The 1,102,433-nt window shown below is 47.1% G+C and overlaps 2 protein-coding genes across 3 annotated transcripts; one reads left to right on the forward strand and one right to left on the reverse strand.

Moving 5' to 3' along the window:
• Positions 1 to 37,593: 37,593 nt before the first annotated feature.
• HSPD1 (heat shock protein family D (Hsp60) member 1) lies at positions 37,594 to 210,286 on the reverse strand. Its single transcript, XM_069615735.1, has 12 exons — positions 210,069 to 210,286; positions 208,178 to 208,353; positions 207,101 to 207,353; positions 172,267 to 172,349; positions 137,149 to 137,244; positions 127,320 to 127,413; positions 123,543 to 123,711; positions 110,296 to 110,395; positions 92,892 to 93,137; positions 43,726 to 43,900; positions 38,278 to 38,456; positions 37,594 to 38,187 (listed from the first exon to the last, which is right to left on the reverse strand). Exons 2-12 carry the CDS (start codon positions 208,349 to 208,351, stop codon positions 38,026 to 38,028), a joined length of 1,731 nt encoding a protein of 576 aa, XP_069471836.1. The 5' UTR covers positions 208,352 to 208,353; positions 210,069 to 210,286; the 3' UTR covers positions 37,594 to 38,025.
• Positions 210,287 to 211,026: 740 nt separating this feature from the next.
• LOC138488613 (MOB-like protein phocein) lies at positions 211,027 to 914,072 on the forward strand. 2 transcript variants are annotated; one of them, XM_069615737.1, is made up of 9 exons: positions 211,027 to 211,166; positions 248,348 to 248,512; positions 720,718 to 720,780; positions 727,217 to 727,317; positions 731,709 to 731,751; positions 740,500 to 740,586; positions 819,041 to 819,120; positions 835,415 to 835,526; positions 913,661 to 914,072. In XM_069615737.1, exons 1-9 carry the CDS (start codon positions 211,164 to 211,166, stop codon positions 913,790 to 913,792), a joined length of 786 nt encoding a protein of 261 aa, XP_069471838.1. In that variant the 5' UTR covers positions 211,027 to 211,163; the 3' UTR covers positions 913,793 to 914,072. The 2 variants fall into 2 exon arrangements, with proteins under 2 accessions (XP_069471838.1, XP_069471837.1); XM_069615736.1 differs by lacking the exons at positions 211,027 to 211,166; positions 248,348 to 248,512 and adding an exon at positions 683,242 to 683,394.
• Positions 914,073 to 1,102,433: the final 188,361 nt, after the last annotated feature.

Below are 1,102,433 nucleotides of genomic sequence, written 5' to 3' on the forward strand. Positions count from 1 at the left end.
ATAATATCGCCACAACATTTTCCCGGCGATATTATTCAAGGCGGCCATATATGTGGCGATATTAATACTTGATACCATCTTGGGTTGGTTTTGCATGCATGCTTCCTTGAAGATATCCATGCATCTTTGTAAATGTTCAACCTCCATGACCTCAGGAGCCAGGCTGCCAAGTTCTAGCCTAACTGAGTAACTGGTATTCATTGCTCTGACAAAGTGGAATCTTCCTGGATTTTCATTGCTCTGACAAAGTTGAATATAACCAGTTTCTTCCAAAGTTGAATCTAATTGGTTCACATTGCTCTGCTAAAGTTGAATTCTAATTAGTCAATCACTGCACTCGGAGATAGGTATAGTGTAAGCATTTGCATTGTTTGAATTTCGCTCCCACCTGCACCCACAGAGAGGCATTGTGCTAGCATTTTTATTGTGCTAATTTCTCCCAGCTGCAATAATAAATAGGAATGTGTGCAAGCATCTCCTTTATGTTAGATTTCTCGCCCACTCAGATTGGCAGGGCATAGTTTTCTCACACTGTTTAGTGACTCACTCCTCAACCTACCATGCCAGGCCCCGGAAGAACACCACACATTACACCTCCACCCCTACTTTTTACGCACTCTCAGCACCCCCCCAGCATTCCACAATTCACCAAAAATAAGGCAGCTCACTGACACCACCCTCCAGAACTCCATCAGTAGGCCCCAGCACGCACAACTCACCCAGCCCTTCCAAACTCACCTTCTGCCCTTCCTGCCTGCTCCTCAACAGGAATAAGGAGGTTTGGGCAGTTTGTTGGCACGCCTCCCTCCAGAACCCAATCATTACACACCAGCCTACATCTCGCACCATAACTCACCCCCACCCTTCCCCATGTGCTGTCGCACATCTCCCCTCCTTCCACCTCTCTGCCCTCCACCCCACCCCCTAGTACACTAAACTAAACGTACACTTCCCCTCGCTCAGCGCAGCATGAGCCGCCTTGGCCAACACAGCCCAGTCAATAAACCCTCCCGCCCCCAACCACCTAGGCTCTCCCACACTCCTTTGCTGCTCAAGCACCCCACAAATGGCACAGGCCTTGCTCACCGTAGACCAAAACATTCCTCTCCCCATTCTTCCTAGCCTTCCCACCCACTCCAAACCCTGTCCTAGCCCTTTTCCCTTCGCTCCAAGACCAATATCAACCTCTCAACAGCTCACCATTACCACCCCACCCAAAATCCCACCATAAAGCAGAATTATCTCAAGCTATCTTGCTTACTCATTAACGCCAGATCAGTCTCCAAAAATAAAAACATATATGACCTCATGTCCACTAAAAACCCAGATATCCTATCAATCACTAAAACCTAGTTCACTGAAGACTTCAACCCCATTGCACACAAGGCCTTTCCACCCAGCTACTCCCTATTTGTACATAACAGGTCCAGCAGAGCGGGGGACTAACCATCCTCCACAAACACCACCTTTCATTAACATCCACTGAGAAACTAACTTGAAAGCACAGAATGCGAATCACTTATTACAAAGTTCCACTTCAGCCCTTCTTTCTCTCAGAGCTTCCTTCTCCTGTATAAGCCACCCAGCTGTGACCGGAACTTCGCTGACTCCCTCTTAGACATGCTGTTCCAGCACCCTTAGCTCATAGATTTTAACATATGGTTTGATGTTCCTGCCAACACTATGACCCACTCCTCACAAACAATTTGGAAGCCCTCTACCGAACACAACTGATCACCACACTATACTCATCTTGCTTCGGCCCCCCCACTTCCAGCAAACATCTCAACAACCCCACTACCCTCCCTTTCTGGAATAAAAATCATCATCAACCCAGACATGGCCAATTCCCTACAATTTACACTTCCAGATCTCCCTCGCAAGGAAGGACACCCCCTCCATTGACCTCTTCAATCAATGGTTCTCCAAAGCTGACCCACCCCCCTTCACAACGATCAAGCCTACACCCCAACTGGTACACCCCCTTCCCTCAAATATCTCAAAACCCTCAAGCATCACCTAGAGCTAACTTGGAGGACCAACCCCAGTCCACAAAACAAAACTGCCTTTGCAAGACTGAGGGCCTACCTGCCCAAAACCAAGCCAAAGAAAACAATATGGAAACACAATCTCCAACTCTAACAATCCATGCAGGGAACTCAACAAAATCCTTGGGGAAGTTAAATCCCCTAGCTGTCTAACTATCCAACAATTTTCAGAACATTGCACTTGAAAGACACTGCACCATCGTGGCCAAACTAGCTCTGATCGCCCCCTCTACCTCATGCCCTCTCTCAAACCCGAACCATCCCCCACCCACCATACCAGCCCGCTCTTCATTCACACCCATTTCCCACTATCTAATAGCACTTAGTCGACGCTCGGCCTCCCCAGTAACTTGCCCACTAGCTCTTCTGTGTACATATATATATAAAGATACTTACTACCACTGCCCACTCCATCATCAATTATCATCTAGCACAGGGGTCTCCAGCCTTTATGTTGGCGTGAGCTACTTTCAGTGGAGGGCCAACAGCGAGAGCTACTTGCGGGCGATATCAGGGGTCGGTGATGTTCATAAACATTGCCACTTGTACTCATTTGTTTTAGCTGTAATTTTCCTATTATAAATATAGGGAATAACATATCTCTTCACAATGTTAAATTCAAAAACCTTTTATTGCATTCTTTTCTATTAGAATCTGTCTCACAAAAGAATTTCACAATGTAGGAAACTGGTCGGGACATTCAGTGTGAAGGTTTACACTGTATGCCATCCACCAGTGCTCTGTAGTCTGGTGTATAACTTGATACAGCAACCCGAATGGAGTCACTCAGATGACCTGGGTCAAAGTTGGGGTGTCAGTGTTGACGATGGAATGGCCATTTTTGATGAGAAATGTCAAAGTGGTATGCACGTTTTCTGTGGGTGGTATGGATGAGGCAAATCATTTCTTTTAGGGGGGCCTAGCATGACAAGTGCCGATCAGTGGCAGTACCAGGATGACACTGATGAACATTGGTAGTTTTAAACTGGCTTGGCAAAGTGTAACATGGAATGGCATCGTTTAAAATGAAAATCAGGAGTACAGAGATGTGCCCTGGCATATTGCAATGAGCCATAGTGTGTTTAAGCAGCACATCGACAAGTTGGCACACTAAGCTTCCTATTACTGACAACACCCTGATGCGTACAACACACATGATTTCTGGCAGAAGCATGTCGGTTTGCCGTTTGCAACCTGGCACCTGGCACTTCCTGTGATGGCGTCCATCTCACCTATTTTGAGCATGCATTCCCTCCCCACCTATGGGAAAGATCCCTAGCCTAACCAAAGTACCTGATCCTGGGCAAATCATTTTATCTCACAGATTCAGTGCATAGTTTATGTTATTGTAATAAGCCATTATAAAAAAAAATCCCCACTCACTATTTAATGAGTACAGAATTGCTTCACATCTAGGAATAGTGTAATTCATGTTTTTCACACTCCAAAGTTATTTGCCAGTTAACGTAATCATTCCAACTTATTCTAAATCCACTTCCCATGGTGCCTCGAAGTATCAAAGACTGATGCTGCTTCTTGCAGTACCATTTCTCTGACGTCACTTATGTTGGTGTCAACACATATGCAAGTTGGTATGTTTTATATTTTGGCCCACAAGTCCTGGACAAAGCTATAACAGATGAGGGTCCTGCATCTATAATGGACCCACAGTGTTTTTGTGCTGTGTGTGTTAAAAGGCCATCTGCCACTAATTTACCCCAAAAGTGGTTGGGCAGTGGTGGAATGACACTATGGAACCGCGTGCACTGCAGGCCGCTTTCAATGGCTACCACTTCCAAAGTGTCCTGCTAAACCATTTAGTAAAGTTGGCCACCCTACAGATAATGGCAGATTAGATAGGGAAGATAATGAGCCCATTTGGGAAAGGAGCAGGGATGCTCGGACTGGCCTATAAGGCAATACCAAAAACACAAAATGCTGGTGTGGCCAGTTTTTTTGGGGTCAAAGTGGGACACTTTTTTGGGCAATTTTCGGCCAGTTTGATTACCTCCTTGGCTCGTAGTTTTTACCAGTGTTGCTGAATAAATATTCTTTAAAATGCACAGTTTGCATTACACTTTATCAAAACACTCCCCTTTGCTCCCGGTGTCACAAAAGCAATGAATAGTCATTTGCAACTGTGGGTCCCTTGTTCATTGATGCTCAGAGACAATTGTATGGCCCAGCCCGACCCTGGCAGCAGGGCTTGCTTCCAGAGCCCTGCTGCTTCTAAATTTAGCCTCTGTAACTGAAAATTAGTTACAAGAGCTCAATTTGGAAACTGCAGGGCTCTGGGAGCAAGCCCTGCTTATTTCTTAAGTGTGATGTGACAAGCTGAAACGGTGTCTCTATGACACTCTTTCACACGGATATCGTTTCAGCTTTTCACACTTGCGAACGGAGCAGGGCCTGCTCCCAGAGCCCTGCCGTTTGCAAATGTAGCTCATGAGGCAGATAATGAGCGCAGGGCGAAACGGAGGCATGCAGCCATCATGCTGAATGTCTCTGCATCGCCCTATGCTCATGTTCAGTCATATAAGCTATTCTTAGAAACGGCAGGGCTCTGGCGAGAAAGTCCTGAGAGGGCTTGCTCGCCGGAGCCCTGTCATCTTAAAGTTACTTACACGATTGCAAATTAGCACAAGGTGAAGCGGAGATATTAAGCATGATAGCTGCATGCCTCAGTTCCACCACAGGCTGCTCCGACAGCACACACAACAGCTGTGTGCACAGGGGCAGCAGTGGCTTGGTAGACAAAAAAAAAATGCAACTGTACCCCCCACTCACCTGACCTCACTTACCTCAGCAGCTGAGGTTTAGCTGGCATGCAGCTCGTCAGCACCCTTCTACAACCCAAGCCCCAGCCTCCAAGCACAAAGGGAAACCACTGTGGCCAATGTAAGCACAGCTCCCAGCAAGGAACTTGGTATGGCCAATCACAGGGTGCAATCTATATGCTATAGAGATTTGCAGGCCTGTTATTGGTCAGAGCACTTTCTGGCATAATTTTTTTCCCTTTTATTTCCCTGAAAGTCGAGCCGAGCGACTTCAAAGGCTCAAGCGAGCTACTGGTCGCTCACGATAGACTGGTGACCACTGATCTGGCATCTTCTCAAAAGGTCTACAAAACAGCTCATGTCAAACCACTACAAAAAAAAAAACACCCGACCCCCCCCTTCCCCCAATCGAGCTACCATCCAATCTCCAACACCCAGTTCATTGCCAAATTAATAGACCGCACAGCCTACAAGCAACTTAACCTCTTCACAGAAGCCAATAGGTTTCAACCCAGCCCAATCAGGGGTCAGACCCCTTGGTGAAATGGAATCCACCCTTGTCTCGATCTGGGATGACCTAAAAAGATCAGCCAATTGCACTCATCCTCCTCGATCTATCCGCATCCTTTGACACCATTTACCACACAATACTCAGGAACAGGCTCTTCACCCTCAAAGATTCTGCCCTCAATTAGATCTCATTCCTCTCTAATTGCTCGCAAATCATTCTCCCTCCAACCCTCGCCCCATCCCAAAACGGGTCCCACACGGAACCTCCCTATCACCCCACCTCAACATTAGCCCACTGTCGGCACTCATCCGCTCACAACCATACCTGCTACAATTATGCAGACACCTAGATATTTTTTTAAAATTCCTTAGACTCCAGCCTCACCTCTCGGCTATTAACCTATGGAAGATGGCCAATCGCCTTATCCGGGTAAATCAGAAATCCAAATATGCTGCAAATCCACACTCATTCTCCAACCTATGCCATGGCCACAATTCCTTCGAGCCCCACACGCTGCACCCACATCCGTAAAAAATCTTCAATGCACCATGGACGTGGGTGGGTGGAGAGAGAGATGTGGGGATATATATATATAAAAATATATATATATATATATATATATATATCTCTCGAATGTGCCACTTCCACTTAAGCATCCCAAAGCAAATCTTTCTTCATCTCTCCTACCCTCAGAGTTTCCACAATACTTGCCATCATCTCCCACCTAGATTATGTCAACTCCATCTATCTTGGGGTGCTAGAGCACCAGCTCAAGAAACGCCAACAAATCCAAAACTCATCAGCTAGACTCCGCCTTGCCCAAAGAACGGACTGCCCCAACCACAGAGTACTACACTTGCTCCCCATCAGCCTACGAGCAACCTTCAAAGCCATGTGCATCACACACCAAGCCCTCCGCAATACGGGACCAGAGTTCCTACAGGAAAAGATAGTCCAAAACCAACCCCCCCCCCCTTCCAGAAACCTTAGATCAGGCTCAGCTTGCCTCCTGGCTATTGCCCCCATCACTCCACTAGAGTTGGCGGCTCGGCCTTCTCTATTCTAGCTCGCACCATCTGCAATACTCTTCCTCTTCACATCCACCACATTGAGGACTACCTTTCCTTCAAGAAAGTCCTCAAAACCTGGCTATTTCCCACAATATCCTGAAAACCGTCCCTAACCTTCCAATTCCCAATCCGCGAACACCGACAGTCACCACCAGGCAGCACAAGCCATTATCACGGCGGGCCAATCTCACAGCACCAGGCGGTGCCAGCAGTTCTAGCAGCAGCCCCAACCTCACACATTTTCAAACACCATCCATGATCTTTGTTTGATCACCACTAGCTAGACACAGGCCATCATTGCAGTGCGCCACCTAGAAACACCCACAAACCACTAAACACACAAGACACAGCATCTAGCAACATACCACAATATACATCCCTGAGCATTACGGAAATATTAACTCCATGTCTGCATCATGTACCCCTACCTGGGCAATATAACCCCTCCCAAACACCCCTCCCTCAAAGGGGTTTACAGTGGCCAGGGAATCCAAACTATTTGCCTCCCAAGCCTTAGTCCACACCAACTAAGTCTTATGACAGCCTCTAACACCCGAACTGCATCAATAAGACAGCTGGCTCCAGCACACCACCAGTTCCACACCATGAAATCTCAGAAGATTGATTAGTCAGAGGACGTGGCTAGCAGCCATGTGAGGCAGACATGCTCACTTGGGGCTCCTGTAGATCCGACATCAAGAAGCTTCGTAACACAACTTTATTAAGCCTGGATCAACTGAAAATAAGCATGCAGCAGCAGTAAACACCAGGGAGGCTGTGAATCGGGAGAGAAGCCCTGAAAAACATCCTAAAGCAAGTTACACCATGCTGCAGTAGCACCAGCGGCGAATGAAAGGAAAAGATAGCGGCGGAAGACTGAGGGACGCAGAGAAACTGGAGAACGCTGCTAAGGGTGAGAAGCTGTGTCACCAGCAAAGTGAATGCAGCGGCCGCCCAGAAGCTCTGACAGAGGCAAAGAAATGTGCTATGGCAGATAGCGGTGTTCGGGAGCCGCTACAGGCATCAGCGAAGATCTCAGTATACCCAGACTACACCTTTCAGGTCCTGAAGAGGAGAGGCCAATACATCACGATGAAGGCCAGGCTCAGAAAGGCGGGCCTAAAGTACATTTAATATATCCAGTGAAGCTAAAGGTGATATACAATAGCAAAGCACAGGAGTGGATGGACAGTGCTCACATAACGGAACCAGTAGAACAGAGTCAAGAGGGAGAAGACTGCTAACAGAACTGACAATGAATAGATGTGTGTAACAGGGCAAAGATATGTTTATGCTACATAGCAATAGGAAATAAGTAGTACGGAAGCAATAAGCTACGCTACAGAGGTAACGGGAGCAATATAGTGGGTCACAGAAACCCAGTAGAGGGAAAGCTAAGTGCAGACCCACTAACCCCCCCCCCCCCCAAGAAGTAGTTTGAGGGCTACGGCGTAGGGCAACAGGAGACTAGTCTAGCAACCAGGTTGAATGGAGCCGAAACAGGGGGGGGGGGGGGGAGTCCTAGCATGCTTAGCATAGCTGGACAAGTTAAGTTTGAGTTTGGAGTGAGGTTGGGGGAGGGATGGAAGAGGGGAACCTGGCATATATGATCAAACGCTGCATCAAACTCTTACTGAAGCTGGCAATAGACTGGTGGCCTCATTGATACCCTAGACATGGCACTATAATAGCTGACATTGTTAAAATCATGACATGGAATACCAGGGGGCTTAATTACGTGAATTGTATAAGAGTGAGCATGTATATCAAGAGGAATAAAGTAGGGATAGCAGTGTTACAGGAAACACACTTGGATGCATAAAAACAAAAGAACCTGGCAGGTGCATGGGGGTTCGGGGGAAGAGAGTGATGGTGTGCTCCCCTTACTCGGCACATGCAAGAGGGTTCCACATTTGGGTGGACCCCGCTATACCATTCAAAGTGTTCACCATGAAAACAGACAATGAAGGCAGAATGGCAGTTACACAGTATATTGGAAAACCGGAAGATATGTATTGTGAACACTTATGCCCCAAATCATGACATCACTGTTTTTTCAGATCATTGTATGCGAGGTTGGGACCCTACAGAGACGGAATATAATTGTACATTGGACCCAACCATAGACAGATCGGATGAGAAGCATAAACAGCATTCTCCGGCCAAGGTGTTAAACTCACTACTGAAGCACTTTCAATTACGAGATCTATGGATGGTAAACACAGAGAAGGTAGAGAATACTCGTTATACAGCCCCACATAAGGCATACACAAGAATAGATGTGTTCGCTAGTGAGGAACACAAAACCAAATTCTCTGAGGTGGAATATTTGGCAGGGTCCTGTGGGACCACTCCCAACTCGTGGTGAGATGGCAGGTGTCTGCTCCGAGACCACCCATACCTACATGGAGGTTGAGGAGCAAATCACTGTTAGATCAAGCATTCGCTGAGCACATTCAGAAGTGTATTAATTGCAGTAAAGGAGGGGAGTGTGCAGAAGGTGAGCATGGTCTGGGAGACATACAAAGTGGTCATCAGTGGGGAAATGATAGCAGAATCAGGGGGTGTACAAAAAGTAATTGTCAATGAACTAAAGAGCATGGAAGAGAAATTGATGGTACTAGAGAGGGAGGCTAAGGCAAACGGAGGAAGTAATCGAACTGAAGCAGGCATGTCTAGTACAATGGGACAGATTGGGGAAGGAACAAGTTACTTACCTGTAACTGTTGTTCTCCAGCATGGGTCTGGCACGGATTCACATGCTCATGAATATTCCCCGTCGTCAGGCTGGGAATCCTCGGTAAAGAAAAAAATCAGTATCAGTTTAGTTTCTGATCTGTCTTTCTTAGTAGTAACCAATCACTGATCTCTGGGTCATACTGCCCCCAGCCAATGACTGCCCTCTCCCTAAGCCCCAGATTTGGTAGCACGCCAAGTGGCAGTATGACCAAGTGAAGAGCCGCAGAGGGGTAGGTGGGAGGGTTCGCATGTGTAACTTGTTCCTTCTCCAGCATGGGGTCTGGCACGGATTCACATGCTCATGAATAAAAGAATACATAACAGTATACACATGCACAACTACGGGAGGTGGAAACAGGCTCAACATTAAGCAATACAACAACTCAACATTAAGCATCTCTTACCTCCTCACCAGGCTCACCTTAAGCGAACAGGTTACGCAGCACTGCTTGGCCGACCCTGGACTCCTCCCTGGAGACTCGATCGACTCAGTAGAATCTTGTGAAGGTGTGCGTCGACCTCCACGTAGCAGCCCTGCAGATGTCCAGCAGGGGCACACCAGACAGGAACGCCATGGTAGCAGCGATCGCTCTGGTCGAATGGGCTCTCGGACGGCCGGGCAGCAGTCGGTTTGCCAACCGGTGACAATGCATGATGCAGCCGGAGAGCCATCTGGAAATGGAAGTCTTCGAGAGAGCCTTCCCCTTGATTCACAGACCCAAAGTTTACAAACAGTTGTGACGTCTTCCGAAAACTCTTTGTGCGGTCCACGTAGAACTTTAGCGCTCTAGCTACATCCAGCGAGTGCAAAGTCCTCTCGGCCGGCGTCGAAGGCGACGGGAAGAAAACTGGTAACACCAAGGGCTCGTTGAGGTGGAAGTCCGACGGCACCTTGGGCATGAAGGAGGGGTGCGTCCTCAGCACCACCCTCGTGTCATGAAAAGTCAAGTATGGAGCTTTGCAAGATAAGGCCTGAATCTCTCCCACTCGTCGTGCAGAGGTGATGGCCACGAGGAACGCTGTCTTCCATGACAGGAACTTCAAAGGCGCCGAATGCATAGGCTCGAATGGGGCTCCCATGAGCCTGGTCAGCACCACATTAAGCTCCCACGCCGGGGCAGGAGCCTTCACCGGCGGGAATGATCGCAATAGTCCCTTCATAAATTCCTTCACCAGGCGATGAGACCACAAGGACGCCCGTCCCGTAGTCCTGGTATATCGGGAGATGGCAGCCAGATGTATTTTTATGGAGGCGTGAGCCAGTCCAGCTTTGGCCAGCGACAGTAGGTACGGCAGCACTTGAGGGGCCGTAATCTGCGGAGGGTTAATCTTCTGTGCACGGCACCAGACAGAGAACCTCTTCCATTTATGACCATAACACTTGAGAGTTGAGGACGCCCTGGCCTTTGCAAGAACCTCTCTGCAATCAGTCGGGATATCGTACCCTCCAAACTCTAGTGCTGCAGGAGCCAGGCCTGCAAGTTCAGCGACTGTGGTTCGTGATGGAGAATGGCGCCTCCTTCTCTGGAGAGAAGATCCGCGTCCGCCAGCAGCCTGACTGGCGGGGATGTTGACAAGTCCAGAAGGTCCGGGAACCAGATCTGCCTTGGCCACGCCGGTGCGACGAAGGATCATCCTGCACCTGGACTTCTTGAGCTGGTTGATGAGGCGGAGCAGCAACGGCGATGGTGTTTTTTATTCCTGCCAGGTGGAAGGGAACCAGAAACATCCCCTGGGGACGACGGCCCAGTGCCACAGATCCTAGGCCTCCTTGGATAAGGCTGGGGATCTGGTGCCTCCTTGCTTCCGTATATAGAACATCGTGGTGGTGTTGTCGGTGAAGATCCTCACCACTTTGCCCTTGAGGGACGGAAGGAGCGACTTGAGAGCCCAGAACACTGCTCGGAGCTCCAAAAGGTTGATGTGGAGAGACCTCTCCTCCGGGAGCCAAAGGCCTCTTGCGTGGAGGTCTCCGGTGTGGGCCCCCCAACCCTCCAGAGAGGCGTCCGTCGTCACCATCTCCTGAAACGCCGGGATTTGAAATTCCGTGCCTGTCGTGAGGTGAGCACGGATGCCCCACCATAAGATCGCCCGACGGAACTCCTCGTCGAGAGGGATCCTGTCCTCGAAACAGCCCGTCGACCTGAAACCAGCGGGCGTCGAGGAACTCCTGTAGCGGACGCATCCAAAGTCTGCAAAGGGGTACAAGATAGATGCATGAGGACATCATCCCGAGGAGGGACTTGATGGACCTCACCCTGGCCACGTCCGTGGCTAGCAGGCGCCGCACCTTGCCCAGGATGGTCTTAGTCCTCTCCTCTGAAGGGGAGCCCAATTGCCCCACTGTATCGAGCTTTGCTCCCAGAAACAGTGCTATCTGCGATGGAACTAGGTGGGATTTGGGGTAGTTGATGGCGAACCCCAGCTCCGTGAGCAACCGGACGGTCCTCGCCGTGTGTTCGACGGCGAGTTCCCTTGTCCTTGCCCGGATTAGCCAGTCGTCCAGGTAGGGGTAAACGTGGATCCCCTGCAGGTGCATCCGCGCCGCCACTGGTGCCAGGCACTTGGTGAAAACCCTGGGTGCCGACTTTAATCCGAACGGTAGGGCTCTGAATTGGTAGTGGCGTCCCTGAACCACGAACCTGAGGAACTTCCTGTTCTTTTTAAAATAGGGATGTGGAAGTAAGCATCCTCCAGGTTCAAAGACGATAGAAAGTCGCCTTCCTCCAGCTGTCCCAGCACGGGCTGGAGGGTGACCATCCTGAATTTCTGCGCCTTGATGTACTTGTTTAAGCGACGCAGGTCCATGATGGGGCGCCAACCGCCTGTCTTCTTCCTGACGAGGAAGTACCTTGATTACACTCCGGAGCCCCGGAGCCTTCTGGGGACGAGCTCGATGGCACCTTTCTTGAGAATCTCCCTTACCTCCAACAGCAGTTGAGGGACATGATTTTCCCTCCTGGTCACGGGAGGAATGCAAGGGCACTTCTTTTGGAATTCCAGCGAGTGCCCGTTGGCCAGGGTGTCCAACACCCAACGGTCGGTGGAGATGGACTCCCACACGCTGACGAACTTCGTCAGCCGGCCTCCCACCGGGGTGCTTCGGTGGGGGCCTGACGACACGGCCGGGTCAGTCTTGCTTGGAGGCGGCCTTGCCGCCTTGGCCTCCTTGGCGATGATGGCGGGATCCCCCTTGCTTGCTGCGACCTCTGTAGGCCTCCTGGGAAGAGGAGCGGGCCGCCTGGGGGTAAGTGAAGGAGCCACCGCTGGAACCTTTGGAGGCACCCAGTCTGCCTCCGGAGCTCCGAAAGGGCCGTCGCTGTTGAAGCACCCCTAAGGCCCGGGCCGTCTCCGAGTCGGTCTTGATGGCCTGTAGAGACTCGTCCACCGCCTTACCAAAGAGGTTGTTGCCGTCGAACGGCATGTCCAACACTCTGGTCTGGACGTCCTGGCAAAAGTCTGTCGCCTTGAGCCATCCTCGTCGTCGGAGGCAAACTCTGTTGCCCAGTTGGCGAAATCCGGTATCGGCAAGGTCCGTTGCCACAGTTATGGCGTGATCCGACGCCACCTCGCCTTCCTGCAGAATTTCTAGGGCCTCTGCCCTCTTGTCATCAGGTAGGAAGTCTAGCAGGGGAGCTATCTTGAACCAGAGCTCCCTGTCGTAGCGGGGCACGATCGCTAAGGCATTGGCCACCTTAATCGTCGTCGCCGCCGACGAGATGACTCGTCGTCCCATGGAGTCCAACTTCTTGCCCTCGCTGTCCGGCGGGGAATTGGAACTTGAAGCCGCCGCACCCGCTGCCTTCTTCTTAGCCGCTGCCGAGACGACAGAGTCCGGTGTGGGCTGGGTCCTGAGGTACAAGGGGGCAGCATCGGGGACTCAGTACTTCTTCTCGCACTTGTCCCTCTAGGCGGGTGCCGTGGAAGGGTTCTTGAGGACAGCAAGCCCCTTGTTCCAGATGTCGTCTTGCAAAGGCACCGCGAGGGCCGTCTTCCTCTTGGCCTCTTGTCGTTGGTACAGAAACCCTTTCTTCTTTTGTTCTTCAGGGCAGAGCTGGAAGAGCTCGGATGCCCTGGTTATCATGGCGTGGAAAGAGCCAATTTCTTCGGCTGGGGAAGCCCGGGCTGTGTCCGTCGCCGTATCCTCTCTAGGGTCCGGCGAGGACGAGGGGTCCACAGGTCTCGCAGGCACGAAGGGCGGAGCGGGTGGACTCTCCTCCGCTTGTTCGGAGGGCTTCCCGACGGGGCCGGTTCTGGACCTTCCGTCGGTGTCCGTGGTAATCTCGTCCTTATCTCGGTACATAAGGATTGGATTGCCAACAAAATGGCCACCGAGCTATCCTGGGGCTCTGGTAATGGCTGCGACGGACGGGATGGCCGTTCCACTGGGCCCTCTACATCGCCATTGTCACTATCTTCGATCACGTCAGCGGGGAAAGTCCCCTGGGATCGAACCTTCTCGAACCTCTCGTTGAGGCCTATGGACCTCTCGTTGAGGCCCTTCTCGGCTTCCACCAGCTCCTCCTCTGAGGCGGATTCCGAGTCTGTAATGGCCAAGGGCCCCCCCGCCTCTTTTTCCGCCGGGGGCTTCAAGGGGGTCTTAATGATGGGCTGGAAAGAGGACTCCCTCCGTGGTGGCAGGGATACTCTGTGCCCCGAGGCCGTTTCCACTGGCGTAGTCTCAGCCGGCTTTGCCAGGGTCGCAGCAACCACTTCGACAGAGGCCTTTGCCGGATGGATCAGAGCTCTCACCTCCTCAGGTGTGCGTCCTGGGCCTTCGCCTTGGGGGGAGGGTCAGCACCTCGCTCCCCCTTCGAGATCGACCGGGTCCGCTCCAGCGGCTTACCCGGGTTCTCGGACTTCCTCTTCCCTGAACCAGAGCGCTGGCTCGTGGTCGAATGTGCCGGGGAAGTAGCGCCCTGCCTGGCAGCCGAAGAGCCCGACCTTTCGGCGTTCCCGGTGCCCGCGGACTCGCGGTGCTTGGCCTTCTGTTGGGCCCCCGTCGCCGGGGACGCACAGGACTTAAAAGCCCGCTCAGACTTTTTCTTTGCCTTCGCACCTGCTGTGTCCTTCTCCAGCCAGGCGGCGAGGCGGGAACGACGATCTTGTTTGGTCCGTTCCGAAAGGTTCTTGTAGAACGCACAGTCCTTCTCCACGTGCGTCTTGTCCTCATGAAGACAGTAGAGACAACGCGAGTGCTCGTCCTCCTTGAAAACGTTCTGCAATCCGCATCCAGGGCAGCACCTGAAGAGCTTGGATCCGGGCGTCGAGCTTCCCTTGTCCTGGGCCATGTCTGTTGACGTAGGCCGCAGACCTTCCGGAATCCTCCAAGAAGTGTAAACTCAACGAAAACTTCACCCTTGAGGGGCGTAGAAGAATTCCGAAACGGTGGAGCTTGAGGCCCGATTAAACCAAAAAAATTAGAAAATCTACTGAAAAAGTGCGAAAACGCGGCAAAAACTAGAGAGCTAAAGCACGAGGACTCCCAACACTTGAGCGTGCGGTACAAAATCTGAGGATGGCTGCCAGAGGCGGGGCTTAGGGAGAGGGCAGTCATTGGCTGGGGGCAGTATGACCCAGAGATCTGTGATTGGTTACTACTAAGAAAGACAGATCAGAAACTAAACTGATTTTTTCTTTACCAAGGATTCCCAGCCTGACGACGGGGAATATTCATGAGCATGTGAATCCGTGCCAGACCCCATGCTGGAGAAGTTTAACTATGCGAAATACCTGGAAAGGAGCCATGCCCAGGGGGATAAGCCCGGGAAAATGTTAGCCTGGTTATACAGATGTAACACCAGATCCCCTATATGCTCTATCCGGAATAGAGACCAAGAAGAGGTAAACAGGCAGGCATAAATTAGGTTTTTTCAAAGCACTTTATGTGGACCCACAGTAGGCACGGAGAGGGACCTACAGGAAGTCCTTGACCTTATCACCCTACCCTGATTAGATGTACTTCAGGTGGAGTCACTAGAAGCACCCATAACTCCGGAGGAGGTTGTAGCTACCATTAGAACACTGCCTATGGGGAACGCTCCAGGCACGGATGAGCTCCCTAGTGAATTCTACAAGGCCTACGTCGATATGCTGGCACCGTTGATGGCCAAAGCGTACACAGAAAATATACTCCCTGAGCGCTTGACGAAGGCCCAGAAAGTTCCACTACTCAAACCGAATAAAATAAGCACAGACTGCGGATCCTATAGACCACTGTCACTGTTGAATCAAGACAGCAAGATTCTTACAGCAATCTTGGCAAATATCAGACTGGGTATGTATGTACCAGGGATAAATATTACTGAGAACCTCAGGAGATTGCACAAAGTGATTAACAGCAGATCACACTGAAGAATGTGCAGTAGCCTCACTGGATACGACCAAGGCATTCAACTCGGTACACTGTAATTGGTTATATGCCACAATGATAAAGATAGGGATTGGGCTGCAGTACATGAAATGGGTACAGCTGACATATACCAAACCGATGGCCAGAGCTCAGACGGGGAGCATGTACTCCGAAAAAAAAAATGGCAACTATACAGGTGTTCAAGACAGTCCTTCCTCTGCCTTGGAGCAAGAACTCCTTTAGGTACTTGGGAGTCGTAATTTATCATGACCCTAAACGGGAACAGGAATTCAACACAGTACAGGCCAAAAATGGGCTGGTAAAATCTATGGAGTTCTGGCGAAAGTTACCCCTGTCTGTGATGGGCTGAGCAGCGCTGCTAAAAATGGTGGCGCTGCCGAGACTCATGCATTGTTTCGGGAATGTGCCATATAATATTGCAAGGCAGTTACAATACGTTGTACAATGGATGTCCGATGATAACCACCAGGGAATAAACTGGTTATCCTTACTTGATAGAATTGAGCATCAGAGTTTGAAAAAGGACTTGTAGAGTCATGGGGCTAGTGAAACCGGTCTCGTCACAGACCAAGATAGTGGCGATTCTGGAGGGTAAACTAGGCAGTAGGGCAACGGTGCGATCAACATGGGAAGCATGTTTTATAGCCACGGTTTGTTTGTTTATTTTATTTAGTATAGCGCTCCAGACCCAGGGGTAAATGGGCGCTTAAGGACGAGTTACAAGGTTGCAGAATACAAACAGTTATACAATTGTGGCGGAGAGATGCCATATATGGTATGTACAGGCAGGTAGTAGGAAACATTTCAGAGTATGTACAATATATACAATTAGTAATGAGCTTAGTCTGAGGATTACCCTCTCCAGAAGCCAGCTGATGGCTAGTTTTCTGAACAATTGGAAGGATTTGGCCCGTTTAATATTCAGTGGCAGGGTGTTCCAAAGTCGAGGGGCGAGGACAGTGAAGCTGGAGCCTCCCGCTCTTTTGGCGGTGAATCTGGGCACGATGAGGTTGAGAGTATTGGATGATCTGGTGACTCTTGTGTTGGGTTTAAGAGCGAGATTGTTGGTCAGGTACTGGGGGGGCTTGGTGGTTTAAGGCTTTGTAGGTGAGGCAGAGGGTTTTTAGGTCAATTTTCTGCTGAATGGATAACCATTTCCAAGATATTCTTGTGTGGGAGATGTGCTCTCTCTTGGGAATATTTAGTGCTGCTTTCAGCGCATTATTTTGGAGGATCTGAAGTTTCTTGATTATAGCTTGGTTGGCACCAAGGTAAAGGCTATTACAGTAGTCAAGCTTTGATTGTATGAGGCCCCTCGCCAGAATGAGGCAGCTGTTTGTAGATAGAAAAGGTCTACAGGCCCTGATTAGCTTTCCTGCGTATGTGGTGGCTAAGGCAGTCATATTAACTTGTTTGGCGAGTTTGGTATTGGCGTCAAGGTAGAAGCCTAACGTTTTCACATTTTTCACAACTGGGATGATGTTGCCATCTATGGTGAAGTTTGAATAATCGGGGCTGAGTTTCTGTAGATTATTAGGGGACCCGACTAGGAGGAGCTCAGTCTTCTCATCATTCAGGCAGAGGCCGTGTGTGGCCATCCATGCCTGAATGATGGCGAAGATTTAGTTAATCCTGGTGGCGTCAGTGTTGTAGTTGCCAGAGATGGTGAGGAGTATCTGGGTCTCATCTGCATAGTTGGTGTAGGTGACACCCAGATGGTCCAGTTTATCAAAGAGGGGTTTCGTAAAGATGTTATAGAGGGTAGGGGAGATGCAGGACCCTTGTGGGACACCACAGGTGATGGGGTCTGCTGCAGCCACGGATGAAAAAACCCTCATGGTTCTGTTGGCTAGGAAGGATTGTATCCACATGACAGCAGAGGGGGAGAAGTGGGCAGCAGAAGAGAGGTGGTTGCAGAGTATTTTGTGGTCAACCAAGTCGAAGGCTGCTGAGAGGTCTAGGAGGAGTAGGATAGCTGCTTTGTTTTTGTCCTTGAGGTCATCAATCTGGCTTTTAAGGTTAACAAGGGCAGTTTCCGTTCCATGTTGAGGGTGAAAGCTAGATTGACGCAGGCCTAGCAGTTGTTTGGACTCCAAGTAATCCTGGATTTGCAGATCGGCAACTCTATCGAGGATTTTTAGCAGGAAGGGGACCGTGGCGATGGGCATGTAAATGGTGGGAATGGCCGGGTCGAGAGATTGTTTTTTTAGGAGAGGGAGAACCCAAGACTGTTTTAGGTTGTTAGGTACAGAATTGGTTGAGAAGGATAGGTTTACTAGTTTGGAGATGAAGTGGGCGAGGTCTCGCACCGCGTCTTTGATAATCTGTGCGGGGCAGCTGTCCCCTTTACAATTAGATGGTTTAAGGGATGCTATGATTTTTTGAATTTCGGGTATAGTAACCGGTTTGAATGGAAAGCCGGAAGTATTGCTGGTAGGGGTGGGTGTGCTAAGTATGAAGGCGTTACTGTTTGAAAGTTGTAATCTTTTGGATTCGATTTTGTTTTGAAGACCAGTGATTTTGTTAGCTAGGGCATTTTGGATGTTGGTGCACCACGACTTGTCCTTCATGCAGGTATCAGTTGGAGGATTCGGATTTTCTAATTCCTTCAGGATGGTGAAGAGTTCTTTAGCAGAAGATTGGGCATTGTTTATTCTGACATTATAGGCTTCTTTTTTTGTCCGGATTATCTCTTTCTTGTAGTGGGAGGAAATGTTCGTAAGATTAGCTTTGTTTTCTGCAGAGGGGTTAGTTTTCCATAGGATTTCCATCTTGGCTTTCTTTTTTCTAAGAATTCTGAGTTCCGGTGTGTACCAAGGGTTCAAGTGAGCTGCTATGAGCTTACATTTGCATTGCTTTAGTGGGGCAACGGCATCAATGGTGCTAGTTGGGGCATCATTGTAGGTGTCGACTAGAAGGTTAAGGTCGGCTGTAGCTGGGATTGTGTTTAGAAGGGGGAGGATCAGTGGTGTGAGGGTCTCTGCGGTGATGTTGCGCTTGTTTCTAATCGGGCAGGCTGGTGCGTAAGGGCGCTGTTTAGGGTTAGGATTGTTTAGGTAGATGTCGAATAATATGAGGGCGTGGTCAGTCCATACAAGAGGTTGTGGGGCTTTGCAGGTGATATTGCAGTTGTGGGCTGCGACCCAGTCAATAGTTCTACCTTTCTGGTGGGTAGGTAGTGTAACAACTTGGGTGAAGTCATGCTCGGATAAGGCGTTAGCCAGGGAGGCAGCAGGAGAGTCGTTAGGGTCATTAAGCCCTAGGTTAAAGTCTCCTAGGATGATATTTTGGGAGTGGGGCTTGGAATTGTCTGCTATGAGAGAGGTAATGTCTTCCTCGAAGGAGCTTATGGGGCCTGTATATAAGTTGCAGGGTAATGGTGCTCTTAGGGGTAGTTTGAACTTTGATGGTGAGGTGCTCGCAGGACTTTAGCGGCGGGGAGGTGGTGAGTCTGAAGTCAAGAGAGGACTTGAATATGATTGCTACACCTCCTCCGCGAGCATTGGGTCTGTCCGCTCTGAGGATGGAGTAGTTATCGGGAATAGCAAGAGTGAGGCAGGGTCCTGCTGCTTCATGTAGCCATGTTTCTGTAGTAGCAAGGAAGTCAAGGTCTCCTGAAAGGATGTCGGCAATTTCGGTGGGGTGGGCGACTAGGGATCTAACGTTCAGTAGTGCCCCTTTTAGAGGTGTCGTGTTAGTGGCCTTAACGCTGTCCTTAGTTGTGGTCTTGGTCGCAGGTGCGGTAGGCAACTTGCCAAATGTGGTAGGGAGTCTGGCGCTGAGTCTGTTATTGCGGTCCTGGAGGGTAGGCTTGCTTGTGGGGCGGTGAGCCAATGGATTGGGATGGTGAGGGTTGAAGGCAATGTGGCCAACTTTAATTATGTTAGAGGTGTTGGGTAGGATATTAGCTAGTGTGGCATTAATTATGGGAGTAGAGTGTTGGAGAGTGAAGTGTGGGAAAGGTTGGAGGGATGGGAGGAAGGGTGTGGGACAGGGGATGGGGTGGTGTCTGGGGCAGCCTAGTTTAGCTAGTCCATTGTTATATGGTATATAACGGTGGGGGACCTGTGGAAGGAAAGGGGGCTGATGACGTTGAGTTGCAAGAGACCACGGGCATACACAAAGGCCAGTTTCTGCTGCATAACACAGTGGTGAAAGTATTGCGAGAATGATGGCCAAATAGCAATGACGAAGCCAAAGGGTGTGAACAAATTGAAACGCTGCTTACTGTGGCAGAGGGTGGACATGCCATCTCTAGAATCTACGAGGTATTAATGGAACGAAACTCGAGAACAGAATGCAAGTGAAAGGAAAATGAGTTGGTGGAAGACGTTTGAGGATAGAGAATGGAAAGAGGTGACATTGTACCATAAGGTCTCTAGAAATGCCAGACTACAGCTAATGCAATTGTATATTACACAAAGAGCATACCTCTCACCTGCTGCCATCAGGACATTTAGAGGTGCGAATAGACAAGAATGTCCCAGATGCTGGGTAGGAGATGCTGGACTTATACACATGTTCTGGGGATGCCGGATAGTGCAGGGGTTCTGGAGGGGGGGGGTGGCACAAAAGGCAACCCAAGGAGGCATAGAGCTGGATATCCAGACACCGGAGGCTTGCATGCTGGGCCGATATAAGAGGAGTATAAAAGATAAACCGTTGAATAAAATCAAAGACTTGATGTACATAATGGCTAAACGCAGTATAGCTATGGAGGTGGAAAAATGCTAAGGAACAGAGTATAACTAGATGGTGGAGGGAGTTGGAAAAGTGGGTCACAGCAGAAACTGGAGTGTGGGAAAAGGCACTGGGAGATCATAAATCTGACTTGGGAATAGACATTATACGATGGATAGCGCTAAGCTTGACGGTTCACATGCAACGGCAGGGAGGAGGCCATGCAGGCCACATGGGCAGAGGTAGATGAAGTAGGATTAAGAATGTATATCTTGATACGTTATGCATAGGCTGAGTTGGGGGGGGGGAGAAGGTAGTGTTAGATGGAGTTCTGGAACAGATATGATAATATGCTGTATAATATTGTGTGGATTGTTGGTTGTTATAAAAAATGCAATAAAATATATATTTTTTAAAGATTGATTAGTCACTGCACCTATGACGTATAAGGAAACCAAGCAAATGGCAATCAACGATGCAGTGATAGAACTAAAGCCCTGCTGCACTTAGACCTTGGCTGTCTGGCAACGTATTGCCTGGGAGGATTTGTGCGCCATGGCCATGTCTTGTGTCACGTGTGCGATCCACACTCTCAAGCCAACCACAGAAGCTGCATGTGCAGGACACTCCCACTTTGATTGGCATGAAGTGTCCACCTTAGTTACACCGGCCACCTTGAGGCAACCAATGTGCTGGGGAGGGCAGTGGTGGGGGAGAGGGAGTAAAGAGGGTTAGGAAGAAGTTATGCATAGGCATGGGGAGTTAGGAATATCATAATAAGGGTTAGGAAGAGGTTCCAGATAGGATGGGGAGGTTAGGGAATGCTCCTTCTACACTGCACACTTGTGAGTCTCCATAAAACAACCTACTCTTGAATACTTACAAACATGTGCATATTCATGAATTCACTCACATTTCTATTATCATGTAATCACTATAGTACAGTGCATTTCTTGACATCGACATCCACTCGTTCTGGTTCACTCAATAACATGCCTTGCAGAGCGTTGCAGAGTCATGAACTAAGCAGAACTGACTTGATTGCCCCTTCGGGCGAGATTCCCTGCCCGCCCCCCCTCGAACCCTAGGTATTGTATTTATTAAGTTTATATAGCGCTTTACACCAAGGCGCTGTACATTTTAACAGGATACATTTAACAATAGCAAAGTAACAGAAGAAGCAAATTACAATTTTGAATCAGGCCAACAAAACATTACTTAGAGCAATTGGACAGAAGGTAAGGGGGAGAGAAGTGGAGTAGAGCTAGGAGGAAGAGGGAGGATGGGTAGGAGGAGGGAAACGGAAGGGGTGAGGATGGGGTGGGGGGAATTGGAGGGAGAGGATTAAGGGGAAGAGGGAAAGGGTGGGAGAGGGGGAGCGAGAAGGGGGGGGTATCATGGCAGGGAATGGAGAAAGAGATTTAAGGGACGTGCAGAATGAGGAAAAGGTAGGAATAGAGCGGATAGAAATACGTAAGGAGTTCCAGTGGAGGGGGGCTAGGAGTTGGAAGGAGCGGAAACGGGAGGAGGAACAAAGGGAGGGAGGAACAGTGAGGAGGAAGTGGTCAGCGGAATGAAGGGAGAGAGAGGGAGTGTAGAAAGAGAAGGGAAGAGAGATAAGGGAGAGCAAGGGCTGTGTGGGGTGGGCACAGAATCACAAGTCTTGAGTTATGATGAGGCGCCTCAGGGGTTCAGCTTAGCGCTTTTGACAGTTCCCCCCTGAGTTCTGCACCCCTTCTCCTACTTGACAGAAATACAGCCAGAAAATATTGTGTAATTTGTTGTGACTCAGAGACCTTATCATGACGCATTACTCAAAAATATAAAGCTGACACTTGAAGGTAGCAAGTAAATATACTTATTATCAATTCTGTTCTCTACCAGCTTTGATCATCATTATGCCTGCTATAATGATAGCCGTAATAACATAGCATACCATCTTATATATGGAAAGCGTTATTGCATAAACTAAACACATAATTGGCGTCTAACAAACATTAAGTACAATTCATCAGTTTTAACACACCCGCTTGAGCAATCATGGGGGTTCATGTTATGTTGTCTGAGCTATGCTATGGTATGATCAGGAGTGCAGTGACATAATAAAGCACGCCATCTGTCTAACATATGCAAAATAAAGTTCAACCAACACACTTGAAACTCACGATTTCCAGGCCTTGCTGTTCTGTATGCAACGTGACCACGGGGGGCTTGCTGCACTTCCAGGCCCCCACAATCTTGTGGTCTGCTCGTGGCTGCCTGCTGCGGTATTTTTTTTTAGCCTTAGTCTGTTGTGCTTTTTATATTAACACGCGTGACTTAGTCTACATGTACTATGTGCATAATTTCCTTGGCCTGAACAGAACGTCTACAGTCTGGACCTGCTCTTGAGTTTAGCTTTGCATTGTACACATGATTTACCTACGTGAAAACTCAAGTGACGGGCACGGTCTTTGCTTCTTGATTATTTCCATTAGAATGCATGGGCTTCCGCTTGACGACCATGCAAGGCGCGGTGTTCTTTTCTGGCCTATGTCAAATGCCATTATATTGGATGCATTTTCTGAAGTGGTTTAGGCGCGACAATTGCTTTGGACACTAGCCGCATATCATGCTTCTTGTTCAAAGGTGCTCATCAGTGCAGAAGCATCTCTTGACCCTGCTACGAGCTCCTCTACAACAGGAAGCTGTCACTTGTGGTTGGCTTATGTGCACCCGTGTACTTCTATTTTGGTATGGTGTTCCCTGCCTTTGGCCTCTTATCTGATGTGCCAGGTGCAAAACCTAGCCGTTGAAGACAAGAAGCTGCTATCCTGTGGTTAGAAAGAAGAAATGATCAAACCGTGTTCATCGTATTTGTTTAGAGCCAAGGGACAGATTATGCACTTACTCTTTGCTGACTACACTTCAGTGTGTGGTCAATGGAGCTTCTGCCCTTTAGAGCATGTGTCGATGCCTGCTCCTTGAAAACGACACCTGTATTAGAAGTGAACGTGTGTTTAATACTCTCCTCACACTTGTAGTCTCTTGCTTAAATTTGCCTGGTCTGAGCCAATTTGTCTTAATATGACCATTAATCCATGACAGAACTGTAATACACCTACTCCATGCTCGTTGCGCTTCACATTTGACTGAACTTCACTTAATGTTCATTGGAGAACCTTCACTCGTGTCAACTCTGGTCTGTTCTCTGGGAATTCATGGACACGCTACAAACACTGAAAACAAAATTGTTCTCCAATACTTGTGTTACTTCACACGAACATTAGCCAAACTAAGAGGCACTTATCTGCTGCCTTCGGCTGAGGTAGATTCCACGTTGCTCAGTGTGCTGCTGCATGTTCTGCTGAATCACAGCCACGTCCCGTTAGAAGCAGAGAAGACCTTTCGTACTTCCACAGAATCTCATGAAATCACCATCGTGCCCAGATTCCCACTTAAAGATCTCGTCACTAGACAGTTATTCAAATGAATTTCAAAATATTTACATAGAAGAATTAGTTAAAGCAAAAACACTTTCATAAAAAAATGCACAAAGATTTAATCAGAAAACAGATTTGTTCACAGAAAATGCAGTTCAGTTTGAGTGGCTGACTCGTATCGAGAATTTTCTCCCTTCTTCATGAGCACTAGAAGTAAATGAACTGTAGACAGATAATATAGGGGAGAAAAGAGGACATGTTATGAGAATTCTTAGTGTTTCACTGATGTCAAATATTACACCGTAAATACTAGTTTTAGGAAACCAGTATCAATGTATTCATGTTGTATGAGTGAATATTTAAAACTACGGTGTTCGGATTTGATGTTCTCAGTAACTAGTCATATGGATATGCTGCTTACATACCCGGCTCGCACTGGATGAGACTGAGCTACCACATAAAGCTCTATAGATCAGAAATTGGAATCAATGTGTATCTCACTGTCTTAAAACGGTATTCCACTTCAATGTGAGCAGAATCATATTCGGCAAGTGTCACATAGAACAAAAGAAATACGGTTTGGGTGTATGCATTCTTTAAATATGAACTGTGATGCAACGTGCATCTGGAAAAAACCCTTATGAAGTAGACATTTCTAAATGGCTGGAGCCCATGTGTCTACAAAGAAGGAGGGGTAGAGCAGCAAAGAAAAGTGCATAAGAGTAAAAAACGGGAGATGTACCCTAAAGGGTTGAATTAGAAAAAAGCCTAGGTCTTGGCACACTCACCGCAGCTACAGTGCTCCTGATCGCATGCGGTGTGTTTAAGCCATATCGCTTTAATTTACAAAAAGATAAACCCTCGTTCTCCTGGCTGCAGAGTAGATTGTGCCGATACAACTCCTCTACTGGGATCTTTAAGTTCCTATAATAAGAGGTCAGAAATGTATCATGGCTATTGTTACGCGAATCACTAAATACTATGTTAGGCGTGATATAGGGACTCACCCTAGTTAGATCAATGGAGTCAAGATTTGTTGTCCTCCAATGTTAAATGCATGCGAGAAGTAAAATTCGAGAATATTTCAGTATAAGCGTTGGTGATTGTCTCATAGCATATGAGCCAAGCTGTAAATAAAATATAGAAATGAGGCGGGGTGCCTCTCAGGCTGACGGAGATCGTTGCGGTGAATAGAAATAGCTTGGAAGCTTAATGAGGCTTACCTATGTTTGTGCGCGTGTTCCCGTCTCGGACGCTAATACATGGCAGACCGCTAACGTAGTCAAACGGTTAAGGCTGCATGCTCTATTATAAAGAAGCGGCCATCAGAGCCAGGTGGGCTGGCGAAGCCCCTGAGGTGTAAGTTACTACTAGCAACAGTTGCTAGGGGGAAGACACTGAGTAAGCAACGCAAACCCCTTTCATGATACAATTGAAAATCGTGTAGTCAAGTGAGATCGACAACAGACTATATTAAGTGGCGATCTGCTACTTAGTTTACTGCGCTCAGTCAAGAAAGTGTGCTTTAGCCTCCATCTTGGAAGGGAGTTTGAATGATTGCGAGACAGTCCCCTGAGATTATGCTTAAAAACCTGAGTATGATCAGGCAGGCTGTGTAGCCCATCTCCATGCGAACAATAAGGAAACAATCCTATTTAGGTTGTACAAGGTTAGTCTAGAGAAAAATCCAAAAATTGGTTAGATAAAAAGAGAAACGAAAGAGGGTGGAATTTAAACAGAAAAATGTTAATAAATTAGTCTAGACCAATTACTGAGGGACACAATCATTCCGTGATTGTAGAGGTTTAAAATGTACAGATTCACTGGTCCCTAGGCTTAGCTCTCGTGTTCATAATCAAACCCATGGTTGATACAGTTATGGGCAGAATCAAAACATATATGGTAACTCTTTAGCATACACAAGAAATGCATAATTCAATACACGCACCTATATGGCACTTTAACAGAACACTCGGAACTTGGAATGAGATCCATATATTTGGTAATGACATTTGAACAATGGTGATTACCTATGTGTGGGGAGCAACTTGTTATAATCTACACGTCTAGTGAATCCTAAACACTGAGTCATTATTAATGTGTGCCATTGATTATGGCAACAGGGCGTTACATAGTCTGTCTAGAGTAAATAAGCGATCGGATTATATACCTCAAATAAAACATTTGATTGAGAATTCCTCGTTCAACCCCCTTGGAAGTAGTGTATCCAAATAGTGTACCCAGTATTTTTCTCTCCGGGATAGGATTGCCTGGTAATCACCACCCCTGTGTGGCTTTTTGACAACCTCTAGGACCTGAAATTTAAATCGGTCAACAGTGTGGTTATTTTCAAAAAAGTGCCTTGTAAGTGGCGACTTAGTGTTCTTACATCTGAGGTTTGATTTATGTTCCTTTACAGGTCTTGTAGTTTGCCCCACATCATGTTTACCGCAGGGCCATTCGATGGCGTAGAGGACTCCCGTGGATAAACAAGTTGCGTAGTCTCCAAGTTTGGTTTTCTTCCCTGTACGGGGGTGTGAGACCGTGTCTCCTTTCATCACATTGTTGCAATGGGTACAGCATAAACAAGGGAATGTGCCAGTCTTTATTTTTCAGTAGAAGTTGTTTATCTTTTCGGGGTTTCTCCGCTCTTCCAAGTGTATGTCTAAGGTTGCAGCCACGTCTGAAAGCCATCATTGGTGCTTTTGGAAATAGACCGTGTAGAAGAACAGCATCATTCTGTAAGATGCCCCAGTGTTTTCGAATGGTTTTCCCCACCTGAAAACTGTCTCGAGTACTTGGAAATATACAGTAGCGATGTATCCTTATCCTTCTTCCTTGTGGTTAGGAGATGCTCCTTGGTGATCAGATCTCATCTTTGTTTAGCTTCTTTGAGAACTGATGCAGTGTAACCGCTGGTTTAATAATTTTCCATCAGTCTGGAGCATTCCGTGTTTAGTTCCGCTGGGTCCGAGATGATGTGTTTCAATCTTAGAATTTGCCTGAATGAAAGACAGATTTAGGGTGGAAGCTTGTAAAATGTAACTAGTTATTCACATCCGTTGGTTTATGGTAGTGACAATCTGACCCTCTTGGATTTCAAGACTCACATCTAGAAAATTTAGAGATAGTGTTCCAACATCCATCGTGAATTTAATGCTTTGATGTACTGAGTTTAATTAAAAAAGGAATCCAGTTCTTCTTGGGTGCCACACCAAAGGCTGAATATGTTATCTATGTAGCATTTCCACATTAGAATCCTGCAGGACCATTCTGGGTGGTCCAATACGTACTGATGTTCAAATCTACATGAATGTGTTCGCATAGGCCGGGACCATTGTTGAGTCCATAGATGTACCTGTGGCATGTAGATAGTATTTACCTCGGAACCTGAAATAACTATTGTACAGTATCATGTCAAGGAGTTTTAAAATTAGATTGGAGTTGCCCCTTGTGGCTGATGAGTTGAGAAGCAGCCATTCTACTGCTCCAATGCCTTCATCGTGTGGTATGGACGTGTAAAAACTGCACACATCCATGCAGAATAGAATGCACTCTGTGCTCAAGGCTGTGATGTCTTTGATGCAGTTCAGGAAGTCTGTTGTGTCTCTAAGATATGTTGGGATCTTCTGGACCAATGCTTGTAGTGATCCATCAACATACATTGCTAGAGGGTCAAATATATCATCTGACCCGTCCACTCTCAGTGTTAAGAGGAGGGTTGGTGTGATTCTGGTGGATCTTAGGAAGACCATAGAAAACTGGAGTAATGGGATGTTGCTTGGTCAAGAATTGGCTTGTTTTCTCGTTAATCCATTTCTGGTCTAAGGCTTCTTCAACAGTCCGCTGAAAGAGCACTTTAATTTTGTAGATGGGGTCACTGTCCAATTTAATATAGGTAGTTTCCTCATTCAACAGTTCAAGACACTTCTTTGTGTAGTCCTTCGTGTCCATGACTACAATCGCTCCCCCCTTGTCTGCGGGCTTAATGGTAAAATCCTCCTACTTAGCTAGTGTTTCAATATGATCTAATTGACAATTCTTCAAATTCAGTGGTGTTTTCTGAAAGTTTATCATTTCTAACTCATATGACCATTTTCAAATAAATTAGGGATAGAATTCTGTATGTGAGGGTCAAAATTGTTTTTGGGGCGGAATTCCAATATCTAATTTCCTGAGTCTATAGTTTCCATGTCCACTTCTGTTTCAAAGAAGATTTTGAGTCTTAGTTTCCTTAACAGTCTATGTAGACAGACCTTCTCTTCAAATAGTGACGTATTGCTGCTTGGTGCAAAAGATGATCCAGTTGACCACTTGTGAGTTTCTTGCAAGAGATGCTGACAACCAGATTTTCACTTGCTTTTTCTTTTCTGTACACCTTTTCCCTCTCCTCATTATTCTCGTGGTTTGTCTTGTAAGCCTATAAAATAAAATTTTTAAAAAACCACCCGTTGTGCCAGGGCTAGGTGTTGTTGGGGGTCTCGTTGGGCTATTCGGTCTGGGATCCTCCGACTCAGTACGTCCCATATTTTTGTCCGTAGGTTGTCTCTCCTCCGGTTGGATGGGGTCACCAATGCTGCTGTTGCCACTGCCAGAATTTGATGTGTTTGGATGGTTAGACTTGCCCTTGTTCTGATTGCGATGATGGTAGTACTCTTGCCAGGTGTACAAAACCTTGTTTAGATAATCAAAAGGTATCCCTTTTAAATTTCCTGAGCCTTCTTTGTTCAATTTCTGTCTTGTATACTGTTAATTTGGAGTTGTCTACTAGAAGTTCTGAGAGTTCTTCAGATGTTTTAAACTCAGTTGTGTCTTAAGGGCGATTATTTCTGTGTTTATTGATGTTAGGGATTTAGAGAGCTCTATTGTCAGTAATATTAAATCTAGGGAGCATTTATGCAAAATTTTGTCCCATTTTTCCACAAACTGTTTATTTTCACTACATAGGGTGGGTCTCGGATAGACCCTTAAACCCCTCAGGATCTTCTGGGATTTGTAATTTTCCACCAGTGTGGTGGGATGCAGCTTTTGCGCAATTTCTCTAATAAGTTTTTTCGAGCTGGAATATCATTCTGTCTGGGTCAACTTTACTTTGTAAAGATTTCTCTGTGTCCTTTATTAAGGATAATATGCGTCGCTTCATCCGCGCCAAATGCTAATGTTCTGGCACGTTTGTCAATTCATTAATACGCGAGAAAGACATATTTGGGATTTTAATGTGTGGGTGCTACCGACAAGCTGTGCCACTGGTATCTAGCCAGTGAACAACAAACGTGAAGAAAGAATTGTAGGTGCACTCCTATGGTTGGATAGCTGAGTATTTTACAAAATTCAGAATGAGTATACACGATTTTTCTACTCTGCAACCAACAGAACAAGGGTTTATCCTTTATAAATTGAAGCAATACAGCTTAAACAGACCACATGTGATCAGGAGCACCGTAGCCACGGTGAGTGTGCCAAGACATAGGCTTTTTCCTAATTCAACCCTTAAGGGTACATCTCCCATTTTTTACTCTTTTGCACTTTTCTTTGTTGCTCTACCCCTCCTCCTTTGTAGACACATGGGCTCCAGCCATTTAGAAATGTCTACTTCATAAGGGTTTTTTCCAGATACACGTTGCATCACAGTTCATATTTAAAGAATGCATACACCCAAACCGTATTTCTTTTGTTCTATGTGACACTTGCCGAATATGATTCTGCTCACATCGAAGTGGAATACCGTTTTAAGACAGTGAGATACACATTGATTCCAATTTCTGATCTATAGAGCTTTATGTGGTAGTTCAGTGTGAGCCGGGTATGTAAGCAGCATATCCGTATGACTAGTTACTGAGATCAAATCCGAACACCGTAGTTGTTTTAAATATTCACTCATACAACATGAATACATTGATACTGGTTTCCTAAAACTAGTATTTACTGTGTAATATTTGACAACAGTGAAGCACTAAGAATTCTCATAACATGTCCTCTTTTCTCCCCTATATTATCTGTCTACAGTTCATTTACTTCTTTGGCTCATGAAGAAGAGAGAACATTCTTGAAACATCAGTCACTCAAACTGAACTGCATTTTCTCTGAACAAATCTGTGATTAAATCTTTGTGCATTTTTTATGAAACCGTGTTTTTTCTTTAACTAATTCTTCCATGTAAATGTTTTGAAATTCATTTGAATAACTATTTAACCGTCTAGTGATGGGATCTGAAGGTGTGCAGGGGATGGGAGGGTTGCGGTTTGGATCCTCTTTTCTTTGTGCTTGTTTGTATTGGTGGCTCTGTTCCAGGGCTGTTTTTCCTCCCGGGCACCTCAAAAACTGCATACTCATTCTGAATTTTGTAAAATACTCAGCTATCCAACCCTAGGGGAGTGCAACTACAATTCTTCCTTCAGTTTCCCCACTTACACCAGACTACATTTCAACAGCTCTGCTATCAATATGTAGCGAAAACCTAGGACAAATTCAGGCCAGCTGGACAGTCGCTTTTACACTTTCTCCTGACCCATTCACATTCCAGACCACATTGCTTTTTACTGGAGCCAAGCCAGCCCAGCTAAGCCTCATGGACAAGGGTGCACACATTCTAATCCAACTCAGTGATTACCACCTTTCGGATCAGTCCCCCAAGTACGCTCCCACCACTAGCGCATTAAGACCAACATTGGTAAAAGGAGCTATATATAAATGTCAACTACAATACAAATTTCCCTGACCAGATTATCCACAGAGCAATCCCCCTTGGACCATGTCTGAGGATACCAGGACAGTCTGGGCATTGCGCGTTCTCTTGTGTTGCAAAGAAATCATTTTTTGGCGGACCCCAGTTTGTAAAAACGGGAAGAATGTTCTCATTGAGCTGTCATTCGTGCTCTGAAGGAAGTTGTAAATTCCTGCTTAGCACATCGGCTAGACAGTTGTGTTCCCCTGGAACATGTTGAGAAAGTAGCTATATGTTGTGAGGAAGTGCCCGAAGTCCTATGTCTGGGCTAGTTTGAACAGACTGAGACGGTTACCCCACCCCCGCTTGTTGATGAACTACATCGCTGTGGCGGTGTGTCAGGACTAGAACAGTCTTATTTTGAAGCTGGTGTTGAAATGCTTTTAGGGCCTTCAACACTGCCAGAAGATGGATGTGCTTTTTTGTCATCGTCTGTGTCCACACCCAGTGCGCTGAGATAGTGGACGCCCCCACCCTGTGAGAGGTGCGCCTGTGGATAGAGTGGCTTGTACCTGGGGAACACTTTTGCCTTGAGGTGGTTTTCTCTTGGCCATTTTTGCAGAATGACCGAGGGACCGTAAAAATATCACTAGATAGTTCCAATGATGGCTTGCTTGTGACCATTGTTACAACAGCCACTCTTGCATAGGTTGCATGTGCAATCGAGCAGGTGGCTCTAGGTAAATGCATGATGCCATCATCCAGATAAGGCGCACTGCCTTTCGTACAGTTAACCAACAACTGGCTATTGGGTATTTGAAGAGGAGGTTTTGTACCCTCTCTTTGGAGGGAAGACTAAAGTGTCTTTTGTCTGAATTAATACGAGAAATTGTTTCACTTGCCTTGGAACGAGACTTGATTTTTTTTCCCGTTGAGAAGCCTAGTTTGCAAAGCAGATCGATAGTCTTTTGGGTGTTTTGTAAACACTTGCGTCGTGTCTCTTGTTTTCAACTAGTCGAATTAAGGGTACACTGGGATTGTCTGCGCTGGTGTGCTGCTACCACTTTGGTGAATGCCCTTGGCGCTGAGGTTGTGCCGAATGGTAGCACCTTCAATTTGTAGTGTGTTCCTAGTTTGAACCCTGGGTAGTGTGTGCAATGGAAACATTAGATATGAAAGATGCATCCTTCAATGTTGCCATGTAATCCCCTTGTTTTAGAAGTGTGAGTACAGTACTTTCTGTAGCGTAGTCATCCTGCATTTTTATGGCTCGACATACTTACGCAGATCTAATACAGGTCACACAGTTAAGTCCTTTTTGGGTACAAGGAAGTACACTAAATAGATACCCTTCTTTACTACAAAAGTGAGCAATATAAATACTACAAAAGTGAGCAATATAAATCAATCTCTGTTCAAGAGATAAGTCTCGATTGCCGCTTGTGTTCTTGCGACATCCTTCTGGCTCTCGGCAGAGGGCGTTCGGGTTTTTGAAGGAATTGTAAGGAATATACATTGGTTACTGTCATTAGCACCCACTGATTGGATGTTTTCTCCTCCCATGTGTGGGTGAAGAGAGTAATCCAGCCTCCTACTGGGAATGCATGGAGGGGACTCTACAGGTGAGTCATTTGTTGGCAGGGGTAGAGGATCCTCTAGTGGCTGCAATTCTACCTATGTCATCTGCGAGGAGTACCATGCAGAAGAGAACCCCCAACTGCATGGATCTTGAGAAGCTTTGATAACAAAAAGGAGTGGCAGGTATTGAATACCCCACGTTTAACACATGGTTTGTTGGGGATCTGGTTTAAAGTCTTCAACGCATTGTGTTATTTTTACGCTGTTTCTAAGGCATTGTCTACAGCTTTCCCCCGAACAGGACGGATTCCTATACCTGCATATTAATAAGGGTGGCATGAGTTACAAAGCCATGAATGCAGTTTTAATCACGTTCCCTCTGAAAGAATACTGCCTGCTGTTTCTGCCGAAACAAGAGTGTTCTTCAAAATGTTGTGTGTGACCGGCTTACCTTCAACAATCTTTTGCAAATATAGATCCTGTTGGCTCAGGGACATTGTCTAAATTGTCCTGAACGAGCCCCCACTGTACCTCATTTCTTGCTTAAAGAGTGGTATTATTAGCAACACATTTAGAGTAAGCAGCGGGTACTCTTTCCCAACGCAAAAACCTTTTACATTCTTTACCTGGAGGTGCTTCTGCATTTGATAAAGGGGCACCTGCACGTTTTCTAGTAGTTGTAGCCACAAGTTAATCGGGTTTACCATGGCCCCTGATGTAAAGAGGATCTTTAAGTGCGGTTGGAAAAATGTTTGTAGCTGAGAACTACCCACTCATGTAAGGGATGGCGTAAGCAGGGAATGTGCCATCCTCTGTTTAATGGAATTTAGCAAAGGAACAGATTGACCTTTTTCCCCCTTTAGGATGTCATCCACAAAATCAGCCAGAGCCGGGACCATTTGAATTTGAAAATGTTTAGCAAGTCGGTAAAAAGAAGCTGGTCATCTATAGGAGCTGTGTCACAGGACTGATCTATAAAGGATCATGGTGCCCTAAGATTAGATCTGGCTCATCTGCATTCTCATGAGTAGCTGGCCACATACCCTGATAATCACCCCCCTGGTCCTGTTGTAATTGGTCATAGGACCGCTCATCCCGAAAAATATTGGATGGCCGATCCGTATTAACAACTGAATGTGTAGGAGATAACTGAAGTCTAGGTGATTTTGGAAGTGGGTCATCCTCGTCTAAAAGATGTGTTTTACGGTCAATTGGAAATGTATGCATGAATGGGACAAATTCAGAAACTGTCCATGGTTTGCTCAAACCTCTCTCTAGTCATGTACCCATTTCTAAGGGGTATCCGGGGAGGGGTGGGGACACAATTCTTTCTGGGTCAACAGTTTTCCTCTCGTTATATAGGGACTGAGACATCGTTTTAGTATACCCTGGAGAAGTTACTGGTGTAGTGACAGACTGTTTTAAGAGACCCAGTAGCCCCAACATGTGTGTAGGGAGTTGCTGTGGGGTTTGCGTTTTCCCCTCCTCGTTTGGAATGAAAAAGTTCTGATGGCACGGAAACAGGAAAAGTCGAGATTTCATGCACAGCAAAAGGTTTCTTTTGACTTGGAGCCATGCGCTGGTCTAGTTTAGAAGTGCTCTAAAGAGTGACGTGATTCGATGAAGCCGGTTGCAGGAGGAGCCTCTTGTTTCTTTTTTTCCACATCCATTTTCCTTTTTTTATGCATAGAAATCAGTGTTGACATTTACAAAACATTTCCATGAGATCAAGGATAGGAAACTTCAGTAAAGCAATAATAGTATACATCTAACATGTCAGATCACTGACCCTCCTAACTATACCAAAACTACCCATCATCCCTTCCTCCTCTGCCCTTCCCTTCCAGTACCCTTTCAACAACACCTCCAGCATTCAGGGAGGTTTCAGGTCTACCCAGAAGTGCAGTTCATTTAACAGCTAGCTCCAATCCACCACCCTTATCTTCCAGCTCTGGGTTTGTTGTAAAATGTCAAAATCTATTCAAAAACAATGGATCTTGGTATTGAGGCTGGATTCAACCACTATTTTTCGAAATTATTTTGTACACATTTATTTTACAAAAATACAACTTTACAAATTGATCATTAAAAAAAAAACACCCCATGAATACCGTCCGATAAACAATCTTCTCAAACATCTGATTTCCACCATTCGTACTCGCACATATACAGTCACTAATGACGTTTCAAGTGAACAGAAAAAAAAAAATCTACACCCAATGAGGTCCTTCCTTTCACTTTGTCTCCTATGTTATATTCTTCCGATTGCACCCTTATTACTCCATAGTGTGTATGTAAGTCCAACAGTTTTTTCTTATTGACTGTCTACACATGTTTCGGTCGATTTTTGGCCCACTACAGTGGCCTGTAGTCTTCGACCTTGTTCAGGACAACAACCAAGAGTGACCATCTCCTGAAAGATTGGCCAGATCTAATCTCTCCCTCACACACACACTAAAAGAAGAATTATTTAAATATAAAGGTGCAAATAACGATTTGCTGAATACATTTGTAAATGTTAAATCCTATTTAGTTCTAAAATCTCAAAGCATGATAGAAGCAGGCTCTCTGGCAAAAGGAATGTGGCCTGTGCTAAAAAATGGATCGCAGGGCTCATGCGGTGTTGCGTCACTGTGGCTAGCTCTGGCAGAGCAGCACAAAGTAACTCAGCAGCTGTCTGCCGTTTGTCAAAAGCCCATGCATGCTAAAAGGAGATTTTAACATACTTGTGCACAACATACAGAATTATGAAAAATATGTTTAAAAGAAATTACATGACCACATAGAAATGTGCGTAGAGCGAGGTATGGAGAGAAAGACTGGAAAATGTTTTTTGTACATTTAATATTCATAGGTAGCTAAATGAAGCTAGTTTTTTTTTTGCATAGGCTAGCAATATGTAAAGAGGCATGTCCTAAACAGAAATCGCTGACCATGAAGAAAGGAAGACTGGAGCATCCCTTGTATAGAAGCAGGACGGTGTGGGATGGAGCCGTTCCCATTTCCCGAGATGCCACTACACCAAGTTTGGAGTATAAAAGCTTCTGCCTGGCACCAGTTTGCAGGAGAATGGACCGGTTGAGGGACAGAAGAGGCCGTTCAGGGAGCAGAATTCTTTGCTCCTATCCCCATTTCTGTAAAGAATACATTTGTTATCTTTGCAAGACAGACCCTTAGCCTTGCTTCCCTAGAGGGGCATACTTAACTCTGATGTGAGCATGATTAGGGGTACCCTTATAATTACGGATACCCATGTAAGTTTAGCTACCCTTACACGCTCTTTTATGCCAAAGTGACTGCCACCAAGCGAGAACTAAGCTGAAGCCATAGACTCAAAGGGTTTGAGTCAATACAGAGGACTATGTTGAGGACTCGTACAGAATAGGGAATTTGAAAGGACCGGTACAACCCGAGTAACTCATTAAAACAGCCAACCATCCACATTGGGGAAGACACCAACCACCAATAGGCAGACCCAACAGGAGTAAAGGGAAAGGCTGGACTCTGGCAAATGTGACAAGAACAACAAATTGATCTAGGAAGCCATTAAATTGGTAGATGGCTACCTCTAGACTCCAATGGCAAGGGGCGGGCACAATTTGCTGTTATTGTCTCAAGACAACCCCAGCTCACACAAATCAAGTCCTCAAGGAACAAGCACCAAAGGAAATCCATTGAGGGGGAAAAGCACTTGTGCTCATCTCTTGCCGAGACAGAAGGTCTGCCCTTTGCAGAAGAAACCACTGGGGAAGAAATCTACCAGACGCGTTGGGACAGTGAATAACTATAGGGAAAGAAAATCCAAATTGAGGAGACCTTCACCATGCGTACTTACTGGGCCATTTAAGTTAGGCGAAGCAGAGATCTTTTCATGCGAAGGAAGAAGAGTCCATGGAGTAAACTGCCCAAACCATCCATTAGGATAGAGAAGACATTCCCTATCCTGGTAAACAAAGGGATCCACAAAATGGTAAACCCACTGAGCAAATATCAGGTTCAGCAGCTCTGAGGGAAGCTCACAAGAGCGGCCCAGGACCTCCTGATCAGGGTTTCTATCTGGTTCTTCGATTCCCCCTAGTTAGTTGAAAGTGATTGGGAAGACCCCAATATCTTTGCTCCAATGCCAAATCTCCATAGCTAGTACGTACAGTGGGAGAAATTGAGTGCCATTCTGCTTGGCTTGTTCAGGAAAAACAAGCTTGTGTTGTCCATGTAGATAAGAACTATGTGTCGCCTCAAAGGAACAGGAAAGGCATTCAGTGCTAGGAAGAGGACATTTATGTGGAGGGATGTCCCCATGGTCCATAAACTGCGGTGCTGAAGTGAAGCAAGTGTCACACCCACACACACACGCACTCTAAACCGATTGTGGGAGTAATTGTGTGACATGCACTGGACCCTGCTCAGAAGCCAGAAGAATGAGGGGCGAGATTTCTCTCAGCACGACCACAAGTGTCATGGAAATTGTTAGTACCCAAATAAGGCTGTTGTCTTGGTACCAGTAAACTGAGAACTCCTCGGATTGAGACAAGTACTGGCAAATTAAGGTTTATGGCACAGGTAAATAGGACCTACAAAGAAGCAACGGCACAGAGTGCCTGCTTAGTCCCGAAAGCAATCTCAGGGAAGGTCTTTGTAGTTAGTCCCCGAGGAAAACTCTGAAGATTTGTGTCGAAAGCCTTATAGCTCAGGTCGTCACTAGAACCCCTAGTGGTCTAAGATTGCATGAAAATTGTCCCCAGGCCAGGGTGCCCAACTAAGAGTTTTGTTGATAAACACCATGATGCGTTACCCCACTGAGGCATTTTCTAAATGCCTTGCCAGAAAAGGAATTGTATGAGGTGCATAGCATCATTCGAGCATGTGTGGGGTTTGTGTTGGGAGGATCACAAGGAGCAGTATGCACAGTGCCAACACAATTGCAGGGCTTAAGAGTGAAGGAGGATCTGAATATTAAAAATTATGCATGCAACCCGCTGCTTTCCTTTTTCAATGTTATGCTGCTCTGCATCAGGCTGTAAGTCCCATCCCCTTCCTGGGATGGCAGCACAACAGTATGGAGGAAATGGGAATGGAGTATGGATATGATAAGTCTTACTACATTTAATTAAGCACATAAAACGTAAAGCAAGTGCGTATACCCCAAGTGACAAAGACAACCCAGAACCACCTCTGTGTCAGAATTTTGACAACTTCAGTGGATTTCAAGGTAATGCCTCTGCAGCTTATTCTACTGCTCAGTATAGGCAATTTCTCTAGTAAATCCTCAAATACATAGCAGTTTATTTGAAAGAAGCTAGCAAACTAACTTAGTTGAGAAAGTAATTCAATAAGTGTCCTGCTATGACGGTGAAACCATGCATTTTTCTGATATCAATGTTCAAATACGAGCTTTCGCTTGTACTTGAAAACTTTTCTAGAAAAATGCACCAGTTGAGTTTATTTTTTTTAATGAACATTTTAATACTGTACTTCTACAAAATACCAAATGCCTTCATAGAAGGTTGGTTTGATAATATGTACTTTGAATGCACAAATGTTCAAAAACCACCTAAAGCTTTAAGTGACCCAGGAATCTGCGTGGTTCACCTCAAAAACACTAGGGATCTACAGCCTGCATTAGCACATCACACAAATGATTACACAATTCAAACTTTTAATTAAATGTTAATGTTCACTGGTACTACTGCATGGCAAGTAACAGTTGCAGGAGCAAAAAGATTCCACAACGTTACACAATTTGTTTTATTACCCAAGTTTGTACATAATTCTATTATAACAGATTAGGACACAATTTTACCCCCCAAAAAAAGAAGGCATCTCCCACAGTTCAACTCTTTTTGGGATGTCGGGCACCAAAAAGATTTTGAATTCAGTAAACTTTAGTTACATCGAATACATGACATGGATAAGTCTTACAGCCAGTTATATCTGGAATGTACAAAGGACGTTAAAATACAAAATAAATTACCTGTAAGCATGGGCAAAGGCAGTGGTAAACAGTTCCTAATATCTGGCTCCGAGTAACGCATTACTGCCTCACTTAATGGTCATTCCCCCTCAGGCCACCCCAAATTGTCTTCTCTGAAGAATTATTTCCCGTTGCAACACTTGCGTGTCTCAACTGTCACAGTTCTCAACTACGCACAATGCATGCCTGGAATTAGAACATGCCTCCTCCCATCCCTCCACCCATACCGCCCATTCCACCCATTCCACCCATGCCAGGATCTTTTTCCTCTTTAGGAATTTCCGTCACAACTGCTTCTGCGGTGGTTAAAAGGGAAGCAACTCCTGCAGCATCCACCAGGGCAGTTCTTACAACCTGAACAAAAAAACACAAGAAAATGTTTCACTACATTTATCAAACCGACCACTTCAGATTCAGTAGGTATACAATTCAGAATCCAATTACCTTTGTGGGGTCAATGATTCCTTTCTCCACCATATTCACCATCTCTCCGAGCATGGCATCATAACCAACTTCTACTGGGCTCTGCATGATCTTTTCAACTATCAATGACCCTTCTACTCCTGCATTTATTGCAATTGTCATTGCTGGGATCTTTAATGCTTTTTTGATGATCTCAATTCCTGTAGGGAAAGAAAATTAAGATTCTCAATAACTATGGCATAGCATCACAAGCATCCACTTAACATCTAATGTATTGATTCTAGGTTGTGATACAAACTGCTTATCCATGCAGAGGCCAATTACAACTTTAACAATTGTGGCTTGCAAAATATTGCATTTAGACAAGAACTCCCCTTACTTGTGACCTATGTTGATTTACATAGAATCCAGACAGGCAGCAGGCAATCGCAAAACAAAATAACCCTTTATGTCCAGTCATGTTGTGCTATCACCAGTTCAGTACTCACCCATAGTGACTTTTGTACTCTTAGTACACCTTCACCTTTCACTCTTTACTAGCAGGATGTCATACCCTGGATCGGAATGGGAAGAGTATTCCAAGCAGCTTACTTGATGGACCTATCCTGGGCTCATGCATGGCCGCACCGTCAAAAGAAAGCTACTCTGCTGCCCCTCCTAGCTCTCTCCAAAACCACCAGTCCAGCTCACCTTGAATTTCAGTAATTAGTGCTTGTGAACAGAGAACAGGTGGGCTGTATGGTGGAAAGGGTACCATGAACTAGATGAGTTGTCAGCTAGAAAATATGGTTTCTCGTCACCCTCTATAGATCAGCTCTTGGCACCGTGATTTCTTATGGCTTCTCCCATCAACTCTTCCGACAAGCTAATGTCAAACCGTCTCTGCCATAAAATATTGGATGGAGTCTCACTCGCTCATGCTCAATTCCACCAAGACTGAAGTGCTCCATTTCCCAGACTGACCATCTCTTCCTCTTTCCCCCCACCCCCCTTCTCTCTGAACTACCTTCCCTACTCTGCTTCTGTTCGTAACCTTGGTGTCATCTTCGACCCATCTCAACTTCGTCTTAATCCTCAAACCTGCCACTACACCATACTCCACCTCCTCAATATCGGAAAATTGTCATTTTCCTTTCAATACTGCCAAATGGCCAATCTCCTTAGTCACCTCTCGAAAAAGTCCTCAACTTCGCGCTCTGCACACTAATCAACCTTTCTACCTTCACCTCAACCTCCCCTGCCTGTCCCCGATTGGTTGGCTATCTATGAAACAAAGGGCTAAGTATAAACCTCTCATCTTCAAAAAGTATTCCTGCACTTGCCCCATTCTACCCATCTGCTCATCTCACTCGCTGCTCCCGCCCACCCCTCACTCATTACAAACATTCTCGGCTCACCCCATTGCCACTACTCGAGCCCCCTGCGTCCTCTCGTGTTCACCCACTCCCCTACTCGAATGCTCTTCCTCTCCATACTACTGAAACTCAATCACTATTTTAATCAAATGTCAAAGTCCTCCTTCCAGAAAAAACTGCTTCCTAGCACACTATGTAGGGGAGTAGTTTCTTACCTGCAACTCCATTTCTCCCTACCCTCAAAGACAACTCTTAGCATTTTTCAGTCTCCCTCTCCATCCTTAATTTAGCACTCCCTCCACCATCCCATTCCTATGGTATTCTGTCCTGGCCTTCACCCTGGCTTTGGTTTCCGCCTTGCCCTGCAACATCTGGTCTTCAAGTCTCTCCCACCCTGTTGTCGTCAAGGACCCATGTCCTCCACTCTCATGCCAAGGTTACATTTTGCATGGGTTTCTTTTTGCTAAAAACACATTTCTTTCTTTTTTATTTGTTTGAATTGCATAGCAACCTTTACAAAATCAGGAAGCAAGTATGTAGCAATGTATTGCACATTGTTTTCCATAAATAAAGTTGCAACTTTCCCTCCATAGTTTTCTATGGAATTGTTAGGCAAGATTTGGAGCAGTACCCTTTGGGTGCACTACAACAACCCTGTCCTTGTGGCAATAGAACAATAGGAACCCAACCTTTGGTATAAATCTGTACTACACAGGTTGGTAGTGTGCCTGAGCAGCCAGGCTTATCTCAAGGAGGGTCAATATGAGCAGTAGGGTGGTTACACAGATTCACAGTGACAAGCATAAGTATCTAAATAAACACTTATAATCAAAGTTTGATTAAACAATTATTAATTTAAGTCAGTTTGAATAAGCCTTCTACAGAAGGGGCAATATATCAAGTAACACAAATACACACTTGTAGTTTCTCTAGGTCAGAGCGATACTGAAAAGGATGACAAAGGGGTTATAGAAGAAATCACAAGTATTCTGAAGCAGGCAAGTACTTTTGAACCCCCAATGCAAATTAAGTTAACCCCCGTCCTGGAAGGAAAGGTAAAACACAATGTCAGAGGAAAGAAGGGTTATTCAGGGAGCCAGGCCAGCCAATGTCAATTGGGCAAAAGTGTAGGTGAACTGAAGCACTTCTTTTAGGTGAATAAAAGTCTTGCACAATGTTTTAGAAGTCTTTGTAGAAAAAGTAGAATCAATGTAGGGCCACAAGCTGTGAGGCTTGTGTGATGTAGAAGATGAAGCAACTCTACAGAAACTACCTGTCTCAACTGAGATCAAGTAAGGCTACAAGACAAGAGGAAAGTCCTCTCAAACTTTACAGTACCTTGGGTTAGAAGAAAGGGTTCAGCTGGCTTCTGTTCCTGTGCAGCTCTGCAGAACCTTTTTTTTTCCTGGGCCTCAGTCGTGGGCACAAGAGGCAGCACGTCTGGGGACTCCTGCACTGCAAAGGGATGATCAGCGGCAGAAAAAGACAACCTTCTATTCAGCAGCACATCGCGGTTTCAGCTCCTCACGTCTCAGCAAATAGCACCACTGCGGTCTCACAGATAGCACTCTGGACTTTCCTTGCATCTGGGGTCCAGCACTCTTGAGGTGGCTCAGGTTTGTTCAGTCCTGCTTCAAAGGAGTCTGGGGGAATCTTCCTTCAGCACGGGTCCGTCTTAAAAGTGATACACTCCGTTTGGTGTTCTGCTACCTGGCACTTCGGTTCCAGCAGCAGACGTACAGCCAGCTCCGAGAGGATGGTCAAACGAGTTAACGTTGGCGTGGATTGGTCCCATCAACTCAAGGGAAGAAGTTGTCCTTGCATGGCTTCAATAGTCTAAACTAATTCAGAGTTTCAGCACAACAGCAGTTTGGCTTCACCGGGCAAACCAACAGTCCAGGAGTTGCTGCAGGCGTCTCTTCCAAGTAGTTCTTCAGATTCCTTCATCCAGTGGTCGACTCTGCATTCCAAGCCAAAAAGCCTCGCCTTTTATGTAGGTTTCTCCCATTCATTCCAGCCTAGCTGTCAATCGCACAACAGGGTGGCTGTCTTTACCGGACAGCCAGACGGCCAATCACCTCTGGGTGCATTCCTGTAAGCAAGGGGGATTAAGCACAGGGAGTGTCGGGCACCTCCCTCACTTCCTGCCCCTGCCAGACATACTGGAGCCAGAGGCGGGCTTCACTCTTGAATCCACCAAAGACAAAACTAACGAAGGGAACAAACCTTGTTTGGCACAGAGTAAATCTCAAGGACCTTATGGTGAAAAATAGAAGACCAGGCCATTTTGACAAAATCGGCACTAATGGGTGCTTTACCAAGGCTGCAATTGCAGCCCGCGGTAGAAACAGAATGGTAGTCAAAAGTAAACCACTGCCACCAGCCATTAATTGTAGAAAGGGTAACAAAAATGTTACATGAGAAAATAGACAAAAGGAGATACTAAGTAACCCCTCCAGCACCCTATTGTAAGAGTGTGCACTGGGTCTAGAATGTTACAAAATGTAAGTAAAGTCAATTTCACTTTACTGCTCTTGGAAACAGTCACCAAGAGGAGGTATTTAAACCTTTGGGAAATCTAAGAGACTTCCCTGTGCCACTGCACTGAAGGTGCTGTGTGTCACAATGTAAAGATGCCTATGGAGTGTGTCAGACTCCACAACCACAAGAAACAGAGTCCAAACCACAGAAAATAACATGAGTGGGGAAAAAGGTATCGCTCTCTATGGGTTAAAAATTAAAAAGTCCTAGAGTCCAGCAAAAGCGCTGGGGGTCCCTAAGGTAGAGAGGAATTAGCACATTTCAGATAATTCGCCATAACGGGAACCAGATTATTTTTGCGGTTTTTGATCAGGTCCTGAATTTTTAAAGCGAAGTAAAACTTTCAGCTTCACTTCCCTTTTGCCAATTTGTTATGGTGAAATGGACTAGTCCTTCAGACTATAAAAAAGGGAAACCAAGTTTCCCAGTAATTATTGTATTTTTACATTGCACAAAGCACTTTACAGTGCAGTACAATGGGGATACTTTTGTATCACCCTAGCTTTTTACACATGGGATTTCTGGTTACTTTTATATAAGCCTAAAGACAAGCTGTTGGCAGTGGTAACATTACTGTTTTTGCATTATATTTAGTGTGCACATTCGCCTTGATTGTGTATGGCTACTCAACGTGGCTAGTGCACTAAAATGGCATGCCACTTGTTTGGCCATTTTGTAGTTTGGCCTTCTACCTGGCTCTTCAGGAAAGTCCTTATAAAGGTCATGCACTTGCCCGAGAAAGCTGCTGCCTTCAAATGCTAGTGAGCCTTTGTGTATCCCAGGAAGGGGGCTTTGCGAATCTAGTCCCAGTTCACATTATTAGTGCCAGGTCTGCTACTGGGACGGATTTGAAACACGTTGTCCATGAATGCCCCACATGTAGGCTGGCAGGACGGATGTGGAGTGGGACCAGATCGTCCCACCTGCGCTTCTTGGGCCCTACACACATGCACAGGCAGGCATCACTAGCCCACAAAAGCAGCAGCTTTCCCAGGCAAGTGCATGACATAAGGGATTGCCTGAACTCATGGCAGGAAGAAGGCCAAACAATATGGACAAAGATGCAAGTGAACATCACGTGGCAGGCCATTTTAGGGCAGCTAGTCTCATAGTATAAAAGAAATGCAAATATTGTAAAACTATATCAGCTGCCATCAGTGTGGCACAAAAGTCCCCACTGCACTGTACGCTGCTGTAAGCAATGTTAAAAAGTAGAAGAATTCAAAAGGGAAACTGTTTCCCCAGTACTGATAGTATGAACGACTGATCAGTATTCCCATAAAATAAGCAAAAGGATAGGGAAGTGAATTTGAAGGCTTCACTTCCGTGTAATAATTCAGGACTGGTTCAAAAGCAAAAGGTTAGGAGTCCTTAGAATAGAGAGGGAAAATTGCCCAATGAAAAGTCTTCACCCACATCAGTGAGGACACAATTTTACACAGGTTGGAGACTAGTGTTAAGTTTCGGGAGAAATCGAACATCACTTTTCAAACATTTAGCACTGGGAAGAGCCACTCTGACAGCTGTCTGCACACTTCATAAAAAAATTAAAAAGATAAAAAGCTTCATTTACCAATTTTCTGGTCTTCGTTTACTGGGATCAATGCATCTAAAGCTGGAATGCACCGTAGTAATGCACAACCACCTCCAAGAACGATACCTTCTTCCACAGCAGCACGCGTAGCATTTAGTGCATCTGTAACTCTGTCTTTTTTCTCATTAACTTCAACATCACTTGTACCACCAATCTGAAAACGAATTAACATATAGGACAACGATTACAACCCCAATTTATTTTTTCAAATGGTCGACTGTACAACTGAGGGAACCAACTTTCCCACTTCAATAAAATGAACGATCCGGGGCACAGCAATCTACATTTGTTCTTGTTACATAGTCTGCATAAATTGAGTGCTTAAATAGAATGCACACCGCTTTAAAAGAACATTTAAAAAGTACAAGTGAGAGTGGGCACCATCAAACCTCCAATTGATTGGTTTCTAAATATTCCCATCACATTAGGGGAAGCCAAAGCACCTCTCCCGACCAAGGACAGGACGTTCCTTCACATCCTGTGTCCTGGCCTGGCTCACTCTGTGCCCCCCTCCTCCACTTAGGCCCAATTCCTTCTTTGTGGTTTTCTTGCTTTTCTCTCCTTTTACATTCATTTTTCATGCATTTCTCTTGCTCTCTCGCCCCGTGTACCTTCCTCCACTGAGGCCCATTTCCAGCTCTCTTGCAGTTTCTTGCCTTTTATCCCCTCACTTTTCACATGCATTTTTCTCGCTCTTGTACTCTTTACCCACCACTGCTTTATTTCTCCCAGATTGAGACCCCTCCCCTGCCAGCCCTTTCGGAAAAGGGCCCCCAAGGCAAAGGGCCGGTCCTGCAGAAGCAGCTCCAGACAGAGTTGGCCTGTGAGACTTGCAGCCATCAACCAGCAGCTACTGACAAGGTAAGTACACTTCGGGCAGGGGGGGGGGGTGCAGCCATTACTGCTCCCCACTAAACTAACCAACCCCAATCTAATCCCATCTTATTCTTGATTAGTTGGTGGTCTGATGCGTTTGTCCAACTGTTCGTTCAGTACATCATTACACATCCATGGGAGGTGGCAAAACTGAACAGAAGCAATTACTCTTACCTCCGGAACAGGCTCACCTCAGGTTGCATAGCACTGCTTCGCCGACCCTGGGATCCCTGTCCACGCCAAGATAAGAGAGTTGACATAGTCTAGGTGGGAGATGATGGCAAGTATTGTGGAAACTGAGGGTAGGAGCGATGGGGAAAGATTTGCTTTGGGATGCTTAAGTGGAAGTGGCACATTCTGGATACAGAGTTGATGTGTTGGGAGGGAGAGGGAGAGAGGGGGGTGTCCACGTCCATGGTGCATTGTGTTAGGGAGAATTCTCAAAAAAGCGCTAATTCCCTTCACCTTAGAGACCCCCAGCAACTTTGCTGGATTTTGAGGACTTGATTTTTTTACCCAGAAAGAGCGCCCCCCACACACTTTCATATATTTTGATGTGCGTTTTACATTCGTGTTCTTTGACTTTGAAGCTTTAAGAAAACTCCATAGGCATCTTTTCATGTGTGTTACACAGCACCCTCAGTGCAGTGACACAGGGATGTCTTTTTAGACCCAAAGGTTTAAAACCTTCTCTGGGATAAACTACTGTTTGTCAGAGAATGTAAAATGAAATTGACTTTACTAGTCGTTTTTAAATTCATAGACCCAGGACACACCAACTTACAATGAAGTGCTGGGAGAGGTTACATAGTATCCCCCCGTTTCTAAACACTCTTGTAGCTGTCAAATGCTACCATTTCCTATTGAAATTGCTGGTGGCAGTGGTTTTATAATGAACTACCACAATAGTTCGACCGTGAACACCAGTCGCTAAAAATTGGGCCTTCTGGTATTCAACTCTGGGGTGGGCAGGAAGTGAGGGAGGGGCCCGAAACTCACTGTGCTTAGTCTCCTATGAGACCCAAATGCACTCTGGCGTGATTGGCTGGCTGACTGCACAGCAAGGACAGCTACCCTGCTGGGTGAGTGGCAGCTAGGCTGGAATGAATGGGAGAAAACGGTTTAAAAGGAGAGTCTCCAGGACTGGAAGGCAGAGTCGACCACTGGAACGAAAGAACCGAAGACGAGCTGGAAGAGGACGGCTTCTGCAACCACTGGACTGTTGGTTTGCCCAGTGAAGCCCTGCTGCAAATCCGAATTTGCCAGATCACCATTCGACGGAGAAGCTCCTTCAAGGACGGCCTCTTCCTTTGAGTTGGTGGGACCAATCAGCTCAGAAGACACTTGGAACCATTCTCAATGCTGGTTAAGGTTTAGCCAGGGAGAGGGAAACCAGTTTTGTGTCTTGAAGCAACGGCTACTTGAACTGAAGTGACTCCATTTTGTTTGCTCAGACGACGATCCGTGCAGTGCAAGTAGGAGACCAAGTAATTGCTCTACTGTTGAAGTTTAGAATCCTGCTGTTTTATTCCACCACGATTCATTTGGTTTCCACAGTACTAAAAAGGGGTCGGTTTGCAGTTTCAATCCTGCTAGTGCCGTGATTTACCACACAAGTTTTCACCTCCGACCACGCATCCTAGCCCGGGCTGGCATAACAAAGACATGCATTACTCACCGTAATGGCATGTCTGATTGTATCTACTTGGATTCACATGCTGTGCATATAGTCCGACATCTAGTGGCAATCCCAGAGTATTGCATCTTTCTTTCGAAGATCAAAAGGGGACGTTGACACCAACGTGTCGTGTACCCAAAATCCCTCACGCGTCGAGGTCCCCCTGGTTGTGTTTTCTCTGCCTTGAGGGAGCCTTATAGTCAGCGTGAGAGAAGGAACATAGACATCTTACACCTTCTCGCTCTGTACTCAGTTAGGTAAGATTTGCACAGAACTGGTAAATCTTACTTTCCTGGTTCAACCCCAGAACTTATTGCTTTATTAGTGGGATATTTTTCCATTAATACCTCAGTGAGTGGGAACCTTTTTCCACACTCACATAATCTTTAACTCTTTATGGGTGTCATTTTTAAGACTCTCCATAGTGTCTTTTTAAAAGTTATCATCTTTAACAACTTATTGGCAATAAGTGCCGGTTGTTGCTGGGGTGCCCTAGGGGCTCCCCTTTTAACTTTGTCTTGCTAACCTTGAGTGAACTACAGTTCCCAAGGGTAGAAAGGAACTTTGGATCCCTTTTTCCCCCATTTTACACTGTGAAGCCCGCACACCCCACCTTCTGTGGAGTGCTGGGGAATACACTGTATCCCCTTTCACATTAAAACTGTAACATCTGTTACAGAGACAAGTGTACCTTCAATGGCTGGTGGCAGTGTTTTCATAATGAACTACCATGGTTTGCATCTACCGCGGCTGTTGCAGCTCCGGTAATGCTAAGCGCAGGAGCCATCTTTTTCAAAATGGCGTCGAGCTGTCTTTGCTAAAATGGTCTCCGAACCTCTTTGTTCACCATTTGAGGGTTTGTCGTTTCTTTTTCTTTCCCCTGACCTCCAGGGCAGGAAATTCCTTTGCGTTTTGTATCTTCGGCGGGAGTCCCCTGGACTCCACGCCTAGGCTCCAGTCTGTGAGAGCAGGAAATGAGGGAGGAGTCCAAAATTCCCCAGCCCTTTGTTTTACACCTTGCTTCAATGGGGACAAATCTGAGTGGGGGGCTGGCTGTCCTGATTGGACAACCAGACCGCCCCCTTCTTGTAAAACGCAGGCAGAGAATGCAGAGATTGTGCTGCAATTCCGGATTAAAACTGCAAACCTGGAAGCTGAAGATATGTCGACCACTGGAACTTAAACCGAAAAGGAAGATGAAGGAAAAGCGGCTGAGACGATTTCCAGCGACAGGAGAACCTGCTGTGTAACCGGAGCCTGCTGCAGCCCTTCCTTGCAATCGACCTGGGATCTCCGAAAACTACAACTCGGACCCAGAGCCTGGTGAGACCCACTAGACTCAAGACCTGCATTTTGAGCAATCCCACGCATTGCTGCGACCATGCATTGTTGCAATACCCTGGAACCTCAAGCCATCGTGCGGTGCACAGTCTTCCGAATCTCACGGGCATCCTGGTGGATCTCCAGAGACACAAATAGAGTCCGAAAAATCCCCTCACCAGAGTGCTGGACCTTTGTAACGAGAATTCAACCGCAATTCTGTCTTCTGTGCTCCTAGAAAAGGTGCCAAATCCACAGCACCGCATTCAGCCGCAAGGGAAACCTTGCCTACAGCATTCATCGATCCCTGCTGCAAAGTCCCTTCTGAGGTCTTGTTTTCAGTCTCCACAACAAGGAATCCACTGACCGGGTATTTGGCTGCAGACTCCTGCTGCAAAATCTTCAATGCCGAGGTACCGTGTTGGCTTGGCTATGTACTTCCCTTAAGCCAGTCAGGATTTCTATGTAGCTATGTGGTGTTATCGGTCATTGGGAGGTCCCTCGTCTAGTACACCCAGCTAGAATGCTGCTAGGGTGTCTTCTGCGAAGCCCCTGGATCCTCTTCTAACTCTAAAGTACAGTACTTACCCTTTTGCCCAGATTTCCTAAGGAAACTGACTTGCTTCTAAAGAACCTAAACTGACACTGCCTGTTGGTCACTAGTCCTAGTGACGTCCTGTTCTGCCACTGAGAAAACTCATGCTCCAAGAATAGGGGAAAGACTGTCAAAGGGATTGGGACTTCTGCCTAGAAAAGAAAATACTGAGTTGGTTGGTAACTGTAATTCTAAGTCAACAGTTAAAAATGTTTTACTGATCTTGAATGTGTGACGCACTATTCTTAAAAGTATTGTGAACATAATTTCTTCCTTAGCCACTGTTCTGCCAGCCTAATAGAAAGTAGATGTGAAGGTATTTTACTCTCCTGTGATTAGGTTGTGCCTCTTCCCAAAAGTTAAGTGTTGGTATCACCAGATTAGTGCCTTAAGGATAATTGTACGAGTGTCCCCCCAACTGGGTCTTGCTTCCCCCGACTTGCTGCTAGCCTGTCCTTAATAAGTCTGCATTAGGTTGTTGCCTACCTAGAATAACTATTCAGTATGGTGGAACATTGTGTTTTACTTTCCCCCTCCATTGTGAGGTTAAACAAAGTATGTGGGTTTTACTTACCTTGTGGTAGCTGTGTGCCATCCCAAATAAGTCCAGAGTAACCATCAGTCTGGCTTCAGAGCGGCCAGAAGCACGGAAACTGCTCTCCTGAACATCCGTGAGGACCTGCTCTCGAACCTTGACTCCAACTCTCCGTGTGTTCTCATTTTGCTCGATCCCTTTTCTGCCTTTGATACCATCAACCATGCCATCCTGCTCAACCGTCTCCGCGATAACCTGGGTATCACTGGTCAGGCTCTGGCGTGGCTGACACCTTTCCTCTCCAATCGACCCTCCCAGGTCCAACTTGGGTCCTTCCTGTCTGACATTTTTCTCTACCTGTGGAGTCCCCCAGTGATCTAACCTCTCTCCCTGGCTATTCAACCAGTATCTGGCACTCCTTGCCCACTGCATCGCCGCTCTCTGACCCAACTTCAGTGCTATGCGGATGATACCCAGCTCATTTTCAGGCTACCCTCGGCCACCTCCTCACCTTCCGTCATCTCCGACGGTCTGCTATCCAGGAATGGTGTGCCGCCAATGACCTTTGCCTTAATGCCAGTAAGACTGAGATTCTACTCATCGGCACACCCACTCCCTCCTTCCCTGCAACTCTGGCCGGCCTCTCTTGGCCCTCTTCCTGCTCCTACCTGCAAGGCAAAAAACCTCAGTCACCTTCGACTCCACACTCTCCTTCTCTCCTCACATATCGGACGTCTCTAAGTCACACTACCAGCTGCACCACCTAAGAGGTATTCTTCCTTTCCTCTCCTTCCCCCAGAAGCTCACTGTCTCCTGAGCCCTGGTTCTCTCGAAGCTGGACTACTGTAACAGCCTCCATCTAAATCTGCCTGCCTCTACACTCCGCCCTCTGCAACTTATCCAGAACAGGACTGCGAGACTTGTCCTTGGCCTCAAGCCCATGGACCGTATCTCTCCAGGACTGAAATCTCTACACTGGCTCCCAGTGGCTGCGAGGATGAAGTTTAAAACACTCTGCATTGTCCACAAGGACTTCTGGGGCCTGGGGCCTAAATACCTTCAACTCTCTTCCTAAATATCTTCCTTTGAGCTCTTCGCTCATCCGCCTCCAACTCCCTCAGGGTCATCCGCTTCTCCAAGCAACGAGTTGGGGGTAGATCTCTCCGCGGCAGGGGCCTCCCTCTGGAACAGCCTCCCTGCCTCCCTTAAACTTGAGAACCATCTCCGGTTCTGGAAGCACCTCAAAACCTTCCTCTTTGCTTCTGCTTTCTCTCCCCCTCTCCCCTGCTAATTCTTGACTGAAACTGGGCCACTCACCGATCTCGGTCCTTGGCCCAGCCACTCTCCACTTGCACTGACAACCCCTGGGCTGCGGGACCGTCTCTGTATCCCTACAGCCCCCTTCCCAGCACTTGTTCCGCACTTGCCACTAGCTGGCCATATTATTTATTATTATTATTATTCTACTTACTCTGTACTGCACTCCCCCCCACCCCCCTCCCTTTCCCCTTGCACTTTTCCCTTCCCTCTACCCATGCACGCGCGATCTGAATGACACCTGGCCTAGCAGGATCGTTGTCCGTCTTCCCTTTGTTCCCCCTCCCTGCCTCGTCACGCCTTGAAACACTTGTGTATAGGCGCGTTACAAATGCCATATCATAACTGCTTACCTCAATCTGGGGTTCCCCAATTTCAAAAGCACCTGTAATCGTACATTACATCCTTAGGTTTTACTCACCTAGTATAACTGTTATGACAAAAGAAGTTAAAGGTTTTTACTGCACCTAGAATAAGTGTTTCACTATTCACCAAAAGTATTTTGTCCAGTTGACCGATTAAGTGATTTGTGATAAGAATCATTAAACAACTGAAAGGGTCTACTGCCCTCGCATTACTGAATGTAATTGTAAAAAGTAACCATTGGTTTTTACCCCAAGAATAGGCCTGACCTATACTGAATGTGTATGAAAAGGTTTTGACTTCCCCAGAACTACTGTTAGGTACTTCAAATAAGGTCTATACTTGGGTCTGTGTACTTTCAAGTATAGTGTTGTGTTTTTATATTGTGATTTCATATAATGTGATACTACTTACCCTTAGATTTATCTGGGCCTACCTGTATTTAAATAAATCCTTTATTTGTACAATACTATAGTGTTTCAGTGTTTCTTTGGATCATTTGTATGACAATTTCACTTGTACTGATTCTACAGCCCTCTCTGCCTCCTAAAATCAGCCTGGCTGCTCTGTCTACGCTACCATGAACTCAGGTGGTACAGCCTTATACTAAGAGTGGAGTCTTGTACTGCCTCAGTTGAATGGTTTTTATTAAGCCCTTAGTTGGACTTCAGAAAAACTGTCTTAACACCTTGTACTCCACGAGGGGAAGGAAGGGTGGGCACATGTGAATCTAAGCAGATACAATCAGAAATGCTATTGCGGTGAGTAACGCATGTCTTCAAATGCATATGAATCTGCTTAGAATCCCCATGATGTGCATAGACTAGTGAGCAGTACCCAGAGATGGTGGTGGGATGTGTGAAGGAACAGTAGCAAAGATGTCTTGCCACTGCTTGTCCCACCTGAGAATCAGACCTAGTGTGTATATCTAGGCAGTAGTGTTGTGTAAGGGTGTGTACAGAACTCCAGGTTGCTGCTTTACAAATGGACTCAAGAGGAACATTTGCAATGAATGCTACGTTAGCCCCTGTGCCCTGAGTAGTGTGCTCTAGGCGTGAAGGGCAGATCTCTCTTGGCAAGAATGTAGCACAGTGTGATGCAGTTTACGATCCACTTTGAAATAGCGGATTGAGAGACAGGGTCCCCTTCTCTACCAGCTGCCACTGAAACAAAAAACTGGTTTGCTTTTCTTAGTGGCTTTGTTGGGCGTCACGATTGGATCCCGAACTGAAAGGGCCTGAAGATGGCTGCCAGAGCAGGGGCTTAGGTAGAGGGCAGTCATTGGATGGGGGCACTATGACCCAGAGACCAGTGATCGGTTAGTAGTAGAAAGACAGTTCAGAAACTGATTTTTTTTTCTTTACCGAGGATTCCCAGCCTGACTGGGAATATTCATGAGCATGTGAATCCATGCCAGACCCATGCTAGAGAACAACAGTTACAGGTAAGTAACTTGTTCCTTCTCCATCATGGGTTCTGGCATGGATTCACATGCTCATAAATACAAGAATACATAGCAGTACACACATGCACAACCACGGGAGGTGGCAAGGCTCAACATTAAGCATTTCCACAACTCAACATTAAGCATCTTTTACCTCCTCACCAGGCTCACCATCAAGCGAACAGGTTGCGCAGCAGTGCTTGGCTGACTCTGGACTCCTCCCTGGAATCCCAGTAGACGCAGTAGAATCTCGTGAAGGTGTGCGTCGACCTCCACGTAGCAGCCCTGCAGATGTCCAGCAGGGGCACAGCAGACAGGAACGCCGTAGTAGCAGCGATCGCTCTGGTTGAATGGGCTCGGACGGCCGGGCAACGGTCGGTTTGCCAACCTGTGACAGTGCATGATGCAGCCGGAGAACCATCTGGAAATGGAAGCCTTCAAGAGGGCCTTCCCTTGGTTCACAGGTCCAAAGTTCAAACAGCTGCAATGTCTTCCGCAAACTCTTTGTGCCGTCCACGTAGAACTTCAGCGCTCTAGCCACATCCAGCGAGTGCAAAGTCCTCTCAGCCGGCTACGGGAAGAAAACCGGTAACACCAAGGGCTCGTTGAGATGGAAGTCGACGGCTGGGCAAGGAGGGGTGCGTCCTCAGCACTACCCTTGTCTCGTGGAATGTCAGGTATGGAGGTTTACAGGAGAGGGCCTGGATCTCTCCCGCTCGTCGTGCAGAGGTGATGGCCACAAGAAACGCTGCCTTCCACGACAGGAACTTCAACAGTGCCGAAAGCAGGTGCTCGAATGGCAGGCCCACAAGTCTGGTCAGCACCACGTTGAGCTCCCACGCCGGAGCCTTCACCAGCAGGAACGAGCGGAACAGTCCTTTCATGAACTCCTTCACCAGGCGATGAGACCACAGATGACCACCCCGGAGATCTGGTGTAGCGGGAGATCGCCACCAGATGGATTTTGATGGAGGCGTGCGCCAGCCCCGCCCACTAAGTACGGCAGCACTTGAGGGGCCTTAATCCGCAGAGGGTTGATCTTCTGTGCACGGCACCAGACATAGGAGCATGAGGTAGATGCACAATGACATCATGCCGAGTAGGGACTTGATGGACCTCGCCATGTCCATGGTCAACAGCCGTTGTACCTTGCCCAGGATGGCCTTCGTCCTTTCCCCAGACGGTGAAGCCAATCGCGCCACTGTGTCGAGTATGGCTCCCAGGAACAGGGCGTCTTGCGACGGTACCAAGTGGGATTTCGTGAAGTTGATCGAGAATCTCAGATCCGTGAGCAGTCGGACGGTCTTCGCTGTGTGCTCGACAGCGTGTTCCCTTGACTTTGCTCGGATGAGCCAATCGTCCAGGTACGGGTATACGTGGAACCCCTGCAGGCGCAGCCGCGCCGCCAGGCACTTGGTGAAGACCCTCAGTGCCAACTTCAAACCGAAGGGTAGGGCCTTGAACTGGTAGTGTCGCCCTTGGACTACGAATCATAGGAACTTCAGTGTCCTTTGTGTATAGGATGTGGAAGTAGGCATCCTCCAAGTCCAGCGACGACAGGAAGTCGCCCTTCTTCAGCTGTCCCAGCATGTGTTGAAGGGTGACCATCCGCAACTTCTGGGACCTGATGTATCTGTTGAAGCGACGAAGGTCCAGGATGGGTCCGCCGGTGTTCTTTCGGATGAGGAAGTACTGCGAGTATACTCTGAGCCCCGTAGCCTCTTCAGGACGAGTTCTATTGTGCCTTTTTTTTAGCATTGCTCGTACCTCCAGATGTAGCTGTGGCACATGGTTTTCCTTCCTGGCCACGGGTGGTAGACAGGGACACTTTCTTTGGAATTCCAGAGTGTACCCGTTGACCAGAGCATCCAGCACCAAACAGTCGGTGGAGATGGGCTCCAACACGCTGACGAAATTCGCCAGCCGGTCTCCCACTGGGTTGCTTTGGTGGGGGCCCGACATCACGGGCAGTTCAATCTTGCTTCGCCGAGATTCGTCCCGTCACCACTGTCGTCCATCCCCGTTCCAGTCTCATCCCTCAGTGGAGGGGAAGGAGGTGAAGGCTGGAAAGGAGGGGGGGGGGGGGGGGGGGGGGGAGGATGGATTCGCCTCCACTTGTTCGGTGGGCTCCCCGACGGTCCAGGCACCACTGGATCGTCCGCTGGGGGTAAGGGCAACCTTGTCCTTATCTGCGTACACAGGGTCTGGATAGCCATCAAGATCGCTCCTGGGTTGTCCTGTGGCATAGGCTGCGACAGTAGTGACAGCTGGGGCGTGGGATCCTCCGTCTCCTACATGGCTCCTCGTCAGCTCCACCGTTGCTCTCTACGTCCGCCCTGTCGGGACCCCTCCCGTAAGACCGGACTTCCTCGAACCTCTTGACCAGGATCTTTTTGACGCCAGCCAGCTCATCTTCGGAGGTGGTATGCGTCCGTTATGGCTACCGTGCCCTCCCCCCCCCACCCCAGTTTCTCATCCCGGGGTTTTACGGGGGTCCTCGATGGGTTGAAAAGATGATTCCCTCTGGGGTGGCAGGGAAACTCTAGGCCCAGAAGTCGATTCCACTGGGGTCGCCTCCAAAGGCTCTGGCAGGGCCTCCACAACACCTTCAATCGAGGCCCTCGCCGGATGAATCAGGGCCTTCACGACCGTGGCTGCGTCTGGGGCCTTCACCTTAGGGGGGAGGGTCACCGCCTCACCCCCCCCTCCCCTTGGCTTTCTCCGTCAGGATTGACCGGGGCTTCTCCGGGTTGTCAGACTTCCTTTCCCCCCCCCGAGCCAGAGCGTTGGCTCGTGGTTGATGGCGTTGGGGACATTGCGCCTTGCCTGGCAGCCGAGGAGCCCGAACCAACGGCGCTCCCAGTGCAATCAGACTCGCAGCGCTTTGCCTTTTGTTGGGTCCCCGTTGCCGGATGGCCTCAAAAGGTCTTAAAAGACCGCTCGGACCTTCCCACCTGTTGCTGGGCTCTTCGCCTCCAGTGAGTCAGCGAGTCGTTTGCAAGTCCTTCATGGTCCGGACGGATATGTTCTTGCAGAACGCACAGCCCTCCTCCACGTGCGACTTGTCGGCGTGAAGGCAGTAGAGGCACCAGGAGTGCTCATCCTCAAAGACATTCTGCAATCGATATCCAGGGCAGTTCCTAAACAGCTTGGATCCAGTAGGCGTTGTGTCTCCTTTGTCCTGGGCCATGTCCACGCAGCGTAGGCCTCAAAGATCTTCCGGAATCCCCCAAGAAGAGAAACTCAACGAAACTTTGCCCTTGAGGGGCGGAGAAAAATTCCGATACGGGTCCTCGTTTCGGTGGAGCTTGAGGCTCGAATTTACTGAAAAATAAGAGAAAACTTAGGAAAATGGCAAAGCGCAGTAAAAGCTCGAGAGCTATAGCAGAAGGATTCCCAACACTTGAACGTGCAGTAAAAATCTGAATATGGCTGCCAGAGGAGGGGCTTAGGTAGAGGGCAGTCATTGGCTGTGGGCAGTATGACCCAGAGACCAGTGATTGGTTAGTAGTAGAAAGACAGTTCAGAAACAAAACTGATTTTTCTCTTTACTGAGGATTCCCAGCCCGACGGGGAATATTCATTAGCATGTGAATCCATGCCAGACCCCATGCTGGAGAACTCTCCTCATCAAGGTGATCGCCACCAAGAAGGCGGTCTTGTAGGAGAGTGCTTTAAGGCTAGTCTTGTGCATTGGTTCAAAGGGAGGCCCCATTAGTCTGGTAATTACAACGTTCAGATCCCACCCGGGAGCTGGGTTGGAAATAAGGCGTAAAAAGGCGTCATCCCCTCCATAAATGCTTTAATTACTGGACTTTTACACCACAAAACTTTATTCTGGGACGTGGTATACACCGAAAGCACAGCTAAGTGGACCTGAATCAAACAGCTGGGTTAGGTACAGGACAATATATGTTTAGGTGTGCATTCAATAGGATTGATGCCTTTGCCATTACATCAGATGACAAAGCGTTTCCATTTGCTGGAGTAGCAATGCCTGCTGTTAGGTTTCTGTGCTTCCCCGAGTAGGTCCATACATCTGTGAGGTAGTTGGAGGTGCCTGAACTCTATGACCTCAGAAGCCAGGCTGCTAAATTGAGAGTTTGAGGGCATGGATGTAATGTTTCCCCCCTGGCCTTGAGACAGCATGTTGTATGGGCATGGCAGCTTCCTGCGAGGGGAGACTGACATTGCCATGAGATGGGAGACCCAATGCTGGCGGGCCCACATCAGGGCCACCAGAATAATCCGGACTGGCTCTTGGTGCAACTTGTGCACTATTCTGTTGAGCAGGGGAATCGTAGACGCATTTCCCTGACCTTGTTATCCAGAGAGCGTTCCCCTTGGAGAGGTTCTGAGGGTACCTGGAGGAGTAATCTGGGCATTGTGTGTGGAGTTGCGAACAAGTCGGTCTCTGGTAAGCCCCAGACTGAGAAGACAGAGTACAATGTCCTTGTGTAGTCGCCACTCGTGCTCTACAGGTGGGGAGGGGGGGGGGGGGGGGGAAGGAGTCTCTGCCGAGTATGTCCGCCAGAAAATGGAGTTCACGTGGAACGTATTGTGACAAGACAAACATCTTGTGTTTGAGAGCCCATTTCCATATGTTCTGGCACAGTTTGGACAACGCCCCTTTGTTTAAGTAATCGATAGCGGTAGTATTGTCCATGAGGATTAGAACGGTCTTCCCCTGGTGGCGAGTTTGGAAAGCTTTCAGGGCCTTGAACACCGCTAGCAGTTCCAACAAGTATGCGGTTGGATGGTACTGCTGGGGACCACACACCGTGCGCTGTCTGATGAAGGTGTGCCCCCCCCCCCCAGTCAGAGATGTCTGTGGTGAGAGTGGCTTCTACTGCGGGGTGGTGAATGTTTTCCCTTGACCATCACTGCAGAGACTGAACAAGGCTGCCGAAACAAACTAGATGGTCCTATTGTCCACTGGCCTGACACCATTGGCTTGAGAGCCACTCTTGCATGGGGCGCAGGCGAGTGTGTGCAAATAGGTAGATGCAGGAGGCCATCATCCCAAACTGTCGCATGGCTTTGCTCGTGACTTGCTACATAGCGGCTGGGGGGGAGGGGATGATGGGGGGTATGGGGAACGGGGAGGGGGTGAGGGGGATCTGAAACCGCATATTTTGAACCTGGAACAACAAGGCAGTCTTTGGTCTGAATTAGAGCCCCCAAAAACTGACTTGGCTGGAGTCTAGACTAGACTTTCTTGATCGAGAACCCTAGGCTGAAGAGACGATCTACCGTCTTCTGGGTATTTGTTAAGCATGTTCCGTACGAATCCCCAGTTATGAGCCAGTCGTCGAGGTAAGGATAGACTGGGATGGACTGCCTGTGCAGGTGAGCAGCTACTACCACCAGTACCTTCGTGAACACCCGTGGAGCTGAGGCAATGCCAAAAAGAAGAAACTTGAACTGATAGTGGGTGTCCAACAGGAACCGGAGGTACTTTCTGTGCGCTGGCAACATTGAAATATGAAAGTATGCATCTTTCATGTCCAATGTGGCCAATGTTGTCATTCTGAATTTTTGCGGCTTGACATTTGTTCGCTGGGCGCAGGTCTAACAGAGGGCGCATGGTGAGAGCCTTTTTTGGGTACAAGGAAGTACACTGAATAAATGAAAAAATACCCTTGTTTACCTGGTAAATGGGGACGATTTCTATGGCGCCCTTTCCCAGAAGGACCTGCACCTCTTCCAGCAGGATGTGCAGGTGTGCTGGCGATAGGCATCGGCTCTTTGGTGCAGATATCGAGGTGGCCGGTGGAACTCTATGCAATAGCCGTGGGTAGCAGTCTTTAACACCCACTGGTCTGATGTGACGACCCCCCCCCCCCTCCACCCCCCAGGCGTGGATGACAAGCAGCGACTGCCGACTAGGTAGGGGACCCGAACCGGCGAGTCACTTTACTCCAAGAGGCTCCCCAGCCTCCATTGCAGAGTCTCTGCCTCTACGCTGACCTCTCTGCTGGTACTGGCAGATACAGGATGAGCCTTGGCCGGAGGAACAGGGGGTACTTCCAGAGCCATATTGTCCACCGCCCCTGATCAGATGGCTGATCCTAGTCCGGGTCCTGGTCAGCTGTATCCTGATCAAAAGGATTGTCCTCATATGCATCCTCCTGTTCCAAGTAATCTAAGACCTCCTCTTGGTGGACTTGTGTACGAATGGGAAGCTTCTGCAATTTTTGTGGAATGGGGCAGGAGTCCTCTTCCCTAGGTCTCTTGGAGCAATATACGTATCTGAGAAAACTATAAATTGGGCCATCTTATTTTATTTTATTTTTTACATTTATAAAGCGCTCACACAGCCCGCAGGCATCGAGGCGCTGTTACAGGATTAGTTTGTTTTTCTTAGTTGCGTTTTTTTGTTTTTTTTTGTCTTAGTTACGTATTTATAACGCGCTTAAACACCAAGAGGTTTAAGCGCGGACCCGGGGATCGAACCTGTTGTTGCTTCGTGTCGTCTTGCTTCCAAGACGCGCACGCTGCCGCTGAGCTACCCTCCCGGGACAAGATATAATTCCCAAATCTCTGCCTAGTCCAAAAGGGAAGATGCAGAAGGGTTGGGAGGTGGAAAGGGCTGGTAAGCAGGGGGGAGATTCTCCTGATAAAGCCTTTGAGAGAGGCTGGGGGTGGACTTCAGAAAACTCTTGACGAGAGCGGATGCCCCAGTGTTCTCCTGCTGCCAAAATAGCTGCGAGACTCACGTATTTTTGGCAGCTGAATTCCAGGTCTCGGAGCGCCTACTGGCGCCGTGGATTACTCCATCGAAGCCTTAGGAGCTTGCACGCCCTTGGACAGCATGTTGGCGACCGTTTTTGTTGTGGGGGGGGGGGGGGGGGGGGGCTAAACGCCCGTGAGAAAAAGTCCAGTTGCATGCCGAGAAGAAAGAGGGCGCTGAACCACGAGGTTTGGAAGGCACCAAAGTTTTTGGCGGGTCTGTTGGTGTCACGCACTTCTTCGACGTGCCAGTCAACGATGGTTTAGGGGTTGTGTGTTTGGGTTTAGGTGGTGTGTGCCCTTGTCTGGGTGTGAACTCCCCATAACAGAGCCGTTGGCCTGTCTGTTGGGCCGGGCATCTGGGAACCTAAGGGTTCCGCCGAAAGGTCCATGGCTTCCAGTTCAGAGCCACGGCTGCTGATTGATTCCTTGTCACCCGAAGCGACGGCGCCAACGGGGGAATGACTTTCGGCCTGCATCGCATAGGCCACCCACTGTTGTGTCCGCCTGTCTTAACGTCTTGGTGACGAAAGCTTGCAGGACTTACAAGAACGCTCCTTGTGGTCTCGAGGTAGACACTCATTGCAACGGCGATAGGTGTCCTTACAAGGGAATTTGCCGTTGCACGATGGACATTTAAAGGGCATCCTCTCCATAGCAGAGGGAGACGGCAGCCAGACCAAATAGGGAAAGAGAAGGGAAAAAGAAATGCATGAATCCACGAGGCAGTCATCGAAAAGAAGTAGTCGGGAGACTAGACGACCGTGGGTCGTGGGACAAAGTAAGAATATTGAGCAATATTAACTCGTGAGCTCCTCATAAGGCGACCAACTAGTTTGGCAGAAAAAAACAATCTGAGGGACCGCGACGTGTGAGGGATTTTGGGTACACTACATGTCACGTTGGGGATAGTGTTACAGTCACGCCCATGTCGACGTCCCCTTTGGAACTTTGAAAAAAAGATGCAAAACTCTGCGATTTCCACTAGATGTCAGACTATATGCATAGCATGCTATTCTAAGCAGATTCACAAGCATCAGAAATCTAGTTACTCTGGTGATCAAACGCATTGCATCTCAGGGTTTCGTGGGTTTGTTTCAACTTTGTCTTCTACTGCTAGTATGCCACCACACAGAGCGGGCGGTGCTCACAACGTTGATCGCTTTTGTGAATCTCCCATAAGGTGTGGTACGTGGGTCTCACTTTATTTTGGTTATTGCTTTGCTCCAGCATACTTACATTACCCTCCCTTAGGTTCAAAGGTGCAGGCCTTTTGCCATGCCTAGCAGCTCCAAAGTTAAGGGGCGTATTGTGGCGTACCAGAAACACCTCTGCTCCTTCATGCAGGCCCCACCCTTACATGCCACCTCACCCTAACACCCATAAGAGGACACAACCTACCACGTCCAAACTAGGTACCCCCACCCACTTAAATATCCCCCTGCGCCCTACCCAGGCTACCTTCCAAGACCCATTCCCTCTCTGGACCCCTCTACCACGACCTGTTGAGGAGAATATCACACAAGATGGAAATTCTACTTAACTGGTGAATCCCCCTGCATTATTGGATTATTTATTTTACTACTCATAGAAGTGAGTCATTCATTGTTGTGTTGTACTCTGGGTAACCATTTTTGGGTTTCTTTTGATGGCGTCTACTTGCATCCATCTTTCTATGGCATCTGTAATATCCTTTTGTAGCACACACCACCTTCTGCTGTGCTGCTGGAAGCTCTTAGAGTTCCCCCTCTTGTTTTATTTTAGTTCCTTGCGTACTTTTTTTCTTACTCACCCTTTCCTTTTAAGATCAGCACAGCCTACCCAACGTTGAGTGCTAAGGGGATACTTTATATCCCTTTTCTCACTTCTGTAACTTTCTAGTTACAGTAACAAATCCATCTGAGTGACTAGTGGCAGTGGATACTTTTTCTATCAATTTTGTGAAACTTAAAATGCAGGCTGCATGCATTTGCAGCTGCGGTGAGACACATTGCACACCATTGATCCAAAATGGTTCCATTCTTAATTTTTCGCCACCTCACAATGCTTTGTTCTTTCTTGGTCCTTCTGCCATGCAGATTGGGGAGGTCGTGGTTAGTCTTTGATCTTCACCGGGATCACTTTGAAGCCTGCCCGAATGCTCCAGTGTGTCTGGGATGACTGGAACTGGGAGGACTCCGAAACTCCCCAGGTCTTTGTCCACCAGTGTTGCCTGCTTAGATCCAGTTCTAACTGGGATGCTGGTTGTCCTGAAGGGACAGTCCCCACCCCAAGTTTGAATGAAAGCATGCTTGTTGAATGACTGGGTTCCTGCATAAAATGCGAGTGTATTGATGCCAGAGTCGACCACTGGAAGATTCATTCCGAAGAGGACATCTGCAGGGACCGCCAGAGCTACCAGAGTGACCCCTGCTGATCCAGCCCTCTTCTAAGAGATATGTAAGCTCCGATTAAGAGGACATCCTACCTTAGACTGGGTGGGGGGGCAGGGGGGGAGGGGAGCAGGAGTCCAACCAGTCTGAAGACAACCTGCATCCCACGACAAGCCAGATGCAAGATTCTGCTCCTTGAAGTCCCCTCACCAGAAGGCGGGGCCGAGACAGCAAGCTGAATCGACCGGGCCATAACTGTTCTTCAATGGTGCTTTGAAAAGGGTGCCAAAACCACAAAGAATCCTTTGCCGAGAGCCTCTCCACTACTGCAAGATCCATCCAGTGTCCCTTCTTCAGTCTGCCTGACCAAGAATCTGGTGACTGGGTCTGCTACTGCATCATGGGGGCGTCGTATTGCATTCCCTTTACCTTTAATGTACTGTGCGACTCTTAGAACTTACCTCGAGATTGCTGTGTTGCTGGAGTGCCGATTTGTGTTTGGGAGTTTGCCCATACACATTCACCCAGGCCTAACTCCTGTGTGCCTACAAGGCACCTTTTTCCAAAGCCCATTAATTCCTTCCCCAACAAAGAAGGGTACTTACTTGCTATAACTCTCCTGGAACTCTGGCTTTCTACAGGTAGTGCCTTACCTGCTTTGCCCCCCAATCTGACACTGAGACAAGGATGGACTACTGAAGCCTAAGGCCTCTGAATTTAATGCTCTGTGTTGGCTTGGATTCATTATTTCCTGAAACAGTGATTGCCAAGTGCTTTACTTAACATGCATTGCTTCCACCTATTCCATAAGTGCATACAAAGTTAATTTGCTTACCAGTATCATTCTGCGATTGCTGGTTGATGAACACTTGATAATCTGAAGAATTCCAATTTAAGGTTTACCATTGAATGTCAACTGCAAAAGTCATACTATGTGCATGTTAGGCAATATTGTACGCAGTACACTTAGGGTGCACTACAACAACCCGGACCTCATGGCAATAGCAATCCAACCTTTGGTATAAGTCTGTACTATACAGATTGGTAGTGTGGACGAGTAGCCAGGCTGATCTCAAGAGGGGTCAATGTGAGCTGTAGGGGAGTTACAGAGGTTCACAGTGACAAGTATTCAAGCAAACACTTACACACAGGGTTTCTTGATAAAAACAATTATTAATTTATTTACCAGTCAGTTAATGTAAGCCTTCTTCAGAAGAGAGCACTGTTAAACACCACACAAATATACTTCAACATTATACACTCTTAAGAACCAGTAAATGCCCATTTGGGATGGCATACAGCAGAGACCTACACCCACATGTGACTTCAATTGCTAGGGAGCCGTTGACATTAATGTACTACTGTTGGCATTCAGAATTAGTTAAGAGCACTCAAAAGGGAAAGATTATTAGAACAAACAAGATGCCACAAATATTTAAGCAGGCAAATACTTTTAGATCCCCACAGTCATTCAGTTAAAAACAGGCTACGCCAAAGTCAATAGTCAAGGGTCTATATGGGCTGAAGCACTTCTTTGAAGGCAAGTAGAAAAGTCCTTCCACAATGTTTCAGAAGTCTTTGAAGAAAAAGATGGATCAATGTAGGGCCACAAGCAAACTTGCGAGTAGTAGAATATGCAAGCAACTCTACAGTAAGAGGTAAGTTCTTAAACTTTGTACAGTACCTTTAAAAATGAAGAAAAGATGTAGCAGATGACTCCTGTTCCTGGGCAGCTCTGCAGATCTCACTGTTCATGGGCCTCAATCGTGGGGACAAGAGGGAGGACGTTGGGGGGGACTCCTGCACTGCACTGGGACTGTCAAAACCTGCAACTGGCAAACCACTTTCAGTGGCTGTTCGGTGTTTCAGCTCCTCACGTCTACCGCAAATAGCAACACTGAGGTTCCTGGCTGTCGAGATGGACTTTCCTTGCTTCTGGGGTCCCGCACTTTTGAGGGGGTTCAGACTTGGTTAGTCCCGTTTCCTGGAGCTCTTGGCCAACTTAAAAGCAACGCACACAAACCGGTGTTCCTCTCCCTGGCTCTATGGTTTCCAGCAGCAACTCTGGAAATTCAACCAGCTCCGAGAAGGATGTCCAGGTGGCTTACTTTGGAGTGGGTTGGTCCTACCAACTCAAGGGGAGAAGTGATCCTTGCAGGGGCTTCTCTGTCGATGCAAACTTTGTGGTTCAGCACAGCAGCAGGGCTTCACCAGGCAAACCAACGGTCCAGGAGTTGCAGCAGGCGTCCCCTTCAAGTTCTTCTTCGGTTCCTTCGTCCAGTGGTCAACTGCCTTCCAAGCCAAAACTCGCCTTTTATACAGTTCTCTCCTTTTATTCCAGCCTAGCTGTCACTCACCCAGCGGGGTGGCTGTCCTTGCCGGACAGTCAGCCGGCCAACCATCACAGAGTGAATTTGGGTCTCCTAGGATACTAAACACGGAGTTTCGGCACCTCCCTCCCTACCTACCCCAGAGGCGGGCTTCACTCGTGAATCCCGCCAAAGAAAACGAACAAAGGGACCAAACCTGGTTTGGCACGCAGAGTACATCTCGAGAAAGGCCTTTCCACAAAGAAATGGTGAAAAAAGACGACCGGGGCCATTTTGACAAAAATGGTACCCTCGGGTGCCTTACTGCAGCTGCGAACGCAGCCCATGGTAAATGCACACCACAGTAGTGAAAACGAAACCACTGCCACCAGCCATTCAGTGATGAAAGGGTAACAAAAATTTTACATGAGAAGTTAGACAAAAGGGGATACTAGGTAGCCCCTCTGAAGTTCTATGCTTCAAGTAGGATCAGAGACGTGTTATGTTCTTAAGTATTTTATTTGTTAAGAATATTATTAAAAGAACAAGTGCGAGATGAACAAGTTATTTTCTTACCTGGTAACGTTCTTTCGATGGGATGGTCCGACGACATATTCCATATCTATGACAGACATGTAATGTCCACAGCTGTGCTGCTTCGGAAAATCTTTGGCATCTGCGTCGATGACGACGATGCGCCGTCCCCGAGGACCTCCTCCGATGGCCGACGTCACCCGATGTGATAAGTAGGACGCACGACGCCCATAGCCTCAGTTATAGTTTTTTCCCAGAACGTGTGCCACCAGTTTTCTGCCAGTCAGACACACAAGGCCTTGCGGAACACAAGCTGCAATCGCAAAAGAAATTCTGCAGCGGTGAAGGCAGGGAGGGAGCGATATGGAATACGTCGTCGGACCATCCCATCGAAAGAACGTTACCAGGTAAGAAAGTAACTTGTTCTTCGAGGGGATTGGGTCCTCCAACGTATCCCATATCTATGACAGACTCCCAAAGCAATACCAAGCAAGGAGGTGGGAAAGAATTTAGAATACAAATTTAGCATGCCCAATCAAATTGCGGAATAGAGAACTGCCTTGCCAAATGCCAGATCTTGCCCTCTGATGGAATTAAGGGAATAGGGATGTACAAAAGTATGTACTGAAGCCCAGGTGGCTGCATCACAGATGTGACGAATAGGAACTCCTCTGCAGGGCAGTAGACGCAGCCACTCCTCTGGTAGAATGGGCCCGCAAGCCAGCCGGAGGGTCCTTACCCGCCAAGCGGTAACACTCGGAGATAGCTAAAATAATTCAACGAGACAAATTCTGTTTCGTCACAGCTTGTCCCAAACGCTTTCCAGCGTAACCAATGAAAAGTTGATCGTCCACTCTGACCCGGGACATGCGCAAAATATAAAAGCTCAACGCTCTCCGAGGATCAAGCCTATGGAGCCTCTCCTCTTCCTTACCAGGATGTGGAGGAGGATAGAACGCCGGAAGAACAACCTTCTGGTTCAAATGAAATTCCGAAACCACCTTCGGAAGAAAAGAAGGACGAACTCTAAACTCTAAGGACAACCCTGTCCTTATGAAACAGTGAAGGGTGGCTTAACTGAAACTGCCTGTAACTCACTCTGCGAGTGAAAGTAACCGCAACCAAAAACACAATTTTCAGAGTCAACAGCCTCAAAGGGCAAGAATGTAATGTAAAGGCTCAAACGGAGTACCCATAAGAAACTTAAGAACAATTTTCAAATCCCAACCTGGCACCAAAAAAGGTGACGAGGGAACACATTAGTGAGCCCTTTCAAAAACTGCGAAAAACTCTTCAGACGAGTGCTTAAATATGGACAGCGCCGCCAGGTAACCTTTAATGGTACCCACTTGCAAGCCCCTGTGGGCCAAAGAAAGCAAAAAAGACAAAACCATGGGAATGTCGCATTCAAAAGGATCCACATTCTGAACTCTGCATCAGTCGCAGAACTTTCTCCAACGGCAACGGTACAGAGACTTTGTTGCCGGCCGCCTGGCCGAGAGCAACACCTCTATCACGTCTTCAGGGAGTTCCCAATCCTTACACCTCAAACTTTCATAAGCCAAGCGTGAAGATTGAGGGATCCGACCTCTGGATGGAGAACCTGACCCCCCTCCCGTGAGAGCAGATTGTCTCGGTAGGGAAGACGACGTGGAGGGCAGATGGACAAGTCTAGAAGGTCCGGGTACCACGTCCTCCGGGCCCACGCCGGAGCAATGAGGATCAAGCGGGTAACCTAACCTCCGTAAACTCTGCAGCACTTGCGGGATGACAGGGACTGGAGGAAACGCGTACAGCAGTGGAATGACCACTCCACCACAAACGCGTCTCCTAAGGCTCCTTTTGGAGGAAATTCCCGCAAGCAAAACCTTTCGCACTTCCGGTTGACACTGGAGGCGAAGAGATCCACTTGAGGGGTCCCCCAAAGGGCAAAGATCTCCAGGAGAATCTCCTGAGCCAGCTCCCACTCGTGAGAGATCGTGCTCTGCCTTCTCAGAGCGTCCGCCGTCTCGTTGTCGTCTCCGGCCAGATGAACCGCCGAGATCGAAACTTCCTGCTGGATGGCCCAGAACTCGAGCTGCATCGCCTCCCTGCACAGCGGAAGTGACCCTGCCCCCACCCCCCTTTTTGTTGAGGTAGTGCATGGCCACCGTGTTGTCCGTTAGAACCAGGACACTCTTTCCGCGCACAGTCGGCAGAAAAGCCTTCAGGGCTAGCCTGACGGCCCTCAGCTCCAACAGATTGATATGGAGTCTGGACTCCGACGGAGACCAACGACCGCTGACTGTCAACTCGTTGGCATGAGCTCCCCATCCCGTGAGGGATGCGTCCGTCACGATCGTCACCTCCGGCCAGGGCAGCCAAAATGGGGCCCCCTTCATCAGATTGCCCTCGACGGCCCACCACAGAAGGTCCCGGTACCGAGGGCGGCACCTGAACAGGGTCCGACAGCCTGCCAGAGGACTGAGACCACTGGAGCTTGAGTGCCCACTGCAAAGATCTCATCCGCAGACGAGCCTCTGGCACCAGAAGAATGCAGGATGCCATGAGGCCGAGCAGTCTCAAGAATTCGGACGCTGGGAGATTCTGGGCAAGCTGATACTTGTGCACCATCTGCTGAATGTGAAGAGCCCTCACCTGAGGAGGAAAACACTGCCCCAGGGACGTGTCGAGCACTGCTCCGATGTACTGGAGCCGCTGCGTTGGTGTCAAATGGGACTTCTTTAAATTGAGAGAGAAGCCCAGCCCGTGAAGGGAGTGGCAGGTGACGGACAGATGATCCAGGACTTGCTTGGGAGAGCTCCCCCTGATCAACCAATCGTCCAGGTAGGGGCAGACGTGAATCCCCCCTTTCCTGAGATGCGCTGCCACCACCACCATGAGCTTGGTGAAAACCCTCGGGGCGGAGGTCAATCCGAACGGCAGGACCCGAAACTGAAAGTGCGAGTCGCCAACCTCAGGTACTTGTTATGCTTGGGATGGATCGGCACATGGAAGTAAGCATCCTTGAGGTCGAGAGACACCAACCAGTCCTGAAGTTGAAGGGCCTGGAGGACTTGAGAAAGTCACCATCTTGAACTCGTCCTTCCTGAGGAGTTTGTTCAAACCACGCAAGTCCATGATGGGTCTCAATCCCCCGTCTTTCTTTGAAATAAAAAAAGAAGGGGAATACCATCCCTTGTTCCTCTCCGCTACAGGCACCAATTCTATGGCGCCTTTCTCCAGCAGGGCTTGAATTTCCTGCGCAAGGAGCGGATCCGGACACTTCAAAAGAGAGGTTCCCTGGTGGATTGTCGTGAGGCCTCTGCCGAAAAGACAGTAGCCGTGGGTTATGATCTCCAGAACCCACACATCCGAAGTAATGGCTTGCCACTCTACAAGATGCTGCGCCAGCCTTCCCCCAACCGGCGAACCATGGGACCTGGCCTCATGACTGAGTGGTAGGGGCTGCGGCGTTGCCTGAGGGTAAAGAGGCAACTGCCTGAGCGGCCTTGGCACCTAGAGTACCTTTGTTACCACCTCTGGCACTCTTACAATGGCCTCTTTGACTGCTAGCTCCCCTCGCTTTACTGAAGGACGAGTAATAGCGAAAGGAACCTGCCCTCCATTGCTGTCCCCTAGGACGAAAAGGCGGAGGTTGCCGAACTGCAGCGCCCAACGACTTTGCTGCAGCTTTGGAGGTCTGCAGCCTCTCAAGGCTCTCGTCAGCCTTGCTGCCAAAAAGGTGTTCACCGTCAAAAGGCATGTTGAGGAGCCGGGACTGCACATCAGGAGCAAACCCAGACTTCCGCAACCACGCAAACCTGCGCATTACGGTGCTCACCGCCATGAACCGGCTGACACAATCCGCCAAGTCCTAACCCGACTGAACGGCCTCACACATAGCATCCTTGCCATCCTGAACCATAGCAAGGAAACCATCACGTTCGTCCCCTTCGGGAATATGATCAGCCGCTAATGCAATACAGTTCCACAGAGTGTGTGTGAAACGAGACAAGGCACATATGGAGTTGGCCGCCTGAAGCGCCATACCCCCTGAAGAAAACACTTTCTTCGCCCAGCCGTCAAAACGTTTGTCGTCCCGATCCGGAGGGATGGTAGGATATGACGCCTGCTTTGCCAGGGCCGTAGCCGCCTGCACCACCAAACTCTCCGGGGTGGGGTGCCTAGACAAGTAGCAGGGGTCGCTACTGGCTGGACGGTATTTTTGCGACAAAGACTTGCCCACTGCCGGGAGACTCTCCGGAGCAGTCCAAGCAGCCGCCACCCTTCTCTGCAGAGCCATATGAAAAGGCAAAACCGGGTCAGAGGGTGGACCGAGATCAAGGATGTCCGTGAGATCATCCTGAACGAACTCCCCTGGGGGAGCTGACCAACCCAAGTACTCGGTAACCCGAGACATAAGGCGCTGATATGACGAATCGGCATGAGTGCCAGGCTGCGGCCGACAAAACTCCACCTCCGGAGAGGTGTCCAGTCCACTGGCATCATGCAGTGACTGCCTCAGGTCATCAAACTGGCTATGGCCTGAGATAAGGTCATCTGGAACCGTAACCGGAACCAGGCCGCCATCAGAGCCTTCATCACCCTCTGAAATGTACTCCAGGCGATGAGAGGAAGACCTCTGCGGACCAAAGCAGTGCCGGACCTTAGCCATAGTCTTCCTAGGGGCAAACCCCGTGCCACGGGGCCCCTCCGACACCACCGCCTCGAAAGGCGTCGAACGAATCGGCGCCGGCAGAAAAGGCATCGACGTCAGCTGCAGCGCCGCCAGCATCGGCGGCGGCGACAGTCCTCGAAGCCGGAGCTCCGAGCGTGTCTCGACAACCTAGGCGCCGACGACCCCCTCGGAGGCGGAGCCTCGAGAGAAATAGTCGACGACCTCGGTGCCATTCTTCTTCGAAGACGGCACAGGATCACACGGTCTCGAGCGCGTCGAGGACCGGAACCTGGCACGGGCATGGCGAGAACGGCTACCCTTGTCCGAGCGGGACCTTTCCCGCGAGCCGTTCCGACCACTCGAGCCCGAAGGCGTACGAGTGGTGTCTCTCGACTGGTGCCGACCGACCCCACTCGGAGGCGCGGACAGACCGGTGCCCTGCGATTCCAGAATCGCTAGCATCTGCTTCCCGAAGGAAGCCCATTCCTCCGGTGTCGCTTGCATGGAGGGATAAGCGACACGCCAACGGGCGGAGTCCTCGGAAGAGGACGGGGAAGGCGACCGATGCCAGCGCTTCCTGGAATGCCTCGAAGAGGCAGAGGAGTGGCGAGACCGACTCCTGGAAGGAGACCCACCGGACTTCCAACGATGACGCGGAGAGCCGCCCCTCGAGTCATCTGTCGAAAGCCCCGCAGACCTCGACTTCCGGGGCTTAGACACCCGGCCTACTGACAGCTTCTTCTTGCTTTCCCGCAAGGCCTTTGCAGTGAGCGACTGGCAGTCGAGACAGTCGTCCGTATCGCGGGCCTCCCCGAGGCACCAGAGGCAGGTGTCGTGCGAGTCCGTGACCGACATCTTGGACCCACAGCCCCCGCAGTTCTTGAAGCCCGGACGCGGGGTCGAAGATGAGAAAGACATCGCCACGAGCAGGTCTTCACAACAACCGAGAATAGAAAACAGCAAACTCCAACGAGTTGAGGCGTACCGAGATTCACGAAGCGAACACGTTCGCGGAAAAAACAGAACTGAGGCTATGGGCGTCGTGCGTCCTACTTATCACATCGGGTGACGTCGGCGGAGGTCCTCGGGGACGGCGCATCGACGCAGGACGCAGACGCCAAAGACTTTCCGAAGCAGCACAGCTGTGGACATTACCTGTCATAGATATGGAATACGTCGGAGGACCCAATCCCCTCGAAAGTAAGTTACATCCACCAGCCCCGGTGACATGCTGGCCCCAACTGTCGCCTTTCAAATAACTCAGATCAATCTGCCCATCAACATTCCACAGGTGACATCAGGCGGGCAGAAACACACACAGATAGGCCAGATCCTTACATATGTTCCCCCCTATAACTGACAAATACAATAAACCAATCAGCTAAAAGAAGAAAATCATTAATAGAAATTAAATCTCAATCAAAACCACCTAAAGCGAAATTACCTTTCAAAAACCACAAAGTGCCCAAATGACACACACCACAACCTAAAACCAAACTCCAACTGTCGGCCAAACAGCTAACTCTGATCTAAGGGAACCAGCCCCTACCTACTAACCAACAAGCATAACCTACCAACAAACCAGAGGACAATCACCTATATTCAAGCACACCACGGTTCCTTAGATCAGACAGCAGAGAGCAACAATGCTGATCTGACTAACACACTATCCCCTTGCGCATAACCTACATCCCAGCACCATGCTGAACTGAAAACCCACTGTAAATAAATTGTCCACAGTGTAGGGAACCCATGGTTTAAACCAGCAACCCACCCATTGCATAACTCTCTGGATAGGTCCCTACCTCATAGCATAACTCTGAGGTAGGCATAAGCCCCTAATGACACCTTGTCACCTCCTCAGCACCATGCTAAACTAGAACACCAACAAAATTAATAAGTCACATAATGTCCTGCTATGTACTTAACCAAAATAAGTTGTTCTCCCAATTGCTAAAATAAAACTGCTGACACACAACAGGGAAGCCCGAAGCGCGCAAATGCAAATTTACACCCCTTTGGCAACTTACTCCAATAACCTCACCCGCTATAGTGAGCTCACATAACACCAAAGGCGAGCCCCTAACAAATCAAAAATGGACCTACAGGAAACAGCACTGGTCTCTAAATATATATATCATCACACACTTAAGTCACATCCCTCTGCTACTCACCAGAACATTTTCCATGTTTGCCTCCAGCACCTTACACCCATCGCATGACTCTCTGGGTCAGGGTACATATAAGTGCAAGGTAACAAACTTAGAACAGTGAAAAACAAACATTTTATCTACTTTGCACGGGTGCACCTACATGCAGCCATTTACCAAGAACATCCACTCACTCTGGATGAGCACAAAATTCCACATGCAAAGTTCAAAGTTGCTAACAAACAAACGGAGGCCACGACAGATCAATCAACCCCACACCTAACCTCTCACTCGGCCTCACATGACAAGCTGCTAAAGTTCCCTGTCATAGCACTGCAGTTCTTGAAACTAGAAACACAATAAATCCAGATCCAGCTCTCATAACACCCTTAAACTTCTCTTCATTGTACTATTACTCAAAGTTTATTCCTGTGCTGTCTCGGTGAGCAGAGAACAATCCATGTCCCTATAAGAACCATGTGGCGACACAGTACCTGTTTGATCTGGTCACAGCCCCTACCACTACAACAGAATCCTCTGCGAGCTTATACATTTTGCCGTAGTGCTCTTCTGTTGCCACCAAAAGAAAATCACCATTCAGAAAAGTTTGTTTCTTGGCAGGGGCCAAAAATTCAACTTTAGTCATCTCCGAAACACCTGTGCCTTCGCATGCACCCTTTGCTTTATTATTTCTGAGCTGCGTGTTTAGGCATAGTTCCGAGAAAGGAACCTCTTGATCACATGTTGCGGGTGCGTCGGTTCCATAAACTGTTATTTCTGTCTCTGACGCGAGTTCATCATTGTAAAAACACTGCTGCTTCTTTAAAGAAAACACAAGCCCATGTGACCCATATGTCACTGGAACAGTGGCCGTTACAGCTATGTCCGACATCATGAATTTCCCCAAAGTTCTTCTGGGGTGAAAAAACCTCTGGTGGGCAAGCTCACACCCCTCACTTCACAGCTCCCAGGCTCCGGGCAATGCAACAGTCTCCAAGACACCTCCACACAAACACTACAGGAGGTAACTTTGCAAGTGTGCCAAAATAAAATATAAAGGCATTTCACTGCTTGATCCTCCGAGTGCCCTCTTTCCCTGTTACACCAGACACAGAATTCACTTTTCGCCTGTTTACTAACATACGTCTTCACATTCGCCAGCAGCCGGCTTTACTGTTGGTGAGCGGATGACTATACCCAAAAATGCAGAAATTGTCACTCTGCCACTTCGCAGATTTTTTTAGATTTTTTTACCATGACTGACTCAGAGCCACAAACAAAATTGTGCTGCATTTATCCACGCTTGCCTGCAGTTATTTACAACCACCCCCTTCCAAAGACCATACGTGCGACTCTGGAACACAGTGTTCCTCTTGCTGCTGTACTGTATACAGACGTTCTTTTGGCTGCTGCTCCAAACCACTCCGTTTAGAGACGACTTCTCGTTTCACAGCTGTCACACCTTGCTGCAGCTCCTCCCTGTCTACTCAGACACCTTCAACAGCCGATTTCTTCTTTTAGGATTCCCCCGTCGCCAATGTGAATGTCTATGCTTCAAGTAGGATTGAAGAATTGTTATGTTCTTAAGTATTTTATTTGTTAAGAACAATATTATTAAAGCTCAAGTGCGAGATAGTAAGTTACATCCACCAGCCCCGGTGACATGCTTGACCCAACTGTCGCCTTTCTGCCCGTCAACATTCCACAGGTGACATCACAGGCGGCCAGAAAAACACACAGATAAGCCAGATCCTTACACCCTGCAGCACCCTACTGTAAGATAGTGTGTGCTGGGTCTAGAAAGTTACAAATGTAAGTAAAGTCAATTTCACTTTACTGCTCTGGAAAACAGTATATGCCAGAGAAGGTAATTAAACCTTGGGTAAATCTAAGACTTCCCTGTGTCACTGCACTAAAGGTGCTGTGTGCCACAATGTAAAAGATGATGCCTATGGAGTTTGTCAGACTGTACAATCAAAAGAAAGTTTAGAAATCACATTAAAATACGAGGGGGAGGGGGGTATGGGGGTGTGAAGGGTCTCACTATCTCCAGGTTAAAAAAAACAAGTCCTCAAAATCCAGCAAAGTTGCTGGGGGTCTCTGAGGTAGAGGGAATTGGAACATTTCTGAGAATTCTCCCCAACAGCATGTTTAAAGGTTTCTCTTACTTTCTTGAAGTGAACTTTATATTGCCTTGTATGTATAATAAATATTGATAGATTTACAAGTGTTCAGTGTCTTGACTACTCAAAGGTCTTCTCCCTCCTAGACCAAAACTGGCTGCTCAGCCATATCTACCAAACCTTTTGGTTAGTTCAGGCCTATACGAAGTGTCAGAGCCCTGTACACCAAAAGGAGGAGTCTTCTATAGTGCTACCATAGGTGGACTTTAGTAAAACTCCCTAAAAACAACCCCTTTGAGCACAATCACGCCACTGACTAATCCCGAGATGTCGTCACCTCTCACCAGGGGTGAGCCCTTCCCATGAGGCCGCTACCCAATAGTCCTCCTGGGGGTGGTACTCAGTGGGAGGATCTCATGGGAAGAGACACCCCCCCCCCTTCAAGGGAGAAAGGGGACCATCTTGGAAGAACAAGATATATACACCCCCCACACCTTAAGCCCCGCTTCCATCACAAACTTGTGAGAGTAGGCCCATGTACTTCTGTAACATGTGATATTGAAATAACCAAATATACTATGAAGAACAAGATCTTTGAGAACCCTTAGGGTTTGCCTGACCCCAAGTACTGGGACAAGGTGGCCTGTGGGAGGAATAAGGACTGACATGACAGCTGTTGACAGTGGCGTCAGAGTGGAGCCTCTGCCACAAAAGGGGAAACAGAATTACTATTGGTCTTCAGCCCACGACAAGCCTGTAGTTTGTAATGTGTCCACGGAATAACTATAACTATCCGGAGTGGCTGACGAGAAGTCCATAGGAGGTGGAGCTAGAAACAACCTCCCGAACAGTCTTGACAAACCGGGCGGTGTCTCGACTGACCAGGTGGACAGGACGGTCTGGTGACGGCGTCGAGACCGCGAAGCTGAGATCAGACCCAAGCAGCCGATGGACTGAGGGAGAAGGCACGCCGCTGCTGCCATCAAGATGCCTGATCCCAGGAAGAACTAGAGTGCTACCCGATCCCAGGGACGGTAGGTTCAGGAGGCCCAGTAGGGATGCGAGGCAGGCGGCGAGGGGATCTGCATCTGTGGAACGCTTACTCAGTCTAGTAGCCTAATGAAAACCACCGACTACCAGAGAATGGTCTGGGACCCAAAGAGACGAGGCATCTTCCTTGTGGCAGTACTTGGCGAGAGAGTAAGCCAAATGGGCCAAACCGAAGAGTGAAATAAACTGGGGTCTGGGATCCAAATGAAGGAGCGCAGCAACTTCCTTGCGGTCGTACTTGGCAGGAGAGTGAACCAAGTGGGCCAAACCGAAGAGATCACGGTCTGGAACCCGAAATCAGAAAATAAAACAAGTCATCTTCCTTGTCGCAGTACTTTGTAGAGAGGGATACCAAGTGGAGTCCCATCAAAGAAGAGACGCTGGGGTTGTGAACCCTTCTAAACATTCAAGAACTGTCTGAAACTATGCGATACACAGACCAGGGGGAAGGGGGTCATTCCCCGGTATTGTTGACCTGTACAACCAAGTGGAAAGTTACTAGGGGAAGGGAGCCATTCCTCTCGTTGCATCAAACACTGAAGCCAAGTTACCAGAAGGGAGTTTTGAGTACTATAAAACCCTCCAATTGGCAATACAGAGCTCCAACTTCTAGTATAAGTCTACCACTCAATAGAGCAGCCAGGCCGATCTTAGGAGGGAGAGAGGGCTGCAGGAAGGTACACAACTTGTAGCATAGACATGGTCCAAATAAACGTGTACACAGTTTTATGAAACCATATTTTTACCCATGTATCCAGAGGTAAAGAATTTTTTTACAAAGGCAAGTACTATCATAAGCAAACACTATAAAACCAATAGAATATTTTTTTTTATTAGAAAGTTGTTTTAATCAAGTAAACTTGATTTTTCAACAAATACAATTACATGGCATGTTAAAAAAATTCATTGATATGATTTATACAATCCTAAAATGACGAGCAATAAGGTATTTTTGACAATTCAATTTGATCAAGACAAACCAGCAGCATAAAACAGCAGCAACTACTTTTAGAAAACAACAAGAAGAAGCAATGAGATATCTGGCCTTGTTCAGAGGGTGACGACTAACAAGAGACATAAAATCATAATTTGCTCTGGGTCGATAGGTCTGTTAGTTTTAGACTGTACAAGAAATTCAATATAGCATATCTCAATGATTGGCTGTTAGTATGAAACAACAAGTCCCATAATCTGTCACTAGTAAGTATCACGTGATCCATCAACAAAGGTTTTATATACTTGATTCTTTGCATAACTAATGCAGGACAGACTGAGCATAGATGTTTCAAAGTTTCTGAAGATACCTTACAAAAGCGACAGATACGCTCATTCTTAGATATTAATTTACGTTTATAGAGTAATTCATTTGTCGGCCAAAGATTCAATCGATAACGTAGAAAGTCATCCAGCAGGCGTGGACTCGGAAAAAGGGCTAGGTAACTTTCAACTGTGCCGTAGCATTTCAGATTAAATGGAGTGTCTACAAAGACCTGATATTGGGTACACGCGCTTCGCGTCTGTATCCAATCATACTCCCATAATCTTATTTTTGCTTGGTTCGGATTCTCTATTAATAGTGTTGTTGTAAATCCGGTTTCACTAATGCTCGCTTGTGCTTTTTGCCTCCAACCGAGGGGAAATGCATCCATTGAATGTAAGATACTTTGCAATGACTTTAATTAAACCCGATTTCTTGTTTGCCATGACACATTTCCTGTAAAGCGAACAAATTTTCCATTTACAAATGGCATACAGGGACACCAGGCCTAATTCGTGTCTTACGATACACATAGGATAGGAAGGTGGTAATGGCAAGATTAGATTCCAATAACGTCCCTCTATGGCAGTCCAGTAAATATAGGTTTTTTTCAATGAAGCCTCAATTCCATAAGTTATTACTGGAACAAACTTTTGTTTATAATAAACAACTGTCGGAACCAAGGCGAACTTGCAATATGTGGCTTTGATCAGGCGGGCTTGGGATACTGCTGTTATGATCTTTTGTTTTACATGATAATCATGAGCATTCATGTTTGTAATAAATATGCCTAAATATATGTAGAATGATACAGTTTCCAATGTTGTACATTGTAAGGGCCATTGATGATTAACACATCGTTTCCTCGTGCCGAATTGGAGAACCTTGGTTTTCGCTATGTTAACAGTTATGCGGTTCTCTACAGTATAGCGATCCAATGCACTCAATAAGACACGGAGGCCGTTCGCAGTAAGACCATATCATCGGCATACAGCAAGTGCCTAATTTGGATGTCATTAAGTTTTGGTGAATCTGTAGTGAGTGAGGCAAAGACTTGTGTTACATAAGAAATAAAGAAATTAAATATCGCTGACGATACAGCCTTGTTTGAGGCCTCGAGCAGTCTCTATTGGGTCCGACAATAAACCTTCATCATTCAATCTAACCTGTATAGAGGTGCCCGTGTGCAATTGGATAATCCACTTCAGGATAAACCAAGGACAACCTTTGTCCATAAGTTTTTTATATAATAGCTCACGCGGAATTGCGTCAAATGCCATGCGAAAGTCAATGAAAGCCATGTGCAACACCTGCCATCGTTGACGTGCCTGTTGGATGACGGAATTTATGGTGATGACATTAACGGCGGTGCCTAGGCCAGGTAAAAACCCTGTTTGAAATGGATCTTGAGAATGACTCGAATCAAGCCAAAGATTGAACTGTTTTAAAACTAAACGGGCGAAGATTTTTCCCGGGCAATCAAGAAGGGCAATGGGACGATAAGCTGTAGGATCGGCCCCATCTCCCTTTTTAAAGATTGGCAAAATGATGGAACGCTTCCATGATTTAGGGATTTCGCCGACATAGAAAATATGCTGAAACATCTCATGGAGAATAGATGCCCATTCAGAAGGATGATCTTTGAGCATGCCATTATAGAGGCCATCAGGGCCAACCGCTCTGGATCGGCTGAGGTTTTTGATGCAATTTAATATAGCTGCCTAATCTATTCTAAAAATGTGAAGTGATTTTATGTTATGAAACTCCCATGTGAAGTCTTGAAACGGAGAACGATATATGATGTTAAAGTGTTCAGACCACTTTTTACTTGGGAGTGCAGAGGTAAGCAAGGCAGATTGTAGTCTGCGAGTGGCTGCATTTAGGCAATTCCAGATGCCACTGGTGGATTTAGTGAGCAACTGCCTCAACATATTCTCTCCATCTTCTTGATATCGCAAACACTTATGGCCTTTCAACCACCGTCTATAACAAGCTTTTAAAGACCTTTTCAATGTTGGCCTACTAATGGCTGGCTCGTCCTTTAAGGTGCGGATGGCTTGCCTTAGCTTCGCCTTCCTTCGCTGGAGCTCAGCATCATAGCTATGCGTATGCTTATGTCTGATGGTAGCGTCAGGCATTTTTATTTGCCTGCAGTTTTGCATCATGGTGACGTAGCACTGCGGATCTCTAGAGGATCGAGATCTATGGGAATCAATCAGGTCTCGTTTAAGCTGATTCAATGTCATTGGATTCCAGCATAAGCGGGTGCCGCTGTTGTTCACTTTAAAGGGGTATGGATAGCTGTTTTGGTTTGATGATTGTTGCCCCATTGGAAACCCAAAGTACATAACGAGTTTGTTGTGATCGCTCACAGATGAGGGAATCACATCCATAGATTGTACCTGGGGTAAACATTTCTTGTTTATATAGATATAATCTAAGATTGCCTGCCGTGAATTGCATGACCAAGGGACACGGGCAGGTACATCACCAGCCACAGTGTTATTTACCATAACATATCCTCTTTCTTTCATAATTGCGCACCACGTTTGTTCTGCGGGCTTGGACCTGCTATCGACCGTTGGCAAAATATGTAAGTTCAGGTCACCGAGAACAATAGAACACATGATGCTAGCATCAGCAATTGTATCCAAATGGAGGGTCAAGTGCATAAAAAAACATCTCATCCGTTATGTTCTGTCTACTCCAATGTTAACAATGGCTAAGCTCGCCATACCCAGAGTTAATTTAACTGCTTGGAAGTATGGGGATGAGGAAGGATACTGGTCCACTTTAAAGCCACCATCATGCGTAACTGCTAGCAGCAATCCACCAGAGGGGCGTCCCATGGATTTTTTGACCGCAAATGAAGAAATTATTGTATGTGAAGCACACATTGGAGTAGTCATAAGCCATGTTTCTTGCAAAGCTACAATGTCAAATCGATGCAAGTCACTTGTGACTGAATTTATAAAATGAGTGTAACCTCTGGTGTTCCAACACAACAAGCTAACAGCATCTTGCTTGGGGGTTAGTTATGAATGATTCACATACACTTGGGGTCCCGTGACTAGGGAAGCATGATAGGGGATTAGATTTTGGGTTGTGGCAAACTGTTTTGATTGGTACGTCGGGACTTAGACTCTCCATTTTGTCAATAGCTGGTTTAATATTTTGAGAAAAAATGAATCCCAGGTCAAATAATGACATTCGCGCCTGCCACAACATGTTAAACATCAGACCTGAACGTACATGCATTGTAGCTTCCGCCAAGTCATCTTGATTAACAAACTATGTATTCAATGTCAGTGGTAGATAGATCTTTAAGAGTCACAATATCGGCACAGATATTCAATATACTAGATCTATTAAGAACATACGTTGGAAATGGTGCTGCACGACATTTCATATTCAGTGAATATAATTGCGGTTTACCAGTGGAATACACATTTTGGAGGACTCACCATTAACTCTTGCATACTTGTTTCACAAGGCATGGAATGGATCAAGGCCTGATTCGGCTGTTTTTTGATGTTTTGCAATTTTGTTGAGCTATATTTGTTTCCAAAGAAAGAGCTGCAGATGTTAATTTATGGTCCTTGCTACTGGCCTTCAATTCCAAAAAACAAGATTCAATGGAAGATTTAATATATTCCCTTAGATCTTGTTTTACAGTTGGTATAGGCATTATTACAGAGGTTGCTTGCGTTTGTTCAGGTTTTTCAAGCTCAACCACAATGGATTGTACGCGTTCTACCTGCGTGCTAATGGGCAGGCATGCAGTAGCAAGCTTTGGAATAGGAAGTAGCTCAGTGTGGCTCCTGGGTGACTGCATGGTTAACTTCAACATGCCTTGTGATTGATCTAGGTGTGATGGAAGAGTTAATTGTGAAGGCAAGGAGTAATGCGCAGTATAAGCATCAATTGAAGCTCTTATTTCTGCTCTTCATTGTGCGATGACTGATTCAACATGTGCACTGTGATCTGATACGGTGGCTGCTGACGTGGATGGGATGACGCCTGTTTGGACTCTTAAATTTGGCAGCATGAGCATCCCAGAATCAGATTTAGTTTGAAACAGAGGCATGACAGTGGGAATAACTGCCTACTTTGCTAAAGCCATCAGATCATCAAGTGGTTAATGTGGTAATATCACTGAAGTCACATTGGTTGGAACTTCAGGGATAAGTGGCATTACAGCTTTTTCTAGTCGAGATTGAATTCTGATGAACTTTCGAGAGTTCTCATTGACTTTTACACAATAACTTGTTTTTTGCACAGCTCTTTTCATTCTTTTCCAATCTTTTCTTGACCGACGAGAGGTAGAGGATTTGGATAAGGGATTGGTGACAGTTGGTGCAAATAATTCAAAAATGTTTGCAGAGTTTTTCTGGAGGTGGTAAATGACAGGCGTTGGTAGCGTCTGTTGAAATATCGGACTTGTCTTTCTCAACCACTAGTGTTTGCACAGATTGAAGGCACTTGTTCGCCTGGATCAGATTGATAGGATCTACGGCCATTACATTGATAGAATTATCTTGATTATCCTTATTAAAATATTGCTCTATAAGCATTGATTGGCGAGTAATCTTATTATCTAGGACCTCATACAATTTTGCAGTGGTCAGTAAGGCAGTGTTCATTGCACTCAAGGTGTTATTTGGGGCTGGGGCCTCCGGAAAGGAGAAGCGCTTGTCCTGGGCTGTATCTATAAAAGATTGTGATACCTTGCCGTCTTCTCGGAATCTTGTGCGACAAGGAGTAGGGGCTATGAAGGATGGCGATTCATTTACAACATCAATATGAGATTTGTTCAAAGTAACTGGGGAGTGGAGTGGATTGTGGTGAAAGAAAGTTTTTAGCAGGAATAATAGTAATATTATGCGAGAGCGCCTCCTGCAACTGTATTAGATCCCCTGTATTGGAACGTATATATATATATAGTACGTCAGATGCAGGACAAGAGGAATTGTTAGACGAATCCATAAACTCTAAGGCATCATCATCGACCTCACCCGTTATGCAGAGTTGCTTATGAGCTTGGCGTAGTTGCACTTGGGCAGCCACTGAGCACAGCACAGGTTTCATTGGGAGCTCTGTGGTTAGAGTGCCTTGTGGTTTGCTGCTGATAATGATATCGGTTGCTAAGTTGACCAGGTCAGGGCTGGTTAGTTTCATGTGTGCATCAGCCTGTAGTTCGCCTGCAAGACAGGCGGCTTCTAAAGTTATGTCAGTAACTTCCGCAATGGAGTAATTACTTACGCATCTGTCGAGATTGATGTGACTTGTCTCGACACCTGGGGGCGGATGGAGAGTTTGTGGTCGAACTGGCTGAATAGATTCGGGGACCTTAGAAAGGATTTCAGCCAGGACAGGTGGGAAATCTTGTTCATCACCATTGGTCATGGCTGAAGGAACAATTGGGGCTTTTTGAGACGCAACAATCAAAGTCTCATCTGGGAGGGCCGTATCCCGCCGATGACAATCTGCCCCAGATGAGAGATTTTGAGAATTCTTGGAACCATTGGAAGTTGCAAATGGTAGAATTGACTTTTAATGATAAGCCGGCCACCGTGCTCACATGACCCACCATGGTTTCGGGCATGCTGGTTTTCAGCGTAAATTTGCGAGCTACCATGATAGTTACAAAAAGCCAGAGGACTGTTCAAATATCCTGCGCTGCGCAATTACTCGAGGCGCTTAATGAAGGCCAGCTGCTCTAAAGGGATCAAAGAGGGAATACATCAGCAGTCTCCCGATTGGGCGGGCCGCCACCAGCGCCTAACAGCCGCACAACAGCCAGCGGGCTTGTCTCCTCCGGGCTTAGTGCCGCAAGGGTGGATGACAGTGCGCTTTAACCCGGAGATGAGTCACGTGATGGGTCACGTGACGAGCGCAAGCCCCATCTCCTCCAAACAGCGTTCAAGTACCTGCAAGAGCCCCTTCTCAGCTCGCAGTGCAGGGTAGGTCAGGTGAGTAAAAACGAACGTTCTTCTCCAATAAAAGTACTTTGGAATGTCAGAATGCACAATACTTCTGTTAAGTAAACCATAGTGTAAAAGACTTCTAGAATGGCAGTATGCCAGTCAAGTTAAGTAAAAACCACTTTGTAGTAAAGCTGCTTCTACTTTCAAAAGGCGAGTAAAAACGTAATACTTTCTGTAATAGTAGCCACAATCCTAAGGTAAGTAAAAACCTGGCAATTATTTCAGAGCTGCAGTATGCGATTTAAGGTAAGTAAAACCAAATTTTTAGTGAACTGTCCCTTATTCCGTTTCAGGAATCATACAGTTACACCATCAACCTGAACAAGTACTTTGCAGCACATGTTACTTTGGGTATATACTTTTTCGAATAGTGGCCACAATTCAAAAGTAAAGTTAGAACTTGGTTTCAGCTCCTTGTGACCGAAACCACACTAACACAAGGTAAGCTACTTTGCAATCTTTTCACAGAACTAGATAGAGAAGCAATACTAAAGCCTAGGATAAGACTGGAGGGTCAAAAAGCCAGCTGTAGAAAAATCCAGAGTTCCTGTGGAAATCTTCAGTAGTAGTTAAGTAACAGTTCTTGTTGGTAAAAGGGTTCAGGGACTTCGGGATAGGCTCCCTATATGGGTTCCACCATTAGGCCTGAGCTAACGTGGATGGGCGAACTCCCAAATACAAATTATCCCCTCCCCCGTACCCACACAAGAGCATCAGAATGACTCTAGGTAAGTATTACCTATAGTCCCACAGTACCTTATGAGTGATGAAGATGAAGCTGGGCGCCTTCGCGCTGCAGCAGCTGTCCACCCGGTCTCCTGTTCCTTGCTCGTGGTGACGAAAGGAGGGACTCTGGATGGGATTTCACAGCAGCAGTAGAGAGGTGACTCCAAGCAAAGTATTCTTCATGCTCCAAACCAGATCTGCAGTTTGCCCCTTTTTTGAGAGACCAGTTCAGAACGGTTCTATCCGATGGCTTGCTCAGCCCTGCACTCTGGTGAGGGGACAGAGTAGTCAAATCTTGCTTCTGGAGGTCCCAAAGGAGTCCACCTAAGTTTGAGAGTTTGTGTTCATGGAAGGCGATGCACTGAAGGATGGTCACAGGGTATTGGCGGTTCTCAGCCCAGGAATGTCCAGCATGTCGTGGGATGACTCAAATTGCAGGTCGTCCTGGGACTGATTATACCCACCAGTTCATGGGAGGAAGTCGTCCTCAGTTTACCGGTCAATTCGAAAACAGGGTCAGTACAGCAGCAGTCACTTCAGCAGGCTTCACCAGTTACTGGTAGGGGTTGTAGGCATCATTGGTGGTCTTGATCTTCGGTTCCAGTGGTTGACTTATCTTCAGCTTCTAGATCCAGGCCATTTATCCAGGAATCCAGCCAATCAGCACTCATGCTACATTCAAACTTTGGGAGGGCAGGGGCGGTGGTTCCAGGTAGGCATGCCAGAAGAACAGACTGCAGCGTTACAGACTCCATCGTTTCCAGGAGCCTCGGCAGGATTCCCCTGAAGACAAACATCAAACCAGGACAACAGAAGGACCAAGAAAGGACATGCACACAAATGGCAAAACAAAAATGAATGGTGATCCTTCTGTGCATTACCGCGGCTGGTTTGACAGCCAGCAAGTAAAAAAATAAACAACATGTCAGTAGAACACGTCCACTGCCACCACCCATAATAGTAAGCTCGTCACCAAGAGAAATGTTACAGGAGTAGTGAGAAAGGGGATACTATGCATCTCCTAAGCACTCCACATAAGGTGGTGTGTGTGCTGATCCAACAATGGGGTTGTAGAAAGGATACAAAGATCCTTCTACCCTTCGGAACAGTAGGAACCCAAATAAACATATAAAGGGGAGCCAAAGGGGCTCCCCAGCAACACTGCTCAGAAAGTGCTGTGTGCTGCAATAGGTAAATGCAGAAAAAAATTGTTTTATGAAAGTATAAATCCAAAAATAAAGTATTGGGGGGGGGAGGGGACTCATACATTACACCCATTAAAAGAGTAAGGGTGAGTGTGGGGGGGTTGGAAAGATTCCCACTCTTTCAGGAACATAGAAAAATAATCTGCAAATCCAGCAAAAAGTGCTGGGGGTCTCAAGTGACCAAAACTACTCTTTCCTGACTTTGGGGGGTGGAGCCCAGGTCAATGATCCCTTCTTAGGCCCATCCTAGTGACTGGGATGGAGTTAGTTTACTTACCCTTTTTGACTTTTGAATCATAAACCACTGGCATCGTCGAAATCGCTTTATAAAAATAATAATTAAAAAAATAATTTCAAAAAATTATCTGAAAAGTATAACTTTGAAAACTGATATTTAGGGCACAAAGCCCCAACCCAAAGTGCTAGCGGAAAAATTCTGCGGTTATTCATAGTGTCTTCACTGACTCATGCATATGAGAACTTACCTGTGTTACGGTTATTGAGTCAAATGCCTTCTATCGTCTCCTTAGGGAGAATATATAACGGCTTTATATTGAGTGTTTGACAACTTTAGACTAGGTTTTATTTGCTAAGGCCTAATAAACCATTGCATAATTTTGTACTTGCCCAACTTGAATTATTGGCACTGTTCAGTGGGGACTCATTGTAGCCCTACACCACTCATCCACCAAAAGTCTTGCCGCTCGGCTATCTTAAATTAATTTGGTTAACTTTTGCTGTGCCTCCCTGTTCACTATAACAGGGTGGCCTCCCAAAATTCACTTCCTGGGTTGATTTTGTAAATTCACCTTATTCCGTTCTCGTGTTATTTTGTGCATTGATACATACAGCAGAGCATTTTCAATGTAAATGCAGCAGAACAATTCCAGAATTAAAATAAGTGGGACTGATTGTTAGGACTGATTTTCTATACTCTGACCTGGTGGACAGATGTATAGAAGGCCAACCTAATTTTGACAGGGACAACTCTGGGATCTGTAGCCAAACCAGTTCAGGTAGCAGTGACTAGAGGTCTAGGCTGAGTCTCAAGAGTTGGTGAGCCCGTAAAGGGTCCGCAATGAGTGCACACAATGGGAGTCACAAATTACACTTTGACAGTAAGTATAGAAATACAGTTCTTTATTTATGGCCAAACACTATGAAAAATTACTAACAGGTAGAAGGATCACAACACCAATTCATATATGCAGTCACTAGAGTAGGGCATTAGACGGATCAAATCCCTGCAAAGGAAAGTATAAATTAATTTATGCAGTACAGGTCCACAGAGAACTAGCCCTAGCATCAAAAGTCCTTCCCCAAGTTATCTGGTGCCTTATGCCCAAAAGTTCCAACATAGTTTTTAACATTGGAATCAAATAGGGTTTCGAGGGTCCAGTGAACGATTCCCAGACAAGTTATTCTATCAAAAGTGTCCAACTTTCGGAAGGCTTGTGCGAGCAAGCAATGGCAAAGCCAAAGTATTGTAAACATTTTAGAAAAGTTAGCTAAACTTTTAAAGTGAGCTTAGGGGTAGGTCAGAATCACTGTCTCACACCCCCATACTCCGATTCTTCACAAGACTTGTCAATGGAAGGTCAGAGGTCGCTCCCCCCCCCCCCCCATCATCAGCCGCAGCCCTTGATTCGCAGGGGTTGCAGGTTTAAGCAGATCTCTTGTAGGTGTCTTTGGCTGGTGCAAGGACCCTCAGTGGCAGAAGGCAGCAAAACAGGATGCAAGACCCCTCTCAGGACTGGACTCGACTAAGCCGTTTCGGACGGTGGTCATCGCAGCACGCCGATGCAAAGGGACTCACTTGTCACGGTCAGACTTTACCTCCCATCTTGGGTCCCCTCGACGCTAGGAATCTCGCTGAGGTAAGTCTTGTAGGACAAGCTGAGGATTCCCTAAGTTCCAGGCCTCAACGGAGAATGGTGGCATAGGCAGCACAAACTCTGAGCTGGTCAACCACAGGGCAGTCATGGGGCACTTCCGAAGGCTCTTCTTCGCAGGGTACCAAGCAGACATCAGGAATGGATGTTCCTCCACTCCACGGATTGCAGCTCCCGCGCAGGACTGCTGAAGATCGATAGCAAGAGAGCTCTTCCAGGACGGCAGGAGAAGTTAGTCGCCAGGCCTCCTTCAGACCAGTCTCCTCACGTGTCTCATAGCTGGACAGGAGTCTTGGCTCCTTCAGGATCTCTCCTGATTGGGTGCAGGGGGTCCTCGTCTCCCAAAAGCCAGGTAAGAGCTACAACTCCCACCAGCCAATGGCAGAACTAGCCCCACACACCCCAGCAGTGGTCCAATCAGGACCTCTGGTGGGAACACTCCTGCATAACTCTGCAAAACAAAACCAGTGTGTGGATTGAAACCAGACAGTCCCAGACCACATTCTGCTAGCAAAAACACGTAGCCTGCCAAAAGCCACCACTTTCCTGGGCACTGGAAGTCCATATAAGGATTTTCCTGGCCTCACAGACCAAGAAGAAGGCTAAATGACAAGATGACCAAAGGACAAACGAAAAACCTTGTGGCATGGCCATGTTGGGTCACTAGCCACAATTAGCCAAATGCAGTAAGGCTAAAATCAAATGCACCAAGAAATGGTAAAAAGTCACTGCTGCCACCAGCTTGTCCATTTAGCACACCTAGAGTAACCAAAAATCCTCTGAGTGTTAGTCTATCACAAAAACAAAAGTGTATCCCATTGTAAGATGCATTGTTCAATGATAAGTTACCACAAGTGAAAACAAGTTACTAAAAGTAGCAACTTAGTAAGACTAAGTGAAACAAGGTTTTCCAGGACTGACAGCCTGAAGGATGGAACAAGTTACTTACCTGTAACTGTTTTTCTCCAGCATGGGTCTGGCATGGATTCACATGCTCATGAATATTCCCCGTCGTCAGGCTGGGAATCCTCGGTAAAGAAAAAACCAGTATCAGTTTCGTTTCTGATCTGTCTTTCGTAGTAATAACCAATCACTGGTCTCTGCGTCATACTGACCACAGCCAATGACTGCCCTCTACCTAAGCACCGCCTCTGGCAGCCATCTTCAGATTTGGAAGCACGTGAAGTGGCAGTATGACCAAGTGAAGAGCCGCAGAGGGGTAGGCGGGAGGGTTCGCATGTGAATCCATGCCAGACCCATGCTGGAGAACAACAGTTACAGGTAAGTAACTTGTTCCTTCTCCAGCATGGGGTCTGGCATGGATTCACATGCTCATGAATAAAGAATACATAGCAGTACACACATGCACAACCACGGGAGGTGGCAAAGGCTCAACATTAAGCATCACATCAACTCAACATTAAGCATCTTACCTCCTCACCAGGCTCACCTCAGGCGAACAGGTTGCGCAGCACTGCTTGGCCGACCCTGGACTCCTCCCTGGAATCCCGGTCGACGCAGTAGAATTTCGTGAAGGTGTGCGTCGACCTCCACGTAGCAGCCCTGCATATGTCCAGCAGGGGCACACCAGATAGGAACGCCGTGGTAGCTGCGATCGCTCTGGTGGAATGGGCTCTCGGACGGCCAGGCAGCGGTCGGTTTGCCAACCGGTGACAGCACATGATACAGCCGGAGAGCCATCTGGAGATGGAAGCCTTCGAGAGAGCCTTCCCCTGATTGACAGGTCCAAAGTTCACAAAGAGTTGTGACGTCTTCCGAAAACACTTCGTGCGGTCCACGTAGAACTTCAGCGCTCTAGCTACATCCAGCGAGTGCAAAGTCCTCTCAGCCGGCGACGAAGGCGACGGGAAGAACACAGGTAACACCAAGGGTTCGTTGAGATGGAAGTCCGACGGTACCTTGGGCATGAAGGAGGGGTGCGTCCTGAGCACTACCCTCGTGTCGTGGAAAGTCAAGTACGGGGCCTTGCAGGAAAGGGCCTGGATCTCTCCCACTCGTCGTGCGGAGGTGATGGCCACAAGAAAAGCTGTTTTCCACGATAGAAACTTCAACGGGGCCGAGTGCAGAGGCTCGAACGGAGGTCCCATGAGCTTGGTCAGCACCACGTTGAGCTCCCACGCCGGGGCCGGAGCCTTCACCGGCGGGAACGATCTGAACAGTCCCTTCATGAACTCTTTCACCAGACGATGAGACCACAAGGACGTCCGCCCCGTGGTTCTGGTGTATCGGGAGATCGCAGCAAGATGAATCTTGATGGACGCGTGTGCCAGACCAGCTTTGGCCAGCGTCAGCAGGTACGGCAGTACTTGGGGGGCCGTAATCCGTAGAGGGTTAATCTTCTGTGCGTGGCACCAGACAGAGAACCTCTTCCATTTGTGTCCGTAGCATTTAAGAGTCGAGGACGCCCTGGCCTTTGCAAGAACCTCTCTGCAATCGGCCGGTATGTCGTATCCTCCAAACTCTAGCGCTGCAGGAGCCAGGCCTGCAAGTTCAGCGACTTCGGGTCGTGGTGGAGGATGGCGCCTCCTTCCCTGGAGAGTAGATCCGCGTCCGCCGGCAGCTTGATCGGCGGGGACGCTGACAAGTCCAGAAGGTCCGGGAACCATATCTGCCTCGGCCACGCAGGTGCGACGAGGATCATCCTGCACCGTGACCTCTTGAGCTGGTTGACGAGCCGGATTAGCAGAGGCAAGGGAGGGAACGCGTAGAGGAACAGGCCCTCCCAGGGGAACGAGAAAGCATCGCCCATGCTCCTCGTCTGGGGAAACCTGCTGGCGAACCTCCGGCACTTGGTGTTCGTCGCCGTCGCGAACAGGTCGATCTGGGGTGTGCCCCACCGTCGGAAGAGGCGATCCACCAGATCCTGCCGTAGTTCCCACTCGTGGCACGAGCGCAGCTCCCTGCTGAGTGAGTCGGCGATGGTGTTTTTTATCCCTGCCAGATGAAACGGCACCAGAAAAATCCCTTGGGCGACGGCCCAATGCCACAGGTCCTGCGCCTCCTTGGACAGCGCTGGGGACCTGGTTCCGCCCTGTTTCCTGATGTAAAACATGGTGGTGGTGTTGTCGGTGAAGATCCTCACCACCTTGCCCTTGAGGGACGGAAGGAAGGACCTGAGGGCCCAAAACACTGCACGGAGCTCCAGGACGTTGATATGCAGGGACTTCTCCGTCGGGAGCCAGAGTCCCCTTGCGTGCAGATTTTCGGTGTGCGCTCCCCACCCTTCCAGGGAGGCATCCGTGGTCACGGTCTCCTGGTGGGCTGGGGTCTGGAAGTCCATGCCCGCCGTCAGATGCGCGCGGGTGCCCCACCACCGTATCGCTCGTCGGAAACTCTCGTCGAGCTTGATCCTTTCCTCGAAGCTGCCCGTCGTCTGGATCCAGCGCGCATCCAGGAATTCTTGCAACGGGCGCATCCGGAGCCTGCACATGGGAATGAGGTAGATGCAGGAAGACATCATCCCGAGGAGGGACTTGATGGACCTCACTTTGGCCGCGTCGGCCACCAACATCCGTTGCACCTTGCCCAAGATGGTCCTGGTCCTCTCCTCCGACGGGGAGGCCAGAAGGGACACTGTGTCGAGCCTGGCTCCCAGAAACAGTGCGACTTGCGCGGGCACCAGGTGGGATTTGGCGTAGTTCACGGAGAATCCCAGGTCCGTGAGGAGTTGGACGGTCCTTGCCGTGTGGACCACGGCGAGCTCCCTCGTCTTGGCGCGGATGAGCCAGTCGTCCAGGTAGGGGTAGACGTGAATCCCCTCGCGGCGCAGCTGCGCCGCCACCGGTGCGAGGCACTTGGTGAATACCCTGGGTGCCGACCGTAGTCCGAAGGGAAGGGCTTTGAACTGGTAATGACGCCCTTGGACCACGAATCTGAGGAATTTGCGGTGCCCCTTTAGGATGGGAATGTGGAAGTAGGCATCCTCCAAATCCAACGACGATAGGTAGTCTCCTTCCTCCAGCTGACCCAGGACGTGCTGGAGGGTGACCATCCGGAACTTCTGCGCCTTGATGAACTTGTTCAGACGTCGCAGGTCCAGGATGGGGCGCCATCCTCCCGTCTTCTTCTTCACGAGGAAGTATCTCGAGTAGACTCCGGAGCCCCGAAGCCTCTTTGGGACGAGTTCGATGGCGCCCTTTCTGAGCATCGCCTTTACCTCCAGGAGAAGTTGAGGGGCGTTAAGTTCTTTCCTGGCCACGGGGGGGACGCGCGGGCACCTTCTTTGAAACTCGAGCGCGTGGCCCCGGGCCAGGGCGTCCAGCACCCAACGGTCGGTGGAGATGGACTCCCACACGCTGACGAAGCCCGCCAGCCGGCCTCCCACAGGGGTGCTTCGGTGGGGGCCCGACCCCACGGCCGGTTCAATCCTGCTTGGGCGCGGCCTTGCCGCCTTGACCTCCTTGGCGACGACGGCGGGGTCCGCTAGACTTGCCTCGTCCTCTGTAGGCCTCTTGCGACGACGAGCGGGCCGCTTGACGGTAGGAAGCGAAACCGCCGCCGGAACCTTTGGAGGCGCCCTTGCCTCCGCCGCTCCGAAAGGGCGTCCGTCGTTGCAGGACTCCAAGGGCCCGGGCCGTCTCAGTATCCGCCTTGATGGCCTGAAGGGAATCGTCCACTGTCTTCCCAAACAGGTTGTTCCCGTCGAAGGGCATGTCCAGGACTCTGGTCTGGACGTCCTGCCGGAAATCCGTAGCTTTGAGCCATCCACGACGTCGAAGGCAAACGCCGTTGCCCAGCTGGCGGAGCCCGGTGTCGGCGATGTCCGTCGCCACGGTGATGGCGTGGTCCGAGGCCACCTCACCTTCCTGCAGGATCTCAAGGGCCTCCGCCCTCTTGTCGTCCGGCAGAAAATCCAGCAGGGGAGCTATCTTGTACCAGAGCTCCCTGTCATAGCGGGCCACGATAGCCAAGGCGTTGGCCGCTTTAATCGTCGTCGCTGCCGACGAGATGACTCTACGTCCCATAGCATCCAATTTCTTTCCCTCGCCGTCCGGCGGGGAAGTCGATGTGGAGGCCGCACCCCCCCCCCGCTTTCTTCCTGGCTGCCGCGGAGACGACGGAGTCCGGGGTAGGCTGCGCCCGGAGGCACAGGGGGGCCGTGTCCGGGACCCGGTACTTTTTCTCGTACCGGTCTCTTCTAGCTGGCGTCGTGGAAGGGTTCTTGAGGAGGGAAAGGCCCTCATCCCAAATGTCGTCCAACAGAGGCACTGAGAGGACCGTCTTCCTCTTGGCCTCGCGCCGCTGATAAAGGAAGCCTTCCTTTTTCTTCTCCTCAGGGCAGAGTTGGAAAAGCTCGGAAGCCCTGGAGATCATGGAGTGGAAAGATCCGATCTCGTCGGGCGGAGAAGCCCTGGTGGGAGGCGACGACGGAAAATCCTCGTCGTATGCCTCGTCGTCCGTACCCGTCGCTGCCGTGTCAGTCCCCGTATCATCCCCTCGGGTGGACGGGGAGGAGGGCTGGAAGGGGCGCGACGGTTGAAAAGGAGGTGGTGGATGGATCCTTCTTTTCTTGGTAGGGGGAACACCAGAAAGTCCCGGTTCTGGATCCCCCGACGGGAGAGGTTCCTCCGTGGGTAACGGTAGCCTCGTCCTTATCTCGGAGCATAAGGACTGTATGGCCAACAAAATGGCCGCCGAGTTGTCTTGCGGCGCTGGCAGAGGGGAATCCGACGGGCGGGCAGGGGCCCCGTCGGTATCCTCGACGATGTCGTCGTCGTCACCTGCGTCGGGGTCCATTCCGACGGGCTGGCCTTCTTCCACGCCTAGGCCGTGGCTTAAGACCTCGATCAGCTCCTCTTCTGAGGTTGAGGCCGAATCTCCGACGACGCCCTGCCCCCCCTTCTTCTTCCCCACGGAGGGTTTCACGGGGGTCCTATCGATGGGCACAAAGGAAGACTCCCTCCGAGGAGGCAGGGAGATTCTGGGCCCTGGGGTCGCCGCCACTAGTGCAGCCACCACAGGCTGAGCCAGGGCCGCCGCGACCGTTTCGATAGAGGGCTTGGTCGGATGGATCAAGGCCTTCACCACCTTAGGTGCGCTCACCGCCTTATCCTTGAGGGAGGGGGCACTGCCACGCTCCTCCTCTGCCTTAGAGCTCGACCGGGGCCTCTCCAGGAGCTTCGCCGGGTGCTCGGCCTTCCTCTTACCCGACCCAGAGCGTTGGCTCGTGGTTGATGGTGCCGGGGAGGGTGCGCCCTGCCTGGCGCCCGTAGAGCCCGACCGTTCGGCGCTCCCGGTGCCAGCGGACTCGCGGTGCTTGGCCTTATGTTGGGCCCCCGTCGCCGGGGCGCCCTCAAAGGTCTTAGAAGACCGCTCGGATTTCTTCTTCTTCTCGCCAGACGGGCTCTTACCCTCCAGCCAGTTGGCGAGACGTTGATGGCGGTCCTTCATGGTCCGTTCCGACATGTTGCCGCAAAACGCACAGTCCTTTTCCACGTGCGTCTTGTCCTCATGAAGGCAGTAAAGGCAGAAAGAGTGTTTGTCCTCCTTGAAGACGTTCTGCAGCTGGCATCCAGGGCAGACCCTGAACAGCTTTCCGGGCGTCGAGCTTCCCTTCTCCTGGGCCATCTCCGAGACCGGGCCTGAGAAGCTTCTGGAGTCCTCCGAAGTGTAGCTCGACGAAAACTTCACCCTTGAGGGGCACAGATGAATCCGACACGGGTCCCCGTTGATCGGATGTAGGATCGGTGGAGCTTGAGGCTCTTTTGACCGAAAGAATCGAAGTTTTTTGTGAAAAAGCGCGAAAAATAGCACTAACGCTCGAGAGCAATAGCACGAGGATCCCAACACATGAACGTGCGGTAAAAATCTGAAGATGGCTGCCAGAGGCGGTGCTTAGGTAGAGGGCAGTCATTGGCTGTGGTCAGTATGACGCAGAGACCAGTGATTGGTTATTACTACGAAAGACAGATCAGAAACGAAACTGATACTGGTTTTTTCTTTACCGAGGATTCCCAGCCTGACGACGGGGAATATTCATGAGCATGTGAATCCATGCCAGACCCCATGCTGGAGAAATGTCAGTTTCCCCATAACAGATGGGCAAAAGGCAGTGTAGTGAGGCTTAAGGCTTCACTGCACTGTAAAAGGTACAGGTCAGGATCAAAAATAAAAGCTAAAAGTTTGGGGGTCCATTACAATGGAAGGAAATGTGCAGTAAAGACCAAAACTGGATTGTAGCCCAATCGCCTTATGGAACAAAAACATGGCCCTTTTAGAGTACTGAAAAGTCAAGGTTTCAGAAGAATTTGGTGATCCATTTCCTTTGGGGCAAGTAATGCACCTGCGATTTCCTCCCCCCTTTTTCTTATGAAAAAAGTGATTCAACCTTTTTCAGAACAAAATCCACCTCCCAGGCATATTTACCCATACATCACAAAGCCCTCAGAAGCACAGATTTATAAGGGGAAACCTAAGTCTTCTTACCAAAGAAGAAGAGTGAGGCAGCGTGGGCACCAAAAGGTGCCTTTGTTTATTGGTCAAGACACAAGATTCAGAGATCATGTTGTAGCATTACAGACGTGTAGAAAGAAATGTACTGCTCATTAACCGCTTGGGTTAATGTTAGTATGCTAGCTGTTGCTTATCCATGTCACAAAAAGGAGTATGTGTAAAGCCCACCAGGATGGAAGACTAGAAAAACGAGAATAAATGGGGAGCGCCAACTAAAAAGCATCTCAAACTAATAGGCAGCAATCAATTACATAAATATTCCGCACCATTTATTGACCTGTTCCAAACAAACTTGGCACATGACTGAATGAGCTTTATTGCACCAATTAGATTTATGGATTAAAGACAATTGTCAGGAAAGGGGCTAACGGCATTCTCCCTTATATAAAGAATCCCCTCCTCAGGGAGGTAAACAGACATCCATAATCATGAGACTAATAGGATTCAAGAAGCACTGGTATTATGTAGGCTGATTTCATGTCTCATTTGTTTACCTGAAGTACATTTAATACCATTTTATTTTGGCATTTCATTTAAATGCCTTACCTTTAAAACAGCTACACCATCAGAGAGTTTGGCAAGTCGCTCGTTCAATTTTTCTTTCTCATAGTCGCTGTTTGTAGCTTCCAACTGTTCCAAGATTTCATGAATACGTTTCTCAATCTGCCCTTTTTCTCCCTTCCCTTTCAGGAGCATTGTATCATCTTTAGTCACAATAACTTCTCCCACTTTGCCAAAGTCCTGAGGCTGAATATCTTCAAGATTTAAGGTCAGTCCCTCTTCTCCAAAGACCTGCAATAAATCATTTTTTAACATCTTAGCCAATAGTGAAGTTTTGAAAAGCTGCAGCATGAAATTCATTTACCAGAAATTACCATCTGATTTTTAATTCGTTTATTCAGCCACAATTAAAGTTAAACAACCACTGCCTATGGTTAATCAACAGACCTACCATCTGGTGTTAATGTTGTTGGGCTGCATGGATAGTGTCGTATAGATTGAATAACCATGGAGAAATGGTGCTGTACTACAGTACAGATATGAAATGCAATTATGGCAGTACTCTTCACAGATTAAATGTGCCTTCAAAAAAACACCAAAAGGGCAACCTGCTGATAAACCAAATGGGTTCATTATCCACTTGAGAAGGATTACTCTACTCCAATGGGATGTAATGGATAAAGGGTGGCGTGGGGGAAGGGATGGGTGGAAGCGTGACATGGCTGAAAGGACTAGGCGTGGATTGCCCAGTGTTGACTTTTATGGCTAATTCAGGAGCTGGCCCTCGAATCAGATCCTGAGCACTATACTCACCAGGACATAAATGGCTAGTTTAATACATGGGTGCATGCTGAAGGGAAGGCCCTTTTCCTGTTCAGCTATATTGCCAACGCTCGGAATCATGGATTGCAGGCAAGTCATAAAGGAAAGGGACTGTTGCGGCAAGTAACACAAGAGAAAATACATCAAGTACTTTTACACATCTAGTCCAGCGTTTGGTTTTCTCGTGAAACAGAGGGATTTACTGAACAAGCAGTTACAAGAGATCAGTGTTCCTTACCACAGTGTGGCCACACAGCAATATGCGTCCCATCCACAGGGAACTGTCGTGTGAAAAATAGATCTATCCCTAATCCCATTATCTTTCACATCTTAAGGGCAGTGAAAGTGTTAATTGCCTGATCAAAACGAAAGTTGACTCTAGAGCAGAGGTCCAAAGCATAGTAGTCACAACACTGTTTGATTCAGCCAACAGGTCGACTTAGCTTATCTGCAGTAGAACAGTCAATGACGCGGTCATTGTATGGACACCATTTGAATGGGCACGTCTGATGGTGTCCACTTTATGGACACCATCTAGTTGATTAAAACTACCAAAAATGTAAGATGACAGCAAGTAAATCATGCTTTTGAGAATGGTTTGCAAAACCAGGCCAACCATGCAGGTTTTACTGGCATGTGGTATCGATGTATGGCAAGTATCCTTGGTCATACATCATCTGCAAATCAGTTATTAAAACTGCATTCACAGTTGAGTATTCCCCCAAACAGGTTAATTTCTAAATCTGCACCTCAGGCTTTTCATTCTTTTGTTTTTTGAATACACTAAACCTAGGCAGCCAACATGTGCAACTAGTAGTGACATTAAAGTGAAAAAGTGGTTGTGGGAATCAAGGGAAATAGCGCTACGTATCTAGGTTCCGATTGACCCTAAATGGTTTGTAATGTTGAATCACAATCACGAGGTGCACTTCGAGCAACAATAAAGATGGAAAAAGTTACTTCCCTTTAGCGATTGTTCTCCAGCATGGGTCTGGCATGGATTCACATGCTCATGAATAAAGAAAACATAGCAGTACAACATTACACATCCACGAGAGGTGGAAAGGCTCCACAGATGCAATTACTCATACCTCCGGAACAAGCTCACCTTCAAGCAAACCGGTTGAGTAGCACAGTTTGGCCAACCCTGGATTCTCGGGCATCCCTGTCGATGCAGAATCTTGTGAAGGTGTGCGTGGACCTCCATTTAGCAGCCCTGCAGGTGTCCAGCAGATGCAAACCAGACAGGAACGCCTTTGTTGCAGCGATCGCCCTGGTGGAATGGGCTCTCGGACAGCAGTCTGTTTGTCAACTGGTGACAGTGTGATACAGCCAGACAGCTACCAGGAGATGGAAGCCTTGGACAAGGCCTTCCCATGGTTCACAGGATCAAAGTTCACAAATAGTCGAGACGTCTTCAGAGCGCGAGCCACACCCAGCAAGTGCAAGGCCCACCCAGCCGGCGACAAAGGTTTCGGAAAGAACACAGGCAACACCAAAAGGTATGTTGATGTGGAATTTCCGATGGAACCTTTGGAATGAAAGCAGGTGCGTATGCAGCACCACCCTTGTGTGGTGAAAAGTCAAATAAGGCTGCTTGCAGGATAGGTCCTGGATCAGAGGTGCTGGCCAAGAGGAAAGCAGTTTTCCATGAAAGCAACTAGAGGCCTGATGCATAGGCTCGAAGGCCCCCCCCCCACCCACAAGAGCCTCGTCAGCACCACGTCGAGTACCCACGCTGGGGCCTTCATTGGCCGGAATGATCGAAAACAGTCCTTTGAGGAACTCCTCGACGAGACGGTGGGACCAAAGACGACCGTCCTGGAGACCTGGTGCAGCGGTAGATAGCCACCTGATGCACCTTGATAGAGGTGTGCACCAGCCCCACCTTGGCCAAGGACAACAAGTATGGCAGAATCGGCAGGGCCATGATCCTCAGGATTGATCTTCTGCATCCGGCACCACGTCGTGCAACATTTCCACTTGTGCCAAACTTCAGAGTCAACGATGCTCTGGCAAGGACCTCCCTGCACTCCGCCGCTAGTTAATACCCTCTAAACTATAAGGCTGCAGGAGCGAAGCCTTCAGGTTCAGCGATCCTGGGTCGTGATGCAAGATTGCGCCTCCTTCTCTGGTGAGCAGATCTGCGATCACTGGCAGCTTGACCGGGGGAGACGTTGACAAGCTGAGAAGTCCAGGTACCAAGGATCATCCGGCATCGGCACCATTTCAGTTGATTGATGACTCGCAGCATGAGAGGCAACAGAGGGAACGCATACAGGAACAGGCCTTCCCATGGGAAAGAAAACACGTCCCCCATGCTCCTCCGCTGGTGGAACCTCTGGCATTTGGGATTTGTCACTGTTGCAAACAGATCGATCTGGGGTGTGCCCCATTTGAGAAAGAGGCAGTCCACTTGATCTTGTCGAAGTTCCCACTTGTGGCAAGAGCGCAGCTCCCTGCTGAGGGAGTCGGCAATGGTGCTCTCGACTCCCGCCAGGTGAAAAAAAGGGATGAGGAACATCTCTTGGGCAACGGCCGAGTGCCAGAAGTCCTGCGCCTCTCTGGAGAGCATTGGGGATATGGTGCCCCCCCCTCCTCCTGTTTCCTAATGGAAAACATCTTGCTGGTATTGTCTGTGAAGACCCTCCCCACTTTGCCCTTGAGGGACGGAAGGAACGCCTTGAGGGCCCAGAACACAGCCCGCAGCTCCAGGACATTGTTGTGGAGATCCCTCATCCGGCAGCCACAGGCTGAATATTTGGAACTTAAGGTATTTGTTGAGATGCTGCATGTCTAGAACGGGCCCCCCAGCACCCCGGTCTTCTTTACCAAGAAGTAGCTGGAGTAGACTCGAGCCCCGAGTCGCTTTGAAACCAGCTCTCAAACCTTTTCTAATCATGGCCCATACTTCCCGCAGGAGCGGAGGGATGTGCTGCTCCTGCCGGGCCACCACCGCAGGTATCAGACACTTCGGCAGGGAGTGCCCGTGGGCGAGCATCCAGCGCCCATCGGTCAGTGGAGGTCTTCTCCCACTCGCTTACGAAGCCCGCCAGCCGGCCTTCCTCTTGGGTGCATAGGTGGGGGCCCGACGTCCTGGCCAGTTCAATCTTGCTTTGGGGCCTGCGGCGTCCTTGGGAGCGAATTCGGCCACCTCCACTGAAAGCCTTGGAACGGCCTCTGTAGGCCAGACTGTATGAAAAGGACCCTCCGCCGAAACCCTTCGACGATCTGCCAGAGGCATGAAAGAACGGGTGGTGTTTAAGAGTGCCCAAGGCATGTGCCGTGTCAGTCTTAATGGCCTGCAATGACTCGTCAACGGCCTTCCCCAAAAAGGTTGTCCCAGTCTAAGGGCATGTCCAGAACCCTTGTCTGGACTGCCTGACGAAAGTCAGTGGCTTCAAGCCAGCCACGACGAAGGCAGACATTGTTCCCATCGGTCTGAACCCAGTGTCCGCGATGTCCAAGGCCACGTGATGGCCTGGTTCCGATGCCACCTCCCCCTTTTGGAGGATGGGAAGTGCTTCGACCTGCTTGTCGTGGTAGGAACTCTAGCAGTGGGGCCATCTTATACCACTTCTCCCTGTTGTATCTGGCCCTGACAGCAAGTGCGTTGCCCGCCTTCACTGCTGACGCCGCCGAGTAGATTTCCTTATGGCATCCAACTTCTTCCCCTCGCTATCCAGATGGACGAAGGATGATGACTAGGGGGTTAGACTACTTCCTAGCTGCCGCCAAGACCACGATGTCCGGGGAAGGCTGCGAGTGTAGGCTTTTGGCAGCAGACTCAGGAACCCAGTATTTCTTCTCCAGCTGATCACTCTTGGCTCAAAGCCAGGCCTTCCTCCCAAACGTCGTCCAGGAGACGCACTGCCAAGATGGTCTTCCTCTTGGCCTTGCGTCGTTGATATAGGAAACCTTCATTTCTGGTCTCCTCCAGTGTCAGTTGGAAGAGTTCCGACCCCCTGGCGACCACGTCGTGTCTCGTGGGGGTTTGTGCATGTGAACAGGTTAATGCAGCGGCATATGGTGCCGCTTTATTTCGCTGGAGGTTGGTCCGGGGCCACTGGTTTCGTTTGCATCCATTTCTGAATCTCTGACACCAGGGTGTGAAGGGTCGAAATGATGTCCAGCAAGTATGTCCAGCGATGCCTCCCATCTGAGGGGTCGGGCCAATAGGCCTACTGGGCGCCACGCCGTCAGCAGGTCGGTCGTCCCCATCAGGATTGTAGTCTTCCCACATCCTCCTGGATTGTGTGGACGGATGCCTGGTCCTCCTCGTCTGAGGAAGAAATATCTGTGCCCTGGAGTATGGTTGACCCCACCCCACTGCATCCCGGAGTCAGGCTCAGGGATGGCATCCTCTTCTCTGGTTTGTTTGTTTGGTATTTATTATGCGCACCGGACCCTGGGGTATAAGGGCGCAGGAAGTAAGAAGATGTACAGCTTAGAGCATAAATTACAGGTTACAGTTACATGTTACAGATAATTACAAGTTACAGATGCAGGTTTACAATACAAGTTTACAATCATATGGTATAGATGCTGTGTAGCAAAACAGGCGTGAGCATTATCATAATTTCAATTAGCAATAGCTGTCGTCAGCCAGTTAATTACAATTTGCCTGAATTTGGAAGGAGAATGTTCTAGCCTCGCGGTAGTGGGTAATTCGTTCCACAATTGAGCAGCTTTGACTGGGAAGCTAGCTCCGCCTATGGTGGTCAGTTTAAAGCGAGGTACTTGGAGGCGATTGGTGTAGGCAAGTCTGGTTTGTCTTGTGGAGTGTGATCTGGTGAATCTGTCCTTAAGGTATTGTCCTCGCATCTGGGGGACCAGGGACCAGGGATACTCTGGGCACTGCCAGGGCTACCTTGTCTGGGTCAGTCCCCTTGGACTCCGAGAGGGCAGCCGCCACCAACTCTATCGGCAAACTTCACCTGGGCCTTCTGGGGCAGGTCGGTCGTCTTTTCGTGCACCTTTGTCTTCTCAGGCTTTTCCTGCAACTTCGCCAGGTTAGCAGATTTCCTCTTCGAGGAGGAGCTGGAGGCTGATGGTGAAGATGAGCGCGCCCTGCCCGGCGCGGGACCCGCTTGCATGGTGCGGGTCCCGCTTGCCGGGCGCCCCCGATGGAAACAGACTTGCGGTGCTTGGCCTTGTCTTGGGCCCCTACGGATGGAGCACCCTCAAAGGGCCTAGAAGCCCACTATGGCCCAGCCAGTCCTAGGTAAGGCATGCCCCTGCTTCCTGCATGGGGCAGAGGCCTTGGCGCTGAACCACACTGCCAGCCTACTGTGAATATCTTTCACGGTTCGCTTGCAGAACCCGAGGCAGATTTCACTATCTGCTTTGTTGTGATTCGGACAGAGAATGAGGCATTGAAAGGGTTTGTCCTTGTTGGGGAGAATTCTCAGAAATGTGCCAATTCCTCTCTACCTTTGAGACCTCCAGCTCTTTTGCTGAACTTTGGGACTCTTGTACTTTTTAATTGTTTGTTTTCTGTGTTTATTTTCTTTGGTTATAGGGTTTTAAACAACTCCATAGGCATCATCTTTTTTATTTGGGTCACACAGCACCCTCAGTGCAGTGGCACAGGGAAGCCCTTCATGCTTTCCCAAGGTTTAAATACCTTGTCTGGGATAAACTACGGTTTCCCAGAGAAAGTAAAGTGAAATTGGCTTTACTAGTCTTTTCAAATTCCTAGACCTAGCACACACCATCATACAATAGAGGACTGGAGGGGTTACCTAGTATCCCCTATGTCGAGAAACCCATGTAGCAGTCAAAAGCTACCCTTCCCCATCAAAATGGCTGGTGGCACTGGTTTTACAACAAACCATAATTTTTCCCGACCGCGAACACCGGTAGCTAAAAATCACGGGAGCCATGTTCAAGATGACGTCAGCTCCCTTTGTTTAAACAGGTCCTGGTCTTTTATTGCCATTTCTTTTTGGAAAGGTCCTTTGAGATTGTCTCTGGTGCCAAACCAGCTTTGGTCCTTTCGTTCCAACGCCTTTGGTGGGCTTCAGGACTGAAGACTGCCTCTGGCGGCCGAGTGTCTGGGGTGGGCAAGAAGTGAGGGAGGTGCCCAAAACTCCCTGTGCTTAGGTTTCCTAGGAGACCCAAATGCACTCTGGCGTCATTGGCTGGCTGACTGTCCGGCAAGGACAGCCACCCTTGCTGGGTGAGTGGCAGCTAGGCTGGAATGAATGGGAAAACTGTTTAAAAGGAGAGTCTCTTGGCTTGGAAGGCAGAGTCGACCAATGGAACGAAAGAACCGAAGACGAGCTGGAAGAGGACGGCTGCTGCAACTCCTGGATCGTTGGTTTGCCCGGTGAAGCCCTGCTGCAGGTCCGAATCGGCAAGTTCATCGACAGAGAAGCCCTTCAAGGACGACTTCTCCCTTTGAGTTGGTGGGACCAATAAACTCGTAAGCCACCTGGACACCAGCTGGTTGCATTTTCCTCAGCATGCTGCAGGAAACCGAATAACCAGGGAGAAGGACACCAGCTTGTGTGCTTGACAACAGCTACCGGAATCTAAGATTTGCCAGCTTTGTGACCAGTCCCTGTGCAGTGAAGGAGTCCCCCGACGTCCTCCCTTTTGTCCCCACGACTGAGGCTCAGGAACAGCGAGATCTGCAAGAACTGCCAGGAACAGAAGTCTTCAGCTGTATCCTTTTCTTCAAAATAAGGTACTGTGAAAACCCAAACTTACCTCTCACTGCCAAAGTGCGTGAAACTTAGGCAACATGCAGTCCTAGTCAGCTCGTCACCCGACCTACGAACCTCTCTTCTATGAACTACTTCTGAGAACCGTGGCAAAGACTTTTCCGTTCAACTACCAGAACCGTTTTTACCTATACAAGACTCTAGCCCAGCCCATTGACATTGGTCTACTTATTGCATTGAATCAACTCCTCTGGTGAACTCAAACTATTTGCCCCGTTTAAGAGTAACTGTACTATTAGTTTTATTATCTTATGCCGTTTTGCTGCTACTTCAAATGCTCTGAATTTCCTGAGTTTAAATGTCACAGAACAGAATAGTACATTTGTGTACGATAGATTGCCTCCTTTTAGTGAATGTTTTCTAACCGACTAATAAATTAGGAGGGGTTTTACCAAAAACCTTGAGTAGAAGTGTCTATCTGAATACCTTTGATTGGAGACCTCCAACACCCTTACAGCTCACATTCCCTCCTGGATGCTCAGCTCGCTACCAAAAACTGTGGTACAGATTTATACCAAAGGTTGGTTTTGCTTACACCTGTAGTCATAGTTGTGTGTAATGGTCCCAGAGGGTATTGCATGCAAACTTAGCCTAGCAGACCCCCAGCACTTTTGCTGGACTCTAGGACTTGATTTTTAACCTGCAGCGAGCAAGACCGAGACCCTTTTTCCCCCACTCCCTCATGTAATCGTTTTCCCTTTTTTGGTATTTGTAGTCCGACTAACTCCACAGGCATCAACGTTACATTGTGGCACACAGCACCTTCAGTGCAGTAACACAGGGAGTCTTCCAGATTTCACAAAGGTTTAAATACCTTCTCTTGGTAAAACGACTGTTTCCAAGAGAAGTTAAGTGAAATTGACTTTACTTACACTGTGTAACTTTCTAGACCCAGCACACACCATCTTACCATAGGGTGCTGGAGGGGTTACTTAGTATCCCCATTGTCTAGTTTCTCATGTAACAATTTTATTTTACCCCTTTCTACAATGAATGGCTGGTGGCAGTGGTTTATTTTTTACTACCATTGTGCGTTTTTACCACGGGCTGCGTGCTCAGCTGCAGTAAGGCACCCATGGGTGCCCCTTTAGTCAAAATGGCCCAGGTCTTCTTTTTCGCCATCACTTGCTGGAAAGGTCCTTCTTGAGATTTACTGAAAGGCAAGGCTTTTTGGCTTGAAAGGCGAAGTCGACCACTGGACGAAGGAATCCGAATACGAACTTGGAAGAGACGCCTGCTACAACTCCTGGACCGATGGTTTGCCCGGTGAAGCCCTGCTGCTGAATTCATTTAGACTAGAGAAGCCCTGCAAGGACAACTTTTCTCCCCTTGAGTTGATGGGACCAATCAACTCCAAATTGAACTCGTTTGGACATCTTCTCGGAGCTGGCTGTACTTCCACTGCTGCTGGAACCGAAGTGCCAGGGAGAGGAACACCAAAGGGAGTGCATCACTTTTGTCGTACCCAAGCTTGTGGAAGATCCCCTGGACTCCCAGTAAGCAGGACTGGCCAAGCCTGAGCCACTTCAGAGTGCTGGACCCCAGATGCGAGGAAAGTCCAGAGTGGTATCCGAGAGACTGCAGTAGTGCCATTTGCTGAGACACGAGGAGCTGAAACCGCAAAGTGCGGCTGAATTGAAGTTTGCCCTTTTCTGCTCCTGACCGTCCCATTGCAGTGCAGGAGTCCCCAGACGCCCTCCCTCTTGTCTCCACAATGGAGGCCCAGGAAACAAAAGGATCTGCAGAGCTGCACAGGAACAGAAGCCAGATGGAACCATTTCTTCTAACCAAATGGTACTGTAAAGTTAGCAAGGACTTGCCTCTTGTTGTAGCCTTACTTCATCTCAGTTGAGACTTGTCTTGGTTGATTCTGTAGAGTTGCTTGCATCTTCTACTTACAAGCCTCTCAGCTTGTGGCCCTACACGGATTCTGATTTTTCTACAAAGACTTCTAAAGCATTGTGCACTACTTTGACTTACCTGCAGGAAGTGCTTCAGCTCACCTAGACTTTTTCCCAATCGACATTGGCTGTCCTGGCTCCCTGAATAACATCTTTCCCTTTCCTTCCATGAAGGGGTTAACTTTTCATTGTGGGTTCAAAAGTACTTACCTAGTTCAGAATAATTGTGTGATCTCTTGTTTTATTCTGTAACCCTTTTTCCACCCTTGACATACTTCTCAGTATTGCTCTAAATGCACCAGCGATATATTAATGTCCACAGTATACGAAATATTTAAGTCGCCCGAGGGTGTAGGAATGGTCTGTGTGCCATCCCCAATGGGTATTTGCCGATTTAGAGAAACTATGTGTATTTTGTAGTGTATTTGTGTGTTACTTATATATTGCCCCTTCTGAAGAAGGCTTATTCAAACTGTCTGTTAAATAAATTAATTGTTTAATCAAGAAACCTTGAATATAAGTGTTTATTTGGATACCTGCCACTGTGAATCTCGGTCTAATCACCCTACTGCTGACATTGACCCCTCTTGAGATAAGCCTGGCTGCTCAGCCACACTACCAACATGTGTAGTAGACTTATACCAAAGGTTGGGTTCCTACTGCCAATAGAAGGGAGTAGTTTCTTACCTGTAACTCCATTTCTCCAGCGTTGGTATCTTTCATGGATTCACATGCTTAGAATATTCCCCGTCGTCAGACTGGGAACCCTCGGTACACATATATATAGTCATTTCCAATAGGAAAAACTTCTGCCCTATCCCCGTCTGCGTCCTCTACGGGGCCGCCCACGTACGCCCCGTTGGACGTGATGGCATATAAGCCCCGCCCCCGCGGGTCCCTTCAGATTTCGACCCCTCCAAGATAACGGGGGGAAAACTTGCTTACATACCAATCTTCCACATTGCAGTCCGGGGAGGCCGGAGGGCGCATGTGAATCCATGAAAGATACCAACGCTGGAGAAATGGAGTTACAGGTAAGAAACTACTCCCTTCTCCAGCATTGGATCTTTCATGGATTCACATGCTTAGAATAGATTGTAAAGCAGTAACATCAAGAAGGAGGTGAGAGTGCAATGTAACTTACATTCGTAGAGACACCCCCAAACACTACCGTTTACACCATGTATGTAAGCAACAACTTATTATACTGATACGAAACGGATTTCCGCCATACAATGCTATGTCATATGACTCAGTATGCACCCCTTGCGCACATATCTACCCAACCACTTATGTTTAGGTCAATAAACTATGCACTTTCATGTATACACTCTGAAAAACCAGCTGAGGCCAAATAATAATAATAATAGGCAGCATTCTTCTTGAAACTTTGGCTTACCTCATTGAAAAAGGTGGCGAAGCACTGCCCTTCCCATTTGTACCTCATCCGCGTGCTGCTTTTCCAGGCAGTAGTGGCGCGTAAACGTGTGCGGAACAGACCATGCCGCCGCCTGGCAGATGTCCGTCAGCGGAACTCCTGCCCATAGAGCCACGGAGGAAGATGTCGATCTCGTGGAATGGGCTCTGGGACGATGTAGTAGAGGTCTCCCGGCCTTGGAATGACACAGGGTAATCGCCGAGGAGACCCAGCGAGCCAGACCTTGTTTGGAGATAGCCTTACCCCTAGCCGAGGGGCCGTAGGCGACGAATAGCTGTCTGGTGGTTCTGATATCTTGCGTTTTTTGCAGGTAAAATTTTAGCGCCCTTTTGACGTCCAGAGTGTGAAGAGCCTTCTCCGCCGTCGACGAAGGAGATGCAAAGAAAGTAGGGAGTACCAGGGTCGAGTGCTTATGATAGACCGACGGTACTTTTGGGATGAATGAAGGGTTAGTTGATAAAATAACTTTGTCCTTAAAGAACCTCAGATATGGAGGGTCTATGACCAGTGCCTGTAGTTCCGACATTCTTCTAGCCGAAGTGATGGCAACTAGGAACGCGAGTTTCCAAGATAGAAATTGTAGAGATGAAGAGGACATTGGCTCAAAGGGAGGCTTCATTAAGGCAGCTAGAACCGTGTTCAGACTCCACGACGGTGGGAACCGTTTTTCCGGACGGAAGGTTCTAAACAGACCCTTCATGAAATGCTTCACTAGCCTGTCACTGAATAGTGGAGGGGACTGTCTTCTTCTGGTAAATCTCGAAACAGCCGCCAGGTGTACTTTGATTGACGATGATGACAGTCCGCTCTCCGCAAGATGAAGAAGATACGGGAGGATTTGCTCCGGAGTTACTTCCAAAGGTTGTATATTTTGTTGTGTTTGACACCATATACAGAACCTTTTCCATTTGCTTACATATGATTTGTTAGTGGACGGGGCTCTGGCCGCCTGCAGAATCCTTCGGCAATCAGTCGAGACTTTTAGGTTCCCGAACTCCGAGAAGTCAGGAGCCATGCAGTTAAGTTCAGGCTGTCCGGATTGTGGTGCCACACGGTCCCCTCGTCCCTGGACAGGAGGTTCGGTACTTTCCTGAATGGTATCGGCTGATCCAGCGACAGCTGAAGGAGGTCTGAGAACCATGGTTGCCTCGGCCAGCGCGGGGCCACTAGGATGACCCGGCAATTGTACCTGTGGATCCCCTGGATCGTCCTCCGTATGAGGGGAAATGGAGGGAAGGCGTAGAGGAACTTGCCTGTCCACGGAAACGAGAACGCTTCCCCCAGGGAGCCTGTTTGGGGCCATCTGCTCGCGAACTGAGCACATTTTCGGTTTCTTTCCGTGGCGAAGAGATCGATCGACGGGGTCCCCCATCTTTCGAAGATTTCCCCGAGTTGAGTGGAGTCCAGCTCCCACTCGTGTATTTGTGACATAGTCCTGCTCAGGGAATCCGCCTGTAAGTTCTTCGCTCCCGGTAGGTGGTATGCCACTAGGGAGATGTGGTGTTTTAAAGCCCAATGCCAGATCTTTTGAGCTTCCTTCGAGAGGGTCCTGGATCTGGTGCCACCCTGTTTTATCAGGTAGAACATAGCTGTCGTATTGTCCGTGAGCACTCTTACTTTTGACCCCTTGATGTGTGGGAGGAAAGATTTCAGGGCCCATCTCACCGCCCTTAGCTCCAGGACGTTGATATGTAGGCGAGATTCGGTCGACGACCACCTGCCTTGGGTTTGGTGACGTGACATGTGTGCTCCCCAGCCCGACAGAGAGGCGTCTGTAATGATGGTGTTCTGAAATTCCGGCTCCTGCAGGGGGACCCCTCTGTCCAGGTTGCGCGCCACTTTCCACCATCGGATGGCTTTGATAACTCGTTCGTCGTCGACTATTATCTTGTCCGACCAGCGGCCTGTGGCCTGCTTCCATCTGTCTGATAGGAACTCCTGTAGAGGTCTCATGAACAACCGGCAGTTCGCGACTAGGTGGATGCACGATGCCATGGAGCCGAGGAGAGCCGCATATTTTCTTACTGACAACCTTCTCTGTAAACGAAGTTGGCTTGTCAGGTGTTTGATCTTCAACAACCTTTCCAGGGATGGTTTCACTAGTCCCGTGTGGGTGTCGAATTGAGCACCTAGGAACTTCAAGCTCTTCGAGGGCTTTAGTGAAGACTTTTCGTAGTTCACTGCAAATCCCAGACGCTGTAGCAGTCGCAAGGTGGTCAATAGGCTGTCGTTGGTCGACGCTGGGGAGGATCCCCTCACGAGCCAGTCGTCGAGGTACGGGTAAACGTGATGCCCTTCCTTCCGCAGCCAGGCTGCTACGGGTGCTAGGCACTTTGTAAAGGTTCTTGGGGAGGACTTCAGGCCGAAAGGGAGCACAGTAAATTGGTAGTGTGTTTGGCCGACTAGGAACCTCAGGAACCTCCTGTGGTGAGTGCGCACCGGAATGTGAAAATACGCATCTTGGAGGTCCAGAGACGCCAGGAAATCGTTCTTTTGGACCGATCTGATTACCTCCTGTAGAGTAAGCATCTTGAACTTTTGACTCAGCAGGGTTTTGTTGAGGTCCCGTAGGTCGAGGATGGGGCGCCACTTCCCGTTTGGTTTCTTTACTACGAAGCAGCGTGAGTAAACCCCTAAGCCTCTCTGTGAAGCAGGGACTAACTCGATGGCGCCTTTTTTTAGCATGAGCGCAACCTCTCGACGCAAGACGCTTAGGTGTGGTTGAGACAGGCGTATCGGTGGACGTCTTGGAGGTCTGGATTTGAATCTTAGGGAATGTCCCAGTCTCACCGTGTCCAGAACCCACCGATCTGTCGTAATTGACTCCCATTCCTCGACGCAACTTGACACTCTCCCTCCTAGAACGTCATTGTTGATCTTTTTGTTTTCCCGTCGACGACGAGTAAGTGGGACGTCTCTTAGAGGCCTGGAAATTTCTGCGTCGAGTCGAGGACTGTGAGGCGCGTCTATAGCCTTGGGACGGATATGAAGACCTCCCGAATGCTCTATCCCTGGATCCCGCAAATCGTGCGTTTCCCGTAGCTCCTCTAAAGGGGCGAAAGGAACGAAAGGGCTTACCGCTTTGGAGAGAGCCCAGCGAGCGCGCCGTCTCAGAGTCCTCCTTCATTCCTTTCAAGGCCTCATCCACCTTTTCGCCAAACAGGTGGTCACCTTCGAAAGGCATGTCGACGACCTTATATTGCACCTCGGGTCTAAAGTTGGTGCACTTGAGCCAGGCCTGGCGTCGTAGAACCACTCCGTTGTTAATTTGTTTGAACCCCGAGTCTGCCAGGTCCACCGCTATATTGATAGCATGGTTCGAGGCTTCTTCTCCTTCACGAACCAGGGACATAGCTGATTTTCTGTGTTCTTCTGGGAGGTGGTCCAAAATGGGTGCCAGTCTGTGCCACATCTCCCTGTCATACCTGGCCATGATTGCCAGGGAGTTCGCTGCTTTCACTGTTGACGCTCCCACTGACAGGATCTTCTTACCGAAAGCGTCTTGGCGTCTAGCTTCGGTGTCCGGCGGGGTAGAGCACTTATGCTGGGCCTTTGCCTTTCTCGTTGCCGCCGCCGATACCACCGAGTCAGGCGTGGGTTGCGCAGAGAGGCATTTTGGCGTCGAATCTGGAACTTTAAATTTTTTCTCTACGCGGCCTTTGACCGCAGGTTCCGAGAATGGATGCCGCATGGTTTGGACGCCCTCTTTCCATACGTGGTCCAGTATCGGTATCGAAAAAACGGAACGCCTATTCTTGCCCATGTGGTCAAAGAGGAAGCAGTCCTTTTCTTCTTGTTGGGTCAAACCGAACTCCTTGCAGGCCTTTTCCATCATGGAATGGAAGGCCCCTATGTCATCCGGTGGAGATGGGTGAATGGGACTTTTCGGAGGATCCACCTCCACATCCGAAACCCATGACGGGTCTCTCGACGGCGAGAGGGAGATATCAGAAGCTGACCCCTGTTCAGAGAGGGAGTCCGAGAGCTCACCTTCTTCCTGGACTGTTGGAGCAGTTGGGCCCACGACCGATCTAGTCGGGCGGTGTGAAGGTCCGGGCTCGTCGACGAGGGGAGTCGTCGGAACCGGTGGGAGCCTTTCGTCCAGGGACTTCAAGAGCGAGTGTAAGGAGGAAAGTACCTCCATGGAGAGAGTAGCCTGGGCGTTTGGAGGCTGGGTGAAAACTTGAGAGCAGGTTGCACCAGAAGGAAATCTGGGCCGTAGCCCCAGGTCTTCCGGGCTCACTATTCTGAAGCCGTCGTCTTCTTTGGAGGGGATCGAAACTGCCTGTTCTTGTAGCAGTGTGTCGGGTAGCCCCATGTCGAACGCTTCTGGCCTCCAGGCCTGGAACTCCGTCGACGAGGGAATCGTCGTCGACGATGAGCCCGTTTGAAAGGCGGGGGACTGTGACGGAGTGGGCACTTGGATCGTCGCCGTCGTCGACGGACGGCCTGCAGGTGGCTTAGGCGGTCCCGCCTTCGCGGAGCTCTCCCTGCGTTTATCCGCCTCTCTACTCGTAGCTGATCTTTTCTGATCGCTCGAGGAGGATTTTGGCCTGTCCTTATCTTTCTTCGACGAAGAAGAAGAAGATGATTTCTTCGTCGATTCTTTCGATGAGGCCTTAGAGGAATGACTTCGAGGCACGTCCTTCTCCGTAGGTCGTGATTTTTTGGCCGGAGGTTCCGACGGATGTGAGCGTCGGGAGGCTTCTGATGTTTTCGCTGAGGCGATACTGCGCACCGATCCTACCTCCGACTGAGGGTACGCTCCAGCGCCGTCGTTCAGCCACGAGACCAGTCGCCGATTCCGGTCCTTCAGGGTTTTTTGGGAAAACCCCTTGCAGATATCACATTGGTCCGCCGAGTGGTGGGGGTGAAGGCAGTAGATGCAGTCAAGATGGCCATCCCCTTCATAAACCTTCTTTAGACCGCACGTGGCACACGGGCGGAAAAGAGGCTTACCCGACATTATTGTCAGACCAACCAACAAAAACTCGTAGGAGTTAGAAGCGGACCAAACAGACAAACTCGCAGGAGTTAGAAACAATCGATAAGTATTTGAAGAAAATACACGAGGAGATCCCACTATCTTTGGAGACGGTTGAAATCTGAAGGGACACGCGGGGGCGGGGCTTATATACCATCACGTCCAACGGGGCGTACGTGGGCGGCCCCGTAGAGGACGCAGACGGGGATAGGGCAGAAGTTTTTCCTATTGGAAATGACTATATATATGTGTACCGAGGGTTCCCAGTCTGACGACGGGGAATATTCTAAGCATGTGAATCCATGAAAGATCCAATGCTGGAGAAGGTTGTTTTAGTGGACCCAAAAGGGTATTGCTCAAAATCTTGTCTAACAGTCCTCCACTACAGTTGGAGCGGAACTTGAAAAGGGAGCTTCCCTCCTCCTCTGAAATGGCTGGAGTGCGGGGTAGGCCCGATAACCTTCTGGAATCTTTGATGAAACGCGATGATTCTGCCCTTGAGGGGTGTTGAAATTCACCAACAAACAGATCCCCACTTATCGGCCGGTGTAGAGAAAGAGCAGACGGCTCTACTTGACAAAAAGAAAAAGTAAAAAACAACAAAAAATAAAAAAAAAAAACGCAAAACACATCAGCTCACAGAGCAAACCAAGAGGACTCTCAACACTTGAACGTGTGGTAAAAATCTGAAGATGGCTGCCAGAGGAGGGGATTAGGGAGAGGGCAGTCATTGACTGGGGGCAGTATGAGCCAGAGCTCAGTGAATGGTTTAGAGGAGAAATACAGTTTGAAAGTGACTCTTATATAGAGGATTCCTGGCCTGACGGGGAATATTCATGAGCATGTGAATCCATGGCAGACCCCATGCTCGAGAACTGTTGTAGACCGACCTTAGACCGACCTATTCTAGTGTGATAAACTACCTACTACAACCCTGAACGACAGTTCTGATGTTAAAGTTATTTAGGGTTTTGTTCACCAGAGTACAGGAAAAGTGGCGAGGGTTTTTGTGCTAATCGGAAAGGATGTCAAAGAAAAGATGAGAAAAAAAGGCTGAATGGAGTTACCAAAAAAAAAAAAAAAAAAAAAAAAACACACTTCTGCTAAAAATACAGTAGCACCACGTCTAGAAAAAGACTTGAAAAACAGGATTGCTGGTTTTCCAAAGTTAGAATAGCAGTTGGGACACAGAAGGGACAGGATGGCCCATCTAAAGAGCAGTGGAAATGTAGGATTTGTAATAGGATTGAGGTGAATTGAAGTTCTGTGGGAGCAGGGTACCTTGGACAAAGGCTCTGAAAAGTTTGCCTTCGGATAGCAGATGGTGGCGGGAACTGAGCTGTGTGCAGACCATTGGCCTGGAATAGCAGTGGGTGTTGCTAGTTAAAAGATGATTTACAATGCGAATCTGGGCAGGGGTGTGATGTGAAGCAGGATACACCAACACATTTTCTAGCTTTGTAATTTTATAATCCGACAAAGCGGTCAGCTACAATTTGACAAACAAGATTAAAATCTAGTACAGAACTAAGAGTAATATTTAAAAAGACATACTGTAACTACAGCTTGTACTTACTGCACCCCCTGAAGAAACTGCCATATCTTTAAGCTGATTCTTTCGATTATCCCCAAAGCCGGGTGCTTTTACAGCAACAACTTGCAATCCAACTTTCAATCTTTAAATAAAAAAGAAACATTAAGCAAACCATGCTTTTCATTGAATGTAAAAACGTATATCATCGATTCCTTTACATCTCGTGCTCTGAAACACTTGTGTACGAGCGCGATACAAATAAAATATCATATCCTCTCCATAGGTCACTAACCTTGAGATAATCGGCACACAGTAATCGGGTTAAACCGGTTTTGGAAAGTGCATTGCGCTACTCATGCAACATTGGATTGGCATGATGCAACTAGACTGGACAATACTCAACAGTACAAGTGAATGGAAAGAGCAGGACAGTGCAAGCAATGTATCATTACACTACTAGTGTAGATCTTCATGCGACGAGAAGGCAAAAGATTAGTAAAGTAAAAACCTTACTCAATGGGTAGATTACTTTACAGACTGAAGAGCGCTCAGATAAGCCATCCTAGTTGTGCAACAGGATAATTAACACTGCAGTCTAAACAACTATCAAGGAAAGTGTGATCTGTAAGGCAAACCATCAGGCGATATAGGGATGTGGTTGTAGCACAAATAAAGCATTTAAATAGGAGTACAAAAATACTATTAGGCCTTTAAATCTCAATGTAAAGTAAAAAGATAAGTACCTATCCTCAAACCTGCCCCCACTCTAATAGAAAGTTGGGACCTCAAAAGGTATCCTTGCCCAGAACATCACTGATCACAACCAGATACTTTCATTTTCCGGTGACCACCCCTAGGATCTTCAATCGCTACTCCTACATCAGTCATCGGTCTGGTTTCAGGGGGGGGGGCCAGGAGCCTTGGGTGTAGTGGCCGATTGCGGCTTCATTATTGGGCGCAGCTAGACAGCGGTTCCATGCTCGGTTGAGACCGCTCCTGAAATGGTCAAGCAGGATGGCCCAGCACCACGGTACAGCAGGTCCCACAAAGGCAAGAGCCACCCAGGACGCAAAAGACTGGCAGCAGCAAAGACCACTCCGATCAGGGGGCAGCCAGCAACACTTGTGGTGACGAAGACAGCCCCAGCAGGAGAGCTGCAGTACGACTGGTCTTAGGCCACAAGTCGATGGCCTGTGGAGTTTCAAGTTGCACGTTCAGGCAGCAACTGGACTAAGTTGGTCAGCCCACAGGATGGTTCCAGGACACTTCCAAAAGATTCTGGCGGTAGCCTTCTCATGCAGAGATCCAGACCTGTTGGCCCCACCAGCCTAAAGGACAAATCGTCAACATTGCTTTGGGGATCATTTCAGAAGCCCAGGTCTTCCCAGGGACTCAGCTGGAAGCAATGGGAGTAGTCTCCACTAGCAGTCTTTGGCACAAAGCTACTCTTCTTCGGGGTCATGGCACGCAAGTCTTTGACAAACCAAGTAAACAAAAAAGTGCGAGTTGGCGAATCCACCAAGGGCCGCAGGCAGCATTGCAGCCTGACTGAGCAGCTCTGATAAAGCCCTGATCAGAGATTGCAACCCCATGCAACAGAATTCTAGAAGCGCTAACCCTTAAACAACTGTAGACCCCCTCTGGCGCACTGACAGACGTGAAACAGACAGTGAGACAGTCCTGCGAAAGAAGGGAGGGAGGGAGATGCAGTGCATGCCGGAAAGAGCAGCAGACACACCTCTGACAGGAAGGGTGTCCTGTAAGACTGGAAACACAAAAGTGGGGGATGCCCCAGAAAGTTTTCTTGGTGTGCTCCCTCATTGTGGAACCTGGAGCCTCATGAACAGATCGTTGCTGGAGACCCCAAAGCCAGCAAGACATACACGAGCCCCTGTTTACCAACAGGGAATGGCATGGCAGTGCTCTGGGCTGACCTGGATCATGGAGGTGGGGGGAAGACGGGCAAATCAGCACAAACAGAGGGGTGAGGAAAAAAAAAAATAAGTGTGGAAAGGAAAAGGCAAAAATGTGAAGACAAAGGAGGGTCAAAATGAGGGGTGGGGGATAAGAGGAAAATTAATCGAACCAATTTAAAAAGTGGGGGGTCACATACAACTTCCAAGGCCTGAATAAGTAATGCAAGAAGCCATAGAAGTGGCTAAACAATGCCAGAAAACCTAGATTGCCAAATAACCCCTGTGAGACAATGTGGGGAGCAAGACAAGACATAGGAGCGCCTGAGTGAGTGACTAGGTTTGATTTGAGGTAAGAAAAGCACACATACCAAACCTAGTTTGTAGGGACTCCAGAAGGTTCCCACCCACATCCGCAAAAGAGAGTGCAAGAGCCAGGAACACCAAAGACGGAGAGTGCTGCTTCATCCTAGGATACCAACTTGCTATCCGGACAGTGACAGGCATCCAAGTTAAATACGTTTTTCTGAAGTCCAATTGAGATTGGCTCTACAAAACGTGTCCCTTGGTTTTAGGGCCCCAACTTTTTATATAGGCCTGTACTACCCAAGGTCAGTAGAGTGGGAGAGCAGACCGGCTCACCTTAGGAGGAGGAATGTGAGCTGTAAATAAGTAAACAGAACATACACACGCAAAGAAACACTGAGTTATACAAGAAAATCGTGATTTATTTTATATATACAAAAGGTAGTTACTAAAGGAACATATCAAATAGCAACATCAAACGTACATTTAGAATAAGGGAAAATAAAGTAGGGGAGTAAATAGTTTTGTAATTTTCCTATCCACACACAGAGTGACTTGAGTCAGGCGAGTAAAAGCGCCTACTTAAATTGACTGCATTATTAGGTTTTAAGTCAGTTCAAGAATGTAAAGAGCAACAATCCCAGGTAAGCATAGCAACTCCCTAACAAGAAAGACGTTCTTCAGTTTAGGTTTTGCATGGAAACAAGCAACACCAAAGCCAAAGGGATTAGAAGATTTACTGCAAGGGAACCAGCAAAGCCAAAGTAAAATGCAGTTATGATGAAAATCTTAGCATAGGTATGTAACAAATTAGTTGGTCTCTGTGAAAGTTCTGGAGCTTAGGAGAAGCCTTCCTGGAGGGGCACAGGTGGTTAGGCCTGAGAGACTGAAAATTGGTGAAATCCCAAAACAGTAGAAACAGTGCTCCAAAAGCAAAAGGAGCAACACAAAAAGCTTCATGTAAGTTCACCAAGAGCACCACAGAACCTTGAGATTGCAGATAACACAGCTGGATGCCTTCTGGATGCACTGCTGCAAACCCAGTCTCCTAGTCCTTGATCGGGTTGACGAAAGGGGGACTGGCTGTGGTACTGTCCGTGAGGACCATCACTGTCTTCCCTTGTAGGTGTGCCTGGAAGGCTTTTAGTGCCTTGAACACAGACAGTAGCTATAGTAAGTTTATGTGCTTGGATGCTACGCTCGGAGTCCATACTCCGTGAGCAGTCTGATGGGATAGGCGAGGCCCCCCATCCTGTGAGGGATGAGTCTGGTTAGAGTGGCTTCCACTGCGGGGGTGGCGAATAGTTTCCCTATTACCAGGTTTTCCTTCGACCACCACAGTACCGAGAGAACTAAGGCCTGCGAGACCACCACTAGCATGTAGCACTCCCATTGTCTACTGGCCTGACACCACTGGCTGTTGAGCCACTCTTTCATTGGGCGCAGGCCCGCGTGAGGTACCAAATAAATGCATGACGCCATCATTCCTAGCAAGCGCATTGCTCTGTGTACCGTCACCTCTCGACCTGCCACATATTGAGGGATCTAAAACAGCATGTTTTGACCCTCTCGGAGGGGAAAACGAGGCCGTCCTTTGTTCGAATTAGAGCCCCTAGGAATTGTTTGATCTGGCTGGGGTCTAAGCTGGACTTCTCGTTGATGGAGAAGCCCAGTTGGAACAAAAGGTCTACAGTCTTTTGGGTATTTGAGAAGCACGTTTCGTAAGAATCCCAGGTTATGAGCCAATCGTCGAGGTAAGGGTATACTGGGATGGACAACCTGTGCAGGTGGGCCGCTGCCACTACTTTCGTGAATACCCTCGGTGCTGATGCTATGCCGAAGGGTAGCACTCTGAACTGGTAGTGTTTGCCCTCTATCATGAACCTGAGGTATTTCCTGTGCGCTGGCAACATTAAAATATGAAAGTATGCATCTTTCATGTCCAGTGTTGTCATGTAATCTCCTTGTGATAGCAGGGGGTTCACTTTCTGTAAGGTCACCATACGAAACTTGAGGTCAAGTCCTTTTTGGGTACAAGGAAGTACACTGAATCAATACCTTCTGTTACCTGAGATAGAGGCACGACCTCTCTGGCCCCTTTTTCCAGTAGCTGGTCCACTTCTTGCAGAAGGATGGCGAGGTGTTTGGTGTCATGCATCGTCCCCTTGGGGGTCTGTACGTTGGGGAAATGTTGAATTCTATACAGTAGCCACGGGCTATGGTTGATAGTACCCAGCGGTCTGATGTTATTCCCTCCCATGCTGGAAGAAAGGATGTTAATCGGCCCCCGACCGGCGATGCATGGGAGGGGACCCGAATCTTCGAGTCATTTGGTGTTGGTGGCTTGGGAACCTCTAGGGGTGGAACCCCGACCTCTCCCTTTGCCACGGTGTTGTCCTCTCTGGTTGTATTGTCCACTGGTAACTTGGTTAGAGGACCAGTTTGCAGAATATTGCTGCTGCTGATTTTGCTGCTGGCGTTGGCCTCGAAAAAAGCGCCTATTGCCATAGCCACGTTTGTTAGAAGGCCTAGAAATCTGGTCTAGGGTTTTGATGGGGTCAAACTCTTTCTTTGCCGTTTCTAGTGCCTCATCAAACGCCTTCCCAAAGAGGTTGGCATCTTCTATAGGCTTGTTGATTAGAGATGCTTGCGTTTCAGGTTTAAACCCCGAATTACGCAGCCACACATGGAGTTTGAGTATTCCTTGGACTAGGGAATGGCCAGCCGTTTCTGCAGCATCCAGAGTGTTTTTCACGATGCTTTGGTTGACTAGGGTCCCTTCAGTAATCGTGGCCAGAAGCCGTGTACGTAGGGGTTCTGGCACCTCCTCAATGTCCTTACATAGCTTGCTCCATTGTGCATCTGCGTAACTTGCTAGCAAGGAGTTGTTGTTTGAAAAAAGCAGCAGAGGCTGTGATCCTCTTCCCTAGGGCATACCATTTTTTACCCTCTTTATCTGGTGGTGCCTCGCTGGTTGACAGCGGGACCCCTGCTCTTTTCCTTGTATTTGTCACCACTAGGGAGTCTGGTACAGAGTGGCCCCTGACGTACAACGAGTCTGAAGGAGAGGGACTGAATTTTTCTATCCTCGGGTTGACTCTTCTGACCAACGCGGGGGTAGATAGTGAAGGGATAATTTGTCTCCTTATTGAGGAGAGGCGAGGCGGGGAATGGTTTGGCTGACAGGGGGTTTCTCCTTGATTACCTTCTCCACAAAGTCAATGTCAGGAGAAATCTCCCCAGTGTTTATTTCAAAATGCGCTGCTGCCTTGCGTAGTAGTGCATTAATGTAGGTTGATCGTCTATAGGTGACGTGTTCCTATTAGGCGAGTCCTTGGGAGGGGACAGGTTTAGGGCATCAGGGTCCGAAAACGCTGATGGGGACTGCCAGGGCTGTGAAGCACCTTCCTCTGGGTCTTCTCCGAAGCCCCCTACCCCACCTATATCTGGATTATCTTCAAAACCCTCCTCCTCTACGTTTTGTTCCTCTTCCTTGCCTAAAAATGACTCCTGAAAGTGGGGGTCCTCTCCAGTGAGGTCATAAATCTACATCCTCTTGGGATGGATTAAACAGCCTAGGGAATTTAGCCCTGGGGTCTTCCTGAGGTCCCTCTTGCCCTTTTGGGTGTTGGTAGGTTTTGAGTCTCCATAAACCTCTCCATCTTCTCCATACAGAACTGGAGTCTCTCCAGGGTCTCATGAGGTACCCCTGGACTTTTTGGGAGGGTGGGGGAGGGAAATAGGGTATTCGGGCTGAAAACGCTTTGATCTATCCCATAACGTCGAAGAAAGGTTTCCGTCGCAGTCTGAAAAGCCTGGCAGGCTAGGAGTCCCTCTAGATGAAGGGGGCAGTTCCTGCCTTCCTTCTGGCCTTTTCGGCGTTTCTCTAGCCTTCTGAGCGGTATTCGACGTATCTTTCGCCGTCCGCCTCTGGCTATCGGTGGAAACGATCCTGTCCTGGCTCTCAACGATTAATCGGTCTGTGGAGGGCTCTGGTCTTGACGTTACGGGCGTCGCGTGTTCTACGGCGACGGGCGCTCTCTGACGGAGCACTTCGTCTGGTGGTTTGGGGGTAGCGCCCATATCTGGGGGAAGCCCAGTCACTGGTCGCGTTTGCGAGGGGGGGTTTAAGACTCTTACGGTCTGAGGAGGACGCTGGTGGAACCTGTGTCTCCATTGGCGCTGATAGTTTCTTCGTCTTTGACGAAGAAGAGCCGTGGGTTATGCGTTTATGGGAGTGTTTTTTGTGGGCGTCAGTGTCGCCAGGGTGTTCATCCCCATAAGCAGGGCGTGAGCCGAGCTTGTCGGGGCCGGGGACAAACTACAAGAGCGCTCCTTAGAGAGGTCTACGACTTCCAAAACGGATGTCAGGTTATCACATTCCTCGTCACTTTCTGCGGCAGCGGGTGAGGAATCGGACCTCGACATGGCGTAGGCCGCCCACAGTCTTAGGCTTAAGAAGCTGACAAGCCGCGCAGCCGTCTTCCTTGTGATCGAGGAGCAAGCAACTGTTACACCGTTTATGCTCGTCTTTCCAGGTGAACTAGCCCTTGCAAAACCTAAAGGGTGTCCTCTCCATAGCTGAGGAAATATTTATCTGTGATAACAACCGAGGGAAGGGGAGGGGGAAAGGCATTCTCAGAGAGAAACAAGAAATGTCCCACGACCCCACTCACCCTACTGTCTTTTGGCCGGCGAGGCCAGGACACGTGTTCAGCAGCGCCGAAGGATCTCCTCCGTCTCGTCCCCGCCGTCGAAGTTCTTGCTCGGCAGAGAAACAGCTTTGCAGCTATGTCGAGGGAGGGATCTATGTAATGGATATTAATAAGGAATGACCAAAGGTCGAGTAAATGAATTTGCAATGTCTCTCGAGGAGCTCCGCGTAAAGGCGACCAATATCTGGGCGGAAAAAAACAATCTGAGGCACCTCGACGCGTGAGGGATTGTGGGTACACCGCACGTCACACACCTTGTCGACGTCCCCTTTTCGACTACGAAAAACAAAATGCAATACTCTGCAGTGACCACTGGATGTCGGACTATGCACAGCATGTGATTCTAAGCAGATTAACAAACATCAGAAAAATGGTTCCCGCTGGCTCCTGTTCCCGTACAGCTCTGTAGATACTGTTGTTCCTGAGCCTCAGTCGTGGGGACAAGGGGAGGACGTCTGGGGAATCCTGCGCTGCAATGGGAAGGTCAGCGGCAGCAATGGGCAAACTGCAATTCAGTGTTTCAGCTCCTCGCGTCTGACAGAAAATAGCAACACTGTGGTTTTCAGATACCACTTCAGACTTTCCTCGCATCTGGGATGCAGCACTCTGTTGAGGTGGCTCAGGTTTGGTCAGTCCTGCTTCAGGGAAGTCCGCAGATCTTCCTGGCCCTCGGGTCCGACTTAAAAGCAACACACAAATCTGGTATTTCTCTCCCTGGCACTTAGCGCAGTGGAAGTACAGCCAGCACCGAGAGGATGTCCAGACGGGTTTACTTGAGTTGATTGGTCCCACCAACTCAAAAAGGGAGAAGTCGTCCTTGCAGGGCTTCTCTAGTCGAGGCAAATTCAGAGCTTCATCTCAGCAGAAGGGCTTCACCAGGCAAACCAATGGTCCAGGAGTTGCAGCAGGCGTCTCTTCCAAGTTCTTCTTCGGATTCCTTCTTCCAGTGGTCGACTGCCTTCCAAGCCAAAAGGCCTCACCTTTTATGCAGGTTTCTCCCATCCATTCCAGCCTAGCTGTCAATCACACAGCAGGGTGGCTGTCCTTGCCGGACAGCCAGCCGGCCAATCACCTTTGGGTGCATTCCTGTAACTAAGGGGATTAGGCACGGAGTTTCGGGCACCTCCCTCACTTCCTGCCCCTGCCAGACATACTGGAGCCAGAGGCGCGCTTCACTCATCGATCCCGCCAAAGACAAAACTAACAAAGGGACCAAACCTGGTTTGGCGCGCAGATTAAATCTCAAGTAGGACCCTTCTAGCAAGTAATGGTAAAAAAAAGAAGACACTGGCCATTTTGACGAAATGGGCACCCCATGGGTGCTTTACTGTAGCTGCGAACGCAGCCCACAGTAAAAACATACAATGGTAGTAAAAAGTAAACCACTGCCACCAGACATTAATTGTAGCAAGGGTAACAAAATTGTTACACGAGAAACTAGACAAAGGGGATACCAAGTAACCCATGCAGCACCCCATGGTAAGAGTGTGTGCTAGGTCTAGAAAGTTACAAAATGTAAGCATTTTTAAACCTTTGGGAAATCTAAAAGACTTCCCTGTGCCACTGCACTGAAGGTGCAGCGTGACAAGGTAAAGATGATGCCTATGGAATTTGTCAGACTCCAAAGTCAAAAGAAACACAGAATAAATCACATTAAAAATGCAGGAGGGATAAAAAGTCCTCAAGTCCAGCAAAAAGAGCTGGGGGTCTTTAATGTAGCAGGAAATTCACACATTTTTGAGAATTCTCCTCCCTCAAGACTGCTGCTGAGAGATCCCGTCTGTTGTCATGGCTTTCGTCATCAGACCAAGGAATCCAGAGATCGGGTCCAGCACAGCCACAACATCTTCAATCCTAAGGAACTGTGGGGAAAAGGGTATTGCTTACCTTGATGCGTGAAGTCGCTCCAGATCATTAGAGGGCACCCAGATGTGTCCAGGGTACCTCCTCCCTTACCTCAGACCCAAGCAGCTGCTTGGGTCCCCTTATCTAGACCTTAACCAGGTCCATTAGATTGCTGCTTCTTATTTAAGTTACTTTCTGGTATGTGTTGGCAGATTTATGGCCTTTACCATGCAAGGAAAGTGTGCTTTGAAGTGTATTCTAAAGTATTCCAAAGTGTTCTGGTGTAAATATAATAAAGTAAGTGCAAGTGCTTCTTTGAGGTGCATGCCTAACCGGGTTCAGTGTACTTCACTACAGCTTACATCACCCTCTTAAGATAAGCCTGACTGTTCCGCCACTCTACCAAAGTTCCAGCAGTAGTACAGACTGATTCCAAGAGTTGGGGCGGGGCTCTACAAACCACTGGGATAGTTTACAAAAGACTTGCCTCAAGGTGGGACTCTAGGAAAAATTGGGAGCCGCTGGAGGTAGGTTTTCCCACTGTTTCATCCAGTAGAAGAGGCCCAGGAGCTGTGGGTGCAAGCCTTTCCGATGCAGAAATGCAGCAGGCACTGATGCAGGATTCTTCAGGGTGCTCTCCCAGACAGAGCAACGCTTGTTGCAGCAACAGTCACCGCACACAGGAGACAGCAGGAGAAGGATCCCTTGATGCTGGAAAGCTGAAACTTGGCAGGAAGGTGACTTGTAGAACGGGCTGACGACTACCACACATCTGGGCATAAAATGCGGCACTGACGTTTCAGACGCCGTAGCCCAATTTAGAGCTGGTCGGTCCAAGGGCCATCAGTCGGCTGCACAGTGTTGCACTGGATTTCTAAATTCTGGCCTGGTGGAGAGTTTAGGAGGCCAACCTAGTTATAGTGAACAGGGACAACTCCGGGAGCTGTAGTCCTATCAATCAAGGCATCATGGGGAGATCATATTCATTTACTTAGCGCTACAAACCGTCAGCCATCTGAGCATTGCTTATTACCCACAGTGTATGGTGCTCATTTATTGACCTCGGAAGGATGAAAGGCTGAGTTTGGCCCTGCCGGGATTCGAACCTGCGTCGTCAGGCACTGCACCGATGTCAAAGAGAGCGCTCTACTCGCTGTGCTATCTGACCAGCATAGATGCAGTTATCACACTAACTTCTTTAGCAAGTAAGTACTTTTACACGTGTTATATGTTCAAGGCAGAATCCTTTTTTATCCAGTCGTTCCCTAGTTTATTGCAGTTCTCTCAGAGGCAGAAGAGGGACCATAGTTCTCTAGGCGTCAGCTGTAGGGTTTTAGTTGCAGATAAGTCAAAGTTCCAGAGGATATCTTATTAAAAGGTATTAGCTTCAGAGTTAGTTAAAGTGTTCATGACTTCAGAGAAGGCTCCCTATATGCATTGCAGCAGTCGGCCTGGGCTAGCGGTATGGGCAAACTACCAGCCACACTATTCACCCGCTCAGCCTCACAGGATGCAAACCAGACTTAAGTATTGGACAATCTCACACAGTACCTTAGGAGGAAAGAGCTTCGGAGTGAATGCCTTCAGGATGCAGCAACACAGGACCCGATCCCTGGATTCTTGGACTGTGGACGAAAGAACTGGGCACTGGATGGGAACTGGCAGCAGCAGTCATAGGAGGCTTCCAGCAAAAGTTTTCTTTTTTGCGGCTCTGGATTTGGCGCCTTTTTTTTTTACAGCAGCCAGATGAAGAATGATTATCGCTGGTCGGATTCTCTTCACTCTTGGTCCTGCACATTGGTGAGGGGGGGCTTCAGGGATTAGATTAGTGTCTCTGGAGGTCGAGCAGGAGTCCAAAGTTTCGGAAGACCATGCACTGCACTCGGACTCAAGGTCCCAGGGTATTGGTGGGTTGCAGCACATCGTGGGATGGCCCAAAATGCAGGTCTTCTTGAGACTAGTGGATCTCACCAGCCCCTGGGTAGGAGTCGTCACATTCGGAACCCCAGGTCAATTGGAAGGAAGGGTTGCATCAGGCTCTGGTTACACAGCAGGCTCTCTGGAAATCACTACAGATGTATTTTCTTCATCTTCGGATTCAGCTCCAGTGGTCTACTTGTCAGCAGTGTTCCAGGTTCGGAGTATTTATCATCAGGAACTACAGCAGAACTTCTGCAGGGTGGTCTGGCTGTCCAATGAGGACAGCCAGCCCCTCCTCCCCCCACCCCACACTGGGAGTGGTATCCTTTCAGGCAAGGTGGAAGACAAAGGACTGTAGAGTTTGAATCCTCCCTCACTTCCTGCCTTTCCAGACACTGGAGCCTGGGCAGGGAATCCAAAGGATTCCTGGAGATAAAAACGTCCAATGGGTTGTTCCCAACTAGAATGGCAGGGCAAAGACATCAGAAACAGCAAGCGCACAAGAAATGGCAAATAAAGAAGAAGCCCACCAGTTTATGGTGGCCCTTCTGTGTATCATGAGGCTGAATTAACAGCCAGCGAGTAATGAAGACTAAAGTCATAAAGAGTAATTACTCCCCACCAACCATTCAAAGAAACTTGCAATTGTTAACAAAATGTTACCAGGTAAGAAAAGGCATACACTGCATCCCTCCCCAGCATTCCACATAAGGTGGGGTGTGCTGGCTCACTTCTACAAAATGTAAAGGGACTGAAAATCACTCTTTACTACTTGGAACAGTAGTTCACCCAAGGAAATGTAAGAGAAATGAACAGGGGAGCCCAAAGGGGCAACCCAGCCTAAGCCCAAACGTTGTAGTAAACTATAACTTCAACCATACACTATGGAGACATAAAAAGGTCACCCATAAAAATAGTAAAAGAATAAGTGAGAGAGGGGTGCAGGGGAGGGGCAGATTCCCCTTCACCTAGGGACAAGGTAAAATAGTTAACCAATCAAAGCAAAATGTTCTGGGGTTGACACAGGTCAGGAAGATCCATCATCAATATGAAAATCTTACCCAACATTAATCTTCCTCTTGGGATTTGGGTCCAGTGGTAGACTGGTCAGCAGCTTCCAGGACCGAAATATTTATCAGGAACTACAGCATAACTTCTGCAAACTCTCCCTGCAGTTTACAGGAAGGGGTGGCTGGCTGTCAAATCAGGATAGCCAGCCACCCCAAGTGGGAAACTGGTTCCTTTCAGGCAAGGTGGAAGACAAAGGGCTGCAGAGTTAGACTCCTCCCTCCCTTCCTGCCTTCAGACACTCCGTAGCCTCGGCGGGAAACAAAGGGTTCCCTCCAAAGACAAAACTTCACCCAGGATCTTTCTTGCCTACGATGGCAGAAGACCCAATAAACAACAAGCAAACGAAAAAAGGCAAAAAAAACACAAAACACACTAAAAGTAGTCCACCATACTAGCGGAATTGTGACCCTCCTGTGCATTATATGAAATACGAGAGGTTTTGTTTTTAGTGAGATGTTAACAAGGACTGTTGAATGATTGTATATGCAACAAGAAAAACTATTGTACACTGGCCATTTACTTTCTTCCCCTGAGGTGAGATTATTGGTGTATGCATCCAGCATTTGGTTGATCCACTATAGATGCTTGTCAGATGCCTGCATACAGATCTCCTCTGTCCTCCTTGTGTGCAGTAGGGAGAGTTCACATGTAACAGGCTTTGCTGCCTGTTTAGATGGATTTCTAGAATCTGGCCCAGTGGACTGATTTTAGGAGACCCCACTAGTTAGTGAACAGGGAGTTCTGGAGTTTAGCCAAAACCCAATCAAGTTAGTGTGGCGATCAGTCAAACCTTAGTCTTACGAGTGTGTGCCTGATCAGGGGCCCTCAATGAGTCCACACAGAATGGCACAATTGAGCTTAAGAGAGTCAGTTATGAAATTCTGTTTTTTATTCAGGCCTTTAGAACACACTGAAATACTATCACATAATACTCTAATACAAAAATATACAATCACCATGAACTTAGACATCCAGTAACTTTACAGGCAATGCAGGTAAGCAATGTAGATGCAGTAAAATGATGGGGACCAGTCACAAGTTCTTTAGAAGTTCAAACCCTACGATGAATATGGCCTTGTGTCCAAAAGTCACAGGTTTCAACAATGCTTCTGACAGTTCTTTAGAAATTAAGCAATAGGCACAATGAGAGAACCCCTCTCTCAAAATTGTACTAACAGACCTTTGACTCTCACTATTATATACACAATCAAGCGAGACAAGGTAAAGTGTTTTATGTGTGCACACTTGTTACTGAGTAGTTGTGGTGTCCAATGAAAAAGTCAAGCCACCTTCCATAGATCAGAATTATGACCTTGAATACCAAGTTAAAAAACATGCTTATTTTACTTTAATGCTATGTATTTTGTTTTGTACACTCAATTAAGTTAGGCAACAGAACTATTGGCCTGCAAAGAAAAAATCCCCATGTTATTTAATTAGCACAGACTAAGTTGATTTGGCAGCAATCATGCTTTCAATTCGTAAGGGCAAGGTTAAAAACAACCACAAAAACACATACCTGTTCAACACAAGAGTGCTGAGAGCCTCACCATCAACATCTTCAGCAATGATGACCAGAGGCTTACGATTGGCGTTGGCTATTTCTAGGGCTGGAACAATTGACTGGACACTGGAAATCTTTTTTTCACTCAATAAAAGGTAGGCATCCTGGAACTCACATTTTTGACCTCAAAAGAAAAAATTTAAAAAGAAATTAGTCGCTCGGGATAGTGACTAAAGTACTTTAGGACTCAGTTGGCAGTACTGTTCGATCAGGGTGTCACAATTCATCTAAGTGCCAAAGCACTAAACCCAATCAAACCTGTAGATCTGGTGAAAAGGGGATGTCAAACTATTGGCAGAGTAACCAGAAGCCAGAGTTGTGCTCAGTTTGCACTATTATTAGAGTATTTATTAAGCGCAGACCTAGCGTCTGGAAGCAATAGAGCGTTTTACAATCATAGGGTGAAAATCAAGGTTAGTGAGCAGACAAACAAGGGAGTGGGGCTCCAACAAGGGAGGGAAGGTAATTCTCAACAATGGGGTCTACAAGTAACCAGGGTAGGAAACCGTGGGAATCGGTCACCCAGTCTCAGGTATGGTGAGGAGTGGATGGACCTAGGTGTTGGAGGAGCCATTCCTTGAAGAGGAGGGCCTGGAGCTCCTCCTTCTGAACTCTAGAAGCAAGGGGGCGAGTCAGGTGTTGATGGGGAGGAGATTCCAGAGTCTTGGGGGCAGCGACAGAAAGCCAGTCTCCATTTGTTCCTTCCTGCACCAGCAGACTAAAAGTCTACGCAAGTCCTTACTTCTGGTGTATCATAGGTCTCCGGAAATGCTGAGTTTGAGTGAGGTAGCTTGGGAACTTCAGGGTGACAGCCTGTTAGATGCAGCAGGATTTGAAGATGGAGGCTTGCAGCAGGAGCAAGTGCAGTTAGACGAGGGTCAGGTGATGGTCGAATTTGAAGAGTCCTTTGACGAGTCGTGCTGCAACATGCAGCACACATCCTAGGGGACCCAGGGTAGTCGCCAGAAGGCCTTCCAAGATGGCACTGCCACCATCCTGGTGGAAGAGGAACAAGGCTTGGACAGCAGATCTGAAGTTTTTTGGGATGAAGGGCTTGATTTCCACAGGACAGAAAGCCAGTACCAAGCCTTTTGCGTCTTCCTTGCTATGTGCTGCTTGAAGGAGAGGTGTCGGTCGACGTCAAAACGCAAGAGACTCGGCACAGTTGGCCAACTGGTGTGTGAAACCCTCAAGGTGCATATCGGAGCCAGATCTGGGAGTTTGGTGTTTTTGGTCAGCAGTAGTAATTCAGTCTTGGAGGGGTTGAGCTTCAGGTAAGCACTGGCCATCCACGACTGGATCAATGAGAGGCAGCCTTTTTAGTCTGGATGTCTTCAGAATATATCTTGAGTTAGAGCTGCGTGTCATCTGCATATTGGTGGAAGTTGTGTGGAGAGAGAGATGATTGTGGGGTTGTGGGGGGGGGGGGGGGGGGGGGAGGAGGGAGAATCTAAGCAGTTCCTTGTAAAGATTAAAGATCACAGGCGAGAGAATGGTTCTTTGCGGGACTCTACAGGGGATGGGTAGAGTTGGTGATCTCAAGAAATCCATTTGTACAAACTAGTGTCGATTAGCAGGGTACGATTCAAATCAGCTAAGGATTATCTTGCTGATCCCTCATGTGGTGATGTAGCTTTTCAGTGAGTGTCAAATGATGCTGAAAGGTCAAGGAGAACCAGGACACAAGGATGGCAATCAAGGATTTGAAAAGGTATCCATCACCTTGATGGTAGCCGTTTGTTCTACATCTGGGTCTGAAGCCAGATTGGTAGAACTGAAGGAGGCTGTTGGCTTCATTGTGTTGGAGAAGTTGCGTGGCTACGGTTTGCTCAAGGATTTTACCTAGGAAGGGAAGATAGGCGATAGGAGGGTAGTTACTGATTACGTCGGGGTTCACTGTTGGTTTCTTGAAAAACATGAGGATTTGTCTGCAGTCTTGAGGGGAAGGTGCCTCGAGTTAGGGTGCTGTTGATGATTCTCAGGTAAGGGAGGAGTACTTCAGTCAAAGGCGTCTTGAGAACATAGGCAGGGACTTCCTATGTGTCCAATGCTAGTCTATGCAGCATAGCAAGCCTCCAGTAATGTCAGAGAAACGTTACAGGCCAGTGAAGGAGCAGGGTACACGCGGCGGCCCCCAGACGCTGTTGCTAGATCCACCAAAGAAGTGCCAGAGCACACAGTGCAGCCACTTATGATCTAGAAGTTGCAGCCTCAATTGAAACCGAACAGGTGGATGCCAAGCGGCTCAACAGCAAGTAAGATTATGTTGGAGCAGTTATAGGTCTTGGAGAATACCTACTATTCTTACACAAATGCTGTGGTCTGCATTCAAAGCCAGCCTCCAATCAGACACTGTGCCACATTGCGCGGCCACCCAACTGGTGAAATCTTCTAAGACAAACACTCAGGATATAGACCCAGAATCTGAGACACCCCTTCACACATCCGCTAGATGTGACCCATGGATGCCCAGAGTTCCATCCTGGAGTCCATGACCATACACAGGACACACTAGTTTCCTTGCTTAAAGTTAAAACAGCCTTATGTAATCTCACTGGCCTTCAAGTCTTTGATCCCGGATCACAGTAGCATTAAGCATTTTAAGTATTTCAAACAGGTTCTCCATACCAGTGAGTACTCCATGAACAAAAGGGTACCTGCTCGCCGTGGAAACAGACTAAAGGGGAGTTGAGGGAAGCGTGGTGATGGTGGGAATGCTGGGAGCACTTTATCACTTCATCCTAATGCATGCATCTCCCCCAGACTAAGGACAAGGTTATTAAACCAATAGGTTTAATAACCTATAGGATCATCCTTTATTCTCATCTGTAGTACATTGTGGAAACACAGACATAAATTATGAAGTCAAACCGTTGCAGAAGTTTGAGGGTTTTCCCCTTTCATGCTTTTTGGGGATAATTCCTATAAGCGTCATCTGGTTGAAACAACCAATCTATCATTTACCAGCAAGTTAAACCAGGCTTACCTTGGTAATGTTACAGAGCAACCAGACTTCACTTTTAGGAGGGCTGTCACAAGATACAGATAGTCAACCCAAAAGCACACAAAAGAACTGCACAATTAAAAAAACTCGTAAGGAAAAATCACTTTCAAATTAAAATAACTCATGGAAATTCTACTTTTTTGGAAAACACATTTTAGCATTGCTATCTTTTGGAATATACAGTCTCTTTTTGGGTACATTGTGAATTATTTTTACCAGCGACTATTTTTTAGGGTCTCCTTTACCTAGCAATTTGACCATGGAGAGCTCCACAGCCTATTTACTTGGCTTGTTGGGCCCTCCTGGATGAGCTCTCCTGTTATTTTTTTTAACTTGCAGATCATAGAGGCTTTATTTCCTTTGTTTCTATGTGGTATCCTTGGCACATCTTCGGCCCAGGTAAGTGCTAATCCTCCTTGTCATCTTTTCTTTACATGTCTATACTACTAGCGATATATAAATGTTTATTCTCCATCTACAGACATTCCCCATCAGCTGATGAGCTGTAAAGAAGAATTACAGGCAAGTCTTCCAGTGGGAGCACTGATCCATATTGGGTGTCCTAGACAATCAGATTAACTGGGTAATGCCCAGAAGTAGTCCAAAAACAGTAAGATGTGGAAGTAATAGTTCTGCTTACTGTACAGCACTGCTTAATAAGCTATGAACGGAGGGGTGAAGCAGTGCGGGTTGGCGGGCAGAAGCCATCAGCTGCTTGGTTTACTTACCTTTTGCTGTGTTGATGAAGTATGGAGAGATGTAACCCCTGTCAAACTTCATGCCTTCAATAATTTCCAACTCATCATGAAGAGTTTTGCCATCCTACAAAACAAAATACAATGTATAACCTTACACAATTTCATTACATGTTGATTTGCCCATCTTAAAGCTGCAGTAGATCAGAGGAAGCTTTTCATGAAGGTGAAGCAGAAGTCTAAAGAAAAGAAAATCGTTCCTACTATATAGCCTAGCCTTGGGGCAGGGCACATTATGCATGATTCTGCTAAGGTTCCTAGTATATGCAGAATGCGAGCTCTAGAAGAAAATGGGTGAAAACACTAAAAAGTTTCAGCCACCTTGTACATGATTTTAGTGAGACACATGGAAGTTTGAGAGGTCAACGCCTTGTTGAGTAAACAAAGGCTGAAAATATCTGGAATTAATTCCAGGCCATCAAAGAAAGACATAGCATCTAAAGTGCTCTGGGCTTTCGGCCAGTGGTCTTAGTTACAACAGTAGGACGTTAGTCACCCAAAGCATGGCAGAATTATGAAATGGGTGGGCTTTGCAGTACATAAGTTACAATTTCATGAAATTCAGATGTGCTCCTTGCTGTTTCACAAGACTGAGGACAAAGGCACACACCTTGCTCCACCCTTGATAGCTCTGCGAACTGGGAAGCGACTGGCTCAAGGTAAATGGGACATACTTTGTGATTGGATTGTGCCAGTGTGACCAAAGGACTACATCTCTACAGGAATACAAAGATGAGAAGTTGCTAAAGAGTCTACTCTGCCCCATGCCACTACTAAACCAGTAGTGAGTACAAAGGTGAAACAGGCACAGCCCGGCAGGTACATCTTGTTAGGGCAGGTTTTCCTAAACTCTACCTGCGGTAAGACTTTATAAAACAGTTGATATAATTATCCCACTGGGTGGTACTCGATTTATCGACCTCAGAAGGATGAAAGGCTGAGTTGGCACTGCCAGGATTCAAACCTGCGTTAGCAGGCTGTGCACTGATGTCAGAACGAGCGCTCAGCTTGCAGTGCTATCTGACCCTTGGTATACAAGCCCCAACTTCTAGTAGAAGTCTGTACTAAAGGTTTTGGTCGTATGGCAGAGTAGCCAGGCCTATTTTAGGAGGGAGATGTGAGCTGTAGTTAAGTACAAGGAACTCAGCAAATACATAGGCAAAAAGAAACGTACACACATAGTGAAATAGATATAGGTTTATATACACAAGGTAACGTTATTCAGGTAAGTACTATTTAAACTAATCAACACAATAGAAAACAAATGCAATACTTAAGGTGAGTAAACCGCAAGTAAAGAATAATACAATTCATGAACACAGTTCAGAGTAATTACAATCATTTGTTATAGTGTTAGGTAATAATTGATGCAGTCACAATGTGAGACTACACAACCCTTATCTGCTTGGTATTAGGTAAACCACCTTTTGGTATAGGTCTGTACTACACACGTTGATAGTGTACCTGAGCAGCCAGGCCCATCTCAAGAGGGGTAAATTTGAGCGGTAGCAATGCAATTCTTAAATACAAGTAGCCAAGTAACACTTATACTCAAGGTTATAAATATTTATTTAACACCAATTTTAAAATAAGCATTCTTTAAAAAAAGGCAATTAATGTAACAATGTAAATACACTTTAGAAATACTTATCTGAATCAGAACAAGTTAATGGATACTCTTTGGATATGCTCCTTACACGCTTCCTACACCCCGAGGGGACTTCATTCACAAGGACAGTAATGGCATTTATATAATCACACTAGTTACTTTGCAGATTCTGAGGTTGCAGAAAGGAAAGTGTTAAGTAAGGAAAAGGTTAAACAGGTTGTCGGTATATGTGAAGACGACTAAATCGTCCAATGAAATCTAGACAAGCCTTCCCCAAGCAATAACAGTCTAAATGTTATCAAGTATGAGGGACACACAATATCAAAGTGAACGGGCTAGAAGAGTCTTCAGGGAGCCAGCACAGCCAAAGACAATTTGAAACAGTCCATTAAACTGAGGCACTTCTTAGATTAGAAACAGTCTTTCACAAAGTTAGAGTTGGTAGAAAATCACTTTTAGTGTCACAAGCTGTTAAGCCGGTGCAAAGAGTTGGAATCGACTCTAAAGTAAGCCACTGCAATTTCCAACTGAGAAAAGCACAGCTAAAAGACAAGGAGGTAGGTACCGAAAGTCTTAACAGTACCTCTGGTTTGAAGGGTGGTCCAGTTGGATTCTGTCTTGCTACAGCGGTGCAGACCTTGTGTTCCCGAGTCTCAGTGGTGGGCACCAGAGGGAGGACGTCTGGAGGGCTCCAGCGGTGGAACTTGGGAGGCCATCGGTAGCTACGGGCTCTTTTCGGTTCAGCACTTAGCAATCAGAACCGTTGCAGATCTTGGATACCGGTTGGGCTCCCTTCACTCCTCGAGTCCTGCACTCTGGTGAGGGGACTCTAGCTCTGGTCATCCTGCTTCTGGAGGGTCCTTCAGAGACTAGCCGGATTTCAGAGTTGCACTAGACTACAGACGATTTGATCCCTGGCACTCAGTTCTTGCAGCAACCAAGAAGTACAGCCAGTGAGGGAAGATGGTCCAGTGGAGTTGAAGTTGTCCCTTCCAGAGCTTCTCTGTCGAATTGAAAAAGGAGTTTCAGCACAGCAGCAGGACTTCACTGGGCATTTCAAAGATCCAGGAGGATGCAGCAAGCTTTGTCCAGTTTCTTCTTAGGGTGTTTCTCCCAGTGGTCCACCCTGCTCCTAGCCCCAAAACCCTCACCTTTGAAGCAGGTTTCTCTCATTCATGCACAGCCTAGGCTGTCAATCACACAGCAGGGTGGCTGTCCTGAAAGGAAAGCCAGCCAATCAGGACTAGTTGTATTCAGGCATTCCTAGAGACAAAGGACAGGGGAGTTTCAGGAACCTCCTTCACATCCTGCATTTCCAGACACTGGAGCCAGAGGCAAAAACGAACAAGGAACCAGTTACTTACCTGGAACTGTTCTCCAGCACGGGTCTGGCATGGATTCACATGCTCACGATTACTCCATCGTCAGGCTGGGAATCCTCGGTAAAGATAACAAAATCAGTTTCACTTCTGAACTGTCTTTCTCCTAACAACCAATCACAGGTCTCTGGGTCATACTGCCCGCAGCCAATGACTGCCCTCTACCTAAGCCCCTCCTCTGGCAGCCATCTTCAGATTTGGTAGCACGTAAAGTGGCAGTAGGACCAAGAGAAGAGCCGCAGAGGGATAGGCGGGAGGGTTCGCATGTGAATCCATGCCAGACCCATGCTGGAGAACAACAGTTACAGGTTAAGTAACTTGTTCCTTCTCCAGCATGGGGTCTGGCATGGATTCACATGCTCAGAAAGAATACATAGCAGTACACACATGCACAACCACAGAGGTGGCAAGGCTCAACATTAAGCATCTCTTACCTCCTCACCAAGCTCACCTTCAAGCGAACAGGTTGCGCAGCACTGCTTGGACTCCTCTGGAATCTATGTCGACGCAGTAGAATATTGTGAAGGTGTGCGTAGACCACCACGTAGCAGCCCTGTAGTTGACCAGCAGGGGCACACTAGACAGGAATGCCATTGTCGCAGCCATCGCTCTGGTAGAATGGGCTCTCGGGCGGCCAGGCAGCAGTCGGTTTGCCAACCGGTGACGAGGAGTGATGCAGCCGGAAAGCCACATGAAGATGCAAGCCTTGGACAAGCCCTTCCCATGGTTCACAGGACCAAAGCGCACAAAAAGTTGAGATGTCTTCCGGAAACTCATGTGAGCCACATTCAGCGCACGCGCCCCATCCAGTGAGTACAAAGTCCTTTCAGCCGGCGACGAAGGAGTCAGAAAACAGGCCACACCAAAAGGTTTGTTGAGATCGAATTTAGACTGAACCTTCAGCATGAAGGAGGGGTGCTTCCGAAGCACCACCTTTGTATCGTGGAAAGTCAGATAAGGCCGCTTTCAGGACAGGGCCTGGATCTACTCTCCGGGCAGAGATGATGGCCACAAGGAAAGCAGTCTTCCACAAAAGGTATGAGAGGGGCTCGATGCATAGGCTCGAAAGGCCCCCTCCACGCCTCCCCTCCCCCCATGAGCCGCCTCAGAACCACGTTGAGTTCCCACGCTGGGGCAGGCACCTTCACTGGCGGGACCAATCAGAAGAGTCCTTTAAGGAACTCCTTGACCAGACGGTGCGATCAAAGAGAAGACCGTCCCGGAGACCTGGTGTAGCAGGAGATAGCCGCCAGATGCACCTTGGAGGCGTGCGCCAGCCCCGCCTTGGCCAAGGACAATAAGTATTGAAGGATCTGTGGGGCCGTGACCTAGGGTTGATCCTCTGTGTCCGGCACCATGTCACAAAGCGCTTTCACTTGTGCCCGTAGCACTTAAGAGTCAATGACGATCTGGCCCTGGAAAGGACCTCCCTGCAGTATGCCGGAAGCGCGTACCCACCAAACTCAAGGCTGCAGGAGCTAAGCCTTCAGGTTCAGCGATCCTGAGTCGTGACCCAAGATTGCACCTCCTCTGGTGAGCAGATCCGTGACCACTGGTGGCGACATTAACAGGCTTAGATGGTCCGGGTACCAAATCTGCCTTGGCCACGCCGGGCTGATAAGGATCATCTTGCATCAGCACCGAGCCGATTGATGACTTGCAGCAGGAGGGGCAACGGAGGAAACGCGTACAGGAACAGGCCTTACCACAGGAAGGAAAACGTGTCCACCATGCTCTTCGGCTGGTGGAACCAGCTGGCAAATCTCTAGCATTTGTGTTATTTGCCCCACTTGAGGAAGAGACTGTCCACTTGATCCGGCTGAAGCTCCCACTCATGGCAAGAGCGTAGTTCCCTGCTGAGGGAGTCAGCGATGGTGTTCACCCGCCAGGTGACAATGAATGAGGAACATCCCAATTCCTGCGCCTCTCTGGAGAGCGCTGGGACCTGGTGCCCCCATGCTTCCTGATGTAGAACATTGTGGTGGTATTGTCCATGAAGACCCTCACCACCTTACCCTTGAGGGACGGAAAGAACAACTTCAGGGCCCAGAACACTGCCCGCAGCGACAGGACATTGATGTTGAGATACCTCTCCACCGGTAGCCACAGGCCTCTGGCGTGGAGATATCTGGTGTGTGCTCCCCATCCCTCCAGGGAAGCGTCCGTGGTGACAGTGTCCTGGTAAGGATGACTTTGGAAATCCGTCCTACCAGCGTTGTTGGCGCGCACGCCTCACCACCTTACCACTCAACGGAACTCCTCATCGAGGACAATCTGGACCAACGAGCGTCCAGGAACTCCTGAAGTGGTCGCTACCACAACCTGCAGAGTCTGATCAGGTAGATACACAACATCATGCCGAGCAGCGACTTGATGGTCCTCACTGTGGCGATTTTCAGTGCCAACAGTCATTGCACGTTGCCCACAATGGACGCCATCTTGTCTTCCGAGAGACCCACCATGCAGGAGACAGTGTTCAGTCTGGACCCCAGGAACAGAGTGTCTTGCAATGGAATCAAGCAAGACTTTGTATAGTTTACGGATAATCCCAGATTCGTCAGTAGGTCCTCTGTGTGATAGACTGCCATCTCCCTGGACTTGGCATGGATGAGCCAGTCGTAAAGGTACGGGTACACATGCATCCCTTGTAGGCGCAGATAGGCCGCCATTGGTGCCAGGCGCTTTGTAAAGACTCTGGGCACCGACTTCAGTCGGAAGGGAAGGGCCTTGAACTGGTAGTGCTTCCCCTGTATGACTAAGCATAGTAACTTGTGTTTTTCGTGAATGGGGACGTGGAAGTACACATCCTCTAGATCCAGCGACGACAGAAGTCTCCCTCTACCAGTTGGCCGAGCACATGCTGCAACGCGTCCATCCTGAATTTTTGGGACTTTATGTACTGGAGTCATTGTAGGTCGAGAATGGGACTCCAGCCCCCGGCCTTTTTTTACTAAGAAGTATCTGGGGTAAACTCCAGAGCCACTTTGGGACCAGCTCTATCACCCTGTATTTTAACATGACTGGAACCTCCAGCCGCAGCTGGGGGATGAGTTATCCGCGGACACTTTAGCTGAAACGCCAAAGAGTGTTCGTGTGAGGGAGCATCCAGCACCCAGCTATCGGTGGAGAGGTTTTACCACACGCTGAAGAAGTTTGCCAGCCGGCCTCCCACCAGGATGCAGGGGTGGGGGCCAGACGCCTTGGCCAGTTCAGTCCTGCTTGGAGGCCTGCATGCCGTCTTGGGAGCCTTGACAACGGTGGCCACTTCCTAAGGCCTAGGAACAACCCCAGTAATCCTCCTGGGTCGTAGAACGGGAGGATTGGTGGTACGAGGAAGATCCTCTGCCGAAACCTTTCGATGATATGCCGGACTTCCCTCCTGAGGCATGAAAAGATGGAGCTGTTGTAGTGTGCCCAGGGCACGGGCCGTCTGTCGGTTTCGATGGCCTGCAGCGATTAATTGACGGCCTTTCCAAAGAGATTGTCCCTGTCAAACGGCATATCCAGGACACTCGCCTGAACTTCCTGCCTAAAGTGGGTGGCCTTTAAATAGCCACGGCGACCGAGGCAGACCCCATTCCCACTTTGCTGGAACCCTGTGCCTGCAAGTTCCACGGCCACAGTGATGCCGTGGTCAGAACCACCTTGCCCCTCCTGGAGGATCTCCAGAGCCTCTACCCAGTTCTCTTCAGGGATGAATTCAATTAGCAGGGCCATCTTGTACCATAACGCCTGGTCATGGTTAGGCACGCTTGTATGCAGTACCCTTTGGGTGCACTACAACAACCCTGACCTCCTGGCAATAAGTACCAAACCTTTGGTATAAGCCTGTATTACACAGGTTGTTATTGTGTTGAGCAGCCAGGCTTATCTCAGGAGGGGTCAATGTGAGCTGTAGGGGAGTTACACAGACTCACAGTGACAAGTATTCAAATAAACACTTAAACACAAGGTTTCTTGAATAAACAATTATAAATGTATTTATCAGTCACTTAGAATAAGCCTTCTTCGGAAGGAGGCAATATAACAGTAACACTCAAATACACTCTTAATATTTCTAAATCAGGAAGTACCCTTTTGGGATGGCCCACAGACACTACCTACACCCTAAGGTGACTTCAATAGTTAGGGTGCTGGGGACACTGCTGCATTTAGAATCAGGTTTAAGAGTTTGTCAAAGAGAAAGGTTATTATGACACAAGAGATCTCGCACATTTCTTAAAAGCAGGCAAGTACTTTTGTAAAAAAAACAAAGAAAAAAAAATGCAAAGTTAGTTAACTCTTTCCTGGAAGGAAGACCAAAAACATTCTAAGAGGGAAGAAGAGTCATTCAGGGAGCCAGGCTAAGCCAAAGTCAATTGAGCAAAAGTCTAGGTGAAACTGAAGCACTTTTCAGAGTTAGGTACAAAGTCTTGCACAATGTTTTAAAAGTCTTTGTAGATTGAATTCTTCTAAGTAGGGTCACAAGCTGTTTAGGCGTGCGTAGTAAAGAAGCTGCAAGCAACTCTTCACATGCAATCAAGCAAGTCTCCAACAACGACAAGAGGCTACACAACAAGAGGTAAGTTCTCTTAGACTTTACAGTACCTTTAGGTTGAAGATGAAATGGAGCAGATGGCTTCTGTTCCAGTGCAGCTCTGCACATCTCGCTGTTCTTTGGTCTCAGTCGTGGGGACAAGAGGAAGGACTTCTGGGGACTCTTGCACTGCAATGGGACAGTCACTGCTCACAACCAGCAATCTTCAAACAAGTGGCTGTTCGGTGTTTCAGCTCCTTGAGTCTACCTCAAATAGCAACACTGTAGTTCCTAGCTGTCAAGATGGGCTTTCCTTGCATCTGGGGTCCCGCGTCGAGGGGGCTCCGGCTCGGTCAGTCGTGCTTCCTGGGAGTCCGAAGTATCTTCCTAAACTCTGGGTCAGCTTAAAAGCAATGCACACAAACTGGTGTTCCTCTCCCTGGCTATCCGGTTCCAGCAGCGACTGCAGTGGGTACTCAACCAGCTTTGAGAGGATGTCCAGATGACTTACTTTGGAGTGGATTGGTCCCACCAACTCAAGGGGAGAAGTCATCCTTGCAGGGGCTTCTCCGTCGATACGAATTTGGAGTTCCAGCACAGCAGTAGGGCTTCACTAGAAAAACCAACGGTCCAGGAGTTGCAGCAGGAGTCCTCTTCAAGTTCTTCTTCGGTTCCTTCATTCAGTGGTCGACTGCCTTCCAAGCCAAAAAGCCTCACCTTTTATGCAGGTTTCTCCCATTCATTCCAGCCTAGCTGTCAGTCACCCAGTAGGGTGGCTGTCCTTGCCAGACTCAGTCAGCGTTTCGTCGGAAAAAGAAATCTGTGCCCTGGAGCACTTCCACCCCCCCCCCCCCCCCCCAATCCTCCTTTTTGTGTCACAAGGGGTTGGTCTCTGGCTTAGGGCGGCATCCTCTTCGCCAAGGTCTTTTCCACTTGTTTGGCCGAAGCCTCCCGCCCGGGAAGAAAGGGCACCCTGGACCGACCGTGTTAACCCCTTTCGCTTTTGAAACAGCAGCCGCCACCAACTAGATAGTCTAGGACGATTTAGCCTGGATCACCTGGGCCTTTATAGGCAGGTCTGACACCTTAACCCCTCAACTTGGCCTTCTCTGGTTTCTCACGCAGCTTCCCAGGGTTAGCGGACATCCTCGCCGATGAAGAACTTGAGCGATGGCTGGAGATAGAGGCCAATGGAGAAGATGAGCACGCCCTTCTCGTTGCGGGCCCAGCTTGCGTGACGACCCTGACAGAAACAGACTTGCAGCGCTTATCCTTGCCTTGGGCCTGTAGGGATGGAGCGCCCTCAAAGGACTTCGAAGCCTGCTCTGACTGGCTGGATCTGGGTAAGGCATGCCCGTGTGAACCACATGGGGTAGAGGCCTTGGCGTTGAGCCACGCCGCCAATCTGCTGTGCTGATCCTTGATGGTGCGCTTGGTAAAGCCATGACCAATCTCGCAATCTTCCTCCTTGTGCACCGGGTGGAGACAATAGAGGTACTGGGAATGCTTGTCCTCCACGAACACATTCCTCAAACTGCAGCTGAAGCAGAGCTTGAAGAGGGAACCCCCGTCCATATGGTCAGACATGCAGTGTAGGCCCGACAACCTTCTGGAATCTTGACGATCCTGCCCTTGAGGGGCATTGAAAGACGCAGACAAACAGATCCCCGTTTGCCAAATGAGGAAACGAAAGAGCACACAGGCTCAATCGAACAAAAATAGGAATTTCCTAGCAAAAAAGTTCAAAAACGCAAAAAGCTCCAAGCGTGAAACAGGAGGCCTCCAAACACGCAGACGTGCGGTAAAAATCTGAAGATGGCTGCCAGAGGAGGGGCTTAGGGAGAGGGCAGTCATTGGCTGGGGGCAGTATGACCCAGAGGACAGTTTGTAAGTGAAACCGAAACTGTTTTTCTTTTACCAAGGATTCCCGGCCTGACAGGGAATATCCATGATCAAGTGAATCCATGACAGACCCCATGCTGGAGAAGTGATATTAATGTGTTTGGGAATGTATGTAAATTACCTTAGAGATATTTAAAAAGTATAATTAGTTAACAAATGCACAAAATGTTTGTATCACATATGGAATTTAAATGAGGCACACTATATAGTAGCTCCTCATTTGCCATTTGTGGCTCCTGCTTCCTGGTTGAGGTCTGGCACTCAGGAACTGTTTATTTTGACCCCTGCATCACCGAGATCTCTCTCAGCAGCAGTCACCAACCGACTCAAGTACAAAAACAATTACACTCCCAATTGTGGTCCCATATTTGGGATAATAAAAATCCATATACATGCCTTTACTGTGATGACACCTTTGCGACCAACTTTCTTCATGGCATCAGATATCAGATTGCCAATTTCTGGATCTCCATTTGCTGATATTGTAGCAACCTGCAACAAAAAGTTGAAGATTTAATGATTGTTCATCAGCCTACCATGCTCCCTGGCCACCAATTGCTCGAAATGCAGATTGCTACATAAACCATAAGCATACCAAACACATGGGCAGTGTAGAACGTGGAGAAAAAAAAAAAGAAATAGAAAAAGTCTAGGAGCCCCTCTACCGAGAACGAACACACCCACATATCCAGTTCTCTGAGAAGGTGCCCACTCGGGAGGGTCTAAAACAATGATTTAGCTCATTGTACATGTATATTGTGCTTGCATATAATGTACGATCTAGAGCAGTTCTAGGCTGCATGTTGTCCGCTACATAACAGTTTAACGGTCACAACAGGACAACTATTGCGCTCAGATAATTGAACAAATTAATTTGCCTAGAGCTGTAATTTACGGACATGAACTGGACTAGAGTCCATTAGTAAATTGTTCAGAGCCTGCCTTCATTTTCAATTAGCTTTCTTTTAATCAAAACACTAAACAAAAAAAAGGCATATAAAAACAATGGTTTCATGGACATTTTGTTAAAGCAAATGTATGTAAAACAAAGCAACCAAGTCCTCATTTTGAGCCACTCTCGGCAATACCAATCACAACGTCGGATATTCAACACCCACTGAGCACTTTAATCCAGTTCAGCCTCATGACTACAATCGTGAACACGCAACAAGTAGACCACTGGAATTTGAACAAAGCTAATAGTGAAAAATGCTTCCTTTCAAGCCTCGCACCTTTCATAGGACTATCTGCTCAAAATGTTTTACGACTGACGTATTTTTGGTGAGGTCTTTTTCACCCTCCCACCCCAAATGTCAAATTTGGTGGGAGAAAGTAAAAATATATATATTTTTTTTTCGGCAAAAACACTGCAAAACAATGGGAGAGTTGGTCAGTCTGCTGCCTAGTGGAGTTAGTTTCACAGAAGTAGTTCCCCTATCCTGTCACCAGTTCTGTTTCCACAAAAATCTCTGGGTCGGTCAGAAGTTTCTTCAACCAACTGCTTCTCCACTTGGGTGAGAATATACAGTGGTGGGGGAGTGGGGCAGACAGGTGCCACTGCTCGCCATGCTCATCTCTAGGGCTCATCTGCCTCCTTCCAAACTCTGTCTCCCTTACTCCATAGTCCCGACTATTCTTTCTCTGGTCTCCTTGCCAGGGTCTTGTTCCCCCCCACCCCCACCCATTGGTCATGGTCAACCTGAGCCACTGGAATCTTCCTGTTCTGTTTAACTGGGGCACTGCCCTCCCTTCTTCCCTCACCGCCCATTAGCTCATCCATCTCCTGATGTTACCACCACCTATCACTTCTTCCCCCCTCACCTCAAACTCTCCTCCTCGTCAACCCTCTGTGGGGGCGGCCCAAGCTTTTATCATACTGGTCTGCCATCTTTGATTCCACTCTAATGCTGCCAGTACAGTGCCCAGCTCGCCGGTTTAATCCGCATTTGATCTTCAGGCTGGAAGCACTCTAGGCAAGCCTTGAAATTCCACTGAATACAGTAAGTGCAGGACTTGCAGTGAATCTGCAAAATTGCATCCTCTGTGAAAGGACATGAAGCCAAGATACAATTAATTGTAATCATCATATGCAGAAATCCACAGTAGGAAAATAGTGAAATTGCAACATTTAAGCAATCGTATTTTCCACCAAGTATTTATCGTTTGCCGCTTATACAGCAAGTAAAATACTGTTTCAAAGCACCCGCAGGGTGAAGGGAGGGAACAAGGGAAGTGAAACATTTTCTGCAGTGGGAGGAAAAAATAAAATGGAAAAAAGGACGCAAATACTATGCCTTGCAAGTATTCAGAATGTGCAAGTGCAGCAAGGAAGAGGGCAGAGGGGGGTAAGTGATGGGGAGTCCAAGCTCATGTGTGAGCCACAGATTAAGTGCTAGGAATGTTGAGTGCTACACGGCCTGGAGCCGCATTAGGTGCAAGTGCGACTCGCCAGAGTATGTCAAGGCAAGTGCTGAGAGTAGACAGGAGATGGGCTGACTGGGTGTGGGAGGCGAGCCACCTCTCCCCCCCACCCCCTGATGATGCATAAGGGCCCAGACACCAATCACAGCAACTGTGGGATTAGCAGAGGAGAGAAAAAGGGAATGAGGAGTTAAAGATGAAAGTCTTAAGGAGCTTCAGATTTTAAGAAAGTCCTGCTCATGGCACATAGGAGGGAGCCAGCTGAGGAAAGAAAAGGACCACCTACCCTCAGTTCAGCAAAACACTTTACACACAAAGTTGGTGCCAGAGGAACGTAGTGGTCTAGAGGGGAATTTTTAGTAAGAAATTTGAAGATAGTGTGGTCCCTGGGCCCAGACAGCCTTATGGATGATGCAGAGGGATTTGAATTTAATCCGTGCAACAACCGGGAGCCAGTGAAGACTTTTTCCAAATAAATTTTATTGAAATTTTTAAAAAACCAACAACATTGGGACTGCCCCTCAGTCCCTAACTCTTTCCCTCCCTCATTCCCCCAGCGGATTGCATAATTGTCCCCATTCCTTATAACGAGACCCCTAGAGTTTTAGTCTACGTAAACATGTCCAAAATGCGAATTTTGTGGGGGCACCATTGTATCATATAGTCGCTCTGCATGTATTCCAGCGTTGCTCCCCAGTCTGATGAATCTATGGGTTTCTCCCTGGATGCTGTACGTGATTCTTTCCATTGCCATGTGGGACCAGATTCTTCTGAGCCATTCCAAGTTGGTCGGTGGAGTTTGCTGCTTCCATTTTTGTGCTATTTCTAGCCAGGACGCTGTTAGGAATCCCATAAAGTTCTTTTTTGGGGGTTTGTCATTGTTCTATCTCTGGGATTCCACATACCACACATCCATACCTCTTGTAGGTTTTCTGCACCTTTGAACATGGCTTGCATGTGGGTTTTTATGTCTGACCAGAATTGCAGTCCCACCGGATGTGTCTCCGGTTCCGTGCAGTGTTGCAGCCCCTCCAGCATTTGTTCTGAGTGGAGCATTTTATGTAGCCTTTCGGGGGTATAATGCCATTGGATCAAGATTTGTATCCATGCTTCCCTTATCTGAATTGCTCTTGACCATTTTGGAATGATGCGCCACACATACTCCCATTGCTCTTTCGTCACTGCTTTCCCCAGCGTTGTTTACCATCGCTTCATATATTGCCACCTGACGTTTTCTGTTGGTGTATTGAGAAATCAGTTACAAACGTTTTCGATCCGGTGTGTGTCATTATGAACGTTTCGAATGGAGTCAGGGTTCTGGTTACTGCCTGTGTTATCCTCGGGGTGGATAGCCAGTGGAATAGTTGTTCGTATTTGTATTTGTCCTTTTCCGTGAGACCCAGTAGTTGTCTCCATTCTGCGAATTATCTAATCTGTTGGCTGTTAAACAGATCTCCAACTTCTGTGCAGTCTGCTTCTTCCCATTTCTGGAATGTGCCCTTCTCCATGCCCGATTGGAATTCCGGGGTACTTTGTATTGGCATAAAGGGGGCTGGGTCAATGGTCAGGATTTATTTTCTAGTTGATTTGTTCCATATCTCTAGTGGTGTTCTTATTACCTCACTGATGCGGACATTCTGGTGTCTGTGATCTGGTCCAGTCCAAAGGAGTTCGCAAAGTAGTTTCCTTGCCACCGCTCTGTCTTGTGCTTCCCAAATCTTTTGGTAGTTGTCAGGGATCCATTCTTTAAGGTCCCACAGTTGGGCCGCTTCATAGTATTTTTGAAAAGGTGGAGCGCCATTCCCCCACTTCTCTCTGCGCTGTAAGCGTCTAGTTCGATAGTCTCAGTTTTATTCTGCCAGATATACGCGGTTATTGCTTTGGTAAGGTCTTTAAAGAAAGAAGGCGGGATTTGGATGGGGAGCGCCTGGAAGGTGTATAGTAGTCTGGGCAAGACCGTCATTTTTAGTACTGTCATCCTGCCCCACCAGGAGATCGAGAGCGGGTTCCATTTTTCCAAATCCCCTTTGGTGTTTTCTAGGAGGTCCGGAAGGTTCTCTGTGTAGAGGTTTGCTAATTTGTTCGCCAGAGTTATACCGAGGTATTTGATCCCATTGCTACTTTTAGCTCTAGTTCCTCTGTTTGTCTATGGATTTCTTCGCCGTTTCCTGCTAGGATTAGGATTTCGGATTTCTGCCTGTTGATTTTCAATCCCGATATGGCGCCATAGGTCTCCATTTCTCTCATAAGGGAGGGAAGGGACTTCTTCGGATTCGACAGCGCCAATAGCATGTCGTCTGAGGACGCCATTGACTTATGTGTTGTCCCCCCATATCGATCTCCTGTATTTCTGGAGTTTCTCTGATCCTCTGCAGGAGTGGTTCCAGGAAGATTGCGTACAGTAGTGGGGAGAGTGGGAACCCCTGTTTGGTGCCTCTACTTATTTTGATCGCGTCTGAAAGTTCGCCGTTTACCGCAACCCGGGCTGATGTGCATTATAGTTGGCTCGTATCATCCTTATATATTCTTCTCCCATGCCCATCTTCTCTAGGATGTGGAATAGCAACGACCATTCGAACGCTTTCTCTGCATCAAGCGCTAGTAGTATGGCCGCGGATCTTGTGTGTCCTGTCTTATCACTCAGGTGGGTTATCCGTCTGATGTTATCATGGGTCATTCTATTGGGGATGAACCCCGTTTGGTCTTGATGAATCAATTTAGGCAGCACTTTCGTAAGTCTCTTGGGCAAGATTTTGGTGTATAGCTTTGCATCCAAGTTTATTAATGCTATGGGGCGGTATGAGCTTGGGGATTCCGGGTTCTTCTCTTGTTTATGAAATACTAGGATCTTCGCCTCGTTCATGGATGGGGCGATAGTCGCATTGTTTTTGAAGGTGTTGAATAGCTCCGTTAGGATCGGAGCCACAGTGAAGACTTTAAGGCAGGAGAGATGCAGTCCCTGAGCTTAAGGCGAAGGATAAGTCTTGCTGCCCTATTCTGGATTAGCTGGAGAGGTTGCAGAGTGGAAGATGGTAGATTCAGGAGGTGGCTATTGCAATAGTCAAGCCTAGATAGAACCAGGGCTCCAGTAACATTGAGCATCTGGGCGAAAGTGAGAATTCCCTTGAAAAGGAAGAGCTGAAAGTGGGATTTCTTGGCAATGTCTCGAGTGGGAGGAAGGAAGGAGAGGAGTCGAAGATGACCAAGGTTTTTGGCTTCAGAAGAAGGGGTAAGAGCCCAAGGAGGAAGTCAGAGTGAAGGGAAGAAGGAGGGAGCAGGGATTCCAATGGGAAGGATCTCAGCTTTACAGGCATCGAGGCAGAGATCGTTGGCGGTGCACCAGGACTGGATGGCAGATACAGTCCGGGATGATGGTAGGTGCAAGAGGGTAAGCAGGAAGTTTGATAAAGAGCTGTGTCTCTGTGTAACACTGGAAGTTGGAGGAGAAGGAGAGGAGGCATTGAAGCAGAGCAAGGTAAATGTTAAAGAGAAAAGGGGAGATGCTAGAACCATGGGGGACACCACAGGTGGAGAAGGAAGTAGGAGAGAAGGTGTCCAGGATGACTAGCGAAGAGCGCTCAGTAAGGATGTCAGCCAGTCCAGTGCCCGTTCCGAGATACCGAGCCTTTGTATAAGGATGGAATGGTGGACTATGTCGAAGGCATAGGCAAGATCGATGAGGACAGGTGGGGAGTTGGAGTCCAGAGATGGGAGCAGTTCTTCACAGGTGTTCAGAAGATCCTTTTGTGCCTCTGGATGCTCAGAATCCAGATTGATGGTTGTGGAGACCACCAACAAGTTCAGTGTCGAGTTGGGCAATGTCAGCTTCTCCAGCAGCTTCCCCAGGAAGGGGGTGATGGAAATAGGGCGGTAGTTGGCAGGGCAGGTAGGGTCTGAAGGTTTTTTTCAGGAGAGGGCGCACAAGGGAGTGTTTAAGGGAGGGGAAGATCCAGTGCCAGAATGTCTGACCGGGAGAGAGCGGTGACTAGTGGGGGAGGGTACAGAGTGTATGAGGGCATCAAGAGTGAGTGGGCTGGCACAGAAGGGAGAAGAAAAGAGGTGCAGTACAGAAGTCAGTGAAGAGGATGGATGCAGAGCCAGGAGAGTCCAGTTGGATGTTGAAATCACCCAGGAGGAGGTGGTTAGCGGTGGATGAAAATAAGGAAGAGCAGAAATCAGTCCATTCAGAGAGTAACAGGGTGGTGGCGCCTGGAGGCCGGTAAATGGTAGCAATGGTCAGGGTGGAGATGGGAGCGATGACAACTTGCAAACCAGGCTTTCAAAGGAAGAGTAGAGCTTGGTGGGCAAGATGGAAGCAGGAACCCACTCTGGGAAGATTAAGGCAACTCCCTCCCCCCCCGCCAGTGCAGTGAGGTCGAGGCTTGGAGATTACCTTGAAGCCGCCTGAGCGACTGAGCCGGCATTGCACCCGGTCTAGTTAAGAGCGAGAATGTCAAGGTCAAGGTCTTCAAGAAGGAGGCAGATGTGGGTTGGCTGAGCGGGAGTTAAGAGTCTGCAGATGGAGGTCTGTGCCTGTGAAGGTTTTCTGAGGTGGTGTACAATGGGTGTGGTACACCAGTCCGAGAACTGATGTCGCTAGCCGCGTGCAAAAGAAATTGACTGGCCAAAATGATTTACAAAAGCAACACCCTTTTCTTATCAATTGTTTCAGGCTCTTGCAAGGAGGCTGGTGGGGGGCATTCAACAGGGACCAGAGCAGGGCGACTAGTGGACCCTCCTTATACCAGCCCCTCTGCCCAGACTTATTTACTGGCTCTGGGAGGCTACCATTGAGGGCAACACCCAATTAGATAGAAAATAAAACGGACCGTATGGCCGTTTTGATCTAATTGGGCGTTGCCTTTTTGGTTGAATACAAAAATACAGAGCATGAGTAGCAGGGGCTGCACGGGTGTCCCCTGCTTCCCAGGTTCAGTATTTGGAGGGTGAGGGGTGGGGGGTGTACCCTGCATCCTGAACATTGGCAGTGGGGGACAAAAGCTGCTTGGTCCCTGGTTTGTAATGTACGGTCAACGGGGGACCGAGCAGTTACTGCAGGCATTCCACCCGCAAACAAAATGTTTGCACGCACACATTCCAGATCCACCACCGACGCATAATTTTGTCCCAACCACACTGTCACCAATCTCCAGGCAGGAGATCACTCAACTAATTTCCTTTTGGGGCACTGGCTTGGTCTCTTAGGCTACCACTACACCAGCAGGGTTGAAATGGGGGCAATGGACCATGCCTTTTATTGTTTTTGTGAAGCATAATAACCTCCCTTAACGATATCAGTGCAGGGCAACAAGGTTTGGCCTTTTTTTTTACCACAAGTGCTGCATTTAAGCCAAAGCAGGCTGGTTTTGAGCTTTGGTTATCTGTTCAGCAATTGTGAATCCTTCAAGCTACCAGTGTGGAGGGACCATTTCCCTGAGAAAATTTTTCATTGGTTTGTGTTGTTTTACTGTAGCACACACCACTTTACAATGGAGTACTTGATCCTTTTCACATGTGTCTGGCAACAATAGTTATGCCATTGATGTGCCTAGGACATGGTAGTGACATTGAAACCCGTTACTTCCTTTTTAGCACTTTACACCTTGGAGTAACACATTCAGAACTGCAGTTCCTTGTGCCTTGTGTGCGCCAAGTCCTGTCCTTGGCCATCTTGCCGGTCTTACAGAACTCCCATGTCTGGAAACTCCATCCGACAGCATGCATTAGGGTGGGTGGGAACACCTGGTTTAATGGTTTGGTTACGTTATAGTGCTTTATGTACCATTGGTATGATCTCAACGCGCTGTGGGTTGAACGCCCTCAGGGACCGTGGTCTGCATCATTTGAAAGAGTAGTGTAGCATATAGTGCAAGGGAGCACTTGGTATGTGAGCAGTCTGAGTGTTTTTTTTCCGGGTTGGTTGCATTCTAATGCCAAGTGTGGTGCAGTGGATGTGAGGGATCAGTGTATTGTGCGTAGCAAGGTCTGCGTTCTCACTGCCTTGAGATATGGGTAAGAGAATATGTGCCACTTGGCTGATTGTTTTGTGGGGTATAGCTGCGTTCTACCAGGTTTTTTAGGTGTTTTATGAGAGATATAGGTATGTGTGCAGCTAGACCGAATTGATCAAGGGGTGTAGCTGCGTTCTAATGTTTGTTGATGTAAAGAGGAGAGTGAGCATAATGGTAGGAATGAGTGTGGTTATCGGTCGGTGGTTCCTGGCCAGTGAGGGTCTGTTGATTTATTTCAGACTAGGCAGTCCTTTGAGACGCTATGTGTGGAACATGGAGTGCCCATTTTCAGGGTCCTTGTATGGATTTTGATTGCTGGTGGGGGCGGGGGGGAGGGGCTTCCTGGCATATTGCATCATTTTCCAGTGAGATTTGGTTTCCGGTTAGTGCAGATTCTCATAGGACAAAGGCCATAGGGGAAGGGTAGATGGCCATGGGCGGACCTTTTCGTGAATTTGGGAAAAGCCATGCTTTTACCGCTTTACGGAAGGCCATTTAGTCCTGGTTGTGCTGAATATGAGAAGGTATGAATTCCATAGAGTAGGTGCCAGGGTCGAGTAAACTGACCCTCCAAGTCTGATAGAATTGGAGGCTGGGATTATATGAGGGCACTGCTTGACCTTAGGCTGCGTGTTGGGCAGTAGTGCATAGACTTCTCTTGGAGGTATGACGGGCCGGCCCTGTGTACTGCTTGCAGGGTGATGCCCAGAATTTTGAAAGTGGCCCTCCATCCAACTGGTAGACGGAGGAGGGTGCAGAAAGCAGGCTAGATGTGGTCCCTTCGTCGTAGGGCAAGGAGTTTAGCAGTAGTGATTTGGACTCTTTGCAGTTTGTTAATTTGGTATGCTGGAGCACCCAGAAACATGGAAATCGCATTGTCCAAAATGACCATTGACATGATAGAAGTCAATCTTTTGGGGAAGCAGAGAAAAGGGAAGATAAGTCTTAGAAGTCCTAGGTGGTAGTGACAGGATTTGGATACATTAGAGATCTGGTGGGACAGGGTGTAGGTCGGAGTCCAATAGGCAGCCAAGGTTTTTGCCGAGGGAGGCCATGGGAGTGGTTGCGGAGTAGAGCTGTGCTGCCATATACCACAATCTCAGTTTTTCCTGGGTTGAGAAGCAGGCAGTTTAGACATTCATAGGGCTATATCATTGAGGCAAGCTGTTAGGTCAGGGGGTGATCATAGCTCGTCTAGTGGATTCTCAGGAAGATTTGGGTGTCTTCAGCATTAACAGGTGCGGCTTTGAGAGCGGATGATCGCTGGTAGCAGGCTCAGGTTGAGGTTGAAAAGGAGCAAAGAGGCAAGCGCTCTATGGTGCAGATCCTTGCCACTGGTGGGCTTGAGTAACTTGACAGCCTGGACTCTGGATACACTTCCACCATTATGAAGTCACCCACTGGAACCAACAGTTCAGAAAAGAAGCATGCTAAAGACGACCCAGAGGATTGCTACTGAAGGGGGCAGCCACTGGCCAAGCCAACCTCTGGTGCCTGCTGCTGCTTCTCCGGTGACCAAGGAAGACCCTCCCAACATAAACTGGGGGTTGGGTGGAAAAGACAAGTGGTCCTGCACCAGAAGCATGTCCAAGTGTCACAGACAAGCCTGTGGGCTGGCCATCTGCTGACAATGCCTTTCAGTTGCCAAGGCCTCCATTCTGAGCTGAGTTTGAGACTTTGCAGATGCTCAACTTGTGGCCCAGGAAAATAACTGCTGCTATCAATAGTGCAGCAGGGTCTTCCTGGAACCAGTTTGTTGCCACCAACAGGAGATAATCCTGCTGACCTCCGAATGGGGGTTCAATTTTTTGCATTAAAGACTGCTGAATGCAAGTGGTCCATTCTAGATTAGAGTCGCTATGGCTGCTGCCTGAGGTTTCTGGCCTGTCCAGGCGCAAGTCTGTCGGAACCATCCTAGAATCGGAGATTGGAACCGACACATAGCCGCCCAAACCACACTCCGCCGCCCCCCCCTGCACCTCCATCTGCATCTGTGACCCCCCCCCCGAACCCCTCTCCAATCTACAGAACCAACACCTTAATTAAATGTTTCCGGGATTCAATGTGCCGCAGGGGTGGCCACCTAGGAAGTTCGAGTAGTGGGAGAGAATGTGCTTACTGGTTTCGGAGGCCACGGCCATGTCATACAGCATGCATGGGCGCAAAGTCTATTCCCTAACCACTACTCTTAGCCAACTAATTTGCAGAGAAACACTGGACTTCCTAACCACCAAACCAGGTACTTACCAGACTACTGGGCTATTGAATAAGTTTACCTGCTGCTAGGGAAGAACTGCTCAAGTTAACTATAAGGAATTGTGTAATATATTTTCTTTTCAATACCTTCTCTTGCCACTTTACCTTTACAGTTGATGCATTGCCATGTTGAAATAGTTTTAATTATGTGGAGGGTAAAGTGTACTGTAGTCTCGTTTTGGCATGACAACAGAGTACATATATGTGCAGGTATGATTGTTTTGTAATGTGTAGAAGTTACTGGTGTGTGTAAAGCATAGTAAAATAGTACATTTTGGGATTTCTCTTTAATGCTTCGTCACTCGGCTATATGTTGACTGTACTTATATGCCAGTCCCTGTTCTGCTGAAGTCAGTCATACAGCTTTTCCTAGTTTACCTTAAGTGTTTGACTAGACCAAGTATCTATAAAGAACAAGTTACTTACCTGCAACTATTGTTCTCCAGCATGGTTCTGGCATGGATTCACATGCTCATGAATATTCCTAGTTAGGCCTGGAATCCTCAGTAAAATGAAAACCAGTTTCACTTTCAAACTGTATTTCTCCTCTATACCAATCACTGCGCTCTAGGTCATACTGCCCCCAGCCAATGGCTGCCCTCTCCCCAAGCCTCTCTGGCAGCCATCTTCAGATTTGCTAAGCACATAAAGTGGCAGTATGAACAAAAAGAGTTGCAGAGGGGCAGGAGGGAGGGTTTGCATGCGAATCCATGCTGAAGAACAATAGTTAAGGGTAAGTAACGAACTTCTCCAGCATGTGGTCTGGCATGGATTCACATATGAATGAAGAATACATAGCAGTACCACATTACACAACCATGCGAGAAGCAATCACTCTTACCTCCAGAACAGGCTCCCCTTCAAGCAAACTGGTTGTGTAGCACTGGTTGGCTGACTCTGGACTCCTCTATGGACTCTGTCGATAAAAGTAGAATCTCGTGGATCTCCACGTAGCAGCCCTGCAGATGTCCAGCAGGGGCACACCAGACAGGAACGCCGTTGTCGCAGTGATCACCCTGGTGGAATGGGCTCTAGACAGCCGGGCACCGGTCAGTTCACCAACCGACTGATGCAGCTGGAAAGCCACCTTGAGAAGGAAGCCTTGGACAAGGCTTCCCCATGGTTCACAGGGACAATGTTGACTAACAGTGGAAACATCTTCCGAAAACATTTTGTACGTGCCACGTAGAACTTCAGTGCACAAGCAGCAAGTGCAAAGTCCTTTCATCCGGCGACAAAGGTTTTGTAAAGAACACAGGCAACGAAGGCTTGTTGCAGTGGAATTCCAACTGAACCTTTGGCATGAAGGAGGGGTGCGTCCGTAGCACCACCCTCGATTCACGAAAAGACAGATATGGCGATTTGCAAGATAGGCCCTGGATCTCACCCACCCTCCTGGCAGAGGCGATGAGCACGAGGAAAGCCGTTTTCCATGAGAGGAACGAGAGGTGCCTGAGAAGAGTCGACTCCCTGGCCTTTGCAAGGACCTCCCTGCAGTCCCCCAGCAACTCGTATCCTCCGAACTCTAGGGCCACAGGAGCCAAGCCCTTCGGTTCAGCAATCCTGGGTCGTGATGCAGGATTGCGCCTCTCTCTCTGGTTAGCAGATCCGCGACCACCGGCAGCTTGACCGGAGGAGACGTTGAAAGGCTGAGAAGGGCCGGGTACCAAATCTGCCTCAGCCACGCCAGGGCGACAAGTATCCTGTATCGGCATCGGGTTGATTGATGACAGAGGTAATGGAGGGAAAGCATATAGGAACAGGCCTTCCCACGGGAAGGAGAACGGGTCTGTCCCATGCTCCTCAGCTGGTGGAACTTGCTGGCGAATCTGGCATTTGGAGTTTGCCGCCGTCGCAAACAGATCGATCTGGGGCCTGCCCCACTCGAGGAAGATGCGGTCCACCTGATCCTGCTGAAGTTCCCACTTGTGGCAATGGTGTTCTTGGCTCCTGCCAGGTGAAAGGGGATGAGGAACATCTCTTGGTCGATGGCCCAATGCCACAAGTCCTGCGCCTCTCTGGAAAGCGCTGGGGATTGGGTGACCCCCTTGCTTCCTGATGTAAACAATGTGGTGGTGTTGTCCATGTAGAACCCCTCGTCTAGAGGGAAGTTGTCTGCGAAGCTTCCGGACACTTGTATTCAGCGAGCGTCAAAGAACTCATGAAGGGTTTGCATCTGTAGCCTGCAGAGCCGGATAAGGTAGATGCATGACAGTGCAGCGACTTTATGGTCCTCACCGTGGCAGCCTTCAGTAACAGCTGCTGCACCATCCCCAGTATGGCCACTACCCTCTCGCCCAAGGGCGACGCCAGACAGTGCGTTCTGTGATGAATCGAGCACGACTTTGGATAATTCACCGAGAACCCTAGATCCGTCAGCAGCGGGACGATCCTCTGTGTGCGACAGCGACTTCCATTGACTTGGCCCGGATGAGCCAGTCGTCGAGGTATGTGTAGATGTGTATCCCCTGTAGACGTAGATTGGCCGCCACTGGTGCCAGGCACTTCGTAAACACCCTGGGTGCCGACTTCAGGCCGAAAGGGAGGGCCGTGAACTGTTAGCGTTTTCCTTGTACCACTAAGCATCAGAACATCCTGTGGATGGGAACGTGGAAGTATGAGTCTTGCAGATCCAGCGACGTCAAGAAATATCCTTCCTCCAGTTGGCTGAGCAGGTGTTCCAACGGGACCATCCTGAATTAGAGATTTCAGTTACTGTATAGAATGGGCCTCCAGCCCCCTGTCTTTCTGACGAAGTAGTATCTGGAGTAGACTCAAGAGCCCCAGAGTTGTCTTGGAACCAGCTCCATTGCCCCTTTCCCTACCATGGCCCATAATCCTGCAAGAGCTGAGGGATGTGCTGCTCCTGCCGGGACACTGGAGGGATCTGCAGACACTTGTTGAAACTCTAGGGTATGTCCATGGGCGAGAGTCCAGAACCCATTTGTAGGAGATCTTCTTCCACTCACTGATGAATCCAGTCAGCCGGCCTCCCACTGGGGTGCCTGGGTGAGGGCCCAGACATCCTGGCCGGGTCAGTCCTGCTTCGGCACCTGCGTTCCGCCAGGGGAGACGACAGCGCTGGCCACTTCCACCGAAAGCCTTGGAACGGCACCTGTAGGCCACCTGGGTTGTGGAACAGGAGCGCTGACGTTACTATGAGGAACCTCCACCAAAACACTTATTAGACCTGCTGGAATTTCTGCTGGCTGAACGAAAGGAAGAGCAGTGTTGTTGGAGAGAGCCCAGGGCCCATCAGTTTTGATGGCTTGTAAAGACTCGTCGACGGTCTTCCCGAAGAGGTTGTCCACAAAGGGCATGTCCAACACCCTAGTTTGGACCTCCTGGTGGAAATTTGTGGCATTCATCCAGCCTCTACAACGGAGGCAGATACCGCCCCCCCCCTCACCCTCCCATCTGTCGGAAGCCTGTGTCGGCGATGTCCAGTGCCACTGCGATGGCATGGTCCGACACCACTTTCCCGTCCTGGAGGAGGGAGATTGCCTCCACCTGCTTTCGCACCTTGAAACACTTGTGTATAGGTGCGTTATAAATGCCATATCATATCTGCTTATCGGGTAGGAACTCCAGCATAGGGGCCAGCTTGTACCACAGCTCCCAGTCGTACCTGGCCAAGATCGCCAGCACGTTGGCCGCCTTGATGGTTGATGCCACGGAGTAGATGGCCCTTCTTCCCATGGCATCCAACTTCTTAGCATCGCTGTCTGGAGGGACAGAGGACGAGGGATTAGACAGCCTCTTCCACGCAGCCGCCAACAGTCTGGTGACTGTTGCGACCGTAGGCACTTGGGTGCGGGGCACCCTGTGCTTTTTCTCCAGCCTATCCCTCTGGGCCGGGTTCTTGAACAGGGCCAGGCCTTCCTCCCAAACATCATCCAGGAGATGCACTGCCATGATAGTTTTCCTTTTGACTTTGCACCTCTAGTAAAGGAAACCTTCCTTTTTGGTCTGGTCAGGCGTTAGCTGGAAGAGCTCAGACGCTCTGGTGACCATGGCATGAAACACCACTTCATCCGGTGGAGATGCCCTTGGCTAAGGCGATCCGCCTGCCATGCCAATGTAGTCTGTCGTCGCTGTGGCCGGCCCAGTGTCAGTCCCTCACAGAGGGCACGTGGTGCGGACGTGGAGGATGATGCAGCGGTGCTGGGTAGCGCTTCCTCTTTCGCTGGAGGCTCATCCGGGGTCACCGGAGGCATAATTTTTCCAAATTTCCGACACCGTGTGCAGGGTTGAAAGGGTGTCCAGCGATGCATCTCTCGGCGGAGTTGGAGCGGTAGGCCTTCCAGGCACCGCGTCATCAGCATTTCCGCTGTCGTCCCCCACGTCCTCATGGATCATGTGAATGAATGGGCACCTGGTCTACCTTGTTTGAAGAAGGAAGGAACATTCATGCCTTGGAGTATGGCCTTCCCCAAGGCCTTCTCACCCCCCCCACCACACAACCTCCCCCCACCATCCCCCTTTATTGCATCCTGAAGGGTCATATTTGGGTTCAGTGACGGCATCCTCTTTTCCAGTGTCCCTTCTACCACCACCAGCCTCGGGGGGTAGGGAGACTCCAGACGCAGTCAGTGCCATCTTCACAGGGTCAGCCGCTTTGGCCTTCGCAAGAGCGGCAGCAACCACCTCGATCGTTGACGATTTGTCTTGTGCCGCCTGGGCCTTCTTTTCTTTGGAAGGTCGGCTGCCTTTCCTTACACCCTAGGCTTCTCTGGCTTCTCCGCAGCTTAGCCGGGTTGGCACATTTCACTGCCAGTCTACGTGACGATTCCTACATGGTTCTCTTGGTGAACCCAAGGCAGATCTCACAATGCCATTCTCTGTGGTACGGATGGACACAGAGGCACCGAAGGTGTTGTCCTCCACGTTCGCAGTATGCAGCTGGAGCAGAGCTTGAAAAGGGAGCTTTCCGCTTTCTTCTCTTCCGACATGGTCTGGAGTAGCCCTGATGGCCTTCTGGAAATTGACGATTTGCCCATGAGGGGCGTTGCAATTCACTGACAAACGGATCCCCGCTTGTCGGCCGATGGAGAGAAAGAGCGCACAGGCTTTGTGACAAAACTAGGACTTTCCTCAACAAAAAAAGCACAAAAACATAGAAAAGCTCAAGCAGCGAAACTTGAGGGCTCCAACACTTGGAACGTGCGGTAAAAGTCGTGAAGATAGCTGCCAGAGGAGGGGCTTAGGTGGAGAGAGCAGTCATTGGCAGGGTTCAGTATGACCCAGAGTGCAGTGATTGGTTTAGAGGAGAACTACAGTTTGTCAGTGAAAGTGAAACTTTCTTTTACCAAGGATTCCTGGCCTGACAGGGAATATTTATGAGCATGTGAATCCATGCCAGACCCCATGCTGGAGAACCTTGCTCACCAACTAGGTTGACCCCCTCAGAGCCCCTCCACCAGGGCAGATTAGGATAATGCTCCCGACATCGTGCAGCCACAGTGTTGTACAACTTCGTTGATGGACATCTGTGTCACGCCTTGGCTACTCTCTACCAGTAACAGGGGATTTTACACATGTTGAATTCTTTTGTCCTCCCTCACCACTGCCAGCAAACCTTGCTGCAGCATCAAGATTTCTCCGAGTAGAAGCATTATCGTGGCCCTTACTCATTGTCGTGAATCGGATGCCCTTAATTCAAGGGAGCTGGGAAACTGTTCAAGGGTTATTTTTCTGAAACCAGTTGATATGTGCAAATTGTTCGGTCTGAATAGGAGCAGATTGTTCGACATATGGACTGTTAAACATATACAATGGGCAAGGGAAAAGGGGGTTTATTACACTAAAAAGGGGTCTGTCTCATCTGCTGTGGGTTTTCCCTCCCGAGCCCAAAAGTCCCTTAATCTCAGGTTTTCCCACTAGTATTCACCAGCACCTATCCAAGGCTAGCTTAGAGGAGGACCTAAAGGCAAATGTCTCATCGGTCCATCTCCCTCCGGAGTTAAGTGACCCCATCTCCAGTGTGCTTAAGAGAGGGAATTGTTTCTTTGTGCCAATTTCAGACACCCTGGTCTGGTCTCGCACTCACCCGCTCCTCGCTCGCTCTCTGTTCCCATGATCTTATTACTTTTCTTTAGGTTGTGCTACTCCAACATGCCCTTGCTTGCTCTCCTCACCTTCCATCCCCTCTTCTGTCCCTCCGATGTGTCACACTCCCCCCCCCCCCCCTTCTCGTCACCCTCCCTGCTGCCCCTCTACTAACCCTCTAACTGCCACCCCTCTTCTCCTACCAGACTCAGGGATTTGGTGCCATCGGGACTCCCCAATACACTGCCCAACTATAATCCCTCCCACTTCTCACCTTAACCCTTCTCACAGCCTAGTCCTACACCCCGCTCCACTAACTTTACTCACAATACCCTCTCATTCAACTACTCATTTACTGCTTCAAACTGGAACCAGTCTCCCTCAAATACTTCACCTGCACTCTGCTCCAATTCTGCCAGCAACTCCTCAGCTCCCAATCCTCCATCTGTACTCCCCTGGCTTCACGGTCTACCACCACACCTCCCAACTTCACTGATGCAGCCCAATTTGCGCTTCACCTTTATACTATGGCTCTCCCGCTTGTAACCTCACCCAGTCCTCTCCATTGGTTCCAGCACTCAATTGACTCCAATGGCCAATCTGCCCGTCTTGACTTAAGGGGCTTGGTCACACAGTGGAAAAACCCCCCAAGACCACCCCCTAAGCCCCATTTTTCCAGCAAGATTTTTTTTTAGCAGTCTGAGGTTCTCTGCTTTTTCTCCAGCATTCTGTGGGTTAATTTTTCTATTACAGCAGGTTCTGGGTTTGAAGTGCTGGATGCGGTTGGGGGAAAAGGTTGAAGTGACCGTTTCCTCCTTAGATTTGTGCTAATCCTTAGACTTCCAGTGCCCAGGCAAGCAGAAGCTTTTGGTGGGCTACTGGAGGCTTTTTGCGTTTGCTGGCAGGATGTGGGCTGGGACTGTCTGGTCCCAATCCACAAACTGGTTTCAGTGTGTCTGAGTCATATGTATAAGTGTTCCCACCAGTGGTCCCGATTGGGAGGGTCTGTGTGTGTCTCTGTGTCCCCAGCTTCTCTGAGCTGGCCTTTAGGATAAGAGAACCCCTGCATCAACTCTTCAGAGATCCTGAAGGAGCCAAGAATCCTATCCAGTTGGGAGACATGCGAAGAAACGGAGCCCCCGACTGAAGGAGGCTTTGAAATTAACATCTGCTGCTGCTGTCCTGGTGGAGCCCTGTCTTGCTAAAGATCTTTAGCACTCCTGCGAAGAGCTGTGACCCTTTGAGTGGAGGACCATCCATTCCCAACGTCTGCTCAGTACCCTGCAACGAAGACCCTTCAGTGTCCCAGGATCGTCCTGCGACTGACCAGCTCTGAATTTGGGCTACCGTGCTGCTGTTGTCACCGTTACGAGTTTCAACCTTGAACTTGGGGGCATCCTCAGCTGCCCCTACGAAACTAATCTCTGTGTAATATCGGCATCCTAGCACCAAGGGGACCTGTGATAGGAGGGTTAAGTCCGACCGCAGCAGTCCCTTTGCGTCGCCGTGCTGCAGTGATCACCACCCGAAATCGCTTACCTGGCCCGAGTCCAGTCAAGAGGGGTCCTGCATCGAATTTTGCTGCCTTCTTCAATCGAAAGTCCTTGCAACTACCCGACTAGCTAGAATTCTTGCTGTTGCTCTGTGTCGACTCTTTGTAGCCGTAGACCCCTCTCAGACCAAGCCTTGCCACTCTGCTACTTTAACTTGACTGGGTTTGGCTAACCGTTCAGAGGCTTACCTCTTCACCATAATGGGGTGAAATCCCAAAATCCTGTTCCTGGGGAGATTTTGAAAATCCATCTGAACAGTGAAGAAGGCCACACCAATCATCCACCACCAGCACCACCAATACCACAACTGGATACATGCCATATGAGGGAGACTTACTTGGGATGGGTATGGACCCAAGCAAGCCCACTACCCACGCAGAGAGTAATCCAGAGAATGCCACTATAGAGAAGAGCTGGGGAACGGAACCCAAACCACCAGGATGGAGAAGAGGGCCCTCAAACAGGGACCCACTGAACAACTCAAGGGAGTGGGAGGAAGGGTTATACCCACCCTCCACCAACATTACAGACCTGGAGGGTTGAAGAGGGAAAGTAAATATGACCCGGTCAGATAGCACAGCGAGTAGACCGCTCCGACATCCGTGCAGCGCCTGCCATTGCAGGTTCCAATCCCGGCAGGGCCAAACTCAGCCTCTCATCCTTCAGAGGTTGAATGACTTGATGACCCAGACCACTGCCCGCAGCTCCAGGACACTGATGTGGAGATCCTTCTCCTCTGGCAGCCACATGCATCCGGCGTGCGGACATCCGGTGTAGGCTCCCCAACCCTCCGGGGAAGCGTCCATGGTGACAAGTCTCCTTGTATGGGGCAAGGGGTTTGAAACCCTGTGCGATGTTGGTGTGCCCGTTGAGTGTACACCCCACCACCTCACTGCCCGATGGAACTCGAGAGGGATCTTGTCTGCGAAGCTTCCGGACACTTGTATCCAGCAAGCATCCAGGAACTGAGGCTGCATCCGCAACTTGCATAGCCGGATACGGTAGATGCACAACATCATGCCGAGCAGCAACTTAATGGCCCACACCGTGGCGGTCTTCAGTGACAACAGCCATTGTACCTTCCCCAGCACGGCCACTCCAACCCCACCTCCCCCCCCCCCCTGAATTGGCCTGGATGAACCAGTCGTCGAGGTACGGGTACACGTGTATGCCTCGTATACGTAGATGGGCCGCCACTGGTGCAAGGCACTTCGTGAACACCCTGTGAGCTGACTTTAGGCTGAAAGGGAAGGACTTGAACTTGTAGTGCCTTCCCTGCACCACGAAGCATAGGAACCTTCGATGCTTCCCGTTAGGCAAGATTGTATACAGTAACCCTGTGGGAGACTACACCAGCCTTGTCCTCTTGGCAATAGGTAACCCAACCATTGGTATATGCCTGTACTACACATGTTGGTAGAGTGACTGAGCAGCCAGTCCTATCTCAAGAGGAGTCAATGTGAGCTGTAGGGTTGTAACAGATTCACAGTGACAGGTATTACTTGTACTCAAGGTTTCTTGATTAAAATTATTTTTTATCAAACAGTTTTAAAAAGAGCCTGCTTTAGAAGGGGGCAATAGGCAACACTTAACTTCACTTCAGAAATACAAAAGTTTAAGTAGGTACCCTTTTGGGATGGCACACAGATACTTCCTACACCATGAGGTGACTTCAATAGTTAGGACACTGTGGCCATTAATATATCACTTTCACAGATAAATGGTCACACTGAAGTTATGGCAAAAAGGAAAAAGGTTAGGGAAGGAAACAAAGGTAAGTTTCTCAAACAGGTAAGCACTTTTCAATCCCCCCAATTAAATATACGTACCCCTTTCCCAGCTATACAAGTAAGGTATGTATGACTTTTTGGAGGACAGTTCAACACAATGCGGGAGTGTAAGAAATGTCTTCAGGGAGCCAGGACAGCTGAGCAAAGTCTAGGGCAGCGGAGGCACTTCTTGTAGATAGCACAACATTCTTTCACCATGTTAAAGAGAGTTTTGTTTTAATAAGAAAATCATGTTGGGCCACAAGCTGGAATGCGTGAAGGGCAAGGCTGCAAGCAACTCTGCAAATGACAGCCAATGTAAGTCTCCAGTGAGAGCAAGCTACACACAAGAGGCAAGTACCCCTAGTTTTACAGTACCTGGAGTCTGACGAAAAGGTTCCAGCTGGCTTCTGTACCTGTTGTAGTCCTGCAAATCCTGTTCCTGGGCCTCAGTCGTGGGCACAGGGAGGACGTCTGGGGACTCCTGCACTACAATTTGAAGGTCAGCGGCAGCAATGGGCACAATTCATCAGCGGCACTTCGCGGTTTCAGCTACTTGCAAATAGCACCACTGCGGTTCTTGGGCTGCTTCTGGGGTCCAGCACTGTTGAGGGGGCTCAGGCTTGGTTAGTCCTGCTTCGAGGGAGTCCAGAGGATCTTCCTGGAGCTTGGGTCCAGCTTAAAGGCGACACCCTCGATTCTGGTGTTCCTGTCCCCCGGCACTCAGTTCCTGCAGCAGTACAGCCAGCAGATAGAGGGGTTCCAGTCGAGTTCATCTTGGGCTGATTGGTCCCACCAACCGAAGGGGAGAAGTAGTCTTTTCTGGGCTTCCCTAGTCAATTAGAAATTCGGAGCTTCAGCAATGCAGCAGGGCTTCATCGGGCAAACCAACGGTCCAGGAGGGTGCAGCAAACTTCTTCGGTTCCTTCGTCCAGTGGTTGATTGCCTTCCTTGCAAAACACCTAGCCTTTTGGCAATTCTCTCCCATTCACTCGCAGCCTAGCCATCACACACACAGTGTAGTGTGGCTGTCCAAGGACGGACAGCCAATCACCTTTGGGTGCATTCCTGTAACTGAGGAGACTAAGCAGAGTTTCTGGAACCTCTCTTGCTTCCTGCCCTGCCAGACACGCTGGAGCCAGAGGCAGGCTTCACCAGTGAATCCCACCAAAGACAAAATGAACAAAAGAACCAAACCTGGTTTGTCGCACAGAGTAAATAGAAGGACCTTTACACCCAAAAAAGGCTTAAAAAAAAAAAAAATTAAAAAATAAAAAAACACAACCGGGGCATTCTGACAAAATGGGTAAAATGGGAACCCATGGGTGCAATACTGCAGCAGAGGATTCAGCCTGCGGTAATAAACGCACAAAGGTAGGAAAAAGTAAACCACTGCCACCAGCCATTAATTGTAGAAAGGATAACAAAAATGTTACATGAGAAGGGAGACGAAGGGGATACCAAGTAACCCCTTCAGCACTCTAGCTGGGGGTCTCTAAGATTGAAAGGAATTAACACAAATGAGAATTCTCCCCAACCCTTCCTATGAATGGGGACGTGGAAGTAGGCGTCCTCCAGATCCAGCGATGTCAAGAAGTCTCCTTCCTCCAGTTGGCTGAACAAGTGCTGCAACGTGACCATCCTGAATTTTTGGGACTTGAGGAACTGGAGACGCTGTAGGTCTAGGATGGGCCTTCAGCCCCCAGTCTTTTTGACTAAGAAGTATCTGGAAGAGACACCGGAGCCCCGGAGTAGTCTTGGAACTAATCACCCCTTTTTCTAGCATGTCCCATACCTCCTGCAGGAGCTAAGGGATGTGCTGCTCCTGCCGATTCACCGTAGGGACCTGCAGGCAAATTTTGCCTAAACTCCAGGGTATGTCCGTGGGCGAGAGCGTCCAGAACCCATCGGTCGGTGGAGATCTTTTCCCACTTGCTTTAGAAACCCGTCAGCCGGCCTCTCACTGGGGTGCATGGGTGGGGGCCTGACGTCCTGGCCGGTTCAGTCCTGCTTCTGCGCCTGCGTTCCGCCTTGGGGGCGACAACGGTACTGACCGCCTCCACCGAAAGCCTCCTGGTCGTGGACTGGGTTGAGCCACCAAAACCTTTGGCTGATCTGCCCGACTTTCCGCCTGTTGGCGGCGCTTAAGGAGCAGCAGTGCTGTTTGAGTACACAGGGCACAAGCTGTGTCAGTCTTGATGGCCTGAAAGGACTAGTCGACGGCCTTCCCGAAGAGGTTATCCCCGAAGGGCATGTCCAGTACCCTTGTCTGGACCTCCTGGCGGAAATTGGTGACCTTCAGCAAGCCTCGACGATGGAGGCACACACTGTTCCCCATCTGCTGGAAACCATTGTCGGCAATGTCCAGGGCCACTGTGATGGCATGGTCCGATGCCACTTCACCTTCCTGGATGAGTGCGATCACCCCCACCCGCTTGTCGTCGGGTAGGAACTCCAGAAGCAGGACCAGCTTGTACCACAGTTCCCTGTTGTACCTGGCCAGGATCGCCAATGTGTTGTTGTCTTGATGGTGGACGCCGGAGTAAATGACCTTCCTCCCCCTGACAATCCAACTTCGTCCCCTCGCCTGTCCGGAGGGACTGAGGACGATGAGGAGTTAGACAAGCTCTTCCTCGCAGCTGGTGACACCAGAGTCCAGCAACGGTTGCGACCGTAGGCGCTTGTGTGCAGACTCCCGGCACCCAGTACTTTTTTCTCCAGCCTATCTCACTTGGCCGGGGTACAGCAATGATTCTTCATAAGGGCTACGTCGTCCAGGAGGGGCACTGCCATGATGGTCTTCCTCATGACCTTGCATCTCTGGCATAGGATGCCCTCCTTCTGGTCTCCTCAGTCGTCAGCTGGAAGTGTTCGGAAGCTTTGGCGACCATGGCATGAAACGACGCAACTCATTCGGTGGAGACGCCCTCGGTCGTGTCATCATCAGTTGTCGCTGTGTCACTGTCCAGGTCCGAATGTGGACAAGGTGGATGAAACATCCACACCTTGTCTTGGGGGCCCCCCACAGATGGAGCGCCCCAAAAAAAAAAAAAAAAAAAAAAAAAAAGAAAACATTTCAGACTGGCTGGTCCTAGGTGAGGCATGACCATGCTTGGGCTTGGGGCAGAGGCCTTGGCGCTTAGCAACGTCGCCAGTCTACTGTGTCGATCGTTCTCTTGGAGAGGCAGATCTTGCAATCTCCTTTGTGATCCAGGTAAAGGCATTGATGGCGTTTGTCCGCCACAAACACATTCTGCAGTCCACATAGCTTCCTTCTCCTCCGTCATGATTGGAGTCGTGGAGTAGGTCCGATGGCCTTCTAGAAACTTCGATGCTCCTTGCCTTTTAGGGGTGCTGAAATTCTGACAACGAATCCCTGCTTGTCTGCAGATGGAGAGAAGAGCACACAGGATCTTTCTGACACAAATAGGACCTTTTCCATCAAAAAGAGCGAAAACAGCTCACAGAGCAAAACTCGAGGACACCGAACGTGTGGTAAATCTGAAGATGGCTGCCAGAGAGGGCTTAGAGAAAGGGCAGTCATTGGCTGGGGCAGAATGACCCAGAGTACAGCAATTGGTTTAGAGAAGAAATACTGTTTGTACGTGAAAAGTAAAACTTTCCCCTTTACCGAGGATTCCCAGCCAGACGACGGGGAATATTCATGATCATGTGAATCCATGCCAGACCCCATGCTGGAGAAGATATTTTCCTATCTCTTATAAGAGTTTTTGAAACAAACTTGAAAAAAGCAAAAGAATGGAACAGAAGTTCATTCCAAGGTTTATTATAGGGGTTACAGGCTGTAACTATTGCGATCACTCACCTCCCGGACTCATATTTTCCCAAGTGACTAGGCAGGTCGACTGGGAGTCGTTGGAGGTAGCTTTTTCCAGCAGTTGTCTCCAGTAGAATATGCCCTGTAGAACAAAATGCAGCAGGCACAGATGCAGGCCTCCTTCAGGACACTACCATACAGAGGAAAGCTGGTTCCAGCGACAGTTGTCTTGGATGATGGGAAGCAGAAACCACGCAGGAAGGAGACTTGTAAAATGAGCTGGTGCTCCCCAAGTCCTGGGCAAAAAACATAGAACAGCAATACTTCTAGCACCTTAGCCCAATTCAGAGCCTGTCGGTCCACTGGGTGGTCGAGGGACGATTCAGAGGGCTTAAGGCTGCAGTAACGCGAGAAGTCGACTGGTTGGTTCCACTAGCCCAAGGGTCAAAGTACCACAGAAGGTCTCCTGATATCAGCTAGTCCAGCCAGACTTTTCCAGGACAGTTGCAGGAAAGGTCGTCGGGCATCTTCAGGAGTCGTCCACAGGTCTTCAGTCAGCTACGTGGCTACCGTTAGGCAAGAAATGATGTAGTAAAACTGTGAGACTACACAACACTGGTCTACTTGGTATAAGTTAACCCCCCTTTTGGTATAGCCAAAAGGCCTGTACTACACAAGTTGTTAGTGTGACTGAGCAGTCAGGCTCATCTCAAGAGGGGTAAATGTGAGCTGCAGAGCTGTAGCAATGGCATTTGCAAATAAGTAGCCAAGTAACACACACTGAAGTTTGTTATTTATTAAACATCAATTTTTAAATAAGCATTCTTTAAAAAGGACAATATATGCAACCATCAAATATACTTTTCCAGAATCGGCATACGTTTTAGTGGATACTATGGAGATTTTCTTTTATTTACTTATTTTATTTATTTTTTTATTTTTTTATTTTACACACACATACACGTTCTATACCGGAGGGGACTTCATTCACAAGGACAGTATTAGCATTTATATATCACTAGTACATTTTTCTGAGGTTGCAGAAAGGAACGTTTTCGGGGCATGCGAGTATAAATCTGCCAATTGTCTAGACATCACCTTTCCCAGCAATAAGTCATCACATCTAAGGGACACAAAATATCAAAGTCAATGGACTATAAGAGTCTGCAGGGAGCCAGGACAGCCAGAGTCAATTGGAGCACAGTCTATGGAGCCGAGGCACTTCGTAGTTAATAAAGTCTTGCAAAGTTAGAGAGTTTTGTTGAAATCACTTGTAGGGTCACACGCTGTTACACTTGTGGAAATCAGAATTGCAATCAACTCTAACATAAATAGCCACTGCAAGTCTCAACTGAGAAGAGCAAAGCTAAAGACACTGAGGTAAGTACCCCAAGTCTCAACAGTACCTCTGGTTTGGATAAGAGTGGTCCAGCTGGATTCTGCCCTGTTGCAGCGATGCAGATCCCGGGTTCCTGAGCCTCAGTCGTGGGGCCAAGAGGGAGGATGTTTGGAGGACTGCTGCGGCAGCAATTTGGAGGTCGTTTGCAGCTACGGCTCTTTTCGGGATCAGCTGCATTTTGTGTTAGGGAGAATTCTCAGAAATGTGCTAATTCCCTCCACCTTAGAGACCCCCCTCAGCTACTCTTTGGATTTTGAGGACTTTTTTTCCACATTCATATTTTAATGTAATTTTGAACTCGGTTTCTTTTGGTTGTGGAGTCTGACAAACTCCATAGGCATCTTTTACATTGCGCCACAGAGCACCTTCAGTGCAGCGACACTGGGACAGATTTACCAAAGGTTTAAGTACCTTCTCTGGGATAAACTACTGTTTCCCAGAGCAGTAAAGTGAAATTGACTTCACTTGCATTTGTAACTTTCTAAACCCAGCACACACTATCTTACAATAGGGTGCTGGAGTGGTTACCTAGTATCCCCTTTGCCTAGCTTCTCATGTAACATTTTTATGTTACCCTTTCCTTGATGAATGGCTGGTGGCAGTGGTTTACTTAACTACATTGGTGTGCATTTACCGCGGGCTGCGTTCGCAGCTGCAGTAAAGCACCCATTTGGCTTGGAAGGCGGAGCCAACCACTGGACGAAGGAACAGAAGAACTTGAAGAGGACGCCTGCTGCAACTCCTGGACCGTTGGTTAGCCTGGTGAATCCCTGCTGCTGTGCTGAAACTCCAAATTCGTATCGACAGAGAAGCCCCTGCAAGGACGACTTCTCCCCTTGAGTTGGTGGGACCAATCAACTCCAAAGTAAGCCACCTGGACATTCTCTCAGAGCTGGTTGCATTGAGACAGAGTTGTTGCTGGAAACCGAAACACCAGGGAGGGGGAACACCAGATTGCGTGCTTTGCTTTAAAGTTGGCCAAGAGCTCCAGGAAGATCATCCAGACTCCCAGGAAGCAAGACTGACCGAGCCTGAGCCCCCTCAGAGTGCGGGACCCCAGAAGCAAGGAAAATCCATCTCGACAGCCAGAAACCATGGTATTGCTATTTGTAATAGTCACGAGGAGCTGAAACACTGAAGTGCCACTTGTTGGAAAGATTGCCGGTTACGAGCGGTGACCCTCGCATTACAGTGTAGGAGTCCCCAGAAGTCCTCCCTCTTGTCCCCACGACTGAGGCCCAGGAACAGTGAGATCTGCACAGGAACAGAAGTCATCTGCTACATCTTTTGCTTCAATACAAAAAGGTACTGTAAAGTCCGAGAGAACTCATCTCTCATTGTAAAGTTGCTTGCATCTTTTACTACTCACTATTCAAGTCTAAACAGCTTGTGGCTCTACATTTGATGCTTCTTTTCTTCAAAGACTTCTAAAACATTATGCAGAGACTTTTCTACTTACCTACCAGAAGTGCTTCATTTAAGACTTTTGCCCATTGACTTTGGCTTAGCCCGTTATACTGATTGACTCTGCTTAGGGGATCCAAAAGCATTTGCCTGCTTAGGAATATTTGTGGTCTCTTGTTTGTTCCAATAACCTTTTCCTTTAACCGATTTCTCAAAGTATCCTAAATGCAACAGTAAGATATTAATGTCCCCAGCATCCTAGCTATTGAAGTCACCCGAGGGTGTAGGTTGTGACTGTGGGCCATCCCAAAAGGGTCTTCACTGATTTGAGTGTGTAGTTTTAGAATGTATTTGAGTGTTGCTTTTATATTGCTCCCTTCTGAAGGCGGCTTATTCTAACCAACAAATCCATTAATTGTTTATTCAAGGAACCTTGTATGCAAGTGTTTATTTGAATACTTGTCACTGAATCTCTGTAACTCCCTTACAGCTCACATTGGCCCCTCTTGAGATAAGCCTGGCTGCTCAACCACACTACCAACCTGTGTAGTACAGACTTATTCCAAAGGTTGGGTTCCTTTTACCAGAAGGAAAAGGTTATAGTGCACCCTAAGAGTACTGCATACAATCTTGCCTAACAATTTGCGGTTTCAGCGTGCGGTAAACAGCACCACCGCAGATCTTGGATACCAGTTGGGCTTTCTTCACTCCTCGAGTCCTGCACTCTGGTGAGGGTACTTGAGCTCTGGTCGTCCTGCTTCTGGAGGGTCCCGAGACTCCTGGAGCTTCTGGCCGGATTGTAGACGTTGCACTCAACTACAGATTTCTCGACCCCTGTCACTCAGTTCCTGCAGCAGCAAAGAACTACAGCCAGTCGGGGAAGATGGCCAAGTGGAGTTCGTCTCAGGGTTAGTTGGTCCCACTAACCCAAGGCAAGAAGTTGTCTTTTCCGGGGCTTCTCTCATCTATCAGAAAAAGGAGTTTCAGCACAGCAGCAGGACTTCACCAGGCAATTCAAAAGGTCGGAGGGTGCAGAAAGCTTTGTTCATGCTTTTTTCATTGTGTGTTCTTCCCAGTGGTCGGATCTGCCTCTAGTCCCAAAACCCTCACCTTTTATCCCATTCATGCACAGCCAAGGCTGTCACACAAACATCAGGGTGGCTGTCCTGAAAGGACAGCCAATCAGGGCTGGGTGCATTCAGGCACTCTAGAGACAAAGGACAGGGGAGTTTCGGGAACCTCCCTCACTTCCTGCCCTTCCAGAGCCAAAGGCGGCTTTCAGGACTGAAGCCTGTCAAAGGCAAAACAAACAAAGGGCTAAAAACCCAAGTAAGACCTCACAAACAGAAAAAAAGAAGACTGGGGCCATTTTGACAAAATGGTCACCCATGGGTGCTATATTGCAGCCAAGGATTCAGCCTGCGGTAGAAAAGCCCAGTGGTATGAAAATTAAACCACTGCCACCAGTCATTTAAAGTAGGGAGGGTAACAAACAAAAATAAATACATCAGAATGTAGGATAAGGGGCTACTAGGTAACCCCCCCCCAGCACTCCACATAAGATGGTGTGAGAGACAGGGTCCCCTTCTCTACCAGCTGCCACTGATAGGAACAACTAGTTCTCTTAGTAGCTTTGTCTTTTCCAGATAGTAAATTACTGCTCTCCTCACATCCAGTGTGTGGAGGCTCCTTTCTGCCACGTTAGTGGGGTTATGGGAAAAAGTGTAGTTCTAGGGATTGGTTGACATGGAACTTTGAGATAGATTTGGGCGCAAAGTGTGGGGGTGTGCCCAAAACCACCTGGTCTTTGTGAATCTGACGAAGGGTCCCTGAACTGAAAGGACCTGCAGTTCACCAACTCTCCTTATAGAGGTGATCGCCACTAGGAAGGCGGTCTTGTAGATGAGTGCCTTAAGACTAGCCTTGTGCAATGGTTCAAAGGGAGATCCCATTAGTCTGGTAAGATCAACATTCAGGTCCCATCCCGGAGCGGTGGGGGCAGATTGGTGAGGTCTTTATTGTGCATTAGCCAAAAACAAAATAAAAAAAATAGACTTTTTACCCAGATCACAATATAAAATAAGAGTACAACTACTACAAAAACGATCTTGCTTGAAAAGTGATAAATAAACCACGATAAAAAGAGCATAAAAAAAGAAGAAAAAACTGTAAAAACAAACCTTTCAAAGCCTCTTTACTCTTTCCATAAAGGCTTCAACACAGGAATCTTCCACCACGAAACCCAGCTCTGGGACGGGGTGTACGCCAAGAGGGGCTAAATCGACTTAAGGAATTGTAACCCAGTCCTGAATCTAAAAGGTTAGTTAGGTACAGGACAATAGCTTTAGGGGAGCAATCAATAGGATTGATGCCCTTGGTATTACACCAGGTAACAAAGCTTTCATGTCTAATGTGGCCATGTAATCCCCTGCTGCAGCTGTGGGATTACCTGAAGTGTCAGGGTGCATGGTGAGATCCTTTTTGGGTACAAAGAAGTACATTGAATAAATACCCTTGTTTACCTGGAGAAGGTGGGGGAAGGACTTCGATGGCGGCCTTTTTCCAGCAGGACCTGAACTTGTTCCAGCAGGATGCGCAGGTGTTCTGGCAACAGGCGTCTGCTTCTTGGTGGGTGGTAGCGAGGTGGTCTGAGAAACTCAATGCAATACCCGTGGGCTAAGTGACTTCAAAGTCTCATGCTCCTTTTTCGCTGTTTCCAGGGCGTCGTCAACTGCCTTTCGAAATAGGTCGATTCCTCCAAAGGCTTGTTAAGGAAATTGTTCAAAAAAAGCAGGGACGAGGCGTGCACTCCAGTTTCTGGCCAATATAATACCTGAACAAGTATCCAAAAACAATCACAGGGTTAAATCCCAAAGTGTCCAAAATATTCACAGGGTTAATTCCTTTTTGCACTGTTGGACTCCAAGCGCTTTCGTATCTGCAATACTCATCAGGGAGGCCGAGTTGCCATTTAATTCAGGTGAAACCAATATAAATGCAGTTGGTCTCTAGGAATTATGGTCAATGTAGTGACCCCATTTAAACAATTCAGGTGACCAGTGAAAGACTCTCCTCCAACACACATCATACCCTTAGCAGGGGGAGTGGGGAAAAGCCATGAATATCGCTCTCCAGTGTAGGGCAAAATAACCCTGGTGCTGCAGGGGAGTCTTTCACTGGTCACCTGAATTGTTTAAATGGGTTCACTACATTGACCATAATTCATAGAGACTGCAATTGCATTTATATTGGTTTCACCTGAATTTAATGGCAACTCAGCCTCCCTGATGAGTATTGAAAGCGCTTGGAGGAATACGACAGTGCAAGGAGGGAATCAACCCTGTAAACTATTGGGCAACAAATTTAGATTTAACCATGTGAATTTTTTTTGGACACTTGGAGGAGCACAACAGTGCAAAAAGGGAATCAACCCTGTGATTGGGATTTAACCCTGCGATTGTTTTTGGACATTTGTTCAGGTAATATATTGGCCAGGAATTGGAGTGCATGCCTCGCCCCTGCTTTTTTGAATTGTTAATTAAGGAGGCTTGTGTCTCGGGTTTGAACCAGGAGTTCTTTAACCAGGCATGCCTCGAGTAGGATTCCCTGAATGAGGGTGCGTCCAGCAGTTTCAGCAGAGTCCAATATCCTGGGTCACTGGTCTGCCTTCTGCTATGACCGCCAGCAGGCGTGATCAGGTAGGCTCTGGAACCTCCTAAAGATCATCCTGTTCTAGGCCCCCACTTAACATCAGTGTAGCTTGCAAGGAGCATGGTGTTATTGGTGATTCTTGTGGAGTAGAACGCAGAGGTGGTGACCTGCTTATCAATGGCATAACGTTTTTTGCAGACCTTGTCCGGAGGGGATTCTGCCGAGGACAGTGGTACCTCTGCCCTTTTGCGAGTGGTTGTAACAACCAACGAGTCTGGCGTGGTGTTAGGGGGAATTCTCATTTCTGTGCCAATTTCTTTCAACCTTAAAAATACCCCCAGCTCTTTTGCTGGACTTTAGGGCTTTTATCCTGGAGTGAGTGAGACCTTTTTCTCACTCTGATGTATTTTTGATCTGATTTGGACTCCGTTTGTGATTTTGTAGCCCGACAAACTCCATTTGCATCACCTTTGTATTGTGACACACAGCACCCTTCAGTGCAGCGTCACAGGGAAGTCCTTTGGATCTCTCCCAAGGTTTAAATACCTTATCTTGAGTAAACTACCATTCCCAAGAGTAGCAAAGTGAAATGGACTTTCCTTACCCGTTTTTCCTATGTAGGTCCAGTACACCCCATCCTATGTTGAAGTACTGGGGGTTACTAGGTTACCCTCGTTACAATTAATGTCTGGTTAGAGTGGTTTAGGTTTCCTACCATTGTGCGTTTTTACCTCAGCTGCAGTATTGCACCCATAAGTGCCCATTTTGTCAAAATGGCCCCGGTCTTTCACCATTTCTTGCTTGCGAGGCCTTTCTTGGGTTTCACTCTGCACGCCAAACCAGGTTTGACCATTGTTTTGCCTTTGGTGGGCTTCAGTACTGAAACCCGCCTCTGGCTCCAGTGCGTTTGGCAGGGCAGGAAGCGAGGGAGGTGCCCGAAACTCCCCATCCTTAGTCCCCTTAGTTACCCGAACACACTCGGCGTGGATTGGCTGGCTGTCCTTGGAGGACAGCCACCCTGCTGTCTGAGTGACAGCTAGGCTGTGCATGAATGGGAAAGATCTGCATAAAAGGCGAGGTCTCTTGAACAGAAGACAGACTCCACCACTGGAAGAAACATCTGACGAAAGAAACTGGAGCAGAAGCTTGCGGTACCCTCCTGGACTGTTGAACTGTCCAGTGAAGCCCTGCTGCATTGCTGAAACTCCAATTTCGTATAGACTAAAGAAGCTCGCAACGGACGACTTCCCTTGGGTTGGTGGGACCAAGTGACCCCAAGACGAACTTTGCTGTAACCCCTCTCCCTGCTGGCTGTACTTCCTTGCTGCTGCTGGAACTGAGTGCCAGGAAACCCAGAGTGCATAGTCACAGGACCCCGAGCTCCAGGAAGATCCTGAGGACCCTCCCGAAGCAGGACGACCCAAGCCTGAGCCACTTAAACAGAGTGCTGGACCCCAGAAGCAAGGGGAGCCCATCAAGTGTCCAATAACTGCGGTGGTGCTATTGACCGGTAGCTGAAACCGTAAAGTCGAAAGCCCGTAGCCGCTGCCGACCTTCGAATTGCAGTGCAGGAGTCCTCCACGTGTCCCCACGACTGAAGCCCAGGAACCCAGGACCTGCAGGACTGCAACCTGAACAGAAGGCAGCTGCATCCTCTTCTTCCAACCCAAGGTACTGTCTTGACTATAGGGGTACTTACCTATTTGGTCTGTAGCTTGCTTCTTCTCACTGAAGACTTGCAGTAGCTGCTTTTTTTGCAGAGTTGCTTGCAGCTCTGCTCTTCACAAGCTGAACAGCTTGTGGCCCAACCGCGATTCTTCTTCTACAAACTCCTAAGACTTGTGCTATCTGAAGACGTGCCTCAGCTCCCTAGACATTGTGCAAAGTGACTTTGGCTGTCCTGGCTCCCTGCAGCCTCTTCTGACCAATTGACTTTGGTTTTAACTGCCCCTCATAGGTGGTGCACATGTTTAACTTGTATTGCTGGGAAAGGTCTAACCTAGACTTCACTGGCAAGATTGGAAAGTATTCACACCTGAGAACCGGTTAACCCTGTTCCTTCCCTAACCTTTTCCACAACCTCAGTATTGCATCAAGTGTAAAACGTGTATATATCAATGTCCACAGTGTCCTAGTAATTGAAGTCACCTCAGGGTGTAGGGTGTGAGATCACAAAAGGGCATCTACTCTCTCATCTTAAATCTGATTAAGTGTTGTGAAGATTGTTGCATATTGCCCTTTCTAAAGAATGCTTATTTAAAAACGGACTGTTAAATAATTATTTTACTAGAAAACCTCGAGTATGTGTTTTATTTGAATACTAGTAACAGTGAATCTCAGTGTTACATCCCTACAGCTCACATTTACCCCCCCTTCCCCCTTGAGAAGTCTGACTGCTCAGTCACTCTACCAACTTGCATAGTACAGACCTATACCAATAGGGGGTTACCCATTACCAAGAGGACAAGGCTGGTGTAGTCTACCACAGGGTTACTACATACAATCTTGCCGAACATGTGGCATGACCCCTAATTTAGAGTGGGTTACAGGGGGTTGGGTGAAACAATTTTTCCACCAGGGGGATTGACTGCCTGTATAAGACGGGGGCAGCAAAGAAGGGGCCAGGTGTCTTAATAGAATTTAATAAGGGGATGGCTTGGCTAACCGGAGTCTATTCTTTGAGGATGTCCTCCACGAAGTCCGAGTCAGGGGCAGCTTCATGAGTAGCAATTTTTAAATGGTCGGCTACTCTCTTTAAGAGAGCGTTAACAGCATTTGGTTGTCAACTGGCGACAAATCTCTGGAGTATTAGTAGGGGGATCCAGACATGTGTCTGGGTCAGTGATATGCGGCGGTGTGTACCACGAGCCCTGGTTCTCCCCTGAACCCATTCTAAACCCTCCATAAAAAACATCCTGGCTCGGGTCATCGTGGATGTACCCAAAGATATCATTGTGGTGTCCCTGTGGTTCCTCCAAAGAGGAACACTGGGCACCAGGGGAGGGAAGTTTCTGAAATTTAGAGGGGATAGGGCAAGAGTCCACTTCCCTAGGTCTCTTCAAGGCTCCGTCATAGTAAGTCGAACTCAGCCATACACTGTTCAAAACTCTCCCTAATCCATTCTGAGGAACCGGAAGGACCGGAGGAGGGAAGGGCTGCCTAGAGGGGATGGACCCTTATCTAAGGCCTTAAAAAGAGGCTCAGGGGCCTCAGAATAGTCCTCTTGGGTAGAGGGGGTGCCTTTGTAGTCCATAGCTGCCGAAATGGTATCCGGAAACTTTTTGCAAATCTTCGGAAGCTATATTGAGGGCAAAAGTGTTTCGGCGTGCCTAAGGAGCTGCCGCGGTCGGCGACACCACCAAGTCCTTCGGCATTAAAGCACTTTTTGACGGTAGGTCGATACTGCCCGTTACAGAAGGAGTTTTATGCCAATTTGCTTGCCGCAGTTGCAGAGGATGCCGAACTGTGAGGTTCGGAAGGTACCGTCGAAATCTTTGGCGGCCCGATGGGCGTCGAGGACTTCTTAAACGACGAATAGGGCTTAGGTGTTGTGTGCGCTAAAGTACATGTGGTAGCCCTTGTCGCCAGGGTGTGGCTTCCCCAGAACGGTGCCGACTGCCTGTCTATCAGAGCCAGGGACGGGCACTTGGGAGCATGTAGGCTCCACAGAAAGGTCGATTGCTTCCAAATCGGAGCCATGGCTGCCAACGGATTCCTCTTGCGAAGCACCGGCGGGGAAAAAGGTTTACAGGCCTTACACGAGCGTTCATCGTGGTCACGGGGAAGACACTTATTGCATCGGCGATGGTGTCTTTCCACAGAAGTTCGCTGTTACAAGACGGCAGAATTTAAAAGGAGTCCTTTCCATAGAAGAGGTTAGTGGCAGCCAAATAGAGAAGAGAAAGAGGGGTGAGGGGAAATGCATTCTCAGAAGAAAGAAACAGAGCCCCACTCTAAAGGCCAGGCCTGATGGCCGAGGCCACGTGGTCAACGGTCACCGAGCAGTTGTAGATTTAGTTGTCGGCGGCAGGAAACCCACAATACAGCCTTCAAGAAGGTTGTCTAAGTGGACTAAAGGTTGTCTAAGTGGACTAAACGACCGTAGGCATCGATATAGCAATATAAACTGACAAGCTCTGCATAAGCGATCAACTGGGTTGGAGGAAAAAACAAATCTGATGGGACCTCAACGAAGGAGGGATTTTGGGTATGCTACACGTCACGTTAGGGATAGTGTTACAGTCACGCCCATGTCGACGTTCCCATCTTCAAAAAAGAAATGCAATACTCTGCGATTACCCCTAGATGTCGGACTATAAGCACAGCATGTGATCCTAAGCAGAGGCACACGCATCAGAAAAATGGTTTATCTTCAAGACTTCACCAGAAGACTTTTGGAAAATCATCTATAGTTTCAGGGACAAAAAAAATTCAAGTCGCAAACTCCTAGCAAGCCATAAAAACCCAAAAACAATCACTCACAACCCCAATTCTATACATATACACAGCACATAATTTCTTACTCGCCAAGAGTCAAATATCGTTAGCCAATGGCTAGCGGAGAGTGCACATTTTGCGCCATGGTTTAACTTCAATGTTTTGCAGAGTAATAGATTGGGGAACAACCACCATGCACCATATTCAATTCATTAGCCATCAGTAAATATGTTGCTTTGTCATACAATACTCAGAGCTTAGTAATAAATCTCAATTGGGCGTCTTGCAGACAAAACCGGATCTATAAAAATGCCTTACCAGGGCTTCTGGGGAGTCTGCCGATTGCAGGCATTAACATTTCAAGCTACTAGCCAGAAATGGTAGGAATTTACAGGTCATGAACACAGCACTCAATCTCCTAGGTCTCCAGCAGTGAACAACCACTTGCCAATGGAGTGTTAAAATTGAAGCCTGCTGCAGACATGATTTAAATGTAAACCGATTCCATGGACCAGGGTTCAGCTTCATATATAGCAACACCAAATACAGGCTTGTGTAGGTATTTCACCCCCCCTGTCCCCACAAGGAGAAGGCGGGAATGTTCAGAGATCCATGAAAGGTTTAGTGGGGTAAGGTTTTCTAGAAGACTGTTATTAGGGGCCTGACTACATAGAAAATCCTAGCCAGATCATAAACCCATTACACAAGACATCCTTAACCATCATGGGCCATTGAAGATATTTTTCTTCATGGAAAGGGGCATCAACGACTTTTAAACTCAAATCACCTGTGCAATTTCTTCTGGTGTTGTAACAGGTTTGGATTGTTTTTTCAATTCAGCAGTCACGGCATCAACTGCTAGCATTACACCTGGAAAGGAACGAAAATCATTTAGAATTAACGCAATCCAAGAAAATCCATCGGTTACAAAAAACTACATGAACAGATCGGCATCCACATTCTACTACCCACAAGGAAAACTTGCATAATCATATAATCATACAAAGTAGAAAAACCAACACCTTGAACTCCCAGGTTAAGCCTTGCATGCAGTTTAAAAAACAAAAACTCCAATAAGAGGAATGTGGTTTCAGATTCATACAGAACATGAAGGGACCAATCCTGTGCCCCAGGAAATGGGATCGGGGCGGTTGCCCTTTAGTTCTGTTTCCACCATCTCGCCCAACCTCCGGTGGTCTTTTCCACTCCCTCATTAGCGGCAGGTTATGTAATCAAAGCCTCACTACACCTTGGAACTGGCAAAGTACAGTGGCCCAGGTGAAACCAGTTTGCTCGATTGCCCTTACCCTGCATGCCCACACTTCTGTGATCTGCTCACTAACCAAGTATGAGCCTTCTCCACAACGCCATCACAAAAATAAAATACATTTATTAGGGTGGTTACTTGCTAATTTGCATTGAAGCTGATGTTTGCACTGTTGACATACTACAATAGGTTAACTGTTGGTTTGCAAGGTAAGATACTTCGCACCCTTTCTTGTAACCAATTCCCCCACAAAAATGTTTTTCTTCCATATACAAATTGCCGAGCTACTGCTTCCATAAACTGCCTAGTTCCCATAGATCGCTGTTGATCCCATAGTTTTCTCCCATGCTTATTTTCTGCTCCTTATGACTTAACCAATGTAGTATCATTGCGATCAAAGATTACCAGTGCAGTCAGATTTATTTGCCTTTGCCCCAATCCTTGCAGCGCTCCCTCGATGGACTTCTTGCACTCACACACAGACTGAATAATAGGGTCGGCCTCGCACACCAAAATGACTATTTCCATACAGAGCTTGGACATAGATCCACTAACGGATGTCTAGTACCGATTGAAGAAGCCAGAGCCAGAGGGAAAGCCTCAGAAGGATCCAGAAAAAGAAACCCGAAAACTGGTAGAGGTCTTCACAAGAGCCAGTAAAGGACGACCGGAAATGTCCATACTTAGTAGACCCTGGAAGAACATCTCAGGAGAAGTGGTTAGTTTTGCTGCATTACCTTTGGGCTTTCCATTTAAGAAGGATTTGCAGGTTTTTCCATGCAGGGGCATTAACAACTATTATTTGAAAGCTGAACTCCGAAGGTGTTGGCCATCTAGAGAACCCAGTTGGATAGGAAGTCCACTTTAACATGAGGCAGCTCCCCCTTGGCTTTGTGTGCTAATCATTTAGGATCCCATAGTGCGCCAGAGAAGGTACCCCTTAAAATTAGCGATGTAGCTAGGCTGGTGGTTGCTCCCAAGCCCCCCCCCCCCCCTTGTGCAATATGGTTCCATCCATAAGGTGGAATCCATTTTACCCTTCTGGGTCATTCCATAAAAAATTGAGGCTGCCTTTTATGCCTTGGAGACCCTGGGGGGGGGGGGGGTAGTCACATGACTAGCCCTTCCCTCTTGTATGGATGAGGAGCAGGCCATCTTTGTCCACAGGGGGGCTGCATCCCAGAACTGGGGGCTGTAGACCACCTGGAACCAGTTTTGACTGGCAAATGCATATGCTGGTCTGGGATAGTGTGGATTCATTCCTCTGTGCTAGAGCCCTTCCTAAATGCATTGTGGCGTTGGGAGGGGTGGTCTGCCATTGATTGAACAGCTCCTTTCAGTTATGCTTGGTGTTTGAAGGTTATAGGTCAAAGGATTGAATACAAAGGATTGAAATGCAATAGGGTCGAGTCAAAAGGACTGAGAATTTTTTTTTTTTTTTTTAAAGTCGAATCTTTTTTTGGGGGTGTTCACTCCCCAAACCCCTGCTTTTGGTGTAAAAACCACTTTTTTCCTATACGGAAACCCCCAAAAATATATACATTTAGAAAGAGGCATTCAACCTTTTTTTTCTGGTCCTTTTGACTCGACCCCATTGTATTCGCTCCTTTTGTTTTAGATCCTTGACTGGACACAGTGTTTGAATGGGTGCTGGTGTTAACTTACTACCTCCCTCCTCAGGTGGATACAAGCTAGCCTCTGCCCACTCACCTGGCCTACTGCTGGTACTCTGCACATACATTCCTGGAAACCCTTCTGCTCGAGGAAGTACAGAAGCTCTGCACCAGCCTCCTAAAACCCTCCACTGAATAACTGCGGCACCCTCATCCTCCACCACAAATCCCCCCCATGGTCCAGAGGAAAGAACTGGATAATAGCTCTTGTTGTAAGGCTTAGTCTGAGGCTACCAACTGGTGCCATGAATGGCGAAATCAGAAGTGCGAGTACACTCCCACCACTCTGAAGACTGTGCCGAACTGATCAGTTAATGCCAGGACATCAGGCATGCACCCAGTTTCCATCTGCCCTGCCTAGAATGCTCCAGAGGCCTGTGCGGCCTTTAATCCTGAAACCACACCACCAAACTGTACTCCCGTCCATTCCATAGCCTCTATGTTGTGACTTTGCAAGCTTTTCTTCAATATTTGTTCTACCTTGGGGTCTACACAGGTCAGCCTCATACTCAAAATCCAATTCTTGTGACCAGAGCAACTTCGCCTCTGAGCTCTTCGGGCCCTTGACATGGTACTACATCAATAACTGCTCTCCCTCCTGCACCAGAATTTCTACACTAAAACCCAGTGAATTACTCTCCTGCACTGCTGGCGGGTCCTTTCCCTATCCCTGCACCAACTTCTCATCACCCAAGGCTCTTCTGTGGCTCAGACTCCAGACACGGCCCCTTGCGACACTACGCAAATTATCACTTTCCTGCCAAAGACGGCCCCAAATACGAATAACTGGTCTTCCGTGGTCTCTTGAAACTTTCTGGCCTAGACAGGAAAAGTGTGTTCCTTACGCTCACCCGTTACATTTTCCTTTCCAGTAAAGGCCCTTTGCTCAGTAGGCAACCTGCTCGTCTGGGAAACAAGACGATACGGAGCACCACAGGTTCGATCCCTGGGTCCGCGCTTAGAAACCTCTGGGTATTAAGCGCATTACAAATAACCTATCATATCATATTAACTGAGAAGTTTAGAAACTGTTCTAGTTACTGGTTGCACTACGGCACTTATTTTACTAAGTTAACTTAGCTGATAGTATTTATCGCTCGCCTTTTCTTGTATATAAAGATCATCATAATTAGTTGTGAACTTTCTCGAATTTAGGCATTTGTGAAAAGTGTAGGTTTTAGCCAATGACCAGAGTTGGGGCTTGGATGCTCTGGTATCAGTAAAGCAGGGGTGCAAACATGATTTTACCAGATGGCAGAATGTACCTTACATGCAGCCTAAAATGGGTCGAAAAGTAAATGTGGGTGGGAGGGGTAGTGGCAGGAGGCTTTTCAAACCATAATTTTTATTAAACATGAAAAAAAGAAAAACTTTTGGGGTGGGCGGGTCTAGATTTTGTATTGCAAGTTTTGTACTACACATTTTCTGTTTCATAATTTCTTGTCTTTCAGAAGAAAGACTTTTCCCACATTTACATTGCAAGCAACCTGTCTCCCAGTTAAACTGGAGCTGTAGATGGCAGGCCCAAGACAGAAGTAGTCTTCTGGTATGCCCGAGAGAAGCCAGTTACCACTGGGGGGCTGACAGTCCCGATTAGACAGCCATCTGTACCTTTCTATAAACTGCAGGGAGTGTGGGTACCAGATGAAAGGCAACGATCCTGAGGCAGAATGCAAGTCGACCACTGGAAAAGAAGAACCGAAGACCAGAGATGGCTGCAGAACTTTCCAGCAACAGCAAAGAGACTACTGCTGTCCTGACCCAATTTCCTAATTGATACAGTGCTCCAAAGAGGACGACTCGTTCCCTTTGGCGGGTGGGACAAACATAAGACTACCTGCAGAACTAGCCATAGCACGACGTGCTGGAACCTCTGGGCTGCAAACCGCGAAGACCCTGGAACCTCAGACCCTATTGCAGTGCACCGTCTTCTCATGAACAAATCCTCCCAGAACTTTGGTGGACTACTGCTGGGCCGCCAATGGCAAGATTCCCTCTCCTCAAAGTCCCCTCACTAGAGTGCAGGAGTGAAGAATCGAGGCGGATTGACCAGGCGGCAAACATTCACTCTTGGTGTTGGTAAAAAGGCACCAAAACTGCAGACCAACGGGGCACAAAGAATGCTTTGCCGGGAGTCCTCCGATTACCCCCCACCCCCACCGACTGCTGCAACATCTTTTACAGAGTCCCGTCTTTCGTCCCCAAGACCAAGGAACAAGAGACCGGGTCCACCGCTGCAGCACCATGATAGAATATAGCTGCTGCATCTTCATAAATCCTCATTTACTGTGGGGCTAGTGGTAGTACATACCTCAAGTACTTCTGTTGCTCCTTTGCTGTTGAGTGCGATTGTAGGGTATTGAACCATACCATTCACCCAGGACTGACACTTGTGTGCCCATAGGGAGCCTTTCCCAGGGTTCCAAAAACCTTTGGCAAACTAAAACCTTTTACTTGTAATTGAAGAATCCTCTGGAACTTTGCCATTTCTGCATCTGTGCCTTGTCCACTTTAACCCCAATCTGAATTTGAAGACCTACCTAGAAAGGTGGATTGCTAAAGCCTTAAGGCCTCCGCATTAACGTTTTGATGCCTACAACAGAACATTATCTGAGTTGCTATAAGAAGTGGTTTTACTTCACATTGAACTGTTCAACCGTATAATTCTAGTTTACTCACCTGAAGTATTGCATGTTTTCTATTGTGTTTATTAGTTTGAAATAATACTTACCTGAACATTTTACCTAGTGTACATAAAATAAAAAACTACTTTACTATAACTACAAGTGTGTAAGTTTCTTTGGGCCGATTTACTAAGTTCATGGTACTTACCTACAGCTCACATCTCTCTTTGAAGATAAGCGAGGCTGCCCTGCCATACTACCCAAACCCTGAGTAGTACAGACTTGTATCAAGGGATACATCTTACCACAGGTAGACTTTAGGGAAAACTCCTAGGATGATCCAATAACTACTCAAAAGCACTATGCATGTCCTTCACTGAAGTCCTGCAAAAACAAGCAAACATTGACCAAGCCAACAATTTTAGCTTTGTGCACAAGTATTAGGCATTTAACAGGAACTGCCATTATATGCCCAAGTATCTGCACCATTTTTCAGCTGCTACAGTCGATGGGCAATTGATACCCCTACAGCAAAGCCTGGCAACTGCCTTTCCCATGCCTACACAAACGCCAACACTGTTGGCATTGCCAAAGCTAGTTTAAATTTTGTTCTGAGCCATTTTGTTTTTAGAGCTTCCTTTGTTCAGCAAACCACAATGTCTTTGTGAGCCCACATAGCAGCCTTCATATTTGTTTCAACTGGTTTAGACCAGTGTTGTTAACTGGACTCTCCCACTCACATGAGGGGGCGTTCTAGGCGGAGTGCCAACCCTGAGAAACCAGCATGGTTGGTCAGACACTTTGCCCCAAGTCCCTTCTAGCAATAGGTAGGTTTGCCTTTCGCCGGCACCTTTTTGCATTGGTTAATGGGGGCTCTGCCTGGCCCCTGTCCATCTTGTGCTGCTTTGTTCTGCAACTTGGAAGGTGGCTGCTGACTCACCTTGTGGGCTGGGTTGATACCATAATGCTGGAACAGTTTTTTTCTAGCCCGTTGACCGCTAGGGTCTGATGCCTTGGTGCTGGAAGCTGCTGCCACTTGTAAGGGTGCTGGGACACTACTCAGCTGCTCCTTGGGAGATCTAGGGTGTCCCTAGCTGTTATCCCTGTGCTGGGATCATATTCTGCTGGCCCACCACCCTGCTTTGTACACTGAGCTGCCAGAATTCATCTGCATGGGTTCCCTAATCTTTCCAGAGTCTTCATTGCTGTTCTGGCTTGAAGATGGTTTTCATGGGACAGCCGTTTAGTCTGTCGTGGGGTCATTGTTGGCTCCAAAGCACTGGAATCTGTAAACGGCATAAAAGGATAGAAGCCTGTTTTTTCCTCCGTGATTTCACTGCGCTGGAGCAGTTTTCTCTGAAACGGCTGTATCTGGCTTCTGGGGTTGGGTAAAAACGTGGGTACGTTTGAGATTCTTTGGAGGAGAGTCTAAACCATATTTCCCATTGCCTTACATTGGAGGGGTGGGTGGAGCCCTATTGCTTTGCTGCAGCTTCTCCTGGGGCTTCCAGTTCTTCAGCAGACCTAATTCTCTTGATTTGGGGTGTTCTCCGGTCCTCCCCAAGGTGGTTTCCACAGAATCCGCCCCTCTAGAGGAAACGCCAATTAACTCAATGTTTCCCCATTCAAGTGGATGGTCCACCATTAAGCTGGGTTTCTAGAATCTGGCCTGGTAGACAGAATTTAGGAGGCCACCCTAGTTATCGTGAGCAGAGGAACTTTGAGAGGTTAGCCAAACCCCAATCAAGGTACCAGAGGGGAGCAGTCAAGGCTATTTTTTTTTTTGGCGAGTAAGTGGGGTCAGGGGGTCCACAATGAGACCATGCAAGAATTAAATTTAGACCGGCGAGTACAAATACTATATTTATTCTCGGCCCAAAACACACACGGAAGTGAAACAAGCAGGTGACACTATTACAACACTCAATTATCAAAAACATACAGTCACCTTTAGGTAGAAATGCATTGAATAACTTATTGAACAAAAAAAGAGGTGAAGTAGTGCTGCAGTAAAACAGAACAAAGTCATGAGAAATGTACCCCAAAATGTCCAATCCCTACGAGTGGGGCCTTTTGCCAACATTCATAAAGCTTCCTCTCTGGAACATTTCAACACAACAAGAACTCTTGCTACATCAGACCCTTTTCCTGAGAGATATTCAACAAGGTTACTGTTAAAAATGATGCTTCTATTTATCAAGGTATAGCAGCTTATAGACCCTATTTTTTCATAGTATTTGTCAATCTGTGGAATCATGCTACAACGTACCTAGGTTGTTTTCTCTTGTGACTCTGAAATTCTAAAAAAAAAAAGAAAATGTAAAAAACAAAAACAAACAAAAAAGCATTCTAAGGTTTATCCGAACGTGAACAGGTAAGGTGGGGGTGGACCAATACGTTGCGATTACTTACTCCCTGAATCAGATTTTACTTGATGGGTCAATGCAAGGGGGAGAGGGGACGGGGGTGGGTGGCGTCAGGACTGCTGGATTCTCAAGAACACGTCGAGACTGACTTCACAGATCAGAAGTACAGCCAGGCTTCACCCGGGCAAACGCAGGAAGGGATGCTGGGGCTCTTCGGGAGTAGTCCATGGATATTTAGCCGGCTGCTTTTCTACACAGGATACTTGGCTCCAACGCAGATCTGAAAATAAATGGCTGCAGGAGTCTTCTTTTAATCCTATATCCTGGCCGGAAGTAAGTCCGAGCCCACAAATGGTAAGGATCTGCGCCATTCAAACAGCCAGCACTGTTCCAATCAGGGACCCGTGTGGGTTTCACTCATGCAACACACCAAGACTCCGACACCACAGATGCGGACACTCCCCATCCCCTTCCCGGCCCAAGCTCACAATTTGCTGTCTGTACAGAATTTGGAAAAGCCCACCTTAGGTGAACAGGGTTTGCACTGCTTAGTTTAGGCACTTTAGTTTAGGCCTCAACCACACAAATGTTTGTTAGAATGGCAAGTAGCCAGGCTTATTCTAAGGAGGGCTGTAGTGAGGTACAAAACAGAGTATACACTCAAGAAGAAAACACTTGCTATACTTAAGCAGGGGTGTTGCCAAGTCTGGAAAAGATCTGGGGCTACACTAATGTGGGGACTGTTGGGACTAGCTAGCCTTTGGGTTGTAGCCTCTGAGTTTCTATCTGGGCCAACATCAAAAGACCCGGGGTTATAGCCCCTCCAGCCATCCCCTACCCCCAGCAACGCCTCTGCACTTAAGGGTTGCATTATTTAAAACATTTTTAAAAATAGGCATTTATTATATACACCAAGGCAGAGGTGATAATTCACAAAAATTAAGTACTTTCAACAGTAAGATAATCTAAGATCACTGGAGTAACCACAACTTTAGAATAGAATTGGTAGTAACACATCACTATCAGAAAGATATATGCAAACTATTCTAAACTTTATAACTTTAATCTAGCCTGTCTTAAAGAGACCAACCCTATTTCATATCAGTGTGTTCAGCTGGTTGTTGGGGAAATGCATCCATTTTATGCTAAATCCCCCATCTCCTAGTGAGACCTCCACCACTTACTGCTGGACTTCGGGACCTTTGCTTTGAATCCTGAATGAGGGTAGCAACCCCCCCCCCCACACCCACCCACCCCCCTCATTAATTCTCATTTGCTTTGACTTTTGGAACTCTGCTTACCACCATATCTCGTTAAAGGCATCTGCGTTTAATTTAATTTTTGCAGCACACAGCACCTTATGTGGAGTGTTGCTGGAAACCCTTGGGTTCTCCTTGGAGATTCATTCACTTTACAACTACTGTTCTGAAGGAGGTATGTTTTGTATGTTCGCATAAGGGAGCATTTTCATTTCTGTGCTAAATTCCTCCCACCTTAGAGACCCCAGCTCTTTTGCTGGACTTTTACTCCTGATCGAGTGGGGCATTTTTCCACTCATGCGTTTTCCCTGATGTGGATTTTAGGTTTTCACTAGAGTCTGACAAATTCTATAGGCATCTGCTATTTCTATATTGACACAGCACCTTCAGTGCAATGTCACTGAGAAGTCCTTTGGATTTCTCTCAAGGTTTAAGTGCCCAAGAATAGTAACATGAAATTGATCTCACTTACCTTTTCTCTTTGTAGGTCCAGCACACACCATCCATTTTATGTGGAGTGCTGGGGCGGGGGAAGGGGGGGGGGGGGAAGAGATGGGCTGTTACCTAGTAGCCCCTTATCCTACTTGCTCATGTAACATCGTTACCCTCATTTTGTCAAAATGCCCCCCTCCTTTGCCATTTCCTGTTTGTGAGGTCTTTCTTGGCTTTTACTCTGTGCGTCGAGACAGATGAGCCCTTTGTGCGTTTTGCCTTTGGTGGGCCTCAGCCCTAAAGCCTGCCCCTGGCTCCAGAGTGTTTGGAAGGGCAGGAAGTGAGGAAGGTTTCCTAAACATCCCTGTCCTTTGTCTCAAGGAGTGCCTGAACGAAACCAGCCCTGATTGGCCGGCTGGCTGTACTGAAAGGACAGCCACCCTGCTGGGTGAGGGACAGCCTAGGCTGTGAATTAATGGCAAACTTGCTTAAAAGGCGAGGGTTTGGGGAGTAGAGGCAGAGACGACCACATCCGAAGCAGAAATCGCAAAGAGAAGGCTGCTACAACCTCCTGGACCTCAATGTGCTGGTGAAACCCTGCTGCTGTGCGGACCTTATTCGAAATTGACACAGAAGTTCAGGAAGGGACAAAGTCTTCCATTGGGTTAGTGAGACCAACTAACATTGAGACGAACTCCACTTGGCGCAATGCCCGACTTGCTGTGCCCCTCAGTTGCTGCAGAAGACCAGTGCCAGTGGTCGAGTGTCGATAACAGCGTGCAACGTCTGCCGTGGAGCGAATCCGGCTAAAAGCTCCAGGAGCCTCCCAAGGACACACCAGAAACAGGAAATCCAAATCCAGTTGCCCCTCAGAGTCCAGGACAGAGGGAACAAGGACAGTTCAACCAGAGATTTGTTCTGCATCAGTGCTGTTAGCGAAGCACTGAAACAGAAGTGCCGCTGAATCGAAGAGAGCCAGGAAGCTGCCAACGACCTTCCCGAGTACTGCCGCAGGAGCCCTCCTGACGTCCTCCCTCTTGTCCCCCACGACGGAGGCTCAGGAACCAGGGTCTGCATGGCTGTAACAAGACTGCATGCAGCTGGACCACTTCCAACCACAGGTACTGTTGGGCTTGGGGGTACTTACCTTCTTGCCTTAAGTCGTGCTGTCTCACTTGCTTAACTTTACAAGCTGATTTCAACTCCATTTTGCAGAAGCTTAATAGCATGTGTTACTACAGTGATTTCTGAACTGACTTTTGTGAAAGACTTCGTCCAAGAAATTCATCGGAACTATTGGCTTGTCCAAATGAATTTTGATGTTCTGGCTCCCTAACCTCATAGGTTGAAATTTGTTGAACACTTTCTGCTGGGAAAGGCTTAACTAGATTTTATTGTAGGATTCCAATTTTGCTCACATAAGTAAATGTTCTTACCTTTCTATTTTTCCTTAATCCTTCCTTTCTGAATCTAAAAAGGTATACTGATGTTCTATATTAATACAATACTATCCTCGTTATTGAAATCACCTCAGGGTGCAGGAGAAAGGTATTCGCATCTCCAAAGAGTATTCACCAGCTTTCTTGATTTTGAAAAGTAATTCCAAAGTTTGACTGTTACAATTGACTTTTTAAATAATGCTTTACTGAAAACTGACATTAAATAAATAACCATTTATAACTGAAACCTTGAGTGCAAGTGTTACTTGGCTACTCGCATTGACGGATTTCATTTGTACAGCTGTACAGCTCACATTTACCCCTCTGAGATGGGCCTGGCTGCTCGCTCAGTCACAGTACCAACAACTTGTGACGTACAGATCTATACCAAAAGGTGGGTTACCCAATACCAAGGAGATAAGTCTTGTGTAGCCTCACACGGTGAGACTGCACCAATTCTTACCTAACACTAAACCTTAATCCTAGGAGGGATTAGCAGACACCACCTTAAGTGGAGTGCTAAGGGGCTACCTAGTATCCCCCTTCTCTCTACTCCTGCGACTACAATGACAACCCCACAGTTAAGGCTAGTAGTGGCAGAGGACATGTTCTATCAACTATTGTGCATTTAGTTTTACTGCAGACTATATTCACAGTCTTGGTTATTTATTTTCATTTAATTGTTAAATTTATAACACGCTTAATACCAGCAAGTGGTTTGCAAGCATAGGATCGGGATTCAAACCCTTGTTGCGGCATGTTAGCTTGCTTCCAAGACAAACACGTTGTTCTTGAGTTATCCCCCCACCTATGTTATAACATGATGGCTCCTCCTTTTTTCCACCATTTCTCGTGTAGTTGTCCCTTGTTGGCCCTTCTACCATTCTGGGAGGTGGGGGGGGGGGGGGGGGGGTGCGTCTATGTGTAGAACCAATTCACACTGGGGGGCAGGCTGTCCGATTGAACAGCCACCCATCCACTTCTGTAAAATGCTGAGAGGAGTGGGAAATTAGAATAGACCGTGAGTTTCCTGAGGTAGACGGTAAGTCGACCACTGGAACAGAAGATCTGATGCTGAAGACAACCAGAGAAGCCAGCAGACCCTTCCAGTAACCACGAAGGAGCTTCAAAGATGACAACTCCTTCCCTTTGGCTAGTGGTACCAACCAGACCCAAGACCAACTACAAATCGTGCCATCTCCAGAGGTGCGGTGACCTTCGAGGGGCTGCAAACCGCAAAGACTCCGACCCAGTTGTAGTGCAACGTCTTGGCATGGACGAATCTTACAACAACTTTGGTGAGCTACAGTTGGACATCCGGAGGCAAGATCCCAATCAACAAATTTCCACTCACCAGAGCGCAGCACTGATGAACCAAGAAAGATAGACCAGGCGATAACCAGCCTTGTGGGAGCACACAAAAATGCACCAAAACCGCAGACCGGCAAGATGGACTGAATAAATACAAGCGGAGGGTCCTTTCTTGCAACTGCTACTGTGAAATTCCAATCACAGTCCTTCCTTTCGTCACCAGACCGAGGAATCAGGAGACCGGGTCAGGCACTGCTACACAAGAGAATCCAGCAGCATTTACTTCTCCTCACCTGAGGTACTGTGGGTCTAAAGGTATAACTTACGCCGAAGGACAAGTTTCCCCATTTGGGAGACCTTCGCAGGGTCCCCATAACTGGTTTTATGTTGCCAGGCATTTTTATTCTAGTGACTAAAGTATCCAGAGGAACTTTGCCTTTCCTGCTGCTACACAAGACAGACTTTGTTCTACTCCTAAACGGACCTTTGGCTAGTTAGGTACATTTTTCTAAAGTCCAACTGGTGTGGGACTTCATAAAACATCTCTCGATACGGTCCTGTACTACACAAGTCGGTAGGGTGGCTGAGCAGCCAGGCTTAATTTAGGAGAGGTAATGTGAGCTGTAGAGCAGTACACTGAAATCAGTAAACCCAGGGATCCAAGTCCATACAGTTATATTAAAATAAATATTTAGTCCCCCCCCCCTCCCCAACACCAAAAATGCAACAACAACATTCAATGTGAAATGCAATCACGTTATATAAGAAACAATGCAGGGAGTACCTTTCCATGCTTTACATATCCAGCACAGAGTGACGTCAATTAAGGTCAGTCTCAGCACTTATATATGACCTTAGCAAAATAGAGATGGGAACGTTTCAGAGTTAAGCAGAACACACTTTAGCAACGGTTAACAACAAGTATATACTCTCCCAGAGGGATATAGGCAGTCTGTTTTCTAGCAACAAAAGGGTTCACAATTAAAACCTATGGAGGGACCAGCACGGCCAATAGGATCAAGAAGATGGATCTTTGGGTAAACCAGGGCAGCCAAAGTCAAACGGGCAGCTCCAGTTCTGATGAAGATATTCAGAGGAAAACTTAGTTAACCAGCCAATGGGTCTTGAAGATATACAGGGGCCTACCTGGTAATGCACAAGCTGCAAGACCTGCACAGAGGAGTGGAGGTCAACTCACAATTGAAGAAAACAGCACTTCCAAAGCCAGGAAGCACCAAAAATGGCATAAGGTAATTACAACCCACAGTAACTTCAAAGTGAAGAAGAAATGTAGCTGTCTTCCTTTTAGGTGCAACAATGCAGACCCAGATTCCTGCTCCTTTGTCATGGGGACGAAAGCGGGGACCTCTGGCGGGCTTCTGTGGCAGCACTGAATTCAGTTCTGGTTTGGCACTTAGCGCCAAGAATAAACGGGTATCGCAGATTGGATTTTCTCTTGGTGCTAAACTCTGGTGAGGGGATTCTCAGCGAAGAATCTGCTTCCAGAGGTCCACACTGATGCCTGCAAAGTTTCAGCCGGATTCGATTTTCGAAGATGATGCACTCTATGTCCAGGGACGCCCCGCATTGGGTTTCTGCAGCCCCGGAAGATCGCAGCAAGTCGGGGGATGGCCCAAAATGATGAAGGTCTTTAGGATATTTAGTCCCACCAGCCTAATGGAAGTCTTCCTTGGCAGATCTCTTCCCTGTCGATGTGAAGACTCGGTCAGCACAGCTGCAAGGCTTCGCCGGTGCCTCTGCAGTCCTGGATGATGCTGCTGGCTCTCTGTTAGTCTTCTGCTTTGGATTCCTTGTTCCAGTGGTTGACTGACTAATCCCCAAATCCTCACCTTTTATGCGGAATCCCATTCATTCAGTAATGGAGGCGTCAATCACCTGGGAGTGGCTGTTTTTCAGGACAGCCAGCCGCCCAACTGGTTTCAGCTAGGCATACCTACAAAGTACAGTGAGGTTTCGGGCTCCTCCCTCACTTCCTGCCTTCCCAGCCACACTGGAGCCGGGCAGGCTTCAGGACTGAAGCACGCCAAAGGAAAAACACACAAAGGACTCAACATCTATTCTAAACGGATAGAGTAAAGCCCAGGAGGAACTGGCAAACGAAAAAAAAAAAAGGGGGGCTATTTTGAAAAAATTGTCACCCCTGGGTGCTGTACTGCAGCTGAGAAATCAGCCAGCTAGTAACCTACACAAAAAAGGTAGTCAAAAGTAACCACAGCTGCCATGAGAAATGGGATAAGGAGTTACTATGTAAACCCCAGCAACACACAAGGTGGTGTGTGTTGGATCCACAAATTAACTAAACAAATAAAAAATAAAAAGTAAGGTAAAATGCATCTTACAATTCTTGGGAAATGTAGTTCTGACAAGGAAGTGTATTTAAACATTAAGAAAAGTCCAAGGGCCCCTCAGTGACACTGCACAAAAAGTGCTGTTTGTCACTAGGCAAAAAGCAGATCCCTATGGAGTGTACCAAACTCCGTTAAACAGTAAGAATCAAAATTCCCAGTCAGAGAAAAATAATGGGCGAGTGGTAAAATGTTCCACTCACTCAGGAGATTAAAATCAAACAATTCCAGAGTCCAGCCAAAGTGCTCAGGGTCTCAGGTTAAAGTGAATCAGCACAGAAACTGAAAATTCTCCCCAACATTAGGGATTGGTCTTACAAAGCATTAGAAGCCTTGACAAGTGTTGCTAAAATGTCAACATTGCTCTGGTGTGAATAACCATACTTTTCCTTCCTACAGACTTTGTCAGGGGTGGCTTAGTGAATATGATTACCGTTTATCCGTAAATCTATGAGTGCGCGTGTTGGTACCTACAATACAGTAGAACCGTCAATGTCACCAACAATTGTAACTGCAAGCAACTACAAGTTAAGCAGTCACCTTTAAAAAGTATTGTGAATAATTCCTGTGTATATATCTAAAGTGCATTTACTAATCTACATTATGTACATATAATGCATCTATATTGTATATACCTTTAGTGTGTAAGTGTGTTTCTTTGCTTTGGGCCATTGCATTTACCTGGTTCAGTGTACTTACCTACAGCTCACATCCTCCTAAAATATGCCTTGCTGCTCTGCCATGTTACCAGATCCTTTGGGTATTACAGACTTATACTAAGTGTGGGACCTGTATACCAGGGGATAGTTTAGAGTCTTACCTCAGGACTTAAGAAAACTCCCAACACTTGGTCACTGGCCACCAGTGGCCAGGGGTGGAGCAGGAAAGGCAGCAAAGCAGGGTAAAAGGTTCATTAAGAAAGGCCTAAAAACTGTCTTTCATAAAGCCAAAGAGCAGGGAGGTATGGGTCTTGACAGCTGTCCGTTAGTTCGGTCAGTGCCCTGAGGGTTTGTGGCGCTTTATATTGAAAAAAGAAGCCATACTATCTTTCAGAATTGCAGGAAAAGTTGCCCGAAGGACCAGTGTCCCAACGCAGGGTTAGAGTAAAATGGGATACACCCCAAGGTAACTATAGGAGACCTCGAGGGGTGCAAGATAAAGCTATCTGCAGCCCCCAGGATCAAAGAATCAAGCAAACAACCCACATGTAAGTTGTAACGGGTAGGACAGTACCTTCAGCTGAACAAACAGTTGTTGCAGGATGGTTCCTGCGGAGAGGCAGCAGCAGATAGTCATTGGTTTTTTGGTCTTGGCGACACAAGAAAGGGATCTTCTCGGTTTTGGCTTGTTGGTGCCTTTCAGGATTGGTTGAAGGACAGTTGTCACATGTGGGGGCAGCGGGGGTGGTGTCAGGAGTGACCCATCTTTGCTTCTCGGTCCTAGTCTCGGGTGAGAGGACGTTTGGGAGTGGGATCAAGTCACTGCAGTCTTAGAAGGATGACCACAAAGTTAGACGAAACCGCGCTTCAGGAGACTATGCACAGCGAGGCAGCCAAGGTCCATGGGTATTGGCGAATTACAGGCAGTGGAGGTCTCGGCTCTTCAAGGGATGGTGCAAAATGCAGTTCGTCATGGGCCTGGTTAGGCCCCTCAGTCCAATCCAAAGCAGGAAGTTGGTTGTCTTAGGATCTTCCCTGTCGCTTAGAAGTTGAGGGACAGCAGCGGTTACTCAGCAGGCGCTGGAGAATGCTGGTGTCGTCCTTAGTCATTCTTCAGATTCTTCTGTTCCAGTGGTCGACTCTGGGTTTCAGCTCCAAGGATTTATGCATGAAAGCTGGCTGAGCCCACCAAATGATATCCATTACATCATTCAAACTTTGAGATGGCCATTCAATGGGGACAGCCAGCCTCCTAGTCTGTACTGGTTTCTCTCAGGCACACTGCAGGACAAAGGACAGGGGAGTGTCGGTGGACCTCCCCACTTCCTGTCCTGGAAGGAACTAAAGGGTCCTTGCAGGATTCCCAAGGCAAAGGCAGCAAAGACAAAGGAACAAGACGACCCTCACCCACCTGGCAGGGTAGAACATGCCATCTTGTTTAGGGCTTACAAAAGTACAGTCACCATTTTGGCCAAATGGTGTCCCTATCACAGCTGCGAAGGCAGCAAGTTGTACACTGCCAACAGCCTAAACAGATAGACCCGTCGCAGTAACCAAAAGGTTACTTCGAGAAAAGGGATACACTGGATCCCCTCAGCACTTTACATATGCTGGGGTGCAAAATAGAATCCAGTTAAGATACAAAGTAGCCCCCTGTCTTGGTAACGAGTTTGCCAAGTAAACAATCACAGGGAAGCTCTAAGAGCCTACAGCAGCACTGCACAGAAAGTGTGTGCTGCTTCAGTAAATTGTAGAGGTCTTTAAAAACTGGAGGAAAGCAGGACTCCATTTTTAGAATAGATTTCTAAACTCTGGCCTGGTGAACAGGCATTTAGGTCGTCAATCCTATTATTGTGAACAGGGAGCAATTTCTGAGAGTTTAGCCATACCAATGAAGGTAGCATGGAGAGAGGCCGAGGCTAAATTCTCAGGCGGCAAGAGCGGGGGTCAGGAGTCCACAAAGCGAAACACCCAGGATTACATTTAGACAGATAAGTTCATTATAGGCACAGAAAACACAATGTACTACTATAGGGCACGAAATGAAGGTGGCTTAAGCAGGAGCTAAATGTAGCTCCTGGGTATCCAGCATTATCCAGTGACCAGGAGCTACCACTGGGGAATAAAGAGATAGTACATAGCATTGCACAAATCTAACTTCCACATAAGATGGAAACATATTGGATCCATTTTGTATGGCCCCTCATGATTTAAATTCTATCATAATATTTATAGACTGTACCAAACGCACAGTTAAATTCACATACGTGTGTTTGTTCAGCATCAGTTTGTCTGGGGGGTCAAAAGTAGCTCCTGGTAGCAGTTGTCAAGCGAACCAGGCTCTTCTAGGCTACAAGCAGGAGCTAAATAGTTCAAAGCTCCCCTCAATTTCAAACCCTGCACTAGCAAGTAATATCATACAATACTAAAATACTGTACAACATTCAGCTACTGGAGTTGGTGCAAAGCAATCCAATAACGCCCACAATGGGGATAACACCAACCTTCCACAGGATTACAATCGTACCTTATGAGGCCTTGTTCAAAGTTCCACATTTATTTATTTTTTTAAGTCCGGAAAAACGTTAGACGAGGGGTCCAAAAATTAGATAAGATCGTATTCTAGCGAATAAAACTGTCCCTAGCTTCGGAGTGCTTGCGCTAACAAGCAATGGCAAGCCAAACTAATACAAAGTTTCAAATGTTAGGAACAAAAAAAAAAATAAACACTTTAAAAAAGGGGACATGGGGGGGGGGGGGCTCAGGTAAGTACAACTGTTTCTCTTGGGACTTGGCAGGTCAGAGGTCAAGTTACATGCCGTCAGTGACCAGGAGTTGCAGGTTTAAGCGAGTCCGCGGTTGGCCACAGATGCTGGTGCACAGTGTACAAACTGGAAAAATGCAGATCACTCGGGTGCAGGCCTCCTCAGCACACGACAGGATGCAGGAAAGCAGATTCTGGCCACAGTCACCGGGACTGCAGAGGACAGTTGTCGTGGTTGAGGTCAGCCTCATATCTCGAGCCCTGGTAGGAGCACTGAAATTTGGCAAAGACGACATCGCTAGGACAAGCTGGCAGTACCCAAATTTCTGAGCCAAAACATGGAACCACAACGCTCCCCTCGCGGTAGTCCAACTTCATAGTTGGTCAGCCCACTGCATGGCTCGGGCACCAGGAGAAGTCAAGAACAGTTTTTCTCACCGGTCCAGAGGGTCGAAACACTGACAAGGGTCTTCTGGGATCAGCAGCTTGACAGGACTTCAGCAAGAGTTGGTCGCCAGCCTCATCAGGGATCGTCCACTTGTCTTCCTTTGCCCTTCACAGCAGCATAGGATAATTGGCTCCTCTACTGATCTGCAATGCCAAACAATATGGCCAGAGAACAAGCAAAAATCTTGTGGCACAGCCGTTTAGTAGCCATGCGCGGTAAATGCAAAAATCTAATTGCAACCACCAGACACATAAAGGAACCAAAACTCCCAAGTGTCAGGGTGATGCAAAAGTATCCCCACTGCACTGTACGTTGTCAAAAAGTTACCCCAAAATGTAAAAAGACCAAAAAGGGACACTGCTTCCCAGTAATGATTGATCGATCAGTTTCCCCATAATAAAATGAGCAAAAGGCCAGGGGAGCAAAGCTGAAGGATTCACGTCCCTGTGAAATGTCAGGACAGGTTCAAAAGCAAAAGGTTTGGTGATCATAGAATATGGAGGGGAAATTTGCTAATAGAGAAAACCTACACCCACTGACTTGCATAACTTTCTACGTGCACGGAAATCTCCTAAAGTGACTTGATGGAAGGAGGGTGGGTGGGTGCAGGTTTACTTGGCTGCCCCTGCACATTTCCCTGTAGCCACAAGTTCAGGTAATTGTAGGCCAGATTCTGGATTTGTAGTCATTATCAGGGATTGTTAATGGATTTTTAAAGTCCTCCTCTGCTCTCCTGTAAAAGTGAATGCTTGCTACTAATTTTATTAACTGGCTGTTCTTCCTGGAAGAGCACAACAAGTTACTTACCAACTGTAACGTTCTTTCGATTGGATGCTCCTCCCATGTATTCCTCATCTTATGATATTCGTATATCCAGCTCTGCTGCTTCGGAAGAATTCTCTCACCAGAGGGCGCTGTGTTCGAGGCCGCAGAGTCGTAGTCCCTCGAGAGCTGCCGTCGAGCGTCAACGTCATCCGCTGTATAAAGGGCTCGAGCAGTGCCCGTTACCTCAGTTCTATTTTTACAGTGTTCATGGTCACATCGGCTGATCAGGCTTCAAGTCCTCAGGCTCTTAAGGAAGTTCGAGTGCAACTGGCGGAAACTGTACGGAGGGGTAAGTTGGGAGGGTCGATGAGGAATACGTAAGAGAAACATCCAATCGAAAGAACGTTACAGTTGGTAAGTAACTTGTTCTTCGGATGGATTGTGACCTCCCACGTATTCCTCATCTTATGATAGCAGTGGTAATTTTGGAGGTGGGAGTACTAGAAATTTTAACCATGGACTGAATGAAGGACAGCTTTTGCAAATAGTCCTCCTTGGTATGAAGAAGAGTCCAAGCAGTAATGCTTTACAGAAGGTGTGCATTGATGACCAGGTGGCTGCAGCACAAATATCCTGCAGCGGGACACCCCTCTGAAGAGCCGTGGAAGTTGCCATGCCTCTGGTTAAACCATCTGGAAGCTCTTTCCGAGCTAATTTATAGCATTCAGAGATTGCTAGAATTATCCATCTGAATATAGTTTGTTTAGACCAAGGTTGTTCAACTTACGGCCCGTGGGCTACAATGCGGCCCTCCGAGCCATTTAATGTGGCCCGCTAGGCCATGGCCTGGTTTATTTATTTTAAGTTTGTCGGGTCCGTGGACCCGATTAATTTATTTCTGCAATGTGGAGCATTGCAGAAATAAATAAAATCGGGTCCACTGACCCGACAAACTTGAAGCAAATAAAAAAATAAACCCGGCCGTGGCGAGCACTGTTACTGCCTGTGGTGCCCCATGTACAGTACAGGCCATGTTTTATGTTTGTTGGGTCTGTGGACCCGATTCATTTATCTATTTCTACAGTGCTGGGTCCGACCAGCATTGCGGAAATAAATACATTAATCGGGTCCACAGCCCTGACAAACATTGAGCAAATAAATAACTGACCTGGCGGAGCACTGTTACTGCCTCTGGTGCCCCCTGAAAGGAGGCACCAGAGGCAGTTACAGGCCATGGCCTGGTTTATTTATTAATTTGTATGGGTGTGGATGTCCTGTGAGTGCGCTGCTTTCCCTATATTGCCAACCTCTGAAGCCTGAAAAGTAGATGCATGCTTGACATGCGGCCAACTTTGCACCAGACCTGCAGATGAACTTTATTGCACATTTTACTATAGCCAATATGATAGCTCAGTGGGTTGAGCGCTCACTGCTGTGATGTGTGTGCTTTCAGCATTACATTCAACCTCTATGTTGTGGAATTCCACTATGCCCCCGATTAGTTGCAATGGGCCCGAGGGATTCAATCTGAGAGTATATTTTACATTGTTATACCCAGTGATCCCATGTCTCCCTGCACAACAGGGTCACACCAACTAAGCATCCACATGAATTACCCTTGCTATCTCAGTATTGTTGCTCACCTAAGTTTAAAGTTCTTTTGTATGGGAAAGTATTCCTAAATGACTCCTTACTAATTTTGCCTAAAAGACTGAAAATTATGTTGGCAGTCAACAGTTCCCCGTTTGTTTGTGCTCCTTCAAGATATTTGGTACACGCCGATGCCTCTTCAGGCTAGTATGTGGAAAGGTGCTTTCTCGGAAATCATCCTGAGATACACAGTGGGCCTCATTACGTGTTTGGAGGTAGCCATGCCCTTCATAAGGGCATGGCTACCTCCAAACTTAGGTTCGGGGCTGGGTTCAAAGTAATGAATGTGTGTTACAGAGATAAGTTGGCATATGTACTGGGCACACTGCACATGCTCAGGCAGCAATCAATCATGCTTTGTACAGGACAACGCTGGCCTGCATTGGGAACAACCAGCATAGACATGTTGCTACAGAGGCAAATTTTGGGCACAACCAGCATGCCAATGTGTTACATTGGCGACAGTGTTGTTTTACACTGGACAAAAATGTGTTGTGTTCTACAATGTTCTTGTCTGCTGTTAGTGACATGTAATTCACATGTCACCCTTTAGAACCCACTTTTCCTGCTGTAAAATGCACCATTTTAGCCGCATATTTGAAAAAAAATCTCCCTAAATCGTTATAGCTCCCTCGCTACGCTTGGTCGCCACCCCTCCCCCCCACTATTTCAGAAAAATATTAACACACATTGGAAGAAATCACAAGAAACTAACCTTTAATCACTGTCCCCGACACCAAAAGCTATCTTTGGGTCTGCATGGCTATCACTGCCTGTGATGCTATTGTGTCAAAGGTCACACCATTGATTTTGAATATACTGCTTTGGGTGAGGACGTTGACTTTTGGCTCGCCGGCCCACCGGGTGACAAAAAGTTAATGCTTCTGCCCCACATTCAAAAAGGTTGGACGAGCCTGGTTTAGACACTGCAAGGCCTAATTTGTGTCCAGTATACCCAAATAGTTGGTCACATTGTCGAAGATTTGCCAATCTGGAAATGTAGAAACTGAGCCCTTTTTGGGTCCATTCTACGCAACCTTTCCTCTTCCTTACTAGCGTGATGCGGAGGATAAAAAGATGATAAGGTTTTTTTTTGTGACAGATGAAAATCAAACTATGTTAGTCAAGAAAGATGGTTTGACTTTTAGAATTACCTTGCCCCTATGGAAAATGGTGTGAGGAGGCTTACAAGACAGTGCCTGCAACTCACTTAACCTGCAGGCTGATGTTAAAGCCACCAACAGATTTGTTTTAAGAGTAAGAAGTCTTACAGGCAAGAATGTAAAGGTTCGAAAGGGGCACACGAGAAATTTTAAAGACTAAATTCAAATCCCAAACCGGCACCTGAAAAGGTGTCGGGGGTGGGGTAGACATTTGTTAGCCCTTTCAAGAAGGGCATTTTAAATTAGGACACCTCTTCCGAGGAACGCTTAAAGATAGATAGCGCTGCCAAATATCCTTTTATAGTACCAACTTGGAGCCCCAAATTGGCTAAGTGTAAGAGAAAAGAAAGTACTGTTGGGAGTATTACAAAGGAATGGATCTACATTCTTATGCCTGCACCAGTTACTGAACTTGTTCCAACGGCACCTTCTGGCCGAAAGCAAAATCTCCATTAGGTCATCCAAGAGGTCCCAATCCAAATCTCAGCCTCTCAGAAACCATGTGTGAAAGCTGAGTGTTTTGACCGCTGGATGGAGAACCCGACCTTCCTCTTGCGAGAGAAGATCCTCTTTCTGGAAGACGTATTGGAGGGTAGATGGACATGTTCAGAAAGTCCAGATACCACATCCTCCTGGTCCAATCCGGGGCAATTAGGATAATGGTTGTCCTGAACTTTCTCAACCTCCTGATCACCCGAGGAATCACGGGGGACAGGAGGGAACGCGTAAAAGGAGTGGAAATACCCAGTCCACTACAAACGCGTCCCTTAGAGCTTCTCTTGTGGGAAATTCCCTTGAGCAGTACAGTTCGCACTTCTGGTTGGCACCGGTCGCGAACAGATCCACTTGAGGGGTTCCCCAAAGGGCAAAGATCTCTTGAAGGACTTCCTGAGCTAGCTCCCATTCGTGGGAGACTGCTCTGCCTGCTCAGAGCGTCCACCGCTATGTTCAATCTACGGCTAGATGAACTGCCGATAGAGAGATTCCTTCTTGCATTGCCCAGAACCAGACCTGCATTGCCTCTGCATAGTGGGCGTGATCGTACGCCTCCTCTTTTGTTGAGGTAGTACATGGCCACTGTGTTGTCCGTCATTATCAGGACATTCTTTCCCTGTACAGAGGGTAGAAAGGCCTTTAGCGCTAGTCTTATTGCCCTCAGCTCCAAAAGGTTGATGTGTAGTTTGGACTCCGATGGAGACCAACATCCGTTGATTGTCAGATTGTTTGTGTGGGCTCCCCACCCCGTAAGTGAGGCGTCCATCACTACCGTTATCTCTGGCCATGGTTGCCAAAAAGGTTCCCCCTTGAGGATATTCTTCTTGCAAGCCCACCATAGGAGATCTTCAGCCACTTTAGTCGATACTTGCAGAAGATCCGACATCTCCCCCCGATAATTGGAACCATGGAGTCCTGAGGGCCCATTGAAGGGATCTCATCCTCAATCTGGCCTCTGGCACCAGAAAAATGCATGATGCCATGAGGCCTAGCAACCTTAGAAAGTCGAATGCCGGTAGATGTTGGGCACTTTGAAATTTCACTACCATCTGCAGAATGTGGTGAGCTCTCTCCTCGGGAGGCGAGTATTTCCCTGAAGAAGTATCCAGGACTGCTCCAATGAATTGGAGTCTTCGGCTTGGAAGCATTTGTGACTTCTTGTAATTGAAGGAGAAGCCCAGTCTGTGTAAGAAGTGGCAGGTCAAGGCCAGATGTCCCTGGGCTTGTTCGGTTGAACTCGCCCTGATTAGTCAATCGTCCAGATAAGGGTAGACGTGAATCCCCCTTCTTCTGATACTCGCTGCCACCACCGCCATCAGTTTGGTGAAAACCCTCGGGCGGAGATCAGCCCAAATGGTAGAACCCGAAACAGACGAGTACCACCAATTGCGAACCTCGGGTACTTTCTGTGCTTGAGATGGATCGGCACATGAAAGTAAACATCCTGAAGGTCCAATTAAACCAGTCAGTTCTGAAGCTGAAGAGCCTGAAGGATCTGAAAAAGGGTCACCATCTTGAACTTGTCCTTCCTGAGGAACTTGTTCAAGTTTCTTAAGTCCAAGACGGGTCTCAATCCTCAGTCCTTTTTGGGGATGAGAAATTAAGGGGAGTGCCAACCCTTGTTCCTCTCCGCTACAGGTATATGTTCTATTGCACCTTTCTCTAGCAGGATTAAAATCTCCTGCACAAGGAGCGGGTCTGGAATTTATACAGAGATGACTCCCTGTGGATGATCTTGAGGTCTTTGATGAAAAGGAAGGCAGTAACCATGGGTCACTATCTCTAGTGCCCAGGCATCTGACGTAATGCCCCGCCATTCGTCCAGATACTGAGTGATTCTGCCTCCCACCGGTGTCTTATGGGTGAAGACCTCAAAGTGGCTTTGCAGTGGCTGAGGAGGTAGTAGCCGCTGCGGTGGCTGATCTAGCACCGCTCCCTTTTCCACCACGAAAGGGTTTTCTGTTGGCCTCTCTGACTGGCATGCCCCCTCCCTTTTCCAAAAGAGGAATAGAAGCAAAGGGGCGACTTCCAGGAAGATGAGCCTGCGTAAAAGTGTTTTTGAGGTTGCCTTATAGCGGTGCTAAGTGATTTTGCTGCTGCTTTTGGGGTCTGCAGCGTCTCCAAGCTTTCATCTGCTTTGCTGCCAAACAACCTCAAGCCGTAAAAGGGCATACTAAGTAATCTAGATTGCACATCAGATGCAAAGCCAGATTTCCTTAGCCATGCAAACCTGCGTAGGACTGTGCTAGATGCCATGGACCTGCTTATACTACCCGCAGTGTCCAATCCTGACTGAAGGCATTCCTCCATAGCCTCTTTACCATCCTTTACTATAGCCAGGAAACCATCCCGTGCCTCACCTTCCGGGATGCGTTCAGCCACTGATGACATGCAGTCCCACAGGGTATATATGTAAATCTTGCTAATGTACAAATGACATTAGTCGATTTAAGGGCCATGCTGCCCGAAGTAAAAGCTTTCCGAGCCCAAGCATCAACTTTTTTTAATCATCCCTGTCTGGTGGTATTGATGGGTAAGACGATTGCCTAGTGGAACTTGCAGCTTGACCCACTAGACTTTCAGGAGAGGGATGTTTAGATAAATATTCTGGATCCGATAAAGATGGCCTATATTTTGGTCCAAGTTTCTTATTTACTGCTGGAATAGAATCAGGAGTATTCCAATTTACCATGACCCTTTTTTTGCAGTGCTTTATGGAATGGAAGAACAGGATCTTTTAAAGGGACCTTCACTCAGGATGTCATGTCTTCCTGGTCGAATTCTGAGGAAGCTGCCTTCCAACCCATAAAATCAATGACCCTTGCCATAAGATTCCTATAACTAGGATCAGCATGATCTGTAAGGTCTGGTCTTTCAAAATTCACTTCAGGTAAGGCGACAGTCATAAAAGTCTGTTATTTTAGACAGAGGGTCCACTAGCTCTTCAGGGACCTCTCTGGCTCCAAACCTAACTCCAGCTGAAGTGACATCTTCTTAAGAGGAATGTTCCTCATATATATAGATGACATGGATCTAAAAATTCCTGTTGAGGGTGGAAAGTCTTCAGGTAAATAAGGTGGCAACGACCTAGGTATGGACAATGGCGTCAACTTGAGTCTTTTAATCAAAGAAGGCCTCGATAAAGAAGACGCTGGCTAAGACTGTGTCGAAGGAGGCTTCGATGCCGTGGAGGAAGGCTTCAATACAGCTAAAGGTTTCGACGCTATTGTCATCAACGGTCGAGTCGAGTTTTGGCTTCGATGTCGATTCCGCTAACCCCGATTTATGCACCAGAGGCTTGACCTAGTACGAGGCGTCGGTGAACTTTCCCTTGAAGACACACTACTCCTCTTCAACTCTCGCGTGTTTAGATCTTGATTTTCCTCTGACACTTTTAGAGTGGGTAGAGGCATGATCACTACACGGTGACTTAGAGGGGGGTCTGGGCCGCTTTCTCAAATATTTTAAGCATCGAAGCCCTAAAGGACTCCTTTTTCTGGCGAATCGTGCTTTGATGTATAAGTTACTCTCCTCTCAGAGGAGGAAGACCACCTGTGACGTCGCTTTGACTTTTTAGTTGAAGACTAGGAAGATTTGCCCGAGCGACTCTTCAATCTCAACCTTCTTGACTCCTGACGAGATTTGACTGGATTCATCCGAATCCTTTTGTCTCTTAGAAGATTTATATTTCTCTTTCCCTACCGCCACCTTACCCCTACGTTCCCCAAGAGCCTTACTGGACATAGCCTGACAGGACCCGCACTAGTCAACCCGATGATCTGGGCTGAGGCACCAAAGGTCATTCCGATGGGGGTTGGTTATAGACATCTTCCTACCACACTTCAGACATTTTTTTAACCCTGTCTTGGTTGTGGAGGGAGTAGAAGACGAGATCGTTGAGGAAAAATCTAATGCACCGTTCGTAACACGAAGCAGTTGCGTCAGAAAAACGGAACTGGAGGTAACGGGCGCTGCTTGAGCCCTTTATACAGCTGCTCTCGAGGGACTACGACTCTGCGGCTTTGAACAGCACCCTCGAAAAAAAAAAAAAAAACATTCTGAAGCAGCAGAGCTGGATATACGAATATCATATATGGGGAATACGTGGGAGGACACAATCCATTCGAAATGCAGTATTAAGTGTTGCTAAAAATGTACCCCAATTTTTTTCCAAAGCTGTTTGTGTAGAAACCGTTCACCATCTTGCCCTGTTCTTAATATGCACATTTATATTATCTGAATACTATACCGTAAAAAGGGCTGGGTGCGCCGTATCACTGGATTATTGGCGCTGGCTTTCTGAACTATTTTTTCCTGCCTACCCCTTGCTCATGTGTTTAGTGAGGACTACCTGGCCTAGGATCTACCATGTACAACCAGCAGGGGTGCAACTTTAGCCCCTGGGAAGCTCCGATCGAGAATTTGGAGGTTCATATGCGCAGTGTGAAGAGACAATTCTGGCACTAGAGCGAGAGAGATCCTGCACCGGAACCTAGCAGCACACGCATGGAGTGTGCCTGGTAATTGGTACGCGGAGGCCCGGGCGACGGAAGTGAGCTCACAAGTTATAGTAGGTGTACAGGGTGATATACAATAAGGATGAGGAGGTGAAAGCAGCACAAGGGTCGACCCAGTTAGTGCACAAAGAGGTATGTGGTACAGAGGTTTGGAGAAACTGAGAGACGGAAGATGTGCAAGCCTGGGGAGCGATATTAGAGAGAAGGCCCGAAAGATGGGGCAACACTGGCTGGTCGGCCCCACTTGTCCTTCAATAAATGGGTGGACCTTAAAGACAAAGGACAACCTAAGAGGAAGGTATCTGTATCCAGTAGAGCTACTACTGGTTAGTTTTCCTTCTAGGACGCAACACCATCCCATCAGCTTCACGGCTTCCTCGCCTGCCAGAGCACTGGTGTAGCTAAGGGACAAAGAATATGACATCCCTGGAAGGGTACCAAAAGGGCAGTCTGAGGGAACTACCTCAAGTGGGCTGGCGGAGGAACCGCTACAAACAGTTGGGCCGAGAAGAGGTCCTGGAGAGGAATCTAGACAGTGGCTTTCTGTGGGTGTACCTCCTGATCACTACCTCCACAACAGTAGACTCCCCTCTCCTGAAGATTATCTTCTCAGCCAGTTTGGTGTGTTCCACTTGCAACAAGTTGGAGGTGGGAGCCCGTTCTTGAGCTCTTAGCATTCTATGTCCAGCCCTTTAAATATTCAACAATAAACCACAGGGACCCAAGCCCCTAAAATCCAGTAAGGTAACCAGTAGCCTACGATTGCGTGCCTAGTTTGTGCATTCATAGTTCTTAAACCTAGTATACAATCATTTTACGATTAGCTGCGACAGGCCCTCTGGGAGGGTGTGTGTCGGGGGGGGGCAGCTACAGGGTACACCTTTCATCATTACATCATACCACCATCACACATTCCTAACCCATTTGTTCTGTTACCAGAATAATATTCTGGCCTGCCCTCGGGCTCACTGGGGAGCTCAGGTGAAAACATGCCCATCTGCAATTTCAGTCCGTGAAGAACATGACAGGTTTACTGTGGAGTGCACGTTCATCCCCAAAAAGGTATCTTGGTTCTGTAGACAAGTTACAGGTTTGTTACCGAACCAATAAAAAAGAAAAAAAACTAAAAGAAAAGATTACTAAAAATAATGTACTTTTACTGACATTTGCAAGGATGAAGGGTTGAATGAGCCGGGATTTAAACCTGCAACCAAAAAGCCCAACGCAGATCTCTGTAGTGGATCCATTAGTCAGTAAACCACAGGCCAGTCTTTCAAATGGACAACCAGGTGTCCCATACTCACTGCTTATCAGAGTAAATACATCCGCTCTGGGGGCAAAACTGAGGGGGCTGAAACTAGTGGGAACCCCAATGCAACAGGGCTCACATGCAAACGCAGGCTACTGGCATCCAGACAGCCACACCTTCAGGGTTCTCAAATTCAAATAGTCTGCCAATGCCTCCCAACACCTTCAACATTTCTTGAGGAACACGTTCAAGCCTGCCACCCTCCTCATACTGGAGCTCAGCAGAGGCTTCATCAAACAGAGCTACTGAGGATTGTGGCTGCAGCTATCCAACTTCGAACTGCTCACTACAGATTAGTGAGCAGGGTAGGATATCTGCATGAGGCAATGCCATAGTACAAGTCCTACAATCAGGTCACATCACAGGCATGTAGAGAGGCTGGAGCTGCTTATTAACACCACTAACAAGCTGGAGATTTTAGGGGACAAGACAAACCCAAACCAGTTACAACAAAAATTCAACATCATATCAGGCGGTTTCCAGTTAAAGGGTCGAATGCAGAAGGGTCGAGTGCATTCGACCGAAAACCAAAGGATCGAAAACATTTTTAAAATATATATTTGTTTTGCTCTAGTGTAGCTTTAAAAAGGTTTTTTTTACCCCAAAAAATAAAAAACCACTTTTCCATCCTTTTTTTCGGGCGAATTTCTTGACCTTTTTGTTATTCAACCCTTTTTTTTCGATCCTTTGACCTAGAACCATATCAGGCTCATCTAAAATTTCAAACATGGCACAATGAGTAAATAATTATGGGAATAGAGAGATATGCCCGTCCTGCAAGGAGGTTCTTTAAAAACCAATGAGGTCAATTGAGGACTGAGGCTCTTTTAGGGTAGACTAGTAGTTAACTACAATTAAACTTAAAGGATAAATACAATCTGGGAAAGTCTTTTTTGGGTATTCTGATGTGACGGGGTGGCAAGCCATAAATTACCACGCTGACTCGGATAAAGTCCAACGGTGTTTATTTGGGACTTCAACACCTTGGCCAAGGGCTCTCGGTAGTTCACAATTATGATCGGGTCGTTAGGGCAGCCCCCCCACCCCACCTCACCTACCTTGATCTTTACCCTCCTCTCTAACCCACAACTCCTTAACAGGCATTTGTAGTATTGATCAGTGCCACCTGTGGTCTTCAGACTGGAACCAATGAGGTTTTCCCCTAAAACAATGGCTACCCATCTCCCTAGGGAGCTTCTAGCTGCCCCGAACCAAGGCCACTAAGTACTATAGGGGCATCATGTGGTGGCGCCTCCTTTCGCCTAGTACTACCTGTTCTTGCACCCGACCCTTCCCTACACTAGGTCCCAAGATGTTTTAAGTGGAATTATGTAATTCCCTATTTAACAAAGTCTGGTGTACCCCTCCCACCCCCAACGTGGGCATTAGGAGTAAAAATAATTGGTCTGAAACAGAATTTTTAAGCAGTGCATCCTTACTTTCACCAAAGTTACTCTTCAAATCAGGATGCTAGGACATGCTGGTGGGAGCAGTTCCATTTTTGCTTTATTTTTTTTATATGTGCACATTTCGAGTTTACCGTGTATGGCTACTAAATGTGGCTGGTGCCATAAAATACTCACGCCACAACATTTTAGTTCGCTCTTTGCCCAGATTTGGCCTTCTTGCCTGCTCAGGTCAGGAAAATCATGCACTTGCCTGGCTACGGAGTCTTTTGTGTCTTGTGAGAAAGGGGGCTGGGACCGTCTAGTCAGAGTCCACATCCTTGGTGCCAGAAAGTCTGCTTCTGGGGAGAAGTGAAACCAGTAGTTGTCCCCGATTGGACAACTGGCCGTTTGATGATTTGTCCAGATACTTTCCATTGGTGGGGTTGGACTTGCTTCCAGCTCCAGTTTTGGATAAGAGGAGGACTCCTGCAGCCATTGTTCAAATCTACGTTGGAGCCAGGAATACTTCAAAGAAGAGCCTGTTGACGAAAAGAGGGCGACTTCTGCAGTGGACCAGCATCCTAGCCAACTGAAGCCCTGAGCCTCAGCCTGACTCTTGGACTAGTGGAACCAACTGGTCTATCAGAGGTTGCATGTCCCAAGAACCTTCGGCAGTGCACCTGGACTGCCCGTTTGACTGACCAGCTCCCTCAATGGCTATTTGCCTGAATAGTAGCCATTCCGCGTGCAAGTCTAGAACTTTGGGGATAGCCAGCTTTGCAAAAAGTCACCTTCTCCTGAATTTTCAGCTTCATAGAATCAAAGGAGCCTGTCCTGGAGCTGCTTTTTTGACCTGAAGGACGCATCACCTGCAAACTGATCGATTGAACTCGCCCAACCACATCCCGTGAAGTGTCCTGAAAATTTCTGCAATGCAATTTTTTTTTCATCAACTGGAATTGCATCTTGCAGTTGCATCCGACTGTTAAAACACTTGAACCTGCAACCGCTGGACAGCTCGTACCAAAAGGACGGAAGACTTTGCTCCCAGCTACACCCCCACCCCCCAGACAATCCATTGTGACCTCTGGGAAAAGTCCGAGGGGAGGAGGGGTCAGTTAGCATACTTGTGTTGGTCCACCCCCCCTCGTCCATAGGAAAAAACATTGCGTGTAAGGCTGGTTGTCGCCCATCTCGTACAACTTTGGTCGTCGAACCTAGGTCAAGTAAATTGCCCTTGGTTAGCTTCGGGCTGGAAGAGAGCTGCAAATGTATCCATCAGACAAATTGTTATTGAACTTTTAAATCGTTTGGAACGGTTTTAAATCACCACTACAATCCCATTGCATCCCTGTAGAGAATGCCTTCCCTGGAGAAATCTTTTACTGGAACCTGTGACTTTTGGGCACTAAAGATTTCTCTTCACTGCACCTTTCCTTCCATTTTAATAGACCCCCTCCCCCCAAAACTTTTGCTTTAATTTTTACTACACTGTCTTTTGATCATCTGTTATGAGGAAACGGACATGTCCTTCAGGCTGCCAGTACTGGGAAATAGGTTTCCCTTAGTCCAATTACTTTGTTAATACATTTAGTAACTTGTTATCACTTGTGGTAACTTTTTATCATTGTACGAAGCATCTTACCAGTGCAATGGGGTACACTTTTGACCTAGACTAACACTCAAGGATTTTTGGTTACTCTAGGTGTGCTAAATGGTGGCAGCAGTGGCTTTTTACAATGTTTTGGTGCTTTTTGTTTTAGCCTTACCGCATTTGGCTAGTGACCAAACATGAACATGCCACAAGGTTTTTCGCTTGTCCTTTGGCCATCTTGTCTTTTAGCCTTCTTCCTGGCCTGTGAGGTCAGGATAATACTTACATGGACTTCCAGTGTCCGGGAAAGCAGAGGCTTTTGGCAGGCTACTGGAGGGCTATGTGTTTTCTGGCAGGATGTGGGCTGGTGTTATGCTTGATTTATGCTCGATCCAAAATGGCGCGGGTGCGCAATGCATTCTGGGAGCGCTCGGAGCCATGTTGGATATTTACTACATACCGCAGTGAAAGGCTGCACACATTTTGCTGAGTGTTAGAATCACAGTGCGGAGACAAACATGCTTTTCCAAACCTGGTATGCGGTCAAGGTCATTTCTGCTGGGAAAGCCAACGTTGTTATGGCTTGCTATTGTTCTCCGTGGAGCATGTTTTTAGAGAAGGGAGGCACTGCGTTCCTTGGGGGGAGCTCTCGATTGACCCAGCTGGCAACCGACGGCTGTTCCTCAACTGCGCAAGTGCAATTTCCAGAATGTTCGAGAATTAACTCCCCTTTGTGGAGTGTGTATATAGGCGGAAACCCTGAGGGGGGTCAGGTGAGACTTCAGCTGGAGAAGGATGCTTACGTCTGGCATTCCTGTGAGCTGTGGTGCTCTCTGCCTGGCTTTTCCTGGGGTCTTCCAGCCGCTTCTGGACGAGATGAGGAATTATGTTACGCTCACAGTGATGTATTTCTTTTTGACTTCTTTACTTCTTCTGTGATCTATGTTCATATCATTGTACGAGTTATTTCTATGTACTTGTAAGCTTTGAATAAATAGCCGTAAAGAGCTGACTATCTTCTAAGAGTGTGTGGCTGTGAGTTATTGTGTCTGTCTGTTTATGGTTCAACGTATTTGCTCTATAATTGCATTGATGATTTATGGTCGTTTCGTGCACTTTTCCGGGGAGAGCAATACACTGGGACAGTCTGGTCCTAATCCACAAACTGGTTTCAGTTTGAGTGTTATGCATGAGTGTTCCCGCCAGTGGTCCAGATTGGACCACTGCTGGGGTGTGTGGGGCTAGTTCTGCTATTGGGAGTTTATCCTCTTACCTGGCTTTTTGGATTAAAAAAAAAATAGATTAAAAAAAAAAAAGGACCCCTGCACCCACTCTAGAGAGATTCTGGAGAAACCTGAAGGAGCCAAGACTCCTGTCCAGCTCTGAGACCTGTGAGGATACTAGAGACCAGTCTAAAGGAGGCCTGGCAACCAACGTCTGCTGCTGTCCTGGAAGAGCCGTATCTTGCGGTCGACCTTCAGCAGTCCTACGAGGGAGTTGCGACCTGTGGACTGGAGGGAACATCCATTCCTGATGTCTGCTTGGTAGCCTGCGAAGCTATCGTGCTGCTGACGTCACCATATCACGTTGAGGCCTGGAACATGGGGGATCCTCCGCTTTTCCTACAAGACTTCTCAGCGAGATTTTCAGGGTCCTAGCATCAAGGGGACCCGGGATAGGAGGGAAAGTCTGACCGTGAGAAGAGTGCCTTTGCGTCACCGAGCTGCTGTGAACACCGTCCGAAACAGCTCAGCCGAGTCAAGTTCAGTCCCAAGAGGGGTCCTGCATCAGGTTTGGATGCATTGTGCCATCGAGAGTCCTTGCACCAGCCAATCTGCTCGAACCTGCGAATCAAGGACTGAGGCTGATGGCAGGAAAGGCGACCTTGGACCCTCTATTGACCTGTAAAGTCCTCTGGTTCTTACCTGCCCCTAAACACCCTTAAAAGGTTTTGCCAACTTTTCACAATACTTTGGCTTTGTCATTGCTTGCTCGCGCAACCCTTCTGAAAGTTGGGGACATTATGTTAGATAGAATAACTTGTCCTCCAACCCTTGGAATCGTTCACTGGACCCCAGAGACCCTACCTTCATGTTTTCCAACGTTAAAGGTTGTGTCAGAACTTTTGGCCATAAGACCCCAGACAGCCATGGGAAGGACTTTTGAAGCCAGGGCTAATTCTGTGTGAACCTGTAGTGCATAAAAATAATAAATACTTTCCTTTACAGAGGTTTGATCCTTATTCTGCCCTATTCTAGTGACTGTATATATGTATTCTAGAAGTGTTGCGTGATACTTCTACCTGTGAGTCATTTTGCATAGTGTTGTATGGCCATAAATAACTATTTTTATACATACTAAGTGTCAGTATGACTCCCATTGTGTGTACTCATTGGGGACCCTTTACAAGCTCACCACCTCTTGAGACTTAGCCTAGACCTGTCGTCACCCGATATACATCTGTGCCCCATGCCAAAATATTTCAGTCCTAACAGGCCCCAAGCATCATGTACTTGGGATCGATTGTCATAATTTTACCTACATACGAGTACTTGCCCGTTTCACCTGGTTAGTGATGTATTGTAAGTGAAGCTACTGATTAATGTATACATGGTTGTGCTTGATATTACCACCTGCCAATTGCTTTTCTTGATGTGTTCTTAAAGGCCGACATAAAAGCTGCATTTGTATAAATGACTAAACCGAATTGTGCGTTAGCCTGTGTGGACTCCTTGGGGCCCCTGACCCGCTCACACTCTACTGAGACTAAGCTTTGACTGCTCCCCATACTACCTTGATTGGGTAGTGGCTAGTCACCCTGTTCACCATAAATAGGGAGGCCTCCTACAATCTACAAATCTAGCTGGGTTGATCGTAGAAATCCAGCTTAACAAAAAGCACTAATTCTACTACCATGGTTCCCTTAATTTGTGGCAGTCAATTACCAAAAGTCCTCCGTTTGTTAAGCAATGCACCAACTGCCCATTCAATTGTCCCCTAACTGGTCCTGCCATCACACAGCTCCCCCTTGCCACCGCAATGTGCAGCCCTGGGTCATATTTTGGACTCCCCGCCCCCATCTTCGATCGAGCAAGTAGCTCACCCCCCATACTCTGAGTGTGCCAACGTCAATCCGGTTACATTACATGCGGCAAAACGCACAGGAACCTGGTTGTAGTTGCCCTAACTTTGAACTGGATCATGAAAGTCACATGGAGAAGGACTTCTTATCCATCACCTAAACTGCAAAGATTCCCCTTGCCACATTCTAGACACTCTGCACAGCATTTCCACTAATATCTACTACCGGGGTCCTTGTAGAATTGCCTACACATATCCAAACATCCAAGACAAAATGGGTATTGGACACTGGAATTGCACAGCTACAAAGCAGTGTTCATAACACTGGCACCAAACAGAGCAGCTTCTGAAGCTCAGGAGGAACCCCATTCTGGGATAGTACAATGCTTTCACCAGTCCGTTTTATAAGCTGCAATCTCCTCTGTGCCTTCATTTTGTTGGTCCAATGCAATTTAAAGTTCAACATGAATTGCAGTAAAGGGCCAGCTCTAGCTTAAGGTAAAATATAATATCACAATTGCACAGTGAAATCAGCCCTACCGATAAGGGGTGTATCAGCCACTTTCACCGCCTAAAAATATGCAAATACTCCCAGAAAATAAAAGTAGAGCTACTCACAACACAAATAGTAAACTGACAGTGGACCCTGCTTTCAACCACACAGCTCCATGGATATGTCTGGACCAGTGGTGCACGTAGTACCACAGGAAGAAACTAATTATATTACTGTCTGTTCGGAAGAAATACACCTGTATCTAAAGTGTATGAAGGTGCAAAGAAATAATACAAACGCATTTCCTCCCGCTTATAAATACTCCCATTAGCAATCAGACTTACATGCGTTCTCCCTAAAAAAAATCATTTTGCTCCCAACACAAAAAATAGGGGGTAAAATACTGCCACCTCCAAATCTTTATCTGATCACTGAGTGAAATGCATGAACAGAAGTGGATTCATTCAATATCTCTTCTACAAGAAAAAGCATTGCTGCTGTGAAAAGGTTGGGAGAGTGGGACGTAAAGCAAAACATTCAACTGGATATACTGCTTACCTCTCCTGATCTCCACTGGGTTTGCGCCTTTGCTGATTTTTTCAAAGCCTTCTTTGGCAATGGCACGTGCTAGTACAGTTGCAGTGGTGGTTCCATCTCCTGCCTCTTCATTTGTGTTGTTGGCAACATCCTGTACTAGCTTAGCTCCAATGTTTTTGTACTTATCTTTCAGATCTATTGCTTTTGCCACTGTGACTCCATCTTTTGTGACCTTCGGACTGCCCCAACTTTGTTCAATGATGACGGTCCTCCCCTAGAATGATTTGAGCAATTATTTTCTGAAATCTTTTAATTTCTAACATTTCTGCACAATAATACCTATAATTTATGTACACGACTTGTAAATTGATCCTTTTCATTCTCAGATCAATAGAATGCAAGGATTGTAAAACAGACCTTTGCTGTGAAACGTGCTTAAAGCACAAAGATTATATGGTGCTTTGTTGGACCCTAATAAAACAGCAAACACAATAGATGCTATTACGTGGCTAGACTGGCCTAAGTTGGTGCAGCCAGTCTCAGCATGTTTTCTTACGGTGGCATTGCATTTTTACTGGCCAGCAAGGGAGCTTTTTCTAATGGCATCATTACTGGCATTATGCACACATGCTCAGATATAGGAAAGCTGGCAGATATTGGTGCAGCCAGCAGGGAGCATATGGACACAGCCAGCTAGAATTTTTTTTATACCAGCATATATTGTGGGAAAATGCTCCTGTACGTGCTTGGTGAAAGAGTGCGGACTGTGTGGCTGTTTATACAATAGATATATAAAAAAAAAGGGGGAAAAACGTGGAGTAAAATGCACCACTTTGACAAATAACTTTTTTACTTTCTGAAGGAGGGGCATTGGGGGTTGATCATCTGAGACCACCCATGAAACGTCCTTATGTGGATCAGATTCACTAGCCATGCCTGGTCAGTCTTGCATATTTGTGGGAAAATTTGACAGCAGACGCCACTGATCCAGCACTTTTTTTTAACCACGTAACAAAAAAACTAAAAAAACAGTGTAACAGAATATCCAGTGACATTTGAAAGTGTTAGTTTTCTACCACATGATGTTAACGTGGTTACCTTGGGTCCCATAGTGACGGCCACTGCATCTGCCAACAGATCCACGCCTTGGAGCATTAAGGCCCTAGCCTCTACACCAAATTTTACATCTTTAGCATAGGTGCGAGTGAGGCGAGGGTCCAGCGCTCTGGACAACGGCCGCATCTGACGCAGTACAGATGGTAGACGGAGCATTTCTGGAAAAGATTTACAAAAAGGTAAACATGTATCAAACGGTCCACCCCCCTTAATAAACTTGCATTTACACCATAGACTTAACGGCAGATAAACCTCGCATCACGTGGACTTAGTTTACTACGGTTTTAATAATACACCGCTTCGGAACCACATCATTATAGCTATGCATAGCGAGAAACTTCGGGATGCGAATAGACATCGGTATTAGATTAACAGAGCGCACGGAATGCCTCACAAACCCCGCGCATGTGGATGTCACGCCCATCAAGACCTACCACAAGGTCAAATAGGATTATGGTAGCCTCGAGAAAATAGTAAGGACTCTGAGGGGCGCATCTTTGCCCAGTGTGTTCACAGCGACCTCCGATCAAAGGGAGCCTCTGACGTTCTGTTAATCAGCAATTCCGATTTCATGACGCAACTATTTCACAATTCGGTTCAAGGACAGCCTGACCTGATCTAGCGTACAAACTGACACCATCCGCAGAATTTGGTCCGAGTTGCTAGGAACAGTAGGGTGTCCCAAAGTATGCGGTGCTAGTCTTGTATTTTCAGACTAAAGAAAACGCAGTGAAATAATATACCTTTAAAGGACCACCATTAATGCATCATTGCCCCCTCAGCATGCAGCTTCCCCGTCACCCACCATTGCAACCTCTGAAGGGATACGCCCCTCCCATCACCTGCAAGCACCTCTGTGCCTACACAAGAACCCACGCGCCTACAGCAATTGCCAGATTGATCCGTGACTGCCTGGGAATAGGCTTCATTCGCAGGCAGTACATTGTATAAACACAGCATAACCAGCAGCACAGTGTGGTTTGACACAGGACTGTCAACGAAGAACCAAGATTGAAATCCCCAGCAGGGGAAGGGTTCTTCCTTTTGTTAATTTTTTTGGATGTTAAAGTGGCCTTTACTACCGTCCTGGAACGGTACTACAGGTCACGTAAAGTAAGGAAACTGGGACTGATTTCCCTGAGAAGGGAACTTCGTACCCTTTAGTTCCCTTCCATTTTGACCTCCGAGCGTAAGGCAATCTGTGCTTCTAAAACATCCAGATCGTTGGCCCATCGTAAAATATTCATGAAGGATTAGCAGAAGGTTCCCTTTTTGAAGCCTTCAGAATTAACATAATCCGTGCGAACATCTGAAGACATTTTGAACATTTCACGTGCTTCTTTTACGAGCGGTTTAGGTGCACGGCAGTGTTTTAATCGTTGTGGGTATCGTGCCTCTTTTCAGCAAAGGTGTAGGGCTAAGCACTGTAAATTAATGTATACCATATTACTTTAAACCTACAATGGTAACATATATGTCAACAGTATGTAGTTAACTGATTTGATTCCAGGTGAAGCAAATTGCACTCCACGCCTGCGAAACAGCAACACCGGTATAGCAAACGCTTTAACCGGTAGGAATGAAACATTGTGCGCTTATTAGGGTTCAGGCCACCAACTACTCCTAAAAATGTATACAAGCCCGAGGCACCACTGATCTCCATCCAGGGCGCTCTCAAATTGTTAACGTTAAAAACATCGACTTTTATATGCCAAGTAATCTTAAAAACCGAGTAGCCCTCTAGGCCCGTGTCCGCAGCAATTGCATGCTCCATGTAAAACCGGTTGTGAGCTAGGCGGAGAGACGTGAAAAAAAAGCATTGCTCATGCAACGCGCATTCAGGTTAAGGCATTCATAGCGCGCTCACACTTACCAGCGTTGGGAGAGTGAACTGTCAGGGTCAGCTTGTGAATAGAAATGCAGAGACCTGTGCAGTGCGCGAGATCTCTATGCCCGGCTCAGCGCACATGTGTCGTGGCGCCCCGGAACCAGCCTTTCCACTGCAAATGATATGCTGCGACCCGCCTCCGCCAGCGAAAGAACCATGTCTTAAGAACATAGTTCACTGCATAGTAGCATTTGTCGGACACTCATTGACCACATCTCAGTTTATCTCTTAAAGGCTGGAGCACTGAGGTCCCACGGAACCCGATTCACAAGAACCTGAGCGTTTTACTTGTGCATTACCAAAGTTCATAATCTTACCCATTTGCAGCATTCATATGTCCCTAAAATATATATTAAAAGGTACTGCAAACTAAAGTCATTCTATTTTTCTTTTAAAATAAAGAAAAGTTGCGCTTTATTCATTCCGCTTCCTCCAAAACTCCATACCAACATGGCTGCCATTTTGACGCAGGCGGCTTCGCATAACCTTGTCCTCAAATTCCTGACGGCCGCCATGTTACATGTAGAAAAAATCAAGTTGTCATATCGGCAGGCGAAGAAGAGGTCTCCCAAACATTCATACATACTTATGAAAAAACAGTTTATTTATATCTAACATGCCGTCACCCATATCATCCCGCCTGCACGTTTCATTTTTTTTTAAAACTAGTCAATGGTCATGAATGCTTACGCCACAACGTGGGCGTGTCTTAGTGCTCGACATCCACTGCTGTCAAAGCTTTGGCAGTTTTATTTCATGCTCGTTTCGGGGCACTTCTCTCGAGAAACTTCTGGAAGTCTCGCGTGTGCCAAGGTCAAAGGCGGCATTACGAAATTCCAAGAAAAGCACAAAAAATACAATCCCACACGGGTTGTTTTTGGATTATTAAAGTCACATGCAGCCTAACTGGTTATAACACTTGTGGAAGAGAGAAATAACGCTTTCAATGGGGCTAAGAAGTCATTAATAGAGACCTCTGACCCCACGTCTTTGCCAACGCATGCGCGGTAGGGGTTCACATGTGCGCTAGCAGGAGCCGTCTGTCACTTTGTCGAGAAGTAGGAACGCTGCAGCATCGCAATGGTAAGTGTTCCCTTGTTAGACAGAACTCCGTTCTTTTCGCTTGAGTCGACGTCTGAATTTTAAGTGCGTTTCGCTTTTTCCACCAGTTTTGCGTGTTTACGCTAGTATTTTGCGTGACCATCCTGACATTGACCGCCCAATGTTGTATTCCCCCCCGTTTGGGACTTCACTTACCATAGCCTCTTCCAAACGGCGACTGATTCGGATTTATGAGTTGGACTGAAGATGGGTCCATTGGTTGCCATATCGCTGCATATTTGTAAGAAAGGCAATGCCCAAATTAGGCAGGGTTTGTTGTAATTCTTACTCTACCTACCTGGATAAAGGTAGCCGCGTTAGTCGTTCATGTATACTAATATTTTTTTTAACGTGAAAATGGGGTGCAACTTCGTGTGGCTCATTTGCGCTCAAAACGAAATACTCGGACATTAACCTTGTGTAGGTCACTGATGCGTTTATGAATAGAGTGCATAGCTTATTTATGTACCTACTTCTTCCCCCCCCCCCCCCATTCTCAGTCTTTCCTCTATTAACGATCGTTTTGTATCACTTTGACATAAAAAAAAAAAAAAAAATGTTTCAATAATAAAAAACGCTTATGTTGCTCAAATGTCTCCCAGGGATCTATTGGATTCTGGCTCGTTCCCTGACTGCGATTGGTGTTTTTCGTGTTCGGTGCGTGCAAGATGTACGTTTCCACGCACGATCGCATCTCCTCTCGCGTGGGCTGTCTTGAGGTTTACGTGAACATCCCAGCTGCCTTCTAAAATCGCAAAAGTCGGTCTTGCGATGATCAGTATGTGGAGGGCATACATCGGTAAAGCCAACCGTGTGAGCTTTTGCGTAGGTATGGGATAGGCATTTGCTACGGATTGACTTAATGGCAGTTCCTGATACATGCCTATCTAATACCTCAAGCTAAAACTGTTGGCTTTGTCGTAGCTTGTTCTTAACAGGACTGAGCATGGATGAGCCATAAATGACGAGGCTGAAAGCACCCTTGGTTAAGAACTTCTTCCCACCTCTTTCCTTTTTAACATTTATTTTTTACATTTGTATAGCGCACAAACAGCCCATAGGCATTGTGCCGGTGTTACTCGAATGGAACTTAGTTACATTGAGGGGTTCAAGTGGGTTAAGCATATAACAGTTTGTACATAATATACATGGTTGGTCATAGGTTCAGAATACACTTAGCAGGTTAACATGAATTACAGAAGACACTCATCAGGGTAAGTGTGGTGTTAGTTATGTGAATAACGTGGTTTTCATGGCATTTCACAATTTTAAGAGTTATTCTTCAGTTCGAACAGTTAAAGGAGGGAATTTCCAGTGACGGGACGTTTTCTAAACTAAGCCACCTTCTACAAATGACAGGAACCAGAAGGTATGTTTACATGTAGGTTTATTCTCCAGTTGAGTTGTACAGGAGAAATGCACTGGGACACCCACCCCGCCCAGCTCATCAGGCCCCAACTGTCATCCATGGAATCCCACTCACAGCACATACCATAACACTCCACCAACAGTGACATCAGTACGCATTCTAAATGACATCACCCACCAAACACACAGGTCCAATTATAACTCACCTCCCTTAAATAGCTTAACAGCAACCTTAAACACTACCAAATGGACACACCCTAAAAACCAATTACTACACACCCCTCCCTGCCTTCAATACCCAATCACAGCAACCTAAACACCTCCAAATGTGACCCTTGGCCACCCCAAAAAAATAAACCCACAGCGCATCAGCTCGAGAGAATGAGAATATGAACCAACACGCCACAGATATAACCCCAGAGCTACACTATAAATAACCAACCAAAACAAGAGGGAACTACCACCTCCTCTCTCAATAAGGGAACCAGAACAGCACCACACTGCCCCTTAACTTAGACAGCAGATAACTGCCACCTTAACTGCAAAATACAGACAGCACCCAACTGCCCCTTAACCTAGAGAGCACCTCACTGCCCCTTAACCCAGACAGCACGTCAATGCCCCCCCTTAACCTAGAGAGCACACACGGCCCCTTAACCTGCAGAGCACCTCCAAGGCCCCCTAACCTAGACAAACCTAACTGCCACCTTAACCACAAAAATACAGACGGCACCACCTCACTGCCCCAATTCAACCAAACAGCACCTAACTGCTCCCTAAACAACTAACAGTACCCTACTACCCCCAAAATGACAATCATCACAGCACTACCCCAAACTCACAAACACTCCAGTCGCACCGGCCTCTCAGGAGAAAACTAGGGGGAATTGCCCCTACGAACAAATAAAATGTAAGAGTCCAATACTGTTCTCATGACATGGCGCTAAAGTGCCTACGCCAGCCCCACACACGCATGTCCAAGGAAAGAGAACCCCAAGAACCAATATGACAACAAAAAAAACCCTAAACAAAGTTGGCCACAACATGAACACAACAAAACCTCATGCACTGTAAAAACGGGCCATAACGATTAACATCAACCCCAAAGGGCCCAACCCACGACATATAAACTATCCCCGAGGCCACGACACAAAAACATTACAGGCTTCCTCCAACACCTACCATACTCGGACTCAGAGTATCCTACTAGGAGGAGTTCTGTATTGTCAGAGTTGAGGCATAGTCCGTTGGCTGCCATCCATGCTTGGATGATATTGTAAATGTTGTGTTGTGGTGTCTGCGTCATAGTTCCCTGTGAGAGTGATGATGATCTGGCTATCATCCGAGTAGTTGGTGTAGGAGATACCCACAGCGTCAAGGATGAGGAAGAGGGTGTGGGTAAAAATATTGTAGAGGGTCGGAGAGAGACAGGAGCCCCGAGACACTCCACATAGCATGATGGTGGGTGAGGTGGCGGCTAGGTCCGAAAACACTTGCATGGTCCCACCTTGCAAGAAAGAGGTGATTAAACAATTGGTGATTAAACCATTAACTCTGAGCAGACTTGGCATAAATCAGTGAGAGGTTTGAAGTTTGAGCTTCTCTTTTGATAGAGAAAACAAGACCCTAGGAGGATGTATTTTGGGTGGAGAGTGGCAGGTAGTGGGTATAATAATTTTTCCTCACTTTCTATGTGTCTTGCTCTTTTATATTCCTCCCGACCCCTGCTCCATATTTTCAACTTGGGATGTAACGGTATACCGTTAAAGATACCGTGAACCACATAACCGGCACATTTTTTATACCGTTTATATCGTTAAGTGTGCTTTTCACTCTGATTTGGAAAGGCTGCGGTAAGCAAGTGCTGCGCAGTCTTGGCCTTGCACTGTTGGATGTGCCGTCTGCAAAGTAGTTTCAGTTGGAGCAGTTTTTAATGCCATTCCATAAACCACACGTGCCTGACACAAAATCAATGTTAGCAATAGGAAGAATAAATACAGCGCCAAGAAGGAAAAGGGTTTACTTTGGGTTGGCGGCTTTGGGGTTTATATATTAATAATGGATGTTTGCTAAACATATGACAATGGAGGATTTCCCTGGTTCTATCATTGAATTTACATATAATAAATCGCAGTGCGAAATTCACTCATCTCTGTGGGTATTCCCTGCTGCCATACCAAAGGGTAACATGTCCGTGATTACTGAACACCTTTTGGCCCGTAAGTAAACTAAAGGCTGTAACATAGTGTGTATGCGTGTGCGCACAAGCGTATACTACCATCGGCCTCCATTGATCTGTGGCATGCAGATTATCAAGATGGCAACATGTTCATCTCCACCAGTTGCCAGTGGGGGAGCTAAAAACCTAAATGACCACTTAAGAAAAGCTATTTAGTCTGCTTGGTCAGTCGCACCATGGCTTACCCCCCGCCCTCCTCCACAATTGTGTTTGCGTTGTTTGGATGCAAGCAGTGCTTTTCAGTGGAAAGTTTGTTGAAAAGCCCAATTCTGTGCCTGGTTTTGTTTGTGATGATAAATCTGACAATTTATGACCTTTTTTAGAAAATATTTAAGATCAGTTAACTCCACCTGCTTTTACCGCGATAACCATGATATACCGTCATTTGGCAAGAAGGATATTGTACCGTCATAAAACTAATACTGTGACACTGTGTAAGTCCTAATATGATCACTTGGCGCAGAAGACGAAGTATCGTTTTTAACCGATTTTCATCGTTCTTTTTAAACATGTTATTTAAGGTTGATACATAATTCAAGTGTTGTCTAGTATAGTACCCCGGAATGTTACCTTGGGCCCGACCAGTTAGCATTTTAAAATCCCGGTTACCAAAATTCAGACTTTTCCTACCCACTTAAATTATCTGTTTCAGAAGAGCATCTGTAGTATCTATAGCATCTTCCACCAGCATATCTGGGTGAACGTGGCCATTTAGCATCACCTACAAATAATACTTCAGTAGTACCTTCTTAAAAATACCAAGAATAGAACATTCATTACATCTGATCATAAACATTAATAAGTAAAATGTCATTTTGTTTCTTGCTCTCCGGCAGAATAGGCCCAGCTGCTAGAACATCGTAGTGGTAAGGTGTTGGGGATTCATAGCCATTTATTGAGAAATAAATCTTAGCTGCAATCAAGACCCACCCGTATGTCCTGGCATTCAAATGTTAAATAGTATAAAAGCCCTCAACATAAGGTTGAGTCTTCTTCCTTTTGCTCCTCTCGACTATTACAATCTTGTCCCATGTACAAGTAAGTATTTTAAGCAGGCTGTTCTTTTGGAAAGGTTCCCAAATCGATCTTAAACTTTAGAATCACTAGTTTATCATAAACGTGTGTATTTTTCTAAGAGGACATCGCTGGTGTAACATCAAATCCCAATAAAAAAATATATATAAATATATTCCTGTTTACAATATCTTTGCTTTTGTTAAAACCACATGGTCCTCGATCCTCGAATTCCACGAAACAGTACCTTTCCTTAATGATGTTTTCATTAAGATATATTGTGTATTCATTGGGGGAGTCAACTCCAATTTTATTTCTAATTTAAAGTTTATCAGGGAAAAAGTATGTTTTAATTTTTCCGTTCTCATATCTTTAGTCTGATCTCTCCAGTTTCCAAACAAACTGAAGATGTTTAATCCATACAATAGCCTAGCTCTCTACAGTTCGTTGCTTTTCCCATAGTCATTCAAAACATTATTTTCGTTAAATTAATCCAAAGTTGTTACTACTGCCATGTTTAATATATCCATCATTGGATATGTTTAATCCCTCTGGCCTACATTTGTTTCAAATCCTGATCTTTTTGGCGCAACACCTTTTTATCCAATTTCCCCTTTCTCCTAATTTTCTTCTTTTTAGATTCTTCTTTAAATCCAAAGTACTGCCATCATTAACTCCCGAGACTTCCTGTTTTTTTGTGTTCTTCTTTTTTTTTTTTTTAAAAAAAAAAGAGGAGCTTGGTCTGTTTTTGTTTTGAGTTACTCATTATTAACTTGCTCTTAGCTGTAATTTTGCTTTTCTTTTTACTTTTGTATGCTTACACATAAGGCAGAGGCCGTGTTCTCATTTCTTTCTCCTCCAAATAATTCCTCTACAGAAAAGTCTTTGTCATGCACAAACCCATTTCCAGACTTCAGATTGTTATTTAGGCAGCAGTCTCCATTAAATCAGTTTGGTTGGGTTTCAACAAAATAGTTTCTGGACTTGTTGCTTCATATTTGACTTCCTCTGCCAATTGTTCATAAACTCTCGCTAACGGCTTCAAAAACAAATATAAAGCTTTCAAAGGAACATTAGAGTCTTAAGTCAAAAGAGAAATTATGGTTGTTCGATTGGGTTGGCAACAATCCTTCCTAGTTTCCGTTTTGTCCCATTTTTAAATCCCAAACTTATCTTCTAGGCTAAAGCAAGTGCATGATAAAAAAAAAAAAAAATCTTAATTCGATACATCTTACTAATGTTTCTTTTACTGAAAGATCAACATTTAACATATTGGTTTCTTCACATTGTGCCTGGTATCAATTTATTAATTTTTATTTGAAAAAAGGTAGTTTTCCTAGGTTATTTGGAGTATTGTATTTTCTTTGTACTCTTGAATTTATTTCCTCAGAAGACTTGTGTAAGACTGAGACGCCATCATTTCAACGTGTTCCAAAAGTGAGCGATTTGTATATCTATTTGTATGTCATGTCCTATCAACCATCTATAAGTTGATCAAATGACCTAAAATAAATAGCAAACTGATAAAAGCAGGGACCGTTAAAGTAAGCTATCAAGGTCACAAATTATCTAGTTTAGATGCATAAAAGCGACAATATGCAAATAACCACACAATCTCTTAGAAGCAGATAAATCTGACCGGGAGTGTCACAGCAGCAAATGGCAGATCAGGATGCAAATTAATCCAAAATTGAAGCCATAAATAGCTGAGGGCAAGGCAGAAGCTGCCACTAATCGGCAGTCACTGCACCAATAGCCTATTTTTACAAAAAAATACTGAATAAAAGACCAGACCACAAAAAACTGGGGAATATATCATGCGTATGCCCTGCAGTGGACTGCCAATTTCAAGATTTTGTTCTTTGTCAAAACCTGCAAAAAGTACCAGCATAGGTTAAAGGAAACCAAGAGGGCATAAAATGTGAAGGGGTGAACGTTAGGAGTTCATAATCCAATGTCCAAACCCATCTCAGTGAGGGTTATAAAATGCCAGTTGGGTTTGTCGTTGGGAAGAGCGTAATGCCGAGAAAGGAAACCTACTCTTAAACGAAGAACTTTGCTCTTACCAGGAGGTGAGTATGTAAATGGAGGTGAATACCAAGACCCCCGAGAAGAGTGACTTTGTGTATGGCAAGTTCTTCCAGGTCATCTATGCACGGTTCATCATTTGTGCTCGCTGGGACTGCCTCTGTGCGCTGATGCGCTTTGGATCGGTTTTTAAGTCTCTTCCTCCTTTCTGTTGAGATTGGTACAAAGCCTGTCCACGTAGGAACACCACAGCTGCTATAACTGCCTTTCTGCACCAATTGCTTATCTTTTGGTTCGCAATTTTTGATTCACTGCGGAAGTAGGCAGGATTGGCAAACATGACCTGGTGGAGGAACCCTTGAATGTGTTTGGCATATAATCATTGCAGTCTTCTTCAAATGGCACCTTTAGTGCCCATAGCTACTTGCTACTCCTTGAAGGGCAGTACTCTGTACAGGGTATCCAGACTGTGTGTTTGTACTCATTAGGGCTTCTGTTCTATTCTTGTGATGTTTGCTTTTCACCCTGATGTTTCATAATCATAAAGGTTGTCTGCAGATTGAAATATAGATGGTTGGTTGGAAAGAGGGAGAAGTGGCAAAACAAGTTTGTCCGTTCCTGTGTACTCGGGCCTGGCTGAACATGTCAGGCTTTTGGGGGCAGGGGCTTGCCAGCATCTGGAAAGTACAGTCTGAGGCACCCATGGGGTGTTGATTATACAGCAATGTGGTTAATGGCTGCAATCATCACGGGACAGGCAGTCAGCGAGGTGCTGGAACGCTAAAGGTTTACTGAAAAGCAATTAATTGCTCTGTCAGCAAGGTGCTGATGTAGTGGAAACGTGATTAAAAAAAAAAAAAAAGGAAGGTGATAATGTTGCTTAATCCCACAAAAGAGGGGGGGTAATGCCCTTTAGGTGTCATCAAGGCTTCCTGTTTGTGCTGCAAAGCGCACATTTGCTTTTATGATCAGACTCCCAACGTTAGGGCAGCTACTCTGGTGGAGAATGCGGGGGCTTTGGTTCGGGCCCACTTAATCTAAAATACCTGGATACTTTCCCTGTGTGTACTTGATAGAGCCTTCTAAGCTATATCTCGAAATGCAGGAGCATGAGTTCAGTGCTTTTCCTCATTATGTTGGACACCTCGAGATTCAGCCTTTCTATTGGAATGGATCGCTATTGAACTTAATGCTCCCTGTGCAGAGCATGCTCCAGTACATACACCAGGCGATCAATTGTAACTGTGTTAAATATTATATCTACCTTTGAGTATGAAGATGCATGTTTTCCAATGTGCCATCTTGGAGTTGACCTTGAACTGCATGTTCTACAAGGTCATAAAGAATTTACATGGCTCATTCTGAAACGTTGATATTAAAGTATTCATAAAAATGGCAGTGCAAATTGCTGGGAGTTATTTACCTAGTTGTGGTGTAGGCGATTCTGGTTAACTTAACACAAACTCTTATCTGAGCCTCTGTTGGACTCTTCATGCTTACTGGTGCCATGCCAAGTCCATTACTTTGGTACATTTTAAAAGTTGCACTGTTTAAAGCAGAATGCGTTATCTAATGAAAATAAGTAATCTTATACAGAAGCTAAATTTCTGTCATGATGTATATATTTCCAGAGATGGAACTGTGGAAACCCATCCAATAGATTACCCTTGCAATAGTATAGTTTTATGTCTTTACAGCTGTAGAGATATGGACAGAACAAAACTGGTAAAGTATCTCATTCCTGAGAATTGGGCTACAAAAAAAGGATATCTTTCATAACACTAAGATGCCTTTAGTTCATGGTTCCATTTGAACAATATGCTTCCTAGTGGGAAATCCTACTACTGTGAGGGGCATGGCTTAACAGCGCCATCCTATCCCTGCACAATTCTGCTTGGCCTGCCCACGTGACACAATCTCTGCCTGTGGCGGGTCACGCAGACATGAATAGCCTCAGTCTTGTGACTAGCACCCACTTGACTCCTATTCCAGATCCCAGCCAAAAGTGCCTCACCGTCGTGTGATGCCACGTGTCACTGGGCATGTCTTATGTCTTGAGCATAGTGGTCGCAGCCTTCTGGGCTTAGTAGATCTTTTCCAACCAATCGTGCTTCCTTGCACATCTAGAGCATCATACAATATTTGAAATTGCTGAGAACTGTTTAGCTCCTGGTTATAGCCTAGAAAAGTCTTGTTGGCTTGACACAAACGTAATACATTGTCACTTATTCAGCATGCAGCTAAGTTGTTTAAATGCAGTAAATGATAGAACGAAGTCACAAGTTAATTCCTTAACTCAAGCAGACCAAACCCTGAGAAGAATGGGACCTTGTGCCCAAAGGTCACAGGAGCCACAATGTCTCTCCCCTGAAGGGCGTCTGCAGGTAAATTGCAATTTACATGAGATGGTGTTAGTTCAAAGAAGTTTATTCAACAAATCTACTAAGGTAAGTAAATGTTTCCTTAGATTTCAGGTACTCATCCCAGATTCTACGACCAAAGGTGAGTGGAATGAAATGCGGGAGACAAAGGGACTTGTTCCCAATGTTATCCTTTGAGGGTTTGGGTGGGTGTGCGTTTACAACACCCTGTTCTTTTTCCCTCCTTCCCCGGGGGTTGCTGGGGGCTCATCTTCCGCCATTGGTTCCTATCATTTGTGCCCAGGAGTTGCGGGTTTGGAGGTTTCTTTTTATTTCAATTAAAAAGAAAAATCCTATCTATCCTTACCAATAGGAGGGATGTTCCCTGCTTACCAAACTGAAACTAATGTTGTTCGTCAAAGGTCTCAAAAGAAAACTGTACTTAGTCCGAATCCTAACCAACAACTAACTGGCCCTACCACTTTAAGAAAACAAAACGGAGGATGCTGGGACAACGGCCTCAGCCAGTCCCAATATTTTTCTCAGGAAGCAGGGTTTTAAAAAAATGTAACACATTTCTGTCAAATGTGATGGACCCGTCACTGTTTTCCTGGTGGGGCCCACCTCCACTGTGGCCAGGGGACAGCAGCCGCTACCTGATCCTGGCCCTAGTGGTGGCTCTGAGGGAGGATCCCATAACTGCAAACTACTGGGGAGCTGTCATGGCTTCACTGAAGGATTCTGCTTCCCCCAACCCCGTTGGTATCAGAAGGTCTTCCTCATGGGGCAGAGTTCTTGATGGCCTATTTTCATTCTATTCAGGCCCCCACCTTTGACCCGAACACTCATAATTCTGACGCACCTTTTTGTTTTTGATGTGCCCTTTTGTGAAAACGGTGAGAAACCATCCTGGGGTTAGAAACCCAAAGAAAGTTATGGACTTCAACTTCCATAACCCCTGGGGTACTGAGAGGAGGTGGACGACGAGTAAGTTTGTGCGGAATGATGGGAGCTCAAAGTGTAACATGCAGACTAGTTTTGCCAGGCCCGCAATGAGCGGGTCGTTTAAGAAATGGTGACCACGCTATGGAAGGGAGAGGTGCAGTGCAGCAGGAGAAGTTACCATCCACATCCATGTCATCCTGAATGCAAAGCACACTGAGGAAACCGGCAAAGCAGAGGTGGTCATTGGGAACTGAAGAGTGCTGCTGATGAGCAAGAAGGGTCAGTGGAGATGCTGGGAGCAGAGCAGGAACTTCTGGATTTTCTTTTGCTTGGCCAGGCAGCAGACCTCATCCAAGGGCCGAGAAGGAGAGCTGGCGTGTGAACACAGAGCCACGCTGAATGCAGTGGGAGTGTCTGCACAATCCGACCTCGAAGCCATAATGCAGAGGTGCGAGCAACCTCAGGGACACTGGAAAGGACCGTTTAGTCTGCCCAAAGTAGCTGGGGACCCCGGGGCGTTCCGACAACCGCGCCAACAGGTGATTGAATTGTACAAGTGTGCTAATGCTGAAAATATACAAAGGCAGCGTTTGTTTGAATGCAACCAAGCCCAAGTGCAAAGTGCAGCCAAGGCAAAGTACAACAGCAAGGTGCTGTAAGGTTTGTATGCAGACAAGACAAAGTATAAAGGTGAACCCCAAAGAAATATAGAAGCATGAGATGGCAATGTGGGGAAGAAGTTTGAGCAAGTACGTTTGAATAGAGCATTAACACAGATAAATATACCAAGCGCTGCATGGTATGTTATTTTGGTAAATCTAAGAACTGTGATCCACATACGAAGTCCAGGTAAGGAGAGTATACCAGGCAGTTGAAGTTGGTTCAGTGATTCTTGGCATGCGACTACACCAGACAGTGTAAGGTTGTATACAGATTCCTGGCTGGGGAGTATACCAGGCAATCTGCAAAGATTCACAAACTTTCTCAGACATTTTGACAAGGGGAAGGGGAACCACCTCCTGTAGTCAGAAGTCTTTACCCTGGAGAACATTGGTGTTGGAGATATTCTTACACTTATGCTTTATGAACACTTTTCCTAAACATCGAGTTTAAGGCATTTCCTTGCAACTTTTTGTGATTTGTAAGTGTGAGGGTTTGGGTAGGATGATTTGGACACATGGATGGGGTTTCAATTACTGACAACCTGACACAGAATCTTAGTTTTAGGCACGGGGAACTCTTAAGGCTAGAGAGGCGTTTCCCCACCCATTTTTATTTAATAAAATGTCTCTTAAGAATACAACAGTCATGTGTCCATCTCTCATTTCTGACCCCTCGCACAAAGTTCAACAATTTTGTATTGTATCATAGCCTATGTAGATTATGTATGCCAACTTCTGTTATATTTCAGGTGTATTGCACGCTCCTCTGGCCCTCTGTCATGCTTGCCTTAGCATGGACTTGGTGGGGCATTTCCCTTTTTGTTTTTACAGGCTCCAAGACTTTCTCAGAACTTTCAATTCCTATGGCCCGCTGATGAGCTTGTTTTATCTATGTTCCGTTTTATCTGTCTTCCGTACCCTGTGTGGCTCTACAAGCGTCAAATGTCTGTTCACCTCTCCCCACAGCGTTGGCTCTTTGTGAACGTGCCCTTCCCTGCTGTTGCTTAGCTCTGCAGCTAATGTACTTCTCGAGTGGAGCTCTGTGTTCCGGGCTTGCCGTTGCACTCTAGTTTCTGCATCGGTAAACGAGCCTCAGGCCCACATTATAAATGTCTTGCTTAATGTCTGCTCTCTTACCGCACATGCCATTGAAGTCAACAACCTCATCTTAAGCCAGGACCTAGACATACTGGCTATTACTGAAACATGGCTACACGAGGCATCTGGCCCGACTATAGCACTAGCCTTACCCCCTGGTTATTCTATCATTAGACAGGATAGACTGACTAAAATAGGGGGGGGGGGGTAGGTTGCATTGATTATCAGAGGCACTGGCCTTTAGGCTTATACCCCACAACCGGGAGGGTAATGCAGACATACTATCAGCTAAACTATCCCTATCTCCTAAAAACACCATAAACATGCACGTAGTCTATAGACCACCAGGCCGCTTGGCTGATTTCCAAGGACACATCGCACACTAGTGAAAATATTTAAAAAAATCCACCAAAACCCTACTCCTAGGCGACCTCAACCTAGGATTTAATGACCTTCTTAATAAAGCCGCCACCTCACTCTCCAAAGCCCTGACCGATCTAGGTTTCACCCAGAAAATCACGACCCCCCCCCAACCCACATCAAAGGCCACGCCCTGGATTGGGTGGTTGACCACAACTGTGAATCCACCATTACCTCTGCTCACTCCTGGACAGACCACACTTGTATACAATTCACCATCCCCACAGCTCCCAACACCAAAATCACCACTCCTGCTCTGGCTACTCTAGCAAGAAGTGCCAAAAAGCTCACAGCAGACAACCTCCGGCCCTATCTTGACATCCCCTGCCTTGCACCTCCCTTCTCGCAAGACCCAAATGTCCCAGCTGATATTTTTAAGGAAACTATCGCTCGTGCAGTCAACACCATTTCCCCACTAGAAGATTAGAAGGAAAAGGTCTTTACACTCAAACTCCTGGTTCACGGATGAGCTCCAAAACCTACATAATGACATATGCCAGGTGCTAAAAAACTGGCAGGCAAAAACCTGTAACATATCTAAAGAAAGTTTCAAAAATAGTGCCAATAAATACAAAGAAGCCAAATCTGGAGCCTACAATATCCGAATTTCCCAAACCAACTCCCAATCCATCTTTAATGAACTCACAGACCCGCCGATCTGCTCGGACGAAATTATTTAAGATGAAGCATGGTGGAACAGCATACAAACTGCTATGCTAAATAAAATTGACATGTTACAAAACAAAATTCTAAAACATTACCAAACCGTTCTCAATCAGAACAAAGACCAGCCAGCCCTGTCGCAGCCCGACAGCAAAACTATCAACTTCCCCACATTTGCATTTAAAAACATCTCTGAAACAGAAGTCATTGACATTCTTAAACATCTCAAACCATCGCTATGTAAGGGCGATGTATGCCCTTCCCCAACATTGAGGACTGTGCCGAGCCACATGCCCCTCTCCTTACCGCTTTCATTAACTTCTTTTAATCAGGCATTGTCCCTAACAGCCTTAAGGAGGCATGGGTGCGCCCCCTTTAAAAAAGACCTCACTGGACCCTTCCCAACAACTACCGGCCCATAACAACCGCCCCATTTCTGCTAAAACTACTTGACAAAGCAGCTCGCACCCAGATCCAACTTTATCTAGAAATCAATTCCATCCTAGGTAAAAGGCAGTCAGGTTTCCGCAAATGGCACGGAACGGAAACCGCACTGTTAGATCTAAAAAATCAAATAACACAAAAATAGACAATGGTAAGCCTGCCCTCCTCCTCCTTCTTGACCTATCTGAGGCGTTCGATCTCGTGGATCACAAAAAACTCACCAGACGCCTCACACATGACTCTCACTTCTCTGAGTATGCAGCTACCTGGATCACCTCCTTCCTAGAAGGGAGAGCGATGAAGTCTTTTCCAACACAGCCAATGCAACGCCCACCATTATTCACTGTGGCGTACCTCGGGGATCTTGTACTGCCCCCACTCTCTACAATCTTTTCACTAAGCCTCTCTTTGACAGACTGGATGCACTTGGGATCGCATACACAAACTATGCTGACAACCCCAAGTGATCCTTCCTCTAACCGGCTTATACACCCAAGAGGCCACCACCCTTCAACAAATCTACGCCACCATACAAGCGTGGATGGCCACCAATGGCCTTTGCCTTAACGGGGATAAGACTGAGATCCTTATCCTTGGCCAAAAATCCACCCTAGCCACCTTAGGCGGTCTCTACGCCAATTTCGATATCGACCACTGCATCATTCCAGTGCTATCATCGGTTAAGACATTTGGGGTCCATCTAGATGCCACACTGTCTATGAACAAGCAAGTCAGCCTATTGTTTCTGCCTCCACCCTAAGCACCAAACTCATTAACGCCATCAAACCCTTCTTAACAAAGGACAACTGTCTCTATAGCTAGAGCTACCATATGGGCAAATGCTTTACTTGCCGGCTCATCCACAAAAAACAGACTCCAAACCACTCAAAATAATGTACTAAGGGCAGCCCTAAGCATACCTAAAAGAGATCACATCTCTCAAGCAAGACAATCTGCTCACTGGCTCCCAGTCAAAGACTGCATCACATTTAAAATTCTTACCACTGCACACAAATGCATCAACCTCACTGCACCATCCTACCTCTCAGACACGCTATCTAGACCCACCTCAACGAGGCCCACTAGATCCTTCTACACTAACCAACTCAACATCCCACGCACCTACAGAACCAAAGCTGGAGGAATGGGCTTCCAATATCTAGCCCCTAAGCTATGGAATGCGCTCCCCACTGCACTTGGGGCAGACATGTCCCTCTATGCATTTCGTAAAAAGAACTGCTCTCTTTAATTAAACTCTTGAGGATCCTGACACCTCTCCCACCCTTTACTAACTGCGCTACAACTGTCTGTTCTTCAATGAGTACATTATGTTGCCTGTTTGCCACCGATGTAACTGAGCTGTGCCTTTGCTATCGATGTAACCAAGTTGTGACCTCTTTTACTGCTACCTATGTAACTGTCACCCCCTACTGTAACAAGCTCCACGATGCTCCGAGCGGTTGTGCGCTATACAAATCTGAAAAAATAAATGAATGCCTCCAACCCCTCCAGGACTTCGTCACTTGCCTCTGCATTGGCTGCTTCCTCCATGATTCAAGGTTACTCTTGGTGTTGTACGTCATCAGAAACAAAAGGGATGCATTGCCATTCTTTGACTGCAAGCTCTCGTGAGATGCAGCATTAACTGAAGCCAAAGAAATTGAAGAAATGTCAGTATTGGCGGATTAAAAACTGAGTAAATTTCTCCATTTCCAATGTAGGCATACAGTGTGTGTACTCTAGGCTGGGAGTTCCTTATCAGAATGGGAGTCCTTTTCCCTGAGTGGAGTCTCTCCCAGTGAAGTCCCACTTGCAGAGACCTCTTGGGAGGGTCTTTCTGAGCAGGCTCACCTCAAAGCGGGTGGCTCCTGTCTAGGTAGAAGTGATGAATAGTCCAGATTTGTCACAAGTTCAACTGCAAGATGCAAACTCTCGTAATGATGAAATGCAAGAGAAAGACCTCCTCGGGACACTTCACAGGATGGTGAAAGGCAATTTCCAGCAATGCTGTCCTCACACAAGCGACGACAGGTTTACTTCCAGTTGTAGTCATTGAAGCTACTCCAAGATGGGACCCCTTCCTGCTAGAAAGCTGAAATTCAGGGAAAATGCAACTTGTATGAGCTGGAGACCACCAAGTCCTAGGCTAAGCCCAAGAGAGCTGGTCAGTCCACCGGGCAGTCGAGGGACACTCACCAGTCGAGGGTTGAAGCACTGCTCTGGGTCATCAGAGGGCTTCACTGACCGTATGCAGGAAGGGATGCTGGGCCACTTCATGAGTCCTCTTCGGATCTTCAGCAGACTGTGCCTCCTTAAAGGGATTCTTGGCTCCAATGATAAAGAAATGTCTGCATTTATACTCCATCTGAGCTAGGAGCAAGTGCAAGGCCACCAATGGTAAGGACCTGCACCATTCAAACCGCCAGTAGTTGCCCAATGGGGGATGAATACTAGTTACACACACAGCACTACCCCGCCCCCCAATTTGGCAAGTCTGGAAGAAGGCCCAACAACAATATGGCCAAAGAAAAAGTGAAAGTCTTTAGTGCCTAGAACGTACATGCCACATTTGGTAGTCACATGGAGTAATGTAAACCTGGTAAAAATGTTGCTATTGCCACCAGCTTGTCTTTAGGCACATATAAAATGTGTAAAAAGCTAGACTGATACAAAAGTATCCCCATTGTGCTGCACTGAAAGGTGCTGTGTGCAATGTAAAAATGCAGGACTTCAAAGGGAAAAACTAGTTTCCCAGTACTGATAGTCTGAAGGTCTGATCAGTTTCTCAAGCACAATGAGGAGATGGCAATGGAAGGAAAGTGCAAGGCTTTACGTCCTTTCAAAAAGTAATATCAGGTTAAAAAACAGCAAAAATAGCAGTCTATAGAAACTGAGGGAAATGTGTGAAAAAAAAAAAAAAAAAAATTCTTGCCCTAACTGTTCTGACTCCCTGCCGCCTTTGGTTAGCCAAAGGAAATGTAAGAATTGGAATTAATGTTGCTTTTGTAGAACGTTAATTTTGTGCTTTCTTGCTTTAAATATTATTGCCCCGAGTGGGCATGTCAAGGTGATCAACAGTTCAGTTCTACGGAGCTGTCTGATTCTCCCGGCCAGATTTGCATATAAAAAGCAGTTTTTTTTCTTGCAATTTGTGCACTCTTATTTTTGATTACCCCAAAATAATCCAAAAGTAATTTATCTAAACTTGCTGGTTTTGGCCCACTTGTGTTTTAGAAGGCTACACGCCGCTTCAGCCGTGTTGAGCACAGGGAAGAGGGCTTGCTCCTTGCATGTGACATTTTAAATGGTGGCCTGGATTAAAGTCCTCTGCCTCCACATCAGATGAGCATGGAAACAAATGTGTGTATGGGAATGGCAACCCCAGTGGAAGCCCAGTGCCTCCTTAAACAGACTTGGCTGGATATATGAATGGGTGTCTGAGATTGACTCCCAAATCCGCATATGGGTGTATGTCTGGGAAAGTTTAAATGTGGTGACCATTCAGAATTCGGTTGCTGCCAAATATTTTAATGGTGCAGTCTACCGGAATTAGTAGCCGAATCTGCATCCCGCTACCCAGCATTGTGCAATACTTGGGGTACCTTTTCTATACCTTGAATTCTTCCCAGAGCAACTGGAAGGACTCTCCTAAAGAAGACAAAGTAGCTGCTCCTGCACGCTACAATCCAGTGGTAAAGTGCAGATGGGACTTCAATGACTAGAGGAAACCACAATGGTACTCTTTGGCTTGGTGTGCACTGCCAAGTACTCTGTGTGACTAAAGTCTCATTGCACTAACGCTTGTAGCTGCTGAGCCAGCTCTATAATATCTGGGACTGACTGCCTGGCAACACACCAGCAATAGCAAGTGCCCAAGACTTCTGATTGCCTCACCCATCATCGCTGCTGCTTCTGGACCACTGGGCCTCTTATGAACCTCTGTTTTTATTGAAGCTGCACTCTTGACAACTAATACTCTGACAGCCAGTTAATGACTGCAGGGTCCAGCTATGCGGCTCTTGTGCCATCTTCCATGATTGGGAGTTGCCACCTACACTGCTCCTTTTTCCTTGAAGCATTAACACATTTATTTTAATGCTTGCTGTCTGGCTTTGTCACATAGATTACCATTGCATCCATAGGAAAGCATTGGGTGTAAGCATTTCATAACCTCGACTTGTCAATTCTACCTTTACCTCTGCCTCACTAGAAATACGCAAAGTCTTCGTTTTAACCGGTTCACTAACATTGGGAATGTGGACCGGTTGTAAAAGCCTTACCAAAATACTGGAAACTTTCACCTAAAGTGTGTTTTGTGCACACTTTACTTTTCCAAGTCTCTACCCTCTAGACACTGCAGGCCATTTCTTTAAAGCTGTAATAGTATACGTTTTATTGCACATTATACTGTTTGGATGTTGCCTTTTCTTGTGTGTTTGTATACTAACCTAACCCTTCCTCCAGTGTGCTCCTCTCTTGAGTATAGCTTTTGACTGCTCTGCCACGTACACCCCTTGGTGAGTCCAGCAATTTACCAAAAGGCTCTGCAACCAAGGTGTGCATTGATCTCCCTATACCCTTCATCTACAATATAGAAAATCAAATCCTTCTAGCATAGTGAAGCTGTCGCCAGCCCACCTGGATCCATTCAAATGTCGAGATAAATAATGTATATTTGGGCCAATTCACATGTAGACCAAAGTAGTGGATGTAATGGCCATATTATTTTCTGACCTTTGAACAAAGCACCTTTCCTCCATATGCAGAGGCTATCTGGTTCACTCCAAAGCCTGATACCATTGTCTGATTTATATCGGGCTCACTTGCCAGTGCAAACAAGGGAGTCACGCCCCAATCTGGTACCTCTTCCTTCAGCTGTGAGACAATTTTTGTATACACCAGCTAGGGGTCTGGAATTGCAGTAGACTGACGCACGAAAGTATCGACCAAAACCAAGCCCCTTCATGACTGAGAATAGAAACTCCCATACAACCACATTGAATGCTTGATCAGGGAAATGATGGTGCAAAGGCTATGCAGATTTAGAGTAGTCGTCACTGGTTGTGACCCCGAATTGGTCCTGGTGAATAATAAATACAACCCTGACGTATATCACGGATCTGGGTCAACATGAGCCACAGCTAGTGGGTTTTTTCTTGTCTTTAAAGATTGGTGAACTAATAATTGCTACCCTCAGAGCTCGGAAGGGATTCTGTCTCCACAACCACTTCCCAGACCTTTTTAATAAATGTCAGGCCAGAATTGACTGAAAGTCTTTGTCCCGTTCTGGGCATCACATCTCCCTTGTATCACAACAATCTTTGGGGGGCGGTGGGGAGTCGATGGTTTTCTAAACCTCAATTCCTTTTCTAGCTCATCCAACATTCTTAATGTTTTGAAGACCCCCAGATTAGTGGGTATGGTAAATCCCTTGATTCGGATAAAGTGTTATCCCAGAAAAGTGGGGTCACTGAGCCTCTGTTGGTATAATAATGACTTCATGATGTCATGAAGAATGAGTAAACGTCCTTTAACCAGTGGTAAACATTTCAAGTTGAAAACTACTCGCTAGGGTCATACAATCTACTTTCTCCCTCCGTTCTGCATGCGCACGTCACTCAATTTTTTGGTTAATAAGAATTCTAATTTTTGCAATGGCCAGTTCAACTTTTGATACTTGCTGTAAAACAGCTGGTTTGAACTGCTTTTGAGTATGGGCTCTCATATCCACTGCCAACAGTGTGCTCTGAACCACCAGGGAGAGATCAGAAAAGGTGCATAGAAAGCTGTAGACACCCACAACCTGCCCCCAATGCTCCAAGGACACCAATAAAAGGTCTTTTGAGTGTGAGGTTTCATAAACTGAGCAATAATCTAAAAATCATGCAAGTCAGTTTCACAAACCCATTACTATTAAAAGCAGAAGGCAAGTTGACTAATTGTTTCTCTGATTGCCTGCCAGATGCCTATAATAAAGGAGCAGGAAAGGGTCAGTGGCAAAAGATTCGTGTGAAGCAGGAGAGGCGTGGTGATTCAAGGGGTGGAATCCCCAACAAACAAACGTGCAGAAGTCATTTTCATCTGACATAACAAATGGGCGTTCTGATGGAACCATGTGTAATCATGGTGGTTGGGTCGCTTTCTCGCGCTTCATCTTGTTCACAAGTCTTGATCAGTAAAAATCTGGTTTGTCATACGTGCAGCTCAAGTTAAGCCTCTCAGCCCCATGGTTGATCTTTTTTTACTACTGTACGAGCCTTCTCCCCAAACTACCCAGAACCATCTGTTGTCAGTGTAAACAAAGTTGCAAGACGCTTTTAGCCATGCATAAGTCACCTGATTCCAGCTCTCCACATGCACAGTACACCATTTCTTACTTGCCAAGGTGCAAACTAAGCATTGGCTACTGATAAATGTTGTTTCTTGGCGATTAGGAAATGGTGTGCATGTAGAAATCAGGTGGCGAGTGACTTTTCATATAGCTGGCAAGTAGCTGGCAACTAGAAATGTTTACACCCGATTTGCTCATCACTGCCGGTGAGTGCATGTTATGTTGCCTGCCCATAAATACATATGTGCTATTCCTATGATGTGTGGGATCATCTATTAAGGCCATATGTTTTGAACAGGGTTGGGTCAGAAGTCCACGTGCCAAATTATCTTCCCAGTGCTTCTGCTTAAGACCCTTCACACCAAAAATTTATGGAACAATGGAAATGGGTAATAAACTAGTATAAAACCTGTTCTGTTGAGCAAGACGCGTGCATACAACTGAGAGCGTACTTCCATTGGAGGCAGGAGCCTTCAGCTTCCCGCTTTAAACATTGGTTGTTGGTGTTCAGCTGAATGAGTGAGTGCATAGGCGATGCAACATTGCAGGTATGTTGATGCTGGTTTTTTTTTTTTTTTGGTTTTGACCTCGTTTTTCTCTCCCTACCACCGTAACTGCTCATCCTAAACTTGCAGCATACTAACCATTGCAACACCCGTTCCATGTGGAGAAAACGGCAACCGTAGTTTCCCTGGAAAACCGAACCAACGGTTAGCTCTGAACCTGATTGGGGCTTGTAACACAATTTCCACCTTTGTTCTCTCAATAAATGGACCCCAACCGGTTTACTTTGCAGAATTGGTGACCTGTTCGAAAAGGACAAGTAAAGAAGCAGATGGAGTAAAGTATGAGGTGGCATCAAAGACTGAGAGTAGCGTGTTGAGATGTAGGTGAAGCAGGACATTGGCCACAACCAAGCAATATTTGCATCGCAGCAGCAACAAAGATTGTGGCTTTTATGAGCAGCTTTTCACAGCTTGAAAATATCCTAATTAACCCTACCCCCAATGATGGGTTTTGTTTTTGTACTGCTTAAAACCTGCTTACCGCTGGTGGGCTCGTCCAGTGCAGCTTATCTGATGCCAGGTTCCACTTGAAGCTATTGCTGTTGGATGCTGATCCAGAGAGGACTGCATATTGGTGGTAAACCCGTGCCTGCCGAGCAGAGTTGGATTTGATGAAGGTGATTGCTTCTGCGGTGAGGTGAACATTTTCGCTGTGTTGTACCTGAAGCTTCTCTTGATCAAATATACAACCTAAAACATGTCCATCTGAAAGTATAATTTTGCTTCAGCGAAGCTTCATCTAGCATTCTGGGTACCTGCAGAGAACCCTAGTTGTAGGGATACTTTTGTCGGTGTCACCTCTCCATACAGCCTTTTCACAGGTTTTATTTCGTCTCTAGGTTGCTGTCCCGGTACTTCAGAATTCTTGTTAAAGTTGTCATGAGTAGGGTGTCTTCAACCTTTGTCTTTCCAAATTGTTAGACTACAACTCATCAGCCCTAGTCGTCGTCCACTATGCGGGGTCATGGGAGTCCTAGTCCAAAACATCTGAAGAGCTTGCAGGTTGCAGCCCTCTGGCCTAAATAGTTACCTCAGCCACAGAGCCGATTTATTTATTACCTGTGAGCTCTCAACTGTGAAGTACAGGGCAAAGCCAGTTCGCCGAGAAATACGTCTCTACTATTTCTTCAGCACCCAACAACTGGAATATTATTACACCTAGCGTGTCATTAAAGGTTGTTCCACCTGTCCGGTCCTTTTCATGTGCTTTACAGGCTTGGCCTTGTCCTGAGCAGTGCTCCCTCTAGGTTTCCCCGCTTTGATTCTCACTCTTATCAAGTTTGGCCAAAAGTGAGCTTGGCTCTGTAAAATATTCCAGCTTTGTCAATCGATGGAAAACCCTCTGTGTTTTGCTTTACCCCTGTGCTTTCCAAGCGTCTTTGTGCCCAGGTCAAGCTCATCAATGTTTTCATGCCTAAAACGTTTTTTAGCCAGCCATATCTGGAAATAGTTCGCCTTGTTTTTTTGGCACATATATAGCACAGATCCTGAAGCTGTGCGTGCTTATCCCCCTTTAAAAAAATCGGATCATCCAAACTATACATACCCCTTTTTAAAAGCCAAAAAAGTATAATTTTCTGTGGAACGACGTTTATTTTTTTGTGCTGACAAAATGGTAGAAAAAATCATGAAAAAATATGGCGTGGCTAAGGGGTAGATGGGTGGGAAGATGGGGAATAAATAAAAGGGGAGGGGGGGCTTTTCTGTACCACCGGGCCAACAAAATGAGAAGCATGCACCACCCACCAGACACACATCTGTCAACATAAATCCAACAAAAAAAGTGGAGAATTATATATATATTTTGATTTTTAGGAAAGCTATTGTTAAGGCACTTTAGCTCACCCTCCAAAATACAATTTAGATGTAATGGCTTGCTTATGAGAGAGCACATATCAATATTAAAAAACATTAGCGCTGTTAACCAAAGGGCTCTTTGTTTTGTTGCCGAAGTAAATTACTCTAGTATTTTACTTTGACAAAAATCACTTGAATTTTTTTTTTTCATTTTTAAATTGGGGAGGTTCCACCCGTTTCATTTTTAAATTGGGGAGGGGAGGGTCCACCCGTAGCCCCTAATCCTTAAAAGCACATTTTCAGGCGTGAAGGGCAGTTGCTGCAGGACTCTTGTTCTTTTATGTGGAACACCTTTTGCAAGGATGTATTTATTTTCAACAGCGTTGTGGCAAGGAACTCCTGTTGTGTTTATAAGACTACTGGAAGTCCTTTCTTTCAACTGCCACATCAACACCGGTGAGGAAGAGGTGGGGGAGCATCCTCTTAAACCCGTTCTGGCACAAAGTGTGTGAAGGGCAGTTGAGGTGGTCGAGGTTTGTCCCCAGAAAGGATGCTTGAGTAAGAGGGTTTGCTACAGATGTGGCTCAATAAAAAATAAAAGCTGTGCCCGTTTTAAATCCACCTTGTAGTAAGTCACTCTCAGCAGTGCATGATGCCAATGAGTGTAACAAAATCCAGACTATTTCACTAAGATTGTGGAACCTGCACTGATTGAAAATCTTGTTAATACTTCGGTTTTGTTTATGGGACATATCTCCACTTCTGGAACTGACTTAATTCTGGACCTCTCCGTCACACCCCAGGAATATCACACAACTCTTTCCTAGCCACGGAAGCCAAATGCAGTCAGGTGACCCCTCCCACCTTGGTTGGCACACGCTCCTGATTTAGATAGAAAAAAGGCACCTCGAGGCAGCCAGGGGGGGTTTGGGAGAGGTGGTTAGGGTAACCGGGAAGAGGTTTAGGAAACTTGCAATAGGATAGGACTGGGGAACACTGAAAACACGTAACCTGACTATGTGGCAAACACTTGTCTCAACCCTTTATTCCTAGATAATCAGTACCCTTCTTGGTTAGGATACAGACTCCTGTGTTTTGCATTAATATACCTTCACTGAATAAGTGACAAACATAAGCACATAAAGCATGAATGACTTGAAGCCATGGATGACTGACAAGTACACGTGAATAGAAAATAGACCACAATAATCTTCTTAATTTGCAATCCCTCAAGAGCATGACTCAACCCCCTCTCAATGCGGTCAGAACATGATTTAGAATTAGAGGTTGGGTTGAAAACCTAATAGCTTGGTACACACATGAAATGACAAAGCAAGCAGCCACAAACAAACCTAGCGTTCCTTCACGTTCTGCAAACTGATTGCTGCCCCAAACACTGATTTATACCATTCCATGATGTTTGTCCTCACCGGATGTGCATGATCAAAGACCGGTTTCTAATTCTCAAGCTGTTGTGGACCCCATTTCTCTCTTCCTTAAATGGAGTGCTGAATTCCATAGATAAAGCCTATGGGACTCTGAGCTTGAATATGAGAGAAATCGGTCTCGACTCTCCTCTTCATGACTTATCACAAGTAGAAAGAGTAGAGTCTTGGCTCCTATATCAATCGCGGAGGTGAATGATTCAATTCTCATCTTGGAGAGGTCTGGTATCCCAACTACAAATGATTTGCAATCACATACAGGGGGATGTGCAGAGAAAAGAAATCTAGGAAATTGAGATCCTTGCCCCCATCAAACATCCGCCAATAATGGGCTGTCGCGAGAAACCAGAGGAATCTGTGAAGAAATCAAATAATATCGAGTTGCTTCCTCATCAAAATAACAGTCCGAAAGTTCCTCTGGAAATTGAAAGCACAGCTGGCTATCGGTGATGGCTCGTTCCAACTTTAAGGAGGCTCGCAAAAACAAAAAAATTGAAGAATTCCCCCAACCCATCCACCCCCCCAGCTCTAATAGGAGATGATGGAATGATCCCCAAGCAGGGGCTATCAATCGCGACTATCAAGAATAGGCTGGACTGAGACCATTATTCAATTGAATCATCCAGGTCTCCTAAACCATATTATTGCGCACAACTGAAGATGGGCTCCTAATGAGTGCAATCCTATGAGTGCCTGTTGGAATCCTGGTTTAAATATTCAGACTGATTTATTCGACTACCTAGGAGAGCTGTTGCAAGAGTTGTTGGGTGCTGAGAAAAGGGAAGATGTTCTAATAGTTGGGGACCGTAACTGCTATTGTGGAACAAACTGGATGGTGATGGCCCAAAAATATGAGTTAAACAAATGGTAAATTGGTTGGGATGCAAATGAGTGGATACAGCTTATGGAACTGTGGAATCCCTCATGTCTGAATGTTGCTTATCCTGCCAGGCAAGATGAGTTAGATTATAGTTTGGTTTCCTTGCCCAGGTCTGCAGGGGGTTTGAGATGTTTTGTTAACGCTCACCTGTTAGTGCTTTTCTCCTTGTAACGGGATGTTCATTCACACAGTTGCAAAAAATGAATGTGTAAACAATGCTGGTAATCGGCTGGTGTGGAGGTACGGAGTGTTCGTAAATGTAACCATGATTTGATATTTTCTATTGCGTGTTTGACATGAGGAATTTTCCTTTTGAGCCAAATTCTTCACACTTATACAAATTGAGCTTTTCAGATTGAATCAAGCCACGCAGGCTATTCTCTAGTGGGGATGGGCGTGATCCAAAGAAAGAAAAATCCCAGGAGAGCTGCGTGTATTGAAAAATTATAAACTTCCTGATAATTTACTATCTTCTTGGGTGAAAAAATTAGTCTTTTAAGAACTCGTTAAGTGCTCATAAAGCGCAGACATACCAGCGTGAAGGGGGAAATGATGTCAACTATTAAGGCTAAGGATACAAGAGGTTTTTGGAAGGTACTTGATGCTGACCCTGGTACTCTGGCGAGGAGACAACTAAACCCGAGATATGACAAGAATGGACTGACTTCTTGGCCAATATGTATTAAATTACGGAAATGAATGAAGTAGCGATCCTAGAGTCTTCATCCTGGCATTTGGAGAATGATTGGGTGTCCAATTTGGTGATGAAAGATGATCCTGCACTTTGGTCTGAAATCCTGATAGTTTCTTCAGCAATATTGTGACCACTGTGATTCCAGAGTCATGGAAGACTGCTACTCTAATCCCTATTTATAGTTTTTCGGAGAGAACCTATTGCCCTTCTAGATACATGTACTAAAATCTTCGCCTCGGCTGTGCTGTATTCCCTGAATAGGAAGGAAGGGAGTTTTGATGAAAACCAAGCAGGTTTTCCAAGAGACTGGTGATAATTATCACGACTGAGGCCTCAGAAGAAAAAAAAAAACACCATCTTGTGTATGGTGCATGTGGATCTCTCTTCAGTGTTTGGTTGAAGCCGAAGGGATATACTTTGGAAAAAGCTTACAAATTGGAAGATCCCCAATACCCTACTAGAGATTCTTATTTCCCCGCACGTTTGATCAAGAGTTAGTGAGGTTGGATGGAGGGTACCTTATCTGGGCTGGTCCTTTAAAAATCGTGGTCTGGCAGGGTTCTAGATTGACCCCACCCTCTGTTCAACCTCTATCTGGCAGACCTGGTACTCTGGGAGGATCAGCATTTGCAGCACTCCACCAGACTCGGCTCAATGGCATGCCAATACCTTGTTTACACAGACAATTTGATTATTTTGGATCGAACACCTGTGGGTCTTAGCAGCCTTTTGGAGTGCTTTCATAGAGATGCGCAATTTAACCATAAACCTACAAAAACTAAAGCTATGGTCTGTGATTCGAATAGAAAGAAGTGCACCTCTTGTGGAGAGTTAACACTTGGCAGACTCTTGGAAGGAAAAGTGAGCTATACATTTCTCAAATAAAAAGGATCCTCACTAGGTATGGAAAATATTCACCAACACCCGCATTAACATATCTAATTAAGGTATTGCTGGCAATGATTTGATATAATGTATTAAAATTGCGCCCATACACGCGTGTTTCAGGGCGCAATATACTTTATACTGACTTCTACTCTGGCATGGAGGAAATCTGTTGTAATTGGCTAGAATGCCGTATATGGCAAGATGTTTGAGTATCCCTAAATGTGCACCTAGTTCAGTGCTTCGAAGAGAGCTGAAGCTGACTTCCACATCTGCATGGTTAAAGCGGAAATCCGTTTTAGTTTGTCCGAAAGGTTGGACCCTCAGTGGAAAATTCCCTATTGAACAAACTAAATGAAATCATAGGAAAGAATAATTGCAAGCACTTATCCAGTTGGGTTCAAGGAAATGTGTCGTTATCTGAGCTGTAGATGTCTGTGGATCTGTTCGATCTGGATCTGGAAAAGGTAAAGGGCATTCTTCTAAAATGATTCAATTAGAACAGATGAAATAGTATTCACTTTATGAAAATGCATCAAAAATGGAGAAATGGATGTCAAAATGTCAACCTTATTTAGTGACGTGCCCTTGTTCCTCTCTGAGGAAGATATTTGAGGCTCCAACAATGTTCTGCCTGCTATGGAAGTGGATAACAGAAACTGTAGCATGTGAAGGTTTTGTTAGGCTCTTGTATCAATAGACGTTGGAGCATCTTTTGACAATCTGTCCCTAAATGCCCCGTCTCTGTTTAAATATTTTAATACGTATCTGCGTGACATATAATTCCACTTGCTTTTTTGTAATAAAATGTTGTGGAACTACTATCGCTGATTGCTGCTACTAGTTGTATTGAAGACCTATTGAATTTGTCATAGTATGCTTGAACCTTAACTGCTAGGCTACAAGCTTTCTCGTCCTTGGCACTTAATAGGGGTTGGTGGTAGATTTTATTTATTTGGACTGTTTGTATGGAACTGTGTAAAGTTTGCTGGAAACCATGTGCATATAAATATTTAACAAACATTTACATACCCAACAAAATGATTTGTGTTCAAGCAAATTGCCACAGAGTAATTTACTTCTCCAACGGTATATACAAACCGAAGGGTGAGTTAAGGTTCCAACAGTGTTGGTTTTCATTGATATGTATGTCATTCCCATCCCCCCTTACACCTCCACCAGTTTCATTTTGATGGATATTGGAGCGTACTGCTTCTATAACCAGGAACTGGGTTCATACCCGATTTCCTGGCTGGATACACAAGTGTGTGTTATATAAAATGTCTGAGGTTTGTGGATCTGCTTGGATCACCTGCTATGTATAGGCTGACATCTAGTGGTAGCTGCAGAGTATTACTTGTTTTTGTTTTCGAAATTCGAAAAGGGGTGTCGACAGGGTGTGCCAGTAATAGTATCCCTAGTGTAACATCTACTGTACCCAAGGTCCCTCAGATTGCTTCAGACTACGATGGCGTAAAAAACATAGCGCAGAGTTCCTTCTTGGCTGATGCCATTACTTAGTAAAGTTAACTTAGTATTTGTCTCCGACATCCGTTTACCGCAAGATCTCCAGCAACGGCTTAAAGTACAAGACCATCAGTCGACGACGGCGACTCCTGTCTTGACAAACCTTTTTGTCTACTGTCTTCCAAGGCCCCAACTGGCCTTTTCACCCTGCACAGTAGGGAGAGCAGAGGGAGGTTCATATTCCAGTCTCGCGAAGAGAATGCATATTCCCCTTTACTCCCTTGTATTTTCACCAGGTTCATCCTTGAGAGGGGGCTCAACCCCTCCTAAGCAATGACTGCCCGCTACAGGTCCCCTCCCATGCCACATAGTTCACACTTTACCCACACATGGGAGGAGATCACTTTGGACAAGTGGGTACTTTTCCACTGTGGCAGGGGGCTATTGCATGGAGCTAATTCAAGCACCAACATCCACCCTCCAAGAAGAAGTCCAAGCACTGCTACTGAAGGATGCCATAGAAATCGTCCCGGCAAGCCAGGTAAACAAGGGTGTTTATTCAATGTCTTTCCTTGTGCCGAAAGACCTAACAATGCGCTCTGTCCTAGACCTGCACCCTGCAAACACCTATGTCAAGCCACAAACATTCTGCATGACGACGCTACAGGAAGTGATCCTACTGCTAAAACAGGGGGACTGACTACATGGCAACCTTCAATATGAACCTCTCACTGTCTCTAGAGCTCTCGTTCTCTCTAGGCTGGACTTCTGCAACTGCCTCTTCTAAATCTGCCTGCTACTACTCTCCGCCTGTGCAATTCATTCAGAACAGGACTGCGAGACTGTCCTTGGTGTCGAGCCCAGGGATCGTATCTCTCCAGCCCTGAAATCTCTTCACTGGCTCACTGTGGCTGCAAGGATTAAGTTCAAGACCCTCTGCATTGTCCACCAGCCTTCTGGGGCATGGGTCCGCAATACCGTCGACTCTCCCTTCGGAAATACCTTCCTTCTTGAGCTCTTGGTTCCTCTCCGTCCCTCAGGGTCAGGCGCTTCTCCAAGCAACGAGTTGGGTGTAGATCTCCTTCGGTTGGGGCTGCCCTCTGGAACAGCCTCCCTGCCTCTGTGACTTGAGAACCATCTTCGGTTCCGAAAGCACCTCAAGCCCGTCCTCTTTGCTTCTGCCTTCTCTCTTCCTGTCCTCCTGCTGATTTCGATCTGTTTCGACATCGGGCACCTGGCTACCTGATTTTGGGCCTAGATCCCCCTCTGCCCCTTCTCCACTGCACTTGCACGTTGTCAATGTCACTGGGCCTAGTAAGATCTTTTTGTACCACCCTTGTACCCGTCCCTTGCCTCATCGCGCCCTGAAACACTTGTGTAATGGCGCAATGTAAATAAAACATCCTATCGTATATCAAAGATGCATACTTTCATACTTCAATGTTCCAGCGCACAGAAAACTTGTGCGCTATAAGATGGTGAACCAACACTAGCAATTCAAGGTGCTACCCTTCGGCATAGCCTGCGCTCCATGGGTATTCACCAAGGGACTAGCGATAGTGGCAGCGCACCTATGCAGAGTGTCAATCCCAGTATACCCTTACCTGGACAACTGGCTGATAACGGGGAACCCCCGCCCCACCCCCCCACCTCCCTCAAATTTGCAAGCAAAATACCCAGAGACAATCAATCTTCTGTTCCAATATTGGGATTCTCAATCAACGAGAAAAAAATCGTCTCATTCCAAGCCAAACGGAACAGTTCTTAGGAGCTGTCAAAAGCATACTGCTGCAAATACCACAGTATCTAGCCGGTCGCCAAGTAACCGTACACAAAGCAATGCGTTTGCTCGGGATTGTGGCTTCATGCATTTACCTGGTCCCACACGCACGGTTGTGCACATGCCCAATGCAAGAATGGTTAGCAAAGTGGTCTCAGGCAAGCGGTCAGTGGGAGGATCTAGTGGTTGTTTCGCTGAATTGCACGTTAAACGCTGTGCATGCATACATGGATGATAGTTGCACACTCGGGTTCATAGAGGTCTCCACCTACATATTCTGAGAAGACCGCCTCACACATGTGTACAGAGAAGAGTGCAAGAATTGAAGAGTCCAAACCTGTGCAAGCTATTTAGGCCTGTCGTTGTCTACATTTAAATGACAAGCACATAGCCTATACATTCACTACCTCACAATTCTACAGGGAAGCCAAGTTGAATGTACATGTGTTAAATATTGTATGTTCACATGTTTTCTTTGATACCATACTGGTTTTGAAACTGCCAAAATGTGGTTTGAAGAGGTTAACACATGTGAACACACTGGCTGAAAAGCAACAATGTTATTATTGAACTGTATTGTGTTTTAGCAATAAGAATATTTAGAATGCCTAGGATCTTTTAGAACATGTGTTTATTTCTGATGCTTGTGGAATCTGCTTAGATCACATGCTGTGCATAGGCCGACATCTAGTGGAAGCTGCGGAGTATTTGTTTGCTTTCGAAACTCAAAGGGGCGTCGAACCAGGTTGTGCCAGTAATACTATCCCTGTGTGATGTCCCCTGTACCCATGATCCCTCACGCGTGTAGGACCTTCAGATTTGTTTTTTTCCGCCGTACTTGTTGGACGCATGTTGCGGAGGTCCCTTGGCTTTAGCCAATTATACTAAAATGATTGTCAAACTTCCCCGTTCTTCCTACGCTGAAGATGGACATCGGGGAAGATGATCGAGGAAACCAGCCGTTGAAGACTCCATGACCGACTTTGGGCTTTGGAAGGCCTCTGGCCTCGGCCTTGTACAAGTGGGGAGAGTGGGGGTGGTCATACAGGCTTTTCCCACATTGATTTCCTACATATACCCGCCCGCTGCCAATTTAACACAAGTGTAACAGGAAGCTTCCCTGGGTAGATAAACACAATACGTGTAACCTGTGTCTCTCACGAGACCATCCCGAGGCTGCCTGTCGAGCTTGCAAGCTCTTCAAGCCAAAAACACTTAAGGACAGCTCCACCACAACGCTGGTCCCACTACGCCAGGCAACAAGAGGCCATTGATGCCGAAGGGTCATTTAGCAATGGCAGCAATGCCGCGGGCAGAGGGGTGACTTCCGACACCCACGCGGAGCCCCAACCCCGGAGGACTGGCCGGCGGCCCAGTTATGGGGACAACACCCGGACGGCATAAGCGCGACACACCACGTCCACTAAACACATCAGCCCGGCCGTGCCGCGACACGCGTGTCGAGCGATCGGCAACGGAAGACGCAGGGAGCGGTCCAACGATTGTGCCCTCTGGGCGTTCCAGTTCGCCTCATGACAAAGACCAACCGTCCGCGGTTGAAAAAGGTGTCGCACTCCCAATAGTCCCAGAGGCCCGATCTCCGACCTCTATCCTCAGGCAAGGCGCGTTGCGTCTACTCCCGAGATTCGACATCCTTCCTCCAAGACCACCTCCGAATCTCGACGCAAGGTGTCGGATCCCTCAAAAACCCCTAAAAGCTCTGGGAAACATTCCTCTAGTTATGGGAAGGGGGATAAACAGCAGAAAAAGCCTTCAGAACACTATGTTCATAAGGAAAAACAAAAAGACCCGAAATCAGTAGGAAAGTCTAAGGTCCCTGACCCTCTCACTAAACCTAAAATCATCCCTCCCACTGCTCAAGATATAGGCATGGAGGAGGAAACAGAAGATGTTGCAGTGATTCCTAGCTCCAGAGAATGGAATTCAGCCGATATAGATAGGGTTATGAGAAGAATGTCATAGTTATGCCAACACACCAGCTACCACGGCCCATTCGGGATCGAAGGCCTCTCAACCCCCTGCTAAAAGACTCCGCTCTCATGCCCCAGGGCAGGGCTTGGTCACAGACACTTTGGTCATTGAAGCTTACCATTCCAAGTCATACTGTGAGGAAACAGAACCACAGATGCTAGAAGACCAAACAGGGGTCTCTTATTATGGGGATGGCGAGGACCAGGAGGCGAAGGAGGATGATGAGGCTGAAGCCTATAATCTTGACTCCCCAATTCCTAAAGACCCCCTGGTGAATGTCTCACTGGTAGATAATCAACCACTCCTCAACAAGGTACTGGCTAAGGCAGCAGCCCATTTTCATATTGACACACTGTACAAGAGGCCAGATTTCGCAGAAGAAATCCTGGGTGACAAGAGCCATTACCCAGGCTATGCCTATACTGAAATCTATCCAGCAGAGAATTGATCCCTCGCTGATGACTCCAAATCTTACTCGTCCAGTTAATCCACGAGTTGAAAAATTATTCCGGGCCGCGCCCTTCGGTTCCCCTCTACATAGGGGTCAGTTAAAACCTGACTCCCTGGTAGTAACAACCACCAGAAAGGGGGCAGGTACACCACTCGCTTCTTCAGAAGCACCTACAAAAGAGAATATATGATGTGGGCAGGAAAGTAGCTTCCACTTCCGCCTATCAGCCACGAATTGCTAACAGTGCCACTCTTTTGGCAAGATACTATTGCCATCAGTGGGAAGAAGTAGCTGCTTTTAGTATCCTCCGCACCTGAACCACTGAAGAGCCAGTTGGCTCAGCTAGCAGCAGATGGTAGGTCTGTATCGGGATGCATACTTAAAACAAACTTTGACGCAGCAGATAATGCTGGAAGATCAATCGCAAAAAAAAAGGTACTGTAATAAAGCGTCATGTTTGGTTAAGACAGTCGGGGTTCAAACCTGAAACCCAAGCCACTCTTTTATAGACATGCCGGTAGAGCCGAACATACTATTCGGCAAGGCCGTGGACGAAGCCGTAAACAGCCAAAGGCGAGTACGAGATCCTAAAATCTCTTCGACAACTTACGAATAAACCCTCACGACAGAGGGGGGACACTAATTTTCAAAGAGGTTCAAATTACTATCAAAATCCAGGAACATCATGGGGTAGAACAATCAGTTCCAATCATCACAGGGCTTCTCTAGAGGGCAGCGCAGAGGCCGCACTAGGGATAGAGGCAGGGGTAGAGCAGCCCCGCCAGAGGTGGTATGCCACTAGGTAAACAGTGACGTTCTGCTTTGGATTCCCTCCCATGCATCCCCAGTAGGGGGTCTCAGTTCCACTTTCACCCACGCATGGGAGGGGATCACTTCGGACAAATGGGTGCTGTCCACAGGATACTGTATAGAACTACTACGGTGCCCCCACGACCATTTGCCGAGATGAAAGGTACACTCGTTGGAACACCAGAAAACCCTCCTCGAGGAGATCACCATTCTGCTTGCAAGGGACGCCATAGAACTCGTCCTGGGCAGCCAGGTAAACCGGGGTATTTATTCAACCTACTTCCTTGTGCAAAAACAAATTTAACACTGCGCCCAGTATTAGATTTGCGCCCTGCAAACAAGTATGACAAGCCACAAATTTTGCAGGACTACACTACAAGAGGTAATCCCCCCCTACTAAAAAAGGGGATTACATGGCAACATTGGATGTTCCCAGCGCACAGAAGAATCTTGCGTTTCAAAATAGACAACCAGCACTACCAGTTCAAGGTGCTGCGCTTCCGTATAGCCTCGGCTTCAAGGGTATTCACCAAGGTGGCCGCGCACCTATGCAGGGAGGCAATCCCATTGTACCCTTACCTGGACGACTGGCTCATTACAGGGGAATCCCCTTAATTTGCAGATGAAACATCCAAAGAACAATCGACCTCCCCTTCCAATTGGGCTTCTCAATCAACAAGAAAAAATCAAGCCTGGTCCCAAGCACCTCAAAACAGCTCCTAGGAGCTATCCTCAACGCCCAAGAGGGTTTGGCCTTTCCATCAGAGGAAAGAATTTGAAATCTGTTGCTGCAAATTCCTCTATCAGGCCGGTCGCCAAATAAGGGTGCGCAAAGGGATGCGTTTGCTAGGCATGATGGCATCTTGCATTTACCTGGTTCCCCACGCATGCGACCCATGCAGGAATGGTTGGCGAAACAGTGGTCTCCAGCAGGTGGTCAGTGGGACAATCTGTACTATTGTTGGCAAAACTACCACTAGAGTCTTCGCTGGTGGACAAGTGAGAATCTTACAAAGGGGAAACCCTTCTACAGTCCTGAGATACAAGCTGTTGTCGCAACAGATGCCTCCCTAGCAGAGTGGGGAGCCCACTACCTTCACCATACAGCTCAGGGTCTCTGGTCTCACACAGTGGCTCGGAACCACATCAATCTGCTAGAACTTCTGGCAGTTTTCAGAGCGCTTCAGGCTTTCAAACGCCTCCTATCCAACCAATAAGCGAAAAATCCTAACGGACAGCACGACTGCAATGTTTTACCTAAACAAAGAAGGGGGCACTCGTTCACCAAATCTGTCCAAGCTTGCCCAGAAAGTTTGGAAATGGGCACTCGCACGGAAGATTTACCTGTCATCCCAACATGTTCAGGGGATCTCAACTCACTAGCGGATGCTCTGAGCAGGGAACCCCTCCCAGTAGAACACTAGTGGAAACTACATGAAGAAGTCGTAGGAGACCTCTTCTCTCAGTGGGGTTTCCCCCCACTATAGACCTATTCTCCACAAGCGAAAATGGGCAATGTCCAGACTTCGCATCCAGGTTACCCCAGCCAGGCTCCAAGGGGAACACCCTATGGATGAATTGGTCAGGGATGTTTGCCTACGCTTTTCCACCAACCCCTCTGTTGAGATAGGTGGTCAACAAGATCCACAGGGAACCGACGACGCTCATCCTGGTTGCTCCTATGTGCAACCACATGGCAAGACAACCATGGTATCCACACCTACACAAACTGGCGGTGTGAGACCCCATCAAACTCCTGTGCCGGTACAACCTACTCTCCCAGCACGAGGGGCTAACGGTGCATCCTCAGCCCAACTCAATGAACTTGGCACCATGGCTCCCGAAGTCTGAGTTCGTACATCTCAATTTACCCCAGAGATGTAGGGATATCTTGAAAGAGTCAAGAAAACCTAACCGAAGGCACTGTTACTATGACAAATGGAAAAGATCTGGTATTTGGTGCCAGAATAAGAAAATCAACCCCGTTGATTGTACTCCTTCTAGCGTGGTCACCTATATGCTCCACCTATTGGATGCAGGGTTAGTGTTTAACTCGCTCAAAGTGCACCTTGCAGCTTTATCAGCCTACACCACTTCCCATATAAAGGTGTTGTGGTGGAAAGTGCCATTGATCAAAGCATTTATGGAAGGGGTAAAGAGACTCCACCCTCCAATTTCTAACCCACCACCAGGTTGGGACCTTAATGTTGTACTTGCGAAGCTCATGGGACCCCCCTTTTAGAGCCCATGCACAAATCTAGTCTCAAACACCTGACTTATAAGACTGCCTTCTTAGTAGCTATCGCCTCCATAAGAAGGGTCAGAGAGAAATTCGAGCTCTGTCAGTGCAGGATCCTTTCTTTACTATTCATAGGGATAAACTGGTTTTACGCACTCACCCTAGGTTCTCGCCTAAATTAATTTCCAAATTCCAGGTTAACCAGTCTATTGAGCTACCAGCCTTCTTCCAGGAACCCAAAAGCTCTGCTGAGGTGAACTCTACACACTAGATGTGAGGAGGGCGGTCCTCTACTATGTAGACGAGACTAGACCGCTACGAAAAACAGATCAGCTGTTCGACTCCATAGCTCCAGGCAGAGAGGGAGAACGCGTCTCTAAGAATGCCATCTCTAAGTGGATAGTCAATTGTGCAATTCCCTTTCGGATAAAACACTGCCTTTTACACCAAGGGCCCACTCTACTAGAGGTACTGGAGCCACTCTGGCTTTCATTGCAAATGTCCCCCTTTACAGCATTTGCAAAGTAGCTACATGGAGCTCTATCCACACCTTTACTCAGCACTACTGCATTGACACTCATTCCAAGACAGATACTCAAGTGGGACAGGCGCTTTTAAGCCACTTGTTCGTTCATGAACATTATCACATCCCACCTCCTAACACTACTCGCTAATGTATGCACAGCATGTGATCTAAGCAGATTCCACAAGCCTCAGAAGGGATACATTACTCGCCGTAATCGTAGTTCTAATGCTTGTATTTGCTTAGATTCACATGAGCCCGCCATTTCTCCCCTCTGAGAGAAGGCGCATGGATAATTGTAGTCTCATCTATCCTATCGGCTTGGATACTCTGTACTCTCGCTACTCCTCATGCTACCTCATGTCAGAAAAAATACAATCTGAGGGTCCTACATGCGTGAGGGATCATGGGTACAGGGGATGTCAAACTAAGGATAGTATTACTGGCACGACGCCCCTTTTCGAGTTCCGAAAAACAAACTGTAATACTCCGCAGCTTCCACTAGATGTCGGCCTAGGCACAGCATGTGAATCTAAGCAGATACAAGCATCAGAAATACGATTATGGTGAGTAATGTATATATAATTATATTTGCTTTTGAATGCTTGCGTGAGAACCATTAGTAAGATTCTTATAGGCAGCTAAAATGTGAATGACAATTGTAATCAAGCCTATAACATTGTCGAGATCTCTATGGCGTTAAATGTAGAGAGACCACCTTAGTTGAAGATAGTTATTCTTTTAAATACATTTCGAAATTTTGAGAAATGCATTTGTTTTTTATTTTTGGTCTGGGACTGTTTATCCGGAGTGAGGGGATCATGCCACATGAATAGGAATCTGGAATTTAAATGAGTCCAAATAAATCTCTCTCCATGGCACAACAATCACTCCAAATTGCAGAGAGAGGTTGTTTATTTTTTTCTTAATGTAGGGCCACCCGCAGTCTCCTCCCCCCCACCCCCCCATCTTGTTAGTGCTCATGAACATTGCCTGGTCACCGTCTTGTGCTAGAGAGGTTCTGAATGCTGGCTCTCTAAACTCCCTCTACTGTCAACTCTACATCACTCCTCCCACTGCTTTTCAACCCTTTGATGTTCTCACTCCCCTTAGGTCTTGCCTCCCCCTTTGATGTTAATCCTCCTTCCACCATTCGTATACCAACTCCTCCCTACAAACCACTACTCTAAACACCCTCCTTTGACTTGAGCACTTTCGCGTCACAATCACTTACCCACACTCTTCATAATAATGCACCCACGCAATGTAGAACCATGTCCACTCCTTATCCAATTCTCAACTGTTCAACAAATGGCTTCCACAGTCCACTCCTCTTTTCGTCATCATGGTGGTCTCTTTTGGTTGTCTTCCACCGTATTTGAAAAACCCACACTTCTCCTTCTGCTTAAATTCCCCTTTGTCTGACTGAAGTGGGTAACTGTGTGTGTGGTGAGGAGGCTAAGCCTCGCCAATTTTCTCTTCACAGGCTCGCTGCATACTGAATCTGGCAGCTCAGGAGGCCAGTGTTTGTGTTCTGGGACGTGGTTTGGAAGGGTCTCCCGCTAAGCGTCTTGGGGGATAGAGGGCCTTCCGCTGATGGTCTTTGGGGCCTTCTCATTGCTGCACGGGGGGAGGCATTTGTTTCAGGGTTTGTATGGCTTGTGGGATGGGGCGTGGCGATAGGGTTTGTGAGAACAGGGGACAGGCTAACGGGGAACATAGTTCCACTACTTTCCATACGCTTCGACCACTGATCTCATCTGATGCTGAGGGGCAAACAAATTATATCCTTTTCTCTCACTAGCCTGGGGACACCTGAGGGGGGGAGGTGTGCATTACATCAGAGATGAGCAGCGATGGGGCGATTAGCGTCGCTGTATAAAAATAAATAATAATGTTTCCAGACTAAAAGCTCTAAAGATGAAATAAAACCACTGCTCAATTGTCTGCTTTTACTGTCTAATGTTGATTTGATATTTGCACACATTATATAACCTGTTGGTAAATGCAGTTGGGGATTGTGAATTTCTAAAGTCCAATTTATGTTTTGGTTTATCCACAGGCCGGTCAGGCATTTAAGAAATTTTTGCCGTTATTTGATCGTGTACTGGTTGAGAGGTTTGCAGCCGAGACTGTGACAAAGGGAGGCATCATGCTTCCAGAAAAATCTCAAGGAAAGGTGTTGCAAGCAACAGTGATGGCAGTGGGATCAGGAGCTAAAGGAAAGGTAAAAGACATTGAACATTTAATTGTGCAGCTTGTTTTAAAAAAAACTTAAATGTGCAGAGATTATGCCTTTTTATCATGCAACTCCATGTTTTTCTTGGATGGCCTTCAAACTCAGATGCGCCATCGGCGAAAGGGGAATCACCGGGCCATTCCTACCTCAGCGGACCCAGTAATTTCCCTTGTGCGGGTGCCAGTAGGTCCCCATTCCCATAGGGCTCAATGGGAATGGGGAGGATGGTAGCAGCGGTACCGTTATGAATGGTACTGTTGCTACCATCCTGTTCTACTCGCGGGTGCCGGTACAGACACCTGGTTAGACCAGGTGGATGCTAGGGAACCCGTGTGCAGAACTTGTAGTATGGTAATGTTGCCAGTAGCGATACGGAGCTGTTGCCTTACTGCCATGCTCGTAATGAGGCCCAATGTCTCTTCATCATCCATGTAGTCTTGAAAGCTAGCAGACAAAACTACGGAGATAGCCTGAAAAGGTATCTGAAAGAAACTTTCTTCTTTCTTAAATGTGCACTGTTTGGCCAACATAGCATTCTACTTATCCTAATTGGTTGTAGCATTCTATTTTATAAAAACACTTCTGTGGTGCACAGTGAAGTGAGAATAGTTAACTGTTTGCAAAGCCAGTAACGCCCCAATGCTTTCTATGTGCTATTCTTGAGGCCTACACTTACTGATTCGTAACCTCTCAGATTCCACATTTGTTAGTCTTATCTGGGTTCACTCCAGCCAACTTGCCCCCTTCAGGTTGCCTTTTTTTTATGTGTATGTTTTAGGCGCCAAGGCTATCTCTGAGCCACCATGAAAAGAAACTAATGAGCAATGTTTGAGCTACTGTTTGGTCGGTATTCAAAATTGATTCCCAAATATTCTTCAACCTGTTGGCACGTCCTGGGGCACCCTACTTGTTTAGATTGACCAGTTCACTGTGCGGCTGCTGCAAGTCTTTTTCACTGGCCAAGCTTCCCCTTCTTGGCAGAGTCTTGTTTGATTCCCACGTCGGCTTCTGAATCGTTCGCCCACAGAACCAGTGTCGCTCTGCAGGACCGCTTCTCCCTTGGCCCCGCTGCGCACAGTTCACCTCAACTTCACCGGAGTTCCTCTTCACTGGTCCCGAACGCTGCAAGTCTGTTACCGGCAGACATTTCCTGCTTTCCCCACAGCTCTTCTAAGTATGCTTGCCTCTGCCTTAGGACTTGCTTCCTGCTCTGTGCACTCTGGAGCCTTTCTCGTCTCCCCTTCTCTATCTGTCCTTCAATCTGTCAGCTGCAGGTGAGCTCCATATTTAAATGTCCCATGCAGATGACTTGGATCATGACAACTAGACTGTACATTCCCTCCACATTGACTCCTTGTTCCTTTCTCATCTCAGTACTTGAGGCTTTTTGGGACTTCGAGTCCAAAGAATTTCGAAATGATACATTGTTGGAAAGGTTTATGCAGACAGCAATCACCATAAACAGTAGATGTTGGAAATATTCTAGTCTTATTATGTACACATGAAGAATGAATAGGACTTTGTTGGAACAAAAAAGTTGTCAGATGTTTACATTGAAATGGTTCTGAATGACAACCTGCCATCAACAACTCTGGAATTAAGGGATCTTCCTTGTAAGAAAGGGGAATACTGCCACCTTCCTGCTGCCGTCACCACTCTCCCCTGACAGCCATCTCCTCCCATGCAATCTACCCTCAGAATGCCACCCCCACCTCACACCCAAACCCAAGACATTCCCCATACCTACACCCTCACCACCTCTCCAAGCCACCTAACCCAGTGAAATCGCTCCTCAGCCTGGTAAATTGCCCGTCAAGCACACACGCCAGCACCACTCCACTCACCTCTAGAGGATCCTCACCAGGCTCCCTGAGCAACCCTAGAAGACGGTCACCACCATTCAACCCCTGTCACCCAAGGCACTCCTCCTCACCACCCACATAATTCCATTTCTAGTACCCACTACACCCACCTTTTCCCCTAGAGAACTCCCACTTTGCGAGCACCTCTCTCTCTCTCTCTCTCTCTCTCTCGGCCACCAGCTCCTCTCCCTCCACCGGAATCCCCTTGTCCGATTCCGCCCGCCACCCCCCCCTCCTCCCCCCCCCCCCCCCCCCCCCCGTGAGACACTTGACCTTCAAACATATCTCTATCTGGTACCCTATCGCTCCTTCAAATTCTACCACACTGCATACGCAAGTAATTTATGGAACCCTGCCCTTTCACTGCAGCTATCCCTGCATCAGCCTTCACCCCTCCCACTCTTATATCACCCCAACCACTTCCATCTGGAATCTCATCCACCACCTGAAACCTGGTTCTCAAAACATCCGGCCCATTGCACAAGAAGCCTTCCCGTCTGGCTACAATCTTATTGTGCACAACAGGACCAGCAGGGTAGGGATGGCATTGCCATCCTCTACAAATCCTTCCGTGCCATTTCACACTCGGAGGAACACGCCTGCAACTCGGACTGCAAATCCCTCCTGGTAAAACATCTGCCCACGCCCTTGCAAACTCAAAGCTTCCTGCTCATATATAGAGCCCTGGGGCACAATAGATGCTTTGCAGAATCCTGTTGAAACTTGGCAGCCATCTTTGTCTCCCTTCCCCTCCTTGCAATATTATCTGGTTCAACTTCCCACATAACCCTATGACGGGATCCCTAGTGGCCAACCCTTCACTAGTCTCAGGTCCTAGCCACTCTGCAGGCCACAGACTAGAAGCAATGTTTAACTCACCAGACCTCATCACTACATTGCTACCTACCCGTCTGGATGGATCACCCTGCCATCCTCTTGGTGCGTTCTACTCTAGACCCTCCCTGCCTCCCCACCCAGCAGGCCTGGGGCCACTCACCAACTCGCGCCTTTGGAAGAAAGTCAAAGCAACTCCTGACCTGGCGAATTCCCTACCATCCCTGACCTCCACTCGCCTGCATACAGGCCAGATCACTATCTGCCACTTTGATGTCTGGCTCTCGGAAGCACATGGCCTTCTCACCCCATGCAGATCGTTCTCTAGCAGACAAGGCCTCCCTCTGAGGGTTCACTTCAGCTCTCAAAACTCTAAAATCATAGAACCACATCCTAGAGCGCAGATTATGTGCAGACCCATCGCCAATCGAACAGAATAGCTCAAACCTGCCAAGCTTACCGGACAGAAATGGGCAAGGCCAGTAATTTCTATTACTAGAATAGAATCGCCAACACTGCAAACCCCTGAAGTGAACTCCACAAGCTTATCGCCAAAAGCAGTGCCTGAGCATGTACTGCATCCACCCCCAACCCCTCTGCGACTCCCTCGGACCACTTCCACCACATAGCTCTCGAAAGAAATTTCTACATTGTCACTAAAATGGCATTGCTCACCCCTGTGGTCTTGACTGGACATCAGAACCGCTTCTCATCCTCCTGCTCTAATCATCCTTCTGCTCTTCTCATCCTTCTCCCCACTCTCCGACCCGCAATTTCTAAAGCTAACAACTGTGCTTCTGGATCCCCTAGCAACCCTGCCCCCACCCAACCCTACTAAAAGATCTTAATTTACACCTCTGCCAGTGACCTCGCAAAATTGATCGTCAACACATCTCTCATTTCCAGCACCTTTCCGAGCAGAATTCAAAACCTACATCCAGCCCCTGCTCACAAAGCCCTGTACTGCCTTGTCCCGAACAATTGGACGCATCAAACTGATGGTATAAAACTAATCGACTGCGCAGTTTCCTCACAACTATGCCATTTCACAGAATCCAGCCAGATCCTCTACCCTGCCCAATCGGACTTCAGACCCTTATGAGGATCTGAATTGTACCTAGTCTCATCGGGGATGATCAGCTCAGAAGTGGATATCTTCCATCTTCAACAAATCCCAAATAATACTGTTGGGGCAAACCACTACTAGGAGTTCGCGGACTCGGAACTCATGGAAGGTCCAACTCATTCGTCCCCCAAAAGGAACGTGAGGTCCAGACCGGCACCAAGTTCAAACTGCGTTTATTGCAGCCAAAACCAACGGGGATCAGCTCAGGGATGAGCTGGATGTAAGACAATCTTAACGGTTGCTGGCTAGCAGGCCAGTTTTATGGTACTATGATGTCACTATAACTGTACAATCTGGGCCCTTCTCCAGCAAACCTATCGCAGCCTGTGATTGGGCTCAGAGCGATAGTCCATCTGTAGTGGACCCTATACGTGTTAGTCTACTGGCTCTCCCATGTCAGGTGTCTGGCCTGGATCATCCCCGTAAAATGTTATTTCTGATGTTTGTTAATCTGCTTAGAATCACATGCTGTGCATAGGTCCGACATCCAGTGGTCACTGCGGAGTATTGCATTTTGTTTTTCGTAGTCGAAAAGGGGACGTCGACAAGGCGTGTCTGAAACACTATCCCTATAGTGACGTGCGTTGTACCCACAATCCCTCTCGCGTCGAGGTCCCTCAGATTGTTTTTTTCCGCCCAGCTTCTGGTCGCCTTCACGCGGAGCTCCTCGAGAGACATTGCAACTCCTCGACCTTTGGTCGTTTTTTCTCATTATATTAATAATCCCTCCCTCGACGCAGTTGTAAGCTGTTCTCCGCCGAAAAGAATCTTCGACGGAGGGTCGAGCGGAGGAAATCCTTCGGCGCTGCCGAACACGTGGCCTGGCCTTGCAGGCCATATACAGTAGGGAGAGTGGGGTCGTGGGACATCTCTGGGTCTTTTCTGAGAATGCCTTTCCCTTTCCCCTTCCTTTCCCTTGGGGTGCTTATCGCGATTTATTGCCTCGGCTATGGAGAGGACACCCTTTAGGTTTTGCCCGCTTTGCAAAGGCAAATTTACTTGGAAGGACAAGCATTCACGGTGTAACCGCTGCTTGCCCCTCGATCACAAGGAGGAAGGTTGCGCGGCTTGTCGGCTTCTTAAGCCTAAAACTCTAAAAGACCGTAGGGTTAAAAGGTGGGCGGCCTACGCGATGTCGAAGGCCGAAGGTTCACCCGCCGCTGCTACCACCGACAGTGACGAGGAACGCGATAACACGACCTCTGCTACGGAAGTCGAAACCCCCTCTAAGGAGCGCTTGCGCGCTTCGTCGTCTGTCCCCGGCCCCGACGGGCTCGGCTCACGCCCTGCTTATGGGGATGAACACCCCGGCGACACTGACGCACACAGACTCGCATAAGCACACAACCCACGGCTCTTCTTCGTCTAAGACGAAAAGAGCTTCGGCGCCCAAGGAGACGCAGATTCCACCGGCGGCCTCCTCGGACCGTTCGGGTTCGAAGCCCCTCTCGCAACCGCAGCCGCGACCAGCGACTGGTCTTTCGGCAAATAAGGGCGCCGCCCCCAAACCATCAGCCGGCGCGCATCAACAGAAGGCGCATACCGCCGTAGAGCGTTCGACACCCATAGCGTCGAAAACGCAAGCTTCCGCCGACAAACGAGTCGCCGAAAGCTTGGCGAGGATCGCTGTAGCCGACGCCCAGAAGCGTACGCCGAAAGACACGTCGAGCGCTACGCATAAGTCGAAAGACGCCGAAAAAGCCAGAAGAAAGGCAGGGACGACCCCCTTCAGTCGGGGGGTCACCCAGCACACCTGAAGGTTTTTCGGAGGGCGACTGGACACTTTCCTCGACGCTTTGGGAGAGGTCGAGCCGTTTCCAGTTAGATGACTCTATTTTTCCCCCGCCAGACCGCTCTGGGGTACCCCATGAAACCATGGAAAGACTCCACCTCTGTATGGAGAGGATGGAAAGGTTTATGAATACCCAGACCTCTCAAACTCCCAAGAGGACTAGCGAAGGGCCTCAGGAGGACCCCAGGGCCAAAAATCCGAGGCTAGTCGATCCCCAGGTGGACACAGCCTCAGACTTCCATAACATATACGACCTCACTGGGGAGGAAGAATACTTGGAGGAGGAGGATGATTTCATAGACCATCAAGTAGGACAGAACCGGGAGGAATGTCTGGAAGACACGCCAGACATTATAGAAGAAGGCTTCCGAGAAGACCCTGAAGAAGGACCTTCGCACCCCTGGCAATCCCCATCAGTGTATTCCGACACTGATGTCCTAAACCTAAATCCTCCTGACAATTCACCGGTTAGGAACACGTCTCCGATTGACGATCAGCCCACTTTCAATGCACTGTTGCGCAGAGCAGCAGCACATTTCGAACTGGACACTGGGGAGCTCTCTCCAGAATTAGACTTTGTGGAAAAAGTAATTAAAGAGAAACCCCCGGTCAGCCAGACCATTCCCCTCCTAGCTTCAGTGAAGAGAAGAATCATCCCTTCGCTGGCCACTCCCGCATTGATCAGAGGGGTCAATCCAAGAATTGAAAAACTTTTCACTCCTTCTCCCTCAGACCCGCTCTACATTAGGGGACCTTCCATTCCGGATTCCCTAGTAGTATCTAATACTAGAAAGAGGTCAGGGGTACCACTTTCCACCAGTGAGGCACCCCCTGACAAGGAGGGCAAAAGGCTATATGCCCTTGCAAAAAGAGTAACTTCCTCGGCTGCCTTCTCAGCAAGAATTGCGAACAACAATTCTTTGCTTGCTAGCTATGCAGACGCACAGTGGGCCAAACTGCGCAAGGATGCCGAGGAAGCACCGGAGCCTTTACGTACACGCCTACTTTCAACTATTGGCGAAGGAACCCAGGTCAACCAGAGCATTGTAAAAAAACTCTCTGGACGCGGCAGAAACAGCGGGACGTTCCCTGGTGCAGGGAATACTCCTAAAACGCCATGTATGGCTGCGCAACTCAGGGTTTAAACCGGAGACGCAGGCGTCTTTAATAAACCTGTGGAAGACTCTAACCTATTCAGAAAAGCGGTGGATGAAGCTCTAGAGATGGCGAAAAAAGAGTTCGATACTATCAAGACTCTTGACCAAATCTCTAAGCCCACTACCAGACGCGGCTATGGCAACAAACGCTTTTTTCGTGGCCAACGCCAACAACAACAACAAAGTCAGCATCAACAATACCCGGCCACCAATTACCAGACCAATAGTGGGCAGTACAGCCAAAGAGGCCAACGCCGGGGTAAGGGGAGAGGTCGGGGTTCCACCCCCAGAGGCTCCCAAGCCCCCAACAACTCCAAGTGACGCGAAGATTCGCGTCCCCTCCCATGCAACACCGGTCGGGGGCCGGATAACATCCTTTCTTCCTGCATGGGAGGAGATAACGTCAGACCGTTGGGTACTTTCCACCGTAGCCCACGGATACTGTATCGAATTCAACAGTTCCCCATCCTACAGACCCCCGAGGGGACGTCGCATGACACCGGAACATCTTGCCATCCTTCTCCAAGAAGTACAACAACTGCTGGAAAAAGGAGCCATAGAGGTCGTGCCTCTATCTCAGGTAACGGAAGGTATTTATTCAGTGTACTTCCTTGTACCCAAAAAGGATCTAACCATGCGCCCTGTATTAGATCTGCGCCCAGTGAACAAGTTTATCAAACCCCAAAAGTTTCGTATGGTAACCTTACAGGAAGTGATCCCACTGCTTTCTCAGGGAGATTACATGACAACATTGGACATGAAATATGCATACTTTCATATTTTAATGTTGCCAGCGCACAGAAAATACCTCAGGTTCATGATAGAGGGCAAACACTACCAGTTTAAAGTGCTACCCTTCGGCATAGCATCAGCACCAAGGGTATTCACGAAGGTGCTGGCAGTGGCAGCGGCCCACCTGCGCAGGTTGTCCATCCCAGTTTATCCTTACCTTGACTGGCTCATAACAGGGGATTCTTACGAAACATGCTTCTCCAATACCCAAAAGACGGTAGACCTTTTGTTCCAGTTGGGCTTCTCCATCAACGAAAAGAAGTCCAGTTTAGACCCCAGTCAAATCAAGCAATTCCTAGGGGCTCTAATTCAAACAAAGGACGGCCTCGTCTTCCCCTCCAAAGAGAGGGTCCAAAACATGCTGTTTCAAATCCCTCAATATGTGACCGGTCAAGAGGTGACGGTACGCAAAGCAATGCGCTTGCTAGGAATGATGGCGTCGTGTATTTATTTGGTACCTCACGCGCGCCTGCGCCCAATGCAAGAGTGGCTCAACAGCCAGTGGTGTCAGGCCAGCGGACTATGGGAGGATCTAGTTGTGGTCTCGCAAGCCTTGGTTCTCTCGCTACGGTGGTGGACAAAGGAAAACATGGAAAAAGGGAAACCCTTTGCCACACCCGCGGCGGAAGCCACTCTAACCACAGACGCATCCCTCACAGGATGGGGGGCGCACCTATCCCATCAGACTGCTCACGGAGTGTGGACTCCGAACGTAGCATCCAAACACATAAATCTACTGGAGCTACTAGCTGTGTTCAAGGCGCTAAGAGCCTTCCAGGAACACCTACAAGGCAAAACAGTAATGGTCCTTACAGACAGCACTACAGCCATGTACTACATCAACAAGCAAGGGGGCACCCACTCTCCTGGCCTGTCCAAACTGGCCCAGAATATATGGAAGTGGGCACTCAAACAGGACATGTTCCTGCTATCACTACATGTACCCGGGGAACTCAATCTGCTGGCAGACAAACTCAGCAGAGATTTCCCCCTGCCCAAAGAGTACGAATGGCGACTTCACGAAGACATCGTCTTCGACGTCTTCACACAATGGGGATTCCCAGAAATAGACCTGTTCGCATCCCTGGAAAACTCACAATGCCTAAGTTACGCCTCCAGGTACCCCCAGAACCAATCCAAGGGGAACGGTCTGTCGATGCAATGGTCAGGGAAATTTGTTTACGCTTGATGGAGATGTCTCTATCCCCCCCAGTAAAACTCCCCTGCCCGTACAACATGCTGTCTCAGGACAAGGGCAGGACTCTGCATCCATGCCCCCAGAACATGAACTTAGCAGCTTGGCTCCTGAGATCATAGAGTTCGGACATCTACAACTCCCGCAAAGATGCATGGACATCCTCAGGGAAGCCAGAAAACCGAACACTCGCCACTGCTATTCTAGCAAGTGGAAAAGATTTGTCATCTGGTGCAGGAGTAAAAGCATCAACCCTATTGACTGCTCTCCCACACATGTGGTCCTATACCTGACCCACCTATTGGATTCAGGTCTAGTGTTTAACTCCATTAAAGTCCACCTAGCTGCACTTTCTGCATACACCACTTCCCAACTCAAAGTGTGGTGGTGGAGGATCCCTGTTATAAAAGCCTTCATGGAGGGAGTAAAGAGGATACACCCCCCAATAGCTGACCCAGCTCCCGGATGGGACCTTAATGTGGTACTTACCAGACTCATGGGCTCTCCATTCGAACCCATGCACAAAGCATCTCTTAAACACCTCACGCTTAAGACTGCTTTTTTAATAGCTATCACCTCCATCAGGAGAGTAAGTGAACTTCAGGCTCTTTCTATTCTAGACCCCTTCGTTACAGTTCACTAAGATAAAGTGGTTCTACGCACTCACCCTAGGTTTGCTCCGAAATGTATTTCTAAATTCCACGTAAACCAATCTATAGAACTACCAAAGTTCTTTCAAAATCCTTCCAATTTGGGAGAAAGGACTCTGCACACACTAGATGTACGCAGAGCGGTCATGTTCTACATGGAAAGAACCAGACCACTGAGGAAGACTAATCAGTTCTTCGTCTCGGTGGCAGCAGGAAGAGAAGGAGATGCGGTTTCAAAATCCACTATTTCTAGATGGATTGTTCAATGCATCACTCTCTGCTATACTCTTGCTAAGAGAGAACTGCCCTTTAAGCCAAGAGCACACTCTACTCGAGGCACGGGGGCATCCATAGCATTCATTGCAAATGTTCCCCTTGAGTCCATCTGCAAAGAAGCTACCTGGAGTTCGGTGCACACCTTTACAACACACTACTGTCTAGATACACACTCTGACTCCCAGGTGGGACAGGCAGTATTACGACACCTTTTCTCTACTGTTCCTTCTCATAACCCACCGCCAACTCCGGGTACTGCTCGCTAGTCTATGCACAGCATGTGATTCTAAGCAGATTAACAAACATCAGAAGAGAATGCATTACTTACCGTAAAAGCATTTCTGATGGTTGTATCTGCTTAGATTCACATGCGCCCACCCTTCCTCCCCGCTCGGATGGAAGGAACATAGACTTCCTTTATATATCGCTCTCTTTTCTGTACTCACTCACGTCTAGAAGGCTCCCTCAGGGCAGAAAAATACAAACAGAGGGACCTCGATGCATGAGGGATTGTGGGTACAACGCACGTCACTATAGGGATAGTGTTTCAGACACGCCTTGTCGACGTCCCCTTTTCGACTACGAAAAACAAAATGCAATACTCCGCAGTGACCACTGGATGTCGGACCTATGCACAGCATGTGAATCTAAGCAGATACAACCATCAGAAATGCTTTTACGGTAAGAAATGCATTCTCTTCTACAATGTTAGTGTGAGGGTCTTACCATTGGTTCTTGCCCGTTGCTACCCTCCCATAGGGTACTAAACTGTGATTGGCTAGAGCCGACGTTCCCCAAGCCTGGGATCCAAGTGCTTCTCAGGTCGTGGTGTACCTTCTGAAAGGTACTAAGAACCACACTGTCTGCATTGTAACATGTGTGCACCACCAAAGACTATGTGAGTGCCCGTTCTCACCATGCAACTCTCGGCTCCTGATGTAACCATTGTTGCAAGCCATTGTCTGGCAGCGTGATAATGCTCCTTTCCCAGCTAGTTTGGCTTCATCATCAGCTGGGCCAGTCACGTGTTCAGAGACAGTGTTTTGAGCTTCTGCAGCTCTTAACTAATGGGATTTATTTGCATTTACTGCTGCTGGTGTTACTGTCGTTCAGGGAATGGAACGGCACTCGTATCTTGGTGGCCTTGGCATCGGTTCTTGTCCCACACGTTTATTTCTCTGCGCGGCCTGAACTTGCTTCGGCGCAGCTCCTGCAGAGGATCTGTGGCCTACTGCAAATTTCCATAAGCCCTGTCATTGCTTCTACTTGGTTGTACTATATATTCCATGGCTGTCGGGTCCCACAGGCGCTCCCTCAGCTCCACGAAGTTAATTGCACATAAGCATCTGCAAGCATTCATTCAGGATCTCTTGCTTCTTGCGCTTTGTGTCGTTATGCCGGCTAATGACAAAATAATAAAGCAAAGGCAGTAACTTATAGAACTGTATGCTTGTGTTCTTGTATTTGGGTATGTGGTTGTGTCCTGATGTGAGGATGGCACGTGTGCTTCGTGTCTAACGCTGCTATGTCATGGTGTCGAACGACATCAGTGGCTCCTGCTTCTGGGCGCTTTAATAAACACTCTCAATTGATGTCTCCTTAGGTGCCTCTTGAGGCTCTTCATCCACCTTGGGTAACTATTGTACTACCCCTGGGCTGTATGGCTGGCTGAGTGGGTACCTTTCAACGTACTTGTCAATCATGGGAGTGCTGGGAATTGGTCCGAAATGGTATGGGCGATCATGATACCTTGTTTCTTCTTCCGGGCCATGTGCCTTTTGTGAGGGGTAGGACTAGATCATCTTTCTTCAATACACATGTCTCCTTTCTCTGACTCCCTGCCCAGATGCCTACAGAGTACTGCAGGTTGCCTCTCACCTCCCTCTACTCTTTAATCTGTACCTGAGCCCCCTTCCCACACTCACTCGTCTCACAGCCTTTCTTGCTACAACTATGCAGATAACCTAAATAGTCTTCAAAATCCCAAAGGACTCCACCTCCCCGATCTCTCATGTCCCTCAAATCAAACCCTGGATGACCACCAACCACCACGTACTCGACCCAGGAAAAACCGAGATCATGCTTTGTGAGAAGGCCGCCCTCTTCCCCCCCCCCCCCCCCCCCCAACCCTTGTCTGCTCTCTAGGTATAGCCCCCACCACCTCAAACAGTTAAGAACCTTGGATGCATTATGGATGCTGACTTGACCCTGTCACTTCACGTCAACTCCGTGACCAAATGCTGCGAACTACACTTTCACATTCTGCCGCATCTTTCCCGGCCTGACATTCCCACAGTCTCTGCGATTGTTCGACTATGCCAACACTGTATACCTGAGGACTCCCTCATCACAACTAAAAAAACTACAATGGGTACAAAACACAACTGCAAGGCTTCTCCTGATCCTAGAGAACACATCGCTCCCACCCTCCATCTCCTTTACTGGCTTCCAATCAGGCGATGATCCACTTTGTGCATCTCCCACGAGCGCTTCACAACATAGGACCATCATATCTGCATCATAAACGTACACACCACAGGCATTTCAGAACTCTGATCGGGCGCATCACTTCTCCTGGTCATTCTGGTGGCAAAATCAACCAGAATAGGAGGCTCCTCTTTCTCGGTCCAAGCACCCACCATCTGGAACTCTATCCCATGTACCATGTGAAGCATAGATCACCTCGCCTACAGGAAGGCTCTCAAAACCAGGCTCTTTGCTTCCGCATCCTCGTAGGTCCAGTTCCTGCGTGAACTATTGCCCACCCCTGACAGGAATGCCTGGGCATCTGAGGAGTTGGCATGGTGGGACATAGCCTAAACCACCAAAGCCCCCCGAGCCCCCCGAGCCCCCCCCCCCCCAACGGAATGCATCTCAGCCAGGCTTTGATTAGCTCTTCAAGACAACAGATGACTACATGTCAGCCTCTCTTCTTAACTTCAAGCACTCTATTACAATGGAACATGGCTGTAACCTGGCCGCCTGGCCGGGGCACGGTCCACCCTCCTCCACCATACATCGGCAGTAAACGTTGCTCGACTTCACCCACCCAAACACACATCACCACCTCCAATAGAATGCAGCAGAGTCCCATGAAAAATGTGGTCCAGCTGTTCACATAATCCGTCTCCTTGACACTCCTGCTCCTCTTGACAATCTGTGAAGGCACCCATCCTCTCATCTGATATCTCCCTACCTACCTTTGTGCTGGATAAAAATGCATACCCATTTCAGAAATCCTTCACATCTGTCGTCTTCCAGAGGGCATTCATCCGGGGCCACCGCATTTCAAGACCATACCAACGGCACTAGGCGCTATACAAATGCCATATAACCGAACTACTTTTTGTGCTTTCCCCTTATAATTTGCTCCTTTAACTACACTTCTGTTTATGTTTTAGTGACTAAAATCTGCAAAGCATAGGATTGAAAAACAAAACTGCACATCATTATTTTATATAAGGTTTTGTCCAACTAATTTGTGTTCCGACTATGTTGATGTGCATGCAAGACTGAAGAAAACCCACTGTTACATATAAGTTGTCCGTTCTTGGTCAACGACTCATGCAAGCTTGTCATCTATTTTTGTTTAAAGAGATGTTATAACTACTGCTTTCAACTTGATGTGCCCAGACTAATTTTCTGCCCGTCGTCTTGCACTCAGTTTAAAATATTCTTGTTGACTTTCCCGTGGGATTTCAGTATTTTCCTGTTACTCCTAGTATTTGTCATTGTTTGTTTATCTTTTATTACATAAAATTATTTGAATAGGAGTAATGCCGGTGTCGTCTTAACAGTTGGTTGTTAGGGAGTATTCTCAGAAATGTGCTAATTCTCTTCTACCTTACAGACCCCCAGCACTTGTGCAAGACTTTAGGACTTTGTAATTTCTTACCTGGAGAGAGTGAGACTTTTTTCCACTCTTGTGTATTTTCTGTGATTTGGACTATGGTTCTTTTGACTTTGGAATCTGACAAACTCCCATAGGCATCTTTGCATTGTGACGCACTGCACCTTCAGTGCAGTGACACAGGGAAGTCTCTTAGATTTCCCAAAGGTTTAAATACCTTCTCTTGGTGTAACGGTTTCCAAAAGCAGTGAAGTGAAATTGACTTTACTTACATTTGGTAGCTTTCTAAACCCAGCACACAATATCTTACCAAAGGGTACTGAAGGGGTTACTTAGTATCCCCTTTGTCTAGTTTCTCATGTAACATTTTTGTTACCCTTTCTACAATTAATCGCTAGTGGCAGTGGTTTACGTTTTACTACCATTGTGTATTTACTGTGGGCTGTGTTTGCAGCTGCAGTAAGGCACCCACGGGGTGCCCATTTTGTCAAAATGGCCCTGGTCTTTTTTTGCCGTTTATTGTTGGAAAGGTCCTTCTTGAGATTTACTCTGCGCGCTAAACCAGGTTTGGTTGCTTTGTTCATTTTGTCTTTGGTGGGATTCCTGAGTGAAGCCTGCCTCCTGGCTCCAGTATGTCTGGCAGGGGCAGGAAGTGAGGGAGGTGCCGAAACTCCTTGTGCTTAATCCCCTTGGTTACAGGAATGCACCCAAAGGTGATTGGCCGGCTGGCTGTCCGGCAAGGACAAGCCACCCTGCTGTGTGATTGACAGCTAGGTTGGAATTAATGGAGAAACATGCATAAAAGCCAAGGCTTTTTAGCTTGGAAGGCAGTCGACCACTGGACAAGGAATCAGAAAAAGAACTTGGGAGAGACGCCTGCTGCAACACCTGGACCGTTGGTTTACCCGGTGAAGCCCTGCTGCTGTGCTGAAGCTCCAAATGTTTTGGCTAGAGAAGCCCTGCAAGGACGACTTCTCTCCTTGGATTGGTGGGACCAATCAACCACAAAGTGAACTCGTTTGGACATCCTCTCAGAGCTGGCTGTACTTCTGCTGCTGGAACCCAAGTGCCAGGGAAAGGAACACCAACGAGTGCATCGCTTTTAAGGCAGACCTGTGTTTCAGGAAGATTCACCGGACTCCATTGAAGCAGGACTGACCAAGCCTGAGCCACCCCAACAGAGTGCCGGACCCCAGAAGCAAGGAAAGTCCAGAGTGTTATCCGTGAGACCACAATGGTGCCACTGAATTGAAGTGTCCATTGCTACCGCCGACCTTCCCATAGCAGTGCAGAAGTCCTCCCACTTGTCCCCACGACTGAGGCCCAAGAACACCAGAATCTGCAGAGCTGTACAGGAACAGAAGCCAGCTGGAACCATTTCTTCTAACCAAAGGTACTGTACAGTTAAGAGGAGTTGCCTCTTGTGGTGTAGCCTTACTTGTTCTCAGTTGAGACTTGTCTTGGTTAACCTTGCAGAGTTGTTACATCTTTGCCCCTCACAAGCCCCCCAGCTGGTGGCACTTCCAAGTGATTCTATGTGCAATACTTTTTGAAGATCTACAAAGATCTTCAGCTCCCCTAGACATTGTTCAACTAACATTGACTGTCCTGGCTCCCTGAGATTCTTCTTACCTTTTGACTTTGTGCCTTACCTTTCCTCCAGGAAGGGGTTAATTTACTTTGCATTGGAGGGTTCAAAAAGTACTTAGCAGTTTTATGAAGTATTTGTTAACCTGTGTATTATTCCCCTATCTAACCTTGACACCAAACTCAGTATTGCTCTAAATGTACCAGTGATGTATCAATGTCCAGAGTCCTAGCTATTTAAGTCACCTGAGGGTGTAGGGAGTGCCTGTGTGCCATCCCCAATGAGTTTCTCTTATCAGTTGATACCAAGTGTGTTTTGAAGTGTATTATAATTGTTACATATTTTCCTCCCTTCTGAAGGTTTATGTAACTGACTGTTAAGGTTTCTTGATTAAACAATTAATTTGAGTGTAAGTTTATTTGAATAATTGTCATTGTGAATCCCTGTGTAACCACTCTACTGCTCACATTGAACCCTTTTGAGATCAGCCTGGCTGCTCAGCCACACTACCAACCTGTGTAGTACAGACTTGTACCAAAGGTTAGGTTCCTATTGCCAGGAGGCCAAGGTTGCTGTAGTCTCCCAAAGGGTACTGCACAGTATTGCATATTGTATGCTACTCTGGTTATTGTCCACCCAATTGAATCTGCCCTTCAAGGATTGGTGTACATAAAGGTCTGAGATGAGAGCATAACCTGGTAGAGGTTACATACCAGCCATACTTGTGTATCATGCAGCAATAATTCAGGATGCATTTCTGGAATGCTGAGGGTAATGTCGGCCTCAAGGCGACTGTTGTGAAATGAGAACACTGACCACAGTGTTTAAATATATATTGTACGGTAGGTCGCTGGTCATTTCTTCTCCTTGAAGTGTCCATACATTGTGCTTTGCCGCACCCAATTCTCTGCCTCTTCAATTCTTCGATCGTGCCCTCTCGTTCTGCAAGTATTATTTTGCTTAGGTTCTAGCTTCATCTGCTTGTGACTTCCATTCAGGAATTGCGGCATAAACCTTTCCTCCAACTTATACAAGTTATATTCTTAGCTTTCCACTCTGAAACCTGTGATTTAAGCTACAGTTTCTGGATTGAAGATATAGTCGATAGAACTGTGCACAATACTTTGGATAGGACCCACAGGTGGGCTTCTTTTCATCACATTGCCTCAAGTATGAAAGTTGTGGTGCATGTGTTGACCTCGGGCCCCTAGGCAGCGGCTCATGCTCTCCCTTCTCCGCCTGCATCTACTTCTTTATTACCCGCCCGCCGCCCATATTGTTTAGTATTTACCTCCAGCTTGCAGCCGTACCATTTTCTTTACCTGCCAGCACTATCTATTCACTTGTCCGTGGGCCGACTTTCCTCATTTCCCTGCTCCCATGATCTTCCCGGCACTACCTCCCCTTTCTTTCCCTGCCCCACTCCCGCACACCCAGGCCAGCGATTGGCAACTCCTTCCAGGAAGTAGCCCTCTTTCGGTAGGACCCCAGGGCAGCCTTGCACGGGCAACCTGCTAAGGACCAGAGGCAAAGGACATCTTTGTTCCCGGTTTGCCCTTGTTCACCAATGGACACCTGATGGTACTCCCTGCAGCGACAACCAGGTAAGGTGGTACGGGCGGGTAGCACAGCATTACCGTGCTTGGGGAAACCCTGCCACTCTTAAGTCACTACTATCTGCGCTTAACAGTGCTGTCTCACTGTGCTCTTATACCCTTGCGCTGCTACCACTTCACATCTAGAGAACCTGGTAGGGTGACAAAATTGTTAAGCAGCGAACTGGTGGGGTAGGTACTGTATTGCGGCTGGCAATTTAACGTATTCCAGGTGGCTGTATACTCTGTATTGTTGGACACACCACACAGCCACATGTTTGAATCTAGGTGTATTTTCACTCAGCCGCATGTTTAAATCCAGGTGTATTCACACCGCTATAAATTTGAATCTAGGTAGGAAATGTGTTGCACTTAACTAAACATACAAAAAACTCCACATTCTGAAATCTCAAACTCTAATCTAAACATAACTCTACCTCACACACTTCACGACGCCCAACATGAAATCAAAACCCAAGCACACCCAAAGCTTCCATGCACAATAATGCCTCAACACCACATGACGGCTACCAACCAAAAACACACCAACGCTCAGTGAGTTTTTCTCCGAAGTGAAGCTTCCAACAGCACATCAAAGCTCTCTTGCTCTTCTCCCTCTCAATCCCACTAACTCCTCCTCGCTCGCCCCCTATCAATCCCACCCCTCTCACCTCCCTTCCTTTGCAGATCTGCCATGGCGCCAAGAGACCACGCAAGTGGGAGCAGTGTGCGGTACAAGACCACATCACGTTAATCTTCTGCCATTTGCTCGGAAGACTTGTAATGCTTTAGCCATCCTCGATTGGTGTCCGAGAACCCCACTTATGATGATAAATGCCATTTGCAATAAGGAAAACGACATTATTTTACAACAACTTGGAGATGAAAGGATGCAATTACATTCTGATAACTAAAGTTTACCGTCTGGTCTTAATAAATATTCATTTTGCATTTCCTAGACTCCATGTAACGTGGATGAATTTTCACATTACTAAGTAGTCCTCCTGCTTCCACCCCTCCCCCCCCTTATTAGTGAATCCGTCATAACTTCGAAGTCCCTTTATTCTCTTGTGTTCTGTAGCTGACCCAGCCTTTCATCCAAAATGGGTATGCCAGCATATATGCAAGGAAGCTTTAAGTTCTGGTATCTTCTGCGGAATGTTTATAGTTTTGGAAATTGGGAACGTAACTGTTAATGGGAAGCAAAGATATGGCTACTAGGAGTTGCAAAAGTCTGCTTCTCAAAACATCAACTGGCTTTGTTCAACCATACATGTGTTGTAGGCTTCAAACATTGAAATGTGAATTGGCTGTCTTCTGATCAAAGTGAACATTGAGCCTTTGCTGCTCCCACTCCTCCAAATGGAGAATGAACCTTAATTTGCGTTTCACACTTATTGGAGTTACCCTGGTTTCTTCTTGGAGGTTGCCTTATTTTCCTTAGCAGAAGGCTCAGTAAAATGAGACTAGTCCTTTCCAAGTCAATCTGCCTCACACTTTAATGTCGGGCCACCCTTTGGTTTTGGAGTATTAACTGTTATGCTAATGATGTACTCAAACAGTCATTGATGAGAACAAATCGGCTTTGTTTACTTTAGATCATCGTGGATCCTCTGTAGCTATGCTGGACTTGAGCGAACAACCCCTGAAAAGGGTAGAAAAGGCACCAGGCCAAAAGAAGTATAATTGGCAGGTTTTAGTTTGCATTTGCAGCTAGCCATTGGCGAGTGAGATTGGTCTCTGTAAGACTGTGTGCATGTGGTGAACATATGGTAGGGAGGGCAGTGATATATGCTTAGCTAGTAGCTTACAACTTCAAATTACCCTTGCAATAGTGCAGTACTATCACAATAGCGCCATGATGGCACACAATGGAACCATTTAACAAGAAAAAGCAGGCCAATTGGTTTTAGTGCCAACATCATTACTATTTAGTGTTGCAAGGATTATTCTTTGTTCGTTGTTTTATTTGGTGCCCCAATAAAAGCATGCTGAACTGTTTAGGCGTTTATCCTTTCGGCTTATGTTGCATTGTTTTTTTCTCTAGAGTGGAGATATTCAACCAGTAAGTGTTAAAGTTGGTGACAAGATTCTATTGCCTGAATATGGAGGTACCAAAGTTGTGTTGGAAGACCAGGTTTGTGATTATGACTTTCTCATACCTTTTCTAAATTGCTCTATTTGCCCCTGATCTACTGACGTCCAAATCTTCTTTTACAGGAGTACTTCCTATTTCGAGATTCTGATATTCTTGGGAGATATACAGAGTGATCCTGTCAAACATCTGTGGATTTGTCCATTCCAGAATATGCTATTAAAATAGTTCTTATGTATATAATTTCCATCTTTGTTATATAAATAAACATACTGCCCCATGTTGACAAAATCATTGTAGGTGACATTTGAAATCTATTTCGGAGAAAGTTTTTGCTATGAAAAGGCATAAGAAGTAACTTTAGAGTGCTTGATAGATCGTTAATAGTGAATGTAATAAAAATGTGACTTTTTCTGAGTAATATGTTGTAGTTGCTACACTTCTTTTTCAAATGATCTTGTGGGGAGAAGGGGTATGTAATATTATGAGTGGTAGTCCAATGTTGGATAATGTCCTTGACCTTGACTTTTAGGGACTGTTTTTCCTTTCCGATGGATCAACCAATTCACATAGACTATTCTCGTTTGCTCTAAAGGAGTATGTAGATGAATTGCTTTTAATATGCTTAACTATTCAAAATGATTTTCTAAATGGGTAAAGTTTGCATCTCTTGACCAATAAAATACCTCGATCATACAGTAAACAAATCTGTATTCCCCTTCAGTGTGCCCTGATTTCCGAACCAGGCGAAAAAAATGTGTCTTATGGTTAACTGAGCAAGGCTTAGTTTTAGTAGACCTACAGCTGTGACCCGTTTGTCCAGCTTTCCATGAAGGGTAGTAACAAAGTGGTACTTTTAAATGGCCACTGGGAGGCCTTTTTAACCACATCTTGAGCTTCTATATTTTCATGCAGGCATTGTAAGAGGTTTGAATCCAAGAGCTGAGTGCAGGATGATGGTTCAAGAAAGACTCCAGAATGGGGGATTCAAGTTTAGATTTTTAACACTATCTAGGTCTAAGCCCTATGCAGCATCCCAACCTTCCAGGTCTGACATGCCTGGTAGGCTTCCTTTTGTCCCCCATATGTTCTCTTAAACAACATGTGCAAAAGGGGACCTGACACATCAGTTATGATTGTGACGTCCATCCACAAGCTTACCATGTCTCTTGCTTCGTAATTCTTACCTCTGTGGGTTGTGCTTACCACAGAGTAGTAGTTCACTGCTTAACTCGCTACAGTGTGGTCCCAGCAGCCAAAGGGAAGGAGTTGTCCTCTTTGAAGTTCCTCTGGGGTATCGAAAATGGGCTGAGGACAGCAGTGGTAGCTTCAGTGTTGCAAAGGGGCTGCAGGTGTTTCTGGTAGTCTTCTTCCAGTTACTTCAGCTTCCAGTGGTCGAATTGCCTTTCACCTCGGGAACCTCAGATTTTTATTCAGTTTCAGCTCTCTACTCTGCAGCCTCGTTCAGCAGTTTAGAGAAAGGGGTGGGTGTCCAATCAGGACAGACATACCCCCAGTGGGAGCTGGTTCCATTCAGGCAGACAAAGAGCAGAGGAGTGCAAAACTCCTCCCCTACTTCCTGCCTGCCCAGACTCACTGTAGCCTAGGTGGGGACACCAAGGTTCCTGCCAAAGGCAAAACGCACACAGACCTCCGCCTCCCAAAATGGTAGAGGGCCTAACCAAAAACAACCATGCCAGGAATGATGAAAAAAGAAGCCACCAAATTGGTACTTGGGTGAACCTCTTGTGCACAGCCGGGGACTGTGAATACTGTCTGCAGTAAAGAAATAGCACAATAGTTGGTAGAACAAGTCCACTGCCACAGCCATAAGTAGACAGTTGCCTATGTGACTGATGTCACAGGAGCAGAGAGGGGGGGTTAGGGGATACCGGGTATCCCCTTGGCACTCCACATAAAGTGGTGTGCCAATCTCTCAAGTTTAAGGAGAGATGCAAAGTATCTCTGCATCGTTAAGAACAGTAGAAAGTAAGGATAAAGAAAATCTCAAGGAGAACTGAAAGGGTTCCCAGCAAGGAACCCATAAGGAGCTGTGTGTTGTAAAAGAAAATACAGATGCCTTAAAAGAAATATGGAGGAAAGTAGACTTCATAGTAAAGGTACAACACAGAACAGAGTTCCAAAATACAGAGCTCATAAGAATGAGTGGAGGAAGGCTCCACATATTCAGCATTTAAAGAAAAAGGCCCAGAAGTCCAGCAAAAAGTGCTGGTGGTCTCACTAGGAGAAGCATAAAAACGCTACTTCTCCCCAACACCTCCTTAAGGGTCACAATGGACCGGCTTCCCTCATGAGGGGCTCGTGGGACTCGCTTGAGGTGCCATGGGGAGGCTCGTGGGGTTTAGGTATCCTCATTTCAGGGCTTATACCATGTGACTAGTGGATTCCCCTACCTACTAGAGTTCCCAGTCCTACTCCCCACTCGCACTATAATCAGCCCCATCACACAACATAAACTAGACCAATACGGAGGTAATGCAATCTGGACAAAACATGTACTCTAGTTTGTCATTGATACTTCAAAGTCATTGTATCACAGTTGGGGGGGGGGGGGGGTTGTGTCTACAGTTGATTTGCAGAACCTTTGTTGGAAACAAGTCGTTAAAAAAACGGTAGTGTTGGATCAGGATTCTCTTGTCTAGTCCTAGCCTTTGCAATGGTAGTTTGACTGACTGAGCAGTCTTGTTGTGATTTTAGAAGGGCTTGTAAAAATGTACAGCTTATGTACATGCACACACACCAGCAAATAACTACAAATGTTGTGAATCAATCCATATTTTCAAATGCAGAAGTACTGTCTGTTTTATTTGTTTTCTCTTTTTAAGTGTCCCTAAAAGTGTAGTGCAATCTAAACAAAGAGTCCACAATTTTAATGGGATGTGTAAACTTTTAATGAGACGGCGTCCATAAGCGGATCTGTTATCAGTGACGGGTAAATGCACATTACGGGAGTCCACAGCAAGCTGCAGAAGTGGCAACCTTCAGGCTGGTGACAAGACCCCACCAGAGAAGGTCTTGATGACTGGAGGATTGCAATGAGTCCAGCTCTAGATGCAGTATATGCCACAGTTTGGTGTCTTGGAGGAGGGACTACCCATACAGAAGATCTGGACAAGTGAGACCTCTTGGGATGTAGTCCATGCTTCTTGGAGTCAAGACCAGGGTTCGTGGATGCAGAGGTGTTCCGGTGTCGGAATTACATTTTTGTTGTAGTGTACGTTTCTGAAGCTGTCTGCAATCTGTGCCGCTGTGGATGGATGGGCTAGTAAAACTATTGACTAGGTTGGCAGCTTTTCACAGACCTAATTGGTGAACGTGTCGGCCGCAGCAAGGGAACCACAATGGTGACCCCTTTGGATCCGTTGAAAGGATGCTCCTGTCAAACAAAGGACCACCGGACAGGATGCAAGTAGGCCCCTTGAAGGGCAGCTGTGGAGATCAGTAGAAAGTGGCCAATGACCAAGCAGCCACTTGTAAATTGCATGTGCCATCATTCTTCTTTTCCAGTGAGGAACACAGCCCTGGAGCTCCTAGGGCAGCACACCAGGCACCAATGTAGGCAGATCAAACTGTTTGGATGAGGGAGCGCTTAAAGCAGTATTCTTCTTTGGGTGTAGCAGAGCTTGATCTTGGGCTCGGGGAAAAGCATCAAAGTATGGACTCTTCAGCAATCGGCTACTTGAAAGTAGTTAAAGGTAGGCTATGATGAATGGCTCTGTTTGCCCAAGGTTTACTCCCTATCCCTTGAATCCCTATCATGAAGCCAACCTCCTGCTTCCATTTGCGAGCACATGCAGGGATGTGTATTAAGATATCTGCTAGACCCCCATCCAGCCTTAACCTGATTCCATTCACACTGTTGGAGAAACTTGGATTGCACTGGCTTGATTATTGTAATGCTCACTTTGCAGGCACCACTGAACACACGACAGCGTCTGCAGGTTTTTCAGAATCTAGCAGCATGCATAGTCATTTCCTCGAAAGACTCGCATTGCAACTATTCTGCACAAACATTCACTGGCTGTCAATTAAGTCTGATATCTTTTAAACCGTTAACAATCACATTTCACTATTCATGAGTGTGCTCCAGATCATCTCAAGCAGAGAGTTAAAACTTTTGCTTTTAGCATTCCCCAAGATCGGCTGTCGGATGCAGCCCACTTGTTACTGATTCAAACGATCTAGTGCTTTTGAACAATCGTTCACGGTCCTCTTTGTCAAACTATGGAACTCTTGTGTGAAACATTCTGTCACGGACATGTCTTCAAATGGACAGTGAACGTTCCTAGTTTTTATTCAAATATTTATTATAGGGCAGCAGTCTCCACCCAGGAGGCCATCAGCGGAGTGGGGGGAGCTGGCACAGGTGAGGGGCCCATTTGATATGGGGTTGGGGTGGGGCGGCAGGGAGCATTTTTTTGGCTTGCCGTTTCCCCCAATGCGAGTAGGACGACTACAGATAACAAGGGTATCTGTATGTTTACAGTAAAGTCAGGGGGATGGAAAATCGCTGCCTTTGGCCAGTGGGTCTACAATCCTTGCAGTAACCAGGACCGACCCTGCTTGGCTTCAGAGCCAGGAAGGGGCTGGCTCATTTATGCCATGTTGTCTAATAAATGGCCCCAGTTACAAGAACACTTAAAGCAACATGGCCTGAGGGAGCCACCTCTTCGTAGCTTTGAATTTAAGCAGGGTCGGTCCTGGTTACTGCATGGATGGGAGGTGGTCCACAGTCCTGGAGGCTGGGCGTTTCCTTAGTTTTAAATATTTGGTCATGGCTAGTGGTCTTGCAGTGTTCTAAAATGGACAGGCCGTGCCCACTGGACATGGGCAAAAGCCATGGCCAGTGATCAGGTAGTGATAAAATAGTGGGCACAGCGGAGGGCATGCCCACTGGCCATGGCTCGTGGTCTGGTAGGCCAGTAGCACAGAAAAAAATCAATGGAATAATAAATTCAATGGGGGGGGCGAGTTGCAGGGACATCAAGTGAGCAATACATTGTAAAGAAAACTTTGCAATTCAAGGAAAAAACTTCAGCTGTAGGGACTTGAACATGAGAAGTTAATGCAAAAAAACTCCTGAAAATCTGCCAAAACCAACTTAAATTTGCGCCCCCTGTTGCGCAGCCTTTAACCACAATGACCTCACAAATTACATTACAGCACTAACCATCGGCCACAGCTTTAACAGATTAAGGAGCCATTGGCACGGCCTTCGGCCATGCCGCCTGTTTATTTTAACACATTAAGGGGCAGTAGTCCTGGATGTTGGCCTGCGTCGTGCCAACTATCTTTTACAACACTAACGGGGCAGTAACCATGGCCTTTACCCATAGACAGTGGTCACAGCCTTCGTATGTGCACACTGTATATTTTAACACCTTAAATGGACACGGTCTATGGCCTTAAGCCATGGCCAGTGACAAATCCTTCAGACATGGCCACTGTATATTGTACAGGCACAGCCTAAATTATTTAGTTTGCTTTAATAAAAGTTGTACATGATGTCCTGTCTGCCATCACAAGGTAATCAGTGGTGTCCTATATGATGTAATTAGTGATGTAGTCTGTGATGTAATTGTCGTCAAAGACTGCAACAGGGGGTGTGAAGTTAAGGTGGCTTTAGCAGAAGTTCAGGTTTTTTGCGTTATGTTTTCCTTGAATTTTATTTATATGTACACGCTGGTATACCCGGCGTTGCCTGGGATTTTATTTTCTTATAGGTACTATTTGTTAGAAATTCCTTAAGGTAGCTTTACGCTTTTTGGGAAGGCTCCATAAGAAAGGTGAAAAGAGAAATTCACTACAATGATTTTCTCATAAAAACCACACAGCACAATGTATTCTTAAAGTCCTTCTGAAACGTATACAACTAAGGACCTAAAGTTCAATAGTCTCCAGCATGGGGTCTTGCATGGATTCACATGCTCATGAGTATTCCCTGTCAGGCCGGGACTCTTCAGTAAAAGAAAAACGGTTTCACTTTCACTTAAAAATTGTATTCCTCCTCTAAACCAATCACTGTCCTCTGGATCATACTCCACCACCCCCCAGTCAATGACAATCCTCTCCTTAAGCCCCTCCTCTGGCAGCATCTTCAGATTTTTACCCCACATTTTAGTGTCGGGAGTCCTCCAGGTTTGCTCCGTGAGCTACTTCTATATTTTTTCATTTTTTGTATCTATTTTTGTCAAAAAGAGCCTCTGTGTGCTTCTCCAACTGCCTACAGTGGGGATCCGTTTGTCAGTGTATTTCAGCACAGCTCAAGGGCGAGAATTGTCAAAGTTTATTGGAAGTTTCCAGAAGGTTATCGGGCCTACTCTGCACCTCCGGCCATGACGGAGGAGAAGGAAGGAAGGAAGATAACTCTTCAGACCCTGCACCAGATGTGGGATACAGAATGTGTTTTTAGAGGACAAATGCACCCAATGCTTCCCGGACCACAAGTAAGGAGAGTGCGAGATCTGCCTTGACTTCTCCAAGAAAACGATGACTGATCGACAAAGTAGACTGTCGACTTGGCTAAATGCCAAGGCCTGTGCCCCGAGCAAGGCATGCCTCACCCAGGACCGGCCGGTCTGAGGCACAGGCTTCTAAATCCTTTGAGGCCGCACCATCCGTGGGGGCACATGGCAAGGCCAAGCACCACAAGTCTGGTTCCATCGCGGTAGCTGCGCAAGCCTGTCCCGCGATGGACAGGGCACGATCAACATGGCCATCTGCCTCCATCGCCAGCCAGTGATCAAGCTCCTCAAAAAGGAAATCGTCCAACCCGGCTAAGCTGCAGGAGAAGGTGGCAAACCTGCCTAAGAAGACCCAGGCAGCTCAGGAAAAGTCCTCATCGACGGTTGAGCTGGTAGCGGCTGCTCTCATGAAGGCGCAAGGGTCTGACCCCGGGAAGGTAACCCCAATAGCGCCCAAGGTGTCTGTCTCCGAGGCGAGAAGCCTCCACAGTGACTGTATTAAAGCCTACTGATCCACTGGATAAGAGGATGCTGTCTCTGAACCCAGTCCGACCCCTCAGAGTGCAAAAAGGGAGGGGGGGGTGGGGAAGCAGGCCAGACCATGCCCCCCGGCCAGGGAGGACCTACACGAGGACCTGGAGTCCCTACACACGGTGCACGAGGATGTGGGGGATGACGACTGTGCGGGGCTGAGTGTTCCAATCCCGCCAGCTCAGCCGAGGGTTGTATCCCTGGACAACAGATTGACCCTACACTTTGGTGTTGGAAATCCAGAAAAGGACGCTGCATGGCCCGGTTCCTGTGGCCCCCAATCAGCCTCGGGCATCATCCGACTCCCCCTATTTCAGTCTGTCTGTGTTGGACACCCTCCCCCCGGTGGACCATGGGACGGCTACGGCCAAGTCGATGACGGACTACATCATCACGGTGGGTGGATTTCCGCAGCTGGGAGCGTCACCACTGGATGAGGTGTGGTTCTTCCATACCATGGTCGCCAAAGCTTCCGAGCTTTTCCAGCTTACGCCTGAGAAGGGGGGTTTCCTATACCATAGGCGCAAGGCCAAAAGGAAGACCATCATGGCGGTACCCCTTGACGACGTGTGGGAGGAGGGCCTGGTCCTCTTGAAGAACCCTTGCATGGCCCCTGCCAAGTGGGATAGGCTGGAGAAAAAGTACTGGGTGCCGGAGTCTGCACCCAGGTGCCTATGGTTGCAACAATCGCTGTACTCTGTGGTTTCGGCGACCTCGAGGAAAAGGTAGAACCCTTCCTCCTCGCCCTAGTCCCTCCAGACAGCGAGGGGATGAAGGATGCCATGGGAAGGAAGGGTATTTACACCATGGCATCCACCATCAAGGCAGCCAATGCACTGGCGATCCTAGCCAGGTACGACAGGCAGCTGTGGTATAAGCCTGGCCTGATTCTTGAATTCCTTCCCGATGAGGATGGAGGCGATCGCCTTCTTCCAGGAGGGAGAGGTGCCTTCGGATCATGCCATCAGTGGCGCTGGACATCGCCGACACAGGGTTCCGGCAGATGTGGATCAGTGTCTGCCTCCATCGAGGCTGGCTGAAGGCCATGAATTTCCACCAGGAAGTCCAGTCGAGGATACTGGACATGCCTTTTGATGGAGATAACCTTTTTGGGAAGGTCGTTGAGTCCCTGCCGGTCATCAAGGCAGATAACAGACGGCCTGTGCCCTGGGCACGCTCCAGCAACCCTGCTCTTCCTTTTCCCTCCTTTAGAGGGAAGTCCAGCAGATCGACAAAAGGGTTTGCCTCGTCCTGCCAGCCCTCCAGGTCCACAGATGCCGTTCCATGGCCTACGGTGGAGGTGGTCAGCGCCGCCGTCGCCCTCGAGGCAAGACGCCGGTGCTGAAGCAGGACTGGATCAGCCAGCATGTCGGGGGGGGGGGGGGGGGGGGAGGCCGGCCGGCTGGTGGGAGATCACTGACAGATGGGTGCTGGACACACTCGCCCACACAGACCTACCTTGGAGTTTCAGCACAGGTGTCTGCGGATCCCTCCAGTAGCATGACAGGAGCAGCACATCCCTCAACTCTTGAAGGAGGCACGGGCCATGCTGCGAAAAGGGGCGATCAAGCTGGTTCCACGACATCTCTGGCGTCTACTCGGATACTTTTTAGTCAAAAAGAAAACCCGGGGCTTGAGGCCCATTCTAGACCTGCAGCGTCTCAAGTATGTCAAGTCCCAAAGATTCAGGATGGCTTCATTGCAACATGTGCTTGGCCAACTGGAAGGAGACTTTTTGACGAGGACGCCTACTTACACGTCCCTATTCACTAGAAGCACCGGAAGTTCCTACGCTCAAGGTCCTCCCCTTCGGCCTGAAGTCAGCCCCCAGGGTGTTTACAAAGTGCCTGGTGTCTACGGGGATACATGTGTACCTGTACCTCGACGACTGTCTCATTCGGGTCAGTTTGCAGGAGTTAGCTGTCGGACACATGGAGACTGTCCAGCTGTTGACAGATCTGTAATTTGCCGTCAATTAGCCAAAGTCCTGCTTGACACCATCGCAGAACGTGGCTTGACACCATCACAGAACGTGCTATTCCTAGGAGCCATACTCACTACCGTCTCTGGCTGTTAAGCAAGATTGTATGCAGTACCCTTTGGGTGCACTACAACAACCCTGACCTCCTGGCAATAGGAACCCATACCTTTGGTGTAAGTCTGTACTAAACAGATTGGTAGCGTGTTGAGCAGCCAGGCTTATCTCAAGAGGGGTCAATGTGAGCTGTAGCGGAGTTAGAGATTCACAGTGACAAGTATTCAAATAAACTTTCACACAAGATTTCTTGATGAAACAATTATTAATTTACTTGTCAGTAAGATTAAGCCGCCTTCAGAAGGGACAATATAATAGTAACACACACCAAAATACACGCTCTTAATAGTTATAAACCAGTAAGCCTTTTGGGATGGCACACAGACACTTCCTACACCCTCAGGTGACTTTAGTAGCTAGGACACTGTGGCCATTAATATATCACGGTTTGCAATTAGAATCTGAATTTGTCAGAGAGGTTATTAGGACAAAATAAGATCTCACAAATATTCTGAAAACGGGTAAGTACTTTTGAAAACCCTGCAATGCAAAGTTAATTAACCCCTTCCTGGGAGGAAGACCAAACGCAATGTCAGCTGGAAGAAGATTCATTCAGGCAGCCAGGCTAGGCCAAAGTCAATTGGGCAAAAGTCTAGGTGAACTGAAGCACTTACCAGAGGAAGTAAAGTCTTGCACAATGTTTTAGAAGTCTTTGTAGAAAAGAGGAAATCAAAGTAGGGTCACAAGCTGTTTAGGCTTGTGAAGTAAAGAAGCTGTTATCAACTCTACAGAGGCAACCAAGACGGGTCTCACCAGAGAACAAGTAAGGTTACAAGACCAGAGTTAGTCTCTTAGACTGTACAGTACCTTTGGTCAGATGAAGAGATTTGGCTGGCTTCTGTTCCTGTGCAGCTCTGCATCCCGTGTTCCTGAGCCTCAGTCGTGGGGACAAGAGAGAGGACATCTGGAAGAGTCCTGCACTGCAACAGGACGGTCAGCGACAGAAAAGGACCAACTTCTATTCAGTGGCACTTCGCAGTTTCAACTCCTCGCGTCTAAGCAAATGGCGCCACTGTGGACTCTGGTCTGTTGAGATGGGCTTTCCTTGCATCTGGAGCTCTTGGCCAACTTAAAAGCAACGCACACGATCTGGTGTCCCTCTCCCTGGTTATTCGGTTCCAGCAACCAGCTATGAGAGGATGTCCAGGTGGCTTACTTTGGAGTTGATTGGTCCCACCAACTCAAGGGGAGAAGTCGTCCTTATAGGGCTTCTCTAGTCGAAACGAATTTGGAGTTTCAGCACAGCAGCAGGGCTTCACCGGCCAAACCAACGGTCCAGGAGTTGCAGTAGGGTCCTTCAAGTTGTTCTTCGGATTCCTTTGTCCAGTGGTGGACTCTGCCTTCCAAGCCAAAAAGCTTCACCTTTTATGCAGGTTTCTCACATTCATTCCAGCCTAGCTGTCAGTCAACCAGCAGGGTGGCTGTCCTTGCAGGTCAGCCAGCCGGCCAGTCACCTAGGAGTGCATTCCTGTCTTCTAGGAGACAAAGCACAGGGAGTTTTGGGCACCTACCTCGCTTCCTGCCAGACACCCTGGAGCCAAAGGCGGTCTTCACTCGTGAATCCTGCCAAAGGCAAAGCGAACATAGGGACCAAACCTGGTTTGGAGTGCAGAGTAAATCTCAAGAAGGGCCTTCCCACAAAGAAATGGTGAAAAAAGACAGGACCATTTTGACAATGGAACCCTTGGGTGCTTTACTGCAGCTGCAAACGCAGCCCGCAGTAAATGCACACCACGGTTGTTAAAAGTAAACCACTGTCACCAGCCATTCATCGAGGAAAGGGTGACATAAAAATGTTACATGAGAAACTAGACAAAGGGGCTACTAAATTAACCCTCCAGCACCCTATTGTAAGATGGTGTGTACTGGATCTAGAAAGTTACAATGTAAGTAGTCAATTTCACTTTACTGCTCTTGGAAACACTTTATCCAAGAAAAGGTATTTAAACCATGGGGAAATCTGAGCGTCTTCCCTATACTGCACTGAAGGTGCTGTGTGACGCAGTGTAAAAGATGATGCATATGGAGTTTGTCAGACTCCACAACCAAAAGAAACACGGTTCGAATCACATTAAAAATACATGAGTGGGGAGAAAGGGTCTCACTCTCTCCAGGTAAAATTTCAAGTCCTAAAAATCCAGCAAAGTTGCTGGGGGTCTCTAAGGTAGAGGGGGAATTGGCACACTTCTGAGAAGTCTCCCTAACACCTGCCTTGCATTGCCCTCGGAGAGGGTAGCAGCCATTCTGGGGAAAGTGAAACGGCTGTTGTCATTGAAGACCACCACAGGGCTGGCCACCAAGTCTCTTCTCAGTGTGATGTTGTCTTGTATTGACCTTATCCAGTTCTGCATGTTACGGATGCAACACATGGATGCTCGCTGGATTCATGTGTCCGGAAGCTACATGGACAAAATTGCGCTAGACGAGCAAGGAATTCTGTCGGGCGATATGGTGGTGGGGCATTCACTCCAACATCGCCCTGGGTGCAGGGTTTCAAAGACCCCCCATAACAGGAGACTGTCACCACAGATGCTTTGCTGGAAGGCTGGGGAGCCCACACTGGACGTCTGCACGCTAGAGGCCTGTGGCTGACAGGAGAAGGATCTTCACTTCAATATCCTGGAGCTGCTGGTAGTGTTCTGGGCCCTGGAGTCATTCCTGTGGTGGTGACGATCTTCACCACCACCACCATGATGTTCTACACCAGGAAGCAGGGGGCTCTCATCTATCACCAGCGCTCTCGAAAGAGGTGCAGGACTTGTGACACTGGGCCGTCGACACTGGATGTTCCCCGTCCCCTTTTACCTGGGTCAAGAACACCCATCACTGGCTCCCTCAGCAGGGAATTGCGCTCCTGCCATGAGTGGGAACTTTGGCAGGACCAGGTGGACCGCATTTTCATCCAGTGGGGCAAGCCCCAGATCGCTCTGTTTGCGACGGTGGTGATCGCCAAATGCCAGAGGTTTGCCAGCAGGTTCCACCAACCGAGGAGCCTGGGGGACACATTCCCCTTCCTGTGGGAAGGCCTGTTACTGTATGCATTGCTGCCATTGCCTCTCTGCTATGAGTCATCGACACACTCGAACTGTGCCGAGGCAGGATGATTCTGATCGCCCCGGCATGGCTGAGGCATATTTGGTACCTGGACCTTCTCTACCTGTCGGCGTCTCCTCCGGTCAAACTGCCAATAGTCCTGGATCTTCTCACCAGAGGAGACGGCTCAATCCTGCATCACGACCCAGGTTTGCTGAAGCGGAGGGCTTGGGTCCTGCAGCCCTAGAGTTTGGAGGCTACAAATTGGTAGTGGACTGCAGGGACAGAGCATCGTCTATTTGGAAGTGCTACAGTCACAAGTGGAAGCGCTTCACTACGTGGTGCCCGTCGCATTGTATCACCCCTCTGATGGTCTCGGGCCCGCAAATTCTTTCTTGTTGTCCTTGGTTCATGATCGCGTGAATCCATGGCAGACCCCATGCTGGAGAAGGAACAAGCATGGGCCTGGCATTGATTCACATGCAAACCGTCCCTCGTGCCCTTCTACTGCTCTTCTTGGTCATTCTGGCACTTTACGTGCTTACCAAATATGAAGATGGCTGCCAGAGGGAGGGGCTTAGCTAGAGGACTGTCATTGGCTGGAGGCAGTATGACCCAGAGGACAGTGATTGGTTTAGAGGAGAAATGCGGTTTGTAAGTGATTGTTTTTCTTTTGCTGAGGATTGCCGGCCTGACGGGGAATATTTATGAGCATGTGAATCCATGCCAGACCCATGATGAACAGTTAAGGTAAGTAACTTGTTCCTTACTAAAGTACATGTTCATTGTAAGGCTTGTTTATATAAAAATATAAATGTTTCCCTTCCTGATCGCTGTTTCTTCAATTACGTTGTGCAACAATTTTTTAAACACATAGCCTTGTACCATTACACAGCTTAGGTGGGTCGATATTGCAAAGCAACATGATGGGTAACCTCATTTTCAGGTGAAGGTGATGTGGTGACATTCAGTTTATGGCTTAGCCGGCATCCTCACTGTATAGAGTTGCACTCAGTAACTTTGCCTGGAAGCATGTCTGAATCTGATCCTAGGGCCGGGACATCTAGTTTTGTTCCTCGTGTCGGGACCAGTCCTCTACAACCACATTGATGTTTCCCTGATTTCGAGAAACCCTCATGTGTGAAGGTGCTGAAATCCAAGGATAGGAGTGGGGTGTCCAAATGTCATGTAGCAAGTTATGTCTGGAGGGTCCTAACGGGTAACTATGCAGAATGTGGTGCAGATTGGTGAAACAGTGTGGAATTGTATAAGGAACAACGCGTTGACACAAATCCAACACCAACATTATATTCTCTCACTGTAGTGACTAACATACTCTTAGTCACCTTTCCTCCATACTACATGGGCGTCCTTTCCAAGGGACGGGAGACAGAACCTTTTTCACCAGAAAAAACCTTCCCCTTTAAATTTAGAGGCGTGCAGGGGGGTGGCCCTGGGAACATGCGCTGCCCTGACTCCGCCCTTCGGCGCCACACCTCAGTCCCCATAGACGCATCGACAATGGATTAACCTTGCCTAATGACACCAGTTTTATTAGGGGGAGGATGGTGGGGCGTATGGAGGAAAGGGGACTAAGAGTATGTTAGTCACTATGGTGAGTAACTTATAATTACTCGTACATCCCCTTTCCTCCATACTGCATGGGCGATTACAACTGAATGTAGCCTCAGGGTGGAGAGGAGACCCTCCTTAAGCAAACCGGTTTCTAAGAACCGCCTGTCTGAACTCTGCATCTGATGTAGAGCCGGCATCCAAACAGTAATACTTGCAGAAAGCCGAAGCGGTTGCCCAGGTGGCGGCCCTGCTTGGGACCTGCCAGGGGACATGCCGCTGGAAGGCAATGGCAGTTGCCTTGGCTCTGACCGCATGGGCGTGCATGCTGGTCGGCAGTGGCTTATGCTGTCCCTCAGAGGCTTCTTGGATGGCAGAGACCATCCACCGTGCTATGGAGGCCTTGGATGCCTGATACACGGATCTTCAACATCCAAAGGTGATAGAGGGTCCGACTTGCGGTAGCCCTTACTCCTGTCCAAGTAGAATTTCAGTGCACGCCTGACATCAATGCAGTGCATGACTCTATGTACCTCGTCCTTGGGATCAGAGAAGAATGTAGGCTGCACGATTTCCTCGTTTAAGTGGAACCCAGATGGCACCTTAGTCAGGAAAGCTAGGTGTGTCCATAGGACCACCTTGTCCCTGTGGAACGGTGTATGGCTCTGAGGCAACCAGTGCCTGGATTTCGCCAAATCTGCAAGCCGGGGTGAGGCCGACTAACATGGCTGTCTTAATGGTGACCAGCCAGATGTCCGCGGACACCATTGCCTTGAATGGTTTGAGCGCCAAGGCGCCCAGGACTATGTTGAGGTCCCACACTAGGTGCGGCCTCTTGATGGGCGAGTAGAGCCTAGAGAGACCTGTCAAATGTCTCTTGACAATGCGTTGGAAGAGGAAAAACACTCCTCAGTGTCTGTATGCCCCAATGGCTGCCAGGTAGGTGCTGCAAGTGTCCACCTGCACACCTGAATGGGCGAGATGTGCCGAAAAGGAGTGCACGTCGTCCAGGGAACATGTCGAAGCCCTTCGAGCCTGCCCAGTGACAGAACTTGGTCCACTTGCTTTTATACTGGGCCCTGGTAGATTTGCTCCTGGTGCCCTGTATGATCTCTAGATTAGCCTGAGAGAGAGGCTTAGATGTCCTGGCGTGACCTGTTCAGGAACCACGCTGTGAGGGCTAATTTCTCTGGTGTGGTGTGGATGACCCTGCTCCTCCCGCCCCCCCTCCCCCCCTCCCCCTTTCTCCTCCCCCTGCTGCGCCAGATGATGTGCTGGGCCCGTCGGCAGGCGAATGGGAGGCCGCTCAGATAGGCTGAGCAGCGCTGGCCACGATGGAGCTGTTGGGATGCTGCTGAGGAGGTGAGACTACTTGATCTTGCATATCACCCTGTCAATCGGGAGTGGGCAGAAAGGTGTATGCTGTCATCCCGTCCCACCTGATCTGAAAGGCATCGCCCAGGGAGCCCGGGCCCTGACCCTGCCAGGAGGCAAACAGTTGGCACTTCTTTTTGTCCCGGGAGCAAAGAGGTCCACCTGAGGGTTACCCCACTTGCGAAAGATCTCCTGCAGCACTAGGCCTTTCAACTGCCACTCATAGTTGTCCGCTCCTGTCTGCTGAACCGGTCTGCCTCCAGGTTGGACTCCCCCTGCAGGTGGACCGACATGAGATAGATGTTCTCCAGGGCCCACTCCCACATGCTGACTGCCAGCCTGCACAGGGGGGGGGGGGGGGGGGGAGAGATCAGGTACCTCCCTGTTTGTTGACATGGAACATGCTGGTCGAGTTGTCTGTCTGAATGAGGACGACCTTGCCCTCGATAACCGGAAGGAAGGCCCTGAGTGCCAGCCAGATGGCCTTCAATTCCAGCCAATTGATGTGGTACTCCGCGTCCAGGTGCCATGGTCGCAGTGGTTGTCCAGAGAGGAGTCCGTGGTGATGGTGACCTGTGGTGTAGGTTGCTGGAAAGGCTTGCCTGTCCGTAGGTTGCAGTCCCTGGACCACCATTTGTAGTCTGGGTGAAGTGACAGAGGAACGTTGATCATCTCCGACTCATGGCCCCTTTCTTGGTTCCAAGATGCTGCAAGTGCAGCTGTATCGTCATCATCCTGAGTGTTGTGTGGGGGAAAGCCAAGAAGACTGCCGCCATGAGACCCAGTAAGTGTTGGTACCAGCAAGCTGAGGTCACATCTCTTCTGCGGAAGTGTGCTGTGGCCCTCTTGATGGCTGTGATGTTGTCCTCTGAGGGGCAAAACTTTCTTGGAGCATGTGTCCCAAATGAGGACCAAGGTGGTCAGTATCTGCGTGGGCAGCAGTTGCGACTTCTTGAGGTTGAGCGAAAAAGCTAGCTTGTGCAGTGTGTTCATAAGAGCGTGGGAAGTATGGTGCACTGCCTCTGGAGATGTAGCCCTGATGAGCCAGGCATCTAGGTATGGGTACATGTGGTGGCCCTGCGCCCTAAGGAGGGCCGCCACAGAGTTAATCAGCCTGGTAAAGATCCTGGGGGCCGAGTTGAGGCCGAAATGAAGCACCTTGTATTGGATATGGTAGCCCATGATCCTGAATTGTAGAAGGGAACGATGAGATGAGGCTGCCAGGTTGGGACCTGTCCTTCAGATCCGGTGAGCAGATCTAGTCTCCCTTGCAAATGTCTCTTCTATCAAAGCTGGTGTAACCATCTTGAATTTTTGTAGAGGTAGGGAGAGGTTGAGGGTGGAAAGGTCCAGCACAACTCTAAATCCACCTGGTTCTTCTGAATGTTGAAAATCCTGGAGTAAAAGGCCAAGCCCCTCTGGGAGGCTGGGACTTCCTCCACTACCTGGCTCTAGACAAGTGACAGGATCTCCACCAAAAGAGTTGCTGTCCCAACCAGTGGAGTGGAGGAGAGGCTGGGATAGGGAGGCGGTACCCTGTGGCAATTACAGAGAGGATTCGGGGGTCTGCGAAATTCTGGTGCCAGAAATGTGCATGGAGAGCAAGCTTACCCGCCCCCCCCCCCGCCCTCCCACTGGAGACAGTGGACCTGAAGCGCCGTGTCATGCCTTCTTCCCCTCTGAGGATGCGGAGGAGGAGGGGGGACTGGAAAAAGCCCTTGCCCACCTTTGTTTGCGCCGATGCTCGGATGGCGAAAGGACAGGCTGCCTGGACCTCCGCTCTTAGAAGCCGCAGAACCCTCTGTACGTACACCCCTTCTCAGAGTGCTGCTGTGACTGGGTGTACTGTTAGGGTGTGGTCTTTGTCCAGCTCCTAGTCTGTTGTGGAGTGGAAGAGGTCACTGCCCCCTTCGAACGGAAAATCTAGAATGCGTTCCTGGATATCTGGGTTGAATTTCATAGCGCAGAGCCAGGCCGTAGTTCTCATGTCCGTGGCAATGCAGATGGCACGGCCAGAGGTGTCAATGTGAGCCACGGTGGACTGCATGATGTCCTGCACCACAATCTTGGCCTCTGGCGATCCCGCCTTAAATCGTGATTGGCTCTGCGCCGGAAGCTCTCGGAGGAAATCCTCAATTTCCCGCCAGAGCCTCTGGTTAATGGCTGCCAGCATAGCATCCGCGTTGGCTTGACACAGGTACAAGGACGCGTTGGAATACAGCTTCTTCTGGTAGCCTTCAAGATCTTCTCCTTGCCTAGCAGCGCCGCAGAGGAGGTGGCTGAGGACGACTGAGGCTTGGAGTACAGTGATGCTGCAGCGATCACATAGTGTGGCTGAGGATGGGCTGATAGCAAGAGTGTATTGCCCTCCATATGCCTGTACTTGGCGTCCAGGGGTTTGTTTGCCGGCTGAGCAGTGTGGGGCTTGAGCCAACCCTTCTTGGCCAAAGCAACTAAGTCCTTCTGCACCAGGATCCCCGTTCTGGCAACGGGACGGAGCACAATGACTTGTACGAGGACCCCCTCTGCTGGTTGCTTGAGTTGAGGAAGTACCAAGTACTCTGCCAGATGTTTGTGGAAGGCCTTGGCTGAAGATGACGTGTCAGGGTCTTCCTCCTCATCTGTGTCCACCGGAGGGTCTGGCACCGCAGGGTGGGGGGTGGGTGCTACGACCTGCGGGCTGAGGTGCGGGGACCGGAGTCAGAGGCTGGTATGGAACCAGTTGCACAATTGGTTGGGGGGCCGGAGTGGGCTGCTGAGGCTGAACAGGGACCCGAGGGGCCTGCACTGGGGCCTGCAGCGCCGGAGCCATTGGAGGGAGCAAGTCCCTGAGGATGGCCCCCATGCTGGAAAAAATCTGTCCTTGCAGGCTGGATTGGCGGTAGGTGGTACGCATGGGGTAGCGGGCGGCTGCTTGAGCCGTTGTTCCCTGCCCGTATGGACGCAGCAGGAACCTGCCTTGCGCGAAGGCAGGGTAAGCTGTAGGCCACATGCCTGGTTGACACCAGTCCCACCTCGACACACGGTCCTCCACCTGCCTTCCCTGGAGGGGCGTCAGCCAGATGTCTGGATTTTCTGGCGCGGCAGCCATTTTGTCGAGCTGCCTTCTATGTGCCTGTGTCATGTTGCTTGGCTCGCTGGGCCCCGCCCCGTCCAGGACTTGAGTGTGGATCATGTGGCCTACCCTGTTCCTCAGGCTGAGGCCCGGTAGGCGTTTCGCCCTCGGTGGATCTGCCTAAGGGCGTCCCCTCTCACATGATGCCGGTACTAGGGGTGAAGACCCAGTTAACGAACCTTCTGGTCCCTCAACACTGTCACTGGGAGGATCTACTGATCCCTTGGCCTGTTAGCCAGTAGCTGATACAGCCTTGGTACTTGTGCTGGTACAAGGACCAAGGTGGTCCCTCCCGTGTGGGTGAGTCCTTGGGAAGGAGTTTCCCTTGCGGGGTGCACTGGAAAAGAGCGGCCCTACCTTGGATCGATGATAGACCAAGTTCTTTAGGTCCTCTGGAGGCGAACTGTGGAACAGTGCCCTCCACCTAGCCAGCCTGTCCTTCAGAGACCTTGAGGAATGCACGTTGCACGTGGTACAAGCATGCCAGCTGTGGTTGGGGCCAAGGCACCGTAGGCAGACGGTGTGGGGGTCTTTAGTCAGGAAGAGCGTGTCGCAGGATGAACACCTGCTGATCCCTGTAAAAGTTGATGTGCACTGGAGAGGAGCATGACGCTGGAGGACTGAGTACCTGAATGAGAAGAAGTTATCTGTGCATGGAATTACATGGCCGAAGGCAAACCTGTTCCCTTCGACGCGGAAAAGGGGACTGAGGTGTGATGCTGAGGGCGGAATCAGGGCAGCGCATCATGCTCCCAGGGCCGCACCCCTACATGCAACTAAATTTAAAGGGAAGAAGGTTTTTTTCTGGTGAAAAAGGTTCCGTCTCCTGTCCCTTGGAAGGGCCGCCCATGCAGTATGGAGGAAAGGGGATGGGACGTAAGAGTATGTGTTTGTGTGTATATGTATATTTGTGTGTGTATATGTATATATATTCTCCAAACCGCTAAGGAGGACTGCAGTCCAATGGCTTTCTTTCGCTCCTTTTGTTTATTTAAATGTATCTCACTGAGAGGGTGAGCAATGTGATCAAGCAACAGTTTACTCATCCTGCCACATACACAAGCCATAGGGGAAACAAACCTGCAGCCCACAACGCGGTCACAGCTAAACTCGCACGTGATTAGGAGGCTGTTTCTGGAAGCTACCGCAAACGATCAACCCTTCTTGGAACCACTTGGGCTTCTCCTATCATTGATATGCCTGACTCTGTTGCAGTATACATTCTAGATTTGACTTTGTACAAGACTACAGTGCGCGGCAACACCCGGCACGCCAGTGACTTTAGATTTCCTGTCAAGATTTAACTATTCGAGAACATGCTGTCCAAAAATCTGCTAAATCTACAACAGCTATATCTTCAGGAATACCCACTTTCATCTGCTTCTCTGCATCTGGTTATTTGGCTCTAAGGACTTGTAGCGTGGCCGGGGGAGGGAAGATTGGGAGGAGATGGACAATGGCAGCCCCCTAAGTCAGTCGGGTGTGCCGTACTTTAGGTTAAGCTTTACGCTGCGCATAGTTTGTGTGAACGGTCTGTATACTACCCGCTGTGAAACCTAAAGGGGCACAACATTTTGCACTGCAATCAGGAGCTCCTTATCACTACTTTCACTGATGACGGTAAAGGGACTTAACTTTACATGTCTACACCCACCCTCTTAGGCTGTCGCTAATTGGAGTTGAAAGAACAGTTAATGCACTTTGTTCTGCATCGTGGTGAAAAACATTTTAAGTGTTTTTTATTTATTTTTTTACAAATGTTTCCATGCATGTATTACGATTCTTTCAAGAAGCTTTATGAATTTTTATGGACTTAGTGACTAGCTTTGGTGCAGGTTTTTATGAGCGAAATTTTTAGCTGTTGATTTTTCTCCTCTTTTTAATTATCCTGAGTGTATTTGAGTATATGCGAGTGCATTTCGATGTCATTTACATGGGACCGGGCCCATAAATGTACTAGCACTTTAACACGCCCACTTTGTTTGCTAGGTATAGACTTCCCCTCTCTATATGAGGTGGGTTCATTTAACTGGTATATTTCTGTACACATCCTTTATAGACTGGTGTTGCCCCCAATAATTGACTTACTCCTACGTCCCATCCCCTTTCCTCCATACTTGTGGGACATTCCTCCGTCCTGTGCGACGGGACCAGAGCACTTTGTAAAAAGCATCAAATTTTTCAAAAATGTGTCCTTCCTCTCTTTTTATGCAGGGTACCACACGCGGCCGTAGCCCTACCCTCCTTGGCTCCGCCCAGCCCATCGCCCATTAGTCCTTTTATCTGCTCGATCGGGACTGGACGCCTTGCATCTTTGGAAGATTCTTTCCTTCCAGTGTCGTCCTCTCCTACTCCGGCATAGCGGTCGCGAGTCTGTCTATGCTGTTTCAGTTAGATTTTCCTACTTGTTCTTCTTGTCAGCGACGCTTCGCTAGGGCGGATCCCCATCCTCTGTTTAGAGTGCTTGGGTCCGGACCACCGGTGGGACTCATACTTTTACTGCGACTCCCTTTCAGTCCGGGCGCTTCAACGTTGTTGGGAGCAGTGGGAGGAGGTGTTTCAGCGCGCTCCCACATTGCATTTTCTTACCTGCATCGCCGAAAAGAAGAAACGCCCGGTGAGTTCTTTACTTTTTAGAGCACCCCGGCCGGCGGACTCCTTCCTGGGGTCTTCCCGGTCCGGGAGGAGCGGCAAAAGCTCTATTACCGGGGCTTGCCCTGAGGTGCCTTCTAGGCCTAAAAAGTGTACCAGAGTTTTCTCCGAGGGCTTCCATAAGGGGCCTATTCACACTGGATTACTATCCGAGGCCCCTCCTGTGGGGGCTATTTGTGAGCCCAGTTCTACTGTGGCGGCGGGTACTGGAGCTTGCTTCGAGGTCTCCTTGGCTGGAGCTTCCCGTAAAAACACTGGGGTATGCACTGAGGCCTCAGTTGAGGCTGTTGGTACTAAACAAAAGTTCAGGGCCTGTTGAGAAGGGGCTTTAGATACCGGGCTCAGGTCCAAGGCCCCTCGTTTGGAGGCTAGGGTGACCAACAGTTCTGAGTGGCCTGTTAAGGTCTTGTCAGTGAGATGTGTTCCTCATCGCTCCTGTTCAAGCAGTGACACCAGACCTGTTGAGGGGCACGGAGTGAGGTCTTGGACCGGAATTCCTCCGTTACCGGCGGTGCCGAGGTCCTTCTGTTGAAGGCTTTTCTGGCTGATGGTGTCTCAAAAACCTTCTAGGCCATGCAGTACCGGCTCGGCCAAGGTTACTTATATTAAGGCTAAAATGAAGACCCCTGAACCACCTGTGGAGACCCCTGTCTCACTTCAACACATGTCGCAGTTCTCCTCAGGTGCTGACAAAATGGTGGCTGCTCCTGCCAAGACTACGGCGGCTATTTTCGATATCTCCCTTACCACTACGCCATCGGCCTTAGGTGTGGGGAGTGGGTTTTCAGGTGAACATCCATTTCCTTGTGCACATCTTTTTGTCCAGTGTATGACCGGAACGCTCGGATGCCCCTATCGCACAATGTCTCGCTTCATGCAGCATCGGCGCCCTTGATTTATGTGGACACCAGTGGGGAAGGGCTCTCTTGGCAACACTCTCCCTTGCGTCCCTGGGATTACTCCGCTCATGAGAGGCCTCCTCCAGTCGTGCCTAAATCATCGGCGGAGGATGTCTTTTTCAGCAAGTTTCAAAGACTTGTGTATTTCCGAGGCTTGTTTAGGGAGATATGCCCGCCTGTGCCGACGGTACCAGCTGCAGCACCTGTGGTTCCGCCGGCGCCACCTTTACCGGCTGGACCTCCCCCAACTCTTCCTCCCTTGCCTCCATTGTCCCCAGTGGACAAGTCTATAGTGGTGCCTGATGCAACTCAGCTTGATCCGGATCTGTTGGACGACGCACAAGAAGATCAGGACAAAGATGACCAGCCCCGCTCTGTCAGAGCCTGTCATGATGCCTGCCTCTAAGGAGCTATGCTGGGCCCAGCAACCCCAGAGGCAGACATCATTTTCCCCTGGGAAGTCCCAGCGGGCCCAAGTCGGGGCCCTTTGGACTCAGTCCTGTCGCCTTAGGCGCCAGGCTCATAGGGGCCCCCAGTCCTGGCGCCTTAGGCGCCAGGCTCATAAGAGAGGATATGTGTTTAAGTGCTTGGGTGCACACTTACCTGATGCAGACCATGCTGCTTCATCCAGGCCCTCTTGAGGCCTGAATGGGACTACTTTACCTGTGGGACTACTTCACCACCTGGGTGTGGTCGGGGAAGGATACATACCTGATTGGTGGAAGGATACATACCAGGAACTTCTTCTAAGGCTATTTAAACCACACCCGATCAGCCACACGTGCTTCGCGTTGTTCTGCACCTAGCAGCTGGACGCTCACCGTGTCTGCTCCTGCATCCTGACTTCAGCCACGCCTGCCAGCACCCTGGAACACCTGCAAGGGGAGAAAGGAGAGATTAGGTGAAGAAAAGCCCTTACCTGCTAAATCTGCATTCCGGAGTCACTTCACCGACGATCCTGAAAAGGAAGACCTCTTTTTTAAAGCATTTCGTTTCGATCGCTGCAGCGCCTCACCTTGGCAAGGCGCTTCCATCTTCAGCAGCGATCTTCCGGATTCAGCTACGTTCCGGTGCCTAGAGGAAAAAAGACCAGAACAAAGGTGAGAGGGAGAAAAGGAATAAGGAAAGCTCAGTTTCCTTTTAAGACTTACCTGTTGGATATTTCCCTCTGCATTTCGGGTCCTGCCGCTTCCTGGCTTCTCCGGACCCCGGCCCCTAAGGGGAAAAGGACATGAGCATTAGCGCTTGCTGCAATAAGACAACGGACATAATTAAAGAGCTTGAACTTTTGAGCAGAACTATTACAGCGCCTTACCTGAACAATCAAGCTTACCTGAACTCCATCAACCCTCAATCCAGTGAAGTAACTGGGTTTCACGCGCCCCTGCATCTGAAGCAGGACGGAGAGCTCACCATTCCAAACCCTAAGGTGAGGCTTCACGGGGAACCGTGGAAGAGGTTTCGTGGAGGGTTGGATGGGAGTGGGAGGCTTGAACATTATTTCCGCCAGTTGGTAATACTCCCTTTCCACGTACAGGAGGGTATTCTTGCGAGCCAGAGAAGCCAGAATAGAGGGGCCCTTTCAGTCCATCTTCAGAGCCGCGCCTCCGTGGGAATCAGGTGAGCGTTACAGAACGCGAAGCCTTACCACAATTTCCCACCCGGGCGCTATGGAGACTTCCGAGACAGATCAGCTGGCCCAGCTTTTAGGGGAAGTACGGGCAGAAGTGCACTCAGCCCGCCAGGAGACTAACGCTCTTAGAAGAGAATTAATCCTATCCAAGGAAAGAACTGATGATCTGGCCAAAAGGTTGTTGCAGGGCCAGGCAGGGCACACTCCTTTACCCGATTCCGGGGGTACTTCTACATCAATGGGTTCGACTAACCCGGCGCAAATCAATCTACCTGGACACATGCCTTTGGCCCCGCCTGAACGTTTTGCGGGGGATCACAAGAAATATGCCGTTTTTATGAACCAGTGCCGTTTACACTTTTTATGCAGGTCCGGGGCCTTCCCCAGCGACCAGACCAAAGTAGCCTTTGTACTATCTTACCTCAGTGGCTGTGCTGCCGATTGGTCTATTCCATTGGTAAATCAGGATGATCCCATTCTCCGGGATTTCCAGAGCTTCCAGGCCAGCATGGAAAGATTGTTCGCTCGACACTCGCAGGGACAGGCCCTTGACAACGAACTGTTATCCTTACGGCAAGGTAATCAGGATCTTTTGTCCTACATCGCCACCTTTAATAGACTGATTGTGGAAACCGGATGGCCTGAAAATAAAAGGATCACCTTGTTTCATCGAGGCCTGCGCAGAGAGCTTAAAGATGTTATAGCTCAGATAGTAGATCCACCCCAGGCCTGCACAGACTACATAGACTTAGTGGTTCAACTTGATCACAGACTTCAAAATAGAAAAGCAGATCGGCTCAAGTACGAAACCAGAGTACCCATCAAGACCCACGTTAACTCCAAGAGTACTGACATTTCCTAACCGATGCAAATAGGCAGTGTTAAAGGACCATTAACGCAGAAAGAACGAGAGAGAAGGCGACAAATGCAACTTTGTCTGTATTGTGGGACTTCCGGTCACTTTCTCCAAAGTTGTCCAGTAAAACCACCCAAGAAGGTGGTTGGAGCCGACACCTGGTTCGGGAAACGACCTAGCCCGACAAGCGTAGGAGTCCGCTTGCCGAGCTTGAAAACAAACTCTTTGACCTCGCATTTTGTCATGCCAATGGTGCTAGTGAATCCAAAACAGCCTCAGCAGTTGCATGCCATAAAAGCATACATAGACAGTGGAGCTATTGGAAATTACATAGACCATGAATTGGCTTCCAGGATTAAGCTTCCTCTCCGTCCAAAAGTAACCCAAGATGTAAATACCACAGTTGATGGAACCGAAATAGCCTCAGGGCCTGTAACGCATTCCACTGTTGAAATCACACTGGTGGGTCAAGATGGACACCGGGAAGCAATCGTGTTTGATGTGATCAAGGCCCCACAATTTCAAGTACTTCTTGGAATCCCTTGGTTAGAAACACATAATCCAAGAATAGACTGGCGAGCAAAGAAGATAACTTTTCCTGATTGTGAACCAACCTGTTATCCAAGGAATCCAGTTATGGGTCTAGCCTCTGCATCTGCCACCCCTGTACAGCTACCATCCGAATACCAAGAATTCCAAGACGTTTTTCAGAAAGAGCAGGCTAACACTTTGCCTCCCCATCGATCTTACGATTGCCAAATCGACTTGGTACCCGATGCGCCACTACCTTGTAGCAGGATTTATGCTCTTACTGAACCTGAGAACCTGCATTTGTGTCAGTACTTGGATCAATACCTGGCCAATGGCTTCATTCGCCCGTCAAAGTCTCCAGTCTCTTCCGCTTTGTTCTTCGTACCTAAGAAGGAAGGAGACCTCAGGACCTGTATTGACTACCGCGCCCTGAATCAGATAACGATTAAGAATCGGTACCCTTTGCCCCTGACACCTGAACTCATCGACCAAGTAAAAGATGCTCGTGTGTACACCAAGCTAGATCTCCGAGGAGCTTACCACCTGGTGCGTGTAAAAGAGGGCGACGAGTGGAAGACTGCATTCCGCACCAAATTTGGGCTCTTCGAGTATCAAGTAATGCCCTTCGGTTTGTGCAACGCACCTGCCGCCTTTCAGTACTTCATGAATGATGTTCTTCGGGAACTTATTGATGTTTGTGTCATCGTTTATATTGACGACATCCTGGTGTACTCTTCCTCAGAATCTGATCACAGAAAACATGTTAGGGCAGTTCTTGAGAAATTGCGCCAGCACAAGTTATTTGCCAAGCTTGAAAAATGCGTTTTTCATACCACAGAAGTGGAGTTTCTCGGATTCATCCTGACGCCTCAAGGAATCCGAATGGACTCGCGGAAGGTGGACGCCATTCTCAAATGGCCATCTCCTAGCTCAGTGAAGGGAGTGCAAAGCATGCTTGGCTTTGCCAATTTCTATCGAAGGTTCATCCCGGAATTTTCTCGAACAGTTCAACCCATCACAGCTCTCTTAAAGAAAAATAAACGCTTCGAATGGACTCATGAGGCCGAACAAGCCTTTCAGGACCTGAAAACCAAATTCACCTCTGCACCTGTATTGAAGCACCCGCACCCAGATCTCCTTACATTGTGGAAACCGATGCATCCAGTTCGGCCATGGGAGCTGTCCTGTCGCAAAGAGACCCAGCAACTAACCAATTACACCCTGTAGCCTTTTGGTCGAGAAAATTCTCTCCACCTGAAATCAATTACGCAATTACCGACAAAGAACTACTGGCTATTAAATCTGCTTTCAAGGCTTGGCGTCACTATCTTCTTGGGGCTAGACATACCATCACCGTAATTACGGACCACAGAAATTTGCAGTATCTAAAGACGGCCAAAACTCAATCTGCACGACAACTCCGATGGGCTTTATTCTTTGCGGAATTTGATTTTGTAATTACCTATCGCCCTGGCTGCAAGAATGGTAAAGCAGACGCCTTATCCCAGATTGGCATGGAGGAACCCAATTCGAGAATAGAACCTGTGCCAATCAAACCTGAACAAAGAATTTTGGGCTTAACTTCATTGCAAACTATTGAGGACATCCAAACTCAAGTAAAACAACTTTTAGACTCTTCAGCCTTACAGGAATGGAGTAAAAAGGGTCCTCACTACACCGTTAAGGATGATTTACCCTATTTCCAGGAGCGGTTGTTTCTGCCAAGTAAAGAATTACAGGAACTTGTCATCACCCGTCATCACGAATCAATAATGGAAGGACACCCTGGTATCGCGAAAACAGAAGAAAAGATCAAACGCCACTTCTGGTGGCCTTGGAGAAAAGACAAAGTCTTTTGTGTTGTCTTGCGGAATTTGCGCCCAAAATAAGAGTCAAAAGAAAAGGCCTGCCGGTTTACTTCAACCTTTGGACATTCCACCAGCACCTTGGCACACCTTGTCAATGGACTTTATAACTGACCTGTCTCCTTGTGGAGGTTACAACACTATTCTCGTCATAGTGGATCTGTTCTCCAAGATGGCCCATTTCATCCCTCTAAAAGGATTGCCGTCAGCTTCCACCTTGGCCAAGGAATTTTTGGAGCGTATAGTGCGCATACATGGTTTCCCCTCTATACTAGTCTCAGAAAGTGGAAGTAAATTCATCTCCCATTTTTGGAAGAAATGTTGCCAACTGGCACAAATAGATGTGCGGTTATCCACCAGCCACCACCCCCAGACCGACGGACAAACCGAGAGAACCAATCAGACTCTCGAACAATATCTTCGGTGTATGTTACACCAATCCGAGTTAAATTGGAAAGACATCCTTTGGATTGCAGAATATGCATACAATAATTCAGTGCATTCTGGAACCGGACAGACTCCTTTTTATACTTTGTATGGTCACCATCCTCGGACTTCTGACCTTGATCCACCTCTGACCCTGGAAATGCCCGCGGTAAATCACCTACATTCCACTATCACCCGAGCCTTCAAAGATGCTACTACGCACTTACAACAAGCCAAGAAAAGGTATAAAGAAAACGCTGATGTGCACCGAAGTAAGACTCCTCCTTACCAAGTAGGAGATCAGGTATGGCTAGCAACTAAACATTTACCCCTCAGGGGCCCGCAAACTTTTAATCCCAGATTCATTGGACCTTACCCCATCAAGGCTATAGTCAACCCAGTGGCCTTTAAACTCGATTTACCATCTAACATGCGGATTCATCCCGTTTTTCACGCATCTCTTCTGAAACCAGTGCAACCTGGAACCAGACTGTCTAAGCCTCCGGATCCTGTCCAAATTGATGGAGAATTCGAATTCGAAGTCAAAGACATTTTAGATTCCAAGATAGTTAAGTCGAAACTTTTCTATCTTGTTGACTGGAAAGGATATGGACCCCAGGAAAGATCTTGGGAACACAGTGGCCCTCATTACGACCTTGGCGGAGAACCATGGTGCTATTGGCACCATGGTCCATGGCGCTAAGTTGCCAACTCCGCCATGGTGGTTGGCGGACTTACCGCCCCATTCCGACCTTGGCGGGGCGGTAAGTCCCCAATCCCCATTTACCCTTCCCCATTCCCATTTTTGCCCCATAGGGCATAATGGGAGTGGGGAAGGCGTTAATTACGCCACCGTAAATTACGGTGGCGTAATTAACAACAAGGTCCCGTAGCGCCATGGATTTTTCCGCCTGCAAAAAGCAGGTGTAAAAATCACCATGGCGCTACGGGAACTCGTACTCAGGCGGTAAGGGTCGGCGAAGTTTACGCCGGCGTAAACCCCTTACCGCCTGGGTCGTAATGAGGGCCAGTGACTTTATTCATGCACCACGACTGGTACAAAGATTCCATCGGGGATTCCCGCACAAACCAAAACCCCCGGAGGAAAAGACCTTGTGAGGGGCCTTGAGGGGGGGTACTGTCATGATGCCTGCCTCTAAGGAGCCAGGCCGGGCCCAGCAACCCCAGAGGCAGACATCATTTTCCCCTGGGAAGTCCCAGCAGGCCCAAGTCGGGGCCCTTTGTACTCAGTCCTGGCGCCTTAGGCGCCAGGCTCATAGGGGCCCCCAGTCCTGGCGCCTTAGGCGCCAGGCTCATAAGAGAGGATATGTGTTTAAGTGCTTGGGTGCACACTTACCTGATGCAGACCATGCTGCTTCATCCAGGCCCTCTTGAGGCCTGAATGGGACTACTTTACCTGTGGGACTACTTCACCACCTGGGTGTGGTCGGGGAAGGATACATACCTGATCGGTGGAAGGATACATACCAGGAACTTCTTCCAAGGCTATTTAAACCACACCTGATCAGCCACACGTGCTTCGCGTTCTTCTGCACCTAGCAGCTGGACGCTCACCGTGTCTGCTCCTGCATCCTGACTTCAGCCACGCCTACCAGCACCCTGGAACACCTGCAAGGGGAGAAAGGAGAGATTAGGTGAAGAAAAGCCCTTACCTGCTAAATCTGCATTCCGGAGTCACTTCACCGACGATCCTGAAAAGGAAGACATCTTTTTTAAAGCATTTCGTTTCGATCGCTGCAGCACCTCACCTTGGCAAGGCGCTTCCATCTTCAGCAGCGATCTTCCGGATTCAGCTACGTTCCGGTGCCTAGAGGAAAAAAGACAAGAACAAAGGTGAGAGGGAGAAAAGGAATAAGGAAAGCTCAGTTTCCTTTTAAGACTTACCTGTTGGATATTTCCCTCTGCATTTCGGGTCCTGCCGCTTCCTGGCTTCTCCGGACCCCGGCCCCTAAGGGGAAAAGGACATGAGCATTAGCGCTTGCTGCAATAAGACAACGGACATAATTAAAGAGCTTGAACTTTTGAGCAGAACTATTACAGCGCCTTACCTGAACAATCAAGCTTACCTGAACTCCATCAACCCTCAATCCAGTGAAGTAACTGGGTTTCAACGCGCCCCTGCATCTGAAGCAGGACGGAGAGCTCACCATTCCAAACCCTAAGGTGAGGCTTCACGGGGAACCGTGGAAGAGGTTTCGTGGAGGGTTGGATGGGATTGGGAGGCTTGAACATTATTTCCGCCAGTTGGTAATACTCCCTTTCCACGTACAGGAGGGTATTCTTGCGAGCCAGAGAAGCCAGAATAGAGGGGCCCTTCCAGTCCATCTTCAGAGCCGCGCCTCCGTGGGAATCAGGTGAGCGTTACAGAGCCTTTCACGACCAGGTGCTGGACATGTCTGTTGGATGTTCAAGTACCCGAGTCACCCGCTCCACAGAAGGGTGTGCTTTCGGGGGCGTTCACCTTGTCTCCTTTGGAGCGTACCGGCCTGTTCTTGCAGAAGGACGTTTTGGCTGAGGTCCGTAAAGTTTGGGGGAAACCACACTCTGGACTGTTTGTCAACAAGAAGATTGACGCGCGTTATAGGATCCATTCTTCGGAAGAGGTGGCTTTAGCATCGTGTTCGCCCCCCCTCCACGGTAGTGGCTGCTCCGCAACGGCTACACAGGTTCTGGACAAAGAGGACCAGCTTCTTGAATCCTTGGGAAGGAGGATTTTTGCTAATTCAGCCCTGCAGTTATGTCAAGCGAACGCAGAACTGGTGTTAGCGGGGGCGAATATGAAAATGTGGACAGGTCTGTCAGAATTTGAGGAATTTATTCCTGCTGAAAAGCTAGAGGATTTCAGAGCGGGTTTGTCAGATGCTAGGGTCCTGGCGCAGAACATGCTGAAGGCCGCGGCGCATCAGGTCGACACCTTGGCCCGGGCCTCATGCTTGGCGTGGACACCTCTCCTCAGTCTTGGCTGCACGCCACTAAGTTCTCTAAGGAGGTGCAGGATAAGGTTTTTGACCTGCCCTTTGATGGCAAGGAGCTTTTTCATTCCACAATGGACGTTGAACTGACCAAAACTAAGGATAGCACTCAGACCGCCAAGTCTTTGTCGGTCCTGGTGAAACCGCCTTTCAGGGCACAGAGAACGTCCTCGCAGCCTCGGCCTTCCTCTGGTTTCAGGGGTTTTCTGGATCGAAAGTCCCGCAGGGTTGCTACCCCATTGGGAAATTCCCTCCGGAGGCAGCAACAGAGATGGTTTTTCTCCAGTTCCTCAGCCTCCTCTTCAGGTTCAGGAGGCGCTGCCACCGAATAACCAGCTAAATGAAGTTTCTCTGCACTCGCACAAGACCACGGTGGGAGGACGCATTGCGTCTCATTGGGAGGCGTGGCAGACCATCACCGAGGACCGGTGGGTCTTGTCAGTCGCTCGGGTGGGCTTCCGCTTACCCCTTCTCCCTACCTCACCCATCAATCCTCCCTTCCAGCAGCCGGGGTCGCCTTCCCTCGGAGCCGAGATTCAGAAGTTACTGGATCTCAGGGCGGTGGAACCAGTTCCTCTAGGGGAGCGAGGGGAGGGCTTCTATTCCCAGCTGTTGACAGTGCCCAAACCCAACCAGGCTGGCCTACGCACCATCGTAGACCTTTCCCAGTTCAATCTCTTTCTACCCCAAGAGAAATTCAAGATGATCACGCCTTGTCAAATAAAGTCCTCTTTGCAGAAGGGTGATTGGCTCAGTGTGGTGGAAATCCAGGATGCGTATATGCATATCCTGATCTGGAATCTGCATCCTGCATCGGAGATACCTACGGTTTTCCGTGGGGGAGGAGCACTTCCAGTTCCGAGTGCTCCCTTTTGGCCTCAGCTCGGCACTCCGTGTCTTTACGAAGATGTCAGTTATCGCAGCTTATCTTCGGCTTCAGGGTATCCACGTGTATCAGTATTTGGACGATTGGCTGCTGCGCAGTCCTTGTCCATTGAAAGCCTCGAGCAACCTTCAGTCTCTCCTCCAGCTCCTGTTCCACCTTGGGCTGTCGGTGAACTGGCGGAAATCCTCCATGACTGTCTCTCGGGACCTGATTTTTCCTGGGTTTTCGTTGGAACACGATCGACTGCAGAGTATACCTGACCGGGGACAGAATGGTAGATCTGGTGGCCACCTGTCGGGTCTTTGCGCAGTTGGGGAGCATGTCGGCCTGGTGGTTCCAGAGGCTTCTGGGCCTCATGGCCTCGTATGTATTGACTCTTCCTCGGCTCAAGATGAGGCGGACGCAGATGGCTCTTCAGAGTTCTTGGCGTCAAGCTGTGGATCCGGACTCCAAAATATCGATTCCGGCTTTCATGAGAGCTGACCTTTTGTGGTGGTCGTCTCTCGGCAATCTATCTGTGGGCGTGGCTTTTCAGGACCCCGCTCTGCTGGTGACAATCACGATGGACTCTTCCCTTCTGGGGTGGGGTGCGACATTGGACCTTCATGTTTCCAATCGGTGGTCACCCCAAGACAAGCTCCTTCATATAAATCACCTGGAGCTCCTGGCGATCTTCCTGGCGCTCAAGGCGTTCAGGCCGGTCATTGTCAACCAAGTGGTCCGTGTCCACACGGACAATGTGGTGTCCATGTTTTATATCAACAAGCAGGGGGGGGGCTACCAAGTCCCCTCCCCTTGTGGCTCTTGCCATTCAGATTTGGGAATGGGCAGTGCGGCATGGCATCTGGCTGGTGGCAGTACACATCCCGGGCCAGCTGAATGTTACTGCAGATGCCCTCAGCTGACGAACGGTGGTCAGCTACAAGTGGGAATTGAAAGTGGAGGTCCTCCTACAAATCTTCCAGTGTTGGGGCACTACAGAAGTGGACCTCTTCGCAACATCGGCCAACAGGAAACTTCCTCTGTATGCCTCCAGAAACGGACTGGGAGCCTCCTCTCTCGGGGATGCTCTCGAGATTCCCTAGCACAATGAGGGCCTATGCTTTTCCGCCTCTGCCTCCGATTCATCGGACGATTTGCAAACTGAGAAACACAGTGAACTATTCTCTTCTGCTCATAGCTCCGTGGTGGCCGGCCAGGTTCTGGTTTTCAGAGCTTCAACATCTGTCTGTCTGTGCACCGATCAGGCTTCCGTTGGCTCTCGACCTGCTTCACCAGAGAGATCGGCAGCTGTGGCACCCCTCCCCACAATCGTTCAGCTTGGCGGCATGGTGCCGGAGTTCAGATCTTTAGAACATCTCAACCAGTCTGCTGATAACATGCGCATTATTGAGGCAGCCCTCAACGAGAGCTCAGTACAGGAGCAAATGGCTTTGGTTCTGCCACTGATGCTTAGCCAAACAATTGGACCATAGGATGGCTATGATCGACACAGTGCTGTCCTTCGTGTCTCATCTAGCAGAGTCGGGCATTCATGTCCTCTCATGCAGGACTTCGGCTGTTGCCGCCTACTTATCCATGTATTAGTGCTTTTTTTTCACTATCAAATCCAGTGGTTCAAAGGCACTTTGTGGGCCTAATGCGGCTTTACCCTCCTGTTCGCAAACCGCATCCGATGTGGGATCTGAACGTGGTCCTTACGGCCTAGTGCCATAAGCCCTTTGAACCAATGGTTACGGTAGATCTTGAGCACCTTTCGTGGAAAGTGTCCTTGATAGCTGTGACTTCGGCAAGACGCGTGAGTGAGCTCCCGGCTTTGTCGGTGGAGCATCCTTTCTTGGTTTTCCATAAGGATAAGGTTGTCCTGAGGACGAATCCTTCTTTCCTGCCAAAAGTGGTCTCTGATTTTCATCTTAATCAGTCAATCTCCTTGCCCGTCTTCTTCCCAAACCCCGCTTCGGAAGCCGAAGGGCTTTTGCATTGCCTGGATGTTAGAAGAGCTCTTAAGTTCTATCTGGACAGAACGTCTGAATTTAGGCTTTCTTCTCAACTTTTGGTGACCTCTGGTCATCCCCAGGGTAAACAGGCCTCCAAAGTGACCATCTCCAGATGGGTTGCTGCCTGTATTATAGAGTCTTACACTGTTCGGGGCCTCCAACCTCCTAAAGGGATTCACGCACACCTGGTACAGGGCAAGGCACCTGCTGTTGCCTTTCAAAAGTATGTCCCCTGGGAGACCATTGTGAAAGTGGCTACCTGGGCCTCTCCATCGGCTTTTTGTAAACACTACTGTTTGGACCGGACTTCCAGATCTGATGCTCAGTTTGGCCAGGCTGTGCTAAAAAAACTTTTTCAGTAGGCGGTTTCCATCCACCCATAGTTCCTGTGAGGCGTGCTTGGGAATCGCCCATAAGTATGGAGGAAATGGGACGGGACATACGAGTATAATGTAGATTACTCCTGCTAACTGCGCAGGGAGTATTCATTCTATTAAAGACTAGGAGGCGAGCATTATGCTTTCACTTCTTTTATTACTCTTCAGCAGTTTCAACTTAAACATGAGGAAAAAACGTCTTTGTATACAGCACTTTTCTTTTTTCCTTAACAGAACTACAAGTTCCAAGATATCTGTAGTCCATTTAGCACTGTCCCTTGCTATGACCACATCCTCTCCTTTAGGCTCCTCTTCTTTTAATGCTCTGAACTGCATTCTTCCAACTTGAAACAGCAGCTGGTCCAATAACGTAATGGACCCTTTGAACTGGTGCTGCGACTCTCGCTGCGAGGCAAACATTCTTTCGGTACATAAACCTCTGTATCTTCCGATCTCAGTTGCTCTTTTGGTCTTCCTCTGAGGAGCATACAAACAACAATATCAGGGTGGTGTTACGATACTGCTGCACATACTCACAAACAATGCCAACATTTCTTAACGTGCAGTATGCATGAGGGAGGGAAAGTAATGCTCGCCTCCTAGTCTTTAATAGAATTAATACTCCCTGCGCAGTTAGCAGGTGTAATCTACATTCAATGACCAGACTGAAGGCGAGCATTATGCTTGTTTAAAGAGTCCCTAACACAGTTGTTGCTATCCGTCTAATAGGTTTAAAATAAAACTGTTTAAATGTACAATTGCTCGCCCTAATTGCATCACTTTGCGCCCCCATCTAGCTATGGTAGCTGTAGCGACCGCCTGAAAAGGTTTCCTGCGCGCTATTAATAACTGGGTAGTGCCGGCTGCTCTGCACTCGGCTGTTCTGTTTTCGTATTTCTTAATGCATCTAGCGACGCAGCATTTCGAATTATCCGGAAAATAAGGATAGTGAACTGAGGTGGATCCCGTCTTAGTCCTCCTCGCTATCGAAAATGTAACCCCTTCAGGGCAAAAAACCTTCCTATGAATCTCCAAGGCCTTCACGTCCGCTACTCTGTTACATGATATCAGACACAACAGCACAGCTAGTTTGCCTGATAATTGTTTTAACGATAGACCGCTGGCCATCAGACAGATTTTTATCAGCCTGAGCACAACTGTGACGTCCCACAGTTGCCTATACCTTGGCTCGGGAGGTGCCTTGTATCGAGCTCCTTTTGAGCCTGGCTACTGCCGGGTGTTCCCCTGCTGGTATGCCCTCCACCGGCAAGTGGCCTGCTGAGATGGCTGACCTGTAGGCCCGAATCGTCCTAAAGGCCTTCCCTTCCCGTCCTGCAACAGGTGTGCTAAGAAATTCAAGATTGCGACTATAGGTGCTGAAACGGGATGAACATTTCTCCCTCTGCACCATTTTGACCAATTGGCCCAAGCTGCGTCGTAGCTCATCCGGGTGGAGGGAGCCCAGGATTCCGCGATAAGCTCTGCAGCCTGTGTCGAAATGCCTGGCAGTTCCCAGCGTCTCCTGATATTCTGCACGCTATCAGCGGGAGCGTCCCCCTCACTCTGAGGGTGAAACGATCCAGCTGTGTCCGTTAGCAGGTGCTGCCCTTACGGGAGCAACAGAGATAGTCTGCGGTAATCTCCATCAATGTCGGAAACCACACTTGCGACTTCCACATCGGTGCTATTAGGATCAGCTCTGCTCTCTCCCGGCGATACTTTGCTAGTACTCTGCTTAGCATCGCGAAGGGAGGAAACGCGTAATGAATCTGTCCTGAACACGTCTGGAGAAAAGCGTCCGTGCCCTGTGCGGCTGGGTCCAGCCTCCAGCTGAAAAAGCTGCTCGTCTGCGAGTTGAGCTGTGACGTGAATAGGCTGTAATGCACCGGGCCCCATCTCTGGTTCAGGTGTCGAAACGTCTCTGGCTCCAGTTTCCAGTCGCTGGAGTCTGTCAGATAATGCGAGTGCCAATCGGCTCTCACGTTGAGTTCCCCCGGTAGGTATTCTGCTGTGACTGACGTTCTGGACTGAAGGCACGAGTGCCAGAGGTCCTTTGCCAGTTCTGCTAACAGTTTGGACCTCGTACCGCCCAAGTGATTTATATATCTCACGGCTGATATGTTGTCCATTTTGATGAGTACGCAAGAACTCGCTGTCTCCCTGGTGAATGCCTTGATGGCGAATGACCCTGCCAGGAGCTCCAGGCAGTTTATGTGAAGCTGAAGTTCTTCTTCGCTCCATTTCCCTCAGGTTTCCAGGGACCTGCATCTCGATCCCCATCCTTGTCGACTTGCGTCCGATTCTATCACTAGGTCTGGTTGGTCTCCAAAGATGGCACGCCCATTCCATGCGTCCATATTCTTCAACCACCATGCCAGTTCTGTGATAGAATCCTGGTCTAGGGGCACTCTCTGGTGGTATCTCAGACCCCGTTGAAGGTGACTGATCTTCAGTCCCTGTAGGGCTCGATAATGTAAAGGCCCCGGGAAAATAGCTTGGATCGAGGCGGCTCTTTCAGGCAGTCTCTGATCTCCTTTTTGATATCTTTGATCTTTCTGTTCGGTAATTCGAAGGTTGCCTTTCTGGTGTCTAGGACGAAACCCAGGAAGTCTAACCTTTGCGCTGGCTTGCTCTGTGACTTCTCTCTGTTCACTAGGAAGCCCAGAGATTGTAAGAGCTCCTGCACCCAGGCGGTTTGATACACTAGTGTACTCCGATCCTGGGCTAGGAGGAGAAGATCGTCCAGATATATGATCATTCGTATACCCTTCTCCCGGATCGCTGCTGCTACTGGCTTCATCAACTTGGTGAAGACCCAGGGTGCCGAGGCTAGCCCGAAGGGCATTGTACTGAAACGCCACAGCTGCCCCTTCCAACGGAATGCCAGATTGTCTCTGAATTCCAGTAAGGTAGGCATCTTTCAGATCTATTCTGGTTAGCCAGTCTCCCTCTCTCAGGGTGTCCCGAAGCTGGTGTATGCCTTCCATTTTGAAATGTCAGAATACCACCCAGCTGTTCAGTTCCTTTAGATTTATAATGGGTCGTACCTTCTCTTTCCTGTGTACCAGGAACATAGGACTGACAAAACGAGGGCTCGCTTCGCAAATCTCTATGGCACCTTTCAGCTGGAGTTGCTGGAGCTCGTGGAGAAGCTTGACCCGGTCTGCTTGCTGTAGGTAGATCTTTTCTGGGCGAGACTCTTGCGCTGGCGCTTGAATGAAATCTATGTGTAACCCTCTTATTGTCTGCAGGACCCATGCGTCGGAGGATAGCTTGCGCCAGCTCTCCCAACAGAGCTGAGTCCCGTAGCCCCCCCCCCCCCCCCCCACTGGAGGATAGTACCCTTCTCCCATCTGGTGTAAAGTTCTGGCCACGGCCGGCTCCTCTTGCTCTGTGTCCTCTAGGGAAGCGACCTCTTGATGGGAAGAAAGAGTCTTGCTGTTTTGACTCCCAATACTGCGCTCTTGAATTCTGGGGTCTTTTTCCTCCTTGGTGGCGACTGGCCGATCGACCCCGATGGCGGCCGGTCCAGGCAAAAACTCTGCCAGGAAATATCCTGCGGATGGATGCCTGAGCCTTCTTTAGAGAGATGTAAGTGGTAACGAACTTGTCCATCTCCTTGCCGAAAGTATCTCCAAATAGGAGTCCTTGGGCCGCCGCTCCTGCTTTGTAATGCGCCAGATCACTTAGCTTGGAGTCAATCTTGAGTAGAAGGCCTCGTCACCTCTCGGACGAAATGGCGCAATTGGCGTTCCCCGGCAGGCATACCGCCCTTTGGGACCAGTTCGCTAGGGTTTCAGGGTCAATTTCCTCTCCCGTTTCTCTTGCCCCCTCTGCCAGGTCCATCATCTTAGCCAGGGGTCCTGCGATGTCCAGGACATTCTCCTGACAACTCTGCCAGGACCTATCAATACCCTTCCTCGGGTCTTTGCTTGTCTTTGCGACAAAGGCCAGCATCTTCGGATCTAGTTCCGGCGTCTCTGCTACTTTGCCCGGTAGGTCTGGGTGAGGGCACTCTGCCCGTAAGCGCTGCCTCACTACTTTGTCTAAGGCTTTTCTTAGCCTGGCAGTCATATATTTTGTCACTCTTGGAGATGGTTGCCAAACGGAGGCTTTTGGATTCCTGATACTATCGGGATCAAACCTAACGGAATCGTCCTCTGGCTTTGTCCACGTGTTTTTCTTTGCGGGTTCTCTTACCGCTGGGTTTCACCCATTCCTCCTCCTCCTTCTCATCTCCTTCTAGCGAGGATCGTTTGTCCTCCGCTGGCTCTTCTTCGGATCCCATATTCTCTTGCCCTGGGCAGGGGGTCTCGAGGCTTGGCCCAGCTGATCGCTGTATAAAAGGTTCCTTAAGCTTGGAGAAAGGGTCGGCAGCCTCTGGGGCCTTATAAGGTACCCTGTATGAACGACCCGGGGGGGGGGTCATAAGAGGCCTTCCTCTTACGGGTCTGTGTACTCCCCTTAGCTTCAGTAGGCGTGCTGCTCTTTTTCAAGGTGCTCTCTCTGGCCTGGGTCAGCCTAGACTCTAAGGTCTCCAGCATCTCTTGGAGGGGTTTCACCCCCTGTGCCACTTCATCTGCCAACACGCTCCCCAGCACTTGTTTGAAACTGTCCGTGAGGTCCAGGGACTGCTCCTCCTCGCTCCACTCAAACTCAGACATTTTAACAGTACTGTGTGCCTAAATACCTCTGCGGTGTCTATTGCACGCCCACAGCTTCGTTGGTTCAGTACGGGCAAAGAGGATTATCCTCTAATCTGGGACCGAGATAGTCCTATGCCCCCAACGCAGAAATCCCCTCAAAATAGTAGGATTGTGTATTGTAAATAATTATATAAATATATATATATTTTTTTAATCTAGTGGCTGGCACCTGTATTCTGCTGACTTTCTCTGCACTCTGGTAAGCGCTAGTGACTTCCTTGTTTGCAGCGTGTGCTGCTTTCTCGCTTACAGAGCCCCTTCTCTGCTCTGATCAGCTTGAGGGCCTCCTGCATCCACGTTATCTTCTGACGTGTAGCCCTGGTATTTGTGCGTCCCTCCGATCACTGATCCGCAAGGATCGAGGAAAGGACGTATTTTGTTCTTTATTTAGAACGCTATGAACCAAAGCATGTACTTCGTTCTAGCTGAATGCGTAATTGACTAATAACGGTGCCGGGCTTCAAACATGTGTGCGAGGGAAGTGCGCCATGCTGCAGGCCCGCCTCTCTAAAGGAGGGGGCTGCTGTGTCACTCTTTTCCCTCGCCCCCCCCCCCCCCAAGGTGGGGGCTGCCGCGTATGGCCTGAGAAGGGAAAGCGAGTCCCCGGGTGGGTCGTGAATGCGACACGGGGCTCCTCTACCTTCGCTGCTGTGCGCCGAAGGCTCTCTACGCCTGAGTCAATAATGCGACTCGCTGTGCGCGCACGCTTATTGTACTTCTGATAAGGTAATTACTCTGACAGGACAAATTACTCCCAAACCTGAAAATACTTGCGCGCCTCTTACGAAAATCTGTTATATATGGCTAGAACATGATCTCCATAATCTAATCCCCGTTCTGACTACTTATTTATCTAACTAAGCCAGTGTAGTTTGGGGTAAACAAGAAATGCACTTATCTGCTTGCAGAGTAGGAAAAGAAGAGGAGGAGCCTAAAGGAGAGGATGTGGTCATAGCAGGGATGGTGCTAAATGGACTACAGATATCTTGGAACTTGTAGTTTTGTTAAGGAAAAAAGAAAAGTGTTGTATACAAAGACATCTTTTTCAGTTTTTTCCTCATGTTTTAGTTGAAACTGCTGAAGAGTAATAAAAGAAGTGAAAGCCTAATGCTCGCCTCCAGTCTTGTCATAGAGTAAGGTTACTCACCATATTGACCACCTTACTCCTAGTCCATAGTCCCCTTTCCTCCATATGCCTGCCCACCGTCACCTCTAATAAGGTTCCTCTAGTATCTCTGACCTGGCGATAGAAAAGGACTGATGGGCGATGCGCTGGGTGGAGCTAAGGAGGGCGGAGTTACGGCCGCATGTGGTACCCCGTGTAAAAAGAGCAAGGACACATTTTAGAAAAATGTGATGCTTTTTACAAAGTACTCGGGTCTAATGTCCCATAAGTATGGAGGAAAGGGGACTATGGACTAGAAGTAAGGTGGTCACTACGGTGAGTAACCTTATTAGACTTATGCATGGGCCAAAAGAAGAGGAACACTGTTTTGCACGCTTGCATCATTTCTACTCTTGCACTGCCTGCACTTTAGTGTATCTGGCTCACCCAGTGCTTCACCACGACCAAACGCATAGCAAGAGACCCACTTCTTCCCACCTGGCTGCAAACAAAACTAAAAAGAATAAATCTACCCTGGCAGGACCCAAGTTGCTTGGGGCCCAAATTTCCCATCAAACAACTTTAAAAGAATACCTAAAACAAATGGCAGGGAAAATTGAGGAGCGGATCTAAGCACAGAAAGCGCTATTGAACTTGTATCCTCCCACACAAGTGAGCTGCTGGAGGGTACATCACAACTCCCACCGTGCCAAAACATCAGTCAACTTCGCTCACACTGTAGTACCACTCTAAGCGACCCAGCGGGGGTGGCAACATCACACCAGACGGATATGGCTGCGCTGGGCCTAGGCTCCTCAATACAAAGTGTGTCAGAAGGGGGGTGTTGAGGGTAGAGACTCACTCCAACCATCTCTGGAACGGGGTAATGATTCAATGGACTCCGCATCCAGTGATTTCAAAACCCTGGAAGAACTGCTGGATAGGAAATTAGACCCCATCCTTACTTGCATCACTGAAAGACTCTCAATATCGCCCTGACCATTTTGGAAGATTTAGTCAGGGGGAGGAAGAAGGATGTCTTAGAATTTGAAAAGAAGTGGTGTCTACTAATTGTGCAGTCACCATAGGAGAAATCTCTGAACCCAGCAATCGGAGCACATCTGACATCTCAGAATGAAGCCCTGAGGAATGAACACCCTGCACGCCCAAAGGTCCCCGTGTATACCCACCAGAATAGGTTGGGAATGAGCATGAGTGCCATAGTAAGTGGCACAGGCCTAACGACAACTCCACCCCCTAAATTTGCAACTCAACAGGATGCCATGAGACAGCAGCCGAATAAAGTCATAATCGACCTTCCGCCCGAAGCAGCACCGTTAGTGGGAGTTATAATGGGTATCCCCTCCCTAGTAGAAGGGGTGGAAGAAACTACAGTCGCCTTAATCAATAAAACTTCCCAATGTATTAATACCCGTTTACCCGGCAGGAAGATCAACCCCAGGGGCATACTGATGGTGAGAAGGGTCTCCTGGATAGGTAAAACCCCAAAACAGGGAGATGGGGACTGTGTGATAGTTTCAGTAGTACCTCTGGCTATGCTGGTCTATCTGACTGCTGCACTTAACCCTGCATAGCAGACTATGGGGAACAATATTAATACTAGTATCGTCCGCCCCCTGGCAGTTTTTTTTTGTTTATAAAATCCATTGCACGCTATCCCCACAATTGCATAGCCGGTTGGGGGCAGGGCTAGTTGCCCACAGAATGGAGGTGCCAAGATGGGTGGTGGTGCAATTATCACCTCAAACTCCTTTTGGCACCTTGGTGGGCATTGAGGAGTTTGACTGACTCCTGAGGTAGGAATTTTAAATCTCACAGGGTCGGTGGCAGGACTTCCAAGTCCTTTTCGGCACCTGGGGAGACTAACCATCCCAGCATGAACCTGTGCACAGCCCAGACCATGTGGTTACCATTTTTAGCTGGAATATCGCAGTGTCAAAATTACAAATGAGGGATGTAGTCTCTTACATGATGACATATGATATATTTCTCCAGGAAACCTGGGCTTTGGCTCTGGTTTGTCTGGGCGGATAATTCATTTTCAACCCCAGTGCACAAGAATAATGGAGGCCGCTGCTATGGGGGAATGGCAATCCTGATTAAATCCTCATTAAACTGCCATATTGAGGAAAGGGTGCTGAACGTTCCCACTTTTCAATACGTTGTAGTGACACCTGACCGGGGCTATAAACTCGTTTTTATAACCCCCTGTCCTCCATGCCTCAGAGAAAAAATAGGCTAGGGGTAATAAAAGATCTGTTTGAAGCCACACTTCTAAATTTGGTGAGTGAACAAATGGTAGAGGTTTTGGGAGGGGATTTTAACAAGAAGCTAGATAATGGGATCCCCACAGACCTGTTGGATGCGGGAGAAGATTTTGCATATGGGATTGCCCGCCCGCAGATGTGTTACGATACAATGTGCTCAAGGGACCTGCAGTTAAACATGTGGTTCATGGAGTGGGGCTTCCGCTCCCTAAACGGTTGTGTACACTCGGATGTACTGGTTAAGATCACATTTGCAGGCACTCAGGGCACCTCTACTATCGATTATTTTTGCATGCATGTCCAACACTAGCATCTAATTATGGAATTTGCGTTTGTGGATGAAATTGTCAGCGATTGTTTCCCTCTGAAGCTGATCTTAAGACGGGAACGGCCAGATCTATCCACTGTTGCCCACCCACACCTAGACTCATGCGACATAAACCCACATTGCAAATGCAGGGTATGATGGGCAGGGTATGATGGGCCAAGTGCGACCAGAAACTGGTCCAACACAAAGCAGTGAATATGAGATTCAACCACATCACAAGTATCCTTCGTCATGACACAAAGCCAAACCAAATTATACTCTCCTCTGAAAAACTCTGGAGGTCCCTGACAGACTTGTTTCAGAGGGACTTCAAATCTGGCAAAGGAAACCTAGCCAGTTGGTTTGAGGATACATGTAGGGCTGCACACAGCACACTGAAGGGAGCTCTGTGCAATATGGATAGTACCAGGGGAGATGTGATCAGGGCAAGGGCAATTTACAAAAGGTCAGTGGAAAGCAGGAAAATTCATTTGGAGAATGCAGCGTGGGAAGAATTTCTTCTGGCCGCCTCCAACAAAGACTCTGAGAAATTCTGGGACTTGGTTGCAGGTGGACCATCATATAAGAGGGGCAAGTCACATAGGGAAAATCATGTAGGTGCCAAAACCTGGCTAGACTATTCTATGTCCCTGTATATGGGCCAGGTAGTTAGATATGAGGGCGGTGATTGGTGTTCCACATTGCACCTCTCCTTGAAGGAGGTGGAAACCGCAGTTAAACAATCACAAAAGCGTGCACCAGGCCCAGATGCAGTCCCTGCAGACCTACTCAAAAGGGGAATTAGAATTGTGGGCACCACTGCTGACAACCTGCTTTAATTCATACCTGGAGTCGGGAGTATACCCACAATTGTGGAAAAATGCCATTATATATCCCATATTTAAAAAGGGATCTGGGTCGCCCCAAGGCCTATAGGCCCATTTCTCTGTTGGACACCTCCTTCAAGATATTTGGACTTGCTAGCTTGCAACATCTAGAGGAATGGATATCTGAAAGCCAAATTCTCTCAAACTCAATATGGCTTTAGGCCAGGTCTGGGTACTCGAGAACAAGCATTACATTTATAAATAGTTGGGGCACAGCCTTTGACCGAGTGGACAGGGTCAACCTATGGCAGGTGCTCTGGTTCATGGGGTGCTCGGCAGAGTTGTTAAAGGTACTGCAGATCATCCATGAGGACAATAGAGCATGTGTTCATTTTGGGGAGCAGGGGCAATGCACAGGCTACTTTGATGTAGCCTCGGGAGTGCGCCATGTTTGTGTTGTAGCCCCTGTACTATTTGAATTATACATTAATGGGCTAAATAAAGTAATATTGAAAACAAAGGCAGATTTCCCTAGGGTGGGCACCAAAGCCCTGCCTGTATTGGCGTACGCAGACAATACAGTTTTAATTGCCTGCACCCCGAAAGCGCTACAGCAGTTGATTGATGTGTGCACTGAATTCATGTCAGAATTGAAGCTATCAGTAAACACTAGTAAATCATCAGTGATGGCATGCTCCCGAAAGGGAGGCAAAAAGATTAAAATGCGTAACATGACCAGTAATAGAGCTGTTATCCCACAGGTCACTAAATTTGACTACCTGGGCATTTGCTTCACTGAAAATTGGCGGGGGCTATCTCACATACAGAAACAGAGTATGAAATTGAAACAAACTGTGAGGGGCATCTCGTGCTTTAGGTCCATGTGCCAGGGTCAACCAATCCACACAATCTTGGAAGTTCAAGCTAAAGCTACGTCTAAATATGGAGCAGCACTTTGGGGCAATGAAAAAATAACATGTATTGCGCTAACTGAGAACCTTTTTTAAAAAAAATATATTATAACTATTGGGCCGCCCTTGTTCCGCACCAAACTATGCTGCACATAAATCACCCACATAGGGGATGACTGGGTTATATAGGGCACAGCTGCTGCATTGGCTAACGTTATGGTCAAACCCAGCAGCCAGCCTCACCCATAGTATCATTAAAGGTTTAATGAGGGGATCTTCTTGGCAAAAAATACCATGGCTGAATTTTATTTCAAAATGCCTTTCACAGCTGAATGTTCTAAGTCTGCATTGCCCAGATGTATTGCTATCCACAGTTGAGTCTAATAAGTATAAGCAGGTGTTCCGCACTTTAGTTCTTTCAAACCGGAAAACTTCTGGGTTTCTGAACGATTCAAATAGAAAGCATATGTTAATCACTCAACAAGACAATTCAACCCTACCTGCTGTATAGCGACAAAGTGACAGTCCGCTGGGCACTGACCAGGGCACGTTTCAGCCTTTTATGGCTCGAGGACAATACGAATAACTGGTTGGGCCATGAGAAGCCTGCGGGCTGCAATGCAGATAGATTTGCAACATTTTGTTTTATTGTGCCCATATTACCAAGATATTGGGAAGCAGACTATTGCTCTGTTTTTGAGAGAAGCCAATTTTCATCAATGTCAACCTACTCTGACCTTTTTGCTACGTGCTGATTCAATTCCTGTTGCACGGGGTGCCTGGAATTCTTAAGAAAGTCATGGAACAGAAGGAAACATCTACTGCATGAATAATTTAACTTTTATTGGTTTTTATTGATGTTGCACTGTACATAATTGTAATACTTTGTTTTTATACATCTTGCTTGAGATCATGTATTGTTTTATTTGTGATGTGGTTTATGGATTCCTTTATCCAAATAAACTTTGATGATGAATATTACCCGTCATCGGGCTGGAAATCCTTGTTGATTTTGGAGCAGTTTTGCTTTGATGCTTGGGACTGTTTGTCGCTTGTGTAGCCTATTTCTGTCTCTGGGTCGTACTGCCCCGGCCAATGACGTTGGTCCTCTTTGGCTCCGGCCCTGGTGGGCAGCTTCAGATTTGGAAGTGCACGTAATGTGGCAGTAGGAACAAAGAAGGGGTAGGTGGGAGGAGTGCAAGTGAATCCACGAAAGATACTAATACTTGAGAACAGGAGTTACAGATAAGTAACTAGTTCCTTTTCCAGCATTGGATCTTTTAAGGATTCACGTGCTCATTGAATATGATTATACAGTAGAAAAAAATAACCCCTTCACTATTCTGTGTAGCAATGGTTCTAGATTTTTTTTTATTGTTTTAGCTGTTTTAAACCACTTTTCAATATACAAATTCATAATTTTTCAATTTAAAAAGCATACTAAATATTCAATTTACAGTGTACAGACTGAAGCAGCCAAAATATAACTTTTCACTTAACAGCAGACTCATATATAATACTTGTTATTAAAATTAGGACAATCAGACAGTAGGTAACGATCAAAGAATAAAAAAATGATTATTACATACAACTAATTCATAAAACCTGAGTTTGTAGATCACTAGAACAATTAGTTGTCACAGTTTTTACTTGTCCGATCGGCTTAGATGCTGCTTGAGACTTTTGTTACCCAAATCCAAAGCCATTAAAAATTTAGTCAGTGCTATCTGTGCCCAATAATTATTAGAACACAATGGTTCTAGATATGTTTTGGTAGCTCAGAGTTGAAGTGCCTCGCATTTCGGTGCTGGACTACCCTAGGGCAGGACAAAGACTGATGTGGTTTGTATATTTCGCCTCTGTGAAAGACAGTGAGCTAAACACTATGGGTAAGTCTCTCGTTACCAGGACTTATGGGGTACTCTCAGGACTCCCCCCCCCCCCCCCCCCCCTTGTTTTTTGCACTTCAAACAACCAGCAGTAGTCTGATGGAACCCACTGTAATGCTAGCAGCTGTGCTTTGCAATATGCATTTCCTGCATGAAGCAGTAACAGGTACAGGAACCTACTCGGATCTGCCCGGATCCTGTTGCTGCTTCATGCTGTGAGTCTAGAGCAGTGATATTCAAGCGTTTTTAAACTGACCCGCCCCCCCAATGAGTAAAAATATTGTTTTTGGTACGCCCCTTTCGACACCGCCCCCTCTCCCCCGAAAGCTATAACTGCTTATATTTTCTATTAAAAACAGTCACCGTAATTCCGGCTCCACCCTGCCCGTCAGTCTCAAAAGAGGCTTAGTTTGCTAACGAGTGCCACAACCCAAATTCGAACGGAAAACTGCAGTCTCCTCATTAATAATCTCTTTAATTTCTCATCATTGAGATGCAAAACAAGAATAACAATTTCAAAAGTAGCTACTAAACGTTTTTGCCTTTGATATAGTGCACCTGGAAGGATTACGAATGGGACCTGCAGGTGTTAACACGCAACTCAAGGATTAAGCTTTCATGGGATCGCTGGGGCCCGCGTGCCAGCAAATTGCATCTTAACTTGCAGGATCAGTTGAACATGTTCTGTTCAATGAATGAATGTGAAGGACGCAGTGTGCCAGCAAGGACAAAGGAACCGTCCACTGATGTCGCTTACAAGGCTGTCCCTGAACAAGGTCAGATTGTCAGCCGCTACAATCTAAAATGAGTGATCTCGTGGCGCAAATACAGCGTCTCATAGAGACACATGATAAAAGAAAGAGTGAACGTGTGACCGAATGGCAGAGTTATGATTTTGAAAGAGGTGGTCCTGATGGGTTTATTTAAACCTGTTTTTACTATTTAAGCAAGCATTGGAACACCCAATAGTTTTGGCGTTTGTAGTTTATTGCATTTTACGGTTAGTCTGGAGGGAAGGAATGGGGAATGTCAGCACAGGGAGACAGAATTTACAGCATGAGTGTAAATGAAGGGCAGGTACGTGGGGGTGAGGGAAGCACTATGGGGGTGGGGGAGGGATAAGACATAAATACAATACGAGGGAGAATAAAACAAATCCAATAGATGAAAGCTTGGGGGGAACAGCACAAGAGGGGGAGGAGGCCAGCATAAGAAGACGAGGACGGACAGCGCAAGGGGAAGAAGGGACAGCTCGAGGGAGGAAGGACAAAAAGGAAAGAAGCAACAGAGCAAGTGGGTAGTGACATCTGTTGGTTGTATATATCATTGCAGAATTTGGCCTGTGTTGCAATAAAGTAAGGTCAGAAGCAGTGCACGGCTGAATGAGTGTTTCGGTGTAGCAATAAAGCAAGTTCAGATGCAGCACACTGCTACGTGCAGGCCAGAATTCAGTTGTTGCAGTATGTACGAACCGGAAGCACCGCACATAAAGGTTCGGAGATGGTAGTTACAGAAAGGTGATCAAGTGCAGCGCAGGAGACTTCGCAGAACGACAACGAGCCTCGCAATGATGAAAAAGCAGGGATGAGTTTAAGTGGGAAACAGAAGGCATTAGGCAAATACTGCTATGCGTTCTGGAGTATCTGCAGGACTGGAGCACTTCCTACGACTGTCAGATTGGCATCCAGGCAAGACAGGCGAAACTAGCCTCCCGGCTCGGTGGGGCGAGCTGATTTGGTGCTTCCACGCACCAATCTGATCGCTGCATTATGGCAGGCCCTCCTAGGCACTGTAGATGGCTGTGCGGGGCGTCTGTCTCCATGGCGGCCATGTTTGCAGGCCTCCTGGGTTTGGACAAAGTAGTGGCCATCGTGGATGCACTCACTGGGACAAGGATGTGATGAGTCCCAGCAGTGTTTAACACATCATAGGCAAACACGTGATCACTGGCATGTAGTGACCTCTAAGGACGACAGGACGCTCAGATGGGTCTTAACTGTCTTTATAAACAAGTCAAACTGGTGGGCATAACTTGTCCTTGAGCAGGGCAGGGGAGCTAATCACAGTTCCAGTCTGGGCCTCCCAGTTACTTCACTGGAGGCAGGGTGTGCTCATGGATGGCATGCTGTAAGCTTCCAGGGCCCCCATGTGGCCTCCTGTGGCATTGGACTTATGCCCTGTAAGCTGGACTGTAGAGACTTCTATGGGCCTCTTTTATAGTGGCTCCTTAACAGGAGCAGTGCTGTGTGCAGACCTGCTGGTCTGGCTCTCCGCCAATACTCGTGGCAACGTTCTCCTTAACGTTCTGTCGCAGAAGCGCGGGCTCGCGAGATCCCGTTGCATCGAGATCTCGCGAGATCGTGTTCCCGCGATCATGTGACGTCCCCACACACCTCCTTTGCTGGGAAAATTATAGAAGGTCATTCTATGACAAAGTCTGCAAACTTGCTGGGTTTCCTTTTCTCTCTCTGAGGTCTGCCTTGATCCGGAAATGGGACAGGGCTGCGGGAGCACTCTTGTGGAGGTGCGGGTGATTCAGGTTCTCCTTGTCTTGCCCTTCGCTGTGACTCCCTGAGTGGAGTTGGGGAGTGGACACTTGAGAACTCGCCGCCGTAGGGTGACTCCGAGGCATCTCTTCCTGACTGGTGAGGGTTTTCGGATGGCTCTTGTTGGTCTGGGTCTTCTCCGGTTTCCCAGTGTGGCTGCTCAACGGATTCTTTTCTGCGGTACATGGCCACCCTTTCTAGATTCCATTTCCTTCCATCGCTGGTGCAGATGTGGTTTGACCCTTTCTCGATGACTTCTATGGGACTGCTGTATCTGGAGCCGGTCGAAGTGTCTTTGTGAGGGAGATGTATCTTTACCAGGTCGCCTTTGTTAACTGTTGCCTGGCGAGCGGCTCGACGCATGTCCCCTTGAGCCTTCATGGCTTCTTTGTTACGCTGCATACGGAAACCCACATCTTCCATGTCCACATCTTCGTCAGCCCTCACTTGATGGAGCCAAGGTGGTACCAGTGTGGATGCTGCCCTCCTCCCCCTTAGCAGATGGAAAGGTGAAACGCTGGTGACGGCATTGGGGGTGATGCGGTGGGCTGCGACAGCCTCCTTGACCGTCTTGTACGGGTGTAGGCCGGAGGCATGCGCTAGTTGCAGCGCCCCTTTGATGAAGCGGTTCGCCCGCTCGACCAGGCCATTGGCCTGTGGGTGGTAGAGACTTGCTCTCCGCTGCCGAATGTTGTTGAGGTTCAAGAATTTCTCCATCTCTCGAGAGACCAACTGGACTCCATTGTCCGTCACAATTTCCTCGGGGAGGCCTTCGCGCTGGAATATGGTGGTGAGTGCTTTGATGACTGTGCTTGTGGTGATGTCCGAGGTGAAGTCGACTTCGACCCATTTGGAGAAATAGTCGACCGTGACTATCCCATATTTATATTCTGGGGTACATGCTGTCCAGAGGCCCGATGAAATTCAACCCTAGTTTGTGCCACACCCCTTTGGGGACTTTGGTGGGCAGCATTGGGGCTTGTCTCACAGCCAGACGCTTGTCACTGTGCACTCATGGCACCTTTCGACCATTTGTCATATGTCCTGATCCATGCCTGGCTACCAGTAGGCATCGCGTATCCTGCGTCAGGTCATGTTGCATCCCAGAGGGCCTGAGTGTGCTCTGCACAGGATCACTTTGCGAATTCCGCTGGGTGGGATCACTTGGTCGCCTCTCAGAATGAGACCGTTCATGGTGGTGATTTCATCGTTCACCTTCCAGTATGGACATAGGCCTTCAGGGATTGCTCTTTCGTCAGGCCACCCTTCGCGGGCCCAGGCTGCGGTGCGCCTTAAAGTATCGTCCTGCTCGAACTCTTCCTGCCAGTGGCGCTCATTTAGATCCAAGTACTCGCCGTTCCTCAAGTCACTTAAAGAGGCTACGACACATTAATCTTCCAAGAATGTGGTCCCAGGGGCGTTTTGGTTGAGGAGCCTAGACATGCAGTCCGCTTGCGTGTTTTTCAAACCAGCAATGTGGGCTATCTCGTATGTGTACTCTTGCCGTTTTGCGGCGATCCTGGCCAGTCTCGGGGTGGCAGTCTTGGTGCCGCCCGGGCTCAACATATGAATGAGGGGTTTGTGGTCAGTGACCAGTCTAAATTTCGTGCCCCAAACATAAGATCTGAAATAGTCGACGGCCCAGGCACATGCCAACATTTCTTTCTCAACGGTGGAGTAATTCTTCTCCGCTGATGATAGGGCTTTTGATGCAAATGCCACGATATTTTCAGTGTCGCCCTTCTTCTGGGTCAGGGTGGCCCCCAGCCCGTACACGCTGGTGTCCGTTGTGATACAGGTGTCCCATTCAGGGTTGAACGGTTTCAGGCATTGTACGTGTAGAATTCTCCTTTTGATTTCAGTGAAGGCTTCATTCTGTTCTGGCCCTCAGGAGTAGGCTGCCCCCTTCAGAAGCTCCCTCATGGGGGACGTGGTTTCGAAGAACCTTGGGACGAATTTTGCATAGTACTCTGCTAGGCCCAGGAACAAGCATAGTTCTTCTCTGAACATTGAGGCCGGGGCATCTGTAATGGCCTCCATAAAATTCTTTTTGGGGCTCACCCCTTCGCTTGAGATGCAGTACCCAAGGTATTCTACCTTGCTCACTCCAAAAACGCATTTCTCGTGGCGTAGATGGACGCCTGCGTCTTGAAGCTTGCTCAGGACTTCCCTGAGTGCTTTGTCATGTGCCTCGTTGTCCTTGGCGTACACGAGGATGTCGTCCTGAAAGAGTGAAACATTTGTGAGTCCTTTAAGTAGGGAATTCATCATTCTCTGGAATGCGGACGCTGCCAAAGACAACCCAACCCAAAAGGCATGCGGGTATATTGAAAGGTGCCGAACGGAGTGATGAACACCGTCAGGGTGCGTAAAGACTTGTGTAGAGGAATTTGGTGATAGGCATCACGCATGTCCAGCTTCGAAAAGATTGCCGCCCCTTTCATCATGAGGACAATTTCGCTGATGCTGGGGAGCCGAAAGCTATCAGTGACAACCTCTAGATTAAGGCTTCTCAGGTTGATGCATATTCTGAGGTCGTTGCTGGATTTCTTTTTAACTAGAACTACTGGACTCAACCATTCGGAGGATTCCACGGTGTCGATGGTTCCTTCTTCGACCTTTTTCCGAAGGTGGGCATCTAATGCAGGTCTCGCCGTGGAAGATACTGCTCTAACTTTGTGTTTCACCGGCACTGCATTGGGCTTCAAACGAATCTTGTGGACAAAGTCTCTCACTTTCCCTGGGTTCTCGGAAAACAGGCTAGGGAACATCTTGAAATTTTGCGCTGCTCCTGAGGAGACCATAAGTACCTGTTCCGGAGTGCTGGGATCCAGTTTAATGCTGAGTCTGTGTTGATCGTCCCATCCAAGCACGATTGGGCCTTTGGGTGAGAAGTACACTTTGGTGGTGGTAGACCTCCCTTTGAAATCAATCCAGGCTCTGATGTAGCCCAGCAGGTTGACAGTTGCACCTCCGAAGACCATCAGTTTTTGCCTGGTCGTTCTGATTTCCACTTGTGCTTGTCCCATTATTTCCTTATACGTGTCGATGGGGAGGATTGTGAGGTCTGATCCCGAATCTGCCATCACACGTGTTTCCATTCCGTCCACTTTAATGTTGCAGTGGGGCTTTTTTCTCCTGGCGTGGAGGGCGTTGACCATGATGATCATGGGTCTGTCCTGTAGCTCGTCATCACTTGAGGCGCGGTCGCCATCGACGAATGGAAACGGTTTTCTCCCGCCACGTACATGCTGGGTCCACGTGACCAATGCGTCCGCACTTGGAGTACTCCTTATTCCTGGCGGGGCAGTCATGATCATTCGCCATGTGCTTGGTACTGGCGCATCTATAACATTTCGGCAGATCCTTTTGTCTTGGGCCTTTGTCTCTGGGGCTGTCGCGGGATTGCTTGTCTCTGCGCCCTCTCCATTGCAGCACCGCAAGTTCGGGAATGGCCAGGTGGCTTCCCACCTCTTTGCGCCTGCTGGAGGTTTCTTCCTCTGCCCTGCCAATTTGGATGGCCTTGTCGAGGGTCACTTCTTTTTCTTGGATGAACTTGTCCTGAACTTTCCTGGAGTTAGTGTGAACGACCAGCATGTCGCAGATAACTTGTTCTGCGTTTTCGCCGAACGCGCAAAGAGAAGCCAGCTCCCTCATCCTGGTGATATAGTCGTCCACGGGTTCGCTGCCTTGTTGTTTACGGGTGTAGAACCTCAGCCTGTGTAGCACCACGTTCTCCTTATAAGTTAACCTCTTCACAATGCGACAGGTCGCCTCCTTGTAGACGTCGTCGTGGTCATCGACTACTTGTATGGCTGTTAAGCTGGGAAAAATGCGCTGACCTTCAACCCCCATTGCGTTCAGCAGCATCGCCTTCTTCCTGGCGGGGGCATATCCTGTGCCGCCCACAGCCTCCAGATACGTGGTGAAAAGGGGCTACCATTGTATCCACGGAATTACCGGGGTCCCAGGTGAAGGGAGAAACGCAGGGGGCGGTGTGGTGTCTTGCATGGTGGGCCCGTGGGTATTTTGGTATCCTCATCGCCAATTAGGTAGTCGCCTCTAAGGATGACAGGACGCTCAGATGGGTCTTAACTGTCTTTATTAAGACAAACTGGTGGGCATAACTTGTCCTTGAGCAGGGCAGGGGAGTTACTCACAGTTCCAGTCTGGACCTCCCAGTTACTTCACTGGAGGCAGGATGTGCTAATGGATAGCAGGCTGTAAGCTTCCAGGGCCCCCATGTGGCCTCCTGTGGCATTGGACTTATGCCCTGGAAGCTGGACTGTAGAGACTTCTATGGGCCTCTTTTATAGTGGCTCCTTAACAGGAGCAGCGCTGTGTGCAGACCTGCTGGTCTGGCGATCTGCCAATACTCGCGGCAACGTTCTCCTTAACGTTGTGTCGCGGAGCGCGGGCTCGCGAGATCCCGTTGCATCGAGATCTCGCGAGATCGCGCTCCCGCGATCACGTGACGTCCCCACATGGCAGAATACAGATATTCTCATAAGAAATCTCATTGAGATTTATTATGACGATATCTGTATGGTGTCACTGGTACTTAACTTCTCCAATAAAAAGGAAACGGGAAATGGAAATCAGTTATGAGCAGGAGAAAACATTTGTCAGTGGTAATACACCTCTCCAATGAACTATAATTGACAGATGTCCTCACAATTTATTCTATAGGTGAGGTGCAGTACCACTGACAACCTACAGATATCCTCCTAAGAAATATTTTATGTGGCCATCTGTAGGTTGTCGGAGGTTCCACACCTCTCCAAAAAATAATTGCGTGTATGGTAACAGTATCCAGAAAGGGAAACCTACATGTAGCCCAAAGGATTCAGTAAAGTAGTTCAAATATAGCCCAACTCCCTCTGGATGTGAAAAGAAAGATCACTATGCGCACCAGCTTTGAAAGTGACACAGACATGTGATACCATACAGTACTGATTTGCAGAAAATGTGTTAAACCAGCCACAATTGGATTACGTTGGCAAATGGAACAAGAAATAACATTTAGTGTGTCAGCTGATTTATGCCACAGAATTTCCAGTTACCATGAAAACCAAAAAGGTGAAAGCATCTCGATGGGACGTTCTTGAGTCTTTGACATGCAACATCTGCATGACTGCATTTCTTTGCAAGACGGAGAACCTACTGTGTTCGCACCTTGTACAACATTTTATGAATCTAAGACTGTATTTGGGGGATTTGAGGATGCACCTCTAAACCTTTTTTGTGCAAAAGGGATACAAGAGCTGATATTGTGAATTACTTATTTTATTGCAACTGCTTATTAAAAAAGAAATAAATGATGTTCAAACAATTTTGTGATGGTTTGGAAGCGATACCCATACATTAATTCTTTGAACAATAACATTAAGGTACAGAGCCTGTATCTCATGTGGTTATTTGCCACTTTTTTACTCCCACCTAGGTGATATGGTGTCACGTAAACTGGGGGGAGACGCGGGATGTTGAGCACTGGCATTAAGGGACTATTTTGGATAGAATAAGTGCACATCTTTTCTATCCCTTTCACTGATGAGTAGGCAGCCAAAGTAGAAAGGTTTGCATGACTAACACACTGAACTAGATATTCCAGTGGAGATTTCCCTCTTCCCTTTTTGGTTTATCTCACTCTTTACGTTAATTCTAACCCTGACTCACCTCTGGGACACCATTATAATGACTATCACTGCCATATGCACATCATCTTAGCAACATGTCTTTCTTTACAAGGTTTTCTCTTTCTCTCTATCTCGCAGAATTTGTCCTTCATGGCCCTGCTGAAGGCGGAACACTTCATTTCTCTTTACTATCCTTGTGGTCAGTAACCGCCGAAACGCAAGAACTTTGAGGGAAATACAGGTGTCAGTCCATCCACCCATACATTGACACCTATTTTTCAAAACTGGGATCCCCCACTGCGTTGGCAAACTTTTACCTCGGACAAAGACGATACATCCGAGAAGAAATACCAGGAATTTAATGTTTGCATTCTCTACCCAGACCTTACATTGGGAAGAACGAGGAATCACTTCCCAGCCACAGCAGCCGAATTTATGTTGATCTTATGGATTTGTTCCTAATTTAGAACAAGGACAGGCAAACATACTCCTGTCTTTACTTTGCTGCTTTTGTCAACTACATGTTCTCTTTTTCCTTACTTCTGCCTATCAATCCTCCTCCTTATCTGCATGTCTTTCTGTTTTATCCAACACCACCACTTGGATTAAAACTTACTTTGTCTGTGAATATAGAACAGGAAAGTATCAGGTGTGTGTTACAGCCATTGCAACTTATACTTTGTTGCAATTTTTATTCTTATTTTTGTTGCCTATGTTTTTCCAATGAGTTTGACTTAATAGGTTGTTCTCTTTTATTATCACACTCCATGTTTTGATGTTATCACGGACATTGGTTGCAGACTCTCATGTCTGGGATGATAGCCACCTCACAAATAGTGATACCCACAAATCCGTGTGAGTAATCAAATACAGAATTGTCCTACTTCAACAATGACTTGTGTTTTGTTGTCTGCTTGATTTCTTGTTTCTTCTTCATTATATTTGCCTTATTTTTGTGTCCCACTTATTCACTTAAGTGGATTAGATTTAATATACTGCACAGCATTCATTGCATCAATATTGGGTTAACAACGGGAGCCTAAGGAATAAAAGTAACCCCCGATTGCCTTACAAACTCAAGGGCACAGCACCACCCCCTATCCCATGATTTACAGACCCCGATGCTGAGCCTGTTCCTGCGGCGGCAGCCTTCAACTCTGAGCAGAGGCGCGTCTTGGGCCTTAAACGTTTGCTGGATTCCAGGTGTGTTTGGTGGCCGCGTGATCAAGGAAGGTCCCGGCAAATAGGGGGAGGCCGGTGATTGCCCCTTTGGGTCCCACCCGCAGTGGAGTCTTGCAGCGTGGCGCACAGTGAGCATGCTACTGTGTGGCCAGCGGGGGATACAGAGAACATCTGGACCCGAGACTGGGGGCTGTGGGTGCGAGGAGAGGTACCCAGGCACGCCGGCCCCAGAGAACTGCAGATTGGACCCAGCACCAGTTTCCCGGGCACTGATCGGAGGAGGAGGCCTAGTGGGAGCCACAGCTCCATTCGGCCAGAGGCTGCACCTTTGAGGGAGGGGTGGGCTCAGACGGAGGTAAGCCTGCTGGTCCTCACCCTCTGCTGGAGTGAGGATCTCTGGTCTTGGGTCCCAGCACAAGGAGAGACCCGTGTGTGTCCCGGGCCCAGTGTGGGTCCCTCCGTGCTGAAGAGACACTCTTGCTCCAGCCTTGGCCGATTTCTGCAATCACTCCTTTGCCACTGGAACGTTCCCCTCCCCCCAACTATCGCCTGATCTCCATCACTACTTTCGTGGACAAACTCTTGGAAAAACTGGCCATCTCCCAGCTTAATCTACACACTGAATCTGTCGGTTGCTTCCATGACCACCAGTCTGGCTTCAGAGCTGCCAGAATCACGGAAACTGCTCTTCTGAACACACATGAAGACGCTGTCCAATCTTAACTCTAATCTCCCTTCTGTCCTCATTCTCCTGGATCTATCCTCTGCTTTTGACACAGTCAACCATGCCATCCTGCTCAATCGCCTCTGTGGCAACCTTGGTATTACTGATCAGTCTCTGGACTGGTTGACCTCCTTTCTCACCGACTACCGTCTCAGGTCCAACTGGGGTCTTTCTTCCATCTCTCTCTCTCTACTTGTGGTGTTCCCCAGGGGTCTAACCTCGCTCTCTGGCTCTTCAACCACTACCTGGCACCTCTTGCCCACTGAATTGCTTCTTTCTGCTCTAATTTTCAATGTTATGCAGATGACACTCAGCTCTTTCAGGCTCCCCTCAGCCACCTCTACTTCTTCTCTCATACCAGACTGCCTGGCCGCACTTCAGGAATGGTGTGCTTCCAATGATATCTGACTTAATGCCAGTAAGACTGAGATCCTTCACATTGGGTTACCCGCTCCCTACTTTCCTCTTTCTGGCCGCCCACTCAGAGCCCTCTTCCTGCTCCGTTCTGTGAGGCTAAGAACCTGATAATCTTCAACACCACCCTTTCCTTCTCTCCTTACATCTCTGACGTCTCGAAGAAGTCAAACGATCAGCTTCATCTCCTCAGAGGTATTCTTCCTTTTATCGCTTTCCCCCAGATGCTCACTGTCTCAAGAGCTCTGGTCCTCTCTAGGCTGTACTATTGCAACAGCCTCTTTCTAAATCTTCTTGCCTCTACTCTTCGACCTTTACAATTTATCCAGAACAGGACTTCGAGACTTGTCCTTGGCTTCAAGCCCAGGTATCGTATCTCTCCAGCTCAAAAATCTCTTCACTGGCTCCCCGTGGCTGCAAGGATCAAGTTCAAGACCCTCTGCATCGTCCACAAGACTTTCAGGGGCCTTGGACCGCTCTACCTCCAACCTTCTCTTCCAAAACATCTCCCTTCTTGAGCTCTCAGCTCATCCACCTCCAACTCCAACTCTCTGAAGGTCAGACGCTTCTCCAAGCAGAGAGTTGGGGGCAGATATATCTCCTCAGCTGGTACCTCCCTCTGGAACAGCCTCCCTGGCTCTCTCAAACTTGAGCAGAACCACCTCCGGTTCCAGAAGCAACTCAAGACCTTCCTTTTCAGTTTCGCTTTCTCTCTTCCTCTCCCCTGCTGATGCATCTGAATGCTCCGAGCACTGGTCATCTGGTCACCCTCTGAACTCAGGCGCAGGCTCCTGCATGTTCAGTTGCCCTTGCACTTCCTCCGGGCTCCCCATCACTTAATGGTCTGCATCTGCAATCTTACAGTCCCTTCTCTCTGCACTTATGAGCCACCCTCTGGCTGCACTTGTGAGTTAACTGCACTTTCCCCTTCCCCTCCCCCTTGGTACTTCCCTCTTCCCTGCACTTGCACGATCGGATTGACACAAGGCCTAGTAAGATTGTTATTTTGTTCTCCCTTTGTTTCCCCCCTCCTTGTCTTGTCGCACCTAGAAACACTAGTGTACAGGTGCATTATAAATGCCACATCATCTCATATGCTGATGGGAGGAGGATTGGGTTGTGGCCCATCCTCCAGAGCGTGGCCTGCTCCGACATCTGTCTGTTGGAGCCTTGCAGTAAGGGGGTCCCCTGCCGGGTCGGTGGAGGCCCGGTTGATCTGCTGCCGGAAGGGGACTGGGGGTCTGAAGTGGTGGCCGGCCCACCCACCAGGGGTCTGCCATCAGTCTAAGTGCTTCCAGCAGTGTCCTGGTGGCTAGATCTGGCGAGGAGTGCGCCTCAGCTGTGTCCCACTTGTGTTGAGCATATTCCAGGGATTCCCAGGAAGGAGCCTCTTTCCTAAGTGCAATCTCCAGGGTCCTGCCAGTGGTGAAACCTGGAGAACTGGTGAGGTGCACTCCCCGGGAGTGGTCTGGTACGGTTCGGGCCCTTTCCACTGTTGCGCAGCAGTGGAACCTGGAGGTACTGGGATCCCGAATTTTCGACTGAGATCATAATCCAGACCATGCCGACTTGACAAGGCCGGAGCGGATTTCTGAGCATACCTGTGCAGACGCATGCCGGCGAGGCCCAACTGAAGGTGGATGCTGGCCTCGGTGCAATCTTTTAAATAAGGGATGTGTAGGTCTGGTGGCATATGAGACCCTGCTCCCTGCTGTTTCCACGTGGATGAACTGGAAGGAATCGCTTCAGAGGTTCCGTTTTGTCAGCTCTGGCCCAAATCAAGGGGAGCTAGAACTCAATTGTTCCAACATGGCGGAGGGAGCAGGCGATGCACTCTTGACAAAGGACATAGCGGCCCTGCTGGAGGAGATTAGAGGGATCTGTGCCGTCATAGATGGTAGGCTGGGCAAGCTGGACAAACGAGTCGACATCATAGATGACTGCTGGCTGAGTCTGGAGACAATCAGTCTTCCCTATACACCACAGAGGTCCACATCGATATAAGGTTGGCCGAGCTTGAAAGGAGCGAGTCCGAAATGACCTTCAAGATGGACGACATCAAAAATCATCAGCGGAGGAATAACTTGAGGTTTTTTGGATTCCAGGAGAAAGGAAAGACTGAAAGGGACACTAAGAGGTCGATCTACGAGGTGTAGAAACTCTTGTTTGGGTACAATACCATTGCAGAGCCCAACATAGAAAGGGCCCGCGGTAGTGGAGGGTTGATAGAGGGCCAAGATCTGTGCTGGCCTGCTTCCTTTATTTCGAGGAAAAGGTGTGCATCCTGGTCAAGGCTAGGAAAGCACGGCGGGTCACCCTAGACTCAGATAGGATCAACGTTTTCCAAGACGTCTCGACATTTATGTTGCATAGGAGAAGAATGTGTGCCTCCCTTACGCAATGGGTTACTCGGAAGGAAGTCTGCTATCTGTGGGGCTTCCCGTTTTCTATCTCCAAGTATGAAGGCCATAAATATAAATTGATCATAGAGGATGATATTCAGCTGGTCGGGAGCGAGCTCATGGGACCTCCGGATGAGCGGGCTCCGGGTGTGAGGAGTCCCACAGTGATGGTTTCCAGTTGGGGAGGGGTAGACTGCACTGGGTGCTGGTATCCTGGAAGTTTGAAAAATGTACCCCCCTACCCAGGGGTGAATCTTGACATGTTTGTTAAGGACAGCTTTAAAGGTTTTGTTCGGTGATGGTGATTGACTTTGATCTGTTTTGGGGTTTGGCCGGTCTTTTTCTTTCTTTTTTTTGCCATTTCTTTTTTGGGGATAGTTAGGGTAGGGGGGGGGTGTAGCGATGAGGGTTGGCATGGTGAGAATGGCCAGGAGGGTGGGTGCATATGCTATTTGAGGTGTTTGGTATGCTGTTTTGCAGGTGGGGGCTCTTATCTGAGAAGGACAATTTGAGGTTTTCCGGGGGCCCGTGATGATAACTGGGTGGGGTTGGGTGTGGTTGAGAGTTTGAAGGTTTTGGGGGGAGGGTGCTGGGGTACGCCCTTTTGGTTATGCTTGGTTTGTGAGACCCTGGGTAGTGATTGGGTTTGTAGGTGCATTGGTGGGGGGAGTTGACTTGTTGGCGACATGTCGAATGGGAGTGAAGGGGTGAGGGCGGACAACCTGCGGGTATGTACATTGAAGGTGCATGGGCTGAACTCGCCAACTCAACGATCATTGGTATACAGGGAGTTTCTTAGGGCGGGAATGGATGTGATATTCCTGCAGGAGACAAGGTTTTTACAGCGAGAGGAAAGGTCTGTCCCATGTGGACTTCTTGGGCATGAGTACTGGGCTTCGGATAGCGCTAGGAAGGGTGGGCATTCTTGTTCATTAGCGCTTGAGGTTGGAAGAGGTGCTTACCTGAGAGAGCGATGACAGGCGCTGGTGGTGTTGGGACTTGTCAAGGGAGTAAGGCTCACGTTTGCAACGATATATGCCACAAACCAAGGGCAATTGGGGTTTCTGTGGGTGACAAAAGGGTGGCCAAAGAATGTAGAGGGCATTTGATCCTGGGGGGAGACTTCAACATGTGGGTGGACACGCTGCTTGATAGATGGACTACAGGAGTGGTTGGGGGGGGCCATACCCCCCGGCAGGGTGTGAGGGTTTGAAGGCCTGTTTTGATGTGCATGCTCTGCATGATGTGTGGCGGTTATTTCATCCTCGGGCAGGGGGTTCACTTTTTACTCCCTGCCTCATGGGACCTATACTCGCATTGACTATATTTGTTTTTCAAGGGAACTATGGGACAGTGTGTTGGGGAGTGAGATTCTCCTGATTAGTTGCTCGGACCATGACATGGGGCCTCATTACACGGACGGCGGTAAGGGTTTACCGGTACCGGTATTTTACCGGTACCGGTAAACCCTTACCGCCTTACTACGAGGTCCCTTTGCGGGTTGGGGAATTTAACGCCTGCTTTTTGCAGGCATTAAAAACCAACCCGCAAAGGGACCAGGGAGCTAAGTACGGTACCGCAATTTGCGGTGCCGTAATTAGCACCTTCCCCATTCCCATTATGCCCTATGGGGCAAAAATGGCAATGGGGAAGGGCAATGGGGGAAGGGGGAATTACCGCCCCACCAACCTTGGAATAGGGCGGTAATTCCCCTTTCCACCAAGGCGGTGCCAGTATTTTACCGGCATGGACCAAAGTGCTCATAGCACCTTGGTCCACCGCCATCCGTGGAGGCCCATGGTGTCCATGGAGGTATCATGGGCTGGGTTGAGTGCTCGGCACTAATTGTGGTGGTGTAATGACTCGCTCTGGAGGGATCAGGTGTTTAGGGAGGATTAGAAGGGGGCAATTTAAGGAGTACTTCCATTTGAACAACAATGAGGAGGTGGATCTGTCCACTGTTTGGAATTCTGCTAAGGCTACTTGGTGGGGACTGTTGATCAGGGAAGGGGCCCGGAGGAAAAGGGAGAGGTCTCTTTTGGAGCATAGGTTGCGTACGGAGATAGCAACCCTGGAAAGTGGGAGTGAGAGAATTGATAGAGGAAGTGCAGGGAAAGAGGGGGAGTTGAGGTTGTTTGAGGGAGGGTATGATCGTCCAAAAGCTTCCGTTTTTACGACAGAAGTATTATGAAAAGGGGGACAAAGCATATGTGCTCTTGGTGGCCTGCCTTCTTAGACAGCTTGCTGACAAATGGATTGCAGGGGGCAGATTGGCACATCAAAAGGACTTCAGAGGGAATTGTGGATGGGTTTGCAGCCTTCTATGAGTGATTGTTTACAAGTGAGGTGCATGGGACTACAGGTGATCTGCAGGCTTATTTGAGTGGGGTCTCTCTGCCGGTGCTCTTTCCATAATAGGTGGCCAGTATGGACGCTCTGATAACGGGGGAGGAGGTGCTGGTGGCTATTGACCACTTACAGGTGAGAAGGGTCTCGGGCGAGGACGGCTACATGCCAGGTTTTTATAATTCCTTCTCTGGGGTCCTGGTGCCCCACCCGATGAGGGTCTTAAATCATATTATGCCGTCTGGACGGGCTCTCGGTTCCTTTGTGAGGGCCCTTATCTCAGTGATACCCAAGGAGGAGAAGGATCCCCGGGTCCGTGGCAACTATTGGCCCATCTCACTTCTTAATTGGGATTCCAAGCTCTTTAACCACGTCCTGGCCTCGAGACCGGAGGCGTACATGCCGCAACATATCCACTCAAATCAGGTGGGGCTCATAAGGGGATGCCGGGGAGCGGATACAATGCAAAAACCTCTGCATCTGATTGAACGGTCGCGGGGAAGGGGGTACTCCCACGCTGCTGTCCCTCGATGCCGAGAAGGCCTTCGACATAGTGGATTGGGCCTTTCTGGAGGCAGTGTTAAATTTGGAATGAGGAAGGGGACTTTAAATTGAATTATGGCCTTGTATTCTGTCCTGAAGGCGCAGGTGACGGCAAATGGGCAGTTCTCCCATTGGTTTGGCTTGGTACGGGCCACGAGATAGGGTTGTTCCCTTTAGTTGCTACTTTTGTTTGCACTCTTGTTGGAGCCACTGGCCCAAAGGTTAAGGGATGATTTGCGAGTGGAAGGTATAGTAGTGGGCAATGTAGAATACAAATTGGGCCTATATGTGGACGATATATTATTGCATCTTCTTAACCCTTTGGTATCAGTCCCGGCGGCAGTGGAGTTGATCAGACAGTATGGGGGTCTTCTCAGGGTTGAAAATCAATATGGCCAAATCTATTTTGTTTCCTTTTGATCGGGTGGGAGATTGGGACGTGCTGGACTTGGAGCATTTGGGGATGGAGGTGAGAGAGGATCAGGTGCGATATCTGGGGGTGTTGGTTATGGGGGATCTGCATGGGTTGTACGCTTGTAATTACCCTCCGCTATTACAGAGGTTGTTCAAGGATCTGGTGAAATGGGATAGGCTTACCATATCATGGATGGGACATCTTACCGCTATCAAGGTGAATTTCCTTCCCAGGTTGTTGTATGTATTCATTCCAGATGCTGCCCATAGGAGTCCGTGACTCCATGTTTCGACACATAAAGGGACGCCTGTTGAGGTTTCTCTGGCAGGGGAAAAAGCTTGGGTGGCCTACGGCGTGTTGGTACTACCGAAGGACAGGGGTGGGGTCGGTATTTCCTGACCTGTACTTGTACTGTAAGGCGGCAGGGCTCCGTGTGTTGGTACCACATTTGCGGGAGCAAGGGGACTGGCAGTGGTGGGGTTGGATAACTATCATCTGCGCCCAGCGATGGTGGGGGAATGGTTGTGGGCACCGAGGGACAGGTTCCAAAGAAGAATTAAGGAGCACCCCATTCTGGGGATCATTTGGCACATATGGCATAAGGGGCCTGAGATGCTTGGGGTCACAACCTGGCCATCTCCGTTTAGTCATTTGTGTGCCCCGGGCTGAGGGATTCTATCCTGAACTTGGAAAGCTTTCAAGGATGGTTCCAGGTGGGCTTGATGAGAGTGGGACAGTTGTGGCGGAATGAGAAGTTTATTTTGATTGTGGAATTGGGAGAGGCTCTGGGGATCGGGAACTTGTCGGTATACTGGTACTTACAATAGAAGGGGTTGCTTAAGGCTGATGTCTGGAGAGGCCAGGTGCGACAGGACCTCACGGCACTGGAGAAGGTTCTTGACTCTCGATAGGAAATGAAGGGCTTGATCTCCCTGCTGTATGGTGCTTTTGTTGGGGCCGCTAAGGGGAGCGCAGATAAACTTAGGGGGTAGATGGGAAAGAGACTTGGGCTTTGGGTGGGACGGGGCCTTGTGATGCAAACTATGTTGTAGGGCGTTCAAGGTGTCAGTTGCTTGCCAGTATAAGCTTCACGCCGTTAAACGTCTGCATCGGTGGCAATATGACCCGGTTCGTCTTTCTAAAATGTTTCATCGGGCAAGTCCTTTGTGTTGGCATGGCTGCAGAGTGCGTCCGGACTATTGGCATATGTTGAGGGGGTGTGAGAGTGCAGGTTTTTTGGAATGAAATGCTGGGATGGATAAAGCAGTTGGATGGGGTGCCTCGGGAGCGCACGCCATTAGTTGTGTTTGGCCTGGAGGAAAGTGAGGGGGACTTTTGTGGTTTCTCATTTGGCGCACTGCTTGTTGGTGGCAGCTAGGGCATGCCTGGCCATGCATTGGAAGAGGCAGGCTCTGCCGGGTTAAAAACGGAGTGGGTCAAAATTGCAACAAATATTTATGGAATGGAAAGGATCATGGCAGCGATCTATGCACGGGGGGGGGGATTGGAGATGAGATGGAGTGAATTCTACACTCAGTTTCTGCCCTCTTGAGGTTTTATGGGCTTGGCGTGAGGGGGGGCAGTGCAGGCTGTTGGGGTTATTTGAGGTGGTCGTGTGGTGTGGTACTAAACAGATTTGAACAGGGTTGAGTGGGCGGTCCCACTTAGGGGGCTAGTCTTTTGCTTTTTTCTTTGAGGTATGTTTTGCACATGAAGTGGTTGGTGGTTATCCCAGGTCTAGTGTGTTTAGGGGGGATGACCATACCAGGGGGGCGGAGGGAGGGGTAAGCAGGGATTTGGGGAAAAGTGTGTAGTTGCAATTGTATGACGGTATGCTTTTGTTTTATGCAGGTATTGTTGGCTCCATCTCTTCTCGTCTTTGTTTCTGTTGGAAAAATTACAATGAAGTTTGAATTAAAAAAAGTGATCAAGAACGATAAAAATAGCATATGCTTCAAGCAACAATTGTTAGAACAACGAAGAAATAGGGTCACTCCTAGAAAATAGTTTTACAAAAAAGGGAAAGAAATAGTGCAATTTTTAATTTAAAGTACTTCTGGCCTAGTGTATGCATGCAAACCAACTTTACTTCATCTTTTTATTTATATAGGGCCTCATTTATAGTTTGATGGTGCTGTAAAAAAGGGGAGATAATGGGATTTACTGCACCGCCAAATTCAAAGTTTCAAAATAAAAACCGCGTGGTTTTGTGTGGAGGCAATTATCTCCTCACAAAATCATTACCACATCTGGTAATTATTGCATGCAGCAATCACGGATCGGCATAGAGTCCTATGAAACTTCAAAACGGGGACTAACCAAAGGGTCTGCATGACTCTAAATCGTGCAGACCTTCTTACCATATGTGGTGATGGTATTTCTGTTTGGTGGTATTACATGCAGCTTTTGTTTTAAAGTGCAGGATTTACCTCCAGCACCGTGCTGGAGGGCAATCCTCTACTTCAAGGTCAAACTCCAAATTCGGTGGTGTGGTAAAAGCAGCAGTAATTCTGTTACCACCAAAAAAGTGGCGATAACTAAATTGCTATCACTTTTTTACCTCACTGCTGAACTCATAATGAGGCACTGTATCATTTCTAAAATATTCAACTAATATACAGATGACATGGTGTTGTTTCTCAGTCTCTTTCAGACAGATTATCTTTTTTCCAAGTTTGCCAATTTGCCAAAATCCACTAGCCGCTTGTCCACTGTTGGCTTGCGCTTTACTTTCCATATACCTGAGGATCTCTCTTTTTGCACACGTAATTGACAGCAGCATTCACACTATTTTCTTATTCTCCAGGTTCCCGAGTGAGCACGTTGAGCCCAAAACCACCAGAAGCAAGTCAGTGTGGATTAACTCCTAACAAAAGTCCATTAACACCTTTTAATAACATCACAAAAATATATCACCTTACTGCAGCTCCAAAATACGTGCACCAGACCCCCCCACCGTCCTCTGGGCCATACAGAGCCAGCATTGATTGTTTTCTTTAGCTCCCATTTTAAAGATTTTGACTGATATCCTAATGGCCCTGGATATTGCTTTCCGCTGCATCAGGTGGATTGTAGGATCTCTTGAGGACGGTCTTACTGTTGTGTGCCAGAGGAATTGGGGATTTCAAATAACAATGTCCCACATTAGCAGAATCTTGGGACCATCAAAGACTCCCCAATGCAGAAAAGGAGGAGTCAGCCATGGGAAAAAGTATACTGGGCCTCATTATGAGTGTGCAGGTCGCGGTAACAACGGTGCCGGTAAATTGTGCCTTCCCACCTGCCAGGTCTGACCTGGCGGGCAGAACGGCACCTGCCTGCAGACTTTGACGGATTGAACATGTTTCACATTTGTGAAAGCCAAAATTGGTTTGGTTACTGAGCCAATTAGTGCTGATTTGGGCTAGAGGGGCCATGTACGATGGGCTGAGCGTGGTTTTCAATGTAGGCGCTTTCGAATAAGAAAGTTGGGGTTTTGGTCGGATCCATTTCTGGATGTTCGTATAAACGGATAGGATATGCCATTGTCTTTTGAGAATTATTTGCACCTTGTGGCTGTCTTGGTGGTACTGTGTTACAAATCTTATCGGTTCATCTTTGGCCTTTGTCTTCTGCTTTGGTTTTAGAAGGCTTGTTCGTGGTGTGTCATTTGCTTTCTTGATAGCCACATCAATATTTTCCGGTTTGTTGCCTTTATTAAGGAACCTGTCCTGTAGAAGACTACATTCAGCTGAGTTGTCACTGCAAATTTCTCTTAGCCCGAATTAATTTGCCCTTAGGGATATTGTCGACTGATTTCCTGTGGCAAATGGGATCGAGTTGGTTTCCTATATGTTGTTGTGTGGAGCCCAGAATTGTCCACTGTAATCCTTATATCTAGAAAGTCTATGGTCTGATTTCCCTGGTTAACCACAAGTTCTTTTCCAAAGGTGTTGCTGTTGAGATCATTTTTGAAAGCACTGAGTTGTTCTAGTGTGCCAGACCAAATCATCAGAATGTCATTGATATATCAGAACCACTTGAATATATATTGGCTGCAGTCCATGTTACTGAAGGCATGAACCTGCTCATAAATAGGTTGGCAATCGCAGGGGCATATGTGGCTCCCATGGCGATACCCTTTGTCTGTAGTATGTTCCATAAAACAGGAACACCTTGTTGGTGAGGGAGAATTCTAGTTCTTTTGCCATGACCAGGTGCAAAGAGAAGGCTCTCAACAGAAGGATGCCAATGCTTTGGCAAATGCATAGCCTATTGTTTCAAGGGCTGTGTGGTCAATTGAGGGGACAGAGCTTTCACATCCAGTGTGACCAAAAGGAACCCTGATTCCCAGGGTCATTCTTGTAGTATTAAGAGAGTGTGCATTGTGTCCTGAAGGTATAATGGTACCTTCAAAACCTCGCTGTTGATTACATTGTTGACATATTTCGCCATAGGTTCTGTTATATAACCAATCCCACTCATGATTGGTCTTCTTTCTTGGATGTCCACGTATGTTTTATGTACTTCTGGTAGAAAATAAATAGTTGGCATTCTTGGATGGTCTCTCTTCAGGAATTCTCAGTATATTCTTCAATGTGTAGGTCTTTGATGATGTTGGTTCGGCTATACAATGTTCCTACTGCTCCGAGCTCTGACAGCATTATGTACATGTATCTGTTCTCTACCTACAGGAGTTATAAGCATGTATTTCATGTCAGTCTAGTGTATGTCTATGTAACTTCATACAATGATGCATATTTGCTTCATGACTAATGTGTATGTTGTGATGTCACTAATGACATCATAGTTACCTGGCTTCATTGTTAGTCGATCTGATCCATTGATGAGACTTCTGTCTCCTCGAAACCATCAACTAGATACGGTTGGAATGGCTCTCTGAGAGAATACCTCTTGTCATATCTTTGATACATTGGTGTAGTCGGTGACAGGCCAAACTGCGTGTTACACCTTTCATTTCTCATCCTGTAAGTAGACATTTGCATAGGGGTCATCAGGGCCATTCCAGGGACCCTCTCTTCAATCCATCCTCTTGTCGACCACACCTCCAGCCTTGTTCACCTTCAGTTTTGGGAGCCAGATCTTTGTCACTCCTCCTAGGTGTCCATAGAATCTCACATGATCATCCAAACTCCATGTCGCATAACTGCAGTCTCCTTCAGGGTTGCACCAAATCCATTTTCCTGAATAGTCTTTAGTGTTGTAGGGATACTCGAACAATACTCCAGCTGGAAACAGAGGACAGTCTGTTATCCGGGCTCTCAGTGTATCTCGAGCGTTTATTATCTTGTTGTCTTCCGAGTCTGTGTCTACCAGTACTTTCAGCCCTACAGTCTTTTCAGTCGTCTTTCGGCATTGTGTGATGCATATTCTGATAACACAGAAGGTCAGTAATATCACTGCTGTTAACACGTTCAGTTCGTTAGCCATCCATGTTGGTACCCATGAGAAGATATGACAGCCATCCTTCATTCTTGCCTGCAGCATCCGTCTCTGCCACCATTTTCGCATGCATCTCTGATAATCGGGGAACCGCTTCAGTGAGTCTACCATTTTCTGCATCATTTGCTGGAATGAATGTACAGCAAGAAGACCCGAACTTGGTGCAAACGCCTCCTTCCATGGCTGTTAGGTCTACCACATACCTATTCTGTAATGCCATTAACCTTACTGCTCGAAACTCTTCTTTGATTGCATTGAACCCCTTCACGGTCGAATTTATTGTCTGCACCACCTCGTGATCTGGAGCCATTTCGCATTTGTGCTGGGCTGCACTGCTGGAATGATGGATGCAAAGAATATCTTTGTTCTACTAAACAGTCTATGCTTTGGTGGTATTGCATCCAGGTAGTCCTCCATTGTCGCTGATACATAATTTCCCCTCTTTACTCTGGTCAGCTCTACAGATTTCTTCTTTCTCTTGTTAGAGTCCATATTGGGTAATCCATCTACTTTTATATCTTTCTGGAGTACTTCCACTGCTGGTGTGTTCAGATGTACCAGTGAGAACGTCCCCCCCAGTTAGGTGGCAATTTTACATATGCTTTCAATTCACAGGCCCAATAATGGTCCATCAAAACTGCCGTTCTGACTTTCGTACCCGGAACTTTCTCAGTTTGCTTACATTCCTCGTTTTCTACAACCTTTGCTGGACCATCATTCTGGGAGCATAATGCTGCTCCTTTGATCGGTACTATGGCAGCGGCCCAGCCTCATTTTCTACCCATGTTAGTAATTCCGCACTTGCTTCCCATTCTTTTAGGCATTTATCATTTTCCTCTTGTACTACTTGAACTGGAACTGTTAGGAGTGCATGCGCCTTGCTCCCCACCACTCCTTCTTTCCATCTGTCAGCTCTGTATACTCGTCCATATACCAGCATCTGTGGTCTTTCCCAGCAACCTGGTTATCCTCCTATCTATGCTGGTCCTCTTTTGGGAACATGGCAACTCCTTTTGAGTCACCACCCTTGTTTTTCCTTTTTGCTGACCCTCTGTTATGTATTCGATGGCCTGATCTTTTTTCCAGTAATACTCCATAATTTCTTGAGTCTTTATATAGTTATCTTCATATGGAAAAGTCTTTTTGATCATCCATTTCAGGGTAGCTCTCTTCCCTTGAAATCTTCCTCTTGTGGTACACAACGATAAGTGCATAAGGCGTTGTGCTCTTGCTGCTGGTATTTCAGTTGCCACAAACGTTTGGGAGACGCTCATGGCATCAGGGTTGAGAGAGCAGACATAACGGCTGCCTCCGGAGGTTTATTTACCTACTTTGGTCATGTATTTATACCACATGTTATTAGGCCGAATCAGTTAGTTATGAATCTACCTCCCCCTTACTGGTTTGGCATTGCTCCTCACGTCACCTGATATGGTAGCCATACCTGCTCCGGTAGGGATTATGTTAGTAGGGGTCACAGCTTGTGCATCTACAAAAAAAGAGTCTTTGTGTGAGGGTGAGCGTAAAGAGGTACAGACAACAGAAGGCACAAAATATCACAATCGCACTTTTAGTAATGATACCCATTACTTACTCCCCTTCGGACTCTTGTGTTGCTCCAAGTGCAATGAAGAAAATCCACCTGAAATTCCTCATAAATGCGTGATTACGGTATTAGTGTATGTTAGATCAAGCTCTATCAGTGTAGTATTGTGAGAGTGCGAAGAAAAACAGTTGCTCCCATACAATACAGATTCTGGTGTCACTGAGCACTTCAATGACAGATGGGTTTCCGTGATTAAGTCGTGGATAAGTTTGGGCCAGATGGAGAAGGAAGGTGTGAAAAAATAGACCAGGAGGAGCCCTTTTATCTGATTTGGATTGTGTAACGTATTGAATAAAGTAGTCCTGGAAGGTTATGGGCCTTTGGGAAATCATGAAATTCAGAAATAACAGTTGCTACTTTCACGATAAATAGCTATGTGTAAGGAAAAGACAGTGCATAATCTGGATGAATGAAAAGTCCCTTCCCTAGCTCTCTTGCTCTAGATCGTGTAAGTCTTTGCTACAAATCCTCTGCTTGTCTCTCTCTTGGTTTGATATTTGCTTCTTCCCCTTGCCTCAGATCGCCCTTGTCTTCTTCATGGCTGGGAGAGGCCTCTGCCCAACAGGGTTTCATGTCTCAAATATAATTCCAGGCGCGCGTCCCTGTGAATCTTCACTGCTTGATCGGTTGCTTCCACCAAAATATATGGGCCAATAAACCAGGGCTAAAACCAGGTTCAGGTGAAGTTCTGGAGTAGAACAGAGTCCCTGGGGTAAAGCAGTGGTGGTGCTAGTTGATGCTCGTTGGCCTCTGGAATATTGCTCTCTTCGTTCTTCTTTGACCTCTCCCGCCATGCCTGCAGTTCGCGAGAAATAAAAGACGCACTAGCCATCAAAGAATCTACATATTCATGCATCTCAGTACCGAAAACACTTGACACATAATTGGCGTGTGTTAATGCATTAGTGGGAGGAGGCAGGGGGAGTCTAATGCACCGTTCGGTTACCACCTCACGTGGCGTTGAATGGTGGTTGGACCCAGGCTGGTTGTGCAATGCGAACATGGCTATGGGCAGACAGTGCAGCCAACTCTTATTTAGAGTGGCCTTTATCTTGGCTATCTTTTCCTTTAATAGACCGTTAAGGTGTTGGAGAAACCAATGGGTGTCTCACTTGCTAGTCACCAGAGAACTCTCTCTCTCAGGTGGCCAGGGCACAGCTGTCGCCTTTGGATCCAGGCCCTGGGGGTGGAACAGTGTGGGAGGATCACCTGGGTGAGGGATCTTCGAAGAGGTGGGACTGAGGCAACCAATGGTTAGACGCAGTATCCCCCCACCCCTTTTCTCTGCCCATACCCCATCTTATTTTATTGGATTGGATTTTCCAATGTTCCACCCCCCCCCTTTTCTACACAAACACTGGGCCGAGGAGGACTGAGAATAAAAAGGCTAACACTTGCATATCTCATTGGTCATGTCTCATTAATAAAGTTAGTCAAAATCAGTGACCGTAATTGCATACATCTGATACCCATTAGCTCCCCCACACCAATAAAAGGTAGAACATGGTGCCACACTCTGAGCGAGGTGAGACACGAGAAGGAGCAGATCTTTTGGGGCGAAGGCGAACCCACTGGAGCAGGATGACTGATCGAGGGACCAGAGCGAGCGGTAGTAACCGTTAAGGATACGCAGAGAAAGCCAAATCCCAGATATGTTGTTTCAAGGATGACAGCGACCCTCCCGGGTGAAGGGCAGAGTTGGGCAGGTGAGGCAAAGCCTTTGGTATCAACCTTGACTTGTGAATCAAAGCCACAGAGAAAAGAAAGCAATGCATACAACCGCTGAGTTAGCGAAAGACATGAAAGGCCGGTTTGTGTCAAGGAAAGATTGAAGCCACAACAGTGTATCTCACAATTGAAGACTGCTGATGAGATGCGAAAGAAAGCAAACCAGTAGTGAACTTTTAAACTTACTGGTAACAGTGAAGCCAGTGATACAGAGTAGCGGAGTGGTTCGGCAAAAGGAAATGGCCACTCGAAAGTCTCAGCCAAATGTTTAATGTTTTGTTATGAAGTGACAGAGTGCGCAAACTCTGAAATGCGCAATAGTCAAGATTAATCCTGACGAAAAGGGAAGTTAAAAGGTGAATTCTCTAAGAGAAAGATTTCTTTGAACTGATCTGATTGTATTATGGAACTACCAAGAAACACTGGGGCAAATAACATAATGGAAAGCTGAAGTGAAAGTCCAAGTAGTCCTGCAGAGGTTTATGAAATAAAACCTTGCACATTTGAAAGCCTTCGACATCAGTGAAAGGTCAGAGCCCTACTGCAGGAGATCTACGTTGAATCAGGTACTTTTGTTGAGAGGTCCAAGCCCGACTGAGGAAGGCCTACATGAATTGTTGATGCCTTGAGAGGTCCGAGCCCAACAGAGGGATACCTGCATGAACTTTTGTTGAAATGCGAAAGAACTTGTAGTGAGCTGAAAATAAGTGACTTTAATGTGGAAAGCCAAGCGAGCCTCGACCCATGTTTTGAACTGCCTTTTTTTTGTGTAACCTGAGCCAGTGTGTGCCATCCTGTGTACGGGGGCCGCCTTATTCAGTGCTGCCCAACGTGGGGAGGAGAGCTGACTCAACCACCTTGATCTGTTATGTTATAACACTGACTTTCCTTTGCATACACATTTCCCATTACACATTTTTTGTATAAGAAATAGGGGAGGCATTAGGTTTTTTAATATAGGCCATTTTGATATGACATAGACTGACTAGGATTGTGTTTTCCTTATTATTTGACTGTACAGACTACTCCCATCATAGCTATAGGGCAAAGTAGGAGTTTTCCAAACCCCAAGGATTTAATAACACACTTGCCAATCCTACCGATTGAGGTGGTGGGCTATGCTTTTAAGCACTCCTACCGCCTACAGATTTGGGTCTTTGATCCTACCGCTATTTAGAGTGTCTGTTTATCAAGTTGATTTATGGCTCCCCAGGCGCTGATGCCTCGGAGCGAGATCTGGCACAGAGCCAGTAGCTTGAGAGCTGTTGAAAAAGTTAAACTTGATTTCGGCTTGTGGAGGGGGGTGTGAAGACATAATTTCTTTGATTGGCAGAACTGTGACTGATCTGATGTTACTCTGAGCGCACGTGTACAGAGGACGTCGGGTCATCAGGAGGCATTTGTTTTACAGCTGCCTCCTGATGCTCGCCTCCTCGTTCCCCATCTGCGTGTGCAATGGCCCATAGTCAATCCACAGCTCCCAGGATATGGGGAAGCATACTTCAGACAGCCTCCATTTCAGTTACACTACTGTCCCTGCTTCTAAGCATGCCTGCTCCGTTTTAGCACATCTGCATGAACCTTAACGTGATGACTGAATTTAGTATATTATTTTGGCTCCTCTGTTACTGGATGATTCTAAGTAAGTCTTAGCCCCTCTCCTTAATTGACTTTACTCTTTCTCTGTGGTGGACAGATGCTCCCGCTTTGGAAAATTAGCTGAGCGTTTGGAACTGTTGAGATTTTAATGGTGCTGAATATGTTCTGCTGAGTGACTGCTAATTGCCTTTCCCCTGCGATAAGAGTATTGCGTGCTCTGTGAAGTAAAAGAAAGTATTACAATTTATGGATTAAAGAGGCTCCACCTTTGTATAAGGAGGTGGTAAAAGCTCTGAAAATGCTAATCTGGGGGTCCCTTCTCCGGATTGTGAGACATTTCCGGCTTACTTTTCACAGGCTAAACCACAGGCCAAATTGAATACCTTGAGCCAAGTGTTACAGGAAGCTACTTGTGGTGATCAATTGTTTGGTACCGTCAGGGCTGCTTCTCGGGATGAGGGTGAGGGCCGTTTTCAAAAGCAATAAGAAGTGGTAATAACGAATGGCTGAGTTAGATTCGAACTTGCAAAGTGCAGGCACTCATGCGATAAAGGAGGGCCAGTTGTGGTGAGGGGCATTACACTCAATCACTAGGTCCTTTGCTCCGGCTCCTCTACCCAAGAGGAAATGTGCCTGAGAAACTGCTTTCTGAATATTTTCATGTGATATGAAAGCCATCCCATTAGAGATCTGCCTATATTTATAGCACTCATTTAGCGCCTTGAAAGATTTGTGTTTTTTGTGTAACAACTTTGTGGCAAGTTAAGACAATGATCTATTTTTTTTGCTTCACATTGCATCATCCAGTATGTACTCCATCCGGGTTATGGACTAAAGGGCACAGCAATATATATATATATATTTTTTTATATTTATTTGTTTGGTTAATACAATCAACCTTTCAAATTTTCCACATACAAGAGAAAACAAAGCAAATTGCATTTCATGATTATTTACCAGCAAATTTGTACAAAAACAGCAATTTCAGTGAATGAATTTAACAGTCTGGGCTACTCAATTGGTATTCTTTTTGATGTTCAGTAGGATTTGACTGCAGCTTATTGTGATCATTAGGAAATACAGCATCCAGAAATTGTATAGTGGCTATCTTTATGACAGCAATATATTTGTCTCTGCAGTGTTGCACTGTCTGAGTGTATCAGAATGCCCTGCTTCACTAATGCTGCAATTTTTTCATAGATGCCCTCACCTGCCTCTCTTGATAAGGGATACTGTTTGGCTCTTGGTAAAATTGCTCCTGGTTTAAGCTTTATTTACTGCTCCTATCCCTTTCAGTAGCCCCGCTTGCGGTTCATAAGACACTAGGTACACTCCCCAAGTCTGCCTCGAGAAATGGTGGTGGTGCTTTCTGCAACATAGCCATTCTCTGTGGTACTTCCCATAGTGTATTCTCACCCAATATGTAATGCTGATGTCAAACACTACCTCATGATCTGATAGATCATCCTGAAACAGTTCTTTGTCAGTCACGTCAGTGTCAACCTGAATCCCTCCCCCACTGCAATCACTGTCCTCCAAGATCGTCCTGTGTCATCTATCCAATGTAATGTTATCCCGACTTCCCCCATTATCTCCGCCTCGAGTTGTATTGAGACCACTTTCCCCTCATGCTAATCTAATGGCACTTCTGGCCTAAATATATACTAGTTGGGTAATACTCATAGGTTTCCCTGAATCCCTGGAAGCCATGCTATCAATACCTCCAGTCCATATTGGAACAGTTCATTGTCTACTGGCAGCCCCCTCTGTACTGTGTGCCCACAATATGCCTGGATAATCTTGGATAATGTCCCTTACATTCATGTAATCAATTCCTGGTGTTGAAAACACTATCCCCTGGTCTGTAAATGAGATGGTCATGTTGAGTTTACTCATGTATCCTCCCATTATGTTCACTGGTGTCTGTCGGGGATACAAAAGTGGCAAAGCTAAGTCATGCTCCCTTAAAGAGAGTGAGAGTTTGTAACAGGAACCAAGTCTGTCGCTCCTGAGAATCCTTGCACATTCATGACATTGCCTGATATTGGGTATCTCACTTCCCTGATACAGGATCTAGTCGCCCCATGTCCACGAGAAAGGAAAAAGTATTGTCACCTATTATCACCCCTATATGTGGCTCCTCTGCCAGTTTGGGTGTACCGGATAGGATTTTACACATCCGGTGCGTTTGTGGGCTGTCCTCTTGTGGGTATAATGGCATCCCTGTCCCTGTTAATGGCTTGCCCCGCAATTTCTAAATGGGAGTTTATCCCATGAAGTCTGTGAGTATTGGAATTCCAGCACCCTGCTGTGCAGCTTGCGGTGACCCTGCATCTGCGGTGCATGTTGTGGCTGTGGGTATGGTTGTACAGGTCCCTGTATCTGTGGTGCCTGTGTCATAGGCTGGTATGCTTGCATGTATACGTCTTGTCTGTGCCTGCCGCTGTGTTTGGTCCTGGGCATAATAGTCAGTCTGTTCTGGCTGATATGTGGGTTGGTGTGGCATTCCCCCATTCTGTGGCATTCTGCTTCTGCACACTCAAGACATCTGCCCGCACACCCAGAAATGTGGTGCCCCCCATTGATCACTGATTGCCCCCTGAGGCCCCTCTGGTTCTTGCTGCATTTTGGGTCCATACCCTCTTCCGCTGGGTGCTCCTCCTCTCCCTCTGAACCCTTGGTGCATGTCTCCTCATCCCGCAAAGCCTCCCCCTGCGGGTGGCTTTCTGTACTGTGCATGCAGCACCTGGTCCTTCTGCGCTGGTTACAACGCCCCTTCTATTGTATACTTCGATAATTTCTTTTGAACTAGCTTTGCTTCCTCCTGCTTTCTGTCCTCTTGTTCGCTTGCATTAGCCTGCAATAGTGTACTATAGTCAGTTGAATTTCTGAGCAGGGTCTGGCCTCCATCCCTACAGGTTTCTTAAGCTTCCTTTGCACTTGTTCCGATAACACCAGACACAATATATGATCAAATATACACACAGTTTTTTCCCACGGTTCATGCGTCTCCAGCCTCCATTTCTCTTGAATAGCTTGAATATATTGAAGGGGATCCTCGTTCTCTGTCATTTTGCATGCCATGATCACGCTAATGTCTGAGGTATCTGGATAATGTATCCTCAGAGCGTGCCACACAGCCGCTTGACAATCCCTAAATGGTGAACCATTGTGCGCTTTGTTCTCTACTGTTACTCTGGGGTATCCTGCTCTTTTCCATACATCTGCAACCTCCCTGAGAATTGCTGAACGCAAGCTCTCAATGTCACCCACCGCTAATGTTGTCCCTGTTGTCGGTCTCTCTAGCGCATTTATCCACTTCCCAGCCCCTGCAGTCAACAATGGTAACTTACATCTTAAATTATCTTTGTCCATCTGCTGCCATGGTATATATTGAGGTCACACCCCCCTCCCTTTTCTAGTATTGGGAACTGTGTCAGTCCCATCTCCTGTAAGGAACTCATGGTGTCAACAGTAAAGACCAGACTCGAGTGATCACAGTTGAAGGGTGTTTATTGAACTTTATAATGGGTGAGATAAACACCTAATCTAAACCTAAATCTAAGATGGGAGCAATCTACCACCATCAAATAATAATAAGGCAGTCCTAGTGGTGTCTTCTCAAATAAAAAGGGCCTATATTAAATTAAACTATTGCCAATTCCTTACTGCTAAATTACAGAAAAAGAGTGTGGGATAATGCTCATCAGAAAAGAAAGAAGTGTTCACAAAATGAAAAGTCAATATGGTATGGCTGACGTTTGAAGCACGGGACAAGGCAGTACTCTCGAGCACAGCACACTCCTTGGCCTCATCAGTATGAGGTTCACAGTTCCAGTTCAACGATATCTAAACCCCTTCAGAGGCCAAGTCTCTCTTTCCTGACAAAAGTCTCTTGCCTTAGAAGGTTTGCAGATTCCGAAATAACAAACACATAAAAGTTCTTTGGGCGATTGCTCTTGGCCCTGGGATCTCCCTCTGCCGAGCTCGGATCCTACTTGCAAAAATGGGCCTCCCTCCGTTGGGTTCATTACAGCCTTTCTTCAACACAGTTCATGTATTCCTTATACAGTTCATATATTGCTCATTTTCATCAGAAAGCAAGATTTTCCCTTCTCCTACGTTTCTCTCGGCATCCCTCTGTCAGGTTCACACTTGCCACAATTCATATTTCACAACCTTTTTGGAAAGCGGGATTTCCTTCCCTAGCTTTCCTCTGGCCACGGGTCAGAGACATTCGTTTGTATAAGGGATTTGACCTGACCCTTATAGGACCACTCTGATGCCTCAAGGCACCCGCTTCTGGTTCTTGTTTGTTTTAAAGAATAGGTCCCGGTCAAAGTATTTCGAATGAGCACCGACCTGGTGCCGGACCCCTCTGCACCTGGACTTCAACTGGGCTTTCTTTAAAGTTCATTCACATACACAAGTTATTTACCTTTCAGATTCCTTGCATTAAAAAATGTTGCCATGGATTCCAAGATGGCTGCCACCTTCTGAGGACACACTCTCTCTGTGCTCGGTTCGGCGGGAAAACTTAAAGGTGTAATTTGCCATTTCCCAGTCCTGGGAACCCCCAAAGCTGTCCTCCTAAAGGTGGGAACGAAGTCCCAGGAAAGCGGGAGTGCTCGGTGGGCCAGAATGGGCAAATGAGTGACCAGTCAGCCTGGAGTACGGGCTCGAAGTTGTGAGGAAGCCCGGTCCCCGGAACTGTAGTAAAGACTGGGCCAGCCGGGGTGTGAAGTGGACCCACCCGGCATCCACAGCGAAGAGGACAGCACTGATAATTCTAGTGGTGCCAGACTGACGACAGACCCCTGGCAGGCGAAAGGAATAGGTCCCTTGCCCAGTGGGGGAAACACCGGAACGAACGGAAGAACAGAGGCAACAACGTCGCTGCAGGGGACAGCAGCCAACCCAGTGGAAGCGTAGGACGCTGCAGGCTGTCGGAGAGGTGACACAAGTTAATTTGCATATTTAAGTAACTTTGGGTCTCACCCTAAATTACTAGGGGAATCCAGATGTGGACCCCTTGCTCACTATTCTTAGAGAGGCACAGATCCACCCTACTGATTAGGTCAAACCAGACTGAAACACGTGTCTGGGGTTTCTGTTGGTACTCTTGTTCAGAGGAGAATTGCCTAGCATTTCGGTGCTGGACTGCCCCAGGGCAGGACAAAGACTGATATGTTAGGGATATTTCTTCTCTGTGAAAGATAGTGAGCTAAAGACTCTGGGTAAGTCTCTCGTAACCAGGACTAATGTCTGGCAGAGGGACTCCCAGGACCCCCTTGTTAATTTGCATATTTAAGTAACTTTGTGTTTCACCCTAAGTTACTAGGGGAATCCAGACGTGGACCCCTTGCTCACTATTCTTAGAGAAGCACAGATCCACCCTACTGATGAGGTCCAACCAGACTGAAACACGTGTCTGGGGTTTCTGTTGGTACTCTTGTTCAGAGGAGAATTGCCTAGCATTTTGGTGCTGGACTGCCCCAGGGCAGGACGAAGACTGATATGTTTGGGATATTTCTTCTCTGTGGAAGATATTGAGCTAAAGACTCTGGGTAAGTCTCTCGTAACCAGGACTAATGTCCGGCAGGGGGGACTCTCAGGCATTGTTTTTTGCACCTCAAACAACCAGCAGTAGTCTGATGGAACCCACTGTAATGCTAGCAGCTGTGCTTTGCAATATGCATTTCCTGCATGAAGCAGTAACAGGTACAGGAACCTACTTGGAAGTCTCTCGTAACCAGGACTAATGTCTGGCAGAGGGACTCCCAGGACCCCCTTGTTAATTTGGAGAGGTGACGCGAGCCTACGGAGCGCGCACTGCCGGAGAGGTGGTAACGGGAGGTCCCGGAGGGTGGGGGGGCAATGGAGTGGCAAAATCCCGGCGTATGTGAGGAGTGGAATCCGGGTGCCCCCGGTCTGGAGGAGAGGCAAGTGGACGGAGGGGCTACCGTGACTGCTTTGCAGTCAACGGTCGCACCAGCAGTGGAGATCCCGGACTGGGGTCCCGTGTGGGCCCCCCCTCTGGAACTTTGTAGCGGTGCCCCCGGGAATGGCTGGCCGGATGGTGCCCTCGGCCCTACGGGTGAGGACGGCGCTGCAACAGGTGTGGAGCTGGGGGAAGAGGAGCAGCACGGCAGGCCTGACAGGCCCCCTGGGCCCACCTGAGGACTAAGGTAAAGAATGTACTGCGAGCTGCAGCATCTGCAGGTGGCCCAGCAGGGTCTGCAAGCCCAACTGCAGGGTGTCCCATAATACGAGCCCCGGGCTGGGGGCTAGCGGTGCGGCACCTGTCGGTGGTCTGGAGATACCCCCGGGCCCAGCCACTGCACCCCGGAGGGACCGGGGTGCAGAAAAAATTGGGTGAGCAGCACCCATGGTGAATGGGGGGGGACCATGGGCCCCCAAAACAGAATGAGCGGCATAACGCCCTGACATGGAAACCAGCAATCATTGCCCACTGTCAAACTAGCAGCCCCTCAGCCCAGTCCACAGGCCGCACAAAAGGTTGGTTCCTGACTTGGTGACTAGAAAGGAGACTGCGCAAGCGTTCTGGCAGCGCCCCTCAGAACCAAGCGAACGGAAGGCACAACAGAGGAAATAAGACCGGGAGGGGACATAGAGCTGATCTGACACCCAGGGACCTAGAAAAGGTCTTATAACATGGGCGCACGGTGCAGTGGAGCAGTCAGTGCGTCAAATTGATCACTCCCAGGCAGGTAGGGCAGCAAGCACAGACAAAGGGCACAGGTACAAAAGCAGATATTGCCAGCCTGTGAAGTGGCCCCCAGCGCCCCCACCCATCAGCAGAAGACCTGCTTCCCAGAGGTGACTAAAGACAAACTGGGTCCAACATTGAAGACCCACGGCCCGAGTAGACCTAGGAGCGGTCTGGCAACACAGACGCACGGCACAGCGGACCGATCAGCGTGGTAAATTGAGCACTCCCAGTTAGGTAGGGCAGTCAGCGCAATCAAAGGGCGCAGGCACAGAAGCAAACATTACCGGCCTGTGAAGTGGCTCCTGGCGCCCCCCAGCCCATCTGCAGGAGACCCGCTTCCCAGAGGAATCTAAAGTAAATCTGAGTCTAACATTGAATGCCCACTGCCGGAGCAGACCCCATCACAGGATCGTTGCTGGAGAGGTCTGGAAGCGGAACTACCAGAGAAAACAGAATCCAACAGCAAAAGTACAGGACGAAGGATACAGATGCCAAACAGATCCAAGAATACCCCGCTTTGACCAAAGTCTATATCCAAAGCACGTCCAGGACAACTGGAGCACTGTTGGAGACAGCTTAGATCAGAGACGCACCAGACCACAGATGCAGTAGAGCAAGAAGAAACCGAGGAACAAGGGGTGGAATCGGGGAATATGGCACTCAGTAAAGCAGAACTCCAAGAATGCCTGAGAAACATGGAAAACAGGATGATGGACTCCATACATAACCAACTGAGTTCTATCGAGAGATGATCTGCGGACCTCCTTGCAGGAGGTGAGAAAGGAAATTACAGAGCTTGGAGAGAGAGTGAACACCACAGAAGCGGGCATCTCGGAGATCACAGAAGATACGAAACAGAACAGTATCCTCTTCGAACAACTCGCTAGAGCTACACATAACTTGGAGCTCCAGGCAGAAGATCTGAAAAATAGGTCTCGACGATGGAATATTAGGGTCAAAGGCCTGGAAGAAACAATAGAGGTTAAAGATCTCAGCGAGACAATGCTTCAGCAGCCTCCTTCCAGGTACACAGCCGGAAGAAGTACTCATAGAGTACATAGTCAGCCCTAAGAAAGGTGACCCCGGAGGGAAACCAAGGGACGTTCTGCTAGCAATGACCTCCTTCACAGTAAAAGAAGAGATCCTACGGGCAGCAAGAAAGGAGCAGACGGTTACGATCAACGGAACACAAGTTCAGCTATTCCAGGACCTCACACTATCTACTCTCCATAAGAGGAGGTTGATGCAACCAGTAACGAAAGCTTTGATAGCGAGGATAATAACCTACAGATGGGCGTACCGATTTGGACTGACCTTCATGTGGGAGGGAAAGCAGCAGCGTATCTCCACATACGAGGAGGGAATGGCCCTCCTACGAATAGAGGAGGAAGACACGAGCAACAGAGATAAAGAGGAGACCCACAATCAACAGGGAGGTAGGCTGAAGCAGTGGGAATGGTCAGCGGTGCCCAAGAAAAGACGGGGCAGAAACAACACCCTGCAAGGTCCCAGAGTGAAGTGAAGAGCGGAGTGGGGCAAACAAGTAAGTGAACGTGAATTTGGGGACAGTACTGGTTATCAGGGCCACCTGGGAAAATAGAGTACGCCCCCCTGACGGGGTGTGGAGTGGCGGACACATTGGAATCTCAATACAGGACACACTGATGCCCTGGCAGGGAAGTATCAAAGACACATCTAGGGCCCCTAGCCCCGAGGGGGACTTGGGAGAGGCACGACGATGCCTCGGTCCAAAGTTGTGGGGAGAGGGAGGGTGGAGGGAGCAGTGGGCAGGGGGTAGTTAAGGTCCAGCGCAAAAGGAGTAATCCATGGTGTATGCGGCGCAAAGGAAAGAGACAACCCACACGAGGGAAGAGGTCCCATAGAGCTTCTGTAGAGGTGGTGGATCCGGATGGAGGGTATGGCTGAACTGAATCTGATTACCCTGAACCTACAGGGTTTGAATGCTCTGACAAACCGAAGGGCTATCTTAACAAGACTCATGGAACTGCAGGCAGCAATAGTCTTCCTGCAGGAAACTCATTTACTACCGGAGGATGAGAAGAGGATGGCCCATAAGGCCTTTCCCAAACTATACCTTGAATCGGGGGGAAAGAAAACCAAAGGGGTAGCTATCCTACTAGGCGCTAATGTCCCATTTAAAAAATGGGCTGTGAACAGGGATGCAGAGGGCAGATACCTGCTTCTCAAGGGCACGCTAGACAACCAATATATACCTTCATAGCGATTTATGCCCCAAACGAGAAACAAGGCCTATTCCTGGGGGAAATTTTACGATGCCTGGGGGAGTGGTGTGAGGATAAAATTGTGATAGGGGCAGACTTTAACTGTGTGATGGACCCAGTCTTAGATAAGACGCTCCCACCCACCCAATCGGACAACACGATTAGACAGGCCTTGGGGAGGCTCTTCCGGGAATTAGGGATGATAGAAACGTGGAGATTCTTTCACGAACAGGAGAAGGAATACACCCACTACTCAGCAGTCCACAGGGGGCATTCAAGAATTGATATGGTCTTAGTTTCAGCCACGCTAATCCCCCAAATAAATAAGGTGCAAATAGAGCCCATGTACCTCTCCGACCACGCCCTGGTCCTAATACAGATGGTGCGAGAGAGGCTTACTCCTACGACCCGAAAGCAGTGGAGACTAAATTAAATAATACTAAAAGACATTGCACTCAGGGCACACATAGAAGAATTTCTCGCTAATTAATTCCGGGAAAATGATAATGGGGAAACAGACTGGGGGGTGTTATGGGATGCAGGTAAGGCAGTGGTCAGGGGGGAACTTAGATCACAAACAGCAGCAAACATGCGTGAGAGGGAGCTCATAAGGAAGAAATTGGAGGCAGAAAGAAGGCCAGACATACCTTGAAGACATTGAGAACCTTTTGCAAAATGAGGGCCCAATTAGAAGCCCACGTTGCAGACCGCACAGCACAAGCCCTGTTATTCACCAAACAATCATACTATGCCCACGGGGGCAAAGCCAACAGATTCTTGGGTGCCAAATTGAAGAAGCCAAGTGTCCACAATCACAAAGTGCAGCTTAAAAATCATAGGGGTGAGTTATGTGTGCTAGAGAAAGATAAAGTGGAGATAATGGAAAAGTTCCATCGGGACCTCCTACAAAGGGAGGACCTCCCCCCTACAATCGCAAAAAAAATACATGTCGAGAATCGCCCTCCAAAAAATCTCGGAAACTGATAATCTCATGTTGCAAGCCCCTATAACCGCAGAGGAAGTAGGGGACGCCATAACACATCTACCCCCAAACAAGTCCCTGGGCCCAGATGGGCTGGGGAATGGTTATTATAGGACGTTCAGAAATCAACTGATGGGGCCACTGAGCAGACTCTTTAACTACATCCGAGAGAGTGGCACGGTCACACCTGACATGTGGAGGTAGTCTACGATCCTAGTGCTAAAACCAGGCAAGGACCCCACGGAGTGCGCCAACTACCGCCCGATAGAACCTCCTAAATACTGACGGGAAAAGGTATGCCAAAATCTTAGCTAATAGATTGACGAGAGTATTACCTACAATTAGCCATGGTGACCAGACAGGTTTCATAGTGGGTCGCCACACCCAGGATAACATCAGAAGTGCAGTTGACATAATTGACCTGGGCAACAGAACGGAGCAAAAGTTTTCTATAGCGGCGCTAGACGCGCGTTGGGCCTTCGACAGCCTAGACTGGACATATCTGTCGTTGGTCCTGCAGAAGTTTGGTTGTGACCCCACCTTTAGTAGGATGGTCCTTGCTAATTTTCAACTCCCCTCCACAACCTTCAGAATAAACAAAGGCACCACTGCAAAAATCGAAATACGGAGGGGCACACAGCAGGGTTGCCCATTGTCACCCCTTATCTTCGCGATGGCAATGCAACCAATAGCGGAAATCATTAGGCAAGACCCGAAGGTGACAGGAGTAATCTGGGGGGACACATCACATAAGATAGCTCTATACGGGGATGACATCCTGTTGTTCCTCAGGGACAGTAGTAGATCACTCCCCAACGCCCTAGACAAACTGCACGCCTTCGCGGAGATCTCAGGCTTTGCGATAAATTTCACCAAATCCAAGGCCCTGAACATTTCAGAAGACTCCGGGGTGATAGAAACGTTGAGTACCCGGTACCCCCTAGTCTGGGAATTCGACACAATAGAATATTTGTGTATCCAGCTAACAACAACCTACAAGACCCTTTATGGGGCAAACATAAACCCCCTTTGGAAACAATTGAAGGAAGATCTCCACAGCTGGGACACACGGGAACGATCATGGTTCACTCAAATTGTCGCGGTTAAAATGACGCCACTGCCCCGACTCCTATATGTAGTAAGCTCCCTCCCGGTGGAAATCCCTCCTGGAATGGCTAGGTACTTACAGAGAGAGATAGTGAACTTTATATGGTGTGGGAAAAAAACCTAGGTTACAAAAAAGAATCTTAACCAGACCACCACTATTGGGGGGTTGGGAGTTCCTGAGGTTGGGAGGTACATATTAGCGGCCCAGGTGGCACCTATGTTGAAATGGAAAGGGGGAAATAAACTACAGGGTTGGGCGGGCATTGAGCAAAGTACAACCGCCATCCCCTTGGGCACACTACATGCACTATGTGCGCGGGCCAGAGCAGCTGAGGGACAGCTCCTCAAAGCCACCCGGGTGGCACTGAGGGGTTGGGACAAAGCACTCAGAAGGCGACAGATTGCTCCGGGTCTCGGCCCATTCACCCCGATGGCACACAACCAGGACTTTGCCCCGGGAACGAAAATAGATTCCGGGTTAACTGCGGACAGCCACAGTCACTCCACTTGAAAGACTTATTCCGCGGGCAGTCCTCTCACGTTTGAGGAATGTAAACAGGCATTCAGAGTGGGCGAGAGGAACCGTTACACGTATATACGTATTAGGCACTGGGTAATGGAGAAGGAAGTGAAGAAAGCGGCAACTAGAAATCTGGTGGGGCTGGAACTGACTCTGCAGGAGGGGGAAACTGCGAGAGCGCTCGCCAAAATATACAGACTATTGCACAATGCACAAATGGAGGACCATCTACTATAGAAGGGTAATTGGCAATGGGACTTTGGTACTCCCATCACAGAGGAGGAAGGGGGGCAAATCTGGCTGAGAGCGCAAAGATCGTCGGTGTGTACCACAGTCAAAGACTGTATCTGTCGCCCTACAGGCTACATAAAAAGAACTCCTCCTACCCCTCCCCCCCACATGTTGGAGGCAAAGCGGGCGGTCACAGAGGGGACTTATATCATATGTGTTGGGAATGCCCCAGAGCAAAGTTATACTGGAAGGAAGTCCTGGGGCACACAAAAGAAATAACGGGGTGACAACTCCCACAGGAGCCAAAAGTGATTCTATTGGGAGCAGTGGTAGAAGGGGTCTATCCAGCATCCAGAAAGACAGCTGCCCTCATCACGCAATTACTGATGGCGGCAAGACTGACCCTAGCGCAAAGCTGGAAAAACTCGGAAGGCCCCATAACTGCATGTTGGTGGGTCAAGATATGGAATATACTGGCTATGGAGAAAGTGGGAGCGCTAAAGGAAGGGAAATACCAGAAATTTCTGGCAATATGGGACCCCTTTATAGAGTTCGTCAAAGACAGAGAGGCCCAACACTTCAGATGAAGACTACTAAGGGAACTTCTGAGCTAGACATCAGAACGTAGGACGGCGGGCAGAGAGAGAGGAGGCGCCAAAATCGCAATCTGACATAGCAACATCATACAAGCACCACAGAGATGCTCAATATAGAACTGGACCATTATGATTTGGGGGACGGGGAGGGCGAGGGGAGTTAAAAGCTGGGGGTTGATGAGTTTTCTATTTTTGATGTTGTAAACAAGTCATGTTTCACCCCTATGAAAACCTAAATAAAACTTTGAAAAAAAAAATGTTGCCACTTGCAACCTTGGGCTCAACATAGTTCGGTTTACTATCAGCTTCCTCCGACTCTTCGGCTGTGCTGACCCTGTTGGCTTCTTTGTTCTCTGGAGTCAAGGATAATACCACTTTAGCCAGCTTGCCTCTCGGTCTACGTTATGAAAGCGGGAGCCCCCGTGTATCATTGACATTTGCTGCTTCGCACGCCAGCTGCATCTCCCAGTCTTATAACTTCCCTTTCAGATGCTTTGCAGGTCTGAGGTGAAAAGGGAAAGGGCAACTTCCCCTTCTTCATCCTTCCAGGTCTCACTGCTTTCCTTCTTTGTTTGAACAGCCGGTTTGATGTAGCTGTCTCCTCATGTGTTCGGCCTTCCTCGAAGTGTGCTATCGTGCTCTGCCTTTTATCCCTGTGGGGAAGGAAAAGAGTTGTCAGGTGTGCGTGATTGTTGTCCATTGCCTGACTCTGCCTGACCTGTGTTTTGGGACATGTCAGGTAAACGGCTCTGGTGTCAGTCTGTTATCTGTTACAGTGTAAGACAGTGTTTGTGTGGGAAAAGGGGGTGGGTGGTAGACCTTCTAAATATCCTACAGGGTATAATGGGGAAAAGGTGTTACAGGGAATGGGCTACTGCGTCACAACCCTCAGTCTCTCACTTCCACTTCCCGAAGACCCCTTGCCCAGGTGATTTTCCCCCACTGGTCCAACCCCATGAACTGCAGCCAATAGCGATGGCCGTGTCCTGGCCACCTGGATGACCGGTCTCTGAGGACTAGCGGATGAGACACCTTCAGGTTTCTCAAACCTCCACTTTGCCTCCCCGTGTCTTTGGTGGCGGTAAACACCCTTGTCATTTCTCCTTTCCTTCTCCCTGGCAAACCCCTAAGCCTATGTGCAAATGGGGTAATATCACCTGTGATGTGCGATTTAAGTTTGGTACGCTGCAGTGGCCCCCTTTCATCTTCCCTTAGTCCATCCATGTCATTGCTGTCTCCCCATACTGTGCCTCTATCTGGACTCGTCCCCTGGGAGTGGCGACAGGATCTCTCCTCTTCGTCATTCTCACTCCCCAATAAATAGTTGCCTAACTCCATGTCTGCAGCGATATTGTCAATGTTCTCCTGAAAGCTAAGCCTCCTCAATACCGCTTCTCACTCCTGATTTACCTGTACTTCCATGGTGTAGCGCTGCTGCGTTTCCTACTTCTGTCTCGTTCCCTCCTCACTTGCTTCTCCTTTTCCTCGTCGTCACTAAGACGTGCCAAACCTATCTTTACTTGTGCTGCCCTTAAGGCGTGCCCATCCTCTTCTTTGCGTCGTCGCTCCCTAAGGAGTCATTTGACTTCTAACTTCCTCTTATCCTTCTTTATTTGCACTTACTTTTCCCGTTCTTCTCCTGTCTTTCTTTTTGCCATGTACTCAATCTCTGTCTTCTTGCTTCCCACTCCTCTTGCTCTCGTGCTTCTGCGTTCTGTTTCTCTCTGCACACCCTTTCATTCCTTTCCTTCTCTTCCCTGTCTTTCTACTTCCTCCATTATCAATGCCCATTCTCTCGCCACTTCCTTGTTCTTGCTACTGCCCCGCTCATGCATCCTGTTTCTCCCTCAACCTTCCCGTCCAATTAATGCAATATCTGCCTGTCTACCCATTCATTCGAGACTATCGGCTCTTGCCTCTCAACGCTTCCTCCTTTCCCCCAAGTCATTTTCTTTTAATCTTGCCTGGATCTCACTACGCTCCCTGCATTCACTGCCTTCGCTCTGCGCTCCCTTGGTTGTCTGCACCGCCTCGCCTTGCCCTTCTTTCTTACTATATGCTAGAGGTGCAAATGTGGGATTGGTGTAACCTGCCGCTGCTTTTAATTCCCTTGCAGGGTATAATCCCTGGGTTTCTGCTGCTGCTACTTCACTCTCTGTTTGAGAAGGAGGGGGATCTGAGGGGTGATTCACTCTCTGCCTTTTTCTGGCTCAGCATCCAATGTCACTGTGCCAGGTCCCCTTCCTCATCCTGAAACATTTTCCATAACTCTAGTATGGACATCCGTTTGCTTAACTTTTTGCCCTTGTAAGCTTGATGTATGTAAGTGTGTAATTGTTGCTGATCACACTTGGCGAAGCTCCCCTCTTTTGGCAAAGGCTTCACCAATTTTGCCCTCTTTACCAGAAGTCCATTCTGCGCGGGAGTGATTTGCACATGTGCTATAGTGGTGTGTCCTATTTTACCTGTGTATATTATATATCAATACTTACTTGACTTCAAATTGGGATTTTGAAACCTCCACCTTTTTTTAAATTCTTTTCATTTCTTACACCCCGATATCAGATAGCAAATACTCAATCACCACATCAACCTTATCCTCTCCGGCTCGCAACCAATACCATGGGAGTTCTCCGTGCACTAGCTTTGCAGTGGGTACCAAATCTAGGATACTCTGCATTTCATCTTATGATGCCTCAGACACTGCAGCATGTATCTCATGGTAGCAATCTCTAAATTCCATGCCAATGTTATTTGCTATTTCTGCTGTTGTAATACCCTGCCTCTCAACTGCAGCTCTCCTATTTCTTGTATATGCCTGCAGTGAGTCCATAAACATTCCACCTCTTAATATATGGTTACTGAATCATCATTGAGCATTCTTGTAGGCCAGTTTTCTAGTTACTGAAGCGTGTGATCAGATATTTTAATATTCTTCATCACACTATTAAAAACTGATACCAGGCCTTTCCCCTCTGGAAGGAACACATGGTGGCAATAGTAAGACAGACACAAGTGACCACAGTTCAAAGGAGGGTGATTGAACTTAAACGTCTATCTAAACCTAAATCTAAGATGGGAGCAAGCTATGACCATCAAATAATAATAATGCAGTCCTAGTGGAGTCCTTGTCAAAGCAAAAAGGGCCTATACTAACAAAAAACTATTGCCAATCTTTACCACTAATTTACAAATAGTGTGGGGTGAAGTTTATGAAAAAGAAAGAAGTGTTCACAAAATGATGAGTCAGGATGATTGGGCCATTGGCCTCCCTTCCCCACGTTTTCAGCACGGGTAAGGCAGTTCACACGAGCAAAGCGCACACTTTGGCTTCGGTGGCATGAGGATACAGTTCTATTTTCACAGTTCAGGACCTATTATGTGCAAGTCTCTTTGCTCCTTGCAAGCCTCTTGACTCAGAGGGCCTGGTGTATACAAAAACAACATGCAAATGTTATTTTCCTTTTTTTACCAGGATTCAATTTAGGTGTTCACACTGGATCCCCCTCAGCCGGGCTCAGATCCTTTTCAAAACCAAAAAGTTCCACATTGAATCCCCCTCTTCCAGGCTCAGATCCCTTTCAACTATGTTCAGATAATTTCTTCTCGGGTGATTCATGGTTAACCCCGGATGCCCCTCAGCCGGGCTCAGATCCCTTTTCTTGGTCAATTAGTCTCCCTCAGCCGGGCTCGGACCAATTGCGATGTACTTTAATCTATCGAAGACTTTTAATGTGCATGTGATTTAGCAAGACCGTTGCATGACCACTTCGATCTCAGTATTCCTGTTCTCACACTCAGCATCAGTTGGAAACCCAACAGAGACCTTCGAATGGGTGCCCACATGGCACTGAACCACTCTGTTTATCTTGGGTGGTCTCCCAAAGTTCAATCACAAAGTTCAATGACTTCTTTGATTCCAAATATACTTCCGTCGCTCCTTGCAAACGCCTCACACAGTGTTCTCTTTGTACAATGTTAACGCTTGCAACCTTGGTTCAAAACGCAAGCTGGTTTGCTATCAGTGTCTCAGACACACCGGCTTTGCTGCCTTTTCTGACGTCGCTTTGTTGTAGGAGCCAAGGACAGTAGCACGGCAGCAATCACTGCTCTCTGCCTTGTTTATCGACGCAGGAGAGCCCCAGGTACCTCCGACACTCTGGGCAGGTTTGATCAGCCTTAGTACCTGGTCTTCTGTTTCTTAATTTCCAAGGCTCATGAAGGTAACAGTCATTAGAGGTCACAGGCACTTCCCTCCTTGTGACTCTCTTGGTCTCGCCGTCTCTCATTTTATTAAACTGCCATCTTGGAACTGCTGTTTCCTCGTGTGCTTTGCCTCGCTCAGAGTGTGCTTTCGTGCTTCGCCTTTTATCTGTGTGGAGAAGTGTGATGCAAGTCAGGTGTCTGTAATAATCCTTAATTGGCTGTCCATGGTGTTGGGACATGTCAGATATACAGCTCTGGTGTTAGTACGTTGTCGCTCACGGTGAACTGTCCGTGAGAAAGAGTTTGTGTCGGAAAAGGGTGCGGCGGGTTGAATTTCTAGGTATCCTACCTGGTAGGATGGGGAAAGGGTGTTATTGAGAAGGGGATACCACATCTCACCCTCCGGTATCCCACTTCTACTCCCTGATGACCCCTCATCCAGGTGATCTTCTGGCACTAGTCCACCCCAGGAACTGGATCCAAAAGCGATGGCTGTGTCCTGGCAACCTGGATGACAGATCCCCAGGGACTAGCGAGTGAGACACCATCAGGTTTCTCACACCACTATGAAAAAGACTATGGACCAGATACTCCAAACTTCTTTTGGCGCAATACACACATAGGCACACTTGAATGCCCTTTCCCACCCCCTTTGCACTATTGTACACATATGGGGCAGTTCTGTGCATTTCAGTACACATCCCGAATTCAGAAATAGCAGGCATTTTGAAATGCACATTAAACACATTACCCTGCACATATTATGCATAGGTGCAGCTGGATGCACAGCACACAGCACATGACAGGGTTATTTTTTTAAATGTTTATTTATTCATATACAGGGAGGAAGAATTTTCTTTTGCTCACAAAAGAAAGTTGTGAAGGCATCAGAAAGTAGAGACAGACAAATGAGTAATGTTTGGGCTACAAACCTTTATTCAAATCAAGAGGGTTAGAAAAAGGCCTAACCTCCCGTATTCTAAGGTGTGATTTCCCTACCCAACTGAAACTAATGATATTCTGTGTCAGGAAGTCAAAAGTAAATGTCTATCTGTGTCCAAAACCTATAGTTCGCCTCAAATCTACTTGTACATAGGGATGTCAGTGTAAAATGATGTGTTCAAATAAAAGTTCAGAGCTGCTTCCAGCTCTTGGTTGGAAAACGGGTTCTTCCCCAGGATTCAGGATAGTTCACTTAACCAAAAATAGGGGTTCCGTAACCCAAGGGACTTCCTCAAGTCTCTCAATGTACAAAACCAACACCATTCCTAAAGTTCAGTTCCTTTAGTTCAAAATATACAAGTCTTCCTTGACATTCAATCATAAACAAAAGAGATGAGTTAAGTGGCTTTCCTTGGGATGGGTGTACTCGGTCTAGGCGTAGTTGTCAGAGCACACAGTCCACCCATTACAGGTGTAAGGCTCACCTGACTCCCACGGGGGCACTGGCCTGGTTCGCGCTGCTGTGACCTCGTCTAAGGTGATGCGCAGGGTTCGGAAGACGGACTGGACCGGGCCCCAGATCTGGCTTGTCCGACTCGCAGAAGTATCCTTCTGTAGGTGAGAATAGGGGGTTAACTGTCTGCGGGGTAATGCAATCGGCCTCCCATTTACCCCTCACACCCTCCTCAAAACCCTTCTGTGCTTCCCCGTAGCGTCTCACCTTAGGGTCTGGAAGGACGAGCTCTCCATCCTGCTTCTGATGCAGGGGCGCGTTGGTATCCAGTTACGTCACTGGATTTTCAGATGGGTGAGAACCGAACTTGCTTGGCTTCCAGGTAAGTTTTTCTATAAGTGGTTCCCCTTGTGTCCATGCATTAATGTTCTAATGCTAGTGTCTTTTTCCCCATAGGGGCCGGGGTACGGAATGCCGGGGAACAGGCACCGACCCGAGGTGAGCGGTGAAATCCTTGTGGAAATCAGGTAAGTTTTAATGAGTGTTTTGGTAATGTCTTTTCATTCACTCATTAACGCTGATGTCTTTTTCCCCTTAGGGGCCGGGGTCCGAAAATGCCTGGATGCGGCGCGGACCCGAAATGAAAAGGGAATGACCCAACAGGTAAGTCTTGACTGGAGTTTTAGCTTCCCTTTTCCCTTCTTTCTCTCACCTTTGTTCTTGTCTTTTTCTCCCTAGGCGCGGGTGCGCAACTGCGAATCCGGATGGTCGCTGCTGAACATGGAGGCGCCCTGTAAAGGTTAGTAGAATGCGGCGCTGCAGCGATCGATGTGCTTTTAAAAAGAAATGTCTTCCTTTTCAGGATTGTCGGCGAAATGTCTCTGGGATGCAGATTTAGCAGCTGAGGCCTTTTCCTTCTTCTGTTCTCTTGTTCCCTTCCTTTGCAGGTGATTCAGGATGCTGGCAGGTGTGGCAGAAGTCAAGATGCAGGAGCAGACACGGTGAGCGTCCAGCTGCTAGATGCAGAACAACGCGAAGCACGTGTGGCTGATGGGGTGTGGTTTAAATAGCCTTGGAAGAAGTTCCTAGAATGTGTCCTTCCTCCAATCAGGTATGTATCCTTCCCCGACCACGCCCGGGTGGTAAATGAGTCCCACAGGTAAAGTAGTTCCTTTCAGGCCTCAAGGAGGCCGGGGTTCTGCAGCATGGTCTGCATCAGGTAAGTGAACCCAAACACTTTCCTAATGAGCCTGGCGCCTATGGCGCCAGGACTGACGTTTTCTATGAGCCTGGCACCATAGGCGCCAGGATGCTATCCAAAGGGCCCCTATAAGGGGTTGCTGGGACCTTCCCCGGGTCTGATTTGTCCTCTCGGTCTGACCATCGGTCTGAGGGTGGTGACTGGTCGATAATCTTACGTCGATTTGTGCCATTTGACAACTTTTGTGCCAGAAGTGGGAAATGAATTGGCTTCCTCGGTCAGAGATTAGTATAGATGGGAATCCATGAAGCCGAACAATATTTTCGAGGAATTCTTTGGCTAGGACAGAAGCTGAAGGTAAACCTTTCAAAGGAATGAAGTAGGCCATTTTGGAAAACAAATCCACAATTACCAGAATGGTATTGTATCCCGAACAAGGAGGCAAGTCCGTAATAAAATCCATTGATAGGGTGTGCCAGGGTGCTGGCGGAATGTCTAGAGGTTGAAGGAGACCGGCTGGTCTTTTCTTTTGACCTTTATTTTGGGCGCAAACACCACAGGACATCACAAGAGATTTAACATCTTTTCGCCAAGAGGGCCACCAGAATTGTCGTTTCACCTTTTCCATTGTCTTGGCAATACCGGGGTGTCCCTCTATTAATGTATCATGATAACCTGAAATAACTAGTTCGTGTAAATCCTTGTGCGGCAGAAATAAGCGTCCTTGGTAATAAGGTAAACCATTATCTATGGTAAAGTCTGATCCCTTTTGTATCCAATCCTGTAGGACTGTAGGGTCCAGGAGTTGTTTCACTCTGACTTGAATGTCTTCAAGCGTCTGTAACGAAGTCATGCCTAGAATTCTCTGTTCGGGAATTATCGGTACTGGTTCTGAGTTTGTATCAGATTCTCCCATTCCAATTCGGGATAAGGCGTCTGCTTTGCCGTTCTTGCAGCCAGGTCGATAGGTAATCACGAAATCAAATTCAGCGAAAAACAAAGCCCATCGGAGCTGCCGTGATGACTGAGCCTTGGCGGTTTTCAAATACTGTAAATTCCGGTGATAAGTGATCACCGTGATGGTATGTCGAGCGCCAAGCAGGTAATGCCGCCAGGCTTTAAAAGCGGACTTTATGGCTAACAGTTCTTTGTCAGTGATTGCGTAATTAATCTCTGGTGCCGAGAATTTTCTGGACCAAAATGCTACGGGATGCAGTTGATTGGTTTCAGGATCTCTTTGAGACAGAACTGCTCCCATGGCAAGGCTAGATGCGTCAGTTTCGACGACATACGGGAGATCTGGACGTGGGTGTTTCAATATAGGTGCAGAGGTAAACTTGGCTTTTAAATCCTGGAAGGCCTGCTCGGCTTCTTCAGACCATTCAAAACGTTTATTTTTCCTCAAGAGTGCAGTAATGGGTTGTACTATGCGTGAAAATTCTGGGATAAACCTGCGATAGAAATTGGCAAAGCCGATTATGCTTTGAACCCCTTTTACAGAGCTAGGTGATGGCCGTTTGAGGATGGCATCCACTTTTCTTGAGTCCATTCGGACTCCTTTGGGTGTCAGGATGAAACCGAGAAAATCAACTTCTGTGGTATGGAAAACACATTTCTCCAGTTTAGCAAATAGTTTGTGTTGGCGCAGTTTTTCCAGAACTGCCCTAACGTGTTTTCTGTGATCAGATTCCGAAGAGGAGTACACTAGAATGTCATCGATATAGACGACAACACAAACATCGATGAGTTCCCGAAGGACATCATTCATGAAGAATTGGAAGGCAGCAGGCGCATTGCACAACCCGAAAGGCATTACCTGGTATTCAAATAATCCATATTTTGTACGGAAGGCTGTTTTCCATTTGTCGCCTTCTTTTACTCGCACCAGATGATATGCCCCCCGGAGATCTAACTTGGTGTATATGCAAGCGTCCTTCACCTGGTCAAGGAGTTCAGGAATCAGAGGCAGAGGATAACGGTTTTTAACCATTATCTGGTTCAATGCGCGGTAATCGATACAAGTTCTAAGGTCGCCTTCTTTTTTAGGCACGAAGAACAAAGCCGAGGATGCCGGGGACTTTGACGGGCGAATAAAACCATTGGCGAGCTATTGATCCAAATATTGTCTCAAATGCAGGTTCTCAGGTTCGGTAAGGGCATAAATCCTGCTACAAGGGGGTTGTGCACCGGGCACCAGATCGATTTGGCAATCGTACGATCGGTGAGGAGGTAACGTGTTGGCCTGTTCCTTTTGGAAGACGTCCTGAAAGTCCTGGTATTCCGGAGGTAATTGCATGGAGGCAGAGGTTACAGATGCTAGATTAATCTTCAGGTTTTCTGGGTAGCATGTTTGTGCACAATCCGGGAAGGTATTCTCTTAGCTCGCCAATCAATTCGAGGATTATGTGTCTCTAACCAAGGAATTCCAAGAATAACCTGAAACTGTGGAGCCTTGATTACATCAAACACAACTGCCTCCCGATGGCCGTCAGGACCAATAAGAGTCACCCCAGTAGTGGAATGTGTTACCGGTCCAGAGGCAATTTCAGTTCCATCGACTGTGGTGATGACATCTTTGCTGGTTTTAGGACGGAGAGGGAGGTTAATCCTAGAGGCCAATTCACGATCCACATAGTTTCCAATAGCCCCACTATCGATGTATGCCTTTATTGCATGCAACCGCTTAGGCTTTTCTGGATCTACGAGAACCATTGGCACAATGAAATGCGAGGTCTGAGAGTTAGTTTTCAAGCTCGGCAAGCAGACCCCTATGCTTGTCGGGCTGAGTCGTTTCCCGAAACGGAGTCTTCATGGTTTTTATCAGCGGCTCCTACCGCTTTTCGGGGCGGTTTTGCCAGGCAATCTTGTAGAAAGTGTCCAGAGTTCCCAGAATAAAGACATAATTTTAACTGCCGCCTCCTTTCACGTTCCTTTTGAGTTGAGGGTTCTTTAACCCCTCCAATTTGCATAGGCTCAGAGACATCAACTCCCTTGGGGTTAGCGTGGGTCTTGACCAACACCCAGGTCTCAAACCTGGACCGATCTGTTTTTCTGTTTTGAAGTCTGTGATCCAATTGGACCACTAAGTCTATATATTCTGTGCATTCTTGGGGCGGATTTACAACTTGGGCCAAGACATCTTTAAGTTCTCCGCGTAGACCTCGATAAAATAACGTGACTCTCTTATTCTCTGGCCATCCCGTTTCCACAATTAGTCTATTAAAGGTTGCAATATAGGATAGGAGGTCCTGATTGCCCTGTCGCAGGGATAGAAGTTCGTCATCCAGAGCCTGCCCCTGAGAGTGTCGAGCAAATAACCTTTCCATGCTTGCTTGAAATACTTGAAAATCACGGAGAATCGGGTCATCTTGAGTAACCAGTGGAACTGACCAATCGGCAGCGCAGCCGCTGAGATATAACAATACAAAGGCTACTTTGGTCTGATCATTAGGGAAGGCCCCAAGTCTGCATAGGAAGTGCAAACGACACTGATTCATGAAAACGGCGAATCGTTTGGGGTCCCCAGCAAAGCGTTCAGGTGGGGCCAGCGGCATGTTTCCAGGTAGATTAATCTGCACAGGGTTACTGGGAACCACAGGAGCGGGGTTCCCTCCGGAACAGGGTAGAGGAGTTTGTCCAGCTTGACCTTGCAAGAGCTGTCTGGCCAGGTCATCAGTTCTTTCCATTGATATTATTAATTCCCTCTTGAGGGCATTAGTCTCTTGACGAGCGGCATGTACTTCGGCCCGTAATTCCCCCAGTAATTGGGCCAACTGATCAGTCTCAGAAGTTTCCAAAGCGCCTGGGTGGGAATTTGTAGGAAGTCTTTGCGTTCTGTAACGCTCACCTGACTCCCACGGGGGCGCTGGCCTGGTTCGCGCTGCTGTGACCTAGTCTAAGGTGATGCGCAGGGTTCGGAAGACGGACTGGACCGGGCCCCAGATCTGGCTTGTCTGACTCGCAGAAGTATCCTTCTGTAGGTGAGAATAGGGGGTTAACTGTTTGCGGGGTAATGCAATCGGCTTCCCACTTACCCCTCGCACCCTCCTCAAAACCCTTCTGTGCTTCCCCCGTAGCGTCTCACCTTAGGGTCTGGAAGGACGAGCTCTGCATCCTGCTTCTGATGCAGGGGCGCGTTGGTATCCAGTTACGTCACTGGATTTTCAGATGGGTGAGAACCAAACTTGCTTGGCTTCCAGGTAAGTTTTTCTATAAGTGGTTCCCCTTGTGTCCATGCATTAATGTTCTAATGCTAGTGTCTTTTTCCCCATAGGGGCCGGGGTACGGAATGCCGGGGAACAGGCACCGACCCGAGGTGAGCGGTGAAATCCTTGTGGAAATCGGGTAAGTCTTTAATGAGTGTTTTGGTAATGTCTTTTCATTCACTCATTAACGCTGATGTCTTTTTCCCCTTAGGGGCCGGGGTCCGAAAATGCCTGGATGCGGCGCGGACCCGAAATGAAAAGGGAATGACCCAACAGGTAAGTCTTGACATGGAGTTTTAGCTTCCCTTTTCCCTTCTTTCTCTCACCTTTGTTCTTGTCTTTTTCTCCCTAGGCGCGGGGGCGCAACTGCGAATCCGCATGGTCGCTGCTGAACATGGAGGCGCCCTGTAAAGGTGAGTAGAATGTGGCACTGCAGCGATCGATGCGATGTGCTTTTAAAAAGAAAAGTCTTCCTTTTCAGGATTGTCGGCGAAATGTCTCTGGGATGCAGATTTAGCAGGTGAGGCCTTTTCCTTCTTCTGTTCTTTTGTTCCCTTCCTTTGCAGGTGATTCAGGATGCTGGCAGGTTTGGCAGAAGTCAAGATGCAGGAGCAGACACGGTGAGCGTCCAGCTGCTAGATCCAGAACAACGCGAAGCACGTGTGGCTGATCGGGTGTGGTTTAAATAGCCTTGGAAGAAGTTCCTAGAATGTGTCCTTCCTCCAATCAGGTATGTATCCTTCCCCGACCACGCCCGGGTGGTAAATGAGTCCCACAGGTAAAGTAGTTCCTTTCAGGCCTCAAGGAGGCCGGGGTTCTGCAGCATGGTCTGCATCAGGTAAGTGCACCCAAACACTTTCATAATGAGCCTGGCGCCTATGGCGCCAGGACTGACGTTTTCTATGAGCCTGGCGCCATAGGCGCCAGGACGCTGTCCAAAGGGCCCCTATAAGGGGTTGCTGAGACCTTCCCCGGGGACTTGATGTCCGCTTTCGGGGACGCAGGGCCTGAGCCGGCTCCCCGGGAGCGGGCATCGTGACACCAAGTCACGCAACTGACACACTTTGCTTGCTTCTTCACAGAACACACTGCCACTGTTTCAGCTTCAGAGTGGTATCGGACCTATCCTCTTGCAGCTTTCTCAATACTTGTTTTGCCACTATTAACTTGTTAGACTATCAAATCTTCTCAGAGCTTTTGCCACTGCTTATTCTTTCAAATTACACAGTTCCTCTTATGGCACTTGCCAATGCTTGTTCTCTTCAGTTTAAACAGTTCACGGTTCCTTTTTTTTATCAGGGAACTTCACCCACTGCTTTCAATCCAATTGATATTGAATCACACTTGCTTTCTTTCCGTTCGTTACCTAAAATTATTTAATTTCACTTCAATTTGTCACATTGAAAAAAGCAACCTCAAATTCCCAGTTTACTCTCCTGCTGGGAATTTGCACCCTGTTCACAGGCTTAGTCACACTTTCCAAGTTCACTGCTTTCCTGACCCTTCCTTAGCCTTGTCAGTTTCATTTTCATTCACACTTTGGTAGTGACAAAATTCTTTAATTTCTTTCAGGCTTTGTGTTATCATAGTTATCAATCATCTGTATTTTAAATTGGACCGGCATTCCAATTGCATCCACGGCCCCTCGATCCGACCTGCATAAATCACATGGTTCGCACCACAGCGTTCCAAAGTCATTCAGACTGCTTTGACTCATTGGGTATGCTGTCTCTGGGTGCTGTTCTCCACGTCGGCAGGATCTATGTTTCTGTTGCTGCTGCTGGCTTGGTACAACTTGCTTCCAGGGTCTCCACCAGCTTGGGTTAACGGAAAAGGAGTCTTCCTGGCTCCATGAGGTAGGTACAACAGCCCTGCCACCGGGGACCTTACAAATACTCCCTCCACAATCGGCTTCCGCTGCAACGACTCTGCAGCTCCTTGGCGCTTCGTGTCCGCGTCTCCCTGCTTTCACCTCCGGCTTCTCCTGTAAGCGATCCACAGGCGATCTCATTAGCCTCACCTCAACAGGCCATTTGTACCGCCCTCTCGGCCTTTGGTGCACGCAATGTTCCTTTTCTGCATAAAGGTTTGGGTACTCAGCATCCCTCTTCCTCGTCCCAGTACCAGAGTGGTGTTTGTGTATGTCTGAGTTAATGACTCAGGGCTGTCTCTTCTTCGTCTCAGTTTCTGAATGGTGTGTTTTGAGTGAGTGTTTTCTGGAAAAACAGGGAAGAGATTGGTAATGCCCTATAAAAGCCTGGAGGGCATTTGACTCATTATAAAGGCGAACTAGGGGATACAGTGCCTCACCCATGGTTGCTTCATTCTCACTCCCCAAGTCTCCTCCGCCCAGGTGATCCTCCCTTGCATATCCACCCCGAGGGTCAGGATCCAAAAATGACAGCCTTTCCCTGGTCAACTGGGAGGTGGATATATTGGGGAAAGAAGTGAGGAATCCCTCAGATTCCTCACAAAGTATAATGAATCAGATTTGACTGGAAGCAGTGAGCTTCTTACAATGGGGTGATTTTGAGTGGCATTCTGACCAGGTTGTGGAGGGGAATAAATGGTACAGTCACCGGGGACAATACATGGGTGGACTGTGAGACACCTGAGGTCGTCCTCTATTCCTCCCCCCCAACATCCTCTGCTCAGGTGGCCAGGGAAAGGCCATCACTTTTGGATCCCAACCCTGGGGGTGGATCTGCGAGGGAGGATCACCTGGGTGGAGGAGATTTGGGGAATAGAGGGAGGATGTCCTTGGGTGAGACACAGTATTCCCCCTTCCTATTTCACAATGAACCTTCACTCCCAGAAGCCTTTATAGGGTACTGTCAAACCCCTTCCTTCTCTTCCTTTCAATTTTGACTTTCCGAAATACCATAATTATAGAGGGACAAGGAAGAGGTCAACTAGGAGGACAACTCATTATATGGGCAGGTTACACCTACATACACCTCAGGAATTATACTCCCTTCCATTCAGTCTTTCCCTCTTTCACACACACAAAATGTTCCACATTCATATTCCTTTAAGACTGAGACGCGGAGGAGGCAACTGGGAGTTAACACTTCCATTCAGGCATATCACTTTGGTACTGAGATGAGGAAGAGTACTATGGAGCAGCACTGCAAGAGCCAGTCATGTCCCACTAATAAAGTCAACTATGGTCAGGCAAAGGACTTGCACCTGCAACCAAATGAAAGGCTACAGGTGCATAAAAGGAGAGACAGGCAAGTGCAGGCAGCAGCAGGAGGGAAACCGCCTTGGGAGAAGGACATGGCAACCCGACGTGGAGCAGGCTGGAGAGGGGCAGGCAAAAAGGACACAGAAGACTCCACTTTGCCGCAGACCGCAGCAGCAAGGTCCGGAAGAGGGAGAGTCCCTGACAAGTGAAAGGTGAATGAGTGAAAGCCGGAGAAGAAACCGAAGGCACCTGGAGGAGCGGCCGTACACTGGGAAGACACAAAATTGACTGCAAATTGAAAACACTGGTTTGAAGAAAAAAAAACCTGTGTTGGCCATAAGGCCTGAAGGATTGTATGAGATGCAAGTTGGGGTAAGAAGAATCTGTAATAAGTGCAAGCACAGAGATATCTAAGGTATGGAAAGAACGTAATGGTAAAGCCCAAGAGACTGTGAAAGGGAAACAGAATTGAATGTGTACTAATGACACAGGTTCAGAGAGAAAGCCTGTGTTGGCAAGGAAGTCCAATGTGAACTGGTGAACATAACAAAGTGCCAAGGGTTATCAGTTGCGTGACCTGTAATGGGTGGACTGTGTGGTCCGACAACTGCGCCTTGACCGAGGAACCTCTACTTGGAAAGAACAAAGGAAAGTCAAGATACAGAAGTTGTTTTGTGTAAGTGCTGAAGTTATTGAAGAAAGGAGCAAACTACGTGAACTAATGAAAAGCCGGAAAGGTTACAAAGTTGATTTGGAATCATTATTGAAAGTTGAGATATTTGAACTGACTGTGGTTTTGAAACTAGAGGAGCTGCCTTCTTGGGGAAGGGAACCCCAAGACTTTGTGAACTGTGTTGAATTTGGGGAAGGGAACCCTGCCCCTGCCTCTATCATAAAAATATAGGGATTAAAATTGCTGTCACTTTCGACTGAGCCTCAGGTTAAGGCCTGATTCATCGCCGGCCATTTTTAACTAAAAATACTCAGGAACATTATTCATTTTGTCCCTGCCGATCTACGTGGGCTGGTGGTCTCCATCTCTGTTATGGGGATTTTAAACCACTGTAATGCCACCTTGCTTGCAGAACCAAAAATCCTTCTTCGTCATCTGCAGGTGGTGCAAAATCTGGCAACCCGTCTGGCCAGGCGACTACCTAAATTTTCCCAGACCTCTACTGTGCTCCAGAAGTTGCATTGGCTCCCGATTGTCAGTCGGATCAAATTTAAAAAACTCTGCATGGCCCATCGGGCCTTCCATGGTTGCAGAGCCATCTTTCTCTGCCATAGGATTAGGAGATACTGGGCTGATAAACCCGGAGGTAACCCGCCGGTGCTACCAGCGGGTTGCCGCCGGACTGAAACACTGTTTCCGCCTCCTGATATCCCGGTGCCACTGGGATATTACAAGTCCCGGCAGCTCGGGATATCAGGCAGCGGAAAATGTTAGTCCCTATTCCCGTGGAGTCCAAAGGGACTCCACGGGAATGGGGACTCAGAAGAGCCAGCACTGTTGCTAACGGTGCCGATGCTTCCGTGACAACTCTGCTTTCTGGGGCCATTGAGCCGGCAGGTCAGACCTTAGGGGTGACTGATCAATAGCAATAACCTGGAGTAAAGGACGCCTGGTTTAGGGAGCGATCCCACAGGAGTTGAGAGAGCGAGGGATGGTCCTAGGCCCCACAAAAAATTCTAATAAAAACCCTTGGCCCATCCATGCGACACTGTGATGCTGTGCTGTCCTGTCACAAACACTACATATTTTAGCAATGAGGCTAGGGAAACATCCGTTTTTTTTTTCCAAACACCTTTTTATTAACATTTTAAACTAGAAAATAACAGTATATTTCAAAGAAGAAACGGGTGTGGACAAAAATTGTAAAATTCAAATCATAATGTTTGTTTGCAGGCCGGGCTCACATGTGCCCATCATTCATTGCATATAATCCATTTAACAACCCACGTCCGTGAGCTTTCCGTTCACACCCTCGAAATGTTCAACTATAAACTGTTGCATTTCCCATTATAGGGTGTTCACACCCCAAGAACTTAACCCCCCAGCCCCACTAACTGAGTTGCATAACAAACATAGTAACTTTGACAGGCACTAGTCATGCAGGTAAGTTCTCATCAAGTTACAGTCTTTGCGCATGGCACTTAAGCATCACATTCAGAGATGTACAAGCAGACACAACGGGCAGGCTATTGAAAGGCTCAGGAGTCAGACTCATCTCCGCTGTCTCGATTGTTTAAGTATGCACGTAGTGGGGCCCAAATGTCCTTGGGTCTGCACACCGTCAGCACGGATCGAACATATTGCTCTTCAATCTCTTAGACGTACACTAAGTCCTTCAGCCAGGCCTTATGATTTGGGGCTATTTTAGCTTTCCAGCCCCACAGAATGTTCCTCTTGGCAACCGCACTTGCAATAGCTACAAAACGACATATCTTGACTGATGCCTTGCCAATGTCCCCAGCAAGTACTTTAGCGGTGTTGCCGGTATAGAAAGCCCAACAATGTCACTAACCGTTTCAGCAACTTCTTCCCAGAATGCTCTGACCGGGGGGCAGTTTCAGTACATATGAATAGAGTTCGCCATGTTGGAGTTACATTTGGGGCAGCTTGATTGCCGATTTGGATTACATTTGGAAGCTTTGTGTGGTGTAACATGCAGGTGATTCAGGATCTTGAATTGTATCAATCGAAAGTTAGCATTGAGCGATATGGACTTAGTGTGCTGACAATATTTAGACCACTTAGTGTCATCGATTGCGATTCCCAGATCCCGCTCCCATTTTTGTTTCATACCGTTTTTGGAAGGGGACTGTGCCTGTGCTGCCCTGTAAAGGCTAGATATTGAACCCGTAAACCCATCTTGTGTCATGGTAGCAGTGATGAATTGATGTGGTTCCGGGGCATCTGGAAATGTGGGCCACTTTTCCTTGCATGCAGCTTTAAGCCGGTAATATGATAAGGCCGGTCCCCAGCTTGTCCTGCACCAGTTGTAGTGTGGCAAACTTGCCCCCGGGGTATAGATCACCTAGTCTCATCTCCTTATCGGGGTCCCATCTCTTTTGAAGTGCTGTATCAAACGAAGGTTCCAACTCAGGGTAGTGCCACAAGGAGGGAAATGGCCAAAAAGGGGTATCACATCCCACCCTAGTGAATAGGGACGACCAGGCTCTGACCGTGGAGGCCACAAGATCTATATCTGTAATGCTCCCTTTGACCTTTGAGAACGGCATTGCCTGAATATTGGAGGGGGCCGCTGCAAACTTTTCAGCCCGTACATGGGCGTGTGGTTCAGCTGTGGTAGCCCAGTATCGAGCATAGTGTGCTGCGTGATAGTATAATAAATAGTCAGGGGCCGTCAAACCGCCAGTTTCATATCTTTCACACATTTTCGTTCAATTGAGCCTGACCGCCCTCCCTCCCCAGACAAACGCGGCAGACAGTGTTTGTAGTTTTTAGAAGAATTCCCTTCCCGGCCAGACAGGGACCCCACAAAACAAGTAGAGGAGTTTAGGAACCACAACCATTTTAAGTATGGCAACTCGGCCATAAATAGATATCGGTAAAGCCCCCCAAATTTTGAGTTTATGTTCCAGGGTATTCAAGTATGCTTTGTGATTATTTGTAAGGAGTGTTTGTCTGTCTGTAGCCATGATTATCCCCATATAGCACGCGGTAGTGGGGGACCATTTAAACCCGATTAATGCTGGAGACTGTGTGGTGGCTGGAGTCAGCAGGATAACCTCGGACTTTGCTTGGTTTATTCTATAGCCTGAGTAGGTGGAGAAAGTGGAGATCTCATTGATGATAGGCGGTAAATGTGTCTCAGGGTTTCTCACATAGACCATTGTATCGTCAGCGTATGGTGAAAGGAGCTGTGGGGAACCTCTGATACAGATGCCCCTCCATGTGTGTTCGTGTCTGATCTTAGCAGCCATACCTTCGATAGTGAGGGCAAAAATAAAGGGGGAGAGGGGGCAACCTTCACGAGTGCCTCTTTCCAGTGTGAAGGGGGATGACATAGTACTGTTTGTTCTACCGTTGGCTGCGTGTATAGCACTCGAATATACCCTATAAATGCTGGACCAAACCCCAATTTGGCTAAAATCAAAAACCTATAGTTCCATGAAACAGAGTCAGACACCTTTCTGGCGTCAAGGGTAATGGCAGCTGCTTTAGCATTGGGGTCTAATTGTGATGTGATGGCGAAGAACCTACGCAGATTCAGTGCAGTGGAGCGTGATGGGATAAAACCAGATTGATCTGTGTGAATCAATTTGTTCATAAAAGGGGTCAGGCGATTGGCTATAGCTTTGGCATACATTTTTGTGTCTGTATTAATGAGAGATAAAGGGCGATAGGATGAGGGATCCTGGGGAGGCTTGTGAGGCTTAAGCAGTACTGAAATCACTGCTTCCCTCATTGTGGCTGGTAGCATACCTCTCTCAAGAGTATCTTCCCAGACCGTCTTTGTATGTCTTGTAGAAGTTGACTGGAATCCCGTCCGATCCCGGAGCCCTCCCAGCTCGCAGGTCGGCAATAGCCTGTTCAATTTCTTTGATTGTCAGTGGAAGGTCTATCCTTGAAGGTCTATCCTTGACCTATCATCTTCATCCAGTGCAGGCAGCGGAATCGAGTCAATATAGCTCCTGAGGTTTCCCGGATCGACTAAGTCAGCATTAGTGTACAACGAGGCGTAGAACTGTTGGAACACATCATTGATCGCTTCCGGGGATGTTTGAACCGATCCCATGGAGTCAAAGATGCTAGTGATTTGCCTAGCCCCCATCTCTGCTTTAATTAAAGTCGCCATAGACTTGCTGGATTTGTTCCCTTCTCCATATCTTTGCGCCGCATGGGCTGTGAGATGAAATGCAGTTCTCTATCTGCTAGGGCTTTAAATGTGTCCATTTGGGCTTGAATTTTCAGTAGGTATTCTTACCCTCATTGACAGGCTGCTGGACCTTGAGTTCACAGAGCTTTCTCTCGGCTTGGGTAAATAATAAATAATAATAATAATAATTTAGCATTTATATAGCGCTACGAACCCTCAGGTATCTGAGCGCTGCTTATTATTACCCACGGTGTGTGGTGCTCATTTATCGACCTCGGAAGGATGAAAGGCTGAGTTTTGCCCTGCCGGGATTCAAACCTGCGTCAGCAGGCTCTGCACAGGTGTCAAAGCGAGCTATTCGCTGTGCCACTTGACCGGGTGAGTTCCCTTCTTATTTTTCTCAGGATGCCATAGGATGTTCCCATCAACTGGCCTCGCAGTCATACCTTAAACGGTTCCCAGACCGATTGCAGGGAGTCAACTGACCCTTTGTTGCGGCGAAAGAACTCCTCGATTTCAACTCGGAGGGGCTCTAACACCGATTCATCTCTCAGCATGTTAGAGGGCATACACCAGGCTCGGACGGAATAAGACACATTCCTAGATGACAGCCGTAAGAGGACCGCAGAATGGTCCGACAATGTTCTTGGGAGAATTTCACAGTGCTACACTACAGCGATCAACCCTGGTGAGCATAGCCAATAGCCAATTCTCAAACTGGAGCCGTGAGCTCCGGAGTAAAACGTATACTCTCTCTGCACTTGTAAAAGGGTGCAATTCACGCCAGGTGTCTACCAGCGGTAAAGCAGCCATCGCCTTCTTCAGGGTCAATGCCGCTTTAGTATGCTGCTTGCAGTGTCCTGTGCAGCGATCAAGATCCAGATCAAGAATCAGGTTCAGATCTCCTCCCCACACCACTGTTGCGGTGCCAACGGGTGACAGAAGCGCCATAATCTGTAGATAAAATGTCGGATTGTCCAAATTCGGGCCATAGGTATTAACAATAATAACCTGACTATTCAGCTGACCCATAGGATCACATAGCGTCCTTCTTCGTCAATGGTGGATTTAGTCATCTGAAAGTTTAGGCGTTTGTGAACAATAACGAGCACTCCCCTAGCCGTGGTAGAGTAGTTTGTGGCTACCCGTTGGGGTCCCCAGTTTCGCGCAAACGTGTCGATAACCTTTTTTGAGGCATGAGTTTCTTGTAGGAGGAGAATGTCGACCTTGTGTCGATTTGCGTACGCCAAAACCTTTCTGGCTTTGATATGGTGGACCAGTCTCCTGATGTTCCAGGTAAGCAAATTTACTCCTTCTCCCCTAGCTGGCATCTGGGTCGGTGTCATTGATCACCCAAGGATTAAGCTCTATCAAACGCAGCAGTGACTTGTCGATATTTCTTATGCCCCTGTTTAAACTACCGAGTGTTAGTTCTTGATATGAGTCAATCTGCACTTTACAGTATTCCATGCTGCTCAGTCCATGATGCTGCGTGTAATAAAGTCTCTTATTAGTCACAAGGGACACACAGACCAGCTGTGGAGACTGATGTTGGTCCAGGTATGCTTTATTGGTACAATATGTACAGTTCCAGTTACTCTCAGGTATTTACAGTAGTCTGGATGACAGGACAAGGACAGGGATAGGTAGTACAGTACACATGAAGGAGAAGACCCACCGGCCATCCACTCACTCCAGCTCAGGCCCCCAACTGACTCACTCAGAACATTCATGCACTGATGCACTCAACATTCTCCTGGCTGCATCATACATCACATTCTATGGCAATCACTCCAGGCCAGTGACAATGTACAAGACTATATATAACATCTCCCTTTCTTACCAGATTCAACCACAACATAACATCTCCCTTTCATACCGGAAGTACCCACGCGTGACATCTCCCTTTCATATCAGGTTCATACACACAAACATCATCCTTTCATTCGGGTGGAGGAAGGTCAGCCAAATACACATCACTCGCCCACTCATAAATCTAAACACAACCACAATCTCACACAGATGAACTACATGTAACAGATGGGGTGCTCCTGGCAGCACCGGAGGTCTTAAGCTTAAAACTATTACTAAAGGAACAATGGTGAATGCTTAACAGTAACTAATGAAAAGTGCGCACTATATATATACAGAATGTACATTTGCCGGCAATAAAAAAATGTTTCCTTTTTTTTAGGCACAACCCTTGTTCAGTCAGTTGGCCAAACTCTTTATGGTGCAACCCTTATTCAGTCAGCTGCCCAAACTCTTTCATGACGCAACCCTTATGCAGTCGGTTGGCCACTTAAGCATCTCACATTAGAGCGTACGCATATAACATATACCTCAAAAAAGAGTATACATACCGCCACATTTTTCTTTGTGGCTCTGGTGGAAATTTAAAATTCTCACCTGGCTTCAAATATCTCCAAAACTATTTCATTAGTACACATTAACAGGAATACCCATTAATTAGTACACATTAACAGCACTACCCTGCACCGCGACCATGAACTACAACACGTGTGTCATGGCCGGGATGGAACACAACAGTGGGCCACAACATCACACAAACTGAGCAAGACAATGGCCCAAAGTCAATTGCAGGGTATCCAATGTAACTAGTGTTTTGTTCAACAACTCTCCAAAGGGTAAATCAGACCCTTAACACCATAACCATAACATACATTGTTCAGTATATAAACATTTCTTGATGATGGTGGAAATTTGAGAAAATAAAAAAAAAGAATTATTATTACTTTGTGCTTAAAAAAAAATTAAATTCGTTTTTTCATTTATATTGATAAGTGTTGCAAAAGTCCATGGTGGCTTTTCCACATTCATTAAGAAAAAAAAAATCAAAATAAAGAAAAAAAATGTAAATTGTCACGTTTGCATTAATGCCACACATAATTCAATCCAAATAATGATGCCAAGGGAAGGGGTTTCTCATAGCTTATTTCACAAATATGCTGCTTGCTCACGTTGTGTCTTTAGTTCCGTTGATGTATATAATAATAAAGAAAATGTCGTGCAAAATGTTCCTTTCAGCGCCTCAAACTAAGGCTTTCTTAAGGTACGCACACGGCAGCAAGTGTTTGCATATTTGCCAAAAACCAATAAATCCACTATTTTGGAGCCAACAGAAAATATATTTTCTTGTAGCTTCGTTTACTTATCTGCCGCTCCCCCACGTTGTAATTTCAGTTCTGTTGATAAAATAAAATTTTGTCTTGCAAGTGTTCCTTCCTGCACCCAATACCAGCAGTTTGTTTAAGGCAATCATTGAAATTATTCATTTCCTGGACATGTTTGCACGTCACGATGGCGAACTCAGCATCTTTTTTCTCCATTAACCCATATTAAGTTGAAGGAACGAAATTACCACCCATCACAGGCTTCCATTGTCTGCTCCGCATTCCATGGATCACCATCACCCACTGAATGTTGACACATGTCATCATTCAATAGAAGGGCTGGAGGAGGACAGACCTCACTGGGCCTGTGCTGTCAACCGTCCTTTCACGGAGCATTTTTTGAAATACAGGCAGGATCTTGGATAAAATCAAACTCCAAACTTTATCCATGTTCATTCCACATGGGAGACAATGTTTAATACACAAAAAAAACTTGGCACAACAAAAATGTCTTTCATTACGGGTTGCACACTGCCTTTATCTATTCATTTTCACAGTTAATATTCTGAGTGCATGGAGCTGTGGCGCCACCCGGTGGTTTGCAGAATGTACAGGGTGGTCAATGAAACTGTAAAATGCTCCCATGAAGTTATTGCATTTCATTGACACACACACTGCCCCCAGCTCCTACGCTGAGAGTTATCTTTTTACTTATTAATTTGAATGGGGCTCACAAAAGTTCAGGGAAGACCTGATGGAATGTTCAGTTGTGATGTCACAATGGACCAAGATAGTGAGTGATTAGTCCCGGAAAGTCAGAGTAGCCATTTAGAGAATGAAGACTGCTAATGCTGTGTGTGTGTTGCTGGGCAACAGCTAGCAGCTTTTGAAAATGATGCAGGGTTCTGCTCAGGGCAGCAGTGAGGGTTTTACACAAAAAAAATGCCAATAAAAGGAAAGCGTACGTTTCATTTTGTCCGTTTTATACATAAAATGCCAAATGAAAGGAAAGTGTAAGTTTCACTTCGTCCTCCCCCCTCCTCTGACCTGATAGATGGACAGCTCCTGCTGTCTGAAGCACTTTTGGAGTGGGGCGTCTGGGGAAATGTTTTTGGTTGCTGGGGACCTCCCTCCCAGAGTCCAGTGGCACATTATACATTTTCAACCCTGGAGCTGGCAGGATGTTTATTTTTGAGTCTATGGGGGAACGGTGGGTCACTCTTAGGCTGCTTCCCCCCCACAGCTCTCCTTACTGTACATTTTTGTAGCTGCAGCTCCTCAGTTGCACTCTGTCCTTTTAAGTTGTATTTGTCCATATTCCTGGGTTCTTTAACTCTCGTCGCCAATGTAATAAAGTCTCTTATTAGTCACAAGGGACACACAGACCAGCTGTGGAGACTGATGTTGGTCCAGGTATGCTTTATTGGTACAATATGTACAGTTCCAGTTACTCTCAGGTATTTACAGTAGTCTGGATGACAGGACAAGGACAGTGATAGGTAGTACAGTACACATGAAGGAGAAGACCCACCGGCCATCCACTCACTCCAGCTCAGGCCCCCAACTGACTCACTCAGAACATTCATGCACTGATGCACTCAACATTCTCCTGGCTGCATCATACATCACATTCTATGGCAATCACTCCAGGCCAGTGACAATGTACAAGACTATATATAACACTGCGCCAAGTGGATTGCAACTCGTGGGCAACAGGCCCTCTGGTATTCCCTCCTCCCTCCCTCACTATGCCCCCAACTGGACAGTGTAAACCCCAAACTGAAGTTCAACATTTGAGAAATATATTCGGGCGGCACTGGTTGGCGGGCTCGTCTATGTTACCCTCCCGACCCGACCAATCGGACAACCACTGCGCCACTATCTTCTGAATTTAGGTGACCATTTTTCAAGTGTTCAAGCTGGACTGCGTGTTCTTATTTCCCTGTGATATCGGGATATTTAGTTCAATGTACTTCATGGCCTCCTCCGGAGATTCAAAGAACTGGGCCCTTCCTTTATGTTGAAGTCGTAATTTGGCAGGGGAGAGCATCACATATTGGATGGAACGCGCCCTCAGAGCTTTCTTGACATGGTCAAAGGTGTGGCGTGCCACTTGTACACTATTTGAAAACTCCTGATATATGTGAATCTTGTTTGAATCATACAGTAATGTGCCCTTCTCCTAAGAGAGGCGAAGGACCATGTCCCTGTCACGGTAATTGAGAAACCGGGCAATAACCGTGCGTGGTGGGGCCCCCGGTATAGGAGGAGCAGGATCGGTGAGCCCATTCGATTAAGAATTGTTGCGAGAATCGGGCCTCTGGGAAGATGGAACGAATCACCTCCTCAAGGTACACCTCAATTGGGGTGTTAATTTGCTGCTCAGACAGCCCGACAACTCTCACATTATTGCGGCGCGACCTCGATTCAAGGTCATCACACTTCATTTGCACCTGCGTAAGGGCCTTCTTAATAGAATCAATCTCTTTGCCATGGGTCGTCGTCACATCTTCCAGCGGACCAACTCGGGTCTCCGCTTCAGTCATTCGTGTGCTCACTTTGTGTAAATCTGCCTTAAAAAATTGCATCGTGGACCCCATTTCATCTAATTTGGAGTTTACTGTTGCGAAGCCAGCCTGTAGGGCCGCCATATATGGGTCAGGTGTACCCTCTGCCAGGCCCAAGGGCGTCGGCTGACCACCACATGGGATTTCCTCACTCCCACCCTCCTGTACTGCGTTAGTAAAAGCATCAATTGGGCCTTTTCTGTTGGCTCTGCCGCTTCTGGTCATGCCTTCTATAATAGAGCTGCGATGATCTTATTGCAGGAATCAAGAAGTGCCCCACTGAAAGGAGAGTCAGATTGTCAGCAACCCAAAGACTGGTCCGTGTCAATTTAGAGCTAGGGCTGGCATTGTTAGGCTGTAGTTACAGGATATGTACGATGAGTGTGTTGAGCAGTCATTTCAAATCACTTCATTCATCGTAGCCCTTCTTAGTGGTGCATACTGATGGGTGAACACCCCACCCGACTGATGTCCACTGCAGGATAATGGATGCACTGGTAGGCTACACCCCCAGTCCCTCTTATCCAAGATTCCACCCACCTGGCCATCCAGTTATGACATGTGCAGGAGGAGGGCACAGCCGAGACCCAGCAGGCCAGCCGCTCGCACACAGCGCACATGGCGGCCGCCGGGAAGGGAATGCCCCACCCCAACTGCAATAAGATGGCAGGCGGGGGGTTTATCGCTCGGGCCAAGCCAGTCAGACCCCTATCCAGATGGCAGCCTCAAACAGACGGGCCACGACCTCATCCGCAGCATGATCTCATATGGCCGGCCTCTTCAACGCCACCCGGCGTGTCGGGGGGGCCCCAAGTCGCCTCCTTCAAACGGCGCGGGATCCAGCAGCGAAGCCAGCAGCCAGGAGGGGAACCCCCCGCTCCACCGCAGGTCCGCCCCGCGGGCCCACAGCAAGGACCCGGGACTCCCACGTCCGCAGTGGGACTAGCAGCAGAGGGCAGTCCACCGCAGCGCCAGTCCGCCAAGCATATACTGCAGGGATGGAGCGGTGACTCTGGACAGCTCTGGGGAAATTGCACTGTCCGGCGCCGGCGATCCGCAAGGGAGCCCCCGCTCTGACTCACCCCAAGGTGCCCCGGTATTGTCACCCCCGGAGGAAATCAGGCCAACCACCGGCCCCGAACGCACCGAATGTCTTCACCTGCTCAGCATTCAGTGGCCGCTGCCCGAGACCGCAGTGAGCCTCCCGCAGGCTGGTCCTCCTCAGACACGCCACCAGGTCCCGGAGGGGGAGGGGACGGGAAGCACAGTATGGCCGCGGCTCCAACGCAGAGAGCCCGTGGTTTCTTTCAAGCGACAAACCTCTGCAGGAATCCAGGTCAGGGCAACACAAAATGAATCAATCGGCGCCCTAGGAGGTGACGCACACAGTCCGCATCGAATTCAGTGGTCAGTCTTCTAAAATTCACAGGATATGAGCTCAAATCTTCTGTTAGTGGCGCAGCTCCTCAATCAGGCAGCCATTTCAGTTGGTGGCCAACAGCGCCCCCCGGCTAGGGAAACATGCTTACCAGTATTGGTGATTATGCTGTTTGGCCCCTACACCCTGTGGTGCTGCCTCTAGTTCCCTTTAGTGGTGCTACATTGGATAAACTGTAAATTGCTGTAGGATATGGCATTCACAGCTGCTGTTCGTCCCTCTGCCTGCTTACACCAGTGTGTGGAGTTCTGTGGCCGGTGCCGTTATGGAGGCGGAGCATGCGCTGAAGGCTTTCTGGGGTTGTGGAGTGTGATCCAAACCCTGTGTGTTGTGCTTGCACTCGTCAACCACCCTTCCTTACTGTGCGTACACCATGTGCAGTGTGGAAGAGGCACATCATTCTAGACAGCATACCCTCCTCTCCAAGTTGAGAGACAGTTTTGACTTTGACATTGCGTGGTATTCGATTTGTTAACTTTGGGTAATGGCATACTTAGAAGAGGCCTGTGTCCAGTCCAGCTGATATGAACATGAAAGACCAATTTTCTTCAGATTTACAGTGCATGTCCTGTCAAATGGCTAGTTTGCAAACAGCCAATCCACCTCGCAGGTTTCTTCTCATTGCTGAGGTGCGTAAGCTAAAATGGTAGAGGCAGCTTTTGGTGCCCGAGGGGCCAGGGGATTCCATGTGGGCACCTTCATTATAAATGATTACAGGTCAGTGATGGGTGCAAATTATTTTCATAAGAGCTGCACTAAATTTCCCCCAATTTGCACTGTGACCGAACATAGCGAAGAAGCCTAAACAAACATAAAGTGGTTTGAGGAGAAAGGGGGGAAGCTTTGTGTCCCGAAGAATTGTTTTAAACAATGGTTTGATGAAGTGGTTCGCTTTACTCACAGTTTGTGTGAAAAACTGAATAAAAGGCAAATTTGCAATCTATTCTGTAAGGTAACAAATGGAACAATCCAATAGATGGATGCCATGGTGACCGAGACCGACAGTGCACAGGAGCATTGTGCCCCAGTTCGTTACCCATGCCTACAATATATGCCAGCATTGCCACTGTAAAATACTTGTGTGATAGTGCCTGCACTGCCACTGTAAAGCATGTATTCTTTTTCGTTGTAATCTTTTTCAGTTTTGGTTGTTTGAACAAAGCAGTACGTCTTTCGGCATAACATCCAATAACATAACGTTCCATAATACAACCTTAAACACTCTCCCTTCCTCCTTGCCTTGACCTACCATTGAAGATATCAAAGATGCCCAACAGAGGATATGAAGGCATAAAGTCCCACCCCTGCCACCAGGACCTCAGGGACACAACAGTGATAACCTTAAAAACAAAGGCATTCTGGCACATCCGCGTGTCTAAGTGGTCTGGGTTTTCACTCTCTCTCTTCACCTCATCCCCTCACCGGTGCTCATGTGTAGCAGGGCTCCTGTCCCCCACTTCTGTTCCCGCCGTAGCTCCTGAGGCTCCACACGGAGTAGGACCCAGCACAACAAAGCACAGGGTTAGAGGAAGGGCCCAATGACCATGCTTACAGCCGCCAAGCCGCACTATCCGTCCAAACAGGCAGCTGCTTCCGACAGCCTTCCCCACCATTATGTCATGAGTCCCGTAGAGACTACACGTGTGTTGGGGTATTGCATGCAGACTGTGTGGATTACTTGAAACATGATTTTAGTTCCCCCTCCAGTCTGGTATGCGCCACCTTTATGCATCCTGGCCAATGCGACTCCTGCTGATATCAGCTTTCCCCATATGACTGCCTTAAAGGCATCCAAATTTCATTAGGAGAGTTGCCTTCTGCTTAGTTCATTTTGAAATATTCTTTTATGTCAACCTCTAAACCCGGACTATCACTGGGTCTCTCAAGACATACACTGGCAGAACCCACGACTTGTCCCCCCTGCCCCGCTGGTGTGATTATTTTAGGGAGAGCCGTGGAGAAAATTGGGGTGGAGCCCAGAGTCCCTTTGAATGGTCTAGAACTCGGTCCACTATTACATTGAGCCCACCCACACAATATCAATTACCACCCTGCAAATTGGGATATTGTAAAAGCCACCTTAGTCAGGAATCATTCTTGGTTGGAAATCGAGGCATAGATTGAGCCTAGCGTTATTTGTCTGTGCCCTAATGTGCCTTTCACGAGTATCACCCTACCCTCTTTATCGTTCAATGCTTGGGGTTTTCTGAAGGGGCATCCCTGTCTGATTATTATTGCCCCTCTAACCCCTTTGCTGGAGGTCAAGGAGAAGAACTGTGTCAGGAACACTCTGGATTTCAGATGCTTTTCGTTACTGCCCACTTTGTGCGTTTCCTGAATTAACCAAATGTCCACTTGCAGATGTTCCATCAGCTGCAGTAGACGCAACCTCTTGTTGGGAGAATTGAGACCCTTTTTGTTCTTCGTTAGTATCCTAGTAATTTACACGGATATCTAATCCAACACCCTGTGCCTCACACTTCAGTCCCCCCCTTTTTAATGCAGTTGCTCTCTTCATTCCCCCTTGGTCATTTCTCTCTGGATTAACATAATTGAGTGGGAATCCTCCCTCAACATTCTGGGCATCACTAGCCTATCAGTGAAGAAGCCCCATTGCATCCCCCTGACATAGAACACAATCATGAGTAGGAAAGACTGTATCCGACCTCTGACCTCACATCCTTCCAGACAGGTTCCAGCCCTTCCGGTCCATACTAAAAACTTTTCTCAGATCCCCTCCCAGCATCCCCAATTTTAAAGCGGCTCTCGGACCCACTTCCACCTCCATGAAGGTTGTAACCCTGTCTTTTCTTGCATTTCCTTCCCTCTGGAATTATTCCTGGGGACCTTTTGTTTCCCAACCCTGGAGCCTCCTTAGTCTGGTTGTGGCCTCCTGTGGTTAGTTCCCCCTAGTTGATTGAGTGGTATGTCCAGGATTCTGCTGCCCTTGTGCACCTCTGGCATCCTATGCTGTGCCCCTTTGTGTTCAAACAGAAGGCCGGTTAGATGCAGCCACCAGCATGTGATATTTTTCTTCAGCAATGTATCAGTTATTGGTTTTAAGAGCTTTCGTCATTGCAGCGTCACCCCTGCCAGATCTTGGCACATCAGAATCCTGTCACCTCCTGTCTGTAGTGGCCCATGCTCTTTGGATGCTTTTACGAGCCGCTTCTTGAAGGAGAAAGAAAGCTGTTTAAAGAGAATGTCCCTTGAACTGTTATTTCCTCCTCCTTGTCTTGAGTCCACCCCGTGGGCCCTGGTTAAGTCCATGTTAGACACCAGTTCACCAGGGAGCAACTCTTTTAAGATCGTCTTGAGGATGCAGTCTAAGTCATTTCACTCATGGCCTTCTGTCAGAAATTTGAGCCTCGTGTTCCCTCTCCTTGATCTGTTTCCCAAATCCTCACACTTCTGGGTCAGTTCTTTGGACTGGTCCCTTAGATCTTGGATGGTACTCAGAAGCTTGGGAATCTCTTTTGATATCTCTTCAACTGTCTGCTCATTGACGTTGATCCTGTCTCCCAGGGGGGACACCTCCGTCTGTATCCCAGAGACACACTTGTGGATTTCATCTCTGAATGAGGTGAGCTCCTGGGTTAGAGAGTCCTTTAGGCCTTTTATCGTATCAAGGAGGTCCTGTTTAGTGAAGGTGATAGGTGTTGTCTGCCCCCTGCAGCCTCCATCCTTGCTGTACTGTCTAGTTGGGTGCCCCCTGGGGACTTTAGGAATGAGTCAATACATCACTTGGTGCTCTTCTTCGGGTGCTTAGGCAGGGGTGCTGGCGCGGTGTGCAGGGTGCTCCCCAGGATGTGACCCAGGAGGGGACGCCAAGGAATGTTCTCCCAAATTCAGTCCACCAAGTGATTATTCCAAGTGATGTCTAAGGTTAGTTGCGCGCTCAGTCGCTTTCCCGGCAGTCTCAGCTCTTCTCTGTGCTTCCCCTTAAGGGCATTAGGCTTCCTGGTACACCATGCTCCCCACCCCCGCCACACTTCTCACCATCTTCTCTCCCAGGGCAGCTGGGCTGTCTGCATGTCGTTGTCTCTTTCAGGCGATCGCCCCTCTACTGCCGCTCCACTGCAGTCAGGCTTTGAGCTCCAGTTCGACACTGCTCAGACGGCACACTTCAGGGTGTGGCCCAGGTCCTCCTCAGCTCTCTTCTCCAGGACTCGCTGAGGCTGTTCAGCTGAGCCACCCCCAGTCTCTCCTCAGGCAGTGAGTCCCATACCTCTACTTGCCGCTTTTCTCATCTTCTTTTCCCCCAGGTTTCCAGGCCCATCCGGGGTGGGGTGCGGGGTATTGGTGGTTGCCATCCCCTCCAGGCAAACGCACCTCCACTGCTTCTCACGATCCTCCTCAGCAAGGTCTAGAGCACCTGTCCACCAGCTTTCAGTCGGTGCGCTCTATAGCGCAGTTCAGGTCTTCCTCCACTCCCTTCCCCCGGGCTCACTTTGGACGCTCGGCTGGGCCTTCTCTCAGCTCCTCTTCAGGCGGAGATACTGCATCCGGGTCCCTATCAGGTGTGAGGCATCATCTTGAGTCACCACACTCAGTCTCTGGATGCTACATGGTCACCCTCAGCTCCAAACCTTTTCCCTGGGGTTCAGCTGTACCTCCATCACAGCTTCTGCTCGTCGGTTCGGTGGCCACTCCTGCAGCGTAGATGTTTCTTGAATGTGCGGCCATCTTCAGCCACGCCCTACAAGAATGTGTTATTGATGCCTCAGTCCACAATGTATGCCTGCATGACCCTGTAAAAGACTTGCACATGCTGGCTGTGCTCAAATATAAGGCAGCATTGCACAAGACAGCACTGCAACTGTGAAGCAAAGGTTTTTGATGCTTGTATCTACAAAATGTCACCCTTGCACTGCACAACACATGTTCATGATGTCTATGTCGAAATATGTTATCTGATATTTGCATAGTGCCTAATTGTCATTGTCAGGACCTTGAAGTGCTTCACACTGTTTTGAGGTTTGGTAGACCACAGTCTAAACATACTTAATGAAGGGTACATTTCAAGAGAAGGGCATTGCACGATACTATAAATTTACAATTGTATGCAAATGACAATTCTTGGCATGTCTGGTACTGTTATATTATTTTTATCAGAATTATGTGTTGAGTGCTGGGTGTTGTGTGGTTTGCTGTGTCAGTGAATATGTGGTTGCTAGCATAGCCCGAATCAAGTGTAGGACTTAGTCAACTAATATGGGAACACAACACAAAAAAGTGGAGGGAGCAATATGTATAGACAGAACTATCTATCTCTTCTGCAACTGATTATAGTTCAGGACTGTGGAATAGTTTTTCAGGTTTTGCCAACCTCTGGCTGTCAGTGTTTTGGCCTACAATTCCCATCAATCCTAGCTAGCATTGTCTATGTCCAGGAGCAATGGAAGCCATAGTACAAAACATTTGGAGAGCCAAAGTTTGTAATCCCTTGGATTGGATGAACATTTGGTCAACTTTGCATCTCTAAATGGTATGTTCCTCGCAAGCATACCTGGAAGACCCATGTCTGGTAATGCCATTGCAGGAAAAGAGTTATGCTATTTGTAACCTAACATGTTATGTGACACATGTACAATGCCACATGTACAATGCCCAAGGCTGCGGAGTACCACAGGTACCCAGTAACTTGGCAGACCCCAGCCCGAACATACATAATACATAGCACATCACACCGTAGAGAAGGACTTCACATGACAAGGATACATTACAACAACATGCAACTGGCGACATGTGGCAGATGACCCGCACTGCAACATCATAACCAGCGGTGCCATGTGTTAGGGGCTGTGGAGGGTGTGTGATGATATGCCCTGAGATATTTGTATAGTACTTGCTCATACGGCTTGCCCGTGATTTGAGCCACCTGTAGAGTCTGTTTGATGTTGCTCACAATGCGTTCAGCCATACCATTGGCCTGTGGCCAGAGAGGTGTTTTTCGACGATGTTTAAACCCCTGCATTTTGCTGAATTTTCAAAATCCTGGCTCATGAATGAGGGTCCCTTGTCTGACGTAATGACCTTAGGGATACCGTAAGCTGTGAGAATGTGGTCCAGCGCCGGAATGACGTACATGGCCGTAGTTGATGGAATCATCTGTACCTCTAGAAACCTTGAATATTTATCCACCACTACCAGAACATAGGAGACATCCCTCGTAGGGCCAAACAGGTCAACTGCCAGTTCTTCCCAGATGTCCTCGGGTAGTTGCGACATTTGTAAGGGATGCGGTTTGGGGGCCGGGGACACGACATTGCACGCTACACAGTTCTTTATTGTGTTTTACACTCTGCTGTCCAGTTGGAGGAAACCATATCTTCTGGCAGAGCAATTTCTTGGTGAATGCAATTCCTCTGTATCCCTCATGTGCTTGGGGGATGACCTGCTGACACACTGACCTGGGCAAGACAATTTTGCAGCCTTTCATTATGATGTGGTCTTCTGTGATCGTGAGCTCCTCCTGGATGAGAGCTAGGCTTTTAACTTCTTGTCTGGTCGTGTCTAAGTGTTTTGCCATGTCTTTGGCATGTCTCATTTTCCCTGTGGACATACAGCGGGCTATGATAGTCAGGGCTGGATTGGCTTCGGACTCCCGTTGGAGAGTTGACCACGCAATCGGGAAACTTTTCCTTTGGTGAATGACATATTCGAGATATGCTTCTGCTATTAAGTGTTATTGCTGGATGGATTCTCTCGGGTGTCGGGAGGGTAGTCTGCTAGATTTTTGTCCTTTCCTGGCCTTTGGCAAATTGTGAATTTGTAATCCCTTAGGCGAAGGCCCCATCTCACAATTCGCAGGGGCATTCTTGCAGTTGGGTTGCCATAACTGGTGAGGAGAGCTTGGTGGTCTGTGACAACAGTGAAGGCTTTTCCGTATAAGGAGAGGTGGAAATATTTGCAGGCCCAGACCACTGCCAAGCTCTCTCTCTCTGTGTGCATTTCCTCTCTGTTTCAGATAAACTGCAGCTTGGATATGCAACTATCTGTTTGGAGTGGAGCGTCCTCTGGTCATATTGGGATAAGATGGCCCCGGGTCCAACCGGGATGGCTTCTAGTGCATTTTTCTCTGTTTAGGATCACTCTGGCTGCTTCTAGTGCCAGACAGATGCAGTACAGGGTATCATCATGCTCCTTCATTGATTTGCCAAATACTAGAATGTCGTCACTGTAATTTGGACAGTTTGGTATGTGTTTTATGATTTGATGTATTTCTTCCAGGAATATCTCAGCCGCTGATGAAATTCCAAAATTCAGTCTTTTATAACTAAATGGTCCCATGTTGGTAACAAAGATGGTGATATGGCGAGATTCAGGAGCAAGTACTATTTGGTGGTATCCTTTGTTGAGATCCAGTTTGGAAAAGACTGTCGCTTCATTTAGGAGGTGGATCATGTCAGTGATCCTGGGGGCCTGGTGTCATTCTCGTTGAATGGCTTAATTTGGTCTGCTGATGGCCACAAATAATCTGATGGATCCTTCTGCCAATTTGTTTGGCACAGGCACGCTGGGGGAGAACCAGGGTGTGGGTCTGCTCGCCTGTTCAATGATATTGCGGTCCAACAGACAACAAATATGTTCCTCAACCTGTTTCTAAATGTTGATTGGGATCCCTCTATAATGTTGGGCCACTGGTTTGATTGTGGGGTCAATGTGGAGTCTCACGTTGCAATTCTGTAATTTCCCGAACCCTCTGAATAGGTTTGGGAAAGCTTTTACCATGTCTCCTTCTGGGGCCATATATTTGTGTGCCAAGATCTTGTATTTAATGTGCACCAGTCCCATTTCCACTGCAGTCTTGAAGCCAAGTATGCATCCACTGTTTGTCTCAGTCGACAGGACATGTATTTGAATGTGTGCGATTTGGGAGCACAGACGGTTGTGAACATAACCTTGCTAGGGAGTGGGGTGTTGGCTCCGTAGGGGTATATGTCTACTGTGGATGGCCTCAGCTTTGGTGATGAGGTAATTTGTTGTATATTTCTCCACTCATGAAATTTACCATTGCTCCGGTGTCGATTAGGAACTCCATTGGGGTATTGTCAATTATCAGTATCAAAATGGGGCTGTGTTCTTTGGCAACTTCTTGATTTAGTGTCCATACATACCCTTGTTTTCTCCGGTCCGATGAGGACCCTGAATCTTTGTTTTCTGATTGGGAGACTGTAACGATGTATCGGATGCTTCTACTCGGGCGGTACGAGCTCCTCCATTCTGGGGACTTGTGGGACTTCTTCCTATGGTAACGCTCACTGTCTCCCTCCGATGGCTTATGTCTTCTGGTGTCGAGTGTGGATCTGCAATCTTCCTCTCAATATTTAGTGTATCGTCTGCCTTCGGCCGGGGATTGACCTCATGTAGGGGTTGTTGTGGCATTCCTACAAACTGCGCGGATGGGCTCATCTCCTCCACATTCATAGCTGCATCGAAAGCACGTTTTGTCTGTTCTTTTGGTTCCTTCATTCTGTGTGGGTGCTCTTCTTGGATATATTCAATTTCTTTAATTTTGGGTAATAATTTTAGCTTGCTCATGTTAGTGACTTGTAAGAAGATGGCTGCATCTGATCTAGCAATTGCCAGTATTTCATACAATGATCTTTGTTTTTGCAGGAGTTTCTTATGGTACGGAAGTCTGAGGATTCACATCCCGATATTACTTGGGATCAGAGTGCTTCTTCATTAGAGTAGCGGTGAAAAGCGCAGTGTTTTACGCAGATTCGGAGTCTCATGACAAAATTATCTAATGTTTCACCTGCTTCTTGGGTGGTCATATGGAATGCATGGTGCTCGTAGTCTACATTTGTATGTGGGGCAAAGAAGGTGCCAGCGCCTCTTGTATCTCTTGAAATGTTGCTTTCTCCTCATCTACGAGTTTGCATGAAATGTCCTGTACTGCCGCCCCCACTGCTAAGGTGAATATATACTTTTTCCAGTCATCGTCCATGAATCCCATTGCCCCTATCTATACCTTGAGGTCTTTGGTCCACCTTGGTCCGAGGTTACTAGTGTCGGTGAGATCAAATGCCATGGGTTTCTGCCATGGGATTGGCTCTCCTTGAGCCATCTGAAATGCACCTTAAGGGCGTGCCGACACAGTGGCTGGGACATCTTCCTCCGACATTGTTTTGGTAAAAGTCAAATAGTGATGGGGTGAATTGTCTCTCGGTGTGATATGAGGCCCTGGGTCACCCCTTTTGTGGGGTGCCCCCCTCCGTGGTTACTTTGCATGTAAAACAACTGTTTTATTTGGTGGGGGGTATGTGCACCCTTTTTATGTAGAGTTTGTTCTCCATGTGGTGAGGCCTGAGGGTTTGTCCCTTGTAGTTGGGGTCTAATCTGGCCACACTCACCACCGTCGCTCGGATTTGTCAGTCCACGCCTGCGTGGGCAGCTGAATGGTGCGGCGCAGGCCGGCATCACCACTGCTACTCAGCGATCCTCGGAGCCCGTGTAAGCTTCCTAGTCCGTCCTTGGGGTGGTGCGATTCACTGCTGCAGCTTGGGCCAGCCTCGCCTTCCCTGTGAGGGGGAGGGCAGCTGCCTTGCCGATGCGATTGCCCCCGCAGACCGGGGCACACCTCTTGCGGAATCGCCGGGGCATTGGTGCTCTGCAGGCTGACTTCCCCAGGGAGGGATTGCAACCGCTGGGGCGCTACTCAGTGTGCGGGTCGACGCACTGTACTTGAAGATTATTCGGCGCTCGGCGCCACTGTGGTATTCTACCACGGCCCTATCACACGCACACATAGTACAGAATGGAAACCACACAACTAGTTATGTCTACTTTATTCATGTCTGTCATTATTATGCTTTTTAAAGGTTGCACATAAAAATGACTGATTTATTTCAGTCGATTTTGGGGCAGCCCTTAGAAAGCAGAAAAAGGACATGACAAGTCTTGCCCCTCTTCGCTCCTTGCTGTCCTGCTCACCGAACGCATACACACACAAGCTCTGCGGACAGAAGTGTCATTGGCTTGCGGTATGGCGTGCTGTCAGAACTTTGGAAATGGCTGGTGGTTGGCTGGAGGGAAGCGTGCTGTGCGTCAACATTTTTTGGGAAACGCCACCATGGTGTATCGGAGGACAGTGCGGTGGCGGAAGGGTCTGGAAAATGTACCGTACGCTATGTTTTGACGGCAAGAAGGAAGGGAACGGGTTGGGGAGTGAGAAGTGGTTCATGTGACATATTTACATAGGTGGATGAAGACGTAGGAGTGCCTGCAGTATTCGTGTGTATTGTGCCAATTTGCGGGTACCTAGACCGGCGAGTACTTTGTGTGGTGATTGGAGGCAGCTGTCGTAACGATCCGATAGCTTCTTTCATGAGCTGTTTTTGGCAACCTTTTTCGTGGTGAGTGGTGGCAGATGAATTTTAGAAGGGGAGTGAATTGCACATGACATAGGTTGGGTGGGAGCGCGGGTGGATGTGCTTTGCGGATGCAATGCGGTAGTTGGGCACATGGTGGCATGCAGGGGTGAATGAAGTTGTGGTGGGTCTGTGGAAGGATTAGACTATTGGGTGCATGGCCGAAGGCCGTAGGGCATGCACTCAAGAGCGTAGTGCTTCAGCATACCCACCGCAGCAGCGCATGTCTGACTCTGCATCTGGTAGAAGGTGGTGCTTGCATATTGTGGTGTGTGCAGATTGTTTGGAGTAGGGCCAGTATTGCAAACAGAATGTTGGTAGGTTGGCAGTGACACAATACTTTGTGAATGGAAGTGGGTACGCCCATGGTATGTGAATGAAAGTGCACAGGAGTGCGGGAGAGAGTGTTTTCTTTGTACATTATGGTAACTGTTGCAATTTGCTGCTGCATAGCTCCATGGCGATGTGCAGGTTGGGTAGGAGTGCTGAGAGAAGCAGAAGTGAGCTGCCATGCGTGTATGTTTGGTTTCTCAGGTGAGGTCACTGTTACAACATGGTAAAGTTTTTGATGTGTGGTTGGAGATGGTGCAGTGAAAGGTTGTGCAGTGTGGGCACAGGGTGCACTGTTTGCATACTGTCAGTATGTTAGAGGGTATGGTTGAAGTGCGGTAAAGGTTTTAATGTGTGGTTGGAGATGGTGTAGTGAAAAGTCATGCAGTTTGGGCACTTGGTGCAGTGTTTGCATACTGTCAGTATGGAAGAGGGTATGGTTGAAGTGCAGCTTATATGTGCTTGGTTACTATACTGTGTGCAGATTCGTTGAAGTGGGTCAAGGTTGTGAAAATGTTGTGGTTAGGTTGGCAGTGACACAATACTTTGTGAATGGCTGTGGGTAGGGGTGGTGGAGGCAGGTTTTTCCATTGCAGAAAAGTCAGCGACGGAAATTTTGCATGAGAAATGTACGAACCACAAAAGGTTAGTACATTTCCCATGCGAACATAAATTAAAAACCCCTACAAACCCACAACACATCCCCACCCACAACCCTAACACACCCCCACCCACATCCCCAACATACCCCCACCCTTCGTACCTTTGAGGACGCGCTGTGTCACTGTGGCGCTAGTTCCCTTTCACTTCCGTGATCGTGAACCAGCGGCGCAGGGTCCTTTTCTATCTTCAGTCGAGAGAAATGTCAGGAGGAGAAGCAAACAGACAGTCAGCAAAAGAGAGACAAAAAAAGTATGCACGCACGTACATAAAAAACACGACAAAAGAAAAACCAAAAATAAATAATTGTTTTTAGAGACAGTACTAAAGACACAATTCCCTACCCTGTTTTACTCCCCCCTCCACCTACCCTCCCCTTCCCTCTCCTAGCACGGTAACTCTGTGGATTCCACAGTACTTTGAGGATTAGACATGCCACATCCGGCTCTTTTCAGTATGGCAGCTATGACATTGGCACTGTGGAGGCTAAGCCATTGCGCAATGTGGTTGCTGGTTGTGGTGTGTACACAAACACTGTGGCAGAAGGTCTGTTTGTACAGAGAAATATAGGAGGTTATGGTGAAAGTGTGCAAGGTAAGGGGCATCCTGTTTGTATGCATGCACTGCACGCACTTGCCTGACGTTGCTAACATACATTCTGTGCTGCTTTTGTGGGATCACTTTTCCGACATTTGTAGTACATGCATTACAGTGGAAAGACCATTTTGTGAAGTCTACAAGTACGTGGCAGGCATCCTGTTATGAATGCAGTGTGTGTATCATATGATGTGATATGGTATTCTGTGGCATTTGTATGACGCCTACAAACAAGTGTGTGAAGGTGCGACGAGGAAAGGGAGGTGGAACAGAGGCCACACAGAGACATTTTAGTCCAGCAGAGATACGATCCCTGGCGTTCAAGTCAAGGACAAGTTGCGCTGTCCTCTCATGGATGAGTTGCTGAGGGCGCAGAGTGGAAGCTGGCAGATTTAAAAAGAGGCTGTGGCAATAGTGCAGCGTACAAAGAACCACAGCCGTGCACACACTGACCTTTTGGGAACTGACTTTAGGTTGGTAAGATACATTCAGTGGTGGCTTTGGTGCCAGCTTTTTGTAGAAGGTGGTTTAGTGGGGAACACATTTCGTAGCATTGTCGGAAGGAAAGAAGAGAATTCCTATTTCGCTTATACACTGTATGATATGAGTAAATGAAAACGTTGCAAGCAAATACCATTAAATTGCCTCTTCATGGTAGGAGATGGAAGGAAAACCAGTATGCTTTTCAAACACGTAATGGATGCTTAGAGGCAGATATCGTGCGCAGAGGCACTTATGACAGAGTTGTAAACATACTGCCAAAAAAATGTTCATACCTTTCTTTTGTGGTGATGGGTGCTCGTGTGGATAAATGTGTATGCACAAATTGTGCAATGTTTGACTGTACTTTCGACTGGACATGCTTTCCAATAACAGCACACCTGATTTTGTAACGGTACATATGACGTCTTGTGGAGAACTGACAGTGTTAGATGCTGACGCCTTTGATGGCATTGGTGGATGCGTGCGTGACTACTTAACAATACCCAATAAGGGAGTGGTGGGAAGAGGATAGTGGAAAGGGAAGAAGGAGTGTTCGTGCTTTACTGGGGTGCAGCCCTCACAATACTCTGAGAAGGTACATGCCACATTCTGCGCTTCTCACCATGCTGGTCAATGGAAATGGCACTGTGGGGATTATCCAATCAGGTACTGAGGGTGTGGGTCACAGGAAAAGGCGATAATACTGGTATTCATTACTCTGCGTAGTGAGGCTGGCTGACATGGAGAAACACATTGTGTTGACTTTGTGTGATACCTTTGTGATAGTTCTTCACAAGTATGCCCAGGAAAGAAACTTTCATGGCAATTTCGGTTTGGAAGTACTGCATGCATTGTGGTGCGCTGTCGATGACCTTTGCAGAGAACTGGCAGTTCCGCTACTATGCATGTTGTCGGCATACACTTTGCCGGGTTGCAATTAGGTTACGCGTCTTGTTTACGTTCGCTCTGTCAACTCAAGAGGCTGATGAATGCAGTGAAGGGGCTTTTTCCCACTGCCCAGGTGTTTTTTTCAGCCATACCACCAACAACAATATGGACCACTCATATTGGCTGTTGTACCCAGCCAGAAGCTGGAAGGTGTCTGATTAACAGAAGTATGTCTGATTTTATGTCCACTCGTGACATGTTTTTCTGTAACAATGACATCATTAGTTCTGCAAATGCAGAGTTCTTCCAATCAAATGGCATTTCGTTGTCATCCATTGGTAATGCTGTTTTGTTCTCTCATCTCCAAGATGCACTCAAAAGGTTCCTGTCAGATTCTGAGGACGAAAAGAAAACACACAAATGTATGAAACCGAAAACAAGCTCTTTGTGTGGAAGCAGATAATAACACAAAAAAAACAAAAAAGAAACACAACGGCTCTTTTCAGAGCCACCCCTACAAACGAAAGCCCTTAACCTGGTTGACATTTCTTCCCCCACGCACGCACGCAGCGCGAAAGCCTCATCTGGGGTTTTTCTGGCCGGTGGCCTTTCCAAAAGTTTGTGAGGAGGGCAGCCAAGCTATCAGTGACAACATGTTCTTAACGGGACGTTATGGTTTAATTGCGGTACCAAATACATATTACCTTTACAGAGAACATGCTAAAGCAACGTTCCGGTTACAATGCCCTACTAAAAACATACGCAAATAACGAACACAAAATATTGCTAAGGGGATGTTATGGTGAAGGTGGGTTACTACAAACATATCGCCTTTACTGCAAACACTATGCTAAAGCAACGTTCCCGTTACAGTGCCCTGCTAATAACGTATGAAATTCACTAACAAAAAACATTGTTAATGGGACGTTATGGTTAAGTTGTGCTACTAAAAACGTATCCCCTTTATTGAAACAACTAGCCTAAAGCAACGTTAAGGTTAAAGGGCCCTATTAAAAACCTATGAAATTAACTAACAAAAAACTTTGTTAAAGGGACGTTATGGTTAAGTTGCACTAATAAAAACCTATGAAATTCATTCGAAAAATGTTCCTAGATGGACGTTATGGTTGCAGGTAAAACCGAAAACCCCCAGAAATTCGCCAGTTATGGTAAGGTACGCAACCATAACTCAAGCTACCACTGTGCACTGCAAAGACTAACCCCCATGACCTCAAAGATGACATCACAAACATCATTGATGACATCACTGATGACATCACATATCTGGCCCACTTGTTTTTGTTCACTGACATATCTAGGCCAGGTGGTTTTGTTCACTGACAGTCAGAATATTAAAATCAAAAAGGTGCTCTATATCTAGATGTTAACCTTGTCATATGTTCATAAAGTACTTACTTAGGGTTTGGTCTCAGCTCATGCACATACATGGGGCAATAGGCAGGCCTCAAACACACAATTCATTTGTATAAATAAAATTTCATTGCTATTGACATTTTCTGCTGATGCTGTTTTTCTTCCTTACTTTAATTTCACTGTATGTGCCTCTAATGTGCATGCATTGTGGGTCTTCATATGTATTGTTTGTACTAGCAGAAGTGTGTAGTAAGTCTTGAATTGTTAGCTAGTTATTACATGTTTAACATTACATAATCACACCTGACATCTTGTTACCAACATTATAAACACAACCCCTTACAGGGACTTTTCTTCAATATTAATTTCACATGTGATGTCATCAGTGATGTCATCAATGCCATTTGTGATGTCATCTTTGAGGTCATGGGTGTTAGTCCTTGCAGTGCACAATGGTAGTGGAAGCTATGGTTGCGCACCTTAGCATAACTGGCATATTTCTGGGGGTTTTCGGTTTTACCTGTAACCATAACGTGCCTGTAGGAACGTTTTTCCAAGGAATATATATATATATTATTTTTTTTTTTGACAGAAAGGGGGTGAGGGGCACACTCTGGTTTCCAGATTGGTGTACCTTTCCACAGTCCAGTAGATCTTCTCCTCCAAGCGCTTTCATGTCGCTTTCATGCCTCTTGCAATCTTCAGGGAGGCAGTCTGTTCAGGTGTTAATGGTTAGTACCAATTATGGCCTCAGGGAATTCTGGTTGCTGTAGTCAATTCAAGTAGCCAGGAACCAACTCAACCCTCAATTACACAGTGTAAATCCCCATGCATATTAAGTAACTTTGGTTATCACCCTAAGTTACCAGGGGAATCCAGACGAGAATTTTTGCTCACTGTTCTTAGAGAGGCACAGCTCCACCTCACTGATGAGGCCCGACTAGGCCGAAACACGTTTCTGGGGTTGCTGTTGGTACTCTTGTTCAGAGGAGAATTGCCTAGCATTTCGGTGCTGGACTGCCCCTGGGATGGACAAAGACTGATATGCAGGGATATTTCTCCTCTGTGAAAGGGACAGTGAGCTAAAGACTTGGTTGAGACTCTCCCAGGGGCCATCCACCCAAGAACAGGTCAATGGGCTATACACTACAAAAAAAACTTTCTTAAGGGGATGTTATGGTTAAGTTGCCCTACCAAAAACCTGTGCACTTGAACCCCTGAAATTCACCAGTTATGGTAGACTACGCCACCATACCTGCCATCACCTCTGTGCACTGCTAACACTAACACCCGAACATGAAAGATGGAATCACAAATGTCATTGATGACATCACTGACGCCATCACTTGTTTAGCCCCTTTGTTTTCGTTCACTGCCATATACATATATGTCCATTCAGTAAAATAACATTTCCTTCTTATCATATGTATATGTATGATAGCATGTCATTGTACCCTAAGGAAAGTATTTTAGGAACATATGAGAAGGCTTACACCTACAAATATAGCACTTTTAACCTTTTCATGTCCTGGCTGATAGTGAAGAAAGGCACCTGGCTTACATATGTCAGTAAATAAAAAATGAGGGAGGTACACATGTGATGTCATCAATGATGTCATTAGTGATGTCATGAATGACAGTTGAGATGTCATCCTTGATGTCCTGGGTGTTAGTCTTAGCAATGAACGTAGGTGGTGCGAGTTATGGTTGCCTAGTTTACCAAAATTAGGGAAAGAGTAGTGTTTTTTGGTTTCACTGTGAAGTGTAACATCCCTTTAACAAAGTTGTTTTACTGAATGGACATATGTATATGGCAGTGAACGAAAACAAAGGGGCTAAACAAGTGATGGCGTCAGTGATGTCATCAATGACATTTGTGATTCCATCTTTCATGTTCCGGGTGTTAGTGTTAGCAATGCACAGTGGTGATGGCAGGTATGCTGACGTAGTCTACCATAACTGGTGAATTTCAGGGGGTTTTCGGTTTTACTTTGAACCATAGTGGTGAGGTGGGAAAGTTTTTTTGTAGTGAATTTTACAGGTTTTTGGAAGGGGAACTTAATCGTAAGATTGTGTTAATGAAGGTGTTGTGCTGAAGATACACTGTTGTCATGTGATTTTGGGAGAAATGTAGTATAATGTACGTACTTGATGTACATGTAACATAGAACATAGAGAACCCCCTCCCTATTGATAGTATAGAGGGACGGACTGAGCACCTGTTTGCGGACGGGCGTGGACGAGGACAAAAGTACCCAAACAGGCAAGGGGAATCTGGAAATGTACTATTTTCTTACACAAAAAATGTTAAACTTAGAAAAGGGACAGAAAGACATTATAAGTATTAATAAATAAATATGGAAACCTAAACGTGTGAAATGAAAACAATGCATTTAATAACCATGTAGAATGAAATGGATGATACCATTAAAAAAAAAAAAAAAAAAAAAAGATGCCTCCATCGTAATTACTTCACAGAAACTCTGCAGCCTGGACCGACAGTGGACGGACGCAGTAGGACGAAGGGAAATAACATCAAAATAGTAAGTGAAGGTCATTTTTTGTAGGTGTGTGTATTTTTTTTGGTATGTGGTGCAGAAATAATAATGCCTTTCTGTTGTTTTGACACAGAAATGACGAGTACTTTGGAGTGGTTGGAAGAGTACTTTTCGCATGGGGACATGTCAGAAGAGAGCGATAACAATGGTACACAGCACTCTGCAGATGCAAAGTAATGGACAGTATTTTATGGGCATTTAATAGATATATAGTTATTTTTTACAGACCAGGAAAGAAAAGAAGAAAGGCCCACAAATGACACAGAAGTAGACAGGATCAGAAGGATTGAATTGAAAATGGACACATTGAACGAGAATTTTAAAAGTTTAAGGGAGTTTGTGGAAGACTGTGTGAGAGAAAAAGTACTTTACCACTGTCCCACCTGTACCTGCCCCCCTTCTCCATTCCCTAGTGAACCATCCCCAAAACTTCAAGAAGAACATAGACGTTTCGACGAAACATCCATCCCTTCTTCCCCTCACAAATCTTCCCCTCATAACCAGCCCGTGTTGAATCCTAATTCCTCTATATTTGTGTCGGTATCTGCTTCCCCCGGTTTTTCTTTGGAATGAAGTATGTGTGTGTATTTGGAATGTTTTTGTATAGTAGTTGCAGTTAAAGAGTTTGAGGAATACATTTAAAAAAAAAAGACTTGAAATGTTCGTGAACAGCACGCCTGTTCGACCTATCCGAAAGGAATGCAATGTGGATGTTGTAAAGGCAGTACACCTACCCTTATTAATGTCAAGTAAGATGAAGTTGATGTTTGACTACACCATCTGTGCAAGTTGTGCGTACATAAACAGAAAGGGGCGTCCTAAGGACATTATACCTTGGCGTACCGCTTACAAACAAGATAAAACATGTTCGTAGAACACACCAGGTGTCCTGGATGGCAGTAAATGAGCAAAATGGGAATGTGTTAAGGATAGTACACCTGTCCGTATTGTCCGCAGCGAAGATGGTGGCGTCCATAGACATGGCCGGTAAGGGCGTAGTCAAACAAAATGGAGTTGTCCTAAGGACACTGGACCTGTCCGTACAGTGAGGATATCATGTGCGCACATGCGCAGTACAACCATAAGTACAGCGAACATCGCGCCTGACCCTAACTGTCCATCTCACTTGTGTCGCACTTTGAATTCGTTTGAGGACCCGAACACTGTCCTTAGGACACTTGGGCGCATGCGCAAGTTTGTTAGTCTGCATTTGTTGTTCAGCGGACACCCATTTCTGTCGTGGATGTGTTCAGGACGTCATCCTGTGACCGCACCCACGCTGAATGTGTGGACTAATTTGCGCAGTATGTGTGCTTCCGCAACAGTACAGAAGGAACCTATGTACACAAGACAAAATATTGTACAGTCTAAAAATATAATTTCACATATTCCAGACAATAGCTTATCTGTGGACATGTTGTGTGAAATTTTCGGAACGCTTTTCAGTGATAACGATGGTCACGAGGCACACCCCTCCACCCCTATAAATGGCCACACCCCTGAGCGCATCTTCATTGTCCTGCTAGCTGTAGCCGATTGAGGTGTACTGCCTTTACTGCTGTAGTGACCAAAAGGAAAGTAATTGGTATGGCATCCATGGCTGCTGTTGCTTCATTAGCCTCTGCACCACCCACAAACCCACCACCACCACCACCTCCCCAAGGGCCTGCAGAGAGATATACGGGTGAGGATATAGAGATCGAGGAAGAAGGCGAAGAAGAGAATGAGGTGGAGGAACCCTCCACTACAAGCACTCGCCGGGAGTCGTGGGTGTGGTGGTTGTTTTCCGTTTATGGGAACGTACCAAAAGCATGTGTGAACCTGGTGAGGTGTAACCAATGCCAGGAGGTGCTGAGTCACGGAAGACCTGGTGCGTACAGCTTTGGTACGACAACCATGAATTGACACCTCACTTCGTTCCACAGTGCGGACATTCGCAAGGGGGTGCCATGTGAAGAGCGTAGTCGAGTTCCTCCACAGCATCCTTCGTGTCTGATCCTGTCACCACAAGAGACACTCCTGTGGCGGAGAGCCTCCCTCCAGCTGCCTCACAAGCCATTTGTGATGCTGTTGACCCTTACCTTTCAAAGGTGACAATAGTGTATATGTATTGTGATGCAGTACTCTGCAGGGGGGAGAGTTTTTGAAGTGCTTTTGAGGCTATTGTCAAGGAGTTCCCCCCCCTTCTCACCTGAGTCCGATCTTTGCTGGATTTCTTGGTCGATGCCATCTTGCAGACGGATCGGGTCTTGAATAAGGCTGCACGAGTCTCTTCTGACTCCAGCGTGCGTTCAAAGTTCCGGGATGCAATGATCCAAGAATCCGGGAAAGTAAGAGGGTGCACTACACAGCACACAAGTCCAGGAAGTAAGAAGGAAAGGAGAGGGACTAGGAATGGAGTTTAGAAGGGACAGAATCAGGGAAAACAATACTGCGAGCTACGGAGCACACGTCTGGTCGCTACTTCACAATAGCATTGAGACGCGTGGAGCCGCGAGGGCGTGGTCTATTAATAGAACACGCTACATCCAACCTGTGGCGCGAGGAAGGTGTTTCACGCTGGACGGCCATGTTGGGAGTACCAGGGAGTGTAAGCCCCGCTGAGACATAGACCAGGAATTCCAAAAGGGGCGCGTTCTGTAGGTCATGACAGCATGCCTCCTCCGAAGACCCGTTCCTCCAGGTTTGCCCGGGTGTATGAGGTGACACTTTCTGAGCAGTCGAGGGGTCTTGAGATTAGAAAGTGGTTCCCAGGTTCTTTCACTAGGAGGATATCCCTTCCATTCAACCAGGTATTGAAGCTGACCCCGTTTATACCTGGAGTCGCATATTCTGGACACTTCATATTCCAGTTAGTTGTCGACCAGTAGAGGAGGGGGTCTGCAGTATTTCCGGGAGGATTGGATGTAGGGTTTTAATAAGGACGTGTGAAAAACTGAGTGAATTTTCTTCCAGGAGTCTGGCAGTTTGAGACTGGATTTATAATTTCTTTGATGGGAAATTGACCATAGTACCGAGGGGCCAATTTGTTTGGCCGTAGATGTCAGGGTAGTAATTTCGAGGTCAACCAGACTTGATCACCAATTGCATAAGAAGGCCCTGGTCTTCTTTTGGAATCCGCATACCTCTTATTCTGTGTTCTGGCCTTCTCTAAGTTTTCTTTGGCCTCCTGGTGTACGTTGATGTGGGTTTTCGATCCAGGAGTCGACAGTAGGTACCGGCGTGGTATGAGGGAGAACAGAGGGTAGAACCGATGGATGGAAACCTTGGCTACAATGAAAGGGACTGGTCTTAAGTGCTGAATGATCGGAATTGTTGTAGGCGAATTCAGCCACGGGTATCAGGAGCGACCAGTCATCCTGAACCTTGGTGGCGAAACATCGAAGATACTGTTCCATGGTCTGATTAGCACGTTCTGTGGCCCCGTTGGTTTGGGGATGATAACCTGATGAGTGGGCGCGTTGGATTCCCAAAATGCGACAAAGATGTTTCCAGAATTGTGAGACGTATTGAGGTCCTCGATCAGAAATTATCTTGGAAGGAAGTCCATGCAGACGGAATATGTGTTCCAGCAAGTTCGGACGAGGATGGTAACTTACACAGGGGTGTAAAATGAGCCATATGAGTGTACAAGTCAATGGTAACCATGATGGTCGTGTATCCTCGGGAAGGTGGTAATTCCACAATGAAGTCTGTAGCAATGAATTCCCATGGCCTCGTTGGCAGAGTAGGTTGCAGTAGAAGACCCGCCGGTCTCTTGTTATCATGTTTATTTTGACTACAGATAACACAAACTTGGACGTACTGCTGTACGTCGGTCTTCATTCCAGGCCACCAAAACTGTCTTTGTATGAGGCGGAGGGTGTTGGTTATGCCACGATGTCCGGAGTGAAGGGTATCATGTCAGAGGTTTATTATTCTTTGTTGCAATTTCTGTGTGGGAATGACCAGTGCATTGTCCTTAAATAAATATCCTTCCTTGACTCTTAGATTCCATTGATTCTTCCTTGAAATATCCTTCCACAGATCAGAGGATTGGGTTTGCACTCACATTTCTTCCAGGAGATTGATTGCTTGAGCTACAAAGATCGTGTGGGGAAACATCTTGGGGTAGGCCCTATCTTCAGTAGTTACATAGTCAGGACATCGAGATAAGGCGTCAGCAATCAGGTTTTGTGATCCGAGAACATGAGTGATGTGGAACTGGTACTGGGCAAAGAAGTATGCCCAACGCGCCTGACGACTGTTCCTACACTCCAATGACTGTAGAATTTGAAGATTCCGATGGTCCGTGCGGACCTGAACTGGATGTCTAGCACCCAGAAGTAGATGTCGCCATTCAGTGATGGCTTGGCGGATGGCTAACAGTTCCTTTTCCAGGACGGAGTAGTGTGTCTCACTGGGAGTCAGGGTTCGTGAAAGGTAAGCAATGGGGTGTTCCAGTTTATCCTCAAATTCCTGCTTCAACACCGCTCCTATGGCGTAGTTAGAGGCATCCGTTTCCACTAGGAATGGTCGATTTATGTCGGGTTGGGCTAAGATGGGGGCTTGCGTAAACTCTGCCTTTAAACGTTGGAATGCCTTATCTTACGGTGTAGACCAGATAAAGGGGGTGTCTTTCTGCAAGAGAGCAACGATCGGCTGAACGATCTCGGAAAAGGTGGATATGAACTTCCGGTAGAAATTGGCAAGCCCCAGGAAGGATTGAACTTCTTTCACAGACGTGGGAGCGGGCCATGCCAGTATGGCCTTTACCTTTGAAGGGTCCATACCAATTCCTTCTGGGCTAAGGATGAATCCTAGGTAGTTAACAGAAGTAACGTGAAACGAGCATTTTTTGGGTTTGGCTAAAAGTTTGTGTTCACGGAGTCATTGCAATACTGCCTTTACATGTTCTTCAAGCTTTAGAAGGTCCTTGGAAAAGATCAATATGTCGTCCAGATAGACCATGACGAAGAGGAATAACATGTCCGAGAACACCCTATCCATGAAACGCTGAAAAACTGCGGGGGCATTAGCTAGTCCAAAGGGCATGACTAGATATTCATAGTGACCAAAGGATGTTCTAAAAGCTGTTTTCCATTTGTCTCCTTCCCGGACACGGATCAAATGGTAGGCACCCCGGAGATCCAACTTCGTGAATATTACGGCACCTCTCACAGCTTCCAGGATATCTGAGATCAAGGGCAATGGGTACCGGTCTTTGAGAGGGCATTGATTTAGGCCACGATAGTCGAGGCAAGGTCTGAGTTCCTTGGTGTCCTTCTTGGGAACAAAGAACAACGAAGCACCCGCTGGAGATTTAGAAGGTGTTATGGTGCCATTTTCGAGGTTGGTATCCAGGTATTCTCGGAGAGCCTTATTTTCAGGTTCGGAAAGGATGAACATTCTGCCGAAGGGAATCACTGCTGAGGGATCTGTATCTATGGCGCAGTCTTCAGGTCTGTGAGGGGGTAAGGCCTGGACTATGGCAGTTGAAAATACATCAGCATATCCTCGATAGGCCTCAGGGACTTGTATGATATTGGAAACCATGAGTGGTGTTTTTGTTGGTCTCTTGGTGGTTCTTTAGGGGGTGTCAAGGAGGGATCCAGGAATAGACAGTGAGACATACAAAACTCTGAGCCTAGGAATAGTGATCCTGCTGTCCAGTTGATATACGGATTGTGCTTCTGTAACCAGGGCATACCCAATACCATGGGGTAATGAGCTGACTTAATGATGTCGAATCTAATCCGCTCTTGATGATGGTTTATAGAAAGCTGAATCTCTTTAGTCTGCAGGCTTATGGGCCCTGAAGTGAGGGGTCTTCCGGCGATTGCTTCCACCGGCTGCATGGTGCTTCGTGTCTCGTATGGAATATGATGACTAACAACCCAATCTTGATCAATGAAAATTCCCATACCTCCGCAGTCTACCAAGGCGAAGATGGAATAGGTCTTATTCTTGGAGGGCGATAGGAAGGCCTGCAGTATCACCAAATTGTTTTTCCAGGAGAGTTCAAGGATGGAATTGATGTGGAACAAACATCTCTCTCCCGAAGCTCTGCTCCATCTAGGATTGGGCGCTGGCATTTCCCGAACGCCGAGGAGGGGCTAGAGGACACTCCCTAACCAAGTGTTTATCTGAGGCACAATACATGCACAACCCTGTATAGATCCTTCTCATCCTTTCTTGCGGAGATATAGGTCCACGGAAGGCTCCTATCTGCATGGGTTCTGGTTCAGTGACTGAGCCTGGGTTTGTGTCCGTCTTGGTGGTACTCTCAAAGGACACTTTTGGAGGATTTCCTCTGGATTTCTTCTTCTCTGCCTTCCTTTCCTGGATTCGAAAGTCTATTTGCATGGCAAGGTCCATTAGTGCCTGGAATGAGTTTGGGCGAGCCACTCAGGCCAACTCATCCTTAATCTCCTCATTCAGTCCTCTCCTGAAAAGGGTAAAACTCGCCTCAGGGGACCAATCAGCTTCCTTGGCTAATTGCTTGAATCGGGTTACAAAGGTGAGCATATCCTGGGATCCCTGCTGGAAGAATAACAGGCGTTCCTGGGCACTATAGACCTGCTCTGGGTGATCAAACATGGTTTTAAGGGCCTGTATGAACCCATCATAGTCATCTAGGAGGGCATCGCTGGAATTAACGAGGGGCATAGCCCAAGTTAATGCATTTCCTGAAAGGTGAGAAATTATGAAACCCACTTTAGCTCTGGTGTCGAAAAGTAGTAGGGCTTAAAGGTAAAGTGGACCAAACATGAATCCAGGAATCCACAAAGGGTTTTTGCTGACCCATCGTATTTGTCAACTATGCCGCCCAGCAACACACTTTCTTTTGTGGCAGAATCACGGGATAGAACCAATTGCTTAAGAGCCGCGTTTTCCGCTTTGAGATTCTGCACCTCGGTTGATAGTTCTTGCATTCCACCCATCAGGTCCTGAATGTCACACTTCTTTCTTCTCAACGCAGAGGCAGCACAAACGCGGCTAGAACACCTCCCTCCCCGTCGGGTCTTGGTACCTGGGAGCAAGTAACGCAGGCCGCCTTGACCCTTGGGGGAAAGAGGGTTAGGGTCCGATGGTTGGATGGGTAGAGGTTGTTTGGGAACACCGGAAAGAGGGAGAGGAAGAAGTTATGGATGGGGATGGGGAAGATCAGGGTAACATGCTCCTCAGCTCCGGCTCCTGTATCTGGAGTTCTCCGCCCTGGTGCTTTTGCATTCACTGGCAATCTTGATAATACCAGACGGAATGGGCCTTTGTACTGGAGCCCCAGACCAGTTACTATGTTCAATTCACATTCAACAATACACTCAGATGCCAGATGATGTTAGGCTTTTGTACTGGAGCCCTCAACCAGTTACTGGACCTTAAGTTCTACCGCTATCCACCCATTACTTCATGGAGGGATGCTGTGTCTGCACTCACACCATACAGAATGATACTACCGTCTGCATTTACATCATACAGAATGATACATTCAATACCCAGTTTCTAAACATGCCCTACAGTAACAATGGAAATTGCACTTAGCTTCGGCACTGCCGTGTAGTCTTCTGGTCTTTTCGGGCTGCTAGACCCCTATGACGTTCTGTACCTCACAAGCACTGCAAGAGGCAAGAATAAAGTCAGAATGAAAGCGTACATATGAGCGGAGTCGCTGTCTAGGGATTAATAGTTCAGAAATTGCACTTCTGCTCGGGTGTCTTTCCAGTCTAAACACATATAGGAAGCATGCTTCGTCTAGCAACACAATCGCGTGTTAATGGTGTCTCATGCTGGGTTATTGGACGGAGCGCCATGCATTCCTAAACCGCCTCGGGCGCGGTTCCAGTTCGGAAATCCAAGCGCGACTTCCGCTAAGTAACTGTCTCTAGAATGCTGCCGGAACGTGCGCGCTTTGCGTTGCACTTATCTTATTAGTCACGCGGGGCCTGAGGTGGCTAACAGGCGGCGGGGAGCCCCGTGTAGGCTTGCCGTCAGGAGCTCAGGCTCTGCACGTCCTTCCTCTCTGCTGGCCGGAATCGCAAGCGTGGGACTTCGGGTGTGGCTCGCGCATGCGCATTCGCGCGGGCGTGGCTGACTTCATCCCAGCAGGCCTGTGCCACGCTCGGCCTGCTGGGAAACGTAGTTCCTGGGCTGTCCTTTGTCTCGGAGGCTGTTTCCTGAAATAGGGATGAAGGACACGCCTGGGGAATAATGTAGGATGAATCCTACGCCCCATTAGGGTACCTGCCACACTGCTAGAGCCCCCACCAGCCTCAATCCTGACAGTACTCCCCCTCCCTCCGGCAGGCCCAGGTTTAGATGGATTTGACAAATGAAAAAGGCGAAGGAGCCGAGGAGCATGGATGTTTTCAGCGGGCTCCCAGGACCTATCCTCCGGGCCATACCCCTTCCAATCTACTAAGTAAAAGAGTTTACGCCTGGTACAACGGGAATTAAGGATTTTGCGGACCTCAAACCCGGGCTGATCATTGACTAGAATAGGAGGAGGATTCTTGGTTTTGGAAGTGGCCGGGGCTGGTTTGAGTAGAGCTATGTGGAATACAGGATGTATTTTCATGTGTGCCGGTAAAATCAACCGTACAGCTACTGGTCCCACCAAAGCTTGCACAGAAAACGGGCCGATAAACCGGGGCATGAACTTTCGTGATCCCTGTAGCCGGAGATGACGAGTGGATAGCCACACCCTATCCCCTACCTGGTATTGTGGACCTGGTCGCCTTCCTTTATCTGCTTGGTATTTATAAGCCTTTTTCGCTGCTCTCAAGTTATCCTGCACCGAACGCCATATTTCTTCAAGATGTTTTTTCTTCGCGGCTGCTGCTGGCACTTCAGGTACGTGTCCTACAAGGGCTGGTTGAAAGCGGGGATGATACCCATAGTTACTGTAGAAAGGAGTCGTCTTGGTTGAAGTATGTATTGCATTATTATATGCTATTTCAGCTAACCAAATAACGTCTGCCCAATTATCCTCTTTACCAAGAGTAAGGCACCGGAGGTATTGTTCGAGAGTCTGATTCAGCCTCTCCGTCTGCCCGTCAGTTTCTGGGTGATAAGCGGTGGAGAGTCGTATGTCCATACCCACAGATCTACAGAAGGCCTGCCAAAACCTTGACGTAAATTGTGGTCCACGATCAGAGATGACAATGTGCGGTAAGCCATGCTGGCGGACGACATGCTGCAAAAACAAGTCTGCTAGAGTACTGGCTGACGGGGTACCAGTGCATGGTATGAAGTGAGCCATTTTGGTTAGATAATCCACTATTACATAAATTGTGTTAAACCCTCGACTTAATGGTAGATCCACAATTAGATCCATAGACACGGAATGCCAAGGAGCGGGAGGCGTCGGTAAGGGTTGTAGAGTTCCTGATGGTCGTTGATGATCTGATTTGTTTCTGAGGCAAGTTTCGCACTGGGTCACATATGTATGAACATCCTTAGGTATGGATGGCCACCAAAAATGGCATTTTATTAATTCAATTGTTTTAGCTTTTCCGGGGTGACCTACGAATTTTGAGTCATGACACCATTTAATGGCTTGTTGTTGCAGGGGTGTCGTGGGTAAATATAAGGCAGATTTAAAAAAAGGTAATCCTTCCTTAATAGTTTGGTTTTTGTTATGGCTAGCCCATTGGACTAATTGCTGTGCTGACATCGCCTTTCTAACAGTATCGAAAACTGCATCCGCAGCTACACTCCCGATTACACGACTGGGATCAACCATTGGCTTGGGCTCTTCTACTCTTGTGGTGGATTGATCGGGATCTGGTTCCGGATACCTCGATAGAATGTCTGCTTTTCGATTCTCAACTCCTGGGCGATAAGTGACTACAAAATCGTATTCGGAGAACTGCATGGCCCATCTGAGCTGCCTGGGACTGAGAGCCTTTGCTGATTTCAAGAACTGCAAGTTTCCGTGGTGGGTATAAATGGTTACAGTATGTCGAGCCCCCATTAGATAATGTCGCCATTCGTCGAATGCTGTTTTTATCGCCAACAGTTCCTTGTCAGCTATGGCGTAGTTTTGTTCTGCGGGTAACAACATTCGGGAGTAGTAGGCAACTGGGTGTAATTGTCCATGTTCAGTTCGTTGCGAAAGAATGGCCCCCACAGCATAACTGGAGGCGTCCGTCTCGACAATGTATGGTTTGGTTGGATCAGGATGTATTAGCACCGGGGCAGTAACGAAAGCCTTTTTTAGAGCCTGAAAGCCTGTCTCAGCCGCTTCATCCCAGGAAAAGGTTACCCCCTTCCGTAACAGTCTAGTCATGGGCTGTACCTTCTTGGCGAATCCTTCTATGAAGCGACGATAAAAATTGGCGAAGCCAAGGACTGTTTGAATGTCTTTTACTGATTTCGGTGAGGGCCAATCCAGGATGGATTGTACTTTTTTCTTGTCCATGGTGACTCCTTGAGGTGACAGAATGAACCCTAGAAACTCCACAGTGGATTGATGGAACTCGCACTTCTCGAGTTTTGCATATAGGTGATGTTCCCGAAGCCTCTGTAGGACTGCCCGGACGTGTTTTTGGTGATCCTCCAAGTTCTGGGAATAAATCAAGATGTCATCAATGTAGACCACCGCGAACACGTCCAGGTACCCGCGGAGCACTTCATCCAGAAAATGCTGGAAAGCTGCTGGGGCATTGCATAGGCCGAACGGCATAACCTGATACTCATACAGGCCAAATTTCATCCGGAATGCCGTTTTCCACTCATCACCGTTGCGTACCCTTACCAGATGATAGGCCCCACGCAGGTCCAATTTGGTGTAAATTGTCGACCCACGCACCTGATCCAACAACACCGGTATCAAAGGCAAAGGATAGCGGTTCTTGATGGTAATTTTGTTGATTGCCCTGTAGTCGATACATGTTCTGAGGTCTCCAGTCTTCTTGGGTACGAAGAATAAGGGGGAGGAAACGGGTGACGTAGAGTGTCGGATAAACCCGTTTGCCAGATTTGTTTCAATATAATCTTTCAGATACTGGTTTTCTGCTTCTGTGAGAGCATATATCCTACTACAAGGAAGTACTGCCCCTGCTTCCAAATCAATCCGGCAGTCAAACGGCCGATGTGGCGGTAGGGTTTCGGCGGCGGCCTTGCTGAAAACATCCCGAAAATCTTGATATGCCTGAGGTACTTCTGGGAGTGCACTTCCTGCGACGAACTGTGGAACAGATACTGAACAATATTCTTGACAGAAGACAGAATTAAAAGAAACTGAGCCGGCCTTCCAGTTCACCTGTGGATTGTGAAGTCGCAGCCAAGTCAGTCCCAGGATAAACCCGAATTGAGGGGCCGCTATGACATCGAAGACAATGATTTCCTGGTGTGTGGTACCCATTTTCAGGTGCAACGGTTCTGTTTGCTGAGTCACTGGCCCTGAGACTAACGGGGACCCGTCTACGGACTTCACTTCTTCTGGTAGAGTCTTAGCCCGTAACGGAAGACCCATTTTCCGAGCTAATTGGACATCCACGAAGTTACCTGTGGCGCCCGAATCCACCATCAGAGTAACGGGCACCCATTCCTCTTGCCAGTGCAAATTCCCGATCACTGTGATGTGGGCTTCCTGAGTCGTGTGCACATTAGCCAAATTCAATGGGGTGTTTTCTGCTTCGCTCGCTCCTACCACCCTCATGGGCGAGCTTTCTCGATTCCCGAAGGCCCTCCTTTAATGGGCTTGGTAGGACATTCCCGCACAAAGTGCCCTGCTTTTCCACAATATAGACATAACTTGTCTCTGCGCCTCTTTTCTTTCTCCTCCTTGCTCAGTGGTCCCCGCACCGAGCCAATTTGCATAGGTTCCTCAGTTCCCTTCTCCACTGCTCTGGTTAGTTTTTGCTGGTCCAACCTCACTATCGGCTTATTGTCCCATTTCCGCCTGTCCTGCCGTCGCTCACTCTGTCTTTGATCCAACCTGAGTGCTAGGTCAATCATCGCGGAACATTCATCTGGCTGGGGATCTACTTGAGCCACGAGATCCTTTAAGTCCTCCCGTAGTCCCTGGTAGAACAGAGCCATTCTTTTTTCCTGTGGCCAGTCGGTTTCCATTGCCAACCGGTTAAACGCTGTTACATTTGAAACCAAATCTCTGCTCCCTTGTCTTAGAGTCAATAGTTCCCTATCCTTAATTAAGGTAGCAGCTCGTCTATTAAAGATTTTGCCGAACTCCTCTAGGAAGATATCCCAACTATAAAGCAGAGCGTCATCTTTTCGAACTAAGGGTGTGGCCCAAGAAGCCTCATCTTCACTCAAATATGAAATCACGAAGGCTGTGCGGGACTGTGCTGTACGAAACACTGCCGGCTTGGTCAGGAAATGCAATTGACATTGCATGATGAATTGGTTAAAGGTTTGAGGGTCTCCATGATACCTTTCGGGCGCAGCTAGAGGCAGTTGGGGTTCAGTAGCGACCTGCATCTGAACCGGGGTCGGCGGAGGGGCCCTAGGCAGTGGCGTGGCTTGGGCTTGTTGTTGGATAGTAAGGGTGTGCACCTGACCCGCCAAATTCTGGTAATCCTGCCTAGTTGCTATTAACTCAGTCTTGAGTTCCTGGAGTAATGCTACTACGTCTGCCATGGTTGTGCTGCCCAGGCGTCTGATGAATACTTGGGCTTGCGATTCTGTCAGACTTCTTTCTTCTCAATGCAGAGGCAGCACAAACGCGGCTAGAACACCTCCCTCCCCGTCGGGTCTTGGTACCTGGCAGCAAGTAACGCAGGCCGCCTTGACCCTTGGGGGAAAGAGGGTTAGGGTCAGATGGTTGGATGGGTAGAGGTTGTTTGGGAACACCGGAAAGAGGGAGAGGAAGAAGTTATGGATGGGGATGGGGAAGATCAGGGTAACATGCTCCTCAGCTCCGGCTCCTGTATCTGGAGTTCTCCGCCCTGGTGCTTTTGCATTCACTGGCAATCTTGCTAATACCAGACGGAATGGGCCTTTGTACTGGAGCCCCAGACCAGTTACTATGTTCAATTCACATTCAACAAAACACTCAGATGCCAGATGATGTTAGGCTTTTGTACTGGAGCCCTCAACCAGTTACTGGACCTTAAGTTCTACCGCTATCCACCCATTACTTCATGGAGGGAAGCTGTGTCTGCACTCACACCATACAGAATGATACTACCGTCTGCATTTACATCATACAGAATGATACATTCAATACCCAGTTTCTAAACATGCCCTACAGTAACAATGGAAATTGCACTTAGCTTCGGCACTGCCGTGTAGTCTTCTGGTCTTTTCGGGCTGCTAGACCCCTATGACGTTCTGTACCTCACAAGCACTGCAAGAGGCAAGAATAAAGTCAGAATGAAAGCGTACATATGAGCGGAGTCGCTGTCTAGGGATTAATAGTTCAGAAATTGCACTTCTGCTCGGGTGTCTTTCCAGTCTAAACACATATAGGAAGCATGCTTCGTCTAGGAACACAATCGCGTGTTAATGGTGTCTCATGCTGGGTTATTGGACGGAGCGCCATGCATTCCTAAACCGCCTCGGGCGCGGTTCCAGTTCGGAAATCCAAGCGCGACTTCCGCTAAGTAACTGTCTCTAGAATGCTGCCGGAACGTGCGCGCTTTGCGTTGCACTTATCTTATTAGTCACGCGGGGCCTGAGATGGCTAACAGGCGGCGGGGAGCCCCGCGTAGGCTTGCCGTCAGGAGCTCAGGCTCTGCACGTCCTTCCTCTCTGCTGGCCGGAATCGCAAGCGTGGGACTTCGGGTGTGGCTCGCGCATTCGCGCGGGCGTGGCTGACTTCATCCCAGCAGGCCTGTGCCACGCTCGGCCTGCTGGGAAACGTAGTTCCTGGGCTGTCCTTTGTCCCGGAGGCTGTTTCCTGAAATAGGGATGAAGGACACGCCTGGGGAATAATGTAGGATGAATCCTACGCCCCATTAGGGTACCTGCCACACTGTTAGAGCCCCCACCAGCCTCAATCCTGACACTGAACGGCCGCTTCCATGTCCATATCGAGTTCGGTCGGGTGGCGTCTCAAACTGTCAAGGAGTTCCCCCTTTCTCACCTGAGTTCGATCTTTGCTGGATTTCTTGGTCAATGCCTTCTTGCAGACGGATCGGGTCTTGAATAAGGCTGCACGAGTCTCTTCCGACTCCAGCGTGCGTTCAAAGTTCCGGGATGCACAATCCAGGAATCCGGGAAAGTAAGAGGGTGCACTACACAGCACACAAGTCCAGGAAGTAAGAAGGAAAGGAGAGGGACTAGGAATGGAGTTTATAAGGGACAGAATCAGGGAAAACAATACCGCGAGCTACGGAGCACACATCTGGTCGCTACTTCGCAATAGCATTGAGCCGCGCGGAGCCGCGGGGGCGTGGTCTATTAATAGAACACGCTACGTCCAACGTGTGGAGCGAGGAAGGTGTTTTACGCTGGACGGCCATGTTGGGAGTACCAGGGAGTGTAAGCCCCGCTGAGACAAGGACCAGGAAGTCCAAAAGGGGCGCGTTGTGTAGTTCATGACAGCTATGGTCACGGTGCACCAGTAGATCTGCTCCTTACCTAAGTGAAGCTCACCCTATATCATTCTCTGTCCACGTGTCCTTTCTTATCCCGATGGTTGGTGTCCCTTCCTTACCCTTCTTTGTCCTCCTCTCCTAGTGTGTCGTGTTGCCAAAACCAGGAAAGTGGAAAACAAAACAAAAAATGTAAATGCCTCTTTTCAGAGCCGTTTTTCTCAGTTTAACAATAGAACTAACAAGTGACCGATGTAGGCCTTCGCGCATTTGTGAAAAAGTTCACGGATAGTCGTAGGACACACAAAAAAATGGAGGGTGCAAGCGGAGCAAATCCAATCAAGTGGATGCTGGGAGTAAGTGGTGGCTCTGAAAACAGCCTTTCGGTGGTGTGTTGTGTGGGTAAAAAACTGTGGATTGGAGAAAACGGATTGTCACATAGGTTATTGTGAATACAAAAGAGATTGCAATGCATTTTGTACATTGCGAAGAAAAATCTGTTCCAGCATATGTGAGATGGACTCCATCTCTGCGGAAAATGAAAGAGCTGCGAAACAAAATGTTTTCATTGTGGAATGAGGACATGCCAACATCTCTTAGAAAGGCACAAACAGCTTTATTCACATTGCGTCTTGCTTTCTCCATTTATGGACCAAATGCAGAAGAACGCAGCCATTTTTGTCTTTGTGCAATACGGGGAAAAAGTATTTCACAATTTGGAAACATGTCCATGACCTTTGCAAGTCCTTCCTTCATTGCAAATTGCAAAGAAATTCCAGAGACATGGCCTAAACTGTTGCCTCTGCAATGAATGATAAGTATATCAGGATGACGCTCTGTCTGTAGAGTAACACAGAGAGGTACCAAGTCCAGCCACCTCATTCCACGCACGCCATGCCAGTGCACTTCACATGAGGAAATCCAAGATCTGCAGATAGGCGGCAGCTTTCTGCATGCACCTCCAACCAATGTATCCATGAGTCTCCCAAAATCCAGATAATCTGTTTTTGAGCACGCAAAGCCATGGCTGTGTGGTCTCCTGTCAGGGAGAGGACTGTCTTACTGAATCTCGCCATTCAGAATACACCTACTGAACTTTATTGACCAATCCCTAGCTCCGCTCATTCTCATTTGCATGCGTCTCCACCCCAGAATCCCCGTTGGTGATATGTGTAGCCTGCAAACTATCGCCATGTCAGCAGACATGTATAGGATCAGAGCGTGACAACGGTACATTCCAGTATTATTCCTCTTTTTCCCTTTTGAGGCGGGCTCTGAAAAGGGACGTTTTTTGTTTTTGTTTTTGGGCAGATGCCTTACAGACATCTGTTATTTTGTTTATTTTTTTGTATTTTTTGTCCTTACTGTACTCCTACAACTGTTACACAACCTTCTCTAAAGTAAGCCTTACATTCCAAAAGAACATGGCATTTCCCAAAGAAGATAGCGCAATTACTTGGAACAATGTTATCGTGGCTGCAGAAAAACATACCAGCTAGTAACATGAAAGCATGCATGCCGTGATTGATGATACACCTCCCAATACTTTGATCTGGACAGAAAACAGAATTGTTGTCCCATTTTAATCTAGGGAGTAAACCAGAAAAAATTACTTTCGTTGTTGGGAAGATGTTCATGAGTGCTTCAACCAACTGTCCCAAATCTGCCAACAAAGTACCTGAACTCACGTAGCCCAAATGGCAAGCACCATAGTGCAAAATGATCACATGAGGAGTGGTCATCATACGCATGTCTCTGCAAACTTGCAGAATTGCCGCAACATTGGCATCAGTATCAGCGCTCCACACCACCTACACTCCTCTCACATCGAAATGGTGTGCCACATGCCTACTCTCGGCATAGTGTTGTAAGCCATGGACAAAAATGTCTCCAAGCACCCAAACCCTGACCCTCTCCACCTCTGCCATCTTCAGTATACGCACCGTCTTTCGACACAAAAGAGTAATGTAAACATCTGATTGGCTGATGCCTACAGTCCCCTTTCCATGCAGGATTTGCTGTAGAAAGCCGTGTGTGACACGCCCTACCCGCGGACAAGCGTTGGCTACGTGCGGCACAAAGCTCTTACCCAGTCCTTCTACACTTTCCACATTGGTAGCAAATCGAGACCCTCATTGGACACAACTAAGCAGTCACACAACCATCCACCAATCACATTGAACATCGCTAAATGTAACTCCGTCATCAACATTGCGCACTTCAAATGGACTGTCGATGACTCTGAATGGAAGTCGCATATCATCGCAAAGCACCTACTTCACAAACTACTGTGCAAGTGTTACAGATTTCTATGTATAGCTCCATGCATGCGCACATGCATGAGTATAGAGTACAGGTATGCATATTTTAATCAGAGAACATGTGCAACCCTTATGATGTAATTTAAATAAATTAATGCCGCTAAATGTGCATAGGCAATACATACCAACGCTCCCCCTTATACGTGCAAGATGTCTGATTTATCATTGACAAACCGCACGACTTCTTACTGTCTTCCGTGTAACCTATACATACGTTACAAGCATGCCTATTTAGGGCGAAACTCAATTTTGCATTAGAAAATGTCGGAGGTGTGTACTGTGTGCGGCCTACAGTAATGGTAATTGCAATGCGATCGTATGGGAAAATAAAGCGCTCCCGATTGCTGTGGTGACATCTCCCTCTGAGGGTCTTCCGATGTGTCGGCATTGTGCTTATAATTTGCAAGTAGAAAAATGTTTCCCATCTACTATTATGCCCTATCGCTTACAAACCTCTCTCCTATAGATAGTATACCTTTTAAAAAACAAGGCATTACCATAACCTTAAAATTGTTCTCAATTCAGAAGGACTAGCAAGTAACATATTGCAAGTAACATACAAAGGCAGCACAGAGTGAAGTGAAATGTGCACTGGGTTGAAATATGAAAGGAGAATGCTCTGACGAAAGACGCACAATTAATGTGTGCAGTATCATCACTGCTGTAAACACACAAAGTAATTAATGGGTTTTTTTCAATCGCAGTGAAGACTACTCTCCTGAGAATCAACAGCATCTACACTGCAAACGACATATCCGAAGAAACCTGGTCATTTCGCAAAAAAAAGTAAGCACAGTACTCATTTTATATTGTAACTGTTCCTCAAAGAGGCTGCGTGGGTTATTTGTTTAATTTGTACACCAAAGCAAACATTGATTTCTGAAACATTCTACCTACAAATACCCATTTATTAAATAGAGAATTACAGGCAGAATGGCTCACAAATCTCTGTGTGTTTGGAACTGAAATAACATACAGAATCATTAGAAGGTTAGTTCTAGAAAAGTAGTTGTTGTTTCAAGTTTATGGCATTTCGTTTTCTAATAAAGCTTTTCGTCACCACTAAGCCACTTTGTACTCTCATCTGAAGCACACTGTAGTAGTATACAAACAGTAAAATAGCCTTACCAAATCATTGTAAGAGTCCAATGCACATTCACACACCATGACAAAGAGCTTCCCCATCAGACTCATGCACGCATGCACACAGCACACATACATTGAACAACAGACCAAAGCATGCCTTCTTTTTTTCAACAGACACCAAAGAATGCCTACCAAAAAGCAACTTCATATAAAGGAACGCAGAAGTAGAGCAAATAAAAAATAAAAGTGTTCAATCTAAGCATCCATCTGTAGTAGAGCTTATAGAGAACGTTGGAACAAACCAGCTAATGCAGTCGTTTAGCAAAACAAAGGAAGCTTCAACTACCGAAACTTTACCGCCTCCATCAAAAAGTGGCACAAAACACAAAACGTGTGGCAAAAAATTGGCTACTAGTACTGCTAACAATGCTCCTAATAATCCTGATATAGTAACAAGAACCCATAGTAAAAAAAAGTATTTTAGCAGAAATGTTTCGTCACAGAGTGCTTCAGAATCTACTAAGAGGACCGAAATCATCCTCACCCCTTAAAACCTACCGTAGAAAGTTAATCCTACAAGCTCTCGTGGATAGTGCAATCCTTCTCAAAACGAAGTTGTTTATATTAATGTTAAGTAGGATGAAAGCACTAACAAAACTAAGTACCAAACTACAAAAGAAACTCAGCAATTAACGGAATGTGAACAAAAATAATTTCTTAAATGTTTGTGGAGGTGAATGGAGTCACACGACAACCACAGAACCATATTTTAATGAAGAAGCATACAAACAAAATCAAACAAAGACAATTGCTATCCATAGCAGTGGACGAGGGTATGAGAAAATCAATAGTACCATCATGGAACAAGAAACACTGCTTACAAAAGTATCCCCTGAAAACTCTGAATTACATCTCGATTCGACAGAACCACACCGTCCAGTATACAAATGGCCGTGCACATCAATGTGTGCCATTCCAAACAAAGCTTTCAAATCATTACTTCAGTTCCTCAATCTGTATGTAAAAGGGAAAGACAAAAGTAAAATGAAAGTGCTGCAAAATATGGATATTTGTCCAGTGCGCAAATACACAGGACTACAAGGACATTCATTAGCCTGCATTTCTGGGCCTATTTGCAAAAGCACCTTCCATGATATCAAAAGGATATCAGTACATCATTCAAATGTAAGAAATCTAGTGTATAAAATATACTATACAAAAAGTCCAGCTTCAGAATTAGGCAATTTAAATAAGACTCTTCTGCATGGTACACCCAAATAATTACAAGAAGAAATTGACCTTATTCAGAGAAAGTATTTTGGAAGTGAAAGCCACTTACAAAATGCAATAATTTTAGAGCATAGTAGCAACAAATCTGCACATAGCAACCTTCTATTACACACATACAGAAAAGAAATACTAAAATTTAAAAGGGCATTGGCTGAAGTACCAAACCATGTGTGTGTGTGTTGCCACAGAACTTTTTACAAAAGAAACACAAAAAATGTGGCAATAGCATACAAAATAGAAGACAATGAAGATTCCAAATGGTTTGAATTAGCTCTCTACTTTATAGCAGAAAACAAATATGAACTAACTGAACGCCTAATATGTTGCAGTTACTGAACTACAAAATTAGACAACAACCACACTCCTTCGCGTGCTATTACAAATAATTTAGAATTGTTCCCACTACCAAAAAACCTGCAACAACTCAATTGGTATGAGAGCATCATAATTCAAACAGTTCACCCATTTCAAGCAATTATACGCCTTCATCCAAAAACAGCAAAATTACCTCCATCTGAATTGGTGAAAGGCATTTGTGGCAAAGTAGTTTATTTGCCATTAGATCTAACCGAAAATGTACACACTTTAGGAGCGTAACGTTCATTAGAGCATTCTTTAATAGTCTTGGTAAATGGTGTACCAACAAAAGACAAAAAAATTTGGCAACAACTGGTGGACTTACATAAACTTAGTGCAAGCATTGCAATATCTAAAAGACAATAACGAGTACTACAAGGAAATAAATATTGAAGAAAGCTTAAGGGAAACAACTGAAATAATTCAAGAGCCATCAGAAACTGGACAATTCGAACTTCTGGATCCTGCTACAGTATCCACTCTTTTGGACCAGTACACAATTCATCCATTGCATTCCAATGAAAGCATAGATGATGCACTAGAAACTTACCAAATGCGACAAACCAAAGGTTTCCACTGCGATTTCCTACTGGTAAAGGTGGAAGATACGATGATAGACCCACTCAGATTGGGGCATCAGAATAGAATATGTATTCGCAAGATCCCAAATTTAGACAAAATGTGGAATACATATTCCACCTACTCTATGAAAGTGAATTAGCAATGCTATGTTACGGAGTTGCACACATTTTGAAATCTGGAACCCACTTTCAAAATACGTCAGCCGACGGCCATGCATCCAAGACTCTAGGCCCTGGCCACAACCACCGTAGCATGTCACACCCATGGCGGCGTACTAATGAATGCAATATCCGTAGGAAAAAGTAATGCAATTATGGCATGTTGTCAATTTCAATGTTCGCTAACACCACACGTGTCCTTACAACAGTTACAAGTTCCCTGTGCACTGCATGGACTGAAATACTACCGTTATTATACCCCTCATTTTCTGTGCGTACAAGGTGGCCATAGAAAATACATCATGAAGACCGACCGCTAGAACAAATGCATTCATCACCCAAGTCTTACTGTCTGAACCTTTCCCAACGCTCTATGACACAGCAAAAGAGTTTTATAAATATGGCACGTTTCCGCTGGTTGTCGCTCCACTATGCACCCAAGAATGTAAACACTCCCTACAACCAGGCAATCGATACGCAATACTACGGGTGTATCCATGGGTGTGACATGCTGCGGTGGTTGTGGCCAGGGCCTACAGTCTTGGAAGTAAGGCCTTCGGCTGACGGCCATGAATCCAAGACTCTAGGCCCTGGCCACAACCACCGTAGCATGTCACACCCATGGAGGCGTACTAATGAATGCAATATCCGTAGGAAAAAGTACTGCAATTACGGCATGTTGTCAATTTCAATGTTCGCTAACACCACGCGTGTCCTTAGAACAGTTACAAGTTCCCTGTGCACTGCATGGACTGAAATACTACCATTATCAGACCCCTCATTTTCTGTGTGTACAAGGTGGCCATAGAAAATACATCATGAAGACCGACCGCCAGAACAAATGCATTCATCACCCAAGTCTTACTGTCTGAACCTTTCCCAACGCTCTATGACACAGCAAAAGAGTTTTATAAATATAGCATGTTTCCGCTGGTTGTCGCTCCGCCATCGGCGGATCCAAGATGTCGGGTGCATCCAAACAATCTGACGCAGTACTAATGAATGCAATATCCGTAGGATAAAGTAATGCAATTTCGGCATTTTGTCAATTTCAATGTTCGCTAACACCACGCGTGTCTTTACAACAGTTACAAGTTCCCTGTGTACTGCATGGACTGAAATGCTACCGTTATTAGACCCCTCATTTTCTGTGCATACAAGGTGGCCATAAAAAATACATCATGAAGACCGACCGCCAGAACAAATGCATTCATCACCCAAGTCTTACTGTCTGAACCTTTCCCAACGCTCTGACACAGCAAAAAAGTTTTATAAATATAGCATGTTTCCGCTGGTTGTCGCTCCGCTATCGGCGGATCCAAGAATGTACACACTCCCCACAAAAAGGCAATCGATACGCAATACTACGGGTGTATCCATGGGTGTGACATGCTGCGGTGTTTGTGGCCATGGCCTACAGTCTTGGAAGTAAGGCCTTCGTCTGACGGCCATGAATCCAAGACTCTAGGCCCTGGCCACAACCACAGTAGCATGTCACACCCATGGAGGCGTACTAATGAATGCAATATCCGTAGGAAAAAGTACTGCAATTACGGCATGTTGTCAATTTCAATGTTCGCTAACACCACGCGTGTCCTTAGAACAGTTACAAGTTCCCTGTGCATTGCATGGACTGAAATACTACCATTATCAGAACCCTCATTTTCTGTGCATACAAGGTGGCCATAGAAAATACATCATGAAGACTGACCACCAGAACAAATGCATTCATCACCCAAGTCTTACTGTCTGAACCTTTCCCAACGCTCTGACACAGCAAAAAAGTTTTATAAATATAGCATGTTTCTGCTGGTTGTCGCTCCGCTATCGGCGGATCCAAGATGTCGGGCGCATCCAAACAATCTGACGCAGAACACGTCTCGCAGCAGCCAATCGGCAGAGATGTTGCGTGTCTGCGGTCTTGACGCCAGGCCCTTAGCCAATTGGTATCTTGTACGTGGACCGAACAGGGAAGTGTGACCGCGAAGCGGACATAGATATCACTAATTTTTCTACACCTACTTTTTGGTCATTTTAATGAAAAGTACTGCACGGAAGGTCACCAAATTTACAAAAGCACGCTTTCTGGACCAAGCCCCTGCCCCTGCCGCAAATTTGGTGAAAATCCGTCCAGCAATTTGACCTGTAGCCGTGCGCAAAGTTTTCCCCCCCATTCAGTCTTTGGGAAAAATAGAGGTTTTGGACCCCCCCTATAACTTTGCCCCCCCCTGGACCAAACCTCACCAAACTATGTGTAGACATAAAGTGCGTTCGGGAGAACGCCAAATTCGGACCAGGCAGGAACGCGTGTAACGTTCTGTCATGTCTGTGCTGGTCATGATGCAGAGCTGCTGCCGACGCCGAGTCAGTAATCCGCAACGCTGCGTTCCTACCTGGTCCGAATTTGGCATTCTACCGAACGCACTTTATGTCTACACGTATGGCATTAGCACTGATCTTTTACCCACAGGCTTGACACTCTTCAGACTTGCCCTGACGAAGGAGAACACTCTCCGAAATGCATTGGCGCAATACGTCTGTTTGAACAAGAGATGTGCTTGCTGCTTCCTCATAAGGAGTCAATTAGTGACTTTGCCTTGAAAGAATTGTTTTTGATAAAATATCCTTTGAAACACAACAAGGACTCTCATTATTTTTAAATTTGCCATATTCCGTTTATGTATTAGGTTCCAGTAATTTTGAATACTTCTACAATCATTTCATAACCCAGGTTGGGTACAATGGAGAGCGGCTGTGTGACTGGGTTTGCAATCTAGTCTCCGTCCTCACAACCCACCTATATTCGACAGGTCCGGCAGTGCACCAGATTGTTCAGTCTTTGCAGCCAGTGGACGAGTCGTACACTGAAGTGAATAACGCACTGCATGAACATTTCATGCCCCTCGCCAACATGGACTATGAGAGGTTTGTGATGTGCAGTGCGAAACAGAAAGATGATGAGTCCTTGGATATTTTTCATGGCCGGCTCCGGCTCATGGCGCTGACCTGTGCATGGGACAATGAGCAAGGCATGATTTGCAACCAACTGATGCAGGGTTGTGCGTCTGGCCAGCTACGCCATCGGGTACTGAGCGAACCAGGTCCCACGTGGCCTGCATCCTTGAACTCGGATGTTCGCACAAGGTGGCAGAAACACGTGCCTCCAAGATGGACGCTGCTATACGCTTGCTCAAAATTGACGAGGTCTGTGCCATAGGTCATGGACAAGGGGCGAGAGGGGCCCGACTACCTGTAGTGCAGCCGAGGGAGAGGAGCAATAGGTCACAAGATTCATGTTGAAGTGTGGGTATGACCTTCTGCACCCCCACAGAGTGCCCGGCAAAGGGACAAGCCTGTGGGAGGTGCAGGACTGTAGAGCACTATGCACGCATGTGCATAGCTCCATTGCCGGTGGTGGTCCAGAGAAGTCCCATCCATGCCGGATTTTTCAGGCAGCAGCGCCTGCCAAATGTGACCCTCGTTGATCAGGAGGAGGAAGGAATAGGCCAGGAGATGGAAGAAGAAGAGGATGAAGAGAACATTTATTTAATCTCCAGTGTGAGCTTTCTGATGGCAAAGGCCAGAAAACAGCCCAAGTGCTTGGTGTGAGTGGATGCTCCCCTATGCCAGTGGATATGGGTGCCTCGGTCAACATCATGGCAAAGGTGCATTATGATGCTTTGAAAGTCTCCCCGGCACTGCAGAGTCCGAAAGCATGCATTTTCACATTTGGGGGTGATCAACCCATCCCGCTTGTAGGGGCCTTTGTGTCGCAGGTGGAACATGGCGGCAGTCTGATCAGAACCAAGTTCTATGTGACTGATGTGAGTACCAACACCCTCCTGAGCTGCACTGCGGCAGAGGCGCTGGGAATCGTGAGCTTCGCCTACAGCGTATATGTGTAAGATGTGCAAGAGGTCCTTAGGCGGTTTGCCGAGGTGTTTATCTGCATTGGTCAGATGGTCGGGAAGCCAGCAAGACTGCATATTGATGAGTCCATCCAGCTGGTCACCCTGAAACATTGCAGAGTCCCATTTCATCTAAGGGAGCTGGTCGCCAAATAACTGGAGAATCTCGTGAATCTGGACATCATCGAGAAGGTGGAAGGCTCGACACCCCGGGTGTCGCCCATTGTCATCGCACAAAAACCCAAACAGCCTGACCCAGTTAGGATATGCTTTGACATGCTGCTGCCCAACAAGGCAAATAAGATGGAGAGACAACTTACCCCAACAATTGATGACATTATCGCTGAGCTGCAGGGTGCAAGGTTCTTCTCCAAACTGGACTTGAGTGCCGAGTACCACCAAGTTGTTCTGCATCCCGAGTCCAGGTAGATCACCACCTTTACGACACAGTGGGGGCTGTAAAGATACAAGCGCCTTTGTTTTGGAGTGTCGTCGGCTGCTGAGGTGGTCCAGAATATCATCAGGGGTGCCCTAGTGGACCTGGGCGGTGTCTTAAACCTCAGCGACGACATCCTGGTGTTTGCACGGTCGGAGGTCGAGCACAAGGCACGTTTGGTCAAGACAATTGAACGTATCCTGGCACTGGGCCGAATGCTCCACAGAGAAAAGTGCACATTTCTCAAGACTAGCATAGAATTCTTCAGCTTTGTGTTCAAGGAAGGCTGTGTGTTCCCTGATCCCCGGAAGGTCAAGGATATCATGGAGGCCAGGCCCCCAGAGAATGTGTCAGAGGTGCACAGTTTTGTGGGGATTGTAATGTACTGTGGGCGTTTCATAAGGAACCTTGCCACTCGTTCCAAGCCCCTGAGGAGCCTCACAAGAAAGGAAACTAGCTGGCAGTAGGGTCCTCTTGAGCAAGCGTTTTTGAGGATGTGAAGATGGCCCTCACGGTTGATGATACAATGGCATTCTTTGATCCTTCTCTTCCATCAAAGGTGGTGATAGACACCAGCCCGTTTGGCCTGGGAGTGGTCCTGACGCAGATGGACACCAAGGGCGAGGTAAGGCCCATTGCGTTTGCCAGCCACTCCCTGTCTGAGAAAGAGCAGAGGTACTCCCAGATTGATCGTGAGGCCCTCAAGGTGCTGTGGGGGTGCAAGCATTTTTGGCTGTACTTGTTGGGTAGACCAGTGATGCTCGTGACAGATCACAAGTCCCTGCTGCCTATCATGGCAGGCTCATCATCCAAATCTCCAGCCTGGATAGAGCAGTGGATGCTGGCGCTGTTGGAGAAGGGCGTGCTGCTGGTATACCGACCAGGGGTGAACAATGCAGCTGACTATTTGTCAGGACTCCACCAGGACAAGGAGGTGGATGGGGAGACCAATGTGGAGGAGGCTGATGAGCATGTGCAGATCATTGTCGAGTCCGCTACTCCAAACTCAATGCCCATCCAAGAACTGGAGAAGGCGTCAGAGGACAATGCTTGTTTCCGACTTCTCCTAGTGGCGTTGCAGAAAGGGGAATAGAAGTCAATCTTGGAAGGCCTGGGCAAGAGAACAAAGAGGCCTGGACTGTGTTGGAATAGCTGTGGAGGGTCCGGGACGAACTGGCATTCGCTGACTCAGGGCTGCTACTGCAAGGGGACAGAGCTGGTCATACCCACTAGCATGATCCAGCAGGTGATTGAGCTGGTGCACCATGGCCACCAAGGAATGGTCAAGACCAAAGCTCCTCTTAGGCTGAAAGTGTGGTTTCCTGACCTGTAGAGGAAGGTCGAAGAATTTGTGGCGGGCTGTGTGTGGTGCCAGGTGGCAGCCCCGGTGCAGAAGGAACCCCCCATTGAGTCCATGCCGCGAGGAACGCAACCATGGGAAGGGGTACATGCAGATTTTGGGTTGGCTGGGAGAGACATTCATTTTCTGGTGGTGGTGTACCAGTGGTTGAGGTATCCGGAAGAGGAGTTCCTGGAGTCAGTGTCGTTTGACAATGTGGCGACGGCATTGGAAAAGATTTTTGCGACCCATGGCCTTCCCCAGGTATTGTGCTCGGACAATGGATGCCATTCCAACGAGAAAGCTTCAGTCAAATCATGAGGGAGTATGCAATACACCATCGGAAAATTACTCCTGTTTGGCCAAGAGCCAATGGAGAGGCAGAAGGGTTCATGAGCACCCTTAATAAGGTGTTCCAGATCGCTCAGGGCCAAGGGCAGAGTCTCAAAAGGGCCCTCTATTGGGGGGGCGCAGTTGCCCGGAATGAAGATGGCAGCCTGAGTGCCGAGCTCCGGACTGAGATAACTCTCCGGATAAAAATATCCTTTTCTGGGTAGTGAATCTCCCGCTCATTCCTGTGGCCTGTGAAGGGACCTCCACGCCGTATTGCTGCCGGCTTACAAGCCAAGAGACCCTGTGGATGCCGAGATGCATCCGCATCAAGAACCAGCGGTGAGCACGCCTTGCTCGCCCCGAGTGGTGGCTCCAGCGACTGTGGCCTGCCTGCTTGCTGTGCTTCGTGGCGTGTGGGCCTGCAGGGGGGAGGGGCATCTCTGCCCTGTCCGCGCGCTCGACGCTCATCTCACAGCCGAGCCGGCTCATTGGCCCCCCTGAGCGTAGCTGGATTGGGGGCTGTGGGCTGCTGTGGTAATCGGGCCGGCGGCTCCCCGGGCCCCCCGCCGTCTCGGAAAGTGGCCCTGTCCATTGCGGGTTTCCCATCTGGCGGATGCATCGGGGGACCGGCATGCCGCAAGAAGATTGCTGCGCCGCTGGTGGCCATACTGGTGCCGCCCCCCCAGATCCCCTGGCCACTGGCTACCTGCGGAGTCACTCTTCGTGGGACTGAGGTAGGAGACCTGGTGGGGCAACAGACGCTGGCGGGGTGCGCCTACACCCACGGCGCGGCTTATACTCTTGATCCTGAGCAACCCCTTAATTCATCTCATGTAAAGAAATATCACCCCACTAAATGGCTGCTAAAAACAGCTAAAGGCACCTCCTTTTCTGACACTTACGGGGGGTGGCTCCTGCGCCCACCGGGACAGCCTCTTGCTGGTGCTGGAGTGATCCCCCCTCTCTGACATCTACTGACGCTATTGGCCAGTCCCCCTGTGTGGCATAACGCTGAACTCTCACCATAAACTACGCACCCCTGCCCTGGTACTCAGCGGGTGGCAACCACGGAGGGGTCCCATACGGTGGTACTAACCTATTAAACCTGGAATTCGCTCTACGTGCATTGTGCCCTGGCCACCGCCGTGGACATATAACTATGCTACTGAACTCTCTCTGTGTAACCCTCTGCTACCACTGCCGGAGGCATCGATTGACAGAACTGGAGCACCAGCAGCTGGAACGTGTTCACATATAGTCAGGACAGCAACATCGGCACTGCGGGGACACTTCCATCAGTCTTACACAGCTCTGAGCACTGAATTTTTGCGGGGAGAATCTGATACGGCTCAATAGAAAATCCGAGCAATCCATTCAGACACCCTCCGGCTCTCTTCCCTCTGCTGCCCTCCGGCATCTCTGCCACCCACGCCTGCCCACATCCTCAGAACCCCCCGGGCAGACACCATGACCAAGGGAGCTGGCGCCGTGAAAAAGCAGAGTTCTTTAAACATGTTTGCAAAAGTGCTGGCTAAAACACCAACCAAAATGCTGGAGGACGCACCCGCCACGTCAGCCACACCGGTCCCTGATGACTCTCAGAAGATGCTGGAGTATATTCGTGAGGGGTTCACCACTCTACACACCAAACTTGATGATATCAATGGCACCATCTCATCCATAAAAGCACACATTGAGAAAACCGATGGCCGGGTGGCCGAGATTGAAACAAGGGTAGGTGCCGCTGAGGATGATCTGGGCTCTCTGCGGGCTATGGTCTCCTCACTCTCAAATCGAGTGCTAGTAGTAGAAAAGAAGAATGATGACCTTGAATCCCGTTCAAGACGTAATAACCTGCGCATAGTCGGAGTGCCCGAAGACGTCATCAAGGAACCCATGGAAGACTATGTGTAGCACATTCTTCTAACACTTCTGGATTCACCGAAATTGTCCCCACAATTTGCAGTAGAAAGGGCTCATCGATCCTTAACCGCGAAACCCAAACCTGGTGCTCCTCCTCGCCCCATCATAGCCAGAATCTTAAACTTCTGGGATCGTGATGCTCTCCTTAGGGCGGCTAGAGTCAAGGGGGAGCTGCTCCTTGGGGCAGCAAGGATTCATCTTTATCCAGATTTCTCTGTGGCGGTGCAACAAGAGCTCAAAATCTTTTTAGCGGTCAAAAAGAGACTTTGACACGTAGGAGTCAAATACTCCATGCTATTCCCTGCTAAACTGAGAATTGAACACTCCAATCAGACATTCTTCTTTACAATCCCTGAAGAGGCTTCAGAATTCATGGATGAACATTTTCCTGGCTGATTCCCCGCCCCCCCCGGTGCTGCGGTTCGACTGCTACCCCATTTTTTGTGAATTAAGCTTTTGCCTGGTAGTAGGCCCATATACAGCCAAGCACGTCTTTGTTGCATTCCATAGGGACACATTAATACTTTGTCTTGCTTTTGATCTGTTGTTGTTCCTTAGTCCACGTGTCCCGTCTTGGTCACACTGGTTAAAGTCATTTAACACTGCGAACACCCTTATGCATCTCTCAGTCCAGAGCATTACCGCCAGGCCAGCTAAAAGGCCCCCAGGCGCTGATGCCACTGATCTGGTTGTTGTTATGGTTGCATTGGGCTATCATTCCTCTAGTTGGGGTAGGGATGTGGGTGGGGGAGGTGGGAAATGGGAGTTATGTTAAAAATGACTTGATGACCGTAAGTGATGCCACGCATGTCGCAGGACTAGATCATGGTAATACTGGGAGGGCGATGGGTCCTCTTCAGCAGGGACGGTATTGTCCACCACCCTTCCGTGAATTAGAGTATGTCCAATATCTCCACACAAATGGCGGATAACGATATAACGCTCATGAGCTGGAATGTACAGGGTCTAGGCAATCACAAAAAGATGCAACAGATACAACTTCATGCTGAACGCCATGGTGCCAAAATTCTGTGCTTGCAGGAGACCCATGCCCGCTCTGAACAATGTGATAAGTTTGCTAAACAGTGGGGGCCCCTGTGGTACTATACCAATTATTCCACGCAGAGCCGAGGTGTGATGACTATGATACACAGAAGCCTTAAATTCCAGTGCACTCACTCACGGGTTGACCCACAGGGGAGATATGTGTTGATCCTAGGTACCCTACAGAATAAGGAGGTGGCCATCCTAAACATTTATGGTCCAAATATTGATGACCCCGACTTCTACCTGCACCTGGCCTCCTTGCTTGAAAGTTTCCCCTTAGTCCCGATTCTATGGGGAGGTGATTTCAATCCGATATTAGATGTCAACCTGGATAGATCAGGCTCCAGATCCCGCCGCCTCTCTAAGGCAGCCCATTCAATCATCACAACGCTTCCTCGCTTGTCGATTGTTGATGCATGGCGGCTCATGTACCCTGATTCACGAACATACTCCTATTACTCCTCAGTGCATGATTCGTATTCCAGGATTGACAGGTGGCTCATATCGGATATATTGATCAGACACTTGTCCCATCTGTTGATCCTCCCTAGAACTCTCTCTGACCACTCGCCAGTGCTCATCTCCCTCAGCTGGTGTCAGGACTATGACAGAGCTAAACAATGGAAAATGAGACTTCATTCCCTACTTGATCTGGCCTTTAGCTCAGAACTTGAAGGAAATTTTTGAATTTAATGTTAATTCTGTCTCGTCACAAGCTACCCTCTGGGAATCCTTTAAGGCATACATTAGGGGCATCGCCAACTCCAAGGGAAGCTGTATCCTGAAAGGAATCTGCTTGGATATCGCGAGAAGTGAATCAACCCTAGCTATCATTGAGGCCCAATATACCCTATACCAATCCCCTGAGACCTTGGCGTGGCTGGGTTCAGAACTGGACACATTCCGTGGTCTGGCCGAGCGGGAGGTTACATTTCTAGATAGCCCCAATCTGGTGAGGAAATATGGTGAAGGAGAAAGACCGGGCCGACGGTTAGCTAGGCTAATATGCCATGAGTTCGGTGCTCCCAACATACGAGCAATAGAGAGATCCGATGGAACACTAGCCACATCACCACAAGACATCAACTCTGAGTTCCTAACATTCTATAGCTCACTATATTCGAAATCGGATAGTGTCCAGATTCGTACCGACCCCCTTCACTAATTAATTGCGATGTTAAAATCTATGCCACAGTATTGGCCATGCGACTAGCTTCATTTCTGCCCTACATTGTTCACCCTGATCAAGCGGGATTTGTTCCGGGCCGTTCCACCTCCCTTAACATGAGACGTTTATTTAACGGGATCAGTAGGATCGACCCGAGTGTACAAGCAGTGGCGGTCTCTTTGGACATGCAGAAAACATTTGACTCAGTATCATGGGAATACCTATGGCGAGTCCTGGAGAAATGCAAATTCGGACCCAACTTTCGATCCTGGGTTAAGCTGCTTTATGCAGGCCCATCGGCTTGAGTCCGCACTGAAGACAGGTGCTCCTCCCCCTTCCAGATAGCCAGGGGAACACAGCAGGGTTGCCCCTTTTCCCCGCTAATATTCGCTATAGCCATGGAACCCTTTGCTGACATGATCCGTCAATCACATGCTCATAGAGGCTTGCAAACTGCGGGCCAGTCTGATAGTGTCTCTCTATATGCTGACGATACCCTGCTTTATATCCAGTCCCTGGATACTAACCTTGCCCCGATTCTGGAGGACGTAGTCCATTTTGGACGCATTTCCCGACTGAAGGTGAACTGCGCTAAATCGGTCCTTTTCCCACTCACCGATTGCACCTAGCCCCCCTCTGACCTCATGGGGTTTACGTGGTCCCAGTCCAGGTTCACTTATCTTGGAGTGGTGGTTTCTCGTAGCGTTGAGTTGTTACGAGAGGACAACTACCTGAATTACCTTACAAACCTAACCACTAAAACTGCGAGCTGGGCCAGACTCTCTCTCTCCTTAGCAGGCCGTATAGGAATACTTAAAATGGTGTAACTGCCCCAACTTCTCTATCGATTCGTTAACATACCCCTTTGGCCAGGTGATGACCTCTTCCGGACACTACTCCATACAACCAACACTTTTTTTGTTGCACTCCGGTGCAGACCGGCTTAAACTAGCAATACTGACTGCCCCTATGGAACACAGCAGATTTGGCGCCCCGGACTTCCCTAGGTACTGGTCGGTAGCACAATCCCAATTTGCTTCCCACTGGTTTAACACTACAGACCCATCTCCACATGTTCGGTTAGAGAAGCTGGCAGTCAGTGATCGAGACAGCTGCTCCCTTATTCTCAAACCCATCCCAACTAACACTAGTTCAGCAGATCCGGTTGTTAACACATCCCTGGCCCTTGCTAAAATTTGGAAATGATTAGGCATACCCCATCCCTTCCATGGGGACCTGCCACTCTGGAACTTCCTCCCAGAGGTCCCGTGTGTCCCACAGTCCATTGTCTCCCGATGGGCCGACGCGGGCTTCATGGCGCTCCGAGACATCTTTGTACAGGGCAACTTTCTTGAATGGTCAGATTTCCCACTCTCCCTTAGACGGAGACCGTCAGTGTGGCTGAAATACTACTCTCTCCGGAAATACCTCAAAACTAAATAACCCAACTTCCCCACAATACCGCCTGATGAGCCCGTAATAGCGGAACTGTGTTCCTTTGACTTAGCTAAAGGGAAAATATCTAGGCTTTACACCCTGCTACAATCCAGAGCGGCCCCATCATTCTCTACATTAAAACGCAAATGGGAAGAAGATCTTGGGGTAGAGATCACTGATGAGCGCTGGTCCCATATGTGTGCACGCACCCATAGGGCATCCTTTAATTCTAGATTTAAATTAATACAGTTCAAGGTGTTGCACAGGTACCATCACACCCCGACCAGGCTGCACCATTTGTTCAGCAAGCTCTCCTCCAGCTGCCCTAGATGTGGCTCTGATCAGGCGACTTATATCCACATGATGTGGTCCTGCCCACGACTGGCACAATTCTGGACTGAAATATGTTCTACATTTTCTACCATACTGGACCACACTATAGACCCATCCCCACTACGGTGCCTCTTCCACGACCTTCCCCAATTGGGTCACTATTCAAGGAAACTAGCTGGCCTCTGCATGCTGCTGGCTGTATGCTGTATATTAATGAACTGGCTCAGGCCTAGAGCACCGACGTACGTGCAGTGGCTCCTAGCGGTCACTTGGGCGTCGGATACTGAAGAAACATGGGGCACGTTGCAGCATCCACATTCTATGCCAAGGGACATTTGGCGGAGATTCCGCAGTTATATGTCTGCCATGAACTCAGACTCGGACACGAAGTCCTCCGACTCCGCCCTTCCCTCTCCTGCTACCACCCCATGAGCAGAAACTTTCACCCCACTATCTGTGACATTACCTGGACCCTGCCTCATTTGTGTGTCCGAAATGTCTACTATGTACCAGTATTAATTTTAATTTTATAAGATTGTACCCTGCTATCATGTTGTGTGCGTCTCTTGCTGTTCTGCGTTGTCAAGTCTAATAAACAAAGGTTTTAAAAAAAAGGGCCCTCTATCAATTCCTGAGGGAATATCAGGCAACCCCCCACTGTTCTACGGGGGTGGTGTGAGAAACTCATGGTGACAACAAGTAGGACAGACACAAGTGATCACAGTTCAAGGGTGTTTATTGAACAATGATTTTTGTATGCAGGTTGGAAAAAGGCCTAATCTAAACCTATATCTAAGATGGGAGCAAGCGTTGACCATCAAATGAAAAATAAGGTAGTCCTAGTGGCGTTGTGTCAAAACAAAAGTGCCTATACTAAGAAACCTATTGCCAAACCTCACAACTAATACAAAAAGGGGCGTGGGATAGTTCTCAAGAAAAGAAAGAAGTGTTCTTAAATAATATGTCACAATGTGGTAGCCTGGGCCTCCCTTCCCCATGTTTTGAGTATGGGGTAAAATGGGGGCTTGGAGCACAGTACAGTCTTGGGCTTCTCCAGCATGAGACGACAGTTCCAATGGTGATTCTCAGGACCGTCGATAGCCAAGTCTCGTTTCCTTAGAAAGTCTCTTGCTTTCGGGGCCTGTTGTGTTCGAAATAACAAAAAATAAGTTCCTTTAACAAATGAAGGTTTGTTTCCAAATTTCGCTGGGTGATGGGTTTACCCCTGGCTCCCCTTCTTTTGGGCGCTGACCAGGCCTCCAGATAAGGTGCGTACCAGACCTTTTTACGCATGAAAATCTTGTAAATACGACAGCTTTATTATTTTCCCGTGTACATTTACACACACGTTTAGAGCAGAGGGCAGTGCAAAGGTCAGGTTCCTTGACACAAACCCGAACACTTGTTTTGATTTTTATCTACATGGATGCAAGCCATGGATAAAAGCCTCTGAAACAGAATGTATTTCGCTGAAGCTTTTCCAAAAAAGAAACTGCACGCTGTGATTAAAGGAATGGTTTATTTGTGTGTTAATGCTCACGGAGCAAACAGAAGCATTGTGCATATTTATTTTCCTAGCATTTTAGGATTGTACAATTAATAAGATGGAAAACTAAGTTGCAATTGAGAATTAACATTTTGTAACAAATTGTGCTCCTTTTACAGTGAAAGCAAACCAGTATTGCACAATTGTACTGTTCCTGTGTTGTGTGCATAATCATGCGGAGGCAGATCATTTTGACACTAATAATTTAATTTACACTCTAATTATAAAAACAGTGTGTAAAATGATGCATGTGCACGGTCTAGTTTACATCCAGTCAAACTAATTCAATTGGCTACATTACTGTAAATGGTCAGTGGCAGCAGAGTCTTTGCTCAAGGGTGAGTGATTGTCATTACACCAAACACATGTGTTCTAGCCTCTCAAATCTTCAAGACTACAATTAAAACATCCAAAACCTGACTCTCCAGGAAGTGCAAGCGCTGTTCAAAACCAAACAAATGAAAGTTACATTTGTAATTGAAATAGAAACTCAGCAAACCTGTCCCTGTGATAATCCAGATTGGTATTTAACTTTAGCGCTACATACATGGTTGGTCCAACATCTAGGCACTGTGATTATTATACCTCAGTCGATACTCAGTTAACCGACCTCTGAAGGATGTTAGCCAATAAAATAACTCAGCCAGTTGAGCACTCGTTGCTGCAATCTGTGCGTGATCTGTAGGTTAAACGTTCGAATCCTGGCAAGGCCAACTCAGCCTTGATTTCTTTTGAGGTCAATAAAGGAGTACCGACTTTGGTTTGGTGATAATTGTGATAAATATGTTCTATGTACACCGCTTTGCCAAAAGCGCTATATAAATAACCATTTGACCATGAGATTAGATATAGAATTTAGCATGGAGTCCTTGCGTCCCTGCACTGTTGTATCATAACATTGGCATACCATTCAGTAGTAATAGTTCCAGGAAATAAGGACTTTCATTAAACATCAAAAGTCAATTCTGCTATCGAACCTCAAAACTGTCAATGCAAGGGGAGCGTATTCGACACTCTCTCCTGAACCACAGAAGCCGAATGAAAGTCGACCCTCCACCCGTGGTTGGCACAGGCGCCTGATAGTATAAAACAGGACACCACATGGCAGCCAGTGGGGGGAAGAGGAGTTAGGGAGAGGTTGTGGATGGGTAGGGGAGTATAGGAACACCGGAAAGAGGTTGAGGGAACACCTAATGTGGATAGGACGAGGGGAACCCACAGGGAAAACACACTACCTGTCTCTACTTGTAACACTCTGTACCCGTAGCATTCATACCAAACCATACATATTTCTCCCTAAGGCTTGACAACTCTTAATACGTGTCGAAACCAGAGGGTACTAGTAACATAAGCTTACATACACCTTATTTCAGTATATCTGCGTCTAGGATGCCAGACTGATAGCACTACTCTCATATCAACATGTTAGTAGATTGCCATCTACCAAACTGGTTGTACTCACATTGATCACAATGACATTGAATACAATGATAGACAAGGACACATGGCCATAGGGCACGTATAAGCAATGAACATAAAAAATGACGTGCAACGTGGACTTGATAATATAACTGGAGGCACCATATCCCCTTTGGAATGCAGAGAGTTCCCTACACCCCCAGCAGAGTCCTTCCTTGTTCTGAACGGGTTAAACTCCGACCCGCACTTAGACCTGAACACAAGAAATGGCGTGCAATAAATCCAACATTATCCGCAATTGAAAAGTAGAAACGAGTTCCTAACGAACTCGTGTAACACTTATCTGAAGTCCGAGAGAACCGCAACTCGTCCCGGACACCACAGTAATCCGCCCGTAACTGGCAGCCAGGAATCTCTGCCCGCCGCTGCCCAATATATTCACACAGTCTTCCCCAGTACTTATCTCATGTCCGGGAGGCCTGTGAGCCGTCCCGGCGCAACAATCACTGCGTTTGCTGTCCACTCGCGGCCGCTGCCAATCGTCTGAGCTCCTTCATAGAATGTGCTGCAGCCGCTGCATTCCGAAGTCCTGACACGCCCGTCTCCTGCTGCCGATACAAAATAAGCCACACCTGCCGTATGCCGCTTGCCCATTTATTGCTTTTGCTGATGTTCACAGCTGTTCCTACGGGCATACGGCTAGCACTACACTCTTATCAAGTGCTGTTGGGAGTTGTAGTTTTACTCCAGATTCCATTTCTACGTGTTTTTACACACACCTTTCTTGCTCCAGCCCTTAATCCTAACATTACCTCCTCTCACACGGCCCTTCCTCAGGCCGGCCTTGAACAAATGTTGCTTATGAAATTGTGTGACCAACCGAGCAGCATGAACAGCTCCTGCTGGCTCCCAAGAACAATCCTCAGGTCCATAGCCTTTCCATTTAATCAAATACCAAACCTTCTGGCCTTGTTTCTTGATGTCCAAGATTCGTTCTACTTCATATTCCTTTTGTCCTTCTTTTAGTATTGCTGGCGGCCGTTTAGTCGTCATCCCGGGATCTGCAGGTTTAAGTAAAGATACATGGAACACCGGGTGTAGGGCCAAATTTTTAGGCAAACGTGATTTCATAGCAGTTTCAGAAACACATTGAATAATGGTATATGGCCCAATGAATCTAGGCATGAATTTACGTGGTCCTATCATAGATAAATTTCGAGTCGACAACCACACTCTATCCCCCACTTGATATTTAGGGCTGTCCTGCCTATGCTTATCAGCTTGCGTTTTATATTGTCTTTTGGCATACTCCAAATTGGCCCGGGCTCTTTGTCTGACTTCCAGAAGCAAGTGTTTTTGCTCTTGTAACACTGGCATGCTGTTTACCTCTGGCAAATGTTCAGGTATCATATTCTGCTCATGACCATACAAACACTCATTAGGAGCCATTCCCAGTGAACTATGAAAGGTGTTATATGTGAATTCTGCCAACCACAAGGCTTGAACCCAGGATTCTCTTCCATCTCCCAAATACCCTTGCAAATACTGCTCAAGTGTTTGATTCACCCTTTCTATCTGACCATCTGTTTCAGGGTGATAGCTGGTGGATAGAGCACAGTTGATTCCGAAAAGTCGACAAAAAGCACGCCAAAACCTGGAAGTGAACTGAGAACCCCTGTCTGAAACAATACTCTCTGGGAGGCCATGTAATCTCACTATATGTTGCAGAAATAACTCTGCCAACTGGCCTGCCCCTGGTATACCAACACAAGGCACACAATGAGCCTGTTTAGACAATAAATCCACTACTACCAAAATGGTGTCAAATTGATTGTCAGGAGGCAAATCTGTGATGAAATCCATGGAAATATGAGTCCATGATTTCTCAGGAGTGGGTAATGGCTGTAACAATCCCCTTTTCTTCACATGATATGCCTTATTTCGTAAACAATTTTCACATTGTACCAAGTAAGTCATTATATCTCATCCAAATAGTCATGCAAATACTGGTTTTCTTTTTCTGTAAGAGCGTAAATCCTACTGCAAGGCAATTTTGCTCCTTCTTCCAATTCCATAACGCAATCATAAGATCTATGGGGAGGTAATTGTTCTGCCACCCTTTTGTTAAACACCTTAACAAACTCTTGATACTGTGGAGGAATTTCTCCATTCATAGCCCCCACCATCTGGTTGTCCAATCCCCTCTCCGTCAACACTTTGACTGGTCCTGCTTCTGAAACTGTATGTCCCTGACAATGTTCCTCCTCAAACCACAATAGTTGTCTTCTCCAATCAATTCTAGGATTATGCAATACCAACCATGGCATGCCCAAAATTAATCTGAACAGCGGGGCTGCAATCAAATCAAATGTGATTTCCTCCCTATGACCTGATTCACATATCATCTCCAAACTTTGAGTCTGTTTCCGTATGGGCTCCGGGATACTAACGGTGACCGATCCTCGGATTGCACACCTTCCATCTTTAGTTTCTCCACTACTGGCAATCCTAACTGCTTAGCAAAAGAAATATCTACAAAATTACCTGTAGCCCCTGAATCAACCATGGCCATCTCCTCTTGTTTAGTGCACGCAAAACCTAATGTTACCAAAATGTAAAAATTAGAGGTTTTACCCCCCACTGTATTTGCCACCCATCTCGGGAACCAAACATCTTTCGGGCCTGACACCTGTGTTCCCCCTAAGGTCGGCCCATCTCTTTTCCCGCTTCCTTGGTACTCTTTTCACCTCCCACCTTCTTCTGCGGAGTGTTGGGACAAGTCCGTATAAAATGTCCCGCCTGCCCACAATAAAGACATAACTTGTTCATTTTACATTGTTCCTCTTCAGTGGCTGATAATGGTCCTCTTATACTTCCAATCTGCATGGGCTCTACTTCACTCATCCTGCCTCCCCGCCCACGACCCAATCGTGCAAAGGGGACTACCTCTGGCCTTTTCTTGTCCCCTTTTCTCTCATTCATCCTATGATCCAAACGTAAACCCAAGTCGATCATTGGCATACATGTACTGGGTTGCGGCTCAACTTGAGCAATGGCATCTTTAAGCTCCTCACGTAACCCCTGATAAAACAACACAGTCTGCTTGGCCACTGGCCACTCTGTTTCAATTACTAGCCGATTAAACTGTGTTACATAGGTGACCAAGTCCCTAGTTCCTTGTTTTAATCCCAACAGTTCCTTATCCTGAGCTAACGACACCTCCTAAAAAACCATCCCAGTTATATAACAACGGATCGTCCTTTTGTACCAATGGCATAGCCCAAGCAGCGGCGTCCCCAGTTAAATAGGAGATTACAAATGCGATTCTTGCCTGTATCGTCTCAAAAGCTGTAGGTTTACATAAAAAATGCAGTCTACATTGAGTGAGAAACATCATATATTTTCGGGGATCTCCCGCAAAACGCTCTGGTGCTGCCAGCGGAACACTACTTGGAGGTTGAACAATTACCGTGGGGTTTTGACTGGTAGAAGCTCCTGTTGCCTGATTACTCTCCAATGGTGTTCTCTGGGCTACCAAACTCTGAACTTGTATCTTTAAATTATCCGACTCTTGTCGAGCATGTGCCAACTCTACCTGAATATCCTGTAATGCCTTTAGCACATCGGCTAAAGGCAGAGGTGTCGCTTCCATTTGGCTTGGGTGGTTATAAGTATCCCAATATGGGGGTGGTTTATTATGTCAATGCGAGGGGAGAGTATTTGACACTCTCTCCTGAACCACAGAAGCCGAATGAAAGTCGACCCTCCACCCGTGGTTGCCACAGGCGCCTGATAGTATAAAACAGGACACCACATGGCAGCCAGTGGGGGGAAGAGGAGTTAGGGAGAGGTTGTGGATGGGTAGGGGAGTATAGGAACACTGGAAAGAGGTTGAGGGAACACCTAATGTGGATAGGACGAGGGGAAACCACAGGGAAAACACACTACCTGTCTCTACTTGTAACACTCTGTACCCGTAGCATTCATACCAAACCATACATATTTCTCCCTAAGGCTTGACAACTCTTAATACGTGTCGAAACCAGAGGGTACTAGTAACATAAGTTTACATACACCTTATTTCAGTATATCTGCGTCTAGGATGCCAGACTGACAGCACTACTCTCATATCAACATGTTAGTAGATTGCCATCTACCAAACTGGTTGTACTCACATTGATCACAATGACATTGAATACAATGATAGACAAGAACACATGGCCATAAGGCACGTATAAGCAATGAACATAAAAAATGACGTGCAACGTGGACTTGATAACATAACTGGAGGCACCATATCCCCTTTGGAATGCAGAGAGTTCCCTACACCCCCAGCAGAGTCCTTCCTTGTTCTGAACGGGTTAAACTCCGACCTGCACTTAGACCTGAACACAAGAAATGGCGTGCAATAAATCCAACATTATCCGCAATTGAAAAGTAGAAACGAGTTCCTAACGAACTCTTGTAACACTTATCTGAAGTCCGGGAGAACCGCAACTCGTCCCGGACACCACAGTAATCCGCCCGTAACTGGCAGCCAGGAATCTCTGCCCGCCGCTGCCCAATATATTCACACAGTCTTCCCCAGTACTTATCTCATGTCCGGGAGGCCTGTGAGCCGTCCCGGTGCAACAATCACTGCGTTTCCTGTCCACTCGCGGCCGCTGCCAGTCGTCTGAGCTCCTTCATAGAACGTGCTGCAGCCGCTGCATTCCGAAGTCCTGACACGCCCGTCTCCTGCTGCCGATACAAAATAAGCCACACCTGCCGTATGCCGCTTGCTCATTTATTGCTTTTGCTGATGTTCACAGCTGTTCCTACGGGCGTACGGCTAGGACTACACTCTTATCAAGTGCTGTTGGGAGTTGTAGTTTTACTCCAGATTCCATTTCTATGTGTTTTTACACACACCTTTCTTGCTCCAGCCCTTAATCCTAACATTACCTCCTCTCCCACGGCCCTTCCTCAGGCCGGCCTTGAACAAATGTTGCTTATGAAATTGTGTGACCAACCGAGCAGCATGAACAGCTCCTGCTGGCTCCCAAGAACAATCCTCAGGTCCATAGCCTTTCCATTTAATCAAATACCAAACCTTCTGGCCTTGTTTCTTGATGTCCAAGATTCGTTCTACTTCATATTCCTTTTGTCCTTCTTTTAGTATTGCTGGCGGCTGTTTAGTCGTCATCCCGGGATCTGCAGGTTTAAGTAAAGATACATGGAACACCGGGTGTATGACCAAATCTTTAGGCAAACGTGATTTCATAGCAGTTTCAGAAACACATTGAATAATGGTATATGGCCCAATGAATCTAGGCATGAATTTACGTGGTCCTATCATAGATAAATTTCGAGTCGACAACCACACTCTATCCCCCACTTGATATTTAGGGCTGTCCTGCCTATGCTTATCAGCTTGCGTTTTATATTGTCGTTTTGGCATACTCCAAATTGGCCCGGGCTCTTTGTCTGACTTCCAGAAGCAAGTGTTTTTGCTCTTGTAACACTGGCATGCTGTTTACCTCTGGCAAATGTTCAGGTATCATATTCTGCTCATGACCATACAAACACTCATTAGGAGCCATTCCCAGTGAACTATGAAAGGTGTTGTTATATGTGAATTCTGCCAACCACAAGGCTTGAACCCAGGATTCTCTTCCATCTCCCAAATACCCTTGCAAATACTGCTCAAGTGTTTGATTCACCCTTTCTATCTGACCATCTGTTTCAGGGTGATAGCGGGTGGATAGAGCACAGTTGATTCCGAAAAGTTGACAAAAAGCACGCCAAAACCTGGAAGTGAACTGAGAACCCCTGTCTGAAACAATACTCTCTGGGAGGCCATGTAATCTCACTATATGTTGCAGAAATAACTCTGCCAACTGGCCTGCCCCTGGTATACCAACACAAGGCACACAATGAGCCTGTTTAGACAATAAATCCACTACTACCAAAATGGTGTCAAATTGATTGTCAGGAGGCAAATCTGTGATGAAATCCATGGAAATGTGAGTCCATGATTTCTCAGGAGTGGGTAATGGCTGTAACAATCCCCTTTTCTTCACATGATCTGCCTTATTTCGTAAACAATTTTCACATTGTACCAAGTAAGTCATTATATCTTGCTTTAATGTGGGCCACCAAAAATATTTTTCCAACATCATTTTCATTTTTCTCTGACCTGCATGTCCCGCCAAGGGGGAGTTATGACACCAGAATAACGCCCTGTCTTGTAGCACTTTGGTTGGTAAATACAATCTACCCTGATGGTATGGTAACCCTTCCCGTACTGTTCTTGTCGGATGACTATTCCGCCACACCTGCAATTGTCTAGCTGGTAATGCTTTCTTCACCTGCTCAATGAATTGCTTAGTAATAGACCCAATGATTTTATCGGGCGCAATTATTGCTTTCTTTTCACTGACAATATTGTCTAATTTCTGTTGCAGAGTTAAGGCATCCGCCTTCCCATTCTTATTTCCTGGTCTGAACGTCACGACAAAATCAAATTCATTGAAATACTGAGACCACCTTAATTGCCTTGGACTTAAAGCTTGAGCTGTCTTAAAGTACTGCTCATTTTTGTGATCGGTAACCACCACCACCTGATGCCGTGCTCCCAGTAAGTAATGTTGCCACTCAAGGAATGCTGATCGGATAGCCAATAGTTCTTTATTAGTGATGGAATGATTTTGTTCACACCCTGACAGTTTCCTAGAATAGAATGCCCCTGGGTTCCATACTCCTGTCTCATCCTTTTGAGACAGAATAGCTCCTATGCCCACTTTACTGGCATCTGTCTCCACCTGAAAAACCCTTTCAGTGTTTAGATGTCTTAAGACAGGTGCAGTAGTAAACGCTACCTTCAACTCCTGAAAAGCTCTTTCTGCCTCAGCACTTCAAGTAAAACTCACTGCTTTCTTAAGCAATTGTGCAATGGGTGTCACAATTTCCGAGAAATTGCCAATGAATCTTCTGTAAAAGTTGGCAAACCCCAAAAACGACTGAATGTCTTTTATGCATTGTGGTGATGGCCAATCCCTTACTGCCTGTACTTTCTTGGGATCCATCACAATTCCTGTTGCAGTCAAACTAAAACCCCAAAACTCTACTTGAGTCACATGGAAGGCATATTTCTCCAATTTAACACATAATTGATGCTCTTGCAACCGTTGCAATACCTTTTGTACATGTTGTACATGTTGCTCTGGAGAGTCTGAATAAATTAAAACATCGTCAATATAAACAATAACAAAAACATCAATCAAATCATGCAATACCTCTTGCATAAAGAACTGAAAAGCCACTGGAGCATTACATAAACCAAAGGGCATAACTAAGTATTCAAACAACCCAAACTTTGTCCCGAAAGCGGTTTTCCACTCATCGCCCTCTTTAACTCGTATCAGGTGATATGCTCCTCTCAAATCCAACTTAGTATACATCTTGGCTGTCCTCACTTGATCCAAGAGAACCGCAATCAATGGCAAGGGAAATCTGGTCTTCATTGTTACTTTATTTAAGGCACGATAATCTATGCATGTTCGTAAAGTTCCTTCCTTCTTAGGAACAAAAAACAATGGTGAGGAGACTGGGGACGTGGAATGCCGTATAAACCCATTAGCCAACATCTCATCCAAATAGTCCTGCAAATACTGGTTTTCTTTTTCTGTAAGGGCGTAAATCCTACTGCAAGGCAATTTTGCTCCTTCTTCCAATTCGATAACGCAATCATAAGATCTATGGGGAGGTAATTGTTCTGCCACCCTTTTGTCAAACACCTTAACAAACTCTTGATACTGTGGAGGAATTTCTCCATTCATAGCCCCCACCATCTGGTTGTCCAATCCCCTCTCCGTCAACACTTTGACTGGTCGTGCTTCTGAAACTGTATGTCCCTGACAATGTTCCTCCTCACACCACAATAGTTGTCTTCTCCAATCAATTCTAGGATTATGCAATACCAACCATGGCATGCCCAAAATTAATCTGAACAGCGGGGCTGCAATCAAATCAAATGTGATTTCCTCCCTATGACCTGATTCACATATCATCTCCAAACTTTGAGTCTGTTTCCGTATGGGCTCCGGGATACTAACGGTGACCGATCCTCGGATTGCACACCTTCCATCTTTAGTTTCTCCACTACTGGCAATCCTAACTGCTTAGCAAAAGAAATATCTACAAAATTACCTGTAGCCCCTGAATCAACCATGGCCATCTCCTCTTGTTTAGTGCACGCAAAACATAATGTTACCAAAATGTAAAAATTAGAGGTTTTACCCCCCACTGTATTTGCCACCCATCTGGGGAACCAAACATCTTTCGGGCCTGACACCTGTGTTCCCCCTAAGGTCGGCCCATCTCTTTTCCCGCTTCCTTGGTACTCTTTTCACCTCCCACCTTCTTCTGCGGAGTGTTGGGACAAGTCTGTATAAAATGTCCCGCCTGCCCACAATAAAGACATAACTTGTTCATTTTACATTGTTCCTCTTCAGTGGCTGATAATGGTCCTCTTATACTTCCAATCTGCATGGGCTCTACTTCACTCATCTTGCCTCCCCGCCCACGATCCAATCGTGCAAAGGGGACTACCTCTGGCCTTTTCTTGTCCCCTTTTCTCTCATTCATCCTATGATCCAAACGTAAACCCAAGTCGATCATTGGCATACATGTACTGGGTTGCGGCTCAACCTGAGCAATGGCATCTTTAAGCTCCTCACATAACCCCTGATAAAACAACACAGTCTGCTTGGCCACTGGCCACTCTTTCAATTACTAGCCGATTAAACTGTGTTACATAGGTGACCAAGTCCCTAGTTCCTTGTTTTAATCCCAACAGTTCCTTATCCTGAGCTAACGACACCTCCTAAAAAACCATCCCAGTTATATAACAACGGATCGTCCTTTTGTACCAATGGCATAGCCCAAGCAGCGGCGTCCCCAGTTAAATAGGAGATTACAAATGCAATTCTTGCCTGTATCGTCTCAAAAGCTGTAAGTTTACATAAAAAATGCAGTCTACATTGAGTGAGAAACATCATATATTTTCGGGGATCTCCCGCAAAACGCTCTGGTGCTGCCAGCGGAACACTACTTGGAGGTTGAACAATTACCGTGGGGTTTTGACTGGTAGAAGCTCCTGTTGCCTGATTACTCTCCAATGGTGTTCTCTGGGCTACCAAACTCTGAACTTGTATCTTTAAATTATCCGACTCTTGTCGAGCATGTGCCAACTCTACCTGAATATCCTGTAATGCCTTTAGCACATCGGCTAAAGGCAGAGGTGTCGCTTCCATTTGGCTTGGGTGGTTATAAGTATCCCAATATGGGGGTGGCTTATTATGTCAATGCGAGGGGAGAGTATTTGACACTCTCTCCCAAACCACAGAAGCCGAATGAAAGTCGAACCTCCACCTGTGGTGGGCACAGGCGCCTGATAGTATAAAACAGGACACCACGTGGCAGCCAGTGGGGGGAAGAGGAGTTAGGGAGAGGTTGTGGATGGGTAGGGGAGTATAGGAACACCGGAAAGAGGTTGAGGGAACACCTAATGTGGATAGGACGAGGGGAAACCACAGGGAAAACAGCCTACCTGTCTCTACTTGTAACACTCTGTACCCGTAGCATTTATGCCAAACCATACATATTTCTTCCTAAGGCTTGACAACTCTTAATACGTGTCGAAACCACAGGGTACTAGTAACATAAGCTTACATACACCTTATTTCAGTATATCTGGGTCTAGGATGCCAGACTGACAGCACTAGTCTCATATCAACATGTAAGTAGATTGCCATCTACCAAACTGGTTGTACTCACATTGATCACAATGAAATTGAATACAATGATAGACAAGCACACATGGCCATAAGGCACGTATAAGCAATGAACATAAAACATGACGTGCAACGTGGACTTGATAACATAACTGGAGGCACCATATCCCCTTTAGAATACAGAGAGTTCCCTACACCCCCAGCAGAGTCCTTCCTTGTTCTGAACGGGTTAAACTCCGACCCACACTTAGACCTGAACACAAGAAATGCTGTGCAATAAATCCAACATTATCCGCAATTGAAAAGTAGAAACGAGTTCCTAACGAACTCGTGTAACACTATCTGAAGTCCGGGAGACCCGCAGGTCGTCCCGGACACCACAGCAATCCGCCTGTAACTGGCAGCCAGGAATTTCCACCCGCCGCCGCCCAATATATTCACACAGTCTTCCCCAGTACTTATCTCATGTTCGGGAGGCCTGTGAGCCGTCCCGGACGCAACAATCACTGCGTTTGCTGTCCACTCGCGGCCGCTGCCAATCGTCTGAGCTCCTTCATAGAACGTGCTGCAGCCGCCGCATTCCGAAGTCCTGACACGCCCGTCTCCTGCTGCCGATACAAAATAAGCCACACCTGCCGTATGCCGCTTGCCCATTTATTGCTTTTGCTGATTGTTCACAGCTGTTTCAATAGGCGTACGGCTAGGACTACACTTTTCCCAAGTGCTGCTGGGAGTTGTAGTTTTACACCAGATTCCATTTCTACGTGTTTTTACACACACCTTTCTTGCTCCAGCCCTTAATCCTAACAAAAACACACAATACAATACATGTTTGCTTTACTATGTAATTGGCTAGGTTTTTGTGGTTTCAACATTTAAATATATACACGAGAGATTAAATGGCCAGACCTTGAAAGGTGTATTCTGTCACAATGCAGAAAGCTGCCGCACTGTAATGATTTCCATATAGTTTTTGCACACGTCGGCTGGATGTCACATACATTTTACTCTCTTGCAAAGGAGAAAAATAATTTTTACTCTCTTAAAATCACATTTACTATAAAAGTTTAAAAATAGGGAGTAAAATACTCCCACCTCAAAATCTTATCTGGAGCACTTGCACTGACCCTTCTCAATTGTTTATCACAGTTTCACGTAGGGTGATGACTTCACCCCTGGGTCCCCCCTCTTCTGGACGCTGCCACTTCACATATCGTATCCCAAAGTTTATCACAGTTCCTTTATCAATCAACTTTGGGTGACAACTTCACCCCTGGATCTCCCTTGGTCGGGCTCGGAACCCTCTTCCCTTTATTTTCTTGGATGATGGCTTCACCCCTGACTCTCCCTCGGTCGGGCGCGGACCCCTCTTTACTTCACATTCACAATTGTCCAATATCGTTGGGATTCACTTCTCTTTCTTTCACAGTGCTTGCAGGTCAAAATCTTTCGATTGTACAGGGGTTTGCATGACCACTTTGACCTATTTCGCCGGCCCTCCTTCGGCCTTCTTTTTCTTGTAGTTTCTCTCATATGGTGCTCGACCAGTCTCTTGAGTTTAGCACCCACGTGGTGCCGGTTTCCCTCTGTCACTGGTCTCCCCTTAACAATTTTACATTTCATTCAAAGTTCGTGAAACTTGATTCAAACTTGCCACTTTGCATTTCTCACTCATGACAGCCTGTTTCTTATCGATTATCCCCTCGAATCACTGGCTGTGGTAAACCGCTTGGCTGTTACCTCTCTGGGGTCAAGGCCGGTACCACAGGTGAGGGAGCTTCCTTCACTCCTGCTTATCGGCATAAATTTGCCACGTGTACCGCTGACATCTGCTGCAGGACACTTGTTCTATTGTTCAGAGTCTCAGGCTCTCTTCCACGAAGGCTCTGCTATTCTGGGACGAAAAGGGCAAGGTCACCTCTCCTCTCGATTCCTGCCGCCTTTCTCCTTCTGTTGAACTGCTGTGTGGTATCCCTCTAGTCGTGCTGTCTGCCTTGCTCGTACTGCACTCTCTTGCTCCACCTTTTATCCCTGTGGGGAAAAGGAAGAGCTGTCAGGTGTGTGTGATTTGAGTCAATTGCCTGACTTTGTCTGACCCTCGGGTTGGGACATGTCAGGTACACAGGTTTAACATTAGTCTGCTGTTTATTGTGTGGTACAAAGGTGTTCGTGTTTGAAAGGAAAAGGGTTGAAGTGTCAGAGTATCCTGTGGGAAGTGATGGGGAAGAGGTGCTATTATAAGAAGGGGGTCGGTTGGTAGATTGAGAAGGACGAAATGGGTACGGTTTGTGAAATGGACCAGAATGACCGGGACTGTGAACAGAACATAGGGGATGGTGGGAATTGTAATTGTTGGTCGCTTTCAACTGGGAGTTCAGAAAGTGATAATCAGAGGCAGTGCTGGAGATAAGATTTTGAAGTTTGAGTATTTTACTCCTTATTTTTAAACTTTGAGAGTAAATGTGATTTCAAGAGAGTAAAAATGACTTTTCTTCTTTGCAAGAGAGTAAAATGTATGTGACATCCAGCCGACATGTGCAAAAACTGTACGGAAATCATTACTATGTGGCAGCTTTCTGCGTTGTGACAGAATACACCTTTCCTTATTTCTGTGATGTCTGGCCATTTGATCTCTCCTGTATATATTTAAATGTTGAAAACACAAACTAGGCAATTACATAGTAAAGCAAACATGAATTGTATTGTGTGTTTTGAGGTTCGATAGCAGAATTGTCTTTTGATGTTTAATGAAAGTCCTCATTTCCTGGAGCCATTACTTCCTAATGGTATGCCAATGTTATGATACAACAGTGTAGAGAGTCAAGTACTCCATGCTAAATTATATATCTAATCTCATGTTCAAATGGTTATAGTGCTTTTGGCAAAGACCTGTACATAGAACATATTTATCACAATTATCACCTAACCAAAGTCGGTACTCCTTTCTCGACCTCGAAAGGAAGAAAGGCTGAGTTGGCCTTGCTGGGATTTGAACCTGCAACCTACAGATCAGGCACAGATCACAGCAATGTGCGGTCAACCGGCTGAGCTAACATCCTTCAGAGGTTGGTAAACTGAGTAGGTATAATAATCACAGTGCCTAGATGTTGGACGAACCATGTATGGAGCGCTACATAATGTTAAAATACCTATCAGGATTATCACAGGGACAAGGTTTTGCTGAGTTTCTATTTCAATTGGAAATGTAACTTTCATTTGTTTGTTTTTGAACAGTGCTTGTACTTCCTGGAGAGTCAGGTTTTGGATGTTTTAATTGCAGTATTGAACATTCTAGAGGCTAGAACACCTGTGTTTGGTGTAATGGCAATCACTCACCCTCGAGCAAAGACTAACGGGTTGAATGGATGTAAACTACACCGCGCATGCTCATAATTTTACACACTGTTTTTATATAGAGTGTGAATTAAATTGTAAGTGTAAACATGATCTGCCTCTACATTATTATGCACACAGCACAGGAACTCTGAAAAATACAATTGTGCAATACTGGTTTGCTTTCACTGGAAAAAAGCATAATTTGTTACAAAAGAATAATTCTCAATTGCAACTTCGTTTTCCATCTTATTAATTATACAATCCTAAAATGCTAGGAAAATAAATATGCACAGTGCTTCTGTTTGCTCCATGAGCTTCAACACGGCAGAAGCTGAATGGAAAGAAACCATTACTTTTATCAGAGTGTGCAGTTTTTCTTTTTGCAACGGCTTCAGAGAAATACATTCCGTTTCTCCATGACTTGCAAATACATCAAAGTAGATAAAAATCAAAAGAAGCATTGTGGTTTCTGTCAAGTAACCTGACCTTTGCACTGCCTTTTGTTCTAAACTTGTGTGTAAATGTACACAAGAAAATAATAAAGCTGTCCTATTTACAAGATTTTAATGCGTAAAAAGGCCTAGTATGCACCTTATCTGGAGGCCTGATCAGAGGGACAGGATTGGTAGGGTTTGTGTGGTAAACAGGAATAGTTGGGATCGTGAAATAAACAAGTGGGATTGTGGGACTGTAGTATTTTACTTGATACTGTTGGGAGTTCGGAAAACAAGGATGATTAGAAAGGTTCAGAAAAGAAGGGCTGGGAGCATGCAAGTTTGAAACCTTAGGGGTTGCGTTCTGTACGGAGGGGGTAATTAGATCGGAATAGGAGAGATCTTTTATTTTTTTATTTTTTTTAAACTGTTTTTATTAGCATTTCCGGTTGCACTCCATACAACAGGTCAAGCATAAACAAAGAGTACATGGACCAAAAGAAGAGCACTTAATGATTCCCCTCCCTGGGGCAACGCCCCCATATACCTCCGCCCACCCCACCACCCAACCCCTTCCAGGCTATGCATTCATGCAACAATGACGCATCTGAGTACCTCTGACACAGCATAATACACTTGTCCTCCAAGGGACCAATACTATAAAAATTAGAACACCAAAATAAATCCACACCAAGGCAAAGACTCTAGTCAGACTTTAGGGTCGATAACCCCTAACATGCCACAGAAGTGGCCTCCACATTGTCTTGTAACGATGAAACGCTTTCACAGTTCGATTCACGAGACATGTAGCTTCTAAAGGCCTGCCAATAGTCCTTGGGACTGCTGTTAAATGGAAGCGTTTGATTGTACTGCGTCTCCCTCCTCTCACCCATCGACATAGAGTTCACGCATTGATGTAGTGAAGGAGCGGTAACCACCCCGCATGTGTGTGCCACCAATGATCTAGCGACTACAGAGGTCATGCCGACCAGGTGATTATCACTATATGCTTGCAGTTCCACCCATGCCAACACCCACGTTTCTGGAGTAAAGGGAATCAGGGCTTCCACCACCTGCTCCATAACTTCTGCAACGGCGATCCAAAAGGTTTGAATATGAGAACAGGACCAAGCCACATGGTAAAAATCGGCCGGGGTCTGTTGGCATCTCTTATAGTTCGGAGGCCTGAGTGGAAACAGTTTATGTAGAGAAAGAGGAGAATAGTACAGTTGATGCAGAAATGTAAAATGGATCAAACGGAATCTATTATTGGTGGAAATCGATTTGCTGTGAGCCAGTATAAATCCCCATTGAGCCTCAGACAATGAGCGCGCCATACTGTCTTCCCATTTGATCCTACATGAGCATGAGGGCAGAGACCCTAGCATACGAGCCAGACGGTACAAGGAGGAGATCACCTTTCTAGGAGAGGTCGGGGCTATAACGTACTCCAATATTGATGAAGCCTCAGGGGCATTTGGGAAGTCGGGCAACCTCAATTTCAATACCTCACGGAGGCGGAAATACAGCAAAAGGGTAACCAGAGTCCTTTACCTTGCGGTGCCACATCTCCTAGGGTGTAGATTTGCAGATTCTGAAAATGTCATATAAAGATGTGCTCATATGTAAGAGGAATCCCTCGGACCCTATGTATAGCCATTGTAGGTGAGTACCACGGTCCCATCCCGGCCCACTTTGCCAGCTGATCTCAGGCCCTAAGCATAGTCTCCAGGGGTTGGACCTCTGCCCTCAGGTGATGCTCCCGGGTGGCCCAAAGAAAGCCTCTAAGGTCATCAGTATGGACCATCGATCCCTTAAGATGCGAGTGTGGGGAACTATTCATCGGGGACCACCATCAGATTGAATATTGTATCTGCGCAACCAGGTAGTAAAGAAAAAGTTTGGGGACCTCTAGACCCCCATGGGCGTAAGGGCAGCACATTGTACGCAAGGAAATGCGGGGTCGCTTCCCCGCCCAAATCAGCCTAGACATCAGGGACTTTATGCGGCTCCAGAAGGGTGCAGGGGGCCATACTTGGATGTTATTAAAGATGTATAATAATTTCGGTAGGATAACCATTTTGGATAGAGAGATACGGGCTGCTTGGGAGATAGGGAGCCGTGCCCATGTGTCTACTCTGTGTTCCAGTTGTTTCAGGACGGCGACATCATTTTCCTCATACAGTAGAGTGGGGGAAGTGGACACTCTTATACCCAGATAGAAAATTCCCTGTGGACTCCAAGCGAAGGCCTCACCCACGTCTTGCGGGGCAACCTCAGATTTAGACCCGTTTATTTGTAAGCCGGACAAAGCACCAAATATAGATATCTCTTCAATCACGGGCCACAGGTTAGTCCGGCGGTGTTTTATATATAACAGCATAAAGGGAGACAATAGATACATGTGAGCGTATTGTGAAACTCTCTCACGGCGCACGCCACCGGCTCAATGGCTAGGGCAAGTAAGAGAGGGGAAAAGGGGCAACCCTGCCTAGTGCTCAGAGTTGGATAAATGGGAGCGGATTGAATTCCATTGGTGTATACCAGCGCTCGTGGGGCTGAGTAAAGAAGGCAGATCCACTGGAAAAACATGGTACCCACGCCTGTGCGGCGGGGGACCCTCGAACAGGAAAGGCCATTCCACCGAATCGAACGCCTTCTCTGCATCCAAGTCCACCACCGCAATAGGGACATTCGGGTTCACGTTGTGCATTAAGGTGAATAATCTTCGTAGATTGTTCTGAGTAGATCGTCCCAGAATAAATCCTGCCTGATCTGGGAGGATCAGAGCAGGCATGTGGGGGAGGAGCCGATCCGCGAGTAACTTTGCAAAGATTTTGTCTGTGTTTATCAATCAATTATAATGAGCTACAATAGTCCTCTTTTTAGGGGCTGCGTGGGTGAGGTCAATGAAATACAAAATCTAAAGAATCCCACAAACCAGCTTCCTTCCCTTGCTGTTCAGAGTGAGTTACCCTAGATGCATATAAACTTGCTCATGTACGCCCCTTAACCAAAAAACGGGCGCATAACCATGTAATTATCAAAAATGTGCAGAGCAACATGAATCAAGGTCAGAACCAGGGCTCAAACAATAGACGCCCTTTCAGGAAATGTGTAACTTTTTCGAATTCCTCGAATAGCAGTGATGGGGGTTCAAGTACAGGTCCGGTCAACACAGGAAATTCACAAAGAGGTCCTTTTCAGAACCGGGGCAGACGAGGGAGGAATCGTCAACCGGGCAACCACGGGATGCGAACACGTCAGTGGCAGCCGGGTCCGCCGACATGGTGATTTCCATCTTTAATCTAAGTAATCACACCCTTACACCAGCAGAAACCCGTGTTTTAAGTAAAGGCCTCTCTTTTGTACCGGTGAGTAAGGCTGATCTTTTCACCACGGAAATAGAAATGCGTAATTTTTTCCATACTATTCGGTTTAGATATTTCTTTAAAGATCACGACGACCAAAGACCACGAGACAGGAGTGCCTCAGGTTTGAAATTTCCCTCTACCTTCACCCCACTAACTTCGATGGTTTCCCCGGAAATCATTAGTTTTGAGAACAAGATTATTAGTGAGATGAAAACACTTGTTCAAACAAAGAATATACACAAAGACAATTTGTCCAAAGAAGAAAGAGTAGCTATGAAAGATCTAGCCAAGAATACTTTGTTTGTTATTAAACCAGCAGACAAGGGTGGAGGGGTTGTTCTATGGGGCATAGAGAAGTATCGAACCGAAGTCAAGAAATAACTTGATGGAATTACCTTTTATAAACCTTTGCCATGTGACCCAACGCCTAGAATTCGAGAAGAAATTGAAAGTCTCATGAACCATGCAGAAAGTGAAGGGTGGATAGACACCGATGAAAAAGCGTTTTTGACACAACAACATCCAGTCACACCTGCCTTTTATTGTTTACCGAAGATCCATAAACATCATGAGGCTCCACCCGGACGGCCTATTGTGGCAGCCATTGGCTCCATTCTAGAACCCCTTTCGGTTTACACTGATTTCTTTCTGAGACCATTTGTGAAAACGATGCGTTCTTTCATTCAGGACACGACACAAATGATTAAAGTGTTAGATACGATAGTTGTGGGAGCTGAAGACATCTTAGTCACTTTAGACGTTGAGGCGTTGTATACAAGTATCCCTCAGATGAAATGCGTTAACATAATGGGCAAGTACCTGGAAAAGAGGGAGGATAAGACTGTTCCATCAGCATTTATTTTGGAATGCATTAGACTTGCCGTGACTAATAATTTCTTTATTGAACAAAATACGTTTTATCTGCAGCAACACGGCACGAGTATGGGCTCATGTTTCGCACCAGATCTCGCAAACCTTTTCATGGACGACCTCGAGATAAACTCAGTCTATGCGTAACACAACCTGTTTAAACATCTGATGAAAGTCTGGGTTCGCTACATCGATGATGTGTTTATGCTGTGGGGAGGGAACTCAGTAGAACTTGACTCATTTCTCATTTGGGTCAACAATCAAGAACAGTGTATTAATTTCACTATGAGTTCCAATGACACAAAGATCTCGTTTCTAGATCTCGAGATCTATAAAGATGCAAACAACAAATTTGGCACCACTTTGTTTAGGAAAGCCACGGATAAAAACACACTATTATTGTTTGAAAGCTTTCATCCGCTATCCTTGCGGCAAAATTTTCCGTTTGGACAGTTCTTGCGCGTGAGAAGAAATTGTACCCATAGAGAGGACTTTGAGAGAAATAGCAAGGATCTGTCAACTAGACTTAAGGCCACCATTCATCGTACGGAGGTCTATGAAAAGAGCCAAAAATACTCAGAGACAGGATTGTCTTACACCACAACTAAGAGTTACAGAAGACAAGATTACTTGTGTCTCCACATTCTCACCTGTTAGTAATGAGGTACGCAGATGTATCCTGAAAAATTGGAACATCATTAATACCGATGATTTTTCCATCAGTAAACCACGGTTTGCGTTTCGGCGTATGCCCAATTTGAGAGATAAATTGGTACACACCTATAGAGCACCCACAGAAGAGAGATCCATGACCCAGCCGACACTGTGGAATTTACCACCGGTAGTGGGCCATTATACTTGTGGGAAATACTCGGTTTGTAAGTTAACATCTAACATGAAATTTGTCGATCTCAAAGGAAGAAAATGGGAGTTAAAAAACTTCACGAATTGCAACTCGAAATGGGTGGCATTAGATGCCCGTGTGGTTTACTGTATATCGGCAAAACTAAGAGACCGATTCGCCAGAGGATCCGTGAGCACAGATCCTGTGTGAAGAATCAGGTACCGGAGAAACCCTTAGTGGCATACTTCAAGAGTGCTCACCACGGAGTGGATGACATCCACTGGTTCATCATTGAGATGATAGTTTCCCCAACCGAGAGGGGGAAACAGAGATCTGAAGCTAAGACAAGCAGAACAAAAATGGATTTATTCTTTAGATAGTGTAAAGAATGGATTAAACATTTCCATTGAATGGTCCTTATTTATTCATCACAAAAAATAAATAAGAAATATAAGGTGAGTTTGTGGTTTAGATACGGGCGTGTTTGAATATATACAAGGCCCGAGAGATTGTCCATATTGGAACTATCCTTTGATTGATCTAAAGGTAATAGAAGGGGGAGTAAATACAACGACTCCGTTAAGATTACACACTTTTAGCATTAGAAATATGACACTCGACGAATAGGGCCAGGTCTACACAAGTATAATGCACATATGAAAATCTTGGGGTAGATTAAAACATTCAATTTTTTTGAAGTTTAATCTACAAATGCAGAAACACGAGTTTTAGGCAAGTGCAGGCCCCAGTTCACAAACCCGTTCCATTATGGGGGATGAGATAACCAAGGCAAGATGGCCGCCGGTCACATGAGCGATAGACGAACGTGGTTGCGTGCGTCCCACGTGATACGAGGGTGCCGGTTATTTGAGAGGGCGGGTTGGGCATATCATTCGCTCTACCGTCCCGAGATCGGCGTTCGCGAGTTACACGGGAGGAACACGAAGAGACTGTGAGGTAAGATGGATGCGCTATGAGTGAATATTTACCATTGCACCATAGAGGGGAAATTTTACTATTTCCTTTTTTCTGGCTATTTAGATTCGTAGCGAGTAAATAACATCAAGTGTGGTGGAAAACCACAAACATCCTCCAGACAAAAGACCGTGGGGAAAAGGTCCACTGGTAAGCCTTACTTGTTATAGGGCATAATCACTTATAGTCCCGTTTCCTGGAGTAAACATTAAACAACACGAACTTTCGCTTTGTTATAGAGCTTTGTCGCTGGTGTTCAGACAGATTGTTCTGCCTCCGCCCACCGCAGGAAAAGCGCAGTATGCGATTTGGAGCGAATATAGTAGTGGGAAACCATTGCAGATTTCGCAATAGGTAAGCACTCATACAGCGTGGAATATTTTGGGTTGATGATCCATTATAATATTGGCCTTTTCTGTAGAACCTACTTGCGAATAGTGAAGATCATAAAATTGAGACAGCAAGAACTGCACAGTTCATAGAAAGCCTTTGAGAGATGACAGAGGTAATTTCCCTCCTGTGGTTAATAAATTAAACTAGCAGGAAGATGAGATAATGCTGATATGAATTGGGTATCGCCTCATTCCAATGATATTGTTGTAAAAGAATTAGGACATGCACAATGTTGAAATATTGAGTATAAGTGGGCAGTAATAACACCACGAAGAAATAAACCCTGCTGTTTGCACTGAAAATAGAGATGAAGTTGAAATAGATGTGATGTATTACTTGTTATGCACGAAGGTAAAGAAACCATGTTTTTATGATTTAATGTTTGTTTGTTTTTTAGAAATATTGAAATTTTGGCAAACTGACACGTGATGGTATTTGTGAAAACCAGAACATGTACGAAGACTAAGTGCCCTGAAGACAGCACTAACAGGATATACAATGTGGATGAATTTCTGTGTATATTCTCATGATAAAGCTCTATGTTGGTTCTAGAAACATATTCTTGAAGTGTTGGCACAGCCCTTTGCCCGTAGAAAGCAGAGAGGGCATTAGTAACAGTGGTGGTCAAAATATAAAAATACCCCAAGGGGATGCAGTGTTAGGCAGAATCCTGTGCAGTTCCCATAGGGAGCACTACACAAGATTAAGACTACAAGTGAGAGCAATAAATCCCCTTAGGTATAAGTCTGTACCACAAAGATTCAGTTGGTAGCTGTGGCTGAGCAGTTAGACTTATCTCAAGAGGGAGATGAGCAGTATTCAGGGTTTACACAATAGGCCTACAGTACTATGGTACAAGGAAACACTGACCAAAGCTTTGCATTAAAAAGTAGTTATATATTTATTGTATACACTTCTAGATAAAACACATGTATCACAGTCATCAAGCAAGTTAAATTAAGTCAGAGGAAAAATATACACACTCCCTAGTTAAATTGTAGACCAAGTGAACCAGAGTGAAAACTGAGCAAAACAGCACAGTGAAAACTACACACAAGGGAGGGAAAGCACAAGTTATTTAGAAATAGTTTCCTACACACCCTAGCAACACTTCCCATAAGTTTGTGGACCAGTTTAAGCAAGACAGTGCATCAGTATAGGCAATACTTAACTGAAAACTGAGCAAAATGGCATTACACAAGATTTAAAAAATGTGAAGGAAAGAGTAGTTGTAAGAATTAGGTGCAGCACACAGTTCTAGATGAAAATCAATCTAAAGAAGGCAGGTCTAACAAATGTAACCAGAGTCAGTAGGCCTGTGCCAAAGTCAATTGGTACAGGGCAAGGGCCCAGGAGCAAAAATGTTCTCGTAGCTGCAGTCAAGTCTTTGGTTAACGATTTTGAAAAGCTGGATGCAGAAGTTGGAAAGACAAAGTTAAGAGAGAGGGGCGGCCAACCCAACAGGTAGGTAAAGGATTTAAAACACCTTTAGTGCTACCACGAAGAAAGGGCGGCATGGCGCAACAATGTACCTCTAAATGAAGAAGTGGTTCCTGCGGTGGCGGTTGTTCCTGGTGGTTCCTGCAGTTCAGGTGATCCAGCAGAGGAAGAGAGGCTCTTGTGGAGGAAGGTTTGAGTTACTGCACTACCCAGGGATGAAACCAGCCGCGGTGCTGCCCAACGAATAAGAGGTACGCTCCTTTAAATCGCGGTCCGGGTGGACTGGTACCTGGCTATCTGGCCTCCGAGTACAGGAGATTCGACCAAGGCAGGTCCGGGAAGGCGATTGGCAAACTGGTTAGCCCCACCAGCCCAAGGGAAGAAGGCTCTTGCAGGTGAAGATCTTCTCTCGTCGTGTGGAGAAAAGTGGTGAGACGCTGCAGCAGGGCTTCACCGGGGGTTCAGTCGTTGCAGATGTCTTTGGCTTCTCTCCTCTTTGGCTTCTTAGTTCCAGTGCCGACGTCTTGCTCTTTCAGTCCTCAGGACCCTGCTTTTATGCAAAAAAAAACCCATTCATACAGCCTAGCTGTCACTCACACAGTGGAGTGGTCATCTTGGTGGGAGACCCTCCAGCCTATCAAGATAGAGTGCGACATGGGTTGCTGTGGCAATCCTGTCCAGGGGTCCTACTCCCCCTCCCACACAATGGACCCACCCCAGACTCAGTGGCGCCGAAAGGAGGAATTCTCGGCAGAAGCCCGACATAAGGACGAACAAAGGATCCCGACCTGGGTTAGGAGTAAGACACGAGAAAGAAGTTATAATAAAGGTCTGGCAATAAAAACCTACCGGAATAAAGTTAAATATTAAAATACACCGGCGGTATGTTAGAGGCTGTCAGAAAAAGTGGTAGCCTCGAACAATGGGAAAATCCCATAGGGAAATATTTGCGGTTGAATATTTACGGTAGTAACCACTGCCACCAGCCAGAAACTTTTGAGAGAGGGACTGTACGGTACCCTCTTGAAAATGAACATAAGGGAAAAACTATTAACCCTTTCCAGTACCTCCATAGTAAGATGGTTGGTACTGGTTTAGTTCATAACAATTGGCTAGTAAAGTCAATTGGGACTTTACATGCCCTGGGAGACAGTAGTCGGTCCCAGGGTATGGAGTCTATGTTTGGGGGTCGCTACGACACCCCTGTGTCACAGCACTGAGGGTGCTGTGTAACACATGCGAGTAAAGATGGTTTCTATGGGAGTGGGAAAATCCCATAGACATTAAACACAAAAATAGCCTAGAACACACATAGCAAAAAATGCCTAAGAGTGGGAAAAAGAGCTTCACTCTTAGCAGGAAAAAGAAACAAACCCTTCAAATCCAGCAAAGATGCTGGGGGTCTCTATAGATAAGGGAAATTAGCCATAGAATGAGAATTCTCCCTAACACTCAGTTGAGGAGAGGCCAAGCTCAGAGGGGGGCCGGCAATAGACCCCCTAATCCTATGAAGGAATTTTCATCACAACTGTGCAATCGACTGCTCTCATTCCTCAAACCTAATACTAAAGTTATTGTTATGGGAGACGTAAACTTGTGGTTGGGTTGTGAAAAAGATTTGGCAGCAAAAAACCTAGAAAAATCACTAAGTAACCTGAGATTTGTGCAACTTGTCAGAGAGCCAACTCATATAAAGAGAAATGTTCTAGACTACATTGCCACACATCATTTTTACATCTACTCCTGTGGTAAATCAATATCCGTGGTCAGATCATTCTTTCATCCACCTGCATATTATATGTGAAGACAAGATAAGATTTTTTTTTAAGTCAGTGGAAAACAACACAGAATATTTTTTTATAGTATTTTCTTTATTTGTGTTTGGTTTCTCACATTTAAAACCTTTACAAAAATGATTGTGTTTCATTAAAACAATACATACTTATAAAAACAGATCCAACAGCATATACCATTTTCATTTTTTAACAATAACATTTTTAGCAATGCTAATGATAAAATCTTTTCACATAGTATCCACTTGTGATGAATTATGTTTTCATTCACTTGCACAAGTTCCTATTAACAATTTATCTGTTTGGTAACTATTAAATCTCAACATACATTTTGTTTCTTATTGCTCGTCAAGTTTCACTAAAATAAAATATAATATTTCCTTAATACAATTATTGATCATCTAGTTTTAGCAACTTACATTCCTATCTGCAAGGATGATTAGTACATATGTGCGGCTCCAATTAGTCACTCAACCTATCTTTGATTTCATCAAATTATTTCATATTCATCCAGCTTTACACAAAGCTTCTCATCGACTGAGTAGAGCAATTCTACAAAAGCTAAATTAAGACTCTTAGTGTTTCCCCACATACCTCGGTTCCATATGGACTCACGGATAAATGGTCCTTCATTACTCAGCTAGAGCCTCAGTATCCTATATCTTTCCTTCTCAAAGTAAGGGCAGTATAATACAAGGTGCTTCAGTGATTCATCACAGTTACAATTGTTGGTAAATCGACACAAACCATTCGATTCAACCCCACCTAAAGTTTTCCATTGTTTGATCTTATCCAATGTGGGTAATCGGTTGAGTCTGAATCGCATGTACATTCTTCTAGCATTAGGACATGGGAATTGAATTAAATACTTTAATCTATCACCCCATTTTCTACAGTGATCTCTGTATTCTGCAAAGGACTGATAAGTCCCTACTTTATCGGATTGCATACACCAGTAGTATTCCTGATTTTTCTTTTACAACTAGGTAAGTATGCACATAAATCCTCTATACTGACATTAATGTCATTGAGTATACCATTCAGTTTCTCACACAATATTCCGATAGACCGCACTTTGTTCTCTTTAGAATATAGATCCTATAAAGAGTGTTTAGGCGGATTCGTTTTTTTGGTATAGTTCATCAATGCACGCCAGTTTCTTTTTACTGATAGAGGGAGTAGACCTAACTCATGGCATTAATATAATTTGGGATCGACCGTTGAAGGCCTAGCACGTTTTTCCATAAACAACCCTGCATAACATCTAAATGTTCATCAATCTCACTTCCACATATACTTAAGCAGTATAGAATAACAGGCTCTACTTTAAGAGTGTAAAATTGGATTAAGGGAAGGAGAGAGAACATGCAGTATTTGTGCATAATGATTTTCATTTGGGATGTTAGCGTTTTTGATTTGCACTTCAGCAGATCTTTCCACATCTTGATCGAATACCTATCAGTGAGAGTATAGCCTAGGTATCGAATTGCAGGCGCATAAGCAATCAGGACACCATTTAGTGTCCAAGTAAATTTTGTAGATTTACGCCTGCTATCGACGAATATTATAATGTTTGATTTAGTCGGGTTTACCTCGAGATTATGATTCGAGGCAAACACTGAAAATTTATCAAGTCTGTGCTGAAGCCCAAATGGTGTTTTATCGAAAAACAGAAGGTCGTCGGCAAATGCAATCCAGTTGAGTTTTAACAAACCTAGTTTTGTGGGATATATTACTAAATTGCTCCAATCCTTGTCCAAGTCTGATAAATACAAGTTAAACAAGACCACTGCCATATTGCAGCACTGCTTGACTCCAATTGCAGTGTCTACATTGTCGCTAAGCGGTCCCTCACAGTTCGGTCTGATCCTGTAGCTGGTTTTTTATTGTAATTTTCCAATCATTGTCACCAAAACTTTAGGGAAACCCCTTCTAAGCATTTTTCCCCATAATACAGCTCTAATTATGGAACAAAAGGCTGCCGTTAAATCTAGGGATGCCATATACACCGGCCCAGTATTAGACTGGTGAGTCTACGCTTGAAGATGTTTAAGGATAGTTGCATTTAACGGGCATCCCATTGATTTTCGAAATCCCACTTGATAGTGGGCCAGCACATTGTGTTGTTCTATAAACCGTTGGGTCTGTTCTAGCAGCAGAAGGGAAAACATTTTCGACGACACAGCAGTAAGAGAAATAGGTCTAAATTTTGCAGGACAATTAGGAGGGCCCTTTTTGTATACAGGTATGATTATCGCAGAACGCCAAGAGTTTGGAATTATTCCGCAACTGTAGATGTTATCGAACTTCACTTTCAGTATTTCAGCCCAAAGCTCTGGGTCTGCTTTCTATAAGCATGCTGGAAGACAACAGGACCTGGGGCTTTAGAGTTCTTCATTAACTGGATTGAATCCCTTATGTTCTCAGTAGTCCATGGGGACGTTTCGCCCCTCATAGTTTCAAACACCACGTCGCATTGCGACTTACATTTTTCAGGCAACTTATATTTCATAGATATGTACGCCATCCACACCAGAGAAGAGATAGCAGGTTCAATCAGCCCTTCAGATTGCAAAGTGATCGTGCGGAGCGTTGCCCATACCTGTCTGGTGTCGTGATTTAGGAGTTGATCAATCATTTGTTGGTTATCTGTAATTAGGAGTGTTTTTTTTAGATGCTTGATTTTATTTTTATAAGATTGTTTGATTATTCTGATGTCCTCTCGAATAACTGCCAGGGGGAGCATTTGCCTCCCTGCATATCTAACAGAATAGTTTTATTCTTTTTCCAGACGGGCGAGGTTAAGATTGAAATAGTGTCGGCGGGGTACAGGTGGGCGTGTACTCCCCTTGGATTCTACTATCATAGCTCTCAGATGAAATTGGATGCGTTGATCGAGGCGTTATTCTATTTCCAAAGGAGAACATCCCTCGTACACAATGCCCCAACAGAACTCTACATCCGACCCAATTCTTGTAAGAAATCGTGCACAAGTAATGGGATTCCATCTTACAGATAGTGAATGGCGATCAGGTTCTACCATAGTTCAAAGACCTTGGCCGTAAAGCCAGCGGTGCGGGCTGCACTCCCTTGTCCACTGCTATGTGGTTTCTGTAATTTTATACAAAATATATATCCAATGTAAAAAAAAATAGTGTAGTCAGTCCGTTTAATCTGTTTTTACTGAATTTTTATTCAAAGTATTCGCAAATTATGAGCTCTCTATTCATGCAGGTGCCATTAAGAAGGCCAATGCATTTCAGAATAACTTCCTTCATCAGGGCCTTAATAATATGGTTTCAAAAAACATAACACATATTTGTAATCACCAAAGTAATAGATAGTAAAGTAACAATTTTTAGTGAATGGTGTTGCACAAGCCCCATGTTAGCCATGTTAAGTCCCCATCAATATTCATTCCAGTGTTAAGCATTCCAGAAATCAAAAAGATCACGTCCCATTGATAGGTATTAAAAACATGAATACATCACCATCCGTAAAGACATGAGTTCCACAATAGCGTAAATACCCCAAAACATAATCATACCAGCATACATCACAGTCATAATCAGAAAAAATAATGAAAAATACATACGGACCGGGATAATGGGTTGATGTGATAGAAAGATGGAGTATGAAATAAAACATAAGGAAAATGGCACAAAAATAGCAAGGGAGGAATAAATAAAATAGCATCTAGTATTGCAGTTTGTCATATGGAAATAACGGAAAAATAGTGGATGCTGAAACTGACCTCCTAAATAATGAAGTAGCTTCTGTACGTCAAACGTGTTAAAGAAAATAATCTGTGCGCTGCTGATCGCATTAAGAGCTGTTCAGTGCGAACTTGCGATGAGGATCTGTAATGAATGGAAATCGGGGGAAGAGTCATGAAGTACTATCTTTGTAATTGGATTGTTATGTTCAGACGCAGTCTGAATCTTACCTGGTGCTTCGCAGAGACTAGCCGTGAAATGCTGAACGGTCGCGAGGATGCGCGTTTCACTGCGGAAAGATATGTTGTTTGGACGTTGTTATAGGAACGTCTACATGTGATCTTAACTAGGTGTCAAGTGTGGCGGCCATCTTATAAGGTGGATCGTGTCCATTCAGAACGCCGAACTATGTATATAATAAGCATGTTTCTGTGCAAGTAGGGCACACATAACAGGTAAGGTGAGCGATTATCCTGACTATATTAACACTATAAAAGTGAATACGGGCCACGCCAAAAATTACGTGAACCCTAAAAAACAAAATAAATAATGTATAACTGGTAATAAGTGGCATCTGCAATCCTCATTAAAAATAACACTAAGAAAATCCGTAAAAGAAAGAACAGTTGGCAAAGAATAACGTTGTGTCTAGCTACATGGGATAGAATGAGAGTTCCAGCTTGTAATTGGAAGCTGATCCGGTGGTTAAGTGCACCCAATGTATTCTATTGGTAACTACCATACTACAAATATTATTTGTGGGAACACAGATGCTACGAATGGAATAGGAAATCAAAAGCTAAACGGAAAAATAAGATAAGGATTATGCGATGAGATATCTTAAGTACACACATGTTGTGCTAATCTCAAATGCTTATATAATCATTATAAGTAGATTGTTTGGAGGCATTCATGTCCTTTAATGAGGAACGGAAATTGAATTGTGTCAAAAACAACTTAAATCAAACTCCTCATTGATTCCATCAGGGGATAATTAATCCAATTTGTCGATCCAAAACGCTTCTTGTTGAGCTTTCCATTTTTTAATGTCCTTGTTGGATCCTTTGGTTGATTGTACCTCTAATACAGCAAACCTCAATTGGGTTATGGAATGTCCATTAGATTTGAAATGTCTTGCAACTGCTGAAGTTTGATTGTTATTACGAATGCATGATTTGTGTTCATTGATTCTCACTCGTATTTTGCGCGCTGTTTCTCCAACATAATAGATCCCACAGGGGCACTTGATGGCATATATAACATTTTTGGACAAACATGTGGCATGATATTTGAGTTTAATTTTTGCTCCTGTTTTAAGGTGTGTTATAGTGTTACCCTTCATCACATTGTTGCAATTACTGCAGCTCATACAGGGATTAGTGCCTGGGTGTTTATCAGGTTTCCTGACAGTATCTTTGCTTCTTGTGTTGACAAGCATGTTGGGTAAGTTATTACTCCTTTTGTAGGAAAAAACTGGCGGTTGTGGAAACAGGTCTTTGATCTGTGTGTCACTTGTCAATATGCTCCATCTGTCTTGAATCATTTCTTTAATTTATTTACTTTGTGTGGCATATGTTGTGATAAATACCAGTTCAGGAGTCTGTCTGTCTGTTCGTTTGGTTAAAACTTGGTCACGTGTCTGGGTCCCAGTTTTCTCACGTGCTGATTGCAGATCTGCTTCAGGGTAGCCTCGCTCTTTCAATCGTTCTTGAAGTAATTCTAATTGTCTCTCACAATCCTCTGGGTTACTGACAATTTGTTTGATCCTTAACATTTGTCCGAATGGTAAATTGCGCAGAATGCTTGGCGGGTGAAAACGTATACGATGTAAGAGATTGTTCCGATCTGTTTGTTTTGTGTAAAGTGTTGTGTTTATCCTGTTTCCATTTATCACTATTTGCACATCCAAATAGTGTATATCGGGATTCCCAATTTCTAGAGTAAATTGTAGTAGTCGTGCATTAATACCATTCAAATATCCCAGAAACATTTCCAAATCTTTCCTATCTTCTGACCAAACTCCAAAAATATCGTCGATATAAAGAACCCACGTTTTCAAATATGGTTTCCATCTTGTGTTTCCCAGGATATTCTTGTTTTCAAACTTGTACATAAAACAGTTGGCATAATCTGGCGCCATGGTAGCCCCCATGGCTGTCCCGGATACTTGTCTGTAATACTTCTGGTCGTACTCAAAGCAGGAGTGCATTGATATAAATGTTAACAGAATCATCAGGAATTCTTTATTCGCTCCAATTCGCTCAGTTTGAAGTAGAAGAGTTTGAACTGCCTCTTGGCCTTGATCGTGGGGAATACTTGTATATAAACTTACGACATCTGTGGTGAACAGAATGTCATGATCTTCTAGTTCAATTTGGTTTAATATTTGTAAGAAGTGGGTAGTGTCCTTAACAAAAAAGTAGTCGATGTATGTACCTAAGGGTTGCAGAATACTTTCTGTTGCAGCCACAATTGGTCTTCCTGGGGGTTTGTCCATTCTTTTGTGTATTTTAGGAAGAATATATAGATTTGGAATTCTCGGATGTGATGTGAATAGATAGGATCTGTTTTTTTCAGTGATCCAATGGTTCTCCAATGCGTAATCCAACAGTAATTCTAGCTCTTTCTTTATCTCTGTGGTAGGATTGTGTGTCAGTAGTACGTATGTATCTGTGTCGTCTAATTGCCTCAAGCATTCATTATGGTAGTCTTCAGTATCTTGTACCACTATGGCACCACCCTTGTCCCCTGGCCGAATCGTAATAGAGTTGTCTGTGAACAGATTTTTGATTTGCGAAAGTTCTCTTCTGTTCAAATTATATTTATTGGGGTTCTTGAATTGAATTTTAGATAAATCCTTCATCACCATTTTTTCAAAAATGTCTATGGCTGGTACGTGGACTGGTGCACAAAAGGTACTCTTTAGTTTGAACTCAATGTATTAACTGGTTGTCTCTGGGACTGGTGCATTAGCTGTTTCTGCGAAATACGTCTTAAGTTTGAGTTTGCGTATAAGTTTATATATTTCGACTTGGGTCTGGAACCTGTTGGTACTATGTGTAGGCACACATTTCAAGCCCTTTTCCAATGTCCGGATTTCGTGGGTCGAAATAGTTCTTTTGGAAAGATTCACTACTAGTTTCAACTAGTTTGTTGTCTGGTTTGCACTCCTTGATACTTTTTTCTTCCCTCTCCTTGTCCTCTTCCTCTTTGTTCTAAAAAACTACCCGTCGCTTGATTGGAAGGTTGAGGTTGCCTTGTGCCTGTTCCTGAACTACTTGCTGTCTGGTTATCCGTATCCTGTGTTCTTGGTTCCGTAATATCAGATTCGGAGCTACTGTTGTCGCTAGTTGGCTTATTTTGTCTTATATTTGGTTGTGTGTATTTCTCTGCCCAAGTGTATACTTCATTGTTCAAGTAATCATATGTGTCTCTCCGAAACTTCCTAACCTTTAGGGCTTCAAGGTCTTGCTCGTAACTTTCAAGTTTATTATTGATATCTGCTAGTATTTCCGTAAATGATTCTGCATTGGTCATGTCTGTGATTTCCTTTGATAGTGTTTCGATTTCATTTTCTAGCTGCTCAATATTCCCTGAGAGTTCTTTAATAGTTAGTAATATTAAATCAAGGGAACATTTGTTAAGGATCTGTTCACATTTGTCGACGAAGTCCTTACTCCCCTTACATAGGGTAGGACGTAGTGGTATTCTGAGTCCCCTCGGAATTCTTTGAGCTTTATAGTATCTGCCAAGGGTGACAGCGTGATCAGGTTCTACCAGCCCCATTTTGGAGTCTTTCTTATATTTGTTATATGAAAGCTTTATGACCAATTGCATAGCCAAGTGATCGCTACATGCAGGGGCTAAGATGGAAACAGGTTTATGGTGCAAGTACAATTCTGTAGATAGGAAAAGGTAATCAATGAAAGAGGACCTACTGCCTCAGGACCCTGTATAAGGATAGAGACCCTCTCCCATATAGGCCATCTGTGCATCCATTCCAGAAAGAAGTCTATCCATTTCTGCCCTTTACGAATGGCGAGGGTGGAATAATTTCCCCTTTGTTCTATACAAACATCAGGCCATACGTAACACCAAGAATTTAAATCACCCCAGGCAATTATTTTTATAGCAGGGTTCTGTGAGAAAGCATCTTCGAATATAACATTGAGCTTGTCATGTAGATGACTTAAATGGATGGTGTTTTTGTTCCAGTAAATACATACTAGTAGTAAGCAGGTTTTGAGATCGATACCTATATGCAACTCTACATCCAAAATATAACCAGATTTGAACACCACTATGGCCGTTGATTGAGATGCAACATTAATTAAGATAGCCATCCCGGCTATGGGGCGTCCTAGCATTCCTCGTTTTGCAGGCTGTATAAATGCTTGATAGACTTCTATTCGAAACTAGGCCGTACACATAGTTTCCTGGAGAAATATTACATCAGGAACGCTCATTTTGTCAAGTTGCGTATACCATCTTAGAAAATTGTTCAGTCCACATGAGTTCCATGAAAGGATCGTGAAGCTTACTTCACAGCTAAATCGATGCAGCCGATTGCAAATATGCAGGTTCAGATCTCTGTGGGTCCGGTGCTGTTAGTCCCTTAACTGCTTCAAGGAATGATGTTAGTTGTTTTAGTATATCTTCATTTATGTAGGAATTTACAACTCTGTCTTTGACCTTTCCGACAGCTTCTCCATTCAACAGCGGGGTTTCCAAGAAACTAGATGCTTCTTCATCGTTTTTAAATATGAATGGGGTCAAGCCAATATAAGTGAAGTCGTCTTTTTGTGTCGAGATCATTTTCATGATTACTCGAGATTTTAGACCACAGATCATGCGATGATTGTTCGTGGATGCCAGTTTAACCCAATCCATTTCGTCCGATCTTATAGTCCGAACAGCAGGTGATGGCTTGAAAAGCTTTAAGCATGTATGCTCAGTTTAGTCTTGCATCACCATTACACACACAATCACTTACCCATTCCATAATAGTTGGCGTATCTATGGACAACCTCGATGTATCCCTTTCATTTCCAGTAGGGTCGCTCCCAGGTTTCGGTACCCTCGCTGTATCATGGAGTGCTGGTACGATATCTTTCAGTAGCTCCCTTGCTAAGCTAGGCTCGCTTTTGGATATTTGACAACATGGGACCACTGCAGGCATGGTTGGTCTCTGCTCACATGGTACATCTGCTGGACGTGGCCGCTCACTCATCGATCTACGTCTAAGGGACCCATCATTACTTGCCCTAGTGGTTCTCTTGAATCCTCTTGAAGGGAAAAAACTCAATAAAACAGGCTGTTTTTGCATAGCAGGAAAGGGGACAACAATCGAGTCTATACCCTGACTCTCATTGGCCCGATCATTTGATACCTTATTTGCTGGTGGAGTAGATTGTTTTTCATCGCTGTTTTTGGTGTGAATTTAGAACAAAATGTTGTATTATTTTTGTTTTGTATGATATTTTCAGTGCTTGAAGATTTCACTTCTTTATTGATAGGGTTTTTTTCATTATGACCATTTGGTTCGTTTAGATCTAATAGTGCTTTCGACTGACTCTTCGTTCAGCTGTTGGAGATCTATAATAACATCGCGGTCTGAGATGTTTTGAATCGCTTTCAGGTATGAGTTATGATGATTATTCTTCATCCTATCCTGTTTTTTTCTCAATCTTCCGTTGGCTTTTTTTCCCCCAGGGCTTTCCGTTTCTCAGCTCTGGCTATCAATATTTTTTGTTTGCATGTAAGTATTATCGGAAGGGCTTCATCGCTTGTCGTTACATTGATAGACTGAGACTTATTTGCTTTCAAATAGGTCCCTTCCTCTGACAGATCAATAAGATCAGTCAGAGCAGTGGGGCTATCGGGCATTGCAAGACTATGGCTACAATTGGGATCAGTTGCTTTCTCCTCCAATGGTCTATTGCTATTAGTCAGCTGATGTGAGGAGAGCAGCATTTAACTTTATTTGACATTTCCTTCATTTGACACGAGGTAACAGACAGTACTTGCATTAGGAGTGGTTCTTGTATCTCCGTAGAGGCCCAAGTTTGCGGAGGATTCGATGCTACCACATCTGCATACGGATTTGTTTGTGTAGAGGCAGCTATCTTGCTTTCCTTTTTTCATAGTTGGATGTGTAAGAGCAGCAATTGCGTCACACGCAAATAGCAGACCCTCTATCATATTTACTTTACCAATGATTTCATTTAATGTAGCTTGGATTGTTCTCATTTCCCAATGGGTCCGATCATGGCCTTTGTCTAACAGGTTGAGAATTTGTGAAATGACCGGAAAAGCATCCTGAGGTAATGTAACCTCATCCTGTGGGTCTCCTTCGGAGCTCCCGTCTGTACATCAGGTGATTTACCGCTGAAGGGTCTTTGCATCCTTTTCTGCTCTGCCCTCATTAGGAGTTCAGGATCTTTATCATCTTTAGTATTCATGTTACATATCATGGGTGTTTGAACAGAAGACTCTGTAAAGTAGTTGTAATCCGTTTTTCTGCTCTGCATCCCACTACAAGGGGTCATTAATCCCTTAAAATCGCATGTAGATTTTGTTGCTGGTTTAGGCAGGCTATTAAATAAGTAGACATTTTCCCTTCCAAATTTCCGTCGGGTTATGGGCGTGGAGGGATCATGGGAGACCGTTATGCGCTTTGCTAGTTCCGCTTTTACTGCGGGCACTGCATGGAAAAATCTGCTATGAAGTTATTGAATCGCTCTAGACCCATTTCTCTTCTAATTGCCTATCGAGAATTTCTTTGGCTTCTTCATGTTCACTCAACCATGATTCTTGAATCAAATCATTGGCTTCTTGAACAGTGTGCATCCTAGGGGTTTTATGGTCTGTGTTTGCACATGTCCTATTGTTTCCAACTTGGCTGGTACTAACATTTGGCACCTCCTTACCTGACAGTTGGGAAATTTGTTCAATAATCGCCTCATCAGTCAGGTTGTCAATACTTACACATGATTTGCGGGAGACCCCAAAGTGTGAATGTATATTGCTCTTAGGTAGAATTGTACTTGCTTTTTCATGCCCCTTACTGGTGCCACTTGAATCAAGAGCTGGGGGACAGCTTTCTGACTCTAGTACCGAGGTGAGCTGATTATATATAGGAGTTGCGTGAGCCATGTTCTCGTTACCGTCTAGTTCTGTCTCACCTTCCGCCCTCTGAGTTTGAAGTTCAGATGAGTTTAGTAATCCTACCACCGCCACCTGAGCATTCATGGTGGGAATGTTCAGCTCAGCCGGCACAGTCTCAGGCCTAATCGTCAACCTTCTCCCACTCCTCAAGCCATTAACCGTGATTACCTTAAAAACATTTCTGGAGTGCAGCTAGACCTGTGTTATAGATTAAGATAAAGGCCTAGAATTGTAGTGTGAAGGAATACTGAGCTATGAAATATCTCTTTTCCTAGTTGAAATTTGGTGTTGGTCCCTGCTTCAGTCAGTATTTTTATAATGGCTGCTACCAAGCTCTGGGCACAGGAACTAGCTTTGCATATCTATAGCCACACTATAAACAAGAATATAGTTTCTTACCGGTGACTCTACAGCGCGACTCTCCACAGTACTGTGTGTTATTGTCATGAGTACCAAGCACATAATTGGGGCAAGCTTGGTGAAGGCTTGGCAGGCCTGGCATAGACACACAAACACCCATAGCTGATAGCTGATAGCTTCCTCTAGTTAGCTTGGCATGGTTACTTCCTGGGATTTTTAGCCACTTCCTGTTCATTGTTACCACTTCCTGTTACCAAATTCATGTGCTCGCTAGTGTTTGGGCATGGCTGGCTATATAAGCCACTCCCCAGATTCCTCCAGTGCTTCGTGTTGCTTTCTGTAAGCTGCATCAGCAACACACTCACCGTGCTCCTGATCTGTCCGGGTGCTTCAGCTTCTGCTTACCTGCTCCGGATCTTCCTCCGTGCATTCGTCAAGCAGCAATCTTCGTCCGGACACAAGGTTACACCTGCATCGGCATCTGCAAAAGAAAGGGAGATATTATTCGGAGCTCTCGACCTGGCAGCGACGCGCATACTCACCGGACCTCCGAGGTTCTTCCCGCTGCACTGCAGCCCGGCTCGTAGCGCGAGCACGCATCAGTCTATTCCTGCAAAAGAAAAGAACCAGCAACGCAGCGCATACTCACCGGACCTGCAAATCAGCAACACTGCGCATACTCACCGGGCCTTCAGAGTTCATCACGCTGCGCATACTTACCCAAGGTACCTTTGGCATCTGAAAGACAACACGAACAGTATCCTTACCTGTGCTCTCTCGGAATCCCAGCGCTACATCCTTTTCGAGGCGCACTTACCTGAGTCCGTTTGGAAACTCCTTGCTAGTGAAGTAACTGGCACTTAGAACACTGCAGTACTTGCTTTAATGTCTGAACAGCGTGGCATCTGAACGTGGCAAAGCAGACATTGGTCATCACACCTACGTGAGTAGGACTACGGATCCTCCCAATAGAGCCGCGCCCCTGCGGAAGGCAGGATGGAGTGCGCACCCAACTAAAAACTAAGGTGAGCCTTTGGGGACATCTCAGCACATTCCTAGAGAGAAAGGAGGGAGCTCTATGGGTCAAGTTAATCCAGATCTTAGTGTGTATCTTTTATTTGACAGGCATCTCCTCCGGGTTGGAACCAGGGAAGAGGGTACTCTGGGTCAAAGGAGGTGTTCCATCGCTCCTGCAGAGACACAGGTGAGTGTGACAATTGGATCAGAATACTGCCACGCTGCCCAGAGCGAGAACAGGCGAAAATAGGCACTTACTGGCACTTCCGGGGCGCGCGCCGAGGGTGCTATCCAGGTGCCTTAAGTGGTAGAAAGGAACAAGGTGCCGTAGGCTGGGGGGCGGGCCTTGGACGTGCTCCTAGCAACAGCAGCGTCTATGGGTAGGAAAAAATGCAATTAGAGTTGGGATTTGTAGTCCACATGCAAGCAGGGCAATATGCTCAGAGTTACTATTTTGATCTTTCTATAAAGCCCAAATCCTCACTAAAGTGTAACACATGACATTTGCGATACGTTTGCTGTAAGTAATCTGCAATCCCAAAAGATTAGAACAAATCTCCTTAAAAGTTCATATATTGTCCATACAAATACTAGAGTGGATATGTCCTTATACACACCGTAGCAACGGTGGCGTACTAAGACCGCAACATTGTGTACACCTCCAAGGCTGGTTCTTTGAAGATTTGTTGCAGCTCTGCAGGGCGGCTCAGTAACTGGGCAGCACGACAGGCGAAAACAGGCACTTACTGGCACTTCCAGTGCGCGCGCCGAGGTTGCTATCCCGGTGCCTTACGTAGTAGAAATGGACTAGGTGCCATACGCTAGGGGCAGGGCTTGGACGTGGTCCTAGCAATGGCGGCGTCGTAGCAACGGCAGCATTCTAAGAGTGCAGCGTTGTGTAAGTCTCCAAGGCTGGTCCTTTGAAGATTGTTGCAGTTCTGCAGGGTGGATCAGTAACTGGGCAGCACGACAGGCGAAAACAGGCACTTACTGGCACTTCCGGAATATTAAGAAACTGACTCCTACAGCTTTGAGTAAATGGCCACAGCCACTAACAATACGTTTTGACTTGTTAGAAAATGCTAACAGAATGAGTGAGGAAATTCAGAGTACCCTACAAAAAGCTGTGGACTCTATGGCACCCAAAAGAACCAAACTGTTACCTGTAATGAAAAATCAACAGTTGGTTCACACCAGAAATACAGAGCCTTAAATCAAAGAAAAATTAATACTTTTTATAAATGGAAACTTTCGAAGTCAGAAAGCGACACACTCCTTTTAAAGAGGACTTCAGAGCTTTCAAAATGGCCACAATAGAAGCAAAAAGAAATATGCTGGACAGCAGAATGCATAAGGCACAATATGAGTCTAAAGAACTGTTTAAAATCCTAAAATAACTGGAAACACCTTGTCCACCACCGGTGAATCTGTCAATCAAAGATGCAGAATGGTGTGTGTCTGTACAAAAAGCAATGTTAAATAAACTTGATGGGATTAAACAAAATATAGAGCTGAAGAGAAGAAAAGTAGTTCCAGTCAAAGTAGGCAGTGAGCAAACTTCTGATAATACTATGATTCCTGTTTTTAATTTTCACCCTGTAACACAGACAGAACTTATTGCAATCATTGACAAACTTAGACCGACAAATTGTAAAGGGGATTCTTGTCTGGCGGAGTTATTTAAAACTTGCTTTGCGTCTTTGATTGAAGTCTTGACCAAGTTCATTAACACCTCGTTCTCTGAAAGTCTTGTCCCAGATCACCTGAAAATAGCATGGATATCTCCAAAAAAGCATAGGTTATGTCCTTTGGACGCACTTAATTACAGGCCCATAACCAACACCTCATTCTTATTGAAGATCTTAGATCGGGTGCGTATATCCAGAGTTTCTGAATAATCATAAGGTACTACATGACAGGCAATTTGGTTTTAGACAGGGCCATGGTACGGAGACAGCTTTACTGGACCTTAAATCCAATTTGCTGCGTACCATGGACAATGGTGGAACATCGCTTCTGATGTTATTAGATCTATTGTCTGCCTTCGACGTGGTCGACCATCAGCTATTAGTCGCCAGATTGAGGGAGGTAGCCAAATTCTTGGATACTGCCTCAGCTTGGATTCAATTCTTTCTGAGTAATCAAACACTAATGGTGTGCAGTGACATTGCGGAAGCCCCCCAACCCCTGAGTGTCTTGATTTTCTGAGTCCCCCAAGGTGCTTGTTTATCACCCTCTCTATATAATATCTTTACTGCCCCCTTTTTGAGATGTTAGACAAAAATCTGGTAGAATTCACTAACTATGCGGTTGACACGCAATGTGTCATCCCGCTGTCAGGAAATCGTGAGCAGGACTCCGTAAGAATTAACAAAGTTTATGACATCATCCAAGCATGGATGGTTGAAAATGGACTTGCACTGAAAAAAGTAAAGACAGAACCTATGGTTGTTGGAAACCTTAAGAGAATAGAAAAGTTAGGGGAAAATTACAAACATTTCACCTTGGCAGGACACCATATAGAAACTAAAACAAAAGTGAAAACATTAGACATTGTATTGGATCAGCATCTTAACATGAGAGCGCAAGTGAGCCACTTGGTAGCCTCATCCGCATACCATCTACAATTACTTACACAGATCGGTCCATTTATTTCAAAATCCAACTGTGAAATCATAGCTAGAGCGATTGTTGGATCTAAGATGAATTAATGTGGCAGTCTTCTTTTGGGCATCAGCAAGGCCGAGTTTGTAAGACTACAAGTCATACAGAATAGCGCAGTCAGTGCCATCGCGGGGCTAAGGAGTTCTGACCATGTAACCAAAGCTAGAAGAGACTTACATTGGTTACCCATTGAAGATAGGGTACAATTTCGGGTAGTTGTTATGACACACAAGTGCATCACACACACGAGAGCTGTGTATCTTTCAAGAGACCTGCATGTGAAGCCAAATACAAGAACGCTCAGATCAAATGGCACACTACAGCTCAAATAGCCCAGATGCACACTCTCACAGGTTAAAGGCCTGGAACGCTCTGCCAGAAAACATGAGAAAGATCAACTTAGTTGAAAACTTTAAGAAAAAATGAAAAACATATTTTTTCAACTAACCTGCTAGCTGCCGCTTTGATAATCATGCCCCCAGTTTCCCATAAGCTGAGCTCCATGTTTCTATGTTTGATTGTTAGTCCTTGTCATGTCCATATGCCTCTGGGTTCTGAGGAGCGTGTTATAAATTTGTAAAGTAAAGATATCCCCAAAGAGTAGGGAGGGGGAGGCCTGCTCACCTGAAGGACTATGTGCTTGACACATGAATCGAACAGTCAAGGGTATTGATGGACACTGAGTAGATATGTTGATTTGCTGATGTGTTATTGGCCTGTTGTTTGTCTAATGGCCTTGTTATTCTGTTGTTTGTTTGTTATGAAAAAGGGGGAGCGTGCTGTTCCTTTAAGTGAGATACGCAGCACAGTGACATAGCTCCCTCACGAGGGCAGTCTAATAAATGGGGTTGCATCACGTGCGCTTGTCAGAGCACACATTGAGCTCGGACGGGAAGTAGTGTCCTCTGTGTCATCTGTGGGGGCTGGCAGGGGGGGTCACGGTGTGATAGTCCTCACACCAGGGGGCCATTCCTACACTGTCTACGAAAACGGCATGAGCGAGAAGGTAGGATTGTCATGATGGCACATTTGGCTTTGAAAGACACACAAACACACGCATAGACTCACCTATTTACGCACACACATTGAGCATCTAATCTACAAAGCGAACCAATGCACACAAACCCTTTCTTTTTAAAGTTACCTTTATGGTGATACCAGTGGCCCCTCTGCCTTCAGTTAGACTCCGCTATAGGGTACACGTGAGTGCTGTGGAGGCTGCAAAACATGGCAGCCAAGCGACTGGGAAGGAGAGGGCAAGGAAACAAGGTGAGCTTTAAAAGTGATAATCATGCAGGCTGCACTGAAGCCACGGACATCGTGTCATTTGTGACTTTCATGAACGCAGCCTCTGCTTGCTTAGGTGTGCAGATATGGGGTACACAGCTCAGCGTTCATGAAATGAAAGCAAAACCGGAAACAGACATCACCTCCAAGTTAGGCGGACACTCCCAGGAATTATGAAGACCTGAGTTATCCACACCGCACTTATCTATTTTTTTTTTTTTGACATTGAGGAACTTTTTGGAACAGATATCATATGCTTGTACCTTAGCTGCCTGTTATTGTTTGTTCCTTGTAGTTTTGGTTCTTGCCTTGTGTATTGTATTCCTTTGTCTATTGTTTTAAGTCTTGTCGCATGCATGTAGGCCACGGAGACACTGAGTTCCTCTACTCCGTCTGTAAATTTTGAGAAAAAGCACAACAGTGCCTGCACTTCTTTGCGCCAAAGTAGATAAATAAAGAATTCCAAACAACTGTTGTTTCTGATGAAAATAATTCTTTGTTTATTTTTTGCTTTGATAAAGGTAAAGCCCTTTTTGGATGACACGTGTTTCGGCGACTGCGCCTTTCTCAAATCCGGGCTATTCATATTGATACAAATGAAAAAAACAGAAAAATGAAATACATATGTAACTTGCAACTAAAAAATTAGACTTTCTTGTGTTTTAACCCCACACCATGAATCTCCAGAAACCATGCCTGTAACAATAGATGACAACTCGTGCTTTCTAGGTAAAAACAATATTGTGTGCGTGTGTCAGTGTTGCAGGGCCAAGGAAGGGGGGAGGGTGGAAATAAAGTTCTTTTTATCGTTATTATATTGTTGACCTGTATACTATTTAACGGTATTCTATCTATGTCTCACTCTTTGTAAAATACCAGAACTGCTATCATCTTGTTACCTGACACTCATAGTACTGTACAATCACAGTTCTTACCCTTTTTAGTAAGGTTGCAGTTCACCCAATGTAGTGTAATTTTGCCGTCCTATTATTGACTTTTACGTCCTGGGTTCAATCCCACCTACACAAAAAAGGCATAGATGTTTGTTTACAACCATATATTAACATTAGGATTAAATCTGTCATTATTCAAAAATCAGCGTTATAACTTGGCTTGGCTCCATGTTTGTGTGCTCTTTGAAAAAAATATATGATCAGGCTGTTGACACCACTAGTGTTGGTAAGCATATACAAATCTTGCCTGCATTGTACCAATGCCTCTACACAAAAGCCTGTTTTGATCGAGCTGCCGGCTCCTGATTGCCGTGTACCCCTCATGTCACGCGTAATCCGAAAAAGCACCCATTTTCTTGCTGTCTTTGTAAAAAAGACGGCAAATACAATCTCCTAGCATGATTCTAAAACGTGCCTGCAGCCGTGGGTGGGCTTCCCACCTAATCTCAGGGTTTACCTACAAATTCATTTTCTCCTGCTCCAAGCGTCGGGTTCCTTCTCTCCTGATGATCACTGTATGTTAAAGGAGCATTCTCCCTAAGTCCCTCCTCTCTTTCCTCGCCACCAAATTGGCGGCCATATTTTGGGATACCTTCCCATGTTTTGTTTGGTAACGGGTTACCATGAACCCTTTCTTCCTGTATTGTGCGCGTAGTAATTATATTTCAGTAATAACGGCAGCCATATTTTGGAATGCCTTACCCTGTTTAGCTTGGTAATTTACATGTAGTCTTGCCGAGGAATATTGCTCTAATATTGGTCCTGTTGGGCACTAGTTAATTCTAAAAATCCCACATGTGATTAATGTTGTTTGTTAGTCGTAGGAATTACTTAATTCCGATGTCAACCCGTTTCCAAAGTGAAGGATTGTGGGTAATGTAGTTTCCCCCCCCCCCAAAAATAACAGTTGATATTTTTACTTTTAGTCGTTTTGTCAGTAGTTCGGCTCATACCTAGTAACCAAACCTCCCTCTACATGAACCATGCTTTTTCCTTTAACTCATTCTATTCTATGGTAAATGGCCATTTGATTCTATTTCCAACACGTTGGTTTTGTGCATTACAGGAAATACAACAATTCGTATTACTGATAGAGCAAATGTAAATTCGAAACACCAAACCCTGGCGCAATGTCATATTACATATTGTGCATTCATCCATTCGTTGTCATGGTACAGGTTCATAATTGAAAAAGTTGTCACTTATTATTGTCTTCTCAAAGAAAATGAACCATCTCATTGTCTGAGTTTAACCCTTGTTCTATCGCTTTGAAGCGGCAAATGAGTCTGGCTTCTTCCTGCCGCAAACGTAATTCTTGATCACCTCTACGTTTGCCCATTTTTATTTTCTTCAGGCCCACGAATCTGATGTCTTTTTTGTTTTGTAGTTGATGATTATTTTGCCAATGGTGGGACAATGGAAGATTTTTGTCTTGGCTTCCAATTGCAGATAAGTGTTCTCTGATTCTCGTTCTTAGCTCTCGAATGGTACTCCCAATGTATATTAGATTACAGACACATATTATCGCATAGATTACATATTTGGATCTGCAATTTATTTGTTCATTAATTCGAGTTTTCATCCCATCTTGGTTTGAGAACACATCTGTGTCTGGTATCGCATAATGGCACATTGTGCAGAAGCCACACTTTCTGAAACCCCGCCCTGGTTGTTGTAACCATGTCTGGGGTCTCATCTCTTCTTTTTCTGGTAGTAGTGATGGGCTCAACATCATTTTCAAAGTTTTGGCTTTTCTATAAACTATGGTCGGGTATTCTTGAATATACTGGCTTACATGTGGATCCAGTTTTAATAGGTACCAATTTCGTTTAAGAACTCTCTTAATCTCCTTGTTGTTTGCACAGTACCTAGTGATAAATTGGATCATTTTGTCTGATTGTCCTTCCTTATTTCTTTGTAACAATGTTGATTGCCTTGTCATATTTTGAGCTTTTCTCCTAGCGATTGCAATTGCTTTACGGGGGTACCCCCTGACTGTAAAACGGTCTGATAGTAGATTCCATTCCTTATCAAAATTTACAAGTTCAGTACAATTTCTTTTGGCACAAATTAATTCTCCTTTAGGAATGTTCAAAATGACTGGTTGGTGGTGGCAGCTGGTTGTGTGTCTTTTCTGTAAGTTTTATTGTGTAGTTGGTTATTGGCTACATAGATGGTTAGATCCAAAAAGTTTATTTCAGACCGGCTACTTAGTCCAGTAAACTCTAAGCCATATTGATTCCGGTTGACTTGATGTAGTAAGGAGTCCAATTCTTCCGCAGTTCCATTCCAAACAATTAGTACATCATCGACGTATCTTGACCATTTTATTATCTTCTCTTTAAATCCTTGCAGCTGATAAATAAACAGGTCCTCAAACATTCCCATCACTATATTAGCTAGGGCTGGGGCGTATTTAACACCCATAGCAACCCCCGAATTTGGCGATAAAATTGGTTATCAAAAATAAAAATGTTGCTCTCCAAAGTGGCCAAAAGCATTTCTTTCAACATGCATGCATAATTGAAGTGAGAGGCAGACTTGTCCTTGAAAGTATAATCTATTGCATCGAGTGCTAATTGATGTCTAATAGATGTGTACAATGTCTTAACATCCCAAGTCGCTAACATGTAGGTGTCTTGCCAATGGATTCCTTCTAATATTTTGATAACAGCTGTTGTATCCTTTAAGTATGCCTTGATTTTGCGTACCTCTGGTCTTATTACATTATCAATATATTCTGCCAATGGTTCTGTCGCCCATCCTATGCCACTCATGATTGGTCTTCCTTCTGGAATGGTCTCAAAGGTCTTGTGTACTTTTAGAAGGAAATATATGGTTGGAACCTTAGGTTTAATTACTCGAAGGTGAGATTTCTCTTCATCTCTAATCAGTCCTTGCCGGTACCAGGCATCTATTAGGCTCATTAGATCGTGTATAATCTTTGTTGTTGGATTGGTTTGCAATTTTTCGTAACAATTTGGAGTCTCTAGGTGGTTCTTGGCCATCATAATGTAATCTTATCAATGACGCACCCTCCATCCTCCTGTTCCCAAGGTGAGCATGTTGCGCTTGATTTCTCCAGCTCGATACCTATGGAGGTCTAAGTAGTAAACAAGGGAAGATGGCAAGCAGGGCTCCAGGTGTGCAGCTTTCCAGCCTTGTGCACTCCCTAAAAGCATATTACTAATGCCTGATCTGAAGGGACGCTTTGAACGAATTTCTAGGTGACAAGACGCATGGATTACAAAAATATACAGAAGACCAGGTAACAAACCTGGCCACACAGCCGCTCTCTGTATAAGCCCTACCAAGGGCAGTGCAATTTGCAAAATTAGAGTCAACTAGTAAATGTTCACTGTATTTACAGAATGTAACTCATCCAAATAAATCTCTTAGTCGGATCCAAAAGTAATATGCGTTTATCAAAAAGAAAATTCCAAGTTGGTCACTAATAAAATCTTAGTGAGGCCGCGGCTAACTCATCCCATAATTGTTATAGACATAAAGTGCCAATGCATTTCGGAGCATACAGCTCCTTCATCAGGGCAGGTCTAATTTACACAAACTCAAGGGATCGAGGTAGCCCGTGGAAAAAATGTGCGGGGAGTTGACAACAACTTCACGCAAGATCAAAGGTCTGGAAACCAGACCAAATCAATTCTTCAATCTGTACTCGTAAAGCTACGAGTGTACTGAGGCTGGGATTGCGGTCAAGCAGGGGACGCCATTCCGCATTGCCAGGGAGTCTCCAGACTCATCGTAGCCAGCTCCTGTGAATTTTTTGAAAGATGATTTATAACCTCAACCTTTTTTGATCTGTTTGAAAGTGAATTTAAACAAGTGGTGCCCACTTACTTACCTTCCAAGACGCATGGATTACACAAATTTGTCTGTTTTGAAGTTACAAATCCATTTATACTCGCCTAAAAAATACCACCACTGGGAATGGCAATTGGTTTGATAATCCCCAAAAAGTCATTTTAGCCCGTCTTCAATAATAGAGAGTAAAATAGCCCCACATAAAATCTGTCTAGAGCACTGAAAGTCAGCATATGCATACCAGTTCTGCAGCATTCCAAACTGGCGTCAGGCGCTACGCCCTTGCTCGGGTGCCTCTACCTAGTCTGAGCGTTGATGTGCTTCAATGTTCAATCTGCAGTCATGAGTGGTACCAGTTAGATTATACATCATGGGTGGGTGCATGTCACCGCCTTATGCAATGAAAAAGGACGGCTCACACATTGCTAGAGTAGCAACAAACATGATATAACATTAAAATACCTTTCTTGTTCCCTTGAGAACTCAATTCCCTCTCTCCTGTCGCCTCCGCCCATCGGGTAAACCCTCTCTCCTGTTTTCTGTTTCAATTCCCTCTCCAGTGTTGTCTCCCGATCACTTGTTTCTTCTCTTGTTCCCTCCTCCCCCCTCTCATGTGCTCCCTTCCCTCTTCTGTTTCTCCGGAACCTTCGTCATCAAACATGCCACAGAAATAGAAGAATTTCATCCACATCATACACGCATCGCATCGCATCCTCGCACACAGACACTGTTTTTCTTTTCTTTTCAAACTAACATTTTACACTGTGTGATTCTAGTGTCTTCTATCTTTGGACATCTCCTCTCGGGGTCTCACAGGCTATGCTTGAGGCAGGGGCCGCACACATGGGTATGGTGTCAGGCCGTAGTGGGGGGCGGGGGAGAGGAGGGTGCGAAAGATCACGAGGGAGTTAAAAAAAATGCTAAGTAGGCAGGCCACTGTAATGTTCCATGTTTATGTTCATGAGTGGGAAGGCATCCGCCTGTCCCCTGTTTATGTTCACCAAATCTCGACCACTATTGGTCACGTGTATGGGCGGAGCTACTGCCGAAAAGGGCATTCGTCAGAGGAATAAAGAAGAGTATGCATCGTTATATTTATCTCTGTGTCTCATTATACTGCCCGATTATATATCCTGCTGTAAATTTAACAATGGCGACGAGAATTTGTATATCAACTCGTGCTGCGGCTTAAGCAGCAGCTCCTCCTTCTTTCACCTGCTGCACCGCTTCAGCCAGAGAGTCCTGCCCGCTGCGGCACGTGTACCCTCATTGGCCTGCATGCCCATGCAGCAACCCCTCCAGGCTTGTATTACCTGCTTGATACACTCCAGGGAGCCGTGCGCTCCGCCTCCTCCTCTCATCACGCGTTGAAGTCCACACACTAGATACCTGCAACAGTGTGGCCTGTCAGCCCAGCCTAGCCGATTCATTTTGGCACCAGTGCTTTTGCAGCAGTCTCGACAGCCTAGAGAGCAGATCTACTACTATTAAGGAGGTGAGGGTGTGATACCACGATTATCTGGCCCACTCTTCTGAAATCAATTCTGCATTAAATAACAGTACACAAGTTATAAGCTTTTCCACTAAGTCCACCATGTCGGATGATGATGGGGTCAGTAGCACCTCGGGTCAGATACCACCTTCCCCTGCTCAAGCACCACTCTCCAGGGAAGAAGGGAGTAATTATTTGCTACAATTGCAGGCGGTCTGGCCTCATGACATAACAGATACCAGCAGCCTGCACCACGCTGAAACAGATTGCTCGAGGACTAAATATTTACATCGACACCACTGGAGTGCAAGAGGAACGTCGCCTCAGAGGCATATTGATGCACTCATTAGGCCCTGTTGTGCAGGACATTGTGTTTGAAATGCCAGAAACCACCACTGGCACATTTCAAGGCATTATCAACGCGTTAAACAATTATTTCCCCCACTAAGAAATGTGGACTACGAACGTCATATCTTTCACACGTCTGCTCAGGAGAAAGGTGAAACCTTAGATAATTTCATCATGCGTCTGCACAAATGAGTTAAATATTGTGATTTCAAACATTACTCGACTGAGGAAGCACTAAAGTCCCAAACCATTGCTGGCTGTGAATCAGGCAAATTTTGTAAGAATCTATTGCAAAAGACCAGGTCTCTGGATGAAATATTACAACTTGCCAGGGCGGACATTGTGCTCCCTCTGCAAACAGAATCGCTGAGTAAAATTAAGATCACCCAAAGTGCACCAATGGCTTCCATCTGACGTCCGCCGAACACTCATGCCGGAAGATGCGAGACGGAGGTCAGCCCTTCATAAGGTGAGATACATAGACATTTGACCACACCACCATCATGAATTTCGATTCATCATCCTCCAGCGGAGATTGCAAGAGAGGGTAAGTGCACGCTATAGGGAATAAAACAGCAACTAAATACAGCCCAAAGTTATTACAAGTGAACGGAAAAGCCAGAGAATGTTTAATCGACACAGGTGCCACTGTCAATGTTAACGTTAATGTTAAAGGATATTTGTACCGCTCACTATCACCACCGGAGTGGTCCCCTGGCGCTCTGGCGGTTCTGAAAGACAAGGGGGGTGTGTTAGGGGGTGTTAGTAGGATAAAGGTTGGAGAGGAGCAAGGGAGCTGTGAGGTACTGTTGGCAGCTTCAGTTCGGTTAACACCGTTCGCTGTGCTATTTGGTGTGGTATACGGTACGAGTCCGAGAAATGCACACTCCTATTGTGTGGTTGTCTTCCTTTCAGTGACCTAGTTTCAGAATGATAAGGCTGTCTCTCATCTCTCTGTCATTATGTTAAGTTAGCTAGTCTTTGCATTTCTATCTTTGTTTTTTGGCCGGCCCCTACATCCCAGTTTGTGGTTGGTGCAGATTAGTCCTCTTGGATGAATCTACTTGTGACCTACGTCCGCACCCAAAGCCCTATGTGAGTGGGCAAGGTTGGTACTTGTGCCTTTGTGTTAGGCTTGTTTGTTATTGTTCTGTCTTGATAGGGTTGTCGCTCATGGTTGGTTCCACCTAGTATTGTCTCTCTTGTTCTTGTCTGAGTTTCCCTTAGTCGGTTCTAGGTGTTGTCTCTGCCGTCACAGATCCTGTCAGCCTGTTCTTTTGTATTTCCTGTTTGATTGTTTCAGTTGTTTCTATCTGGTCCCGAGGTGTTGAAGAGCCAGGTTTTTAGTAGTTTTCTAAATTTTAGGTGGTCTTTGGTATTTCTTATTCCTTTCGGTAGGTTGTTCCAGGTTTTTGCCACCAGGTGGGAGAAAGAGGAGCCCCTTCGTTTTTTCCTGCCGTATGGTTTTGGATCCAGGCGGATTTCATTGCTTGATCTGAGGAGTCTCATTGGCTTGTAAATTGTTATTTTCTTTTGTAGGAATTCTGCTCTCTGTCCGTTGATTGCCATGTGTGTTATGCACATTGTTTTGATTGGAAGCCAATGTAAAATGTTTAGTGCTGGCATGATGTGATCTCTTCTAGCTAGTTTGAGGAGGAGTCTAGCTGCTGCATTTTGGATGCATTGTAATTTCTTCAGGAGGTATTCCGGCATCCCGAGGTAGACGCTGTTTGTGTAGTCGATTCTTGACATGATGAGGGCGACGATTGTTAGTGTTTTGTGGGTGTAGGACAGGAAAGGTAGGATTCTTTTTGTTGAGTGAAGGAAGAAGAAGCATTTCTCAATTATCGCGTTTACTTGTTCTAAGGGTAGTGCATTATCCCTTAGGACTCCCAGGTTTTTTACTACCTTTGAAAGTATGGGCGCGGTTCCCAATTCTATGGGCCAGGGTATGTAGGGGTTGTTCTCTTGGTTATTGGATATAATCATGATTTCTGTCTTTCCTGGCTTGATTTTTCAGTTGTTGGCGTTTATCCAGTCATAGATTTCTTTTAGATATTCTCCTAGAGTGGTCAATGAAGACACGTATCAAGGACTAGAAAGCAAGAGAGCACTGAAACCGGCAGACATTGACATTTATTCATATGGAACAAACACACTTCTGGATTGCAAAAGAATGTTCAAAGCCACGTGCACTTACATAGATAAAACAGCAAAACTAAACATATACGAGGTCAAAAGGGAAGTACCGGCGGCAGCATTCTAAGCTTCAAATCACCCATACAAATGTGCCTGATACACATAATGTATCAAATCATGACAGCCTACACAACAAGCTCAAAAGATATAATAAACAAAATGTTCCCAACATTATTTGAAGGATTAGGAATAACCAAAGGAAAATAAATCAAACTACACATCAACCCAGACTTCAAGCTGGTGGCACAGTACTACACAGGTATCCCGCTAAATATCCCAAAGAAAGTGGAAGACAAACTCCAATCCCTCCTTGCTCAAGACATTATCGAACACGCACCAGGACCCACACCCTAGGTCTCACCCATAGTACCAGTTGCTAAAAAAAGAGAACGACAGACGAATTTGAACATGTGTGGCCATGAGCGCACCAAATGTGCCACATAACCCCGGGAATGACCGACATGATGCACCTGCTACACAGGGCGAAAATCTTCTCCAAACTAGACCTAAATAAAGGCTATCATCAGTTTGAACTACACCCCGAATCCAGATATATCACTACATTCTCCACACATCTAGGGCTGTTTTGTTACAAGTGTCTCAGCTTCGGGGGTGTCCTCTGCAGCTGAGATCTTTCAGCTTCAAATTGTTACGCTTACCTGGTCTCTGCAGGAGTGCCTGGAGCCTCGGGTTGGATAGTGGGACTTGTGCTGCTGGATGTTGGGCTGGGGCAATCGGGACTGCACCTAATATTAGAGGACAAGCATATGTCTCAGGGTCATTAATCTCAGAATAACCCTCACCTCCCTCATTCTCTCCCAGGGTCCCTGCGAGTGTAATGCGTTACAGATGGTAGCTCACCTGAATGTGGAAGAAGGTGGGCCCTCCATCCTGCTATGAAATGCAGGGGCGCCAATGTTCTCTACCAGTTCCCTCACTGGTACTCCAACCCAGGTCTGCCGTGGCTGGATAGTGCTGCCTCACTCTTTGGAGGGTTTGGGCGTGCAGTTAAAGTTTGCAAATATTCCTGGAAATGGCCTGAAATGACTGATACTGTCTACGCTGTCATGCGCTGCCTTTTGGTAGTGTCCCCAGCGGTCCGCGTTGCTCCACGGGAACCAGAATTCTGGGATGCGTGTGCCAACGGTCCGCATTGGTCCACAGGGACCTGAACTTAGTTTGTATCCAAAGAAAGGCGTTAGATGCAAGGCGCGCCTCCTTCCCTTGCATTGGCTGCGGGTGGTGAAAAAAGTTTATCCTAACAATGGAGCTACTTGTAATCAGCTGTTTGCTTTTAAGATAAGGCTCACGTAATGCTTTTACACTGTACACGCTGCTTGTTTTTCCTTGCCTGATAATGCTGTCTGTCTTTCCTTCTCAGGCGATCAAGTGTGGCGGTCTGAAGGTTCTAGGAGAAGGAACGCGAGTCTGCTGGGTGGCAAAGACATTGGAAAAGCTGCCAGAGAGGCGCCGAGATGCAGGATTCTTCCGAGGTTTCCAGGTGAGTTGCATGATTCGGTATCTTCTTTACTGGTGCTGACTTCGTATTAACTTGTGTTTTCTTTTTCCTACACAGCGTATAGTCGCCGGTAAGCATTACGCTGCGTTAGCAGTTCAATGCGAAGCACGGCCAATAGACTGGCCGTGGCTTCAATAGACAGCCCGAGCCAGCCACATCGAGCAACTAGAACGGCCCCTAGTGTGACTTCTAAGGCCTGCACCCAGCCATCTTGAGTGTACTCGGAAATACACCTCTAATGCAATTACACTTACAATGTTTGTAGCTGAAGCCAGCGCCAAGCACGCCAGGATTGAGTCTAACCTGTATCCCCCTTCCTATAATGCTTGTATGCTCTGGGGGACTGGGAACAAAGCAACCAGCCCCTAGGTGTCAAGAGTGGGTATACTTGCGGAGTGATTTGCTTGATGGGAGTGGTTTGCTTGGTGGCCATGACAGAAATGCACCAAATAATTAAGCATAATCCAAAATGTCTAAGTTATAGTGACAACATATTAGTATTTGCTATGACACAAGAAGCACATGATGAGGCACTACTTCGAGTGGGCCTGGCCTTAGAGGAAGACATCCTAACCTTGAATGCAGCAAAATGTGAACTCAGCAAGTCCAAACTCATATTCTTTGGACACATATTTTCACAAGACGGACTAAAACTTGACTGACAAAGTACAAGCCATTTTAGAAACACCAACGCCCACGTCAATATCTGCGGTACAATCATTTCTGGGCTTTTCAATATTGAAAGAAAACCAGATCGTCATTCCCGACACACTGCAGGAGAGAGTAATCGGCATGGCTCACACAGATCATAGAGGAATCGTGTCCACCAAAAGGCAACTCCGGATGAAGGTGTGGTTTCAGCACATCGATATAAAAATTGAGAAAGCCTTGGGAGACTGCATCACATGCAAAGCAAGAGCACTTTGCACACTCACTGAACCACTGGAAATCACCCCCATGCCACTACAAGTATGGGATGAAGTAGCAGTGGACATGTTTGGACCTCTGCCAAAAAGTATGCCTTGATCATCATGGATGAAATGTTGAGATTCCCAGAAGTACACTTAATACATTCAACAGCAGCGCACGCTGTCATCCCAGCTTTAGACAAAACATTTGCTATGGCATCCCAACCACTGTAAAATCCGACAATGGCCCACCTTTCAGCGGCAATGATTTTGCAATGTTTGCCGAACACTTAGGGTTTCATCATCGGAAAGTTACACTGTTATGGCCACAAGCAAACAAAAACATCGAAAGATTCATGACCAACTTAAAAAGGACTCTTCAAATAAGTTCCACCACGAAAGAGTCATACATGCAGGCCATCTGTACGGTCCTCAGAGACTATCACAACACACCACAGTTTCATGGGTGTGTGCCCGTCAGAACTGATGTTTGGCAGAAGCATAAGGACTACTCTGCCGCAGCCCCACGACAAAGAAGTGGCAGCGGACGTAGCACTAAGAGCTCTAAACAAAGATGAAGAAAGCAAGGAAAAAATGAAGACTTATGTTGACAATAGGAGGAAGGTAGAGAACCAAAGATGGAAATCGGAGACCAAGTGCTGGTGCGACAGTCGCAAGGTTCCAAAGAAACTCCCATGTTCAGCCCGGAACCACTGACTGTGACGCACATCAAGGCGTCCATGATGACGGCAGCGAGCCCTGGGGGCCACATCACTAGGAACTCCTCCTTCAAGAAAATAGGAAAGCAAATACAACGAGAAGAACAAACTGTCCTGTCAGAGAACTCCTCAGAGAGCTGCTCCAATGTCATGGATGGGGACATAGATACCAACGACAGTGACAGTGAAAGAGAGGAATGCACTCCCACTGCTCGGAGTCCATCGAGAAGAACAATTTGCAGACCCACGAGATGGATTGAAGAAATTGCCTAGATTGTAGATTTTCTTCTCTCAAGTGTGGGGTGGGGGGGCTGTAATGTGCAATGTTTATGTTCATGAGTGGGAAGGCATCCGCCTGTCACCTGTTTATGTTCACCAAATCTCGACCACTGTTGGTCACGTGTATGGGCGGAGCTACCACTGAAAAGGGCATTCGTCAGAGGAATAAAGGAGAGTATGCATCGTTATAGTTGTCTACGTGTCTCATTATACTGCCTGATTATAGATCCTGCTGTAAATTGAACAGCCACAATGTCACGACTCGCTCCCTTCGCTCCCGTTCCCACCACTTGGGGGCATGATTTGGGGTTTATTCCCTACTGGACCTTTCCTCCGCACCTTATGCTACAGTGCTGTGATGAATTGGGAGCGCTAAATCCCTATTTTCCAAGCTACTTCCCTTCCGGATCCATTCCAGGTTTTTGGCAGCCAGCATGCTTCTTTAACCAAATGACTATGCTTCCCAGAATGCCTGGCCCACTGCTCCACCTCCACCCTTGCAGGACAAGGTTGGGTGGAGGATAGGTAACAGCTGTGGCTGCAGGTGCAGCAATCAGCACACCTGAGGCGTGTGCTCGTTAAGCAGCTTTAAAAGCCTCAGTCTTACTTCAGTCCAGCGCTGGTCATCGTTTGCAGTGTTCCTGTTGTGACTAGTCCCTTGTTCCTTGTTCCTTGCCTTTGTACCTAGTTCCTAGTTCCTGTTTTCTTGTTCCTCCGCCCTGAATCTCGGATTCATGCGCTAATTGATTTCTGCTCCCTTGATTCCCTTTTTGTCTTCCTCTGTTTGCAGGCAGCATTTCTCAGTGCTTTCCCCTTTTAGATGCAGCCCAGTTTGTCTGTGTTCTATATTTCTTTGACTCTGTCCTTTGCTGCTGTAAACCCGTATGCCTTAGCCTTCCTCTTAGATTAGCTTCCTGTCTTTTCCTTGGAGGGGTAGGGAGAAGTTTGCATTGGTTATTTCGTTTTTCCCTGCTCCTGATCCTTCTATTGGGATCCATTCCATGTTTTCCATAGCACTTCTGCATTTATTTCCCATTTGATTATTAGGTGTGGTGTGCGGTTGTAGCTAGCTCCTGTGTGAATGCTTATGTTTTCCTCACTAATTTGTAATCACTATTCCAACTTAGGTATTTAGTTTTCCTCCCATTGCTGTTCTAGCCTTTCGGGGTCCCAGTTTCATCAACAGGATTCGTGGGCTAGCTGACATTCAAGAGGTTTATCTCGTCCTCGTGAGTACAGTTCTTTAGTTCCCTTATTTAATACCATCAAGAGTGTTAGTTCACAGATCCTGTCATTGCTTGCCCTCCACGTGGGTTTAGCGCTGTCAGTACCTGTAACAGCAATTGGGGGTAAGGCGCTTGCCGACTTTCCTCGCGGTCAGGTGCTTACCCCACATCCTTTTTCATATATTGGTTTTGATGTCACACTCTATTTGCACTCTTGGGTTCTAGCATACATGAGTCGTTGTTCCTGTGTGCACATTTCCCTTGCCATATTCGCTGCCTTTGTATTCGCCTGACTAATCCTGACAGAATGACCAGCCCAAAATTCCCATTGAATATGGCAAGTTTAAGAAAGAAAGGCAGCAAGGCCTCTAACAAGTTTGTACAGAAAGCTTCCCCTACATTTAACTGTGACAATCAAATCACTAGTCCTGACTTAAATGAACTCCTTGTCACGAATGGGCATTTACGTGCAAAGTATTTTTCCCATAGGATGGCACATCCTACATTGCCTGATCCTAGTTCTATCTTTTGTTTTGATCCCGATTCTATGTCAGCGCAAGCCTTAGCCGCAGAAAACAACACACTGTTAGACTTATTATACAAGAGTACCTCTGTTGTTGAACCCCATGATTCCAGTTGTGCTTCACCTCAGATAGAACAGTTTCATGATACAAACATAAAGAATGGAGGGGTTCCTTGCATAACTTCTGTTTTCTACCCTCAGTCTAAAGCATACTCCTTTGCACAGGTACATACTGTAGTCCCTAATGCCAAGATGTCTAATGTCAATAGTTTGCTTAAGGGAAACACAGACCAAGTTGGTAAGAGAAACTATAAATCACAGAACCTGCAAGCAGTAGAGGACAATGTACAATCGGTGCACATCCAGATTGCTAGTGCAGGATCCAGCCCTGATGCCACTATGCCTCCCCCTGTGCCTACTGATAGTGATGTACAGTTTATGCAGGGCATGCTAAGAGCTAAGCTTGAGGAGTTAAGACAAGAATTCATTTCTTTACAAGAGGAGAATAAAACCTTGCACTCTTTACTGAATACACCTCAGACTTTATCTGTTGATGTTGAGGAAGTGAACACTGTTCAGCCCCTGAGTGCAGAGACTTTGGTAAACCATGATATTTGTCACTATGTTAGATCTATTGGGAGTGAAGGTCTTTCGTCTAGCACAGCGCTTAATCTGGGCACAGTTACTAACAATTGTTCTGCTGTTTCTCAGGGATTGCAGTTAGCTGAAGATTTACAAGCCACTCCTTTACCTAAAATTTCCTGTGTAGCAGTTTGTCATAATTCTGAGCTAGCACACATACAAGCTTCTGATTACCAAACACAATCCACAATGGTGGCATACACAGATTCAGTCACTACAGTAGGCTTAGGCCCTGCTCTTGATACAGCTGCTGAGACTGAAGTAGATGTTAAAGCTGATGTGGAAAACGATGTGACCTCTGGGTTCACTCTTCCTTCTGCCAATTCTGATCAATACGAACAGTCAGAGACAGTACAGATTTCATGTTCTGATGGACTCATTGTGGGGACATCACGTGATCGCGGGAGCGTGTTCTCGCGAGATCTCGATACACGGGATCTCGCGAGCCCACGCTCCGCGGGAAAACGTTCCCGCTTCAGAGTTGGCGCCCTGCCAGCTAGAGCGGTCGTACAGGAGCGCTGCTCCTGATTACAGGAAAAGGAGAATCAACTCCAGAACCATCACTACAGCTCATAGGGCATAACACCACAGCCACTGGAGGCTTCATGGGGGCCCTATGAGCTTACGGCGTGCCACCGGTGAGCACAACCCTTCCACAGTGAAGTAACTGGGGAAGCACAGGACTTGGTCAGCGAACAGTGAGTAAGCGCCCTACGCCACCAGTCCGCCTTAAGACATTCTCCCTTGTTCTCAGTCAATAAAGACTGTTAGAAACCCTACTGCGTCCTGTCTTACATTCAGGCCACAACATATCTGGCGACGAGGATACCTGAAGTCCCACGGACCCACCATGCAAGGCGCCACGCCACCCCCTGCGTTTCTCCCCCTGCCAGGGACACCGGCGATTCTGTGGATGCAATGGGAACCCCTTTTTTCCACCTACTTGGAAGCGGTGGGCGGCACGCGATATGCCCCCATCAGGAAGAGGGCGATGCTGTTGAATGCGCTAGGGGTTGAAGGTCAGCGTATCTTTGCAGGCCTTAAAGAAATACCGGCGGCCGACGAAGACGCCGATGACGACGACGTGTACAAAGAAGCCACGCGTCGCATCATGAAGAGGTTCACTAATAAGGAGAATATTGTACTGCATAGGCTGAGATTCTATACTCGCAAACAGGAAGGGAGCGAAACCGTGGATGACTACATCACCAGGATGAGGGAACTCGCTTCTCTGTGCGCCTTCGGAGAAAATGCAGAACAGGTCATCTGCGACATGCTCGTCGTCCACACCAACTCTAGGAAAGTGCAGGACAAATTCATCCAGGAGAAGGAGGTCACCCTCGATAAAGCCATCCAGATCGCCAGGGCGGAGGAAGAAACCTCCAGCAGACGCAAGGAGGCGGGAAGTCACCTGCCTGTGCCCGAAATGGCGGCGCTACAATGGAGAGGTCGCAGAGACAAACAATCCCGCGACGGCCCCAAGGACAAAAGTCCCAGGAAAAAGGAGGCACCGAAATGCTACAGATGCGCCAGTCTCAAGCACATGGCGAACGACCGCGACTGTCCCGCCAGGAATAAAGAATGCTCCAAGTGCGGACGCATTGGCCACGTGGCTCCAGCATGCACGTGGCGGGAGAAAACCGTGTCCCGTGTCGACGGTGACTGCACCTCCACCGATGAGGATGAACTGCTGGACAGACCCATGGTTGTCATGGTCAATGCCCCCCATGCCAGGAGAGAAAAGCCCCACTGCACCATTAAAGTGGACGGTATGGAAACGCGTGTCATGGCTGATTCGGGATCCGACCTTACCATTCTGCCCATCGACACGTACAAGGAGATGATGGGACAAGAAAGAGTGGAGATTAGATCCACCAGGCAAAAACCCACCGTGTTTGGAGGGGCAACGGTCGACCTGCTGGGCTACATCAAAGCCCGCATCGATTTCAAGGGGAGGTCTACCACCACCAAGGTGTATTTTTCCCCCAAAGGTCCAGCCGTGCTGGGGTGGGATGACCAACACAAACTCAGCATGAAACTAGATCCCAGCACTCCGGAACAGGTGCTCATGATCTCGTCAGGAGCAGCGCAAAACTATAAGGAGATCTTTCCAAACCTGTTCTCCGAGAGACCGGGAAAAGTGAGAAACTTCGTACACAAAATTCGACTGAAACCCAACGCCACCCCAGTCAAGCACAAAGTAAGGGCGGTACCTGCCACCGCAAGACCAGCTTTGGACGCTCACCTGAGGAAGATGGTCGAGGAAGGAACCATTGAAACCGTGGAATCCTCGCAATGGCTGAGTCCGGTGGTGCTAGTTAAGAAGAAGTCCAGCAACGACCTCAGGATCTGCATCGACCTGAGAAGCCTGAACTTGGAGGTGATCACGGATAGCTTCCCGCTCCCCAGCATCAATGAGATCGTCCTCATGATGAAAGAGGCGGCCATTTTCTCGAAGCTGGACATGCGTGATGCCTATCACCAGATTCCCCTACACAAGTCCTCCCGCCCCCTGACTGCGTTCATCACTCCTTTCGGCACCTTCCAATACACCCGCATGCCTTTCGGGTTATCGTCCGCAGCATCCGCATTCCAGAGGATGATGAACTCCCTATTGAAAGGCCTCACCAATGTCTCATTCTTCCAAGACGACATTCTGGTATACGCCAAGGACAGCGAGACCCATGACAAGGCGCTCAAGTCAGTCCTAAGCAGACTTCAGGAGGAAGGCATTCATCTACGCCATGAAAAGTGTGTCTTCGGGGTGAACAAAGTAGAGTATCTTGGGTACTGCATCTCGAGTGATGGGGTGAGCCCCAAAAGGAACCTCATGGAGGCCATTACTGAGGCGCCGGCGCCGATGTCTAAAGAGGAACTGCGCTCATTCTTAGGCCTAGCTGAGTACTATGCCAAATTCGTCCCCAGGTTCTCTGAGACCACGTCTCCCATGAGGGAGCTTCTGAAGAAGGCGGCAGTGTACTCGTGGGGCCCAGAACAAGATGAGGCTTTCGGCGAAATCAAGAATAGGATTCTACACGCGCCGTGCCTCAAACCATACAACCCTGAATGGGACACCTACATCACCACTGACGCCAGCGCATACGGCCTAGGGGCCACCTTGACCCAGAAAAAGGGCGACACAGAGAACATTGTGGCGTTTTCATCCAAGGCATTATCCTCATCCGAGAAGAATTACTCTACGGTAGAGAAAGAGATGTTGGCATGTGCTTGGGCCGTCGACTACTTCAGATCATACGTATGGGGGACAAGATTCAAGTTGATCACCGATCACAAGCCGCTAATCCACATGCTGAGCCCGGGCGGCACCAAGACGGCCACCCCCAGACTGGCCAGGATCGCCGCGAAGCTCCAAGAGTATACTTACGAGATACAACACATTGCGGGCTGGAAAAACGCACAAGCGGACTGCATGTCCAGGCTCCTCAACCAAAGCGCCCCCGGCACCACATTCCTGGAAGACGAATGTGTCATTGCGTCCATCGGCGACCTGAGGAACGTCGAGTACATGGAAATGAGCGAGCGCCACTGGCAAGAAGAGTTCGAGCAGGACGTCGCTCTAAGGCACGTAAGCACCTGGGTGCGAAATGGATGGCCCAACGAGAGAGCGATCCCTGAAGGCCTTCGCCCCTACTGGAAGGTGAATGAGGAAATTACCGCCATGAACGGACTCATTCTCAGAGGTGATCAAATCATCCCACCCAGCGGAATCCGCAAAGTCATACTGTGCAGAGCACACTCGGGCCACTTAGGGTGCAACATGACCAGAAGAAGGATACGCGACGCATACTGGTGGCCAGGTATGGACCAGGACGTTCGGCAGATGGTCGATAGGTGCCACGAATGCTCCAACAGCGACAAGCGCCTAGCCGTGAGGCAAGCCCCATGCTGCCCACCGAAGTCCCCAAAGGGGTGTGGCGAAAACTGGGGCTGGATTTCATAGGACCGCTGGACAACATGCCCCCTGAGCACAGATACGGGATAGTCTTGGTCGACTACTTTTCCAAATGGGTGGAAGCAGACTTCACCCCGGACATCACTACGGGAACAGTCATTGAAACTCTCACCGCCATATTTCAGCGGGAGGGCCTGCCCGAAGAACTCGTCACGGACAACGGAGTCCAACTAGTATCCAGGGAAATGGAAACATTTCTCAAGCTTAACAACATCAAACAGCGGAAAGCAAGTCTATACCACCCACAGGCAAATGGCCTAGTCGAGCGGGCCAACCGCTTCATCAAAGGGGCGCTGCAACTGGCCCACGCCTCGGGCCTAGACCCATACAAGACGGTCAAAGAAGCCGTAGCGGCTCACCGTCTCACCCCCAACGCCGTCACAAGTGTTTCTCCGTTCCATCTGCTGAGGGGGAGAAGGGCGGCATCCTCACTGGTACCACCATGGCTTCAGCAAGTGAGGGCCGACGAAGACGTCGACATGGCTGACGTAACGTGCCGTATGCAGCGCAACAAAGAAGCAATGAAAGCACAGGGGGACTTGCGCCGAGCCGCTCGACACACACAAGTCAACAAAGGGGATCTGGTGAAGATACGACTTCCCCACAAGGACACCATCACAGGCTCCAGATACAGCAGTCCCATAGAAGTCATGGAGAGAGGGACAAACCACATCCGCACCAGCGATGGCAGGAGATGGAATCTAGAGAGGGTAGCCATGTACCGCAGGAAAGATGATACTGTACACTCCCCTGGAGACACTGGAGGAGATCAGGTCTGCCAAGAGCCATACGAGAACCATCATCTCCCGAGTGGAGACATCATAGAGCCGCAACATCGCAACGACTTCGCAAGCTCCCCTTTCCCAACCACACCCAGGGGATCACAGCAAGGAGCTGGACAAAGAGATCCCGATTCACCAGCACCCTCCCAAGGACACTTCATCGATCCCGCTACATACCCGGATCCTGGCAGGCCCCAGAGAGAGAGAAGGAAGCCCGGGAAATATGCGGACTTCATCATGGAGTGACCTCCCAGTCCTTTTTCCCAGCAGAGGAGGTGTGTGGGGACATCACGTGATCGCGGGAGCGTGTTCTCGCGAGATCTCGATACACGGGATCTCGCGAGCCCACGCTCCGCGGGAAAACGTTCCCGCTTCAGAGTTGGCGCCCTGCCAGCTAGAGCGGTCGTACAGGAGCGCTGCTCCTGATTACAGGAAAAGGAGAATCAACTCCAGAACCATCACTACAGCTCATAGGGCATAACACCACAGCCACTGGAGGCTTCATGGGGGCCCTATGAGCTTACGGCGGGCCACCGGTGAGCACAACCCTTCCACAGTGAAGTAACTGGGGAAGCACAGGACTTGGTCAGCGAACAGTGAGTAAGCGCCCTACGCCACCAGTCCGCCTTAAGACATTCTCCCTTGTTCTCAGTCAATAAAGACTGTTAGAAACCCTACTGCGTCCTGTCTTACATTCAGGCCACAACACTCATTCCACAGTATACAGAACCAAAAAACCGGCAGGCGATTCCTGAACTGTTGATTGATAATCTGCCTCTTTCAGAAGCTAAAACAGAGGAATGGACAATTGACGAAATCCTGATTAACAGAGACTTTACTATGGTGATTCCACTGGTTGATTTTGACTTCTACAAAGAAAGAGACTCTGTGTCACCCACTAAAGAAAGGGACTGCAAGGGTACAGCTCAGACTTTGGTTACTAGTGCCAAGGAGTCTACTGCCCTAAAGGTGCCCTCCATTCCTGAGCCACCAATGTGTCTGTCAACTTCTGAGACTTCTGTCTGTCCTCCTACAACCATTGACTCTTCTATGATCCAATCCACAGCCCTGCAGTCATCTTTGGCACACGTGTCTTCAACCAATGAACCGCTGCCATGTCTGCCATTTACTCAAGAGCCAGTCCCAAAGACCTGGACATGTTTGTATCCAGCAACCGAGATTGCTTCAACTTGCATGCCTTCAGCCTCAAGGTTTCCCCTGGCCTGCCTGTCTTCAGCTACAGTGACTCATCCTGCAGATCATCCTTCAGCTTTAGAGCCTCCGGTAGTCCATCAAAAGTGCATGTCTTCAGTCCTGGAGTATACGGAGTATTTGCCTTCAGTTCATGAGACGCCTGTATCCTGCTTAGCCTCGCTGCCAATATCAGAGGTATACCTGTCTACACCATCAGATCCTGCTGTATTTTCTTCTGCTCCAGCGATTCCTCCTGAATCCCAACCATTTACTGTCGATGAACGTCTAGCTTGCCTTTCTTTTGCTTCAGGAGGAGCACCAGAATGCCTGCCTATTCCACAAGACGATTCTCCCAACTGCTTCACTTTAGCATCAGAGCCTCCTAAAAATGCAGCATCAGAGTTTGAGACTTTTGCCAGCTCCCGCTTCAGAGTCATCAAGCTGGACCAAGTGGTGAGTCAGAACCACTCACCTGGGTGTGCACAGGGGGTGGTGCAGACCGGCGTATTACCTACAGGACTTGTGCAACAGAATTCCGCCAAGAAGCACCAGTTGGGTGCTAGTAGCCAAAGGAAGGGAATGACTGCTGCAGTTCAAAATGTGTCTGTTATTGCTCCTTCTGCGAGTGTGCCTGAAATACCAAGTACTGCGTCTATCACTCCTATCAGTATGCCAAACGTCCCTGCTGTTGTATCCCACGTGCAACAAGGTGGTTACACGATTGTCACCAGGAGTACCAGCCTTGTACAACCCATTGGACTTTCAGGTCTCCAAGGCTTAGAACAGGTGCAGTCAAACCTTAGTCACTTTCAACCACAAGCCTTTTCCCAGATGGATGACAGAAGAAAATCTGAACCTCTACCTCAGCCGCCACCTTCTCTAATGGCTGAACATAAACCTTTCCTGAAGCCAGCAATTTCCTCACCTCCCGCATGTCCACTCTCGGCAGAAAGGCTAACAGGGCTTCTACCATTGTCTAAGGCATGTTGCACCAGCCTGCCTCCCTCCTCAAAGACTTATAAGGGTCCACTCCCAGTGACTGAGCTTCCTGGACCTTCCAACTCTGCTTCAGGTCCTGCAAGTCCTTCATGTCTTTCTTCGAACCATGAGTCTCTTCCTCACCAGAAGCCACCGTTTCCATCAGTACCACCTCCAAAGACAAAACACTCCTATCATGGAAGTCCATCTGCCTTTGCCCACAGGCCACCATTTCCATCAGTGCCACCTCCAAAGAAAAAGCACTCCCATCATGGAAAGAAGATGTTTTGTGCGGGTGGCGGGCACCCGAAGACGGCCGTAGGAGGGGGTATACTGTCACGACTCGCTCCCTTCGCTCCCGTTCCCACCACTTGGGGGCATGATTTGGGGTTTATTCCCTACTGGACCTTTCCTCCGCACCTTATGCTACAGTGCTGTGATGAATTGGGAGCGCTAAATCCCTATTTTCCAAGCTACTTCCCTTCCGGATCCATTCCAGGTTTTTGGCAGCCAGCATGCTTCTTTAACCAAATGACTATGCTTCCCAGAATGCCTGGCCCACTGCTCCACCTCCACCCTTGCAGGACAAGGTTGGGTGGAGGATAGGTAACAGCTGTGGCTGCAGGTGCAGCAATCAGCACACCTGAGGCGTGTGCTCGTTAAGCAGCTTTAAAAGCCTCAGTCTTACTTCAGTCCAGCGCTGGTCATCGTTTGCAGTGTTCCTGTTGTGACTAGTCCCTTGTTCCTTGTTCCTTGCCTTTGTACCTAGTTCCTAGTTCCTGTTTTCTTGTTCCTCCGCCCTGAATCTCGGATTCATGCGCTAATTGATTTCTGCTCCCTTGATTCCCTTTTTGTCTTCCTCTGTTTGCAGGCAGCATTTCTCAGTGCTTTCCCCTTTTAGATGCAGCCCAGTTTGTCTGTGTTCTATATTTCTTTGACTCTGTCCTTTGCTGCTGTAAACCCGTATGCCTTAGCCTTCCTCTTAGATTAGCTTCCTGTCTTTTCCTTGGAGGGGTAGGGAGAAGTTTGCATTGGTTATTTCGTTTTTCCCTGCTCCTGATCCTTACTTCTATTGGGATCCATTCCATGTTTTCCATAGCACTTCTGCATTTATTTCCCATTTGATTATTAGGTGTGGTGTGCAGTTGTAGCTAGCTCCTGTGTGAATGCTTATGTTTTCCTCACTAATTTGTAATCACTATTCCAACTTAGGTATTTAGTTTTCCTCCCATTGCTGTTCTAGCCTTTCGGGGTCCCAGTTTCATCAACAGGATTCGTGGGCTAGCTGACATTCAAGAGGTTTATCTCGTCCTCGTGAGTACAGTTCTTTAGTTCCCTTATTTAATACCATCAAGAGTGTTAGTTCACAGATCCTGTCATTGCTTGCCCTCCACGTGGGTTTAGCGCTGTCAGTACCTGTAACAGCAATTGGGGGTAAGGCGCTTGCCGACTTTCCTCGCGGTCAGGTGCTTACCCCACATCCCTTTTCATATATTGGTTTTGATGTCACACTCTATTTGCACTCCTGGGTTCTAGCATACATGAGTCGTTGTTCCTGTGTGCCCATTTCCCTTGCCATATTCGCTGCCTTTGTATTCGCCTGACTAATCCTGACACACAAGCACGAATTTAAGCCATGGAAGTCCTATTTCTCTGTTTATACACTGTGCCTGCACAGGGACGGCACAGGGACGCACGTATGGAAATGTCATCCCAGAGCATACGGAACAAGCATTGTCAATGGAAACAGTATTGGATTTTGTGTAGACATTGAAAAGGCATGCCAGGCACTGCAGTAGTGGTATTAATTGGCCATCGTTGGTAGCAGCTGCAAAATGGTAATTTCAGTGCCTGGCAAATGTCTAATTTGTATACACACGCAAGTCAAAACCGTTGGCTTTGCCAATGCTTGTTTTTAACTGGACTTCAATGAAGGACATGCCTAGTGCTTATAAATCGAGTGGCTGAAGGCAGACCTGGTTTAGACATTTTTATCACACCAGAAGTGGGTTTATAGCTCCAATGAAGTCATTAACTGGCAGAAGACTGTCAGCAAGTCCACATTGTTGTGTGGGCGGGCCGCCGTTGCGGCCAGTGCATACAGGATGTTACGCCGGGGCGTGGGACGGGCGGGACCAGGGGTGCGGCAGTTGCCGCGTTTGTATTAATAAAACAGGTTGCATGTTGCCATGGCTCCGTATGGATTTATTACGTTTGGCCACACCGGGCCCAAAGGGGGGCTCCAACAATGGCAACGAGGGGAGAACCCTCTGTTTACCTCAATGCGAGGCCTGCCAACGGGCAGTGAAGCGCTCCGGCGCGCCTCTGTCAAAGGAGAACACTCGCCACGCACTGTGCTCCAGAGAAGGGCACCGGCCTGCATCCAGTGAGACCCAAGAGGTAATCCGATGCGAAACCCAGAGCACCTCGGACAAAGGTGACGCCGCAGTGATACGCGTGCGGACACCTGCCAGGACACTTACACGCGTCGGAGCTCCCAGGCGTAGCCCCGCCTGCAAGCACTCGGCAGGAGACACTTGGAGTCTCTCAAGTGCCCCGCATTAACGGCCATCCGGAAGACGGAAACCATAGTGGCACACCGGTCGCCGTAGTGCGACTGCTCCAGAAACCATAAACAGCGGCCCAACGCTAATAAGGCAACCCCACCAGACGCTCGAGAAAGAGCCGCACACACACGTGATATACACGTGAATGCAAGTAAAGAAATACAGAAGTCGAGTAAAGAAATACTACGGCCAAAACATCCAGAAGGGGCCCCTTCACTGAGATCACATATCTCTAACACGCAAGCATGTCAGAACCAGCGCTTGCAACAGCTTCATCCTCGGGAGGGGCAGACAACCCTGAAGGAAATGAACAACAACCACAGGCCACCGGCAGCACGTCACAAGTCATGCACATGCCAAACCCATTTGAAATACGGGACACCTCGAACCTGGGACCTCGCTGGGCCACATGGCTTCGAGACTTCAAATTCTACGCTGGAGCCATAGGTCTAACAGACGACGAGAGACTCAAGAACACACTCTTCAAGGCAATGGGGCAGGCGGTAAAGGACATTGCGGGTGAACTGTTGAATGTGGACACTGTAACATATGGAGAACTCCATGCCAAACTCTCAGAATACTTCGCTCCACATACAAATGTAGATTATGAACACCACATTTATCATACTACCAGACAAGAAAAATTAGAATCCATCGACAACTTTGTCATGCGTCTTCGCATTAAACTAAAACATTGCGAGTTACACAAATACTCAAACGAAGAAGCGCTCAGATTGCAGTTATCGCAGGATGCCTCTCTCAACCATTCCGGAAACAATGGCTGCAAAAGCAGAGATCTCTGGAAGAAATCCTGGCGCTGGCCCACATGGAAGCCACAGTAGACTCACAACTGGACAATCTGGGGAAAGGCTCCATACAACAACCCACAGAAAACTCTGACACCATCAACAAATTGTATGCGAGCCCCACCCAAGGAGGTAAGCGCCCCGACGCCACGTGCTACAAATGCGGCTATGAATACCCGCACGCAGGGGAATGCCCAGCCTTAGGACAACAATGTGCTTCATGCGGGGGAATGGATCATTACAGGGCCATGTGTAAAAACGCACCAGGACCCTCTCAAAACAAACATTGACCTCAAGAAAGGCGCAAATACACCTGCCAAAGCCGGCCAAGATCCAGAGGTGACACCGACCGCACAAATCCAAAGAGAGAATATAGAGACCGGAGAAACATCTACACGTGCGAGGACAGACGACCGCCGGAAGAGGCAAGGCGCTCCCAAAGAAGGCGTTTCGTCAGGTACATTGAGATGCGGTCTCCCTCCAGCAGCGAATCTTCTTCCTCAGAAGAAGATCAGAGGAAAAAGGGATACGTGTGGGCCCTCAACAACAACACTGTGGCCACTGAACATAGCCCCATCCTCACACTGCACGTCAACAACACCCCGCTGAAATTCCTGATAGACACAGGAGCGACGGTCAACATCTTCAGCAACATGCGTTTAAATCACTCACGCTGCCGCCGAAAATCAAACAAGCCGCTGTGGACATATACCCATATGGCGCCACGACCCCTCTACCGTGCATAGGCACGATCACGGCATGGTGCACACACAAAGAACATGCACCAAAGATCCCTCTACATATCCTGAAAACTGAGGCCAACAGCGGATGCATTCTAAGTTTTCGGACGCCAGTGGACATGGGCCTTGTACATATCTTATTCCAACTGATGGCTCATAAATATTTTGCCAAACCAGATGCCATTGAACAAACCTTCCCAAACCTGTTCCACGGGCTCGGAAAACTGAAAGGCAGAAAAGTTAATCTCCACATAAACCCACTCATCAAACCAGTGGCGCAACACTACCGAGGTATCCCTATCAATATAGAAAGGCAGGTAGAGGACGAATTAGACAGACTGATCAAAATGAACGTAATCGAACCCGTATCAGGCCCCACACCCTGGGTGTCGCCCATCGTCCCCGTCCCCAAGAAATCCCCGGACGGATCCATACGCCTGTGCGTTGACATACGCAGAGCCAACGTTGCCATCGAAAGAGAAAGGCACCAGGCACCCAGAATCACAGACATGATTCACCTCCTCCACGGGGCGAAAATCTTCCCGAAACTAGATATAACGAAAGGATACCACCAGATAGAAATCGCACCGGAGTCTCGATACATCACCACATTCGTTACCCACCTTGGCCTTTTCCAGTACAAAAGACTCAGTTTCGACATCTCCTCCGCCGCTGAAATATTCCAGGAGGAAATACACAAGGTAATCCGTCATGTTCCAAACTGTCTGATCTATTCAGATGATGTGCTGGTATATGGCAAAACCCAAGAGGAGCATGATCTGGCGCTGCACAGAGTATGCCAAGCCCTACAAGAGGCAGGACTCATGCTCAATAAGGCGAAATGCAAATTCTCCAAAGGGTCTCTAAGATTCTTTAGTCACATCTTTTCAGAAAAAGGGATGAGACCAGACCCTGACAAAGTCAAAGCACTCAACTCGGCCACACCCCCTGGAAACGCGACAGACCTGCGCTCGTTCTTAGGGCTAGCCAGCTACTGCGCAAGATACCTAAAAGACTATGCCACCATGAGTAAGCCCCTATGCCTGCTCACCTGCAAAGACACACCGTTCATCTGGTCAATAGAGTGCCAGAAAGCTTTCGAAGCGATCCAGAATGCCATCTCGCAAGCGGGAGACATGGCATATTTTGATGCTCGTCGGGACACTGAAATAATTGTGGATGCCAGCCCAGTGGGACTGGGCGCCATACTCACTCAAAAGTGTACATGTATATGTAGTGGCCTACGCCAGCAGGAGTCTAACAACCACAGAACGGGCGTACTCGCAGGCGGAAAAAGAAAGTTTGGCAGTGGTATGGGCCTGCAAGTATTTTCATCTATTTCTGTTCGATAAGGAGTTCACGATAGTCACAGATCACCAGGCACTGCTCACCATCTACGGTGACCCAAAAGCTAGAATGCCACCAAGAATCGCCAGGTGGGGTCTATGCCTACAGGACTACAAATTCACGGTGAAACACTGCCCCGGCAAGGACGAGAATCCGGCGGACTACTTGTCCCGTCACCCCACAGAGTCCACCGAGTCACAACCCTCCATCGCAGATGCATACATAAACTATGTAGTCCACCATCTCCAACCGCTGCCTGTGGGGTGGGCAGAGCTAGCCGCCCAATCAGAACGTGACCCAGCTCTCCGAATCGTGCGTCACTGCCTACAGAGCAACAAGAAGACACTCATGGGACAACAAGCAAGATCAGAGGCGGAAACCACACAAGAGGATGTCAAGTGGTTTGATCAAGTTTGAGACGAAATAACGGTGGTAGACGACCACACACTACTGAAAGGCTGCAAAGTGATCATCCCAAGGACGTTCCGGGACAAAACGGTGCACCTGGCTCATGAAGGTCACTGAGGGGTGGTTGCGACGAAGCGCCTTCTCAGGCAAAAGGTATGGTTCCTGCACCTTGACAGACTGGTGGAAAACATAGTAGGAAGCTGTCACATCTGTGCACAGGTAGCACCACCACCACACCCAAACCGACTGCAAAAATCAACACTACCGAAACAAGTGTGGGAGGAACTTGCAGTAGACCTATTTGGACCGCTAAGCGATGGCACACATGTAGTAGTGCTCATGGATGAACATTCATGGTTCCCAGACGCACAGATAGTAGAAAGCAGCTCAACGTCGAGCATCATCCCAGCGCTCGATCGAATGCTGTAGGCGTACAGGATCCCCAAGATCATAAAGTCGGACAACGGCCCCTCATTCATAAGCCATGACTTCCAGAACTTTGCCAAGTACATGGGTTTCCAACATCGCAAGATAACCCCCGCTGGCCACAGGCGAATGGTATGATCGAAAGGTTCATGGCCAGCATCAAGAGGACCCTCCAAATCGCCCATGTCCAAAACAAACCATTCGAGCAGGCCCTCAACCAACTACTCAGAGAGTACAGACACACACCCCACAGCACGACAGGGATATGTCCCGCAGACCTAATGTTTCGGAGACCTATCACAACGAGATTACCGGAAGACCCTCGGCCACGAGAACCGACGGCTCTTGAAAAGGAGGCGAAAGTCAACGATGAAGAGAGGAAAGCGAAAATGAAGGAAATCACAGATCGTAAGAGACGAGCCTGTGAGAACCCCATATAGCCTGGAGATGAGGTATGGTTTCAACAACCAAAGAGTCGCAAGGAAGAAGCCACCTTTGCATCCACCCCAGTCGTCGTGACGCACAAGAAGGGCACTTTGGTAATTGCACAGAGAAATGACAGCTCGACAGTGACCAGAAACATATCGCACTTCAAACGTGTAACATCCACCCAGGGAGAAGCCTGGGAAAGGAACAGGGACAGTGAAGAAGACAGAACACAGGATGAACCGTATCAAGGTGATGGGGAAGAGTCAGAGGGTGAGCGAAACATCATGAAGCAGGTCATCGAGGGGACGACCCCAGGCCGGTCAAGGTGACCTCAACGGAGCCGCATGAAACCGCTGCGCCTCATAGAAGAAATGGGGTAAGAAAGCGAGAGTGGACTCGCATGTTAAAAAGAGGGGAGATATCAGCAAGTCCACATTGTTGTGTGGGCGGGCCGCTGTTGCGGCCAGTGCGTACAGGACGTTACGCCGGGGCGTGGGAGGGGCGGGTCCAGGGGTGCAGCAGTTGCCGCGATTGTATTAATAAAGCAGGTTGCATGTTGCCTTGGCTCCGTGTGGATTTATTACGTTTGGCCACAGCGGGCCCAAAGGGAGGCTCCAACAAAGACTGCCTTGAAAAAACACTGGCAGGCACTTTGCGCACAAAGTTCGATGGCAATGCTTGATAAAGCTAGCTCAGGGAGATCCCAGGAAGATGTGTTTTGGGCGCGAAGGGGCAAGAAGTGGGTGGCAACAGCCCTAGGGATTAGCATGGCCATGGGCAGTTAATAAGGTGAGTAAAAACCCAAACAACACCTACAAGCTTTGTGGACCTCCTCATATGACACATCTACTTAGCTGTACTATCTTGCAATCGTTTTCGGCTTATATGTGGTGCTTTAGCTCCACCCAATAGCCAGAACTAAAAAGATAAAGCCACTGGTGTTCAACAAGATCGGACAACAAAGGCCTGGTCTGAGGGCAGTGCTGGGTCCAAAATGAAGGGTTAAGGTAACACAGTAAACCGAATGAAAGGAAAGTGTTGCAGTTTGCAAAATAGGAAAGGCACCTATGACTTGACCTCCTTTTCTGAAGTCGATGTTTCCAGCATTTTTGCAAACTGCAATCCAGTGTCAGGATGTACGTCCCTGGGACGTTGCGTACCTGAGTTTCCAGGAGATGCACGTTGAGGAGATGCCAGGCTGCCGATCGATTGGTAGTCCGAAAAAAAGATGACGCCAGAAGTCAGCCCCACTCCCGCCGTAATGGCACAGGGCTGAAGGGGAACCAACTCCTGACGCCACAAATGAGGCGCTTCCCTGGATCTTAATGTGGCACCAGAACAGTGCAAGCACTGACAGGGAAGGCCGTTCCAGTGTGGTACTGGCCTGGTAGATGTCAGGTCCAGAAGTAGTAGCCAGGTGATGAAGGATGCTGGTAACAAGCTTGACCAAAAGCCCAAGCCAGAGGAGAACAGCAGACAGGATCAGGCAGAGGAAACTAAGTGGGAACCCCAAGGCAAGTAACCATCAAGCGGAAGGAGCGGACTGGGAGCAGGACGCTAGGCAAGGGGGAGCAGGGAGCAGGGTAGGACCTGGGAAGGAAGGAATCAGGAGAGGGCAGAACCAAGGCAGGAGCAGACAGGAGCAGGGAACAATCCCCCAAAGCTAGACAGGAGGGGAAGCAGGACGGGAGCCCTACCCAGCAGGGCAGGGGAAGGCAGAGCAACTGAGCGGTTCAGAACTCTCACAAGAGCGATGCGGAGGGTCGGGAACCAAGCCGCGTTGAGACGCGACTAGTTCCCGACCCGACCGCATAATAAGGAAGTCCCCGCGAGAACGAGGCCAGGCACGCAACGCCGTCTTGCGCGAGCCTACGGCGCGAAAGCGAGGCTTGCAGCGCAAGCTCTGCGGCGCCGCCCAACTGCGCATGCACAGAGCTCAGGACTCGGCGAAATGCGCCCGCGCGAGGTGGTGCTCCATGCACTCGTGGACCCCACCAGCGGTAACGGGGGTAGAGTCTCCAGGGTCAAGCAAGACCAGGGGAACCCCTCGAGGACTGCCAGCAGGTAGGTGGTGGTGCTGTCCTAACATCCAGATAGGAGGCTCAAACTAAAGGGCAGCAGCGGTGGGCCCAGCAGGAAGTGTAGGAGGTTCCAGAGGGAGCAACTGTCCTCTTTGCCGCACCCTAGCTCCACCCTTGCTAGCTACCGCGGATGCTGAGCATTGTCAGACTGGGCAATAAAATGGATTCGGCACCAATGGAAAAAGTGGCCCACAGGTGCAAATGGCTAGTCATTCCTTTTTGTGACACTGTTTGAATAGTACCGAAGGGGGAGTTTTTTAAAAATAAAATGTGATATATATTGTGCATTTTAAAGAATATTTATTCAGCAACACTGGTCAAAACTACCAACTAGTGAAGTAGCTCATCAAACTGGCCCACATTGGCCAAAATGTGGCGCACTTTGACCAAAAATACTGGCCCACAACAGCATTTTCTGTTTTTGGTTCAGCCACGGGCCTATTGCCCTATAGACCAGTCAGAGCCTGGTGCTGAGTCATGAGTTGCTTGCGCCCTGCGTTGAAGCTCAAGATTAGTAGGAATTCAGGGCACCCAAAAGAAGTGCCAGTCCTAAAAAAAACTGGAATGTGGGGGTCTTCCCCCGCTTTCTTTGGTTAAAAAAGAGGTAAAAATGGCGAAAGAAAATCAGTAATGTTGTAAAATCGGTAAATCCTAATAGATCCCAAATTAGCAGGACTGATGGGAAGGTGAAATCTGTCCAGTTTTCCAGGGATACAGTGAGGTGTTTCTGGGGTGGGAACCTGTCATACATCCTATTTGTTCAGTCTGTAAACGTAAAGGGCATTTGGCCAAAGTGTGCCATGCAAGGGAGGGAAGTCATGAGAGTTACGTTCCTGAGGATAAGTATGGTGATGGTATGCCTGATGGTGAATGATGACTGAGCAGTGAGTGAGGTAACCCCTTCACATGGTGCGATATGTGTTTTGGTGAATAGGTAGTATGTGTGTCATGATGAATTTAGGTTCTAAACAATATTCACCAGGTTATAGCCTTAGGAGAGGATGCATAACCCAGACATTACTCCTGGTAGTTGTGGAGGAGAAACTATTAATATGAAAGGATTTGTCTACAGCACATGTGAGTGCTGAGCTAGCTCGGAGAAAACCAAAGTTTACTGTGCTGAACTGGGATAGCTATCAATGGTTGGGTTCGATAATATGACTTAGGCATATTGCTGCACCCTGTTGAGCCAGACCCAGTTTTGGCAGTGACTGATGACAGAATTTCTGATCGGATGGTGAAGCATGCATGTGTGTCTATGAACAGGATGGGTTGTTTCTCTGGCTATCAGCATGAGATTAAGTTGAAGAAAAATGCTAAAACTGTTCCATTTAAATTGAGAAAAGTTCCCATATATTTGAGAGAAGAATTGTCTTCTCAGCTGAATGAAATATGCAAAGAGGACATTTTTGAACCTACATCTGCATTTGAATTAATGGGTGTCTCCTCTTGTACTTACAAGATAATCTGATGACAAATTGAGACTGCGTGTAGACATTCGAGCTCTTAATGAAATATCATTGCTGCTTGCCATCGTCTACCTAACTTACATGAAATGTTAACCTTACTAGGAAATGTGTTTTATTTTGCTATGTTACATATGCCCACTGTTCATTATCAAATTCCTCTTCATCTCAACTCCAGGGATTTTACTGCGTTCCCAGCAGTTTTCCCAAAATTAGTGGCCAACATGTTTAAGGGCACTGTGGGTGTTGCGGCTTTGTAAGATGATATCCTCGTGTATTATAGCACTTTGGAGGAGCATTGACACATTTTGGAATCAGTTTTAAAGAAGTTTGCATCTTGTGGGCTAGCCCAGTGGAAAGACAAGTGCCAATTTGCCAAACACTCAGTGGAATATCAGGGGCACATGTTATCATGTGAGGTAATTAAACCGAGCTCGGGCTTCTAGAAGCAATTCAGGATACACCTTCCCTTTCAAGTAAGGAACCAATTATGTACTTCCTGGTTCAACTTGAATTTTACTTCGTTAATCAACAGGTTTGCCAAAAAACAGAGTTGTTGAAACAACCTTTACATAAGGATGCTGTCTTTGCATGGAACTAAGATACACAAAAATGTTTTATGGAAACAAAGTGGAAATGCTAAATGCATCAGCTCTCAGGCATTGATGTGTCAAAGGAGTTCAAATGTGTATTGTTCAAGTGCTTGTGGGGTGGGAGCAGTGCTAATGCAACCAGACAAAGGAAAATATGTTGTTGTCTATGCATCATGGATTTTGTCCAAAACAGAACATATTTTTTTATTTTTTTTATTTTGGTTGGCTGATTTAATCAACCTTTCAAACGGAAAACTCTTAAATTACATAACAATTCTTGACATATAACAGATATATAATAAAATTAGATGTATTACACTTACATTTACTAGCTTACGAATATTTACATCATAAGTCAGGAAGAATGAAAATTTCATTCACTAATTACGTGACCAGTTAACAAACATAGATTGGCAAAGAGTCATCATAATCATAAAAATAATAATAAAAAAAAAAATATATATCAAATAAAAACGAAAAACAAGTAAAAACAGAACCAATCCACATTTAACATCTAACAACAGACTGCCTAATTACATGGCAAAATTGTTTTTATAAACTGTGTGATTGCAATGTGGATTGCAGTTCGATTGCTCGTCACTAAAATAGTCCAAATTTCAGATTCAGAATAGTTACAAATCAATTGCAATATATTGTTAAAATAGCATTCACGCAATCCGTTTAAAGCAGGACAACTTACTACTAAATGCATCAGGGTTTCTGTTTGTTTTTGGTTTAGACAAAATCGACAATGCTGATGTTCTTTAGCGATTATGCCTCGTCTAGCAAGGATTTGATTTGTTAAATGCAAATTTAAACGTGTTCGTAACATTTCGACGCGAACAATGTTTGATGGACACTTCAAAAGATAACAAGCCATTTGCTTATACTTTTTTGGTGGAAAAAGGCTCGCGTCATAATCCATATATTTAGAGCATAATTGGTAAGTTATAATCCAGTCATGCCAATAGATTTTTTTCTTTGCTTTGTCAGGGTTATTTAACAAGAGTTCAATTGAGACGTCAGCTTCTACCAACCATCCCAAGATGCTCTTTACCCACTCCTTCGGAAAAGCATCATGCGATGAACGCATATAAAATGCTAGCGTACACAAAATATTTGTATTGTCAAAACCAAGAAGGCATTTTCGATAAAAATTACACATTTTCCATGCCACCACTGCAGACAATGAAATTAAACCCAACTCGTACCTTAAAAGGCACATCGGAGTACACTTGGGCAAGGAAAAGATAGCTTTCCAGAATTTGCCCTCTAGTAAATCCCAAATGTCCCTACGCCGTGGCTGGAAAGTTTCAGCTCCATAGGAAACAATCGGAACAACTTTCTGATTATAAAATGTAACTATGTGAGTTGTAGTAAATTTGCCATATCTGTGCAAAATTATCCTTGCTTGCGATGTTAGCATCAGGATTTTTGTTCTTAATGTGTCAAGATAAATTTGATTTTTCACGGTACCGGAAAAGGGTAAACCCAGATATTTGTAACTGTGGACAAGTTTTAAGGGCAAGTTCTTCAGAAGCCATTTGTACTTGCCCAATTTGTTATCTTTTTTTTTTTGGCAAATCACTATTTGTGTTTTGTTCACATTAATTGTGAGATTATTCTTGTCAACATACGTCTCCAGTTTAATTAGCAAATTCTGAAGCCCTCGCGGTGTTTGCGATATTAGAACCAGATCGTCGGCATAAAGCAGCCATGTGATTTTTTGCGTGCCTAGTTTAGGAGCGTCAGAGACTGTTTCTTCAAAAGCACCACCGATATCTATCAGGAAGAGATTAAATAAGGTAGATGCCAAAATGCACCCTTGCTTAAGGCCCCTTGAGGTGTCAATATTTGCAGACAAGATGCCCTCGATTGACAACCTCACTTGCATGGACGTATTTGAATGTAACATCTTAATTACTGTTAGCACAGACGACGGGCAGCCATAGTTTTGCAGCTTTTGGAATAATAGTGCTCTGTCTACCGAGTCAAAGGCAGACCGAAAGTCCACAAAGGCCATATATAATGGTTGATTTAAGTGGGCATATTTAGATTTGATCATGTTCAGCATTATCAAATTTACCGAGGTCCCTAGGCCTGCCACAAACCCAGTTTGAAAGGGATCTCTTTTGAAGGAAATCGCTGACCATCTGTTTAATTCTTGCAAAATAATGCGGCTGTATAATTTACCAGGCGCATCTAACAATGCAATTGGTCTATAGTTCTCAGGTAGAGAGCGGTCACCTTTCTTATGTATCGGTACAATAAGAGAGTGTTTCCATGACAAAGGGATTTCCTGAGTGACATTAATGTTCACAAATATCTGATATAAGATCGATGTCCACAGAACTGGGTGTTGCTTGAAAGTTTTGTTCGACAAACCATCAGATCCAGGAGCTCTAGATTGGCTAATTTTATTGATAAAATAGAGTATATCGGCTTTAGAAATGTTAATATGAAAGGATTGATGAGGGAGTGTGTCCAATTTCACGGAGTTAGGCGGAAGTGCATACATTTTGGAAAAATAGCTGAGCCAGATTACTTCCGGCACACACTGGGTTTGTGAATATGTTTGAATCGGAAATAAGGTGTTAGCTATTACTTTCCAAATTTCCGACACATTACTGTTACAAGTCAGCATTAGCATTTGCTCGCCATCACGCTGATATAATTTACTACGATACTGTCGCCGCCAATTTCTATATGTAGTCTTTACTTTTTTAAGCGCTTCTAACCTCCTATCCAAAGGTAGTTTCAGTGCCTCTCTCATTTGACGGCGATATTCAGTTTTTTTATTTCTGATTTCCAGGTCAAACATATGTATATGCTTAGATGCTTTTGGTTTGCACAATTTAGTGTTGGTGTAATATTGCATAAGGTCATAGTAGGGGACACAATTAGCTTGTGAGCTGTTTCGTGAATGACACAAGGATGTACGGAGAGCGTCATCAAATTTCCCAAGACTGGTTTCATTCCAAATTAGGCGGTTTAAAGAGTTTGATACCGTTAAGTGCCCCTGATCGATTTTGGAAGGAGTCTTTAAAGGAGTGCCATCTGCTGCCCATTCAATGGAGAGAATGCAATGATCACTATTCAAGTTCTGTTGAATTTTGAAAAATTTGATTTTGGAAAACAACCTATCGTCAACATAGATATAATCAATAGTGGCTTTTTTCCAGCCCTGCTGCCACGTATAGGCTATTTCACCAGTATCATATTTGCTTCCATTCAGCATACAAAACCCTCTAGAGCGCATTAAGTTCTCCCACAACCTTTGCCTGCTATTTTCTTGCAATTTATCGCCATGTAAACAATGCAAATTTAGATCTCCAGCAACAATAGTGTGCTTGATGTTAGGTATTAATATAATGAAGTCTAACATGGTGGATATATCAAGTAAAAAGTTTTGCATCTCAATGCCTTTGGGGTTCCAGTACAAGTTAATAATCGCATACAAGGTCTTTGCAACGGATATGATTGTCAGTTGTGAGAAGGAATTTGGAGCAAATGAGAAAATAATCCCGATTTGTGAAGATATTTTGGCGGCAGTCACGAGGCCAGACATCGGCCGACCCATCACACCTTTAATTGCAGGTAAAAAATGTAAACCATGGTTATCCCATAAAGGGGCAGATAAGAACCAGGTTTCTTGCAAAAGAATTACATCAAACTTTGTGAGAGGGTCTTGTGTATTATTAATTAGATGACGATGGCCGCGAGTGTTCCAAGACCCTAGGGTTATGGTTCGCGCTTTATTGACCTTGCAAGGAAGTTAGCTTCTGGAATCACAATTACAACGGCATTGGTTCGAGATGGCAACAGCAGTGTTAGTCTCAGTAAAACTTTGTGCCTTATTAATTTCATTTGACGCCGTCTTTACCCAGGATTCCGCACAAAGGGAGCCATTGGTGGGCGTCACGGGACCTAGTAATAATATGAATCCAAGATCTAATAATTGGGCTTTGGCGTCCCATATCAAATTTCTAATAACGAGGGACGTCAGCCAGATACAAGCTGTACTCACTACATTGTCATTGAAGAACTCCACCTGAGCAATGTCGACCGATCCAATATCCTGCAATATGGGAATATCAGAAAACACCTGTAAGATGCTATGTCTATTAAGTACATATTGCGGAAAGGGGGCCGGCCGACAGCCCAGCACTAAAGCAACATTAGATTCTTTATCTGTTTTTGTTTTCAGTATGGATTTTGTCTGAGGTTTGTTAGGAGCGGATATTGAGTTAGTAGGACCAAATTGTTTTGTTTTAGATCGTAAAGAATTTATTAGAGAAGCAATTTCTGCTTCCTGACTTGAGAACGGTGGATCCACTGGGAAAGTTGTTTCATCATCAACACCTTGAAATGTAACCGTGCTTTCAGATACCTGAGGAATAGAAGTGGTTGATATTGCAGATTTAAGTATGGGGGCTTTAAAAGTTGTTGACGTTGAAAAAGCACTCATATAGGCATCAACTTCGTTTCTGATTTCTAATCGTCTTCTTGCTAGCATCTGTTGCTCGCAGCTAGCCAAGGGGGGCAGTGGAATTGTAGGAGGCTGAGTCGTGGAGCAGCTATTAGGAATTTCACTAAACACACCATCGGGTATCGCAGCTTTAGAATTTATTGTATTAGAGGAAAGCTCGAGTTTGGAACCAGCTGACTGTTTGGATTGTGATGGTTGGGTTTCAAAGAGAGCTTGCTTCTTTCCAGCAAGTTCATAATTTTGAACAGCTTGCACTAGAGGATCTAATGGCGCATAGGGTTCGGCTGCAACCAAATTTCTGTTGGCACAATCAAGCTTGAGTTTACGCAGCTGATTCAGATGTGCATATTTTTTTGTAATGATACATGAGGTTTTCTGGACCTGTTTTTTCGGTAAAGTAAGCGTATTGAAAAATGATTTAGAGCTTGCTGAACTGGGTATTTCTGTATTTTTGATATTTTTAGCTTTTTTAGATAATGCAGGTTGCATCATTTTCGTTTTTTTGGATGGTTCCTTATTGGACAAACAGGTCTTTGAACCTGAGATAGGAGATTTTTTGGTAAATATTTTGAATTGAGCTTGAGGTGTTTCGGTTGTCGTCATATCTTCAACATCCTCAGTAGCCTCTGTAGTAGCCTCTCTGATAATCTGACCAATATAAGGAAGCGAGCACAAAATTCCAGAGTTGTCCACGGTGATTGGGGACAAAGGGTGAACTCCTTGTTGGTCCATGCTCACATTAACTACTGAGTTTTGTGACAATATTGGCAGTACAGAGTAAGGAACAGCGGTTAAATCAACTACAAGGTTAGGGGCCGAAGTTAAGTCCACCACCGGCGGACCCGCCACACTCATAGGAGCTGAAGTTAGGTCCACCACCGGTGGAAACATAATGGGCGATAAACACTGGTCGACTGTCAGCCCTGGGTTCCAAGGGTTCACCTTTGGATTCACACCTTGACTAGCCCAGATTATTTCTTGTTTGGTTTGCCAAGCCAGCACTGAAAGTAATTGTGTGCTTTGTACATCCAGTTTGGAGTTCAAAGTGTTAAATAGCGTTGTCAGAGTTTGCATTGTCAGAATCATAGCACCCAATGTTAGTTCTAGCACTTTAGAGATGTTTGAACAAGGAGGAATTTGGTTCACTGGTGAGAATTTCCGTGGAGTGGGATAAATAAAAGAAGAGGTTAGATTTGATCTAGTACACCCCCCATTCGAAAATAGTTTAGGTGAAAAGGACAAACCTCCCAATGTTTGATTTAACAAAAAGTCAGAATCAGGGGGAGACAGATCAATAAGCACCATTTCCTCTGGACATTTCGTAACCTCAAGATTTTGTTTCGAGGGTGGATAGTGAGCCACAGATTCGCTTCTTAACACTGTGCTGTCAGAAAGTGATACATGCACAGTAGAACCACACACTTCTTGTATTTGGTTGGAGGTATTGAGGCCCACTTGTTTATCACTTTGTGAGAGATGTAAAAGGGATTTAGAATTAACACAGTCCGAATAAAAAGATCTAATATCTTTCGAATTTGTAACTTTTTTTTGTTTTTGTCTTGATGATAAGGTGTCACGAGCAGATACTTGTTTTTTACTTTTGGCTACTAGAAGAGCCACAGGCCCGGCCCCTGTAGCTCGCGGAGTCGAGACACAGGGGACGGCCTGGACATGTAATTTGTTCGCATGCAATGGTCCCGACGCCACTTGGGGCAATGCTTTTTTTAAACTCGATTCATTCACACACGTGGTATTTATACCAGTGGTAGTATTGGAATTGGAATTCGGGTTCACGCCACATGTTTTGGCAAACAATTTAGGCAATGGTAGTGGCGGCATTCCAGTGCGTAAGGTATAAATATTACGATTCATGACGTTGCTTCAAAGCTTCACTGCCGAATTGCTAAAGAACCACCAGAATTACAAAATTTATGGGTCAATGACGTTCCGTGAAATATATAGTGCCTGACAATATAATCACAGTAATCTCACAGTAATCTCACTCACTTCTCTGAGAAGCCCCTCGCTTTGCTCGCGCCGCAGCGGCAAAGCGGGACTTCACGGGACTTCGCCGGTGCGCGCGCGCAGAGTTCTATTTTATAGGCACGCCCACAATAGTAGTCAGACAAAGTGCCTATAAGTAAGTGAGAAACACAATTAGCACACGTATATTGCTATATATATATAAAAGGCCCCAAGTTCATATATAGCAGGTCAATGCAGCCGCAGTCTTCACCTTATGGTCAAGGTAGTCAAAGTAGTCCAAATTCAAATGGAGGACGGAACAGAGCAGCGGGCAAAGCGGGACTTCACGGGACTTCGCCGGTGCGCGCGCGCAGAGTTCTATTTTATAGGCACGCCCACAATAGTAGTCAGACAAAGTGCCTATAAGTAAGTGAGAAACACAATTAGCACACGTATATTGCTATATATATATAAAAGGCCCCAAGTTCATATATAGCAGGTCAATGCAGCCGCAGTCTTCACCTTATGGTCAAGGTAGTCAAAGTAGTCCAAATTCAAATGGAGGACGGAACAGAGCAGCGGGCAAAGCGGGACTTCACGGGACTTCGCCGGTGCGCGCGCGCGGTGCACGCGCGAGTTCTATTTTATAGGCACGCCCACAATAGTAGTCAGACAAAGTGCCTTATGGTCAAGGTAGTCAAAGTAGTCCAAATTCAAATGGAGGACGGAACAGAGCAGCGGGCAAAGCGGGACTTCACGGGACTTCGGGAACATATGCACCCTGTAATTGAGGGAGTAGCTTTAGCCTGTTTTTGGGCTGCTCACTATTTTCACATATTTTGTGGTGCAAAAAGTCTGACATTCAAACTGACCTCAAACCGTTGATCGCAATTTTAGCTGCTGATGGGATTATGAAAATTCCATATGCGCATAGCAGGTTATCTATGAAATTGCAAGCATATTAACTGGAGCATGTTTTTGAGGGACTCCTGGCCTAAACAGAAATTCCACTGCCACTGTCCACGTTTTGTCTTTCATTACTGGCACCCATCCCACCAACACTGTTAATCCATAGAGGAATAACTCTGGATGTATAGGCACCCCTCTGGTAGCGGCATCACTGTAAAGTGCTTGTATTATCACAGCAGCCCTAGCATGATATATTCTTGGGTTTGAGTATACTACACCATCTTCAGTAAATGCAAGTCATGTTTACCTTGCTTAGGAGGTCCCTACCTATCAAGTTCATTAAGGTATCTGTGAGATAATAACAGGGCTACCACCTATTGGGTACCTACCTTGATATTTAAGTCTTCTGGAACTGGAACTGACATTATTGCCCCAGAGAACCCCTGCGTGTCCATTCCTTTTTCTAACAAGGGAAAGTGACCTTCCTTAATACAGGACTTTGTCGCTCCTGTGTCTACCATGAGGGTGAATGTTTTACTACGTATCCGCACACCTACCTGAGGTTCCTCTTCCGAGTCGGTAGTGACTGACCGGACTGGGCACGTAAGGCCTTTCTGTTGGCTGTCCTACTGGGGATAGGTGTTTCAACCCCAGGAGTGAAAAAACGCTCTCTCCTAGTACACTCACTCCAGTGTAATGGGTTACCGTACAATGTGGCAGGGAGTTATTGCCCCAAGACTGAGATGGGGGCTGTGGGGCTTGCTGCTGTATATACACTGGTGCAGGATTTGGACCTCAATTCTGCCTTTGCTGGTGTGGAGGTGATGGTTACTGATACTGTGGTGATTGTACGGGTTTGGCACTTGTTGGGGGGCTTGGGACCTTTGGGGGCATCATCTTTGATGGTGGGTGTTGGGATGCACATTCAGCTCCTATGCCCACCCAAACGATTCAGGCTCAGGAAATTCTATTAGCACACACAAAAGTACATGGCTGCAGGGGGGTGGAGCTTGCAAAGTGGGACTAATTAATATAGTTGATTCTTAACAGTCATGAAGGTGTAGACAGGCCATGGTATAGGGCATGAGTGATATTGTAGTATAATAGGTAAAATGTAGTGCATAGCATTGATGATGTAGGCCATGGTCCCAGGCACGAGACATACTGAAGCACTGCCATTTTGGAAGTAAGGCCTTTTACTGTGCAGGCCCGTTGGAAGTGTGGCAGCGCAGTGTGAGAAAGAGTTAAAATAATTTTCCCATCCCAGGCCGCAGCAGTGAAACCGAGCATAGAGGCCTTCAGCCCTAAAAGATACGAGTTTAACTGTATTGAACTGTAAACCTGCAAAACCAGAAAGGAATGTGAATGGCCAAGCATGCATGGGCAGGGCTGTGCCCGTCCCGAAGGACAAGCCCATGGGAGCTAGGGTAGAAGTCTTGAACTGCCAAAATGCACAGCCTAGATTAAGGGCACTAGCGTCCCCCACAATAAAGGCCATCGCATTTGAACTGCCAGACGACCATGAAATAAAATCCCTAAATCCAACAGAACCTGATTGATTAGTGTGGTCATCGAGAGGCCCAGGAGAAGCTCCAGCTGATAAGGGGGGAATGAGGAGTAAGACATTCCATGATTTGTGATACGAGGAGCGAGGGGTGATACCAACAAATGTAGTCCCGCAACAGAGAGGCATGGTGGGGTGCCCACATGTCTTGTATCAAGAGAAGCACACCATTATTATAAAGGGCAAATTCGACCTCAAAGGTATCCACTGAGCTCAGGTTAACGACCAGATGCACATCATGTGACTAGGCCCATGGGGAAGGTAACATCCCAGGTAGCTCGCCACTCAAGTAGCGAGAAACCAGGATGACAGAGTAAGGAGACCACATGTTAGAAGGCAGGGGTAGATTAGAATGTGGCCAATTGGTCAATAGACTATAGGGGACTAGTCAAGGGACTAGTAGTAGTATGTTTATAGTCAGTCAAACATTTATTCGACATAAAATCTTCAAGTCAACACATACATTATACAATAAAAAGCAGGAAAATAGAAAATAATTGCACAATGATTAGAATTAATAGCATAAGAATTTTCGATCCTCCATGGTTAAAAATTAAAAAACAGGACATTTCTACAGTTTTGGATGTTAAAAGTAGCCCATTTATCAATATAACATTCGTCTCAAATGGACTAACTTTCTTTAATATAATATTTATAGGTAGTATTCTTTTCCCAGGGTTCCCATGTCTCTGCCCTCCACATTTCTTGAATGTGGCTTATATATAATGCCTGGTCTTCATCTAACTTCATGGTACAGGTCATAATCAAATTCATGTCTGGTGTGTCTGGGTATGCTGACCATAACGCGTTTCATACTCTCATTCAACAGTCATTGAACTGTGCTCCATCATGATTGTCATTATTTATCTGTACCCCTGGATACTCCACCTTCCTCCAAATGTCATCTGCCTTTTCTCATAGCATCACAGCAAATACACTTTTCATGTCGCCCACTGCCAATGCAATTCCCGGAGTCTGTTTTTCTGATGCAGATATCTATTTACCTGCCCCGCTGTGAGTGAGGGAAATGCTTTTATTGAATTGTTTCTGCCCATGTGTTGCCAAGGCATATATTGAGCCCTCCCATGTCCATTGTGTAGTAACAGCAACTGTGTACCCCCCCACTTTTAGTCTGTGCACTTCTCTCTCCTCTTTTTGCCTTTTTCTACAGCGATTCGACCAGGTTGTGCTCTAAATATTGGTCCTGTGTTCTACTGGTGGTATCTCATCCTCCTGATTTTCCCCCTGTCATGCACTGCCCTTGGAAGTGCTGGCAGAGGTGGAAACTCATTAGAGATGTGCACAGACTCCGTCCGCATAGTGTGATCTAGTCTTCTCCCAATATGGCCATCGTCTGTATTTAGGTAGGCGGGGACTAGCAATCCTTGCATTGTATCATTCTTTGGTCTTTCGCACGGTTTACCTCCTATTTACTGGATTTCAGCCCCCTTTTTCTCTTGAATCAATTCTGCTAGCTGTTTCTTCTCATCAGCCCTGTCTGCACATTTCCCTGTTGGCAGTATTCCTTTCAGTGTGTTTTCACTCGTTTCCGCTCCTACGCGGCTCCGTTCCTTTACTCTTGTGTTCGGCTGTTACTGTTTTGCCTTCCTTACTTCCCGCCGTCACCTTTGTAGTGACGGATTCTGACTTTCCTGAACTCTGTATCTTTCCCGTTCTATCAGGACTATTCTCTCGTTTCTCGCTGCGTTCTGTTCGCCAACTACTGCTCGTCCTCTACTATTTTCTAAACTGTATATTCCTTGGGGTTGGTGCCCTGTCTTTCCGCTTCCCTCATTATCATTTGCCTTACATTAGTAGTCGGGGGAGGTTTTCCTTTCTTTACTTAGCATTCTACTGTGTATCTCTTCTATTCTTTCGGTTTCTGAAAGGAAGCTTTTTTTTGTCAGCTTGTGCTTCAGCTTCTGTATACCGGCAGCACAATTCGAGGATGGACTGGTTGCTGTTTTCAGTCTACTAATAGACACTGCCTCAAGAAGATCCAATCAACTTGTCAAGGAACTTAACTTACCCAAACAGCAACTCCTACTTGGATTTGATCACCCAGGGTTCCGAGGAAATTTCTTTGCTACCAATTCTCCAAGGAACTTTCTTAGAAGGACAGTGCATCCTATCTGAATCCATTCTACAGATCATCCAGGGTTTTTTGTGCCAACCAAGGCTTTTTCCCTGAATAGAGGGGTTTGCTTCTCGGAGTTGCCTGAGACTTGGTTCACATCCAGGTCAAGGTGGCCTCTGAGGGAGCGTGCCCTTATCTTCATCAAAGGAAGGAGAAGAAGCCCAAAGAGCCTAGGAAACTACACAGAAAGAAGGAATCGGAAGCGCAGGACAGCTCTGTTGAAGATCGAGGTGAGGAGGAGGTATGGGAGGGATCCCCAGGGCTTGACACCCTCCTCTCCCTCTGATGCCCACTCATCTTCCTCCTCTGTGACCTCTGCCTCTCTAGACATTCAAGTCGAGTCATAATCTACACTGACGGCACGTGATGGACCCTCCAGATACCCCCTTTGCTTGCTGCTACTTGCACGTCCTTAATGACTCTACTATCGATTTGAAACAGAGTATCACCTGCTCTCCATTCATCTGCGCCTATCGTCACTTTCCGTCTCTCCCACCTGCTCCTGTGATGCTCACAACAGCTTTGCTTCTGTTTTATGGAGATCAGTTTCTAATTCTGTCCGTGCCCTTTCTTCTACTTCCGTAACCAATCGGTCTTGCATCTCATTAGCAACTGATTTGCTTGCAGCATTCGCGCTAGCAACGGCAACTTCCTGCCTTGATGCAGGTTGGGGCACATAATGGGGGATGGTACAACTTGGTAGGGGTTGCAATGGGAAACACCTGTATGGGGCAGGGCTGTGGGGACAACACTGGGTGTAGGCACTACCACCTTTTGTTCTTTATGTTCCACCGGGGCATCTTCTAAATGCTCGACCATTCTCCAGAGTTTGAGAATACCTTGCCTATTTTTCTACTTCCTCCCTTTAAACTTCACACCCAGATATGTATACATATGTCCCAACGCACCCTTGTTATTCGAGTGCACTTCGGGCCACGGCTTGTACATTTCCCCCTTTGGTATCCACAACCCACTTGGAAATCTTCTCCTTGTACCACAGAAGTGTGGAACACATATATTCGAGAGGGGTACTCATAACGCTTCCCATTTCTCTCCTTACCAAAAACACATATTTCTCGATAGCCGATCCAGCGGCACCATTCTACCCCACATTCCTAATGCTGCACACACTCCCTGCATGCCCTCCCAATGTCCCCTCAACCCTAACCACCCCGCCCCCTTGTCCCTTCCCACTCACACACATGCTCACCACCACACACCCTTATTTCATGCAACTGGGCAACCATCGCCATTACCACAACAATTCTATATACATGTTAAAGCACTATTTATACCAGAAACATAATAAAAAAATAAAACACACTTATTTACACAATGGTTTAGACACTTCTTCTGTCTCCTTGCCTCGTGATGAGGGAATGTACCCTCCTTACATCTTCTTGTGTTCGGCGGAGGGATCCCTGGCCCTATATATAATGGACCACTACTCTGTTTGCAGTGCTGCCTTCCCTCTTGTACAACGGGATTCCTTTTCCTCTCTTCTTTTTTTATCACTGTTATTGTACATAGGATGTCCTCTTTCCTCTTGTTGGAGGAGCTCCCTCTGGCCATTAATTTATTTATTGTTAATTTATAACGCGCTTAATACCAGCAAGTGGTTTCTAAGCTCAGGATTCAAACCTGTGTTGTGCCGCAGTGTCTTGCTTCCAAGACAAACGTGTTGCCCCTGAGCTATCCTTCCTCCCCTACTATAAAACCAATATATCGCCACTTGGTCTGCTCTCTCCATTTGCTCAGGGACACTCGACTTCACACTTCCTTCTCTCTCTGTTGTTTTTGCCCGCAAAAGTGCACTTACGTCTATGCATTTTCCCGAGCACCTCAAATGCGGGGCCCTGTCGTTTCACTTGCATAGCTAGGCGCAACACTCTGCTCCAAGGAATAGACTAGCCTTCTGGCAACAGCACCTGCAAGCCTCCTCAAGTCATTCATGTGAGATGTTCACAGCAGAGGGGCGACTGTGGCTCAAGATGCGCAGGGGCTGGGTGACCGACCGCAGCTTCACAGAGAGTGTGGGATCACGTCAGGGTCAACAAATTTATAGGTGAATGGCCCAAAACCGAAACGATAAAAACAATTCCAAGTAGGCCAAATAATCAATGCACTGTTTGCAAGGAAAACAAAGTTCATTGCATGCAAAAAGTATCAGACGGTACCGTAGAACCGAACTAACACGGAGCTCTCCCCACCCAAAGAAGTTGCATCTTTTATAGCGGAAAATCACAAATGAACAAAACTATCTATAATAAAGATTACAACATGATCCCGCACTACCCATTGGCTAACACCTATATGCAATTTTAATGAACACCTATACTCCATTAACCTATTGGTCACACATTATCTAAAACACATTCCCCTAAACATGTGACCAACTACATCATAATTACGAAGCTCAGGAGTTGATTGAAAACCAGGTACATTGTTGCCCTATTACACTGCTTTGATTAGTAAATATTCATGACCATCACGCGATGTGCACCCCTTTCTCGGAGCCTGATCAACGTGTAAATAGCGTGGTCAGCTCTGCTTGGATAATACAATGGGCCTCCTCATTATACCAAACACTGTGCCATGCATAGACAGCTCCCTGCGCTTGTAGATACATTTATTGGCATCACCTCAGCTCCTCTGATCCCAAATCATGGTACAGTCCTAGCACGTCTCCCCCTTATCTGTTTGGGAACCCAGGTGCCCATGAATGACATGATCACGGCCCCACTCTTAAGCTTGAATTTTGCTTATTTATTGATCCCTAGAGCAGAGCAGCTGCAGATAAAATAGGATAACCGCTCTTTGGGTGAGGGCAGCAGTGCTCTAAATCTTCATCAGGCCTCTTGGCATCACAGAACACCATACCCTAAATTCAACGTCCAAAAGGCGCACCCCCACCCTTCCTCCCTGGACCGAACATTCCTTTCCCATCTCCTCCAAGCTCTGCAGCTGCACTCAATTAGATGTTATCAGCACAGTGGGGCTGCCTGTGGCCTTAGCAGCATAACTTCTCTCTGGAGTAAGAGTTAGTCGTCTCTGGATCAACTAAACAGAGCCGCAGCCCCATGTTAAGCCTGTTTCCCACACTTTCACAAATGCATCCTGTAATGTGCGCTGAAATCCAACGTGGTGGAACTCCTGCTACCTTAGCCCCTGGACCTCGCCTTTACCGCAACACTTCCCTGACTCCATCTCACATGCCTACTCACGACAGCGACCTACTAGCACATTTCTTAAACATAACATTTTATACTAATGCTAAATACAAAATACATCACCCTGTCTTTAACCTGTGCAACCGCAACTTGAATACATTGTTGCTCTTTCTGTAGTATTATATGGTGCTTGTAATATGTGTCAAAGCTAACTACAAATGGAAACGTGCATTCTGCTATGCCCAAAAAGAACTACTAGCACTACACTGCCTGCTAATATGATTTGCGCAGCCTAAATCTCTTCACGTGCCTGGGACGTTGCACCCCAACACCAGTTAAAAGGAGGGATTACCTATTGTTTTAATGATAACAATGTTAATGTTTTATTCAGTGTGAAAATAGTTCAATATAACTTGACACAGAATCAATTACAAATATAAGGAACATTGAATAGTTATATAAATCACAGTCAGTTACAACTTAAAACTAAGAATCAAAAATATATAATATAAATATTAAAAGATCAATATGACATATGATTATATAACCTTACACATATAATAATTCACCCATTTCGGTTATCATCAAAAAAGCTCCATAAATATATAAATACAATTGTCAGGGAAGTTGATGTAACTGAGATTCAATAGGCCCAGAACAGATCTGAATCCAATCACCTTACATGATTAACATACTTTCACAAGTACCTATTTCAAACCTTCTACAAACGTACACTTATTAACAACTTGAGGAAGTAAATGTCTGGTACTTTGAAGCACATAAGGAAGCACACAAATCCACACAATTCCAAGAATGCGCCCAAACAACGCTTTTGAAAACCAAAACAATGTGTCTTTCGTTCATTTTTCATGGCGATCAATCATTTGACGCATGAACCACATGCACGTTTTGCCCTCTCAAATTGTGCACATCTTCCAAGGGAACTATAACTTTCCTTGCTTACAAAACTACAATCAGGATTTCACCTCTTACTTTTTTTACACACACATGAATGAATCTCTGTCAGCTGACAGCTACATAAATCTCTGCCAAACAAATAAATAAGTCTATGTCAGTGAACAAGTAAATACTTTATGCCAACACGTGTTTCGCTTAGTGGTCCACATCATAGTTGTGCGACCCCTAGTAAGCTTCTTAAAGGCAATTTGATATACTCTATAAACAAGTTCTACACCACAATTTCAAACCACAGTTGTATGTGCATCCAAAAGCAAAAATAGACAAAAGGAAGAACATACATGTATTAGTCAGTAACCTCATTCATAAATCAAAATTAGCCACGCATATCAATTTATATTCTATTAACCCATTTAAGAAACCATGCACAAAACAAGTGCCAATCCCAATTTCAGTGTCTTTTGTCATATCGCCACTTAAAAGCAATTACATTCTTGCATTTGTTAACTTTTACTGTCTTACTCATCGAGAGGCACTAGCAAATATCACAGCATATTTTTTATCAATTGTCTTTCTCCAACCCTCCTACCTGTGTTACTTCCTTTGAACATCTTTAATTATTTTCCATTTAGCATATTTGTGTTCCAATATGCATCATATATTGTTATTTTTGCAAAATAAACTGATTAAATGAAAAGGCGAGCTAAAGCACCATAAAAAAAAAAATCATTTACTTTTAACCTCTCAAATGCTCGTATTAAATATCTACTTACCTATCCAAGTGATTTGACTTTTTCTTTCTGCTAATCTACCACAGGACCTCTTTCTTGTGTTTTCATATTTTCTTTAGTCTGAAATACATTTCATACATAGTGTTCCTTAGCTTCTATCCCTCCTCTTGAATGAACCTGCTAATCTAATAAAGGCTTCAACCCTTACCTGATACAATGTATCCACATGGCATGGTATAATAACCATGTCTTGTTTGGCCTTCTGTGTAACCTAGGCGCCATTTTGGGATCTCTATTTAAAGTAACTTAATATTAACAGAAAGAGGACAAGATCTCCTCAGCCATAACGTTTTAGCTCGTATAACATTAACAGTTGTTGTCATCTTGTAACACCCTCTCCATCCTGGCCCTTCATTATATCTACCTGAGTCCACATATACCTTTTGGGCCCCACCTCCCTTTTGATCCACATATTAATGTGTATTTATATGCAGAAATTAACCTGTACACTTTATGCCATTAAAGTAATGTTTGTTTTATGTATACTTAGTTTCACAATAGAACCAATTACAGCAGATATATATTAGTCTAATGTGTGATTGGTTGGTGTATTTCATTTTAGCACTATGCTTTTTGGTGTTCCGTGTAACACGTGCCAATGGGCCTCATTACAACCCTGGCGTTAAGGGGTTAACGGCGCCGTAAAAGGCTGCTTTTTGCAGGCGTTAAAGTGCAACCCGCTAAGGGACCTTGGTGCTAATTACGGTGCCGTAATTAGCGCCTTCCCCATTCCCATTGAGCCCTATGGGCCAAAAATGGGAATGGGGAAGGGGCCATGGTGAATGGGGAATTACCGCCCGACCAACCTTGTAATGGGGCGGTAATTCCGCCATCCACCATGGCGGAATCCGGCATGGACCATGGTGCTAATAGCACCATGGTTCAACGCCAGGGTCGTAATGAGGCCCAATGTGTATCCTTTTTTAGTGCCACTTACTCGTAACAGCAAAACAAGACTAGTTTTCTTCAACCACAGCCTTTCAGTTTATCTAGAGTTGACATCGGTTGCCATCGTGTAGAATACTCTCCATTCTAACATTTTATTATGTTTCTGTAGAAGCACATGTACTTTATGAACTCCCCATGTTGATACACATAATAGTGTGTATTTGATTAAATGTATTGTATTGTGTGTGTGGTTACATCAATATTTCATGATGTCACCATGGAACCAATTTCATCAAATATATATTAATAAACAATCTACAATTATTTAATGTATTATATTTAAGAACCGGGTTACTACCATTTACGCCCACCCTTAGCTTTTATAGAAATTAGGTTTGTCATTTGTGCAATTGGTTTCCAGATATTATTTTTTGTAGTATCTCAATCTTGTGTAGTCAAGGGGAAGTTATTCCTGTTAATGAATACAAATTCACATACTCTTGAATCCTGTATTTTACTCTAAAAATGAAGCTCATGATCTGTATTTAATCCTTTCAGGGTACTTCAGGAAAACAAAATAACTTTGGCTTCTTGTTGTCTCAGATATTCTTCTCCATCTCCTCCACATTTGAAAGTCATAATTCGGTGGGTTCCACAACACCACATTTTCTCTGGATTAGCTCCTTTACGTTTTATATTTTATTAGAAGCCTTTTGATGCTTAAAGGGTTTTCCAAACTGCAAAAAGGGTCCATGGTATCAGCTCATTCCGGGCATTTTCGTCGACTAGCTTACGCACAAGATTCTTGAGGGTTTGGTTAAAAGTTTCCTTAAAGCCATCTGTTAGGCAGCAACAGATGAAGGCAATCAAGGTATCTATGGAGAGGAGATTCTTTAGATCTGTCATAAGTTTTGACATAAATGTGGTTCCCTGATCATAAAAGTCTCTCTAGGAAACTCCAATAGGGAGAAACATGAGGCCTTTCAGAATGTGTTGGTTAGGTCTGTTTCTGATAAGAAGCCACCTGTGTACATGGCGGCATAATCTACTACCTCTAAAATGTACTGATTCCCATTAGTGGAAGGGCTGAGGGGCACCATGATATCCCTTAGAGCCCTGGAAAAAAGTGACGCTAACAAAAAGGAAGGGGTTTGAAGGGGCACTCTGCCTATATCACTGCAAGAGGTCTTTTTGTAAACGTCTGTATATTTCAGGCCAAAAGAATTGACTCAGGAACTACTCTTATGTCTTAGCTATTCCCTGGTGTCTGGTGCTCAAGTGGCAATGGGCAAGGTTCAATACTTCTTGTCTCAAGGGCGATGGGACCACCAGCTGTAAACTCCTTTGCCCATTCCCAGTAGGGTTACTTTCTACCCTGTATAATAGCCCTCTTCATGCTATGGCCCTGTCTTTTGGAGCCCTTCTTCCTCTGGGTTTATCTCCTTGAAGGCAAACTATAGTGATCAATCATTTCTTTGAGCCACTGCGAATTTGGGGCCACTAGGTAGTTCCTCAATGTCCCCATTGGTATCTCCCTGAGTTCTCTGTTCCTCTGGCAAGTGTCATGAAACCAAGTGGGCTCCACAAAGAACGCAACTGTGGAGTTTGGTTGACAGGGTTTATTCTAGGCTATGTGCAATGGTGGCCAACTTAAAAATTGTCAGAATGTCAACCATTATTAATTCAAAGGGCTCTCCAAACGTCTGTCCAGGTCTCTCCCTGGTGTCACTCACAGTCTCTTGTACAATGTCGCTCTGGTGATTGGGTATTGCTCCAAAATAACGTAAAGAAAATGCTGAATGTGTGTGAGTAGGGGTTGCGGCGGGATTATGGGTTTTGGGAGTTGCGGGGTGTCCTCTGCATACATTAAATGTAAAGCAGGGGGACAAATGAAGAAAATCTCAAAAGCTCGAGTTACAAAATGCGAACAAGTGGGGTTTGCAATTTTGTAGCTCAAGATTTTGGGATTTGTTTTCTTAAAGTAGATTCGGTGATTGATGTTCTGGTGGGTGAGTGGCCTTCCCAGAGTGACCAATGGGTGGAGAGTGCCATCAAGTTATCTCAGGAACTCTTATTGCAGCTCTAGGTTCTTCTTGAGGAGCTGCCAAAGAATCTCCCAGTGATGATGTGTCCTGTTGCCTGACTGGTTTCCGGTTCACCTCCCTGCAATAGGGTCTGTGACAATGTCCCGTACCTGACACTTATGGAATGTGTTGAGGCGATTCAGTGTGCCGAGCCCCACAACCCATTCCATGATGTGGAACATGAGGGCGGTATTAGGAGGAACCCCGGGGATGCCCCCTCAGCAAAGGGGCAGGTCATCAGTGGAACGGTGCATTAGCTCAGCAGACTTTGGAAACCCTCACAAAGGAATAATGGACCCAAAGATCCTCACCGCTTGTGTTCCAAATGCTGAAAATCCAAAAGCAAATGCTGAGCAGAGCGAAGCCCTGCCAGGTCCGCTCACATTCCTAACATGTGCGTGTATGTCCAAAGATCCTCACCGCTTGTGTTCCAGGTGGCTGAGCAAATGCTGAGCAGAGCGAAGCCCTGCCAGGTCCGCTCACATTCCGAACATGTGCGTGTATGTCCAAAGATCCGCACCGCTTGTGTTCCAGGTGGCTGAGCAAATGCTGAGCAGAGCGAAGCCCTGCCAGGTCCTCTCACATTTGTAACATGTGCGTGTATGAAACCAAGATGGCAGATTATCCTGATATAGGCGCTGTTCATAGTGCCCAGCAAAGCTGGGGAAGCCAATTTCACTCACCTGAATTAGTTACCCACTCATCCAACCAGCAATCCCCAGAAAGAATTCAATGTACCTCCCAGATGCCGCACGTCAGGTTCAACCCTATCCTTAGGGAGGCAATAGACTGGTATATAAACCACCGGAAAGAAGCATAATGGTCGGTGTTTGGAGTAGAGGAGCAGTGATGGTAGATAAGGAGTTGAAGGTGCAGTGAGAGGTGATGGTGAAGGAGGAGTTCAGGGTGCAGGACGTGGTGAAGATGGTGTCCATTGATAAAGTTGCCTGGGAAATGGCTGCCAGAGGGGGACAATTCCCCAAAAAAGCACCCTCATTAAAATCAAACACTTTCCCTGAAAATTTCATGATGGGAGTTTATAATATAAAATTATACCCCTCCTAGAATATTTGGGGAACGCATTTTAGGGGGCAGGAAAAAGTCACCTACCTGGCAACTTTTTCCAGGCGACGACTTTACATGGAACCGTGGAGATGGAGAAGGAGTTCAAGGTGCAGGAAGTAGTGAATATGGAGAAAGAGTTAAAGGGACACGAGGTGGTGGAGTTGCAGAGAAAGTTGAACATGGGGAGAGAGCAGAAGAGGCTGGTGAAGGTGAAGAAGTGTGGAGATGCACAGGAAGGAAGAGAGGCAGGAAGGACGAGAGGATGGGAGGGTAGAGAGGTTGCAGGGAGAGAGAGGGGGATAAAGAGAGAGAGGGAGAGAGGGGGGAGAGGGGTAGAGGGGGAGGGAGAGGGAGAGGGAGAGAGAGAGAGAGAAAAAGAAAAAAACAAACACTGGTTGAAGGAGCAGAAAATGGTCAGGAAGCAAGAGGGCATTGGGGTATAGGCAGAGAGTACGGAAACACAATCCTGTATGTTGTCTAGAAAAATTAGCATCAAGTATGTGGTGGACTGTCAAAGAGGTTAGACGACAACTCGAGGGCTAGTGGGAAGGCACAGCAACAGCCTACCGACCCTGCAGAACCTACTCACAACAGGCCTAAAGCCCCATCAAGAATGTCTAAGGTACCTGAACTATACTATTTGAACAGTGACCTATCAGGAGAGGCAACTCACTGACCAGGGCTTCATTCATCAGAGCAGCTGTGTGCCAAAGACTGTGAGTGACACTGGGGAGAGCCATGGGCAGAGACTGTTGGTCTCAGATACATTACTTTGTCCAAAACAGGAAGTAACTTACCTGTGAACTTGTCTGGAACGTGGATATGCTCTCCATAAAATAATTGGTAGATGTAGAGGTCCGAAAAGGGGACTCAAGGAGCCCTATTGACCAAGGGAAGGTTTGCAGAGGGCCCGGGAAATCCTTAGGAGAACATGATGCTTGAGATATGAATAATCCAGGGGGGAATCCTGGAAGAGACTTTTTAATCGCACATCTTCCCGACCAGAGACTTACATGCTTGTTAAAGTGGGTACAGAAAAGTCTGAAAGACCCCTGTTGGGGAAGGGGATTATTAACAGAGAGACATATCCAGCTGGTTGTATAAGTTCGTTTATAAGGGAAGTTCCTTGGTCAGAACATGGTCAATCACTTTACTCACAAGGTGCAAGAGAAGAGGAAGCGCCATCACCCTTGCCCCAACTCCCCTAGAGCTGTCAATGACCATGTCTCCCCCCCAAGGTCAGGCTGCTCATCCTTTCCATGTATATGCAAAAGGGGTCCACCTGCTCTGCCTGACAATCTTCCAACAAAGCCCACTAGACAGAGGTGAGCGTTTGGAAGAAAATGCATGTGGACGTGCGCAATGCTCTGTAGGAGTGGCCGAAGAAATATTTTATATTGTTTTTTTTTTGTTTTTTTTTACTTTTACTTTTATATAGCGCTACAAACCCTCAGGCATCTGAGCACTGCTTATTACCCACGTGTGTGGTGCTCATTTATCGACCTCGGAAGGATGAAAGGCTGAGTTTGGCAGAGCACTTAAGAAATACACCTGTTTGTTGGGTCTAAATCCAGATGGGCTGTGATGGACTAAGTCCATTGGAGAGTTAATGCTCCTAATCTTTCCCAATAATGGCAAAGTTTAACAGAAACTTGCAAAACCAGGCCCTTTCAATTATTTGCACTTTCCTAATCCGCTTCAGAGGGTATGGCAATCATTAATTTCTTGCAAGATAATACATCATTTGCTTATTGGATGCATTCTAAATTCTGGGTTGGAGTTTGACATAATAAGTAACCAAATACTTCAATGGAGAAAATAAGCTTTTGCACACTTTCCATTTTACCGTAAATATGTGATTGAATGCGCTTTCCACTCGGATCCTGGACGCATAAAGAGTCATGGAAAGGCCACAAAGAGCAACAGAGGGCTTCACTCTAGAAGACGAGAGGTGGGTATGCCCCCGCAAAGTACACCCCAAACCATTACATAAAGGATTTTGACTAGAACGCAAGAGGAACCGTGGTAACTTGAGGGCAAAGAAGAGGGGAGAAAGCGGTCCGAGGGAGCACTCACTTTCCAATAGTTGGAGAAAAATCAAAGATTGCTTTGAAGGGGGGGGGGTGGATTGTGTCGGCTGCTGTTAATTCCCGAAGAGGACGCTCATGACGCAGTCTCGCTGGAACTGGGGATGCCCGACGCACGGCCGGCAGAGCCCAGGGGGCGGGGCAGGGCAGGGCACAGGCCTTACACGTTACACAGGGCCTCACCGGGTTAAGAGCGCGTTATTTTTTGCTTTGTTTTGGTGGCCGGGCTGTAGCGGCTGCCTTCATTTCATTCTTTGATTTCTTATGGTGGTCCCTTCACACCTCGTGACTTCACGGTGGGATGCACAATTCACATGTCTGTCAAACTGCTGTGGGCGCAGGTGTATAGTTTGGAAAGAGCATAGGAGAGAGTGATTCCCAACATTTACCAAATTGTGTGATCCTGGGCAAATCACTTTATCTCGGCCTCAGTCGGCCTAAGTGTCAGAGGTAGGAGTGCATTAAACAGTGGCCACGTTATGGCTGCGTGCTATGTTAACACTAAACACGCATTGGCAAAGCCACTCGTTTAAGCTTTGGTATAGGTATTGCAATGATACTCTATGAGGATTGAGGCAACTAAGGGCAGTTAGGAGTGAGGGAAGGAGAGGGCCGATGGAGTGAAGGGGGGCCAATGAAATATGGGCAGTGATAACCAAGAGAAAGAATGGAGCTTGCATGGCGCCATATGCAGATGTGGGTGGTGCAGAGCATAGGGACGGCCGAAAGTCACCACTAAAACTATTGAAAGCGGTTCAAGAGATGCAACAAAGAAAAACCTGCACGTCAGCAACTGAATCCAGTAGAAACTATTTGGAAATAGTAAAGCAGAATTGCCAAGAAGACATCATGATGTGAAGTGACAGAAACCTGAGACGGATGGTTACGGCAGGGTGGAGTCCATGTCGTCTGCACATAGCGCATGCTAGTCGACTTCCAATTGACATTTAAGAAATAGTTTCTACTGGATCCCGTTGAAGCGTGTGGGGTTTTTAAATGTATCTGATAAAATAAAATTACTCCTGTACGTTTCTTGGCAACAATCTAATGGAGGTATAGGCACCCATCTGTTAGCAACTGGGTCCATTAGAAACCAGTTGGAAGTAATTAACTTTAGTGAATATCGGGACACCCTGCTTTCAGGTGAAAAGCATGAGTCCGCGGGGTTTATTTAACGCAAGTTTCTGAGATATACTTTAGTTGACATTCAGGTAATCTACAAAATTGGCAACAAATATATAGGCACCCTTTTTGCGCACAATTACAAAATATGTTCAACATCCCAGGTGGCGCATGACTTCTCCTCACAGCGCTATGCCCATGCTGATAGCCAGACCTTTCAAAAGCAGCCCTCTCACCATCTCCTCACTTACTAGCCTACTTTCTCTAGTAGGCTGCCGTGGGTGGTGGGACTTCCTGTGGGTGCAGTGGGTCCTCAGATGGCCTCACCCCCCCCCCCACCTCCCCTCGACTCCCTCACAGCACTTCTGGGTTCGCTTCCTGACCCGTCCTTTGGACCAACTCATCGCCAGTGTTGTAATCAAAGATATTTAGAGCCGCTGGGATGATCCATAAATTCCTTTAGTGTACTTACCTCCATTAAGTCCATAACAATGAAGAGGAGGATCCAGTAGGCCAAATAATAATAATAATTCTTCTTCTTCTCCTTTGTTGTTCTCCTCCTTTCTTCTTCCTTCTCATTCTCCTTTCTTCTACTTCTCCTACTCCTTTCTTCTTCCTCTTCTTCTCCTCCTGTTTCACCTTTCTTCTTCTCCTCCTTCTTTCTCCTTTCTTCTTCTCCTTCTCCCTTCTTCTTCTCCTTTAGTCTGCTTTCTTCTTCTCCCCCTTTCTTCTTCTTCTCCTTCTCCTTTCATCTTCTTCTCCATTCTTCTTCTTCTTTCTTCTCCTTTCTTCTTCTCCTCCTTCTCCTTTCTTCTACTTCTCCTTTTTTCTCATACTCCTTTCTTCTTCCTCTTCTTCTCCTTCACCTTTCTTCTTCTTCTTCTTCTTCCCCCTCATCCTTTCTTCTTCTTCTTCTTCTTCTTCTTCTTCTTCTTCTTCTTCTTCTTCTTCTTCTTCTTCTTCTTCTTCTTCTTCTTCTTCTTCTCCTCCTCTACTTCTCCTTCTGTCTCCTTTCTTCTTTCTTCTTCTCTCTTCTCCTCCTTCTCCTTTCATCGTCTTCTCCTTTCTTCTTCTTCTTCTTTCTTCTCCTTTCTTCTTCTCTCTTCTCCTCCTTCTCCTTTCATCGTCTTCTCCTTTCTTCTTCTTCTTTCTTCTCCTTTCTTCTTCTCCTCCTCCTTTCTTTTACTACTCCTTTCTTCTTCTCCTTTCTTCTCCTTTCTTCTTCCTCTTCTTCTCCTTCTGCTTCACCCTTCTTCTTCTTCTTCCTCTTCTTCCCTCCTTCCCCTCCTCCTTTCTTCTTCTTCTTCTTCTTCCCTCCTTCCCCTACTCCTTTCTTCTTCTTCTTCTTCTTCTTCTTCTTCTTCTTCTTCTTCTTCCCTCCTTCCCCTCCTCCTTTCTTCTTCTTCTTCTTCTCTTCCCTCCTTCCCCTCCTCCTTTCTTCTTCTTCTTCTTCTCTTCCCTCCTTCCCCTCCTCCTTTCTTCTTCTTCTTCTCCTTTCTTCTTCTTCTTCTCCTTTCTTATTTCTTCTTTCTTCTTCTCCTTTCTTCTTCTTCTCTCTTCTCCTTTCCTTTTCTTCTCTCTTCTCCTTTATTTTTTTTATTTTTTATTTGTGTTGGTTTTACAAAACCTTTACAAAACACATACAATACAAACTATTAACAATAAAACTAATGTTCTACGCTATAATGTCACCAACATAACCTTCCTGTAGTCATATATCTGAAACCACAATTCTAAACGTCACATTCTTGATTTATAGTATTTCTGGTTGCAGGTTATTCTATGTTTCTGGTCTTTACTCCGAGATCATGTCTTATGACATAGTGTTCAGAATAGGGGTTAAAGTTTTAGTGAATGAATCTACATTTTTTTTAACAGTTCGACTACAGAAAATATCAAAGAAGTTTTGTGGCTGGAAATAATTCTATTCCAATTATGTTCAGAGATCAGCCCTTCTTCGTTCATTACATGCTTTCTGAATAGGACGATCTCAAGCACCAAGTTCCTTCACATTCCATTAGCAGGTGCCTCAAAGTTTGGTTTGGAGGGATCTCAAATAGTATACACAGTTTAAGTGATTCTTCCTCTTGCTTTCACTTTACAGGCACTTCCCCGATAGGTAGTAGATTCAGTCTTGTCCTTAGAGAGTTGTTTCTCACGTGGCCATCCGGAAATTTTACCAGGTATTTAGCTAGAGTCCCCAATTTATTATCCACGTCTTGGAAAGCGTTAGGCAGGGTCGCATTTCTAACCTTTGCAATTGTTTTGATCCAATCTCCTGTCTCTCCAACAGTTTTTACTTTATGGGGATTATTGATCACTGTCTCAAGATTTAAATCATAATGTGACAAACATCCTTAACTTTTGTTTCCAGGTGACTTAGATGTTCTGACCTCGAGCGTTCCAAATGAACTGTGACGTCCGCAAACAATGAATTATGTTCTGCTGTGATGATCTGCTGATAGAGAGATGTTAACTTCCACCTGCTAGGGAGTCTAAGGAATTCAAACCCAGTTCGAACCTCAGATTCCAAGATGGTGTGTGTAATAGCTTGGAAGCTGAAGAACACCCGAGCCAGCAGGTAAGTTATTAAGTAGATTTATTGTAGTTCAATGCCAGGAACAAAACATTGGCATGTCCTTTCCAAGTCAGCATAACTCCAACTGCCAAGCATAGAACCCTCACACACTAACACTCCACTCACACTGACATCACTACATTCCATTAAGCAGTGATGTCATCCACTCAGCTAGGAAGCACATTACAACACTTCTCCCTCCTTTACTTTGTTGGAAACAGGGAATGATCACACCAAAACCATCACCAGACAAAAACCCCTACATGTACGTGTGGCCAGCACGTAATGCACCAACTAGTAACACCACTGGCGACAAGAAACTGCCCCCAGAGAACACCAAAACCCCGACACTCCAAGGAAGATCAAGTAAACAGGAAAGGCTCCACGAAGGAGTAAAAACCCAATAAAATCTACATGGCACCCCCAGAATACTAATACTGTGCCAACACGTTGGACAACTTGACACATAAGTGTCTACCAAAACCCTTATACAAAGTCCTACGCTCAAGTCTACACCACTTCCACTCCTCCCTTTATAACAAAACAGAGAGGAACCCAACGCAGTCTACAAAGGGCTCGCTCCTTCAAAACACAGAACTGGACAACCTTCGAGGAACAAAATAAAAACTACGCACCTCCACCTGTTCCAAGCTGCCCCTTGGAACCTAGGTCCTGCCACGACCCAGCGTCCACAACAAATAACTACCTAACACTCCTCAACCCTCAGTGCACAAACATCCTCCCGTCCTAGTCTGCCCCCTAGGACACCAGGGCTGCCACCCCTGGGCACACCCCACACAGCTCAACAGAGCAGCAACAAGCACAACAAACGAAACAGTTCACCACAGCACCCCTAAGGGTACCACAACACCACCATACCCTGAACCATAGAGAACCAACCCGCAAGAATGCGGAACACAGCCAGGACCAACCACCTGAACCCGACACGTACCAAACACACACTAACCACCACGGACCCTTGGTCCAGCTTACTGCCACCCGCAGCACACCACTCCATACCTTGGACCCCAGGCCCAGCCTACTGCCACCAGCAGCACACCTACTACAAACCTTGGACCCCAGGTCCAGCCTACTGCCAGCCACAGCACACCTACCCTATACCATGGACCCCAGGTCCAGCCTCCTGCGAACGCAAACGCAGCACACTTCACATCATGGACCATTGGTCCAGTCAAACTGCACCATCGCAGCAGCTCACCGCTCACCACTCACCATGGACCCCAGGTCCAGCCTAACCTACTGTATCACAGCAGAACGCCTCAATAACCAACCACTCCCACTCCTGCACACCGCAATGTTCACCTCACGCACCATATGCAAACCCCAAAAATAGGATGGTTGGCATACACGCAAAACATTGCGCACATGTTCAAATACAGTGTAAAATGCATCATTTCAGTTGATTATTGGTAAAAGATAACTAAGTGCTAAAAAATACTCACAGCACATGACAAACAATGCTGTTTAAAAAGAAGCAGCAATTCAACCCGCAAGTGCCCCCACCCACGAGTCCGTACCACCAATAATGGAAATCCAACCTGCAAGAAAACATTTTTAAGTATTGAACAGTTCCACCTGCAAAGAATCATTGGATGAGTGACAACATATGCAATTTACCGCAATATAATGCAGGAACACACTCAACAACTCAATAGCACACAAATTTCAATTTCCTTACTCAACCTAAACAATCATCCATACACAACTCTAAGCGCGCGCACTATTCACTCACACGGGCCCATAATACGCACACACTCAACACCCAACACAGCCGGCACACAAAATGTCAACCTCAGTAGCAATAATGTTCTCAAAAACGGAAACGTTCCCCTCCTCGCTGCGGACTGCAGTGAACCAAATCTCGACTGCTTCCCAGCCTGCGCAGTACCTCAGACACATTGCAGGGGACAAGGACTCTCCCCTCAGTACCTGCCCTGACACCTGCAGGAATCCAATTCGTCCAAATCAGCCTCACTGACGAACATGGAAACTCCGGAATCCACCTCCTTGACTTCTCTCCACCGATGCCCATGTCTTCCGGCAACACCAAGCGTAACGAACAGATTTTCCCCGGCCTCGTACATCCAACGCCTACGAGCGCTTCCTCGCGTTCCAGCCGCCCACGTTGGAACGCACGCAGACTTCGTAGCCACGTCACACGTTGGGAGCATAGAGTGCTCCAGGCAACCATATCTACGCGTTCCAGCTCCCCGTGCTGGAACGCACGTTCAAATGAAGGCGACGTCATCATTCCACTTGGTTCGCCGCCCGAGCAACATCTCCTCCGCTCAGGAATGGACGCAGGACCTGTGTAACCCACAAAAACGGAGCAGCTCCACCCGGACACTCTCTCATTGCACACATGACACGGACAACATCCTCTGATATGCCGGCAACCAGCTGGGCTATGAAGACGATGCGTTTGCATAGAGTGTTCTCCCTCACGCACCGCGACCAGAGCTCACGCGACCAGAGCTCACTCCTGTCTTGCCACCGGCCGCGTTACTTCGGCATCCGGTCCCGCTCCGGAACAGGGCCCGCCCGCGGCGGTGCACCGCCCGGCCAACCAACCAACTGGAAAGTACACACAGGTGCCCACGACAGCGCCGCACACCGATTTGTGCACCGGAAGCCTCCGGAGTACTCCGCACACCGACACGTGTGCCGTACAGTTTCCAAACACCAGCTGGGGATATGCCAGCACAAGCTCCACCCGGCCAGCTAGGTCCTGATGGCAGAAGCTCCCCAGGCACCGCACACCGACTGTGTGCCGATAAATACCGTCCACAGCACCACCCGGTAACTGGGACAAGCGGCCCACAATGGAACAGCTGTTGCTGTTAGCACTGCACACCGGACCGTGTGCCGACTAGGTCCTCAATTCAGCACCGCCCGGCCTGCTGAAGAAGGTTAATCAGCCTAGTCAAAAAAACTGTGGGCCCCTACTTGCTGAACTTCCTCAAGGACATGAATTATATGGAGGGCAATGTTTCCTGGATCTGGTCTGCCCCCTCCACGACAGGATCCCATCCTCGTCGCCAGTGTAATAGCTTGGAAGCTGAAGAACACCCGAGCCAGCAGGTAAGTTATTAAGTAGATTTATTGTAGTTCAATGCCAGGAACAAAACATTGGCATGTCCTTTCCAAGTCAGCATAACTCCAACTGCCAAGCATAGAACCCTCACACACTAACACTCCACTCACACTGACATCACTACATTCCATTAAGCAGTGATGTCATCCACTCAGCTAGGAAGCACATTACAACAGTGTGCTCATCGGCAGACCCTGGACTTTTTTTCCAAAACAAGTCCTTTCTCCTTTCTTCTTCTGCTTCTCCTGCTCCTCCTCCTTCTCTTCACTCTCCTTTCTTCTTCTTCTCCTTTCTTCTTCTTCCCGTTTCTTCTTCTCCATCTCCTTCTTCTTTTTCTTTTTCTTCTTCTTCTTCTCCTACACCTGTCTTCTTCTTCTTCTTCTCCTGCTTCTTCTCCTCCTTTCCTTCTCCTCCTCCACCTCCTCCTTCTCCTCCTTCCCCTTCTCTTCCTTCTTTCTTCTTCTTCTCCTTTGTTCTTCTTCTTCCTTCTTCTTCGCCTTCTATTTCTTCTTCTTCTCCTTCTCCTTTTCTCCCTTCTTCCTCTTCTCCTTTCTTCTTTTTTCTTCTTTTCCTTTCCCCCCCTCCTTCCTGTCACAATCCCTTCCACGCACACACCTATACATCATGTGGTCCCCAAGGCGCTCCCCCGCCCCGTCTCACTCATCCCTTTCTCCCTCCCCTCTCCGGGACTCACGTGGATACTCACACACCTTGCGCGCGCGCCCGCGCCTGGTCCGTAACAGGACTGCTGTCAGGCTACGGCCGTTTCTTCACTGGCAGTTACCTTGGCGCCTAGGATCGCGAAGGACTAGCATTGAGCTTCCGCGTCGCGGGACTGTAAGGTCACGTGACGCTCTTGCCCGATCACGTGACTCAGCCGCGCATCACGTGATCAGAAGCGCGAGTACTTAAACACGGAAACCCAGGTACTCGTTGCTTCACAGCTGTGCTCTGCATCCTGTTTGGCGTTACGTACCTTTGGATCACTGACTGCTCACGGAATCGACCTGGCCTGCTCTACTGGACTCTTCTTGGATCTACCCTTTGGATTTGTTTGCATAGTGATATTCGGCTCTCAATCACGGACTGTTATTGGATTGCCTCCCGGATCTCCTTCTTGTACCTCGGCTCTTTGGACTTCTTGTCTCATAGCTCCACAGTTCCTGCTAACAGGCGAACAACTGAGGACTACTCCTCTTGGGGTACTTCAGTCCACGTGGGTCCCGGACCTCTCCACTAGGTTCACCACCTCTTCCTTGACCCTTATTGGTAAGACCTTTCCGTTTTTCCTAAACACTGTGGTTACTGTTTATTGCTTGGTACTTAATACGCATTTTCTTGCAGCAGCGTGGGGTCCCAGAGGTTCGCGGTCCCGGACTTGAACATCTTCGCCTGTGGCCTCAACGGCTGCACAGAGATTGGCTTTAGGTTCTCTCTGTGCGGCATTTGGGGACGGAGGCCTCTTCTGCCTACACGACACTCAAGTCACAACACTTCTCCTCCTTTCTTCTTCTTCTTCTCCTCATCTTCCTTCTCCTCCTCTGTCTATTCCTCCTCTGCTTCCTCCTTCACCTCCTCCTTTACCTCCTCCTTCTCCCCCTCCCTTTTCTCCTCCTCCTTTCTTCTTCTCCTTTCATCTTCTTCTCCTTTCTTATTCTCCTTCTTTCTTCTTCTTCTCCTTCTCATTGTTTTTTAATTTTTTAAATTTATTTATAGTGTTATTTGTTAGTAAAAATCTTAAACACTTATACAAATTCATTTCAAATACATTAGATTTAAAAAATATGTACAATATAAATCAATCTTATACAAATTCATATTATAAATCGATCCTGTACAAAAAAATCCAAACCCTAAAACATTAAAACCATTAAAAGATTAAGCAATAATGCATCTAATCCTCTTACCTAGCTAAGTATCTAGCGACGTTACAATTACAATTGCAAATACAGTCTTAATTAAGAAACCTCCACAACCTTTACAAGATTCAAATTAGAAATTCTAGCACAAAATAATAAAGTGAGAATAGAGTAAATGAGATGTCTGATCAAATTTCACCCCAATAATCTATGGAAAAATTGAATGTGGTATCTACTTAAAAGTGAGGAGAACCAACAATACTTTACTCTGGATAGCTGTTACTACCACCCATTTCTTAACAATCTCTTTCCATATATAGTAGGCCACACTGACATACACAAGAGAAGAAGCCATATAGATGCTTGACCAAAACTGATCTGTTAATATCATCCTTAAATCGCATATCAGATCCTCATAACCTCTATAATATATCTCTGATAATTTATCGCAATTCGTCAGCAAGTGTCTGTCTGATAGTTTCCACCTTAACATGACACAACCTACTGACTCTTTTCTCTCTTGGTATGCCTGTCCAGCCTCCCACATACTCAAGACATGGCAAAAGATTAAATCTTAATAACATGATGAACCGTTTCTTGTTTCCAAGGGAATCCAGGTTTTTGCACATATTCCACTGTATTGCTTTTCTTTTCAAAATTTTAAGTAGGTGCCCTGTTTCCACAACTTCTATAGGAAGATTTAAATTAATTTCTTTTAGGAAGCTTATTGAAGTATACAATAGATTTTTCAGAAAGACGTTATTATTGTCCCTCTTAGTCTGGCAACTTCCAACCTATTTCAACAAACTATCTTCCTTCAGTGATAGCATTTTTATATATAGCTTACAACTATTAATCTTCCATAATGTAGTAAGAGAAGTCAGTCCCAATTCGCATCTAATAGTAATGATAGGGGTAGATCTGGGCAGTCTCAGTGCAGGTCTCCACAATTACCCTTCAATTTTGTCCCAGTCCACCAGGAATCTAGATGTTAGTGATTCAATGGCATACAGAGCACCTGGGACAATGCAGCTCTTATACATTTCCAATAAGCCTTCAACAGAATGCCCTCCCTTAGATTCAATGTATGCACTGATCACATTCCATTTTCTGGAGATTTTGTTTGCTCTCATCTCATGATAACATTTGAGGGTAGGCTTTTCACAGATTGGCATGCCTAAGTATGGGTATGCCTCTACCATTCCGATGACTTGAGTGTCAATCTTCCATTGGTATTTTGACTTTTTATGCTTCCCATTACTTCCTCCGAAGATCATTATTTTGGTTTTCCCGGCACTTATATTTAGGTTGTTTTCTGTAGCGTACCTTTGTAGTTCATCCAGCGACCTCTGCAGACCAACCAGAGCCCTATCCATCAACACAGTATTGTTTGCGTAAGACAACAAGCTAATGTGAACCCCCCTCGATCCTTGGAGGGAAGTTTTTTATGTTGTCAAATCTTTCCCCCAAATCTGCTACATATAAGTTATATGGCACAGGAGAGGTGGCACATTTGCTTTAGGCCCAAATTGGTTGATATAGGTAAGGATCTAGTAATGCCTTTATTCAGGCAAATAGTGACTGATGTTTCTCTGTACATTTCCCTCAAAAGGTGCAATACCAGCGGGTTCATTTTCAAACAAACTAACTTGCTTTATAGCCTGTCCCTAATAACACAGTCAAAAGCTCTGGAGAAGTCTATGAAACAAACATAGAGCCTCGAATCTTTATTTTTTCCTGTTTCCCCAATTATACAGTTAAGAGCTATCATATTGTCTAGGGTACTAAAACCAGCTCTGAAGTGCCTGTTTGATAGGGTGAAAAAAGCCTATTGTATTAATAATAATGAGTAAAAGTGAGCAGAAGATCTTACAGCTGGAATCAGCCATAGCAAGTAATCGATAATTGTTGGGGCAGTTTCTATTGCCTTTTTTGAAGATGGGGATGAATAAAGCTTCTCTCGAGCTCACAGGAATTTTTCCACCTTTCCAGATTTATGTAAACAATTTGAACAATATCTCTGCCCATTTCAGAGGGTTTCACTTAATAACAATGTTAGCTAATTTATCTGGGCCAGGGGCCCTTGACACTTTCATCTTATTTATGCTTTCCAAGATGTTATGCAAATCGAACTGAAAGATTCTGTCCTCTCCAGACGACCCTATTTCTTGCCTAACAACAGCCACATTTTCTACAAAGTAAAGATCGTTAATATACTTAATCCATATCTCCAATGATATGATGTTAACATCGGAATCAATTTCCTCAGTAAGGTATTGCCTGTAAAGATACCAAATGTTTTTCGAATCATGGGTTTGACATAGAGACAGAATCATTTTCCAATTAGCATTTTGTATATAACTCTTATGCGCCCTAATCCAATTTTTATATTTGGTATGTACATTTCTAATAGCTAACATTTTCTCTGTATTATGGGTATCCAAATCTTTTTTAATTTTATGTATATCCATCTTCAGTGACATTTTCTTTTCCTGGATCTGACAATCATAAATGTTCTTATGTCTCTTAGATTTATTTCCCTTTATTTGAGTCAGTGTGATTCGACTGTTTGTCTTCATCAACATGGATATAAGATCTCCAATCACCTTTAATCCATTTAGTGTTATCTCCTGTCTCGATATAGGTAAGAAATCGAACAGGTCATCAAATTTATTTAGATTTTTTTCCGTCCAGCATATCTGATTTGCAGCCCCATTACTTTGGATATTCAAGCTTTCACCTTCATAACCTTCTCTTACCATATGTCCATTAAAAAGACATTTTAGAACACTATGATCACTTAGTAGAGGAGGGACATGCTCAAACCCTTTAATTCTACTTTCCAATCCATGATCTATGAACATGTAATCAAGTCTATAGCTCACAGTTCCATTTCTCCATGTATTATGTTTATCGCCTCTCTTGGTTGGCTCTAAGAAACTTAGATCCCAATTCTAAAGTAAGTTCAGCCAAGCAATACCATTGTTAATTTGTAGCAATGATTTAATACCAGTACCCACATTCCCAATCGTCAAAGGGGGAATAACCTCATAATTACCACATTTCTCTGCCCAATCCGCCATCTTTTCCAAAGCCTCATCACAATAGCAATTTAAGTCTCCCACTAACATTACATACCCATTAGTTGATTCTTCACGCCATCCATTAATAGTGTCTCTAATTGTCTTTTCTATTCCCTCAAAGTCCTTCCCTCCAGGCCTGGAATACACATTGATCAGTAGGAGATCTTTACCAGAGAATATTGTTCTATAATAGCACACAATACCCAATTTGAGAAACCAGATTTTTCATATTTTCTAATATGAATGCGCATTGATTTCTTCAGTCTGTCTAAACAGCCGACAAGCTTTAACCGCAATTGCTAAGCCTTCAGAGTACTTTTTGGGCATTGTCCCTTCAGCTTAAATTTCAGGCTCTATCCCTATTAAGCTTCAGATAAAGAGCCGTGGAATGCTCAAAACACGTGTTAGGCTGTTGCTTGTACTAAACCTTGGACTTTAAAGGCTGTTCTTTCATACAAATCACTTGGACTCCTGATTTTTATTTTGCTATACTTGGCGCAGTGAAACTGGGACTTGTTTGTGTTGCAATTGTACTTATCTCAGTGGAATTATACTGGCAGTATATCCACATTACCCAGATACCTGCAGCCTTGACCCTCTTTGTCTAATTTATACATACAAGCGCTGTGGATCGTGACTTTTTCTGCCAATTTGTTCTTTCACTAATATTAAAGAGGAATTTCACACAAATGCAGAGGCCCCCGGTGGGCCTACCCCTATCCCCAGCTATTGCAGGTATCATCAAGATATTGTAACAATCCATTACTATGGTTCCCAAGACCCATGTTTCTTGTAGTGCAAATATTTCACTGCTCTTTATTAATTGTGCACTTTATTTCTGTAAAATAGAGCGAATGACTCTGCTATTCCATGATATTACAGTAATTGTGGGTTCCTCATTGTCAGAAAGATCCGTGATGTCCTCTTCCTCCTGAGAAGAGTCTGTTTCCCTTTCCTCCCCTTCCACCTCACCTCTGAGTTTCCAGCGTTGTGTCAGCTTCGGATTGTCCTTGGTTCGAGCCTTCTCCTTTTTTTTGTGAAGATAGGGGCGACCGTGGAAGGACGCCACAGTGACACCCAATGGTTGAGCTGTGGTTATCCTCTGCGGCCGCCGGATAGTGGGGAAAAAGCCTGTGGCACAAAAAACCCAGAATAGTTCTTCTCTGCTGAAGCGTGGTCTACTTCTGCAAGATTCGGTAAACTCCAGGGGCAGCAGCAATGGAGGAGTGGCTGGTAACAACAGAGTCCAGGAAGAGAGTAATAAGTCTTCAAAATTGAAGGGTAGTCCCAGGGTCACGCAGGATAGAATACCAGATGAAAAATTAGATAAAGGATGTGGCAAGGCAATCCGCTGGACAGGCCGAGGTCGGTACACAGGAAGACAAGGGCAGCAATGAGTAGAAAGGAGGAAAGGCACAAGAGCAGTAGGGAAACAACACTAGGCGGGAGGAAAGGAAGGGAGTAAACCGGGAATGTAACAGCAGAGGGAAGGGGAGCGAAGGCGAGCTGTAGCGAGGGCAGGCTGCTGAAAACAGAAGAAAAGAATAAGAGAACCGGGAATGGATAATAGCCAAAGTCTAGAGGAAAGAAACTCCAAGAGTACAGGCAGTGCAGGCGAACAGGGATACTGTACGTTGCAACGCATCTGACACCGGAAGTGGGAGGGATTAAGTTCCAGCATCGGAACGTGTTGCACAGAAAGGCTAGACTCGTACTCTGCGCTTCGCCGTACATGATGGAACCAGCAATGGAGGGCACAGCTTCCATCTAGTCCAAAGCCGCCAGATTCCCCCAGGTGTAACAGTATGCCCCCTCCTAAGTTCCACCCCTCCTGGTTTGCTCGGGTGTCTTCGGTGGAACCTACGCAATAGTAGGGGAGCATTCAAATGGGATCTATCCAAGCGCCCTCTGCGATATCGGGAGTCACATATTTGGGCTCCCTCATAGATGTCTTTAGAGGGATCTGTAGGGACTGAAGTGTTGCCCGTTCCCCGGGTCCACCTATCTGCCACAAAGGTCTTCAATTGAGAGGTGTGAAACACTGGATGTACTCGACGTAAGCGTGTAGGTAGCTGTAGGCGAAAGGCTACTGGGTTGATGACATATGTAATCTTGTATGGTCCAATGTATTTAGGAGACAGCTTGGAAGGACGTACTCACCTTGGTAGGAATTTAGTGGACAGGAGTACTTTCGAACCAACACCCCAATCAGGAATCGGTCTTCGGTGTTTATTAGCTTGAGATTTGTTCCTTTCTTGGGCCTCTATAAATCCCAGCCTGGCCTTGTTATGAGCCTCCCGGATTATCGCCAATGAAGCATCCACAGAAAGTACGGAGGACTCAATGAGCAGCCCTAAGCATTCCAAAAAGGGAGCACATCTCCCAAGCCAGGAAAGAAGCACACTGGCTACCTATAAAAGAATGCATACTATTTAAATCCATGGCCATCACACACAGATGCCTCTCTGCCAATGCCCCACCCTATCTTTCTGAAAGGATCACCCTCCATACCTCCACTAGACCTACCAGGTCACACCTGACCAACCAGACCTATGTACCCACTTTCAAAAGAAGCAAAGCCGGAGGGTCCAGCTTCCAACACCTAGCACCCAAAAATTGGAACGCACTCCCCACCGCCTTAAGAAGTGAAAAATCATACCATGCCTTCCGTAGACTACTCAAAACCACGCTGTTCCACTAACCCTGCCTCACCTGTATTCTCACCACTGTAATTATGGAAATAACAGCAAATGTATGAAAAAACGCATCTATGCTAATCTGTATATCTGTATATTCACCATGTATGCCTGTAACAAGTAAGACTTCTTAGCGCCACGATGCCCCCGGGCAGATGTGCGCTCTACAAATCCAAATAAATAAATAAATGTTGGTCAAGGGAAGAAGGGTGCAGGGATGATAACCGTATGTACAATAAAAGGGGCTTGTTCCTAGGGCAGAGTGGCAAGAGTTGTTGTAAGAAAATTCTGCTGTCGGCAGTAACTGGACCCAATCGTCTTGTTGTTGGTTTACAAAACACCGGAGATATTGCTCTAAGGTGCCATTTAGAGGCTCTGTTTGTCCATTAGATTGAGGATGGAACCCAGAGGTCAGAGCTCTTTCTATGCCCAACCTTTTACAGAAAGCAGACCAGAAATGGGAGGTGTACTGGCTGCCACGGTCTGAGATTATCTTGGTCGGTAGACCGTGTAGCTTGAATATGTCTCTCAAGAAGATCTCCGCCCTTTGGGAGGCTGAAGGTACTCCGGGTAAAGGTGAAAAATGTGCCAACTTGGTGAAAGAATCTACTACCACCATTATGCAGGTACAGCCTTGTGACTCTGGCAGTTCCACGATAAAATCAGTCGATACCGTGGTCCATGGGCCAGTAGGAATGGCACAGGGTTCCAACAATCCCAGAGGTTTTTGAGTGGAGGATTTACTGCGAAGACAGGTAGCACAGGACTGGACGTATTGTCTGGTCTCTTCCCTCATGTTGGGCCAATAAAAGTATCATAGTAGATATTCTTGTGTGCAACGAATGCCACGATGGCCAGCAATCTTGGAATCATGACACCAGGATAGTGCGGTCTTCCTTAATGATGGAGTAGGCAGATACAACTTGTCGTTCACCAGATACAGACCGTCTTTGATGACATAATCTGTCTTATTGCCATGCATTTCAACTTCAAATCCTCCTCCTGAACCATCCTTAACTTGTTGCAGAAATGTAGATACAACTCCTATTCTCTGAGACCTTGAAAACATCAATTCTGTAGTGGATTCAGGTTCAGACAAATAGTCACTGCGTCGGGACAGAGCATCTGCTACTAAGTTTTGTTCGCCCGGGATGTAAGTAATATTAAAGTCAAGCTGGGCGAAAAAATGAGCCCACCTTGCCTGTCTAGTGTTGTAGCACTCAAATTGACGTAACACCTGCAAATTTTTATGATCAGTCCGGATGGTAAAAGGGTGTTCACCACCTTGGAGAAGGTGACGCCATTCTGTACAAGCTAATTTCCTGGCTAGTAACTCCCGCTCTATCACTGAGTAATTTCGTTGACTGGTGTTCAGAGTTTTGGAATAATAAGACACAGGGTGTTCTTTACCATGATGTTCTTGTAGTAAGACAGCTCCTACCGCGGCTGAAGAGGCGTCTGCTTCCACTATGAAAGGACGATGCTGGTCTGGCTGTCTTAAAATGGGAGCCGAACAGAAAGTTTGTTTAAGTTGTTGAAAAGTCTCCTCTGCCTGGGGAGACCATTGGAATGGGGAGGAAGATTTCTTGAGAAGAGAGGTCATTGGGAGTACCTGTTGAGAGAAATTAGGGATACATTTCCGGTAGAAATTCGATAAGGTAAGAAATCTCTGAATGTCCTTAACAGATTTAGGAGACGGCCATTCTAGTATGGAATTGACCTTTTGTGAGTCCATGGCTATGCCCTCTGAAGAAAGAATGTAACCTAAATAGGATATGGACATAGCTGAAAATACACACTTCTCCAGTTTGACCAAGAGATGATTGTCTTTTAATCTGTGAAAAACTTCCTTGACGTGAATGTTATGCTCTTCTTGGGTGTGTGAGAAGACTAGAATATCGTCAAGATAGATGATGATAGAGTGTCCTAGGAGATCAGAAAATAATCTGTCCATGAAGCGTTGGAAAATAGGTGGTGCATTGACTAGGCCAAAAGGCATCACTTGATACCCATAAAACCCAAAGGGAGTCCTGAATGCTGTCTTCCAATCATCCCCAGATTGTATACGAAGCAGATGATAAGCGTTACGTAAATCCAGTTTAGTAAACACTGTGGCCGATTGAATGGCGTGAATGATTTCGGATATCAGTGGCATGGGATATATGTCTTTTACCTTGTTTAGTCCTCTGTAATCTATGCAAGGGCGTAACTCCTGAGTGTCTTTCTTTGGAATGAAAAATAGAGAGGCTCCAGCAGAAGATTTCGAAGGTCTAATTAATTAATTCTTGTCTAAATAATCCCTCAAATACTGCCTTTCTTGTAGAGTCAAAGGGTACATCCGGCAAAAAGGGACCAAGGCACTGGGATGCAGATCGATACTACAATCTTCGGGTCTGTGTGGAGGAAGTTCTAGAGGAATCTTCTCCGTCACTACTTCTGTGTATTCATTAAGATGGGATGGTAAACAATGTATGGTCCTGGATTCAACTTCGCAGGAGGTTCGCACAGCTGCAAAGGTCGGTTTAGGCAAACAGTTAGTTTTGCAGAAGGAGGAGTGAAAGCTTAATAGATTTCTGGACCAGTCAATGGCCAACCAATGCTCAGAATCAGAGGGAAGTGAGCTGCTCCGATGATATCAAAGGAAAGACGTTCTGAATGTTGCATGATACACATGGTGAGTTTTTCCGTAGAATGTGTGATAAGGCCAGAGCTCAATGGCTCGCCGTCAACACCCTCCACCTTCTGATCCTCTGTCTTGGCTACATGAGTCAGTCCTTGGCATTCTGCCCACTGGGTATCAATGAAGTCTCCTGCGGCTCCGCAATCCAGGAGAGCCTGAGTCTGGATCGAGGTCTTGCCAATCACGAGGGTAACTGCCATCACCATGAGACGGGCATCTTCCGAACTTTCCAAGGAGGTGATTGAGAGGGTAACAAAGGGACTGGAATTACTCCCTCGGTAGTGAGTCCCCAAATTTACTGAGGGTGCTCGTTTCCTGAGCGCCTAGGAGGTACATCTGGACAGTCTCGAAGTAAGTGGGTGGAAGAACCACAGTACATACACAAGCTTCCTTTCCGCCGCCTCCTGTGTTCTTCCGCCGTGAGGAGGCCGCGGGTGGTACCAATTTGCATGGGCTCTTCTCGAGCGGAACGTGTAGAGGGAGGTGGAGCAAGAGGGAGAGGATCTGGGGGTATAGGAGTACCACTCTTTGTCTTTCAACGCTCAGCTCGCAGTTCGGTTAGCCGGAAATCGATCCGAAGTGTGGCCGTGATCAGGTCAGCGAAAGTGAGAGGTCGTTCTATACGAGCAAGGTCATCCTTCAAATCCTCTCGTAGTCCCCTCCAAAATATGGCATACTGAGCCTGTTCTTGCCAACCTGCCTCAGCCGCAATCTGTTTGAATAATGTGATATAGGACACTAAGTTCGAGTTCCCTTGTTTGATACCCAACAGATCCTCGGAGGCCAAATAGGTGCTCTCAGTACGAAGGAACGTTTGTTTCAAAAAAGTCTTGAATGTGTCATAATCCTGGAGCACTGGATCGGATCTGTTGACCAACGGGGTAGCCCAAGCCAGAGCATTGCCTGATATGTGAGTGATATGTGAAACCAACCTTGGCATGACCCGAAGAGAATGCTTGGGTGCGAAAGGAAAATTCCGGTTACAGGCATCCAAAAACTCCTTTAGTCTCTTGGGCGTCCTATCAAACTTTCCTGAGACTAGTGGTAGTGGAGGTAAATCCGTAGTCGTTGAGTCCCGCTCAGCTATTCTCTGCTGTAATGCGGCATTAGCGCTCTTAAGGTTCTGGACTTCTAGGTTCAGGTTTTGGACAGCTGCTACTAACTCCTGAACCTGTTGCGGAGTGGCCATGTTGGATTGTTGGCGTTGCAAACTGTCAGAAAGATCCGTGATGTCCTCTTCCTCCTGAGAAGAGTCTGTTTCCCTTTCCTCCGCTTCCACCTCACCTCTGAGTTTCCGGCGTTGTGTCAGCTTCGGATTGTCCTTGGTTCGAGTCTTCTCCTTTTTTTTGTGAAGATGGGGCGACCGTGGAAGGACGCCACAGTGACACCCAATGGGTAAGCTGTGGTTATCCTCCGCGGCCGCCGGATAGTGTGCGAAAAGCCTGTGGCACAAAAAAACCCAGAATAGTTCTTCTCTGCTGAAGCGAGGTGTGACACTCATCTCAATTTTCCAGTCTATAGTTTTCATCTGGAATCCATGTTATCGATTTAGTTGGTTTTCCCTGACCGGAGTTTAATTGAGTGTTCCCATCCAGAGAGCATTGTCTATTATTGCTAGGAATTTCTAATTTGTTACACATGACAATTTCATAGTCATTGTTCCAAATCCCACCCGAATATTCTCTAAGAAGTTTGACAATTACAGCTGTGCCAAATTGTACAATTGTTCAATTGTTCCAACTCCCCACCTTGGGCAATATGACTCTTTCTTTATGAGAGGATGTTATACTATGCAACTGCAGTATTTTGCCTATTAAGAAAAGGGCTATCATCTCTAAGATTATTTTCAATAATTGTTATACTTTTACCTCTATTTCTTGCCTTTAGCTGTCTATCCCTACTCACTTCCTCGATACACAGCACATTACTCCTACTATTTTTACTCATGGCTAATCTTTCCATTTCTATATTATAGATATTCCTAGCTCTAAGTTTAAGACAGCCCCTTTCCGGGTTCATCGGAATATCTAAAAATCTCAGTTGATTCTCTTTTTTTGTTCAAGGTGATTCTTATCAGACGGTACCCTATTATCCTCAGTATCCATGATGTCTTCATTTAATTGAGGGTCTATAGTGTCCTCAATAATAGGCAATACTGTTTCCTTTCAGCCAGTTTCCCAAAACTTTTTCCTTAGGTTTACTTTTATTCACAACACTAACTTTCACTACACTCTTTTCATGTAATTCAAATCTATTTGCAATTTCTATACATTCGATGTCGTTGAGTGTGGTTTCTGCTAGAGCTCAACTATTCTTTCTGATATTCTCTTTCCGTTTGACTTTACCTGATTTACAATTCTTGTTTTTAGGGCCTTTCCTATAATTTCTTTTACAATGTAATGTGCGTCTGTGACCTTGAGACTTTCCTAAGGATAACTAATTTACTATTTCCTCTGCATTCTCGCTTACTAGCACTAACTCTTTATCAATATTAACTGTGTTAACTACTGCATTTTGGCTCAATTCAACTATTTTTTCATTTACCAGTAAACATAATTCACTCTGATCTCCCCTTGGTGTAGCATTTGAGCCCTTTTGAGCATCTACATTTTTAAATTTTAACCACTCAACTGGGATCACAGTCATCAGTTCTTTCGTATTTTCCTTTATCAGAGACACAAGGGCCCTCATTACGACCCTGGCGGAAAGGGGTTTACGCCGGCGTAAAGCATGGCGTGCCTTTCCGCCTGACTACGAGTTCCCGTAGCGCCATGGTGATTTTTACGCCTGCTTTTTGCAGGCGGAAAAATCCATGGCGCTACGAGACTTGTTGTTAATTACGCCACCGTAATTTACGGTGGCGTAATTAACGCCTTCCCCACTCCCATTATACCCTATGGGGCAAAAATGGGAATGGGGAAGGGTAAATGGGGATTGGGGACTTACCGCCCCGCCAAGGTCGGAATGGGGCGGTAAGTCCGCCAACCACCATGGCGGAGTTGGCAGCTTAGCGCCATGGACCATGGTGCAAATTGCACCATGGTTCTCCGCCAGGGTCGTAATGAGGGCCAAGGTCTTTCACAATTTGTTGCTCATTTATCAGCCTAGTGCAGATGCCCAACAGAATGTCTACTGTAACAATTAGGGATTCAATTTTCGATCTCATATAAATTGTATTTTTATCTGCTATCTCAGAGTCATTCCAAGAGTCATTTATATCATCTTCAGTCAATATAGCAATATCCTCCTGTGCTAGCCTTTCTAAATATGGTGTCATAGATAGATTAGTGCCAATATTATTATTCATACTACTTGTTACTTCAGTGCTTTTCTCTAACTGTGAAGGTAATGGGACTACTTGGAGTCCCATAGATTGACGACGGAAATCATGGCAAAGATTTAGTAAAGAGTTATTATCAATCATCAAACTATTTCCAGGCGTAGGAATAATATTTCCCCTGGAAAAAGGCTTTGACCAGATCTACTTTTGTCAAAAAGTCTGATATTTTTGGCTGCTCTAAGGCAGTGGTTTCCTTATTACACCTAGTTTCTTTCAAAGCAGAGGTATGAGCTTTAGAGACAAGAGATTTGTATTGCCCTTCTTCTTTGCATTTTAGTTTGACCTCAATTTAGGGGCCATTCTCTAGTAGAATGGTAACAAGGATTAAAATTTAGATATTCCAAAATGCTACTTTTAATAAATCAAAATGAAAGGAAACAGGGCAAGTAAAGTCTACTAAATTAAAACGCCTATTGACAAGACAATATTCCACAAATTTGCATCAATTAAAAGTGGAGGTGTCTAACGTCATAAGATAAAAAACAATCAAAATTAAAGTCTCAGCAAAAAAGTAGTAAAAAAATCACTTGTTAAGATCACTGGCAAACAAGAAGGGGGGAGAGAAAACCTTGCAGTCCCCCACCATTTACAAAAACAGATAACAAAGAATGTATTCATCGGATGCATAAATAAATGAATTACTTAATGTAACTTTAAACCACACAAGTAACATATGTCAACAGGGCGAGGAACGCCCGACAGCTTGAGGAGCTGCCAGAGTCCGTCTCTCCCCCCCTGCCATGCAAAATGCCAATAGCTGAATGAAACAATGGTTTACCGTTACAATACTCTTTCTATTTTCCGCGTGTTGGTAATAAGGAGGATCTCAACCACTTCTGTATAATTGCCGCATATGGTGCTGATTCTGCTGCTGCCCAATAGTACACAATATCAATCACACAAAGGTATTATTATTAAGAGTTTAGCAGAGCTATCACCCCCATTCCCAACAGCCCAACATCTTTTTCGCGCCCTTTACACCTCGCTGGCTTAATGCCACAAGGGTGTCGGCGTCTTTCTCTTATGCCGCACTTCCTGTGTGAGCGTGTTCTCGCGGCAAGGTCTGTGAAGCTTGACACAATTCACAGATTGATTTTCAGAAATGCTCCGTTTCTGCTCTGAGCAGTTATTCGCACATAACCTTTATCATCATTCTCCTGTCTTCCTCTACTTCTCCTTTCTTCTTCTTCTGCTTCTTTCTTCCTCTTCTTCTTCTTCTCCTTTTCCTCCCACCCCAAAAGAGGGGCTGGCGATTTCCATCTGAAGAGATGATGTTCGTATATTTGCCACAAATGCAGGCACTAACAAACCTCCAAAGAAAAGCCTGACCATCACTAGCACTGTACCAACAACACAGTAGAACCACTGCACATCACGCAGTCCACCTATTCAAGACCTCATTCATGTTATCCCTCGAAATTCCAACAATGTCCAGAAAACTCTCGCCCGGCCTAACTATTATCATTTCCTCAGTCTTACTCAAGCGTTTGAAAGTAACAATTAATATATGATATGTTATGCATGCATGTTCAAGGCATAAAGAAAGAACCTCTTCCAATTTTTGCAGTTGTACTTTCCTCTAAAACGACTTTCTTGGTCCCTGCTGGAGACCACTGTGTGGAGGGCACGCCCAGGAGAATCATTTCTGCAGGATGTTCTTTGAAATGCCTTTTTAAGGCTGTTAACTCTGAGTGGCACACGCACACTACAAATGCATTTTGCATTATTCTTTTTTTTTGTAGGACATCATTTGCTTAATTTAGAAATGCAACCCTCCAGGCCATATCTGAGGATTCCAACCATGGCAGTGAGCTAATCCGGCAGGAATAAGTATGCCACTGGCAGGAATTTGCTTGCCAATCCTTACCTATGCTGTAGAAGCTTACTGTCCATAGTCAGTATCTGTTAATCATATACAATCACAGTTTTAGAAAGCGTCAAAATACTCTGCTAAAGGTAAGCAGCTTCACGGCATGTAAGTGCCTCAAGTGAGGATTCTTTGAGTTAGCAATGAGGATATTTGAGTCCAAATTCGATATAGGCCTCCTCTGGGGCAAGCATTGGGAGGTACAAATGGTGATTGGGATGCACATAAAGTAGGAGGATCCTTTGGAAAGAAGAGTGATTGATGTGGCAAAGGAGGGTCTCTCCTCTCTAAAGAAGGGTGCTTTCTAGGACTGGCACGGGTGCATGGCACGGCTTATAGGCAGTGATGGTGCTGGTGATATGCTTGGCAACTGACAGTGACATACTCCTGGCTCTTGAGTGAACCTTTGGCAAAACGAAAGGTGATGGCTGGAAGGTTTTGAATAAATCATAACCACGGGCAAAGCTCTGGGCAACCCTCCAGACCATCGTTTTTCAGTCTGCCAAGCCATTACAGAAGGGGAAAAACCATATGCAAATCAGGCATGGTCCTACCCCAAAAGGGGCAGTCCAGCCCGAACTGCTAGGTCACATCCCTTCTGCACGAGACCACAAGCATCCCCAGACATGTTTCAGCCTTGTTGGGCGTCATCAGTGAGGAGTAGCTTGGGTCTCTAGGCCCGGCAGACTCGGGACCCACGTCTGGGCATACCCGTCCCACTCGGGGTGACTTTAGCAAAACGAAAGGTGATGGCTGGAAGGTTTTGAATAAATCATAACCACGGGCAAAGCTCTGGGCAACCCTCCAGACCATCGTTTTTCAGTCTGCCAAGCCATTACAGAAGGGGAAAAACCATATGCAAATCAGGCATGGTCCTACCCCAAAAGGGGCAGTCCAGCCCGAACTGCTAGGTCACATCCCTTCTGCACGAGACCACAAGCATCCCCAGACATGTTTCAGCCTTGTTGGGCGTCATCAGTGAGGAGTAGCTTGGGTCTCTAGGCCCGGCAGACTCGGGACCCACGTCTGGGCATACCCGTCCCACTCGGGGTGACTTTAGCAAAACGAAAGGTGATGGCTGGAAGGTTTTGAATAAATCATAACCACGGGCAAAGCTCTGGGCAACCCTCCAGACCATCGTTTTTCAGTCTGCCAAGCCATTACAGAAGGGGAAAAACCATATGCAAATCAGGCATGGTCCTACCCCAAAAGGGGCAGTCCAGCCCGAACTGCTAGGTCACATCCCTTCTGCACGAGACCACAAGCATCCCCAGACATGTTTCAGCCTTGTTGGGCGTCATCAGTGAGGAGTAGCTTGGGTCTCTAGGCCCGGCAGACTCGGGACCCACGTCTGGGCATACCCGTCCCACTCGGGGTGACTTTAGCAAAACGAAAGGTGATGGCTGGAAGGTTTTGAATAAATCATAACCACGGGCAAAGCTCTGGGCAACCCTCCAGACCATCGTTTTTCAGTCTGCCAAGCCATTACAGAAGGGGAAAAACCATATGCAAATCAGGCATGGTCCTACCCCAAAAGGGGCAGTCCAGCCCGAACTGCTAGGTCACATCCCTTCTGCACGAGACCACAAGCATCCCCAGACATGTTTCAGCCTTGTTGGGCGTCATCAGTGAGGAGTAGCTTGGGTCTCTAGGCCCGGCAGACTCGGGACCCACGTCTGGGCATACCCGTCCCACTCGGGGTGACTTTAGCAAAACGAAAGGTGATGGCTGGAAGGTTTTGAATAAATCATAACCACGGGCAAAGCTCTGGGCAACCCTCCAGACCATCGTTTTTCAGTCTGCCAAGCCATTACAGAAGGGGGAAAACCATATGCAAATCAGGCATGGTCCTACCCCAAAAGGGGCAGTCCAGCCCGAACTGCTAGGTCACATCCCTTCTGCACGAGACCACAAGCATCCCCAGACATGTTTCAGCCTTGTTGGGCGTCATCAGTGAGGAGTAGCTTGGGTCTCTAGGCCCGGCAGACTCGGGACCCACGTCTGGGCATACCCGTCCCACTCGGGGTGACTTTAGCAAAACGAAAGGTGATGGCTGGAAGGTTTTGAATAAATCATAACCACGGGCAAAGCTCTGGGCAACCCTCCAGACCATCGTTTTTCAGTCTGCCAAGCCATTACAGAAGGGGAAAAACCATATGCAAATCAGGCATGGTCCTACCCCAAAAGGGGCAGTCCAGCCCGAACTGCTAGGTCACATCCCTTCTGCACGAGACCACAAGCATCCCCAGACATGTTTCAGCCTTGTTGGGCGTCATCAGTGAGGAGTAGCTTGGGTCTCTAGGCCCGGCAGACTCGGGACCCACGTCTGGGCATACCCGTCCCACTCGGGGTGACTTTAGCAAAACGAAAGGTGATGGCTGGAAGGTTTTGAATAAATCATAACCACGGGCAAAGCTCTGGGCAACCCTCCAGACCATCGTTTTTCAGTCTGCCAAGCCATTACAGAAGGGGAAAAACCATATGCAAATCAGGCATGGTTCTTGAGTGAACCTTTGTCAGAGAGAATGGTCCTCACTGGACCTTGGTGGGAATTCCAGCCAATCAGTTACAAATGGCTTTTACTTGATCCATGTTTTGGCATGTGGGCTTTTGGTCACCCTAAGGCACTACCATGGAGTCATACACCCTCCTTATGAGTATGCCGGTCTGGGGAAAATGCTGATGCCAATGGGACGCCATGGAATGGGAATTTACCGCTTTTGCCGGCGCCTGTGATATCTCATTAACACCGGGATATCAGGCGCCCGTAACAGTAAGGCTAGTCTGCCGGTAACCCACCGGTTGTACAGGCGAGTTACCGACAGACTTGTAATGGGGGCTTATAGAGTTGAATCCATCCCCACCCAAGAACCTGAAGTTGCTGTGTAGTGGTGTCTCATGGTGTTAATTGATTGACATGTTCATGCAACGAGTAACCCGTCCCTTGATTGTTAGATTGAACATGGCTCTGTTTTCTTTATTTACATTCATAATAACAAACCAAATTCGGGCTGCTGCATCCTGCCTCCTGATGGTGGTGCCGCTGGGCCAGTGCAAAAAGTAGTGAGAGGGGCGCATCACTTTGTCCTGCACCTCTCCAAACTCTGTGACCGCCCTGGCTGGCGGAGATGCAGCACCCCTATACATTCTGGAAGAAGAGATAACCTTGTCTCCATGAGTTGCTAAGCCCTCACTTCCACTGTAATTGCCCTGAACTGCTTAGTGTTCAAGGTGTTGGTGGAAGCTTGTTAGATTCTATCTAGGCTGGGGCTGCATTACCTCATTGTCCAATCTTCCTCGTCCCAGTTCTATACAGGTGAAGCCCCATGGCAGACCACTGCTAGCAAGCAGTATATCATGATATCTTATTTTATTTAAATTCATAGCTCGCCCCCTTCTGGGTAGGACTAGAAGAGGGCCCTCCCCCACCCTCCCCCCACTTCCTGTTAGTTTTGACTGCTGTCACTAGGCCTGTGAGTTGGTAAGTATGTCCCATTCCTTATTCAGGTTCTCCCGGGTGGGGAGGGTTGGGAAAGATGGCCTGCAGAGCAGACGCTACCATGTTACGCATCCCACACCCTGCAGAGAGTAAGCAAGGGAGGAGGGTGGCACAAGGAGGATGGACCATGATTCAGGGTGGCGCAGATGCTGGGGACTCTCATTCACAGCAAGGTGTGTTGCTTCCGGGTCAGACCTGGCATGCGTGCTGTGGGCGAGAGTGAATGCTCCCACACGTCCCTGGCCTGCTCTCTACCTCCTTCCTTTTGGGGAGTGAACTGGGCATTCAGCGTCCATAAACCAGGCCTTTTGTGCCACTCTGCAGCCTGCTGCCCAGGTCACTTAGGAAAGCCTGTGGGCAGATACGTGCCCCCCTCCGACAAAACACCAAGAGTGAGTGGAGATATATTTTCATGGTTTATTTGCTTTGAGTAAACGTGGATGCGGTATGTGTCTGCTCGGGCTCCCCGTTAGCTGGCGCCAGAGCACATACTGCTGCAGATATGCTTATGTGCGCTGGATATGCGATTTGTGAAATGTAGTAAATTCAGACTGCACTTTCATAAAGTTGGATACAGTGTTGAATTTCGCCTTAGGGGGGTAGAAGTTTCAACAGTTATTTAGGGGGCATCACATATTGCTCTCTGAAGGTAATTGGCACACAGATAGATGTCAGCTATAAATAGCTCCATGTCCCAGTGTGGTGTAATCTGTTTGCGTTCTTCTTTTCCTTAGAATACGTCGTTTGTCAGAGTTACGCATCTTCTTCATTGATGCAAAAACGCCACCTTGACATGGAAATTGCTCCATCAGCACAACTGTTGAAAGGAATTTAAAGGGGGGGGGGGGCTACACCATGCTATTATATGTCAATTAGTTCCGATTTTCAAGGGTGAGATATATTTTTTTTCGCTGTCCTTTAAAGAAAAAATAATTCATTGAGCACAATTACTGTAGCTTGTGAAAGAAGTAAAGGAGGGTTAAGGTACTCATCTCAGTTGGGTACAAAGTGGCTTCTTTGGCTCGGGGGAGGGGTCTGGAAGGGGGATTGGTATGTGCACTGCAGTGATGCACTGCAGTGATCTGTGTGTCCTTGCAGTGGGAAGTTTGGGTCCTGGTGGGTCTTTTCACCAGTTGGCCCTCTGGGGTCACTGAAAGGGGTGCCTTTAGGGTGCTGAGTGCCAAGAGACCTGGGAAGGAGCAAGCACTGTACGTATGCCCTGGTTGCATTGTTTTTGCTTATGTTACGTATCACCCTGAGGATATGGTGTAATGCCCAGTCGTCCAGGACTGCTTAGGGACGTTGGACTAACAATGTGGTTGTTTTCGGTGGCTGTTCGTATTGCCAAACTTCAATAACAAATGCAGTTTTGCCCCCTCACCCCTCTGTACAGAAGAAGAGTTGAGTGACATGATTTGCCTTTTCCATCCTAGTGGAGTAGACCTTTGGAAGCAATGAGGTCTGCATTTTAACAGCGACCACGTACAATGTTACTTCTACGATCTGGGAGGAAGTCACATATCAAGGCTTTTATAGTACGGCGTAAGAAAAAAGACTATGGCCAAATACCATGGATGCATCTAACCCCGCCTGCTCTCAGACTGCTCATCAGTATTTGGATAGTAGATCCTCTAAGATTACAAGGGGCTTGTGGGCTACTTTCCTCTATGGATAGGACCTGCAATTTTAATTAACTTGCATCTTCAAGTTGAATTACCACATTGTAAATAGTCAAAGTTGTTGGTTCCGTGGCCACCTAGTGGGATGACCACGGGGGCCAGATCCCCCCCAAGTTAGAGGATGAAGTAGGCACAATGCTGCTGCATAGACCCATGAGGAGGAAGCACATGATTTATAGAAGGTGGATTTCACTATTAGAACTGGCAGAAGAAGGGGTGATCCCCAGGCTCCTTTTCCAGCTCAGGTTATACTGGACTTGCAAAGACAGTAGGAGAGGGGCTTCACTTCATCCACCAATGAAAAGACATGCCACGCCTCACCGTGTGAAGCCAGCTGCAGCCAGTGGCATCACAGCTGGAATATTACCCACTAGGTCCTTCATGTGATCCTTAGATCCACCAGGGTGTATATAGTCATGCCTCATTATGCATGTTCTAGGGCAGGAACAGTTGGCACGTTTTATAATATAGCTGGGTTCCCAGGGTGTGTGGTGCCATTGTTTGCATCCAGGTGGCCCTGGCAACCCCTGCGGCAACAGAACACTTGTATAGGAACAGGGGAGACTTGCAGATGTTTGCGGTGCATACAGCATCACCATGAATGTGAATGCTAAGTACTTTGGAGATACACAGACAAGCTACATCTACCAACACTGCTATTGCACAACAATTCGAGGCAGAATACAATGCTGAATCGTGGTTGCCAGTTGACCAAGCCACTGGCCAGTGAACGAATCTGGCATGCAAGTGTCCTCCGAGGTGTCAGGACAATGACAAGAAACTAGGAAGTAGAGCAGCACTTTCCATGTGGCTCACAAGTGATCACATACTTCCTGAACGTTCCTAAACAATGATGTGACTTAAATGCTTACTCCTACTCTACATCAACACAGACAAAGGCATTGCTCAATGGCATTCCTGAATGGCATGAACAAAATGGCCACCTCTGACATGTAAATGGTATACCCTATGCCCAGGGCAAGTGATCCACATTACAAAAGGAGACGCCCCATACACTTAAAGTAAGAAAAAAAAGTGATTATTCTCTTATTCTAAAATGTATTACGTCTATAAAAACAAAAAGACAATGGACCATACACAAACTGCTGGAAATACTTTGCTTGTGTTTTTTAGAGTAGGTCCACTCATTTGTGGGTCATGTGTCGGAATGCACATGTTTTGGCGCAAAGTGATGCGCGTGATGACATTGGCACGTAAAACATGCGTATCTCACAGACGCTCCAAAAACCTGTACATTGCATCAGATACGCCATTAAATGCCCATTTATTGCACATCTTTTGCGCAACAATTTGCACTATCTTGAGCAGTGTGCATTTCTTGGGACTTCCTTTGAGAATTCATGTGATGAGATGAGAAGCACGATGGAGCAAGTGCATCTTTTTGCCGTTGCGCATCTCTCTGGGATGCGCGATGCGCATGTTTTTGAGAATCTACCCCTATACGTTTATCATATTTCAATATGGTGATTGCAGCAGGGTTTGAAAAGATGGGGCTTCACCTACTATTGTGGATCAAGATAAATTTCATCGGCCTGGCTCCCTGGGGAGCGCATGCGCTTGAAAGTTAGAATATTGTTGTCTACTGCTTTTAGACTTTGTTGTTGGTTGGAAATGGACTACCTTGCAACTACCCAACACTTTATTCCTCTACCTAGTGATATACCTCCAGAAGGGCCAGCTTCTGTTTTGATGATTTTGGGTACCCCCTGGTCAGGTTCCATCAACAGTTGCTCCATTGCTCTTCACCTCCATATGGTATATCGTCCTGATAGATAAAATAACTGGGTGACAATGTATTTAATGTGGGTTCATTCCCCTTATGTGCAGGCCCTTTGGAGGTACCACAGCTCTGTGTTTCCTTCTGCCCTCCACCCTTCTCCTGTAGAGAACAGCTGTTCTACAGCTGTCTGTTGCCATTTAGTAACTGATCTCTGCATTACAGTATTGTTGGGAGTTGGGGGCTTCTCTCAACGAAGGGGACTGCCCTGGTGTTTCAACTCTGGAAATTACCTCTTTAAAGTATTGTGCTGGCCCTTAATCTTGCCGGGCTGTTTTTTTTCTATTATCTATTTGAAGTAGCTGCCTTCTACTCATATTGGCAAATGCTTCCAGCCAGGACTATAATGCGGCAATGCCTATTAACCCGTAATCGCCATTCATTTAATTAATTTGAGTCCTTATCATCCTCGTCCCAGTACTCACCCCTCCCTCGCTCCCCGTCTATTGTGTGCTTTGAACAGAATGTTGGCTTGTGATTCGCAGGAAGTGATCAGGGAGGAGCATCCTCTTATAGCCCTACAAGCCAGGGTAGGAGCTATGAATTCCAATAAAATATAATTCAAGGATTAACTGTTTGATAAGAGGTGGACTATCTAGGGACTGACACGCCTCACTTGTAAAGAGCCCAGACAAGGAAGATAAGGACTCTAGAGTAATAAAGATTATGGATAAGGAATAAAGGTGTCGCCTCCTTTGTTTTGTGTTGTCGTGAAATAGTGTAAGGCACCCCTTTTCCAAGCAATATGCAAGGTTATTTAACTGAGGCTAAAATCGGCCAAAGTGCAATAACCGCCGCTATAGCGGAAGCCATAAACTTTCTGTGAAACCGATAGGGCTTGCAGAGGACGAGGGCGGCCTTGCTCTGCACAATTGAGTGGTGAATTATACTGTGTGTTCTTTGTGATTCAGAGGCAAATCCACAGTATTTAATGTTTGAGGTATTGGATGAGTGTAAAATACGTGAGGTCTCTCTGCAAAAACGTGGGTGTGTTCAATGTGAAGTTGTGTCTCGTTTGAAAACGTGTGTGAGTGGCAGTCATTTTGGAGCAGATATCATGCACACTTGGTGGCAATATCTGCTTTCAGAGTGGCTATTTTTTTAATGGCGCAGTGCTGGTACATCATAGCCAGAAGAGTGTGGGGACCACGGGCAAAGTGGATATAGCAAAAGCGCGGGACCGAAGATGGACAGCATTAGATCTGGGTAGTCACAGCTGAAAGATAACCAAGAAATGGTTGACAGGAAAACAAGTAGAAAGTGTAACTGGAAGTGTAAGGAGAAGCAAGTAAGACATAGGACTAAAAGAGAGCAGAAGTAGGAGTTGGTAGCTGAGAACATTAACACATTAAGAAAAGGAATCGTGATGGTAGGAGATAATTAGAAGCAAGAAGAGAATGTCAACTTGGTGATATTGGAAGATGGGGCTTTTGCATTAAAGGATAAAGATAATGCAAGTAAAATGAGATGAAATAAGAGCCTGACGATTTAAGGTGGCAAAGGAGCACAGTTTAGATGTGAGTGCCGAGTCTTACAATAACAGGGTGCTGGGCCAAGGGAAACAGAAGGAATAGGACCAAAGTCTGCAAGAAAAAATGGAACTTGAAAGTTGATGGAATATTATCAAAGGGACGGAGCGCCGTAGGGAGGACATCCAATCAGAGTGCCCGGTGGCGACAATGGAAGATTTTACGTGCTATGTGGACTTTTTTACTAACGAACTGTTAAGTAGGAATCAAATCTTGCACATTTTTCAAAATGTCCCAAGACTAAGAGTGATGGTAACAAAAGATACAGTACCAGTGGAATTTCTTAGATAGGATAATACATCACAAGCAATTCTTAATTTTAAATCACTGGGAATAGAAGCATATTCTGGCTGATTGTGGATTAGAGTGTTTAATTTGTTTTCAATTTAAAAAAAGCAAAAATGTTGAGGTTGGTAAGAACAGAAAGTGTATCCAACAAAGTTGAATATAGTGGGACTGCCCCAGGCTCAGACTGGCCTATAGGGTAATAGGCCCATGGCCGAACCGAAAACACAACATGCTTGTGTCGGCCAGTTTTTTGGGTCAAATTGGATCCGTTTTTTGGCCAATGCGGGCCAGTTTGATAAGTTGCTTCACTATGCAGTTAGTAGTTTTGACCAGTGTTGCTGAATAAATATTCTTTGAAATGCCCAATTTGCATCACATTTTATCAAAAAAATCACCCCCTTGGGTACTATTCAAACAGTGTCACAAAAGGAAAGAATAGCCATTTGCAACTGTGGGCCGCATTTTCATTGGTGCCCGACACAATTTTATATTCCAGTCTGACCCTGGACAGCCCACAGTAAGAACAGACAGGAAAGGGAGGGGAGGCTACATTTTAAAATTAGCCACCCTAGCTTATTCATGAGACAAAGACAAGTGGAAAGCACCTCAATGCCTGTAGATAGCTGGGCCTGGCTCCCCCGTTGACCCTAACAATAGAGAAATTGGATTGCTGCTGCTCTCCTGGAATACCAGGGAGTATAGAAGCTTAAACACAGATAATACAGTAAAACAAACTTGTCATATAGTCATGATGTTTTATCATTGCAGGAAATGTGGCACAAGGCCTGTCCAGCCATTGATGAGTACCAGCGTCTGTTGAACCAGCTAAGAAAGGGTCTAGAAGACAGCCTGGTGCTAGGCTTCAGATGGCAACTAAAACTCATCACATAGTAGAGGATAAAGTGGGAGAGCAGCAGCAATCTGTTGGTGGTATGAGTTCTGTCCTGGAAGGGGGCTCAGAAGCGTGTTAAGTATTTAGTGATCAGCCTGGATAATCCCCATAGGTTAAAAAGCAATACAAATTCAGAGAGACTAAGCGTACCTGCACCATTGTTACCAGAGCCGCACACTCTGAGTTCTGTGAGCAGCTGCCGTCCCGCACGCCAGGTCAGACCTGGCGGGTGGGACGGAAGCCGCTCACAGACTTTGACGGAAGCACCAGTACTGTTGCACACAGTGCTGGTGCTTCCGCCCTCCCCATTCCCATTGAGTCCTATGGAACGGAAATGGGGAGTTACATTTATCAGCGCCCGGGTCCACAGATCACCAGGGTTGTAATACCCCGGTGATTCCATAAAGCCAGGCACTGGAAAAAAAACACAACTCCAGCGGCAGCCTGCCATTTTTACCAGCACGGCTACCGCCAAAATTGTAATGAGGCCTTTGGTCTGTATTTTGGTGGAATTGAAGTTTCACTGATCATTGATTCAAATAATAGTTACAGGAGACTTTAATGCAAAGTTTAATAACAGCTTGCACTAGAAGATTAGAGATGGCTGGCAAGTTTTGATGGAAGTCCCAGAATGCAATCTACTACAAATTGTTGGACAGATTTCCTCATGGACTATGACCTCTTTATGCTTAAAGGCAACACCCCGGTAGCGGTTCTGGGAAGATACACTTGGCATAATGGGGGTTCGGCGACAGCGATAGATTATTGTTTTGTGTCAGGCAACACCCCGACACACGGGCCAGCGAGCAGCTTTGTGGGAGGGGTGGTGTTGACACTTCTGATTGACATGTTTTTAAGGCTCACGGGAGCAAGAATGTGCATCTTGCAAAGAGCTTGTTCCCGTACTCAGAGACAGACAAATGCTACGGACATTTACCTGAATGGTGCTTCTCCACGCCATGGACCCATTCCCTTTCCTTTATCCAGGCCTGTTCGTATGCACTTACCTGAAAGTCGTGCTGTCGTATGCCAGACATGGCGACCGCTCCTGGAAAACGCGGTCATCGGTGCAGGTGTCCCTGGTGCACCTGCAACTTACTTCTTTCCCACTCTATTCCTGTCGACCTTGGTGATCACTTCTGGCATAGGCGAACGCCATGTTCTTGTCTTGCTGCTTGTCTTTTCTCGCTGGTGGCTGCTGCTGACATACATATCCGCCGGTTTGCCCTTTCCTATATGCCTTTTTTCACAATAATGGTCAAGCATGAAGTCATGAATGCGTGTTAATACCTAGCAAGGCTTTCTCTAGAGAGGTAACCTCTGTGTATGAGTCTTTGGAGGGAGTGCTAGCTACTTTTCCTCTGCAGTTATTTCTTTGTTTAACTGTCTTGTGTGAGATCCCATGAGGGTACAGAAACAGTTGCTATATACTCCTACTCCATCCTTGATTACTGGGGTATTCAATGAAGAGGAACTGGTTCTTTAATTTCTCTCTACAAAGGGTCAGGTCTTTGTGGGTCCTTTGCTTTCGTCCTCCAAACCTTTATGTGCAACTCTGCTTCTATCCTGGATAATTCTGCTTGAATGCTGACAATACATCAATTGCTGATCTAGTCCTGCATCCTGCCAGAACTGCCCATCCTGGTAGGTGTTTTCCCCCTGGGATTCCCTCTGGGATTGGATTTGGGACGGGGTTTCATGCACCCTATGTCAAGCTCTTACTGGTATTCCCTTGTTTCTCCCGCCCCACTACTCATTGACGACCCTGCTTCCCTTTCACACTTCCTTACCATTGAGAGCCACGTGATTTCCATCTCATGGAGATTTCTGTCGGTGATTCCAGCCAGTAGGTAGGCTACCCCTCCTTATTAGTGAGGTGGGGCCCTACTTGTGGATCTGATTGCATTATCATCATTTCCCATGTGGCTTTAAGTGAGTCTTTCATAACAGTTTTGTATTGTATAGGGCGTAGCAAGAAGCTATTTCCTTGGATGTTTTACAAAATTATATGATCGTGCACTCCTTTCTGTAAAGTGGGTACGATAGCTCGGGAGGATAGCTCAGGGGCAACATGCTCGCCTTGGAAGCAAGATGACACAGAGCACCACTGGTTCACTTCCCTGGGTCCGCGTTTAGAAACTTATGGGTATTAAGGCGTTATAAATAACATAACATATCATATGGCCATTGGTTAATGTTGTAGAAAAGGGCAGTGTGAGGTCAATAGAGGTAAATGCAATGAAAAATGGAATTACTTGGTCAGATAAGAATATTGGAGGGGCTGTAAAGTATGTAGAGGGAATTAAGACCTACACACAATGATATTTGGAACTGAGGGGCAAATATCACCTTTAAACCGATCGTGACAATGTTTTTATCGTGATTCAGTTGACAAAACATCAAGTTAAAAAAAATATTCAATCTAATAAATGATTATATATATAAAATAAATACATCAGTTTATCTTATATTCATACAATAAACCGAATACCTTTCATCACAATATAAAATGTCATCCTTTCCCAATTGCACATTAACCACTATTGCCTGGGCAATTCGGCAAATGGGCATTCTAACATTAAATGTTTCCTTTCATTGTTGACACAATCAGCCTACATGATCTTTTCTTCCAATCCATCTGCAAGGCCCCATAATGACCAAAGTGCATAACATGTTAAGCCTACATCTGAAATAGGTCAACCTGATTTTCCTGTTCGGAAACAGACTCAAATATGCAGGCAAAGTGTTAATTTTGTCAATTTTCTGATAGTAGTGCTCATACATTTTGCACTTTTGTATTTGATCATTCTGTTGGGACCAACCCCATAATTTCACTTTTGCTTTCACCATGTTTGGGTTATAGGTTAAACTTCACGATTCAAACCTATTTCGTCTAACACTGCTACACAGTCCTTTTTGGTAATAATGGCATATGTACCATCTAAACTAATGCAATTTAAGTCAACATATAAGAATTCTGCCAGAGGATTTAAGACCTTATGAAGTACTACTAATGTTTTACATAGGACAATCGATTCAAGAGATTGAATCCCTAATTCGTCTCTCACATAAGCAATTGGTACACAATTCGGAAGGCGTAATGTTCGCCTCCATAGAATACCCTCCAACTTGTCCAGCGAGTTATAATTGGGCAAGTTTAGACTTTCCAACCCATACAATAACATAGGGATAATTTTCCCTTTATAAAACCTCACAAGAGGGCGCAGTGAAAATGCTAAATATTTTACATAAATATTTCACAGCTGAGCTGCCAGATGAATTGTCTTGGTATGCAATCTTTCCATAATTAGCTTTGACTTCTTAGTTGAATAAACAGGAAACCCCAAGTACTCAAATGATCAGATATACTCATAGGTATGCCACTCAGATACCACCTGTATTTAAGTACTTTCCTACCCTTCCTGCTAATCATTTCACATGATTTTGTCCTGATTTGGACGTTTTCACCCTCCTTCCTCCCCACTCTCCTCACCTGCTGATAGGTTATCCAAATCCTCTGGGTTGAAGTTCCTTCGAATAAGGTAATCCTTTTCCTTTTAATGTGGAGGGGGCCTGCCGCGAGAGAAAGCCACAGTGACCGCTAGCTATAGAAGCAGTCCTGTGGCCTCGTTCCCGCGAGCAGCCAGGAAGTAAAGGGAAAAAGCCGAACGGCAGAAAAAACCCTTTTTGTCCGAAGTGTCGTTCCGCTCGAAGGAGATCCAGCAATGGAAAGCGGTCCAGAGATGGTAGTAGTAACTGGTATGTGGAAGATGGTTAAGGAGGCAGGTGATCCTTGAGGCAGAGGTGAGGCTAACCATAAAGAAGGAGTGGAAAGGTAAGCCACAGTAGAGAGCGCCGGCCAGGAGGATAGCGAAGTAAAAATTAGAAGGCAGCGAGGCAATGAGATAGAGGAAGAAAAAGACGCCAGAAGGGCGTATGTAAGGAAAGCAGGTGTCGGCTAAGGAAAAACCGAAAGAGGAAAACAGTGTCTGACCCAAAGGAGAACAAAGCGCTAATCTAAGGGGGTTGCAACACAACGGTAACCCGGAAGTAAATAGAATTTATACTTCTGGGCGGCCGTCGGGACGCAACAACTAGACCTGCACAGAGAGGAGACTAACCCCGCACTCTACCGTGACGAAGCCACCAACGCGGAAGTAAACCCCATCCGGCACGGCGGATGACAGTTTTCCCTTCATTTATTATTCATCCGTTGTTTCCAAGGTAGTGCTCTAATGCTCCAACGAAACAGGTTAGCCCAACACGTGTCAGATCAAAGACCATGATATTGTCCATTAAAACAAAAGCTACCTTCCTTAGGTCTCCAATTTTAGGCTCAAAGGATTGAATACCATTTAATGCACCAAGAATGTTGGCCGGATATAAGTTAAAGAGTCGTTGGGTGACTACACAACCCTGTCTCAATCTAAGGGTTGGCGGAATCTCCCTGGTGACATTGCCTGACATATTGATCCAATCCTTATTTGCCCAGTCGAATTGCTGTGGAGAGCTATTATGATACTAAGCATACCATCTGGGATTCCCCATTTATGGAGCTTGCCCCACAACCCTGTATGGCCTGCATAGTCGAATGCCGCCATATGGTTGACACAAGCCCTGTAGAATGCATTCCCTGCACAAGATTGCTGCTGCCGTATGCTCACTATAAGCCTGTTCAAAGTACACCTGAGTCCAGATCTAAAGCCGGTTGAAACTTGGGTATGATGTTTGTTTCCTCAATCCAAAGGTCGAGGTCCTGCCGAGCTAATGATGCAAAGATCTTACTGCACCAATCCAGCAGAGCTATCAGCCTGTAGCTCTGAGGGTTGTCCCGCTGGCCTTTTTTGTAAATGGGAATTATGTAGCCTTGTCTCCAAGTTCTAGGAAACAACCATTTTCTCACTACAACCCCAAATCAAATAAGTCACAAAGGACATAAGACCATAATTTAGGCTTCCCCTTTAATTTAAAATACTTAGTCCAGCCTGTCCCATTGCTTTTGGTCTCTTGACTTTAATAATGATACATTCAATCTTGCTTGGCACAAAATGTTTAGACACTTTCTTAATTCTGGAGTCTGTGGATGGATAATTCTTCCTAACATTCCGCTAAATGTTCCGTGATAAAACAAACACCAAGTTTCTTCGGGGATCACATTTAATTGGAATACTGTTTGTGGATGTCCTAGCTCATTAACCAATGACCAGAAATGATTGATATTGTTAGTTATCAGGGTATGAACCATTTAAGAACCATCCTTTTGATTTTTTTGCATCCAATAAAACGTTGTCAATGGCCATTGGTTAATGTTTGTAGCAAAGGACAGTATGGGGTCAATTTAGGTATTGCAGTGAAAAATCGAGTGATGTGGTCAGATAACAATATTGGAGCGGCTGTAAAGTTTTAAGAACTACACACAACAATAGTTGAAACTCAGGGGCTAATATCCCCTTTAAACATATGGGGCTAATAGTGTGATGATGGGCCGAAGAGCATATACACTTAATGAAAAAAGCAAAGCAACACTATAGAAACTGGATTTAAAAATATAGGCGAAACGAGACTGGCACACCCCACTCGGCAGACCAATGCATGGAAACAGCTATGTGACGCTCCACAGCCAGCCACATCAAGTGTCAGTGCATAAGTGGAGCACTGCAATACGCTTCATTCAGCAACAACGCTCACCTGTAAGAGAGCCACAGAGCAGCTCCCCAACACAGACTGTAATCCACTCCATATGATATGATATGATCGTTTATTTATATAGCGCCTATACACAATGTGTTTCAAAGCGCTTCAAGGCAAGGGAGGGAACAAGGGAAAATACAACCACATTCTTACAGGCCATGAACAGTAAGGATGTGAAATTAACTATCGTACTCGGCCTGACGACATTTCAGATAGTGCAAGAGCTAAGACATAGATAAAGAAGGGAGGGGGAGAGTGGGAAGGAAATGGAAACAGACAGGTGACTACCGTACTAGGCCTGATGACATTTCTGGTAGAGCCGGAGAAAAACAAAAGGTGAGGGAGAGGGGTGCAGAAAGGGAGGGGAGGAACAAAACAAGCGACTATCATACTAGGCCTGACGACATTTCAGATAGTTGTGAAGGGGTGGTGGGGAGGAAAAAAACAGTAATGGGAGGGTGGAGGAAACAGACGAGGTTGCTATCATATTAGGTCCAGGGACAATTCTGATAGAGTAAGTGCAAAGAAGAAAGTAAGGGGAGGAGATAGGAAAAGGGAGAAGGGAAAGGAGGAGAGAAAAGAGAGTAAGCAGTCAAAAAAGAGTGGAGAAGCAAGAGTGGAGAGCGAATACAATTGCAGAAGTCAGTAGTAACACATAATGTTGCAAGCCAGGATACAAGATGAAGATGGGAACAGCATGATTCAGGGCCACCATGAGTACAAGATGCAAAGGAAGTCCAGCATGAGAGTTGAGAAAGAGTGACGCACCGTGAATGAATGAAGTCCATAAAAGTCAAATCCAGCATTGGCCACAAGACAGTGATGGTGAAGGAAGGCACCAGGTGGGTGGGGCTTGCTAAGTGGTGAAAAAGAGCAGCAGGCAGGAAGGTACCAGGTGGGCGGGGCTTAGGACAGGTGACCTAGATCCACTTGCACCTGCTCTCCATACTGAAACAATGCTTAACTGTAACAGGTGTGGGGTCAAGAGAGACTCTAATCCCACAGACTTTGGAAACCCTCACACGAACTGGAACATTTACAATGGTGGGCCCCCATTGACAAAATTTGGTGGGTCTGCATGCGAGAAAGGAGTGAGGTTTAGACCCCCTCATATGTATTTTTCTGATCGTAACAATTCCCAGAAGGGAAGACAAGGATTCATTGGCCAAGGAAACCAGAGAGGGAGAACCAACGGAAGAAAGGGAAGAAGAATAAAAGAGGCTGCAAGAAACAGGAAGGTGTGAGTTGCTCGGGTGGGGTTAGAGGAGGTGGAGGCAGACCAAGACACCAAAAGGAGGAAGGGCGGTGCAGCGAAGAATAGAGGTGGTTTATAGAAAAGGCAAGCTACTGGCTGGTGAAAGTGGTATTGTGGTGTAAAAGTGTGTGAGGGAAATTGATAGTAGGAGAGTAGGGAGTCAGTGAAAGGGTGACTGAGGGAGTGAAAGGAGAAGGTGAGGTGGGAGTATGAGTGGTGTGTAGGTGAAGTAGTTGTGTGGAGGGAGAATAGTAGTGTGGAGGGAGAGTAGTAGTGTGGAGGTGGGATTATTTGTGGTGTGTAGGTGGGAGTAGCTGGGGTGTGGTGGATGAAGTAGGAGCAGTGTGAATTGTTGAGAGTAGTAGTGGTGTGGAGAGAGGAAAGTAGTAGCAGTGTAGGAGGAGAGAGTAGTGGATAGGAGGAAGAGTGCAATACCATTGGAGGGACAGTTAGAGAGAGAGGGTAAAACATGAGAGAGGGAGAAAAGAAGTGGGGGAGAATAACAAAGAAGGGCGAGAGTATAACATCGGGTAAAGGTGTGGAAGACCAGATGAGAGCCCAGAGTGATTTAAAGGCACTTTCCAAATAGGGTTCTTGAGAGTTATCCCATAGATAGTTCCCAGGAAGTCTAAACAGATAAGCCGTTTCCCTTCAAGCCACCACAAGAAGATAGATAGCTTTTAGATAATAAGAGTTACCAATCACTAGCATCGAGGTGTCGAGGGACATCCGGGTTAGGGTGGCACTGGCCTTCCATAGGTTAGAGAGAATGGGACAGTCATTAGGTCCTTTTCTGGTTTAAAAATAAAAACCCTTTTGCTACATCTGGGAGTTGGTGTATTCTTTAGACTGTCCGTGACACTATCCACTCTGCCTCGTGAATGTTTAAAACTGCAGGAAGGGTCGCAACAACACGTAAGTGCCTGCGCTGGTGGTTTCCGGCAGGGGATTTACGATTTTTGGAAAATGAAGCTGAATGTGTTTTGGAAGCTTACCCAGCATGTTACCAGCCTCTGATTCACATGCTGCAAATCCCCAAAACCTCAGCAAAGCAGAAATAGCACCATGTAGGGACATGGGGGATATTACAATCCAAGATGGTGAACAGGCCAGTTATAGGCTTGCTGCTGTTCCTTAAACCAAAACAGCCGCAGGTGACCTCAAGGATCACAACCAATTCCAGACCTTCAAGAACTGAGTGTGTTTAGGTTTATTTGTAAAGCACTCAAACCCTCGGGCAAGAGAGCGCTGTTGTTGACAGCAATCATTGGTAATGTTTCCCACAGTGTTAAATAAATGAATATTGCCATAGCAGAAATGTTTTAAGAGCTTTGTGAAATGTGCCCAAATTAGGTAAAGCTCTTGATGCAAAAGGAAGCTTGTGCCAATACTTGGCGCCAAAAACGTGTCTATCCTAATCTTTGTACCCTATGCTGAAAACATTTGGTAACTTCATTTTCACCTCCCACCTTTTCATACTTTGAAGGTGCTCCGAGACCATCTGGGTAGGACCAGTGCTGAACAAAAATTAGAATAAATAAATAAACAAACAAACAAACAAACAAACGGTCGGTTAGTAGATCACAAGTCAGTCTGCACGTGATATAGGAAGAAGATTTCCATTAATACAATTGTAGACCAGAGTAATTACTTATAAGGAAATCCTAACTGGGACCAGCAGCCAGTGAAATTGATATAGAGCTGGTGTAATGTGAGCATGGTAGGGTAAGTTCAAAGCTATCTTTACTGTATTATTTTGAAGGATCTGTAGTTTATGTTAAAAAAAACACTAGATAAGCTGGCATAGAGAGAGAGTTACACTAGTCTAACTTCGATCCAGTGATTGCAAATGCAATTGCTCTCAGATGGTCCTGTGGAAGAAAAGGGTGGCCCTCTCTAAATAATTTCAAATAGTAAGTGGTACTATCAACAATCCGGTTTATTTGTGTAGAAAAATCTGAGATGGGATTGAAAAATATGCCTAAAGATATGACCTTGTTAAGATGGTGAAGGGTACAAGAGTGTAAAGTAAAAGATGTAGGCAGTGAGGCTATAGATCGGGAGTGGCTGTGAGGGTGAACCAATAAAAGTTCGGTCTTAATAGTATTAAGTCTGGGCCAATTGTTCTTCATCCATGTCTAAAAGTATAAAAGCACCCATACCCAGTTGCTCAGTTTGGGTTGCAGAAGCAAGGGGCTTCCATTTGGAGAAGCCTTGAGACTGAAAAGTGTCGAACAAATCCGAGTTTGGAGAGACAGAGAGAATTGAGAGCTGGCAGCAGAGAGGAACACAAGGAGGTGGTGATAGCTAAGGGTCAAGGATGAGGTCATAACATCAGAGGGTGAGAGTGAACAGAAGCAGGTATGTAAGTTAAGATGGTGAAGGAAGAAATGGTAACAACCCAGAGGGAGAGAGGACAGAAAGAGATGGTGGGAGTGAAGGGAGTGACACAGAGGTAGTAACATCAGAAGTAGGATGGTTGCAAGAGGCAGTGATAACATCCGGACCATGGAATGGGAGTCAAGCCGAGTTGGTAGGAAACATAGTGCAGAGGAGATGATAACACCCAAGGGGAAGGAGAAGATCAAAATAGAAGAGGCCAAAGGTGACAGAGGAGATAACAAAAGGAGATAAATTAATAACTCAAAGGAGGTGGACAAAGGAGGAAGGCACATAATGAAGTGTAGGTGGTAGTGAAGGTAGTAATGAAGAAGCTACAGTGGAAACTGGAAATATAATACCAGGGAGAGAAGGAGATACCCTAGATGTTGTAACATCCAGCGGAATAGGTGGTGTGGAGGCAGTGGGCATAGAGACTAGAGCAAACCAGACGGTAACATCCTGGGAGGTGGAAGAAGACATTAGACCACCAGAAAGCCAGAGCAGGAGGAGGAGAAATTAGACTGGGACAGGGAGGCTAATGTGAGATTAGAGAGGAGAGGAGCCATGCCACAATGAAAACATGTCCAACTGGCTGCACAATATAGACCAGTCTAGACACGTAATAACATATTACAGTAAAGCATGCCATGCCATATCTAAACATACGTAGACTGGTTGCACCAAAATGATAGTGGAAGCGATAACACTTATCGGTATCAGGTAATATTATTCCCACCAATAATATCGCCAGATATATGGTCATGGGGTAAGGCCATAGGCGATATTATTAGTGGGGATAAATTATGGGGTTATTGGGACCAGAGGTTGCAGGGGTGTCTCCCGCGCCATTAAAAAAATTATGGGGATATTTTTGTATGGTGATATTTTTGCAGAGATATTAACATATGGAACCTACTTATCATGGTTGTTTTATCACAGATGCCCAGAAAAATATATACAATGCCATAATAAGAAACAGCTAGACTGGCAGCACCCAAATACCAGTCTAGCCAGGTAATTACACTTAGCAGGAAAGCTTTATCAGAGGTGCCCAGTTAAAAAAAAGTCCAGCCAAACTAAGAAATGACTAGACTGGCTGCATCACATTTCTTCTTTAGCCACTAATACCACATATCAAGCCTGCTTAGCCGAGACATGGATGACTATTGCGATTTATAGCTCAATGCCCGTCTCACCCACCCCCCACACATCCCTTATCCCTCCCACCCCCGGCTCCAACCCCCAAAACCAGCTCCTTGGCCCAGAATTACCTCCAAGTCCCTCTTCCTTGTCCCAGTGCTTATGTATGAGGAACCTTGCCTCATAGGTAAGCACTGGGATGAGGAAGAGTGAAACTAAGAGTAATGAAAATTACAGGTAACTTAGCCAGGCATTACCTGTATGTCCAGCTACCTCATCCCAGTACTTGTGTCTCATACACAAATACTGGGACGAGGAATAATAGGGCTAGGAATAATGAAGAATATTAATAAGTAAACATGACATTAAACACAAGCAGTGGTGCAATACCATTGATCTGACTGGGCTTCCGCCCTCTCCCCCCCAAAAAATGTGGGCTATGTTGACTCAACCTGGCTGACTTACAGAGACGTTGCCGGACAGAACAGGACACATGTTAAACAGCACCTGGGTTTTGCCATTAAAAAAGGCCTGGTAATTGTTTGTTTGTTTATTGATTTGTAGGGCGCACCAAACCCTTATGTAACTGGGCGCACAGCATAACATGAATACTTAAAGCTTATTTACAGATATAAACAGGTCAAGCGGATACATGGAGACTTGATTACAAATGTCGAGATATACAAGTCTGAGGCATACACATAGGGCCTCATTACACGGTAGGGGGTGAACCATGGCGCTATTAGCGCCATGGTTCATGCCGGTAAAAGGCACCGCCTTGGTGGAAAGGGGAATTACCGCCCTATTCCAAGGTTGGTGGGGCGGTAATTCCCCCTTCCACCATTGCCCTTCCCCATTCCCATTTTTGCCCCATAGGGCATAATGGGAATGGGGAAGATGCTAATTACGGTACCGCAAATTTGCGGTGCCGTAATTAGCACTGAGGTCCCTTTGCGGGTTGGTTTTTAACGCCTGCAAAAAGCAGGCGTTAAAGTACCAACCCGCAAAGGGACCTCGTAATAAGGCGGTAAGGGTTAACGGTCACCGGTACCATTACCGGTGACCGTTAACCCTTACCGCCTTCCGTGTAATGAGGCACATAGACATACAATTGCAAACGTTGAACTTAAAGGTCATTAAGGTGTAACCAGGTGAGGGTGTTGCGTCTGAAGCTATAATAAGACTGATCCCTTCTGAGCTCAACTGGTAGTGCATTCCAATACTCGGCCGCTTTTACTGGGAAGCTGTTGCCTCCTGGTTTTTAAGTCTGAATTTGGGTATTTGGAGGCAATTACTAACGTAAACCATTTCACTGTTAGTACTTGCATTCAAATGCATACTCTTTTAGGCAATTGAAATCTTGTTGTGGGTTTAGTACTTGCATGCCAGGGGAGTGATTGGAAGGGTAGAGAGGGGAAAGGAGACCGCTCATTCTCACAGCAGTCCATAAGTGGGTGCTTTCAGGCTTAAAGAGAGAATAAACTATTGTAACATTGAAACTGCACTAGAATAGTCTCATTAAAATGCGTAAATAAGTCAGATGCCCCCACACAAATATGTTTGCCCCTCCCCCACCGTCCGTGAAGTTAGCACCTCTCCCAACATTTGAAGGGTTAGCCCCCCAAAATGTTGGTTTTCTTGCGCCCCTGAACAGAAGCCCACATACATGCATGAAAAAAGAATAACGTGGCTAGAACGAATGAAGGAGCAGTGCATAAATTGGTTAAAGTACATTAAACGGTTGAAGTGCTACGACCGCGTTGGAGATGCGGGTGCATGGAACGGATTAGAGTGCATGGAACGGACTAGAGTGCATGAAACTGATTGGAATGCATGGAACGGATTGGAGCGCATAGAATGGCGTGACCTACATGGAATGGTATGGAGAGCATAGAATGTTGGAAAGGGCACTGAATTAAACCACCATATTCTCATCTCCACGCTTACTCTCTTCTTTACATCACCACCCAAATAGAACACAGCGATACTATGACACCATTCGGTATAGCTGTTCTCATACCATCATTTGCCTCATACTCCCCATCACTCTAAATAAACACTGCTGGTTACACACCCTCCAGCCTAGGCGTTTCTCCTCAGGCCTAACGCAGCCAAAATCGGTCTAGATAACAACCTGCCAGAACGAACACATACTCCTGATCCCTCAACTTCTATACCTACAACTAAGAAGCAGCTATCACACGAATGCCACACCAGCTGCACACATATCTGGTGCTCACACGCACCTTTTTGACTCTCTCTATTCTCTCTACTGACCTGAACTTCGGTTCCCGAGGGCGTTCAACCTACCAGCGCCTTGAGACCATACCAATGGTACATAAGGCGCTATATAAATGCAAAGTAACATAACATACCATTCACCATACACACACACATGCATACCCAGCCACCCATACATTTAAGTGTGTACTGTAAGAAAGGCATGGTATCAAACAGTAAGACAGACACAAGTGATCACAGCTCAAGGGTGTTTATTGAACTTCGATTGGGTTTGAAAAATGCCTATCTAAACCTAAATCTAAAGATGGGAGCAAGTTAAGACCATCAAATAATAATAACGCAGTCCTAGTTGAGTCTGTCAAAATAAAAGGGGCCTATACTAATAAACCTATTGTCAATCCTTACTTCTAAATACAAATAGCAGGGGAAAAAATATTATGTAAAAGAAAAGTGTTCAAGAAGTGATATGTCAGGATATTCAAGCTGTTGGCTTCCCTTTCCCACCTTTTTAGCATGGGACAATGTGCCACACTCGAGCTTAGCAGACTGTCTGTCTTCTCTAGCACGAGAATGCAGTTCAGAGCTTCAACATCAGGCCTTCTGTGCCAAAGTCTCTTTATCATTCAAAGGGCCTCATTACACGGATGGCGGTAATGGTTAACGGCCACCGTTAATGGTAACGGTGACCGTTAACCATTACCGCCTTACTACGAGGTCCCTTAGCGGGTTGGTGCTTTAACGCCTGCTTTTTGCAGGCGTTAAAAACCAACCGGCTAAGGGACCTCGGAGCTAATTACGGCACCGCAAAATTGCGGTGCCGTCATTAGCGCCTTCGCCATTCGCATAGAGCCCTATGGGGCAGAAATGGGAATGGGGAAGGGCAATGGCGGAAGGGGGATTTACCGCCCCTCCAACCTTGGAATAGGGCGGTAAATCCCCTTACCGCCAAGGCGGTGCCGGTATTTTACTAATAGCGCCATGGCTCACCGCCTACCGTGTAATGAGGCCCAAAGTCTCTTATTTCAGAGGGCCTGATGCAACACGAAAAACATTAAAGATCCTTTTTCATTAGGATTTCACATATACAACTTCTCAAGGGGATTTACTATTCACCCCGGGCCCCTCTCCGCCGGGCTCAGACCAACTTTAACACAAAACCTTCAATTGGCCTCCCTCCGCCGAGCTCAGACGATATAGACATTTTCTCAGGTGATTTACTGTTCACCCCAGGTACCCCTCTGCTGGGCTCAGACCCACTTTAACACAAAACTTGCAATTGGCTCCCTCTGCTGGGCTCGGACCAAATTTCTCTGTCATCAAAATTGAACACTTTTGACTGCGTGGAGGATTTTGCTTTACCCGTTGCAGGACCACTTTGATTTACAATTACTCGTTCTCTTCTTGATATGGCCTTTTCTTACTTTCACTTTTGCTACTCGTCAGCTGGATACCATACAGAGATCTTCAATTGAACACCCACATGGTGCCAGACCACCTAGGGTGGACTGGGAACTAAAAGAGGCCCTGGAAATAATTATTGGGGACCAAAAGAGGCCCTGGAAATAAAGTTCAAAGTGGCTCCATGTGATACATTTTCAGCAAGCCCAATGCTTTTCCTATGAGAACATTTGGAAATACCACACAAAAGAGGCCCAGGGTGCAAAGGCCCACTGGAAATGTCCAGAGTTCCCTATAGGCCAGTCCACCCCTGCGGACCACTCTGTCAAAGGTATTGTATCTTGGGTTTAAAGTTCAGTCACTCATCAGCAATTCAACTTTACTCTTCTTATCACACACGTTTTATCAATGTTCGTTCCAGCGCTTACCATACAGTGTTGCTGCTTGCAATCTTGGCTTCAACACAGACCAGTCTTGTATTAGTCTCCCCAACTCACTGGCTGTGTTGATTTCACTGACACTGCTTTGTTCTTGGCACCAAGGACGGTACCACACGGCTAGTGATTCTCCCTGCCTTGATAATTGACGCGGGAGGGCCCCGGGTATCTATGACACACAATACAGGGTTCTTCAGCCTGGTTTTCTGGTCTTATGCGTTATATTCTCGAGGGTTCAGGGAAATAACAGTTCCTTGTCGAAAGGGTCAAGGGAATTTCCCTACTTACGATCCCCTTCTGTTTTGCCGTCTTTCTTCTCTCGTTCAGCTGCCGTCTTGAAACTGCTGTTTCCTCGTGTGCTTTGCCTTGCTCAGAGTGTGCTCTCATGCTCCACCTCTTATCCTTGTGGGGAAGCTTAATGGAAGTCAGGAGTGTATGAAGGTCAATAATTGCCTGACCTCACCTGACCAATGTATTGGGTCACGTTAGGTATACTGCTCGGGTGTTAGTCTGTTATCTCTCATAGCCGGCTGTCCGTGAGAAAGTGTTTGGGTTGTAAAAGTGGGGGGTAGAGTTCCTAAATATCCTACCTGGTAGGATGGGGTAATGGTTTTACAGGGAAGGGGATACTGCATCTCACCATCCGGTGTCCCACTCCCCGGTGATCCTCCCGCATTGGTCCACCCCCAGGAACTGGAGCCAAAACCAATGGCCAAGTCTTGGCCACCTGGATGACAGATCCCCAGGGACTAGTGGGTGAGACACCATCTGGTTTCTCACAGTACCCTTTCACCATACAGGCACACCGAGGCAGCCACCCATACGTTTAAGTGTGCACCCTTTCACCATACACTCACACAGGCACACCCAGGCAGCCACCCACACATCATGCACTCACTCATTCATGCACATTACATTCTATACATATATATGCACACACTTACATGCATGCACACACACATTTAAAGAAAATACATGTTCTTACCTTTAATCCGTTGTTCCAGGGAACGAGGCCTTCGGTTCCCTGCAGCAGCCAGGAACGCTTGTTCCCTGTCATGATCACTGCTTCCAAGGAGCCAGGACCAGCCCAACGTCCTTGGAAGCAGGCCCCTAATCCTAAGCCTAGGCACCAGCCGGTCCCTACTGGGACCTTTTGGACCTTGTGCTGGCGCCAGTGGCACCAGGCTCATCAAAGCCATCGGTCTCGGCAATGGAAGCGCTGGGCTCATAATATGTGTGAAGATGCTTGGGTGGACTTACCTGCAGCAGACCATGCTGCTTACTTACCAGCTACATAGGAATCCTCTGTAAGCCGGAACTATTTTCTTACCTGGGTGGGGCAAGCTCCACGCCCTGGATACAACACTGGAACTCTTCTGGAACAGGAACTCTTTTCTTACCTAGGCGGGGCCGTGGAGGAAGACGCCTCATCACTCCTAGGCTATTTAAACCACACCCGATTGATGAGAGTGCTTCGCGTTATTCTGCATCTGCAGCAGAACGCTCACCGAGTCTGTTCCAGCTTTTCTTCTTCCGATCCTGTACCTGCAAGAACAATACTTACCATTCCAGTATCCAGTCTTCAGCAGCGCCTGTAAAAGACAAGAAACAACAGGTTAGCACGACGACTTCACATGCAACGCATTCCTTACCTGGTCCATCGGCAGCGACCATTTCTTCACGCTGCACCTCCGCCTGTGGAGACAAAAGCATAGTTATTACTTACCGGCAATCCGCGAATTCCGGATGTTTTCAACACTGCAACCCAGCATCTGAAAGACAAAAGAAGAGACATTAGACAGGTATTTACTTATGCCCATCGCGCTCTCCACGATAGAGCGCCTGCAACTACTCTGGCGTTTTCCATCACCTCTTCAGCACAAACTCACAGCTGTGAAGGAAAGAGACAGTTAAAGCGCTTGCATATACTCACGCATTTCCAAGCGCTTCTTTCCAAGGCTCTGGCTCCAGCTTTGGCTCTCTTCATACCATCTTCTAACGCTAGAGCCCTGCAAAACAAATAGAACAAAGCATTATTCCGAGCCCTGTTCAATACTTACGTGTCCACGCACCTAAAGACTATATGGACTAGAAGGTGTCCGGAAACTCACAGGTCGTGCTGTTAACGGCGGTTGCGATCCTCTGATGTTAAGAGGCCTACGTTTCACCCAGTGAAGGAACTGGCAACGGCACCCTGCACCAGACGCAGATGGAGAGCCCAGCATTCACCTATCTAAGGTGAGCACGTTTACCTGGGGGCTCTACGGAGAAGCTTAGACGAGAGAGAGAGAGAGAGAGAGAGAGAGAGAGAGAGAGAGAGAGAGAGAAGGACACTCAATTGCCCAGATCTTTAACCCCATATATTCTTTCATCTGCAGAAATCTCACCCTTCGAGTTCGACACACAGTGCGAAGAGGCTCAGCCCCAGAAGGCAATCGAGTCCTGCACATCACTTTTCGAGTCACAGACTCCTTCCTGCCTAGACCAGCGCCTCCGTGGGAATCAGGTGAGCGTTACATTCCCTTCATCTGCAGAGGATCTGGAGGCCTCCATGTCATGGGGTGGAGGGGAGCCCTATTACTTCATAAATAAATGGTTTCTTTTTGAAGTCACTCTGACTTCATAAAGAAATTATTTCTGTTTAAGGACCAAACAGTAAGGGAAATAATTGACTACAAAAAGAAACTATTTTTGATGTCCTAGGGGTCCCCGAAACCCATGACATGGAAGCCTCCCACCTGGAGACTTCCATTTCATGGGTTGTGGGAGCCCTGAAACTTCAAAAAGAACGGGGCCCCCTCCCAGGACATAGCATTGCAGGGCACCGCGGGGGCTGCACGTGCCCTATCTACACCAGTGGTTTTGACTGTGTGCCGGAATGGCAGATGATCACAGATGCAGAGGAGTGTGAGAGGCAGAGTGTTCAACAGCAGGGCAGCAGTGACTGAAATGGAGCGACCCCCTGATGCGGGAGCTCTTAAAATGGACCCTGAAGAGGGAAAAAGGAATACGATTCGGAAGACTCTGGTAAGAATGGCCCTGAGGAAGAGAAAAGAAACACACAAACAAACACACATACGCTAACATCACAAGACAAAACATCATCCTGATTAAACCGGAGGGTGCATTTTATAATTCCACACTCCAGAAAAATCTGCTACCGTTTTCCAGCACCAATAACCTGATACAGCCCGTTGCAGATTATACTGATTTTTTAAACTCCCATCCGGATATGCTATTTTATGACAGACCACGTCTTCTGAGTCTGGTTCCGATACATTAGCAGAATCGGTTCCCTATGCAGCTACAACGAAACACCACTTATGGTCAGTGTCCTCTGTGGAGGGTCAGAAGAAGGACGCAGACACTGTGAAGACATTTTTCAAGAAACGTCTTAAAGAAATAAGAATAAGGCCCTAACTTCCCTATCGCTATGGGGTGTTCCCTACCTAAGTAACTAACTAAGGTGCTCATCAGTTGTCAGGAAAAATCCCAAAGAAAAAGGTCTGCTGTCCAAAACAAAACCTAACTGACCCTACCACTATTCCAAATACTAAGGTCAGGAGAATGACTCCCTTCTACTGTTGGATGCTCTTCACCCTTGTCTTCTGTATCTTTAAAGTTCTTGTCAATAGCCAAGTATTAAATAGCATCTTGTCCCTCTCTGCAGCAGTTCCTGTAGTTCTCTCAAGAGTCTTTTGGCTTTCTTCCCTTCTTTATAAGCTACTCTCCTTGGCTGAAACATTTGGTCCTGGTTATGATCTCTGAGTATTTGTCAAAAGGGTATTTTCCTATTTGTTGTCTGCTTTCTGTGACATAGTTCATCCTTCCTGGGTTTAGTATGTGTTGTGTTTTATATATCTCTGGGCTTTCTCTCGCTCCCACTTTATAGTATTCTTCCTCTGTTAAGCTCCCCTCAGTGTTCCTTGAGTTATGGGATGTTTTCCCCTGTTCATAGGATAGTGTTACCCATGGTTCTGTCGATCCCGCTCTCAGGATTGTTTACGATTCTCTCTCTCTCTCATTAAGACTGTAATGTTCTTTCACTGTTAAGCTCCCCTCAGTGTGCCTTGAGTTATGAGAAGCGTTCCCCTTTTCGTAGGATAGTGTTGCCCACGTTCCATCGATCCCTCTCTCAGGACTGCTTATGATTCCCTTTCTTCTATTACTACTGTTCGAGTTCATCAAGTTGCTTTTAAGATTTCGTCATATATATATTCTGGTATTACATAATGAGTCCTTCTTAGTCTCCCGGGCCTCCCGGTTACCATTACTTTTCCAGGGGAACGTCTCCGGGGGCCTGTGTGAGTCGAGGACATTCTCCTTCTCTCAATGTACTTGGCCCTTCGGCTGGCGTCCTCTTCTTCTGTGTCTGTCATACTCGCTTGGTGTCTTAATTTCTCAAAGATCAATGGGACTGGTTGTCCGTCCCTAAGTGGTACGTTTTACTGCGTTGTTATATGGTCCACCTGCCCACAACAAAGCTCTTGTTGTCATGCCACTGTGGCACTCCGGCCTCTGCTTGTCTCTGCTTCTCGCCTCCTTCGTACGTTGATCCTCAAGCATCTGTTTGCCATGTCCAGAACACTTCTGAACTTCGCAGGCTCAGTGGTGCTCTCTCGCTCTGCCTCCTTCAGCTATTACACTATCAGGGGGCTTCCCTGTATGCGTAAATCTTCCTCTCTTCCCTCACTTGTCTCTTTCACTGTTTCGTCCATCCTGCACTCTTTTTTCAATGTTCTCGTCCCAGTTAATTGAAGACTTTTATTTAAAGAGATATTTTCACCTAGCAATGGAATAAGATATCTTTCTCTTCAGCCAAGCCCGGGGACTTGATGCTGCTTTGGATATTATATAGTCCCATATATGTCATGTAAGACGGGCTAGGGATTTCCTCACGGGAATGGGAGCCATTGTCCCCAAAGGGGGAGTCTCTCCCGTGAGATCACACTTGCCTCAACCCCTAGGGAGGCTGTTGCAGAGGAGACTCACCTCCCTAAACTCATAGGGCGGGCTCCCCCCCTTGGGGAGAAGTGACAAATTCCCTTGATTCGTCACACTTCCCAACCACCTTGGTGGACTTTTCATAGGGCTCATTAACTCCTAGTTCCAGCGCCAGAGAGCTTAAAGGGAAGGCAGTCTGCAAGCCTTAGGTCTTCCCTCAGAGTACTGTCAAATAGTCAGAGAAACAGAGCTCATACACATATTTTTGGGTAGTAGCAAGTACAAATACAGGGTTATTGTCTTGCAAGACAATCTACAGAGATACCTGACTCACCTGCCAGACCTCCACCTTTATAAGTTACTAACCTATGACCAAAGGTGAACCCTAAAGAAGACCCCTTCGAGAACAGAAATTCTCTGAAAGCAGACCTCCCTCACTTCTCCAGTTATTTCTGTTAACATCAAAAAGTCTGTCATTGGAGCAGGTGTCTTCACCGTCCCAAGCACCTCAGATAGAGCCTTTCGAAACTCCCGCCTGAACAACCATCAGGAGTGCCATGTTCCCTCTTGCACGTGGCTGTAACTTTCCACTGTTAACTTCTTGCAGCACTCAGTACAAATGAGCCGTGCCACGTGACTCTGCTGATGCCTCATACAGTATCGCTGCCTCAACAGCTCTCATAGCTCAACTCAAAGTATGCACTTAGTCCACAAAGTGAATTTAAAGGAGAAAAGAAATGCCACACTAATATTAAATCAGTCATTATATTAAAAGGTCTACTGGTATTAGCTGGAAGGAGTGGAAATAACAGAGAGATTATTCCAAACATTAGAACACCCTGGCGGGTGTTTCACAACCGTGATTGGTCAATCTGCTGGCTATACGAACTGGTATAGCCTGCAGATTGAATACAGCCTGCAGTCACAGTTTTAAGTACTTACCTGTACCAGCTGCATCAGGGAGATGAACTGTCGTTGTGATTGCCACACACCGCCGTATACACTGGGTTGTGCAGCGTTTGTGCATGATGGTGTTGAACCTGGCTGCGGTCGTCAGCTGTGCAACGGGCATAGGGGTATTTCATTGCTCCGCATATCTACACCAACCTTGCCTCTGGAGTTATTTGAAGGCACCTTAACCGTCTTTTTGATGTGCTCTATGGCAACCGTTGGTGCATGCAGCGCTGTCCAAAAGTAAATACCTATACTCGCTGTGTTATTTCCAAGTTTTAAAAACAGAACCTGACTTTTTTTTAATCATCATATGGATTACTGAAATGGTCTTTGTGTCATTAAGCAATGAAATAAAAATGAATATGGCTTTTTTGAGGTCATGGTAGTTTAGATGTTTCTTCCGACGAACACTGAGTAGCCAGCCAATGAAGATTCCCCCTGCTAATAGCGCAGGGAGCTCTTGATTCTATTAAAGACAAGGAGGCGAGCATTATGCTTCATCTTCTCATTTATTAGCTCTCCAGCAGTTTCAACAAATCAATAAAATGTCCATCTTTTCATTGAAAACAAACACATTATTTTTTTCTTTTTCAAAAAACTTCATTTCCCATCAACCCTAGGTCCCTGTTCCCAGTGTCCTGGTCATGTGACCTAGTCCTTCCTCTTCCTGTAACCTCCTCTTCTTTGACTGCTTTTCAACTGCAATCCTAACCATTACTGAACTGTCAACTTGTTCCGTAAAGTCTCTGAACTGTAGAACTCTGCGGAAAATCCCTCGTATTCTAACTTGCGATCTTGATCAACGTCTCTCTTTCTCTCCTTGAACGTCTTCAGCTGTTCTTCTGATCGTCTCCTAAGACGGAAACAACAGTCATAGCTCTCAACTCACCCGCTTTTGGCGGGTGTCACCCGCCTTGAAAGCAGATGAATCACCCGCCAAGTCCCTCAGGCGCCCATTCACTTCTATGGGCCTCTCACCCGCCAAAAAGAAAGTCGGGTGTTTTCACCCGCCTTGGAGACAAAAAAGGTTGGGAGCTATGCAACAGTACATGTTAGGGCGGCGGATACACACCCTATTCTGAGAGGAAAATCTTGTTACTCATTCAGATACATATCACAGTACATTTCTTTATCATCATCTTGTCTCTCCCGTGTATCTAGGGCGGGAAAGTAATGCTCGCCTCCTTGTCTTTAATAGAATCAAGAGCTCCCTGCGCTATTAGCAGGGGGAATCTTCATTCTATGTCAAGACGGAGGCGAGCTTTATGCTTGTTCAAAGCTTCTTACCATAGCTTCTGCCAGTGTGTTAATCGGTTTAAAATAAAACGTTCTGAACGTATTATCACTCGCCCAATCAGCTGCTTTCAGTATATCTTGTAACGTTGCACCCTACCTCAGTGCTTTGGATGCCCCTGCTCCTCGCACTGAGAGTGCTCCAAATGTTGCCATGTCTATTCCTGCTAAAGTCATAACTTCTCTAACCCATCTCGCTATGGTGGCTGTCGCTACGCCCTTATGTGGCTTCCTGCGTGCTATCAGCAGTTGCGTCGTCCCCATCGGTCTCAGCTCAGCTGTCTTATTTACATACTCTTTTATACATGCGGCAACGCACCATTTTGGATGATCTTGCATATATGGGTATGTTATTGATGAGGAATCTGTCTTTGTCCTCCTGGCCAGATGGAAAGTCACTCCGTCTGGTCCGTATACCATTCTGTCTATTTCCAGTGCTCTGACATCTGCCACTCTTCTACAACAAATCATGCATAGAAGCATTGCCAACTTCTCAGACAGTCTGCCTAACGATAAGTATCTATTACTGGGCCAGTCTGCTAATAGTTGTAGTACGACTGTTACGTCTCATAGAGATTTGTATCTCGGTTGCGGTGGCTTCCTAAATCTAATCCCTTTTAGAAGTCTAATCACCGCTACATTCTCCCCTACTGGGGCTCCCCCTATAGGAGTATGCCCTGCTGATATTGCAGATCTATATACTCCTATTGTTCGGTAGGCTTTGCCATCCTGCAAAAGTTCTGCTAGAAAATTCAGAATCTCTACTAAAGGGGCAGAAACGGGATGAAAACCTCTCCTTTTGCACCACCTTGACCATCTGTTCCATGCTGCTTCGTAGCTCCTTCTAGTCGACGGAGCCCATGACTCTGCGATGAGGCTCGCAGCTTGCGCCGAAATCCCTGGGAGATTCCAGCGTCTCCTGCTATCCTGCACGCCATCAGCGGCAGCGTCCCCTTCACTCTCAGAGGGTGATACGACCCAACTGGGTCCGTGAGAAGGTCTTCTCTTTGCGGCAACACTCTTGGATAGTCGGCTATCAGTTCCATCAGCGCTGGAAACCATACTTGCGACTTCCATATCGGGACTACTATTATCAGATTCGCTGCTTCTCTGCGAACTTTCGTTAAAGCTCTGCTTATCATTACGAATGGAGGAAACGCATATAGTGTCTCTTCTCTCCAATCTTGTAGGAAGGCATCTGTCCCTGCTGCTGCTGGGTCTAGCCTCCAGCTGAAAAATCTGCTCTTCTGTGCGTTCAGTCTGGACGCAAACAGATCTGTGTGAATCGGTCCCCGGAGCTTTTCTATCTGTTGGAAGATTGCTCTGTCCAGCATCCAGTCGCTGGAGTCTGTTAGATGTCTGGAGTTCCAGTCCGCCACTACATTCTGAGCACCTGGTAAATATTCTGCTATAACTGCAGTTCCTGACTCCAGACAGGAGTGCCAAAAGTTTCTTGGCTATCTCCGCTAATAATCTGGACATCGTTCCACCTAAGTGATTTGTGTATCTGACTGCCGAGATGTTGTCCATCTTCAGTAGGATACATGAGTTCACTTTGCTCTTCGTGAAGGCTCTGATCGCAGAAGAGCCGGCCAATAGTTCCAGGCAGTTTATGTGCCGTTTGAGCCCCTCTGAGCTCCATCTGCCTCCCGTTTGGAGCTCCTCACATCGGGCTCCCAAGCCTGCCCTGCTGGCGTCTGATTCTATCACTATGTCCGGGCGTTCGCCAAAAATGGCTCTGCCATTCCATGCCTCCATGTTCTGGAGCCACCACTCTAGCTCTGTTCTGGACTCTTGGTCTAACGGCACTAGCTGATGGTAGTTGAGCCCCTGCTGAAGGTGTCTTATTTTCAGCCTCTGTAGTGCTCAATAATGCAGAGGCCCTGGAAATATCGCTTGGATTGATGCTGCTAACAGGCCTACAATCCGTGCGATCGTTCGTAGTGATGTGGTTGGACTGCCGAGACAGTTCCTTATCTCTCTTTTTATGTCCTGAATCTTCCTGTTCGGCAGTTCCAGGGTCGCTGTCCTGGTATCTATGATAAAACCTAGGAATTCTATCCTCCTTGCTGGCACCATCTCCGACTTTTCTCGATTCACTAGGAAGCCCAGAGAGGCTAAGAGGTTCGCTACCCAGGTGGTCTGGTAGCGATGAACGTCTTCGCTGTTCGCCATTATTAGGATATTGTCTAGGTAGATGATGATCCGAATTGCTTTCTCCCTGATTGCTGCTGCTACCGTCTTCATCAGTTTCGTAAACGCCCAGGGAGCGGACGCTAATCCGAACGGCATTGTGGCAAACTGCCATAATTGCACGTCCCAGTCGAACGCCAGGAAGGATCGGTATCCTTTTTCTACTGGGATCGTGAGATATACATCTTTAAGGTCTATCCTTGCGAGCCAGTCGCCCTGCTGAGTGTGTCTCTCAGCTGGTGAGTCCCTTTCATTTTGAAATGGTTGTAGACTACCCACTTGTTCATGTCCCTCAAATTTATGACTGGTCTCACTTTTTCTTTTCTGTGGACCAGGAAAATATTGCTGATGAACCTCGGGGTTTTGCATGGCTCGATAGCTCTCTTCTTCGCTAGACTCTGTAGTTCTGCGTGTAACAAATCTTTCTCTGTTCGCGCTGATACTATTGGTCTGGGGGCATTGTACTGGGTTGGGGTCTGGATAAATTGCATGTGTAAGCCTCTGACTGACTGTAGCACCCAAGCGTCGTTGGAGAGCGCGCACCAGTTTTCCCAGTACTTCGCTGTCCTCCCCCCTACTGAAGGATATGTGGAAACTCATCTGTGGGGACGTACTGTCCTCTTCCTTGTCCTCTGCCTCACCTTCCTCTGGGGGAAGCGACCTCTGGGTGGGAAGAAAGTGTCTGGTTTCTTATCCTCCCAGTATTGTGCTCTGTTTGATTGAGGCCTTCTGGACATCTGATAGCGACCGGTCGCTCGGCCTCTGTACCGGCCGGTCCATCCAAAAACTCTTCCGGGGAAGATCTTTTGTATTGAGGCTTGTGCTTTTTCCAGCGAGGTGTAGGTCCCTACGAACCTCCCCATCTCTTTTCGCCGAATGTTTCGCCGAAGAGCAGCCCTTGTGCTGCTTCGCCCGCCTCGTAAGAGGACAGGTCTCCCAATTTCTGGTCTATTTTCAACAGTAGTCCTCTTCTGCGCTCAGAGGATATCGCACAGTTTGCGTTCCCTAACAGACATACAGCTCTTTGAGCCCAGTTTGCTAACACCTCTGGGTCAATCTCCTCCCCTGTATCTCTCGCCCGCTCTGCCAAGTCCATAATTCTGGCCAGTGGACCTGCTAGGTCCAGGACCTTCTCCTGGCAACTCCTCCATGAGCAGTAGATCCCTTTTCTAGGATCTCTGTTTGATTTAGCTACGAAAGCTAGCATTTTAGGATCCAATTCTGGTGCTTCTGCCACCTTTCCTGGGAGTTCTGGTCTAGGCCATTCTGCCCTCATCCTTTGCCTCACCTCCTTCTCAAGCGCCTTGCGCAGCCTCTGTGTCATGTATCGCGCCACTCTTGGAGAAGGCACCCATTCTGAGGATTTTGGGTTTCTGATCTCCTCTGGCTGAAACATATCTGAGGTTTCCTCTGCAATATTGTTCAATTTCCTCAGCCTCTTTTTCGGAGGCGGCACACTCCCTTCATCTCCTTCCTTATCAACTTCCTCTTGCGAGGATGTCGGAGATTCTGCGAGTTCCTCTTCATGCGGAACCTCTTCTTCTGTGTCTCCCATATTTTCTTCCCCTGGGTAGGGGGTCATGAGGCTTGGCACCCCCGACTTGGACATAAAGGCTTCTTTTAGACTAAGGAAAGCGTCGGATGGCTCTGGGGCCTTTGGATCTACCCCTTCAAGTTGGCCCGGGGGGTCAGAAGAGTTCGCGCTCTTCCGGGCCTTAATACACCCCTGTGGGCCCTCTGGCGTGGCCCTTGTGGACGTGCTTGCACGTGGTGTGGTGCTTCTGTCTCTTTGACTCAGAAAAGATTCAATTGTCTGCAGGCGTTCCTGCAGGGGTCTAACCCCTAGAGCCACTGCCTCTACGAGTGATCTGCCCGGCACATCTTTGAAGCTTTGAGCCAAGTCTTCAGAATATGTGGCTTCTTGCTCCTCCTCACTCCATTCAAATTCAGCCATGCTAAGTGCTGGCAGGTTCCTGGTAATACCTGTACAGGTGTAGTGGCACGTCCACTATTCACTCTTTTCTCTTGAGGCTGCACCTGGGCTGCCAAGCAGCTTCTGTCCTAATCAGTGCAGGGCACTGTAATAATGATATGCTCTATCTGAGCTGTAACATAAAATGTTGCTTTAAATCACTCCTTTGGAGTCTCCGTGTCTCTTGCGTATTATTTACGACTGTCACTGTCAGGAGACCGGGGCGCAATGCCCGCGATGCATTTCGGATCGTTTTGGCCCCTCCTCTCCAAAGGAGGGGGCCGCATGCTCCTCCAATCCCTATGCCGGGGCTCACGGCATTAGGCCCCTCCCCCGCAAGGGTGGGGGCTGCGAGCACGACTCTGCTCGCGCACCTACTCTGCCCTCCCAAGGGTGGGGGCTACCGCTTCGCTCGCGTCTGCCGCGAGCGGGATCAAAGGCCCTGACAGGCTCACGGAGCTTCTGCCGCTAGAGTGGGGGCCAATCCCTCGCTCGCGGCTTGCGCACGCAAGGAGAGGAGACCTTGTCAGGCTCCTTTAGCTTCACTCTGCGTTCCTCCAAGGGTGGAGGCCCTCTGATCCCTTGCGACGCCCGCGAGTTGCAATACAATCCTCTGGCGAACCCCTAATGTGCTGGAAGTGCAGCACGGGGCCGCCGCCATACAATATTATCTAGATATCGTAATCTCGGAATACTACGCAGCGCGGTCCCTGCGCTTACAGCTCCTATGCTTATGCCATGAAAACTCAATTACACAGTAAATCCGGTCAATACCCTTAAACAAATGCTGTAAATTTACGCAGCTAAATGAAAAGGGTACTTATCTCTGGAGAGCAGGAAAAGAAGAGGAGGTTACAGGAAGAGGAAGGACTAGGTGACATGACCAGGACACTGGGAACAGAGACCTAGGGTTGATGGGAAATGAAGTTTTTTGAAAAAGAAAAAAAAAATGTGTTTGTTTTCAATGAAAAGATGGACATTTTATTGATTTGTTGAAACTGCTGGAGAGCTAATAAATGAGAAGATGAAGCATAATGCTCGCCTCCGTCTTGACATAGAATCCAAAACTATTCTCTCATTTAAAAGATGTAACTTGCGCATGATTGAAACACTCCAAAAAGCACACTGCCATCTAGTTTCCACTCGCGGCAAGTACGCGTTTAAGGAAGCTTCCAAGTTCTTTAAAATGGGAACCAAATTGAGCATGAAATTCGGATAGTCTGATGGGGATATAGGTTTGGTACCATTTTCATACGTGTGGGGCTGGAGATCGTGCAGAACACACTGTGGTTTGATTGTTAAAGTCACTTTGGGCCTACCTGCAGGTCGCACTGTGCACGGACAGCCAGGTGGATGAGATCATTACGGGACATTCGACCGCTGATACTATAAATGAGGCATTTTCGGCCACGGCTTGAGCTCTCATTTGGGCAACTGTTGTATCAGGCGAAATCCTTAAGGTCTCATACTGTTTACTGTCACGTTCACGGTAGTCAAGAGACAGGGCACAGTGTACAGTCACCGGATCATTCCGGGCTCTAGGTCGCCACTTTTTCAGTTTTGAGCTTTTTCTTTTAACAAATGCGTGTGCACTCTGGGAGTTGTAGTCTTGAGTGATTTCAAGCAATTGATACAAATGGGTTTTAATGGAAAGCCCAGGACTGGGAAAACCGTGTCCCATGCACATGGGTTCCTTTTGTGGCTCTATCACAGTAACATCCCCTCATCTGTTTTTTAGTGAGCAGGTAGCAGGAACAAGCAAGACCATTTTGCAAAACATGTGCTGTGGACCACCGCCTGTGGTTCTTCCATTTTATGGATCGAGGACAAAAAAAATCACAAAATGGTAAATAAATGTCTGCAACATATATTTACCATTTTGCAATTTTTTGTACTACAATTAAGTATGTCTCATTTATTCTACTTTAATTAAACACTGAGGGTGTTCTTATAGCTTAATAGACCTGCAGCTCGGGCTGAATCGGGCGTTATGGTCCCTCATACCTCGTTAAAGGCCCATAACGCCCAGTACGGCCCTCGCTGCAGGTTCATAAAGTTATATCATTGTCAAAGAAAAAGTACAAATGACACAATGAGCTCACATGGACAAATTAGCAAGAAGAAAGCATAAGAAATAATAAATCTGAATACACAGGAGTTGCAGAGTCTTCCTGGATGGAAGTGGTAAATATGTATAATTCACTGTTCCATGAACATAAAAGATGTGTGAAAGGATACCCTCACAATATTTTATTAAAAATGTGCGATGTCTACGAAAACATCGAATCAGAGGGAGCAAAAAACGAAAGTTATTTTAACGAAAATGACTTCTGTTTTTTTCTCCCGATGACATTTCTAGCAACCCGCTTCTCCCAGCCCCTTACTTACCTTTTGGCGGGCCACTTTGCTGTGTGCCTCCGACTCCCTGTCTCCTTGCGATGCCAGTTCCCTTCACTTCTGTGACACCCCGCAGCCCCCGCTCCCCTTGTTCACTATAATGGCACAGAATGGTATATTTGATCGAAATTTTCAGCTGTTCGAAATTTTTGAGCAGCCGAAATTCGATCAAATTTACCATTCATTTTTGAGATTCTATCCGGGGCTACAACCAAAAGACCCAGGCTATAGCCTCCTAAGGTCCCCCTAGCAACACCTTTGGATCAGAATGAAGCAACTGAGTAGTTGATCACAGTGGTCCTGATACAAAAGAAAGAATACAACAATTTGAGGCAATGTGTGGATCTCAGGAGTCTCAAAAGCTACATTGTGACTGACACCTTATACCAGTAAATTTGATATGGTACCTATGCCCCTCAAAGCGGTGCATTTTGTTCATATTTCACATGAAAAACACGTGTTATCAGATATGTTTAAGTGAAGAGTCCAAATTGACAGCCTTTATCACTCCAGTCACAGTTTTTTAAGTATTCTGTAATGCCTTTTGGATTATTCACTGCAGCCTTCTGTATTCCAGAGAGTAATGAGCCATGTGCTTAAAGATATTGCCCATGTTACCTACTTTCATGATGATTCATGATGAAAAAATGTAGCAATATGATTCGACACTTCAAAAAATGTTGTTTAAACTGCCCAAAGCAGGACTCAAACGCTTCAAAAATAAGTGTACGTTCTTTCAATGATAGGTAAAATACCTGGCATGTAACATATCATTGGAGGAAATACAAATAAAAAAACGGACTCATTGGAGGCTACTGTTAAGACACCTCATCCCAAAAATAAGAAGCAGTAGAAGTCCTTTATGGAATTTTCAGAGTATTCTAAAAATTCATCCCTTATTTCTACAACAAGACAGAACCATCACTAACAACTTCAGAGACCCAGGCTTTTGGCAAACCTTCAAGAGTTTTCTTCCCATTTGCAATCTTACTGGCTACGGTTTGTATTAGTGAAGAAACCATGCTGAACATTCAGCTGTTATGTAGGGCCCCAACTTCAGCACCTAACTTCCCCTTACAGCTGAAAAACTACTTGCTCTCCATTCTTAATCATAATACCAAGCTAATTCTCCTTCGAGACTTTAACCTATGGTTGGGTAACAACATGACGCTACTGCAGGGGCCATGGAGTCGGCCCTGGAATCTTTGGGCTTCATACAATGTATTAGAGAGTCTACGCATATAAAGGGACATACCCTTGATTGGCTTGCCTCCCATAAGCTAAATTTAACTAAGGTAGAAATTTCACCATGTCCCTGTTCAGACCATTTCTGCATTTATTTCCATACCTGCATTTCCCACTTTACAAAAAACATGCTGTTCCGAAGGTATTTACTCCTGTCAGAAGTCATAAGAATTTGACATTAGAGAACCTCACACCTTGGGCTAAGTCCCTGAATGTAGAAATTCAGAATACTGAAAGTCTTGAGGACATCACAGTCAGGTTAGTTAATCTCTAAAGACTGCCACAGAGACCTTAGCCCCTCTTAAGGACAAATGCTTGATGAAGCGCAAAAGTAATCCTTGGTTTAATGACAATCTCTTAGAGCCCAAGGTAAAACAAATAAAATCTTTCTATGCCTGAAGACAATCCCGCAATCTGCCAAGTCTGGATAACTATAAAAAAGCAGCGCTCACTTATAAAGTGGTGATACTTGCAGCGAAAAAGGAATCTCTGAATTGTAGAATATCAAACGCCACATCTGATAGTAAAGAGCTATTCAAAATTTTAAAAGAACATGAAACTCCAAAGGGCCCTAACCAAGATCCCATTCTCAGGAATGAGGTGTGGTGTACAGACATTCAGTCAGCTATGTTTAAGAAACTTGAAAAAATTAAACAGACCATTGAAGAGAAAGAAATTGCTTCTGAACATAGAAGAATGTGAATCAGAGGCTATACTTCACCTAAAAAGGATGAAAAAGCTCATACCTTTAATTACGCTCCTGTTTCAGAAACAGACCTAGCCAAAATCATCTCGCAACTTAAAACCACTAGTTGCAAGGGAGATCCCTGATCTGCCGTAATTATCAAGGAACGCGCTCCCCTGTTCATCACAGCCCTCACTAAATGTGGCAATTCATCCTTTGCTCAAAATTGTGTCCCGCAAAACCTCAAAAGTTTGTGGATCACTCCTTTGTTAAAGAAACCCAATTTATGGCCACTGACGCATACTAATTATAGACCGATATCAAATACCCTGTTTCTGTAGAAAGTTTTAGATATGGTTGCATATAACCAGATCTCTCAATATCTTAATGCTGCCCAGATCTTACATAAATTCCAATCAGGATTTCGTCAAAATCATAGGACTGAGACGGCACTCTTAGCTCTAAAATCTCAGTTGCTGCAAGCTTTGAATGGCAGTCAAACTTCGTTACTTATGATTTTAGATCTTTCGGCAGTGTTTGACCTGGTGGACCATTCTATCTTAACCACCAGGTTAAGGGACATCGCGCTTTTCTCAGCCAAAGCCACCCAATCGGTCTCATCGTTCTTGTGCGGCAGACCGGTAAGAGTGGCAAGTGAGTTAGCCGAATCAAAACCAACACCTTTGCTCTATGGGGTCCTCCTTGGAGTGTGCGTGTCACCATGTTTTTATAACATCTTTATGGTCCCCTTCTTCCACATGTTGGAACAAGAGGGGATTCTTTTTGCCAACTATGTGGATGATACGCAGTGTGTTATCTCCATCACAGGATCTCATGACGTGGATGAAATGTACATTAATAAAGTATATCTCGCCATACGAAGGTGGATGGTCATGAATGGATTGGCTCTGAATAGTGCAAAGACAGAGCTCATGATTATTGGCTCTGAATCCAAATTGGTTAAACTTGATCCGATGTACACCAGTTTCAACATAGACCAATGTAATATGAAGGACCAAAATCTGAACATGAAGGCACAAATTAGCAGCCTGGTCTCAAACTATTGCACCAACTCCGTCCTTTAATCTCAGAAATAAATTCAGAAGCGTTAGCAAGAGCCATTATACGGTCTAAGTGCAGTCTTTTAGCTGGCACCATCCAAACTGATCTTCATCGTCATCAGGTGATCCAGAACGGGGCCGTAAGAGTTTTGAAAAGATTGAATCATAGGGACCATGTCTCGGATGCAAGACGGAGTCTGCACTGGCTCCCCGTGCAGGCTAGAGTGCGCTTTAGGCTGCTATTAATCACTCAGAAATATATTGTGGGTCATATGCCAATATATCTCATGGAAGCTGTGGAAAAAAGGCACAATCTCAGACCCTTAAGATCTAACAACTCAAACCGCCTAAAAACCATCCGCTGCAAAACCAACAAAGTGCGCAATGGAGCCTTCAATATAGCAGCTCCACTAGCCTGAATGCCTTGCCTCCGGATCTCAGAACCATTGAGTCGACGGACGTGTTAAAAAAAAAAAACTAAAGACCCTTCTATTCTGCTAGTCTTACAGTTCACTTTCCCTAGTAAGGCTCCAGCTGATATAGTTCATGTTATATTTGTTTGTTTTTGTATTTTCATGTCTTGCGCCCTTAAGCCTTCAGGTACCCGGAGCGCGGTACAAATGAACAAACATAAACATAAGCTACAGCTAGGCCACGTCCTGTTTTTCCTTCACAGTTGGCATGCCTAAGTTTGAAGTTGTTCTGGGGGGATTTGTGTGCAACTACCTTAATATTATCCATTAGCCAGGTTTCTGTGAGGAGGCTTTGCAATGCTTTGACACTGATCTGGCAATGACCAGATTGCAGTGAATCTTTTTGTTTTCGGGATTTGTTTATTCTTTGGGAGTTGTGTCGGTGTGTCGATTGGACATTGGTTCCACCTTGCTTTTTATCCAATGATTGACTTTGGTGTGGGGTACAGGGTGTGGACTGTCGTTGCCTCTGGTTCTTCATTGAGAAGCTTGTTTAGGTTGTGTGAAGGGTCAATGTTTTCGGGGTGTTTGTGGTTTGTAACTTGGGATTCTAGATCTGTTGTTCCACCAGTCTCTGTTCAGGGGGCTTGGTTCTTTTCTAGTTATTTGATGCTTACTTAATCCATTGGTGGTGTTAACTAAATATCTTCCTGTGTGGTTAATATTTCTTTGGATAGCTGGTTGTGTGAGTTTGTAGGTGAATAGGTATCGCAAGAAATTGTGCAATTTTGCTACAGATGGTGCAAAAGCATAAAGTGACCAGCTGTGGTATAGGACATATAGAGGTTAGATTTTATCGGCCTGTTGGAAAATATGCCTTTCCTGGGCAGGTTCAGAAAAGTACTTGTACCCTTTCTATCCAAGTGGATGGACATACAGTTTATTCAAGACTTTGTAACAAATACAATTCACACCCCTAGGCCATCTTGCAATGAGGATCCAGGAAGACAATGGATGCTATATTTGGGAGGTAACTTTCCTCCTGTGCAAACAATTGCATGGAGGGCACCTTTAACATTTGCACTTATGTACAAAGAGGTCCTTCCTGTGTGCAAAACAAAGAGCTAAAAATCAGGCGAATCACCTGTATGCCTTCCTTTTACACTTCATAGTGCAAATTGAGTCAAGACTGGACATCCTGGGAGACTGGAGTCTTGGTATGCAGAGAGGCCCAAAGAGGGGCACTTGGAAAATAAATTGCTGTGCAGTGAAGTGCAAGAAGCATGGGGAAAGTTGAAAGCTTCAAAGGAAACTGTATTACAGTTTCAGGAGGGGGAAGATCTGTAATAAAAGGAATAGATCTTGTTGGAAAGAAGGATGTTAGATCGGAAAAGCAAGAATCAATGAAGTTGGGGAGACAGAGTGCAAGTCATTTAGTGTCAATGCACCTCATTACAAGGTTGGCGATAACCCGCCGTCAACCCCATAACACTGAATCCGGCACCTGACTTCCCACTGCAACCGGGACATTACAGGTCCTGGTGGTGCGGGAAGTCAGTTGCCGGATTTTGTAAGTCCCCATGCGAGTGGGGAGACGGAAGCACTGGCAACATTGCTGAGGGTGCTGGTGATTCCATGGCAACTCTGCCTGCCGGGGCTGCTGCCCCTTGCAGGGTCAGACCTGTCGGGCGCAGCGTATTGGCAGGCAGACTCTTAGTGTGGATGTCCAGAAACAAGGGTGCCGGCACCCTTGTTTCCGGACAGCCCCACTTTTAATGAGGCCCAATGTCTCTGAAAGCCACTGTGCCGCCCAGCTGGCAATGAAACTAGGTGAAAATTGCCTCCAGAGAAGGCTCTAAACTTGAAGGCAAATCCGCCAGGGGAAAACATCTCCAGCACCAAGGTTGGGACCACTACCATAGGAGATGAAATGTTGAGCACTGGAGCTGACAGAACACTGGAGCCTGACGGAGCTTGGCAGCAGGCTTTCAGCAGGACAAGCCGAAGGCAGGAATAGTGACTTGGGACTTTGGTAAATAAGGTGACTGCAGGAGGTTTATCATGGTGAGAGTACTGGAAGAAGACACATACAAGGAACAACAGGGAAAGGGACTGTAACATGTAGGCAATAGGAAGTCCCAAGTGTGAAGCAGAATAGGTGTTGCGATGCATCAGGACACCGACGCAAACATCTAAACATACTGTTGGAAACTCTCTCCAGTGATAGAACCTCAAGTATACATCCGCCATGTTGGACTGGGCATTCTGGCAGTTGGTGATTCAGAAACAAGAATGGACCAACTGCCAAGGAAACCAACATTGCAGAAAATGAGGTAGAAGGTGGTGAGCCATTGCATTTAGAAATAGGGGAAGGCTGAAGGAAACCATGGATTCAGAATCCATAAGGAAAGATGTACAGGCTTTTGAAGAGGAGGAAGTTGTAAGCAGAAAGGGATATATCTCGTTTGAGAGCTACAGAGTTGGAGCAGGAGGAGGAGTTATAGTCAAGGAGAGAGAGAGAAGTGGTATTGGACCAGTTTCAGAGGACTACTACCTGTGATAGTGAGAGAAAGCAAGAGAAAGCTAGAGAGAGAGAGGGGGGAGAGAGAAAGGGAGAGAGAGATAAGGGGTGTCACTTGGAAAGGAAAAGATAGGACAGTAGCACAGAAGGTAGAGAATCTTGCAAAGGAAGCAGAGCACAGTTATTTTGCGAAGGGTAGGAAGGTAACAGCTCAGGGAGGGAGAAGAGCGATATTGTTAAAGAAGAGACAATAGGTAGATACTTGTCAGAAGCCTCTCAAGAGAGCACATGATAATAGATCATATGTCACAGTAAGCACTAGAGGTTATTTGAGATTTGGGAGGTAACATTTACCATACAGAAGAACTGGGTAAATATGTCACAGTACGCACTGGAGGTTAGGTGAAATTTGGGAGGTAACATTTAGCATACAGAGGTACAGGGTAGATATCCGGCTGATATTTGTTGAGACAGGTAGCCACAGGAACTGCAGTTGTAGGAACTGGCTGCAGGTAAAGGGAATACAGACAGAAAGAGGAAGCAAGTAAATATATTGGGCACCAAGGATTGATCAGAATAAGGGATTGCCACAAACAGCACAAGAATCACTCCCGCGCTAAGAGGTGGTTCAAGGGTTTTCATTGAAATTCTTGTGGGCCACAGGACCATCCCTCTCTTTCTCATCTTGCTTTGCACCTCCTCCATATTGCAGGTGCCCCTGACCCAAGATTAGTAGATACAGAAGGTTGACCCCTACTGTCTAATTCTGTGTTCGACTGGATGTGAGGACCTAAAGGCAGAACACCTTTTTCACCAAACTCCCTGTCTTGGAAAAATGATTACTGACGATTCTGGTGGATTGGTGAACAATTTATTAGTAAAAAGCGAACAACAGGACAAAACAAACCAATGACATTATAAGACTTTGTCACAAGGGAGAATCCCCCTCCCTCCGTGCACCGTTCTCTTATACCCAAAGGAACACATGCATTTCAATGGAAGGGGTGGTCCAGACAGGGCAAGGAATCATACTGAAATAATGTTGCAAGTAAGGAACAAAGCCCCACTATAGGAGTCTTTGATACTAGCTGCAATCTTACATGTTAGTCAGTGTTATCTGGAAGGTCAGCATAGCGTGATACATTTAGTGAAGGTGAATATACACCTCAAAGAATCACACCCGCTCTGAGGCAGGCGAGAAAGCTTACAGTATGAGGGCTTCTGCCTACTAACACAACTTTTCCTAAGGCAGTGGGAGCCTGCAACACACTTACATATGCCAAAACAGAAACACGTCAGAAGCAAGGGATGTGAAGGCGAGCATTCCTACACACTAGGTGAAGAGCTTTCCTTGCAAAACCATGTGCAGCAAAGCCTAAAGACTTGTCTGGCTTGAGCAAGAAACAGTGTTTAAACATTGCAGTTTATAGTGGCTATTCAATATCATAATGTAATAGTATACTGGGGAGTACATACAATTTTCAATTCCAAATGGGCAGGATTTGGCATCCATGTCCACCTCAGGGGTAGGACTGGCTGTGGATTGCTCGCTGGTAGCCCTCCTATGCCCAGCTGAGAGGGGTCCAGTCCCCTCTAGATAATGCATGGGTACAGGCCTAGTTACACAGTGTACTGGAATAAGATAAGGAGTCTTCTTGGAGATCAGGGAAAAGCCTTGGGATCAATACCAGAAAATTACTCTTAACAACTGTCATGCAACAGAGTCGTGATTTGTACATGCTGAAGAGACTGTTGTAAGGGTAAAGCTGGAGACCATATATTGAAACAGGTAAGTGTCCAATGGACTATATCAGAGACTACCCAAGGATCACACAGTATGTGAAGCCGAGTCTCAACAGTGGACTAATTTGCAATGAACGCAGAAAAACAGAGTGGGCAGAAATAACCAAGTAAAGGATAAGTAGAGTAAAGAAGCAACATGCAAAAACTGCGACACAAGTTGAAGATAGGCACAAGCTATACAAGCACACACTTAAAAGTCACACTGGAGTATCAGCATAGAGGAAATTCATGGGCCAAGCATCAGAACAGATATCAGATACTAGCAGGGAAGCAGGCAAGGAAAGCTGTATCAGGAACTCTGAATCCTAGAATCCTAGATATTTAGGAAAGCCACTATGTCTAGTTTTTACATGGTGGCCTCTGGGAATCTACATTTCTACTGGCCAAAACCTATTTGGGTCATATTATTGTCAGCTCGGTTGCTAGTGGGTGGTCTGCTGACTGAACAAGGCCTGCTGCAAGCTGGGACCACTGGTACACATAATTAGACATAATTTAGCTTTCACAAACCTTTAAATCATTTCTATCACCAACTACCTGCAAAACATACATTAAACCTCTCTCGCAACTTACCCTCATTTGGAGGTTGGTGCCTACTTAGAACTAATTTCTCCCTCACAACAAGAGTCTTACCCTCCATAGAGTTCAATGGACTCTCCCACCGGCGAAAACTCCTTTATTACCGGTCACAAATGTATCGTTCCTATGGAATTCAATGTTATCACTTCCACAAACATCAAATGTTACCTATCTTTGTTGTTGACAGATATGAATAATATACTGCAGCCATTGTATTGCTGTTAGCAGCACTTTCAAATCTGACCCCCAGCCTATAGCAATTTTGCGATCACAAAATAAACCACAAAATCTGCACACGTTTTAAAAAACCTGCAGAAACGTACTTTTTAAAATAAAGTCCTGTTAATATCAATGTCAAATGTAAAAAAATGAAAAAAAAATAATATAGGGGGATGGTCAAGGACAGAGTTCTCAAATAAAATATTCTTGGGAAGAGACTGTGCATAGAGGGATAGATGGGAATGCAGAGACCTCGGGGAGGCAGTGGTGGGCCAGAAAAGCAGAAGCAGCACGATAATGTGGGCTGAAGTGAAAGCATATGTGCCAACATTTTGCAGCACCTGGGAGGGAGATTTTCACATAGAAAGCAGGAGAATTAATTTTTCGCATTGGGGTTGGAATTATTTGGGATGGGACAACGTAAAACAGCAAACGTGTCTTTCTCGTCTAAATCGGGAGGCATGTATGTGAAAGGGGAAAGGGGGCTGGGGCAAAGAGAGAATGAAAAAGAATGAAGGGTTGGCGACGGCAGGAAGAAATGGAGAATAGATGGTGGTGTGTTTGAAGCCAAGTTTGGCGACTGGAAGGGACTGGGAGTGTGATATATATCTTCATGCCCTAATGGACATTCTGGAGAAATATCATCTTAGATTCCATTCCTACGCTGATGACACTCAGCTTTATATCAGGCTTGATGATGTGGAGGATGCTATTGCCCTAGTTGGCAGTTGTTTGGAAGAAATAGGGACCTGGATGGAAAACAACTGATTGCAACTCAATCCCCAAAAAACGGAGGTGATACTATTCGGTCCCAAGCATCTGCTTGAGGGAAAGAGATGCCCCCCACCTCCCCAGTTCTTGGGGACTATTCTCAAATATGCTACAAAGGTCAAAAACTTGGGCTGTATCTGGCAGAGCGATTTGGGCTGTAATGGCCAAGTCTCAGCCAAGGTACAAGCAGTTTTCTGTAACATCCGTCTCCTACACCAAGCACTACCTTATGTTACCGACACCAATCGTGCTGTGGTTCTGGGAGCCTTGGTTAATTCTAAGTTAGATTACTGCAAAGGACTTCTGGTTAGAGCTCCGGCCAAACAGATTTACTGTTTACAAAAAGCCCAAAATGCAGGAGTAATGCTGGTTTCGGTGTATCACAAAATACCCCAATCTCTGTTCTCCGTCGGTCGCTGCATTGGCTCGCAGTGGAAGACCATATCAAATTTAAAATAGGGTGCTTGGTGTATAAATGTATGCACGGGTTGGCACTAATCTATTTAATAAATAGATTGAAGCGCTATAAGCCTACCCGGATCTTAGATCGGAAGACTATTGCTTACTCACCATTCCCAGGACCAATTGTGTCTCAAGAGGAGATCGCAACTTTACAGTTGCTGGACCAAGACTTTGGAATAGTCTTCCACTGGATCTAAGAACAGCAAAATTCTTTATTGACTTTTAGAGCGGGTTTGAAGACCTATCTGTTCAAGTAGATGTTGCATTTATTTTGTGCTCTCCTGGTAAATTTCAGCGGCATAAATTCACTCAACCAGCTGATTTAATTTTTCTCAGCCTACGCTATCATCTGTGCCAGGATTCGATTAAGTTCGTTGTGTGCGCTATATAAATAATGTCATGATCCATCGATCACGCCCCTTTTGGTCCTCCTGGTCCCTGGCACGTCGGGGGTTACTCGCTGTAGTACACCCAACATGGCTGTATTCACAGAATGCAGTCTATCGACCTTTACGTCCATGCAGCACGTTCCATAAATTAACCACGGCCCTGCGGCTCCGCGCGTCTCAAGGCTATCGTTAGCTGAGGCTAGACGTGCGTTGCAGTCGTACTCCCGGAACTGAGTTACTGCTCGAATTCCCGGACCCACTCCTTCTCCTTCACTTTCCCTTGTACCTGTATCCATCCGCGGTCCGCGCAGACCGCCCCCGTGTGCGGCCTTCCTTCCTGGTCTTCCTGGAGTTTCCTTGATCCCGGACGAAGAAGCTGAACGAATCCTGGAATCCGACGACGGCCGAGCGGGTTTATACAAGACCCGAACAGCACAGAAGAAAACCCCGGCGAAGGATCCCGCAAGGCAGCAAAAACAGGTGAGAAAAAAGGAAACCTGTGACAGATTGAGACGCCACCTGATTGAATTCGACACAGACATGGAAGCGGCCATCCAGGACCTTATGCGTGGCATGCAAGAGCTGACGACCGAAGTGCAAAATTTAAAGTCAGAGAACGCCGCCTTAAAGCAAGTGGTGTTGTCCCGTGAATCCGCTACGAAAGAGAGTGTAATACTGGGCGGCGTTATTGATAAATATGATGGTTCCGCAAAGAGCCTTCGTGGATTCCTTGACTCATGTTTGGTCCATTTTACTTTCAAGCCTTATTATTTTTCTATGCCCAGTGCTAAGGTGGGCTTTATTATTTTGGATCTTTCCGGCAATGCCTTGACCTGGGCCACCCCACTGGTTAACTCTGGGGATTCTCTCCTGGATGATTACGATGGCTTCATACAGGCCCTTAAGACCATGTTTGACCGCCCAGAGCAGGTCTACAGTGCCCAGGAACGTCTACTCAACTTTCAACCAGGTACCCAGGATATGCTTACGTATGTCACACGCTTCAAACAGCTGGCTAAAGAAGTGGATTGGTCCTCTGAAGCTTGTTTTACCCTATTTCGAAGAGGGCTAAACGAAGACATCAAGGATGAACTAGCCATAGTGGCGCGCCCAAGTTCTTATCAGGCCCTGATGGATCTTGCCCTGCAGATTGACTTTCGCATTCAGGAGAGAAAGGCAGAGAAAAAGAAAAGCAAGTCGCCACTCCAGAAGAGCCCCAGTGGGATACCCTCGAACCCCGAAGGTATTTCCACTTCAAGTAACGAGCCTGAACCTATGCAGCTAGGGGCATTCCGTGGACCCATATCTTCCCAAGAAAGAATGGGTAGGATCCATACCGGGTTGTGTATGTATTGTGCATCAGACAAACATTTAGTGAGAGAGTGCCCAATAGCCCCCCCACGGCGCCCGGGAAACGCCAGCTCCCGATCCAAAATGGAGCACAGGTTCGGGAGAGAGATGCCTGCTCCACATCAATTCCATCCTTGAACTCTCCTGAACAAAATTCTTTGGTGATTTTACAGGCCTTCTTATCGCCATCCAAGAAGGAAACGCATCCCATCCTGGCACTGGTGGACTGTGGAGCTATGGGGATTTTCATAGACCAAGAATGGGTTCTTAAACACCATATTCCTTGCGAATCCCGGACTATCATGCAACCTGTAGAAGCAATTGATGGAAGACCCCTCTTTTCAGGACCCATAACCCTTCAGACCAAGGACGTTGAACTTGCCATAAACCACCATCGAGAAAGGATAAAATTTGACATCATCAAGTCAGCCCATTACCCAATGGTTTTGGGAATGCTCTGGCTCCAAAAACACAATCCGTACATCAATTGGCCAACGTGTTCCTTTTTCCTGGGCTCAGAATTTTGTATGTCCCACTGCATAATGTCAGACCTTGCTCCGACACCATCAGAAGGACCTCCTACGAATCACCAAGGTACAATCTCTGTCTCAAACATTATCCGGGTTCCGGAGATATACCAGGAATATTCTGATGTTTTCTCCTCTGCCATTGTCCAGGCGTTACCTCCCCATAGACCAGAAGACTGTGCTATAGAAACGGAACCATCCGCTGTGAGTCCCTTTGGAAGGATGTTCATTTTATCCGAACCTGAAAAGAAAGCCCTTCGAGAATACCTGGATACTAATCTTGCAAATGGCACCATACAACCCTCTAAATCCCCAGCAGGGGCCTCACTGTTTTTTGTTCCCAAGAAAGACACCAAGGAACTCAGACCGTGTCTGGACTATCGAGGTCTAAATCAATGCACCCTTGAGGATCGTTATCCTTGATCTCGGACATTCTGGAGGCAGTAAGGGGCGCAGTTGTTTTCACCAAGTTGGATCTCTGGGGTGCCTACCATCTGATTCGCATTAGGGCAGGAGACGAGTGGAAAACGGCCTTTAGAACACCCTTTGGTCATTATGAATACTTGGTCATGCCCTTTGGACTTGCTAACGCCCCGGCGGTCTTCCAACGCTTCATGGATAGGGTGTTCTCAGAAATGCTATTCTTTTTCGTGATTGTCTATCTGGACGATATCCTAATATTCTTGAAGGACATTTCCAAGCATGAAGAACATGTAAAGGCAGTGTTACGACGACTACGTGAAAACAAGCTCCTGGAAAAGCCAGAGAAATGCATCTTCCATGCTTCTACTGTACACTACCTAGGATTTGTCCTTAGTCCAGAAGGCATCGGAATGGATCAATCCAAGGTTAAGGCTATATTATCCTGGCCAAGCCCCACCTCTGTGAAACAAATCCAGTCTTTCCTGGGCTTAGCCAATTTCTACAGGAAATTCATACCTTCCTTTTCCGAGATAGTCCAACCAATCATTTCCCTGTTAAAGAAAGACGTTCCCTTCCTTTGGACCACAGCTCAAGAGGAAGCCTTCCAACGGTTGAAGTCTGAGTTTACACAAGCTCCCATCCTGGCTCAACCTGATGTCAACCAACCATTCATAGTGTAGACAGATGCCTCCAGCTACGCTATTGGAGCCGTCCTCAAACAGCTATTCGGGGACAGGATGGAGCACCCCATCGCTTACCTTTCACGGACATTAACTCCCAGTGAAACCTATTACTCAGTCTTGGAAAAGGAACTGCTAGCCATCCGTCAAGCCTTCACTGAGTGGCGTCATCTACTCCTTGAGCGAAACATCCTGTCCAGGTCTGCACGGACCATTGAAACCTACAAGTACTGCAGGCCTTGGAATGAAGGAACAGCTGTCAAGCTCGGTGGGCCTTCTTCTTTGCCCAATACCAGTTCCAGATTCACCACGTTCCCGGAACACAAAATCTAATAGCTGACGCCCTCTCTCGACGTCCAGACTACGAACCTCCGGGAGATCGGGCATATCCCAAGATGTTTCCCCATACAATATTTGTAGCTCAAGCAAACAATCTCCTGGAAGACATTTACATGCAAACTCAGACTTCGGAACTCTGGAAGGATCTTTTGAAAAGGACTCAATGGGATCTGAGAACCCAGGACGGATACCTGTTTAAAAATAACAACCTGGTCATTCCCACACAGAAACTACAACAAAAGATAATAAACCTCGGCCACGATACCCTTCACTCCGGTCATCGTGGCATTTCCAACACCCTCCGTCTAATACAAAGACAATTCTGGTGGCCCAGGATGAAGGCTGACGTTCAACTGTACATTCAATCTTGTTCCGTCTGTAATCAAAACAAACATGACAACCAGAAACCAGCAGGACTCTTATTACAGCCTACACCACCAACAAGACCTTGGGAAGTCATCGCTACAGACTTTATTGTAGAATTACCACCATCCAGAGGGTACACCACTATCATGGTCACCATTGACTTGTTCACTCATATGGCTCATTTTACACCTCTGTATAAGTTACCATCCTCGTCAGAACTTGCTGGAATCTTCCTGGAACACATCTTCCGACTGCATGGACTTCCTTCCAAGATTATATCGGACAGAGGACCACAGTATATCTCTCAATTTTGGAAACACCTCTGCAGGATACTAGGAATCCAACAAGCCCTCTCCTCAGGATATCATCCCCAAACCAATGGAGTCACAGAACGAGTGAATCAAACCCTTGAACAATACCTTCATTGTTTCTCTAATAAGGTCCAGGACGATTGGTCGCTTCTAATACCAGTGGCAGAATTCGCCTACAACAATTCGGACCATTCGGCTGTTAAAACCAGACCCTTTTTTTGCAGCCATGGATTCCACCCTGCAGTATTACCTTCAGTCCTTCCGCACCCTACACCAGTTTCTACAGTCGATTCCTGGATTGAAACACTCATCAATGTACAGAGAGAAGCCAAGGAACATCTAGAAAGGGCACAGATCCAAACTAAGCACTATGCAGATTCAAGGAGAAGACCAGGGCCTTCTTACACCATTGGGGATAAAGTATGGCTATCCTCGAAGCTACTGCCCCGACACCTCAGACCGAATAAGTTGGCTCCTCGATATTATGGGCCTTTTCCTATAAAAGAAGTCATTAACCCTGTGGCCTTTCGACTTAAACTACAAGACTCCTGGAAGAAAATCCATCCAGTTTTTCACAAATCTCTATTGAAGCTTTACATCCAAACCACCCGGACTAATCTTAGACCCAGTCCTGTGATTGTCAATGACCAGCTAGAATATGAAGTGTCTCGAATATGTGACTCCAAATATAGACGAGGACAACTTCAATACCTGGTGGAATGGAAGGCCTATCCACCCAGTGAACGTACCTGGGAACTAGTCTCAAACCTAAACTCCCCCAGATTGCTCAGAAAGTTCCATCTAATACATCCAGGCAAACCAGGTGGAACGAGTTTTAGAAGGGGGCATGCTGTCATGATCCATCGATCACGCCTCTTTTGGTCCTCCTGGTCCCTGGCACGTCGGGGGTTACTCGCTGTAGTACACCCATCATGGCTGTATTCACAGAATGCGGTCTATCGACCTTTACGTCCATGCAGCACGTTCCATAAATTAACCACGCCCCTGTGGCTCCGCGCGTCTCAACGCTATCGTTAGCTGAGGCTAGACGTGCGTCGCAGTCGTGCTCCTGGATCTGAGTTGCTGCTCGAATTCCCGGACCCACTCCTTCTCCTTCCCTTTCCCTTGTACTTGTATCCATCCGCGTTCCGCGCAGACCGCCCCCCTGTTAAAGAAAGACGTTCCCTTCCTTTGGACCACAGTTCAAGAGGAAGCCTTCTAACGGTTGAAGTCTGAGTTTACACAAGCTCCCATCCTGGCTCAACCTGATTCATAGTGGAGACAGATGCCTCCAGCTACTCTATTGGAGCCGTCCTCAAACAGCTATTCGGGGACAGGATGGAGCACCCCATCGCTTACCTTTCACGGACATTAGCTCCCAGTGAAACCCATTACTCAGTCTTGGAAAAGGAACTGCTAGCCATCCGTCAAGCCTTCACCGAGTGGCGTCATCTACTCCTCGGAGCGAAACATCCTGTCCAGGTCCGCACGGACCATCGAAACCTACAAGTACTGCAGGCCTTGGAATGAAGGAACAGCTGTCAAGCTCGGTGGGCCTTCTTCTTTGCCCAATACCAGTTCCAGATTCACCACGTTCCAGGAGCACAAAATCTAATAGCTGACGCCCTCTCTCGACGTCCAGACTACGAACCTCCGGGAGATCGGGCATATCCCAAGATGTTTCCCCATACAATATTTGTAGCTCAAGCAAACAATCCCCTGGAAGACATTTGCATGCAAACTCAGACTTCGGAACTCTGGAAGGATCTTTCGAAAAGGACTCAATGGGATCTGAGAACCGAGGACAGATACCTGTTTAGAAATAACAACCTGGTCATTCCCACACAGAAACTACAACAAAAGATAATAAACCTCTGCCATGATACCCTTCACTCCAGTCATCGTGGCATTTCCAACACCCTCCGTCTAATACAAAGACAATTCTGGTGGCCCAGGATGAAGGCTGACGTTCAACTGTACATTCAATCTTGTTCCGTCTGTAATCAAAACAAACATGACAACCAGAAACCAGCAGGACTCTTATTACAGCCTAAACCACCAACAAGACCTTGGGAAGTCATAGCTACAGACTTTATTGTAGAATTACCACCATCCAGAGGGTACACCACTATCATGGTCACCATTGACTTGTTCACTCATACGGCTCATTTTACACCTCTGTATAAGTTACTATCCTCGTCAGAACTTGCTGGAGTCTTCCTGGAACACATCTTCCGACTGCATGGACTTCCTTCCAAGATTATATCGGACAGAGGACCACAGTATATCTCTCAATTTTGGAAACACCTCTGGAGGATACTAGGAATCCAACGAGCCCTCTCCTCAGGATATCATCCCCAAACCAATGGAGTCACAGAACGAGTGAATCAAACCCTTGAACAATACTTTCATTGTTTCTCTACTAAGGTCCAGGACAATTGGTCGCTTCTAATACCAGTGGCAGAATTCGCCTACAACAATTCGGACCATTCGGCTGTTAAAACCAGCCCCTTTTTTTGCAGCCATGGATTCCACCCTGCGGTATTGCCTTCAGTCCTTCCGCACCCTACACCAGTTCCAACAGTCGATTCCTGGATTGAAACACTCATCAATGTACAGAGAGAAGCCAAGGAACATCTAGAAAGGGCACAGATCCAAACTAAGCACTATGCAGATTCAAGGAGAAGACCAGGGCCTTCTTACATCATTGGGGATAAAGTATGGCTATCCTCGAAGCTACTGCCCCGACACCTCAGACCGAATAAGTTGGCTCCTCGATATTATGGGCCTTTTCCTATAAAAGAAGTCATTAACCCTGTGGCCTTTCGACTTAAACTACCAGACTCCTGGAAGAAAATCCATACAGTTTTTCACAAATCTCTATTGAAGCTTTACATCCAAACCACCCGGACTAATCTTAGACCCAGTCCTGTGATTGTCAATGACCAGCTAGAATATGAAGTGTCTCAAATATGTGACTCCAGATATAGACGAGGACAACTTCAATACCTGGTGGAATGGAAGGGCTATCCACCCAGTGAACGTACCTGGGAACCAGTCTCAAACCTAAACTCCCCCAGATTGCTCAGAAAGTTCCATCTAATACATCCAGGCAAACCAGGTGGAACGAGTTTTAAAAGGGGGCATGCTGTCATGATCCATCGATCACGCCACTTTTGGTCCTCCTGGTCCCTGGCACGTCGGGGTTATTCGCTGTAGTACACCCAACATGGCTGTATTCACAGAATGCGGTCTTTCGACCTTTACGTGTAACGCTCACCTGATTCCCGTAGAGGCGCCGGTCTTGACTGGGCGTATACCGTATCTGCAAAGGTGATGTGTAACACACGGCTGGCTCTTTGGGCTGGACCTCTGTGCACTGTATGTCTGACTTGAAGGGTAAGATGTCTGCAGATAGAAAATATGGGATTAAGGAACTGGGTTATTGAATGTCTCTCTCTTCTTCCCTTTCTCTTCTCCTGTAAAACCCCAAAGGTTAACGCTCTCACCTTAGGTAAGTGAACGCCGTGCTCTCCATCTGCCTCGGGGCAGGGTGCTGTAACCAGTTTCTTCACTGGATAAGGGGAGCAGGCCTCTTGACTTCAGAGGACTGCTGTCCGTCGTTTACTGCACGAACGGTAAGTTTCGAGTAATTCTAATGTCTTTAAAGTCTTTAGTAATGATGTTTCTTGTTTTGCAGGGTTCCGGCGATGGCGGATGCCGGGCTGAAGTGAGTTGAAGATGGAGCCCGTGTGATGAATAGAAGCGCCTGGAAGCACGTAAGTAAGCGCTTGTTGCCTGCTTCACGATGCGCTCTAACTGTCTTTTTATTTTGCAGGTACAAGTTCGGAGCGGCTGCAGGGTGCCGGAATACCCACTGGGTTAGATGTGGAAAGGAGTAATGGCACGTGAGTATTAAAGTTCCCCAATGTCTTTAAACGCACCTTGTTTTGTCTTTCAGATGCGGGATGCAGCGCCGAAGGCCTCCGGAGCGTGCGAAGAGTTGGTAAGCTTTTGTCTTTCAGATGCCGGAATGCAGTGTGAAGACCTCCGGAGCGCACGAAGAGTAGGTAAGCCTTTGTCTTTCAGATGCCGGAATGCAGCGCGAGGCGTTGGTGACAGCCGATGGACCAGGTAAGTGAAGAGCTGTCACTGAAGACCGTAATGCTAACCTGTTCTTTCTTGTCTTTATAGGTGTTGCTGAAGACTGGATTCAGGATGGTAAGCCTTTTTCCTTAGGCCCAGGATCAGATGCAGAAGACACGATGAGCGTTCTGCTGCAGAGGATGCAGAATAACGCAAAGCAAGATTCATCCATCGGGTGTGGTTTAAATAGCCTCCTGTAGTGCTTAGGTGTCTCCTTCCACAGCCACGCCTAGGTAAGAAAAGAGTTCCTGCTTTCCAGAAGAGTTCCAGTGTTCTGAATCTAGGGAGTGGCTCCTGCCCCACCCAACAGGAAAAGTAGTTCCAAACAGAAGAGGATCAGAGGCTCAAATGGCAGGCAAGTAAGCAGCATGGTCTGCTGCAGGTAAGTCCACCCAAGCATTATGAGCCCGGCGCTTCCAGCGCTGGGACTGGGCATATTTATGAGCCTGGTGCCACTGGCGCCAGGACTGGGTCCAAAAGGTCCCAATTGGGACTGGTTGGCACTCGGAACCTGGGTTATGGATCTGCTTCCAAGGGAGTTGGGAAAACCCTGACCTTTTGGAAGCAGAGATCATGACATTACGTCCATGCAGCACGTTCCATAAATTAACCACGCCCCTGTGGCTCCGCGCGTCTCAACGCTATCGTTAGCTGAGGCTAGACGTGCGTCGCAGTCGTGCTCCCGGAACTGAGTTGCTGCTCGAATTCCCGGACCCGCTCCTTCTCCTTCCCTTTCCCTTGTACCTGTATCCATCCGCGTTCCGCGCAGACCGCCCCTGTGTGCGACCTTAATTCCTGGTCTTCATGGAGTTTCCTTGATCCCGGACGAAGAAGCTGAACGAATCCTGGAATCCAACGACGGCCGAGCGGGCTTATACAAGACCCGAACAGCACGGAAGAAAACTTCGGCGAAGGATCCTGCAAGGCAGCAAAAACAGGTGAGAAAAAAGGAAACCTGTGACAAATAATTCAAATCAAATTCAAATGAGTTGCAGTGAGGCAGGTAAACCTGTATAGGGAGCATGTGCATGACTTGGAGCGTGAGAGATTTGGGAGTGTAAGTTTGGATGAGGAATACTGATTTTGCATACTATCATTATGGAAAGTCAAGATTCCATTAAAGACACAGAGGCAAAGGATCACTGGAGCAGGATTATCAAACAAAACAATAATAACATAAACCATTACAAAAAAACTCAATTTCCTAATAAAAACATTCTTTTTGTAGTCCGTTTATGATAGGTTGCATATTTTAACATGTGATTTATTTAACCAATTTCCTTTCCCTGAGTCCATAACCCTGACTTCCTTTTCTTATCCTTCCTCTTTCTTTGTCTATCTCGAAACTTTAAATTGTACACTCCAATTGGTAGTCACTGAAACAAAAAGGGCTCTATCACAAGTTGGGCGGTATCCCGGCGGTAATTGCACTGGGATACCGGCCAATGCTATTAGCGTTACTGCAATTCGGTCTGTCACAATTTGCACCGGATCACGAGTTGCAGTGTGGAGGTAAATCCCCATTCCCATTGGGTCCCTTGGACCCAATGGGGGTTTCTTGGTGCAATTAGCACCACGCTAATAGCACCGAAAACGGGCGGAAAGGGGTGCTTTTTACCTTCAGCAAAAATCTGAAGGTAAAACTCTCACTTTCTGCCCAACTCAAGATTGGGTGGAGCGGTAAATGCGGACGCAATAGTATTACCGCCACATTTTAATGCTCCACTCAACTCGTGATGACCCCCAAAGAGTTCTTTTTCCTGCCTTCCTCAGGATCCCGCTGCATTAGCCTCTGTTTCTGTCAAATAACTAAATAAATAAAGCTGAGGCTAGCTATGATAGGGTGGGCAATCGCTTAAACAAATTCTTCACAATAACATTATTCCATAAACATTACATCAATATATCAATTTTACCTCTGTAGTGAAAAGGGGTGCAAGCACCAGTTTGGGACCAGACCACACACTATAGAACACATCCCACCTCCCAATAACAGGTTCGACTCTGCGCGACAGCCATGAACACTCTACTGGAGAGATGACACCTTCAGCATAAACTTAGCATTTATTTGACAGAAAGCAACATATAAGGTGAAACAATAATTTTAGCAGCAATTGAAAATAATAAAAATGTAAGTTAGAGAAATCACAACTAATTAGAACATAGCCTCACGTTCCTTGTATATTTAGCGCTGGGGACCCAGGCTCCAGTTCTTAAGAGAGAGAGCGTCACAAGGAGCTGCAGGAGTACATCAAGCTCCGGGCACTTGCTCAATGCCAGTCCATGGAAGAATCCCCCCACCCCTCCCGGGTCATGTGTGCATGCATTCTTGTACCTTCGTGCTGTCAGTCAGCGTGACGCAATATTCTAGAACTGTCTTAGTGAAAAACCTGTTTACTGATGGAAAAAACCCCAGCTCAGTAATTTTCCAAAAGCGCTCCCTTTCCTTCCCCTCCCCACTTGGAGCCCATCCGCGAAAGCGCAGGAATGTCTCTTATCAGTAATGGCCGGGTCGAGGCAGTAATTTCTCATGTGAAAGAGGACCTGTTTAGGGAAGCTGGCAGTGCCACGGTTGCAAAGAACGAGTATTTCAGTAGAAGCTAAAATATTTATTGCATTAACCCCTAGTGAGCAAGCTTTACTGGGCCTGCACTCTGCTAGCTAGTGTATATAATGCTTTAAGCACTCAAATACAGGTCTCTATTAGCTACTAAGGTTGGGCCTCTGCCCTGCCTTAGCAAGCTATGAATGTAACCGTCCACCCCTTTGATGCCTGCACGTTTAATGTAGCTCACTATGCTAAATATGTAGGCGCTACTAAGCATTACTAATCCATCTATAAAGGTCTGTTTCAGCATTTAGTACACTCGTCGAATAAGCTGTTAGTCTTAGCTGTTAATGCAGCCATCTAAGGACCTAATATGTAATATGGTTAGCTCAGCAGGCTAATGCACCCAAGGAAAATGCAACTTCCTTCACACTACAACCTCATGTAGCGATTGACTAGGTGGGATAATCCTTCACCTCTGTGTCTTTAATAGAATCTTGACTTTCCATAACGCTAGTATCGAAAATCAGTATTCTTTGTCAAGACCGGAGCCTCGGATTATGCTGGTTGAAAGCTTACTCACCACTAATGTGGACATTTTTTAAAGTTGACTCCTTCGACCAGTCTGCTGCTTTTAGGATGTCCTCCAACCGTGTTCCTGTGCTATACGCTTTTGAAGCTATTTCTTCTATAACTGAATGAGCCCCCATACTCCATTTTACCCACCTAGCTAGTGTTGCCACAGATACTAATGTGAAAGGTCTCCGTAAAGCGATCAACAGCTGAGTCACCCCTGATAGTGTAAGACTATCTGTCATAGATTCATAAGTCCTGAGACAACGCACCGGGCATAGCCTGGGTTGATCTGGAAATGCTGTGTATGAAACCGATTTAATACCTGTCTTAGTTCTCTTATTAACATAAAACATGACCACCAAGTGGGTAAAAGATTTCCAGTCTGCTTCTAGTGCTCTAACATCCAATACCCTTTTACATGATATGAGGCAACGCAATGTAGTGAGCTTCGCTGATAACGCTTTCCTCAAAAGATGTTAATTGTCTGGCCAATTATTAACCAAATTCAGCACAACATTTACATCACCATGTCTGAGAGTTCTTGGGCATCAATAGATGCAACATTCTTACTCCTCTAAGGAGTCTGCAAACTAACAGGTGTTCCACTACTGGCATGCCTTCTATCCTAGGGTGTCATGCTGATATGGCCGATCTACAGGTATTCACTGCCCTGTATGCTTTACCGTGTGCCGCCAATGCCACCAGAAAATTCACTACTTGAATTACATTTGCTCCAGTGGGAATGTTTGTGCCGTGCCACACACAACCTACTCCACCTAGACCAAGCTGACCTGTAAGCCTTCCTGGTACCTGGTGCACATGGCTCTTCGATGAATTTCACATTGTCTCCCAAAAGTCCTGGCCTCTGCCAGGCTCTTCGGAAATCGCCCATGCCATCAGTCTCAGGTTGCCCTCTTCTATCAGGGGATAAGTCTTGCCCGCTGGACCTTGAATTATCATTCTGAATTGCAGGAGTAACAGCGGTTTGTCGAATATCGAGACAAATCTACAAGGTCTGGGAACCATACCTGACTCTTCCAGTCTGGCTTCACCAGCACTAACGTTGCCTGTTGTCTTCTGACTTGTGCTAATGTTCTCAGAATCATTGCGAATGGGGGAAAGGCGTACTCTATCTCCGGACCCCATCTCTGTAGAAAGGCATCGTCGCTTCCACTGCAGGATCCGGTCTCCAGCTGAAAAAGTGAGACAGCTGAGTGTTCAGCCTGGATGCGAACAGATCCATCCTGCATGGACCCCTCAGATTCATTAGGGTCTGAAATATTGTCCTGTCTAGTTGCCAATTGCTGGCGTCCCTCAAATGCCTCAAATTCCAGCCTGCCACCTCGTTCCACAGACCTGGAAGATACTCTGCTGTAATGCTGATCCTGTTCTGTAGGCACATGTGTCAAAAATCTTTTGCTAGCTCTGCTAGCAGCCTGGACTTCATCCCGTCCAACCTGTTTATGTATCGTACCACAGATACCTTGTCCAATTTCAATAACACGCAACAATTCGCTCTGTCTTAGGTCCAACATCTCACAGAGAAGTCTCAGCCATTAACTCTAAGCAATTGATGTGGAGCTCTAGCTCCCTCTGACCACCTGCCTCCCATTGAAATGTCCCCGCAACGGGCTCCCCAACCCCATCGGCTGGCATCCGATTCTATGAGAGGTCCAGGAATGAGCCAAATATCGCTCTCTCATTCCAGGCCTCCATGTGCCTGAACGACCACCACATATCTGTTCTCGCCTCCATGGAGATCAGTACTCTCTGTTCATACGATAAGCCTCTCTGGAGGTGTAGAATTTTTAGATGTTGCAGTGCCCTGTAATGCAGAGGCCTTAGAAAGATCACCTGAATGGATGAGGTCAGTCTCCCTACCAACCTGGCTAGCTCCCTCAATGAGATGACTTCCTTCGCTAGTATTGTCCTAATCTCTTTCTTGATCAGATTCACCTTTGCTATCGGCAAACTGAGAGTAGCCACCCACATGTCTATCATGAAACCTAGGAACTCTAGCAACTGAGAAGGCTCCAATTCAGACTTTCCCCAGTTTATTAGGGATCCCCAGCTCTGAAGTTGATCTGTTACTATCTCCACCTGTTGTTCTAAAATTACCGGGTGGTAAAAGTCTCAAGAGGATAGCCCAGCAGCAACATGCTCGCCTTGGAAGCAAGACGGCACAGAGCAACACAGGTTCAAGCCCCGGGTTCGCGCGTAGAAACCTCTGGGAATTAAGCGTGTTATAAATAACCTATCATATCATACCTTGTCCTGCCCCATCAGACAGAAGTCATCTAAATATAATATCAGCCTGATGCTCCATTCTCTCAGGTGACTGACCACTGCTCTCATCAATTTCGTAAAAAACACCAAGTGTGGTGTAAGGGTTTGGGGAGGGTACTGGGGGAGGGGTGGTTGCCAATAGGGGCCACAGTGTGGTGAGGGTATTGCATGCTTTGGGTTTCAAGTACACTGGGAATCAAACGCCATCTTAGAAAGTAGGAGCCATATTGAAATCAAGGCCGACCACTGCACAACAGCCTGGGCAGCAGGCCCAGGACATGAATGTGGAAATAAGAGTATTGTGAGAAACCTGATGGTATTCTACCACCCACTCCCTCAGGATCTTACATTCAGGTGGCCAGGGAAGGGCCATCGCTTTTGGATCCCACCCCTGGGGTTGGACAAGAGAGGGAGGATCACCTAAGTGGAGGGTCACAGGGGATTGGGAGGAAGATACACAAGGGTGAGACATGGTATTTCTCCAATCCTGAAAACACCCTACCCTACTCTCCCTCAGCTTTTGTGGGGTGTTTACAATCTCACCTCATCTCCCACTCCCCATTTCCAATAAATACTGAGACGAGGAGGAGGCCACTAAGATCTGTAAAGATTACCAATAGGATTAACACGGTGAACGTAAGAGAAACCTACTTTAGAGAAAACTACTGTCCGCTAATAGAGTTAGACAGAGTCAGGCATTTGTAAGTAACCATTCACACCTGACTCCACTTGACTGTGTTCAGCTATAAAAGGTGTGGTCAGTCACAGATACATGCGCGAGCTGGGGATGCATTCCGGACCGGTGTGGCCCAGGAGCAGAGAGAAGCAGTAATAGCTGGCAGGAGGAAGATGTTATGCGTAGATGCTGGCCCGGTGTGGATTAGGGGTTGCAGCGTGATGAGGGAGCTGTGCCTCCAGGGAGCCAGAGAAGCGCTGCCTTCATTCTGCAGACCAGGTCCAGGAGAGTGCTTGTTGCCTTGGGGTCAGTGCCAACCCCAAGGGTGTCTGAGGGGGAGGTGGTGAGACCCTGACCTCAACCCTGCATTGACTGGAGGAACCACCTCTCAACGCGACGGTGCCCAGTGAGTTTCATGCAGCATATGAGAGAAACTCAGGAGCGTGAGGGGAACGGGAGAAAGATACGGACAGGAAAAGCAGCACAGAATCGGAAAGCAAGGAAAGTGTGAAAGTTAAGAGCAAAAGCAAATCGAAAAGGCAGAAAGCACAGCTAAGAGACAGAGCAAAGCAGAGAGCAGAAAAAGATAAGATCATTGCTGAAAGCAAAAGAGAAACAGTAAGAAAAGTAGATTGGAGCGAACGGCGAGTAAAGCCCGATCAAAGCAGAAAGCAAGAGAAAGAGGAAATAAGTAGCGAGAGAGGGGCACGAGAAAGGGAAAGAAAAGTGCATAGGCACATTAAAGAGGGTTCAAGTGTGCACTGTGAGGAACACATGGTGACAACAAGTAAGACAGACAAAAGTGATCACGGTTCAAGGGTGTTTATTGAACAATGAAATGCTGTATGCAGGTTGGAAAAGTGTCTAATCTAAAACTAAATCTAAGATGGGAGCAAGTGACAACCATCAAATGAATATAAGGCAGTCCTAGTGGCGTTGTGTCAAAAAAAAGGGCCTATACGAAGAAACCTATTTTCAAACCTCTCAACTAATACAAACATGGGTGTGGAATAGTTCTCAAGAAAAGAAAGAAGTGTTCTCAAATAATATGTTAGGGTGCAGTAACTTGGGTCTCCCTTCCCCACATTTTGGACACGGGGTGAGGTGGGAGCTTGAAGCACAGTACAGTCTCGGGCTTCTCCAGCACGAGACAACAGTTGCAATGGCAGCTCTCAGGGCACACTCTTGGGCTTTCAGTTATCAGGGCCGTCGATGGACAAGTCTCGTTTCACTTGAAAGTCTCTTGCCTTCGAGGACCTGACGTGTTCAAACGACAAAACAAAAGTTCCTTTAACAAATGAAAGTTCTTTTCCAATGTTCGCTGGGCGATGGGTTCACCCCTGGGTCACCACTTTGACCTGTTTCGCCGGCCTCCCTACGGCCTTCTGGTATGTATAGTTTCTCTCATCTGGGGCTCAACCAGAGTCTCTCCAATTAGCACCCACGTGGTGCCGCTTTTCCTATGCAGCTGGTCTCCCCTTCACACTTTTAACAATTAATTCAAAGTTTAGCTTTGATTCAAAACTTGCCACTTTGTGATTCTCACTCAACACAGGCCAGTTCTTATCGGCGCTCCCCTCACCTCACCGGCTGTGATGAACCGCTCAGCTGTTGGCTCCTTTGGAGTCAAGGCCGGTACCATGGGCGCGGGTTCATCGCTCCTACAGGCATCGGCTTGCCCTGTGTACCGTTGACATCTGCTGCAGGACACTTAAGCTATTGTTTGCGGTCTTAGGCTCTCTTCCACAAAGGTTCTGTGGGCCTGGGACGAAAAGGGCAAGGTCACTTCTCTCCTCGGCAACCCTCTCGATTCCTGCCGCCTTCCTCCTTCTTTTGAACTGCCATGTGGTAGCCATCTCGTTGTGCTGTCTGCTGTACTCGCCTTTCTCGTACTATGCTCTCTGGCTCCACCTTTTATCTCTGTGGGTAAGGGAAAGGACCGGCAGGTGTGTGTGATTCTGATCATTTGCCTGACCCTTGTATTGGGACATGTCAGGTAGTGTTGTGCGAAAGTGTTAGAGTTAGAAAAGGGAGGCAGTGGTTTGGAATGTCCTCTGTGAGAGGATGGGGAAAAGGTGTAAAAGGAAGGGAGATACCATGTCTCACCTGTCGGTGTCCCACACCCACTCCCCGAGGACACCCCATCCAGGTGATCCTCCCTCACTGGTCCACCCCCAGTAACTGTATCCAATAGCGATGGCTGTGTCCTGGCCACCTGGATGACAGACCCCCAGGGACCAACTAGGGAGACACCTTCAGGTTTCTCACAGCACAGAAAGGAAAGCAGAGAGTACAAGTGTGCACGGAAAGGAAAGCAGAAGAAAAGTGGTGCAGGAAGCATGTGAAGGAAACAAAGGGTAACAGAATAACATGAGAGCAAAAGAAAACAAAGAGAGGGGCAAGAGGGTCAGAGTGGTCCTGCCTAGGAAAAGCAAAAAGCCTTGCATTTTTGAAAACCTCTGATTGTACCCCATGAAAGGATGGTATATGAATTCAAGACAGAACTGTGTTAAATCATGTGTTGTGTCTGGAAGCTGGAAGAGGCCTAGAGCTTGGGGGGAAAGGGACACTGAGAGGCTTACTTAGGAAATCAAAGTATATCCCAATAAAGAACTGACTTTTGTGTTTCAAGGTTGGGGCCTGAGCTTGGGGAGGGAATCCTAAGAGGCGCAGCCAAGTTAAAAGACTTGTTCGTTTTTGTTGAACTGCTGAAAGGATTGAAGCGTGGGGAAGGGAACCCGGTGAAGACCACCTGAAACCAATCCTGCTTTACATTTTTGTTGAACCACTATTTATTCTTATTTTGAAAAGACTTCCTATCATATTTTTTTGTATAGACTGAGGGCAAGCATAGGTTTAGACACAGTCAGACTTTTATTGTGGACTCTTAGATAACGACGGCCATTACAAACACAAGTTGAGGAATTACCCCTTTTGAGTTAGGGCCAGTCAGGCATTACACCAACCCAAGAACCTTAGTAAATAAAGGTTTTCAAACAAACCCATTTAAGTCTATGTCTCTCTTGATACCATGCCTGTCTCACAATATGCATATGGGAAAGGGTTATATCATGGGCACCGGTGAAAAAGGGCAGAGCCACAGAAATTCATATACCTTTCATTGTCTCATATTGCCATCATTCGTATCCTAGGAGGAATGCATCCTGCAAGACCTTGAGGGGGCTGAGAGCTCTTAACGAAAAGCGATCCTACGAGAAGAAGAGCACGAGCCACTGACCTTCACCCGTCCCAGCTCTAAGTAATAGTGCTCAGTGGCCCCCGTCCCAAATCCCCAGCATTCCAAGGTATGGGTCAGTCCCAGATCCCCGACCATAATGCTGTAAGACCCCCAATCGATCAGAAAACAAGGCCAGGCTGCCTTCACCATTTGGTCATGTGATTTGTGCTGCGAGGGGCCGGGAGGGGTAAAACAACAGACCTAAAATGAGGATGGGGAGCTTTGGAAGGGTGCCGACATGTCTGGAATTAACCTGGGTTTGTGAGTTACAGTGACCTCGAAGTATACTCTTAGCCCTTGTCTGCTGTACCAGGTGCACAAGAGGTTATAGAGAATGCATTTTTTTCCATGTATAATGAGCAATTAACTGTAGCTTTGTGACTGATGACATACTAGAAGGAACCCACGTGGAAGAAAATGGACAGAAGGGGCTGGTACCAATGGCCTGGTATCCCTTGTGGAGCAAGTAGCCTATGTATAGGGTTTCACCAACCAGCCATTCGGATTTGCAACTTATGTAACTTACCTCACTGATGATGCTGTGTGCCTTTTTAACTTGTTGCTTGTGCTGATTTGGGCAGAACGTTCTGCGGCAGCAGAGTTCTTTGCTGGTGCATCTTTATTTATGTGGAAATAAACCTTGTTCTCCTTGCAAGAGGTGTGCTGGGTCTTTTTCCCTAGTGGGCTGCATTTTTTCTGGTGTGAGCGTTGAGGGGCTTCTCTACATTTCTGGTGACCACGACGCGATCTTAGTGACCCTCATGAAGACAGTGGTTTCTAGGTCGCATCTCTAATGACAAGTCCCAAGCATGCAACCCGAGTTGTGTACAGGAGGCGTTTTCACACAATTCCTGTCTGCTCTTTGGAGCGGGGCGTGGCTCTTAGGAGGGTACAGGCCATTATTGGGACCCCATGACGGAGGAGCTTAGGGAGAACATGCAGATGTAAGTACACCTATAGAGAGCGACAATAATGAGGGGAAGAGTGAATGGGGAGATGTAGTATGCATGTGTGAAAACCGCGTGGCGGTTTTTGTATTGTTTTTATATTATTATTCAGAGGGTAACAGGGAGAAAAACAGGAGTGTGGATCCTTTCCAAGTTAGGAGAGAAGGTGGCACAATATTCTTTTGGGGATAAGGGGATATAAAAGTAGGAGTTACGTATAATTAGAGAGCTTGGATTCCTATGACCAATATATACCGGGTGGGGGAAAGAGATAAGGTAGTGGTTGTTATTTTGGCTTATTATTTTAGTTTGTTGTTTTGCTATGTTGGAATATTATTATGTAGTGGGTGGAGGCCAGGAGAGGGCCTGAGGAAGTAGTGTGGGTGTTAGGTGTGAGGAGTGAGAGAGTGTGTGCAGGGCTGAGGGTTTGAATAGGGGGTGATTGGGTGGTGGGAGCGGAGGACTGGTAGTGACACTTGTAATAACACTGTGCCTGGTGCATAGCTAAGAGTTTATCTTTGTGAATACGACGGTTGGCAATATGGGGGTAATGACTCTGCTGGAGTATATGTATAGTGCCTTGCCATTATATAAGGATATGGTAGAGAAATACTACAAGCAGTGGGTGGCAGAGACACAAGGGGGGTGCCCACCCCTGGCCAGAGCAGGGCATTAATAACAAAGGGATACTGCAACACATGAGCATGTTCCTAACTGCTAAATATAAGGGTTAGCAACTTCAGAAGCGAAAAGAGATTTCAGCCTTATGGAAAATGGTAGAGGATATAGAGGGCAAGGATAGAGAGGACACTGATGTGTGTAAGCCCCAGCGCAACATCATTGCTGCCCCAGATGTAGTGAATGCAACAACGCTAGGGGAAGCACTGCAGCACTCATTAAAGGGGGCTGTACCCGCTCACCACTCGCCCAGCCACTGGATATACACACCCAACATATGTGCCCATACCCGCCACTGCCCCACCCCCATATCGACCAACACCTAACATTATTACACCACAGGATAACAAGTCACAGAAGGAGTTAGAGGAGGTGTCAGAGGCAACACAAGCAGATTTGACCCGATTGAGGTCAGTAAAGGAGGGGAAGAGCAAACCAGGGTGTGGTTTGGACGAGTGGAGGGCAAGAGACATTTTGTTTAGACTGGACTGTACCGCAATAAACGATGTGCATATTAAGAAGGGGAATGGTGGTGGTAGAGGGGCGGAAAGTATAGGTTATGGGACAGTAAGGTCAGACAGGGATGCGAACAGAGACCTGCAGGAAGGAGAATGGGATACCATAGCATGTAGTGGTGGTGAGGAAAAAGGGAAGTGATGGATGGAAAGTGATATGAGGAGTGGGCACTCAGCTGCCACTATTGCATAAAGGACCAGGAAGGGCGTATTATGTGCCTTGGGCTCAGATGGATACAAATAATTTGATCATAATGCTCCCACCCCTCACTACGGGGCTGGGAAATGGATATATGCATTTGAAAAGCAGACAGCAGGGATTCCTTTGGCAGTGGGAGACATGAAACGTTTGATTGTTGCAACTGTGGGAGATCATGCTGGGGATGTGTGGGTCAAGGCAAGGTATCGAGGAGTGAAGTTAGACCATGATGCGCAGGATGGGGCACCCTTCAACAATATCAAAGCTCAATGTGTGGGATGCACTGCAGCGGGCATAGCCGACACACCGGGCTTGCAGTCCATAATGCAATACACCATGAGAGAATTACAAAGACCCTGCGCAATACATTTTAAAAGTGCTGGAGATGTGGAGAGAGTGGAGACAGGTGACCACTGGGACCGATCAGTTCCTCTTTTGTATTTTGTCATTAAGAGGGGATTAACCAAGGAAGTTCAGAAAGAGCACAAGAAGATAGTGGGCATTGAGGTGAAGGGGTGGGCTAAGATTCAGACTATAATTATACACCATTGTACGAGAATTAAAGAATGAGAAAAGGATACGGCTGTCATGATGCCTACCCACAGACATCCAGACCAGGTCCATCAGTCCAGGAAGCAGGCATCCAGACACCTGCTGAAAACCCAGTCACCCCGGCTAGGGGCTATCTGGGTTCAGTCCTGGCGCTGTAGGCGCCAGGCTCATATGAATAAACTTACCTCATGCAGACCATGCTGCAAAGAATCTAAACCAACGTGAGGCCTGAAAGGAACTACTTGTTTCAGGGACTATTTTTTTTACTCGGGTGTGGTCTTGGGGAACTTCTTACCTGGGACTACTTTGGAGGCTATTTAAACCACGCCCGATGAGCAGCACACGCTTCGCGTTATTCTGCATCCTGCAGCATAACGCTCACTGTGCCTGTCAGTCCAGCATCCAGTCTTCTGCCACGCCCGCCCTCGAATCTGGAGCTCCTAGAAAGAAGGGAAAATAAGAAGAAAAGGTTAGAGCAAGAACATTACCTTCATTCTTCAACAGATCCTGGATCCTTCGCGCATCCGAACAAGGAAAAAGGCTTTATTTGTACGCGCCGCACCGTCAGCTGCAGTGCCGCGCTATACCTACCAGTCTTCATAGAACCTCCTCGACCCGGCGCTGCTCCATCATTCATCGCCGAACTCTGGGCACCTAAAGGGGATGAAGAAAGACAAAAGGTGAGCCGTGAAAATCAACAAAGACAATTTCAATTATCATAAGAGACTTACCGAGTTACCGCTGGAGATATTATTCTTCTGCACGCCACATCGTCTTACGCTGTACCTGTGAGGAAAGAGAGAAAGCAACAGGTTAAGCACTGACATTTTTACCGGACAGTGTTGGATAATACAGACTCTTACCTCAACGCAATCAGCTGCTACGGGACAATCTCCTCTCGAATCAAGCTGCAAGACGAAGGAATCGGATAAGAGTGAATAACAGACATTTTGAACTCTTACGAACCAAACACTTACGACTCCTCGCCACTTACCTCAGAGTCGATATTTGTATGGAACTCACCCAATTCCTTCGGACCAGTGAAGTAACTGGTTATCTACGCGCCCCTGCACTCCACGCAGGATGGAGAGCTCATCATTCAAAACCATAAGGTGAGACTGGTGAAAGGGAATATTGGAGGTGATTAGTGGGGAAAACGGAGGGGAGGTGTGCTCGCTCAATCCACGGGTGACTAATCCCCTTTCTCCGCTTTCAGGAGAATAATCCTACGGGTCAAGCAGACGGATTGAGCAGGCCAGTCCAGTCAGGCATCTCTACTCTACGAGTCACGTTGGTGGAGGTCGCTGTCGTGATAAGCTGCTAGGCGCTTGCAGTAACTTTCATTTGCACTAACCCACTGAGCTATCTTGTGTGTATAAGACCCTATTCGAAGCGTGGAGGAAAATGTTGACATCAACCAGGCCTCTTGAACTGGGTGAGCCTGCGTGCTTGCAAGGGGTTAATTGCGAAGGCCTTTCCTGAAGACATAAAACATCTAGCATTTGCAAGAGGCTCTACGCAGCCCTTAGGAGCCAGGCACAGCTTTGCTCGTCTTCGCTCTGCGAGTCAGGTGCACTGATAAGGCAAGAATGTCAGATCTTCTCAAAACACAGTGCCCGAAGCCTGGGAGCCAAGACTGGCTGTTTCCAGTCTTGTAACTTTCCAAGCGAAAACATGTTTACTGCCCGGAAGGGTGAGCCTAGAAGCTTCTCGAAGAGCTGACACGTCATGATGATTGACGTGCAGCACCTAATAAGAGAACTATACTTGGACCAGGGAAGGGAGGGCTCATCCTGGGCTGTTGGAAAGACGCGCGTACCAAGAAGAACAGTGCCTGGACGACCAGCTGTGCACTATCTGGGCCGAGACTCCTAGCATCACATCCCCGCTCTGGTGTAGGACTGTGGGGGCTTGGCCAGTCCTCCCCTCCTCTTCTGAGGAGTGCCGGGCACCTGCAGCGGTGAGGGTCCTGGGTGTGATCAGATCGTACCTTCATCTACATTTTATTAGGAGCGTAAGACCAAATAATTGCATATTCATCTGTGAATGATAATCGGCATTATATAGCTTGCACTTTCTATTTCCACATTATTGTAAATTGCTGCTTAGTTCTCATTAGACACTGTAGATAATAAATGCAAGCATCATATATTCTGTGTGATTGGCTTTTTTCCAGACTGAGTTCATCGTGCGTCTTAAACCTTATTTGTGTGGGAAGGTAATTAGGAGTGATTTACTTTGCACAAAGGGCTGGATCCCAGGGGGGTGCGGGTACTGTTTATCACTACATTTGGTGCTGTGAGCAGGGTTTACGAGCACAATGCCATTCTGGAAAAAACATGCAAAAGATTAATGCAATGGGGAAGATAGTGCACTCTGTCACATTCCAGGATGGCCGGCATCAAATGCTTGGTCGGGTGTGGCAGATATTTTGCATCGGTACTCGGCACCGAGGGCATGGGACATGCTTGAAAATGATGTTTCCCCGGCGGTAATTAGTAAGTGCTTGGAGAGTTTACTGCTTGAGAAATGCAGAAGGGAGCTAAAGGCAGCAGGAAACATAGGCTGGTTATTCCTGCAGGCACTCAGAAAGGTGCATGAGAATGAATTGCTTAAAGATGCGCAGATTCGCAAATTAACTGATGAGATTTCCCTGCTCCAGGAGCAACAAATCATTACGAGAGAGACCCTTGAATCGTCCGTTAAGCGGGCTGATCAGATGGAGGACAGGTGTGCCTCTTTAGCTGTGCGTGTAGCCACGCACAAGCGCAGACAGCGGCGGGGCAATCCGACAAAGATAAGGATTTGCGCACTAATTAGGAAAGATAACTGGGACCCAAATTTATGGTCGGGTGAAGTCAGTGACAGCGAAACTGAGCAAGCATATGACTGGAATGAATCTGTTGAAATTAGGCTTGCTGAATTAGATTGTTCTGATGAAGAGGAGCTGGAATGTGCTCCAAAGAAATGTGTTTATCCAGCGCGGCCGTTAATCACTAACAAGTCAAAAGGCCAAGCTGGCGGTGCAAATATTCAGAATACTAGGATTGTCCGCGATTATACACAGACAGAGCTTTTAGAGATTGCTAAGTTATTTAGACAGAAGCCAGGTGAAGCACTTCTGAGGTGGTACCTTCGCCTCTGGGACACAGGTGCCGATAGTATCTTCTTAACCCCAGAAGAACTGTTAAAGATGGGTTCACTCACGACTAATGTAATGTTGGGACAGATAGTGCGCAGTGCGCTCGGGCAGCAAGGCTCTCATTCCTTGTTTAATTGGCTTCAGACTGCCCTAATGACTTTGTATGGGAGTCCAATGGATATGGAAGAGAGTTGGGGCGGTTGGCAATCACTAACTGAAGAAACAGATCAGCTTAGAGAGATGGGTTTACAATGTGCACTGTACAGTGCAAATTTTGCAGGGCCTGACATGAAGTTGTTTACAGCTGGCATGCGTGCACGTTTGTTAAGAAATGCACCGAGTCACATGAAGGGCGCATTGCTTTCATTGCTGGGTCCAGCGCAAGGCAAAGCCATTGGTGAAGTGGCACTTCTGTTAGGGCAATTAGAAGGGCTGGATGTGCGTAAAGCAGCGCGCCTAGTGGCTGCAAACAATGATTCAGAGAAAAAGCGTGGCAAACATGTAAAGTCTAAAGAGAAAACTGATACTGTTGAGATCACACGCAGACAAATGTGGGTGGACCTGCTAAAAGCAGGAATTCCAAGGCAAGAGATAGACGGTAAACCCACATCTGTGCTGCTTGAGAAATGGAAGAAATTGAAAAAACAGGGATCGGGAAAAACTAAGCCCTCTGCACCCTCTGAAGAGGAGGTGTTGAAGCCCAAAGTGCGAGCAAAAGGTTACCCTGATTTGGCAAAGGACAAGTGGGAGGTCCCAGACCCCATTTTTGATTGAAGGGCTGGCTCTGTCTTTGAGGTACGGTTAATAAAGAGAACTAGTCCCAGAGACAGACACCCTTTTGTGCCACTTACATTGTATCTCGATGAGAAAGTAAAACATGTTTTGGCTCTATTAGACACAGGAGCTGAGGTAACCATTCTGAATGGCAATCCCAGTAAATGATCTGGTCCCAGAGTTTTGGTCAATGGTTATGGGGGAGCAGAAACTGTTGCAAAAGCCTTTAACGTAAACATGTCAATTGGCGAGGGATTGCCTTTCACAGCAAATGTTTTGGTTGCAGATATACCGGAGTACATCCTTGTCATGGATGTGTTGTTGGGCAAAAGTGTGACTACAGATTTAGGCGAATTTGTTTTTGGCAATCGAAAAATCCATGTGAGAGTTGTTAACCCCGTTGTGGTTGGGCATGCCAAATGGTCCCCCTTGCATTTACCTCCTCCTGCTGAGCCAGTGTGCGTGAAACAGTACCGGTTGCCAGGAGGACATAAAGAGATTGGTGAAACTATTGAGTCATTGGTGAAAGCTGGCATAATGAGGCCGGCAGTCAGCCCATTCAACTCACCGATTTGGCCTGTCCGCCGCCCGGATGGGGCGTGGTGTCTGACGATTGATTACCGCATTTTGAACAAGAAGGTGCCGCCCTTAGCTGCGGCGGTGCCAGACATCATCACCCTGATTGAAAACCTTACGAGAGAAGTGGATGAATGGCATGTGGTCCTTGACCTGGCCAATGCATTTTTCTCCATTGATATTGACACTGAATCACAAGACCAATTTGCTATCACTTGGGGAGACAGACAATTTACCTTTACTAAATTTCCCCAGGGGTATGTGCATAGTCCCACTCTGTGTCATGGATTGATTGCCAGAGACTTAAAGATGGTGCAGTTGGATGATGTATTTATTGCTCATTACATTGATGACATCATGCTGACCAGTGCTGAGAAAGAACATGTAGAAAACGCTGCTGAAAAGTTGATCACACACATGCAAAATCGGGGGTGGGCCATAAATCCCAAAAAGGTACAGGGGTCTGCTCAAGAGGTGAAATTTCTAGGTGTAATCTGGTCTGGGTCAGTTAAGAAAATTCCCGACCCGGTAACTGATATGGTTCAGCAGATGGCTCCACCAGCAGATAAAAAAGAGGCGCAAAGATTCATTGGGTTAATGGGTTTTTGGAGAACTCACATACCTCATTTAAGCCTGATACTGAAACCCATTTACAAAGTCACCAGAAAGAAACATGACTTTACATGGGGCCTAGAGCAACAGACGTCCTTCCAACGGGCTAAAGACGCATTGCAAAATTACATCACGCTGGGGCCCATGACAAAAACTGATCCTTTTGAATTGGAAATTCTTGTCTACAATGACATGGCTGTGTGGAGCTTGTGGCAAAAGCAAGGACAGAAAAGAGTGCCACAGGGGTTCTGGTCAAGGAAGCTCACAGATCCTATGACAAGATACACTCCGCTTGAGAAACAAGTTGCTGCAGTGTACTGGGCTCTAGTTGAAACTGAAAGAATCACAGGCGAGCAACCAGTGACAATTTGCACAGAAATTCCAATCATGGGCTGGGTGCATGACACTGCTGCAAGCGGGAAAAGTGGCAGAGCACAAGACGCCACTCATGTCAAATGGAAATGGTATTTACAGCAACGTGCGAAAACTGGCCGCACAGGGGTTTCCAGACTGCAAGAACAAATGCTGGTGGCAGTAGATCTGGAAGCGATGCCTGAACCAAACACCCCTGTGGCGTTGCCAGAATCTCCCTTCAAAGTCGCACCTGCCTATGATACATTGACAGAGGAAGAACAAAAGTCTGCATGGTTCACGGATGACACCGCAAAGTAAGATAAAGGGCAAAGACACTGGCAAGCTGTTGCATTCCAGCCCCACCGAGAAACACTGCTAATGAGAGAAGGTGTGGGAGGATCAAGTCAGTATGCTGAACTGCAGGCGCTGGCCTCCGTGATTGAACAGGTGAAGGAAACAGAGACTGCATACATATACACAGACAGTTGGGCCACATATCAAGGCCTGACACATTGGGCACCGGCATGGAGAAGAGATGGTTGGCAGATCAAGAACACTCCGATCTGGGGAGGGCCAGACATCTGGGAAGAGATGTGGTGCAAAGGTGAGAGGTGCAAAATCTGCATTGGGCAGGTCGATGCACACATGCCCCCTGACACCTCACTGGCTGCCCTGTTCAACAATGAAGTGGACCAAATGGCAAAGATTCGCCCAGTGACAACACCGCAAGAAGCTGAGGTTCTGCAAGGGATGGCGGATTGGGCACACCAAACCTCAGGGCATCTAGGGCAAACAGGAACTTATCATTGGGCAAAAAAGAGACAATTGCCCATTACCATGGATCAAGCCAGACAAGCTGCCTCCCAATGTTCCGTGTGCTGTGAAGTGAAGCACTACCCTCTGGAGAGGAAGCCTCAAGGCCCTTTGAGAAGAGGTGAAAGACCTGCTAGCGTATGGCAAGTTGACTACATTGGCCCTTTACCGCCCGAGAATGGAAAGCATTATGTGTTGACCATGGTAGACACATACTCTGGACTGTTATTAGCTTATCCAACCGCCCATGCAGATCAACGGGCTACCTTGCAAGGCATGGAATACCTCATCAGACACTATAGCATCCCGGATGAAATCCAATCAGACCAAGGCAGCCATTTTGCTGGACACAATGTGCATGACTGGGCACTAGAGCAAGGCATAAAATGGACACTGCACATCAGCCGGTACCCAGAATCCTCTGCTCTGGTGGAACGTAGCAATGGGCTGCTCAAGCAACAAATAAAGAAGCTGACTAAGACTCACACTCTCAAGGGGTGTTTCAAACATCTGGCACAAGCGCTGTTTGGACTGAACAATCGTCCACTGGGAAATCGCCAGACACCCTTTGTGAGACTGACAAGTGAGAAAGTGGAATCTACAAAGACTCTTGTTGTGTGGAAAACCGACAAAGAAGCTAAGCTGCCTGTGCAAGCCACTACAGGCAGCATTGGACTTGATCTAACTACCTGTGAAGATGATGTTATACCGGCAGGGCAAACCAAACCTATCTCGCTGGGTATTGGCATCAAATTGCCGGCTGGCACTTATGGACGAATTGCTGCACGATCCAGCAAGGCAAAACAAGGCATTGACATATTGGGAGGTGTGATTGATCCTGATTATAGAGGGCCTGTTTCGGTACTTTTACATAATGCTGGTGCATCTGCAGTACCATTAACCAAATATGACCGAATTGCACAATTGATTTGTGAACGAGCAGTTGTCCCCCTAGTGGTAGAGAGCAAGCAATCCCCAGACACTACATTGAGGGGGGAAGGAGGCTTCGGTAGCATGGGAAAAAAGGTGTGGGTGCACCATCCTAACAAAAAGCCTGAGGCTGGGGAAGTGTTAAATCAAGGTGTTGGAAGTACTTATGTTGTACTTTTGCATAATTCTGACGTGCCTGTTTATATTCCCGCTACTAGGCTCACACCACGAACGTAGAGCAGTATGAAGGGGATGGGACTTGCCTTGCTGTGGGTGCTCCGGGCCTGCCAAACCAACGCTTTCTCTGTAAAGAGTGGGTTGATGCAAGACGCTACATGGACTCTGAGAATCGCATGCACTACACCTGATGCTCCAGTCCTGCGTGATAACTACAACCGCACCGTAACCTGTGAGAAAAGCGTTACAAATGAGTATCCACATGGAACTGCAAGAGTTCTAGATTGGCACATTGTCGGACACCTTTTGTCACTAACTCATATGACTGGTGCTTATGAAATCTTAGGCCCAAACGTTTCAGTGAATGGATCAAATAATTTATTTGATGTTTCATGTTTCTTTTGCCCCAAGAACTGCAGCGAGTGTACTCGCCAAGATTTTCTGGACTATAACTTGACCAAATGCCTTTCATACAATTGTACGTTGAAACAGCCTCTACCAGATGGTAGTGTGGTGTTTATATCAAAAACCAATATTGTATATGGTAGGCATCCCACTTGGAGGATGGTGTTTTTCAAATCACACAAAGTAGAAACTGTGAACGTGCTAGATTTTCCAGTAGTAAGACAACATTTAAATTGCAGACATGTGATGCACGCTTCTATCATTACAGAGGTACATTTAGACATAGATTTGTCACGGGGCAATGTTTCCTTAGTACTACCAAGCTGCTATAAATGGAGTTAATTTCTATAGCCCATCACCAAATTGCGCGTAGCTAGGGGTTTAGATTCATTGATTGTGGGTGCAGCGGGAGTGGGAACGGGGGCTTTAAATGCTTTTGACATAGAAACTGTGCGCAACAAGTTAGCCACTATGGGTTCTGATGCCAGCGGCGCTATAAAGCTTCTGGCCCAGTGGGGCCCATTGATAAGCCCTACCCTGCGCAACACTGCTACAAGTATTGGCAACCATTGGAAGTGGCAGAATTTCAGCTATGAAGACATTTTCTCTGCCATAGGGCAGGTCAACAAAACTGCTAAAGACACACGATGCATTCTATGGCAAACTTTGCTAAATCAGCAGGTGTTGGCTTTCCGCTCCGAATGGGGGCGACTATCTTCAACCCACTGGCACACAGAGCTGCAGTTACCAGCAAACATATGGATTAAGCCGCTTGCTTTTGATTGCATGAATAACACATGCCATGCGTCAATGCAAGTTAGTAGGACCGCTTATGCTCAAGAAATATGGTGCCCTTTTATGGTATTGCCTATGAAAATCAATGGTTCCTGGTGGGTTCCGCAAATACGAGGGGAATGGTTAGACAGCCAAAACTACACCATCCATAGTCACAACTGCATGCCCTGGGATCAGGGGTGGGTGTGTCCCCTAACTGGGAGGGTTCCGGACCCATGCATGCATCCCGTAGCAGGGGAGTGCACCTGGATGCAATACCACATTAATGGGACTGACATCTTCCAGATAGATCAGCATAAAGCTTGCGTAGTTACTAATCATTCCTTGCTTATGAACAATTATAGGTTATTAGGGAATCCTCAAGTATTTTGCGTAGATCAAGTTGTGACTATCTTAGACATTGTTACTCATACCTTATATTCTTTAACTCAGTGGTCTCACACTACTCTGCATGCTGAGCTCACGCATTTGCTTAACTGGACTCTATCCTATGGGGTGATTACTACCCGGCTTCAAGCTATTAGACAGTTTGCCAAAACTGCTTGGAAAGATTTCCAGACGCTAGCTACCTCAGTTATTTCTGCAGAGTACAAGCTGATAATAGACAGAAACCAATTAATCAAAACTGCTGACCATCTGCAATCAGTTACTACTCACCACTGGTGGGATATATTCACTGGATGGTCTCCCTCCTCCACTAAGCTGCTTAATATAATACTGCACCCATTGCTGTGGTTGCTGAATTCCCTAATATTCATACTTATCGTCTTCATTGGGCTCTTGCGCAAAATGTCTTTCCTTTATACTAGAATGACTGCGCTAGAGAAACGCTTAATCGGCCTACAGCACACTGTACATGCTTCCAAATCGTGGAACTGAGTCAGCATTTTCAGGCCTCACTTCGAAAGGGGTGGAATGTCGTGATAAGCTGCTAGGCGCTTGCAGTAACTTGCATTTGCACTAACCCACTGAGCTATCTTGTGTGTATTAGAGCCTATTCGAAGCGTGGAGGAAAATGCTGACATCAACCAGGCCTCTTGAACTGGGTGAGCCTGCATGCTTGCAAGGGGTTAATTGCAAAGGCCTTTCCTGAACTCATAAAACATCTAGCATTTGCAAGAGGCTCTACGCAGCCCTTGGGAGCCAGGCACAGCTTTGCTCGTCTTCGCTCTGCGAGTCAGGTGCACTGATAAGGCAAGAATGTCAGATCTTCTCAAAACACAGTGCCCGAAGCCTGGGAGCCAAGACTGGCTGTTTCCAGTCTTGTAAGTTTCCAAGCAAAAACATGTTTATTGCCCGGAAGGGTGAGCCTAGAAGCTTCTCGAAGAGCAGACACGTCATGATGATTGACGTGCAGCTCCTAATAAGAGAACTATACTTGGACAAGGGAAGGGAGGACTCATCCTGGGCTGTTGGAAAGACGCGCGTACCAAGAAGAACAGTGCCTGGACGACCAGCTGTGCACTATCTGGGCCGAGACTCCTAGCATCACATCTCCGCTCTGGTGTAGGACTGTGGGGGCTTGGCCAGTCCTCCCCTCCTCTTCCGAGGAGTGCCGGGCACCTGTAGCGGCGAGGGTCCTGGGTGTGATCAGATCGTACCTTCATCTACATTTTATTAGGAGCGTAAGACCAAATAATTGCATATTCATCTGTGATTGATAATTGGCATTATATAGCTTGCACTTTCTATTTCCGCATTATTGTAAATTGCTGCTTAGTTCTCATTAGACACTGTAGATAATAAATGCAAGCATCATATATTCTGTGTGATTGGCCTTTTTCCAGACTGAGTTCATCGTGCGTCTTAAACCTTATTTGTGTGGGAAGGTAATTAGGAGTGATTTACTTTGCACAAAGGGCTGGATCCCAGGGGGTGCGGGTACTGTTTATCACTACAGCCGCAGCTATCCAGTCCCGACCGTCGCCCCTGTGGGAGCCAGGTGAGCGTAACAGAACGCGAAGCCTTCATACAAATTCCCACCCGGGCGTTATGGAGACCTCAGAAACCGACCAACTAGCCCAATTATTAGGGGAACTTAGGGCATAAGTACATTCCGCCCGCCAAGAAACTAATGTTCTCAGGAGAGAACTGATTGCGTCTAAGGAATGCACTGATGATCTTGCTAGGCAGTTGCTGCAAAACCAAGCTGGGCAAACACCTTTACCTGGACTCGGGGGGAACCCTACTCCTGCTCCATCAAGCAACCCTGTGCAAATAGTTTTACCTGGAAATATCCCTTTACCACCACCCGAACGCTTTGCCGGAGACCCAAAAAGGTTCGCCGTATTTATGAATCAGTGCTGCTTGCACTTTTTATGTAGACCTAGAGCCTTTCCGAACGATCAAGCCAAAGTAGCCTTTGTACTATCGTATCTCAGTGGCAGCGCAGCTGATTGGTCAATTCCACTAGTCAACCAGGATGATCCCCTTCTTTGGGATTTTCAGGGCTTTCAAACAAGCATGGAAAGACTATTCGCCTGACATTTACAAGGACAGGATAACAAACTTTTGTCCCTACGACAGGGTAACCAGGATCTGCTTACCTACATTGCAACCTTTAATAGGTTGGTGGTGGAAACCGGATGGCCTGAGGCAAAACGAATTACGTTATTTCATCGTGGACTCCGAGGAGAACTCAAAGATGTGTTAGCTCAAGTAGTGAATCCACCCCAGGATTGCGCTGAATACATAGACCTGGTGGTCCAGTTAGATCACAGACTTCAGAATAGAAAGGCTGATCGAGCTAAATTTGAGATTCGGGTATTTATTAAACCCAACGTTACCCCCAAGGGAACAGATGCACCAGAACCCATGCAGATCGGGGGGGTTAAAGGACCCTTGACTCAAAAGGAAAAAGAAAAGAGACGACAATTGCAATTTTGTCTGAACTGTGGAACTTTGGGACATTTTCTGCGAGATTGCCCTGTCAAACCACCCAAGAAGGTGGTAGGTGTTGCGGACAAAAGCCATATAGCGCCTGACTCGGGAAACGACCACACCGACAAGCGTAGAGGTCCGCTTGCTGAGCTTAAAAAAGGACACTCAGACCTCGCACCTAATTGTGCCAATGGTCCTTATTGATCCAAGGCAGCCATCACGTATGCACGCAGTGAGAGCATACATTGATAGCGGGGCCATCGGAAACTACATGGACCACGAATTGGCTACTAGGATGAACCTGCCTCTTTGCAAAAAGACCACAACTGATGTAATCACCACTGTCGGAATTGAAATTGCCTCTGGACCAGTAACTCACTCCACTACAGAGGTGAAGCTGTTGGGTCAAGATGGGCATCGAGAAAGCATTGTGTTTGACTTAATCAAGGCCCTGCAGTTCCAAATAATTCTGGGGATACCGTGGTTGAAAACAAATAATCCTTGTATTAATTGGCGAGAGAAGAGAATGACCTTCCCGGATTGTGTACACACTTGTTACCTGGAGAAAACCTTGAATAAAGTTGGCCACAGTCGCTACTCCAATGGCGCAGTTACCTCAGGAATATCAAGAATTTCAGGATGTTTTTCAGAAAGAACAGGCAAATACGTTACCGCCTCACAGATCATATGATTGTCAGATCGATCTTTTACCCGGTGCACAACCTCCATGCAGTAGGATCTACGCCCTTACGGAGCCCGAAAACCGTCATCTACGACAATACCTGGATCAATACCTTGCTAATGGATTCATTCGTCCATCCAAGTCCCCCGCAGTCTCAGCTTTATTCTTCGTGCCCAAAAAGGAAGGTGACCTTAGAACGTTCATAGATTACTGCGCATTAAACCAAATGACGGTAAAGAACCGATACCCATTGCCTCTGATCCCCGAATTACTGGACCAAGTAGAGGATGCTTGTATCTATACCAAGTTAGATCTCCGAGGGGCATATCATCTGGTACGTGTAAAGAAAGGCGACGAATGGAAGACTGCCTTTCGCACCAAGTATGGATTGTTCGAATACCAGGTGATGTCTTTCGGGTTGTGCAATGCACCGGCAGCCTTCCAGTATTTTATGAACGAAGTCCTTCGAGAACTCATTGATGTCTGTGTTTTTGTATACATAGACGATATCCTTGTGAACTCCTCCTCAGAATCAGACCATGTTAAGCAAGTTCGTGCTGTTCTTGAAAGACTGTGCCAGCATAAGTTATATGCAAAATTGGAAAAATGTGTTTTTCACTCTACACAAGTCGAATTCCTTGGATTTATCCTGACCCCAAAAGGAGTTCGAATGGACTCTCGAAAGGTGGACGCAATCCTCAAGTGGCCATCACCTAGTTCAGTTAAAGGAGTACAAAGCATGCTTGGATTTGCTAATTTCTACCGCAGATTCATTCCAGAATTCTCACACATTGTACATCCCATCACAGCACTCTTGAGAAAGAATAAGCGCTTCCTATCGACCGAAGAGGCTGAAAGGGCCTTCCAAGAACTAAAATTGAAATTCACGTCTGCACCTGTTTTAAGGCACCCACGCCCTGAACTTCCATACATAGTTGAAACCGATGCATCCAGTTTAGCCATGGGGGCTGTTCTTTCCCAGAAGGATCCTGAAACCGGCCAACTTCATCCAGTAGCATTCTGGTCAAGAAAATGTTTGGCATCCGAATTGAACTATGCAGTTACCGATAAGGAGTTATTAGCCATCAAATCTGCATTCAAGGCTTGGTGGCATTCTCTTCTCGGTGCCAGGCATACAATCACTGTAATCACCGATCACAGGAATTTACAATATTTGTAGACTGCCAAGGCCTAATCATCACGCCAACTTAGGTGGGACTTGTTCTTTGCGGAATTCGATTTCGTGATTACTTATCGACCAGGTTGTAAAAATGGCAAAGCAGATGCCTTATCTCGTATAGTAATGGGAGAAGCATATTCAAACCCAGAACCGTTGCCTATAATTTTGGAGAAAAGAATCCTTGGTATAACTACTTTACAAACTCTAGAAGACATTCATTTAAAGATCCAACAACTTTTCGATCCAGCTGCCTTGTAGAAATGGCTAAAGAAAGGCCAAGATTATTCAGTCATCAATGAACTACCCTACTATCAAGGTCGTCTATTCCTACCACACAAGGAACTACAAGAACTAGTTATCTCAAATTATCACGATGCCTTGATTGAAGGACACCCAGGAATTGCAAAGACTGAGGCCAAAATTAAAAGACAATTCTGGTGGCCCACCTGGCGAAAAGACGTAAAGTCATTTGTGCAATCTTGTGGTATCTGTGCCCAACACAAGAGTCTGAAGAAGAAACCAGCTAGTCTTTTACAACCTTTGGATATTCCGCCTACACCATGGCACACCTTGTCCCTAGATTTTATTACTGACCTTCCCCCATGTAGTGGATTCAACACCATTCTAGTTATAGTGGATCTTTTTTCCAAAATGGCTCACTTTATTCCTTTAAAAGGATTACCTTCAGCTTCGACTTTGGCCAAGGAATTTCTTGAAAACATTGTTCGAATACATGGATTCCCTCTCTGACCGAGGTAGTCAGTTTATTTTGCAGTTTTGGAGGAAATGCTGTCAATTGGCGCAAATCGACGTGAGGTTATCAACCAGTCATCATCCCCAGAACGATGGTCAGACCGAGAGGACCAACCAGACTCTTGAGCAATACCTACGTTGCATGTTACACCAGACCCAAGGCAATTGGAAGGCTATTTTATGGATTTCGGAATACGCATACAACATTCTGTACATTCAGGAACCGGACAAAGCCCCTTTTACACCATATATGGGCATCATCCTCGGACCTCAGAACTCGACTCGCCCCAACACTTGGAAATGCCCACAGTGAATCATCTACATGCTACTATTACACAAGCCTTTAAGAAGGCAACTGAACATTTGAAACGAGCAAGAGAAAGATACAAGAAAAATGCAGATCAACATAGAAGTGAAGCCCCACAATACCAGGTTGGGAATCAAGTTTGGCTAGCTACAAGAAACCTACCTCTAAAAGGAACTAAGACCTTTAGCCCTAGATATTTGGGACCTCACACCATTAAAGCCATTATTAACCCGGTGGCCGTCAAATTGGAATTACCTTCTAATATGCAAATTCATCCCGTCTTTCACGTTTCACTTCTGAAGCCAGTACAACCCGGAACCAGGTTAACCAAACCACCCGACCCCATCCTAATAGATGGGGAACCCGAATTCGAAGTTAAAAACATCCTGGACTCTAAGATGGTCAAATAACGACTTTTTCATTTAATTGACTGGAAGGGTTACGGGCCACAAGAAAGGTCGTGGGAGCCTAGTGACCACGTTCATGCATCTCGATTGGTGGAAAGATTCCATCGAAATTTCCCAGACAAACCAGGACCAAGGAGAAGAACGACCTTAGGAGGGGCCTTGGGGGGGAGTGCTGCCATGATGCCTACCCCCAGACATCCAGACCAGGTCCATCAGTCCAGGAAGCAGCCATACAGACACCTATTGAAAACCCAGTCACCCCGGCTAGGGGCTATCTGGGTTCAGTCCTGGTGCGGTAGGCGCCAGGGTCATATATGGGATCAGTCCTGGCGCCATAGGTGCCAGGCTCATATGAATAAACTTACCTCATGCAGACCATGCTGCAAAGAATCCAAACCAACGTGAGGCCTGGAAGGAACTACTTGATTCAGGGACTATTTTTTTACTCGGGTGTGGTTTTGGGGAACTTCTTACCTGGGACTACTTTGGAGGCTATTTAAACCACGCCCGCTTAGCAGCACACGCTTTGCGTTATTCTGCATCCTGCAGCGTAACGCTCACTGTGCCTGTCAGTCCAGCATCCAGTCTTCTGCCACGCCCGCCCTCGAATCCGGAGCTCCTAGAAAGAAGGGAAAATAAGAAGAAAAGGTTAGAGCAAGAACATTACCTTCATTCTTCAACAGATGCTGGATCCTTCGCGCATCCGAACAAGGAAAAAGACTTTATTTGTACGCGCCGCGCTACACCTACCAGTCTTCACAGCACCTCCTCAACCCGGCGCTGCTCCATCATTCATCGCTGAACTCTGGGCACCTAAAGGGGACGAAGAAAGACAAAAGGTGAGCCGTGAAAATCAACAAAGGCAATTTCAATTATCATAATAGACTTACCGAGTTACCGCTGGAGATATTATTCTTCTGCACGCCCCATCGTCTTACGCTGTACCTGTGAGGAAAGAGAAAGCAACAGGTTGAGCACTGACATTTTTTACCGGACAGTGTTGGGTAATACAGACTCTTACCTCAACGCAATCAGCTGCTACGGGACAATCTCCTCTCGAATCAAGCTGCAAGACAAAGGAAGGAATCGGATAAGAGTGAATAACAGACATTTTGAACTCTTACGAACCAAACACTTACGACTCCTCGCCACTTACCTCGGAGTCGATATTCGTCTGGAACTCACCCAATTCCTTCAGACCAGTGAAGTAACTGGTTATCTACGCGGCCCTGCACTCCACGCAGGATGGAGAGCTCATCATTCAAAACCATAAGGTGAGACTGGTGAAAGGGAATATTGGAGGTGATTAGTGGAGAAAACGGAGGGGAGGTGTGCTCGCTCAATCCACGGGTGACTAATCCCCTTTCTCCGCTTTCAGGAGAATAATCCTACGGGTCAAGCAGACGAAATTGAGCAGGCCAGTCCAGTCAGTCATCGCTACTCTACGAGTCACGTTGGTGGAGGCCGCAGCTATCCATTCCCGACCGTCGCCCCTGTGGGAGCCAATTGAGCGTAACAACGGCTCAGACGTTACAGGCTGAACTGGTGCAGAAATAATTTGCTAAAATAGCATTTGAGAGAGCAGTAATGGCAAATACCCAGGCAGACTCGGCAGAGCAGGCAGTGACATGCACAGATGTGAGAATAGTGGCGTCTGGGCCAGGCAGAGGATGGGGCAGTGGGGATAAAATCCTCAGTCTTAGTATCCTGAATGGCAATAAGGAGGTCAGCAACAGGAAATAGGGGGTTTTCAAGGGGGCAGGGGGTGATTTGTGGAGGTGATTTGGCGGGATGGACCCAGAGGTGGTATAGGGCATTCTCACTGTTGGAACTGTGGGAAATGGGGCCATTTTGCAAGAGAATGTAGAAGAAGACCAGGGGCAAGATACAACCCATACAATAACCCTGGGCTGCCACAGCCATATTCCTTCTTGCCACCGATGGCCATCTCCATACTCTATGAAATACACCAGGCTTATGCCCAATTGCCACGTAGGCCCCCACAAGTACATGCACAGGTCCGCCTAATGCCAAAATACAAGTTGCTCAGCAGAACCCCCAGTACGGAGGTCAAATGCCCACAACTAATGCAGTACCAAATGGAACAGAGGTGCCTTATAGGGGGTCAGCATCATGGGGGCAACCCTTTCACTTTCCCAGGTACCAATACGTACCCTGATTAGGACAGCCCACAGAAAGCTCTTGTGTGCCCAATCCTGTCCATGACCACCCACGTGACGAGGAAATCTTGGTGGGCGCTGAGATAGGTAATACACAATTCATCTTTATGGTCGATAAGGTTTCCACTAAATCATGCATCAGTGAGGGAAACTTCCCATTATCCGTTGAAACTCTCGACACGCAAGGCTTCTCTGGGGCTGTCACAATGGTTCCCTACATAGAAGAGGTAGCAATACAAATAGGAGGAAAAGTGGTGCATGCACCCTTATTGTACCCACTGACCTCCCCGATATATTTGTTAGGGTGGGATTCGTTGAGCTAACTGAACATGACCATCTCATTCACGGAGCATCGGGTGGTATGTGCCACCCCAGGCATATGCGCCTTGAAGACAATGGTAATAATACAGGCCAGAGGTGGGGGTTCACGGTATGCCCGTGGACCCAGATATGTTTGTGTATGGGATCACAGTTATGCTTGACGCAGTGCCCCAGATTGGTAAGGTTTGTTGGTAGGTGCCATCTGATTTCATCTTTCGACCCGTGGTGACCCCAGAATTTGTGGCAGGAACAATACTTTCCCTAGATCTACAGGGCCTAGCGGTGTGTGCTAAAAGGATTGTTGTGGTCTGTATGGACTCTTATGGGTGCGAGTCGCGTACTGTGCTGTTTATTAACCCAACTTTGCCTCTCAAGGAAGTAACAGATGCAGAATTGCTTGAGGATCGGGTTGACAATGGAGAAATTGTGTTGGCAGTTTGTATCCCCTGAGAGATAATGCAATATTGCAAAGTGCAGTGTTCCTTGATGGTCCTTGTTGCCTCACCCCCTTTACTGAAACAGACTTAGAACAAGTTCCAGGGAGAGTATGGACAATCAATGCCCATTATGTAGGGCTCCTACAGGGAGTGAGCCCAGTTCGAATAACACTCAAGCCAAGTGTGGTATTGCCCCGAGTGAAGCAGCATCCGCTGTCCAAAGAGGCAGAGGAAGGCATACGAGACACCATTGTTGCGCTCCTCAATCAGGGAATCAATCCTTCCACCTCCCTGTGCAATACGACTATTTATCCAATAAAAAAGACAAAAGGAGGGATTTGGAGAATGATACAGGATTTCCGCCCTCTAAATGACATTGTACAGGCAAAATCCCGTGTAGTTCCGAACCCTGCAACAATTCTGTGCAGCATCCCTAAAGAGGCAACCCATTTTACTGTCATGGATCTTAAGAACGCGTATTTCTCTATACCCTTGCAACATGACTCGCTTTACCTCACTGCGTTTACGCATGGGGGAATGCGTTTTGAGCACACAATACTGTTGCAGCGGTACTGTGAATCCCCTATTATCTTCAACAGAATATTACATGCTGAGTTAGGGAACATCCAGGTGTCCAGAACCATTATTCAGTATGTAGATGACCTGCTTGTGTGTAGTGACAGTGAGCAACAGTGCAGAAAGGATTCTGTCACCCTTTTACAGCTGCTATCGTACAAGGGCTACAAGGTAGACAAGGCAAAGCTGCAATACTGCCTCCAAGAAGTACTGTATCTGGCACAATTGATATCTGTTCACAGAGAGAAGATCATGCCTGACCGCGCCGCGTCTGTGCGCAGTGCCCCCCATCCTAAGACTGTTAGGAAATGCAGAAGTTCCTAGGGTTTTGTAACTACTACAGAGCGTGGATTTTAGACTATGCAGCTCACAAAAGGCCCCTGCTGCAGGGCCTAAAAGAGGCTCAAGAGAATGACCACAAGCTGGCACGGACGGCAGACATGCTTACTAGCTTTAATGACTTGAAGGAGGTAATTTCCACTGCCCCAGTGCTAGCAACCCCTGCCTACACGCAAGACTTCTATTTGTTTCCCATGCCAATGAACAGCTGATGACTGCTGTGCTTACACAAAAGAGCACCATGGGCCACAAGCCATTTGCCTACTACAGTGGAGTGCTAGACTCGGTGATGCAGGGCCAGTTCCCATGTGAACAGGTGGTTGCTGTTGCTGCCTTTGTGATTGAAAGAAATCCACAATTGTCATGGGATGCTCAGTGACACTGTATGTGGCGCAGGCAATATTTGCCATCGTTGAGTGATCCAAAGCCATGCTAACCACGCAGCATGAATCCGCATGCAAGGTCCTCCTGTCCAGCCCAAAAATCCACATAGTGCAGTGCAAAACAGTAAACTCTGCCACATTTTTGATGGAATAGTGCACAGGCAAAGAGCACGCAAATCATGACTGTAACATTTGAGGGAGAAGAAGACGACATTCCCAAAACAAGAGACAGCCCACTCGAAGGGGGAGGGGGGATTATTATTGTTGACAGGTAAGCAACTATCAACCACGGGACTGGCCTGAGGCATACTGGTGCGGCAGTTGTCCGCTTGGTAGACGGAGTGTAGGCAGAAAAGGTTGCCCATGCACTGTTCGGCCTAAGCAGCGGAACTCATAGCGCTTATTGAGGCTCTTCAAGCGTCACAAGGGTTCCATGTGACAATCTACTCTGATTCTACCTATGTCACCACCCCGGTGCACTCAGGGCTGGTGCGTTGGAAGAGGAGGGGGTTTAGGAGGGCTGACAGCATGTACAGCATGCAGCATTGTTAGACAAACTAATTGAAGCACTGTCTGAACCCTCCCTGACAGCAGTTGCAAAATGCACCACCCATACTAATGATACGGACAATGTCTCACTCGGTAACGCTGCCGTGGATGTGGCGGCCAAGCAAGCAGCCTATCTCCCTGTACCCAATGTTTCTGAGTATCCAGTGGTAGTGCAGGGCCGAAAGCCTCCTATAATTCATTACAAATTTCCCAATTAATTGAGTTGCAAGGACGAGCCCCACAGGAAGAGAAGGACCTATGGTTGAAAAGGGGATGTAGGCAGTCCCCTGCAGATCTACTGTGGCATCAAGAAACATCCGGTAAAGCGGTTATGCTGCATTAATTGCTGCTGGACACATTTGACCAGCTGCACCATCCACCCCATGTGTCGAAACAGCATATCTCTGCCGATATACAGGAGGGCTGGTTTGTCCCCAATCTGCATGAGGCATTAACTAAAATGGGTATTCATTGCATCACGTGTCAGACTTATAGTACTGGTTATACCGTAAGAACTATCCGAGGTACCTTGCCCCGCACTACTGGGCCGTTTCGTGAGTTAAATATAGACTACGCAGACATGGGGAAAAGGTGTAATGGGTCCTGGTATTTCATTGTAATTGTATGTCCTTTCTCATGGTGGGTGAAGGCAGGTCCTTGTGTACATCCAGATGCTAAATGTGTGGCCAAATTCTTGGTCAGAGAGTTTTTCCCTCATTGGGGCGTGTGCAATGTATTAAGATCTGATAACGGTACACAATATTTTAATGAGCGGTTTAAGGAAGTAACGGCGTTGCTGGGCATAACGCATACACTGTACACAACTTACCACCCATGGGTCAACAGAGTTGTGGAGAGCATCAATGGTCCATTGAAGAGTACATTTTCCAAACTTTCCACCACTTTTAAGAAATATTTGGTGCATTGCTTGCCCCTTGCACTTTTTAGCATGTGCACGCAGCACTGTAAGGATCACCATTTATCACCACATGAGGTGGTAACGGGACAGCAAATGTACACGCCCCTAACTCCCATCAGGAGAGCATCTGATGCTCACTGGGCTGTGTCCATGTTAGGAGACGAATTCAGAAGCTACCTGTTTGCCTTAACCAAAGCAATAAAATGTGTCTCTCAACAGATAGTACCGCCAAGGACCAGAGAAACGAACAGCGCTGCATTGGAAACACCAACAATGTCACCTCTGTAAGAAACCTAAGGGTACTTCCCCAGGTAGAGCCCAGGAATTTCTTATTCAGGTGGCCAGGACACGGCCATCGCTGTTGGATCCAGTTCCTGGGGGTGGATCAGTGGGGGAGGAACACCTGGGTATGGGAGCCTGAGATTATGCTTGGGGAAATGCCCCAGGTGAGAAGCGGTACTACATCATAGAAGAAGGAGAGGAGGATGAAGTTCCTGAGATTTTCTTTGGTTATTCCAAATCTACCCCCCTTCCTTCCTATAAATCTCCCTTATCCAAAACCAACAAACCATCCACCTAAGGTAAACCCTTTAAGAATCCAAACCCCAGTGCCGTGGCATACTACATCTCCCAGGATCCCTGGGCCTCATTAGGACCCTGGCGCTAAGTGTTTAACGGCGCTGTAAAAGGCTGCGGCGCCGTTAAACACTTAGCGCCTTACTATGAGGTCCCTTTGCGGGACCCGACCTGAACGGCTGGTCTAGACCAGCCGTTAAAGTAGGGACCTGCAAAGGGACCTTGGTGCTAAGTACGGTACCGCAATTTGCGGTACCGTACTTAGCGCCTTCCCCATTCCCATAGAGCCCTATGGGGCGAAAATGGAAATGGGGAAGGGCCATGGTTCAATAAGGAATTACCGCCCCGCCAACCTTGGAATGGGGTGGTGATTCCCCATTGAACCATGGCGGACCTGTTACAATACCGGCACCAACCATGGTGCTAATAGCGCCATGGTTTAGCGCTGGTGTTGTAATGAGGGCCTATGTCTTTTGTTACATACCTGAATACTCCCAGTCATTCTCCTTCCAGTCCCTTCGATTATTATTTCCTGCACTCCAAATCTGCTCAGACAAAATACTACCTCTCCCACAATCCCCCTTCATCATTTTATTATACTCATCCCGGTCAATCCCGTTGATAATAACCATAGAGTTGTTTACCTGACATGTCTCAACATGAGGGCCAGCCAAAGTCAGGCAATTGACCAAAACCTCACACACCTGACGGCCCTTTCCTTTCCCCACAGGGATAAAAGGTGAAGCAAGAGAGCACACTACGAGCAAGGCAGACCGCACAAAAAAGGGAGCTAACTAAGCACAGCAGTTCAAGAGAAGGCAAAAGACGATGCAAGTTGAGAGGATACCAAGGGGAGAAGTGACCTTGCCCTTCTCGACAGAGATCCGTGAAACCTCTAGAGAAGGAATCGTAAGACCACGAACAATAGCCAGCGTGTGTTACAGCAGATGTCGGTACCCGGGCGCCTCCTCTGCTGACAGCCAAGCCGGGGAGAGACATATGGCCCAATGGTACCGGCCTTGAATCTACCAAGAAGAAAGCAAAGCACTACATCACAGCCGATGAGTCCAGGGGAGAGCCGATAAAGAAACCGAACTGTGTTGAATTGAAAGTAGCAAGTGGCTAATTGAACTTTGGATAAACAAAGAACTGTTGATAAAAGGGAAGGGGAAAGCCAGCATAGCAGAATCAAACACCACGTGCGTGTTCACTCGAGAAACGCTAGGCGATTACCCCACTATTGAACTACAATTACCCGAAGGCTTTGGAAGAAAGGCGATAAGAGGGGTGAAAGTGGTCATACGGGGGTCTTGTAAAATCCTCCGTACAGTCGAACGTCTTTGACTGATGGATGATTGTGAAGCAAAGGGAAATGAATCCTGCATGGTGAAAAGACATTAGGAGTCGTGAGAGTAAGAATCTACATTTCCATGAACAGTGTGTTTATAAGCATGAACCCGGCGGAGGGATGCTAAGAAGAGGGGACGAAATCGGAGGTCCCATCGACATTGCATTGACAGGAGTGAACCCAGCGGAGGGATGTCCACAGTGAACTGTTTTGCAAAGGTTGGCAAGAGTGAACCCGGCAAGGGGAAGACAGCAAAAGGGGCAAGGCCTAAAATAACTGTTTAAAGAGACATTTAACTTTTGTGAAAAAGAAAATTGTGCAAGGCCAAGGGAAGTGGATTGCCCCCCTTAGCATTGGGATCCGAGCCCCGCAGAGGGAGAATCCGAAATAAAAGCCATTGTGAACACGAAGGATGGAGGCCGGAAATTGAAAAGGGGTCTGAACCCAAAAGAGGGAGATGCAGGGTTGGAAAGTCACCACCCAAAGTTCATTTAGAAAGGAACTGTTTCATTGAGTTGTCCAATACTAAGATGAGGGGTCTGCACCTGGAAGAGGAGGATCCAGGGGTGAAGCCGTCACCCAAAGCCATAGATGGAACAGAACTTTATGTTTGTTTGTTGAAACTATCAGGCCCTGGAAGGCAAGAGACTTTTTATTGAAAAGAGACTTAACCATCGAAGAACTTGATAGCTGGAACAGAACTGTTGACTCGTGCTGGGAAAGCTCAAGTGTGTGCTTTGTTCAGGAGACCCACCTTGTCCCGTGCTAAAAACGTGGGGAAGGGAGACCCTGGCAATCACATCCTGACTTATTATTTGTGAACAGGTCCTTCTTTAGTTGTAAGGATTTGGCAATAGGTTTTTATTAGTATAGGCTTTTTTACTTTGACAAGACGCTACAATGATCAACGCTTGCGCCTATCTTAGATTTAGGTTTAGGTTAGGCGTTTTTCCAACCTGCATATTGTTTAAATAAACACCATTGAATCATGATCACTCTTGTCTGTCTTTACTGTTGCCACCATGAGTTCCTAACACCTCCCGCTGAGAAACCTGAAAGTGTCCAACCCGCTAGTCCCCAGGGATCTGTCATGCAGGTGGCCAGGACACAGCCATCACTTTTGGATCCAGTTCCTGGGGGTTGACCAGTGCGGGAGGATCACCTGGATAAGGGGTCTTCAGGGAGTGAAAGTGGGACACCGGAGGGTGAGACGTGGTATCCCCTTCCCTGTAACACCTTTCCCCCATCCTACCGGGTAGGATACCTAAGAACTCAACCCCCCATTTCCCGACACGAACACCTTCTCACGGACAGTTCACCATGAGCGACAACGGACTAATACCAGAGCCGTATACCTGACATGTCCCAACACCACGGTCAGGCAAAGTCAGGCAACTATGGATTATTACACGTACCTGACTTCCATCACACTTCCCCACACAGATAGGGGCGGAGCACAAAGGCACACTCTGAGCAAAGTGAGACACACGAGGAAACAGCAGTTCCAAGATGGCAGTTTAATACAAGGAGAAAGACGGCGAGACCGGAGAGGGTTGCAAGGAGGGAAGTACCCATGACCTTTAAGGACCGTCACTTTCATGAGCCTTGGAAAGTGAGAAACCTAAAACCAGGAATTAAGGCTGATAAAACCTGTACCGTTTGTCGGAGGTACCCGGGGCTCTCCTGCGTCGATAACCAAGGCGGGGAATAGCGATTGCTGTAGTGGTACTGTCCTTGGCTCCTATAACAAAGCAGAGACAGAAAAGACAGCACAGCAGGTGACTCGGAGAGACTGATATCAAACCAGCTTGTCTATTGAACCAAGGTTGGAAGGGGCAACATTGTATAAAGTGAACAGCGAATGAGGCGTTTGTATGGAGCAACATGAATAATTGGACACCATAAGGAGTGGCCGAACTTTGTAATTGAACTTTGGGAGGCCAAGAAGAGATACCATACACAGAGTGGTCCGGCGCCGTGTGGACGCTCATTTGAAAGTCTCTGTTAGGTATCAAACTGATGCTGAGTGTGAGGAAAAAGGAGTATTGAGATTGAAAAGATCATGCAGCGGGTCAAACTAAACCCTGTTCACATTCAAAAGTCTTTGATAGTTTAATGTACATCACAATTGGTCCGAGCCTGGCTGAGAGAGGCTAATTGAGTGAGTGAAAGGGATCTGAGCCCGGAAGTAGGGGATCCAACGTTTAACTTTTTGGTTTGAAAGGCCACAATAAGGGGGGAATTTATTGCTGCAAAAGTGCAGAGGGTGAGAAAATTGAGGACCCTCGAGGCTCAGCTTGAGGAGGAGGTCAACAAAGCGAGGAGGATGGCAGGGGAGGCTCCCTCCAGGAAATCATTAAGGGCCGATAGACAGGCAGTGGGACAACTGGGTGTCCTCAGGACAAAGTGAGCTGAGGAAGCATTGTTGTATGCCCGACAAAGGTTCTACGCAAAGGCTAACAAGGCGGACACGATACTGGCAAGGCTATTGAGGTGGGCCGCAGCCAGTAAAGTAATTGAGGCATTAAGGGATGATACAGGGACCTGTCACTCCTGCACTGAAGATATCCAGGAGTGTTTAGCTAGTTACTACACGTCCCTATACACTTCGCAAGAACCCCAGAGTCAACAACAAAAAGAATTCCTGGAGGGAATACAGCTTCCTAGAGTGGAAGAGGGCATACATGAGATATTAGGCCAGGAGATTACAGAGGAGGAGGTGAGGAAGGTCATAGCGGGTCTCCTCCCAACAAGACACCGGGACCGGATGGCTTTACATTGAGTTTTTATAAAACATTTGCTGCAGTTCTGGTCCCCCATCTGACAAACATATACAATATCTTCCGGTAGACAGCGCGCATCTCGTCCTTCATGGAAGACGCCAAAATAACATTAATCCCCAAGTCCAATAAAGATTGCACTAAGTGTACTCCATACAGACCCATAGCGCTTATAAATATAGACGCTAAAGTCTATTCCAAAATCTTGGCCAAAAGGCTAGAGGGGCTTCTCCTGGCTTTGATTCAACTGGATCAGTCGGGCTTTGTGCTAGGGAAGCAGACAGCTGATAACATTAGGCGTGTGGCCCATTTGATAGAGAAAGCCCAAAAGAGCGCCATCCCATCGGTTCTTCTCGCCCTAGATGCGGAGAAGGCATTTGACCGAGTGGATTGGGCCTTCTTGTTCAGAGTGATGGAAAAAAATGGACCTGGGTGGTCATTTTTTATGAATGGTCCAAGCCAATTTGAAAACCCTGGTAGTTCACCTATTGATTAATGGGTCTGTGTCTCGACCAATTAAATGAAGTACAGGGACAAAACAGGGGTGCCCTCTTTCCCCATTGCTATACGCAATTTATTTGGAACCACTATTGCAATTCATACTGGAGTCTGGGGAGGTACATACTGTACTTTTTTTAGGGGAAAGCAGCATAAAGTAGCGGCCTTCGCAGACGTCATGCTTTTGTCGCTCACCACGCCGAGAATCCAGGCATGTAGGAAGATACTGAAGGGCTTCGGGAGGTGTCGGGGCTCTGAATTAACTTCAACAAATCGGAATTGGATAATCTCATGGTAGGGGGCAGGGAAGTGGCGGAATTGAGGGCGACATCACCATTTATTTGGAATCCAGGGGGGATTAAATATTTGGGGGTGCAGATTACACTGTTGCTCTACGGCTGGTACGAGGCCAACTACCCATGTTAATGGCCATAAAAAGGGACATTCAGAAGTCGAGAAATCTTCGGGTCTCTTGGGTGTGCAGGATGACGGCAGCTAAAATGGTCACACATCGCCTTTTGCTTTATCTATTCCAGGCAATCCCGCTGGCGGTACCATCCAATTTCTTCGGAGAATTAGAGAAGGTTACAGGAACTTTATATGGGAGGGGAAGAGGTTGAGTATCAATTCAACATTTACTCATGTCCCCTAGGAGGGAATGAGGGATGGCACAACCCACCTTTCAAAACTGTTATGAAGTCACACAGCTGCGGATTATACGAGATTGGTTCACGGAATTAGCAGGGAAACAATGGGTGGCAATGGATCGGGCAGTGGTTCAGCACGAGCTGAGGGAAGTCCTGTGGTTACCGTGACAACATAGAACAAAGCATTTGTATCTGAGCGCCATGACCAAGCTAGTAGCAGAAACATGGGATAAGCTAGTGGGCAAATACAGGATTACGTCTTTCCCCTCCCCTTTCACCCCTATCTTCAACAACATGGACTTTACCCCAGGAATGGAAAGAGGGGGTTTTGGCTAATGACGGGAAGAGGGATGCAGGGTGATTCAAGACATGTACCAAGGCCCAACCATCAGATCATTTGTAGAATGCAAGCAGAGGTTTGGGGTGGATGAAAGAGAGCAGATCAGTTACTTTCAATTACGGCATTGGATGCTGAGCAAAGAGATTAAAGCAGCGGCCACCCGACAACAAATTCTTGATAACACCCGACGAGACCAAGGGCCTGGTTTCTAACTTATATAAGATTCTGGATGATGGCACTCCTCCAGCATCATGACCATACATGGCTCATTGGGAAAGGATGATCGGGAGGGAAATTAGTAGGGAGGAATGAGAGAAATTGTGGAGACTGATACTAAAGGCGGCCAAGGCATCTCAATTACAAGAAGTTTGGTGTAAGATACTGTACAGTTGGCATTACACCCCAGCCCGCCTCCATAAGATTTACCCCAAAACGCTCCGGGAATGTTGGATAGTCTGTGGGGGAATAGGTACCGGGTCCCATATATGGTGGAAATGTCCTAAAATGTAATCGTTTTGGGTGGAGGTGTGGGAAACACTGGGACAAGCCTTTGGGGGGGGGGGGAGAGTTCCCCTGAGCTGGTCATGCTAGGGCTGGGTGGAAGGGCAGAGGAGGGAGATGGTAGGGGGCAGATCAAGGCACGGATAGTGCTAACTTTCACAGCAATGACACTCATAGCCCAAAGATGGAAAGGAGCAGTGGTTCCCACCACACAGGATTGGCTCAGCAAAGTGTGGGAGCTGGAGGCATTGGAATGGGCTACTTACGCTATGAACAATAAACTGTCCAGATTTGCCAGAGATTGGGGGAAGTCCTGACATTCTTGAAAGACGATTACAGAACCCAATGGTGCCCCCAGCAACTGAGACTTTTGGACTTAAGCTGAATGGAACCACACGAAATGGCCTCACAAGGTTTAAGAGGCACCAAGGATCTGAGGGGGGAGGGGAAGGCAGGGTTGGGGAAGGAGGAACGGGGACAGTGGGTGGAGGAGTTGGATGGAGAAAGTATAGTTTGTTGTGAAATCAATAAAAACATTTTTTTCAAAAAGAAAGGGATCGGAGCCCCGGAAGAGGGGGATCCAACATTGAACTTATGTTTTGAAAGGGATCTGAGCCAGGCAGAGGGGGTTCCAGGGTGAACCCCCAAATTGAACACGGAAAAAGGAAAGGAACGTTTGCATGTTACTATTCTTTTGTACACCAAGCCCTTTGACTCAAGAGACTTACAAGAAGTAAAGAGACTTGGACACAGAAGGTTCTGAACTGTGAAAAACTAACTGTATCCTCGTGCCACAGAAGCCAGAGTGTGTGCTTTGCTCGAGTGACCCGACATGGCCTGTGCTGAAAACGTGGGGAAGGGAGGCCAATGGCCCGAACACCCTGACTTATCATTTTGTGAACACTTCTTTCTTTTTCTGAACATCACCCCACATTATTTCTAAATTAGTAGTAAAGATTGACAATAGTTTTCTTTTAGTATAGGACCTTTTATTTTGACAAGACTCCACTAGGACTGCATTATTATTATTATTTGATGGTCGTAGCTTGCTCCCATCTGTAGATTTAGGTTTAGATAGGTGTTTATCACATCCTTCTGAAAGTTCAACACCCTTGAACTGTGGTCACTTGTGTCTGTCTTACTGTTGATACCATGCCTTCCTTACATGTAGTGTCAGGAGTCGTATGTGACTCAATTGAAACAAATTTGGGAACCCTACAATTTCAGAAGCTTACTCATAGAGCCTCCAACCCCTCTGTTGCCATGAAAGAACCAATAGACTTCGATATCTGTAGCAGTAGACCGGCTACTACCCCTCATGGGAAAAGAGGAATGATTCCCACAGACTTAGATTTGATACACCCTCCCGGGTGTTTTATAAGTTTGGCCCCAAAATGTGGCCTGGCTTGGAAGTTCGGCATAGATGTTCTAGCAGGCGTCATTAATAGAGACTTCTGGGGAAACAAAGGTACTCTTACAGAACCATGGCGAGATCCCATTTGAAATGCATCGTGGGCACAAAATTGCTCAAGGAATTCTTGAAAATGCTCTATTTCCTCATTTTAGAGAAAGTGAACCAGAAGAAACAAAGAGAGGTACCTTAGGATTTGGGGAAGCTGATGAACCATCGAGCTCTAAGGAGAAAAAGGGAGAAGAGCCTACCATCTGCCCAGTGAAATGACCCTGCGGTCGCTGAGGTGTTCTTGGTGTAGAGAAGTGAAGCCCTTTCTTCTTCTTAAAGCAAGGATTGCTATATAGAAATGAAGCATTCACAGAAAGCTTGAGTAAAATCCAGTTAGTGATCCCCACAACCCACTGAAAGATTGCACTAGAGATTGCGTATTCCCATCTAACCGTGGGACACTTAGGGCAATCAAAAACACAGGCACACATCAGCAGGAAGTTTTACTGGCCAGGTATCCATATGCTGATTTAAAACCTTTATTCAGACGTGTGAAATATGTCAGAAAACTAGTACTCACATGCCCTTGCCTGCTCTTCTTAATCCTTTGCCAATCATAGAAGTCCCTTTTTCAACAATTGGGATGGACAGCATTGGACCTTTAGAAACATCTAGACTGGGTAACAAATATGTCCTTGTGATTGTCGACTACGCAACCAGATACCCTGAGGCATTCCCTATGTGACACAACACCACACAGCAAATTCAATATCACCTCTTACTGTATTTTTCCTGGGTTGGCTTTCCTAAGGAAATCCTGACGGCTCAATGTTCACATTTTATGAGCAAGCTCTTCAGGAAAGTCAAGGAACTACTCCATATTACCACCTTACAAACTTCAGTGTACCATCCCCAAACAGATGGTTTGGTAGAGAGATTCAACAAAACACTTTAAATGATCCTAAGAAAGTTGGTAGATAAGGATGGGAAGAACTGGGACCATATGATCCCCTGGGCGATGTTTGCAGTGAGAAAAACCCCTCAGGCATCCACTGGATTCTCCCCTTCCATGCTCCTCTATGGTAGAGGACCTAGTGATGTCCTGGACATGCTCTGGGAGACCTGGGAAGAACAAGAAGAGGCACCCATTCCCCTTTCGCAAACAGCGCCAAGTCTGCAAGAGCACATGAGACTTGTTCAAAATCTAGGCTATACACATATTGAAAAGGCCCAAATCCAGCAAAACTCCACCTATGACAAAAAGGTTAGTTTAAGATCATTTTCCATAGGACAAGAAGTATTGGTCCTCTTGCCTACCTTGGAAACAAGCTTGTTTGTAAGTGGCATGGGCCATATGAAATACTGGAATGAACAGGAACCTGTACTTATAAGATAGCACAACCTGACAGGAAACAGAAGGTACATCTATATCATGGAAATCTCTTAAAAGTGTGGAAGGAAAACCCCTCTGCCACCAATGCCACAATACTATCCTGTTTGGTGCCAGAAGAGGTAGACAACTTTGAACTAATTCCTTAAGAGCTAACTAGTCAACAACAAGAAGATTGAAAAGATTTAATTATCTCATTCCCTGATGTATTCTCTGAGAAAACAGGAAGAGTGAAAGGCACCTATCACTACATTAGAAAACCTAAGGGAAAAGTGGTTAATCTGAAACCATGTAGACTCCCGGAAGCCCGCAAACAGATAGTGGTTAAGGAAGTGATTAAAATGTTAAGAGCAAACATTATCGAGCCCCCTTCAAGCCCATGGTCCTCCCCTATCGTGTTGGTCACCAAACACAACCATTCTTGGAGGTTTTGCATAGATTTCCGCCAAGTTAATGCCATTTCCGACTTCGATGCGCATCCCATGCCACGCATCGATGAGCTTATTGATAAACTCGGAAATGCCACTTTTCTTTTTTCAACAAAATATTTTATTGATTTTTCACAGAGTACATTAACATCAACATCTTCACATAGTACTTCATTACAATATGGCGAACATATACACGGGAGAGCAATTTTTATCTTTTTTTACTTATGGGTTTTCTTCTCCTTGGCCAACCCCAGTTGCTGCAGCTGAGGGAGTCTTTGTGGCCTTGTGTGGTACCTGCTAGTTTTAGGTCCTATGTTAGCCAGCGGTTTGTGGGTGAGTGGCGGGCCAGGCCCGGGAATTTCTCCACATAGTCCATGAAGGGGGACGAAGTGTTTCTAAATGCAGCAATGTTTCCCAGACGTAATGCACTGATTTTCTCCAACATCATTATGTCCCAGCATTTTGACCACCACATGGGTAAAGATGGGGCATCAGGGTGCTTCCACAACCGTGCTATAGAGATCTTGGCAGCTGTGAGGAGGTGGGTGATAAGCACGCTATCTGACCTGTTAATGGGAAAGTCCTGGTCCTGGTATCCCCCAGTAACACTATGCCCAGATCCCAGGGGATTGCTAGACCTGTGATCAGCTTAATTTGATCCAACACCACCTGCCAGAATTCCCTAGCATTTGGACAGGACCACAGTAAGTGGAACAGAGAGCCTATGGCTGCGCATCCTCTCCAGCAGGGGAAATATCTGGGTTGCTGTTATTCAGCATTTCGGGTGTAACATAGTACCTATAGCACACTTTGTAACCCCCTCCCTCCCTATTAGTGATGCATTTAGTACTTTTATGCAGTTTTGCCCATATCCGGTCCCAGTCCTCTATTTCTAGAGTACGCCCTAGGTCTTCATCTCAGGCAAGCAATCATTTCTCCTTACTATTCGGGTCTGTTTTATCTAACAGTCTATATAATGTTCAGATTTTACCCCTCAGCGGGGATGCTGTCAGGGTTCTCTCCAGTGCTGTCAGCTCCGTCCCCCCTTACTCTCCACATGTGAAGTCCAGTGTCTTAGTTGAGCGTAGTGGAATCGCTCAGCCTCTGTGACTTTACATTTTTCTTTACATTCTACGAATGTGAGTGGGTTCCCATTAATCAAAAAAGTCTCCTAACCTTCTCAGGCCTCCTGCCTTCCAGTTTACAAAGCTCAAAGCTGATTGGGGGGGATACCAGGGGTAAAGTCTGGGTTATCCCAGATTGGAGTTAGGGGGTTCAGGGTGCCAAAGCAGCCCCATTTGCGCTGCACTTCTCCAGCATGCTACTGTGTAGTTTGGGGCTGAGAAAGGTCCTGAATTGGTCGGGACCGAGAGAGCCGAATGTGCGGGAGTGAGGAGAGAGGCACGGAGGACCACACTTCCTCAATTTGCTTCCAGCAGGGCTGGTCTGCTGTGGACACCCAGGCGAATGCATGTGAGTCGTATGAGGACTGCTTCGCCTGCACCTCCAGCGGTCATGCGATCACAGATGTAACTCTACTGCGGGTAAGACACCACGAGACAGCCCAGGAACCACCATCCATTTCGGGTCCGCTCCTTCCCTCCTCTCAGACTCCAAGGAGCTCCGCAGCTCCAGGACAGACTAACGCGGCCGCCTTTTTCTCTGCTGCAGGGCTGCCGAAATTGGCGCCTGCACTGGCTGTTTGTTATAGTTGATAGGAGGGAATTCAAGCCTCCATATCAGGTCTGCCGCCCCACCGTCCCTTCCTTATTCCTTCTGCAGCATTTTTGGAGATGTGTGTGTGTGTGGAGTTAAGCCGGCGTATTTATTGTCGGTGGCTGGGTTGAGGCAGGAGCTTCTATGGAGCCATGCCACCAGCAACGGCGCCCAAGCCACCTAAACGCCACTTTTCTATCAACCCTAGACTTAACAAAAAAGGGTATTGGCAGGTCCCAGTGTATGGACCTGATAAGGAAACGACAGCTTTCTTGTCACACCTAGGACTGTTTCAGTTCAAAGTCCTCCCTTTTGGCTTACACAGGGCTTCGGCCACTTTCCCAAGGCTTATGGACAAAATATTATAGCCCTACTCTGATTTCTGTGGAGCTTATATTGACGATATTGTCATTTATAGTCAAACTTGGAAAGACCACCTTTTCTACCTCTACCATTATGAGAGCTCTCAGAGAAGCTGGCCTAACTGCCAATCTATCCAAATGCAGACTAGCCCAATCAGCTGTGAAATACCTCAACTTCTTTGTAGAGAATGGTAGTGTGCAACCTCAACATGAGAAAGTAAAAGCCATAATTATATACCCCTACACCTAAAGCTAAAAGAGATCTCAGAGCATTTGTAGGGTTAATCGGTTATTACCATAGATGTATCCCAAGCTTCTTGGACAGGACAGCTAGGCTGACAGATAAATTAAAAAATGCCGAACCCCATCAATTTTATTGGACTGATGAGGATGATATATGTTACAATAACCTAAAACAAACCCTGTGCCCGAACCCGATTCCTAAAGGCAGTAGATTTCTCAAAAGAATTTGTATTACAGACAGACACCTCCCTTTCAGGGCTAGGAGCAGTCTTATCCCAAATTTGCGACAGATTGGCACATCCCATCTTGTTTATGAGTCGCAAACCTTTCCCATCTGAAATGAATTACATATGTGCTGGAATTAGAGGCCCTTGCCATCAAATAGGCCATTATCCATCTCAGATAATACCTCCTAGGAAGAAAGTGCACACTCGTCACGGACCATTCTCCACTACTTTGGATTAGCCAACGAAAAGACTCTAACCCCCTAGTCATGCAATGATTCTTAGACCTGCAACCCTACTGTTTCACTGTGGAGCACCGAAAAGGTTAAGACCAAGAACCTCTCTCGGTTTCCCTGTGAAACAAATGCGGCTACATCACATAGGGGAAGGGTATGTGAGAAACCCGAAGGTATCTCACCCGTTCGTCCCCGGGGATCTGCCATCCAGGTAGCCAGAACACGGCCATCGCTTTCCCAACACAAACACTTTCTCACGGTCAGTTCACTGTGAGCGACAACGGACTAATACCAGGGCCGTATACCTGACATGTCCAAACACCACGGTCAGGCAAGGTCAGGTAATAATGGATCATTACACAGACATGACTTCTATCACACTTCCCCATATGGATAAAAGGTGGAGCACGAAAGCACACTCTGAGCGAGGCGAGACACACGAGGAAACAGCAGTTCAAAGGTGGCAGTTTTATTTATTTTTTTAAACTTTATTTATTGATGGTCATGTCGATAACATCACAGTACAATAACAATTACAACAACGTAATGTAATTTCAGCATTATAAGTATTTGTGGGTTGCATACTATCATGGTGATGAAACAGATCGGATATCATTTCACATAGGAAGCTTCTGAAAGGAGCCCATGTCTTTGGGGAGGTTAGTTGCAGATATTGTTAACACAAATTGTTCCTCACATTCATTCACAAATGTCAATTCTTGGAGGAAGTTGTCTATACTGGGTGCGTGTGTAGATTTCCAACATTGCAAAATGCATTTTTTCGCGACCACACATGATACATTGAAAAATGTTCTAGTGGTTTGAGCCATTTTCCCAATGTCTCCGAATAAGTATTTCTGAGGGGTTAGGGGAACCGGGATATGTGTTATTTTCCCAATGACCTCAGCCATGTCATTCCAAAACCCAGCAGTCAAAGGGCATGCCCAATACATGTGGAAGGAGTTTGCATGTAGATCCCCACATTTCAAGCACTCCCCCGAACAGTTTTCAGTAAACTTGGCCATTTTGACTCTGGTATAATGTAGTTGATTAAGGATCTTTAATTGAATCAAACGATGGCCAGTGTTTAAAGATACAGATTTTGTCAATTGGCAATATTTAGACCATTGTTCTTCACTAATTGCGGCACCCAAATCTGATTCCCACTTTGTTTTAATAGTGTTCAGGGTTGGACAGTGTGTTTGTACTAGCGCATACATTTTTGAGATCCCTGCACCCATTCCGTCCCCAGATGTCACTGCCCGCACACACACTCGTGGGAGGCCAGATCATCAGGGAATGTTGGTCACCGTGCACCAAAAGCGGCCCTCATTCGGTAATATTGGAGTGATTTCAGCTGCCCTCCGCCAATAGTGTTAACAAAGTTTTCAAGGGATACATATTTACCTTCAGGGTACATGTCTCTCATCTTTAATTGTTTATCAGGGTCCCATGTTCTCTGTAGGGCTTCATCGAATGTCAGGGAAATACCGGAAAACTGCCGGAGCGGGGCTTCTAAATCATAGAGTACTTCTACCTTAAGTCTTTTGAATATCATGGGCCAGGCATGGACAGTGGCGCTAACGGGGTCGTATCTGCAGGGGTCTTTGTGTCGTGTATTGAACAGGACTGAGCGGAGTTCAGTGGGAGATGCAGCGTATCTCTCTATCTGGATATGTGTAGCGGAATCTTGTGAGTCGTACCATCATTTGGCAAATTGGGCCTGTGCCGCTAAGTAATATAGTTCAAAGTCGGGCACAGCAATGCCACCGGTATTGTATGGCTCAACCAGCTTACCCCATTTTATCCTAACCGTTCCCCCGTTCCATATGAATGAAGTGGCCACTGTTTGGAACTTTGCGAAGAATACCTTGCCCGGCCAGAGGGGAATATTGCCAAAGAGGTAAAGGAGTTTGGGGAGGGCCACCATCTTTAGAAGCGCTACCCGACCATACAGGGACATAGGGAGTTTGTCCCATATCTGCAGTTTCATGGTTTTCATGATTGTCTGTGTATATTATTTGTTCCTCCTTAGACAGTATAATGGCCAAATAGCGGAATCAAATGGGTGATCATTTAAATCCATTGATGTTTGAAGGACAATCAGTAGCAGGTATAAGTGGGAACAGTTCTGATTTAGCGTTGTTAATTTTGTAACTAGAGTATCTTGCAAACTCGTGTATGTTCCTCATGATGGGCTCTAGGTTAGCTTTGGGGTCCCGGATATAGAGAAGAATATAGTCTGCATATAGTGAAATACTTTGCGGTGGACCCGTCATTCTGATTGTCCTATGTCTGTGATGTTTCTGCACAAACGCCGCCATAGGCTCAATTGTTAGGGCAAAAAGTATAGGAGAGAAGGGCCAGCCTTGTCTGGTGCCCCTGCCTAGCAGGAATATGGCGGATAGTGTGTGGTTGGTGAGTTCTGACCACTGGGTTGGTGTACAGGTGTCAAACACATTTTATTAAGTAGGGGCCTAATCCAAACCATTTAAGTACTACAAGCAAATACTGCCAGGATACTGAATCAAATGCCTTTTCGGCGTCTAGTGATGCTACAGCTGCTTTAGCCTTTGGGTTTATCTGTGCCATTACCCCAAATAGTCTCCTGAGGTTCAGGGCAGAGGACCGGGTCGGGATAAAGCTGCATTGATCTGGGTATACTAAACTGGGTATGTTCGAGAGAAGTCTGGTCGCGAGGACCTTGGCGAAGATTTTAGCATCAGAGTTAATTAGGGATAGAGGCTTATATGAGGACATATCATGTGGTGGACATCTTGGTTTCAATAATATAGTTATAATGGCTTTGCGCATTGACTCAGGAAGTGTACCTCGGTCCATCGATTCCTCCCATACATTGAGCAAGACGGGGGTTATCTCGGTATGGAACTCCTTGTAAAATTCCACGCCCAGGCCATCAGATCCTGGGGCCTTCCCTGATGTCAGTGATTTGATTGCCTCAACTATTTCCTCTCGGGTAATTGGTTGGTCCAGCATGGATTGGCTTCAGGAGGGAGTTTTGGGAGATCTAGTGCGTCTAGATGATCGGCCGTTTCCTGTGCAGATTTTTCATTGTGGTTAGAGTATAACTCTGTATACAATTGTGTGAATGATTAATTTATTTCCTTTTTTTATGTGACCAAAATACCATTTATCATTTGGATGCTAGCAATACGATTACAGTATTGTTCAGCCTTTAGCATGTTGGCCAGGGACTGTCCCGCTTTATTCCCTTCCCCGTATCTGCGCGCCCTCGCTGGGGCGGCTATGTATTGTATTTCCCTCTCACCTAGCTCGTGGAATTCAGCTAATTGTTTATTAATATCAACGAGTATGTCTCTACTGTGTGTGCTACTGTACCTCCGCTCCAGTTCCCGTAGTCGAGATTCCACCTGGGTCAATTCTTGCCTAACGGATTTGAGCAAGCCTGTGGTTTTGGACATAAGGATACCCCGCATCCCGACTTTGAAGGCTTCCCAAAGTGTTGCATGACTGTTGGCAGAGTTCCCGTTTATAACAAAGAATTCCTCAATTTCCGTGTGTAGGGATTCAGTCACGTTGGGGTCTATAAGGATAGTCGAAGGCATCCTCCATTACCTATTGGGCAGGGGAGTGCCGTCTAGTTTGAGTAGCGGGGAAACCGGGGAATGATCTGAAGGTGTGGGTGGACGGATATCACAACTCATCAGTACTTTTGAAACGGTAGCAGTAAGAAGCCAGTAATCGATGCGTTATTTGGAATCGTGCACCGAGGAATAATCTGAATATTGTCTGTCTAACAGGTGGAGCGTTCTCCAGGCGTCTATCAGCGGTATCTGCAGTAGACTCTGTTTAAGGGTGGTAGCTGCTTTAGTGGGTGATCAGGGGGTATCAGACGATCTATCCAGGGATGTATCGAGGATCGTATTAAAGTCCCCTCCCATAGTATCCAGGCCTCTAGTGGGGTCAACATATTTAGCACAGTGAGATCAAATTCCGGGTTGTCTGTATTAGGCCCGTATGTGTTCACGAGGATAACAGACTGTCTAGCAATGTCTCCCCAAACCAGTACGTATCGTCCCTGTGTCTATTTTACTATTCACAAATCGAAATCCCAGTGATGGATGAATAAGGGTAAGGACCCCCCTGGCCTGTGTTGAATATTCGGTATAATATCAGAGCGGGCCCCAGCTTGCGATAAAGTCAGTGTTCACTTTCTGTAACGCATGTGTTTCTTGGAGAATCAGTATGTGTGGGTGATGTCTGGTCACATAGGTTCCCACTTTCCCAGCTTTGCTCAGATTGTTGAGGCCCCTTACATTCCATTGATAGCAATTTAATTTTCAGCCCTTTCCCCATTAATGTATTATGTACTGTTGATATTCAGCATACTTGTTACAACCTTTGCTTCAGATTAGTACTGTACATTGCGACATAACCATACATTTTGAAACTTTTAACTTCCCCAAACCTGCCCACCTCCCGAGCCTGTGTCCGCTCAGACTCAGGTGTGCCAGGGAATAACCATTGCACTACCCCCTACCTCCCCCCTCCCACACCATCAACCTCAACTCAATGATGAAACCCCACAAACTTGTGGAACCATCCAGAGGTGCATATGCTGCAGCCTAACGTCCACCACAGCCGGACGCATCCAATCCGGGCAACCAACAATAGAGGTTGGTGCCACCTAGTGACACAGTGCACTAAAACATTACAAAAGGATATAGCAGTCTACTACATTTTATTCCGCCGGATCTCTCCTGTCTTCATTGAGTAGTGGGGCTAAGTTCTGGTCAATTACCCGGTCTTGTGGTGGTAGCGGAATCGAGGTCTCAATGTAGTCCATTGCAGTGGTGGGGTTCTCAAAGAAATGCACCCGACCACCATGTTGAATTCGCATTTTTTTGGGAAGATTAAGGCATAAGGCATCTGATGCCGTCTAAGTTTTCTTTTAACTGGTTCGTAGGATCTTCTTTGTGCTTGTACTCCTGCATCGAAGTCAGGGTAAATGTGTATGTTGTTTCCTTCAAACCGTAGTGTTCCCATCTCCCTGGCCAACTTAAGGATCAAATCTCTGTTGCAGTAATTTAGCAACCTAGCAATGATGGTGATGCTCCGTCTACCAGGAAGTGTTCGGAAAACGCTGTTGTTCCAAACAGGAATTTTAGTAGGGCTTCGCTGTGCGCCTCCATGGGGCCTTTACCAAAGGATTCAGCGACCCCGACTATCCGGATATTGTTTCTCCTGGATCTGGACTCTAAATCCTCACATTTGCTTCGCATTTTTCGTGATTTCACCTTCATTTGGGCGATGTCATGGCTATGTTGGCCAATGGTATCTTCATTAGTGCTTACCCTAGCCTCAGCTTCCGTCACTCGTGCACTTTCTTTAGCTAGCCTCGCCCTGAGACCCGATGTTGGCCACAATGTCATCCAGTTTAACGTTGACAGAAAATAATCCGTTTTGCATTGTGGTGAGAAGATGGTCGTCTCTCTGACTAGTTGAAGATGTAGTCGGGGTGTCTTCAGTTGTTGGTGTATTCATTGCTGCCATAGGAGCCTGAGACTTGTGAATGAGTCCATCTGACCCTTCTTCCTCGTGCCAGAGACTTTTGTCATTATCGACGTGTTGCCTTGTATCCGCCACCTCCTGGATCTCTTGTTTTAGGGCGTAGCGCTGTCTAACAGTGGGGGAGGTATCCGAGGGTAGAATGTGTCATGTACGGAGAGCTGTTCCTGTGTGTTTCCTCTCATGCAGAGTTCGTCAGAGAATGTTGATTACTTGGCATTGGAGACGTATTTTACCTGCCGCAGTGGCACCCCTTAGTGCAGCATGTTGAGGATAGTATGAGTGCCGCGCACACACGGGGTCTCGCTTTTCAAATAAACAACGTTCATGCTTTGTTAGGTATATAGAGGATCAGTGATTAGTTTGTGTCAGTAGCCGGATCCAGCTATGCAGTGGCGCCTCTTTGTCTTGGTCGCGATGTGCAGTATGTTTCCCCAGCGCCTCTTATCAAGTACACAGAGGTTACTTGCTGCAGGGTATGCTCCCCTGGTATGTTCTATTAGGAATCTTGCTGGGTTCCAAGTGGTGCCAGTCGTGCACCAGAGTTCGAAGGATAGCGGGTCTGCTGTGCATACAATTTATCACATCAAACATCCTTCCATGCACTGTTTTTTGACATGTCACAGTACCAACCCTTGGATAGATATGAATTGTTTTCTCCTCCTGCTTTTTCAGGAGTTTTGCCCCATATATTATAGCAGTTGGCCGGTAGACTGTCTGATGTTCTGTTTCAATTGTAAGTTATTTGTTTATAAACCGTTGTGGGGTTACCTTCAGTACAGTGCAGCATTACGTAGATGGTACTGCCTCGGGCACCAGCGTTTGCTGCAGTGTATGAACTGCTCCGTCTGCTGTATGCCTGTGTACAGATGTCGATCGTGAGGGATATTACTACGTACCCGCTTAATTGGCTTGCACATGTCTTACAGCTTCGGCAGAGGAGCCCGTCACATGGCCTCCCACATTGATGATTTGTGGGAGGTTGGTCACGTGGCGTTTACTGATTATATTAATGAATGTCAAGGTGGCATAACAAATACATTCAGCGTTACCCACAAGCTGGACAATGTCGATTTCTCGGTAGCGGAACAGTGCCTGAACCACCACAAAAGGATATGTTAATGAATTGCGATCTCCCATGTTCAATTAGTTAGTGCGCTGTTACGCTCACCTGGTCTCTGCGGGGATGTTGGGGCATGGCTGGAGCCCTCCCTTGACTTGGCTCCCCTGGATAGACTCTCTCCGCCAGCTGCTGCTGAGCCTTCTGTTCTGGACGCTGGTATTGCCCCTGAGAGAAGATGAGAGGCAATGAGAATGGCGTGGTGGTGTCGTGAATTCCCTCGACCTTCTCGTGCTAAAATGAAGTGCGCAAGCGTTTTCCCATGCAAGGTCACCTGTGGGTATGTAACACTGAGCTCTCCGTCCTGCTTCTTGTAGCAGGGGTGTGTAGAGTGGACCTAGTTGCTTCACTAGTCCGTGGAAGTGGTGGTCCAGACCGGCGGCGACCAATCCACTTAGAAGGTAAGTCTTTTGGTTATGATTAATGTTTGTTTTATTATAATGTCTTTTGCTTAGATTATTAATAGTAATTCTTGCAATGTCTTATCTCGTTCCCAATAGGTGTGAAGATGGCCAATCGGAGTCGTGGAGCGAGCCCAGCGATTCCCTTGAGGATGATGGAGCTCCCGAACTAGCTGGTAAGTTGGCCTTTATAATGGAGCTCTAGACTCAGTTATGGCGCGGCCAAGCGTTCGTTATTTATATGGTTTCTAACCTGTTGTGTTCTTTTTCCATTGCAGGAGAAGACTGGCGGCGTAGAGCGGAGTTTGGATGTTCAGGAGCAGCTCCGCGGCTGCAGGATGAAGGTACCGCGAAGATGAAGAAAAGAAGTGGAGCTCCCGTGTTGCTGGACGTCCGGATCAGGTGAGGAAAAGGCTCCGACTCCGATAGCGATGAGATGCAGGTAAGATGCACGCCCATCGATGGAGCGGCTGGAATCAGGTAAGATACGCCTTCAGCGATGGAGTAGCTGGAATCAGGTAAGGTGTGCCTTCAGTGATGGAGTTGCTGGAATCTGGTTGGTGAGATGTGTCTTCCGTGATGAGGTAGCAGGATCTAGGTAAGATGGTCTTCAGCGATGGAGCAGCTGGAATCAAGTGGATGCACGACGAGATGGAGAACAGGTAAGGACAGCGGTAAGCGTTACGCTGCTGAAAGCAGAGTAACGTGAAGCGGAGGCATGTGAGTGGGTTGGCCTTAAATAGGCTGGCCCTGGCCCCTCCCTTTGGCCCCGCCTTGTGGCTCCACCTTGCCCCTCCCAGGGACTCTTGCACGTGCCTTCCAGTGATAGTCTATAGCCACGCCTGGCCCTGATGCACGTGCCCTAGGGGTGAGGAAGGCCTGGACCCTTGTCCAATGGCCATGACATGCGCACCTTGTAAGGCAGTTTTCATGTATAGACGTATCATGCACCGGGACTCGGTCTCAAGCAACCCGCTGGAAGCCTTGCCTACCATTTTGTGAATTCCGGGCAGCGTGAGTTTCCGGGCTTCTTGATGTTTCCCCTGGCCACATGGAATCATGAAGGATCAAGTCAAAAAGGGATGACATTGTGGCAGAGGTTTCTGCGATAGGGGAGTTCGGCAGGATCCTAGTTGGGAGCCAACAATATTGGTTCTGTCGATCCAGGGTGCACAGATCATGCCAACATCGCCATGTGTAGAACACGGAGTGTAACTCATGGGGGGGGTCTGTAATCTGCTTACCCTGTCTCCGGAGAAGTGTGGCTGGCGGTGTCGGGTTTCCTTCTTGGTGTCCTCGCAGGGCTCTGACTTTCCCGCCACATGTAGCCACCGGAGGCCTTGTTTTGCTCGGTCTCCGCTCAGGACGTGCGCCGGTGTCAGTTGAGTGTTGCCACACTCGGGCATGGGCTGGCACTGCCCTCTGCAGCCCCATTTGGGGACATTGTGGACGAACGTCTCCAGTAATGTTTCACCCAGCCGGGATTCAATGGGGGCCCAAGTCGCTCAATCGGCTCACCCACAGGCCAGGCGCTGCTGGTATTGTCGGAGGATTCATAAACTTGAATCACGCTCTGGGGTTATTTCGGAGCGTTCCCCCACCATGAGGTATTGCAGTACATGGTGATACCGCGTATGATGTTAGGTGACTCGGTGGGCCCACGATAGGCTCATCCTCCCTTGTGGCCTGCTGTGTAACGCCTCCCCTGCGGGTTCTGGTATGTGGGACATGGCCCTCTTCTTCAGCCTCCAGCGCACGTTATTCACGGTCTCTCCTCCAACCGCGGTTATCTCGGGTGTTTGCCAGTGGATTACTTAGATGGGTGTTCCACGACTGTTTATGGGCGAATGCAGCCTCAAATCTGGTCACCGGGTGGCCCCGAAAAGGATATATTTGTCTCAAGGGTTTGGCCCGGATCGGAGCTTGACAGCTAGGCAGCCATCATGTGCGTGTGCAACAGCGCCCCTCTCTAAGATGGCAGTTTAACCTAAGAAGAAAGATGGCAAGACCAGAGAGGGTTGCAGGAAGGGATGTACCCTTGACCTTTAAGGACCATTATTTTCGTGAGCCTTGCAGAGTGAGAAACCTTAGACCAGGAATTAAGGCTGATCAAACCTGTGCAGTGTGTCGGAGGTAACCGGAGCTCTCCCGCGTATATTACTAAGGCGGGGAGGAGCGATTGCCGCTGTGGTACTGTCCTTGGCTCCTATAACAAAGCAGCATCAGAAAAGACAGCACAGCCGGTGAGTCGAAGAGACTGATATCAAACCAGCTTGTCTATTGAACCAAGGTTGCAAGTGGCAACATTGTATAACGTGAACAGTGTGTGAGGTGTTTGTAAGGAGTGACGTGAATAACTGGAAACCAAAAGGAGTAGCCGAACTTTGGGAGAGAAGAGGAGATACCATACACAGAGTGGTCTGGTGCTGCGTGGGCGCTCATTCGAAAGTCTCTGTTATGTATCCAACTGATGCTGAGTGTAAGATAAAAGGAATATTAAGATCGAAGTGGACATGCAGCATGTCAAGCCAAACCCTGTGCACATTGAAAAGTCTTTGATAGTTTGATGTACATCACAATTGCTCAGTGCCCGGCTGGGAGGGAGACCAATTGAGTGAGTGAAAGAGATCTGAGCCTGGAAGAGGGGAATCTAACATTGAAATTTTTGGTTTGAAAGATATCTCAGCCCGGAAGAGGGTGATCCGACATTGAGCTTATGTTTTGAAAGGGATCTGAGCCCGGCTGAGGGGGATCCAAAGTGAACACCCAAATTGAACACGGAAAAAGGAAAGGAATGTTTGTGTGTTGTTATTCTTTTGTACACCAGGCCCTCTGAGTCAAGAGACTTGCAAGAAGTAAAGAGACTTGGACACAGAAGGTCCTGAACTGTGAAAACCGAACTATATCCTCATGCTGCAGAAGCTAGAGTGTGTGCTTTGCTCGAGTGACCCGCCGTGCCCCGTGCTGAAAACATGGAGAGGTCGGTCAATGGCCGAACATTCTGACTTATCATTTTGTGAACACTTCTTTCTTTTTCCTTTTGTGAACATCACCCCATATTATTTGTAAATTAGTAGTAAGGATTGGCAATATTATTATTTTATTTTAGTATAGGCCCATTTTATTTGGACAAGACTCCACTAGGACTACATTATTATTATTTGATGGTCGTAGCTTGCTCCCCACTGTAGATTTAGGTTTAGATAGGCGTTTATCACACTCTTGTGAAAGTTCAATAAACACCCTTGAACTGTGGTCACTTGTGTCTGTCTTACTGTTGATACCATGCCTCCTTACACTCCCCTCCAGCTATTCCCTGGTGATTTATTTATATCTAGCCAGAGTGCGTCTAGATATAATGGCCCCTTTGAGGTCTTATATGCCACTCCCCTTATGGTGAAAGTTCGGAGCTGCGGTATTGGGTGCATTTGTCTGATGTCCAAAAAGCGCCCCACCCCCAACCCAACTTGAGTGAACACTAAGGGCTTCATCACGAGGTATGCCGGTAATTACCATACCGGCATCGTTTACCGTCCCGTCGCATTCCAACCCGCAAACCCGGTATTAGCGGCACACTAAACAACGGTGCCGGTAATAGCGGCATAGGCGCGTACACGCGCACCTTCAGAGGGCAAATACCGGCATGCCGGTAATAGGGGGTAATTCCAACTCACGCATACATGCAAATACCGGCATCGCGAAGCCGGTAATCACGGGCTGCACGATGCCGGCCATACAGGCATCGCGGACCACCCGCAAACAGCAAGCAGGATACAAGGCAGCTGCCACAGGTGCACACAATCCCCACGGGTGGAGTCAGTGGAGGCTGTGCCAGTATAAACTGAGCACACCCACACACCACAACCCCCCCCCACAGGTGTAGGCAATGTTGAGTGGCCCAGAACAAAAGGAGCACACCTACACACCACCCCCTTTCCTACACCAAAATGCTACCACTAGCATTTGTAATCATGGCGCTGAAGGACATGCCTATACTGCTACAACTACAGCAACAGCAACAACAACAACTACAGCAGCAACAACAGGCAGCACAGATGAGACGCAGGAGGAGAAGGAGGGTGAGACAGGCCCAGCAATTACCACCAGCACAGCCACAATTCCTCGCACCAGACCCAGCCCATTCAACCTAACCCCTGAGCAGATCCACACCCTGTACCGGTTGGACCGTGACACCATCACCACCATAGTGGACATGATACAGAACGACATTGCCAGCCACATAGAAATACGCACTGCCATCCCCCCACTACTTAACGTGGTGTCTGTGCTACACTTCCTGGCCACAGGCACCTACCAACACACAGTGGGCCAGCTGCATGGCATTTCACAACCACCATTCTCACGCATGCTGGACCACGTGCCTGGCTGCTCGGTGAGTTGCACAACAGGCCCATGGCCATGTTGTGGGGTACTGATGTGTGCGGATGCAGAAGGGGGGGCCTACTGTACCCGGGTGGGAAAGGGGGGGGTAGTTCACCACGGTGGGAAAGGGGGGGAATAGTGCACATGGGTGGCAATAGCCAGTGATTGGAGAATGCATGCAGATCTAAACACACCTCACCTGCACTAGCCAAACGGAACATGACACATTACTGGGCCACATATCCCAAATAATGCATATGGATGACTACAAGTAAGTGGCACAACCAGGGCACCATGGTGATGGCAAGCAATGCATGACTGAATAGGATGGCAACTGTGGCAATGCGGCTAGTGTGACCATGCATAGTAAAGAATACACATCATGAATTGGAGGCTAAACATTGTTGCACTACCACTGCACATCTGCCAGAGCATGCATGATTACACCCTGCATCATCTATTGAACCCCATCCAGTGTACCGCACCTCTTTACAGTATACATTGCATATAGGTAACTATTTTGTACACGTACTGGAACATGTGCATGCCCACACCAAATAGCTGCTGCCATGACTGTGCTCCCTGAAGGTGGCAGTTCAGAGTGACACACACCTATTTGTATCTGCTTGCAGGTGATGGAGGATATCCCTTGAGGCCGTGGCTACTTACCCCTGTGCGGAACCCGCAGAACAGCCATGAAGAGGAGTACAATCGTGTGCACACTCATACCCTTGTTGTGAATGAGCAGACCTTTGGCCTGTTGAAGGCGCGGTTCCGCTGCCTAGCAGGTCTGGTGGGGCACTCCTATATAGGCCTGACAAGGTGGCAAAGATCACCATGGCCTGTGTCATGCTGCACAACATGTGCGTCCAAAGGAATGTACCACTGCCACCTGACATTGACATGCATGGGCCGGGTGAGGATGAAGGGGATGGAGACGGAGGCGAAGGAGCCCCCCCTGCCAGTACGTGATGCATGGGATGGCCATGCTGTACGCCATGCACTAATTGACGAATACGTTTGAAACGCAGGGACCATGAAAGTAATGTGCCTGTGACCCACTGGCTGCATGTGGACATGCACACTTGTTTTGTCAGAAGTGCCCCACTGTACACCATCACACATTAAATGTAAATGCACAAAAAGAATTATGTCCAGCCAATGATTTTCTTGCACACAACGGGTGTATTTTCCAGACACGTGATAATGTGAACATAATCCCCTCACAACCCCCAGTGAACTCCCTCACCCACCCTACAAACCCCAAAAATACCCAGGTAAACTCCCTCACCCACCCTACAAACCCCCCAAATGTCCCCATATGCACAACAAACACTGGTCCCTTGACCAATGTACATTTTTCAAATGTCACTGTCTGCCCACTCTATTTCTTTGGTTTTTGGGATCCGGGGGTGCCATGGTCAAGCGCCGTGCACTCCTCCGCGTCATCCCCACGGGGCTCGATTGGGCCGAGGTAGAAGGGGTTGGGGCAGTGGAGGTGTCAATGGTCAGTCCCATGCCTGCCCCAAGGTGTGGGCGCTGCAAATGAGGCAGGTTTGCAAGCAGGGCCTGCGTAAGTGCCCCCAGACACTCCCTCATAACACTTGTGGATGCCTCAACAGCAGCAGTGTTGGCTGCGATGGCTGTGGCAATGGCCCTCATGGAGTCATTTCCATCTGATATTTGTTGCCGCATCAGTTCAAGCATCGACTCCTGTTGTGCCTCAACCCTTGACAGGCGAGCCTCGAAGGAGTCGTTGGCTGCAGGAGTGCTGGTGACCGGGGTGGTGGTAGGCAGGGTGGTGGATGGCACTTGTGTGGTGCCCATGTCCAGGGCACACTCCTCCTCAAAGAGGCATATGTCTGACTCATTAAGGTCCGAGTCGTGGAGGCAGGGATCGTACATGCTCTCTGCCTCTGTAGGGGTAGGGATGCTGGTAATGGGGCTTGGGGTGGGTGTGCCGGACATGATGTCACCCTCATTCTCCACCTCTGCATCCACAACGTCCGCGGTGGTTGGCAGAGCATGAATAGAAACGCCTCCCACTGTTGTGGGTGGCTGCTGGACAGTGGGTGCAGGTGTTTCCTGCAGGGTTACTGCCCGGTGTGGCACACTGCCTGTTGCTCTGGGCAGTTTCTTGGGCTCGGTTGTGGCGGTGGCCCTGGTCCCTTGCCGTGCAGTGGATGAACTTGCACCCCTGTCCTGCATGCCATCTTCCTCATCGGTGCCTGGGGGATAGAAGAGATGCAGGTCATCAGTGATGGTGTCACATGGCAGCGATAATCCATTGCGCTGTGATATGTTCATACATTCATGCATGAAATTATTTTAGGGGTGTGGCAGTTGGTGTTCTGAGGGGGCATGTGGGCAATCAATGCATGGCTGGTGGCATAGCATTGGTATGGTGGATGTGTGGTGAGTTCCATGGGCACGGTTGGGTCATGTTGCACTTGTGTTGGGATTGGAATTGGCACTCAGCATGCGTGTGTAGCAGGGTGTGGCACACATTCTTGACTGGATATGTTGATGTGGGCCTGGGACATGCATTGCCTTGGCTAGTCTCACTTCCACGTCACTTGTGCCACATCGTGGTTTAGCCTACACGGATGTGATGTGTCACTCACCTTCTTCTGTGGATGATGCGGCGCCCACCTCCTGGTCTCCGATTCCCTCTATGGATTCAGGATCTATAAAGGTACTGGCTGTATCCTCCGATGCCGTCAACTTCACTGGGGAGTGTGGGCCTCCGCCTGTCACCATTGCGGTCCTCCTGTTCTCCGACAGGATGTTCCTCACCCTGAGGCGGAGGTCATCCCACCGCTTCCGACAGTCCCGCACACTCCTTGGGGTGGTTCCCACTGCCGACACCCTCTGTGCGACCTCCTGCCACACCAACTTCTTTTTGGTCTGGGCCGCATGCTTCATGTCGGTGCTCCTGGTGGTGTCCACATGCTGGGCCAGGGAGTCAGCGAGCATACTTAGCTCAGCGTCTTAAAAACGCTGTTTGCGCTTCCTGGGGGTCGCCTTCCTGGTAGCCTTGGACATCTTGCTTCTATTCTGCCACAGCACAACGCAAAAGAACTGGTGGTTGGGGAGGATGGCAATGGATTGTGTTTTTAAAGATGGCCGCCGGCCCATTTCCCGTTCCTGCGCGATGATGTAATTTCCGGGTTAGTTTTTTGCGAACACGGTATTACCATGCCGGTATTTAGGGGTTGGTATGAGGCGGTACCGCTATGGGCGGGTCCCGCGATGCCGGTATGGGGGGTTGGAGGGCCTTTAGCGGCATGCCGGTATTACCATTACCGGCATGGGGGCTCGCGCGTGCTCGCGCACTCGTAATCACCCGCTATTAGCGGGTTCATACGAGCACGGACCCGCTCTTACCGGCATGCCGGTAATGGACCCGTTTTTACCGGCCAACTCGTAATGAGGCCCTAAAAGTACAAGAGCAGTTACGCATCTCTGACTGTTTGGTCTCATTGATATTTCTGTAGAGACACTTGCAACAACAGATTGAATATTGGTTCATGTTTTGTTTTTAAATGTACTTTGTGGACCCTGCCATCGATCTACCTCCACGATAAACAAAAGCTGCAATGCACTATTTGTACAAAAAGTGCACTCTCTCTCTGCCCTGTTTTACAATGGATGTATACAGTTCTAACCACTCCATTTATAAAAAGCAACATTCTCGTTTCGATGAATAATCTCTCATAACAGTGTTTTCTTCCACGTATAACTGTGTTATGCTCTGTGTAGCTGGTTTATTCGCTATTTCTATGTTTGGACTAGGTATATATTTAGGATGTAGTTTTATATGGGGTGAGCATATAAAAGGGAGGGAAACAGAAATGCAAACATCACAAATGGTTCTGTAACATATGCCAGTGTTGCTAAATCCGCAAATGTATCCCTATTAAACAAAATAATTGAAATGAACGATACCACGGCCGTGGTCCTTAAAATGAAAATGAATACAACTGCTAATGATAAAGCCATCACCCAGCAACATATGGGGAAGCTTGCTAATTTACTTATGTTATCATTATTTCCTAACGTGTTTCTGACATAATTGCAAACTTTAGTTTCTCTCCTAGAGTTCCACGTTATACTGTTTCGAAGCGTTTTAAAAGACAAGTTAGAAGAGCCAAGTACGATGAGTACCGAGGTCTGGATACAATAGAAGATGTGCACCATCCAGAATTAATCAATAGTTGGTACGCAGACATGAGCTCGGTGGGGAAAAAGAGGATCAATGAGAGCTGTTCTGTCTGTTCCTTGATACCACGCACGTCAGGATCTCCCAAGGTATTAATGCTGCAGGAAACTCTGCTTTTGGAGGCGCTGTGTTCAGTTCATCTGACGTTGTGCAGATTGCAAAGCACTTTCCAGGCACGAAGCGTGCGACTCGAGATAATGGACCCAGACCAACTACAATGTGCCCAAAACCCCAACCATGTGCAATGTTTGCAAAGAACGTACCTGAATCTGGAAGGCATGAAGTTTGCGGGAAAAATATGGCAGTAAACTACAATGAGCTGCATGGCAGGAGGACTTGTGGGATTCGGGGAAGAGGTTCTCGCAAGGGTAAATGACGTAGGCACTCAGTACTGGAACAAGCATGTGGCAGAACTGACATGGATTGAAGCAATGGAAAAGCCAGTGAAAGTACAGAAGCAGGGAGAATATGAACTATGTTTTTACAATGAAGGAAGGGTCTTTGTGGGGCCAAAAGCAAGTGCAACAAGACATAGTATATTCCAGATCTCAAAGAAGGGCACAGCAGCAGTGATGGGAAATTACTGGGTCTGTGGTCAGCAGGCGTTCCTGCACTTCCCACCATCACAGAGGGGCATTTGCTCACTGACCACGTTGCACTCAGCTCTCCTGTGATCCCTGAAGAGCATCTAATAGTGGGATCACAGGGCTTGCTTGCCCCAAAAACAGCACCAGTGACAGATGCCCCCACAACGATTCCAGTGCCGCCCCCCATATTCCGTATCCTACCAGAACAGGAAAAGAAAGAAAAGTTGTGCAGAAGGCGGGGGTCCAACTATCTATCTCAAGACTTATCACAACTGCTCAAAACAATACTGAAATAGCAGATCAATATAGACTATCTAGCATGGAAGAGACATTCTTTGCATTGCTCTTGGTGCCCAGAATGGTTCATAGTGATAATTTCGACAACAAAAATGTCGAAAGTCAAAATTTCGAAAAAAAATGTCGAAAAAAAAAATTTCGACTTTTTTTTTCAATGCATTTTTTTTCGAAATGGAGGGGTTCCCACGCCCAACCCCCCTTTTTAAATTTTTTTTTTAATTTTTCCCTTTTTTTAACTCCCAAACCCCTAAAATAAATATATAATTAAAAAAAAACGAAAGTCGACATTTTTTTTTCGACATTTTTTTTTCGACATTTTTGTCTGTCGACATTTTTTTTTCGAAATTATGACTGCCCACCGCCCAGAATACACACAGCTGCAAATGGCTTCAGATTGTCCGCTGGGAGGTGTTAGAAACCAGAAGGTGTCTCACCCACTGGTCCACGAGGACCTGTCACCCAGGTGGCCAGGACACAGCCATTGCTTTTGGATCCAGTTCCTGGGGGTGGACCAGTGCAGAAAGATCACCTGGGTGAGGGGTTCTTGGGGAATGGGAGTGAGAGACCGGATAGTGAGACGCGGTATCCCTCTCCTTCCTGTAACACCTTTACCCCATCCTACCAGATAGGATACATAGAAACATTACACCCCTCCCCCCTGTCCTGCACAAACACTTTCACACGGACAGCCTGCTCTGGGAGAAAACAGACTAACACACGAGCAGTATACCTGACGTGTCCCAATTCAATGGTCAGGGGAGTACAGGTAATTACTGACCATCACTCACACCAGACTTCCATGAAGCTTCCCCACACAGATAAAAGGCGGAGCATGAAAGCACACTCTGAGCGAGGCAAAGCATACGAGGAAACAGCAGTTTAGAGACAGCAGCTGAACGAGAGAAGAAAGACGGCAAAACAGGAGAGGATTGCAAGGAGGGAAGTTCCCTTGACCTTTCTGACAAGAAAACATTACTTTCAAGAACCCTCGAGATTAGAAAGCATAAGACCAGGAAACCACGCTGAAGAACCCAGTATTGTGTGTCGAAGATACCCGGGGCCCTACTGCATCACTAATCAAGGTGGGGAGAAGCAGCTGCCTCTATGGTACCGTCCTTGGCTCCAAGAACAAAATAGCAGCAGTGAAATCAACAGAGCCAGTGAGTTGGGGAGACCGATACAAGACCGGTCTTTGTTGAAGCCAAGGTTGCAAGCAGCAACATTGTATGGCGCGCACTGGAGTGAACATTGTTAAAACTTATGTGCTAAAAGATGCAAGTAAAGTTGAACTGCTGATGAGTGTTTGAACCTTGAAGAGACTTTGATACAATACCTTAGACAGAGTGGTCCGGCACCGCGTGGGTGCTCAATCGAAGGGCTCTGTAAGGTGTCCACCTAAGAATTGTGAATCGAAGTGGTCCTGCGACGGGTAAAGCAAAATCCTATGCACAGTCAAAAGTCTACAATTTTTATATAGTAAAAAATGTAGTAAGAAGAGAACAAAGAATTGTGAATCGAAGTGGTCCTGCAACGGGTTGAGCAAAATCCTGCGCACAGTCGAAAGTCTTCGATTTTGATATGGCAAAGAAAGTTTGAAAAATTATATCAATTTGGTCCAAGCCCGGCAGAGGGAAACCAATTGAAGGTTTTGTGTTAAAGTGGGTCTGAGTTCGGCAGAGGGGTACATGGGGTGAACAGTGAATCACCTGAGAAGTTGTGCATAGGAGAATCTTAAGGAGAAAGTAACTTTGAATGTTTGTTTGTCGCATCAGGCTCTCTGAAATAAGAGACTTTGAATGGCAAAGAGACTTTGGCACAGAAAGTTCTGATACTGAGATTTGAACTGCATCCTCGTGATAGAAAAGCTAGAGTATGTGCTAAGCTTGAGTGTGCTGCCTTGTGCCGTGTTGAAAACGGGGGTGGTGTGGCTATTATCGCTAAAACAGAATTAGGACTCTTTCCAGCCCCCATTGCTTGTACCGGATGCAAAATCCTCCATGTTAAAATGACCCCGACCAACAATAACTGTCTAAACTTTGTCCTAATTTATAGTCCCCTCCCCCCCCCCCCCGAGTTCCATGCCGGATTTGAATGATGAAATAACAAAGATTCTAAACAATTTGTCTAGCCTAACACGGCCACTCTCTTTTTGGGGGACCGGAATAGATGGAAAGGCAACTCATTGGATAAGGAAGCTATAGAACTGGAATCCTCTCTGCTCTCCGTAGACTACGAATATTAACACTCTGTAATATACAGATAATCAAAGCTGCTGTAGCACAGATTATACAACAAATGTCTACAACCAGCTCACCTTGACAGATCGATGGCTCCAAATGGGAGGACCAATGCAGCTGGGAAGGCTCCCCTGCGAGAGCCCTGGCCTCTCCACCCAGGGTAAAGTGACCCAGGGGAGAGGGCAGGACTCCCAGGGAAACCCTCTAAGGGAAGAAAACCCTGGACGAGTTCCACTCGTGCGGAACGGGAAGAAGTTTGAAGAGTAAGCGTCTCCGAAGGCAGAACCAGGATGTCACTCGGGAGGCTTCTTCTAGGTACATGGGAGAAGAAGAAAATAGAAGAAGGTTAGAGGAGAGATCAGGGGGAAAGAAGAGAATGGGAAACAGAAAGTAATCCTCTCACCAACGAAGGTACAAAGTTAGAGGAATAATGTTCAGTACTGGAGATCGGAGGAGTTGTGAAGCTTTGGGAGACTCTGGAAGGAAAGCAGCAGGTAAGAATCCTAATCGAAAGGAAGGGGGAGCCCTCACGGATCTGAACTTACTCTAATGGGAGTCTGGCAGGAACGGGAATCAAATAGGTCTGCCAGCGATGGCAGACTGAGAAAGAGGCGGGAGAATGCTGCAGGGTGAATCTGAAGAGGGGATGCAAAACAGGGTTAGAAGGAACAGTAAGCACAAGAGGAATTAACTAGCAGAAGTGAGAAGGAGGTCTCAGAAGCGAACTCACAGAGCGCCAAAGGCAGAAGCGACGCAAAGCACTGTCCGCTTCAATTCCGGATAAAGGATCACGTGAACAGTTGGCCGCGCGACAAATGAACGTGCAACAACTGGACCGCTACAAGCAGAATGGGGAGAATCACGGGCATCCATCTTGGAACTGTTCGTAAGAAGAGTGCCGCACAAGCGGGTCCGTGCCCACAAAGACCACTTGCGGCGATGTGTAACAGTATGCCCCCTCCTCCGGGAGGGTGCCCCGGGTTTACCCAGATGAAGTAAAAAGAAACGCCGCACCAGATGAGGTGCGTGAACCCCAGAAGCCGGCTCCTAAGTTCTTTCCGCAGGCGAATAACCCTTCCAGTCGATCAGAAACTGCAACCGACCACATCGGAAGCGTGAGTCACAGATAGCCGCCACTTCAAACTCGGGACCACTGTCCGTGAGGACCGGAGGCGGTAGAGAACCCCCATTTCGGTGAAAGCGATCCTGCACCACCGGTTTGATCTGAGACAGGTGGAAAACCGGGTGGATCCGAGACCAGGAAGCCGGTAAAGAAAGTTTGACAGCAGCCAAACCTATCTTTGATGAACTTAAAATGGTGCAAAAAACCCGGGAGACAGTTTAGATGGAACCAAATGACGAGGAAGGAATTTGGAAGCCAACCAAACCAAATCACCGACGGTAAGTTCCATCATGTCACGACGGTGCAGATCAGCATTTCTTTTTGCTCGATCCTGAGCCTTCTGTAAAGACTGCTTAGCCAGCTTCTGTCCTTCGTGGATGTCAGCAATTAGTGAATCAACACCCGGGCAGCCAGAATCAGAAGGTGGCACATTCGGAGCAAAGGACGGATGATAACCATAGGAACAAAAAAAGGGGCTGGTCTGGAGTGCCGAATGCTTGGCATTATTGTATGCAAATTCTGAAAACGGAAGCAGTTCTACCCAGTTATCCTGTGCTGCTGAAATAAAGCATCGTAAGTATCCTTCGAGGATTTGATTTAACCGCTCGGTTTGACCGTTAGTTTGAGGATGGTATCCGGAAGAGAGGGCACGTTTGATGCCCAGAATGCGACAAACATGTTGCCAAAAGAGAGAGGTGTACTGGGGTCCTCTATCCGATACTATAGTATCTGGCAAATCATGGCGAGAAAAGATATCAGAGAGGAAGACCTTTGCCATGAAAGGTGCACTGGGTAGTTTTCGTAAAGGAGTAAAGTGCGCCAACTTGGTGAAGTAATCAATAATTACCATGATCGTAGTCTTGTTTTCAGATAGTGGTAGATCCGATACAAAATCGGTTGAAATGATTTGCCAAGGCCGGTCTGGAATGGGCATTCTTGCTAATAATCCCAAAGGCGGTGATCGAGGAATCTTGGCATGAGCACATATTTTGCAGGATGCAACGTAGTCCCGGACGTCAGATCGTATGGATGGCCACCAGAAATGTCGTTGGATGAGTTCTAAGGTGGAGAGGACGCCCCGATGTCCTGCAGCTTGTGAGTCATGGCAGATCTTTAACACCTCCAGTTGTAAGGAAGGGATGGGAATCAGTACTTGAGTACCATGAAAATAATATTCGGTTTCCTTGGTTAAATGATGGGTAGTTGCAAGTCCTTCACAAAACGCTCTGTTAAGGTTGGTGGCTGTTCGTACTTCTTGAAGGAAATCTGTCAAAACTGCAACAAATCGAGCATTGGAAAACATCTTTTCAGGGCAGAAAGAGGAAGTTGGAGCATCCTTATGGGATAAGGCATCCGCTCTCAAATTGTGTTTGCCAGGCCAGTAAATAAACTCAATCCGAAAGGGCAAAAAGAAATAAGCCCATCGGGCCTGCCTACTATTTGTGGTATAAGCGTTCTGAAGGACTTTGAGGTTTTGGTGATCCGTGCGCACCCTAACTGGAAAAGGAGATCCCAAAAGTAAATGTCTCCATTCCTCGAAGGCGCGTTTGATAGCCATCAGTTCCTTCTCCAGAACAGAATAGTTTAACTCGGCAGAATTGAAAGTCTTGGATAAATATGCTACAGGTCTTTCATCCCCCTGTTCTGATAGCTGTAATAGAATGGCTCCTAAAGTATTCTGAGAGGCATCCGTTTCCACAATGAATTGTTTGGATTGGTCAGGGGTGATCAAAACGGTTTCGGAAGTAAACATTTTCTTCAACCTGTCAAATGCCTTCTGAGCCGATTCATTCCAGGAAAATGAGACACCTTTCTTGAGAACTCTAGTCAAGGGAAGTATGATTTCTGAGAAGCAAGGAATACATTTCCGATAGAAATTAGAGAATCCTAAAAACCTCTGGATGTCTTTTATCCCAGCAGGAACAGGCTAGTCGACTACAGCTGAAACCTTTTTTGGATCCATGGAAATTCCCTGGGAGGATAACACAAACCCTAGATAGGTTACTTGTTTCTGGTGAAATTCACACTTGGAGGCTTTACAGTAAAGACGGTTTGATTTCAAGCGTTCTAGTACAGTATTCACATTATGAATGTGATCTTCCTGGTTGTTGGAATAAACAAGGATATCATCAAGATAGATGATAACAAACCGGAACAGTATGTCAGCAAATAGATGGTCCATGAACCTCTGGAAGATCGCTGGAGCATTTACCAAGCCAAATGGCATGACATGGTATTCAAAATGACCAAAAGGAGTACGAAATGCGGTCTTCCATTCATTTCCGGGCGCGATACGTATGAGATGGTACGCACCACGAAGATCCAACTTTGTATACCAAGGAGCCCCTCGAACTGCTTCCATGATGTCCGTAATGAGTGGCATGGGATACTTGTCGGCTGTGGTTATTTTGTTGAGTCCTCTATAATCAATACATGGACGGAGCTCATCCGAGTCTTTCTTGGGAATAAAGAATAACGATGCTCCCGCTGGTGACACAGTTTCAGTAATTAGACCATTCCGTAAATGGGTTTGTAGATATTCTTTCAGTACTAACTTTTCACGTTGAGAAAGAACGTACATACGACCAAAAGGGATGGGTTGATCAGGAAGTAAATCAATGTGACAATCATCCCTTCTATGAGGAGGCAGAATAGGAAATTCGGGGTTTTCAAATACCGATCGGTATAACATGTGACAGTCAGGAATCTCGAGTTGGCTTATGGAGGATACAGCGGATTTGAGTGTCTCTTCGGAAGGTATGCGGATCCCCACTGACTCTTGAGAAAGACAATGATGGGCACAATACTCCGACCCTAGAAAAAGGGTTCCAGCTGACCAATTTATGAATGGGTTGTGGAGTCTCAACCAGGGGAGCACTAGAATGATAGGGTAATGGGCCGTCCTAATGACATCAAAGACTAGGGTTTCCTTATGACTTGTCAGCATGCAAGTGAGCGGAATGGTCTGTTCTTTAATGGGACCAGAACTTACAGGACTACCATCCACTCCCTGCATGGGAGTGACAATAGTTTTCGGCACCTGAGCGATTCCGTGTTTCTTTGCCCACTCCACATTCACAAAATTTCCAGCCGCTCCGCAGTCAATCAAAGCAGGGATTCCTGGTATGATGTTTTAAGATAATATAACAGACAAAGAGACTACCACCATGGACTGGTGTGTTGGAGAATTATCAAGAGACATACTTGTCTGACATGGGGAAGAATACTTCTGTACGCTTACCGGTCTTCCCCTAACAGTAAGGCTTTGAAGTTTCCCGACTTCGGGTTCGGAGAGCAGCGTGGAGGAACCAAGTGGCAATCTTTCAAAACATGAGAGCATGATCCGCAGTACATGCACAGCTTTAAAGTCCTTCTCCTCTCCCTTGCAGTAGCCGAAATCGGTCCTCGAACGGTCCCGATTTGCATGGGTTCTTCGGTCTGAGTCAGATTTTTTTGGGTTGTAGGGGTAAACTCTAACTGAGGTTGTGTTCCTTTGCTCTTTTTTCTCTCGTATGTCCGTTCATGCATATGGTAATCAATTTGCATGGTTAAAGTGATCATATCTGCTAAATTAGCAGGGCGAGGGACCTTAGAGACCTCATCCTTGAGTTCATCCGTTAGGCCTCTCCGAAACAGCGTGAGAAGGCCTTCATCTGGCCAGCCCAGTTCGGAGGACAGTTGCTTGAATTGAGTAACGTACCAAAGTAATTCTCTGCTTCCTTGTTTTAGATCGAGGAGCCGTTCTTGCGTGGCAACCGAAATTTCTTTCCTACCGAACATGGTTTTGAGGCTGTTGGTGAAGGCGGAGTAGGAGTCAAGGATTACGTTGCTGGAGGTAACTAACGGGGTAGCCCATGCTAAAGCAGGCCCAGAAAGATGTGAAATAACATAGCCCACCTTATCTTTATCGGTAGGGAAAAAGCGAGATTTGAAAGTGAATTGGAAAGTGCAGCTGTCGAGGAATTCTTTTAATTTGTATGGATCACCATCGTACATAACAGAATGTAACGACGACGGGGGAGTGTCAGAAAAGGCTCTAGCTACTTGATGCCGTAGTTGCGCATTGTCCTGTTTTAGGGATTGCATCTCTAAGGACATGGCCTGCATAGCCGCCATTAGCTGCTGCATTTGTTGTTCCATTTGGGACATCAGCTGTCAATATCTTTGGCGTCGCTTACTATTAACACTCTGTAGTATACAGATAATTAAAGCTGCTGTAGCAGAGATTATACAACAAATGTCTACAACCAGCTCACCTTGACAGATCGATGGCTCCAAATGGGAGGACCAATGCAGCTGGGAAGGCTCCCGTGCGAGCGCCCTGACCTCTCCACCCAGGGTAAAGTGACCCAGGGGAGAGGGCAGGACTCCCAGGGAAACCCTCTAAGGGAAGAAAACCCTGGACAAGTTCCACTCGTGCGGATCTGGAAGAAGTTTGAATAGTAAGCGTCTCCGAAGGCAGAACCAGGATGTCACTCGGGAGGCTTCTTCTAGGTACACGGGAGAGGAAGAAAATAGAAGAAGGTTAGAGGAGAGATCAGGGGGAAAGAAGAGAATGGGAAACAGAAAGTAATCCTCTCACCAACGAAGGAACAAAGTTAGAGGAATAATGTTCAGTACTGGAGATCGGAGGAGTTGTGAAGCTTTGGGAGACTCTGGAAGGAAAGCAGCAGGTAAGAATCCTAATCGAAAGGAAGGGGGAGCCCTTATAGATCTGAACTTACTCTAATGGGAGTCTGGCAGGAACGGGAATCAAATAGGTCTGCTAGCGATGGCAGACTGAGAAAGAGGCGGGAGAATGCTGCAGGGTGAATCTGAATAGGGGATGCAAAACAGGGTTAGAACTAACAGTAAGCACAAGAGGAATTAACTAGTAGAAGTGAGAAGGAGGTCTCAGAAGCGAACTCACGGAGCGCCAAAGGCAGAAGCGACGCGAAGCACTGTCCGCTTCGATTCCGTATAAAGGATCACGTGAACAGTTGGCCTCACGTCAAATGAACGTGCAACAACTGGACCGCTACAAGCAGAATGGGGAGAATCACGGGCAACCATCTTGGAACTGTTCGTAAGTAGAGTGCCGCACAAGCGGGTCCGTGCCCACAAAGACCACTTGCGGCGATGTGTAACAACGAAGCTCAGAACAACGAACCTACTATGGCTAAAACATACTGGACTGGATAGGAACGAGAAAACTTCTAGTTAGTAATATCCAAACCACACCTTGCATATGGTCTGATCATTATTTTATTACACTCAATATTCAGTGCACTCTATCATTGCCTAAGCTCCCAAACCATATGAAAACCATTACAAGTCGAAACTTTAAAAAAATATCTTATAAGTACCTGCAGCCATGCTTAAGTGAGATCATGTCTAAAATAAAGCCAGATGACTCAACCGGCAGCATGCTCTCTTGATTTTCAGAAATAGTGACAAAAATTCTCGACCAGTCAGCTCCTATGAAAATAAAACTGGTCAGGGAAAATGTATCACATCAAACCTGGCTCACCCCAGAACTAAAATTGCTGAGGAAACGGAAAAGAGCGCTGGAGGCGATCTGGCTCAAACATCAATCCACTGAAGCCAAGAAGGCATGGAAGGACATATATATAAAACCTTAATTCTAGAAACAAAAAATAGCTTTTTCAACGTCCAAATCAAGTCCTCTTCTAACTACACATGGAAGCTCTTCGAAATTTTGAAATCCTTGGAAAAACCCATGGCATCCCAGGTTGCATTTCTATCTACTAATTCTGATTGTGCCATTATTCAGCCCGCCTTTGACACCAAAATTGTAAAAGCCCAAAATAAAATAAAGGCTGCCCTACTCAGCAATCCCCCACTCTTAGAACAGGCCCTCCTAAATCCTTAAGGCCCAAAGTCCCAGAAATTCCTCTCAAATCTTGATCCAGGATATGCCCAACCTGCTGTCCTCCATACACCCCACCTCTTGTGCCCAGAATCTCCATCCTCCAAAATTGATATTGAAATACCAGGATCTTGTTGCTCCCTTCTTGACACAATTAGTCAATGCATCATTTGGGGAAAATCATGTTACTAACAGCATTAAAAGAGTTACAGTTACCCCAATAACCAAGAAACCGAACATTGATCCTACAGAGCCTAGCAATCTAAGACCAATTACCAACTGCCAGTTCATTTTTAAAATACTGGACAAAATTGCCACCTCCCAGCTCCAGTCCTTTGTGGAGTCCAATAGTATCCTTCACAATCATTAATCTGGTTTCCGGCAATCTTGTAGCACAGAGACAGCCCTCATCGTCCTCCAAACCCAAATGCTGGAGATCATGGACAGAGGGAAGGCAGGCATGCTGATGCTATTAGACCTCTCTGCTGCATTTGATCCCATGAGCACCTTCTCACCTGTCTAAAAGACCTAGGCCAGTGCTCAAAGGAAGCCGTGGGATGGCTTTGCTCCTTTCTCTCACATTGGGAATCCAGAATTCAGTGGGGATCAGCCTTTTCTCCACCAGACTTTATTCATTGTGGTGTGCCACAGGGGGCATCCATATCACCGGTACGCTTCAACCTTTACATCAGATCCCTCTGTGCACTTCTGGACAAGGTGGGGGTCCCTTTTACCAACTATGCCAACGACACCCAGATCGTCCTAGAACTTACTGCGAGTTACGCCACAGATTGTGGAGTCCTATCTAACATCTATGAACACATTGACAGCTGGATGTTGGAGAACTGGCTGTGCTTAAACGGTAGAAAGACCGAGCTGATGATCTTTGGATCTAATCAGGCCATAGGAAAACTAAGTACTTATTACAGTAGCTTCTATCTAAAAGACAATAGAATACCAATCCAACAGAAGGTGAAAACCCTAGGGGTTCAGTTGGAGGCCTCTTTGAACCCTAATGCACACATTACGTATGTGAAGAGGACCTACAACTGTTATCTACGCCTACTCGAGAACATCTGACCCTACATCTCGGAGAGAAATTGTGCCACCATTGCACAAGCTACTATCCTAACGAGATAAGATTATTGTAACACCCTACTCAGCAAGCATCTCTATCCAATCGCAAGAGATGCCAGGTGATTCAGAAAAACGCAGTTCGAATAGTGACCAACACCAACAGAAGAACACACATCTCAGACTACAGAAGGAAATTACATTGGTTGCCAATCCAGGAACTTATTAATTTCAATGTAGGCACCCTGGATCATAGGTGCCTCTATGGCATAACACCTGAATATTTAAAACCCCTCGCCACTCTATACCAACCTACAAGGTCCCTCCGCTCCTCCAGCTTAGGGCTGATTCAGGGCCCGATGACCAACCGTACCAAGGGTCTTGGTAGATCCTTTCCCGCAAAGGCGGCTAGTTGATGGAATGCTCTGCTGCCTGCTCTCAGGCCTCAACCAGACCTTGAAACCTTCAGGAAAACTTTGAAAAACCTCCTCTTCAAGTAAGCGATTACTGCATCCCCCTGACAATTGTTTCTCTGCCTGTATCATTTTAAATGTTTAGTCCAATTGTGTCCATGTTTACGCCCCAATGCCTGCGGGCTGCTGGCGCATTATAAATACATAAACAAATAAATAAATAAAACCGTGGGGAAGGGAATCTAACGGCTCAACTATCCTGACATCATTTCTTGAACACTTTTCTTTTGTAGAACATTGTTTCCTACACAATTTGTATTTAGAAGTAAGGATTGGCAATAGGTTTATTAGTATAGGCTGTTTTATTTTGACCAGACGCTACTAGGACTGTGTTCATTATTATTTGATGGTTGTAGCTTGCTCCTATCTTTACATTTAGGATTAGATAGGCGTGCAACCCAAATGAAGTTCAATAAACACCCTTGGACTGTAATCATCTGTGTCGGTCTTCGCTGTTTGATATGATGCCATCCTTACAGAGGTGATACAATTGGTGAATGACACTGAGTAAGGCCTCCATGCTCATGCTATCAAATCTGAAATGCGTGCCATACGACTAATGAAGCTGCAGAAACGTTGTGTCTACAAGATATACAAATCCAATGACAATAAATGCAAAACACCCATGAGTCACTGCTTCTTATTGAACGAGAGATTCATTCAGAATGCACTCTGAATTAATCTCACTTTCTATAAGAAGCAGTGACTAATGGCTGTTTGGCATTTTTTGTCTCTCCTCTACCCCCTTCTTTTGTGCTTTTTCTTTTTTTTTATTTAAACTCATTAGTTACAATTTTCAAATAATATTTTTGCTATGCTTGTTTTGTAAACGAACATTTTTTATATAGATAAGCGAACCATTTACTGTCCTGGTATTTGTATATGTTGTCGTATTATGTAACCTTTTTGTAGCAATCAGTTATTAATTTATATACCCAACATGTATACCTTTGAATGCCCAAGTTTGAAAAAGACCTGAGAAAGGGCTGAAATACATGTCGCCAAGGTGTACATATGGAATGAAGGCACTTTTTCTTTAAATCACCAGCTTCACTCATTACCTTTTTGCTGACAGGCGCTATATTCAGGTTAACCGATTACACTCTGCATACCAATGGGAGGGTAAACCATTACTGTACCTGGATTAGCGATGGTCTACACCGACACTGGAATAGCAGGCGCAGAGGGACGCAGAAGTAACGCACCTTTCTTTTATATCGAAATCTAGGCCTAAAACTGCGCTGCAGCCAGGCCAGCAGACCCAGGTCATGTCTTTCTTCCTGGAAGAGTGGATGATGAACCCACAGCCCCCATAGGTTCGCCCACTCTACAATCTTTTAAATAGAAATTGCAGGATTGGCAACCCGAAGGAGAAAGGGGAGGTGGATAAAATAACAACCACGGTCCTGCTCGCTGCCCTCTGAAACCTTGCACCCGTCTTGACAACTCACTCTGACAAGTGGACAAACATACAGATGGTTATAAATTACCCCAGTGAATGCTTCCTATCTTTCTAGTGTGAGCTTCCTATCGTTACCCAGTAATACCTTAAAGCCTTTGCCTTCTGCTGAAAGTCTACTGAATTCAACTTGCTGCTCCTGTCTCTTTTTCACTTTGCCCAAAACCTTTAACTGAAACTTGCCCTTACTCCACCAATAGTTCAGTAACTATAGTTTTTTTCACACCACAACTTGTTCAGTAACCCGAGTCTTTTTCTCACTGAGTTAACAGATTTGAATAGACCTGAAATCTGCTTTTCTTTGTAATCTTTTAAATCCTTTTTCAAGAATTAAGTCTTGCCTTAACTACTGTTTCTTCAGTACTTGTATAAATGGTTCTGTTATACTGAGGCAGTCTGAAACTGCTGTTATGTGTAATAAATCCAACTTTCAACAACTAGTATTAGTCTCTATTTACATTTCAGGTTGCATACTTGAGTCACGCCGCTTCCTACATATATGGAAAGGAGCTTCTCGCGCCACACCGCTTCGAAAACACTGCGCTGCCCTTTTCACGATGTGTGAGATGACCCGCGGCTTCTGCTAAGGGGAAAATAACAGATGTGAGGAAAGAATGGCCTTCTGACAGTCCTGAAGCAATGCGCACGTTAGGTTTGTGCACGTCACAAGGTCCTTTGCTATAAAGGCCTCTCTGCTCTTCTACGATCCACCGAAGGTCGCTGATCCGCAGAAAGACTGATAGCCTTGCGCGCCTGTATTAGTAAACATGCGCAGTGTCAACAGAATGTTGCTTTTACTATTACATTGCTTGCTAAACAAGTAACACAGTTCCTCCTGCTGCTTTCAAGCACTACATTAACCTAAACATTGATATTTACATAGAGTTATATACCGGTTCCACTCATTACTCCTGCTCAAAAACATGAATTCACTTATCTTTCAGTTGCTGCAGCTACCTGTACTTTCTTCCTTAGTTCAGCTCACACCTTCAACTTGGATTGGTCTTTGAGTTATTGTCTTAATATTATGTCCTATGTATTTTCTCTAGAGCTCAGTTAGTGGAGACCTTCTTAGCTGGATTTCTGAATGAAAGGCAGTTTAGAATCTCTCACCAGATTCTAAACTACCTCACATATGCTGAAGAACCAATCAGTACTAAGGATTACTGTCTACATCTTGGGCTGGGGTCACTCCTGACTTCTACAATATGAGTGTAAAGGAAAGTTGGACTTAGACTATAATTTCAAAATGAACAACAATTCAAATGTCTAGCACCCTTCTTGCATCTCATCCCTGCCCTGAGCACCCAAGGACCTTTCCTAGCTTGTAAACTAAAGGGGACCCTGACAGTACCTTTCTCTCCCCGTAATGCCCTGTCCCAGGGCCTGGTTTCTCAGGTAAGATGATGAAATTGACTAACAAACCTGGGAGAATTTACATCCTCAGCCACCAGCCAAGATCTCTTCTCTGGATCATATCCCTACCAATCTACGAGATACTGCAATCCTTCACTCACCAAACTGGAATCCATAATGGTCTGCACTTCATATTCATTCTCAGCAATATGAGAAAGCACTGGAACTGGCGCTCTGTGCAACCTAGTTCCCTTCCTACATGGCTTCAGAAGATTTACATGGAACGTGAGATGCACCCTTAAACCTTGCAGTAACCTTAACTTAACTGAAACAGGAGAGATGACTGGCTTAATTTCAAATGGGCCGAAGTAACACAGACTAAACTTGTTCTTCCTTTTCAAGACTATTTATTTGTAGAGAGCCACACCAACCCCCCGTCCTGATAAGCGGGTACTCATCTATGTTTTCAGTCAGCAGATTTTGTATAACTAATCTTACTCTTTTGCAAAGCTTGCAAAGCTAGTACCGCTCTTTCAAGATTCAGCCACATAGTTTGGATCCTGCCTTCAACATCAGGAACTTCTACCTCTTCAAGGATCACCCCTCTCAGAAACCGTGGTTTGGAACCCCTGATTGACAAATAATTGAGACATGTAAGTGGAATCCTTAGCTGTGTTATTAATCCAGAACTCTGCTAGCTATAACAGCTCCAGCCAGCTTTCATCAAACCCCAGGTTACAATGCAGGTATTTCTCTAACTCCTAGTTTACTCTCTCCGTCTGGTTGTTGGATTCCGGATGATAGCTGGTAGTAAATTGATCTCGATTTTTAACTACTTGCAGAAGGCTTGCCAAAACTTGGAGACAAATTGAGTTCCTCGGTCCGAAATCACTGGACTAGGCAACCCATGAAGTTCAATAAACACCCTTGAACTGTAATCATCTGTGTCGGTCTTCACTATTTGATACCATGCCATCCTTACAGAGGTGATACAATTGGTGAATGACACTGAGTAAGGCCTCCATGCTCATGCTATCAAATCTGAAATGCGTGCCATACGACTAATGAAGCTGCAGAAACGTTGTGTCTACAAGATATACAAATCCAATGACAATAAATGCAAAACAGCCATGAGTGCTAAGAAGATGTGGCCAAACAAATTCAATTTCCTTTTGGTGAAACTGCACTTCTCCAGATTGAGGGTCAGGCCGGCTTTGTGTAATGCTGCTCATGTCGCCAACAGTGCTGTGTCGTGTTCCTCCTGCGATGTGCCAAATACGAGGATATCATCGCTTAATTGGCCGAATTACTTGTCATATGGCTTCTTGAAAAATTTCTGTCGCAGAGGATATGCCAAAATGTTGCCTAGCGAACAGTCCTTCATGGGTGGGGAAGGTAGTGATGCTTCTCGAATCTGGGTGGAGTTCTAGCTGATGGTATCCTTGATTGAGATCAGGTTTCGAGAATGTGGTTGATTTATTCAGTAGTACAATCATGTCCTCGATGCATGGGCCAGGGTGACGATTCCTTTGTATGGCGGTGTTTGCCATCCTTATGTCGACGCGTAGGCGTCCTCCTTCTTTGGGTGCGATGACTAATGGGGATACCCATGGAGTGGGACTGTTTGCTGGCTCAATGATGCCATTGCAGAGCAGTTGGTCGAGCTCCTTCTAGACGCATCCTGGAGTCTAGAAACCTACCCTCCTGGGGTGTTGAGGGACGGGTCTGATGGTTTAATCGATATGTAGTCTGACGGGTGCCCCCTTGAGTTTGCCTAGTCCTTTACTTAAGTCCGGGAACCCAGCTAGAATTGTCTCTTTTGTGATGTGGTTAAATACTTATGGGGCAGCGTTGATTGTGTACACCTGCTCACCATTGTTTCCTGCGAACGTGGCCAATTGAAACACTTCACCCACTTGGAAGTGGATGTCAATGAGGACCAGACAGCACACCGTGTGATAGCTGAGGAGGCAGCAACCTTTTGTCATGCTCCGGGTGACATGAATGGTGGTGTCCAGTGCTAGCCCGTTGTGTATCAGGCGTTTCTTGAGTTCTCTGATCGAATGTAGGGGTAGTGCTGCTTCCCATTGGAAAATACTTGAATTGGCTCTTGCAAGTTTGGGTCTCTTTGGCATCTGAAAGAATTTCTGTTCCCCATGATGTTAACTGTTGCCCCTGAGTCGATGAGAAAACAGAATTGTCTGTTCCTCAAATTGACTTCTATCCTGGGCGCCCCTCTCACTTCGTGGTCATCCTGGATGAGGTTGACATATTCATCCAAGTAGCTCTGGTCGTAGTCATCTCCACCTTGATGCTGGGGGTAGTGTTGTTGTTCGCCGTAGGCCTGGTATACATTTGGGGGTTCATCGTATTCATCCCTGAATCAGGAATATTGATCGTATTGATCATAGCTCTGGTCACAGTCCTGTGGGTGGGCCTTCTCTATTGCCCTGATGTACCGTTGCTGCCCTTGGTAGTTGGGTATGTTGGGCCTTGTCTGGTGGGCTGGGTAGAGCGGCCGTATGTCCTGCTTTGCGGCTGTGTGTTTATTCGGGGGTGGGGAATGGTCTCCCTTCTCTGCAGACCGAATGGAAATGGCCTTCCATGCCACAGTTGGTGCATCTTTGCGACAGTGCTGGGCAGGTCTCTGAATGTGGAAAATTAATGCCACACTGGTAACATTGCCTCTGTGACCTGAGACCCAACTTGCTGGTTGTGGTCACCCAATCCGTGGGGCGTTGTGATAGTGGTTGGATGGCAGCGATGGTATCTCCTTTCTCGTGTTTTGAATTTGGGTTTCCTTCAATGGAGGCTGCTTGCGTATCTACCCTCTCAAAGATTCTAGCCAACTCGCTCACCTCATCAATGGAGGGGGGTTTCTTCAGTAGTTGTTTTCTGCGGGCGGGCGATAGGCATCCTTCTATCACGCGCAATCTGATTGACTCGTTGGTGGAGAATGAGTGAAACTGGCAGTGGGCGCTCTTCACCCAGAGGCGAATGATGAATTTATCAATGGTTTCCTCGTTTTTTTGCATGCACTGATTAAATATGTATCTTTCATAGTGTCTGTTAGGTTCGATGAGGAGTTTCCTGTTAAGGGAGGTGATCAGCGCGGTGAAATCCATGTGGTCTTCTGGGGTGATGGTCTTGACAATAGTCTTTATTTCGCTGCCCACCAGATTGATGAACATGTCACACAGGTTTGGAGATTTCTCCTCTCTCGCCGTTTCACAAAGTGGTTAAAATCTTCCACCCATTCGATCCACCTCGGGCCCTTGTCTGCCTGGGGTGTCAGGGTGAATGGCAGTGGCTTGCACAGTAGGGACACCTTGGACATGAGGGCGCGAGGTGGTGCCTCCCGATTACTCATGCTGGCAGGGTGTTGGGTTGTGGTCTGGGCCGCAGCCTCTGGTCTGCTGTGTGGATGACTGGCGGGACTGCACCTGTGTTGTGTGTCCTCTTTTATTTCTCTAGGGTGGTGTCCTTTTGCAGAACACTGTTCCTGGCGCTTTCAGGGACCAGGTGCTGGTGTTGTGGATGCAGGACCTGTTGGGGGCGTGCCACTGACTGTGGCTCCGTTATTAAATGGGCTGTGAGTCTTTGTTGGGAGGGAGGACTTGTTTTTATGTGCCACAGGGTGGGTAGGCTGTTTCAGTCTTTCTTTATTGTTATATTTTTTGTTTTACTGATGGGATCGCTGTGAGGTGGGAGCAAACGCTGCCATGTGAAATTTTGGCAGGATGGCTGTTCTGGGAGGGTGAATGCTGCTGTGTGTGCCAACAGGATCGCTTGCACTTACTGCCTTTTTTTGTCCTTTTGGATGCAACGTCTTCAGCTGCCACGTGGACCATGTGTCCTGGATGGCGTAAGCTGCTGGCGGGTTGCCGCGCGGCAGAGTGGCATTTTGCCACTAGGTTGTGCCTCGGCGGGATCGCCAGGCACCGCAGGGTTGCCACAAGGGGTGCCGCGTGGAGTGGCGGATTGCCACGGGAGCAAGTGTGTTGCGGGATCACTCGGCACCCTGGTGTGCTGCAATGGAGGCGGGATCGCCTCTGGAAGGTAATGGCAGACTGCCACTGGAACGGGCATGTTGCGGGATCGCTGGACACCACAGCGTTCAGCAGTGGAGGCGGGATCGCCTTTGGGAGGACGAAGACGCAGTGGGATCACTGGGTCAAAACGGAGGACTCTGGTGTGCAGGAGACCACCTAGTTGCCAGTTAACGGTGACACTGACACCATAAGGACGCAACACCAGAGGAGTAGCATACATGTCTTCTTTATTTGCCCTACAACCTGGAACTGCTTTTCCCTCTCCTTGGCTCCTCCCCTTCCTTTCCTCTCCCACTTCACGCCTGAAACCATAAAAGGCACAGCCAAAAAACAGTTTTGTCAGGCATGGCACTGTGTCCACATGTAATACCTTGCTATAGTGCTGTGGGTTCTAATAAAACATGTACCTGGCAGATGGACGGATCCTAAAATAAAACAGACAACAATAATTTACCAATACGATATACGTTGGCAGTTATGTAAAAGCAGACTACACTTAACTATTTTCAAAAAGTAAAAAGAAATGCAGTCTATAAAACACTTCTAGTGTACAAACAAATGACATATGAAACGAAAAATAATGTATGCTATATGCCCCTTACTCTTACAAATCGGGGCAGCACAAAGGAGGACTACTTCATAAATACATTGATGCTTCTGGCTTCCGTGGTTGTTTTGTTCACCAGATTGGTGTCCAGGATGGGCACAGTTTTTGATAGAAAGTTGGCACTCTAGTTCTTTAAAAGTGCTCTGCGCACGTGACACAGCAAATCGTTGTGTGCGTCAGGACGCTTATGACGTAAGACGTCTGTCTGCTCTTTTGTACTAGTGTTGCCGGCGTATCCCCGCCTCCAACAGCATCCGGGGTCTGCCGTCATACTCTGTCACTATGGTCATGGCGGAGGGGACAGCAGTGCTGCGGAGGAACCGGCCCGGTACCGCGGCGCAGGTAAGGAAGCTTATAAATACTGTTGACAGCGGGGCCGCATTAGGCGGGCGTACAGAATCGACAATGAGACGAGGCTTGCAGGCTCCAACGCCCTACTGCGAAACTAATTCTGGCTTGACAGTAAATCGGTGCCGGCCCACGCACTGCAGCAGGCCTGGAGTCTGTATTCAACGTTTTTAGGCGCATTATGTCTGCCCTGAAAAAGCAATGATTGTCACTCAGCTATTCACACCCCCACTCCAGAGACCGCTGACGTTCTGCAACCTTCCCCGGGAGGCGTAGCGCCTCCTGTCATTGTTGCTTCTGGTATCTGTTGGCACTTGTGAGTTTTTGGCCTAACTATTACAACGAGTGCTTAACCGAGAGGATGTGATTTAATGCATCATGTGTTAACTTCCTAACCAGGTACTCACAGACACGAGGCATCTACAAACCAAAAATTGAAGAGCTTCGAAGGAGGTTTATTCAACCCAGCTCTTCGCCCTACCCGATGCAACACATTGAATTAACATTCCAAATAAGCATTTTCTTGCAGCTGGAAACAATACAGAATCGTGGTGAAGAAAACATGTGAGGGTCTTTCGCCTTTATTGCGTTGTTTCTAGAAGCACACCTGACTACGTTTCTGTGCAAACAAGCAATATTTTGGGTAGATGTATTGAGTTTTTCCAAACTGCATTCAACCAAAAGAACTACATTTTATAGCATCTAGTCACTTCACTTTTTGCCAACATTATTATTAAACTTTCTCACGTTGTTGATTGGTTAACAGTCTTCAGAATTGATATACTTTTTATCATCGTGGGCTTATGAAGTCTGGTGTCAGTTCTCCTGGATTTGGAACTCCACTTAAAGCTTACTTTTCTTGTGTCTATGTTTTCCTGAGATTGTGAACCGTGGTATCGGAAAACACATAAGTGACTTTAACAGGTCATCTGAATCTCAAGGTGCCCTTTCGGGGCTCGCAAAATCTACTAGTCCTCTAGCATTGGCGGGTAGTTTTTATGAAGGGTGAGAACCATGTGTATGATACTCGACCTTGCTGGCGAGCATGGGGATGTCAGAAACGTATTTTTCATTTAGTGCAAAACACTTTGCAGTAAATGGCAGTTCTAAGGCGCATAGAGGATGCTATCACTGAAACATACCAGTCGGTATGTTGCTTGTTCTCTAGGAGGTGATGAGTAACGTAATTACTGACGGTACATCTATGGGTTTCTTCTACACCCCTAATCCAAAAATACTGGGTAAGCCATCCAGTCCGGCCAGTCTCGCTCTTCCATGCATCATTTCTTGAATGGAGTTCCCCGTGCTGTATTTTTTTTTCTCTATTCATGGCAACAACGAATATGTTGCCTCTTTATGGGATTGTACACTTAAACTTATTTTGTCTGCAATGTCCCAGTGTGAGCCTCAGCGCATTACCGGCCGTTGTGTCCCATGTGGCTAAAGACTTTTAAGCCAGTAACGTTTTGTGCATTACAGGTTAAGTTTCTCCAGCGGCTGCTTGGTTTTCATGTTAATTGAGGGTTACTTATCATTTTTCGGTGTAGAATTCCGCAGTTATGACAATGAGTACAGTGTGATTGGGCAGACTGGAAATATACTAGCATTTTGCAATATTCTTTGATGTATAGTAATTGTAGACTTGGTGTATACTGGAATCGTGTAGACAGTGATACTGAACATTACATTAAAAAATGTTCCAGTTAATGTGCTCCTAAAATGAAGTATATTGGGATTTTTGAGCTGCGTCTATGCTGGATTTGTTCAGGTTTAACATATACTGGAACTGCCTAAGAGTAAACTCGGGTTTGCTGTGATTGTGCAAACTACAGTAAACAGTTGCTATACTGGTATTGGTGCAAGCAGGGAATAGACTAGTAATGCGGACAGTGTTGCATGCTGAGATTGTCAGACAAAACATATGCTGACTGGTATTGTGCCAACTGAAGGTGTGCTGAGACTGTCTAAGTGGGAGTAGATGTATTGTACAATCTGTATCCAACTGGGAGCATTCTGTGATCATTGAATGATTGGAACATGCAGTTGTTTTTGAACTGATACTATATTTGGAATGCTTAGATTGGTCAAAAATTGGGATTTTGCAAAGTGGATGCGTAGTCGAGGCTCATTTTGATTTGGGAGTATTTTGCTCTGTATTTGTATTGGTTTTAAGAATGTTCTTCTCTTTGAATGCTGTAATTGTGATGCATAAAAACAAATATACACATTAAAGACATTTGTATTGTAACATACTTGTGAACGATATGTTTAATTACATCATCTTAATATCAGGTAATCCTATAGTAGAGCTCACCTTTGTGCATGTGTTGCTGATGCATTTGCCTGTGCATGCAGCAGTTAACAAGGTTGCAAGGCCATACACTTAATATATATTTTTCCTTTTTTGTTGTTGTGAATTAGCCCAATTATTTGGAAGGGAAACTGGTACCGTACGTCCGGTGGGTTGAGTGTAATAGAATGTTTCAATTATATGCTGGGATTCTGCAACTGGATGGTAAAACGGTAAATCTACAGTTATTAAACTAGAAATGTGCTGGAGTTGTCTACGTAATTGTGAAATTTTTATTATGCTTTTACTTCTCAAATCGTGTGCGGAGTTGTCCATTTAGGGTTATTTATAATACATGGTTTTGTAGGAATTGATGAGCAGGAAGCAAGAGAGGAGAAAAAAAAAGCTCATGGGTATCTTCTTCGCCCAGCTGGAGCTGCCTCTTAAGAACACTGGGCTAGAACGTAGCATGCCACAAATTTAATGTGTGTGAAATGCTAACTGTACATTGTTGGACGTCACACATAACCCATACCTCTCCCTTGTACTTATCACCACCTTCTGCTAAATGAGATTTTCAAACGATTGCACGCTACATTGAAAAAATGCATACAATTCTATCCTGACCCTGCAAACTTCTTACTGTATCCAACTTCAGAAAGCAACTTTTCTCTGCGTTTCCCTCTGACCCTTGTTTGCTTCTCAGTGATCTCTAGTATGGGTTGGAACTTGCATTGGATGCTTTTACAGTCGCCAAAACACTAGCCCAACAAATAGTTCAACAAGGACTTAACCTCAATGAAAAGAGCAGTAAGTGACATTGAAGTCGCTTGCACTGATTTCGGGCTATTCTCATACCATAGGATTGGAGCGTAAGTGTTTTGTCTGGAAATGTACAGCCAATATAGACAAAGCATCTGACACTTTAATTGCACACCCACCCCAAATCTATTTCATGCCCCCTTCATCAGACTTGCCACTGTTCTTACCTTCACATTCCACATTCCAGCATAAGGTTAAACCAGTTCACCTGACAAAGAACTATACTCCATTCCCACCTGGCATAGAGACGACTCTTCCTCCGTTATTTATTACATGATGGTCTCTCAAAGCCTTTTGGTTGGCTGTAAATCCTTCAGTATATCTGAAATATTCTAATCAATCATAACATGTTGATGGCAAGTTTCTCATGTCCTGCTATGCAAAAGAGTCCTGGATCTGCATAATTTGGGTGTATATTATGCTGTCAATTTGACAGCTATTGCACTTAGCCTGGCATGATATCTGAAATTCACCCTTGATTAATACAAACCTAGAGCAGAATATGCATTAAATTTCTGTGTACAGTTTAGATGTTCTGCTGAAGCAGATTGGATGTATTGCCTTTGGCTAGGGCACTGCAGCTATGTGCAAACATAATCATTGGTTTGATAAAACAGTGGTTGGGGGGGAAAAAAAGCTTTCCAGAAAGATTATATGCCAAGTTAAGAAGAGTGGTGAGACGATCATGTGATCCAAGTGCGCATTAAGAAAGGGAAGCAAAGATTTTAATGAGGTGAAAAATCAAAGGCACCAGTTGATGCAACAGGACTGGGAGGCTATGATCTCTGTTGTCTTTTAAAAAAAGACGTACATTTTAATTGACCAAGAAGTGAAACCATAACGGATGTAAACTAACCTGATTTTGGCAGAGGTTTGGGTTACACATTTTACAGAACTATTTGGTCCCCAGACTGACATTTTTCCTCTGAATGTTAACAATATGCAGGTAAACTGGCAACTGAGCTTCTCGTTAGAAGATATTGACCGAGTTATAGAGGTAGGTGTCCCCCTAGTCAGCATTAAAATTCGCCGCCACTTTCTCTCCTACACCTTTGGCTGACTCACACTCTGACACGGCTCTCTAACCTTCATATCTCTATTTCGAACACTCTTGACGTCCTTGCCCCTGTCATGAGGATCCGCTTAATGCCCACTTCCAAGTGTAACTATTGGTACAATTCTGACCTCGCCACCCTTAAACGCAAGTGTAGGGCGGCTGAGAGGAAGTGGAGGGCATCGGGGACACCCTCTGACAAACTACCGACCCGACGGCTCCAAAGGCAGTACAGAATAGTTCCTCTCTAAGAGAGCCTACATCAAAGCCCATGTCTCTGCGGCATCTAACAACTCGGCCAAACTTTTCAAAATCTGCAAGGAAGTGGCCAATCCTGCTGCAGTCTCTACAGCCCCTGTTCCCACCAATGCCCTGGCTTCTCATTTCACCACTAAAATGCCGGACATCCTGTCCACTCTTTCTCTACCTCCTTTTTCTCCTCCTCTGCCACCCCTGGCCCGTCTTCAGCCGCTTCCCATCCTCCATTCTTGCCCTTTCCCCTGTTCACCCCTGATGATGTTTCTAAACAAGTTAGATTCTCGTCAAAGCAGGTTCTCCCCTGCTCATCCAGAACCATCCAGGAGCACATCGGCACCCTGGCTCCAGCCTTGGCCGATTTCTGCAATCACTCCTTTGCCACTGGATCCCTCCCTCCCCCCTTGAGCACTACCTTGTGCACCCTCTGCTTAAGAAGCCCTCTGCCGATCCTTCCTCTCTGGCTAGCTATCGCTTGATCTCCATCGATCCTTTCCTGGGTAAACTCCTGGAAAAGTTGGTCATCTCCCAGCTTAATCTGCATATTGAATCTGTTGGTTGTCTCCACGACCATCAGTCAGGCTTCAGAGCTGTCAGAGCACGGAAACTGCTCTCCTGAACACCCGTGAAGACCTGCTCTCAAATCTTCCTTTTTGTCCTCATTCTCCTCGATCTATCCTCTGCTTTTGACAGTCAACCATGCCATCCTACTCAATGGCTTCTGTGACAACTTGGATATCACTGGACAGACCCTGTCCTGGTTGACCTCCTTTCTCACTGACAGACCCTCCCAGGCCCAACTGGGGTCTTTTTTATTTATTTATTTATTTATTTATTTTTCTCTCTCCCATCCTTTCCCCTCTCCTCCTTGTGGTGTTCCCCAGCGGTCTAACCTTTCTCCCTGGCTATTCAACCACTACCTGGCACCTCTGACCCACCGCATTGCTACGTTCTGTTCTAACTTTCAGTGCTATGCAGATAACCCCTAACTCTCCTTCAGGCTCTCCTCGGCCACCTCTGCTCCTTCTCTCATACCAGACTGTCTGGCCGCAATTCAGGAATGGTGTGCTGCCATTGATCTCAGAGATCCTCATCAGGAAACCTGCTCCCTGCGTGTATCTCTATCTCGTTGGGGATATTTTTCCTTTTCTCACTTTCCCCCAGAAGCTCACTCTCTCTAGAGCCCTGGTCCTCTCCAAATTTCTGCACTGGCTCTCTGTGGCTGCATTTGATATTGATAATTTATTTATGTTGCGCTCGTATACAAGTGTTTCAGAGTGAGGCAAGGCAGGGGAACAGGGGAGAACAAAACTTACCAGGACCAGTGACATTGAGAACGCACAGTGCAAGGGAGAGGGGAAAAGTGCATGGGGGGGAGAAGTGGGAAGTGCAGAGAAAAGGAGAAGCAGAGGCAACAAACAGTGGTAGTGCAGCCAGCAAGTGCTGGGTTTAAGGCAGCAGACAGGGTATGTCTGATAAGTGCAGGAAGAAAAAGGGGTTGCGGGGGCTGTATCGGTACAGATACAGACCCCATTGCAAGGGGTGGCCTGCAGGCAGTGCGGGGTGTGTGGCAGGGTGAGCAGGTACCTGGTCCCAGAAGACAGAGGGTAGGCCAGGTGCATGGTTCCGAGAGAGAACAGCTCTGCAGGGGAGATGGGGAGATTGGGGTGGGGGGGTGGGTGTTTGCAAAGACAGAAGCAAAGGGGAAGGTCTTGAAGAGCTTCCGGAACCGGAGTTGGTTTTCCTCAAGTTTCATAGTAGCAGGGAGGCTGTTCCAGAGGGAAGCCCCAGCAGAATACATCTACCCCCAGCTCGTTTCTTTGAAAAAACAACTGACCCTGAGGGTGTTAGAGGTAAAGGCGCAAGGAGCGAATAGCTTGAGGGGAGGTATTTGCACAGGGATAGCTGAAAGTATTTTGGACCCAGGCCCCAGAGAGCCTTGTGGACAATGCAGAGGGTTTTGAATTTAATCCTTGCATCCACTGGGAGCCAATGGAGAGATTTCAGAGCTGAAGAGATACCATCCCAGGGCTTGAGGCCAAGGACAAGTCTTGCAGTCCTGTCCTGGATTAGTTGCAGAGGGTGGAGAGTAGAGGCAGGTAGATTTAGAAGGAGGCTGTTACAATATAGTCCAAACTAGAGAACCAGAGCTTGGGAGACGGTGGGCTTCTGGGGGAAGGGGAGGAAAGGCAGAGTGCAGTAGAAAGTGGGGAGGTGCAGTAGGATGTTTGACTTTTTAGAGACATCCGAGATGTGGGCGGAGAAGGTGTGTAGTCAAAGATGACCCGAGGTTCTTAGCCTCGCAGATGGGGTTATGAGGAGGGCCAGGGGAGGCCTGCCAGAGAATGGAGGGAAATGCGGGTGAAGGTGTGCTGAGGAGGAGCTACACCTTGATGGCATTCAGACAAAGATCGTTGGCGGCACACCAATCTTGAATTGCCTAACTGCCATCAAAGAGGAGGTGGCCGAGGGCAGCTGAAAATGAGTTGTCGTCATAGCACTGTAAATTGGTGCTGAAAAAGGCAATGCAGTGGGTCACATTAGCTCGTTCATTTTCATTGTTACATTTCATTGTTACATTTTATTGGTTATTCTGCTAATTTATTCTGTATTTTATACTCTATAGATTTTATTTTGCTGTGTGTTGTTTTATTCTGCCCCTCCCTTGCTTTTTACTGCATGTGACTGTTTCTGCACCTACCTTTTGACTTGTAACTGCTTCTAGTTACAGCTTTCATCTTGATCCTTATTTCCGCCGCATCTTGTAGTAGAGCCAGGGTCTGCATCCCGCTTTTAAAGCAGCCGTGACTCGTGTTCAGAGGCAGCCAGCACTTCAATTCCTAGACTGCCTGGTGATCTCCAATCGGTCCGTTGAGCTCCGGTGGCTGCGTCTCTCCACTGTTATACACGGGTAAGGTGTCATGAGTTGTACCTCAATTGTAGCACTGATTACCAAAAAGGCCGATTCTTTATTAAGATCTGCACGTTCTGGTGAAACTGCAGATAGTCTGCTCACATCTGATCAATTTAGTTAATTGGGACCATAGACGCCTTAGTACAGGCCAGCAGCACGGAAGACCCTAAGTCGGTTAAATCTAGAAATCAAGAGCTGCCGGCCAAATTGATTAAATTAATTCTGCCCACTAACTCCAGGCCTCAATTCTACACAAAGTGGGGGTTATTCAGCCTGGACGCATAGCACATCTTTTTGATGACATTAAAGTTGATCCTGAGATTACTTGCAGTGATTTTAATCTACACCAGCTATCGACTTTTATCACTCCGGGAAGCACCGAGATCAGTGACGATTACCCCTAGTCTGAAGTGTTTGCTGCTGAATACACGGTCACTTTTATGCGCATTAGAAGTTTCTACATGTATATTGGCACAGAATATTGCCTTATGTGCGCTTACAGAGACATGGACATGGAGCCATGCAGCAGCTGGTCCCTCAAATTCTCTGGCTATTCTGCTGGGCTACACATATGTCCCCCTGCAGGCACCCAGCACCACATTTTGGACCCTAAAAGTGTTCCTAGAACATGTGATGCGCGCCCTTCAAGGGCGCCACAGCCGGATTCAGGCTCCAGCCATATCCCGCCTGCAGGACGGCCCCTGCCTCTGATTGGTGCTCACAACACCGGGCCTACGGCGTGGAGTCTCCTCCACTAGATGCCTCATTCCACAATTTCCCTGGCGCAGGTGAGTCCCCCTGCAGGCACCCAGCACCCCATTTTGGACCCTAAAAGTGTTCCTAGAACATGTGGACCGCGGCCTTCCAGCGCGCCACAGCCGGATCCTGCTTCCCGGATTTCCTTTCTTCCCCTGCTGTCCCCTTCCGGGCTTCCTGCGGTCTCCTCCTTGGCTACCTTGCCCCCCTCTCCTCCTTCCTCTTCTGCCCCCCCTCTCCCTTCGGGCTGCTTCTACAATTCTGCAGGGCGTATCTCATTTGTACCCCTCCGGACGGCACCCTTCTCCATATTGCCACTCTGAACTCTTGCTCAGTTGTCAAACACTCCTCTGACATCTGCCGCCTTCTGGAGGAACTTTACCTCGATGTACTCGGTCTCTCAGAGACATTGTTCACGGCCAGTGCCGTCAAAAGCTTTGATACTCTCCTCCCTGATGGCTACAAGATCTGCTCCGCACCCAGATCCAGCTGTTCTGGAGGGGGTGTAGCCTTGATCTTTCCAGAGTGGATTCCTGCCTCTGTCATTCCTCCACAGACCTACTCCTCTCGGATGCCTCGTCTGCAGGCTCTCTCTCCTTGCCATTCCCTTACTGTGGCTACCATCTATCGGCCACCTGGTCAGATCTCCTCCTTCCTCCGAGTGGGCGGACCTCTCCTCTTCCCTCCTAGTCTCAAACACTCAATTCCTCCTTCTTGGAGACTTCAACATCCACCTGGATGCTTCCTGTCCTTCCACTGGACTCTTGACCTCTACGACTCTCTATTCTCCCCTCTGGCCCGACTCAATGTGCAGGGCACACTATGTTCTGATCCCTTCAGACCTTCCCCTTTCTATCCCTCTCGCCACTCCTTTCTCCTGGAGTGATCACTTTCTCCTTTCCTCCCATCTCACCCCCTCTACATCTCAGGCTAAGCCAACTCCGGCACTGCCACCTACTTTCTCGGTTATCCGACCCATGAAGCGTGTGTCAGTTGAGGCTTTGGCTGCCACTTTCTCATCCCTTCCTTCCCCCCTTGGCTGACTCACACCCTGACACAGCCCTTTCCATTCTCCACTCGCTAAATCTGCCACTCTCGATGTTCTTGCCCCCGTCATGAAAATTTACTTGAAGCCCAAAGCCAAGTCCAACTCTTGGTACGACTCATACCTCGTCACCCTTAAATCAAGTACAGGGTGGCTGAGAGGAAACGGCATGCTTCCAGTACATCCTCTGACAAACTGGCTTGCCGCATGCTCCAAAAGCAATACCGGCTCGGTCCACACCAAGAAGAGAGCCCACATCCAATGCCCGCGTCTCTACAGCATTTAACAACTCGGCTGAACTCTTCAAAATCTGCAAGGAGCTGACCCATCCTGCTGCAGTCTACCTCTCCTGTCCCCTCCCAGGCCCACCGCATGGCCTTGGCTTCTCATTTAATCTCTGAAACTCAGGACATTCTGTACTCTCTCTCTACTCCTGCTCCCTCTCTCTTCCTCTGGCCCTTCTCCAGCCACCTCTCCACCCGGCTCTTCCTTTCCCCTGTTCTCCTCAGACGAGGTTGCTAGACAAGTACGATCCATGAAAGTGTCGTCAAGACAAGTTCGCCCCTGTTCCTCCAAAACCATCAAGGACCACATTGACCCCTGGCTGACTTCTGCAACCACTCCTTCGCCACTGGAGTCCTCCCCTCCCCCTGAAGCACTCCCTTATGCACCCTCTTCTTAAGAAACCCTCTGCCGACACCTCCTGCCCTTCTAACTATCACCCAATCAAACTCAAACTCCTGGAAAAGCTTGCCATCTCCCAGCTTAATCTTCACATTGAATCTGCCGGTTGTTTCAATGACCATCAGTCTGGCTTCAGAGCTGCCAGAAGCACGGAAACTGCGCTACTGAACATCCGTGAAGACCTGCTCTCCAACCTCGATTCCAACACCCCCTGTGTCCTCATCTTACTTGATCTTCTGCCTTTGACACGGTCAACCATGCCATCCTGCTCAACCGTCTCTGGTTATCGCCAATCAAGCCCTGGCTTGGCCGACCTTTTTCCTCTCCGATTGACCCTCCCAAGTCCAACTCGGGTCTTTCCTCTCCTTCATCTCTACCACTACCTGTGGTGTTCCCCAGTGGTCTAACCTCTCTCCCCTGGCTGTTCAACCTCTCTCCCATGGCTATTCAACCAATACCTGGCACTTCTTGCCCATCGCATTGCCGCTCTTTGCCCCAACTTTCAACGGAAGACTATTCCATATTGCCGGGGCTGCTGTATAAAAGGCTACCTTCTTAACCTGTGCCAATCTGCAGGCAGGAATTTAATTGAATAGAGTTGTCGGATCTTAGATTTGACCACCACTTCATCTTTAAGATGAACACAGCTCTAGTTTTGCAGACGTTTGTAGGTAATCATCAAAAGGCAAAAGCAGATTCTATCTTTAATTGGGAGCCAATGTAGGACTCTTCTGGCATCTGATATGTGGTCATTTTTCTTACGATCCATAGTGACTCTGACCGCATTATTTTGCGCCACTTGCAGTCTATTGACTGCCTTTTTTTGGCAGCCCAGTCAAAAAGGCTGCTGCAATAATCAATTAATGATCCCATCAGGGTTCTTGCGTTTTTCGACTCCCTCTAGAGAGAAAGGGACAAGCATGGGTCAGTAACTTGATATAGTAAGAAGCTGTGGAGACCAGGCTACTTACTTGAGCCTTCATATTCAAGTTAGTCAAAATAGACGAGAGTTTTAAACATATTTTTTGTCTTGATTACAGTCATCGATCCTGAGGTGGGCATAATCCACCTCCCTCTTGCGGATTTTAGCTTCTGTCCCAACCAACATCAACTCTGTCTTATTGGTGATTAAAGAGGCCATTAATACACATCCACCTTTGTATAAAGCCATAAATCCTATTAATGTTCGTTCATCTTCCTCGAAATAGCCAGACAAAGGGATGACACATTGAGTTTACTAATTACGCCAATGACACTCGATCTTTATTATTTTTTAAACAAAATATGGAGGAAGGGAACTGTACAGATGTTATAAAACATAGGAGATAGGAGTACCAAAGGGGGCCTGCCTACGACCAACTTATTAGGGCAGGCATCCGCCAAAGTACTGCTCACCCTGTGCTGGCATTCACAAAGGTAAGATTTAGCCAATTTCGCTGCGGAGGTTGCAAAGCCTGCTACCTCCTGCAACCTTTTGTGACCAACCAGGTCGAAGGCGGCAGACAGATCAAGAAGCATCATAGATGGTTCTCCATGGCCCGTGTGACGAAGTAGCCTGGACTTGGCTGACTACGCTCCATAATTCTCTCTAAACCCGGATTGCCACTGACTCAAGATTGTATGCGCTCTGAGATGGTGAAGAACTTGCAACTCTAGGCAAGATTAAGAAGGGGGAATTTGAGATGGGACTATAATTCAAAAGGATCACTCGTGGCTAGACCAGGTTTTTTTATTTTTTATTTTTAAAAACAAAAAGAGTTACCCAGGATTCTTTAATGCTTCCTGGGACACAACTGTCTCTAAATGAAGCATTTACGAATATGCATAATGTTGAAATCAATACAGAGGAGCACGCCTTAATGGGTAGAGCCGGACAAGTATCCCCTTTGCAATTAGAGGTTTTAAGTTTATCAATACTCGCAGTCAATTCCGCTTCGCTTATAGACTTAAAGGTACATTGTTCTTCTGGTTTCCATTTCCTGTACATAGTAGCCGAGTTATCGCAGTCAATCGGAAGGATATTTCTTTTTAGATAAGTCAGTCATATCCTTTATATTTTTAAGTTTGGCAACCATGGCGTCTTGTACTGTATTACACCATTCAGTGTGTGATAATTATCTCTGTACTGTCTAAGGTTTTTTAACTCTTAAAACTTTAAAAAGCTCCCTGGGTTGAGACTGAGCTTTGGCTATACGCTCATCTAGATATGATTTCTTAGCCATAATGAAAGCCGCCTTGAATCTTTTTACACTGGTTTTGTATAATTCTTTATCTGATTCAGTGAGCTATCTTTTCCAGTTAAATAGTGCTTTTATATAACCTTTGTAGGTCCAGCGAAAACCACAGGTTATTCTCCCTTTGAATGATTTTCTTATTGTGCCATGGAGCCAAAAGCATTCACCGCTTTCTGAAAGGTCTGTTGGTAAACCTTAGTAATTACGTCTACAGAGGTATTATTCAGATTCTGACTCAGTGGGCCAAGCCATGGATCCAATGTGTTTTTTAGATTTCTACACCGTATTGTAGATGTCATCAATTTCTTCCACAGAATTATTTTTCTTATGCAACTTCAAAGTGGATTAAAATAAAATGGTCTGACCAAGGACAAGGACATACGTTCTGGCTGGCTAGAGTAATGATATTGTGTCCTACTAACAAGTCCAGCGTATTGCTCTTTGAATGTGTAGGGGTATTCACAAATTGAATAAAACCCAAGTCCGCTACAGCACCATTAAGGGACTTAACTTGTAAGTCACTATCATCTACTAACCAGTAATTAAAGTCCCCAAAAAGTATGGTTTTAGAACAGGGTTTAAGGAGGCTAAAAGTAAATCACATATCTGATTTATCAAGTCCGACATGGAGGACGGCGGACGTTACACAAGAATCATGTTGATGGTAGTCTCAGCATCCGCTCTGATTTTAATATGGAGAATGTCACGGTTCTCAATATTGGTAGTCGGCACTCTCCACAAGTCTAAAGTTTCTTTATAAATTATTGCCACACCCCCTCCTTTCCGTTCTAGCCTGTCTTGACACATGTTAGGTTAAAGGTACTTATATAGCGCACCGTCATCAACGGAATTGATCCCCAGGCGCTCTGGCGGATCTGTAAACGAGAAGGTGGGATGGGTTAGTGAGGTTAAGTGGTGGTAGGATAGTGAGAGGGGTGGTGTACTGTTGGCAGCTTCAACTTGGTAGACACCAGGTGCTGAGCTTTGGTGGAAGTATTGGATCGGTGTCAGTCCGCGTGTGCTGTTGGTGCGGTTTATGTGTTGTTTCAGTGTGGTGAAGTGCGTGCGGCTTGTTGTGCGAGAGATGGTTGTGCGAGTTTTTTTTAGTGAGATAAGTATGCAGAGTTTGAGTTTATATTTGTTAGTGGGGTATATGACATTTGACATGCTAGCATTCACTGTCCTGTCTAAGTGTAGTAATTGCTGATCTACCTAATTCCGTCTAAGTGTGGCGCTCGTTAACCTTCACAGTAATTATCTAGATACGAGGCCCGCTAATGTTCTCTATTCTAAGTGTGGCACATTCTAACATTCAAGTTCCATCCAGGTGAGGCACATGCTGACATCCACAATCCTGTCTAGATGTGACGCGTGCTAAGGTTAAGAATTCCATCTAGGTGTGTGGCACATGCCAATATTCACATTTATATCTAGATGTGACACAATCCAAGGTTAAGTATTCCATCTAAGTGTAGTAAATACTAACATACGCATATCTAGATGTGACGCAAGCCAAGGTTAAGAATTCCATCTAAGTGTGGCACATGCTAACATTCACATTTCTATCTAGTTGTGACGTGGGCCAAGGTTAAGAATTCCATCTAGCTGTGGCACATGCTAAATTTCACATTTCTATCTAGATGTGACGCAAGCCAAGGTTAAGAATTACATCTAAGTGTGGCATACGCTAACATTCACAATCCTGTCTAGATGCGACGCGGGCTAAGGTTAAGAAATACATCTAAGTGTGGTACATGCTAGCATTATTACACCCGTCAAAAGGTGATGCAGGCTAATCTTGACCGTTCTCTATAGTTGTGGTACTGGTTGACATTGGCTAGTATGTTAGTGCGTAATGAAGTGCAACATTTACAGTCAGGCCAAGAATGGATTTATGCTGTTGGTCACAGTTGGTATGCATGTTGTAATTCTATTGCAATCTACATTATGGAGGGGTATGGTAGAGTGGCAAGGGCTTTCTGGAGTAGAAAGATTGCTCTACACCCCACCCATGCCACACTTAGTTTTGTTGGTTGCTGGCTTCCCCTGCGGACACATCGTGGAGCTGCCAATGTAGGAGCCGTCCTGCCCTACTGGGCTATATGCAGAGAGAGCACCAATCGGGGGCAGGGGCTGTCCGGGAAGCAGGATATGGCTTGTTGACGGCACTGGCCGGTACAAATGAGATACGCCCTGCAGAATTGTAGAAGCAGCCCGAAGGGAGAGGGGGGGCAGAAGAGGAAGGAGGAGAGGGGGGCAAGGTAGCCAAGGAGGAGACCGCAGGAAGCCCGGAAGGGGACAGCAGGGGAAGAAAGGAAATTGATAAGGCACAGGAACTGTCTATCCGAGAGGAGAAGGTTGGCTTGAGGGCCTTGGACCAAGACGGTACCATTCAAGTAAACATTAATGATGACCTTAAAGGAGTGGAAGGAGGGCCTACCCCCATTAATGGGAGAGGAGAAAGGGGAGAGAGCACAGAGACCATATGTAGAGTCCATAGGTCTGGCGAGGGAACGACAAAGAGGATGTCGGTGAAAGTTTGCCTGGAGGAGGCACTGGTATAGATGTCAGCGATGGGGAGGGCTCGTTGGAGACCAGGATGTCCTTTTTAAACTTCTTACTACCAGATTTAGTGAGGAGAGCAGGATAGTCGATAGAGAAGCAGTTAGAAAAGATGGAGACAGAGATCACCATAGAGAAGGTAGGGAAGAAAGGGGAAGGAAGGGAGAACACTAGTGGTGGACACAGGGCAGGGTGCAAGCGGATGAGACAGACGAGACTAGTTGACAATTGGCAAGACAGGCGCTGTGATAGTGGTAGGAGGTTTGCTAGATGAGTGCTTTGCTAGGAGGCAAAACCACAGAACGGCAATATTTTCCAATACTATTTTTCAAAAAATTCTTTTGCAGTGCAAAACAGGAGACAAACACACCTAAGTTAACAACATCTGCATAAAACCTTCCAGCGTGATTAAAAAAAAAAAAATAAGCCCTTGCATTAGCAGCCCAGATGAAGTGAATTAATAGAAGGTATGGGAAATTCTGCCTAGAGCTCACTATACCGTTTTATAATGGGGAGGCTTGTGACCAAGCTTCTCTACGGTGTAGAGGTGTTGCTGGCTTGACTAGCAGAGGATCTGGACACGTATGAAGCCTTAAACTAGTGAAGATCTATACCTTCTTCTGAATGTGTTCTGTTACTGGCTATACAAAGAAAACTGTGCTTGCAGTCAATGCAGAGCAGTGATTTGTAGGCAGCAGTTGCTATACCGGAAGTTGATGAATTCCTCTCTGGAACCGATGTATGGCCGTATAGGTCAATTGTATTGCAAATGAAGGAATACTCCTGTTTAAGTTTCGCTGACCGTTGTAAAAGGCTGCTGGATGGGTTGGACTTGTTTGTCATGAAGTAGCAATCCCGGAAGCAGGCATCAAGTTACCCCAAGCAAGCCCAACAACCCCTGCTAGGGGCTATTTGGGTGCAGTCCTGGCGCCAGGCTCATATGGAGAGTCAGTCCTGGCGGCAGGCTCATAGATTAAAACTTACCTGATGAAGACCATGCTGCAAGAGCTCCAAGCCAAAAGAGGCTTGGAAGGGACTATTTTTTACCTAGGGACTATTTTTTTTACTTGGGTGGGCCTGGGGAGGAATACTTACCTGGGACTACTTTGGAGGCTATTTAAACCACGCCCGAAGAGCAGCACACGCTTCGCGTTATTCTGCATCCAGCAGCGTAACGCTCACCGTGCCTGCAAGTCTTCATCCAGTCTTCTGCCAAGCCCGCCTCGAGTTTGGAGCTCCTAGAAAAAGGGAGAAAGAAGGAGAAAAGGTTAGAACAAGAGCAATACCTTTTGATCCTTACCTGAATTCCCGATCCATTGCGCCTTCGAGCTGGAAGAAAGAAGTTATTTTATGCGCCTCGCCTCGCCTGCTGCAGCGCCGCGCTGAACTCACCGGCCTTCGCAGCATCTTCACATTCCACTGCATCCTCCTGCATGTTCCTGCCGCACTCCGGCACCTAAGGAGAAGACAAGAACAGCAAGGTGAGCCAAGGGAATACACAGAGGAATACCCCCCATAGACTTGCCTGATTTTACCACCAGGGGTACTATTCCTCTTCACGGGTCAGCGCAGCTTCCACTGCATCCTAGCCGAACCCCGGCCCCTAAGAGGAAACAAAAGGACAGCAAGGTTAAACAAAGGGACTAACAAGGGGAACCCTCCTCACCACAAAAGACTTACCTGATTTTACCGCCGGAGGCATTATTTCCCGAGACTTCATACTTTCTCTCAGCGCCTGAATAAGGGAGAAAGCAACAGATTACATATGGACATTATTTTATCGAACTGTGTTGGATAATACAAATCCTTCGCAGAATATTACCGGTTGCCACGAGGAACTCTTCAGTAGGGTCAAGCTGCAACCTGCAAGGAATCGGACAAGAGTGAAAGTCAGGCATTTGAACTCTTACGAACTACATACTTACGGCGTCTTGCCGGGAATATCTGAGTCAATATTGTTCTGGAACTCGCCAATTCCTTCGAGCCAGTGAAACAACTGGTTATCTACGCGCCCCTGCGCTCAATGCAGGATGGAGAGCTCATCTTTTCAAACCATCAGGTGAGGCTATAAGAGGGGACATCAAAGGTGATCAGTGGGGAGAACAGCGGGGTGGGGGGGGGGATTTACGCTCAACTCCACGGGTCGTTAATTCCCTTTCTCCATTTGCAGAAGAATATTCCTACGGGCCTAGCAAACAAAGCTAGGTGGGCCAATCCAGTCCGTCATCTCGGCCCTACGCGTCACATTGGTGGAGACCGCAGCTGTCCAGTCCAGATCGACGCCTCTGTGGGAGCCAGGTGAGCGTAACACTGTTAGGAATCGTGCGTCTAACCCGGGTAAAGTGAAAGTTGCTGTGCGATTATTGGACAGCATTATTACTGGGATCAGCTGGGAAGATGTGAGTTGTATGGCCATCTAAACATTCTACAGAAACAATATGGGCATGGCAGAATCCTATGTTTGTAGATTTCAAGGAACACTTTTGCGATTCTGTTTTAATGTGCTTCATACTAATGACATTGTTTGCATACTGAGCAAATCTCCAAATGATTTTGATACATGTAGATTCTGTAAAGCACCAGAGGTGATTGCTTTGTCCAGTATTGTTGCCCACAAAGATCTTATTTTTTGCCAACTTGTTAATAGCCTAGAAAGGGTTGATGTGAATTACTTGTGGGTGACCATGTTGAGTGGACGATGTTTTTCATTGGTTGTGGCAATCATAAACATTATGAAATTATGTATGGAAGAATTTTACTATAAACCGCTAGATTATTTTAACGTGAGTCTTTCATTTTCTCTAGCTTGGGGTCTGTCATGAATTCACATGCTCGTGAATATTCCCCGTAGTCAGGCTGGAAATCCTCGGTAAAGAAAAAAATCATTCAGTTTAATTTCTGAACTGTCTTTCTCCTAATAACCAATCTTTGGTCTCTGGGTCATACTGCCCCCAGCCATTGACTGCCCTCTACCTAAGCCCCTCCTCTGGCAGCCATCTTCAGATTTTTACCGCACGTTCAAGTGTTGGGAGTCCTCGTGCTATAGCTCTCGAGCTTTTACTGCGTTTTGTGATTATTTATTTTTCTTCAAAGAGCTTTATCTCATTTTTTTTCGGTCAATCGAGCCTCAAGCTCCACTGATTCTACTTCCGATAAACGGGGACCCGTTTCGGAATTTTCTACGCCCCTCAACGGCAAAGCTTTTCTCGAGTTTCGCTTCTTGGAGGATTCTGGAAGATCTTTGAGGCCTACCCCGCGTGGACATGGCCCAGGACAAAGGAAACACGACACCCGGATCCAAGCTTTTCAGGATCTGCCCTCGATTCGGATTACAAAATGTCTTCAAGGAGGATGAGCACTCTCGATGCCTCTACTGCCTTCACAAAGACAAAACGCACATGGAGAAGGACTGTGCGTTTTGCAAGAACATGTCCAATCGCACCATGAAGGATCGTCGTATCCGATTCACCAACTGGCTGGAGGGGAAGAGCCCAGCAGCAGGTGAGAAGAAGTCCGAGCAGTCTTCTAAGACCTTTGAGGGCGCTCCAGCGACGGGCGCCCAACAAAAGGCAAAGCTCCGCGGGCATCGTGAGTGCCGATTGGTCAGGCTCCTTGGCTGCCGGGCAGGGCGCATTATCAGTGATGCCATCAACCACGAGCCAACGCTCTGGCTCGGGGAGGAAAAGGATGTCGGAGAACCCGGGTAAGCTTCGGGAGAAGCCCCGGTCGATCCCGACGGAGACAGACGAGGGGGAGCGAGACGGTGACCCTTCCCCCAAGGTGAAGGCCTCGGGCGCACCCAGTAGCGAAGGCCCTGATTCACCCGGCTAAGGCCTCGATCGAGGGAGTTGTGGCGGCCCGGGCGAAGCCTGCGGAGGCTATCCCAGTGGAGACGACCTCTGGGCCTAGAGTTTCCCTGCCACCACAGAGGGAATCCTCTTATGAGCCTATCGATAAGATCCCTGTGAAACCCTGGGTGGAGAAAGCGGGGGGGTGCATGTTAGACATTATGGACCTCTGATGATGAGCTGGCTGACATCGCAAAGATCCTGGACAAGAAGTTTGAGGAGGTCCGGTCCTATGGGAGGGATTCCGACGAGGCGGACGAAGAAACCGGTGCCTATGCCACAAGACAACTCGGGAGCGATCTTGATGGGCTATTCAGGCCTTGTGTACGGAGATAAGGACAAGGTTGCCCTTACCCCCACCCCCCCCACCCCCTTCCAGCGGATGACAGAGCTGAGCCTGGACTGTCGGGGAAGCCCACCGAACAAGCTGAGGCGAACCCATCCCCCTCCGCCATTCCACCCTTCTCAGCCTTCACCTCCTTCCTCTCCACCGAGGGATGAGACTGGAACGGAGACGGACGACGGTGGAGACGACGGGATGGACCTCCCTTCACTGCCTCTGCAGGCCTCCCCCTACCGCCACCCCCCCCCCCTCCCCTGACGAGATTGGCTCGTTCCACGCCATGATCGCCAGGGCATCTGAGCTCTTCCAACTCTGCCCCGAAGAACAGAAGAAGGAAGGTTTCCTCTACCAACGGAGAGAGGCCAAGAGGAAGATTGTCCTCTCAGTCCCGTTACTGGATGGCATCTGGGACGCGGGGCTGGCGCTCCTTAAGAACCCGTACACGGCTCCTGCTAAGAGACCGGTACGAGGAAAAAGTAATTAGTCCTGGATTCCGCCACTATGTGCCTTGGGGCACAGCCGTCCCAGTTTTCAGTGGTCTCCGCGGCGGCCAAGAAGAAGGCGGCGACTACTTCAACATCCCTGCCGGATGGCGAGGGGAAGAAGCTGGACGCCATGGGACGACGGGTCATCTCGACGACTACTATTAAAGCGGCCCTTGTGATCGTGGCACGCTACGGCAGGGAGCTGTGGCTCAAGATCGCTCGAGATCGAAGAGAGGGCTGAGGCCCTAGAGATCCTACAGGAAGGCGAGATGGCTTCGGACCACGCCATTACGGTGGCCACGGACATCGCCGACACCAGCTTTCGTCAGATGGGCAACAGCGTTTGCCTTCGCCGGCGTGGTTGGCTTAAGGCCACCGACTTCCGCCAGGATGTGCAGACCAGGGTTCTAGACATGCCCTTCGACGGGAACAACCTGTTCGGCAAGACAGTGGACGAGTCACTGCAGGCCATCAAGGCGGACACAGAGATGGCTCGGCCCTTGGGTGGTGTTCAACGACGGCTGTCCTTTCGCAACTCTGGAGGCAAGCAAGGTGCCTCCGATTCAGCGGCGGTTCCTCGTCATACTGCCAAGCGGCCCGCTCCTCGTCGCAGGAAGCCTACAGAGGATGCAGCAAGACGGGAGGATTGGGCCGTCGTCACCAGGGAGGCAAGGCCGTGACGAAACAGGACTGAACCGTGGCATCGGGCCCCCACCCGAGCACCCTGGTGGAAGGCCGGCTGGCGAAATTCGTTAGCGTGTGGGAATCCATCTTCACTGACCGTTGGGTGCTGGATGCCCTGGCCCGCGGGCACACCCTGGAATTTCAGAGAAGGTGCCCCCACATAGCACCCGTGGCCAGGAAGGTAAAACCACGTCACACAACTACTTTTGGAGGTACAAGCGATGCTAAGAAAGGGAGCCATAGAACTCATCCCAAAAAGGCTCCGGGCCTCCGGAGTATACTCGCGGTACTTCCTCGTCCGGAAGAAGACCGGCAGTTGGCGACCCATCCTGGACCTTTGTCGTCTAAACAAGTACATCAAGTCTCAGAAATTCCAGGTGGTCACCCTCCAGCATGTGCTGAGACAGCTGGAGGAAGGAGATTTCCTATCGTCGCTGGACTTGGAGGATGACTACTTCCACATCCCCATTCTAAAGGGACACTGCAAATTCCTATGATTCGTGGTCCAGGGGCGGCATTACCAGTTCAAGGCCCTTCCCTTCGGGCATCAGTGGCTGCGCCTGCAGGGGATCCACGACTACCCCTACCTGGACGATTGGCTCATCCGAGCAAAGTCAAGGGAACTCGCCGTCGATCACACAGTGAAGACCGTCCAACTGCTATCGGATCTGGGATTCTCGATCAACTTCGCGAAATCCCACTTGGTACTGTCGCAAGTAGCCCTGTCCCCGGGAGCCAGACTCGACACAGTGGCGCGATTGGTGTCACCATTGGAGGAAGGGACGAAGGCCATCCTGACCAAGGTACAACAGCTGTTGACCATGGACACGGCCAGGGTGAGGTCCATGAAGTCCCTACTCGGAATGATGTCATCGTGCATCTACCTCATGCGCCTTTGCAGGCTGCGGATACGACCACTGCAAGAGTTCCTCGACGCCCGTTGGATGCAAGCGATGTGATCCCACTCAACGAGACTCTCCGCCAAGCGATCCGGTGATGGGTCACCCGTGCGCATCTTGCAGCGGGCATGGACTTCCAGACCCCAGCACATCAGGAAACGGTGACGGACACCTCCCTGGAGGGATGGGGAGCACACACAGATCTCCACGTAAGAGGCCTTTGGCTCCCGGAGGAGAGGTCACTACACATCAACGTCCTGGAGCTCCGAGCTGTGTTCTGGGCCCTCGGGTTGTTCCCTCTGTCCCTCAAGGGTAAGGTGGTGAGGGTCTTCACCGACAACACCACCACGATGTTCTACATCTGGAAGCAGGGGGCACCAGATCCCCAGCCCTATCCAAGGAAGCGCAGGATCTGTGGCACTGGCCCGTCGCCCAGGGGATGTTTTTGGTACCCTTCCATCTGGCAAGAATGAAGAAAACCATCGCCGACTCACTCAGCAGGAAGCTGCGCTCGTGCAACGAGTGCGAGCTGTGGCAGGATCAAGTGGATCTCCTATTCCGACGATGGGGCAATCCCTAGATTGATTTTTTCACGACGGTGACGAACGCCAAGTGCCACAGGTTCGCCAGCAGGTTTCCCCAGCCGTGGAGCATGGGAGATGCCGTCTCATTCCCTTGGGATGGCCTATTCCTGTATGCGTTCCCGCCGTTGCTACTGTGACTCATCAGTCAACTCAGGCGGTCCTGATGCAGGATGATCCTCGTCGCACCGGCGTGGCCGAGGCAGATTTGGTTCCCAGACCTTCTGGACATGTCATTGTTCCCCCTAGCCCCCCCCCACCCCAAACCCCCCAGTCAAACTGCTGACGGGACGCGGATTTCCTCACCAGAGAAGGAGGCGCCATCCTCCACCATGACCCGGGGTCGCTGAACCTGCAGGCCTGGCTCCTGCAGCACTAGAGTTCGGAGGGTACAATATCCTGGCAGACTGCAAGGAGGTGGTTAAAAAGGCCAGGGCGTCCTCAACTCTCGTTCTATGGACACAAATAAAAGAGGTTCTCTGTCTGGAGCTTTGCACAGAAGATCAACCCTCTGCAGATTACGGCCCCTCAAGTGCTGCCGTACTTGTCGCTGGCCAAGGCGGGGTTGGCTCATGCCTCCATCTGGCGGCTATCTCCCGCTTCACCAGAACTCCGGGGCGATCATCACTGTGGTCCCATCGCCTGGTAAAGGAGTTCATGAAAGGACTTTTCAGATCGTTCCCACCGGTGAAGGCCCGGCCCTGGCGTGGGAACTCAACGTGGTGCTGACCAGGCTCATGGGGCCGCCATTCGAACCGCTGCATTCGGCACCGTTGAAATTCCTGTCGTGGAAGACGGCGTTTCTTGTGGCCATCACCTATGCACGACGAGTGGGAGAGATCCAGGCCCTCTCTTGTAAACCTCCATACCTGACATTCCACGAGATGAGGGTGGTGCTGAGGACGCACCCCTCCTTCATGCCCAAGGTGCCGTCTGACTTCCATATCAATGAACCCTTGGTGTGACCTGTTTTCTTCCTGTCGCCGGCCGAGAGGACTTTGCACTTGCTAGATGTGGCTAGAGCGCTCAAGTTCTACGTGGACAGCACAAAGAGCCTGCGGAAGACATCACAGCTGTTTGTGAACCTTGGGCCTGTGAATCATGGGAAGGCTCTCTAAGGCTCCCATTTCCAGATGGCTCTCTGGCTGCATCATGGCAAACCGACCCTTGCCCGGCTGTCCGAGAGCCCATTCGACCAGAGCGATTGCTGCTACCACTGCGTTCCTGTCTGGTGTGCCCCTGCTGGACATCTGCTGGGCCGCTACGTGGAGGTCGACACACACCTTCACTAGATTCTACTGCGTTGACTGGGATTCCAGGGAGGAGTCCAGAGTTGGCCAGGCAGTGCTGCACAACCGGTTCGCCTGAAGGTGGGCCTGGTGAGGAGGTAAGAGATGCTTAATGTTGAGTTGATGAAATTCATTTTTTTTAATATATAACTGTTTATTGAGTTTGAACAACACAACATAAAGAAACGAACATAAATGCGACATGAATCATCGGCATACATAGGATGGCGGCAACCTGGCAAGAATAACAGCTAGCATGGGCCCACGGGTCGAGGACCGTAAGACATCAGTAGAACAAAGCAGGCAATCAATGCTAACAGTGCTATTGATGTACCCCCACCCGCAGGTCTCAGTGAGCATCTAGCCATTTACCCCATATTTTTTCAAATTTGCGGGGGCAGTCCTGTGCGTTATAGATCCGGCGCTCTGAGGCTGCGCACCTGTCCAACTCGTTACTCCAACGATTCAGGCTCAGTGGGTCGGCAGATCCCTAATTGGCCGCAATAAGTCTTTTGCCTGCCCCGAACACAATTGCCAAAAAATATTTTCTCATATTTAGACAGGTCTACTTCACCCCCGATGCCTAAGAGTACCATCTTGGGATCCCTAGGGATTGGTGTTGCCAGAGCGGCTGAGATTGTGTTGACACAGTCCACCCAGACGGCCTGTATCACCCGACAGTCCCATATCATATGGTAGAAGGTGGCGGGTTCATTTTTGCATCGAACACATGTCCCGTCTTCTATTCCACCCCATCTGGCCATTACAGTGCGTGAGTGGTATGAGCGATGGAGGATCCTCAGCTGTATTAGTCTAAGCTTGGATTCTATATTAATTTCTCTAGGACATTAATGCCTCCACCCATTCTTCAGGTTCCAGGGGACCTACATCCCTTTCCCACTTTGCCTTGAGCCCGTCGAGCTGTGCAGCCCCGAACGAGTTAAGAGCCTGATAGAGGGTGGAGGTTACCTTGGAAGAGATGCGCTGCGGGAGAATATTGGTCTTAATGGGAGAGCAGGGGGTATGATCGTCGTGTCAGGGAATTGGGTGCGGATGGCGTGGGACAGTTGCGCATGCCGAAACCGGTCCATGGGTGCCAGGTAGAATTGTTCTTGCATAGTCTCAAAACCCAGGAGGCGACCCCCTAGTATCACATGTGCTAGTGTGTGTATTCATTTTGCTTGCCAGTGACCAAAGGAGCCCAATTTCACTATTTCCGGGAGGAGCGCATTGTGCCATATGGGTTGTGTCAGTGTTGGCTGTCCTTTCCAGCCTTTGTGTGCGTCCCGCCAGGCGCGACGGATGTGGTGGGTCATTTTGGGCAGCACCGGGAGTTGATCGTGGGTGGCGTAGAGGATTTGCAGCGGTGTTAACGGGGCCATGGTCTCCAGTTCGATACGGGTGTGTGGTAGTATGGGGTCCGCGTACATCCAGTCATTCACTACTCCTATCTGTGTGGCCAGGAAATGGGTGCGTATGCAGGGTAAACCGATGCCTCCCTCCCATACCGATCTCTGGAGCGTGTCAAGGGCGATCCTGGATTGTTTCCCACCCCATAGCAGTGTGTGCAGGTTTTTGTCAATGAGTGCGAAGGTTTCACGGGGGATGAGGAGTGGGGCATTCTGGAGGATGTACAACAGTCTGGGGAAGGTCATAATTTTGAATAGCGTGGCGCGGCCCATTAGCGCTAGGGGAAGTGATTGCCAATGGGGGGTGTCTCTGTTGAACCGCTCAATTACTGGTTGTAAATTAAGTCGGAGGAACCCATCGAGCGTCGGGTCAAGCCGTATAACCAGGTATTTAAATTCCCAAATGGAGACATGGTACGGGCAGGTTTCCGGGATCGCAGACTCACCACCCTGAATCGGGAAGAAGATGGTCTTGGCATCATTAACCTTTAGGCCTGCAAAGTAGTGATATTCCCTGAGAATGAGGGAGACAGCCGGGCACGAGATGCTTGGGTTACTGAGGTATTGGAGCAGGTCATCCGCATAGAGCGAAAGGAGGTCTTCACCCCCTCCCGGCCAAACGAAACCGGTCCAGTTGGTGTTAGCTCTAAGCTCAATCGCTAGCGGTTCGATGGCCAGGAGGAAGAGGAGTGGGGATAGTGGGCATCCCTGTCTCGTGCCCCGACCCAAGGGAAATGATTTGGAGGACCTGCCATTCACCCTCACCGTGGCCTCCGGGGAGGCATATAAAAGTTTTACCCATGATATAAATGTCTGCCCCAGGTTCATCCTAGCCATGATCTCCCACAAGGCATCCCACCCCACAGATTCAAATGCCTTTTCGAAGTCCACCCCCAGGAGGGCTAGTGGGGCTGGTATTTCCTTTGCCCAGGGCAGCGCCAATTGGACTCTGCGTAAGTTCCTTCGAGTTGATTTATTGGGCATGAAACCACATTGGTTTGGGTGGACGAGGGTCTCAATCACCTGTAGTAGTCGGTTAGCGAGTGCTCTGGCGAGGACCTTCGCTTCGCTATTGATCAGGAATATCGGACGATAGGAGGCGCATTCCTCTGGGGGTTTCCCCGGCTGTATGACTACTATGCATGCCTTCCTGAGGTCTGGGGGGAGTGCTCCTAGTTCTCTGCTGCGTAGGAACATGCAATGTATGTGGGTAGGTAGCATGCCACCGAGGCATTTCCATGTGTCTGTCGGGAACCCGTTGGGGCCGGAGTTTTCCCCAGTTGGAGCTGTGCCAGCGCCTCTTGCACCTCGGTGTCGGTGATGTCAGCATTCAGGAGATCTGATTGGTCCTGTGGGAGTATTGGGATCTCGATTTGGTCGAGGTAGCGTGAGGGTTCAACTGGTAGGTTCCCGGTGGGTGGGGTATAGAGATTTTTGTAGTAGGCGGCGAATGCCTCGACAATATCGGAGTCTTCTGTCAACAGTGTTCCATCTGGAGATCTGATGGCCCTTGCGTGTCCCCTGCTTTGTTCGCATCTCTCCAACCAGGCCAGAGTCTTGTTAACTTTGTCGCCCCGTTCATATATTTGGCTCCGGACTAATTGATAAGCAGTTCGTGCATTGTCTAGAGAGAAGTTACTGAGGGCGTCTTGCGCCGTGAGCATCGCCTCCTTTGCTTCTTGGGTGCTGTGTATTAGGATTTGTCGTTCACGCTCCAAGGCGCGTGCTTCTGCTTCTCTGACCTTCTGGACTTGACGTTGTTGGTAGGCGGAAACCGCAGAGATAGCCTCCCCCCGGAGGACTGTCTTGTACGCCTCCCAGATCGAGATCGGGCAGTCCACGGAGCCCTCATTGAGTTCGAAATATTCTGTTGTCTTCTTTTCCAGCTCCTCAGCAATTTCAGGAAGACGGAGATGGTATGCGTTTAGGTGCCAATTACGATCCGACGGCGGCAGGAGTTTTTTTTTTTTTTTTTAACTTTGGTTTTATTAGTAGTTTTTAGAAGGAAAAAACAAACGGCAACGCTGGGAGCGTTGTTATCATCACTTTTAACATTGTCATAAAACCCCCAGGTTCCCTCCCCCCCCTCCCCCCCCACCCCAACTCCTCCCCTCCCCCCAGATCAGAGTCACTTCGCAAGTCGGACAGCTGGGGCTGTCATCGTAGTTCATTGTACGTTGCCACAGAGGTATGCTATGCTCTCACGTCCAAATTGGCTGGATGGGATCCGCTGTCTCCCGGGTCCTGGGCTACTCCTACATCCTTGGTTGAAGCATTCCAAACCTACCCCCCGCCAACTCGCCAGAGTGTTCTCATGTTGTCAGTGGGGGTCCCAACCCCATGCCCCATAGACCCCATACCAGTTAACCTGAAAGGAGCCCAGTTCATTATTTACCATGGCCGTCAGTTTATCCATTAAGAACATGTTTTTGAGTTTCTTAAGCCAGTCTTCTTTGGATGGGGTCTCTGGGCTCTTCCACCTTTGTGCAAGGGCCACTCTACCCGCCCGTAACATCGTCTCCCACATTCTTGGGTACCTATACAGTTCAGTGTCCTCCGGGGGGAGGCCCAGCAACATCGTTAGGGGGTTGAGTGGGATTTGTTCCTCGGTGACCTCGGCCATCCACCCCCGTACTTTCTCCCAGAACTCCTGCGCCTTGGGGCAGGACCACCACATGTGCCCCCTCGACCCCACTTGGCCACAGCCCCTTGGACACCTGGGGGACACTCCCGAAAACATCCTGGACAGTTTCAACGGGTCCCTGTGCCAGCCCTGTAAGATTTTGAAGTTGTGTTCCATGTCCGATGTAAATAGGTTCCCATGGAATGCTATCTTAAAGACTTTGGACCACGCCTCCTCTGTAAGTGGTTCTCCCGCCAGGTCATCCCAAAACCCTCGGAACCCTCTTCTCCCCTCCAAGTTAACGGTGTTCAGTATTCGGTACATTTTGGAGACCGCCCCCTTCCTTGATGTGGCCGTGTCCAGAAATTTTTCGAAGGGGGTCAGCTGTCTCCGTAGGTTCTGGCCCCATGATTGGTCGCAAAGGATGCCTTTCAGGCGTAGATATTCAAAGATTGAAAGGGACTCCCGCCCCAGTGCGTCTCGCAGGGCCTCGTATTCGAGGAACTCGCCCTCTTTGAACAGTTGTCCCGCCCATTCCAGACCCCCGTCCGACCAGGACTGGGCACTCCTGAAACCTCTGCTGCCTAGTTTGAGAGGGTGGCCCCAAAGCGATGACATTGGAGAGGGCCATGTCGTGAGGTATGAGGTTGTGGGTCCCTCTTTCCAGAGTGTCCAAAGTATTCCCAGGGTTGGGTGGGCTTTCAGTTTGCTAGGGATGAGTCTGCGCGGCAGCCACAGGAGGTCGCGCACTTTCAGAGGGTGGGCATCCATATCCTCAAGGTATGACCAGTAGGTGCCCATCCCCTCCTTCATGTGCTCCAGCAAGACCCGCAGCTGGGCTGCCCGGTAGTAAAGGAGGAAATCCGGTAGCCCGAACCCGCCCTCCTCTCTGGGTAGTGTTAGAGTGGCCTTTCCTATCCTCGGGGCCCGCCCTTGCCATATAAACTCGCGGATTGCTTTTTGTAGATCGCGGAGCAGCTGGGTGGGGACCTCCGTTGGGAGTGCGGTGAATAAGTATAGTATTCTCGGCAGAACGTTCATCTTTATCGCTGTCATGCGCCCATACCAGGACAGAATCATCCCACCCCATCTCCTCAGATCTGACGTAACCCCCGCCAAGGTAGGCCCATAGTTCACCGGGGCCAGTCTCGAGAGATCTCTGGTCAGGGTTACCCCCAGGTACCTGATGGAATCCTTCCCCACCGCAATCCCCGCACACCTGTCCCGGGGGTCCAACCTCGGGTCCTGGACCCTCATGGGTAGGAGCTTCGATTTTGCTGCATTTATTTTTAGTCCCGAGAACTGCCCGAAGGCTGTCATCAGCCGCAGTAGGGGGGGGAGCGAGGAGCTGGGCTCCACCAAGTATGCTAGGATGTCGTCAGCGAACAGGGAGAGCTTGAACTCTACTTCTCCCCTTTTGATCCCTTTGATGTCGGGGTGGGCCCGGACCGCTATGGCCAGAGGTTCCATCGTCAAGACGTATATTAACGGAGAGAGTGGGCACCCCTGTCGTGTTCCCCTCGTGAGGGGAATGGGTCCGAGAGTTCCCCGTTCACCTGCACTCTCGCTGTTGGGGCTTCATAGAGGGCAGAGACCCAGGTCCTGACGTGAGGCCCGAAGCCCATTCGACGGAGGAGGAGTTGCATGTACCTCCACTCGACCCTGTCGAATGCCTTCTCGGAGTCCAAGGAAAGCAAACTAGCCTCTAGGTCTGATTCCTGGGCATAGTGGATTAGGTCAATAGTCTTCCTGATATTATCTGAGCCCTGCCTGCCCTTCACGAACCCCACTTGATCCCCGTGTACTAATTTGGGCATTATCCCCTCTAACCGTGTACCCATCACCTTGGCTAGGATCTTTACATCTATGTTTAAGAGGGAGATCGGGCGGTAGGAGGAGCAGTCAGTGGGGTCCTTTCCTTCCTTGGGCAGTACCACTATGATGGCTCTCATCATCGTTTCCGGCAGGGTGCCCCCCTCCAGTACTGCATTGAACACCCTCGCCAGGTGTGTGGCCAAAATCGACCGGAACCTCTTATAGAAGAGTACTGAGAACCCATCTTCCCCCGGGGACGTTCCCGCCTTCATCCCACCGATTGCATTCTCCACCTCCTCCTCTGTGACCCCTCCCTCTAGACCTCCTGCCATTTCGCCTGTCAAGGACGGGATCTGAATGGAGTCCAGGAACTCCTCAATCTGAGTGTCCTCCCCGGCATATTCTGAAGAATATAGTTGTTCATAGTAGCGTCGGAAGGCCGCTCCTATGACTGGGGTGCTATGGTCTAGTGAGCCCTGTTCGTTTCTGATCGCCCTCACCATTCTGCTTCGCTGGACCTCTCTGAGTTTCCAGGCCAGGATTTTATCGGCTCTATCCCCCTTCTCATAGTATTTTTGTTTCACTAGCTGGAGGTTGCGCTCAGTTTTATGCAACAAGAGATCTTTCAATTGGAGTTTGTAATTTTCTAGGGCCGTGATCTGTTCCATAGCCAAGGGTGCCTCCGGGGGGCCTCCCGGCTGGATCTGTGCGATCTTTTCCCTAAGGGATTTTTCTTGGGCCTCCCTTTCCCTTTTTTTCTGAGCCCCCATTCTTATGAGAACCCCGCGTAAGGTCGCCTTGAAGGCGTCCCACAGCACGTGCGCACCCACCTCGCCATTGTCGTTCAGCTTAAAGTATTCCACAATGGCGTCCTCCACTTCCTCCACTTCCTGCACCAGGACGTCGTCCTTCAGCAGGGAGTCGTTGCATTTCCATCGCCCTTTTCTGCCACCTCGCCATTCCCCTATGATGGTGGTACGGACCAGGTCATGGTCGGACCAGGGGACCGGGTCTACCTCATAGCCAGAGACATATGGGCGCAGGGACTCGTCTACCAGGATGTAGTCTATACGGGAGTATGATGTGTGGATTGCAGAATAGTATGTGAAGGAGGGGTGTTCTGCCCTAGGGGTCGGGATGGTGTCCACTAGGCCCAGCTCTGTGTTCGCCCTTTGGAAGGAGCGGGCCATCATTTCGTCTGCAGCCCTGGTGGGTTGGGATTCCAAGCGTTTCCTATCAATTTTCGGGTCCAGGACCATGTTAAAGTCCCCCCCCACCACCATTGGCCCGCGTACGAATAGTTTCAGTCTGTCCTTCACTCCCTCCCAAAATTGCGCCTGGCCTTCATTGGGGCTGTACACAACTGCAAGTGTTAAAGGGGAGCCCCGCAGGGAGCCCCTCGTCAGCAGGAATCGTCCCTCTGGGTCTTTCAGTGAGGCTTCTACTTCAAAGCCAATGTCCCTCGCTAGCACTATGGCCACCCCCCTTTTCTTGGTCTTGTGGGAGGCGCTGAGGACTTCTCCAATCCCCCCCCCTCGTAGCTTTGGTTCTTTCCCCTTTGCCCAGTGCGTCTCCTGAAGGAAAAGCACGTCTAGTTTAGCCCTCCTGAATTCCCTGCAGACCAGGGATCTTTTGGTGGGGGTGTTCAGTCCCCTCACATTGAGGGAGCCCACGCCCAGGGTAGGCAGATCCTCAGCCATTGTCTAAGAATAACCAGCTACCGGATAGCGGACTCGTGGCACTTTCCTTGTCCGGCTCATTTCGTGTTATCCTCTGATCTCCCATTTCCCTTCCCCCCCCTCCCCCCCAGGTGGTCCTGTAACCTTTCCCCAACTGACCCCTGGTCCCCCCTGTGAACGTAACAATATCAACAAACCCCCTACCCCCCTCCCCCCACCCCGGCGTCCAGCCAAATAGTTCTACCATTGTTGGTAACTGGCCGGACCACCAGCCTACCGCCTCCTGCTGGGTGAATATCCAAATTAGAGCCTCCATGAGCCCCCCCTACCCCCTCTCCCTCCCCTCAATGTAACTCTCATACTTGCTGTTCCGGGAGGGTCCACAAACGTTCGGACCCCATGGTCCTGGAGCCCGGCCTGTCTGCAGGCCGGAACAGATGGTGAGTCCCCGTGGTGAATTCTTTACACAGTTCCCCCGAGGCTGATGACGCCTGCCGTGAGATGCCTCAGCTCCCTTCCTCGCCCGGGTCCGACAGTCCCGCTCCACCCTGGCCGGGATCCGTGTCATTCCTGTCCGTCGATGGGGATGGAGGGTTCAATTTTTTGAATTTCCGTGGGCCAGTCTTTTTTCTCCTCTCTCCTCGTGACCGGCGTGCTCTGGCTTCATCCGCGGCGAACCCGGAGGGTTCCCTTCGCGGGGTCGGGTCCGTTGTATATTCCTGTATTGCTCCCCTTATAACTTCCTCTGTGATCAGGTTCACTCGTTGGCCTTCGTATTCGAACATGAGGGAGAAGGGGAACCCCCATCTGTAGCGTACCCCCTTTGTTTTCAGCATCTGGGTCAGTGGGCGGCACATCCTCCGTTTGGCCAGCGTGTATGATGAGAGGTCCTGGAAGATGGCCACCTGAGCGTTGTTATAGGTTATCTCCCTAGATTTCCTGGCCTCCTCCAGGACCTTCGCTTTTTCAGTGTAGTAGTGGAAGCGGACCAGAATTGACCGGGGGCCCCCAGCTCTTCCCCCCGCTCTATGGATCCGATCAAACGTCGGTTCGGTTGTCATCTCATCCGAGAAGAGGAGGGTAATGATGTCCTTCACCACCCTGGTTAAGTCTCTTTCCGTCTCCCCCTCCGACTCCGGCACCCCGAAAATCCTGAGGTTGTTCCTCCGCTCTCTATTTTCAAAGTCGTCCATTTGTCTTGCCCTCTCCTCATCTCTCTTTTCCAGGGCCGTTAGTCTCAGGGCCGTGTCCAGCTCCTGGGTCGCTGCTGAGGACTGGTTGGACTCTAGTTGTGACAGTCTATCCTCGACTTTGTCCACTCTGCGGTCCATGTTTTCCATTTTTTGGGCGATGTCTGCCCGCATGTCCCTGATCTCCTGCAAGACCGAGGCAAAGCCCTTTTCCATGGTGAGGGTGGGCAGGGGTGGGGTCTCGGAATGAGACATGCCGGCCCGTTGGTCTGGGTCGCTGTTCTCCCTGCTGGTGCCTTGGTAGCGGTACTCCTGGAGGGTATGGCGCCAACTCATTCGGTCCTCCTGCTTCTCCCCTCCGCTGATGCGTCCCTAGGGGTAAGGGACAGAGCCCGGTCGGGGAACGCGCTCTCTCGCCTTCTGGTGTGGCCCTCTGTGGGGGGCCTCTCGTGGGCGGGCACTCGCCCCACCGACCTCCGGTGGGGGCCTCACACCCCCTCCCCCCCTTGTGGCCTCTGTCTTTGGAGGTAGTTCTTAGGGTGGGGGGGAGCGGCTATGGTCGTCCAATCGCGGTTTGTTGGGGGGCTCTCAGGCGCGACTCCTTCAGCGAGAGCCCCCAGGCGGGCACTCGCCCTGGGGTTGAGCCCAGGGGCCTCCACCTAAGAGAGTGATGGGCTCGAGGGTACTCTCCTCCAATAGATTTGTGTCCCCCCGCGTCTTCCTGACTTTTTTTTTTTTTTTTTTTTTGGCAGGAGTTTTTAACGGTTAGAAGGAGCGGGGAGTGGTCCGAAATTCCTCTTGCGAGGAATTCAACGTCAAGAAGCCTGTGGGTTATGTTGCGGGGGATGAAGGCATAATCAATCCTGGAGAACGATTTGTGGACACCCGAATAGAAGGAGAAACATGCCTCGTCTCTATGAAGTGAGCGCCATGTGTCCGCCAATCCCAATCCCAAGGCCTCGGCGAGCGGTGTGGAGGTGGGGCGTGTTCCAGATCTCCTATGGGTTTTATCGACTGCGATGTCCATGACTTCATTAAAGTCCCCCCACCCCCCAAGCACCCACATATCAGCCTCTTCTTCCAGGAGCAAGCTCTGTAGTTCGGAGAGTAGTTCTTTCGTCAACGTGGGGAGGTGGGGGGGGGGGGGGCATAGATTGCTGCCAGGCCCCACTTCTCGCCCCAGATGTCAGCCAGCAACAGTACATAGCGGCCCCGGAGGTCTGTCCTGATCTTCTTAACCTGGAGAGGGACTCTCTTGTGAACGAGTATCATCGTGCCCCTAGCACCTTTCGTGAATCCGGCATGGTAAGTATTCGAGTAGTTGGATCTTTTGAAAAAGTTGGTGTTTGTGCCTATCAAGTGTGTTTCATTTAAGAGGGCAATGTCCGGTGAGTGTCGGTTTAGGTACTGGAGCACCAGTCTCAGCATTATGCTGGAGCCGAGGCCGTTGACGTTCCAGGACAGTATTGTTACTTTGTTGGAGTTCATCCTGTCTGCGTGGGTCCTCTTGTTGGGGCGTCTGGGAGGATTAGTGAAAGTTGTGCTTTTTCCGGGGGCATATGTCGGTTTCCTCTCAGGGGAGACATCCAGGGGTTGCCTCGCATTGAAGTGCCTGATGACTGGCAGACAATTGCGTCCACGGTCCTGGCCAAAGACCGTGTTTGTTTACCTTGCCTCAACAACGTCATGCACTACAGGCTCTGCGATGCCGTGGCAGGAGGAATGGCCCACCACTCCCAGTCTATTATTACAAGAAGGGGGGGGGCAAAGAACAGAAACCCTTGCCAAAGGCAGGAAAAACAAATAACTGTTGTGGCTCAGGTGGGCTATTATGCCCAGAGGCAGAAGGGGGGAGGGGTATTGTTAAATAAACTAGGAGACAGGGTTTCTGTAGGAGTTGGGTCACCTCATAATTTAATACTGGGACAAAATTTACTAAACGCTGTGATCTGCTTACAACAAAACCATATTCTTAGTAATATCTTTGCATGCTGAACATTTATTTGCAAGTTATGATTTGCACACAATTATATTAAGCATAGTCCTGGTAGAAAGACTGGTTCACCACCATGTTTCTGGTGTCTCCACAGAGGCTGCAATGGGTGTGCAAGACCACAGGGGTCACTCTATGTGCCCTTTGCGATTTAATCCAGGAAATGTGTCCTCTTTCCTGAAGGGGAAGCCACCCACTTTTTGGGACTAGGAAGTGGAGCCCACTAAGCCCAACACCTTCTAGGGGACTGGGCAAGTGGGATCCAACTTGGGCTGAAAACCTCCTTGGAGGAAAGACCATTCCCTGACGGGGATAAGTGTTGGCCTCCCTTGTCTCAGGAAGCAAATGGGGCACCTTCACAAGACAACTGTGCAGATATTTCTAGAGCAGTAGCTGGTGTGGTTTCTGACCCTCTTCAATTTCCACCTTGCATGAAGCACCAGAACAATGAGTGTTCGTCCCCTTTCAGGGTGGAACATGAAGGTCCACTGAGACTGCCACCAATGGGGCAGGAGAGAGACTGAAGCTTGCCCAATAGCGTAGAGGCCTTTTGAGGCAGAGCCTGGACGCAGTCCCACGCAGACACCGTGGAGCACAGATGAGAAGGCGCCTGCAGTGTGCTGTCTCCTCTTAGAAAACCAGGAGCTGCAGAAGTTCGGTCCCATTGAGACCGGCACCTGCTGGAACTGACGCCAAAGTCCTGTGCTGCTGAGGGGGGTTCGGGTAGGGGGGGGGGTGGCACTGACGTGTAAGATTGAGAAGCTGGAACTATGATTCCGCATCTGCCAAGGGAACAGTGTGGAAGCAAACTAGGTATTTGGTGCTTCCAGGGAACTTGGAGGATGGACAGGCCCAGCTATACGCTCTGAAGGGGTGGAGGACCAGATAGCCCAAGACTTAACGAGAAGCGGTATACCCCCCCAAACGGGGGGGGGGGGGCTGAGGAACCAGTCTGATCTAGAGTGGGGCCGCAAAGAAACGACCCCCCCCCAGTGTCTGTGTGAAACAGACTCCAGGGAGAGGGGTGTGACCCAAGGGAGTTCTGAACAGAGTCAGAAGAGGTTTGCTTATCCAGAGACGTTATAAGGAACTTTGTTTCGTACAGGAGTTGCGTAGGTGGCCAGGCTGCCAAGAGACGCTCACTATTCCCTTGTACATCGTACGACAAGAACTAATTTGGGCAGCAGACCCTTGGATATTTTTGTGTTTTTACATTAGATGTTTTTCCTCTTTAATGGTAGGTACAGGGATCTAGCTAGGTTGGGTTTCTAGACGGCAGGCAGACTTTATTTTGCACAACATCCTGATGTGCACAATTGTGAACTTTTTTTTTCAGCATCGGGACCAGAAACTTAGGGCTGGTATAGGGATTTAGCACTTAAATAAAACAATCGCCTTACAAACTGCAATGAGTTGTTAGTCTCCTGATTCTGACTGGCCTCTCCTGTTTCCGACTTGCCACACATTTTACACCATCCTCCTGGCCAAGCTCATGCCCCGGGTCACCATTATTCCCTGTGGCACGAGATCTACATCTACAAAAGAAACGTGCAGCTTCAAATGTACATTAAGCTACAACCTGCGCCTCTTATACTTGCATCACTGGCGTGAGAAAATTACGGGCGGAGGTGGCTGTTGCAGCTCCTCCCCTGCATCAGACCAATCTCTGGCTGGCTGCACAGAGCAACACGCCTTCGTGCCACCGCACACCCCCAGGCATCTTCTGCAGGAAGGACAAACACACGGGTGCACCACACCTTCCCAGAGGTAGCATGGAGGTGCCCTGGCTGAGCCAAAACCTTGGCATTCCCACCAACCCCTGCAAGGATGTTGCCATGAGGCTCAGCCTGGAGGGACTTTAAATGTTACCTGCTCCCTAGATCTACGCTGATTTGGATGTTCAATCATGTGCGCCAATGGCCAAAGTGTGTTTTTATTAGAAACTAAATCTATTACATGACGTGGGTATTCTATTAGCATTTTCTCACTACTGATCTTGCTTTTGTTTGAAGCAATATTCGGGGGGTGGGGGGGATATTGATATTTGCGTGACTTCTCTGTGCACTTTTTGTTTTTTCCTCAACCAATTTATATCGTTCTGTTTGCCTATATTACATTAATGGCCTGCAGTAACCGTTGACAAACTTTAGTGAATGCTGAGCAGTAGAAAAATCTGTGTGCATTCCTATAGAAGGCAATAAGGGGTGAGATTGATCTTCAAAGGGCCCGTTCTTGCTGTTGTGGATGGAATAGAATCGGTAATTCTTTGAATAGCGAAGGTGTAGCAGACGTACAGTAAATGGAGGCAACTTCTTAGTTGAGCTCTCATTTCAAGATCAGTCTCCTCCCTTATATCAACTATGAATTTGGAGATACAAATCGTAATACTCTTTCTTACTGGGCGGTCTCCTTTTCCTGAGAGATGTTTTAAAAAGGTGGGGTGGAAGACGGCAACATTTGTGTGGAGGTTGGCGGGGGAAAATGGGACCGTACTCGTGTTTGCACACCCGACGTCGAGAAACGCCCTTAACTATTTATACACTATTTCAGTTGATTTGCAGATTGGATGCCTAATTAAATGAAAATATTCTAATGTAACGGGTTTCATGCCAGTACAGTGAATTTTTGGCATCGAATGTGCACAAATATTGTAGATTTTTCGGAAACGGACAAAGTATTTGCCACACTCTTAACCACGTACATTTCTGTCTTTGGGCCTGAGAAAGAACTGAATTTGAGGTTAATGACCTACACAGTTGTTAATCTAATGAATTAATGTATCGATATGAAGCAGCAGCAGCTTTGTGAAGAGTGGTAGGCGACTATTGAGATTTCTCTAACTTGCCATGCATTAATTGACTGAGTTGAACAATTGATCAGTATTTGGTTACAAAATATATGCACAATATACATTCTGCTCCCAGGTTGGAAGAAATAGAGCAAAAGGACGCTCCGAATGTCCAAAATATTAATTAAGTAGCCAAGAACATGCGTTAGAATATCAAACTGTTGGTTAGTGGTTCAGAGCCCAGAGCTGATCAGGCAGATAAAGAGTACCACAATGCGCATTGTCGGGACACTCGCCTCACAATGTCTGCTACTGTTTGTACCTTATTTAAAACACTGTTGGCTAGCGATGTATGCATGGCCAAATTTCCGGTTTAGTTCCACAAACTATGCTTTTTTTTTTTTATAGCCATTGGGTAGGTAAGTAACCCAGTAAACGCACTATACATAGTGAATTGTACATAAAAGGTCACCGTCTGTGTTTTTATTTGTTCTTTAAATGAACCCTTGTGATATCCTCTTGTAAAACTTATTTGCCAACCCAGAGTTGTATCTGATGTACTATTACCGCGTGTTGCATTAAACCAGGTTGGCAGCCTTGTATAGCATAGGCCAAGCTTTAACATGAAACGCATGGTTTTTGTCTGGTGCTGTGGCAAAATGTCACAACTGAAGATTGGATGTTGACATTTGGCTTTGATGTTGATCAGGCAATCGGACAAGTACAACGGATTGCAAGAAATTAATTTTGAGACAGTAGGGGGATTCTAAAAACATGGGCGATGACTATCTATTAAGCACTGCATAGCCACAAATGTTGGTGCAATCATTTTCTGAGTCAGTTTACAGTCTACCTCGAGCAGTTGGGCAGGTAGCATTCCATGTAGGCTCATACATTTCCATATTATGATGTGGCCTTGTGTATGGACAGATTGCAGCTTTGTAAAATGCTGTTGAATGCACTATTTCTTTTCATTATCTCCTGTCATCCTTTGTTGAAAATGTTGTATTCATAAGCATCAATGTTGCTTTCATTAGACTTGTTTCATTTCTAAAACTTGATTTTGTTTTTGTAGGATTTTTATAATTGGCCTGATGAATCTTTTGAAGAGATGGATAGCACACTTGCTGTCCAACAGGTATGATTCCTGCATTTAAAAGAAAATTAAACTGTACATTTAGTTTCTTGGAACCCTGTTGGTGGTATCTAAAGCAGACCTCATTGAGGGTTCGGTACCAGAGCATAGATATTTATTTTTGTAGTTGGCCAAGAGTTCTGGTGAATAAGTTAATGAAAACAGAATGCGGTCCCGATCTCCTGCTCCGGCCACCCCCCATCTGAGTAATTGGTGGGAATCTCGCAGCTAAAAGATGCCAGGATTTCCTTCCGTATATCTTCCATATATAAAAGAGCCCAGTGTTTAATAGTTAAGAAAATAACTAATTCTTGGGGAAAGGAAGACCCGAAATGAATGTTAATACAGTTAGCTTGTTAGGGCTTTATAGACCTATGCAAGGACAACAAATGTGCATAGCTCAAGCCAAGTTAAATGTTTTCAGCTGCACAAAAATGTAAGGGAACTTTATCGCTCGAGGGTGAGCTGCACCACATGGTACAGGAGGACTATGCAAGGAACCGGGCAATGTGAGCTTGCAGAGAAGGCTTGGCAGCAGTGGACCTTGCGTCATCTGGAAGTGAAATGCTTGATGTGCAGCCATACAGAACCTGTATTGTAGTTAGTATACGTTTCTATTTTGTTGGGACTGTACCATTGTGCTTTTCCTGAAGGATAGCAATACCCAAGACCGAACTAGGGCTAGACGGTCTTATTTTTCTGTAGCAGAAGAATCTAGTCTACAGGAAGTTGTGATAGTACCATAAACCCAAGCAGCTTAATCCTTTACTAGTTCCTTCAGTGTAAACCTAGCCTGAATGTTAAGACGAGATAAATAACTTAATGTGATGGTAGTTGTCCTATAGTTAAGGAGGGAACCCAAATGACTTTCCTGAAATTCGAACAATAAGCACTTTTGTACTGCTTTAATGGCTAGGCATGAACATTTACAAGGTAGACCTGGAAATTCGGGGCACATCTGCTCAACGGCTGAAATGTTATAAAGCACCAAACATAGAAGTACATTTTCTTTTTCCCAAAGTGGAAAAATACACAATTTTTGCTCACACACAGCCCTAACCACTGAACAGATTTTCACCCAAATTTTTTTTTGTGTATAAAATGTCACTTTATTTCTTTGGCAATCCACCCAGTACGGGTGCCAACAAAAAATGTAAGTATTTCCTATTGTTCATTGCAGCAGCTGACTCTGTTCAGAAATGAAACTGCCCTTGTTTGTTTTCCAGAATTAAACAAATATTTGCATGCATCACACATTGCAGCATGCTTTAAAATTATATCAAAAGTGGGCCATGGGAATGTTTGATCCCAGATGGAACATGAGGACAAAACGCTTAACATTTGTTTGTAGTTTGTAAGGTGTTTGGAAATCTGTTATTGGTTTCAGTCTTTTCTAGGTATTCCCAAATATTAGCTGCATGGGTTATATTGAGCAAATGAAGCAAAACATTTGTTAATATCCGAAATCAAATGTATGCACATGTAATAAACTCCCCTTACCCCAGTCCAGGCTCTGCAAATGTTTTAAGTTAATATACGAGACCGGTCTGTGTGCAACAAAATGGATTGAAAAATGTGAGTTTTGTTGTAAATTAACCGATCGTAACGTTTGTCGGGTGTTTCTTGATGGTGGGGGTATTTTGTTACTAATGTTACCCAGTTGTGCTGCGCAATCTGAGTGCTTGCTCTTTTGGCATTATTTATTACGATGCTTTAAATTGATTTGAATGAGATGTGTATATATCCACACTACGAAACTGCGCGTTTGCTAGAATATTATTGTGAGCATGAAAGTCATTCAACTGATCTAGGAATGGTGGGGGGAGCTCCCACTTCCTTGTCCTCCCCTCCCTCGTTCTGGTCGCCCATGTTTGTTTTGTTTATTATTTATAATGCGCAGTTATACCCAGGGGTATCAGGGCGCAGCATTTACACGAATATGCGAAGCTTAGTTACAAGGTGTAAAAGGTACAAATTGGCATAGGGAGACTGTACAAAACAGCAGAGGAAAGAAAGCAATATATACAATATATACACATTAAAAGGTGGCATGCACACAGATGCAGTGTGCGGATCGTATGAGGGATAGCCTTGGCACTTAGTTGTCTGGGAGTTCCTTCAGTTTCAGCCAAGAGATTACCTTAGAGCGGAAGTTCAGGTAGGGCATGTCTACTCTAAGGTTGGGAGGCAAAGAGTTCCATAGTTTGGCTGCTTTTACCGGGAAACTGTTACCTCCTATGGTGGCAAGTTTGTAATTTGGGACAGACAGGCAGTCTTTGTAAGCAGTTCTGAGGGGTCTCGCGCAAGCTTGTCTATGGAATCTGTTAATCAAGTAGATCGGGGCGGCATTGTTAAGGGATTTGTAGGTAAGTGAAGCCGTTTTTAGGAGAATTTTGTCTCTGGTGGAGAGCCAATTGTTCTGTTGACTGAATCCTGAGATGTGCTCTCTTCTGGGGGATGCCTAAGGCTGCTCTCAGGGCGTTATTCCGGAGAGTTTGTAGCTTGCTAGTGGTAGCCTTGGAGGTTCCTAGGTAAAGGGCGTTACAGTAGTCAAGGCGGGATATTATAAGGGCTCTAGCGAGTGTAAGACAGCTAGTATCTGACAGAAATGGTTTAGCTGAGCGGATTAGTTTGCACGTATATGCAGATGAGGACGCCAGTGAACTCAGTTGTCTTTTGAAGGAGAGGTTGGAGTCTAAGTAGAAGCCCAGTGTTTTAACCTCCTGTCCAACTTTTATGTTGTTCCCATCTATCTTGTAAGAGTTGTAGGCCGGGCTAAGTTTCCTTAGACTGTGTGTTGTACCCATGATGATAAGCTCTGTTTTCTCATTCAGGCATAGTCCATGAGTGGCCATCCATGCCTGGATGATGATGTACACCCTGTTTAGCAAGGCCAAATCCTTTCCATAATCTCCAGAAAGCGGAAGGAGGATCTGAGTATCATCTGCATAATTAGTGTAGGTGATACCGAGATGATCCAAATCATCAAAGTGGCTTGGTAAATATGTTGTACAGTGTAGGGGAGACGCAGGAGCCCTGTGGTACACCACAGGTGATGGGTATGGGGTCTGCTGCCGCTGTGGGAGAAAAGACTCTCATAGTAGTTCCGTTAAGGAATGAGGTGATCCATGAGATGGCCTCAGGAGAGAAGTGTGCTACTGTGTGGAGATGTGAGCATAGGACAGAGTGGTCGACCAAATCGAAAGCTGCAGAAAGGTCAAGGAGGAGGAGCAAGGCAACTTGTCTTTTGTCCCTGAGTGTATCAATCTGAGCTTTCAGGTCGATGAGTGCAGTCTCAGTCCCATGTTGAGGGCGGAACCCTGATTGTCTGGATCCTAACAGGTGGTGTTCTTCCAGGTGCCTCTGTATTTGAACGTAGGCGACCTTGTCTAGGATTTTTAGTAAGAAGGGAACAGTCGTTATAGGTCGGTAATTGGTAGGTATGGCTGGGTCAAGCGTAGGTTTTTTTTTTTTTAGTAAAGGAAGTACCCAGGATTGTTTTAGATTAGTGGGGGTGGAGCCAGTGGTGAAAGAGGCATTGATCAGTTTCGTAATGAAGGATCGCGAGCAGCGTCTTTGATGAGCTGAGCTGGGCAAAGGTCTCCCTGGCAGTTAGGTTTCAAGGACAAGATGATTTTTTTTCTACGTCGAGAGTATTGAGTTTTGAAAATCGGGTAGGGTCTGTGGTTGTGCACTTGTCCGGTTTTTGGAAGGGGGCAAGTCTTTTAAGGTCGCTTTTTTGCTGGAGATTTTAGTTTGAAGGGTCTTGATCTTATTGGCCAGGGCATTCTGAATTTCTGAGCACCAGTTTTTATCTTTGGTGCAGGTATCAAGGGCTAGTATGGGGGTTTCGACGACTTTGAGAATGGAAGAGAGTTCTTTCATATTGGACTTGGCAGACTATATGCGAGAGTCAAAGGAAGCTCGTTTGGCCATGTATATTTCTTTTTTGTAGAGTGCAGTTATTTTAGATAGATTGAGTTTGTTAGCAGCTGAGGGCCATTTTTTCCATGTAGCCTCGCAGTTTCTCTTTTGTTGCCTCAAGTTTTTGAGGAATGGTGTATACCATTTGTTAAGGTGTGATTTCTGTTTGCTCGGTCTGAGTTTGAGAGGGGCGATGAGGTCCAGTGCTGTGGTCATGGCTTTATTATATTCCTCAACTAGGATCTCTGGGTCTGTGTTGTCCGAGAGTGAATCAAGTATGGGGAGTAGGTTCGGGATGAGTCTTTCTGCAGTAATGTTTTTCTTGTTTCTGGTGAGAATAGGTGGGGCTGTTGTGACAGGCGGAGGTGTAGGTCTATCGGTAATTAGCCATAACGAGACAAAGTGATGCTCGGTCCAGATTAGAGGTGAGATATTGGTGATGTTTGCTACACAGTTGTGATCGGCCACCCAATCAAGTATTCTACCTTTCGAGTGAGTAGGGGCCATGCTTTTTTGCGCGAAGCCTAGTTCAGCAAGGGTGGTGACTATAGAATTAGATATTGGGTCTGCTGGGTCGTAGTAGCCTAGGTTAAAGTCCCCCAAGGTGAGGACTTGAGATGAGGTTTTAAGATTGCTAGTTAGAATGGCGTTTAGGTCTTCATCGAATGTACCGATTGGTCCTGGCGGACGGTAAATTAGGTGGATGGTGAGGGTTTGGGTATTATTGAGTGGGACTTTGACTGATAAGTTTTCGCAGAATTGGACACTGGTGGGTGTAGCAAGTCTCATGGGTAGGCTGAGTTTATGTATGAAGGCGACACCCCCTCCTCTGGAATTAGGGCGATCTTGCCTCAGGATGGTGTACTTATCTGGGACTGCTAGCATGATCATGGGGCCTGCTGCAGGGTGTAACCAGGTCTCGGTGATAGCAAGGAAGTCTGGGTCGTCTTTGAGGATCAAGTCTGCTATTTCTGTAGCATGTGCTACTAAGGATCTAGCGTTGATCAGGGCTCCCTTGATTTTAGGGCTGACTGTATTTATGGTGGTGGTTGTGTTTTCAGTGGTGCTTGTGTGGCGTTTATCTTGAGTTGGTCCAGGTGTACTCTGGCAAGGGTGTATGAGTATGGGACTGGAGGTGAGGTTGTGATGTAAGTTAGAGGTTTTGATGTTGGGGCTGAGTTGAGGTGACTGCTTTGAGGATTTATGTGAGGTAGGCAGCGATCGGGCCAGTGGCTTGTGAATTTTGGCTAGTCTAGCTCCGAGTGCTAGATTCCTGTCTATGGTAGTACGAGGGAGACTGAGTAGTAGCTGAAAGTTGGCTGGATCTGTATGGGGTGGAGTCTGGTCGGTGAGCCTAGAAGGAAGAGGGCAATATGGACGAATGTGATGCCATCTTCCAATAAGTAGCGAGGTTCAGGAGGATGAGGACGGAGGCGTGTAAACTTATGGTAGGTAGACGCATTCTAAATAGCGTTGGAGGTGAGGTCTTGACTGAATAGGTGCTAGTAGGGCAGCGTAAGCAAGCCCTCTGGGCTTAGGAGAGAGGCTGCACAGTGAAGTAGGGCACAAGGTTGCTATCTAAGTTTGCCTCGTGACAGCAGGCTGAGTGCTTCTGTTTGACGAGGCAATATGTCTAAATATCTCAGAGTTTGAGAGAGCACGGTTGGCTGAATACATCTTGAATAGAGCTTTGATCAGTATGACTAAATATGACTAGACTTGAAAGCTGGCAACATGTCTAGATAAAATTTGCAACATCTAGATTCAAAATTGAACAGTATGGCTAAATATGACTAGACTCGACCATCCTCATCTAGGTCACCCCTGCTTGCAATTTTGCCTGTACCTCCCCAGCCTCTCCTGCTCCTACTTTTAATGTCACAGTTGATAATCAGGTTAGCGTTCCAGAAAAAACTTTGCGCTCCTTCCCATTCCTGCCGCAGGCACATGTGCTTCAATCGGTACGTGACTAGTACATCATAATAATAATAATGGAAGCTTCTTGGGTATCTCCTCGATTTGAAACTTTATTTAAATATGTATGCTTTAAAACTGTTTTTTTTTTAATCTTTCCTACCCATTTTGGGATGAGGAAGAGCACAGTGGTCAGTGTACTGAAACAGTACACATTACTCCTTGTTTCACATCCTTCTCAATTCCCACCCTGTCTTTGATATTGAAGGCGAGGCCATTGGATGTTGGTGACACAGGGAGTGACCTTGGTGAATGTTTCATCCTCCTGTGGGTGGTATGAGGCGGAATCTTTTAAAATAGTCTGCCCTGGTCTGCTTCTAAAAGTATGGTTTCCAAAACGTTGTGTGAACGGAGCCAGGACCACGTGTCTGAATCGTCATTGAGCAAATATTTTCATTTTCCAGCCACGGAGCTCACTCTTGTTTACTGTCTTTTCAGTTGTAGGTTTCATTGATACTTGAAGAAACGTAATATATTTAGCACTTGATTAATCAGTATTTTGAAGCTTAAATCCGTGATACTGTATTTTTTCACTCTACAGTATATACAGCAAAACATAAGAGCAGACTGTGCAAACATTGAAAAGATTCTTGAACCCCCAGAAGGTCAAGATGAAGGTGTGTGGAAGTATGAACATCTGAGGTATACAACCCTTTTTTGTTATAAGTTTACTGTGTGACATGTTAATGTTTCTCTTACTCTTGGATGCAAACGTCAAAAATTGTAAAATAAAGGAGAGTAGTGTGCGAATATGTCTGAGTTAATAAAATCTTTAACTTTGTGTCAGATTAGAGCACACCATAGTTCTAAGTAATACATTTTCAGTTCTTTTAAAGTAGAACAGTGCCCCTCTTATCTGAAGGTGGGGGGGAGGAGGGGGTTCTGCAACCTGCAGCTCCCAAATGTTTTGGATTATAACTTCGATGGTACCTTTATAATTGACTCTGACGGCTATAGCTGAAGGGAGTTGTACTCTTAAAAAAATCTGGAGAGCCAAAGGTTGAAGACCTCATGCACAAGTAGTTTACGAAGAAGATGCAAAGGTCATATGAAAACATAAATAGTATACTGTAGAGACTGGAATTCTATGGGCTAACATTTTAGAAGGGGAAATCATTTGTACTACCTCCTGCTGTTGTGTTTTTTTTTTTTTTTAAATGGCTTCTCTAAAATAAAAATGTTAGTAATGTTTTAAATTTGGGGGGGAACAATGAATTTCGTAATTTATGTATACTTGTTTTAGAGAATATTGTATGCATTTTAAGGAGGTTTTTGGGCTGTGATTTCTTACTATTGCTAAATTTTGTAATCTTCATATTGCCATATGCCATTAAACCATAACTAAACCATATGCCACTAAATTTAAAAAAAACAAATATAAAAATGTGTTTTCAGCAGAGTTATTCTGTCTTTTTGGTGTCCTATGTTGCGATTGAGACTTGTCTCAAAACCTGTTTAGATGATACCAGCTCCCTAAACAGTAGTCGAGTTCCCAGTTTAGATCCTTCATTGCATGTTTCTTCAATAATACATCAATATGCACTGTATTTGAGCAGTTCTTTGCCAAGTTCTTTTGATACCGTCTGATTTGTAAAATAACGTCACCATAAGCAAACTGACGGTACAACTTAATTTCTATATAACCGTAGAACTTCACACACACGTTTTATACAGATTAAACAAATGTAAGCTGTCTGTACTCTGTCCATTCATTTTGATTACTCTGAGGAAACACTTTGTCAAAATGTGCATCAGGTGCACCTCTGACATTGTAAGGGAAAGCAGTGCAGTATCTGGTATTCCACCGTCTTTGGCAAACCAGACATTGAACACACCCTTTAAATGTGCAGCCTGTTAAAAAATGCTCTTTAACAGGCAGTTTCCCTAGGTTTAGCCCAACTATTAAGGCCACACATTATCCAGTTCTGGGCAGTCACTCCCCACATGTCTCCAGCCCTTCTTTGGCATCAAAACAATTTTCTTTGTGTATCCTTTTCCTAACTGTGTAAACCTACATAACGTTTAGAAGAATTTCAACCCCAACCATTCCAAGGCATTGGATTTTCGAAAAATTGATTAGCAGAATTTGCTAATTAAAACTTTATTGATTTGCAAACCAATCCATTTCATTAGCAATGTTGTGCTAATATTTTTTTATGTCACAAGGTTATTTGTACACTCAACAATACAGCGGTTTTGTGTACAGCTGAAGTGATAGTCGGGCCCTGAAAATTCTTTAAAATTCCTCTAGACCTCCTGGTCGAGTAACTTACTTTACTCGACCTAAATGAAATGCACTCCACCCATGGCAACGGATGACAAAGTTAAGTGTACTTTGTGTAAAATGGTGCATGTCCCCCCCCCAATCCACTTTGTTTGGCACACTGCTGCCATCCAGAGGCCAGCAATACACAGTGAAACCTATTTGACCTTTACTGCAAAGTACATGTGAAATAAGTTTCAAGCATACCCTGCAAATGGTACTCGCCCTTCATAAAATCTACTCTACAATTCTAGTGGGCGTGTAGACTTTACGAGCCCTGGAAGAGTGCCTATAAATTGTAAAAGGTTTGCTGCATGTCAGGACAGAGAAATGATGAAAAGGCTCAGAAAACAGGTGCTAATAATGTATAATGCAATCCTAATCACAGAGCAAATCAAGCACTGGACTACATTGTATGCTAGTGCAGTAGCTATACAGACTAGATGGAACTATTGATCACTACTTTGCGTAAACATCTAGTGAGCTTATGTATTCATTATGTAAGAGAAAGGAAAGTAAGAGACTAAAGAGATTGGATAGCATAGCAGGTGGAGAACTGGGCAAACAAGGCAGAATATTGTAGTTTGGGGCCATCTCACTTTCAGGGTGGCTGGTATAAAGCAACAGGGCAATAAGGTAGAATGTCAAGGAGTATGGGATCAGCACGTCATAGTTAGGTTTGCCATCAAACGCATTTGACTGTGTGATCATGTACATTTTAAAACGTGTTCACTCGTCAAAAGGATGCATCTTCCCCAACAAAATGAAATCTAGTTGGCACTATGAAATTTAGATGCACAAACCTGAACTTTCCTTTAAAGCATTGAGCCAATGCAGTGTTTTACAGAAGCAATATTGGAATTATGCATTACGTAACAACTTACATTTTTAGGAATGTAATTTCATGACTCTTTTAAAAAATAAAGTTAAAACATACCTGTCTTTTGCCATATAAGATCTAGTTGGCTTAATAAAAGGATCATCACGACTCCCAACACAGGCCTTTGGCACTTACAATTGGAGTCTGTCTCTGTCTCTCTCTCTCGCCCTCATTGAACTTAAAGGGTGGAGAGCCCCCTGAAGGCGAGAGCAGAATGCAGGGTCAGCTGTGCTTTATTGAACAGGGCAGCATAAATGGCTAGCTTTGCTACACAAGTGCTTATTTAATTAGCAAACTAACAAAATTGCATAGCAAATTGCTATGTGACACTGCTTATTTTATGCCTTGCATGCTTCATCCCACACCAGCAACCAAACTGACAGTGACATGCCCGCCTGATGTAAAACAAACCTAAAAACCTGACGGAAAATAAAGGTTACCAGGTAGGGGTGATAGCCGTGCTCTCAAATTGCTCCGCTAGTGATTCAATATGTAGGTTGCTAAACAAGCATTAAACCTACTCTATTGCATAGCTCCAATGGGTGAAAACCATGAACAAATTAAAGAACATGGCAGAAAAACGTATGCCAACACATAATGAAACCAAACTTAAGCAAGGTAGTGGGCATCCATTGTTAACGAGGGCATAGCCCCACTTTCAATCCACAGGTAGTAGCTGACAATCTGGACCTGCTAGAATCCATAACATCAAGGCACGTGTATCTTAGACCTGCCTTCCTGCCCTGATCTCAAACGAAGGGCAGAGAACAAAAGCAGGGGGACATGAAAACCCTTTTCTGAACGTTTTTAGAAGATTGCAGACTTTGGCCCACTATTTCCAGAGCTCTTGCAAGCTCCCCTGCACTTCATGGGCAGAGATTGCAGGAAGTTGGTCTCTCCAAGAAGGGGTTGCCATTCGGTGAGATACATTAAAGTGCTTTCAGTTCTAAATCACCTGCAGCTTAGCTGGGAATAGCATACTGCATGCAACAAGCCCTCAGTTTCTTCTTGACTGATCTGCCCCACCTACGTTCACCCAAAACTCCACACAGCTGCACAGAGTTTAGTAGTGCATGTCTGGCACCCCAGTTAACTTGTGATTAGTGTGGACTGCACTTGTAAATCAGCTGCTGGCAAACAGGAGGTAGCTGGGTCTTCAAGAAGATTCTCACGGGTGGCTCTCACTGCAGCTCTCACGACAGCTGTTGTGATCTTGAGGAAGCCTCTAGCCTGGCGCCCTCATAACAGACATCATCAAGGATCGGAAGCTTTGCTGTATTGATCTAGCAGGCTTTCCATGGAGTAGTCGTGCTCACCAAGCCGGCGGGGAAAGAGAAGGGCAACCAGGCCTCTTATAGCAGATCACCCCAGGCTTGCACTGCTTCCCAAGTGTTGAAACCGCCTGATGAACCTCCTTTACAAGTTACAAGCTACTGGCCAGCCATAGAAATGACTTTACTACCTCTATTCTGTACATACACACCACACCAGTTCTTACTCTCCAAGAGTCAATTATCACCAGTCGGTGATTATTTGGGAGTGCAGATTTTGCCCCCTGCTCCCTTAAACATCAAGCAGCAGCACAGACTCGATAATGGGCTGTCACACAGATTAAGTCAGTGAAGTCCTGGCACACGAGCACTTATAGAAAATTGCATTCTTCGTGTAGGGCTATTTGTTCCTCCCAGTTTCTGTGCACGAGTTAAGGCAACTGAAAGCTCAGAATGGGCGTAATTGCTACAGGAAAGTGCATTTTTGTTTTAAACTCCTTCATCTATGCAGAAATCCTTTAAAATAACTGGTTTGAGCCCGGTTTGACAGTATTTTCTGTTTACATTTTTCTTGTGTATCTAGCAACCTTATTGACAAGCATGCATTTGAATTTTTCAGGCAGTTCTGCCTTGAGCTAAATGGACTTGCAGTTAAACTACAGGTAATGCTTTTTCATATACAATTTGATTATTCGGCACTTAAGCAGTTTTGCTAAAAGAAATGTGCTTTGGTTTACAGCGCTTTAACGTCTCAATTGGCTTTTAATTCTGCCCAAGATTGATAAAGCAATTTCATTGCACCTTTGTGATAATGTCTGAGAGCAAAATATGTTGATGGTCTGTGTTAAGATAATCAGAAATATAAGATGGTATTGCAGATGTGCATCGTCCCATTGCACTTGTATCTTTGTGTGAGTGAAAGTTGTCGCTCATGTGTACTCCAAATGTATACCGCATCTGCCCAATATGTAAGTCACAAAAAGAAAAAGAAATTTTAAACTGCTGTGCCAAGGTATTTTATTCAACATGTTTTATAGAAAATATCTTTACTCTAGCTACATACTTGGTTGGCTTAACATTTCTGAATCCATTCTTTAAAGATAATTATGTGAAAACAATCAACTTTTCAGTTTGATCGTATCATAACTTTGTGAAAAATCCTTAATTGTGTTTCACCAATTGCATGTGGCTCGTCAGGAGAAAATGTCATGCAAAGAAAAATGTCTCAAGCAAGAAAGGTAAATTATAGGTGATTTGCTTTTAATGTTTATAATAACAATGATGGATTAGTTGCCATTTATTTGTCTTCTCCAAGGAATTTTTTTTTTTCTTTGAAATACATTTCTTGGTTGCTTGGCTTCTTGTATTGGCAGAAATAAATGTAATGTTTACCTAATGATTTGTGAACTTGATAAAGTTGTTGATATTGGTGCTTAAGTGGTGCAGAAATGGGATCTAATAATGTGGAAACTGCAGTGCTTCATTTGAAATATTGGTTCCAGCGCTGGTGCTTTCCCGGGAACTAAAATGAAATTCTTTCTACAGGTTTCTTTTCACACCTGTTTTGCACACAGCAAATGTACCAAATTACACCTATTTCTAATGATGCGCATCACGTCACTGCATTACATCACACGTAATGACTTTGCAATGCAGTGGTCTTTGTCATGAACGAAATAAACTTGGAAGTAGATACCCAATCCAAAACTACATACAATTACTGTGTTTACAATACCTCCAAAATATTTAGGTACTATAATATTTTATATATTCTAAAAATCAAAATGTTTTTGTGAAAATGAAATATTCATACCTGTTGTTGGAGTTAAACAAAAGATAGATATTCGTAGGCTGCTGAGCAGCAGTCCTACACTGCAAGCGTTTCAAACTTTGGCTCTTAGTCCCTCTTTCTGGACTGAGGACTGACCCCTGCCGGAACTCTGGGGATAGTGGTGTGGTCAAAGGGATTTTTTCTGAATTCCTAAACTAGAGGGGGCTTCGTAACGCAACTACTGCTGAAGTTTGCAGTGAAGACGGCCCAGGGTGTCCCAGGTGCAAACCTGAGTTTGGTTGTCTGTATTGGGTGCAGCTAGCATCAGTTCTTATCTCTGCTTGTGGGCTCGCAGTTGTGGAAATTATTGGACCTCTGGATCATAATGAAGAGTAACATCTGCTTGGAGTCCTACAATGGCGAAGGGCAGAAGATGCAACTGGTGGTGAGCCTCAATGTGACCCAGTAAGGGCCTGCAGGCAGCAATAGAGGGCAGAGGAAATTGCCCATCCACCCAACCGCCCCCACCCACCCTCCTTCGAACCAGACTGAGTTAGTCTTCTGTGGCCACAATCTCAAGAAACCTGGTATATTTGTTTTTCGATCTCCAACATCATTTTAGTTTTGCAATCTTTGTCCTCAATGGAGCTGCTGGTAAAATTACCCAATACTAACTGTTGTAGCATGGCAAGTGTAAGGTACCCCTCCTGGCCCCCCTTCCCTTCACCGTATCAACTAACCACAGTGGGCAAAGGTTAGAGTTGTAGATTCTTGATGGAAAATGAAGATTTCACATTAACAACCACAAGTAGGGCAGCCAAATATAATTTGAATATAATCCCAGCTAGTATTAGGCCATTATAAGTTGGTAGCCTAGTCTTATAGCGATCAACATAGTCCAGCATCACTTTGTCCTAGATGTGTATGGTATAGCTTTTTACAATGTAAAAAATCCCACTGTTAAGTCTAAGCAGCCACAGTGCCTCCAGCCCCCTCAAAAAGTGGCAAAATGTATTTGGTAAGCATTGCACATAAATCTAGAAAGCAGAAAAATCTGTGCTGCTTTCTACGTGCTCGCCACCGAACAGTGCCAGCCAGTGTGTAGCAGTGGTCCACTGTACCTCTGCCTATACAAACCTTGCGAATTAGACACTGGGAGGTAGCACATTACTCCATATTGGGATTGCCAATTGATTTTATTAACCCCATACTTTGCCTGCTGTTTCCTGGAAGTCCCTACTCAACATGTAAGTTGTTGTGGCTGCTGTCCTTGGATGTCTGGTACATCCTGTTGCAAGACTGATGGGACCATTTTGTACCTGGAAATCGGAACTGTTACCTAGCCGGACCCAAACCTGACACCTAGTTCAACCACTGCAGTCATTCCCTGGACCCACACCCAACAGCACCACAAGAACATTGAATGGCCTTAGCGTTAAGTACCTCACGGTTGCTTGGATAATCGAAGCTTGGGAATACAACTTGGTCTACTACTTTTGCAGCTGCCCTCACCACACAGGGATTGCATGGAGCAAAGTTCACTCCCTATCACCATCCTTTGATGGCTGTGCGCAGTGGGATTCCTGCCTAGGATTGCCTCCTGGATATCCCCAAGTGTAGTTAAATTGTGTGCACCTCCCCCCTAATTGTATCCAATTGACTTTTCCCTGAAAATTGTTCTTGAAAGACATTTTATTTGTTCACTGTAGCTAAAACATGTGCAGAAAAACTGTAACATCCTATCTCCCTGCCTCCAGTTCTTGCCTCTGACTTGAACATTTGAGACATTACCTGGACTGCTCAAATGACGTGCCTGCCTTTATAATAACGCAGGTTGTATTTTGTCGGCTTAACACATTTTTGGTACCGTTTATTCTTACTGAAATTGCCTTTCAATGTGTAGTCTCCCTTTTTAGATTATGTTGTGCGTGTATATATTTCTGAGGCTTGTGGGTCTGCTTAGATCACATGCTCTGCATAGTCGTGGCATCTAGCGGTAGTCGAAGAGTATTACAGGGTTTGTTTTCGAAAGTTGAAAAACTGATGTCAACTGGGCGTTTTTAATAATATTATCCCTACCCTAGTGTACCCATGGTCCTTCAAGCGTCGAGGTCCCTCAAATTCTTTCTTTCCGCCATTGTGGTCGGTCGCAAGTTGTGAAGTTCCATACCCGGCTGATTAACTTTTGACTAGTTAAGTTAATTTGTGACTTTCTTTACTGTCTGCTTGTGCCGCCGCATCATTCAACTGCTACCTTTGACGGTCAACACCCAGACGCAGCCTTCACAAGCCTCTTCGGGCTTTGGTCCTTACAATAGGGAGTGAGGGGGGGGGGGGTCAGAGGGGTGATCTTTCATACTGACTCCTTTTAGAAAATGCATATTCTGCCACCCCTTTCCCCGCCTAACTGCCCTTTCTATTTATGATGGAAAAAACACCTTTTAATTTTTGGCCTACCTGCCATAGAATATTCCTGTGGAAGGACACGCACCGAGAGTGCAATTATTGTCTCCCTAGGGATCGCCCTGAAAATCTTTGCAAGTCCTGCAAGCTTTTCTGCCCGAAAACTCATAAAGACCATCTTACCAAGTGCTGGGCCGTCCACGAAATGCAGGGCGAATCCTCCATCCACGTAACGGAGGATTCCAGCAAGGGCAGTATCTGTGTCTTTAGTTATGCCGAAGGCGACTGGTCTTCAGCGGAATCCCATGTGCGGGCCCTCGAATCCATTAAGCAGGCCAGCGTCTCTGGAGGCGACACCTGGTGGCCATAGCACGTACACGTCCAAAAACATTAAGCACATAACCCACAGCCGACATTCGATGAAAGCGCCCAGGCCTACGCGGTGTCTGGAAAAAGCCTCTAGATCTTACTTGTCCCATGGGTCATCGCTTACACTTTCGCCTCATGACAGGCTTTCGAAATCTGCCCCAAAGACGGTTCGGACACCGCACACAGATCCTTTCGCACGCCGAAAGGTGCATCAGCGTCCCCTAAACATGCGCCCAAAATGCAAGCACTAATTAAAAACATGTCCCTGCTACCCTGTTAAAGACAAGGTCATCAAAAAGAACAAAAAAATCCTCGCCGCTTTTCTTCCCAATACTCAGGTTATGGATTCCTCCTCCCCTGTAGACTCTCTCGGGGGCTATGCATCACAAGGTTCAGGCACCGTCTCAAGCCCCCCTTCAGGCTTTCCATCCTCCTATGACTATACCCCTGAAAAATTCAACAGAATTATAAAGAGGATATCATGCTTTGTTGACTTCATAAACAATCGTCCAGAAGAACTAACGTCTCTTCGAGAAGCCTTGCAGCCACGGGCTGCAAAAAAAAATCAACCCCCGCCAAAAAAATCACGTCTTGACCCACAGCCAAGCACTTCCACCCAGGTCCCCCGGCCTCCACCTACCAAGTCCCCTCTCAGGACATGCATTGTGTTGATCTGTGTCAGAAGACCCTGGCTTTCAAGGGGACCTATACAGTCAGGACCAGTACTACGATGACGACGATGATATCTGTCACCACCAAGATCCGCCTGTAGCAGATTCACCTGTAGACAATCGGCTCCAATACAAAGAACTTTCTGCTGAAGGCTGCCCAACATTTCAGTATTGACACCCAAGAAGCACAAGAAGTTTGTGGAGGACATTACTGGCGACAGGAAGTCTGCCACTCTGTTTATCCCACTCTTAGTCTATACAAAGACGTATACAGCCCTCCTTACTTGCACCTAACCTCACAAGGGCGGTTAACCCTAGAATCAAAAAATTATTCAGGCCAGCGCCCACAGACCCCCTGTATATCAGGGGTCAGCTAAAACCAGGGAATCTCCTCAAATTTTCACAAAAGACAATAGACCTTTTTCAATTTGGGATTCTCCATCAACGAAAAATCAAGTATAGTCCCCAGCCAAATAAAACCGTCTGGGAGCAATTCTAAAGACCAAGCAGGAGCTGGCTTTCCTGTCAAACGATAGAATACAAAACATGCTGTTGCAAGTACCTCACTACAAGACCGGCCATCAGGTAACTGTACGCAATGCAATGTTCTTGCTCAGGATGATGGCCTCATGCATTCACTTGGTTCTACACGTGCCTGCGCATGCGTCCAATGCAGGAATGGTTGGCTAAACAATGGTCTCAGGCAAGCGGTCAGTGGGACCATCTAGTGGTTGTTTTTCGCTAACCCTGGTGGTCCAGGGACAACTTGCTAAAGGGGAAAGCCTTCTGCATTCTACCAGCACAAGCAATCCTAACTACATACTCCTCACTCACTGGATGGGGGGGTTCTCACTTGCTCCACCACGCAGCCCACGGCCAGTGGACATGCGCTACAGCCCAAAGACACATCATCAACTTCTGGAACATTTGGCAGTTCTAAAGGCTCTTCTAGCCCTTCAGCAACATCTTACAGTTCAAACAGTGCAAGTCCTTGCAGACAGCACCACTGCCATGCTCTACATAAAGAAGCCGGGAAGCACACTCTGTCTGTCCAAGCTATCCCAGCAAATATGGAAGTGGGCACTCAAGCCGAACATGTCCTAACCTCTCGGCACGCTCCAGGGGAACATGATGCTCTGGTAGATACCCTCTACCAGAAGAACATGCGTGGGAACTCGACAATGATATCCTAGATGCAAAATTCTCTCAATGGGGTCATCCAGCGTTGTTTGTTCGCCACAAGCCTAAATGCACAATGCCCAGGCTTCGCATCCAGGTTTCCCCCAACCAGGGTCCAGGGCAGGGAACGCCCTATGGATGAACTGGTCAGAGAAATGTGCTTATGCTTTTCCCGCAGCGCCACTCCTCAGCAGAATTGTGCACAAGATGTACCAGGAACAAGTGACTCTAATCCTGGTTGCTCCTATGTGGGCGAGACAATCTTGGTTTCCACATCTGATCAAACTGGCGATGTGCAACCCAATCAAGCTCCCGTTCCCATACAACATGCTAACACAACACAAGGGAGCATCCCTCCAGCCTCAATCCATGAACTTGGCAGCCCGTCTCTTGAAGTCCTAGAATTCGGCCACTTAAATCTTCCACAAAGGTGTATGGATATCCTAAAAGAGGCACGAAAACCCAACACCAGATGCTATTTCAACAGGTGAAGAGATTTGCGATATGTTGCAGGTCACAAGCCTTAAGCACATTCGGTTGTTCCTCAGCTAACCTTCTACATTACATGCTTTAACTATTCGACTCAGGCCTAGTATTCAACTCCATCAAAGTACACCTGTCGGCTTACACCACTTCACAAAACCAGGTGCCCTGGTGGAAAGTTCCTGTCATTAAAGCATTCATGGAAGGGGTAAAGAGGCTGTACACCCAATTTCCAACCATCTTCCGGGTTGCGATTTTAATGTGCTCTCCAAGCTCATGGGTCCACCCTCTGAGCCTATGCACAAGGCCAGCTTAAAGCGCGTTCCTAGTAGCTATCGCCTCTATAAGATGAGGCAGTGAGCTACAGGCTTTGTCTGTACAAGACCCCTTCTTCATAATACACAAGGACAAGGTTGTCCTCGGAACGCACCCTAGGTTCTCACCTAATTAATTTCAAAGTTCCATGTTAATCAATACATAGAACTTCCTACCTTCTTTCAAAATCCATCTAACGCAGCAGAAAGAAGCCTCCATACACTTGATGTACGGAGGGCGGTCTTGTACTATGTGAACAAAACTAAGCCTTAAAGGAAAACGGACCCAACTATTTGCTTCCCTAGCACCTGGAAGGGAAGGCAATCGTGTATCGAACGCCATCTCCAGGTGGATAGTCCAGTGCAAATGGCTCTGCTCTCCCCTATGCAAGAAAGTCTTACCTTTCACCCCCCAGGGCTCACTCTTATCAGGGGTACCGGAGCTACCTTGGCTTTCATTGCAAACGTCCCTCTAGACACCATTTGCAAAGCTGCTACATGGAGTTCCTCCATATGTTTGCACAGCATTATTGCATTGATACACACTCTAAAGCAGATTCACAGGTGGGGCAAGCGGTCCTAAAACATCTTTGCTGCTGTACTTTCTCACTTCCCACCTCCTCCTACAGATACTGGGCGCTAATCTATCCAGAGCATGTGATCTAAGCAGATCCGCAAGCTCCAAAAGGGATATATTACTCACTGTAATCGTTTTTCTGGTGCTTGTATCTGCTTAGATTCATATGCACCCACCCTTCCTCTCCTTCTGGGTAGTTGATGCATGTTTTTTCTGGGTTATCACTGTTTCTGCTTTATCACTTCTGTACTCGCGCCATGCTTCATGCAACCTCGTGTTCGAAGCAAACAATCTGAGGGACTTTGACGCGTGAAGGGCCATGGGTACAGTACACATCACACTAGGGATAGTATTACTAACGCACCCTGTCGACATCCATTTCGAGTTTCGAAAACAAATCTTGTAATACTCTGCAACTACCACTCGGATGTCCGAGCATGTGCATCTAAGGAGATGCAAGCACCAGAAATACGATTATGGTGAGTAATTTATCCCTTATATAAAACGCCAACAAAGTAATGGTGGGTTTGGGGGAGGGGGGGAACAAAACTTTCACCAGAAATGTCAAAGTAGGAAAGTTAATTTGAGCCAAGTCCCCTGGAAGTGCAACTCCAATTCTGAGCCGCAACAGCCAGGCATTGTGGGTATGCAAGTTATGAAAGCAAGTATGTAATTGTCCTGACAGCCTTGCAAAATGTCTGTCTTGGGCAATGTATAAAATAGCACTGCCCTCACAGAGCGTTTTCTGGAGATAAAGGTTTGCATTTGAGTTCATTTGCATACCCACATTGCCTTGCTGTCTTGGCTCAGAACTGGAGAACTACCAGCAAAGGCTACTAGGTGGCGTTGTGGAATGTGTGACTTGGCTTAAATGAACTTTCGATCATGGGTACAGTGGATGTCGCACTAGGGATAGTATTACTGGCACGCCCTGTCGACGTCCCTTTCCGAGTTTTGAAAACGACAACTTTAATACTCTGCAGCTTACTCTGACCAAATGTTGCACTATGCACAGTATGTGAATCTAAGCAGATGCAAGCATCAGAAATACGATTACGGTGAGTAATGTATCCCGTAGATATCCACTTCTTTCTACTACCATGCCAAACCTATAGGGACATGTTCATTCTAAACGCTTAAATTACTGAATATAATCCCCATCATCCATCGGTGCTTTTGTGGCAATATTCAACCTGAGTCTTGTTTCCTGTCTCACTCTACAAAACAAATATTTGTTGTATTTGCATTATTAGTCCATAATCGGGTGAAATGCACCAAGCATGAGCAAATTGAACAGTGGACGGTCTTGTGACTGTAATGGACATCAAATCTTTTTCTGTTTATTTTCTTGCATTTAGTTAATTTAGGAGTGTCTGTTAGGTGGCAAGGCATACATTTTGCTATTTTGTCTGGATTTCTGTACTTCATATACAGAACCATGTTTTTAATGTAACCTGGTGTTTGGTTTGCTGTTCTGTTGAGCTCCTAACCCTGGAAATAAACTGAATTTGGGTTTTGGGGGGGACTTGCAGGATGGTACTGTAGACACTGATTGGGGAGGAGTGAGAGGCGCAGGTGGGTGCAGAGAATCTTTGGAGGGAGTGTGTGATCGGCTAAGGAAAACGATTCCTTTGTCTTAACAGAGTGAATGTCACCCAGAAACATGCACTCAGATGACAGCAACAGAACAATGGATTTTCCTTTGTGCAGCTCACAAAACTCCAAAGGAGGTAAGTTTTTTTTTTTTTTTTTTCTTTTTTTCTTTTTTTCTTTTTTTCTTTTTTTCTTTCTTTCTATATCGTAGCTCTAAAATAGGAGGCACAGATAAATGTGTAGACCTTTTCTTGTTTTCTTCTGAAATAAAGCAATGGATTGATAGCATATTGACTGACTTGCTGCTTACTGTTTTTAGTATCTGCCTGGCTTTCCAATTGGATACCATATATCTTTGTAGAGCCTTCAAGAGTGCAGCAATACTAAACAATGTGAATGGCGTACACACAGAGGAAGATTGGCAGCTGTTGATCTGGCTCTCATTTTATATGGCCCAAACTAGAGTGGGTGGGGTCGGGTCTCCAGTCTGAGTGACCCATTAGGCCCAATGGGCCAATCTTGGTGCGTATAGGTCTGGTGTGAGCTGCTGACCACACTGAGCATGTTCTTTCAGGTAAGTACCTACTCTTGTTTTTAGGATCCCTGAATATTATAGTCTGCCAGATTTTCATAGGGTGCTGTGGAAACGTAAGACCACATCACTGGATAATGTTTCTCATAAGAGACTTGCAGGTATCTTCATGAAAAATTCATAAACGCCCAATATCTCTGCCTTTGTGCAGGGACCTGGAACATCTTTAATTATATAGAGCAAGCGCCTACTAAAAGCAAGCGTTGCCTAGCTAGCTTCAGATAAAAAAAAAAAATGGTTTCACTTTTAACAAGCACCATGGTGCTTTATCACAGCTGTACAACTAGCATTCTACTAACTGTGGTGAAGGAAAATGGCATGTTTGTTGGGATAAAAGGTCATTTTTGAGATGCCTTTTGTGTGATCTTAGTCGCCTTGACTTTTTGCTGGCATTTTGTTTTGTGGATCTTAATTTTGTATGTCAGGGGGGTCTTGAACTGAAGACTGAAGTAACCCTCCCACGCCCCACCCATGCAGCAGCAAGATGTTCACATTTTGGTGTCATTTCCTTAGTAGCCTATATAGCTACTAGAGTGGGGATGCTGCTTGAGGCTTTTGTCCCCCACTAAGTGTATTGGGGAGTAGGTTGGTGGTAGCTATTAGAAAATATTTGTTTTTGCTGCTTTCCTCCCATAGACTTCTATGAGACACCATTTCTTTTTGCTTTATTTGGACACCCGACATGAGTTTTTGGAGGCAAGGAAAGCCATATGATACTTTCCTTATCCTTTTGCTCATTCTTATGGGGGAAACCGATCAGTCAATATGACTGTCATTACTGAGAGTTTTTATTTGTGAAATTCTTGTATTATTAAAGTTGCACATATCGCCTTACTGTGAGGTTAGGCTAGTTTGTATCCTTCTGCCTTTCTGTAATTGCTTTTTGGTAACTTTTACAATGTTCCTAAGACGAGCTGGTGGCAGCTATTTTTCTGCCGAGTTTTGGTGATTTTACTTATGCATAAGGTTTTTGCTTGTCCTTTGGCCATATTATTTTGCCTTCTTCCTGCCTTCTCATGTCAGGAAATGCCATACATGAAATGCCTTTTCCTGGGGAAAGCTGCTGCTTTCTCATCAAAGGGGTGGTTTGTGTGCAAGCCTGGATGTGGGATTTGGGACTGTCTGGTCCCAGTGCACATCCTGGTAACTGAATGTCTGTTGCTGGGCAGGTGTTGTGGCTATCCATGATTGGATAACTACTGCCGGTTTGAATAGTGCAAATCCTTACCATTGGCGGGCTTCGGCAACCTTCCAGCCTCAATTTTTTTTTATTATCAAGTAGGGCTTCTGCAGTTATTGCACAGGCCACCATTGCAGCCAAGTCCTCTATGAAGAAGAGCAGCCACTGGATAACCCCTGAAACTGACGAGCACCAACTCAGTAAAGTCCCAATGGAGACCTGCTCCTTTTCCTGATCCCGAAGACCCTTGTCTGTGATTTCGTCGCTGGGAACGACCAGTCTTGACCCCCTGTTCGAAGATTGCACCTTTCTGTCCCTGGCCCAACCAGTGGACTGACGAGCTCTCTTGGGCTACCTCACTGCAGCCATTGCAGTCCCAAGAGCATCCTTTAAAAAAAAAAAAAGAAAACGGTTAGCATTTTCAAAGCAATACAAAAGCGCCTTAGGTCAACAATAAGAAACACCCCAACTTTCCCCTGTCTCCCACCCTTTTGCCCCCCCCCCCCCCAGATAATTAGGGAAAAGAAGCAACAAGACCACCACTCCAGGTGACAAAGCAAGGAAAAAAAGTAGGAAATCTAATACGCAAAATTAGCATAGTTAGCACTGTCAGCAGATAATGCTCAGGCATGGGTTCTAAACGTGAAGTCCCAGATTTGACACTGAGTGCCCCGGGCGGAGGTTTTAAGCACAGACCCTCATCCTACCCCAGATGTCTAATCACATGAGTGTACTTCCACACCCTGTTTCAACATAAAGGTTCCCCACGCAAGGGAGAAGGTCTCCACATAGTTGTTGACCAATGCCACCAGTATTTCTTATGTAAAGATGTCCCATAATTTTCTTCATCGGCTGATTTGATGGAGTGACTTTGTCCTTAGAGCTTTGGGCCAGAGCTACCCTCCCTGCTCTCAACATTGCGTCTACTAGTTTCGGAAGCCTGAAGGCTCCCTTTTCAATGTATGGGGCTCCCAGTAGGACCTGGTTAGGGTCAAACCCCGGGGCCATTCCCACGTGAATTTTATCCAGCCAAGTACCTCAGCCCAATAAACTCTCACCTTTGTACATGCCCACCACATGTGATACCATGACCCCACCAGACCACATTCCTGAGGACAGAGGGGAGGACCCCACGAACATCTTGGACAATCTCAAGGGGTGGGGGGTAGGTGCCAACAGTGGAGGAGTTTAAAGTTATGCTCCATTGCTGAGGTGTACAAGTTGGCTGAGAACAGGTAGTGTCTGGGATTTCCCCTCCCCAGTTTTTCTGCCCAGACTTTAAAGCTTTGCATCCCATCTAGTTCCGTAAGTTACCAACACTTTATAAAAGTCTGGACAGTATGTCCTTCCTCCCAGGGGCCTCACGAGGGTTTTCTCAAGGGTGTGAGGGGATGCGAGACCTCCGAGCCATTTGGGGTCAGGCACGTGGCCCTTAGGCACAAGTACTCAAACACAGTCAAGGAGTCTTTCCAGGAGCTCACGTAGGGATTCATATTCAATAAAGGTTGGGAAAAGCTGCCGTACCCTTTCCAGACACCTGTCCGACCATGACTGCGAGAAGCGTAAGCCCCTGCTACCCAGTACAAAGGCCTCCCCATCCCCCCCATAGTGAACGCAACAGGACCGGCGAAGCAAGGGCAAGGTTTGCCTTGGTTTTTTTCCATAGTAACCAGATCACTCCTAGGCTTGGATGAGTTTTTATTTGGTCCGGGATCTCCTTTTATTCTGGGGCCATAGTAGGTCCCTGACCTTTTTGGGGTGGGTGTGCATGTCTTCCAAGTAGGTCCAATAGGTGCCATTGTCATCCTCCAGATGCTCCAGAAGGACACATACCTGTGCCGCTTTATAACTCCACAAATCTGGGAAACCAAACCTGCCCTGGTCTCTCTGGAGAGTTAAGGTTGTAAACCTGATTCTTGGTGTTTTCCCTGGCATACAAACGTGTTGATCATGGAATTTACTGGAGGACTGTAGAAGGGACACAGGGAGCACTGTGAACATGTAGAGCAAGCGGGGGAGGACGTTAATCTTCACTGTCGTCATGTGCCTGAGCGATGACAACGTCAGGGGAGTCAGTCGTGCCCAATCTGTTTTATTTTTCCAATTATGGGGACTAGGGAGTTCACCTACCTGAGCTTTGAAAGGTCACTGGGCAGTTGAATTCCTAGGTAAAGTGTAGCAAAGTTTTTAATAGTTTTTAATACTCATGCCACAGAGTATTCTCCTACTGCCGATTGCTGGAACATCGTCTCCTATGGGCATAATTCTGGACATAGAGATGTTTGTTTTTTTAGCCCTGAGAAGTCCCCAAATCTATTTATCTGACTAAGTAGTTCAGGCAGCGGTATTTCAACATTGGTCAAGTAAGAGAGGATGTCATCGGCAAACAGGGGGAGCTTAAAATTGGTTGCCCCACATTGTATTCCCGTGATCCCCACATTTTCCCTAATTGCAATGGCAAGGGGCTCCATAGTCGGGGCATAGAGAATGGGAGAGATTGGACACCCTTGCCTTCTTCCTCTGGAGAGTGGAAGAAAGATTGCCATTCACGGCCACTATAGCAATAGGTGAGTCGTGCAGGGCAGCGATCCGGCACCTAAAGTTACCCCCAACCCCCATTCTTTGCAGGACTTTGGCCATATAACTCCACTCTACGTCAGGGCTCGGTCAAAGGCTTTTTCGGAGTCTATAGAGACCAGGTGAGCCTGTATTTGTTGGCGCGCCACCTCATGCATCAAGTCGTCATCTTTCGTACACTATCTGCACCTTGACGGCCCGGGATGAATCCCACCTGGTCTCAGTGAGCGAGGGTGGTCATGAGGTGACGGAGCCTATTAGCCAATACCTTTGCCATGATTTTGACGTCTGTGTTGAGTAGACAAATTGGGCGGTACGACTGACACTGCGATGGATCTTTCCCTTCTTTGGAAATGACTACTATGAGGGCTGATAACATGGACCTGGGGGGTGTGGAATCCCAAGGCCATTGCTTTGTTGAATAGTCTAGCCAAGAAGGGTGCAGCATAGAGCGAAAATGTTTATAAAAATACAGTGACGCCGTCTTCTCCCCAACCCCCCCCGCCGCCCCTCCCAGGGTCGTTGCCCCCCCCCTTCGCCCCACCCCCCCCTTTCATACTAGCAATGGTGTCTATGATCTCTTGTTCTGAAATGGGGCCTTCTGCTGTTGCCGCTTTGTCTGCGGGGAGGCTATGAATTGGCAAGGAGTCCAGGAACCGGTCTGTGGCTTCCGGGGTCCCTTGTACTCAGTTGTATATAGGGACTCCTGGTGCAGTCTGAACCCTTCCATAATGTGCGCGTCCTCCAGGAGTGGCTCTCACCTCTGGGCAAATTAATGCCACTCTTCTATTCCTCTGTTCCTGAAGATGCCATGCTCAAATTGTATCGGCTTTCTCCACCCCCCCCCCCCATGTATTTCTGCTTGAAAAAGGCCATCTTCCGTTCCGTCTGACCAATTAGAAGGGCCTTTAATTTATCTCTAGCTTCCTGGAGTTTTTTTCTTGAGTCCCCTGGTAGCATCTGAGTTTAAAACTTCGCACCCGGCTGTAGGGCTTCCATTTTCCCCCCTCAGGATGAACCCCTCCACCACTTTCTCTTTTCTTCAAGGCCCCCATTCCTATCAGAACTGCCCTCAACGTAGCTTTGAAGGCTAGCCACACTCCATGAGGATGGGTTCTATTTTGGACTCCTGTACCCCACTCCGACGAGAGGCGTCCATAAGGATGTAGTCAATCCTCAAAGGAGTTGGGCACGCCTGAGGAGTCGGGCACATCTTCGCAGCCGGGTATAGGAATCCACCACCCCTAAATCAGAGTTGGCTTGTTGGAATCGGGCCTCTCTCGTAAGCTGTAAAGGGGCTGCTGTGTGATGGGTTGCTAGTTTCCTTTCCAGGTCTGGATAAAGGACCATGTTGAAGTCGCCCTCTTATTAGAGTACCTTCCACAAACCCCTGGAATCTTACCCCTAGTTAACTCCCAGTATTGTTCCTGGTCCTCATTGGGGCAGTAAATCGAGACCATAATTAAAGCATGCCCTCTCGCATCCCCTTTCACCATCACAAAGCGGCCGTCAGGCTCTTTCAGAATCTGTCGGAACGAAATAAATTTTACTTGCGACCACCACTGCTGCCCCTTTTTTTGGAAGCACAAGATGCGGAGAACACCTCCCCTATAGATTTCACGCTCTCGGATGGCTCCTTCCCCCTCTGCCAGTGAGTCTCTTGAAGGAACATCATATCTAGTTTTAATCGATTGAATTCACTGACAGTTGGCAATCTTTTATGGGGGAGGGGGGAGTTGAGGCCTCTCATATTAAGAGAACCCACTGCTACATTGCCTATAGTAACCATTAGAACTGGCTGACATTTTCAAAATGCACCGTTAAGTCTGCTGTGCACAAAAATGCGTCTTGTGGGCCTGTTACTGACCCTTTCCTCCTTTACTAACTCCTGGTGAGAGGCCCGAATAATATTTAGCTCGTCATCCCTTAAAACCCAATCAAACAAAAGAAACACTACCAACTCCCATCCCCGCCCCCCACCCCTGGCGCCTGGTCACTGCACCATCTACAACAGGCCGATTGGCTTTGAATAACACCTCTGAGCCCTCCCAATACAGTCCCGTTTTCTGAAGGCTCTCCTTGGTGACCCCCCCCCCCCCCCCCCCCCGACAACATTGAATCATATCAACAGGTAAACTCAAGTACAGTACGTGAAATGTTCTTGTAGTCTTTACCCCAGGTCTCCCAAGACACCCCCCGCCCCCCTCCCCCACGAGTCAAACTCCTCTCCCTCTCGACTTCTGTGTGGGTGTGAGAACCCGCATTCTCAGAGAATGCGATGCTAGGGTCAAAGAAACTCCCCCTAAAAATCCTCAGGAAGGCAGGGGCCATCCCTCACGATTGTGTGGGTGGGGTCTGTGTTCAATTTCTTGAATTTACAATGGCCTTGGACTTGTCTGTGTCCACAAAGCCTGGGGTGGCTGTACCGTCATTCTGTGAGCTCCACCGGGGGTCCAGAGTGGGTTTAGGGATTGGTTCCCCAAGAAGTTCATGCAATGCTCTGTTTATGCCGTCTTCTTACACCAGGTGGTGTTTATAGCCATCAAGTTTGAAAGGGGGAGAAAGGAATCCCCTCACCCCCTTCTGTAACGTACTCCCTTAGAGCTCAACCAAGAGCCTCATTCGGGGCAGGGTGAAGGCCGAGAGATCCTGGAATATGGTGATTTATGAAGCCTCCCACCAAGATTTTGTTCTTTTCCGTGTAATAGTGAAACTTGGCTAGGACTGATCTGGGACCACGGATTCCCCATAACCGTTCTGTGGGCCCTGTCAATGGTGGGTTCACTGGTGTTCTGTTCAATGAAAAGCTTCTGGACAACTTTGTTGATGGTTTTCATGATGTCTGCCTGGTTCTCGCTTTCGCATTCCGGAATGACAAAGAACCTTGGGTTGTTTCTGCGCTCATGATTTTCAAAGTCATCCATCTTCAATGCGCACTGCTCTTCCCTCCTTTCCATCTTGGACAGGCACATGTCAATCTGGAGCTTAGGTGAAAGACGGGTCTATATAAATGCCATGGTCACACCTGGTTCAGAATCCTAATCTATACAAAAGGACTGCGTATATAGTAAAACTGTACAGGAGACCCACTCAACCGAGATTGATACAAAGGGAATAAAGAATTCAATACCATTTAATCCTCCTCCAAAATGTATTCAAAAATACCTTAAAACAGACTAAACAAAATGGATCAAGGGGAAACCATATTAACAATCCACCTGAAGTCAATAATCTTCTCTAAAAACTCATCTAAGAGACAATCCTAAAAGAAGATAAAATGTGAACCTACAACCATCTCTCCATAAATCAGTACAAATCAAGTGACACCCACAATACAACGGCAAAATTATAATAACTGATTAAAAAAAAAAAGTTACACAAATAACACATCAAAAATCAAACCTACAATAAGCATAATAACTCGACAATATCCAATTCACGGCTTCAAATCCCAATCCCCTTCACGAGGAGACCTGCTTAACAAGTGTGCAAGTCTTTCTTAACCCAACTGTGTTCTAGGAAATTCTTCAGGGGCGTTAAATAGTTGTCTGGATTTTAGGTGTCATGAGGTGGTAATTGTCCACTGGTTATTATCAGTTTGGTCGCCTATTAATTATCCGTGGATTAAATAATGTCCATGAAAGTACTGGTCTACATTGATCAATTCACTTCCTTGAATGGTGCTCAAACTTTTCCAAATACTTGGTGAAATTCAATGGGTGTCCAGAGAATCTGATTTTCTCATTCGTCTGACTGTCTAATGGGGAACAAAGGAATAGGAAATCAGGGGTATGTTTGCCAATAGCAGTCTACAATATATCTTATTACACACTAGCATTGCTAGTGTTGTTTTTTACTTAAATTGCTACTTTAGTGTATGATATCCACTCCGTAGCATGAGTCGTCAAAACTTCACATAGTACACTATCTGTCGTTTAATACATCTTAATTACACAGGTGTAGCCACGTCAACATCCTCTGTAACCAAAAATGGACACATAATAACAAAGTCAACTATTGATTCAAGTGTTCAACCAATCGGCAATATACTAAGGCTGTGTCCTTCCATACACAACTACAACATACAGTTCACAACTAGCTGTCCACAACATTACTTAATTTTTAATGTTGCTTTTACTAGAAGGAGCGAGAACTGTTTATTTACTCCGTGATAGAGTGCTGAAAACACATCATTTGTCACGTTAATATTTGACGAATGATGAGCAGATAAATCGGCAGAGAGCCGCAGTAGGGCCCTGCCCAGTACCTATCGGAAGAGCAACACCCATTGAAGTTCCAATACCCAGAAAATCATGAACAGTAAGGTATACATTGAGAAAACCCTACCAGCAAATGAGATGAAATGAAGATTGCCTCAGTACTGTCCCGGAAGAAACCAAAAAGGCCTTAATGGAAGACGAATGGTGATGTCACGAAGACCCGGACAGACTCGCAGATAGAAGAAATGACAACCAAAAAATGACAGACGAAACACCATGAATGAAGATAAAGTGAACCTAAAGGGGGATAATGATATTGAAATACAATGAAGCTTAACCTGTAAGCAGGATGAAGATATTCAACCAGCTAACACCTGTAAATATGCTTGGAACCGCAAGAAAGCTAAGAAAACAGTGCAGCATGCTATGCTAAGTAGAAGAATAGTGCGGCGAGCACCATTATACATAATCTACCTCAAAACGAAGCACAGTATTATAAGTGTGATTCCACTTTGCACGAAAAGCAGAATCAACTCGGGTTACTAGAGGCCAAATAAGACCAGATTCATTTTCTAGCAACACGAGAAGAGACGGCTGAATCAAAACTCGGCAGATGCAACTCTAGCCAGGAGAGCCAAAGTCATACCAATAGAAGGAATGTACAGTAGCTACATATAATTGAAACTCAAGAACAGTATATCTGGTCTCTGAAAGGTCCAGATAAGGAGGCGTAGGCAGGTTACAAGCTGAATAAGAATTAAATGCGCAAATTGAGAGAAACTGGACAAATTCACGGTGTGGGTAGTACGTGACCAGCTGAGCAAGAAGCACGGGTTCACACCTACGCTTGGCATCTGCCCAGGCAGAGATATCAGAACTTTTCCAGAGAGAAGATGCAGTTTCGAGGCCAGTCACAGTAAAATAATTGACACATTGTTGCTGAAGTGATGATTGATTGTAACTTTAATTGGAGGAATGCTGGGTAACTAGGGGGCACCCTGCACCTGGCTGATGGTTCTGCGTGCTGCTAAGCAAAGTGAAAATTTATGCATGGGGTTGGCGCCAACCCAATCACAATGGACCAAATAATCTAGGGTCCAATAGTTGGTAGAACCAATGGGACGTCATACTTTAAGTGACGTCTGCAGTAGTCAGATTTGAAGGAAGGGCTTAGACGCCCACCTGACAGGGTTTACCCAATCCCCTCACTCTGTTACCATATACAGATATAGTACCTATATTAGTTACCTTTTCCTAACCAATAGAATTGCACATTAACTTTTGAGTGTTACACGTCAATTATGACAAGTTTTCAGTATAAATTCTATGTTTTTTATGAAGTTCATTGGAGTTGAAGCGAGAAGGACGATCGCATCACTGCTGATTTCCATGACTCCCTGTTTTTTGTACTTGTCATTAAACAGATGCCCTTTACCAAACCATTGAGTTGTCCTTAATGATTGGTGTTGGAGTGATAAATCTGCTCCCCCATCCATCTCAAGGGTGCAGCTATCTCGTCTTAATGTACTTCGGAGCAAACCTCTGCTCTATGGGCCGGCCTGGGCTCTCCGGAGTACACTTGGTAGCAGAGATCGGATGGTTATCGATTAATGATTAGAATAAGACACCCATTGACCGTCGACATAAAGTAACTCTAGGTCTTCGGCAATATCACGAGTCCTTTGCTATTCGGCCGAGTAGACCGTGAAGCTCCCCGTAGACAGTGGTAGTGTAAGAAAAACTGCAGACTAGGGCCTGAAGGGACCCGTGTTCCCACATATCCCTTCCCATTCCTACGGGCAGCTGAGCGGGCGAAAAACCGAAGAAGGCGGTAACTAAGGCGGTGATACCGAAGAACCATGCGTACAGTGAGTGAAAGACTAAATATTGGGGAGGACACCCGAGAAGAGAGGATTCACCTTATTCCTACGCTTTCTTAATACTAGCGGCTAGAAGAAACGTGTATCCAGAGTCCCAGCTAAAGGGGGAACGATTAGACTACCACGACGGTTAGACGTCATGAAAGGGGTACGTTTCGACTTCATGAAGGGGTAATGATTAGAGGCGGAGATAACTGTGACCAGCTGGTGTTCGTCGCGTCTGTCTTACATGTTTTTATTGTGACGTCATATATCAAATTTTCTTTGAGAAAACTGATTTAAATTTTACACGATTTAACAGCTGAGATAAAATTGCATACGAATTGATGTTTTGAGTAAATTAGAAGGTATAAAATTTTGTGGAATTTGGATTGGAGCTTGCAGTGTTTGGTGCTCGCTCATATTGTTGGAACTGTTTAAGTCCCATGAAAGTACTGACAAGTGTTATATAAGAGGAAAGGGAACAGATTTGAGCATGGAAGCTATGACACCATTGACACACTTATGCAAGCAGTTGACAAAACACACACCCAAGCTAAAAAAATATATTCCAGAATGGGTTAAAGGAACCGCCCACAAGATGTTTATTCCATGGCCACAAGGTGGGTCCTTATCTGAAGCCGTCTTGCAACACATGACGACATATTTGCATGCCACATACACGGGCAAAAAGCTAGTCAAACGCCTAGCTGTTCTAGAGCTTTGGAAAATGTATGAACAGGGAAAGGAAGAGGAGCCGCCAATAGATTGGATACTTAATGTATGCACAGAGGGTGGGTGAGACGCCTACCGCGCCACCTGCCCCAGCAGAAACTAAAGTAGAAGAAAGTAAGGACGAGCGATTATACCCGCTGAGAGAGCTTAAAGCAGCCACGGGGTACAGAAACCCGGCATGAGTCACCTACGCAAAGTAGTGATGCAAATCAAGGGAAAGATGGATACGAATATTACCTCCACAGTCCCACGGGACAAGGCGAGACGCGATGATGAAAGAAGAGATCGGGCACAGACAAGTGCATCTCTCGACAAGCGGAGACGGGAAAAGATGGGAGGGGAAACGAAGACAGAACTGATGAGATGGCATTCACAAAAACGAATGGACGGGAAGGCAAATTTTACTGAAACTTGATGGCAAAGGCATTAATGACAGGAAGCAAAAGGAGAGGTTAGATGAGGCACAGAGAAAGGGGAGAGGGAAGGAATTGAGGGACGAAAGAATAATAAAGCTAGACAAAGAGACAAAGGCTAGAACAGCTATATCGCGAAGAGCAAGAAAGACAGCTCGATCGCAAACCAAGAGCCGCCAATAATCAAGAGGGACAGGAACAGCAGAAGTCCGAGGAAGATCAAAGGATATGTGAGAAAAAAATAGACTAAGAAATGAGGAAGGGCAGATGAACGTAGAAATGAAAAGAAAAAGGAAGTAAGAGTAGAGGCGAGGAAGCGCAGAGAATTTGATGACGACCTAGAAAGTAAGCGGAGGCAGAGGGCAATCTTGAATATCTGGGGAGAGAGGTTAATCCTGATCCCCTAGTAGATTGGGAAGATCTAGAAGAATTCTTTCCTGCGTACGATTCAGTACCAGGCACGTCTAGGGCAAATATGGAAGATGACTTCGACACCAGAAGCATCGGAGAAACGATCGATGGAATATATGATGAAATGGGGTTAGAACAAACACCCCAAGGGAAGGAGGAAGACTAGTACCTGGAGAGCACTCAGCTGTACGACACTGAGGATGTCTCCCAAAGTAGTGGGAATAGAGACCTATCTCTGGATAGACTAGAAATAAGTAGGAGTGAGGACGACACAAGAAGTGGCACTAGTTGGGGACAAACCATGTCTGACTTGGAAAGGGAGGAGCGCAAGGAAAATGAGGGAGACAGAGCGACTCCATTACCCCCCCCTCCCCCCCCTCCCCCCCCCCCCCCCCCCCAACCACCCCCTCCCAGGGAAAAAGGAATAAGATGGTCTGACACTAGCGAGTCTGTACCAAGGGCATCTGAATCAGCCACGCAGTCTGACTGACATGAAGTATCTCATGGTCAGAGGGGGGTGTCTTCACCGCCCTCTGTAGACCGGCTTGGGACATTGCCAGGCAGACTGTGATGCAGGAATATCACCCCTGCAATAGACAGGAGAACAATGAGAGGAGAGAGGGCTATGCATCCCAATTTCCGTTGCTCGAGAAAGGGGGATATATTCCATGGCCACACATAGATCGACAACATTTGAAAAAACAAGCTTCCAATGCTGACATCGGGAGCCGGAAAGTGGATACATGAGTTAGAAAAAATGACAGGAGGAAACATGTTGGCTATAAGGGACATTAAGGGTCGCCTAATTGCCATACTTGGTGAGAGAGCAGACTATATGTGGGCACGAGCAGGCTACCCTGGTGTAACCACAATTAATACCATGCATGACGGAGCTCCTTTCAACAATTGTAGAGGCGCAGTATGGAAAGCGCTATGAGTGCTATATCCAGATACTTCCGATATGGGAGCTAAATGACCGGAAAAATGAAGGCGTCTGATGATCCGTTAAATTATATGCAGAATTTTCAAGACGCATGGGTGCTCGAGACTCATGAATCTTGGACAAAATCTATACCTGTGTTTTACCATATATTGTGCCATGGGCTGCCAGAACCGGTGCAGAAACAGCTCAAGAAATTGGTGGGAATTGAGGCCAAGCCTTGGGCCGAAATACAGTTGACCATCGCACACTATTGTAGACTGCTGCAAGAAAAGAATCGGAAAAAGGAAGCTGCTCGTAAAGATGAGGAGGCAAAATTGGTGCAAAAGAAATTGTCAAAATATGCTTCTTGAGGGAGCCATGATAACTAGCACAGCTGAATCGGGCATGCAGCAGGTGACTAATCCACAGCAGAATAATTAAAGCAATACTGGGTTCTATCCTAGGGTGAGCGGGTTTACGATAAGAGGATGGCAGAGTAATCTGGGAGGTTCCCAAAATAATCAAGGAGGGTTCCAGAATATGCAAAATGGTAATCAAGATATGTCAAATGGACAAATGATCCGACCACCGCCAGTATGTTGGTTGTGTGCAATGACTGGACACTTAGCTCGCACATGCAGAAACCAAGGCATGATGCAAAACGGCCAAGGAACAGGAGCAGGCATGGCAAATACACCTGCAGTTTTACAGCAGGGTGTTGCACAGAATCACACAGTGCAACTACAAGTGCCAGGAGTGCAACAAGGCATGCAACCTCTGAGCATGGGAAATTTTCCAAAAGGACAATCCCAACAGGCAACGTTGCAGTTATCGCAGACCATAAGCACCGGGCAGACCCCGAACCTTGGAATGGGAGGTAACAATGGGAATGGGGGAAATCCATCAGCGCACAGTGGGCCAAAATTGTATATGGACTAGGACAGCTCACTGATGTGTTCTATCCTATCAGTGACACCAGTCCCTCACAGTGTAATGCTCACCTGGTATCCATGGGGACGTCACTCAGCCTGTTCTGACCTCTTCCGACCTCAAACCCTTCCCTGGAGGCTATTCGACTGGAGACTGGGCCTGAAACACATTGTCTGTGTGCTTGAACCCCTTCCTTCCCGGTGTCCAACCCTTCCCTTTGATCCACAGCTCACCTTGTTTTCTTGGATAGTGTGCTCTCCATCCTGCCTTCAGCGCAGGGGCGCGTTGATTGATGCAGGCTCGTTGCTGCCTAGTTACTTCACTGGCAAGAGTCTGACAGGTAAGTATGAGTCCTTTGAACAGTTCCCTAACTTCGTTCCTTTCCTTCCTTAGATGATGGCCGGCGTCCGGGGATGGCGGCATGCTGCTGTGCTGAGTTGCGCTGAAGGTGAGTGAGAGCGAAATGCACCCCTTTCGTATTTGAATTGAACAGAGTTCTTTGTCTGTGTCTTTTAGGTGCCGCAACGTTTTCAGCGTGGATGCCGGTTATGAAGAACAAATGCGGTGGGTAAGCGCGGTATGCGGCACCTCTAGATGTTTCCACGCTTACCTGGAGTCTCTTCCCTCTTGCAGATGGATGAGAAGTTCCAGAGACAGGGTTCCGCCAGAGCGGCTGGGATTCAGGTAAGCGTTTGAAGCTCGTACAGTATTTAAAAATAAGCGAAGGTTTGCAGAATGCTTACTAATGCTTTTTTCTGTTCCTTTTCCTTAGGAAGCGGTGTGCCGGGATGGGAATGACGCCGCCGAAGATGCCTGCAGAACAGAAGGAGCGATGACTGATGGGCAGAAGCGACGCAAGTTAAGGCTGTTCCTAACGGTGTTCTTGTTCTTGCAAGAGCTGAGCGCAGAAGAAAGATGCAGGCCTACTGGAGACTGATCCGAACACGGTGTCACGCTGCAGGTGCAGAAACCGCAAAGCATGTTTCTCAGCCTGGGTGTGGCTTAAATAGTCTCTGGGAATCCCAGGTGCCTCTGGGCTGAACCACACCCAAGACTAGACCGCACATGCAGTTCTGGGAACCGAAATATGTGGGGGCATCCATCTTGTCCCCATCAATGCACTAAAAGTCCAATCCCCAATGTTACCCTATGGGAGTGAGTGAGTGAGTCTGGTGCCACAAGCGCCAAGTCTGACTCCAAGTGGGTCTTTGGAGGGATGGAGAGGCCCTTGAGGGCCATGTAGGTGATCGTGGCCTGGCTCCAGTCTGACATCTTGGAGGGCTGGGGGACATGAGGGGCAAGGAATCATGACAGCACTCAATTCCCCCCCCCCCCACCCCCCACCCCCCACCCCCCACCAAGGCCCCTGGTTGGAAGGTTTTGATGAAATCTTCTAAGCAAGCGAGGTGCATGGATGTACTCAGAAGGCTCCCATGTCCTGTGGACCATACCCCTTCCAGTCTACAAAGTAGTATAATTTGGATCTGACGTACTTTGAATCTAGGATGTCCTTGACTTCGAATTCTGGCTCCCCGGCGACTACTACTGGCTGCGGTGGCATTGCTACCCGGGTCCCAGGTTGAACAGGTTTAAGGAGAGACATGTGGAACACAGGAGGAATTTGCATGTTTGACGGCAAAGCTAGTCTGACCGCCACAGGATTTATCACGGAGGTGACGGTGAATGGACCCAGATATGGACGGAAAGTTCGGGCTCCTTTTAATGGACACGTGTTTAGATGCCAGCCAGACTGTCTCCCACTTGGTAGTTTGGGGGGGGGGGCGGGGCCTTTGCTCGGTGTTGATCAGCAAACTTCTTTTGGCGATTCTTGGCTTGAAGTAGGTGATCAGCTGCCCTTTTAAAGGTTTGAGAAATGGTAGTGTGCAAGGTTTTGACTGCTGGCATTTCCAGGGTTGTAGGAACGTCCAACTCGGAAGTATGTGGGTGCCTGCCATACATGGTATAAAAGGGTGTCTGCCCAGTGCTGGTGTGTAGGGAATTATTATAAGCATATTCAGCTATCCATAATAGGTCAAACCAGCTTCCTTCAGCTTGGTGTAACATGCAACGCAGATACTGCTCGAGCGTCTGACCATCTGTTTGGGGATGGTGACTGGTGGATGGATGGCTGGATGTCGATCTGGACCATAGAGCAGCATTTTCTCCAGAAGTTAGATACGAATTGAGTAACTCGGTCTGAGACCAAAACTGAAGGAAACCCATGGAGCCGTACGATGCCTTCAAGAAATACCTTTGCCAGAGTGTAAGCATTTGGGAGCCCCTTAAGAGGAATGAAATGTGCCATTTTTGAAATGACCACAAGAATAGTGTTAAACCCTTGACTGGGTGGTAAGTCAGTAATAAAATCGAGGGACAACGTGTGCCAGGGTGCTGGTGGGATTTCCAATAGTTGTAATAGCCCAGCCGGTTTCTGCTTGGATGACTTGTTTTGAGCACACACTCCACAAGATAGGATGAATTGGATAATGTCTTTATGCCACGTGGGCCACCAATAATTTTGTTTTACATTGGCTAGGGTTTTAGCGATTCCGGGGTGGCCCTCGATCAAGGAATCATGATAACCGGACATGACTTGTTCTTGGTTTGGTAAGAATAAACGATTCCTGAAGTAGGGCAACTAATCTTTTATCATGTAATGTTCTCCTTGTGCGCTCCACGCTTGTAATTGCTCCGTACTCCTCAGGTTTTGGATTTCTTCATGTAATTCTTTGAGTTATAGTTGCTGTGATTCCTAGGAGCTTGTCACTCGGGATGATTGCTATTGGGTCAGGGGTCTGATACCCTTGCTCTTCCACCCCCATACGGGAAAGGGCATCGGCCTTCCCGTTTTTCACCCCAGGTTGAAATGTAATCACGTAGTCCTATTCAGCAAAAAGGAGCCCAACATAGTTGTCGTGAGGATTGGGCCTTTGCCCCTTTTTAGGTACTGGAGGTTCCGGTGGTCAGTTATTACGTTGATTGTGTGTCTGGTGCCCAAGAGGTAGTGCTGCCATGCCTTAAAGGCTGATTTAATGGCCAGGAGTTCTGTCTGAGTCTGTGATAGCATAATAGTTCAGGGGGGGTGTGAATTTGCGTGACCAGAAGGCAACAGGGTGTACCTGGCCCGTTTCGGGGTCCTTTTGTGAGAGGACGGCTCCCATAGCCATGCTTGAGGCGTCCATTTCCACCATGTATGGGAGATCAGGGCGAAGGTGGTGCAAGATTGGGGCAGATGTGAATCTTGCTTTGAGTTCCTGGAAAGCCTCCTTGGCTTCTGTTGTCCACTGGAACTTTTTGTTGCTTTTCCTTAGTAATGACCTGATGGGATGCAAGATTTGCGAAAATCCTAGGATGAACCGGCGGTAGAAGTTTGCAAAACCCAGCATACATTGAACCCTCCTGAATGAATTTGGGGATGGCCAGTTCAGGATAGCATCTACCTTGTGTACATCCATTCGGGCTGAGAATAAAGCCCAGGAATTCCACCCCGGAGACGTGGAATGAGCACTTTTTGAGCTTGGCGTAGGGCTGGTGTTGACAGTTTCTCCAATATGGATCGAACGTGTTTAACGTGGTCCTGCTTTGATGCGGAATATACTAGGATATTGTCGATGTACACTAGAGCACAGACATCAATCAATTCCCGTAGGACATCGTTCATGAAGTATTGAAATGCTGCAGGCGCGTTGCAAAGGCCAAAGGGCATTACTTGATATTCGTACAAGCCGTATTTGGTGCGAAAAGCGGTTTTCCATTCGCCCACCCTGTTTTACTCGAACATGCCCCCCTCAGGTCTAGTTTTGTGTAGATTTGGGCATCTTTGACTTGATCAAGCAATTCAGGGATCAGTGGCAGGGGGTAGCGTTTTTTTTAATTTTTTTTTTTTTAACGGTAATCTGATTCAGTGTGGGATAGTCGATGCACGTTCTCAAGTCCCTCTCCTTTTTCGGTACGAAGAATAGAGGACTGGCTGCTGGAGACTTCGAGGGACGGATGAACCCCTTGGCCAGGTATTGGTCAAGATGGGCTTCAGGTGCTGGTTTCCTGGTTCCGTGAGTGCGTAAATTCAACCACAAGGGATTTGTGCGCCGGGTATCGGGTCGATTTGGTAATCGTATGGTCTATGCCGTGGCAGGGTATTAGCCTGTTCTTTCTGAAAGACATCTCGAAAGTCCTGGTATTTACTTGGTAGGGTGCCGATTGCCACAGTCGCAAGTGTGGAGGTTCTGGTGTCTATTGGTTGTTTCGCTTGGCGATAACGTGTGGGCGCAAGTCTCGGGGAGGCCAATTCTTTTGTTCGCCAATCGATTCGAGGTTTGTGAGCTACCAACCATGGCATTCCCAAAATCAACCGGAACTGTGGTGCCTTAATGAGGTCGAAAACGATAGATTCTTGGTGTCCATCCTGGCACAGAAGGGTTAAAGCTGCAGTGCATTGGGATACTGGACCAGAAGCTATTTCCGTGCCGTCAACTGTGGCAACCGTGTCGGTGGTTGATTTAGGGCGTAACGGAAGCCCCATCTTTGCCGCAAGATCCTGGTCGATGTAATTCCCAACGGCTTCACTGTCAATGTACGCTCTTACTGCGTGCATCCGAGATGGTTGTTGGTGATTGATCAAGACCCCTACACTTGCCGGGATGGGGAGTTTTCCGATTCCTTGATGTTATCATGTCAGACCCCCGTAAACATTTTGGGAAAAGACTTAATGACAAAGTTAAACATGACGATCTCGTTCACGGAGGAGGGCATAGTATGTTCAACTCCAGGAATGCACTATTCACATGTATGCAAAATGATCAGAGCATACACAGGACACACAGCCATGAGGGCTATACCATTAGAGCCAAAAATATTTGCATATGGTATGCGGGTGCTTATGGCAGGATTGCCAGACCTTGCAAACAAAATTATGAGAACCCCTGATGAGTTCTTATTTAGACCAAGGATACCGATGCACAAGGAGAAGGGACAAGTATTTCACTTGATACACACAGCTGCAGTACGAGGGAGCGTGGCCTTGATTGACGGTTACGATGACGAGGGCCGACAATGGTGCGCAGTAATTGCCATTGAAGGATATCGATTGACTGACGTCACCGATGACTATCTGTTTGAAGAACAAGCTGATATGGGAGAGACAATGGTGGAAGTGAGTCTCACCTTTTGGGTGAGAGTGATCAAAAGAGAAGTACCTCAGAGAATGATGTTGGCACGAAACCGCCCTGAATATTTTGATGACTACCTGGCTCAAGTGCCTGTCCCTGTATGGACTACAGGACCCTATGACGTAGGCCTCTTGAAGGGGGCTGGAGAAGTGAAGATTAAACTGAAACCAGGACCAATCCTCCCAAGAGCACTGCAATATCCCATGTCCAGAGAGGCAGATGAAGGGATTTTTAAGACCATTTCCACTATGATAGAGCAAGGCATCTTAGTGACGTCAGTCGTCATGCAATACGTCAGTTTACCCTGTGAAAAACAAGTAAAGGGAGGGGGTGGGGGCTTGGGGGGGTTGGAGGCTAATCCAGGATTTACGCCCAATAAATGATATTGTTGAGGCCGAGTTCCCTCTAGTCTGTAACCTGTCTACAATTCTATGTAATATACCTGTTGAGGCAAAATCTTTCCCAGTGATGGACTTGAAAAATGCATTTTTCTTAATCTCGTTGCACCGCGACTCACACAAGCTGACGTCATTCATGTTCAGACAAATGCGTCTGAAAAGCACAAGGCTGCCACAGGGGTACTGTGAGTCTCCTATTTTCAACAGTCCTGCAGAAGAACTTGAGCAATATTACATTAGAAAGTGTCATCCTGCAATACGTGGATGACATCTTAATTTTCAGCACCACAGAAGAGCAATGGAGGCACGATTCTGTTCAGTTATTGACTATACTGGCTGAGAAAGGATATAAAGTTGATGAGGAAAAGTTACAATATTGTCAACAAGAAGTGCTGTACATAGGCCAGCTGATCTCGCATGAGGGGAAAAAGAGTGACCTCAGAAAGGGCTGAAGCCATACTGAACACGGCTAAGCCACACAAGATAAAACAGATGCAGAGCTTTCTAGGCCTATGCAACTACGTTAGGGCATGGGTCTTCGACTATAGCTCTTACAATAAGCCTTTACTTCAGGCCCTAAAGAAGGCCCAAGTGACGAAAGAAAAGATTGAATGGTCTGAGACCATGGAGAAAGGATTTGCTGTACTCAAGCCATTTGCACAGCACCAGTTCTAGGGATCCCTAATTATGCTGAGGAATTTTTCCTGTTTTCACACACCAATTAGCAGCGTTATGACGGCAGTAATCCCACAGAGAACCACGTTGGGGATACAAGTCCTTGGCATACTACAACCATTGTGATGGGATGCTCAATGATGTTGTACGTCAAGCACTATTTGCCATTCTAGAGAAACCAAAGGGCACACTAACATCTCAGAGAGCTTCTGCTTATGAAGTGATCATACCAAATCCATCGATTAAAATAGTCCGATGGAAGATGGTGAACCCAGCTATTTTTATAGCAGAGCTAGTCACTGAAGGAGAGCGCACACGTGACTGCAAATTATGAAAAATTATATGATATTCCCAGGGTGAAAGAAAATGCCTTGGCAGAAGGAGAGATCGTCTTCATTGATGGGTCTTCAAGAATCGATCAAGGTGATGGACAAAGATATACTGGCGTTGCTGTGATGAAACGCACAGTAAATGGAGAATTTCGAGTGCACGAATACCATCTCATTATTCAGCACAAGCTGCAGAATTATTGGCGTGGATACTTGCCATTGAGAATCACGCAGACCAGGAAGTAACGGTGTACAGTGACTCTGCCTATGTGACGTCAACAGTGCACGCAGGCTTAGCGCACTGGAAAAGGAGGGGCTACCTCCGAGCGGACGGCACGCCGCCTTATTGGATAGGCTGATAAAGGCACTACAGCTCCCAGTGGGCGTAGCGCTCGTGAAATGCGCCGCCCACACAAGGGACAGATTTTATCTCACGCGGAAATCAAGCAGCAGACACCAAAGCCAAGCGTATGGCATCCAAAAGTGAGACGTTCATGGCAGTTACCTACGCCAACGAGCGAATGATGGTTACTCGAACTGCACCTGAAAGTTATTTATGGCAAAGGCAGCTAATGGAACTCCAAGGGGAGGCACCACAGGGGAAAATAATATTTGGAAACGTCGAGGGTGTTCTTTAAACCCCTCGGACAGCTTGTGGCAACAAGACGGCACTGGTAAACCATTGATGCCTGCAGCCCTATTAAAGATGGCGCTGGAGCAGTTACATTATCTGCCGCACATGACAAAAGAGAATCTAGCAGCAAAGCTCGCTGAAGACTGGTTCATACCGAATTTAGCTGAGCATGTTGCATTCTTTATAGTGAACTGTAATTTGCCAGCAATTCACGGCTGGGCACACATTAAAAGTAATGAGTCATCCCAAGGCCAAATGGCCCTTTTCAGCACTTGCATGTCGATTACGTCGACATGATTCAAGTATGTAACGAGTACAGATAATAAATTGTTGTGGTGTGTCCATTCTCTAGATGGATTGAGGTAGGTCCATGTGCACACCCAGACTCTTATCTGTGCGGCCACATTTTTAGTGAGGGAAGTGTTCCCCAGGTGGGGGTTGTGCGAGGTCATGAGATCAGATAATGGCCCTCACGTTAATACGAAATTCTAGTTGGCGTATCATCCACAAGGTAACTGGATCTGTGAGAAGCTCAACGGCTTGTTAAAGGAAAGGCTAGCCAAGTTGAAGCTTACTCTAAGGAAGGGACAGTTGCACTGCCTTCCTTTGGCACTGTATGCACTTCAGAACCAACCCGGTTCCGACCATCATCTTGCGCCACACGAGATAGCCACAGGAAGAATGAGAATTCCTTTGACAACCCGAGATAGAGCTAGATGTGATGCCCAGTCAATAGGAGACATTTTAGGGTCTGAAATGCAAAACTATCTGAACTGCATGACATCTTGCCTTGTAATTTCAGCCCAGCTGCAGTGACAATGAAAAGGGTGCAGGGCAGCACAGAACACAGGAGATACTACAACAGACCAAGTTCAAGGTTTACGTGTTCATCCCTCTTCCTGAAGATGCTGTCCTTGTGAGGAATCGTACAAGGAAAAAGTGGGACGAGTCAAGATTCAACGGTCCTTTCAGTGGCGGACTGCACGGCATCCGCAGTGAAACTACAAGGCAGGAGAGCTTGGATTTTTCTCAGCGATTATCAAACCCTATATTGGAGAAGGCCCCCTGCCTGCACCCCAACGAGGGGAATCGACGAGCGACTGGGAAGAACCACAGCACGTGCAGGCGTGATCCACGACGAGGAAGGACACATGACCAGTCAAAGAACTTTTTGCAAGTTGTGGCCTAAATTGGACACTTCCTCTAAGCAAAAAAAGGGGATAAGGACATAAAAAAACGGACACACTGTGCATCCTAGTTGCAGGGTGAAGACTAAAATTGCACATATAAGCCACAACATAGCCTGCAAACTTTGAACTTTGGACTGAGGCACATTTAAGCCTTGATGAGAAAAGATTATGCCAAATTTTGACTGAGGACACTTACATTGGAAGCAAATAGAGTATCCCGACTCATTCCATACCGAGACCCTATTCGGAATCACTCCGCAGTAGCGACATCGCCGAGGATGTGGTCACCTATTTTGATCTAGTGCAAAGATCATACCCGTTATTGGTAGGGAGGCTCACCAATGCCGCTGACTTTCTTCAAGATCCTGAAAACGAAAAGACAATAAGACAACTGCTCACTGTCATTGCCGAACAATTTCTCTTATCTCTGGAGTACAGTGAAATGGAACCAAATGTCTCAAACACAGGCGGAAATCAATGAGCTTATCAACACCTTGTTTTTTCGTATAATCGAAGATTGTCCAACTCTTATTGGAAGAACAACAGATACACTCACGTTTCTTCGAGACCCAGCAAATACAGAACATTTAAGCCAACTTTTAAACAAATGGTGATTCTAGTTGCACTCCACGCGACCGGACAGTGCAGACATTGTTTGTTTACATTAAAGAGCGGGCATACAATCCTAAACCTCAGCAAGACGGGACGGATATCCCTGTCAGACTAAGACAGCAGATTGGCTCACAATGTCCATATTCGTCTAGTCACTGACTTTCCAGAGCTTGTGGGGAGACCGATCGATGTTGACGTCCTCACATTCATCAGAGATCCAGCTAATGTTGCACAGATGGGCATGCTCTTGCATGGAATCGTGTTACGAATAGAGCTCTCGAACCATCAACAGAACCATCTGAGGATATTCTAAACAGACCCTCCAGCTTATAGCGATTTTGTGATCCCGCAAAATGCAGCGAAAACGGCCGCTTTGCGCAAAAACAGCATCTTTAATAAAAATAAAAAATAAATTTTACATTTTTTTTTTAAAGTAATCTGCAAAATTTACTGTTTTCAAAAAAATAATACTCAAGGTCCCAGGTTCTCAACTTTTTTTTTTTTTTACACAAGAAATGAAATGCGCTAACGCATCTCATCACTTGCAGCCCAATCTACAAGGGACACATGAATGGGCACATTCTATATGCGCGCCCATTCAGATGTCCTTTTTCACCTCCATGATCAAATAATGTGGCGGCGTTTCTGTCAATTTAAGAGTGCATCCCTCGTTTCCAAGCAAGATGCACTTTTAAATGTGCAGAAATTGTAGGCAACCCTATGCGCACGGGATGTGGGGCTGCCACTGCATGACAGGGTCTTTCCTGACCCTGTCATGCATTTCTTTTAAGGTATGAACCGCTGCTGTGTCGCTTGTATTTCTGTTCCTCAAACAGGATAAAAATTGAATTTTTGGGTCGCATTTTTCAGCGGCAGGCACCTGGAGGGCCTGTCTCTGTGAAAGGCGCTGGGAGCTTGCAGAACACTGTCGGGAGAGCGATTCTATTCAAAGTACTGCCCATTTTGATGACAAAAATCTATCGAATGTTACAATTTGACCTATTTCGTCTAGTACTATTCGATCGATTTTTTTTATAAATGCTGAACATGTTTTGTGGGATTGTCACCCGCTCCCCATATTCAGTATTTTTGGTCTAGGGTGGTTTCAGAAGTGTTTTCCCCTTTTTCCTCAAAATTGGAGGCGGGGACAGAAAAAAAAAAAGAAAATAACGAAAAAGGGACCATGCGCAGTCGGATCCGGCCCGCGTTAGAGGGACGGATCTGGCACCGCAGGGTTGCAGGGGAAGCGGCAGCGACCAAGCAGTTAAGTAGGGGAGGGGGTGTGGTGGTGGTAAAAGGTACATTTTGGGTTGTTTGGCTGAAGTGCAAATCAATTCACAGCAAAATTGACTACGGTCAATTCCGCCGCAAATAATTACACTTCGGTCAAACAACCCAGAACACCATTCAAGGCAGCTGGCCAGCGCACAATTTGCACTAAAGCTCAAGCCTGTGGAAATGCACCAGTCTCCTTTGAGAATAAAGTGACCTGCTCATTTCCAAAAATGGGTTATCTAAAAAGGGCATATCCTCCGTTCTATTTTAAATGCCCGATTATTTGAGGAACTGGGTCAAAATCTACATTTAAGAAAAAAAAATGGTTACACTATGAGGGAGAGTGATGGGTGAGATGTGAAGTGATAGGCAAGAAAGCAGAGGGAGAGTAGCAAGAAAGCAGAGGGAGAGTAGTGGGTCAGAGGAGGAAGTGCTGCACAAGAGAGCAGAGGAAGCAGTGATTCGGTGGCCCAGAAATCTGAGCGTAAGCAGAGGTACAGAAAGTAGAGGGAGCGTGTGGTCGGTGAGCCAGAAATCAGAGGAAGCGGTTGGCCAGAAAGAGGCAGCGAGCTGCAGATTGGGGAAAAAGGATGAGGGAAGAGTGCGATAGAATGGGAGAAAGGATGCAAGATGCAGAAGCAGCACAAAAGAATGAAGGACTGTATATTGCAGGAGGAATTGTAGAGTGTAAGGTGTGAGTTGGGAGTATGATTTGGAGTGTGGCAGGGGCTGGGCAGTGCAAATTGTGACTTGACAGTGCGACATAGCACGTGAGTATTTGTATGACAGAGTGAGAGGTTAAGGAATGTAAGTTATGATGGAGAGTTGGTGAGATGTGTGTTGGTGAGAGAGGTGTGTGGGTGTTTGGGGGATTGGAGAACATAAAAGGGGAATATTTTCAGCATTACAATTGATAATGATCAATTTAGTTAATACTATTAAATAGGCATGAACATTAAACCAGAAATGTAGCCAACTCAAACACTGTTCTGCCAAGCCAGAGACATCTGGGACTCAGGTTAAATTAATACAAAAGATACATTATAATGACCCTGGCTCTCTTGTAGCCTTGCACTCTGCCTATTTCCTGCAATGTGGCAATCTTACACCCTCCAGGTAATACAAAATGTCCCGCAAAAATGGCGCAATAAATAAAGGTTTGTGCTGCAAAATTTGCCATTTCATGCCGCAAAATCCAGGAAGGTCTGTCTAAAAAGCTTTCCGCCGATGGACAGCTCGAGGAAGCAGTGTCAAGGACTTCACGAATTGCATTTGTCATTATCCTGTCCTTACCCTTTATATTGACCAGCATTCAATATGTCCTCAGGACTGAAGCAAATCTGAGGAGTGGACTGGGAGCTTACTTACTTTGAACATGCAAAGTAAAAGGACTCACTGAAGTGTTATTTAATTTTTTTTTTCCATAGTCTAGCAAAGGAACTGTATCCTAAATAAGAGACCATCCATCACCCGCAAGAGGGGGGACACTTGTGGAGCACCCGACACTCTTAAACACAGAACTCGAAAGATGATATTGGTTAAGGGAAGACAATAAATTTGACATTTGGCGAATGATCGAGATGGGGGGTCCAGAGCAGTAATCTGGTCCTCCCGCAGGAGGAGAGACGACCACGTTTCTCTGGAAGTAAATGCTGCTGCCCGACATACAGGGGCATAATGTATCTATGCATTATATTCATTGTTTTACTGTCATTAACAATCAGAACTGCATTTTTCATTAGTGTACAAAGCGTTCCAATTCCAGTGCACCCACCTAATGATGCACACATGAAACCCACAAAAGCACCTACACCTTATATTACAGTCCCTAGAAGATCTGATGGAGGAATGAATGAACTTGAAATGGATGTGATTAGTAATGATGCACACACTTGTGGTAACACAGAAAAGCCGGAGACAGGGTCGGCAAAGAATGAATGAAGAAAGGTTACTGACAGCCACACGCATGCAAACACTGAATGCACACGAAACAGGCCTAGTATCAATAACTGCGGAACCACAAGCCAAAACAGTAAAGAGACTGCCTGCCATAAGAAACTCCACAACAGACATTGTGGAAAGACGAGGAGAATTGAAGACAAAACCAACAGAAATGATGAACACTCCTGAGACAACACTGATGAAGATAAAGATGAACTCGAAGATCTCACAAGCACAACTAATAGTACTCATTATGGCCGTTCATAACCAAAGCAAAGAAAATACAAGAGGAAATGAAGATTAAAACTGCAGAGACTGTATTGCCAAGCACAAATGTTATAATGCAAGGGACGAGTACCAATTCTACAATACAACCATACACCGGACCAGTGTCGGGCTGGTTGGCATGGGCATTTGCAACCAGCAGGAGAAAGATGTATGAGGAGAGGGAAAGAGCTGCCGGGCTCTTGTCCACTCAAATTGTGCAGATGAGGAAGCCTGCACCATGGACCGAGATGCCTAAGACTCCCCCAGCAAGAAAAAGCCATACAGATGCATTTGGGGATGTAGTCATAGCCAACTACAGGAAAACACTAAGAATCAAGAGAAGCATGCATGGTGATGACAACGAACTCCGACTACCTGGACAGCACAGCACTGGGAAACAATATTTTGTGCCAGCATATGAAGGAAGTTGAAAGATGACGTTCAGAAGGGGAATGCTTTGCGTACTCCTACCATACAGCATGGGGAAATCCAAGATCCTTGTAGCTGTAGGAATAGATGTCCAGACAGCACACTCTGTCACACGTAGCAATGTGCAAGACCAGACCAGAGGCCAGTTCATGGGTAGTGATGCCTCATTAATATGGGCAACTGAAACAGCCTATCCCGACGAAGATTATTATGTTTAAGAAATTAAGACAAGAAACAGAGCTCATACTGGGAATCATGTGATCGGCTATGAGAAACCTGGAGTTAAAGGAGCAGGAATAAAATCGGAAGTGAACCTGAGACTAAATGTCCAAGGAAAAACTCCAGAGGAAGCTCAAAAGTGGAAGAACAGAGCCCAATGCAGATTTGGGGAACAGTGCTTTCACCAGATGGGTGGGGAAAAAGGAGTGGTGACTTGCAGAGCCTGGGTGTTCACTGGACTCTACAAAGAAACTGTTGACATCGTGCAGAATGGCTGCAAGCCATTGTGGCCGAAACTTGCAAAACTGACATGGGTCCAAGACAGAGGAGGACCCTTGCAGATAGTGCCACTAGAATGCCCAAAATTCTGCTTCAGGAATAATGGCACAAGAAAGTTGGGAGAGAATCGGAACTGTGGACGAGTCTTTGATGCTCCAGGGATGGTGCATGGAACTGCAGTAATTATGGATCATTATTGGGCATGTGGATCCAAGGCATACATCAGACTGCCAAGAGACTGGGGAGGCATATGCACAATAGTGAACTTCCACGTTCCAGCATTGGTGATCCGAAAAGTGACCTGAATATTGACAGTTTCCCGAAAGCAGATGCTCATCTGAGGAAAAAGATCTGTGGAACTGCTGACGCGAATGAAGAGAGCAAATTATTTCTCTGCTAAATCAGAAGAAATATTTTATGCAATCCCATATGAACACCGGCTGTTCAGCCTCGCCCCAACAGTGTTCACAACGATTTTCATGCCGAGAATCCAAGTTGGAGTAAATACTAAATGGTTGCAGATAACCAGATGGGAATTGCTGCATACCATCAACATGACCATAAAAGGATTCAATGCAATCAAGGAAGGGTTAGAGCCATCCGACTGATGACACTCCAGAACAGATGTCATTGACATGATCACAGCCATGGATGGAGGAGTTTGTGCAAAAATAGAATCATGTTGCACATTTACACCTTCTCACGACGAGGAAAATTGAACTTTAACAGAAGCCATAAGTATGCTGACAAACCTGCAGAACCAGATAATCAATGAAACCGACAAAGTTGATGATGACAGCTGGTTTGAATCACTGTTTTCATGGGTTCCACAATGGATGGCAGATGCATTTAAGTTCTTGGGAGCCCTGCTAGTGATATTACTAGGATTTTGTGTTATCAAGATAATAATCTCGCAATGCCAGAGAACTACGAAGAAAGCCATAGGGATGAAGATCATGATTGAGGTCAAGCCAGGATGGAAGCCCAAAGACCTGACTGATGAAGAAATAAGAGACTTTGTGAAGACCAGTATTTACACACCAGAAGGAACTCTATCCCAGGAAGCACAAATTATGTGGGAAGATGGTGTAGCCCAAATGGACAATGTCAATTAATGGCATGGAATAAAGACGAACATGTAAGAATGGCAGGAAGCCTGAAAGGCGTAATAAAGATATGGACTCCAAAGAAACACTTCTTCAAACCATCCTGTATAGACCCAGAAGATAAAGAAGGAATGAACCCAGGCGATGGAGTGCAGATCGATAAATACAGACAAATCGAGTAAGTTGAATCGAAAGACGGAGGTGAAAGTGGTCTATTAATCGCCCAGAGGGGGGAGTGTAGAGGAGGTCCCGAATAAAGCCTGAACTCCAGTTGCCCATTTTGAAGTACCAGAAACGTTCACACAAAGATGTGACGTATGATGAGCAAATAAATCAGCAGAGAGCAGCAGTAGGGCTCTGGCCAGTACCTATCAGAAGAGCAACACCCATTGAAGTCCCAATACCCAGAAAATCATGGACAGTAAGGTATCCATTGAGAAAACCCTACCAGCAAATGAGACGAAATGAAGATTGCCTAAGTACTGTCCTGGAAGAAACCAAAAAGCCTTGATGGAAGACGAATGGTGACGTCACGAAGACCCGGACAGACTCACAGATGGAAGAAATGACTACCAAATAATGACACACAAAGACGAAACGTCATGAATTAAGATATTGTGAACCTAAAGGGGGAGAATGATGTTGAAATACAAAGAAGCTTAAGCTGTAAGCAGGATGAAGATAAAGCTAAGAAAACAGTGTGGTTTGCTATGCTAAGTAGAAGAATAGTGCGGCGAGCGCCATTATGCATAATCTACCTCAAAACGCAGCACTGTTTTATAAGTGTGATTCCACTTTGCACGAAAAGCAAAATCAACTCTGGTTACTAGAGGCCAAACAAGACCAGATTCATATTCTAGCAAAACGAGAAGAGACTGCTGAATCGAAACTCAGCAGATGCAACTCGTGCCAGGAGAGCCAAGGTCCTACCACTAGAAGGAATGAACAGTAGCTACATATAATTGAAACTCGAGAACAGAATATCCTGTCTCTGAAAGGTTGAGATAAAGAGGCGTAGGCAGGTGGCAAGCTGAATAAGAATTAAATGTACAAATTGAGAGAAACTAGACTACTTCACGGTGTAGGTAGCACGTGACCAGCCGAGCGAGATGAAGCATCCGCCCAGGCAGAGATATCAGAACTTCTCCAGACAGCTGATGCAGCTTCGAGGCCAATCCCAATAACATAATTGATATAGTAGCTGTAGAGATGATTGATTGTAACCTTAATTGGAGGAAGGCTGGGTAACTAGGGGGCACCCTGCACCTGGCTGACCGTTCTGCGTGCTGCTAAGCAAAGTGGAAATGTATGCATGGGGTTGGTGCCAACCCAATCACAATGGACCAAATAATCTAGGGTCCTATAGTTGGTAGAACCAATGGGACGTCGTACTTTTAGTAACGTCTACAGTAGTCTGTTTTGAAGGAAGGGCTTGGATGCCCACCTGACAGTGTTTACCCAATCCCCTTACTCCGTTACCATATACAGATGTAGTACCCATATTAAAGTTGCCTTTTCCTAACCAATAGAATTGCACATTAACTTTTGAGTGTTACAAGTCAATTATGACGTGTTTTCAGTATAAATGCTATGATTTTTATGAAGTTCATTGGAGTTGAAGCGAGAAGGACGATCGCATCACTGCAGATTTCCATGACTCCCCGTTTTTTGTACTTGTCATTAAACGGACTCCCTTTGCCAAACCATTGAGTTGTCCTTATTGATTGGTGTTGGAGTAATGAATCTGCTCCCCCATCCACCTCAAGGGTGCAGCTATCTTGTCTTAATGTACCTCGGAGCAAACCTTGGCTCTATGGGCCGGCCGGGGGTCTCCGGAGTACACTAGGGTAATAGTGACCACAGTGCTTTTCAACATGCACACCTTACCAAAGCCCGGACTCTGCTGTGCAATCAAGTCCAAGTGTCCATGTGTGGTTTCAAACGCTCACCTTGAGTCGTGCGGTGTACAGCTTCAAACTACCGGCAACAGGCGCAACTGCAAATGTGAATTGCTGGATACAATGAAATAGCATTTCTACAATGTTAAGTCATTCGTTAAGTTCTATGACATGGTGGATACATTGTAGCATATGGCGGCCATCTTAAACGCGTTGACCGCAAGAATGGAATCCGTGAGCTCACGCCTGCACAATCAAACCCTCGGAATGGATAATGAATACAGGAGCTATTGAACAGCAAGTAATGTATAAAGGGGTGCCATCCTGTTGGATTCAAGTGACTGCTCATGTCATATTACACCAGTCCAATTGCTCGTTGAAGCCTATCAAGTGACTTAGTCAAAAAAATGAAACACATTTCTTATTTTGCCATTTGTCTGCATGTTTGTTATGGGTTGTTGCAATTTTCTTCAGTATAGGCCACCTCAGTTCATCACAATTGTGATTAGCTGTCATGAAATGCCCTACCATTGGAGCCGTAAGTACTCCATTCCTGATGGAGCTTTTGTGCTCACCTAATATCTTGATTTTGTGTTCGGTTTTTCCTATGTAAATTTTGCGACATGGGTACCAAATGATGTAAATCAACCACATCGTATTACAAATCGTAAATGTCCTTTGAAGCCACGATTTGTCTAGGCCAATGTAAAGCGTGGTGGTTCTTGTCGCTTGTGGGCAGCACCGACAACTACTACTAGAAAGGCTATGTCCCGCAGTCTTACTTAATCCCCACTGTTAGATGATTGGGTTGGTCCCTTTTGGATAAGATGTTCCATTTGTTTCTGATTTTATTAATTTGATTCGTCAGCGGGTTGCATGTGCTGACAGACAATGGGCCTCATTACAACTTCCCTGCTCCGGACTCCGGTGATTCCGCGGCGGCGGTAACAAAGTATCCGTGTCCGCAAGGTTGCGGAAAGACCGGTCGATTACGTGCTGTCGGTCGCGTGCACCACACGGACGCGCAAACGGTGTAACCGCCGCCACGGAAAAACCCATAGAAATGGATATAGCTGTGCCACAAGTAGCGCAAAACCCGTTTCCGCCACCGTCGACACGGAACCGGAAATAACCATGATTTCCAAAACGGGAAACCGAGGCGGCCATCATATAAAGCACAATCCATTGCCATCCAGAGTCAGCACAAGCAAAATCCACACTTTGAGAAGCCAAAAAGTAGCGTTAAATTGCGGGAGCCAGGTTTTTCAAGATGGGTCTTGGGCGCTCTGTTTAAACCGGTCCCGGTCTTCTTTTATCGCCATTTCTTTATGGAAAGGTCCTTCAATTTTGCTCTGCGTGCCAAATGTCAGGCTGAGAGGTCCTGTATCCGCGGAAGCTGCTGAACCCCCGACAATCCCCCTGAGATGTATTTCCCAGAACTAGTTTTCAATTCAGCTCTGTAAACTACACCCCAAAGGGAAAGGGGGAATGGGATAACAAAACACCAGGCAGACTGCGTCAAGGCTAATCAGTGCTGATCCTGCAGAGGATAAAGAATAGCATATACACTTCCTTAATTCACTTACTTAACCTTATGAATGGGAAGACATTAATCCTTAACTAATAATTAAGAATCATACCTGGTTCTTCTCTTGAAATTTCTTGAAGCGGATAAGAAGCTGAAAATCTCTTACTTGAGATACTTGAAATTCACAGCAACTTCTTACATTAGGCAAACTGGAAGTCTTAGTTCTTTGTATGTCTTTTTTCCAACATACAATGGTAGTACAATTAGATTGTCTTTAAAATATTCTTTCTTGTCATTTCAAAACTTTTCAAACTATTTATAATTATCTTGAGTCTTTGAATCCTTGAAGAAAGAGGAAACACGTGCTAAATGCACACGCAGGTTATTTCCATTTAAATTATCGATGAACTTCACATAGAAATCTTCCTGGTTGAAGAACACGCGCAAACGGATGAAGACGCGCGATCAAAATAATCCACACGCGCAAAAATCCACACGCGCAAAAATCCACACGCGCAATAATCCACACGCGCTATAATCCACACGCGCAATAGTCCACACGCGCAATTATATTCTCCTGCGAGACACGCGAAATAAAAACACCCGCGCTATTGAGTTCAAACGCGACGAAGTGATTCTCACGCGCAAAATCACTCGCGCTGGAAAAAACACATGCGATCCTTGTTCCATACGCGACGAATTGATACTCACACGAAGAAACACTCGCGCTAGGAAATACACGCGCACTCATATGGCACGCGACGAACAGATACTTGCGCTTTGAACACCCGCGCTAAAATCACACGCGCTTTGTATTTCACACGCGCTTTGTAGTTCTCACGCAGCGTATAGTTTCTCGCGCTAAGGATCACCCGCGCTATGAAATCGCACGCGCTCTTTAGTTCACACGCAGCGTATAGCTTTTCGCGCAAAGGATCACCCGCGCTCTAAAACACACGCGCGTTTAAAATTGCACGAGACCAACATCTACTCGCGCTCGGAATACACACGCGAGAAAGCACGCGCTCACTTGAATTTGCACGCGACAGTCAAAATCTCGCGCTAAGGAACACCGCGCTGGAAACACAAGCGCACTCCGGGAGTTCAATAGTTTTAGTAGAAACACTACTTTTAACGAATTTTCAAGGAGAATGTTATTAAGATGAACAGATTTACAGTAAAAATAAAGTCACTTATCTCCTGAGCGAATTCACAAAGATTTCCTGCTTTTCCTATCTTCAAAAACGAATTCCTGCCAGCTGATGACTTCTCCTGTAACCCCCAAGAAAGTAGCCGCTCAACTGCTGAGATCTGAAGGATAAAATCCACCAGGCCTAAGACTAAAGCAGGAGCAGCCACTAAACACGTCCTCTCAGATGGGGTTTTGATGATGAAAGGCACAGAGTGACAGTTTAGAATGTTCATTGTTGTTCAGCATTGTCTTCTAGCCAATCAGAGCTGTCACTGTGAGGCTCCATCTTGCCTTGGGTCAGAACCAGGATTCTGAATCAGCAAGTTAAGGCCTAACCAACTATAATGGAAAACTTCCCACCCACACAAAGCTAATCTGAAAAGGATAAATAATAAAAAGGAAACTTGAATAAGAGAAGGAAACCTGACACCAAACCAGGTTTGGTTCTTTTGTTCATTCGCCTTTGGGGGGCTTCAGGACTGACCGCCTGTGGTGCCCTAGTGTCTGGGGTGGGCAGGAAGTGAGGAGGTGCTAGAAACTCCCTGTTCTTACTCTTCTAGGAGACCCAAATCCACTCTGGTATGGTTGGCTGGCTGACTGTCCGACAAGGACAGCCACCCTGCTGGGTGAGTGACAGCTAGGCTGGAATGAATGGGAGAGAACTGAATAAAAGGCGAGTCTCTTGGCTTGGAGGGCAGAGTTGATCACTAGAACGAAAGAACCGAAGACGAGCTTGAAGAGGACAGCTGCTGCAACTCCTGGACCGTTGGTTTGCCCGTTGAAGCCCTGCTGCAGGTCCGAATCACTAAGTTTATCTAGACCGAGGAGCCCTGCAAGGACGACTTCTCCCTTTGAGTTTGTGCTGCAGGAAACCGAATAACGAGGGAGAGGGACACCAGTTTGTTTACTTCAGTACAGCTACCTGAATTGAAGATTTGCCAGTGCCAGCTTTTTGACCAGTCTCAGTGCGTTGCAGGAGTCCCCTGGCGTCTACCCTCTTGTCCCCACGACTGAGGCCCAGGAACAGCGAGATCTGCAGGAACTGCCAGGAACAGAAGCCTTCAGCTGCATATTTTTCTTCATTTGTAAGGTACTGTGAAACGAGACTGAGAGTACTTAACTCTTGTGGTGAAAGTGCTTGAACCATTCACAACTAGCAGGCCTAATCAGCTTGTGACCCATCATATAATTCTTGTTGCAAACTACTTCTGAGAACACTTACCGGAACAGTTTTATTCTATCCAGGACTTTAAGCCCATTGACTATGGCCTAGCCTATTGAATTGAATTGACTCTTCTGGTGACCAGAAATCTGCACTATGTTCTGAACCTATTCCTTTTTGCTCCTCCTTCAAAGTAATCTGCCTCAAACTTAACGAGTATAGTACTGAAGTATATTTGTGTGTGATATTTAACTGCCGCCTTGGAGTGAATGTGGGCTGGCCCTTGCTGATTAAGCTCTCGGGGCTCAGCCCGGACCAGCTCCAGGGCTCCGGCAAGCTGTTGGAAAGCCTCCTGGCCATTTTACTTCGTCTGCTGGCCGGTGAGGTGGGGGAATCCCTGGTGAGGGCCAGACTCCCTCCCCGGGAGGTGCTGCTGGCCTGCTGCCTCGGCGCTCGCGGGGGTAGGGGGAGACCCCTCCAGGCTCTGGCTCAGTCCAGATCCCCTGCGTGAGACACAGCTTGGGGCGTGCCCAGGTGGTGTCCACTCTCCACTGTGGGTCCCCTACTCCTGTTTCCTGAAGCACAGTCAGGATGGTGCAAGGCTACAGAAGGTGGTCTCGAAGACAGGCCCACCATGGTTCCCACATAAGACGGCAGTCCCCTACCCCCTGCGGACCCCCTTGGTTTGTCCCCGGAGGCCAGGGTTGCTTGTGGCCAGTCCCCACATGGTTTGGTGGCTTGGGGGGTGGGGGAGAGGTCTGCACTTCACGCTTAACAGGGGGGGCTCTCTGGTCCTGAATTCAGACCACCGATGAGCGACGCAGAGAGCTGCTCACATCTGTGCGCCCCCTAGTTGCCTCTTCCCAAGTGCATCCTTGGTTCTTCAAAGTGGGTAACAAGATTCCTGCTGCTGTGTTTTTAGCTGCCTTGCATGAACAGAAGCTGTGCTGGGCCTGCCCCTTTGGTCGTCCATTGAAAATGGACTGTCGCCGCCTGACCGCAGTGACTCCCATTGCATGCCATCGTCTTTGCAACCTAGAGGCGTCCTGTGGCCGACTACCTCGCAAAAGTCTCCCTCTTTTCCTTGGCTGTGTTCTGCTGGAAGCTGTCGAACTGATTCCAAAGTACCAAAATCGACCACACCTAAATCTCGCACAGAAAGCTGGCATCTTCACCCATGACCCCCTGTGCCTTCCTGGACAGGACCATTGGCCTCACCATACTCTGGAAACCCTAGCAGTGGTCTCTTGAAGTCTGAGTCAGGGCTGGGGGTGGTCATTATGTTTACATACATGTTCCTGCCCATAAATGGTGGTAGTTAGACCACCATTGCATCTCCTACACCTCTGCCATTTTGCTCTGTGGCTTTGCCTTGTTTGCAGAGCCTGCTAACGCACCTTTTGTGAGTGCATGTGCGTCTGTGTCATCCAGTTTTTCCTGAGTGAGGATCTCACAGATATCACCATCTGCATCCCTGTGGAAAAGGTCAAAGATAGTGTAGTTTGGCTGACTTTCCCTGACTGGAAAGCTGCCAAACCTGTGAGGGAGGCCAGCTGCTGATTGGAATGGCTTTGTGTGTGTGTGCGTGTGTGTGTGTGTGTGTGTGTGTGTGTGTGTGTGTGTGTGTGTGTGTGTGTGTGTGTTACAGCTAGATCCTCCATTCCATCCCTATGTGCCTTCTTTAAAGCTCCTGCCTCCTTTTGCACTACTGTTGTACTGAAACAGTGGCCTGTGGTACTGCTCAAGTTTGCTTCATTCTGGAGCATATTAACTCTCACCACCACCAGCTTCTTCTCGTATTAGAATCGTCTTGCTCCCTGTGTAGAGTCCTTCGCCCCATTTCGGTTTCCTTGTTGATCTTCCTTGAAGAGCCACCTGTGCTCCCATTTGCTGCTGTTACCTTCCCCTCCTCTTAGCAGGTCACCTGGATGAGGGCTGCCTTTGTCCTGGGTCTTGTGGTTCTGGCCTTGTCACCTTCTGGAACTCTGGTGGTATCCTCTACAAGGCAGTGGAGAACCTGGTTCAGCTCAGACATCCGAGGTGACCCCTGCACCTTTCCTCTCAGTGGTCTCCAATGTGCCTCCCTGTCTGCAACAGACTTCCTCCTGTGGGAGTTAGTCCCACTCTGCAGCCATCCTACCCCGGGCCTTTGTGGTGGAACCTTGACCATAAGCCTCTCTGGAGTCCCAAACTTGTCTGCTTGATGTGTGAATTGGGGGGTAGTTATGCTCACTCTGCGCTAACCGTTGGAGTGATTGGGTAGTGTGAACTTTCGCTGGGCCAGGTACGATAAGGCATACCCGAACCTTGGTTTGCATAAATTGGATTGTGTACCCGAGTACTGCGCAAGTCAGAAAGTGATGTACCACGACACGTTAAGAATGAATGTAATAAAGTGCCTTTATTGTAATGGGTGTCACTTGACACGTGTTTCGATTAACTGTGCTCTTTATCAAAACTTGTTAAGGTTCTAAACGGAACGCCATCCGGTTCAGGATCCCACCTTAACACGGGGATCCATGTAATGCAAGGATCCAGGGAATAACCTATTTGTGTACATACTGAGCTCAGAAACCTTCTGATTGGTAGGCTATTATAAGACTAACTGCCCAGTTTTTACAAAGACCACAGTTGATTGAAACACATGTCAACAAAGGGGCGCCCTTTACAATAAAGGCACTTTATTACATTTATTTTTAACATGTGGTACATCACTTTGTGACTTGAATGGACCTGTGCCGTACTCTGGTACGCAATCCACTTCATCCTCTGCTGGATGGTTGCAATCGGTCCACACCTAATATAGCACTTGCCTTTTTACCATAACCTCAGAAAACCTATTTGGTTTCTCCTGTTTAAACCTATTGGCACACCTTCTGGAACTCTTAAAACTTTAACTTTTACTTGTAAACGATTTTTTTAAAGATTGTGATCGGTTTGCCCTTATTTAGGCACTGCTCTTGTCTCCCGAGTTCTTCTAAAGTGGATGTTGTACTGTGGGGAATTATCGGTTCTCCTACTGACTAGGTGTTTTGGGTATCTGTGCAGACCCTATTACTGTTTTTATGGCACTTGTACCTAAACTTTGTAAGACCTGTAAAATGTATATAGTCCTTTCGTGATTTACTTCTTCTTTTTTTTTTTTCTTCTTTTTTTATCCACGTTTTAGTTTTCGAGGCATAATCCATTACAACATACAACCATTCTCTAGCATTGGATCTTTCATGGATTCACATGCTGTGTATTCCCCGCGGTCAGGCTGGGAACCTCGGTCCTTTTTAAAACAGCATTTTCCTTTGGAAAACTTTGACACTTTAGTGTCCTATCAACGTCTTTTTTGGGTGCTTTAGCCACCACAATAGGACGTAGGGTATAAATAGCCCCGGCCCCGCGGCTTCCCTTCAGATTTCAACCGTCTTCTAAGTGTTGGGGATCACCTCGTGCTCGTTCTGATTCTGCACGTGTTGGTGTTTGAGATGTCGTCAGGAAAAGCTTTGTTCCGGCTCTGCGCAACTTGCGGGCTGGAGGTGTATGAGGGGGATGTGCACATGGACTGCCTATATTGCCTTTACTCTCATCACTCCGTCGATTCCTGCAAAATCTGTAACATGTTCTCTCAGAAGACTCTTAAGGACCGTAATCGGCAGTTGGTGTGTTGGCTGAATGAGGATTCCTACGCCCCCCCACTCTCCTCTGAGGTGGGATCGGTTTGTAGTCTGGTGTCTGAGAGGCCTGTTCAAACAGTTCCTTGCCGGTCGGTGTCAGCTGAACCACCGGCTTAGAAGTCTCGGCCTGCCTCTGGTATGGAGAAGAGGGGGCGCGCCTCTTCGGGTAAACACCTGCCGAAGGGGGCACCGTCGTCTTATAAGCATGGTCGTTCGGACCAGTCCTGTGGGTCTGGTGGAAGGCCCGAGAAGTCGGCTTTACTGGTGAAAGACGAGGACTCCTCGAAGCGCTCCTCTTCAAGAGACCATCGTAGGTCATCCTCTAGTAGAGAGTCGTCTAAGCACCGGTCCAGTGGGACCAAGCAGGTGGGATCACCTGAAAAACCTACACCGAAGGTGACGGTTCCAACTACGTCATAATCGACGGGAATTCCATCGTCGACTGTTTCGCTGCAAGCTTCGATGCCTGCCTCAACGAGTGTCTTCGGCTCCGGCGACTGCAGGGGATAAAGGCCCAATGTTCTCGTCGTCGAGGATGGACACACAGCTTGCTACCGACGGGTGGGGCGTGGCAGTCCTCTGCTTTTGACGCTCTTCTGCCTGACACTATTCTACAGCAAGAGGCAGTGCTTTCAATGTCAGGAGGATGACGAACGGGAGCCGGTGGTGGACCCGTCAGGTCTGGGCTTGCGTGTGTTGGTCCTTCGATGGGTGTGGGGACTGGTCCGTCCAGTTAACTGCTGGTGAACCCGCAGGCGATGTCGCTCCAAGTCCTGTCTACACTGCAGTCCTTGTTGGGTCAACTGGATTCAGATTGCCCCTCCTGAATGTGGCTCCGGTGGGGCCTATCGTCGACGCTGCCGGTGTTCCTCCGTGTTGGACGGCTGCAGCTGAGTTGCCGGCACCTCTGCCGATGAGCGAAGAACGCCCTTGTTTCCATCCTGATCAGGGTGAGCTGCTGGACTCTGATTCGGACTCTGTGTCTAGGGAAACCATGTCCAATGGCTCGTCGCTGTCAAGAGATCCGGCGTGGGAATCGGATGTTGAGGTGGAAATGCCTCATAGACCAGCACAACCATCTCCGCCTGATGACGTTGGTGCGTTCCACTCCATGATGGCAAAGGCTTGTGTAGAATTTGGTTTGACTCCGGAGGAGGAACGAAAGGAGTGTTTCCTGTTTGACCACATGGGCAAGAGACAAAAAGCAGTGTTCGCTGTTCCTATCCTGACCATTTGTGGCAGGAGGGCCTACACACGATGCGCCATCCCTTCTCAGAACCAGCAGAGGTAAGGAGGCGTCAAATCACAGTTTCAACGTTGCTTTGGATTTGGCAGAATCTGGTTTCAAACAGATTAACAATGGTGTGGAATGTTGACAAGCCTGGCTTAAGTGCACGGACTTCCACCCAGAGGTACATTAGAAAGTTCTGCACATGCCCTGTGAGGGAGAGCAGTTGTTTGGGGAGCAAATTGATGAAGCCCTCAAGGGTATGAAGGAGGATTCTGACACGGCAAAATTGTTGGGGGCTTTGCAGAGTGGACGCTCGCTTCGTCCCTTTCGTGGAGCGTCGGGGGAAATACCTGATGCTTCTTCCAGAGACCGGGGTTACGGTCGGTCTGGATACTCCTCACAGGGGTTTAGGCAGTCAACACAAAAAAGCCGAGACTTTCAGCCCTCCAGGAGGAGAGGGGGACAGGCCTCTTCCTCCAAGGGTAGACAAACTAAGCCACAGCAATGACTGTCTTCGGGGAAATCTGCTGAAGGGCAGAGTAGCACTGCACGTGGACGAGTGGGACAAAATTACATCAGACCGCTGGGTGGTGGACATGGTGCGGTTGGGCCTCATCTTCACATCTTACAGCAGGAGGTTGTACTTATGCTACAGAAAGGGGCTATAGAATTGGCTCAGTTGCCCGAGAAGGGCCAGGGGGTTTTCTCCCGTTACTTTGTGGTGAAGAAACCCAACGGCAGGTGGTGACTATTCTGTACCTTCGGGCGTGAACAAGACTCTGCAACGCCTCAAGTTCAAGATGCTCACACTTCAAGAAGTCCTTCGGTCGGTGCAGCCAGGCGAGTTTCTGGCCTTGTTGGATTTACAGGACGCATATTTGCACGTCCCCATGTGTCGACGACTCTGCAAGTTCCTGCGGTTTGTAGTAGGTCGAGATCATTATCAGTTTTGAGGGCTTCCTTTCGGTTTAAAGTCGTCCCCCAGGACTTTTACGAAATGTTTGGCGGCGTGGCACCGACGGGAAGGTCATCACGTCTACCCTTACCTGGATGACTGGCTGGTATGGGGCTCGTCGCCGGGATAGGCGCAGGCAAGTCTCGGCACTACCATGCAACTGTTGCAACGGCTAGGCTTCGCCGTCAACTTCGAGAAGTCCTTTCTGTCTCCCTCCAAGGACTTGGTGTTTCTGGGTGCATAATTTCAGACTCAACTAGGCCTGGTGAGGCCCTCGGTTGTGAGTTTGGACGGTCCTACAAAAAGCAGCAGAGTGGAGAATCGGTACAAAGGTGTCGGTCAGGACATGCATGTCACTGCTGGGGGCCATTGCGTCCTGCATTCCGTTGGTAAAGAACTGTTGCCTCTTTATGAGGCCAGTGGATGAGTTCCTTGCCGATCAGTGGGCTCCGAGTTGCGGATCATGGTCCGACAAGGTGGTGGTCGGCGGCCTGGTGGAAGCTCTTCGTTGGTGGCAGTGCTTGGACAATCTGGTTCGGGGCGTGCCGTTGCTGGAGCCGGAGTTTCAGATTACAATTGTGACAGAAGCCTGTTGGGGGGCACATCTCGAGGGCTCGCAGGTCTAGGGCCTGTGGGGTCGAGTGAAGTCGCGGTTTTACATCAATGTGCTCGAACTGTGAGCGGTACATTGGGCCCTGAAATCGTTTCTGCCGCGCATACGTGGCTTAGTGGTGAGGGTGTTTTGACGGACAATACCACCACGATGTTTTACCTCAGGACACAGGGGCACGCATTCCAGAGTGCTCTCGAAAGAAGCTCAACAACTTTGGCATTGGGCCCTTGTGCTCGACATCGGCATTGTAGCGTTTCACCTGCTGGGAGTGCTGAATGTGCAGGTGGACTCGCTCAGCAGGGAGTTAGGCCAGCTTCACGAATGGCAGCTGAAGGAGCAACAGGTGTCCATGATCTTCTGGAAATGGGGTCGTCCTTCGTTGGATCTCTTCGCAACGCGGGAGAACAAGAAGTGCAAGGAGTTTGCCAGCAGGTGAGCGCAGCCCGAGTCTCTAGGGGATGCGTTCTCGTTTTCTTGGACAGACCGGTTCACTTATGCATTTCCTCCGTTTCCACTCATTAGACAGACCCTCCAGTGGATTCGAGAGATACCCAGCCTGTGTGATCTGGTGGCCCTCTGCTGGGCCAGGCAGCCGTGGTTCTCGGATCTTCATCTGTCCGTGGCAGAGCCGGTTCGGTTGCAAGTGACGCCGGACCTTCTATCTCAGGACAAGGGCGCTGTCTGGCACCATGATCCAGGGTCTCTCAACCTGACGGCTAGACTCCTGACTCTGAGTTTGGCCTACTGAACATTTCTGGTGACTGTCAATGCATTTTGGGGGCGGCAAGGGCTCCATCCACGAATGTCTCCTATGTGTGTAAATGGAAAAGGTTTTGTGTGGTGTAAGGGCCAGCCTGGGGTGGACCCTTTGAATATTTCACCGAGCAGGTTCTACCTTATTTATTGCATTTGGCGAAAGGGTTTGTCGTTCTCCTCCATAAAGGTACACTTGGCAGCAATTTCTAGATTCACTCGGAAGCGGCATGCTATGCCTCTGTTTAGTGATAGTCTAATCAAGCATTTGCTGAAGGGGTTATTTCAAACTTTTCCTCCAGTCAAGAAGTTTCCTCTGGGGTGGAGCCTCAATGTGGTTCTGTCAGGTCTGATGAGGCCTTGGTTTGAGCCTCTGTCGTCGACGCCCTTGCAGTTTGTCTTGTAAAGTGGCGTTTCTGGTGGACATTACTTCGGCCAGGAGGATAATATCTGAGTTGCAAGCTTTGGTTGTGGATGCTCCATACTTGAGGTTCTTCAAGGACAAGATGGTGTTGGTCACTAACCCGCACTTTATCCCAAAAGTGGCAACCACTTTTCATAAACTTTCCTCGATTGTTACCATCGTTCGTTGCTTCCGCTTCCACTTCTGCAGAGCGAGCGTTGCATACGCTGGAGCATTCAAATGTTATCCGAGTCGTACTCGGGAGTTCAGATTTTCTAAGCAACTGTTAGTGGCTTATGGACCTGTCTGTCAAGGGACTGGCAATCTCCAAGAAGGGACCGTCTCGTTGGGTGTCATCTGCTATCTCATTCTGCCACACTAGGGCTGGAAAGCCTTTGGAGAGAAGTCCTAAGGCACCCTCGACGAGGGCTACAGCTGCGTCGGCGGCATTATGGTCCGGGATTCTGCTGGTGGACATTTGCCAGGCGGCTTCCTGGTCAGTGCTGCATACCTTTACTCGACATTACTGTCTGGGACCGCAGCATGGTGAGGATGTACAGGTGGGATGAGCAGTCCTGCAACGCCTGTTTCAATAAGTTAAGCCCCCCAGCTTCGGGGTGTTTATTTCTTTATCACTGCTGGGTTTCTTGTCTCATGTATGTGATTCTGGGCTTTATTGGTTTGCATTTGCACGCCTCCATGCATGATTGATACTGCTATGTAATCTATTCACAGCATGTGAATCCATGAAAGATCCTATGCTGGAGAATGGATTAGTTTCTTACCTGTAACTCCGTTTCTCCAGCATTGGTATCTTTCATGGATTCACATGCGCCCGCCAGCCGCCCCTGTATGCAAACCTGGGTGGGGTTTCCTTTACTTTGGAGGTTAAAATCTAAAGGTAAGCTGCGGGGGCGGGGCTATTTATACCCAAAAAAGACATTGATGGGACACTAAAGTGTCAAAGTTTCCCATAGGAAAACGCTATTTTAAAAATGACCGAGGTTCCCAGCCTGACGGCGGGGAGTATTCACAGCATGTGAATCCATGAAAGATACCAACGCTGGAGAAATGGAGTTACAGGTAAGAAACTACTCCCTTATACTTTAATTCAATGCATAAACCAAATTTTACACAGGGTTAAGGTCACCCATGATCATGGTAATTGCCTCCCATTTTTAAACTGTAAGTTATTATCCTCCACCCTCCCCCTCTTCCCCCCCCTTTTAATAAACAATTTTATTTTCTATATAGAGGTAAAGACATTTAACTTTCAACAACAGTGCAGGAGTATAGCTTTGACAAAATGAGCGCATGTCATAACTTCGTTGACTGCTGCTAGACTACAAAACCTCTGTTTTATGGACTCCCATCTTGGCTGATTTCACACCTCCACCCTGACCCCTTCCCGCTAGGTTCCGGGATTTTTGTCCTTTCCGTTGAAATGTCCCCATGTGAAAGTGGCCTTACTTGTATGCTCCTGGGTGTCGGGAGACGCAAATGTTTCTGAGAATTTGAGGTTTGAAGAAGTGGGCTTCTCTTTCTCCGACAAAGTTTTGGAAAGGGGACCAACTGGCCCACAATTTATTTCCCTGCTTTTATAGCGGTAACTTTCTCCATCGCCATGACCCCCCCCCCCCCCCCAAACCTTCACCCACCACCATGGTGTTGTCGGTACTTTGTCTTCCAACGCTGGGCTAACGTCATTCGAGCAGCTGACAGAATGTGTTATCAGGGAGGAAGTGTGACCTGATGTGGCGTCGGACTCCTCCGCCACCGCTTCTAATAGGATTGTCTTGGGCGATAGTGGCAATTCCCTGCTAGTCATATCTTTAATGTCCCCCAAAATGTCTTTGCAGTAGGTCCTAGCCTTAGGGCATAACCACCACATGTGGTACATCGCCCGTCTCTCCACATCGCCTCCAGCATTCTGGAGGGTGTTGGGGGTTGATTGTAAACAGGAGGGGGGCATGTTGACCAGGGCTACATTCTACATTGTGTGCTATCAGGGAGAATGGGCCTAAACCACGGCTGATCTTTGGCTCTGTCCCAGCAGCTCAGGGATACCTTAGAACAGTTTCTCTCCTGCTCGGAATGCGATTAATGGGATCGGAGTGGCTGCTTGTTCGATCTCACACCAGCCTTTTTTATGTTTCTTTGTCTAGACCATTTAAGCATTGGGGCCAACTGCGCCGACATGATGTACCTCCCAATGCCAGGGACCCCTAGACCTCCCAGCAGCGGGGTGTGTCAAGATTTCTGTGAACTCTAGGTCGCCCCCCACCCCCATATGAATTTGAATATTGCGTTCTGAAGTTATTTAATGAGGCGGGGTGGTATATCTGAGGGTATCGAGCTTACAACATAGCAGGCGGGGAAGGAGGGTCATCTTTATTCCTGCGACTCTTGCGAACCAGGATAGTTCTTGAATATCCCATTTTTGCAAATCCTCCCGTCTTTGTTTCCAGAGCGGGGGATGTTTGCTTTAAATAGGTTCCCCGGTTCCCTCGCCAGATGTATCCCTAAGTATTCTAAAATATCTTTTTCTCAGATTAGGGGAAACCTCTCATTTCGTCAATCGCCTCCGGTGCCTCATGATATTTATAGCTTTGGATTTAGAGTAGTTTACTACAAACCCCCATGTGACGGCGAATTTCTCCAATTTTGCTATGGCATTCGGCAGAGTTCATTTAACGTCTCCCAGGAAAAGCATTGTCGTCTGCATATAAAGCTATTTTTTTGGGTTTTCTTCCCAGCTAGAACACCCTTTATTTCCGGGTCACCTCTGAACTGTACCTCCAGGGGCTCCATTGCGAAGACAAGTGGGGATAGAGGGCACCCCTGACGAGTACCTCTCCGGATATCTACCTGCTTTGATTTCTGTCCGTTCACTATAAAGTATGTGGACGGACATTGGAAGTTTGCCAGAATCATTTTGATAAATATCGCCCCACACCCAAACCCCTCCAGGATCAGTTTTAGGTACTCCCAATCCAAACTATCAAAGGCCCGCCTAGCATCTAGTGCGGCTATCGGAAATTTCTGATTCGTTCTCCTCCCCCATTCAATTGTCTATGGCCCTTCTGGCATTATCCTGTGCATGTCTCTCTAATGAACCCTGCTTGGTCCTCATGAATGATACCTGGCAGGACCTTTGCTAGTCTGTTGGCTAATATTTTGGCATACAGTTTTTTGCATCCGTGTTTAGGAGGGCGATTGGGCGGTAGCTCGAGCATTCTAAGGGGTCCTTCCCTGGTTTTAGAATGAATATCATTGTCCTTGCCATGTCTGAGACCGATCCCGTCTCCCTAATGACATTAAATAGGTGGGTGAGGGGCCCCAATAATTGTGCCCGGAATGTTTTATAGTAGCCATTCCCGGGCTGTCTGGGCCTGGGGTTTTATTCCTCGGCATCTTTGATTTCTTTGGCTGTAAGTCGACCCACCCCCCCCCCCCAACCCCCTCCCCGTTCTACCTTTATCTTGTTCCGAAATGTGAGGCAACGGTATCGCGAGTAGGTAGGACTTTTGGTCTGCCCCATTTAGGTTTTCTTTACGTAATAGCTCTTCATGGAACTGAACCATTGTGTCAAATTTTTCTTCATCTGTTCGGCTAGTGGCTCCGCATTTATTTATAAGGCGAACTATTCAATTGCGGGACTTTTTGTTCATTCAGCTTAGCTGCCAGGAATCTATTTGCTCCCCCTCCACCCCCCCTGTGCACATAGTACCACTGTTTAGTGTGTAGAAATGACTGTGCCACGCAATCCGCTGTGTGACTTACTAGCTGGGCTTGAGCTTTCTTAAACTCTTGCCATGATTTTTTTGGTTTGTCGGTTTTTATGGTTGTTCTCAGCTTCTTTCAATGCCTTTTTCCAGGTTTTTAGTTATCAGGGCCCTTTCCTTGTAGTACGCTGTTTGTGCTATAAACTCGCCTCTCACTACTGCCTTGCTTGCATCCCAAACTATTTTATAGTCGACCACACCGTTATCATTTTCTTGGAACCGTTATTTATAGTTCCTTCTATGTGTGCCCTGAGCGCTATATCCTGCAGGATCAGTTCATTTAGTTTCCAGGGAGGATGCTGTTTACTTCTCTCCAGCTCTGCTTCGATATTAATTATTACTAGGGCGTGATCAGAAAGATATTGTACCCCGATCTCTACCCGTTACCTGGGAAGTCAGGGATGCCGAAAGCAAGACCATGTCTATTCTAGAGTATCCCCTGTGTACAGCAGAGTAGTGAGTATATTCTCTGTTCTTTTTGTGGAAGAAACGCCAGGTCTCAATGACTCCCAGGTCCCTAAATTATTTTCCCAGCGCTTGTCTATTCCTGAAGTCGGCTGCTGTGGGGGGGAGGGGGGTGTTTATCGAGGTTAGGGTCCATGACAGTTAGTCCATCCCCCTCCCCCCTTTATGATTACCTGGCCTTCACACCAACTCCCGATCTTTTGCAGGAGGTCAGATATGAATACATCTTGTCTGTCATTGGGTGCGTACACTGCCAAGATCGTATAGGTTCTCCCTCTAATTGTGCCTTTAATCCCCAGGTATCTCCCTTTATCACAGATCAGGTATTGCCTCTGAATTTCCACCTCTTTTGCGAGTAATATGGCTAGACCCTTTGTTTTCGACCCACTGGAGGCAAGAATTACTGGGTTAATGTCTGGTTTCGCAACCTTTTCTCATCCAGTGGTAGGAGGTGCATCTCTTGTAAGATCGCTATCGCTGCTTGCATCTTACCCAATCTGCCTAGGATTGCACTGCGCTTCTTGGGAGAATTTAGCCCCTGTACGTTTAGGGATACTATGGTCATTTCAGCCATTGGGGTGTTGGACACGTGTCAGAATTGCCACATTCTGGGACCCTTGGGAATCTAGTACTCTGTCTACATCGAATATCTCTGCCAGTTCCCCCCACGCGCTCTGGGCTTCTCAAATTGTTTTTGCTTTTTCCGTTTTGTTTCCTCCTTCCTTTCCCCAACCCTAGAACCTCACCCCCCACCCCCAACCTTCCCCGAATCCCCCCATGAGGTTTCCCTGGTTCGGATCCCTAGGAATCCTCCCCATAATCTCATCCGAGGTATGGGTCCTCTTCTCACCCCACGTCAACATATGTCTGGAATGTTGCTTATCCCGATACAAATTCCAAAATAGACAGTTCTCTGATCTATTCCCCGTGCAGGAATTTTAAGTTGAAGCATGCAACCTATTCACCTTCGCTCAATGCTTCTAGGCCGTCTTTTCCAGGGGTAATCGAGCTCGGAGTGTTGAGCCCCTCTCTCGTGATACTTGAAAGAGCCGAACAGTTTCTTTTCCATGTTTGTTCTCCTTGTCTTTTCGGTCGACCATTCCCAGGGATTGCTGTGGCTATTGGGGGCGTTTTGTTGCAGACTACTTTCAGCTTGGTACAGTTCAGTTTCCATTTATAACAGTGAGCGACCTGCCTCACGTGCTAATTTTCCTTTGCTCACCTTCCCAGACGAAGGTGAGGCCAAATGGATAGGTCCATCCGTAGCTAATTTGTTTCGCTTGCAGAGCTTTCATAATCCGTTGCATGGACCTCCCCTTTTGGAGTGTGAATAATGCCAGATCTTGGAATAGTTGTATACGGCCCCCGTTGATCGTCAATTCCTTATGGGTACGCGCAGATTTCAGTATGTCTTCCTTCAGACTGTAGGAAGCCATTGCGATTAGCACGTCCCTAGGTCTTGCCCCTGGTTCGTTTCTCTTGGCCCCCCACCCTGTGGATCCTGTGAACTTTTTCTGGCTGGGTGTCGTTCAGTATACTGCTAAAGCAGTGTTGCATGGTGTCTCTTGTATTTATCCGAGATTGATTTGAGGAGCCCCTTGTCCCTAATATTGGATCTTCGTGACCTGTTTTCAAGATCCTCGGCTTGAGTTTCGAGATTGTTCGTGGCTCTGGCTACCTGGTCCAGTAAAATGCTGTTTTGCTTTGTATCTTCTGCCACGCATGATAGGGGATAGAGTGGATGTAGTTGAAAATGGCCTAAGTCGTTCATTTCCTTCCTGACAACCTGGTCTGAGGATTTCAGTTCTTCTTTCATCAGCTCTAGTTGATTCTAGAACGTATTTGTTAGTCTGGATTCCATGCCTTTCAAGCAATTTAGGAGTTCTTCCTTGTCGGAGGCCATGTCATTGGGGGGCGCAGAGCGGACTGCAGCGGGGGAGCTGTGGGGGGCAAGCTGCTGATTTGCTCCCCAGCACCTCTCGAGCTGGCGTTCTTGACTCTTTGCTGGTGCTCTGGTTTTCAGGTGGGCGTTTCTTGCTTTAGCCCCCGGCATCAGACGATCCTCCACAGGGAAGCTGTAGTGCGGGCGCGATCAGTGGGTTGGGGGTGGAGAGAGTCCTGCACACCTACTATTGCACGAGGCGCACCGGCTCCACTACCGGAGATGGATCTTGCTTTGTTGCCTCCTCCTGACCGGCCTCGCCCGTCTCCCCCACTCTTGTCTGTCTTCCAGGTCCACCAGCCCATGTTCCGGGGCGCGCAGTTGCTTCCCTAATGCGAGAGCATAGAGCTGCCTGGGTTTGTGTTTCAGCGTGGGCTGCGTGACGGCACCCTTGACCCGTCTGTATCCGAGCTTACTGGGTCCTGAAAGGCTCTGACACGAACCACGTGGACCTTCCGAGTATGTTGTCAAAGGAGGACCCCCTTTGAGCAGGCAGAGCCGCAATTCAGAGTCGGCTCCCCACCTCCGCCCAAACCTCAGCACCAGTCTTTGGCTCTATTCTCAGCGGAGCCTTGGGTCCGAATAGCCCCCGTAACAGGTTGCACAAGTTCCCGCTGGTCTTTCCCGGATTCAGTTATTTATTTTTTTCACAGGCACCAGAGGTGCTTATATTATGACTATTTCTGTGGGCTAGGGGGATTCATTTAGGGCCATTTACCCCGATCTCCGTAGTGTAGGATTGCTTTGGGTTGGACCCCTGCCTTCCCGTGGGTGTTGCACTGGCTCTTGAGGGATTAGATCTCTGCACCTCGTTGGCCGATGGGCCTTGGCTCTACTTCTGTTCTTTCTCCGAGTGGGGTGTATCCTTGAGTCAACTTTTTCTGAGGTTTGCCCCTGCTATTTAGCTCCGTGCATGTGCAGGACTTTAGGTTGCTTGTGGACAACCAAATTCCATTTTATTGGGCCTTCTGGGTTTTTGGGCCAGGCCAGTGTTAGCAGTTCCAAACAGGTCTCTAAGGGAGGGGCAGTTGAATGTACACCCAGCCTGTTACGGAGTACCTCTCTGAGCCCCGGCGCACTCAGGCCGGCGTCCTCAATGCTCATGGGGATTGCAGAGAGGCGGGAGCCGCGCACGGGGTGTTAGCAGGGTACTCTACTCTACTCTATTCGATTTGACCGGGGCCGCTTGTCCTCCATTGCTCACTTACTTGTGCTCCCACGCCATCTGCTCACCAGTAGGGGCCATGGATCCGCAGCACACCAATCCCGTGCTCCCGGCGGCCAGGAGAAGGGCCGAGACCACAGGCAGAGTGGAGCCCGCCAACCCACAGGGGTGCGCCCGAGCTGTGCAGGAGTCCAGGATGGGACCCCCCCCCCTCTACACCCCTGTCTCTCCAGGGCGTAGGGTGCTCCCTCGTCAGCGTTTTCTCCCTGACAAGACTCTGGTCAGGGAATTCACTCCTCCTGTTCTGGGCGGTCTGACAGCCGCCCAGCCGGGTCCGCTCCGGAGCTGCAACGTGTAGATCTCCGGGGCTCGGGATTCTCCCGGGACCCGCTGCTGCGTTTCTAGCGTGCCTCTCAACACTGCCTCTCCTTGATCCTCTGCTGTTGGATCAGCCGGACCCTGCACCGACTTCAGCTCGGTGTGGTGATCTCCTCTGGCACAGGTCCACCTGGGCCACGCCACCCTGCATGCTCCCATTACGCTCAGGAGTCGTGGGCCAACCCATCCAGTGGAGCCACAGCATAATGTTCGTTTGCTACAGCTCACCGACCTTGAATCTGCTGGAATAAAGTCTTATAAGTTGTATTGGTCGCATTGGACACCTTAATTGACCCCTTCCTGCACGGAGGACAGTGTGCGTCCCTATGGTCCGGTGGCCATCTTGGAATCTTGTGCTTCTACAGAATATATTTTTCAGAAAGTATGTTGATTGATTGAACTGTGTTTTTTTTTTTTTTTTTTTTTTTTCTTCACACCTCTCCTCCCCTCCACAGGCAATCCTGTCTGCTCTGCCAAGTTACCACGCTAACAGTCTGGTATAACCTGGTGCTAACCCCTGTTAGCACTACAGGTTGCTTTTTCTAAGCCCACTCCAGGGACCAACTTGGCAAAATCTACCGAACCCGTTCAAACTACTGAAAACCTGTCATGGACACTTGAAGGCAATGAGCTTTCAAAAAAGGGAAAAGTAAAGACAATAATGATTTCAGACAAAATTTCCCAGAGAAGATCACCATGATGGAGTGGTTTGTTTTTATAAAGGATAGCTAGACCAGAGGGTATGGGCTGATTTCCATACAATAGTTTAGCAGATTTAATTCTTAAAATAGTGGATGTCATCACCATTCCTCTTGTAGAGTGGGCCCAAAGCTCACTTGTGACTGGTAGCATATTTTGCTGACGGTTAAGAATCCATCTAGATATTCAAAGTTCTGAGGTGTAAGGAAAATGCCCTTTCTTCAAGCAGTTTTGATATTATAACATTCTTGGGGCCCTGCTAAGGTAGGAGTCCCTTGGAGTGTGGAATTAATAAAACAAAAAGACAGAAGGGTGTAGCCATCTAGTTATCAGAGTAGATGAGCCCTTTTCAAGCCCTTGATGCGCAAGAGCGATTGGTGGATGTGGTTAGTGATAGACTGACCACGGTGCACACTCCCACAGCAACAGTGTTGTAGGGTGTGAGCACAGGAGGTATTCCCTTGTAATACCTGATCACTGTTAACAAGATGGTCCCCACAATGCTGCAAGCCATAGGGATCCTCCTAATTTGAGACAGCGGTTGGAATCTGGCCTCAGTGTTCGATGGGAGGAAGGTGAGGAGCTGGAAGGTAGAGAGGTGGGCTAGGGGGCGTACAGGTTGCATTTAGTTTGAGTGCTTTGGGCATACACTTTCTGTGCCTGTTGCTGTGGAAGCCACAAAGCGAGATAGTGAGCAGGTTGTATAGGGATCGAGCACCCCAAAGACCCGTAATTTAAGGTTTGGAGCTCTTTGGACTGAACTTTATTAAGAAGTGACTGCACTGATACATGAGAGGCATATTTTTGAAGAGTTAAAATCTCCTCTGCAGAAAGGGCTGCATGGCTGCAGGTGAACAATGATGGCCTCTTCCTATTGCTTAGTAATGTGGTGTTTATTTTATTGTTTTAATGCTGACCTAGCTAGAGAGCAGCGGAGCGCTGTCCACAGTGTAGGTAGCCAGCATTTGGACTGGCATCTTTTAACAGTATGCAGTACTTTGAGCTCTGTGCGTCTGTATGTGCGTCCATTGTAATTAGTCCTTGGTCTGGCATTGTAATGGAGCAGAATTCAATATTCTGAAGTTCTGTTGTCCCCCTAAACTTTAAGCCCCACCCCCTTTTTTCTAGTCTACCTTTTTTGTGGTTGGCGATTAATTCTGCTGGCGTCCTCATACAATTCTTTTTTTAGTATCTGGTCCTATGGTAGCACATATTGGTCCTGGACTGCGGTACTTTAGCGCCCAATTGTGGCCATAGGGTTATTAAATTGACCTACAATTGTTTTCAGGAGTAGGGTGTGGCAGTGGACATTTTCATTGTGGCCTCACCATGAGTGTAGCTGGTTTTAGTGCATTAGCACCAAGTACCTTTTTTGGTAGCCATGTGTTTATTTTAGGCATTTGTTGAGTGCTGACCTAGCTTCAAGAAGCGGCTGAGCTCAGTGAATCCGAAAGGTTAGTAGGATTGTATGTTTGGGACAAAGTTACAACAGGGTTGTGTTGCAATATATTTAAGCAACGGGAGCAGTAATTGCAGATAAGATGGTGTCGACTGAGGGTGGGGATCTTGGGTGTTACTATGCAGATATAGAAGGCGCTCCTTTCTGAATTGCATGAGGGTGGGTGCATTTAGTTAAAGCATGGGTGAAATGTGTTCAGAGCTGGCAGCGGTGTTGAGGAAGAATAGTATTCGTGCCAGAGTGGAGGTGGGTAGGCCAGTGGGCAGGGCGTCCACACCATCCAATTGACAAAGGATGAGGGCCCATGCCATGCAGCAGAAGTCCTTTTCTGGCAGTACTGACCTGATTTTCCGCAAGAGAGCTAGTTGGTAACTGTTAGGCAGAAACCTGTGCAGTTCCCTCTGGGACCACTGCAAAAGATTTAGGAGTACAGGTGTTTTGGCAGTAAACCCACTTGGTAGCAGTCTGTACCACACAGATTCACTTGGTAGCTGTGGCTGAGCAGTCAGACTTCCCTCAAGAAGAGTTAGGCAGTATACAGAGTATTTACAATAGGTCAAAAAGAAGAGTAGAACAAGTAAACGCTGACCAGAGCTTGGTGTAAAAGAGATATAATTATTTATTTAAAACCACATCTAGAAAAACAAACAGGCACTAATAGTAAGCAATTAAAAAACACGGTCACTAAAAGATATACACTCCCTTAGAAGAATATTGGACCAGTCTTAAGTAAAGCCCCACTTATTTTCAGACAGCGGTGAGCGCTTAACGCAGGTGGCACTCTAATAATTCATTTAAAAAGGGAGAGAAAAGCAGAGAATAATATGAAACGGATCCCAACACTTTCGTAAGATCCAAACAAGAGCGGAAGGCAAATAAAACCGTGAAGTTAGAGTTCAGTAGGCCGGATCCACTTTAAGAGGATCCGAACGAAATGTGTCCAAGGTCACACGGTTGAAGTGCACAAGAGTCTTGCAAAGGTTCAAAAAGAGTTGGACCAAAAGAAAGGGACCAGTTAGAGGGTCAAGGCGGTCAGCCCAGTCCAGAAGGTTAAGGGGTTATTACCTTGTAGCAATCTTTAGAAAGGGAGGCCTGGTGAACACGGTACCTTAAAGTGGTGAGAATGCTCCAGCGGGGGCAGTTGTTCCTGGCAGCGGATGCAAGTCGGTGCTTCGTCCGGGGGAAGAGAGGATCTCGTCGGGGAGGAAGACAGGAGTCCGTTGCACTGCCAGGGAAGAAACCAGCCGCGGAGTTCAGGTAAAAGGAGCAGTCCTTTTATTCGCGGTCCAGTGGTAAGTGGCTATCCGGTTGCCGGGGTGCTTGGCACGGGCAATTCGACCACGAGACCGTCTGGGGTGCGAAGAGAAGGTAAACTGGTTGTGCCCACCAGTCGGGGAAAGAAGCCTCTCCAGCCGGGAGATCTTCTGTCGTCGGGAAGTGGTGAGTCGGTTCCACAGGGCTCCACCGGTGGTGTCGTCGTGGTAGGTCGGCTCAGCTTCTCCCTCGTCGGATTCTCAGGTCCTGTGGCGACTTCTGAAGTTCCAGTCCCCAAAGCCCTGCTTTTATGCAGCACACCCCCATTCACTCAGCCTAGCTGTCAATCAAACATGCTAAGTGGTGAGCCGGCCGGCTCACCACTTGGGCCAATCACACAAGAGTGCGACTTGAGTTACCAAGGTAACTCAGTCCAGGGTACCTAAACCCCCTCCAACACCCCCTGTGGTACCCAGACAGAGTGGCACCACTTTTGGAGGCTTCTGTGGAGAAGCCCGCCAAAAAGTGGAACAAAGGGCTCGGCTTGGGTTGGAGTCACAGAAGAGAACACAAATGCCATTTTAGAATAGAGTCCTGGCAAAAAATACCAACCGGCGGATTAATATTAAATAAACTGGCGGTATGTTCGAGGCTATGAAAATTAAATAATTAAAGTTGGTAGCCTCGAACAATGGGAAAATCCCATTGTCATATATTCGCGGTCGAGAGTTTCCACTGCCACCAGCCAAAACTCGATCAGGGGGGATGGAGACGTGCCCCCTCGATTAACAGACCCCGGGGCAATCGAATAGCCCCGTCCAGTACGTCCACAATGATGGTTTGTTCTGGTTTCTGTTCATAATTTGGGACTAGTAAAGCCAATGGTGACTTTACATGCCCTGGGAGACAGTAGTCAGTCCCAGGGTATGGAGTCTAAGGTGGGGTGTCACTATGACACCCCTGTGTTACTGCACGGAGGATGCTGTGTAACACACATTGTAAAAACACTTGAGACCCTATGGAGTAAATGACCCCATAGCCCATAAAACACATTAACAGTCAAAGGAACACCATAAATCATGTCCAAGAGTGGGAGAAAGAGTCTCACTCTTGGCAGGAGAAAAAAACAAACTCCAGAAATCCAGCAAAGCTACTGGGGGACTCACTAGGTTAGGAAATTCAGCCTAAAGAGAATTCTCCCTTACAGTAACAAGCTGTGTTTTTGAAGCAGTGATCGCCAATGGGGAATCCCAGGGGACTTGGCACATTGTCCTCTTTGGGGGTGAAGAATCTAGATTCATGGTGGACAGCCAGGTGTGGACCAGGGTGCGTTTAGTGGTGTTGGATCTGAGGATGAATTCCGCTTTGCTGGGGTTCAGTTTGACATATGCACTGAACATCCAGGTGAGGCAGGCCTTGAGCTGGTGGATGTCTATGATGAAAAAGATTTTGAAGTATGGCTGAGTATCTTCTGTGTATTGGTTACTGTAGGTCTTGTGGTTGGCAAAGACTGATCCCAGGGGCACCATGTAGAGGTTGAAGATCAAGGTGAAGAGGGTGGATCCTTGTGGCACTCACTAATGGTGATGGTGACCAGGAGTTGGGGGTGCTCATCAAGGATAGGGACAGCATAATATCACACTTGGTTGGTGGCAGTCTATGGTACATCTGGCACTGAAGCCAGTTTGGTGGGTCTGTTGGTGTCCGTGTGATTGAATTTGTGGTAACAGCTATTTTGAAGTATCTTGCATAGCAAAGGAAGTTGGGTGGGAGGGCAAAGGTTGCTGAGCTCATCAGGCCCAGTGGTGGTATTTTTAGGAGTGGGAGCATTCGTCAAGTTATCTTTTTTTTTTTAAACCATATTTCCAACATGTATTTCATGAATGAAAGAAAAAACGAAAGCAAACCCCTCTCCTCCCCCATGCACGTCGCTGATTTGAGAGTGACCGTTCTTGATAACCAGCTCTCGGGCATCCCGTTTTACATTTCCAGTATCCTTAAAGGCATGGTCCAGTAAACATTTTTATTGTCCCTACGGGTCGGCCATGTTTTTTTTAAGCCTAAGTGGCTCGATTTTAGAAAACTTTCCTATGGACCGTAACCGAGTTTTCGTCCATTAAACGCACGCGAAAACAGGCACCAGTGAGCTGCCATTTTGTGATAATCCTATCACTTGCCGCATCGCCCTGGCTGACCTGCTTCTGCGGCACTAAATCAAATCCCCCGCCCCTGAGCCTGACATTATCAAAACATTCATATTCCCCGCCTCTCTCCGTGATGTTTTTGTGCTGCGTAGGCAAATGCGCCCCGTCGTCTTCTACGCGACTCCACACAGAACCCGGAAACCAACACAGACCATCTCACAACACAGTACGCCACAATTCGGAATATGAAACTGTACTTTAAAATCAAACAGCAACACAGTACATTTCGACGAGGCAGGGGGGGGGGGGGGAACAAGGTCAGACAGGCAACGATCCTACTAGGCCAGGTGTCTTTCAGATCGCGCATGGGGAATGGGAGAGGGGGATAAAAGTGCTGTACATGGTTAGTAGAATACAAGATAAATAATAGGGCCAGCTGGTGGCAAGTGCAAGGTAAATGCCGGGAGAAGGGGCTGAAGGATACAGAGACAGTCCCGTAGTGCAGGTTGGCAGTGCAGGGAAAAGTGGCTGGGCCAAGGACCGAGATCGGTGAGACCAGTGGACCTGCATGCCCATGTGCCCACTACGAACACCTTTTCCTTGCTTTTCCTAGCTCTTCATTCATTCATTTATTCATGCATCCATTCATTAATTCTTCATTCCGGTATAAAAGCGTCTAAAGATTTGGTCACATTATATTTGAAATTTCCATTGTGTCTCTGCGTAATGCAGTCTTTAAATCGGACCGTGCTCTTGACGATTTTTCGTATACTGAACTAAAATGAAACTCGGTTTAGTTTCTGAATTTTCTGCCTTTTCATCTTACGTTATTGCGCACCCCCTTCAAATGAAGTTCTTTTGGCATGGTCCCTGTCTCAAGGTCAAAAAACAATAGACCCTTATACTTCCAGTGCGACTTGTGGGCCTCTTCTGGGCGCGAGCTGAAAATCAAAGCCGCTGTCCTTCGCATTCTTTATTTGCAACATCCCGTAGTAAAGGCATCTGTGAGAACTTGAAGTTTAGAATCCCTCTATGTAGTGCGCCACAATGTGCAAATGCGAACTGGCTTCTCTCCCAAATGCCACGGCCCGCTTGGCGCGTTCTAAGGCCCCCAATTTTGTCCCCGTTGTCTGCGAGCTTTGCAGCCCAAATGGAGATATTTAATTTTTGGCGGAAGGTCAGGGAAAGTATAAAGTACCACAGGAGTTGAGTTAAAATTTATTGTTTGTTTTTATTATTTGCAATACGCAAGCCTCCCCTCCGTTAACAGTGCGCAGCATTTACATTTACATGAGAAAAATATATACATACACATATATGAGGTGAATAGAGAGAATTCAAAGATGACACCCGGCTTGTTCGCCACCCATGATGGTGAATGTAGGGGTTAGGGTTACAGGTACACTGTACAATAACATTTATTTACAAAAAGACAGTCGTATTGCAATTATTTAAACCGGGATTTGTACTTCACAACCAGCTGTGCTTCTGGTGGACATGGCACAGTTGCAATGTTCTGTGGCAATGGATCACTGCTCTGCACAGAAACGTCCAAAATTCCATATCTGTACTTCTCTAACACAGCAACAATAAGGCCTTTCACAAAGTCGAACTGCATTTCATCATAGACTCGTTTGATCACCCATTGCTTACTTCGTTTTGAAAACACCTTAGTGTAGCGAGGCATCCTTACTTTACCCCTAGTCCTAGATTGTTCACGTCCGACATTGCTGTTATGGGCCAAGACCGCTAGTAGAGTGCGATGTTTCATGCCCGAACGGTAAAATGCAAGTGCTTTGGCCTGTACTTTAGGCACATATTGTGGAACACCTCCAAATCTCCTGTGTGACAGAATTCTGTCAGTCCTCTCAAATCTCTTGATCGGGTTTTGTCAAAAAATCTTCTCAATGGCTTTGTGTGTCGGTGAAGATGGAATCAACCAACCACTTCTTCCTTGCCTCCTCTGGGGACAAAGGGTCATGTTCAAATTGGTGGAAATGTAGGTTTTCTGACCAGCGGTGAACGTTGGTACAGTGGTGCATCAGTGACCGCCATTTTTCAAGTAGTATTTCCACTGAACCTTAAGTTTTTGAGCTCCACCAAAGATGGTTGGTGATAGACTGGGACCACTGCAAAATACTTTCAAAACCTTTTTTTTTCTGCAGCCAAGATTTTCTTACGGATTGATTTAGCAAGATGCCATACGTCAAATTGATGATTAATAAGCGGGAACTGCTCTCTCATTGTCTTGGGAATTGAAACGTGTCTGTCCGTTGCTATGAGGTCGATGTGCATTCCCCTTGATAGTAGATATTCCACTGATTTTATAAATCCTAGTTTCTCCATGGCCACTGAGGATGTACATTGTGTTACCTGCACGACCACCGAACTCCCAATTTTCTTAATATCCATGTCCTGAAAGTGGTAGGTGCAGTACTTGGCAGAAAATCCAGGGCTGTCGCACTGTCCATCGCCGGCTAGCCTGAAACGTTTCCCTTCGAATGTACTTGCTAGAGACAATTGTTCAATTTTCCAAGCATCACTAATGGCCGGAAACAGATAATCACGTTGGTATATGTAGTACAGCGATTTAGAAATTAAATGGAGTCCCACAGACTGAAAGAAAGCCACTAACTTTCTAAAACTGGAGCCACTAAAGTGATGCAGCTGCACACAGTAGATTGCCTGCTGGCATTTTCCCCAGCATTGTTTGCGCAGACCATGAGAACCTATGATTTAATCGACAGGCAGCATTTATTTTGACATTACTGCCTTTTATTTGACGAGTTACATTAATTAATGGCTTCCCACATACTTTCCCTCTAACACAATGCCCACATTTCAGCATACTTATAATTTCCATCAAACAACTGTCGAATACAATCTATTTGCTCTCTCTCATTAGACTGTCATCCTGCGTCAACGTTGTTTCGGCCTGTGACGTTGCAGAGATTTCAACACATTGGAAAGTATTATCGCTGCAATCAAGTTCTGATGCGTCTATGGATGCTGCGGCTGGTTCATTCTGTCATTTCAACATCTGCTACTTCAACATTGGTGGGAGAACACAACAATGTCGACATGTTTTTGGGTGGCAATTTTTTGGCGGGTGTAGATTGTGTGAATTGATCTGCAACTACTTCAGAGCTATCTTCAATACATTCAATATCATCTTCTTGTGGTGGTGCGGTTGCACTGCAGCAATGGTCCAATGCAACTTTGCTGTATTCTCCAAACACAGTTAATTCATGTTCTGGCCATTGGACATGAGCATCGCGAGCCTGAACACGCCTCGCCTCAATTAATAGTGCCTCCATAGTGTACATAGTCTGGCAAGCAACATCTGTCATTCGCTTCACTGTCTGTGTATGTATAGTTCTGACACCCACGGGTAACTAGAGGAGAGATTGGAAAAGGGATGTTCAGTTTAAACACAAGATAAAGTGTAGTCTAATTGACTGGAAAAAAACATACAATAGTCCCCAGCACAAACATTTTTTTAAAGTTATTATCTAACCAAAAAATCTAACCTTTTTTTGTTTTTTTTTTCTTTGCAACTTTTTTGACTCGACCTTCAACATCTGCACGCTGTAGCTCCGATTCGTTTCCGCATGTCCTCCCTTCCTCTTGCGCTGCAACGACTATATTTTCTGTATCCGCATAGACAGCACAGAATGAGGCACCATCGTCTCCCTGAAACATAGTACTTTCATTACTATGTATCAAAATATTGTTAGCATAAAACACACGTGAGGACGAACACACAGGTACATCTCAATAGCCAAACACGATTTAAACATTGTGTGCAACAATCAAACGACAAGTATTCGACCAGTGATGATCTATTTCGATGGAGCTGTCAGTATCCATACCTCTGGCTCTGCATGGACTGCCATGAATGGTTGTATTGGAGAGGAGGCATCAGCATCTCCCTGAAACACAGTACTTGTATTAGCATGGTTTTCAATATTGGCAACATAACACACTTGGGGTTGACGGCACAGGTACATATAAAGAGATAACCACAAATGATGCATTGTCTAAAACAATCAAGGAAAATATAAATATGCAGATTTCATCGACTTATTTCTCCGATTCCTTTACATCTGCATCATCAAAATGGGATGTTGTGATTGTAGTGGAAGCTCTGTCGTCTCCCTGAAACACAGCACTTGGGTTAATAGGGAAGAAAGTATAGCAAATGGAATCACGTTATATGATCACGCATGATGGAGCTGTCAGTATCCATGCTGACAGCATCCATCATGGGTGGGATGGAGGGGCCTGGGGCGTGCAGATAAGGCACAGGAAGACTGCTGAATGGAGAGACACTTATGTGGATTGCGGGGGGGCGGCCTGCTTCAAGGGGAGGCCTGGCTGGAGACACGGTGTCTGAGGAGGCCATGTGAGCGATGGCCCCTTGGCGTGGGATACCTTTTGGCGTGTACGTGTAGTTTGGAACCTTGGCCTTTCGCGGCCCAGACAGCCCCACATGCCAGCGCTCGTCCACGGGTGCAAACTGCCTTTGATAGTGTATCGTTGCTTATCAATAACAAATGCCACATACCGGAGATTCTTGTGAGCACAAACCCACACTTCAACCGGTATATTATAGTGGTCAAGACCCTAAGGCCTGTATAATCCAATGGTAATTTAGTATAGATATATGTGTGACTTTTTTATGGAGACATAGCCTACTGAAAGACCTTGAGCAAGTGTTATTAGTGCATGCATTATCAAGAATATGTTATGTTAGCTTAGATAGATAGTGACCACCCTGCTTCACAGCGACCAGACCTTCACCCATTCGGAGCACAGATGTCTGACGTTCATCGTTGAATGGAGACACACTTGATTCATTTAAAAAATCGAAACAACCGTTGTTAAGATATATGTAGTGTTTTATTTTGTATCTTATTTTCATGACGCAAAAATACAAGACTTTAAAGATTATACAGGTCAGGTTGCAGCACAGCGAGAGAAAATCCCCTGTACTGACTGCTGTCACTCGGGAACGTTTCCCTTATGGCACGAACGGCACAGGCGGGTATCACTCTTTGAACGTGGTGTCCAAGCCTCCCGTGGAGCCACCATGTAAAGGAACGATAGGCCAACAGCCTGTACAACCTGTGAAAAGGAATGAAACAAACTGTTTTTAAATGACCAAGATAAGTTTAATAAACGTTTGTTGTGAATGAAAATTCTTGTAACTAATGGCATTCTCCACGGACAAATGCTATCTAGACAATGCACACTATTGAACGACTTTCATGCGTTACTATGATATGAATATATAATTTTGGATCTAGTAGAAGAACATGAAATAGGAGTGGCATGACAAGCAGAGTATACTTACTCGTTACTCGGATCACGAGGACGAACAGTTGCGCGAAGTTTGTGCATAAGCACCATCATTATCCTCAACACGGCCCGTGTGAGGCAGGCTGCCCTGAAGTCTGGCAGCTCGGTGATGCATTGCGGTCGTGGCTAGCCTTACGAAATGTAGGCCAAGCATCCCGAGTTTTCTCGGCAGCAACAGTTCTCGTCCTCGGTTGGCATTAGCTCGCACCGATTGCATGTGCACCAGATGGAGACGCCGTCCATGTGACTAGGCCCAGGCTCTTCATCTGTTGAATCGTCCTCCCAACTGCTGTCCGACTCCCCATCGTTTTCGCGTGCATCACTTTCCAGTAGTTCTTCCTCAGTATACTCGGGCTCGTACATGTAGGGCATTATTGTAGCCATTGTGTGGTAAAAAAAGTAAAATAATTTACAGAGATGGTACAGGTGTTCACACGGGCTACAAGCGGCGAAGGTAGCTGACCAGAGCACAGAAACGAGTCACAGAATACTCTCTGTAACACAGAGAGGAATGGAATCGAAAATCTGCTGCTGTGTGTTGGGAAACGGTCTGTTTATACTTATTGAGGAAAGAGGAGTCCTGCCATTTCCATGGCGACACATCATTCGTTGAGGCGCATCGATTGTTGACACGAGACGTGCTTTGGCGTTGGGAAATGGGCAGTACGAGTCTGCTGATGACAGGCTCAGTGGCGGGGGATTTGATTTAGTGCCGCAGGTCAGCCAGGGCGATGCCCCAAGTGATAGGATTATCACAAAATGGCGGCTCCCTGGTGCCTGTTTTCACGTGTTTAATGGACGAAAACTCTGGTTGGGTCCATAGGAAAGGTTTCTAAAATCGAGCCACTTAGGCTTAAAAAAACATGGCCGACCCGTAGGGACAATAAACATTTTTACTGGACCATGCCTTTAAGTTCTGGGGCACCATTGTTGCATATAACTCCCCTGAGATAGTCCATACCCCATTCTTGGCAAAATGTGCCTCTTTCTCCTTGTATCCTGTATGTCACCCACTCAATCGCTACTATCCCCCATATCTTGTGTAGACAGTTCACATTCGTAGGAGGGTTTTCTGCTTCAATTTTCTAGCTAAAACCAGCCAGGCTGAAATTTCCAGAGTCAAAGGTTTTGCGCTGAGTTTTCAGTGGAAGTTGAAATTCCCACACACCCATTCCCCTGGAGAATACGCCCGGGGGGGGCCCCTCTGACCATCTGCTGTATTATACCCTGAAGAGGGAAAATCTGAATATGCCTTGCATCCTGAAAGACACCCCAACCGGAAGAAGCACCAACGACAACATGGCCGCAGTGCGTATGAACTTACGACAATTCCCACTGCTCCCACGATGGACAACTACCACAAGATACCCTGTCAGCAGACTGAAGCTGTTTTCATTTACCAGCCTAATGTGCCCTTCCTAGGCTTGTGCCCAAAACGGGCTCAGGTGTTGCTAATGTCTCATTGTCTAGCTCCAGACAGAATCTGGGATATGAACCCCATCAGGATTGCTATTGTCTGCTTTCTTCTGTGGCTTCCTGACTCCAGCCATACTCTGGGCTAGATCCCCAAGTAGGCACTGCAATCAGCTCCTTACTAAATGTGGTCATCTGGCTCTGGACTCAAGAAGCCATGCCTCTTGTCCTTCGAGACATCACAATGACATAGCTACGTTAGAAAGGAAGCACATGTGCAATCCGCACATCCGGAACACTCACACACCCAACCCCCATGAACACATGCGTACAGCTCTGATTTAGAAGACAGTGACATATACATACTGTCAGCACGTTTATTATTTTACCACTTGGGCGTATTGCAGTAACACAAAAAGAGCTAGTGTACATGCTTGCTTATGCTTACATGGTCCCCCAACACGTGATCCTACTGAGCTGATACTGGGCCAAGACTCGGAGGCTGGGAAGAAGCAGCCGTCTCAGGACCAGACGGCAGTCGTAACAAATTACGGCTACTCTTGAACGTTGGCAATGGAACGCTCTTGTGGCATTGGTCTTCCACGCACTGTTGTAAACGCTGACATATAGTTGCACCTTGCTTACACATAGTATACATGTATTACAAACAGGTGTCCTGCGCACTGGGAACAGAGTTTGTCTCGGGCTTGTGGGGGAGAGGAGGGGCCCCACCAATTAGATCCCTGGGGTCTAGGGGCAGATAGCAGGGGCTACTGACCAATCACAGGGCTTGCTCACTAACATTTTCAGAGTAGCAATTTTCGGGGATGATCCAAGCACACCACCTGACACAGCCTCGTCTGCTAATATCACTCCTCTAAAGGCTCGTATATGGACAATACCACTCAGTGGCCTATCCTGAGTGACAGTAGGTTTCTGGGAAGAGCCAAATTAGTGACGCTGGTTGTGATGTCACAAGGTATGAAACCTGGCCTGCGAGCCAGAGCTCTCCAAGATGTGCCTGGACTTCCCTCCACGCATATGACCCCTGTGTTTGTTGTCTGTAATAAACCGCAGTTGGACCCTTTGCTACTTGTGTGGACCTCGAATTCTTTGGGACAAGGGAAGGCATTTAGGCCTTCTGTGAGCTGGGTGTCGGCCGACTCCTAGCATGGATTTGCCTCCCCCTAACAAACCTCCCCCTCCCCACTAGAATGTCTTCAGTAACGGACAGCTAGCCCTTTTAAACTTGGAAATCAGTGTTCCGCTGGCTCCATTCTAACCTTTTATCAACGCTGGTATAGAAGTTACTGGTTCTGTCAGGGCGATCATATCCTCATTGGCAAATGCTGCTATCTTATGGTCGTCTTCCTCGAATAGCCGAGTTGTGTCATGATGCCTACCCCCGGGCATCAGGACCAAGGCCCTCGGCTCCGGGAGCAGGCATCCAGACATTTGTTTAAACCTCAGCAGCCCCGGCTAGGGGCTGTGTGGGTTCAGTCCTGGCGCCATAGGCGCCAGGCTCATAGACTTTACTTACCTGATGCAGATCATGCTGCAAAAGAGTCCAAGCCTACATGAGGCCTGGATGGGACTTTTTTGTTACAGGGACTATTTTTTACTCTGGCGTGGCTCTAGGGAACTTCTTACCTGGAGCTACTTTGGAGGCTATTTAAACCACACCCGAACAGCAGCACATGCTTCGCGTTATTCTGCATCCAGCAGCGTGACGCTCACCATGCCTGCAGCCAGCATCCAGTCTTCTGCCACGCCCGCCTCGAATCCGGAGCTCCTAGAATAAAGAAGAAAAGGACCAGGTTAGAAAACAAACTTATTTCAAATTCCTCACCTAATTCCGGAACCATTTAATCTCCGGACCTGGATAGTACATCAGTCCTGCACGTGTCGCTTCGCCAGCTCCAGCATGGCGCCATACTCGCCAGTTCTCACAGCATCTTTCGATCTGGCACTGTCTCCTTCATTTTCTTCGCCGTAATCCGGCACCTAGGGGACACAAGAAAAAACAAGGTGAGCCAAGGGAATCAACAAATACAACCTCTTACCACCATAGACTTACCACCGGCGGTATTATTCCATAACTCCACATTTTCATATGCCGCATCTGTAAAGAGGGAAAACACTTTAACGCATGCAATAGTTACCGGACAGCGTTGGGTAACACTCTTACCTGAACGCCAGCAGCAGCTACGAAACCTTCTCGCAAACTCAGTTGCAACTTAAGGAAGGAAGGGGACAAGAGTGAACATTGAACTCTTTGAACTTGATACTTACGAATCCCGCCAGGGACTTCAGAGTCAATACTTACCGGAACTCTCCCAACGCCTTCAAACCAGTGAAGCAACTGGTATCTACGCGCCCCTGCAAGACACGCAGGATGGAGAGCTCATATTTTACAAACATAAGGTGAGGTTACTAGGGGGATATCGGAGGTGATTAGTGGGGGAGAGCGAGAACAGTTGGGAGGCCATCACTAAAACCCACAGGTGGTTAATCCCTGTCTCCACTTGCAGGAAAATACTTCTTCGGGTCCAGCAGACAAGACTAGGCGGGCCAGTCCAGACAGTCATCTCTGCACTACGCATCACGTTGAAGGAGACCGCAGCTGTCCGGGTCCGATCGACACCCCTATGGGGTCCAGGTGAGCGTAACAAGTTGCCTCTAATCGATGTTAGTAGGGGCTCTAGGTAGATTGCATATAGTAGCAGGGACAGCAGACAGCCCCATCTAGTTCCCAGTGAAATATGCACATTATCAGATGTGCATTGGAGGAGAGGCGCATTGAGGGTTGAACGTAGTTATCCCTGACAATCTGCAGACATCTCGGGCCTATCCCTGTTAGTTTCATAGCTGCAAATAGGAAGGGCCATTCTTCACAGTCGAAAGCCTTCTCAGCATCGAGTGATATTGTGACTGCTGGTATCGTTCGGATACCTACCTTTATTGGTTGGTCAGCTTCCAAATATTGTCCCATAATGAACCCCGACTGGTCCGTCCTGATCAGGTCTGGTAGGGACTTTAGTCTAGCTGCCATAGGAGCTGCATAGCGTCTGGTCCTTGTTGGGTTTGGTAAGGACCACCACTTTCGCCTCCATCATAGAACCCTTCAATAACTATCGCCAAAGGTGTTAAATAGGCACGTAATTCTGGGGACCAGCCGCTTACAGTATGTTTGCTGGAACCCACCTGGTCCCGGGGCTTTTTCACATGGTAGGGTCTTTATTACCGCCTCCTCCTCTGTGATGTCCTCTTCTAAATGGTCTGTTCAGGGTCATCGAGTACAGCAACCCGTAAAAGTATCAATGATTCTACTATCAGTCGACTCAGTGACCAGTGAGCTGTTTCATAGCTACTATAGTTCGTTTAGCCTCTGCCTGCCTTACTTGCCTGACCAGGAGTCTACCGCCTTATTGGCATTTATGTAATATCGCTGCCTGATGTGTTGGATGGGTCTTTCTGCTGTACACGGTTGCATCAGTTCTAATTGATTCCTCATCTTTCTGCTTTTTGTATGTGGCTTTACGCTTTTTCCTAACCGAGCCCTAACATCTCTGTCCATGGATTACCTGAAGAATACCCGATTATATCCCAAAGCTACCTACTACTCAGATTACATCCAGCCAACCTCCCACAATTTAATTTGTAGGCCGTTCTCCGGCGCTACCCTCCGTCTTCTTTTTGTGTTTGGAGTGCAATCATTTCTCCTCTCATTACTACTTTAAAATGCTTCCCAAATCCCTTCCTTTGGGGCGTCTGTTTCATTTTTCTCTATTTTATCTCCTAATTTTTCCACCATAGCCTCATCGGACAATATTCCCCCGGGAAATGACCAGGCCCACAACCCCCTGCACGGTTCTTCATTCCTTATTGATATCAGTGGGGCATGGTCCCAGGGTGTTATCGCTCCCACATTTATATCCTCCACCTCCCCTAGTATTGTTGACACCCACATATAGCCTATTCTAGACAGGGTTTGGTGCACATGGGAGAAGCCAGTATACCCGCTATCCTCCTTTTTTCAGCCATCCCAACACGTCTTTGAGGGCAAAGTCCTCAAAGGTCCTTCGTAAATGGTTGTTGGGTCAGTTTCCCCTGCCATCCACCCTTGCCCTTTCCCCAGCCCCTCCCCTTTCTCTGAATCACCATCAACTCTACTCCCCTTCCTTCCCTCTTACTGCACGCCCCTGGTCAGAGCTAGTGTTCCCTTGAACTGCCCCAGATACTATCCTGGGGCGTGACCCCTGGTTTAACCCTGGGTTCACCCTAGCGGGGGTGAACTATACCCCCTGTCAGATTCCAAGATTACCCACCCCAATCCCCTAGTTAGTCCTCTCAGGCCCCCCTTTCCAATCATATAGCATAGAGCCCTCTCCTTTTCCCCTTTAAGATCGACTAACCCCCATTGCTGAATGGGCATGAGTAAAAGTGAAATGGTGATCTTGGTATGTGTGTCTCCCTCTGCGTGTTGGGCACACCCTCCTCTTCCTTGGGGGGGCCTCTCAATTGCTCTCTGCTATCCCTACAACCTCTTCCTCTCGACAATTCCCATGGCTTGGGGTTTTTCAGGGAGGCGGCTTTGGAGACTTGTGCCGGCTTTATCACTTTCATGACCAGGGTCATTGCTCTCCTCTTCTGCAGCGTGGAGAGTGCCAAGTCTTGATATAGTTGGATTTGCGCCTGTTAACGATTATGAACTGCTATGCTCTTGCTGCATGTAGAATATCCTCTCATCATGTAAGAGTGCCAACAGGACATCTCTCGGGCCTGTCCTCTTGAGACCTACCCTGTCTACATGGTCTATCTTCACTTCAACGGGCTGCGTGTCCGGCAACAGACTCCCAAAGCATTGTTGTATCGTACTTTTTGGATCACAGTCCAAGACGGTCTCCCTAACTCCCTTCATGTGAATGTTGGACCCACGAGACTGGTTCGCCAGGTCATCCTGCTTATAACTCAAGATTGTGGGTGGCCCTTGCCACTTAATCCAAGAATTCGCTGTTTTCTCATATTTCCTCTTTCATTTGATGGGCCTCGTTCCGTGGTGTCTACTCTGGTGTCATACTCTGGTACCAATATACTTTATCTCCTCTTCCGTTAAGGAGCTCTGCAGATCTTTCATGCTAGCAAACTGGTTCTGGAATGTGTTCACAATTCTATCTTCCAGCCCTTTTAGGCATTCCAGTAAGTAGTCTTTTGTGAGGTCTCCTTGTAGGTCCTGCTTGTTGACTGCCACTGCCCCTCTGCACTGTGGTTCTCCCGGGTGGTGTCGCCAGCAACGCTCTAATTGACCCCCTTGGCAGTCAGCTGTTACTTTGTTTATCCTGGGTGCTCTACCCCTTGCCTCCTGGCATCTGGTGGGCCGCCTTCTCCTCCCACTGGCCGCTATTGTGTGCAGTGTCATTCCTCATGGCGGTCTGTTCCTCCACCTCCTCCCAAGGGGTCACTACACCCAGGGGTGTCTGTCATATGGGCTCCCGTACCATAGCTGATCCTCTGCAGTGGGTGTCTGAGGTGCGTCTGTATGTAATCTTGCTCCGCCGGGGTCCCACCCTGCACCATAGACAGGGAAGTCCTGTGCCGGTGGGCTGCGTCTTCTCCGGCTCTCCTATCCTTTCAGCTTCTGAGATATATATATATATATACTATATAGATCTCCTGTGCGCCTTTTGGTCTGGTCTCGTGGCTCAGATCTGCTCCAGGTCGAATGCTTGGCCTTCCACCCCCACTCTGTTAAAGGGAGTGCCACAGGGTTCTTTCTGATGACCTCCGGTTTATCCAGGGGCCAAGAACCTCCGGGGCCCAGGGGTTCTCCTCTAGAACGTCACTTCAATGAGAGTGCAGTGTCCGCCTGTCAGTGGCACTTTCCTTCCTTGATGGTCCGCGTAGTCCACTGCTTGAGGCTTCCACTGTAAAGCCTTCCTCCGGGGCTGGCCGCCTGCTGTTCCAGCTTCTGGTGCTGTGCCCATTCTGCCATAATGTCCTCTGCGGTCCTGTGGTCCCTATGGGAGGGAAGAAGCAGGGGCCCGATCACTCCCTGTCCAGGCCACTGGCTTACCCTGGATTAGCTTCATAGCTTGCCTTTTCTTCACCCGGGTGACTCTTGAGTCCTACGGCCCTGTCCCCTTCGGCTTCTGTCGTAGTCTGTATTCCGCCAGTCTCTGCTGCATGCACCGCACCCTCATCCTGTTCTGGCCCTGCTGCCTTGGGCACTTGCTTGCCGCCACAGGAGGTTTCCTCTGTCTCTGCCTAGGGGGTTCAGCTGAACCCTGGAGTCGCCGGGCTCCGATCTTGATTGTGCCGGCTTACTCTTCGCAATGCATGTGGCAGTCTGCACCACTTTGCTTCCCCTGTCCTTATGGGTGCTTATCGAATCTCTGAATCCATAGAAGGACCGGGTCTCCGATAAGCCTGCTTGACGGCCCATGGGCCTCCTCTTGTTGGCTTTCACGGAGAAAGGGGTTCCGCCTACTCTCATATCGGCGGATATTTTAGAATCGCCTTGTCCAGTTATTTAATTGGTAAATTCTTGGGTGAGGGATGCATTGACAATAGCCAGGAAAGGATGGAGTGCTTCTGCAGGGAGTGTCTTGAGGATGGCTGGATGTAATCTGAGTAGTAGGTAGCTTTGGGATATAATCAGGTATTCTTCAGGTAATCCATGGACAGAGATGTTAGGGTTGTGAAATGGTATTTCCATGCAGCGTTAACAGTGGTTGTGGTGTGTGGGTGTTCAAATTGTTTGCCATCAATGTTTCGTGGATCTTGCTGATGGTGGTAGATTGTTCGATGGAATGAGGGTTTGGAAGATTGATGCAGTTTCACTGCCTTTGAGATGTCTGCTTTCATTGTGTCTGCAGTGGTCTTTTGGTAATAGTTGGCATTTGCTGGGCAACCAGTTATCTGCGGGCAGTCAGAAGTTCTTTAAGTCTGACTAGATCAGATGAGGTTTTGCACTTGGTCCATGTTTTCAGGTGTCTTTTGCTGAAGTGGCTGATGGGTTTGTCTGATTTAGTTCTTTTGTTGCTCTGGGGCATGTATGTTGCTTTTCAGGGAATTGAGCTCTTGGAGGATATTGTTGCAGTCCTTGTACCGGGGTTCTGAGAGGAAGGAGTTTGTGTGGTCATCCGTGAGCATCAGTCTGGAAGTCTTTGAAACAGTGGAATGGCTGCTTGATAGGCTTAGGTTGTAACAGCACAGTCTGTAGTGAAGGGATTGCAAAGTGATCATAACTTTCAAGGGGTATAGGTGTGTTGTAATGGAGGTTTGGCAAGGCAGTGATGATGCGGTTTAGGATGTTGCTTTGCTTGTGGTTTGGGTCTGTAGTGTGGTGGGAGTTGGTGTGCCTACTAGGCTGAGCAGGGCTTCCCTTATATTCTCGCTGGCCATGCTGCCAGAGAGGTGGAAGTCTCTGTGGGAGATGTTGACATGTATGAGGGATATGGTTGTGATCAGTCAGAAAAGTTCTCCAGCATGAGGTCTGGCATGGATTCTCATGCTCATGAATATTCCCCGTCGTCAGACTGGGAATCCTCGGCAAAGAAAAAAAAAATCAGTTTTGTTTCTGAACTGTCTTTCTCCTAATAACCAATCATTGGTCTCTGGGTTATACTGCCCCCAGCCAAAGGCTGCCCTCTACCTAAGCCCCTCCTCTGGCAGCCATCTTCAGATTTTTACCGCACATTCAAGTGTTGGGAGTCCTCGTGCTTTTAGCGCTCAAGCTTTTACTGTGTTTTGCTATTTTTCAAAGAGTTTAATCTAATTTTTTCGGTCAATCGAGCCTCAAGCTCCACCGTTTCTACTTCCGATCAACGGGGACCTGTTTCGGAATTTTCTACGCCCCTCAAGGGCAAAGTTCTTGTCGAGTTTCACTTCTTGGAGGATTCCGGAAGATCTTTGAGGCCTACCCCACGTGGGCCTGGCCCAGGACAAAGGAAACGCGACACCCGGATCCAAGCTGTTCAGGAGGTGCCCTGGATGCGGATTGCAGAATGTCTTCAAGGTGGATGTGCATTCCAGATGCCTCTACTGCCTTCACAAAGACAAAACGCACGTGGAGAAGGACTGTGCGTTTTGCAAGAACATGTCGGAGCAGAGTATGAAGGATCGGTGTATCCACCTCACCAACTGGCTGGAAGGGAAGAGCCCAGCAGTAGGTGAGAAGAAGTCTGAGTGGTCTTCTAAGACCTTTGAGGGCGCTCCGGTGACTGGGGCCAACAAAAGGCAAAGCACCAAGTCTGCGGGCACTGGGAGCGTTGATCTGTCAGGCTCCTCGGTTGCCAGGCAGGGCGTACTTTCACAACGCCATCAACCACAAGCCAACACTCTGGCTTGGGGAAGAGGAAATTGGATAACCCGGGTAAGCTTCGGGAAAAGCCTTGGTCGATCCCGACAGACAAGGGGGAGCGAGGCAGTGCCCCTCCCCCCAAGGTGAAGGCCTCGGGCACGCCCAAGGTCGTGAAGGCCTTGATTCACCCGTCTCAGGCCTCTATCGAGGGAGTCGCGGCAGCCCTGGCAAAGCCTGTGGAGCCTACCTAGGGGCCTAGAGTTTCCCTGCCACCGCGGAGGGAAGCATCTTTTCAGCCCATCGATAAGACCCCTGTGAAACCCCGGGTGGAAAAGAGGGAGGGGGCCCGGTGGACATCACGGACACAGATTCAGCCTCTGAAGAGGAGCTGACTGGATTCGCAAAGATCCTGAACAAGAAGTTCGAGGAGGGTCCAGTCCCACGGGAGGGATCCCGATGAGGCGGACGAAGAAAGCGACGGTGGTGCTGACGAGGAGCCCGTGGAGGCGGAGGATTCCACTCCCCAACCGTTGCGCCCTTCGCAGCCAGTACCTGGGCCACAGGACAGCTCAGGAGCAATCTTGAGGGCGATCCAGGCCTTGTGTACAGAGATGAGGACAAGGTTGCCCTTACCCCCCAACGGACGATCTAGCAGAGCCTGGACCGTCGGGAAGCCCTCCAGGCAAACAGAGAATTCATCCGCCCCCCTCCCCCCTACAGCCTTCTCGGACTTCGCAGCCGCCTTCTCCTGATCTGAGGGATGACACTGGAACGGAGACAGCCACGATGGAGATGGATGATGACGGTGGTGACGGGATGGGCCTTCCATCACCACCTCCTCGGGCCTCCCCGCCAGACGAAATTGGCTCCTTCCACGCCATGATCGCCAGGACATCCGAGCTCTTCCAGCTCTGCCCTGAGGAACAGAAGGAAGGTTTCCTCTATCAACGGCGTGATGCCAAGAGGAAGACGGTCCTCTCGATTCCTTCACTTGACTACATCTGGAACGAGGGTCTGTCGCTCCTGAAGAACCCGGCCACGATTTCTGCCAAGAGACCGGTACGAGAAGTAGTACTGGGTCCTGGATTCCACCTCCATGTGCCTTAGGGAATAAACTGGACGCCATGGGACGGCAGGTCATCTCGTCAGCAGTGATGACGATTTAAGCGGCCAACGCGATTGTGGTCCGCTACGACAGGATCTCGTCGTCGTCGCCAAGGCCGCAGCCAAGCAGGACTGAACCGGTCGTAGTATCTGGGCACCACCTGAGCACCCCGGTGGGAGAAGTTCGTCAGCGTGTGGGAGTCCATCTCCACCTACCGATGGGTGCTGGATGCCCTGGTCCGCGGGCACACAGTGCCCCCCCCCCTGCATTCCGCCCGTGGCCAGGAAGGAAAACCACATCCCTCAACTGCTGCTGGAAGGAAGGGCGATGCTGAAGAAAGGAGCCATCGAGCTCGTCCCAAAGAGGCTCCAGGGCTCATTGTGTACTCGCGATACTTCCTCGTAAGAAGAAAGACCGGCGGCTGGCGACCCGTACTGGACCTTCGTCGTCTAAACAAGTACATAAAGTGCCAGAAGTTCCGGATGGTCACCCTCCATCACGTACTGGGACAGCTGGAAGAAGGCGACTTCCTATCGTCGCTGGACTTTGTAGGATGCCTACTTCCACATCCCCATTCTAAAAGGACATCGAAAGTTCCTGAGATGTGTAGTCCAAGGGCGACACTATCAGTTCAAGGCCCTTCCCTTCGGATTGAAGTCGGCGCCCAGGGTATTCACCAAGTGCCTAGCACCAGTGGTGGCGCGGCTGCGCCTGCAGGGGATCCACGTCTACCCCTGCTTGGACGATTGGCTCATCCGAGCAAAGACAAGAGAACTTGCCGTCGTGCACACAGCAGAGACCGTCCAACTGCTCACGGATTTGGGATTCTCGATCAACTTCGCGAAATCTCACTTGGTGCCGTCGCAAGTCACCCTATTCCTGGGAGCCAGACTCGACACAGTGGCGCGGTTGGCTTCTCCGTTGGAGGAAAAGACGGAGGCCATCCTGGTCAAGGTGCAACGGCTGTCGACCATGGACGTGGCCAGGGTGAGGTCCATCAAGTCCCTGCTCGGCATGATGTCCTCGTGCATCTACCTCGTGCGCCTGTGCAGGCTGCGGATGTATCCACTGCAAGAGTTCCTTGACGCCGTTGGATGCAGGCGGCGGGCAGCTTCGAAGACAGGATCTTGCTCAACGAGACCTTCCGCCAAGCAATCCAGTGGTGGGGTACCCGCATGCATCTGGCGACGGGTATGGACTTCCAGACCCCGGCACATCAGGAGACTGTGACGACGGACGCCTCCCTGAAGGGATGGGGAGCGCACACCAGAAACCCCCACGCAAGGGTCCTCTGGCTCCCGGAGGAGAGGTCACTATACATCAATGTCTTGGAGTTCCGAGCCGTGTTCTGGGCCCTCAGGTCGTTCCTCCCGTTCCTCAAGGGCAAGGTGGTAAGGATCTTTACCGACAACACCACCACAATGTTTCACATCTGGAAGCAAGGAGGCACCAGATCCCCAGCCCTATGCAAGGAAGCCTAGGATCTGTGGCACTGGGCCGTCGCCCAAGGGATGTTTCTGATACCCTTCCATCTGGCAGGAATAAAGAACACCATTGCCGACTCGCTCAGTAGGGAGCTGCACTCGTGCCACGAGTGGGGAACTGCGTCAGGATCAAGTGGATCTAATTTTCCAACAATGGGGCAATCCCCAGATCGACCTAGTCGCAACGGCGACAAACGCCAAGTGCCGGAGGTTCGCCAGCAGGTTTCCCCAGCCGGGGAGTATGGGCGATTGTTAGGCAGAAACCTGTGCAGTTCCCTTTGGGAACACTGCAAAAGATTTAGGACTACAGGTGTTGGCAGTAAACCCACTTGGTAGCAGTCTGTACCACCCAGATTTACCTGGTAGCTGTAGCTGAGCAGTCAGACTTCCCTCATGCCCTCATGAAGAGTTAGGCAGTATGCAAAGTATACACAATAGGCACTCGGACACAATAGCACAAGCAAACACTGACCAGAGCTTTGGTATCAAAGTATATAATTATTTATTTAAAAACACACTGTTTGAAACACTCCAGCACTCTTATTGTAAAACACTCTAAACACAGTCACTATTATGATATATACAACCCTTATTCCTTATCAGACAAGTCTTAGTTAACACCACTTATTTCCAGACAGAGGTGAGCGCTTAACTTTAGATGGCACTCCAATAAGTTCATGAAGGGAGGGAAAAAGACAGAATATGTGAAGATACACCACTCTAAGATTTAGGAACACTTTTAGCAAGGCAGAAGAGCAAAAGTCACTGGTGAGCCAAAGTCCATAGGCCAGACCCACTCTTAGAGAGAGCAGAGCACAAATGCGCCCAAGATCAGTTACACTAGGCTTTGGAAGTCTTGCAGAGAGTTAGGCTCAGAAAAGTTTAGCCAGGGTGTCCCAGGCTAACCCAGGTTCGAAAGCCGGGGGCTAAATCTACCCCGTACAGTCGGTGGCAAGGGAAGCCAGGTGGAACACGGTACCTTAAGTGAGAAGGATCCTCCAGCGGTGGCGGTTGTTCCTGGCAGCGGGTGCAAGTCTCGGCGTCGTCCAGAGCAAGAGAAGATCTTGACTTGGAGGAAAGATGAAGGTCGTTGCACTGCCAGGGAAGAAACCAGCTGCGGAGTTTTCCGGTTAAAGGTATCACCCTTTATTTCGCGGTCGTGGTAAAACGTGGTATTCCGGTTGCCGGGGTGCTTGGCACAGGCAAGGCGGCCACGAGATGCGCCGGGAAGGCAAAAAGACGGTGAAACTGGTTATCCCCACCAGTCAAAGGAAGAAGACTCTCCGGCGGGAGATCTCATCTGTCGTTGGGAAAAGTGGTGAGATGGTCCAGCAGGGCTCCACCGGTGGTGTCGTCGTGGCAGGTCGGCTCAGCTTCTCCCTCGTCGGATTCTTAAGTCCTGTGGCGACTAACCCCCATTCACTCAGCCTAGCTGTCACTCAAACATGCTAAGTGGTGAGCCGGCTGGCTCACCACTTGGGCCAATCAGGACAGAGTGCGACTTGAGTTGCCTAGGCAACTCAGTCCAGGGTGCCTAAATCCCCCTCCACCCCTCCTAAGTACCCCAGACAGAGTGGCACCACTTTGGAGGGCTTCTGTGGAGAAGCCCGCCAAAAAGTGGAACAAAGGGCTCGGCTTGGGTTGGAGTCGCAGAAGAGAACACAAACGCCATTTTAGAACCGAGTTTTGGCAAAAAATACCAACCGGAGAATTAATAATTAAATAAACCGGCGGTATGTTTGAGGCTATCGTAATTAAATAAAGATAGTAGCCTCGAACAATGGGAAAATCCCATAGAGAAATATTTGCGGTTGAATATAAAAAGTAGTATCCACTGCCACCAGCCAAAACTCGATTAAGGGGGAGGGAGACGTGCCACCTCGACTAACAGACCCCGGGGCAATCGAATTGCCCCGACCAGTACGTCCACAATATGATGGTTTGTACTGGTTCTGTTCAGAATTCAAGACTAGTAAAGTCAATGGTGACTTTACATGCCCTGGGAGACAGTAGTCGGTCCCAGGTTATGGAGTCTATACTGGGGGGTCACTATGACACCCCTGTGTTACTGCGTAGAGGGTGCTGTGTAACACACATCACAAAAACACATGAAGCCCTATGGGGTAAAAGACCCCATAGCCCATTAAACACATCTAGAGTCAAAGGAACACACTCAAATCATGTCCAAGAGTGAGGGTAAAAGAGTCTCACTCTTGGCAGGAGAAAAAAATAAACCCCAAAAATCCAGCAAAGCTGCTGGGGGACTCACTAGGTTAGGAAATTCAGCCTAAACAGAGAATTCTCCCTAACAGCGATGCCGTCTCATTCCCCTGGGACAGCCTGTTCCTGTATGCGTTCCCGTGACTCATCAACCAACTCAGACGGTCCCAGTGCAGGATGATCGTAGTCGCGCTGGCGTGGCCGAGGCAGATCTGGTTCCTGGACTTTCTGGACATGTCAGCGTATAACGTGGTGCTGAGCAGGCTCATGGGGCCGCCATTCGAACGTCTGCATTCGGCACCGTTGAAGTTCCTATCGTGGAAGACAGTGTTTCTTGTGGCCATCGCCTCCGCACGACGAGTGGGAGAGATCCAGGCCCTTTCCTGCAAACCACCCTACCTGACATTCCATGAGATGAGGGTGGTGCTGAGGACGCACCGCTCCTTCATGCCCAAGGTGCAGTCGGACTTCCATCTCAACGAGCCCTTGGTGGTACCGGTTTTCTTCCCGTCGCCTTCGTCGCCGGCCGAGAGGACTTTGCACTCGCTGGATGTGGCTAGAGCGCTGAAGTTCTACGTGGACCACACAGAGTTTTCGGAAGACATCACAGCTGTTTGTGAACTTTGGACCTGTGAACCAAGGGAAGGCCCTCTCGAAGACTTCCATTTCCAGACGGTTCTCCGGCTGCATCATGCACTGTCATCTGTTGGCAAACCGACCGTTGCCCGGCCGTCCAAGCCCATTCGACCAGAGCGATCGCTGCTAACACGGCGTTCTTGTCTGGTGTGCCCTTGCTGGACATCTGCAGGGCTGCTACGTGGAGGTCGACGCACACCTTCACGAGATTCTACTGCGTCGACCAGGATTCCAGGGAGGAGTCCAGAGTTGGCCAGGCAGTGCTGTGCAACCTGTTCGCCTGAAGGTGGGCCCGGTGAGGGGGGTAAGAGATGCTTAATGTTGAGCCTTGCCACCTCCCGTGGTTGGGCATGTGTGTACTGCTATGTATTGTATTCATGAGCATGTGAATCCATGCCAGACCCCATGCTGGAGAAGGAACAAGTTAGTTACCTGTAACTGTTGCTCTCCAGCATGGGTCTGGCATGGATTCACATGCAAACCCTCCCTCCTACCCCTCTGTGGCTCTTCTCTTGGTCCTACTGCCACTTTACGTGCTACCAAATCTGAAGATGACTGCCAGAGGAGGGGCTTAGGTGGAGGGCAGTATGACCCAGAGACCAGTGATTGATTATTAGGAGAAAGACCGTTCTTGTACCTTGGTCCGATGGGTTGCTCCGAGCTTAACCTCAGGAGTCCCCTTCTTTCATGCTCTTGGGTTTCTGCAGGTCCCCTTCTACCATGGTTTGCCATTGGTCAACATTTGCCCAAATCCTGCTTTTGTTTCTGTTCTCTTTGGGGCTTCTGGGTTTCAAACCTGGAACATCATGAGGGTCTCCTCTGGCATCCCCGATGGTTAGCTGCTGTCCTGTCTACACTTGTGGGGTAGAACTCTGACTTAGCTGACATTTTCTCATAACCACTTCTGTCCTTACAGACGTCCTGTTTATTCCTATGGGAAACTTTTCCAACTCTCAAAACTCCTAAAAGGTACTTCGGAAGGTACTCGCCTGTAAACTGAATTAAGTCTCTGGACCATTTCTTCTGTTTTTTTGTATTTTATTTTTTAAATGCATTTTTTTAATTTCTGCGTTCCACTGCAGGCCTGCAAAATCTACTTGACCACTCTCATAATTGAGTAGATATTATGATGATCAAATACCGTTTGCATAGTACTCTACCTTGCTGGCGAGCACAATGAAATTCTGCGATGTTTTAAACTTTTATTTGACTTTTAGTGCTAACAACCTTTGTATACAGTAAATGTCAAATAAGTTTCAGTCTGCGTGGATGGCATCTGGGGGGGCAGCAGTGTTCTAGACATGAAGTGGTCTTATGGTGACATGCAATGTTTTACAGAAAGCACTTTTTTTTTGTTTTTTTGTCGTCACTTGTCGCCATTGGTGGTTGTGTGCATTTCTCTTCAGTTGAGTAGGTAAACCAATTCCGCGAAGCCTACACAACAGTCTATGAAAATAAATTGCTAGTGCAGTTTTAACTGATTATTTTCGTATTTCTGTATTTCTGATTGTAATCTGACCGTAAAGGTCTGGGGCTACAATTCTACTTGTGGCCTGATGGTTGGTGGTCCTCTGGCTTTGTTGCCCAATTGTTAAACCCCTTTCCTCCCTCAAGGTGCTATATGTAATGTATAGTGTACATTTGTATCATTAATGCTACTATGTTCTAGAGGTGAGGGAAATGAATGATGGTCATTCTGGGGCCTGATCATGACTTCATACATTTTTACTGTTGTCAAGGATTCCCTCTTTGTTTCCACTCGTTAGCACCATATGTATTGCACCTACCTGCAGGAATTAGGCCTTCTTTGTTTAGGAATGGGTATGAGCCTTCTGTCCTTTACAGATTGTATACATACTGTGTTTTACTATGTGTACAGCCAACCGTATAGGCATTTTAAAGTATTTTTTAATATAGCAATTTAATGTGTTCTTTGGTGGTTACTAACATGAATAAATAGTTCACTCCCAGTCTTCGTCCCTCCCTCGAGTTTAGCCTGACTGCTCTGTCATAGCTACCATTATGAAGCCCATGTCCAGTCTACTAACCTAGTTTTGCCATTAGGTTTGATGGTTTTACATCCCTCTCCAAAGGGTGGTGGAAATATCTATCCCACCTAACACATGGCATTATTAAAGTTAGTCTGCATCTAACTACTACTGCCTGGATTCCGATGCTCTTCACGTCTACGTGTAATCTCTTCAGATGAAGATGCTTCTTAGTCCCTCCTACTTGCAACACTGCTATGAAATCTGTTTTACAAGTTATGAATCTGGGGAGGATCCCATGGAGAAGAAGTAAACAATTATTTAAAGGGATTGGGGCCTTTCTCTTCTTAGGTACAACGTCCTACTCTTCCTCACTACAATTGCAGAATTAATTATATAACAGTGTTCAGTGGTGTCTTTTGCGAATCTGGAGCAGGATATACTTAAGTACAGTGAAGTGACTTTTACTTCCCTAGCATGTTATGCTGTACCACATCTGAAGGACTTGGGTGGCTCGGGACCCAGTATGTTGGATTACAACATGGTTATGTTGTCACCCATTCGTACGTGCTTATTAATATGTAATAATTAATATATAATATAATGTAATATCTAGTGCAACAAAGATATTGCTTAAGTTGTGTCTTAACTTTTTTTAAAAACTTTTTTGTTGATAACCTACCTATCATTATTACTATTAGTTGATGTGTGTGTAACGTTTGACTTGATGGGGTTGCCTGTACCAGTCTTGCAAAGTTTACCAAAAGGTATATTGGCTGGTAGCGTTTTAAGTTTTATTTATTTGTCAAAGAAATGATGCTCCTCCACACCTCCCATGGTATTTTATTCAAACCTATCACATTGATTCTGAAAACATGAAGCATAAAACTGTTTTGTTAAGCGTTTCCTATGCCAGAGTTTTATTTGAAAACTCTGAAATGTGTTAACAAATGTATCATGTGGCAAATGGCTCTTTGGTCATGATTTATTTTACCAATGTAGTTATAACTTTTTGTTTTGTTCGTTCTAGTGTCCTGCTATAGACTACACTAGACACACACTGGATGGTGCTGCTTGTCTTCTGAATAGCAATAAATATTTCCCCAGCAGGTAAAGTTTAAAAAGTTTTCTGTTGGGGCCTCTAATATTGCCTTTTAAATTGAATAATGAAATAAAGCAGTAATGCCCGTTGCTGTGTGAAATCCTGGTGGTATTGCCCTGGAAGTGTGACACCATCTGAAGGCAAAGTTTTATTAGGAAGGATCATAGACCATGACTGCCTACTATTCACAGGAGCTGTGGGTATTATTCTTGCACCTGGTTGGGTAACAAGTGTTAGACTTTTTGTTGGTTCACACACTGCACATAATGTGATAAGCAAAAAAGGGAAAAATAAATCTACATAAAAAATCAGGTTACCATTGCTTCAAGAATACCTGGGTGACCATATGGTACAAGTAAAAGGGACATTGTTACTCCTTTCTAGAACTGGCATATTGCAAGCAAAACGAAAAACATTAGGAAGCTGTGCAGGGCAGTGTTGATAGGATGTGGGTGGGGGAACAAGGTACCACACACAAACTGGCCATGAGCCATATCCGAATGATATGCTGGGCTAAACGGCACCAGTGCCTGAAGCCTAGAATTCAGATTGGCTGGCAGTTACTGCATTCTTTTCTTGCTAACATGACTTTACTACTTAAAGAATTAGAATGCTAACAAACTGTTTGCTTAAAAGTAATTTAAACATTTAGGGCCGGATTCATTTAAAGAAATCTGGTGCAAGCCTGATTTACCCATGTCTTAACTGAATAGGGCTAGAACCAAGCTGGCCATCTGGAACTTGGTCTTACCAGTTACATGTTGTCTCTATCGCTCTCTCTCCTGCTGATCCCTTTGCTTTCAATCTAATGGTCTTGTGGCGCTGGCCTTAATCTCCTCTGTACTAGCTTTTTAATAGTGCAATCTCCTCATTGGGGGTGGGAGGGAATCCTCCCTCCAGTCCCTTTTCTCCCTTTTGTGTCTCGTTTTCTCTTCCCCCATCCTAGTCGGCGTGCTCCCTCTCATGTTACCATCTCTGCATCAGTCTGTTGTCCCACACCTCCACTCATACGTCCTGTCCCCTTCCCTCCATCCTTGTGGGCGTCCCCTCCATGGGGACAGTACCACAGAACCTTTTGGCATTGAAAAATCGAGCTTCCCCTCTAAATTTAGTGTAGTGTCCTCGGGCGTGGGCATACCCCTCTGAGGCCCCACCTTCGGGCGCCTCACTTCAGTCCCTTTTCCCGCATGGAAAGCAGCAGACCTGGCAGCCAGCAGAGGCTTTTTTTTATTTATTTATTTTATTTTTAAAGCTCTCCTTGCTCCCCATTTATTTTTTTTCTTCAATCTTATTTTACTTCCCTTCAGTGCCTCTACTCCCCCGGTGCATGTCGGCTGCAGGAGGATTCACGAGATGTGACTCATGCGACTGTGCATTCACGGCCTAGTACCCCCATGAACTATGTCTTCAATGTTTGGGGCTCGACCACAGCTGGGACTAATTTTCGTCTTGCAGCGCACTCAGTCACGGGGTATTGAAGAATCTGTTACGGTGGAGGGAAATCTTCCACACTTCTCTTCCACCCACTTTAAGGACTTTGTCTCCAGGACCTTTCGTCAAAGACAAGGTAGGCCCTCTGTTCAGCACGGTGTTAAGCAGAATTGCAGGCAGTACCCTCTGGAACACCACACACAATTAGGACTACAGGTGTTAGCAAAAACCAACCTTTGGTATAAGTCTGTACCACACACTTTTGGTAGCGAGCTGAGCAGCCAGGCTTATCTCAAGAGGGAATGTGAGCAGTAGAAGTTACACAGAAGTATCACAATCACAGTGGTTCCAGTAAACACTTACACTCAAGGTTTCTTGGTAGTAAATACATATATTTATTTACAGTCATTTAGAAACCTTTCACTAGTAGAAATCAACTCAAAATTAAACACTAATATACTACAGTAACAAACTTAAGTTATAAAAAAGTTTGCGCTCCCCTGAAAAAGGAGCCAAATGACACTTCACTGATTTCAAATGGGACTCCTGCACTGCACGGGATCGTTGTCGGACCAAACAAAATGGCGTCACTTCAGCTTAAGTAACTGTGGCATCCAAACACAAACTGGCGTCCTTCCCCCTGGTTAACCTTAACCAGCTCCGAGAATGGTATCCAGGTGTTTGCTGAGTTGATTGGTCCCACCAACTCAAAGGGAGAAGCTGTCCTTGAAGGAGCTTCTCTGTCGATTGGAGATCTGGCAATTCAGGGTTGCAGCAGAGCTTCACCGGGCAAACCAACGGTCCAGTGGTTGCAGCAGCCGTCCTCTTCGGTTCTTTCGTTCCAGTGGTCGACTCTGCCTTCCAGTCCTGGACACTCGCCTTTAAAACAGTTTTCTCCCATTCATTCCAGCCTAGCTGCCACTCACCCAGCAGGGTGGCTGTCCTTGCCGGACAGTCAGCCAGCCAGTCACATCAGAGTGCATTCGGGTCTCCTAGGAGACTAAGCACAAGGCGTTTCGGGCACCTCCCTCACTTCCTGCCCACCCCAGACACTTGGACGCCATTGGCAGACTTCAGTCCTGAAGCCCGCCAAAGGCTCACGAACAAAGGGACCAAACCTGGTTTGGCATGCAGAGTTAAACACCAGAAGAATCTTTCCACAAAAACAGTGAAAAAAGATGACCAGAGTCTGTTTTTACAGAGGGGTTTTGGGTGCCATATTGAAAAACATGGTGGCCCCGATTTTTAGCTATCTGTGTTCGCGGTCGGGAAAAATCATGGTAGTTAGTTATAAAACCACTGCCACCAGCCATTTCAATGGAAAAGGGTAGCTTTTGACAACTACACAAGTGTTTAGACATAGGGATACTAAGAAACCCCTCCCGCGCTATATAGGAAGATGGTTTGTGCTTGGTCTATAAATTTAAAAGACTAATAAAGTCGATTTTAACTTTACATTCTCTGGGGAACAGTAGTTCATCCCAGAGAAGGTATCTAAACCTTGGGGAGTCCAAAGGACACCCCTGTGCCACTGCATTGAAGGTGCTGTGTGACCAATAAAAAGATGATGCCTTATGGGGTTATCTAAAACTCCATAACCAAAGAACACGAGAGTAAAAAACGCATCAAAATACTTGAGAGATTGGGGAAAAAGGCTCACACTCTCTCCTGGGGGAAAAAAACAAGTCCTCAAAATCCAGCAAAGTTGCTGGGGGTCTCTAAGGTGAAGGGAAATGAGCACATTTCTGGGAATTCTCCCTAACACACGGCTCTACAGCGCAGCAACTCCTTCCCTGGGGTTCCCATGGATTATGGGGTTGCTCGGATTCAGGTTCTGGCAGGAACGAGGCCTCTAAGGCTACCAGCTCCCAAGCCAATGGGGTCAGGGGCCCTACTGGACTGTCCTCGGAAAGGGCATTCAAGTTAGTCTTCTATCCCAGGGGTTGGGGGGGGGGGGTAAGTGATCGTTGAGTTCCACCAAGAGTCTGTCCCAGGCACGATCCTGCACATGTGCCAAGGGCGTCCAGCTTACCGGAGCTGGCTCTGAGGTAGTGAGTCGGGGCGTTACGACTACCGGTCGGCCGGCTGAGGGCCTGGCGCCTACCAGAGTGACCTGAAGTCACCGCTCTGCTGTATCCTCACATGTCTGAGGCCTCTCGTGGCTCAGGCCCTTCACGCCCTCCTGCCCAGGGTGTGGTGCAAGGCTTAAAAATGGTGGAGAGGCACGTGGCAGAGCCGGCCTGGCCCGCGGCCATCTTGGATCCAACTTGGGGCCTGCCTGTGCTTTTACACATCAAATGTGCTTTGCAAGATGATCCCAGTCCCTTTCCCTCTGGAAGCGGCAGCGGATTGTATGGTACAGGCATATGGTCTCCTCAGGGATGCACCTACCCATCAGTCTTGCAGCTACACGCCCCAGGCGCCTCTGTGCTTTGACCAGGAGAGAAGGTCCAGTGGCTCAGAGGGCCGGGCCTCTAGGCACCCAGCAGCATAGGACTGCTTGGAGTGCTTCCCGCAGATGAAGGGGCTCCTGAAGTATATTGTGAAGGTTATCCTGCAGGTGGCGCCTCCCCGGCTGCCCCCTCTGTGTACTCCTCCCATTAATCCAGCACTGCTGGTTCCAAAGCCATCCCTCCCCCGGTCCAGGCCCTACCGGTTGTTCAGACCCCTCCACCTCTTCCTGTGCCACCAAGGCCTCCCCTTCAACATCCGTTGGCATTCTTTTTGGCGCCAGGGGGTGGGAGGAACCCATCGGCACCTGTGTCCCAGGGCACAGACTCCCCTCGGTCTGTATAAAAGGGGGGTGAGGGCGATGACAATGATGACGCCCAGGACGATGAACCCTCAACATCGTTAATGCCTTTCATGACTGCGTTCAGGGCGTGGCAGAGTACTTGGGAGGGGGGGTCCCCTATGCCCGAGGAAACTCCCCCAGGAGTGCTAGCAGAGGTCTTGGGTAAGCGCACCACAATCTGGTCTGACATCCCTCTCCAGAAGGATGTCCTGCAGGTGGTGCCAAGGTCTGGGAGAAGCATCTTTGTCTTCCTCCATCGGAGCCACCTCCAGTTGTCTTTCCCAGGAGGACAAGGTCCTTGGATCTTTGGGAAAGTTCTGTTATTCCATCTCAGTACTGCATCTGTAGCAAGCCAATGCAGACACCTTCTTGGCTACGGCTAACCAGAAGCTGTGGCGGGAGCTCTGGGAATTTCTGCCGACCTCCTGAACCTCATGGAGTCTTTGGTCTCCCACATAGACACAGCAGAGGGTTGTGCCTTGGTCTGGATATGAGGACTGCGTGGATGCACGCCACTAGGTTTCATCTGACATGCCGGAGCTGATCCTGGATCTGCCCTTCAAGGGCGTGGACCTGGTTCATTCGTCAACTGAAGAGTTCACTAAGAAGAAAACCTCCACTCAACACTGCCAAGTGCTTGGCCATCCTGACAAAACCTGGGCAAAAATCCTTCCCTCTGTCCCAGGGCAGGACAGAGCTCAAACCCCTAGCTTTCTCCGGCTTCAAGGGGTTCTGGGACCACTGTACACAGAGGCCTGACCGGTCACCCAGCAACAGGAGGAAGCAGCAGAGGACTTGGCACAGGATTTTCTGCGCCCCTGGCTCTTGACGCCAAGAAGCAGTGGCGTCTGTTGGGAGCACAGCTTGCGGTGGGGGCGAGGGGGTGGGCAGTTTGACTTTTCCAGGACACTTGGAAGCTTCTTTTCAGCATCCTGTGGATCCTATCCATAGTCTCTACAGGCTTCAGTCTTCCTCTTCCTTTGCCTCTACCATCCTCTCCTCTTCGTTAGATCTGGTCCCCGGCTGTTTTACTAGAGGTCCTTTCTCTCGAGATTCAGGCGCTGGAATTGGTTCCTCTTTCGGACTGGGGCTCTGGGTACTATTCCCAGGATCTTGCAGTAGCCAAGAATAACAAGGCTGGCCTGAAGGTTGTCCTGGACCAATCCTAAATCTGTCTTTACTGCTGGAACACTTCAAGATGATTAATCCCGCGCACCCAGCAGAGTCTGTGGGCAGGTGACTGGATGTTTTCCCTGGACCTCAAGGATGCGTACCTGCATGTACCAATTGTTAGGGAGAATTCTCAAAAATGTGCCAATTCCCTTCTACTTTAGACACCCCCAGCTCTTTTTGCTGGACTTTAGGACTTTTTATCTCTCCTGTAATTTTAATGTGATTTTATTCTGTTTCTTTTGACTTTGGAGTTTGACAAACTCGATAGGCATCATCTTTACATTGTGTCACACAGCACCTTCAGGGCAGTGGCACAGGGAAGTCATTTAGATTTTCCGAAAGGTTTAAATACCTTCTTTTGGTGAAACTGTTTCCAGGAGCAGTGAAGAGAAATTGACTTTACTTACAATTGTAACTTTCTAGACCCAGCACACACGATCTTACCCTAGGGTTCTGGTGGGGTTACTTAGTATCCCCTTTAGTTTCTCAGGTAACAATTTTATATTACCCTTTCTACAATTAATGGCTGGTGGCAGTGGTTTACTTTTTACTACCATTGTGTTACCGCGGGCTGCATTTGCAGCCACAGTAAAGCACCCATGGGTGCCCATTTCGTCAAAATGGCCCCAGTCTTCTTTTTTTGCCATTTCTTGTTGGAAAGGTCCTTCAGATTTACTCTGCGCGCCAAACCAGGTTTGGTCCCTTTGTTTGTTTTGTCTTTGGCGGGATTCACAAGTGAAGCCTGCCTCTGGCTCCAGTATGTCTGGCAGGGGCAGGAAGTGAGGCAGGTGCCCAAAACCCCCTGTGCTTAATCCCCTTGGTTACAGGAAAGCACCCAAAGTTGATTGGCCAGCTGGCTGTCCGGCAAGGTGCCACCCTGCTGTGTAATTGGCAGCTAGGCTGGAATGATTGGGAGAAACCACCATAAAAGGTGAGGCTTTTTGGCTTGGAAAGCAGAGTCGACCACTGGACAAAGGAATCCGTAGAAGAACTTGCAAGACGCCTGCTGCAACTCCTGGACCATTGGTTTGACTGGTGAAGCCCTGCTGCTGTGCTGAAGCTTCAAACTCGTCTCGACTAGAGAAGCCCTGCAAGGACGACTTCTCCCTTGAGTTGGTGGGACCAATCAACTCAAGTAAGCCCGTCTGGACATCCTCTCGGAGCTGGCTGTACTTCCACTGCGCTGCTGCTGGAACCGAAGTGCCAGGGAGAGGAACACCAGATTGTGTGCGTTGTTTTTAAGTCGGACCCAAGCGCTAGGAAGATCCTCCGGTCTTTTGATGCACGACTGACCAAGCCTTGGCCACCTCAACAGAGTGCTGGATCCCAGATGCGAGGAAAGTCTGAAGCGGAATCCGAGAACCGCAGTTGTGGTCAGACGCGAGGAGCTTAAACACTGAAGAACCGCTGAATCGAAGTTTGCCCATTGCTGCCGCTGACCTTGCCATTGCAGAGCAGGAGTCCCCAGACCTCTGCCTCTTGTCCCCACGACTGAGGCTCAGGAACAGGATCTGCAGAGCTGTACAGGATCAGAAGCCAGCTGGAACCATTTCTTCTAACCAGAGGTACTGTAAAGTCTAAGAACGTACTTCTTGTTGTGTAGCCTTGCTTGCTCTGTTGAGACCTGCCTTTATTACCTTGCAGAGTTGCTAAAGCTTGGACCCTCACAAGCCTCCCAGCTTGTGGCCCTTCAAGTGTTCTATTTTCAACAAACCTTTCTAAAAACTTTGCTAGACTGTTTACATACCTGCAAAAGATCATCTTCAGCTCCCCTTGACCTTGTGCAATTCATTGGCTGTCCTGGCTCCCTGAGAGACTCCTCTTTACCTCTGACTTTGTGCCTTGGCCTTTCTCCTAGATAAGGGTTAATTTGCTCTGCATTGGAAGGTTTTAGAAAGTACTTACCTGTTTGTGAATTATTTAACCTTGGTCTTATTCCTCTATTCTATCTTTTACACCAAGCCCAGTAGTGCTCTAAATGTACTAGTGATAAATCGATGTCCACAGTTCCTAACTATTTAAGTCACCTGAGGGTGTAGGAAGTGTCTGTGTGCCATCCCCAATAGGTATCGTCTGATTTAGAGAAACAGTGTTTTGAAGTGTATTAAGTGTTACATATTTTGTGTCTGTACCTTTATTGGATGACTGGCTAGTGAGGACAAGGGGTCACCCGAGGGGGGTGTTACACTCCTGCCAGAGATTGGCGGATATCCTTTATCAGATGAGGTTCTCCCTCAACCTGCGGAAGTCAGTTGTGTCCATCTTTCGATCTGGTCTTCCTAGTGTTGCGTTGGGACACTAGGGTTCAGCAGGTGTTCCCTAAGCTTGAGGCTTCTGTCCCTCTGCAAGGCGGAGGGGCACTTTCTGGCCAACTCAACCACCTCTGCATGGTTGTTCCTGCATATTCTGGGCCTGATGGCCTCCTGCGTGCTCACTGTACAGCACGCTCTCCTCAAGAGGAGGCGACTCCAGCTCCACCTGTCGGCCAATTAGGATCAGGACACTGGGTCTCAGTCAGACAGGATCCCAACACGACTGCTCCTATTGCCCGGTCTTCGCTGGTTGATGGGAATGTTTCAGTGGGAGCCCCCCTTCACCCAACTGGAGCCTTCCCTATCGGTGACAACTGACTCCTCTCATTCGGGCCGGGAGGGGTAGGTTACACGATCATGGAGCATGGCGGACGACTCCTTCCCTTTGGCTGGTGTGACCAACCGCCCTTCAGACTATCTACAAATTGAACCGACGCCTGAGGTGCTGTGCCTTTCCAGAGCTGCAGACTATGATTATCGGGAGATCTCCAACCCATTTGCAGTGTAACGTCTTTGTGAGGCCGAATCAATCCAATTCTGTAGCTCCAGTAGACCTCCAGAGGCACAATCCCACTCCTTTCCAACTTTCAAAGAGTATAAAAGAGCCAGAAGTAGAGGTAGTGACCCCGCCAGAGCCTCCCCTTCCTCTAAGAAATGTCACCCCGATTCAGGTTCCCTCGCATGCAACTTCAGTCGGAGGCTGCATTTGTCAGTTAACCCATGTATGGGAGGGGGTTGGGGGATCACCATGTGTTATACACGGTGGCAGGGGGTTACTCCATCAAGTTTCTAGAGAAACCCCTAAACCATCCTCCAAAATATCTAAGATGTTGCCTCAAAGAAGAGTTAATTCTTCTAGAGGAAATGGTCCCTACTGCAGAAAGGCAAACAAGGATATCTATTTAACATACTTCCTTGTGCCGAAGAATGGCTTAACTAACTATGAGCCCTGTACTAGACTTGCATCCAGCAAACACATGTCAAACTTGGCTTCAAAGAATTATGGCACGATTTTGGCTCTTCAGTGAACTTCATTTTCGATCATCGAACATGTCTTCCCTGTCTGCTCCATCAACGCCTTAAACAGGCTTTAAGGAGTGCCAAGACTGTGGATTGACTATTTTGATCACCGACCCCCACCGCATATGTCTATCATATACTATTGGGTCCCAGCGTCGAATTCCTGCATGTGCAGACTAATAGCTCACCAGGTCACCAATCGGTGCGGTGCAGGAAGTACTCCATCTTGAACTGGGACAACAGTAGTTGGCTGATATCATTGTTAAAGATAGTTGTAGTTGCAACCATCCAAACCACTCTGACAGCTACCACTACTAATGCCATCCTAGCGTCCCTAGACTATTGTCTCCTGTTACCTGGGGACCTGATGGGTGCTTTGATACCAGTCACCATACCTCCGACTGTAACTCCCATCGGGCAATGACAGAAAAGGCTCTAAGGGAGCGTAAAGGTAAATTGGCGTTGGTAGGTGGCCTTAAAGTCTCCTTTGAAGAGCTCAAAGAGAAAGACCGATGAGTCGAGGGATTCTCCTCGACAGAAAAAATCTAAAAGGTCTAGATCGAGATGTTGGATCACGCCATTCTTTGTCTTTGAAGAAGGCCCAAGAAACGGCGTCACAGGTCACCTTTCGACCTCTATTGATTCTTCGGCTGAGGTAATCAAATGTCCACCTAAATCGGACTCCCCAGCAAAATGTGATGCATTTGGTAACGAAATGCTTAAAATCTTCACGAATGCATACAGACCCATTCGAAGAACAAGCAGAAAGCCCATGCCCCTGTCGAGCTGCATGAAGACGACAAAGGGACGTTGAAGACTAAATCTTCTAAACCGAGCCATAAGCCGGTACAGGATCGAGATGCACCTCGATCCGATGAGAAATAGTTGAGCGCTTCAACAAGTCAGGAATCCAGTCCATCGAGGGTTCCTTTAAAAAAAAAAAAAAAAAAAGCAGAAGTCGACCGCCGACACCTTCGCTAACAGCTTTGGAGCATTCGACACCTGTGTCTAAATTGACTTCGAAGTTGTCCAGGAAAAGGTTTTAAAATCCATGTCCAAGGCTTTTTAAAAAGTCTTTAACCTCCATCTATGAAGATAATGAACCTTCAGGTAACACCACCATTTGGGTTACAATGTGGCACCCGTAATGTGCCTGATGAATTAATCTCCAAGAATCTAGATTAAAAGACTTGTATGATCAGTCAGCCAGTGGTTTAGATACCTCTCCCAAACTGGAATTTGGCAAACCAGATCCTACTGACCATGCTGACTCCTTATATAGGATGATGGTTCTTAGGTTGGAGCAGGCCTACTCCTTCTCTTGAGCAGGATGACCTGACAGATCTTGTGGACCAGGGTTCCCAAAAAATATAATATTTTGCCACATCCTACTGCAACTCAGAAAAGGGTCTCGGCAAATTGGGAGACACCAGACACTGCGGCTGCAGTGAATACAATTTTTGCTAGAGAATATAGGCCATCCAGCAGCGACCCAGAGTACTTGACAAAACGTCCAACACCAGAAGGTTTGATGGTTCAAGCCGCTACATCTACCAAGCAATCGGTATACCCCCTCTATCCCTTCTGATGGGGATGATGAGAGTGGATGCCTGGGCAAGAAAAATATTTACTGCAGGCAGTATGGCATTAAAGTCAACTAACGCAACTTGGACCTTGTCAAGGTTTAAGTTTACCCAGTCGGACTGTGTAGCTATGGCGGCTGACCAGATCCCCGAAAGGTGAAGAAAGACAGCTTCCTGGCAATCGAGGATGGTAAGGAGGCAATGGGTGAATGTCTCCAGTCAGGTCTGGACACTGCAGACAGCATCAGCAGATCCATGGCACCTAGCAGTGTTACGCAGATTTGCTTGGTTGAGGAAGTACGGATTAGCACCAGATGTGCAGTCGGCTCCTCAATATGCCCTGACGGCTCGAGGCTGTTTGGCAGGAAAGCTCATGAGAGCTTGGAATAGCTGCAGACCTCAAAAGCGGCAGCTAAATCCCTTAGCAATGTATTAGACCTCCTCAACACCCCTACTCCAGTTCATCTTCTTGGAGGAGAAAGTCCTTTCCATTCTACTCAATTAGAAGACAAGCTGGTTAGAGAAATTCCTTCGTGGTAGATGAGGGAGGGGGGTGCTAAGCCAAACAAAGCAGCAGCAATTTTACCCTCAGCCACCTCAGAACCACCCTGAGGCCTTGACTCACAAGACCCTGGTGGGAGGCAGACTTACTCAGCATCTGATAGAATGGCGAGCCATTACTTCAGATGCTTGGGCACTGGAAACTGTAGCCCAAGGTTACTGCCTTCCATTTCAATAAAGGCCTCGGGATCATCCACCGTGGTACAACTATTTCAAAGTTCCGGATTCGCGCCTTGTGCTGAAGATTTTGACCCTGCTAGAGAAAGGTGCTGTAGAACAAGTACCTGTGGCGGAACTGAACATGGCTTGATTTCAATAAAGGCCTCGGGATCATCCACCGTGGTACAACTATTTCAAAGTTCCGGATTCGCTCCTTGTGCTGAAGATTTTGACCCTGCTAGAGAAAGGTGCTGTAGAACAAGTACCTGTGGCGGAACTGAACATGGCTTGATACTCCCCATATTTTTTAATTCCCAAAAAGGATTGAGGATTAAGACTAGTCTTGGACTTAAGAAACTTGAACAAGTTCCTCAGGAAGGACAAGTTCAAGATGGTTACCTTTTCCCAAATCCTTCAGGCTCTCAAAACTCCAAGACTGGATGGTGTAATTTGACCTTCAGGATGCTTAATTTCATGTGCCTATCCATCACAAGCAGAGTTCCTGAGGTTCCGGGTTGGTGGTTCTCATCAGTTTCGGGTTATTCCATTCTGGCTGACCTCCGCCCAAGGGTTTTCACCTAGTTGATGGCCGTGGTGGCAGCGAGTCTCCGGAGGGAGGGCGGGTGGCGGGGGGGGGGGCTTGATTCACTTCTACCCCTACCTGGACGATTGGCGATCAGGGCATGTTAACCCGAACGGGCTCTGGAACAGATCAGCGTAACCTGCCACTCTTCACAGACTTAGCTTCTCCCTCGATTACAAGAAGTCCCGCATGATACCAACTCAAAGACTGCAATTTATTGGAACAGTCCTAGATGCTTCCTCTGGGAGAGCCTCGCCACCCGAGGTGAGAGCTCCACATATTCTGCAGATGGTCACCAAATTCCAGAGTGCCCGGCGTCTTCCGGCCTTCGATTATTTGATTTGTTTGTTTATTTTAGGCTGCTAGGTCTCATGTCATCCTGCATTCTTCTAGTGCCAGAGGCTGTGCTCAGAATGAGATCCCCCCCTCCCCCCCAATGGGCTCTCGGGACTTAATGGTCCCAATTCTCAGGCAGAATGTCAGACCACCTGAAAGTTTCGAGCAGAATCTCTCATGACCTTCTGAGGTGGGCTTGCAAAGACAGCATTCTCAAAGGAAAATCTTTTTGGCAGCCCTGGCCGGAGATGACTGTAGGGACGGACGCCTCACTCACTGGATGGAGCGCCCAAGCCAACAAACTGACAATCGGCAGTCGTCGTCTCCCTCTGAGTCCAAACTACACATCAACCTTTTTGGAGCTGAGGGCAATCAGGCTAGCGCTGATGGCCTTCCTGCCTCTGTAAGGAGCAAGAACGTCCTGATAATGAAGACAACAGTGGCCATGTGCTGCCTCCAAAAAGAGAGAGGTGGTGTAGGGCCACTACCACTGTGCAGAGAAGCAATGCAGCTCTGGTCCTGGGCAATTCAAGAAGGAATCTCTTTCAGCAGTTCACCTAGCTGCAGAGGAGAGCATGGCGTTGGATGCTGTGCACAGGCACAGCAGTCTTCCACATGTGGGAACTAGCTCAGGAAGTCCTTCAAGAGATTGCCCACCCTTTTGGGAACCCCTCAAGTGAATCTGTTTGTGACCAGTGTCAACCAGAAGTGTGAACTGTTTTGTTCCAGGGAATTTCCCCCAAGAGGAGCTCTAGGGGACGTGTTCATAGTGGATTGGGAATTTTCACTCATGTACATGTTTCCTCCATTACCTGTCATTCCTCATGTGGTTGAGAAAGTTCAGGAAATCCATGATCCTAATTGCCCCGCATTGGGCCAGGAGGACGTGGTACCTGGACTTTCTGGACCTGTCCATCTGCCCTCGAATACATCTTCCACAAAGTGAGGACCTTCTCTCGCGAAAGGAGGGTTGGGTTCTCCATCCAGAGGCCAAGACTCTCAACCTACACGCATGGTTTCTGAGAAGTCGAGATGCAAGGATTGGGACTTCCTGGATGACGTAGAAGGCCAGCAACCAAGTCTTTGTACCCCTGCCGTTGGAACAACTTCAGCAGCTGGTGCAGGGATCAGAATGTGGATACCTTTCTATGTGACAGTCCCATGGTGCTTTCTTTTTTGTTACATTTGGCGAATCTTAGGCTCCAGATTGGAACAATTAACCTGGCGGCGCAATCTATTTACAAGCGCTCTTCAGAGCAGGATTCATATTTTAAAATCCCTCGGATTGTTGAATTCCTAAAGGGTCTTACTAATGCATTTCCACCAGTTTCTTTCAAATTCCCTGTATGGGATCTTAACCTGGTGTTAACATTTTAACATACATTCCTTTTGAGCCTATACACGCATGCCCATTGAGACTGCTAACCTTAAACTGTTTTGCTAATTGCAATAACTTTAGCCCGCATGGTAAGCGAATTGCAGGCACTTTCCTGTAAACCCCTGCATACAGTTTTCTATAAATACAGGTTCTTCTCCGGATGAAACCATATTTTCTACCTAAATTGTCTCAGACTTTCAATTGTCGCAAAAGATCATTTTGCCAACTTTCTATCGACCACCTCATCCTGGAAAGGTGGAGGAAAGAATACATAGGCTGGACCCAAAAATGGCTCTATTTCAAGGATGTCTAAATTTCGTCAAAATTACCAATTATTCATTGGCTATACAGGCCCTAAATTGTGTTTAGCTGTTAGAAAACAAACCCTATTCAGATGGATCATCCTGGCTATTGGGGAATGTTACAGGTTAGTGGGCAAAGACCCGCTGAAGGCTTGAGCACATTCCAACCTCTGCTGCTCTTCAGAGAGGTGTCCCAATCAGACATTTGTTCAGCGGCCGCTTGTTGTTTATTCACACATTTGTGAGGCATAACTGCCTGGATTCATCTTCCAGTCAGGAAGGACAATTTGCAAAAGCGGTCCTTCATCCGGTCCGTGACAACAGTTCAAACAAAATATAATTTGTACTCCCACCACCAAAGTATTTTTTTTCTTTTGGAGGCTTCTCATAAGATGAGGAATACGTGAGAGGACACAATCCATTCGAAGAACAAGTTACTTACCCATGGTAACTTTCTTAAGATTGGATGTTCCTCCCATGTATTCCTCATCGCCCCTTCCACCCTACCCTGCCGTAGATTTACGTGTTCTTACACTTTACGCTTTCTTGGAGCCGACAGTCTATGGTACGCCTGGTAATTCCTCTTCAGGAGGGGGGAAAAACGGAACTGAAGCCAAAGGGCGCTGCGTGCGCTACTTAAACTGATGTCGACAGTCAAACGGAGGCCCTCGAGGGACACATCCTTGACGAGACGGCACACAGCGCCCCCTGTTAAAAGAAATTCCAAACCAGCTGGAGAGATAATTATAAGATGAGGAATACGTGGGAGGAACATCCAATCGAAATAACGTTACCTGCGGTAAGTTATTTATCTGCTGCCACCCGCTTGTCTTTAGGCACATAAAAGTATCCAAAAATCCCAAGCGTAAAAGGCTAGGGCGATACAAAAGTATCCCCATTATAAGATCAAGTGTGCAATTTAAAAAAGTTACAGAAAGATAAAAGGGGAGCAGTTTCCCAGTACTGAGTCTGAAGGACGGATCAGTTTCCCTTTAACAAATGAGCAAATGGCACCGGAAGTGAAGCTGAAGGCTTTATTTCCCCTCAGTCAGTACAGGTTTAAGCAAAAAAGATTGAGGGTCCATCGAAACTATGGAGGGGAAAGTTGCCAATAGAGACATCTTTCCTAACACTCGAAGCAGTGAAGGAGAGCAAGAGCAGCATGTTTGGGAGGCACACAGATGACTGGTAACAATATCGGGAAGAATGCTTCGACCTTAGAAGCAGGAGGTTTGTACAGCTTCCAATCGAGGGGTGGAATAGGGAGTGTGAGCAGGGACAAAGCTAAGAGTGCGGGAGAACAAGGCGTGGGATCTAGAATAGTATTGGGAGGAAGAAGCAAGCGAGGGGGAGGCCAGGGCACTGGGATTATCCATGGCATCACGACTAGGCGCTAAGAGATGAACTGGTAACCTCTTCCCGTCCCACCCTTTACTCCTACACCCCATGACACCAACCCCCCTGATACACTTCCCTGGTGCACATTCTGGATTCTTGGAGATGCTCGGATCTTGACCCTTTGTTTTCTTGACGTGGGACACCAGCATCTCTGTATGATTTATGTTCTGCACGGTCGGTTCCATTTCACCTACCACAGACCACTTAACTTCCAGCTGAGGTGGAGAAGAAGTGTGTAGATGTCGATATAAACCAAATGGAGGACTGGCCTAGACAATATAGTTCCCAGGTACTGAGAAATCTGAAGACTCTGGTCCCGATTATCGGTTTGGCGCTGGTGGTAAAATATCTGGTAATTACCATTAGCAGATGTTTTACTGCACCATTACTGAAACTGTTTAAACGCCTACTTTTGTGTGCGCAGGCTGCATGCAGTATTTACCACATGAAGTAAAACTCTGTCCCCATGGAGTCCTATAGGACTCAGAATGGGGATTAATGGAAGGGTGTGCCTGACTTGGAATCATTGAGGCCTGCCTGGGACCCTGTATTTACGTTTCCATGTAATAATGTTGCCTTAAAACAGTCGGCAGGTTTTTTTTTTTCTCTTTTCCCATGACCCCTAGAATTCTTTCCCCAAGTATACTAGGATGGGTATAATTATATACTGCCTCAATCCCAGAATATTTGGGGAAAGTGTTAGTCTAGAGGGTGCATTTGTAGGGAAATGTCGCCACCTGGCGGCCATTTTCAACGCAGGCGGCTATTTTGGACACAACATTATCACTGCATATACGGTATTTACTGCATGCTGTAAAGTTTGCCAGTTTTGCAATTGTTACTACCTCCAAACTCCTTATCTGGCCCTTTGTCTGTTTTGGTGTGAAGAGACTTTGCTGGGTTTTTTTTTTCTTTTTCTTCTTCCTAACCTGAGAAGGGGAACCTGGGAAAAAGAGTCTGAAGGAAGCTCTCCTGACATTTCTGTTGGGCTTTTATGCCCAACGGTTTATAGTTTTGCCCAAGCACCATTCTCGATCGCTAATAAATCTTTTGTAATTTATGTCTGAGCCTTTTGTTTCTGGCCATCTACCAGACCCAGGATAGAACTAGGAGGCATCTGCATTGTTAAAGTAGAGAATGTTTCTATAATACAAGATGATCTCATTTTCTGATCTCCCCTTGCGATTCCATCTTAAAATGCAATTTTTGGAACTGCTGCAAATTGATGAATATGTTTTGCATTGTAATTTACAATGCTCTCTATTTTTTCAGGGTTAGCATAAAAGAATCTTCAGTAGCTAAACTAGGATCAGTATGCAGGAGGATTTACAGAATATTTTCACATGCTTACTTTCATCATCGACAGATATTTGATGAGTATGAGGTGTGTATTACTTTTCCTTGTAAACATTTTTTCATCTTGGTCTTTTTCGTATGGTAATCCTATAGTGCAAAGCAATTTAATTGTGATCTTTTTTTTAATTCATTGTTCAGAGGATTATGCATAAGGTTACAAAGTCTTTGTTTTGACCACACAATGTAATGTTCTGACAATAGATAAATGTGTACCAAATCTACATGTATATAGTGTCAGCTTGGTTAATGCAGGATAGATAAGTCAATTTTCTGCAAAACCCATTAGTAATGATGGCTGTTCTGCAAACATTGGTAAGACTTGGAACAAATTGTGATTGCAAATTCTTTACCCTGCATGGATAAACACATTCTTATTCCACAATCTGAAATAAGTTAATTGCGCAGCATATGTTGGACTTAGCCTAACCACTTTCAATACTAGCTTTATAGTTTATATAGTGCAGTATTGTCCAAGAGGCATAAAGGCGCTAACAAAACAAACTACAAAAAGAACAAAGCACAAAATACTTAAAGGTACGTAGGATAACGTACATCTTAAATTGGAACCCAGCAGTGTCGGCTCTTCTAGCGATGGGAATTCATAAGGTGGTATTTACAATCAACTTCAGTTCAGATGGCACATTAGTGAAGTTGTTGCTAAAAACAGCAGCAGATTACTACGCCCACAGCCCACCAATATGCTGTCCCTAGTCACATCTCAACACCATTAATCTTAATTCTCTGTAGAACCTTAAAGTCTGTAATTCGTATAATGGCTGGGCCATGACCTTGTTCCTGAGAGCTTTTTTGGGTTCAAAGCCTATTGGAGTTCTAACATTTACAATAATAAAGTTTCTCTGGTCAAAAACAGATAGTCTTAAAACCTTGTCTGAGATATGGGGCGTCTGTGTTTTATCAAGTCGTACCCTCACAGTGGTCCTGGAGTTGATTTTACTTTTATTATATTGGTCACTCAAAGATAACATCAGGCTTGGATCTTCTACGGCCATAGAAGAGCAGACTGTATGGGAGTGTATTTGCATTTCGGCTACCACACTCATGAAAGGAACGGAGGAATCAAGGTAAGGCTGCTTAACCTCATCCTCCTTTAAATTTCAATATATTCAAGGCATCCAGCTCGTCTGACAAGTTTTCTCCTCAGCCTCTAAGCAATGCTTCACTGGGTCCACTGACTGTGATTGATTGGAAATATGTACCGGTTTGCCATGCACAAACTGACTGGTTTGGCAACTCATATTAACCAGGTTCAGATTAGGAAACAAATAGGTTTGACATGCATTATCCATTTGACCAGAAAGCACATATTGTGCAGATGTATTTAAAAAATCAAGCCAAATGCAAAAGTCATGGCAAGGTGTTCATTTTTTAAAGTGCAATTTCTCTCTTAACTGCATTCCACATAGGTTCAATGTTATCAAATTGCTCAATCCTGCTATCCCCAATTCCAGAAAAGCCTGTGCAGAAGATTTTAGGAGCCTTTCCTCTTTCTCTGCATCAAATTGCATGGACAGCACAGTTTCCAAATCAGTGTGATCAGACTGCAACTCGGTATCCCTGAAGCTAAGGTCTCCTTGTTTGTCCTGGCCCTCTGACATTATTTCCATGTGACCATCATTAAGAGCTCATGTGTTTGAGTCCTGTAGTCACTTTCTTCTGTTGGCACTCCCGGCCAAGACCTCAGTTAGCCTATTCCCAACAGGAGTGGTTGTGTCCTCCATATTGCCCTTAGTAATGCACGACATCTTCATGGAATGTGCTCAGACTGATTTTTAAAAAACAAAAACCAGTCAGAGCGCAACTAGGCTCCAACGCTCTACTGCACCCAAGTGTTTTGTGTACTTTGAGTCAAACCGAAGTGTAAAAGATACAGTGCCTCCCAATATAAAGGCACATAGGAGTTGTCCGAGTGAGATGGATATGGAGCAAAGCAAAAAGCCAAACGCTTGGCTCCAGTGTGTAAGAGAACAAATCACTTCAATCTTACTTGAATGCGATTTTAATTAACCTTTTTTGTTGGGGGGAGGTGGTTAGGATTGAAGGCTATCAAATCGATCCGCTTCCACAGGGAAGACATAATCCGTGCTTTCTGCATTCAATCCCGCGTATGGTGACATGCAGCCTGAGTGATCTCTCCCTTGCTTTCCTCCTTCTGTCATTGACCCTTATAGTTATCTAGAGGGGAATATTTACACCAACCTAAAACACACTATTTAAGGGGGAAAACATAATTTTGTTTCTTTTTTGCATGGATCTAAATGTTTCCTGAGCAGTACCACATTCAAATTCCATAATTTAGTTGCTTTTTGGGGGGGAAAACATGCCATTGGTTCCTGCTCAGGGTGTGCCTTTGATTTCTTGACTAAAATCCACAGGGCTTTAGTAATCTGCATTTGTTGGTCTTTTGTATGGTTAGCTAGGGAATGATCCGATTGTTCCAGCTGATCACTTTCCTGCAGCTGGTAGCCCTTTCACATTTATGTGGATTTATCTGTTTAAAATGTCCATTGTTGGGGAAATATTTGGGGTAGTATCCTTAGGGTGCACTACAACAACCTTAGCCTCCTGGCAACAGGGACCCAACCTTTGGTGTAAGTCTGAACTACATAGGTTGGTAGTGTGGCCTAGCAGCCAGGCTTATCTCAAGAGGGGTCAATAGGAGCAGTAATGCATTTGGAGAGATTTTGACAAGTATTCAAATAAACACTGATACTCGAGGTTTCTTGATGAAACAATTATTAATTTATTTACCAGTCATTTAAACAAGCCTGCTTCAGAAGGAACAATATAAAAGCAACACTCAAATAGACTTCAAAAATCCACACGCTTAGGTTTCTTAGATTCAGTAACTTTCCATTGGGGATGACTCGCAGACAATTCCTACACCCACAGGTGACATAACTATCTAGGATGCCTGTGGACATTCTGTTACATCTAAAGTAGGCAGAGGGTGTATAAAAGAGGTTTAGCAGAATAAACGAGATCTCAAATATTTATTTAAGTAGGTAAATACTTTTGAACCCCTCGACTCTCCCTCACCCCCTACGCCTCCCAATGCGCAGAGTAAGTTAACCCCTTCCTGGAAGGATAGGTGCAAAACAAAACTGGAGAGAAGAGTCATTCAGAGAACCAGGCTAAGCCAATGTCAGTGGCCAAAAGTCAATGTAACTGAAGCATTCTTGAAGGTGAGTAAGTCTTTGCACAATGTTTTTAGAAGTCTTTGATGAAGAAAGAAGAATCAAATGTAGGGCCACAAGCCGGGAGACTTGTGAAATAGAAGAGCAAGCACATCTACAGTGAGGGGTATGTTCGCTCAGACTTAACAGTACCTTTTGGTTTGATGAAAAAGATTCAGCTAATGACCTCTGTTCCTGTGCATTTCTGCCGATCCTGTTGCTCCTGGTCCTCAGTCGTGGGGACAAGAGGGAGGACTTCTGAGGACTCCTGCACCACATTGGGACTGTCACTAACTGCAACCGGCAAACTTTCAAACAATTGGAACTTCGGTGTTTCAGCTTTTCGCGACTACTGCAAATAGAAACACTGCGGTTCCTGGCTGTCGAGATGGGCTTCCTTGCTTCTGGGGTCCTCCACTCTGTTGAGGGGGGCTTGGTCAGTCCTGCTTCCTGGGAGTCCAAAGGATCTCCCTGGAGCTCTTGGTCAGCTTAAAAGCAATGCACACAAACTGGTGTTCCTCTCCTTGGCTATACGGTTTCCAGGAGCACTCTGTGGAAATTTCAACCAGCTCTGAGATGGATGTCCAGGTGGCTTACTTTGGAGTTGACTGGTCTCACCAACTGAAGGGGAGAAGTCGTCTTTGCAGAGCTTCTCTGTCGAGGCAAACCTGGAGCTTCAGCACAGCAACAGTGCTTCACCGGGCAAACCAACGGTCCAGCAGTTGCAGCAGGCGTCTTCTTCCAGTTCTTCTGCAGTACAGACACGACACGGTTGTAAAAAGTAACCACTGCCACCAGCCATTAATTGTGTAAAGGTTAACTTACACAATGTTACATGAGAAGCTAGACAAAGGGGCTACTAAGTAACCCCTCCAGCACCCTATTGTAAGATGGTGTGTGCTGGGTCTAGAAAGTTACAATGTACAGCAAAGTCAATTTCACTTTACTGCTCTTGGAAACAGTAGTTAATCCAAGAGTCGGGTATTTAAGCCTGGGGAAATCTAAGACTTCCCTGTGTCACTGCACTAAAGGTGCTGTGTGCCACAATGTAAAAAGATGCCTATGGAGTTTGTCAGAATCCTAAAACCAAAAGAAAGTCAAAATCACAAGGAAAATGCACCAGAGTGGGAACGAAGGTCGTCCTCTCTCCAGGTTAGAAATTAAAGTCCTAGAGTCCAGAAAAAGTGCTGGGGGTCTCCAAGGTAGTGGAATTGGCACATTTCTGAGAATTTTCCCTAACATCCAGCTTTTTTACTTTCACTTTCAAATGAAGTTGTGTGGCCACAATAGTGTTTAAAAGATGCACATTTTTGTAGTTGTCTGCTACCTTTTTCTTTACTGTTCCCGGAAGATGCTAGTTTTTGTTCCGTCATTTTATTGCCATAGTGATTATATTTTCTATCCTCAAGTCCTCTTCTACAGCTCATTCAAGCTTCCTTCCATGCCTTCTTCTAGAGGCCCACAGAAAGCCCCTACTTTAAGCAATGTCTGGGTGGCCACAAAATGATTGAACAAGCTCTCAAAACGGCAAAATAAATTGCTATTTTACAGTTGCGTTGGACAAATTCTAGTTGGTTTACAAAACATAACTGGTGAATTTGTGGGATTTTCTCCCTGAAATTATGTCAATTTGAGAAAATATGTTTCCTGAACTTATTTGTGTGTTGGTCGTCGCAGAAGCTCTATGGTTAAGGTTACTTAACACTTTGAAGAGGTAAAAGAAAACCACTTTTTCCAGTAACTTTTGGTCTTGCCCATGAAAATGTGTCCTGCAGCTGATCTGGCCCAGATATGAACATTCAAGCTGACTGTCTTTTCTTGGCCAAGAGGAATGATGGAAAATGTTTCACATTGCTTTCTATGGGCCATAGGTCCTAAAAACATTTGGTACACATTGTGAAAGGGTCTGTTTCCATGTTCCATGTTTGGTCCAGACCTAGTACTTTACCTTGCACAGGTGCACACCAAATACAATTTAAAAAAGGAATCTGATTTTCCAAACACTTTTTTGTAAGGAAGGGTTCATGAACATTTTATTGTAATCATTTGTTTAGCAAACTACTGGTACATTCTAACATTCGACTTTCCCATCTAGAACTTCCAGGGTAGACCAAGAAAAAAGGTCAAGGTCCAGTGTTAAACTTTTAGTTTTTTCTTATATAGATCAGGTTCCTGGAGCATCAGGGACCCACATAAGCTTCCCAGGACCAGGCTTTAGAGGCAGCAGGCCAGGGAGAGCTGTTTCCAGTGTGATCTCAAGCCCATTCCTTAGGGATCTGCTGTAGAGAGGGGCTTCAGAAACCCACTGTTCCAGACCTTAAAAAGCCCAGGTTTGGTAGAAGTACAGTTAAGTGTGTGGTTTAGGTATGGATAGTTGAGCAAACCTAATGCGGAAGACCCCTCGCTACTGTTGCAGCAGAGTTATGTTTTGGTGGTTTTATAGTACCCCTAAATGTTTTACTTTTTAATTTTGACCTCGAGTAAGATAAGATATCCTAGGACACCAGAGGGACTTCCACTGAAGTTCCCCTGCAGGCCCCTTTTCCTATGCAGTCCTATTGTAGCCTATTAGACTCCTAGGACAGGTGTGCTTTTACAGACCTCATTTTGGCCCTAGCATGATTGTCATCATACACTAGCGTAGTGAAGTACGCTAGTGGCAGCTTTATTTTAGTTTTGGTTTGCCCAACTGACTGCATCAATGCAGTATGGGGGCCATTGGGATGCAATTTTTAAGTCCTACTCGGCCATTTAGTTTTGGGACATCCCTTTGTGGGAACCTTAAGACAGGCACACATTTGTTGTTGTGCACACATGGGCTCTCTCTGAGCCCAGCCATGCACCCTCTGTAGTGTTATGGACTAGTTTAGATTGGTCACCTGCTCCGGCCAGTCCCAATAACCAAACTGTGTGGACCAGAGGGTTTGGCTGTTTAGGGCAGCCTGATTGGCTGTCTAACAAAACATTTGTGCCTGCATGGTGTATGATTTGAAGGCTGGTTTAGGCCAGCCCATGGCTGAATGTGTACATCCTGGGGTGACCCTGTGCAATCCTCAAGTCTGCTGCTTCGTACCTGAATAGCAGAAGCAAATGCCACAACAATGGGATGTTGATTCTCTAGGTCCATGGTCCGCTATTTGGTTGTGTTGTATGTCCTTCTGTCCAGCAGCCAAAAGAAGAAAATTGAGCAATTCCCTGCGCTTTTACTCGTCATACTCATTCGCTGGACTGGACGTCTTGTGTTGGGACTGCCGTTGTGCTACAGTCTTCCCCTTTTACCCTTGTGACGTAGCGTTTCATGGTAGGAAGCTTCATTTGTCCAGAAAGTGAGTGAGCCACCACTACCCTGCCTCTGCTCTTCATCTGGACAGTCTGCTCACCTCCCATTTCACCTGCCACACCATTTTCTGGTTACTGGCAGCCCTGTTTTGTCTTTCGGGACAATTGTATCCACTTGATCATGTTGCTACATCTTTGTATTTCCCCTGGGTCCTGGAGTGGTGGTGTTGTAGGCCCCCTCCACCGCAGGTTTCCATTGACTTCCTTTGATCTGAATCCTGCTCTGCTTCCATCCCTCTAGTCGTCTGGTATTCAAACCTGGGAATGGAACTCTTCATGGCGACCTACTCTGGCATCATCTGGTTGCTTCCTTTTCTGCACCTGTTTTGAGAAACCGACTTTAACCCATCAATGTGGCTCTGTGTTTTGGGTTCCACATTAATTTTGCGGTTAACTTTCACCAGCTCTTAAAAAAAAAAAAAAAAAAAATCCACTAATGGGACTTTTAAAGGTACTTTCCTGAGCATTGACCTTTTTCCCCTGGGTCCCTGTCAATGTTCCGCAAAAGACTAGAATTGTAACCTGTACATAGTATTTATTGCAGATTGAATTGTATTAAATAAATTCACCACACTCCTGCTACAGAATTGGTTGGTGGTACTGTTTCTAGTGGTGGTTATGTTGTCAATCTTTTTCTAGCGGTGTAATGAGAATTTCTGATGCTTGTTAATCTGCTTGGAATCACATGCTGTGCATATAGTCCGACATCTAGTGGTAATTACAGAGTATTGCATCTTTATTTTGAGGATATAAAGGGGACGTCGACATGGGTGTGCCTGTAACACTATCCCTAATGTGACGTGTAGTATACCCAAAATCCCTCACGTGTCGAGGTCCCTCAGATATTATTTTTCCGCCCAGCTAGCTGGTTGCCTTATGCAGAGCTTGTGAGATATATTGCAAAAATGTGTAACTTCTTGTCCCACGACCTTTGGCCTTTTTAGTCTTTGAACTTCTTTGGCTACTGTGGATCCCTGCGCCGGAGAAGTCCGACTTTCGACGACTGGTGCTTCTGTTGAGGCTGTCTACCCCGTGGCCTCGGCCCTCCTGCCAGGCCTATACAGTAGGGAGATTGGTGCCCTGGGGTTCAGTTCTTTAAGAATGCATTTCCTTTTCCCCCTCTTTTCCCTTCTTGTCTGGCTGCCGCCCTTTACCACTATTATGGAGAGGACTCCATTGAAGTTATGCCCGTCCTGTAACAAAGTATCCTTGGAAGGACACTGACCGAAGTGTAACCAGTGTCTGCCTCGTGATCACGGGGAGTGATCCTGCAAGTCTTACCAACTTTTATGTCAGAAGACTTTAAAAGATGGGCGGACGAAGCAGTGATGGCCTACACCATGCAGCAGGCCGAGAGGAGCACCTCCCCAACCCTGCCCCGTCGGCTTTTTGAGTGACTAGAATTCTAGCAGCAGTCATGGCTCCGATGTGAAGGCCATAGACCTTTACGCTGAACCGTCTGCTTCCCAGTTGGCGACAGGGGCACACCTGCACCACAAAAAAAAATGCACACAACCCCATGGACTCCCTCGACTGATACGTCGAGAAAGCAACAGGCGTCAACCGGCCCGCAAGAAGGGTTCGACAGTACCTACCAATCGTCACGATCGACTGCCCTCCCCGTGGCATTTGTCCGGGGGACCTCTGTTAAGACACATGAGTGTCGACGCGCCAGGTAAGAGCGTGTCAATGCCTAAGGTTTCGGCGGTCTGGAAAACATTGCCAGCGCATACAGGCACGTTCATCGCTCCCTAATACGCCAGAGCTACGCAAGAGTCTCGCAAGCATTTAGGCGGCAAATAAGCAGAAAAGCTCATCCTCGCGTCAAGAGGAGTATTCAGAAGGCTCCCAGCCCCTCTCTCATGCTTTGTCTGACAAGGCCCTTCCTTCTGAGGACCCCTTTTCTCCTGGAGAGACTTTCCCTCCTCCTGACCCCTCTGTTTCATCCCAATGGACAGAGTGAGGTTTGAGAGTTGTATGAACATGTCAAAGTTTGTAGATTTCTCTGACACATGTTTCACCCCTAAGAGACCTAGGGCAGAGGATTCCCCCTAACCCCCACAGGAAGAGGTTTTGGAATTCTCAGAATCTGAAGAGGTTTGAGGATCTTTATGATCAACAAGACTATCCTTTTGGGCTGGACACACCTGACCCTTGCCCAAATTGGGGCCAAGATCAGTCTGGTGAGGAAGCACCCTGGCTTTCCCCGACTCATACACCTGACCCAGACGCCATTTGTCTTGATCCTCCCTCCTCTCCTCTACAGAGTCAAGCTTGACCTGTTGATGACCAAATGGCATTTAATGCAATCCTGAAAAGGGCTGCAGATAATTTCCAGATTGCCACGCTGGAAGTTGCACATGATATTGACTTTGTGGAGGACATGCTGAAAGAGAAACCACCCGCATGTCAGTCTATACCCCTGCAGAGTTCCATCAAGAAGCACATTGCACCTTCTTTGCTGTCCCCTTCATTAACAAGGGCCGTCAATCCAAGGGCCAAAAAAATGTTTCCACTCCTCCCCTTCTGACCCATTATACATCGGGGGCATGCCACTCCAGACTCCCTTGTAGTCACTACTACCAGGAAGAGGGCTGGGGTACCATTGTCGACTTCAGAAAGAAAGCTGTAGGCATTAGGTAATTGTATCACCACTTCAGCAGCATATTCAACGAGGATTGCTAATAACACTACACTTCTTGCAAGCTATAAAGATGTACAGTGGAACTTACTTCAGGAGAGTCTCCAAGAAGTTCCAGAACCGGTACGATCATGCCTGCTCGCGGTTGTCTCTGAATGGAAACAGGTCACCCTAACATCCTAAAGAACACGTTGGATGCAGCTGAGCCGGCAGGATGGATCCTGGCTCATGGTACTTTTCTTAAAAGGCACGCCTGGCTCAGGAACTCTGGGTTTAAGCCGGAAACCCAGGCCTCGCTCATAAACAAACCAGTGGAAGACACAAACGTGTTTGGGAAAGCGGTGGTTGATGCCTTAGAAACAGCAAAGGAGGAGCATCATACTATCCAGTCTCTTAATCACTGCTCGCCCCTACCAACAGCGGGGAGGTAACTCTTGCTGCTCCTTTCAGGGGCAGTCTTTTTCTGGTTCCCCACATAATCAGTATGGTACAGGGGGTTCAACATGGTCCTCTGACATGGCGCAGCTGCCACCGGTGAATACCAGCAGCGAGGTCAGTGAAGAGGCAAAGGCAGGGGTAGGAGCTCCACCCCAAGAGGCTCCCCGGACTCCGCTGAGAAATGATTCGCCAGTCCGGGTCCCCTCCCATTCCTCCCCGGTCGGATGTTTCATATCCTTTCTCCGTGCATGGGAGGGAGTCACTTCAGACAGTGGGTGCTCAAGACCATAGCCCACGGTTAGTGTATTAAGTTCCCCCGGCCACATCCATACAATCCACCAAGACACAGACAGCCCACCTGCAGATTCTACTGGAAGAGGTGCAGATCCTTCAAGAAAGGGGTGCTGTTAAGCTGCCAACAAGATGGCCGCCTGAACGAGGAGCTCCAGCATCGTAAAATCTGTAATCCCAAGAAATCAGGTTCTGCCCGTTTATATCAAAGTCTGCTGCTAACTGGACACTAAGTGTGGCTCCGAGCCCCTGAGGGCACAATTTTGTGAAAAACCGTGCATTGTGGTGGAGTGGCGGCCTTTTCAGATTTCAGCATCACTGCCGTCCAGACTGCGCAACGAGAAGGGAGCTGACGGGACACTCTGCGTTGGGGTCTGCCTGTTGCTCCACCTCGCACCATTCACTACCAATTTGGCTGGCAGCAGGGACAACTGAGGCGCCAACCCGATTGATTGGGTTGGGTTTCTACAGCCCTGTTAAGAGGCCTGATTATTGGCAGGGCGGATTGGGCTCTCCCTGGCCATAGAGCGGAGGGCGCGACACAGGGTTGCCTCCCTGCAGCCCGAGTCGGAAGGGTACGGCCTGGGTGACTGTTGAAGACCTGGATGAAACCAGGGGCACTGTAGGACATCCACCGCTGACGGAAACTGAAAGGTGGCTCTGGCCGACGGAGGAGTGCTGAGCCCATGCAGTGATAAATCGCCACTGGTGAGTCTTCTCCCGGGCTGAGGCGTGAGACACTGGACTGAGGGGCCCGTGGGCTAAAGCCACTTGGGACTGCCGTGGCGTACACACTGCCGTGTGCATATGCCGGATGACACGAGGTGCTGGCCCGGGAGGCCACCGATTATGCAGAGAGCATCCTGGGCTGTCCCTCAGACCCCGGCACCGACCCGATGAGCAATCCCCTAACTCCCCTACAAGGAGGCGATCTCAGGCTGAAGCACTATAAACAACGAACTGTGGCCCTGACCAGGCCTCTGTAGCTGCAACGACGGGGCTGGTGCACCTGAGGCGACCGACACACATTCGGCCCTGCAACTCCACCCAACGGAACCAGTTGCGAGTAAGGCACTATACCACGGATGGCTCTGCTGATGCCAGAGGTCCTGCCTGTGCAAGGATTGGGGTGAGAGGTGGGGTCGCCCTGGGATGCATGTGCGGATGCACGTCGGGCTGGTCCACTACCGGCGACCGGAGGGCTGCATAGCCGGGGCCTGATTTGGGAATACCGGCCACACTATACGCCACACCAGGTCCGCAGGGTTGGCTCTGCTCCACCAGTGATCGCAGAGCTGGCGTGCCATTATTATGTGGAGCACCCGGGACTTATGTCTTAGCTCAGCAGGGCTTGGCCCGTGGGCTGACTGCCTAGTCACGCGCCCATCAGCACACAAGCAACATGAGTGCTCGGCACACTCCCTGGGATGCCCTAAATGGACAAGTGCTGCGGGGTGCACATGATCAGATGAGCCCTGACCCAAAATGTCGGCACAACCAGGGCGGGAAGACTAGTGGCAAACAGTACCCTGACACCTGCTAGGACCATTGAGGTGTGCGAGGCTGGTGCCAATAGGCAAACCCAATCAAGAACAGACCGACTACCCCTCTGTTTAGTCTGTTTAGTCCCTTTAGTGAGAACCTTAGAGTAAATCGTATTTATCTGTTTATATGTTAAACAGATCAATCGGCACATTGTAGAGATACACCATTTCTAAGTATCCAAAAAAAATTATATTTATTTCATCTGTATCTTCCTCTTTTGTGTAGGGGGCTCTGGTGGGTGAGGAAGTGTGTGTGTATATATGACGGAAACGAACAGTTCCACCACTAGCTACCCTGTCTCCTCCTACACAGGTTGTAGATGAACAACTCTACCCATTGATCACAAACGGCTCATTATATCCCATTTGTGTAAACCACTGACAGAAGCAATATAAAACAAATTTTAATTAATATCACAACATCTTATTGTAAAAACCTTTGGCCAAAGGATAAAACACAATACAAAAAACACTTAATTCTCTGTTGCGTTTGAAGAAAACACAATGCCTCCACCACTTTTGAATTTATGGATGGAGATGCAATTGATGAAAACACCAGTGCAATGTTAGTAACCGAGGTGACTTCTTTTTCAACCACGTCTAGAACAATATTTTTTGACATGGGACGTCAGCTCGCTTGGGCCAGGTGTGACATGTTTTCACATATGGCGTCAACACTGTAATGTGTTTCTGGGAAACCGCAAAAACACCAGGAATGATTAGTTCATAAAATCAGTGAGTTGAAACCCGTCTTCAGGACGCTATAGCTACTTCAGCACAATAAGAATGTAGTGCCATGCACAGAGCCCTGTGCACCGTACATAAAACCTTCCACTTGGTGTAGGGGACCAAATTTATTCATAGATTGAGCCCATTATACATGTGGCAATGGTAGGAGCATTTCCATTGCTGAATGCGATCATGGATGCTCGTAAACCCCGCATGGTCAGATGACCAGTTCAGGGTTGTTTGATGTTCCACTGTGGGTAAACCGTCCTATTCAGTCGGTCCTATTCAAATAGAGACATCAGCCCGAATGTGTTTTGTGTGCCGTAGTATGAAGTGGTAGTCTCAACTACTAGCAGTTGAGACTACGACTTCATACTACAGCCGACAGACTGGGACACACTGTCCAAAGCGAGATTGGGGTGCAACATATTATGGTGTATTCTCAGTTCTACCAGAACTAAACTGAATACCCTGAACACTGAATTCTATAGGTCTTATAAATCCTTATATTCAAATTCAGATGACTGCTCAACTGTAGAACTTGAGGCTTATTTAGATTAGATGCCGCTTACGTAGCTCTCGGAGGAGGCCCGACTGGCCATTAATCAGCCACTGACCACTGATGAGATCATTGAAGCCATTAAATCGCTCCTGTCTGGCAAGGCACCAGGCCCCGACGGTCTAGGTGTTGAACATTACAAAGAACTGAGCCCCGTACTTGCTCCAAACTTGATGCGAATATGGGAGTCGCCGCTTCAAACTGGCAGAATTCCCCCTTCCCTATCGGAGGCAGTGATCACAGTATTACTGAAACCAAATAGATCTGCCTCCGATACGGGCTCATACAGACCATTGTCCCTGATTAACTCAGACATGAAGATTTTTGCCAAACTACTAGCCACCAGACTTCTCCCACAAATGGCAAAACGAGTGCACTCCACTTGTGAAGACTCTTTGGCATCCTTTCACAACTCAACCAGAATCGACAAGCGGTAGCGGCCTCACTGGATGCCGAGAAAGCTTTTGACTCTGTCTCTTGGCAGTTCCTGTTCTCGGCGCTGCATGAGGCTGGGTGAATTGTGTGTCCGCTTGTTGTATTCCTCCCCAGTGGTTAGGGTCCGCACTTGGACCACGCTATCCCTGATGATCCTGCTTGGACGCAGTACAAGTCGGGCTTGCCCGCTATCCCAGTTACTGTTCGCTCTCACTAAAGAGCCTTTGCCATGCATCATGCGCCTCAAACATATACATCGAGGCTTACATATGACAGGTCCAACGTACATCATATCACTTTATGCTGACGATTTGTTACTATACATTAGGTCGAGGTCCGCAAATTTGCTATTTATTCAGGATACCACATCAATGAAACCAAGTCTGACGCCACCAACGTGAAAATGATGCCACCAACTCCCCCCACCCTCGCCTCCCGATCTAGCTGGACTTCGATGAGTCCAAGGTAAAATAAAGTATTTGGGCATAGTGGTAACGCGCCAACACCACTTACTATTAATCGAGAACAACAAAGTATAAGCACAGACTAAGACAAATTGAACCTGTGGGCTAGGCTTCTCATCTCACTATACGGTAGGCTGTCTCTTCTAAAAATAATTGTAGTCCTAAAATTGTTATACTACTTAACAGATATACCGGCTTGGGGTGCATATTTTTTATAAGCTACGGTCGTTGGCAGTAGGATTTACACGGGGTACTGATACACCACGGATGAGATGTGAGGCCATGACCAGGCCTAATGAGCAGGGGGAGCTCCAACCCCCAGACTTCGAGTTGTACTATGAAGTGGCGCAGGCAGTTTGCTGGGTATTGGTATTCCCCACACGATTGACCACTGCACAGTCCTCGAGGAACATAGTGCGTCCCCATCTGGCCTGTGCACAATAGTTCTGGCCAATCAACAGACGCCTTCAGGTTCGACCCAGTTTGCATGACTGTGAGCGCCTGTGCCAGGATATTCAAGAGGCTGAATGTCACTGTGCCCTACGTAGGGGCAATCCCGATCTGTAGGTGCCCAGGACTGCCCCCAACCTATGATAAGGCCATTCATAGTGGGTCGGATACCTATGGCGCATTGACACTACGCAACCTCTTTCCGGAGGGCTCTTTTGTCACACACGCGGATTTCTCCCAGAAACTGGGCACTGGCTCCATTAAAACACTGCAAAATTATAAAATAAGAGCAGCGGTAAGGGGGCACTGGCCATCGTTCCCATGTGAACCCAAGGAGTGCGAGGTGCTGAGTCTGGTGGTAACAGGAGGGAACCCCAGAGGGCTGGTGTCCAGACTATACAAGAAATGCCAAGAAGCACAGAACCAACCCCAGAAAGCCAAAGAGATGGGAGGCAGATTTTGGAACTCCGCTGGACGATACTCAGTGGACCCAATGGTGTTGCCTGACCTGGGAGGTATCCCTCAATGCTAGACACTCATACAATTTAAGATGATCAATAGACCTCATTACACCCCCGCGAAAATTTCCAAGTTTGCCCCTACAGCGAACGGTGGCTGTATCCAGTGCAACGCAGACGTGGCCGATGCACACTATATGTACTGGGGGCTGCCCTTGAGTAGCCCAATTCTGTCAGGAGCTTGCTGATGGTTTACAGGAATGTACGTGTGCCCTCACCCCTTGTTTGTCACTCCTGAAATACCGATTTGGGGATATAGGAAAGGTAACAGTTGAGACTCCTTTTTGACCTTGGTTGCTTGTTGGCCGAAAAATGTATGTTACTTAAAAGGAAATCTAGGACTGCTCCGGACGTTAATGTGGGTCGAAGAAATGGCATATGCCAATGAGTGTGAAGAGGCCTATGTTTCACTTGAAAGAGTTGCAGGCCTAAGGACATTTGGGAGCCTTTCCGAGAATACTTAAACAAAGAACTGTTCAGTGACAACCAAGTATAAAGTAAATGTATTAAAATATGCTACTCTAACGATGCCTACATGTGTGGGCACAAACCCTGATTGATGTAAATGCTGTAATACTGTTGAAGATTGTATTTGAGGATGTATGTTCTGCACTAAAATAAAGTTTAAAAAAAAATAAAAGGGCGCAATAGAAGTCCTGCCCATTCATCAGGTGAATAAGATTCCTTATACCCAAAAAAGGTATCACCATGCTCCCTGTTAGAGCAAACAAATGTATCAAGCCGCAAAAGTTCAGAATGACAACACTGCATGAATTGATCCCTCTGACGCAGGGGGATTACATGGCAACACTGGATATGGAAGATGCATACTTTCATATTTCAATGTTGGCAGCGCACAGAGTGCCTAAGGTTCATGATCAAGAGCAAGCAATATCAGTTTCTCCCCTTCGTCATTGCCTCAGCCCCAAGGTTGTTTACGAAGGTACTGGCTTTAGTAGCGGCTCACTTGCGCAGGCAGTCCATTCCAGTCTATCATTACCTTAACGACTGACTAATAGGGGATTTGTACGGCGCATCCCTATCATCTACCCAGAAGATGGTAGATCTCCTTCAGTCTGGGGTTCTCGATCAACGAGAAAGTCAATCCTAGAGCCAAGTCATGCAATTTCTGGGGGCTCTAATTTGAACCAAAGACTGACACGTCTTTCCCTCAGAGAGGGTTCAAAACCTGCTGTTCCAGATCCCGCACTATGTAGACGATCACGAGGTGACCATTCGCAAGGCCATGGGACTGTTGGGGATGATGGCCTCCTGCATTTATCTTGTCCCACACTAATGTCTGCGTGCCATGCAAGAGTGGCTCTCGAGCCAGTGGTGTCAGGCCAGCGGACAATGGGATGATCTAGTGGTTGTCTCAGCAGCCCTCGTTCAGTCTCTGAAGTGGTGGTCGAGGGAGAACCTCTTGTGGGGGAAATCCTTCACCAGCCCCGCAGTAGAAGCCACTCACCACGGACACATCTCTGACTGGGTGGGGGACTCGCCTCCTTCACTTGATGGTGCACGGTGTGTGGTCCCCAGCGGTAGCAAGCAACCACATAAACCTGTTGGAACTGCTAGCAGTATTCAAGGCCCTGAAGACCTTCCAAACAGACCTCCAGGGGAAGACGGTCCTAGTCCTCACGGACAGTACCACAGCCATGTATTACCGGAACAAACAAGGGGGCACTCGATCTCCAGGGCTATCCAAACTGTCCCAGAACATTTGGAAGTGGGCTCTCAAACACAAGATGTTCCTGTCACGGCACGTTCCAGGGGAACTCCATCTTCGGGCATACGTGCTCAGCAGAGACTTCCCACTACCTGTAGAGTACAAATGGCAGTTACACAAAGACGTTCTTCTCGATGTCTTCGCAGAATGGTGCTTCCCAGAGATCGACTTGTTCGCAACTCTGGAGAAAGTGCAATGCTCAGATTAAGCCTCCAGGTACCTGCAGAACCTCTCCAAGGGGAACGGTCTTTGGATAACATGGTGGGGGAAATTTGTCTACACTCCCCCCACCCGCCTAAAGACTCCGACTCCCCTACTCAACAAGGTAGTGCACAAGATGCACCAGGAACTAGTCATGATTATTATGCTGGCCCGCCAACCTTGGTTCTCTCACCTGATGGCAATGTCGGTCGCACCTGCAAAGAGTCTCATGCCCGTGCAACGTGCTGTCACAATACACGTGAGAGACTTCATCCATGCCTGCAATCTCTCAATTTAGCAGTCTGGCTCCTGAGATCATAGAGTTCGGACACCTCCATCTCCCTCAGATGTGCATGAACATACTTGGGGAAGCACAAACGCCCAACACCAGACATTGCTACTCCACCAAATGGAAACTCTTGGTCACCTGGTGCAATATTAAGAGCATCCATCCTAATGACTGCTCTCCAACAGGTATTGTCCTGTACCTGACCCACCTACTAGAGGCTGGTTTAGTTTTCAATTCCCTAAACAAATATTTGCCTGCATTTTCAGCTTACACCACGTGCCAGAAGGTCTTGGGGTGGAAAATGCCAGTAATCAAGGCTGTTATGGAAGGGGTTAAGACTTCATCCCCCTATCTCCAACCCAGCTCCTGGATGGGACCTGAATGCTGTACTGACTAGACTAATGGGACCTCCCTTTGAACCTATCCATAAGGCTAGCCTTAAGGCACTTACAAGACTGCCTTCCTGGTGGCAGTTACATCAATAAGGAGAGTTGGTGAACTGCAGGCCCTTTCAATTCAAGACCAATTTGTCACGATTCACAAAGATAAGGTGGTCTTGTGCACTCACCCATGGTTTGTGCCTACATGTATTTCAAAGTGCCATGTGAACAAATCTAAGAACTACCCACCTTCTTCCAGAACCCCACTAACGTGGCAGAAAGAAGCCTCCACACACTTGATGTGAGCAGAACAGTGATATATTATCTGGAAAAAACTAAACCACCAAGAAAGACTAACCAGTTTTTCATTTCAGTGGCAGCTGGTAGAGAAGGGGACCCTGTCTCTATGTCGGCCATTTGAAAGTGGATCGTAAACTGCATCACACTGCTACACTCTTGCCAAGAGAGATCTGCTCTTCTAGCCTAGAGCGAACTTTACTTGGGGGACTGGGGCTTCCATAGCATGCATTGCAAATGTTCCTCTTGAGTCCATTTGTAAAGCAGCAACCTTGAGTTCTCTACACACCTTTACACAACATTACTGCTTACACACTCTAGGTCTGATTCTCAGGTGGGACAAGCAGTGCAAAGACATCTTAGCTACTGTTCCTTCACACATCCCACCACCGTCTCTGGGTACTGCTCGCTAATCTATGCACAGCATATGATTCTAAGCAGATTAACCTTGGAGCAGAAGGAACATGGACATCTTATACCTTTCTCGCTCTGTACTCACTCACAATAGTCATAAGGCTCCCTTACAGCAGAAAAACACAATCGGCGGGACCTCGACGCATGAGGGATTTTGGGTACACTACATGACGCGGAGCTGGTGCAGTCTGGCTTCTTAGACTCTACGTTCCTGTTGGTAAACAGGCTTTCGGCACTGTCTTTTGTTCTTTGAAGGCGGACCTTTCAAAACCTACCCCGGGCTGCAGAGCTGCTGCAGAGGTGCAGTCTGGCTGCAGTGGCTGAAGAGGGCAAACCTCTCTGGAGCGGCCACTAGATGGGGCGAAGACCGTCCGGATCACAATCAACAAGCAAAATTGCCCATTGAGCCCTGCTCCCATCCATCCATATGGCAAAACAGATCGAGGAGCACTTCGTCACTCAATCAAGACCAACCTTCAAAACGAAGGCAAGATCCTTTGAAATCCAAGCATCTCTTTCCCCCCCCCCCCACCCCCCATATTCCCCTACTACGGTCGCCGCACAAGCTACTTGCATTCTTTTGCATACGCTTTACAAGCATTCTTACCAATGTTTGCCATCCACCTAACTCTGTTTCGGTCTGCGGAATGAAGCCGCGATCACTGTGGGCGCCTTTTGAAAAAAACAAGCTGAGTTAGCTTGCAGGACAGACTGCTTCCTGTTTCAGCTGAAAAGTCTTCCTGATTGTTCGAGAGTGACAAGTCCTCCCTTTTGTCACGTAGCCCTGCTGTCATGACAACACATAGCCAGCTAATCGTAATGTGGCAGCACTGCGTTTCAAAGATCATTTTGAGATGCTAAAAATGGGGATAATGCCTAGTTCGAAACTGCCAATGGAGCTTACTGAGGCATAATAGTCTCAAAGATAATTATTTCAACCTTGCGTACTTCTGCTATGAAAGCCGATACCTTCTTGAAGCTCATGCCGGAGGGATGCACCCTATTCTCAGGCGAATAATTAATTGGTAGCCATAATAACGTGCTGACTACAACGTAGAAAAGCTTCCTGTTGGTGAAGCTGATATGACAGGAAGGGCAGGCCACTCTGTGAAGAAACTCATAGCCAGGCTCATTGAGTTCCGGAGCTAGCGAGCGGCCTGCACACTCCAATATGAATATTGATAATGTGCGGCACAAATATATGGCAAAAACAGTCAGAGTTCATTTAAAGACAGCATACACAGAAAAAACAGCATACACAGAAAAAAGGGGTTTTACTCTTGAGAAACCGATTAAAAATGAAGCGCAATGTTACGTACGCACTCAGTAAGTTTGTAAAAATGCATGAGAAGATGGCGAACAAACGGCAAGGTTGCATGAGTCAGTAGATGAATTTTGGTATCGAATTAAGCAACTGCATTGGATCCAAAAAATATTAATGATAAGCAATATATGTTTGTTAAAAGTGAGTGTTGTGGTAATTTCGATTGTACGGAGTTATCTGAGAGTTATTGCTTGACCAAGTGTGTGAACAGATGAATCGGAGGGAAACCTCTATGCATGTGATGTTGAAATGGATGAATAAATAAATGGACATGGTTGTTAATTCCTATAAGGGTGTAATTAATTCTTCATTGAGCCCTTTGATGTGTGTTTCCATCCATTAAATCCAACGTGCTTCTTTGTCGAGTAGGCATCTGGATGTATTGGAGTTTTTTTTACTACATCCGGTACCCACCAGAAGATTTCATTGGGTGAATGTTTCAATGCCATGCAGTGATTCACACGTGGTGCTGTGACCGTCTTGCACCTGATTCGAGATCAGGGTTCAGATATTCTAATGTGTACAGCTCTGCTTGTTTGTCCAACGTACCTCAGTCTGCAAGGGCATTCAATGCAATAAACGACTTGTCTCGTTTTGCAATTTGTGAGAGTTGGTAAAACCCATATACGGTCGCCAATCTGGAATTCTTTCATTTTCTTTGTGAAGGTGCACGCTGTGCATGTTCCACACGGTTGCTGTCGTTTTACAGATCTCGGGTCCCAAAGTCCAGTTCTGGGTGGCTGTTTTTGGAAGATTAAATGTACCAGTTTATCTTGTATGTTTGAAGCTCTTTTCAGGGCAAACCGGGGGCAAGGTTTGTCAGGTAAGTTTAATTTGACAATGCCCCAGTGTTTGAGAATGATTTTCTTGATCTGAAAGGTCTCTAATCCGTGAGTGAGAACACAGGTAATTTTGCTGTTGTCAGAGGTCTGAGTTCTTGTTAGCAGGGATTCACGGTCCGTAAAGTGAGCTCGCTTACGTGAACAGCTGATTAGTTTCTTTGGATAACCTCTTCGGCTCCCTTAACCCTTCCCACCGGCGCCACACCTCGGTCCTCTTTTCTGCTTCCACAGGAGAGGACCGATTATTATAATTTTTTTTTTTTTTTTAAACCAGTGCTCCTGGATGAGGCCTCAAGCCTTGTAATTCCACGTGCTTTTTCCTTAATCTTAACTTTTTTCAATTTTTTTCGCAAATTGGGAACACCGTCCTATTGTGCCCTAGTCTGTCCCTGGCGCATGTCAGCCACGACCGGCTTCAGCAGGTGCCCGTTGTGCGATGGGTACTTCCCCCACGTCCAATCCACACGAAGACCACGGATGGGAAGGCTGCTCAGCGTTCAACGCACTTGTTCCCTGGTCCCTCAAAAAATGGCTCGCAAGGTGGAGAGTTGTTCTCCAGGACTCTGCCAGGGAGCATTAAGGAATACATAAGGAGAAAGACCAAGAAGGTAAGCGTACTCTTCCCTAAAGCACCCTGCAGATACACCTTCCCAGGGAAACCTGCTGGCGGGAGGGGTCAGTCAGAACCTCGCACCGGCATTCGGGACACCAAGGCTCTTGCAGCTACCGGCTTTAATTGCCAAGGGGTCTATGGGACCTACAGGTTCCACCGCTGAGGATCCCACGGGCTCCATTAACGGATCACACACCCGAGGGGACACCTACATGCAGCGCACGCAGCACTACCAGGCACGTGCCTGAGGTGCAAGGCGGGGCAGAGCCACTGCGACCAGGCATGCAGGCTGAGCCAATCCGACCAGGCATGCAGGCCGAGCCCAGGCCTGCATCGACCACTGTCCCACGTGCTGAAGATGGCGGCACATGCAGACAAGATGGCGTCCAGGCCAGACCCCCAAAGATGGGAAAGCATCCCAGCCAAGACAGAAGCCCGCCAACCGCCAGGGCAGACTGAGTTCCAATGACTCTGATCACCTGGACCACATTGTACCTGGACTTTACTGGAGCTCGGTACAATGAGGGCATGTACTCTCAGGATTGTGGGGGGTATGCAACAGGTGTATTTGCCTCTGGCGGCCGTGCAGGGACATGCCCAGCCTGCCTGCGAGGACCACCTCTTTGACAGGTTTTTGTCCCTCATGAGGTCCCCGCAAATGGTAAACATCTTGAAGGGCATAATACAGGACATGCTGCCTCCCGCGCCACCGCTTCTGCTGGTACCTATGCAGCCACCAATACCTGTGGTAACTGCAGTTTCAGCACCTGTACCAATGCTCTCGGCACCTACAGACTTCCCCTCCGCACACAGGGGTCTCCGCTAATGCAGGGGGATCAACAGGACACAGATGAAGAAGAGCAAGACATGCCTTCCTCTGCAAGGGCTTTCCATGACAAGATAGCGGGTTTAGCTGAATATCTAGGCATCCCTCAGCCCCAGAAGGAGCTGCCGGAATCAGGGGTATTGGTGTAAGTGCTCCACATTAAAGCAGAGGCCAGGTCCAGCATCCCGCTGCAGAAAGACTTCGAAGCAATGACTAAAAAGAGTTGGCTCAAACCACTCCACTCAGCCAGTCAACAAAAGACTAGATGCAGACATTCAGACAGGTGGAAGGCAACACTCAGCCATTATCCTGTTATAGCAGCAGCATTTCTGAGTACATCAAGTCCCCCTCCCGGTCATTGGCCTCCGACCCAAAGAAACAATGAAAGCTCTTTTCAGGTCCACAGCACCCCAGTTGGGGGCAGGCTGGCCCTGCACAGTGAAGCTTGGCTCATATGCTTTTCGGACTCATCTATGTAGTCTCCACAGGCTTCCGGCTTCCCCTTCCGTCCCCCTTAAACCTCCCACGCCGATCGGAACGCCCTTACTTTTATTGGAGATCCATTCCCTCGTGGAGAGCAAGGCTGTGGAGGAGGTATTTCTCCCTCAACAGCGCCAGGGCTTTTACTCCTGCATCTTCGCCATTCAAAAAAAACGGGCGGGCCTGCAAGTGATGCTAGATCTTTCCTACCTCCAATCTGTACCTACCTTTGCAGAAGTTCAAAATGGTGATGCCAGCTATCATAGCCGAGACGCTGTGTGGGGGAAGGGGAGCTGGACTGGACGTGCTCCCTGGATCTGAAAGACTTGTATCTTGTCCCCATAGTTCTTGTCCGTATAGTGCAACCTCACTGGGCTTTCCTCAGGTTCCGGGTCATGGGCTTGTATTTTCAATACAAAGTGCTACCTTTTTGTTCTGAATTCAGCTCAGAGGGTGTTCACAAGACTCATGAATGCCATGGCGGCCCTCCTCAGGACGGAGGGCCTGCATGTATATCCCCCAACTCGCTGACTGGTTAGTCGGAGGGATGTCTCCGGAGCAGGTCAGGTCATCACTGGACAGACTACGCTCTACGAGCTGGGTTTTTCGGTCATCTACCAGAAATCGCAGCTCTGCACTACTCCAACTCTGGTGTTCTTTGGGCTGCTGCGGGATACGCAGAAGGTATTCCCTTCAGAGGAGAAGGTGGCGACGATCAAGACTTCTGTTGCTCACTTTCTCAGAACAGTAACAACTGTGGTGGTACCACCACCTGCTGGTGGTGCTAGCGGCATGCCTCCTTACACCGGCCTGCAGCTGCACTTTACGGCTTCATGGGACCAGGAATCTGGTTATCAAGGGGCAGCGGTCACCATACCGCCTCACCTACAGCGGGACCTCCTCGGTCTGTTCACCCTAGACATCCGGGAGTGGGCAATTGCACAAGAGGTATGGGTCTCAGCGGTCCAGCTGCTGGGAGAATCCACCCTGGAGGCGGACAGGCTCAGTCGGTTCGGCTCCGACTATTACGAATGGTAGCGGAATGGGAGAGTGCTCCAGGAAATGTTCAACCAGTAGGGCCTCCCGGCCACAGACCTGTTTGCGAAGGAGAGCAATCTGACTTTCCAGCAATTCACGTCCTGAGGTGGGAAGGGGTGTGGCTCCCTAGGGGATGCGCTTCAGATACCCTAGGACAGGATGTGGACGTATGCATTCCCTTCCACACCGCTCATCCACAAGGTAGTGAGCAAGATCGGACAATCCCAGAGGCTGTGTCTCGCCCTCATAGCACCTCTGTGTCTTGCCAGGCCATGGTCCTCAGACCTAGGTCAGATGTCAGCCCTGCCAGAAATCCCCCTCCTGCTAGGAAAGGGCCCTCTGCTGGCGCAGCAGTGGGGCACAGTCCTGCACCCCTACCTGGAGAAGCTATCCCTAGCAGCCTGGTACCTGAGCAGGTAACTCTTCAACATATTCAGCTGTCTCACGGCAACCTGGAAATCATACCGGGAGCAAGGAGCCTGTCGATACGAAAGCAGTACAAAAGCAAATGGACCAGGTTCTGCTTATGGTCCAAGGGAAATGGTGTGTAGCCACTGGCCTCTGGACCAGGTGTTCTTTCTTGGCCCACCTGTCTAAATCAGGGGTCCAGGTTGACACCTGCCGGACTTACCTAGCGGCTATTGGCGCATACTGGAACTCGGACAAGCTTACTTTCTCTTCGGCTAATCCTGTTTTAGAGCCATTTAACAGATATGACTAGGCTGTACCCACTGGTCAAGCGCCTGCACCCACTCTGGGATCTTAACGTGGTGCTCAGTGCCCTTGCGCACAAACCCTTTGCGCCCATGGCCACTGTGGATATCAAACTGGTCACCCTAAAGACAGTGCTCCTAGTGGGGGCTTACTTCAGCTTGCAGAGTCAGCAAGATCCAGGTTTTAGTGGCTTCTGAGCCCTATACTAGGTTTTCAGCGGGGCAAGGTTCCTCTTGATGGTGGCTTCATTTTTCCACATTAATGAGATTGTGCGCCTCACTTTATTTCCAGACCCCAAGGAAGAGGCAGAAAGGGCTCTTCACTGCCTGGATGTCAGAAGAGCACTGACATTCTGTCTGGACAGAACGAAGGGCTTCTGCAAGACTGAAGCCTCGTTTGTTGGGCAGCTCAAGCCTGGTCAGCAAGCGTCCAAAGCTTCCACAGCTAGATGGTTGACCGCAGCGATCCAGCAGGCATACAAGGTGCAGCACTAGGATCCGCCAAGGGGCATTTATGCTCATGCCATCCTGGCCAATGCAGCAGCCATCGTTTTTCAGTGCCATGTGCCAATGCAGGTGATAAGCAGGGTGGCTACATGGGGCACCCCATCGGCCTTTTGCAAACATTACTGCCTGGATACCAGGGTCCAAGTGCCAGGGCGGACACAGCATTCATTCAAGCAGTGCTGCATAATCTTTTCGCCTAGAAGGGCAGATCTCCCCAGGGCGATTGTCAGTGGTAATTGTCCATACATGATAGAGGAAAGGGGACGCAATGTAGGAGTAATTTAGTGTTACTCACCGGAGTGAATAACATACGCCTAGTCCCCTTTTCTCCATACGTGCCATCATTCTTGCCCCTAAAAAGGGCAGCGAGGATCAGCGTAATACAGCTGCAGTGTCAAAGGGGACTGAGGTGTGGCACCGGTGGGAGGGGTTAAGGGCGCCTGTGCCCCTGGGGTTTGCGCGCCTGTAAATTTCAAGGGAAATGTTATTTATTTATTTATTCCTGGTGAAAAAAGGTTCTGCTCCCGTCCCTCATGAGGGACGCCCATACAGGATGGAGTAAAGGGGACTATGGACTAGGAGTACGTTAGTCACTCCAGTGAGTAACACTTAATTGTTGCTAAATTTTTTTACTGCAAATAGATAGCCAGGTTTAGCCCAATGATTTGTGTTGGCAAGGACTGCAGAATGTGTAGTGACAGAGTAATTGGGTTGAAAGTTGGGGTAATTTCTATTTATTTGGTCTTTTGTATGGAGTTCCATGCAAATAAAATACTTATGCTCGCTCAGGTGTTGGTGTTTCTACAAGGCTTTGGGGTGAAATGAGGGTTGTAATTCGAGCTAGTGTTATGGTTAGCAATGCAGTTAGGGTGGTTGTGCAGGTTTTATTAGAGGTTTGGGTCATTGTTATAGTTACAGACCTATCCTTTTGTGCATTTAAAAATGGCTTACTCTTGCATCCCGTCCCCTTTCCCCCATACTGCTTGGGGTGTCCCTTCCAAGGGACGAGAGACGGAACCTTTTTCACCAGAAAAAACCTTCCCCTTTAAATTTAGAGACACGCAGGGGTGCGGCCCTGGGAGCATGCGCTGCCTTGACTCTGCCCTCTGGCTTCCCCTTTTCCGCATCAACAGGAACAGGCCAAATTCACCAGCGCTCCTGTAATTCCAGGTGTGGATACTTCTTCTCTTCTGTCTTTTTCTCATTCAGTTACTCTGTCCTCAGGCGTCACGCTACTCCCCAGCGCATGTCCACTTCTACAGGGTTCAGCAGGTGTCCATCCTGCGACAGGCTCTTCCCAACTAAAGACCCCCTTACCCTCTGCCTATGGTTCCTTGGCCCAGACCACTGCTGGCAAGCTTGTACCGCGTGTGACGCACTTTCCTCAAGGTCTCTGAAGAACAGACTTGCCAGGTGGAGGGAGCTCTTCCAGAGATCACCTCCAAAGGACCTAAAAGACTTCGTCTGCCATCAATCCAGGCCCACGGGGGCATGGCCAGCACGCATGCTGTAAGGGCAGGCTCCCGCAGAGCTCCGTTCCGAGATCCGTGCAAATCGAGCTAATATCGGTATAACTGGTCTGCAAACTTAAAAAACCGAACAACATCGAAGGGGAACCGATTACCGACACTCGACCCTGTTCCTGGGGCGAACTGGGGCAGGGAAGGCTGAAAACGCGAAGCTGGACGCTGAGCCCCTGGGACCCACAAGATGGCGGCGCCCACCGCGGAATAAGAACGAAGCTACGGAGGCCTAAATCACCTTGCGCAGCGCGCCAACCGAAGCCGACGGGGCAGGCCACTCGTTCCCCAGCTGCGGAGAAACCACAGGGACTGAAATTTGAGCCCAGCGATACCGGCGCCGAAGGCACTCCGAGGAGCCTTCGCCACGGGAGGAACGAGGGCCGGAGAGACGCACTCGTGGTGCAGTTGAGCGAAGCTGATGGGAAGATCGTAGAAACAGCGGGCGCAGTGAGCCAGCACATAACACAATAATTGAGGTGGAAAAGAACCAGGGAGCCCCCACCACCCAGATTTGGGGCACGGGTGCGCAACGGACCCCACCCCACACGGCCAACCAACAAGTGGGGGCGGCCAACTCGACCCACGGACCCGCTACCCTCCGCCCAAAGAAACAATAACGCAAACCAGGAGCCGCAGGGAAGGCCTGCATAGCTTGCGGAACCAGACCCGGCATAAGACTGTGGGACCGGACACCGGGTATGTCTCCCCCCAAAAATAAACCGAAATTGGTTACGATGGATTCCTTCACGACAGTCAGACCCCAAAGACAATCACAACAAGACTGGGAGACCTCTGAAGATCCGCCTCAACAAGAAGAGGACCTCAAACACACGTAAGTCCTGCATGCAATAGCGGCCCTCCGCACATCAGTCGAAGGGAAGATAGAGGAGGTGAAATCGGACATACAGCTAATGCGTCAGGATGCCGAAACCTACCTGAAAGGGTCTCGGCGATAGAAACTACCCTGCAAGACGACGTGGAGAGTACTCAAGATCTAAAGATAAAAGTCTAGGACCTGGAACAAAAAGTGGCAAGGCTGGAGGCGCGCTCTGAAAAGATGCAGAGGGTCGAGCCCGCCGAAATAACATTCGTATACTGGGGGTTCCAGAGGACTTGGAAGGCCCGGACCCGACAGAATTTATTGAAACATTGCTACAACAGGAAATTGGTCCAGGAAACCTCACCCAGGAGTTCTCCATTGAAAGAGCCCAAAGATCTCTCCAGAAACACCCCCACCCGGCTCACAACCGCGCCCAATCATTGCCAAAATTCTAAACTTTCGTGACCGGGAAACTATATTGCGGTACTCCAGGGAAGGTGGAGAGATAAAGAGGAAAGACTCGACAATAGTCATGTACCCAGATTATACCCCCACAGTGCAACGAGCAAGTAACTCCTTCATCCCAATAAAAGCACAATTACGAAAGCTCAACCTAAAATACATGTTGCTCTACCCATCACGCCTCAAAATTCTGTACAGAGGAAGAGCGATATTTCTGGAGACCCCAGCCGCAGCAAACATGTGGCTCGAACATAATAACCTGGCTGATGGCAAGGAGGAACCACCACGATCAGACTTGGGCTGACTACGCACCCGCCATGGCAAGAAGAGCAAAGCGATTCCCCCACACGAATACAGACAGCAGATAATTATACTACAATTGAGTCCTACTGTGATGTAAGCCAGATCGGACAGGAGCTCGGAGGACCACGCGGAATAAAAGAAAGGCGACCCACCCCACCGGAATCTGTGCAGGAAATCCGCCTACACACTACCTGATCCTGAAGGCCAGGAGTGGCCTGGAAGGCTCGGGATCCCCTGAGCGCTGCAAGTTGAAAGCAACTGCTAGGGGCAGTTCGAGTTGTTTTTTGTTTGTTTTCCCCATTCACACAATGGGAGTTACGCAAGTTAAAAAGTCTCCAACTGGTGTAACAGGTGGTGCCGGGGAGGATGGGCACGGAGGGAAGAAGCCAAATAGGGGTGAGCGAACGGAAGAGGTTGACGGTTGCTGGACTGAAGCAGCGGAAATCCTATTAACCCACCATGGTAACTAGAATAAAAATGACTTGGAACGTGAGGGGCTTGGGAACTTACCTACGCCGGAACAGAGTAAAGTCCTACTTGAACAGAAAGGGAGTGCAAATAGCACTTTTGCAGGAGACGCATTGCACGGCGGACTCTCTGGCCAAATTAGGCGAGCATTGGGGAGGACAAGGAATTGGAACCACCTACTCCAAATATGCCAGAGGAGTATACACCTGGATTCACCCCCAACTCCCATTCCTTTGTATTAAGTCCGAGATAGATCCGGAAGGCAGGTTTGCGATACTGTGGGGCCGACTAGAACAGGAACAGGAAGAGGTATGTATAGTGAACTCCTATCTTCCCAACACTAATATTCCGGCACATCTGAACTCAATGTATCCCAAAATCGCCCCATACAGGCACGGCATCTTTATTTGGGCAGGGGACTTCAACTGTGTACGAGATCCCAACCTTGATGGGTCTCAGCACCACCCGAAAGGTCCCTCAGCAGCCACGGTAGCCTTATCCCTATTAATAGACGGACTAGATCTTGCGGACACATGGAGGGAGCAGCACCCCAACACCCGGGGATACTCGTACTTCTCCTCCCCACATGACCTTCATACGAGGTTAGATTACGTTTTCATTAGCAAAGAACACTTGTCACAAATAGACGGTGCACAACACCTAGGGAGAACCATCTCAGACCACTCGCCACTTCTAGTAGAATGGAACCACGTGGGCCCTAGACCCCCTATCCCTATGTGGAGAATGCCTATTGACACCCTGGGTGATCTGGCATTCAGGGAGGAGCTGCACGACTTTATAGATAACTTTATAGAGGTAAATACCGGAAGTGTCGACCACCTGAACACGATGTGGGACGCCCTAAAAGTGGTGATAAGGGGGGAAACTATAACAAAAGCAGGAGGTATTAGAAAACAGCTGCGAGGCGAACTAGACCAGTGGGAGCAAGAGATTGAGCAATTTGAGGCCACCCCGGTGAACACTCACCAGAGAGAACACCCTCAAAGCACTTAGAGTTAAATGCACATCGGCATGGGATAGACTACCTAAATTTGACTACACCACCAAGACTAACAGAGCACACACAGAAGCCGACAGGCCGAGTAGAATGCTGGCCTGGCTGTGCAAGAAAGAACACCCCAGGCACACAATCACCAAGATACAGGATGCAGAGGGCAATGAATTCCAAACACAAGGCATAAACGATGCCTTCAAGCGCTTTTATGAACACTTATACTCCCACAAGGACCAAGTTCCCCGAGACCAAAGGAGGAGATGGGACTCCCCAGACTATCCCCTGAACAGACTGAGGCCCTAGATGCAGACATCACGACCGAAGATATAACGGAGGTGATTAAATCGCTGGCCAACTGCAAGACCCCTGGGACCGATGGGCTACCCGCTGAGTTTTATAAATCGTACGAGACCTCCCTAACACCTTTTATTACATGAGGTTTTTCAAGAAGCATATGAGAGAGGGATATTGCCCGACAGCATGAGAGAGACCCTTTTGATCCCGATCATTAAACCTAACAAACCTGTCGACAAATGCGGCTCTTACCGCCCAATAGCCATGCTCAATTATGATGTGAAAATACTGACAACGATATTAGTGAAGAGGTTGGCTAGAATCATAGGGGAGATTGTGCACATGGATCAGTGCGGCTTCATACCGAGCCGGAACACGACCATGAATTTACGCAGATTACAACAGGTTATAAACCAAACTGAGGCGGAGGCATGTGCACTGCTATCCTTTGATGCCATTAAGGCGTTCGATTCTATATATTGGGAATGGCTCGTAGTGGTTCTAGAAGGTTTCGGCTTTGGCCCGGGGTTCATTAGGTGGATCAAGATACTTCATACAAAACCCAGGGCTAGGGTAAAAACCGGAAAGTATGTATCTGAGGTCTGGGACATATGCAGGGGCACTAGGCAGGGATGTCCACTATCCCCCATGCTTTATGTACTAGGACTGGAACCTATTGCCATCTATTTTCGGAAACAATTCTTCGATGCTGGGATACGCCTGGGGGGGAGTGGATCACATCATCTCACTTTATGCAGACGATGTGCTGCTATATGTTACGGACCCACACAATAACGTGCCAACAATGCTAGACGTCTTAGACAACTTTGCGAAGGTCTCGGGCATACAATTTAGCAGAGCGAAGTCCTGCCTCTTCCCTCTAGCTGGCCTCAAGAGCAAGAATATTGTAGAACTTCCTTCTGTGGGGATACAGTGGGAGGTCACCTCGTTTAAATACCTGGGAATGCACACCCCTGCACTGATGCACGAACACAACACGAAATCAGCAATCCCCGTCTTAAGAAAACCCATGAACTTCTGGGCAAAACCGCCCTTGTCTAGGATGGGCAGAGCCTCAATAATTAAAATGATTGTCCTCCCCAGATTCCTGTACAGGTTCCAAAATGTACATTACTACATCAATGCTTCCTTTTTTCGCCTGCTAGAAGTGATACTCCGTGATTTCCTTTGGGGGAAAGGAAGATGAAAGATAGCACTCACCACCTTGGTCCTACCGCATAGCCAGGGGGGAATTCAACTCCCAAACTTCGAGAAATATTATTTGGCAGCGCAATTCAGTTTTTTGACCAAGTGGCTAGCAGACAACACCACATCTGAGATGCCCCTGCTACAACCCTTGGTCTCCCTGATCCATCTGAAGGAACTTATTTGGGCCCCCAGCCACCTGATGCGAAATGCCCCCTTCTTGGCTGCCCTAGGGCGAAAAGTATGGCACAGAGCAGGGGCACTCGCCCACGCAAAACATCACCACTCCCCAGACATACCAACGATCTCGGACCTATGCAGATCCGACACGGACTTGCAACACCTCAGATACTGGGAAGAAAAAGGGATATATACGTGGGGAGACCTATACAATGATGGCACCTTTAAGGAATTTGAAACACTACAGGAGGAAGCTGGAATCCACACGGCCCAGTTTCTGTGGCATCAAAGGATACGGACTACAGCACGAAACAAGTGGACAACATGGCCGGAGGAACCGGAATCAAACCCTCTGATTGCACCATTGTACAGCTTGGGAGAGGGATGGAGACCAATGTCGCAGATCTATGGCCACTTGAGTGACACCCCCAACCCACGAAGTGCCGATCTGAAAAGAAGATGGGAAACGGACATGGGCCGGGAAATAGCTGATGGAGAATGGGTGAGGGCTCTAGCGTACCCTAAAGCAGTCTCCAGAAACCAGCTTTAGACAAATACAACTGAACCTGTTATACCGAATATATTTAACCCCATCCAGGCTGGCGAAATTTAATAAATCACCACACACTGCACCTGGTGCGTAGAGGATAATGCGGAGCTGATTCACATGTTCTGGTTGTGCACCAAAACAGTCCCTGTGGACCACCGTACAGCTGACAAGCGAAAAAGCAGAGTTGACTAGGTACAAGTGGACCCCGGACGAATGCCTTCTGGGAACGTACCCCAGGCTGGCCAAACTCAAACACCTGGCCAAATTAATGGACATTAATTCTAAACCTTCCAGCCATCACCTCTTTGTTTTTGCTATGTCACCCCGAGTGGGACGGGTATGCCCAGACGTGGGTCCCGTGCCTGCTGGGCCTAGAGACCCAAGCTACTCCTCACTGATGAGCCCCAACAAGGGCGAAACATGTTTGGGGATGCTTGTGGTCTCGTGCAGAAGGGATGTGGCCTAGCAGTTCGGGCTAGACTGCCCCTTTTGGGGTGGGGCCAAGCCTGATTTGCATATGGTATTTCCCTTCTGTAATGGCTTGGCAGGCGAAGAACGGTGGTCTGGAGGGTTGCCCAGAGCGTTGCCAGTGGTTAAGATTAATTCTAAACCTTCCAGCCATCACCTCTTTGTTTTTGCTATGTCACCCCGAGTGGGACGGGTATGCCCAGACGTGGGTCCCGTGCCTGCTGGGCCTAGAGACCCAAGCTACTCCTCACTGATGAGCCCCAACAAGGGCGAAACATGTTTGGGGATGCTTGTGGTCTCGTGCAGAAGGGATGTGGCCTAGCAGTTCGGGCTAGACTGCCCCTTTTGGGGTGGGGCCAAGCCTGATTTGCATATGGTATTTCCCTTCTGTAATGGCTTGGCAGGCGAAGAACGGTGGTCTGGAGGGTTGCCCAGAGCGTTGCCAGTGGTTAAGATTAATTCTAAACCTTCCAGCCATCACCTCTTTGTTTTTGCTATGTCACCCCGAGTGGGACGGGTATGCCCAGACGTGGGTCCCGTGCCTGCTGGGCCTAGAGACCCAAGCTACTCCTCACTGATGAGCCCCAACAAGGGCGAAACATGTTTGGGGATGCTTGTGGTCTCGTGCAGAAGGGATGTGGCCTAGCAGTTCGGGCTAGACTGCCCCTTTTGGGATGGGGCCAAGCCTGATTTGCATATGGTATTTCCCTTCTGTAATGGCTTGGCAGGCGAAGAACGGTGGTCTGGAGGGTTGCCCAGAGCGTTGCCAGTGGTTAAGATTAATTCTAAACCTTCCAGCCATCACCTCTTTGTTTTTGCATACTGGCAAAAAGGACAATTGCAATGTCCTGGAAAAAACCTGCAGGACCCCAACAAAAGGTATGGCACAGAGAATTGGAACGTTGGGTACAAGCTGAAACAAAGGCATGGGAAGACAGTGTTGCCAGGTCCACGGACGCCTCGAGCATGACCCTAACGGCCTGGAAAGAACTCGCAGGATCCTTGTTTCACCCCTCGGATGACAAGCCCCCATGAACAAGAACAAACCTATGGAAAACGGATTCACAACCAACATCACAGAACCCCGAGAGCAACCAGCCACAACTTCACTGGGTCCTTACAAGCTCAAGTTCCCTCTTCCCTCCCCGGCTTGCCTAACCCCCTCTGAACCGACAGACTGCCCTGATGGAAGGAGCACTTGGAGACAGTTAAAGTTGAATTGTTAAATGTTAATGTCTTATTACGAAATGCTTATTATCCTCTAACTATGGACATTTTATGTCATGCAAATGTAAAAATGATAAATGCCAATAAATAAATTTAAAAATAAAATCAATCCAGGCCCACGGTAGAGCCGCTCTTTTCCAGCGCACCCCGCAAGGGAGACTCCTTCCCAAGGACTCGCCGGAGCGGGAGGGACTGCCCAGGTCCTGGTACTAGCACAAGTACGGAGGCTGATTCAGCTAGAGTGGTCAGCGGATGCTCCTGGTGACAGTGCTGAGGGACCGGAAGTTTCTTTTACTGGGTCTTCCCCCGGGGGGCTATGCCCTAGTATTGGCAACATGTCTGCGGGGGCGCACCGATACCCAGTTCTACCGGCAGATCTGTTGAGATTGAAATGCCTACCGGGCCTCGGCCTGAGGAACAGGGTAGGCCCCATGAGCCACACTCTAGAGTCCTGGCTGGGGTGGGGCACAGTGAGCCGAGCAACATGACAAAATGGCCGCCGCTCCAGAAAACCCAGACATCCGGCCGACGTCGCTCCAAGCAAGGCAGGTGGTGGAACGTGTGTCAAGGTTGGACTGGTGTCAACCAGGTACGTGGCCTACTGCATACCCTTCCTTCGTGCAAGGCAGGTTCCCGCTGCGTCCATATGCGCAGTGCACGCAGCGGCTCCAGCAGCCGCTCGCTACCCTTTCAATATTGCCTACCACCACTCTGTCCTGCAAGGACAGGTTATTCCAACGGTTCCTCGGGCTCATGAAATCTCCTCGGATGGGGGTCATCCTCAGGGACGCCATCAGGGACGTGCTCCCGCCAATGGCTCCGGCTCTGCAAGCCCCAGTACAGGCGCCCCCGGCCCCTGTTCAGCCTCCTCCGGCCCCCCCAACTGTTAGTGCAGGCAGTTCCATAGCAGGCAGTTCCATACCATCCTCCGCTGCAGCTTCCGGCTGCGGTCTCCAAGCCCCCCATCCTTTTGGTGCCCAGCACCCCTCTACCGGTGCCGGACCATGAGGTGGACCCAGATGAGGAGGAGGACCCCAACACAGTCATCAGCCAAGGCCTTCCATGAACGTGTTGTGGGGTTGGCAGAGTACTTGGGCCATCCTCAACCCGAGGTCGAGCAACCATCTGAGAGGGGTCCTCGCCAAAGTCCCCGCACTACGTCCCGCAGCAAGAACAGGGATCCCGATGCATATAGTTGCCTTGGACGAAAGGGCTGGCTCAAGCCCCCACTCGGTCCAGCCGGTCAATCGTCACCTGGAAGCCAAGTACAGGCAGATGGAGGGGGGATACACTCTTGCTATCGGGCCACCCTCAGCTGCACTCTTCGGTGATCGCTGCAGCATCACTATGCTCCAAGCCTCAGTCGTCCTCGTCTCCGCGGGGATGCTAGGCAAGGAGAAGATCTTGGAGGCGTACAGGAAGAAGCTGTATTTCAACACATCCTTGCACCTTCGTCAAGCTTCCAGCACAGAGCCAATCACAATTCAAGGCGGGATTGGCAGAGGCCAAGATGTTGGCGCAGGCCATCATGGAGTCCACCGTGGCTCACATTGACATCTCTGGCTGTGCCATCTGCATTGCCACAGACATGAGAAGAACGACCTGGCTCTGTGCTACGAAATTCAACCCGGATGTGCAGGAACGCATTTTAGATCTTCTGTTCGAAGGGGGTGACCTCTTCCACTCCACAACAGACGAGGAGCTGGACAAAAAGAAAAACGTCTCACAAATGGCCAAGTCTTTATCCATCCTGACATCCTAGCGGAGACATTGTGCAAGGGAGACTGGATGTGCTCCCTGGATCTGAAGGACGCGTACCTACACGTCCCGATCTGGCAGCCTAATTGTTCTTTTCTACGATTCAGGATCATGGGCTACCATTTCCAATACAAGGTACTTCCTTTTGGCCTCAACTCGGTCACCAGGGTCTTTACCAAGCTGATGAACACAATGGCGGCCCTCCTCAGGTCGCAGGGCCACCACATCTACCCGTACCTAGATGACTGGCTTGTCAGGGCAACATCTCCAGAAGCAGTGCACCACTTCCCCTGCTCTTATGAACACACTGCACAAGCTGTGTTTTTTACTCCCCTCAAGACTTCGCAGTTGCAGCCCACGCTGAGACTGACCTGCTTGGGTCTCATTTGGGACACTTGCTCCGAGAGAGTGTTTCCCTCTGAGGACAAGATCACGGCCCTCAAGGGGGCCACCGCACACTTCCTCAGCAGAGAAGTGACCTCGGCCTGGTGGTACCAACACATACTGGGGCTCATAGCAGCAGTCCTTTTGGCCGTCCCCCACACGAGACTCAGGATAAGGAGGATACAGCGGCACTTTGCAGCCTCTTGGAACCAGGAGCGAGGCTCTCAGTCAGAGATGATCAACATTCCTCCATAACTTCACCCGGACCTCAAATGGTGGTCCAGAGACTGCAACCTTCGGCTGGGGAAGCCCTTCCGGCAACCTACCCCGCAGGTCACCATCACCACCGATATATATATATATATCTATCTCTCTCTCTCTCTCTCTCTCTCTCTCTCTCTCTCTCTCTCTCTCTCTCTCTCTCTCTCTCTCTCTCTCTCTCTCTCTCTCTCTCTCTCTCTCTCATGACAATTTGATGAGCTATAGTTCAAAATTGTATTTGTTTGCTATTGAAAAAAATTATAACCAATTTAATTAAAAAATGCTTCACTCACAGTATTTGCACAATTGCCCATATCGAAGTACTGCACAATTAACCAAAAAATACCCTGGCCCAAATAACCAAATGCCACAAAAAATAACCTGGCATGAATAACAAAATGACCTACATTAACTCATTAGAGAGCACGTGCTGATGTTGCTTTTTGAAGGTAGTATTTGTTACAATCAGTCAGTAATCACAAACATATCACACTGTAATAGTTCCATCACCTTGTTGTAATGGTACCATCAACTGTTACTACAGTTCACCACAGTATCAAAGCAGTTCCTGCCAATCCTACGTTCATTATGTTGGCACATATATGTAGTTGTGAACATTTTTTACATTGCATTCTTTATCTATCCACAATGCTTTCATGAATGATGTCTTAGAAGGGGAGAGAATAACAAATCATGAGAAAAAGCAAAGAGAAGGAAGTCAGCAATCCGTTCTCAGAACAGTTTTTCTTAGCCTATTCATACCTGTCCAAACCCATTTTTGGTTCAGACATATTTAACCTATTCTATCTAATTGAGATTCCGAACCCACACCGCTGTCCTGCACTTCCCAAAACTGGACAGCATACTGTAATGCGAATCTAACTAAATTCCACCAAGTACAGATAATACTGTACCTTACCATTATCATATTGGGTTAAGTGTTCAAGTAAGTCTTCTTTGCACATCTTACCCAACACACAAAGTAAACACGTGCTGTACCCCTCAATCGAATACTTTATCAAATTAGTATTCCGAAATTCCTGTTATCAATTACTAGCAAAAAGTCTTCTTTGAAGACCAAAACCTACTTCAAGACCAAGTTGATGATCATTGCCAGCGTCATGATGACCCTATTGATCCTACCAGCTAGGGCCTAGATGACCCAAATAATGTTGACATATCTATTTTGTCTGTAGACATTACTGCCGAACCTGCACACACATCCCCTATTGACTACCAGCTTCTGTTCAATTATCTTATAATTTTATTTTTTTTAACATCCAAACCTACAATTGTTTAGGACACAGATTTTGTGAATGGCATTTTAAATGAAGTGGTCAATCAGTCCATACCTCTTTCACTCAATTAAAAGAGAATTGCTCCATCAGTAACTGCACGGTCTTACACGTGCAGTTAATGCTAGGGTAGAATGCTTTAACACAGAATGGTTTGGCTATAGGCCCAAAGTCGCCACATCAGGAGTGCCATGCACATCGCGACCTGACATTAACTCAAGCCTAATCGGGACAGCCACCAGCCCATGAATCATAGAGGGCATGATTGTTAGGGAGAATTCTCTGTTAAGGCTAATTTCCCAAACCTAGTGAGTCACCCAGCAGCTTTGCTGGATTTTTTTGGGGTTTATTTTTTTCTCCTGCTAAGAGTGAGACTCTTTGTCTCTCACTCTTAGACATGATATGAGATATCCTTTGACTTTGTAATGTGTTTTATGGGCTATGGGGTCTTTTACTCCATAGGGCTTCATGTGTTTTTGGTATATGTTACACAGCACCCACTGTGCCGTAACACAGGGGTGTCATAGTGACCCCCAAACATAGACTCCGTACCCTGGGACTGACTGTCTCCCAGGGCATGTAAAGTCACCATTGGCTTTACTAGTCCTAATTTGTAAACAGAAGCAGTACAAACCATCATATTGTGGGCGTACTGGTAGGGGCAATTCGATTGCCCCTGGGTCTGTTGTTCGAGGGGGCACTGTCCAGTCCCCCCTGAGCGAGTTTTGGCTGGGGGCAGTGGATACTACTTTTTATATTCAACCGCAAATATATTCCTATGGGATTTTCCCATTGTTCGTGGCTAATACTTTTTAAACATAGCCTCGAACATACCGCCAGTCTATTTAATATTAATTCCCCGGTTGGTATTTTTTGCCAGAACTCTGTTCCAAAATGGCGTTTGTGTCCGCTTCTGTGACTCCAACCCAAGTCGAGCCCTTCCACTTTTTGGCGGGCTTCTCCGCAGAAGCCTCCAAAAGTGGTGCCACTCTGTCTGGGTACCACAGGGGGTGTTGGAGGGGGTTTAGAAACCCTGGGCTGAGTTGCCTCGGCAACTCAAGTCACACTCTTGTGTGATTGGCCCAGTGGTGAGCCGCCCGGCTCACCACTTAGCATGTTTGAGTGACAGCTAGGACTGGTTAATGGGGGTTTTCTGCATAAAAGCAGGGCTTTGGGGACTGGGACTTCAGACATCGCCACAGGACCAAAGAATCCGAAGAGGGAGAAGCTGAGCCGACCTGCAACGACGACACCACCGGTGGAGCCCTGCTGAACCGTCTCACCACTTCTTCCACCGACAGAGGAGATCTTCATCCTGAAGAGTCTTCTTCCTTTGACTAGTGGGGATAACCAGTATGCCCGCCTTTTCGCCTTCCCGGATCATCTCGTGGCTGCCTTGCCTGTGCCAAGCACTCCGGCAACCGGGATACCACGTTTTTCCATTACCGTGAATGAATAAGTACCTTTTTTACCGGAGAACCCCGTGGCTGGTTTCTTCCCTGGCAGTGCAACGACCTTCAGCTTTCCTCCACGTCGAGATCATCTCTTCCTCTGGACGATGCCGCGACTTGCACCCGTTGCCAGGAACAACTGCCCCCGCTGGAGGATCCTCTCCACTTTAAAGGTACTGTGTCCGCCTGGCCTCCCTCGCAATGGCCTTTGTGGGGTGACTCTTAAAGCCTCAAGTTACCACTTGGGTTGGCCCTAGGCTGGCTAACTGAACTTTTCTAAACTGAACTGATTCCTTTCTTAACTCTCTGCAAGACTCTCCAAGCCTTTTAAACGGTGTGACCTTGGGCGCATTGGTGTTGTACTCGCTCCAAGAGGGAGCCTGGCCTTTGAACGTTTTGGTCACAAGTAGACTTTGACTTTCCTGCCTTGCTGAGTGCTTCTAAAGGATTGTGTTGTGTGCTGTTCCTAATTTCTGCCTTTTCCTTCCCTTTTTCTTAAACTTATTGGAGTGCCATCTTTAGTTAAGCGCTCACCTCTGTCTGGAAATAAGTGGTGTTAACTAAGACTTGTCTAATAAGGAATAAGGGATGTATATATAATAGTGACTGTTTTTGAACTTACTTATAATAATAGTGCTCGAGTGTTTCTAAGTGTGTCTTTAAATAATTATATACTTGATACCAAAGCTCTGGTCAGTGTTTGCTTGTGCTACTGTATTTTGGTACCTATCTTGTGTACTCTATATACTGTCTAACTCTTCTTGAGAGAAGTCTGGCTTCTCAGCCACAGCTACAAGGTAAATCTGGGTGGTACAGACTGCTACCAATTGGGGTTACTGCCAACACCTGTAGTCTTAAGCCTTTTGCAGTGGTCCCTAAGGGAACTGCACAGGTTTCTGCCTAACAATGATGCAATAAATGCATTGGGCTTGAAAAGGACCCTAGAGGTCGAAACACGTGTGTGCTGACCTATTAAGACTGCATGTCTTCATTACATTAATAAAACCACATTGTGTTCGGAATCAAACTTCTGTAGTAGATATCCATCTTGTTTTAACCATGGGGCGCAAAGTATCTGGGACCGTACTACTAGAATGCTTTTAAGCCTGCACCTTCAGACCCCCTTCATGTTAGGGGCCATGCCAAACCAGATTTGCGTGTTAAAACAGCAAGAAAAGGCGCAGGCGTGGTGCTATTGTCTAACGCTGAGGCACCACCTTAAAGAGCATACAGCCTTTTACACAAAGTAAAAAAAAAAATAACCACATCTGGTACTTTCAGTTTGTGTATAGCAAATAATACTACATTGCTTGTTGGTTATAACCATGCCCAGTGGGATTTGGTACAAAGCCTACTAGATTGTCACGGAACCTATACAGTATCAAATACTTAAAATGTTCAAGAGGGAAAAAGGGTACCAAAAACATACTCAAAAACACCCTAGACACTGCTGAAATGGCTGTCGGGATTATAGTTTGGGGTACCTTAAACACCATTTATGGTTTTGCAATTTGGGCTTTAAGCCGTAGACTCAGGCAAGCCCCATCAATATGCCGATAGAGGTCTCTGTCCTCTTTGGTGAGGCAGTAGATGATGCACTGGAAACAGCAAAAAAAACATGGAACCTTAAACACTGGGGCAGATATCCAACAGACCCTGTGGTCAAAGGGGAGTTTTTAATACCTTGTGTTCTTTTTGAAGCCAATGATTTGCAAGGGCAGCCTAGTCAGGGTTTGGTTCAAGCTCATCCCCATGGTACACCTCACAGGGACAGTCTGCCACCTTTCAAACCTCCCAGCGTTGAGTCCAAGGTCTGGGCAGGAGTGCAACCACTAGAGGCCCCACTGCCCCCTCCAGCAAATAACTTACACATTCAGGTACCCTCCCATGCTTCCCCAGTAAAGAGTCGCATCACTATTTGTTTGCCCACGCATGGGAGGGTATGACATCAGACAAGTGTGTTTTAGCAACGGTAACTAAAGGGCATTCAATAGAATTCCTTGAAAGTCTGTGCCGAGATCAAGAACGTGGTTACGAGACAATCATTTGATTCTACAAGCAGAGATGCCTACACTACTGGAGAAAAGAGCAATCGAGCTGGTTCTGTTTCTAGAGGTAAACAAGGGTATTTATTCAGTTTACTTCCTTGTCACCAAAAATAACTTAACCATATCCCCTTTGTTAGACAAGCGTCCTGCAAATATGAATGTTAAGCTGCAAAAATTCAGGACGACCACACTGCAGGAAATAATTCTGCTTCTAAGGCAAGCGGATTACATGGCAACATTGGGCATGAAAGATACAGCTAGTGCACAGAAAATACCTAAGGCTCAAAGTAGGACAAACTCGCTATCAAATTGAAGTACTTCCCTTCGACATCCTCTGTGCCAAAGTACTCGCAGTGGAGGAGGCCCACCTGCAGTCAGTCAATTCCAGTGTACCCTTGTCTAGACGACTGGCTGATGAAAGGATGCACACCTTACGCATAAAGTTGGAACACCCAAGAAACTAGCAAATCTGCTGTTTCAATTAGGATTCTCAATTGCCAAAAGAGAAAATCAAGTTTCGTTCCCATCAATTAAATCTACAGGTACACACCCACACTGCGCTGGGACACACATTTATCAAACTGAATTTGAATCCAAAGAGAAGAGCCGACTCCTGTTTCGACCTCCTGTTCTTCCAAGCTGTTTAGACACTTATGTATCGGGATGAGTGACAATGTCATAACACAACCATTAGTATTCCCAATTTGCATAACACAAAATTACATCATTAAGCAACATCAAGTAGAGACATCCGAGGCATAAAAGGTTGCTAAAAAGTACATGATTGTTGTCACAAAACATTCCAGAATGACCAACAACCATCCATTAGTAGGACGCCCCCATGGTAATTTAAACCTAACAATCAGTCAGATCATTGACATGGAGAAGAAAACCAAAAGGGAAAGAAAGAGGTGTGGGAGAATAGGGACAAAGAGATCTGTATCAATTTGTGTAGTTCATGTAAGCACACAGTAAATCGCCAGTTGGCCAAGAATGACATGACATCTGAGCACCGTTACTAAGTGGCATGCTCATTAATGCATGCAGACTGGTGCCTTTGCACCCTGCGTGCGCAAGCAATAAAGAGACTCACCTGTGACTTTATAGAAAATAGTCTTCAGTAGTTATTATGGGCCTTCGAAATCTAATAAATGTGATAATAGTCAGTTTCGTTTACTTTTATATAGACACCACTATGTTAGTTGATACAAATGCCTTAGGCAAACTAGCACCTTATGGTTGGATAAATGCATACCTGGGACAGTTTCTGGTAATTCTGCTTGTATGTTGGGTATTAGAAGAGCAACTCTGTAAGGAAGGTAGACCAGTACATATATGCTCCGGTGTAAAACGCCATTTTCCAAAAAGTGTGCCCACCATCCACCGCGTATTGGGTAAACCTACCTGCAATAATGTCAGAATAGCCCGCCAGTGCGGAAAAGTTCATTATGGACGTGCTGCCACAGAGATATAAAAGTATGTGTCAGACTCTTAACTTATTCTGTTGAAACAGTCCAAACAGAGGTTAAGTGGCATACATACACACAGCCCATTATAAGCACCTACCTCGATTGAGCAGCCTGTTTGTCTATATGTGCATCCCACCAGCTTTGTGCTTGGATGCAATATTTGTTTTGAAAACGCCAGGCATATCCCTAAGTGAATTGCCTCATTAAGCCGGTCACCATCTTGGAAAGGGTCCCGTTGTGTTAGCACTGGACATCACAGCTCCAACAGATAACGCTATCTCACATAAACCACTCATTAACTGAGTTCAGTTTGAAACTGTTAACTCACACGTGTTTGCAGCTCTTAATATTATGACGTTATGTCTAGTAACCTCAGATCTTCTTAGTTTTCCATGTTTTTTTTTAATTTGTTTTTAAAATGGCTTTCCTGACTTAGTGGTATGTTCTACTGACAAAGCAACAGCCACGTTTCCAATCAAGTAAAACAGCTTCTTGGAGCCTTAATACGAACAGAAGACCCCTTAGTCTTCCCCATCAACAAGAGGGTCCAGAACATGCTATTTCCGATTCCACAGTATGTAGCCGGTTGTCAGATAACCGTACGATGGGCTGTGTCCCTTTCTCAGAATGATGGCTTCCTGCATTTACCTAGTTCCCACGCTCAGCTGTACATGTGTCCTATGCAAAAGTGACTTGTGAAACAATGGGCACAGGCAGTCAGTGGGACGATCTAGTGGTGGTTTCACAATCCCTCATTCGCTCCCTGCAGTGGAGGGCAAAGTAAAACCTCTTAAAGGGGAAAGTCACTCTAACCACAGATGCGTCGTTATCAGGGTGGGCAGCGCACTTTCTCCATCAAACCGCACACAGCGTGTGGATGCAAGCATTGACAAACAAATCCATCTGCCTTCTAGAGCTTCTAGCAGTTTTCAAAGCTCTACAAGCTTTCAAACAGGAATAGAACTGTTTTCCTTTCTAACAGACAGCATGACAGCCATGCTCTATATTAACAAACTGGTTGGGACAAACTCTCCAGGTCTGTCCAAACTAGCCCAGAAAATCTGGCTTTGGACATTAAAGTGCAACCTATTCCTCCTGTCACATGTTCCAGGGGAACACAACTGTCTGGCAGATGTACCAAGCAGAACCTTACAACTTCCAACAGAGCACGAATGGCAGTTGCACACAAATATCGTAAAACATCTTCTCAAACTGTAGTTATCAGACCTAGATCTCTTTGCAACACGAGCACACCATACCCAGACAATGCATCCAGTTATCCCCAAAGCGGGTCCAAGTGCACCGGACTTGTTAATGAATTCGGAGAATTGCATACGCCTCCCCCCCAGAATCCCAACACCTTCTTAACTAGATTATACACAAGATGCACTTATCCTGATTGTGCCAAATGTGGGCATGTCCGCCATGGTTCTAACACCTGCTCAAAATGTAACTTTGCCCTCCAGTCTAATTATTGTACCCTTACAACATGCTCTCCCAGCATCAGGGGACAACAATAAATCTATGTACTCCAGACACCCAACTTAGCATCTTTGCTCCTAAAGTCAAAGTTCAGATACTTAAAACTACCCCAAAGGTGTATGGACATCCTTAAAGAGGCACGTTAACCCAACACAAGACACTGCTATTTCAACAAGTGGAACCGCTTTGTCATTTGGTGCAAAACGTGCATCATCAATCCAATTGACTGGTCACCTTCACATATCGCTCTTTCTGCTTTACCTTAGATCCTGGATTAGTCTTTAATTCACTTAAAGTCCATCTAGGTGCTCTTTCTGCATACACCACCTCTCAATGTAAAGTGTCATAGTGGAACATTCTAGTGATTAAAGCCTTTATGGAGGGGATTAAGATTATACCTTCCAATTTCAAAACTAACTCCGAAACGGAACTTAAATGTTGTCCTTGTTAAACTCATGGTTCAGCCTTTTGAGCCAATACATAAAACCAGTCTTAAGCCAGTTAAATACTGCTTTTCGCATTGCCGTTATGTTGCTTTTCTCGTTGGCATTACATCCATAAGGAGGGTCAGTGAACTACAAGCTCTGTTCTGTTCAAAACCCTTTTATTATCATTCACAAGTACGAAATAGTGTTACGCACACATCCACGCGTCTCTCCTAAATTTATCTTAAAGGTCCATGTCAATCTGTAGAACCTGCAGCTTTCTTTCAAAACACAACTCAGCAGAGAGAAGCCTCCTTACATTAGATGTTAGGAGAGCTGTGATGTACTACTTAAACAAAACCACTCAGGAAAACGGATCAGGTCTTTGTTTCCATAGCCACAGGAAGCGAAGGGGATCCTGTCTCCAAGTCTGCAATTTCAAAATGGATTGTCAAATTAATCCAGATGTCTTTTGAAAGAGAATAAGATAACTTTACCTTTCACGCCTTGAGCGCACTCCACTCCAGGCACAGGGGCTATTCTAGCTTTCATTGCATGTGTGCCCTTACATGCCATTTACAAGTCAACTACTTGGAGTTCAATTCACACCTTCATACAACATTACTGCTTAGATGCTCCTTCTGACAGTGACTCACAAGTTGGTCAAGTGGTGTTACAACCTCTTTTTGCCCCTGTACCTTCAAACAACCCACCACCTTCTACAGGTACTTCTCGCTGCAAAGCATGTGATTCTAGGCAGATCCACAAGCCGTACCTTGCTTAGCGTAATCATATTTCAGATGCTTGTGACTGCTTATATTAACTTGTTCTCACCCTTCCTCCCATCTTGATGTTGAAGGCACATAGACCTTTTACAACTTTCATCACTTGGCTTATTCACGCATACACTTCATGCTCCCTCATGCATAGCTCTCAACCATTTATGTGGCAATGGCGGGTGAAAACACCCGATTTTAATTTTTGGCGGGTGAGCGGCCCATTGAAACGAATGGGCGTGCAGGAGGCTTGGCGGGTGAGGCATCTGTTTACAAGGCGGGTGACACCCGCCAAAAGCGTGTGAGTTGAGAGCTATGCTCATGTCAGAAACCAAACAATCTGAGGGACCTCAACGCATGAAGGACCATAGGTACAGTACACGTTACACTAGGGATAGGATTACAAATGCACCCGGTCAGTGACCCTTTTCGAGCTTTGAAAAAAAGAATGGCAAGGTGTGCCTAATGGTCCACAATTATCAAAAAAAAGCTACTCAGCGGTCAAGCAGTAAGTGTATTTATGTATTTGCAGACTTAGAGTGCACGTAACCCAGAGGTATCTAGGTGCTTGAGCTTAAGAAATTGGTTACAGGCATATAGTTAATCGTATGCCGTTAAGGCACGTAGTAAGGAGGTTACAGTAAAGTCTTATGTTCATATCAGGCATAAACATACATTCAAATAAATTATTTGAAGACTTGGGTGAGATGTACATAGAAAGGCACGCATTTTCCAGGCTCCGATTTGTTGTAAGATCTAAAGGAGTTTCTGCAGGTTGAAACCTGTTTTGAATATAGGCTTTTTGAGCTAGGCCAGTGGTAGTTAATGGGAGTCTAGATTGAAAAGCAGAGTTTTTAAACCTTTACGGAATGACCACAAGGATGTCCTTCCTCAGTGATAGTGGCAGGGTATTCAACGGTTTGTCAGCAACCACTGGGAAGCTGGAACCGCAAGCTTTCTGTCTTCTAAATTTTGGTGTAGAGATTAGATTGGAGTAGGAGGCACGAGTGGGTCTGTTAGATTGGGTTTTTAGCAATTTCATTGCTAATGTATGCCGGTGCGTTGTTTGAGAGGGATTTGTGGGTGAGAGAAAGGACTTTAAATGTAATTCTGTCTTGGACTGGGAGCCAGTGGATGTGTCGTCTAGTTGACGAGATGTGTTCGTGTTTAGGTATATCCACAGCTGCTCTAATTGCATTGTTTTGTACAACTTGGAGTTTGCTAATGTTTCTGGTATTAGATCCTGCAAAGAAGGAATTGCAGTAACCAATCATTGGTCTAGCCAGCGTAATGCAGTTGTCTGCGGTGAGGAAAGGTCTGCTGGCTGTGATTAGTTTGGATGTATAAGCCGTGGATGAGACATTGGCATTGACCTGTCTTTTTAAGGGGAGTGTAGTTGATGTAGACCCCTAGAGTTTTTATCTCATTGGCAACATTGATGGTATTGCCATTGATATTGAAGGATTGATAGTGTTGTGGTAAGTTGTTTAGTTTGTATTTGCTCACAATTATTATTAACTCAGTTTTCTCATCTTTGAGTCATAACTCATGTTGTGCCATCCAAGCCTGGATGGGGAGGTACATTTTGTTGAGAGTATTTGAGTCAGTGTCATAGCATCCTGTTATGGGTAAAAGTATTTGGGTGTCGTCCGCATAATTAGTGTATGTGACACCCAATTTGTCTAGTTTGTCGAAGAGCTTTGCGAATACATTGTATAATGTAGGTGACACGCAGGAGCCTTGGGGTACGTCACATGACACTGGGGATGGGGGTGCTGCTGACGATGCAGAGAAGACAACCTCATAGTACGATTTGGAGAGAAATGATTAAATCCATTCGATGGCTTTAGGGGAGAAATTAGCAGCTGTTCCTGGATGGTGGCAAAGGATTTTGTGACCAAATCAAATGCGGATAGGCCAAGCAAGAGGATGCCGAGATCCCCTTTATCCTTGAACTGGTCCATTTGTGTTTTTAGATCCAAGAGTACAGTTTCCGCTACATGGCCAGGACGGAAGTCAGACTGTCTCAGGCCTAAAAGCTTGTTAGATTCCAAGAATTTTTGAATCTGTAGATAATCTACATGGTCAAGGATTTTTAGTAACAATGGTACTGTGGTGATGGGTCGGAAGTTAGTTTGACTGTTACAACAAAACAAAAAGTTTGATCCTAACAGTAGTACCCAGGCTTCTTTTAAGTCGTTGGGTACTTTGCTAGTGGCAAATGAATTATTGATGAGTGTGGTGATGAAAGGAGCCAGCTCATTGGCACATTCTTTGATAAAGGAAGCAGGACAAGTGTCACCTTTGCATCTTGATGGTTTTAAGCTTTTCATGATTTTGATATTTTCAGGTGTGGTCAAGGGTGTGAAAGCAAATTTGTGAGCACCTTGTGACCCTGTGGTAGGGGCATTTGCTCTAGGGTAATGGGGGGAGTCATGGTTGAGTTTTTCTTGATTTTGTTCTGTAGGAGTGATTTTGTCAGCTAGGGTGTTTAAGACATTAGAGCACCATTGTTGATCTTTAATAAAGTGGTCAGGGGTACTGGCAGGCGACTTCAGCTTGCAGAGTATGGCAAGTAGTTCTCTGGAACTTGATTGGGCATTCTCAACTCTCTCTGGTTGTAGGAATCGCTTTTAGCTTTAATAATTGCTTCCTTATGGCCATTGGCCAGAGCATGAAAGTGGGCCTTGTTACTTTCAGCTGCCATTTTGGCTGCGCGTAGGGTTTGCAGGTCTGTTGTAAACCAGGAGCTGGTGTGTGCTATACGTTCCACTTTTTTGGATCTCAGTGGGGCTACTATTTCGATGGCTGCTGACATGGTTTGTTGTACAGGGTGACTAGTATTGTCGGATCACTGTGAGGGTAAGTAGTGTTAGTGGCAGTGGGAGGGCTAACATGTTTTCTCGGTTGATTTTGTTTCTTTGTGCTTCTTGACGGTAAGGTTGATGTAAGAAGGATAGGTTTGGCGGGTTCGGTAATTATAGTAGTAGAGAATAGGATAGTATTATGGTCCAAACAGTGACATGGGGTGTTAGCGAGAATGTCTGACACAATTGTCAGCAAGCCAATCTAGGGTCCTTCTTCATGAGTTTGGAGGCAGATACAATGTGGAAACCCTTGGGCTATCATTGAGTTGGCCAGGGGGCGTGCCTTGGTAGCAAGAGGATCGTTCAGGCCAAGGTTAAAGTCACCTAGACTGATTATATTTGAGAGGGGTCTGGTATTGCAGGCTAAGACTGAGGTGATATCATCTTCGAAGGAAGATATTGGGCCAGGGGGTCTGTAGACAGTGTGGAGGGTTGAGGGTGCAGGTGTGCGTGAGGGCGATTTTCAAGGTAATTACTTCGCCTGAGGCAGAAAAAAAATCTGCCGCTATTCGTGGATAAATAGGTGTTTTAGCAAGGAGAGGAACTCCTCCTTTGGTGGTAGTTCTGGCTTTCCTATAAATTGTGTAACCTTCTGGGATGGCAGACCCAGAAGGTTACACGATTATGAGGAAGCGTGGAGCCAGCCTTCCGGGATAGCAAGGATGTCTAGTTCGTTAGCTTTACTAAGGGCTGCAATGTCAAGGGTGTGTGCTGTGAGTGTTTGAGCGTTGATGAGAGCCCCTTTCAAGTGTATAGTAGTAGCAATGTGGTCAATGTCCTTAATGTTAGATTTTGTGGTTTTCAGACTTGGTCTGCTAAAGTGGGTGGAGTAGGCCTTTTAGGTGGTAGGGAGGTGTGGACTTGCTGCAGTGATGTTGTTGCCGTAGCTTGTGTGTTTGACCTCAGAATTGTGGAGTCTGCAGAGTGGGAGATTGTCATGAGTGCTACTCCAGAGGAGCCAAGACTGGCCCAGAGTCCCCGGAAGCAGGCTCATCATCCACACCCCCGGTTCCAGCAGACCCCTACAGGGGCCCTTTGGACCATGTCCTGGCGCCTCTGGTGCCAGGCTCATAAGGAACCACAGTCCCGGCGCCATGGGCGCCGGGCTCATATTCTTAGTGTGCAGTAGTGATTCGGTGGACTTACCTGTGGCAGACCATGCTGCATACTAACCTAGAACAATCCAATGGGTGAAGTCCCAGCCACTGGCTGGGAGGGACCAATCCTCTGTTACAGGAACTCTTTTCTTACCTGGGTGGGGCTGATGCTAATCCTCTGACACTGGAACTCTTTTCTTACCTGGGTGAGGCTGGAGGAAGAATACGCACCAAAGCACTTCTCCACTATTTAAACCACGCCCGATAGAATTCACGTGCTTTGCGTTATTCTGCAACAGCAGCAGGACGCTCACCGAGTCGGCTCCTGCATTCCAGGTCCAGACACACCCTCAGCTTCTCGAGCAGCAACCTGTGGATGAAGAAAAGGCACGAACATCTACTCACCAGAATTCAGCCACAAGAGTCCAGTCTCTGACAACCTGCAAATAAAGACATAAGGTTAGAAAACGGGCAACACGCTCGCAGCTGCGCTCGCTTACCTTATCCATCCGTGATCACACCAGAGTTCACCGCGGCCTTCGCTTCGGCAGCATCCCAGCACCTGGAAGACAAAAGACATTGTTAGTGGTGTCCGAGCCGAAGGGTTCGCAACTCAGTCTTACGCGCTTCTTCACGCACAGCAGCGGCAGCATCGCCCTCAGCATTTCGGCATCTGAAAGAAAGGAAAAGACATTATTAGAGGTGCCCATTTTGAAGTGGCCACAATTCAGTAATACTTACGCGCTTCTTCACGCGCAGCAGCGGCAGCATCGCCCTCAGCATTTCGGCACCTGAAAGGAAGGAAAAGACATCAGAGGCGCCCATTTGGAAACGGCCACAATTCAGTTATACTTGCGTGCCACCGCACGTGCAACGGCGGCGGCGGCATCGCCCACAGCATCTCGGCACCTGAAAGACAGAAAAGGACATTATAAAAGGGTGCTCCTTCAGAAGCGGCCTCAGATCTTCTATACTCACGAGCCTCTTCTTGCACAGCAGTGGTGGTGTCGCCAACAGCTCCTCGGCACCTGAAGGACTATTACAAGCCACAAAAGGACACTGAGCCTAAACACTGAAATCATCCAGTGACGTAACTGGATTCCACGCGCCCCTGCACCAGAAGCAGGATGGAGAGCTCTGCTTTACTAAACCAAAGGTGAGAGTTCGTGGAGACCAGTCGAGAACCAAGAAGTGGGAAAAGCAGAAGATTGGTGGGAGAACTTATCCAACCAGCTTGTAATTACCCCTTTTTCTTCCACCTGCAGAAAACTCACCTTACAAGCCAGACAGTCAATATTCGGAGGTCCTGCCCAGAGCGTCTTCCGAGTTCTACGCCTCATCATAGTCATAGAAGCAACTGTAGCAGTCCATTCTGGATCAGCGCCTCCGTGGGAATCAGGTGAGCGTTACAGGACGCGAAGCCTACCCATAATCTCCTACCCAGGCGCTATGGAAACTTCCGACACAGACCAATTGGCCCAGTTGTTGGGGGAATTAAGAGCTGAAGTCCATGCTGCTCGCCAGGAAACAAACGCCCTTAAGAGGGAATTGATAATGTCAAAAGAACGAACTGACGATCTCGCCAGACAGTTATTACAGAGTCAAGCGGGGCAAACTCCTCTACCTAACTCAGGGGGGAATTATACCCCAGTTACTTCAACCAATCCCGTTCAAATCAACCTACCCGGAAATGTGCCATTGGCACCACCTGAACGCTTTTCTGGTCACCCTAAAAGATTTGCAGTGTTTATAAATCAATGCCGACTGCACTTTCTTTGTAGACCCGCAGCCTTTCCAACTGACCAGACCAAGGTAGCCTTTGTACTTTCGTATCTTAGCGGCAGCGCCGCTGATTGGTCGATCCCTCTGGTTACACAGGATGACCCAATTCTTCGGAACTTCTCAGCCTTCCAGGCGAGTATGGAGAGACTTTTTGCAAGACATTCCCAAGGGCAGGCCCTGGACAACGAACTCCTCTCCCTGCAACAGGGCAACCAGGACCTCTTAGCCTACATTGCATCTTTTAATAGGTTAATCGTGGAAACTAGATGGCCCGAGGATAAAAGGATCACGCTATTTCACAGAGGTCTGCGTGGTGAACTTAAAGACGTCCTTGCCCAGGTCGTGACTCCTCCTCAGGACTGTTCGGAATATATTGATTTGGTGGTCCAATTGGATCATAGGCTCAAACAGAAAGGCGGACCGATCCAGGTTTGAAACCCGAGTATTCACGAAAACACAAAGCAACGCCAAAGGGGTCGACTCCGTTGAACCTATGCAGATTGGGGCCGTAAAGGGTCCCTTAACCCAGAAAGAGCGTGACAGAAGACGACAAATGCAATTGTGCCTCTATTGTGGAAACTCTGGACATTTTCTTCGAGATTGCCCGGTAAAACCACCTAAGAAGACAGTAGGAGCTTCTGACAAGAACTCTGAAAAGCCTGAGCCGGGAAACGACCTCGCCCCACAAGTGTAGAGGTCCGCTTGCCGAGCTTAAAAACCAGTTCTTTGACCTTGCACTTCATAATGCCTATGGTCCTCGTAAACCCAAAGCAACCAGAACGTTTGCATGCTATTAAGGCATACATTGATAGTGGAGCAATAGGAAATTACGTGGACCGCAAATTCGCTTCCAGGATGAACCTACCTCTTTGTCCAAAGGCGGTTAAAGACGTCATTACCACGGGGATGGGACCGAAATCGCCTCCGGACCGGTAACCCATACCACTGCTGAAGTGACGTTACTAGGCCAAGACGGGCATCGGGAGGTAATTGTGTTCGACGTGATCAAGGCTCCTCAATTCCAAGTAATCCTAGGAATCCCTTAGTTGGAGAAACACAACCCTCAGATTGATTGATTGGCGAGCAAAGATGATAATGTTCCCTGAGTGTGCACCAACCTGCTATCCACGACCCAGCATTGGCCTAGCGTCAGCAACGACTGACGGTCCACAATTACCTCAAGAGTATCGAGAGTTCCAAGATGTTTTTCAAAAGGAACAGGCTAACACCTTGCCACCTCACAGATCATACGATTGTCAGATAGATCTGCTACCCGGTGCAACTCCCCCCTTGCAGTAGGATTTACGCCCTCACCGAGCCTGAGAACCTTCATCTGCGACAGTATTTAGACCAGTATCTGGCCAATGGCTTTATCCGTCCGTCAAAGTCTCCTGCATCCTCGGCTCTGTTCTTCGTACCAAAAAAAGGTGACCTCAGAACCTGTATTGATTACCGTGCTCTGAATCAGATAACAGTAAAAAAACAGATACCCCTTACCTCTGATCCCGGAACTCCTCGACCAGGTGAAAAACGCCTGTATTTATACCAAGCTTGATCTCCGGGGAGCTTATCATTTGGTACGGATCAAGGAAGGTGATGAATGGAAGACGGCATTTCGCACTAAGTATGGGCTATTTGAATACCAAGTGATGCCCTTCGGACTATGCAATGAGCCGGCCGCCTTCCAATATTTCATGAATGACGTCCTCAGAGAGCTCATTGATGTCTGAGTTGTCGTCTACATAGACGACATTCTTGTGTACTCATCTTCGGAAGCTGATCATCGAAATCATGTTAGGGCGGTCCTTGAAAAACTTCGCCAACATAAACTCTTTGCGAAGCTCAAGAAATGTGCCTTTCATGTCACCGAGGTCGAATTACTGGGATTTATTCTGACACCCAAAGGAGTCCACATGGACTCGAAAAGTTGACGCAATCCTCAAATGGCCATCTCCTACTTCCGTGAAAGGCGTTCAAAGCATGCTAGGCTTTGCCAATTTTTACCGCAGGTTTATTCCAGAGTTTTCACGAGTGGTACAACCCATCACATCCCTCTTAAGAAAAAATAAGCGCTTTGAATGGTCTGCAGAAGCTGAACAAGCCTTCCAAGAGCTAAAGGCCAAGTTCACCTGGGCGCCAATACTGAAACACCCACGCCCGGATCTCCCTTACATCGTTGAAACCGACGCCTCCAGCTTAGCAATGGGAGCAGTTCTATCACAAAGGGATCCAGAGACTAACCAACTGCATCCTGTGGCGTTTTGGTCTCGCAAGTTCTCGGCGCCTGAGATTAATTACACCATCACGGACAAAAAGCTTTTAGCTATTAAATCCGCCTTTAAGGCCTGGCGGCATTATCTCCTCGGGGCCAAACACACCGTTACGGTGATCACCGATCATCGAAATCTACAGTATCTGAAAACCGCCAAAGCTCAATCCTCCAGACAGCTTCGCTGGGCTCTATTCTTTGCTGAATTTGACTTTGTGATCACCTACCGCCCGGGCAACAAGAACGGCAAAGCGGATGCTCTTTCCCGAATTGGAATGGGAGATAACGTTGTCAATCCCGAACCCGTACCAATAATTCCTGAACAAAGGATCTTGGGTCTGATTTCTTCGCAATCCATCGAGGATATTGAGGCAAAAACTAAACAACTTGTGACCCCATCAGACTTACAGAGCTGGTTACAAAGAGGAGAGAACTTCACCGTAAACAATGACTTGCCTTATTTCCAAGGACGATTATTCCTACCACACGCCGATTTACAAAAACAGGTAATCTCCTGTTATCATGATTCATTAATGGAGGGTCACCCTGGCATCGCCTAAACCACAGAAAAAGTGAACAGACACTTCTGGTGGCCTTCATGGAGAAAAGACATAAAAGAATTTGTGATGTCCTGTGGTGTATGCGCTCAAAACAAGGGTCAAAAGAAAAGGCCGGCTGATCTTCTGCAACCATTAGACATTCCACTGTGTCCCTGGCATACCCTTTCCATGGACTTCATCACAGACTTACCCTCTTGTTCCGGGTACAACACTATTCTCGTTATTGTGGATTTGTTTTCTAAAATGGCCCACTTCATTCCGCTAAAAGGCTTACCTTCAGCTTCAATACTAGCCAGAGAATTCCTTGAAAACATTGTCCGGTTACACGGCTTCCCGTCGGTACTAATCTCTGATAGAGGAAGCCAGTTTATTTCTCACTTTTAGCGTAGTTGTTGTCGGTCAGCTCAAATCGATGTAAGACTTTCAACCAGCCATCACCCCCAGACCGACGGGCAAACCGAGAGAACAAACCAGACACTCGAACAATATTTACGATGCATGCTACAACAGTCTGAAAGCAACTGGAAGGACATCCTTTGGATAGCTGAATATGCATACAACAATTCAGTTCATTCGAGAACCGGGAAGAGTCCTTTCTACATCTTGTATGGAATTCATCCTCGAACCTCCAACCTCGACCCACCTCAAGATCTTGGAACACCCGCCGTAGATCAGTTGCACTCTGTTATTACCCAAGCTTTCAAGGAAGCGACTGCACATCCACAACAAGCTAAAGAAAGGTACAAAAAAGGAGCAGACCAACACCGAAGCGATGCCCCTCAATACCAGGTTGGGGATCAAGTCTGGTTGTCCACCAAACATTTATCGCTAAAAGGACCTCGCACCTTCAACCCCAAATACCTGGGACCATATTCAATTACGGCCATAATTAATCCAGTGGCCGTTAAATTAGATTTGACAACCCATATGAGAATACATCCTGTGTTTCACGTATCTCTTTTGAAACCCATGCAACCTGGAACCAGACTGACCAGACCTCCAGAACCCATTCAGGTGAATGGAGAGCCCGAATTTGAAGTTAAAAACATTTTGGACTCCAAGATCATCAAATCAAAACTATTCTACCTAATCGACTGGAAAGGCTACGGACCCCAGGAAAGATCCTGGGAACCCTATGACTACGTCCATGCTCCTCGTCTAGTCAGGAAATTCCACCGAACCTTTCCCGATAAACCAAAACCCCCGGGGAGGACAAGTTTGGGAGGGGCCTTGAGCGGGGGGGGGGTGCTGTCATGAGCGCTACTCCCGAGGAGCCAAGACTGGCCCAGCGTCCCCGGAAGCAGGCTCATCATCCACACCCCCGGTTCCAGCAGACCCCTACAGGGGCCCTTTGGACCATGTCCTGGCGCCGGCTCATAAGGAACCACAGTCCCGGCGCCATGGGCGCCGGGCTCATATTCTTAAAGTGTGCAGTAGTGATTGGGTGGACTTACCTGTGGCAGACCATGCTGCATACTCACCTAGAACAATCCAAGCTGGGTGAAGTCCCAGCCACTGGCTGGGAGGGACCAATCCTCTGTTACAGGAACTCTTTTCTTACCTTGGAGAGGCTGGAGGAAGAATACGCACCAAAGCACTTCTCCACTATTTAAACCACGCCCGATAGAATTCACGTGCTTCGCGTTATTCTGCAACAGCAGCAGGACGCTCGTCGGCTCCTGCATTCCAGGTCCAGACACACCCTCAGCTTCTCGAGCAGCAACCTGTGGATGAAGAAAAGGCACAGGAACATCTACTCACCAGAATTCAGCCACAAGAGTCCAGTCTCCGACAACCTGCAAATAAAGACATAAGGTTAGAAAACGGGCAACACGCTCGCAGCTGCGCTCGCTTACCTTATCCATCCGTGATCACACCGGAGTTCACCGCGGCCTTCGCTTCGGCAGCAGCCCAGCACCTGGAAGACAAGACATTGTTAGTGGTGTCCGAGCCGAAGGGTTTGCAACTCAGTTATACTTACGCGCTTCTTCACGCGCAGCAGCGGCAGCATCGCCCTCAGCATTTCGGCATCTGAAAGGAAGGAAAAGACATTATTAGAGGTGCCCATTTTGAAGTGGCCACAATTCAGTAATACTTACGTGCCACCGCACGTGCAGCGGCATCGCCCACAGCATCTCGGCACCTGAAAGACAGAAAAGGACATTAAAGGGTGCTCCTTCAGAAGCGGCCTCAGATCTTCTATACTCACGAGCCTCTTCTTTCACAGCAGTGGTGGTGTCGCCAACAGCTCCTCGGCACCTGAAGGACTATTACAAGCCACAAAAGGACACTGAGCCTAAACACTGAAATCATCCAGTGACGTAACTGGATTCCACGCGCCCCTGCACCAGAAGCAGGATGGAGAGCTCGGCTTTACTAAACCAAAGGTGAGAGTTCGTGGAGACCAGTCGAGAACCAAGAAGTGGGAAAAGCAGAAGATTGGTGGGAGAACTTATCCAACCAGCTTGTAATTACCCCTTTTTCTTCCACCTGCAGAAAACTCACCTTACAAGCCAGACAGTCCATATTCGGAGGTCCTGCCCAGAGCGTCTTCCGAGTTCTACGCCTCATCATAGTCATAGAAGCAACTGTAGCAGTCCAGTTTTGGGTCAGCGCCTCCGTGGGAATCAGGTGAGCGTTACAGAGATGGAACCATAGTGGACCCTCGGGGGTGGGGTGGGCTGGTCCGTGAGGAGAGGCTAGATCGCCTTGGACCCTAAGATGGGGCAGGTGGAAGTATAGCTGGTATTCTAGAGCTATGGTGTGATGTGCATAGGCATGTAGTGGTGGTAACTGTCTCAGTGGTAGTACTAATATGGGAGGAGTTTGAGGGGAGGCTAGCTAGGTGAGTAGTGTGATCTCTCTGGGCTGGTTAGTAGGTGTGACAATGTACTGTATTGCTGGTGCAGGAAGGGAGATGCTTTAGGGAAGACTGGTGTTGGGCATGGGAGGGGATGGTGTCGGATTCCCCACCTGGGTGAATGAGCCTGCTGTGCAGGGCAGAGTTCCGGACCTGGAAGGGTCCATGAGGGATCACAGTGTCACCTGCTGAGATGAGGTTTGTTTGTAGAGGCTGAATGGGGCTCAGTAGAGGCTGGTCTTACTCTGGGAGTTCAGGTACTGTGCAGCTGAGACTGTCTGACCATTGTTTAACAAAAACAATCACTAAGAATAGGTTAGGAGCAGTAAACTAACAATAACAAACTGGAGCTCACTGTTACAGGGACTGGATTTGCAACAGCAAAGTACATCTACAGGTGGCACATGCGGACTGACATGCAGCAGTACATGTGAAAAAGGTTTACATCAGTAGGACAGCATGCCAGCTCAAACCAAGTTAGCTGGTAACGACCAGCGTGATGTGTGCCATGTACAGGCAGAATGCAATAGGTTGAAGGTGCAGCAATATAGGTAGGATGGGCATTGAAAAGCATAGCATGCCACGTAATGTACACAATACACAATGCAATGCCTAATATTACGATTAGCAGCAGTAGGACATGGCGTAGCCTAGGAATAGAAGGGCATGCTGTCGTGCTACGAGATTTGTATTATTGGCCGTGAGCCAAGGATGGCAAGAATCCAGCATGGCGGAAAGTAGTGCAGTAAATAGTTAAACAAGATCCAGGTACATGTTAACGACATTCAAATAAAATCGTGTGGCACATATATAGGCTCGCGGCAGTGGTGTTGACTAGCTGGGAAGCACTTGCTGATAGTGTCAATGCTGATGATTGGACCGCGTAGTCTGGAATGATACTAAAGGGAGTTAGGACTGGGCGGTGGCACAGAAGTACATGGTAAAATGTGGGACAGGCAATAAGCAGGAACAGTGTTTGATAGTCAGGCAGAGTACTTGCTGTGTGTCAAGCATACACAGATGAGGTACAGTGGAGGTTCTGCGGGGCAGTGACTCTCGGGACAGATGGTTATCTGACTTAGGTTGGCATTTTACTGAAGGTCGTAGAGTAGCTTAACAGAAGATGAGACGGGACGTTTGCTCGTTCCGTCCGGCTCTGACAGGCTCGGACAGGAGTCTTCGATAGGAGGGCTGGCTTACGCCTGCCGGTCCCCCTGATGGGCTCTTCACTGGTTGGGCAGCCAATCGGATTGTGTGGGCTAAGAGTTCAACACAGCGATATTTATGCGGCGGCCATCTTCAAAAGATTCAAACAGTCGTGTTTGAACTTAAATATGAAGGAAAAAGCCCAGTTTCAAATGGAACTTGGTGTGGGCTGCCGAATTGAGGGGTAATGGGGCACTTTATGAGAATTTAGATATCAAAAAGCTGCGTGTCGCACGGAGTCCGCACGAGGTCCAATAAAGCCAGATGGCCTTACTTCGTGTTGTGTAGTAGGTGCTGGTAATCGGTGCGATGCTCCTGCAGTGCGTGATACAGGAACAGCCTTTCTGGCCTTGTGGGATCAGTAGTGTTACCCTACGTTGAAGGATGTCCTCTCCAACCTGAAGGGTTCAGTTTCAATGCCATGTCTAGCTTTGTAGCCTGACCATGTTAACGGCTTTTATATATCGCGCACCAATGCCACTTGCGCTCACATGGATCTTTAATGCAAGGCGGGAGGGTGGGTGGTTAGTAGGATTGAGCAGAAAAAGAGCAAGAGAGCTGTGATGTGGTGTTGGCAGCTTCAGTTTGGAGACGCGTTCACTGAGCATAGGAGCGATTTTGAGGTGTTGGCCTTCATGTGCTGTTGTGCGAGGTTGTTTGCGGCTTGTTTTGTTGTTGTGAAGTAGGTGCAGGTTGTGGTGCTGTAGAGGTCTGGTTGGGTCAAGTTCAAAGTTTGCGAGGTGATGCAGAAGAGTGTGTTAGTAATGATTGACGAAGTTCCTTGAAATCCATTCAAGCAATCCACAACTCCCACCCCCTAAGTCTACCCAAGTTCTCTACATCTTCCACCCTCGGCATCCATCCTGGTGTGCCACCCCGCTCCCCTCTTCCCAGGAACTCACCCCGGTGGACCCCCCCCCCTATCGATCCAATTTTTTGGCATTCCCCCCTCACCTCTTGAAACTCCATCCAAATGTGTTGCATCTCACACTCCCGTTCACTTCCTAACCCTGAGGTCCATCAAGGTGCGTCACATCTTCCACCCCGGGAATCTACGAGTGTCTCACTTACCCCCGTCTTGAGCTCCCATCTCAGTGTATCACATTTCCTGCGTCTGAAATGCGCCTAATTGCGCAAGATTCCCTATCCCCGATATCCTTTCCAGTGCATTGCGCTTCTCATCCCTGAAATCCCTCTAAGTGCGTCAGATTTCCTGCCTATGAGATTCATCGCGCTGGGTTTGGCTCGTCGGTTGTAATTTTTCAAGCGTCTCTGGGGTTCGTTAGGCCGTCTAGTACCAGCCCTATTTTTGGCTGGGTGGTGCGGTCACTGGCCTGAGCGGGATCTGAACGGAATGTTTAATAGACAACGCCCGAAGGATATTGAGAAAGACTATCTATTGGGGAGGGTCAGGTGCATTACTCCTGTTCATTTGGTGGTTCTTAGTGGGGTGTGCCTAGGCTGGGAGTCCCCCTTTCCTGAAATTTCCCTCCCTCGGTTTCCCTTGACCTTCCTTCCCTGACCTGATCCGAACTGACCTACCAGCTTCGCCTGTTCCTTAGTAGTTCTTTGGGGGCTATGGTAGCTGTTGCTTTAAAGCTAACCAGATGCTGCTCCTATAGCAGAAGCAGGAGCCAAATAGCTCCCAACAGTTATGAAATCTGGGTGAACGACATGGAAAGAGCTTTAGATTTAGCAGAATTAAGAGTATATGTAATGTGTATTTGGCCTCTACAACCAGGGGCTTGTACTGATGAGCTAATTGTAAGTTATGAAGACTAGTATTGGAAAGATTTCGGCTCCCTAACTTTTCTGGTTGGCACGATTTCATTATATTGCGATTCGTACTGTGTAACAAGGAGTGGTTGTAGCTTTGCTTATATTTGCCAAACAATTGGAGCTACCTGGTTAAACCAACTCGAGGCATATTCTTGGCAGTGAATAACATATTCATAATCTGCTCAACCAGTAGTAAATGAGACCCCTGCTACATGGGCGTAGATGGCAATAAAGAATTTTGTTTGTACATTTTATCTATTTTTTGTAGACCTACTGATAGGGTAGTGGTGATTAAAAGACTAAAGGGACCCACAAAGGGATCAGAATAGTAGACTATCAACGGAAATCAGCTTAAAACAAGCAAAGGTATTTTGGAATTGACGTAAAATAATTAAAAAGATGGGGAATAAAAGCATAACATTATAGCTGGAGATTCTAATAATCCTACATACTGTAGAGAGCAGAGATAAAACATGTGAAAAATGATCCAACGAAATCTGAGCATTGTTTTGGAAGATCATGAATTGAATGGAAAGCATGAGAAACACTAGCAGACACAAGCACAGAAACCGGTAAAAGCTTAAACAAAGAAAATGAGACCAATGACAGGATCTTAACATTTAATACCTGCAAGACTGCCACTTCATATTGCCTTTATCAACTTGAACTAAAGAGCTGGCTGATCTTTCAGGATAGCCAAGCTATTGTCTGTCATGAGAGCTGAACAATCGTGTTGGACATTCCGTAAGCTCCAGAAAACCTGCCTATTGGCTTAGATATTGTCACATTGTCTGCACACCTCACACCATGCGGTTAACACGTATTTAAGTATGCAACCATGTAATGCAACAGTGCCTTGATACCCTAGTGTTTAGTGTGCTTTATAAACTGCACCTTCTCAGAAACTTTTGTCCGTACATTTCAGAAGAGAGATCAAGCAACAATCAACTCTAGGTTGTAACTCCCTATTGATAAGCGCCTCAAACTCATGCATAAAAAACTGTCAGATTCTGCAAAACTATGCTGTACGTATTGTCAAAAAGGTTGCTAGGGGGAACGCTAGGGGGCGCGGGAGAAGATAGCCGCATAGCCACGCAGCTCACTATCCCTCCAACAGTAGATGAGATTAAATGTCTTTTCGCCCTTAAATGTGAAAACGTTGTTGCCGAAAGAAAGCCAGAGGCGAGTACCAACTGAGCCTGGACCCAGTGAGAGGAGTGCCAGGGGACCTGTGCAGAAGCACAAAGGATTAGAGAGCCCTGTGGTAAGACAGCGAGGGAAAGCTGCCCGGGACACAGCGCGACCACAGCAGAGACGAGGGACGGCACCCCGCCTCAGCGATTCAGAGAGGCGTGGCGACCGAAGGTGGCCAGTGAAGGTCAGATTGGTGTGCACACAGGGTGCCGTAATGGAGGAGCGCCAACCCTGACCCCTAGAGGGGCGCGCAGACAGGAGAGGAGCTGCTCAGAGACCAACGTGGCCAAGCAGGAGTGGCCTGTGAGGAGGAGGCAGTGAGGAGCCAGCAATGAGGACCTCCCCGTTTGGCAGAGCGGCTTATGAGCTGAGGCGGGAAAACTACCAAGCTATGTCCGCAACCCCCACTTCCCCACAAGTACCGGTTGAGAGGGCCGAGAGCTGTAAGGACTGGGAAGGTGGATGAGTGGTGAAGTCACTGGGGGGGGAATGGCTGTGCTAACTGGACATAATGGGCCTATGAAGACCACGTGGGGGAACTGTAAAGAGCTGCGCATGAAGAGCGCAACACCAGGGAGAGACCCCAACCTTGGAAGAAACACGGCCAATACCCCTGGGGGAGAGGGGGGTCCCCCCAGTGCCACGGAGGGACCGTGGGAACAGTGAGACGTAGCACAACAGCCAGTACATCAAGGAGACAAGGCAAGATATGTGGGTGAGAAATCGAGGCTCAGAGCAGCCTAGTAAGGGCTGAAGGGACCAAGGCGGTGGTCGGCTGACTCCGGGTCCCCTGCGCATATTGGCAGGCCACAGGACAATTCACCATAAACGAAGAAAAGAAGTTTGGGGGGTGCCAAAGCTGTGAGATGTTTGAAAGGCAAATGGAGTGGAGCAGAAATAGGGGGCAGAAATTTTGAGTTCAGTCAAACAGCTGGGGGAGCTGGCAACGCCCTGTCGGGAGGAGAGGACAAAGAAGTAGAGGAGCACGAGGAGAAAATACTCCCAGAGCCCATGGAGGGCCTAAAGTGAGCACATAAGGAGAGGGGAACACCACATACCTGGCACCAAAGGCAGCCCAGCACCAATTGGGCTGTAGGCAGGCGGAATAGAGAGCAGGACAATGAGACATGCAGAGGAGCGGAACAGCTACGGATTGTCATCAAACTTCGGAAGGGTGCGGAGGGGGTTGCACTGAAGGTGGACTTGGATGCAGTGGGAAGAAGGGGAAGATGGCAAGAGTCTGGAGACCACACCAAGAGGCCACTGGAGAGTGCAGGAGGAGCAATACCGAATGGAGAGATCAGGGCAAACAGGAGGGGACAGAAGAATTCCCTGGCGGAAGCAGGAGGAGGAGGAAAGAGAAAGGCGAGAACAAAGAGGGCAACGGAAGCAGAGGAAAGGCGCAGGTGGGGGGGGGACCCACAATCTGGGAAACAAAGAGGAACGACAAAGGACCCAGAAGTGAAAATTATCTCGGAGACGGACATGTCCCAATTCTCAACAAAGGAGGTCTCGGGGCACATACTGGCGGAGATCAAGGCCCTCAGGGGAGACCTACAGGCCTCGTTGGCTGACCTGACAAGCGGAATGACAACGGTGGAGAGCAAAGTGGAAAGCCTTGAGCATAACCAGCTTAATACAGACCTGGTGGAAATGCGGCTAGATGCCAGGCTGACGATGCTGGAGCTCAGGAAAGAGTAAGTGATGCTCAAAATGGATGACTTGTTAAATAGAGAAGCGCAACAATAAAGGATACTGGGACTCAAAGAAACAGCAAGAGAAACACTGAGGCAAGTGAAAGAAAAAGTGCATGCTCTACTCCACCATTGAAGCCAAAGGGGGCAAGCAGGTACAGCTAGAAAGAGCGCACAGAGGGAAACCATATGGTAGTGGGCCCGCTCCATCGTGGCTAAATTCTTAAGCTACAAGGACAAAACGGACATCCTGACTAGAACGTAACGGCAGAGGGAACTGGATTTCGAAGGCTCCAAAGTCATGATCTACCAGGACCTTTCTAATCTTACTCTCCAGGCGCACAGACTGTAGGCCTCCTACAAAGTGGTTACGAGAGAAGGGGAGCCGGTACAGATGGGGCTAGTTTCTCGCTGCAGTTTGAAGTGGACTACTGTATAACCTCAGTGGCCGAGACAGAGCGAGCCTTATGTCATCTGACAGCGGACATGGACTCTGCATCGAGGAGCCCCCAAGGCCTGTCCATGAGCAGGTAAGTGGCACGGCCTGCGCCCGGTTCGCAGAGTAGGAGAAGGTGGCAAAAGGGGAGAAAATGAGACTAAAAGGTCCGTCAACCCGCAAGATTAACCCCCACCCACCCGTTGCTGGAATGACTCATGGAGCACGACCCGGCGAACACTGAGTGAGGCCCGACAAAAAGGAGAATGCACAAGGGTTGAGAAACAAAAGTTTGGAACTACTGTTCGAGGGAGTGAACAGACTTCGCGCCAAGGTGCCCACTGTGCCAATTGTAGTCCTAATGGTATGTGGTGGTCCCACAGGGTACTGCATGCAATTCTGCCTAACAGTTGGTAGTGTGTTGAGCAGCCAGGCTTATCTCAAGAGGTGTCAATGTGAGCTGTAGGGGAGTTGCACAAAGATTCACAGTGATGAGTATTCAAATAAACTCTTACACACAAGGTTTCTTGATTAAACAATTATTAATTTAACAGGGCAATATAATAGCGACACACAAATACACTCCAAAAATACACACTATTAATATTTCTAAATCAGTAAGTACCCTTTTTGGATGGCACACAGACACTTCCTACACCCTCCGGTGACTTTAGTAACTAGGACACTGTGGACATTAATATACCACTGTTTGCATTTAGAATCAGACTTAGAAGTATGTCTAAGAAAAAGGTTATTAGAACAAAACAGGAACACACAAATATTCTGAAGCGGGGAATTACTTTTGGTAACCCCTTACTGGAAGGAAGACCACATGTAATGTCAGAGGGAAGAAGTCATACAGAGAGCCAGGTTAGGCCAAAGTCAATTGGGCAAAAGTCTAGGTGAGCTGAATCACTTCTTGTAGGTAAGTAAGTCTTACACAATGTTTTACAAGTCTTTGTAGAAAAGAAGAAATCAAAGCAGGGCCACAAGCTCATTAGGCTTGTGAGTTAAAGAAGCTGATAGCAACTCTATAGAGCAACCAAGACCAATCGTCACTTTCACTCACTTCTTCTCAAGCTCAGATGGAATCTTCTCCCTACTAGGGACGTTCTTTATAGAACAAAGGAGATTAATGATTTAGATCTTTTATTCTGGTTTTGTCATACTCTTGGGGTTATTGAATCTACTCAACATCTCTTTTTAGATTGCATAGCTCTGAAAAGTCCTAGGGGTCTTTATAATACCCTGGGTATTTTGGGGGCAGAAGACCTTGTCTGGTCTCGTTGTCTTGCCATCTCTAATAAAGATCGTCTTGCTGTGGCAGGATTTATCAAATTTTTAGATCTGTATGCCTCTTCCCTTTGATCAAACTGTATGATAATCTGTATGATGAAATTTTGTAATCTTACTGCTATTTCTCTGATATGTAAAGGGACGCTGCCTTTTAACCGGCAAAATTATTTCGCATTTTAACTTGCACTGAATTCTTTTATCTAAAATTGATTCGTAATGTGTTTCTCATCCTTAAAAAGGGGATAATTGGGTCTTTATGTATCTTTTTTAGTGTATATGAAATGAAATGTATTTTCTCATGTCTTCTACTTACTGTATTTGTAAAGGTTTCTCTTTGTAAACCATATACAATAAAAATAAATAAAAAATAGAGCAACCAAGACGAGTCTCAGCAGAGGACAAGTAAGGTTACAAAAAGAGGTAAGTTCTCTTAGACTGTACAGTACCTTCGGTTAGAAGACAAGGGCTTTGGCTGGCTTTTGTTCCTGGGCCTCAGTCGTGGGGACAAGAGGGAGGACGTCTGGAGTACTCCTGCACCGGGAAGGTCGGCGACAGAAAAGGACTGACTTGTATTCAGGGGCACTTTGCGGTTTCAGCTCCTCGCGTCTAAGCATATGGCAACACCGCAGACTCTTGTCTGTCGAGATGGGCTTTCCTTGCATCTGGGGTCCAGCACTCTGAGGTGGCTCAGGCTCTGTCAGTCCTGCTTCCTGGGAGTCCGGAGGATCTTCCTGGAGCTCTTGGCCAACTTAAAAGCAACGCACACAACCTGATGTTCCAATCCCTAGCTATTAAGTTCCAGCAGCAACTGCAGTGGAATTTCAACCAGCTCTGAGATAATGTCCAGGTGGCTTACTTTCTACATTCAAGAGAGTTGTGCTAATCACAGTGCAAGATGGTTTACATGTGAAATAGTAAATTTAATGGGCACAATTAGATTAGCCTTTGAACACCCTATCAAAGCAATGTTATGCTGCAAATATTTAGATGGCTGAGAAACCATTACACGGCCTGCAGTAGCGGCCGTGTAGTTAAGGTTAAGTTGCTAAACCCATAGGAAGACCACTTTTTCGGCGGCTTATAACTTTGCTCCTGCTGGACGAGTGGATAAAACTTTGGCAAAAAAGTATATGGGTCCTGCTGAATCTTCGAGGAAAGTGGGTGATTTTGTGGAGTTTGGAGCCGGGGGGCAAAGTTATGGGGGGGGGGGGGAGGGCGCAAAGCATTTTTTTTCCCAGAGACTGAATGGGGAAAAACTTTGCGCACAGCTACAGCTGGAACGGCTGGATGGATTTTAACCAAATTCACTGCAGGAGCAGGGGCTTAGTTCCGAAAGCGTGCTTTTGTGTGTTTGCAACAAAAGTACTGCTTGGATTTCCACCAAAGAACTGAAATGTAAGTCATTACATAAAAAATTAGTGATATCTGGCTCCGCTCCGTGGACCCCTTTCCTTGTTCGCTCCACGGACAAAAGTCTCATTGGCTTGCAGTACGCCGTGATTTCTGTGAACATTGGACGCGGCTGGTGGTTGACTGGAGGGAAGCGTGCTGTGCGTTAACTTTTTGGGAAACGCTGCCATGGTGTATCGAAGGACGGTGCAGCTCTGAAAGGGCCTGGTAAACATACTTAACGCCATGTGGTGGTGGGAAGAAGGGATGGAAAGGGGGTGGGGGAGTGAGAAGGGGTTCATCTGAGATATGGCACTAGGTGGAAGAAGACGATGGTGTGCATGCACTATACGTGCATGCTGTGCCAATTTGCGGGTCCCTCCACAGGCGACTACCATGTGTGGTGAATGAAGGCAGCCTTCATTACGGCACGATAGCTTAAGCGGTCACCTGTTACCGTGGTGACGGCTCAATTGTGGAAGGGGTGTGCATTGCACATGACATGATGTGCCCTGGTTGCAAGTAGGTTTGACATTGTTGCCTTGTTTGTGTGGTCGTCAGCATTGCATACATTGTTGGTTCCATGGGTGTGGTGATTGTTGGCACATCCTACAGTGTTTAGGCCATGGCCGCAGCAAATGCAGTGAACAGTCCTGCAGTGTTGGAGTACTGCTTGCATAGAAGTAGATAGGGTTGAACTGCATATTTTATCGCCCTGGGTAGTGTCCATTGCGCACAGTGCTGAGTATTGTACTGCACTATGCAGTGTTGGTTTTGTGTACTTAATACAGTGCTGGGAGCACGGCGACTGTTGTGAAGATTTTGTGCTTTGGTAGGCAGTAATACAATGCTATGTGAATGGAAGTGGGTGGGGGTGCCGGACACCATCGTATTTTTTGTGGATTCTGCTAATAGTTACATGTTTGCTTGCATCGCTGTGTTATGATGTGTGGGTTGGGGAGAGGTGCTGCTGCATGGTACATTTGTGGATTGTGGTACCTGGTGAAACGTTTGCCTGCATGTCTGTTATGTAGTGCTGGGTGTGGCCACGGCCTAGACTGTGGGGTACATAGCCAAAGGCCGTGGGCCATGCACCCAAGAGCCTAGACCTTCAAGACAGCCACCACAGCATAATGCAGCCATGTGTGGTGACCTTTAAAGAATGGTTGTGGAGGACGTTTTAAACCTGGTAGAACACCCGAATTGAGGTGATATTCGTACATTACTGTATGGTGTAAGTCATTGCACGCGTTGCACATTAGGTAGGCACATGTGACCATTTCTGTTTGCTATGGGTTGCCCTTTGTAAGAGCCTTGTTTTAGGAATTACTTTACAATATTGCGCCACGAAAGGAAGTCCTCAGCATCACACATTTAAAATATGCATTATGTACACAGCCACCCACATACCGTTCAGCGCACCCACTGGAACGTCATGCGGCCATGCATGCGAACATGTGGCCCTGGAGAAAGTTGGCAGGCTCAATTGCAGATGGGGAGTGCATTGCACATGACAGGAGCTTTTAAACGTAGGGTACACTATGGCGTGTTGGGGGGTGTGTGTGTGTGTGTGTGTGTGTGTGTGTGTGTGTGTGTGTGTGTGTGTGGGGTGAGGTTCTGGCGCCTTGGATGGATGCCTGGAGCGCTTGCACCTGTGGCCTGCTTTCAAGTAGATTTGACATTGTTGCGTTCTGTGTGGTTTGTGAGCATTGTATACTGTGTTGGTTACATGGGTGTGGTGATTGTTAGCACATCCTACAGTTTTTAGCCCATGGCTAGAGCTGCTGGAGTGAACACTCCTGCAGTGTATGCACTGCGTGCTGTGTTGAAATACTGTGTGGATAGGGGAGAACTGGATATGTTATGTGCTTGGGTAGTGTGCATTGCGCAGATTACACACTACTGTACTGACTTTGAAATATTGGCTGTTTGCACGTACTAGAGTGCTGGGAAGGAAAATAAATATTGCTAATTGTACTTTGTGGTGATGGGTGCCGCTCTGGGTAAATCTGGATGCTGAAAGCGTCCATACTTTGAACTTTTTACGGGTGGTGCTTTGAAATCACATGATGTGTCGTGTGTAACGGTAGATATGGAGTGCTGTACAGAAATGAGTGTTCGATGCAGAGGTCTTGATGTCATTGGCGCATGCCTGTGGGACTATTTAATGGTACCTAAAGAGGGAGTGTGGCAAAAAAGAATAGTGCAAAGGGAAGGACCGTCCCTGCTTTACTGGGGCACCACACTCATTGTAGCTAGGAAAGCGCACATGCCATATCCTGCCCTTCTCTGCATGGTGGGCATGGAAATGCAACTCTGGGGATTATCCAATCAGCTGTCGAGGGTGAGCTTCATATGAAGGGGCGGCACTATTTTTTTTTTTCCCACTACTTTGTGGACTGAGGTTGGCAGTGATTAAGAGACAGAGTGCCAATAGTAGGTGATACCTTTGCAAGATTTGCACAGGTATGCCACGCAAAGAGGCATTGCTGCTAATTATGCTTTGGAAGGGGTGGAGGCTTTCTGGGGCACTGTATGAGAGCAGTTTCAGCGGTATGGTTGACCTTTGCATATGTTTCGCCTCTGTTAGTACTGTTGATGTTGTTGTGGTGCATTATGGCGGGCTACATGACGTGTCGACGTTTGCTCCATCGCCTAAAGAAGTTTTTCCCACTGCCAAGGTGGTTTTCTCAACCATACCGCCACGAGGAGCATGGGACCATGCTGGTGTAATTTGTCCCCAGCCAGAGGTCGGAATTTGTGTGTTTTTTTTTTTTAATTTTTTTATTTATATATATATATATATATATGTGTCAATTTATGTGCAATGTTGGGATGTTCTCCACTGACTGACCTCAATAATGAGCGAAATTTGCACTGGTTCCATGCAAATGGCATTTCTTTCACTGCCATTGGCAATGCTGTTTTGTTTTACACGGTGCAAGAAGTGTTGAAGAGAATCCTGTAAAATGATAGGAGGAAAAGATAACGGAAACAGAGCTAAAGAGCAGAAACAAACAAGGTTCCATGCAAATGGAATTTCTTTGGGTGCCATTGGCAATGCTGTTTTCTTAACAGATAATGAGCAAAAACAATGCTCTGTGCAAGCATGTAAAAAGAAAAAAAACATTAAAGGCTCTTTTCAGAGCTACCACTACAAACAAAATCCCCTACCCTGTTTCAAATGTATTCCCATCTCCCCCTCCCCCTCCTGTTGCTAGCACGATAACTCAGCAGTACTGTCAGGGTTACACATGCCACATCCTGCCTTTTGAGGATGTTACAGGAGTGTGGAGGTTAAGGCATTGTTCAATAAAGTTTGTGGTGTGTGTGCCAAAAACTGCGGCAGGTCTATTTCTACAGACAAATGCAGAAGCATGGTTGAAGCGTGCAAGGTAAATGGCAGGCATCCTGTTTGTATGCATGCACTGCATGCACTGTATGTACTTGGTGTACGTTGCTAAGAAACATTGAATGCTGCTTTTGTGCGATGTTTGTCTGAATTTTGTAGGAGAGTGCAGAACAAAATGTGTAGCACTGTCGGAAGGAAAGAAGACGGTTACTGTTTGGATATTAGAATGCCTCATATGGGTAAATGAAAAGGTTGAAAGCATATTCCATTGCTGTGGCACTTGTTGGTAGGTTGATGGGAGAAAGGACAGTACGTCTTTTAAGTACGTTGTGTATGTTCAGTGGCAGACAGCCTGCTCAGAGGCACTTATAAGAGTTGTAAAAATAGTGTAGAGAAAATATTTCTACCTGTACTTTGCGGTGATGGGTGGCCATGTGGATGCAGAAATCTTGGATAGTTTTACAGAACTTTCTACTGGAGGTGCTTTCGAATCACACGCTATTTGCTCTCTGAATGTGTAACGGCACATATAAAGTGTTGTACAGAACTGACAGTATTACATGCTGATGTCTTAGATGTGATTGGTGGATTTGTGTGACTATTTAACAGTACCCAATGAGGTAGTGTTGGACAAAAAATAGTGGAATGGGAAGGACGTCTGGCCCTGCTGTACTGGGGTGCGGCCCTCACGTTACTTGGGGAAAGGCACGTGCCACATTCTGTGCTTCTCACCATGGTGGCCAATGGAAATGGGACTGTGGGGATTGTCCAATCGGGTACTGAGGGTGTGGTTCACAGGAAGGGGCAGTAACACTGTATTTCATTGCGCTGCGTAGTGAGGAGGGCCGACATGGAGAAACGCATTGTGTTGGTTTTGGGTGATGCCTTTGTGATAGCCATCCCACTACTTGTGCAGATCTATTTTCGGTTTGGAAGGAGTGTACACATTGTGGTGCACTGTCCATGACCGCAGTTTCGCCAATCTGCATGCACTGTGCAGAGAAGTGGCCAGTTCTGCTACTGTTGATGATGCGTTGTGCACTATGGCGGCATGCATTTGGATTACGTGGCTTGTTTAGGTTTGTTGGATCACATTCAGGGAGGCATTTAGACTTCAAAATTTTTCCCGAAGTGTTATTCAAAACAATGTTTTTAGCACACAAAAACACTTATTGGGGTCCACCTTTTCAGTGTGGAGGCTGATCCTTATGTTGGTACCATTTAATGGGTGACCTCAGAGGATGGATTTCACAGAAGATTCCTCATAATGTATGGGGGCTCCTGTCCTTAGGCATGGGGTGCCTGGGGCTGTTGTCCATTTCAGAGACGATTGTGTGATTTCATAAAAACTTGGGGCCACATTTCAGTGAGGAACTATTTTTACTTTTTATTCGACCTTCATAAGAAGTGTGTGGTCCCTGAGTTATACGTCACTCGGTAGTATTTCAAGAGTGAGGTTTTTGTAGGAGAAATTTAAACTTTAAAAGCAACGAACTTCGTCCATAGTGCAGAGTTATATGGTGTTGTTCACAGGGTATCCCGAGTTGGTTTTTGGAATATCCTTAGTTAAAAAGTGGTCGACCGGTTTCGATGAATTTAATTGATCATCTTCTTCAGGACCTTGATTTTGGCTTGTCTCTAGGAGATCAGGGGTATGGAAGGGGCACCGTCATCCCTTTTACCTTTAAAGGGTTCAATAATCCCCGGAGTCAGTAAACTCTCTCTCTATGGATCATGGTGCCGTGATGCCGGTAAGTATATCGGCGCGCCACGCTAGGAAATGACGCGTCACGTAATGGACGAAGTTCGTTGCTTTTAAAGTTTAAATTTCTCCTACAAAAACCTCACTCTTGACAACAGCCCCAGGCACCCCATGCCTAAGGACAGGAGCCCCCATACATTATGAGGAATCTTGTTTAGGTTTGTTCCATCGACTGAAGAGGTTGCTGAATGCAGTGCAGAGGCTTTTTCCCACTGCCCAGGTGTTTTTCTCATCCATAACACCAAGAAGAGTGGGACAATGCTAATGTATGTTGTTCCTGAGGTTGGGAAGTGTCTCATCAACAGAAGCATGTGCAATGTTTTGTCCGCTTCTAGGATGTTCTTCTGCAACAATGACATCATTAGTTGTGGAAATGCAGAGGTTTTCCATGAAAATGGAATTTTATTGTCGCTCATGGGTGATGCTGTTTTGTTTGCCCATCTACAGGATATGTTGAAGAGTTTGCTGTAAGAATGTGAGGAAAAGAAAACACAAAAACCTATAAAAACTGAAAAAGGTGTTTCTCGAAGAGCCAAAAAAGGCTCTTTTCAGAGCCACCACTGAAGACAATCTCCTACCCTGGTTGCAATTTATTCCCCCATGCACACACCCAGCAACAAAGCCACATTTGGAGCTTTTGAGAATGGCGGGCATGGAAATGGAACTGTGGAGACTAAGGGTTGTGCAATAATGTTTATGGGGGTGGTGTGCACGCATAGGACTGTTTGGTGGATGCGTGTGCGACTATTTAACAGTACCCAATGAGGGTGTGCTAGAAAGAAGATGGTGGAAAGGGAAGGACTGGTCATGCTTTACTGGGGCACAGTCCTCGCGGTACTTGGGGAAGTGCATGTGCCACATACTGCCGTTTTCAGCATGCTGCCCATGGAAATGGGACGATGGGGATTATCAACATTGAATCTGTGGTTCACAGCAAGGGGCGTTTGTTTCTTTATTTGTAGCGCTTGCCAGACCCAGAGGTATCGGGCGCGGAGACCAGAATATTTTAGGCTTACATAGTATGACACATACGTGTTAATACTGTTCTCCATTACTGTGCATAGTGAGCCGAGCTGCCATGGTTGCCATTACCTGGAAAGGTAAACAAGCATAGCAGAAATTGTTCCACATTCAATTACACCTCAAAGCTATGTGGGCCACTACTCCGTTGTGAAAAAATACAAACAGATAGGGGAGCATTTTGTGGGTGTGGCCTTTTTTAGAGGTGCTGTGGAGACCTTGCACCCGGCAAAGAGGCCTACATCATAGCACCAAATACATACATGTGCAATGGCACATTGTGGGGTCTTTGTAAACGTGTACTTTTCCCAATAACATTCCGTACATTGCAGAACATTGTATTTTTCCCCTGTCCGAGGGTCCAGATCGTGTCCATGATATAAGGGCCCACGCACACTGTGGGTGTGGTGGCATGGTGATGTCGCAAATGTTCTCGATTGGAACTGCTGCCCGCAGCATGCGTTTTGGGCAGCATACTTTGTGCACATGTACATAGGTGTCCCATGCACACCGTTGGGATCTCAGGGCTGATTAACAGTGCCACGTAAGTGCGCTGACCACTTTGGGACAAGCTGGTTGTTTGTAGGGTATAGCAGGTGAGATGTTTGTGTTCAGCTACCTGTAGGATGTGGGTGGGTGCCTTGAACTACTTAAAGTTTGTCACAAGTTTCTTCGCATATGCTAGGCGGCAGCAGCAGTGTTACCAGGAGACAGAGGAAGAGATACGCATGCGTGTATACTTGTGCAATGCACACACGTCCGCTCCCACAACTGCTTGTAGGTGGTTCACAAGATGCGGACATGCGGTTCGTACTGGCGTGCTACGGATGCATCCATTGTGACTGCGGATAGGCCGGCCAGGTGCGTTGTCCATAGGACAGCTCCCTTTTCCTTAATTGCGGTCATTCCCACCAGTACTGTGTGCTGCTGAGTCATAGCAGCATTTTAAAAACAAAGGAAAAGCCACATATACACTCGGGAACAATTTACATATCAACCTTTGTTTCCACACGTTCCTAGATACTATTACGAAAGGGAAGGGGTAGCTGAAGTTGATCAGTATTGTGGGGAATTGGGGATTTGCACAAGTTGGTTGTGAGAGGAAGGAAAGGATTGAGATATCATCGTAACGTCTCTGATCACACGGATTTTGAGGGGGTGGTGGGCTAGCAAATGGGCAAGGGGTTACATGTGCAGGTCAGCCAGTGGTATTTTATTTTGTCCGTAACATGTCCCTGTATGTAATCTTTTAAGACAGCAAAATTGTTCACCAATTCCAGACCTACTCTATTTTCCCTTGCAATTCACGTACACAGTGCTGTTTGTATATGTTCCTTGTGTTTGCTGAATGGTACCACTATGTACAAGAACTTGTTCCTTTCTATACTGGTTGGATGCCACCTGATGTCCGCAACTACACGCATACTCGGCGACTGCTATGCACATTGACATATTGTCAGTGGGTTCAGTAAGTTGTACGGTACATCTTTACAAACTAAGGGCATCCTGATGAAAACCTATAAAATTAATTGAAAAGAAGTTTTTTATGGGTCGTTATGGTTACATTGCGCTACTATGATAAAGGACCGCTATGGTTAAAGGGCCCTACTAAAAATCTATGAAATTCACTGACAAAAAAAATTGTTAAAAGGACGTTATGGTTATGCTACCCTATGAAATTCAATGCAACAAGTACTTGAAAGTAACATTGTTTCGTGGGGATTGGGTCCTCCGACGTATTCCATATCTATGACAGGTAATGTCCACAGCTGTGTTGCTTCGGAAAATCTTTGGCGTCTGCGTCGATGCGCCGTCCCCGAGGACCTCCGACGGCCGATGTCACCCGATGTGATAAGTAGGACGCACGACGCCCATAGCCTCAGTTCCGTTTTTTCCGCGAACGTGTTTGCTTTGTGAATCTCGGTACGCCTCGACTGGTTGGAGTTGCTGTTTTCTTTCTCGGTTCGTTGAACCTGTTCGGTAGGTGTGAAGACCTGTTCGTGGCGATGTCTTTCTCATCTTCGACCCCCGCGTCCGGGCTTCAAGAACTGCGGGGACTGTGGGTCCAAGATGTCGATCACGGACTCGCACGACGCCTGCCTCTGGTGCCTCGGGGAGGCCCACGATACGGACGACTGTGTCGACTGCCAGTCGCTCACTGCGAAGGCCTTGCGAGAACGCAAGAAGAAACTGTCGGTAGGTCGGGTAAGCCCCGGAAGTCGAGGTCTGCGGGGCTTTCGACCGATGACTCAAAGGGTGACTCTGCTCGTCGTCGGAAGTCCGGTTGGTCTCCTTCCAGGAGTCGGTCTCGCCACTCCTCTGCCTCTTCTAGGCATTCCAGGAAGCGCTGGCATAGGTAGCCTTCCCCGTCCTCTTCCGAGGACTCCGCCCGTCGGCGGTCGCTTATCCCTCCATGCAAGCGACACCGGAGGAATGGGCGTCCTTCGGGAAGCAGATGCTAGCGATTCTGGAATCGCAGGGCACCAGTCTGTCTGCGCCTCCGAGTGGGGTCGGTCGGCACCGGTCGAGAGACACCGCCCGTACGCCTTCGGGCTCGGGTGGTCGGCACAGCTCGCGGGAGAGGTCCCGCTCGGACAAGGGTAGCCGTTCCCGCCATGCCCGTTTTAGGTCCAGGTCCCGGTCCTCGACGCGCTCGAGACCGCGTGATCCTGTGCCGTCTTCGAAGAAGACGTCGACACCTGTGGCGCCAAGGTCGTCGACGATTTCGCTCAAGGTTCTGTCTTCGAGGGGGTCGTTGGCGCCCAGGTTGTCGAGACACGCTTGGAGCTCCGGCTTCGAGGACTGTGTCGACGCCGCAGATGCTGGAGGCGTTGCAGCTGACGTCGACGCCTTTTCTGCCGGCGCCGACTCGCTTGACGCCTTTCGAGGCGGTGGTGTCGGAGGGCCCCCGTGGCACGGGGTTTGCCCCTAAAAAGGCTATGGCTAAGGTCCGGCACTGCTTTGGTCTGTAGAGGTCTTCCTCTTCCCGCCTGGAGTACATTTCAGAGGGCGATGAAGGCTCTGATGGCGGCCTGGTTCCGGTTTCGGTTCCGGATGACCTTATCTCGGGCCATAGTCAGTTTGATGACCTGAGGCAGTCACTGCATGATGCCAGTGGACTGGACACCTCTCCGGAGGTGGAGTTTTGTCGGCCGGAGCCTGGCATTCATGCCGATTCGTCATATCGGCGCCTTATGTCTCGGGTTACCGAGTACTTGGGTTGGTCAGCTTCCCCAGGGGAGTTGTTTCAGGATGATCTCACGGACATCCTTGATCTCGGTCCACCCACTGACCCGGTTTTGCCTTTTCATATGGCTTTGCAGAGAAGGGTGGCGGTGGCTTGGACTGCTCCGGAGAGTCTCCCAACAGTGGGCAAGTCTTTGTCGCGAAAATACCGTCCAGCCAGTAGCGACCCCTGCTACTTGTCTAGGCACCCCACCCCGGAGAGTTTGGTGGTGCAGGCGGCTACGGCCCCGGCAAAGCAGGCGTCGTATCCTGCCATCCCTCCGGATAGGGACGACAAACGTTTTGATGGCTGGGCGAAGAAAGTGTTTTCTTCTGGGGGTATGGCGCTTCAGGCAGCCAACTCCATATGTGCCTTGTCTCGTTTCACACACACTCTGTAGAACTGTGTTGCATTAGCGGCTGATCATATTCCCGAAGGGGACGAACGGGATGGTTTCCTTGCTATGGTTCAGGATGGCAAGGATGCCATGTGTGAGGCCGTTCAGTCGGGTTTGGACTTGGCGGATTGTGTCAGCCGTTCCATGGCGGCAAGCACCGTAATGCGCAGATTTGCGTGGTTGAGGAAGTCTGGGTTCGCTCCTGATGTGCAGTCCCGGCTCCTCAACATGCCCTTTGACGGTGAACACCTTTTTGGCAGCAAGGCTGACGAGAGCCTTGAGAGGTTGCAGACCTCCAAAGCTGCAGCGAAGTCTTTGGGCGCTGCAGTTCGCCAACCTTCGCCTTTTCATCCTAGGGGACAGCAACGGAGGGGAGGTTCCTTTCGCTATTACTCGTCCTTCAGTAAAGCGAGAGGAGCTAGCAGTCAAAGAGGCCATCGTAAGGGTGCCAGAGGTGGAAACAAAGTTACTCGAGGTGCCAAGGCTGCTCGGGCAGTTGCCTCTTTGCCCTCGGGCAACGCCGCAGCCACTACCACTCAGTCATGAGGCCAGGTCCCATGGTTCGCCGGTTGGGGGAAGGCTGGCGCAGCATCTTGTAGAGTGGCAAGCCATTACTTCGGATGTGTGGGTTCTGGAGATCATAACCCACGGCTACGGTCTTCCTTTTCGGCAGAGGCCTCACGACAATCCACCAGGGAACCTCTCTTTGAAGAGTCCGGATCCACGCCTTGCGCAGGAAATTCAAGCCCTGCTGGAGAAAGGCGCCATAGAACTGGTGCCTGTAGCGGAGAGGAACAAGGGATGGTATTCCCCTTATTTTTTGATTTCAAAGAAAGACTGGGGATTGAGACCCATCATGGACTTGCGCGGTTTGAACAAACTCCTCAGGAAGGGGCAAGTTCAAGATGGTGACTTTCTCAAGTCCTCCAGGCCCTTCAACTTCAGGACTGGTTGGTGTCTCTCGACCTCAAGGATGCTTACTTCCATGTGCCGATCCATCCCAAGCACAAGAAGTACCTGAGGTTCGTGGTTGGCGACTTGCACTTTCAGTTTCGGGTCCTGCCGTTCGGATTGACCTCCGCCCCGAGGGTTTTCACCAAGCTCATGGTGGTGGTGGCAGCGCATCTCAGGAAAGGGGGAATTCACGTCTACCCCTACCTGGACGATTGGTTGATCAGGGGGAGCTCTCCCGAGCAAGTCCTGGATCATCTGTCCGTCACCTGCCACTCCCTTCACAGGCTGGGCTTCTCCCTCAATTTAAAGAAGTCCCATTTGACACCAACGCAGCGGCTCCAGTACATCGGAGCAGTGTTTTCCTCCTCAGGTGAGGGCTCTTCACATTCAGCAGATGGTGCACAAGTTTGTTTGCCCAGACTCTCCCAGTGTCCGAGTTCTTGAGACTACTCGGCCTCATGGCATTCTTCTGGTGCCAGAGGCTCGTCTGCGGATGAGATCTTTGCAGTGGGCACTCAAGCTCCAGTGGTCTCAGTCCTCCGGCAGGCTGCCGGACCCTGTTCAGGTGCCACCCTCGGTAGCCCGGGACCTTCTGTGGTGGGCCGTCGAGGGCAATCTGATGAAGAGGGGGGGGGGGCCATTTTGGCTGCCCTGGCCGGAGGTGACGATCATGACGGACGCATCCCTCACGGGATGGGGAGCTCATGCCAACGAGCTGACAGTCAGCGGTCGTTGGTCTCGTTGGAGTCCAGACTCCATATCAATCTGTTGGAGCTGAGGGCCGTCAGGCTTGCCCTGAATGCTTTTCTGCAGACTGTGCGCGGGAAGAGTGTCCTGATTCTGACGGACAACACGGTGGCCATGCACTACCTCAACAAAAGGGGGCGGGGGGGGCGATGCAGCTCGAGTTCTGGGCCATCCAGCAGGAAGTTTCGATCTCGGCAGTTCATCTGGCCGGAGACGACAACGAGACGGTGGACGCTCTGAGCAGGCAGAGCACGATCTCTCACGAGTGGGAGCTGGCTCAGGAGATTCTCCTGGATATCTTCGCCCTTTGGGGGACCCCTCAAGTGGATCTCTTCGCCTCCAGTGTCAACCGGAAGTGCGAAAGGTTTTGCTCGTGGGAATTTCCTCCAGAAGGAGCCTTAGGAGACGCATTCGTGGTGGAGTGGTCATTCCCATTGCTGTACGTTTTCCTCCAGTCCCCGTCATCCCGCAAGTGTTGCAGAGGTTATGGAGGTTCGGTTCCCGGATGATCCTCATTGCTCCGGCGTGGGCCTGGAGGACGTGGTACCCGGACCTTCTAGACTTGTCCATCTGCCCTCCACATCGTCTTCCCTACCGAGACGATCTGCTCTCACGAGAGGGGGGGGGGGGTCAGGTTCTCCATCTAGAGGTCAGATCCCTCAATCTTCATGCTTGGCTTCTGAAAGGTTGAGGTATAAGGATTGGGACCTCCCTGAAGACGTGATGGAGGTGTTGCTCTTGGCCAGGCGGCCGGCAACAAAGTCTCTGTACCGTTGCCGTTGGAGAAAGTTCTGCGACTGGTGCAGAGTTCAGAATGTGGATCCTTTTGGTTGCGACATTCCCATGGTTTTGTCTTTTTTGCTTTCTTTGGCCCACAGGGGCTTGCAAGTGGGGACCATTAAAGGTTACCTGGCGGCGCTGTCCATATGTAAGCGCTCGTCTGAAGAGTGTTCCTATTTTAAGATTCCTTTAATTTTGCAGTTTTTGAAAGGGCTCACTAATGTGTTCCCTCCGTCACCTTTTTTGGTGCCAGGTTGGGATTTGAACCTTGTTAAGTTTCTTATGGGTGCTCCGTTTGAGCCTTTACATTCTTGCCCTTTGAGGCTGTTAACTCTAAAAACTGTGTTTTTAGTTGCGGTTACTTTCGCTGAGTGAGTTACAGGCACTTTCAGTTAAGCCACCCTTCACTGTGTTTCACAAGGACAGGGTTGTCCTTAGAGTTTGTCCTTCTTTTCTTCCGAAGGTGGTTTCGGAATTTCGTTTGAGCCAGAAGGTTGTTCTTCCGGCGTTCTATCCTCCTCCACATCCTGGTAAGGAAGAGGAGAGGCTCCATAGGCTTGATCCTAGGAGATCGTTGAGCTTTTATATCTCGCGCATGTCCCGGGTCAGAGTGGACGATCCCTTTAGCAACTATTTTTTTTGTCAGTGAATTTCATAGGCTTTTAGTAAGGTTCTTTCAGGATAACGTTCCTTTACCATAGGTTTTTCAGTAAAGGTGATGAGTTTTTTTAGTAGCGCAACTTAACCAAAACGTCCCTTTTAACAATGTTTTTTGTCAGTGAATCTATGAAATAGGTTCATAAGCCTTGGCAGCTTTTTTTTTATAGTGCAGGTACATTTCTAACTAAAGCACAAATAATTATGCAGTGTCATAACAGAACCAAGCGATACATACTATAGTGAAAGCGTACACTGATCTGCAACAGCAGAAAGTGACAAGCAATTGACAGTAGAGGGATGAAATGTCCTGCCTTTGGGGTGAATAATGGGAAGATTCAGAATATATGTTATGTTATTGATAACGCGCTTAATACCCAGAGGTTTCTAAGCGCAGACCCGGGGATCGAACTTGTGTTGCTTCGCGCCATCTTGCTTCCAAGGCGAGCACGTTGCCCCTGAGCTATCCTCCCGAGACATATATATTCAATCGCATGCAACTCTATGGAAGATATCAATCCTTGAGAACTGTAGTTCCAGGTAGGTAACGTTTTTTACATTGCCTAGCTTTCCTTGCACATTTCCCAAAGGCACTGACTTATACCTTTTCTTTATTTGTGAAAGTCCCAAAGTCCATGAGCAAAGCCTGAATATTTGAATTTTTAAAAATGACTTTTGCATTATCCTAATTTAAAATCTTTTTTTTTCTTTTACACAGAACGAGACGTTTTTGTGTCATCGGTTTACTAAATTTGTGATGAAATATAATTTGATGTCCAAGGATAATCTGATCGTACCGATTTTGGAAGAAGAGGTGCAAAATTCAGTTGCTGGGGAAAGTGAAGCATGATGAGAATCCTCTTACAGAAACATGACTGTATTGAGCACATAATAATTACGATGTACTGTATATATCATTTTAGACACTTCAATCATGTATTATTATTATAGCTTCTTTGTTCAGTTGGTTTTTGTAAGCAAAGTGCATTTCCTTTTTTTTTTTTATGTAAAGGGGAAAACTTTAAGTTATTCATGGGCTATATATTCACCAGTGTGGCACTCATGGTTTTTAAATAAGAGTATTATCTGTTTATGATGCCTGTTAATAAAATGATTTACATTTCTGTATAGTTGCTGCTAAACAATCATTTGGCCCCAATCTGCCTAAAAGAACCATGTCTATTCGAAAAACATAATTTCACCAAAAGCTTTTTACTAATGTTTTTATATTAAACGTGTTCTTCTGTTGGGGCTAGGGTATAACAAGGGAATTGTATTTCTGAATGATTTAATTCTTTCAACACATTTTAACGTCTGCATTTGTTATCAGGGGGTATTTTTTGTGTCAGCACAGATATTGAGTAAATTATGATCTACACTGCTTGCACAACTTGATTTGCTGTACCTTTTCCAACACAAAAGCTAGCGTTCTGTGTTTATCGCCACGCAGCATCCTTTTTATTTGGTTATGGCCTCTTTCTTGTAACTTAGCTGCTAAAGTTTAACATCACAGGAATCTGAGATCTGAAGCATCTGCACTAGATAGCAGGTTTTCCGTTTGCTGCTCTGTACAAAAGTGCTTGCTGATTCTATCAAATCCGTTCTGGCCATCCCACTTGCAGGAGGGTTTTTGGGGGGTGCGGACTGATGATTTACCCTAGTGCTCTGTTTGTCTTTATGGCACCCCACTTTTCTTCCTTTCTGTGTGCTGGCTCACAGCCTGTTAAGCCTTCCGCCTTGTCCTTTGCACTCATTTTGCAGCACTGCATATGTCTGCTGCTTTTCAAGGTAAGCAAAAGCCCTTACAGGCACAGGATGCTTCCTTCTAGCATGTCCCCATGCAAATGTTATTTTGGAGGGTACCGTTCAAGAGGCTGAAGACCAGATTAATGCTGATCCCAACTCTCATGCAGATACCCCCCCCCCCCCCCCCGCTCCCTTACCAGCACGTCTAGCTTTAATCTAAAGGCATATGCTTGATCTACCTTAACCCTACAACTTGTGTTGCGTGCACCAGGTGCTCGAAGTGGTTTTGGTGTCAGTCACTTGACCAAACATTCTCAGTGGGCAAGGACTCATAGATGTAGGCATTTTAGGAGCCACAGAAGCCACAAGGAAATGAGGAGGGAAAGAACGAATGGGGAGGAGGGGTGAGAGGGAAGGGCTGCGAGGGAGGGAGATGTATGCCACAAAACAGGGTAGCTTCTCTCCTCAGACTGTGCATGGAGGCCCTCCGGCCAAAGGGCTGATGACAGTGGGCTGATCCTTCTGTTAAAAGCCTCCATTGACGGGATGGTTGTGCTGGGCTCAGAGTGTTGACAGTTATGTGTAACTTGCGGCAGGTGCCCCCGTTGACTGGACGTCTTAGTATTGTTTGCTGAACTGTCCAGCAGTCATAAAGGCAGCCGCCAAGTAATCATTGCGCTTGCAGCTCTCTGCGTTTCTATTGCAACATTGTTGGGAGTCATCTGTTTGTCTGCATCCAGGCAAGTCTCTCTCTGAATGTGTCAACATTGTTCAATCTTTAAGATGGATTTTCCAGCTTCTAAAGGCAATCGTCACTGTGCCATGTTCCGAAAATCTGCCAAGGTCCCGCCCTGAAGCCAACTTGTTTATCTGGACAAATACAAGAAATGCAAAGGGAAGAATATTATAACCTTTGTGTCATGGGATGTCAGGGTTGGAAGAGAGTCCTTGGCATTTCCAAATGAGATCTTAGAGGCTGTGGTAGCAGGACTTTGGGAGTTGGGACCTTTCATTCTAGCAACAACTGCTGCAAACTAATGATCAGTCACGCTGTCCACCACCCCCCGCCCCTTACCATTTACCCCAAAGTTGTCGTCTGCTAGTAGCTTATGCATAAATAGGCAATTTGGTACACCTGCTTCCATTTTGTACCGCCCATCCCTGAATTTCTGTCACCACAGCACTCCTAACGGAACAATCTTCTACCTGCAGGGACTGAGGCTTTGCATGCGACTACCATCGCTCCATTTCAAAAGGTGCAGCATAAAGCGGGAGGCGTGGTAGTCATAAAGTTGGGGTTGTAACCTTAAGGCTTTTGGGGAAAAGACTGGTGTTGGAGCTTAAGGGTGCCACACATTTTTAAAGGCTTGCATCTAATACAGTTTCAAAAATATGTTTAGTCCAACATTTAAGAGCAAAGGCATGAACACAGTAGCAATTTGTAAGTCTGTGTTTATTTGCATTTAGTTCCGTTTGTTAGTCAACCTGTATCATCTAGTGGTTTCAATAACTTTGAAGGTTGCTATGTGTGTGAAGTTAATGCAATTATAGGTGCCAATGCTACCCCATTTTATGTTGAGTGTGACAAAAGAAAATTATGACTCCTGTCAAAATAGTATATGCTAGCGTTGCTACCGTTTCATGCTACTAAGAATGTTAGATTCTCTTGGATGGGAGTGGGATCGAGATGGACAGAGAGGGACGAGTGATTGCCCATGCTGCTTTTGATGCACCTGAAGATCTTCCAGTGCTTCTTGAATGTGGGAGGTCTTAGCTAACTTTGGTAAAACCCAATTCCTTAACCTTACTTGTGCATACCCTGAGAAATGTGTTCATGTTTTAGAGTACCCCAAAAGGAGGTATATAATAAGAATGTATTTCTTATATAGTGCTACACTCCCATAGGTCTCTGAGTGCTGAAATAACAGAAGCCATTATTATGACACTGAGTGGTACTCGATGTATTGACTTCTGAAGGGTGAAAGGCTGAGTTCACCCTGCGCACAGATGTCAGGGGTGCGCGCTTAGCTCACTGTGCTATCTGACTGGCTTTATATACCGTCACTGGTGCCATAGCTACCTAGAAGTGCACTTTCAGACCGTTCTGGTTTTGTATATTGGTTGTTGGCTTTGGTACTAGGTGATTGTTGAGCATGGGAGACAGCTCAGATTTTTGAATAATTAACTGTGGTTTCCGATGTATGACTAATGTTTGTGTGTGATAAGTACTATGGTTTTGTGGCAATGTCAAAATGAAAAAGAAAACTTATGTGTTAAGTATTTGATTTGTATTTAAAACAAAATGTGGTCACATTTTCTACTCTCCAAATAATGTTTGATACTAAATTGTGTTTGGAAAACAAGTGGAGAGTGAAATACATGTGGAGGATGAAGAAAGTTTAATTCTGAGGTTATACTGTTACTCCTATTTTTAATTCACAGGCATTATTTTCAGGGGTTGAACACATACTTGCTAGCAAATTGTTTAACAAAATACTACTTTATCAGCTCAATAAAGTAGGGAAACTTGGCGAACAACCAGCCATAGCTCACACACTCAAAACACATCTTGATTACACAAAGGCTTTATACCTCGATGTGCGTCAGCTGTGACAAACTACGTGGCAAATAGAATTTATCAGACTGAAGGATTGGTTAGGGGATTATATCTGTTTATAGAATATGTTGGTGTTGGTAACATTGGCTGCCACTCTTCTGGCAGGCATTCCTTGAACTTCACTCGAACTATGTATACTACAGATTATAGCAGCAGAACAGTGGCTTGGCCTCTGCAACAATGTATTCTCGCTGTTGCACAGGCCCTCATGATTGGTTGGCTTTTGCCCCCAACGTTGAACATTCAGTTTGTTAGCAAAATGAAACCCAAGTGCAGAGAACGTCAGAAAATTGCCCAATTAGTCTCTGCAGTTAAACCTTCAGCCAAGGCTTCTTTATACTTGACCTTGCTGAATGTTCTCTTCTCTGGAACTTTAAAGGGAGTGAAGGCACATTGTTCTCTTTTGTCTGGAGCATATGAATAGGCCTTGTTTTCTGGTCTTGTGCCATGTGATGAGACCATGATTTTGCCCGGCTTGCCTTTTAATACTATTTGATTCAATTAGACTGGATGTTGTTAGTCTTCAGCCTCTGGAGACTTGGTTGTTCCATCTTACATATGTTTCTCCATCTTTAATTGTTCAATACATGGCATTTGCACATGTTTGCTCATTTACTTAATCTAAGAGAAATATATCCTGCGCATGTTGCTTATCCTTGTTGACTCCCTTTGTACCCTGCAATTGCTTCTTACTGTGGCATCCTTGTCAACAGCTATTCTTTGTTCATGCACAAATTTGTTTGTGATGCTTGTTAATCTGCTTAGAATCACATGCTGTGCATATGGTCTGGCATCCAGTGCTAACTGCTGAGTATTGCATTTTGTCTTTCGGGTACCGAAAGAGGATGTCTGCGTAGGTGTGTCTGTAACACTATCCCTATCGTGACTTGTAGTGTACCTAAAATCCCTCACACGCCGAGGTCCCTCTGATAGTTTTTTTCTGCCTAGATAACTGGCCGTCCTATAGCAGACCTCTTAAAAGAGACATTGTTTATCTTGAACTGACTTGTCGGTTATTCCCCCTTTAAGTCACTTCGACGGCAGGCACAACTTCGACGAAGACTGCAGCGGATTTGTCTATGGCGGTGGATTTTGGCGCATAAGATCCGGCAGCTGAAGTATCCACATGGCCGGGCCCTCTGGCCGGCCTTCACAGTAGGGAGAGTGGGCTCATGGTGGCCATATCTTCGTTATGTCGTTCCTCTTTCCCCTCTAGGTCTGGTCATCTTTGTTTACACCTTTCGCTATGGTAAGGACTCTATTTAGGTTGTGCCCTAATTGTAGGGTCAGATACCTGTGTAAGGACGAGCACAGGACGTGCAACTCCTGTCTCCCCTTAGGTCACGAGAAGCAGGGTGCGGCTTGTAAACTCCTTCGGCCTAAGACCCTTAAGGAGCGCTGTGTAAAGCGTTGGGCTGTGTACGGTATGTCGTGGGCAGAACCCTCTCCCCTCCCACCCCCCCCCCCCCCCCCCGCCACACCTACCAAAATTGATGGGTATGTCGAAAAAGGTGAAGGCCCCAGCAGGGCTGTCAAATTTTGGCAGATTCCTCTGATTGTTCAGAGTAACAGCATTCCCCGCATCCGCAGCAGTGTTTTACGACTGGGCATTCCAAAACAAACAAGGGTGCTACCCCTACATCAGGTTTACATGTCGAAGTGTGGAATTTCGACGGCCTGTAAAGGCCCGGTAGGCCCAAAATCTATGACTAGGCCTCAAGGCGAAAAACCTACCGCTAGGCCCTCTAACGCCACGGTAGGTGGTGAATCTATGATGGACCTTCAGACCCACTAACTCATGCAGATTCGGCGGTTATTGAACACAGTATTGCAGAATTACTTCGGTGGCTGGGCTGATACCTGTTTCGTCGAAAAACATGGGGCAGGCCACGGACAAATTTATAGATACGCCATGGTGCCCCGATTCTCGCAAGACCTACGAGGACAGTCCGGAGCCTCTTTCCAACACCCTGAGTGACAAATTTCAGCATCAAGGGGCAGAAGATGACGTTTTTCCACCCATAGGCCCTTCTGGTTCCTCTAAGTGGACAAGACAGAAATTTGAAGTGTGCATGTTTTGTCTTGAAAAACTTATTTTTTGGACCATCCTTCCCTGAAAAGATCTCGTGGAGAACCTAATCTTAAAGATCAGCCCTCAGTCCCCTTCCTTCCATCATGAAGACATCGTCCAGATGGATACCTATCGGGACATTTACAGTGTAGCCCTGCAGGAAGGAAGGTTCTTGATCTTCGGACCAGGCGGATGCCACGGACAATTGGGAAGAAACCCAGCAAGTGGGGACGGACACATGGACGCTCGTCCTCCCCCTACCCCCCCGCCCCCAAACAAGATCCGGATGCTGATGTTCTGTGCCTGGATTCTCCTCTGTCCACCCTGCCTCCCCAGGCCTCGCCTGTAAACGACCAAATGGCCATCAGTGCCATGTTAAGGAAGGCAGCAGATCACTTCCAAATCACTACTCAAGAAGCGGAACCTGAGCAGGACTTTGTAGAAAACATTCTGAAGGAGAAACCACCCTCAAGCCAGGCCATTCCCCTCCTTAATTTGATTAAGAGAAGATTGGCCCCCTCGCTGTTGACGCCAGCTCAGATGTGGGCAGTGAACCCAAGAGTAGGAAAGTTATTTCGGCCAGCTCCTTTGGACCCTCAATACATTAAAGGGCACGGCACCCCCGACTCCCTTGTAGTGACTACCAGCCGGAAATGGGCAGGAGTACCCCTTACTACGGGGGAGGCATGGTAAGCGGGTTACCTTGGCTGCTGCATATACCACATGCATAGTGAATAACACTACGCTCCTGGCGAGTTATGCAGACGCTCAATGGAGCCTAGTACAGGAAGGTCTTCAGGAGGTCCCAGAACCAGTCAGGTCCAGGCTTCTCACCATTGTGGCCGAAGGCAGGCAAGTGAACCAGAATGTAATAAAGAACACTGGACACTGCTGAGACCGCAGGCAGATCTCTGGCCCAGGGCACTTTAATTAAGCAGCACGCTTGCCTTCATAACTCATGTTTCAAGCTTGAGACACAGACTGCTCTCATCAACAAACCCATTGAAGAAACTAACCTCTTCGGAAAGGCGGTTGATGAGGCCCTGGAAACTGCCAAAAAAGAGCATGAGACTCTTAAGTCCCTGCAACAGATTACTCAAAATCCTCCCCCCCCCCCCACAGGGGAGGTAATTCTCGTCAGTCCTTTCGAGGGCAGTCTCCCGTGCAAGTCAGAACAATTATAGCACGGGAAACTTTAATGCTGGGCAAACATCAGGAAGCCCTGCATACTACCCACCAAGGGGTCAGCGACGCAGCAAAGCCAGAGGTAGAGGTCCCAATCCTAGAGGAGCTACAGCCTCTGGTCAGAAATGACCATCAGATCCAGGTCCCCTCCCATGTCACCCGGGTTGGGGGGTGCTTAACATCTTTCCTCACGGCATGGGAGGGGATAACTTCAGACCAGTGGGTCATAAAGACGGTGGCCCACGGGTACTGCGTGAAATTCGCCCAACCGCCACAATTCAGACCACCGCGCTCACTGTGCCTCTCAGTGGACCATCTGGAGATCCTGAACCAAGAGTTGGAAGCGCTGCTGGAAAAGAATGTCATAGAAGCCAACCCTATTCTTCAGGTAAACAAGGGTATTCATTCAGTGTAATTTCTTGTACCCAAAAAGGACCTCACCATGCGCCCTGTTTTAGACCTGCGCCCAGCGAACAAGTTCATAAAACTTCAAAAGTTTTGCATGGTAACGCTACAGGAGGTGATCCCGCTGTTGAAACGGGGATACATGGCAACATTGAACATGAAAGATGCATATTTTCATATTTCGATGTTGCCAGCGCACAGGAAATATCTAAGGTTCATGATAGAGGACAGGCATTACCAATTCAAGGTGCTCCCCTTTGGCATCGCCTCAGCGTCAAGGGTGTTTACAAAGGTCCTGGCAGTAGCAGCAGCACACCTGCGCAGACTATCCGTCCCGGTTTACCCTTACCACGATGACTGGCTCATAATGGGACTCGTGCGACATGTTTTTTGAACACCTAGAAGACAGTAGACCTTCTGTGTTCAGTCTGGGTTTCTCTATCAACGAGAAAAAATCCAGTCTAGTCCCCAGTCACATAAAACAATTTCTGGGAGCTCTAATCCGGACGAAAGACAGCTTTGTCTTCCCCTCCAACGAGAGGGTTCAGGACATGCTTTTTCAGATCCCTCAATAATTAGCCAGTCGGGTGGTGACGGTGCGCAAAGCCATGCGTTTGCTAGGAATGATGGCGTCATGCATATACTTGGTTCCCCACGTGTGGCTGTGCATGTGTCCCATGCAAGAGTGGCTCAACAGCCAGTGATGTCAGGCCAGCGGACAATGGGAAGATATGGTAGTTGTCTCGCCAGCCCTCGTTCTCTCTCTGCAGTGGTGGTCAAGGGAGATCTCTTGAAGGGGAAAACCTACAGCACCCTTGCAGTGGAAGCCACTCTCACGACAGACTGCGCATGGAGTGTGGTCCCCACAAGTAGCGTCCAGCCATATCAATTTACTGGAACTATTAGCAGTGTTCAAGGCATTAAAGGCCTTTCAAATGCAACTACAAGGGAAGACCGTGCTGATTCTGACACAGCACTACTTGCTCTCCAGGGCTATCCAAGCTGTCCCAAAACATTTGGATGTGGGCTCTAAAAACACATGATGTTTCTGTTGTCCCAACATGTTCGAGGGGAACTCAATATTCTGGGAAACGTGCTCATCAGAGATTTCCCTCTACCCATAGAATACGAATGGTGTCTGCATGAAGACATTGTGTCCAACGTCTTCGCAGAATGGGGCTTCCCAGAGATCGACCTGTTTGTGACTCGGGAGAATGCCCAATGCCAAGATTACGCCTCCAGGTACCCCCAGAACCGCTCCAAGGGGAACGGTCTCTGGATAACCTGGTCAGGGAAATTTGTCTACGCTTTTCCCCTGACTTCTCTTCTCAACAAGATAGTGCACAAGATGCACCAAGAACCAGTTACCATGATACTGGTGGCCCGCCAACCCTGGTTCGCTTATCTAATGGAAATGTCCCTCTCCCCATCAGTAAAACTACCCTGCCCGTACAACATGTTGCCTCAGGACCGGGGGAGACCCTACACCCATGCCCACAAACTCTGAATTTAGCAGCTTGGCTCCTGAGGTCATATGGGTTTGGACACCTACAGCTCCCTCAGAGGTGCATGGGCATACTCCGGGAAGCTAGAAAACCCAACACCCGTTATTGCTATGCCAGCAAATGGAAATGTTTTGTCATCTGGTATTATACCAAGGGCGTCAATCCCATCGATTGCTCACCCACACGTTGTGCTGTACCTAACCCATTTGTTGGACACTGGGTTGGTCTTCAATTCCCTAAAGGTTCATCTGGCTGCTCTTTCAGCTTACACCACATCACAACAAAAGGTGTTGGGGTGGAAGATACTGGTGATTAAGGCCTTTATTGAAGGGTTTAAGAGGATTTACCCTCCCATTTCTCACCCAGCCCCTGGATGGGATCTAAATGTGGTTTTAACCAGGCTCATGGGATCTCCCTTTGAGCCAATGCTTAAAGCAAGTCTAAAAGACCTTACTTATAAAACGGCCTTCCTTTTGGCTATCACTTCTATCAGAAGGGTAAGCGAGCTACAGGCCCTTTCTGCGCTAGACCCCTTTGTTACAGTCCACAGGGATATGGTAGTTCTGTGCACTCATCCCAGATTTGCGCTTAAATTCATCTCGAAGTTCCATGTGAACCAATTGATTGAAATACCTACCCTTTTCCAGAAACCCACTAGCGTGACCAAAAGATGCCTACACACAATAGATGTGCACAGGGCAGTCATGTTCTACCTGGAAAGAATGAAACCACCGAGAAAAACGAACCAATTTTTCGTTTCAGTGGCAGCTGGTAGAGAAGGGGAATCCTGTCTCTAAATCAGCTATCTCGAAGTGGATTGTCAAATGCATCACACTATGTTACGCTCTTGCTAAGAGAGAACTGCCCTTCAAGCCTAGAGCACATTCACTCGGGTCACTGGGGCATCCATAGCATTCATTGCAAATGTTCCCCTAGAGTCCATTTGCAAAGCAGCAACCTGGAGTTCTGTACACACCTTTACAAAACACTATTGCCTAGACACTCATTCTAGGTCTGATTCTCAGGTGGGACAAGCAGTACTAAGACATATTTTCTCTACTGTTCCTTCTCACAACCCACCTCCAACTCTGGCTACTGCTTGCTAGTCTATGCACAGCATGTGATTCTACACAGATTAACAAGCATCAGAAGACTTGCATTACTTACCATAATAGCATTTTTGATTATTGTGTTTGCTTAGATTTCCATGTGCCCTCCCTGCTTGGGGTGCAAGGAACATAAACGTCTTACTACTTTCTCTCTTCGTGTACTCACTCACAATAGCCTTGGGCTCCTTCATGGCAGAAAAAATACAATCGGAGGGACCTCGGCATGTGAGGGATTTTGGGTACACTACACGTCACGATAGGGATAGTGTTACAGACACGCCTATGCCGACGTCCCCTTTCGGTCACCGAAAGACCAGATGCAATACTCCGCGGTTACCACTGGATGTCGGACCATATGCAGAGCATGTGAATCGAAGCAGATACAATTATCAGAAATGCTATTACGGTAAGTAATGCATGTAATTTCCAGCGTCTGTCAGCTCTGGTCGCTCTCCTTCAAGCTTTTTGCTTACTTTTATTCAGAGCAGATGTCCATCTTTTCAACATGGCAGCTTTACCTGTGCTATATTTTCTACTGCAGCAGGCTTCTATGTGATCTCTGCGTATATACATTTCTGATTGTGAAATCTGCTTAGATTCACATGCTGTGCGTATAGTCTGACATCTAGTGGTAATCGTGGAGTATTGCATCTGGTCTTTCGAGGATCGAAAGGGGATGTCGACATGGGCGTGCCTATAACACTATCCCTGATGTGTAGTGTACCCAAAATCCCTCATGCGTTGAGGTCCCTCTGATTATTATTTTTTCTGCCTAGCTAGCTGGTCACCTTATGCAGAGCACTTGCAAATTGGAGTCTTTGTCCACGACCTGCAGTTGTGTGTGTGTGTGTGTGTGTGTATATATATATATATATATATATATATATATATATGTCCCCTTCATTGATGACTACTGCCACTGCTAAAGACAACCCCAGACTTCGACGGCTGGTGCTCTGGTTGACGCTGTTGACCATGTTGCCTGGCCTTCTGCCTGGCATATACAGTAGGGAGAGTGAGATCCGGGGGTTTCCATTTCTTTCAAGAATGTTTTTCCTTCTCCCCTCTCTTTGCCGTCACTATAAACCTGAGCTATGGACAGGACACCTTTTTTAAAATGTTGCCCTTCTTGTAAAGGCAAGTATCCTTGGAGAAGGACACGCATGAGGGATACCATAGGTGCAATAAGTGTCTTCCTTGAGATCACCATGAGGTGTCCTGTCGGTCTTGTCAGGTCTTGCGTCCTAAGACGTTTAAGGAGTGTCTAGTTAAACGGTGTGCGGCCTATGCTATGATGCATGCCGAGGGTAGCTCCCCCGCAGGCGCTGAGAGTGATGAGATAAGCGAGGGCCGATACAGATGCCGTTGACCTTTCATCGGAGCGGCCACGCTCCGCACTGTCTGGCGCAGGCAGGAGGATGGTTCTGCTATGGGGAGTGTGCATCCCGGTGACTGGGTGTCATGATTCTTGCCACTCATGTCCCCAGCCCTCCAAGATGTCAGGCTGGAGCCAGGCCACGATCACCTACATGGCCCTCCAGGGCCTCTCCATCTCTCCAAAGACCCACTTGGAGTCAGACTTCGCGCTTGTGGCACCAGACTCACTCCCATAGGATAACATTGGGGATTGGACTTGTAGTGCATTTGTAGGGACAAGATGGATGCCCCCACACATTTCGGTTCCCTGAACTGCATGTGCAGTTTAGTCTTTTGGATGTGGTTCAGCCCAGAGACACCTGGGATACCCAGAGACTATTTAAGCCACGCCCAGGCTGAGAAACATGCTTTGTGTTTTCTGCAACGTGACACTCACCGTGTTCGGATCGGTCTCCAGTAGGCCTGCATCTATCTTCTGCGCTCAGGTCCTGCAAGAACAAGAACATCGTTAGGAACAGCCTTACCGTGCGGCGCTTCTGCCCATCATTCATCGCTCCTTCTGTTCTGCAGGCATCTTCGGCGGTGTCACTCCCATTCCGGCACGCCGCTTCCTAGGGAAAAGAACAGAAAAAAGGCATTAGTAAGCATTCAGCAAATCTTCGCTTATTTTTAAAGACTGTACGAGCTTCAAATGCTTACCTGAATCCCAGCCGCTCTGGGGGAACTCTGTCTCCGGAACTTCTCATCCATCTGCAAGAGGGAAAAGACACTCCAGGTTAGCGTGGAAACATCTAGATGCGCCGCATACCACACTTACCACATTTCTTCTTCATAACTGGCATCCACGCTGAAAATGTTGCGGCACCTAAAAGACACAGAAAAATAACTCAGTTCAATACAAATACTAAAGGGTTGCATCGCGCTCTCACTCACCTTCAGTGCTACTCATCTCAGCAGCATGTCGCCATCCCCAGACGCTGCCCATCATCTAAGGAAGGAAAGGAACGAAGTTGGAGAACTGTTCAAAAGACTCATTATACTTACCCGTCAGACTCTTGCCAGTGAAGTAACTAGGCAGCAACGAGCCTGCATCAATCAACGCGCCCCTGTGCTGAAAGCAGGACAGAGAGCACACTTTCCAAGAAAACAAGGTGAGCGGTGGATCAAAGGGAAGGGTTGGAACCTGGGGAAGAAGGGGTTCAAGCACACAGAGACAAAATGGAGTTAAACTCTACCAATCCCGTGTTTCAGGCCCAGTCTCCAGTCGAGTAGACTCCAGGGAAGGGTTCGAGGTCGTAAGAGGTCAGAACAGGCTCAGTGACGTCCCTATGGATACCAGGTGAGCGTTACACAGGGACGCACCCGCTACTCAAAGACAAGCACACAACCTCCCCCCCCCCCCCCCATACCACCTCAATGGACTCGTCAGGATAGTCCAAGACACCAACGGGTACACCAAGCTCCTCGACGGAACCTGCTGATCCACGGGGTTGGCAGCCCTTCCTGCAACAGCGTAAGCGGCATGCGTCCGGGCACTCCATTGACAAGGGCATCGGCACTAAAATTCATAAGGTAGTCGAGACGCCTCTTAAGAGCGTGCTGATGGAGAAGGTTCCGGCAACGTCGAAGACTATGACGAAGCCTCTTGAACAGCCAAAACCTCTCCCAGAGATGCCAAACATCCACGAGAGTCTTGCAAAGATTGTTTCGGCAGCCAATAAGCCCAAAGACAGGTCGAAAGACACGTCCACATGCTGAGCAAGGCAGTAAGACTCTTCTGAGAGCTGCCAGTCTCTATCGTAGACTCTCTCAGATACATCTTGACGGTCTAAGCAGGTAGATCCACAAGAGGAGCCCTTAATCCCGCCACCCCTCTAGCTCGTAATGGGCCAGGGATATGTTTGAGGGGTGTATGAATAGACTTGCAAAACTTGTGAAAGGTTTACCATGCCCAAGAGGCCTAGTGAAGAGGACCTTTAGCCCACTGTGTCGAAATTTCAGAGGACCGCCTGCCCTCTACATGAGGAGGTGTTTGACCGGACGGATCAGGAAGAACTTCCTCAAGACTCCTTTTTACAAGAGGATGATCCCTTTGAAGATCCGACTGACCAGGCCCCAGATTTGGGGGGTGAACCACCATGGCTGGCCCCTACCAATACCCCGGATCCAGACACAATCTGCATGGATCCTCCTGCCTCTCCACCTCTGAGACCGGCATCTTCCCAAAGATGACCAGATGGCTTTTAATGCCATTCTGAAAAAAAGCAGCTGAAAATGTTCAGATAGCCACACAAGAAGCAGTACAAGACTAGAAGCCACCTGCAAGTCAGGCTATACATTTACTGGACTCCATTAAACGGTGCATCGCCCCTCCTTAGTCTTACGTCCCGTCCCCTTTCCTCCATACTGTATGGGCGTCCCTTCCAACAGACGGGAGACGGAACCTTTTTCACCAAAAAAAACCCATCCCCTTTAAATTTAAAGGCGTGTGTGGGGGCGTGGCCCAGGGAGCTTGTGCTGCCCTGACTTTGCCCTCCGGCGCCACACCTCTGGCCCCTTTTCCGCGTCGACAGGAACGGGCCGAATTCACCAGTGCTCGTGGGTTAAGCTTTGGCCATGTAATTCCACGTGCGGATACTTCTCTTTTTTTTGTCTTTTCTATCAGGCACTATGTCCTCAAGCGTCTCGCTCCTCCCTAGCGCATGTTGAGTTCTACAGGGTTCAGCAGGCGTTCATCCTGCAACAAGCTTTCCCAACTTCAGACCCCCACGCCCTCTGCCTATGTTGCCTTGGCCCAGACCATGGTTAGCAATCATGTTCGGCGTGTGATTCGCTGTCCTCGAAGGTGCTGAAGAACAGACTAGCCAGGTGGAGGGAGCTCTTCCAGAAGTCTCCTCCAGAGGATCTCAAGAACTTTGTGAAGCATTGACCCAGGTCCAAGGTAAGGCTGATATTTTCCAGCGCACCCGGTAAGGGAGACTCCTTCCCAGGGACTCTCCCGCACGGGAGGGACTGGCCAGGTACTTCCACCGGCACGTGCACCAAGGCTGATACAGCTACCGGCCTTCGGGTCGAGGGGATCTCGGATCCTCCCGAAAGCAGTGTCGAGGGACTGGAAGGTTTTTGTACTGGGGCTATGCCCTTTTACCAGCGCAATGGCCAGGGGGGCTATGCCCTAACACCGGCAATACGTCCAAGGGGCTATGCCCTGATATCGGCAATACGTCTGAGGGGGTGCCTAAACGCAGCTCTACTGACCCCCGGGTTGAGGGTGTCACACCTACCAGGCCGAGGCCCAAGGAGCAGGGTAGGCCTCGTGATCCACACGTGAGAGTCTTGGATGAGGCTGGACCCAGCGGGCTGGGCAACACGCGGCAGGCAGCTTGACCAAATGGCCACCGCGCCAGACAAGAGCACCCGTCTGAGGCCATTCCACGAATTCGGTGAAGAACGAGTTTCAAGGTGGGACTGGTCGCAACCAGGTACGTGGCCTACAGTCTACCCTTAATATGCGCTGGAAACTTTCCCATGCGTCCATACGGACTGGGTACGCAGTGACTCCAGCAGTACCCCGCTACCCCGTCGGTACCCCCTGCCACCTCCTTGGCCAGTGAGGAGGTGGTCTTCGATAAATTCCTCGGCCTCATGAGGTCTCCTCAGATGGGGGTTATCATCAAGGATGCAGTCGGGGAAGTCCTCCACGCCATGCTAGCGGCACCACAGACGCCTCCACCGATCTCCCTGACCTCGGTGCAGAAGCCGCCTCCAGCTCTACAGCCAACTCCGCCGCATCCTCAGCCTCTGGCTGCGGTCTCTGTACCCCAGCCTCTGGCGCCATCTACCCCCCCCTCCTCCTCAACAAGAACCCCCAGATCTGCAGGATACGGATAAGGAGGAGGATCCGGACACGCCATCCTCAGCCAGGGCCTTCCATGAACGTCTTGCTGGCCTGGCGGAGTACCTAGGCCTCCCTCAGCCAGAGGTCGAACAGCCGGCAGAGGGGGTTCTGGCTGAAGTCCTCACAAGACGCCCGTCTGCCAACACTGTAATTCCACTGCAAACCGATTTAGTCTCCCTGGCCAAGAAGGGTTGGCTCAAGCCCCACTCAGTCCAGCCGATCAACCGACACCTGGACGCCAAGTACAGGCAGATGGAGGGGGGACACACTCTTGCTCTCGACCCATCCTCATCCGCACTCCTCTGTGATCGCTGCGGCATCACTTTACTCGAAGCTTCAGTCGTCCTCAGCCTCTTCTCTGCGGCGCTGCTAGGCAAGGAGGAGAAGATCTTGGAGGCTTATGGCAAGAATATCTACTTCAACGCCTCCTTGCACCTGCATTGGGCCAACGCAGATGCCATGCTGGCTGCCGCCAACCAACATTTATGGCGGGAAATTGCGCAATTCCTCCCGGAACTCCCCGCCCAATAACAATCATGCTTTAAGGCGGGGCTAGCTGAGGCCAAGCTTGTGGCGCAGGACCTCATGGATTCCACACTGGTGCATATCGATACCTCGGGCCGTGCCATCTGCATTGCCACGGACAGGTGGACAGCCTGTCTCCGGGCCACGAAATTCAACCCGGACATCCAGGAGCGCATTCTAGATCTTCCGTTTGAGGGAGGTGGGGGGGGCCCTCTTCCTCTCCTCTACGGATGAAGAGCTGGACAAAAAGAATAGCTCACAAATGGCAAAGTCCTTGTCCACTCTTACAAAGACCACGCCCAAATCTTACACCCAATCTCAGCAGCGCTCAGAGAAGGGTCGTACATATGGAGGGCTCCGAGGCTTCCAGGAACACAGATCCAGGCAGCCGGACCGCTTGCTGTCTCAGAACTGGCACAAACTACAAAAAAAGGGGGGTAAGGGCTTTTTCCAGTCCCCCCCCCCTCAGCCTCCAAGGGAAAGAAGGCATGACACGCCCCTTCGGGTCCACGTGTCTCCGGTGGGGGGCAGGCTTGCTCTTCATGTACATTTCTGGCACCAGAATTTCGCTGACCCCTGGATCCTCTCCGTAGTATCCACGGGGTACCGCCTATCCTACCCATCCCAGCCTCTCCTCCTCCGTCCCCTCCACTCCCACAGGTTGGGACAGCAACTCTTTTGGCAGAGATCCGGTCGCTCATAGAGAGCCAGGCAGTGGAGGAAGTTCCAGCCTCCCAGTGAGGCTTTGGCTTCTACTCCAGGATTTTCGTCATTCAGAAGAAGAACCAGGCGTGCCAGAGTTGTGCTGGACCTTTCCACCCACAACCACTTCTTAACCCTGCAAAAATTCAAGATGGTTACGCCAGCTTTTTTAGCGGAGACATTGGACAAGAGAGACTGGATGTGCTCCTTAGACCAGAAGGACGCGTACCTACACGTCCCGATTTGGCAGCCCCATCGTTCTTTCCTACGGTTCAGGATCATAGGCTACCCTTTGGCCTGCAATCTGGACGACGTGCTCTCCTTTTCGGCGCACCTTGCTCATTCGGGCGTACAAGTTGACACCTGCTGTACATATACATATACATATGATCTACATAAAGCTGTAGATGAGGCGCTAGAAACCGCGAAGAAAGAACATGAGACTTTGAAATCTTTAAACCAGATTACTCCAAGGCTCTTTCCACAGTGAGATGGGAGTGCTCGCCGCTCCTTTCGCGGACAATCCTACCCACGTTCCCCACTTAGCCAATTCGGAATGGGTAACACATGGTCCTCAGGACAAGGGTCCGCTGCCTCAAACCAGTACCAGTCTAGATGACGGCGCTGTGGCAAGGGAAGGGGTCGAAGTACCACCTCTAGGGGCTCCCTGGCCACCAATCAGAAATGACTCAGATATGGGTCCTCTCCCATGCCTCCCCGGTCAGGGGACTTATAAAATCGTTCTTCCAGTTCAGCCCACCACCTTGATACTGACCACCAATGTCCAGATGTTTGTCATCAGAACATCTCAAGATCCTACTGCAAGAGGTTGAGATCCTCCAGTCGTTCTGGATAGTCAACTATCCACAGTGGCTGGAGGACCCGAACACCGGAGGAACACTGCACCCAACAAGGCTCGTTATATAAGCAACAAACAGAATACTGATTCAAGATACCGGATGAAACAATCTAAGCAAACGCAGAACTCCCACAGCATACCAGTGTACTAACCTGGTACCTGAGACCCACTGAAGTTTTCTCTCACAAAGAAAGAAAGAGGAAATAATGTATGCATATGCAACATGTGTGCCATAAACTTGAAATGTACTCACTGAAATATGATACAAAACTGGCACACAACAGCCCAAGAAACTGCAAAACAGTAGCACATGCAAAGAAATGTTGGCACAAATGGTTGTTTGTAATTAACATATTCTATCAATGGCATGAATGTTTATGTATAAGATAACATTTCAAAGGGATTGTGCCCTCCGACGTATTCCTTATCTTTGATGTTACCCATTCCAGCTTGCTGGCCTCTGACATTTTTTAAGTAGAGGGCACTGCGTGTCGATGTCCCTCCAGTCGGTGTCCGTCGACAGCCTCTGTATTGGCGCCGACGTCATCGTGCGTATAAATAGATTTGCGCAGCATCCGTTGCTCAGTTCCATTTTTCCGCTCTTCGTGAGCCTCGGAAACGTGATGCTCAGTTCCTTTCTTCAGGAAGATTCTGCTTATTCTTCGAAGATATCATCTAAATGCGATGGCTTCTTCATCCGAACCATCGACCCCACGGTCCCGCTTCAAAAAATTTTGTGACTGTGGGAAGAAAATGTCGTTAACGGATCCTCAAAGGATCTGTTTGTGGTGCCTGGGATCGGACCATCGACCCCACGGTCCCGCTTCAAAAAATGTTGTGACTGTGGGAAGAAAATGTCGTTAACGGATCCTCAAAGGATCTGTTTGTGGTGCCTGGGATCGGAGCATCACTGTTCGTAATGCAAGGACTGTATGTCCATGACGGCGAAAGCCTTGAAGGAGCGTAAGGGGAAGTTAGAAAGAGGTAAGAGTCTTAAAACTTCTACTCCCTCGAAAGTTTCTTGAGCTGAGTCGAGACATTCGTCTCCTCGTTGTCGCAAGAAACATTCCCGTTCAAGGTCTCGAAGCGATTCCCATCAGTCTTCGAGATCAAAACACTCTAACAAGTGGCGTCATAGATCTCCCCCCTTCTTCTTCCTCTACCTCCCCAGAAAGGGTCACTTGGCCCACGAAATACAGCTCTCCAGCTAAGTGGGAGTAATTCCGTAAGAAAATGCTTAGCGTCTTCGAGAAAGCGGCCTTGACCCCCTCGGAGACGTCTAAAGGTGATACCCTGGGTGAAAAGCCCGAAAAATCAAAACGAGTGGTTAAACCTGGCGAGAGAAACTGCCCGAGGGCATCATGAACCCTTGAGTAAAGGCAGTAAGACTGCGTCATCGACACCATCGTCGAAGGTTTCTTCGACTCACATATCTGCGTCATTGACGCCTTTGTCGAAGGGCCCTGCAACGCATAAATCGGTTGCATCGACGCCGTCTTCGAAGCCACTGTCGACTCTGATAAAAGACAGACCTACAACTGTCACTACATCTCAGACAGTAGAGGTGTCGAGGACTTCGACCATTATGTCGAGGATGCCGTCGACAATTTCAACGACACCGCGTAGGATCCCGATCCTCTCGAGTACATCGAGGTCTTTTCAAACTTTTTCGACGCCTTTTTCGGGATTGTCGAAGCCTTTGACTTCCACGTCGACAACCTCGACGTTTTCTCAGCCAGTGACAACCAATTTGGCTCCTTCTGCTCTAGAAATGGGTTTTAAACCATATCCTAGGTCTGACTATTTTAGAGCCTTGTCCTCTATATATGAGGAAGGGGAGGATTCCGACCATGAGAGACCCTTTGGTTTACAAAGGACTACAACACCCATGCCAGAGGAATTAATCTCTGAAGAGAACAGGTTAAAAAACCTTCAGGGCTCTCTACATGAGGCAAGTGGTTTAGATACTTCTCCAGAAGTAGAGTTTGCTAAACCAGACCCTGGGGAGCATGCTGAGACCCCTTATAGGGCTCTGATGGCCAGAATAGTTGAATTCATGGGGTGGTTTGCACCTACACCTTCTTTTCAGCAGGATGACCTTACTGATATTTTAGCTTAAGGTCCACAGGAGGATCCTGTTGTTCCCTTTCATACTGCTGTGCAGAGAAAAAATCTCTGCAAATTGGGAAACTCCTGAAGTTATCCCTGCAGTAAACAAGAAACGTTCTGCTAAATACAGGGTATCTGCTTCAGATCCTGAATATTTGAGCTAGCATCCAACTCCAGAGAGTTTAGTTGTACAGGCAGTAACTTCATCAAATAGTAGGTCTGCATACCCTACTATTCCACAGGACAGGGATGATAAAAGATTTGATGCCATGTCGAAGAAAGTCTTTTCGGCATGTAGCATGGCACTTAAATCTATTAACACTAGTTGCACGCTAGCAAGATTCAGCCATACACTTTGGGAGTGTGACTTTCTCCCGGAAGGAGAGGAAAGGGAAGCATTCTTAAACATCATCAGGGATGGAAAAGATGCAATGTGCGAATTCCTTCAAACAGGCATTGATTCTGCTGACAGTATCAGCAGGGCCATGGCGGCAAGGACCTCAATCTGCAAATTTGCATGGTTGCGGAAGTCTGGTTTTGCTCCAGATGTACAAGCCAGACTTTTGTACATGCCCTTTGATGGCACTTCTTTATTTGGTAAGAAGGCTGATGACAGCCTGGAGAGATTACAAACGTCCAAGGCAGCAGCGAAATCTCTTGGAGCTGCAATCCGGCAGACTCCGAATCGCCCCTCAGGAGTATCTTCGGAACAAGCTCAGATCCAGCTAGATTATGTCTGCCGCTTCCTTCACAAGCTGGGCTTCTCCCTCAACTTAAAGAAGTCACAGATGATACCATCACAGAGACTCCAGTTCATTGGAGCGGTCGTGGACACTTCCCTGGGGAAAGCCTCGCCACCAGAGGTGAGGGCTCAAGATATTCTGCAGATGGTCAACAAGTTTCAAAATGCCCAACGTCTTCCAGCCTTCGACTTTTTGAGGTTGCTAGGCCTCATGGCATCCTGCATCTTCCTAGTGCCAGAGGCTCGCCTGAGAATGAGATCCCCCCCAGTGGGCACTAAGAACCCAATGGTCGCAATTCTCAGGAAGAATATCAGATCTCCTTCAAGTCCCGGACAGAGTGGCTTGAGACCTTCAGTGGTGGGCCTGTCTGGAGAACATTTTGAAAGGAAAACAGTTTTGGCAACCATGGCCGGAGATAACAGTAGTTACGGATGCCTCACTCACAGGTTGGGGAGCCCATGCCAACGACTTGACCATCAGTGGTCGTTGGTCTCCATCGGAGTCCAGACTACATATCAACCTGTTGGAGCTGAGAGCAATCAGATTAGCGCTGAAAGCTTTTCTGCCATCAGTACAGGGAAAAAATGTCCTGATAATGACGGACAACACAGTGGCCATGCACTACCTCAACAAAAGAGGAGGCGTGGAGTCACTGCCACTGTGCAGAGAGGCAATGCAGCTCTGGTTTTGGGCAATTCAAGAAGGAATCTCTCTATCGGCAGTTCACCTAGCCGGAGAGAAGAACTTGACGGCGGACGTTCTGAGCAGGCAGAGCACAGTCTCCCACGAGTGGGAGCTAGCTCAGGAAGTCCTTCAAGAGATCTTCACCCTTTGGGGAACCCCTCAAGTGGATCTGTTCACCACCAGCATCAACAGGAAGTGCGATCAGTTCTGTTCAAGGGAATTTCCCCCGAGAGGAGCTCTAGGGGACGCGTTCGTAGTGGACTGGGAGTTCCCACTTCTGTACGTGTTTCCTCCAGTCCCTGTCATTCCTCAAATGATCTGGAGGTTGAGAAGATTCTGGAAAACCATGATCCTAATTGCCCTGGATTGGGCCAGGAGAACGTGGTACCCGGACCTTCTGGACATGTCCATCTGCCCTCCAATTCGTCTTCCACAAAGAGAGGATCTTCTCTCGCAGAAGGGAGGTCAGGTTCTCCATCCAGACATCAGAACCCTCAATCTTCACGCTTGGTTTCTGAAAGGTTGAGATACAAGGATTGGGATCTCCCGGATGCCGTCAAGGCCAGCAACAAAGACTTTATACTGCTGCCCTTGGAACACATTTTGCAGCTGGTGTAGAGAAAAGAATATTGAACCCTTTTCATGCAGTACACCAATGGTATTATCTTTCTTACTCTATTTAGCAAATTCAGGCCTTCAAGTTGGTATGATCAAGAATCTTTAAGCGCACTGCGGAGGAGTCTTCATATTTCAAAATACCCCTGGTAATCCAATTCCTGAAAGGGTTAACTAGTGTTTTTCCCCCCAAGCCTTTCCAAGTTCCATTGTGGGACCTAAATCTAGTCTTAAATTTTGTGATGGGTACTCTTTTTGAACCACTCCATTCTTGTTCATTAAGGTTTCTCACTCTTAAAACAGTCTTCCTAGTGGCTCTAACATCGGCCAGAAGAGTGAGTGAATTACAAGCTCTATCTTGCAAACCTCCTCCTACAATCTTTCATAAAGACAAGGTTGTTTTACAAGTGAAGCCTAATTTTCTCCCAAAGGTGGTTTCTGAATTCCACATTACTCAGAAAATAACTTTACCTTCATTCTATCCTCCTCCCCACTCAGGGAAAAAGGAAGAGAGGTTACATAGGCTGGATCCAAGGCGTGCCTTGAGTTTTTATATCAGCAGACTTGCTAGGATAAGGCAAGCAGACCAACTGTTTGTAGGTTGTGCAGGACTCAAATTAGGATTGCCAATCACGAAACAGACCATTTCAAGATGGATTATTTTAACCATTCTAGAATGCTACAAATTGGCAGGGAAAGAACCCCCTCAACATTTTAGGGCTCATTCAACCAGAGGTATTGCAGCCTCTTCGGCTCTCCAAAGAGGGGTTCCGATTCGAGACATTTGTGCGGCTGCCACATGGTCGTCCGCACATACCTACATTTTACAGCCTGGATTCCTCCTCTATCCAGGAGACAAGATTTGGGAAAGCTGTGTTGCATTCTGTACATTCTTAAAGGGAAATATTCCAATTTTACTCCCACCTCCTTTTTTACACCACTGTTATGGGAGTCTATCAAAGATAAGGAATACATCGGAGGACACAATCCCTTCGAAGAACAAGTTACTTTCTTACCTTGTAACGTTCTTTCGATGGGATGTTCCTCCGACGTATTCCTTATCGCCCCTCCCATCCATCCCTGCAGTAAAACTTCCCTTGTAGTTGCAGCTTACGCTCCTTCAAGGTCAATAACCAATTCATGCAAAGCTAATTTTAAGCTTCAAAATGGAACGGAGCAACGGACGCTGCGCGAGTCTATTTATACCATGATGACATCGGCGCCAATACAGAGGCTGTCTAGGGACACCGACTCGAGGGACGTCAACGCGCAGCGCCCTCTACTGAAAAAATGTCAGAGGCCAGCAAGCTGGAATGGGTAACATCAAAGAGAAGGAATACGTCGGAGGAACATCCCATCGAAAGAACGTTACAAGGTAAGAAAGTAACTTGTTCATCTATCACTAGAAAAGTCACTACTAATGTCACAAAGTAATGCAGTGAGTGAAATAACTTGTGTAACAATAATGTTTGTAGAACAAAATAGGACAAACACTAAGTGAACTAACTTGTGTTAATGACATGATTGAAGAATATACTAAAAGTGTATATCCTGTATGAAAGAAACTAACAAGTGTGTACCTCACAAGTTATTATATAATTTGGAAACCTGAAAAATAAGCGGAAATGTTCACCAGAAAATAAAAAACCATCTCTTGTAACAAACAACTTATTGAGCCATGCAGCCACTGACCCACACAACTAAATGTGGACAGGTCAGTTACAAACAATACCCAATAAACTTGAACCACGGGTAGAGCGTACAGATTGATACTATTCACCCAAAGCAAGAAACAATATTCAGTGTACTTCCTTGTACCCAAAAAGGATCTCACCATGTGCCCTGTGCTAGACTTGCGCCCAGCGAACAAATTTGTCAAACCACAAACATTTAGTAGATAACGCTGTAAGAGGTAATCCCTCTGCTAACAGGGGGGTTACATGGCGACATTGGATATGAAAGATGCATACTTTCATTTTTCAATGTTGCCAGTGCACAGAAAATACCTGAGGTTTATGATAGAGGACAAGCACTATCAGTTCAGGGTCCTTCCCTCCGGCATTGGCTCAGCGCTACAGGTATTTACAAAGGTGCTGGCAGTAGGACCAGCCACCTGCGCAGGCGATCATCCCAGTTTATCCTTACCTGGACAACTGGTTCATAACATGGGATTTGTAAGGAACATGCCTTTCAAACACCCAGGAGACGATAGATCTTCTCTTCAGTCTGGGATTCTCAATAAACGAGAAGTCCAGTCTAGACCCCAGCCAGGTCAAACCATTTCTGGGGGCTCTGATTCAGACAGAAGACGGCCTTGTCTTCCCCTCCAATGAAAGGGTTCAAAACATGCTGTTTCAGATCCCTCACTATGTAGCCAGTCGGGAGGCGACGGTACGCAAAGCCACGCGACTGTAAGAAATGATGGCCTCCTGTATTTATCTAGTCCCACACGCACGTTTGCGCATGGGCCCTATGCAAGAGTGTCTCAACAGCCAATGGTGTCAGGCCATCGGACAATGGGACGATCTAGTGGTTGTCTCAGCAGCCCTTGTTCTCTCACTCTGCAGTGGTGGTCGAGGGAGAACCTCTTGAAGGGGAAAACCTTCACTACCCCTGCAGTAGAAGCCACTCTCACTACGGACGCATCTTTCACAGGGTGGGGGCTCACCTCCTTCAGCAGACGGTGCACAGCGTTTGGTCCCCAGCAGTAGCATCCAAGCACATAAACCTGTTGGAGCTGTTAGCAGTGGCCAAGCCCTGAAGGCCTTTCAGGCACAGTTACAGGGGAAGACAGTTCTAGTCCTCACAGACAGTACCACGGCCATGTATTACCTGAACAAGCAAGGGGGCACTCCCTCCCAGGGTTATCCAAACTGTCCCAGAACATATGGAAGTGGGCTTGCAAACACAAGATATTCCTCCTGTCTCAACATGTTCCAGAGGAACTCAATCTTCTGGCGGACGTGCTCAGCAGAGACTTCCCGCTACCTCACAGTACGAATGGCGACACCACAACAACATTGTCTCCAACGTTTTTCTCAGAATGGGGCTTCCCAGAGATCGACTTGTTCCCAACTCTGGAGAACTCACAATGCCCAGATTACGCCTCCAGGTACCCTCCAAACCGATCCAAGGGGTATTGTCTATAGATAACATGGTCAGGGAAATTTGTTTATACTCCCCCCGACTCCTACTCAACAAGATAGTACACAAGATGCACCAGGAACCAGTCACCATGATATTGGTGGGCCCGACACCCCTGGTTCTCCCATCTGATGGAGATGTCAATCTCACCTCAGATGAAACTACCTTGCCCATACAACATGCTATCACAGGCCAAGGAGAAACACTTCATCCATGCCCGCAAACAACTCAATTTAGCGGCCTGGCTCCTGAGGTCATAGAGTTTGGGCACCTCCAACTTCCTCAGAGATGCATGGACATACTTAGAGAAGCAAGAAACCCTAACACCAGACATTGCTACTCCAATAAATGGAAACACTTAATCATCTGGTGCAGTTCCAAGAGCAGCAATCCCATAGACTGTGCTCCTACTCATATTGTGCTTTTCCTAGCTCACCTACTATACTCTGGTCTGGTTTTTAATTCCCTGACGTCCACTTAGCTGCTCTTTCAGCCTATACCACGTCCCAGCGTAAGGTGTCGTGGTGGAAGATCCCAGTGATTAGAGCTTTCATGGAAGGGGTTAAAAGAATTCATCCCTCTATTTCAAACCCGGCCCCCGGATGGGACCTAAATGTAGTATTAACCAGGCTTATGGGATCTCCCTTTGAACCTATGCATAAGGCTAGCCTCAAAGCACTCATTTACAAGACCGCCTTCCTAGTGGCAGTCACTTTTATAAGGAGAGTTGGTGAACTACAGGCTCTTTCAATTCTATACCCTTTTGTCACAATTCGCAGAGATACAGTGGTTCTGTGCACCCACCCACAGTTTGTGGGTGGGTGCACAGAACCCACAGAATTCATTTCAAAGTTCGATGTGAACCATTCAATAGAACTACCTACATTCTTCCAGAACCCCACTAATGTGGCAAAAAGAGGCCTTCACACACTTGATGTACATGACTACCCTGTGCACAACTAAACTACTAAGGAAACCAAACCAGTTTTTCCTTTCATTGGCGGCTGGTAGAGAAGGAGACCCTGGGCCTCGTTACGAGTTTGGCGGTAGCCGTGCCCTTAATAAGGGCACGGCTACCGCCAAACTCGCTACCGGCACCCGCGAAGGGGCGTTTACTGGCCCATTACGAGTTGAATGGGCCGGTAATTGCCCATTCGCGGGTGCCGGTATGGCCGGGCTCCCGATCCCCATTCTGCCCCATAGGGCAGAATGGGGGTCGGGAGCATGGTTGCACCGGCACCGTTTATAATGGTGCCGGTTCAATCACGAGTTCTGCTTGCGGGTGCCGCTCTGCACGCCTGGTCTGACCAGGCGTGCAGAGCGGCACCAGCAAGCAGAACTCGTAATGTGGCGGCATGGTAACAGCGGCACCAGTAGCACTACTGGCGCCATTGTTCCCTTACCGCCACATTCGGAATGAGGCCCCCTGTCGCTAAATCGGCCATCTCAAGGTTGGTTGTCAATTGCATTATACTCTGCTACACTCTTGCCAAGAGAGATCTGCCCTTCAAGCCTAGAGCACAGTCTAATCGGGGCTCTGGGGCTTCCATAGCATTCATTGCAAATGTTCCCCTCAAATCCATTTGCAAGGCGGCAACCTGGAGTTGTGTACACACCTTTACAAAACACTATTTCCTAGACACTCACTCTAGGTCTGATTCTCAGGTGGGACAAGCAGTACTAAGACATCTTTTCACTACTGTTCCTTCTCACATCCCACCACCAACTCCGGGTACTGCTCGCTAGTCTATGCACAGCAAGTGATTCTAAGCAGATTCACAAGCATCAGACGACATGCATTACTTACTGTAATAGCATTTCTGATGCTTGTATCTGCTTAGATTCACATGCGCCCACCCTTCGTCCCCACTCCGATGGAAGGAACAGAGACATCTTACTACTACGTCTCTCTCTCTTTACTCACGATAGTCATAAGGCTCCCTCATGGCAGAAAAAATATAATTGGAGGGACCTCAACGCGTGAGGGATTTTGGGTACACTACGCCTCACGTTGGGACGCCCATATTGATGTCCCATTTGATCTCGAAAGACTAGATGCAATACTCCGTGATTACCACTATATGTCAGACTATATGCACAGCATGTGAACCTAAGCAGATACAATCATAGAAATGCTTTTACGGTAAGTAATGCATTTCTTACTACTCATCTGGTTACTTATCTTCTATGTATATATGGTTTCTTCTCAGTCATATACATGTTTACTTTGCTTCTTCAGTTACATCTTCATTCTTTAAGTATTCTTCAATCGTTTCAGTGTGTCATTGCGTCATCTTATGAAATCACTTTGCACCTGTCACTGTCAGATTTCCTTTACAGCTCTTTGATGTTCAGTGGTGTCTGTAGATCTGCTACCACTGCACTTTGAGGGTACATTCGGTACAGTGGTCTGAGCACATAATGTCTCTCATATACTTGATGCAGTATTGGAATGCTACCTGGTGACATGCACAGTGTCTTCTTGTTCATCCAGTATGTTGGAGGTGAGTGGTTGGGGATCTGTCAATGATGTACACATCTGCTTCTCTACAGCAGCAGTAGCCATTACCCACATATCCATTGATCCTTGCTCAAGTCTGTGAGGAGCACAGCCCCTACTCGGTGTGGAGGCCTCTGTTGATGCCAGGATCTGGAGATTCTGATGGAGCTCTTTCCTTATGAATGATACTAGGTCAGTGGTGCCTGTAGATGTTTTCATTGGAGGACTGAATATTTTACATGAGTTTGTGTGATCAATCAAGACTAGCGAGAGAGCCTGAAACAATTCCTGGGAGATGGGAGTGGTAGGTGTTTTTCCTTCCTGCCTCTGAGATTTTCTTTAGATAATGTGTTAAAGTGGTGCATTTTATAGCAGAATTTGTGATTATAAATTACCCTGTTTTTTAATCTGTTAAAAAAAATTAAACAATACTGTACGTGAATGTCTGGTCACAAACAGTACACTGAAGCATTGTTCAATATTTTCATACCTGTTCCCACAATATATGGCAGCATTGCCACTGGGATGCAAGTGTTCATGGTTCCTAGACATGTGCCAGTATTGCACTGTAAAACAGTTCTCCATGCTGCTTATGCCCAAATATATGCCAGTATGCCACTGTAAATTCCGTTGATGGTGTGGGCCCTCACATTCATGGTGCCAGCATGGCACCCCCTAGCACATCACATACATGCACACACACTTTTATGTTTCCTCCCCCTCTTTATTTTAAAATTACCTTTATCCTCACTGACTGTGCTCCATGCAGTCTACACCAGTGAAGCATGTGGCAGAGGCTGTGACGTGCAACACATAATGATGGGGGGTGGGAGATGGACACTATTGGGCATTTAAAATATAAATAGCTTTGATGGGTTAGTGCAAACAACCTGATGTGCTGCTGCCAATTGCTCATTGCCTCTTGGCCCCTGTCCCGACGAAAATGGAGACGAGGAGCATGTCGCCATGCTCACTGACCAAGCTTGGGTTTGCAAAAAGTGTGGGACCTTCCAGTATGTAATTGCATACTACAGTGCCATGCAAGTCGTGTGCTAAATAGTAGGCTTTGTACTGGGACATGTGGAAGGGGCAAGGATGGGTCTTTGCCCTTTTTGCTCTACTGCTGCTCCTTTGATAGGCTATCATGTCCCATCTAAAAAAAGCACCCCTCCCAACAATACCATGCCGAAAGGTTTCGTGTTGCTTGTTCAAGTCCAGCCGAATTGCACCATAATCCCATATAACTCTGAATGATAGTGCGGTTCCAGTGTCTTTGAGGTGTCTGTGGGCTGTTGGAATGGAGGGCCCAAGCAATAGACCTCAAATTATGGGCCCTGGATTTGTACCCTGGTCACGTGATATAGCATGGCTGAACCTAGGATTCCAAAACCTAAAATTCCGTAAGTCAAACAAGGCATGGAGAAAGACTGATTTGCATGGATGTAAACATAATTACAATCCCCCTTTTTTGTGTTTTCTAACAGATTCTTAGCAATTATTAGGTGGTTTACTTCACAAGGTATGGCACACTAACCACCGCCAAATCATTTTACCTTTCACCCTAACTGGCAACATATCTCTACACACCACTCCACTGGTTAACCTAAAGAAATGTACACCACCCGAAGATACATGCCTACACTAAATTTCCTTAAGCACCCAATGCAACACTCTTAATTCCCCTCTGCCAAGCATCACAGACAACCACTGAACCATTTTACAATACCTAGTGTGTACCTTAATGACTACTCTAGACAACCTCTAAAACTTGCACACCACACAGAGGCCTACCTCTTTAGATCTGCACACATCAACATTGAAACCCTGCCCTGTTCTTTCTGCATTTGTGCCCTACCTAATTTTTTGCCCCAAAAAACAAAATCAGACAACGTGCTATTCAAGACCGAGTAACATACAATAACTACAAGGGAATAGCAAAGAGTTTTACTTGGTGGCCGGTGGAGCAGATCTCTGCTTGCCAAGCTGCTCCGATGACTTGCAATAGTGCATGTGGAAATTAATGTTGGTTCTGCTACACTTATTTCTGAGGCTTATATAAAGTTTAAACTTAGACTTTCTTTCTGTCCTTGCAACGACTGTACACCGCAAGTTCTCTGGTAATGACTTTCGAGGACAAGACCATTCGTCGATGACAACAGCTCCTGTCTCGACGAACATTGTCTGTGGCCTACCTAGACCCCAACAGGCCTCGGGCGCTATACAGTAGGGAGAGTGGGTGAGGTGATAATCCATCTCACTTAGAGAATGCATATCCCCCCCATACTTACTTTTATTTCGCCAGGCTGCCATCCTTCCATACTATGGAAAACACCTTTTAAATTGTGTCCTTCCTGTAACAGGTAGTTTCCCTGAAAGTATTCACACAGTGTGTGTAACCTTTGCCTCACTAAGGACCACTATGAAAAACAGTGCAAGTCCTGCAAACTGTTAAGGCTAAAAACAGTAAAGGACCGGAATACTAAACGCTGGGCCCACCACACCATGCAGGCTGAGGCTGCCATGGACGTCGAGGGAGCCTCCAGCGATGTCTGCATCCTAAGTGATGCTGAGGGTGATCAGGACACGATGGATTCCTGCATGCGAGTCCCCGAGGCAAGCTGGCGGTTCTGCTACGGAGACACTTGGCGGCTCAGGCACTTCCACTGCACGCCATACTAAACACACACCCCATGGCTGACAGTCGACGACGTCGTCGACTGATAAGCCACACGCGGCGCTGAAGGGAAGGTCTGAAAAAGCCCTGTACCCGGGGTGTTTGTGATCACCACATGACAGGCCCCTAAAACAGACGACAAAGTCTGTTTCTGACAGGAAAGTCCTGGGGTTCTGGTGAACAAGCGTCAAGACTCATCAGCGGCTCCCGCTAAAAATTAAAAAATGAGTGAACTCATTAATTAAACACGTCTCTGATACCCCCTCAAGGCAAAGACATCAAAACACCAAATCCTCAACGCCTCTACCATCAAAATCGCAAGGTTCAAAGGATCGGAAATACTCTGCCCCTAAGGACACCCTTTCAGGGGCAATTCACCACAAACAGCACCCTGCTCCAGAGCCCTTGCCTGTACCTGCTCCCATAGTGTTACCTTCCTCCCAATTGACCCTGGAACAGTTTGATAGTGTTATGAAAAGAATGTCTAGTTTTGTTGACTTTCTGGATCAACACCCAGAACATCTTACCAACCTCCAGGGGCTCCCTCAAGGCGAAGCAGCTAAAACACTCAAGGTTCCCAAGAACCAGGCTCATTAGCAGACCAAAGAAACATTGAGGATACAGATCAATACTATGACGCCTATGTGTGTATATATGCATCATCCAATCCACAGACCATACCGACCAATTAGTGGCTGACAACCAGCTGCAGTACAAAGATCTGCTTTTTAAAAAAAAACTTTATTTAATGCTTGTGGTACATGACATTGCAACAACAACACATATCGCATATATTCGGAACATCAACATTCAGTTCAGTTATATTACAGCATAAACAGTATTACTGATTTGATGAATCTCTGGGCCCTATCGGGCTGTTACTAGCCGAGTCTGCTTCGCATAGATATATTCTAAACGGGGCCCAGATGTCCTTCGGTTTACTTGAGTTCGGGAGTGACATTATATAGTGTTCTTCACATTCATTGACATACATCAATTCCTTAAGAAAGTGGCTCACTCTTGGTGCCTGTGCACTCTTCCATTTTTTGCAGAATGCACTTTTTTGCCACTGCGCATGTGATGTTAAAGAGCCTCCTTGTTACCTCCGATTGTTTACCAATGTCCCCAAACAGATATTTTTGTGGTGTGAGGTCTGCCGGTATCTGAGTCACCTCCTCTAGGATATTTGCTACCTCGCCCTAAAACGCGCGCACATGAGGACAGCTCCAGTACATGTGTATCGAGTCAGCCCGATCCACCCCACATTTCGGACACTTACCACGACTATTATTTGTAAACTTCGCCACTTTTTGGGGGTATAGTGCAGCTTATTTAGCATCTTAAACTGAATCAGCCGGAGGCTCGCGTTCATGGATACCCTATTGGTCAATTCAGAGTATCTCTCCCAGGTTCTGTCAGTTATATTTTCACCCAGGTCTGCTTCCCAGGAGGCCTTTATTACATTTACCGTTGGAGTATTAGCCTGCACTGCCGCATATAGCCCCGAAATGCTGGTTCCAGCTTGGGTTGCCAGCGTCAGCAGGCATTGTTGTGGTGGGGGTTCATCTGGGAACATTGGCCACCGGGCCTTGAAGGACAATCTCATTCTATGATATTGCAATATCATCAATTGGTCCCTTCCCATCCCTGTTTTGAATTCCTCCAACGTTATGAATCTACCATTAGGGAATATGTCCTTGATTTTATATTCCTCGTCTGGGTCCCATTTGTTTTGTATATCTGGATCGTGTGTGGGTGTTATACCTGGGAAGTTCCAAAACGGGGCCTCAGCGTCGTAAGGTGTCTTCACCCCAAGCCTTCGGTAGAGTTTGAACCATGCCTGTGCTGTTGTACTAACTGGGTCAAATGGGCATTCATCCCTGTGTTTGTCTTTAAAGATGACTGACCTTATGTCGGTTGGGCGTGCTGCGTGTTTTTCAAGACAAATGTAGAGTGAGGTGTCGTGTTCGTCATATCAGTGCTTAACAAATTGGGCCTGTGCAACCAGATAATATAATTCGAAGTCGGGGGCTGCTATGCTGCCTTTATTATATGGTTCCACCATTTTTTCCCACTTCATCCTGGCCGCCCTCCCCCCCCCGCACCAGATAAATTCCACCGCCATGGATCTAAGAGTGTCGAGAAACCGCCTACTGGCCCAAATCGGGATGTTAGTAAATATATACAGTAGCTTAGGAAGGATGACCATTTTTAGTATGGCTACCCGGCCGATAAGTGAAATGGGAATTTTAGCCCAGAAGCAGAGCCTAGTGGAAATTGTAGTCAGTAGGGATTCGTGGTTATTCAAAAATAGGGATGTTCTGTCTCCCGACACGATAACCCCCAGGTATCTTATCTTGTCTGGGGACCACTGTAGACCGTGCCTGATGCTTGGGCATCTAGTAGCAGGGGTCAGGGGAAAGATTTCAGATTTAGAATGATTAGTTTTGTATCCCGAGTATTCTGTGAATTTGTGCACTGCTTCCATCACTGGACCCAAGTGTGTGTCAGGTTCTCGGATGTATAATAGGGTTTCATCTGCATACAGGGATATTGATTGGGTCAGGCCCGCCATCCATATACCCCTCTGTTCCTGATGTTCTCTAATTGCTGCCGCAACTGGTTCCATGGTCAGGGCAAACAGTATGGGGGAGAATGGGCAGCCCTGTCTAGTACCCCTCCCCAACTCAAACCAATCTGACATAGTGTGGTTAGTCAACACCCTGGCTCCCGGGTTAGTGTACAACACCTTGACATATTTCAGAAAGCATGGGCCCAGTCCAAATTTTTCCAACACCATGAACAGGTATATCCATGACACAAAGTCAAACGCCTTTTCGGCATCTAGGGACACAGCTACCGCCTGGGCCTCCGGTTTGATCTGGGCCATGACGCCAAATAGCCTATGTAAATTGAGTGCTGTAGATCTAGTGGGGATGAACCCGCATTAGTCAGGGTGGACTAATATTGGCATGTGAGGTAGGAGTCTATTGGCCAGAATCTTTGCAAATATCTTGGCGTCACAGTTTATAAGGGACAGGGGCCTGTATGAGGACATCTCATTGGGGGGACGCCTGGGCTTAGGGAGTACAGTGATTATGGCCTCTCTCATGGATGTTGGCAGTATCCCTACTTCTGTGGCCTCCTCCCACATGGACAGTAATATCGGGGCAATTTCCTCACTCAGCTCCTTGTATAATTCAATTCCCAGACCGTCTGAGCCAGGAGCCTTTCCATTGGCTAGTGATTTAATCGCTTCCTTTATTTCTTCAATCGTAAGGGGCTGGTCTAACAGTGATTTATTTTCAGCTAACAACTTTGGGAGCTTGCTACTATCTAAGTATACTCTGATATCATTTGGAGTTTTTAGATCATGGTTGGCGTAGAGTTCTTTATAAAAATGGGAAAATTCACTATTAATACCCTCCTCGCTTGTTGTCACTGTGCCGTCGCTCGCTATTATGCTGGAGATCAAGGTGCGGCCTCTTTCAGCTTTCAGCAGGTTAGCTAGGGTGCGCCCCGCCTTGTTCCCTTCGCCATACCGGCGTGCTCTGGCCGGAGTGGCCATATACAGCAGTTCCCTATTAGCTAGTTTGTTGAATTCTTGAAGGTTGCTATTAATATCTGCAAGGGTGTTGTCTTCATGCAGGGATGTGTATCGTTGCTCTTGCTCCCCCAATCGTTTCTCAACCTCTGCCAGTTCCTTCCTGACCGCTTTCAATAGTCCAGTGGATTTGGAGATCAGGATACCCCTCACCCACGCCTTGAACGTTTCCCATAGTGTCGCGGGGCTATTTACTGAATCCTTATTGGTTTTGAGAAACAATTCTACCTCTGTGTGTAATTCCTCTACCACTGCAGGGTCCTTAAAGATGTCGGAAGGCATCCTCCATCTTCTGACCGGGGGTCTAAGGTTTCCTAGTATCATGTCTAACACAATAGGGGAGTGATCTGATAGGGTGCGAGGAAATATTTCACTTTCATTAATTTGGTGCATGAGAGACGCAGACACCAGCCAGTAATCGATGTGGGATTCGGTGTCATGCAATGAGGAGTAAAAGGAATACTGTCTCTTTTGGGGGTGCAGTGTTCTCCAGGCATCTACTAGTTGCAGTTGTGAGATGATTTGTTGTAGAGTACAAAGATCTGCTTTTAAAGGCTGCAGAACACTTTAAAATCGAAACCTAGGAAGCTCAAGTCGATAAAGATTTTGTAGAGGACATCCTTGGGGATAAGAGATCTGCGGCACAGTTCATCCCACTGCCCCAATCTGTCCAAAGGTGTATTCTGCCTTCTCTACTTACCCCCAATCTGACAAGGGCAGTCAACCCATGCATTGAGAAAATGTTTAGGCCAGCCCCATCAGACCCATTGTACATCAGGGGGCAGTTAAAGCCCAACTCTCTAGTAGTGACCACCACAAGGAAGAAAGCAGGCACACCTGCAGCCTCTGCCGAAGCCCCTCCTGACAAGGAGAACAAAAAGATGTACACCCTAGGCAGGAAGGTGGCCTCCTCAGCTGCCTACCAGGTGAGGATAGCCAACAACACTGCACTACTGTCGAGTTATAATTGCCACAAGTGGGACGAGATCTCAGAGCAAATAAACTCGGTCCCAGTACCCCTAAAGACACAACTCTTACAAATAGTTGCCAAAGGGAGACAAGTAGCAAGCTACATCCTTAAAAATAATTTAGACGCAGCAGACAATGCAGTGTCGATTGTGGCGCAAGGTACCCTCATCAAACGCCATGCATGACTACGTCATTCAGGTTTCAAGTTGGAGACCAAAGCCACCCTTTTGAACATGCCTATTGAGCCCATCGCATTATTCGCTAAAGCGGTTGAAGACGTACTGAAGAGTGCTAAGAAGGGATATGACTCAACTCACAAACTCTTTGTGCAGAGATGTTCTAATACATGCCGGTTTAGAGGACAGAACTCCCAGCGGTCCACCAACTACAACCAGGGTGGGCAGAGTTCATCCTGGGGTTCGTCTCAAGGGCAGTCCTCCCAACAAAATTTTGAAAGGGGCCATAAAAGGTCCAGAAGTAGAGACAGATCCTCCTGCTCAAGTGAAGGCTCCAACCCTCCTAAGCAATGACCACCTGCTACAGGTCCCATCCCATGCCGCTCCAGTAGTAGGTCGTATTTCTCATTTTATCCACGCATGGGAGGGGATCACGTTGGACAAGTGGGTACTTCCCAATGTGGTGGGAGGCTAATGCATAGAGCTATTACAAACACCAGCCAACAACTTGCCAAGACAAACTACGCAGGAAGAAAAACAAATCCTGCTAGAAGAGGTCAAGGCACTGCTGCTAAATGACGCCATAGAAATTGTCCCAGCAAACCAGGTAAACAAGGGTATCTATTCAATGTGTACTTCCTTGTGCCAAATAAAGACCTAACAATGCGCCCTGTCCTAGACCTGCACCCTGCAAACACTTATGTCAAGCCACAAAAATTCTGCATGACAACGCTACAAGAGGTAATCCCACTGCTAAAACAGGGATTACATGGCAACCTTGGACATGAAAGATGCATACTTTCATATTTAAATATTCCCAGAGCACAGAAGATTCCTGCGCTTCAAAATAGCTGATCAACACTACCAATTCAAGGTGCTACTCTTTGGCATAGCCTCCGTTCCAAGGGTATTCACGAAGGTACTAGTGGTAGCGGCAGCGCACCTACGCAGAGAATAAATCCCAGTGTACCCTTATCGGGATGACTGGCTGATAGCAGGAGAATCCCCTCAAATTTGCAAGCAAAATACCCAAATACCAATCTGCTGTTCCAATTGGGATTTTCAATCAATGAGAAAAAATGAATACACTGATTCATGGAATTTGTGCGCCGAAAAATGTGGAATTGTGCGCCATTCTGCCTGCAAATCCCCATTTGTTAAACAGGGATTTGCGGGCAGAATGGCGCACAAATCCCATTTTTCGGCACACAAATTCCATGAATCAGCCCCTAAATCTTGTTCCAAGTAAAACTAAACAGTTCTTAGGAGCTATCATGAAGGCGGGAGAGGGGCTAGTCTTCCCGTCAAACGAAAGAGTGCAAAACATACTGCTGCAAATACCTCTGTATCTAGCCTGTCACCAAATAACCATACACCAAGCAATGCGCTTACCTGGTTGCGCATGTGCCCAATGCAAGAGTGGTTAGCGACAAAGTGGTCTACGGCAAGCGGTCAGTGGGATGTTCTAGTGGTCATTTCGCTAACACTAGTTCAAGCGCTACGTTGGTGGACAAAGGAAAATCTGTTAAAGGGACCACAACCCTACAGTGCAAGTGATTGTCACATACGCATCACTCGCTGGGTGGGGAGCCCATTACCCTCACCACACAGCACATATCTTTTCCCTTTGGGGCTATCCTCCGTTAGACTTGTTCACCACAAGCTTAAACACACACTGCCCAGATTTCGCATTCAGGTTTCTCCAACCGAGATCCAAGGGAAACGCCTTGTGGATGAGCTGGTCAGGGAAATTTGGTTACACTTTTCCCCCAACACCGCTCCTGAGCAGGATAGTGAACAAGATGCACCAGGAACAAGTACCTCTAATCCTGGTTGCTCCTATTTGGGCAAGACAACCTTGATTCCCGCATCTGCGCAAACTGGCAATGTGTGATCCAATCAAACTCCTGTGCCCCTTGAACATGCTCACCCAACACAGGGGGACACCATTAAACCCACATCCTCAATCTATGAACTTGCCAGCTTGGCTCCTGAAGTAATAGAATTTGGTCATTTAAAATTCCCTCAAAGGTGTATGGAAATCCTCAAAGAGGCACGTAAACCAAACACGAGACACACTTACTTTAACAAATGGAAAATATTTGTAATATGGTGCCAGTCAAAAAATGTAAACCCTTTTGAATGTACTCCATCACACATTCTTCATTACATGCTCCACTTACTAGACTCTGGCCTAGTATTCAACTCCATCAAAGTTCTAATAATACTACACTAGTGTGACGTACACTGTACACATGATCCCTCATGTGTCGAGGTCTCTCAGATTATTTTTTTCTGCCATTGTGGCAAGTTGTATACCAGTGGAGTCTAGATTTTGTTACCTTAGTCTAAATTCTTCAGAATTTCCCCTCGTCATTTGTGTTCAACGCAGTAATTTGATGACTGACACCCAGATCCTCTCGATGCCTGTCCCTGGCTTCCAAACCAGGCGTCCGCTCCGACTACGGGCTTCAGCCTACACCGGGCCAACGACTACGGGCTTCAGCCTACACCTGGCGTAGGCCAAAGGCCTCACTAGTAGGGAGAGTGGGGGAACTGATCCTTTCTTAGTGTATGCCTACCGCCATTGCTTGCCCCAGCTTTTTCTGTCTAGCCGCCGCTCTGCCCGCTCTCTGTGATGGAGTGCACTCCCTTTAAGTTTTCCCCTAAATGCAACAGGAAATTCCTGTGCGTTGACAAAGACAGAGTTCGCAACCACTGCCTTCCCCGTGACCATCTCGAGTTCTAATGTGCTGCGTGCAAGCTCTTCATGCCCAAGACCCTGAAGGAGCACACAATCAAACGGTCGGCTGCATATGCCATGCTGGTGGAGTCAGAGACTGCCGTTGGGATCTTCGAATAATTCCATGAAGGCCGAGGCAGCCGAGACTCAGTATCGGAGCTTGAAGACACCACCACACAACTGTCTGGTTCCTCCACACCGTCCCCAGCCTCCAAAGACCATTGCAGGGTGCTATGAGGAAGGTTTCTGGTGACACCAGTGTATACACACACTCAAACACCCCCCCTGAGCCGTCCCTCTATGTTGACGGAGGGCCGCGCATCAGCGGTCAACGCTTCTCGACCGCACGCCGACTGCACCTGCTGTGGTTCTGCCTCTGCATCTACCAAATTGTGATTCTACACTTTCCACAGTAAGGGGGCGCATAAACACCACGCAATGGCTGCGGCAGAGATGCCGACACGACCGTCGAAAAAGCACAAGTCTCACTCACAAAAACATCATGAGGAGGACCCTACTCACGGTAGCCAGGCTCCTGAAGACTACAAAGGGGAATCTTCACATCTGGCTTCTGCCCTCAACAAGAAGCGCCCTCGGGAGAGCCCCAACTACACACCATCAGTCCTTTGTTTGGCAAAAAAGCCCCCTGTGCCACTCACTACCCCTGTGACAGCAACCGTCACTCTTCCTGGTACCCCCTGGACCCATTCACAATGTGAGGAGACTATGGGATGAATCGCCTTCTTTGTGGATTTCATGAGTAAGCTGCCCTCTTCCTCAAAGCCTCCTGAGTAGCCTCCTGCACCTCCCACGACGCTGGTGCCACCGCCCCTTTCTGCCCCGCCCTGCCTCCCGGGAAGCCCTCTCAAGGCTCGGTTCATGAGGAAATTCAGTCCACGCTGTCTGTCCAGAACACATGGGTGGATGATCAGGATGACCACGGCTGTGATGATGATTCCTACCTACAGGACCAGTCACATCTCAACCATCACAGATCATCCTCTCTACAACAAGCTGCTCAAGAAGGCTGCTCGTCACTTTGGCGTTGGCACTAAAGAATCCAGTCCCACAGGGACTGATTTTGTTGAGGATATTCTCAACGAGAAGAAGCCAGTCAGCCAAGCCATCCCTCTCCTAGAGTCCATTAAGAAAAGGGTCTTGCGGTCACTAGCTACTCCCTCCCTTACCAGGGCAGTCAACCCCCCCCCTGAGTAGAGAAGGATTTCAGACCCTCTCCTTCAGACCCCCTCAATATTAGGGGCCATGTTAAGCGAGTCTCTGGTTGTCACCACGACGAGGAAAAGAGCTGGTGTTCCACTCTCAACCTCACAGGCACCACCTAATAAGGAGTACAAGAGATTGTACACCCTGTGAAAGTGCATTACTTCCTCTGCCGCTTACCTCACTAGAATAGCGTATACCGCCACTTTGTTTGCCAGCTATAGCAGCACCCAGTGAGATGAGGTTTCTAGTCACTTGTACTCTGTACCAGAGCCTAAACAATCCCATCTTCTCAAAATCACCACCGAAGGGAACACAAGTCTCTGAGAACATCCTCAAAAACATCCTGGACTGTGCAGACACCTCGGGTGAGTAATTGCAGAAGGAACCCTTCAGAAGGCATTCCTGGCTCAGAGACTCTGGCTTTAAGCCTGAGACACAGGCAGCCCTAATTAACACACCCATTGAGGAGGGTCTCCTTTTCGGCAAGGCTGTCTATGAACAACTGGAAACAGAAACAAAAGGTTCTATCAATACGCTCGGTCAGATCTCCAGCAAGCCCTTAGTTCCAAGGGAGCGTTCAACACGTGCTTAAACTTCAGTGCACAAGGCTCAGGCAAACAGGGCCAGGCTGAAGCAAACACCTCTTGTTCTTCCTTCTATGCCCTCATGCCCACGTCTCCTACCAGTACCAGAAGCATGGGGTTCACCATGGGAAAGAAGGAGGCAGGGCTGCAGCCTCTAGAGGCGCAGCAACTCCTGCCGCCAAATGACATGTCGATTCACATTCCCTTCCATGCTTCCCTAGACGGGGTTGCATTGCACTCTGCGTCTAGCAATGTGAGGGAATCGCGTCAGATCACTGGTTTTTAAGTACAGTGGCCAAGGGATACTCGGTGGAGTTCCTCGAAACAACTTGCCACCACCCACCACTTGTGGGATACATGTCTTCCGCACACCTCCACATCCTCAAGGAGGAAATACAAATCATTTTACAAAAAGGAGCCATCGAGCTGGTGCCCCTCATGGAACACAAATCCTTTTACAAAAAGGAGCCATCGAGCAGGTGCCCCTCATGGAACACAATCAGAGTATTTATTCAATGTTCTTCCTTGTTCCAAATAAAGATCTAACAATGCGCCCACTGCTGGACCTGCGCCCTGCAAACACCTATGTCAAACCACAAAAGTTCAGGATGACAACGTTGCAGGAAGTCATTCATCTATTAAAAATAGGGGATTGCATGGCGACGTTCAACATGAAAGATGCATGCTTTCATATTTCAATGATGCCAGCAAACAAAAAATACCTTGGATTCAAATTGGGAATCGAGCACTACCATTTCAAAGTGCTACCATTCGACATTGCTTTAGCCCCAAGGGTATTCACAAAGGTCCTAGCAGTGGTGGCTGGACACTTGCTAAGGCAGTCCATTGCAGTGTACCCTTACTGGCTGATTACCGGGGACTCCCTCCAGAGGTGCCTTCAAAACACGCAGCCAACAATTAACCTGCTGTTCCAATTGGGTTTCTCAATAAATGAGAAGAAATCAAGTTTAGTGCCCAGCCAAGTAAAACCATTTCTTGGGGCACTAATCAAGAAAAACATCTGGCTGATCTACCACTTTGAGGAGAGGGTCCAAAAGATGCTGTTTCAAACACCTCAGTACGTAGCTGGTCGTCAGGTGATGGTACGAAAGACAATGTTCCTGCTGGAAATGATGGCTTCCTGCATTTACCTAGTGCCTCATGCCAGGCTGTGCAAACGTCCCAATGCAAGAGTGGCTAGCGAAACAATGGTCAAAGGCAAGTGGGTTGTGGGACGATCTAGTGTGGTGGTTTCGCAACCTCTGTTTCAGTCACTTCAGTGGTGAAACAGGGAACAGAGACAATCTCCTAAAGGGTCAGCCTTTCCACACACTGGCAATTGAAGCCACTCTAACAACAGACATGTCTATGACAGGGTGTGGAGCTCACTTCCTTCACCATACCGCTCAAGTCAGTGGACACAAGCACTGACCAAGAAACACAAACTTCTGGAACTACTAACAGTTCTCAAGGCACTTCAAGCCTTTAAAGCGCGGCTAGCTCACAAAACAGATCTAGTCCTCATGGACAGCAACACAGCCATGTTTTACATAAACAAACGAGGGGGAACACATTCTCCAGGCCTGTCCAAAGTAGTCCAGAACATCTGGCGGTGGGCACTATATCACATGATCCTAGTGGCTCAACATGTTACACTACCTTCAGAGTACGAATGGCAATTAAACAGAGATGTGCTACACAATGTTTTCTCAAACTGGGGGTTCCTAGAAATAGACCTTTTCACGACCCAAGGAAACACGCAATGCCAACATTACATATCCAGGATCCCCCAAAAAGGATCTAAGCGGAACACACTTCTGATGAACTGGTCTTGGAGATTTGCATATGCTCCCCCCCCAACACCCCTTCTCAACAAGATAGTCCACAAGTTACACCAGGAACAAGTAACACTAATCCTGATAGCTCCAATGTGGGACCGCCAGACCTGGTTCTCACACCTACAAATCATTTCTATGTGTCCTCCTATGAAACTACCCTGCATGGACAACCTGTTGAAACAGGATCAGGGAATCATGCTGCACCCATGCCCTTAGAAGCTAAACTTAGAATCTGGTCCCCTTAACCTAGACCAAAGGTGCATGGAAATACTGAAGGTGGGGCACGCAAGCCTAACACAAGGCATTACTATTTTAACAAATGGAAACATTTGTGTTATGCTGCAGAGCGTGGTCTCTCAAACCGACCGACTGCTCACCAACCAATATAGTCATGGGGTCTCCCTTTGAGCCTATGTACAAAGCCAGCCTTAAACATCTTGCATAAAAAGCAGCCTTCCTTATAGCCGTTACTGCAATCAAAAAGGTTAGTGAACTACAAGCTCTGTCAGTACAGGAACCCTTTGTTGTTATGCACACATCCCTGATTTTCACCAAAGTTCATATCAAAATTCCATGTAAATCAAACTATAGAGCTTCATGTGTTTTTCCAAAACCCAACAAACACAGCAGAAAGGAGCCAAGATACACTAGATGTACACAGAGCTGTCATGTTCTACCTTCAAAAGACAGTCGATAAGGAAGACAGCTTGTTTCTTTGTGTCTGTGGTCGCTGGAAGAGAAGGGGACCTCTCTTCAGTAAATTATAAATGGATTGTTAACTGCATCCAACTCTGTTACTATCTTGCCAAGCGAAAATTACCTTTTAAGCCCAGAGCACACTCTACTCGAGGCACTGGGGCGACTTCAGCCTTCATAGCAAACTTGCCTCTAGATGCCATTTGCAAGGCTGCCACCTGTAGTTCAGTACACACCTTCACCCAATACTACTGTCTAGACACACATTCTCGGGGTGATACACAGGTGGAACAAGCGGTGCTGGAACATCTCTTTGCAGCGCTACCTTCTAACAACCCACCTCCTACTAGTACTATTCGCTAATGTATGCAAAGCATGCAATTCTAGGCAGATCCACAAGCCTCAGAAGGAATACATTACCCACTGTAATCGTATTTCTGATGCTTGTATCTTCTTAAATTCACATGCGCCCGCTCTTCCTCCCCTTTTGGAGTAGAAGGTGCATGGGGAAAGAAACATGGATCGTTCCCACCTCATGGTCTCTACCTACACTTCCCGCTTACAACTTATACTTCCTCTTGTCAGAAACAAAATAATCTTGAGGTAACTCGATGCGTTTGGGCTCATGGGTACAGGGTACGTCACACTAGGGATTTTATTACAATCACGCTTTCTTGACATCCCTTTTCAAACTTCAAAAATGTAATGTGCAATACTCTGCAGAGGCCGACATCTAGTGGAAGCTGCAAAGTATGTGAATCTAAGCAGATACAGGCTTCAGAAATACGATTAAGGTGAGTAATATATCATATATATGTATATATATCTATATATATAGATATATATATACATATATACATATCTTGTGGATTTGCTTAGAATCACACGCTGTGCATACGCTGACGTCTAGTGGGAGTCACAAAGTATTGCATGAGTTGTTTTTGAAATTCGAAAAGGGACGTCGCCTGGGTGTGTTTTTAATACTATCCCTTGTGTGTACTGTACCCATGGCCCTTCATGTGTCGAAGTCCCACAGATTGTTTTTTTCTGCCATTGTAGTTGGTTGCTATTTGCAGAGTTCCTTATTATAGAAGTTATTAACTTTAAAATGAGTGTTTGCGTCTGCTTCTTATTCATTGTTTCGATGACCATCCTTCAACGGCTTTTGATGAACATCTGCGTCTTCAGCATACATCAGGACTCTGCTTGTTATAGTTGGAAGATTATGGGGGGATGTGTCTCAAAGAATGTCTTTTCTTATCTCTCCCTTTTAACTCATTGTCGTGCTGCCTTTTATGCGTATAATGGAAAATACTAAATGTAAAAACAGTGTCTAACTCTAGAGACACTCCCGTCCCCTGCACACTTTATAGAAAATGTCAAATTTTACTTTTATGGATTTATAAATTAACACTATGTATTAGTAAAAGTCATACATTACAATTTCATAGAAAAAAACATGAAAAAATGTACTCAAACAATAAATCCCCTATGGATAACAGGGTAAGGCTTGGTTCTACAAATTTCGAAGCTCAACGCATTTCGGGATGGCAACCTCTTCTTCAGGAGCAAAACAAATATCTGTGGAAATACATACAAAAAGAACCTATCAGAGTTCTGTACACTTAATAATTATCACAGCATGTCAATAGGCCCCAGAAAAACATGTATCAATTACTTCATACATTGTATCTCTAAACAAAGCATGTGATCATCCTAAAGTTAGCACATTCATGCAATGTACAAGGAGACTTTGAGGAGTTAACCTGATTAAAACGAATGTAAAAATCTGGCTGTGAAAATCACAACTGTGGACCCCCTTAAACTGTTGACCACGGTGAACAACCCTATCCATCCCAGGGATTGGCCCCAACATGTACTTAGAATATGGATAGCTCGATCCATCTTGGAATTAGCCCCAAAGCAGAAATAATGGAAAATACACCTTTTAAATTTTGGCTGTCCTGCAATTGCAAAGATCCTTGGATGGACATGCACTGCATGCGGAATCATTGCCTCCTCAGAGATCTTTCACAAAAAACATTGTAGGCCCTGTAAATTGTTTAAACCTAAAACTTTGAAAGATCGGCATACGAAATGTTGTATCTATGGACATCACAACGGGCACCAAAGAGCCTGAGGAACAAAGCAGGTATGGTGCACAAAGTGATGTTGAATACAACATGGGTTCTACCGAATCCCTAGTGCCAGTCACCACCTCCCATTAGCAAGCTGACAGTCCTGTGATGGATACCACACTCTGCAATGAAGGCACACATTTGCACCACACTAAACACACAACCCCAAGCTGTATGTCGACTACTTAGTCGGACAAACGTGGCCACACAGTCACTCAAGAAAGCGGTAAAACCCTTTCAGGCTCGAAGCGTTCTTTGTCCTCTGAGCCCTTGTCTACCCGAACGCTGCATGAGAAACAACAGAAACAGGCGCTGAGCGAGAGAACTGCGGTCACTGTGCCTAAAAAGTCTTTCCTTTTGTGTGCCGAAAAACAAGCGCTGAAATGTAAATCTGTGCTACATAAGTATGGTACGTCGAAATTAAAACACAAACCCGTTTCAACGGTTTCCAAGGCCACAGGAATTGTGCTGAAAGTATCTATTTCCACGCCCCTTGATAGTACATTGAAGCAAACACAATACATTGCTTGCATGTCTACGTGTTCAGATGCTTTACATTCTCAGGGAAGAGTTCTCTTTCATTTTCATGATGTCCCTAGTTCACGCCTGTGGATTCGAGAAAAGTTGAAAGAACCATGAACAAAATCTCATGCTTTTGGGACTTTATGGACAAACATCCTGACCAATTTACAGGCGCACAAGAGGGGGAACCTCCAGCTAAAACCCAAAGGTTTCACCATCCCCAACATTTCTTCTGCACACACTGCCCCACAACCACCTGATAACCAAGGCTTATCAGATGATATGTACATTATTGATGACCAACACTCTCAAGATGACCAGTATGCACAGGAGCAATACTATGATGGCAATGATCCAGATATCTGTCTTACCATCACCTGAGAACCAGTATCAGCCCATTGCTGATTCTCCAATGCACGATCAGCTGCAATACAAGGATTTACTCGTTAAAGCAGCAGAACATTTTAAAATTGAAACGCAGGAAGCCCTGCAAGACACTGATTTTGTGCACGATAGTTTGGGTGACAAAAAAATAAAGATCAGTAACACAGTTTATTCCATTACTACCATCGGTTCAAAGACACATTTAGTCCTCTTTTCTAACTCCCTCCTTAACCAGAGCTGTTAACACAAGAATAGAAAAAACATTCAAACCTGCACCTACAGACTCTCTCTGTATTAGGGGACCACTTAAGCCAGACTCCTTGGTTGTTATAAACACTAGGAAAAGGGCAGGTCCCATTAACATCTGCAGAGGCACCTCTTGAAAAGGAGAGTAAAAAATTATATACCCTAGGCAGGAAGATTTCAACGTCAGCAGCGTATCAAACAAGCATTGCAAATAATATGACCTTATTAGCTAGCCATAACAGTCATCTATAGGATACTGTACTTCAACAGCTAGATACCATTCCTGAACCCCTAAAGTCCTAAATTCAAATAAGACCTTAAACACCATTTATATGCAGCAGATAATGCTGATCACATCTTTGCTGAGGGGACACTCTTAAAGCATCACTCTTGGTTATGCCAGTTTGGCTTTAAGGTAGAAATCCAGGCTACTTTATCAAACATGCCCATTCAATACATAGTTCTGTTTGGCAAGGTTGTAGACGATTGCTTAAGGAGAGCACAAAACCTTAAACACATTAGGTCATTTCTCCAGCATGGGGTCTGGAATGGATTCACATGCTCATGAATTTTCCCTGTCGTCAGGCTGGGAATCCTTGGTTAAAGAAAAACAGTTTCACTTTCACTTTAAAACTGTATTTCTCCTCTAAGCCAATTACTGTCCTCTGGGTCATGCTGCCCCCATCCAATAACAGTTCTCTTCCTAAGCCGCCCTCTGGCAGCTATCTTTAGATCCTTATCGCACGCTTCAGTGTTGGGAGTCCTCGAGTTGCTCTCTGAGATAATTGTATGTTTTTTCACAGGAATGTTTGATTCAACCAGAGCCTGTGTGCTCTTTCCTCATCGGCCGGCAACGGGGATACATTGTCGGTGAAGTTTTGCGCCCCTCTGACCATGAAGGAGAAGGAAAAGCAGGGAAGGGCCCTCTTCAGGCCCTGCACCAAATGCGGGCTACGGAACATCTTCGTGGAAGACCAACATCTGTCTCTACTGCCTGTACCCAGACCAAAAGGAGGTGGAGTGTGAGATATGCATGGGCTTCTCGAAGAAGATGATGAAAGACAGTTATAGCAGGTTGGCGGCATGGCTCAATTCGAACAAGGCCTCTGCCCCCATGCTCCGAGCAGGGTCATGCCTCGCCCAGGACCGGCCAGTCCGAAGAGTGGTCTCCCTCTGGGAAGAGGTCAAAGTCCTTTGAGGTCTCCCCATCCGTGGAGGTCCAAGATAAGGCCAAGAACCACAAGTCCGATTCCGATTCCACCAGGTTCGCCGCTAATGCAGGTCCAAGGTTGGATAGCAAAAACAAAGAGGTCATGGCTGGAAGGTTTAGAATGAATCTGAACCACTGGCATTGCTCTAGGCAACACTCCAGACCATCGTTCTTCACCTGCCAAGCCATTACAGACTGGAAAAGACCATATGCAAATCAGGCTTGGTCCCACTTCAAAGGGCAGTCCAGTCCAAACTGCTAGGTCGCATCCCTTCTGCACGAGACCACAAGAATCCCCAAACATGTTTCAGCCTTGTTGGGCCTCATCAGTGAGGAGTAGCTTGGGTCTCTAGGCCCAGCAGGCACGGGACCCACGTCTGGGCATACCCGTCCCACTCAGGGTGACAAAGCAAAAACAAAGAGGTGATGGCTGGAAGGTTTAGAATGAATCTCAACCACTGGCATTGCTCTAGGCAACCCTCCAGACCATCGTTCTTCACCTGCCAAGCCATTACAGAAGGGGAAAGCCCATATGCAAATCAGGCTTGGTCCCACTTCAAAGGGGCAGTCCAGCCCAAACTGCTCAGTCACATCCCTTCTGCTTGAGACCACAAACATCCCCAAACATGTTTCAGCCTTATTGGGATAATCAGTGAGGAGTAGCTTGGGTCTCTAGGCCTAGCAGGCACGGAACCCACGTCTGGGCATACCCGTCCCACTCGGGGTGACAAAGCAAAAACAAAGAGGTGATGGCTGGAAGGTTTAGAATGAATCTTAACCACTGGCATTACTTTAGGCAACCCTCCAGACCATCGTTCTTCGCCTGCCAAGCCATTACAGAAGGGGAAAGACCATATACAAATCAGGCTTGTTCCCACCTCAAAGGGGCAGTCCAGCCCAAACTGCTAGGTCACATCCCTTCTCCCAAAAGACTGATATGTTTGGGATATTTCTCCTCTGTGAAAGATAGTGAGCTAAAGACTCTGGGTAAGGCTCTTGTAACCAGGACTAATGTCTGGCAGAGAGTCTCCCAGCACCCCCCTTGTTATTTCCAAGGTTGGATAGGCCACGATCACTATCGCCTTCCTGCTCCACAGCCAGCCAGCCAGCCTGCCATCAAGCTCCTCTTCAAAGAGGAAGTCATCCAACCTGGCCAAGTTATGGGAGAAATCCGATAGACCCAGGATGGAGGAAGAGAAGAAGGCTGTGCAGCCCAAGCAGGCTCAACCGGCGAAGCCAGTCCTCGTTGACCACTTTGTTGACACCTGCTGTGACGACCATGGCGGAGGTAGGTGCCTATCCGACGAGGGTGGCTCCTACGGCCCAAAGAGTATTCCTGCCTCCAAGGCGGGACACAGACTCTGAACCGGCAGCGAAGGCTGCAAGAGCACCTGGGCCACGGGGGGGACACTGGTCCAGATCCCGGTTCAAAACCCTCAGGGAGGAAAAGGGGTGGGGGCGAGGAGGTTCCAAAACAACCCTCCAAGGTTGCCGTTCAACTGTTGGACATCTCATTGTCAGATGATGACCAAGAGTCTGCCCATGCGGTCCACAAGGACGACGACAGCGACGCAGGGCCTAGCGCTCCATTGTTCACTTCGCAGCCAAGGGCTATATCCATGGACATCCTGTTGACTCTCCACACCCTGGTGACAGAGATCCAGCAGAGGTTGCCCCAGCATCAACACCTGTGGTGCTGCAGGCCCCTGATCAGCCTCCGCGTAAGAAGAGAAAGCAGCATCCAACGCCTTCACATCAGCTTCCTCCACCAAGTCGGGTCCTGACTCCACCAGCGGATCCGTACACGGACACTGGTACTGACACGGCCACGAAGGCCACGAGAACTGACGAAGAAGAGGACTTTGTCCCGGCAGACGATGAATCACTGCACCTGGATGCCCCTCATAGAGTCTCTCCACCAGACAAGGTGGGATCATTCCACTCAATGATCTCCAGGGCCTCTGAGCTGTCTTAGCTGGTGCATGAGGAAACCAGGAAAGAGGGCTTCTTGTATCAGCGACAAGAGTCCAAGAGGAAGACGATCATGGTGGTGCCCTTTCTGGACGACATTTGGGAGTAAGGCCTATCCCTCATGAAGAACCCATGCATGGCTCCAACCAAGCGAGACAGGTTGCAGAAGAAATGTAGGGTGCCGGACTCAGCACCCAATTTCTTAAGGTCGCAACCGTCAGCAGACTCTGTAGTTTTGGCTGCCGCAAGGAAACGTTCAGCTAACCCGGCTTTATCGTCATCAATTCCCCAGGACAGCGGGGGGAAGAAGGTGGATACCATGAAATGAAATATTTTATTTATATTGCGCTCGTACACAAGTGTTTCAGAGCAGGAAAGATGGGGAAGAGAGTGATTTACACAGCAGCATCCATGATCGAGGCGGCTAATGCGCTGACTGTCTTTGCCCAATACGACCAGGAGCTTTGGTACAAGCTCTGCCCGATCCTAGAATTCCTCGCCGACAAGAAAATGGAAGTGCTCGCCCTCTTTCAGGAACGGGAGGTAGCATTTCTGGCAGATGGGAAACTAGTCTGCCTTCGTCAGCAGGGATGGGTGAAGGCCACAAACATTCGTCAGGACGTTCATGCAAAGGTGCTGGACATGCCCTTCGATGGGGAAAATCTGTTCGAGAAGGTAGTCGACAAATCCCTTCAAGCCATAAAGACAGATATGGAGACGGCCCATTCCTTTGGCACTCTTCAACTGTGTCGCTCGTCTTTTCCCTCCTCCAGGGGTAAATCAAGCAGATCATCCAAGGGATTCTCCACATCAGACAGACAACCTCCCTGATCCTCCACGCAGGAAGCGTACATAGGTCGCTCCCTTGCCTACGGTAACGGAGGTCAGCGTCGCCAGCAGACCAGGGTGCCGGCGCCCAAGCAAGCCTGAACCGGGGTTCCCCACTCATGAACCCCCTGTGGGAGGCCGGGTGATGAGGTTCTTTAGTTTGAGTGGCCAAAGATCACCACACACAGATGGGTGCTGGACTCTCTCGCCCAAGGACACACCTTGGAGTTCCAACGCAGGTGCCCAAGTATTCCACTGGTTCACCCTCAGGAGCCTCACATCCATCAGCTCCTGGAATAAGTGTGAGACATGTTACGGAAAGGGGCGATAGAGCTTGTTCCCCAATGACTCCGGGGTCTATTCCAGATACTTTCTGGTAAGAAAGAAGACAGGGAGTTGGAGACCCATCCTGGACCTGTGCAGTCTGAACAAGTACCTAGAGTCCCAGAAATTCCAGATTTCCATGTTGCAGCACATGCTCAGCCAACTGGAGGATTTCTTGCCGTTGTTGGACCTAGAAGACACGTACTTCCATGTCCCCATCCACAGGAAACATCGAAAGTTCCTATGGCTCGTGGTGCAAGGCCAGCACTACCTGTTCAAGGCCCTACCATTCGGCTTGAAATCGTCCACAAGAGTGTTTACAAAATGCCTGGCCCCGGTGGAGGCCCATCTGCGTCTGCAGGGCATACACGTATACCCATACCTTGATGATTGGCTGATACGCGCCCGCTCTCGAGAGTTCGCTGACTAGCATACGAAGGAGACCATCCACTGACAGAGCTGGGATTCAGGGGCGTAACACAAAATGTGGGGGCCCCACTGCGAGCCATGCTTTGGGGGCCCCCCAACTCTGTAACAAACCATGGGTCGTGCGACACTCTGGGCCGGCCTAGATTATCATGCTTGCACAATACGCACAAACGTCCTGCTGAAGGGGTATGCCGCACACTGTACTAGGAGAAAGATATAAATATGTGTTTTAATGCGATATACAGCACACTTTCTAAGAAAAATTGTCTAAAAAGCCAGAGTGTTTGCAATTGCTTTGTAGGGTAAAACCAATCCAAAACATGCAAGTCACCAACAGTGCACAGGAACATGCCACATTAAAAACATGCCCTACTGGCTGCACTATGTAGACCAGTGTAGACACGTAATAACATTACAGTAAAGCATGTCAGGCCACATTTAGACAGATCAAGACTGGTTGCACCAAAATGCCAGTCGAAGCAATAACACTCATCAAGAAGAGAGCACACATTCAAGCCCGGGTCACTGCAGCCTCCACCAACGCGGCTGAACTCTTTAAACTCTGCAAGAAACTGGTCAATCCAGTTGCGATCGCTACCTCTCCTGTTCCCTCCCAGGCCCTCTGTATGCCTCTGGCCTCTCACTTCTCTGCTAAAACTCAAGACATCATATCCTCTATCTCCTCTTTGTCGCCTTCTTCCTTTTTTCTTGGCACCCCTTTGGCCATCTCTGCCTCTCCTCCTCCTTTCTCCTCTTTCTCTCTGTCAACACCTGACAAGGTTTCTAGACAAGTCCGATCTATGAAAGTGTCGTACAAACAGGTGCTCCCCTGCTCCTCCAGAACCATCAAGGACCATATTGACACCCTCGCTCCCGCCTTGGCCGATTTCTGTAATCAGTCGTTCGCCACTGGAACGCTACCCTCTCCCCTTAAACACTCCCTTGAGAACCCACTCCTCAAGAAGCCATCTGCCATTCCTACCTGCCTGGCACACTATCGCCCAATCTCCAAAACCCCTTTCCAGGGCAAACTCTTGGAAAAGCTGCCCATGTCCCAGCTTACTCTCCATACTGAATCTGTTGGTTGTCTCCATGACCATCAGTCTGGCATCAGAGCTGCCAGAGCCACGGAAACTGCTCTCCTGAACACCCGTGAAGATCTGCTCTCAAACCTTGATTCCAGCATTCCTTCTGTCCTAATCCTCCTTGATCTTTCCTCTACTTTTTACCCAGTCAACCACGCCATCCTGATCAATCGACTACATGAGAACCTGTGCATCACGGATCAAGCCCTGGAGTGGCTGATCTCCTTCCTCTTGGACTGCTCCTCCCAGGTCCAACGTAGTCCCTTTCTCGCCGCCTCCTCTCTCTCTACCTGTGGCAATCCGCAGGGCTCTATCCTTTCACCCTGGTCTTTCAACCTCTACTGGGGCCCATTGGCCCACCTGATCTCTACCTTCTCCTCTAACTTTCAGTGTTATGCGGATGACACTCAGCTTTCCTTCAGGCTCCTCTCCTCTCTCGCTCATTCCTGACTGTCTATCCACGATTCAGGATTGGTGCGCCCCCAACTATCTCTGCCTTAATGCTAGTAAGACAGAGATCCTTCTAATTGGTACCCCTGCCCCTGCTTTCCCTCGCTCACTCTGGCCGCCCACCTTGAGCCCTCTTCCTTCGCCTTCCTGCGAGACAAAAAACCTTGGTGTTATCTTCGACTCCACTCTCGCTTTCTTTCTTCACATCTCGGACGTCACCAAGAAGACCCACTACCAGCTGCTCCTCCTCAATGGGACTCTTCCCTTTCTCACTTTCCCACAGAAGCTCACTGTCTCCACAGCCCTGTTTCTCTCTCAGCTGAACTACTGCAACAACCCCTTTCTCAATCTGCGTTCCTCTACTCTCTGCCCTCTGCAACTAATACAAAACAGGACTGCAAGACTTATCCTTGGCCACAAGCCCAGGGATTATATCTCTCCAGTCCTGAAATCTCCCCAATGGCTACCAGTGGCCGCAAGGATCAAGTTGAAGACCCTTTGCATTGTCCACAAGGCTTTCTGGAGTCGGGCCCACACTACATCCAACGCTCTCTTCAAAAATATCTTCCTTCTCGAGCCATTTCCCCAGCTACCTCCAACTCTAAGGGTTAGACACTTCTCCAGGCAGAGAGTGGGGGGTAGATGTCTCTCCTCTGCAGGTGCCTCCCTCTGGAATGGCTCCCTGCCGCACTCAAACTTAAGTGGACCACCTGAAGTTCCGGAAGCAGCTCAAAACTTTCCTCTTCTCCTCTGTTTTCTCTCTCTCCCTCCCCTGCTGACCTACCGGTCTGCTGTACCAAACTGTTACTTGGCTACCCTCAGAGTCTCACTGAGTCCAGGCTCTTTCTTGATCAGTCACCCTTGCACTGCCTTCAGGCCTACCACGCACTTAGGGGCTGTAACTGTAACCGTAAAGTCCCTTGTTCTCCTTACACTACCCAGAGCTGTGCTGCCATGGCTGCACTCACTCAGAGCATTACTGCCCTGTTTTCCCCTGCCCTCTTCCTTGCACTTCCTCCTCCCTTTCCCCCTTGCATTTCTCCTTCTCGCACTTGCACAATCAGAATAACACAAGGCCTAGTAAGATCATTTGTCTTGTCCTCACGCTATCGTCCCTCCCTTGTCTTGTTGCGCCTAGAAACATTTGTGTACAGGCGTGTTATAAATGACTTATATCATATCATTTTATCATAGGTGCCCAGAAAAATATACAATGCCGCAGTAAGAAACAGCTAGAGTGGCAGCACCCAAATGCCAGTCTAGCCAGGTAATTACACTTAGCAGGACTGCTTTATCAGAAATGCTCAGTTAAAAAAAAGTCTTACCAAACTATCGCATGACTAGACTGGCTGCACCAAAATGCCTCTCTAGCCACTAATACCACATTTCATGCCTGCGTAGCCTGGACATGGACAACCATTAAGATTTATCACACAATCCCACCCCCCACACATCCCCTCTCCTTGCACCCCCTACCCCAACCTCCACAATTAGCTCCTTGGCCCAGAATTTCCTTCACATCCCTCTTCCTTGTTCCAGAGCTTACGTATGAGGCTCCTTGCCTCATAGGTAAGTACTGGGATGAAGAAGAGTGGGGCTAGGAGTAATGAAGATTACAGGTAGCTAAGTCAGGCATTACCTCCATGTACCTCTACCTCATACCAGTACTTGTGTATGAGGCAAAGTGCCTCATACACAAGCACTTCCTCATACACAAGTATAGGGACTAGGAAGAATAGGGCTAGGAGTAGTGACGATTACCAATAAGTAATCAAGGCATTGAACACAAGTAGTGGCATAACACCATTGAGTTGACTGGGCTTCAGCACTCCCCCCTGAAATTTGGGCTATGTAGACTCAACCTGGCTGACCTTCAGAGCAGTTGCCGGACAGAACAGGACACAGATGCTATCCGTCACCTGGGTTTCACTGTTAACAAGTGTCCAGCAATTACTAACGTAAAGCATTTCACTGTTACTACCTGCATTCAAATGCCACATTTTTAAGGCAATTTAATTAGTGATGTGGGTTTAGTACTTGCATGCCAGGGGAGTGATTGGAAGGGTAGAGAGGGAACAGGAGACCGCCCATTCTTACAGCAGTCCATAAGTGGGTGCTTTCAGACTTAAAGGAGAGAGTTAACTGCTTGTAACATTGAAACTGCACTAGAATAGTCTCATTAAAATGCATAAAGAAGTTAGATGCCCCCACACAAATAAGTGTGCACCTCCCCCACCGCCCGTGAAGTGCCTCTTCCAACATTTGAAGGATTAGCCCCCCGTAATGTAGGTTTTGAACACAAGCACACACACCATTCACCATATACACGCACACACACACATACATACATTTAAATGTGCACCCCTTCACCATGCAGGCAAACTCAGGCAGCCACCCATACATTTAAGTGTGCACCTTTCCCCGTACATACACACATGCACACCCAGCCACCCATACATTTGTGTGCAACCTTTCACCATGCACTCACACAAGCAGCCACCTACACATTTAAGTGTACACCCTTTCAAAATACACTCACACACACACATGCCATGGGGTTGAGGGGAGCCCTACTACTTCAAAAAGACATTTTCTTTTTGAAGTCACTCTGACTTCATAAAGAAATTATTTCCGTTACAGAAATAATTTCTTTATAAAGGCAGAGTGAAATTGAACAAGAAACATTTTTGAAAAAAAAAATATATATTTGAAAAAATATTTTTTTTCATTTTTTTCTCCAAGTGGGGCCCCTCCTAGGACAGGTGCTAGCTGGAGCCCCCCGCACCGCAGGGGCTGCGGGGGCCCCCATTACGCCAGTGCTGGGATTCTCCATGAACTATCCAAAATTCCTGCTTGACGCAGAACGCGCTGTTCCTCGAATGCCAGACTCAACACGGTGGCTTGCCTGGCCCTTGCAGGAGATGCCATTCAAGGGAAGGTGCAACGACTGTCATCAGCAAAGACGGCCACGGTGCGGGCCATCAAGTAATTGGTGGGCATGATGTCGTCCTGCATCTACCTCATCCGTCTCTGCAGGTTGCACAGCAACGCCTACAGAAATACAAGTGTCCCAGAGTTTTGCAGACAAAATCCCTCTCAACAGGACTTTTGGCGGGCGATAGATTGGTGGAGGGTGCACTCCCACATCGCCCAGTGGACAGGATATCAAACTCTGCCATACCAAGAGACGGTCACCTCTATGGAAGGCTTGGGGGGCTCACACCGGACGTCTACATGCCAGAGGCCTGTGGCTTCCAGAGGAGAAGGATCTGAACATCAACATCTTGGAGCTATGGGCAGTGTTCTGGGCCCTCAAATCTTTCCTACTGTCTCTGAAGGGCAAGGTGGTGAGGATCTTCACAGACAACACCACTATCATGTAAGGGGGCACTTGATTCCCAGCGCTCTCCACCGAAGCTCAGGACTTGTGGCACTGGGCCATCAGACAGGGGATGTTCCTCGTCCCTCTCCACCTGGCAGGCTTCAAGACCAATGTTGCAGACTCCCTCAGCAGGGAATTGCGCTCCTGTCATGAGTCGGAACTTAGTCAGGATCAGGTGGACCGCCCGTTCGTCAAATGGGGCAGACCCCCCATCAATCTTTTTGCCACAGTAGCGATCTCCAAATATCAGAAGTTTGCCAGCAGATTCCACCAACCTAGGAGCTTGGGGGGACGCATTCTCCTTCCTGTGGGAGGGTCTGTTTCTGTACGCCTTTCCCCTGTTTCCTCTCCTGCTACATGTCATCAACACACTCAGACAGTGTCGATGAAAGATGATACTCATCGGCCCGGCGTGGCTGAGGCAGATTTGGTATCCGGACCTGCTCAGCCTGTCAGCATTACATCCAGTCAAGTTGCTGATACTTCCAGATCTGCTCACCAGAGAGGGAGGCGCAATCCTTCATCACGACCAAGAATAGATGAACCTGAAGACATGGCTCCCGCAGCCTTAGAGTTTGGAGGTTATGAGTTGCCAGCGGACTGCAGGGAAGTCCTCGCCAGAGCGTTGTCGACTCTAAAGTGCTACGGCCATAAGTGGAAGCATTTTGCTACATGGTGCCGGTCCCGGAAGATTACCCCTTTTAGGGGCTCCCTCCACAGATCCTTCCATACTTGCTGTCCTTGGCAAGAGCTGGAGTGGCTCACGCAGCCATCAAGGTACACCTCGCGGCCATCTCATTCTACACCAGATCCCTGGGAAGATCCTTGCTGTGGTCCCACAGACTCGCCAAGGAGTTCCTGAAGGGGCTTTTCCGATCTTTCCCACTGGTGAAGGCTCCTGCCCCGGCATGGTAACTCAACGTGGTTCTGACGAAGGGCACCTTTCAAACCTATGCATCAAGCCCCAAACCAGTTTCTCTGATGGAAAATGGCTTTCCTTGTGGCCATCACCTCTGCCAGATGTGTGGATGAGATCTATGCCCTGTCCTCCAAGCAACCATATCTGATTCTCCACGATTTGAGGATGGTACTGCATGCAAACCCCTTTTTCATGTCAAAGGTTCAGTCGGAATTCCACCTCAGCGAGCCCTTGATGTAGCCTGTTTTCTTCCGGAAACCTTCATCGCCGGTGGAGAGTACCTTGCATTCGATGGATGTTGCTCTGTAACGCTCACCTGATTCCCGCAGAGGCGCCGGTCTTGACTGGGCGAATACCCTATCTTCAAAGGTGATGTGTAACACACGGTTGGCTCTTTGGGCTGGACCTCTGTGCACTGTATGTCTGACTCGAAGAGTGAGATGTCTGCGGATAGAAAATATGGGATTAATGAACTGGGGTTATTGGGTGTCTCTCTCTTCTTCCCTTTCTCTTCTCCTGTAGAACCCCAAAGGTTAACGCTCTCACCTTAGGTAAGTGAACGCCGAGCTCTCCATCTGCCTCGGGGCAGGGTGCCGTAACCAGTTTCTTCACTGGATAAGGGTGCAGGCCTCTTGACCTCAGAGGACTGCTGTCCGTTGTTTACTGCACGAACGGTAAGTTCTGAGTATTTCAAATGTCTTTAAAAGTCTTTTGTAATGATGTCTCTTGTTTTGCAGGGTTCCGGCGATGGCGGATGACGGGCTGAAGTGAGTTGAGGATGGAACCCGTGTGAGGAATAGAAGCGCCTGGAAGCACGTAAGTAAGCGCTTGTTGCCTACTTCACGATGCGCACTAACTGTCCTTTTATCTTGCAGGTACAAGTTCGGAGCTGCTGAAGGGTGCCGGAATACCCACTGGGTTCGGCGTGGGAAGGAGTAATGGCACGTGAGTAATAAAGTTACCCAATGTCTTTAAATGCACCTTCTTTTGTCTTTCAGATGCGGGATGCAGCGCCGAAGGCCTCCGGAGCGTGCGAAGAGTTGGTAAGCTTTTGTCTTTCAGATGCCGGAATGCAGTGCGACGACCTCCGGAGCACGCGAAGAGTAGGTAAGCCTTTGTCTTTCAGATGCCGGAATGCAGCGCGAGGCGTTGGTGACAGCCGATGGACCAGGTAAGAGAAGCGCTGTCACTGAAGACCGTAGTGCTAACCTGTTCTTTCTTGTCTTTATAGGTGTTGCTGAAGACTGGATTCAGGATGGTAAGCCTTTTTCCTTTAGGCCCAGGATCAGATGCAGAAGACACGATGAGCGTTCTGCTGCAGAGGATGCAGAATAACGCAAAGCAAGATTCATCCATCGGGTGTGGTTTAAATAGCCTCCTGTAGTGCTTAGGTGTCTCCTTCCACAGCCTCGCCTAGGTAAGAAAAGAGTTCCTGCTTTCCAGAAGAGTTCCAGTGTTCTGAACCTAGGGAGTGGCTCCTGCCCCAACCAACAGGAAAAGTAGTCCCAAACAGAAGAGGATTAGAGGCTCAACTGGCAGGTAAGTAAGCAGCATGGTCTGCCGCAGGTAAGTCCACCCAAGCATTATGAGCCCGGCGCTTCCAGCGCTGGGACTGGGCATATTTATGAGCCTGGTGCCACTGGCGCCAGGACAGGGTCTAAAAGGTCCCAATTGGGACTGGTTGGCACTCGGAACCTGGGTTATGGGTCTGCTTCCAAGGGAGTTGGGTAAGTCCTGACCTTTTGGAAGCAGAGATCATGACAGGCTCATGCCTTAAAGTTCTACGTAACACGCACAAAGAATGTTTGGAAGACTTCTCAATTGTTTGTGAACTTTGGTCCTGTGAACCTTCGGAGGGCCTTGTCCAAGCCTTCGATTTCAAGGTGGTTCTCCGGCTGCATCATGCACTGTCATCGGCTGGTGAACCGGCCCTCCGCTTCCAAATAGGAAATGCCCACTATCAGTTCAAAGTGCTCCCCTTCGGCATTTCATCAGCACCAAGGGTGTTCACCAAAGTTCTGGTAGTGGAAGCAGCACACTTGCGAAGGCAATCCATCTCAGTGTACCCTTATCTGGACCACTAGCTCATAACAGGAGGCACACATCAAATGAGTCAAAAGAACACTCAAGCAACAATCCGTTGTTCCAATTGGGGTTCTCGATCAACAAGAAAAAGTATAGGCTGGTGTGGAATATTGCATGATTTATTTTTTATTTGGAAAAGGGACATTGAAGGGGTGTGTTTGTCATACTATCCCTGCTGTGATGTATACTGTGCCTATGATCCTTCACGCCTCAAGGTCCTCAGATTGTTTTTTTTTTCTGCCAACTGGTTGGTCGCACTTCATGGAGTATTTAGATTTCTTTGTTTGTTGCTTGTGATTGAGCAGTCAGAGTTAACTATTCATATTCAGCTTAATAATACTTTGTATCGCCTTCTTTGCCAAGACCGCTCAATGGTACCTGACTGCTTTCAACAACAGCTTCATGGCTTTCGAGGGCTCTGGATGATTGGCACACCACTGCCTACAACTTTTCAGGCTTTGGCCTACACAGTAGGGAGAGTGGGGGAAAACACTTTACACATTAGAGGAGAGTGTCTCCATACGTTTCCCCCATAATAGTCGCACTGTTCACCAGCGTTAACCATGGAGAAAATCCCTTTTACATTTGGCCACACATGCAACCAGAAGTTTGCCTGGAAATATACACACAACATGTGTAACCATTGTCTTCCAAGAGACCACTAGGAGGCCAAATGTCCAGCATCTAAGCTCTTCAAATTGAACACACTTAAGAATCGATGATCAAAACGCTGGGTGGCCTACGCGATGCAAGCTGAGGCATTGACTGAATACCCTGCCAGTGCAGAGGAATCTGAGGCCGAGCAGGACAGTCCCGTTTTCATTAGTGGTGCCGATGAGAAGTCTGCTAGGGAAAATGAAGTTTCCAACGTGCCTGTCCCCAGCTCTGAACGTTGCTTCCTCTGGCGACAAGGCCAAACATATTAAACACCTGCATGGGGTTGACTCGGCACACAGTATGCGGTCTCCCAAGCAAACAGAAGCAGCCTGCTTCACAAAAACACAAATTGCCCACTTCTGCCATTTCGACACATTCGTCGAGAGGCGCAAAGGCTTCAGTGGAGCACGTATTCTCAGCAAGCAGCTCAGTGGCTCCAAAAACCTCTGCACAGACTGGTGCTCACTTGATGCATACTCACAAAACATTACATGTGCTGAGTCTGCCTAGTTCCACACTGAAATTAGTTGCACATTTGCATAAACATAAATCACACGCACCCAAACAGGCAGTTTTGACGTTGACAAACACATAAGTCTGGGTACACAGGTAGCACTTCCCCTTTAGGGGATACACTTAAGAAAAATAAACATACACAGGAAAGTTATGAGGAAGAGGTGGTTTTCCCACTGCTTCTAGTGGTGCTTGGACATAAAAAAGATTAAGACATACACTAGATAAAATGGCCTCTTTTGAGGAATTTTTAGACAAATATCCAATAAAGCGTAAACGTGTACACGAGGAGGAGGTTCCACCATAATTGACCTTGATGCAGATGACGGGCATCAATTGGCAGAGGAAGACCCATGCACTGAGCCATGTGATTATACTGCCCACCCCCAGACATCATGGATGATCCGATGTCATTGATGTTCAGATTTTGTATAATCTTTTTTAAAAGGTGGCTGATTGTTTTTTCCTAAATAGACACCCATAAGTCTGCAGAGGACACAGATTTTGTTGATGACATTCTCAATGAGAAAAAGCAAATGGGCCAATGGTATGCTGTTATTACAGTCTGTTAAGAGGAGATTAATACCACGCCTTTCTACACCAGCTCTAACCAGAGCCGTCAATCCACGCATTGAGAAGCGTTTCAAGTCAGCACTGACAGACCCTCTTTTCAATAAAGCGCATCTTAAACCTGATTCTCTCGTAATTACTACTACCCGTAAAAGAGCAGGGACTTCTTAAGCCACACTGAGGCACCTCCTGATACGGAGAGCAGAAAGATTTTCAAATGTGTATTGCCAATAATAACTCTTATGGCAAGTTTTAATAGAGCACACTGGGTTCATGTGCAGGACCTTGTTAATGGTGTCAATTAGGTCTGAAATACTTAAGACTCCCATGGAGGGCAAGCAAACAGCTAACACCATCATTAGGAACACTCTTGATGCTGCAGACATTGCTAGTAAAATGGTTGCAGAGGGCACCGTCATTAATTAAAACATGCGTGGCTAAGGAATTCTGGGTTTAGACCAGAAACTTTGTCTTCCACAGGCATGTTTAGCAGTGTGGCCTATGTCCAATTCGGGAAAGCATTAGATGGTGCTCTCAAAACTGCAAAAAAAAGGAGCATGAGACTTTTAAAACATTAGGACAAATTTCAAGGAATCCTTTTCAACAAAGAAGTTCCTTTTCTAACTGTCATAGTTTTCATAATCAAAGCTACCCTAGAACCTCAGGCCCGTCGTAATACACCTCAGGTGCAGGCTCCAGCTTGTGGTATACCAACCAGGGACAATTAACATCTAAATTGTCATTTCCCAGACAATTTAGAAGGGGACTTATCAGAGGTAGAAGCCAAGCCACACAAGGTACTGCCACACCTGCCAAACAATGACTCCCAGTTTCAAGTCCCCTCCCAGACTACCCCAGTAGAGGGGTCGTGTTCCATCATTGCCCACATATGAGTGGGGATAACATCAGACAAGTGGGTGTTATCAATAGTAAAGCATGGGTAGTACATGAAATTCCAAGAAAAACTGCACAATCACCCTCCAAGACATAGGAATATACTGTTAAGCCATCAACGGATTCTTTTAGCCAAAGTAGATACTCTACTGGAGAAAGGAGCCATATAACTTGTTCCACCATCAGAAGTAAACAAGGGTATTTATTGTGTGTACTTCCTTATTCCAAAGAAAGACAAATCCAAACTTCCAGTGTTCAACCTCAGGCCCGAAAACACTTATGTGAAACTTTAAAAGTTCAGAATGGCAACATTGCAGGAAGTTATCCCATTGCTCTTAAAGTGAGACTTCATTGAAACATTGGACATGAAAGATGCATACTTTAATATTTCATTGCTGCCAGCGCATTGAAAATACCTAAGGCTCAGAGTAAGGTCTACGTTCTACCAATTGAAGGTGCTTCCCTTTGGAATCGCATCAGCCCCTCTGGTATTCACAAAAGTGGTAGTAGCAGCACACCTGCGCAGAGTACCCCAGTGTACCCTTATATGGACGACTGGCTAATAACAGGAGAAACACAGGAAATGCGCCAACAAAATACACAGAAAACAAATCTGCATCAACTGGGTTTCGCTATCAACGAAAATGAATCAAGCTTAATGCCCAGTCAGCAAAAACATTTCCTAGAGGCAGTTATTCACATAAAAGACACTTTGGCCTTTCCCTCCAACGAGATGGTCCAAAACATACTAAAGCAGTTGGTCGCCGGATAACAGTCACAAAAGAAATGTGACTTGCATGCATCTTCATCGTGCCATATTCAATGTGCCCACTAATAAAGCTAGCATGCCTTTACAACACGTTGTCACAGAATCTGGGGATAATCCTACATCCTCCACCTCGGACAACCAATTTAGCAGCTTGGCTCCTGAAGTCATAGAGTTTGGACACCCTCATTTGCCTGACAGATGCATGGAAATATTACAAGAATCCTGTGACCCAAACACTATAATTGTTCTTTTATTAGGTGCTTAATACCAGAGATTGGTTTCTAAGTGCGGGATCGGGATTCAAACGTGTGGTGCACTGCGTTGTCTTGCTTCCAAGACAAACGCGTTGCCCCTGAGATATCCCCCCCTCACCTAGACACTGCTACTTTAACAAATGGAAGAGATTTGTCATATGGTGTAAAAAGTCAAATGTCAACCCAATTGAAGGTTCATCCTCGCATATAGTGCACTATGTGCTACACTTGTTAGACTCGGGTCTGGTCTTTAATTCATTAAAAGTCCATGTAGCTGCACTGTCTGCATATACATCATGGCAAAACAAGGTTTCTTGATAGAAAGTTCTAGTCTTGAAAGCCTTTGTGCAGGGAGTTAAAAGGCTTTGCACTCCTGTTGCAAACCCACCCCATGGTTAGGATTTAAATATTATATTAAGTAAACTCATGGGCCCTCCTTTTGAGCCTATGCATGAAGCAAGCATCAAAGACCTCACTTACAAAGCCGCTTTCCTTATAGCCATCACTTCTATTAGAAGGGTAAGTGGGCTTCCAAGTAAACTCATGGGCACTCCTTTTGAGCCTATGCATAAAGCAAGTCTCAAAGACCTCACTTACAAAGCCGCTTTCCTTATATGCATCATTTCTATTAGAAGGGTAAGTGAGCTTCAGAGTAAACTCATAGGCCCTCCTTTTGAGCTTATGCATAAGGCAAGCCTCAAAGACCTCACCTACAAAACTGTTTCCCTTGTATCCATCACTTCTATTAGAAAGGTAAGTGAGCTTCAGGCGTTGTCTTGACGGAACCTTTTGTCACAATACATAAAAAAGGTGGTCTTAAGAACGCACCCACGCTTCTCACAAAAGTACATTTCTAAGTTCAATGTCAACTAATCCTTTGAACTGCCAGATTTCTTTCAAGACGCATAGAACTCTGGGGAAAGAGCACTCCATACATTAGATGTTGGGGGGGGCAGTCATACTACCTCAACATAATGAAACCATTCATAAAAACTGACAAGTTCTTTGTGTCCCTAGCAGCCGGGAGAGCAGGGGATCTGGTCTCAAAGGCTGCCATTGCTAAATGGATAGTAAGATGCATACAGCAGTGTTACACACTATCAAAACAGACGTCTGGCATTTACACCTAGAGCACACTCCACATGTACTACAGGGGCTACATTGGCCTTCATCGCAAGTCCACATAAAGTTCAGCACACACTTTTACACAGCATTACTGTGTTGACACAAGCAAGTAATGACTCATAGGTGGGACAGGCAGTATTGAAACATGTATTTTCAATCTGTTTCTTCCATCAACCCACTGCCTTCATCGGGTACTGCTTGCTAGTCTATACAAATGATTTGATTTTAAGCCGATCCACAAGCCTCAGAAGACAAACATTACATAACTGTGATCATCTTTCTGATGCTTGTATCTGCTTAGATTGACATGCGCCCACCCATCGCCCCCCGGTTGGGAGTAGAAGGTACCATAGACAACCTGTTTAATGTGAGGGTTTTCAGTCATATTTCACTATACACTTCATGCAACCTCCGGTCAGAAAAGAAAAACACTCTGAGGACTTCAGCATGTGAAGGATCATGGGTGTATAGTACACATCACGGTAGGGATAGTATTACAAATCACGCCCATCAATGTCCCTTTATGAAATCAAAGCTAAATCATATAATACTCCACACCAACCACTAGATGTCAGCCTAGGCAAAGCATGAGAGAAAAAAAAAGACAAAAAATAAATTTAAAAAAGCGAATTTAAGCAGATGCAAGCACCACAAAGACGATCACAGAAATGTAATTTTTGTCATTTGGATATATATATATATATATATATATATATATATATATATATATTCACTACAAAAATAACTTTGTTAAGGGGGACGTTATGGTTAAGTTGACCTACCAAAAACCTGTGCACTTCACTAAAAAAACTTTTCCAGCATGCCATTACGGTTCACATTACAACCTAAAAACCTCTGAAATTCGTCAGTTATGGTAGGCTAAGCACCCACTCCTGCCATTAGTACTGTGCACTGCTACCACTATCCCCAAGAACATGAAGGATGCCCTTACAAATGTCATTGATGACACCACTGACGACATTACATGTTTCGCCCCTTTGATTTTCTTCACTGCCATACATATATATGTAGGTATATTCAGTGAAAAAACGTTGTTACTGGGCCGTTATAGTTCACAGTAAAACCGAAAAACAATTCACAATCCCTAAATATGGGACGCTAAACAACCATAACTCGCGCCACCTATGTGCATTGCTAAGACTAACACCCACAACATCAAAGATGACATCAGAAATGGGGGATGAATACCATTAGCAATCGATATTTTACAGCAGTAACCCGTGGATATTTTGTCTTCAACCGGAACGCCTCTGGCGTTCCTGGCTGAAGAAAAACAAATCCTCTTCCAAGATGGCCACCATAGAAAGGGAAGACGGGTGTTGAATAGAAACCCTTCTTCGCTTTCCAGTACAGCCTGCAGAAAGCAAAAATGAAACCCTGTGACCGTAATGGCAGCACCACATTTTTGTTCCTTGAGAAATGTGTCGTTATGAACAAGAGCTTTACCAGAAAGCCAGTCCCTTGTGGACATGGCGACTTAAATGCAATGTTTTGTCCCTTCCAGTAATGGCTAGTACCCACATCCCCGACATTGTGGCCACAAACCATACATAGAGCTTACCCCTCAGAGACGGAAGCTGTACCGTTAATTTGTTATGTACATGAGTACACTTGTTAAATATCAAAACACTGCCACATGCACAACACAAAGCTTTTCGGTCGTTGTCAATGACCTTTACATACATGTGTTGTGCATGCACTAATTTTTTTCTGTAAAAATGTACGTACAAAACGCATAGGAGTAGTCTTCTTACGTCTGCACAAAATCCCAACAAACTCTGTGATGGCAAGCGCAATCACGTCAGAAATACTGCAAGCAACACCATTCTCCAGCATTGGATCTTTCATGGATTCACATGCTTAGAATATTCCCCGTCGTCAGGCTGGGAATCCCCGGTACATTATATAGACCCTTTCCCGTAGGAAAACTTTTTTGACGCTTATGCGTCCTATCCACCTTGTTTTGTATCATGCGTGCCCGCACCGTCAGGACGTCATGATATAAATACAGGACCCGCCCCCGCGCTCCCTCAGATTTCAACCGTCTTTCAAAGTAGTGGGATCCTCGTGATTACTACTAGTGGAAACTAGGTTGTTTTTTCTGTTTCGCTTCGACGACGTTCAAATTCTGGTGAATTATGTCTGGAAAAGCGTTATTTCGCCCTTGTGCGACATGTGGCCTCAAAAAAGTTTATGAAGGAGATGGCCACATGGATTGTATCTACTGTCTCCACCCGCACCACACGGCGGATACATGTGAGATATGCCAGGGTTTCTCCCAAAAAACCCTTAAGGACCGTAAAAGAAGGCTGGTCGACTGGCTTAATGACGGAGCGGGTGCCTACCCGGCTTCGGAAGTTGGCTCCACGGCCTCCAGGAGCAAGTCGGAACCTCCATCGAAAAAGGTACGGCCAGCGGAAATCCGCGCTGATGACAAGCATAAGGGGAAGCATGCTGGGTCTTCCTCATCACATAAAAAGCCCTCCTCCTCCTCATCTAAGACGGAGAGGCAAGTGCTGTCAAAATCCTCCTCAGGGGACCGTCCCAGGTCTTCCGTGAGTCGAGACGCTTCTGCCGGGAAGTCGGCATCGAAATCGGCGACGAAGTCTAAGGGTTCGACGACGACTACTTGCTCGTCGACCTCGGTGTCATTGACGATGCCTATTACCGTTCAGGCAGCAGCGGTTGGGATTCCTTCGTCGACGGAGACTCAGTCTATGGCTTGGCTGCCAGAGGTCTATGACCCGATCCCCCCTGAAGTCTTACTGCAGCCAGACACGGCCTGCTCGGCGGAAGGAGAAGGTGGCATGGTTCTGCAGCCATCGGATTTGGGCTTACGGCCTTCCACGTCGGCGACGACGACGAGTGCGAGTGGGGGTATGGTACCTATATCATCAACGTTACTGACCCCCCAGACAGTTTTGTCTCTGGATGTACTTAATACTCTTCAGAAGCTCCTGCAGCGGCTGGATACGCAGATCCCTCAACCTGGGACTTCATCGTCACCTTTTTCTGTGCCTTCCGTCGACGAGCAAACTTGTGCGGCTCGCTCGACGACTAAAAACCCATCGACTCCCCAGGCGGTAAAAGATCGTCCTCGAGCGCAGGAGGAGGGTGAGTTGTCGGAGTCCGATTCTATACTGGGTGACTCAGGTTCAGACATTTCCCTGTCACCGTCGAGGGACCCAACATGGAATTCGGATGTAGAGGTAGAGTCTACGAGGAGCCAGACACAGCCATCTCCTCCGGATGATGTGGGAGCCTTCCATGCAATGATGGGAAAAGCGTGTTCCGAGTTCGGCTTGATTCCTGAGGAGCAGAAGAAAGACTGTTTCCTTTTTGACCATATGGGTCAAAGGAGGAAATCGGTATTTGCCATCCCAATTCTGGACCACGTGTGGCAAGAAGGTCTCAAGACGATGCGCCATCCGTTCTCGGAGCCGGCTATAAAGGGGCGGATTGAGAAAAAGTTTAAAGCTCCGGAGTCCACTCCAAAATGTCTAACATCACAACCTCTGTCAGACTCGGTGGTGTCGGCGGCAGCGGCTAGGAAGGCCAGGGTACAGCAAAAATGTTCAACTCCACCAGAAAGCGAGGCTAGGAGGCAAGACGCCTTTGGAAAAAAGGTGCTCTCGGTCGGCGCGACGACGGTAAGAGCAGCCAATTCCTTAGCGATCGTGTCTCGATACGATAGAGAAATGTGGCACAAACTAGCCCCTATCCTGGAACATCTGCCAGACGAACACCGGAAAGCAGCCATGTTACTGGTGCGGGATGGCGAAGAGGCTTCGAACCACGCAATTAATATTGCAGTTGACCTAGCAGAGTCTGGCTTCAAACAAATCAACCATGGCGTAGTACTTCGTCGACAAGCGTGGCTCAAATGTACTACTTTCCGTCCTGAAGTCCAGTACAAAGTCCTTGACATGCCATGTGAAGGGGAACACCTGTTTGGAGAAAAGGTTGATGAAGCGTTGAAGGGGATGAAGGAAGACACGGATACTGCTAGGTCCCTCGGCGCCCTCCAAACGGGTAGAAACTTTCGCTCTTTTCGCCCCTTTAGGGGTGCTTCTGGAAACTCCCGCTTTGGAGCCTCGAGGGACTGTGGATTTAACAGGCCCTCGTACTCTTCACAAGGGTTCAGACGAGCGTCCCAGTCGGCACGTAGAAGCAGAGACTATCAAGCTTCCAGGCGGCGAGGCTCGGGTCCCTCGTCGACGAAGAACAAGCAAACCAGCAACCAATGACGGCCTTCGGAACGTCCTGGGGGGCCGAGTCTCGCATCACTTCGACCAATGGAAATGCATCACCACAGATCGATGGGTTCTGGACACGATTCGCATGGGTCATGCGCTACAATTCAAAGAAAGGCCTCCACGTCTTCCGCCTGTATTTTTGACCCAGCCCCACCTCCGAATCCTACGACAAGAGGCGGCGCTTATGTTGAGAAAAGGAGCGGTAGAGAGAGTTCCTGTGGCACAGGAAGGACACGGAGTTTATTCCCGGTTCTTCGTTGTCAAGAAGCCAAATGGAAAATGGAGGCCCATTCTCGACCTGAGAGTACTCAACAAATGGCTAAAGAGCCTAAAATTCAAAATGCTAAAGCTCCAGGAGGTTATCAGGTCAGTGCAACCCATGGATTATCTATCGTCACTAGACCTTTAAGACGCCTATTTTCACATCCCAATACGCCCACGACACAGAAGATATTTAAGGATCGTCGTCGGGAGAAAGCATTTTCAGTTCAAGGTCCTCCCGTTCGGGCTCAAGTCCTCCCCCAGGACGTTCACCAAGTGCTTGGCCCACTATAGCGGCCCATTTAAGGAAGGATGGTCACCATGTCTATCCATATCTAGACGACTGGCTGGTCAGAGGTTCGTCCAGGGAACAAACACGAGACAGTCTAAGGGCCACAATGTCCCTCTTACAGGAACTGGGCTTCGCAATAAACTTCAACAAGGCCTCCGTAGAGCCTTCGAGGACCTTGGTCTTTCTAGGAGCGGAGTTTCATACACACACAAGCCTGGTGAGACCATCCAGCGAAAGAATTCAGAAACTTCAAAGCAAGGCGTCGGAATGGAGATGCGGTACCAAGGTGTCAGTGCGCAAATACATGTCCCTGCTAGGGACCATGTCGTCCTGCATTCCGTTGATAAGCAACTGCCGTCTGTTTATGAGGCCTTGCCAGGAATTTCTAGCGGACCGTTGGGCGCAAAGCCGAGGTCGCTGGTCCGACAGACTGGTCATCGACGAACAACTAGTACAAGCACTCTGCTGGTGGAGAGTGTCTACTCATCTAACGAAAGGAATGCCTCTACTGGAACCGGAGTTCCAAAAGACGGTGGTGACGGATGCATCGCTGAGCGGATGGGGAGCTCATCTGGATACGTTACAGGTACAAGGCCAGTGGTCGTTGCAGGAGTCCTCCCTGCATATCAACCTGCTAGAACTGAGAGCAGTGCGATGGGCTCTGAAATCTTTTCTTCCTCAACTGAGGGACTTGGTGGTGCGTGTCATGACGGACAACACCACTACGATGTTCTACTTGAGGAAACAAGGAGGGACACGTTCCAGGTCCCTATCGACGGAGGCACAGAAAATCTGGCATTGGGCCCTGCAACACAACATGAAAATCTTGGCGTTCCACCTGCCAGGCGTGAGAAATGTGGAAGCCGATGCCCTCAGCAGAGAAATGAACGAAGTTCACGAATGGGTGCTGAACGACCAACAACTACAACAAGTATTCAAGAAATGGGGGCATCCTTCCATAGACTTGTTCGCGACGAAGAACAACAGGAAATGCCATCAGTACGCAAGCAGATGGCCTCAGCAGGGCTCACTGGGGGATGCGTTCTCTTTCCCATGGACGAACAAATTCCTGTACGCATTCCCTCCATTTCCCCTTGTCCGGAGGACGTTGCAATGGATCCTCAGGTACCCATGTCGGGTAATTCTGGTGGCCCCGTACTGGGCCAGACAGGTGTGGTTTTCAGACCTACTACACTTAGCGGTGGTGGAACCGATGAGATTCCAGAAGACCCCCGACCTTCTGTCTCGACAGGAGGGTGTCGTTTGGCATCACGACCCGGACAGCCTCAAGTTGACTGCCTGGCTCCTGACTTCGCCGAATTCGGTCGGCTAACGATTCCGGAGGACTGTCGGCGTATCCTACAAGCGGCAAGAGCACCTTCCACAAACGCCTCATACGCGCACAAATGGAGAAGTTTCTGTCAGTGGTGTGAGGATCAACCAGGTTTGGCCCCGCAATCGATTAAGCCGGAACAGCTCCTTCCATACTTGCTGTTCTTAGCTCAAAAGGGCCTATCGGTATCGTCAATAAAAGTACACCTGGCCGCCATTTCCAGGTTTACTCGTCAACGGCATTCAGCACCATTGTTCAGCGACCGCCTGATTAAGCACTTCCTTAAAGGCCTCTTTCGGAGCTTCCCTCCAGAGAAGACATTTCCGCCGGAGTGGAGCCTCAATCTGGTCTTAACGTCTCTTATGAAGCCTCCTTTTGAGCCAATGTCATCATCGTCTCTAAAGTTTTTGTCATGGAAATTGGCCTTCCTGGTGGCCATCACTTCAGCCCGACGTATTTCAGAAGTTCAGGCTCTAATGGTAGACCCACCATACTTACGATTTTTCAAGAACAAGGTAGTCCTAGCCACTAACCCACAGTTCATACCGAAAGCCCCTTCGGTGTTCCATCAACACTCCTCTATTGTGTTGCCTACGTTTTTTCCGGAGCCATGCTCGGAAGCGGAGCGCACGTTACACACATTGGATGTAAAAAGGGCTCTCAAGTTTTATCTTCATCGTACGCAACCGTTCAGAGAAACGAGACAGCTGTTCGTGGCCTATGGTTTGGGTGCTAGAGGAAAAGCCATTTCAAAGCAAGGACTGTCAAGATGGGTGTCATCTACCATTTCGTACTGCCATTCAAGGGCAGGGAAACCTCTTCTACGACGGCCAAGAGCTCATTCAACTAGAGCAGCGGCATCGTCGACGGCACTGTGGGCCGGAGTCCCTCTGGGGGACATCTGCATGGCGGCTACCTGGGCGGCTACACACACCTTTACCCGCCATTACTGCCTGTCGCAGCAACATGCCGAAGATACCCGGATGGGACAGGCGGTGCTCCGACACCTATTCCAATAAGGTAAGCCCCGGCTGAGGGGTTGCATCCTGTGGAATTTATGACTGAATGTGGTTCGTTTTCCTATGTTAACGATTACTAATGTATACATGATCATAGGGAACGGGCTTTGCGAAGAAAGTATATGGGTGTGCATGCACGCCTCCTCTTTGGGGGTGGTACTGCTATGTAATCTATTCTAAGCATGTGAATCCATGAAAGATCCAATGCTGGAGAAGGGAATAGTTTCTTACCTGTAACTCCATTTCTCCAGCATTGGTATCTTTCATGGATTCACATGCGCCCACCTGCCTCCCCTGAACATGCAAACCGGTTCCCCCACTACTTTGGGGGCCGAAATCTGAGGGAGCGCGGGGGCGGGTCCTGTATTTATATCATGACGTCCTGACGGTGCGGGCACGCATGATACAAAACGAGGTGGATAGGACGCATAAGCGTCGAAAAAGTTTTCCTACGGGAAAGGGTCTATATAATGTACCGGGGATTCCCAGCCTGACGACGGGGAATATTCTAAGCATGTGAATCCATGAAAGATACCAATGCTGGAGAAATGGAGTTACAGGTAAGAAACTATTCCCTTACCAATCACCTTTCGGCACATAATTTCGTAAGTGGCACAGGTCGAAAGGTGTGAAGATATGTGTATTCGGAGGGTGTAACCATGTATTATTTTATAAACATTTGTGTACAGCAAACACTTTCAGTGGACCTTACCTCATTTTTCCTCTTTTAGAAAGATACTAATCATTCTAAACTAATGTTGGTTAATGGGGCATCTGGGTGACAGAAATTGGCCTAACTGTGACAGAAATTGGCCTGACGGCACTGAAGCATATGAGATGGGCCTGACCCTCCCATAGCCAAAGCAAGTGGTATGCAATACCTTTCTCCATAACGTTCCTTACCAGCGTAAACAAATGCGTCCATAAGGACTTACGTGCTGTGATGCAACACCTACAAAAGAACACATTACGACCTGCAACGTAGCACGCCACATTTTGAAATAGGAGAGTACATTTGTAAAAAAAAAACACTAGCATTTAAGAATTAGTAAAGTAGTTTTATTTCACAATAAACTGAGCGAAATCAGCGCCCTATGCAATTAGTAAAGTAGGTTTGTTTCACAATAAACTGTGCAAAATGATCGCCCTATTCACATTTCCATAGAAGTAGTAAGTTTGTCTCTTTGGTCGACAATGAATATGTTAATGGTAATGGCCACGTTGTTGTTTTCCCACACAAAAAGTAAGCGTTGCCGGCACAGTATTCGTTTTCCTCGCACATTGATTTGCAAGTCGACGTCACTCGCTGTGATCTACACCACCAGAAAGGATGGAATGTTACTCCTTATGGCGACAGCAACGTAAGGACATAGAGGTCCGACACGGTCATCCCACTGAATTATGATACACAGACAACCAGTGACGAACAGTTGCATTTGACAGTTAAAAAAGCCATCACTCGGCAGCTGCAATCCGTGACAATCACAATAGGGAAGTAAGTAGCTGAAGGGGAAAGGGTAAATAAAACATGTATCAATACGCAACCTATGGAGAAACCAAAGTTGTAATACATAACATTTTTAGTAAAAGATTATTCAATAGGAGGAAATGTTGTGGGACCATATGGACGGCGACATTGTGCAATCTGCATAATGGGAAAGGAATGTCTTCATTTATAATAACATTTTTGTTTGGAAGTAGTGGAACGGGGAAATAAAACGTGTATCAAAATGCAACCTCTGCACAAAACAAATTTGTAGCACATACCATTTTCACTAAGTACTAATTTAATGTGGGAAAATGTAGTGGCACCCTACAAAAGGCGACAATGTGCAATATCCATAATGGGAAAGGAACGTCTTCATTTATAATAAAAAATTTCTTTGGAAGTAGCTGAGCGGTGAAAGGGGAAATAAAACATGTATCAAAACGCACACTCTGCACAAAACAAAGTTGTAGCACATACCATTTTCACTAAATACTAATGTAATGTGGGGAAATGTAGTGGCACCCTACAAAAGGCAACAATATGCAATATCCATAATGGGGAAAAAAATTTCAAAGGCACAGAAAACTTGTAAATCATTAGCAAAAATGCATTTTATGCATAATGGGAAATTTCTTTTCAAAGGCGCAGAAAACGTGTAAATCATTAGCAAAAATATTTTTTTTCTTTTTGAAATGAAAAATGTAATGCCATGTCGGTATACAGTCGTCAAAAATAAACTTACATGATGTGGACCGCCTCCATTGGGTTCAATTTAGTCAGACAGTGTTCTATTTGGAAGAGTGCCTCTTCGGGAACTGATATTTCATGTTTGTTACAAACGTTTTTGAAGCATAACCTTATCAAACTATATGTTTTTCAAGCTGTTACTCCCTACATTCTTTCTGCTTTTTCCCAGTAGCTCAAGGTTAAAAAACAAGTGACCCTTATGGGTGCCGACAAATATGTGGCCGTACTGAGCTCGTATTGAAAAGACAACATCAAGTGACCTTCACTCCGAATGGAAATACATTCTCATTTTGCAACAACATATCAGCAGCTATTCATGAGAACCGCTACTCCCTTACACGTGCAGAAGTGCTGTGTGTACGAAATAGTGTAGGTGGCTGGCTTACATTTCAAACTGTAGTACGCCAGTCTGACCGCTGTAAGGTTGTTTATGTATTCTAACATGGAAGCAATGAGTAGCAAGTCCCACTGTACCGTATGACAGTGCTAACAAAAATACACCAATGTTTGACTTTCTACTGGCACATCTCATTAACGCTCAGTGTTCCATAAGTGTAACAAGTGCATTCGTATCTTCTTTGTTTATGTATGTTGACGGCGATGTCCGCATACAACAGAAAACGAAGTAAACATGGCGGACGTATCGAAAGATTATGACGCTCGTCACGCTGTGGCACAACCAATCCGTGAAAGCGCAACATGGTCGTGGGCAGCACACCGCAGAATAGCCAATTGAAATCTTCTCCACGGAGAGAACAGGGAAGTGTGACCGCGGAGCGGACATAGATATCACTAATTTTTAGAGACATACTTTTTGATCTTTTTTAAGGAAACTGCTGGACGTATTGTCACAAAATTTACAAGAGCACGCTTTCGTGACCAAGCCCCTACCCCTGCCGCAAAGTTGGGGCACATCCGTCCAGCGGTTTGGCCTGTAGCCGTGCGCAAAGTTTTCCCCCATTCAGTCTATGGCAAAAAAATATGTTTTGGGACCCCCCTATAACTTTGCCCCCCCTGGACCAAACATCACCAAACTTTGCAAGAAAATCCAGAGTGGGCCATGTACTTCTTTAACAAAGTTTGGTAAGGATTCGTCCAAGGGGAGCGGAGTTAAAAGCCACCCAAAAAGTGCTTTTCCTAGGGAAACAGCAACTTAACCATAACTACACGGCCACTACCGGGGCCGTGTAATATATATATATATATATATATATATATATATATATATATATATATATATATATATATATATATATATATATATTTCTGAGGTTTGTGCATTGCATAGATAGGACAGTGACATTGCTTTCAAATTTGAAACCTGAGACTTCGCTGTCACACTATCCCTATCCTACATCTGAAGAGACCCATAATCCTTCTCATGTTGATGTCCTCAAATTGAATAGAGAAATCTGGGGGAGCGAGGTTATATATATTAATATTGTTCAAGGCCTAGAGAATGCTTTTTCCTCTTCCCACTTTGTAGGAAGGCTGTGTGAAATACCAGATGCCCAAATGGAGAACACCCCACTCAAGGTCTGCATACGGTGTAATTCGAAATGCTTGTGGAAAGACACAAGGTGTGCAATAGTTGTTTACCGAGGGAACACGCTGAAAATCGCTGCCAGGCATGCTGAAATTGAAACCCAAAATATTTAGGGAGCTCTGCAAAAAGTGCTGAGCAGCAAACACCATGCAGGTGAGGTGCAGAGAAGTAGAGTCCAGCGTTCGGTTGCAGAAACTCAACATCTGGGATACAGACACCTGGGTCTACACTGATCTCCCCCAGCCATGGGAGGAGGCGCCAGTAGGCAGGCTCTTGCAGATGATGCTCAACTCAGATGGCTCATCGTCAAAGTGAGTAATGGTCGGGTGATCAAGAGGGTGCACGTACACATGAATCCAAACATGAACATCAGCACAACAATTTACTGTAGTCGAGAGACAAAGGCGTCTGGATCGACTCCCAAACACAAACGCTGTGGTACACACAATCATTGAGCACAGTAAGTGTTGATGCTGGTAAACACACACGGATCACACAAGCAGCCCAAAAAGATTGGGACACAGAGAAGGGGGTTGCAAAAAAGCCCCAAACTCCATACACGCTCATGTAATGACACACCAAGGGAAGTGGTACACTCACTGCATCAATGCAGGTAAAGGGCTCTGTTGGCCTTTCAGACTCGGATGAGGACTGGGTGGAGAGGAGAGGGCGGAGGCGTCAAATATTTCAACACTGAAACACTGGTTCAAACTCCAATTCAAGTTTCTACCATGCCAGCGGATACTCCCCGAACCATAAAGAATGGACCATGAAAAAGTCACGCCTTGAAACACTTGTGTAGAGGCGCGTTATGAATGCCATATCATATCATATCATATCATGAAGGACATTAAAGAAACCATGTCTAGAATGCTAGCTTTCCTGGAGCGACGCATGGGAAGAACCTCCGAAGGGCGAGGGTGGCTAGAATTGAGGGGACGTGAGGATAGAGCAGCCTCGATTATATAGACCCAGGCGACAGCATCATGCTTTCTGATGAGAAAGATCATCCACCACACAGTCATGTCAGACCCCCATGCCCCCCAACCGTTCACACACACAAACAGAAGGCACCTTTCTGCACACAGACCTATCAAACGAGGGCTGCTGAATGTTTTGCTATTCAGACTTCGGAGCCGGATGAGGATGTTGACTTTAAGGAAGACATCTTAGATAAAAAAAAGAAACCGCTCTCACACAGAGAGAGTTACTGAGTTCAGTTAAAAAACCTAAAGCTCCCTCCTTAATTCAACCAGTTTCTAAAAAAACGCAAAAAAAAAAGTACAAACCTTCCTCATTAGATCCAATGTACATTAGGGGTCAACTGCCCCAGACCCGTCAGTAGTAACAACTGCCATGAAAAGAGCTAATGCCCCCTTTCTGACACAGTGCCTCCTAGACAGGGAAAGTAAATGTATTTATTCTTTGGCCATAAGGCTGCAACATGTGCGTCATACTATGTCCGATAGCTAATACTATGGCACTCGTGGCCAGGTATAACCGGTCACAGTGGGATGTTATGGAGGTATTAGGCAAAACAAATTCCTATAGACTTGCAAGCCACTTATGAAGAAATAGTACGGATGGGGAAACACACTTTGTTAATGCAGATATGGAAAACACACTGCGGAAAATCAGGGCGTGAGGTTGCGGGAACTGTGCAGATTAAACATCGTGCCTGGCAAAGGGGACTGGATTCAAGGAAAAGACCCAGGCAACTCCTCTAGGCAAGCCAGTGTTTGGAAAAGCACTTCACAACTCGGAGGTGGCAAAAGGATCATGATGCCCTAAAAACTCTGGCCCACATTCCAGGGAGAAATGTTCATTCAAGTGTCCCCCTGCAAACTGTCAGTCCGTTCTGACCATGTCTTCTACCCAGACAATTGCCCACCTCAACCGGGCATCTAGCACTGGTTGGTTATCGGGTACATAGCCACAGCATTCAAGCTACTACACAACCTTGTACCTGTGACAGCGAGGGAAACGGAGAGAAAGAGAGTAAACCGCAAGAGGGGAGTCCAGTACCGCAAAAAAATGACTCCAAGATCCTGGTCCTTTTCCATGTCACCCCAGTAGAGGGAAGTACAACATTGGTCACCCACGCATAGGAGGGGATAACATCTGACCACTGGGTAGTGGACACAGCCAGAGGTTACTGCATTGAATTATTGGACAAGCCGCACAGCCTACCACTGCGGCACAAACACGCAGATGTTCTGAAAAAAGAAGCCGAGGCACTACTCCTAAAAGATGCCATTGATCCAGTTCCACAGCATCAGGCAAACATGGGCATTTATTCTCTTTACCTTTATGTACTCAAAGAAGATAAAATCAAAAGGCTGTTCTTATACCTCCATCCAGCAAACACATATGTCAAACAGAAATTCAGGATGACCACTCTTCAGGTGGTAATTCTACTCCTGAAGAGGCCGTCTATATGACAACACTAGGCATGAAAGATGCCTCCTTTGGTATATCAATGTTTCCTGGTCATTAAAAGTTTCTGCGATTTCAAATAGGGAACGCCATTAACAGTACAAAGTATTTTTGACATTTCATCCACACCTTGTGCTTTCACCAAGATGCTTGAAGTAGGGGCGGCTCATCTGTGCTGTCAAAACGTTCCCATCTACCCTTATCTGAACGACTGGCTCATAACAGGAGAAACGGCGACAATTTACTCTTACAGCACTCAAAAGACAGAGGGCCTCATTCCGAGTACGGCGCTAACCAATGGCGCTATTAACGCCTTGGTTGACGCCGTACCCGGACCGGCAGCGCCTTGGTGGATGGCGGAATTACCGCCCCATTCCAAGGTTGGCGGGGCGGTAATTCCCCAATCCCCATTTACCCTTCCCCATTCCCATTCTTGCCCCATAGGGCATAATGGGAGTGGGGAAGGCGTTAATTACGCCACCGTAAATTACGGTGGCGTAATTAACATCAAGGGCCCTCATTACGACCCTGGCGGAAAGCGACTGACCGGAGCGCCACAGCGTAAATAGCGTTTCCGCCATTGCACGAAGGAGCAAAGTGCGGCCCATTCCGACCCATCGGGCACGAGCACCACGGCATGGCGGAAGTGCAAAGTCCGCGATGGCGGAAAAGACCCCAAAACGGCCCACACCGCCGCCGTACGGCGCCCCAGGTGCAATACCGCCACCCCTCTTAGCGGTCACCGCAGTGTGCGCCTACCGGAAAGTACGGTGGCCGGAAATATACGGAAACGGAAGTTAAAACATGGGCCCGGAACGGGAAACAACCCGGCGTACACCTATAAATACACTAAAACCACACAACCACTAAAATCACTACCCTGAAACACACCCCAACCCGTCAACCACCCTAGCGAAACCAAGAATAATGGGAAAAGCAGCGAAGAAAGCGTGCGACCGCAAGCGGCAGGTCCACTTCTCCCGTGAGGAACTCACCGTGCTAACAGAGACCCTCCAGGAGAATGCTGCCGTCGTCTTCTGCACGCAAATGACCAGGACGGCACTTGCAAACAAGAAGGCCATATGGGCTCTGGTGGCACAGCGGGTAAGTGCGGTGGGGACCGCACCCCGCGCCCCACAGCAATGCCGCAAGCGATGGGACGACCTGCGGATACGCGTCCGCAGCATACTCTCTGCCAACCGCAACATTGCCACAGCCACCGGGGGAGGTCCTGAATCACCCATCAAGTTGACCCCCTGGGAAGAAATCTGTGCCTCCACCATCGGAATGGAGAGCATAGAGGGAGTCGGAGGGATGGAGAAAGGAGTGCAGACATCCGAAGATTCAGGTAGGTGGGCCAGATAAAACAATGCCAAATCCACACAGTCCATCCATGTGAAGTACCATGCGTCCACATAGTGCAACAGAAACACATGTCCAGGAGAACGTCCACACACATCGGCCTGATAGCGCACGTTAAAACCCACAATAAATACATAAATAATTAAAAACCCCTAATACACGCACTACACGTGCAGCAGGCACACCCTAACTGCAGGCTGCCAAACAACTGCACCCTCACTCCACACACAAATCAAAGCACCTCCAAGGGCCCGGCCCAAATCACCCTCAGGTACCACCCCAATGCATGTGACACAATGCAATTCCAATTCCCACAGACCCACCAATAACCCTCGCCCTCCTCTACTCCACCACAGGGTCCGATCCAAACGACGAGCTACAGGACACCCCTACCAGCACACCTGCAAAGAGGGCCAAGACCAACGGCCAGAGACCCTCCACCTCAGCTGCACGCATCAAGACACGGCAGCAGCACAAATCAGGTGGCAGCACAGAGGAGGGAACATCAACAGGCACCCCAGCAGCCAGCATGCCCACAACACCACCACCACAGGTCCCCCCAATGGATGCCACAGAAGGCACTGCCTCCGGTGGCAGCAGCACCATAGGTGACACCCCATTGATGGCAGCATGCTCCGACACAGAAAACGGGGATGCCGAAGTCAGATCCATCCATGACCTGTCCCAATCCCCCTGTCTGTCCCATCCCGTACAACATGAGGATACCACGCAGGGGCACCCACAAGACGACGACTGGCCATCCCCCACAAGCCCTGTGGCAATGCAACATGAGGACAACAGCCCCTCTGTGACACCCCCGCAAATGGCCTTGGCCCAGCAGAGGCAACAGTCCCTCGACCAGTTGATCGAACAACAGCAGCAACTGGCCACGCTCCTCAAGGACCATGCTGATGAATGTGGGGGCACTAAGGCAGACATAGAAACATCAACTGAGACACTCAGGGCACAAATCGAGAGTAGCACCGAGAGCCTGAGAGTCCAAATGGAGAGTAGCACCGAGAGCCTGAGAGTCCAAATGGAGAGTAGCACCGAGAGCCTGAGAGTCCAAATGGAGAGAAGCACCGAGAGCCTCAGGGGGGAACTGCATGCGACGGCCAAGGACGTATGTGCCGAACTTGCCGCAGTGCGCCGTGTGCTCACTGAGCTCTCGCAAACCCTTAGGGACATGCATGGACGTGAGCAGGCAGACACATCATCCGTTGCAAGCTCCGTCCAGGGCAGCCCCCAACGTAGATCTGGAAGGAACCTGCGCTCCACAGGCAGGGGTGCCCCTGATACCCGCAGAGGGGGCTTGCAATAGCGACAGCCCACTGACAATGAGCATCTTTGGACACTGGTGTTCGGGGGGGAGGTAGGGGGGTGGAGGGGGTGTGTTGGGCTCACTTGGGTGGCGGGTCGATAGGGTGTTCAACATGACATCACATATGCCATAAAAAGTGCACGATCAACCAATGAGATGTGTGGACATTGATCTTTGTGTACTAGGCCATCATAGGCGTACAGTCCATATTGTGCATGTCCCAGACACACGCAGTGCCACGAGTCCCGTGTCCATGTATCAGCCACCAGGCGTGAGTGCTAGAAGCATACATCAATGAGATGCTGACGAATGTCACGGGCCTCCAGTGCCTCGCAGACTCCATGAGGTGCTGCCACATCCCCACCCTCATCATGACCATCATCAGGTGCTTGCAGTTCTGCGTCAGGGGGCATGGGCACATTTCTACGTACGCACATGTTGTGGAGCATGACACATGCCATGACCATCTTTGCAACCTTCTCATGGCGGTACAGGAGTGCCCCGCCAGACCTGCTGAGGCAGCGGAAACGGCCCTTCAGTAGGCCGAATGCCTGTTCTATGACTACACGGGTACGTGAGTGGGCATGGTTGTAGTCCTCCTCATGCTGGTCCCGTGGGTTCCGGACTGGTGTGAGGAGCCATCTCTTCAGTGGATATCCAGCATCACCTGTATGTGGACGAGAAACGTATGATGTGGAATGCCATTGATACGTACGCACCCCCCCCCCCCCTTCCTGCCAGGTCATTGCCAATTCACATACCCCACATCATCATGCATGTAATGAGACTCACCGAGTAGCCAGGATCTGTTCCCTGCGTGTCGCTCCATGTAGCGTGGTATTGTAGAGTTCCTCAAGACCATAGAATCATGGGTTGATCCAGGGAATCGGGCACAACAATGTGTAATGATCCTGTTGGAGTCACACACCATTTGTACATTCAGGGAATTAAATTGTTTTCGGTTGCGGTACTGGGCCTCCATGGCATGTGGGACGACCAATTCCACATGGGTGCAGTCGATGGCACCAATGCAACCCGGTATGCCGGCAAGTGCATGGAATCCCACTTTCGTGTTTGTAATTTCCTGCTCCGAGCGTGGTAGGGAGATGTAGTCGTCTGCGTGCTGCAGGAGGGCATCGAGCACTTGCAATAGTGTCCGTGAGAACAGTGGCTGAGAAATGCCATGCAACTGTCCGACTGTGTGCTGGTAGGTGCCTGTGGCCAGGAAGTGGAGTACAGACACCACCTTCAGTAGGGGTGGGATGGCGGTTGGGCTATCTATCATGCTGACAAGGTCAGCCTGTGTCATGTCCACAATGGCGGCTATGGTGTCCCGGTCCAAACGGTAGAGGGTGTGGATCTGCTCATCAGTGAGGTTGAACGGATGTGCTCGGAGGCGTGGGATTGCGGGCTGCCTGCGTGGTGGTAGTGGCTGTGCTGGTGGGCCTTGCTGGCCCTGCCTTGCCCTCCTCCTCCTCCTGCGTCTCCTCCGTGCGGCCGGTTGTAGTTGGTGTTCGTCTTCCTCTTGGAGTTGGAGCACTTGCAGTGCTATCAGGTCCCCCAGGGCCAACATCGCGAGTCCTGCCGGTAGCATTTCGGTGTGGTTGTGGGAGGAGACTGGCTGTGCAATTCATGTGTTTTCAGGCTGTATGGCCTCCACCTGTGGTGATTCATTCCACCTGTGCAAACTGCTCTCCCCTTTGGCCGAGCACGTCACGCGCACAACGCTGCAATTCGGGGAATGGTATCTTGCTATTGCTATCATGTATTTGTACCCGATGGGCGTGTTGGATTGGTTGTTATGTTCATTCGGCTATGGTCCCATTGTTTCCCATTCTATCTGTGCAGTCGCGAACAGACTTGTGAAGGGTCAGTGGAACGTAGTACTCGAGTAACGGTGGGCCCTCATGCATCACTGTACCGAGTTGCAACGACGGGCGGGGCGTCCCATTCGTGGGTGAAGGCAGTTGCCATTTTCACACACAGCCGCACTCGATGGAATAATTAGTGATTTCAAACGGCCACAGATGCCTATTCGACGTGATGTTGCAAATGAGGAATTCGGAGGGCGGCGCTTTCGGTTATCAGCTGGCGGCGAGGAGATGCCCACAGGTCTGACTGCAAATATAACGTTCTATTGTTCAATGTCCTTGAGACAGGGCCCATGGCGAGGGAGCAATGACTGATATGAATAGTTTGGGATGCGCATTAGCTACGTGGCCGATGAGGCCGGCCGTTCCCAAATACATGTTACTTCACAACACTTGAATTACGGGCTGGGGCACTGTGGATTTTGCAGGCTGCATAACGCACAGACTCAATGGATGTTTCTAATGTCATGTGAGTAAATATTCAGGCGTTTTGATACCGGGATGAGGGAATGATGAATGGATGCATGGGCAGGTGATTTGATACAGAGTTTGCCATGTACAGGGCTTCTTGGGATCTATCCGCCTCCCCTACGCTATGTGATGCAGGCCTGCCATAGTGGGACCATCGTCTATCTGGCCTTGTTGAGCCCTCCCTGTCTCGAGGCGCCCTCAGACACTTGTGTCCATGCACGTTGACATTCCCATCTGATGGATTCTGTTTTGACAGACGCATGCACAGGTACACTCGTTTGTGATGGTGTTTGCACCTCGATATAGATGGTTATGAGTCGCAAGTGGTTTTGGGGTGGTGTTGATCCTTTTGAGTGGGCTAGCATGCATATGGCTGTGGATTTCGTGTGATCATTGAAGTGAGTTGTTCGAATGTAGTTCTGATGGCCATTCTGTTCTTTTTCTTTTCTTTTGGTTGACAGGTATCTCCTCCCCTTTTGCCACTGCCATCTGTATGCCACTCCTGCAGATGGATTTTACTCCCGACACCTGCTGCTTCGTGTTAATCGGTGGAGCAGCATTACGATCTTATGGGACGATCGCCAATGGCCCACATGCCCTTACGCAGTACTGGTGTCTCGGAGCAACATTTCGGCCTTTCAGCTGGACTAGTGCCTCCCCATTGGGACAGCCCTGCGGTTCTGTGCGCTTCCATGTTGCCTTTTCGTACGTGAATGTGGCTCTGTGTACCATGGGGGTACAGGGCGACACACAAGTAGTGGCTGGTCATTTCTTGCGGATGCAGCCCACAATGGTGATTGGTGTTTTGGAGTTCATGGCCTGATGGCTGTATGGGCTTGGTGTCTTTGATGTGCATAAATTGCTATTCTGATTTGGCCCGTGTAGCGTTTTTCTTTGCAAGTGATGTGGCATATGCCTATTTGGGGGGCGATGTATTGTGAGGAGATCTGCATTGGGTTCCAGCTTCGGGGTTTAGTTGCGTGGTACTGTACTGGGCGCGTTTGCCTACTAAGCCCGTGAGGTCAGGGATGGGGGCTGCCTATATGACAGTTTGAATGTTGTCATGCTCAGGGGCGGGGGATTGGGTTTTGTGTAACAGATGCCGGTCAGCCAGGTGGACTGGTGGAATGATGTGATTTTCGGAATGTTGCTGGGCACAGGTGCCTGTGTTTGCGTGCGTTTCTTGGTGGGGGACTGTGGTCATGTCCATTGGGATGGCTTCTGTATTCGTGCCATCTGTGACCTGCAGCTCCCATTGGCCCCTCTTGTGTTGCTTTTGTTCGTTGGCATGCATGGGTGCTTTGTACATTTCAATGGTTGCATTGTGACTTCATTGCACCTACCGGGAGTTGTACTTTGTGGGCAGGGAGCGGTGTACAGGCACTCAGTGGGGCCGTTTACGGTTGATTCGCGATGCCGTACTTCTCGCCATGGCGGAATGGTACATTCCGCCATGCCTGATGGCGTTAGGTACATGTCCGCTAGGGTCGGAATTGGCGTACCGTTGCACCATGGTGGTGTTTGCGGTTTGGCATGGCGCGCGCGCGCGTGCTTGGTGCAGTTAGCGTTGGCGTTCACTACGGTGTCGCTAATGGCTTCGTACTTTGCGGTGACGGGTCATAGTCGCACCGAGCGCTATTCGATGGCGGTATTGCATTTCCGCCATCGTTTTTCGATTTCCGCCAGGGTCGTAATGAGGGCCAAGGTCCCTTAGCGCCATGGATTTTAACACCTGCTAAAAGCAGGTGTTAAAACCTCCATGGCGCAAAGGGAACTCGGAGTATGGCGGTAAGGGATTACCGCCACCGCTCTCGTTAGCGGTCGCCGCTATCCCTTACCGCCATACTCGGAATGAGGCCCAGAAACCCTTCCACACCAACTGTGTTTCACAATCAACGAAACAGTCAAGCATGAAACCAACTTAAAATAGTTATTTGGAGCATTTCCGAATACATAACTTGTAAAGGCGTACTTCTCTCAATAATGGCACAGATTCCATGTGACCAGGTTGGAACCCAGTTAGCGGTCAGGAAAGTCATGAAGCTTCTAGGCAGGATGGCTTTGTGCATCTTCATTGTCTTGAATGCACGATCACACATACGTCCCATGCAACAGTGGCTGTCAGACCAATGGTAACTGGTGTCTGGCGGATTGGACGATTAGTGTTGGTATCGCAAGAGATGGTAAGTGCTCTGCAATGGTAGAATGGAAAGAAACCTCTGAAAGGGCAGACCTTTCCGCCAGTACAAATTACAATGACCTCAGATGACACCCAGCTGGCTGTTGCCGTGCCATTGTCAAGAGCTCACTGCATGGAGGGGGGAATGGGCACAAAAACAGGCAGCGCTACACATAACCATGTTAGAACTCCTAGTAATAAAAGGGGGGCCCCGGGTGTGCGAGATAGAGCAGGTGAGGTAGGGGAGTCTTAGTAGAGTGGGCGGTTAGGTAGTTTGTTAGTTTATAAAAAAAAAAAAAAAAATTTAATATATATACGTTGTGTGCATTTCTTAAGAGGGGTGCCGTCGATAAGACACCCCTCGCTGCTTACCCTTGGGTCCCCGTGTCTCTTGGTGTGCGTCGTGGTGGGATTGCAGGTAGTTAGGGGCTTGAGGGCTCTGGGGTGCCGTTAGGGAGTTTTTGTTGCACATCCTTCCTCCGTTCGTGTGCCGGCGGGGTGTGGGGTTAGGAGAAGGATTGGGAGCACAGGGTTAGCGGCTTTCCCGCAGCTCCTCAGTGGAATTCCCACTTAGTTCGGTAGTGTTTGTCTCCCGGCGCCTGCGTGTGTGTAGGCGCGGTATCAGCTCCGTGTAGGAAGGGGGCAGTGCAGCTCCATTAAAGGGACCACGTTGGTTTGCTGAGGGAGTGGTGCGGTGCTGCTTGTGCACCGCTAGGTGGCAGTGTGCACGGCAGTTATCTAGCACTATTTTGTGCCTGTGCTGGTGGTTTGGGGCTCCCTTTGCTTCGGGGATTTCACCTAGGTAGAGGGGAGGGGGTGCTTACAAGGGTAGAATATTGTAATAGGGTTTAAAAAAAAAAATATATATATATATACAAAATAATATAAATAAAATAATAATAGCGATAATACTAGTAATAAATAGGTAAGCATAATTTTGGGGAGTAGTTTTCTGTTATTAATAATTAATACTATTTAGGTTATTTTATTGGTTAGCACCCCCTGTGTGTTTTTTGTTTCTGGGGGTTTTAATTTTCTTGTTCAGGTTGCACAGTGCCAGGGGTACTGGTCCACGGGTAGGTACTGGCTCGGGGGCTTAGAGTACCTAGTTTAGCTTCAAGGGGCATATTTTTAGTGCACACTCGGATTATTGTGCACAATGGCAGGCCAGGGAGCAAGCAAGAAGGGGCTGGTGGATGCTGGGGCTCTGAGGAAGGCCCTGGAAATCATTAGCAGGGCATCTAAGGCCCAATTGGAAGGGGCGGTAGGGGAAGTAACGGGAGAAGGGGAGGTAAGTGGGGGCAGGCCGCAGCGTAGAGCTGCGGCAGACGGGGCTCTCGCGGCGGTGGTGGCTTGCACCCCTACGGCGGGGAGAGGGGAGGTTTGGGAATCCAGGGGCAGGAAAATGAGGAGGGAGATAGACAGGAGGGCGGGCGGGGGAGAAATGATGTCGGGTGGGCAGCCAGGGAGGGAGGAAGGGATTGATAGCCCTAGGGAAGCTGGGAATGCTCAAAAGGGAGGGGCTCGAGGGAACAACAGTAGGGGCAGGGATGGGGCACAGAAGGGGGTGTCAGGGCAGAGGGGAAGAGGGGGTAAATACCTGCAGAAGAGTGCAGGTGGGAGAAGGAGGGAGAGGTCCCCATCAATTGAGGAGGGTAGAGCGGGGCGCGGAACGGCCCCCCCGGGTAGGTGGAGTGAGGGCGGAGGGCGCTTCGCAGCCCCCGCTGGTCAGGTGGAGGTTGAGGGTTTCAGTACGGCCCCTCCTCGGTCAACGCAACGAGAGCCTAGAGGGCGCAGCACAGCCCCTAGCAATGAGGATTCCAGGGTGGAGGTCGGAACGCCTCGCCCGAGAGAAGAGGACCAGGCAGGGGTTTCCACAACCCCGCCGAGAAGACGTCAAAGGAGTGGCGGGGCGGACGCCCCGGGCTCGCAAGAAGATCATCAACTCATCTCGGGCATGAGCTCGCATCCGCAATGGTATTTAAGGGGTGATGAAGTTGGATGGGAGGAATATGTGGGGCAATGGGAATTGGAAGATTACAGGGCGGAAAGGGAAAGGGGGGAGGAGAGAAGAAGTTCAAGGTGGGATAGGGAAAGGGAAGTGCAGGGTGGACGGGGTGAAAGGGGTCAAGGGAACTATTGGCTGGGTGAGTGTGCTGACATGTTTTGTCCCCGCAGTAGGAGCCCTCTAAGAAAGGAGAGAAGGAGCATCGGTGTGGACGTCAGACCACAGGCGGCAGGTGTGGAAGGAGGTGAGCGGGAAAGGGAATGGTCATCTGCATGGCAGAGAGGGGTCGCAAATAGGGGGACAGGGGATGAACGGTCTGGTCTTCAAGGTGTAAGGAAAGAAGTTGGTGTGCAGGCCATTGGAGCTGAGGGGGTTGAGAAGAGCATTTGCTCAGTGGAGGTCCAAACGGACAAAGTGGTGGAGCCAGTGGGGCTCGAAGTGCAAGCTGGTAAAGATAAGGAGGTGGAAGTGAAAGGAAAGGAGAAAAAATTGCCATACATGGAGATAACAAAACCATTGGGGACGCACTTCATGGCAGCGACCAGGGAGAAGATTCAGGCGGGGGAATTTGTGGATGTCTTCAAATTGCTCCATAGGGAAGTGAGAGCGAAGGAGGGGTCTAAGGAGGAAGAGAGGGAACTGGCTTCACGCCCGAGGGTCCCGGTGACCATTGAGAATTGGACGTCAGCGTTTATCATTTATGCCAGTGTGTATTGCGAAAAATTCCCGGAGCGTTGCGTGGCCCTGCTTAAATATATGGATGTAATAAGGAAGGCTTTCACGAGCTTTGGGGGCTTTGCCTGGGTAAGGTATGATGAGGAATTTAGAGCGAGAATGGCAGAGGACAGTCAGGCGGTCTGGGGGGAGATAGATATGGATCTCTGGCTGCAATGGATGACCCCAACGAGGCCTGCCCCGACATTACACACAGCAAGTGGGCTACCTGTGCCTTTCCGGCCCTTTCTTGGTCGCCCCGCCCATGAGGGGGTGGGGGGAGGAGGCAGGGGTCAGTCCTCAGCAGCGTGCTGGGGGTACAGTAAGGATAGCTGCGCAAGGACCCTGTGTAGGTTCAGGCACGAGTGTAGCAAGTGTGGTGGAAAACACCCTCTCACGCAGTGTTTCCAACAGGGAGACAGGGGGAGGGGGAGAGGTTCAGGAAAAGGGGTTGGAGGGAAAAGCTTTTACTCCAATTAAAGTGGGTGTGTTGGAAAAATGGTTGCAATTTTATCCAGATAGGGAAGGGGCTAAGATTTTGAGTGAGGGGTTTTGTCAGGGGTTCAGATTAGGTTACCAGGGTCCTAGGGTGCGTCGGTGGGTTGAAAATTTGAAGTCGGCGAGAGAAAATGTTGAGGTGGTAAGACAAAAATTGAACAAGGAAATAGCGGCAGGAAGGATAGTGGGCCCATTTGATGACGTGCCGGGTGATTTAGTGATATCCCCATTGGGGGTGGTGCCCAAGAAAGCTCCGGGGGAGTTCAGACTGATTCATCATTTGTCATGGCCGGAGGGTATGTCAGTTAATGATTTCATTGCCCCGGAAGAATGTGGGGTTGTGTATGCAAGTGTTGACCAGGCGGTTGAGCTGATAAGGAAGGAAGGGCAAGGGGCCTTCATGGCCAAGTGCGATATCAAGGCGGCTTTTAGGTTATTGCCGGTGCACCCAGAGGATTTTTGGTTGTTGGGTTTGCAGTTTAAGGACCGCATATACATAGACAAAGCATTGCCAATGGGGTGCGCAATTTCCTGTGCTTTGTTTGAACGGTTCAGCTCTTTTCTACAGTGGGTTTTCTCATTCAGCTCGGGGTGGGAGAGTGTGCTGCACTATCTGGATGATTTTCTGTTCATTAGCGGGGCAAAAAGAGAGGAGGATTGCAGAGAAATGCTAAAGTTGTTTCAGGAATTGATGGAGGAGCTGGGTGTACCATTAGCCGAAGACAAAACAGAAGGGCCGGCAGTGGTGTTAACATTTCTAGGAATTGAACTGGATTCAGTGGCCATGACCTCACGCTTGCCGCACGACAAGGTGAGCAAATTGGTGGTACTGTTGGAGAAAGCGGTGGGGGCCAAGAAAATGATGCTGGTGGAGATGCAGAGATTGGTTGGGCATCTGAATTTGCATGTAAGGTGGTGGCCCCAGGGCGGACGTTTTGCAGGAAAATGGCAAGGGCCATGGCGGGAGCAAAGTGCCCACATCATCGGATAAGAGTATCGGGGGCAGTGAGGGAGGATTGCAGAATTTGGCTGCGCTTCTTGGAGAGTTTCAATGGAGTGTCAATGTGGTTGCAGGGAGACCCGGTGACATGGGAAGCTCAGATACTCTCGGATGCAGCGGGGGCCGGTGGTTTTGGAGTGTTTTGGGGGGGAAAATGGTGTGCGGAAAAGTGGCCGGCGAGGTGGTTGAAGGAAGGGAGGAGTATAGCATTTTTTGAATTTTTTCCATTACTAGTGGCATTGGAGTTGTGGGGGAAGGAGTTGCAAAACAAGAAGGTGAACTTCAATGTCGACAACGAATGCGTGGTCCATGTGGTGAACAGGCAGTCAGCTAGGGATCAGAGGGTGGCAAGACTGATGAGAGAATTTGTCCTGCGTTGCATGGAATGGAATGTGGTGTTTAAGGCAACACATGTGCCGGGGAAGGATAATGGCATCACTGATGCATTATCTCATTTTCAATGGCAGAGATTCCGTGGATTGGCTCCAGATGCAGATCAGGAGGGGCAGCAGATTCCGGAGGAGCTGTGGAAGATAGGAAGCTGAGAGCGCTTGCTCTGGTGGAGGGTTCATTGGCCACGGCATCTAAGAAGTCACACAGGAGGGCCTGGGAGGATTTTATTAGAGGAGGAGCTTGTAGTTGGAAGGGTAGATGGGATGCGGAAGAGCGGAGGAGGGATGATGTCACGAATTTCCTTCTGAGGTGCATGGACAGGGGCGGGTCAAGGGCAACGATAGCAGGAAAGCTAGCAGGGATTGCCTTTTACGGGAAATGGTTTTGGGGTTTTCAACCAAGCGGGGGGGAGATGGCGAGTAGGATGTTGGAAGGATGGGCAAGGGAGAGTAAGAGGGACAAGGATAAGAGGAGGCCGATATCGGCTGAATTGCTGCAGAGGTTGATTGAGGTGGTGGGGGGAGTTTGCTGGTCGGTATGGGAAGGGGAACTGTTTGCGACTTGTTTTACGTGGTTATTCTTTGGGGCTTTCAGGGTTTCTGAGTTGGTCGGGGGAAAAGGGGGGGTAGGGCGACTGCAATGGGAAGATGTTCAAATTACAGAAGAAGGTTTAGACATCAAGATTAAAAGGTCCAAGACGGATCAGAAGGGAAGGGGCTCTTGGGTTCTGCTGGGTCGAGGGAGCGAGGTTTTATGCCCAGTTCAGGCAGGCAAGGTGTGGAGGGAGCGCTGTGGGGGTAAGTCAGGCTTGGTTTTTCAGCATGCGGATGGATCACCGGTTTCAGCGGCAGAGGTGCTAGGGGTATTGCGGAAGGCGCTGTTGACGGTGGGAGAAAAGGCTGAGGATTTCGGGACTCATTCTTTTAGGATGGGCGCAGCATCTGAGGGTACCAGACTGGGTTTTTCGGAAGACAAGGTGAAAAGATTGGGGCGTTGGAGGTCGGGGAAATACAAGGGGTACGTCAGGGATTTTGGAAAAGGGGAATGTTGAAGAAAGGTGGAGGAGGACTTTGTGGGCAAAATGTTGTTGTATTATTTTTGACTCGTCAGTAATTTTTGTAATTTCTGTTTCAGATGCTGCGCAAAAGAAGGGGGAGTTGGCGCAAGTTTGGATTGTTGGCCATTCAATTGTGAAGTGGGCTGGGAAAGAGGCGGAGAAAAGAGTGTTTGGAAGGCAGTTGGGGTGCAGTTACAAGGAAGTGGTGGTGAGATGGCACGGTTTGGGGGGCCTGCGGTGGGATCAGCTGCTGCCCATATTGGCAGGGATGAGGGAACGCTATGGGGTTCCAAGGGTGGTGATGCTGCATGCTGGGGAGAATGACCTGGTGAGAGATACGGGGGTGGCTCTGCTAAAGAAAATGAAGAGGGACTTAGTGTGGGTGCGGGATATGTGGCCTCAAGCGGTGGTGATGTGGACTAAGTTGTTGCCGCGAAGAGTTTGGAGGGGAGCGAGAAGTGAGGGAGCAATAGAGCGGGCCAGGAAGGGGATAAACAGGGAAATGGTAAAATTTTGTGCCTCGGTGGCGGTGCAGGTCATGGACCATAAGGAAATAACATATGAGGGTTTCCTTATCTTTAGAGAGGATGGGGTACACTTGTCCGTGTATGGGAATAATCACTACCTGGCGGACTTGGGTTCTTGGCTGGGAGACTGGGTAAAACGTTTGAGGTAGAAAAATTTGGGGGGGGGTTGGGGCAGAAAGAACTCCTCGGGGGAGGGTTTTTCTGGTGCCGGGGGCATGGCCCCTTTTGATGTGGGGGGAGGGAAGCACAATGGGGGAATGACACGGGAAAGGAGGGGATGGCGCTGTTTGCACAAGCAGGTCACCCCGGGGGAACAGGTATTGAGCCTGGAGGGGCATGGCCCCTGGGAGAAAGCGGGACGCCTGGAAAAGGGGCAAGGAGACGGTAGGATCCAAGGGATCATTAGGGAGGAAATTGGTTATTTAATTATTTAATTGTTGGGGAAAAATGAAAATGAAAATGTTTAAGTTATTTAATTGATTGTTCAAATATCTCTTTAGTTTGTTAGGCCATGGAGCCAGTTAAGCGTTTGATTGTAAGCTTTGGCCTGTCACATTAAAGCGACCTTTTCCACTTTTAAATGAGTCTGGGTTTTTGTGCAGTAAGCCAAAAGGGGGGCCCAGGGGGGAACGCGAAGCGTTTCCCCCCGGGGAGTTTTTGGCGCTGCACACGGCCAGCGAGTGGCCGTGGGGGTGCAGAGCGCCTCACTGGGAGGTATTTAAGGGCTCAGGGAAGGTTCGGGAGGCAGGCGACGGTTAGGACTTGGTGATTGTCCCGCCCTCCCACCCCTTCATTTTGGCTTTAGGGTAATGTCAGTTATGGAATAGGGGGGGTCCATTGTTCATGGGATTATGCGGGGGGTTTCTAGATGTCATGGGGAGTTTTTATGAGTTTTTGGGGTCTGTTATGAGGGTAGGGTTTGGTAGTTTTGTGTGACAGGTCGGGGCATTGTGAAAGTTTGTGTGAAATATATGTTGCTGATGTGGCAGGTCATAGGAAGGGGGAGTTTGGTGTAGAGGGGAGTTTAAAAGGGGTTGAAGTGGGCTGGGGCGACGGGGGCATGGCCCCTTTTGATGTGGGGGGAGGGAAGCACAATGGGGGAATGACACGGGAAAGGAGGGGGTGGCGCTGTTTGCACAAGCAGGTCACACCGGGGGAACAGGTATTGAGCCTGGAGGGGCATGGCCCCTGGGAGAAAGCGGGACGCCTGGAAAAGGGGCAAGGAGACGGTAGGATCCAAGGGATCATTAGGGAGGAAATTGGTTATTTAATTATTTAATTGTTGGGGAAAAATGAAAATGAAAATGTTTAAGTTATTTAATTGTTTGTTCAAATATCTCTTTAGTTTGTTAGGCCATGGAGCCAGTTAAGCGTTTGATTGTAAGCTTTGGCCTGTCACATTAAAGCGACCTTTTCCACTTTTAAATGAGTCTGGGTTTTTGTGCAGTAAGCCAAAAATGGTCCTGCTATCTTTTCAGGCAAGACTTAACAGCAGTGTACTCATCCATACGGACAAAAATGTTCTACATAAAAAAAAGGCAGAATAGTGTCAAAACTCCATTCGCACCTGGCACAGAAAATATGGCACTGGTGGGTCAGGAGACACATCTACATTCAAGCACAGCACGTCCCAGGTGATCACAACTTCCTAGTTGACAGTGTGAGCAGAGTGCTGCAACAAAATCACAAGTGGGAACTGAACCCAAATTCACTCAAACTGATTTTTGCTCTCTGGGGGACACCCAACAGTAGGTCTGTTTGGGACAGGCCCAGAGCACTGAATGCTCAACCTTTGCATCCAGGTCCCCAGAGAAGAGGTTGCTAGGAAATGCTCCATGGATACGTTGGTCTGGGATATTTGCCTATGCATACCCTCCAACACCTTTACCCTGCAAGTATTAAACTACTGGATACACAATCAATGCTAATCCTCATTGCGCCAGTCTGGGCAAGGCAAACATGGTACCCACACCTCATGAGGATGGTGGTTCAACTCCTATCAAGCTACGGCCAGCACACAGCTTAGTGACACAACAGAAAGCTCAACTAATGCGCCCAGGCCCACAAATCATGAATTTGGCAGCATAGCTCCTGAAGTCATAGAGTTCGGGCACTTCCTGCCAAGATCTGTTGGAATATTACGAGAAGCCAGATAACCCAACACTAGACACTGTTACCTCAACAAATCGAAACGGTCTGTCATATTGTGCCCAAAGAAGGGTATCAACCCTTTTAAATGTTCACCAGAAGATATTGTGATATGCATTCTATATCTTCTAGGCTCAAAATGTATCCTGGTGTAGGGTGCCTGTTGTTAAGGCTTTTATGGAGAATGTCAGGCATATTTTCCCACCGGCTGCATGGATAGGATCTTAATACAGTCGTATAAAGACTCATGGGGGACCCCTTTTGAACCAATGCATAAGACACTATTGAGGGGACTCGCTTATAAGGTAGCTTTTTTAAATAGCTGTTACCGGCGCTGTCAGAGAACCATTCGTCACTATTCATAATCATAAGGTGGGTTTAAGAACTCATTGCTTTTCACCCAAAAACATTTCTAAGTTCCATTTCAATCAATCCATCGATTTGCTGATTTTTCCAAACTTAAGAAGGTATGGGAAAACAGCACACACTAGATGTATGCCCAGTCGTAATGTTCTACCTTAACAGAACCAAAGAAGTTCAAAAGACAAGCCAACTCTTTGTTTTGTTTGCAGTGGGGTGAATGGATTACCCAGCAGCTGAGTCCACCATTGTTGGTCTGGTGTCTTCAACTCGTTTGCACACTGGCACATAGAACATTTCCATTCACACCAAGGGCCCATTCCACACGTAGGACACGTGCACCATCAGCATTCATTGCTAATGTTTCATTTGAAGAAATATGTGAGTCTGCAATCTGGAGTTCAGTCCACATTTTTACACAACACTATTGTGTAGATACTCAAACAAGAGCTACTTCACAGTTGGGACAAGCTGTATAAAAGCATTTATTTGCAACTGTACCCGAAACTCACACACCAACTTTTTCTGGTACTGCTTGGTAGTCTGCAAAGCATGTGAAGCTAAGCAGATTCACAACATCAGAAGACTAACATTATTTACCCAGTAAACGTCTTACTGTGGCTTGTATCTACTTAGAATCCTACGCACCCGCCCTGCCCCCACACACGGAAATATTCTCTCAGCACAGACAGGTGCAATGTAGGGAAAACAATCTGAGAATGTTGACTTGTGATGGAGGAATCCTCACCAAACTTTGCAAAGAAAAGTATATGGCCTCCTCAGAATGATTTTGTGATGTTTGGTGTGGTTTTGTCCATTGGGGGGCAAAGTTATAGAGGGGCAAAATGTGTGGAAATCCTCATAGATGCAATGTAAAACAAATTTGCTTGTGCCTGAAGCCCAAACAGCTGGATGGACTTATGCCAAATTTGTGCCAGGAGTGGCGGCTTGGTCCAAAAAGTTTTTTTAAAAATGGGGATACCTGGGTCCGGTCTACGGATTCATTTCTTGATTCGGGGTCCGCTGACACACCCTGGACCAATCAGAGAGCAGTGTGACATCCATGGACAATGTACGCACCCGTTGATTGGGTGTTAAAAAATGTGAGGTGCGTCAAATTTTTTTAAATGGTCGCCATATTGGATCCGCGGACAGCTGCCATAGTTCGCGGACATCACAGTCTAAACGTATTAAAAAACACAACATTGCACTTGTAAAACTAATGAAACAATCTCTGGGGATGTGAGCGGTGATGAGGATGGGATGGCATATGGCCATTAGAAGCCAGAAAACTGGGGGGTTTTCATCTCCGAAGTCCACAAACAACTCAGATGTGGCATGGCCGGTGGACACGGCCACTCTATATGTTAAGGCCCGAAGAATAACTCAGGTGCAATGCTTTTGTCTTGAAAGCAAAACAATGCATAACAACACAGGTTCGAATAACAGGCTCGCGCTTAGAAACCGGCTTTGGTATTATGCGCGTTATAAAAGAACAATTATAATAATTATAAAACACTTGCACCCCATTGCACAAAGACGTTCATCAATCACAAACTGGTTTTGACAGTTGTATTGTTATGTATAAAAGATTGTAGGCTTTGTGAACTCACGATGTTTTAAGGCAATGCACAGTGAGATTCAATTTTTTGCCATGCACCATAAACTGGTTAAGCAGCATGCTACAAGCCCTTTATTTTATGCCTGGTCTCTTGATGACTGTTGTGATACATCGCACAACCCCAACTAACGACATTCAAGCAGCATGAAAAAAAATAAAAAATGACTGGCTTCAGGAATAACATAGCCCAAATACATTTGCACCCATAGCAAAAATCAAAAGCTGGCAACTATGAATGTATGCAGAGTAAGTGAACATATATCTTAAAGTGAAATACACAAATGTAGTTCAATTGATCTTCCCGTTAAAAAAAGTGTGCAAGATAAAATAGCATTGGACTTTCAAAAAAGTAATGAACACCAGAAAAATAACCTGAGAGAGGAAATGTTCCAGTAAATATGCTGGCAAAGTATTAAAGGTGCTCACGTTCTAAGCCCAGCAACCTCTCGTCACAATTTTCCTTGGAAAACAAAATCCCAATATGAAACAAGTGCTTGTGGTCTTATGGGTAAGCGTCTGCACTGGGGGGATGACAACCTGAGTAAAATCCTGGCAGCCAAATACTTGAGTAAGCTTGCCAACCTCAAAAACACCAAGGGGTTGCACCCGCCCTCTGAAACAAAGTTACGCTGTCCTTATGCTGTGTTACATGTGTCCTTTACTTGTGCCCTGAAAAGCAGCCAGAACCAGGGGAAAATAACTGCACCAGTGTTCAGGACTGCAAACTCGCTTGCCACATTGTAGGCAAATACTCATGACGTACTTGCCCTCTCATTTCCCCTCATCACCCACATGTCTGGCTTTCAACAATACTCTCCTTTATAAAGATGGCTTGAAAAGTATGCATACCGTATTTTCACTCAAATATATAAATCGTTATCGAACTATTTTAGGCAAAAAGTGTACAATTGTGGCATTATTCCCCCCATTTTGACTGGGAAACTACAAATACCAGAATGCAATTCAGCAAAAGGCAAAAAATTGGTCTCTAAGTGCAATACTTTCAAGGACTGACATTAAAAAAACAAATAATGTGGATGCTGACCGGGTGTTTTCTTAGTATGTTATGAGATATTTAAAACTAAGAAAACACAGGGCATTCGGAACTGTGGACTGTCTCCAATCCATGCAGTAACTGGGACCAACCCTTCTTAGCTTCAAGGCGAGGAAGGTGCCTTTCCCCTCAGGCCACGTTGCTCTGAGTGGTTTATTAACCTGTGCACATTTGTTAGGCAACATGGTCTGACGGTGCCAGCCGCTACCTGGCTTTGAAGTTAAGCAGAGTCAGTCCCAGTTATAGTTTCCGGATGCATATTGTGTCACTTTTTCACCCCTTACGTCAATGTACCTGTCAAAATATTTTTTTTTATTTAGTTTTACTTTTTTTCTATAGCCGCGGGTACAGAACTACAGATAACCTCGACTCACTGTAGTCATTTTATATATGAACTACAGATAGCCGTGGTTATCTGTGGTTTATTATAGCCGTGAATATCGGAAACACAGATCAAATTAAAAGGCTTTCTTGCCCCCCCAGAGCCTCACCAAGTGCCTCCATCATCTGTGCCAGCTTCCCCAACTCACCAGATGGCCTCCTCACCTCCCCTGCCCTCTACCTTTCCCCCCCACAACATAGGCTGTTTCTGTGATGCAGTTTGCTTTGAGATGTCGGCTATTCGAGGTTACAGCCGAGGTTACAGAAAAGCTTTGTGTTGTAAACTCAGTCCCTAGACCCCCTCCAACTCCCAAATTTCACTTGGTGACCTCTAGCCACCCCCACCTCTAGACTAATGAGATTTGCAATTATTTTGACCTGCCAATGGCTTTTTCCCTGCTTTTCATTTTCAGATATCCTGGGCTATAGCCGCAGCTATCTCACGCATTGAGAAAAAAAAAAGATGGTGACCGTTTCATTTCTAAATAAAACTGTTTTGGTAGTTTACCTTAGATATAGTTATCTATTTTTGAGAAGGGAACACCCCCTTCTGCATCAAACAGTTAAAAAACTACTGCACGGAATAACCCCAAACCACAAAAAGGCCTCTTTGTAACGCTTCATGCCCAAGTTGTTTTGGGCCTTGTCCAAATCCGTCCAGTGGTTTGGGCTGTGCGGTCTGGTGAAAATGTACCTTGTTTGTCTACGGGAAAATGAATGGGAAGTAGGCCGCAACATTGGAATTTATTTTTTGTTGATGTCTTCTTAATAACATATTTATTTTTTAACGACTCTGCAACACTTTGCAGTCTGGCAACTTCAGTATTTCATCCTAATCCGTCACACAAATGAAAAGTTATAAGCAATAGAATATTTCGAGGTTCCCATGGGAGTCTGACTTACCTTTACTATATGGCGGCTATATATATATATATATACATATATATATATATATGTACATATATATATATATATATATATATATATATATACACAAAGCAAACAAAACTGCAATTAGGCAGTTTACAGCGGCACTCCTCCATCTTCATTCCAAGAACCACGCCACAATTCCACGTTATCACTGTAATAGTAGTCCTTTATTCATTTGTAGATGGACAGCTGAGAAAACACACGTGAACAAACAATAACGCGTTTCACCCAAAACGGGCTTCGTCAGATTGTTACTGACACAATGAATGCATTCTATTTAACCAATTGCCTCTTTCCATGTAAGCCCCTTCCCTACTTTGAGACACTAGACTTGTAGTTCATTACAAATTGGTTGTCCGTTGGAGGCGGCCATGTTGGATTTCCAATCGCATTTGGCATTTATATTGCATTGGCTTAACATAGAGATATAGGCTGTATGTTTGAACTTCGTACGTACTCTTTTCAGATATACATATACACGGTAATAAGTATCTTGGTTTGTAAAAATACATAAACACTGATTAAATAAACGGATGAAGTTTAATAATAAAGTGTCTAATGCTTTTGGAAATCTGGAAGGCTTAATTGTCCGAAGGACTGCCTAAGCTTGATAAAGTGCATAGTGCTATCAGTGCTTGTATATGTCAACTATTGATACTTTCCCGTGTTGGTTTTCGGTACTTTAAACAATAAAGTGCCATGTGCATTCGGTATGATAATTTTTGTTGTATCGTGACATGCTATGCTATTGGAACAATACAAATTGTGGGCCATTGGACTCGAATAGTGCATTTCTTAAAGTGTCTGGTGCTATTGGGAGTTTATGAGGCTTAATTGTGCATAGGATTGCCTGAGCTTGATAAGGTGCTTGGTGCATACAGTACTTGGATATGTTAACAATTGGTACTTTTCTAAATTAATTGTTCGTGCCTTATGCAATAAAGTGCTATGTGTATTCTGAATGTATCATTATACAGACATTTACATTAATAAATTGTCAAAAATATGTGCATTGTGATGTGCAAAATCGCTATACTTTTCTAAAATAATGATCATTATGTTACATACTATTTTATAAGATGCAATTCACGTCCATCACTATGCAGGAAGTTGCTTTTGTAATATTAATATTGGGAGATGTGCTATACATGTCATTATATCATCTTATATACTGATGTTAACTTCATTAAGGACCAGTCTCCCTTTTAACTGTATACTCTTGCACATAATTATTACTTAATCTTTAAGACTTCCATCATTTTGACCCTTTTCCCAGTACTGTTGTACAAGCTCATTCTAAACAATACTTCTAGGTTTCATATGGTCAGGATTTGATATTCTAATTTGCTGCATTGTGTCAGAGAGAATTTATGTTAAAAACGTGTGCTGTGCCCAAAACATTTAAATGTGCCAATGAAAAACATGTATAAAAAGTATATAAAAAGGTTGCATATGAAAAAAGCACACATAAAATACTTGTCCAGTTTGCTGCCCCAGATGTTGCTTATCTTTCCATTTGTCAAATGCACTTGATATCACCCTTGTTATATTGACTTGAGATCTAATTTTCTGGGGAAAAAAGTCAATTTGCCTGTCTGATTTATTGGACAACATTGACATTTCTGCTCATCACCAGACTTCTCAATTTCTAAGTAATTTCTGATCTGATTTATTCTCCTATAAATGTGTACAGTTCTTTATCTTTATTATGTCCACCTGGGGATTTAGTATTATAGTCAATTATATATTGACTCTCCAGTTGTCGCAATTGCCGCTCTCTGTCACCCCCTCTTGGATGTTGCTGGACGTGATCTTTGCCAAAGAATTTGAGTGACTTTATTTATCACAAATTTTACATATATATATCAGCCTGAGGCATCCCAGGCAGGGGTGGTATGCATGGTATTTGTTTCTGGTGTTTCTGGAGTTCTTGTACTGTACCCCTGCCATGGTTATGTGACTCATGATGTCTAGAAACAATTAAACTACATCCTTTCCTAAATCAGTGGAGTGCCTTGAGAAAATATTTTTTCCTATGAACTTGTCTGGACATCTGTGTATATCTGAACGAAAGTGGTCTCATATATATATATATATATATATATATATATATATATATATATATATATATATATATATATATTCAGTAAAAAAAAACTTTGTTAAAGGGACGTTATGGTTCAAAGTAAAACCGAAAAACCCCTGAAATTCGGCAGTTATGCTAAGATAAGCAACCATAACTCGCGCCACCATGCACTTCTAACACTAACACCCAGGACATCAAAGATGACATCACAAATGTCATTGATGACATCACATAGCCCAAATGGAAAGCACCATAGTGCAAAACTACCACATGGGGACTGTTGATCCTGCCCATATCTTCACAAACTCGTACAATTCCCTGTACATTGCAATCAGGCACAGTGCTCCACACCACCTCCACTCCTTTAACATCAATATTCTTTGCAACATGCCTGCAACATTTCCGTGGTGAGTGGTGGCACGTGAATTTCCGAAGGGGAGTGAATTGCACATGGCATAGGTTGGGTGGGAGCACGGTTGCCTATGCTATTCGGATGGATAGCGGTAGTTGGACACATGGTGGAATGCATGGGTGCATGAAGTTGCGGTGGGTCTTTTGAAGGATTAGAATGGCCGAAGGCCGTAGACCGTAGGCCATGCACTCAAGAGCCTAGGGCTTCAGCTTACCCACCGCAGCAATGCATGTCTGACTCTGCATCCGGTAGAGGGGGGTGCTTGCATTGCATAGTGTGGTGTGTGCAGATTGGTTGGAGTAGGGCCAATGTTGCAAACAGTATGTGGGTGGGTTGGCACTGACACAATACTTTGTGAATGGAAGTGGGTACAGCCATAGTATGTGAATGAAAGTGCACAGGGGTGCAGGAGACAGTGTTTTATTTCTACATTATGGTAACTGTTGACATTGTGTCCTGCATAGCTTCATGGCGGTACGCAGGTTGGGTAGGAGTGCTGGTGACAGTGCTGTGTATGTGGATTGTCGTAGTTGGTGACATGGTGACATGTATGGTGCCATTATGTTGCGATGGGTGTGTGCAAGGCCTAGACTATTAGGTGCATGGCCTAAGAGCCTAGGGCTTGAGCACACCCATGGCAGTAATGTATTTTTGACTCTGCATCAGTTAGAGGGTGGTGACTTGTACAGAATGGGTGTGGAGCATATTTCAGATGCAATAGAGCAGCAGAAGTGAGCTGCCATGCGTGTATGTTTGGTTTCGCAAGCCAGGTGACTGTTAGAACATGGTAAAGTTTTTCATGTGTGGTTAGAGATGCTGCAGTGAAAAGTCACGCAGTGTGGGCACTGGGTATAGTGTTTGCATACTGTCAGTATGGTAGAGGGTATGGTTGAAGGGCATCTTATATGTGTTTGAATAGTGTGCTGTGTGCAGATTGCTTGGAGCATGGGCAATGTTGTGAACATTTTGTGTTTAGGTTGGCAGTGACACAATACTTTCTGAGGGGAAGTGGGTAAGACAATAGTATGTGAATGAAAGGGCGTAGGGGTGCCGGAGACAGTGTAATGTTTGTACGTTATGGTAACTGTTGCATGTAACGCTGTGCATATCCATTCTGGTGTGGAGGTTGGTTATGAGTGCTGGTGCCAGTGGTGCATATGTGCATAGTGGTAGTTGGTGACATGCTGACATGCATGGTTGCATTACGGTGCGGGAATGTGTGCAAAGAGCACACCCACTGCAGCAATACAGGTTTGACAGTGCATCAGGCACACGGTGGAAGAAGTATTGTGTGTGCTTTACTGAGCCGTGAGCCTCACTGTAGATGGGAAAGCGCATGTGCCACATCCTGCCATTATGAGCAGGTTGGAAATGGAAATGGAATTGCGGGAAATAGGCAATTAGGTGTTTAGGGTGTGGTTCACAGGAAGGGGCGGTAATATTTCGTCCCAATACTGTGTCGTGAGGGTGGTCGAGATGGAGAGACGCACAGTGCTTATTGTCAGTGATACCTTTGTGCGCCATCTGCACAGGAGTTGTGTGCAAAGAGGTGTTGCTGGTAATTTCAGGTTGGAAGGAGTGGACGCTTTCTGGGGCTGTCAGGGTGACTGCAGTTTCGGCGGGATGGTTCGCCTTTGCCGATATGTGGCATCCGTCACAAACGTTGACTTTGTCGTGGTGCACTATGGAAGTCTACATTTGGGTTACATGTCGTGTGGATGTTTAATCCGTCACCTGAAGAGGTTGCTGAATGCAGTGATGCAGACTTTTCCTACTGCCAAGGTCGTTTTCTCATGCATAACACCAAGAGGAGTATGGGCCCATGATGGTGTAATTTGTGCCGAGCCAGAGGTCGGAAGGTGTGCTATAAACAAAATTATGCGTGAATTTATGCAGACTGCTGGAATGTTCTCCACCCACTATGATATCATGAGGTCGCAAAATATGCAGTGGTTCTGTAGAAATGGCATTTATTTGAGCACCATTGGCAATGCAGTTTTCTTTTACACTGTGCAAGAAGCATTGACCAGAATGTGGTAACACTGTGAGGAGAGGCAAACAGAAACACATATACAGAGAAAAAACTAAAAAAGTTGCTTGCAAACACGTAAAAAATAAAAAAAATAAAAACATGTATACATCTACGATGGAAGACCGAATCCCCTAACCAGCTTGATATTGTTTACCCCACCACCGCCCGTAACCTTCAACCCCCATCACTATCACGAAAAGGTAGTGGATTACGCGGTACTTTCAGGCGTCCGCGTGCCACATCCTGGGTGGCCATATGGATGTATGCGGATGCAGAAATCATAATACTTTCATTGAACTTTGTAGGGGACGTGTTTTGCAATGGCACGGCATTTGTACTGTAAATGTGTAACGGTACATTTGAATTGTTGTAAAGGAGTGACAGTGTTTGATGATGGCAGCTTCAATGCGATTGGTGGATGCGTGTGTGCCTATTTACGCGTAACCCAATGAGGCAGAGCTGCAGAGAAGATAGTGCAAAGGGAGGAAGGACTGCCCCAGTTTTACAGGGGTGTGGCCCTCGCTGTACTTTGGGAGGTGCACGTGCCACAATCTGGCCGTCACACCATGTTGCCCAATTGACATGGCACTGTGGGGATTAGCCAATCAGGTACTGTGGGTGTGGTTAACAGGAAGGGGCCGTGAGACTGTTGTACATTATACTCTGCATACTGAGGGTGGCTGACATGGCGAAACGCATTGTGTTGAATGTAGGTGATCCCTTTGACATAGATCTGCACAACTATGCCCTGGGAAGACACTTTAACAGCAATTTTGGTTTGGAAGGAGTGGACGCATTGTGGAACGCTGTGTATGAGTGCAATTTTGCTGATATGCTTGCACTTTGCAAAGACCTGGACACTTTTGCAGCAGTAGATGTTATCGTCATCCACTGCGGCGGCATGCATATGGGTTACCTGGCTTTGCTTAGATTAGATTTGTTCCGCAGACTGAGGAGATTGCTGGATGTCGTGAAGACGTTTTTTCCCACTGCCAAGGAGCTTTTCTCATCCATAATACCATGAAGAGTATGGGCCACTGCTCATGGATGTTGTTGCGAGCCAGGTGCAGGAAGGTGTCTCATCAACAGAAGCATGTATACTTTTTTGTCCGCTCGTGGAATGTTCTTCTGCAACAATTACCTCATGGCAAAAAATGGCATTTTGTTGTCACCCATTGGCAATGCAGTTTTGTTTGACTGTCTACAGGATGCGGTGAAGAGTTTACTGTACTAATATGAGCACAAGAAAACACAAAAGCTAATAAAAACCGAAAAAAGGTGTTTCTGTAGAAGCATCTAAAAAAATAAAAAGATCTTTTAAGAGCTACCCCTTACCACGAACCCCCGCCTACCCTGGTTGCAAATTATTCCCCCATGCCTGCACGCAGCACGAAAGCCACATGGGAGTTTTGCATGGGGGATGTCCAATGAGATGCTTAGGCTGTGCGGCAATAGGAAGAAGGATTCCTGCTTCACTCGGGCCCGACCCTCGCTGTAGTTGGGGACCCGCACGTGCCACATTCTGCGAGTCTCACCATTCTGGCCTATGGAAATGTGACTGTAGGGATTGTCCTATCAGGTGGTGCTTAGGGTGTGCATCACAAGAAAGAGCACCAATCTGGAGAAGGACTCCTCCTGCTTCACTGCGACACGGCCCTCGTGGTAATTGGGGAACGGCACGTGCCACATTCTGCGCTTCTCACCATGGTGGCCAATGATAATGGGACTGTGGGAAATGTCTGATCAGATGCTCAGGGTGTGCATCACAGGAAAGGACGGCAATAATTATTTCCATTAGTTTGTGTAGCGCGGCTGGCAAACATGGCAAGATGCACAGTTTTCGTCGTGGGTTTTGCTTTTGTGGAAGATCTGTTCGTGTATGCCCTCCAAAAAGGCTTTTGTGGCAACTTCGGTTTGGAAGGAGTGGACGCTTTGTGGTGCAGTGTGGAAGCGTGCAGTTTCGGCAGAGTACTTTTAGAATGTCGACGCATCGCCCCTTTGGCAACTGTACATGTTGTACTTTTTGGGTTCCATGCCTTGCTCCCGTGTGTACCGTCAACTGAAGAATATGATGATAGCAGTGCAGTGCATTTTTCCCACTGCCAAGGTGCTTTTCTCATGTATAACCCGAGAATAGTATGGAATTATTCTAATGATTCCTGTCGCCATCCCGAGGTCGGAAGGGGTCTCATCAACAGAAGCATGTGTGTGACTTCTTGAGAGCTGCTGGGATGTTCTCCTGTGAGAATGAGAACATTGGTTCTCGATGTATACACCTTTTCAAGGCAAATGGCATGTCTGTTATACTTTAGAGTGCATCATACATATAAATCACAATATTCAGACAATTCCAAAAGACCACCTACCCGAATCTGGATGCGCTTATGCTGGAGTGAAAGGAAGTTGTCAGTGAGGGCCTAGCTGAAAACCCCTTCGCGTCCCAACCCAAATGGTAGGACCCAGAGAGGTTCCCAGGAAATCCCTGAAGGGGAAAAAACCATGAGCTGCTAGGGGGCGTAGACTTCAGTACACCGTATTGTGTACCGTCCCCATGGGATGATTCTCCTTTCTGGCTACTGGCTAGTGAACAGTCCTTCAGTGTGGAACTGGGAGGAGGAAGAGAGAAAGTGTGAGAGGAAGGAAGGCGAGAGGCTAGGATAAACTCCCTAGACCGAGGAGTCTCTCACCCAGGCAATATGATGAGAAAGGCTCCTGTTATCTTCCTGAGCTGTACACCCCACTGGAGGACCGGGCTGAATAATCTGTTGCACTATCAGAGAGATGGAAAGGATGGTTGTCTGGTAAAGGGTGACAGAGTAGGAAAGATGATATAAAAAGTTACTGCCGGTACCAGGACCGGAAGGACTCCTACCGTAATAAGATTCACAGAACACCTCTGAAGGAATTAGAATTTGGAAGGCGGTCGGAGCTGAAGGGTAACACAGCTGCGGCACCGGGATTCTACACCAATAAGCAGGATGAGAGTTCGGATAAGAACTGAGTTGGAATTGTTAGGTTTAACCGATCTACGAGGCAGAAGGAGGGGCTGCAACTACCGCGCAGGAGCTTCTGTAGTCACTATGGGACTGGAAACTAACTCAGAGTTTCCTTTGAAGACGAGTGATGTCAGAGGAAGTGTATATGTGGGTAGACAGAAAAAGAATGAAACTAGATAGGTTAAAGCAGGAAAAGAGAATAGCTAGACGAGTTGCAAACAATGTTTAGCTATCGCGTACTCACGGTGCGCAGGCTGACTCTGTGAGAGTAGCAACGCAACGTGCTGCTGTTCCACTTCCGGGATATGCCAAAGAGGCAGGGGCCGTGGCTTCCAGGGCAGGCCCCGGATCCAGAACAACTAGACTGTGGGTGTGCAGAGAATGCACGTCCCTGTTGGGAGTACCGACATTTGAGTGACATCTGATGAGAGTTAGTTCTGTAGGCAAACCCATCATCACAATGTCTTTGTTGACCAGTGGAAATTAAATTTTGTTTCATAATCTACAGGCTGCACTGAAGACCCTATTGTAAGAATGTGAGCTGATGTTGAAAACACAGATTTACCTACAAAAAACGCAAAAAAGGTGTTTCTATGTAAGCACCTGTAAAAACAAAAAAACAAACAAAGGCTCTTTTAAGAGCCGCCACAACTAACGATGTCCCCTACCCTGGTTGAAAGTTATTCCCCCTCTCCCGCGTGCGCACAGCACAAAAAGTCAGCGAATATCACGATAGTTGCAGGGTGGCACGTATTAGATACGCCCCTTTTGCAGATGACGGCCATTGAAATGGGCCTGTAGAGACTACGGGATTGGTCAGTAAGGTTTCTGGGTGTGGTGTGTACGCACAGACTGTGGAACATGGTGTATTTGTCGACAGACATGCAGAGGGTGCAGTTATAGCTGTGTGTTGCACGAGCCACAGCGTGCAGGTTTTAGTGGAGTTTGAAATACATTGACTGAAAGTGAATGGAAAACACTGGAGTACCTACAATGAAGTGACTGATTTTGGTTTGTCTGTGTGACACTTTGGTGACACGCAATCATGCCGATATTTTGTTGTGGAGGGAAAATTGCACAGCATGTTACACAAGTTTCAGTGCCGTTTGCAATGAAGGGGGCACTTGCCCAGGTCATGCGTTTGTTTCCGATCTCTTGCATAACTTTCTATAGCATTATGCAGACACGGATGTGGCTGCATCATTTTCTATTTGGTTTGCAAATGGAGAAAGCGTGGTACATTGCAAAGAAGTGTATTTGTGCCTTTGTACAACATGTGCCAATGGCGTACATCACACATTGGAATATGACGTTTCACAGCACAGTTTTCCCCAGCTATAACATTCATCTTGCAATGCCTGCCATCCCGATTTCTGCACACCCCATCCAATTTGCCTTGTTGCGCACTGACAGTCTTCAAAACGCTCTGCAACACGTAAAGAAACCTTCTTTCTACAGCGACCCCCTTTTTAACCGATTGAACTACAGGGTTTTGTACAGTGCCACGCCTCCCGCCCTGCATCCGTTCATTGGCAATTCCATTGTTAATCTGTAAAAGGTGCTTTCTTTATTTCCCTTTTTTCCTTTCCCAGTTCATTTCCATTTATTATGGTCTTGTGACACACGCCATAGGAGGAACAGAAGGGGGCAGCACCTGCATGGATAGCATAGGGGACGTGCCGAGAGATGGAATTATTGGGTGGCCCTCACCTACAAAGGCGCCACTCATGCTCTCAGAAGGACCCTTCCCACGCACTTCCAAGTACCTTCCCTCTGTAGATTAGTGCGTTGCAGTACATGCACAATACAATGCCCTTTGGCGGGTAAGGGTCTGTAGCGCACCATATGGCCTGCAATGATGTTTTAGAGCTCCACTGCCCTACAGGAGTGCCCCTCTTGTTGCCCTCAGCAGATGTGGAAAAAATACTGTACATGAAATTACCCTACGTAATTGTTGGAAGGGCAGAACACTGCCCACTGGTCCCTTGTGCTTTCATTTCTCCTCCTGAGAGGTACTCTGCCTTTCCTCTCCTTCCCTCAAAGGCTCACTGTTTGCCAAGCTCTGGTTCTCCAGACTGGATTACTGTAACAGCCTCTTTCTAAATCTACCTCCCTCCACTCTCCACTCTTTACAACTAATCCAGAACAGGACTGCAAGACTTGTCCTTGGTCTGAAGCCCTGGGATCGTATCTCTCCAGCCCTGAAATCCCTTCATTGGCTCCCAGTGGATGCAAGGATTAAATGTAAAAGCCTCTGCATTGTCCACAAGGCTTTCTGGGGCCTGGGTCCAAAATACCTTCAACTATCCCTCCATAAATGCCTCTCCTCTCGAGCCCTTCGCTCCTCTACTTCTAACTCCCTCAGGGTTAGTCGTTTTGTAAAGAAACGAGCGGCGGGTAGATCTCTGTCTTCTGCGGGTGCCTTCCTTTGGAACACCCTCCCTGCCGCCTTGAAACTTGAGGAAAACCACCTCCGATTCCGGAAGCATCTCAAGACCTTCCTCTTTGCCTCTTCCTTTGCCCCCTGCTCCCCTGTTGATCTGTTTCTTCTCTTGGCATTGTGCAACTGGCCACCCTCTGTCATCCGGGCCCAGGTACCTGCTCACACTGCCACCCTCCTGCACTGCCTCCAGGCCACCTCCTGCACTAGGGTTCTGTATCTGTACCCATACAGTCCCCTCCCACTTTTCTTCTGCACTGGTCAAATATACCTTATCTGACCAACTTTCACCTGCCACTTGCTGGTTGCACTACCAGGGTTTTTATCGCCCTTTATTTATTTATTTATTTATTTATTTATTTATTTATTTTAATATTTATTTCTGTTTTTCTCTCTTCGGCTCTTCCCTTTCGCCCCCCCTCACTCTCCTTCTATGCACTTCCCGCTTTTTCCCTTCTACATGCACTTGCGCTTTCTTAGATGTCCCTGGGCCTAGTAAGATCGCTGTTATATTTTTTGTTCCCGCTTGTTCCCCTCCCCTTTTGCCTGCTCGCGCTCTGGAACACTTGAGTACGAGCGCGATATAAATAAAATATCATATATTTCAGTTTTCGTCACGTGCAGTACAAAAACTTCATGCTACGCCATTAGTCTTAGGGGTAGTATTCATGGAGATGCATACATTGAGGAATACAAGAATGTTTACAACAACACGAAACACAGCTTCATTATGTGGAGCAGCAAGCCATTTATTCTGTGTGATCTATGCAGCAACAGTACTTTTCTAACGACCACTAAGATTGTTTGCGCTCTGCATATTCTGCTGTTTGCTTACTTGCCTTAACATGCACTAGTATGTGCGTGACCAAGGCGCAACAGCTTTGCCATTTTGCAGATAACATGTTTTCTTCAACTGTACACCCCGCAGGCGACCTCTTGACACTTTCAGTCACACTGCTCAGTGCAGACACGATGTGTCTGTTTCACGGGTCATGGAAAGGCAAGCAGCACATCAATCAAATGAATGTGACATTTAACACGCCCCTGTTACACTGCAGGTTGCTGTTCCTTGTTTATCAGTGGGTGTCATAGAGTCAGTCGTGCTTTAGCCACACATTGGTAGGTGTGCAGAGCCACCCACATAGTCGGCAGGAGTATTTGAAATGCAGTAGCCTACTGTATGAATCCGTAGGGCTGGTAACAGGGGCGGTGTTACCAGCACACAGTGGATGACCTATGCATGGGTATAGGTGTGGAACGGATAGACATCCACTTCCACAACTAATTAAAAGTCCATTAGAAGATACAGACATGCGGCCACTAATGGAGTCCTATGGATACTTGCAGTGTGATTGCACATACGCCGACCAGGTGCAGTCTCCCTAGGAAACGTGCATATTGCTCATCTGTAGTCATCTCGGCCAGTACTGTGCGGCATAGATTCACCATGCAATGTTAACAGAAAAAGAGAAACTACTCAAACACTCACCAACATTTACCATGTACATCTGTAATTGCTAAGATACACAAACACTATTCGGAAAAAGGAAGGGGTAGCACAAATGGCTACATAGACCAGACAATTTGGCCTTTCCACACGTTTATCATGAGGGCAGCCAAGGAATCAGTAACAAACTGTTGTTAACGGGGCGTTATGGTTAAGTTGCACTAGCAAAAACCTATGAAATTTAATGGAAAAAAGTTGTTATAGGGACGTTATGTTTACAGGTAAAACCGAAAACCCCCCGAAATTCGCTGGTAATGGTAAACTAAGCAACTATAATTCGCGCCACCAGTATGCACTGCAAGGATTAGCACCCATGACATCAAAAATGCCATCACAAATCTTATTGATGACATCACATGTGCATTCAGTTTTCATGGAAAGCCTCCACAAGGGATTGTTATTGTAATGGTGGCAGAAAACTATCATAGATCATTTGAAGAACTATCATGAGATAAGTAGTTCATTGAGCAACACATTGCTATACACACCATTGTATTACAAGCGTCCTTGCAGTACATGAACCAACTAATGTGGACACGTAGCCATTATCTGCACCATGCCCCTTAGAAGTGTAATCTTGAAAATCTACCCATGTTACATAGTGAAATCATGAATGCTTTGGTTTAGAGTTTCGGTTACTGTGAAACATGTAAGAGGTAGCTACCATTGCCTTAATAACTACATAATTGCACTACTGCGCAGAAAACATAAAGACACCACAATGCATACAAATATGAGCATATACAGGGAAATTACAGTAGGCAAACAAGGAGCAGTATTACCAGAAAGTGTTCATATAATATCTGGTTACCTTCATGCACAGAAATCATTGCTTTGTTTTATGCTTTCTTCTTCCCCTACATGTATATGTATCATATGATGTGAGTGAACCCTGAGGGAAGTAGTGCAAGAACATATGAGAAGGGTGCCATACTCAAAGATAGAACCTGTTGAATTGTTACTTCCTGACTGGTAGTGAAGAAAAGCACCTGGCCTTCTTATGTCAGTGAACAAAAAAAGGGACAGCCACACATGTGATGTCATCAGTGATGTCATCAATGAGATTTGTGATGGCATCTTTGATCTCATGGGTGTTAGTCCTTGCAGTGCACACTGGTGGCACGAGTTATGGTTGCTTAGCTTACCATAAATGGTGAATTTCGTTTTTTTTGTTCGGTTTTACCTGTAACCATAATGTCCCTGTAACGTTTTTCCATTGAATTTAATAGGTTTTGCTAGTGCAACTTAACCATAACGTCCCTTTAACAATGTTTTTGTTAGTGAATATATATATATATATGTATATATATATATATATATATATATATATATATATATATGAATATATATATATATTCAGTAAAAAAACTTTGTTAAAGGGACGTTGTGGTTCCAAGTAAAACCGAAAAACCCTTGAAATTCGACAGTTATGGTAAGCTAAGCAACCATAACTCGCGCCACCACAGTGCACTGCTAAGACTAACACCCACGACATCAAAGATGACATCACAAATGTCATTGATGACATCACTGATGACATCACATGTGTATGTACTTTTCATGAAATATGTGTACAAGGGATTCTTATTATAATGTTGCAAAAAAAGTGTCAAGGATCATTGCAATAAATATCATACCCTAATTAGTGCATTGAACGATGCATTGATATAAATAGCATTCTATTATGGGGTTCTATCGAGTATACTAAGCTACTAATGCAGAAACATAGCATTGTGTGCAGCGTACAAGATGAAGGTATAATATTTGTAATGTTAATATGTTGAATAATGAAATGATAATTGTTTTCTTAATAGATTTTTGTGTACTGTGAAATATGTAATAAGTAGCTAATAAAACCCATATATTACATAATTGCATTACTATAGACAAAACACAAAGAGACAAGAACACATACCAATATACATATACATAGAGTAAATAGCAGCTTTGAAACAGAGCAATCATTTATTTGCATGAAAATAATGCTGTCTTTAAATCTTGTATCTTCCCCTATGTATATGTTTCATATGATGTGACTGGACTCTAAGGGAATTACTATAAGAACCTACTTGTAGGATACGTCTACAAATAAAATACAATTTTTAGTTTCTGACTGTTACTGAAGAAAACCATGTGGCCTAGATATGTCAGCAAAAGAAAAAAGAGTGAGCCAGACATGTGATGTCATCAGTGATGTCATCAATGACATTCGTGATATCATCTTTGATGTCGTGGGTGTTAGTCTTAGCAGTGCACGGTGGTGGCGCGAGTTATGGTTGCTTAGCTTACCATAACTGGCGAATTTCAAGGGTTTTTCGGTTTTACTTGGAACCATAACGTCCCTTTAACAAAGTTTTTTCACTGAATTTCATAGGTTTTTAGTAGCGAAACTTAACCATAACGTCCCTTTAACAATGTTTTTTTACTGAATTTCATAGGTTTTTAGAAACGCAACTTAACCATAACGTTCCTTTAACAAAGATGTTTTACTGAATTTCATAGGTTTTTAGTTGCGCAACTTATCCATAACGTCCCTTTAACAAAGTTTTTTTACTGAATTTCATAGGTTTTTATTAGTGCTACTTAACCATAAAGTCACTTTAACACATTTATTTTTACTGAATTTCATAGTTTTTTATTATTGCAACGTAACCATAACGTCCATTTCAATGGAGGAAGACCACTAGCATCGTAGGTTCTCAAAGTGGAAACCTGGGGTGGTAAAAAAAAAGATTTTTCTTCCCAAACCGGGACGCCGCAGGCAGGCGTCCCGGTGTAGGAAGGAAAATCGTTTACCAAGATGGACACCAGGGAAAGGGAAGGCAGGGTGTATAAAGAGAACACAACAGGGCATCGGCAGGGGGTCGGGAAGACCAGGAGAGAGACATGGGGCATGAGCAGGGGGTGGAAAGAAGGGAGACACGGGGGATGAGCGGGAAAGAAGGGAGACACGGGGCATGAGCGGGGGGTGGGGGGAGAAGAAGGGAGACACGGGGCATGAGCGGGAAAGAAGGGAGACACGGGGCATGAGCGGGGCGTGGGGTGGGGAAGAAGGGAGACACGGGGCATGAGCGAGGGTGGGGGTGAACAGGGGAGACACGGGCCATGAGCGGGGGGAAAAGGAGGGAGACAGACACGGGGCATGAGCGGGGGGTGGGGCCAACAGGAGAGAGACACGGGGCATGAGCGGGGGTTGGGGAGAACAGGAGACAGACACGGGGCATGAGCGGGGGGGTGGGGAGAACAGGAGACAGACACAGGGCATGAGCGGGGGGTGGGGGGAACAGGAGACAGATACAGGGCATGAGCGGGGGGTGGGGAGAACAGGAGACAGACACGGGGCATGAGCAGGGGGGTGGAGGGCAACAGGAGACAGACACGGGGCATGAGCCGGGGTGTGGGGGGCAACAGGAGAGAGACACGGGGCATGAGCGGAGAGTGGGGGGGTACAGGAGACAGACACGGGGAATGGGTGGGGGGCGACAGGAGACAGACACGGGGCATGAGCGGGGGGTGGGGGGAACAGGAGACAGACACGGGGCATGAGCGGGGGGTGGGGGGAACAGAAGACAGACACGGGGCATGAGCGGGGGGGTGGGGGGCAACAGGAGAGAGACACGGGGCATGAGCGGGGGGGTGGGGGGTACAGGAGACAGACACGGGGCATGAGCAGGGGGTGGGGGGCAACAGGAGAGAGACACGGGGCATGAGCGGGTGGGGGGACCAGGAGACAGACACGGGGCATGAGCGGGGGGCAACAGGAGAGAGACACGGGGCATGAGCGGGTGGGGGGAACAGGAGACAGACACGGGGCATGAGCGGGGGGTGGGGGGTACAGGAGACAGACACGGGCATGAGCGGGGGCTGGGGGGCAACAGGAGAGAGACACAGGGCATGAGCGGGGGTGGGGGAACAGGAGACAGGCATGGGACATGGGCGGGGGTGGGGGAACAACAGAGACAGACACGGGGCATGAGTGGGGGAGTGGGGGGCAACAGGAGACAGACACGGGGCATGAGCGGGGGGCAACAGGAGACAGACACGGGGCATGAGCGGGGGGTGGGGGCAACAGGAGACAGACACGGGGCATGAGCGGGGGCTGGGGGGCAACAGGAGACAGACACAGGGCATGAGTGGGGGTGGGGGGAACAGGAGACAGACACGGGGCATGAGCGGGGGGTGGGGAGAACAGGAGACAGACACGGGGCATGAGCGGGGGGTGGGGGGCAACAGGAGACAGACACGGGGCATGAGCGGGGAGTGTGGGAGGCAACAGGAGACAGACACGAGGCATGAGGGGAACAGGAGAGACAGATATGGGGCATGAGCGGGGGAACAGAAGACAGACACGGGGCATGAGGGGAACAGGAGACAGATACGGGGCATGAGCGGGGGGGAACAGAAGACAGACACGGGGCATGAGCGGGGGGTGGGGGAGACAGACACGGGGCATGAGCAGGGGGTGGGGGCAACAGGAGACAGACACGGGGCATGAGTGGGGGTGGGGAGAACAGGAGACGGACACGGGGCATGAGCGGGGGCAACAGGAGACAGACACGGGGCATGAGCAGGGGTGGGGGGCAACAGGAGACAGACACGGGGCATGAGCGGGGGGAGGGGGAGAGACACACGGGGCATGAGCGGGGGGTGGGGGAGGGAGAGACACACGGGGCATGAGAGGGGGTGGGGGGGAGGGAGAGACACATGGGGCATGAGCGGGGGGTGGGGGGAGGGAGAGCGACACACGGGGCATGAGCGGGGGTGGGAGAACAGTAGGGAGACACGGGGCATGAGCGGGGGTGGGGGAGGGAGAGAGACACACGGGGCATGAGCGTGGGGGGAGGGGAGAGACACACGGAGCATGAGCGGGGGGTTGGGGGAGGGGGAGAGACACACAGGGCATGAGCGGGGGTGGGGTGAGGGAGAGAGACACACAGGGCATGAGCGGGGGGTAAGGGGAGGGGAGAGACACACGGGGCATGAGCGGGGGGTGGAGGGGAGAGACACACGGGGCATGAGCAGGGGGTGGGGGAAGGGGAGAGAGACACGGGTCATGAGCGGGGGGTGGGGGGAGGGAGAGAGACACACGGGGCATGAGCGGGGGGGGGGAGAGACACACAGGGCATGAGCGGGGGGTGGGGGGTAGGGGAGAGACACACGGGGCATGAGCGGGGGGTGGGGGGGAGAGAGACACACGGAGCATGAGCGGGGGCTGAAGGGGAGAGACACATGGGGCATGAGCAGGGGGTGGGGGGAAGGGGAGAGAGACACGGGGCATGAGCGGGGGTGGGGGGAAGGGGAGAGACACACGGGGCATGAGCGGGGGGTGAGGGGGAGGGAGAGAGACACACGGGGCCTGAGCGGGGGTGGGGGGAGACACACGGGGCATGAGCGGGGGGTGGGGGGAGGGAGAGAGACACACGGGGCATGAGCGGGGGGTGGGGGGAAGGGAGTGAGAGAGACACACGGGGCATGAGCGGAGGGTGGAGGGAGGGAGAGCGACACACGGGGCATGAGCGGGGGGTGGGTGAGAGGTAGAGAGACACACGGGGCATGAGCGGGGGAGGGAGAGAGACACACGGGGCATGAGTGGGGGGTGGGGAGAGACAACGGGGCATGAGCGGGGGGAGGGGAGGGACACACGGGGCATGAGCGGGGGTGGGGGGAGGGGAGAGACACACGGGGCATGAGTGGGGGGTGGGGGGGAGGTAGAGAGACACACGGGGCATGAGCGGGGGTGGGCGGGAGGGAGAGAGACACACGGAGCATGAGCAGGGGGTGGGGGGGAGGGAGAGAGACACACGGGGCATGAACGGGAGGTGGGGGGAGGGAGAGAGACACACGGGGCATGAGCAGGGGGTGGGGGAGGGAGAGAGACACACAGGGCATGAGCGGGGGGTGGGGAGGAGGGCGAGAGACACACGGGGCATGAGAGGGGGATGGGATGGTTTGTATGTCAGGAGACAAACAAAAACACGGACATGAGTTTGTGCGGCAGATCCCGCTCCTCGGCCCTCCGCTGGCCACCGTGTGCGATGGCGTGAGCGGGGGGCTGGAGGAACAGGGGAGACACGGAGCACGAGCGGGGGTGGGGGGGACAGGAAGGACACACGGGGCATGAGCGGGGGTGGGGGGGACAGAAAGGACACACGGGGCATGAGCGGGCGGTGGGAGGAACAGGAGACAGACACGCTCCTGCTGACCTGACAAAGCCTCTCATGCGGGAAAGAAAGATGACGGGCGTCTCTGAAGCCAGACGCACTGCACGCTTTCACCGCATCCAATGAGAGAGCACGTCAGATGTCCGCGGACATCACGCAAGCTGCTTGCCCAATCACCGTCCTGTCCGCGGAACGTACAGGGAAGTTTGTCCGCGAAGCGAACACAGATATCACTAATTTTTTTTACCTACTTTTTGGTCATTTTAAAGAAAACTACTGGACGGATGTTCACCAAATTTGCAAAAGCACGCTTTCGGGACCAAGCATCTGCTCCTGGTCCAAATTTGGTGAAAATCCGTCCAGCGGTTTGGGCTGTAGGCGCGAGCAAACATTTTTCCCATTCAGTCTATGGGAAAAAACAGAAATTTTGGGGCTCCCCCTATAACTCCCCCCCCCCCCCTGGACGAATCCTCACCAAACTTTGCAAAAACATTCAGAGTGGGCCATATACTTTTTTTGCAAAGTTTGGTGAGGATTCGTCCAGAGGGGGCGAAGTTATAAGCCGCCCAAAAAGTGCTCTTCCTATGGAAACAGCAACTTAACCATAACTACATGGCCACTACCGTGGCCATGTAATATACACACACACACACATATCCTGTCAACTATAGTTCTGTGGGAGCGAAGCAGGCTTGGTGCTACAGTACCCCATTTCCAGATGACAGCCTGTGGCCACTAGCAGAGGTGCATAAGAGGACACCATTTTGGCACTAAAAGCACTACATTCAACCAATTGTAAGGGAGGCTTTTCACAAGTAGCATAAACTGAATCACTTCTAGGCACTGGGTTTGCACATAACCCATAACACACAGGGGGCCTCATTTTCCGAGTCCAAGTTAGATGTAAAAGCAAGGCGTAAAACTTTAATTCCAACAATACCGCTCTCCAGGACCTTTTTTTCACATGTTGCAGCCCAAATGGAGGACCGGAAGGGAAATACGTTTTCTCCTACTCTTCCCGCCTGCAATACCGGTTTTACGCCAGCACAAGATTGTTATGCTGGTGGGAGACCTATGCAAATTTGGTCTGTTTTGCGCACATGCTAAACCTACTTGTGGATGCTGCTTCCAGGTCAAATTAATGTTTTTACAAAAGTGAGGCGTTAGTGTGGTTATGCCTCGTTTTAGGCTTCACTTTTGCACTCTGCATTACAACAGTTGAAACGTACATGCAGCCATCCTTTTTTTAAAATCTTTTATTAATTTCCAAATTAACAGAACAAGAAAAACAAAAATAAAGAGCAACCAACTGAAGAGTCTCAGCATATACATTATTGATGACATGTGTTATATGGTACCTTATATCCCAATTGATGCAGCAAACATTGCACTGATTCAAGTTACAACCCTCCCATTGTTCAGCGCCACGAGCGTCAGTTTTTACCCTATTTCCCCCAGCATTGAATTTGGGTAACATCTTATTACTCCATTCCCCCTCTATTGCCACAGATATGGGTCCTAAAAAAGAGATCTCGCGAGATCGCTTTCTCTGGGTGGTTTTTCGATTCAGAGAAGTCATGAGATCGTTCACCAATTGCCGCCAGTCCATCAATATACCTTCTTCAATCTCTACCTCTTTTCCTTTGTGTAATACTTCCGGTTCGACTAAGCGCCAGCTCTTCACATCCATTATCCACTGCAGGAAAAGCTGGCCCTTGGAACACTTCTAGGATATTGTGAGCCTTCTTTTCACCAGTATCAGCAAGAAGTGTGCAACCTTTCTCCCCTTTGGTGCCTGGTAACTTACCCAGCAAGCACAGAGATGGGACACATTTATAAGACCTTTGGAGCAGTGCAATCATTTTATCAATGACTTCCTTCCAATAATATTGGATCACCCTACACTCCCAAACCATGTGCCAAAACCCTGCAGAGCCATGACTACACCCGAGGCACGTATGTGGCATCACTGGGGATATGGCATGCATCCTAGCTGGGGTCAAGTATACTCTCTGGAGAAAGTTAAACTGAATACATTTTAACCTGGCATTCCTGGATACCTTTTTAAAATGTTCACACATCGCAAGCCATTCCTGGTCAGATATTATATATCCTAAATAATTTTCCCACTTCCCCTTCATCACAAGAACTGATGTGGGCCTCTCGTTTAATAATATCCTGTAAATCTGTTAGAGCGTGCCGCTCCCATCTCCTTCCTATTGAGAGAAACTCCTCCAGCATCAGGGTGGTTTCCGGTTCTTCTGGGACAGCCTCGCACAATACAGCCATTCTCCCAACCATCCTGGCATAGTTTAGAAAATGTCCACGCTGCATGTTATACTCCTCCTCTGACAGTTGCACAACGGAAAGCAGGGAGTCTTCACTGAAAAAATACCCCAACGGTCTACAACCTTTAGACTGCATTTTTGAAAGACCCACATCCCTAATAATTCCAAATAGGGCATTATCAAATTCAATAGGCAACACTGGGTGATAGTATCCCTCAATACAGAACCTGGTCAGAAGTCTCTTCCATGCCATTTGCACTATACATACAAACACCCATCCCCTCTGGACCACATGATATCCCACATCAATTCAATCCCTTGTCGACATTGTGGCAGGCCTCCCAATATCATGCATACCTCCCCTTCAGGTGAATCATTCCAGTGTAGTGCATATTGTAACTGGGTGGCAAGGAAATGTAACTCATAATCCGGAAGGGAGAGACCACCTTCCTGACCTGATCTCTGTAACGTTGATGGCGCCACCCTCCTCCTGCCAGTACTGAGAGTAATTCAATAATTTTAACATCTAACATCTGAAAGAAGACTCTTTTTACCATGTATGGGATATTGTTAAAAAAGGACAACAACCTAGGGAGGATTACCATCTTACATAGAGCTATTTTACCCATTAAGGAGAGAGGTAGCTTCTGCCAAAAGGTTGTCACATCTCCAATTCCTGTTAGTGCCCTACTTGCATCGTACATTAATGTTTCTTCCATTTCCTGAAAAATCTGGACTACCAGATATTTGAATGATACATGTTCCCATTGCACCAGCCATTCTGGAAATGTGTGTTGCGGCCTGTGCCTCATATCAGCTATGGGAGCAAATATGCTACGGGTCTGGCTTCTCATTTCATCGCTAAAACTCAGGACATCCTGTCCTCTTACTCTTCCTCTCCCTCTACTGCCTGCTCTTCCTCTGGCCTTTCTTCGGCCACCTCTCCTCCCTCCTTCTCTTCCTTTCCCCTTTTCTCCCCAGACGAGGTTTCTAGACAAGTCCGATCTATGAAAGTCTCGTCAAAACAGGTTCACCCCTGTTCCTCCAAAACCATCAAGGACCACATTGACACCCTGGCTCCTGCTCCTGCTGACTTGCGCAACCACTCCTTCACCACTGGAGTCTTCCCTTCCCCCCTGAAGCACTCCCATGTGCACCCTCTTCTCAAGAAACCCACTGCAGACCCATCCTGCCCGGCCAACGATAGCCCAATCTCCATCACTCCTTTCCTGGGCAAACTCCTGGAAAAGCTGGCCATCTCCCAGCTTCATCTCCACACTGAATCTGTTGGTTGTCTCCATGACCATCAGTCTGGCTTCAGAGCTGTCAGAAGCAGGGAAACTTCTCTCCTGAACATCACTATCTCTACCTGTGGTGTTCCCCAACAGTCTAACCTCTCTCCCTGGCTGTTCAACCAATTCCTAGCACTTCTTGCCCACCATATTGCCGCTCTCTGCCCCAACTTTCAGTGCTATGCAGATGACACTCAGCTCATTTTCAGGCTCCCTTCAGACACCTCTTCTCCTTCTCTCATCTCTGACTGTCTGTCTGCTATCCAGGAGTGGTGTGCTGCCAATGATCTCTGCCTTAATGCCAGTAAGACTGAGATTCTCCTCATTGGCACACCTGCTCCCTGCTTTTCTGTCTCTCTCTCTGGCCGGCCTCTCTTGGCCCTCTTCCTGCTCCCACCTGTGAGGCTAAAAATCTCAGGGTCATCTTCGACTCCACACTCTCCTTCTCTCCTCACATCTCTGACGTCTCTAAATGGTCACACTACCAGCTTTTTTCCTTTCCTCTCCTTCTCCCAGAAGCTCACTGTCTCCAGAGCTCTGGTTCTCTCTAGGCTGGACTACTGCAACAGCCTCTTTCTAAATCTGCCTGCCTCTACTCTCCGCCCTCTGCAACTCATCCAGAACAGAACTGCGAAACTTGTCCTTGACCTCAAGCCCAGGGATCGTATCTCTCCAGGACTGAAATCTCTGCACTGGCTCCCAGTGGCTGCAAGGATTAAGTTCAAAACCCTCTGCATCATCCACAAGGCCTTCTGGGGCCTGGGGCCTCAATACCTTCAATGTACTCTTCCTAAATGTCTTCCTTCTCGAGCTCTTCGCACATCCGTCTCCAACTTCCGCAGGGTCAGTCGCTTCTCAAAGTAACAAGTCGGTAGTAGATCTCTTTCTTGGGCTGGGGCCTCCCTCTGGAACAACCTCCCTGCCTCCCTGAAACCTGAGGAGAACCATCTCCGGTTCCGGAAGCACCTCAAGATCTTCCTCTTTGACCCTGCTTTCTCTCCTCCTCTCCCCTGCTGAACACCTGGCTGAAACTGCACTGGTCACCTGGCTACCCTCTGATCTCCTGCCCAGGTCCCCTCCCCACCAGTTGCACACCTGCACTGCCCCCCTGGCAAGCCTTGCACTTTGAGGCTGTTTCTGTATCCATACAGCCCCCTACCAGCACTTGACACCTGATGCCTGCACTTACTCTTGCACCTGCCACCAGCTGACCACACTTTTATTTATTGTTCCTATATTGTTTCTATTTATTTACTGTTTATCCTATGTACTACACTTCCCCTCCCCCTTCTCCCTCACACTTTTCCCCTTCCCCACCTCCCCTGCACTTGCGTGATCTCAATACCACCTGGCCTAGTAAGATCCTTGTCGCTGTCTTCCCTCTGTTCCCCTCGCTTGCCTCGTCGCGCCTTGAAACACTGGTGTATAGGCACGTTATAAATGCTATATCATATCATATCAATCAACAAGAAGATATAAAAGATGTAGTTACCTTATTTCCTGATGTATTTTCCGAAAAACCAGGAAGAATAAAAGACACCTACCACTATATTAGAACACCTAAGGGAAAAGTGGTTCATTTGAGGCTGTATAGACTCTCGGAAGTGTGTAAACAGAAGTGGTGAAGGAAGTAAACAAAATATTGACAGCCAATATTATCGAGCCTTCTTCGAGCCCATGGTCCTCCCCTATCTATTAGTAACTAAACCTGACCAGTCCTGCAGGTTTTGCTTAGATTTCCGTCAGGTCAATACAATCTCCGACTTCAATGCCTATCTCATGCCACGCATTAATGACTTCATTGATAAACTCGTATCCGCCACCTTTCTATCCACCCTAGACTTAATAAAAGGGTACTGGCAAGTCGCAGTATATGGGCCAGATAAGGAAAAGATCAGTGTTTTCAGTGCCCCTAGGACTGTTTCAATTCAAAGTCCACCCTTTCGGCTTACACAGCGCTCCAGCCACTTTCCAACACCTCATGGATAAAATCTTGCAGCCTTATTCTGATTTCTGTGGAGCTTATATTGACGATATCAACATTTATAGTAAAACCTAGAAGCACCATCTCTTACATTTGTATACTATTATGAAAGTCCTCAGAGAGGCCGACCTGACTGCTAATCCATCTAAATGCTGATTGGCCTAATCAGTCATAAAATATCTCTGCTTCTTTGTAGGACATGGGAACGTACAACCTCAACATGAGAAAGTGAAAGCCGTCTTAGATACACCAAAACCAAAAGGGATCTTAGAGCCTTTCTACCGTTAATAGGATATTACCGTAAGTTTATCCCAAACATTTTGGACAACACAGGTAGGCTGACAGATAAACATTAGAACGCTGAACCAAAGAAACTTCATTGGACTAACAGGGATGATATATGCTATAACACCTTGAAACAAACCCTGTGCCAGAACCTGATCCTAAAGGTAGTAGACTTCTCTAATGATTTCATATTGCAAACAGCACCTCCCTTACAGGGTTAGGAGCAGTCCTATCTCAAGTTTGCGACGGGTTAGAACATCCCATCTTGTTTACAAGTCGCAAGCTTTTCCCACGTGCAAGAAATTACTCTGTGCTGGAATTAGAGGCCCTGGCATCAAGTGGGCCATCATCCACCTTAGATACTACCTCTTAGGAAGGAAATTCACATTAGCCATAGACCATTCTCCCCTAGTTTTGATTAGGCAACGTAAAGCCTCCAAACCTTGTGTCATGCGATGGTTTCTAGACCTGCAATCCTACTGTTTCACTATGCAACACCGAAAAGGAAAAGACCAAACTAACGTAGATTTCCTTTCTCGGTTCCCCTGTGAAACAGATGCGGCTACATCGCATGGAGGAAGGGTATGTGAGAAACTTTAAGGTGCCTCACCCGCTAGTCACCGGGGATCTGTCATCCAGGAGGCCAGGACACGGCCATTGCTATTGGATCCAGTTCCTGGGGGTGGACTAGTGAGGGAGGATCTCCTGGATGGGGTCTTTGAGGAGTGGAAGTGGGACACCGAAGGGTGAGACAAGGTACCCCCTTCCTTATGACACCTTTTCCCCATCCTACCCCATACGATATTTGGAAACTCTACACCCACCCCCTTTTCCTACACAAACACTTTCTCACACTGCAAAAGACAACAGACTAACACCAGGGCCGTTTACCTGACATGTCCCAACACAAGGGTCAGGCAGAGTCAGGCAATTATTGGTAATTACACACACCTGACGGCACTTTCCCTTCCCCTTCCCACAGGGATAAAAGGCAGCGTATGGGAGCACATTTTGAGCAAGGCCTAACGCACGAGGAAGCAGCGGGACGGCAGTTCAAAAGGAGGAGAAAGGCGGTGGAAAGCAAAAGGACGACAAGGAGGGAATTGCACTTGCCGTTTTCAACACAGGGCTGCGAAGCCTTCGATAAAAGAACTGTAAAACCAGGAATTGCAGCTGGTGATTGGTGTGGCAGATGTCAACGATACACAGGGCCCTCCCACACTGATAGCCAGGGCGGCAAAAAGAGCTTGCCGGTGTGGTACCGTCCTTGACTCCAGCGGAAGAGAACCAACGAGTTCAGCACAGCCAGTGAGTCGGAGGAAACTGGAAGTGGCCCGGACAGTTTAAAGCTCGAAGATGCAGTGGCAACATTTGTGTAAAAGAAGAGAAGTTAATAGACAAAGGTCTTTTGTGAACAACCAAGGTATTATTTTTAGTGTGGTCCGGCGCCGTGTGGGTGCTCATTCGAAAAACTCGAGCGAAAACTACAAGAACCAAGAGGCCCAAGAGGAAGCCAGCGAGAGATGTCAAAGTGGCCATACAAGGGTCAAGTCAAAACCCCTTGTACATTCGAAAGTCGTTGACACGTTGTGAATTGAAAAGCTAAGTGAACTGCATTGTGGTGACAAACGTGAACCCAACTGAGGGATGTCCACGGTGAGTTGTTGGTCTGAGCCCGATTGAGGGAAGCTGACGTTGTGAAGGCGATCGGAGCCCGGCTGATGGGGATCCTCGGGTGAAAAGTAATCGCCCGATGTGAAGATTAACAGAAACAACTTTTGTTTGTTGTTTGTGATACAGCAGGCCCTCTGAAGCAAGAGACGTTGCATAAAAGAGACATACACAAGGCCCTGATATTGGAAAAAAGAACTGTAAACTCTGACCGGAGAAGCCCAGAAGTGTGCTGTGCTCAAGAGTCCCGCCTTGTCCTGTGCTTCAAACATGGGAAGGGAGACCCCAACCATAACATCCTGACTTATCATTTTGAGAACACTTCTTTCTTTCTTTGTGAACATTATCCCACACTATTTTGTAGCATAGCGGTAAGGATTGGCAATAGGTTTTTCTTAGTATAGGCCCTTGTTATTTGACTAGACTCCACTAGGACTGTATTATTTTTATTTGATGGTTGTAGCTTGCTCCCATCTTGGATTTAGGTTTAGATTAGGCATTTATCTCACTAATTTTTACAGTTTAATAAACACCCTTGAACTGTGATGACTTGTGTCTGTCTTGCTTTGATACCTTGCCTTCCTTACAAGCCACAAACTGGATTGCCTGCTTTCTTGAGTAGAGATTCATCAGAGTATTCACAGATAATGTCAGAGCCCCCCCCTTGCACCCACCTCCTGCAGTGTGCCTCATGGTTCCTGCATCTCCCTGATCCTCTACAACATCTTTACCAAACTGCTTTTCGACCACCTAGACTCACTTGGTATGTCATATACCACGATGACACTCAAATTCTCCTCCCCCTCTCTGGCAACTACCATAAAGATTATTGCACACTAAATACACTGGGCCTCATTACGAGTCCGGCGGTAACCGTGCCGGAAAAACCGGCAGGCTACCGCCGGACCCGTATTACCAATCCGCCTCTGTGATTCCAGGAATCATGGGGCATTACGACCCGGGCGACCCGGGAATTCCGGAGGCGGAATTCTGTAAATCCCCATTCCCATGGAATCCCATGGGACTCCATGGGGATGGGGACAATGGAAACACTGTTTCCGTCTATGACGGAGCCAGTGTTTTTCGATTTGCGCCTGCAGGCGGGTAGCATTACTCCTGCCAGGTCAGACCTGGGAGGAGCGACACTTCCCACCTGCAGAACTCTGAATCAGCTGGTCCGGAAAGAACGGTGGCAGCGTTTTTACCACCACCATTCTTTCCGGACCGCCAGGGTCGTAATGAGGCCCACTGTCTACCAGACCATCCAGGCCTAGATGGCCACGCACAACCTCTGCCTCAGTGATGAAAAGACCGAACTCCTCCTCGTTGGACGATCTGCTGTGATTAAGAAGCTCAACCGTCAATATCCCTCCTTCACTACAGACAGAATTCTGAACGGCGTCTCCCAGTCAGTGAAGACATTAGGGCTCTACCTTGATGCTACCCTCTCCCTTACCCACCATGTGAATGCCATTGCCTCCTCTGCTGCTCACACTATGAAACTGATTAATGTCTATAAGCCATTTTTAGCACCGAACAGCTGTATTACCATTGCTCGAGCTGTCATTGGCTCCAGGCGTAATTATTGCAAAACACTCTTTGCTGGCATGTCTTCGTGCAACATTCATGAGATGCACGTCATCCAGAACAAAGCTCTGTGAGCAGCCCTCAACATTCCTAGACACGATCATATCTCATCCGCAAGAAGAAATGTCCATTTGCTCCCGATACGAGAACGAATAACGTTCAAAACTCTGTCACACACAGATGCCTCTCTTAACTCTGCTACCCTGTACATCACACAGAAAACCATGAAATTCCAATCAACAAGACCATCTAGATCTGCCTATGCTCACCTGCTTATCATGCCTAAATTTAAACCGGCTAAAGCTGGTGGCTCTAGTTTCCCAGCCCTGGCAGCCAAACACTGGAACGCTCTTCTACCTGCGCTGCGAGCAGAACAATCTTACTGGGCCTTCGCCAAAGCCTTAAAAACCTGGCTCTTCGCGTAGACCCAGAGCCCACCACCTTTTGCCAACTAGAGAACTTATGCACAGAACTTGTAATGTAACAGCGCCTCCATACCCTTGGGCTTAGCCAGCTTTATAAATGTCAAAATAATTAAAAAAATCTCCTGAATGGAAGATTTAAAAACACATTTTACTTGACTCGCTTTGTCTTGGCACCGACTTGGTATTTAACTGGAGCACTCCTTCTACACTTCAGCTGCAAATGCCCTACAACCCTGATGACAGAGAGGTGTTGACTCAGTTATTGCCAGGCCCTTGTGAAGGTGCCAGTCGTCAGTGGTGCCTAGGGGACGCGCTCTTCATCATCCTGTTATTATGAAAGCCATGTAGGGAGCAAGGGCTTGTGCTGTTTTGAGAAGGAGCTTGCCTTTATTCTACTACTTCCCCCGTGGCGTCTGTATTTGGGGCACGTATTTGAGCCTATAAAAGCGTGGGTCCCCAAAATATAGCTGCAGTGCCGGATGCACTTTCTGCACCTGGAGAGCCGCCAGTGGTGTAGGCCCTAGTGGAGGCCGGCATGGGGGTACTAAGCCCAGGTAGTAACTGTGTGTATACAATCTGGGGATATAGTACTAAATACATTGATAGATGCACTTTGCTTAAGTACCCACATCCAATATTCCAGCATCGTCTGCATCAGGTCTAGGCATCAGGCACATAGGTTATTTTTCCATGTCAATGGGGACTGATGTTACCTGCACAATATGCAGGTGATACAAAGTGTTAGTTCAGAGTATAATCTCCTCTACCTCTCATTGGCAAAGAACAAAGGTCAGGTCTGTGCTATGCCTTTGATGATGTGTTCTCCTGACCTGATCTGCTCAGTCAAATGTATACTTTTGGAGTCAGCAACAGTTATAGATGAGTTCAGATTTGCAGCAGTTCCTGCGCACCTGCCTCATCCAGTTGTGATGTAGTTGTAGTGTCAACATAGTCTTTGTAAAAGCTGCAGGCGCTTTCCCGACATAAATGAAACAAGCATTGGGAATGCCAACAGTTCTGGCTTTTTTGTAGGCATGGGAAAGGCATTTGCCAGACACTGACCCTTGATGGTAGCAGCTGCAAAATGGTGCGAGTACCTGGGCTTATAATAGCAGTGCCTGGCAAATGCCTAATACTTGTACACAAGCCAACACTGTTGGCTTTGCCGATGCTTGTTTTTAACAGGACTTCAGTGAAGGACACTTATAGGGCTTATACATTATACGAGTGGCTTGAGGCAGACCTGGTTAATACTTTTTTGTTACACCAGTAGCGCATTTACAGCAACAATTAAGTCACTAACTTTCAGAACACTGCTTTAAAAAAAACACTGGCAGGCACTTTAAGCTCAAAGTTTGACCGTAAAGCATTGTTAAATCTAGCTAAAAGAGATCCTAAGAGGATGTGCTTTGGGCGGGGAGGGGCAGGAAGTGGCGGGGGGTGGCCATAGGCATTAATATGGCCATAAGGGCCAAAGGTTGGATAAAGGAGCATCACACTACATGCTGCATAGCAGAAAGCTAATTTAAAGGGGAAGTTCGGTCAGAATATTTTTTGGTCCAATCGATCAGGCATGTACTTTAGAGCATACATCGATATACCTTATCTGAGATTTTCTCACTTTAACACATGTGAAAACGACGGGTCGGGCCCGCCTTCTTGTGATAATCTTATCCATTGATCCATTGCCCTAAGTTCAAGTGCCCTCGTGGCACTAATTCAGATCACCCGCCCCTCAAGCTGACATCACTAGACGCTCACACCCCTTTTCACAACTTCAATGCACGTCTATTTTCAACGTACTGTGCACAATCTATTGCCGTGTCTCCATGGAAATGACAAGACGCCTTGTTCCTCAAAAAGTGTGAACAAACCCTTTCAATTCACAAAACGTTGGAGTTTCTTTTTCCTTCATGTCAGTGTATTTCATTTCGAGTTACCCTGACTTGTTTCTCCTCTGTTCAGCTATATGCCAAGTACGACACACTGAGAACCGGTACTTATACTTCCTAAAATAAATGAACTCAGTAGTTGCTTTTCACTTCTTATATTGTGGACAAATGTCTTTACCAAACAATATTTAAACATGTGTCCTTGCAAGCTTTTACAATTTGAGCCTATTAACTTTGTCTTTTCATGATGGGTTTTTGTAACATGGCGGTTTCTTCGCTTGTCTTTCTTTAACATTCAATATTAATGGGAAACCTCTTTTCTTTACTGTCTACAAAAAAAGGGTTTTATTTACCTCACTGTTGATTCTGTGCTTCTTCACTATTCAGGAACTATGGCAACAATTCAGCCCTACTTGTACAAGCCGGAATAGTCAGAAGAGGAAATCCTTGAAAGAAAAAAGATTCGATACGGTGTGGAATCAGATGCAAGCCATGCGCATCAATCACCAGTAGCCTGAGCCCAGTCTCATGGGACACATTTCCACCTGTTGTACCTGCCATCGTTGTGAGCGTATGCCTACTCTGTTGGTGAGCTGCTTTGCAGAGAAAATTCACGCTGCTTGGCCTACATTGCTGAGTAAGTTCACTCTACATATGTTGTGTATTTGACGACCGAGACAACTAACATAATATGTTGTTCCTCTACATCAATATAACTTTAAAGGATCAATGACAAAAGGATTATTCCGTGAATTGAATAAGTGACTCATTCTAATCTGAAACCAAAGTGTTCCTCTTTAGATTTATTGTCCAAACAATTAAGTTTCTTTCACTTGGAAGTTTCTCCCAAACAATTTTTGCTGGAATGTGCGTTCACATTTCTAATTGAACCCTATTTGAAATCACAAGTACTGTCAGTACTTTGCCCGAAAAGGTACTTTTATGCCTTACATTTTATCAGGTTGTGGAACCAAAAAAAATCCAATTAATGGGTTCATTCAAGTAATCTATATCTGTATGTCGTACACAGGTAGTACAGACTTGTGGCACATTGTGCCTTTACATAGTGGATTCATGGAAGACTGGGATTTCGCATTCGACGAGTAATACCTGCCTGTGTGGTTTGAGCCAATCGTGATGAATTCCCCAGTGACCGCGGACAGTACCAAGGATTTATACAGACAGTACCTGGGCAGTATAATTTGTAGTGTCATTGCCAACCACATTACCAAACTAAATAAAAAAATGTGTTCATCTGAACAGCTGTTAGACATTTTTTGTAAGTCCACAACACGTCCAAATCTCTAAGAGTATCCTAAAATGCCAGTGTACTTTAACAATTTTACTGGCTTATTGCGCTCCCGTCATCCATCCACCGTCCGCTATCAATAATAGTTTGCACCTGTGGGCGTGCGCTCCCAATGGTGCTGGGAGGATGGAAACGCTCACGGTGCCGAATACCACGTACACCACAAAGGGTTCTTTCGCAAGGGCAGTCTTATCCACATGGCCACCCAGACCCGTGTCTCCAGACTTCCCTCTGAAGACCACGTCCATACAATCAACATATGTCTGTGTCCTTTGACTGTCTTCAGGACCTATTGCGCTCGCCTTATCCACATCCGTCCCCCTCTGCTATCAATGACCGTTCGCACCTGTGGGAGTGCGCTTGCAAGGGGGCTGGGAGGATGGGAATGCTCAAGGTGCCAAATACCATGTACACCACAAAGGGTTCTTTCGCAAGGGCACCCTTTTCCACATGGCCACCCAGACCCGGTGTCTACAGACTCCCCTTTCAAGAAAGACCCTGTCCCTGTAATCAACATATGTCTGTATTCTTTGACTGTCTTCCGTGCCTATTGTGCTCCCCTCTTCCACACCAATCCCCCTCCGCTATCAATGACAGTTCGCACCGGTGGGCGTGCCCTCTCAAGGGGGCTGCGCTGGCCGGATTGACAAGGTCAAACATTGTCATAGAGGCCTGGTGAGTGTGAAACAGCACGGCAGACATTCACATAAACACCCACTTCTTGAATCCTTTATAAACAATGTGGGGGTTAACAAGAAAACATCTGTGAGATCAACAACAGACTTTTTACCTTGTTTGGTGAGTCAGACTATTTCTGTAGTGTCAACATTCTCTGCTAGGCCACTTTCTATTGCTTTATTACAATATACACCCTATTCTCATTTTACTTTATTCAAAAAGGCTACACCGTTATGAGCCGTGCTACACATTTTTATCTCTGTAGTTAGCACATTGCATTATAGAGTATTGTTTACAAATGTAATCTTTCGTAGTGCATGTTTTGAATGTATGTTTGCTTTCGGTGCCATTTTTTATAAAGTACATTTTCTTTTATTAACAAAGCAATATCATGTTTGATTTACTCACTGATACTTTATTAATAGTAATATGTATCTGTATTTCTTTAACAGACCATTCAAATGCCTTCTGGTATTGTTTTGGGTTGCACTAATAAGAGCCATGCTAAAAGTCAGAGTACAGCCCTGCATGTATTTCCAAAGGAATTGAATTTAATAAGAAAGTGGCTCTTGAGCTGCAGAATTCCAGTGTCTGAAATTGAAAGCAGAGCCAAGGATGTCTTGGATGACGTGAAGGGCAATCGATTCTGCGTCTGCAGCATGCACTCCTCAGATGATATGTACGAACAATCACAGTACACTAAAAAGTGTTGCCCCAGATCTCTTTGCAAATTACTTCCTAATGCAGTTCCAACTGAATTTCAGAACTTGCTGACTCAGGTGAGTAGTGGACAGTGAATTTTTTAATGTATTTTACCGTTTTCAAGATTTGCCTGTATAATATGCCTTATAAATGACCACTCAATATATTGAAATAATCTGCGCACAGGTAACATAATGAACGGTTTTCAGTATTTCAGGGAATATTTCCATTGATATTTTATTACACAAGTTTCCTTTGTGACCTGATGTACTGTGGTTTGTACATTTTGAACTTTAGATTACTTTGTGTATCCCTACTTTAGAGATACTCCAATAGTTCAGTGCAATGGGAGCCTTTCCAAACACACACTTGCATTGAGTCCTTTAAAAATAGGTCATTTTTTTTTAAATTACCATGTCTGTCTTTATATAGACCGCACTGATGGAATTACAGACTGTTACCGTCGAGGAACGGTGAGGCCAAGCAACTTTCACACAAACCTTTATTATTGTTTTTGTTGTGGTCTAAATTATAATACCAATGTCCATTTTCTATTGAACAATGGTATGAATATATACATCGATTAAAGGACCATAATGCTACATCGACCACTATTCTGGAGTCAACAGCAACATCACTTACCTTTCAAGTAATTTATTTAGAATATTCCCTCAGATGCGTCTATACAAAATATGTATTTGTTCAAGTTAAAACATAGTGATTATTGTTATGTATAATATTAGCTTTTGATACAAACTGGCTTGTATGCCTCATTGTCAATATCAACTCTATTTTCCTATTCTTTTACTGTAACCGGTCTGGAGGAAGAGGTATGAGAAGTGATAATTTATTGATTTATACTAATAGTTATTGATAAGAATGTCTTTTTGCATGTAAGAAAACTTATCTTTTTGATAATGTGCACTACTGTCAAAAAATTGCAAGACATTAGATGAACAATCTTGATGTATTTATCTCAGAAACACATGCAACAATGAAAGTAAACCTTCAGAAAAATGTACTTTGTTACTAAATAACACAGAACCTTTCACTATATGAATGGTGTATGTTTTTGTTTGTAAACGTTTAGCTGCTTAGCAAAAAATGGCATTGATGAAACAAAATAACATTACAACCCATTAAAGGGGCCACAATTTAATCAATATGTTTTACAGATGATCTCTCACCAACTCCCTACAACATCGCTGAAGTTTATCAGGTACATTTATTTAAAAAAGTTACATGTACACAATGTTCGACTTTATGTCAATACTAATTTAAAAATTCTAATCAGACGATTAACCATATCTTTTTACATAGTTTAACTGATATTGTACGGTTGACAATCATTTAATCAACTTTCTCAAGATGTACTTTGTGAAATCAAAGATTTTAATATTAAATTGTTTAACAATTTAATCAATGTTCTTTGAATTTGTTATATACAAGGAATGTACTACTGAAGCGGTTGAAATTGAAGAGACATATGGACAAGAGGTATACATAAGATATTGTAAAATATCAGTTATCCATTTGCACTGTGATGTAACATTTAATATGTTTTAATGGTTCCCATAGCGACATTTTGTTATATATGTTTATATGATTCCTCAAGTGGATTACCAAATTTAAAGGTTTATATAATTTCAAAATGCTGTTTTTCAGTTTGTTCTGGTGGTTGGTAAATCCATGTTGACCGTTTCAATGAAAATTCGGAAAACAAGGGTACATAACAAAGTTTTAAAAAAAAGTGTTTATCAGTTATTTTATTGATATTACATTTTCATGTTGTAATTCATATATTCTGTATGTGTGCTATCAATTAAGCATGTTTTTATTCTCTTTGATTAGAGGCCTGGGAAGAAGAGGAGCATAAATACTCAGACAACTACACAAACTAATGATGTTGCTTTCCAAACCGTTAACCAAAAAAGTGATAGGTGGAAGGTTTTGAATTAATCTGACCAACTTGCATTTCTCTGGGCAACCTTCCACACCACTGTTTCTTAGTCCGTCTGCGCCATTGCAAAAGCGGTCCAGCCATATGAAAATCAGTCAGGTACTGCCATCAATGAGAACAGCCCTGCCCAAACTGCTAGGCCAGGTCCCCTGTGCACGGAAACACAAGCAACTCTAGACATGTTTTGTCCTTGTTGGGCTTCCTCAGTGAGGTGCAGCTTGGTTCTCTATGGCACAGTGAGCAAGGGACCTACGTCTGGGCATACCCTCTCTCACATAGGGAGACAAACTAAAACCAAAAAAGTGATGGGTGGAAGGTTTCATATTAATCAGAACCCGTCTGTGCCCTTGCAAAAGGGGTCCAGACGTATGCAAATGCATAAGATATTGCCACCAATGGGAACAGCCCTGCCCGAACTGTTAGGCCAGGTCCTCTCTGCACAGAAACACAAGCAACCCCAGACATGTTTCAGCCTTGTCAGCCTCCTCAGTTAGGTGCAGCTTTTCTCCCTACGGCGCACCGAGCAAGGGAACCAGGTCTGGGCATACCCTCTCTCACATAGGGAGACAAACTAAAACCAAAAAAGTGATGGGTGGAAGGTTTCAAATTAATATGAACCACTGGCATTGCTCCGGGCAACCTTCAACACCACTGTTTTTTAGCCCGTCTGCGCCATTGCAAAAGGGGTCCAGCCATATGCAAATCAGTCAGGTACTGCCATCAACGGGCACAGCCCTCCCCGAACTCCTAGGCCAGGTCCCCTTTCCACAGAAACACAAGCAACTCCAGACATGTTTTGGCCTTGTTGGGTCTCCTCAGTGAGGTGCAGCGAGCAAGGGCCTTCAGCAAAGCCATGAAAACCACTCTGTTCGCCTGATCAACACCACAGTCCCTATAGGACCTTGCGCCACTTCTCCTGACAAACCTGCAAATGTATCTGCAACTAGCTGACTGCATTAATGTGTTACCAATCCAAACTAAGTTCCCTGCAAGTAACAGCGCTGCGATGCCCATGGGCTGTTTTGTGTGCTATAAAAATGTAAAAAAATAAAAATAAATAAATAAGGGACCGACGTGTGGGCATAACTTCACTCACATAGGAAGGTTTATATAATTTCAAAATGCTATTTTTCAGTTTCTTCTGGTGGTTGGTAAATCCATGTTGACCGTTTCAATGAAAATTCGGAAAACAAGGGTACATAACAAAGTTTTAAAAAAAAGTGTTTATCAGTTATTTTATTGATATTACATTTTCATGTTGTAATTCATATATTCTGTATGTGTGCTATCAATTAAGCATGTTTTTATTCTCTTTGATTAGAGGCCTGGGAAGAAGAGGAGCATAAATACTCAGACAACTACACAAACTAATGATGTTGCTTTCCAAACCGTTAACCAAATAATTGATGGGTGGAATGTTTCAAATTAATCTGAACCACTGCTCTGAACAGCCTTCCACACCACTGTGTTTAGCCCGTCTTCGCCATTGGAAAATGGGTCCAGCCATATGCAAATCAGTCAGGTACTGCCACCAAAGGGAACAGTACTGCCCAAACTGCTTGCCAAACCGTTGTCACTTGGGAGCAGCTAGATTTTGAGGCTCAGCATGGTCTTCGCAAGATTTAGTTTTGTGATGCAGATGTCCAGTCGCTGGAATTCAAATTGAATGTCAGCAGTGACCCATGGAAAGTAACCCTGGATCATTGTTACAGCATACATACTCACCCAGAAGAAACAGACAACACAGAAGAAGTTTCAGAATTGCTTGCAGAACCGCTCACACAATCCACACCCTCTAAAAAAATGCAATCTAAGAAACAAAAAATGTTACCTGTTTCCCCAATACATGTGGACAAATCGGAAATATCACACACAGAAATAACCGAAGCATCTTCACTACTTATTGACGATTGTGCTCGTGATGTGAACTTCACGCTTCCTAGTGTTCAGGACTTATCCACCACCATGGAATCACAAACCACTGTACTTCTGGACGATTGGTTATTAAAGGAACCAAAATACATTGTGTTCGACTGTTTCCTGATAGAGATTATGAAAATGATTAAATGTGATCATAGATTGCGTAGGAGGATATGTGAGCCATTGGTGAAGTTTACTTGTGTAATCAAAGGCACCCACATGAGGATCAAGGGTAGCTGTGTAGACCACTATAACTAATTTTCATGGTCAGCTCGACCTATACCTGGAAAAGTGCCTGCTGGAAATGTACTTTGTTCATCTGCTTTGCTGTTTAGCGGATCAACGTACAGTACAATATGAAGTTATTCTAACTTTGTGGGACTTGAGTTGCTTTTCAAAAGCACAGTACTACAAATATTAGAAGGATTTCTTGTTCCCCGCTATTAGCCATCCATGGACACTCAAACAGTTGTCAATGGACAATGCTCTCGCTGGCAAATAGCTCTGGCTTGCTGGTGATGGACAGAGCGACAGTCCAGGTTTTTCTGCTAAATACTTTACTTACCACTTCCAACACATGGGAACCAAAGCAATAGTGATTTCAGTCGTCGTGCAAGTATCTGAATGTACATCGTCTGTTACCATGGAAAAATATGGTTTAAATAAATCCAATCAACTTCCGCAACGCAGAGGAATGCAAATAGCCCTGATAGCCACTGACAGGCATTTTTCAATAGCCAACGCCATGCAAGAGCAGTTCCCAGGCATAAAGCATCAACATGCTGTAGGGCACGTCGCAAAATCAATTTCGAAAAAATCATAGACTGTGTCCAATTTAAAATGTTTTCTGCAACCTTTTTTTCCAGCAGCTATCAGCAACCATCTTTGGTGGAGCTCCAAAATTTGTGATGGATCTGTAGATATTCTGCTTTAAAAATGGCGTTCATTGATGCACCATAGTTCTAACATACACGCTTGGACAGAAAACAAGCATTTCCATGAATGTGCACATGTACCATTGAGCAAGGAGCAGGAGCATAAGAAGAAGTGGTTGGTTCCAGGAACCGCTACTCAGACAGCACTTGAGAAGATTGTGTACGTACGACAAAACGCTTTCAAGGGACATGAGGAAACTCTCCGAGATCTACCAGACTGGAGATATGGAGGTGTTCCATAATATGTGCTAAAGGTACTGGCCTAAAAGGATGCATTTTGGCATAGACCGTATGAAGGTCAGAACAAGACTGGCTGTACTTGCACACCATGAGAAGTTAAAGGGAACAAGCAAAAACTCTAGGAATTTTCGGGATGCTTCCTTACAACAAGGAGTTTACCAAAAGAAGCATCTCGGGAGGATAGCGCAAGGGCAATGTGCTTGCCTTGGTAGCAAGATGACACAGAGCACCACAGGTTCGATCCCCGGGTCCACGCTTAGAAACCTCTGGGTATTATCTTATCATATCATATCAAACAGTGGGTGGCAAAGCCAATTTTCCAGCAGATAGATTTTGAATTTGTGAAAGATCTGACATTGGATGTGTTGGCCATGCAAACGCATGGAATAGCTCCAGATTTTGTTTCCAGGGCCCAGTCTATGCCACAGAACATTGCAAAAGAGGTTTGCCCTCCCAAACTTGAACTTGTAGAAAGGTTGACTTCAAGATTCAAATGATGTGTGGCTCTCTTCACAATGTTTAACAAAGGCAGTAACACGCTTTTGTACAGTGTTTGGAAACTGTTTTCATCGTACAATAAATGGAGTAGTATGTCACTTGAGGTGTAATTTTTAAATAATGTATTTTTAATTAATCACTGTTTGTGGAGTAATGCCACTAGATAGAGCTTAACATTTCTTTTTTTCATTGATTTGTGTATTTATTACCATCAATACAATTGTTTTATATTAGAAAAATAAATGTCAGTCTGATTATTTCAATGATGTGACTCAAATCAAATGTCGAAGAGACGGGTGAGCTTAAAACCAACAGTCATCAGGAGCTTCTTTTGGCTCCCCCAGGCCAACTAATCTAATACTATAAAATAGCTCCTTGTTCCAAAGTGACCAAAGTGACTTGCTCCTGGTGACCATTTACTGCTGGATACCCAGACACTGCTTGTAATTCCAGCTAATTTCGATCCCTGTTTGTAATGAACTCACAATAGTTGAAGAATCAAAGAAGAAAATTGGAGCAGCAGACATACAGAAACTCAATGTCTCCAGAGCTCTGGTCCTCTCCATGCTGGACTACTGCAACTGCCTCTTCCTCAGTCTGCCTAAATCTTCCCTTCGCCCCCTTCAACTAATCCAGAATATGACTGCGAGATGTATCCTTGGCCTCAAGCACAGGGACCGTATATGTCAAGCCTAAAAATATCTACAGTTTAAGACCCTCTGCAACCTCAAGGCTTTCTGCATCCAACACTTTCCCTAAATACCTCCCTCTTAGAGACCTTTGATCCTCTAGTAGCAATTCGCTGCAGATCAGATGCCATTCCAAGCAGAGAGAGTGTGGTAGCTCTCTTTCCTCGGCAGGAGCATCCATCTGTAATGGCCTCCCTGCACCTCTCAGGCTTCTGCCTGATCTCCTAAAGTTCTGGAAGATTCTCAGGACCCAACCTTTCTCTTCTTCATCCCCCCCGCTAATGCCCCCCTCTGTCGCATTTACTGGCTTCCTGGTCCCTTCTGAGCTCCACAGGGCACCAGGCCCTCATCGCTCAGGACACCCACGTACCCTATCTTCCTGTACCCCACACCCCCACAACCTGCACTTTCCCTTATGGGTCTCTTTCCCCTGACAAGCCTGGCGGTGTGTACATCCCTACTGAGCCTAGTCCACCCCCTGTTCTCATGCTTCGCATGTGGTCCTCACTCCCTGCTTCTCCTGGAACTTGCCCACCTGGCATCCCCTTAGCACTTCACTAGTCCCATTCTTCCCCTCCACACCCCTTCACTTGCATACCTGCTCTTGCCCTTCTGCTTGATCTAAACCTCCCACTTCCCACTCCCTCCCCCTGCACTTCTTGTTACTGCTCTTGCATGATCTGAATGACACAAGGCCTAGTAGGACCGTTATTGGTTTCTTTCCCTGCCTCTACCCCTTTTTTTGTCTTGTGGCACCTTGAAACACCATTTTTTGTTTAGATGCTTTACAAATAACCAATAAATAAATAAAATTAATGAAGTCTTACCTCGCTGGAAAGTAGGACTCATGATAAGTGGCTACCGCTAGCAATAGACCAAAGGTTTATGTGCCACACTGTTAGCCAAAATTGAAATAACGAGCGAAGGATTATGTCTTACCAATGTGCACTATGAACATGTGCCTGTGGCCTTTGCACATTTATATCTTACTGTGGAGGCCCGCATGTAAAGGACAGCCAAGCAGGCATGCAAAAATGCAAAAATCAATATGATTGTTGGAATAGATATACACAAATTCTGTTTATTTCATAAAAGAAGTGGCCCACTTTGGACAATAATACTGCCCCACACCATTAATTTAACTTTCTTTCAGGCATTGCCCTATAGAAGTATAGGGAAATCAGAGCCTGTCTGCACTTCGCTTTGGGTCATCTTTGAAACAATACGTAAATGTTGTGGGACCAGGCACATTGATACCGTTCCAATGGAAGTACATATTTTCATATGTGGGATACTCACTGCACTAACAATTTGAAGGTCTAAATGTGTTGAATATCCACAAAGAAGTGATAAGATTAACTATATTGAAAGCTTATGTAGGAATGTTACGTTTCTATTACTGAGATCTGTCTTTTGAAGTGGTTGGTCGCCTGTCACATAGGCAGACTGGAAACAACAAGACACAATGTAAGCAAAGTTTTAAATAATATTTATACAAGCCAGGATGGCAAGTGTGCTGTATGCAATATGATTTACATTGTGACAGATGACTGTTCAATTTTACGCAAATAATAGACATGGTACGTGTTAATTGTAACTTACATTGATACATTTTTTTTGCATTCTCGATTTTACATAGTTAAATTATCCCGAAGTGTGCCTGTCATGAGTACAGTTTACCCGTCAACGGCTTTTTCAACCGCAATTGGACAATAATCATCAACAATGCATCAGTGATAACTATTATCTGGGATGATCGACAGACACCAATGTCCTTTTGTGGTTGCTTTGATAAGGAGCAATATGGCAGCCTATAGGTTCTGAAAATGTGCAGATGTGAAAGTGTTACATTTCAAATTTCAAACACTAATTTCTTCGCTGCAATGGAACGCCATGTGCGTCGATCATGAATCGGCGATGGAAGATAATAACTTTCTGTGAAGAATGCAAAGACTGGGATTAATCGATCGATGAGAGAAATCAGCATTCTAAAATCACTGCAGAACCATGCAATGTTCACTAGCTATAACCTCTATTGGGAAAAGTTACCCATGTTTTTGTGGACTTTGTTACCTCTTTTCAGTGTTATACCAAAATTAAAAGTACTTGTGACGCTCCCGACTATTCATGTTTTCTTCAAAATAAAGTTTTTTAATCATTTTTGTGAAAAGAAACCAAAGTTTTGCATATGTTTGTGGATATGTTTGTTTATGTGCTGAGTTCTGCGTTAGATAACGTTATGACGTTGATGATGACAGGATACTTTTGGCTACGCTGCCCACTAACGTAAAAAAAAAAGGTGGAGCTCATGGTGAGCGTCTACTGATGTCAGCTTGAGGGGCGGGTGATTTGAATTAGTGCCACAAGGGCACTTGAATTTAGGGCGATGGATCAACAGATAAGATTAGCACAAGATGGCTGTACCCGACACGTTGTTTTCGCATGTGTTAAAGTGAGAAAATCTCAGCTACGCTGCAACGGAATTGTAGTGATACACAAAATTGCAAATTTGCCAATCAGGGCTTTAGATGACAGCATTAGCCGCTGAAAGCCAATAGTTTATTCAAAGTATGTGCCAAAAATGCTGACAGTAGTCTGTTGTAGCACTTCCATTACGCAGTAGTGAGCTACAAGGAATATGCAGGCCTAGTAGGGGTGGTAGGTCACATTATGCATTGTAGATAGACAGGCAAGGCGAAGGCCCCAGCTCTGTAGCTAATAGACATTATTGGAGTGTTTGGAACATTATGGCACCTATATAGCGCTTAGATAGCCAATTCTAAGCGCTATGAACACTAAGCTATGAGTGCATGCCTTTTAGAGCTTGCTCACATGGGGTTAATTCATCTCGGCTTCTCTTAGAATATTCTGCCTTTCTAACTGTAGCCCTGCATGGCTTCGTAAACAAATCCTCTTTCTCTGAGAAGGCACTGATAAGACATTCCTGAGCTTTCGCGCAGATGGGCTCCAAGTAGGGAGGGGCACAGAAAAGGAGCACAGTGGAAATTCACAGAGTTGGGTTTTTCCATGAGCAAGCCTATATTTTGCACAGGGAAAGTTCTGGAACTGTGCGTCATGGACTGACAGCACGAGATTATAAAAATGCATGCCCACATGACTCAGGTGGGAGATCGATCTGTGGACTTGGTTCGAGCAAGATCAAGTGTGTGGAATTTGTGGCTCTGTCGGCACCCTGCAGCGCTGTCCTCTGAGCGGGGCTTGTTACAGCTAGCTTATGAGGGCCAGGGTCTCCCAGTGCTGATTGAAGGGGCGTAAGACTGTGTTTCTCTATGTTTCTCTAAGTTCTATGTTTCTCTATATTTTGCATTTCTCTTGGTTTTGTGCTTTGTAATCTTCTTTAACTTGAATCCCAAGATGTTGCTGAAATTCACTGTTTAGAATAAATACTAAAACTTTTTGAAGGTGTCATTTGTCACTAGCATGAGTTCACTGCTCGGCACAATAGAACCTGTATTTTGGGCTGAATTGGGTAATTTTTGCTCTAAGGGCTGGTCCCGAGGAAGATTTTCCCAATATCAAGACATTTGGTGGCAGCTTGGGGATTTGTGCAGAGCAGTGCCTTGCTGTGAAATGACAAATTGTGTGAGAGAACACAGTGCAGGTTGAGGAGCAGGCTGTCGCATTTCCTTGGTGGTCTCACTGCAGCTCTGAGACTTCAAAAGACAGCAACGTTGTGTCGGCTTGCCGTGGCCGATAGCTTGTGTGGTTAAGACTCCCTTCAGTAAATCAGTCATGACTGACTTATTGCTTGGGAATGGAGCCAGGGAGCACAAGGCGATAGACATGCGGGAAATGGCTATGTTTAAAGCGCTCCGATGAATGGTCAAGAAAGATTTATGTTCAATTAGGAAAGAATTTTATCATGCGGTTTCCCCAAGTTTAAAGTTGTAATTTGAAATGCAAAGTGAGATGGAGTTCTCAACTCTATTCTGTCATGAGGGCAGGAAAATAGTTGCAAGGATTTGACATGCAAATTGTGAATAGTAATTCAACCATTGATTCAGCCCCAGTGTGCTAGCGAGTGGGGGGCTGTAATGTACAGAGGTGAAGGTTCGCTTTTTAAATGTATGCTTTTGAAGTGCTCACATTCCTGAAGATAACGTGGGAATGAGCTGTGTTTAGGAGAAAGAGTAACATCTGTGTTGAGAGCCTAAAGGGTTTGGTTTTTCTTTTGGCAACTGTAAATTCCATGTGCTGGTGGTGCATTGTGTTTAAAGGAAACACACTAAAATGGCTACATTGCATTTTAGCTGTGCCATGTTTACAATGGGTGAGAGACTCACTTAAAAAAGAAAGTGAGTGAATGGTATTTGGATTTTCGATTTGTGTGTATTGATTTGGAATTGCGGAATCAGTTTGCAATGCTTGGGGGGGAAGACAATTTATATTTTTCTAAATTGCCCCTAAATTGCCCCTGGAGTATTTTGACTGTTCCCATGCTATTCCATGGATTTGTACTGTTGCGTTATAAGTGATGTATGTTTTGGAAATAGTGACCTGTTGACTGAGGTAAATGGTGAAAAATGTTGTTGACACATTAACAGCCCACAAGCAATATAGAGTGTGGGTTGCTCTTGCAAAAAAAAAAACGTGCAAGGAGCTGCACTACACATGGGATGTTTTAAATGCACTGAAATAAGTGGTTATATTCTGGCAATGGTACAACAGAATGAAAAATCTGTGTGTGATAAGACAGCACAAAGATTTAGTGGGTTGCGGGTTCTTTTGAAAGATCGCACATTGCATTGGAGTGAGTTTGTGAAGCCAAACTACAAGGTTACGAGGAAAAAGAAAAAAAAATGTATGCCTTTAAATGGAACATTGATCAGTTTAAAACAGGCTAAAAGACGCTTTGACATTTTGAAAAATTACATGGAGTAGAATCTGATGACAAGAAAATGTGCCTCTTTTGAAAATAAGAGTCTTGCGGTGCAGAGCTTGTGCCTTGAAGATAACTTGCACTGTCTTGGGCGAGGTGCGCGAAAGAAAAAAAAACTGTTGGAGGAAGGCAGGAAACAGTTAATCTGGATGAACTGTCTGAAACGAGTGCCTTCCATTGAAGCCGCCCCAGTTTAAGAGTTATAGGCAAAGAGATAAGTTTGCTGCGTGCTCATGGCGCTGCCATGTGCACATGAAAGATAAACAATGACATTCCTGCATTCCATCCCCTGTGAGAGACACCGTCAGTGTGAGCAAAAAACTGAGGAGGGGGGTGCAGAGACAGAATGCTGAAACAGAACTGAAGGCAATAATTGTTGTGAGTGAGAAAATGAAAAAGAGCTCAATCTACCGTACACATGCTGATGTATGTATGCTTTCTAACACCGGCATGCAATAACAGAGCTGATCAGAAGTAAAGAATTTGCCCAGTATCAACACGGGAAGGAAAATGCTGCATACAGAATGGCAGACGGGCACATCGCATCTGAACATTTGGGGAACCTGTGCATCTGTGAATGGGCTAAGAAAAGACAGCTGCCCATTTCAAGAGACATTGCCGTGCAAGCTGCATCCCCATGCGCCATGTGATGTGAAGTACAGCGACATTGTCGTGCAAGCTGCATCCCAGTGCTCCATGTGATGTGAACTGAAGTAAAGCGCTGTGCACTGGAGAAGCAACCTCTAGGCGCTTTGAGAAGTGAAAATACAGCTGGCAGAAATGCAAGCTACATTGCCAGGGCTGGAGTAACTGACAAAGACATTATGGTGTTCCAGATGGAAGCAAAACTGACAAAGGTAGCCGTTTTGCAAGAAACAACATGCAGAGCGGGGCTTTGGAGTATAACATGAACACTGCACATTAGCCATGATCCAGAAGCCTCACGGCTTAGTGCAAGAATGAATGATTTTGTTGAAGCAACAAAAGGAACTGATTCAGACTATCGCTCTCAAAGGGGTGGCCCAAGAAATCAGCAGACACCCTTTGGGAAAATGACAAGTGGAAAACCAGAGGCTTGAAAGACACTAGCTGTATGGAGAAAAATAAACAAAGCTGCTTGTGCAACTGCAGGCGGTATTGGACTGGAAGACTTTACCTTTGAAAAATGGAGTGATGCCAGCAGGGCAACCTAAATCAAGATCATGAAACACTGGAAGCAAGTTGGCGCCTGGCATTCGTGATCGCTCTGGTGACAAAGAAAAGCATTGATCCATTGAGAAGTGCGACCTGGGTACTTATTATATGGCTTTTGTAAAATCACAGATCAGTCTGAAGTACCATTGACCAACTATGATCGCATTGCACAAATGAGTTTGTGATTAGGCAGTTACACCCTGTATGGTTGAGTGCAAATAAGCCCCCAGTAACATACAGAAGGGTGACAAATAATTGTGGTAGCAATGATAAAGTGTGTAGTTACCTGATGAGACTTCTGATGGTGGGGGTGGTGTTAAGGGAAGGGGTGGATAACGCTGATATTGTAATTTTTATGACATCCAAACATGAAGAACAATGACATTGTACTTTTGATGAAATCCTAACATTTCTGTTTGTATTTTGCCTAGGCAAAAAAAACCAAGACAGTTGCGTGCCATGATTGGGGTAGATGTGTGCAATTTGCGGGTGACACTGATCAGTCAAGCAGACGCATTCTCAGAGAAAGCGAGTCACTGCGTGATGATATGTGAACTTTGAACCTGTCCTGCACCGCACTCAATGCTGCTAACATGCATGACGTATGAGGACATTTGGTCTGCAACCTGCAAGAGGTGTCCAACAGAGTAATAACTTTTGCTGAACTGGCACGGTGCAGACTTGGCTAGTTATCAAACATTTGATGCTGCACATTCAAATGATTCAGTTGCTGGAAATAACCTGGTTGATATGTTTTGCCTTTCTTGTTTAAAAGACTGTGGACAATGGGTTGTGGACTATGACATCATGCACCACAAAGAGCTGTGTGACACAGCACTTGAATGCTAACACATTGAAAAATGGTTTTTAAATGCACTTTTTGAGATGAATCTGAAAAAACGAAATGTTTTGCTCTTCCAACTGAATTGCTTTAACCAGAGATGTTTTGCCTTTTCTAAAACTACTACGTTGCACATAGGCAGGAAAATGATTTATGAATTGTTGGGGCAGCAGGATTATGCAAGCAGGAGCGTAATATATTTTGAGATAAAATGAGTGCGCACACCAAAGTCAGCTGTGCGTTGGTTAAGGTTCTTAATTTGTAGTAATGCTGCCAAGTGTGTGAGCTCTAATTTGAGATGGTAACCTTTGAAACACTGGATACTTTTACAGCCAGCCTTAAGGCGGGTAAATGAAACCATGACGGACTTGATATTTGATTTTATGACACAGTGTGTGACACGGTTTTTGTTAAACCAACTAGTTTCATGTTTTTGTGGGGACAGCTGTCTCCAGCACTCTAATGCAAAGAGTCACCTTTTGATTGTAGACATGTAGAATAATTCCTTGGAAAAGCGCTACAAGTGAGTATCCACATGGAATTGCTAGCGTACTGGCCTGGTACATTGTTGGGCATCTTTTGTCACTGACTCATATGATTGGTGCCTATGAAATCCTAGGCCCAAATGTTTCAGTGAATGGATCCAACAATTTGTTTGTTTTATGTTTTTTCTGACCAAGAACTGCAGCGAATGTTCTCGCCAAGATTTTATGGACTATAATTTGACTAAATGCATTTCACACAATGGTGTGATGAAACAGCCACTGCCGGATGGTAGTATGGTGTTTGTAGCTAAAACTAATATTGTATATGGTAGGCATCCTACTTGGAGAAGGGTATTCTCCAAGTCACACAAGGTAGAAACTGTGAACATGTTATATTTTCCAGTAGTAAGGCAACATTTAAATTGTAGGCTGGTAATGCACACCTCTATTATTACAGTGATACACTTAGACATAGATTTATCATGAGGCAATGTTTCCTTAGTACTACGAAGCTGCTACAAATGGAGTCCATTTCTATGGCCCATCACTAGAGTGCGCGTAGCTAGGGAGCTAGATTCATTAATTGCGGGAGCAGCGGGGGGTTAACAGGAGCTTTAAACGATTTGACATAGAAACTGTGCACAATAAGCTAGCCACTATGGGTTCTGATGCCAGCTCTGATATAAAACTTCTGGCCTAGTTGGGCCCATTGATACGCCCAACAGTGCTACAAGTATTGGCAACCACTGCAGATGGCAAAACTTTAGTTATGAAGACACTTTTTCTGCCATAGGGCAGGTCAACAAGACTGCTAAATACACACGATGCATTTTATGGCAAACATTGTTTAATCAGCAGGTGTTGGCTTTTCACTCTGAGTGGGGGCGACCATCCTCAACAAACTGGCACACAGAGCTACAGTTACCAGCACACATATGGATCAAACCGCTTGCTTTTGATTGCATGAATAACACATGCCAAGCTTTAATGCAAATTAGTAGAATTGTTTTTATTTAGATAACCTGGTGCCCATGGGTTCACCTTGCTCATGAAATTAGATGGTTTTTGATTGGGTCCCACATACATGGGGGAAGTGTCTAATCACACAGCCCATAGTCACGTTTGAATGCCCTGGGATCAGGGGGTGGGGAGGCCCTTAGAGTGAAAGGCTGCCAGGTTTAGAATTGGTAACCATACATAAATGCAATAGTGCATTGTAGATTAGACTACACCGGATTACCTTGGCATTCTAACTGCATGCTGCTTTTTAACTGACAATCAGTTATACAATAATTATTTAGGTATTTTTGTGTAGGCCAGGTTTTGGCTAGAGTAAATGTCCATGTTCACTTTGTGTAGGTATTTTTGTGTAGGCCAGGTTTTGGCAAGGGTATTTGTCACTGTTCACTGTGTGTACATTTTTGTTTAGGTAGTGTTTTTACTAACCTTGCATGCCACGCTGACTAACCGCTAGAAGATAGTTTGCTTAAACCTCTTGCAAAGCCCCAAGGTCTTTATCACTGCACTACATACTATGTTGATGGGTATTAGTCAGCATTGTCGCACACACTTTGAATAGGGGTGGAGTGTAGTGATACACAAAATTGCAAATTTGCCAATCAGGGCTTTAGATGACAGCATTAGCCGCTGAAAGCCAATAGTTTATTCAAAGTATGTGCCAAAAATGCTGACAGTAGTCTGTTGTAGCACTTCCATTATGCAGTAGTGAGCTACAAGGAATATGCAGGCCTAGTAGGGGTGGTAGGTCACATTATGCATTGTAGATAGACAGGCAGGGCGAAGGCCCCAGCTCTGTAGCTAATAGACATTATTGGAGTGTTTGGAACATTATGGCACCTATATAGCGCTTAGATAGCCAATCTTAAGCGCTATGAACACTAAGCTATGAGTGCATGCCTTTTAGAGCTTGCTCACATGGGGTTAATTCATCTCGGCTTCTCTTAGAATATTCTGCCTTTCTAACGGTAGCCCTGCATGGCTTCGTAAACAAATCCTCTTTCTCTGAGAAGGCACTGATAAGACATTCCTGAGCTTTCGCGCAGATGGGCTCCAAGTAGGGAGGGGCACAGAAAAGGAGCACAGTGGAAATTCACAGAGTTGGGTTTTTCCATGAGCAAGCCTATATTTTGCACAGGGAAAGTTCTGGAACTGTGCGTCATGGACTGACAGCACGAGATTATAAAAATGCATGCCCACATGACTCAGGTGGGAGATCGATCTGTGGACTTGGTTCGAGCAAGTTCAAGTGTGCGGAATTTGTGGCTCTGTCGGCACCCTGCAGCGCTGTCCTCTGAGCGGGGCTTGTTACAGCTAGCTTATGAGGGCCAGGGTCTCCCAGTGCTGATTGAAGGGGCGTAAGACTGTGTTTCTCTATGTTTCTCTAAGTTCTATGTTTCTCTATATTTTGCATTTCTCTAAGTTTTGTGCTTTGTAATCTTCTCTAACTTGAATCCCAAGATGTTGCTGAAATTCACTGTTTAGAATAAATACTAAAACTTTTTGAAGGTGTCATTTGTCACTAGCATGAGTTCCCTGCTCGGCACAATAGAACCTGTATTTTCGGCTGAATTGGGTAATTTTTGCTCTAAGGGCTGGTCCCGAGGAAGATTTTCCCAATATCAAGACAGGAATCTTTTTAAAGAATGATCAATGTATGCCCTAAAATACATGCCCGATCGATTGGGCCAATAACATTTCTGACCAAACTACCCCTTTAAAGGATAGTTCCGGGACTTTTTTTTTATTGTCCCTACGGTTCGGCCATGTGTTTTTAAGCATAAATCGGTAGATCGTAGAAAACTTTCCTATGGACCTTACCCGACTTTTCGTCCATTAACGCACTCGAAATCATCTGCCATTTTGTGATAATCCTATCATTTCCCCCCATTGACCTGGCTCACCTGCTTTTGCGGCACTAAATCAAATCCCCCGCCCCTGAAACAGACTTTATCAAAACATTCATATTCCCCACCTCTCTCCGTGACGTGACTGTGCTGCGTAGGCAAACGCGCCCAGGCGTCTTCTACGCGACTCCACACAGAACCCGGAAACCAACACAGATCAGCTCACAACACAGCGCGCCACAATTCGGAATATGAAACTGTACTTTTAAATCAAACCGCAAGATTGTAAATTTGGCAAAGTACATTTATTGGACATCAAATGTTTAGAGAATATTCAGCGATTTGCATTTTTCTTTGCTCTCAATCCAAAATAGTTCGTCTTGAGGCAAGCGATGTTCGTGTGCAGTACACAGGGTGTTGGTTTACGATAAAATAAGCTCTTCGGTCACACTGATAATCGCATGGCTGTTCCAACAACGAGGCACTATGCCACCACAACGGTCTGTATGTTGCATCTAGCCGTTAGTACCGCATAAGGGCATACTTGTACTTGGCGATCGTCCCATAAAATGGTCAGGGTGGTAACGTTGTTCATGCGGAGAAGCAACTGGCGGTTGTAGAAGCCATCCGCCGGTGTCTGGTACTCGTGACACATACAATAATGAAGGATGTACCTGTTTTAAAAACATAAAAAATGAAATTAGTCTCACCATCAGATCTTTATTAAAATTATTCATTTTATATATTAGGTCGGGAAATTATTTCATAGCTAGGACAGTGCAACTGGGTATTATACGTCAAGGGGGGGCTGTAGGATACTGAGACAGTCCCCCAGTGCAGGGGTTGACAGGGAGGCAGTGCAGGTGGAGAGTGGAGGGGCCCAGGACCGAGGTCGCAGACAGTGGACAAGTTGTAGCAGGGGAGAGGGAGAGAGAAAGCAGAAGCAAAGAGGAAGGTTTTGAGGTGCTTCCGTAAAAGGAGATGGCTCTCCTCAAGATAGTGCGCGGTACAAAACAATATGCCACATAGAACGAACAAGTACAACTTAACCCGTCTTTAAAGCTACTGTATAGTAATTAAATTGCGGTATAAACTCATCTAAAGAGTTACTTATATTATATTTGCATTTTCCATTGTGTCTGTGCGTAGGGCAGCCCCGAAATACCACTCCTTCTATGCCGACGTTATTTCTTCTAATGAACGAACATTAAATGGCTTTTGTTTCTGAAATTATATTCATTATTGTTTACGTTATTGCACCACACCCCCAAAAAGATGGTCCCGGCCTGTCAAGGTCAAATAACAATAGAACCTTATACTGAGTCGTGGGCCATTCCGGCACCCAGCAAAAAATCAAAGCAGCTGACCTTCACTTTGAACGAGCACACATTCCTAGTTAGCTACATTCAGTGTAAGGCCATCTCACAGGACTTTAAATTTACACTCCATCTTTGCATTTTGTCTGCGTTGATTTGCAGCCCCAGAGAACCATAAATACGGAGACATTCTATATTTTTTGAAAAATGATTTATATTACTGTTTGGTTTAATTTAATGCGCAAATGAACAAGGTTGGATAGACACATTGCATGTACACTGAGCAATCACTTTTATTTACACATTACATAGATACACATATTCAATGGACCTGCAACATGAGGAGACTCGAGAGAACAGACAATCAAATTACAATCATTTCAACCGTGATGTGTATTTCTCAATGAGCTCTGCTTTAGGTGGACATGGAACAGAGGCAATGTTGGGTGGCAATGCAGTTGTCCCCTGCACAGGTTCGTTCACAACTCCATGTATGTGCCTATCTAGGACATCAACAATAAGTCTCTCAATAAACTCATATTGCATATCCTGAAACACTGGTTTGATCACCCATTGTTTACTTCTTTTAGTGAAGGCCTTATTGTAGCGAAGCGTCCCTAAAGTTCCGGTCGTCCTACTTTGTTGACGGCCAACATTATGGTTATGTGCCAAGACCGCTAGAAGAGTCCGATTTATCATGCCCTCCATGCCAAAATGCAATCGTTTTGGCCTGTACTTTAGGCACATATTGTGGAACACCTCCAAATCTCCTGTGTGGCAGAATTCCGTGAGTCCCCTCAAATCTCTTGTTATAGTTTTATCAAATACAATCTTTTCAATGGCTTTGTGAGTGGGTGATGAAGGAATCAACCACTTCTTCTTCCGTGCCTCCTCTGTGGACAAATGGCCATGTTCACAATTGTGGAAATGTTGGTTTGTGGTCCAGCGGTGAACGTTGCTACAGTGTAGCATTACTGACCGCCATTTTTCCAGTAGAATTTCCAACGACCCTCCACATGTTTTTGAGCTCCACCAAAGATGGTTGCTGATTGACTTGGACCACTGTGAAATACCTTGCATATCTTTTTTTTTACCTGCAGCCGACATTTTTTTATTGATTGTTTTTGCAAGATGCCAAACGTCAAATTGGTGATTTATATTTTTGTACTCTTCTCTCATTGTCTTGGCAATTGAAACGTGTCTGTCCGTGGCTATCAGGTCGATCACCATTCCCCGCGATTGTAGTTCTTGCAATGAAGCTACAAAGCCAACTTTCTCCATGGCCACTGAGGATGTACTTTGTGACACCTGCACGACCACCGAACTCACAATTTTCTTACTTTCCATGTCCTGAAAGTGGTAGGTGCAGTACTTGGCTGAAAATCCTGGGCTGTCGCACTGTCCATCACCGGCTAGCCTGAACCGTTTGCCCGCGAATGTACTATCAATAGACATTTTTTCCATTCTCCAAGCTTCGCTAATGGCTGGAAATAGATAATCGATTTGGTATTTGTAGAACTGAGTTTTCGCAATGAAATGGATTCCCACAAACTGAAAGAAATACTCTAACTTTTTAAAACTTGAACCACTAAAAAGTGCGGCCGCTGCACAAAGTAGATTGCCTGCTGGCAGTTGCCCCAGCATGGGTTGTGCAGACCATGAGAAAGGATGATATTTTGTACAGGTGGCATGTATTTTAAGGTTAGTGCCTCGAATAGCACGAGTCACATTAATCAATGGCTCCCCACATACTTCCCCACCAACCGAATGCCCACATTTCATCCTAATAATAATATCAATCAAACAACTATCGAATACAATGAATTTGGCCTCTTTCCTTATACTGTCACTCTGCATCCCAGCTGGTTCGGCCTGTAACGTTGAGGACATGTCACTCACATGAAAGGTAGAATCTCTGATATCGTCTTCCGCTATGTTCAGTGATATTGATGGTGTTTCATTGTCGTCCACTTCATTCTCTTCCATTGCAACATCTGTTCCTTCTCCGGCGATGGGTGAATAAAACAATTTCTTCAACTTTCTCGCGGTCTTAGTTTTTGCGGGTGTGGATTCTGTGAATTGATCTTCGACTGCATCCGAACTACCAGGAGGACATTCACTATCAATGTCTGGTGGTGGTATAGCTCCGTTGTCAATCACTTCATATTCTTCCCATTGGCACGATGCATCTCCAGTCTCAAGTCCCTGCCAAAAGGTTTGACAAGCAACATCTCTCGTTCGCTTCACTGTCTGTGTAGATCTAGTTCGTACACCCACTCGCAACTAGAGGACAGATTGGAAAAGGGATGTTCAGTTTAAACACAACTTACAGTATTGAACTATTAACAGTGAAAAACAACATAATATAGTGACCAGGACACTAACCTTCTTTTGCTTTCTTTTCTTTGAAACTTTCTTGCCTCGAACTTCAACATCAGGACGCTGTTGCTCCGACTCGTGTGTGCACGTCTCCACTTCCTCTTGCGCTGCAACGACTATATTTTCATGATAAGCACATCCATCACACACTGACGCTCCATCGACTCCCTGAAACATAGAACTTTCATTAGTATGTATAATAATATTGAAAACACAAAATGTGCTTGGGGACCAATACCCACGTACATCTCAATAGCAAAACACGAATGAACGCATTGTGTAGAACATTCAAACGACAATTATTCACGCATTGTTGATCTAGTTAGATGGAACTGTCAAGATCCATACCTCGGGCTCCGCATAGACTTCCATTGATGATATTATTGAAGATGACGCTTCAGCAACTCCCTGAAACACAGTAATTGCATTAGTATGGTTTTCTATTTTGTTAAAAAGAACATAAACTTTGTGCAGGCGTCAACGGCTCATCTAAATAGACCTGCACAAATGATCAGTTGTCTAAAATAAGTAATGGATATCTAAATATGATTCGATTTGCTCGATCGTTGGAAGTGTCACCACCCAGAGATCTGCATCAACTACTAGGGGTGATGTTCTTGTAGAAGAAGTTCCGTCATCTCCCTGAAACATAGTACTTGCGTTAATAAAGAAGGAAGTATAGCGGATGTAATCACGTCATATGATTTCGCTTGATCGAACTGTCAGTATCCATACCTCGAAATGCATAAGAACATCAAGGGACGATGTAACTGCGGTGCACACTTCTGCAAGCTGTTGCGCCGACCCGTAACTGCATGCTCCCCCTTCTTCTTGGACTAATGCTCCATCGACTCCCTGAAACATAGGACTTTCATTAGTAATGAACACAATATTGAAAAAAGAAGACACATAGGAGGGCGACGACAGAAGGACATATCAATGGCTAAAAACGAAAGAAACATTGTGTGTAACAATCACGCTACAAGAATGCAAGATCTGATGATCTCCATCGATGGAACTGTCCGGAAACGTACCTCGAGCATCTGAGTGACATCAATGGTTGTCGTCAATGCGTTGGACTCCTCAGCATCTCCCTGAAAGACAGTACTTGCATTATTTTGGATAACAATAATTATAACTGAAAACAAAGACTAGAGGACGAGTACAAGGGTGTACCATTAGGTAAAATAATTACACGATAAATTAAAACTATTGATTTACATGCCTAAAACAAGTCAGTGGCAGAATAGCTAAGTAAGATTACCCGATAGGCGCTTGAAGTGGCTGATGACTGCAATAACGACACGGATGGAGAATCTTCCGCCTTCATATTGAGTGGATACATAAATGGGGAAATTATTGTTAGCTAATGCTACACACTACCGCAAGGCCGAGAGCTAAATCCGTAAACTTGACTCACCAGTGGAGGGATGTGGACGAATAGAGTGGGAATAGCGGTTGAGAGCAATTTTCGCTTCGCTCGCGGTGTGTTCTTCTTTATTAGCAATGATGTGGAGTACATGTCTGAGCTGAAGTGCCTGCTGCAGATGCGGTATCGATCACCCCTCTTGTCCGCAAAGACTTCTAGGACTCTACTTTCAAGCTCAAACGGTGGATATCCGCAATATCGGACCCATTCTCTTATCTGATCTATTGTTTTAGGGAAAACATGCATTATAGTACCTTCAGATTTGTTATGGGTCTTCGAAGGGCAACCGCCAATGGAACAGGCAGGCATTGTGGAAAGTTCTGAAAAGTAAAGATCAACAATTCTCTATGAATACCAATGTGTTAAAAAATTAAATGACACATAAAAGGTTCAATGCAAGGTTCGTTTTGGTTGCTGGAACTATACACGTTATTCATATGCGGATAAGTATTTGAATAACTTTAGAAAAATAGAAAAATAATTTGACTAAACTCAGAACATGTGACTAGTTCCTTGCATGTACTGTCTTGAACGAAAAGAAAACATGGATGCAATTTGATGACTACTAGCAAATAGATATAATTTAAAAAAATTGGACGCAAAATGATTATGGTACATGGCCTTACCTTGACGAACAAACAGTTAGATGCAGGGATCAGAGTAGTTTCTTGTCGTAGAACAGGGAGCAGTTCACAGGTTGCAAACTGACGAGTTTGCTCGAAGTGGTCACGGAAGTTCACAGAGAGGAAGAGCAGATAACCAGCACCTTCACGGGTTGACTAGCAAAGCGCAAAGAAGTTCTCATTAGAAATATGAAGTGGGTTATAAAGAATTCGAAACAGGGGTGTGTTTGTGAATGAATGACGTGAATATGTTGTGGCATTATGCGGTTTGCAGGGGGGCGTCCAGCGTGAAGGGGGATGCTTGGCAGGAGACACGGGGTCTGGAGGTAGACATGGGAACAACAACCCATGCTCTATAGACCACTTTGAAGTGTACATGGTCTTTGGCACCTCTTGGCCTTTATCGCTCCCTGACAGCTCCACTTGCCAGCGCAAGTACCCCGATGCGAACTGCCTTTGATAGGGCGGGGGGGTGGATTGGGGCGGTGGTCGTGCAGACAAGACACAGGAAGACTCGTGAATGGAGACACACTTATGTGGATTGCAGGGGGGCGTCCAGCGTGAGGGGGGATGCTTGGCAGGAGACACGGGGTCTGGAGGTAGACATGGGAACAACAACCCATGCTCTATAGACCACTTTGAAGTGTACATGGTCTTTGGCACCTCTTGGCCTTTATCGCTCCCTGACAGCTCCACTTGCCAGCGCAAGTACCCCGGTGCGAACTGCCTTTGATAGGGCGGGGGGGGGGTGGAGTGGATTGGGGCGGTGGTCGTGCAGACAAGACTTGTTTGCCGCAGGGCCTCACCAAGGAGAGGCCATCTAACTGCATGTAAGAGGCAGGCTGCAGGATCTAGTACATGGAAGGCAGGGTGGTGAGTTTATAAATACCTCAACCTCCCAGGAGAATATATGGGTGCAGTTCACCCTGGAGACCCTGGATGCCTAGGCAGTTAGTCAGCAGCAGGCTGGCCTGTGGTGGCTAGGCGGCACGGGCCAGAGGGGGTCATCTCTGTACCCGGTGCCCAAAAGGATGATTTATTATGATCAACCATATTGATTATTTACCTATAACCATGTTTTGTATCAATAAAATCCAACGGCCTTTTATTGCCAACGCTTGAACAAAGTGGTGTGGTAACAACCATTGTTAAAATATATGTTGGGTTTTATTTTAGATCTTAATTTCAATTAAACATAAATAATAAACATTACACATTGTAAAGTTCCGGTTGCAGCACATCCAGGGAAAATCCGCGGTATTGTCCACTGTCGCTGGGGAAATGTTGTCTAATGGCAAGTACCGCACAGGCAGGTATTACTCTCCGAACGCGGTGTCCGAGCCTCCCGTGAAGCCACCAAGTGAAGCAACGATAGGCCACCAGCCTGTACCACCTGTGAAAAAGAAAGATGCAAACTGTATTAAAATGACAAAACTTTCTTATCAATGTCGATTCAGGTAAAAAATGTCATTCTGCTTTGAAAAAAATTCTATGTAGAAAATGCACAATATGGAACCAAGTGGCATCACTGACATCACAACCAGAGTATACTTACTCGTTACTCGGATTACGCGGACGAACAGTGCCGCGAAGTTCGTGCATAAGCACCATCATCATCCTCAACACGGTCCGTGAGAGGCAGGCTTCCCTGAACTCTGGCAGCTCGGTGATGCATTGCGGACTTGGCTCGCCTTCCGAAATGTGGGCCAAGCACCCGGAATTTTCACGGCAGCAGCAGTTCTCCTCCTCAGTTGGCATTAGCTCGCACCGATTGCACGTGCACCAGGTGGAGACGCCGTCCATGCGCCATGGTCCAGGCTCTTCATCCGTTGACTGGTCCTCCCAACTGCCGTCCGAATCCCCATCGTTTTCGCGTGCTTGCCTTTCCAGTAGTTCCTCCTCGGTGTACTCGGGCTCGTACATATACGGCATTATTGTAGCCATTGTGTGGTAAAGAAAGTAAAATAATTTACAGAGATGGTACAGGTGTTCACAAGGCCTAGAAGCGGCGAAGGTAGCTGACCAGAGCACAGAAACGAGTCACAGAATACTCAAAGTAACACAGAGAGAGTAATGGAATCGAAAATCTGCTGCTGTGTGTTGTGAAACGGTGTGTTTATACTAGGGCTGTACCGAACTTCGGCTTCGAGTCCCTATTCTGCTGAAGTTCGGCTGAAATACAGCTATCCGGCTTCGGCAGAATAGTTTCTGTTTAGGGACTCGAAGCCGAAGTCCACTTTCTATGATTAGCTGCCCTCTCCCTGTTTGGGAGATGACAGCCAATCATAGAATGTTTGACAGTGTTCAGGCTGCAGAAGCCAAACAAGCTGTTTGCCTATTGGCTTCTGCAGTCTGACCACAGAGGAACCAGCCTATCGTGTTGAAATAGGAAGCGAGGGAAGGGAACAGTTCTTCCCTTCCCTCACTTCCTATGCCAACAGACGGATTCCAGCAGATGCCCGGACCCAGAGAAATCCCCAGGTAAGTGACCTCCCCCATACCCCCTCATCACGGTGAGGCCGCGGGGGTGCCCTGCACCCCCGCGGTCTCGCCGCAGTACCAGCAGGTATGCTGGTCGGGCCACCGGTGCAAAGCCGGTGGCCCGACGTTTATTTTGCATTGGGGGCCGCTCCTACATGAGCGGCCCCCCCCCAGACTCATGAGGCCGCCGGGGCACTTTGCCGACCCCGGCGGCCTCCATTTCCAATGTGCCCCCCCCCATCCTCCTCACCGCGCTGAGGCCGCGGGGGTGCCCTGCACCCCCGCGGTCTCACCGCTGTACCAGCAGGTATGCTGGTCGGGCCACCGGTGCAAAGCCGGTGGCCCGACGTTTATTTTGCATTGGGGGCCGCTCCTACATGAGCGGCCCCCCCCCAGACTCATGAGGCCGCCGGGGCACTTTGCCGACCCCGGCGGCCTCCATTTCCAATGTGCCCCCCCCCATCCTCCTCACCGCGCTGAGGCCGCGGGGGTGCCCTGCACCCCCGCGGTCTCACCGCTGTACCAGCAGGTATGCTGGTCGGGCCACCGGGGCAAAGCCGGTGGCCCGACGTTTATTTTGCATTGGGGGCCGCTCCTACATGAGCGGCCCCCCCAGACTCATGAGGCCGCCGGGGCACTTTGCCGACCCCGGCGGCCTCCATTTCCAATGTGCCCCCCCATCCTCCTCACCGCGCTGAGGCCGCGGGGGTGCCCTGCACCCCCGCGGTCTCACCGCTGTACCAGCAGGTATGCTGGTCGGGCCACCGGTGCAAAGCCGGTGGCCCGACGTTTATTTTGCATTGGGGGCCGCTCCTACATGAGCGGCCCCCCCAGACTCATGAGGCCGCCGGGGCACTTTGCCGACCCCGGCGGCCTCAATTTCCAATTTGCCCCCCCCCATCCTCCTCACCGCGCTGAGGCCGCGGGGGTGCCCTGCACCCCCGCGGTCTCACCGCTGTACCAGCAGGTATGCTGGTCGGGCCACCGGTGCAAAGCCGGTGGCCCGACGTTTATTTTGCATTGGGGGCCGCTCCTACATGAGCGGCCCCCCCAGACTCATGAGGCCGCCGGGGCACTTTGCCGACCCCGGCGGCCTCCATTTCCAATGTGCCCCCCCTCACCCCTTGAGCACGGTGAGGCCGCGGGGCCACAGGGAACCCCCGCGGCCTCACCGCAATAATGTTGTGTTTGTCGGGCCACCGGTGCAAAGCCGGTGGCCCGACGTTTATTTTGCATTGGGGGCCGCTCCTACATGAGCGGCCCCCCCAGACTCATGAGGCCGCCGGGGCACTTTGCCGACCCCGGCGGCCTCAATTTCCAATGTGCCCCCCCCCATCCTCCTCACCGCGCTGAGGCCGCGGGGGTGCCCTGCACCCCCGCGGTCTCACCGCTGTACCAGCAGGTATGCTGGTCGGGCCACCGGTGCAAAGCCGGTGGCCCGACGTTTATTTTGCATTGGGGGCCGCTCCTACATGAGCGGCCCCCCCAGACTCATGAGGCCGCCGGGGCACTTTGCCGACCCCGGCGGCCTCCATTTCCAATGTGCCCCCCCTCACCCCTTGAGCACGGTGAGGCCGCGGGGCCACAGGGAACCCCCGCGGCCGCAATAATGTTGTGTTTGTCGGGCCACCGGTGCAAAGCCGGTGGCCCGACGTTTATTTTGCATTGGGGGCCGCTCCTACATGAGCGCCCCCCCCAGACTCATGAGGCCGCCGGGGCACTTTGCCGACCCCGGCGGCCTCAATTTCCAATGTGCCCCCCCTCACCCCTTGAGCACGGTGAGGCCGCGGGGCCACAGGGAACCCCCGCGGCCTCACCGCAATAATGTTATGTTTGTCGGGCCACCGGCGCAAAGCCGGTGGCCGGAGATTGTATTGCATAGGGGGGCCGCGGCCCCCCCAGAGTTATGAGGCCGCCGGGGCACTTTGCCGACCCCGGCGGCCTCCATTTCTAATGTGTCCCCCATGCTCCCTCACCACGGTGAGGCCGCGGGGGTGCCCTGCACCCCCACAGTTGTCCAGCAATGTACTCCCATTGACCCCCACCCCTCAATTGTCACATGATCTCCCATGTTCCCGCCCACCCCCACTGTTGTCCCGCAATGTTCTCCCATGTTCCCCCACCCCCACATTTGTCCCGCAATGCACTCCTATTTACCCCCACCCCTCAATTGTCCCATGATGATCTCCCATGTTCCCGCCCACCCCCACTGTTGTCCCGCAATGTTCTCCCATGTTCCCCCACCCCCACATTTGTCCCGCAATGCACTCCTATTTACCCCCACCCCTCAATTGTCCCATGATGATCTCCCATGTTCCCGCCCACCCCCACTGTTGTCCCGCAATGTTCTCCCATGTTCCCCCACCCCCACATTTGTCCCGCAATGCACTCCTATTTACCCCCACCCCTCAATTGTCCCATGATGATCTCCCATGTTCCCGCCCACCCCCACTGTTGTCCCGCAATGTTCTCCCATGTTCCCCCACCCCCACATTTGTCCCGCAATGCACTCCTATTAACCCCCACCCCTCAATTGTCCCATGATGATCTCCCATGTTCCCGCCCACCCCCACTGTTGTCCCGCAATGTTCTCCCATGTTCCCCCACCCCCACATTTGTCCCGCAATGCACTCCTATTTACCCCCAACCCTCAATTGTCCCATGATGATCTCCCATGTTCCCGCCCACCCCCACTGTTGTCCCGCAATGTTCTCCCATGTTCCCCCACCCCCTCCATTGTGCCATGATGTCCCTGCTGGAGCAGCCCCCAGGGTTGCTTTTAGCCTTGCCCTCCATAGAGTTCTGTGTCTGAAATATTTTATGAGTGGATCTCAGTCCCACTGGCTGTGATGGGACTTCTGCGTTCCAAATAGTCTCATAGTTTGTTCCTTTTAGGCCATAGTTTCTTGATCTTATGATCCAGTTGTCCTGGGCCATGTATTTGTTCTTGTAGACTTGTGACAAAATGTGAGTGGAATAATTGTGCATTTTCTTAATCCTGCAACACTTGTCTAGCAGTAACATCATCCTTTTCTTTACTTTAGTTATACCACAGCCCAGAAAAGACACAGCACGTACCAAGGAAGCTCACCCCTGAGACGGACTTACACCACCTTGATGCAGATGCCTGCTTAGTGCCCACAATCCTGGTGAGTACTATGGGGGTTTTACTATTCAGGGGAAGCTTGCGGTGGGAGGTTAACACTCATATGCCTGATTAAATGAAAGACTGCTATATTATGCTTGCTGCCGTCAATGGATGTACATAATGACACCAACTCCTGGCAATTTCAAGTGAGGTTTTTGTCGATCAATATTTTGTTTTTTTACATAGTTATTTTTGATAAAAGGTTTTTTAAAAAACTTTTTTAAAGGGAACCCTGATACCACTTCAGAGCCCAGAGCCATCATGCAGTACTGCCCCGCCAAAAAATTAAGTTTGACTTTTGCTTTACATTTCTTTATCACCAGTACGAGCTTCTGATTTACCTAAAGGCCCACAAGCAACAGCTAGGAGACGTGCCCAGCAGAAACCCTATCCCTCAGGGCTGCAGAACCCCCTTCGTTGTCGGCATGAGTAGCACCAAGGAGAAAACCAGCCCTGTGTGGGATTACTTTACCATAAAAATGGACGATAACTCCAAGGCAGTGTGTTCTGTGTGCCTTGCAGTTTTGTCTCGTGGATCTGCAAACTCGAGACAGTGCAGCACATCAGCACTGACCAACCATCTGCGGTCCAAACATCACAATGAATATGTCCAATATGAAAGGAAAAAAGAGGCATTTGCTGGGAGAATCAATAGCAATGTGTCTCCCGCAAAGTGCAAGAGGGCATTGTCACAGCTGTCCATTAAAGATTGTCTGGACAAAAAACAAGCATGGCCTCTGGACAGCCCTTCCGCACATGCAGTGCATCGCAGTATTGGCGAAATGATAGCGCTAGACTTGCAACCATTTTCTGTTGTTGAGGATGTCGGTTTTGTGCGTTTACTCCATAAATTGGAGCCTAGGTACAAGGTTCCATCACGTAAATATTTTTCAACGCGCATCATCCCCGACCTGTATGAGAAAGTGAGCCAGTTTATTGCTTCAGAGGTTCAGAGGGCTGAGAAAATTGCATTTACTGTGGACATTTGGACATCTGATAACACTGTGAAATCTTTTATGAGCCTAACAGGGCATTGGCTGGCCAGCAACATGAAAAGGAATGGAGTTTTGTTGCAGTGCGAGGCTTTTGGTGGAAGCCATACTGGTGCCAAAATAGGATTAGCATTTCAAGAAATGCTAGAAAGGTGGCAAATTAGCCATTCCAAAGTGCACGTCATTCTTCGGGATAATGCCGCTAACATGTGCAAGGCCTTCAGAGAAGCAGACCTAGCTAGTGTGGGGTGTTTTGCTCACACCCTACAGCTTTGCATCCATGATAGCCTTTTTGTGCAAAGATCTGTGTCAGACATGATGGCACATGCAAGGAAACTTGTAGGCCACTTCAAACATTCTAGTTCGGCCACGTCACGCCTGCACGCACTGCAAAAAGATCTAGGGCTGCCTGAATTGCAATTGATTCAAGATGTATCTACACGGTGGAACTCGTCCTTTTTGATGCTGGGGCGACTGGTGGGGCAGAGGCGGCCAGTAAGTTTGTACTGTGCGGAGGACGATAAAGTGTCAAATCTTTCTGCCTGCCAGTGGCTTTTGGCAGAAAATGTTTTATCTTTGTTGGCACCCTTTGCAGAGCTCACAAAAGAGATTTGCTCTCATGCATCAAGCATCTCCTTGGTTGTTCCTGCTGTGAAAGCTTTAAGGGCCTACCTGAGCTCTGGCGAGGTTAGGGACACTGGTGTGAAGCTAGTGAAAGCAGAGTTATTAAAGGCTGTAGAGGCAAGATTCAAAGACATTGAGGCTATATCCATCTACTGTGTGGCAACAGGCATCGATCCGCGGTTCAAATTAACATTTTTCAGCAATGATGTTGTAGCCAACAATGTGAAATGTTCTATGCACTCTACTGCCTTAGCCCTCTGCGAGCAGTCCTCCCCTCCTGAGGGGCAACCTGCAGACCCTGACCCACAAGAGGATGAGCCACCACCCAAGAAGAGCGTTCCACCATGTGGCATATGGGCATTCTGGGACAGTGTTGTTGAGCAGTCCACGGCTGGTGTGAGTCAGTCCATAAGTTCCCTGGACACTGAGCTCACTGGCTTTTTGAGAGAGCCGCTGCTCCCTAAAACTGCAAACCCGCTGGAGTGGTGGGACATGAACAGTGTTCGGTTTCCAGGGTTGGCAAAAGTTGCGCGTGTGTACTTGGCACCTCCTCCTACCAGTGTGGACAGCGAGAGAGTGTTCAGTTCAGCTGGAGATATTTATTCCGAACACAGAAGCAGCCTCTTAGCTGAAAATGTTGAAAGGCTTGTTTTCCTAAAATACAACCTTCCCCTTACAGGTTACTCTTACTAAGAGTGAGGGCTTTTCCCGTAACTTTTGTATTTTTTCTGTCTTTTCTCATAAGCTTACAGAGATGTGTCCAATTAATAAATATGTACCCATGCAATAGAATGCCTCCTTAGTTTATTCATTGAAATGCTGATTTTGTATGCCCTAGAATATGTTTGCCTAAAAAAAAAAACTATTCGGCTCACTATTCGGCTCCGGCCGAATAGTTGACAAACTATTCGGTATCCGGCCGAATACTAAATATGCTATTCGGTACAGCCCTAGTTTATACTTATTGAGGAAAGAGGCGTCCTGCAATTTCCATGGCGACACTTCATTAGCTGAGGCGCAGCGATTGTTGACACGAGACGTGCTTTGGCGTTGGGAAATGGGCGGTACGAGTCTGCTGATGATTTAGTGCCGCAGAAGCAGGTCAGCCAGGGCGATGCGGCAAGTGATAGGATTATCACAAAATGGCGGCTGATTTCGAGTGCGTTAATGGACGAAAAGTCGGGTAAGGTCCATAGGAAAGTTTTCTACGATCTACCGATTTATGCTTAAAAACACATGGCCGAACCTTAGGGACAATAAAAAAAAAGTCCCGGAACTATCCTTTAATCTAGCAGATGGGTCTCCCGTGGATATGGCAGTGCAAGGGAATTTAAACATATCTATAGAAACCTGATCAAGGTAAAAGAAGTGTAACTGAGGAAAGGCAGTTGGGTGACAGTAGAGTCTAGAGGCTTATGATACTGTATCTTACAGTACATTGAGAGCAAAACTTCTGAGAAGGCTTAAAGTGTGCACCTCTTATGTCTATGCCTGCATATGTGCCCATGGTGAAACCCTGAACAGCTTCAGCTTGACGTGCTGGTTAGGGATGTTGGAGCCCACTATCACCATCTTTATTTAGATATAAAGAATTGGCAATTGCTATGGACATATCCAAAGCAAATAAAATGCCAGAACCAGACTGGATGGGGAATGATTTAAGTTGTTCCCCGAAGGGATAGTTCTTTGTAGAGTTTCCAATGCAATATTGGTCAACAGAGCCCAACCAATAGCCCCACCCCCATTCCCAGGCACATGAAGGAGAGCAGCTATCACCCCCTTGTTACAAAAAAAGATTGGGAAGACCCTTCAAGTTATCATTGAATAGAAATAGTTGTATCCCGTATAAATCCAATCTAAAAGAGTCCCCAGAGTCTCAATCTTTTCGTACTTATGCCATACCAAGATTGTGGATGAAATATATGAAGCCAAAGATGGCTAGGAGAGCTATTAATCATAGTACAATTTTATCAATCTTTAAATAAATTCCAGATATATACCCCCTATCAAATGATGACATTGAATTTGTCTTATTCCCCAACTGAAAGGATACATAATTACGGAAATAGGCCTAAAGTCTAAATTAGCAGCGGAGGCTATTTTGGCTTTTAGGCATAATCTATGGAGCTTGGATTATGAAGTGCTAACCAATTGCCCAATGAAGGATCTGGTGGCTACTAAAGAAAGACCTTTAGCTAATTCTGGAAAATTAGCTAGTTCAACAAAGGGTGACCACCCTCAGAATGAAACTAAGACTAAAGTATGGTCCATGCTGCCAAAAAATGTAAGACAGATCTTTGAGAAATTGAATGTCACGCATGATTCTCTCTAACTACGTGCAGGTGTTGAGATTCATAAATTGGAACACTCGAGGTCCGAATTCTTTTAGAACAAAAGTCATGAAAAGTCTCATCTTTAGTGAGAATTATTTGATCTTACTACAAGAAACATGGATTATTGATAATTTCAAAATAGAGGGATTTACCAGCTTTCACCAGCCTGCTACTGTAAAGAAAAGTGGTTGTCCATCGGGTGGTTTGACAATAGCAGTGCACAACTCTTTTGTCTCAGATATGGAAGTGGTTCCAGTTAGAGTGAAGGATTTGCAAGCTATTATATACTAAAATCCCTTTGAAGTTAGGAGAGAAATGGGTGGCTGTAATTAATATCTACTAGAATGCCGCTTGGGGTCACCTGATCTCTTTCCTAGAAAATGTATCTGAACCTCTCGTGTTGATAAAGTTATTAAATGAACCGGTTGAAATTACTTTGGCTGGGGATTTAAATGCTCAATGTATACGGTGTGATTGAGGGAGATGTGCCATCCAGCCAAAACCTGGAGTCGGGGAGTGTCTTCATCTATACTTGATTATGTTTCCTATGTCCTCTGCTTTTGTTCCTATGTGACTCGTTTAAAGTAGGGGAAAGGGGTAATAGTGATCACCATAGTCTTGTATGTGAACGTCAGTGAGAAGCAACCACGTTACCTAAAGTCCAATGTCCACAAGTAGTAGTTAATGAAGCAGGAAATAGGCTAGCTATATTCATAAAGGGAGGTACGACCCTGACAAATAAACTCTCTGGTAGACGTATGCATATGAATGAATCAGAGCTGATAAATGTTTGCTCACCTGCTAACTTTTTGGGCTTCCCCTGGTCCGAAGAAAGACCAAGGGAAGTTGGGAATGGGAAATCAGTAAAGCATTGTCATATGTTTAATGTACAAACTAGCTTAAGGAAAAAGTCTTTGTATAAATCTATCTGACATTTGAGAACCTTACACTTGTGAGCCACAGAATTCATTGTGGAAATAAAAATGATGCACAAGGTCTATAGAAACTGAATACGTGGACACAAACATCTCCTCTATCAAAGAGATGGAGAATCAATGCTAGAGACCTTGGCTAAGAAGAATTCCTGAAATTTCTGGGAGCTAGTCAACCTATCAAAGAAGTCACAAGTGCAAAGTAATGTGGTGCCAGAGAGGGAACGATATGATCATTTTTCCCAGATTTATAGAAAATCCCTAAAAGAAACCCAGTATAAGGTGAACCCTGAGAAGTGGTCTTTAGAAATATCTAGAGAGATTATATTGGAACTGATTGTAAAGTCATCTGCATCCAGGGCCTCGGGTCCAAATGGATTGACCAATGCAATTATGTAGCAAAATACGCCTTTGTCATCAGAATTATTGAAGCAACTCTTTGAGGAGATATTGAGGAGAAGGCAATTTCCTGTATCTTGGAAATCCTCCTTGGTTATCCCTAGTTTGAATGGGGAGATCAAACAATTCCTGGGAATTGTTGCCCAATCTCTGTCCTCGATGTAGAATATAAAATATTTGCGGGGTTGATCTTGAGAGAATTGGAGGAATGGGTCAATCAAAACAAGATCCTGGGAAAATTCCAGACCGGATTCAGAAGAGGGTTATCAACCTCTCTTAATGGCCTGGTTTTGAATGTGGTTGGAAAGAGATCGTGGGTGGGCAGGGGCAAAATGCTCTGTGGTGCCTGGATCGACCTCTCAAGAGCCTTTGATACAGTGAATATAGAGCGACTTTGGTCACAATTGGAAGCTTGGGGGATCTCAAGGCCGCTTCTGGCAATTTTGGTCACTATGCACGATTATATCTATCTGAGGATCAGACTAAATGCAACTGGCCAATTATCAGCTCGGGTGAAGGTAGAGAAATGGGTGAGGCAGGGTTGCCATCTAGCCCCCCTTCTTTTCAACCTTTTTCTCTCTGATTTAGATGACCATCTTGGTCCTACTGCGTTTGCCAGTCCTAGAATAGATGAAGTAAACGTATAATGGCTGGCATACCCTGACAACATTGTATTGTTGGACCACTCGCCGGTGGGGCTGCAAAAATTACTTGATGCCATGGGGAAATATGCAGTGGAGATTGAATTAAGCATACATGCTTAAAAATCAAAAATAGTGATTCTCAAAAGACCGGGTCATAGGGAAGAACATAATCCTGATCCACAAAATGGTAAAATATATGTGTTTCCAACATTTAAACAATTGGATATGGATCAGAGTTCCAAGATTTGCCAATTGGCCAAATCCTTTCTTTGGTTCGATAAAAAATTGGGAATTGTCCCGAGGTATTCGAGGCTCTTTCCTAGTTCACAGATTAGACAATCATTTTTAAGAGTTTGCATGAACATGGTTACGATTGGAGAAGTGATTTGTCAATTTGAAACAGGTGGACCCCGTGGTAGGAGGGTGTAATTTATGTAATAGAAAACTAATCCAGTCACTTAAACATATCTTGTTGGACTTGTAGTGGTCCATGGGAAACAAGGAGGTTTTTGTTTAGTAAATATGTAGAGAATGCAAGAAGTATGAATTCAGATATGTTTTGGAAGGGTTAATTGAAGGTGAAGAGGTGCACTTATCCTTTCAGGTTACTTAAGTGTTACAGGCTTTGAGTTTCGTCATGAAGTAGAAAAATGTAAAATCAAATGATGAATGTTTTAGAGGTATGTATGTATGTATGTATGTATGTTATTTAGTGTTCTTAAATGGAAAAAGGTATTGAAAGCTAATTTTGTATGAATATTAAGTATGTATTGTATTGTTATATTCACAGTGGGAGTTACTTGTTAACTATAGTACACAGTATAAATACAAATATGAGGGATGGATGGTGCAATGGGGCTGCAGGGATGTGCAAATTGGAAATGGGTTAGGGTTTGTGATAAGGGGAGCATGGTTGGTGGCGGGGTTCTGATGAGGGGTGCATGATTCAATGGTGCGTATTGGCTGCAGGGGTGATATCTGTTATTTTAGATGAAAGCCGTAGTTCTTAGTTGAGTGTCAATATCAAATCTGTTATATTGCATCTTTACATGAAATACAGGCGATAGCTCCTATACAGTAACAGTTATTTGGCTACTAGTGAATTATGAATGTCACATTGAAATCCATTCTTTTAATATAATCATGTAAGGGCAATAAGGGCTATTTCTCTAAATCTTTGCTTTGCCTTGGCAGATTTAAGTGCTTTCGTTTCTATGCTCATGTTTGCAATATTTTCCTTTCTTGAATCCCTTTTAAAATCTGCAGGAATGTCCAGAATTTTGGTTTCATTCCACCCATTGCTATGTTTATACTATGATGCCACCCTTCTAGCTCATTATTCGTTTTGGGTGAACCGTCTAACAGTGCGTCTTAGCAATTCCAGTAGTCAACTCTAATTTTTGGTTGTCTTTGTCCAAAGCGTGTTAGTCGTCCAATCCACATATCCTCAAAGTAATCTAGTAATGTGCATAGCTCCTGTTCATGTGATCTTTAGTATGTTCCCTAAATAGGTTCTATGTAACCTTCAATAACTGCACTCTTTGGCACATATGCAAGTGCGCATAATTTGCAGATATTAAATTGGAACTCACTGTCTGTTGAATATTTTATCTGTAGGCAAATTTCTGTACATTCCACCATTTGGACTGGCTAAAATGAAAAAAAACATCTTTGAATTTCGCTTTCGGAGAAGATTTTTGTGAATGCTTTTATGGCTACCATCTCAAAGTCCATTGCGCAGGTGTTAGGGTGACTGTTAATTAATGGCAGATTTTCCTTTATGCAAAAAACCTCTTTGTAGGTTTTCTCTAAGCGATAACACATTAATATATATATATATTTGTGGGATGAATTCTCCATCGATCATTCAGTGGATGGCATATAATTGCTTGAATGGTTTGCAACAAGATTTAAACCTGCCGTCCATGTTTACTGCTTCCTAGTGTTGCATGTTACCTGAAGTGGCAAATATCAAAAAACGGTTTTCATTCTCGCTATTAGCTAACAATAAAAAACGTGCTCTGTGTAGTGTTCAGACTGAACTCCTCCGGAATTGTTAAATCCTGTAATATTTTGGGAATTTTGGGTCTATTTTCTTTTACTTTTTTTTATATAAGAGTTGTCTTTTTAATAATTGTGTACTTGGCATCTCCCGAACGAGATGTGTTAGGAGAGCTGCCATACATCTCTCGACCAACTGGCCAGATGAACAAGTTTCAGTTTCTGCTCTTTCATTCATTTTGTGTATTCGCTCCTTCACCGCTATTTTACTCATATTTGGCTCACGATTATGTTCTTTCACAAATTGTATATGTTCATCTTCTGTACACGCCCTTCTTCTACAGTCTTTAGAAGAATATAATGCAGATTTTCACCAAGTTCTTTTCCCTCTGGTTTGTTCATGTATATAATAATATCCATTGTGGATCTGTCAAAAGCGTTTGATAAAATCGATCGCGCAAAACTGTGGGCTAAACTAGAAAACTGGGATTGCCCAAAAAGGATCTTGGAACCAATCATCACCCTCCACGTGGACACGCTAATCAGGGTGAAACTTAACAAGCAAGACACCCTCTCTGAGGAAATTCCTGTATACAGGGGAGTCAAACAGGGCAGCCCTTTGGCGCCGGTGCTTTTTATCTCCTTCTTAGGCGATTACCAACAATGGGAAACAAAAGCAAGGGCGTTCCCTCCCAAAATAGGGTCAACACCCATCTCAAGACTGATGTACGCTGACGACGTGATATTGATCGATCAAACTCAAATTGGGCTTCAAAGAAAATTGGATAATCTGGCCAGATACATCGAAGAGAACAATCTGGAAATTAACTAAACAAAAATGAGAATCCTTGTACTAGCGAAACCAGGCAAAAGAACACAAAAAAACAAAACTGGTATCTGGACAAGACAAAAGTGGAAGTTATTATACTTGGGAGTGACATTCGATAGCTCAGCCAGAGAAACTTCAATGCTGGACTCACTGTGGGAGAAAACAAAGCGGCTGACATCCCAGACCACGCTAGTCAATAACAAATATGGTAAATTTTCACTTCTGCCGGCCATCCAATTTTACAGAACAAAAGTTGTGCCGCCCTTAATCTATGGGATGGACGCATCTGTTAACATGCCTCAAACCATCTAGATCAAACTCGAGGGGTACATCTGGAAGGCTGTTTTGGGACTACCAAAATCTACACAAATGGCAGCAATCAGACGGGAACTGGGGCTAGTCTCCCTGGCAGGCCTAGTTGAACAAAATGCTATGCTACTGTATCGAAAATTCTAATAGCAGACTCACTACCCATCTATAACATCATTGCAGAAGAACTGATGAGCGAAAAATGCAAGGGCCTACACGCATGGGTCGCCTGTCAAAAAGAAATACTGAACGATGTAACATGCTCGGAGGAGGATCTGACACATAATCCACAAAGAGTGAAAAAAAGATGGAACTGAAAAACTGGATTAATATCATCGAGAAAGCAAGTGCAAACAAACTGCTGACGCACCTCCCTTCGACTTTCAATAAAGTCAAAGAACCGCTAAACTATTGCCCCAAATTTCCAAATAAATGGCTGCGGATCCTATTTATGAAAGCCAGACTCAACTTGCTCCCAACGCGGTAAATCATATCAATCAGAGCATCATCGGCAGAAACTGGTTGCCGTCTGTGCATAAAACAAGACTGCCCAGAAACACTTAAACACCTAGTGCTGATGTGTCAAGAGACAACCCAGAATCGGAATGCCTACTTGGCACCATTACTTACTGACCATGGAACGGTAGACCTGGAGTCTATCTGGAATAGATTGATATCTGGAGAAACTAGAAGATGGACCATAGCTGCAGTGAAACTTATAGATCTGGTGCTAAAAATGACAATTCAAGTCTCAAATGTGACGAAGGGACCCGAACCAGCCCAATAAATCATGTTAACATTTGTCCAGATGTCATAGACGTCATAGACTTTTTGCCAGTAGACTAATCAATTTCAGAAGTACACATTTTCAAAGGACGAGTCGAGGTGTCTCCTCTCGGTTCATCTTAACCTTGTAAAAATCATTATCTTGTGATTAAATTCAAGTAATAATAAAAATAAAAATAAAAAAAAATAAAAATAAAAAATTGTGGCTTAATTGATTTTTCCTCCAGACGACATTATGTATGTAGTAATTTCAATTTTTTATGTATTCCTGATTCAATAAAATGTATAATTTAATTATTAAATCCAAATATATTTTAATAAAGTTGTTCTTTCTCATCTACTGTTTGTGGAATTATACTGTGCTGTACTCAGTTTTCTTTCAGCCACCAGGGACAATGTTTGCCCAGTGGTACTTCACAGTAGAAAAGGGAACACATCCACTTCCTAGGGGTCAGGACTATCAGGTGGACCATGGTTACCTTTCTTCCATCTATATTGGGCAGGTGTGTCCATATTCTGATGTACATTACTTTAGCTATGCATTATGTTTACAAGAGGGGTGGTGCAGAATCACTGTCTCTGTGCAGGGAGTTAATACAGCTGTGGGTTTGGTGTCTGGGGAACAGTCTCCCTGTTGGTAGACCAGTTGGCCAGGACAGAGAATCTTGCTGCGGATGCCTTGAGTAGGTGTTTGTTTCCCACAAGTCAGAATTGTGTCAGGTAGTTCGACTGGAGAACTTTGCCTCTTGGAGGACTCCTGAGGTAGACCTCTTTGCCTTCAGTGCAACTAGAAGTGGGAGTTGGTCAGCGCCAGGGTCATTCTCCCAAAGGGGTTGTCAAAGATACATTCATTGTTCAGTGGAATTGGGATATCCTGTATGACTATCCCCTGATTATTGCCATCCCGATGGTCCTCAGGAGACTGTGGACTTTTGGGTTGACCCTCATGTTCATCATTCTACGTTGGGCCCAGAAGACGTGGAACCTAGAACGTTTGGATATGCTCATTTGCCCTAGCAAAAGTGGACCTACTCTACCAATCAGAAGGCCGAGCCATCAGCCTGAGCCTGAGACTGAAAAGTCTTACCCTTCTTGCTCTGCTGCTTATAGGCTGCGGTAGAAGGACCTGTCTGACAAGGCCAGGATGTCCTCCTTTCAGCTAGGAGGCTGGTTATGAAGTTGACGTATGGCTGCAGGTAGTGTATGGTCACTGGCTAGGGCTCTGCTAGGGGTCTCTATCCCAGGAATTATCAGCCCTCCTCTGTTCATCATGTTCTGCTTTCCTTGGGTCAAGGGGGCTTTCAGCTTTGCACTGTTCAAAGATACTTAGCCACTATTTAAGTCTGGACACCCAGGCATGGCTTCTTCTTTGCTATCCCCTGTTTGATGTCATTTTTATGAGGTTTAAGTATAATCAGTTTACACTCCTCCAGTTTGTTGTTCTTGTTTGGGATTTGAAAAGTGTTCTTATGTATTTAATACTGCCTCCATTTGGACCTATGCACTTTTGCCCTTTGAGGCTGCTCACCATCAAGATTCTCTTCTGTCATGCTATACCATACTTTGTCTTCATTAAGGAAACAGTGACTTAGAGGTTCTGTCAGATCTCCACTGGTGCCAGAGGGAGGTCCAACTGTAAACTGGGAACTGGACAGTCTAAATATACACAGAAAGTAGGTTTGTTCCCATACAGACTTATTAAAACTGAATTAGTCGAAAAGCATTTAGGCATCCTGGTCATGCAGCAATGTCAACAAATCACATTATTTAAAGTGTTCAGGCAATCCAAGGCAAATTAGTACTTAATACAATTGAATCTAGAATTGGATGATATATTTTATGCAAAGAACAATTTAAAAAAACATACAAGACAAAGGATAAATCAGAACATGTCTACATGCATATACAAAGACAACATTAAAGACAACAGTTAATTATGAGAGCAACTGTATGTTGGTTGTCTGCTAGAAGTAGTTCTGTTACAGTCAACCTACAACTTAATAATAAATAATAAAATAATTAGGCTTTTATATAGCGCTACAAACCCTCAGGTATCCGAGCGCTGCTTATTATTACCCACGGTGTGTGGTGCTCATTTATCGACCTCGGAAGGATGAAAGGCTGAGTTTGGCCCCGCCGGGATTCGAACCTGCGTTAACAGGCTCTGCACGGGTGTCAAAGCGAGCGCTCTACTCGCTGTGCCACTTGACCGGCTATGAGTAGGTCATAAAAGATAAAGAGTCACACTTAGTTGTACAACAGTAAACCTACATCAAAAATAGGTACTAGGAAACTTGAATTAATGTGGCAACAACATACATGAACATGTAAAATAATTTACGCAAACAATGGATAGGGTCTACGCCAAAGGCTGAAGGGAGATAAAGTCGTAGGACATGTGTATATAAAGATGGCGTTTTGGTGGAATTAGGTGCTTAGAACTGCTTTTTTCAGGACCAAAAGCCAATATTGGACCCAGTGGAACATGGATAAAACATCTCAGTCTTAATATACAACAACTTGGATTCCAAAAGTGAAAAATATAAGCCAAGGTATTGCGAGATACATAAAAGAAAGGAAAAGGAAGGCGAAATATCACAGCTGAACAGGGAGCCAAACATAGTGCCACCTCCTCCACTCTGGACCCATGCATCAGAGTGTGTGAAAATCAAATGAAGGTGAATATCACCTAGAGAACATGACACCAGGGGGCGAAGAGTGAGTAGGAATATTGAGTTGAGCCCACGAGTGAGTGTCCAATTAGGAGTCATGGCCAGAAGGGGTGAACCGATAAGGGAAGGGGAGAGGCGCTTACCAGTCCCAGAGTGTACAAATCTATTCTTGCCTCACCGTGGAGGCTGGTAACAGCAGACCATAATGGACGCGGGTGCTTGTTGAATAGGGCAGCCGCTTGTAATTTATCATGGTCATAGGCTATGGAGCCAAACATAAACAAATTTCAAGATTAGAATTAGAGTTGACCCAGGCAATCCGCAGTGAGTGCTCTGAGTCACTAAAGACATGAAAATATATAAACCCATCAAAGAGATAGAAGATTTGAGAGGGGCAGCCCGGAGCCTACCTCAAGAGGAGTAACTAGGGTAAAGTCTACTCGTCCATTGGCAGTCGGACGGAAGCGAGCAGAGCAGATCTGGCCGGTGCATGCTGAAACTACAGCTGCGTCCGCGGGTTGTTGATTTCTTTGCAGGGTCCCAGTAAGTGAGGACTGCAAAAGAAAACAAGAGGGACACATCTAAGTGGGGGCACAACTGAGCTGCAAGCGTCGGGTCCCACCGCGTCTGGCCACGGCAAAGACATGCCACAAGGAATTGTAATAGAAAGCATCCGTGTGCAGCGGTGCAAAGTCGCACTAACTTGTAATATAAATGAATCGATCACAGCCGCAGCCTCAGGGAGGAGAATCCTGCTGGCGCATAAGTGCAGGGCCATAAATGGGGATGAGCCCAGAGGAAGGACTAACCGGGCACTGCTGAGCGTGTTAATAGAAGAAAAAAGAGGACTACAAAGGCTGCTGCCTAGCAATGAGGAACACTGGAAAAGTTATATGTAATAACTCGGAAAGCCGCCGACTGATTCAAACACGGCTGAATCATTAACAGAGAGATCATAAGGAAGAGCTACCACAAGGAGGTAGCTGACTACAGAAAGAACAATTTAGAACAAGAGTCAAAACAGCCAAAAATAATAGTGATGCAACCAGTTCATATGGGCATTGCATAATTTAGGCCATGTTCAATACTGTTCAGCCTAAATATCCATCTAGCTTCTTTTGTGGCCAATAAATTGTGTAGGTTGGAGGCATTGATTACAGTATCAAGTACCCACCAGATGATGTCATTGGCTGCATGGCGAGTTCCATGAAGTGACATACCATGGGGGCTGTAGCGTTTCTGCATCTGATGTGAGAACGATGTTCAGTAATTCTAGTGTGTACAGGTTGTGTCGTTTTACCGACATACCTGAGGCCACACGGGCATTCAATGCAGTATATTGCCCACAGCGTTTTACAGATTGTATGCTGCCCGAGTTCCCATTGTTTGCCGGCTATCTCGAATGATTTGATCTTTTTGGTAAATTTGCAAACAGCGCAAAGTCCACCTGGAAAGTGTCCTGTGAATGGTCTGAAGTCCCAACTTGTGGTGGTTGACCTGTTGACTTAGGGTTTTCCATGTACTAGTTGGTCCCTCAGATTTTTCTAACGTTTGAATGCAAACAACAGTGGAGGTTCTTTTGGTAGGTTAAGTTGCACCAGGGGCCAGAACTTGTGTATCAACTTTTTGACTAAGAATGTGTCTGGGCTAAAAGTAAGCACACAGACCAGTTTTTCTTGTGAAGTATTTTGTCTAGTTTGGAATAAAGTCTCACCAGGGGTAAATCTGGCTCTTTTAAGTGAGTGGGAGACACATATTTTAGGATAGCCCCGGCACGAAGCCTAGTAGCTAGCTGTTCGGCATGGAGGTCCTAGTCTGTCAAGAGGGTACAGTTCCTACGGCGTCTGTTTTACTGTCCGTATGGTAGGCTCTCTTTCTGACAGTGTGGATGAAAATGCAACAGAGTATTCCGGTCAGTAGCTTTTTTGTAGAGACAGCAAATTAGCTTATTATGGTCATGTTTAATTGTCAGGACCAGAAAGTGTATTTCTTGGTGGCTGTCATAGTGAACTCGATAATGGCATGCTGTTGATTAAGCCAATCGAGGAACTAGTTCAAGAGTGCCAGAGGGCGGTTCCAAATCACAACAATATCGTCAATGTACCGACACCACAAATCAATATATGGCCTGAATGGATTTGTGTTGGTCAGAATAAGATTATCCTCAAGGGCTGCCATGAAAATGATCGCTAGACTAGGGGCAAATGCTGCGCCCATGGCCGTTCCTCAGATTTGTTGATAGAATTGGTCGTGATACTTGTAAAGATTCTTGTGGAGGGCCAGTGCCAAAAGTTCAAGAATAAAATCTGGAGGTGCTTTAACGGGTTGGGCAGCCTGTACCAGAGATTCATGTATGCATTGGATGGCTTCATCCTGTGGAATACTAGTATATAGCGCCCTGATGTCCATGGGGACCAGTATGCTAGTGGTGGGGTTAAAGGCCTTATTTTCAAACAGGGTAATGACAGAGGTGCTATCTCTCAGGTAAGTGTGTTTACGTTGACTAATAGGTTGGAGAAATGTATCAATGAACTGGCAAATGGGTGCCAAAATTGAACCACATCCTAAAACAATTGGTCACCCAGCGGGATTCAGGGCATTCTTGTGGATTTTGGGGATAGCTTAGAAGGCTGGAGTGGAGCCTTGACTGGTGTTAAGGAATGTAGATTCCTTCTCTGTGAGCCAGTTACGTTATAATGCGTAGTCAGTATTCATCTGAATTTTGATTTTAAAGTTTTAAAGTTGGCAGTAGGATCTTGGAGGTAGCTGCTGGGCTCATGCAGTAGTTCCATCACCATGAGGTGGTATTTTTCTGGGCTCATAACTGCTATGCCCCCTCCTTTATCCACAGGCTTAATAATTACCTGTTTATTTGCTAATGACCGAACTGCTAACCGTTCAACATTAGCCTGGTTGCATCGCATACAATGACATGCATTTTGAAGTTGTTTAAGTTCCTTAAGAATGCCTTTTTCAAAGGTTAGGACCTCCTTCGGTATTGTATTATCCTAGGGTGTGAAAATGAATGGGAGATGAAGGCCTGTATCACTTTCTGCTTCAGGGATTACCTGGTCTTGAAAAAAAGCTTTAAGTCTGATGGTTCTGAAGACATTTCTAACCTCAGTTTCTGTCTGAAACCAGTCTGTAGGTCTTGAAGGAATAAAGGTCTAGCCTTTGCTGAAGACTTTAGTCTCTGCTGATGTTAAAATATAGTTTGAGAGTGTGAAAATGGGGAGGACTAATGGTTCCAAAGCTGTCTGTAGAGCGGCTGCCTCCACGTTCTCGGACGCTGTTGGTATCGGCCCCATGGTGGGTATTGAAATTGCTGTTTCCAACCTGGTTCGGGACCCTGGGTTTGGCACCTGCCTAAAAAAGGCAGGTAAAAGCGCTGTGCGGGAAAAAATTGTGGATATAGATAAGAGTTGTCTGACCCGGAGGAGTCACTGCTACTATCGAAGACAGTGACACGACATCTTGGAGTACTTCTCCATCGGTTAAGATCAGAGTTGGCGTTGTCACTATAATTGGCTCTGAGGTATAGGTAAAAAAACCTCTGCTTTGAAATCTTGAATATCTGGGGACAAGTTTTTTGTTTTAGACAGAGTGGCTACTTTAAATTCTTCAAATTGTTTAGATATTTCTCTGATTTTGTCTTGGGCGTTGCTAATAGAGGGATCATTTCTGAAGGTTTGTTCAGCGGCGTCCAATACAGCTTGGACAATTGCTCCAAGACGTTGAGCTGTAGCTATGGTAAGTACCTTGAGATCTCAGCTACATTTTGTAGCTATATAACTGAAGTTGGTCTTACATTCCTGGTCATATAAGAACAGGCAGGGTTTGTTGCGTACTATCAGGCCAACAGGAATAATGTTTGCTTTGAGATATTCAAGCAGGAAGTGGCTGTGAAGTTATGTTCTAAATGTTTTTTTCTGTAGTTTAAGAAGCTCTGCACTTGAAGAAGAGTTAGAGGTTTCCGTGATTAGTGCTTGCGGGGTCAAAGAGGGACGGTCCTCTGATAATTGCTCTGATTTCCTCATCGTTATATCTAAGAGTAAAGTTGTCAGCTATCATATGTCAATTAGAAGTGAAGGCTTGAAGAAGGCCTGGTGAGAGATATCATATGCATGGGTCTGGGCGGGAAGGGAGATTCCAAGGGTGAAGCTCTCGGGTTCAAAATAATAGAACAAAACTAAGATTTAAGGGAGTGTGACACTAAATGATTCCTAAAAACAGACTAGCTGTGGAAACGTGGTGCCGGAGGGAGGAAAGTGCAACTGTAAACTGGGAACTGGACAGTCTAAATAAACACAAAAAGTAGGTTTGTCCCATACAGACTTATTTTTTGTTTGTTCATTTATTTATAATGCACACCGGACCCAAGGGTATATTAAAACTGAATAAATCACCAGCATTTAGGCATCCTGGTCATGTAGAAATGTCAATAAATCACATTATTTAAATTGTTCAGGCAATCCAAGGCAAATTAGTACTTAATACTGGTCACAGAAGATCAATTATTCTTCCATCTGCTGCATTCGTCTTAGGCAAGAAGAGGTTTCATCATCTGGTCCCAAGAAGGCTCTCTGTTGCTACATCTCTTGGACAAGGGACACCAGGAAAGGCAACCCACTTTGCTGGTGCTTGGGTGGTCTGTAATGTTACCAAGCAGAACAAACCCCTGATTTTCTGAATGCTGTCACCTGGCCAGCCAGCAAGGTAGTGTCTGTGGGTCTTAGGGCTCATTCGACCAGAGCCCTGGCAGCTACCTGGGCTCTACAGACGGTTATCCCTGTTGTGGACACCTGGCAGGTGGCTGTGTGGGCATCTCTGCAAACGTTTTCCAGACACTATTCCCTCGATTACGAGTGGTCATCTTTTCCTGCATTAGTTAACCAAGGTGCAATGGGGACAAGGCTGGCCTTGAAAACTCTTTGCGATATATTGTTTTTCATCATAAGTGTATCTTTCAAAACCATTATACTCCTGCACGGTCGGACCGACTTTATCCAGATAACCAGCACTGCTGCCACCGTGTCGCATCCCAGCAATGGCCTTGAAGCATACGTTCTTCCACTGTGATAAACATGCTCTGTTTTGAGGTTAAATCCAGGAAAAGCGTGGCTTAACTATTGGGTAACAGTAGAGCTTACAAACCTATACATGGCTTTCATTGTGTGACTCTTGAAGAATTCCACCTGGAGCAGCACAGTTTGGTTTTAAAACTTTCCCCACTGCTTGTATAATTATTGTGGCCCACAGATGGAAAGATTGTTTCCCCTTCAACCCCAGGCCAGTGGCTAAACATTTATTAAGATTTCTCCATTCAAAATACGGCTTTTCTTAGAGAAGAAAGGAGGACGTTTTCAGAACCTTGGGGCTCCTTAGTTGATCATATGACTGTTGCAGGTATAGGATAGCACCCATACATCTGTTCAAGATGAATAGACAATGGATTCGAAATTCAAGTTTTAAACAGGATTCCTAGATGGTGTTTCTTACTTGGCTGTGATGTGTCTGTTGCTTTTCATACAATCATGAAAAATGAAGAGTGTGCTCTCAACAGGGTGTTCAGCTGGACCCTTGTGCAATCTGACTATTTATTCAGTAGGCAGATGATGAGTATACGAAGCGTGGGAAGTCTTGATATGTACCTTTTAAGGTATCTACAGAATGTTAACCATATGCCCCTCTGAGCCTCTAGTGGACCTATATATAAATGAAGATGACTTGCAGTGGATAGGTGTGGCGGACACTGCAGCGATTCAGCATTGTTTGGCCAATTTAAGGATATGTGGGTTTTCAGTCTCTCTTCTTTTGAGTGAATTTCTAAAGCGTTTACAAAAGCTAAACTAATATTTCACTGTATGTATACTGTTTAGTCCCTTGACTTAGTATTGTTTAGAAATCATTTCTGTCAATCTATATTGTGCATAATCAGCCAGTCAGACAGTACTGTACATCATTACTCACGACGCGTTGTGCAGCAAAGATGCACTATTGATCATTCATCAGCTAAAATCGTTTGAAAAACAGAGCCATGACTGTAATCATCCAATATTGTGCGGATACAGGCAACATAGTTGGGAGTGTAAGAGAAGGACTGATGTGAACATGAATGAGCGACAGTGCGAGTAGAAGGTTTAGTATCTTTTGACGTGTGATGCGTTGGTAGGGGGGGGGGGGTGGGCTGAGGGGGCTATAGCCCCGGGTCTTCTGGTTGTAGCCCCGGATAGAAGCTCAGGGACTACAACCAAAAGGCTATAGCCAGCCCCGAATCCCGCCATTAATATAGCCCCTGATCTTTTCCAGACCTAGCAACACCCCTGCGTGTGAACAGGGGAGCGTTTTCGAAATGTAAGCATGCTGTTTGTTCTATATGTTGGGCTAAGGCTCTGATAACAATTCTATGCGTGCATACAGATGTCTGCATTTTTCTGACTCAACTGGAACATGCTACGGGTGTGGGTTACATGTATGTGGATGGGAAATCGAAGTGCTACTAACTGTGTCCTTCTGCGGGATGCTGTGATTGGCCCTGAAGACAAGAAATCAATATGTGAGTAGCCAGAGCAGACTCTACCATTGCGCGATGTGTGTAATAGGGTATGCCACACTTTTGCCGAATGGCAACTTTCCCAAATAAATTTTCGGCGAATTTATTTGCTCTTTTTGTTTTTTACTACAGGTGGTAAGTATGGGGAAGGTATATAGGGGCGGGGGTGCGGGGTGGAAGTGGGGTGTGGTTGTTAGTCGGAGATATGGGCAACCATTGAATGCTTGTGGTGTGGCGCATCTGTGTGTGTCAAAGGGGGAACAAACAAATACTAGGGGGTTAGAGGCAGCATGAAAGGGTGCATGCTGTGAATTGCAAAATGCAAATCAACGTATCTCTAGGACAGCATTCCTGCTTTCTTGCGCTCATCTTTTCATTCTGCAACCAGTGACCTCAAAACAGAATCGAATTTATTACCAATCACTTTCCCCAGATAGGTGATAAATACACCACGTGAAAGGTTGCCCTCGTGAACTATTGATCAAAGTATTAGATTACTAAATGTGCACTAGAAAATTGTATCTGACACATTTGAACAAGTTATTCACATTTCACACTACTTTTATTTTATTTTAATATTCATGGCAGCACACAAAGCCCAGGGCATGTAGGCGCTAGATACAGTTACAAGTGCAGTAGCGCAGCCCAATGTGTAGGACCAGAAATGAGGTTACAAGATAAGGGCTTGGTCACAAAAGCAAAATCCAGGACAGGCTTCTCCCAAGGTGCGGGGGGCTATGTTGGATATGCAGTTAGGCATAAGAAGCAACATTAGAGTATGTGCACAATCTGGGAAAGCCTCAACCCAAGGTGCGGGGGGCTATGTCGGATATGCAGTTGGGCATGAGAAGCAACATTAGAGTATGTGCACCATCTGTGAAAGCCTCATCCCATGGTGTGGGGGGCTATGTCGGATATGCAGTTAGGCATAAGAAGCAACATTAGAGTATGTGCACAATCTGGGAAAGCCTCACCCCATGGTGTAGGGGGCTATGTCGGATATGTAGTTAGGCATAAGAAGCAACATTAGAGTATGTGCACAATCTGGGAAAGCCTCACCCCATGGTGTGGGGGGCTATGTCGGATATGTAGTTAGGCATAAGAAGCAACATTAGAGTATGTGCACAATCTGGGAAAGCCTCACCCCATGGTGTGGGGGGCTATGTCGGATATGTAGTTAGGCATAAGAAGCAACATTAGAGTATGTGAACAATCTGTGAAAGCCTCACCCCATGGTGTGGGGGGCTATGTCGGATATGTAGTTAGGCATAAGAAGCAACATTAGAGTATGTGCACAATCTGGGAAAGCCTCATCCCATGGTGTGGGGGGGCTATGTCGGATATGCAGTTGGGCATGAGAAGCAACATTAGAGTATGTGCACAATCTGGGAAAGCCTCACCCCATGATGTGGGGGGCTATGTCGGATATGCAGTTAGGCATAAGAAGCAACATTAGAGTATGTGCACAATCTGGGAAAGCCTCATCCCATGGTGTGGGGGGCTATGTCGAATATGCAGTTAGGCATAAGAAGCAACATTAGAGTATGTGCACAATCTGGGAAAGCCTCATCCCATGGTGTGGGGGGTTATGTCGGATATGCAGTTAGGCATAAGAAGCAACATTAGAGTATGTGCACAATCTGGGAAAGCCTCACCCCATGGTGCAGGGAGCTACATCGGGAACAAGGAGCAAGTTACAGTTTAGTGGTTACAAGTTATTAGGATTACGAAAAGCATGCAGTAGTACAATCAAATCGAGCATCAGAGAAAGAATGCATGACATGATGGTATGTGTTGAGTTAGTAGGAGGACATGCCCTGCCTGCTGAGACCCTCTGAATGCATGGCAGACAGGCGGGGATGCAGCGGCAGGTATGTGGAGCAAGAAGGCACGGTGCTAAGGCACCCAGGCACTAGTTACAATAGCAGTGGTTTATAAGTTGTATGTGCACCATCCGGGACAGGCTCACCCCATGATGCTTGTAGAGTAGACTAGAACTGCAATGCAATGCAATGCAAAAAGGATAGTCTGTCCTTAATGTCAAATCCACATTTTGTAGCAGGACTTGATAGTGTAGTTAAAGATGTACTTAAGCATGACGTTGGATTACATATATACTTGTACTCTTTTCTCACTTGTCACTGAGCCGAGGAAACAATAATCTCCATAGAAAGGCCATGAGGTGTAAAACGGAGCAGGTCAATAGTACATTACAAAGAGCACTATGTCACTTTCCCTGCCGAAAGTCGAGGGAAATCTGTAGAAACCTCAGTGTGGCTCATAAACATATAGGGTGGCTCTTGCCACGAACGATACTATAGTCCTTGGCGGGATTCAGGAATGCAGGCAGCAGAGGCAGCACCATAAACTTACAGCTCCTGGCCCTCTCCTTTCTTATGGATGATAAAAGATAATGAACTCTAAAAAGAAGATTGAAACTGCTGACAACCCAGTCTCTAAGAAACCCAAATCAACTACAGAGATGGCAGAGGTGCCAAGCCCTCAGGATATTTACTCCATTCTTTTAAAGGTGGCACAGGACCTGGGGAAGGTAGCACAAGATGTGGGTGATGTTAAATTATCCTTGGGAGACCTCTCTCTGAAAGTCACACAGATAAGACAGCCGTGTTTCTGTCTTGGAAAATGGTAATGCTTCTATGTCTTCAGAAATTTCAGGCAGTTTTAGAATGTACAAAAACTTGAAGGATGAATTCCTTAAAGGGAAAATGAAGGCTGTGGAGATTGATCTCAAACTCAGAAGTAATATTTTGCGAATTGTGGGAGTGGAAGAAACAAAAGATGAGGATTTGGTTCACATGGTGTTGGAAATACTGAAAGCACAAAAGTGATGGCTGGAAGGTTTTGAATGAATCTGAACCACTGGCATTGCTCTGGGCAACCTTCCACATCACCGTTTTTTAGCCCGTCTGCGCCATTGTAAAAGGGGTCCAGCCATATGCAAATCAGTCAGGTACTGCCACCAATGGTATAACCCAGCCAGAACTGCTAGGCCAGGTCCCCTCTTGTGATCATATCACCTCTGTAGACATTGACAACGCATATAGAGTGGGCAAAAAATTGGGCCCCAAACCAAGACAGATCCTGATTTCTTTCATGAACACCAGAAGCAAAGAAGATATATTGAAGGCAGCAAGGAGTAAAGAAATTAATTATTTCAAAGGCAACAGGATTTTTGTTTATTCCGGATGACCCTAAGGACGTTTTTGGAGATCAGGAAATCTTTCAAGGAAGCTAAAGATCTGGCAAGGTCTCTAGGGGTCAAGGCTTTCTTAAACAGGATGAATCTACTATTGGTGTTTCCTGAGGGTGAGAAGACAACTTCAGATCCCAATGAAGCAATAAGTTGGTTGAATGCCTCAAGAAACCCATCTATTACAATGGATTAATGAGAATATGCCAGAATATGAGAATTTTTTACACAATTGTATATTTTATACAACTTGTTTTTTATCAAACAATTATCAGAAAATGGTGCTGAGTAATTCTACAGATTAACGTTCTTTGGCTTCATAAAATGCTCACCGTGCCTTCAAACGTATACATTACAGCCCGCATTGACTTTAGAGTAAGGTACCCTACACGCTGGGAAGAGCGTGCGTGGAGTCCGCTGACGCGTATCATCGCGTCGCATCAGGCTTATTCGGCAGAGGAAATGATTTGCAGGGCGGACTGAGGATCATCCGGGCTATGTCCCTGCTCATATGGCTGTGCAGAAGATGAGATATGCCTGTGTCAGAGTGAACATAGCCGGATCTCGTGTGGGTCTGATGGCTGTCTCCCATGCGCTCTAATATACCAAGGACGCAGTGCAGGATTCCCTCAGGCAAGTCAGATACATGTGGTCACAAAATTGCAACTATTTTCTTGAAGTTCCATTCTGTCTTTTGGTTGAAGCAATCCAAATGAAATACCCATCTTTGGCTGGGTTTCTGTTAAGTACTGTATCACGCTTGCATACACGTCACCCCATCTCCACGTTTACGCCACCATGGTGTGTGATTCTGCTGAGAGGAAATGTTTCCAGCTCAATTGGTTTTTTGCACAATCTTGCTAGGAACGCCTTCAAAAGGTGATGTTACTGTGCAGCTAGTTATGTGCTTAGAGTTATTCCTTTGGTCACGCATGCTTCCTGGACCCGGAGCAGTCTACCATTATTGTAAGACCCGCACTGACTGCCTTTCAGCTTGCTGTGGGACCCATATTGGGGCCCTCTGCATCATCCTTTGTGCTTTACGCAACGGGGGCTGAATACCATACCAAAGTGAAATTAACAAGACGCCATGTGAATACGGCTTTCCTGAGGGTGCCGTGCCACCCACGTGAATGTAATGTTGGAAGGATATCTCTGTTACAGTGCTGACCGCCAAACCTTTGGAGCCCATCTATTGACCCTGTGGGGGTCCCTTCTGCTGGTGAACACATACATATCCTTTGGGTCCGTGAGTGGGCTCTACAGGCGTTTTGTACTGTGTCTCCCTTGGTTTTGCGCCATTGTCTATGAGGTCTGGAAATACTGGTGGGTGCTGCCCGGGCATCTGGAGGGCCTGTGGATATAGAACTATGCTCCATGCTGGCAATTTAAGGACTTGCTTGGTCTATTTCGACCCTAATTAATGTGATTGTAGGTATCAATATTATAGTAGATTATCTCCATGGCTTTACCAGGAACACTCTACCTACTGCACTGTATTAAATGTATCTTGACTTCTTCGACTCAAAGATTATCAGGTCTATTTCTAATAACCACGAACATGCTATTCTCGCTTAAACCCACTGATGACATGGCATTATTTAGGACACAGTGACACAACATAGCATACATAATTTCAAGATACATCCTCCACTCCAAATTTGATATTCTACCACTCTCCCCCAGTATGCTTCTTAGTAAGGAATTCTGGAGGTTGAGGTTAACGTATTTGCTTATGGTGCAGTATGTTAAAGTGTTCAGATCTGATTCATGAGGGCGTATTGTCTAGCAAATAAAGCAGATAATTTTCACATGGACTCTACTGTCAGTCAAGGGATTGATGTCGCGTTGCTCTTTTCTGCTTGGTACATTACACCTTGTATGGTACCCGGATTAGAGGAATGTGGAAACTGCATAGAATGCGCATTGTGCTGGGGGGGGGGAGTGCTTCAACTGAGGTTTTGGAGGGCAGTAGATTTGACGCTTTAGAATTATCTTGCTTAATATTGTGCTCATATGTTTTCCTCATTTATTCTGACAAGTTGGGTGCTTATGTCATAACGTGTTCACCAAAATCTCATTTAATGTGTTTTCTTCTATACCAATGGTTACATTCTAGGTATAGGTGTACCACATCTAAGCTGGGAAGGGAATATAATTGGATGCTTGCTTTTATTACTTTCGCCTTTGATTCAATGGGGTTGTATTGACTGTTGTTTTTCCTGATGTTTCAAATTTCTCTTGAAATATACGCGCTTCCAGAATTATGGGATGTGTTTTAGCATTCTGATCATAAACCAGTTAATAAGTTGCTAGCCACATATTTACTACTGTGTTCCTAAGGTCACTCTGTAGTAATCTGCATCAACTCATGGTTTCTGGGGTATTAAATAATCTAGTCAATTTGAAGCCTATAGTAAGTGATAGATATTAACCATATATGGATCTGGGGTTTGTGTGATGCCCTACTCAATGTTCAATGTCTCATATTTATAGAATTAACAATGTGATGTAGGTATCCAGTGTGTAGTATGGAGTTAGCTGATGGATTCATGTTTAAGGGTTAGATATAGTGAGAATAAAGGGCTACTAATAGTTTAGCTTGGTAATAGGTTGCAGCATTATAAAGCAATTAGAGTTGGTGGTTATGTTGAATAGACTAAGACCTGGGATAATATTTTATTTATTGCTGAATCAATTGTAAGGGGTGTCTTTTTCTTGAATCTTATTTGTGTTGGTGGGGTTTGGTGTGATTGGCATTGGCTCTCAAATAGGGAATTAAGGGATGTTAGGTTTAATTTAAAGTTATAGGGTTTACATTGTTTAGAGTTCAGTTAATTTAGGAGAGGTGTCCAGGATATTGGGCTTTTTGGAATGTGGTATACGAGTTTATACCTAACGCTGTTCTTTCTGTTTTGCATCTGTTTTGGGGTGGGTGGGGGGTGGGGGTTCACATCTTTTTACTTTATAAAGGAACAGGGGTTTTACACTGACTGCCTGGTAGGGTTGAACATGAATGATCATTTGAGAGTGGTGACATGGAATGTTAATGGCTTGAACAATGTGCAAAAGAGGAAGAAGGTTATGTCCTACTTGGATGATCTAAAGGGTGATGTGTGTCTTATTTAAGAAACACATCTCATAGAGAAGGAAATGGATGATCTGAAAATAGGTTGTGTTGGTAGAGTGTTTAGATCTATGTTTAACTCGAGATCTAGAGGAGTAGCACATTTCTTTTTTTTTTAACTTTGGTTTTATTAACATTTTCATAAACCAACTTTGGGGCACCAAACGCATTCACATGAAATCAAAAAACAGGCCCGAGGGCCACCGCCCTCCCACCCCCGCCTCCCCAATGCAATCCCACCCCCCTAAAAAAAAAAAAAAAACCACATCGGGGCTTTGAAAAACAAGCTTTCTTAGTCTGGAGCTTGGAAGCGAGCTTGAGCGTTGACTTCTAGTTAGGCTGTTTTCCGTCTGCCGGTTCCCGGGCCCTGGGCACCCACACCCTTCCCAGTTCCTTGATACGGATCAATGGACATCCCATCCCCAAATCTGTTGCACCCCGTACCAGTTCGCTTGGAAGGAGGCCGAGTCATTGTTCACCATTGCCGTCAGTTTGTCCATCAAGAACATGTTTTTGACCTTCTGTAGCCATTCCACCTTGGAGGGAGTTTCTGGGCTCTTCCACTTTTGGGCGAGGGCGACCCTGCCCGCTCGTAGCATTGTTTCCCACATTCTAGGGTACCTCATTGTGTCCGTGTCCTCTGGGGGGAGGCCCAGCAGCATGGTCAGAGGGTTCAGGGGGAGCACTTTGTCCGAGATTTCAGCGATCCAGCCCCTTACCTCCTCCCAATATACCTGTACCTTCGGGCACTGCCACCACATGTGTGCCCTCGAACCAACCTGGTCGCAACCCCTTGGGCATGCTGGGGAAACACCTGGGAACATTTTTGACAACTTTGCAGGGTCTCTGTGCCATCCCTGGAGGATTTTGAGATTATGTTCCATATCCGCGGTAAATAAATTCCCATGGAAGGCTATTTTAAAGATCCTGGACCAGGCGTCCTCTGCGATCTCTTCCCCTGCCAACTCATTCCAAAAAGAGCGGAACCGCCTCCTCTCCCCCAAATTGACAGTGTTCAAAATTTTATACACCCCTGAAACCGCCCCCTTCCTAGAAGACGCTGTATCAAGAAATTTCTCAAAGGGGGTCAGTTGTCTCTTCAAGTCTTGGCCCCAGGCCTGGTCACATAGGATGCCCTTCAAGCGGAGATATTCGAAGATGGATAGTGACCCCTGACCAAGAGCGTCCCTCAATTCCTCATACGTTAGGAATTCTCCCTCCCTGAACATCTGCCCTGCCCATTCCATCCCCGAGTCGGACCAGGACTGTGCACAGCGGAACCCCCTACTGCCCAGCTTGAGGGGTTGGCTCCATAGAGAGGACATTGGGGACGGCCATGACGTTAAGTGTGCTGTCAAGTGTGCTGTCTGGGGGCCCTCCCGCCAGTTTGCCCATAGAACGCCTAATGTCGGGTGGGACTTCAGTCTGTTCGGGATAAATTTTCGCGGGGCCCATAAAAGGTCCCGGACCTTTAGTGGATGGGTATCCATGTCTTCCAGATAGGACCAGTATGTGCCCAGCCCCTCTTTCATATGCTCCAGGAGGACACGTAACTGGGCGGCGCGATAGTAGAGTTGGAAATCTGGCAACCCGAACCCTCCCTCCTCCCTGGGTAAAGTCAGGACAGTTTTTGCGGTTCTCGGTGTCCTACCCTGCCATATAAACTCGCCGACCGCGTTTTGGAGGACCCTGAAGGTCTGGTCAGGGACGATCGCGGGAAGAGAGGTAAAGAGATACAACAACCGTGGAAGAATGTTCATCTTGACTGCCATCATGCGGCCTTACCAGGACAGGATCATGGAGCCCCATCTCCTCAGGTCTGCCGTGATCCCCACCATCACGGGGTCGTAATTAATAGGGGCAAGATTGGAAAGGTCCCTGGGGAGGAGAACACCTAGGTATTGGATGGCGGTTTTCCCCACTGTTATCCCCTCCAACCTGTCCAGGGAGTCCAAACCTGGGTCTAGTGTTCTCATGGGGAGGAGGACCGATTTGGATGCGTTAATTTTGAGCCCTGAGAAGCGCCCAAATGTGGCCATCAGAGACAAGAGGGGGGGGGAGCGAAAGCCGCGGGTCTACCAGGTAGGCCAGGATATCATCTGCGAACAGGGATAGCTTAAATTCCACCTCACCTCTCTTGATCCCCTTGATATCTCTATGAGCTCTGATTGCGATGGCCAGGGGCTCCATTGCGAGAACGTAAATTAAGGGGGAAAGCGGACATCCCTGCCTGGTTCCCCGCGAGAGGGAGAACAGATCCGATAGCCTGCCGTTCACCTGAACCCTAGCCTTCGGGGCCCTGTATAGTGCAGCCACCCAGTCCCGGATTTGAGGCCCAAAGCCCATTCTCTGGAGGGTGAGTGCCATAAATCTCCATTCGACCCTGTCGAACGCCTTTTCAGAGTCCAAGGATAGGACGCTCGCGTTAAGGTCCGCCCTCTGTGCATGGTGGATCAAATCTATAGTTTTTCGAATGTTGTCTGAGCCCTGACGACCCCCTATGAAACCCACTTGGTCTCCGTGGACTAGCTTCGGCAGGACCCTCTCTATCCGCCTCCCAATCACCTTGGCCAGGATCTTCATGTCAGTATTCAACAGAGAAATCGGGCGGTAGGAGGTACACTCCGAGGGGTCCCTACCGTCCTTGGGGAGCACCACTATGATCGCCTCCATCATGGAGTCCGGGAGAAAGCCTCCCTCCAGCACTGCGTTGAACACCTTTACCAGATACGGGGCCAGGGTAGAACGGAACCTTTTGTAGAAGGCTACTGAGTAGCCATCCTCATCCGGTGAGGTACCCCCCTTCATGCCGCTAATCACTCGCTCCACCTCATCCTCGGTCACCGGGCCCTCCAGCCCCGCCGCCATTTCCCTGGAAAGGGCTGGGATCTGTATAGAATCTAGGAACCCCTCGATTTCCTCCTCATCCCCATTATATTCGGACGAGTATAGTTTTTCATAATATCTGCGGAATGCCTCTCCTATGTGGGATGCATCATGGCCTAATTTCCCCTCCTCATTTTTAACTGCTCTCACCATTTTACTCCTCTGGACCTCTCGCAGCTTCCAGGCTAAGATCCTGTCCGCCCTGTCCCCCTTCTCATAGTACCTCTGTCTGACCAGCTGGAGACTTCTTTCGGTTTTTTGGAGGAGGAGTTCCTTCAACTGGAGCCTGTAGTCGGCCAGGGCGGCCATCCTGTCGCCATCTAGGGGCTCCGCAGGGGAGCCCCCTGGTTGAAATTGGGCAATTTTCTCCCTCAGGCGCCTTTCCTGGACGGCCCTTACCCTCTTTTCCCGTGCTCCTATTTTGATCAGGACTCCTCGCAAGGTGGCCTTGAAGGCGTTCCAAAGGGTGTGTAGTCCTACCTCCCCATTGTCGTTAAACTCAAAGAATTCAGTGATGGCCTCTAATATCTCCTGCGCTAGTACCTCATCTTTTAGTAGAAAGTCATTGCACTTCCATCTCCCCCCGCGGTCACTCAGCCCTTCCCTCGCTATCGTAATCCTGACTAGGTCGTGGTCAGACCAGGGGACCGGCTCAACCCTGTAGCCAGATATAGATGGGAACAGGGATTCGTCCACCAAGATGTAATCTATTCTGGAAAACGATGTGTGGATTGCTGAATAGTACGTAAAGGAGGGGGTCTCGGATCTGGGGGTTGGGATCGTGTCTACCAAGCCTAATTCCGAATTGACCCTCTGGAAAGTTCGGGCCATGATTTTGTCTGCTGCCCTAGGGATCTGGGGGCCTGTTCTTTTCCTGTCCCGGATTGGGTCCAGGACCATATTAAAATCCCCACCCACCACCACCGTGCCGTGAACAAACAGCTTTAGTTTATCCCTCATCTCCTCCCAGAACTGAGCTTGGCCTTCGTTTGGACCGTAGATGACCGCCAGGGTGTGTGGGGCCCCCTGCAGGGTTCCCCGGACTAGCAGGTATCGCCCCCCTGGGTCTTTCAGTATGGTTTCTTTTTCGAAGTTGACTCCTCTAGCTAGTAGTATAGCCACTCCTCGTTTCTTGCCCTTGTGGGAAGCGCTGAAGATCTCCCCGATCCCACCTCCCCTCAATTTGGGTTCCTTCCCCAGAGGCCAGTGGGTCTCTTGCAAGAAGAGGATGTCGAGCTTGGCTCTTCGGAACTCCCTACTAACCAGGGATCTTTTTGTGGGAGAATTTAAGCCCCGAACATTGAGGGAGCCCACACCCAGGGCAGGCAGACCCTCAGCCATAATTTAAGAAATCTTCCCTCACGATCAACGACTCAGTGATGCTCATTCCCGAATGCTCCTTGAATTGTGCTCTGAACTCCCCTCTTCCTCCCATCATTCCCACCCCGGCGGGCATGAAACGAAACCCCAACTGCCCCCCAACCCCAACTCCAAACTGAACCCCCTCAACTTTCGTGTACCCCCCCTCCCCCCTCCCCGGCGTCCAGTCAAATAGTTCTGCCAGCACTGGCTTTTGGCCGAACCACCAGCCTGCCCCCTGCGGCCAGGCTAATCGCCCATGAAGCTATTCCTCTTGAGCCCCCCCAACCCTCCCACGGCTGCATTCCTTTTTATGAGACCCATATACTTGCTGTTCGTGGGGATGCAGTTAAAGAGTGAACCTCCGACTCCTCCGAGTGCCGTTTTGGATCATAGCGGGTCGAGTCCGTTCTCAGTCCTCGGAATCGTTCCGCCCGCCTTCTTTTGCTGGCGATGGGGTGTTCATTTTCCTGAATTTGCGCATCCTGGTTCTCTTTCTCCTGTCTCTCGACGGGCCGGGGTCACCGGGTCCGCCTCCCCCCGGGCCCGATGGGCCCCTCTGGGGGTTCGTGTCCACCACGTATTCCTGGATCGCTCCACGGATGTCTCCTTCTGTAATCAGGGTTGATCTTTGGCCCATGTATTCGAATGTCAGGGAGAAGGGATAGCCCCATCTGTAGCGTATCCCTTTATCCTTTAGCAGCTGCTAAATGTGTATGCGGAGAGGTCCTGGTATATGGAAATCTGGGCATTATTATAGGTGATTTCTCGGGCCTTCCTGGCCTCCTCCAGCACTTTAGTCTTTTCGGAGTAGTAGTGGAATCGGGCCAGGATCGAACGGGGGCCCCCCGCTCTGCCCCCCGCCCTGTGCACTCTGTTGAACGTAGGCTCTGTAGTCATCTCCTCCGCAAACAGGAGAGTGATGATGTCCTGCACCGCTCTGGTGACGTCCCTCTCCGTTTCCCCCTCCATTTCGGGCACTCCAAAAATCCTGAGGTTGTTCCTCCTCTCCGTTTTCGAAATCGTCCATCTGGCGGGCTCTCTCCTCGTCCCTCTTTTCGAGGGCTTCTAGCCTCATGTTGAGTTGAATCTCTTGGGGTGCCGAGGTTGTTTGCTGCATCTCGACCTGGTGCAATCTGTCTTCGATATTTTCCACCCTTTGGTCAATTTTTTCAAACTTCTGTGCAATGTCGGTGCGCATGTCTCTGATTTCTTGTAAGATTGAGGCGAAGCCCCTCTCCATGGCTGAGGAGGAGGGGGCTGAGTCTTCCGACTGGGCCATGGTTCTTTCCTGACTTGTGCCTTCGTCGCCTTTTTTGCCCTCCTGGAAGCGATATACCTGCAAGGACTCCCGCCAGCTCATCGGGTGTCTTCCCGTAGTCCACTGTCTGGGCCTCAATGTCCCTGGCAGGGGGGTGAGGCCGTTCTCCTGGGGACGTCCGCTAGGGGGCCCCTGGGACCAAGGGACCACCCAACGGGGCAGACCCGTCCCGGGCCGGCACCAGCCGGGGTTGTAGAGTGTTGCACGTTGTAGGGGGGGCGGGCACACGCCCCACCGTCACCTGGTGGGGGCCTCACACCCCGTCCAAACTCCTCGTGGGGGGTCGGGGCCTTTGCTGGATACCCCTTGGAAGGACGTCGGGAGCCCTGTAGCCCGTAGGGCTAGTGTCGAGGATATCTTTGAGTCAGCAGGGGGGGGGGGGGGGCGTTCCAGGACCAGTGGTGGCCTGGCTGTTTGTCCGTGTCCTTTTGTTTTGTTTCTTTCTTCTCTCTTCTCTTCTTACTTGTTTTTTTTTCCCCTTTCTTTTCCCTTCTTTTCTCTTTCTCCTCTTTTTTTCTCTTTTTTCCCTTTTCTCTTTCTTCCCCCCCCTTTCCCCTCTTCCCTTTTGATTCCCCCTCCTGGGGTGGGGGTGGAGGGGCACCCCCGGGCGGGCACACGCCCCGCCTGCGACCAGCGGGGGCCTCACACCCAAGTGACCCCTTGTCCGTTGGTGTTATTGTGTTGGGGGGGGCCCTGCCTCCGGCGTGCTCCGGGGGTCCGCACGCCCGCGGGGAGCGGTCCCCGGGCCTCCCCCGGCTCTGCTGCCTCACCTCTGCCGTTGGGCTGTGGCCGCCTGTGTCCGAAGATCCAGGGGGGAGGGGGGGCCCTCCACCCCCGGCCCACGCCGTCTGCCTCGATCACTCCTCGTGGGCAGGGGGGGGCGCCGGTCCCCAGAGCCCGCCTCAGGCCCCCGGGCTCCGGGCGGGTCACGCCGTCTTCTCCTCGGGGGCGAGCCTCCAGGACGTGACCAGCCGGGCCGGGGAGAAGCGCGCGGTGAGGCGGGGGAGCGTCCAACGGACCGCAGCGGTGTCCCCGGGCCGATGCCGACTCGTTCCCCGCCTCTGGTCGGGGAGAAGGGTAGTCGAGGGGGGGAGGGCGGGCCGGGCTATGGGCCTGCCAGGCCGCGGGAAGGGTCCGCCTCTCCTCCTGCTCGGCGGCCTTCCAAGCCGCGCTCATCACCCGGTGCGGGGAGTCCCGGGTCCGGATCCTCCGTCTCCCGGGGGTCTCGAAGGCCGCTCCTTCGCCCAGGAGGTGCTCGGGGGGGGGGTGCCCGGTGGAATCGTTGGAGTGGGCCCGCCAGGGGGGCTGGGGGGGGCTCAATCCCTTGCCAAAGCCCAGCCACAGCGGGAGCTCCGCACTCAGGCAGCCATTGCCTGTGCGCCCCCTGGTGGCCCTCGGAGTAGCAAATTTGATTAGGAAGAATGCCCCAATCAAAGCATTGAAAGAGGTTGAAGATGGAGAGGGCAGGGTTGTAGCGATTCTAACTAATATCCGAGGAACTGAAATAGTTTTTTGTAATATATATGCGCATACAGTTGATGACGGTACTTTTTCAGAAGAGTTGCCCAAATTTTACCAAATCTAGGGTGAAGAAATATAATTCTGGGCGGTGATTTCAATACAGTTTTGGACTTAAGTATGGATAAGATTAGTTTGAGATGTATCAGGAATAGTGGCATGCATTATAGAGAACTGAAGGATCTACTGGAAGAGCATAATCTAAAAGATGGTTGGAGGATAGAGAATCCTACATCCAAGGAATTTAGATTCCATTCTGGTGCACATGCAACCCATTCTAGGCTAGATATGCTTCTGACGTCTGGGAAAGTATCTGAGAACTATTTGACAACCAAAATAGGAAACATTGTATTGACAGATCATGCCCATGTTGCAATGGATATGAAATTGGATTTTAATTTAAAAAAACAATATACTTGGAGATTAAACACCTGGGTGTTGGATAATAAGAAGGAGATGGATACACTTTCCACAGAAATTGATTACTTTGTGAAAGAAAACTGCACAGGAGAAGTTAGACTAGAGGTGGTGTGGGAAGCTTTCAAATGTGCATTAAGAGGTATGCTTATCAGTTTGACAAGCGGTTTGAAGAAAAAATCTGATGAGAGGCATTTGCAGTTGGAATTGAAAATTAAAGATATAGCTAGGAATTTAGTGATTAATCCAGCAAATGCGGTTTTAATCCAAGAACTAAAGAAACTGAGATTGGAGTTGAGAAATATACTTTCTGATCAAGTAAATAAGAAATATTTTCATCAGAAATGCGCATATTTTGAAAAAGGAGATAAATGTGATCAGTGGCTGGCTTTTAGACTACGGAAAAGTGAATCGGGACATACAATTACTTGTATCAAGGGGATGGATGGACAAATTACTTTCAAGCCTACAGAAATTAATAAAGTTTTCAAGTCCTTTCACACAGATCTGTATAAAAATGAATCTCATATAAATACATCTGATGTGGTTTTCTGAATGGGTTACAGCTCTCAAAGAT

Source organism: Ambystoma mexicanum, chromosome 9, assembly GCF_040938575.1.
Source record: "Ambystoma mexicanum isolate Mex_15411 chromosome 9, UKY_AmexF1_1, whole genome shotgun sequence".
Classification (NCBI taxonomy): Eukaryota; Metazoa; Chordata; class Amphibia; order Caudata; family Ambystomatidae; genus Ambystoma; species Ambystoma mexicanum.

Excerpts from the sequence above, each read along its gene's own strand:
- HSPD1 (XM_069615735.1), bottom strand. The coding sequence starts at position 208,351 with ATGCTCCGTCTACCATCTGTACTGCGTCAGATGCGGCCGTTGTCCAGA. Across the intron at positions 172,350-207,100 it reads CCCAGTGGAGATCAGGAGAG|GTGTAATGCTAGCAGTTGAT; the intron begins GTAAGCAGTATA and ends GTTCCTTTCCAG. Across the intron at positions 127,414-137,148 it reads AAGGTGTCATCACAGTAAAG|GATGGCAAAACTCTTCATGA; the intron begins GCATGTATATGG and ends TTTGTTTTGTAG.
- LOC138488613 (XM_069615737.1), top strand. Across the intron at positions 248,513-720,717 it reads GATCAGGAGCTAAAGGAAAG|GATTTTTATAATTGGCCTGA; the intron begins GTAAAAGACATT and ends TTGTTTTTGTAG. Across the intron at positions 731,752-740,499 it reads GACTTGCAGTTAAACTACAG|AGTGAATGTCACCCAGAAAC; the intron begins GTAATGCTTTTT and ends TTGTCTTAACAG.